At 41.9% G+C, this 1,153,433-nt stretch overlaps 3 protein-coding genes and 2 non-coding genes across 6 annotated transcripts; 3 read left to right on the top strand and 2 right to left on the bottom strand.

Annotated features, from left to right (window-relative positions):
- The first annotated feature begins 408,725 nt into the window (after positions 1–408,725).
- Positions 408,726–409,956, top strand: LOC124802958 (cytidine deaminase-like). Its single transcript, XM_047264050.1, has 2 exons — positions 408,726–408,962; positions 409,074–409,956. The coding sequence occupies exons 1-2, from the start codon at positions 408,920–408,922 to the stop codon at positions 409,475–409,477; spliced, it is 447 nt and encodes a 148-aa protein (XP_047120006.1). The 5' UTR covers positions 408,726–408,919; the 3' UTR covers positions 409,478–409,956.
- Positions 409,957–410,090: 134 nt separating this feature from the next.
- LOC124802957 (cytidine deaminase-like) lies at positions 410,091–411,316 on the top strand. Its single transcript, XM_047264049.1, has 2 exons — positions 410,091–410,553; positions 410,663–411,316. The coding sequence occupies exons 1-2, from the start codon at positions 410,511–410,513 to the stop codon at positions 411,064–411,066; spliced, it is 447 nt and encodes a 148-aa protein (XP_047120005.1). The 5' UTR covers positions 410,091–410,510; the 3' UTR covers positions 411,067–411,316.
- Positions 411,317–418,521: 7,205 nt separating this feature from the next.
- On the bottom strand, positions 418,522–904,671 carry LOC124802956 (ATP-binding cassette subfamily G member 4-like). Of its 2 annotated transcripts, XM_047264048.1 has the most exons (12): positions 904,295–904,671; positions 480,577–480,694; positions 462,291–462,480; positions 453,172–453,317; positions 448,247–448,370; positions 447,455–447,569; positions 444,917–445,042; positions 442,363–442,487; positions 438,172–438,340; positions 437,933–438,033; positions 419,734–419,889; positions 418,522–419,494 (listed from the first exon to the last, which is right to left on the bottom strand). In XM_047264048.1, exons 1-12 carry the CDS (start codon positions 904,593–904,595, stop codon positions 419,075–419,077), a joined length of 2,091 nt encoding a protein of 696 aa, XP_047120004.1. In that variant the 5' UTR covers positions 904,596–904,671; the 3' UTR covers positions 418,522–419,074. The 2 variants fall into 2 exon arrangements, with proteins under 2 accessions (XP_047120004.1, XP_047120003.1); XM_047264047.1 differs by lacking the exon at positions 447,455–447,569 and having other exon boundaries at positions 448,132–448,370.
- Trnas-uga lies at positions 792,647–792,721 on the bottom strand. The gene has a single exon. It is a non-coding gene; the product is annotated as a tRNA-Ser (tRNA).
- Positions 904,672–935,795: 31,124 nt separating the features above from the next.
- Trnas-cga lies at positions 935,796–935,870 on the top strand. The gene has a single exon. It is a non-coding gene; the product is annotated as a tRNA-Ser (tRNA).
- Positions 935,871–1,153,433: the final 217,563 nt, after the last annotated feature.

Below are 1,153,433 nucleotides of genomic sequence, written 5' to 3'. Positions count from 1 at the left end.
TGGAAGGGGGAAACCGGATGGCGCTATGGTTGGCCCGCTAGATGGCGCTGCCATAGGTCAAACGGATATCAAATGCGTTTTTTAAAAATAGGAACCCCCATTTTTATTACATATTCGTGTAGTACGTAAAGAAATATGAACGTTTTAGCTGGACCACTTTTTTCGCTTTGTGATTGACGGCGCTGTAACAGTCACAAACATATGGCTCACAATTTTAGACGAACAGTTGATAAGAGGTAGGTTTTTTAAATTAAAACACGGAACATAGGTACTTTTGAACATTTTATTTCGGTTGTTCCAGTGTGATACATGTACCTTTGTGAACTTATCATTTCTGAGCACGCATGCTGTTACAGCGTGATTACCTGTAAATACCGCATTAATGCAATAAATGCTCAAAATGATGTCCGTCAACCTCAATGCATTTGGAAATACGTGTAACGACATTCCTCTCAACAGCGAGTAGTTCGCCTTCCGTAATATTCGCACACGCATCGCCAATGCGCTGACGCATGTTGTCAGGCGTTGTCGGTGGATCACGATAGCAAATATCCTTCAACTTTCCTCACAGAAAGAAATCCGGGGACGTCAGATCCTGTGAACGTGCGGGCCATGGTATGGTGCTTCGACGACCAATCCACCTGTCATGAAATATGCTATTCATTACCGTTTCAACCGCACGCGAACTATGTGCCGGACATCCATTATGTTGGAAGTACATTGTCATTCTGTCATGCAGTGAAACATCTTGTAGTAACATCGGTAGAACATTATGTAGGAAATCAGCATACATTGCACCATTTAGATTGCCACCGATAAAATGGGGGCCAATTATCCTTCCTCTCATAATGCAGCACCATACATTAACCCGCCAAGGTCGCTGATGTTCCACTTGTCGCAGCCATCGTGGATTTTCCGTTGCCCAATAGTGCATATTATGCCGATTTACATTACCGCTGTTGGTGAATGACACTTCGTCGCTAAATAGAACGCGTGCAAGAAATCTGTCATCGTTCCGTAATTTCTCTTGTGCCCAGTGGCGAAACTGTACACGACGTTCAAAGTCGTCGCCATGTAATTTCTGGTGCATAGAAGTATGGTATGGGTGCAATCGATGTTGATGTAGCATTCTCAACACCGACATTTTTGAGATTCCCGATTCTGCTACTGATGACGGATTAGCCGCGACAGCAGTTAAAACACCTACTTGGGCATCATCATTTGTTGCAGGTGGTGGTTGGCGTTTCACATGTGGCGGAACACTTCCTGTTTCCTTAAATAACGTAACTATCCGGCGAAAGATCCGGACATTTGGATGATGTCGTCCAGGATACCGAGCAACATACATAGCACACGCCCGTTGGGCATTTTGATCACAATAGCCATACATCAACACGATATCGACCTTTTCCGCAATTGGTAAACGGTCCATTTTAACACGGGTAATTTATCACGAAGCAAATACCGCCCGCACTGGCGGAATGTTACGTGATACCACGTACTTATACGTTTGTGACTATTACAGCGCCATCTAGCACAAAGGGAAAAAAGTGGTCCAACTAAAACATTCATATTTCCTTACGTACTACACGAATATGTAATAAAAAATGGGGGTTCCTATTTAAAAGAAAAACGCAGTTGATATCCGTTTGACCTATGGCAGCGCCATCTAGCGGGCCAACCACAGCGCCATCTGGTTTCCCCCTTCAAGCTAGACGAGTTCCGATCTTTGTAGTTTTTTCGTTTGATGCTTATTTCGTGAGATATTTGGCCCGGTCACTATCAATGGACCACTCTGTATATACTGCCCAAAAGTTTCCGGAGACCTCTGCGTAATGCGGCGTTGGCCATCAGATGTCACGAAAGGTTGACCAGCCAGTGCCAGCATAAAATAAGAAGAATGGTCATTGGATGTCACGTGAGTAACAAATCTGTCAAGGGTAATTCAGACCTTGTAAAGCTAACCAACTCGACTGCTGGTGATGTGATTGTGGAGCAGAAATCAGAAGGAACAAATAGAGTTAGCGAAAAGCAGGTAGACTTCATGTGCTGACGGACAGAAACTGTCGATCATTGCAGAGGCTGTTTGTAAAAATTGCCTGAAATCAGTGGCAGGAATCACTCGTCAGCTCCAAAGTGGTACCTGTAGTCTAGCAGGCACAATGTTTGTGCGTAGAGAGTTAAAAATACTAGGGGCAATAGCCGAACAGCTCCACATAAGCCAAATACGTATATTTTTTAGTCAGCGCTATGAAACGCTTAAGGTGGCGCAAAGACTGAATCCACTGGACAGTGGATGACTCAGAATTACTGATTTGCAGTGGTGAATCGCGCTGTACCTTATGGCAATCCGATGTAAGGGTTTGGTTTTGCCAAACGCCTGGAGAATGTTAACTTACAACATGTATAGTGCCAACGGTGAAATACGGATTGAAACTATCTCTTTAATTATTTTTATTAAACACTTACCTACCGAATTTTCCCTGACAAAGACAACTCACACTTAACATATTCATTTATTACCCACAATATACAAGCCCAACGCAATTTGAATGCTGTACATTGACAACATGACTTCCAATAATCAACGCAAAAGAATGGTCCTGAATTGCAAGAAATCCTAACAATAGTACAAATTTGAAAAATATGAAATTAAAGAAATATGAAACTACCTCCAACTCTTGTTAATTGCCTAACTCATTTCAGTCACAAATCCCAACAGTGCAAAACCCATTCGTTTTTCATAAGTCACGTACCTCTCAGAAAATCTTCATAACACTAACTACAGCAATTACAGCAAGTAGCAACTACAGCCAGATAAATAAAAAGGTTTAACTACTATAGACTATGACTACTAGGAGGCATATGGTCAGCGAAAGAAAGATTTTGTTGAAGAGCAAACAATGTATTCTGAAAATTTTACCTTATTCATGTGACATCCAATTCCAAAATTCTGTATTTGTCAATAATTCCACTGCGCAAACATTATCAACCAAATATCCATCATCATACATTTTCTTGCGTAATTTCTTATAAACACATCATTTCATCTCACTTTACAATGCATGTCCTACCAAATCAGAGTCTCCACTAAGAATATCATATCCATACAATTCCCTATCCACCGCTAACTGCTAGTCCGTCCAACCACAGAATCTCTTTCTGAGGGCGCAGAGCGGTGTCCGCGATATTGACACAGTCTACAGCGCTGCCAACATACAAACAGGCTACTTACAAGATGATGAGGGCTTGTGGGGTGCTCAACTGCGCGGTCATCAGCGCCCGTACAAAGTCCCAGTTTTTACACAGTCTCATTTTTTACACAGTCCAATCTAGCCACTGTCACGAATGACGATGGTGATGGTGAAATGATGAGGACAACACACCCACCCAGTTCCCAGCCAGAGAATATCCCCAACCCGGCTGGGAATTAGACCTGGGACCCTATGATCCAGAGGCAGCAAGGCTAGTGAAATACAGAGGAGATGATATCACAATATTAGGGTTTTCTTGGGCTTTGGGATATGGCCTCTTATTACGCTTAAGAAATGATTGCTAAGTGCGAAAGTATATGAACATCTTTTATTGCGTTGTGTATTGCATAGAGTAGAACAGAAGCCGGTGACTATAAGTGTCAGAACAACAGTGCACCCTGTCGTAAGCAGCCATCTGTGAGACAATGGTTTGTGGACAGTAATATTCCTGAAACTCTCTGACCTACCCTGAGTCCCAACGTGAATCCAATGGAACACCTTTGGGATGAGTCAGAACATCGACCACACTCCAGATTCCAGAATTCGATATCACTGCCTTCTGTGATTTCGGTTCTTGATTGTGAATGGTTTGCCATTTCTCCTCAGACATTCAGATATCTCATCGAAAGTGTCCCCAGCACATCTGAAGCCATCATAGTGGCAAAGGAAGGCCACGCCCCATATTAAAGTGAATTACAGGTTTCCGCCTAATTTTGCTCTGATAGTGTCCACCTTAGAGATCTGAACAACATACTATGACTGTGTTGGCGAAGCCAAATTAATATTTTCATTTGCATAAAAGCACATTCTCATATCGGTTGGGTAAACGAGCTGATACCAATAACTTTTATTATCTAAAATGAAATTTTCATTCTGCAGTGGAGTGTGTGCTGATATGAAACTCCCTGGCAGAGTAAAACTGTGTGCAGGATAGAGAATCGAACTCAGGATCTTCGCCTTTCGCAGGCAAGTGCTCTACCGACTGAGCTACCGAAGCACAGTCCGGAGTTCGAGTCTCGATCTGGCACTCAGTTTTACTCTGCCAGGAACTTTGATATCAACGCACACTCCGCTGCAGACTGAAAATTTCATTCTGTTAACATCCCCCAGGCTGTGGCAAAGCCATGTCTCCCCAAGATCCTTTCTTCCAGGCGTGCTAGTTCTGTAAGTTTTGCAGGAGAGCTTCTGTGACGTTTGGATAGTAGAAGACGAGATACTGGCGGAATTAAAGCTGTAAGAACGGGTCGTCGGTCGTGCTTGGGTAGCTCAGTCGGCGGCAGTCTGCTTTCCGCAGTCGTGCGGCACAGGAGTCTGTTTATGTCCCTGCCGCGGTGCTTAATGCATACGCGGTTGTTTACTTTGTGTTATCCTTCGCTAGTGCTTTCGCTTCCAAACTAGAATGGCTCATTCGTACCGACAATCTATTATCAAGATCAGCTGTAATAATGAATTTGCACAGCCGAAGGCATGTGAAATATAACAATTTTTTACGTGAAGAAATTAAAAATGAAACCACAAGATATGATTGGCATCCATTTCTCTATCACAAGCAATGTGGTCTGCGTGAAACTGATAAATAACATGGTGTGTGATAAGATCGTACGCGAGCATAAAGATGGACTTAAAATTAAACATTCAGACGGCAATGTCGGAATGGTAGAAATTGATCATGCGTGACTTAGACTGAGAATTGTGAGAGTATTCCCGCTACCATTTGAGGTTCTGGCTGAGATCGTGGTTAACGAGCTACAGCCCTGCGGACAGGTACTTAGTCACGTTGCAGAAAAATGGAAGACCTTTACCACGTACCCAGTACTTAATGGAGTGTAACAAATACGGATCGAGCTGTCAAAACATGTGCCGTGTTATCTCACAACTGGAGAATGGAGTGTAACAAATACGGATCGAGCTGTCAAAACATGTGCCGTCTTATCTCACAACTGGAGGTTGCAGAGCAATAGTCATTTACGACGATCAGCCGAAAACTTGCTCAGGTTGTGGTCAGGAAGGCCATGTTCTCTCAGTGTGTCTCCAACGAAGAATCGCACAGATACCGACAGGCGAATCTGTAGCTACACCTGTGGCGACGTCTTTCCCTCTCACATATGCAAATGTGTTCTGGAAGGACTCCCCACCGAACAGTAACAGCGCCCAACAGCTGGACAGGCCAGTCGAAAAGCCGACTACGGCGGATTACGATCCGAGCATGGTGACGGCGGCGACGCCCCCCGCCGAGCAGCACCGACCGATACCATCGGTACAGAGATCGGATGAGCATATGGTCATCGACAGTGGAATTGTGCCAACGGTTGCCTTCGTATCCGGCTTCAGTGGTGACAGAGACACTCACCCACATTCAGATACAGAAACGCTCACTCGTAAGCAACGGATTCCGAAACGGCACAAGAAACGAGGTCTAACCCCGTCGGACGACTCCTTAATACGTATGCAGGACGACGATCAAGAAACGACCGTGGAAGACGGCCGCTTTACAGGGGGCCACGAGACTGCTCACCAAGAACACCATTGTCTTGACAGCAGCATACGTCAAGAGCGACCTGAAAAACTTGACAACGCACAGAACCTGCAGTCCACTGCCACTCCCAAGCATTATAAGAGGAGCCACAAAGAGACGGGGCTGGCGAGCCCCAGCCCACGGTAAACTTGTCCCAAGGAGACTGGGTTGATGATTGTGAAGAGGACCTACCGACAGTCGCAACTGGCGACACGGCGGGGGCTGCGCTCCTCTTACGTTCAGCTTATAACCAACGACGGCAGGCAGGACGGGGCCACGTGACGTGCCAGTACTATAGCAGGCGGCGTAAGCTCCCGTGGCCGATATACATGCAACGGAACGAAGAAAAGCACATCGGCTTGCCTCTATCAGTATCAATAAAATACGGTTGTAGATTGAGATGTCCTTACTGAAAGACATGCTCTAAGCAGCGGACATCGACATCGTCCTCCTACAGGAAGTATACGTCGATGAACTTCCTGTCATATACGGGTACGTATCCTACCTATCACACGCCTCAGAAACTGGCTGCGGCATAGTAATACTTGTTAAAGAAGGCATCACGGCAGAGGATGTGCTGTACATGCCGGCCTCACGGGGATTAGCAATGACAGTACTTTAGAGCGTTCTTCCAGACAAACTTGCCCCGCTCTTCAAACTTCGACACAGCCGATTAATCCTACGCGGCAATTTTAATTGTGTGCTTGCACTGAAAGAGACCAATTTCCTCTATATATCCTGTGCCCAGAATTACGAATGTTTGTGTAGAGTATCCATCTGGTTGACATCTGGGAGCATGTCCACGGCCTCCGTCCTGGATACACTCATACAAGAAGTCATTCCGCTAGTCGTCTCGATCGAATATATATCACACGCAATCTTAACTCTGACTTCCTGGAATCAAAGCTGTGGCCTACAGCGTATATCGATCATACAGCATAATACACTACTGGCCATTAAAATTGCTACACCAAGAAGAAATGCAGATGACAAACGGGTATTCATTGGACAAATATATTATACTAGAACTGACATGTGATTACATTTTCACGCAATTTCGGTGCATAGATCCTGAGAACTCAGTACCCAGAACAACCACCTCTGGCCGTAATAACGGCCTTGATGCGCCTGGGCATTGAGTGAAACAGAGCTTGGATGGCGTGTACAGGTACAGCTACCCTTGCAGCTTCCACACGATACCACAGTTCATCAAGAGTAGCGACTGGCGTATTGTGACGAGCCAGTTGCTCGGCCACCATCGACCAGAAGTTTCCAATTGGTGAGAGATCTGGAGAATGTGCTGGCCAGGGCAGCAGTCAAACATTTTCTGTATCCAGAAAGGCCCGTACAGGACCTGCAACATTCGGTCGTGCATTATCCTGCAGAAATGTAGGGTTTCGCAGGGATCGAATGAAGGGTAGAGACACGGATCGTAACACATCTGAAATGTAACGTCCGCTGTTGAAAGTGCCGTCAATGCGAACAAGAGGTGACCGAGACGTGTAACCAGTGGCACCCCCGTACCATCACGCTAGGTGATTACGCCAGTATGGCGATGACGAATACACGCTTCCAATGTGCGTTCACCGCGAAGTCGCCAAACACGGATACGACCATCATGATGCTGTAAACGGAACCTGGATTCATCCGAAAAAAATGACATTTTGCCATTCGTGCTCCCAGGTTCGTCATTGAGTACACTATCGCAGGCGCTCTTGTCTGTGATGCAGGCGTCAAGGGTAACCGGAGCCATGGTCTCAGAGTTGATAGTCCATGCTGCTGCAAACGTCGTCGAACTGTTCGTGCAGATGGTTGTTGTCTTGCAAACGTCCCCATCTGTTGACTCAGGGATCGAGATGTGGCTCCACGATCCGTTACAGCCATGCGGATAAGATGCCTGTCATCTCTACTGCTAGTGATACGAGGCCGTTGGGATCCAGCACGGCGTTCCGCATTATCCTCGTGAACCCACCGATTCCATATTCTGCTAAAAGTCATTGGATCTCGACCAACGCGAGCAACAATGTCGCGATCCGATAACCCGCAATCGCGATAGGCTACAATCCGACCTTTATCAAAGTCGGAAACGTGACGGTATGCATTTCTCCTCCTCACACGAGGCATCACTACAACGTTTCACCAGGCAACGCCGGTCAACTGCTGTTTGTGTGTGAGAAATCGGTTGGAAACTTTCCTCATGTCAGCACGTTGTAGATGTCGCCAGCGGCGCCAACCTTGTGTGAATGATGTGTAAAGCTAATCATATTGCATATCACAGCATCTTCTTCCTGTCGGTTAAATTTTGCGTCTGTAGCACGTGATCTTCGTGGTATAGCAGTTTTAATGGCCAGTAGTGTATGTACTGCCTCCCTCTGGCGACAGCAACTGTGCCGTAGCCGCGGTCCTTGGAAAATGAACGCCGCCCACCTGCGAGACCCAGCTTGTCGAGACGTCACTGAAGATGTTTGGAGATCTTGCGAACGACGCCTTCGGTCGTATCCCACACCCTAAGTTGGTGGGTGGGTTGCGCCACACCTGCACTGCGCCGTGCAATGATGACATATGGTCGTGAGAAGGTACTGTGGCGACGCCAGACGATGGACTTCTATTTCACGGTGCTACGGGAATGCGCCGAACAAATGCCTTCTCCGGAGCGGCAAAATGCGGTACACCTAGCAAACGTCAAAATTATATACATCGCGCGACGCCACCTCGAAGGTACGGTGGCCAGGGCGCGGACACTAGATTGTGTTGCAGGAGAACGCCCATCGATGTATCACATCTTTAACGAAAAGAAAAGGCGACGAAGAGCCCTAGTACATGCTCTAGACATGGGTGATCGCAGACACCTAACATCGCAACAAGAAATAGGCAATGTCTTTGCAGAACATTACACTCAACTTTACAGCGCAGTGAATACAGATATGGCGGCCATTAACTAAGTTACGCATATGATTTTCGGCACCATTGATCCAGAGGCGGAAGCAGAACTGAAGCAGGAGATTCCAGAGCAGAGAGAAGGAAGTGATGGGGGACATTGGTAGGGGAGCGGTGAACAAATCGCCGGGACCAGATGGCCTCCCTCTGGAATTTTACAGGACCTTTACCTATGTGCTCGCACCAAGATGGACTACTATCTGCCGCGAATTAATGTCTCCTGACGTGCCCTTACCACCGGCTTCTGTGGAGGGGCTGATTATCCCGATACACAAACCCTCGGGTGGTACAAGGGTACGGGACTACCTACCTCTGACGCTCCATAACTGAGACTTTAAAATATTCACCAGATTATTAGCAGCACGTGTTCGAAGAATATTGCGGCAAGTACTCTCACTAGATCAAACTTCGCTCGGCGGAGATAACAACATCCAGATCGCCCTAGCAAAGACGTACCGCCTCCGTGCAGCAGTAGCGTCAATGGACTATGACCAAGCCTTAATAGAGTTAGCCATAAATACCCTACTGGCCATTAAAATTGCTACACCACGAAGATCACGTGCTACAGACGCAAAATTTAACCGACAGGAAGAAGACGCTGTGATATGCAAATGATTAGCTTTTCGGAGCATTCACACAAAGTTGGCGCCGGTGGCGACACCTAAAACCTGCTGACATGTGGAACGTTTCCAACCGATTTCTTATACACAAACAGCAGTTGATAGACGTTGCCTGGTGAAACGTTGTTGTGATGCCTCGTGTGAGGAGGAGAAATGCGTACCATCACGTTCCCGAGTTTGATAAATGTCGGATTGTAGCCTATCGCGATTGCCGTTTATCGTAACGCAACATTGCTGCTCGCGTTGGTCGAGATCCAATGACTGTTAGTAGAATATGGAATCCGTGGGTTCAGGAGGGTAATACGGAACGCCGTGCTGGATCCCAACGGCCTCCTATCACTAGCAGTAGAGATGACAGGCATCTTATCCGCATGGCTGTAAAGGATCGTGCAGCCACGTCTCGATCCCTGAGTCAACAGATGGGGACGTTTGCAAGACAACAACCATCTGCACGAATAGTTCGACGACGTTTGCAGCAGCATGAACTATCAGCTTGGAGACCATGGCTGCGGTGACCCTTGACGCTGCATCACAGACAGGAGCGCCTGCGATGGTGTACTCAATGACGAACCTGGTTGCACGAATGGCAAAATGTCATTGTTTCGGATGAATCCAGGTTCTGTTTACAGCATCATGATGGTCACAGCCGTGTTTGGCGACTTCGCGGTGAACGCACATTGGAAGCGTGTATTCGTCATCGCCATACTGGCGTAATCACCTGGCGTGATGGTATGGGGGTGCCACTGGTTACACGTCTCGGTCACCTCTTGTTCGTATTGACGGCAGTTTCAACAGCGGACGTTACATTTCAGATGTGTTACGATCCGTGGCTCTACCCTTCATTCGATCCCTGCGAAACCCTACATTTCTGCAGGATAATGCACGACTGCATGTTGCAGGTCCTGTACGGGCCTTTCTGGATACAGAAAATGTTTGACTGCTGCCCTGGCCAGCACATTCTCCAGATCTCTCACCAATTGGAAACGTCTGGTCAATGGTGGCCGAGCAACTGGCTCGTCACAATACGCCAGTCGCTACTCTTGATGAACTGTGGTATCGTGTGGAAGCTGCATGGGTAGCTGTACCTGTACACGCCATCCAAGCTCTGTTTCACTCAATGCCCAGGCGTATCAAGGCCGTTATTACGGCCAGAGGTGGTTGTTCTGAGTATTCTCAAAATCTATGCACCGAAATTGCGTGAAAATGTAATCACATGTCAGTTCTAGTATAATATATTTGTCCAATGAATCTACATTTCTTCTTGGTGTAGCACTTTTAATGGCCTGTAGTGTATCTTGCATAAGTCCTGACACACATGCGATTTCCACGACCATTTATAGCAGTCGTGATGCGGCTACTCTGCAATGCTTCCTCCAAAGTGCTCCTCAATGGGCGTACGACAAAACCTCTAGTCGTGTCGTAGCGAGATCGGTCAGACAAGGATGTCCCTTATCAGCGATGTTATATGCACTGGCTCTCGATCCGTCACGTTGCGGCCCACGACACCGCTTGATAGGACTGACTTTGCAAGAATACACGTTTACGTGCAAGTCATATGCTGATGACCTGGTGCTGATAGTACGGACTGAAAATAATATGAGCGTGGCTTCAGATTGGATACGCGAATATGGAACAGCCACTGGCAGCCGTATAAATATGAACAACTCTGTAGCGATGAATATTAGTGTGGGACTAACGAAACAATCCTTATGACTCATTGATACCTTGAAATGCCTAGGTTTTGTTTTTACCAACGATATATGTCGCACAGCATCGAACAACTATAAGAGACTACTACAGTCAGTCTGGACAGGCGTTAGAGGGAACATCACACAGGCATTAGGGCATTAGACATGATCCAGCGATACGACGACCTTTCCCTCCCTCTTAGTAGGGGTGGACGTGGTCTTGCGCATGTTCGTGATCGAACGGTGGCACTGTACATCAGCACTATGTTAAAACTGTGGAGCCGACATCAGACTTGTCTGGCAGGGTTCTTATAATAGAAGAACTAGCACCTGTTTCTCGAATGGCGCCAGTAGCGGTCCAGCACAATTGCCAGTCACTCCAGCACTTTTTATTTTTATAGAGTACAGCTACGTTCAGACTGCTCTGTCGGAAATCAGACCTGCAACGGCGCCTGACATCTATCGGATACTAACGACCGGACGACACAGCAATACTATTGAGAGGAAGCATCCACATATCAATTGGCAAGTAGTATGGCGATCGATACACCACAGTTCTTTAGACACAGAGACACGTGCAACGAGGTACCTAACAGTTAATGTTAAAAATGTAACCCGATCTAGGCTCCATGCGATTCATACCACAGATTCACCATTCTGCCCTCAGTGCCTAACTCTGGACAACGATGAACGCCGCCTCGAATGCGGCCCCTCGGCAGAAGTGTGGCGTTTGGCGACACGAATGATCGCTTTCTTTCTCCGAATGGGACAAAACAACGTTGAACCAGGGATTATATTCTTCGCGTACGGGATTACCCACGCACCAAAGCGAACGCCATAACGTGGCTTCGGGGCCATACGGTGCTCTGTTTGTTCAGAGGTGGCCCAAAGCATGTAATGGACTTTCGGACCTTTTTACAGGGACGACATATAAAGATCGTGAACAATACGAAGTACCGACAGTATTTCTCTAACCTCCTATGGAGTGCGTTTCAAGAGCCACCGCATAGCTGGAACGTCCAGGGTAGAAAATGTTAAATTATCGATGTGAAGACAGCATGAACGGAAGATAAGAATCCGTGGAGAGTTTGTACTTACGAGAAGACATACCCGGAGGAGAGAACAGCGGGGGGGATTCGAAATAAGATTCTCCATTGTTGCGATATGTTTCGTTTTTGTTTTCCCTTCATGTAATGCGAGAATAATGTTCAGTTTACTAGCTTCAAGCAAAACAGAAATATTATTTGTGACATGACAAGGCAGTGGTTGTTACCGAAATTTAACTTCACTTAATCGTTATATGTGAACGTAGATTTGCTTTAATTTGTGAAAGATATTCATTGGAATTTGAAGCACAGCTAGAGAAGTATTTCTTTTTAACATAATTATATTGCGTTTTTTATTTCTGACGTATATTTATCTTCCAAAGCTTACTACTTATCACAATGTTAATTGTACGTCAGTCTGGTTTACCGTTATCTTTTCAGATTATATATGTATACAGGGTGTTACAACAAGGTACGGCCAAACTTTCAAGAAACATTCCTCACACACATATAAAAAAAAGATGTTATGTGGGCATGTGTCCGGAAACGCTTAATTTCCATGTTAGAGCTCATTTTAGTTTCGTCAGTATGTACTGTACTTCCTCGATTCACCGCCAGTTGGCCCGATTAAAGGAAGGTAATGTTGACTTCGGTGCTTGTGTTGACATGCGACTCATTGCTCTATAGTACTAGCATCAAGCACATCAGTACGTAGCATCATCAGGTTAGTGTTCATCACGAACGTGGTTTTGCAGTCAGTGCAATATTTACAAATGCGGAGTTGGCAGATGCCCATTTGATGTATGGATTAGCACGAGGCAATAGCCGTGGCGCGGTACGTTTGTATCGAGACAGATTTCCAGAACGAAGGTATCCCGACAGGAAGACGTTCGAAGCAACTGATCGGCGTCTTAGGGAGCACGGAACATTCCAGCCTATGACTCGCGACTGGGGAAGACCTAAAACGACGAGGACACCTGCAATGAACGAGGCAATTCTTCGTGCAGTTGACGATAACCCTAATGTCAGCGTCAGAGAAGTTGCTGCTGCACAAGGTAACGTTGACCACGTCAATGCATGGAGAGTGCTACGGGAGAACCAGTTGTTTCCGTGCCATGTACAGCGTTTGCAGGCACTAACAGCAGCTGATTGGCCTCCACGGGTACACTTCTGCGAATGGTTCATCCAACAATGTGTCAATCCTCATTTCAGTGCAGATGTTCTCTTTATGGATGAGGCTTCATTCCAACGTGATCAAATTGTAAATTTTCACAATCAACATGTGTGGACTGACGAGAATCCGCACGCAGTTGTGCAATCACGTCATCAACACAGATTTTCTGTGAACGTTTGGGCAGGTATTGTTGGCAATGTCTTGATTGGGCCCCATGTTCTTCCACCTACGCTCAATGGAGCACGTTATCATGATTTCATACGGGATACTCTACCTGTGCTGCTAGAACATGTGCCTTTACAAGTACGGCACAACATGTGGTTCATGCACGATGGAGCTCCTGCACATTTCAGTCCAAGTGTCCGTACGCTTCTCAACAACAGATTTGGTGACCGATGGATTGGTAGAGGCGGACCAATTCCATGGCCTCCACGCTCTCCTGACGTCAACCCTCTTGACTTTCATTTATGGGGGCATTTGAAAGCTCTTGTCTACGCAACCCCGGTACCAAATGTAGAGACTCTTTGTGCTCGTATTGTGGACGGCTGTGGTACAATACGCCATTCTCCAGGGCTGCATCAGTACTTCACGGATTCCATGCGACGGAGGGCGGATGCATGTATCCTCGCTAATGGAGGACATTTTGAACATTTCCTGTAACAAAGTGTTTGAAGTCAGGCTGGTACGTTCTGTTGCTGTGTGTTTCCATTCCATGATTAATGTGATTTGCAGAGACGTAATAAAATGAGCTCTAACATAGAAAGTAAGCATTTCCGGACACATGTCTACATAACATATTTTCTTTCTTTGTGTGTGAGTAATGTTTCCTGAAAGTTTGGCCATACCTTTTTGTAACACCCTGTATATATAAAGAAATTGCTAATTTCATTTGTACCAAAAAAAGTCGATGGAGCACTTGCCCACAGAAGACCAAGGTCCCGAGTTCGAGTCTAATTGTGACACACAGTTTTAATCTGCCAGGTAGTTTCATATCAGCTCACACTCCGCTGCAGAGTGAAAATTTCATTCTGGGAACATCCCCCAGGGTGTGCCAAGGTCTCCGCAATATCCTTTCTTCCAGGAGTGCTAGTTCCACAAGTTTGGCAGGAGAGCTTGTGAGGTAATGGGTGAGTCGTCGCGCCAAATATTCGAAGTTCTGAGAAAGCACTGGCCGCACGGGCCAGTCGGCAGACGCGGGCCGCTCGGCGCCGACCACGTGGTCCCGGACGTTAGCGTGATGCCTCACAATGGCCGGTCCAGCCGCGCGGCTGGAAATTCCTTGGTGACGCTGTGCGCTGAGAGCGCCAAAGATGGCGGACTTCGTGAAACCATAATGGCAGACACTTAGCAGTTCATAAAGAAATTAATAATAGCCAGAGGAATCATGATACTTCAAAAAGAAACATGTACATTACCGTTATCTGCACGACGATTCTGATGGCATAATCAGATTTTCAATATCTGTATTAGTTTAAAGTTTTGTATCTGACAGTAAATTAGACAAGTAACACCCAGCAACGAATTTCCAAAATGTAAACGCTTCATCCGATTTCGTCGACCGATGTGTCCTTTGAAAGCTATTAGTGTAAACCCAAATTGGTATGAATTACAGCCATGTAACTTAAATAGTACATGAGTTATTGGAGGTCAAAGTGGCCGATTAATATCGATAACGTCAGGCCATAAGTACTCCACAGTTACATGAAGAAACGGTAGCAGCATGCTTATAAATATACAGGGTGATTCAAAAAGAATACCACAACTTTAAAAATGTGTATTTAATGAAAGAAACATAATATAACCTTCTGTTATACATCATTACAAAGAGTATTTAAAAAGGTTTTTTTTCACTCAAAAACAAGTTCAGAGATGTTCAATATGGCCCCCTCCAGACACTCGAGCAATATCAACTCGATACTCCAACTCGTTCCACACTCTCTGTAGCATATCAGGCACAACAGTTCGGATAGCTGCTGTTATTTCTCGTTTCAAATCATCAATGGTGGCTGGGAGAGGTGGCCGATACACCATATCCTTAACATACCCCCATAAGAAAAAATCGCAGGGGGTAAGATCAGGGCTTCTTGGAGGCCAGTGATGAAGTGCTCTGTCACGGGCTGCCTGGCGGCCGATCCATCGCCTCGGGTAGTTGACGTTTCATAACGAACCTTTTTCGTAGGACTCTCCATACAGTTGATTGTCGAATTTGCAGCTCTCTGCTAGGGTCTGCGAGTCGATTTTCCTGGGCTGCGAACAAATGCTTGCTGGATGCGTGCTACATTTTCATCACTCGTTCTCGGCCGTCCAGAACTTTTCCCTTTGCACAAACACCCATTCTCTGTAAACTGTTTATACCAACGTTTAATACACCACCTATCAGGAGGTTTAACACCATACTTCGTTCGAAATGCACGCTGAACAACTGTCGTCGATTCACTTCTGCCGTACTCAATAACACAAAAAGCTTTCTGTTGAGCGGTCGCCATCTTAGCATCAACTGACGCTGACGCCTAGTCAACAGCGCGTAAAGCGAACAAATGTACAACTAAATGAAACTTTATAGCTCCCTTAATTCGCCGACAGATAGTGCTTAGCTCTGCCTTTTGTCGTTGCAGAGTTTTAAATTCCTAAAGTTGTGGTATTCTTTTTGAATCACCCTGTATTGTTTCATCCATGTCATTGTTAATATCCGATATATGCTATTCATGAAGAAACTGGTCAATTATTTACTGTGTTTTAGAAAGCGCAGAGACATTAGGCTCCTGGCTTACCTTTTGCTTACTTTCTTTTGATACATGTTTATTTAATTGTTTATGTATTTAATAATGTGTGTTAGAGCGTGTTTATGGTCCAGCCGTACGAATATTTATTTAATTTCAAGTTATTTAAATGTAACTCCAGTAATTCGTATGTGTTTAAATATGTGTGTGGGTGCGTTGGCTTGAAGACATAGCGCGAGCGCTCTAGCCAATCACAGCGCTCGTGAATGGGGAGACTGGACGGAAGCGAGTTCGGGAGAGAGGACACGAGACTGTGCTGGAGAGGACGGCACTGGACACGGGAAGTGTTGGACGCGACGGCGCGACGGACGCACAGTCTGTGGAAAGACTTGGACAGTGGAGCAGTTTGCGCGTGGTCGCGGCAGGTAGATACACTTCGGAGTGCAGACTTATGCTCTTGTGGGATTTCCGTGGCTTCTACAGCAAAGACGTGGTGTGCGTTTAGAAGTGAATATCTCGCGAGCTACGTTGTTGTTCATAACTAATTACGTGCAGTAGGAATCTATTGTTTCCCTGTTATTCAACTTTTATTTATTTGCTGGACCATCGACACCAATACGTGTTTTGCAGTAATATATCGCATTCTCAAAAGTACTTCTACTATCGTACTCATTGAAAGTCGTTAAGATAGTACTTGTAGATTTTATTTAATCATTCATTTAGAAAATTCGCAATTGCCGAGTGATAGAAACCTTGGACCATTCGATTCATGTGTGTATTCGTATCGTATACTGTAGACACAGCAGTATTTGGCCTCTAATGCGGCAACTACGTATCCCAGCCCTAGACAACGAAACCAGCCAAAACTTTTGATATTGCGATGCTGAATCTGAGGGTGCGTAGTTATTTCGGAAAGCCCGCAAGCTTCTGTGAAGTTTAGAAGGTAGAAGAAGAGATTCTGGCGGAATAAAAGCTGTGAGGACGGGTCGTCGGTCGTGCTTGGATAGCTCATTCGGTAGAGCACTTGCCTACAAAAGGCAAAGGTTCTGAGTTCGAGTCTCGTTCAACACACAGTTTTAATCTCTATCTGCCATGAAGTTTCAACTTTTATTATTATTGTAAACAACTAATACATTGTTTTAAGAAAGTTTTGCACTGTGGAATATTAATTCAAAATTTTTCACGAAATTAATTTTTATTGTAGTAAGCAACGAATGTGATATGAAATTGGCAAACAATAAACAATCAGCTGTTTCGCACTGAAATCATTGGGACATACAATTTTCAACCATCTGTTATTTCATACAATATACTTAAAAGTAATTCGTATTTTTCCTAGTCAAAATCCCACATCACGGAACTCCCACGAACTCATGACGCCTAAAACGAAGTATAGTCTCAAATAACAAGCAGAAATGGTACTAAAATTTAATAAATTTTGTATGACAACTACAGTATTGTCCCAGTTGTTACGTAACACTCATAAGAACAGGATTACAAACTTAAATTTACGTTACATTAACTTAGATATCCTTACTTTCACTGTCTATCATCTCCTTAATACGCCACCTTAAAAAAAATCACACGTCACAGTCTCATTACATAGCACAATCTCCGCTATAAGTGACTGCTACGATGGACTATATTCGTACAAGAACCTCAGTGTGCCACGAGAAGCCGCTGTCTTGCAATAGCGTCCTTGGTTTCATGCAGAAGTCACTGGTACTGCAAAAAAAAAAAAAAAAAAAAAAAAAAAAAAAAAAAAAAAAGAAAAAAGAGAGAGAGAATTATTAAAGTGTTTGTTTCACGCAGAAACCACTGGGACTCGAAGTGTTAACCTAAAGGAGGGAAGTTGTCTGTGAATCATGTAAGCTTCAGTCTGTGTATTCTGACATTTTAACTTTCTATATATCATAATTCATGAGGCAGAGATTGAAAACCAGCCCACTATTCGACTAAAAACCATATCAAGGCTGGAATCTGTACCAGGTCGATGGTCATGGTTTCTTCCTTTTTGTTTTCAGCGAAGTGTAAGGTTACTATGTATAATTCGATTTGTTTTATGTTTTGATTTATATTGTAGCACAAGTTGTCTTGAAAAGTTTAGTTCTGTTACGTCACTGCAACGGTTATAGCTTAACGGTTGATCTACCAAGACCAATCAGAAATAATAGGAGGCATGTTTGTGGTAATCTGCTTCGGTTATTAGCTGTTGCTGTGCTTCGTAATGAAAAGCTCCTTTGCGCTGAGTTTTGGGTTCCAGTTTGTCCAGTTGACTTCATCGCCTGATCTTTTGCCAATTTGGTGTCGTTCGCTTCATGAACTACAACAACGATGACCTGTAACGAAGATTAGCCTGGCGAACTGTAACTTTGTGGCTTATTAAGCGAGCGAGAAAATAAAGTGGAACACTCTTCCTGGGCGATGGACGCCTCCAGTCATAACCGTTACTGTTGTGAAAGTGGTTGTTACCATCTCATTAGCTCAGAAATTCAGTGAGAATCATTAAACTGTTTCAAAGCTTAGAGATTCAAATGGTACAGTCTCATTTATGTCGTGGAACATACCTCATGCTATTGTCTGTTAAGCCACTGGTCTCCTCCCGCTCATTATTGCCACTGACTGTATTTCCGATATAATTCCCTGTAGGTAACCCTATTTTCCCACAATTCGGCGACTGTGGATGGACACATTTTGATGTGCCGCTGTACAGCAACCAAAGAGTTAACGAGGCATGCTCAAAAAGAACTGTACTTTTGAAGCCGATCCAAACAAATCAGAAGTTGCGCGGTGTCTTACTAAGAAGGTTCACTGTCCTTTCCCAAGTTGCAGACTCTATAAGACTGTAACATAAAAGATATGAGGCCACCAACCGTTGCTAGCTGCTCAGCAGCGAGATCACCACTTCTATCAGTTTAATACCGGCGTCGTAGGTCGGCGCAGCTTGTTCCATGGAAGTCCACCTGGCGTTGTGGAGTCTGAAGATGATCCTTAAGGATTGAAACCGGTCACTCCAATTAAAAGAAATTTGCGATCAAGACTGTTTTTAATTATATATACAATCCTGGAAATTGAAATAAGAACACCGTGAATTCATTGTCCCAGGAAGGGGAAACTTTATTGACACATTCCTGGGGTCAGATACATCACATGATCACACTGACAGAACCACAGGCACATAGACACAGGCAACAGAGCATGTACAATGTCGGCACTAGTACAGTGTATATCCACCTTTCGCAGCAATGCAGGCTGCTATTCTCCCATGGAGACGATCGTAGAGATGCTGGATGTAGTCCTGTGGAACGGCTTGCCATGCCATTTCCACCTGGCGCCTCAGTTGGACCAGCGTTCGTGCTGGACGTGCAGACCGCGTGAGACGACGCTTCATCCAGTCCCAAACATGCTCAATGGGGGACAGATCCGGAGATCTTGCTGGCCAGGGTAGTTGACTTACACCTTCTAGAGCACGTTGGGTGGCACGGGATACATGCGGACGTGCATTGTCCTGTTGGAACAGCAAGTTCCCTTGCCGGCCTAGGAATGGTAGAACGATGAGTTCGATGACGGTTTGGATGTACCGTGCACTATTCAGTGTCCCCTCGACGATCACCAGTGGTGTACGGCCAGTGTAGGAGATCGCTCCCCACACCATGATGCCGGGTGTTGGCCCTGTGTGCCTCAGTCGTATGCAGTCCTGATTGTGGCGCTCACCTGCACGGCGCCAAACACGCATACGACCATCATTGGCACCAAGGCAGAAGCGACTCTTATCGCTGAAGACGACACGTCTCCATTCGTCCCTCCATTCACGCCTGTCGCTACACCACTGGAGGCGGGCTGCACGATGTTGGGGCGTCAGCGGAAGACGGCCTAACGGTGTGCGGGACCGTAGCCCAGCTTCATGGAGACGGTTGCGAATGGTCCTCGCCGATACCCCAGGAGCAACAGTGTCCCTAATTTGCTGGGAAGTGGCGGTGCGGTCCCCTACGGCACTGCGTAGGATCCTACGGTCTTGGAGTGCATCCGTGCGTCGCTGCGGTCCGGTCCCAGGTCGACGGGCACGTGCACCTTCCGCCGACCACTGGCGACAACATCGATGTACTGTGGAGACCTCACGCCCCACGTGTTGAGCAATTCGGCGGTACGTCCACCCGGCCTCCCGCATGCCCACTATACGCCCTCGCTCAAAGTCCGTCAACTGCACATACGGTTCACGTCCACGCTGTCGCGGCATGCTACCAGTGTTAAAGACTGCGATGGAGCTCCGTATGCCACGGCAAACTGGCTGACACTGACGGCGGCGGTGCACAAATGCTGCGCAGCTAGCGCCATTCGACGGCCAACACCGCGGTTCCTGGTGTGTCCGCTGTGCCGTGCGTGTGATCATTGCTTGTACAGCCCTCTCGCAGTGTCCGGAGCAAGTATGGTGGGTCTGACACACCGGTGTCAATGTGTTCTTTTTTCCATTTCCAGGAGTGTATTATGTAAGATCGCTGATAATGTTTTCTAGAATTTTATGGAGCAATGGATGAAAGTTATTTGTTCTGATAAATCTTGTTTCTCACTGTTTCTGACTTCATCTACATCTACATGATTACTCTGCAATTCATATTTAAGGGCTCGGCAGAGGGTTCATTGAACCACAATCATACTATCTCTCTAACATTCCACTCCCGAACAGCCCGCGGGAAAAACGAACACCTAAACCTTTCTGTTCGAGCTCTGATTTCTCTTATTTTATTTTGATGATCATTCCTACCTATGTAGGTTGGGCTCAACAAAATATTTTCTCATTTGGAAGAGAAAGTTGGTAACTGAAATTTCGTAAATAGATCTCGCCGCGAAGAAAAACGTCTTTGCTTTAATGACTTCCATCCCAATTCGCGTGTCATATCTGCCACACTCTCTCCCCTATTACGTGATAATACAAAACGAGCTGCCCTTTTTTGCACCCTTTCGCTGTCCTCCGTCAATCCCACCTGGTAAGGATCCCACACCTCGCAGCAATATTCTAACAGAGGACGGACGAGTGTAGTGTAAGCTGTCTCTTTAGTGGACTTGTTGCATATTCTAAGTGTCCTGCCAATGAAACGCAACCTTTGGCTCGTCTTCCCCACAATATTATCTATGTGGTCTTTCCAACTGAAGTTGTTCGTAATTTTAACACCCAGGTACTTAGTTGAATTGACAGCCTTGAGAATTGTACTATTTATCGAGTAATCGAATTCCAACGGATTTCTTTTGGAACTCATGTGGATTACCTCGCACTTTTCGTTATTTAGCGTCAACTGCCACCTGCCACACCATACAGCAATCTTTTCTAAATCTCTTTGCAACTGATACTGGTCTTCGGATGACCTTACTAGACGGTAAATTACAGCATCATCTGCGAACAACCTAAGAGAACTGCTCAGATTGTCACCCAGGTCATTTATATAGATCAGGAACAGCAGAGGTTCCTGGACGCTTCCCTGGGGAACACCTGATATCACCTCAGTTTTACTTGATGATTTGCTGTCTGTTACTACGAACTGCGACCTCCCTGACAGGGAATCACGAATCTGGTCGAGTTTACTGTCCAACATGTCGTGGAGTTGGGTGACAGTTTGCGCAGCCGCAGCCGCATCGTGGTATTCCAATGGACCCCTTGGCTATTCTGTAAGGTCGCATTATTGCCAAGGACTGTATGACCATTTTTGCTGATCATATCCATCCATCTCCAGTGGTGATGCTGTGTTCGAAGACGACAGGACCCTGTTCGCACAGTTCGTATCATTCAAGAGTGGTGTCGTGAACACCAGGATGAATTGTCGCGTCTCCCCTGAACACCACAGCCACCAGATCTTAGTATTATTGAGCGTTTGTGGTCTACTTTGGAGAGAAGGACGTATGATCGCTATCGACCTCTATCATCGTTAACTGAACTTGCCACAGTTTTGCAGGAAGAATAGTGTAATATTCTTTTCAAAACTAAGCAGGACCTGTATTTACCCATTCCGAGACGATTGGAAGCTGTTTTGAACGCCAGTACTTTTCCTACATCGTATTAGTTCTAGTAATATAGCCAAAGCCTTGCAGACAAACAAGAATTAAGAGAAGCGAAATGTAGTGTGAGGAGGGCTATGCGAGAGGCGTTCAATGAATTCGAAAGTAAAGTTCTATGTACTGACTTGGCAGAAAATCCTAAGAAATTTTGGTCTTATGTCAAAGCGGTGGGTGGATCAAAACAAAATGTCCAGACACTCTGTGACCAAAATGTTACTGAAACAGAGGATGACAGACTAAAGGCCGAAATACTAAATGTCTTTTTCCAAAGCTCTTTCAGAGAGGAAGGCTGCACTGTAGTTCCTTCTCTAGATTCTCGCACAGATGAGAAAATGGTAGATATCGAAATAGACGACAGAGGGATAGAGAAACAATTAAAATCGCTCAAAAGAGGAAAGGCCGCTGGACCTGATGGGATACCGGTTCGATTTTACACAAAGTACGCGAAGGAACTTGCCCCCCTTCTTGCAGCGGTGTACCGTAGGTCTCTAGAAGAGCGTAGCGTTCCGAAGGATTGGAAAAGGGCACAGGTCATCCCCATTTTCAAGAAGGGGCGTCGAACAGATGTGCAGAACTATAGACCTATATCTCTGACGTCGATCAGTTATAGAATTTTGGAACACGTATTATGTTCGAGTATAATGACTTTTCTGGAGACTAGAAATCTACTCTGTAGGAATCAGCATGGGTTTCGAAAAAGACGATCGTGTGAAACCTATTCGTCTACGAGACCCAGAGGGCCATAGACACGGGTTCCCAGGTAGATGCCGTGTTTCTTGGCTTCCGCAAGGCGTTCGATACAGTTCCCAACAGTAGTTTAATGAACAAAGTAAGAGCATATGGACTATCAGACCAATTGTGTGATTGGATTGAAGAGTTCCTAGATAACAGAACGCAGCATGTCATTCTCAATGGAGAGAAGTCTTCTGAAGTAAGAGTAATTTCAGGTGTGTCGCAGGGGAGTGTCGTAGGACGGTTGCTATTCACAATATACATAAATGACCTTGTGGATAGCATCGGAAGCTCACTGAGGCTTTTTGCGGATGATGGTGTGGTACATCGAGAGGTTGTAACAGTGGAAATTTGTACTGAAATGCAGGAGGATCTGCAGCGAATTGACACATGGTGCAGGGAATGGCAATTGAATCTCAATGTAGACAAGTGTAATGTGCTGCGAATACACAGAAAGAAAGATCCCTTATCATTTAGCTACAATATAGCAGGTCAGCAACTGGAAGCAGTTAATTCCATAAATTATCTGGCAGTAGGCATTAGGAGTGATTTAAAATTAAATGATCATATAAAGTTGATCGTCGGTAAAGCAGATGACAGACTGAGATTCATTGGAAGAATCCTAAGGAAATGCAATCCGAAAACAAAGGAAGTAGGATACAGTACACTTGTTCGCCCACTGCTTGAATACTGTTCACCAGTGAGGGATCCGTGCCAGATGGGGTTGATAGAAGAGATAGAGACGATCCAACGGAGAGCGGTGCGCTTCGTCACCGGATCATTTAGTAATCGTGAAGGCGTTACGGAGATGATAGATAAACTCCAGTGGAAGACTCTGCAGGACAGTCGCTCAGTAGCTCGGTACGGGCTTTTGTTGAAGTTTCGAGAACATACCTTCACCGAGGAATCAAGCAGTATATTGCTCCCTCCTACGTATATTTCGCGAAGAGACCATGAGGATAAAATCAGAGAGATTAGATCCCACACAGAGGCATACCGACAACCCTTCTGTCCATGAACAATACGAGACTGGAATAGAAAGGAGAACCGATAGAGGTACTCAGTGTACCCTCCGCCACACAACGTCAGGTGGCTTGCGGAGTATGGATGTAGATGTAGATGTGTTGTGATGTTTCCAAATTTTTGTCCAACCCCTGTACCGTATTTTTCGTTGATGATATTTTTGTCCACAATTGTATATTTTTTTGAGGCAAATTATAATCTGGCCGATGAAGTGGAGATTTTAATACTGGTTTGTTTGCTAACAGGTTGGTAACACAGCCGACCAGCCCAAAGGCTCCCAGAAAATTTATCTGCCTGAGTTGCCCACCACTAAGAGCTGCGGCGTCTGCGGTCGTCTCGCTATCGCAGCTGCGGCAGTTGACCAGGAGTCCACGTGTTCCACAGACTCGACGAGAGAGAGCATCAGAGCAGTTTGTGAGGGGAGCTCAGTGGATGCCAGCAGTTCCCAGCGTCTGGCGATTTGGCTTAATGACCCCAGCCTCCCCGGACGCCGGGACCGACTCGCTGTCGAAGCAGTCGGAAACTATTCTCTAAGGATCACTTTTAGTGGTGACCTTTGCTGTCTGTATATAACAGAAAATGTTTCAGCGTCGCAATGATACGATGATGGTCTGCAACAGCGATGAATCATTTTTACCATCTTTTTTTCTGACAAACAGCTGAAAAAGGATTTTGCGCAACTCTGATGACTTGCATAGTATTTATTTTGATGTTTGATGTGAATCCTCATTCTCAATGCTCTTGACCACAGTGGATGACAATGTACCTGTGTATTGGAAGAAAAGGCAAATTTTGAATTCTCAGAGCATTTCCATGCAGCGCTCTCTTTTCCATTGTGAAAGGTAAGATACATTATGCACACACTGTTCAGTCCGTCAACATGTCTCAAAGGGGCATTTCGGTCTTAGAAAATTTAACCACATTTGTGACACAGAAAGCAATGAACATCTCTATCGTTGTGGTCACCCGTAGTCAACAACATCAATTAATGACAGCCACTAAGGGTACACTGGGCCGAATCAGAACGTCTTTGTTCCTATTCTTTATTTGCCAAATTAGGGTATATGCAGGTAATTACAAACATATGTACCTTACACTATTTTTCCACGTAGTCTCACACTGGTTCAGACATCTGTCCCATTGCAATACCAAGTTTGTGATGGATATGAGCGTTTGGCGTCATTGGCCGGGAGGCCCCTTACGGGGCAGGTCCGGCCGCCTTGGTGCAGGTCTTATTACATTCAACGTCACGTTGGGCGACCTGCGCGCCGGATGGGGATGAAATGATGATGAAGAAAACACAACACAACACCCAGTCACTGAGCGGAGAAAATCCCCGACCCAGCCGGGAATCGAACCTGGGCCCCTTAGGACAGCAGTCCGTCACGCTGACAATTCAGCTATCGGGGCGGACAAGTTTGTGTTGCCCCTGTAGTAGAATTGTCTGGCTGACTGTGGACCCACCATCAGGCTGCTGCCTTGGCTTTTTTATTTTTTTTATTTTTATTTATTTATTGTTCTGTGGGACCAAATTAAGGAGAAGTCTCCATGGTCATGGAATGAGTCAATACATGAAATTATAACACGATAGTAGAAACAGATCAAATGAAATACAAGAAACGTATTCAGGCGACAATTCGTAAGTTTAAATAAAGAAAATCAACAATGTAACACTGGAATTTGCTTAATTTTTTAGCTCTTCCAGGAGCTCCTCGACAGAATAGAAGGAGTGAGCCATGAAGAAACTCTTCAGTTAAGACTTAAAAGCGTTTGGGCTACTGCTAAAATTTTGAGTTCTTGTGGTAGCTTATTGATAATGGATGCAGCAGAATACTGCACTCCTTTCTGCACAAGAGTCAAGGAAGTGCATTCCACATGCAGATTTGATTTCTGCCTAGTATTAACTGAGTGAAAGGTGCTAACACTTGGGAATAAGCTAATATTGCTAACAACAAATGACATTAAAGAAAATATATACTGTGAGGGCAATGTCAGAATTCCCAGACTATTGAATAGGGTTCGACAAGAGGTTCTCGAACTTACACCACATATAGCTCGAACAGCCCGTTTTTTAGCCAAAAATAACGTTTCTGAACCAGAAGAATTACCCCAAAAAATAACACCATATGACATAAGCGTATGAAAATATGCGAAGTAGGTTACTTTTCGTGTTGAACTGTCACTTATTTCAGATACTGTTCTAATGGTAAATAAAGCAGCATTTAGTTTCTGAACAAGATCCTGAACATGGGCTTTCCACAACAGCTTACTATCTATCCGAACGCCTAAGAACTTGAACTGTTCCATCTTGCTTATAATATGCCCATTCTGTCTGATCAAAATATCAGTTCTTGTTGAATTGTGAGTTAGAAACTGTAAAAACTGAGTCTTACTGTGATTTAGCATCAAATTATTTTCCACAAGCCATGAACTTATTTCATGAACTACATTATTTGATAATATTTCAATATTACACACAAGATCCTTCACTACCAAGCTGGTGTCATAAACAAACAGAAATATTTTTGAATCACCTGTAATACTAGAAGGCATATCATTTATATAAATAAGAAACAGCAGTGGCCCCAGCACCGACCCTTGAGGAACGCCCCACTTAACAGTGCACCATTGGGACTGAACATCACTACCAATCTCAATATTGCGGAGAATTACCTTCTGCTTTCTGTTCTTAAAGTAAGAGGCGAACCAATTGTAAGCTACTCCCCTTAATCCATAATGGTCCAACTTCTGCAGTAATATCTTGTGGTCAACACAACATCATTGCGCGTGAATCGCTGACCTGTCAGGAGCTTCTTTAGCGGACCGAAACCGTGGAAATCACTAGGGGCGAGGTAGGTTGGTGGTCCAGACTCTCCCAGAGAAATAAACGGAATGTGTCGGCGGTTCTGATTGTCTCTCACTGTCTCGGGATAACTCTTTGTCCCCCCTCGGCACTTGCTCCTGATGGCAGCCCGAAGACATAACAATGTGGAACAATAACTATCGGTATTGATAGTTACACCTAGCGGTATGAAATCCACAGCGATTCCAGGACACTGTTAACATCACTTTCCCAACAGACGACACTGAGCGGAATTTTTTTGCCACAGGATATTTAGACACCATATTCTGATGCTTCGATTCTGGCCTGTAATGCAATATTCACGTTTCATCGCCAGAAACAATGTAGTTCAGCAAACAGTTCAATGTAGTTCGGCATACCGTTGCAGATGATTCAGTAAAACAGTAATTCGCTTGCCTTACGACATGTCATCCAACTTCTTAGGCATTCGCTAAAATTAAGACTTCCGATACCCGAAGAACCTTTCAGTGATATCTTAAACACTCCAAAATGAAGTTCCAAGCTCCCAGGAAATGCCCTTGAGGTGCACATGCAGATTAGCTTTCGCCATTGCATCCACGTGGGAAGTGTTGTCACCATACAGCGACGAACGCGGCCTCTCCGAACGCTCATTGTCACACCTACCTACAGACAAGACTGGGGAGGTTCCAGAAATATCAACGGCTGACAATAGATACGTTGACTTCGCATTTACAGCCATAATTTGGATTAAAAATTAGGGGCAAACACTTCCTTCTTCGCTGCCATCAAAGATTAAAAAAATGGAAAACTGTAAGGGTAACCAATGAGACAGTAAATGAGCCCCAGTACCTCCTTTGTAAATAAAAAAATATAATGTATACTACAGAAAGTCATAGGCAACTTTGAAAACTGTTTTTCTAAACAAACAAACAAAAAATTAACTGGTGGCAGCAGATTAAATACACCTAAACCCTGGATTACTGATGTGATAACTGATGGATTACTGTTGGCATCAAGGGACACAGATGACATCAGGATTAATTCCATTACAACTATACTCTGAAATTCTAAGCAAAGTCTTAACAACGTCAAAATGTATGTACTTTCGAGAAAAAGTAAATTCCTCCATCAATAAGGAGAAAACTATTTGGAACATAGTAAAAACCAAAACAGGAAATAAAGAAATTTCTTTGAAGACATTAAATCACCTGCGCAAAGAGATCCAAAATTTCAGGAGCTTCTTCACAACTTTCTTTCTGATGTGATTCTTTTCTGTTAGTAGTAGATAATTTTGGTTGGATCACTTCCTTAGCAAGTGGCCTGCAGGTCCTAAGAAACAGTTTCCAGAGCAAGTGTGGAAAAGCTCAACTACATCTAGCATCTCCAAAATAAGTTTTCAACGTTATCAACTCTCTTAAAATAAATATTGAAGTCGTTGTAATGAAATTCGTAGTAAAATAATGAAATGATGTTCAGCTGAACTAAGTAATATATTGAGTTACTTGTGTAATGAATTTGTTTACAATGGCTTTTTCCCAGAGAGACTTAAACATGTTTTTACACAACAAAGAAGACACAATTTCAGTAAAGAATTAGTGACCCATCTCGTTACTGCCAGTATTTTCAAAACTTTTTCCAGATAGTATAGTACAATGGATATTATACGTACTTAGCTCAGGAAAATATACTCTGTATCAAACAATTTGAATTTGAAATAGACTGGCCAACAAAAGAGAATATTTTTTCTTTGACTGATGATATACTGTACTATAATCAATCAACCAGAAATTATTACCGTTCGGAATATTTTGTGACTTGACTAGCCATGATATTTTACTGAAAAGGTTACAATATTACGGAATAATAGGCACAGCAGATTCATGGTTTTTATCCTGTCCTAATGACAGAAATCGATAGGTATCAGCTCAACGTCAATCTCGTAATGATAGGCATCGGAAATCTGAAGCAATCAAACACGTTGTACCACAAGGTTAAGATTTAGGTCATCCGTTCTTCCACTTGGAGCTTCAGAAGATGCCAATTTTGTACTTTTTTCAGATGAAACATGTAAAGGGAATAAAAAGTACTAGCAGTGCCCTTACTGAAAAGACAACTAATAAAATATTAGAAATCATCAGAAGATGGTTGATAACAAATAGACCGTCATAGAATTTCGACAAGACTTAGTGCATACAATTGAGTACTTCTCACAGAAGTTCACAAGCTATAAAAATAAGTTTATTCAACAAACACAAGAAGTAGAAAGTGCTACGTTTTGGGCACTGCAGATACACCACAACCTCAATGGAAAACCCACAGCCTAGAATTAGTGAAACACCTTTCTTCATCTATGTTTGTGGTACTCATGGTTGCTACTATAGCAGACTTCAAATAAAGAAACTGCTTCATTTATTTATTTTCCGTATTTCCATTCGCCAATGAATTAGCAATAATTTTATGGGGACATTTAAGCTGTAGTGATAGTATTTTCTGAGTACGGAAGCGTGTTACAGGAACTACATCTATTGTTAATTAAAGAACATCTGGCACAGACATCTTAAAAAAATCTGAGTGTTTTCACAGCTACTTCACAATACATAATGTTCAATGTTATTTCTAGTATTCCTACTTTCATAAAAAAATATCGAAAAGCATGAAGACAAAACCTACACCGAATACAACTTCTACGAAGACCTCAAGGGGTTAACATTAGTATGCAGTTCATACTTAAATTCCTGGCAGAGGGTTTGTAAGTAGGCTGTTTAGGTTTTTATGTTGGCAACGCCACGTAGCGCTCTGTGTGAAAATCACTGATTATGTAAGTAAGCTGTTTAGGTTCTTATATTGGTAACGCCACGTAGCGCTATGTATGAAAATCACTGACTGTGCTGTGTGCAGTCTGTGGCTGGTTAGCGTTGTTGGAAAATATATATATATATATATATATATATATATATATATATATATATATATATATATATATATATCACTGACTGTGTTGTGTGCAGTCTGTGGCTGGTTGGCGTTGATGACTTTTGAACATTATTAAGGTAAATACAGTGTTTGTTCTCTTTCATTTGCTGACAATGCCTATCAGTAGTTAGTGCCTTCAGTAGTTAGAATCTTATATTTATCTGGCAGTATTGGCGCTCGCTGTATTGCAGTAGTTCGAGTAACGAAGTATTTTGTGAGGTAAGTTACTCAGGGCCATTCTTTTGTAGGGATTATTGAAAGTCAGATTATGTTGGGCTAAAAATATTGTGTGTCAATTTAGTGATGATCAGAATAAGTAAAGAGAAAACTGTTTGAGTAAATTGAGTTTTGCTCAGCTGTTTGAAAATCAAATAAAAAGAGTTTTTCCAGCACTGTCATTCACAATTTTTCAAAGGGGACTTTTGTGTGTCGACCCTTAGTCGAGGATACCTCACTGGAATCTTCTGATTTTTTCTTGTAGTTTGAGTAATTAGTGTAGTTATTGTTTATTGCTAGAGCGTAATTGTAGAAAGAATTTCCTTTGTAGTTGTAGTTTTTCATTCTTGTACTGTAAAACAGTTGTGACATGCATGTAGATTTGCACCAAGTATTTAGCAGACACGCTTCCAATTAATTGGATATTATTTTCAGTGCTATTTTAATGTGTTTTCTTATTTTGTTCTTCAAATTGTGCTTTTCTGTGTTGTGTGAAATAGTGTGACAGTTATGGCGTGTGCAAAACGTAATACTAGGCTCCAAAGTAAACTGAGAAATGACAGTGAAGACGAGAGTAGTGTGCTAGCACCACCGTGTAATGAATTAGCAGACATTTAAAGTAGTAACTTGGTAATTGTGCATAGGGAAATAGACCAGGCGGCAAATAATGGTTTAGACAGTGAAACAATTAGTGAAGAGGGAAGTATTGTCAATCGATCGGTTGGCAACAGCTCGCATCAAGAATCTGAAATAACAGCACAAAATTTTGCACATACTGTAGATTCAGGGCTTGCGTCATTACCCGTTTCTCAATCAAGTCAAGACACATTTTCAGCTTTTCAAATTGCGAATGTTTCCTGTTATGCACTGCCAATAAGCACAAAGGAACAAGTTCCAGACACTAATACATTGTTATTGCAATTCATGCAACGAATGGAACAAAAACAGGTACGGACATAGCAACAACTACAAAAGTTAGACGCAATGGAACAAAATCGGGAACGAACACAGCAACAGCTACAAAGGTTAGACACAATGAACAAAAACTTCGAAAGTTAAACACAATTGAGCAAACGCTAGAACAAGCGCGTGAAGATTTAACTAGAACAAGCACGTGAAGATTTAACTGCTGACTTACTTAAAATCGAATCGAAATGTCAAGAAGTCTGTAATGACGTAAAAACACCAAAATTTGAGCGTTTTCAACCTATTTTTTGGCGTCTTGAAAATGCATTACAGAATCACGAAGCAGCCATAAAAGAACTGCAAACTATTGTTCATGAAAATCACGACCCCTTGCAAGCTAAAATTGACTCAGTTCCATCTACCGATTCGGTTACGCAACATGCAAAAACTCAAGGAAACTTAAAGGACATAGTATTTACGCTTTCAACACAAATGGACACTGAAACTTGGTTCAGAAAAACACACTGAGGAAATCAGTTCATTTTCGGAGAAAGCATCCGAACTTTCGGATCAGTTCACTAACTTATCTACAAAGGTAAATGATGATATGAATGACACAAGACCAGTAACCTTTACTGACACAGAAGAGTATGAACAAATTAGAAAATTCAAACAAAATCAGAATCAAATTAATACGCAACACAAAAGGGAAATCCGGGAAGTACAAGATCAGTTGGCACAAGTAATACAAGAATTACATATTTCAGAGGACACTCACGCTCCAATACGGCAAGAGGGACTTAAAAATTCGGAAAAGTCACAAAATAATAACACAGGGAATTTCGGAAATTATGAAAGAAATTGGCAAGGAGCACCGAATTTTGAGATGGAATCGCAGACACGTAGTAATGACTGATATGTGACTCGCCGACATGATGATTTTGACTATAAGCTGTTTATTACTACACGTAAATTCAAAACATTTAAGAATTCTGGCAATGACATTCATCCACAAGCGTGGCTTCATCAATTCTCTCATTGTTTTCCTCCCAACTGGTCATTAGAGCACAGATTGGAATTTATGTGTGACCACTTGGAAAATGAACCTGCTGTAAGAATACGTTTGATCATTCGTGATTGTCACAATGAAGGAGAATTTTATCATGCTTTCCTCTCAGCATATTGGTCTCAAGCTATTCAAGATCGAGTAAAACATAGCATCATAATGATGAAACATTTTGACCAAACTGGATCTTCCAGTCCGGTAAAATATTTTGAAGACATGTTGCACAAAAATCAGTATTTGACAAATCCATACAGCCCCTCAGAACTCATCCACATTTGCTTAATCAAATTGCCTGAACATTTGAGACATATTATTTTGGCAGGACGTTGCAAAGACGACATCGAAGGTATTCAGGGACTTTTACAAGAATTAGAAACTGACACAGACAGTCACGGGATGCAAAAACAGGAAAACAATCATTACAGGTCTCTTCCGTCACAATTCCGTGACGACAGGAACAATAACTGGACACGACAAGGCTATTCTTACAACGCAAATTGTGACCAAAACAAACACCACTCGTATGAAAACCATTGGCAGAGTAGTAATAATAACAGGGAAAGGTCACCTCTCTGCGGTAATATGGCAGAGATGGTCATAGAAACAGACAATATGTGAACCAGAACTATTATTATCAAATTGTGACCAAAACAGACACCACTCGCATGCAACCATTGGCAGAGTAGTAATAATAACAGGGAAAGATCACCTCTCTGCGGTAATGACTATGACAGAGACAGTCATAGAAACAGACAACATGTGAACCAGAACTATTATTATCAAGGGAGACAGAAAAATTTCATACGCAACAGCCCACCGCACAGTTACGACTCAGGCAGAAATTCTTCACCATGTGACCGACAAGAAAGAAATTACAGAATCTACCGATATGATGACAGATGATATTGTGGCGGCAGCACCGTCCAACACACGAAGGGCTGAACTACGGCACTGCCGACACAAGTAGGGGCAGCTGTACCGTTACGCCGAATTTCAGCAACGGTGCATGGGACACTGGACCGCACGGGGATAAAAGCAGGTGGACAGTGCGAGCTAGTCGACGCGACGCGACACACGTCTCTCAGTTCTCCTGCCGTGGACCATGTGCGTTGAGTCAACGTGACTCCGCCGTAAATGCGTACGCGCGGTCGTAAACGCAGTCGCCGTTCCGCAGTGTGCACCAAACTGTTAAAGTGTCTTTCGCTCCTTCGCGGACGTTACGGCGCCTCCGGTCGCGCCAGGAGCAGAACATTCAGTGACACGGCCTTTTGTCTTGCTCGGTCCACGCGGTCGCACCACGGCTCATCACTGGAGTGTATAACCTCCGGGATCGGTGATCGAGCCGTGCCGCCAGTGCAACGCATCTGTATGGATGGACGTTAGCAACGAATGGTATTTGTCATTTATTGTAACGCTAGGAAGAATAAATGTGTCCTGTCCCGAAACTGCTTTAGTCGTTTTTTGTCACCAAGACTCTCCCTTGAGCATAGTGCATGGGCGCGGCGATGAAGCCAGTTCACTCTACGTGAGTGACTGTAAGCGGAGATACCACACGTTCCCGCTTCACTGGTGACCCTGACTGAGCTGAGGGTAAAAAAACACGTGGTGACAAACGTTTGTCAGTATGAGAGACGTGGAACCACGAGTAGGCTCGCGCGTATACACCCACACCGAACAATGCTCCGTAGTAAAAGTTTTTTTTTAACTAACTCTTTTTTTGTATAGTTTTTGTGCGCGTATGTTTTGATTGCGGACTGCTTAGTGTTATTCTTTTTTCGTGTGTTTCCCTTGTCGTGTTATTTTCACTGCGTACTTTCCTCTTGTATGAGGATTCGACTCTGAACTAAGATGGCGCGGCGATGAAGCCAGTTCACTCTACGTGAGTGACTGTAAGCGGAGATACCACACGTTCCCGCTTCACTGGTGACCCTGACTGAGCTGAGGGTAAAAAAACACGTGGTGACAAACGTTTGTCAGTATGAGAGACGTGGAACCACGAGTAGGCTCGCGCGTATACACCCACACCGAACAATGCTCCGTAGTAAAAGTTTTTTTTTAACTAACTCTTTTTTTGTATAGTTTTTGTGCGCGTATGTTTTGATTGCGGACTGCTTAGTGTTATTCTTTTTTCGTGTGTTTCCCTTGTCGTGTTATTTTCACTGCGTACTTTCCTCTTGTATGAGGATTCGACTCTGAACTAAGATGGCGACATTAGAGGAGTTGCAAAAGACCGTTGAAGAACTGCTCGCACGCAACACGAGGCTAGAGAGTGAGCTACAAGCACGGACTACATGCGCGGACGCCGCGCAGCCACAGACAGTTCAGGAGAATGTTGGTGCGCAAATCCCCGCCACACTGAAGCCTCCTACAACTGCCGGAACGCCGACAATCGCTGGACGGGCATTGATCAGGCTGCCTCCCTTTTGGCCGTGCGACCCTGTAATGTGGTTCAGCCAAGTTGAGGCGGTATTTATGAGCAACCATGTGACCTGCGACCTGGCGAAATTTGTGCACGTAGTGAGCCAGCTGGACCAGAACTATGCTGCCGAAGTGCGGGATATAATCACCACCCCGCCGACGCAGTCAAGCTACAAACGGCTCAAGGAAGAGCTGATCCGGCGGATTTTATCGTCCGAGGAACAACGAATGAACCAACTGCTGCGGCAAGAGGAATGCGGCGATTGGAGGCCCTCGCAGTTCCTGCGCCACTTGCAGAGCCTCGTGCAGTCTGATTTGCTGTTACGCACCATCTGGGTGCGCAGCCTCCCAGCTCCGGTGCAGGCAGTTATAGTCGCGCAGACGGAGATGCAGCTGGACGCCGTCGCTATCTTGGCCGACAGGGTGCACGACACGCTGACAATGGCGCCTAGCACCACGGCTACGGCAGCTTACGACTTCGTCCCCCCACCTCTGTGGCAGCACGCGCCTCCCACACCCACATCGGATGCTGACCTGCACCAGCTAGTGCAAAACTTGACCGCACAGGTGGCAGCTCTCTCCATGCAAGTCAACAGTTTGGTGCGCTCGCAGCAAGAGGGCAGCACGTGCTGCAGCGGCAGCAGACCGGGCAACAGGCGGCGTGGCTCACACAGCCAGCAACACAGCAACAGCCGTTCCAATGGTACCCCGCAGACATCAGAGCACGCACAAAGCGGCTACTGCTGGTACCATGCCCGCTTCGGCAATGAAGCAACCAGGTGCTGCGCTCCTTGCTCGCACCCAAATGGCAGCTGCAACCGTTCTATGTTACGAGACCACAGGCAGGCCGAGGCACTCTGCCTTACAGCGGCGAACAATTCCGCTATTAAAACTTACGGCACATGCAGCCATAAAATAGATCTAGGTGTACGTCGCACGTTCTCATGGACTTTTACTGTGGCCGACGTCAATGAGCCGATCCTGGACACAGACTTTCTCGGCCACTACGGGCTGTTAGCCGACATCGCAAACGGCCAGCTCATCGATGCGACAACGAATTTAAAGATAGCGGGACAGCACCGGAAGGCTGCATACTACAGTGTTAAACTCGTGAAGTCCCCAGACCGTACGCTGACATCCTTGAACAATTCCCTGACCTCACCCGCCCAGCCGGTGCACCAAGAGACATCAAACATTCGACGTTGCACCACATAACAACCACACCCGGACTCCCCACATCGTGTCGCCCACGTCGACTCACGCCTGACAGACTTGCAGCAGCAAAGGCAGGGTTTGAGGCCATGCCGTGGCAAGGCATCGTGCGACCATCAAGCAGCCCATGGTCATCGGCGTTGCATTTAGTGCCCAAAAAAGACAATTCGTGGCACCCTTAATTTGCGAATGGTGCCGGACCGATACCCAGTCCCACACCTTCAAGACTTCAGCTACGCCTTAGCTGGCTGTGCGGTGTTCAGCAAGATAGATTGCGCAAAGGCGTACACCCAAATTCCGGTGGCGCCCGAAGACATTGAAAAAACAGCCATCGTAACGCCCTTTGGGCTTTTCGAAAGCCTGTTTATGACTTTCGGTCTTCGGAATGCTGCCCAGACTTGGCAGCAGTTCCTGGACAGCGTCTTGCGAGGCTTGCCATTTTGTTTCGCGTACCTCGACGACATCCTGGTGTATTCCAAGTCACCCGAACTCCACCGCCGCCACTTAACGACCGTCTTTCAGCGCCTGAGTGAAGCCGACGTCGCTATTAACCCCACTAAATGCGAGTTCGGTGTGACGGAAATCGAGTCCTCGGCCATTTAATTACGCCCACCGGATTGACACTGCTACTGGAGAAAGTGAAAGCAATACTGAACATGCCGCGGCCGCAGACGCACAAAGAATTACGACGTTATCTCGGCATGTTGAACTTTTATCGTCGATACCTGCCCAACACCGCAGCCGTGCAAGAGCCACTGACTAAGACGTTACAAGGTCCTACCTCAAAAGGAAAGACCCTCGTGAATTGGACAGACGCAATGGAGCAGAGCTTCACCGACTCAAAAAGGAATCTCGTGAAAATGACGCTGCTCGTGCACCCGGTACATGACACGGACTTAGTTGTAGTCGTGGACGCCAGCCAGGCCGCCATCGGTGCGGCGTTACAACAGCGTGTCGGCGGGAGTTGACAGCCTCTCGGTTTTTTCTCTAAAAAGCTTTCCGGATCGCAATGTGCTTGGAGCGCTCATGACCGAGAGTTGCTTGCAGTGTACACGGCGGTGAAATACTTCCGACCGTCGATAGAAGCCCGACAATTCGTCATTTTCACCGACCACAAACCCATTACCCATGCGTTTGAGAACAACCACACTAAGTGTTCACTGTGCCAACTCCAGCAGTTAGAGTAGGTGTCGCAATTCACGACAGACATCCGACACATTTTGGGGATAGACAATATCGTCGCCGATTGTTTGTCCCGAGCGTGTGACGTTATTTCACCCCCTGTGAACTTTGAGGACGTGGCCCAAGTACAGGAGAGTGATGAAGAACTGCACCGCTTCTGTCACGACACTTCCAGCGGCCTGCAACTGGAGCTGGTACCTGTCCCTGACTCCACACGGAAGATTTGGTGTGACATCTCAACCGGTACGCACCGACCATTCCTCCCGGAGAAACTCCCTCGCAGTGCCTTCGACTGTGCCCATGGACTGTCACACTCCGGCACCAACACCACTGCGACACTCGTGGCTGCATGTTTCGTCTGGCCCGGGGTTCAGAAGGACTGTCGCGAATGGGCGCGCACTTGCACCGCATGTCATCGTGCCAAAGTTGGGAGGCACACCCACGCACCCGTGGACACCTTCCCGGACGCAACACGCCGATTTGCGCATGTTCACTTGGACCTCGTCAGCCCGCTTCCTCTCTCGCAAGGCAAGTGGTACCTCCTAACTATGGTTGATCGCTTCATTCGCTGGCCGGAAGCAACGCCCGTCGCAGACATCACAGCTGAGACCGCCGCCACCACATTCGTCGACACCTGGGTGGCACGCTTCGGATGTCCCAGTCACACGACAACTGACCGCAGCCGCCAGTTTGACTGCGCGTTGCTTACGCACGTCGCCAGACTGTGTGGCACTCGGTTACACAGGACGACCAGCTACCATCCGGCGTCGAATGTCATGGTCGAACGGTTCCACAGGACTCTGAAAGCCGCTCTAACCTGCCACAGCACCTCATGGCCAGAGGCGCTCCCACTGTTGCTGCTCGGCCTACGAGTAACGCCGAAGGAGGAGATCGGCGCGTCATCTGCCGACCTCGTTTACAGGCACTCTCTGACCATCCCGGGCGATTTTGTCGAAGAGGTAAGATTCCCACGCAGCGCTGTGGCACCCACCCTGGCAGAACGTCTGCGCACTCACATGGCCGGCCTCCGAGCGCATGCACCGACACGACACGGCACCGGGAAGATATTCGTCCATACCAACCTGCAGCGCTGCACGCACGTCATGTTGCATACCGACGCAGTACAGCCACCTCTCTGACCGCCCTACAGTGGACTGCACCGCGTGATCGCCCGAGGAGACAAAACGCTGGTCATCGAGTGCAACGGGAAGCCGTCGACAGTGCCAGTTGGCCGCGTCAAACCAGCCTACGTCTTGCCTGCTCCATCAGCCACCCATTTCTTTGACCCGGCAGAAGATCTGATCACGGACGACACTCCATCTGCCAGCGGTCAGACGGAACCCGCACCCGTAGCCGCTGGTGACGCAGAGCTGCAACCTGCTGTCATCGCACCACCACGTGCGCCTCCCACCACCACACCCAGACAGGTGGCACGGCCGCCTGGACCGCGCCCACCACAGGCGCACCGGTCGTCTCCACCGCAGCCGCCAGCGGACTACATCACGCACGGCGGCCGCCGCGTCCGATTCAAACAGCCGTGCTGCGTCGCCAGCGCGCCACGACACACAAACCAGCAATCACACGCCCGAGCCGCCGAACGCCGTCAGAATCCGGCGCCCACGAGCCGCTGTCCACTGTAGAGACCCGGCCTCTAGCTGCAAGTGCATTTGGCCGATAACTCCAGTCGAGCCCTGGACACCTTCTCCTGCGTTCGTCACAGCTCCTGGACCCGCGTTCGCGTCGCTTTGCCTCCGACGCGTCGGGTGTTGAGGCTGGATCTGCATCCGCGCCAGTTTACTGCACTCGCTTCGCTGCTGAGCTCCGGACATTGCGCTCCACACTGCCTGGCTTGTCCGTAGCAGCTCCCGGACCCGCGTTCGAGTTCTGACGGTACTGCACTCGCGCAAGTGCCTTCGAGACGTCAACCACCAACGACCAGCAATGCGCGCCTTCATGCACATTGCTACGGACAGTTGCAGCCAGTGCCTGCTGCCCCTGTCACTAACCGACGTCACGAGGACATGCCTGCTGCACGCTCGCCGGTCCGCCGCGCTGACGTCACGGGCCGCCGCCCTTCCAGCGCCAACCGACCCCCACCAACAATGCCGCACTGCCATCACACAGCGCGCAAACTTTAAACACACACGCGCCACCGAACGATCGCCACGTTTTCACAGCTACGGAGCTCCGCTCTCCAAGGGGGGATCTGTGTAGCGGCAGCACCGTCCAACGCACGAAGGGCTGAACTACGGCAGTGCCAACACAAGTAGAGGCAGCTGTACCGTTACACCGAATTTCGGCAACAGTGCATGGCACACCAGACTGCACGGGGACAAAAGCAGGCGGACAGTGCGAGCTAGTCGACGCAACGCGACACACGTCTCTCAGTTCTCCTGCCGCGGACCACGTGCGTCGAGTCAATGTGACTCCGCTGTAAATGCATACGTGCGGTCGTAAACGCAGTCGCCGTTCCGCAGTGTGCACCATACTGTTAAAGTGTCTTTCGCTCCTTCGCGGACGTTACGGCGCCTCCGGTCGCGCCAGGAGCAGAACATTCAGTGACGCGGCCTTTTGTCTTGCTCGGTCCATGCGGTCGCACCACGGCTCATCACTGGAGTGTATACCCTCCGGGATCGGTGATCAAGCCGTGCCGCCAGTGCAACGCACCTGTATGGACAGACATTAGCGACGAATGGTATTTGTCATTTAGTGTAACGCTAGGAAGAATAAATGTGTCCTGTCCCGAAGCTGCTTTAGTCGTTTTTTGTCACCAAGCCTCTCCCTTGAGCATAGTGCATGGGCGCGGCGATAAAGCCGGTTCACTGCACGTGAGTGACTGTAAACTGAGATACCACACGTTCCCACTTCAATATAATCTTAACAGCAGACCAGAATTTAATCAGAACTGGCGGGATTCAAACAGGGCAGGGTCCTCTCGACAAGTTGAAATTGTAGAGATTAGATCTCCAAATCCCAATAACGATGTGCAACAACAAAGAGACAATAGACAATGACTCACACCGGTGGCAGCCACAAAATGTACTTACGAAGTTGATGACGTAGCTGCCATATTTATCAATTACGTAAAAATGGAAGACATTAGGCACATCTTACTCCTGGAGTACGGCGTAAAACAAAACAATATTGCATATCATGTAATTCACATTACAGTAAATGACGTAAAATTTACGGCAGTACTTGACTCTGGCAGTCCCATTTCAGTAATGAGTGAAACAGCCTTTAGCAAATGCAACAAATCGAACAATTGCCGCACACTTCCGTTACCTAAGATTAAATTACAAGGTGCAATCTTTGGGACAAGTGTAGATGTGCACCAACAAACCAGCTTAGAATTCTTTTGTCGAAGCCACACTTTCTGTATGAACTTTCTTATCGTTCCATTATTGTCGACAGAAATTATATTGGGAGTAGACTTTCTGAATGAATACGAAGCAATCTTAAACTTTCATGGTGCTAAAATAAGTTTAGAGAAAGAAGGTAAGTCAATAGCTTTGAAATTTGAAGATTGGCTCTCAAACCATGACGAGGAAATTAATCGGATTTACCTCCTGTTAGACAACAGATTGGAATTTTCGATGGAACTTGACATTAACAATCACACTGCAGGTATTGTCAGGGATGATATCGATGGCGTATTTGATACTAATGACTTAATTCAGAATAAAATTCAAACAATTGAGAACTGTAATGACACTGATAGGCTGGACCTTTTTGATATTTTACAAGCACATTCCACAGTTTTTACGCGCAGAACAGGAACAATCAAGGGATTTAAATACCAATTTCGTGTTCTTCAGCATTCTAAATGTTGTGTTAGACAATATGCAATTCCGGCACATTTTAGGGACCGTGTTAGAACAGAAATACAATCTATGATCGACGAGGGCATTATTGAGCCTGCAGTAAGCTCAGACAACAATCCATTACATGTTGTTGAGAAGAAAAATGGAGCAATCAGGCTTGTCTTAGATTCGAGACAAATCAATACTATCATCATTCATTAAACAGACAGGCTGCAAACGTTGGAAGAACTTCTTCAAAATTTTAATGGTGTAAAAGTGTTGTCCTCTATTGATTTCAGATCCAGCTTTTATCAAATCGAACTTCATCCAGAACGTAGAAAATACATAGCTTTTCTTTGTTTCGGCGTTTATCAATTTCGGAAATTTCCTTTTGGTTTAAACATTTCTTTGGCAGCATTCACTCGTGGGCTAAATTCCATATTACCTGAGTTCTTAAAACGTCATGTCACCTTATATGTGGACGATATTCTAATAGCAGAAGCCTCATGGGAACAACACAATCGCACGCTCAACAGTGTGTTATGTATTTTTGCTGAATCTGGAGTTACAGTTAACTTGTGAAAGTCTGAATTCGGTAGGTCAAAGGTGAAGTTTTTGGGACACATTATTTCTTCTGTAGGCATTCAGCCAGATCCTGAAAAGTTAGAAGCAATCAGAGCCATTCCAGTTCCATCCACAAAAACGCAAGTCCACAGTTTTCTAGGTCTCGTAAATTTTTACCGTCGTTTTCTGAATATGCAAATTCTAGTTACACCAAAACTTTGTTCTTTCACTGGAAAAATTACTGTTCGGAACTGGGATGAAGAGGCACATTTGGAATTCAATTCTTTGAAACAAGCGCTACTCAATGCGCCCAAACTAGCTCATCCAGATCTGTCACGTGATTTCTGCCTTAGCATGGATTCTTCTAAAGTCAGTGTTGGTGCCCATTTATTTCAAGAAGCCATAGAAAATGACATTACTGTCCAGAAAACCATTGCTTTTGCTAGCCGCGTGCTAACAAAATCTGAAAAGAATTATTCCATCACAGAATTAGAAGCCTTAGCTATTGTTTGGGCATTTAACATATTCTGTTTCTTTCTTTCTGGTAAACACGTAAAAGTATACAGCTATCATCGTGCATTACAATTTCTTATGTCTTCAAAATTAAATCACGACAGGTTAAAACGCTGGGCATTGTTTCTGCAAGAATTCCGTTTCACAATAGCCTACATTCCTGGCAAGGAGAACATTGGATTAGATTAGATTAGCTTTCGTTCCATAGATCCGTGCTGAGGAGATCCTCGTAGATGTGGAACATGTCAACTTTTTTTTTTTAAGCTGAAATAACAATACTAATAGTATGGATATATATAATACATCATTTATTTCTATTAAGAAATTCGTCAATGGAGTAGAAGGAGTTGGCCACTAATAAGTCTTTCAGGCTCCTTTTAAACTGATCTTTATTTGTAACTAAATTTGTTATGTTTACTGGCGGACACACTGTCACGTGCACCGTCGAGAAATATTTCAGTATTCTTTACATTTAGAAAGTCGCCTTTGGTAACTTCATCACCACATCTTTAAAGGACATTGCCCATGAACAAGATAAAGATCAGATTTGGAAAGACATCAAAAGTAAATGGCATGAAAAGACGCACACACAGATTCGGCATTATTATCTGGTTAGAAACAGCATACTCTTCAAACGTTGCACTGCTGATGACAATCTATGGATACTTTGCATTCCTGACGATTTTGTTAATAAGCTCATCTCGTACATTCGTTTCAGCTACATTTTGGTCCACGAAAATGTTATCATATTTTTCGAATGACTTGTTATTTTAACAACTCGGAAAAAAGAATTTGGAGAGTCTTGTCTATTTGTAAACTTTGTCAAAAAGCTAAATCACCTACCATTTCACATCGTGCCCCGTTGTGCCCTATTATTCCTTCTAAATAAAAAGAATTTGCTGCTGTTGATCTCTTGGGACCCCTTGTCAGAACATCGAATGGATTTTCGTACGTTCTAGCAGCTATTGAACTTACTTCAAAATTTGTTTCTTTCACTCTGTTACGTAAAGCCACTGGACGGTCTGTATCCAACACTCCTGTTAAAAATGTCTTATGTGAAATCAGACACGTTACTAAAGTCATTTCAGATAACGGTGCGCAATTCAGATCTGCTGTTTGGTCACACATGCTTCGGAATCATAAAATCAAACCTGTTTTTATTTCATTGTACTCACCACATTGCAACCCGTCTGAACGGATTATGAAAGAAATCAATAAGCTTTGCAGTCTTTATTGTCACAGAAAGTATCACTTTTGGGACAGATATTTACACTTATTTCAAAACATGCTCAATGAAATGCCTCATGACTCCACTGCTTTACCACCTATTCTTGTACTGAAGAATGAAGAACCACCAAACAGAATCAGAGAGCTTGTACCTTTTCTGGATACACGTAAATTTCGACACAAAGACATAATTGATTTAGCTATTAAAAACGTAGATTCTGCTGCAGACAAAAGGATAAAACTACATGGTAAAGCAAATACAAAGGAACTATATATTGGTCAGAAAGTTCTCATTAAAGCTCATTCATTGTCACATAAGAAGATACACGTGAGGCACAAATTCTTTCTGATTTACAATGGACCTTACAGAATCCGACATATACCGTATGATAATTGAGTTGAAGTTGAAACTCTGCGTACTAGGAAGAGTAAAGGTTCACAGGACTTTTCACATTTAAAACCGTTTATTGAGAGATAATCTGCTTTTTAACTTAGTCTTTGCCATAAACATTTTCACTTCACGTTACTAGTATGCTTCGTCACACTTAGAAACTGTTAACATGCAACAATGTTTTCAAATCAACTATCCAGGCGAGAACCTAGGGAACTTATTCAGACAGTAATTTTGAATGCATTTTTATAGTGACCAGACGACATGGTGTTATTGTGTGCACATTCTGGCTTGTTAGTTGCACAATTACTTAATGACTGTAACGCTTACATATTTGGAACATATACTGCTAATGAGATTTTAATGCAACATTTTGGTTTACTTAAAATACATTCTGGATTTAAAGTACTTTCTGTGAGATTACAGATGACTTAGTATTTGGTTTGTTTGACAGCTACACGATTATATCACAACACTACTGATGAGTGACACAATTTACATTGTTACTGTTGCAATGTATCTGTTTTATATCTGCACAGTTTTCCTGTATCATTCTGGAAAGTAAAACATGTTTTAGTAGTAACTTTTGTGGTATATAGCTACAATGAGATAGGTAATTTTCGTTACACAACAATATGTTACAGTACGGTACTTTCTTGGACACAATAATGTATGTAATAACTATGATATCTATACGCATAGCATTTCACTTTTGTTTATGACGAGGTAAGTACATTGACTTTTGCAGAACTCTGCTTATGGAAGACGAAAATTACGACACTTGGCTCATTTTTATCGTTAAGTAATAACAGAAATTATCGTACAGCAAGACGCACAGTTTAGCGCTACAGGACACGCATTTGAGCGATTAATTTTTGTGCTTAAAACATTTTTTTGAAAGATTTTTGAATTACAAAGATACAAAGAAGGTTTTCGGTGATACATTTCATTCCATTGCTGTAATCTGTAGCACCTGAGGTTATAATTACAGTAATCCTCTGGGGGTAGACGTTTACTCTGTGTACTAAGCGTGTGGCAAGCGCTAGGAGTCCTAGCGAATATGGTATTTGCTTATACAACTTTACACATTGGTACCATATTTCTCTGACACAGAATTACACAGCTATCTGATTATTTAACAGAGAAACAAACTTTTTTTTTACTATGTCGGTGACACATGTTTACGCAATTACACAGTTGGATAACTTAACACTTACAAAATTGTATTTTGTCTGTACTTTGTGAACTGTTCATATTTTTTCGGAATCATTGTGAAACTATGAGAACTTTGAATGATGTATTTGGTATGGGATCATGATTTTAAGTACGTTTGAGGTAGATGACTTTATTGAAACGAGCAGAGAGCATTTTTTAAAGGTTTTGAGATTATTGAAGAAAGCTACGATGTTTTTGAGATATGACTGAGGTGTTATGATGTTATTATTACGACAACGATGTGCATTATGCTGTTGAGGTATGTTTATGATCAATAAGCTGATGCTATATGAGGAATGTGATTATGTGTTTATATGTATATGAATAATGAATAGAAGTTAGGGACTCTGGTTTGTGAAAAAGGATGTTGGAAACCAAGAATCGTACTTTAAGAGTTATGAAATGTGTGCACATGCGTGAATGTATCACAACACTTCTATTCATGAGATTTTGTTTCTACATCCTTTGTTGTATGATTATATGATAGTGGAACAAACACTGGTAGCATTTACTTCTGTAAAATATCTGGGAGTATGCATGCGGAACGATTTGAAGTGGAATGATCATATAAAATTAATTGTTGGTAAGGCGGGTACCAGGTTGAGATTCATTGGGAGAGTCCTTAGAAAATGTAGTCCATCAACAAAGGAGGTGGCTTACAAAACACTCGTTCGACCTGTACTTGAGTATTGCTCATCATTGTGGGATCCGTACCAGGTTGGGTTGACAGAGGAGATAGAGAAGATCCAAAGAAGAGCGGCGCGTTTCGTCACAGGGTTATTTGGTAAGCGTGATAGCGTTACGGAGATGTTTAGTAAACTCCAGTGGCAGACTCTGCAAGAGAGGTGCTCTGCATCACGGTGTAGCTTGTTGTCCAGGTTCGAGTGGGTGCGTTTCTGGACGAGGTATCGAATATATTGCTTCCCCCTACTTATACCTCCCGAGAAAATCACGAATGTAAAATTAGAGAGATTCGAGCGCGCATGGAAGCTTTCCGGCAGTCATTCTTCCCGTGAACCATACGCGACTGGAACTGGAAAGGGAGGTAATGACAGTGGCACGTAAAGTGCCCACTGCCACACACCGATGGTGGCTTGTGGAGTATAAATATAGAATTAGATGTACTGTAATTTTTCAACCTGAGAAATTTTTTTATTTTATATGAGACTGTCACTGTAGCGGAAACTGCTGTCGTAAATATTTCAGTATGGATGGTATGTGACCTTGATGTAATGTGCTGTGGGTGACCAGCTGCATGACCGTCGCCTGGAAATAAAGAAGCCATTAGTGTGGGCCTTTCAGGGGCACAGATGGAGAGAAAAAGACCATTAACCTCGCTATCGACATTTCTATGTAGAAAGCATCGCAAATACAACATGCTCATACTTGAAGACATATGATTACAGTTTAGAGCTCGTAATGCCTGATATTTACTGAAATGAGTAATGAAATGATGAGAAATACTTTACATCTTCACACCTAATTATTATGACTACTGTCTAGCTGAGAGATTTTTTTACTGCCTTATGAAATGCCATATGGCTAGTGAATGACGTTTCATGCCTTGCTTTATATATATATATATATATATATATATATATATATATATATATATATATATATATGCCTATTTTGTTAATATCTAGTTTCTAGCTGCATTGCAGCATTGGTTAAAATAAAGTTTAATAGATGTACTAATAGAAATGTTTTCTGCCTACAGATGCATTAAATAATAATTTTATGATCTACTTTCTAAAAAAAATAAAAGAGTAGCACAGGTAGACATTTCCCTTCCAGGAATTGCATACATAAATTTTTCAACAACTGGGTAATTTGTTTGGTAGAGTAAGTTATTGTGATGCATCACTCTGGTTCAAATGGTTCAAATGGCTCTGAGCACTATGGGACTCAACTGCTGAGGTCATTAGTCCCCTAGAACTTAGAATTAGTTAAACCTAACTAACCTAAGGACATCACAAACATCCATGCCCGAGGCAGGATTCGAACCTGCGACCGTAGCGGTCTTGCGGTTCCAGACTGCAGCGCCTTTAACCGCACGGCCACTTCGGCCGGCCATCACTCTGGTGTTAGGATGTGACATAGGTATTAAGGTGTAAATAGACATTTCCTATCTTTACTGTAATATTTTTTTCTGCTTGAGCTTTGTCATGTTTAGGTATAGTTTATTGCTTTTGCTGCTGCTGTTTTTCAGGCATTTCCTACTGAATTTTACATTGTGTTAAGCCAGTTTTACTACTGATTTATTTTTCTTGTTGCTGTAAATTTCCTTATATTAGTTGCAATGTTGCATTTGCTTTCCTAATTTAGATATACTGCTACTTGCTTTGCCAATTTGCATTTTTTTGTCATTGCTGTTTGTGTTAATTGTTTTGTACTGCTGCATTGCCTCATTCTCTAGTATATATATCTGAACTCAGTAGATTTACATTAGCTTAAGAGAGTGTAGGCTATATAAGAGAATGAAATGTGATGAATTGGAAGAAATGCATTGAGAAGCTATAAGAAAAAGGTTTGGCAAAAAGTAGTGTATAATGAAGAATAATTATTTTGAAAGAGGATATGAACAAAACAGTAGGGTTTAGGGACAACTGGTTTCGGTAGGATTTTCTTGGGAATAAATGTTGAGGTAAGATAATGGAAAATAAATAATGATGTAAGAAATATGTGAACATATAAATACCGAAAGCATGCTTGAATAGGCCTTTTTTTGTGGGAACAAATGTTGAAATAAGAGGAAAGATCTATGGAATGAAGTTTTGGATTGGACTGCAGTACCAATTGTTACATTGAAAACAAACCCTATCCTCTCTTTTTCTGTTATTCCGCTATATGTTTGTGTACCCTAGTTTATTTGTGTTCTTCCTGTGTTTGTGTGTTTACCTGATAAGAGTTATGTTGTGGAATTTTTCTAATACTAAGCTACATTCACTATGATGAGGAATACTGTTATCCTCAAATACTTTGGAAAAATGTTTTGATATTGTTTACTCTGTTATGTTTGCCTTTATTGATCATATGTCAAATTAATGTTTGAATATTCTCATTTATTTACTTATGTCATAATTCCTGTAACACTGTTGTATATACTTATTTCTGTTGTATATACTTACTTTTGTAAAGCCTATATTACTACAAAGTTATCTGTATTATTATGTTCTTTAATGATGTCTTCTGTACCTTTATAACTGTATTCTCATGTCATAAAATTGTATAGACACCAGTTCTTCGATTTAAGTTTCATTTCACTGCACACGTTTCTGTTGGTCATAGTGTATGCACAATATGTGAGAAGTTAAAAAAAAAGGGACTGTTAGTGCTCACACGTGTGTTGATAAATCAGCAAGAGACTGGTTAACAGCACTGCTGGTACTACGGATATTCCAAAAAGTTTGTGAGTGCACAAGTGGTGATTCATGGACTTGCTATTTTATTCGCAAGACTCTTTGATGGTGATTGTACACCCGCACTTTTGCAATGGATAGCTGCTGGACATCTCTATAAGGACTACAGTGGATCTGCACATTTGGTGTCCCACCAATACCATTATCTCTAGAAGGACTGAAGTGGGTATGCACCTTTGGTGGCCCACTAGTACCATTATCTCTACAAGAAATACAGTGGGTCTGCTCTGTGATGACCTACCTACCAATATTCTTCAAAACTGTGGCTGATTCTGGTGTGGAATTGCTCTGTTGTGGCCCCTTACCTCTCTGCATGTCAAGAGTCAGCACCGTCTTTCCAGTGAAAGGACAAACACTACTTCTTCAAGACTTCATGGAAATCCACTGCTTCTGTGTGCATTTTCTTTTACTGCTCAGACTTTGTACTACTGTGATGAATTTCTTCTTCCGTATCCGGATGCACCAATTATATCTTCCCTTCCCAGCACTTAGCAACGTAGTTTGCTTTGTCATTGACTTTCAAAATATCATCTTTAGTGCATGTTATAGACATATCTGGGCAAATCAATAGATGGTCCAAGTTCTGTATTGCTCCACATTCACACCTATCGCTATCACTGTAACACCATTTAAATAGGTTTGATTTGCACCCAGTTACTCCAGTGCGCAGCCGGTTTAATGACCTCCAAGTTGTAAAAGGTAGTTGAAATCCTGCAGATCCCTCCTCAAGTAGTTCCATTGTGGAGTGTGGCACCATTTCTTCCCAAAGAGATAGCCGCCTTGTGACGGGCTTGGTGGCAAGCTCTTCAGTAGTTTCAATGAAACTCCTGTGGGATTTCAGCCAAACATGTTGTTTTCGGTGCTTATGCATTAGGTGTCGAGGATCATTCTTTTGTTTTGATCTTTCGATCTCGGTGGCTACTTGTCTGCAGATAGTGGGTGGTGCTATGCCTATGATGGGATAAATGATGTCTGTGGGAGTTGGTTTGGGGCATTCTGTGGCAATACATACAGTTTCGTTTAGGGCGACGTCAACTTGCTTAGTGTGAGCAGAGTTCCTCCAAACTGGCGCCGCGTATTCCGCTGCTGAGATACTCAGCGCCAGACCCGTGGTGTGCAAAACATGTGGTTGAGCTCCCCACGATGAACCTGTTAGCTTCCGCAGTATGTTGTTCCTGGCACAGACCTTTTTTTTTTTTAGTGTTGTGACAGTGCTGCTTAAAAGTAAGTGCTCTGTCCAGTGTTACTCCCAGGTATTTTGGGTGTTTGTATGTTTCAGCTCTTCCCCTTGCCACATGACTCGGAGTTTCCATTTGGCTTGTTTGTTCCTAAGATGGAAGGCGGATACTTGAGATTTACTAGGGTTTGGTTTGAGATTATTGCCGTCGTAATAGGTAGCAAGTTCTGTTAAGGCTCCTGTGAGATTCTCCTCCACTTGTTCAAAGGTTTTATCCTGAGTGGCCACTGCTGCATCATCAGCATATACGAACATTCGTGTCTGGTGGCTGATGGGAAGATCATTGGTATAGATGTTAAATAATATTGGAGCCAAGACACTACCCTGTGCAGGTCCATTTTTCTGTGTCCTCCATCGGCTGTTTTGAGATTGTAAGGTTACATAGTAGCGTCTGTTCTGTAGCATGCATTGCACGAACATAGAAAGGGTGTAGTCCTTAGTGACATTATACACTTTCTGGGTAAGCAACTTATGGTTAACTGTGTCATATGCAGCACTGAGATACAGGAATGCGACCCCAGTTACTTCTCCTCTCTGATAGCCGTCTTCGATGTGCTGTGTGAGATTAAGGATTTGCCCACAGCATGATTTTCCTGGTCGAAATCCAGCTTGTTCGTTAATGAGGGCTTTGTCCACATAATCAGCTATGCGTTTGAGGATCATTCACTCCAGCACTTTAAATAAATGACAAAGCAGTGAGACAGACCAGAAATTTTTAGCTTCAGCTGGGTCTTTCCCTGGTTTTAATAACGCAATAACCCGACCTTTCCTCCAAAGTTTAGGAATTTGCATTGTTGTGATACAGTTATTCATTAGCTCTAGGATCCATGCTTGTACTCCCGGTCCAAAATGTTTAATTTGCTCAGATCTCAGATCGTCGAGGCCAGCGGCCTTATTGTTTTTCAAATCATTGATGGCATCTTGTAGCTCTTGAATGAAGAACGGGCGAGCTAGGAAGCTAATCTCCTCGTTCAATTTTCTTTTAATTTTGCCATTCCTGATCTTCCTTTTAGGTTTTCCGTTCATGAGTAGTTGGTGAGCTATCTGATCAGGTGTAACTTCACTGTAATTTGGTTGTGGTTCTGTTGGGTCGTTGTTGAGACTTTTTACTAGTTTCCATGCCTTCCTACTGCTGTGCTTCATGTCTGTCTCTTGTAGGAGGTTACACCACTTTTCCTTTCTCGCTTCGGAGATACCAGACATCAGTACCTCACCTGCCTGGATCGTTTCCTCTGAGAGGGGGTCCTTATTGTACAGTTCTTCATACTTTTTCAGAGCTTCCTTGCTGCTACCATTGAGTCCAGCGATATACTGGGTGTGGCACCCTCTAGGTATGCGCCGTCGAGAGATTTTTCTTGACGAGGTCTGTAAAAGTTTCATATGATTGTATCTCTGGTTTAATTTCCAAGATCTCCTTATCAAGGTCCTCTGTGAAAAGTTCCCAATTAGCTTTTTTGAAATTGAAGCGTCTCTTGAAGGGCATTACATCTGATTTGATTACTGCAGTAATGCAGCGAGTTATTGCTCTGTGTTGCGATCTTGGAATTGGGTCCTCGATTTGCTTTACAGTTTGCAGGGATACCTTTTCGGAGACAAAGATGTTATCTGGATTATATCCTCGTTTCCATCTTCCGCTGTTAAATGATGCAGGCAACTTTGGGTCATGTATCAATTTCAGTTTAGCCTGGTCTGCCCAGATCTCCAGCATTTCGCCATCGTCATTTGTCTCTTTATAACCCCATGCGAGACCGTGACAGTTAAAATCTCCTAGTACAACTTTAATGTTTTTTGAATGGAAATTTCCAGGCTCCGTAAATTTGAACCTCACACTGGGTGGTTTGTACACGGATGTTACAGTACATGAATGTAGCTCAATAGTTAAAATTTCTATATTTTCTTCGCAGGTCAGAGCACAGGAGCAAACGTCTAAGTTCGGTTTCACAAATATAGCACTTCCGTACCTTTCGTGTGGTCTATGGCTAGTTGGTGCTCTGTGTGTTTCTTGTAACACTAAAACATCACAGTTGTTTCGTTTGCATGTGTCAGATAATAAAATTTCTTTATTTACAGATAAGCCTTCAATATTGCAGGAAGTTGACACTAGTGATGGTCTTGATAAAGGCCTTTTTTGAGTCTCTTCAGAGAGTTTTTTTTGTCATCTTTGGTTTTGGTGCTCCGGTGTTTGCAGGATTGGCCGACTAGGTCGTTTCCAGGGGACGCCCGATTGCTTGTTGTTTGAGTGGTGAATGCAACCTTTGTGGAGGCTCCTGCAGTGTCCCCCACTGTGATGAATGATCAGGACTGTCTTTATGGACTGTGAGAACAATTTTAGCCTTTGACCAACAGTGTATCTATAAGTATCCCATTGATAAACTATGTCCTTCAGGTTGGAAAATGTTGAAACTGACCGTTTCGTTGAATTCCGTGCTATTCACATTTGATATGGCAATGATATACCAAGATATGTAAAGTGAATTAATTTGGTTTGCAAATAACATTTCCTTTATTTGATTAAAGATTACCCAACTATCCACTTTATTTAATTGTCTTACCAATACTGATTGTTAGTACATCAAGTATTTGTAGCAGTTCTAGTTTCTGAGAACTGTGTTTGGCTGGGCTGGCAATTTTGCACAAAGAAAGCAGAAGTTAGTGGACAGAAGGGGACCATTAACATAGATTATAATAAAGGTGACTTCAAGTAGGACAGCATTTGTCGAAGGCAATATGTGCTGTGAAGAGGCTAAGATGATGCCTTTGGAGAGCTGAGTCAATACATGAGAGGGGGTAACACATCTTTGCTGTGGTGGAGGACAGCCCTCTGCTTGCTCCAGTAGGAGATGGAGAAATTGTAGACAGCCCAACTGCCACTCTCAAGCCCAAAAGAAATGTTTCTAAGGAACAGTTACATGGCTTGGGTAGTGAGAAACACAAGACAGAGGAGGCACGGCACCCATCTGTCGGCAAGAATGCACTGCTGGGCAGCATGATCTCTGTGAAACCAACAGGGAGAAAAGGGAAGGTATTTATGACCACATGTAACTGGCAGAACATGTGTGAGAACTTCATAAACTATGAGATCGCAACTTTCTGTACCCAAAATACCTGCAACTGGGCCCTCCTGAAAAAAAGCAGATAGGAATCTTACAATACCAGAGAAGGAAAGTCGCTACTCACCATATAGCAGAGATGCTGAGTCGCGATAGGCACAACAAAAAGATTCACACAATTATAGCTATCGGCCATTAAGGCCTTTGTCAGCAGTAGACACACATAAAAACATGCACACACACACTCACATAAACGCAACTTGCACACACATCTGCAGTCTCAGAGAGCTGAAACCAGACTGTGAACAGCAGCACCAGTGCCTGATGGGAGTGGTGACTGGATGGGGGTAAGAACGAGGCTGGGGCGGGGAGGGGGAGGTATACTATGCTGGGAGTGGCGGACAGTGAAGGGGGGAGAGGGTAAGTAGCACAAAGGAGAGAAATAAAAAGTAATTAAAAGACTGGGTGTGGTGGTGAAATGACGGCTGTGTAGTGCTGGAATCAGAACAGGGAGGTGGTTGGATAGGTGAGGACAGTGACTAACAAAGGTTGAGGCCAAGAGGGTTATGGGAACATAAGATTTATTGCAGGGAAAGTTCCCACCTGCACAATTCAGAAAATCTGGTGTTGGTGGGAAGAATCCATATGGCACAGGCTGTGAAGCAGTCATTGAGACGAAGGATATCATGTTTGGCAGTGTGATCAGTAACAGGGTGGTTCACTTGTCATCTGGCCACAGTTTGTAGGTGGTCGTTCTTGTGGACAGACAGCTTGTTGGTTGTCATGCCTACATAGAATGCAGCACAGTGGTTGCAGCTTAGCTCGTAAATCACATGACTGGTTTCACAGGTAGCCCTGCCTTTGATGAGATAGGTGATGTTAGTGACCCTTGGTAGATGGTGGTAGGAGGATGTATGGGAACGGTCTTGCATCTATTTCTATTACAGAGCTATGAACCATGAGTTAAGGGATTGGGAGCAGGGGTTGTGTAAGAATGGACGAGTATATTGTGTAGGTTTGGTGAATGGCAGAATACCATGGTAGGAGGGGTGGAAAGGTTAGTGGGCAGGACATTTCTCATTTCAGGGCACGACCAGAGGTAATCAAAACCCTGGTGAAAAATGTAATTCAGTTGCTCCAGTCCCAGATGGTACTGAGTTATGAGGGGAATGCTCCTCTGTGGCTGAACTGTTGGACTTTGGGAAAGGTAAGACATGGGAGATTTGTTTTTGTACATGAATGGGAGGATAATTATGGTCAGTGAAGGCTTCAGTGAGACCCTTGGTATATTTTGAGAGGGACTGCTCATCACTGCAGATGTGATGACCACATGTGGTTAGGCTGTACAGAAGGGACTTCTTGGTATGAAATGGGTGGCAGCTGTCAAAGTGGAGGCATTGCTGGTGGTTAGTAGGTTTGATATGGACAGAGTTACTGATGTAGCCATCTCTGAGGTGGAGGTCAACATCTAGGATGGCGGCTTGTTGGGTTGAGTAGGACCAGGTGAAGCAAATGGGGGAGAAGTTTTTGAGGTTCTGGAGGAATGTGAATAAGATGTCCTCACCTTTAATTCAGATAGCAAAGATGTCATCAATGAATCTGAACTAGGTGAGGGGTTTAGGATTCTGGGTTTTTAGGAAGGATTCCTCTGGGTGGCCCATGAATAGGATAGCATAAGATGGTGCCATGCAGACGCCCATAGCCGTACCATGGATTTGCTTGTATATAATGCCTTCAAGGAGAAGTAATTTTGGGTGAGGATACGGTTGGTCATAGAGACTGGGAAGGAGGTTGTTGGTTTTGAATCCATAGGGCATCTGGAAAGGTAGTGTTTGATAGCAGTAAGGCCTTGGGTATTAGGAATGTTAATGTACAGGGCGGTGGCATCAATAGCGAAGAGCAGGGCACCATTTGGTAAAGGGACAGGAACTGTGGAGAGTTGTCGAGGAAATAGTTGGTATCTTTTATATAGGAAGGTAGGTTCCAGGTAATAGGGTGAAGATGTTGATGTATGAGAGCAGAGATTCTCTCAGTGGGGGCACAGTAACTGGCCACAATGGGGCTTCTTGGGTGGTTGGGTTTAGGGACTTTAGGAAGGATGTAGAAGGTGGGAGTGTGGGGAGTGGTAGGGGTAAGTAGTGAGATGGACTCTGGGGAGAGGTTCGGAGATGGGCCTAAGGATTTGAGTAGTGACTGGAGATCCTGCTGGATTACTGTAATGGGATCACTGTGGCATGGTTTGTAAGTGGAAGTACCTGACAGCTGACGGAGTCCTTTTGCCACATAAAACTTAGATGGTGGACTGTGGTTCTTTCTGGAGATGTAAGGTTAGTTTGCATGTTGAGGGGGAATGATGGTGAGACAAGGTCTGAGGTTAAGAAATTCTGGAAAGTTACCAGGGGGTGGTTTGGAGGCAGTGGGGATGGATAAAGGCTGGATGGAAAAGTGAACTGAGTTAGGCAAGGTTCAATATTGGTCTTTGTTTGAGTCTGATTGGTCGGGTTGGTGGCAAAAAAGTGTTTCCACTGTAGGGACCAGGAGAGGGAGAGAAGGTCTTTAGCTAGTCCTGCATGGTTGAATTTGGGAGTGGGGCAAAAGGTGAAGCCTATGGAAAGGACTGATAATTCAGTGGGACTAAGGCTTCTGGAGGAAAGGTTCATAACTGTGTTGCGGGTCTGTTTAGGTTCTGGGTTCTGTGTGGTGGTGGGAGGGAATTTTGTAGGGTGGGGTAAGTGTAGTGGGTCTGCGAGACAAGGTTTGTCAGCTATGAGGGGATGTGGGGGAGGTTTGGAGGTTGTTGTAGAGGTGGTGGACAGTGGTACTCCAAGGCAGGAGTAGGAAGTGATCAGGATGGAGAGCTTTTTGAGGTGTTGTTGTGCATGTTGCTCAAGTTCCTGCAGAGCAAGAGTTTCAGTGTGTGTTATGGGTTCCAAGAATTTGGGACTGCATAGCCAGGAGAATTTTGCGGATGGAGAGAAGGTACTGCAAGGAGGTTTGGGCTTGGTTGATAAGGTATTGTAGGACTATGTTGATGAGGGCTAAGAATTGGTGAAATCTGAACGGGTTGAAGTCATTGTGGAAGGAGGGGTGGCAACCAGAGATGGGTAATTTGATGGTAAGGCCATTAGGGAGGATTTCATGAGTCAAGCAACAATGCAGGAACAGTATGTGGGACTGGGATCTGGCTAGGGATAAGGAAACTTTTCTGTATTGACATAGATGGAAGGAGCAAGGGTCCATGGTGGTGCAAAAATGAGAAAAATTACGTAAGAAGGCAGAACTACGTCCGAAAAATTACGCATAAATACACCAAAATACGTGTGAAAAGTACGAAAAGACGAAATGGATGCACAAGGGGAAAAAACGAGATGAAATCTCAGAAGACGACGATAGTGGAAGGAGAAAACTCACTAAAATTGGCGAGAAGTTGCAAGGGTCAAAGTAGAGAATAACTAATCATTAAAAATATGTGTGTATTACTGTGGATAGCAGGTTTAAGGATGGATAAGCGTAAAGAAGGGGGACGGAAGATGTGACTGGATGAGGTGGATTTAGTGGGTGCAAACAAGGATAGAATGGAGAATGTTTGGAGGGTGGGGAGGGGTTCACAGTTAGAGATGTAACATCATGTGGTGCCAGAAAAGTGTGGGAGATAACACACAAAAATACGGGAACTGACAAAGGAAGCGTGATCAGTCTGAAGGTACAGGCTTCACTGTATCGGCGTGAGAAATGTGGGACATAAGATGCTGCACCAACAATCAGCATGGTCGTGAGACCATCTGTTGCACAAGGCCGAGACAGTTGATACAGTGTGGCTCATAAGTAGAGCATGCAGTGTGGTTCGTAAGGGAACAAGAAAAACACAGGAAAGAAAAGAAAGAGGGATGGACATTGAGTATATCGATGTAAAAGAAAGTAGTTACAAAGGAAAATAGCACAGGGTTAGGATTGAAGAAACGCTGTCAGGCAAAAATCAAACAATGGAAAATCCAGGAAGGAATGTAACAATGCCAAAGAAGGAAAGTTGCTACTCACCGTATAGCGGAGATGCTGAGTCGCGATAGGCACAACAAAAAGATTCACACAATTATAGCTTTCTGGCATTAAGGCCTTTGTCAGCAGTAGACACACATACAAACATGCACGCACACACTCACATAAACGCAACTTGCACACATGTCTGCAGAATCAGAGAGCTGAAACCACACTGCGAGCAGCAGCACCAGTGCATGATGGGAGTGGTGACTGGATGGGGTAAGGAGGACGCTGGGGTGGGGAGAGGGAGGGATACTATGGTGGGAGTGGCGGACAGTGAAGTTTTGCAGTTTAGATGGAAGGCAGGAGAGAAGGTGCAGAGGGGGTAAGTAGTGGAAAGGAGAGAAATAAAAAGAAATTAAAAGACTTGGTGTGGTGGTGAAATGTCAGCTGTGTAGTGCTGGAACAGGGAGGGGGTTCGATGGGTGAGGACAGGGACTAACAAAGGTTGAGGCCAGGAGGGTTATGGGAATGTAGGATGTATTGCAGGGAAAGTTCCCACCTGTGCAATTCAGAAAAGCTGGTGTTGGTGGGAAGGATTCATATGGCACAGACTGTGAAGCAGTCATTGAGATGAGGGATATCATGTTTGGCAGCGTGATCAGCAACAGGATGGCCCACTTGTTTTTTGGCCACAGTTTGTCCATGGCATTCATGCAGACAGACAGCTTGTTGGTTGTCATGCCTACATAGAATGCAGCACAGTGGTTGCAGCTTAGTTTGTTAATCAGATGACTGGTTTCACAGGTAGCCCTGACTTTGATGGGATAGGCGATGTTAGTGACCGGACTGGAGTAGGTGGTGGTAGGAGGATGTGTGGGACAGGTCTTGCATCTAGGCCTATTACAGGGTTATGAGCCATGAGGTAAGGGATTGGGAGCAGGGGTTGTGTAAGGATGGACAAGTATATTGTGTAGGTTCTGTGGACGGCGGAATACCATGGTATGCGGGTTGGGAAGGATAGTGTGTGGGACATTTCTCATTTCATTGAACAATGAGAGGTAATCAAAACCCTGGCGGAGAATGTAATTCAGTTGCTCCAGCCCCCGATGGTACTGAGTTACGAGGGGAATGTTCCTCTGTGGACAGACTGTGGGACTTTGGGAGGTGATGGGAGACTGGAAAGATAAAGCATGGGAGATCTGTTTTTGTACAAGGATGGGAGGATAATTACGGTCAGTGAAGGCTTCAATGAGACCCTCAGTATATTTTGAGAGGGACTGATCATCACTGCAGATGCAGAGGTTTGGAGAAACATGCTGTTATATTGAATAAAGGGCTCCCTTGAGTCAATGACTAGACAGATCCAAACCAATTTCCTTTCTTCAGCTGAATTCACATAGTCCTCCATGCCCCAAAATATGGGAATTTTGTTGGACAGACTGCTCTGATGCAATGCTTATTGGAAAATTATTGAGAAGCGTGGGATGCTCACCAGCTACAATCATGAACACTTTTCATTCTCATGGTGTGGAAGGACACTCCAGCAAAATTGGTCATTGGATAACTGCTTGTAAGGTTTTTTTGACCAGCTCACCAAGAAGTGCAAATAATATGAGGAAGGACAGGTGGTGCAGATGAGATATTTTGACCTCTATTTGGAGGAGAAACACTTCAGCTTCTGCTTGCAGGCTTTGGTGGGAATAGCAGTTACTCCATATTCAGCTCCAGCTGGGACAAGATGTAAAGTGTGCATTAATTAGCTTTTCGGATTTCACAGGCATCATATTTGACAGAGTCACAGCTTGGAGCTGACCACTGATGATGAAGTGACTTTGCTTGTACAAGCACACCTAATGAGTTAGCAGCAGCTCTGGTAACCAACACAACAACACACTTAAAAAAGCTAAGATCTGCAGTCAACTTCAATGGGTATAGGTCACAATATGCTCAGTGAATATTAGAATTTTCATGAGTAGGAAAATGCACTTTTGACAAGCATTACATCAGAAACTCAAATATTTGGCAATCACAGATTAGATCAGATGTGCTAGGAATGTAGTATCTTTACCTATGAGTTCCTTGACTTAAATCTGTGACAGACATGCTCGTTGCTCCTTGTAAGTTTTTCACACACATGTGAAAATCTTTGTCAATAATCAAACACATTTATATTCTTCTTCAGTGCAACTACAGCACATGTTTATGTCAGGTTTTGTAATAAACAGTAAAATTTATATAACTTTGAATTTCTTTACTTAGGTATATTATCTGGCCAGAAAATTAAATCATAGTGTCACTATTCCATCACCAATTTAAGATCTGTAAATCCATAATTTAGCATTAATTATATATCCTTGTGTAATGACTATAAACAACCATCTTCATTGGGTATCTACATATATGCACAGGTTATCTATATAAAAGTATAGCTGGTGGGGTAGTACAAGGTAACCTCACAGCCAGAAATCACACCAGTTGAAATCTGGTGCTCTCGGTTGTCATGCAGTTTGGAATGATTGGCCAATGATTTGGTTTTTCCAAATGTGCTATGGAGTAACTGAATGACCTCATGAGCAGTGTGAGACAGAGCTCCATTGTGCATAAAAACAGTTGAGTACAAGGCACCTATCTTCCACAGAGCAGAGACCACATGTTGGCCAAGCAGATCACAGTAATGTGCACTCTTCACACTTCATACCCTTTGTCCTTGGGATCTGACTTCTGACTACTGGCCCCAATGGCAAGTAGGGACATTAATCCTACTAACAATGCAAATCCTGCAGTGCACAGTCTGAGCATAATTTCTATAACCAGGCATCATTTACAATCAATTAAGTGCCCATTTGAGTAATATTATCTTTGCTGCCATCTCATTTACAGTTGTCTTAAAATAAATGAAAAATGCAGAGGCAGATGTAACCTGTCTTCTGGTAAAAGCTGAGCTGAGCATACATAATGAGAGGCACACTCAGACTTTGCAACAGATTTTTCCAGCAAACAGTGAACTTCAAAATACTTTAGTTTGGACTATCAATAATGTAGAAAAAGATAGATTTGCTACTTACTGTAATGAAAACATGTTAAGTTGCAGACAGACACAATTAAACAACACTTACACAAAGGTTTTTGTCACAGCCTTCATCAGCAAAAGAGAGACACACAAGAAAGCACAATTCTTGCACACTTGACCACTAACTCCGGCATCTCAGGCTGGAAAGCAATTGTCACATGGGATGCAAGAAGCAATCTGGAGGGGGTGGGGAAGCAGAAAGGATATTAGTGTATGGGTGGGGAGAGAGATGACATGAATGTTGTTTGGTGGAGTGTGCAGAGCTAAGTTTCCAACAGGCACAGCATCAGGAGGTTGTGGGGCAGGGAAGTTGGGAAAAAAGAAGTGAAGAAGGAGAGGAGCAGGGAAGGATGGGTGGATGCACTGCCAGAAGGCACCAGATAAACAGGGAGGGAGATGGGAATGGGGAGCAGATGATAGGGCAGAGGGGATACAAACTATAGGGTATAAGGCATGGATACTGTATGCTATCATAGGTTGAGACTGGTCTACTTTACTCTTGGCCCAGTTTAATGTGGCCATGCATCATGTTGGACAGCTGGTTGATAGTCATACCAATATAAAAAGCTGCCCAATGATTGCAGAAGACCTGGTACAAGACATAGCTGCTTTCACAGGTGGGCCAGACCCTGCTAGGTTGGATAACCCTGTGACAAGACTGAAACAGGAAGTGCGTGGTGGGTGTATTGGGGAGGTTTTGCACCTGGATCTTCCATGGGGATATAATCCTTGTGGCAAACATTTGGGATTTTGAGTGATGTAGGGATTGACTAAGATGATATGGAGGTTGGGTGGGCAATGGAACATGACTTTAGGGGGGGGGGGGGGGGGAGGGGAGTATCTCAGGTTGGATGTCCCTCATTTCAGCGCATGATGATAGATAATCAAAGCCCTGGTGAAGTATATGGTTCAGTTGATCCAGTCCAGGCTGGTACTCACAGTGATGAAAGGGGCACTCCTTTATCACTGGTTCTTGGAGGTGGTGTGAGGATTGGGTGTGTGAGAGGATATGGCATAGGAGATTTGTTTGTGGATGGTGTCTGTCTGTGAAGGCCTTTGTGAGGCCCTCAGCATGCAGAGCAAGGCAGTTTTGTCGCTGCAGATATGCTGTCCCTGAGCTTCCAGGCTGAATGGGAGGGATTTTTTCATGTGAAAGGGACAACAGCTGTCGAAATTCAGGTACTGTTGGTTATTTGTGGGTTTAATGTGGACAGAGATATGCATTGACTATCAGAGATGAGGAGGTCAACATCTAGGAAGTTAGCATACTGGGTTGAGGATGACCATGTGAAGCACATGGGAGAAAAGGTGTTGAGGTGTGAAGGAACAAAGATAGGGTGACTTGGCCCTGAGTCCGGATCATGAAGATGTCATCAATGAACCTGAACCAGACTAGGGGTTTGGTGTTTTGGGAAGCTAGGAAGGTCTCCTGTAGATGGCCCATTAAAAGGTTGGCATAAGAGGGTGCCTTGCGGATATCCATGGCTGTGCCGCAGATATATTTATACACCTTCCATTCAAAGTAATAGTAGTTCTAGGTTAGGGTAAAGTTAGTAAAGCATGTGAGGAATGAGGTAGTGGGTTTGGAATCTGAAGGACGTTGGGAAAGATAGTGTTGAGTAGTGGTGAGGTCATGGGCATGAGGAATGTTGGTGTAGACAGAAGAGACATCAGTAGTGACAAGTAGGGATCCTAGAAGCAAAGGGGTGGGGATGGTGGAAAGTTGATGAAGGATGTGGTTAGTGTCCTTGATGTTAGCCACTAGATTGTGGGCAATTGGTTGGAGGTGTTGGTCAACATGGGTGGAATGGATTCAGTAGGGGCATAATAACCAGCCACAATGGGGTGTGCAGGATTGTTCGGTTTTTGGATTTTGGGGAGCATGTAGAAGATGGGTGTACAGGGTGTGGTGTAGGGGAGGAGGAGATAGGAGTTGAATAGTGGTGCCCCAAGGCGGCAGTAGGCTGTCAGCAGTTTGGATAACGTGACATATGGAGTAGGGGTTGCAGAGTAGTGTATCTTGTGGAGGGAGCAGAGGTGGTTCAGGGATGCCTGTGCCATGGGAGATATGAGTGGTTTTTTTTTTTTTTTTTTTTTTTTGGCATTACCAAGTCTATGAGCCAGGGAGGGGCAGAATCAGAAAAGGTGTAGGTCATTGTGAGAGGAGGGGTTGGATCCAGAGAAAAGAATCTTTGTGGTTAGGCTGTTTGGTAGGATCCCATGATTTACACAGAATTTAAGAAACAAGGTGTGTGACTGAGTTTTAGCCAGGGAAAGGAATACTTTTCTGAACTGGTGCGGAAAGATGGAGCAAGGGCAAAATAGGTGTTGATGGTTGTGAGAGGAACTGGATAAGGGAAAAGACATGTAATATGCATAAAAAATACATAAAATCAAGCATAGATATACAAATATGTGTGAACCGCATGAAATGAAGTAACCTACACACAAATAAGTTAAAAACATACAGAAAATGTTGAAGAAAATGATGAATGATAAGATATCGGTGTGTGTGTGTGTGTGTGTGTGTGTGTGTGTGTGTGTGTGTGTGTTGCATTAAGTGAAGAGCAAGGGAGAGGGGATGATTTATGTTGAGGATCAAAACTTTTTGTGGGATGGGCAGGTGTGGAAAACAAAACACTAAAGTGTGTCAGGATAAGAGATAAAGTGGCATCAACAGGAGTAAATACAATTATAACTAATGGAAGAAAGAGTCTGGGGCATGAGATTCTGCATGAATGATCTGCATGGTCACAAAGTCTGTGTTGTGTGTGGATGATCATTTATTTATTTTTATTTATTTATTTAGCAGCTTATGATGTACATCTATGGAGCAAGTCCAAGTATACATTTGCTTTGTCAGTTTTCCAATAAAATACATCACTTTTACTGATTCTAAGTATTGTTTTGCTAAGATAATTAATAAGTTTTAGCCATAATATTTCTGGAAATTTAGATCCTAGTTAGAAAATTTTAGAGACTGTAAACTGAATGGCTCTTAAGAGGCATACATAATCTATGTACCTAAATTACAGAACATTTAATTGCAATAATTTTATACTATGGGTCCATCATTTTATATATATGGTATAATACAGTCATATAGCACATACATGTTATAGATCCCATTTTGTTTACATTAAAAAAAAAATTAACAGCAATAATATTGTAGAAAACTAAATATTTAGATAAAACTATGCTGTTAAGAAGTTAACACATTTTACTTTTTCTCTATACCTGTGTACATTTTGTTTAGTGTACTATGCCTGTTTCCTTCAGTTATTTTCATTTGAAAGAAATTCTCTAATTGAATATAAAGCGGTTTCTAATAGCAGTTATTTGATTGGCTGTTTCAACTTATTCTTTGATTTGGCATTAGTGATGTGTGGTGGTAAAGAGTTGTACATCTTTACTGCCATGTAACCACAGCTTCTCTCATATCGAGTTGTGTTATGCTGCAGAATTCTTAATTTCTTGGTGTTTTTGGTGTGGTGGAGTACATCTTATTTTTGTTGAATTTATCTTTATGATCCCAAGCAAGGAGCAGAATTTTATATATGTACAAGCTGTAGAAGGTTGGAATCTTATATTTTTTGAAAAGAGGCTTGCAACTGTCTCTTGTTCTTTTGTTTCCTATTATTATAATTGCTCTCTTTTGGAATTTGAATATTTTAATTGCCTCAGTCGAGTGGCACCAAATTTCTATACCATAGCTCATTACAGTATTGAAGTATGAAAAATACACCATACGCACATCATCTTCAGTTATTAGTGGCTTAATTTTTCTCAGAGCAAAAACAGCACTGCTAAATTTATTGCTTATATTGGAAATATGATCTTTCCATCCTAAACAACTGTCCACGGTGATCCCTAAAAATTTAGCACCTTCAAATACTCTTACATCTAGGTCTTGCAAAAGTTCACTTGTTTTTCTTTTGTTGTTCCTAAATAGGATTGCATTAGTTTTCTCATTATTGAGAATTAATCTACTCACTTCAAGCCAGTGGGTCATCATTTCAATTGATTGATTCCTTATGGCCTCCTGTAAGCTCAATCTCACAGTTATGCTTGTTGTGGCATCTGCGAAGAGTATCAATTCACTGTCTATGTTACAAGGTAAATCATTTACGTATATAAGGAAAAGGAGGGATCCTAGAATACTACACTGTGGCACCCCATGTTTTATATCTTGTAGTTCTGATAGCTGTTTCCCTTGATTGTGTGACACTTCCACTGCTTGTTTTCTGTTCTGCAGAAATGGCTTTATGATATCAAGAGCAGTTCCTCTAATTCCATAGTGGTGTAGCTTCATTATTAATATGTGGTGATTGACAAGATCAAAAGCTTTAGATAAATCACAAAAAGCACCAATCGGGAGTTGGCCTTGATCTAGGCTGCTGAGCTTATATTAATAAGTTCAGATGCAGCTGACACTGCAGATTTTTCCTTCTGGAACCCAAACTGTCTACACTTTATGGTACAGTTTTTATCAAAAAATGCCATTAACCTAACAAATATTATTCTTTCTAGGGTCTTTGACAAAATGGGAAGGAGTCTAACTGGTCTGTAATTATCTGGGCACATATGATCACCTTTTTTGAATAGTGGTAGTACTCTGGCAGTCTTCATTCTATCTGGGAAGATTCCTTTTTTGAGACATGAAGTTGACTAGGTGACAGAGTGGTTTAGCAATTTCCCTAGTAGTTAGCTTCAATATTTTATTTGACAGGCCATTTATGTCTGTGGATATTTTTTAGTTTCTGTATTATTTTTCTTATCTCTTGTTTAGTTGCTGGTACAGGTAACATGAGTTACTGGGTGACTTTTGTTTATTGTCAACTAGTTTTTGGGCTTGCAGAGAATCACTACCATTAACCTGTGTAAGTTGTTGGCAGATGCTGATAAAATATTGATTGAAAGTGTTGAAAATGATTATTGGATCTTCTGTTACAACATTATTGATTTTTAGGCTTAACCTCTTATTGTTATTTCCTGATGACTTTCCTGTTTCTCTGTTTATTATCTTCCAAGTGCTTCTGACTTTGTTGGGAGCTTGTGTAGTATCATTTCCATTATACAGTTTTTTTGCAGCTATTAATTTTTTATTGTAAATCTTTTTATAGGCTCTATAATATTCAACAAAATAAATAGGCCTATCTGGAGCTTTCCAAATTGCATGAAGTAGTTTCAACTTTTTACAGGATACTAATAGTTTGTTAGCCATGGCAGATTTCCTTGCTATTTCTTTATTGGTTTAGTTTTGGTTGGCTAACACTCTTCAATGATTTTTAAATAGATATCTAGGAAACTGTTATATTTATTGTTAACACTATTAGATAAGTACATTTCTGGCCCCTTTTTATTTTGTAGGTTTATCTTTAGGTCTGTTATGTTAGAACTTCTCATATCTCTGTAAGAGATGAAACTGAGTATATCTTTCATTTGTGGCGTAGATCGCCATAAATATCGATATTTGTTCTGTGCGTAAGTGTGCTATCTTTGAGGAGAGGGCTTTGGGCAGGATGTTGGACGCTAGTGGGAGTTAGCCTCCGGACTTGTATCTGTGTAGAAGCTAAGTGTGAATAAATCTGTATCTAAGAGAATTCTAGTTGTTTACCTACAACTATCCAATATTCCCTCACTGGTGACCCCGTTTTTTTGTGTAATACGCGTCCGAGTTACCGCCCGAAGGTTATTTACGCGCCTACCGCGTCGGGTTTCTCCGCGATCGTGAGGGCCTTTGTTCAGCTCCAGACAATGGCCTTTCAGCATTCACCACCGCCCAGATTCCAGCAACATCTCTCCAGCACTCCTGCCGTCATAGTGGACATGCCGCAAGAATCTTTGGAATCATTCAGCCAGAACATGCAGTGAAATTCAGCGAGTGCCATCAGTTTCTTCCAACCGCCAACGGTCGTGGACTCTGGCTTTGTTAGCCTAGACCTTCCCTCGTGTTCTCCACAGACTGTTGGTCAGAACATTCCTACTCCTGCATTGAACGCACAATTCAATACAGTTTGTGGCGTCGAGTGAGGTTTTGCTACTTTGGAAAATCCAGTAGTAAATTCAAACTCGAATCAGTTCCCGCCACGTGTGTATCCTTCCACGCCGGCTAGTCAACAGGTGTTCAATGCTCGCCAAACAGCAAATATCACACCGAGTGTGCATCCTAGTGGACGTGTGTGAGATCCTTGTGTTGCTTCTAATCAAGTCAACAATTCTGTGCTGGACAGTAATTACTCTGACATCCACAACCAGCCCCACCACTCACGGTCGAGTGAATCGTGTGTGAATAACGGACATTCACCGGCGTACTTAAGCACTTGTGGCTTCTCTCCGAGCTACCACGTCAATGAGAATGCACATTTTGACTACGATCCTCACACCGTTCGAGCGTTCGTCGCTTCTCAGCCGCCCCCCCGGCGTCAAGTGAATTTCGCGATCCCCGCATTACGGGACGCCAATAATTCGGACTCACTATCTTCTGCATGCTCTACTTCTGTCCGAAGTAATAGGCGCACCTCCGCAGTGACTGCAGCGCCGAATCTGCCGAAATTACCAGACTTCAAACCCGCTCACCCAGGGTTCTGGTTTAACCTGGTTGAGCAAACATTCAATGTCTGTGCTTTGGACGACGACGCACGCTTCGCCTGCCTCATGAACCATCTTCACGACCGCGTCAATTTAATTTACGATCTGGTCAAAGCAGCCCCTCCCCCCCCCAGCAGGTAAGTATGCTGTGGCGAAACAGATGATACTGGTGCGTGTCTCTAAAACCAGGAGAGAAAATGTGCGACAGCTCATCTACGAAGAGCGTCTCGGCGACAGGTCTCCGTCCCAGCTGTGGCAGTGCATCCGTCTTCTTGTCGATGAGCAAGTTATGCCTGATGACACGCTCGCAGAAATCTTGACTGAAAAGCTGCCTTTGCCTGTCCAGACTGCAATCTCTGTGTATGAAGATAGGCCAGTAAATGAACGTTTACACGCCGCCGACAGAGCATACTCCGCCAGGCAACGTGAGCTCCTTGCACTGCATTCTGGACGTGACCGCACTAAGACGCTTTCTGATGCCACGCCCTTGTCTGGTACTGCTAATAACAAGTTTGTTAAACTAGCCGCCCTGCCTGCACCTTCAACTCCCCGCAACAACAGTGCGTCGGCCTCTGTGGAAGACTCTGGAGCACATACTCCGTCACCTAGCAACTACCCACAGGAGCACAGGCCCTCCCAACCTTACTGTTTCTTCCATGCGAGATTTGGGGAGCAAGCTCACAAATGCCAGTCACCGTGTTCTTACCCAAATTCCATCCGCAGGTAGGCTACGGTGCCACCTCCTGCGATGTAAACAATGGGCACCATCCCACGTTGAACTCCATTTCGGACAATAACAGTAAGTGTGGTCGAGTCTATGTTTGCGATTTACAATCAGGTGTATGTTTTCTGGTAGACACTGGCGCAGACGTCTCTTTGCAGCTGGTTCACCTAGCAACCAATAAAGTGCAACCACACAAAACAGTACTTCGTACAGTGAACTTGTCTACCCTACAGTGTTCGGGTTCCACTTTATATACAGTGAAACTTTCGCCCGAGTGCAAGCTGGAGTGGACGTTTCTAGTGTCAACAATTGAAGAACCTATTCTCGGAGTTGATTTCCTCAAGCACTATCAGTTGTCACTAGATTTTGTGCAAAATACTGTGATTTACCCCCCCCTCCCCCCCACCCTTAACAAACATATTCCTTTAGCTTCGCCGAGTGACAGTTCGGCTAACAACAAACATGTGTGCTGTGCTAAGAAGTGTGTAAACCTATCCTTGGAGCTGCAATCTTGGACAAACAAGTGGCTAGTGGAGTGTGCCAAGTCTTCGAAGTTGCGGATGGAATGTACGGAAATGCTGCTGCATCTCCGTGACATACACCACGAGTTGGCCTCCACACAACAACACCTCGCGGAACTACAAGCAGACGACTCATCGGCTACAGACAAGGTCAGTCCATGCCAATCTGTTCCCGTGCCTGCGCACGTTAACGACAATGTTGTGTACTCTGTAAACTGTGTCAGCACCCCATTTTGTAATGATAGTGTATGCCCGAGTGCTCATGCTCCTTGCGTTCCGAATGGACAATTAACTTGCCAAGGTCGTGGCAATGAACTACGGCCATCTGCTGTTCGGCCACGCCCACTCGTGCCTACAGCCCTCGTAGCAGCATGGCCCGCTACCAAGAACCAGTGTACCAACCTCACCCATGTTAACACGTGTGCGGCCTTTACGCAGCCTACGAGGGGATGGCACACCTGTACTTCCATGCCCTCAGCGCCACAGCTTGGCCCGTCCACCACTGCCTGCTCCGCTTCACAGACATCTGACTGTCATGCTGCGCCACATATTGCGGTAGTCACTAATGGCACAGTTCATCAGTTACGTCTAACCGATGGGCTGCCCATATCGCAACGCCCACGCTGCCTCAAGCCGGAATTTATGAAAATTGCAAAAGAACAATTGGATGATCTGTTACAAAAGGGAATAATTGAACCTTGTTCCAGTTGCTGGGCTAGTCCTATCCTGTTTGACCAAAAGAAAGATGGTACTTGGCGTATGGTCGGAGACTATAGGCGTTTAAATGCCCGCACCTCATTGATAAATATCCGGTCCCACACATTGCAGACTTCAATCATGCACTCGCAGGTGCAAAGTACTTCTCTGTTTTGGACTGTAAGCACGCATTTCATCAGATTCCTATGGCTCCGGAGGATATTGAAAAGACTGCCATAACCACTCCCTTCGAGCTGTTCCAATACAAATGCCGTTTGGGTTGAAAAACGCCCCCCAAACGTGGCAGCGTTTCATCAGTCAAACTTTATCCCATCTAAACTTTTGTTTCGTATACATGGACAACATATTGGTTTTTGCTTCTACTTTGGAACAGAGTGAGGAGCGTGTTCAAGTCATGACAGATATTTTAGCAGCCGCTGGTATTGAACTGAACAATAAAAAGACTCAATTGCACCAGTCATCCGTCACATTCCTAAGTCATGTTGTGTCATCGGACGGTCTGACACCACCACAGGACAAGATCAAGCCTGTTCTCGAGATGCTACGCCCACAGACCTATAGGGAATTATGCAGGTTCATCAGAACAGTTAATTATTACCGGAAACATTGGCCAGCCACTTCTGCGGTGCAGGCTCCTCTCACAGATGCTCTCGCTGGCCCACAAACTTCTGGCACCCGCCAGGTACCATGGACACCAGACATGGACAAGGCATTTAACGAACTCAAACAGCTGTTGGCCTCCGCTGTCACTATTGCTCACCCATGTGTGGATGCCACAATGTTTATCACTAGTGACGCTAGTGACAATGCCATCAGCACAGTACTGAGTCAGACATACAACGATGTTACGACCCCCCTGCACTTTTTCTCAAAAAAGCTAAACAACGCGCAGAAGAAATACTCAGCATTTGACAGAGAATTACTTGCAGTTTACGAGGCCATAAGACACTTCAGAACTGATGTTGAGGGACGAGATTTCTATGTGCTCACTGATCACAAGCCGTTGGTTCCTGCCATAAAAAATCCTGCGGCTGATCCACCCACACGACACTTTCGTCACATTGATTACATCTTGCAATTTACAAATGACATTCGCTACATCCAAGGAGCGGACAATGTGGTCGCTGATTTTCTCTTGCGTGTTGGTGCTGTCACAACCTTAATTGACTTAACAGACCTACCTCGGTTGCAATCGGCAGACCCCGATACCATGCAGTTAATTTCAGACCACAGCTCCTCTGTCCAACTGGTACGCTCTACTTTCCCTGGCATATCTGACTTAGTGTGGTGTGATGAATCGACTGGTACATTGCGGCCATTCATTCATAAGCCCCTTCAACGCCAGGTCTTTGACAAACTACACACATTAGCACACCCCGGTGTCAAAGTTTCCACCCGTCTGGTAGCTGAACGGTTTGTCTGGAGAGACATGCGCCGTGACTGTCCGTCTTGGGCAAGGGCATGCATGGTGTGTCAACAGAACAAAGTTTCCAGGCACACTTCTCCACCCCTTGGCTGTTTTGCCCAACTGCCAGGCCAGTTTCACCATGTTCATGTCGACCTCATAGGCCCTTTGCCCCCCTCCGAGGGTTTCCGTTACTTGTTTACAGCTATTGACAGGATGACTCGGTGGGCTGAGGCTGTGCCTATTCCAAACATTACCTCTGAGACAGTAAGTCGAGCATTCTTAGATTCATGGATCTCTAGATTTGGCTCACCTGTTTACCTCACCACTGACCAGGGGCGACAATTCGAGTCTTCAGTTTTCTCTGACTTATGTAAAATGTGTGGTATTGTCAAAATTCATACTTCTGCATACCACCCCCAAAGCAATGGGCTTGTTGAGCAATGGCATCGCACCTTAAAGTCTGCCCTGCATTGCCATGACTCACTATGGATAGAGGCACTGCCCTTCGTGCTTCTTGGCCTTCGTGCGACTTTCAAGGAAGACCTCAAGGGTCCCGTAGCCGAGTTTGTGTATGGCCAACCTCTGGTTTTGCCTGGAGAAATAGTCACTCCGACCCCACTTCCACGGCCCTCTGAACTCCCTTCACTTCTCGAGCAGGTGCGCTTGCACTGCAGCAAAATTCAGCCGCCAACTCTGGCTGCTCATACACCTCCGCGCGTGTACGTACCGCGCACACTAGACTCTTGTGAGTACGTGTTTCTCAGAGACGACTCAGTCAAAGCCTCGCTTCAGTCCCCCTACACAGGTCCTTACAAGGTCATCAAACGCTCTGAGAATAACATGTATCTCCTCATAAAAGACTCTGTAACCATGGTCTCACTTAACCAAGTGAAACCAGCTTTCATTGAGCCTCAGGTGAACTTCCCCGATTCTGCCCCTATTTCTCCCACTCCTGCTTCGAGCGGCCATCCATGTCCCCACACCATGCATTCGGGTATTGATTCTCCACAGCGTGCTTCTCTGCCGAGCACTGCTCCTTCTCTGCGTTCATCTAATTCGAGTGGCCAATCTTTTTGGGGCTTCACTCCTCACAGCCCTCGCAGTCGAACTGCCAACCACTCGGATTCTACCATTGTGTTACCATCTTCGTGTGACAGCTCTTTGTCACGCCGTTCAATCCACGCTGGCTCCTCGTTGCCTTCGGTCACGCTCCCTTGTCTATCAGCTGATCGCCCGAGGTTGTCTCCTGCGCAGTCCAGTGCACCTGCCACCCCCCTCTTAGCAGATGCTTCCCCCTGCCATGGCTTTCCCACACCTCCCTGCCTCCCTACCATTGCTCGTACAGGTGCCATCCAAGAATTCACAACACATGTGCACCCTGATGAGATACATAAATTATCTGTTGTTGTAGATGGCGATACGGTGTGTGTGGTACTCGCATGTGACAATATTGAGGGAGGAAGTGCAGAATCTCGTGTGGTGTGCCGCTTTAAATTGAGCAGAAGTGCTGCGTGTGGCAATTTGCATGCCTTTGTCAGGCCTTCTGGCAAGGTGATTCTCCGCCTGCCGGCTGATGAAGTGCTACACCTCCACTCCAGGACGGGACGTCGTCTTCAGCCGCCGGCGTCGCTTGCTGACTTCACTGTCGACGTACTGGGTTTCACCCCCCGGTCTCCTACCAGTTGACCGCTTCTGCCTGACACAGAAGAACTGTACGTTACCTTCCTAACTTCTCACCCCCCCCCCCCCCCCCCATTCACAGGGACGTACTCCATAAGTGTGCTATCTTTTAGGAGAGGGCTTTGGGCAGGATGTTGGACGCTAACGGGAGTTAGCCTCCGGACTTGTATCTGTGTAGAAGCTAAGTGTGAATAAATTTGTATCTGAGAGAATTCTAGTTGTTTACCTACAACCATCCAATATTCTCTCGCATTATTACTGTCTGTGAGTTGTGGTCTGATAAATTCATGTCTTCTATGGAGCAATTATATCTGCCAGACTGAATATTTGTAATTATGTAATCAATGGCAGTTTGAGTGTTCATACCTATACACGTATAGTTTTTAATTGTGATATGTAAACCGAAGATTATAATTAAGCTCTCTAGTTCTGTTTTACATTTTGATTCAGATACGGAGCCAATATTCAAGTCTCTGCACTCAAAATGTTTTTCAGATGCATACCTTTCCAATGGAAGTTATTTCATTGTTTTTTTTAGCCAATGTCAGTTACACAGAGAAAAGTAGATCTTATAGCACTGCTTTCTACAGCTTCTTGTAAGTTTAAGAGTTTGTTTTTGATTGATTTAATGTTTTGATGTGTAATTATTAATGTATTGGCTGAGGTATTTACTCCTCCTGTACACAACTTTTTGTCCTTTTTCTGGCTCCCATCAGAAAAAAAATCACTTAAGTGAGCTGGGGTTACTACTTTCCCCTTCTGTAGATTAACCATTGTTGGCTCTTTTGATGCTGAGCACATCACTTCTGGTGAGGCTGTAATCTTCCCTCTCGGCACCGCAACTGTGGTCTTATTCCTCTTCTGTTGTTCATCACTAGATGGTGATTTTGCTGTCTTCCTTTTCTCCTGCAGAGCATTATTTGATGTTTTTGATATCAGATTCACTTCTTCAATGGCAATGGATTGGTTTATATTTTTTGTTTGTTTTCCACTTCTTTTGTTTCCTCCAATGAAGAATGACTTTGTAGTTTTGATTTAGAGTCCGTTGAATTTTTCTGTGTACTTGAATTGAGAGGGTAATGCCAACGAAGAATCAGCTTTTTATCACAGTTTTTTTTCTGCCTTTCTGACACAATATTGGCTATTTGTTTGGCTTTCACCTGTTTCCCCAAAATGTTAAGATGTCGGACATGCACAGTATGAAATATTTGACGAATATTACTAATCTCTATAGTCACCACATTTCTGAAATGCTTATATACTACTAACAGATGTTTATTTGTCTCTGCAATTTCTTTGTTCACACGGGACCATTTTGGTAAGTCAAATCTATGTGGAATATTGCATACTACCATGTTTGTGTGAGTAAAGTGGCTTAAGCATTTTTCAGACTACGTGTGGCCTCTTCAGTTTCATTTTTATATACACCATTTGAGCCTCCTAATAATACAACAAAATCATTTTGATCAAGACTGGTACAATCGGCAGATTGTACTAGCTTCCCTACTTCAGAAAATGGGGCATTTAGTTTAGTAATACCCCTTGATTTTAGTTGTATTGTCTGGTTGAAAATTTACACTTATTTATTTATTTTATTTATTTATTTATCTTACAGCTCGAAACATGTATTTAACATGCATGGGCAATGTTATAATAATTACATTCAGATTATTGATACACAATATAAATAGATTAGATGCTACTAAGTAAATATCATTTAAGTATATTTAATATAGCATTCCTGAGGTCAAATCATGTCAGCACCATACTGTATGGGCACTTCAATACAAGCCATTTTTTTAACTCGTTTTTAAAAATTCTACCAGAAAGCTGTTTCAGGTTGTTTGGCAGAGAATTATAAAATATTGCTCCCTTAATGAATGGGGTATTTGTTGTTAGATTCAATCGTCTGCTCACCATATGAAAGTCTGATTTTTGTCTTGTATTGTAATCATGGATTTCCATATTCCTGTTTGTCACTTTTTTGTCTTTTTTCACTAATAATATTGATTGAAACATATATACTGCATAGATAGTCATAATATCAAACTTAATAAACAGGTTTTTACATGAAGTTCTGGGTCTTACTTTTGTCATAGCTCTTATTACTCTTTTCTGCATTACAAATACCCTTTTTATATTGTATTGGCTACACCCACCCCACAATACAATTCCATAAGATAGATGGGGATACACCAACCCAAAATACGCTATTTTTATTGCTTCGATATCTAAATATTGAACTAATCTCCTCAGTAAATACAGACTAGATGTTATTTTACCACAGACATGATCTATTTGCTGATTCCATGAAAGTCTGTCATCTATATATATCCCCAGAAATTTACATTCTGAACAGGTATTTTCCTGAATGTCCTCATTTAGAACAGTATTTTTATTTGAACTACTTGTCTTAAAATAAATTAAATTAGTTTTGTTAATATTGACCCTCAGGTTTTCTTTTTCAAAATGTGTTTGGGCTTTTTCAACAAAATTCTGTACCACTGAATTTAGGTCATCATTACTACATGCCCAGCAAACCCCAGAGGTGTCATCAGCATACATAGTAATACGATGACTGGTGTCTAATACTTTTGGGAAATCATTCACGTAGCAAATAAACAAGAAGGGGCCCAAGATAGAGCCTTGTGGCACACCAAAATTTATGTTCCTTATCTTTGATCTTCTTTTTGCAATTACCTCTCCATTAATTCTGTGCATTGTTGTCTATCTTTAAGGTAAGATTCTATTAAAAGCAACAGTTTCCCACTGACACCATTATAAGCAAGTTTACTTAAAAGAGCACCATGATGGACTCTGTCAAACGCTTTGGAAAGATCTAAAAACACTCCTGCCGTTTCGTATCCCTCATTTATTTTCTCCATCAGACAGTGTACAAACTGTACTGCTGCAGATATGGTGCTCCGACCACTTCTAAGGCCGTGTTGGAAATCTCCTATTAAGTTATTCATATTATAGTGCTCAATTAGAATTTCTAGCATTATTTTTCCAATTAATTTACCAAACACTGACGTTAAGGCAACTGGTCTGTAGTTCTGTGGTTGTTTTCTTTCCCCTTTTTTATATAAAGGTTTAACTAAAGCAAGTTTCAGTTTCTTCGGAAACACACCTTCTTCAAGTACACAATTTATTAGATGGACTAACGGTCTGGCTAACTCACCCTTGCATTTTTTCAGTAGAAAAGGAGAGAATTCATCCCATCCAGCTGATCTTTTATTTTTTAGGTTGTCAATTAGCTCTGTTACGTCCTTGATGGTTTACTGTAGGTAGCATACAAGAGTCCCTTTCCTTTTCCTTATCATATTTAAACGGCCTCTCCTGTTTCATGCAAGTATCATTTTCAATAGCATCTATAAAGTAATCATTAAATATATTGCTAACTATATAAGGATCAGAAAAATTATCATTATGTATACTTAACTCTATATTATTAATTTTAGTTTTTGAATCAGTGTTCCTCATATCATTAACTACTGCCCAGCACGACTTTGAGACACAGTCAGAATTTCGGATCTGTTTACTAATATGTTCTACTTTCCTTCTCCTTACTTCCTTGCGATACTCATATTTGTATTTTTTATAATCCTCTTTATATGAATCACGACTGGTTTCTCTGTGTAGCTTATACATATACTCCATTCCTTCTTTGAGTCTTTTCGTTTTTTCATCAAGTTTTACACGTTTGACTACTGGAGGTTTATTTTTATTTACATTCATCTTCTTTACCGGGATAGTAATATCAATATGTCTAGTTAAAATTTTTACAAATACTTCCCATTTGCTGTCAACTCCCCTTTCTCCATAAACTGATTTCCAAGATTCTTGACCCAAAGTATTCTTTAGCAAGGTGATGTTGTATTCAGAAAATAATCTTCTATTCTCAAATTTTCTGTTTTGTTTAAGTTTATTAAGACAACCAATCACTAATAATTGTCCTAGATGATCAGATATGTGCCCGTTTACAGTCTGTGCCGAAACAACATTTTCATAATTGGTCATCACATGATCTATGGAACTGCTGCTTGACTCAGTTATTCTAGTGGGCACATGACCAAGTAGATCTTTAATATCATAGGATCTTATGCAGTCTTGTAAACCTTTGCATTCTTGGCTGTTGCTTAGTGTGTTTATATTAAAGTCTCCTAACATTACAATATTTACTGTATTGCCACCCTTGCTTAGCTTCCCCAATACACTATCCAGTGCTTCCAGGAAAACCTCAAGATTACCAGAAGGGGCTCGATATATACCTAGCACAATAAGTGGGACGGATACAATCATTAACTTAATTATCACTGCTTCAAAGTCTTTCTCGATACAATAATCCTTAACCCGTGATACTTTTTCTACAGAACTTATTAGGTTACATTTCCTAACACCCCCTCCTTTATGTTCTGTTCTACAAAAAACGATGTAAGATTATACTCCTGTAACTTATAATACTGAATATTATGGTTAGCTTTTTGATGCTCTGTAACCACGATTACATGTGGAGCTAGATCTGTAAATAAGGCCTCAAATACATCGATTTTGTTACCCAAGCCCTCAATATTATAATGTAAAAATGATACATTAGTACAATCATGAGAGGATATATTCTTCTCAAGGTTAACATTATCACACAAATTGATAGTTTCTAAATTGGGAACACTGAGGGACTTTTTTATCCTAAAAAATCAACAGTCTTGACACTGCAGTGAGGAATTATTTCGGTTTGCTTGCTCTGCAGGCATATATAATTATCACTTCCATCTTTCATGTGTATGACATCTGAGGTACAAGGTATCACATTTGAATTATCGCATTTTGTTTCCTCAGTAGTTCTGTTGATGTCAGTTGCTAGAGTATTCTTGCCCAGACGATTAAGATGTAGTCCATGTACAGAGAAGCTGCTTCTTTGATAACTGTTAAGGTCCAGCAGTCTCACATTTTTTAACTTGGAGCAGAAATGTTTTAATTTTTTATTTGTAGATCGGATTTCTCGGTTCACGCACGACCAGTCAGGCAGATCAAATCTCGCCGGAATATTTGACAAGATCACATTTGTATGGGACAACATCATTATATCTAAAAAGAAAGATGATGAAACTTACCAAACAAAAGCGCTGGCAGGTCGATAGACACACAAACAAACACAAACATACACACAAAATTCTAGCTTTCGCAACCAATGGTTGCCTCGTCAGGAAAGAGGGAAGGAGAAGGAAAGACAAAAGGATATGGGTTTTAAGGGAGAGGGTAAGGAGTCATTCCAATCCCGGGAGCGGAAAGACTTACCTTAGGGGGAAAAAAGGACAGGTATACACTCGCACACACACACATATCCATCCACACATACACAGACACAAGCAGACATTTGTAAAGGCAAAGAGTTTGGGCAGAGATGTCAGTCGGGGTGGATGTACAGAGGCATCATTAACATAACAATCAACTTTTTAATAAATGAACTGGCCTCGTTGCAATAAACGTCATTTGAACCTGCTATAATAACAACGACATCACTTTCTGTAAAATCAATGCAGTCGTTGTTTACAGAGCTTGTTACATCAACAAACTTCGCCCCAGGTTTAATAACGGATGAAATGCGCACGTTTTCTGTGGTCGAGTTAGACATACAATCTGAGATATTGCGTGCATGACTATCTCCGTAAATTTTAACATTCTTTTTACACTGAAATTGAGCTTGTTTAACCTTAGGACCACTTTTTGTAGTTTTGGTGACACTACTTGCATTTGCAGTTGCACTTTCACATGGTTTTCAATTCTTGTTGCTGTTTTGTTTTATGTATTTCACCCACATCGGACTGTTTTTCACGTATTAATCTAGAATTTTCTTCCTTTAAACATAGTATTTCAGTTTTTAATGCCTGAATGTCATTTTGAAGTAATTTTATAATTTCAGTTTTGGAGTCCACTATAGTTGCAAGATCGGCCGTTTCGTTACGTCCACGGAAAATCTTCACTGATGTATTTTAAGTTTATTTTCGCACACTAGTCCACGACCATGGCTGTAGGCCAACACTATTACTTTACTTATGTTATTTATGATTTTGTCTTTATCTGGAGTCATTGTTTTGATGTTTATTGTCCCACTGCTAGTATATACACATGAATTGTCACAATGTTGTTTCGTTTTTGTTTCACAGTTTTTGGATGCACTGATTTCTTTTTCTCATAATAAATGATCATTTCAATGCTTTGTAGTCAAGACGTCACTTTTCAACACCTCAATATCACCTTGTAATATCTTGATAATTTTGCTTTTTGTTTTCACTGCTTTTTCAAGTTTTGGTGTTTTGAAATGTAAACAGCTGAGACATGTCTGTAAATAATCATCACTAATGTATTTTAAGTTTACTTTGGCTCACCTTTCGTGTAACTAGTAATTTCACATAACACATAAGATTCCTTTCATCACCTTTTTATTACATTCTTTACACAACGAACTGTTCAACTTTTCTGTTTTTGACGAGAGCATCACAGTATCCTTTTTCATAAGCACCATCTTGTTTCACCCTTTGATACAATGTGGCTCAGAAGTAGATGTGGTTTGGAAAGCAGTGAATAAACACAGTAAAGAAGAAAAAGAATGGACACTGAGTAGAGCAATGCTACAGTGAAGAGTAACAAAGGGAAACATCAAAGGGTTGCAGGATGGAGGAAACCATTTGGCAAAATCAAAAAATGGAATCTCCAGGTAGGAATATCAACAGTGTAGAAAAAGACAGATTGCTATTTACCATGAAGATGGGGGATTAAGTTGTAGACAGGCACAAGTAAAAGACACCTACATAAAACTATCAGCCACAGCCTTCAACAGTAAAAGAGAGACACAGACCTTTCATACACACAAGACTGTCAGCTCCAGCATCTCCTGCTGGAATGCAGCTATTTTATGGGATGCAAGAAGCAATCAGGAGAGGGCAGGGAAGGGGAAGAGGTAGCAGTGCACCAACCTTTCAGTAGAAGAAAGAACAGCCATCCACAACCTCAAAACAAATCCCGACCTAATCATCCTACCTGCAGACAAAAGTCCCTCCACCATTCTTATGAACTGCAGTGACTACTTGACTGAAGGCCTCCACCAATTATCTGACTCCTCCACCTACAAACTCTGCCAGAGTGATCTTATCCCAGAAGTCCATTACTACATTGAATCCATGCTTAAAGCCTTAGGCCCTTCATAGAACATCTCCTCTGAATCCATTTCCCTCCTCACTCCTATGACATCCTGCACAACCACCTTCTACATACCCCAAAAATCCAAAAACCCAATAATCCTGGTTAGTCCATTGTGGCTGATTACTGTGCCCCTACTGAAAGAAATTTAGCGCTCATTGACCAACATCTTCAACTAACTTCCCATAGTCTAACCTCACATATAAAGGACACCAACCACCTCCTTCACTGAAACTACACCAACCCCACCCCTTCAGCTCCATGATCCCTACTTGTCACTGCTGACACCACCTCCCTATGCTCGAACATCCCACACACCCATGGTCTAAACAAAATAGAAAACAACTTTTCCCAAAGTCCTTCAGACTCCAAACCTACTACCTCATTCCTCACACACCTTACTAACTTTATCCCAAACCAGAACTACTGCTCCCTTGAAGGGAGGTATTTCCCCTCACACTCCCAATCCTCACACCACCCCCAAGAATCAGCCACAAATGAGTGTCCCCTTCATCACCCAGTGCCAACCCCAAACCATACAGGAATAACAGAACCACATTCTTCCCAAGGCTTTGATTGCCTATCATCATGCCCTGAAAGAGGAACTCCTACCTGAGATACTTCGTGCCCCTCCTAAAGTCATTTTCCACCAGCCACCCAACCTCCACAACATCCTGGTCCATCCATTGCCACTCCCAATCCCAACCCCTTGTCATACCCATCACATCCCTGTGGAAGACCCAGGCACAAAACCTGCCCAATCCACCCATCCAGCACTTCTTATTCCAGTCCTGTCACAGATTTATCCTACTCCATCAGGAGCCGGACTACCTGTGATAGCAGCCATGTCATTTACCAGCTTTGCTGCACTCGTTACACATCCTTTTATATTGATATGACTACCAATCAGCTGTCCACCAGTATAATAGCCACCACCAAACTGTGGCCAAGAGCAAAATAGACTGTTTGTGGCACAACATGTGGCCAGAATAACACACTTGATTTTAATAGCTGCTTCACTACCTGAACCATCTGGATTCTTCCTTTCGCCGCCAGTTTTTCTAAATTGCTCAGATGAGATTTATCCCTACAACACATTCTTTGCTCCCGTAATTATCCCGGCTTCAATCAAAGGTAACTTACTGTCCCCACACCATTTGCCCTACAGTTTTCACCGTCTCTGTCCTATCATGCCCCCCCCCCCCCCTCCCCCATTCTCATCTCTGACCCTGGTTATTTGATGCCCTCTGCCAATGCATCTGCCTGTCTTTCCCTGCTCATCTCCTTATTTGTTCCTTTCTTCCGCACCTCCCTGCCCCACAACCTCCTCACACTGCATGTGTTGGTATTCTAGTCCCTGCACACTCCACCAAGCAGTGTTCATCTCATCTCTCTCTCCATCTCGCCACCCATACACTACTATCCCTTCTGCTTCCCTGTCCCCTGCAGGTTGCTGCTTGCATCCCACATGACAGTTGCATTCTGGCCTGAGACACTGGAGTTAGCAGCCGTGTGTGCATGAAGGGCACTTTCTTGTGTGTATGAATAGTGTATGTGTGTGTCTGTTTTGCTGATGAAGGCTGTGTCCAAAAGTTTTATGTTAGTGTCTTTTAGTTGTGCCTGTCTACAACTTGAAGTGTCTTCATTTGCTACATTCTTGTTAGTTTGGACTATGTTAACTAATAATGTATTCAGTCATTTTATTTTTATGTTATTGCATGAAGGAGTTATTCTGAAATGGAAGATCATTGTATTAGAAGGATTAGCTCATTTTCTTGCCTCTTAGAGAGGCAACTGGAACACTTGCATCTGCACTTCATAATTTTGTGGGGCAATGATTGTTCCATAAATTTCTGGTGTCCAGCCGCATAAATTTCATTTCCTCTTCTGATATTTTTGCTGTATTTTTAGAGTAGCTGGGCGACTGACACTCCAGCACTTGCTCTGTACTTTTAAAACCACAGACTGTGTCCAACAGTGCAGCTCACAGTGATACACTGATATCACTATATGGACCAATCTTGTAGCCACAGACTTAATTTCATGCATATGTTCCACCTCTTTGCCACCAGTCAATGTCACAGGCACCTTGTGTATCTGTGGTTGCATGCACAGTGACGCGGGCCACAGGTTTAAAAGGAGGGTGCAAGTGCTGGAACATCAGTCACCTGGCTTGCTCTGAAGATGGTTGGCCAGTATACAGCCAAAATTTTAGAAGAAGAAGTGAAATTAATGTGGGTGCATACCAGAAATTTTATGGAACAAAATTTTAGGAGAAGAAGTGAAATTAATGTGGGTGCATACCAGAAATTTTATGGAACAATGTGCACTTGCACATAGTAAAACCTTCCTTGTGTATATTATAGGAGTTATTTATCTTTGATTTCCTTTTTTAAATTGTTATTCTCTTCAGTTCACTTCTGTAAGTGATATTTCTTGTTGTTCAATGCCATATTAATCTACATTCCAAAACAAGTACATTTCAAATTCTTATTAGTCATTCATAGTAACATTTATGTGACATAAAACAATCAAAAATAAATGTATGATGACAACAGATTTAATTAATGGATGGTAAAAATAAAGTATACACAGACATGACAGTGAAGCTTATCTGCATTACAAAGGCTTGTTTCTTTTCTTTATTAAGTTGTTCATGTATTGTTAAAACAATTATATACATAAAAGATGTACATGAATAAACATTTACTCCCATATCCCTAATTATTTATAGCAGCTTCTCTTTCTTAGTTTCTTCTTGATTTGATTCCACAGTATTGTTCAAATTCCTCAACATTTACAGAGTGTCTTGCTACATGTGGTAGGTAAACAAGAGCAGCTGTAAAGGTACAATAAACTGTAACTATACATTAAAAATAAAGACAAGTTCACAAGTGCAGGATATAGTGTACATGATTTTAGGACATCAAAGACAAAAGCAATACTGAAAATAACATTGATTAGGCAATGACTTCCAGGATGTTCAAAGAAAACATGAAAAGGTTTTCATAAAACTTCAGGGAACCACCTAGACATAATTCAGATATTAATGTTTATGAATCATTTATTCATCTTCAGTTAGTGATGTAACCTATCAGAAATCATGACAATGTAAGTGAGTGGCCAACGACTATCAATTTGTTTCATAAGAGAAATGTAGGTAACAACAAAAGAATTCTTTTGGTGGCCAAAGTTCAGCACAGTAATCAATTGGTACATGTTCCTAAAATTAATTATAAAGGTACTTTCCACAGTATTTAACTGTTCTACCTTCACATGACAACTTTTGAAGATGAGCAGCTTGATATACACTCCTGGAAATTGAAATAAGAACACCGTGAATTCATTGTCCCAGGAAGGGGAAACTTTATTGACACATTCCTGGGGTCAGATACATCACATGATCACACTGACAGAACCACAGGCACATAGACACAGGCAACAGAGCATGCACAATGTCGGCACTAGTACAGTGTATATCCACCTTTCGCAGCAATGCAGGCTGCTATTCTCCCATGGAGACGATCGTAGAGATGCTGGATGTAGTCCTGTGGAACGGCTTGCCATGCCATTTCCACCTGGCGCCTCAGTTGGACCAGCGTTCGTGCTGGACGTGCAGACCGCGTGAGACGACGCTTCATCCAGTGCCAAACATGCTCAATGGGGGACAGATCCGGAGATCTTGCTGGCCAGGGTAGTTGACTTACACCTTCTAGAGCACGTTGGGTGGCACGGGATACGTGCGGATGTGCATTGTCCTGTTGGAACAGCAAGTTCCCTTGCCGGTCTAGGAATGGTAGAACGATGGGTTCGATGACGGTTTGGATGTACCATGCACTATTCAGTGTCCCCTCGACGATCACCAGTGGTGTACGGCCAGTGTAGGAGATCGCTCCCCACACCATGATGCCGGGTGTTGGCCCTGTGTGCCTCGGCCGTATGCAGTCCTGATTGTGGCGCTCACCTGCACGGCGCCAAACACGCATACGGCCATCATTGGCACCAAGGCAGAAGCGACTCTCATCGCTGAAGACGACACGTCTCCATTCGTCCCTCCATTCACGCCTGTCGCGACACCACTGGAGGCGGGCTGCACGATGTTGGGGCGTGAGCGGAAGACGGCCTAACAGTGTGCGGGACCGTAGCCCAGCTTCATGGAGACGGTTGCGAATGGTCCTCGCCGATATCCCAGGAGCAACAGTGTCCCTAATTTGCTGGGAAGTGGCGGTGCGGTCCCCTACGGCACTGCGTAGGATCCTACGGTCTTGGCGTACATCCGTGCGTCGCTGCGGTCCGGTCCCAGGTCGACGGGCACGTGCACCTTCCGCCGACCACTGGCGACAACATCGATGTACTGTGGAGACCTCACGCCCCACGTGTTGAGCAATTCGGCGGTACGTCCACCCGGCCTCCCGCATGCCCACTATACGCCCTCGCTCAAAGTCCGTCAACTGCACATACGGTTCACGTCCACGCTGTCGCGGCATGCTACCAGTGTTAAAGACTGCGATGGAGCTCCGTATGCCACGGCAAACTGGCTGACACTGACGGCGGCGGTGCACAAATGCTGCGCAGCTAGCGCCATTCGACGGCCAACACCGCGGTTCTTGGTGTGTCCGCTGTGCCGTGTGTGTGATCATTGCTTGTACAGCCCTCTCGCAGTGTCCGGAGCAAGTATGGTGGGTCTGACACACCGGTGTCAATGTGTTCTTTTTTCCATTTCCAGGAGTGTAGAATGATATATTGCTAAAACAGTTAAAACTGTGTTTACTAGCCTCATGTAGCTGCACTGGTGTGTGTGTGTGTGTGTGTGTGTGTGTGTGTGTGTGTGTGTGTGTGTGTGTGTGTTTTAAAGATTTGTCAAGAATCTATGAAAGTTTCATTATTTTTCACGTGTGTGTCAACAACTTAATACATCTGCTATCCAGTGACTGGTCTCCTTTATTTCTGAATTATTTACATTCTACCAGAACTTCCTTTAACACATTCAAAACTCACCTTTTCATAGACACAAAAACTGCGCTAGCCACTTGGTAACCATCTTGACAAATACAGTAAGTCATGCTATATCACACTACAAATTATGACAGCCGCATCTGCAGTCAGTAAAGTGTCATTCACACAGCAAAAACATGAAAAACAAAAAATGTTAGAGCTGTTGCAATAAGATATAAATGGTGTCATTTAAGTAGTTTGTGGAGGTTTTATGTGGTTGTGAGCTATTATATAAATCTTAGATTGCTGTTGCAGAACTGTGTAGTTATCAACTCAAAATAGGTGTGACAAACAAACCAAGTAAAGATTCAAATGCGCTTAGAAAATACATCAAAAAGTTGGAGAATATAAACTGTTTTTGAAAACTGACAAAGCACTCATTTTACTGTATTGGCAAGTCATGAAGGAGGACTGATCAATATTGTGACAAAAATTCATGGGAGGTTATGAGTAATCAGAAATATGAAATTAGGAACTCTTACATGAAAAGTGATCAAGATTGAAAGCCTTCACTAAAGGTAGGAATAAATTCTATTTGCACAGCTAAAAGAAATTATGTTCACAAAATGGAAGTAGCCAAAGGATGTCAACAGAAACCCAACAGAAAATAACACAGGCAAACACACATGTCATTAGCGTTTCACACACTTGTGATTTAATGCAAAACTTCTATTTAAACAAAGAGTTGGGACAGACTAAAAATTCAGGTGCCACCAGTCATAAACAGAGTGTCAACCAAGTTGCTTGCTATTTTGATACAGATTGAACTAAAATGGAACAAAAATATTTAATACACTGCAATTAAGAACATTTTTGGTTATGCCTGGCAGGAAGTAAGGAAGATTAGAGTTTAACATCCTGCTGAGGAAATCATTAGAGGAAGAGCACAAACTCAGATTGTTCCAAAGATGAAGAAGATAATCAGCTGTGCTCTTTCAAAGGAACCATCGCAGTATTTTGGTGGACTCATTTAGAGAAATGAAGGCAAAACTAAATCAGGACAGTCAAATGCAGATTTCAGCCATTGTCCTTCAACATACTAGTCCAGAGTGCGCTGCACCACCTTGTTCAGTGGGCTTGACAGGTGCCACTTTGAATATCAACTGAATATACAAATTGTTGTAATCAGGCACATTTTCTGTATTAAATCCTCCGACGTGGGTTTTGGAGGATTATACCTCAGTCACAAGGGGAATTTATGTCTGTTAATAAACTATGCACATCATTTGCTACAACTGCATCATGGTCAATAATGCCTGTTTCAATGAGGGCATCAATGAAGAGAGGTATATTTAGTTTCCAGAGAAAGCATTTAATGAAAGATCTCCTTTACTCCTAAATTATTTTCATTCTGCCAGAACTTTCCTTATTTCTCTCTCTGTCTCTGTCTCTGTCTCTGTCTCTCTCTCTCTCTTTCTCTCTGGCACTGATGGACTGTATGATTAGTTCTGCTCTCAGTGCTATGTGATCTGTTTACTTCAATTTCTCAGAGATTGGAGTGTCTTTCGTGATGTGATGAATAGTATTTCATCTTGTTGGCCTACATAAAATGGTTTCTAGGATAACATTTTATCAACATATTTGTCCTAAGAAGTGGTGTTCCAAACCAGTTTGTAGTCAAGGGGAGGTTAGTGACATCATATTCTTTCGCACATTACAGTGTGTGAATGGAATTGGTCAATGACTCTGTTTCCACCATGAAATGAAATGTGTGATGTATACAATCAGATTATTCAACACACACAGATACTTGTAGTTCCTACAGTCAGACAAACGCATTACTTGGTACACAAAACTACTTCAGAAATGAGTTTCTGTTTTCTTCGTTATGGTTAAATATATTACAGAAAGTTATTTCATTTAGTTACAAATATACTAAAATGTATAATAAGAAAACATTTTGAAATGTGAAAAGTTGTGTTCACTTTAATTTTGAGAGAAACTTATGTATTGATTCAAATATACTATCATTACTATTTAAATAAATATTAAATTCTAACTTAAAGACCTTCTGCAATGTAAATGTCATCAAATATTACTGACATAAATATTGTATCTTTCAATGTAAAAAATCAACATGTAACTATCATTTTCAAGTTTTGATGCAGTACAAGCATCACTGGTCACTTTCAATATGATTTTTCTTTATTTTATTCATTTATTTATTTATTTTTGCCATGCATTAAAGTTGGTCAGTTATCTAGACTGTGTTTTGTTCTGTTGTGAGCAGTTGCATGTTCTGGTTTTACTTGTCAATTATGATTACCGCACGAAGTGACCGCATTGTTTCAGGTGCCATGTCACAGATTGTGCGGCCCCTGCTGCTGGAGGTTCATGTCCTCCCTCAGGTGTGGTGTTTGTGTTGTTCTTAGCATAAGTCAGTCTAAGTTAGTTTAAGTAGTGTGTCAGTCTAGAGACCAGTGCCATCAGCAGTTTGGTCCCTTAGGAATTCACAAGCATTTTATCAATTTTTTTTCATTGGAAATAAACATGTGTGAAATATGTGCAACTTTTAATTCAAATATTAATATGCAAGACAGTTAGGAAACATTTTATCCTACTGCAACCAACATAAAGAATCCCTTAGACCAGTGATCCTTCACGAAGAAGAAGAAACTACAATGAATTACAACAGAAAAGTAATTAAGATCTTAAACAGTTAATAGTTACCATTTCATTCAGACACTAAGATCCTTCTTATATGCTCCAGTTGTTTACAGTACAGCACTGAATAGTTGTGCAACAAACCAACTCATTGCTCAAACAAGTTTTCTGACTTCATTTTCATAAAGTAATTAACATTAACAGCAGTAAAGGTGGGAATAGTTAGAAGTGACAGGGCCAATATTTTTTTGCCTCACATCTATTTAATTACTACAGCTAAGTATAGGATCCACATATACGAAGATTGGCCAAACTGTAAAAGAAAAATTTGTAGGTAGTGGGGAGCAAGTGTGGTAATTATGATGTTAAATAATTACTTACACTCCCATCACTTACTACGAATACTTTTATTCTTGCAACATTCACACAATACCTGTAGCATAGATCACGTACTACTAAGAGAATTGATCTGGCAAAAATGCAGTTGTTCTTGCTGCGGTAGAGCAGCAGCAGCGATATTGATGGGGGAAGGGGGGGGATTGGAGCCAGTGGTTCTACGTCCCCACACAGCCCCCCCCCCCCCCCCCACAAGTGTTGAGCATAATGACTGGTGTATGTTGTGACATGTTGTCCAATTGGCAATGGCAAGGGCTGACATATCATATTCTGCCAGGTGCCTGGGTGGCCGACCCATGACATCAGCGGTGGTACCGATTGGGTGGTGGTAGTGTCTGTTTAGGTGGTGATGGTTGATGGTGTGTCGTCCGGAATTGATGAGGTTGTCAGTCCACCAGTGGTGGTGTCCAACATGCAGTCATCCTTATGAAGTGCTCCAGGGCCAACACGAGCTGGTAGCCATCTGAAAAAAGAGTGGATTTCAGATCTGCTGTGCCAGTCATAGGCAGAATGGGCATGGAGTGCTCCAATGACTTCAAGCTTCAGGGGCCTGGAGCTGGGGCCAGTGGAGTGTAAACACCGGGTGTGTCCGCTAAAGTCCACACTGGCTTTAGGTGATTCAGTGACACTGTTGCCATTTTTTCCAGCTTGCAAGATATTAAAAGTGTTTGGCCCTTGTTTCAACATCTTGTGCATGCCACTGTATGCAGGGTAGAGGGTGTGCTTGACAGCATCAGTCCTGAGCATGATGTGTGTACATGATTGGAGGTCCTTGTGCACAAAGATGATCAGTTTGGCATGGTGGGATAGCGGTGGGATGCAGACTTGGCAGATGAGGCCCCTGACAAATTTTACTAGGTCTGGCAGGTTGCATCCACAGGGTTTGTGGTTGGTGATATGAACTCTGCTGGGAGCATGAACAATTCCCCATAGAGCACCTCTCCCAGGGAGGCATCCAGATCTTCTTTGTAGGCAGATCGTATGCACAGCAGCACACAGGGTAGGGCCTCCATCCACTACTGGTCACGGCATATGAGCACTGTCTTGAGGGTGCTGACTATGGTAGGTAATCTTGTGAAACCAGTGATACCCACAGAGGTGGCAGAGCTTGGAGAACAGAGCTGACTTGAACTGCAAGCCCTGACAGTTGTCAGGCTCTCTGGGCAGCCAAATCATGCAATCCATAGTGTGATGAAAGCTCAGTCAATGGTGTCAGCTGAGATATCAGTCAGAGGTGTCGCCTCAAGTTGTCCTGTCTATGGCTGACAAGATGTACTTGTATCCACTTTAATCTGGGAGTGGCCCCACAAGGTCTATGTGGACATGCTGGAAAAGGCCTTTCAGGATGGGGAATTTGCCAAATGGTGGTTGGGTGTGACGTCCTGTTTTGGCCTGTGGACACTGGATGCAAGCTCTTGTCCATGCAGCATAGTCCCATTTAATGTTAGTCCAAATGAAATTTTCCAATATTAGTTTCAGTGTCAGACGCACTCTGGGGTGAGACAAGTTGTGGAGGAGGTTAAAAACTGTCTTCCTGAAGTTCTCTGGGATGACTTGTTGTTGCCTACCATGGGATACATCACATCAAACTAGTTTGGTTGTGCCTGCTATAGTGCACTGCTTGAGCTGGAGGCCCACTGTGTGTCCAGGTAGTAGGTTCTGGAGGTTAGACTGAGTTGCCTGTGCCTCCGTTACTAGTTGAAGTCAAGGTGTGCCAATGCGGCAGCGAGTCATGAGAGGTAGTCAGCCACCTAGTTTTCTGCTCCCTGTACATAGCGGACATCAATAATATATTGTGAAATCAAGTTCAGGTGGTGGAATCATCGAGGGGAGGTATTGGCTGGTGGGTTCTTAATACCATCAGCCAGAGGGTGGTGATCTGAGTAGTAAGAAGCTGGCCCTCAGTGTCATCTCAGAAGTACCAAACTACCTCGTATATTGTCAAAAGGTCATGGTCGAAGGTTGGCCACATTTTTTGGGAGTTGGTAAGTTTCAGTGACAAAAACTGAAGGAGTAGGGTTGCACCAGGGACTTCCTGCTGCAGCACTGCCCCAATCACCTGGTCACTGGTGTTGGCCATTATAACCATATGGGCATCCAGCAATGAGAGTGCCAGGGTGGTGGTCTGTGAGAGCTCAGTTTTATGATCTTGAAAGCTGCTTGAATATGAGGAGTCCAAGTGAGTTTACATTTGCCTAATGTGTTCTTGCTGCAGAGTGACTCTCTTAGCAGCAGAGGTGTTTCTGTGGCATGGGGGAGGTGTTTTAAGTAAAAATTAATAATCCCTAAAAAAGGCACAACTCTTGATAGTCCGTTAGGGGTGGTAAGTTATGGATTTGGTCTATCTTTACTGGAATGGAGCGGATGCCCAAAGTGTCGACGAGGCGGCCTATGAATATAAAACATTTTTGCTAGAGCTAGCATCTGTCCTCATTGACCACAACACCATGCTCTGGTAGTTTGTCTAATACTGCTTAGAGGTGTTTCACATGCTCTTGAGCTGTTTGTGAGAAGATAATTACATTGTCCAAGTAACAATAGTAAATGAGCATTGTAAAAAATCACGCCATCAATGAACTGTTGCCAAGTCTGGGCTACATTCTTCAGTCTGAAGGGCATGAAGAGGAATTCAGATAGGCAAAATGGTGTCATTATTGTTGTCTTTTGGATGTCCTCCATGGCCATTGGGATCTGAGAATAAGCTCTTTTGATCATGATAAAGATGGTTGCACCAGCTGGTTCCTGGAAGAAGTCCTGAATATTGGGCATGGGATAACTATCACTGATGATGCACATGTTCAAATGTTTATGGTCCCTCCACAGGTGCCATGTTTTATGTTATTTCATTCTCATAGCACTCGGTGAGGACCATGCACTGTCCAATGGCTTGATGGTGTCCTTGCGTAACAGTTCTTCAATCACATCGTTGACCACCTTTAGTTTGTGAGGGGCAAGACAGTGGGTTGGGCATCAGACCAGTGAACTAGGGGTAGTATTAATTCTGTGTACAGTACCTTCGAATAAGATGTAAATCTTTTTATGGGGCTGATGTGGAGCAGCACATGAGCACATGATCTTCTCATGGAGGCAATATCACTATTTACACTTGACCTGCTTGCAAGAGCAATATCACTGTTTTCACATGGCCCACTCATGGGCTCATCACCACCAGAATTAAGAGGCAATGGACTGACCTGTGGCTCTGAAGGACTGGCGGTGTCTTGGGTGGGCAGCTCTCGTTGTTGCTGGTGTGATGACAGCTGTTGCTGTGTGATGAGCAGTTGTACTGTGAGCTCAGAGCAGTTGTTGTGGAGGTGTTTGTTAGCTGCTCGTGAACTGGCGTTGGTGTGGTGGAGGTCAGTGCACACTGTAGTCATGATTTTAAGCTCCTCAAGCAATGCCTGGCACTTTAGCATGAGGTAAAGTACTGCTTCAGAGCTAGGAGAAGCAGGCGGCAGAGCCTCGTCCTTCAGTAGATGGTCACTTTTTACTCCACTGATCGGTGTACAGCTGTTGTGATGTAGTAGTAAGGCCCTACCCAGGTCCATCAGAAGATTATAATGCCTCAAAAAATCTGTGTCCAACACTGGCTCTACAGTGTCAGCCATGAAAAACATCCATGGGAGAGGGGTGTGGTAGTCCAGGTGAACTGTGATGGAGGCTGTGCCTATCACAAGAATCACTGAATTATTTACAGTGCGTAGTTGTATAGCAGATGGCATACATTTTCCAGGTGCCAGCTGAGCTGGCAGTGTGCTAACATTGGTACCCGTGTTGACTAGGTAGTACGTTCTAAGGTGGTTATCATAGATGAAGAGCTGCACGCCATTAGAATGTAGATGTGGCTTATGATGAGTGTTGTCATGTTTCATAACAAGGCAGCTTGAAGCAAGGGAGTAACCTGATGCACCTGAGTCAGGCCACTGTACTAGTTTGGGTAGCTGCAGTAGTGCACGTCAGCACCGAAATGTGCATGGAATCAACAGGGGTGGTGCAGCTGTGTAGGCACAGCATCCCAGCCAGGTGAGTTGTTGTGACAGTAAGGCAAGGGTCGACAGCCAGGCATGAATGTGGCAGGTGGTTGTTTACATTTCACTACAAACGTGGTGCCTGAGTCCATCATGGTATCTGATTGTTGATGCCTCGCTGCAGCAGATTCTTGCAGGGCTGCTGTGGGTGTGGTGTCGAAGGGCTTGGCTAAGGTCGGAGCAACTCGGCAACAGTCCGTTGGCCAGGCACTGGTCAGTAAGCATTGCATGGTCGTCTCTGTGGGTGTGGTCAGTGTGCCAGTTGGCCTGGGCTGGCTGTAGATGCAACTGGTGTTGACGTCAGTTCTGGAGCCAATGTGAGCGTTTATCAAAGCATGATGTTGTGTGATGGCAAGCATCCCATCGGCAAGACATAACAAAGTTTCTGGTGGTTTGTCCTCATACATTAGCATGGCTGTCTGTAGGCCTATGTTTACAGGCAGCTTGAGAAGCCATAGTGACCAGAGAGCATGATCTGGTAAGAGGTTTTTGTCGATTCTGAGGTGTAACCTGGACCAAGGCATCAACAGGGGATCATCGCCCAGCGATGTGTCAGCAATGTCTAGGTGGAGTTGTTCAGGTGAACATGACAGGCACTGTAGTATGAGCATCTTTGCTGTCTCGTATCTGTCAGTGGTTGGTGTGTGCAATTGGAGGTCACTGATAAGATTGGTGTAGGTGTGCAGGTGGTTCAAAAGCATCCAAAACTTGTCATGGTCATCTGTGATCCCAGCTGACTGCAACATGCACTCACAGAATCGAGCCATACTTGTAGAGAATCAACCTATACTTGTAGAGAACCAACCTGTAGTGGTGGCAGATGTAATTTGGTGTGTGTCCAGTGGTTGTAATTGTGTAAAGTACATGGTGAGGGTTGTGAAGAGCATCTGGTGATGCTAATAGAAGTGGCAGCTGGTGACGGTGTGCAGTAGTCACAGTAGGTGTGTCGGTAATGGGGGTGTCATGACCAATTATTGTGAAACTTGGCATGGGTGTCACAGCTGGTACATCAGTGTCATGGAGGATGGTGTCATAGTGGGGTACCAAGGAATGCAGCATGGTGAGTGAGTCCTGGTTGGTGGCAATCATGGTAAATGGTGCATTGAGGTAGGTGTTGTAGGTATTCCTTGTGTTCCCAAGGTGCATGGGTTGCAGTTGAGGTCAGGCTTGCCGTATTGATATGCTGTGGTCAGGAGGTGTGAAAACCCTTCATGGTTGCAGATAGACACAGTGTGCCTGCTTGTTGAGTGGTGTGACGTGGGCAGATAGCCCAGAGTGTGGCGCGGGAATTGTTGGTGTGACACCATCATGATGAGTGACATGGGTTGTGGCATGGCCGTAGCAAATGTGACATCACCCGCATGACATACGGTATAATGTGAAACGTAAAGTTCAGGTGTAAGCCATGGAAAAACATGGTCTGGCACAGGAAGGTAACTTGTAGGACATATTTGTCCACAATAACACTTAAATATTGGTTCTCTGCGGTGGAAAAGGGTCCTGTATGGTGGAGTTTGTCAAAAATTGTAGTAGTCTGGAGGGTGTCCATAATCTGGTACATTGCACACAGAATGTAAGTACACCCTGAGTAGAATGAAAATGAGTGCAGTGTAGTTCATTAACACTTCAACTGATCGGTATATTAATAATACTGTTAAGGTGGGAGATGAGGAAAGTGGTAGGAAGCCATTGTTCACCATGTATGGTCACTGTTGATGTAGCACAGTTACTTAAGGGAGTGGTAGGCTTCATCTCACCACCTTCACTGATGGCACCATTCTTGATTTGCGATTTAGTGTGTTCGTCCATTTGGAAAGAGGTAATAATCTACATCTACATCCACATTCCGCAAGCCACCTGTCGGTGTGTGGCGGTTCAGTCCTGGTTCAGCAGTTGTTGAAACAATGAGAACATTGTTGACCATTCAAGACCCACAGTTGCACTGGTTGTAGCATCTGGGAATCAGCAAGAACACCAAATAAATGCACAAATAAATCATATGTAGCGATGCCAGGTGATGAAGCATCAGAATGGGTTGTATTCTTTGCATAAAGTTTGTATCCCATAGTGATTGGCGGTGTGCCAGCGCAAGTATAGCTCTGTATTTCATGGCAGGGTTGAAAAGAAAATAGCAGCATCACCACTGTAGGTAGTGGGGAGCAGGCATCGTAATTACAATAATAAATGATCACTTGCACTCCTGTCACTTACTATGAATACATTTGTTCTCAGAGCATATACACAATGTGTGTAGTGTAAAGTGCGTACTACAAAGAACTGAGCTGGCAAAGATAGTTGTTCTTACTGCGGTAGGGCAGTGATATTCTTGGGGGGTAGAGTCAGTGGTTCTACGTTCCCCCAAATACCTTGCAAGATGGCCACCAAGGTATTTGTGCAAAAAATTACTGAGAATACTAAAAGTATACCTCACTAAACATATTTAAAAAATCATGCCTATAAAAATTAAGTGTGCTGATTTATTTCTTGGCTCATATAGATATAATACAAAATTTAAAAAATATATTGTCATATAAAATGAAAACAGCTTAATTTGATTGTCTAGATCCCTGCAAACTCTAGCTGCTTTTTAAACAAAAACACATAGAAAAAACTTCACTATTGAGAAATAAATTAGAATTTTATTGTGACCATACAGACTTAAAAATATCTTGAAACAATGCATTACAGCATCCAAAAGAAATAAAAATGTTAAATAGTCCATAATTCAGTTAATCATTGGTATTTTTATTTCTGTCTGAGAATATTTCTGCTGGTCTTTTTCACTTTTCCTATTAACTGTTTCTAGTGCCTTTGTAATCTGTAATCCTGTTTAGAAGATATGACAATAGGAACAATTGAGGCACAAACGATTTTATGAAGAGACGGTTATAGTTAAAGTTTAATTTTTGTCCATTGATAAATTTTACAATTACTTTATACATGTTATGCTGCAAATTTATATGAAAATAAACAAATTTCTTGGAAATTTGTAATTTGATACATGAAATATTTCTGTAGTAATGTTTTCTGATAATATTTTTACTCAGTGATATACGGAAGCCTGCATTGTTTTATGCAACAGTTTAGAACACATAAGGAAAATCTACAATGTAATTTTTTGTTGTATTGCTAGTAATAACAAATAATACATTTAGAAGAACTGAAGATGAACTTTTTTAGTTCACTCACTCCATAGACATTTATACATTATTACAACACTACAGCTTAGTCTGCATGTTTACTTCTGTATTTTTGGTATTACACTTTGTTTTCCTTTTCCTTCTTTCTGGAAAATTTGACATTCCAACTAATATTTGATCTATGGATTTTCCAACAAGTACTGTTTCATCTTATACCAGCATCCAGAGATGAGGTGTTGCTTGAGTTTTCTTTTGAAGGTGCTGAGTTCCTTTATATGCTTGATGCTATATGGTAGTCCGGTATAAAATAAGCTTTCTGGAATTCTAGGGTCCCTGTTCATTGAATATTGAGTATTCAATTAACTGTGGATGAAGCCCAACCAACAGGCATTACATGCTTTGATCAAAACTGAGAGTGCATTGAGAATGACTAGTTTCTAGCTGAAATCTAGATCTGCCAATAAAATTAAAAAATGATTAACTGATAGCTGAAGTCTATTATTTACAATTCAATATAACAGTCGCTTGGTGCAACAGCCTTCTGAGTGGAAGGTAACCTGAAGAACATCGTCTATTAATGTGCTATATGTTTCTGTATGTCTTGTTGGATTTGTTACATGAAACCAGAGACTGTATGTCCATATAATGTCTTGAAAACTTCTTGTGTAGCCACTGACTTTAAGCATATCTATATTTAAGTCACCACCTATTATTACATATGTGTAACGCTTAGTGTGTGTAGTAGCGCATCAATTTCCAGTAAAAATCTTTCAATACACGAGCTAGGTGATACAAGGCATTTTCCCCTCCATGAACTTTATTTGTACTGGTGCTGATTCAAAGCAAAATTCTGTATAGTTTGTGATCTTCTGTAGAATGCAATCCCCTGCTTTGCTGCCTTCATATATTGCTACTCCCCAACATATATGTACAGTTCTGCAGTAATATGCTACATTTTTATATCCCATTAGATTGAAGACCTTCAATTCATTCTCCTTTAAATCATACTCAGTACTATGAAAATGTTGGGCACTTCAGCTGCTAATAACACTTCTAAATCTTCTGATTTGGTGGATACATATTGAACATTTTGATGCAGTATTTTTAAATTGAATCTATTTTAATCTATTACTCTAGTTGCTATACTGATTTTTTCCCTACCTCTGGGTATCCAAAAGTTTGGTACTTTTTTTATGGGCTCCTGGTCACGGAGCTACTTCGTGTGGGTCCAGGTGCTGCTGCTGCTGTCAGATGATTTACTGTTGATGTATTCACTGCTTTTTCTGTTGATGTTGGACATACTACTTCCCTGAACACTAGTGTGGTGACCGTTTATTCTAAAAAAAATTCTTGCTTGTAATCTAGACCTCCATTCCTGAGCAGGGCTACTCAGGAGGACATTGTTATCAGGAGAAAGAAAACTGGCGTTCTACAGATCAGAGAGTGGAATGTCAGATCCCTTAATCGGGCAGGTAGGTTAGAAAATTTAAAAAGGGAAATGGATAGGTTAAAGCTAGATATGGTGGGAACTAGTGAAATTCAGTGGCAGGAGGAACAAGGCTTCTGGTCAGGTGAATACAAAATCAAATAGGGGTAATGTGGGAGTAGCTTTAATAATGAATAAAAAATAGGAGCATGGGTAAGCTACTACAAACAGTGTAGTGAACACATTATTGTAGCAAAGATAGACTCAAAGCCCACACCCACCACAGTAGTACAAGTTTATATGCCAACTATCTCTGCAGATGACAAAGAGATTGATGAAATGTGTGACGAGATAAAAGAAATTATTCAGATAGTGAAGGGAGACAAAAATTTAATAGTCATGGCTGGCTGGCATTCGACAGTAGGAAAAGGAAGAGAAGGAAAAGTAATAGGTGAATATGGAATGGGGGTAAGGAATTAAAGAGGAAACCATCTGGTAGAATTTTGCACGGAGCATAACTTAATTATATCTAACACTTGCTTCAAGAATCATGAAAGAAGGTTGTATACATGGAAGAGTCTTGGAGACACTGGAAGGTTTCAGACAGATTATATAGTGGAAAGACAGAGATTTAGGAACCAGGTTTTAAATTGTAAGACATTTCCAGGAACAGATGTGACGGCCTCTGACCACAATCTATTGGTTATGAACTGTAGATTAAAACTGAAGAAACTGCAAAAAGGTGGGAATTTGAGATGGGACCTGGATAAACTGAAAGAGCTAGAGGTTGTAGAGAGTTTCACAGAGAGCATTAGGGAATGACTGACAATAACAGGGGAAAGAAATACAGTAGAAGAAGAATGAGTAGCTTTGAGAGACAAAATAGTGAAAGCAGCAGAGGATCAAGTAGGTAAAAAGATGAGGGCTAGTAGGAATCCTTGGGTAACAGAAGAAATATTGAATTTAATTGATGAAAGGAGAAAATATAAAAGTGCAGTAAATGAAGCAGGCAGAAAGGAATACAAACATCTCAAAAACGAGATGGACAGGAAGTGCAAAATGGCTAAGCAGGGATGGCTAGAGGACAAATGTAAGGATGTAGAGGCATATATCACTAGGGGTAAGATAGATACTGCCTACAGGAAAATTGAAGAGACCTTTGGCGAAAAGAGAACCACTTGTATGAATATCAAGAGCTCAGATGGAAACAGAGTTCTAAGCAAAGAGGGGAAGGTAGACAGGTGGAAGGAGTATGCAGAGGGTCTATAGAAGGGTGATGTACTTGAGGACAATATTATGGAAATGGAAGAGAACGTAGATGAAGACAAAATGGGAGATATGATACTGTGTGAAGAGTTTGACAGAGCACTGAAGGACCTAGGTTGAGACAAGGCCCCGGGAGTAGACAACATTCCATTAGAACTACTGCTCACCCCGATAGCTGAATGGTCAGTGTGACAGACTGCCTTCCTAAAGGGCCCAGGTTTGATTCCTGGCTGGGTTGGGGATTTTCTCCACTCAGGGACTGGGTGTTGTGTTGTCTTCATCATCATTTCATCCCCATCCAGCACACAGGTCACCCAATGTGGTGTCAAATGTAATAACACCTGCACCAAGGTCGCTGAACCTGCCCCGTAAGTGGCCTCCCAGCCAATGACGCCAAATGCTCATTTCCGTTTCCATTAGAACTACTGATAGCCTTGGGAGAGCCAGCCCTGACAAAACTCTACCATATGGTAAGCAAGATGCATGAGACAGACAAAATACCCTCACACTTCAAGAAGAACATAATAATTCCAGTCCCAAAGAAAGTAGGTGTTGACAGATGTGAAAATGATGGAATTATCAGTTTAATAAGTCACGGCTGCGAAATACACTAATTGTTTACAGATGAATGGACAAACTGGTAGAAGCCAACCTCGGGGAAGATCAGTTTGGATTCCATAGAAATGTTGGAACACATGAGGCAATACTGACCCTATAACTTATCTTAGAAAATAGATTAAGGAAAGGCAAACCCACATTTCTAGCATTTGTAGACTTAGAGAAAGCTTTTGACAATATTGACTGGAATACTCTCTTTCAAATTCTGAAGGTGGCAGGGGTAAAATACAGGAAGCAAAAGGCTATTTACAATTTGTACAGAGACCAGAGTCAAGGGGTATGAAAGTGAAGCAGTGGTTGGGAAGGGAGTGAAACAGGGTTGTAGCCTATCCCCGATGTTATTCAATCTGTATATTGAGCGAGCAGTAAAGGAAACAAAAGAAAAATTCAGAGTAGGAATTAAAATCCATGGAGAAGAAATAAAAACTTTGAGATTTGCTGAGGACATTGTAATTCTGTTAGAGACAGCAAAGGACCCTGAAGAGCAGTTGAACAGAATGGACAGTGTCTTGAAAGGAGGATGTAAGATGAACATCAACAAAAGCAAAACGTGGATAATGGAATATAGTTGATTTAAATTGGGTGTTGCTGAGGAAATTAGATTAGGAAATGATACACTTAAAGTTGTAGATGAGTTTTGCTATTTGGGGAGCAAAATAACTGACGATAGTGAAGTAGAGAGGCTATAAAATGTAGACTGGTAATGGCAAGGAAAGTGTTTCTAAAGAAGAGAAATTTGGACCCAACTTCACAGCTTTACCTCCACCAGCATCTCTTTGCTACCTCCCAAACTTCATAGAAACTGTACTGCATATCTTACAGGACTAGCCTCCTGGAAGAAAGGATTATTGAGAAATGGCTTAGCCTCAGCCTAAGAGATTGTTTCCAGAATGAATCATTCACACTACAAAATAATGTACACTGTTTCAAAAATTTCTAGCGCACTAAAACTTTGTACCTGACCAGGACTCCAACTTTGAATCTTCTGAAACAGCACACACAGCTCTCCAGAGTGAAAGATTAACTTCCCTTGCTTGTGGTTTTGGCTAAGCCATTTCTCCACAGTATCCTTTCTTCCAGGGGTGACAGTCCTACAAAATATGCAGGATAGCCAGAAGTAAAACTGTGAATGTTAGTCATGGGCTGTGCCTGGATACCACAGTTGGTAAGAACGTTGCCCACAAAAGGCAAGGTTCCAAGTTCATATCTCCCTCCAGCACAGAGTTCTAATTGGTGAGGTATTTTCAAAACAGTGCAAGCTCCACTGCAGAGTGAAATAATCATTCTGAAAGAGATAGTTGTGCTTTTGGCACTATGTAATGGTGCATATCTATTTACGAAACAGGCCCTAGCCTTATACAAAATTTCCCTATAGTGTTTTTGCATTATTGTTTACAAAGAATGGTCAGACCTGGTGCTCACTGACTTCTACAAAATACAACATACTGATCAGGGTTCACTAAGGAATAACACCAGTGGAAGGCTTTAGGTGTCTACAACTCCATTTTCAAAGAAACTTGACTCTAAGATTAGATGACATGCTAATAAGAAAATTTTATCACCACACATGAGGCTTGCAATATTGTAGTTACTGAAAAACCAAAATATTAGTGATTGTGATCTTCTGTAGATATACATGTGGAGCAAAGCCTTTGCTAAACATGGCAATGGTGAAATGGTGAAAGGCCTGTATTCATATCACAGTTAACTTCCATTTGCAAACAGCTCAAATCACACTTACTGTACTATGTTTCACTCTTTAGGAAGAGAATGACTGCCTATTTAGGGCACTGATTTACATAAAATGAATTTTTTGTGACTAAAGGAAAAAACTGACCATCCATCCCTACCATCTATGATACTATGTGTTTGATCATTGGCACAGAAAAGGTTATTTCTCTTACAAAATATTGTTGCCTTTAGAAGTGCTGCAATGCAGTATTAAGTCAGTTGCTCACCACTGTTTTCAAAAGACACTGATCAGGACAGACTACATGGCTGGAAGGTTTCAACTGAGTCAACAAATATGACAGGTGGGATGATATGATACATTTGTACTTTTACTTCGTTGGGACAGCCCAGCAGTGGTTTGTGAATACGAATATGACAGAAGACAGCAAAATCTCACACTTAATGAAAAAATTCACAGAAGACATGTACCAAGCTCTTCTGTAAAAGGATGTCACAACCACAGAGGAATTCATCAAATAGTCCGAGTGCCTTGAGGAAGTGGAATAGGAAAGCATCAGACAAAAGAGATATGACTTGCTGCAGAAATGGAAGGCCATCATCATCGATCCTCACCCATCTCCCAGGTTGTAAGAGAAGATTTCATGGCAGACACAACTGTTGGACCAAGTGAGCAAGAGATAACAGCCATTAATGTTGACCCCATATGGCAGGCGATAATAGAGAATGCTGAAGAAGACGTATGCCAATATTTAGCACCAATCTCCACCACTATAAAAACACATAAGGAAGAATAGAGTCAGCCAACTGAGACTTATGTCTCAGCCATCAATCATCCCACAGAAGAACAGACATTTTAGGTTGGAGGACAACATGACAGTTGAACAAAAGACAATCTGGGAGGAAGTGGAGAAAATGGTGCAAGATGACATCATTGAATCTTCAGAGGGTTCTTGGTAATCTTCTGTGATTCTTGTAAGAAAGAAAGATGGCTCAAACCATATCTGTATTGACTACAAAAAAAGATGGAAATCCATTGGTGCCACTTAGACTGCTTAGACCAAAGTATTTTTCACCTATTTCCATTCAGACAGACACTGGCAACCTGAAATTGATAAAGATGACCAGAGAAAGACTGCTTTCATAACTCCTGATGGCCTCTATCAGCTCAAAGTTATCCTGTTTGGACTATATAACACTCCAGCCACCTTTGAGCATATGACAGACAATTTGCTTCAGCATAGTAAATGGACAATGTACCTTTGCTATCTGGATGACATTGTCATTTTTAAGACATCTGAAGAACATCTAAGCTGCCTGACAACTGTGCTGAAGTGTGTTCAGACTGCAGGCCACAACCTAAATCTGAAAAGGCATCTGCTCACCACCCAGTAAAAAAAATCGTGGGGCATCTAGTGAATAATTATGAAGTCCATTCCAATCCAGAGAAAATAAGAGAGTCACAGATGTTTTGACCCCTTGGTATATTTGTGAAGTGAGAAGTTTTCCCAGAATGTGGTCCTATTACCACTGATTTGTAAAGGACCGCTGCACCAAGGCAGGTTCCTTGAGTTGCTATCATCATCTTCAGTCCAAGCTCCATTTGACGAGAATGTCAAGACAACAAAACCAATTATGGAATACAGTCTGTTTTAATACAAATTCAGGAAAATGTTGTAAAGGTGGTAGCTTATGCTTCCACATCACTCTCCAAGTCTGTGGGGAACAACTCTAGAACTGAGAAAAAGGTGCCTTGCAGTTGTTTGGGCCATCAACAAGTTCTGTAAACATTTATTTTGCAAATCATACACCATTGTGGTTAACCACCATTATCTATTCTGGCTGACTAGCCAGAAGGATACATTGGCTCAACTGGCAAAATGTGTGCTGAGGCTTCAGGAGTACAATGTCACAGTAATATTCAGAAATGAGTGCAAACACAAGAATGCTGACTGCCTTTCAAGGAACCTTGTCATGAAACACAGCAAACAGATGCAATCTCAGTCATCACAGCATTAAATGGCACTGCTACTGAACGGAAGGAAGATCCAGTACTGCTGGAATGCTCTGAAGGCTTAAAAAATAAGGAACCAGCCGAAGAGCATTCCAGTTAATAGCCATAACACTGTATGGGAGGAACAATGATCCAATGGGGCAGAAATGGTTGTTTGTCACCCCAGCTCACAAACAGTCAGCTATCCTGAAGTTCTTCTGTGATGCTCTGACATCCAGTCTCCTTGTATTCATGAATCATCTAAACAGAATGAGAAGTAGGTATCACTGGCAAAGTCTCTGTTAGATACTATGTGAGCCACTATAAAGAATGCTTGTGACAGAGCCATGTGCTACAGTTACCTCTGGTACCAATTCCACCTGCACAGCACCATTCCACTGGACTGAAATTGGTCTCTTGGAATGGTTCCTGAAGTCAACCAATGAGAATCAACAGATAATAGTCTGCACTGGCCAGCCCATTCAATACATTGTCATGAAACCTGTGCTGACTGTTGAAGCTCCAGAATTTGAAAAGTTCCTTGGAAAAGACATCGTTTTGAGTCACAGGCCATTCCATATAATACTCTCTGACCATGAGAAAGCTTCCCAGTCAAGACTACTGCCAGAGATAGTTTTATGTTGCTCCATCACCCACAGAATGACAAGTGCCTACAACTCACAGACAAATGACTCCAAAGAACAGTTTAATGAGATGGAGCAGACATGCTCACACTTTACATTGATGCTGAACAAAGAGAATGCGATACAATACTGCCCATGGTGATATCTGCGTACAACACTACATGTTTCCCACCATTCTTTCTGCTCCATAGTTGCAAGGCCGAAACCATTCCTATGTCAACCACATGATACTCTGGATGACTATGTGATCACCATGACCAAAGAAGCAAGAAAATGACTTGCATATAGGCCAAGAACTCCATAGAGAAGGACCAGGAGTGCCATAATGTGAAGTACTGGCAAGTGAGATACAACTGAGGAGATCTGATATGGATTTTTATGCCTGTGTGAAAAGTGGGACTATTGGAAAAGTTACCAAGTGCTACTTTGTGCCATAACATGTCTTTCATCATTTGTAGGATATCATACATGAGGTTGGAAATATGACCCTTCATCAAGAAGACAAAAGCCTGGAGATGTGATCCATGTTCTCCATATGAAGTCCTACTACATTCTTGAGACCTAGATTGATGATGAGAGCTTTTTGTTTGAGGAAACTGGAGATCCGCTTGATGATGACAAAGATATGATGAGAGGGGCTATCTTCAGTGCTTGTAATAGTTAACAGGACATGACAACATGACGAAAATGTGAAGATCTGCCAATACTGTCATACAGAGGACCATTGACAAGATATAGATAGAGGATGCTGTAATCAGCACCAATGAGAACTTCTGAAACAGTGGTTGCTGTTTCTCCAGGAGTGAGAGCCATGTCAATAGCTCTGTTCATGCAGTGTAGCACAGCACTTAATGTTACTGGTTGTTGTAGTGCATATTGTTGTTTCAGACCTGCTCACGAGCAGTTGTTTTTTATTTTGTAGGTATCATTTCTGGAAGATTCTCAGCATTTCTTATGTTTGTAACATTTGTGTATTCTAGAATATTCAATGTTTGTATAAACAGCAGTACTCTGTATCCAGGAGTTCAATTCTGTTCTATTTTGATTGTATGCTGGTGTCTGTAATAAACATACTTTCAGTGGCAAGTATTGTACTTCACTGACAATCAAACTTTCAGATATGGTGTTGATTATGGTTACGTCTTGTCAGTCCAATGTAAAAATGAAAAAGCAAGCAACAATTGAAGATAGGTAAAGAGTTAACCCCCTCTATTCCTGTTTCAGGGAGACTTACTTACTTTCTCTGTGGCATTGTAAACCTTCATAATGCACTGGATAGTACTTATCGTAGTACCACCAAGCAGAGATGAAAGTGATTATTCTCCACATGCAAATTTCACTCCAAATATGAAATGGAAAGCAATACTGATTTGAATTGTAGAATGGTATTTATTAACCCAAAGCTCCATGGTGGTAACTGATAATGTAATGATAAATTTCTGTTAAAATTTTATGTAAATAGCATTTATTAATACAACAATGTAATTATAACTGAGTGCAAAATTTGAAAATAATAATAAAGGGATTAGATGTACTAGCTGTAGGAATTAAACTGCTTATATTGCAATAGTTTTACATGCATAAAATGTTATGTTCGGACCATGGCTCGTTATCATTTCCAAATAAGAAATACAAAATAATTAATATATTTCAGTCAGTTGGATTAAAACAAGAAAAGCCCATAATTTTAATGTAAAGATCTCTTGGTCACTTTACAGGAAAGGATGCTGTACCATGAAGGAATTATGTGATGTACATGTACAGACAAACAAATGATTGTAATTTTAGAAAAAATACATGATTTATTCAAGAGAGAAAGCTTCGCAAATTGAGAAAGTTAATAATCGGTTGGATCACCTCTGATCCTTATGCAAGCAGTTATTCGACTTGGTACTGATTGAGAGAGGTGTTGGATATCTTCTTGAGGAACATTATGACAAATTCTGTCCAATTGGCACATTAGATCATCTGAAGCCTGAGATTGTTCAATGGCCCTGACCATAATACTCCAAATGTTCTCAACTGGGGACAGATCTGGTGACCTTGCTGACCAAGGTAGAGTTTGGAAAGCATGAGTACAATTAGTTGAAACTCTCTCTGTGTGCAGGTGGACATTATCTTGCTGAAATGTAAGCCCAGTATGGCTTATCATGAAGGCCAACAAAATGGGGCATATGGTATTGCTGTGCTCTAAGGGTGCTGCAGATAGTAACCAAAGGGGTCCTGCTATGAAAAGAAATGGCAGTCCTGTCATCACTCTTGATTGTCGGGTCATATGGCAGATGACACTGAGATTGGCATTCCATTGGTGCCCATGGTGTATCCAGACATGAATGAAGTAGAATTGTCTTCAGTGATGAGTCATGCTTTGAAGTGAACCCCAGTGACCAATAAAGATGTGCATAGAGATGCCCCAGACAATGGTGAGATACCAACTTGACTGTTGCCAAGAGCCCAACAACCAGGAAAGGTGTTCCTGGGGTGCCACTTATTTTCAGAGCAGGACCCATTTGATTCTCATCCATGATACCCTTACAACACAGAGGGGTATGTCAACAATACTCTACACCATGTTCTGCTGCACTTCATGGCAAACCCCCATCCTGGGCTTACATTTCAGCCAGATAATCCCCACCTGCACACAGAGAGTTTCAACCACTTGTCTTCATGATTGCCAAATCCTAGTTTGGCCAGGAAGGTCAATGGATCTGTTCCCAATTGAGAACATTTGCAGCATTGTGGGCAGTGCCCACTCACTATCTCAGGATTTGTATGATATAATACACCAATTGTACAGAGTTTGGCACTATATCCCACAGGAGGACACACAATAACTCTGTCAATCAGTTCTAAGCCAAGTTAAGCAAATCAGTGATGGGTTGGTCCACCTCTGGTCCTGCAAGCAGTTGACAGATAACTGCTTGCAGGACCAGAGGTGGACCAACCCATCACTGATTTGCTTAACTTGTGAAATTCTTACTCTTGAATAAATCATCCAATTTTTCTGAAATTGTAATCATTTGTTTGTCTGTACTTGTACATCACATCCACCAATTTCTGTGTGTCTTTTTTTTAAATTTATTTATTGATATTCTGAGACAAAAACAACATTGACAGGTGGACTGTGATGAAAGTGCTTAATTCCATGTCTTTACCAGATGATGACATGTCAGTTGTTGGCACAGGCTATTTGTGCACTCTTAAGAACAATCTCAGTTGGTGGATCGTGATGTGTTGCTGAGCCAGGGACACCTGACCTCTGAGTTGGTAGCAGTGGGTGGTTGATCAACTGTCCCTTCTAGTCAGACAGTTGCACTTTGAGACCCCACTGTCATGGCTTTCATTGTCTGACACTACTCCAAACTCTAACTAGCTGCACCCTCCCCACCCCTCACCATCATCATAGTTTTGCTGGATATCCCATTGCCAGTACATTACATAGCTCTTTGACTTAAAATACTGTACATCTACAGATATACTTTGCTTTTGTGATAATCAATTCAAAATGTTTTGTTTGTATATTTATTCGATACTCATAAACAGTGTTTTACCTTCTCATTTGTATGAGGGTGTTCAATAAGTAATATAACAATTATTTTTCTTGGTCAAATTTAGCTGAAAAAAAATGCAGAATTTATTGAGGTAAACTGTGGAATATTCCTGCTTCAGCCTTCATAGTTTCATGAAGTTCCGATACGTGGTAGCACTATACGTAGCTTTCAAAATGACATCTTTAATGGAGGTGTGCCCAAACAGAAAGCTATCATAGCTATTATTGAGTTTCTTTTGGCAGAAGCCCAGAGCATTTCAGATATTCATTGACACTTGCAGAATGTCTATGGAGACCTGTCAAGGAATAAACCATTGGTGAGTCATTCAACAAGGCATCTATCATCATCGCAACAAGGTTGGATAAACCTGTCCGATCTCCTGTGTGCCAGTCAGCCGCATACAGCTGTGTTACCCTCAGGAAACTGAAGAACAACTTCAGTGTGTTCTTTGCCAAAAAATTGTGAATGAACTTCTCCTTTTCCATGATAACACAAGGACTTACACAAGACTGTTCACACATGTTTCTCCAAAATCAAGCACCCTAGATGTCATACCATTACCATAATGCACATCCACTGGGTCACAGCTGTTATCCTTCACGTCTTTACTGGATGAAAGTTCATCCCTAACCATACCGTGAAGACCACCCAACTGTAATTGCAGACCTCAACCGTGTGATGTTACGATTTTCAAACTACAACAGAGAATCCCACAAGTTTCTTAAGGCCTTGATCAGAGCAGGAATTCCTCAGCCTACATCTAAGACAGACCTCTTCTGACAGCTGACCACAATAAACTATATCAGTGTTGTGCACTTTTTGCAAGAAGCAGTTATCTAGTTATGTCAGACTCAAAGGTTCGAGCATAAGAAGTTGTGATATATGGACTGTGTTGAGTGTGTGAATGTACTACGAAGATTACTTGTAATTCATGTAATTTCTAATGTGTATGTTGTATATATGATATTATATACCAAAACTGTAGTTACCTACTTCTCTGGCTAAATGGTTCATGCCAAAGGCCAATAAATTGTATTAAAAAAAACATCTGTGCACCTGAGAGGAGCTCACAAAATTTCGTCAGACTGTTCTTCCTCATCCTCATCCACACTACAGCCCATGTCTTGCACCTTCTGACTTCCATATGTTTGGCCCAATGAAGGATACACTCTGTGGGGAGCAGTACATGGATGATGGGGAGATTATTGATGCAGCAAGACATTGGCTCTGCCATTGGCCAGTAGAATGATACCAAGCTGGCATACAGACCTTCTTAGTAAGGTGGTATAAGGCCATCACATTGAATGGTGATTATGCTGAAAACTAAGGTTTTGAACCAAAAAGAGTGGGGAATAATATGATGTACTGGAACTCTGAATAAAAGCAATCTGATTTCTGAAAAAAATGTCCTTGCATTACGGTTCTTATTGAATGTGCTTCAGATGTAGCACACTATTCAGCTACTTATTATGTATTGTGAACTGGGACTTGTACAATGAACTCTGTAGTACAAAGACAACTTTCTTCTTGTGGTGTATATCCATTATGTATCATGTGGATCCAGTCAATTAAGCAAAATAACATGAGATTAAAAGAAATAATTACCTCCTTTTATACAGGCTGTCAAACTGTCATCTAGTTGATCAAGAATTATGAACATCACAAGTGAACAAAACACTTTGGTCTAAAGTATAAGTAAGAATGGAAAATCCAGGAGGGAATGTAATAATATTATGAAAAGGATAGTTGTTTCTTACCACATAGTGGAGATACTGAGTTGCAGATATGCACAATGGAAAGACTGTCAGAAATGAGCTTCCGACCAACAAGACCTTCTTTGAAGATAAGGCCTTGTTGGTTGAAAGCTCACTTCTGACAATCTTTTTGTTGTGCCTATCTGTGACTCAGTATCTCCACTGCATGTTGAGTAGCAAGTACCCTTCATAATGTAGATGTAAAGTATCATTTTATATGAGACAAAGTCAGCTTGGGAATTTTCCATCAAGTCCTCTTAAAAAATGTCCTGCAGCCTGATGTCCAGAGCAACAGACATCTCACCATTTTAGCATCTTGTAATTGGCTTAACATCAACCAAATAAAGTAGTGGAAATTTTCCATTGAATTCCTATCCAAAAATTTGTCCAGTAAAATGCTAAAAAGTGCCATCTAAATTATCCAACAGAAGACACTGTAGGACAGGATTATGACACTTTTGCAATGTGTTTGGTGCATATGCTTGTTCAGAAACATCAGTATTTATCTGACTGCTCAAATCAAGTTACACTGGATAGGGTAGTGTATGAAGAAAATGACTTTATAGGTGATAATGTGATTAATGATGCTCAAGATTGTAGTGCTAGTGGTAGCAGTGGAAACTATACTTCTCAAAGAAGGGATAACAGTGCCCCTCAAGAGACCGAAGAACTATCCAAGCCATTTACATTGGCAGAACTGGAGAAGGCGATCAGTAAGTGCAAAATGCGGAGAGCAGCTGGCCTTGATGATATATGTGTTGAGCAAATAAAGCACTTTGAACCTGTAACACTGATACTTGTCCAATCAAAGGGATATGACTGTTATTCTAGACAGTGCCACCTGTAACAAGGAAATGGCTAGTCAATATGATGAACAACTGCATGACATCCTGCAAAATTCCAAAAATCTGGAGAAAATCGCAAGTCACTGCCATCCTAAAACCAGGCAAATAACGTGACAATCCCAAAAACTACAGGCCAATCTCTCTTCTATGCCATATGTGCAAGGTTTTGGAAAGGATGATACTCCACAGAATCACGGATGCCATCGAGCCCCCCCCTGATCCCACAACAAGCAGGCTTCAGACAGGGCAAATGCTGCACGTCACAGGTGCTAAAATTAATGCAACACATAGAGGATGGGTTCAAGAACAGGAAGATCACCAGGGCTGTCTTCCTAGACCTATCAGCAGCCTAGACACACTCAACCACCGACTGCTCCTGGGGAAAATATACGCAATGAGTAAGGACTACAGACTAACCTTACTGATCGGAAACCTACTCCAGAATCAAAGATTCTTTGTGGATTTTCAGGGACAGAGAAGCCAGTGGAGGATACGGAAAAATGGCCTCCCCCAAGGAAGCGTACTGGCCTCAACACTTTTTAATATATATACTAATGACCAGCCCTTGCCCCCAAGGCACTGAAAGCTTCATATATACAGGTGACTGTGCCATTACCGCTCAAGCAGACAGCTTTGAAACTGTTGAACAGAATCTTTCAGAAACCCTCGAACAGCTTGCCACCTACTATAAAGGGAACCATCTCAAACTCAACCCAGGGAAAACCCAAACCTGCGCCTTCCACCTAAAGAACAGACAATCTGCAAGAAGACTACAACTTAAGTGGGAAGGAGTGCCCCTGGAACATTGCAAAACATCAAAATACTTAGGGGTCACCTTGGATAGAGCACTCATCTATAAAAAGCACTGCATGAACACTAAATACAAAGCAGCCGTGAGAAACAACATTGTGCGCAAACTAACGGGCACTACATGGGGGTCACAGCCTTTAACAGTGAGAACCACAGCTCTTGCTTGTTCTATTCAACAGCGGAGTACACTTGCCCTGTTTGGTATGATTCTAGCCACGCCAAGCAAGTGGACATACCGCTTAATGAATCCTGCGGCATCATCACAGGCTGTCTGAGACCGACCCCGACTGATGAATTGTACTGCCTGGCAGGCGTGGCCCCACCAGATATTAAAAGGAAAGTAGGGGCCAGGAAGGAAAAGACAAAGGCGTTGAACTCATCTGCCCACCTGCTGTACAAACACCAGCCAGCCCGCTGTCAAGTAAAATCTAGAAAAAAGCTTCCTGCACACAGCAGAAAACATCATCGGGACACCACAGCAAGTGAGGCTGGCAATGTGGCGAGAAGAAAACGCGCACCTTGGGGAATGGTTAGTCCCAAACGAAGAACTCCCTCCCGGCCATATGGAAGGATGGAGGAGATGGAAATCTCTTAACAGGCTGCACCCTGGTGTCACACGATCCAAAGAGAATATGCGCAAATGGGGCCTCTCAAATGAACCGGCACTGTGTGACTGTGGACACACTCAAACCACCATCCACCTCACGTAGTGTGTGCTGTGCCCAAGCACTTGCACCATGAAGGATTTGATGAATGACACCCCAGAGGCACTGGACATGTCCAGGTTCTGGTCCAAGACTTCATAAAATAAAAAAAACCCTTGACCCTGCTTATATATCTGTATACTCTTATACTCCTTTTGTATTTGTTATATACTCGATATGTATGCGTTAATCATTCTTATTTTATGTACAATGCTTCTGCCACAATTAAATAAGTGAAATGAAAACTTACACCAATGTGAAAGCCTGAACTACAAAAGGAGTAGCAAGAATAATTTTAAAAAACATGAGGCTAACTTAGCGAGAGTACACCAATGCAGTAAGAAAAAGTATGACGACAATTGTCAGAGGAAGCACCCACCTTCAAATTTAGGTCCAATGACTGCTCAAGGATCTGTACTGAGTAACAATAGAACACAAAATGGTGATGTGATATCTCATTTTGATCACCAACCTGTAATTAGTAGTAATGAGGAAAACGTGGTTTGATCTGGATCCAGGGCAGGGACCTAGATCGTGGAGATACATTAGGAGGCCTTGTTCCATATGAGTATGTTAACTTTACCCACTAAGCAACACTTACTGCTATTGCCAGTAACTGGAGTTTACATAGTCAGAATAACAGGAACAAAAAGTAAAATTGTGAAATACGAAACCCAAGTGAACTGCAATATTGGAAACACGTTATTTCGTTAAATGCTGTTGGTAGTAGAAAATATTAATAGAGATGTATTGCTGGGTTTAGATTGGTTATTAGAGTTTAAAATTATCTTAAACTTTACAAAAATCTTCTTTGTTTTGGTAAAGGGGACAGTGCATGTTGAATATCATTTGTGACATTGGAAAACAAACAACTGAGTGTTAGTGTTTGTGATTAACCACTACAGCACCATTGTTGCCAAAGATCAATAATGTAGATCATGTATCACACCAAACTGACATACAAGACAAAGTTAACTAGTCCCTAATATTAAAGGATCAACAAAGACGAAATTTATAGAAAATTCTAATGGAGTGTGAAGTTGTATTTTTCAATCTTCCAGGTTTTTTCAGTGACTACATCTGCATATTTGAAATCAAAGATGACTCCCCATTCCTTTGCAAACCATATCCAATACCTGTAAGTTTGGCAGAAGCAGTTAGGGATGAAATTATAGAATGAAGTTCCAGCATAATGAATAATCCTCTGGTTGTGATAAAAAAAAGCTATGGTGGGGAGGGAAGGGGGTGCGGAGGTAGGGTGGTATGATTAGTGTTAAGACGCACGTACATTGAATAGTCATATAGAGAACAAGAGAGACTGACTGATTAATATTGACAAATCGTTATCCCAATTTGAAAAGGCAAGGTTCTTTAGCATGATGGATTTGACTGTGGGGTATTGGCAAGTAAAGTTATATCCCGAATCCTAAAAGTATACAGCATTTTTGTTTGGTGGTAAATCATATCATTTCAATGTATTGCCATTTGGACTTAATATCTCTGTGTCCATGTATTTAAATGTGCATTAGATGAGGCACTGGGAGAGAGTTATTAAAGGATTTGATAATATATGTAGACGATATCCTGATAATATCAGCTACTTGGGAAGAATATTGTTTAACTTTGTGCAAGCTGTAGAAAAAAATTTAAAGAGAAAGGTATTACAGTGAAACTGTCTAAATTGTACTAGGTATTACAGTGAAACTGTCTAAATTGTACTTTGTGCACCAAGAACTTAAGTTCTTAGGCCATATTGTAGGGGTAGAGGGAATTAGACTGGACCTGGAATGCGTAAAAGCTATCAAAGAATGTCCACACCCCAAAAACATAAGAAAATTAAATATGTTTATAACCTAAGTGTACAGTGACCAAAATGTAAATTAAGTAGCAAACATATGTACATATTCCAGGCCACTGATGATGCCTTGCAGAAAATAAAGGTGAAACGCCTATGGCACTAAAATTGTTTTATACAGTTTCTGTCAGATGGTCCATAAGTACAAATTATCAATATAACGTAATATTACACGCAACTGAGGAAGACAGGACTACAAAAGTTGAAGATGTCAATTAAAAGGATTTATAGGTAGGGCCAGATACTATAAATGGTACATATGAGGGCAAGAACTAAATGACATAAGAATTTTATGTTTTCTAAGAAAAGGAGTACCATGGATTTGGGATCAAGGTGCAAATGATGCATTTGAGAATGTTAAAAGAGTGCTTGTCGAATCACCAATATTACATCATCCTGTGATGGGTGAAACATTTAAAATTTTGACAGATGAATCTGATTATGGTATTGCTGGCAAAATTTTCCAAGGAGAGTGGGATCCAAATAATGTAAAACACAGAATCATAGCTCTTGCAAGTCATAGCCTAAATAGACATGAACTAAATCACACAGCTACCAAAAAAGAACTATTGGCAATTGAATGGAGTATTCAAAAATTTCAAACACTAGTTTGGGGATCAGAAAACCATGTTTATACAAATCATCAAGCTTTATCCTTTCTAATGAGTATTCAATTATTACACAGGAGGTTAATGCGTTGGATGGTTTTCCTACGGGATTATGATATTAGGATACAATATGTAAAAGATTCCAAAAATATAGTACCTGATGCTTTGTCTAGGCTACCTATAGGAATGGAAGAACTGAAATGTATGGAAGGACCCGGCATTATTTTTGCCATTAATTTTATGTCAGCAGAATATCCGAACATCAGAGTAAAGGAAATGGCTCAAAGAATAACAGAAAATATTCATCATGATCCCTATTTTACAGAAATATTCTCTATGTGTATTCAGAACTCATTACCTCCTAATGAAGTAGGAAAATGGAAAATTATAGCTCACAACTTGTTTTGGTGAGACAGTGTAACATCACAGCATTGGCGCTTGTGTATTCTGAAGGTAATGGAAGATGCACTTGTGTGGTATGTTCATACAGGATATGGACACTTCGGAATCAAAAAGTGTATAGCTCATATGAGTAAGTTTTATTATTTTAAGAAGCTAGGGCATAGAACACATTTTTGATAAGAACTTGTGAAATTTGCCAGAAAGTGAAAGAGCATAATACTCATGTGAAACACAAAATGTATTCTATTATTTTTGTGTCATTACATGATCTCACAGAGGCAGATTTTTTTGAACCAGTTCCAAAGGGAAAGGGAGGAGTATCATACATTTTGGTCATCATAGAATGCTGGTCAAAATATGTTAAAGTATATCCCATTGAAAAAACAAATACCCAAACAGTTGTACACTGTTTACACCAATACTTTCTGGAAGTAGGTAAACCAAAATGGTTGCTTACGGATAATGGCCAACAATTCGTGAGTAACAAATTTAAAGAATTCCTACTGTGGGAAGATATTTGTCAGGTGTTAATATCCAATTATAACCCATCATCAAACCCGTGTGAATGAGTAATGAAGGAAATTGGAAAATTATGCCGTACTTACTGTCATGAGAAACATATGCTGTAAGCAACAAAAATTAAGGACTTTGAACTCTTCCTTAATGAATTACTACACCTATCAACTGGGTTGATGCCTTTAGAAGTTATAGATAAACCATTTATAGGAGAACCTCTAATTAAATGTTTTAATTGGCCTGAACAACAGGGTATTGATTACGAAGTGAATCAGGAAATAGTTGCTAAGAACTTAGTTGAAAAAGCACAACAAAGAGTAAATAAGCCAAATGAAAAGGCTGTAAAACCTCAGTACAAAGTCAATGACATAGTTCTTATAAGACAACATCTTCAAGGCTCTGCTCTGAAAAAAGAGACCCGTAAGTTTTTTCAAAAATATGAAGGACCATATGGAGTACAAACAGTGATCCATCCTAAGACATTATTTTTAGTAGATCCTACAACTGAATCAGAAAAGGGGAAGTACAATGTAAAAGATGTGAAATTGTATGTCCCCCAGAGACACATTCTGAGTTAACGGGCGGAGTGACGACCGATGGATCACGAGCTGTTTTCGGTGTTTCTTCCAAAATAGTTTTCCTGCACTGAATTCCCTTAAAATCTTAAACTATTCTGTCATCTATTCCTAACATCTATTAATATCCTGTAATCTTATTACTTAGTAAACTGGATATGACAATAAAATATCACCAAAAAGAAATGATATCTAGACAATACAAAATTGAATAGATTATTATATTTATTGATAATATAATATGAGGTGACTAATGAAGCAACTGTGATACCAGAGTGTATAAATTTTCTATTTTGTATAGAGTATTTTATACCTTTTATGAGATGTGATGTAAATGGGAGGATTTGTATAGGTTTCGAAAGGAGTGGGTACTGTTGATAAAAGCATGGTTTACAAGAGCAAATAAACCATGGCTAACACAAAACACACATCACACCTTTCAGACAAACCTCGCAAACAAGTATGCCTGATTTTTCACCATTTGCTGTTACCATAGGGTTGCTAAGATTTCCTTCGGGGACCTCAAGGGTGAAGTTGAGAATGTCTGTTCTGTAGGAGACGATTTAACACCAAACCTCCTCCGCCATCTCACTCAAGTATCTGAAGTGTAGGGATCCTGGGGAAGGGGAGTGGGAAGGGTTTCCTGTCTTTGGGGCTATCTTCTTTCTCTTCTTTGATCTTAGCAACCATATCTATTTTTTTTTTCTTTCCTTTCTTACTTCTCATTTGAGGACCTATCTATTTTTTTTCCCTCTTTCCACAGCCACAAACGTATATCGCTGAAGTCCTTCCATGTTTCCATGGTTTATAATAACCTACATCTTATCTTAAGATAAGAAGGCCGAAGAATCAGACTACAAAACACACATCTGCATACACACAAAAATTCATTTAGACACAAACATTCAAATTAGAGACTAAAACGCCTGTCATAAAGTGAGAATTGCCAGGTATTGTAGGGGAAAAGATATGTGTACACAGGGAAATATGAAAACATATACAAACTACAACAGTTCCACATCACATATGTATATAAGAACTATGCCGATTCTACATCGAGTATACATAAGAAAGAGAATGTAAGCCAGAGTGGAATTAATTGGGATAGTCATTTAAGAAAAGTCAGAGCAATAAGTACTGTGATGAATTGATGAATTGATGAATTATAGAATAGTGGGACTTGAATAGTATATGTAGACATATTACCTACTGAGAGTATAGAAGTTGAGAAGTTGAGGAGGACTCTAGGGATTGAATGATGTATTAAAAAGTGAATATGAAATGTAAAATAGGTTTGTATCTTTACCAGAGAACACCTAATTATCCTATACATGGAAACATACTAGAGTACTGAACTGTGAGACCTACTCAGAAAGGATAAGAGGGACATATCCAGAATTTGCTAAGTATATAGGGCAGGAGTACCTACATGGAGATAGGACGACTTGTGGCTTACAAAATGGGGATGTTTTATTAGGGGCGTATCTAACAGAATGGATAGTGGAAGTGCTCTCATAAGATCAACCCACAAGCAAGGTATAGGTACTGATCCTAGGAGAAGGGGACAGTATCATGACAGAAGTCACACATTTTATAGGGGTTATTCTGGAAAGTTGGAATTCTACGAACAATGGCATTATTATGTTTCATGAAAGTTTGCAAGGGTCAAAAGAACACTGTCATTTTGCCCAGAGTTCCTCCAAACTACAAAAAATAAAGAATAGTACATACTAAGGAAAGGTAGTACAAAAGATGAACACATGGAATTTACGATTGGAAATAAAGAAGGAGTCCTCACAATTCCTAATTACTAGGAATTGTGAGGACTCCTTTATTTCCAATCATAAAGAGCTGACTAAAACCATGAGTGAATGCTCATGGCTTAATATTAAAGTAGGATGAGAGAGAATAGCGAAGTAGTAAGTGAAAGATTATTCATAGTTATTGAAAGAAAAGATATGTGTACTGTTAAAATATGAAATTGTTATTATGTGTGATACTGAGGGGAGGGATATGTCATGTTTTGAGAATTTCTTCATAAATTCTAGAAGCATTCAGCCTTCTACCATCTTGAACACACAATATTTTAGATATGAGTGTGAGAGAACGGAATCCTACCTACTGCACATCACATGTCTGTGTATGCAGGTTTAAATTCAGTCGCAGAAAGAATATGGATGCAGAGTCAGATGTTTATGTGAGATGGGAGAAGTTTGTTCTGTATGAAGTTTTAATATATCATTAGTTGATGAAAAGTAACCTTTGAGTATCTACTTATTTCACAAGTAGAGGGAGAATTTTAAATATTCCTGTACCTAAAATCACTCTTCAGAGAAGAAGTTTAAAGCCAGCGAAGAAGATCGGCTACAGACAACAAGTAAGTCATATCATAAAAGTAGTGGAAGTTACTATTCTACTTCTCACTTTAATCATTGTCAAAACCTTTAGAGTTTCCCCAACTGCCTAGTGAGCAAAATGCAGCTGACAGCACTGATTGCCTCCCTTTCCTTTCGTTTCTTCCCGTCTTCACCTTCAATTTACACATAACACAGTTTCAAGAACAATTTTTACGTGAGGAATGTGGGAATACACTATAGTCCCCTTTGAATTACTCCCCTGATGGCAATAAAATCAAGATCTGACTAACTACAGTGTAAGCAGTTATTCTTCTCTCAGACTCTATACACAAATTAAACAGGAAGAAAACCTAATACATAGCAAAATGTGAAGTACATTCTGCCTTGCACTTCATAGTGATTTGTAAAGTGTAGATGTAGGTATAGACTTGTGTCAATTAGGATTTCATTGTAAAATCAAACTTGAACTTACAACTGGCATCTTCAAATTTCATAAGAGCACACTTTTAATAGCAAGTTTACTAACTAAAAATACTTATGTACTTACTTTGCTGTGTAGGTACCAAAATCTAACAGAATTTATGTAAATTTTGTTCATTACCCCAAACTTTCTGTGGTATTTTTTATTCACGTTAGTCAAATTTGTACATAGATACTTTCTTAAATTAATGGGAATTATTGAGCAAGTGTATTTATTTTCACTGCAATGGTAATTGCATGTGTTTATAAATGAATTCTGTGCCTTGAGATTACACTTCTTTGCAGGAGCAATGTAATTATGAGACTTGGGCCAAAATGTTTTTGGTGTCACATAATTCCATGCAGCAAATAAAAGAATATCTTTAGATTAATACAATGTAAACAAAGGCAAATCTGTCTGAAGCAGAATGATTTTGTATGCAATTTTCATTGTACTTTACCTTCAAGTTGTACTGTGTTCTTGATAAGACCACGCCCAATGTAACGAGTAAGAAGTGCCAAATGATCCTGAAGTGCTATATGATATTTTGAAACCAGTGTTTGTAGAAGAAATATTTGTTTAGCTGACAATGGATATCTACCACAGTTCATAGCCTGCAAATAAAGTACGTAAGATTCAAAAACTGCTGCATATTATTATCTCCAATTCAACAGACTCATAATTTCATTGAAATTGTTTTCTGACACTGGCACACAAAAGGAAGTAAGGAACTGACAGATTCTCTCAATCTCACCATACTAAAGACTGAAACCTTTGTTTGCTGCAAACAAAAATGACATCAAAATGTTTTTCATCTCTTCCAATGTTACCACCATCAGTTGGCATCAAAGTTCACAACAGAGTATCTGCTGTCTTACTAAACATGTATAAATACCATGATTATAGAAATCCAGATTCACTTACTATGCAAACAACTTTTTTATCATAATAAATGGACCAGAATCCAAATAATTTAATCTGCAAATATGGCTGCTGTTAGAAAATCAAAACCAAATGATAATGAAACACCATATGTGAAATATTTATATGTAATATACAAAGATAGCATTATCAGTAATAACAGCATAAGTATAGTAGTCAGTTCACAAGAACTCATCAACCTGTATAGGATTCACTATGTCGCACACAAATCTTTACACTTTGTTTACTTCTATTTAGCTGTGCCAAATAAGCAGCGTATCATAGTACTTTCAAAAATGTTATATTTATATTCTTATACCTCATCACTGTCATGTTGAACAGTTTCCAGTGAGAAGCTTGGTCAGTTTGGAACATGAGCAGCCAACATCAGAAAATTAGAAGATGAAAACAGATTTAAAGTAGAATTTAAAGAATGTTTTTACTCAGTAAATGACCATTTATGCCAATAAATAATTCTGATAATGTTTATACTAAGCCAAAACTGCAAATGCTGTCTTTCATCCCCTAAAATTTCTGTTAATTTTGTATATCTGATGAACAGCTGTTGAGTGTGGTAAAATCTTTACTGAATTATTGTAGTGTACATAAGGGATACCTGTTTAGGGAAAACAAAAGCAAAGTCTTAGGGCAAACAGACTATGCAGTTACATTACTGTTAGTATATATGTATAAAAGGTTTTATTACTGTGGCTTGTATGACCAAGTATAATTCTTTGTACATTTTTTGTGCAATTTTGTAGGTATTATTCTTTGTACTACTTAATGTAAAATTCTGTATGTTTCTCTTCCATAAATTGTTTCTCATAAATGTACTTTTTGACAACATCCATACAATATTTATTGTCTATGGGTGATAAATAAATAATAAGTAAATAAGCTTTGCCATATAGTCCTGTTTTTTTCCCAACATTTTTTTTTGTGTGTTTACTCTGGTTTAGTCCACACCTCTTTTTTCAACATATTTGCCAATACCTTTCAGCCATCTGTCCATTGGTCTTTCTCTTGGTCATTTCCTTTGCATCTACATTTCATGTACCTTCTTGGGAATCCTCTTGTTTTCCATTCCCTTTTAAACGCCTATACCATCTTAGCCTTGATGTTACCATCCAGCTTTACAAGGATTCCTCTTTTACTATTTCCCTTACTCTTTCATTCATCATCGTATCTCTCCTCATCACTCCTATCATACTTTTCAGGAACTCCATTTCACACGCTTGTGATCTGTTTGCATCTCTTTTCTTCATTACCCATATCTAACTCATGCACAATGGCAGCAACAAATTCCGAATATCTGAATACTTTTTACAAAATAAATGAAGAAGCATGGAATAAACCATGTTCCTGTAACAAAACAACAAGAAAAGGTGTGAGTTGCAAAAACTGTTAGAGGAAATTCCATTACTCATGTGTAAATGCAACAAATACTGTGAAAAGCTGGAAATGTAATGATTGTTTTCATTCTGAATGTGACGATATGAACGAAATCAAAACAGGCCTGTTAAAAATGTGTGTGTGCAAAAAGTTAAGGAATGAAGTCACAATAGTAAGAAAGGAACTTAAGTATTTGAAAACAGTTATATGTGTACTAACAAATAAACTACAGAAGCGAGTCAGCCAAGAAAGAAATGTGTAAAAACTACAGATTTGAAGCATCCAGCATAAGACATGATTCACAACACAGTATGCATACAACAATGCAGAACACAGTTCAAAAAGGAAAGCAATCTAAGGGGGCAACAATTAAAATGCAAACCTTTGCTCCTGAGAGTGAGTCAGTGAGTAGGAGACCCAAAATATTCGTTGCCTCTGATAGTCATGGCAGAGACTGTGTAAGAAACATTTTAAACTTAGCTTTAAATAAATATGATGTTGAAGGGAAGGTGATACCAGGTGCCCCCTACTAGTATAATATTTAAAAAATGCAATGACCTGCATAAGCTGACAAATGAAGATTTTGCAGTTATTTGGGCAGGGGCTAATGACGTAGCAAAGAATGAAGCCAACTTGGCAATTCATTTACTACATAAAGCCTTGTCAGAATTACAAAATACAAATGTGATTGTAGTTGGTGTACCACACAGACATGTCCTGCCTGAACGGTCTTGTGTAAACCAAGAAATTAAATCTGCAAACAGAAAACAAAAAAAAAAAAAAAAAAAAAAAAAAATAGTGAAAGGAGTCCATAACACTTGTTTCGTTAATATTCCTAGTAAGAAGGAGCTATATACCACACATGGACAGCACCTAAATGCAACTGGTAAAGAACTAATCACCACAAGAATTTATGAATGAGTGGAAACAAACAGGCAAGTGTTCAAAACAGCAATAGAACATAAATGGAAGGATACTTTAGTCTCAGATAAAGAATAAGTGAGAATTGTTAGTGGCACAACTCCAGCACAAATAACAGCAGAATCCTTAAAAGTGAATTCTGTATGTGTGGAGAGAACAATTACTCAAGAAATAAATATACCCAAGAGATCAGTGTAAAGTTAAAAGAAGCAGCAAATGATGTGGCAGGAAAGAAGACACCATATAAGAAGAGAGAACTACTTGCAAAAAGAAGAGTAGCAACTCAATCTCAAGAAAATTGAATACCAACAGGTGGAATAGGAACTCAACTTGAAGAAAGAAACCACAACCAAGAGACCACGATTTTTGGTGGGATCAGCAGTGGTTTCACAGAAGAAAGCAGTTAACAAAGTGAGTCATCAGGTGGATGAACAGGTGTGTGACTATCATATGATCACAGTGCATCAAGATTAAAGACATTAACTGAACATACATCTTCACGTATAGAGTCAAATTGCTCTCAGAGGAATACAGACAGGGACAAGCTACTTACTTCTCCACAAATTAACATCTATAGTATTAGAAATAAAATATTAGAATTAGAACATTTATGTAACATTGAGCATGTAGATGTTATATGTGTATCTGAGCACTGGTTAACCCAAGAACACGTAAATATGTTTGTTCCCCAAGGGTATGTTGTGGAAGACATGATATGTAGAAAACAGAGAAGGAATGGTGGTGCTGGAATTTTTGTCAAAGAAGGAATAAAGTTTTCCAGAATTGATGTATCTATGTACTCCTCAGAACTAGATGGGGAGTTTAGTTGTGTAAAACTAATTAATGAAAATGTAGTGGTAGTTAGTATATATAGGTCGCCAGATGGTGATGTAAATTTGTTTATTGAAAAATGTGAATTAATAGTTAAAAAGATATTGAAGAGTAAAACACGAATTGCTATATATGGTGACTTCAATATAGAAATATTAAACACACAGAGGCCAGCTGCTAGGAAATTTTTGAATATGCTAAGATCATTAGACCTCTGTTGTATAAATAAATGTGCCATATGTAAGAATGCCTGCTTAGACAATATTGTTGTGAATTTCCATAGGGAAGATTTTACAGTCAGACTTGCAGGAAGTGGACTTGCAGGTGATGAGCCACTACTCCTTACACTCTGTAAAAGCAGTCATTTAAAATGGAAGAGCCTAAAGTAGTAATGGTACAAGGACAAAAGGAAGAATGCGTAAGTATGTTTGTTGATAGATTAGGAAGTGCAGATTGGGACTTTATTTATAATTGTCAATCTGGAAAAAGGGAAGCTGAAATTACATTTGATAACTTCTTTAAAAAGTACACAGATTTTTGGTATTCTTGTTCAACAGTAAAAAAAATTAGATATCCAAGTTAAATGAAAAAGAAAAGTCAGAACTGGTTTACAGAAGAGCTAGCAGAAATTAGAGGAAACCTGCATATGCTGTACCAGATGCATAAACAAGCCACTAACCAAGGAGCAGAGCAGAGTGTGAACATTCATAGGTCATATCTGAAATGCAAAAAATACTACAAAGCTAAACTTCTTCTGGAAAAAAAGCAAGCAGTGGAAAACTATATAGAAAGGGCTCCGAATAATTGCAAGGCAGCAAGGCAGATAACAGAACAAGAGAATACACCAAAATGTACAGAAACAGCTCTGCTTGAACCTGATGAATTAAATCAATATTTTTTAAACTCAGTTAAATAAATAAGTAACAGCATTAAAGCAACAAATTCATCTGCAATGGACCTTGTTGGCACACCACTGCCTGTTAACATGGTATTTCAATGGAGGGCTGTCACACTTGCTGATGTTATAAAAGCTGTATCCAAATTTTCAGATTCTAAAAGTATGGATTATTATTGGTTATCAAATAACATAATTAAAAAGACAATACACTCAATCAGCAAACCATTAGCTTTTATTTTTAATAAATGGGTAGAATTTGGAGTTCTTTCAGATGCACTTAAGGTATCAAAAGTGGTCCCAATTTTTAAAAAAGGGGACAAACATCTTCCCCAAAGCTACAGACCAGTCTCCATTGTTCCAATATTCTCAAAGATATTTGAGGCACTGATGCACACACAAATAAGCAGCTTCTTTGAAAAACACAGTACCCTATGTAGCAATCAGTTTGGTTTTTGCAAAGGGAAAAACACAACAGGGGCCATCTTGGAAATCATTGACCAAACCTTAACAGCTTTTGAAAACAGTAATGCGGTATCATTGGTATTATGTGACCTAAGCAAAGGTTTTGATCACATCCGTGTTGACGTATTACTGGGGAAACTAGAATTTTATGGGGTGAGAGGGAGCACTTTAGCTGTGATAAATTCTTATTTAAATAACAATTTGTTTCAGTCATAAATGTAAATTCTTGTGTAATGGAAATCAGCACAGGTGTACCACAAGGGTCTATCCTTGGAACCCTTCTTCTTCATTGTAGCTATTAATGATTTACCTAGAAACACAGCCCACGCTGTTGTTTGTCATGCTGACAATACAACACTACTTACCACACATTAGAACATTTGAGACCTGAATAAACTAACAAAAGAAACACTTAATAAGGCCCTCGACTGGTTTGCCGCCAATAAGCTCCTGTGCAATCCTGATAAAGCCCAACAACTTTTAATGAGAACATCAGTTGAAGTAGGCAATAAGTTGGTAAACCTCTTAGGTATTCACATTGGCTCTAAACTCTATTGGGAGAAATATGTCAATCAGGTATGTGAAAAAATATCTTGGGTGGTATACCTTATCTTGAAACTAAGGGAGGTAGTGAGCTTAGAGTACCTTAGGGTGACACACTTTGGGCTATTCCAGTCACATATTTCATATGGTATGATTATATTTGGCCACTACCCTCACATCAAGAACATCTAGAAATTACAAAAAAAAAGTCTTACACAATATATGTAAAAGAGGTCATAGGGAGCACTGTCGTCCTCTTTTTCCCAGATTCAGAATACTTACAATTATAAATTTATACATCTATGTGTTTGTACTCTAGATTAAAAATAATATTTCAGAATTTAATAATGGAAAATCTAGGAGGGAATGTAACAATACCAGAGAAGATAGGAAGGGTGGGAAGGATAGTGGGTAGGACATTTCTCATTTCAGGGCATGAAGAGAGATAATTGAAACCTTGGCGGAGAATGTAATTCAATTGCTCCAGTCCTGGATGGTACTGAGTTATGAGGGGAATGCTCCTCTGTGGCCAAACTGTGGGACTTTGGGAGATGGTATAAGACTGGAAAGATAAGGCACAGGATATTTGTTTTTGTACAAGGATGGGAGGATAATTACAGTTAGTGAAGGCTTCGGTGAGACCCTCAGTATATTTAGAGAGGGACTGCTCATCACTGAAGATGTGACAACAACGGGTGGCTAGGCTGTACAGAAGGGACTTCTTGGTATGGAATAGGTGGCAGCTGTCAAAGTGGAGGTATTGCTGGTGGTTAGTAGGTTTGATATGGATGGAGGTACTGATGAAGCCATCTCTGAGGTGGAGGTCAACATCTAGAAGGTGGCTTGTTGGGCTGAGTATGGCCAGGTGAAGCAAATGGGGGAGAAGTTGTTGAGGTTCTGGAGGAATGTGAATAAGGTGTCGTCACCTTCAATCCAGATAGCAAAGATGTCATCAATGAATCTGAACCAGGTGAGGGGTTTAGGATTCTGGGTTTTTAGGAAGGATTCCTCTGGGTGGCCCATGAATAGGTTAGCATAAGATGGTGCCATGCAGACGCCCATAGCCGTACCATGGATTTGTTTGTAGGTAATGCCTTCAAAGGAGAAGTAATTGTGGGTGATGATATAGTTGGTCACGGAGACTAGGAAGGAGGTTGTTGGTTTGGAATCCATAGGGCATTTGGAAAGGTAGTGTTCAATAGAATTAAGGCCATGGACATTAGGATTGTTAGTGTACAGGGAGGTGGCATCAGTAGTGATGACCAGGGCACCCTGTAGTAAAGGGAAAGGAACTGTGGAGAGTTGGTCGAGGAAATGGTTGGTGTCTTTTATGTAGGAGGATAGGTTCTGGGTAATAGGTTGAAGGAGTTGGTCTATGAGAGCAGAGATTCTCTCAGTGGGGGCACAGTAACCAGCCACAATTGGGCGTCCTGGGTGATTGGGTTTATGGACTTTAGGAAACATGTAGAAGGTGGGAGTGTGGGGAGTGATAGGGGTAAGTAGAGATATGGACTCTGGGGAGAGGTTCTGGGATGGGCCTAAAGATTTCAGTAGTGACTGGAGTTCCTGTTGGATTGCTGGAATGGGATCACTGTGGCATGTTTTGTAGGTTGAAGTATCTGACAGCTGATGGAGTCCTCCTGCCACGTAATCCTTGCAGTTCAAAACAACAGTGGTGGAGCCTTTGTCTACAGGTAGGATTATAAGATCGGGATCAGTTTTTAGATGGTGGTCTGTGGTTCTTTCTGCAGAGGTAAGGTTAGTATGCATGTTGAGGGATTTTGGGAATGATGATGAGGGAAGGTTTGAGGATAAGAAATTCTGGAAAGTTAACAGGGGGTGGTTTGGAGCCAGTGGGGGTGGATCACGGTTGGATGGAGGAGTGAACTGAGTTACGCAAGATTCAATATTGGTCTTTAGTTGAGTCTGATTGGTCGAGTTGGTGGTGAAAAAGTGTTTCCACTGTAGGGACCGTGAGAAGGGGAAAAGGTCTTTAACTAGTCCTGCACGGCTGAATTTGGGAGTGGGGCAAAAGGTGAGGCCTTTACAAATGACTTATATTTCTGTGGCCTCTGGAGGGAAAGTCCATGACTCTGTTTCAGGTCTGATTAGGTTTTGGGTTCTGTGTGGTGGTGGGAGGGAGTTTTGGAGGGTGGGGTAAGTGTAGTAGGTCTGCGAGACAGGGTTTGTCAGCTATGTGGGGGCGTGGGGGAGGTTTAGAGGTTGTTGTAGAGGTGGTGGACAGTGGTACTCCTAGACAGTAGTAGGAAGTGAGCGGGATGGAGAGCTTTTTGAGGTGGCGTTGTCCATGTTGCTCAAGTTCCTGCAGGGCAAGAGTTTCAGTGTGTGTTATGAGTTCCAGGAATTTCAGATTACACCGAAGAAGAATTTTGCGAATGGAGAGAAGGTACTGTGAGGAGGACTGGGCTTGGTGGATATGGTTTTACAGGACTACGTTGCTGAGGGCTAAGGATTGGCAAAATCTGATGCACACAGCCGAGTTGGTTGATACAGTGTGGCTCATAAGTAGAGCGTGCAGTGCGGTTCATAAGGCAACAAGAGAAACACAGGAAAAAAAAAGAAAGAAGGATGGACATTGAGTATAGCAATGCAAAAGAAAGTAGTTACAAAGGAAAACAGCCCAGGGTTAGGATTGAAGAAAAGCCATCAGGCAAAAATCAAACAATGGAAAATCCAGAATGGAATGTAGCAATACCAGAGAAGTAAAGTTGCTACTCACCATATAGTGGAGATGCTGAGTCGTGATAGGCCCAAGAAAAAGATTCACACACTCATAGCTTTCAGCCATTAAGGCCTTTGTCAGCAGTAGACACACATGCACACATGCACGCACACACACACTCACACAAACACAACTTGGACACACATCTGCAGTCTTAGAGAGCTGAACCTACACTGTGAGCAGCACTGCTGCATGATGGGAGTGGTGACTGGTTAGGGGCAAGGAAGAGGCTGGGGCAGGGAGGGGGAGGGATAGTATGGTTGGAGTGGTGGACAGTGAAGCGTTGCAGTTTAGATGGAGGGCAGGAGAGAAGGTGCAGAGGGAAGGGGGGGGGGGGGGGGGGGGGCAAGTAGCGGAAAGGAGAGAAATAAAAATAGATTAAAAGACTGGGTGTGTTGGTGAAATGATGGCTGTGTAGTGCTGGAATGGGAACAGGGAGGGGTCTGGATGGGTGAGGACAGTGACTAACAAAGGTTGAGGCCAGGAGGGTTACGGGAACGTAGGATGTATTGCAGGGAAAGTCCCCACCTGCGCAATTCAGAAAAGCTGGTGTTGGTGGGAAGGATCCATATGGGACAGGCTGTCAAGCAGTCATTGAGATGAGGGGTACCATGTTTTGCAGCGTGTTCAGCAACAGGATGGTCCACTTGTTTTTCGGCCACAGTTTGTCTGTGGCCGTTCATGCTGACAGACAGCTTGTTGTTTGTAATGCCTACATAGAACGCAGCACAGTGGTTGCAGCTTAGTTTGTAAATCACATGACCGGTTTCACAGGTAGCCCTGCCTTTGATGGGATAGGTGATGTCAGTGACCGGACTGGAGAAGGTGGTGGTAGGAGGATGTATGGGCAGATCTTGCATCTAGGTCTATTACAGGGGTATGAGCCATGAGGTAAGGGATTGGGAGCAGGGGTTGTGTAAGGATGGACGAGTATATTGTGTAGGTTCGGTGGACAGCAGAATACCACAGTAGGAGGGGTGGAAAGGATAGTGGGTAGCACGCATTATGGCTATGGGCACCCACATGGCACCATCCGATGCTAACCTATTCATGGGCATTGTCATATTTCAGAATTTATTTCCAGAGGAGAAATACGTGAACACAACAAGAGGGCTAAGGGTAATTTAGACATACCATGCCACAGATTAGCAAGAACAGGAAATTCCCACAAAGTTAACCCACTCAAAATGTTCAATAAACTGCCAATTCATGTTCAGTCTATGGATATAATTTTTTTTTAAATGAAGTGGTACTGCTGGCTTTCAGATCATCTATTGTATGACATTATAGAATTCTTTGACATGCCTGAGGAGGATATTAGACATCCATACAATATTTATTGTTCCACAGATGAATAAATAAAAATAAATAAACAAAAAAAAGTTGTCTGTTGTTAAACATATTATTGTGTGCTGTGGTTAATCATGTGTAATTACACAGTGTATACAATAAACAATACAATAATATATTATTTTAGATTATAGTATATCTTATTGCACTAACTTTTAGAAGCTATCCTGGAGTAATTTGGTACACTGCCATGCTTGAAATGTATTCTACAATGTACTGACAATTGTTTATTTTATTATTCTATATGTACTAGGACATCCTGTATGGAGAAGCCAATATCACTGTAGAATGATCTATGGTTAATAAAATTCTTGATTCTTGATTCAGATGCATATGTCAGTATTGGGGTATAGTAATTTCTGTATATTACTTCTTTGCTTTTTGTGGGATGTCTTTGTTCCAAAGCATGCTCATAACATTTTACAGAAATGCTTCTGCCTGTCTACCATGTTCTCTGAGCTTTTTATCATTCTCTTGACCATTTCTTTCATGTTTCTCTCTCACACTTCCCAAGTATTTGACACTTTCCATCTTCTTTAGTTATTTACCTTTTAAAGGTACACCACAGTCTAATATAACAGTCGCGACACTCACTGCTGTAAAAGTTGTTGCCGTTTGACAGGTGGAGCGACACTAGCGCTCCAAGCGGCAGGTAAGGTGAACGTCAGATGCGGCGTAAGCATAATGTTTGTTTGCATCCATTTCCTACGTTATTTCCGAATTATTCGAGTTAGTTTCTTGCCTCCAAGAGTTTGTGTAGTATCAGAAAGCATATATGTTTCTAAAAATGATTGTAAAATAAGCGCAAGTATGGACAAAAACCATGAATATAGTGGCAAGCTACAACACATTCGTGAAGAAACACTTGTGGCATTGGACAGAATTGCAGCTTACCACGTCGATATCAAAAGAATATAAACACACAGAATCACATGTAAGAAGCACAGACATGTACCTCTACATGCAAAAGCGATGGACAGCTCGTTTATCGATCTGCAGGCCTACTGTGTTTGTCATTGTCGCCTGTTGCCACAAGTACGACCTTCATCCTTATATTATTCTAAGTGGGACAAGCAACTAACAAATAGTGGGAGAAATATGCTGAAAACATTATAATGAGCTGATTATATTACATTTCACGCAAAACCAAATATTTGAATAATTTTCAAACAATCTGTCTGTAGGCACTTTCCTTGTCCCATAATAGTTTCGCTCGAAGTCTAGCGATCTGCACATTCTGACCCTACACACGCTTTTGTAAGACACGAACAGCTGCACTTAATCTAACCACTTCATCGTCAAAGCAGGTCTGTGTTGATGATTCTCACGAATCTGGCACTAATGGAGAGTTGAACCGTCTGCTTCTGTATCATAGGACTGTTTTAGAGCTTTAGATTGACTGTCGAACCTTTGTGGCAGTTTCCTCTTCATCGTCAGTTGAGGTGGCTTATTTGGAATGTCAAACAGTGTGAGTACTGCATTCTACACGAGTTTGTTATTGTCTGCGTTCATGAACTGGTTTTGTTCGAAATGTAGCGAACAAAACCTAATATTATTATACAGCGAAACCGGGTCTTTTTTCATAAGGTCTTCTCGTCTGCTATTAACTAGCCATTTTTTGCTCCTAAAACGAAACATTCACCATTTATACAGATACAGTTTGCAAGAGAATCCTGACGATACACTTTAGTAACATGATGGTATATACCTCTCAGGATCCTTAGGAAACCTGAAAAAGACAGCTGTGGTGTCTTCTTCCTATTGCTGCTGCAATTTATTGCGCTACAAACGCTGCCGATGGTAAAAACCATTGTGTAAATCAAAATAAACAGTCACTATTCGATTTCACGATCGCGCCGAACTCACAGTTCAACCTGCCGGCCGCTTGGGGCGCTGCTGGCGCTGAAAGCAACAAAATCTAGGCGAAGTGTCGCGACTGTTATGTTAGACTGTGGGTACACTCTCATCTAAAATTACCTTTATTCAACAGAAGTTATCAATATCAAAAATATTTTCTACCTGTTAAACAGGATAATATTATCTCAACTGTTCCTCTAAAAGAATTTTATATGATTTTGTACATGATGTGGTATATTTTAGGCTAAAATGTATAAAAAGAAATTAATTTATTTTTGTTGTTATATTTGATTTGTACTAGCTCTGTATGTACAGTTAAAATTCCTTTTCTTTGAGAAACATTTGAAAATTATGAAATATCTGGCATTCTTAAAATTCCTACTATTAATTGCACAAACAGATGCTAATTACTAAATTCATCTCTGGATTCATTTATAAAGTAATGATAGAACATGGTGAAGATTCTCCTTTTGTCAAGAAAGTTTCTAAACTCTTTGGAATGTCGTTAGTACCACAGAATGAAGTTAGTAGTGGGCATTCCTCTGATGTGGTTGGACATGTTTTTAATTTTGACGATAACAATATAATTTTTTATTTAAAAGTGGAGATTGTAAAGACAGTGTGATATAGAAAAATGTGATAGAATAAAAAAATTACAGAAACAGAAATTATGGAGCAGGCTTACTTCAGAATTGTCATGTCATTTGGAACCTGCAATGTCAAAAATTTCAGCCTCAAGATGCCATCCTTATATGTGGTGAAGTGGAGCCAGATATGAGAAAAGGAGATAAGAAAAATAGTTATTTGTGCATCTTACTCCTCTTGAAGCTTATTAAAAGAGTTAGTTATTTTGAAGAGTGAAAATCAAGAAATGATGTGAGGGAGGGTAAGATTACAATTGGTGTCTTCCGGGATCAAATGACTCCTAATGAAGTTTTGTCTATTGCAGAAGAAGGAACAATGATTTGTGTCATTTACAGTTTATACATAAATGGATTTTTGATCACGTAAAGAAAGAAGACCAAGGACTGTCTAACAAAGTTGTACAAACTACTGACAATGACGGACCAGATCAAATGAAACAGAACTTTACAACTACAATGAGGGACTTCAAAAAGGAAAGATAAGTATATACTATTTGTGAAATTAATTTGTTTCTGGACTTGTATGATTGTTAACAAAATTAATAGAGATGAGGGTAGTGGTGATGTAGAAGAGAATGCTGTAGGACCCATCCAGGATGTATTTGAACCAAGTGCATGCATAATCAGCAAAGAAACAGTAAACAATTATATTTTGTAGTTGATTTTGTCAAAACTAGAGGAAATGAAGAAAGATGATAACAGTACATTGGATAGGTTGCAAGATAAAATTGACCAACTTAGTAATCAGGTTTCAGAGCTAAAAATTGGATTGTCAGAGGGATTAAAAAGTGTGAACAAAAAAGCTGATGCCTTAGAAAATAAATTTCTTGTTTTGAAAAATGAGTTTATTCCCAAATCTGCCAGGCAGACAAAGAATGTTAATGATATCAGAGTTGAACAGAAGGCTGTAGCAGAAAAAATGGATCAAAATTTTAGTAGTTTAGATCCAAAAATTTTAAATATTGAAAACAATACGTAACTAATGTACCTGTTTTCAATCAAAAAATTTGAGCAGTTCTGGAAAACTGAATTCACAAAAATCTACATTAAAACAATGGTATAGCAAGGTCCAAGACTCCAATCAAAAGTTTTCCATCAGACAAGTTACATCCAGTGGATTTTCTGCACCATTGCAGAGACAGTTTTGTGTCAGACATGAGTGACAGTCAAAAACTTAAATTTGCTAAAAGATGTCTAGAAGGCAAAACTCTGTCTCTGGTAAATCTAAATTTAAATCAATGGGAAACATATCAAAGTTTTGAGCAGAGTTTTTTGAATAAATTTTGGTCAGAAGCTGAACAGAGGAGAATTAAAAATGAATTTTTGAAAGGTCCAAATTATAGGATTAGGGACAGTACTCTGAAAGAGTGTCACACGAATCAGCTCAAGAAATTAACACACCATGACAAACAATTTGATGAAATGACATTGATTGGTGCACATAAAAGGAGATTACCAGAAAGGTTGCAGTGGGATCTTGTACACGGATCTGACGATTGCCTTGAGCAGATTTTACAATACGTTGACAGGTAGAATTGGGCAGTAGAAAGAAATATGTACAATGATAATCAAAATGATAGATATCACAATGGTAATAACTACAGAAATAGAGATAATGGTAACTTCTGACACAGTGAAAATGGTAACAGAGAAAGAAATTTTGTACATCAGCATAATAGGAATAATGGGGTTAACCATGGGCAATTTAAAAGAAGAGACAACCATAGAGGTAACTTCTCAGGAAATGGCAGTCTGCCTCAGTGAAGGTCCACAGATTTGGGCCAAGGAAATGTAACAAGCACAGGACCCCTCAATTTCACAGTAATAACAGTGTCAATGATATGGCACAGGTATCTGAAGTTGAACAGGAGGAATATCAGATTTCTCATTTACGTTTTGAACAAAAGTTTTGGGATACTAAGCTTAATTATAGTGATGTAGGTGCTAATCACAAACTAGATTTCTTCTCTTGGTCATGAAGCAGTGTTATTGATGTATGTCAATCAGGTGATGACTGCAGTGGATCTGAATTAGGTGGTATTTTTGATGAAGATGTGAATGAGAGCAGTGAAATAACTGAGACTGATAAGTCTGAGACTGGTAGCTTGTTTCGAATGAATGTAGGTAAGGTAAGTGACTTTTATGGAAATGAGATTTGTGTTCTTAATGATGTTGCTGATGGAGTAATTTTGGAACAATATTGCAATGATGATAATGATGATGATAGGTATCACTTATTTGTGGAGTTAAAGTATAATGAAGTTTCAGAGTTATTTGTGAATGATGTTGACAACACTGATAGGGTAAGTGATGTATGTGATGTGAGTGATGGTGTAAGTGAGAGTTGTGGAATACCAGATCAGTCAAAACAGTTTTCTCATTAATGTCATGCAGAGTAATGATCCAAACAGTAAAGGTGGGTTATTTGTGAGCCTAGAGAATAAACGTGAAAACTTTTTGAAGTTTGTTTGGCACCAAATTGATGATAACATAGATAAATGTGCATTCTGGCATAAGTTAGCTGTGTTTAGTCAAAATTTGTATGGTATCCAAATTGGTGGAATGCAGTGAAAGAATATCTAAGTAAGAAGCATAATTTTGACAATAATATATTTTGTGTTCCTTCTGTAATAAGTGGTGTTAGTTTTGCTATGGAATCCATTCATTGTGTTCAATCTTTATCTGACAACATGAATAACCAAAGGAATTCTATGATATCAGCAAAGTTGATAAAACCGTATAAAGACGGTGTGGATGTAGCATTTGATGAAATTGAAAGTGATCTTTTACATGAATTGTCTATAACAGAGAAGGTGATTCAGATCTTGGGTGTTCTTAGATTAACATGGGAAGGGAACTGTTTCATTGATGCAGGTAGCTCAATTTGTGTTATATCTGAACACTTTAGAGAGAAGTGAAATTGCTCATTGTAGGCGTAAAGATAAGAGGAGCTTGTAGATTCAAGAAGATTCATGTAATGGGTCACCCTCCTCTAACATTACCTTTTTGTTATAGAAATAACCAATACCATGTACACTATTGATTCTTGTATAGGTGAACATTATATCAGTTGTCTAACTGAACGAGCTTCATATGATTTTGTATATGATGTATTCCTATTTCAGGCTAAAATGTATAAAAAGAAATTAATGTGGTACAACAACTAACAGTTAAAATAACTCTTCTTTTAAAAATGTTTGAAATTATGAATATTCTGGCCTACTTAAAATTCATATTATTAATTGCACAATCTAATGTGAATTATTTAATTTATTTCTGGATTAATTTATAAAATAATGATATATTTTAGCAATTATTCATCTTTTGTTTTGTAAACTCTTTTGCTTTGTAACCTCTTTGGAATATTGTGAATACCGCAGAATGTTGGTAGTAGTGGGCATGCCTCTGAGGGAAATGCATGTATTTTACTAATCTTGTCAACAACAATGTGAATTAGTGTTCTAAAATGGAGATTGTAAAGTCAGTGTGATTTATAAAAATGGGATGAAATAAAAAGATATTCATAGCAACAGGCAAATCTTCCATTAGTTATTTAGTTCAACAAGGACCCACAACATTAAATCAAAATTTCAGCCACAAGAATGTACCCCTAGACACAAGACTGGGAGCCAAAAACAACAACCACAAGGAGAGAAAATGGAGATAAGTAAAAAGTTCTTCTTTTGTATATCTTTTATCTCCTGAAGCTTTTGAAACTTTTATAGACAGAGGATTTTAACAGTGATGTGTGGGAGGAAAAGATTGGAAGTGACACCTAAGCAAAGCAAATTGATAAACTCTCAGGTACTTTTAACATTTAGTATAGAAGATAAGAACTTTGAACATGAATGCTTAGTGATCCCTAGTCTGGAAGAAAATACAATTCTTAGTATGGATTGGATATTGGAAGTTGAGGCTTGTTTTGGCTGGAATGCTAGAGAATTATTTATTTTGGAACCTAAAAGTAATACTTATGTGAAAGCTAACTTCTGTATTTTATATTGTGCAAAAAGTTGTAACTATTTGTAAAACATTCTGAACCAAAGTGAGTATCAGATATTTAATAATGGTATAGATTTTGATGAGACTGGGGATCAAGATTATGAAAGTGTAGTAGATTCTAAAGTAAGGGAAGTTATGACTCTTAATGACCTACAAAAGCAATAACTTAGGAATTTATTATTGGAGTTAATAAATGTGTTTAATAAAAAACTAGGGAATGTGAAAGGCTACCAGTGCTTGACTTGCCGTAGAATTGTTAGTTCCGCGGTTTGGTGAGATGGATGCAGTAGTTTTTTTCACTGGGGGGACTGCAGTGGCGTGGGTGTCGGGGAAGTGGATCAGGCTCATCAATGGTTATGTAGGATTTGCAGCAGAGATAGGAAGATAGTGGAACAGGAGGGGAAAATTGCTGCCCTTCAGGCTGAGCTAGATCAGGCTAGGGAAGATCTGGACAGGTTAAGAAGGGAGAAGGACAAAGAGAGGTGGGAAGTGGCAACAGGTAACAGAAGGAACAGGCCTAGAACTAAGTCTGACAGTTTTGTGGTGAATGTCAAAAATAAGTTTGACCTTTTGCTTCAGTTAGAAACTGATGAGCCTCAAGCAGAGGTAAGTGTAGACAGAACACAACAAACTTTCAATAGGAAATTGAAAAAGAATGTGGGAAAGTCATCGAAAAGGAAGAAAGTTTTGTTGTTAGGCAGTTCTCATGCCAGAGGTGTAGGCCAACTTCTGCAGGAGGAATTAGGACGAGAATTTACCAGGTCACAAATTTTTTCAAACCAAGTGCCAGTCTGGATCAGGTGACAGAGGATTTGGGTTCACTCTGTAAAGGATTTACCAGGGAAGACACCGTGGTTATTGTGGGAGGGCCAGGGAACAGCATCGACAGAGATCCTGGGTACAGTATAGAGTGTGACCTGGTAAAGATTGCGTCGGCATCGAGACATACCAATGTTGAATTTGTATCTGTCCTGAGACGCCATTACCGGCCTAATTTGAACTCTTCTGTTGGGAGAGTTAAATTGGAGTTGGAACGGCTGCTTGGGTCGGGTGCGGGGGCTCATATTGGTGTGGTTCCTGTTGATTCTCTCAGTAGGTGGGACTATACCAGGCACGGCCTACATCTCAACAGGAAAGGGAAGGGGAAACTGGCTGGGGTAATAGCAGGAAATTTAAGGGGGAGAGGCACTGCCATGAATGGTAAAATACCAGTGGTTACAGGTGTTGGAGCAGCACCTTTTTTAGGATAGGTAAGACAGAAAGATGTCAAGTTCTATGAGAGGTCAAGATTGAAACAAATATTCAGTTTAGGAAAGAAATTAAACAGCACAATTCTAGTCATTGGATCACCAATCACAGCTGTCAATTATAAATTTTCACCAATCACCAGAAATTTTATCTCCACCAAGTTGTGTCTCAGTCCTAAGTAATTGTATTGATGAATTAAAGTCACCTAACCCAGTTGACATAATCTGCCTCTCTGAACACCATGTGACCACTAGTATAGGAACTAGGCCTAAGCACAATGAGAAACTCAGACAGGAGAGTACTGCAAATGTTAGAATAAGGGAAGGTTCTCATAAAAGTATAATAAAAAATAATGTAAGTGTATTTCATCAAAATATCGGGAGTTTAAAGAATAAAATAGATGAGCTTCTGGTTTGTTTAGAAGATTTAGAAGCTGAGGATGAAATAGATATACTATGCCTGTCTGAGCATCACATTGTTACTGATATGGATAAGATATATGTAAGTGGATATAAGCTCTCTGCACATGTAATGAGAGAAAATATGGAGAGAGGAGGAGTTGCCATATATGTCAAAAGTTATCATTGTGCAAAAAGTATAGAAACAAAAAAGTTTTGTGTAGAGAAACATATAGAAGCATGTGCCTGTGAGCTTAAATTAAATAAAGTCACATTTATAATTGTAACTGTATATAGGTCACCATCAGGAAATTTTCATCTATTTCTGAAAAATTTGGACTCCTTGTTGTGCTATCTGTCAGACAGGGGAAAGCAAATTATTATTTGTGGGGACTTCAATGTAGATTCTCTGAAAGAGGGTAATAGGAAAAATGACCTTGAAGTATTACTCGGTTCTTTCAATTTGACACCCGTTATTGGTTTCCCTATTCGGGTGGTAAAGGATAGCAGCTCACTGATAGATAACTTCTTTATAGACCAAGATAAGTTTAACCAGATAAATGCTCAGCCTGTTGAGAACTGTCTTTCTGATCATGGTGCACAGCTAGTTACAATATATGACATAGCTCCATTCAGCAATACTAAACAGTCCTCCAAAGTAGTACGTTCATTCAACGATTTAACAATTGCAAATTCCAGGGAAAGCCTACAGCAGTTAGACTGGGATGACATGTACCATGAACCTGATGCCAATTTAAAATATAATTTATTTCATGACATTTTTGTAAATGCATTTGAAAACTGCTTCCCCAAGAAAATAGTTAAATATACTCGTAAGAAACCTTGTAACAAACCATGGCTTACTAAGTGTATAAAAATATCTTGTAACCAGAAAAGGGAAATGTATCTGACAGCAAGAAAGAGTAGTGACCCAGAAACTATCAAACATTATAAAAACTACTGTGTTATATTAAGAAAAGTTATTAAAAAATCCAGAAGTATGTGTATCATGTCTGAAATCAGCAACTCTGATAATAAAATTAAAACAATTTGGAATATTATTAAAAGAGAAACAGGTCAACCAAGAGTACAGGAAGGCAGTATTACCATCAAAACTTTACAAACAAAAAGTCAGAAGTTGAAAATATTTTTAATAATCGTTTTCTAAATGATGTGGATATAGTAGGATCCAGGTGTTCATTAGAAGATGCTAGGCTGTTAATGGAAGAGGCCATACCTATGCAATTTGATACAATTGAAATCTCATCCACTTCTCCCTCTGAAATTAGGAAAACAATAAACTTGCTTAAAAGCAAAAACTCACATGGAATTGATAGCATTTCCAGCAAAATACTAAAAGCTTGTTCTCAACAGATAAGTAAGATTCTCAGCCACCTGTGTAATAGCTCTCTGGAACAGGGCATTTTCCCTGATAGACTGAAATATGCTATTGTGATACCTTTGCATAAAAAGGGGGATAGATCTGATGTCAACTATTACCGTCCAATCTCCCTTCTAACAGCTTTATCCAAAATTTTTGAGAAAGTAATGTATTCAAGAGTAGCTTCACATATCTGTAAAAATGAAGTACTAACAAAATGTCAGTTTGGTTTCCAGAAAGGTTTTTCAACAGAAAATGCCATATATGCTTTCACCAATCAAATTTTGAATGATCTGAATAACCGAACACCACCCATTGGGATTTTTTGTGATCTCTCAAAGGCTTTTGATTGTGTAAATCATGAAATTCTGCTAGACAAGCTCAAATATTGTGGTATGAGTGGGATAGTGCACAAATGGTTCAATTTGTACCTAACTGAAATAAGCAGTTCTCATAATATGCAAAGATCAGCACATTCCTCAAACTGGGGAACTATCAAGAATGGGGTTCCACAAGGTTCAGTCTTGGGTCTTTTGTTGTTCTTGATATATATTAATGACTTGCCATTCTATAATCATGAAGAGGCAAAGTTAGTTCTCTTTGCTGATGATACAAGTATAATAATCACACCTGACAAACTAGAATTAACTGATGGAATTGTCAATAATGTCTTTCAGAAAATTACTAAGTGGTTCCTTGTAAACGGACTCTCACTGAATTTTGATAAGACACAGTACGTACAGTTCCATACAGTAAATAGTATGGCACCATTAATAAATATAGACCTTAATCAGAAGCATATAGCTAAGGTAGAATATTCCAAATTTTTAGGTGTGTCCATTTATGAGAGATTAAATTGGAAGAAACACATTGATGATCTGCTGAAACGTTTGAGTTCAGCTACTTATGCAATAAAGGTCATTGCAAATTTCGGTGATAAACATCTTAGTAAATTAGCTTACTACGCCTGATTTCACTCATTGCTTTCACATGGGATCATATTTTGGGGTAATTCATCACTGAGGAATAAAGTATTTATTGCACAAAAGCGTGTAATCAGAATAATAGTTGGAGTCCACCCAAGATCATCCTGCAGACATTTATTTAAGGATCTAGGGATATTCACAGTAGCTTCTCAGTATATATACTCTCTTATGAAATTTGTTATTAACAACCAAACCAAATTCAAAAGTAATAGCAGTGTGCATAACTACAATACTAGGAGAAAGGATGATCTTCACTATTCAAGATTAAATCTAACTTTGGCACAGAAAGGGGTGAATTATACTGCCACTTAAGTCTTTGGTCACTTACCAAATAGTATCAAAAGTCTGGCAGCTAACCAACAAGTATTTAAGAAGAAATTAAAAGAATTTCTGAATGACAACTCCTTCTATTCCATAGAGAAATTTTTAGATATAAATTAAAAAAATAAATAAATTTTAAAAAATAAAATAAAAAAACACAAAAAATAAAAAAGTTGTTATATTAACTTAAGTATGTTGTTAAATTAACTTGATTGTGTCATGTATTGGAAAATTTGACTCGTTCCACATCATTACGAAATATCATAGTATTAATCTAATCTAATCTAATCTTACTAATTTTCCTACTCCTTCCAATAAAAAACAGCTTAAATCATTTTATAAAAAAATTTGTAGCAGCCACGCTTGAATTTTCCATGTTTACGTGAACTTTTGAAAAAGAATACCATTTGGGATTGGTATCAGGAGTGTCATGATGCTTTCAATGAGATCAAAGGGCAGTTGTGTCAAAGTCAGATATTGTTCAGACCAGATTTGTCTCTTGTTTTTTGCATGACAGTAGTGACATTGGTTTGGGTGTTCATTTATTTCAGGAGGTTGAAGTTGATGGTGATCTTGAACATAGATCTCTTGCATTTGCTAGTAGAGTATTGCAGAAACATGAAAAGACACACATTGTATTTGAGAAAGAACTTTTGGCTGCACATTGGTGTTCAACAAATTTAAAAATTATCTGCTAGGTCACAAAGTCATCATCTATATTGATCACAAAGCATTTCATTATCTTCATGTGTGTAAGCTGTACCATAACAGAATTCCTCATTGAACCTTTTTTATTGAAGTTTACTTATGAAATCAGATACATTAAGGGCACAGACAATGTAGTTGCTGATGCTTTGTCTAGACCACCTTTAGGGACTGAAAGAGTTTAAAATTATGTACTTGAGAAGTGTGAAAGAGAAAAGCGAGATCTTGAAAATCTGTAAAGACATCTGCAGGTAGCAAACTCATGATCAGACTTGGAAATTCGTTAAGAACATGTTGGGTAAGAAAGGAGGGGGAAAGACAGAGAAACATTATAACATACACAAGGGTATTTTATTCAAGAGACATAAGACTGACTCAGAGGATTGGGAACTACGTTGGCCAGAAAAATGTATTGATACTTTAATTACTTATACATATGAGAGTTTTGGTCATTGTGGATCAACCATACACACACAAAAGATTCAAGAAAACATCTATTTTTATAACACAGGAAGGAGTGTCCAGAAAAAGATTGTCAGTTGTGACAGATGTCAAAGAGTGAAGGTAAGTAAACAAACAAGTAGAGGCCAAACGCAAAACATACTGCCTAATTGTAACCTAGATCTTGGGTCTGTGGATGTTTATGGACGTTTGCCTAAGTCTAGGAATGGATTTTGTTATGTTTTTGTGGTGGCTGATTCTCGAAGTTCATAAAACTGTTTCCTCTTAAGAAAGCTACCAGTAAGCAAACCATCTCTAAGTTCAAAACACATATTTTCATCATGTGGGTATTCCTAAAACAATTTTATCTGATAATGGTTCTCAGTTTACGTCACAAGCTCAGAAATATTTTGTTGATCGCACAAAAATAAGGCATATTCTAACCTCAGTGTACCATCCTTCGAGTAACCCTGCAGAAGGATATGTGAGAGAGATTGGGAGACTGTTTATAACATATTGTAGTAAGAATCATACAAGCTGGATATATTATGTCAGTGATTTTAAGGATATTATGAACTGCTTCAACAGGTTTTTCACCATTTGAAATCATGTTTAATCACAGACAGCTAACTTAATTTCTGAGGATGTTGAGTTTCCACCATTTAAAATTTTGCCATCCCAAGAGAGGGAAGAGTGTGTCAGGGAGGTGATAAAAATACTGGGGATAGGAGAAAGCAGAGACATGATGGTAAAGGCATATTTTCTAAGTTTGAGGTAGGAGGTCTTGTGTTGGTGAAAGCCAAAGAGAAATCTGAAGTCTTGACATCTGAGATAAAGAAGCTTTTCGATATTTATATTGGACAATTTGAAATGCTTGAAAATCCACATCGTAATGCATAAAGGCTTGTGTGTCCTAGATCTAAAAAGTTGTTTGGATTATGCAATATCACTCAACTGAAAGCATACAGACATGATCCATAATGGTACAATGTTCATAATTTGTACTGTAAAAATTAGGAATAATATCTTAGTGTATTTGTGTGTATCACCTTGTTAGTTCATTTTTTTTCATTGCATTTAACTCTGTTTATTAATGTTTCTTATGTGAGCACATTTTAATGTTATCTGATATAAATCCTACATAATTGCTTTTGGAATATAAGCAGGGAGAACTTATGTTGTGAGATGTGAAGATGGTATTGGGCTGCATACTTAGAGCACAAAACAGTGTTTCAGGACTGATTACGAAGGCTTTTCCAGCACAATAATTGATAATATTCTTCTTGGGTGTGCAGCTGGATCATAACGTCATCTTGACACAATATTCCATGGTCCAACTGGCCACCATCTACAGGTGGGAGTGCTGGTACACAATCTCACCAGAACTGACTTCTCAGGGCAAGCGGCGGCCCCTATATAGGCTGCAGAAGACCTACAATGAGAGCACGAGAAGCTGCCATAACTGCCCTTTAGCGCAAGTAAACATACCCTGCCGCCATTGCTGTTAGATGCATCCTTGGAATGCATGGATAGCTCTTCTTGGACACTATCAGATTGGATGCATAGGAGTGCCATCATGAAACAGTCATTGAAGTTTCAATGGCTTTGTTCTCAACCCATGATATCTGATGATGACGCCCGTTGAAGGACAGTGATTAACCTCACAAATAAAGAACTGGACGACGCCACACTGTCAGTGTTGGAGAAAGACCTGAATTTTCTACCTACACTGAGGAATGTGCCTATCACTGAATTCATCTGTGCAGTCAAACAAGCGGTGTCCAGCTTTTCTCAGGACCAAGCTGAAGAGATTAGACAAGAGGTCTCACACACATTGCGTCGGACGCCACCTCCACAGAGTAACATCTCTCTCGAAAGGGCAGCAGTCCGGTCCATTAGAGAAGACAAAGATCTGATAATTCTACCAGCAGACAAAGGCATCGCAATGGTTCTTCTGTCATGTGATGACTATCTGGGAAAGATGGATCACTTACTTGAGGACTCAGCATGCCAAAGATTGCAGGACAACCAAACTGAACAGATAAAACGGAAGACACTTTCACTGCTGAAGAAGAGTTCTTTACCTGACGGTGTTCTCAAAAAACTTCATTCTGGTGCTGCCATTCTGCAGAGATTATACAGTCTACCCAAGGTTCATAAGCAAGAGGTCCCGCATCGTTCGACCGTGAGTAATTTGGGTGCTCCTACCTACAATCTAGCCAAGTATTTAGCATTTGTTCTTGGCCCTCACATCGGTAAATGTGAACATCACGTTCTCAACTCTATGGTGTTTATTCAGAGATTGAAGTCCTTGTCTCTTACTCCCTGGGATTTGCTTGTGAGTTTTGATGTCGTGTCAGTTTTTACCCAGGTTCCTCTGGAAGAATCCTTGCAATTAATTGGTGAGAAACTGTATGAGGAAACAACCAAGCTTTGTCACCATGTGCTGATGCTGACTTACTTTTTATTCAATGACAAATATTTTGAACAGACTGACGGAGTGGCTATGGGGAGCCCACTGTCCCCAATAGTCACCAGTATTTTTATGGGGGATTTTGAGAACATGGCGCTGAAGTCGGCGTCTTTAAAACCAATCTGTTTCTGGAGGTACATCAATGATAGATTTATGGTTTGGCCTCATGGGAGAGAAGCTCTAGACTGCCTCCTAGATAATTTTAATTCGCTGCATCCTAGCATCAAGTTTACCATGGAGGTGGAAAGTGATGGAAAGCTTCCGCTTATGGATGTTCTGGTGTACAGAAAGAATGATGGGACACTGGGACACAGTATTTATGGAAAGCCTATGAGCACGGACCATTACCTGAATGTGTCTAGCTGTCATTCATCATTCCAGCATATGGGGGTCCTGCAAATGTTGGCGAGAAGAGCTTATGCCATTTCAGATGGAGAAAGCTTGACACAAGAATTGGACCATCTTTAGGCTGTGTTCAAGCAGAATGACTTGCAGATAAACAGATCCATTGTGTTTTCCAGTTTGGACCTTTGCCTGAACCACCAGAAGATACCTGCAAATCAGTGGCTTTTCTACCTTTTGCTCTGAGCATTTCCTCGAAGATAGGAAGAATTCTAAAAAGATATCATATCAAAAGTATTTTTCATCGGCCAGCCAAATTATAGTGCTTCTTGGCTCTGTTGAAGGATGACTTGGGTTTGAGAAAGCCCAGTGTGTACAAGATCCCTTGCCACTGTGGGAAGGCTTATATTGGTCAGACAATCCAGACCATTCAGGACCGATGTGTTGAGCACCAGTGGCACACACGGTTGCTTCAGCCTGAGAAATCAGCAGTGGTGGAACACTGTCTCACTGAGGGACTTAGAATGCTGTATGACGAGACACAAACGGTTACCCCTGCATCTTGCTATTGGGACTGTGTTTTAAAAGAATCCATAGAGATTCATTTGTCTGATAATCTTATTAACAGAGACAAGGGTTACCTTTTAAGTAAGACTTGGAACGTGGTGTTATCAGACATTAAAAAACAACAGTCTGTGTTTCAATCGTTGGAATAATTTTTAATTTTTGATAGTGATATCTTGATTTCACCTGGTTCCACCACTGGTGGCGCGGTATGTTTACTTGTGCTAGAGGGCAGTTACGGCACCTTCTCGCACACACATTGTGGGCCTTGTGCAGCCTTTATAGGGGCTGCTGCTTGTGCTGAGGAGTCAGTTCAGGCGAGATCATGTACCAGCACTCTCACCTGAAGATGGCGGCCAGTTGGACCACGGAAATATTGTGTCAAGATGACGTTATGATCGGGCTGCACACCCAAGAAGAATATTATCAGGATTTGATGTGAATGCTAGCCAGGAAGTTACCTATCAGTTGGAGCATGTGATGAGAACTCTAGGGAGGAAACTGAAAGACGTGGGCAGATTCACTCCCCACACTGCTGTATGGCTGTACCTTGCTGGGCCAACCAACTTACAAGAGATCACAGGTGCTGAGTAATGTACTCAAGCATCTGTCAACTTCATCAGTGTTGTGACTGACATTTGTAAATTATTAGCCAAAACTGCCAAAGACAGTGTTATTTCACATAAATATATGCTTTATCAAGTAGGGGGAATGACTTCCCAATATATTATGTAACTTTAAGTCAGTATGTACTTTTTTATCAGTAGCAAATGAATCTTCTAGGCTTTTATGTATGTAGATCAGTTTGTATGGACAAATAGCAAATACTGTGGAAGACATTTACTAATATAGACAAAATAACAATGAAAACAATCAATTATTAATAAAATTATTTCATTGGATAGACAAAAAATCTATTTACCAAGTGGCAGCAGAACACACGCATAAAAGACTGTTGTGATTGGAAAGCTTTTGGAGCCAGTGGCTCCTCCATCAGGCAGAAGGGTTTAAGGGGAAGGAAGAAGGGTGAAGGAAAAGGACTAGAGAGGTCTAGAAAGAGGTGTAGAGTTTGGGAAAGTCACCCAGAACTATGGGTTAAGGGAGACTTACCGTATGGGATGGAAAGGAGAGACGGATTGTTGGGGACTGCATCGGATGAGATATGAAAACCTGAGAGCTTAGAGGTGGAAGAAAGGGTAATTTGCAAGACAGAGATTGCTACTAAAGCTTCATACATGAGTTAATAAGATTGAGAAGCTAAGTATATTGTGCATAACAGAGGTGCATGAGAGCAGTGAAATATGGATGGGAAAGACAATGAAAGATGTAGAAAACTAAAAGAGGGTGAAGCAAAGAGTAGTCACAGTGAGGAAATGGTGAGACAGAAGAAATTAACATAAATTAAGGCAAGGTGGGTGGTGAGAACCAAGGACATGTTGTAGTGCTAGTTCCCACCTGCCGATTTCTGAGAAACTGGTGTCTGGGGAAAGAATCCAGATGTTGAGTGTGATGGAACAGGTGCCGAGGTGATGAATGTCATGTTGTAGAGCATGCTCTGCAAGAGGATGTTGTGAATTGCCAGTATAAACTCTCTGCCTATGTCCATTCATCCTAATTGATGATTTGGTGGTAGTCATGCTGATGTAGAAGGCTTAACAGTGTTTACTTAATAGCTAGTTATGACATGTGTCATTTTGCAAGTGGCTCTGCCTTTGGTAGTATATGTTTTGACAGTTACAAGGCTATTAAAGGTGGTGGTAGGAAGGTGCATAGGGCAAGTCTTGCAGCAGGGACAGTCATAGAGGTAGAAGCCATAGGGTAGGGAAATGGGTGCAAAAGGGGCATAGGGTCTGACAAGAATATTGTGGAGATTGGGAGGGCAACAGAAAGCTATTCTAGGTTAGTGGGCAAAATTTCAGACAGAATGGATTTCATTTCAGAACATGATTTTAGGAAGTCATGGCCCTGTCAAAGTAGCTGATTGACACATTCCAGACCAGGATAATACTGAGTCACCAATAGTGTGTTCCGAAGCTGTTTTGTGGGGGGATCCCCAGTACCAGGATTGGATGTGATGGCCTGGGAAGTCTGCTTTTTAACTAGGCTGGTGGGGTAATTATGTGCAGAGGATGGTGGTGTACTGCTGTAAAGAGTCTGCAGCTGAACAAATACATTTGCCTCATATGCCTAAGCTACCTGGGAGGGGACGTTTGACATGGAAAGGATGGCAACTGTCAAAATGTAAGTACTGTTGTTTGTTGGTAGGTATAATGTGGACAGAAGTGTATCGCTGGCCTTCAGTGAGGATGAGATCAACATCAAGGAAAGTGGCATGGGATTTGGAATAGGACCATGTCAAATTTAATTGGGAGAAGGAATTCACAGAGATTTCAGGAATTTTACAGGGTAGCACGTCAGCCTCACCTTGAGTCCATATGGTAAAGATGTCATCAATGTATCTAAACCAAACCAGGGGCTGAAGACTTATGGATCCCAGGAAAGCGCCTTCCAAGTGACCCATGAAAAGGTTGGCATAGGAAGGAGCCATCCTAGTTTCCATAGCTGTACCCCTGATTTGTTTGTATGTCTGACCCTCAAAGGTGAAGTAGTTGTTGGTAAGTGTAAAGTTGATTAAGGTGAGCAGGGAGGATTTCATAGCTTTGGAATCAGTTGGGAGCTGACTGAGGAAGTGCACAGCAGCAGACAGACTGTGTATGTAGGGGATGTTGGTATAGAGGGAGGTGGCATCAATGGTGACAAGTAAGGTGTGTGGTCGGAGTGGATAGGTATGGATTTCAGATGATCTTGGAAATGGTTGATATCTTTGATGTAGGAGGGGAGTTTTTGTACTATGGGTTGTATGTGTTGATCAACTAAGGCAGATGTACATTCAATGGGTGCTTTGAAGCCAGCAACTACAGGACAGTCAGGGTGATTGGTTTTGTGGATCTTAGGAAGAAGATAAAAAGTGGGGTGCATGGTTTGAGTAGGCTGAGAAGTTCTATGGATTGAGATGTTAATCCTTGTGAGAGGCCTGAGGTTTTAAAGAGGGACTGTAGGTCAGTTTGCCATGTTGTAGGGACCTGAGGAAGGGTTGTGAGGCTATGCTGGATGTGACGAATTCTTGGAAGGCATTTAAGGGATGATTTTGAGGTAGTGGTTGGGGATCAAGTTGGGATCATGGTCTGAACTGTTCAAGGTAGGGTCCAATGTCAGTTTTGCTGTTGGAAAGGTTTTGGTGTTGGGTTGCAAAGTGATATTTCCAATGGGTATTATGTGTGAAGGAAAGGAGGTCCTTCACCAAAGCAGCTTGATCACATGCAGGTCTAGGGTTGAACGTGAGGGCCTTAGACAGTACAGATAACTCAGGAGAGGAGAGCGCTTTAGATGAGAGGTTAAGGACACTGTACTGTTGTGATTGTTTCTTGGGATTATGGGTTATTCTTGGTCTGGGAGGCAGTGGTGAAGGCTGTGGGATGTTAACGAGGTTGGCCAAGCTCATTTTGTAGGAGAGGAGTGGTGGTTGATGGTGTGGCTGTTTAAGGAGCTGCAGAGGAATAGGAAAGGAAATACCACTGTTTTTGGTAATTTAGGAGAAGTTGGGATAGCTTTTTGAGGTGAAGTCTGGCATGTTGATGCAGTTTGAAGTTGGCTTGGCAGATGATACCATTCAAGGAATCATGAGGGGGAAGATAACTGCACGACTTCGTAGAAAGAGAGAAGCCTGGTAGAGTGGACGACTGCTGTATTTGAAAACATAAAAGATTCTTGTGTAGGGTAGGATTACACCCAGGAAAAGGGACTTTCAGTGTTAGGCCTTTTGGAGTAACTCCAAGGGAGAAGCAGGTTTCAAGAAACAGAATGTGAGATCCAGTGCTACACCAAGCGGCAGGTTAGTGAACTACCTTCATCTGGTTGCTGCACTGCCATTACAGTCTTGCCTTCAGTGAGTTTGCAAATGGTAAAACGTGATGTTGTGATCTAATTTGCAGTCCTCAGGATTTAAGACAGTGAGTCTCTATTTATTACATTGACTAAATTTACTTGTGATATAGTTAAAGCCTGTATGTTATGGGTATGTTTTGATGTGAGTCCTGTTTGGTTGTAATTAGTTTTAAGAAAATTGTGGCCCAAATTTATTTCCAAGACACTATGGGGTAAAGGTGAGCACCAATGCGCACGTTTCCCCCTCATTTAGTTAAATACCAGCAGGCCACCAACAGTTCTTTCTTTTTAGATACCTAGAAAGTACATCCGGAAAACAGAGCAGTACAGTTATACTGTAGACATGCTTAAACAAGCAATACATGCAGTAAGAACAGATGGGAGGAAAATCAGAGAAGTCGGTAGGAGCTTCAAAATATTAGAATCAAAAATACGAAAATATCTCATGAAGCCCATTAATGAGGTAACACAGACAACTTTGGGGCGTAAGTATATTATCCCAGAAAGTGTTGAGCAAGAAGTGGTTGATTTTATCGTCCTTCTTTGCAACTTGTTCTACGGCCTAACACCTAAAGGCTCGTGGAAATTGGCATATGACTAAGTTGAGAAGAATGGTATTAACCACAATTTCAACAAAGAGAGTGGCTTATCCGGCAAAGATTGGATGTACAGTTTGCTTAAGTGCCACCCGACCACCAGACTGCGGCAGCTGGGAAATACTAGTGTGAATAGAATCAATGTTTTCAGCAAGGAAGAAGTTACTTAATTTTTTTACAATCTGCTAACTTTAAAAGAAAAACTGAATATTGACCTCACAAGAATGTACAACCAAAATGAAACTGGCATAACCATTGTACAAAAAAAAGTGTTCTAAAGTGTTTGCTACCGAAGGTTCAAAGAGGGTAGGCACTACAACTTCTGCTGAGAGGGGCAGGGCCATCACTGGTGTGTTTTGTATGAGTGCTGAAGGTCATTTCATACCTCCTATGATGATTTATCTAAGAAAACGAATGAGTGCAAATATTCAGAAAAATGGACCAGATGGGGCCATTTACCGTTGTTCCAACAATGGGTGGACCAACACAGAACTATTCAATGAGGGGCTTCTTCATTTTAAAAAACATACTTGCCCAAAATCTGATGAACCAGTGCTCCTCATACTGGACAACCACAACAGCCACATTTCCATTGAGTCTTACAAGTTTTGTAAAGAAAACCACATCCACATAGTGTCTCTGCCACTGCAAATGACCCACCGCCTAAAACCCTTGGACCTAACCTTTTTTGGCCCTCTGAAGAATGCTCTTTCTAGAGACTATGACCTTTTCATGATATGAACTTGGCACCAGAGAATTACTGAGTACGAAGTTGCTGAACTTGGAGAGAATGCTTTTCTTAAAGTTGCTACATTGTCAAATGCCTTATCTGGCTTCCATGCAGCTGGTATTCACCCATACAACCCCGACAAGTTTTTGGAACTTGATTTTGCCCCAGCTCAAAAACTATATGTCAAAGAGTGGAAGCAGCCACAGATTGTGACAGTCCTTCAACATCCGCAGTACATAAGACCCCATCGACTGCTACAAGTCCGTCCATCTGTGGGGCTATTTGATGATCCTACTTCCTCTATATCCATGGGAGGTTTTACTGAAAGCCATACGAATTTTATGACTTATCTACCAGCTTTTGACCTAAAGAAGAAATCTGGTAGGCCTAAGCCTACCGAGGTTAAAACAAGAAAGCCCAGTTAAAAGCAGCACTCTGAAATACTAACTAGCACACCCATTAAAATAAAGCTTGAGTTGGATAAAGAAAAGAAAAAGGAAAAATAAGAGGTGAAACAGCAAAGAATTGCCAATAAAAACATAAAAGTTGCTAGAAAGCTTAATCTCGGCAATAGGCCTAAGCCTAATGCAAAAGAATGGATAAGAAGAGACTTCGAAACAAGAAAAAGTATAATCAGACTTTTGGCAAGGAAAACTTACAAAAGAAGGTAAAAAAAAAGAACATGATTGAAGAAGAATCATATGATTCAGATGTTGATGAAGTTCCACTGTGTAATGATGATGAGTCCGATGATAACGAGATGGAGCTGTTTGGCCCTGGTGCACTTCAAGGAGATGATGACAATATTTGCGGACTTTGTGGAGATTATGGTAAAGACAGGGAACTGTGGTACAGGTGTACTTTGTGCGGACGATGGTACCATGCAGCTTGTACCGCAAATGATTCTGTTAAAGATTTTATATGTGATATGTGCAGTGAAGGACTTATCTAACTTGTTAAATCTGTAGGCCCCTAAAGTCAAAGAAAACTCTGCATTTCATTTGAAAACCAATTCATTCATTCATTCATTCATTTATTGAGCATCCATTTTATCATATACAATGATATTGGAGAATAGTCCTGAATTATGTTAAATTATGTAAAATTTTTTTAAGACTTATGTTTAACGTAATATAATATGTGCCTTATCAATATAATCTTTGGGACAAACCTTGTATTGTTTTTTTTCCTGTTCAGGTATTACTGCATATCAATTCTTATACCATGTGCACAATTACCCCATCCGATGTGCACATTTCCCCAACGTTCGGGAAACCATGCGCTTAGGTAGTGTCTTGGTATTTTGTTTTTGGTGTGCTTATTTTTGAATATTTTGCGTTATCTTAATTTTTTATAGATACTAGAATAGTTGCTCTAACTTTTTATATAAAATAAACTTTATTTATCGAAGTCAAATTTATTTTAAAAAAAGTTCCACATAGGTACACACATTTCCCCTACTTTCCCCTAAGCAGAGCATAGAAAAGATAGAAAAACGGAAGAAAGGCAACAAAAAAAGTCAGAAAATTTAGAATAATTCGTACAGAAGTCGTTGATAGGAGGTAATGACTGCACGATCTATATTGATTCGAAAAATGATAAAAGGAAAAAAATCCATCAGGAAAGTCACAGAAACAGATAAAATTTTAGATATTAAGTAAAGAGAAAGAGAAGGTCATAGGAGAAAATGTAAACTACTTAGATTGGCAAATAAAGTGACGTAAGATATGGCAATAAAAGTCGATCAGAGCGACTTGCCGGAAAACAAACGCACAAAAACGTGAAAGAATTGCGTGTAAACAAGATAAGTGGATGGTGGAAAAGAAAATAGTTTTCAAATTTGCGAATAAATCTGTGAAAGGCGATCGGGAGAAGGCCAACCAGTGTAATGAACCATAAATTGCTGTATGCAAATTTGTAAATTACAATGGAATTGTTACATGCATATAAAAATGAAAATTCAAATGGACACGTCTATGAGCACAGAAAACTAGAAAGGATGTAGGGGCAAAGTGCCGATTAACCTCGGTGACACAAATAAATAAATGAATCGAATAGCACATTGTATAGAAAACAGACGACAGTTTGAACAAGACAGACGACAACAAAGACTGACAAGAAGGTTAAATAAGAAGGAATAATGGCCACATGTGCTTATATAACAACGAAAACAATCAATTATTGATAAAATTATTTTATGAGATAGATAAAAAATCTGATCACCAAGCGGCGGCAGAACACTCACAAGAGACTGCTGTGATTGGCAAACTTTTGGAGCCATCTGTATTCTTTCCCCAGACACCAGTTTGTCAGAACTCTGCAGGCGGGAACTGACACTACAACATGTCCTTGGTTCTCACCTTAATTTACATTAATTTCTTCTGCCTCACCTTTCTTTCACTGTATCTACTCTTTGCTTCACTCCGTTTTAGTTTTATACGTAGTTCATTGTCTTCCCCGTCTATTTTTCATGCCCCTCTCACACCTCTGTTACGTGCAATGCAGTTAGCTTCTCACTCTTATTAAATCCTGCATGAAGTTTCAGTAGTAATCTCTGTCTTGCATATTACCCTGTCTTCCACCTTTAAGTTCTCAGGGCAGTCCTTAACACTCAGTCTTTCCTTCTCATCCCGTATGGTAAATCTCCCCTGACCCATGGTTCTGGATGACTTTCCCAAAATCTACCCCTTTTCTTAGACCTCTGCAGTCTTTTTCCTTCACCCGTCTTCCTTCCCTTTCAACCCTTCTGCCTGAAGAAGGAGCTAATGCCTCAGCAGGCTTGCCAGTCACAACAGTCTTCTATGTGTGTGTTTTGCTGCCACTTGGTGATTATATTTTTTTTATTTTTTACTTATCCAATTAGACAATATAACAAGATGTCTACATGTCTGCTTTCACAGTTGATTTTTGTTCTCAAGCTACTGAATTATCTCATCATTGAAAGCTAATTATGAGTCAGTTTATCTGTATTTATCCTGTCTACTGCAATATTGTATCTGATTGGAACTTGAATTGTGGGCCGGCCTGTGTGGCCGAGCAGTTCTAGGTGCTTCAGTCTGCAACCGCGCGACCACTACGGTCGCAGGTTCGAATCCTGCCTCAGGCATGGATATGTGTGATGTCCTTAGGTTAGTTAGGTTTAAGTAGTTCTAAGTTCTAGGGGACTGATGACCTTAGATGTTAAGTCCCATTGTGCTCAGAGCAATTTGAATTTGAATTGTGGGCAAACTCATGCTCAACTCTGTTTTGAGTACCGCTGGTCATCACAACTGTGTGTGTGTGTGTGTGTGTGTGTGTGTGTGTGTGTGTGTGTGTGTGTGTGTGTGTGTGAGGTGGATGTCCACTCTATCCCTTGCAGTTGTGACATGACATACACTGATTAGACCATGAGGACTGCAGAGGACCAGCATATAGAGTGAAAGCCTCACACGTGCCAGCAACAGCTGAGTGAATTTGCTATTGCAGGTTGCCTTGGTACCAGTCATCCCATGGAATACCACACAGAAATTCTGGCAGTCATCCAATGATTGGGATATTGTTATTAAGGAAACAGTTGTCATTACATTACCAAGTGACAGTATAAACGGAAATGGTGGTTTTTGCTTAAATTCTGCTTGGAATCCTGCTCTCTCTCTCTCTGGTCAAAGAACAAAGTGATAAATTTAATGCTACTTGCTGAAACTGGTAAGTAATGTTCTCTGTGAATAATTTCTGTCATTGGTCATCTTTGATTGTGTGATGGCACTAGTTGTTTACAATGTGTGTGTGTGTGTGTGTGTGTGTGTGTGTGTGTGTGTGTGTGTGTGTGTGTGTGTGTGTGTGTGTGTTTTGCATTTTTGCATATGCCATATTATAGTCCTTGGTTTTGATAGGGTGTTCACCTGTCAAAATATCAGCAGTTGTCAAAGACATCACCTGACTGCTTTCCTTTTGTCAAAATATCAGCAGTTGTCAAAGATGTCACCTGACTGCTTTCCTGTAAGTTGTTTGAAAACTTATAAATAGTTTGTGCACCAGGACAATGTGGAAGAGAGAAAAAAGTATGAGTATTCAACAGAAGGTGAAGCATCAAAAGCTGCAGACTCAACTGCATTTAATTTATGTGTCTAATTGAAGATCAAGAGATTTATATTATTTGGCTGTTAGGGAAAGATTCCTTTTCTCTAAATTACTGTTTGCATGTGTTACTAAGCTGCATTTTGAATTAGTAAATGTATAACTTGATATCACAATTGAGGCATACATACTTCCTCCTCTGCCATATGATGAAAAACTGTGTACAAATCTTCAGTTTTCTTCTTTTCTTCTAGTGCTTCACTCTCTGCCATCTCATCAAACACATCTTTCAGAGCAATTTCACCATCTTCTAAGCATTCAAGGAAGTCAATCAATTCTAAAAAGAAACAGTTAATGTCACTCACGCTCTCTTGCAAAAACCATAAAAGCTCTTGGTCTATTTACTTATATTTGTACACATTTGAAATTACAGATACACAGGCTTGCACAGGAATCCCTTCTTGGTGAAAAAAGTTAATTTCAAAGAGTCCACTTTATTCTTTCTCTGCCTACCATGTATATATACATAACACTAGCTTCCACGAAAGAAAGCATTGAAGAGAAGAAAATGTCTTTGCGCATAACTATAATTTTACTGTTATCAAACTACATAGGATAATTTATATGTGCATACAGCTGAATGGAATGGACCATGTCTTGAAAGGAGGATATAAGATGAACGTCAACAAAAGCAAAACGAGAATAATGGAATGTAGTCAAATTAAATCGGGTGATGCTGCGGGAATTAGATTAGGAAATGAGACGCTTAAAGTAGTAAATGAGTTTTGCTATTTGGGGAGCAAAATAACTGATGATGGTCGAAGTAGAGAGGATATAAAATGTAGAATGGCAACAGCAAGGAAAGCATTTCTGAAGAAGAGAAATTTGTTAACATCGAGTATAGATTTAAGTATTTGTATGGAGTGTAGCCATGTATGGAAGTGAAACGTGGACAATAAATAGTTTAGACAAGAAGAGAATAGAAGCTTTCGAAATGTGGTGCTACAGAAGAATGCTGAAGATTAGATGGGTAGATCACACAACTAATGACGAGGTATTGAACAGAATTGGGGAGAAGAAGAGTTTGTGGCACAACTTGACTAGAAGAAGGAATCAGTTGGTAGGGCATATTCTGAGGCATCAAGGTATCCCCAATTTAGTATTGGAGGGCAGCATCGAGGGTAAAAATTGTAGAGGGACAACAAGAGAGGAATACACTAAACAGATTCAGAAGGATGTAGGTTGCAGTAGATACTGGGAGATGAAGAAGCTTGCACAGGATAGAGTAGCATGGAGAACTGCATCAAACCAGTCTCTGAACTGAAGACCACAACAACAACAACAAGTATATTTTTAGTTTATTTATTTACTAAATCAATTTCTCAGTAAGTGGTCAAAGAATTTTATATCTCACTCCCCCTTTGCCAAAAGAACAGATACCATCTTAGTATATAAATAGTTAAGGCTCACCAGCCATTTGATTATCTTCTTCTTCTTTGCGAATGCACAAACAGTGCCCGAACTCTTATGGGAATCGGTAATGCATCGCGAGTAATGAGTATAATGGGTGGGGGCACTACGAATATAGTGTGGGACAATACGTTGAGAATGTGGGTTTCGTGGGAGGTATGCCAGAGATAAATCCCTGCAGTCACGCTATCCTCTGTGTACTTGGTGGCTCAGATGGATAGAGTGTCTGCCATGTAAGCAGGAGATCCTGGGTTCGAGTCCCAGTCGGTGCACACATTTTCATCTGTCCCCGTTGACATATGTCAACGCCTGTAAGCAGCAAAGGCTGTTCATTTCATTGTACATTCTTTCTAACGAGCTGCATGGTCACCAATGGTATTTGTTCTTTTGAACATGTCCGAAAGAACAGATACCATCTTAGTATATTTATATAATTTTGGCATCATTATCAAAGGAAGTATTTCTGCAAATTGCATACATGATTTCAGAACAGTAATATACAACACCATTAGTGGAATTATGTTATAAAATCAAATGGCCTACAACATAACACCAAATAGTAGCTGGAAATGTCTTGGTTCTTTGTGAATTTAGGGCACTTGACTACAGGATTATTAGTAACCTGATAGAGGTGATGCATACAAAAAGTATTAGATGGGCACGATAAGAGACAGCTGAAGCCTTGCCAGAGATTATGGGGCATTTGCTGCAGTTTTTGATGAAACTGAGTGCCCTGTTCAACACTCAGTATCACCCAGGATTGGAGCAAATTATAACATTATAATAGGCTATCAGTTATGTATATGAAACTTAAAACTTATGATTCAGTGTTGCAGTTTTTTGTATAAAAATTTATGAATCATATAACACTTAAATTTAAAATAGTAGCAGAATAAGTTACAATGTTTAGCTGTATTATTTAACTTCCATCAGCTTATGTTGTTGAAGATGCGGATGGGTAATTAGTTGTTCCTGGATTTTGATATATGAGTTGATTTTGAGACAAAAGAATAAAAAGATACCACTGAAAATTAATTTTCACTTTCATTTTAATGAAACTTCAGCAGAACTGTTCAATACTACAAGCACAGATCTTCTCAAAGAAACATTCAAGTTAGCACTGAATTCATGGGCTCAGTGCTTTGCCATGCATATCGTTTAACAATTGTAGTTTTTTCACACTTACTACTGCATTCACAATATTTAATGAATCGCAGTTACAGACTTCTGTATCAGATAAGGTCCACCTCAATCTGGTGAACCAAAATAATCAGTATACATAAATTAATTACAAAGAATAAAAAAATCTGTGATGTTTACACCTGAGCTGAGAAATCAATATATACTAGTGTAAAAGATGGCATTGTGAATTACTTTTGAAACAAGAAATACTTGTCTGTTTTTATTACATTCAACATTGGTTTCCACAATTTTAAAGAAACATTGTATGTATTGTAGAGAAGTGTGATATTTTTGTAAGTAATTAACACAAGTAATTGGACAAAAACAAATACCGGTACCTTCATATTTGTGAACAAAACAAAACAATGATCATGTAATTTTATAGCTTTGGCATTGATCTCTTCAGTGTGGTGTGTCTTACTCTAGTACATTAGACATCCATTCCGGAATCATCTGCTTAAGAATTATACACAATATTCCTTCACAGGATGTACAGAGCAGCACAAGAAAATGTAAAAATGTCTTATGAACAGACAATTCTTTACAAAATTACAATTGAGTTATTTGTGTTGTTCTGTGCATTATACAAAACTGTAATTGTAAATAGCATTTCATTTACATTTACATTTATTTCCCTTTCATGAGTTTTGTGGTGTAATCAAATTGCTTCAAAAATCATGCTCATCTGGTTATTCTACTGTGATATAGTTTACACTCTTTCAATAATGCAAAGCTTTATGGTCTGAGTAGACAATAATTTTGTGACTCAGTAACTAATTTTCAAATTTACTGAATGCCCAATGAATAGCCAAAAGTTCATTTACTGTAAATATACATTTTTTTAGTTTATTTTATGTAAATATGTAGCCTTTTTCACTTCTTTACAAAATTCTGTTGGCAAAAGCTATATACTTATGTTATATTTTCCCATTGATGATCTTTTCCTGGAACAAATGTGCCCCCTTCCCTATGTCTACACCACATTTGCATTTATTTGCCCACTATGTTCAACTCAAATGAACTTTCATCATGTTGCACTGCCAACTGATGTGAATTTTGATCGGTTTAAACCCTTTGGCTAACAGATATCTAATGACACTCTACTGCTCCAGACTGGTGTGAACCTGCAGGGGTCCTGCCATCTTGTTTCACTGATTCCTGCCATCCTATTCATGAGGCAGGCATCCCAGCTGCACCTAATAATGCTTGTAGGACACCATGAAAAAGAAGTATAAACTCTGTTGAAGTTTTGTATTTTTATGCAGATGTTTGGTTATTTTTTGAATGTACCTTGTACATACAAACTCTGCAAAATCACAGTGAACTGCAAGGCAGAGGGCATTTAGCACTTTTCTCACATGACATACTGAAAGCTTTTGATCAAAGCAGTCAGGTGGATGTGGTATTTCTTGATTTCTGAAAAGCATTTTACTCAGTACCACACCTGTGTTTATTGAAAAAAGTACAATCATATTGGGTATCAAGAAAAATTTGTGACTGAATTAAGGATTTTTTGATAGGGAGGATTCAGCATGTTATCGTGGATGGAAACTCATCATCAGATGTAGAAGTAACTTCAGGTGTGCCACAGGGAAGCATGGGGATCTTTGCTGTTCATGTTGCATATTAATGACCTCATAGACAATGTTAATAGTGATGTCAGACATTACCCAATGATGCTGTTTTCTATAATGAAGTGCTATCTGAAAGTAGATGCATAAATATTCAGTCAGATATTGATAAGATTTCAGAGTGGTGCAGAGATTGGCAACTTGCTTTAAATGTTTAGAAATGTAAAGCTCTACACTTAACAAAATGAAAAAATATAGTATCATATGACTGTAATATCAGTGAGTCACAGTTTGATTCAGCCGACTCACACAAAAATCTGAGTGCAATTCTTTGTAGGGATATAAAATGGAATAATCATATAGGCTATGTCATGGGTAAAGCATTTGGTAGGCGTCAGCTTGTTGGTGGAATATGGAGAAATGCAATCAGTCAACAAAGGGGATTGCTTACAAATTGCTCACGCAACTCTTCTACAGCATTGCTCAAGTGTGTGGGACCCACACCAAAGAGGACTAAGTGGGAATAATGTATACAGAGAGGGGCAGCACAAATGCATTGTTTTAACCAGGAGATATATGCTGAAGAAACTGAGCTGGCAGACTCTTGAAGATAGACACAAACTATCCTGAGCAGGGCTACCAACAAAGTTTCACAAAATGACTATAAATGATGACTCTAGTAATATAATACAATGCCCTATATATCACTCACAAAGGGATCATGATGATAATATTAGAATAATTACAACTCACACAGAGGCTTTCAAACAATCATTCTTCCCATGCTTCATATGTGAATGGAAATGATAAGAAACCCTAATAACTTGTGCAATGGGAGATACCCTCAGCCATGCACTTCACAGTGGTTTACAGAGCATGAATGTGGGTGCAGATGTAGATGTAGGTTTCAACATTTCTTCCCATTCAAAATGTGTATGGAGTAAAGGAACAAAAACTGCTTAAATGTCTCTGTGCACACTCACTCAGTAATTAGTCTAATCTTGTCTTTACAGTCCATAGGGGAGTGACATATGGGGGTACGAAGAATATCTCTAAATTCTTCATTTAATACTGGTTCTTGAAATTTTGTAAGTAGGCTTATACAAAATAAATTATGTCTGTCTTGAAGCACCTGTCAGTTCAATAGTTTCAGCATCTCCATGATGCAGTCCATGGGTGAAACAAACCTGTGGCCTTTAATCCTGCCCTCCTTTGTTCATTTTCAGTATACCCTGTTCACCCTATTAGCTATGGGCCCCAAAACCTAGAGCAATATTTTAATATCAAGTGATCTGTAAGCAGTCGCTTTTGTGGACTGACCTCATTTTCCTAGTATCCTGACAATGAAGTGGAGGCTACCCCATACATCAACTGTGCAGACAGACATATCATTTACCAAATTCACTGCAGCTAATGCACAACATTTTACATTGGTATAATAATATCAGCTTTTCTGAACTTCAACTCATGCAACATATCCTTCATATCTACAGCTCCCATGATTTCTTTTACTGATGGCCTATATTCTCCACTTATCTCACATTTTCTCTGTTTGTTTTCTACTGCATCATAACTCATCTATATGTTCATTTCCATTACTTCATCCCAATACTTCATCTTCCATTTGTACTATTTTTCTCAGCTTTTCTTTAAGTGTTCCTGAAGGATAAATTTTCCCAGTAGCTTAGCAAGTTTTCACTCTTTTACATGGGTGTGAATCTATCTCGAAGTGCTATGGCTTTCACAGTATGTACTTGCTAAAGTTGTTTGTGACTGTTGACAGAACTTGTACAAACTTTCCTCTGAATTACTACTGCCATTGGTGTTTCAAATTTAATGGACTGGAATAAGTTTCAATTTTTAGGAATGCCTGCCTGCTTCTTAATGCTTCTTCTATTTAGTGAACAATGCTATGTCTTCATATTTACAGTTATATTCTATCTTCATTCTTTCTTCAAAGACCATTGCCCCCCCCTCACAATAGCTATGTGAGAGCAATGTGACATTCATTCATTGAACTTGCAGATAATCCTGTTTGATGCTTTATATGCATGAAAATGTATTTCAAAGGAACTGAATTTGAGCTAACACTGAATTTCACATCTTGAATCTTCATCACATTGTTTTGTAAAGAAAGGAGATCAGTCCAGCTTCTCCTTCACTATGATCTTGTGATTGGAATGTTAACGCTTTGTAAAGGAAGGGCATCAGTCTAGACTGAAGCCCTACTGTTGTGGATACCCATAGAGATGCTAAGTGTTTGTTATCAGCAGTGCACTACTGTCTTGCTTTCTGTGCACTGTTTTGAGGTGACTTGACTGTGTAACTGAATCACTATTGTATACTGAAATATTTTATTATTTTTCTTTATACAAAGTCTATAAACTTATATTTTTCATCATGCCTGACATTCACAATGTGACAGTAACAAATGACAGTTGTGTTGAACATGATGAATTAAAAGGAAGGTGAAAGTCTGATCCATCACTCTTGAAGTAGAATGTGAGAAAACACCATGAGACCAAAGGATTGGAGTACATCAATGCAAAAACTTTTGGACCTAACTGTAGGTAGACTATTAAACTATACTAAAACGTTTATTTACTCAATCTAGTATGCTGTATAGTTATCCAAACTTGATAGTAGGTTAAGGAACAACATTAATTTACCAGCTATATTTATGTATTTTGTTTTTGTTACATCCCAGGTTCAAGAAGAAATGTATGCAGAAACTGCATGCTGGTGAAATATTATCAATTTATCGGCATGTTTCTAGCATGGACAGCAAGGATCAACAAGACTTACTTATTTATTTTTATTTATTTGTTCATCCATAAACAAATTTCTTTGTATGGATGTCATCATTATACATACGAGGGAGACCCAAAAGAAACTGGATTGTTGTCATAAAAAATTTATTGTTGAACCTTTTTACAAAATTACTTCAGACACCTTCAAAATACTCTCCATTACATATGATGCACTTGTCAAGTCTCTTTTACCACTGTTGGAAGCATGTATGGAACTCTTCAAGTTTGATATTGTCCAGTTCCTTTTGCGAAGCTGTTTTTAGTGCCTCAACATCATCATAACGCTCCCCTTTTAGCAATTTTTTTCATTTGTGGAAATAGGAAAAAGTTGCATGGGGCTAGGTCCAGGAAATATGGAGCATGGGGAACGTCAGACCACTTCTGAGATGCCAAATAGTGGGTCACTTGTAAGGCCGTGTGTGCTGGAGCATTGTCGTGATGCAGAAACCAGTCACCTGATCGCCAAAGTTCCAGGTATTACCTCCTCGCATCCTCTCGCAGACACTTTAAAACATCCAAGTAAAAGTGCTGGTTAACAGTCTGGCCAGAAGGAATGAATTCCTGATGCACAATTCCACGAACATCAAAAAAGACAATGATCATAGTCTTCACATTTGACCTCCCTTGCCTTGCTTTTTTTGGTCTGGGAGAGTTGGGAGTCCTCCTCTGGCTTGACATTTGCTTGGTTTCTGGGTCATACCCATAACACCAACTCTCATGCCCTGTAATGACTTTGTTCAAGAAGTTTGGATCACATGCAATCTCTGTTTTCAAGGCCTGACACACATTCATGAGGATGGGTTTTTGCTCCTGTGTGAGAAGGCACAGAACAAATTTAGCAGCAACACGTCTCATGTGCAAATCCTCACTCAAAATCCTCTGGCACGAGCTCCAACTGATTCCTGTCTCTGCTGAAATTTGGTTGATCGTTTGACAACAATTCTCGTTGATCTTTTGGTGGAGCCTTTCAATGTTCTCCACATTTCGCAATGTTAGAGGGTGTCTAGAACAAGTTTGGTCTTCAACACACATCTCACCAAGTTTAAAGTACCCAAACCACTCAAAAACCTGTGGTGCGGCTCATAGCGTCCTCCTGGAAAGCTTCCTGAAGCATTTGGTGTGTCTCCATTGCAATTTTTTTTAAGCAGGAAACAAAATTTCGCACACACTCTTTGTTCTTTTAAAGTTGCCATAACGACTTCGCAGAGGTAACCTGCCAACAGTCAGACAAACACAATACCACACACACACACACACACACACACATATATATATATATATATATATATATGTGTGTCTGCTTGTGTCTGTATGTGTGGATGGATATGTGTGTGTGTGCGAGTGTATACCTGTCCTTTTTTCCCCCTAAGGTAAGTCTTTCCACTCCCGGGATTGGAATGACTCCTTACCCTCACCCTTAAAACCCACTTCCTTTCGTCTTTCCCTCTCCTTCCCTATTTCCTGATGAGGCAACAGTTTGTTGCGAAAGCTTGAATTTTGTGTGTATGTTTGTTTGTGTGTCTATCGACCTGCCAGCGCTTTCGTTCGGTAAGTCACCTCATCTTTGTTTTTATATATAATTTTTCCCACGTGGAATGTTTCCCTCTATTTTTTTATATATATATATATATATATATATATATATATATATATATATATATATATATATATATATATATATATATATATATATATATATAAACAAAAATGATGTGACTTACCATATGAAAGTGCTGGCAGGTCGATAGAAAAACAAACAAACACATACATACACACAAAATTCAAGCTTTCGCAACAAACTGTTGCCTCATCAGGAAAGAGGGAAGGAGAGGGAAAGACGAAAGGATGTGGGTTTTAAGGGAGAGGGTAAGGAGTCATTCCAATCCCGGGAGCGGAAAGACTTACCTTAGGGGGAAAAAAGGACGGGTATACACTCGCACACACACACACACACATATCAATCCCCACATACACAGACACAAGCAGACATTTGTAAAGGCAAAGAGTTTGGGCAGAGATGTCAGTCGAGGCAGAAGTAAAGAGGCAAAGATGTTGTTGAAACACAGGTGAGGTATGAGCAGCGGCAACTTGAAATTAGCGGAGGTTAAGGCCTGGCGGATAACGAGAAGAGAAGATATACTGAAGGGCAAGTTCCGATCTCCGGAGTGCTGACAGGTTGGTGTTAGTGGGAAGTATCCAGATAACCCGAACGGTGTAACACTGTGCCAAGATGTGCTGGCTGTGCACCAAGGCATGTTTAGCCACAGGGTGATCCTCATTACCAACAAACACTGTCTGCCTGTGTCCATTCATGCGAATGGACAGTTTATTGCTGGTCATTCCCACATAGAAAGCTTCACCGTGTAGGCAGGTCGGTTGGTAAATCACATGGGTGCTTTCACACGTGGCTCTGCCTTTGATCGTGTACACCTTCCGGGTTACAGGACTGGAGTAGGTGGTGGTGGGAGGGTGCATTGGACAGGTTTTACACCGGGGGCGGTTAAAAGGGTAGGAGCCAGAGGGTAAGGAAGGTGGTTTGGGGATTTCATAGGGATGAACTAAGAGGTTACGAAGGTTAGGTGGACAGCGGAAAGACACTCTTGGTGGAGTGGGATGGATTTCATGAAGGATGGATCTCATTTCAGGACAGGATTTGAGAAAGTCGTATCCCTGCTGGAGAGCCACATTCAGAGTCTGATCCAGTCCCAGAAAGTATCTTGTCACAAGTGGGGCACTTTTGTGGTTCTTCTGTGGGAGGTTCTGGGTTTGAGGGGATGAGGAAGTGGCTCTGGTTATTTGCTTCTGTACCAGGTCGGGAGGGTAGTTGCAGGATGTGAAAGCTGCTTTCAGGTTGTTGGTGTAATGGTTCAGGGATTCCAGACTGGAGCAGATTCATTTGCCATGAAGCCCTAGGCTGTAGGGAAGGGACCGTTTGATGTGGAATGGGTGGCAGCTGTCATAATGGAGGTACTGTTGCTTGTTGGTTGGTTTGATGTGGACGGACGTGTGAAGCTGGCCATTGGACAGATGGAGGTCAACGTCAAGGAAAGTGGCATGGGATTTGGAGTAGGACCAGGTGAATCTGATGGAACCAAAGGAGTTGAGGTTGGAGAGGAAATTCTGGAGTTCTTCTTCACTGTGAGTCCAGATCATGAAGATGTCATCAATAAATCTGTACCAAACTTTGGGTTGGCAGGCCTGGGTAACCAAGAAGGCTTCCTCTAAGCGACCCATGAATAGGTTGGCGTACGAGGGGGCCATCCTGGTACCCATGGCTGTTCCCTTTAATTGTTGGTATGTCTGGCCTTCAAAAGTGAAGGGTTACTTTGTTTTTATTTGACCAGCTGCGAACTGCCATAAGTGCCTTTTCAGCTTTTACATTTAATATTTCTGGTGTCCTGTCTGTAATTATTATATTGCTGTCATCAGCAAATAACACTGTTTCACCGTGCGTTACCCACTGTGGGAAGACATTAATATAAATAAGAAATAGTACTGGGCCTAACACACTCCCTTGTGGTACTCCAATGTTCAGATATTCTTCATCTGAAAGATGTTCCACTAAATAATTTGAGCTACTTGAAATTTGAGATATCTCCACCCACTGCACTCTGTCCGCAAGGTAAGATCTAAACCATTTACTTAAAACCCCCCTAATTCCTAGTGCTTCAAGTTTACCTAGTAGTATTTCATGGTCAACTGTATCAAATGCTTTACTGGGATCTAGGAAAATGCCTGTTACTTGTTCTCCTTTATCTAGGGCTTCTAGAACTACTCTTGTAAATTTTTCTATAGCTGCTTCTGTTCCCTTTCCAGTCCTGAAACCAAACTGTTCTATGCATAGGAGTTGGTATTTATTTAAGTAGTCCATAAGTCCCTGCTTTCGATAACAGTTTCCATTTTTTTTGAAAATGAAGACAGCAATGAAGCTGGTCTGTAACTCTATAATTTCTGTATCACCATTTTTGTGTATGGGAAGAATTTTTGCGTGCTTTAGATAATTAGGGAAGTAACCTGATGAGAACAACTCATTTATAATGTCTGCTAAGGGTTCATTTATACTGCTAATGCAGTCTTTTAGTATACACATTGGAACTTCATCTAAACCTGTGGATGATTTACTTTTGAATTTATGTGCAATGCTACTGATTTCATCTATATCTACAAGCCACCCAACAGTGTGTGGCGGAGGGCACTTTACGTGCCACTGTCATTACCTCCCTTTCCTGTTCCAGTCGCGTACGGTTCGCGGGAAGAACGACTATCTGACAGCCTCCGTGCGCGCTCTGATCTCTCTACTTTTGCATTTGTGATCTCCTTGGGAGCTATAAGTAGGGTCCTCTCCATTGGTGGGTAGCAGTAGCATTGTGTGATGAGATACATAGTTCTTTGCCATTGTGTGTTGTGTTTTAAGAATCTTTTCTTGCAGTTTTGTTGCTATATTACTAAAGTAGTTGTTTATAAAGTTTACCATGCCCTTAGGATTATCTATTAAACTACCTTTATTTCTAATTTTTATGTTCATCTTCTTTGATTTTGAGTTACCAGTTTATTGTTTTACTATATTCCAAATGTCTCTGCTTTTATTGTTTGAGTTCTGTATGGTCTTTTCATTTTGGATTCTCTTTGCTTCCTGCAACACTTTTCTGTATGTCCTCTTGTACCTGAGAAAAATCTGTAAGAAGGCTGGGTCACACTTATCATTTTTGATAGATCTCAGATATTTGAGTGTTTCAGAAGATTTTCTGATACCTTTTGTTACCCAAGTCTTCCTACTAGATCTCCCAACAGAAAGTACTACTTTAGGAAATGTTTCCTCAAATTTTAACTTGAATATATTCATGAATTTGTTGAATTTTTCATTTACATCTGTTTCTGAATGTGCTTCTGGCCATGTCTGGCCAGTCATCTGTGTTGCAAATTCATACCTTTTCGATTTAGAAAAAAACCCTTCTGTAGCTAAGCACTTTTGCTTGTAACTTTGTAAATATTTCAAGTTTTGCACTTTGACCAAAGTGGTCTGATGTCCTAAGGTTTTTAGCAGTTACTTCACAGCATTTATGGTTAATATCTGTTAGAATATGGTCAATTATTGAAGATGAGTGTTTGGTTACTCTTGTGGCATTTGTTACCCATTGTGAGATACCATAACTGTACAAGATATTCAAGAACCTGGTGCTGACATCACCCATTTTCAGCATTCTTACAAGGTCTCATTGTTAGTCATCCTATTGTCCAGTGTTGTAAACAAATGGAAAGTAGAACACAAGCAGCTACATCCACATTCAAATACCATGGAGTGGTGGGTGAAAAATGAATAGAGATATATTTGAAAGCATGCTGTCCATTGTATAGCGTAGGTTTGAAATGAGTGAGAAGATTTCAGAGACTTCTATTGCTTGGTTGGATTCCAAAGAACTTATGATCAAGGAACCCCAAACAGTTTGCTGTATCACCAGAAATATTAACGCTTGTTAATGAACACATTCAGAGTTTCCCAGTGTATGAAAGCCATTATTTTGGGTCCTTAATGAAATATTTTGATAAAGGCTTAACATTAGAGAATTATATAGTACATTTAAACTGAACCACTCAGATGTTAAAATAGGCTGCACGTGTAGTATCAGTACTTCAAAACACAATTCAACCTGAAATTTGGTTAGCCTTGAGTTGATTGCAGCAGTTCTTGTGAGGCTGTGAAAATCAAAATAAAATTCTTAGATTTGAGTGATTCAATGAAAAATAACTGCTCCTGGTGAGATGATAGTATGCCAGCAGAGAGCAAAGAAATCACATGACAGATAAAAGCAGGAAAATGAAAACAAGATTCATAACATTTGCCTAGATTATGTGCTTAATTTAAATGTACCAGTAATTCCCATTCGCAAAACATACTATTTACATCAAATTAATGTCAATGTTTTTGCCATTCATTACATCAAAGAGGATACTGCCAATTTGTTTTTACCACTCAACAGCTAAGATGACATAAAATATTTCGTTATTAAAGACAATTAGTTTCAATAGACTTTGTAGACTTTGCTGTCATCTTCAGGTATTAAAAATCTTTTTTGTTGTAAAACATATTCATTTTGTGCTGAACCTCATGCACAAGGTGTCAAGTGGTTAAAAATCAGCACATTATGAAAGGTTTGTCATGGCTAAAATATTTAAAAACACCCAGTACCTTTTTTTAAAAGGCCATGTCCATATGCATATTGCTCACAGATACTTATTACACATGGAACACAATAGCACATCTGTTTACACATGCTGGACATATTCTAAACAATGCATAGAATATGTCCACCATATCAAAACAGATGCGCTATTGTGTACTGTGTTTGTATGATATAACAAGCATCTGTGAGCTATATGTATATGGACATGGCCTTTTGAAAAGGGTAATGAATGTTATTGAATATTTTAGTGATAATAAACTGTGCTGATTTTTATCCACTTGACATTTTGTGCATAAGATTTAGCGTAAATTGAACATGTTTTATAACAAAAAGATTTTTAAGACCTGAAGATAACAGAAAAGTCTGTTGAAACCAGCTGTCTGAAATAAAGAAGTATTTTATGCAGTCTTGGCTACTGAATGGTTTTTTATATTTGAAACAACTCACCCTTCAGTACTCTTAAAATGGGAAAATTCAGTACTGCCAAAATATATCTGTATCATGAAGGGCATGCAAAAAAGTATCCTTATGAAGTATGTTCACTTCTCATGGATTGTGTGAATGATACAGTCCCTGCAACTGCTGAAGAATTGCATATTTATTCAGATAATTGTGGGGGGCAAAATATGTATCATTCCATCTCCCAATATCTTTGTGCATTGACAGATGCAGAAGGATTTTTAAAAAATGAAACACTTTTTCCCAATGAGAGTGTGCAGCTTAATGCCATCCATTCAAGATTTCTGTATCATTAATATGGAATTGAAAAGCATTGATTGTTTGTACACAATGAGAGATATAATTCAGAGAATTATTCATAACTCAAATAATTTCAGCATGTTAATTGTGAAGTGGGTAGCAGAAAAAAAGAGAAGTAAAAAGACCGTGGGTGCATTGGTGGAATAGATGGCTCTGTAAAGGACAATGGCTAATGAAGGCTTAGGCCAGGAAGGTTACGGGAACATAGGACATGACATAATGCAGGGAGACTTTCCAGATGTGCAATTCAGAAAAGCTGATGTTGGTGGTATGAATCCAGATGTCACAGACAGTGAAGCAGTGATTGAAAAGGGAACGATGAGTCGTGTGGTGTGGTCAGCAATGTGAGTGGTTAATTTGTTTCTTGGCCACAGTTTGTCAGTGGCCATTCATGTGGACAGACACCTTGTTGGTTGTAGAATGCAGCACAGTGGTCACAGCTTAGCTTATAGATCACATCACTGGTTTCACAGGTAGTTCTGACTTTGATGGAATAGGTGATCCTTGTGCCTGGACTGGAGTAGGTGTGGTGGGATGATCTATGGGATAGGTCTTGCATCTAGGTCTGTTACAGGGGTATGAGCCATGAGGCAAGGGGCTGGGAGGAGGGGTTGTGTAGGGATGGACAAGGATATTGTGTATATTTGGTGGGTGGTGGAATGGGTAGGAAGGGTAGTGGGTAGGACATGCTTCATTTCACAGCATGATGAGAGGTAATGTGATTCTGTTGCTCTGGTCTTGGGCGGTACTGAGTCACAAGGAGAATGCTCCTCTGTGGTGGACAGTAGGACTTTGGGAGGTGGTGGATGACTGGAGAGATAAGGCATGATAGATCTATATTTTCCAAGATTGAGAGGGTAATTGTGGTCTGTGAAGGCCTCCGTGAGACCACCAGAATTTTTTGAGAGGGACCACTCATCACTACAGATGTGATGACCATCAGTGGCTGGGCTGTATGAGAGGGACTTCTTGCTATGGAATGGGTGGCAGTTGTTGAAGTTGAGGTACAGCTGATGGTTGGTAGCTTTGATAGGGATGGAGGTACTTATGTAGCTATCTTTGAGGTGGAGGTCAACATTGAGAAAGATGGTTTGTTGGATGAGTAGGACCAGGTGAAGTAAATGGAGGAGAAGTTGTTGAGGTTCTGGTGGAATGTGGATAGGGTGTCTTCACCCTTGATTCAGATCACAAACATATTGTCAACAAACCTAAACCAGATGAGGGGTTTGGGATTCTGCATGTTTAGGAAAGATTCCTCTAAATGGCCCATGAATAGGTTGGAATAGAATAGTGCAATGCAGGTGCCCACAGCTGTACCCCAGATTTGTTTTTAGGTAATGCCTTCAAACGAGAAGTAATTACAGGTGAGGATATATTTGGTCATGGTGACGAGGAAGGAGGTTGTAGTTTTGGAAACTGTCTGATGTTGGGAAAAGTAGTCTACAACAGTGGTAAGGCCACAGGCATTAGGAGTGTTAGTGTAGAGATGAATAGGCACCAATAGTGACAAGCAGGGCACCATTTGGTAAAGGAATAGGAACTGTGGAGAGTTGGTGGAAGTAATGGTTGGAATCTAATATTTAGGAGGGTAGGTTTTTTGTAATAGGCTGAATACAATGATCTGTGATAGCAGAGATTCTCTCAGTGGGGGCACCATAACCAGCCACAATGGGGCATCCTAGGCGGTTGGGTTAATGGACTTCAGGCAGCATGTATAGGGTAGGAGTGCGGGGAGTAGTAGGATGAATGGGGAGATGGGCCATGGGGAGAGTTTCTGTGATGGGCCTAAGGATTTGATGACAGACTGGAGATCCTGCTATTTTTCTGGAATGGGATCACTGCAGTAGGATTTTTAGGTGGATGAATCTGGCAGCTGGCAAAGTCCTTCTGCCAGAAAATCCTTGTGGTTTAAAACAACATTAGTTGAGCCTTTTGTCAGTGGGTAATCTTATAGGGTCAAGATCAGTTTTTAGGTGGTGGATTGCAGTTGTTTCTGTGAATGTAAGGTTAGTTTGCATGTTGATGGATTTGGGGAATATTGGTGTGGCAAGGTTCGAGGTTAAGAAATTCTGGAAAGTTAACAGGGGGTGATTTTGGGGCAGTAGGGGGTGAATGATAGTTGCATGAAGGAGTGAACTGAGTCAGGCAGGGTTCAACTTTGGTCTTTGGTTAAGTCTGATTGATAGAGTTGATGGCAAAAAGGTGTTTCTGCTGTAAATACAAGGAGAAACAGAGAGAAGGTATTTAACAAGTTCTGCATGACTCAGTTTGAGAGCATGGCAAAAGATGAGGCTTTTGGAAGGTACTGATACTTCTGTGGGGCTAAGACTTTTGGAGGAAAGGTTAATGATTGTGTTTTGGGTCTGTTTAGATTATGGAAACTGTATGGTGGTAGGAGTCAGTTTTTGAGGTAGGGGCAAATGTAGTAGGTCTATGTGACTGGGTTTATCAACTATGGGGGGATTTTTGGGGGTGTTTGGAGGCTCTTGAATAGGTGGTGGATAGTGGTAACCAAAGGCAGGAGTAGAAGTAAACAGGGTGGCTCATTTGATGTGTAAGTGAATGGATGAATGAATAAATATTAAATCATGGTTTCCAGATATTATTATTTTGACAAAAAGACTCTGTAACTGTCTGGGAATTATCTCCTGGAAAGGTTTGAAAGTACCCATTGTTTAATATTGTAGTAACACAGGGGAAAGTCACATCTTTACTAAATCTTCCTTGTGTGAAAACTGTGAATTTGTGATACAGTTCAGTTTTGCCCTGCAGATAACTGAAATAGTAAACCGCATAAGGTCTCTAGTTCATTGCAGATCAACTTCTGCAGACAGTAATTTTTTTTAATACATTGCTTTTCCTTGCTACACATGCTACCTAAATTAGAATTTATTAAGGGGGGTTTGGGTTAAGTATGCCTGTTATTTTAAAATTACAGTTATGAGCATGCTGTGGTACATATATTCTCCACAGTATAATTAATGCTAATTTAGCCTTTGTGACAAAGCTGTTTTGTTCACATTGGCTTAGGATATATGCCATGAATCAATGGTATTAAATGCACATAAGGCAGAAATAATTACTCAGAGTGAGGTTTTTCCAGGCGTTGGAGCAAAATGGCTGAAACTTATCTCAGACTGGATAGTGTGTGAGACTAGTGCATCAGGCAGAGGCTCATTTACGTCAACTGACAAAATGAGTTTGCAGTATACTATCTGTAAATATTATATTTTCTTGTTGCTGCACTTTGATGTTTAATTTAATGTAAGAACAGAGAATGAGAAGTAATAAATTAAACACAGTGATAATATTCAGCATTAATGCACAATATTTCACAACATTTTATAAATAACATGCATAGTTCCTTGGTTACAGTTCCATACTTAAGTTTACCAGAAGCTTCAGCATCAGATTTTTGATCATCGCTTACCTTTTTCTAGCCACCAACAACACAGTTTCTCTTCTTCTGTGACCTACTCCTGCATGTTTCATTCATCACTCTCCCTTTCTACATTTCCATACCTTATACAAAAACCCCAACAATTACTTCATTCCTCTTTGCACACAATGCCTTCCTATTCACTTTCCTCAAACCAGCTTCTCATCCATGTTCAATTTTTGCATTTATTCTTTTCATTTAAAGCCTCCTCATTTCCCTTTTCTTTTTAAATCTTGCTGGTAAGCATCATACCCACAACTAAATATGTATGTCATTATTAAAAGCCAGTCCTCTCTAACTAAGCAGGAAAAATCTGTTTAAGAACATTACTAATTTCTTCCACTCAAAATGTGTCCCTATCATTGTAGTTTAGTCTCCCATTAATACCTTAAATATATTACTTGTCACCTCCTCATGCTATCTCATTTGATTTGCAGAGATAAGAATTCTTGTTTCTTCTCACAGTCTTGCACTCTTGCTGGTCCCCTTCATACTGTATTTAAAAGAGCTTTTAATAAATTAACTTCCAATTGGCTATTAAGAATAAACAAATACTTGTAGCTTCATAGCAATTGATTGGTTGGAAAAGGAAACCTCGAATCCTATGTTACTTCAGTCAGCTCTCTGCTGCATTCATCAGTGTGTAAGCACAAAGTGAGTGAAATGGATGGTGTTATTGTGTGTTTCTCCACTTGTGAGGTATGTTGTCTCATTTGCTTCCTGTGGGAATCAGGGCTCTCTAGATTCATCACTGATTGTGTCATGTGTATGCGGATGATATTAGTGAGTTATAGAATTGTTAGTGAATGGTGTAGAAAATTCAAAAGTGGTCACACAGATGTGTATGAAGAAAGTGCTTCTGGAAGATGTCCAAATGTGGCTGACAAACTTGTGCAATATGGTGATGAAACTGTGTGTGTGAGACATCCATTTACAATTTCTGAATTTTCAGAATATGTACCTCAGATTTCTGCCTTTTTAACACTGCCACAAAGAGATTAGATTACTGTAAGTTTCCTCCATAATGTCTAACTAGTGTTAACAAAACAAAGAATTCATGCAGCCTTGACATTCCTTCAGTATTAAAATGAAAGGGTGAGGAATTTCTGAACATATTCATGATGTGAGACAAGAATGAGTGCAGTGTGTGAACTCTGAAACTAAGGAAGAGTCCCAGCAAGCACAAAAATGATTAAAGCAGACACTTTCGAACCACAAAATGATGGTCACAGTTTCTTGGAATCACAAAGGAATTTTTCTGACAGATTTTATGCTGAAGCACCAAAGAAAATAATATAGGCATGGATATACAAATACAGAGATATGTAAACCTTCCTGGCAGATTAAAACTGTGTGCCAGACCGAGACTCAAACTCGGGACCTTTGCCTTCCACGGGCAAGTGCTCTACCAACTGAGCTACCCAAGCACAACTCACACCCCATCCTCACAGCTTTACTTCTGCCAGTATCTCGCCTCCTACCTTCCCGAGTCCGAGTCTCAGTCCGGCACACAGTTTTAATCTGCCAGGAAGTTTCATATCAGCGTACACTCCGGTGCACAGTGAAAATCTCATTACAGAGATACGTAAACAGGCAGAATATGGCACTGTGGTTGGCAACACCTATATGAGAAAACAAGTGCCTATCATAGTTTTTAGGTCTGTTATTGCTGTTACAATGGCAGGATATCAAGGTTTAAGTGAGTTTGAATGTGACGTTACAGTCAGTGCACAAGCGATGGGACCCAGCACCTCTGAGAGAGTGATGAAGTGGGGATTTTCTCAAATGACCATTTCATGAGTTTATGTGAATATCAGGAATCCTGTAAAATATTAAATCTCCAACATCACCGTGGCTGGAAAAAGATCCTGCAAGAACAGGACCAATGATGACTGAAGAGAATAGTTCAACATAACAGAAGTGCTACCCTTCCACAAATTGCTTCAGATTTCAATGCTGGGCCATCAGCAAGAGCCGGCATGCAAACCGTTCAACAAAACATCATTGATATGGTATTTTGGAGCTGAAGGTCCACTCATGTACCATTCATAACTGCATGACACAAAGCTTTACACCTTGCCTGGGCCCATCAACACTGACATTGGACTATTCATGATTTCAAAAATGTTGCCTGAACAGAGGAGTATCATTTAAAATTGTATCGAGCAGATGGACATGTACAGGTATGGAGACAAGCTCATGAATCCATGGGCCCCGCATGTCAGCAGGGGACTGTTCAAACTGGTGGAGGTTCTGTAATAGTGTGGGGGCATGTGCAGCTGGAGTGATGTGGGATGCTTGATATGTCTAGGGATGACTCTGACAGGTGGCACATACGTAAGCAACCTGTCTGATCACCTGCATCCATTCGTGTCCATTGTGCATTCCAATGGACTTGGGCAATTCCTGAAGGACAATGCAAGACACTACAAATCCATAATTGCTGCAGAGTGGCTCCAAGAATACTCTTATGAGTTTAAACACTTCTGCTGTCCACCAAATTCCCCAGACATGAACATTATTAAACTTCCTGCCAGATTAAAACTGTGTGCCTGACCGAGACTCGAACTTGGGACCTATGCCTATCACGGGCAACTTTATTGTGCATATCTGGGATGCCTTGCAACATGCTGTTCAGAAGAGATCTCAACCCCCCAGCCCCTCCCTATACTCTTATGAATTTACGGACAACTCTGCAGGATTCATGGTGATAATTCCCTTCAGCACTATTTCAGACATTAGTTGAGTCCATGACACATCATGTTGCGGCACTTCTGGGTGCTTGCAGTGGCTGTACATAATATTAAGCAGGTGTGCCAGTTTCTTTCACTTTTCAGTGTATGAAAGTACAGCGTGACAGGGCATGACACCAAAGGTTTATTGTGAGACTCTAACAGAACTCTGTATGTAAAGACAATACAATACAGCATGGGATGATTATTAAGGAATCAGTCTCCTTCACTACAGTGTGTGACCCTATACTGTAAATTGAAAAAAGGAAAAAATTGAGACTTTTTGGCTGGAAGGTTTTTTAGCATTGTCCCTATAGCCTGGACTTGGCACCAAACAACTTTCATCACTTCCAAGATGAAGGACCAGCTGACAATTCAGCATTTTATGACAGACAAAGAGTTCAAAGATGCTGTCACCACTGACTGAAGCTCAACACCATTTTTGATAAGGAAATACAGAAACTGGTATCAAAATATGATAACTGTTTCAATTTGGATGATAACTCTGTGGAGAAATAAATTCAACATATAACTACAGATTCAGTACAAAAAGATTTATTATTGTTTTTTTTTTCTTTTCTTTAATAGCAGCTAGGTGGTTAGTTTATGAAAAGCCCTTGTATTCCCCAGACACAGAAAGTAGCAATTATTATAGAAACAAATGATGTAAATACCAGACAATTGAGTATTGGTCTTAGATGTTAGGGTTATCACTGTTCTGTAACGAAGTCCTTTAGTGAGGTTATCAGTCCTGACCATCTTTACCATTCAGTTTCACAGCATTCAATATTCTTCTATTGATAATAGATTCCACCATGCTCAAATAATACCGCATAATTTTTGGTTTGGCTTTATGTGCCAATAGGTATAAGAGTGCTGCTTGAGGTTTTGTGATTGAATTGGCCCAGATCCTTGCCTGTAAAATAACAGCCACAGTATAAGTTTTGAACTGAACACTGTATGATATCAATATGGTTTATAGAATTATTGGAAGCAGTTTCTTTGATGAAAATGCCAGTACAGTTTTGAAAATTTCCTGGAATTTTATTACAGCTATTGAGTATACCAAAGACTACAAAATAAATCTAGAAAGAAAACAAATGACAGATGACATTGCTATCTGAGTGTGCTGTCGACAATAGTTGTCTTTGTTTACTCAAATGATATCAATGAATGTGTAGTCACTATTATAGCTTTCGGCCGTTAAGGCCTTTGTCAGCAATAGACACACATAAGCACACGCACACACACATTCACGCAAACACAACTTGCACACATGTCTGCAGTCTCAGATAACTGAAACCACACTGTGAGCAGCAGCACCAGTGCGTGATGGGAGTGGTGACTGGGTGGGGGTAAGGAGGAGGCTGGGTTGGAGAGGGGGAAGGATAGTGTGGTGAGGGTGGCAAACTGTGAAGCGCTGCAGTTTAGACGGAGAGCAGGAGAGAAGGGGCAGTGGAGGGTGGGGGGTGAAAGGGGGGGGGGGGAGGGAGTAAGTAGTGGAAAGGAGAGAAATAAAAAGAAAGTAAAAGACTGGGTGTGGTGGTGAAATGACAGTTGTGTAGAGCTGGAATGGGAACAGGGAGGGGGCTGGATGGTTGAGGACAGTGACTATCAAAGGTTGAGGACAGGAGGAATACGGGAGCGTAGGATGTACTGCACGGAAAGTTCCCTCCTGTGCAATTCAGAAAAACTGGTGTTGGTGGGAAGGATCCATATGGCACAGGCTCTGAAGCAGTCATTGAAATGAGGGATATCATGCTTGGCAATGTGTTCAACAACTGGTTGGTCCCTTTGTTTTCTGCCTACAGTTTGTCGGTGGTAGGTCACTAACATAAACTATCCCATCAAAGTCAGGGCTACCTGTGAAACCAGTCATGTGATTTACAAGCTAAGGTGCAACCACTGTGCTGCATTCTACATAGGCATGGCAACCTATAAGCTGTCTGTCTGCATATATGGCCACTGACAAACTGTGGCCAAAAATCAAGTGGACCACCCTGTTGCTGAACATGCTGCCAAACATGATATCCCTCATCTGACAAAGACCTTAATGGTGAAAAGCTGAAATTGTGTGAATCTTTTTGTTGTGTCTATTGCAACTCAGCATCTCCACTATATGGTCAGTAGCAACTTTCCTTCTCTAATATTCTTACATTCCATTCTGGTTTTTCCATTGTTTGATTGTAATAACTATTCAATAGGCAGATAAAATAGTTATGAATAATTATTTATTCATTCCATTTATTTTGTGTATGTTCCCATTGGACAAACATAAATATACAGATACACTAGGTAAACAAAAACAAGCAAAAAAATTAGACAGACAACATTTAAAACAAACAACAGAAAAAATTGCAGGTCAGTGTCTAGGCTTTAAAGGCAAGCAAGTGCTTTAGTGCATACAAGAATCAGTCCTTCCAGGAATCTGACTAAAGTATGTAATGGACAGTCCAGTATGATATTTGGTGGCATCTATGCCTGTATGATGCAGTCTCAAATTGGAGAGGCCTGTCATATCAATCTGTGGAGAGTAGTAGCATTTCTTCCTATCCCATATGTGATGGTGTTGGGTTTTTGCCTGCTTGAATGAAGATGGCTAAAACTTGAAGTCTGTAAGTCAAATTCTCAGCTCTTAAGAAGTTCTGCTCAGATGATAAAGATGTTGATCTCTCTGACTACCATGAAGCCACAGGACTGAAAGTTTTTGTTAACAGATTTGCAGTTGTTTCTGAGATTGGTTGACAAGACTTCAGTCAGACTATAGAACCTTACAGAACTCTATGCCCTATGCCCTATCTCCCTCTCTTTCTCTCTCTCTTCTCTCTCCCTCTCCCTCTCTCTCTCTGTCTCTCTCTCTCTCTCTCTCTCTCTCTCTCTCTCTCTCTCTCTCTCTCTCTCTCTCTCTCTCTCTCTCTCTCTCATACACACACACACACACACACACACACACACACACACACACACACACATATATATATATATATATATATATATATATATATATATATATATGCACACAGAGGGGTCCAGAAAACTGTATATACTCTTTGATACTTAATATCCTTGGAACAAAGTGGCGTATTGTTTCAATTTTGCATGGTAGTGTACTCCATTGTTTTCTCTACAGATCTTTGTGTATGTTTTCCAGTGGATGAGAGTGTAGCAATGAATGAAGTCAAATTGTCATTTGAGCAATGTGAGGCAATATTGAAGTAGCACTTGATGTACAAAACCATGATAGAAGTACAACAGCAAGCATGTAATGTGTACATAACTCAGCCACCTACATGTGCAACAATTTATTGTATTTTGGATATATTTGATGCCAATGGTACTGTTCAAGACGTGCATGAGGAAACATCTGTCTAATCAGAAACATCAAAAACTCCATCTTACAGCATTGGTCACCTCAAAAATCTGTGAAGCAGAGTGCAAGTGAAAGTGGGGTAAGCCAATCAAGTGTACTGCAAATTATGAAGGTTGCAAAGTGGAATATGTACTTCCCAAGATCACTGCACACTATGAATGAGGACAACCTGGATTGGGGTATTGCAAGTGATTTGAAGCCATGCTTCTCAAGGATGAATGGTTTGCAGAGATGATTATCTGGTCTGAGGAGGCAGAATTCAATTGGAAAGATAGAGTAAATTACTACAGGTGTGTACTGGGCTCCTGAAAATCATCACATTCATGTGGACAAACATGTTAATCTAATGGGTGTTAATGTGTGGTGTTGTCTGTCATTGCACAGTTTGATTGGCCCATTCTTCCTTGAAGGTACTGCAACTGGTGATGTGTATCTTCATATGCTGCTAACATTCATTTTTACCTGCCAGTTGAGAAGTGTTTAGAAATAAGAGGTTTTACCTTCAACAAGATGGCACTCTGCTTTGCTACCACAGAGATGTCAGAGTCTACTTGGGTGAAAATCACCCTGGATGATGGATAGCCAAAGAAGAGGTGTTGAGAACTCACCATGATCTCCAGACCTTACACCTCTTGACTTCTATCAATGGCGACCGCGAGAAATTAAATTTATCAACACAAGCCACCTATACTGAATGTGTTATGTGGGACTGTTGAGGCATCCTGTGCAGCTATTACACCAACAACACTGACAGCAATTGTTTGGTCAACTGTTCAGTGTCATCAATGTTGTTTGGCTGCTAATGGGGGTCACTTTAAACACATAAAATAACCTTCCCCCCCCAGGCAATAACTGTAATGGTAAGTCACTTTGCTCCATTAATATTGACTTTCAAATAGTGTCTACATTTTTATGAATCCCTCCATATACTTTTTTAAAACACATTTCCACTTTCTGACTGTTAATTGCTCATTTATTTCACATAATCATGATTTTGTCTATGTGGTCATTCTCAAGTGCATGTTGAACTGTCTGTGACATGTCATTATCAGATAAACATATTTATTGTCTTATAGACGTTTTTTGAATGACAACATGTCATTATCAGATAAACATATTTCTTGTCTTATAGACAGATATGCGCTCATACCCTGTAATACGACTACTGGTCTATAAGACCACAAATATGTTTTTCGAATGATGACATGTTACAGACAGTTCAAAATGCACTTGAGAATGGCTACAAAGCTGAAATCATGGTGGTGTGAAATAAATTAACAATTAACAGTCAAAGGTGTCAGAAAAGTCTTTCAGAAACTTCTATACAGCTGTGGTTGATTTTGGTGGATAATGATTGAATGACTGGACTGCATATTTCTGTCTCACGTATTTATCAAATAAATGGAATTTATTGGCAATATGAGGCTGTATACTTAAAAAAAAAAAAAAAAAAAAAATCTTAATGATTCATCCTGCTGCAACCTGGTAATTTGGCATGTGGTGCAATGGTATTATAAAATGCTCCAGCTTATTGAACGTATGTTACATTATTATTTTTGGATATATTAGACAAGAAAGGATTGTTAAGCATTTGAAAAAATTGCTGCATGTATCATTTACATTTTGACATCTAATTTCTGATTACAAATGTAGTAGGATTCCCAGATAAACAATTTCAATGTACAGTACCTGCTTCTGTCGATGACATATAAAATGTGATTTAATGCTGAGTGTCTATGTCCATCCACTGTTTTTTATTAAATGACTAACCTCTCAGTCAGCTGTGGTTGTGCTCTAGACAATGAGAGGGCATGCTCCAGTCACAAACTCTCAATTACTCACCTGCTTAATGCATCTGCTTATCAGCTATACTCCTGTCCTCTCCATTACTTCTGGCTAACCTCTAGTCTACTCATTATTTCCTAAAATAGTACCAGGTTTATCCAAGGGAGCTCATTAGCTGGTAACTCCAACTTACTCACAAGTTAGATTAATATGTTGCCCAATTACAGTCTGCAGCTTTGTGAAAAATCTGTGTTTTTCCACAGTATCAGCAATACAATAATTTTGCTGCTCTTGAGAAATGGTGATAGTCTACTTGAATCTAATATGCAGTTGAAAAACAAAGCAATCCAACATTTAGTGACAGTATTTCCACTTTAGAACTTATTTAAGAAAATGTGTGTGAATTCCTAAGGAGCCAAACCACTGAGGTCATCAGTCCCTAGACTCACACACTACTTGCACTAACTTATGCTAAGAATAACACACACACCCATGGCCAAGGGAGGTCTCAAACCTCTGGTGGGAGGGGCCGTGCAATCCATGACATGGTGCCTCAAATCGCATGGCCACTCTGCACGGTGTTTGCGACTTATTGCACTTTTGAAGCTGTAATGTTTGGAAATACGCAGAGATGAGCCAACCATTATGACTATTTCCCACTTTGAGACTGAATGCCACTTGGTGGCATTGTGGGCTTGTTGTCACAGAATGCCCTCCAAACAGCAATTTAAGACTAACATACACATATACAATATTGTCAGTTATTCGAATATTGCAATTTCATACTAATTACTGTGTGAATTACACAGCTGTTAATAAGGAAGTTCTGGTTAGAAGCCAAACAGAAAGCTCATGCCTACATTAGATTCAAGTATACTTAATGTCCAGATTCTGTAATGGGTAGGAATATCTTTTGTTAACACTGAGCCCACTAATTAACTAAATTATTTGATAGCTACCAATGTTCACTAGAATTTATATTTGCCTCATATTCTGTTTGCATTGTATGCATTATTTCATTGAAGTCTGCAATATGATAGACCAGCAATGTAAAATATTCACAACATCATGTGTAATTAAAGATAAACTATGCGTACCTTTATTAAAAATGTAAACTATACTGATTTTCAGCCCCAGTAATCATTTTGAACTATGTGTCTACTGTTAAATGAAAGCATACTTAATTTGTAATTCCAATTCATGCATGGAAAAACAATGCAACTTATATTTTGCTTATAAGTTGATAAAATGTAGGTCACATTGTTAGTTTGCATATACCGGGTGATCAAAAAGTCTGTATAAATTTGAAAACTGAATAAATCACGGAATAATGTAGGTAGAGAGGTGCAAATTGACATACATACTTGGAATGACATGGGATTTTATTAGAACCAAAAAATACAAATGTTCAAAAAATGTCCGACAGATGGCGCTTCATCTGATCAGAACAGCAATAATTAGCATAACAAAGTAAGACAAAGCAAAGATGATGTTCTTTACAGGAAATGCTCAATATGTCCACCATCATTCCTCAACAATAGCAGTAGTCCAGGAATCATGTCATGAACAGCACTATACATCATGTCCGGAGTATTTGTGAGGCGTTGGCGTTGGATGTTGTCTTTCAGCATCCCTAGATATGTTGGTCGATCACGATATGCTTGCAACTTCAGGTAACCCCAAAGCCAATAATTGCATGGACTGAGGTCTGGGGACCTGGGAGGCCCAGCATGACGAAAGTGGCAGCTGAACACCCAATCATCACCAAACGACGCGTGCAAGAGATCTTTCACGTGTCTAGCAATATGGGGTGTTTTTTTTTTTTTTTGTTTTTGTTCTAATAAAGCCCCATGTCATTCCAAGCATGTGTGTCAATTTTCACCTCTCTGCCATGGGAAGCAAGAGGAGTTTACTATGCTCTGGGTGCTTGTAATAATAATATGAGTTATATTTATTGTGCTTAGCAATAAATAGTGTGGAAATTGTATCTCTGTTATAGGTCACCATTATGCTACCGCACCTATGGAACCTCATTTCCCACAAATACAAAAAATTAATCTAGAGTGGCCTCCTGCTCTTGATATACTATGTGAGATTTTAAGCTGGTCATCATGTGGTAAATGTGTAATAATAAATATGAAAAGAAGACAAATTAACTAAATACTGTGTTGTATACGTTATTTAAAAACTCATCATAAAACCAGATTACAGCAACACCACAAGCATCTGACAACAAGCTACTGGCTGCAGCCAAGAAATCTCAGGTAAGATACATTCCATATGGAATCCTTAGTGAGAAGATGTGTTCCTGTTTTGGAACCATGAAAAGAACTAAAGGCCTCAAGAGTGTTTAAATGTAGCATAGTAGAGAACTATTTGTTGAGAGTAGCATCAAGGTTAATGAAGGCTTAAATCTTAATGAGCAAGCAAATGTTTAACGTTAAATCAAGTGGACACAGTTTTGATAGATCATCAATAGAAGACCCAGAGTTAATTAGAACACTATGCAGATAACACAGAAGGATATTGCAAGGATGGCATCAAATCTGAGAACAGCTAATCAAGCACTAGGAAGCTGCCACCATCTTTGCAGCATGTAGTGTAGCTATGTTGGTGCATGACAAACAGATCAGCAAACTGAAAGTGTGAATCGGAAGAGTTCATCCACACATGGAGCATATGCTCTTTCAGCTTTACAATGCCAAACTACACACACGAGTGCTGCAATGTCTGCAACAATCCATTGTCGTGGGTTCACTGACACTGATCATTCTCCATCAAGTCATAAGTTGGCTCCATCCAATAGAAATCTAGGAATACAGAACCTATATTGGGAAGACTCTTCAACCAATAAGGACATACTTGGAGTCCAGATGTCAACACTGCTTGTGGATGTTGCAATGTGCAATGTATATGAAAATTATTCATGGCTGCAGCAGTCAAGGTTTAAGAAATTTTATGATAAAAGAAGACATTTATTAGACATTGAAAAAATGGGTGACAAGAAAGTTCAGGATCATACTGTGAACAGGGAGAATGTGAATCACATTGGTGCAATCTACAAGAGCTCAGCTGATTTTCCCTCTTTGCTGATGCAAGGTGCAACCTCTGGCTCTAAACAGCTACAAATTGTAATGTGTAACATGGCAGTGTGTAATGTAGCTATGTTGACACTTGGGAAACAGCTCATCATATTGAAAGCATGAATATGAAGAGTTTTCCCACACATAGAGCATGTTTTCCTTCAGCATGATAATGTCACACCACACACAAGTGCTGTGATATCCACAACAATCCGATGCCTTGGGTTCACTATCATCAGTCATTCTTTATACAGTCTCAACTTAGCTCCATCCAATTTTCATCTGTTCCCAAAACTTAAAGAACATCTTGAAGGACTCCATTTTGATAGTGAAGTAGTGCAAGTAGTAGTTCCTGCATAGTGGTCTCTCATTGTGAGAAATGTGTTCATTGCCAGGCTGACTGTGTTGAGAAATAAATACAGAGACATGAAGAATAAAAATTTTGATGTTAATAAAGTTTTTTTTATATGCTTTAAGAGTTTACACATTAAAAATCCAGAGGTATCACTTTTTAGCAGGGCCTCAAATATGAACAATGATTAACTCCTGAGGGTAAAGGGAAGGGAATATGAAAATTAGCAGAGCAGATATCTAGTAGAATTATTTCATTTGGAAAAAGCGATATTAACAAGGTAAACAAAAAACTGTAAAAACATAATATAGACATCAAAAGCGACATTCAGGGTGTAAAACAAGATGTGAGCAACATTATTAAGAATATAAATAGTAACAAATTCAAAGGAAATTTGTGTAAAAAAGCAAAATTCAAAGTGTAAAAGAAAATTTAGACCAAAAATTAGATGCTTCTGATAAAGATATTGTATCCAAAGAAAATGAAATTGACACCAATAATAATCAGATGGAAGTTGTTTTTGTTGATGATTCTTGCTGTGCCAAATTATCAGAAATAGTGGAAACTTATACGGATAGCAATAATAACAAAATAATTTCCAATACAAGACAAATGAATAGTATACTGCTGACATTAAGAATGTGAGGGTAGTTCACAAAAATGTTATTGTAAATGTTGAGACTTTTGATTATTTTTATTTATTTATTTATTTTATTTTATTTATTTGTTTTCGAGTTCCGTGGATCCTTGACATGAATGTATTGCTAGGATGTAGAACGTGTCAGGTTATTACGGTAATGGCCACATGTAGATGATCATGAGGCAACCAATTTAACATATATAAGCAGATACATGAAAAAGGACATGCACATGTCAAATAATTACACACAAAAATTCAGATAACAACACAGATAATTGTACAGTAATGACATAGATTGCATAAATACTAGTGCAGTAATGACATAGCTGATTACATAAACAAATTTAAAGTAATTCATCTAAAAAAATTTCTGCCAACAAGTGATATGCTAATCTACATAATCAGTTCTATTAGAAATGCATGAAATTAAACACATATTCAAGAAGTATTACACATTATCAAAGAATTCCTGTAAAGAATAGAAAGAATTATCCAAAAGAAAGTTTTAGCTCTGTTCTGAATTTAGTAAGATCCCCAATGACTGATTTATATGGACAGGAAGTTTATTGAGCACTTTTATACGTGAATAATGAACCCCTTTCTGTACCATGCTGAGATTTTTTAACTCATTGTGAAGATCATGTTTTCTTTTTGTATTGTGATCATCGTACACACTATTCATTTTGTAAATTGCATAATTTTTGTTCATGAAGCACATTAGTGACAATATGTATTGACAAGGCATGGTGAGGATCCCCAGCTGTTTGAATAAATTTCTGCAAGAAGATCTAGGATGCACTCTACTCATAATTCTGATAACTCTCTTCTGTACGACAAAGACTTCATTTGCTTGTGGTTGATTTCCCCATAATATGATGCCATATGTCATAAGTGAATGGAAATAACCAACATATGCAGTTTTGATTGTTTCCATGTCACAAACAGATGCAATTGAGTGAATGGCAAATGCTGCTGAATTCAGTCTTATACATAGGTCAGTGATATGGAGAGACCAGTTTTGTTTGTTATCAATATGTAAACCCAGAAACTTGGAAGATACAACTTTCACTATTTCTTTGTCTCCACATTTTATTTCAACATTTTCCAATTTTTTGTTTACTGTTTGAAACTGAATGAAATGAGTCTTCTTAACATTGAGGGACATACCATTTTCAGTGAACCAATCTAGAACTTCTTGGAATATAGTGATCACAGTGTTCTCTAGACTGCAGTTGGGTACCTTGTCAATCATAATGGTTCTGTCATCTGCAAATAGGGTGTAGTGTGCTTCTTGGGTCACACACCATGGGAGGTCATTTACAAAAATTAAGAAAAGTAAGGAACCAAGCACCAAGCCCTGTGGCACTCCACATTTTAAGGTACCCCAATCAGAGCTGGCAGGCGCCTTTGCACAATTGTTTAGTAGTACCTTCTGATTTCTGTCATCTAGATACAACTCAAGCCACTTCCCTACTTTATATTTTAAGCCATAATGCTCAGCCTTTCTTAGTAGCATCTTTTGATCTACGCAGTCAAATTCTTTTGACAGATCACACAAGATTCCAAATGGTGACATTTCCTTGTGTATTGATTCAAGGAGTTGGTTGACAAATGAGAAAATGGTTTGTTCAGTTGAAACATCATTTTGGAATCCAAACTGATTTTTTTAAGGATGTTAAGTTTCTCAAGGATTTTTGAAAGACATGTTAACAATGAAATTGGGTGGTTGTTAGAAACCTCTGCTTTATCACCCTTTTTGAAGAGTGGTTTAACAACTGCAAATTTTAGTCTATTAGGGATAGTACCTTGATTTAGAGATTCATTAATATGTGACGCAGAACTTTAAGAATATATTTGTGGCAATGTTTCAGTACTTTGATAGATATATTGTCCACACCAATGGAATGTTTGTTTTTAAAAACAACAGAATGTGTGTAAGTATTAAATGAAATTGACAAAATTGATGATTTAGTGACAAGCTTTCAGGTTAAAGAAGAAGAATGCAAAGCTTATGTAATTAACAGTGAAGTTAATGCTAATGCCATTAGTAAATGCTAATGCAAGCAATGTTATGAATAAATGAGTGCATGTTGAAAAGATGAAGGTTGCTAAAGGAAATAAAACTGTCAGAAAATATGCAGTAGTAAACGTGTCCAAAATGAAGTGGACAATATAGGAATGAAGGCTTGGTGAATTTCAGTGGCAAAGTCTTTTCAGGTTGTCAGCCACCTCAAGACATTATTCTGAAGCAATGTTTCAACATGTTTCCTACTAATCATCTTCAGGTGGAGATGACTTTACCTGAAGATGACACGTAGGAAACTTGTTGGAATATTCTCATACAACGATGCCTTCACTTAGCTGATAACCTGTGAAGACATCATCATGAAGAATCCAGTATGTAGTGTTAATGTAAAGTTTGAGTGTGAGTATGATATTCAAAGGAATTATAGTTGTAAAAGATGCACTGTACAATGAAATGTATGTCTGCTTTGTTGAACTCATTTTATTTGAAGGAATATAATTAAAAATCATTATGCAGGTTTGAATTTAAAGAATTAAAGCTATTCTTTCATTGCATTTAAACTGTTTTTCCAAATATGTTCACATTTATTGCAATTCACTTTTTGTTGTAAAATTGATGTATTTATAGAAGTTTTTTCTCTCATAGCTTCTAGCATGAAAACATAACCTATACAAATATTCATCTTCATCTCCATCATGCCCCATAAGCTGATTAATGGTGTGTGGCTGATGATACTTTTGGTACCACCATCTGATCCTCCCCTTCCCTGTTCCACTCACAAATGGTGTGTGAGAAAAATGATTGTCAATAAGCCTATGTATTTGCTGTGATTTCTTTTATTTTCTCATGCTGGGCATTACACAAGATATATGTGGGAAGAAGTAATATGTTATCCAACCCTTTCTGGGCACTGCTCTGTCAAAACTTCATTATTAAACCTCTCCACTACACACAACTCTTCTCTTGTAATGCCTGCCTATGGAGTTTATTGCCCATCTTAGTAAAGCTCTCACATGGACTAAACAAACTCGTGATGAAATCTTTCCCAGCTTGTCTACCACTCCTATCTGGTAAGGATCCAATATTGATGAACAATGCTCAAGAAGCAGTCAAACAAGCACCTTATAAGCTACTTCCGTCACAGATGAGTTACATTTTCTTAAGTTTCTTCCTATGAGTCTCAATCTAGCATCTGCTTTTCATAATATATATTTTATGTGATCATCCCACTTAAGGCCACTCTGGACAGATACTCCTAGTTATTTTGCAGCAGACACTGTTTCCAACAGTTTCTCATAAACAGTCATACAGAAGTGGCTTTCCTTTCCTATGTCGGTACAGTATGTTGCATTTATTTCAGTGTCAACTGCCAGAGCCTGCATCATTCATCAGTCCCCTGCAGGTCATTCTGTAAATTCCTGCTATCTTCGTGCACTGCTATTTTGTTATAGACAATTGAATTACCTGTGAACAATGTAAAGTGCATTTGATGCTTTCTGCTAGATAGTTTACATAGACTGCACACAGTAACAGCATATCATAGACCCTTTGGGTACTGTGGAAATTACCTTTACATCTGTTGATTTTGTTCCATTAAGAGCAACATGTTGACTTCTATCGGCAAGAAAATCTTGAAACCAGTCACAAATCTGCTCAAATTTTCAGTAAACTTGTATTTTTTTCATCAAACAACAATGCATGACAGTATTAAACACATTCCTGAAATCAAGGAACATGGCATCAACCTGAGTGCCATTATCTACAGCACTATGGACTCATGGAGAACAGAGCTAACTGAGGTTTTCAAGATCTCTGTTTAAGGAATCCATTTTGATTTTTCAGTGGAGATTTTCATTCTCCAAAACAGACATAATTCTTGAGTATAAAACATTTTCCATAATTCCACAACAGACTGATTTCAACGATATAGGCCTACAATTGCGTGTATCTGTCTTACATCACTTCTTGAAATTGGGTATGATCTGCCATTTTTCCAGTCACTACATGCCCTTCATTGTTACAGTAACCTGTGATAAATTGCTGTTGGGGAGGTAGCAAGTTCTTTGATATAATCTTTGTAAAAACTTATAGGTATCTTATCTGGTCCCCATGCCTTTCCACTATGAAGAGATTGTAGATTAATTTCTATTCTGCAGTCAACTATCTCCAGATCTGCCATTTTGAGGTTCATATGATGACTGAAAGGATGACCATGGTAGGTCTTCTGTGCTAAAACAAATTCAGAAGACTGAATTCAGCATATATAAGTACATGCAAATACAAAGCATGCCAGCAGCTGTTCCTGTGAGTCCAGTTTAACTACTATAACTTCTCGTACACTCATGTAAATATTGTCATAGTTTGTAAACAGCATAGAAAGCTCAAAAGAGAACAGTGAGGCAATATAAATAAGAATGACTACAAAAACAGCATTTCAAACTTCTTTCACCATAACCTGCCTCTTCCAAGGGTGATGAAATTGTCGTCTACAGTTAACATGGAAAATTTAAGTAAGTGTATGCATGACTTCTAATAGTTCCTTCCAAAATTAAAACATACAGTGGAAAAATTGTATTATTATTATTATTATTATCAACATCATTATTACTAAAGGGCACTAAAATGATATGAGGCCAATGTGTTTTATGAAATGAATAGTGGTACATAGATGACTGAATTTTATGTTATTTACAAATGTGATGGATATCATAGTTGAAATACTTCATTAATAATCCCGAATTTGGATAAGAACTTTATAGTGTCCATCTTGAAGTATCTGCCATTTCAGGTTCTTGTGCATTTAGGTGGCACTTTACTGAGGATCAAACAATTATGTATTTCCTTCCTTTGTATATATTCAATATCCCCTTTTAGTCCAATATGGTATGGGTTTCACAAACTTGAGCAGTATTTTAAGACGGCCTGTCAGAGATTTTTGGGCAAATATTTTGTGGATTGTCTGCATTTTCCCCAGAATACTATGAACAAACTGAAGGTTTCTATCTGTTTTATCTATGACTGATCTAAATGATTAATGGAAAATCTCATATAAAGATGTGAAACAAATACTAACAAAGAGATAGAGGGGCTGGCCGGTACTTACCTCAGCTAAGTACAGCCGATAGATACACAAAAAACAGAACCGAACATTTACATTCCTAGCTTTCGGAACAAATGTGCCTTCATCAGGGTGGAGAGAGGGGAAAGAAAGGGAAGAAGGGAAAGTGGATTCAGCTTCATAACCTGGGTTGTGAGTAACTGAATCCACTTTCCCTTCTTCCCTTTCTTTCCCCTCTCTCCTCCCTGATGAAGGAACATTTGTTCCGAAAGCTAGGAACATAAATTTTCGGTTCTGTTTTTTGTGTATCTATCGGCTGTACTGAGCTGAGGTAAGTACTGTTATCTATGACTGAGACTATTACATTTCATATCTGCATTAAGCTCTTCTTTTCTAAAATAAAAAAAATAGAAAGAAAGAAAAAAAAGATGGAGTCCCTCGACGCCCACACCAGCATGATGCCCAACACAAAATATTTACAGCCTTCTCTGCATAACAGTTAGTGTTCACTAAGTGAGCTCTCTGACGATGTGGGTAATGCTATGTTTGCATACGTCTGGTTAAGGTTAACCATTAATATGTGCTCATCTGGAGATAGAGTGGGTAAAAAATTGTATGAAGGGTACCAGTTTGAAGGGCAGAGGAAAAAAGTGCCAAGGCAAGAGCGAAGAGAAAAAAACCTCTGCAATAGTGGAGTTGGGTCTTGAGAGCAGTAGCAGATTACTTGCTTCCTGTGACAGGTCTTGCAAGGGTAGGTTTTGTTAGTAGTGGGTATCATGCATTGATACCATGTCAGAGCCATAGATCATTATAGTGGAAAGCATCCTGTGTGGCAGTGCAGTGCGCTGCCTTAAGCTCTCTGCTGCACCATGTCATTAGTGACTTGGCATTGCATCATCAAGCTGATGGTGAATGGCAGTAGCTCACTGCTGGCTCAAATCTCTTGTTTACTGCATGGTGCAGTTTTGTTGCAGCTGCTACTTGAGCAGCTCTGCTTGCTCAGCATACTGCACTGTATGTTCCTTAGGGAGCTGCTGGCTGTTCTGTCATGCATGGGCAATGTATGCTGCCTGCTTGTCTTCTTCTTCCCTCACACTGGTCACCTCCATGGTTTTCGACATCACTGTCATTACTTTTAGGGAGACAGATGTGTTCTTGGCATTATTCTCCTGTGGCACTGCTGAAGGAGTTGCAGGTGCAGGCACCATAAAGCTCTTCTGCATGGGTTCAGGAGTGTTTGCCGACGTTTGCACCACTTCTGCTGATTGTAGTCCTTGGGCAAGGATTGCATGCAGTTGCCTCAAGCCATTATTTTTATCATAAGCCAGGGCAGCTGTGGAGGCAGCTCTCTGCTGCCATGATAGCTTTGAGGACGCTGTGGCTTCCTCTGTGGCGGTGTGGAAGTCGACACCACTGTTCTTCTCAGCGGCGTGAGCTACATCTCATCCATCATGGGTACAACATGGGTAGTCATCCCCACTGCTGGCAAGGAAGCTGCTTGTGCACTGTCTCTCAGCTGAGCCAGGCTGTTTTTTGCCCATCTTTGTCACCATCGTCATCTTTTGCACTACTTTTGTGCAGCTGCAGCCCCCCTACCACCTTCAGCATGGCTGTGGCTTGAAAAAGCAGAGCAGCCATGCCAGTTGGCTGTGTGTGGTCTGCCACATTGGGCACAGGTTGGCAGCACTTCTCTGGCACGGTTGCAGGCACAGCTGTCGTGCTTGCTGGAGCAGTCGATGCACCTTGCCACATTGCAACAATACTTAGCTACGGCCCTCACACTGCACATGAAGCAATCAGAGTGAGGGTCCGTGCCAGATGAGGGAGCTTCTACCATAACAGGGAAGCCCAGCAGCTTCCACAATGTGAAGATGTCTCTCAGCTGAGCCAGGCTGTTTTTTGCCCATCATTGTCACCATTGTCATCTTTTGCACTACTTTGGTGCATCTGCAGCCTCCCTACCACTTTCAGCATGGCTGTGGTTTGAAAAAGCTGTGCAGCCATGCCAGTTGGCTGTGTGTGGTCTGGCACATTGGGCACAAGTTGGCAGCACTTCTCTGGCATGGTTGCAGGTGCAGCTGTCGTGCTTGCTGGAGCAGTCGATGCACCTTGCCACATTGCAACAATACTTATCGACGGCCCTCACACTGCACATGAAGCAATCAGAGTGAGGGTCCGTGCCAGATGGGAGAGCTTCTACCATAACAGGGAAGCCCAGCAGCTTCCACAACGTGAAGATGTTGCCCCTGCCATTGGCTGTTTGCATGGTCATGGCACAGAGTGGAAGTCTCTTCTTGTTTGTCTGCTTGTGCAACATTGTGGCTGCTCTTACTGAAACCAGCTCGCTGCAGCCCTTCTTCAACTGCTGTCTTGCTGCAGCACCAAGGCAGCCCCCTTAAGAGTGCCTTGGTTGTCTTCATTCTTACAGGAGAAGGCATCTTCTCAGGTGCAGGAGGTGCATCGGTGAATGGGCGGTAACAATGCTCGTCATAGATCTGTGGTCAGCCACGTTTGCTGCCAAAACGCAGATCAGCGAGTCTGAATTGACAGACTTGTAGACCACTTCATTCTTCATGCAGCTCATCATTAAGTTGAATAGTGCTGTCCACCTGCCTGTGCATTTGTTGTACAAAGGGGGGGAGGGGGGGGGGGGGGACAGGCTTTGACTCATCTTCTCGATTTTTCTTTGGTTGGTCAGCAGACTCACTGAGTCACAAAACTAATGGCCCCCTCTTGGCAGCAGGTTTTTTTCTGTGCAGTCTTCTTTCCCATGCTATGGCACAGAGACCATGACAATCTGCTTGTGTTGTGAAAAAAACACAAGACAATTTGCTCCTCACCATGGTGACAGCACGGAACTCCTTCCCAAGCTCTCTTCGGTCAAGTAAGCATAGCACACAATGGCAGCAATGCACATGTCTCATTGGCTCAGGTTCCTCTCTCTCTCTCCCTCTCTCCCTCTCTCTGTCTCTCTCTCTCTCTCTCTCTCTCTCTCTCTCTCTCTCTCTCTCTCTCTCTGTCTCTCTGCATTAAGTGCTACACCAAGGTATTTATACTAATTGTGATTATTTGAGATGGTTGTCATAGGACATTTCATTAATGCACAATTTTACTTTTCTGGAAACATTCATGCATAGTTGTACTTTTCTAGACATATAGAGCAAGTTGCCAGTCTTTGCGCCTAACTTACGAGGTGTGGTCTCTCAGACTGCTCAAGAATTTTTGACCTCGCTCTCCAAGGTAAATCCTAGTAGAATGCATCTATACTCCCACTGCTCTCCTTAAATTGTCAACCCTATAATGTTTTACTGTCAGTAGCATTACCATCTTCTTTATTTTTTGCTGACGCATGTTGTTAAATTATGTTGGGGTTACCCTGACCATGCTTCATAAACTATGTACCTACACTGATCAACCAGAGTATTATGACCACCTATCTAATAGGCGGTACATCCACTTTTGGTGCAGATTACTGCTGTGATACATCATGGAGTGGAAGCAGTTAGGCTTTGGTGGGTTGCTGGTGAGAGTCAACACCATATCTGCACACACAAGTCACCTAATTCCCATAAATCATAGGGAGAGGGTGATGAACTCTAACATCCCAAATGTGTTCAATAGTGTTCATATCTGGTGAGTAGGGGAACCAGCACATCCATTGGAGCTCACTAGTGTGTTCTTTGAACAAATCCATTACACTCATGGCCTTGTGACATTGTGCATTATCTTGCTAGAAGATGCCACCGTCGTTGGGAAACGTGGTTGTCATGTAGGGGTGTATGTAGTCTGTAACCAGTTTACAATACTCCTTGCCCATCATGGTGCCTTGTGCAAGCTCAACTGGACGCATGCATACACATGTGAATGTGGGCATAATGGAGCTGCCACGAACTTGTCTCCATCCCACAGTACAGGTGTCAAAGAGATGTTCCCCTGGAAGACAACAAATTCACACATTCCCATCACCATGATGAAGAAGTTATCATGATTCCTCAGATCATAAAATGTCTTGTCACTGTGCCAGTGTCCAATGCCAATGGTTCTAATCTCACCCTTCCACACATCACCATTAAAGTTCTCATTCTTTGCAAGACTTCGAGAGGAGTAAGGTTACAAAAGAAGAACTTTTTCTTTACTTGTCTTGATTATCTCGTTGTTGTTGTTGCTGCTGGCTCAAAATCTTGTTGTGTCTAGGAGTACGTTCTTGCTGCTGAAAATTTTGATTTAATGTTGCGGGTTCTTGTTGCACTACATAACTGAAGAAGATTTATCTATTGCTATAAATATCTTTTTATTTTATCACATTCTTCCGAATCACACTAACTTTATAATTTCCACTTTCAAAAAACCAATAATTACATTGCTGTTGACAAGTTTAGCAAAAAATGTGCATTTCCATCAGAGGCATGCCTACCACTATCTACATTCTGTGTTTCTCACAATTTCCAAAGAGTTTACAAAGCAAAAGAGTTTACAAAGCGAAAGAGTTTACAAACTTTCTCGACAGGAGAAGACTCTTTACCAAATTATATCATTATTTCATAAACAAATCCAGAAACAAATTTAATAATTAGCATTTGATTGTGCAATTAATAATATGAAATTTAAGTATAACAGAAGTTTTGTAATTTCAATTATTCTTAAAAGAAGAGTAATTTTAACTGTTAGTACAAATTGATTGTAACACATTTATTTCTTTATTTATAGATTTTAATCTGAGATATAAGACATCATATACAAAATCATTTGAATTCTGTTAGTGAAAGAGCTGAGATGATTTTAACCTATGCAAGAATCGATAGTATACATGGAATCAGTTATTTCTATTAAAAAAAAGGTAATTTTAGAGGAGGGTGACTCATTATATGGTCATGTGTGGTCATGTGCCCATTTCAGTCATAGTTCCCAATGTTGTGGTGTTAACATTGACAAATGCTTGGGTCATTGTCTGTGAAAGCTCATTATTAGGGATTTTCGCTGCATTGAGTATTCTATCACACTTGTACTCTGCCTAGCATTAAAGTCTGATGTTGATTCCATCATAGTTTGCTACCTGTCTTGTTTTACCAGTATGCCCAGCCTACAATATCCAACATCTGTAATGAGGGGTGGCTGTCCAGCCACCCAACTTTGGAATGTGGTTTCACCTTAGTATTGCCATTTGTTGAAGGGATTCACCACAGCACTCCTTAAACACCTGACAAGTCACGAAATTTCCAAAATGCTCATGGTGAGCCACCAGCCCACCACAATCTGCCCTTGGTCAAACTCAAATAGATTGTTCACCTTCTCCATCCTACACACAGACAGAATGCTCACTGACATTACTTGCACCATGTATGTGTCTAACTAGGTCATTCCTTGCCAGGTGATGCTGCTATCAACTGTATGGGTTTATATTGATAGTAGGTCAGTGGTCATACTGTTATGGCTGATCAGTGTATTTCCTTCAGTATAGTACAAAATGTGTTCACAGGAAGTGTCAGTTTTAAGAATTCTAAGTTTGTCAAAGTTATTAGTTGGTGCACAGATGAAGATGTCCGTGGTATACACTATGTGATCAAAAGTCACAAAAGAGGCAAAAATTAAGGAAAATGACAAATATATTATGAAGCCATCCAATAAAACTAAGTCCACATGGAAAGCTGTGCAGGATCTTACGGGGAAGGAGACAACTCACAAAAATATTGTGATATCACATGATGAAATAATGTCACTGACCCTAGGGCAGTTGCAAACAGTTTCAATATAAAAAAGTTAATCATCATGGTATGGGTAACTATAGGCCTGTGTCTCTATTGTAAGGGTTTTCAAAAATTATTGAAAAAGTGTTCCTTTCAAAACGAATTACATTCTTTGACAAGAATAACATTATTTCTGGATGACAACATGGCTTCAGACCACAGAGATCAATTGAAACAGGCCACTTTCAATCTGATAAACCATATCTTAAATGCAGTGGACAACCTCAGAAATATCTCAGGTTTATTCTTGGACCTAACAAAACCTTTTGATGTGGTTGATCATTCTATACTCCTAAGAAAGCTTGAATGGTATGGTGTAAGAGGAGTGCCAAATCAGTGGATTAAATCATATTTGGAATATTGCTCTCAGGTAACTGAAATTAAGTACATGGAAGGAAATGAACTCCATGTACACATTTCAGAACCACATGGACTAAGTCATGGTGTTCCACAGGGCTCCATTCTAGGTCCCTTTCTTTTTTTGGTCTACATTAATGATTTCCCATCGCACGTAAGGGATTCTGAACCAGTACTGTTTAGAGATAACACCAGTCTATTGATTGAAGGGAATAAAGAAGAAAATCTTACTGCATCTGCAAAAGATATTACAAAAAGAGTGTCTGAATGGTTTACCAGAAACAGGCTAATAGTTAATCCCTAAAATACGGTACTCATGAATTTCCACACTGATCAAAATAAAAATCTGGCACAACCTGTAGTATGTATAGATAACCAAAACATTAGTGCTGTCAATGAAACTAAATCTCTTGGGATTCATATCCAGGAAAAACTTAAATGGAGCACTCATGTCACATCCCTAAATTCAAAACTAGCAAAAATGAGCTAAGTAGTAAGAATTCTCTGCAAAAGTACTAGTGCTGAAACTGTTAGGGCTGTATACTTTGCACATGTACATTCAATACTGAAGTACGGTATCATTTTCTGGGGAAATGTATGCCAGGCCATAACAGTTTTCAGGAAACAAAAGGCAATTATAAGAATAATGAAATGAGTGAGCATCAGAAAACTATGCAAACCTTTCTTTAAAGCTCTAAAGATTCTACGTCTTCCCTGTACTTATGTACTGGAAGAAGTCATGCATGTCAAAAAAAGCATACTGAGAAAAGAAAACCTTTTTCCTCAAAACAAAATTGTTCATGATTACAGTACCAGGTCAGACAGTGACATACATGTTAATCATTGTAACACCACATTATGCCAAAAAGGTGTATACCATCCAGGAACAAAACTTTACAACAGATTACCAAGACATATAAAATCTCTTCCTGAAATACAAAGCTTTAAAAAATCTGTGACAACCTACCTTCTGAAAAACTGCTACTATTCAATCTCACAGTATCTTACACAAGAAAAAATGTAAATTGTATCTTTAATTGTAGAAATAAGTTATAAATAAATAGTATTTCAAAAATTTGTAATTATTAACTGTATAGACCCAATTTTTCATAAAATTTTTAAATAATGTATGTTTGATGTTTGAAAAACCAATAGCTAAAAAGGTTTTCTGTCCAATATCCTGTGTACGATATATGTACTGAAAAAGAGATTTATATGGACAAATATATAAATAAAGTATCCAGACACCCACAAAAACATACATTTTTCATATAAGGTGCACTATCTGTTGATTGACAGAGACTGCTGACAGTTGAAGAGAGTCAATATATGTAATAGCCAGACATCTATCCAGGCCATCACACAGGAATTCCAAACTTCCTCAGGATCCACTGCAAGTACTATGACAGTTAGGCAGGAGGTGAGAAAACTTGGATTTCATGGTTGAGCGGCTGCTCTTAAGCCACACATCATGCCGGCAAATGCCAAATGAGGCCTTGCTTGATGTAAGGAGTGTAAACATTGGATGATTGAGCAGTGGAAAAATGTTGTGTGGAGAGACAAATCGTGGAGAGAGCTAGCACCCCTTGCTGTTTTGCATGACACTATCACAGCACAGGCCTACACTGATGTTTTAAGCACCTTCTTGCTTCTCACTGTTGAAGAGCAATTCAGGCATGATGATTGCATCTGTTCATAATACACAGCCTGTGGTGCCTGACAATAACATCCCTCTAATGGACTGGCCTTCACAGGGTCCTGACCTGAACCCTATAGAGCACCTTTATGCCAGGCTTCACCAACTGATATTGATACTTCCCTTCAGTGCAGCACTCCTTGAAGAATGGGCTGCCATTCCCCAAGAAACCTTCTAGCACCTGATTGAACATATGCCTACAAGCTGTCATCAAGGCTAAGGGTGGCCAACATCATATTTAATTCCAGCATTACCGATGGAGGGTGCCACAAACGTGTAAGTCATTTTCAGCCAGGTATCCAGATACTTTTGATCACATAGTGTAGATCAAGAAATAGACAGAAAAGATGGTGATTATGCAATAGCCAGTGGTCACAATTCTGCTGGTGAACAAGAGGATCATTCAGAGCAACTTCAGGACAATGGTGATGGGGACCTCCTGTTTCTCCAATAAAATACTTGAAAGTGTTAGTTAACATCAGATGTGTTATGAGTGGTGGTAAATGAAGATGTAGAGCCCAGCACTGAATGTAAGTCTTGCAGATCTTTTTTTCCTGTTGAGTGCAATTTTTATGTGCAAGTTTAAATGCCGGAATTCAGTTCTATGTGAAAATTTATGTCCTAAAGAGGTACTATAATTTTTCAGAATGCAAAATTAAATTCTCTGAGAGTTTTTTGTGTGTACTATTTAAAACACAAAATGTAAGTATATAATTTAGTGTGATAAAAAGAAAAACAAAGCAAGCTTTATTTAGTGAAATAAAATCAACAAGCAGTATTTAAAGAGCATTGAAATAATTGTGAAAATAAATGTTTTATAACTTACACAAAAATTTTTATACCCTGAATCACATTTTAAATATAGGGGTCTCAGAAACTACACCTTGTAATATAAAATGTAGAAAAGCCACCTTGTAAGTTAAGGGTTAAATTTTCATGCAACATCTTTCAGATAGTACTTTATTACAGATAACTGCATCCCCTGTAGAAAGTTGAGTTCACTTTTAACATCATCCTGTTGGTCATGAATTAACAACATAAACAGCAATGATTCCAACAAACTTCCCTGGGGTATGCTTGAAGTTATTTTCTACATCCATTGATGATTCTCCATCTCAAATACATGCTGGATCCTCCTTCCTCAATCCAATTTTATTTGATACTCCATATGATTGTGATTTGTTTTATAAACATTGATATGATACTGTAGCAAATCATACATGGAAACAGTCACTCTATTTGATATGCTTCATTACATTTGTGCTAACATTATGTTTTAAGATTCTACAGTAGACTGTTGTCTATGATACTGGACAGTAGGTTAATGGATCAATTCCACTAAATTATTTGTAAATGAGAGAGACATACTTTCTTTTAACTACTGAGTACAGTCTTTAGTTTGAGGAATTTACAGTGTACTATGGTTAAAACAGGGACTAAACCAAGCACAAATTCTGTAGAGAAACTAGCAGGGTTTCTATCAGGCTCCAGAGCATCATATAATTTTAGCAATTGCAGCTGTTTCTCAGTGCCGCTGACACAAATTATATCACTCATTTTTGCATTGGTGCAAGAATCATATCAAGGTAGTATTGTATTGTATTGTATGTTAACCGGGAGCCTAGAAACGACGGAGAGACTCCGTCCATGCTGCAGCCACAGTGGTCCACAACATCACGATGACTACTGCAGTCCACTTCACCCCTCTGAAGGCTCCCCACCCCCCCTCCCCCCTAGGGAACGTCTCACACCAGACAAGTGTAACCCCTATATTTGGGTGGCAGAATAATGTTGGTGTACGTGTACATGAAGAACTTGTTGGCGTAGCAATCACCAACATAGTGTAGTGTACTCCTGAATCCTCCTTTGTAAAGGAACATCTGGAAAATGGAGTCAGCTTGTACTTTGTTGACCTCAGTTTCAGTACCTTTAACACTCAAGTGTCTGCACGAATAAATTAGATGCCACTGAAAGCCATTAAATGTAACCAGAATATGTTTGGGTTTTATGATTGTCATTTTAATCAGATTCTACTATGATAGTCATTGAAGGCTTGATGTTGCACTCTTTTGCCAGACAAACACATTTACTTTAGCATCCATCCATCTACAGCCCTATGTCTCATATTACTCCTACTATGGGGCAGTTGTTGTTTCTTTACAGAGAATGTATACCACAGAGAATACTAATAATAATATGAAAAGAGGAGTTCATTCACCTTCCAAATTGCATAACAATGTGTGGCAGAATTTGACAAGATTGACACTTTCATTTCACTTTTACTTCATCTATGACTGCCAATGATGTCTTACTTACTTGCCATATTTTGTAGCTGAAATCTGTTGCACAGGAAATGTAATGCCTAAAACACTCCTGAATTCTGAGTTTCAGAGAGCTGTAAGTTTTGACATGCTTTGTGATTCATATCTATCAGGAATGCAACAGATATTTTTCATTATCTCAGCAGAAGGCACATTTAACTGTCTAATTCTGTATTATATATGAATGGAAATGGGAAGTTTGCATGAAGTACACAGCTATCACATGCTAGCAAATTGATACTCTGTATTTTGATGCCTATGGGACATGTCAAATAAAGTTTCAATTTTGTGTAAGCTTATTCTCAGTACAGAAAATGGCCATTCCTAGAGATGGAAAATGAGGTAAGTACATAATAGCTATTGGGTGTTGTAAAAAAGCAGGTGGATTCCATCTTCCAGCTACATTTTTCTTTCCCCAATATTATCTCTTTTGCAAACATCTTCAGCAGCATATAAAAACCTAAAATATTGATACAGGGTTTTTCAAACTTATCTTTAGTATTTATTACATTTCTTTGGCTGCCAGAAGTTAATGAGCCAATTAGTTTACCTGAATGCTGTGCTAATTACAAATACCAGTAGTACAAAACTTCATTATCATTGTTTACATGCAAACATATACCTACTTGTCAGCTTCCTGATAAAGTAAATGAAAAATCCATGTTAAGGACTGTAGCATTTATACAGCTAATGTTGAACATATGTTATCAACTTTTGCAATTCATTTAATTCTGGAGTAGAGTTTTAAACTAAAACATTATTACTGGAAATGAACGCCATGTTTTGGCAAGCTGGACAACACAATTCCACAGCAAATATTGGTGTATCTAAATGTTCACTTTCAGATGAATGTCCTATTACTCAGTTATTCAGGAATGTAAAACTTTAATTTTAATTTGCAAAAAGCCAGCAAACAACAATAGCTAACTTCAATCTTAATTATTGTAAACTTGCATCCTTCTGCTTAGCTGGGTGGTAGCATGCTTGCCTCCCATGCAAGAGGGCTTAGGTTCGATACCCAGCCGGGTTGGGGATTTTCTCTGCTTGTGGACTGGGTGTTGTGTAGTCCTCATTTCATTTCATTCTCATCTCTGGTGCACAAGTCACCCAATGTGGTATCAAGTGAAATACAACTTGCACTTGGCGGCCGAACTTCCCTGAAAGGGGCCTCCCAGCCAATGATGCCATACACTCATTTCCATTTTTGTAAACTTGTAAAAGAGAGAGCGCTGGAAGCCATTTAAATTAGTCTGTGATGCATTTGAAAGGAGCAACAGCTATGTCTGACAAAACAAGGGGATATACCACAGACAATTTAGCATAAACAACAAGCCATAAAATGTGTCAAGTTTCACCTAGAGTTCATGTTTGAGAGTCTATTAAGTGATATCAAACTTCCTATTTCAGCCCTGTTGCATGTATATCCTACACTATCAGAGGCTGGGCCACCTGTCACAACAGCCATAAGCCTGCTCTGCTACAATTATTGCATAGCTTTTTATATTAGTATGACTACAAACCAGCTGCCCACCTGGATGAATAGCCACTGTTGAACTTTGGCCAAGAGAGAAGTAGACCACCCTGTCACACAACATTCAGCTCAACATAACATGTTTGATTTCAATGGCTGCTTCACAATGCAGGTCATTTGGATCCTCCCCTTCATCACCAGTTTTTCTGAACAGTGCAGATGAGTGTTTTCCTTACAACATATTCTCTGCTTCCAAAATTATCCCAGCCTCAACCTGTGGTAACGTACTGTCCCAACACCCTCCATCCAACAGTTTCCACCTCTTGTCCCTATTCTCACCCCCTCACTCTCTTTGTGGGCTGCCCTTGGGCAACACTCCCACCCACCTTTGCCCTTCCCTGCTCCTTTCCTTCTTCACTCCTCATTTTTTCCCCACCCCATCACACCTACCTGCCTTGCAACATCTCATTGCAGTACCTGTTGCCAGTTTCGTCCCTGCATGCTCCACCAAACAGTGGTCTTCTCTTCCACTAAAGATACCTGGCTATGCCTTCCCCTTCCAGACTGCTGCTTCTGTTCTACATGTCAGTTTCATTCTGGTCTCATGTGCAGGAGACGGCATTCATCTGTGCCTGAGTTGTGCTTCCTAGCGTGAAAGATTGTGTGCGCTTTCCTTCTCTGAAGAAGGCTTTGGCTGAAAGCTAAATGTGTAAGAGTCTTTTAAATGTGCCTGTCTGCAATTCAGTGTGTCATCTTTACAATGAGTTACAACCTGACTGTTCTTAATGACTGATGATGAATTGGTAATTAATTTTGTGAACTGTGTTAATCTTCAATAATGTTCACTATCACAGTTGGATCAGAATATGAACAGTGATTCTTCCAATAGTTACTTGTGGTACATACTATTTTCGTACTGAGTTTACTGTTAGATTCCAAGAACAGTGATTTAAGAATGTAATTCCATGACTATGTTTTTTTTTTTTTTTTTTTTTTTTTTTTTTTGCCACATATGAACTTTTGTGCCGTTCAATGTCAGGTTACTGTACTTGAACAATCACATTATAGGATATCAAATGAGTGTAGTATGTGGCTTGCTGTTTATCTGTGCATAAATAATGATATATGAGACTCAATCTGCCCATAAACAGTAGTTCATTCAGCATTCAGAGTGCAAATAAAGTGTTTGAACTGTAAACATGGTATAGCGACATCATTGACAATAGTCTGTTTTTGGCAACTATGTTTTGCCAGATTTTACAGAGGTGCAACTACCAATGGCAGATAAGCACAGGTAAATATGATTACATTACAGTGTGTCTAACATTACTGGAATCTTTTAGGTGGAGATGGCAACACAGTTTGCCCAGAGAATGTGCATGTGCAGCTTATTGTCATTTTTCAGACTTGGAAGAAATGTCGAATCATTGACATGAATGAAATTGAAGTAATGTACTAATAGATCACACAGTCCATTTACTGTAGTAGAACAACTGTGGAACAAGTAATGACAAGGTGAAATCAAAAACTATCCCTAACAAATACAAATGATGCATATAACACATTTTCTTCCATTTTCATGGGATATTTTGAAATGTGATTTCCAAAAAAGCTGTCAAAAATCAGGTCACATGGCAATACAAAGCCAAGTTCTTGGATCACAGCTGGCATCAAAACTTCCTGTGGAACTCTAAAGAGACTAATTTCTAAAATAAAAACATCCACAGACCCACAATTCATAGAATATGTCAGGAATTACAAGAGGGTATATGGAAAAGTAATTGCTAAAGCAAAATTCATGAGTAATGATAGTTTTATAAGACAGTCTGAAAACAAATCAAAAGCCATATGGGGTATTGTGAAGACTGAAACAGGGAAGAGTTGTGAAAACCAGGACATTAGCCTCAAAAATTTTAAAAATGTCGATATTGATAAACAAGATATGCCAAATTATATTAACAATTATTTCATAAATGCAACAACTTCATTAAGCTTAAAATTTACAAACGAAGAAAAACCTGAATATCCAAAAACAGCTTGTAGGATGAGGGTAGAGCCAACAAATGAGGGTGAAGTGTTGAAAGTGATACAAAGCTTGAAACCCAAAATGTCAGCTGACATAGATGAGGTGCCTGTGTCAATTATAACAAGGAAAGCACCACAAATTGCAAAGCCCTTTGCACACATAGCCAATTTATCATTCAGTGAAGGAGCTTTTCCAGAAAGGCTGAAAATTTCAAAAGTGAAGCCATTATTTAAAAATGGTGACAAGTATAAGGTAGAAAACTATCGCCCAATATCTCTCCTCCCAGCATTTTCAAAAATATTAGAAAAACTGATGAAGCACTGAATCAACTCATATCTAAATGACCATAATTTACTTAACAGAAATCAGCATGGCTTCCAAACACGTAAAAATACCGAAACAGCAGTAATGTGCTACACTGAACAAATAATCAAAAATGTAGAAAAAGATTATAGTGTAGTAGGAGTAAATTTAGACCTCTCCAAAGCTTTTGACGCTGTGAACCAGGACATTCTCTTAGAAAAATTGGAATCGTTGGGTATACATGGGATAGGAAAAAAATGGTTTGAATCATACCTAAAAAACAGAACACAGGTTGTAGGACTGACATCAACTTGCTCCAACCACAAAATAAATTCAGTATCAGAGGCAAAAAATGTGGAAATAGGAGTACCACAAGGCAGCATCCTAGGGCCCATATTTTTTTCTTGTCTATATAAATGATTTTCACACCTCAGATGATGCAGCCAAAGCAATAATATTTGCAGATGATACTAGTGTGATAATAAGTGCACCAAAGAAATTGCTACCAACAACTGCTGATAAAGTACTAAATTACATCCACTCTTGGCTCAATACAAACAGGTTGACATTGAATGTAAATAAAACAAATTATATGCTGTTTGGGAAAAGATGTCAAAATGTAAATCTCGATCTGGTGTGGGGTGACAAAGCCTTAGACAGAGTGACATCCATAAAATTGCTGGGGATTCATATGGATGAAAACTTAAATTTTAATGACCACGTAATAAAACTTGCACAGAAACTTAATTCAGCCTGTTTTGCTCTCAGAATTATTGTAAATGTTTTTACCTCGGAGGGTGCCAGAATGGCATATTTCGGCTGTTTTCAATCTCTTGCCACATACGGAATAATATTTTGGGGTTCCACAACAGGGCACCTAAAACAAATTCTTTTGTTGCAGAAGAGGGCCATCTGAATAATAACACACATTCATCCACAGACACACTGCAAACCCATATTCAAAAAGCTTAGAATACTTACTATACCATCATTATGTTGTTATCATTATATTGTATGTCAGGATCCACATTGCAGATTTTCAGACAATTGCCAACTTTCATAACTACAATACCCATAATAGCGCAGCACTCCATACTCAGCGAACAAAAAGAGCGAATACACAAAGGCATGTGATCCATATCGGTGCAAAACTGTACAACACACTGCCAGTCAACATCAGGCAGTTAGAAGATAATAACAAATTTAAAACAGAATTTTAAAAAAAATTTTAGTAGAACAATGTTTTTATTGTGTAAATGACTATGTAGGTCAATAAATTTTTTCTGATGATATTTATAAAGGCAAAATGGAAAATACAATATGTACCTAATCATTCATTACATTTACATACTTAAAGGACAGCTGTTGTGTGGTGTAAATATATACTTAAGCAATGTTGTGTATATAAGGACTTGCCGTTTAGGGAGCATAAAACTAAACACAGACTATGCATTTTAATAACAAGCAAGGATGTATATAGGCTATATTACTTTCATTGTATTATTATTAACCTCATTGTATTATTTTGTTTTGTACTTTTTTACGTATATATTGTTTGTGTCCATTTCTTTGAAATGGCTTGACAACATCCATACAATATTTATTGTCAATGGATGGATAAATAAAATAAAATAATAAAATAAGCATCAGTATTGCATGAGCAGATGGCACAGGTTCTTTCAGGACTACATCGTGAGAATTTTGTAGGTTAGTAGTTAGTTAGGAGTCTGTAAAATAAACAGATGGGAACAGCAAAAGCCAAGCAAAAGTTACAGGTAGTGTGTCACCACAAACCACCAGCAATAGATTACTGGAAGCTGGGTTTCAATCTGAAGTTGCCATGCATCATTCTCCCCTGACACCACACCAAAGACAACAGAGATCTGCATGGTTTATAGCTAGAATCACCTGGGGTGCTGAAAGGATTCTGGTGATATTCAGTGATTTGTCTTAAGCAAGCACTAATTACAGGCAGAGTGTCACTAAAAACTGTCAGCAACACCTAAAAGCTGGAATGAAATCATAAGATTGCCATGCATTGTTTCCCCATGAAACCACATCAGAGACAACAGAGATCTGCATGGTTTATAGCCAGATTCATCTGGGACACTGAAAGGATTTCAGTGGTGTTCAGTGATAAGTCTTTCTTATATGGTGGTCAGACTGATGCCATTGTATCCATAGATAATCCAGTGAGAAAAGTCACAGGAAGAAGCTGTTCTTGAGACAATGTCTCTCCAAGGACAGTGTTGGAAACTATTGGATATAACAGCAGGACTGATTTGTTAGGAGGCTGATGTGGCAAGACTGGTAAACCCTGCTCATTTTCATATCTTTCATGACCATGATATAAAATGGCATACTCTTGCAAGATAATGCATGGCCTCACATTGCAGATCACTTCACACACACACCTTGAGAAACGTATTGGTCCTTGACTGGATTGTCCCCTCCCTTCATTTGTCACCCAACAGAGCATGTATAGGATGTGATGGAAAGATGTATACTTTCATGAACTAACACCGCCGTATGACATTTGGAGGCTGTTTACTTCAATGTTACATGAATATAAGATTCACATCTTATGCTGATGTTGATAATGGACATCAGGCTTTAATGTAATGAAAGTTTAAACCATTTGATGCCCATTATGTGATAATTATCTCAACAAGTCTGCTAAGAGTGAGACTGTTGTGTCAGACTATTGTTTTAAAGTGTAATACTTTTAATTTATGTCAGTGTGTATATAATTCTCAACTGATGGAAGTATTTTGTGTAGCTTTTAAAATGTGAATCAACTGGTAGCAAAGGGACATGAGTTCTACTGTATTTACTTATTTTTTACCTCTCGAATAGCTGCATAAAGTCTACATTTTATTTCTTCATCTTGAGATATCAGAGCTGCTTCTTCTGCACTGTAGCCAAGCTTTACTAAAAAATCCAAAGGATGAAATGTGATCAGTAAATCTATCATCTCCTCATTACCATCTTGACCTGATTTTATTAGATCCATTCTCTCAACAAAACACACCTGTGAGAATTAAAATATGTATTAAAGAGTAGAAAGTCCATGTTGGAATATCAAAAATTATGAAAAGGATCAATTGCTACTGAGTTAACAATGATGTGTTGAGCTGCATATAGGTGCAACACAAAGACTATTACATACAGAGCTTCCAGCTAAGCCTTTCTTCAGAAAAGAAAAAAAAAACACTTACACATTCACGTAAGCAGACACACCTCACACACACACATGACCACTATCTTCGGTAGTCATTTGTGTATGACGAGTGCCTGCTTGTGTTAATGTGTGTGTTTTCCCTTCTTTTCTGAAGAAGGCCTTGGCTCAAAGTTCAGTGTGTAACAGACTTTTCACTGTGCATTTCTGCAACTCAACATGTTATCTTTATGGTACCGTATTAGCAGTCTATCCTTTTCATAATTGTTAAAACATATTTTAAGTATTCATATATGTTATATACTTAGTAATAAACTTAATAATGTTATAAATTAATATCAGACTTTTTTGTGTTGTTCAGCGGCTTTAAGATAATAGTAACTCCTCTGAAAAATGTACCTCTTATCAGTTGAGCACAAAAAAGGACTCTCCATACAAGGCTGAAATGAGAGCAACTGTAGCTATAGTTCACATGAGCTCGCACAATTTTCACACTCCACTATACCTCTGTGTGTTAAGATGGATTTAAATCTCATTTATTTGAGAAATAATTTAAGACAAATGTGGTTAAAAAGTTTTAATACTTAACCCACAAGCCAGGAACCTGAGTACCCACTTACACAGTAGTTCATCCATGCATCACCAGAGCCAGTCTGACAAGTAAAACTGTATGCCTCTGCCATATGTTGATAATGGACAACACAACTTCATCATCTAAACAAAGCTTTCTTGTGGAAAGGAAAATGGTGCATGAAAATGTTTAGAATGCTAAAGACTGTTTCAATACAAAATGCATGTATTGTTTATCACATCCATGAGAGGACAGAGAAAGAGGCACATTTAAATATCAACATGCTTTTCATAACATAACTGATGAAACTCACAGGAAGAGGCCGTACTATAGACCTTTTCCAAAGATTGTCTCAAAGCACAGTGAAAGATCTTCTTTACATTTTCATGTCTGTTTTAAATGTAATAAATGTCTACTGTAAAGAATTCCTGAAAATTTCATTAACGTAGGACAAATGATTCTTAGGCTAATTTAAGAGAAAACCCCATTCTTTCACTATCTGACTGCATAAACTACTGTCAACAAGTTAGGTGTGACCAAAGAAAATACTGACATTAAGGACTAAAATGGGGCAAAACACAAATTCTCTTCAGGCCATTCTCATTACTCTCAATTTTTGTTCACATTCAATGAAGAGTCACTCAAATAGGAAATAATAATGTTTTCTAAAATAGTAAAAAAATGACTAAAGAAACAAAGAGAAGGCTAAATGACAACTCCAGAACATATGGCCTCCTCATTATGTACAAAATAAATTGTACTTCATTTATCATATCATCTGTTAAATAGGGAGCCACATTTCTTCCCAATGATACATGACTGTGTGTCTCAACAGTGGACCAATGGAATGTAACGAGATGGTACTAAATGAATAATAGGATTTTCAGAGATTTTTCTGCTAATTCTACTTCTTTGTTTCCCTACATTCCCATATGCTCTGGAACCCAACAGAAGGACATCTCCTTATTCATCTCTTGTAGTTAGAGATGAGTGTCCTGGATGTTCTGAACTACTTCTTCGTCTGTGTAGAAGCATTGTATAGGTCGAATGGTGCACAGGGAATTAGATCAGACAAGAAAATAAAAGACCAAATATACGTCACCTACACCAGTCACCCTGAGATTGCATGTAACTTTGCATTAATCACGGTAAATTCATTTGATAAATATATATTGTGAACACAATGCTGATGTCAGCACTGTAGTGATTACAGACAAAAATTCAACTCAGTTGTTATAACCAGGAATAACACAATAACCTCTTCAGTCTGGTTTATTAAATCACAAATCACTTTTTAACAATTAAGTTAGCCAAGCGTCTACCCAGGCTCACATTCAGAAGTAATGCATAATTGAAGTTTGGTTATACCAATGTCCAAATGTGCATGGTGCGATGCACATCCCATAATTATTCCCAAGTCCAGTGAAGTTCAGTCTCTCCAAGTGAAGTTGCAAGATATCCGCCGAGCAGCCAGGTAACCTTGAGTGGTGCGGCGAGTCATCCACAAGCAGCTGGGACACGGCATACTGCACTTCCCGATGAGAACTGTCTTTTGCGGCGATGGCCGTGTTTATATAAGGCTTGATAATTAATGGAACCATCGGCTGGGGTCGCTGTTTTCCAGGGAAAACCAATTGCAATGTTTCCTGGCGTAGCCAATTGCTGTGTGCTGACAAACGTGCACACGCGAAGGCGGCCAGCGATGGTAGCCACGAGCCGCCCGGAGAAGTGCGGCCAGCAATGTATTTCTTGGCCATGTAAGGGTGCGTGCGTGTGAAGATGGCCAGCGATGGAAGCAGCGGGCCGCCCAGAGAAGTGCGGCCAGCGATGTATTTGGCAGCCGTGTACTGGAGCACATTGTTCGGTGTTTGTTAGAAGTGCTGTATACCACACCCCTTCCCCCGTGGGGAAGCGTAGAAACATTGGCTGCGAATGAACACCACATCCATGGTGTCCTCCTCCTCTGAAACCTCGGCGTCGGCGGTGAGACTGGGCACAGGAGCGTACGGGTGAAAACGCCCCGGCCGGGGGCGAAGGTTATAGTGCACGGACCACGGCAGCAGAGGAGGCAGTGCAGGAGGAACCAGTGGCATGTCTTCATCGGCATCCAGAGTGATCTCGGGGTGGCAATCAGGGGAGACCTAGGAGTCCCCGGCTGGCTGTGGCTGGGTCTGGTCCACGTCCGAGGAAAGAAGCTCTGGCTGGGAGGCGACGTCCGTGAGCCGACCAGGGGCCAACTGCGAGGGCCACCCTGGCATGTCCTCCTCTGGTTGGCATGGGGAATCAGGGGAAGCAGGGGACGAGAGGAGAATATGCCGAGGGGGGGAGGAGAAAAACGATTGGGAAGGCAGGCGAGGGCGAAGCTGATTGGCATGTCGAAGAACCTCCCGGTTGGGAAGTTGAATCTGGAAGACTTTCCTGCCCCTGCCCTGGATGATGGTGGCCGAAAACCAGGCTGGTTATTGGCCGAATCCCTTCGCCCACACCAGCGTACCTGGGTGGAAACGAGAAGCAGACAGTGACAGAGCCAACCGAGGTGTCGGCAGAAGCAGATTCAACAGGGTCCGGGGCTGCCATCCGTGAAGAAGTTCCATCGGGCTTTTATCTCCGATGGGCGTGGACCTGTACCTGCTCAAGAAAAAAGTAAGAGATGCGTCAGGGGAGTGATCATGGAGGTATTTCTTCATCTGCATTTTGAAGGTGTGGACCATCCTCTCTGCCTCGCCATTAGATTGAGGATCGAAAGGGGGCGTCGGAATGTGGCGAATGCCATGCCGGGCACAGAAAACCCGAAAATCCTCACTGCAGAACTGTGGACTGCTATCCGAGACGAGAACCTCCGGCAGACCTTCAATGGCAAATATTTTTTCTAAGGCTGCAATAGTGGTGGAGGTGGAAATGGAGTTGCAGCGGACAATATATGGAAACCTGGAATATGCATCGACGAAAATGAAAAACATGGCATTAAACACCGGCCCAGCAAAATCAACATGCACCCATTCCCAAGGGTGAGCACATGGTGGCCAAGAGACAAAGGAATGTCGTGGAGCTGCCTGCTGGCGTTGGCAGGAGGGACACGTCTGCGTGAGGCATTCAATCTCCTGAGTCATAGCGGGCCAGTATGTGAACCGGCAAGCCAAAAGCTTCATCCGGGATATCCCCCAATGACCTTGGTGTAACAGGTGCAGAACGTGCTGACGTAAAGACTGCGGAATGACGACCTGTGGATGTCCATCGTCCGAAAGAAGTAGAAGGACCCCGTCAATGAACTGAAGCTGATGGCGGACAGTAAAGAACTGACGAAACGCCACAGAAGCTGTGAGAGGTGGTCGTTCGGGCCATCCATTATGCACGTGACGACAGACTTGTCGGAGCACCTCATTGTTACTGGTTGCGTCCGCTACCCGAGAGCTGGTAATGGGAAATGCCTCTACTGCGGCCTGTGCTTCTTTGTCTACATGAAAACACAGAATTTCCTCTTTGTCGAAATCCAAATCCGGTCCCCATGGAAGGCGGGAGAGGGCATCAGCGTTGGCATGCTCGGTTGTGTTGCGAAAGTGTATTTCATACTGGTATTGTGCCAAAAACAAAGCCCAGCACTGAAGACAGTGAGCAGTCTGGTCAGGGATCTTTGCTGCAGGATTGAATAATGATATGAGGGGTTTATGATCCATAATGAGGTGAAACTTTGTACCATACACAAAACATGGAACTTCTTTAAGGCAAAGATGATGGCCAGTGCCTCTTTTTCAATTTGGGAATACCGGTGTTGCGTATCAGTTAATGTTTTCGATGCATAGGCCACAGGGTGCTCCGACCCATCTGCCTCCCTGTGAGCCAGGACCACCCTGATGCCTGTATCCGAGGCATCCGTTGCAATGACTATTTGCTTAGTAGGGTCAAAACGTGCGAGGCACAGGGCCGGCAGTAATTGTGATTTTAACCTGTGGAAGGCGTGGTCGCATGCCGGCGTCCACTCGAAAGGAACCCCTTTTTTGCATAACTGAGACAAGGGGGCAGTTGCCGTCGCAGCCGTGGGTAAGTATTTTCGGTAATATGAAATCTTCCCCAGAAAGGAACGAACTTGTGTCAGCGTTGTAGGTCATGGCAGCGTGATGATGGCTTCTATATGTTTCTCTAATGGACGAACACACAAACAGGAAATGATGTGGCCCAGGTACTCAATTTCAGGTTGGAAAAAACAACATTTTTCTTTCCTACATTTTAGGCCAGCCTCCCGTAACACATGGAATAAAGATTGCAGGTTGTGAAGGTGTTCCTCCGTCATACGATCCGTCACCATGATGTCGTCCAAACAGTTAATGCATCCATCCACTTTAAGGACTAATTGTTCCAAAAACCGCTGGAAAATAGCAGGGGCACTGGCTATCCCAAACATGAGGCGTTTCAGACGATATAACCCGTGCGGTGGGTTGAGGGTCAGGAAGTGCTGAGATGCGGCATCAAGTGGGAGTTGTAGGTATGCTTCAGCGAGGTCTATCTTCGAGAAGAATTTTCCACCCTTCAATTTGGACAGCAACTCCTCCAGCTTTGGAATAGGATACGCCTCGATCTCTGATTGGGCATTAACTGTTACTTTAAAGTCGCCGCAGAGACGGAGCTGCCCTGATGGCTTCTGAAAAACGATGAGGGGAGTAGCCCACTGATTAGAAGGAATAGGCTCAAGAACGCCAATTGCTGTAAGGTGGTCCAACTCCTTCTTCACTTGATCTCTGAGAGCTAAAGGAACGGCACGGGCCCAAAAATACCGAGGTCACGCATTCCATTTCAGTGTGATGTGTGCCTCAAAATTCTTTGCAGAACCGAGGCCAGGGCTGAACAGGTCTGCATAATCCTGGCAAAGCCTGTCCAGATCCCAGTACGGAACCTCGTCCGACACCAAATTCACAGAATCGTCGATTGAAAAACCAAATTTCCGAAAGGCATCCAGCCCAAATAAATTCTCAGAGGAATCCCTGTTAATGTCTAAGAAGGTGACCTGGCAGGTGACATTACGGTATGTTGTCGGCAAGTCGACTTGACCGCGGACTGGAATGGAATGTTTACTGTACGCCATGAGGCGTCGCTGCGTGTCATGCAAGGGAGGAGCGCCAAGTACCAAATATGTGGCATAATTTAGAATGCTCACGGCTGCACCAGTGTCGACCTGTAATTGAATTGGTTTTTCCGCAATCAGGACTTCAATAAAAACCCTATTGGTGGTCTCCTGATGATCAATAGCGGCGGTCAGATTAACATCCATCGGAAGATCCGAAGGTTGCTGCGGCCGCCGGGACTTTCGACACACAGAATCTAAATGGCCCACAGAAGAACATTTGCAGCAAAAGGCCCATTGATCAGGACAGTCATCTTGTTGATGTTTTTTAAAACAATCAGGACACGATGGCAAACGTTTTGGCACCCACGACCGGTTTGAGCGGTTGGAGCGAGGTGGTGGACGGTTCTGCTGAGTGGACCGGTGGCCTGCTCGCACTATCGCTATTTCAGAATCATCACTCAGGTGGGCCTTAGCCACCAGCTCTGATGTGTTTACATTGACTGCTGCAATGTCGACCCATGATTCTAGTTTCTTGCCTGCTGCATGGGTCATCTCGAAGCTTTGTGCCAAGACCAAGACTTTATCCAATGAGGGGTCGATGAGCTGAAGGGCCTCCTGTTGGAACTCCCTGTCTGGCGTACCCCTGATTATCATGTCCTGGATCATTTCTTCAGTGTAGGAGTCCTTATTTGTAGAGCTAACAAAGTGACATCATCGCCCCAAGCCTTGCAATTCCGCTGCCCACTCTCGATGCGTCTGATTTGGCTGTTTCTTGCATTGGTAAAAGGCGACTTGAGATGAAATAACATGGGTATGGCGCTGGTAATATTTAGTGAGCAATGAGCAAATCTCGACAAAAGTCAGCTCCGAAGGTTTTGATATGGGGGCCAGTTTGCACAAGAGCTGATAAATCTCAGGTTTAGACCAAGACAAAAACAAAGATTTCATGAGGCCAACGTCAGTTACCTTGAAAGCAGGAAATGTTCCAGCAATCAGGATTCATAGGCTTCCCAGTCCTCTAACATTTCTTCAAAAGATGGAAACGGCGGTACTTGCTGCGCGGCCTGCGTCTGCATGAACCCTTGTATAAGTGGCTGGAGGGTGTTGAGTAACAGTCTGTGGTTCTCGTCCTGCTGCTGAAGAAGTTTCTTGAGGAGATCTTCCAATGTCTGCTGGTGCATGGTCGTTGCCATTTTATTGTGTTATAACCAGGAATAGCACAATAACCTCTTCAGTCTGGTTTATTAAATCACAAATCACTTTTTAAAAATTATGTGAGCCAAGCGTCTACCCAGGCTCACACTCAGAAGTAATGCATAATTAAAGTTTGGTTATACCAATGTCCAAATGTGCATGGTGGGGTGCATGTCCCATAATTATTCCCAAGTCCAGTGAAGTTCAGTCTCTCCAAGTGAAGTCGCAAGATTTCCGCCGAGCAGCCAGGTAACGTCGAGTGGTGCGGCGAGTCATCCATAAGCAGCTGGGACATGGCGTACTGCACTTCCAGATGAAAACTGTAGTTTGTGGCAGTGGCCGAGTTTATATAAGGCTTGCTAGTTAATGGAGCCGTCGGCTGGGGTCACTGTTTTCCAGGGAAAACCAATCGCAATGTTTCCTGGCATAGCCAATTGCTGTGTGCTGACAAACATGTACATGCGAAGGCGGCCATGGATGGTAGCCGTGAGCCACCCGGAAAAGTGCGGCCAGTGTTGTATTTCTCGGCCACGTAAGGGAGCGCGCGTGTGAAGACGGCCAGCGATGGAAGCAGCGGGCTGCCCAGAGAAGTGCGGCCAGCGATGTATTTGGCGGCCGCGTACTGGAGCGCGTTGTTCGGTGTTTGTTAGAAGTGGTGTATACCACGCAGTTAGCAGAAAAAGCCAATGAAGTTCTCAGAGATGTCAACAACTGGTCATTAAGAAATAGAGTAACTTTAAATGTGGAAAGGACAGACTGTATAAACTTCAGACTAAATAAAAAAAAACAATTATACTATATTAAAAGTAAATAATGATGTAGTGGATTGTGTAACTGATACCAGCTTCTTGGGGATAAATGTAGATCATCAGTTTAAATGGACAGAATATGTGAGATTTTTGGCAAAGAAGATATCATCAGCATGTTATGCCCTGTGAATATTTGCACATGTGTGCAGCATTTCATGCGTCAAAGTGGCCTACTTTGAATATATGCATTCAATCTTCAGTTATGGGACAATGTTTTGGGGAATTAGTGCTGAGAACATACAAACTATTTTCAAGATACAGAAAAGAACTGTATGAATAGTAACAAATAGCTGTAACAGGGCACACCGTAAAGATTTACTCAAAAACCTAGAAATTCTGACAGTTCCATGTGATTACAACTATCAAAACATCATGCATATAAGGAAAAAATCTTAATCTGTACATCACTAACAGCATAATACATTACCATGGAACCAAATCCAGACAGTGTTTACATCTAAACAAAAGAAACCATTCAAAAACTGAAAATAATTTATTATACTATGGAATAAAATTGTACAACAGACTGTCACAAGAAGTAACAGATGCCAATGATCCCCACACCTTTAGTCAAGGCCTCAAAAACGTTTACTAAATAATAGCCACTACGCTATAAATGAATATTTAAAATTTAATTATAGATTGTAGCTTAATGTTCATAAACATTGCATTATGTAACAATTTTTTGATATGATTAGAAAAGTAGAGTTAAGTAAAATATTGTAAGAGGAATGTTTATGTTAATAAGAAACATTGTACAAACATTTGACAATATCCATGCAATGTATATTGTTCTACAGATGAATAAATCAATCAATCAGTCAATCAAGGAAAATTATAGTGTAGGCAAGAGAGTTTTACTTTCCATTATAAAATCATCTTAGACACAAAAAAAAAAAAAAAACTAACTTAAAGAAATATCATATTGCAAGGATATCCAGGAAAAGCAGCCTCTCCTGTATCTCCACATACTGAAAATTATTCTAGACCTTTTCATTAAACAGGGAAGCAGTCACAGCCAAGCATGTTTTTCAACTCGTATTGGTCCTATACCAAGTACTACTTTGTTGAGCTTTGCAAAGAACCAAAATAGCATATCTTTGTGAAAATTCATTCCAGAACAGGAATAGCAATATTTTTCATGGTTTTCTCCACAGTTGCATTTGTTTTGGAAATAGATGTTCCACTGCTTTTTTTATTTATTTATATTTTGCTCTTTGCTACTAATTTCAGGGCTGCAGCAAACATCCCCACCATGAGCCAAGCCATCAGGCTGGATTCCTGCATTCCAGTCTAATGTACTGTCTGATTGCGTGAATGCTTCTCAAGAATGATGCTGTAATGGTTGGTTGGTTGGTTGGTTTGGGGAAGGAGACCAGACAGCATGGGCATCGGTCTCATCGGATTAGGGAAGGACGGGGAAGGAAGTCGGCTGTGCCCTTTCAGAGGAACCATCCCGGCATTTGCCTGGAGCGATTTAGGGATATCACGGAAAACCTAAATCAGGATGGCCGGATGCTGTAATCCAGAAACTAGTAGCATAGAGCAAAAGCTAAATATAGAAAACAAACATATTGCATAGCTGAAGCAAATCCATTTCTAACACAAAAGGGCAAGCAACTGTTTGGTATATCAGTGATTCTGAAACAGTAGGGAGTCATATCCATCATGTACCATGAAGGGCTACTAGCAGCTTCCAAGTAGCAATGCCCCAATCTCAGCACAGGGGCTTGCTGTGGGCTGCTCCTGTAGACACCTGGGATATGCCTGATCTTGTCACTGTTGGATAGGATAACTAATTTTCAAATAATGGAAAGTCCAGGTTGGAATATCGACAGTTATGGAAATGATAGATTCCTACTCACCATAAAGATGACATGTTGAGTTGCAGACAGGCACAACAAAAAGACTGTTACACTGGGAGGTCAGAGATAGTGGCCATGTTTGTGTGAAGTGTGTTTGCTTGTGTGAATGCATGTGTGTTTCTTTACTCTGGTGAATGTTTTGGCCGATAACTTAATGTAACAGTCTTTTCATGGCACCTATCTGCAAATCAGTGTGTCATCTTTATAATGAACAGCAATTTATTTTTTCCCTAACTGTCAACCTTCAAAAAGTAAGTCTTGTTGATCCATATATTGAGCAACCATAATCTAGCCATTGTTGCATAAAATTCTCATAAAACTGGAGCAGAAGGCAATATGGGCATGACCAGGTACAGTATCATGAGCCACAGTGTCTGCCAAATCGTTTGCACAAAGAGAAGTGGCAGTTAAAGGACTCAGAATTGTGGGGTCTGAAGTCTGTCACAATACAAGATATTGTTGCACAAGAACAGAAAAACTCTATATTCTGGCTTGCTAATTTCATCGTTGTCAGAAGTGCTCCATCATAGTCTGGGCAACATCTCCAGAGCAAGTGGAATGGTTGATTGATGTCCTTTACTTTGTTCTCTTTGACTGCTTTTGCGACTATTAACCAAAAGGCTGTGAGACTTTTTCCCATTGGTTGGCATTAAAACTGTCACAGGACTCCACATTTGACATGGATAATAGAGTTACACTTGTTGTTTCAACATGGGGTGGGTTTCCTTCTAAGGTGATTTGCAGACTATGGGATAAATAAATCACTGACTTGAGGGATCAAACTTGGAAAATTATCTGCTCAGTCCAGGACACTTCAAATACAGCCACAAGGCTGTATATCATGCATTTTGCTCTGACAACACACATTAACAACTTTGTTTCAGAAGCTCTGAATTGTTAGACGTATCCAGAGTAGTAAATGGTCAATGAAATGAAAGTAATAGCTCCTGATTAAACAGAATCTGTGGATGTTTAAGCCTAGCTTAGAAGAGTATGTTACATGTACTTAAGTCTCCTAGTAGGAGAAATGGCGAGGATTTGTATAATGGGGTATGGAAAGAAACAGGTACCACACTGTTATACTTTCTGGCACATCAGTTTCAAAAGCAGCTAATTAGAGTCCTTAACTAGGAGGATAGAGAAGGAGTAGACAATTTTAATCACAACCACAAACACGGTGCCTTTGGCTCTCTCCCAAACAAGATCATCCATAGAACGTTGGGTGTAACTCCTTAACTCTTTTAGTACCACTGGTTTCAGCCTGCAGCCACCATTTTATTAATTTTGTTTTGAACTTCTAGTGCCTTTAGCCTAAAACCATCAATGCTATTGCAAGACAGGTTGGTACATGATTGTAAGAGATTGTGATATATATACATATTTGTAGGAGATTGTGACATGTTTATAGGTTGTATTGAGAAGATCATTGACTGTGACATTAAGTATATCTAAGGTTATTGTAATGTAAATTTGGGTTTTTGTTACCGCTTTGATGGGTGGTTTTGAAATGAAACCACTGGGGCACAATATATTTCTGATACAAAATTTATTAAATTTTAGTCCCATTTTTGCTTGTCATTTATGAATATAATTCACTTCAGGTGTTAGCTCTTCTATTATGTAAGAATACAGTCCAGTTTTCATTAATGTGATCTCTCCTCATTAAAGCTACACGCTACTCCATGGGGATAACTAAACTTTTTGACTAATGGCTTCAAAGAAAACCAAGAACAGTTAATACATAATTGTAGCAAAAGCAAAAAGGAAGCATCTCTGCAGTGTCTTGGAGCTTGTCCTTTCAACATCTTTGGCCAGTGTGGCAGGCACAACAGCAGATAGTTTATGATATGCAGCAGACAAACTCTAGTCATCTATGGCACTTGTTCAGCTTACACAGAATAAAAGAAAACAACAACCAGAATCAAATTCTTTTGAAACAAAACTAAATGTACTAAATAACAAATGGCTCTGAGAACTATGGGACTTAACATCTATGGTCATGAGTCCCTGTACTAAATAACAGACCATCAAAAATTGCCAAAATTAGATGCTACCCATGACTGTGGCAAGAGTATGAATGCTAACATCAAAATTTTCTAATATCATATACAACATAAATATGAAATGAGAGGATTAAGGGAGTCTAGCAGGACAACTCGACAGCTCTGCTGGAAGTGTGTGAATGATCACAACGTTACCAAACATTGTCAGCAATATTATCAAGTCTCAACTGCACTAGCAACATGTAGAACTTTTTGGACAGCTCGCAATATTCTCAATACTATACACACCCTACTCCAGCCATCCATCAGTGCAGCTGCAAAACCAGATGCCAATTTAAGGGAAGCAGATTACACAACTGACAAATACAAATGAATCACACACTTATCTTGAGCATCTCGTAGCAAAATGTTATTTTAGCAAAATGAAATATGCATGTGAAATTATGGAATTAAAAACGTCAAGAAACAGTAAGATACTATACACTGATGACCTCAAACATACTGTATTTATGTCAGATTTTGTGTCATACACAACTATAATGTGCAGATATCATAGATAATAGACTAATACATTTATGCTGCAAAGTAATAAATGAATTGTGAACTCACAAAAAAATTGAATGTACAGCTCTTGAAGCAGAAACAGAAAAGGAAGAAGTAGGCAAATGTGCCTTTGTGCACTTTCATTACTTCTTCACCTCAATATCTACCATAGATAATGCAAACTAACAAGCTTCTTCACCGCTTCCTGTCTTATTTGATACTGAAATGATGAACAAAATACAAATCTCTGTTGCCAGCAGTAGCTTCAAATCATTTCAGATGACTATGACAACTTCTACAAGGCTGCCAGGAGACATTTGACGAGGAGGGTATCTTAAGATTCATCACAGAATTTTGTTGTGCCAGTTAACAGTTCAATTAAATAAGAAGTAAAATAAATTGATAAGATACAGCTTTTGCAACAAAATTGAAACTGATTTAATCCTCTAGTCATGGGATATGTGCACATGTGCAGGCAGCTTTTTTCATATGATACTGCAGGACACACTGGTCTCACATTGTATATAATTTCTGGGCTGTTTGTACATCAGAAGTTGCAATTTTACTGTCAAATATTTTTCTATTCCTTTGGAATACCAGAAGTCAGTATTTGCTCATCAAATTCTTTTCTGTTGCCCTGCAATATCCGGAATTGTGTTTTACACATCATTAATTCTCACTCATGCATTTACCTACTCATATCAGCAATTATTAATCATTTTCATGGCTTGTGTATGGAAGATTGTTTTAAATACACTACACTCAGAAAAATCATCAATTAGTTTCTCATGTGTTTATAAGATTGAATGCAGTTTTTATATTTCCCATCTTGTGTATGTTAAATGGCAAGTAAAAATCACTTCTGAATACAGTTTTTGGTTTTCTTGTTACATTTCTTTAATATAATTCTTATAAATTTTCCAGTTATTGAATGAAATTAGTCTGCAACTTTATATAAGAAAACCAGAATATCATCCTTGGTTGGAGAGTTAAAAGCAGCTACCATTTTAGAAAGTGACCACTTTACAAATATACAGACAAGGCATTACTGCTGCAAACACTCACCCATTGCCATAATCGTAGCTGAGGTAGATAGCTTTCAATGTGAAAGATGATATGTATAAAACAACCTCCTTAGACTTTTTTTTTGTTTTATTAACGCAGTGTGGTATCTTAAGAGGAAATTATTCTGAATACTTCATCAAGAGAAAAGTAATGTGAATTTATCAGGATAAATCAGACCCACACTCGCAAATCACTGTGTGACCTCAGAGTTGCCAAACAATACACACAACATTGTGAAGTCTTGACTACACTACTGGCAAAAAGAATGTATTGTTGTAGCTGGAATCCTGCATGATTTGATCTGTGTGTCAAATTTAGTGCAAGATACTCTGCTACTGAAATTTCAGACAAGTTATACGGCCAGGTAAAAATAGAGTAAAAAACTAAATGAATATCCATTGAGTGTTATTTCCATTCCTGTGACTTTCATTATGGGTTAGACGTGCTTGGGCGAAAGTTTATGTGTACTGCAACAACCTACAGCATTAAATAACGGCAGAAAGAGTGGCAAATACTTTCAGAAAATACTTTACAATACCCAAATTTATATTCACTGTTAACACATTGATTTTTTTCAGTAAAGCTATTCTTGCTTATGCTGGTCTATTTATTTATTTTTTATTTGTTTTTATTATATCCTCTCCATTTATGCCACCATCAACTATTTTGCTGCCCACAGTATTTCATTTCCTAATCTAATTCCATCACCACTATAGGACTCAATTCAACTATAGTTTATTATCCTTCTAGTTCTGTCTGTGCATCAAAAGAATGAAAAGTATCATCTACAGGTAACATTTACTGTGATGGCACTCAGTTTTCTTTGCCAGTAAAAGCAAACAACATGTCATGAACAAGCTTTTCAATTTGCAGTACACTTCAGATCCAAAGAAAATTATAATCTTGAGTAGGGCTTGACACAGTGCACTGAGGTTGACACAGTTTTCTTTGTATTTACTTCCTGATAATCCAAAGGGTACTGTTAGTACCAAAATATCAGCATACCCATATGGGAATTACTACTGAGTTGTAATTGTTAGAATACCTTGCTACATTAGGTAGTATTCCATTTCTATCTGATGCTAATTTTAACTCATTCTGTCTGTTGGTGATGCACTGAATAGATTTTGAACTTCTCTCAGTGCTGCCTGCCCCACTGACTTTGTAAAACGTTGCACCACCTGACAGTGAGAAATTAATCAGGCAAGCAGAAAGATTTTCATTGTTGTAGAGCAGCTGCAAATTACTCCACACACTGATTTGAAAATAAGTAATTTGACCTTAATTTACACCAAAAAAGACATTGGGTATATGCAATAGATAACTGATACATGAATAGCTCACCTAAGTCACCAAAAATTTTATTCGACTGAAAATGAAATAAACCATTCTGCAATTTTTCTCAGTTATGTTTGTGTCCCAAATTTTGCATTTTAAATTTTACAAGTATTGTCACAGCATTAAAAATTCACAATATCACATTTTCAGGACTATCTCATGGGGTTAGGAATCTGTATGGGGCTAGGAAAAAATATTTTCCACTTTCTAGTCCATTTTAAAAATGTATCATAATAAAAATATTTTTCGATTAAATAACTGAGGCGCTGAAACTATAAGGGCCTAAATAACAAGTCACTGAATTTGAGATTATAGCGTATATGCATGCCCTTGACATCTGTGGATCTTATGGTGAACCAGCTTTTCCTATACATCTGGCTGATATTGTAAATACAAATATTCACAGAAATCAGTCTCATCAATTTACTGATATTCATTTCCATAGGGGCCCAAAGCACAAAGCATAATATTGTTACTCTGCACCACTCAATTGTTATCTAGGGTTGTTACATAATTTAGTGTGTACAACATGTACATAACAGTAATACTCTATTTACCCATTTATGAGATGAGGTTTTTCACAAATTTGCCATTTGAAAAGTAGAGGCTCATCTTATACTCACAGAGTAAACTATTGCTGCTGAGGTCAATGTTTTTACAGTGTTGAATGGATTAATACAGGGCTCATTTTACATTGACAGAAAAAGCTCAGGCTGTTGCTGTTTTGTACAAATTAGTTTTGAACATTTCTGAAGGATAGGACTTGGGAAACAATACTTTCTGTTGCATAGATGTGAGATATTCTGATACACCAAAGTGCTTGATACAGTATCGACCTTGCTCAAAAATCAAGTGACATTTGACTTGTGGTGTTAGTGCAAGGCATATATGAGAAATTATGGACCATGGACTAACAATCTCATGCTCTACTTAAAATCTGACAATTTTGCAAAACACAAGAGGAAATAACATTAAATTCTTTCAACTGACAAACTTTTGCTGTATTTGAACAGGTTTGGAATAAAAATTCCCATACATGTATGGATACTATGTACACACATTAATGTTGCTTTTTAAGCAAAGATACATCTCCTCAGTTCTGTCCATAAATGTGGCTTCTGTCTCAATTTCTTCTCTGATGACCAACTCTCGTGCCTTACTCATCTCCTCTCCAACCAAATCAACAACCACAAATCTGCCAATTTTGTCTTCCTTGATCTCGTAAAAGCCTATGACTGTGTATGGCATTCTAGTCTCCTCTTTAAGCTCTAGACTTATGTATTTCCCATAAAATATGTTTGCTTCATCACAACCTTTCTCTCAAACTGCCCATCTCATGTCACTATCACCAATATCAACTCTAAAATCTTCCATCCCACTGCACGTGCGCCCCCAGGTTTTGTCCTCTCTCCTCTCCTACACGTCCTCTGCACTATCAGTATGCCAAAGCCTCCTCCTCCTGTTCTGATGACACATTCCTTTCCCTCTAATGTAACCTCCAGAAATCCCAATACTCCCTCCAGTTCCATCTCAATCAGTTCACCTCATAGTGCAACAAGCCACTCCCCAAAATCAGCCCTACTGAACCCAGGTAATAATTATATGCCAAACCACCCACAGCTTCCACCTCCATGACTTTTACTGTACATTTATGATTGTCCTATATACTTAAGTAACACATTAAAATACCTCAGAATAACACTTGATTGTAGACTAACATAGAAGCTCTATCTACTAACCATTCAACAGAAAGTCCACAACATACTAAAATTACTACATCTACTAAACAGCCAAATATGGGGATTGCACCCTTCCACAATAGTTCACACATATAAATCTCTGATCTGACCTTTTTCTGCTCTGCAAGTGTGACATAGGCATCTGCTCCTCCCTCCTTTTATCATGCCCCACAGATCATTGTGCACCATGCAGTCCACCTGGGCTCTTGGATCTGCTTACTCTCTCCCACCCACATCCTTACCAGCTTATAAAGTTCCCCACCCTAATCTTCCATTCCGATTGCCCCCAAATGTCCTACATTACCCATAAACTTGATGTGACCCAGCACTACACCTCCACACTCTCCACATATTCTCCCAACGAAACTTCAATCACCTTCTCTTACCTAATCATGAAATCCACTCTGATATACAACCTTCCTACCAGATCTAAGAGAACACACCCCAATTCACCTGGTCAGGGCTCCCTTCATCTCCACTCCTTTCAATCCACATCTTAAGGCTTGGTCCAGTACAGCATCCCTCTTCACTTTACCAAATTCCTCCTCCAAACACCTACCCACACAAACACCCTCTTAGATCCTACCTGAACTGCTGCATTCCCATGATAACCCCATCCCTGGCGTACTATGCCCACTCATCACTTCACTTATCTATGTCTCTATCAGTCAACACACTGGCTTTGCATCTTTTAACTTATCTTACCCTCCATTTATATTTAATATTTTGTGAAACATTCATTTACTATTTCATCTGTGTCAATATTTTAATTAATCAACAAATCAGCTTTTTATGTTTTAAATTATGCAACTGACAATCTGTTTTTTTTTTGTTTTTTTTTTTTTTTTTTTTTTTTTTTTGTGTGTGTCAAACATTCATTTTCCCTCCCATAGTGTCCAATTTTATAATATGTTTTAAAATTTTTACTCTCATTGGCTGAAGAGTAGTGATGTGTATCCACTGACAATTCACCACATGCCCATATGGAATGGGAAGAATGAAATGATAATATATAATAATAATAATATTATAAAATAAAATAATGTAATATAATAATCAAATAAAAAATTTAATAAAGAATAATAAAGGAAAAATGTAAAGGTAACAAAGGTGAAAATCTTGTCCTGAAAAAACCACTGATTTTGAACCTAGGTCAAGATTCTATTTGTGTATGACGAACTGTAATGATTTACCAAGTGGATTGCAGGTGACAAAGTTGGTTGCTGTTCATGAATTAATACTGGCAAAAATATAACGAGAAGGAAAGCTGCTACTCACCATATAGCAAAGATGCTGAGTCGCTGATAGACACAACAAAAAGACTCTCACAATTACAGCTTTCAGCCATTAAGGCCTTTGTCAACAATAAACAGACACACACACACACACACACACACACACACACACACACATGCAAATGCAACTCACACACATGACTGCAGTCTCAGGCTACTGAAGCAACACTGCCTGAGACTGCAGTAGTATGTGTGAGTTGCATTTGTGTGTGTTTGTTTGTTTGTTTGTGTGTGTGTGTGTGTGTGTGTGTGTGTGTGTGTGTGTGTGTGTGTGTGTGTGTGTCTATTGTTGACGAAGGCCTTCATAGCCAGAACTATACGTGTGAGAGTCTTTTTGTTATGCCTATCTGCGGCTCAGCATCTCCTCTATATGGCAAGTAGCAACTTTCCTTCTCATTATATTGCTGCATTCCATCCTGGATTTTCCATTGTTTAATATTGGGAAAAAATGTCTCCAGCTTTTAATGACCTTTGGAACAAGTTGGTGACATTAAGATGAAATGAGAAAGAGAATTAATCCAGAATTAAATGACTAACAAATGAAATATATCTCATTAAACTGGCTACAATTGTTGTAGCAAGAATAAATTACACTGTGGAGATACTACCAACAAATGTTGCTAGATCACAGACCAACTGAAAGTTTGAGAATTGGAAAGAATCGTGATTGTGATCTTTTATTTATGTATTAGTTGCTGTTGTTATGTATGATCAACTGTGGTTTCAGTTGCCTGAGACTTCAGATGTGTGTGCAAGATGTGTTTGCGTGAGTGTGTGCGTGCGTGTGTGTATGTGTGTCTATTTCTGACAAAGGCCTTAATGGCTGAAAGCTATAATTGTGTGAATCTTTCTGTTGTGCCTATCGTGACTTAGCATCTCTGCTGTATGGTGAGTACCAACTTTCCTTCTCTAATATTGTTACACTTCATCCTGGATTTTCCGTTGTTTAATTTTCACACGAAACAAAAATTTTTTTGTCAGTCTCAAAACTCTTGGAATTCTGGGGACTGGTTTCTTGCCAGTACCAATATTGATAACAGGCAAAAATTGTTGAGACTTGAGATTCTGGTTTCTGGGCATGCATGAAATATCTATGTACCACAGTATACATAATTAATAATTATACAGAACCAACTGATCAAGCACTAAATGCATTAAACACTAGGTTTGAACAATTTAGTAATTGTAATAACTATAGTCAGTTCTTATATGTGATTTAAATACCGTGTCAAAAGTAATGCTACTAAAACAGTCTAAGAATTTAGAATGTATTTTAACTGTTGGTGATTATGTTGACATAGATGGGGCAGAATTAGCATGAAGAGGCTATGCTTACAAATCACTTTTGTGTGGCAATAAACTTAATTTTTCTCATCAAATTTGAGGCCCAGGAACCCATAAAATTTTTTTAAATTTACAATTGCATCTCTCATTTTTTCTTCTGAAAGATTAAAAACGCTTCTGAACGATTGAAATGAAGACAGATACATTTTCAACAGAAAATGTAAAGCCTGTGTTGTCCACACATTTCTCCAGTCTCTTAACAGTTAGTTGCAACTATCTTGTCATTGCAGGGGCTGAAAGGACAGCAGCATATTGAAAATGTGTCCATTAATAAGGAGCATTGTATCAGCTCCTTGTCATGCATGTAACACAATTAAACAGCAGTTAAAAAGAGGGTTACACTTAAAACACTGCCTCGCAGGGTACAATTATCTCACAGAATTACCTGATAGGACATTACAGCCTCTATATGTACAATGACTTTGGTAGAGAAAGAACCATACCAAAACTGGAAAATATCCCTATGGATTCTCAAGGTTCAAAAAGATACCTATTATGTGAAAGCTACATGGACAGTCTATTTCATAGCTGCTTCCAGCACAATTAGGTTATCAGTGTAGAGTGATATCTCCAGAAACAGTACTAAAATTGATCAGGGAGATGTCTGAATTATAAGAACCAGACAAGGTGGCAGTTGAGCATGCACTCCTTGTCTTCCATGCACAGTTACTAAGAGCAACAGTGTGACGAATGCCCAGGGATATCTTTTTCACGCTTGAGGAGAGAGATTCAAAAGCATGTTGCCAGCAGTTAACGAATTATCATGTGTTAAAAATGAACTAAAATTTTTGAAGAGGACTCTTTTGGCACTTACACTGAGGGACGACGTTATGCTGTAGCAGATGTTGTCACAATTTGTTGATGTGTCGTTTGCCACAGACAACGCTGATTGCTGGTCCCACATGAAGAAAAGTGGTGAACTTCTGCTTTGATTGAACTGAAGTAAATCTCTCAATGTACCAAGAAAAATTAATCCTGTCTGTCAGTAGCAGTTATTTGAACAAAATATTTTGCCATAGTCTAGGCAACATCTCCTTTGTTGGTGCGGAGAATACATTTTTTATTACAGTGTTAACTGGGCACATTTCAGCTTTGCCTGAAATCCTCCTGATGGTCTCCCATATAATCAATGGCTGTGGGAAACAGTTTACGAATGTCTGGCATGATATTTTCTTTCTCTCTTTTATGATATGCCAGCCAAAAGGGCTTGAAGTTCTCAGCTGATAATCTGCAATTGAACTTATGCTCCTGTGTTCACTTCTGGAGTGACATTCTTCATTTCACTATGGGACCTGTTGTCTGCCCATTTGCCTTGAGGGCTTAGTAATGGGCCTGAAAGGACAGCAGCAAATTGAAAAATTGACCATTAATAAGGAGCATTGTATGCACTCCATACAGCGAAAAAAGTATCTAGGAGGGAGCTTGTAATCTTACTCTCCCACACATCACTATTAAAATTCTCTGTCTTTGTCAAATTTTGAAAGCTTCGAGAGGCTAAGACTTACAAAATAAAAACTTTTTATTTATCTTCATTATCTCATTGTTGTTGTTGGCTCAAAGTCTTGTTATGTCTAGGGGGTACATTCTTAAGGCTGTAATTATGATTTAATGGGTTCCTGAAGATGTAATAACTGATGAACATTGCCTGCTGCTATGAATATCTTTTTATTCTATCCAATGGTTCTATACCACACTGACTTCACACACTCCATTTTTACCACACCTCAAATTATGTTATTAGAGACACAATAAAAAACATGTCTGATTGCACTAGAGGCATGCCCACTGAAATATAATGCATCGTATACAAAACCATATGAAGTTCACTTAGTTAAACAGCACAGAATGTTCACCTATACAAGGATCAAGAGTATGAATGGTATCGCTTATTTCCAAATAAAATAAAATAAAATTATCTTCAAATGACAGAGAGGAAGAACACTGAATCACTATAAGGAAAATGTAAAGGATGCAGCATAGATATGGTAATAAGCATGGTAATAAGCACCCAACATTGCTGTGAGTTTGAACTTTTGTGGATCTTGATGCTGTCATCTGCTACATGTTTCAGTATGGGGATCAAAGAAAACGTGAAGACTGAACACTTCTAGATGTTGCAGCTTACATCATTACTGGAGTCATGGGGTCAATTTTATAGCTCGAGGACATATGGTTTTCATGGCGACATGTGGCATAGTGATGACATATTACATATCAGTTTCAATTTTCAAAGAACTGCAGAAGTTACTTAATTTGGTCCACTTAGCATTAGCAGATCTTCTGGATTCCAGAAACACTACACTAGTACCAAAGGCTGTAACCTGTGGTATCTATTTTGAAGTAGAATTCAGTTAAGAAAGAAGCACTATTTTAATTTGTAATTATCAATAAAATGCAAATAGTTACAAAATTAAATAACGGATTAAGAGTTATTACACACCATACAAGATTACAATTTGCTTTAGTTTCTAGATAGTAGACCTATATGTGTTAACCAGCTATAAATAGGTAAATAAAATTCCAGAATGGGAAAATCCAGGATGGAATAATGACAGCCTGAGACAGTGGTCTTGTGTGTATGACTTATGTTTGCATTAATGTGTGTTTGCACATTGCCTAATTTGGATGAAGGCCATTTTGGCCAAAAGCCTGTCTGTTTGACAATCTTGTTGTTGTTCCCATATGCTACTGAACATCTCCACTACATAAATTTCCCATAGTTGTGTATAATTTTACATTTCTCCTCTAGCCATTCCTGCTTTGGGATTGTGTACTACCCATCAATCTCATTTGTTTAGAATTGTACTCCTGTATATTTGTTTCATTTCCTGCTTTTTTGTAGTTTTCACTTTCCCCTTTTTTTCAATAGTACTTATTTTACATTAAATTACACTACATTAATGTTATTGAAAATGTATCGCATTTGTAATAACTGTTCTCATGTAATGTTTGTGTCAATACACAGTCTGCTATTGCAGAACTATTGAATTATAGATTGACAAGTTAGTGTAACTCATTACATATGACAATATTATGAAAAGGATAGACTGCTATTCACCATATAGGAGAAATGATGAGACACACACAGGCACAACAAAAAGACAACTAAACATGTAAGTGCTAGTGTGACTGTGTTTGTGTATGCTGTCTGTTTAGGAAGAAAGTCCTCTGGCCAAAAGCTTATGTGTTTAGTAGTCCTTTTATTGTGCCTGTCTGTGACTCATCATCTCTGCTATATGGTGAGTAGCAGGTTATCCTTTTCATAATATTGTCGTTACATGTGACTAAGACAGTATCTATAAATTTTTTAATTATGCACAGAGACCTCAAAGAACTGTTGTACTTTGTCTGTCACTACCAACTATCAAATTAATTTAAAATTTGAAATTCATGTAGGAAAATATCAAAAAGGAAGTGATGGGGTCAGTTCATGGAGTAACATAAACTGCTTGTCACTGTAAACATTATACCCTTGCAAGGTGAGACTATGGGATCACATTACCAGTTTTTAAATTATTGGGTAAATTATGCATGACCTCTTTATTATCTGTTAATAACAATATTATGTAGCTCTGAAGTTACCTTGTTGTTAAGTGTCATTTGATCATCACGGAAGCCGCGTCGAAAATATAACAAAAAATCAGCAGGTGTACATTCATTCCATGTTGATTGTCCAATTTTGACCTTCTGGGACCTGTCATCACCATCACTTCCATCTGAACCACCTGTCTCAGATGCAGAGCCACCTATTTCATGTGCTTCTTTTATTAAAGCATGGTGGGTCTTCAGAAGTTTTCTGCTTTGCGCAAGTCTCCATTTGTCATATTCAGCTCCACCTGACCTAGGTATTGTTGTCTCTGCTGTCTTTCCCTCATTTTTCAGATTTGGAAAATTTACTTGCTGAAATTCAGAGAATATATTAGGCAGTAGAACAAAAATTTAGATATTGCTAATAATTTGCTGGTGACTTTATATTCTGGTTTTTGTGTAAAATTTACTGAGAACATTAAAAAAATGTACAGTGTAATACAGTTTTCATTATCTAAGGATTTAAAGCCTGTAACAATGGATAATAGATACCAGTGTGAATAAACTGATACACGAAAATTTTTGTGCTGTGTGACATGCCCAATAAGATAAAAGCTGCATATATAAACAATACTGAACAATAAATTACGAATTTCGAGAACAAAATGTTCAATGCTAAGGAGAGGTAAAAGGCTTTGTAAGTGAGAAAGATGTCATTAAGAAGATGACAGCAATACTCCACATATGATGGAAAATGAAAAGTTTGCAATGAAACACTTTACCATGTCTGTACAGCTTGACCATGGCATATGTGCATACAGTACAGTAATGTAAATGGGAAGGATGGCCATTTATTACTGAGTGACCAGGAAACAAAGGAAGTATAGTCTACAAATTTTTTGGGACTGCATAGTAATCATGACTTGAGCTGGAAAGACCATGTCACATACATATCCAAAAGCTCTATACTACATGTTTTGCACCAATAATCATTTCTTAAGTTTGTAGTACAGAATATGCAAGATTAGCATAACTTTCGTATTTCCATTCTATGGTATCTTATAGAATAATGTTCTAGGCTGTAACAAAATCTTACTTGAGGGACATTTTTAAATTACAGAAAAGAGTCATCAGAATTGTAGTTTACATATAAATTCAGATTTATATAACTATAACACAGATATCAGTAACAATCTGCATTTAGAAAGAGCAAGAAAAACCAAAACTGAAAATGTGAACTATTATTGAATAAAGTTGTATAATTCACTGCCAATCTGCATCAAGAGAATTGAAGAGGGAGGAAAATTTAACACAAAAAATTACCTGTTAAATAATTGTTTTTATACCGTATTGGAATATTTTTAATCCCTAAATCACTAACAAACACTTGTATTTCCTTCATTGCCATTATACTCATGCTGTTCTCATTGTAAATTTTGTGTTTTGTTTGTATATTCATTTAACTGTAAGTGATGTTACAAATGTGTTTCTTGAAGTGTATTGCATGTGTTTCAAATCATTATTTACTTGTTCAGAGAGCGTGTATGAGACCAATGCATAGTTCATTGTTGTTTTTAATATATTGTGAATTGTTAATTTTATATTTATTATATTAATTTTGTGCTTATGGCATACTGCATTATGACAATTCCTATATCATGTAAGAGATTCCAAAGACACTAATAAACTAAACTAAACTAAAAGTACTTCTTGAATGTGATTTGCTCTGTGTGGTTAAGCATTGTCATGCAAGAACAAATTTTTTGAGCTCAGCTGTCCTCCACAATTGTTCTGAACAGCCATTCTTATGTTTTCTAAAGTTTGACAATCCCTCACAGAGCTTATTGCTGAGCCATACTGAAGAAAATCAATAAGAATCCATAATCTTTCTTGCAGAGCATGTTTGCATGCATTTTATTGGTTTTATGGGGAATTTGTGTGCCTCAGTTCCATAGACTGCAATTTGGTCTTGCAGTTCATAAGTCTGACCCCTGCCTCATCCCCAGTTATGATTCCAGCAAATAGTGGATCACAACTTTTTTTGTAAGAATCCAGAAATGTCAGTGATGCAGCCACAAACTGGTTCTTGTGGTTTTCTCTCAAGATTTTGGTACTCATCTTGCAAAAAATTTGTGACAGCCTAGCTTTCATGCAGTGATTTGACACAATAAATTTTGTGAAATTTGTGAATTAGTGATTTTCCTGAATCTTCCCACTGACATTTGTGACAAGTTCATCAGTCACAATGCTTGGTTGTCGACTTTGGTGATCATCATGAACCTTAGTTCAGCCACTTTTAAATCTAATGCACCATCAGCACACTCTCCTTCCAGAAATTACACTGTTCCATATTCTTCACACAGTTGATGATAAATTTCAATCAATTTATGGTTTTATTGCCAAGAAAAATCTTATGAGGGATGTTCAGAAACTATCAGATATTTATTTATAAAATCAATCTTTATTCAGATGCAATTTTTGACACTAGTCCCCTTCACCTTCTACATGCCTCTCTCAATGCTGCTTCCACTCCTGAAATCATCAGTGGAGAGTTTTTTTTATATGGTATGCATCTGTTTCATCAAATTCTGCATAATGTCTTCTCTGTCCTCAAATCTGGTTCCAATCAAAGCGTTTTTCAGTTTAGGGAAAAGGTAGAAGTCACTCAATGCCCCAAAATCTAGCCATTTGCTTCTAATTGCTTCATGAAGGCAATGCAGAACCTCTTATTAGTAGTCTTTATTGACATTAGTACCTTCTTGGGTATATTTGTGGTGGACCAAACCACTGGAGTTAAAAAAAGATGGTGAGCATGACTGGCACATTACTGCAGACCTGCCTTGTATTTTTGGGTGTCTGGGATGATGAAAGCTTCTGTTGATTGGAACTTTGATTCTGAGTCATACCCATAAACCCAGGGCTCATCACCAGTGAGAACTGTGCCAAAGAAAGTTGGGATTACTCTTCACAGTATCCAGCATGTCCTGTGCAACCTCCAAATGAAGTTCCATCTGTTCAGTTGTTAGCAACTTTGGCACAAATTTTGCTGAGATCCTCCTGATGTCCAAATGTTCCATTACAATGTAGTGAATTAAACCAATAATAATATTAACCTTATCTAAAAGTCCTTTGATTTTAATTTGTCTACCCTGCATCACCAAGGTCCCCATGTGATCAATAACAACCTCATTTTCAGATGTTGTAGGAATATTTGAACGTGCTTCACTTTTCACTGACGAGCAGCCATCTTTGAAGCTGTTGTACCTCTTCTTTATCTGTATGGTACCCATCTCTTCACCCCCAAATACTTGCCAAATCTTGCGGATTGTTTAAACTTGAGAATCAACATGCTTAAAACAAAATTTAGAGCAATAATGTTGTTCCACATTTTCTGTCATTTTGCCAACAATACAAAATCTGATGACTATCATTTACACATGTTCACTTGTCAATGACTAGCTGGTTGTTTCTGCAGTCATGAAAAAAATTGAGCATGTCCACTACATAGACCTACAAGCATAGAGCACACATGTGCCAATACCATTGTTGGTTTCAGCAACAAAAAATAAGGTCTAATACAGTTCGAACAGCCAACGTATTACTGACTGCATTTTACACCTCACAAGATTTTCAATTGCAGCACACATCCAAAGCTTTTATTGTGAAATAATAGGGAACAACACGATACTCACACTGGTATGGCTGGATGCTGAATAAAGGGAAAAATGTTCAGACAGCAATATGGCGACACTAGCCCTGACCATTGTTGCTGGAGGCAAAATTGTAATCTACTTCTGGAAAGCCCTCATAAATTATATCTTAAAAACCAAGTCCAGATGTAAACTGGTGTATGCTTTGTTCCTAGACTTTCAAAAAGTTTTCAATTCTGTAACACAATCTTCATGCATTGTGTCTGCTCAGTTGCTAGCAACTTTGATGAAATTTTGCTGAGATCCTCCTGAAGGCCAAATGTTCCATTAAAATGGGATGAATGGATCCAATACAAATTTTATCTGCTAGACCTCTGATTGTGATTAAACTATCCTGCCTCATCAGCTGATATGTGACTGATTTAAAAACTTCCTGATGGGCAAGATGCAGCATCTTCTCCATCTAAGATAAACTCCATAATTCAGAGCTACAACACTAGGAGCAAAAATAATTTCCATGTTGATTATGCATCCCTATCTACAGTTCAGAACAGAGTTTTATATTATAGTGCACAAGTCTATAACAGGTCACTAGCAGGAAATAAAAATTACCTTTTTTTTACATTTTTAGTGACATAAATTCTCTACAAAGCACTGTGAAATACATGGAAGAAGGTAATTTCTGTAATACTAGATTTCTTCCCATTCCTAATCATGTAGAGCATGGGAATAACAACTGCTAAATACCTCTGTGCAGGAAGTAATCTGTCTAATCAACCCTTTTTGCTCCCTACAGGAGCAACATTTAGGGGGCTGAACTATATTCCTAGAGTCTACATGTATTGTTGATTCTGAGTCTTTGTAGATAGATATTTGTGTGATAATGGGCATCTATTTTCACGATTCCGAAAAGTCAGCTTTTCCGGAATTTTCATGGCAATTTCTTCTTAGTCAAATTGATCAGCAAACATTTGTGTTACCCTACACTGAAAATCCCCACCCCGGTTGTTACATGCTTCATCTACGGTCCCTGCTGTCGAGACATCTTCACGGGTACCGGGAGCGGTTGGGCCACCCTCTCCCCAAGGGGAGTGGCGGGTTCAACAGTGTTCACGTCAGGTGGAGGGTCAATGTGGAGGCTGGCCATGTGGCATCGCCCTCTCTGCCTGTGAGTGGACATGTGGCCGCTCCTTCAGCAAGGTCCGAGCAGGCACACGGGGGCTACAACGTTAGGCAGGTGATGGAGCCCCTTAGGGAAACAGCGGAAAGGTTGGGGAAGAAGGCCAGTGATCACTCTGTTTGCTTGCTGGGGGGTCTCATCCGAGATGTAGAGGAGGCCCTGCCGGCGGCAATAGAGAGCATTGGGTGCAACCGACTGCAAATTGTTGCTCATGTCGGCACCAATGACTCCTGCCGTCTGGGTTCAGAGGTCATCCTCAGTTCATACAGGCGGTTAGCAGAGTTGGTGAAGGCAGAAAGCCTCACTTGTGGGGTGGAATCTGAGCTAACTATTTATAGTATCATTCCCAGAACCGACTGCGGTCCTCTGGTTTGGAGCCGAGTGGAAGGCTTAAACCAGAGGCTAAAATGATTCTGCGGGGATCTGGGGTGCAAATTTCTCGACCTCCGCTATCAGTTGGAGAAATGTAGGGTCCCCCTGAATAGGTCAGGCATGCACTACATGCAGGAAGTGGCTACAAGTGTAGCGGAGTACATGTGGAGTGCACATGTGGGTTTTTTAGGTTAGAGAATTCCCTCCCTAGGCCCAACAAGATGCCTCCTGAGACATGACAAGATAGTAGTAGGCAAAATGCAACAGGGAATAATGATATTAATATGGTAATAGTAAACTGCAGGAGTGTCAATAGAAAGGTCCCAGAACTGCTCTCATTAATAAACGGCCACAATGGCCACGTAGTACTAGGGACAGAAAGTTGGCTGAAACCAGATGTAAACAGTAATGAAATTCTAAACTCAGATTGGAATGTATACTGCAGAGACAGGCTGGACAGTGAAGGGGGAGGCGTGTTTATAGTGATAAAAAGTGCAATAGTATCGAAGGAAATTGACGGAGATCCGAAATGTGAAACAATTTGGGTGAAAGTCACAGTTAAAGCAGGCTCAAACATGGTAATTAGATGTCTCTATAGGCCCCCTGGCTCAGCAGCTGTTGTGGCAGAGCACCTGAAGGAAAATTTGGAAAATATTTTGAGTAGATTTCCCGACCATGTTATAGTTCTGGGTGGAGATTTTAATTGTAGACTGAGAGACTCAAACATTTATAATGGGTGGCAGGGACTAAGAATCCAGTGAAAATTTTTTAAGTGCATTATCTGAAAACTACCTTGAGCAGTTAAACAGAGAACTGACTCATGGCGATAACATATTAGACCTTCTGGTGACAAACAGACCCGAGCTATTTGAAACAGTTAACTCAGAACAGGGAATCAGCGATCATAAAGCGGTTCCTGTATTGATGATTTCAGCCATAAATAGAAATATTAAAAAAGGTAGGAAGTGACAAAAAGCAGATTTCAGAGTACTTGATGGGTCAACACAAAAGTTTTGTCTCAAGTACAGATAGTGTTGAGGATCAGTGGACAAAGTTCAAAACCATCGTACAATATGCATTAGATGAGTACGTGCCAAGCAAGATCATAAGAGATGGAAAAGAGCCACTGTGGTACAACAACCGAGTTAGAAAACTGCTGTGGAAGCAAAGGGAACTTCACATCAGACATAAACATAGCCAAAGCCTTGCAGACAAACAAAAATTACGTGAAGCAAAATGTAGTGTGAGGAGGGCTATGAGAGAGACATTCAATGAATTCGAAAGTAAAGTTCTGTGTCCTGACTTGGCAGAAAATCCTAAGAAATTTTGGTCTTATGTCAAAGCGGTAGGTGGATCAAAGCAAAATGTCCAGAAACCCTGTGACCAAAATGGTACTGAAACAGAGGATGACAGACTAAAGACTGAAATACTAAATGTCTTTTTCCAAAGCTGTTTCACAGAGGAAGACTGCATTGTAGTTCCTTCTCTAGATTGTCATACATATGACAAAATGGTTGATATCAAAATAGATGACATAGGGATAGAGAATCAATTAAAATCGCTCAAAAGAGGAAAGACCGCTGGAACTGATGGGATACCAGGTCGATTTTACACAGATTACGCGAAGGAACTTGCCACCCCCTCCTGCAGTGGTGTACCATAGGTCTCTAGAAGAGCGTAGTGTTCCAAAAGATTGGAAAAGGGCACAGGTCATACCCGTTTTCAAGAAGGGACGTCGATCAGATGTGCAGAACTTTAGACCTATATCTGTCATGTTGATCAGTTGTAGAATTTTGGAACACTTATTATGTTCAAGTATAATGACTTTTCTGGAAACTAGAAATCTACTTTGTGGGAATCAGCATAGGTTTCGAAAAAGATGATCGTGTGAAACCCAGCTCACGCTATTCGTCCACGAGACTCAGAGGTCCATAGACACAGGTTCTCAGGTAGATACTGTGTCTCTTGACTTCCACAAGGTATTCGATACAGTTCCCCACAGTTGTTCAAAGAACAAAGTAAGAGTATATGGACTATCAGAGCAATTGTGTGATTGGATTGAAGAGTTCCCAGATAACAAAACACAAAATGTCATTCTCAATGGAGAGAAGTCTTCTGAAGTAAGAGTGATTTCAGGTGTGCCGCAGGGTAGTGTCGTAGGACTGTTGCTGTTCACATTATACATAAATGATCTTGTGGGTAACATCGGAAGTTCACCAAGGCTTTTTGTGGATGATGCTGTGGTATATCGAGAGGTTGTAACAATGGAAAACTGTACTGAAATGCAGGAGGATCTGCAACGAATTGACGCATGGTGCTGGGAATGGCAATTGAGTCTCATTGTAGACAAGTACAATGTGCTGCGAATACATAGAAAGAAAGATCCTTTATCATTTAGCTACAATATAGCAGGTTAGCAACTGGAAACAGTTAATTCCATAAATTATCTGGGAGTAGGCATGAGGAATTATTGAAAATGGAATTATCATATAAAGTTGATCATCGGTAAAGCAGATGCCAGACTGAGATTCATTGGAAGAATCCTAAGGAAATGCAATCCGAAAACAAAGGAAGTAGGTTACAGTATACATGTTTGCCCACTGCTTGAATATTGCTCACCAGTGTGGGATCAGTATCAGATAGGGTTGACAGAAGAGATAGAGAAGAGCCAACAGAGAGCAGCGCGCTTCATTACAGGATCATTTAGTAATTGCGAAAGCATTACGGGGATGATAGATAAACTCCAGTGGAAGACTCTGCAGGAGAGACGCTCAGTACGGGCTTTTGTTGAAGTTTTGATAACATACCTTCACCAAGGAATCAAGCAGTGTATTGCTCCCTCCTACATATGAGGGCCATTCAGAAAGTAACCTCCGGCTGATTTAAAAAAATACACCAAGTTAATAAAAATATTTTAATATATACACCTTACAACTACATCTTTGCACTATTTTTCTACATAGTCTCCATAGCGATTGAGGCACTTATCGTATCTCTTCACAAGCTTTGAAATTCCTTCTGCATAAAAATCACCCGCTTGTGCCTGGAGCCAGCCTGTGACCGCATCTTTGAGCTCTTCGGCGTCATCAAACCGCTGTGACCCGAGCCATTTCTTCAAATGCATGAAGAGGTGATAATCACTTGGCGCCAGGTCTGGGCTGTAAGGTGGATGGTTGATAACGTCCCACTTGAAGGACTCAAGAAGGGCCGTTGTTCTGCGAGCAGAGTGAGGACGGGCGTTATCGTGCAAAAAAACGATACCAGAAGTCAGCATACCATGGCGTTTGTTCTGTATAGCCCGTCGTAACTTTTTTATTGTTTCACAGTACACGTCTTGATTAATGGTCATACCACGTTCCGTGAATTCAACCAACAGCACCCCTTTGGCATCCCAAAACACCGTTGCCATCAGTTTTCTGGCAGAAAAATCTTGCGAGGCTTTTCTTGGTTTGGTAGGCGAATTTGAATGTGCCCACATCTTTGATTGTTCTTTTGTCTCAGGGTTCACGTACTTGATCCAGGTTTCGTCACCGGTCACGATTCTGTTTAACAATGGTTCTCCTTCGTCCTCATAACGTGACAGAAAGTCTAATGCAGAGTTTTGTGGTGGTCGGTAAGAATTTTGGGCACCCATCATGCACAGAACTTACGGTAACCCAATCTTGCTGTCACTATCTCGTACAAGAGAGTCTTAGAAATCTGTGGAAAACCAGTAGACAACTCCGACATTGAGAAACGTCGATTTTCACGAACTTTTGCATCAACTGTCTGAACGAGTTCGTCAGTCACCAATGATGGTCTACCACTCCTCTCTTCATCATGAAGGTTTTCTCGTCCACTTTTAAATAAACATACCCATTCACGGACAACTCCTTCACTCATAACTCTTGGTCCGTACACGGCACAAAGCTCACGATGAATAGCTGCTGCAGAATATCCTTTGGCTGTAAAAACCTTATGACAGCACGCACTTCACATTTGGCGGGGTTTTCTATTGCAGCACACATTTCAAACTGCCACAAAAACTAAACTAGCGCAGGTACGACGTTCACTCTACCACGGCTTGATGCCGACTGACCTGTTGAGTGCGTGAACGCACAGATGGCATCGCTACTCCCCCCACAACCCGCACTGTGATCAATTGGAGGTTACTTTCTGAACTGCCCTCGTATATCTCAGGAAGAGACCATGATGATAAAATCAGAGAGATTAGAGTCTACACAGAGGCATGCCGACAATCTTTCTTTCCATGAACAATATGAGACTGGAATAGAAGGGAGAACCGATAGAGGTACTCAAAGTACCCTCCACCACACACTGCCAGCTGGCTTGTGGAGTATGGGTGTAGATGGATGTAGATGTAGATGTCCAGTTTACCCAAATATTTTTATCTGGTATGGCCTGCAAGCAGTTCTTTTTTAGATTGACTGAATTTTCAGTAAGCAAATGACCACCAGCTGCTTTGGCTATGACTGAGCCTTTGCGATAGATCCAGTTCTTATCCATATTTTAACATTTCTAGACCTTGCATCAGCTAATTCTATATTGAGTCAGGCCTTCCATTGGATAGTACAACACCTTTTGCTGTAGATCAGGTTCTTCTCTAAGGGTTTGCATGCTCAATTGCAATGCATGAAATGTACAAATTAACAATTATAGGAATGATAGTTTATTACTCACCATAAAGAAGACACATTGAGTTGCAGACAGGCATAATGAAAAGACTGTTCCATGTTATGCTTTTTTAGGCTAAAGCCTTCATCAGAAAAGAAAAACACACATGCCAGAGTTTGGCCTCAACAGCCAGAGATAATGGTCGTGTGTATGTGAGGTGTGCTTGTTTGTGTGAATGCACATGTGTTTGTAAAGACAGTCACACACAAAAGACTATCTTGAGGGACATTGTTCTCCCGCCCAAAGGGATCAGATGAGATGTCACCGACTCAGTATTGAAAATACTGTGTCAAGAGAAAGGACCGAATAAAAATGGGAAGACCCCCCACAAAAACCCCATTTATGAAGCTGCTCAAGGATAAGATGCCTCCAAGTAATATCATAGGCCTTCTCAGTTTCCAAAGACCAGGTTATCAAAGGTGGAGCAATACCTCCTGAATGCGCACTGAAAGTGACTAAGGAGTTGCCTGCATTCTAAGATCCAGACACAGTGTCAGTTGACTATCCACTCCAAGGTCTTTAACACACCCTTAGTGAAGCAACACTGCAGTAACTACTCAGGGACGTATGTTCTTTCCCAGGTTTTAAAAAAGGAGTGAATGCGCACTGAAAGTGACTAAGGAGTTGCCTGCATTCTAAGATCCAGACACAGTGTCAGTTGACTATCCACTCCAAGGTCTTTAACACACCCTTAGTGAAGCAACACTGCAGTAACTACTCAGGGACGTATGTTCTTTCCCAGGTTTTAAAAAAGGAATTAACATTTCCTCACGTCACAAGTTGGGAAAGTGACCTGACACCCAAATGGCATTAAAAAGTGTGATAAGCATATCTTTGTTTCATTTTGTGAGGTGCCTCAGCATACAGTAATGGATTCTGTCATGACCAGAGGATGTGTCACAAGCCACAGACAGTGCAGGATCCATTTCCCATGTGGAAAATAGGCAATTGTAATTTTCGTCAGTGATGGACCTAAGGTCCAAACTGTCCCTCTCAGCAACTGTTGGTGGCGAAGCAAGTTGGGATATTTTTACTTCCCCTCTTGTTTTGCCATCTGCCTTCTTCAAACTAATTTTTTCACTTTTAACTAATTACCATTAACATATATGAGCATAACCTGCATTTTCATAAAAGAGAAAGAGTGGCCCTCAGTTTTAAAGAGTATAACACCAAATCTAATTTTGTGCTTAGTTTTACGTATGTAATTGATTTTCTAATTTATTTGGAGTGTTCCTAGTTAGTATCTTTTGTTATAGGGTGAAATCAGTAATTGTTTCTCAACTCAAATTCTATTGTTGACTTATAATGAAATATAAATTCTGTACTAATTATAAACATCTGGAAGACGAAACAATAGCATTATTTCAGTATTTATTTGGCTCTATTCACCCCTTAATTAATTCCAAAGTAAGCAACTGTTTTGTCAAAAGTATTGTTTTTGTAACGATATTTGTTAATTTCCTTATTTCAACAAATAATTCGGCCTAACCCTTATTGTAGAAGAAACTGTTAAAAAGAACAAATTTTTTGATGTATTCAGTTGATTTAATGAGTTAAGTGTTAATTGTAATTCCTGTAAATTTAACTTCAAATAATGTGTAGTTTCATTACCTATTATCGTGAGGATTTATAAGGACCCGATTTTTGGTCCCAAGACAATCAGTCCACGGCCAAGTTTCAGATGAGAAACCTGTATTGGTTAGATCAACAACAATGCATCACCTTAAATTTGAAAACAATTGTATCACAATTAGGTCATGTGTTAAAACAATGACAGTGTCTGTTCCTTATGTACCGCAATATTCTGCAAGAAGTGTGAACAGTGGGTTAGGTTTTTATTGCTCATAGATGTTCAATAGTAAACTATTATATCAGTATGTGGAGGTTTGCCTGCAAACTATTAATGAGGCTTATGGAACATTAAAACAATAGTGTTTAAGAAGTGTTGCCATGGCCTCTTCTTGGTCTCACAAATAATCTGGTAACATTTTGCCCTCGCTACCCTAAAGACTGCTAAGAAGTGTTGCCATGGCCTCTTCTTGGTCTCACAAATAATCTGGTAACATTTTGCCCTCGCTACCCTAAAGACTGCAAGATTTTCTGCGGTTGGCTGACACTTGAACCAACGCAGAGCTGCATGCCTAGTTCTGATTGCGGAGTGGCATTTGTCACTCCACCAAGGGACAGGCTGCCTCTTCAGTTGTCCCATGGACTGTGGAATTGATGCTTTAGTGGAGGAGTGGATTCATTTTGGTAATATGACACATCCATACCTCAACAATGGCATGATGTTCAAACTGGGCCAGCTGGATATAAAGTGTCCAGCCTACTCTTCTGAGCACCCATCATAGCAATTTCCTTTCGTGTTACAATCCACCTGGCAGGTGAATCCAGACTGTGATCTGATCACTTCCATGGAAGTCATCGACCATTTTCCCATTGAGCAGTGTGAGCAGGAGAGTAAAGTGAGAGACTGAAGGCAGAGAACGACCCAGCCGCAGTGCAGAAGTTTGTGCTCTGTCCTGTATTTAGCAAATATGCATATGATGATATGAGAAGTCTCTCAACTGCTCTAACCATGGGGCAGGTAGTTGCATCACATTGTGTGCACAAACACCACAGGGGATGAAGGGTTGGGGGAGTTGTGTAAAAGGGTTGTTTAGAGTGTCTTCCTTGAGCACATCATGTGGAGACATACTGTCAATGGATGATGCGTATGCACTGATATTGGAACTGCTTCTAAATTCAATGTAAGGGAGAGAGGTACTGATGAAAATACCTACTACTCCTCAAGCTCTCTCTCCACTCGTGTCACCCTTTCTGTGGCATACTTAGCCTGACAGATCAGGGGAGTATGAGTGAGCGAAATTAGTCTCCTGGAGACATAGACACAGACACAGTGGTCTACCCTGAAACAGTAGACGTTCCTCGACATGCATCCTGAACCTCTGCAAGTTCCACTAAACTATGGGAGCCATCAATCATGGGGAAGCACCTTCCTCCTGTCTCTCCACTGGGGTGAGAAGACTGCAGTGAGTGGAGGTTTGGTTGTGAGGTGAGATGATTGCCTCGCACATACCTCATACTCCATCAGCTCCGAGGAAGAGTCAGGTGAAACATCAGGTAGAGGCACATCAACATGGTTTGAAGGTTTACTACTTGATTTTACCTGCTGTTGCTGCTTTACAATGGATTTTCTCTGTTTTGAGGGCTTTGCTGGAGCTGGAGTAGGTGTAGTAATGGCCAGGCTGGGCTTTTGAACAGCCTCAGCCATTGGAGGTGCCTGAAGCTCTCCCATGTTCTGTCTGACATTCTGGGGGTGGAGGTGGGGGGCTACAGGCTCTAAAATTCTTGCTGCCTTGCAAGTAGTGTGCTGACACATGCAGGTCTTAGTGCTGACACTCATCATCTTCATTTTTGTAGGGGCATCAGCTTTTGGAGTATGCTTCTAAAGCATTGATGCAAAAGATGTAGCAAATGTAGGAGGCTGCGTGGACTTGTATATCTGTTTGGTGTCATCATAGGGGGACACACTTTTTTATTATTTCCTGTACTTTGCATTCCTCTAGAAAGATTCTGCAGTCCCTACTCCAAACAGGTTGATTTCCAGGGCAGTTGAAACTCTTGGCAGGAGATGAGTAACCAACTCATTTGTGAGCAGCCTTACCACAGCATCTAACACTTTAGATGACCCAAAGTGATGTGAAGTTGGATTACAAAATTCACACCTCTCTCACATCAGTTGACTTACTTGATCTGCATAGCAGATCTCCTTCTATGAATTACTGGCTCTGTCGATCTCCAAAACCTTCTTCTACGAAGAATAATGCTGGTTACAGGAATCTGTAAGACGTTCTCTCTACTTTTGAAATAATATAGTACTCAAAGAATAATTTTAGTTCAGTCCTAGTATATTTCAACTTCCACCAATAACATATTCACCATTTCTCATGTTAATATTCTAATGTTTATAAGTCAATCAATTCATCTAGCACTAACTCGATAAAGTACATCTGCAGTAAAATTGGTTTAACAACCACATAATTTATGAACCCATCTTGCCTCTAGTGAGTCCAATATATGAAGTACTTAAAAGTCTAAATTCAATTGCTCATTTTTCTTTAAAAGTAATCACAGTCACTAAAACAGCAAAGAATACTACATAATTACTCCTTGTTCTTTCATCACGGCTTCTGTGGAGCTAACGGCAAACGCTTGTTGGAGTCATTCGACCACCATGCTTACAGTCTTCTCATAACAAACTTCCAACCTGCACACAGAAACAGGTGGTGCAGTAGATACATTTCCACTCTCCCACTTATATTTAAAATATCATGTGTTCAAGACAGTAGAAGGTCGAGTGGTTCTAGAATTTACGTGGAAATTCTCAAAGCACTACGTATTCCTCACCTCAGCTTGAACATGCGATATTTTATACACAATCATTATGTACATTAATATCCCACATAATACTAATTCACATTTTAACCAGCATACATCCTATTTCTTTTAACAATCAAGAACAGACTTTTATTTAATATTTAGCTCTTCTGTTTTCATTCTACTTTGATAATAACAACTTGAGCATTTCATCTAATGTTGGAGTCAGTTCTTTTATATCTAGGGATCATGCAGACAACATTTCTGATTTCCAATCACAAACTCCAGATGTCATAGACACTTTATTATTTCAGCCATTATTCTATGAGAGTAATCCCAAAAGTAAAGTCTCCTATTTTTTATAAGTACATAGGACTGTTTATTTCTGCAATGGTTTGCATCAGTTTACAGCTTGAACATTTAGCTATTGACATAATCACCATTTCTGTCGCTGCATTTTTGTAGATACTGTGGCAGTTTTTGTATGCCCAAGTCATACCAGCTTGCCACCATTTTGTTTAGAAAGTTATGAACTTCTTCTTTCATGGAAGTGACTCAGCTCCATTGATGAGGTGAAAGAAGAGGTTCATAACTTTCTGAACAGCATTGTGGTGAGCTGGTATCACATGGGCATACAAAAACTGCCACAGTGTCTACAGAAATGCATTGACAGAAATAGTGATTATGTCAAAAAATAGCTAAATGAGCTAAACGTTCAAGCTGTAAACTGATGTAAACCATTGTAGAAATAAACAGGTCTATGTACTTATAAAAAAATAGGCAACCTTACTTTTGGGATAACCTTCATAATTCTTTGTACTATTTTTTCTTTAGCACATACTAGTTTCATTATTCATTAATAGTCTGGAGGAGCTCTGGGCAAAGGAAAGTGTTCTTTCTGACACTCATAACACATAATAATACAAATGGTACATAGAATTCAAACTTACCAGAATAATTCCTATAAAATGTGTGACTTCTGTCATGATACTGTCCTATTCCCCTAGGATCAGTACCTACACTTTACATGTTGGTTGATCCTATGAGTGCACTTCCTCCTTCCATTCTGGTAGGTATGACCCTTCAAAAAACACCCCTATTCATCAGGCCACAGGCCATCCTATCTCTATGTAGGTACACCTGCCCTATATCCTTAGCAAATGCTGGGTATGCCCCACTAGTCTTTTGTGAGTAGGCCTTACGGTTCATTTCCCTAGTATACATCTTTATGTATACTATAATGAAATATTTCTAGTAAAAATAAAAATCTATTTTACACTTCACTTTCACTTCTAGATACTTCATTTAGTCCCTGGAGTCCTCCCCTACTTTTCAACTTATACTTACTTGGTATATACTATGTCTCTATACACTATTCTATATATAATATGTTTACTTAAGTTATAAGAGCCCCACTATCCTATGAATTGTCAGATTTATTTAATTGACATTCCTTAATAATTATCACAATCGATTCCTCTATTGCTTATGTTCTCTTTCCTTACTCCTGCCTCCTTCTTATACACTTGACGTCGAATCCTTCAGTTTTTTATATATATATATATATATATATATATATATATATATATATATATATATATATATAAAAACAAAGATGATGAGACTTACCAAACAAAAGCGCTGGCAGGTCGATAGACACACAAACTAACACAAACATACACACAAAATTCAAGCTTTCGCAACAAACAGTTGCTTCATCAGGAAAGAGGGAAGGAGAGGGAAAGACGAAAGCATGTGGGTTTTAAGGGAGAGGGTAAGGAGTCATTCCAATCCTGGGAGTGGAAAGGCTTACCTTAGGGGGAAAAAAGGACAGGTATACACTCGCACACACACACATATCCATCTGCGCATACACAGACACGGAAGTATGTTTTCTAACACAAACCTTGGTTTTTTTAAATGGAACCACGTTAGTTTTGTTAGCACATCTGAACATATAAACAAATACCTAATCAGTGCCATTTGTTGCATTGTAAAATGTTAATTACATCCGGAGATATTGTAACCTAAAGTTGACGCTTGAAACCTCCTACGTTCAGTTGCGTGTTGTATCAAACACAGGCCATGGTCAGTGAGCAGCATCTGCAGGGACATGTTTACGATGACGACCGTGTTTACGAGTGTGGCTTTAGTGCACTGTTGTGGTTTGGTCCAGCTATCGCATTGTCCGCATGTAGCGCTTGCTGCTATTGTTATTCTGCATTCGTCTCCACATGCAGACCAACTGTAGTACACCGTGTCACCAGACGTCTGTGATAGTGTAGTGTTGTAGGAACTGTGACCATGGTGTATTCGAACTCTAAAAAGGCGGAGATGATACTCATCTATGACGAGTGTCAACGAAATGCAGCTGAAGCCTGCAGGGTGTATGCAGAACGGTACCCGGACAGTGAGCATCCAACGTGCCGCACATTGCAAAACATCTACTGCCAACTGTATGCAACAGGTATGGTCATAGCACGCAAACGGGTCTGTAACAGGCCCATCACAGGAGAGGCGGGTGCAGTTGGTGTGTTAGCTGCTGTTGCCATGAACCCACACATGAGAACACGGGACATTGCGAGAGCCGGCGGACTGAGTCAAAGTAGTGTCATGAGCATACTGCATCATCACCGCTTTCACCAGTTTCATGTGTCGCTACATCAGCAATTAGATGGTGATGACTTTAATCATCGAGTGCAATTCTGTCAATGGGCATTAACAGAAAATGCGTTGCAGTTCTACCTGTTTACCGATGAAGCGGGTTTCACAAACCACGGGGCAGTGAGTCTACGGAACATGCGTTACTGGTCTGTGGACAATCCTCGCTGGCTCAGACAGGTAGAGCAACAGCGACCGTGGTCTGTAAATGTATGGTGCAGAATCATTTGCGACCACCTCATTGGTCCTCACTTCATTGCAGGGGCCCAAACAGCTGCAACATACATTGTGTTTCTACAGAATGATCTGCCAACTTTGCCCGAAAATGTCCCACTGGAAACGCGTCGACGTATGTGGTATCAGCATGATGGCGCACCTGCACATTCCGCAATTAACACTAGGCTGAAACCTCCTACGTTCAGTTGCGTGTTGTAACAAACACAGGCCATGGTCAGCAAGCAGCAGTGAGCAGGATGTTCAACGGGCGTTTCATAGGACGTGGAGGACGCATAAATTGGCCAGCCCATTTTCCTGATCTTACACCTCTGGATTTCTTTCTGTGGGGTACGTTAAAGGAGAATGTGTACCGTGATGTGCCTACAACCCCAGAGGATATGAAACAACGTATTGTGGCAGCCTGTGGCAACATTACACCAGATGTACTGCAGCGTGTATGACATTCATTACGCTAGAGATTGCAATTGTGTGCAGCAAATGATGGCCACCACATTGAACATCTACCATATTTACTAGAATCTAAGGCGCACTCGATTCTAAGCCGCACCTGAAAAATGAGACTCGAAATAAAGGGGAAAAAAAAAAATTCTGAATCTAAGCCGCACTTGAAATTTGAGACTCGAAATTCAAGGGGAGAAAAAAGTTTTAGGCCGCACCTCCAAATCGAAACAAAGTTGGTCCATTGTAATATGAGACACAAGTTAGTCAAATGAAAGATGATACAGCTACAGTAGTTTGGTTCGAGTCATAAGCTTAGCATTTAAGCTTTATCAGGTAGCCATTGCTATGCGTCAGATGCTCCGCCTGTATTTATATGGGTACCATTCCTTTTTCACGTGCTTCATCTGGTTTGAATCGATTGCTTATTTTGCTTTGATCTGATAAGTGTCGTTTTCTTTGTTATAGGTGTTTACATCACTCTAAGCTGAAAATGCATTACTGTACTGCGTCATGCATTGTTTGTCGCATTCTGATAGTGCATGTTTACGGCCTGTCGCCGCTCGCGGCATCTCGCGGCATCTCGTGGCATGGCTTCCTTTTGTGCGCGCTACCGCCGCTTACAATAATAAAAAAAATGAAAAACAACAAGGAGAGGAATCATCTCATTAGCGAAACAATGGCAAGAGACTGCTATTTGTTGTTACTTACACTGCTGCTTTCTTTGATAATGATCAACAAGAACCAAACAATAGACTGCGTATGACACAACATGTTCTGAACAAGAGTTAGGCGAAAATTTTTCTCTGTTTCAAAATCTTTGCAGCTGCTTCTTTAGTACATCAAATTCTGCACAGAAATTAGTCATCTTAGATTTAAAAATCTAGTCAGTTGCTGTGCTTCATTTCTGACTGTATCACTATTAGGCATAAGAATAATATGAATATAAACATGACACGATACGTATATCTTCCGCATTTGCTGTTGTCTCACTCTAGTTTCATAGTTTATTAGGCAGATAGGATTTAAATGAGATAGCAGCAAACATGAAAGAATACATGGCAAAATGTTTATGTTCATATTATTCTTATGGTGAAGAGAATACTGCATGTGATTCACATTTCATCAGGTTTCTATTGGCAACAGTCTTGCCAGTCGGATTTTCGTAGTACATTGAAATTCTGCTACATTCAAAGATGAACAATACGGAATTTGTATTTACTTCATTGGATAATGTATGAAAATGCAGTGGTCGAAACTTGGGGCGGAGAAAAAAAAGCTGGACTTCCGCCTTTTTTTTTTTTTAATTTATTTACTGACGCAGAGGTTTTGCCGCCAGTATTTATCTCTGTGCCTACAAAGCATGCCTGTGTAGCGCTACATATATTCGATGGCAGAAGTTAGTTGTGGCGGCACCTACCAACATTTTTCAGAACTTCCGCTTGCTTTGCACTCGATTCCAAGCCGCAGGCGGTTTTTTGGATTACAAAAACTGGAAAAAAAGTGCGGCTTAGATTTGAGTAAATACGGTATTGGCCTGGCATGTCGGGACACACTCTATTCCACTCTGTAATTGAAAACGGAAACCACGTGTGTACGTGTACCTCACCCCTCATGGTAATGTACATGTGTGTCAGTGAAAAAGACCAATAAAAAGGTGTTAGCAAGTGGACGTAATGTGCTGTTCCAGTCTCTTCTGTACCTAAGATCCATCACCGTTCCCTTTGGATCCCTACGTACTTCGGTGCTCTCCGATACACATGATCGAACAGCGGAGGAGTGATACTCAAGCGTCAACTTTAGGTTGCAATATCTCCATATGTAATTAACATTTTACAGTGCAACAAACGGCACTGATTACGTATTTGTTTGTATGTTCAGATGTGCTAACAAAACTAAAGGGGTTCCATTTAAAAAAACATAGGTTTATGTTAAAAAACATACTTCCGTGCATTTTTTTATGGTTTGTATTAACCAATTACACTAGCCCCTCTCCTCACGTTCGGTCTGTGGAATCGATTCGTCAGTATTTGATGTGGTTTACAAAATATATCCAGTGGTAATGTTAGGTGACTCACCCTCCTATCTATATATATATATATATATAAAAATAGAGGGAAACATTCCACATGGGAAAAATATATCTAAAAACAAAGATGATGTGACTTACCAAAAGAAAGCGCTGGCAGGTCGATAGACACACAAACAAACACAAACATACACATAAAATTCAAGCTTTCGCAACCAACGGTTGCTTCGTCAGGAAAGAGGGAAGGAGAGGGAAAGACGAAAGGACGTGGGTTTTAAGGGAGAGGGTAAGGATTCATTCCAATCCAGGGAGTGGAAGGACTCACCTTAGGGGGAAAAAGGATGGGTATACACTCACACACACACACACACACATATCCATCCACACATATACAGACACAAGCAGACATATTCAAAGGCCAATATGTCTGCTTGTGGCTGTATATGTGTGGATGGATATGTGTGTGTGTGCGAGTGTATACCCGTCCTTTTTTCCCCCTAAGGTGAGTCTTTCTGCTCCCGTGATTGGAATGACTCCTTCCTTTCATCTTTCCCTCTCCTTCCCTCTTTCCTGACAAAGCAACTGTTGGTTGCAAAAGCTTGAATTTTGTGTGTATGTTTGTGTGTCTATCAACCTGCCAGAGCTTTCTATATATTCTTCAGTCTTCTTATCTGAAGGTAAGTTGTAGGTTATTGGGAACCACAGAAACCAGGAAGGACTTCTGCGATAGAAGTAGATGTATATGGAAAGAGGGAGGAATAGATAGGTCCTCAAATGAGAAGTGAGAAAGGAAAAAAATAGATGTGGTTGCTAAGATTGAAGAAGAAAAAGAAGACAGCTCCAAAGATAGGAAACCCTTCCCACCCCCCTTCCCCAGGACCCCTACCTTGCCGGTACTTGAGTGAGAAGCCAGAGGAGGTACGGTGTTAGATCGTCTTCTACAGAGTGGACATTCCCTACTTCACCTTTGAGATCCCCGAAGAAAATCTCAGCAACCCCATGGAAATGGCAACTGGTGAAGAATCAGGCATATCTGTTTGCGAGGGTTGTTTGAAAGGTGTGATGTGTGTTTTGTGCCAGTCATGATTTATCTGTTAGTGTAAATCATGCTTTTACCTACAATATACACCCCCTTTCAAAACTGATACAAACCCTCCCCTCTATGTCACATCTCATAAAAAGTACAAAATATTCTGTACCAAGTATACAACTATATATTCCATTATCACAGTCATTTAACTAGTCAAACAATATTATGTCTTCCACAAATATAATATTTCATTCAGTTTACTAGGAAAATTATGCTTCAATGACTTTAACTTGATTATCTTACATTCAGTGTGAGAATGGTCTTCCCATGAATTCAGATATTATTTCAAAAGTTATGTGCCAGGTGTGGTTCTCCCTATTTACTTAGGACTAGGATTACTAGACAGCTTTCAAGAAAACCATTTTTTGGAATCATTGATATTAATAGATTTAATGACATTGTCATTACCCAGACTTCTGTCCACAGATTCTCCCAGAAACTGGTGAAGCGATTACTTACAAAGACTAATTCAGGCAAAAATAAAACCTAACTATACATGGAGAATAGGAGAGACTGGCTGGCTAGGCAGATTTAATCTATCTTATCTCAGGGGTAATGTGCACACCAATTCCCATCTTATGTTGCCACCTAGCAAGTCAGAATAAGTTGGGATAAGACGGGACGAGTCGTGAGGACAGGTAGGGGCAACCCTGGAATAAATGAGGATGGCGCAATCAAAATTCTTAACAGGCACAACTTGCAAGGATGACAGTCAAACTCCTAGTGGGCACAAATCTCTAACAACTGAGGATTACGCAGTCCAACTCCTAGTGGGCACAACTCTCTAACAACTGAGGATGATGGAGTCACCTACCAGGAGCAGTTTTGGGCAACATAATAACAATTCATCGCTGGTATGTTTCTCTAATAAACTTTAAGTGGGGATGATAGAATAGTGTAAGAAGTAGGGGGTAGTTTAAAAAGTTGGTGGAATTTAATGCAGGAAAATTTCATTACAGAAGAAACACCAAAAACAACTCGAGATCTGACAGTGGTCGCTCCGCCCGTTAACACCAAACATTAATGTCTCTGGGAGATATACAACTTTATGTCCTTTACATTGAATTTTCCCTTCTCTGATCCAGTTGTAGGATCTGCTAAGAATAAGGCTTTGGGATGTATTACTGTTTGTATTCAGTAAGGTCCTTCATATTTCTGAAAATACTTATGTGTCTATTTCTTCAGGGCAGAGCTCTGTAGATGTTGTTTTAACCAGAACTAGGTCTTTGACCATGTACTGAGGTTCAACCACATTCTCATTATGTTTACTCACTCTTTGTTGTGCCTTTTCAACTAAATTTCTGGAAACTATTCCCTGATTAAGATTGTCATCAACAGTAGGTTGTTTGGCCCAATTAAAACATCTAATCAGAGGTTCTCCTACAAAAGGTTTGCCAATTACCTCAAAGGTGTTAATCCAGTTGATAAATGTGGTAATTCATTTAAAATAAGCTCAAAGTCTTTAATTTTCATAGCCCATAAAGTATGCTTTTCATGGCAGTAGGTGCGGCATAATTTCCCAATTCCTTTCATAACTCTATCACACAGATTTGAGGATGGGTTATAGTTGGATATTAATACTTGATGAATATCTTCCCAAGCTAGAAAATCTTTAAATTTGTTACTGACAAATTGTGGTTCATAATTTGTGAGAAATTGTTCTGGTTTTCCTACCTGTAGAAAGTACTGTTGCAAACAGTATATAACCATCTGTTTATTTGCTCTTTTGATAGGATATAACTTAACATACTTTGACCAGCACTCTATGATTACCAAAATGTATGTTACTCCTCCATTTCCTTTAGGAATCAGTCCAAAAACATCTAATGCTGTAAGATCATGTAACGACATAGGAATAATTGGATACATTTTGTACCTAACATGAGTGTTACTCTCTTGCACATTCTGACAGATTTCACAGGTCCTAATTAAAGATGATACTTTATGTCCTAGCTTCTTAAAATAATAGAATTTATTCATATGAGCTATACACTTTTTCATCCTGAAGTGTCAATATCCTGTATGAAAATACCACGCAATTTTGTCTTCCATTAACTTTGGTATGCATATGCGCCAACATTGTGATGTCATACTGTCTCTCCAAAACAAATTATGCCCTATAACTTTCCACTTTCCCGCTTGATTCAGAGGTAAGGAATTCATGATCACATAGCAAACATATTGGTAAAATAGGGATCATGATGTATGTTCTCTGTTACTCTTTGTGCCATTCTTGTACCCTGGTGTATGGATACTTTCCTGTCAGAAAATTGCAAAAATAACGCTGGGTACTTCTGTCCATTTTAACTCTTCCACACCTATAAGCAACCTAGAAAAAGTGTCTGGTACAATATTCTCAGAACCTTTTAAATACTGTATCCTAATGTCATATTCCTGTAGGAACAGCATCCATTGAATTAATCTACCATGTATCAATTGACGACTCATTAGAAAAGATAAAACTTGATGATCTGTATAGATATGGATTTCTGACCCCCATTCTAGTGTTTGAAATTTCAGGATACTCCATACAATTGCTAACAATTCCTTTTCAGTAGCCGTGTAATTTAATTCATGTTTATTCAGACTATGGTTAGCAAAGGCTATGGTTCGATGTTCTCCATGATCTAGATCTCACTCTCCTTGGAAGAGTTCTGCAGTGATACCATAATCAGATGCATCAATTGAAATTTTCAAATGGCCTGTCCATAATCAGATGATGTAGTATGGGTGATTCTACTAGAGCTCTCTTGATATTTCCAAATGCATCATTTGCCTCTTGATCCCAAATCCATGGTATTCCCTTTCTTAACAAATGTAAAATTCTTGGTTCATTCAGTTCCTGACTTTATATATATCGTCTATAGTATCAGGCCATTCCTATAAATCCCTTCAATTGTCATATGTTTCTAGAGTGTGGACATTCTTTAATAGCTTTTATGTGTTCAGGATCTGGTCTAATACCCTGCACCCCTACAATATACCCCAAAAACTTAAACTCTTGATGTACAAAGTGTGATTTAGACAATTTCACTGTAATAACTTTTTCTTTAAATTACTCAAGGTTAGACAATGTTCTTGCCAGGTAGCTGAGATTATGAGGATATCATCTACATATATTATTAAATCCTTTAATAAATCTCTCCCTCTTGCCTCATCCAACACACATATAAATACTGATATTGGGATATTAAGTCCAAACAGTAACACACTGAAATTATACGACTTACCATCAAACAGAAATGCTGTATATTTCTTCAATTCAGGATGTAGCCTAATTTGCCAATATCCCACAGTCAGGTGCATTGTGCTAAAAACAAACCTGCTTTCTCGTATTTGGACAACAATTTATTGATGTTAATAGCTTGTCCTGTCTCCATATGCTTATTCAATGTACGTTTGTCTAGCACTAATCGCACACCTCCTGTAATCTTTTTTACCATTGCTAAAGGGTTATTCATGATGCTAGAACTATGTTCTATTATATTGTTGTCAATCATTTTGCCAGTTTCCTCCTTAACTGCTTCTTTCAAACTTACTGGTTTTGGATATGGCTTACAGAAAAATGGAGTGTCATCTTTGATTTTAAACTTACATATGTAATCACTGATATTATCTGGATGATCAGAAAATACTTCTTCATACCCCATTAGAATTCTATATAAATCTAGTTTTTGTTCATTGATTCATATTGGAGATTCATTTCCTTTGTTTTGCATGTCAGCTTGATGTGATATGTGATTTACATTATCAACCTCTGGTGACAATCATGCTGTAGCAGTTAATCGTCGACATTTACACAAAGTTGTTTGTTTATCAATGTAGCTGTCTGTCACAAATGGTACCCAATATGTACTGTCCCCTTTCCCAAAAAATAGAAGATTAAAATGACTTTAAATTCTAAAAGCCAATCTACCCAAATAATACATCTCTATTGATATTTTCTGCTATTAACAATGTCTGACAAAACAAATTATTTCCAATGTGGCAGTTTACCTGGGTTTCGTGTTTCACAACTTTGCTCTTCGTTCCTGTTGTACCAACTATGTAGACTCCCATTACTGGTAACAGAGGTAAGTGATGTCTAGTCTGTAATGTGCTAAAGCATGCGCTAAAAGCGAGTGACACCTCACTCCCTGAATCTATAAATATGTTAAAATTCAGTAGTCTCCACTGATCCTGCTATTATTGGTTGTAGATTATTGGTAGTCAAGCTTGGTTCTTCCAGTAACAACCATTGTTTTGTAGGTATTTTGTGTGTTAAATTGACATACTTATTATGAACCAGGCCTCCTAGTTTATCTCTACAATCTGGGCCCCGGCCCCGGATCCAGATCACACTACATTTTCCTCATTAGTAGTAATCTCTGCTTGGTTACCAGATCAGAATACTAAGTTACCACTTTGTGCTCTATTATTACTTGGCACAAAGTCCTGTGAAGTTACTGGAGCTAAATTTGAAGGTGGATGCTTCTTCTGATAATTATTGTTATCATTATTTCTATTGCACTGGTGTACTCTAGCTAAGTTCACCTCATGTTTTTTAAAATTATTATTACTATTCTTTTTGTAATTCTGATTTTCACTTTGGTGTACGTTCTCATTGTGGTCTTTATTTAAAGCATTCAGTGCATCCACAAAGGACAACAACTCTTCTACTGTTTTCCACCCACTACATAATATATCTTTCCTCGCATAAATGGGTAGTCATCTTATTAAAATTCAAACTAACCCCTCTTCCTCTATTGGCTTATCTAAATACTTCACATGTGTTAAATGCCAGTTGAAATACTTTCTCATTGTACCCCATGTATTATTGTAAAACTTTAGGTCCCGCAAGTCTGATATTAACTTTCCCTGGGCAATGCCTGACCAATACTTCTCTTTAAACTTCTTTTGAAAATCTCCCCAAGAGGAAAAGTCCTCAATGTTTACTGCACCCCACTCTCAGGCTTCCCCTAATAGATACCCCACAGCAAACTCAATCTTTCTGAATCCTCCCTGTTCTTGGGCAAGGCTTGGTTGAACCTTTTCAAAATATGGGTAGGATGTACTTCCCCATCTGGCTTAAACTTAGGGAATTGCCTGGATAATCCAGAACTGGCTCCCCATTTGTAAATCCGTCATTACCTCACTAGTCAATACCCCATTAGGAGGTCACCCTATTATCTATTTTGTACTGAATACGTTTGAATTCTGTCCATAGTTCATCAATATGTCTTTAGGTATTACTAAGCTCAGAAGACAAAACAGGAGATATGTACTCAAGAGATTACTCTTGCAGCAACTTTTTGGTCTATCATCACTTCTACCTGTTCCTCCAGACTGCTTATATTTATTATGTCTGAGGTTGCTAGTTTCTCTTTAAAGTTTCTTTCCATATTATCTACTCGAGTGTTAATGCCTGCAAATTGCAATTGGTCTATTGGTATTAACTAATCCTGCTTTTCAACATTTTCTCTCAAAGTATGCAATCTCTGCTTTACCGCATCAAATGTAACATTACATACATTTTGAAATGATCCTGATTTTTCACTCAGTTCAGTTTCTACACTATTACATTTATCATCAATACCAACTTCAAACTTTTTTCTTTTTCAATTCTGGAATTGATCATTCTACCTCTGTTTAAAGCCAGTGAACAATTGATTTATGAGATTGCTTAAATAACTAGTTAATTCACCTTTCAAATCTATTTTAAGATTTTCTACTTTAGTAGTTAAAGCATCAAATTCAGTCTTCAAATTTCCCATACCTTCACATAAATTACTAAAGTCTTTACTTTGTGAATCTATCTTAGCACTTAACAATCCTAAAGTTTTATTCTGAACATCCAATTTATTATTTAATTGAGTATTCACTGTATCTAATTCTCTACTTAAATTAACACTCTGTGCACTGAGTTTTTCACTTAAAGTTGCACTTATTTCATTTCTCAAACAAGCACTCTGGTCATCTATTTTATCATTCAATTGAGTATTTACTGAGTCTAATTTAAGACTTAGTTACTTTCTTAAAGAAGCATTTTGGGCATTTTTAAGCCTAATTCTTCACTTACTCCATTTTTTTAAAGAAGCATTTTGGGCATTCATTAAGCCTAATTCTTCACTTAGTTCCTTTTTTAAAGAAGCATTTTGGACATTCATTAATCCTAATTCTTTACTTTGTGCATCTAATGTAGAATTTAATTGTAAACTCTGACTTTGATGAGATTTGCTAACTCAGAACAATCAGGTGCTGCCTCTTCTAATTCTCATAGCCACTGCTGGTTCAGAAGTCTCTTAATCTGCCTGTACATTTTCCATGGTTTTACCAACGTTAGATCTAGTAATCATTTTAAAAAAACTGAACACAATAGCTACACTAATACGGTCGTGAACATTTTCTTTAACTTCATACTCGAACAATTCTTGTTTTTCGCTCACTCAGCGTAGAGTTTTAGGCTGCATCAATGAGCAGGTGTGGAATCAGCACTGGTGAACAGTAACTGGTACTGGTGGCATCAGTTGCTGGTTTACATGTCAGCATCGGTGAGCTGATGTAGAATCAGCACTGGTTAGCAGCAACTGGTGCCCGTGGTGTCGGATCTTGTCTCCATGTATGCATCCCTGCGATGCGTGTGAGAGCTGTACACTTCCCTCACCGAATCTTCTTAGTTGAATTATTCTCATCGTATCTCTTCTTAGTCTAATACATTGAGGTCTTCTTTCCAATCATTTATCGTCATTACTTTTGTACAACTTTCACTATGTTGCATTCACAATTTTTTTCATTTGAATTTTGGACTTAATCCAATTATGCAAAACAGTTCTCTTGTCTTGTTATACCTGGTTGCTATGGCAATACATCATATCTGCTGCTTTGATTTCCTCTCAAAATTCCCATTTATTCGAGTCCTTTTCACTGGTCACAGCAAAGGACTTGCAAGAGCAGTTGAATGGAATGGACAGTGTCTTGAAAGGAGGATATAAGATGAACATCAACAAAAAAAAAACAAGGATAATGGAATGTAGTCTAATTAAGTCGGGTGATGCTGAGGGAATTAGATCAGGAAATGAGGCACTTAAAGTAGTAAAGGAGTTTTGCTATTTGGGGAGCAAAATAACTGATGATGGTCGAAGTAGAGAGGATATAAAATGTAGGCTGGCAATTGCAAGGAAAGCCTTTCTGAAGAAGAGGAATTTGTTAACATCCAGTATTGATTTAAGTGTCAGGAAGTCATTTCTGAAAGTATTCGTATGGAGTGTAGCCATGTATGGAAGTGAAACATGGACGATAAATAGTTTGGACAAGAAGAGAATAGAAGCTTTCGAAATGTGGTGCTACAGAAGAATGCTGAAGATTAGATGGGTAGATCACATAACTAATGAGGAAGTATTGAATAGGATTGGGGAGAAGAGAAGTTTGTGGCACAACTTGACCAGAAGAAGGGATCGGTTGGTAGGACATGTTCTGAGGCATCAAGGGATCACCAATTTAGTATTGGAGGGCAGCGTGGAGGGTAAAAATCGTAGAGGGAGACCAAGAGATGAATACACTAAGCAGATTCAGAAGGATGTAGGTTGCAGTAGGTACTGGGAGATGAAAAAGCTTGCACAGGATAGAGTAGCATGGAGAGCTGCATCAAACCAGTCTCAGGACTGAAGACCACAACAACAACATTCACTGGTCACCACGTTCTAATGCTTTGACGAGCCGAAGTGATTTGAAGTTGGATTGCAAAATTCACACCTCTCTCACATCAGTTGACTTACTTGATCTGCACAGCTGATCTTCTTCTCTGGATTGCTAGCTCCGTCGATCTCCAAAACCTTCTTCTCTGAAGAATAATGCTGGTTACAGGAATCTGTAAGATGTTCTCTCTACTTTTGAAATAATATAGTACTCAAAGAATAATTTTAGTTCAGTCCTAGTATATTTCAACTTCCACCAATAACATATTCACCATTTCCCCTGTTAATATTCAAATGTTTATAAGTCAATCAATTCATCTAGCACTAACTCGATAAAATACATCTGCAGTAAAATTGGTTTAACAACCACATAATTTATGAAACCATCTTGCCTCTAGTGAGTCCAATACATGAAGTACTTTAAAGTCTATATTCAATTGTTCATTTTTCTTTAACAATAATCACAGTCACTAAAATAGCAATGAATACTACATACTTACTCCTTGTTCTTTCATAACAGCTTCTGTGGCACTAGTAGCAAATACTTGTCAGTGTCACTCGACCACCACACTTACAGTCTCTTCTCATAACAATCTTTCAACCTGCACACAGAAACAATTGGCGCAGTAGATACGTTTCCACTCTCCCACTTATATTTAAAATATTGTGTGTTTGAGATGGTAGGATGAGTGGTTCTAGAATTCATGCAGAAATTCTTGAAGCACTACAAGCAACCACACATCACTTCTCCCTTACACCAAAATGTATGTCCAAAATGCTGGCATTTACACTGAAGTGCCAAATAACACTGGTATAGGTAAGAGTATTCAAATATACAGATATGTAAACAGGCAGAATATATGGTGCTGCCTATATAAGGCAACAAGTGTTTGGTGCCATTGTTAGACCAGTTACTGCTGCTACAATGGCTGGTTATCAAGATGTAAGAGAGTTTGAACGTTGTGCTATAGTCAACACATGACACAGCATCACCAAGGTAGATGAAGTGGGGATTTTCCTGTGGGACCATTTCACAAGTCTACTGTGAATATCAGGAATCCATTAAAACATCAAACCTTTGTCACTGCTGCGGCCAGAAAATGATGCTGTAAGAATGGGACCAATGACGACTGAAGAGTATAGTTCAACATAACAGAAGTGCAACCCTTCTACCAATTGCTGCAGATTTCAATGCTGTGCCATCAACAAGTGTCAACGTGCAAACCATTCAACAAAACATCATTGATATGGGCTTTCGGAGCCGAAGGCCCACTTATGTACATCACTAAGCTTTATGCCTCACCTGGGCCTGTCAACATTGACATTGGACTGTTGATGACTGCAAACATATTACCTGATTAGATGAATCTAATTTTAAATTGAATCAAGAGGATGGTCATGTACGGGTACGGAGACAACCTCATGAATCCATGAACCCTAAGTGTAATCAGGACTGTTCAGGATGGTGGAGGCTCTGTCAGAGTGTGCGGTGTGTCCAGTTGGAGTGATATGGGACCTCTGTTACCTCTAGATATGACACCAACAGCTGACATATACATAAGCATCCTTTCTGATCACCTGCATCCATTCATAAGGATTGTGCATTCTGATGGACTTGCGCAATTCGAGCAGGACAATGCAACCCCCTACACATCCAGAGTTGCTACAGAGTGGCCCCAGGAACACTCTTCTGAGTTTAAACACTTTTGTTGGTCACATTCCCAAGACATGAACATTAATGAGCATATCTGGGATGCTCTGCAACATGCTCTTCAGAAGAGATCTTCACCCCCTCGTACTCATACGGATTTAAGGACAGCCCAGCAGGATTCATGGTATCAGTTCCCTCTAATACTACTTCAGACATTAGTTGAGTCCATGCTACATTGTGTTGTGGCACTTCTGTGTGTTTGTGGCGGCCTATACGATATTAGGCAGATTTACCAGGTTCTTTGGCTCTTCAGTGTAAAACAGTGCACTGGGTCTGGGACATACAGTTGTGTGTTTAGGTGAAAATAGCCTGCCTTTATGTGGCAGGAGTATTGAAGATAAGAATGAGGGAGTATTGAAGATAATTATGAAGGAGTCATATTCCACCAGGTCTCCATCCATCCTTTCCATAACGTTCTGAACATCCACAATTCCCTCCAGAGCCCACTCACTCTTCAGTTCTTCATAGGAATATCAACTATGTACCTACTAGATACAACACTTTTGTGAAAGTTCACGGTGCTGTGGAAAGCTGTGTCAGTAGCATATTCCCCAGGCACTCAGCATTCTGTAAGCTTGTTGGGAACTAGATCTTTCAACCAACAGTGTCCCATTTAGTGATTTTAGAGCCCCGAAAATTCCTTCTAAGTCTTTCTGGATGTAGAAAAGTGGCCTTCCCAAAACTTCATTTATCCTTTTTTATTACTAAAAACACTTTCTGATTAACAACCTGTGCTCTGTTACTCTTTACTGCTTTGGACTTACTGGCTACCCAAGACCTCTTATTAGGTTGGGTGTTAGTACCTTCCAGCAACCCACGCTTTCCACTGGGAGGAGGAAACGAAAATTTCAGAAAATCCATTTTGATCCCACGAGCAGCTAGGGAAAGAAGGGGTCACTCAGACAGAGCCCCATATGCATGAGTAAGCCTCATACAACTGAGGTGCAGCAGGTTGCCTGTTAATGGCTGTTACACCTCAACAGCCACACATCTCATCAGTATGCAGTACATCTTGAGATTGAGTGTTTTTATAGTGTTTTTACCATCCTTGCAATCCAGACAGTCAAGCCCAAATCCCCATTCCCTGTGGCACACAATGTTCCATCGCCACACTGCACAGCAGTCACTGAAGCATGCCCAGAGTTTATGGTGACAAGAGTACTGGCAGTGCTTACCAGTACCCTGGAACCTCACTGTCAGCAAACATCAAAAAGTATAAATATGTTGAAATAGGAGCATTTAGCAAATTATGATTGTTTCTAGCAATATTCTACACCCATACTGTTTTAATTACAGGTTTGCTTGTATATGGTTTGAGAGTTTCTTTTCTGTTTTCTAAGAACAAATTTTGTGGTATGTAATCTACATATCATTTTGAACATGCTATTACACTGCTGTTTGTCTTACACTTCAATGCATATAAAACCTTGATGATGATAAAAGTTCCTATCAAAAATGTTCTGAGAGGTGTTTTGGATTTTTTTTATTGTTTACCACCCTCAAATCTGAAGAGAGTGTTTCTGGCTTTGGTCCTGCATAGAATGACCTTGATGTGAATGACATGATATTGTGCATGGGCACATGGAAAAAGTTGGATTTCTTTGTGTCATGTCTGTGTTGCAATATGTTGAATATCAGGATCATATTTGAATTTTTTCCTCCATATGAATTCATATAGGTATATGCTTGTGAGAGTTAGTGCTTTAAATGCTGACCTACATGATTCACTCCATTTAAGGTCATCTAATATTATGATTTTTTATTACTCTGTTCTGCATTTTGAATGCTTTAGAGGATTAGTTTCGATTGTGCTACCCTCATCCCATCCCACCCACCCAATGTATTATGCCATAACTTAATGCAGGGTGAATTAGTGGCTAGCTTGTTACTTTCATAAGATTCATGTCTTTTATGTAGGTGAGTTTGTGTAGGATGTATAGGTTTGAGCTGAATTTTCTCTGCTGACATCATTCTCCAAAATTTTTGAGAAGGTGATGTATTCTAGAATAGTATCTCACCTTAACGAGAATAGTGTCCTTAACAAATTAAAGTTGTGGTTTCAGAACAGTTGCTCTATTGAGAATACCATTTACATGTTCACTCACCTGATTTTATAAGCATTAAATAATAAAACAGCGCCAGGTGGTATTTGCTGCAACCTGTCCAAGGCATTTGACTGTGTGAATCACAGTCTTTGCCTAGATAAACTCATGTTTTATTGGACTGCTGGTATAGTCAATCAATGGATAATGAGGTACTTAATCAAAAGAATGCAAAAAGTTGTACTTAGTCATTCAAGCAATATAGTGTAGGGACATAATTCCGACTGGGGAGAAATCACGTATAGGGTTCCCTGAGGTTCAATTTTAGATCCACTACTGTTCCTCATACATTAAACAATCTTCTGTCTAGTATGCAACAAGCAGAATTAGTTCTTTTTACAGATGACACTAGTATTGTAATCAATCCAAGTATACTTACAGAAACAGGAGAAATGGTAAACAAAGTTCTTAAAAGTATCATTGAATGGTTTTCTGCAAATACTCTTACCCTCAGTGTTAAAATGTTACAACATCTTCAGTTCTGCACACCTAGGGGCCCTACATTAATGATAAGTGTAACACATCGCGAATAAATAATAAACAAGGCGGAAAATTCAAAATTCTTAGCAGTCCGTATTAATGATACTTGGAAGAAACATATTTTGAAATCCTAAAACAACTTACTTCAGCTGCATTTGTACTTAGAATCAATGCTAGACTTGGGGAGAGACAAAAAAGTAAGCCAACATAATTTGAGTATTTTCATTCAGTAATGTCATACAGAATAATGTTATGGGGTGATTCATCTTTAAGTAAGAAAGACTTCATTAAACAAAAATGTGCTGTAAGTATGATATGAGGTGCTCACCCATGATCATCTTCTAGACATCTATTTAAGGAGTTGGGTTTTCTAACTAATACTTCATAGTATATTTATTCCTTCATGAAATTTGTTATGAATAATACACTAAAGCTCAATAGGAACAATGAGGTACATAACTATAATACAAGAACGACAAATGACATTAATTGCTCCACATTAAGGTTGTCTTTAGCACAAAAAGGGTTGCAAAAATTTCTAATCACTTACCCAAGTAAAATTTGAAAACAAAATGGGAAAAATTCTCCTTGACAGCTCCTTCTATTCCAAAGAAGAATTTCTATTACTGTGATGTCTAAAAAGTGGTGGGTAGGAACTACTAACTCACAACTAGATATCTTTCTTCCTTTTTGTAATATAAAATAAATAAGAAAATAAAAAAAGTTAGCAATTTTCGGAATGTAGCCATACATAGAAATTAATTTGTGTGTGATTGTAAAATGACTTGTTCTGCATCATTACGATCTATCACACAAAATGATCAGTGGGATATGTAACTAACTAACTAATTAACTGTCATATTATGTTCTTACCCCAATTTACATTTTCATTTATTATGATTATTCCAAGGACTTTTATACACTATTGGTCAGGCAGATGGGTGCAATATCATGAGTTATCTTTGGTTCTTGCTTTCATGTACAGAGAAAAGTGGACAAGCTGTGATAAATCTTGTACCATCTAATACATTTCAATGGAAAATTTTCTCTTCATTTCATGTTGTAATGCAGTATTGATAAGTTCAATCTATCATTTTTTTATGCAAAATTCAGGCAAATTATAGACATTATTTGTAGTAGGGATTGCATGAATGTGTGTGATTGTGTTGCTTCCAAGAAGATAGCTATTAGCAATTTTTTATTTTTCTTTTCTAGTTTAAAATAGAGAATTAAACTGTTAATGAATAATTATTTCATTTTACAAAATTAATTATCATAATTTCAAATTATTGTATCTGGTACACAAATGTAGAAAGCAAAAATTATTATTTTACTGTAATTCGAACAACCCTTTGTATTCTGTTTTCATTGTATGTAAAAACATGTCTTTGACTCTGTGTCAGGAGTTTGGTTGGGAAACATTCAGAAGTCAGTATGTACAGTCTGAAATGTGAATAAACACAAGAACTTTGGAAGCTGAATTTTACTACACAACACATGACATATTCAAAGTATTATAGCTCAGGACTTCATTGAAAATAATAGAGTAACTGTATTCAACAATCACTGATAGCACTGATGTATAACACTAAGTAGATCTACACTTCATGTTACATTTCCCGCTCCTGAAAATTTTTAAATATGTTTCAATAAATTGAATTTTTTGAGTAAACTGCAATTACAATTGAATTTGCACAAATTCAGTCTTCACAAACAATGAGAGGAGTGTTACAACAATAAGGAATATATGTATTGATATGTCAGTGAAGAAACTTTTGCAATTTGTCTGATTATAAATTTTACATAATATCTTTCTCCTCACTTCTGTTGAACAATAAATTAGTAACCTTGGCTGCATTGACCCAGAAAATTATGCCACAGGACAGTGTTGAGTGAAAGTATACAAAATATCCAGTGATACTATTTGTATCCTGACACTATCAGAGAGATTTCTAAGTGCAAAGAATGAGGAACTGAGGCCATTGGTTATTTTACTTAAGTGCTGGTGTCACCTCAGTGTATTATCTGTATGTATTCCTAGGAATTTCAAACCTTGAGCCTCATTCAGGGTGTGAATATTGATCTCTGATTCTGGTACCTTTAGGTCATTACATTCATTTGGAATTGCATACGTCTTTGTAAGACGAAGGATTGTAATAATATTGTGGAAAGGAAAGTTGCTACTCACCATATAGCAAAGATGCTGAGTCACAGATAGGCACAACGGAAGAACTGTCACAAATATAACTTTTGGCCAGTAAAGGCTTTGTCAGAATTAGACGACAAACACACACATGCACACTCATACACACTCACCAAATACCAAATGCAGCTCATACACACATGACTGTAGTCTCAGGCAACTGAGGCCACACTGTGAGCAGCAGCACCAGTGTTGACGGGAGTGGCAACTGGGTGGGGATAGGAAGGAGGCTGAGGAGAGGAGGGGAAGGGATAGTAGGGTAGGGGTGGAGGACAGTGATGTACTTTTGGGGAGCATGCAGGAACGAGGTGGGAAGGGGGTAGGGCAGCTATATGCAGTTGGGAGGTTAGATAGAGGGCAGCAGAGAGTTGGGGGGGGGGGGGGGGGATAGCAGAAAAGAAGACAAGTAAAAAAACTTGGTGCAATGGAGGAATGAGGGCTGTGTAGTGCTGGAATGGGAACAGAGGAGGGGCTCCATTAGTCATTGTCCTCGCCCATCCCACCTTCGTTAGTCACTGTCCTCTCCCATCCCACCTTCATTAGCCATTGTCCTCTTCCATCCAGCCCCTTCTCTGTTCCCATTCCACCTCTACACATCCCTCATTCCTCAACCACACCCAGTCTTTTTGCTTCTCTTCTTTTCCGCAATCCCCCACCCCAACTCTCCACTGCCCTCCACCTAACCTCCCAATTGCACATAGCTTCCCCATCCTCTTTCCACCTCATCCCTGGGCACCCCAACAGCACGTCACTGTCTGCCATTCCTACCCTACTATCCCTCCCCCTCCCTTCCCCAGCCTCATCCTTACCCCCACCCAGTTACCACTCCTATCATGGACTGATGCTGCTGCTCGCAGTGTGGCCTCAGTTGTCTGAGACTGCAATCATGTGTGTGTGAGTTGCGTTTAGTGAGCATGTATGTGTGTGTTTGTCATCTAATTTTGATGAAGGCCTTGCTGGTCAAAAGCTATATTTGTGACACGCTTATCTGTGTCTCAGGATCTCCATTATACGGTGAGTAACAACTTTCCTTTTCACAATATTTTTACATCCCATCCTGTATTTTCCATTGTAAGATTAAGGATGGAAGTGAAACATGGATGATAAATAGTTTGGACAAGAAGAGAATAGAAGCTTTTGAAATGTGGTGCTACAGAAGAATGCTGAAGATTAGATGGGTAGATCACATAACTAATGAGGAAGTATTGAATAGGATTGGGGAGAAGAGAAATTTGTGGCACAACTTGACTAGAAGAAGGGATCGGTTTGTAGGACATGTTCTGAGGCATCAGGGGATCACCAATTTAGTATTGGAGGGCAGCGTGGAGGGTAAAAATCATAGAGGGAGACCAAGAGATGAATACACTAAGCAGATTCAGAAGGATGTAGGTTGCGGTAGGTATTGGGAGATGAAGAAGCTTGCACGGAATAGAGTAGCATGGAGAGCTGCATCAAACCAGTCTCAGGACTGAAGACCACAACAACAACAACAACAACAACAAGATTAAGGATTAAACTATTTCCTGCAAACTAGTTGTAAGCCTTTTACACTATTCTCCTGTCTGTGCCAGATATTGTATTGAATTTTGTTGATACAAGTAATCATAATATTGTACAATTTGCATATATGATATTGGACAAGTCAGCATACATTTTTAAAAGTAATTTTTACAGTGTTAGTGTTACAAGTTTAATTGTTCCATGAAAGTTTTTTCAATAGCACAAGAAGGTAAAGCACATCACATTGTACTTTCATTTATTAGGAGGGTTGTAACTTCCTTTTACTACATGATGAAAGCAATGGAACAGGATGAGAGCAAAAAGGGAATAAATACAGATCAGTATAATACATAGTTGAAGGAAACATGTACTATAATCAGGCTTAAATGATAAATTATTAAGAAATTAGTTAACTTTTATTACCTTTTTTTAAAGAAAATCATATATCTTGTAAAAGTTTTGGTCCAAAAGAAATTTTTTGAATTTATATGTGATAACTGTTAAGTTAACATCCATATCCCAAACATGTAGGGCACTTATTTGGTAATAAGTTGTTCTGGACTGAATCATATGTAGGTGAGACTATTGTCTTGTTCGTTTAATATTAATGGGCTGACTTTGCTTAATAGGTAGATTTTAACAAATGATATAATACTATAAATGCAAACAGATGGTAGTTTTATAATTCCAAGTTTCTTGAAATGTTGCCTGTATGATTCATTATATCTCAGATGGCATATTATACATATTTCCTTTTTTCCATTTTGAAGATATCTCTGTTGTAGGGTGAGTTTTCCCAGATTATGATACCATACCATAGTATGGAGTAAAAGTTAGAATAATGTATTTGTGTGAGGACTAATTTGATGACTGATTTACTGAGTGTCCTTAGAATATAGCATACAGTTGACAGTCTATTTGAGATATAACTGACATAAGTGTTCCACTTAAGATTTTCTTCAGGCCATGTACCATCAAACTTAATGGAGCTTGCAACGGAGAGCTCTTGGTTGTTTAGAAGCAAGTCAGAGATTTCTTGTTTTTGAGATGAGGTACTAAAATTTATGTAGGTTGTTTTTTGTACATTTATGATGAGAATGTTCTCACTGAACTATTCACTCAGTGGTGACATAAGTGGTTTGTGCTCTTTATCTGTGTGCTAGTGTCTTCAGCAAAGATCACAGTTTCTCTCTCTCTCTCTCTCTCTCTCTCTCTCTCTCTCTCTCTCTCTCTCTGAGTGTGTGTGTGTGTGTGTGTGTGTGTGTGTGTGTGTGTGTGTGTGTGTGTGTGCACATGCTTGCGTGTGTGCATGTTTAGAATTTAAAAGAAACAAATGTGGGTAAAAGAATTAAAATTGTTGTCAGACTGTGAGGAGTAAACCTACATAATGACACTCACTCACTCACTTGCATTGACAGACACTCACTCTATCTCAGACATAATAAGACAATGGGGAAATCGTGAAATGTGCTAAACCTGAGATTAAAATATGAAGAAAATGACAGAAATGGTAAAATAACAGCACAGGAAAATGTGTCTGACTGACCACTTACAAAAAACAAGGGTGCGCCAGTCACCCCATTACTACATTAAGCACACCTCCCTAAAATTTAAGGAAACAAGTTGGAGATACCATGAAACCTTAAAATTCTAATCACATTCATTTGAATGTAACTTAAAATAGAGGGTAAGTGTGACTGAAAATCTGTCACTGCCCTCTGATCTGAAACTAAAAGACAGTCTAAGAAAATGTCATGCACAGTAATCTGTACACCACCAACATCACACATTGAAGGATGCTTTCAGCAGAGTGAGAAGTCATGCATCATAGGGCTGTGGCCCATGTGAAGACAAGTAAGGAGGACCACATCCTGCCTGCATCACTAGAGGGAAGTATGCCATGGCCACATTGTGGTCTTTACTAGCTGCTGCTTATTGACTGTCACTTCTAGTCACTTTTCTTCCCTTCAACACATGGCCTTGCACCTCAACAGCAAAGTGATAGCATGCAGGGGGAATGGCATACTGAATTAATTGAGGATCACAACATGCCTTCTTGGTTGCTACATCTGTCCTTTCTTTCCCCACAATACCCATGTGACCAGGCACCCAGCAGAAAATAACCTTCTTCCCCAACCTTTGTAAGTAGGTGAGGGCTATGTGGATACCCTAAACTCATTATCAGCTGGATACATGTGTTGCAAAGACTGAAGAGCACTCAGGGAGTTGGAACAGAGAAGGAATTTAGTAGGCATGGCATATCTCATCTCCTCCAGTGCCTTAAAGACTGCAGATAATTCAGCACAGAAGACACTAAAGTCTGGAGGCAACCAAATCTTGAGAACATGATCCAGGGAAACAACAGAGCAACCAATCCTGTTTAGACCCATCAATGAATATAGTAAATACAAAGGTGTGGTGCTCTTTTAAAATATCAGAAAATATTTTATTAAAATCATAAGCAGAAGTGTAATCTCTTGGGCACTGCACTACATCTAAATTTACTCTGGCCCTCTTCAGCAACCAGGGTGGCAGTCAGTTAAAACCCCAACCTTAAGCCCATACATGCTCCAAACCATGGGACTCCGAACAACTGGGTCAGAAGCATTTTATAGCTGGATGAGCAATGGTATGATATGCTGGGGAAATAAAGCAGGAAGGAACTTGCACACCTGGCACACCATGAGGAGTTGCTGCCAGATTATAAGTGGTGGTTCACCAGCCTCAGCCAGAGATTTTTTATGGAGCTGGCTGGTCTTGTAAACTCTGATGGCTAGCCTGATCCCCTCATGGTGTGTATCATCAATGATCTTCAGGTAAAAAGGCCTCACCAACCCATACACTGTGCACCCATAGTACTGCAGTGATCTGCTGCCCAGGGTCCATGGCTAACACACTTCAAGATGAACAGTCACACATTTCTCTAGAGAAAATGTAAAACTAGTCTTTGCAGCCCAATACTCTAACCTCCTCATTGTAAGTTGCAGCTGACAACTCACTGCTGTGGCACTGAAAGAAGAGCAGAGGACTGCAAAATCACCCACAAATGAGGGGCATGGGACAGGACTCTGCTCTGCATATTTTATCCTGTTACGGGCTATGACAAAGAGGGTGACACTTTAAACACCACCCTGGAGACACCATTCTCTTGCAAAAACTATTCAACAGCACATCAATGGCTCTGAATCTAAAAAGGTGCCTTGAGAGTAAGGACCAAATGGAGATGGGAGCGTGGCCACAAAGTCCCACTAGTGTAACTGACTGAGAAAATTGTGCTCTCAAGTACAGCCATACACTGTACTGATGTCAATAAACTCCCTAGGCAATGCTTTTTATGCAGAAAATCCTGCTGAATTTCTGCCTGTAGCAGGACCAGCTTGTCAACAGTTGACCAACAGCTCCTGAATTCACGCTGAGATTGATTAAGGAGCTGACTGGTCTCTAATATTCAGACCAGACCACAGTTGACCATGTGCTCTAGGGCCTTTCCTACAAAGCTCATTAAGACAACACTCAAATAACTGGGATTTATTTCATCCTTTCTTGGTTTGAGGAAAGGTATCAAAAGTGCCTCTCATCATGAGTGGGGAGACTGGCCTGTCAGCCATATCAAATTAAAACATTGCAAGAGGATTTCCTTTGACACCTTTTGCACATGCTGTAGCATGCTGTACTGAATTTGGTTATGACTGTGTACCACATTACTAGGGCAGACAGCACCAAATTCAGCTCCTACATGTAAAATGGGCAGCTGTTAAGACTCCGAGTTGGTGCATTGGAAGTCCAACTCAACCCTCTCCTTGATGGTACAGATGAAAAAAACACTGAATCCTGGTTGGCAGTGGCAGTAGTTGGTGCAAAATGCCCTGTCATTGTCTGCATGATGTCTCCAGATATTATTTGGAGACACCCGTATTTCAACAAAGCCAGGGTAACTGACTGCCTCTACGAGAAATCCTGCTAATAGGTTCCCATATAACTACCAGAATGAATGATAAGAGTCCAGAAATGCTTTCCATGAACTTTTCTTACTATCCTTGCTGATGTGGTCAGTCTCAGTCCTCGCCAATCTAAAGGCTGCAAGGTTTTTCCCCATGGGGTGGCACTTAAACTATCACAGACCTTTTCTTACTATCAATGATGTGTTGAACCTTAGTCCTTGCCAACCAAAAGGTTGCAAGGTTTTCCCACATTGGGTGGCACTTAAGCTCTCACAGAGAAACACATCTGACCCATATTACTGAATGGCACTCTTCAGTCTACCAAGGAACGAGTTGCCTCTGGTTGCAGCTGAAGGACTTTGGGATGGAGACATCAGTGGCATCATGGATTACTCGTGGTCCACCCACTCTTGGATGCTGACATGACGTTCAAACACATCCAGCTTGCTGAACAGTGTCCAGATGGCTTTGCTGATCATCCACCATGGCGGCATCCTTTCAGGGAGAGTTCCACCCAGTGATGATCCAGGGTTGTAAGCGGTGACTAAAATGAAGGTCATCAAAGACTTCCCAAAGAAAAGAGTCCACAAGAACTGGAGAGCAGAAAGAGATGATGGTTGAGGATGACCCAGTAGCAGCACAAAAATTTATGGGAGCACCCGTGTTGAGGAGGCACAGCTCATGAGAAGACATGAGGCTCTCCAAAATCCAACTTCGGGGGCAAGTAGAGGTGGAGTCTCAGAATATGTGATGGGCAATGAAGTTTCCCGGTAGGAGAAATGATCAGGGTAGTTGCTCTATAAGATCTGTGAGAGCCTCTGAATCTTTTGCAATTTGTGGAGGTAAATACACTTCATAAACAGAAATCCTCTGAGACACATGAATTTCAATTGCAACTGCTTGTAGGTTAGTAGAGCAAAGGAGTGGTGCATGTTATTGACAAACACATGAGCCATCCCTTGGCTCTGTCCTCAGTCAGATCATCCTTGCAGTGGACATAACAGCCCCATACTAAAGGTCATCAAACAGCTTAATATACATTTTCAGCAAACACAAGCACAGGGGGCATTCCTGTGATAAGGGTTTTAATTCCTCCACATGTGTCCTGAACCCATTTATGTTCCACTGTAGTATAGGAGCTATTTATCACTTTCACCCTCTTTCCACAAGGGAAGGGAGCCCACAATGGGTGGAGGCTCAGTCTTGTGGCAAAATGAGTGCCCCAGGCTGACATCAAGGTCCATTGGCTCTGAAGACGAATCAAGGGAAACATCAGAAAGAGTGAAATCAAAATTGTGAGACATTTTTTCTGTCTCCATCAACAGCTGATGCTTAGCCTTTGATTTTTTGACCTGGGAAGGCTTTGGAGCCACCACCATGGCAGTGATAATGGCAGCACTGAACAGTGGACCAGACAATCTTGCTGCATTGTCAGGAACCACTGCCTTTTCTGGTGCTCTGAGGGTTCATGTGGGCTTCAAAATAACTGCAGCAGCACAAGTGCATTGACAAACACAGGTAGTAGTACTGACACTAGCAACCTCATTTCGTGTAGTAGCATTGTATTTCTGAACAAAATTTTTATGTGTTGAGGCAAAAAATACACCTTTTTGTCCTCACCAAATGGAATGGGCTTCATAGCTATTCAAGACAGATGCTGAAGTCCCTACTTCAGATGTGGTGGTCCCCTGAGCAATTCACACAATTCAAAGGAGATGAACAAATAACTTCTTCATGGGTGGCCTCACCACATTTGCTACATGTGTTTTCTCCCTTACGTCCTAAGATGGTATGTCCAAAGAGCTGGCAATTAAAACAGCACATTAGATTTTGAACTTAGGGCCACACACTTAAATAAAGGAAACCTGCCTTGACATGCTTTGTGTGTTTGTGCTACTGAATGTAAAGATAAAGGAGTCAGGTTTTGCCAGATCCCTGTCCCACCTTTTCATGGTATTCTGTGCATCAACAACAACTTCTCTGGCCCAGTCCACTATTAGTTCTTCTTTGGGAATGTCCACCAGATCTCTGCAGATCACAACACCTTTGCTGTAGTTTATGGCGTTGTGTAGCTCAGTTTTGATTGAATATTTCCCAAAGCACTGAGCTTTATGGAGATTCTTTACTTGGAAACTAGAGGTTTCTACTAACAGCACCGAGCGAGGTGGCACAGTGGTTAGCACACTGGACTCACATTCGGGAGGACGATGGTTCAATCCCACGTTCGGCCATCCTGATTTAGGTTTTCCGTGATTTCCCTAAATCGATCCAGGTAAATGCCGGGATGGTTCCTCTGAAAGGGCACGGCCGACTTCCTTCCTTGTCCTTCCCTAATCCGATGAGACTGATGACCTAGATGTTTAGTCTCTTCCTCCAAAACACCCACCCACCCTACCAACAGCATCCCATTACACAATCACTTGACAGATTTTAAAGCGCCAGCAACGTCCTCTAAATCTTTTTTACATATTGAAAGGTAAAACACTCTCAAAGCTGCCTTCTTTCCTTTTAACTATTAAAGGTATATTATGAATAGCAGCACACTTTCTGTTACTTGAAACAAATATGTCTTAATTAATTACTGACTCAGGAGGACAGACTAAATGAGCCCTCTTGTTGGACTGGATGTTGGTACCAACCAGGGGCCCACCCATTCCACTGGAAGGTGGAAGAGAAAATTTTGATGGTTTCATCTCAGTCCAACAAGCAGATAGGGGAACTGAGAGTCTACCAAGACAAATCCACATGACAACTGGTGTGACAGTTTCCCCAGAGGTTGCCTGCTAATGATAATGGAAGTTCCATCACAATAGCAATGCAGCTCACTGGCTAAAAACACACCTTGAGACTGAATGTCTACTTACAGGTTTTTACCACACTCCTGATCTGAGCAGTCAAGCCAGGAGCCCCATACCCTGAAGCACACAATGTTCCACTACTTTGATGTACAGTGGTTGCCGAAGCATGCCCAGAGCTTAAGGTGACAGAGGACTGGAGGCACTTACCAGTCCCCAACTCAGGAAGTCCAGGGTTGCCAAGCCTGAGATTGATCAGAACTGAATTCATACAATTCAGATTTATAAGTAATCAACAAATAGTAGCAATATTATGAAAAAGAAAGTTGCTACTTGCCACATAGTGGAGATGCTGAGTCACATATAGGCACGACAAAAAGACAGTCACAAATAAAGCTTTCGGCCATTAAACTTTTTGTTGTACCTATCTGCATCTCAGCATCTCCACTATATGGTGAGTAGCAACTTTCCTTTTCATAATATTGTTATATTCCATCCTGGATTTTCCATTGTTCAACAAATAGCAGAAGCACTGAGTCATCAACAGGTATATAAAGAAGAATGAAAACATGTGGGTTTTGGAAAAATCATATGGAGATTGAAAATACACGTGCACACAGACAGACAGACAGACACACACACACACACACACACACACACACACACACACACACACACACACATGTGCAGCTACAGTGAGTTGCACAGAGGTGTCTCTAGCTGTTGAAGGATATTTCCAAAAGCTAACCAGTTTTCATTCTTTTTTGTGTGTGTTTTGGTGCCTCCATGCTTCTGCAATGTATATGGCAAGTGGTCACCTCTACTCCTAAATTTTTACATCCTACTAGAACTTTACTACCATATAGATAACATATACTACTTATATAGATAATATATAACTACCATATAGATAACATCCTCAATCCAGCATACCACCTTCCTAGATAATGATCTTCTCCTCTATGATGGCATCATCTGCACTTCTGTCCACATTAAATCCATCAATCACTAACAGTACCTGCATTTTGACAGCTATCATCCCTTTCACACCAAAAATCCCTCCCATATAGACTGGCTACTTGGGGATAGTGTATATCCAGTGACAAAAATTCCCTTTCTCAGTATGCTGAGGGTCTCACCTAGGCCTTCACAGACAGGCACTATCCCTCACATCTAGTCCACAAACAGATACCCCGTCCCATTTCCCAATCCTCCCACCACCCCCAATAACCAGCCACGAAGGAGTGTCCCCTTCATCACCCAGTACCACCTCACACTGGAACAACTAAAACGCATCCTTCACCAGGGCTTTGATTACCTATCACTATGCTCCGAAATGAGAGACACCCTGCCCAAGATACTTCCCACCCCTCCTAAAGTGGTTTCTGTCATGTCACCCACCCAACCTCCACAACACTCTAATCCATCCCTATGCCACTCCCAATCCCAACCCCTTGCCACAAGCATCATATCCCCACGGAAGACCCAGGTGCAATAATTGCCCAATCCATCCACCCAGCACTTCCTATTCCAGTCCTGTCACAGTTTTATCCTGACCCATCAGAAACTAGACCATCTGTGAAAGCAGCTATGTCACTTACAAGCTCTGCAGCAACCATTGCACAGGTTTTTATATTGGTATGACTACCGACCATCTGTAGCTAGGATGGATGGCCACCTCCAAACTGTGGCCAAAAGCAAACTAGACCACCCTGTGCCACAACATGGAGCTAAACATACTCCATTTGATTTCAATGGCTGCTTCACTACCTGAGCCATCTGGATCCTTCCCTCCATCACTGACTTTTCTGAACTGCACAGTTGGGAGATATCCTTACAACACATTCTCTGCTCTTGTAATTATCCCAGCCTCAGCCTACAGCAACATTCCATCCTCACACCCCTCAGAGTTTCCACCCCCTCCACCTTATCATCTCCACCCCATTCTCGTTTTCCATTCTATTTATTTGCAGCCCTCTGCAAGTGCGTTCTACCCTCTTTCCCCACTCCTTTTTTGGTCCTTTTTTTCCAACTTTCTGCCCCACACCCTCCTGACATTGTGCCTGTTGGCAGTCTAGTCCCTGCATGCTGCACCAGACAGCATTTGTCTCTCTCCCCACCCACTAGTGCCCTTCCCTTTCTCTGCCCCCCTCCAGATTGCTGTTTGCATCCCACATGATGTGGCGTTCCAGCCCGAGATGCTGGAGATGTCGTCATGTGTAAGTGAGGTGTGCCATACTGATGAAAGCTGTGACCCCAAGCTTTATTTGAGTCTCTTTTAATGGCAAAGTGAGAAACTGTTAACATTTTACTCACAGAGAGATGGCTAAGTAAGAAATATAGGTTATTTATCACATTTTGTGTGTGAGTGAGACTTATTGGATTCACAAAAGATGGTAATAACATTCATTACCTGTATAACTATGACTGTAGGAAAAAGGAGGCCTAAAAAAGGCAACTGGTGGTTAACCAATGTTTGCTATCTTCCCAAACAGTTATGAAATGCTGGAAGGAAGGATTTGGGTTTATTATTTGAGTTGAGTTGCCTCTTTTCATTTTGACAGATGTAGAAGTAGCATCAGGTATGCCCCAGGAAGTGTGATGAGACCCTTGTTGTCCAAGTTGTATATTACTGACCTTGCAAACAATATGGATAGTAACCTCAGACTTTCTGTAGGTGATGCAGTTATCTACACTATGGTACTGTTTGACAAATGCTGTACAAATATTCCCTCAGATAATGACATTATTTCAAATTGCTGCATGTTGGGTGCCCCCCCCCCCTTCCCAGGGAATGTCTCACACCAGACTAGTGTAACCCCTATGTTTGCATGTTAGAGTAATGGTTGCGTACGCGTACCTGGAGAACTTGTTTCCACAGCTATTGCCAACATAGTGTAGCTGAGGCAGAGTAAGGGAAACCAGCCTGCATTCACCGAGGCAGATTGGGAAACCGCCTAAAAACCATCCACAGGCTGGCTGGCACACCAGACCTCGACACAACTCTGCCCAGCGGATTTGTGCCGGGGACCAGGTACTCCTTCCCAATCTGGAAAGCCATGCGTTAGACCGCACGATTAACCGGGTGGGCTGATTTAAATTGGTTCAAGGCCTGGCACTTGAGTTAGATGTTCAGAAATGTAAAATAGTACATTTCACAAAGTGAAAAAAACATTGTCTCCTATGACTAAAACATCAATGAATCAATTGACACATACAAACACCTGAATGTAAAAATTGTTAGGTATGCGAAATAAAATCACCACATAGGTTCAGTCACAGGAAAATCAAGTTGCATACTTCAGTTCACTGTTAGAATACAAGAGAAATACAATCAGCTACAAGGGAGACTGCTTGCAAAAATACACTTCTGCAACGCATCATAGAATACTGCTCAAGTGTGTGACACCCATACCAAATATGACAAACAAGGGATATTAAGTACATACAAAGAAGGGATGTATAGAAGATCACAGATTTGTTTCATCCATGGAAGACCATCACACAGTTGCTGAAGAAACTGAACTAGCAGGCACAAAGATAGATAAACACAATCTGTTCTGTGACAAAATTTCAAGTCACAGCGTTCAGTGATGAGACTTGGAATACATTACAATCCCCTATGCATCATTCACATAGGAGTTTCAAAGACAAAGTCAGACAAGTTACAGCACATACAAAGGAGTCCAAGCAATCATTTCCCCTGCATTCCATAAGTGAATGGAACAGAAAGGAGCCCTAATAATTAGTAAAATGCAAAGTACTCTCTGCAGTACACTACACAGTGATTTGCACAGTATGTAACTAGATGTATATATAAATAGGTGTTACTACTGTGTACTCCTATCTTCCAGAATATACATCTTAACTCATTGTCTGGTTGCAAAAGTAACTCATTGGGGCATTACCAAGTCAGTTCAAGATATTAATAGTTTGAACATAGTACCATCATAATTAAAAGGGTTACTTCTTTTTAGTGAGGTAATGATACTTATAATCGAGCAGATGATTTGGTAATACTGAAGTCTAACAATGGAGTATGCAAAGTCCATCTAAATAAGTGTAATCAATCTGCTTTCAAGTGTCCTTTGTCCCCTTGTTTTCATTTATTGTTAGGAAGAACTCATTGAATGTAGTTGTGAATGATTTGAATTTAATAGCATCCAAAATTGTTACTGCATTCAGGGACCTGAAAAACATTTACATTACTAAGTTTATTCATTTCATGCCTGATAATGCTCCAAAATGCCTTACCTTTCCCTTAGAATTTTAAATTTTTGGTGTGTAGCACATGGTAATTTCTATTTGATGACATGGTAAAGAATTTCATACTATGCTTGTAGAGCCATTTCAATTCTTGATTAGAACTTTTCCTCTGCTTTAAACAAAGCTCTCTCTTACAATGTGTGGGAGGGTAAGATTACAACCTACAACAATTTCTAACATATTTATCACTTCCTAACTGCTGCAGAATATGTGAGCTGTAATGGCTCATTAAATAAGGCCATTAATTTACTACAATGATGTGACCACAAGATATAAGGCTCAATTTGTGTAGCTCCAGGTAGTACTACTGAAGTTAAAAATATAATCAAGACCTTAAAAAATGAAAATACCGTAAGAGTTAACAACATTTCATCCATAATTATAAATCACTGTAGCGGTTATATAGGCTGAGTCATAAAACATAACACACCTTGTATTTCATGAATCGTTACACATATTGGAACATGGTTTTTGGTAAATTTTAGATTGTCGATGAGCACATATTTTTTTGATTGGTTACTGTTTTTAGTGCTGGTATCAATGGATATATTGAAGCAAGTACATTTTTCTAAATGAAACAGTCTATTTTTTATAACTGCATTTGATACCTCTTGAGAAGACAGTATCCTGATATGGCTTTTGGTAATATTGACATTGAAACTTGTCAAAAAAGATTTAAGAAATGTCCTAGAATTTGAGAGCATGGTCACTGGAATTGGTATTAGTGATGCAAACATCACCAAGCACAGCTCTCATGCTACATTGTGCAGAATGTCAACACATTTGTCTGTTTACTTGTCTGCACTGCAGGCTGTAAAAACAGTTCAGCTGGGCTATCTATCCGAACTGCCAGTGTCTGATGTACCAGGCTACTGCATCAGTTATTAAGATGCCAGTGAAGACAGGCTGTCTGAACATCAAAAAGAGGACAAGAAAGAAGGCTGCAACTGACAGAGAACATGAAAAAGCTGTTCAGGCTGTCACACTAATGAATTTGCACAGTGGTATGAGAAATATTGCCAAGGAATGTGGAATCAGCCAGACAAGCGTCACTCACATTCTGCATCAATGGAATGTCCATCATTCTGCATCAAAGGAATGTCTGTCATTCTGCATCAACAGAATGTCCATCACTATCATCTGCCACTACATCAGGCACTCGATGACCATGATTTTGAACATCATAAAGGATTTAGCAAGTTTGTCCTTCAGCATTTTAGAGGTGACCCTGTGTGTTTGCAGTGTGCACTCTTTACAATGAAGCAATGTTTACTAGCCACACTAATGTAAATTTGCATAACATGTACTAGTCAGCAGCCAAAAATCTACATTGGCTTCACGAAGCGCAACATCAGTGGCCATTGAGAATAAACACATGGTGTGGCATCATAGTAAATTACATTGTGAGACCTTACTTCATCTCAGGTGTTATAAATGGGCATTCATAAACACACATTCTCTGATGAACATTCTGCTGGTTCTTCTAGAAGTGGTACCAGTGTATATTCAGAAGTGTACATGGGTGCAACATGATGGCTATCCAGCTTACTCAACCCATGATGCAACACAAATACTGATTGAGAACTTTCCTGGACGTTGGATAGAACAAAATTCTGTTGTCAAATGGCCTGCGAGCTCTCCTCTTAATTTTACTCCTTTTGATTTCTTTCTTTGTGGAGCATTCAAAGATGCAGTCTATGACAAAGCCCCAGCTATGCCAGATGATATGTGTCATCAAATCACCAGTGCGTGCATGCTCTACCACATCATTTGCTGTAATTACATCTGTTCATCATTCTTTTGAACGGCAATCACAAATGTGCCTTTCAGTCCATAATCAACAGTTTCAACATATGCTTAAACAAAAGAATAGTCAATTTTACGGAAGATGAAATTTATGTCATGTGATTTGGGTGGTTATCAAATCACTGTTAGTAAATTCTTTATTTCATTTATGTGTGTACAAAATTGCATTTCAATGTCAAATAAATCAACAGCACAAACTGTCCATAGCTGGTAACATTGTCATTATACATTTACATTCAGCATTAAAAAATGTTTCATTAAGAAGAATATTTATTTTGTGGTGTAAGGTGGTCACCAAAGTATTTTTAATAAAACATTTAGTTCTACGAATGTATCCCATTAGATATAATTTAGAGCAGTGTAGGTAGTGACAGTTCTCTGACAGCATGTATTTTATCTCTAAGACACACACAGCCACGTACAGGAAAAGATAGGTCGGATCTTCCTTCTAGCATTTAGATATTTTAATACAATAGTTACTTCTTGTGACATATAAGGGCTCTTCATTTTTGAAGAATGAACAGTTCATTTCTCCATTTCAGCTCACGTAAATCTGGGAGGATACTCATATGTGAAATAGTTTTCCTAAGCCCTTTGTCATAAGCTAGATTCTAGCCTATGTCATATTTCCACATACAACATTTTTAACTGAACCTGCATCTAGGTCATAAGTTGGTTCAGGGGGAAATAAAGCTTTATTATCATAGCACAGGCCTACCTCATGGTATTCAACTATGCAGCATAGTCCAAGACACCTGCTTGGCATTGTCTTCGGCACAAATGCCATTTCAACATCAGTATTAACAAATGCTGTATCAATGTAATTGCCTTCTCAAGAGCCATAGAATTCAATTATAAAAAGTATATGGTACCATTTAAGAAAACGTAATGCTTCAATAACTCCACTGATACCAGCACTAGAAACATTAATCAAACCAAAAAGTACATGCCCCTCAATGCTCTAACATCTGCTGAAAACTGCATTTCCATATGTGTAACCATTCACAAAATAAAAGGGGTTTTACATCTTATGTAATTCAGCCTGTATATGTCAGGTCCTGTGTCACATTTCCAATTAATCTTTGCAGCTAAGTGTTGCCCCAGAGAGATTAAAGTTTGCTATAGTAAAACCACTTTTTAAGAAGGGTGACAAAACTAATGTATCCAACTACCATCCAATGTCTCTGCTAAGCTGCTTCTCAAAAATATTAGAGAAATTTATATCTAAAAACAAAGATGATGTAACTTACCAAACGAAAGTGTTGGTATATTAACAGACACACAAACAAACACAAACACACACACAAAATTCAAGCTTTCACAACTCACGGTTGCTTCATCAGCTTGCGAAAGCTTGAATTTTGTGTGTGTGTGTTTGTGTTTGTTTGTGTGTCTATCAACATACCAATGCTTTCGTTTGGTAAGTTACATCATCTTTGTTTTTAGATATATTTTTCCCATGTGGAATGTTTCCCACTATTATATTCATATTAGAGAAATTGATGTATATAAGGACTGTGGACCAGAACACTCACCACATTCTTATTCAGATTATTTATTAATTATTCAACATTATTACATAAAGTAGACTTTATCAGTTCACTAAATGTATTAGTTTTATAATACATATTGTCACATATTTAAGTTGATATTGGGCATTCCTAAAAACTCTTCTGATGAATAGAATGGGTTAGTTAACAAGAAGCTGTGTATACTTTGATTGGCATGCTTGAGACATGTTTAAACAATTTGTTATATATTTTAATTGCCATGTCCTTATGATTGTTGTTAGTTTTTGCTAATCTATTTTGTGGCATGAGTAGAGAAGTACAGATTCTTATTTTGTAGTCATGCCTTTGATTTGTTACACCTAAATTTGGTAGTTCGGCAAGTATATAGTTAACACTATCAAGAATATACAGATTAATAACTGTTAATATTCTATATTTAATGAACAATGCTTTATGATGTATCCTATTATCTTTCTTTGCCTTTACTCTTATTGCTTTATTCTGGATCACTAGAAGTTTACTTATTTTTTTGCTATTTCTCCAGAGTATTAACCCATACCTTAAAATACAATGAAAAAAGGAAAGTAAACTGTCCTTACAGATTCAAATGTCACACAGCACATCAGTCTCTTTAGCAGGTACGTAACTTTTGACAGCCTAACCACTATGTGTTTAACATGAGAGTTCCATGTTAGTTTATTGTCAAGTATGATACTTAAAAATTTCAGATTTTGTTTATCTATTTTTACAGTCTTCAATAGAGTGAACCACATATTCTGGGTTTTTTCCTCATTTAATAGTAGACCATTTGCATTAAACCATGATACTGAATTTTCTTTTGCCAAATTCATACTGCTAATATAGTTATCAAATACATGGTTTACATACAGAAAAGTTGTATCAACTGCAACATCTACATCTTTACATCTATGTTTCCTGGTAAGTTATTCATGTGAACAAGGAACAGAAGCGGTCCTAATTTAGATCCCATGGCAGTTCATCCTGAACCTCAAGTGTGTTTGACAGATGACTTCCTGAACTCACCCCTTGCTACCTTTTATTAATGAATCATTTGATGAGTTTCAAGGTTTTGCCACATATTCCACAGCACACAAGCTTAGGGACCAAAACAGAGTTGTCTACACAGTCAAAGGCCTTGCTCAAATCACATAAGGTTACCTGTACATGAGTATTGTCCTCTAATGCTGTTAAAATGTCCCTCACTAAGAGTTCTATGGCATGTATGGTTGACTCTGCTTTCCTGTAACCAAATTGTGATGTACTTAACATATCATTTAGTTCTAGGTACTCACACATCTGCTGATACATTATGCTTTTAAGGACTTTAGCTAGTACTGGAATTAGTGAAATTAGCCTGTAGTTTGCTGGATCAGATTTGCTTCCCTTCTTAAAGACTGGAGTCACCTTGGATCATTTGAGAGGATCAGGAAAGACGCCTTCTATGAGACACAAGTTTATATAATATGTAAATGTGGCTGCAATGTAATGTATTACTCCTTTCACTAGATTGTTTTAGAAATTAAAATTATCTGAACTATATCAATTTTTCATTTCTTTGACAATTTCGAGAACTTCATTTTGGCATATCTCTTTGAAGCATTTCAATGAAGGTCTGGCCTCATAATGATTTAGGTTTGTGCTCTTCAGGTAATCTATGTATGTTAATTGGGTTTACTAATCAACTTTTTGATTTCATCAGCACAGCTTACAAAATATTTGTTGAACATATCTGCTGGTATTGGAGCTGTCTTATCAAATTTTCTGAATTCACCTTTAACAGTATTAATTACTAACCAGCCTGTTTTGAACTAGTTCTTACTATTTTTTATGAGATTAGCGTTTTATCTTTGTGCAGCCAATTGTAGCACTTTCTTAGGCAGTTTCTGAGTGATTATTTTGATGTCTTTAATTTCATTAGAATTATTCACTTTGTCAAGGCACTTTAACAGCAGTAGCTTATTTTTTAAATTCTCCAGCTATCTAGTGTACCACAATTTACCCTTTCTTGTTTCATGATATTTCTAGCTATTTAACATATGTATTAAGTAGCTGTGGTACGTTTCACAAACTGTTTGGGCATTGAAATCACATCCTTGAACTAATTTTTTCCAGTTAGTTGTGCTCAGCTGATGTGTTAATTTTCTGATTTTTTTCTGTTAGTATTAATGTATTAGAGTTTGATAACTTTTGTACAGCCTTACTGTTAACATTGAGTGGTCTGAGGAATCAAATTCCTTTATACTGGTGAAGTACATGTCTCAAGCACAGACAACAAAAGTATTATCTAAGCCCACTTTTAGTCTTGTCAGTTCTGAGTTTACGTGATGGAAGTTGTGCTGCCTTAACATAGTCAGTAACTTACTTACACTGGGTTCGTTAACAAAACTTGAATTAAAGTCTCCCCCAACTATAGTTACATATTATTTCCACTTTGTTATGTAGCAGAGTACACTGTCTAAACTATCTAAAAAACTTTTTTCTCTGAGTCAGGGAAGTGGTAAATATGTGCTAAGATGAGTTTCATTACATCACATATGATTCCAGTAGTTTCAAAGCGTTTCTCTACACATGCCCAATTAAGATCTAGTGTTCTAAACTCTTATGTCATTTGCAACATAGATAACAGTATCACAACTATGATAATGAGATCTGCAAAAACTGTTTCCACATTCATAATCTACTGGTACATAGTATTCTATTTGTCCTGGTTTAAGACAATGTTCAGATAAACATAGAAAAGAATACTTATTTTGTGACATCCTCAACAAAACCAAATTTGGACCAGGGTATTTTCCTGTAACATATGAAATTCTTGGGTCAATTAATAACAATATGTCACCTACTGGAATTTTCTGTGACTTGCAAAGAACTTTGATTGTGTAGATCACAACATGCTCTTAGGGTAGGCCGATTTTTGTGGCTTGAATGGTAGCACCAGGGGGTGGATTGAATCATATATACACAATTGAAAGCAGAAATTAATCCTTGATAGTACTGAAGGCTGTTCTGCTTCATCTGACTGTGGAACATAAAAATGTGGAATGCCATAAGGCTCCATTTTTGAACCTTTTCTGTTTCTTACCTTCATCAACAGTCTCCTACTTTGTACAAACATTGAAAGTAAATTTACTCTATTTCCTGATGACATTACTAATCTGCTTGAAAGCCAACCAGCTATTTAACTATAAAATAAATGTAATGTTGTACTTGTAAACATCTTACACTGGTTTAAGTCAAATAGATTAACTCTAAATATTGAAAAAACTCATTCTATGCAGTTTCACACATCTCAACAAGAAAATGAAGTAATCCACTTGAACTGTGATAACCAAAATATATTATTTTGTGAATCTGCAAAGTTTGTGCACATTCTAATTGATGGCAAATTAAATTGGTCCAGACATATTCTACACCTTTCAAAAGGACTCAGTGTGACAACATATGCTCTGCATCTCATTAACCCTGTTGATGATATGGATGCTATCAAAGCTGCATATTTTGGCTGTTTTCACTCTATCATGCCATATGGTATAAGTTTTTGGGGTAATCAGCTTTTAGCCAAAAAATCTTCATTGCACAAAAGAGAGCAGTTAGAATCATGATATTCTTGCAAAGGCCTGTTCCATAAGCTCCAAATATCAATGACGTAATAACCATTCTTTCTTTACATATAATTGTGCAGACCGTGACCACAATACAAGGTCAAAAAAATGATTCACATGGGGTTCTAAAACATCTAAGTCTTGCACAAAAAGGTGTTCAATATTCTGTCACAAAAGTTTTCAGTTCTCTTCTGCCAGATATTAAAGTCGACATTAATGACCCACCTGGATTTAAATCTAAATTAAGAAACTATCTTATGGATAAGTCATTTTTTTCTCTTGATGGGTATATGAAGATTAACCTGTGATTGTTCTTGTAAGCTAGTACTGCCATTTGTATTTATGTTTTGAGACTTTCAATTTCTAATACGCTAACCATTACTTGCATTCCTCATAAAAATATATTTTTCTTTTTGTACCTTAAGATGTTCTCAGTAGTGTACATTATTTTCTTCTACACTGTTAATTGTGTCTATATAATATGCACAAGTGACTCATTCCACATCCTTGTGATTCATCACAATATGGATCCACAGAAATTGAAATAAATAAATAAATAACTTTTACAAGGTTATTGGACATGTTTCCAGGGTTCTCGGGTGTCCAGCCCGATGCGATCGTTGAAGTCCCATGACATTTTGGCGAATAACCTTTCCACCATCATCAGGTGGTTCTGATGGAATGGTCTGTCTGCTCATTGTCAGTGTTATTTATGTCTGTCAGTCGGGCTTTGATTCCGTGTGTCGATGGTCCGATTGCGACCGCCGAACTTCTGGTTGCAGCAGCCAACATTCCGTTTGCGAGCGCTGAGACTTCAATTGCAGCTGCCAACAATCCGTCTGCAAGTGCTGACCCAGATCTGCGCCCACCCCGGTATTGTGCCAGGTGGTGGAAGATGCAGAATCCCTTGGAGTGTCCTCTGCAACTGTCGCAGAAGCGTCTTGTGTCCACTTGTGGCGTGACTCCTTGATGGAGTTAAGCAATGGTTGCCATGCCTTGCTTAGTTGAGAACCTGTGTCTCGGTTTATGAGATTGTCCATTACGCGAATTTCAATGGCCTCCTTGAAGATGCTGTCCCAATAGAAACTGGTAGGGACCAGAATCTTGGTCTCTTTGTATTTCACATTGTGTCCAGTTTCCAAGCAGTGTTCTGCCAGTGCTGATTTGGTGGTCTGGCCTAGGCGCATGTGGTGTTGGTGTTCTTTGCAGTGGTCGTCGACTGTTTGGATTGTTTGACCGATGTAGGATTTGCCGCAACCACATGGAATATTATATACACCCGCTTTCTTGAGGCCAAATCCATTTTTCACTGACCCCAGTAGGGCCCATATCTCGGATGGTGGTCTGAAGACTGTGTCAATTTTGTGTTGTTTTAGCAGTCACCCAATTTTTGATCTCACATTGCCTGCATATGGTAGAAAGGCAAGGCTTGTTTCCTCATCTTTAGACTGTTCTTCATCTGGGTTTCTGCAGTGTTTCAGTCATCTGAGGGCTGTCTGAATCTGTCTTTTGCTGTATCCATTCTTGTGAAACATATTTTCTAGGTGTTTGAGTTCTTTATGGAGACATTGTTTGTCCGATATCGAGTATGCCCTATGAACCAGTGTGTTGAGCATCCGTTGAGTTGTGCAGCATGGTGGCAACTCAAGGCATGTAGATATAGGTCCGTATGTGTAGGCTTGCGGTACACATTATGACCCAGTGTGCCATTTGATCTTCGCTCTATGAGTACATCAAGAAAGAGTAATTTCCCTTCCTTCTCGATCTCCATGGTGAACCGTATGTTGTCATGGATGGAATTTAGATGTTCTAAAAACGTCTGTAGATGATCAGGTTCGTAGGGCCAAATGACAAACGTGTCGTCCATGTATCGGTAAAAACACACAGGTTTCTGTTCGGCCACTTGAAGTGCCTCCTCTTCAAAACTCTCCATAAATAAGTTGGCTACCACTGGTGAGAGAGGGCTCCCCATAGCCACACCAGAATGTCAGCGACCGCAACTAGAAGTTCGGCAGCCGCAATCGGACCGTCAGCACAGGGAATCGAAGCTCGACTGACGGACATAAATAACACTGACAATGAGCAGACAGACCATTCCATCAGAACTACCTGATGATGGCAGGAAGGTTATTCACCGAAATATCATAGGACTTCAACAATCACATCTGGATTGACACCTGAGAGTGCTGGAAACAACACATACGCTGGGAAAGCCTCTGATCACAGATATTGGACATGTCTGTGATCACGATTTAAGAAGAATAAAACAACATAATCAATACCTTAGGTGAGTCATTAAAATGATGAGACTATTGCTGTAGAACATTTTATTTCAAAAACATACATATTTAGTTATTGTCACCCTCAATATGCCTCACTCCTCTATTACTACAATGTTCCATGCAACTTTTCCATTAATGGAAACAGTGTTGGAAGCCTCCCTCTATGAACTTCTTCATGATGAGAGCCACTTTTTCTTTCACTGCTTCAGTAGAGTGAAATCTTGCTCCTTTTAATGCAGATTTGGTGACTAGATAAAAGTCACATCATGCTAGGTCAGGTGAATAAGGTGGGTGGTATAACACTGGAATCATGTACCTTGTTAAAATTATCATAACAGACAATGCAGTATGAGCCAGTGCATTGTCTTGATGGAGGAGCCATAACATGTTCTTCCATGATAAAGGTCTTTTTTCTTATTTTCTCATGGAATTGAGCAATAACCTCAAGATAGTAATGATGATTAATAGTTTTGCCTTCAGGAACCCAGTGAAGATAACACAATCCTATTAATATAAAAAAAGAATCATCTCTTTGAATCTTAATTTACTAATCTGAGCTTTTTTTTTTTTTTCACTCTCAGTGAATTTTGGTCCTCCCAACACATTAATTGGTGCTTTGATTCTGGATCATAAGTAAAAAACCAAAGTTTGTCACATGTTATCACTATTTCCAAGAAATTGGGGTCATTTTCAGTGGTATTTAAAGTGTCAATATGAACATATTCACAAGCTTCTTTTTGTTCACCCACGAGAATTTTCAGCACCAGTATCAAACACACTTTTCTCATATTAAATTGGTTATGTAAAATTTGCCTTACACATTTTTTTTTAATTCCTATAATTTCAGCCCTCAATCAAATACTCAACCTGTAGTCAGACCAAATCAGATTACCTACTTATTTTATTTTCATCTGTTTTTGATGTTGAAGGGTGTCCTGGGTGTGAGTCATCTTCTTCAATGTCTTCTCAGCCATCTTTGAAATGCTTGAACCACTCAAAAAACCACCTATATTATTAACAGTCTTTGCCATACGCTTGTTTTGCTGAAAGATGGGTTTCAGTAGCAGTTTTTCCAAATTTCATGTGAAACTTTGTGCCAATTTGTTGCATTATTATTATACTTATAATTTTTTTCTGAAAAAACAAAGTAACAGCTCATACACAAATGAAGGCCACAGCCACAATGATTTGTTTTCAGACACCAGAGATGCCACATTTGACTGAGAGGGCTTCCTGCTTCATGTCCATTGTCTGTTCAAATCTGGTACATGCATATTTACTCTGTGACAATATCAGTTCCATTTTCTTACAGTCACACCTTGTATACTGGCATTTACATCCTTAGTGGTCTAGTCTGACAAGGATAGGATAGGTTGTCAGCCATCTGAATGAGGTAATTCAGGGAAATTAGGATGGCTAGATGAAGACTGGAGCCTCCAATATCCTCAATATAAAACCAGTCTCTTAAAGACAATGCTACCTCCTTTAGTTTATCCCTAATGTCTTATTAGTTTTACACAGTTATTAAATTATGTAAAAGGCTAGTGATACACTTTTCATTCATTTCTCACTCCCAATGACTGCACACACTATACATTTGGTTACATAATATAATGCTACACACACTATCAGCTGAAGCGCCAAAGAAACTGGTATAGGCATGCGTATTCAAATACAGAGATATGTGAACAGCGATGATGTGAGGATTTTCCCAATGACCATTTCATGAGTGTACTTTGAATATCAGGAATCTGGTTAACCATCAAATCTCTGACATCACTGTAACCAGCAAACAATCCTGCAAGAATGGGACAAATGATGAATGAAGAGAATCTTTATGTGTGACAGAAGTGCAACCCTTCTGCAAATTGCTACAGATTTCAATGCTGTGCTGTCAATAAGTCTCAGCATGTTGTAACATTCACCTGATTTATTTCCTCATTGATTGTCCTCGGTGTTGACATACTGTGATGCTATACTGGCTGAAAAATAGAGGGGTGGAAGTTTAACCCTGACTATGTAAATGATGTTCCCAACAGTTGCACAGATGCATTTCACAGTTCTTTACTTTCACCATTCACAATCCCCCAATAAGGCACAGTTACAGGGCCAGTTAACTATTGTTTAACTTTCAATAAGCCTAATTAATAGGTTGCAGACAAACATCCACATACTGCTACAATAGTTTACTGTTGAGCCTCTACAATCAGTAAAAGCCCAACCACGTAATTCACAGTCTTTCAAATAAATTGAACAGACACTCTCATTGCTTTAACGTACGGCCTATTGATGTAACTCTTATTTCATGGTTAAGTTGATGTATTGTTGTTGTTCTAACCAAGACAGGTTTCTTGTCTGAAACTTGGCTGTCAGGACCAAAAATTGAGCCATTATATATCATCACAATAATAGTCACTGAAACTACACATTGTTCGATGTTTAATTTGAGGAAATTACAATTAAAACCTAATTCATAAAAAAAATGAATACATCGAAAACTTGCTTCTATTTAACAGTTTCTTCTACTACAAGAGTTAAGAGAAATTATTTGTTTAAATCATGAAATTAATTAATATAGTTATGCAAACAATACTTTTGTCAAAACTGGTAATTACTTTAGAATTAATTAAGTGCTGACTTTGCTAACATGTTTTTGAATAGGGCTAGATAAATACTTAAAGAGCGCTATTAATAGTTTCTCAAAATGTTTATAATTAGCACAGAATTTATATTTGTTTATAAGCCAACAATTTAATTTAAGTTATGAAACAATTACTGATTTCACCCTATAACAAAAGATACTACCTAGTAATAGACAAAATAAATTAGAAAATCAATTACACAGATAATACTAAGTACAGATTTAGATCTGGTGCTATATTTTTGATAACTGAGGGCCAACCTTTCTCTTTTCTGAAAATACAGATTACTCTCGTGTATGTTAATGGTAATTAGTCAAAAATGAAAACTGAATTTTAGGGAGGCAGATGGCAAAACAAGAGGGGAAGTAAAAATATCACAGCTTGCTTCATCACATCACCCCCTCATTGTATTGAACAGATAGATATTGCAGGTAGCTAACTGGGCAATTCAGTGACTACAAGTGACCCCAGACAGTGGGTTAAAAATCTGCACACAAAAAAATATTGCATAAGAAATCTTATCAAAACTACACAGTACATATGTTTTTCAAATTTCTACTTATATGAACTGGCCATATGAAAATCACATATAAAATATTTACATACATGTATTGTACAATAGCACAAAATATCCATAAGTTATATGTTTTAATGGAAATAGGCCATCTTCATCATAAGTGATGTCCTTTTTACAAGTCCTGTATCCTCATGGGTTGCAAAAAGTTAAATTACACTGTGCATTGTAGTTCACTTTTTTAGACAGAAAATTTCACTTACTCAATGTTCAGTATTTTTCACAAGCACTTTCACACTTTTAATGAGCTTTAACACGTTTTCTCACCAAGTTGTCCATGTCTTCAACAGGCCCAAGTGGCAGTTAGTGAGGAAATGCACAGCTGTCAGTTCCCTTTGGAGGTGGTTCTCCTCCACCAAAGTACATGAAAAAATTAGACAAAATACCCTACCTTGGTACACTTACTTTTACTTCGAAATATAAGAAAAAAAATGTTTAACACTAATGGCAAATAATGGTCATTACTTCATAAATCAATACATTACATAGTCCTCAAAACTTCAAAATAATTAGCACTAAATTTGACTATAGTACAAAAGGTGTGGACTAGAAAAATTTTAAATCAAGTGCACATGACACTAAAAAACATTACTCTAGGTCATAAATGTCTGAAACTAGTTAATCTTGAAAGAACACCTCACTAGAATTATAAATGACACTTGTCTTGCTACTATCATTTACATTACTCTCACCTGTTATTACAGCACATTTATACACCCATGACTGTTCATCACTACCTCCTTTAGTGCAAACCAAAACTTGAGTGTTATCTGTTTAAATGCTTTGATCCACAGTTGAAATCATCTCTTCAATTTCTTTTACTTGAATTTCTCCTACCATTTCCATGCCAATTCTGGCTATCCTCCACCCGACCATTCCTTGAATTTCTACTATAATTAGTCCTGTTCATCCTATTTACCTGAAATTCTCTCCCTGATTGATTTTTTTCATCAAAATACCTCCTACAATCTTCCACTGAGGGCTTCACCCTCTCCAATTTATCAATAAAATTCAAGCAATCACTAATATTACCCCTAGGGACGGGTACAAGCAATTCTCTAACTTTCTGAGGCAACTTAGTTTTTAAACCCATAATTATTGATTCACTATCTAGCTCTTTGTCCAAATATTTCAGTTTGTTTATCTAAAGCTGACAGAAACCTTTCACAGTACCCTTCCCAGAGTCAAATCCCTCTCCTCCCCAAAATTCACTCAAAGTTCTCTGCTGCTTCTCTTTGGAACAATATTCATCTAAAAATGCTTTCTCATAGCTATGCCATGAAGTACAGCTACCTGAGCTTCCCATCCATAAGCATCCTCTTTCAAAAAGCCTCTCACTAATGAAATTTTCTCTTTATTATTCCATTTTTCAGGAAAATCATTAAATTTCCTGATGAATTCCAGTGGATGGTTCAGAATTATGAAATTTCTTACAAGTAACCGATGAAGGACTGTTTGGGAGACTACATACTCTATGCTTTAGATTTTGTACCTCTTCCATTTTTTTCTTTATTTCAGCCAATTTTGAACCTACACTTTTATTGACTTTTTCCAGTTTTTCTTCTACCACTACTGCACACTTGGTTTCTACCTCTATTTCTAAATCATTTTTAATCTGATTGATTTCATTCTCAAGTTTAACCCCATTTTCAGCACAAAATTTTCTGGCAGCTTTGCCTTCATCTTTACACTGTTTTTCAGAAGCCTCCTCCCTCCTACTATAGTCGTCATGAAGTTTCTTTCTCTCTTCTACACATTTACTACTCATTAATGTTAATTTCTAATAAGTTTTCTGGACTACTTTCTTTATTTTTTCATCTCAATCTTTCACTACTGCCTCAACCTTCTTATTTAATTCTGAAATACTAGAGCTAACTACCTTAATTTCCTTTTTAATTTCTTTCTTCAGTTCACCTTGTAAGCTAGTCATGTCAGTTTAAACTCTACTAATGTCTTCTTTCATACTCATATGACTCAAACAGCTCATAATTTGCCTTAACATCGCTTCCACTTTTCCATCTGCCATAAACTTTTGCACTTGCTGGCTTTCACTACTGGATTCCTCCTCCTTAATCTTAACGATCTCATCCACTTCAGTACTGTTTTTGTCCATTTTGCTCACATCACCATACAATGTATATGATTCTTTTATCATTCCATCTACAATAGGACTTTTGTCCCCATCACTCAAAGTGACATTCATGTCCGATTTATAGTCACTATCATTTACAGAACCAATCCCTATTAAGTCTTTCTATTCATTTAAAAACTTAACCTCCACAGCTTCGTTATCAATTTTCACATCACTTCCCTTAAAACAATACCTCCACTAACAGTTAATTAGTTCAAAAATTATCACGTCGTGCACTCAAAGTATGATCTTTTTGTTGCACAACTGAAAGGTCTTTAATGTGGCAGGTATTGCTACAGCAATTGATTATAGTCACTGAAGAAAGTTAACAACAATAGCACTTATCTTGTATTTGCAATCTAACAACGATCTCGCTCTGGCTTTGGCTTGTAATTAAAATTGTTGTCTTGGTAGCATGACTATCGCTGTTGGTGTGAAAGGCACTCAGATGCTAATTACACTGACTTGAAGAACTTACGAAGACAATCTTTCAGGATTAATTTGATGATTTACGTTTTTCATTGCTATGTGCTTCATACTTTTTTAAACAATGGTCACTTAAAAATAATACTTGACCCTCACTTTTCATAAAAATTCACATTTATTAAACTTTTTATACTTTCGCATGTTCAAAACATTACTTCACCATACAATTTTGCAGCTGTTACTGCTCTTAATAAAACTCACAACATTTTTCATTGTCGACAACTCAGACTCATCTTTCATTTCAAACACAAAGTCAAGACTGTTCATATTCACGCTTCGACACCAAAAGTCACACACCAGCATCAAAGATAACAATAAGTACAAAGATATTCACACTAGATATTATATCTATTTCAAAATCTCAAAATATCGATGTACATACATATAAAATTGAAACCAAATTTGAATAGAGTGAAAAATATGAGACATTACACAGAAAAATATTCATTAATCTACAGTATTGAATAATAGGGTTGGCGGGCGGTAATGGTTTCACAAATAAAGAACCATTACACCCCGTAGTCCATTCTCCTCCATCTCACTGTCATGTTCATTAAGGCCACTCATTAGGTATCACTTAATATAAAACAGCTTTTGCCATGAAATTACCTTATGTTTATTCACTCTTCTGCTGCTGCTGGGGTTTTCATCTTGATTCGTTGTCTGCATGACAGCTAAATGTAGTAATTTTCTCAGCGAGGCGTCTGGTTTATCCCAGTTGGCTGTGCTGATTGGCTGCTTCTGTACTCAATTGCTGCTTTCATAGAACCTGCTCCCTGACTGGCTGCTGTCCTACTGTGGCCATGAAACCCATGTGCTGAATGGCTGTTGTGTCTCCTTCTTTAAAACTGTACAGTAAACTGCTCTTGAATTCACCATTCAAAGTTCACGAGTCCTAGTTTCTTGTGCACAATTACAATAATACTCACCCACAAGGGCACCATATGTCATGTTTCCTCATTCATTGACCTCAGTGTCGATGTACTGCATTACTATACTGGCTGAAAAATAGGGTGATGGAAGTTCAACACTGACAATGTAAACGATGTAGCCACCTGTTGCACAGATGCGTTTCACTGTTCTTTACTTTCAGTGTTCACAACCTCTGAGTAATACACAGTTATATGGCCAGTTAACTATTGTTTAACTTTCGATAAGTCTCATTAATAGGTTGCAGGCAAACATCCACATACTGCTACAATAGTTTACTGTTGAACATCTACGAGCAGTAAAAGCCCAACCACACATTTCACAGTCTTTCCAATAGATTGAACAGACACTCTCATTGCTTTAACATACGGCCTATTGATGTAACACTAATTTCATGGTTAAGTTGATGCATTGTTGTTATTCTAATCAACAAAGGTTTCTTTTCTCAAACTCGGCCGTGGACTGAATGTCTCAGGACCAAAAATTGGGCCCTTGTATCATCACAATAATAGGCACTGAAACTACAAATTGTTCAATGTTAAATTTACAGAAATTACAATTAAAACATAACCTCATGAAATTAGCTGAATACATCAGAAACTTCCTTCTTTTTAACAGTTCCTTCTTCTACAAGAGTTAAGCCGAATTATTTGTTTGAATCATGAAATTAACCATTATAGTTACACAAACAATACTTTTGACATAACTGGTAATTACTTTAGGATTAATTAAGTGCTGACTTTGCTAACATGTTATTGAATAGAGCCAAATAAATACTTAAAGAGTGCTATTAATAGTTTCTCCAAATCTTTATAATTAGTACAGAATTTATATTTGTTTATAAGCCAACAACTGAATTTAAGTTACAAAACAATTACTGATTTCACCCTATAACAAAAGATACTAACTAGTAATAGTCAAAATAAATTAGAAAATCAATTAAATACACAAAATTAGATCTGATGCTATATTCTTTATAACTGAGGACTAACCTTCCTCTTTTACAAAAATGCAGATTATACTCACATATGTAATTAATCAAAAATGAAAATTGAATTTTTGGGAAGCAGATAGCAAAACAAGAGGGGAAGAAGAAATATCCCTGCTTGCTTCATCACAGTGTGAACCATTCAATGCAACATAATCGATATGGGCTTTCAGAGCTAAAGGCCCACATATGTACCCTTGATGACTTCAGGACACAAGGCTTTACATATCACCTGGGCCCATCAATACCGACATTGGATTGTTGATGACTGGAAACATGTTGCATGACTGGATGAGTCTTGTTTCAAATTGTATTGTGTGGATGGATGTGTGCAGGTGTGGAGACAGCCTCATGAATCCATGGACCCTGCATGTCAGCAGGGGACTGTTCAAGCTGGTGGAGGCTCTGTAATGCTATGGGGTATGTTCATTTGGAGTGATATGGAATCCCTAATATGTCTAGGTATGACTCTGGCATGTGACACATACTGAAGCACCCTGTCTGATCATCTGCATCCATTCTTGTCCAGCGTGCATTCCAACGGACTTGGGCAACTCCGGCAGGACAATGCAACACCCCACATGTCCAGAATATCTACAGAGTGGCTCTAGAAACACTCTTCTGAATTTAAACACTTTTGCTAGCCACCAGACTCCCCATACACGAGGATTATTGAGCATGTGTGGGATGCCTTGCAACGTATCTCCACCCCTTTGTACTCTTATGGATTTATGGACAACCCTGAAGGATTCATGGTGTCAATAATTCAAACTTTAGTTTAGTCCATGCCACATCGTGTTGCACCACTTCTGCATACTCGCTACTTTGGGTGGGCCCTATGTGATATTCCTTTGGCTCTTCAGTGTATTAATGTACCACAACCTCCTGTTTCCACCTGTATCAAGTGAAATGTCAAGCTCAGAAAGAAGGTAATTCGTCAGTATTATACAATTCATTGCTTTGGGGGTAAGTTTTTCTAGGGGGTGGGGGTGGGGGGGGGGGGGGGGGGAAACTTTGAAAGTCTTATGTAAAAAAAAAGTTTTATTATCACTATTATTGTTATCCCCCCCCCCCCCCCCCACATGAACCATGGACCTTGCCATTGGTGGGGAGGCTTGCGTGCCTCAGCGATACAGATGGCCGTACCGTAGGTACAACCACAATGGAGGGGTATCTGTTGAGAGGCCAGACAAACTTGTGGTTCCTGAAGAGGGGCAGCAGCCTTTTCAGTAGTTGCAGAGGCAACAGTCTGGATGATTGACTGATCTGGCCTTGTAACACTAACCAAAACGGCCCTGCTGTGCTGGTACTGCGAACGGCTGAAAGCAAGGGGAAACTACAGCCGTAATTTTTCCCGAGGGCATGCCGCTTTACTGTATGGTTAAATGATGATGGCATCCTCTTGGGTAAAATATTCTGGAGGTAAAATAGTCCCCCATTCGGATCTCTGGGTGGGGACTACTCAAGAGGACGTTGTTATCAGGAGAAAGAAAACTGGCATTCTACGGATCGGAGCGTGGAATGTCAGCTCCCTAAATTGGGTAGGCAGGTTAGAAAATTTAAAAAGGGAAATAGATAGGTTAAAGTTAGATATAGTGGGAATTAGTGAAGTTCAGTGGCACGAGGAACACGACTTTTGGTCAGGTGAATACAGGGTTGTAAATACAAAATCAAATAGGGGTAATGCAGGAGTAGGTTTAATAACGAATAAAAAAATAGGAGTGCGGGTAAGCTACTACAAACAGCATAGTGAATGCATTATTGTGGCCAAGATAGACACAAAGCCCACAATTACTACAGTAGTACAAGTTTATATGCCAACTAGCTCTGCAGATGATGAAGAAATTGATAAAATGTATGATGAGATAAAAGATAAAACTATTCAGCTAGTGAAGGGAAACGAAAATTTAATAGTCATGGGTGACTGGAATTCGAGAGTAGGAAAAGGGAGAGAAGGAACCATAGGGAAAAAGAAGAGAAGGAAACATTGTAGGTGAATATGGATTGGGGGAAAGAAATGAAAGAGGAAGCCGTCTGGTAGAATTTTGCACAGAGCATAACTTAATCATAGCTAACACTTGGTTCAAGAATCATAAAAGAAGGTTGTACACATGGAAGAATCCTGGAAATACTAGAAAGTATCAGATAGATTATATAATGGTAAGACAGTGATTTAGGAACCAGGTATTAAATTGTAAGACATTTCCAGGGGCAGATGTGGACTCTGACCACAATCTACTGGTTATGAACTGTAGATTAAAACTGAAGAAACTGCAGAAAGGTGGGAATTTAAGGAGATGGGACCTGGACAAACTGATTAAACCAGAGGTTGTACAGAGTTTCAGGGAGAGCATAAGGGAACAATTGTCACAAATGGGGGAAAGAAATACAGTAGAAGAAGAATGGGTAGCTCTGAGGGATGAAGTAGTGAAGGCAGCAGAGGATCAAGTAGGTAAAAAGACAAAGGCTAGTAGAAATCCTTGGATAACAGAAGAAATATTGAATTTAATTGATGAAAGGAGAAAATATAAAAATGCAGTAAATGAAGCAGGCAAAAAGGAATACAAACATCTCAAAAATGAGATCGACAGGAAGTGCAAAATGGCTAAGCAGGGATGGCTAGAGGACAAATGTAAGGATGTACAGGCTTACCTCACTAGGGATAAGATAGATACTGCCTACAGGAAAATTAAAGAGACCTTTGGAGAAAAGAGAACCACTTGTATGAATATCAAGAGCTCAGATGGAAACCCAGTTCTAAGCAAAGAAGGGAAAGCAGAAAGGTGGAAGGAGTATATAGAGGGTCTATACAAGGGCGACATACGTGAGGACAATATTCTGGAAATGGGAGAGAATGTAGATGGAGACAAAATGGGAGATACAATACTGCGTGAAGAGTTTGACAGAGCACTGAAAGACCTGAGTCGAAACAAGGCCCTGGGAGTAGACAACATTCAATTAGAACTACTGACGGCCTTTGGAGAGCCAATCCAGACAAAACTCTACCAGCTGGTGAGCAAGATGTATGAGACAGGCGAAATACCCTCAGACTTCAAGAAGAATATAATAATTCCAGTCCCAAAGAAAGCAGGTGTTGACAGATGTGAAAATTATCGAACTATCAGTTTAATAAGCCACAGCTGCAAAATACTAATGCGAATTCTTTACAGACGAATGGAAAAACTGGTAGACGCCAACCTTGGGGAAGATCAGTTTGGATTCCGTAGAAATTTTGGAACACGTGAGGCAATACTGACCTTACGACTTATCTTAGAAGAAAGAGTAAGGAAAGGCAAACCTACGTTTATAGCATTTGTAGACTTAGAGAAAGGTTTTGACTGGAATACTCTCTTTCAAATTCTACAGGTGGCAGGGGTAAAATACAGGGAGCGAAAGGCTATTTACAATTTGTACAGAAACCAGATGGCAGTTATAAGAGTCGAGGGACATGAACGGGAAGCAGTGGTTGGGAAGGGAGTGATGCAGGGTTGTAGCCTCTCCCCGATGTTATTCAATCTGTATATTGAACAAGCAGTAAAGGAAACAAAAGAAAAATTCAGAGTTGGTATTAAAATCCATGGAGAAGAAATAAAAACTTTGAGGTTCGCCGATGACTTTGTAATTCTGTCAGAGACAGCAAAGGACTTGGAAGAGCAGTTGAACGGAATGGACAGTGTCTTGAAAGGAGGATATAAGATGAACATCGACAAAAGCAAAACGAGGATAATGGAATGTAGTCGAATTAAGTTGGGTGATGCTGAGGGAATTAGATTAGGAAATGAGACACTTAAAGTAATAAAGGAGTTTTGCTATTTGGGGAGCAAAATAACTGATGATGGTTGAAGTAGAGAGGATATAAAATGTAGACTGGCAATGGCAAGGAAATCGTTTCTGAAAAGAGAAATTTGTTAACATCGAGTATAGATTTAAGTGTCAGGAAGTCGTTTCTGAAAGTATTTGTAGGGAGTGTAGCCTTGTATGGAAGTGAAACATGGACAATAAATAGTTTGGACAAGAAGAGAATAGAAGCTTTTGAAATGTGGTGCTACAGAAGAATACTGAAGATTAGATGGGTAGATCACATAACTAATGAGTAGGTATTGAATAGAATTGGGGAGAAGAGGAGTTTATGGCACAACTTGACAAGAACAAGGGATCAGTTGGTAGGACATGTTCTGAGGCATCAAGGGATCACAAATTTAGCATTGGAGGGCAGTGCGGAGGGTAAAAATTGTAGAGGGAGATCAAGAGATGAATACACTAAGCAGATTCAGAAGGATGTAGGTTGCAGTAAGTACTGGGAGATGAAGAAGCTTGCACAGGATAGAGTAGCATGGAGAGCTGCACCAAACCAGTCTCAGGACTGAAGACCACAACAACAACATTATTGTTGTTTAAATGTGTTACATTTTTTTTCTTATCTCCTCCTCTGGGTTATCTAAGTAATCCTTTGATGTACAGAATGGAACCAGTAATTATACTTCTGTAAAATTGTGTGTTTCTGTTCTCACTGTTGGTTAAACCTGATTGTTGCTTTACTGCTTTGATTCAACCATCATGGTCAGATAAATGATTTATTGTTGGCCTTACATCTATTTCATGTAAGACAGGGGTCAGATACAAACTATCAACTGTTGTACTATGTCCTATTCTTGCTGAGAATGTTATTGTGGGGATCAAACCAAAGCTGGACCCTTGATCAGATTATCTGAGATGAAATCTATGCTGATATCTCCCCATACAGTTACATGTCAGTTACTTCTATAAAGTCTGATTTGTATTCCCTCTAATACTTTGATGAAGTTTGCAACATTTTGCATTGAAGGCCTGTACACTGTTAGAGCTTTTATTTTGTATGTTTCCACGTCTATTGCAGAAGGGCAACACTGCACTGTTCAATGTAGAATCCTTATAGTACTCCTAGAGTAGTGGGATACTAAAATGTATCCATCTATGTGATTCTTCTTAATTTCTATGATTTCCATATGATGTTTTGTAGCATACAGCACATCTGCAGAAAAATTTTTACATTTTGCAATTTATTGTAATGATATAACAAGTTCATCTTTCTTATTTAGCAGCTGTCTTATGATAGAAAAGTTCAAATGTATTGTTACTGTTACTTTTTGTGCTGTCCAAGCTGCCACTTTTGTTTCTCCACTGGTTGTTTCAACTGTGTCTGTAGTTACTTGGTAGCTCTGTCTTTCAGTGAATTTATCATAAAAAAGGCCTAGGCCTAGAGAAAATATTGGAAATCACACGGATTGGACAGATAGTGCTCTAAACTGAATGCTTCTGTAAATTAGTTGTATAAGTAACCTCTTGCTGAAAACATTCAGATGTAGACCATCCATGCATGGTGCATGAGGCATCAACCACACCCACGTGTTATTGGCCTACTCTACTCCTGAACCATTCAACCTTGTTCGGGCACCCCAGTAATCACTATATGATCTTAGTCAATGTTTTTCCCGGGGAGCCTAAATCTCAGACAGTACTGATGAGTTACAATCATACCTGTTCCCTGGTATTCCCCAATCCAGGAGCTCTACACTAATGTACACATTCCCCTCCCAGAATTGCCCATAGCAGAAGGATCTTCTTGGTCTTCCTTTTAATCCTCTGACTGCTATTAACCTTAACTTGCACTTTTTTCCTGTCTTGTTAGTAGTGTTTGTGAACTTCTTCGCTTGCCTTTACACTTTTTCCATGGTCTGCACAGCAGTAAAGTTGTTGGTGAAAGCTAGGCCAAAACTAGCAGACCTGCAGCTTCTCTTAATTCTCTTGCTTGATTTCATGAGTTTGACCACAGTCGTCTGTCAACTGCACTTATTCTGCCTGTGCTGCTGACAAATCTGCTTTGAGTTTTACAATCACTGCTCCTGGCAAGTGCAGCTTCACAGTGAGAAAGGCTAGCCATGTATCTTTTCAAGTTGGTTGCTCCATAGCATCCAGCGTGAAAAAGGATGGGTAGTCTTCACACTGTGGCCACTGGTACATTACCTTTATATTTCTCTCCTGTTGTTCAGCATTCCCGAGTTGATGTGAAGATGAAAAGGACTGAGAATCTGCATTGGCTTCGAAAGGGCTCAAGATCTCTTTACATTCATCATTATTATTTTTTTGAGAAAATATTTTGTGAATTATTTTTGTAACTTTTCTTTGCTTTTTGGACTGCATGTTAGCTGAATCATCCTTACTTTTCAATATCAAAAGTGAATCTTTGGGTGCTATAGCTCCTGGCTGATTTTCATTCAGTACATGACTAGGAACATTGTTCATTTTAATAGCAGCTTGGTTTGCCATATCATCAGCATCAATTTGGCTGAGCATTTTAATTCGTTCTAAGCTTTTCATGACACTGTTATTGGATGGCTGTTCTTTAAAGTATCCATGCATCTGTGGTAGGACCAGCTTGTCATTCCCATTGCCATTTTTTACCTTTTCATCATATTGTTTATTTTCTAAACTGAAAATATTATGTTTTGTTTTACTTTTCTGTGCAGAAAAATACTCTGATTCTTGTTGTTTGACTGCTGCATGCTCCTCAGAAGATGAACTACTTTCTATAGGATAAATATGATCACGTTGATCATTCTTGAACTTTACAGATGGTGAAGTGGATCTTCTTGCTTCCTGTTTTGGAGGTGTTTGAGTTGTATGAAAATCATTGTGACTTAAACTTTCAACTCTATTTGCTTCTTTATGGTTAATATCTTGCATCTGATAACAATTCACTGATCCTGTATTTGATTTCTTGTCACCATTGTTAACAAGGCTTTCCACTGACTGCTGAATAGGTGTATTGGTAAATGATTCAATGAGAATCTTATGTTCACTAGGAACTTCTTGCAGATCCACAGAGGAAGACATTAGTTTCTTCTCATTTATCTCAAATGGCAAATGGGGTGACTTAAAGTGATTTTGATGTAAAATATTATTTTCCTCTGTGCATTTATCATCAGTATCAGACTTCTTGTCAGCACTAGATGGACTTTCATTCATATTTATGTCTTTGACCTCATCAAAACTTTTCATTTGGTGCTGTTTTGTTGTGTTAGAAATAGATTTTATAGGAATATCATTCACATGCCTGTCGTCTTTGGAAACCTTTGAGGAGTAAACTGGCTTTCTCCCTTCTCGTTTATATTGTGGATTAGATGTGTGGAAATCGTGGTGGTGTAATATCTTATTTCTTTTTGCTTTGATATTCTGAATATTATTTTTCTCATTAGTTTGGGGGCTTGTATCCACATTTATGTCATTGTCAACATCAGGACACTCCACTGCCAGCTGAGATGCTGGGTCATTAATACAGATTGTTGGTTCTAAGCAGATCGAAGGTCTCTGGTGATAGGAGGCATAATTATCTATTATCTGTGGTTCATTTGATCTAGATGGCTGAGAATCATAGGTGTTTCTGTTTCGTTTCTTTGTTTTTCTTGTAATATGGCTATGCATTTGTTCTTCACTCGTTTTTATCTCATGTGCACTAAAAACAAAATATGTAGGTAGTTGTTTTGTGATTGCTTTGCTTGTGTGTGGAGCTTTCTGGTCATGCTCTCTTGCTTGTCCAATTATTTTAATGTCAAATGTTTTTAAGTCATATGGTGCCACCAAATTTGTTTTAGAGAGATTTGGAATATGGTCACCAAGGCTGTCCACATCATCCTCCATACATATACTAGACTGCATAGGGAATTTGTTTTTAGTGTAAGCACCAAACATAAAGCTACCTACTTGCTCTTCCAATTTCCAAGGATTCTGTGGCTTATGCATGTAGTGAAAACTATAACAGTTATTAGCATGTGTTGTTTGTTCCCCAGCAGTAGACTCAATCAAAAATATGCTGCTGGCTTCATGTATTGGACCATCTGACTCTACTTTGTTACCTACACTTTTCTTGAGATCATCTGATCCACAAACAACCATTTGTTGTTCATTACTCTGTGAATGTTCCATCATGGCATTATGTAGCATTTCCTTTTGCATTGTAAAACTCTCATCAGAGGCCATAAGATATGGATCTGGAGCATATTTCCTCTCACTGACACATTCTTCTTTTATCAAATTTATTTCCTTTTCAGTATCATCAGTTACTGGTTTATCTTTTCCATTTTCAAATACATGCCCTGTCTCTTTATTTTCAAATTCCAATGGAATTAATTCCATATAGTTATTATTTTTTATTCTGAATGGAAGGTAAAATTTCAATGTTTTTCCTGGTTTCAAACTTTTGCTATAACATTCTGTTGTTTTTGGAAAAATAAATTCATTAGAAAGAGGTATATTAATTTCGACACCAACCCCATTTATTTTATTAAAAGGAACATTAGATGAATCATGTCGGGAAGTGGCATGCTCATATAGAGGGGAAGAGACACCAACTGTTTTATCAACATGAGTGCATACTCGTTTCTCAGAGTTTTTTATTTTTCTGTCTTTTCTTTGTAGACACACAGCTGATGTCAAGTTATTGTACAACTCATATGCTTCTGATAATCCAATTATAGTTACAAATTTGTTAATTTTATCTACATTTGCTGTAGTTTTATGATTGTATTCATAAGCATTCTCTCTTTGATATACTGGACATTTTATTTGGCCATCATTTCTTTGCCAGCTCACTACTGACGAGTTCAAATGATCATAGAAGTGATTTTCATCTGATGATCTCATCAGGCTTAAAACACTACTCATGGTTTTTTCTTCCTTAGGGGTTAAATTATGGTATTTGGGATCATACTGTCCTTGGTGTCTTCCTCTACAGTGTGAAAGTAGCTTTCCGCTACCTGATATATTTTGATTCTCACCCTCTGCCATTGTTTCTGTACTACAATTTTCACTCAACTGTGAACAGTCTTCAGCTGTTTGGAGATGTGTGCAACTGGACCACTTGTCAGACTTTGGCACTGTATCATTTTTGGGTTGAATGTTTGAGTGCGCTGCTCTGCTTTGATTTTTATTTTCCACAAACTCTGTGTGTTCGTCTTTCATTATTGATTTTTTTGTAGTTAGAATTTCACTGTTATCTGCTAGATTTGTTTGAATACATTTCTCATATTTTGTTGCACAATCTAAATTTCTTGTCTTTAAAAATGCCTTGCATTCCTTGTACTGTTCATCTTCTATGCTGGCATCAGGTATATTTTGTTTATCAGAAGATACTGTATGCAGATGTCTCACATTAGATTCTCTGGTACATTCTTTTATGTGTTGTTTAATGTTATAATAAGCAACCATCTCAGCACAATTTCCAGTTTGTTCACTGGGAGCAAGATTTTGATCCTGCAATTTCATTATAATATCCAATAAAGCTGAAAGGCGTTGCAAATCTTTCTTCTTAATTTTTGAACATAAAGTTTCAAGTAATTCAGACAACATTTTCTGAAAATCATCCTTCCTCCACTTCGCAGTTTTGTTGGATCTGGGTGGTTCAACTGGATATGGCACTTGACTTTTCTTCCTTGGTTTGGATATTCCATATTCAGTTGTAAGATTTTCAGATTTTTGCAAGGTTTTAATATGAGTAGGAGTTGCAGACTGCTTTGAAATCTTCTTCAGTTTTCCAGTAGATAAATGAGATCCTCTGTCAATTGAGCTTCGGTCATTCTTACTTTTAGCTCCTGTATGTGAATGTTCATTCCTTTGTTGGGTCTCTAAAAAAGGTGAACTTCCTTCCATCCTAACAGACTGATGTTCAGCTTTATTTTGTGGGGAGGATACAGACTTTTCAGTACAAATTTCAAATAATTTATTTTTGAGGAAAGCATTAAGTGTTTCTTTTAGAGTTGAGAAGATACTTTTCTTTCCACTGTCCATTTTAGTGGGTGGCACTGAACTATTAAGTCCATTGGAGTTAACATTTGTATCTTGTTTGTCAGAATCTGAAGTGTTAATTTTTCTGTTGTAATTTTCTGTATTATACCTGTTCTCATGATGTCTGTTGGGTTGCTTTAAATTCAAATGGTGTATTTTCTGTTCACATTTATTCAAAACAACACCTGAATGTCCTTTTCTGCTATTGTATTGTTCTCTAATGTTATTTTCTGGTTGTGTTGATATTTCTGTAAGGAAACAATCTTTTGGACACCATTTATTCATTGTGATCCTTTCTTGGGGATTACGTTGTAATTTTGAGGAATCTTCCTCTACTACTACAGAACTTTGTGTCTGAAGAGCATTGCAGATTTCATCAAAAATCTTTTTTATTCGGTCCATATCTAATGAAAATGTAGAATCCCACAGATTTCCTGAAGGTGAATTGTTATCACTATTCTGTTTACCATGTGAATAATCCATTGTTAGTTTCTGACCAATGACAGAACCAAGAAATTGCATTAATTTTTTTCCAGTTTCTTCAGTCATTACTGATTTATCCATTACATCATGTAACTTGTTTTTCACATCTGCCTCTTTTGTGTAGTGCATCTGACTCTGACTGTAAGAAACAGGATGCAAGTGATGCACTTTGTCATTAATGTCTGTTAGTTCTTTTTTCTTACATGACCTCATTGTTGACCTTATTGTTGCTTCCTTCACTTCCTGTGGCTGAGACGGTAACACAATTGAAGTATCTGTTTTGTGCTTGTAGAGCTTTTCATGAAGTGAATTATTCTCGTTATACCCTTGTAGAGAATTGCTGAAATCATTGTTTCCTTGTGCTTCCATATAGAAAGCTGCTTCTTGTGTTTGTTGTGCATATGATGTGTTAGAATTTGAAATCAAATATATTTCTTTGTAGTCTTCAGCATTCTGTGGAATTTCTGAATTTGCTCTTAAGTATTTTGATTTACTGTTTATGTCATTTGTATGCTTTTTGGGGGCTTCTTCAATTTTCGTGGAAGGTACTGATGCATTTCTAAGATCCTGTGCATTATGTATACTTCTATCTTCACAAACAGTTAAATACTCCTCTCTCCATTTGAGTCGTGATACTTCTTTCTCAAGAGTTAAACTTCTCTTCACAACACTTCGGAATCCTGTGGAACAAGAATTATTATTGATATGTCGGTAATGTGGCACGTTATTTCATTTTTGCTGTAATCATCTATCCGGCTGTGGACTATTTTTGATTTGTTGTTCCTTTGTTGTTCTGTGTATCTAATGTAATACTGATACGTGGATAGAAGTATTATGAATGATGTAATTGTTATTTATCCATGCCATCATAAACACCAGCAGTCTATAAAGTTATGCACACAGGACAGTAAATCTGTGCTGTGAACTACATATGTATGTCATGTTGGTAAGAATATAAATAACTGAAAAAGCATGTTACGTTATGTGATCACATTGTTTGTGATATTTGTTATGATTTGGTATTTTGTCAAACTCAATAGTTTTATTTTGACTGGGTGGTGGGGGAGGCAAGAAGAAATCAGTTATGTGATATAGTGTTCGTAAATTCAAATTTTTTATATATTTTCCACCGCCAAGGATCGTTGCTCCTTCCATTTGCATCATTACAGAAATGTTTACTTATCATTAGCTATAACCCAGTCCCACATACTGTTCCTGCATTGTTGCTTGGCTCATGGAATTCCCACAGATGTCCTTACCATCAAATTACCCATCTCCGGCTGCCACCTCTCCTTCCACAATGACCCCACATGTTCAGATTCCACCAAGCCTTACTCCTCACCAACATAGTCCTGCAGAACCATATTAACCTAGCCCTAACCTTCTTGCAGTACCCTCTCTCCATCCGCAAAATTCTCCTGCTATGCAACCCCAAATTCCTGGAACCCATAACACATACTGAAACTCTTGACCTCCAGGAACTAGAGCAACATACACAACACCAGATCAAAAAGCTCTCCACCCTGCTCACTTCCAACTCCCGCCTTGGAGTACCACTGTCCACCCCCTCTACAACAATCTCCAAAGTTCCTCAATGTCCCCTCACAGCTGAGAAACCCAGTCTCACAGACCTACTAGATTTACCCCACACTCCAAAACTCACTCCCACCACTACAAAGAATCCAGAACCTAAACAGAACTGAAACATAGTTGTGGACCTTTCCTCCAGAAGCCTTAGCCCCAAAAAAATTTCCATCCTTTTCAAAGGCCTCACTTTTTGCCTCATTCCCAAATTCAATCATGCAGGACTTGTTAAAGACCTTCTCTTCTTCTCCCATTCTCTACAGTGGAGACACATTTTTGCCACCAACCCTACCTATCACACTCAACCAAAGACCAGCTGAACCCTGTGTAGCTCAGTTCAGTTCTCCATCCAACTGTGATACATCCTCACTGAGCCCAAATCACCCCCTGTTAACTTTTCAGAATTTCTTAACCCCCAACCTTGCCTCACCATAATTCCCCAAATCACTCAACATGCAAACTAACCTTACAACTGCAATCCACCATCTAAAAACTGATCTGATCCTACAATTCTACCAGCAGGTAAAGGCTCCACCACTGTTGTTTTGAACTGCAGGGATTATCTGGCAGAAGGACTTTACTGGTTTTCAGATACATCCACCTACAAACCTTGCCACAGTGACCCCATTCCAGAAATCCAGCAGGATCCCCACTCACTCCACAAATCCTTAGGCCCTCCCCAGAACCTCTCCGGAGTCCATTTCTCTGTTCACCCCTACCACTCCCTGCACACCTACCTTCCACATGCTTCCTAAAATCCATAAACTCAACACCCAGGATGCCCCATTGTGGCAGGTTACTGTGCCCCCACTGAGAGAATATCTGCTCTCATAGACCAACAACTTCAACCTATTATCCGGAATCTGCCCTCCTATATAAAAGATACCAACCATTTCTTCTACCGACTCTCCACCATTCCTGATCCTTTACTCCACGGTGCCCTGCTCATCACTATTGATGCCACCTCCTTTTACACTAACGTTCCTAATGCCCATAGCCTTACCACTGTTGAACACTACTTTCCCAATGCCTGACAGATTCCAAACCAACAACCTTGTTTCTAGTCACCATCACCAACTATAGCCTCACCCACAATTACATCTATTATGAAGACATTACCTATAAACAAATCTGGGGTATGACTATGGACACCACATGGCACCATTATGTGCCATCCTATTCATTGACCATCTTGAGGAATCCTTCCTAAAAACCCAGAATCCTAAACCACTCACCTGGTTCAGATTCATTGATGACATCTTTGCAATTTGGATCAAGGGTAAGGACACCCTAACCACATGCCTCCAGAACCTTAACAAATTCTCCCCCATTTGCTTCACCTGGTCCTATTCAACCCAACAAGCCACCTTACTAGAAGTTTACCTCCATCTGAAAGATGGCAACATCAGTACTTCCATCCATATCAAATCTACTAACCACCAGCAATACCTCCACATTGACAGCTGCCATCCATTCCATACCAAGAAGTCCCTTCCACACAGCCTAACCACCCATTGTTGTCACATCTGCAGTGACGAGCAGTTCCTCTCGAAATATACCAAGGGTCTCACTGAAGCCTTCACAAACCGTAATTATCCTCCCAACTTTGTACAAAAACAAATTTCCTGTGCCTTATCTTTCCAGTCTCCCAGCACCTCACAAAGTCCCCCTATCCAGCACAGAGGAGTATTATCCTCATAACTCAGTACCTCCCAGGACTTGAGCCACTGAATAACATTTTCCACCAGGGTTTCGACTAACTCTCATCGTGCCCTGAAATGAAAAATGTCCTGCCCACTATCCTTCCCTGCACGAATGGCTGTCGACAAACTGTGGCCAAGAAACAACGCGACCACCCTGTCACTGAGCATGCCACCACACATTACATCCTTTATTTCAATGGCTGCTTTACAGCCTGTGCCATATGGATTCTTCCCACCAACATCATTCTGAATTGTGCAGGTGGGAACTTTTCCTGCAATATGTCCTATGTTCCCAAAACCCTCTTTGCCTCAATCTTTGACAGTCATTGTCCTCTCCTATCCAGCCCCTTCTCTGTTCCCATTCCAGCACTACACAGCCCTCATTCCTCCACTGCACCCACCTCGTTACTTCTCTCCTTTTCTGCAATCCTCCCCACCTCTTGTCTCCCTCCGTCTAATCTCCCGACTGCACATAGCTGCTTTATCCTCCCACCTCATCCCTGTGCGCTTCCCAACAGCATGTCACTGTCTACCACCCCTACCCACTATCCCTCCCCCTTCCCACCCCAGACTCCTCCTTACCCCCACCCAGTCACCATTCCCATCATGTACCAGTACTGCTGCTCGCGGTTTGGCTTCGGTTACCTAAGACTGCAGTCATGTGTGTGAATTGCATTTGAGTTGGTGTGTATTTGTGTGTTTGAAGTCTAATTCTTATTAAGGCCTTACTGGCAAAAAGTTATATTTGTGACAGTCTTTTTGTTGTGCCTATCTGCAACTCAGTATCTCCACTATATGGAGAGTAGCAATTTTCCTTTTCACAATATTGGTACAGTCTATTGTGGATTTTCCATTGTTTGATAAATTCCAATTATGGTTTCCAAATATGTCTTCAAATTCATGTTTGATGAAAGCAACTACCTCAGCAGTATACAGACTGAAGGGCATGTGTGATTATAGCATATCACACCTGGGGATGTAATTAATTCTTAACAAATGAAAAATTATAGGACTATGCTGTGAGCGCAAGTGCTGGTATGATTGCAGAGAAGGATATAGACATGTGGACATACTTATACTTTCACAAATGGATAATCTCCATAAAACATGACATAGGCAAAGAAAGTTTGAGATACTTTGGAAAACATGCTTGCTAGCAGGATTAAAACTAGATGGATAAATCTCTGGGATGCTCTTTTGGACACATCATTATCCAAATCTGAAGACAGTGTTCTGAATTGTGGAACTTCTTCAAGTAATCAGCAAACTGCAGAGCACAGGCATGCCAGTTGATGATGGACTGATTACACTCATTATGCTGAGAAGTTTACCCAAGTTTTGTGTGCCTTACTCTATGAGTATAGAGTCCATATGACTGATGACAATTTCACATCAAAAAACTTTAGTGGAAGTTGCTAAAAATAAGTATGGATGAATACCTCAAGTTGAATAAAGGTAGCAGGGATAGTTCTTTATTCACAAAGCATTATCAGAAGTAAGAGAAAGGTTTTTCTAAAGACAAACAAGAAAAGAACAGAAGAAAATGTTTCAACTGCTGGAAGTATGATCAAATCAAGTGTGACTTTCCCCCAGAGGCAATAAAGTAGGATTCCAAGAGAGCATATAAATAATTGTTTTGAGCACTTGGTATGTCGAATTCAGCTAGAATAAGTGAATCATTGATTCTGAAGCATCGTCACACATGATGTCGTGAAAGGGATGACTTCAAGAGTTTGTTTTACAAACAAAAAACTGGACTAATCATGTTGAATTAGGTCAAGTAAGTGAAGGGGAAGCAAGTGTTACTGTCAGTTCACCAGGTATATCTTCAATCAGAAATGTTAATCTAGTCCCTGGATTAGAAAGTAATGTGGTTAAGAAAGGCATAAATGTTGTTTTTGACATAGATGGACGTAAGATGTTCCAAAGGGGTAAGCCACTTCACTCTGAATCTGAGTGAAATGGCATTTATAAACTAAAAAATGTTATACCTGTGCCAGCTTAGCAGATTCTAGCTATTAGTAAAATTAGTAACATGGAAGACACATGGCATTATGTTAGAGTTAACACTGGACTTAAGTCACGTTTAAAAAGAGGAAGCCCAAGGTTGGAGTGTTGTAATTCTGAACTAGACAAGTGTAAATCACTTGTGCTTGATAAGATATCTAAATTTCTATTTCCTAACACTGGAAGACAATGAGTATCTGAGATGCATAGCTGGTACATATGAATTTATGTGGTACCATGGAGCAAATGTCACACAGTGTGGGTGATAATTCCAAAAGGACATTCCTTTAGTTTCTAAAGAGTAAAGATCAAACATTTGATTTTTCTGTGAGTTTAAAACTTGGACAGAAAATCAGATTGGTTCAGACTTCAAATCTATTAGATCAGGTATTGGCACAGAATTTCTTAACTTTAAGTCAATATTTTATGTTCTTAGAATGCTGAAAAATTCTTTTATCACTGATCCTATGTTACATCTCATTGCCAATGTAATCAACTAACTATTTTGAATTGTAAATTCCACAGTTTCTGATGACATTAACAATGTTATCAGCTGACTATTTTTAACTATAAATTCCATATTTTCTAACAACACTCTTGTTAAATTAAGTGAAACCAGTAAATAACAAATATTGATTGCAACTTGTGCCTGTCCTTCCAACTTAATATAGCATCATATTTTTGGCAACATTGTTTGTCTGAACACTCATTTATATTTTAAATGGGAGCAATAAGAATAATCAAATGGATGACACACAGAGAATTATGTAAGAATTTTCTGAAAGAACTAAATATCATGTATCTATATGAAATCATATGTTTTCTGGAAGCACACCAGGAACCACCAGTATTAAATTCATGCCCATAGCTATGGCTATGAAACAAGAAACAGAGACAGTTTTTGTGGAGAAATACACTAAAAGCCAAGTATCAAAGAAGTTCTTTTTATCAGCCAAAAATTCTGTTTAGTGAATTACCATAGAAAATAAAAAAAGTGTTAGAATGTCACATGTTAAAAAAACTAAAAAATAACAATTAGCAAGAGCATTATAGTGTCAAAGAATATGTAAATCATCAGCATTCATGTCAGAACAGCTTATTTCACTCAAGTGATCATTTGAAGAAATAAATTATATCAGCATGTGCTTTAATGTTGTACATATGGATATTTTATTAGCCAACACATAATTGTAAAACTTTTTCATGTTGGCCTATATTATCTATGTAATATCATCTATGACAAATCCTGTATCATTCCAAATGATGAGATCCAAGGTCACAATGAGATCAGTTTGTGAGATGGCATGATGTATTTATCTGATTCTGGTCTACCTAAGTAATATTTGGCAGAGACATGCAATATGGATTTTTACATAAAGAACTGTCTTCCTTGCAGAGTGCTTGATCATAAGACTACACAACAGTTATGTAATGTAAAGTACCTTCTCTGAAACATTTAAAAGTATTTGGTTGTTGAGCCCTTTTCCATACACCTGATTTTTTTGCCTGGGTGAAAGTGCCACCAACTGAGCTGTTGTTGCTGCTTGAATGATGACAGTTTACAAAGTATTAATTTGATGTACTAGAGTTTATACAAATGGTATTACATTTTTTGTGTTCCTTTAATTCCACCTTTAATGACATTCAGTGCTACTTTACAATTACTTTTGGATTTCAAATGCCTAAAATTTTAAAGGACTTCAGATTTAAAGCTAGTTTGCACAGTCTTGCCTTTTTTTCTCTTTGACATAATCAAGTCATACTGCCTTGCTAAGGTGAGCCATTGTCACCACACATGGCATGATAAGCTGGAATATTCCAAGAGGTAAGTGCAGTCAGCTAATTGGAATGGTTTTACCTATCTTCCGCTCATAATGACACCTTTCCTTTGCAAAGTGTTGGATTTTTTGTTAAGTGTATCTGATATGTTTAGATGACTATAATGAGTGTGTGTGTGTAGTGTGGTATCATGTTTGTGTTGTATGATGATGAGTGAAGAATGATTATCATCAACAGTGTCTTGTGCCTGTCCATGAAACACTACAGAAGTTTGGAATTTCAGCTAGGACAATAGTTCAACATCTGGTGATCAGGAACTTTATGCAACCACCCACTGTCCATTTCACTGGGAAAGCAAATGTAAAATTGCCAACAGCAAGTGACATACACAGGTCCTAGGATCAGCCAAGCCTGTCATTGCTTAACTTCGGTGACCAGCTGGGAACCTGTGTATTCAACAATGCAAGGCCATTGCATAGTACATGATGGTGAATTCATGGTATATGATAGGATACAGTATAAGATGCTGATATCACAGTGTATGGTGACATTGACTGGTCCCGGTAAGATTACGTAAGTTAACGTAACACATGGCTATAAAAATTTTTTTCATGTTTGCCTATTCTGTTGACAATAACAAGGTCTCCTTATCAAACACATAATTACTGAGTGCTGTAGAGGGCTGCCTAGAGGATCATTCCGTGTCAAATCAGCGGAGAGAATCACAATTTTCAACATGACCATTTCAGTTTTTTATCAAATTTGGTATAATCAGTGCACATGCTGAGAGACTGAAACATGCCAAATTTCAGAATTTTTGCACAAGCACAATTGTTGTTGGCAAACACTGCTGACAGGAGTGCTTATAACTTCTGTTCTAACAGGGATAGAACTGTCAACCAGGGCTAAGAACAGCTTTCAGATTATATTCAATGTGCCCATATTCATACACTTTACATAATTAAGATCAGTGATCTTGACCTTTAACCTTGAATATCTCAAAACAGTGCACCTTCAAAGTTCTGAATATATATATATATATATATATATATATATATATATATATATATATGTGTGTGTGTGTGTGTGTGTGTGTGTGTGTGTGTGTGTGCATGTGTGTGTGTGTGTGTGTGTTTCTTCATCTTACACTACACAACACACTAAAAAATTCAAGCTGAGATGGCACTTGGATTTGGCAATATAAATTGATATCTAAAGCTATGTGAATAGTGAATAGTATTTTATTCATCTCATAACATACAATTTTTAATCATATGATTAGTGTACAGAGACATGTCAAAAAATGGATAACACAACTGAGGCCTAATTGGTACAAAGAATTTTAACATTAATATAAACTTTTATTTTTCTTTCCTCCCTTTTGTGAAGGACAGCTACATTTACACACAAGAATATATGTAAATTTATCCTACTCAAATTTTCAGTTCATCCTTCATGAACTCCTCAACAGTGTAGTAGCAGCGTTTGACAAGTATATCATATAGCTTTGCTTTCATTGTCTCTAGGTTCATACTCAGAACATTCTTTCCTTTTAGCTTGTTATGAATTGCCATATACTGAGAAGACTGCGCATATAGGTTTAAGCGATGAGTGGGAAGCATAAAATTCTCTTTGTTTCTCGTGTTATATGCGTGATTGAAGCAGTTTTTCTCGAATAACTCTAAGTTGCTATGTAGAAAGATGATATCATATATGTATAAGGAGGGAACTGTTAATAACTGTTGTTTTTCAAATAGTGGGCGACATGATGTCCTTGGATGGGCAGTACACATGTTCCTTATTATTCTTTTCTGTAGCTTTAGTATGCGCAATATATATCTTGAATTTCCCCAAAAAATAATACCATACCTTACAACTGATTGAAAGTAGCTGTGGTATGCAATTTTCCTTGTATTCATGTCTGTTGCACCAGCTAATATTTGCATAGCAAATGCAAAGCTACATAATTTGTTTAACATGTAGTCAACATGTTTATTCCAATTTAAATTTTTGTCTAGGTTTAACCCTAAAAACTTTACAAAATCTACGTCTTCTATATCCTGATTTTTATGTGTTATTTTAATTTCTTGGGGCTTTGACTGTTTTGTTCTGAACTGGACCATGTGGGTTTTGGGGATGTTCAACCTTAGTCCATTCAGTTGGAACCATGTTTCTAGTTTGTTCATTGTGTTTATTATGTAGAGAGGGATGTTCTCGGGCTCCTGGTTTTCAATTAATACAGATGTGTCATCTGCAAATAAAATCGATGTAGCATTTATATTGTTCGGTAAATCATTAACATAGAACAAGAACAAAATAGGTCCTAGAATTGAGCCTTGAGGGACACCTTGGGCTACTGTTCTCCATTTTGAATAGTAATTTGCTGTAATTGATGAGACAATCACTCTTTGTTTCCTATTTGATAAGTATGAAGTAAGCCAATTTAGAACATTACCCTTGATCCCATACTTGTCAAGCTTATAGATAAGCAGTGCATGATTTACAGAGTCAAAGGCTTTTGTGAGATCACAAAAGATTCCTGCAACTTTATTATGGTTGTCTAATGATGTGCTGATCTTGTCAATAAACTTGTTAATTGCATCAGTAGTACTTTTGCCACGCTGGAAACCGAATTGGTTTTCCGTAATAACATCATATTTCTCGATAAAATTTCGAATCTGCATAGCAGCAGCATTTTCAAAGATTTTTGAAAGGACTGGAAGGAGGGAGATGGGATGATAATTACCCATATCCTCTCTTGACCCTTTTTTGAGCAATGGTTTTACTTCCGCATACTTCAGCACCTCTGGGAAGCTTCCTTGTTCAAAGGATTGTTTTATTATTTTAGATAGTGGGTATCCTATTATTTTACACACAAATTTAAGGACTTTTGCTGGTATTCCATCCCAACCTGAAGAATTTTTGTTTTTTAGTTTTAATATAATTTTTTCTACATTTATTGTTGAAACTGTTTTGAATTTTGTGAGGCATTCAGAATTATGATTTAGTCCAAAGGGATACACATTGTTCTCATAATATGCAACATTAACCTCTGGTTTAATGAAGAACTCATTGAAGCATTCTGAAATTTGAGCCGGATTTACAATGATCTCATCTTCAAGCTTAATTGTACTAATTCCATGTCTAGAGGCTTTGATACATAATTCTTGTTTTACAACTGACCACACTGCCTTTGATTTATTCTCATGTTTTAAGATTAATTTATTATTTGTCATTTGCTTTGCTGCTTTGACAACTTTCTTAAATGTACTTTTGTATCGTTTAACATATTCAATAAATTCATTTTTTTTATTATGTCTTAGTTTCTTATGTAGCTGCCTTTTCTTAGCACTGGAGATTTTTATACCTTTAGTGATCCATTTTAATTTTGTCATTTTATTAAAATAAGTTTTTTGTGGAAACATTTCATTGAAAACACTTAGAAAATCAATTAAAAATGCTTCAAAATTTGCTGTGCATGAAATATTTTTATCAAAGTGCCATTCTGTCTCCTTGAGCTTATCATGGAATAGAGTCAAAGTTTTTTGGTTGAAGATCCTTTTTACATAAGCTTTTTTACATGGGACTTCTCTGCCTGCTCTGGGTAGCTCAATGAATAATGCTGAATCATCAGAAATTCCTAGATCTACACAAAATTTATATCCATCTTCAAATACGTAATTTGTTAAAATGTTGTCAATGCATGTAGCTGACTGAGCATTTTCTCTTGTAGATTCAGAAAAATTTAATTTGAAGCCATATTTTTTTTATTAAGCCTGTAAATTTTGATACCTCACGTTTCATTCAACACGTTGATGTTGAAATCAGCAGCAAGCAAAATTTTTTCCTCTTTTCTTTACTGAGTTATTCTAACAAACTCTGAAATTTACATAGGAAATGCTCAGTTGTCATCTTCCCTGGGATTCTATAAATTGATATTATAACAACATTTAAGTCCTTGAACTCAACACAGCAACTTTCAAAAATACACTCTTCATTAAAACAATTGAAGTCACGTCTTACATGGTAATATATATCAGAATGAATGAGTATGCATGAACCTCCTCGTGACTTATTTATCCTACAAAAGCTGGTAGCTATCTTGAGGTTTTCAATTTTATTTAAGATTTTTATGGTATCACTACTAAGCCAGTGTTCATTTAAACAAATTACTTTAACACTTAGAAATTCAGATAAAAAAAGTTGTAGCTCTTCTAACTTAGAGCTTCTGTCACACGAGTATTCAGCACTTAAACCATTTATATTACAATGCATTATATAGTTACTACTAAGATCATCAATTTTATTTTTTAAAGGCCTAATATCTAATAATGAGCCATCCTCACAAAAGGGTAGGTCTGGATTCTTCTGTAGCAGCCCATCACCTTGCTCACTTGGCTTGTACATTTCTTTGTCACTTTGATATTGTGTACTCACATTCTTGATGGCACTGGATCTGGATGGTGATGAAATGATTTCTTTGGTTCCAGCCATAAAAAATCACTGTTCCTCTCTGGAGCTTTCCTTGTTCTGGAAGACACATGTACAGCAGCTTGTTTGTCTTCCAGTATTTTTGGAGCTTGCAAAATTTTTGCTTCATTTCTTTTTGGCTTGAACCATTTCGTAATTTGAGTTTGTTTCCCTGCTTGAATGTTACTTTCTGACCTATTGGTTTTAAATCATTTCGTGATTTGACACTGATTGATGGCTATATTGTTCGCTGCATGAAAAGAACGCTTTGTTACTTGGGATCGATTTCCACTTGTCCTGGGTACTTCATTGCACCGCGAAATACGAGTAAAAATTTTTCCGTAAGTACCTCCTTTCCTAATGCATTCAAATGGAGACCGTGAAATGTATGGAGCCTTCGCTCCAAACTGTTCATGTCAATAACGTCTGTATTTGCAAAGTGAGTACATATTTCACTGAAACTCTTGTTTGTGGCATGAATTTCACTGTTTACACACGACCACCTTGGTATATCGTGACGATGTGGGGTATTAACAACGAGTACATTCGTGTGAGATAAATTATCGAGGCATTTTCTCAATTGTCATCAGTCTCCTATTCACTCCCCAGGACAGAAGCAGTGTACTCAATTTGTCTGCATATAGAGCAAATTCTGTGTGCAAGCAGTAGATAAATGTTTGTGTAGTGTGTACCTGAGGTGCAAATTGAGAACCAGCTTGATATTCACCTAGTGAGATGTGGGAAACTCCTAAAACCCACATCCAAGCTGGCCATCACACTGACCTCTTGTCATTACTCTGCCGGGCTGATTCAATCCGGGACCAGCATACCTCCCCATTCCAGAAGCAGGCACGTTAACACATGAAGCTAGCTAGGCAGGTTTGCTTGGATGTGTTTTGAATTCTGATGAAAATATCAGTGGGGTTACAATTAACTTACTACATTCGGATAATCTTCACCTTCATTTAAATACCCCAAGAGACGTGACATCTTTACTGTGGACAAAAAAAGATATTCTTATAAACATTGATGTGAGAACAGCAACAGGCAAAACATATGTCCTGTCGCCATAAGATGTACAAATTGTATTATGTCTTGATACATTTGTCACTGTATTAATTTGTGTAAGTTTGAACCTATTTGCCATGCATTCCGTATGTTTCACACGGAAATTATATTGTGTTTTTCAATAAAGAAGGTAAGATATCATGGTCTGTTATACTTTGCATATTAGAAAAGCTTGCTATTGGCTTGCTCATATTGCTACCTTATTACGCATTGTTATCAAGAATCAAGAATCAAGAATTTTATTCACCGTAGATCATTTTACAATGATATTGGCTTCGTCATACAATATGTACTAGTACATACAGAATAATAGAATAAACTTCTGTCACACCATCTTTTTATTAGTTAACATGTTTTTTAGTAATTTATGTCAGTTCGTTGCAGTCTGCATTGCTTTATTGTAGCACATAGCAGCAGATATTAATTTATATCTCCTAATCCAGATGTTATCCCAACTTGATTTTTTACTCCGTTGTCTAGCGTAACATGAAAAATCAAATATATTTTTTACAGAAATTTTGAAGGTGAGATGTTTTGAGGTATTTGAGGTTAAAGGTCAAGGTCACTGACCTTAATTATGCACCATAAAATGAAGATACCTTGATCCTGGGTGGAGGGAGGGGTGTAATTTTAACTCTGAAACAATATTCACTCCTGTCTAGCACCTGTTCTAATGAAGATTTCAGAACTGTTTTGATTCTGTCCAACATTTGACAGCTTCTACTGGCTCATATGCTTGAGTTATTCTGCTACTCGCTGTCTTGGATATCTTTTGCTAACAAAATCAGCACTACTGTATTTTTGAGGTAATTTTTGTCAAGAGAAAGTGGTGTCTTGCTATCAAATGGCTCTGAGCACTATGGGACTTAACATCTGAGGTCATCAGTCCCCTAGAACTTAGAATTACTTAAACCTAACTAACCTAAGGACATCACACACATCCATGCCCGAGGCAGGATTCGAACCTGCGACCGTAGCAGTTGCGCAGTTCTGGACTGAAGTGCCTAAAACCTCTCGGCTACTATGGCCGGCTATCTTGCTATCAGAAGACTACTATAATATAAGGCAAGTGACATTCATTTATGTGCAGAAATTAGTTATTCTCTAAATTATAAACACAAAATCGTAATCAACACATCATTTCAAATTGTACAATTGAAAGCAGCTGTGAAGGCTGGTTTTTTCGGGTAAAATGCAGCAACTTTGCACCACTAACAAACTGGATCAACATAGCTCAGCAGTATTTTCATTACTTTGTTATAGTCTTGATTCAGCTCGAGAATAATCTTATTACGCTGACAATTGGTTCTGCTAAGAGATTAGAGTTGTTATGAAATGTTATATAGCCTGTCTCACAAATGGGAGCAAGGGCCTCGCCAATAAGCAGCTTACAGCACTGAAAATCTGTAAGAATGCCTGGAATCTATAAGAATGGAATGTTTACTGGAAATATCACAAAATTTGTCTGAACCAGTGCCAGGTATTAGTAAACAAATTAAGAAGAGAGAAATGCAGACAGTGTTTGATTATTCTAGTGATGAAGACCTTTTAGAAGTACAAATTCTTGTTGAAAATTAGGACAAAGATTGGGAATCGTACAGGAGAAATCAAGTGGAATTGCTAGTATAATGTACAGAAATGAAGGGCGACTATCAGAAAGCTAAAACCAACCAGCATGAAGATTGGTGCACTTATGGTAACACAGTATGAAAATAAACATTACCCTACTGTTCCTGACAGCTGTATCGAAGTTTGTGCAACTGTTAACACCATGCTACCACATCTTGATAACTGGAAATCATCTGTAAACAAACACCTACTATTTTGCAATTGGGATGAATACCATTTGTCCACGATAAATTGACGATTGGTGTGGTCGCTGACGGGAACAGCCGTTCACCCACATCATGGCTGGCGTGGGGTGACAAGCGGTGAGAGGAAGCAGTGCTTGCACCACTACCCGGGTTTTGAAATTAACACGAAATTGCAGGCGGGACTCGAGAAATTATTGCCCGCTTGACCCTTTCAGGGGCAAAATTTAAAAAAAGTTAATTTTTAATTTTTCCTTGTTTTTATTGTATTAATTTTCATACAGTGAGACAGAAAAATGTAAAAATTAAATGAAATATGCATAAACTGAACAGATACAGGGTGGTTTCAAATGGAGCCACTGCCCGCTAAATGTCATCACTTTTGGTGATACAGTAAAAAGCAATTCCTTTCTGCAGATAAGCGTAAGGCTACCTGGCAGTGACTACATGTCCATCTGCTTCTGTGGGGTTCTTTCTTTGTGCTGCAGTGCACTCAGCGCCTTGAGGTTCCATGTTTTGGCATATGTTTTGCTTCTGATATATTTTTCTCACGGGGAACAAGAGTTTTGAATTTTTTTGCAGATGGTTCTGATGGTGTACTGGGATGGCCAGGACTATCTTTGAAGACATTACTGCCTACGAGGCCTGTGGCAACACATCTTCGAAAATCCTTTAGCCCTTGCTTCACTGTTGGATTACATAATTGAAACAGAATAAATTCATTTCCAATAGAAATATCAACTATATACCAAAATAATCTTAGCCACCACCTTCATGATTTCCTGTCTATTGCATAAAAACTGTTCATCATATCTGCTTTATCAACACATCCCATATTTGCATCATATGATATCACAATTTTTGGGCAAGATACCTTTGTGATTTTTCCATCATTTTCTTTACAGCTGACTTCTTCAACACCTACAGGCGAATCAATTGTAGACAGCAACATGACTACACATTTGTCTTTCCAATTGATGCAGGCAGTGCCATCAGAACAAACTGACCAGTCAAACTCTCCTCTTTGCAACTCTTTGTCTGTTTTTAGCATAGGAAGTCCTTTTCTGTGTGATCTAATTGTTCCACAGGCAAAAAGTCCATCATCTTTTAGCTTCTGTAAAAGTGTGTGTGTGTGTGTGTGTGTGTGTGTGGTTTGAGGTTTTTGGGCGCTAAACAACGTGGTCATCAGCGCCCAAACGCATAGAAACAGGAACACATGCGGTGAAGGGATGAAGACGGGCAGCGAACACGGAGAACGGCTAAAAGACACAGACCTGACGCAGTTCCAAATCCTCACATACAGAGGCAAAACAAGAGAAAAAGAAACGCACTAAAAAGGAAAGGAAACACAAGGAAAAGAGAACAGAAATCGAAGGGAAACAAGTAGGTAATCGTGACTGGCGGACCTCTTACCTAAAGCATGGGTGAGCCAGTCACCCAACAGCACATTAAAATCCTCTCCCTAAAATCCGAGGCAACAAACTGGACAGGACACAAAACCGTAAGACCTTAACCACAGTCATTGCATCGTCCTGCAAAATAGAGGGCAAATCCGGTGGCAAGGAAACCACCGCCCTCTGGTCAGAGAATAAAGGACAGTCAAGTAAAATGTGGCGGACAGTAATCTGGACGCCACAAGCACTGCAGATTGGGGGGTCCTCCCGCCGGAGTAAAAAACCATGCGTTAAGGGACTGTGCCCGATGCGGAGGCGAGTGAGGAGAACCTCATCCCGCCTGCATGACTGGTAGGACGTACGCCATGGCCGCGTGGTGGCCTTGACCAGATGCAGCTTATTTTCACCGACTGCCAGACACTCCTCTTCCCATTGACACATAACACGAAAATGCAAAAGGGAGGTAACAGCATGGAGGGGGACGGCACATTCAACAACGTGAGGGAGGGAACATGCATCTTTGGCAGCCACATCCGCCAGTTCATTTCCCCTAATACCCACGTGCCCCGGCACCCAGCAGAAAGAAACCTCCTTCCCCTGCCGTTGCAGGTGGAGTAGGGCATCATGGATGTTCTGGATGACCGTATCCGCTGGGTACAAGTGTTGCATGGTCTGAAGGGCACTCAGGGAGTCAGAACAGATAAGAAACTTAAGACTGGGAACACATCTCATCTGCTCAAATGCCCACAAGATCGCAAACAATTTGGCATCAAAGATGGTAAACGTTGCAGGAAGCCGTAACTTGACGACTCGATCAGGGAAAACAACAGCACAACCAACAGAGTCCCCCTGTTTAGAGCCATCCGTAAATACTGGTACATGGTCGGCATGCTGGTTTAAAATATCGTAAAATAAGGAGGTAAAAACAAACGCAGGAGTGCAGCTCCTCCGGTACTCTGACAAGTCTAAAAGGACACTGGGCCTCTGGAGCAACCAGGGAGGCAGGCGGGTAAAATCCTGGAGTTGGGGTGCCACAAGCTCCACACCAAGGGACTCAAGCAAATGCTTGGCACAAATCCCAAATGGTCTCGTTGCCCTTGGACGACTGGAAAAGAGATGTTCCATAGGCGGTCGGGTAACAGTAGTGTATGCAGGGGAGGTAGGACAGGCAAGGAATTGACACACCCGTCGCACCATGAGGAGTTTCTGCTGGATGACGAGCGGCGGTTCCCCTGCCTCAGCACACAGGCTGGGGATGGGACTGGTACGGAAGGCACCAGTAGCCAGCCTGATACCCTCATGGTGTACTGCGTCAAGAGTCTTCAGAAATGAAGGCCTCGCTGACCCATACACAGTGCATCCATAGTCAAGACACGACCGGACGAAGGCCCTATAAAACTGCAGCAGACGCGCCCGATCTGCTCCCCAGGACCGATGGCTCAGACACCTCAAAATATTCAGTGCCTTCAGGGCCCGCACCTTGAGGTCTTTAAGGTGCGGCAACCACGACAACTTGGAATTAAAAGTGAGGCCCAGGAACCTCACAGTGTCTCTAAAAGGAAGAATGGTGTCCCTCAGACGCAATTCAGTGGAGGTAAAAGCATGTCGAGAACGATTAAAATGAACACACACACATTTGTCTGCAGAAAAGGTAAAACCTGTCTTTGCAGTCCATGCCTCTAATCGCTTTATCGTAAGCTGCAGCTGTCGACTAGCAGTGACAAGACTGGAGGAAGAACAGAAAACAGCAAAATCGTCCACAAACAAGGAGCACTGGGCAGGACTCTGGATAGTGGATGTGATACTGTTAATGGCGACGGCAAAGAGGGTGACACTTAAAACGCTACCCTGAGGAACACCATTCTCCTGCACATACAAATCAGATAGCACATTACCAACCCGATATCAAAAGAGGCGGCGGGAAAGAAAGGACCGAATGAAGATGGGGAGATGGCCACGAAAGCCCCACTGATGGAGTTGACTGAGAATAAGGCGGCGCCAAGTAGTGTCATACGCCTTATTAATGTCAAAGAATACACCTAGACAATGCTGGTTACGTAGGAAGGCCTGCTGGATGGCCGCCTCAAGCAGGGTCAAGTTGTCTATAGTTGAACGACATCTCCGAAAGCCACACTGGGAGTGGCTAAGGAGCTGCCTGGTCTCGAGCAGCCAAACCAGGCGACGGTTGACCATGCGTTCCAATGTCTTCCCGACACAGCTCATCAAAGCAATACTCCGATAACTACTGGGATGCATTCGGTCCTTTCCCGGTTTGAGGAGGGGAATCAATATCGCCTCCCTCCACGAGTCAGGGAACATGCCAGATGGCCATATCATATTAAAACAATTCAGGAGAACTTCCTTGGATGGCAGCAACAAGTGCTGCAGCATGCTGTACAGGATTTGATCATCACCTGGCGCAGTATCATGAGCCACAGACAGCGCCGAATCCAGTTCCCACATTGTGAAGGGACAGTTGTAGGGTTCAGAATTTGGAGACCGGAAGTCCAAGTGATCCCTCTCGATGGCAGTGTGGTAGCGGCAGAAATCTGGATCACAGTTAATAGTGGCAGTAGATTCGGCAAAATACATGGCCAGTGTCTGGGCAATGTCTCTCGGCGCCGTGAGTAGACAACCCTGATGCAGCAATGCCATGACAGGTAGTTGGCTGCGTTTCCCGGAAATCCTCCTGATGGCTTCCCATACTTTTGTAGAACTAGTGGAGCGTGAGATGGAGTTCAGGAACGATTGCCATAACCGTCATTTCCTCTCTTTAATCACTCGCCGCGCCTTGGCCCTTGCCACCCGAAAGGCCGCAAGATTGTCAGCTGAGGGACGGCACTTGAAGCGGCGCAGAGCTGCATGGTGGGCTCGGATGGCTGAGCGGCACTCAGTGGTCCACCAAGGGACAGGGCGCCTCTTGGGATTACTTGAGGACCGTGGGATCGACAATTCAGCAGCAGGGGAGATCACGGCTGTAACATGGTCGACCCATTCGTGGACGCTGGCACAGTGTTCCAAAACAGCTAAATCGCTGAAAAGTGTCCAGTCAGCTCTGCAGAGGTGCCACCTGGGCGGCACTGGTAATGCCACAGTCTCATATAGGAGGCGAATCCAAAGGGGGAAGTGGTCACTAGAATGGAGGTCAGCGGCAACCTCCCACAGAGCAGAATCCGCGAGTGCTGGAGAGCAAAAGGAAAGGTCAATAGCTAACGACGACCCAGAAGCAGTACAGAAATGAGTGGAAGCACCAGAGTTGAGGATGCACAGTTCTTCGGATGCCATGAGGCTTTCCAGAATGTGACCCCTGGGGCAAGTAGTCGTAGAGCCCCATAAGACATTATGAGCATTGAAGTCCCCCGGAAGGATAAATGGGCAGGGGAGTTGGCTAATAAGGTCTGTGAGAGCCTCAGAGTCTATTGCATCCTGAGGCGGTAAGTAAACGGAACAGATTGTGAGCCTCCGCCCCACAAGAAGGTCTACTGCAACTGCTTGCAAGTCCGTAACGAGAGGGAGCTCAGATGAGTGGTGCATGTCATGGACAAAAACCGCAACACCACCCTTTGCCCTTTCCCCCATCAGATCATCTTTTCGATACACGGTATAGCCCCGTAAAGAAGGAGCATCAGCGGCCCGGAAATGTGTCTCTTGGAGACATAAGCATAAGGGGCGGTCTCGTACAAGGAGTTGTAATTCGGCCACAAGCGTCCTGAACCCATTCAGGTTCCACTGTAATATGGGAGCCAGTGATCAGCGTGGCTGAATTTTCTCCCTGCCCCTGTGCTTTGGAGGAGAGCCCATACTGGCCGGAGATTTATTCCTGGGGTGAGAAGATCGCCCCCGGTCAACGTCAATGTCCATCAGCTCCGATGGCGACCCAAGGGAGATGTCAGATAGTACGATGGCATCATCATCGGACTGACCCTGACTAGTCTCCTCAGGTGGCAAAACCTTCACCTACGGCGTCTTTGTCTTGGGGGGCTTAGAATGCAGAACCTTGTCAACAGTTGGAGCTTTACTCGCCTGGGCAGAAGGTGCTATACGGGGAGGGGCAGGAAGTACCCCAACGTTAGCAACCACGGCCTTGTCCGACGTTGTGGGGAGAGCTGCAGGTTGCAAAACAACCGCAGCAGCACAAGTGCACTGGCAAATGCAGCTATTAGTGCTGACACTAGCAACCTCCATTTGTGTAGCAACAGTGGCCAACTGTACCGGTTTCTGCAGAGTGGAAGCGAACAATATTGTAAACACAGGAGGCTGCATGGCCTTAAAGAGCTTCTTGGCCTCACCATAGGGGATGCGCTTAGATGTTTTGATCTCCTGTATCTTCCGTTCCTCGAGATAGATGGGGCAGACCCGGCTCCAGACAGGGTGACTCCCAGAGCAATTCACGCACTTCACAGGCGATGAACAATCGGCTCCTTCATGGGCAGGCTGACCACATTTACCACAAGTGGCTATCCCATTGCACCCCAAAGTAGTATGCCCAAAGCGCTGACATTTAAAACAGCGCATTGGGTTGGGGAAATATGGCCATACTGGCAAACGTAAGAAACCCGCTTTAACATGCTCTGGGAGTCTCGGGCAATTGAACGTGAGAATAAACGAGTCGGATTTGACTGGGTCCCCATCGACTCGTTTCATAATATGCTGCACGTTGACAATACCTTCGTCAGCCCACTCAGATTTCAACTCGTCCTTGGGGATATCCACCAAGTCCCTACATGTCACAACACCCTTACTATAGTTCAAAGTGGAGTGGAGCTCGGTCTCAATAGCGTACTCTCCGAGACAGGTTGCTTTCCTAAGAGAAGTGACTTGACGGGAACTAGAAGTTTCAACTAACAGAGTCCCATTGCGCAGACGCTTCACGGATTTCAGTGTTCCTGCAATTCCCTCAAGACCCTTGTGGATGTAAAAGGGAGAAACTCTCTCAAAGCTACCTTCCTTCCATTTGACAATCAAAAACACATTCTGATTATTAGCATGTGCTCTGTTACGACAGTCTGATAAATCTCTAGTAACACCAGGCACTGGAAGACTCGCAGCACGAAGTCGCTTTTTCAATGGGGTGTGTTTTCCTACCAGTGGGCCACCCAATCCACTGGAAGGGGGGAAATGTAGAGGTCGAAGGGTCCATTGTGGTCCCACGAGCAGCTAGGCAACTAAAGGTCCGCTCAGACAGAGCCCCGCATGCCTGAGTAAGCCTTATACAACTGGGGTGCGGCAGGTGCCCCAGAGGTTGCCCGCTTGCGACTGTTCCACCCCAACAGCCATGCATCTTATAGGCGCGCAGCACACCGTAAGATTGAGGGGTTTTTATAGAGGTTTACCTTCCTCGCAATCCAGGCGGTCAAGCCAAGATTACCATTCCCCGCAGCACACAACATTCCACCGCTGCGCCATGCGGTGGTCGCTGAAGCATGTCCGGGGTTTACGGTGACAGGAGACTGGCGGCACTGACCAGTCCCCAGCTCAGGACCCCGGGGTCACCAAGCCCGTACTCAGCAAATGAATGCTGAGCCCCTGGGGGGTGTAAAAGTGAGACACTGGTAAAAAAATTATCAAAGTATATGTGGTATCTCTTTCCTTCCAAGCCTTTACACATATCTCTCACAATTCTCTCTCCTAAGGAGTTTTCCACTATGCCTTCAACTTTTCCAGATTTTGTATCCCCTCTTGATTGGCTTTTGGGGCATATATTGTTTGAATGTGATTCATCCTTTGAACTTCACCATGCATTCATCTATAGCTTGCTCCTTAGTAGGTGCATAGAATTCTTTGAAGTTTATCAGTATCTGATTGATTCGTGGACGGATTTTACATAATTTGTCATAATTCCTGCTCTCCCTTGAAGGCATAACAGCGTTGTCATTGATGTGAATATGTGTCAAAATCCAGCTGAACCTTTTTACCAACATTAGTGAGGAAATGTGCTCATCTCGAAGTTCCTTATGGGATGACCAGCAATCACGATAATAACAAAGTTTCTTGATTCCCATTAGAATGTTTATAGCCAAAAATACTTTTAGTTCTGCTTTAGAAAGAGGCCTGAAATTGCCAACTTTATGTGATGCATACAGATTAGACTGGAAAACTATGTGTTCTAACATGGTGTCACAAAACAGACACAAAAAAATCTACTGGTTGCATACCTTCACTTGTCATTTTTAAGTTTTCCTCGTGCACCAGCTTCCTCTGAAAAATTGGAAGCAAAGTTCATTGCACTGACGTCCTTCTCCATGAAAAATTCGCAATGGAAGACAGTGACCAATCATCATTAGTGCTGAAACTATCATCACTGTCATTGTCAAAATGGTCCTCACTCTCACTTTGCGAAATAATTTGAGATAAAACAGGTGTTTTCATTCGCAAAGCCAGATCACTATCTTCAGCTAGCACATCACTTTCACTGTCACTGCTAGTGTCAATCTGTGAGTCTGGATCTAAAGGAATATCTGCGAAAAGGCACTCCAGAATTTCCTCATTCCTTACTGTGTGAGAATATATCACGTGAAACTGGGGGAAAAAAAAAAATTCGTCACACCTACTAATGCTGCCGTTACAGGAGCAGTGGTTTCAAATGGAACCACCACAACATTCACGGAAATAAATTCATTATTTTGGTTATTATTGCAGTACATATAGTATTAATGTAAACAGAACAGTATTCTGCATTTAATACATGCATAAAAGTTACCTAATACAGAAGAATAGTCACAATATGAGAACAATGGCGGTCGCGCACAGCGTACAAAAATGGCCATCCAACTCGCCTCACTACTTGCTAATATTTACAGATTTTGAAGCGGTTCCAGTGACAGCCGCTAGAGGGCAGCACCAACTAGGCTGCTGAGTGGTGTCCCCAATTGTAGGAACTGCCCTTTTGCCACAAAATGAGAAAATTGTGGGTGGTTTCAAACGGAACCACTTCCCCTCAAAGGGTTAAGTGACACTTCCGTCGGATCGGAAATCATCTAATTTGTTGACATATTCATGCTAGACAGTTTTACCTGTAACCTATGTATTAGATATGTATCGAAAACAATGAAAAATGAATGTAGATGGGTGTACGGCTTACGACACAACAAATCGAAAGTAGTAGTAGTAGTAGTAGTAGTAGTAGTAGAGTATTCATCCAGAGACAATGTATATTCCATGTATATAAAATAAATTACACGCATAAGGATGTAGTACCCTACAAATACAAGGGTGCGCAGTACTCTGCACAATCTTACATTAATACACCACATACAACTTTGATTAATTGCATAAAGGATATTTTTCTTGGATTATTGTTAGATTTAGATAAAAAAAACACAAAATAGTAGTAACGCTTCTGTTCAAAATGTGAATTCTGTTCATAGCAAACATTTGATTGAAATACTGTTGACATTGACTATGGCTGTAGTATCAACATAGTACATGAATATAATTACTTGCTACTAGATTGTTGAAGGTACTCATTTACACTGCAGTAACACTTGGTCATTAAAAATTTGAATATTGCTTCCTTAAATGTAGACGATATTTTCATTTCTTTTATATTTGTTGGAAGTTTGTTATACAATTTTGTACCTTGAACGTTTGTTTGTTTCTGTGTAGTAGCCATATTTACTCTTTTTAAATGGATATCACTGCACATCCTTGTATTATGTATATGAATGCAGATCTGAGTTGGTTTTGGAATTTTGAATACACCTTTTTATGTTAATTACACTTTGGCCTGGTAAAGGTAGAATATTTAGCGTTGAAATAGCTGCTTGGAGGGTTTTGCCTTGAACTGTTCGTCATAGAAACATGATCTTTGGAATCTGTTTGCACATTGCATTTATTAAACGCAGACAGCAGTTATGTTTACAAAATATAATTAATTGTGCCTGAAATAACTGTCAAAATGATGTTCACTAAAGATCACTGTCATTTATGTTTGTTTCAATATCACCATCAGCATCATCGCTTGAGGGGATAGTATCGATGATAACTCCATCTTGTCTCCACATCTCTTACTCCAGTATTACCAACGACCATATCTGCAACCTGTCCCCTCCCCTTCCCCATGTACATCCACTAGTTTCGCCAAATTCAAGAAGTTCCAAAGTTAGTGGAAACAGTTTCTTGCATAGAACTTCCTGACAAACTAAAACCATGTCCCAGATCGGGTTCCCAGGTTCAAGTCTCGGCCCGGCACAAAGTCTTAATTTGTAATAAAATTTGAAACCAGAGCACACTCCCCTGTGGGGCGAAAATTCGTCGTAGTTTATTGCATCTTGTTACAAGTAATTGTCGAATTTGTCTTTTCGTGGAAGTTATTTTCAAACTTACAGTAGCTGTGTGTGTGTTCAGTACCGGTGCGAAAGGGCTGAAAAGAGGAAAGGCACAAAGACAGATGGGCCTAAACAAATGTACCACTGGAAGACGTAAACACACATAATTGGCACCATCAGTCAAGGAACTGCGATATGAGTTTATCAGCCAATTTGTTTCACCAGAAGGCAAAGTAGAACCGCAGAACAGACGTCTTTAAATTTAAGATGATTTTTTATTTGTTATCGTAAACATAAATGCATTACATTTGTGATAAAATTAGTAAATGCTGCTTGCAAAAATAGATGGTAGTTAAAAAGCAATCTCTTAGTGAGATACTGCATCCCATTTTTGTTACCGAATACTTGATTATACAACAGACAAGAGATGTTCGAAATTTGCATATGACATACACAAAGTTTTTAATCTAAGTTAAATCCTTCGATTTTAGTCAACTGAATAGTGTTTCTTGGTAAGATCAATATCTACTCCTCTCACATTTTTTATGTTTTTTTTGTGTTCATCACAATTTTTATTCATTAATAATAAAGCAACAACAGTGGCGACTGCTCTGCTTTTTAAGAATAACTGCTCTTCTGTAAAATGTACTTGCGGCGAGTTCCTGAAATAAACTTGCTCCAGTGACTTGAAGAAGTAAGCTTGAGTAAGTTCTTGTTCTAATGTAAACTTCTCAGCAAGTGTTTACAGAAGTTATTTGCTAGTGGACGCAAGCCTTTTGTAATGCTTCACATCTAGGGGCAGCTTGTCAATGGTAGTGGTCGGAGCCAAATGAATATCTTTCAAGTAATGCCGACTTTCTCCGGTTCTGGCAGCACTAGCGAAATCGTCAAGGTGTCGTGACCAAACAGTAGTTACAGGTACAAACCTCTCAAAACGGGTAAGCGAAATACGCGTTTTCTCAATCCCATTGTTGGATGTTGTTCATGAATTTGCGCAACGTATGTATTTACCCAGTTCAATCACTGACATTTGACACACCAACATACCTTCTGAAATACTGGCCTTTTCTTTGATAACAAAACAATACTAAATTTCGTCCACGTTCGTTATTTTTTTACGTGTTAAATAATAAATATGCATTACCATGAATTTTTATTGCTTTTGTCCCTTAAATACCAAACAGCACGTAAATGTTTGTTTACTATGATTTTGTAAGGTAACACAATAAATTCTAAAGATGGTAACATTGCCTCAAGCTATTATCCTGTCTGAAAACAATGTTTATATTAACTAGTATAAAGTAATCCACTCCAGCGGCTGCTTTGTTCTCATTTTTAAAACATGATAAAGTTTCGAAAATAAATCTTTGTTGTCTTTGTATGTTACTAAATGATTTTTACATTATTTTAGGGTAGATTAAACTCATTTTATAAAGTTTGGTATCCATTACATAATTTTGTTTCAAAAAATTGTCCAGAAGTGGAGCAAAGTACATTATGGTACATTGCTGAAATATGGCCCTGATGGATATCATTTGAAAGCTTGTTCTTAACACTTTCCAAAATTACCCATTTCTCAATTCTGTCTCTGTTAGAACAGACGTTGCAGTCGTTTCTGTCAGCAGTGTTTTTCGAGTTTTACGCACTTTTTTTAGAGCTTCGGGCGGCCATTCGTGTGTGTGCTACATTTTCGAACTTCGGTATTTTTAATTCTCTTGACATCTACAGTGAACCAAGGTCACCGCCCCCCCCCCCCCCTCCCTCTCCTCCAACTCTCGGCGAAAGGAAAAACAGAATATAGTGTAGTGAGGTGATTTCTTACAATAAAACAATTTAAAAGTCGCTATTACAAAGGTTTTTAACAGGGTCATATCTAGAATAGAATATTTTTGTGGCTATTTACAAGTCGCCATTCGTCTTCCAAACTATTAAAAATACCGCTACCACAAGCTGTCACATGGGGGCCATTGCAATGAACACGCCAACTTTGATGAAAATCGGAGACGGTCGGGTTGGCAAATTGGCCATGGAACGACTCTAGAATGTGATGTGCTCTCTGTGGCGGCAGACTGATTCACAGATTAGCATGAGGTGAGTATGGTCTACGTTTGGTTGGAAGGTGACAACTGGTTGTAAGTTGGCGAAGCCAACGAATGTGAATGCGAAATACAGACTGTGTTAACAGACTGATCTGTAGAATGGAATTGCCTGGTCTACATTTGCGACATATTTAACACATTTTCCTCATTTATAAAAACAAAGACTGTAAGGTAAATTCAGGAAACCTATATTACATAATAGCAAGGTAAATTCTGAAAACCTACACTAGATACTGGTAATAGATAAGTTTCTGACAAGAATTTTACTGTTACATTATGTACTGTAAAATATGCTAACATCGGCCACCTGGGGTAATTTCGGTCAGTAGGCAGTCAAATCTATTTTTTGGTGCTGTCTTGTGTTTAATTGATTGTTTAACCGTTTCGAAAGCTGTAATGGGAAATGGATGGAAGTCTCTGACATCCTTATTGTTTCACTTGACTGTGCACGAAAACTGCCATACATTGACTGTTGATTTCCAGTCAGTGCAGAATAATGCACAGCTGAAGTTTGAAAACAAACTTCTGCACAACTGAAACCTGATTTTGTAAACCATTATTTCTTTACTCGAACAGCTGTGTTTGTATCTTTATATACACACACAAAAAGTATACTTTTAGAAGAGATTCTGAAAGGGAAAATACCGATATGCCAGTCGACCGAAATACGAGGGTTATTCGGAAAGTAAGGAACGATGGGTCGCGAAATGGGAAATACAGTGAAACTCTGATGCTTTGCAGTGATGCGTTGGGCACTGTGTCTAGTACGGCCATCGATCGCATCATGTCGCTCTTTTCAGTTCTGAGCTCACAGTGAGAATGCAAAGGTGGCTAGAAATTAGCGTCTCCCGCCAAGTATGAGGGCCTGGCGAAAGATTTCGCCTGAAGCTGTGCAATCCACATAACATCACTGTCATGCAGTTAGTTCTACATGACATTTCTCGGCCGCACTCTGCAGGGGCAATGAAGGTGCTCCTGCAGCGTTTTCGATGGGAAGTGTTTGATCACCCACAATACAACCCGTAATTGGCTACCCCTGACGTTCATCTCTGCTCAAATGAACCGCTGGATATGAAGACAATATTTAGACACGACAACAAGCTGCAGTCCAGAGTAGAAAATTGTCGAAAAGCACTGGTGACTGTCTTCTGTAACAGGGAATTAAAAAGTAGGTACAATGCTACTATAGATGTCTGAGTGGCGACTGTGTAGAGAAGTAACTGAAGGTGCAGCTAACCGTTGCAAATAAAACAGTTTTGATTTTCACTGTGGTTTCCATTTCGCGATCTATAGTTCCTTACTTTCCGAATAGCCCTCGTAGCCTTCAATTGAAAGTACTGATGTTGAAACAAATTGAAACCTGGTTTCATATCAGCAGGAATCTGTCCACTGAACAGGGAGGTTGTATTGGGAAACTACCAGAATCACGGCAGAATCAGAGCCTTGAGAAATCTTAGAGTGAGTCAATCATGCAACTCCCAAGAGAGCACGCTTGGGCGAGAAGAAAAATATGACGTAATCAAAGAGAAAGTGAATCAACGTGAAGGCTGGAAAGAGGTCTGTGTTAATGACGCCATTCGAACTGAATTAGAGCACTAAGAAACTGCGTCTACCTATGATGAAATTGATAGCTCAACTGAAATTCAGGACACATTTAATGTCATTGGAACAGAGTGTGACAACTCTTCTGCCTGTCCAGAAAGACCAACGATTCTACGTGGCTGAGATTTTAGAGGTTGCTGACATCTGCGTCATTGAGTGTTGCGGAAAAAAATCGAGAAAAAATGTTTACTTTCCTGATGTCGGTGATATTTGTACAGCTACGAAAAAACACAGTATGATGGAAACCTAAATGAAGCTTCCTGTAAGGCGTGCAAGATATTTTTCAACAACGTAAAATACAATTTTGTCATATTTTGGAATGTCGTACTGAAATATAAATGCTTTCACATTCTTTTTTCGTAATTTTGGCAGTAAGTGAACAGGACGTCTTACGAAAAAAACAACTGGATTCAAGGTATAGGATAGGACGTTGTTCCGGCTTAATTTTCAATGTACTGAGAAATAAAATAATTTGTGCATTTAGTTTCTTAACCCTCCGTCGCTCGCGCGCATGACACTCGTCATCCACATGACTTTCCCGTTGAATTTTGTCTGACAGGGCAGTTTGCTCCAATCATTGCTGGCTTTCAATTATGAAAGATACATTGTTTATGAAGCATTATTATAGTCCGGAGGACACCTGTCATCCGCGCGAGCTCTGCTGCCACAATCTGAAACAAAGTAAGTCTGTATTACTTTTTTGCTTTCCTAGATTCAGTTGATCTTTCATGTGGGTAAATGTGGACTTATTGAAACTGACTGCAGCTACATTCCGTGTTACCTAGTATTCTCTTTATTTATGATTGTGGAAGAAATGTCAAAAGCAAACAAGCATCGGACAGAGTTTAGTAGAGATCCTAATGTATGGTTGGAATGGTTCAATGAGCTGAGTGATGAAAATGCTGACTCAGAGACTGAGGACTGTGTTCGTGAAAGCGGTCATGATTCAGGAACAGAACAAGAAGTGCCAGAGAATGATGAATATGAGGCACAGGAAGAAGTAACTCAAGGGGATGCATTTCTTTTATGGAAAGATGGAATAACTAAACGGAGGAAAAATTAATATCCTACCATTCTTGGAAGCACATCTTGTAATATTATTACGCATTTGCCTGGACCAAAAAATCAAGCTCATATAAAAAAGACAGAAATAGAAATTCTGAATTTGTTCTTGGATGAAAACATAATAAGCATTATCGCAACATGTGCTAATTTATCCACCAGTGAAGTTCATGGTAACTTCTCTAGGGAAAGGGATGTTAAAGAAACAGATGCGATAGAGATCAGAGCTTTCATTGGTGTGTTATATTTGTGTGGTGTTCTAGGAAGAGTATATCGAAATTGTGGGATAACTCAAAAGGAAACGGACTTGAATCACGTTATTTATGCATAAGTGAAAACTGATTCAGGTTTCTGTTGAGATAATATTCGTGATAGATGTGTTCTCAGAGAGACTGACAAGTTGGCACCTATCAGACAGATACTTGAACTATTCACTAACAATTGCCAAAAATATTTCACACCTAGTGAATATCTTACTGTCGACGAATAGCTTTTGGCATTTAGAAGAAACTGCCCATCCCATTCAGGCAATATATCCCTAGCAAATCAGCAAAGTATGGGTTAAAAGTGTTTGCTTTGGTTGATGTAAAAACAGCTTACACATTGAATTTGGAACCGTACGTCGGTAAGCAACCAGAGGGGCCATGTAATGCCAGTAATTCAGCTGAAGATATTGTTCTTCGAATGGTCGAACTGTTTCAAACGTTAGAATATATTATACTGTGTACAAATATTAAATTATTATATTTAGATTTAATAAAAGATCATAAAATCAGTCATAAAGACCGTTCAAAGTACCATACAAATAGACATCTTGCTTTGTGGATGACACCTGTCATCCGCGCGAGTTATCGCGAATTTTCGCGCGTGTAACGGAGGATTAATGTAACATTTAATCCAAGACAATTAAAGGAGGTTAGTGATCTTCTAGCGTTCGTTTTAAATGGCCGATGCTAATGAAGTCTGGTGTAACTTTTTGTTCCCGTATTATTTTGTTTCCTGAGAAACGTCGGCAACAGCTATAAATTTTATATTTATTTTACTTATTTATTTATTTATTTCATTAGTGTTCTGTAGACCCATTAGCGATAAATCGCTTGGACGTAGAACGTGTCATTTACATATATTTGAGACATTTGCTTATAATAATAGGTTGTACAATGAATAATATATTACACAGAAAAAAATGTTTACAAGAATCGTTTTTTGTAAAAGTTACTAATTACATTGAACAGACTTGCAATAGATCAAAATAAATTCACATATTCTCATACATTAATTTGTCGAGTGAGTAAATGGTTTTTCTTAGAAGATATTGTTTAAGTTGATCTTTAAAAGTAGGTGGATCAGTAACTGACATGTTTATTGCCTGAGGGAGAGCATTAAATATTATTATCCAAGAGTAGTGTACTCCTTTTTGCACCATACTTAGATTCTTTTGCTCAAGATGTAGATCATTTTTTTACCCTAGTGTCATAGTTATGATACATGCTGTTCATTTCAAAAAAGGATTGGTTTTTACATAAGAAACACATGGGAGAGAAAATGTACTGAGATACTATTGTGAGTATTCTCAGCTCTTGGAAAAGTTTCTTGCACGAATGTCTGTAATTAACACCACACAGAATCCTAGTGACTCTTTTCTGGGCTATGAGGATTTTGTTTGCCTTTGGTTGGTTTCCCAAATCCTCATAGCCAAGAAAAGAGTCATTAGAATTCTGTGTGGTGTCAATTACAGACATTCCTGCAGGAAACTCTTCCAAGAGCTGAGAATACTCACAACAGTATCTCAGTACATTTTCTCTCTCATGTGTTTCTTGTGTAAAAACCATTGCCTTTTTGAAATGAACAGCATGTATCATTATTATGACACTAGGCCAATAGCAAACAAAATGCATCCTGACAATTATCGTATGAAGTTGCGTAGTATCCCGAGGAGAATGGTCTCTAATTTAAAATTTAATTTTAATCTTCACATTAACATTCACCGAAAACTTAGGTGGACGAAGTAGCCCATTTTACGGTACATACTGAAAATATTATATCATCATAATCGGTGGAGGCACTGTTTATTCATACTGTATTTAGCAAGATCTAGAAGACCTTCTATCAGCAATCTCTCTCTAAAGTTTAGTAACTGAGGATCTTTCTTAGAAGTAATGTTGCAGTTCCGAGAACTGGCAAAAGTTATATGCACCTTTGAGAAAAAAGGTGCCTTTGTTTTGGCAGTATCTATTAATATGAGATCGCTGACGTAGCTGTTGCCTACACACCGTTAAGAGTGAACGACTGCAAAAATGGAACTTCGAGGTGTTTGAGTATGATAATGGTGTTGATGATGAAGTCCCATACTCCGAGGAGCGTAGGGGACGATGCGGGAGACCTGCACCGCCGACTAGGCGAGGTCGTAGCGGAGGTGGTTTGCCATGCCTTCCTCCGACCGTAATGGGGATGAATGATGATGAAGACGACACAACACCCAGTCACCTCGAGGCAGGGAAAATCCCTAACCCCGCCGGGAATCGAACCCGGGACCCCGTGCGCGGGAAGCAAGAATGCTACCGCAAGACCACGACCTACGGACGGTACGTCAATTAATTTGTTGTACGCAATATCACTACAACATTTTTGTAAACAATGTTCAGCCCAAAACACCTTTCATACTAGACTAAGTGTGCGTGGTTCAACATTTTTAGCTTTCTCTAGGATACTGTGCAGTTCCATAAGAAAAAATAAAATGTAGTTCTACCTGTATTATTTCCATTTATCGTGCAGCCATCATTGGATCCATTTCCAGACAAACCGCATCTGTCTGATGTAAGTGATTCATCGAAAACGCAAAGTCCACTCCTCTTGATATCAACGTCTATTTCATTGTAAGCATTAACGTCGATTTCTACCAACAGGTTAACATCTGTCTTTGTTTCTGACGTAGTTCGAATAAACGCCATTGCGATACGAATACAGATTCAGTATTTTTTATTTCCATGTTTGGTAATACGTCTCCCACTCAGCAATCGAAACCATTGTGTGGCGTGGTATGGCTGTGTTTATTCCTTGAACTGACTAATGGGAGCGCTTAGAAACAGTTGAAAAGGACGCAAAAAACACTTGAAGTATATAAAATATTTTTTAAATTTATTAACGGCTTTTGGGTATCACTAATTTGTTACGTTTACATGCGACACGTCTTCCGAAAAACGAAAACGAATTTCGGAAACCGTTTTTTATTGTCGTTTTTACAGATTAAAGGTCTGAAGCGAATTTGCTAGCCCAGTTAAATATGGCGTCTGGAAAACAGCTGTTGAGTTTCTCATTTAGTCAGCACAATTGCTATATATCTTCTCTTAAAAGTTAGAGGTAGCTTCATGCTCGGTCTAATGTTCCAGCTTCTCATTCACTGCACCATAAGTCTCTCTGCCCATATTGGTAGAATATTTTGAAAGAAAAATGTAATCTGACAGCTCAAACACGTTTCAAAAACGTTGTGCGTTTACATGGGCGCGATCATCGATTGTTGAAGTGGAAAACGGGCAGCTAGAAACGGATTTCCAGAATCAATTTTGGATTGTTTGCATAACCAGCCAGAAGCGGTACTAGTAAATCGGTTTTCGAGCGCACGTAAAGATAAGTCAGCATCAGACCATTAAAAACAACAATTATCTATGACATTCATTTAGACTGAACTTAACTAAATAATATAAGTAAATTAACATATTTAATATAACGTCAGAAAATTATTTCCGTCTGCATTCTTATTTGGCAATCTGTTATAAAATCATATTGGAGTTTACACACTTTTGTCATCGGTTGCTACAAGGATTTTAATGTCTGTAGGCAAGGCATTTCCAGAGGTCATCAGATGCTGTAATAGTTTTTGGTTCTTCTGTGGCAGCTAAGGAAAATGTGATTTACGTCTTCCTTACTGCCGCATTCACATGAAGATGTGACGATGTTGAGGCGATAGAGATGTTGCCGGGACCTCCCGTGACTGAAGCAAAGTCACGCCATTGTCACTATCAAGTTTCTGTTGTATCTGCAGTTTTGGTACAAAGGACTTGACGGGAGACTTGGGCACCCCTGCGGCGTAGTGCCTTCTTTTAATTTCGTAAGACTGTTGGAGATCTTCACTATCGGGCCTTTATTATAATCCTTACGTTGGGAAGAATGTTGTCGGATGCACTTTATCATATCCACAGAACCAGTGCACAAAGCTTGCTTGGCCAGAGTGTGGTGGCAGCTTCCACGAGACTGAATTTGCCACCTCGATTAGTCTTGGCATGTATAAATGCACTTTCTGCCCCATCTCTTTGTTAGATCCATTGTGTAGATCTGTCTTGACTGCCATGCTCCTAGGTTGTCAGCTAAATTTTCTCATTCAATGTACCTCCGCAGAATGGAAGGCGCATCTTATATTCAGCTTCACTAAGGCGTTAGCGTAGGGTGCGCTGAAGTAGCTTATAATTTGGGATGCCGCGGCGCATTCACGGGAAGTCGAAGCATCGAAGTAAAATTCTGCTAAGGATGGTACTTTCTCCTTAATCCAGTACCTCCGCGCCTAGCCTAGCACGTTGTAGTCAGATCTCTAATCCTTGCAAATAAATTGTCATTTTAGAAGCTAAATAATTTGACCGTGGTGTATTTCCTGGGTAGTTCTAATGGCATTTCATTTACTTCCACCAGCAAAGTGTTAGTTCGAATCGGTTTGCATGCTCCAGTTCTGATAGCTGCATACTCGTACTTATCGAGTTTCTCTAGTCTATTTTGCGTTGCTGAACCGTAGCAGATACATCCGTAATCCATATATTGTAGCGCTAGAGTTCATAGTGAACCTTAGCCTTTTCAACAGTTGTGTGCCAAGTTATCACGATTCATCCATCGAGTTTCCCATCGACTGCAACCCACTGTCTGCAAACCGATTACTCTCCTTCTCAGCCGACCCCAAGCTCTGTGACTCCCAGGATTTCTATCTGCTAAACACACCAGTTAAAGGAATAAATATTAACATACATATGCAACGCCTCGCCTTTATAGTTGCAGTAGTAATCACTTTCAGACAGTATAATTTTACATAAAACATCGAGGAGTGTCGCGGCCGAAAGTTTTATCGGTAGGCTTATTCAGACAGCGTCAAATATGAGATTCGACCGTCTCGTTGCCGATTTCCAGGATTTTTCACGCGAATTCAGCCCTCCAGCTGACGCACCTCACTTAACAGAATTAAGAGCACCAATCGACTTCATCCGACCAATACAAGCTTCTACGCCACTATATGCAGGCAGTCGCCTCCTGCAGACAAAAATCTCCTAACAAAAAACATGTTTATCTTCGTAAGCTCGAGTTTTAGCTTAGATCTGACACGGTCTGAGCACTATGAAAATTCTGTAAACTATATATACGGTAGTTTCATGAGACTTTTTTTATACTTGCCGAGGGCAGATTGTTTATTATTGCCAAATTCCCTTCCATTCGGACGGTACTAAACAACAGCTGGTTGAACTTCCAGTTAACCTCAATTTTCGGTGTAGCTTGAGAAACGCATTGTACCAGCGTGAAACCCATGCCGGTACATATTACAAAAATGTATGTATATTCCACATCTCCTCCTAAGGCCGGTATTTCACTATCATATTTCATTGACAAATAAATATGATCAAATATTCGTCAAATTTCTTCGACAAAGATCTTTGACGTGCCGCTGAAAAGGGGTATTACACTGTTGTCATATTTTTCGTCAAATTTCAAGAAGCCGGGACGACAACTTGTTACTATGTGCTGCAATTGCTAGTATCCCAATTGCACTGTGTGCGTATTTGGAAGAAAAGCGGCGGAAAAAAGGAAACATATTTGGATGAAGCCCTAGGTATTACGTCGAGAAAATAAAAGCACTCAGCAAAATTTATTACGAGAGCTGCAAGTCGAGGAAGTCGAGTCTTAAAATATACACATCAAAAAAAGTTTTGAATCACCTCGGTTCCGAGAGTTCCGGAACCTGTACATAAAATTGGAATAGAAATAAACATAAACATCGTTTCTGCGTTTTTTAATGCTCACGAAAATCACTGAATTCATTTTGTACCAACATATAGCCAGACCTTCAGAGGTGCTGGTACAGATTGCTATTCACACCGGTATCTCTGATACGCAGTAGCACTCCCTCTTGCATTGATGCATGCCTGTATTCGTGGTGGCATACTGTCCATAAGTTCATCAAGGCACTGTTGGGCCAGACTGTCCCTCTCCTCAACGGCGATTCGGCCTAGATCTCTCAGAGTGGCTGGTGGGTCACGTCGTCCAGAAACAGCCCTTTTCATTCTATCCTAGACATGTTCGATAGGGTTTATGTCTGGAGAACATGCTGGCCACTCTAGTCCAACGATGTCGTTATCCTGAAGGAAGTCATTCACAAGACGTGCACGGCGGGGGCGCGAATTGTCGTTCATGAAGACGAATGCCTCGCCAGTATGCTGCCTATATGGTTGCACAATCGGTCAGAGGATGGCATTCACGCATTGTACAGCCATTATGGCGTCTCCCATGACCACCAGCGGCGTACGTCGGCCCCACATAATGCCACCCCAATACATCACTCAGTAGACAGTGTGTCTAAGGCGCTCAGCCTGACTGGGTTGCCTCCAAACACGTCTCTGACGATTGTCTGGTTGAAGGCATATGCAGCACTCATCTGTGATGTCAGTCCTGGGCAGTCCATTCGGCATGTTGTTGGGCCCATCTGTACTGCACTGCATGGTCTCGTGGTTGCAAAGATGGGTCTTGCCATGGACGTCCGGAGTGAAGTTGCGCATCATGCAGCCTATTGCGCACAGTTTGAGTCGTAACATGACGTCCTCTGTCTGCACGAAAAGCATTATTCAACATGGTGGCGTTGCTGTCAGGATTCCTCCGAGCCATAATCCTTAGGTAGCGGTCATCCACTGCAGTAATAGCTCCTGGGCGGCCTGAGTGAGGCATGTCATCGACAGTTCCTGTCTCTCTGTATCTCCTCCATGTCCGTACAACATCGCTTTGGTTCACTCCGAGACGCCTGGACACTTCCCTTGCCTAGAGCCCTTCCTGGCACAAAGTAACAATTCGGACGCGAACAAACAGCGGTATTGACCGTCTAGGCATGGTTGAACTACAGACAACACTAGCCATGTACCTCCTTCCTGGTGAAATGACTGGAACTGATCGGCTGTCGGAACCCCTCCGTTTAATAGGCGCTGATCATGCATGGTTGTTTACATCTTTGGGCGGGTTTAGTGACATCTGTGATTAGTCAAAGGGACTGTGTCTCTGATACAATATCCACAGTCAACTTCTATCTTCATGAGTTCTGGGAACTGGGGTGATGTAAAACATTTTTTGACATGTGTATAAATTACTTACGAATGGATGAGAGTGTATTTCTGCATTTGTTCAGTAAAGTGGCTTCTCATATTAAAAAAGAGAATAGTCTTACTCTCTTGAGAAAAGCTATATGCGCAGAAGATAGGCAAACTGTGACACTGCGGTTTCTTAATACACGAGGGAGCTACTCTAGTTTACAACACAGCACTCGAATATCACATTGCCCATTAATCAAAATAATTCCAGGAACGTGTGAAGCGATTTATAAAGTACCGGTACTGAAGGGGGTATATGTGAAGGTAAACAAATGGTTAGTACAGTGTATGGGCAATAAGAACTATTTTTCATTTTGAATAATTTAATTAATGGAATTCGTGTTCCAAGGACTACAAAATTACTACAAAGTACGAAACACATGAAGCGCTTTTTAACTTGTGGCATTCAGAGTCCAAAAACAAAGTAGGATGGAAAGTTAGGAAAGAACTTTTTTATTTTACAGTGTGACCACATCCTCTATTTCGGCTTGCTGAAAAGCTGCCTGGTTGTTTCCAGACTTAGTGATGGTTGGCTGTAGCTGTGATTGTGGACATGAAATCGCCTGCAGCATATTCCAGCTGTCCGTCAACACACAATTAATAGCATGCACTGTAACCGCTGCTGATCCCCACCATAGTCGAAGCATGTTTATATAAAAAAAAAGCCGAATGAACAAATCAACTTTGAAGTCATGTTTACAGACCCACTACGTCGTCAAGTAGCTGTAGCGACTCCAGCGCTCGAAGCGGTTACATTTCATATTGCACTTAATAGAAAACGAACGAATTTTATGATCAAATCTACGGGAAGGGCCTACATTTGATGCATATTTATTTGACGACAGGCGAGATTTGACGAAGTTCCCTATTGTTGTTGTTGTTATTGTTGCTGTGGTCTCTAGTCCTGAGACTGGTTTGATGCAGCTCTCCATGCTACTCTATCCTGTGCAAGCTTCTTCATCCCCCAGTGCTTACTGCAACCTACATCCATCTGAATCTGCTTAGTGTATTCATCTCTTGGTCTCCCTCTACGATTTTTACCCTCCACGCTGCCCTCCAACGCTAAATTCGTGATTCCTTGATGCCTCAGAACATGTCCTACCAACCGGACCCTTCTTCTTGTCAAGTTGTGCCACAAACTCCTCTTCTCCCCAATTCTATTCAATATCTCCTCATTAGTTATGTGATCTACCCATTTTATCTTCAACATTCTTCTGTAGCATCACATTTCGAAAGCTTCTATTCTCTTCTTGTCCAAACTATTTATCGTCCATGTTTCACTTCCATACATGGCTACACTCCATACAAATACTTTCAGAAACGACTTCCTGACACTTAAATCTATACTCGATGTTAACAAATTTCTCTTCGTCAGAAATGCTTTCTTTGCCATTTCCAGTCTACATTTTATATCTTCTCTACTTCGACCATCATCAATTATTTTGCTCCCCACATAGCGAAACTCCTTTATTACTTTAAGTGTCTCATTTCCTAATCTAATTCCCTCAGCATCACCCGACTTAATTCGACCGCATTCCATTATCCTCGTTTTGCTTTTGTTGATTTTCGTCTTATATCCTCCTTTCAAGACACTGTCCATTCTGTTCAACTGCTCTTCCAAGTCCTTTGCTGTCGCTGACAAAATTACAATGTCATCGGCGAACCTCAAAGTTGTTATTTCTTCTCCATGGATTTTAATACTTACTCCGAATTTTTCTATTGTTTCCTTTACTGCTTGCTCAATATACAGATTGAATAACATCGGGGAGAGGCTACAACCCTGTCTCACTCCCTTCCCAAACACTGCTTCCCTTTCATGCCCCTCGACTCTTATAACTGCCATCTGGTTTCTGTACAAATTGTAAATACCCTTTCGCTCCCTGTATTTTACCCGTGCCACCTTTAGAATGTGAAAGAGAGTATTCCAGTCAACATTGTCAAAAGCTTTCTCTAAGTCTACAAATGCTATAAACGTAGGTTTGCCTTTCCTTACTCTTTCTTCTAAGATAAGTTGTAAGGCCAGTATTGCCTCACTTGTTCCAATATTTCTACGGAATCCAAACTGATCTTCCCCAAGGTCGGCTTCTACTAGTTTTGCCATTCGTCTGTAAATAATTCGCGTTAGTATTTTGCAGCTGTGGCTTATTAAACTGATAGTTCGGTAATTTTTACACCTGTCAACACCTGCTTTCTTTGGGATTGGAATTATTATATTCTTCTTGAAGTCTGAGGGTATTTCGCCTGTCTCATACATCATGCTCACCAGCTGGTAGAGTTTTGTCAGGACTGGCTCTCCCAAGGCCGTCAGTAGTTCTAATGGAATGTTGTCTACTCCCGGGGCCTTGTTTCGACTCAGGTCTTTCAGTGCTCTGTCAAACTCTTCACGCAGAATCGTATCTCCCATTTCATCTTCATCTACATCCTCTTCCATTTCCAGAATATTGTCCTCAAGTACATCGCCCTTGTATAGATCCTCTATATACTCCTTCCACCTTTCTGCTTTCCCTTCTTTGCTTAGAACTGGGTTTCCCTCTGAGCTCTTGATATTCATACAAGTGGTTCTCTTTTCTCCAAGGGTGTCTTTAATTTTCTTGTTGGCAGTATCTATCTTACCCCAAATGAGATAAGCCTCTACATCCTTACATTTGTCCTCTAGTCATCCCTGCTTAGCCATTTTGCACTTCCTGTCGATCTCATTTTTGAGACGTTTGTATTCCTTTTTGCCTGTTTCATTTACTGCATTTTTATATTTTCTCCTTTCGTCAATTAAATTCAATATTCTGTTACCCAAGAATTTCTACTAGCCCTTGCCTTTTTACCTACTTGATCCTCTGCTGTCTTCACTACTTCATCCCTCAGAGCTACCCATTCTTCTTCTACTGTATTTCTTTCCCCCATTCCTGTCAATTGTTCCCTTATGCTCTCCCTGAAACTCTGTACAACCTCTGGTTTAGTCAGCTTATCCAGGTCCCATCTCCTTAAATTCCCACCTTTTTGCAGTTTCTTCAGTTTTAATGTACAGCTCATAACCAATAGATTGTGGTCAGAATCCACATCTGCCCTTGGAAATGTCTTACAATTTAAAACCTGGTTCCTAAATCTCTGTCTTACCATTATATAATCTATTGATACCTTCTAGTATCTCCAGGATTCTTCCATGAATTACATCATCAAATTTCTTTGACATAAATATTTGACATATCAACTTTGGCAACGAATGTGGTAGTGTAATACCGGCCTAAACCAGTCGACCGATTTCGACTAAACTTGGTACACACATCACTTACAGCCTGGGAAAAATCGCTGTGTGTGTAAGAAGCACCTACCTACCAAAGGGCGGGGGTGAAGCGGGGTTGAAGGTGGGGATGGGTGAAAAAGCAGTGTAGCCCATGACACGTGGATACCCATACTTTAGTCATCCAGTATTTGAGAACGAGAGCGCTTAGAGGCTTGCAGAAAACATCACACATAATTTAAAACCGTTGCGGAACCTTTTCTCCCCAACGCCCCCCACCCCCCAAAAAAGTAATGAAAGGAAAAAAGTTTTATCGCTTACTACATTCTCGCTGTTCATGCAGTAAAAGTGCGACATGAAGCATGACGTTTTAACTTCGCCGGCCGCGGTGGTCTAGCGGTTCTGGCGCTGCAGTCCGGAACCGCGGGACTGCTGCGGTCGCAGGTTCGAATCCTGCCTCGGGCATGGGTGTGTGTGGTGTCCTTAGGTTAGTTAGGTTTAAGTAGTTCTAAGTTCTAGGGGACTTATGACCTAAGATGTTGAGTCCCATAGTGCTCAGAGCCATTTTTTTTTAACTTCTTACTTCTTTTTTTCTAACTGTATTCGCTACACATTTTGCAGAAGTATCCGTGTGGTGTCACCGCCAGACACCACACTTGCTAGGTGGTAGCCTTTAAATCGGCCGCGTTCCGTTAGTATACGTCGGACCCGCGTGTCGCCACTGTCAGTGATTGCAGACCGAGCGCCACCACACGGCAGGTCTAGAGAGACTTCCTAGCACTCTCCCCAGTTGTACAGCCGACGTTAATAGCAATGGTTCACTGACAAATACGCTCTCATTTGCCGAGACGATAGTTAGCATAGCCTTCAGCTACGTCATTTGCTACGACCTAGCAAGGCGCCATTACCAGTGTATATTGAAATGGAAATTATGTACAGTCAAGAGAGATGTACACCAATTGTGGATTAAAGTTAAGTATTCTACCAGTACCTCCTGTTTTGCTAGTCTTATTTCTCTGACCTGTTCCAGACCTCACGCCAATCTGCGTGAGCTTAACGCGTGCCTTTCGGCTACCTCCAAGTGGCTTGGCTGTCTTGCCACGCCACTACAATCCGCATGTATCACTGAACGTACCAAAAAAAATTAAATCTTTGTACGACTCATAGTTCAGGGGATATGACGTCAAATACTGAGACTCGTGAAAAACTGCCGCACTGTATATGGCTTTTTAATTTATTAATTCTTTACAACTACCTCTATTCGTATCACATTTCGCAGACAATATCCGCAAATATCGCTGAATTAACCTAGAAAAATATATCATTACATGACACATAGTTCAAGGGTTATGATGTCATAAATATTGAGTTGCGTGAAAATGAAATTACAGGGCAAAATTCAGTAGAAATTCAGGTGAAATATGTGTACAAATATGTGTGAAACGTGTTAAATTATGTGAAATATATCTACCATGTGCGATTGTGGGCAAAATCACGGGTAAAAATCTCATCCTAAACTGCGGACACCTGGCTGAAAATGACTTACAAGTTCGTGGAGCACCCCCCCCCCCCCCCCCCCCCCCCTCATCGGTAATGCTGGAATTCAGTATGATGTTGACCCACTCTCAGCGTTGATAACAGCTTCCACTCTCACAAGTATACGTTCAATCAGGTGGTGGAAGGTGTCTTGGGGAAACGCAGTCCATTCTTCACAGAGTGCTGCACTGAGGAGAGGTACTGATGTCGGCTGATGAGGCTGGCACGGAGTGTGCATTCCAAAACTTCCCAAAGGTGTTCTATAGGATTCAGGTCAGTACCCTGTGCAGGTCAGTCCATTACAGGAATGTTATTGTCGTATAACACTCCGCCACAGGCCGTGCATTACGAACAGGTGTTCGAACGTGTTGAAAGATGCAGTCGCCATCCCTGAATTCCTGTTAAACAGTGGGAAGCAAGAAGGTGCTTAAAACATCCATGTAGACCTGTGCAGTGATAGTGCCACGCATAAAAACAAGGGCTGCAAGCCCCTCCATGAAAAACACGATTACACCATAACACCACTGCCTCCGAATTTTACTGTTGGCACTACACACGCTGACAGATGACGTTCACAGGGCATTCCCCATACCCACACCTTGCTATTAGATCGCCACATTGTGTACTGCAATTCGCCACTCCATACAACGTTTTCCCACTGTTCAATCATCCAATGTTTACGCTCCTTACACCAAGCGAGGCGTCGTTTGACATTTACCAGTGTGATTTGTGGCTTATCAGCAGCCGCTAGACCATGAAATCCAAGTTTCCTCAAATCCCGCCTAAATGTCATAGCAGTGGATCTTGATGCAGTTTGGAATTCCTGTGTGATGGTCTGGATCGATGTCTGCCTATTACACATTAAGGTCCTATTCAACTGTTGGTGGTATCTGTCAGCCAACAGACAAGGTCAGCCTATACGCTTTTGTGCTGAATGTGTCCCTTCACGTTTCCACTTCGCTATCACGTCGAAACAGTGGACCTATGGATGTTTAGGAGTGTGGAAATCTCTCGTACAGATGTATGACACAAGTGACACCCAATCACCTCACCACATTCGAAGTCGTTGAGTTCTGCGGAGCGCTCCATTCTGCTCTCGCGCGATGTCTAATGACTACTGAGGTCGCTGATACGGAGTACCTGGCAGTAGATGGCAGCGCAATGCATCTAGTATGAAAAACGTATGTTTTTGGTAGTGTCGGGATACTTTTGATCACATAGTGTATTAGTTGCATTCTAGAAAGGATACCTTGGGTGTAAGACCCACCAGCCTTATATTGGGCTGTGCGTTATAATGTGGAGAACGAAGGAGGGAAGAGGAGTTGGACAGACAAGGAGGCGGAAGGAGGTGTTGGTCACAGACAGTGGCAAGGAAGAATAGATGGACATAGAGAGGGGGGAGTGGAAAACAGACAGAGAGCTGGCAGAGGAGGAAATGGACAGAGAGAGAGGGTGAGGAGAAGATAGAATTTAATGGGGCAGTAGCAGATGGACAGAGGTGGAGGACCAGATTGACGGGGCGAGGAGGAGATGGGTGGAGATAGGGCAGGAGGAGATGGACAAAGATGGAGGGAGGTGGAGGAAGTGGACAAAGAGAGGTGGTGGAGGAGACGGACGGAGATATGAAAACTGCATCCAGTGAAAATTGCTCTCAACCAAAAATCTGTGAAATTTTGCACCCAGTCCTCCTGGAAACTAACTGCTCACTACGTCGTGGTCTACTTGCACCCGCCCACATGCTCCCTTGGCCCCTAGTGGGGTGCTTCGCGGTGCTGTCTGATCCGCGTCGATGCCGTCACGCAAATGACCGACGTAAACAAGATGTCGTACCGCCAGAAGGAGAGCAAGATTGCCTCAGATTTTCTACATAACACTCTATGATATTGCCTCTTACAGACGCACACGGCAATGATTCTACTTGTTTTAATGTTTATGTCCTACTTTTCCTTCTTTTATGAAGCATTTCTACAGGATACTTCTCTTCAAATCACATTAATCATGGAATAGAAACACATAGCAACAAAACGTACCAGCGTGACTTCAAACACTTTGTTACAGGAAATGTTCAAAATGTCCTCCGTTAGCGAGGATACATGCATCCACCCTCCGTCGCATGGAATTCTTGATGCGCTGATGCAGCCCTGGAGAATGGCGTATTGTATCACAGCCGTCCACAATACGAGCACGAAGAGTCTCTACATTTGGTACTGGGGTTTGCGTAGACAAGAGCTTTCAAATGCCCCCATAAATGAAAGTCAAGAGGGTTGAGGTCAGCAGAGCGTGGAGGCCATGGAATTGGTCTGCCTCTACCAATCCATCGGTCACCGAATCTGTTGTTGAGAAGCGTATGAACACTTCGACTGAAATGTGCAGGAGCTCCATCGTGCATGAACCACATGTTGTGTCGTACTTGTAAAGGCACATGTTGTAGCAGCACAGGTAGAGTATCCCGTATGAAATCATGATAACGTGCTCCATTGAGCGTAGGTGGAAGAACATGGGGCCCAATCAAGACATGACCAACAATACCTGACCAAACGTTCACAGAAAATCTGTGTTGATGACGTGATTGCACAATTGCGTGCGGATTCTCGTCAGCCCACACATGTTGATTGTGAAAATTTACAATTTCATCACATTGGAATGAAGCCTCATCCGTAAAGAGAACATTTGCACTGAAATGAGGATTGACACATTGTTGGATGAACCATTCGCAGAAGTGTACCCGTGGAGGCCAATCAGCTGCTGATAGTGCCTGCACACGCTGTACATGATACGGAAACAACTGGTTCTCCCGTAGCACTCTCCATACAGTGACGTGGTCAACGTACCTTGTACAGCAGCAACTTCTCTGACGCTGACATTAGGGTTATCGTCAACTGCACGAAGAATTGCCTCGTCCATTGCAGGTGTCCTCGTCGTTCTAGGTCCTCCCCAGTCGCGAGTCATAGGCGGGAATGTTTCGTGCTCCCTAAGACGCCGATCAATTGCTTCGAACATCTTCCTGTAGGGACACCTTCGTTCTGGAAATCTGTCTCGATACAAACGTACTGCGCCACAGCTATTGCCCCGTGCTAATCCATTCATCAAATGGGCATCTGCCAACTCCGCATTTGCACTGACTGCAAAACAACGTTCGTGATGAACACTAACCTGTTGATGCTACGTACTGATGTGCTTGATGCTAGTACTGTAGAGCAATGAGTCGCATGTCAACACAAGCAGCGAAGTCAACATTACCTCCCTTCAATTGGGCCAACTGGCGGTGAATCGAGGAAGTACAGTACATACTGACGAAACTAAAATGAGATCTAACATGGAAATTAAGCGTTTCCGGACACATGTCCACATAACATCTTTTCTTTATTTGTGTGTGAGGAATGTTTCCTGAAAGTTTGGCCGTACCTTTTTGTAACACCCGGTGTATCTACATGACTATTCCGCAATTTACACTTAACTGTCTGGCAGAAGGTTCACCGAGCCATTTTTCTGCCGTTCCAGTCTCGAACAGAATGTGGGAAAGACAACACCTAAATCTTGCCGTACAAGCTCTGATTTCTCTTATTTTTTTTATTGTCCCTATTAGATGGGCTTGAACAAAAGATTTTCGCAATCGGAGGAGAAATTTGAAGACTGAAACTTCGTCACAAGTTCTCGTCGCAACGAAAAACGCCTTGTCTTAATGATTGCCGCCGAGTTCACTTATCACATCCGTGGCGCTCTCTCCTCTGTTTCACGATAATACAAAACGAGCTTCCTTGAACCTTTACGATGTCCTTCATCAATGGTAGCTGGTAAAGACTCCATACCTCACAGCAGCACTATAACAGAAAGCGTACAAGTGTAGCAAGTGTAGTGTAGGCAGTCTCTTTAGGGAATTTGTTGCATTCTCTTAGTGTTCTGGCAATCAAACACAGACTTTGATTTATTTTCCCCACAGTGTTACCTATGAAAAAATCCAAATTAAGTTACCCATAACTGTAATACATAAGTATTTAATTGAATTTTCAGCCTTTAGATTTGTGTGGTTTATCGTGTAACCGAAACTTAGTGGATTCCTTTTGAGTACTCAGGTGAATGACTTCACGCTTTTCATTATTTAAAGTTAGCTGTCACTTTTCACAAGACAACTACATCTTGCCTAAATCATTTTGTAATTGGCTTTGATCATATGATAACTTTACAAGACGGCAAATGACAGCATCATGTGCAAACAATTTAAGATGACTGCTTAGATTGCCTCCTAAATCATTAATATAGATTAGGAACAGCAAAGTGCCTATAATACTTTCTTGGGGAACGCAAGTCATAGCTTCTGTTTTACTTGATGACTATGACATTTCTGACAGGAAATCACAATCCAGTCGCACAACTGACTCAATGCTTCTTGGGCATGCAATTTGATTAGAAGCCGCTTGTGAGGAGTGGTTATGATGAGACTTCTGGAAATCTAGAAATATGAAGTGAATTTGAGATCTCCTGTTGATATCACTCATTACTTCATGAGAATAAAGCTTTAGTTGTATTGCACAAGAACGATTATACAGAATCCGTGCTTTTTTGGCGGTAGTTCACAATGGTCGAATAAGCTCTATGTTCTAGAATCCTACGGCAGATCGATGCTGGCTGTATAGGTCTGTAATTCAATGGATTACTCATATTTAATTCCTTGAGTTCTGGTGTGTCTTGCGCAGCTTTCCATCTTTAAGTACAGATCTTACATCAGGCGAGCAGTTGTATATGATTTGTTTCATAGGGAGTTGTTACATCGAGCATACTCTGAAAGATGCCTGATCGGTATACTGTAGTAGTGGAACAAAGCCACCACCAGCACGTTTTGTTAGTGCAGGTTGCCTACATCAGGGGATGATACGCACTCCGGAGCAAACCTATTGTTCTCCTTTGATTGACAAGCCATTAACCTAATGTTCTTCTTTGATTGACAGATCCTTAACCTATTGTTCTGCCACCCCACCCCCTCCCACTCCCCATCCCCCTCTGGAAACCTCCAATCCACCCTCTCCCCCTCACTGCTACAGGTACATTTTCAGTTCTCAGTTATTGGAATAACTCCCATCACTCTTATCAATTTGATTGAGTACTTAATTAAATTGATCAATTAATTAATCTCTCCCTCTCTGGTAACCCCCCACTCCCACACTCCCTCCCAGAAATTGATGGGTAAAAGACTCAGTTGATCAGTGATTTGTAGGGAATTCGATTGCAGTGAATAGAATATTGTTTAAACAGTTTAGGCAATGTATAGAATATCCTCCCTCCCCTTTCCCTCCCCTTCCACCTCTCCTTCGCAATCCTCTCCCTCAGAAAATGTCAGGAAGTTCAAATTCCAGCAGGACAATGCAACACACCTCAGCTACCTCCACAAACCTAAGAAAATGGAACGAGAAAAAGTCACCTGGGCCACCTTCACTAATGTAAGCCATCCGACTGCCACCTTTTCCTAGGAATTGGCGGGAATGGACTCAGCCTGTGTTGAATACAATAGACGTAAGACATTATTTTCAGTCTTTATTTAAACAATTTGAGGCAGTAGCTCCATCCAGTGTGTTCACCATGAGGTCCAGAGTCCAACTGACCTAGTACACAGTACTGCCAGCAGAGGGCACTGTCGTCCCTTCTGTGACGTAATCCAAGATCGTGGTCTGGGGGGAAAAATGGTGGGACAAGAACTCAGCCTGTGCTGGGCTACTGGAGAGAGGAAGGAGTGTATTTTATTTATTGTGGATCAGTTTTCTTAGGGGTGGACTTCAGGTACTTCATTTATTACACTGATACAAAACACTCGCCCTGACGTCCTTGTAGAAACACTACATAGCCTACAGACACGCAAACAACTCGTAAATTACCGAAATAATGCAGTACACTGATTTACAGACATGCAAACAACTCGTAAATTACTGAAATAGTGCATTGCACCGTCTACCGACATGAAAACAACTCGTAAATTGTCACAATAATGCATGTAAAACGCTCTGCAGACACACTTGCTAATTCCAAACTGTGGAAATAATGCAGTAAATAGCATACAGACCTGCTAACTACTCTTAAGTTACTGAAATAATGCATAGCACAGCCTACATACCTGCTCGCAAAATAATGTAACAGGCACACAACCCTTAAACAGCCGAAGATAATGCAGTGCACAAACACTGACTGCATGCGAAAAACGCTTTCGAACTATCGTCAACTACGACGTATCAGCGAACTGTTCCAACACACGCTTGCGCCGCCGCCGCAACGAGCCACCGCTGGATAGACAAATGCAGGGGCGCGATCTATTGCTCTCAGTCCACTACCACATACATCCAATAGGTGAAAGTTCCATATATTGTCAAGTATACAGTTAGAACTATTGGAGTGTTATACTGACTACACATGTCTTTGTAAATAAGAGTCAAGACACCCTCTGGACGCACACATGTTTACCATCGCTGGCACAATGCCTCTCTACCTATGGTCCAGCGAAGACCTAATTGATGAGTGACTCACCCTCACAGATGCAGCTAAAAGGCTCTCAATGCAATACTGACATCACAGGTCACACTATAAAAATCTGTTCCAATGCTTCCCAGAATAGCACATTGTGCATTGTTCATACCAATCCTAACGGGACATGCGAGACGCCTCTGGCCACGTACGTGTTTACTGTGACTGACCTCTACCTGCAAGTCCAGCATCAAGTGAGAGATGTCTGCATAGCAGTTTATCCACGTAGGTGCATCTAAAAGGTTCTCAGTGCTATACTGACATCACATGGTTATTTAGAAAAGAGTCAAGTCGGCTCTTGGAATTTGTAAAGTGTCGCAGATATAGTTAACGGTCTCTTTTGTACGAGCTTTTGTGATGTCTCAGCTTTTCCACATGGAAAACCTTGTCCTAACAGAACCTGTTTATGGAAATAACCCAGAATAACGCTGAATTCATTCCTCCTGATGCTCGTAACATGGCACCCTGTCCATCACGTGTTCCCCTTCCTGGAAATCGTTAAGTCCTGCTCTCAACAAACATCTCCAAAACGCAAACGTTCGCCCCGATATATAGAGGCTCCTATGCCCCGGCACAAAGGATATCTTGTGAATGAATGGAGCATTATGATCGGCTCTTAATGAATTTACCCGAAAAACTACTGTTGCTGCCAATGTGGAAGCACTATCCGCCTTTTTCTTTCTGCAGATGATACTTTCAGTGGCAAAACTATTTTGTACAGATCGCCAATTGCACTGACAGTTAAACCATGGAAAGTGTCCTACAGATCGTCAAATATGAAAAGACTCTTACTCAATTACACTGCTCTGCCACTGAGGGTGGAAGATTGAACATCAGAGCGTGAAACTGATCTCCAACCCGGCAATATATCACTACGTACTGTTTCGATATAGTAAATATAGAATTCGTGTCCTGGGCCATACAAAATCGTCCCTTGTGCATCATTCATATAGCTATCGACTGCGAAACACTTGCACATACACCGTGAAGACAGACAGCATAAGCTCATGCACCATAGGAATCAATTACACTGCTGTGCCACTGAGAATAGAAGATTGAATATTAGAGTGGGAAACCGATCTCCAACCTGGCAATATATCACTGTGTACCATGTCGATGTAGCAAATGTACAATCCGTATCCTGCGCCATACAAAATCGCCCGTTTTGCATCATTCATATAGCTATTGACCGCCAGACACTTGTACATATACTGCGAAGAAAGACAGCACCATATATATTCCTTGCAGCACTAGATATTTACCACGAGGTCGGGCGATCACAAGTCATCCACTCCCAATGTGTGACCAGAGAACCCTCAGTAGACCGAAGGCACTCTCTGAACCGTTGTGCAAAAACGAGCTCGTTTCCCCTTGGCACAAAGGCGTTACTGTTTCTGGCCCCGACCGGCTTGCTTGCTTGCTTTCTACACTATCTCCGGACTCTGGGATTACAAGAACATATGTAATTTCACATGGTTTACTGGAATATCATATCATTTACGCGATACTTCTCGATATCAAGCACACGCCAATACCGCTTGCATAGCAGTAGCATCCCTCACGTAGTATAATTCCAAGGATATAGACTGGAAAATATTTCTCTAGAAACCCGAAACTTTAGCGAGGTGTAGCGTGCTGTGAACCACTGAGTAACAAGAAACTTATACATTTCGCGAAGACCTTTACATGAGAACTCGAAAAAAAAAAAGTTAGAGGAACCTCATATTTCCACTCGCGAATACTGATGCTGGTGACATAACAGATTCCAAATAATTCTCATAGTTTACAAAGTCAGCTAAAGCATTTCTTATGTCTAGAGAACCACCTGTCTTTGACCTGCTAGATGTGCACACCACAATCGATGTTCTCTCAACTAAATAAAGACGCGAGATATGCACAAGCAATCAATCACACAATTTACATGAGAGAGAATAATTGTCCAGTGCAAACACAGGTCGATATTGAATCTTCTCAAATTTCCATGTGATCACGAAAGCTATCCAACACATACTAAATATTAATTCGCTATTCAGCCGCCTAGAGGACGACTTGGTTAATGCAGCTACATTCCTGCATCCCAACAGGCCTCTCCATTTGTACAGCTCCTACCATTAGCCGGAAACATGAATAATTGCCGTCACGGGTCACTGGCGCTGCACACCAAGCACACATAGACAGAATCATCTAGGAAACTAGCCACATATATATTTTATCACTGTACTTACAATTAAATATTACGATTGTGGTCTCAATTGGACGACACTCGACAATAAGCGAAGTATCGGAAATACACCCTGCTGGTGGCTGCGGCTCTGGAAATGGAAATATCTGTACTATTCTTATGACTTGACATACTCTTCGCTTTGCTGTCACAGTATTCCACCTCAAATCCATACCTTCCTTACGACTGGTAATAGTCATTTCCTTTGCACATGCCGAAACACCCACACACACAGTTTATAAGCCTGATGCTCGCGGCAAACCTATCACGCATCCCCTACTACTAAGTATAATACTTCTCCAATAACTGATTGCTAGCGATACGAAATAATACTGAGAGAAAATCAGGGATGGGTCGACATGTCTCATAAGTTTTTCTTGCGAGTGATAACACTGTGTTATGTGGACTGCTAAGGCAGCCAGTCCACAGTGATGGGTAGCCGAAAGAAAGGCACGCGTACACACACGCCGACTGGCGTGAAGTCTGGAACAGGCTAACTATTGAATGCTAATAAGAAAAGTATGCAGCTCCTCGAATACTTAACTTTATTCTTTGTTGGTTTACAACGTTCTTCTTGAGACATTTATACGATAACTATCAAACTATGTAAGGCTAATGGCGCCTTGCTAGGTCGTAGCTATGGACTTAGCTGAAGGCTATTCTAACTGTCTCTCGGCAAATGAGAGGAAGGCTTCGTCCGTATAGTCGCTAGCAATGTCGTCCGTACAAATGGGGCGAGTGCTCGTCCGTATCTCGAGACCTGGCTTGTGGTGGTGCTCGGTCTGCGATCACACAGTGGCGACACGCGGGTCCGACAGGTACTAAATGGACCGCGGCCGATTTAAGCTACCACCTAGCAAGTGTGGTGTCTGGCGGTGACACCACACTGTGTCTTAGAAAGAGGGGCGCAATCGTCTTACAAACCATCAGATGTTAAAAAACACACGATTGCAACGACCATATTACTATCACAATCGGTCTTGGTTCTACAGGTGTACTCAAGTATCCATGTTAAAAACTATAATGGCTTTATAAATCGAGGTATGGCATTACCTGTGAATGATATGGTTTTTCAAGACAAATACCACGACACTGAATATAGACGGTGATCGCCAGAGTGTATACTATCAGACCAACAGTGCAACCTCGTGATAAAATCAACGAATTTAGAAACTGATTCAGCTAAGGAACATGGTATGAAGCTGGTATTTGCAACTCCCTCACGCTGCCGCTAGATATTTCTCCAGTATTTGTAATGCATTCTGTCTTGATGCCACATCAGAGGTTCAGTGATATATCGACAGGGTTATAGTCGATGGTTGATTGAGAAGGATCAGAAACAGTAAGTGGTGGGCTGATTGAGGTCGTAAGAAATGTTCACTAGCTTTTCAGATCTCTAGTGCTACACTTTCAGGTAGAAATGATGTCTACGATTTGGAATCACGTCTTTCCATTCAACCACATACCTGCTTTGTATCCAATGGAGAAGTCCTTTAATGGTTATGGCCACTAGTGAATCATATTCCTGGCACTCTCATATCTTGAAACGAGTCACCTTTTTCGAACCTATCTGCTACAGCAAAATTTGAGATAGTCCCTGTGCCTCTTGCAACTGCTCCTGTTTCTGCAGATTTGCACATGTGATCATTCCAATAGAAGTTGGAACTGAGTAGAAGAGAGAGCTATGTCCACCACCTTCTGCAACCTGTGTAGAAACAGAGTGACCTGAGTTAGTATGACAGGACTGTTTTTTGACCATTCGGTGGAAATGGGAACAAATTGTCATAGCTCTGACAACAGTATATGACGTTCAAGGTCAGCGCCAAATCAAACCTGCTCCTGCAACACGAGATAGTATAAAAGACAGTACAGGAACTGGGAGAAGGACAAGGATTTTGCCACTGCATTATGGTGTGTCCCCAAACTACATACAGATACTGCAGTCCGAAGCAGATCCAAGTGCTTCAGGGCCCATTCACATCTATCACACCAACATGCTATCATCATTATTATGTACCATAACACAGATAAATTACGAACTAGAATAGCTCCACTAACGTCACCCGATAGAGAACTCCAAAAAATTTTTACTGCACCTCTCTCCTCCCATCGAAAACAAATACTGTCTGCATGCAGGCATCGAGCACATGTGATGACCCTATTAAATATACAGGTATTGATCCATTGCTCAGACCAGTGTAAAGTTGCATCGCCTGTACTGTAGGAGGATGACCGTATCAAACAGTCTATACTATTAGTCGCAAGAGACGCTCCCTGTGACCCTCGTCTCGTTGTTTGAAACAATGTTTTTTCTGCTGTAACACGTTTTGTATACTGCCATACATTTGTTTTTCCCCACCACGACTTCGAGGTCTGTGTCAGGTTCTAAACTGACATTAACATGTTCTGATCTATTGCTTCTCACAGAAAACTAGCCGTCACACAGTGTAAATCGTGTTGTTACTGCTGCTACCAAAACACACCACACACACTGGATAATTTTAAATAGAAGATAGTTACTCGAAGAGTTTGGCGGCATTGTGGAGGGTTTCCAAACTGCAGTCCAAAGGTGATTGACGACCTCTACATTTAAACTCATATGTCACAGTGAGGGAATAGCTGATGGCTCTGCATTCCATTTCGACCTATTCCTCATATTGCATTCATGTACGCGATCACTGTTTTGGTACTAGCCATCCCAGAAGGTGTTGCCTCTCCACCAAAACTCTTTGCCCATCTCAAACAAACGATGTCAGTCAATCATTATGTGCTAACCAACAGCGTACGAGTGGAAGTATGAGATGGAAAAGACACCATCAATGTACTGTAATAATTAGCATCACAGTTCCATGACATAGTCTGCGTTCTGCTGGTATACAACCACGTGTTCTGTATGTAATTTAGAGCACTGTATACTTGCGATTGTTCACAGCAAACCTCTCGGCCATCAGAGGGCTTCCACCTGATGTTTGATGAACGTGACCATCATGTTTCGATATATTCCTCTAAACGAATGAAGATTTATGTGATGTAATCCATCCCCCTGTCGCATGTGGGGTGTAAAACCGAGACTTCAGCCTAACTAAGGTGATTCTCTAGGTGTTTGTGAGACGCTTCAATCCCCATGTATACGTCTGCTTGACAGATGTGCTGTCTACAGAGCTAGTGGCGGCATGACTGGTAATTTCACATGTCGGACACTGCTGCTAAATGCATATCTGTTTCCTTGTAAGAGGTATTCTCTGATGCTAACGATCTTTTTATATAGGGCTGCTGTGGGTATAGTATGATTTCTGAACCATGATCGGATGTGAATAGTGGACGCTATACATCTCTGGAAAGCTATATTGTGCATGTATAAAACAGAGCCAATGTTTTAAGGAAGTAGTTTTTTGTTTTACAGTTTGTTACCATAGTTTATCGTAGAGAAACCTGCAAGAAGGATGTATGTCGTGTGCTGGAAATATGTTTCTTACATTGGAATATTAACAGCACTGCGTTCCACACGATTGATACGTTGAAAACTCAAGTGATCTAACATTATAGCCTGTTTTAAGTGCACAACCGTGCAGCCTTAGGAGTATGTGTTTTTATGTTCTCTCTTACCAGTATTATCCTGGTACTGATCCCAGACACTAGAACAATAGTTTAAAGTTGATAGTGTAGTTGATTTACATAAAATACTTTAAACTCCATCCATCTGGAGCTCCATCATGCATAAAAATCACCGGGTTCTTGTTCTTCTTAACTGCCTGCTATTACATCACAACACTTTCAGATCTGTTACTATACACTCGTAAGGAGTCCTAACGTCCTCGACATGCATGTATCTGGAAAAATCTTGTGCACTTGGATGGACGAGGACTCAGCAAGCTCCATTCATTCATGAGATGCAGAATGTAGCGGTCTACTTCTGGAGGGCTGCAAATTAAATCGGTAATGGTGCTATAGGGCAGGTTGGTCAAAAACAGTGTGAGGTGGTCTTTCAGTCTCTAATTTTATCCTAAAACTGCAAGCATGCTCCGTGGCTTCTATCTACATAGAGATGGATAGTAAATTAAGCACTATGCTCGAGGTGTTAGAAATACATAGAGCGCTGTCTGGTATACTTTGAAGATGTATATGTTCGAGAATAAACAATGAATGGATGTACTGCACAGTCATCTATCAGCTTTCACAATAATGCTCCCATCCGTCCACTGGTATGTTGTTGGTTACCACATAATGATTGACTGACATCGTTTGTTTGAGATGGGGAAGGAAGTTTGGTGGAGGGGCAACACCTTCTGGCGATGGCTAGCACTCAAACAGTGTTCACATACATGACTGCAATATGAGGAATCAGTCAAAATGGAACGCAGAGCCATTAGCTATTTCCTTACTATGATAGATGAGTTTAAATGTAGAGGTCATCAGTCACCTTAGGACTGAAGTTTGGAAAATCTCCTCAATATCGCCAAACTCTTTGGTTTCCTTATGTTGTAACTGACTTTTATTTAAAATCATCCAGTGTGTGTAGTGTGTTATGGTAGAAGCAGTAATAATACGATTTACACTGTGCGATGGCTAGTTTTCTACTTTAACAGAATGCAGGATGTCATTCTCAATGGAGAGAAGTGTTCCAAAGTAAGAGTGATTTCAGGTGTGCCGCAGGGGAGTGTTGTAGGACCGTTGCTATTCACGACATATATAAATGACCTTGTGGATAACATCAGGAGTTACTGAGGGTGTTTGCAGATGATGCTGTAGTATATCGAGGGGTAGTAAAATGGAAAATTGTACTGAAATGCAGGAGGATCTGCGACGAATTGACGCATGGTGTAGGGAATGGCAATTTATCTCAATGTAGACAAGTATAATGTGCTGCGAGTACATAGAAAGAAAGATCCTTTATCATTTAGTACAATACAGCACGTCAGCAACTGGAAGCAGGTAATTCCATGAATTATCTGGGAGTAGGCATTAGGAGTGATTTAAAATGGAATGACCATATAAAATTAATCGTCGGTCAAGGAGATGCCAGACTGAGATTCATTGGAAAAATCATAAGGAAATGCAGTCCGAAAACAAAGGAAGTAGGTTACAGTACACTTGTTCGCACACTGCTTGAATAGTGCTCACTGATGTGGGATCTGTACCAGATAGGGTTGATAGAAAAGATTGAGAAGATCCAACAGAGAGCAGCGCACTTCATTACAGGATCATTTAGTAATCGTGAAAGCATTACGGAATTGATAGATAAACTCCAGTGGAAGATTCTGCAACAGAGACGTTCATTAGCTCGGAATGGGTCTTTGTTGACGTTTTGATAACATACCTTCGCCGAGGAGTCAAGCAGTATATTTCTTTCTCCTATGTATATCTCGCGAAGAGACTATGAGGATTAAATCAGAGAGATTAGAGCCCACACAGAGGCATACCGACAATTTTTCTTCCCACGAACAATACGAGACTGGAATAGAAGGGAGAACCGATAGAGGTACTCAAGGTACCCTCCACCACACACCGTCAGGTGGCTTGCGGAGTATGGATATAGATGTAGATGTGTTAATGTCAGTTTAGTATATTACACAGACCTCGAACTCATGACTGGAAAAACCAAATGCATGGCAGTGTACAAGGCGTGTTACAGCAGAAAAAACAACGTTTCAAACAACGACACAGGGTCACAGGGAGCGTCTCTTGCTACTTATAGCATAGTCTGTTTGATACGGACATCATCCTACAGTACAGGCGATGCAACTTTACACTGGTCTGATCAATGGATCGATACCTGTACATTTAATAGGATCATCACATGAGCTCAATGTCTGCAAGCAGACAGTATTTGTTTTCGATGTATGGGAGAATAAAGATGCAGTAAAAATCTCTATCAGATGAAGTTAGTGGAGCTTTTATATTTCGTCTCTATCCTAATATGAAAAATTGTTATTCTTTGTCACCTTAATTTTTTTCTGTCGTTACATAAGTTATGATCTTAGGTAAGTTGTGATGAATACCATGTTCTTTTAAAGTGTACCTTACTTCACACACAATTTTATAATGCTCATGTACCTTCTATTTTGCAATGAGTTTGGTATCCCTGTCTGACAATTTTGGTAGCCCGCTAAGAGGCATGGATGTAGACCACAGCTGCTAGGAGGCGTCCCTATAATCTGCGAGAGCTGGTGTCGCCACCTCAGTGTTCTGCACTTGCCACACCCGCTGCACCAACCTACCGACAGTCACGGTAGTCCTATAAAGCCAGTAGCGTAGGGGCTCAAACCACAGTCGTGTCCCGACAGCATTAATGGTCGTTTATCTATTCATCCTTGCCCTGGGCGCTGATAATTGGTATGTCTTGGTATCCGATTCGTTTTTAGTATTTCGCTGTGTGGTCTGTGTTGTCAGTAATCCATGTTGTGTTTGTCTGTGTTGTACCGGCGATTCCCCATTTGATGGCAGCCGCCCGTCAGCAGGTGCGCTCCGATCTCCTTTGATTCTGGTTACTAGAACTGGCGATGACATAAAAGGTTAACAGTGCATTATGGATGCAAAACTTGTACAGCTCATGTAAAAGCAACAGCTACTCCTGCAGCACCAATGACAACAGCAATTCGACGAACAAACGGATCTTTTGCGTCAGGAAATTCAGCTTCTGTCAGAAAAATTACAGGTACAAGGTTCGCATCCTGTCCAGGCTGTGGTTACCTCATATACTGAGTCCAGCCTACCCACGTTTCCTCTGTTTAACGATTCCAAGGAGAATTGAGACATGCTTCTGCAGTGGCTGAAACAGCACTTCGCTGCTTTTCGTGTGCTGGCGTAAGCTGTCGCCAGTACACCAGTCGGCAAATAAGTTGCAAGACGATCGACAAGAGACACTAAATCAAGTGCACCTATCAGGAGAGAGGCCAAAGACAGACTCGCAAGCAACACGCCGCCAGTGCCCTCTCGTCTGCCAGTATTTAGATTGCCGCCACAGACTGGAGGGACCAGTCAGTCACAGACAGTAAGTCCACTTGCATTCAGAGAGTCAGAGTCTCAGTTACTAGCTCAGTTATTATTCTAGTTGGCATCAGTTAGTTCATGGCACCAGTCACAAGAGTGTAGTGTTTATAGCGGGACTTGTACTTCTCCAGCGGTGAGGCTAATGTGGACTATTATGGAAGAGCTTGTACCACAACAACTTGCTTAACGATACATAACTTCTTGTTCTTATGAACAAAGGACCATGTTAATACACGTGTGCAGTCTGTTGTAGAAAGAGGATAACAGCCACCAAACAACAACCTCTCCTTGCTTCTCATGGTGCAAGACTCCATTTCCTTTCTTGGGCTTCCCCAGAGACATTTTTCCAACTCCATCAGTTGGCTCCCCTCTCAAACCCGTTGTACGTTCGGAGAAATGTGTTCATTGGTGTTGAACTGTTAAATGCAGGCAGCAAATGAATGTCTTATGGCCCACCCCCAGGATGCAGCGGTCCTACCCCTGCCAGAGGGATGGAATTCTCGCAAGTCTTCTTCCCGACAACAGGGTTATGATTCATCACTTTCAGACATGTCAATGTCCTCTGAGCAAACAGTGCAGCCACATTGGCGCAAACAGTGGGTTCTGCCTTTTTGTCCTTACTGTTTTGTGATGCACCAACATGCAAACCGACCTGATCGCTGGGTGCACTGCCTCCATTGTGGAAAGGATGAATATTTCCAAACTTTCTGCAGTCAGGCCTCAAGTCAGTCAACTTACATCACGGAATGGAGCACGAACTTCTTCAGGACTTTCGTTTCCACGTCGACATTGGAGCGACAGTTTCCCTGGTCAGTCTCCTGATGTAAGCTCGTCTGGATTACCTGGCGTTGCCCCCGCCCTCTCGCAAGTTGGTTGCATATGGTGGCAGCCCTATTTCCCTCAGAGGTCAATTCACCATTATGGCGACATACAGCATGAGTAGGCGGCCACTTTTGCTGTATGTTGTCAACAGTTATTCAGCTGGCAATATTTTCGGCCTGGTTGCATTCTCGCTGTTTGGGTTCTCCATCAGGGACGACGTTCAGGTCATCTCAGACATAGTCCCCCTCCAGGAACTTGATGACCTTTCCGCCTCTTTCACGTCTCTGTTTGAGCCTGGCCTGAGAGGCACATATTTCATTATGACCAGATGCAATGCCCCACTTCTGTCGAGCATGTCTTCCAGTCTCCTTACAGACAGCCGTTAAACTCAAACTCGATTGTCTTCACGACGCTTGGCTCATAGAACTGATCAAATCTAGCGCTTGGACAACACTCCTTGTCATGGTCCAGAAGCAAAATGGCTCCCTCCATCTTTGTGGAGATTTTAAGACGGTATCAGTGTCCAAGCTCTGGTGGAAACCTACCCCATACCACGTCAAAAGGACCTCCTCTCTAAGTTTGCTGGAGGAGAATGTTTTTCGAAAGCAGACCTCGCTGACGCTTATTTACAGATTCCACTAGGTAAGGAATCTCAACGCATTGTTGTCACCAATATACCTTTTGGCTTATACAAATAAAAGCATTTGCCTTTTGGGATCTCTTCTGCTCCAACGATCTTTCAGAGATACCCAGGACAGTTAACCATGTCCTTGTTGATGACTTAATTGTTATGGGTACTATGCACCAAAACCATCTGCATAAGCTATGTACCAACTTTACTACATTGCGTGATGGAGGAATCAAGTGGTATCTGCACAAATGCCAGTTTTTTTCAGGAACAAGTAGATTACCTTGGCCAAAGTTCCTTCTGCAGTCACCATACATTATGTGTCCCCTCAATCAATTATGGAAGAAAGACAATCCTACTCAGTGGTTGGCGGCCTGTGAGCAGGCCTTCACACAGATGAAGATCATGTTACGTTATGCACCCTGCCTTACCCCCTTTCCCCTGTTATGCCCTCTTATATTGGCGTGGACGCTTCTCCCTATTGCACTGGTACGGTGCTGATAAACTGTAATGATGATGGTGGTATGGAGCAACTGATTGCCTATGCATATAAAAATGCTGCCCACCGCAATTACTCCCAGATCGAGAAAGAATTGTTGGTGATCATCTTTGCCATGAAGAAATTCCTTGTTTACCTATTTGGGACTCAGTTTACCGTCATTACAGACCTTAAACCATTAGTATCACCCTTTGGGCCACATTCTTGGCTTCCAGAACAGGCTTCCCGAAGGCTCCAGTTTTGGGCTCTGTTCCTTAGCTCCTACAATTACACATCAAGTACAAGCCGACTGCAAAAGATGCAAATGTGGATGCCCTCTTGTGGTGATAGTTTATTGTTTGGTTTTAATAATGTTTCTCCTTGCCAAATGGTGCCTAACATCATTACTGTTTCCGCCTGCGCAAGCGATGGGAATGTGACGGCGGTCCCAGGTACTACTGGCGCTTTATGAAATTTATGATTAATGTGCTCTTTTAATTATGTTTTAGATTGTGGTCTGGCCAGATCTATTACTATACCGTGTGCACTGTAGGAGAGCTGTAAAATTTTGTGTTGGCATCCCTGGGTGTTGTAAGGCATCACTTATCTAACTCTTGGAGCCTGATTCGGTATGCAGGCCGTCCTTTATGGGTATCTAACCTTATTTTCTTAACACAACCAGCATTTACCCCGGAAGGGAAGTTCAAATGGTTGTTTAAAATATAGTTAAACTATATTTCTAGTTTGGTTATGTTAATATGCTTATTCTTTACTCTTGTCAGTGTTTAAATCGTACTATTTTAGAAATTCTTAGTTTAATATGTTAATCGGCGTTTGCCGGAGTTGTTGTGACTTATTCTGGATTGCTTGTTTAGCCAGCTATTTGTTAAAGGGTGTGTTAACTTACTAATTGAGCTGTTGGTATTTCTGGGCATGTTCTTGTCTCATGACGCTTATTTTACGAACACCCTACTGCTGCTTGATGGGTCAACAACTGTTTCTGTTGTCCACGCGTGCAATTGGCCTGACCAGACGAGGGCAACATGATATTAGACAGCATTTGGGATTCGCCGCTGCCATTATCCTGTGTGAAGCAGCTCTATGACATTCTGACTGCCGTTTATGTTTTTGCTTCTCTGGTTGGCGTGGGTCTATTTACAGAGCTCGCGTATTTTTGTCTTTTGGCTTGGATGCCTTTTGTGTCGTGCCATTCCTGTATAAAGTTTTCTGTAGTCAGCGGGGGCACTTGCTGGCCCTTGGTTAAATTAGTCAGCGCTCTCAAAAGGGCGTGTCAAATTTTACCTATTATTAAAATTGTGCTAGTCGTTGTTACATTTTACCTTCAGAAATTTTGCTTTAAATTTGTCAGGACCACTTTAAATCTGGGGTTTATAATTTAAAACCACTTTGTTAGTGTGGTATCATTTTGCTGTTTCTAAAAGATTATTTCATTGAGTCTTACTAATGTTGCCTTTTTTAAAAAATAATGAAAGCTGTCTTAACCTCGGCCCTAGCCCTTCTATGCCGCTTGCCGGAGCACAAATGGTAACCCAGGGCATGGTTATTTCCTAGTGGTTGGATGGGGGCGCAGTGATAAGTTGTTTACACTTCTCTACATCATTCATTGTTCGAGATTTGAATTGTTTTAACCATTATTTTCTTGTTTCTATATTTTAACACATTTGTTACGGGTAAACGCAGGGGGACGGGGCATACAGAGGTCGTCTTGGCCTGACCAATTTAAAACAGGAGTAGCTTCAGTATAAGCTCAAGTTATGGCAACAGCTGAGTATGGGCATCAAGCTATGCACATCGTTCGGCAGTCCTGTTATTTCCCTTGACATCATTGGCAAAGTAGGTGCTGGTATTTTTACTTGCTCATTCGCTTTGAGCAAATTGCATCATAATATTCAGGTTATCTAGAGCACTCAATCTACCTGTAATCAGATATGTAGGGTTCAGGCCCAACTCTTTCATTCGGACAAACCTCTCGCCGATCTAAAGCATCTTCAGTTTAGTAGGGAACAAGAAGATGCAGTTAACAAATTGCTCATTCAGGTGAAGGAGTTAAAAGTTAGTGAAAGCACTTTGGGATTAGATGAGGAGGCGAGCAGTACAGAGGATGACAGTTTCACTGCAAGTCATTTCGATCAGGGTATCGAGGACATAAATGCTCAAGTTCTGAATATTTCAGTCATATTTGTTTGCCAAGTCACTAAATGCGATTACACATTTGCTTCAGGGTATTTCGGAACTATCCACCGATCAGTTGGCCCAGGTTGAGATGATGATGATGGGTCTGATTGTTCATTTTAAACTCCATACTGACGCTATAAAATTTCTCATTGTTGTACTTCATTTGTTGTTTACTTTGACTCGATGGTTATTGAGCGGCGTGTTCTCCGATATATTTCAGGCTTGAGGGATTCTATAATACAACTGAAGTTATTGCTCCGCATTCAGAATGAACTGGAGAGTGAACATTATTGGCGGGTACAAACACCTACCGAGATCTTGGTCGAGTGTATTGGGCACATCTGCACAGCTGACGCCGCTTTGCATATAGGATTAACGGAACATGATAGTATTTTAAGCGTTCTGCGGAGAATGAGGCCAGAAGATCGTTTGCGGTTTACCGTCTTTAGTAGTTATAATCAGAGTAATAGTTAATAACGATGATGTTGTGTCCAACATTGTACACCTACACTTATGCTTTACTAAATATGATCTGAAGAAGGTTGTTAATCAACCAAATCAGTAATCAACAAACTGTAACCAAATCAGTAATCAACAAACCGTGATTATATACTTTTTACTGCTATCGAGACTTAAAAATTTTTAACAGTTTATGGGAATAGTTTCAAACTGCTTTTGACAATCACAATTTTTTTTTTCGATTTCTTCGCTCAAACACATATGTGCGATCGTCAGTAGTTTCTTCCTGTCATTAAATATGAGAATTATTTTTAACTGCTTAGTCACTGTGTTGACAGAAGATTTAGCTAAAACATTTTTGCTGTTATTATATCACGCTTTTTTTTACGTTAATTGGTAGTTTATATGGTTTGTAGCACGTTAGTTCCAGTAACAACACTATTGTTTAGGAAGTTGGGCGACAAATTTATTAAAATCATTTAAACTGTATACATTACGAAAATCTTTTAATTTTCAAAATTCTCCAGGCAATGGTCAATGGGTTTTCACGGGAAACGCAACGTTTCAATATCTTCTGAGGACATCTTCAGAACGGGTCGTGAGCCGTATGTACAAAAAAATGGTTCAAATGGCTCTGAGCACTGTGGGACTCAACATCAGTCCCCTAGAACTTAGAACTACTTAAACCTAACTAACCTAAGGCCATCACACACATCCATGCCCGAGGCAGGATTCGAACCTGCGACCGTAGCAGTCACGTGGTTCCGGACTGAAGTGCCTAGAACCGCACGGCCACCACGTATGTACATCCAATTCTCTTAGTAGCTCGCTATTGACAAGTTAATATCTGCCGCCGCAGACTTTACTTGTTTTGCTATTTCGAGTGCTATTTGACCATTTCATTAATCCATATCGTTCACCATTGGAAGAATGGTCGTTGATGCACCTCATCTATTGTCGACAATCAGCTGTCACTAAAGTGTCAGATATTTCTCTTTCCAATTAAAACTATTGGTGAGTATAGTAAATAGGCCCTCTTTAAAAACCACTGTAGTATCAGACTGTGGCAGCCAGAACCTGGATCTTAACATGCGAGACTGTGGTTTTCGTTTTCAACTATTCTCTTCACAGCAGAGCATAGCTATTGACCTCCAACTAACTATGGGCGTTAGTGATCGAATATCAATCCATGTCGTATTTTCTGTTTTCCCACCTTTCGTATTCATTTTAATTTCTCATTCTTTTACTTCTTTCTTTCGAACATCATGGGGTCCCTTGCCATTGGTGACTCCGGGGCTTTGCCCTAGTTGTCCCACTTAGCTGCGCTCCTGACCCTGTTCCTATGCAAGATGTTCCCCATCCAACCCACTATCAGTATCTGATCCTCTTTTGTGAAGTCATTACACAAAGGCCCTAAGTCCTGGTTCACCTGATTCTGCCCACCACTCGGGCTAAAGATTCTAATGATCTGACACTCTTACCCTAACTTGTTCTGTAATTGAGGGCCTACACCTCAAACGCAGCTACTACTTTGCAGCAGTATTCTCTTTTACCTAAACTTAGTGGTGTTCCTTGTCTTCTTGCTCACTGGTAACGCCTGCTTCACATTTCGTGCTTTTTACATCATAATGAGGCTCCTGTCCCCTCACCTCTGGCAGCTAGATATAACAAAATTTCCAGACCGCGTCTTCGTCATCCCAGTATTCTTACCAACTCCCTTCTCCCAAGCACCCCTCGCCACTACCTTCCCACATTCTCACTAGTTGTTTCCTAACTTCTTCCAGCTTTAGCTGAAGGTCAAAGACCTTCTGTCCTTGCTCCCCTATGGACCTGTTCCTGTTGCATATTTTGCAGTTCTAAGAGCAAGCGTCAGTCACTACGTTTACATGCGACACATCTTCCGAAAGACGAAAAGAGAATTTCGAAAACCGTTCTTCTCTGTCGTTACATGTTAAGATCTGAAGCGGATTGCTAACCCTGTTAAATATGGTGCCTGCAAAACAGCTGATCGAGTTTCTGATCCAGTCAACAGAATCGTTATTTCTCTTGACTTAATTATTACAGATACACAGCTTCACACACAGTCTAATATTTCTGTTTCTCCTTCACTGCACAAGAAGTCCACATTAATGAAACATTCTGAAAACGAGACATAACTTGACAACCTAAGCACGTTTCGAAACCGGTTGCATTTACATGGGAACAAAAATAGATTGCGGAACTGGAAAACCGGCAAATAGAAGGGGCTTTCCAAAATCGATTTTGAGGTGTTTACATGACCTCCCAGATCTGGGAAATCGGTTTACGTTATCCGATTTTGGGAGCCCCATGCAAACGGGCAGCAGCTAGGTTCTATCTACTACATGGGCACCGATACAGTGGTTAGCTCCTGTGCTCGTGCATCACCACGAATTTTTTTGTGGTGCTCAGCAATATAGGGAAGGAAAATAGAATGAAGAAAAAAATCGGGACAAATTCAAATCTGTCAATTACGCCAATTTTGACGTCGTTCTCTCGCGTTGGCTCACATAAGCACGGCCTACCGCTTCTCATGTCAATCCTCGAGAAACAATTGACAGGTCAGCGCTACTCTTTCGCGAAAACGCAACGAAAGTTTTTGAATGTTCCGACCAGCGTGCAACGGCTGGTATGGATTTAAGTCACCTCCTTTGCACGCTTTGTGGAGCAGTAAGTTTTAATTTGCATTTTTTGTGAAATACAGTATCTTTTATAATTACTTTATTTCTTTGCTGTCGGTGGTTTTTGTAATGGGTAAAATCATTGTTCGCTGGCCAATGAAGAAAAGTGATTGGGCTGCGACATACGCAAATATAGCTTCAGGTGCGCCCGATTCAACTGATGTATCGAATGAAACAAAGAAGACTGGTAATGCTGGTGGTGACCCTTTTTTTCCGAAAATAGTGGAAAGACAAATATCAGAGATGTTATGAGACGAGATGTGTTATTTTGTTCTGCATGTAAGAAAATGAGTTCTTCTAAAGAGCCTTTAGCGAAGTAAACTAAGCAAGATGAAGATGTGATAAAAGCATTCGTTGAAGTCAGATTTTCATTTGGAACAAAGCGTTAGAAAAGTTTGCTTGACATGAAAAGTCAAATTATCATATGTTTTGCTGTAGCAGAAAAAGTGCAGCTGATAAAGGTGTGAACGTGTAGTATGGAGGAGTACCTTTGTTTGCAGGAGTATCTCTGTTGAGAATGTTATCTTCACTGCGTTATCTCGTGCGGGGGTTAGCAACCCGTGATCACACAGGTGGAAATTCTTGTTATAATGGACTGTCAGAGATGGTTGATGAAGATAACGCCAATTTGTCCTCTTGGATTCGGCGTACAAAGTACACATGGCTTTCGCACGCTAGAACGAATGTCGTAGGTTACAAACTTTGATAAAGTTTATAAAATAATCTCAGTGCTATTCGATACAGAAGATGAAACTAGCGACAGTGTCAACACGAGTGACTTTAGATTTGCTTTCGATTTTTCAGTGGTGTTAATTTTCAAATTAATGATTTTGTGGGGTTTCTATTACACTGTATCTACTAAAGCTGAACTATTCCTCAAAATTTTAATAAATTTCTGTAAATATTTTACACGACAGTCCTGTTTCGGCTTATTGTCATTATCAAGTAACGCCTAGCTGGAAGCGACTACCATATTGCATCTACAGTAAATTTTTTCTGCCATGTCTCGGTAAAAATCATACTTTTTGTAGTTGCAAAACGCAAAATTACGTAAAATAAGTATACTTTGTAAACATATAGCATCGTGGTATAAGTGAACAGTCAAAATATCTGACGAAACGTATTTTTACGTTTTTAAAATGGTTCAAATGGCTCTGAGCCCTATGCGACTTAACTTCTGAGGTCATCAGTCGCCTAGAACTTAGAACTAATTAAACCTAACTAACCTAAGGACATCACACACATCCATGCCAGAGGCAGGATTCGAACTTGCTTGGTTCCAGACTGTAGCACCTAGAACCGCAGGGCCACTCCGGCCGGCTTACGTTTTTAACTACGAAAGCAATATTCTTATCAAGAAATGACAGAAAAAATTTGCTATATATACAATATGGTCGTCGTTTCCAGCGAAACGTCATTTGATAATGCCAATATGCCGAAACAGGTCTGTTGGAGAGCATTCATTTTCATTATGTCTCATACTGACGAATGCTATGCTGCTAGCCCAACGGAACGAAAAATATTTTGATGAATGTTCTCACTCATATCTCTCTAGACTTCGAGTCCTGCAGAGGAACTGATACAGACGGAGGGGCAAAAATGATCGACGCTTTTTCTGGGTTGAAAGGTAAAAATCAGAAACTGAGTCGCGAGTTGTGCATGTTCACTGTTTGGCCCATTCTTTGAACCGTGTGACCCAAGAGGCAATGCAAAGAGAGACGATGGCGAGAGCCCATCTTTGAAATGTGAAAGAAATGACAGTCTGTACGCGGGTTCCCCAAGCGACTAGCAATATTCGATACGATATTGCAGTGCCTTGTTATTCCGAATTACGATACGCTGTTCCGTCGGACATGCATGCATGAATGTTCGAAGGAACCGTGCATCATAATTCGGAATAACACTGCCACTGCAATATCGTATTTATCCGCCGACACTGGGCAAGCAATTTTCAAGTAAAATGTCTCCCCTGTACGGGAATACACGTAATGGATGTACGAGTGTAGGTTGTAGAGCATGGTTGACGACATGTGGAATTCCGCGTCTGACCATGTGTCATGTTCGGATAGGGTAATGTAAGGCGACCGTTCGCGATAAGGGGGAAATTCGGAATCGAGTTCCGGTCCGACCTAAATGTTCATTGTCATCATTCCATTATACAGCTAATGGTTGTCCACATTCGCATTTGCAAATGCATTTCATATGTAGCAATATTAGTGTCTGCGAGCTGCCGAAGGTACTAGCTGTATTCATCCTGTAGCTTTTCGGCTTTCTTGCATTGTCAAGTGGTGTTGTACGGTAAATTCGTTAAAAACTATTTTCCAGAATTACAAGCAGTTAATTTTGTTCTTTGAGGAACTCGAATTCGAAAAATCTGATGCAGATGATAAAGCTAAAGCTTTCTTAAATTTTCTGTGTTATTTTGAATTTGTCACTACCTTTTGATTAAAATTTTAGACCTATCTGAAATTTTTAATGCTTTTCTGCAAAATTCCTCCCTACAGCACCAAAAGGCCATGAACCGTAATGTCATAGAAGTTTTAAAGTAATCTCGAACTGATGAAAGTTTCGATAAAGTATGGAGTTCTTCCTTGTAACTGACCAAAAAATTTGATGTTGACCATCCAAAACTTCAAAGCTCGAAAGATTTCTCGAAAACTACATGAAGGCGCCCTACCATGGTCATTTGCCAGCCACCGTGATTATTGACGAAGAATTTATTTTGAAATTGTAGATATTGTGATTCAGTGTTTCGAGTATCGATTTTCTAAAGCTGCTATGATTCACTTCAAAGAAATGGAAACATTTCTTCTTTCCAAATTTAAAGATTGCAGTTGTGTAAAGAAATATGTTGTGTGTGTGCGTGCGTGTGTGGTGTGCGTGTGTGTGTGTGTGTGTGTGTGTGTGTGTGTGTGCGTTTGTGTGTGTGTGTGCGTGAAGCAAAAAATTATTTCGTTGGAAGTACCGAAGACCTTGGTGCCCCGCTTGTCCTCAAATATGCACGTCGATGAATCGATTCCAGTTTCTACATGTACAGCAGAACGTTCTTTCTCCGCCCTTAGATTAAGATTAAAAAAAAAACCTTAACTCTGCAACACCTTGACGCAAGAGAAATTGAATGACATCAACATCATGCATGACCATAAACAAGAAGAGCAAAAAACTTGAATCTTGACGCTGTGGCTGATATTTGTTTCAAACGATCTACTGTTTGTAGGAACTCATTCTTTATGAGTGAGGCTTAGAAATTACGCAGATATTTGAAAAAATAGTTCTCACTTGATCGATCAAAGAAAAAATGTTCCGGGAAATACAGGAATACGGAAATAAAAGTCACAGGAATGAAATAAATAGGAAGTACAGGGATGCTAAGACGAAATGGCTGCATGAAAAATGTGAAGAAATCGAAAAGAAATTATTGTCGGAAACACTGACTCAGCATACAGGAAAGTCAAAACACTCTTCGGAGACATTAAAAGCAGGGGTAGTTACATTAAGAGTACAACGGAAATTCCACTGTTAAATGCAGAGGAGAGAGCGGATAGGTGGACAGAATACACTGAAGGCCTCTGTGAGGGGGAAGATTTATCTGATGTGATAAAAGAAACAGGAGTCGACTTAGAACAGACAGGAGATCCAGTATTAGACTCAGACTTTAAAAGAGCTTCGGAGGACTTAAAATCAAATAAGGCAGAAGGAACACTCCATCTGAATTTCAAAAATCATTTGGGAAAGCGGCAACAAAACGACTGTTCACGTTTGCGTGTAGAATGAGTCTGGCGACATACCATCTGACTTCATCATTCACACAATTCCGAAGACTGTAAGAGCTGACAAGTGCGACAATTATCGCATAGTCTGCTTAACACCTCATGCATCCAAGTTGCTGATAAGAATAATATACAGAGGGATGGAAAAGGAAATTAAGGTTGTGTTAGATGACGGTCAGTTTGGCTTTAGGAAAGGTAAAGGCACCAGAGAGGCAAATCTGACGTTGTTGATAATGGAAACAAAAGAAAAATCAAGGCAGGTCCGTAGGATTTGTCGACCAGGAAAAAGCGTTCGACAGCGTAAAACTGTGCAAGATGATGGCAATCCTGAGGAAAATAGGAGTAGGCGGTAAGGAGAGACGGGTAGTATACAATATGTACAAGAACAAAGGGGAATTATAAGAGTGGACAGTCAAGAAAGAAGTGCTCGGATTAAAAAGGGTGTGAGATAGGAATGTAATCTTTCACCCCTGCTGTTCAGTCTGTACATCGAAAACGCAATTACGGAAATAGAAAAAAGGGTTCAGGAGCGGGATTAAAATTCATGGTGAAAGGATATCAGTAAAACGATTTGAGGATGATATTGCTATCCTGAGTGAAAGTGAAGAAGAATTACACAATCTTCTGAATGGAATGAACAGTCTATTGAGTACAGAATATGGACTGCGAATAAATCTGTTGTGTCCTGCCTACTCGTCGAATATGGGGTGCCTAGGAAACCTGTTTTCGCATATCGCTAGACAACAATTCACGCAAATCGTGTTAATGATTTTTTATTGCAGCAGGATAAATGACAATACTTAACCTTGGAAATTTACAATGGTGTGTCGCAAGCAATTGGCGACGGTCAAATAAGAAGTCTCTTCAGTGTATACAACTCCTAATAAAAGTGAAACAATGCAGTTCATAAGTCGCTGATGGGTCGCGGCCAGGTGGCGCGGCATTTACGTCGTCTCGTGTAGATGCCGCTGCTGTCTCGTCGTCCAGCGTGCTATTGGCTAACGTTGTCTCACAGCCCTCTCTTCTCTAATGGTCTTTACTTTAAAGACGAATGTAATGAGAAGTGGCAGAAATGAGAGCACTGGGGTCACGATGTAGACGAAATTAATGAATTGTGCTACCTAGGCAGCAAAATAATCCATGACAGATGGAGCAAGGACATAAAAATCAGAATAGCATGGGCAGAAATGGCATTCCTGGCAATGAGGAGTCTACTAGTATTAAGCATAGGCCTTAATTTGAGGAAGAAATTTCTGAGACTGTAAGTTTGGTTGGTTGGTTCAAATGGCTCTGAGCACTATGGGACTTAACTGCTCAGGTCATCAGTCCCGTAGAACTTAGAACTACTTAAACCTAACTAACCTAAGGACATCACAACACCCATGCCCGAGGCAGGATTCGAACCTGCGACCGTAGCGGTCGCGCGGTTGCAGACTGTAGCGCCTAGAACCGCTCGGCCACACCGGCCGGCGACTGTAAGTTTGGAGCATAGCATTGTACGGTAGTGGAACGTGGCCTGTGGGAAAACCGGAACAGCGGAAAATGGAGGCATTTGAAATGTGGTGGTACAGACGAATGTTGAAAATAAGGTGAACTCATAAGGTAAGGAATGAGGTTCTGCACAGAATCGGCGAGGAAAGGAATACGTGGAAGACGCTGACAAGGAGAAGAGACGGGATTATAGGACATATGTTAAGACATCAGGGAATGACTTCCGTGATACTATAGGGAGCTGCAGAGGGCAAAAACTGTAGAGCCAGATTGATTTTACAAAGACGGTGCCCTGGTCTACTACACTTCGGCCAGAAAAACCATTTGCTGCAATGCCACTGGCCGGCCGAAGTGGCCGTGCGGCTAAAGGCGCTGCAGGCTGGAACCGCAAGACCGCTACGGTCGCAGGTTCGAATCCTGCCTCGGGCATGGATGTTTGTGATGTCCTTGGGTTAGTTAGGTTTAAGTAGTTCTAAGTTCTAGGGGACTAATGACCTCAGCAGTTGAGTCCCATAGTGCTCAGAGCCATTTGAACCATTTTGCAATGCCACTACTCACTTCCCGGAGGCCTGGCGAGACAACGCCGCCTGGCAGCGTGACTCATGCCAATGATAGTGGCCGTGGACAAGAACGACGAGGGACGCTACACGGGAAGTGGTTCCCACAAAGCGGCTGATAGCAGTACATAGCAAGGTGAGTTTCCCGATTTTCTTACTGTAAAGCATACTGTATGTAAATGAAGCAAAGCTACATTAAATCCTGGAGTTAGTTTTTCAGTACGAATTTACCTTTTCCTTTGAAACATTAAAAATGACATCTTTCCGATTTGTGCGTTTTCTTCAATTTATATATATATATATATATATATATATATATATATATATATATATATATATATATATTCCCATTCGATTCTGAGGAAACTAAGTGGCACACAAAATTGTTTTTTTTCATGTCACAGATTATTCATGTGTTTATTTTTTCGATATTGGTCATAGCTTTTGTGATACATAATTTCCAAGTACTCACATCATAAAATTTGAAGGTTTTGCCGAAAAATTTACTCGCTGACTACGTTACATTTAGTTCATTTTATGTGATATGTTACTGTGTACTAAATATACCTAACATTATTTCGAAATTTTTTTTTAAGTTTGAATGAAAGCCGTATCTCACTACAATATAAAGGGAATAGAAGTTAAAATATTGGCTGAGTGAGCCATGAGCAAGTACACTGCAGCTCAGTCGTGAGCAGTTGTGGGAAGTAGATGCACGTTTTTCACATTAGTGATTGCGCTTTATTGTTGTACTTACAGCTGGAAGAAAATTATGAAGAAGACATTCTACTCCAATAGTTACATAATGAAAAAGCTGAAACATAACCCCTCTTTAGGACAAAGCATGGCAAAAGTTTGTTTACGACACTCACCAGTCATCATTTGTTAAACAAAGACAAAGTTGTGTGAGTTCTTTAGGTTTCCCAATTTAACTGTGTCCTAGATCCAATCGAAGAAGATTTTGGGAAAGAGCCAGCAAATACATATTTGTATCCATTAAAACCTAATATAAAATTAACCATAACATTAAAGCAAGCCTACAGTTACGCATTTAAATTTTTGTTGTGAATGTCATTTTACCACGTAATTGGGAACAACAAACAAAGCCAGAGCAGTTGCATTTCCACTTCAAGCAGAACGATCTATGGTTTTCTAGATAGTGGAGCAAGTGTTTACTAAAACTGAAAATGTTTACAGAACTATGTAAGAAATTGGCTGATCTGTGTCAACACATGCCACGCATGCCATAGCTACAGAAACATACACTCTAGGGGAGGCGCCCATGCCTGGGGGCAAGGGAGGGGCTGCCCCTTTCCTCCCCCCCCCCCCCCCCCGCCAGATCTCTGCAGGGAAAGGAAAAAAAATATAGTATACTCATATACTCAGTTTTTCTTTCAATAAAATGATTTAAAAGTTGGTGTTATGCACGATTTTAACAGGGTCGGAACTGGAACTTTTTTGTAGCTACTTTTAAGTCACCATTTATTCTCAAAGACATTAAAAATACTCTATACCTCCAAGTCTACCCCTCCCCCCTACAGATTATCGCATGGCACCCTTGCACTCTAGTATCTCATAATCTAATTAACTGCAGAGCCAGCTATACCACATTTTCAGTAAGAGGCAGTACTGTTGACTACTGCAATATCACATTTGAATAACTGAATACGTTAAGAGGAAAGAAAACGAGGAAACACATCTATAAAACTATATTCAAGATCTGATTTGTGTTATCCACACTGGCAGGCGTTCAGAAATATGGAAACATCGGGAACACAACACATTAACATGCCTAATAAGTGCAGGAAAGGCATTCAAAACAACTTCCACAGTTATAATGGATACATACAGGTTCTGTAAGGTATTCAAGGGAATCCTTTACTATTCTTCCTACAGAATAGTGGTAAGTTCAGGTGATGGTGATGAACGTGAATAGTGATCACGCACCGTTCTCTCAAAAGCAGACCACAAAGACTCAATAATACTATGATCTGGTGACTGGTGGCCAGGGAAGTTGTGTCAGTTTATCGTGGTCACAAAACTACTCTTGGATTATGCGAGTTTTGTGAGCATGTGATCTGTCGTCTTGGAACGCAGCATCACCAGTGGTGAAGAATTATTGTACTGTAGGATGGGTCTGATCACTAAAACGGTCACATAAACCGTGTCAGTAATGCAAACCTTGGAGAATAACCATGTCTCTCATTGAATAACTTGATATGGCAGCCCAAATCATCACCAAACCCCCACCATATTTCACTCTTGGGACATTAGCTCGGCCAGAAGTTGGACAGAGTGTAAAAAATACTCATCTGACCAAATGGTTTTCTTCCATTGCCCCACAGTCCAGGTTTTAGAGCTTGGGCATCACGTTTTCCTGTTATGGGCATCTGCATTACTGATGAGTAGTTATGGAATTCCATCTCACCTTACAGTTACCTGCCCCTGGACTGACACTTGCAACGTCCTGATAATATTGCACATGTGTCATTCATGGTCAAATAAGACAGCACAACCTGCAGGCTTGACTAGCATCTGCATTTGTAAGGTGGCAGAATAAATGAAGGTCAGATTTGCACCTTACATGAGAGCTTTATACATCGCAACAGGAAGCTGAATATGACACCTAATTTGGCAGTAATGAGCAAATTTGCCTATCAGTATGTAATGCAAAAAGGGATGACACTTAGTCAACAACAATTAACACACCATTCCTATAATGCATGTTTGAGCGGAAGGTGAAACAAGCAGCAAGAGGCGTTTTCGTCTGGAATTCAGAGGGACGACGGCAGAGGCAAGGCCGCGCTAGAGGGGGTACCATGGAAACCACTTAAAGGAGTGTCCTAGGTGGAAAGTCAACGACTGACCAGGTGACTCAGATGGGGAGAGCGAGTATAACGGCCTATCTGAGGGAGGACAGGAAAGAAAAATCTTTTAGAAAACTGCATTTCGGAATTCCAAATGGATACAAAACAAGACCAGTGACACATTTTCGATCATGTTTCCAGCGAGTGGTACACATGTGAGAGAGACAGTGTGCGCATTTAGGTGTGTGAAAGGGTACAAAATGTCCGATTGGCGGAAAAGCGTTAGGAAGGAGAAAAGAGCCAAAGTTTCAACACAATTTAATGGTAGGGACCTTGCGATTGGTAGAGAGAGTTTCCACAAAATAAGAGGAACGCTCCTTTTGATCGAAAAAGCAGTGGCGTGAAAAATGAGAGAACCCAGATGGGGAGACAGTTCGGCTATGAGAAAGACAAGACGCAAATTTTCGGGAATTCTTCTCTGAATTGGCGTCAAGTGCAGAACGGAGAGCATAACGCGCAATTCGACGCAGAGGAGTAATTTGTGTGAACACTGCGTTCACAGCGGCTGATATCCAGCTAGAAATTAGCTGTAGCATCATTTGGCTCCAACTGTGGAGAAACGAACCAGCCAATTAGTTATTTGTTCTTGTGAGAACTGAGAGGGCATTATCATATGCACACTGCTCTAACCATGCGCGTGTATATCTCCACATTCTAAGAGTAGGGATGACTACATGTTCTCTCGCATAACGAGAAACATAAGAAAAGTTTCTGCTGGAAAATTCAGCAAAGGTGTAATTAGTTTTATAGGAATTTCAGCGGAAGAGAGCGGCCTAGCAGACGACAGCACAGTTTAAGGTAAATATCGCGTGCAGAAGTGTAAACTTGTTGGTTCACCAGCTTGCGTCCAGTGTAAACTCGAGCGACCTTGGCTAATCTTTTGCTCAATTTGTCACATAACTAACCATCCACCGTAGACTTGATTGTCGTCCTAAAAATAGTACCGAACTTTGAACCGGAATCGGACGATTTTCGTAGTACTGACCAACATAATAAAGTAAGCGTAGGAGCAATTTTGTAAAGAAACTTCTAATTAAACTTTAATATTGCCGTGTTTAGGATAATTTAACTTTATGAGAGTTAATATTTAATATTGTTGTGTTTAGGATTATTTCACTTTTTGATGTTGACGAGATCCATTATCCTGTTTCTTGTTGTCACATTGAAAACTGTGTAAAAGCGTGTATTTTTGTGATAATATGGCGACATTAAACATGTCATTTCAACTTACACAGTTGTCTTCAATCCTAGAATAAGGAAACCATAAATATTGCAACTTACATACTTACATTCAACCATGTCTTTCTCGTAGTGTTTCCATATTTCTTTTCCATTCCTTGAAATTCAGTAGGTAAAGTGTTTACTGACTGCAAATGTTCAGCAAATAACAATTTTTTGGAGCATTATCAAAATTATGCCAAAGATATTTCTGATAATATCGGAGGTATTGCTTTAAATTGTATTGTAAAACTAACTAGCGACATAGCCCGTGAGTGACGTTAACAATCTATGGCCAGACGATTTGTATGGCATAGCGAATTGGGTTTGCGGCCACTGCGTGGAGCTATGAATAAATTCCAGAGCACGATGTTAAGTAACTGAATATCGTCACTTTTATGTAAGCAACACACGACAGCAACGTTGTGTGGAGGCATGAATTTTATGTGTTCCATATTAATTGGTGCTTGGAGTGGCACATCATGGCAATGAGAGGAGCACATCGTGATGTAAGTAGTATGTTCACAACCAGTGTAAATATTGTATGAGAATCATAGGCGTACGTGCATGTGAGTGACTCAATACGGCTGGGCTGGCACAAATAAAAGAAAAAAATAAGGAAAAACATGCATGATGTACATTTTTAGCTAGTGGTGTTGCGTTTCTCTTGTAAAGCTTAATACGCACAGATGCGTTGTTGAGATTCATTGCTGCAATTCTTTGTCTTGGACTCTTCATGGCACACTTCTTTGTCGTACCACACAAAAAATCATGTTCACATCTAGGTTTTATTCAAGAAAGGCAGAAAACTAAAAGTTGATTCATGTGTTGCGCTGTATGTAAACGAAGCAAAAATGCTGAAGTAGTTTCTCAAATGGTGCAAATGGCTCTGAGCACTATGGGACTTAACTGCTGTGGTCATCAGTCCCATAGAACTTAGAACTACTTAAACCTAACTAACCTAATGACATCACACACATCCATTCCCGAGGCAGGATTCGAACCTGCGACCGTAGCGGTCGCGCGGTTCCGGACTGTAGCGCCTAGAACCGCTCGGCCCCTCCGGCCGGCAGTACTTTCTTGAAAACGGTTTTGCTTGTAGCATAAAAAGTAAAACGCCAAGTATTTTGGAACGCATACTTCACTATGCAGTTGTCCTGAAATGACTACAGGAAAAAATATTGTTTAAAAAGATTTGTTTATTCATATTCTAAGCTCCACAGCGCAGCCTGATAATAAGAAGGTTATCTTTTCGTTATTGGTCATATTTATTGCGATACTTCAAAATTGAGTAACTGACAGTCCATTGTTCAAAGAATTTGCTGTGAATTAATAGTGCAAACTGCGACTGCTAGATATAGGGAAGCAGAAATTGGCAGTCTGAAACGTCGCCCACATATTCTACCACTAGACCACCACAGCAGATATGAAGCAGATCCCACTGGCTGCGTTTTTTAGGCACTGACTTATGGCGGCTGTTCGCAAGGTGGTAATGACATCGTTTTCACAACTTAACTTTAATTCACCATATTTCAGACAAGTTGTACAAAATATCTGTAAACCACATAAAAAAATCTTCCTCGTGAGGCAGCGTATCTATTAGCCAAAACTGGATTAAAATCCCTACAGCAGATCTTCAGATTAGCCAACATATGCAGATGAACACAAGCAAGCTACTTCAATTTATACAGGGTGTCCCATTTTAATCTGTACAGGCCGATACGTCTGGAGCGACACAATTCTGCAAAAAAAGTCTCTAGTAAAAGTTGTGAGGTTTGAAGGGGGTCATGGAGTGATTATTTCGAAATTTCCTGAACCCTGTTTTCAAGGTAAAACCAAGAACAAGTTCATTTTGCAAATGGTAACCCCTGTTTTTTATTCCATATTCATGTTAAACGTGAAAAAATACGCATCAGGGGGCACTTCATTGTAACTTTCCCAGGTTACTAGTATCTCGAGAATGAAGCGAGATCGGGAAAAACTTTCAATGAAAATCTTGTATGGTTTCACAACTCTGTCCACCAGTGAAATTTTCGTGAACTTGAAATGGCCTTGAAATTCTTTAGTTGGGATTAACCTGAAAGCAGATACTGTCGGCATTAGCGGAACCCAAGTGCACCAGATGGAGGTTGTCCAGCGGACTTCGCACATCGTTAGCCCTGAAAAGGGCTGATTAACATGGTTCTCAGTGGATTTAGGATCACAGATGCTCGATCAACTGCCCATTTTGCACTCTGTCTCGGAAACTGGTCTCAAAAATCATTCAATGTGTGATGGGTGATTGCCTGGAAAGCCGCCACAGTCCTCTCTTTCATATCTTCTGGCGTTGTCGGGGGCTTGGAGAACACTTTCTACTTCACAGCTTCCCATAAGAAGAAGTCCAAAGGTGTTAAGTATGGCGATCTTGGCGGGACTTCATGAATTGCACTACCGATACCAATCCATCGATTCGGGTAAGCTGCATTAATGTACCTTCTGACAGGCAATGTCTGATGTCCAGAGGCGCCGTCATGTTGAAATCACATACGTGCTCGTATGTGAGACAAGGTGACTCAGATAAATTTTTCTCTTATGGGCTCCAAACATTCGTGTTGAGAATAATTTCGCTTGCACGGATTTGGAAAAATTTCACTTCGCAGGAACTCATTAGAGTCTCGCGAGACGAGATTGTTCTGAGTTACACGAGGCGAAATTCATCAGAGTTCGACGAGGCAGAATTTTGCTAAATCCCTTAACACACATTTTTTTAAGTCCATAAAATTTTTTTATGAGAATCACGCCAGTGAAGAATCATTCTAAGTGAGCACAGCCGAGAAATTTTCAGTTTCCAAAGGTAAAATTTCTCTGAACCTCCAGTCATGATTTCAGATTCCCCGACAATGACACTTATTAGTTAGCCTCAAAGCTCCATCCTTCTCTTCTCTGATTGTGCCAGCACAAGAACAGTGCTGATGTCTGATGCGGCACCTTCCAAGTAGCGCACATTGGGTTCCACCAATGCTGACGGTGTTTGCTTTCAGGATAATCCGCACTGAAGAATATCAAGGCGATTTCAAGTGCACGATAATTTCACCAGTGTACAGAGTTCAGAAACCACACAAGATTTTCATTGAAAATTTTTCGCGATTTCGCTTCGTTCTCGAGATCTGGCAACCTGGGAAAGTTACAAAGAAGTGCCCCCTGGCGACAAACCATTGGTTTTTCGGAAAAAATGTTCCCTAGACGCAGTGCGTTCTTTTTCACGTAGAATACGAATATGGAATAAAAAATAGGGATTACCATTTGCAACAATGAACTTGACCATGTTTTGACCTAGAAAACAGGTTGGGTTGGGTTGTTTGGGGGAAGAGACCAAACAGCGAGGTCATCGGTCTCATCGGATTAGGGAAGGACGGGGAAGGAAGTCGGCCGTGCCCTTTCAAAGGAACCATCCCGGCATTTGCCTGGAGAGATTTAGGGAAATCGCGGAAAACCTAAATCAGGACGGCCGGACGCGGGATTGAACCGTCGTCCTCCCGAATGCGGGTCCAGTGTGCTAGCCACTGCGCCACGTCGCTCGGTTAGAAAACAGGGTTCAAGGTCATTTCGAGGTAAGCATTCCATGACCCCCTTCGAACCTTACAACTTTTACTAGACACTTTTTTGCAGAATTGTGTCGTTCCAGAGATATCGGCCGGTAGAGATTAAAATGGGACCCCCTGTATACAGAGAGAGAGGTGTCGAATGCAGGCTTCGGTTGTTAGTGTTGGAATCAAGCATCAGAAGGACCACGTGGGGCATGTAAATGAGACACATAATTGGCTTACATGAAGTCTGATTTCAACAAAGATAGCCGCTCTTCCGCTTTTGTACGTGTACGTGTACTGATCACATTGTTGCTGAAGTGGTTGCAGTATAACTTTCAGATGCTTTAAGTTGTAATATGCACCAACTGATTTCCAGTACTTAATACTGTACTGTATTTCACAAAGTTTTACGTAACACACATTGCATGTGTGAAAATTAACGTTTTTTTTAATATTTACCATTTTGAATCAGTTTAGCAGCTATATCCTTCCATGCTTCGGACTGCTTCAAAATATTATTATAACCACATCGCATGTATCGTACAAGAAGCTGTGCTTCCTCACCCCTTCTACAAGTTTTTCCGTTTCCTCATTTCCACTGTGTGCAGTACGCGGTCACCGATAAGACAGATCTGCGTTTCGCCGTTGTCAGAGCGAGAACATTGCAAAGAAAATGTGCCTAAAGGCGTACACAGCCGCCGGCCGCAGCGGCGAGTCTGTGTTTTGAAGGCAGTGTGACGCTGGCTGAGGCGGCATCCCGGTGTCCGTCGCCTTGAGCCCGCTGTTTGATAAGATGCAATCCGATAACCAAGGACGCAGCTGGCCGACGCGGCGCAAGGTCTCAGCCGCGTTCTGCCTGGCGAGGCCATTATAAGCTGTGTTCGCAGTGGCATCAACGCCGTCGCCAAAGGCCAGCCCCGGATCTGCGATATTTCCAAACTGGACCAAAAACTTGATAACCCCCCCCCCCCCCCCCCCCACTCCGAACCCCCACCACCCCTCGAGGGTTTGATATAGGACGCAAAAAAATTTAAAAATGTCGATTTTTCAAATAATGTTGATTTCGTTGCCCACATTTTTCTGAAGAGATTGCTATATAAAACATGTACACTGCTGGCCATTAAAATTGCTACACCGAGAAGAGATGCAGATGATAAAAGGGTATTCATTGGACAAATATATTATACTAGAACTGACATGTGATTACATTTTCACGCAATTTGGGTGCATAGATCCTGAGAAATCAGTACCCAGAACAACCACCTCTGGTCGTAATAACGGCCTTCATACGCCTGGGCATTGAGTCAAACAGAGCTTGGATGGCGTGTACAGGTACAGCTGCCCATACAGCTTCAACACGATGCCACAGTTCATCAAGATTAGTTGTAAGTAGGCTGTTTATGTTTTCTTATTGGCAACGTTACGTAGCGCTCTGTGCTGTGTGCAGTCTGTGGCCAGTTTGCATTGTTGTCTGCCATTGTAGTGTTGGGCAGCTGGATGTTAACAGCGCGTAGCGCTGTGCAGTTGGGAGGTGAGCCGCCAGCAGTGGTGGATGTGGGGAGAGAGATGGCGGAGTTTTGAAATTTGTAAGACTGGATGTCATGAACTGCTATATATATTATGACTATTAAGGTAAATACATCATTTGTTCTCTATCAAAATCTTTCCTTTGCTAACTACGCCTATCAGTAGTTAGTGCCTTCCGTAGTTTGAATCTTTTATTTAGCTGGCAGTAGTGACGCTAGCTGTATTGCAGTAGTTCGAGTAACCAAGATTTTTGTGAGGTAAGCGATTTGTGTAACGCATAGGTTAATGTTAGTCAGGGCCATTTTTTTGTAGGGATTTTTGAAAGTCAGATTGCGTTGCGCTAAAAATATTGTGTGTCAGTTTAAGCACAGTCATGTATAATTGTTCTAAGGGGACGTTTCATATGGCGACCCTTAGCCGAGGATACCTCACTGGAATCTTCTGATTTTTTCTTGTAGTTTGTGTAATTAGTGTAGATTTTGTTTATTGCTAGCGCGTAATTGTAGAGAGAATCTCCTTTGTAGTTGCAGTCTTTCATTGTTGTACAGTAAAACAGGTGTGGCACGCATGTAAATTTGCACCAAGTATTTCGCAGCTTGCAATTAACTAGATATTATTTTCAGCGCTATGTTAATGTGTACTCTTATTTTCTGTGTTATCGTGTGAAATATTGTGACAATAATGGCGTGTGAAAAACGTAACACTAGGCTCCAAAGTAAACAGAGAAATAATAGTGACGACGAGCGTAGCTTATCAGCACCGCTGTGTAATGAATTAACAGACATTCAAAGTAGTAATTTGGTAACTGTGCATAGGGAAATGGAGCGGGCGTCAAATAATGGTGTAGACAGTGAAACAGGTAGTGAACAGGGAAGCATTATCGATCGATCGGTCGGCAACAGCTCGCCTCAGGAATCGGGAATGACAGAACACAGTATTGCAAATACTGTAGACTCAGGTTTTGGGTTCTCACCGTTTTCTCAAATAAGTCAAAATGTGAATGTTGCCGGTGCAAATTCACTGCCGAAAAGCAGTGAGGAACATGTTTCAGACACCAGTGCATTGTTATTACAATTAATGCAACAAATGGGACAAAAGCTTCAAAAGTTAGACACAATGGAACAAAATCAGGGACAAACACAGCAAAAGCTTCAAAAGTTAGACACAATGGAACTAAATCTTCAAAAGTTAGACACAATGGAACAACACCAGAGACAAACACAGCAACAGTTAGACGCAATGGAACAAAATCTTCACACCACGCTTGAACAAACACGTGAAGATTTAACTACTGAGTTACATAAAATCGAATCGAAATGTCAAAAAGTCTGTAACGACGTAAAAACACAAATTTGTGAGCATTTTCAATATATTTTTTCGCGGCATGAAAATGCATTACAGAATCACGAAGCAGCCATAAAAGAACTGCAAATTATTGTTCATGAAAATCATGAGACCTTGCAAGCTAAAATTGACTCAATCTACCGATTCGGTTACGCAACTTGCAAAAACTCAGGAAAACTTAAAGGACACAGTAGAAAGACAAATGGAGGAAATTAATTCATTATCAGAGAAAGTAGTTGAACTTTCGGATCAGCTAAATAATTTATCTACGAAGGTAGATGATAATCTGAATGACACAATACCGGTAGTCTTTAATGACACAGAAGAGTGCAAACAAATTAGGAAATTCAAACAAAATCAGAATCAAATTAATACGCAACACCAAAGAGAAATCCGGGAAGTACAAGATCAGCTGACACAAGTAATACAAAAATTACATATTTCAGAGGACACTCGCGCTCCAACACGGGAAGAGGGACTTAGAAATACGGAACAACCACAAAATAATAACACAGGACACTTCGGAAATTATGAAAGAAATTGGCAAGGCACCCCGAATTTTGAGATGGAACCGCCGAAACGACGTAACAATGACCGACATGTGACTCGCCGACATGATGATTTTGACTATAAGCTGTTCATTACTACACGTAAATTCCAAACATTTCAGAATTCTGGCAACGACATTCATCCACAAGCATGGCTCCATCAATTCTCTCATTGTTTTCCTCCCAACTGGTCATTAGAGCACAGATTAGAATTTATGTGTGGCTACATAGAGAATGAACCAGCTGTAAGAAAGCGATCGGTCATTCACGATTGTCACAGTGAAGGAGAATTTTACCATGCCTTCCTCTCAGCATATTGGTCTCAAGCTACACAAGACCGAGTAAAACATAGCATCATAATGATGAAACATTTCGAACAATCTGAATTTTCCAGTCTTGTGAAATATTTTGAAGACATGTTACACAAGAATCAGTACCTGTCAAACCCATACAGCCCCTCAGAACTCCTCCACATTTGCTTAATCAAATTACCTGAACATTTACGACATATTATTTTGGCAGGACGTTGCAAAGACGACATTGAAGCTTTTCAGGGACTCTTACAAGAATTAGAAATTGACACTGATAATCGCGGGACGCGAAAACAGGAGCACAACAATTACAGGTCACATCCGTCACAATTCCGCGATGAAAGAAATAATAACTGGACACGACAAGGCTATTCTCACAACACAAATCGTGACCAAAACAGACACCACCCGTATGACAACCGTTGGCAGAGTAATAATAATTACAAGGAAATATCACCTCTCTGCGGTAATGACTATGACAGAGACAATCATAGAAACAGACAATATGGCAACCAGAACTATTATTATCACGGTAGACAGAATAACTTCAGAAGCAACGGTCCAGCGCGCAGTTACGATTCAGAGAGAATTTCTCCACCACATGACTGACAAGAAAGAAATTATGGAATCTACCGACATGACGATAGACGATATAATCATAACGACAGACCTGAACTGCATCAGAACTGGCGGGATTCAGACAGGGCAGGGCCCTCTTGACAAGGTGAATTTGTAGAAGCTAGGTCTACTAATCCCAATAACGACGCGCACCAACAAAGAGACAGACATTGACTCGCACCGCAGGTAGCCACGTGCGCCGGCTGGCTCAGAGAAAAATAACATAGAGGCTAACCTTGAGAAAAATTTTAGCATTCCTTACCTACGCATACAACATGATAATTGCGTTGAAGTTGAAACTCTGCGTACTAGGAAGAGTAAAGGATTGCACCACATTTCACATGTAAAACCGTTTATTGAGAGATAATCTGCTTTTTAACTTAGTCTTTGCTATAAAATTTTTCACTTCACGTTACTAATATGTTTTGTCAGACTTATAAACTGTTAACATGTAGCAATGTTTGAAGTTAAATATCCAGTCTAGAACCTAGGGAACATATTTAGACAGTAATTACGAATGCATTGTTATAGTGCACAAACGACACAGTGTTATTGTGTGTGTACATTCTTGCTTGTTAGTTGTACGATTATGTAACGACTATAAGGCTTACATACTTAGAACATATACCAGTACTGCTAATGAGATTTTACTGCAACATTTTGAGTTACTTGAAAATACATTCTGGATTTAAAGTGCTTTCTGAGAGATACCAGATGACACAGTGGTTAGCTTATTTGACAGCTACACGACTATATCACAACGCCACTAATGTGTGGCACAATTTACATGGTTGCTTTTGCGGTGTATCTGTTTTATATCTGCACAGTTTTTCTGAATTCTTCTAGAAAGGAAAACATGTTTTAGTAGTAACTTTTGTTGTATAGGTACAATGAGACAGCGTTTTTTATAGCACAACAATACGTTACAGTGTAGTGCTTTCTTGATCACGGAATTGTACGTAATAACTACGATATCTATATGCATAGCATTTCGCTTTTGTTTATTACGAGGTAAGTACATTGACTTCTACAGAACTTTGCTTACGGACGACGATAATTACGACACTTGGCACATTTTTTACCCTTAAGTAATGACAGAGATTATGTTACAACAAGACACACAATTTAGTGCTACAGGACACGCATTTGTGTGATTAATTTTGTACTTAAAACATTTATTTTTAAAGTTTTTTGAATTACAATGATACAAAGGTTTTCCATGATACATTTCATTCCATTGCTGTAATCTGTAACACCTGAGGTTATATTTACATTAATCCTCAGGGGGGTACACGCCTACTTTGTGTACCATGTGTTTGGCAAGCACAAGGAGCCCTAGATAATATGGTATTTGCTCATACAACTTTACACATCAGTACCATATTTCTCTAACACACAATTACACAGCTATCTGATCATTTAAATGAGAGAGACAAACTTATTTACTACGGCAGTGACAGATGTTTACGTAATTACACCGTTGGATAACTTCACACTTACAAAATTGTATTTTGTCTGTACTTTGTGAACTGTTCATACTTTTTCGGAACCATTGTGATACTACGAGAGCTTTGAATGATGTATTTGGTAAGGGAGCATGATTTTAAAGTACGTTTGAGGTAGATGACACTATTGAAATGAGCAGAGAATTTTTTTTGGTTTTGAAATTATTGCAGAAAGCTACGACGTTTTCGAAATTTGACTGAGGTGTTATGATGTTATTATTACGATAACGATGTGTATTATGCTGTTGAGGTATGTTTATGATCAATAATCTGATGCTATATGAGGAATTTGATTATGCTACGTATTTATTATGATGAAATATTGAAGAAGTGTTGATGAATATGTATATGTGTAATAAGGTAAGGAATAATGTGTAGTGTTTAGGGACTCTGATTTGTGGAAAAGGATGTTGGAAACCAAGAATCGTACTTTAAGAGTTATGAAATGTGTGTAAATGCGTGAATGTATCACAATGCCGATGAAAACTTTTTGAACACTGTTATATTCATAGGATTTTGTTTCTACACATTTGCAACCCAAATTCTCGACCTGTGAAATATTTTTATATGACACTGTCACTGTAGCGGAAACTGGTGTCGTAAATATTTCGGTAGGAAAGTTAAGTGACCACCTTCACGTAATGCATCGTGGGCACCCAGCTGTGCGACAGACGCCTGGAAAAAAGCCATTAGTGTGTGCCTTTCAGAGGCACAGGTGGAGAAAAAAAAGAGGCCATTATCCTCGCTATTGACATTTCTTTGTAAAAAGCATCGCAAATACGACACGCCCAAACTTGAAAACATATGATTACACTGTGGAGCTCTTAATTTATGATATTTACTAAAATGCCTAATGAAACGATGAGAAACATTTCACGGCTATTGTCTTGCTAGTTGAGAGAAATGCCATATGGCTTGCTTTATGTATTTATTTACTCATTTTTGTTTAATATCTAGTTTCTAGCTGCACTGCAGCATTGGTTAAAATAAAATTTAATAGATGTACTAATATAATTATTTTATGCTTACATATCCAGTCAATTATAAATTTATGATCTACTTCCAAGAAAACGAGGGCACATAAATACACATTTCCCTTCACAGGAATTGCATAAATAATTTTTTTACGTTTTGGTAACTTATCTGCTAGCGTAAGTTTTTGTGATGCATCACTCTAGTATTAAGATGTGACATAGGTATTAGACATGACCATCTTTAGTGTAATATTTTTTCTGATTGAGCTTTGTCATGTTTAGATATAAGTTATTGCATTTGCTGCTGCTGTTTGCCAGGCATAGTGCTATTAAATTTCACTTTGTATTACTCTGTTAAGCCAGTTTTACAACTGATTTATTTTTCTTGTTGCTGCACATTGGCTCATATTAGTTGTAATTTTGCATTTTATCTGTTAATTTAGATTTACTGCTGCTTGCTTTGCACTCTGCATTTTTTTGTCCTTGCTGTTTGTGTTAATTTGTTATGTGCTGCTGCATTGCCTCGTCCCTTGGTATATATATCTGAGCTCAATAGATTTAAGTTAGCTTAAGAGGGGGTAGACTATATAAGAAACTAAATATGATGAATTGGAAGAAATGCATTGAGAAGCTATAAGATAATGGTTTGGCGAAAAAAGTAGTGCACAATGGAGAAAAACTATTTTTGAAAGGGGATGTGAACAGAATACAGAAAGCATGCTTGGATAGGACTTTTTTTTTTTTTTTTTTTTTTTTGGGCTGGAGCAAATGTTGAAATAAGAGGGACGATATATGGAATGAAGTTTTTGGTTGGACTGCAGTACCAAATGTTACACTGATAACGAACCCTGTCCTTTCCATTGTGTTATCCCCCTATGTGTTTGTGTACTCTTGTATATTTGTGTTTTTCCTGTCTTTATGTGTTTAGCTAATAAGATTTATGTTGCAGAATTTTTCTAATACTATGTTATTTACTTTGTAAAGATGTTTAGACATTATTTATCTGTTCTGTTTTGTTGCTCATATGTGAAGTTGATGTTTCAAAAGTTATTCTGGTCTTTATGTATGTACTTATGTCATAATTCTTGTAACACTGATGTGCATGTTTATTTCTATTCTTTTGTAAAGCCTGTTTTACTACAAATGTTATCTGTACTATTATGTTCTTTAATGATGTATTTTGTACCTTGTTATTCTATTCTTATGCTATAAAATTGTAATTGACACCAGTTCATCAAAATGAGTAACTTGTAAGTTACATTACACTGCACACGTTTCTGTTGGTCATAGTATGTGGACAATATGTGAGAAGTAGGGACTGTTAGTGTTTGCTCGTATGTTAATAATTCAGCAAGGGACTGGATAACAGCATTGCTGGTTCTGAGGAAAATTCCAAAAACTTTGTGAGTGGACAAGTGGTGGTTGATGGACTTGCTATACTCTCCACAAGACTCTTCGATGGTGATTGTGCACCTGCACAGTCGCAACAGATGGCTGCTGGCCGTCTCTACAAGGACTACAGTGGGTCTGCACCTTTGATGACCTACAAGTACCATTATTTCTACAAGGACTGCAGTGGGTCTGCACCTTTCATGACCCACCAATACCATTATTTCTACAAGGACTGAAGTGGGTCTGCACCTCTGGTGGCCCACCAATACCGTAATCTCTACCAGGACTACAGTGGGTCTACTCTGTGATGACCTACCTACCAATATTCTTCAAAACGTCGAATGACTCTGCTGTGGGTTTCCTCTGTTGTGGCCCATTACCTGTCTGCTTGTCAAGAGTCAGCACTGTCTTTTCGTTGGAAGGAAAACACTACTTCTTCAAGACTGCATGGAAATCCACTACTTCCATGTGCATTTTCTTCTACTGCTCAGACTTTGAGAAAAACACTGCTATTTTACTGTGATGAACAATCAGGACTGTCTTTATAGACTGTGAGAAAATTTTAGCTTTTGACCAACATTGTATCAATACGTGTGTGCCTTTGATTTCTTTGTTAGTGTAATTATGAAAAATTTTATCAAATCATTATTGGCCACTGCCCAAAACAATTTGTAAAATTTTTTGTGGGGAGCATGGGGGCTATGTAAGTAGGCTGTTTATGTTTTCTTATTGGCAACGTTACGTAGCGCTCTGTATGAAAATCACTGGCTGTGCTGTGTGCAGTCTGTGGCCAATTTGCATTGTTGTCTGCCATTGTAGTGTTGGGCAGCTGGATGTTAACAGCGCGTAGCGCTGTGCAGTTGGGAGGTGAGCCGCCAGCAGTGGTGGATGTGGGGAGAGAGATGGCGGAGTTTTGAAATTTGTAAGACTGGATGTCATGTACTGCTATATATATTATGACTATTAAGGTAAATACATCATTTGTTCTCTATCAAAATCTTTCATTTGCTAATTATGCCTATCAGTAGTTAGTGCCTTCCGTAGTTTGAATCTTTTATTTAGCTGGCAGTAGTGACGCTAACTGTATTGCAGTAGTTCGAGTAACCAAGATATTTGTGAGGTAAGCGATTTGTGAAACCCACAGGTTAATGTTAGTCAGGGCCATTTTTTTGTAGGGATTTTTGAAAGTCAGATTGCGTTGCGCTAAAAATATTGTGTGTCAGTTTAAGCACAGTCATGTATAATTGTTCTAAGGGGACGTTTCATAGTGAGTGGCGTATTGTGACGAGACAGTTGCTCGGCCACCATTGACCAGACGTTTTCAATTGGTGAGAGATCTGGAGAATATGCTGGCCAGGGTAGCAGTCGAATATTTTCTGTATCCAGAAAGGCTCGTACAAGACCTGCAACATGCGGTCGTGCATTATCCTGCTGAAATCTTGGGTTTTGCAGGGATCGAATGAAGGGTAGAGCCACGGGTCGAAACACATCTGAAATGTAACGTCCACTGTTCAAAGTGCCGTCAATGCGAACAAGAGGTGACCGAGACGTGTAACCAATGGCACCCCATACCATCACGCCGGGTAATACGCCAGTATGGCGATGACAAATACACGCTTCCAACGTCCATTCACGGCGATGTCCCCAAACACGGATGCGACCATCATGATGCTGCAAACAGAACCTGTATTCATCCGAAAAAATGACGTTTTGCCATTCGTGCACCCAGGTTCGTCGTTGAGTATACCATTGCAGGCGCTCCTATCTGTGATGCAGTGTCAAGGGTAACCGCAGCCATGGTCTCCGAGCTGATAGTCCACGCTGCTGCAAACGTCGTCGAACTGTTCGTGCAAATGGTTGATGTCTTGCAAACGTCCCCATCTGTTGACTCAGGGATCGAGACGTGGCTGCACGATCCGTTACAGCCATGCGGATAAGATGCCTGTCATCTCGACTGCTAGTTTTACGAGGCCATATGGGTCCAGAACGGCGTTCCGAATTACCCTCCCGAACCCACCGATTCCATATTCTGCTAACAGTCATTGCATCTCGACCAACGTGAGCAGCAATGTCGCGATACGATAAACCACAATCGCGATAGGCTACAATCCGACCTTTATCAAAGTCGGAAACGTGATGGTACGCATTTCTCCTCCTTGCACGAGGCATCACAACAACGTTTAGCCAGGCAACGCCGGTCAACTGCTGTTTGTGTATGAGAAATCGGTTGGAAACTTTCCTCATGTCAGCATGTAGTAGGTGTCGCCACCGGCGGCAACCTTGTGTGAATACTCTGAAAAGCTAATCATTTGCATATCACAGCATCTTCTTCCTGTCTGTTAAATTTCGCGTCTTTAGGACGTCATCTTCGTGGTGTAGCAATTTTAGTGGCCAGTAGTGTATATAAAACATGTATGTTCGAGGAAATATAAGATATGATATTTGGTATTAAGTGTGCTAAAGTGCAGCGCCACGCCTCTTCACACAATATTCTTCAATCAAAAGTCACTGTACTTCGCTCTGTGAAATTCAAATGTGTGTATTTGGTAATGGAAGCCATGAACCCTATATTCTGGACAGTGGACATGAAAATGTCCTGTTGTGCCTCTCCTGCTCCCAGTCGGCCGGTTTGACATCCCACTCCCCATAAAAAAAAGTCACAGTTAATACTAGGTGGGCTTATTTGTGACCGGGAGAATAAGAATTTATCAGAAAATGTGCACTCTTTATTGCCTATTAGCTGATAACTTTCTCTTTTCTGTGATATAAATATAGGAAACATTAAACAAGTGAAGACAAGAGACAAGCAAAACAGCACACATTTCTTCAATCCCTAGAACCCAGCATTTTGTTATCTCTTACTCTTGCTATCGCTTTATACGGCAAGCTTTCCTTTCTGCAAAAGAAGCACTCATCAAAGTTCGTCTTATAGGCAATTTTATTTTCAATGGCTAGGATCGCAAGGGCAGACAGACGTTCCTCACTCCTTGTTGAACACAGAAAGCTTTTAACTATTTTCAGTTTGCTGTAGCTTCGCTCACAGCTTACAGAAGCCGTCGGTAGTTTGCAGTATATCCTTAAGGCTATACTAATATTAGGAAAAGCTTCTTGTAAGTCATGCTTGCACAGATGTTGTAACACTTGATTTTTCATTTTAAAAAATCGGTTACTAACTTTTTGAATACAGCGAGTTCCAGGAAAAAATCAACTGTATTCAAGTCTTTCGAATATTTTCGTGCTAGATCGGCTTCATTTTTCTGCAGATCCTCTGTAGACATACGAGGGTTGGAACTTAAATAGTGGCAACTATTTATTCACAACCGGTACAAAAGAGTTACATGTTTGCACCTGTTTCTGTCCTTCAAAGTAGTCCACAGCGTTGTGTAGAAGCCGTTGCCAGCGATGCGGAAGGCGTAGTATACCGTTAGCAGCCTGTTCTATTCATGGTGCGAATGGAGCGGTCTGCTGCCTGTCGAATCTCTGGAACAGTTCTGAAACGAATGCCACTAAGTGGTTCCTTCATCTTCGGAGTCAAATCAAAGTCACAAGGACTTAAGTCCTTGGTGTATGGTGGATGGTACAGTACTTCCCAGTCCCATCGACCGAACAGAGCAGCCACAGCTTGCGCTGTATACGCCCGCTCATTGTCGTGCAAAATGATGCACGTTGCGCAGAAGGTGTCTCCGCTTCTTTCGCATAGCTGGTCGCAGGTGATGCTCCAAAAACGAACAGTAATACTGTGCATTGACGGTCTGCCTTGGAGGAACGTAATGCGTTAGGATAATACCATCAAAGTCGTACACGAGAATCACCATAACTTTAGACCGCTCCATTCGCACCATCAACAGAACAGGCTCTGCTACCAGTATACTACGCCTTCCACGTCGCCGGCAACGTGTTCTACGCAACGCTGGTGACTACTTTGAAGGACAGTAACAGGTGCAAACAGGTAACTCTTTTGTATCGGTTGTGAATAAATAGTTGCCACTATTTAAGTTCCAGCCCTCGTATTTAAAAATGAGTGGCCACTGAGTAAGGCGAAATTTTCATGCAGACTATTTGCGCTCGCTACCCTTGTTTCAATCAGTATTAAAATTTTGTCAAATACTGTTCTTATATCTTTGGGAAACAGCTTAGTCGGTTCTTGGGTTCTTGATTCGTCCTCGCCTTCACTTTCTGGAAGTTCGTTCGCTTTTGAGGACAGGCTCTGTTTCCAACTTTTTTGAAGTAGGTATAGCTTCTTCGATCCACTGTTCAAGTGATTTCTCTATGATTTCTTGCAAGACCTTAACAAGGCCTTGCATTAGCACCACAGAGCGCGAAGTAATAACGTCCTCTTTCTGTATTTCGAAGTTCACTCTTTTAACTTCTCGCATAATACCAGCCCAGTTGTTGAGGAAAAATTTGAAATCCATCACCGTGTGTAGATTAGATTAGATTTACTTTCATTCCAATTGATCCGTAGTAAATTACTAGCTTCATACATAGATTCTACGGCAAGGGAGGAATCTTCAGTTTCTTCCAGAGCTTTGACAACTTCCCATAAATTATTTAATAGAGCTGTAACCGCTAGGTGTTTAGCCAACCATCTTGTTTCACTACTTCCTTTTGAGTTAGTTATTGAACCCGTTTGCATTATTTTCCACCGCGTGGCGATCCAACAAAAAGCAATACAGTTTATCTACAACCCCATATACGATAACTGCTTCTGAACATGATGACGCAGAATGCATGCTCACAAGATTTAAAGAGTGTGTTAGACATAGTACAAACTCTGCTAGCTCTTTCATTTCCGATGTGGCCGAGCGGTTCTAGGCGCTTCAGTCTGCAACCGCGCGACCGCTACGGTCGCAGGTTCGATTCCTGCTTCGGGCATGGTTGTGTGTGATGTCTTTAGGCTAGTTAGGTTTACGTAGTTCCAAGTTCTAGGGGACTGATGACCTCAGATGTTAAGTCCCATAGTCCTCAGAGCCATTTGAACCATTTTTTTTCTTTCATTTCCATAATTCTGGATCGAACTCCTTGATATATGCCAGCCATATTACATCCGTTATATTAAGAGTGTCCACGACTTTTTTGCACATCCAGTGCGTCACCTAGTTTTTCTAGTATTCGTTGTGTGATGTATTCTTCAGTCTTTCCGTCAACTTTTATACAATCAATAGAACTTTCCTTTATTTCACATTCAGTTTCTGTTATTTTTATACGACGAATCACGTGACTCATTTGTTCTGTGTGAGATACATCTAGAGAGCAGTCAAACATGAGGATGAAATACTTATTTCCTTGATTTCACCGATAATGGTATTTAGAACTTAGTTTGCCATTATATTGACGATTTTTACTTTGTATTGTCTTCGACAAATGGGGTACCTGTCCCTTTTTTACGTAATCTAACTGGTACTTGAGAGTAGGATCGTACTTGTCGAGCATAATTATCAAATTAAGAAAATTTCCTTGACTAGATTGAGGAAAATTTTCAGTGAAAATGTTCAAATGTGTGTGAATTCCTAAGGGACCAAACTGCTGAGGTCATCGGTCCCTAGGCTTACACACTACTTAAAGTAACTTATGCTAAGAACAACACACACATCCATCCCCGAGGAAGGACTCGAACCTCCGGCGGGATGGGCCGCGCAATCCATGACATGACGCCTTAAACCGCGCGGCCACTTAGCGTGGCAAAATTTTCAGTGAGATCACTCGGTGTTTCTTTATAATCTCTGAAAGCAAGACAATTTGTGGCATGATACATGACAGTGTCTATTACTTCATGCAGAATATGTCGCCATTTTTCTTTCTCAGAGTGAATTAATCTCTCGGTCTTGAGAACGATTCACTGACACGATTTCATTTGCTGCAGGCTAGTTTTCCATTTTATAAAACATTCCTTATGTGTTTTTTCCAATTAATGAGCTCCTCCCAACACAAAGCTGACGTAGAAGAGCTATCGCGTATCTTGCATGCAGTACAGTAAATGGTATTTTTGCTTTCGAATAAACAAGCCAGGATTTTCCAGTAGTTTTCTGATTTGCCATTGTTCTGAACCATATGTGATATGTCAAATGCCTACCATTGCGTTCAGTGCACCTAAACTCTATGTTATATGGTTGTTTACCGTTTAGTAATACAGCTTGTTTGCTGCAGAATGACCTTTGTTGATCTGTAATCTTTCGTAATCCGTTCATGTACCTGGGTCCATTAGATCTATAATTTTGTCTTTGCTAGCCATCTGAGATAAGTTAGCAGACGCTGGCTTAATGTAATCTTCTTGCTGAATAATACCGATGATGAAGGCTGTTTACCATCGTCTGAGACTTGAACCTTCGACTGTTCGGTCGAATTATCTTGAATGTCCAGGAGCGAATTTTATTATATTATCTGTGTGCTTTAATAGTTTAGTTTCTTGAGTTTCCGCGTGTAAATTTAAAATCTAATAGCCACATTTCTCACGTTTTCGTTTGTGTCAGAAAGTAATCCGATTCTGTGATATATTACAAGTTCCTTATCAGGAGCAAATTATTTAGTTTCACCTGAGTGCTTCGGTAGTTAGGTTCTTGAATATCTGCGTATTACTAGACACAGTGTGGTGTCACCGCCAGACACCACACTTGCTAGGTGGTAGCTTTAAATCGGCCGCGGTCCGGTAGTATACGTCGGACCCGCGTGTCGCCACTGTCAGTGATCGCAGACCGAGCGCCACCACACGGCAGGTCTAGAGAGACTTACTAGCACTCGCCCAGTTGTACAGCCGACGTTCATAGCTACAGTTCACTGACAACTACGCTCTCATTTGCCGAGACGATAGTTAGCATAGCCTTCAGCTACAATTGCTACGCCCGCATCTCGTGGTCGTGCGGTAGCGTTCTCGCTTCCCACGCCCGGGTTCCCGGGTTCGATTCCCGGCGGGATCAGGGGTTTTCTTTGCCTCGTGATGGCTGGGTGTTGTGTGCTGTCCTTAGGCTAGTTAGGTTTAAGTAGTTCTAAGTTCTAGGGGACTTATGACCACAGCAGTTGAGTCCCATAGTGCTCAGAGCCATTTGAACCATTTTTTACAATTGCTACGACCTAGCAAGGCGCCATAATCCTTTGCTATATATATTGTGGTTATAACATGTATCAAGAGCGATGTTCTACAAATGTGGATTAAAGTTAAGTATTCCAGAAGCTACGTACTTTTCTTTATAGCATTCATTACGTACCCTGTTTCAGACCTCACGCCAGCCTGCGTGATTTTAAGCGCGTGTCTTTCGGCTACTTCCGAGTGGCGTGGCTGTCTTGCTACGCCACTACAGTTGGCGACGAGGCTCAAAAGAGTCTAAAAAAGGGTCGTCTTCTCTTTATCCTTGCTTAATTTACTTGTGTCATGGCTTCGCCACAATCTCCAGATGTACTGTCCGAATTTTACCGCTTGCAGAATCAGCAGACGCAGGCCTTATTGGATGCCCTTGGACAGCTCGTCCAGGGTCAACGTGCGATGCAAAACGATGCGGCAGCCGCCGCTCCACCGCTCCCACAGCCACAACATGCTGTTGTACCACCTTTTCGGCAATTCGATGCGGCGATGGAAAGCTGGACGGAGTGGTCACGCCAATTTGGATTCCATCTCGCCGCCTACAGAATTCAAGGTAATGAGCGGCAGCCTCACTTATTAGCGTGTGTTGGGGTGCAGACGTACCGTGTGATAGTGAAATTATTTCCCCGCCGCGACGTAGCAACTCTGTCCTACGAAGAAATTTTGTCTGCATTAGATGCATATTTCAAGGAATCAGTCAATGTAGTTGCAAAAAGGTATACGTTCTTTCGTACAAAACGAACGGCCGGTCAAACTAATCGGGAGTGGGTTGCAACTTTGCAAGGCCTTACTAGGGATTGTGCTTTTGAGTGTGAATGTGGACTACCTTATTCAGATACTATGGTGCATGATGCAATTGCACAGAACGTTTCTGATGTTCGTATACGGGAGCAAATTTTGAAACTAGTCAATCCCTCCCTTCAACAAGTGATAGACATATTGGATAGGCAAGAGACACTTGACTTTGCTCAGGAATCATTTGAAACTTCGCCACCCGTGTGTCACATTAACCGGCCCGCCGGGCGAGCTGCACGGAACTGTAAACAGCCCTCGCGCCCGTCCGCGCAGCAGCCGCCACGATATCCACCACCACGTGTCCCGCGTAAGCAAGCAAATGCAGTGAAATCATGCCCGCGGTGTGCTACTAGACATTCGCGTGAGAATTTCCCGTCACGCCAAGCTATTTGCTTTTCCTGTAATAGAAAAGGACATGTTCAGAGTGTTTGCCAGAAAAAGCTCAGATCGGACACTCACAACGATTCTAGGCCCTTTGCTTCGCGCCGGAATCGAACCAAGAATGCTCAGGCTCGTGAACCTTCGCCCATGGAAATTCATGTAGTTAATTCCACTCCGCCCAGTGACACTCTCTCTAAAAGTGACTGTGTGCGTCCCACAAAAAGTGTGCGTCGACGTCGCCGGAAATCACGTCAATTAGCAAGTGATTCTGTACCAGTGTCTGTTCAAATTGCACGAGACAGTCGCTCTTGTCGTCAGCAGGACAATAAACTTTTTGTAGACTTGGACATTCATGGCAACGTGATCCCATTCCAGCTCGATACCGGAGCTGCAGTTTCATTGATCAATAAAGACACGTACAAACAACTGGGCACACCTCCCTTGCGTGCCGCAAATGTTAAGCTAACTAGTTATTCAGGACAGCATATCCCAGTGTTAGGACAGTGCAGCCTTCTTGCAACATACAAGGGACAAACAAAACTTGTGTCTTTTTACGTCCTTCGTTCTTTTTCTGCTGTGAACTTGTTTGGTTTAGATTTATTTCAGTTGTTTTACTTGTCCATAGTCAATCAGGTCCTATCAGTGAACCAGACTGTGCCTTCAGCCAGTGTTTCTAGTCTATGTGAAGAATTTGCAGACTTTTTGCACCGGGCCTTGGTTGTGCTAAGAACTATAAAGCCCATTTGGAACTGAAAGCAAACGCGCAACCAAAATTTTTCAGAGCGCGCAATGTTCCCCACGCATTGCGTGATGAGGTAGCAAGAACATTACACGATTTGGAATCACAAGGTGTGATAGAACGTGTGCAGGCTTCTCTTTGGGCCTCACCCTTAGTAATTTTGCCAAACCCTTCCGGAAAATTGAGACTTTGTGTGGACTTCAAAGCTACAGCGAATCCACAACTAGTGATTGCAACTTATCCTTTACACCGCCTGGAAGATCTTTTTGACAAACTGTGCCCAGGTAAATATTTTTCGAAGTTGGACCTAGCAGATGGGTACTTGCAAATACCAGTGGACGAAGAATCCCAGCGCGTCTTAGTGGTTCACACACATCTTTAATTATTATAAAAAATTTGTGCTGCGCGCTTCTTCCATTTCAGCTCCACTTCATCGCTTACGCCGTAAAGGCGTTCCGTTCGTCTGGACGACGGAATGCGAACGCGCCTTTCGCCAGTTGAAGTCGGCGTTGCTTTCAAATACTTGCCTTACGCCATTCGATCCCCAGAAACCCCTTTTGTTGATGGTGGATGCATCGGATTTCGGGATCGGTGCTGTGCTTGCGCACAAAGATGGATCGCATGATCGCCCTATTGCCTTTGCGTCCAAATTGCTCTCGTCTGCGTAAAGAAATTATTCACAGATAGAGAAAGAAGCTTTGGCTCTCGTATTTGGTGTTACTAAGTTTCACGATTCCTTGTATGGTCGTCACTTTACCATCATCACAGACCACAAACCCTTGACATCGCTTTTTCATCCGAACAAGCCTGTACCTCCACGTACAGCGCAGAAATTCATTCGCTGGTCTATTTTCCTCTCGCAGTACCGCTACGATATCTTGTATCGGTCCACTGCTAAGCACGGAAACGCTGATCCGTTGTCCCGTTTTCCTGTTGCTGAGGATAGAGTTTTCGATTCTTCCGAACTTGCTTGCATGTTCATTGATACGGAAACTGATGACGTAGTCGAATCGTTTCCGATTGATTTTCGTCGTGTAGCTACAGCCACAGCTGCTGACCCTGTCCTTGCTACCGTTTTTCGTTTTGTTGCTACGCAATGGCCCTTGTCGAAATCACGGATCGAGGATCCGTTGGTTCGCCGATTTTTTGCTCACAAGGAGAGACTTTTTGTACAACGTGGTGTTTTGCTGTTGCGTTCTGATAATGATCAGTCCCGGGTCGTGGTCCCACGTTCGTTACAGTCCTCTGTCTTACGGCTTCTCCACCAAGGACATTGGGGTATAGTGCGAACGAAACAACTTGCTCGTCAGCACTGTACTTGGTTCGGAATCGATGCTGCAATTACGAAAATGTGCTCTTCTTGCATGGCGTGTGCCGAACAACAATCCGCACCACCACGGAAATTCTTCCCATGGCAGAAAGCCACTTCCCCTTGGCAACGCTTGCACATAGAGTTTGCTGGTCCATTCTGGAATGCTCGATGGTTGGTTGTTGTCGATTCATTCAGTAATTTTCCTTTTGTTGTCCGGATGTCTTCCACGACGTCATCTGCCACCATCCAAGCGTTATCCGCTATCTTTTGCATTGAAGGTCTTCCACAGACTATTGTTTCCGACAATGGCCCACAATTCATGTCCGCAGAATTTCAGTCATTCTGCAAGGCCAATGGTATTCAACATCTGACATCCGCGCCGTTTTCGCCTCAGTCAAACGGTGCCGCTGAACGATTGGTCCGGACTTTCAAGTCGCAGATGTTGAAGTTGAAAGAGTCGCATTCTCGGGAGGACGCGTTATTGCTCGTCTTGTCCTCGTATCGCTCTCAGCCCCGAGATGGTCGCTCGCCGGCTGAGTTGCTCCACGGTCATCCTCATCGAACCTTGATGTCTTTGCTGCATCCGCCGCATCAGGTTCCTGTGCAGCGGCAGCCACCTGCTTTTCCTCCAGGCGACGTTGTATACTATCGCAACTATCGCGGTTCACGGCGTTGGCTCGCAGGGCACATTCTTCGCTGCCTCGGCCGCGCTATGTATTTGGTTTTGGGGGCCACTGGTGAGGTGCGTCGGCATCTCAATCAGCTGCGCCTCTGTCGTCGCACGGGTTCTGCCGCTCCCCGTCTGCTTTCAGCGACGGTGCCGTCCGGTCAGCGCCCTGGGGACCCATCTACTGGCTCGCCTCATCCCCAGGTGTTACCGACGCTGCCTTCCATTTTGCCTTCCATTCTCCCGCCGGCGACGCCCGCAGTGGACGCTTCGCTGCAACCGCCAGGCGCCTCCCTGGGTCACGCGCCGCCGATCGCTTCCCGTGACCAGCTGTCCTCCGACATGGAACTCTTGCCCGCTCCGGACCACATGGCGTCTTCACCCGTCGGGTACCCCGATGCAATGGAGGTCGACCCTTCGGCCCCTCCTGTCTCTCTCCGGGCGCATACACCACATGTTGACGTGCACCCTGGACTAGGTTTTCAGGCGTTTCCTAGCTCCCCTCGGACCGAATGGCCGGGTGCGGGTGGCACAGCCTCGCCTGTTGTTAGGCTCCCCACCTCGTCGCATACGTCAACATGGGGTCCTCCCCACGGCGGACGGAAGCCTTATAACACAACCGTACGCCGATTTGTGGGGGAGGAATGTGGTGTCACCGCCAGACACCACACTTGCTAGGTGGTAGCTTTAAATCGGCCACGGTCCGGTAGTATACGTCGGACCCGCGTGTCGCCACTGTCAGTGATCGCAGACCGAGCGCCACCACACGGCAGGTCTAGAGAGACTTACTAGCACTCGCCCAGTTGTACAGCCGACGTTCATAGCTACAGTTCACTGACAACTACGCTCTCATTTGCCGAGGCGATAGTTAGCATAGCCTTCAGCTACAATTGCTACAACCTAGCAAGGCGCCATAACCCTTTGCTATATATATTGTGGTTATAACATGTATCATCAGAGCGATGTTATACAAATGTGGATTAAAGTTAAGTATTCCAGAAGCTACGTACTTTTCTTTATAGCATTCATTACGTATCCTGTTTCAGACCTTACGCCAGCCTGCGTGAGTTTAAGCGCGTGCCTTTCGGCTACTTCCGAGTGGCGTGGCTGTCTTGCTACGCCACTACACACAGTTCGTGCATTTTCGTCAGGGTCTACGTTAGAGTGGCGCAGCACCCGCCGATAGTCCGTTTATCTGCATAGTTCAGTTGTCCACGGACTTTGGTATGGATAGGGACTGCGATTGTTGTGTGGGGATGCGAGCCGAGTTGGTGACACTTCGCTCTCAGCTTCAGGCTTGATGGCTTCAGTTACACAGCTTGAGGCTGCAATGGATGGGCACCACTGTTGTGGGCCGGCCGTGGTGACCCAACGGACGTCCAGCGCGTCAGAGTCCTCCGATCGGTCCTCACCGGTGGCCAACCCAGTTACTGCTCGCACTGAGGCTGACCCCTTAACTGTGGTCGAGTGGGAGGTCGCCCCAGGGCGAAGCAGGCGGCGAAAGACTTCCCAGGCGGCCGCACTTAAGGCCTCCCCAGTTTGACAAACAGGTACTAGGTGCTGTCTGTGGCTGACACTGCCGCTGAGCCGGATACTGTTGCCTGTCCTGTTTCAGAGGAAACCACTCAGCCTGCAAGATCTGGGCAATTGCAGAGGGTGGGACTATTGGTAGTTGGGAGCTCCAACGTTAGGCGCGTTATGGGGCCCCTTAGGGACTTGGCTGACAAGGAGGGTACGAAAACCAATGTGCACTCTGCGTGCATACCTGGTGGATTCATTCCAGATGTGGAAAGGGACCTCCCAGATGCCATGAAGAGCACAGGGTGCAGCCAACTGCAGGTGGTTGCTCACGCCAGTACCAATGATGTGTGACGCTTTGGATCAGAAGAGATTCTCTCTGGTTTCGAGCAGCTAACAGAAGTGGTAAATGCTGCCGGTCTTGCTTGCAAGATGAAAGCAGAGCTGACCATTTGCAGCATAGTCGACAGGACCGATTGCGGACCTCTGGTACAAAGCCGAGTGGAGGGTCTGAATCAGAGGCTCAGACGGTTCTACGACCGTCTAGGCTGCAGATTCCTCGACTTGCGCCAAAGGGTGGTTGGGTTTCGGGTTCCACTGAATAGGTCAGGTGCCCACTATACGCAGGAGGCGGCTACACGTGTAGCAGGGACTGTGTGGCGTGGACTGGGCGGTTTTTTAGGTTAGAGGGTCTCGGGAAAACACAAGATGGCCTTCAGTCACAAAGGGGGCAGGCTGGACACAGGAAGAACATAGATACAGGAACCATTGGTATAACAGTTGTAAATTGTCGTAGCTGTGTTGGGAAAGTACCAGACCTCCAAGCGCTAATAGAAAGCATTGATTCTCAAATCGTTATAGGCACTGAAAGCTGGCTAAAGCCGGATATAGTATCAGCCGAAATTTTTGCGAAGAACCTAACGGTGTTCCGAAAAGATAGGCTAAACACGGTTGGCGGTGGCGTGTTTGTTGCTGTCAGAAATAGTTTAACTTGTCGCGAAATTAAAGTAGATAGCCTACTTCCTGTGAGTTAGTATGGGCAGAGGTCATTGTTGGCAACCGGAATAAAATAATAATAATTGGATCCTTTTTACCGACCTCCCAGTTCAGATGATAAAGTTGCTGAAAGGTTCAAAGAAAACTTGAGTTTGATTTCAAACACGTACCCGACTCATACGATAATAGTTGGTGGTGACTTTAATTTACCGTCGATATGTTGGCGAAAATACATGTTTAATTCCGGAGGTACGCATAAAATATCATCCGAAATTGTGCTAAACGCATTCTCTGAAAATTATTTCCAGCAGTTAGTTCATGAGCCTATGCGTATAGTAAACGGCTGTGAAAACACCCTTGACCTCTTAGCAACAAATAATCCTGAGTTAATAACAAGCGTCAAAACCGATATAGGGGATTACTGAACACAGGGTTGTCGTAGCGCGATTGAAATTGTAATCCCCAAATCCTCGAAAAATAAGCGAAAAATATACCTATTCAAAAAAGCAGATAGAAATTCACTTGGCACCTTCCTGAGACACAACCTCCACTCATTCCAAATTAATAATATAAGTGTAGACCAGATGTGGCTTAAATTCAAAGAAATAGTATCGGCAGCAATTGAGAGGTTTATATCAAATAAACTACCAAACGACGGAGCTGATCCTCCTTGGTACACAAAACGGGTTGCAGAAACAATGAAACAAACATGCCAAATTTAAACAAACACAAAATCCCCAAGATTGGCTCTAAACTTAGCGCGGAGTTCAATGCGAGACGCCTATAACAGTTTCCACAACGAAACTTTGTCTCGAAACCTGGCAGGAAATCCAAAGAGATTCTGGTCGTATGTGAAGTATGTTAGCGGCAAGAAATAATCAATGTCTTCTCTGCGCGATAACAATGGAGATACTATTGAAAACAGTGCTGCCAAAGCAGATTTACTACACACAGCCTTCCGAAATGCCTCCACAAAAGAAGACGAAGTAAATATTCCAGAATTCGAATCGAGAACAGCTGCCAACATGAGTAACGTAGAAGTAAATATCCTCGGAGTAGTGAAGCAACTCAAATCACTTAATGAAAGCAAGTCTTCTGGTCCAGACTGTATACCAATTAGGTTCCTTTCGGAGTATGCTGATGCATTAGCTGCATACTTAACAATCATACACAACTGTTCGCTCTATGAAAGATCCGTACCCAAAGACTGGAAAATTGCACAGGTCACACCAATATTGAAGAAAGGTAGTAGGAGTAATCCACTAAATTACAGGCCCATATTGTTAACGCCGATATGCAGCAGGATTTTAGAACATATTTGTGTTCGAACATTATGAATTACCTCAAAGGAAACGGTCTATTGACACACAGTCAACATGGGTTTAGAAAACATCGTTCCTGTGAAACACAACTAGCTCTTTATTCACATGAAGTGCTGAGTGCTATTGACAAGGGATTTCAGATCGATTCCGTATTCCTGGATTTCCGGAAGGCTTTTGACACTGTACCACACAAGCGGCTCGTAGTAAAATTGCGTGCTTATGGAATATCGTCTCAGTTATGACTGGATTTGCGATTTCCTGTCAGAGAGGCCACAGTTCGTAGTAATTGACGGAAAGTCATCGAGTAAAACAGAAGTGATTTCAGGCGTTGCCCAAGGTAGTGTTATAGGCCCTTTGCTGTTCCTTATCTATATAAACGATTTGGGAGACAACCTGAGCAGCCGTCTTCGGTTGTTTGCAGATGACGCTGTCGTGTATCGACTAATAAAGTCATCAGAAGACCAAAACAAACTGCAAAACGATTTAGAAAAAATATCTGAATGGTGCGAAAAGTGGCAGTTGAACCTAAACAACGAAAAGTGGGAGGTCATCCTCATGAGTACTAAAAGGAACTCGTTAAACTTCAGTTACACGATAAATCAGTCTAATCTTAAAACTGTAAATTCAGCTAAATACCTCGGTATTACAATTACGAACAACTTAAATTGGAAAGAACACATAGAAAATGTTGTGGGGAAGGCTAACCAAAGGCTGCGTTTTATTGGCAGGACACTTAGAAAATGTAACAGACCTACTAAGGAGACTGCCTACATTACGCTTGTCTGTCCTCTTTTAGAATACTGCTGCGCTGTGTGGGATCCTTACTAGGTAGGACTGACGGAGTACATCAAAAAAGTTCAAAGAAAGACAACACGTTTTGTATTATCGGGAAATATTGGAGAGTGTCACAGAAATGATACAGGATTTGGGCTGGAAATCATTAAAAGAAAGGCGTTTTTCGTTGCGACGGAATCTTCTCACGAAATTCCAATCAGCAACTTTTTCCTCCGAATGCGAAAATATTTTGTTGACACCGACCTACATAGGGTGGAGCGATCACCACGATAAAATAAGGAAAATCAGAGTTCGTACGGAAATAGGTTTTCATTCTATCCGCGCGCTCCACTAGATTGGAAAAATAGAGAAATGTGAAGGTGGTTCGATAAACCCTCTGCCAGGCACTTAAATGTAATTTGCAGAGTATCCATGTAGATGTAGATGTAGATTACAAGAACTGTTCGAAATACCTGAAATCATAGTATCAGAAGCATCAGTTGAGCTTAATGATGCGCCTGCTTCTAGAAAGCCATCTTCTCATCTTGTTTATTTATTTTTTTCAATTTTATCCTTAATTCTTTTCCTGTTTTGAGTCCCAGAAAGCTTCTTTCTTGGTGAGCTCACCATTTGCTCTTTACTGCCTGAAAATATAAATAAATGTGTTTTAACACTGACGTATCGTTCTTAAATACAAAATGATGATCATGTTTGTGAGTTTGACGTACAATATGCACGCATTCAAAAATCAACTTGTGATTCGTTCAGAATTCAACCTACAATCTGTTCAAAAATGTTAAAAAACCAATTGAGATGCGTTTCAAAATATGTGATTAATCGGTAGACCAACGTGCGCTGGGTGCTAGGCGCTTTGTGAAACAAGGTTTTTTTCTTCAAGAATATGAATTTGGCGCCCACTGAAATTGCTGCCCGGAGGATGCACCGTTTCGTCCCCCCCCCCCCCCCCCCCCCCCCCTCCGCCACTTGGATTCGGGCCTGCCAAAGGTTGTCCGGTAACATGGGCCAACAGCTTGGTCACTGTGCGGCCGATGTCATTCGTCAGTTTTTGATGGGATCGAGGTGGCTAGGTTAAGTTACAATCAACTTTTTGTATGAAATAGGTATATTTTTACCTCCAAGGACGGAATGGATACCATGGTGCCTCTGTGCTTGGAGACGAGTGCTGCAGTGCGGCTTTTGCTATTAAAATGTGCATGTAAATGAGCTAAATCTGTCTCGAAAAGAAGTGGCGAGTACTGTACATTCTGTCCACAGTTACTGAAATTACCAGACAAGCTTTACAAATATGCGAGATGAAGGGAAAAACACCATACCACAAATGTTAAAAACGCTTTAGCTTCGTGACGCCACTTTCCTTGTCTCACCAGCGATTACCGTTAGAAGGAACCACCGCCTCTGAAACGAACAGGCCGTAATTGATGTTTTTCATATTTATACCTGTGTATTACGAAAGTATGTAGTTTCAGTGATACTCTGCACTAATTATCCCTCCAAAACACGTTGGTCTGAGCTTGGTTTACTATGCTACAGTGGCAGGATGTGCGACTTCGGTGTGTAATGTTTTTGCCTATGAGGTTATGTGCATATAATAGTTAATTTACGTGGTGAAAGTACGTATTTTTATTACATGATGCATGGATAAAATATGTGTGTAAGTAAGCAAATATTATCTAGTTAATGAAAGGTGGATTTGTGGCTTCACAATAGCTCACTTTATTCTAAAAGTGGCGAAAATTAATGCAGTACTAGCAGGATGGTTACACAATCAGGTTCTAGTGCACTTCACTGCTCTTCAAATACTTGTCCAGTGGATTTGAACAAGGAAGTAACAATATTCCTTGTGGAAGTATTATTTCAGACTGAGTGTTGCTTTTAATCAAGAAAGTCAACGACATTATACAGTGTCTTTTAGTGCACTTGTACAGCTCCAAAATTCGGTATAGAATAAATCATAAATTTCATGGTATAGGTATTTGAGGTCCAAGAGTGAAAATATTAGATTTTAAATTAGTATTTAGAGCATCGTAAATAACATATAACATATCACACAAAAACTTTGAAACTGTAATTTTCAGGACGTGGTATAGATCTAATTATTAGAAAGATGTAATTGACATAAGTCAAATATCAAAGTGTCACCTCTAGTTTTACATTAACCAGAACCGCATGTGAGAATCGGATTTTTAGTAGATCTCGACTCACACCTCTACAAGTAGGGGCCTACTCGGAATCTGTTTTGCTGAATTTATTTAACATTGTGCAGGCATACGTCAATTAACCTTCACTGACTGTCGTTCAGTATACATGTGAAAGACAAACACAGAGGTAAGGTGCTCTGAACGCCTAAAGCACTGAAAAGCCGAAACACGTACGTACACCACATCTGCAAACCACTTCATGTAACATAATCACCACCCTACTGTCATAAAAACAACGCCAGTAAGCAGTAATAATAATTTGTAGACAGCTGATGTCCACCTACCACAACCCAAAAAGATCCACTACAGTACCTTTAAGCAAAAGATAAGCCATCCGTGTCACTTGAACAAATTATTTTTCCAGCTTATAATCCACACACAAAATTTCTGGTAAAAATTTTGCCCACTTCTGGTTTCCAATGACCTGCGATTTCAGTCCAAAGATTCCGAACTGTATGCCAGTTATGATGTTTTTCATGCTCAGGATGCCACAAACTCCGTCTTTGACAAAACTTATTAGTTCCACGCAGTTCTACTAAGTCCCCTCTAAAACCTCCAGCAGTGTGTAACATGACTTATGAAACACCCTGTATAGAGCACCTCTGCAAGAACAATGACACAACTCAAAAACGCAATACGTGAGAGAACTCAACTTGTAGCTTTCTCATTGCTTTTGACTTTGACAGCACGGTACTCGGGCAAGCTATTTATGGTTACTGGTGGTTTGAGAAAATTACTTTTAATGCACAATTAAGCGAATTACAGTCATCGTCTCTTTAACAAATTGGTGTGCAGCCCCGTACCTGCTACCATTAAACTCGTAATTATATAAGCAACCCGCCTCTGTGAGTTGAACAGCAATTTTAATTTTATTTAACCTCCCTCTCTTTGTTTAGGGACTGTGCTGGACCGCTATAGGGACTTCGATACGTGCTTTAAACGCCTCTGGGAAGTTCCTCTGTTATGAACTTCAAGAATTCTATAATATGTGTATTGAAATAGTATCACTTTCCTTTAAATGTGAAGTGAATGTCGTTGGCAATAAATTACATCATAATTTTTGTGCATGGTAGGGAGCTTCACGCTTATTTTTCACTGACATAAACTAAGAATTGCTGTTTTTTGAGTTGTGTCACTATTATTGCCGGGGTGCGATATGTAAAATAGCGCGGATGTACACAGTTCGTTGCGAGTGCGAGCTCAACATGTAAACTAGTCAGACCTATATACAAGGTGTACAACTTCGCTTCCACCGTTTTTTCCCCAACATTTGAGTCTTTAATGAAACAAATTGGTTACACATGTATCATTCAAAGTGTTTTCCATCGCTGGCCACTGATTTCTCCCATATTTCGGGCAGTGTACGAATCACGCGTCGAAAAAATTGTTCATCTTTTGAAGAGACCCACGAATCGATCCAATTTCTGACTTCTTCATGAGATCGGAAGTGTTGGTCAGCCAGGCCGTGCGCCATTGATCTAAACAGGTGATAGAGGGAGCAATGTCTGGAGAATACAGCGTGTGGGGTAGGACTTCCCGTTTTAACGTTTCCAAGTACGTTTTGACTTCTTTTACAACGTGGGGTCGAGCGTTGTCGTGCTGCAAAAATAACTTTATCGTGTCTCTCGCTGTATTGCGGCCGTTTGTCTTTTAATGCTCTGCTCAGACGCATTAATTGCGCTCGATAATGAGCACCTGTGATTGTTTCACGTGGTTTTAGCATCTCATAGTGCACGACATCGAGCTGGTCGCACGAAATGTAGAGCATGATCTTGGAGCCGTGAATATTCGGTTTGGCCGTCGACGTGGAAGCATGGCCGGGATATCCCCATGATTTTTTGCGTTTAGGGTTATCGTAATGAACCCATTTTTCGTCCCCGGTCACAATGCGATGCAGAAATCCATTCCGTTTTTGCCTCTGAAGCAACTGTTCACAAACACACAAACGCCGTTCAACTTCTCTTGCTTTCAGCTCACACGGGACCCAAGTTCCTTCTTTCTGAATCATGTCCATAGACTTGAGACGTTTTGAAATGGCTTGCCACTAATCGTGCCAATTCTTCTTGAGTTTGAAGCGAGTCTTCACTCAGCAATGTGTCCAGTTCTGCATCTTCGAAAACATTCTCTCTTCCACCACTATGCCGGTCTACAATATTAAAATCATCGTACTTGAAGCGTTGAAACCACTGGCGACACGTTCTTTCACTAATAGCGTCCTTACCATACGTACTTGAGAGCATTCGCTGAGACTCAGCCGCTGTTTTCTTCATATTGAAACAGAACAGTAACACTTCCCACAAATGACGAGAATTAGGCTAGTAAACTGACAATTTCAATCAAGGACAACTTTATGATGCAGACACAAATCGACTAATGTTTGAATGAGGTTATATTGACCAGGGTCCAAGCTAACCGCCTGACGTCTGCGATCTGTTTCTTTCGACCGCTGCTTACCGTTGTCGCCACCTTTCGGCAAACGGTGGAAGCAAAGTTGTACACCTTTTAAGACGAGCTGCCGAATGCGTTGTCTTACTACAGTATAATTTAGTAGATTAGGGGTGACAGTTACAGTGATCTTAGCGCGACTGCTATTCGCGTCTACTTCAAGTAATCATGTAGCACTATTTAGTATATGTCTCTATTGCAATGTCTCTGTGTGCTCAGCTATAAATTAATACTGTTTTCCCCCGCAGCGGATAGTGCTACGCAGCTTCCGGGCCATCTACGAGGGATTTTCTTTCGCCGTCTCGACTATAAATTGTGCCTTTCGGAAATTCCCCACAGTCGTTTAATGAACGAAGTAAGAGCATTTGGACTAACAGACCAATTGTGTGATTGGATTGAAGAGTTCCTAGATAACAGAACGCAGCATGTCATTCTCAATGGAGAGAAGTCTTCCGAAGTAAGAGTGATTTCAGGTGTGCCGCAGGGGAGTGTCGTAGGACCGTTGCTGTTCACAATATACATAAATGACCTTGTGGATAACATACGTTCACTGGGGCTTTTTGCGGATGATGCTGTAGTTTATCGAGAGGTTGTAACAATGGAAAATTGTACTTAAATGCAGGAAGATCTGCAACGAATTGGCGCATGGTGCAGGGAATGGCAATTGAATCTCAATGTAGACAAGTGTAATGTGCTGCGAATACACAGAAAGAAAGATCCCTTATCATTTAGCTACAATATAGCAGGTCAGCAACTGGAAGCAGTTAATTCCATACATTATCTGGGAGTAGGCATTAGGAGTGATTTAAAACTGAATGATCATAAAAGTTGATCGTCGGTAAAGGAGATGCCAGACAGAGATTCATTGGAAGAATCCTAAGGAAATGCAATCCGGAAACAAAGGAAGTAGGTTACAGTGCACGTGTTCGCCCACTGCTTGAATATTGCTCGCTAGTGTGGGATCCGTACCAGATAGGGTTGATAGAAGATATAGAGAAGATCCAACGGAGAGCAGCGCGCTTCGTTATGGGATCATTTAGTATTCGCGAAAGCGTTACGGAGATGATAGATAAACCCCAGTGGAAGACTCTGCAGGAGAGACGCTCAGTAGTTCGGTACGGGCTTTTGTTGAAGTTTCGAGAACATACCTCCACCGAGTGGTCAAGCAGTATATCGCTCCCTCCTATGTATATCTCGCGAAGAGACCATGAGGATAAAATCAGAGAGATTAGAGCCCACACAGAGGCATACCGACAATATTTCTTTCCACGAACAATACGAGACTGGAATAGAATGGAGAACCGATAGAGGTACTCAAAGTACCCTCCGCCACACCGTCAGGTGGCTTGCGGAGTATGGATGTAGATGTAGATTTCATTGTGCAGTGCACGTGAGGAGACTAGGAATACAAAAAAAAAAAAAATGATTGAAATGGCTCGGAGCACTATGGGACTTAACATCTGAGGTCATTAGTCCCCTAGAACTTAGAACTACTTAAACCTAACTATTCTAAGGACATCACACACATCCATGCCCGAGGCAGGATTCGAACCTGCGACCGTAGCAGTCGCGCGGTTCCGGACTGAGCGCCTAGAACCGCACGGCCACCGCGGCCGGCACTAGGAATACAGAATGATTAAAAAAAGAACAATTTCAATTGCTTATTACAGACTATGAAGGACATAAACAAAATGCATGTGTCACTCGACAGAGGAAGGTTAAAAGTTTTATGCTCACAGAAATGGAAATGTGCGTTTGACGTCACTGGGCGGGAGGCCCCTTGCGGGGCAGGTCCGTCCGCTTTGGTGCAGATCTTATTACATTCAACGTCACATTGGGCGACCTGCGCGCCGGATGAGGATGAAATGATGATGAAGGCAACACAACACCCAGTCCCTGAGCGGAGAAAATCTCCGACCCAGCAGGGAATCGAACCCGAGCCCATAGGACGGCAATCCGTCACGCTGACCACTCTTTTTTTCTTATCTCATTTTGTTCGATATTGGTCGTTGTACTTGTTCCTGGCGGACGTCCCATGACGCTTGTTCATCACAGATCCATTGACTCAGTTTTTTTAATTACAGAGGGCAGCTAACCCTCTGACCGAACACGCTGAGCTACCGTGCCGGCAGCTATCGGGGCGGACTTTGCTCACACAGACGCTATACCGTACTCTCATCGTGAGCACCATGCGTTGCTCGAGAAACATCGAAACGATAGTCCATTACATTCCACATACGAATCAACAGGACCCTGGTTATTGAATCGACAGCTTCAATCATTTCATTTCTCAGCTCTTGAAGAGAAGCTCCACAGGTGGGACCAAGATTCTGTCTTTTATGTACCCTCACAGGAAAAAAATTGCGAGGTGTGAGGACTGGTGACTTCGGAGCCCAAAAACAAATAACAAGATCTTGTCCTCTTTCAATACACCGTTGAGGGATGGTGTTGTTAAGGTAACGCCGCATCTCCAGGTGAAATTGAGGTGGGGCATCGTCATGCATAAAAATATAATCCCTGAAATCTTCGTTAAGTTAAGAAAACAACCCATTTTGCAGCATGTCCAGCTACGACATTCCTGTCACAATTTCCTCCACGAAAAAGAGAAGTCCATAAACTTTAAGCAGAAGCGGTACAGAACATATTCTTATTTGGTGAGTCTCTTGCATGTTCGGCGACTACACCAGGATTATGTGGCCCCAAAATTATTACATTACGGTGATTTACTTTAGCAGACAGATGAAACTTCGATTCATCCGAAAAGACGACTCGATCGGGAAAAAAGTGCCCTCTGCCATATCCGTACCTTCTGTTATGGTCGCCGGGACGCAATTGTTGCATTAAATGCAACTTACAAAGCTGTCTGTATATGAAGGCGTCGTCTCGGAACACGCCACCCTATTGTTAATGAAAGTTCTTGGGCTGCCTGTCTTGTGAACTTCCCAGGGCTCCGTGTGAACGTCATCACGGATGCGCTCGACATTTTCGTCAGACGTGCGGGACCGACAGTGCAGATGAAAATGCAACCAACTTCCAAGAATTTCGTGTCCCAGTGATAAATCTGCATGTACAGAGGCGACTTCTTATTGAATCGACGGCGGAATGCACGTTGCACTTGAACGATGGACTGATTTCACGCAAATTCCAACACGCGAAATGATTCCTCTTGTGAAACGCCCTGGCAGATTAAAACTGTGTGCGGGGACTCGAACTCGGGACCGTTGCCTTTCACGGGCAAGTACCCTATCTTCTGAGCTACCCAAGCACGACTGACGCCCCCGCTCACAGTTTTACTTCTGCCAGTACCTCGTCTCCTACCTTCCAAACTTCACAGAAGCTCTCCTGCGAACCTAGCGGAACTAGCACTCCTGGAGGAAGGATATTGCGGAGACATGGCTTAGCCACGCCTGGGGAAGTTCGTGTCTCGGTCCGGCACACAGTTTTAACCATCCAGGAAGTTTCACATCAGCGCACATTCCGCTACAGAGTAAAAATATAATTCTGGATTTCTCTTATGTTGTAATCACCATGTTGCTACAAACAGACAACAGCGCAGCTGTGTCGAAACTTTGAACAAGCGTACGTATTCCAGTCTTTCATAGGTTGTTTATAATAAGCATTTGAAATATGTTTGAATCGCCCGGTATACCTCAATCATGTATTTACTTCTGTCTACGCTACATTAAGGCAACATTAGGCTAACTACAGTGCGCGCGGAGGCATTTAAGCTATCATTCTACATAATCTCCAAACGACCATGGAACGGGAAGAAACTTTAATAGGTGGCACAAGGAGCCCTCCAACATACACTTCACAGTGGTTTAAGAAGTATAACTCTATAGTGCGCTAACGGCTGAAATTTGTTTTTGTTGCTTATGTAAGACATCGAGCGTCGTAATCACAGCCGTTTAAGTTTTCATACGCCACAATGCAGCGTATATGGATCCATTTTTGAGTCATTCGTGTGCACGGCCTACCCTTTTACTACACTCACTACACCGTAGGCCTATGCGTTTTATATCAGTAGAACATTCGTGTCTTACGGAGTCGTTTAGCGTGGGGCCTGTGTTCAATCTTGTTCTATTGCTATAAAAAAAAGAAAATTCACTTCGGGTTTGTGGGTAAAATGTTCCGTCGTAGTGCGAAATCCATAGTGCAGTAGAAAAAAGTACTTTGTATGACACTACGTTCTTACAACAATCATTTCTGCAGTCCGGTGAACAAGTATCGTATTTGAAAAAGGCTACGACCTTAAGGAGCTTGACGTTATTGTTCTATTGTGGGTTGATGTTTATCTCGGTTTAGTGGGTGTGAGATGATAGCGCGTTGTACAAAAAAATTGTTCTCTAGACTGGATTCGTTAGCAGATAGTGTATCAGCGGCGGTCGTTGGCTGTAAAGAGTCGTAGCGTACAAGGGACCAGTGACGTCAGTAACTCGACGAATACAACTCCGTTATGTTGATTGCCTCACAAAGCAGCAGTTAAATAGTCTACGGAGGGGGAACGTAAACCAGTGCATGTGAACAGCTCCAGTGTAACCGTTGGACTAGTTGATGAACCTTAAGCATGTCTACCAGAAACCAGGAAATAGTAAAATTTTCTGACCTTGGTAAGTGGGGCCTGACGCCCCAACATTTTCTTATAGCCAACACGTATAACCTTTACTTCATTTTAATATCGTTAATAATTATTACCTATTATTAAACACTTTTTATTGCAGACTCAGATATTCAAGAGCTCATCAGAACAGCTGTTGCTTATCGGCAGAAAGCGCACTGCCCATACAGTAATTTCCAAGTAGGAGCAGCGTTGAAGTGCGATGACGACTCTGTGTTCGGTGGTTGTAACGTTGAAAACGTTGCTTATGGGTGCACGATATGTGCTGAACGCACTGCAATTGTGAAAGCCGTAAGTGAAGGCAAAAAGGTGTTCAAGCATTTTGCAATAACAGGAGACGTAACCGATGGATTTATATCACCTTGTGGCTCATGTCGTCAAGTGATTGTTGAATTTGGAACAGATGTGAAGGTCTATCTGGCAAAGCCCGATTTTTCAGATGTTCTAGTGACGGACATGGACACTATATTGCCTCTACCGTTCGTTCCAACGTCAATTCCCGAGTGACGTACAGCCACGTAAATCACAGGAAAGAAAACTGCAAGCCTTCGTGAACAAATAATTGTTATCTTTGCTCTCAAACTGTAATACAAAATTTCTGTAAAATTGTTTGTGGGTTTGGGTATTTAAAAATATAGAATTTTATGAACTGTGACAATGTTCCTTCGTAGCATGTCGTCTGTCCGCTGCTTTCATATTGGCTGCGTAGTGCTTATAGACACAGCAATTGACCAGTGCCACCTAGGCATATAACTGAGTTAACACATCGTCTTTCCTTTCCCATGTATATAACGGCGAGAGCTGACAACATTGCGGCACGAAAAACGTAAGTACGCCAATCGCAGCGATCTATACCTTTAACCACATTTTATATGAGAAGAAAACTTCGTCTTTTTACGGAATAGTTTAGCATTACCTCTATACAAACGATAACCTTTTCTTTTACTATAAAAAAGAGCTTTCATGGCAGAAAATCATTGAATCCGTCGATTTTTTGGCGTAAAAGATTCACTTTATGGGCAAAAACCATTTTGTTGTAGAAAAACAAAAAACTACTTCATCTGCATTCTGTGTTCTTGAACGTATCATATCTATGCTCTGGTGAACAAGTATCGTATCTGAATCAGGTGACGAACTTTGGAGGTGAATGTTTCTCTTTTGTTGTGATTGTGTTTATCTTGGCTTAGCGGAACTTTGGAGGTGAATGTTACTGTTTTGTTGTGTTTGTGTTTATTTTGGCTTAGCGTACGCGAAAAGACAGCGCGGTGCACGAGGAAACTGTTTTCTGCTGTGAATTCATTTGCGGATGAAGCATCTGCGTCTATGATTCTGTGTAGCCCGTTTAGTAACCTTGGTATGTAGAGAGTCGTGGCAACATGTACAAGGAACCAGTCTCGCCAGTGCGTCACCGTACTTTGCTACGATGTGCTGATTGCCTCACAAAGCAGCAGTTAAAGAGTCTATCCAGGGAGAATGTAAAAAACTGCTGTATGTCAACAGCTCCAGGGTGACAGCTGAAGTAGTTGCATTAACTTTAAGCATGTTTCCAAGAAACCACAAAATAGTGAAGTTCTCTGACCTTGGTAAGTAAGGCGTGGTGTCCCAACCATTTTTCTGGTCACAGTTGCAATCACTTGTTTCTTTTTAATTTCCGTGACAATTATTACTGTAATAATTTTTTTAAAATTACAGACTCAGATGTTCAGGAGCTCATCAGAACAGCTGTTTCTTATAGGCAGAAAGCTCACTGCCCATACAGTAAATTTCCAGTAGGAGCAGCGTTGAAGTGTGATGACGACTCTGTGTTCGGTGGTTGTAATGTTGAAAACGCCGCATATGGTTCCAGTATATGTGCTGAACGCACTGCAATTGTGAAAGCCGTAAGTGAAGGCAAAAAGCTGTTCAAGCATTTTGCGATAACGGGAGATGTAACTCAGGGATTTATATCGCCCTGTGGCTCATGTCGTCAAGTGATGGTTGAATTTGGAACAGACATGAAAGTCTATTTGGCAAAGCCAGATTTTTCAGATGTTCTAGTGACAGATATGGACGCTATATTGCCTCTAGCGTTCATTCCACTGTCAATGCCTAAGTGAAGTACAGTGTACAAGGCTATGTTAATCACAGACACTGAAAGAAAGGAAAGAACCGTATAATCTTTCATCAACAAGTAATTGTCATCTTTTCTCTCAGATTGATGATAATTGTTTATTGCAATAATATCTGCATAATTTTGTTTTGACAGTGTACTATTTAAAAGAGCATGATCTGTTATAATAATGCAGTATCTCTGTAAAATAATTTTTTGTGATGGTTTTGGCATATATAATACAGAATTTTATGAATTGTGTCTTAGTTATTTTCGTACCTAGATATCACTCATAATACATGGAATGCTTGTTTTAATTTGGCATGTAAGGTGGCCACTGTGATGTGGCATGTAATATGTTCAGGGAGTTTCTACAATAGAATAATGATGTGACAAACTGTTGCATTTGCCTTACAGATGTAGATTTCTGTTCTTCTACTATCTCACAATTGTGAAGAGCAAAGACTGTATTTTGCATACTATTCTTGACTCCCTTTTGTACTGTTTCTGCTCGGTATGACTGTGTATCTGAATTCACTTACACGTGGTATATGACATCCAAGAGCGTTTGTTGTTACTTCCCCTTCCTCTTTCTTTGTGATACTATACTTTGCGTCACAGGTTGCCTCTGGATGTGGAATTAAGTTGGTGACACGGTGATAATGTTGTAAAATGGAATAAAATTATGCAGCATACATACTATAAACTACATTCCATTAACAATAGTCATGCTATTGCCATTATCTCATGTGTTAAGTGTAACTAAACTGATGTTCCAATCACTGTTTTGCTGCCTCTAACAGTTGAACAAATGCCATTATAATTTTGCAATAAGTAGTAAATGGCACAGAAGGTGAAATAGGCTGAAAAATGTTTTTCAGTGCACTTCGGAAGTGGAACAGGTTATCATGTTGATACGTACTGCTGCAAGATTAAAGGAATCATAGCACTGTAAGTAGTTTGATGCATATTAAACAGGTGTGGATTCTTGGTGCCTTGATTGTGTTGGTTTCAGCCAAATTATTTATCTCCATTTTTGTCTCCTGCCCAGTGTGAAAGTCTTCCACAGTTTTTACTGTGTTTTGACTTTGGTGTCAATACAGTGTTGGCTGGAGGCACCATCTGCTACCAATAGCACCTTGTCAGCTTCAGACGCTGCAATTCATGTACCGTTTTCGACATACAGTGTTGGTGGTAAATTTCTCTTGCTCATGAAACTGTAAAAATAAATAGTGATGCTACCACTCCAGTGCTTCATATGGAACTAAGTAGTAGAGAACATTTTGAAAACTATTATGCATAAAGAAGGTGGCATTACTATTTATTCATCACATACTATGGTATCGGGAAATTGGTGTAATTATGTTACTTGGTAATAATCAGGCAGCCAACAGATGGTCTGTTGGTACTATCAGTAAGTAGTACATATCATTTCCCCCATTAGTAGTCTTGCTGTTGATGTTGGTGAATGTTTTAATTGGTCGTATAAACAAAAAATTGGTTTGGTTAAGAGTTGTGGGAGAGCTTGTGGATTTCCTTATTCTAGTGACGAATGGTACATTTCATCTACAGACTTGGCTGGCCATATACATCATCTTAACAATGGTTTAGCTGTTGGGACTAGCAGATTTAAAGTCTCTTCATATTGACATAGCTTTGGTTTTTATTGTGACCAGTACATTGAAAAGGCCTTTGTTATAGTTAAATTGAGCAACATCAAGCTCTTCAGATTTCTTCTTTTATTGCTGGTATTTATTCAGTACCAAATAATGTTCCTAGTGATAATTATTATGATTGTTCAGTTAATTGAATTGCTGTTGGTACTAATTATGAAACACATAGTGGTCAAAAACAAACTTTGTCTCTTGAGTAACAGTGATATTACCTATTTGACAGATACTGTAATACATTTTATTCAAATGCTGGTTTTAGTACTGCTGCACCAGCTAATAATACGGAAACACAAATATGTCCGCACTTTGAGTTATTGTGGAAGAGACTGTAAGTAATAATTTGAGAAAAGTAGTTGTTGATCAGCTTGAAAAACGAAAAGTAAGAAACAATAGCTTTATATGGTACATCATCCGTGTCAAAAAGATGTGGAAATTATTGAAGAAGTGAAGTAAAATAATGTACCCATTGTGTTAAATAAAGTTGCATTCTTGAAACAAAGCATACAGTGTCATTACAGTCAGTTATTTTTGTGTTCTCTTATTTCATTTTTTCTACCTGCACCTAACCATACTTTCATCCCCTACTTCTTGTTTGCAATATTCTGTATGCTATAAATTAGTACTGAAGTTTTATGTAAAATACTATCTTATTTGAACCTAACAGCAATAGTAATTGGTTCTCCACTGAATATAATTTTCAAAATTTCAAAAGGTCCAGGATCATCTATCATGATCAGTCATATATTTGCACATTCTCTTAATCTGTAAATTGATGGTTTTGTTACACAAACTGGTATTTTCCATGTCGGAGACTATCGTTCTAGTAGATGTAGGTTAATATGAAGTTAGATTCTTTGTGATAATTAATTTTGTATCTGCTCATCCAATCACTCCATAATTTGCTTGTTTCTCATTATTATTACACTCCATGTGCTGTGTTAGCACAGTTGAATGTTATGGGTGTGAGGGGGGGGGGGGGGACTGTTGATGTAACAAGCTTTCAGTCAGGGGTTATTTGAACGGTTAGAGATAAGAAGAAGAGAATTATATATATAATCTTCCAGTTTTCAGTATAGCGATCAGTTCCTTGGTGTACTTCCAGAAGTAACTTCGTGTGCATGCTTATGGAACATATGTGTCTACATACTTTCATGTACTAAAACATGTTCGTTACCTTTTTTAAGATAGGGTGTGTTGGTTAATAGATGGCGGTGGTGGTGAACAAAGAGTGCTTCCTTTGATCGAGAACACCATTGCATTCACAACCAATACAAAGAGAAAAAGCTGTGCAAAACAAAACTATTCGTGTTAATGGATACATCCAGATATCATCCCACTTTGGTTCAGTTTCATACACAGAAAAATGTCATTTACTTTCAGAAGTATTTGAAGAAATAATTGATTGCCTGAAAGAACCCATTCAGTTTGAAACTAGCAGATGATGGGATACAAACTATTATTGCAGGAACCTTTAATATATCATAGATGCAATACAAATTAAGTCAAAGACTTATTGAGCTACCTACTAATATACTCTCTCCTCCTAATGATGATTTAATTAGTGTCATCCTGAATGGCATCATTGTAATCATTTCCTGAATTTTGATGACAGTGAAATATCTTGGCCATATTACATGGAAAATGACAGAAATATCAAGTGGAAATTTACAGTTATTACTAGAGAATTCACAAATGTGAGACTTTGAACTATTACATACACTAGGTGACAGCAACTAAAAATATATCTGTGATCAACCAGTACATCTTCATTACAAATAAACTCGAAAAGAAAAAGACTGTGTTGATGTTATTAATTACTTTAAAACTATTATTAACGTGAGCCAAGACTGTTCAGTAGAATATGTTGAAAAGTTTGTTTTGGAGTCTGAATTACTAGACCTCATACTACTAGATTTCTTAGAAACTTCAGTGAAGTCCGTATACAAACTATATAAATACTGATTCTTTCAGAATTATAACAGGTGTAGACATAAACATTCAGTCCTTTAAACCCTCATAAAAAGATATTGCTGTATTTTTGTTCGTTTATTTACTTTTTTTCAAAATCACCAATTAAAGAGGAAACTGTGCCTGTATATTCTTCTCTGAGTGATTGCTCAGATACAGAAGATGCACCAGAATGACCTCCTAAAACTGTGGAAAATATGGAAGAGGAACAAAAAATTTTGTGTGCATCAAAAGAAGAATAAAAACAACTGGCACAACTAAAGCAAGACAGCGTTTTCATCAGAACCACTGCCAGCAGTACAAGTAAATCTTCAGACTGATGAATGTGATGGCACTATTATTGGTAACATACATGATATTGTAAATATTTTTTGTAAAATTTGCTCTCTTTCTGATGACCACAAGCAATGTATAAGAATCTTAAGTTGTGTAGTGTCTTGCTTAAAAAGAAATGTCAGATATCCAACAATGAAAATCTTCTACTTGATACTGGATGTAGCACCGAATTACTGTACCTGGTCAGAAATTTATGGAGAAATCCAGCACAAGAATTTCATTTTTATATAAATTTGAACAACCACACCAATCACATGAGTTGAGCACTTGTTTTTCAACATTAGTCTTACCTGGATAACTACAGGACCAAAGGAATTTGTTTAGACAGAAGATACAGCTTGTGAGGGTTAGCTATTTTTGTACAAGATCATGTTACAATACCAATAAACAAAGTCTATCATGTGTGTGTTTGGTGTCAATGTAAGAAACTGTGTACTTGCAGTTACACAATTTGGGAAAACTTAATAACTCAAGTTAACATTGTCCTCCCTCTCTCTCTCTCTCTCTCTCTCTCTGTCTCTGTCACCTGTGGCTTTCTTGGGCAACAGATGTTCATCCTGCAGTACAATTGTCTGCGGCCTCTGATTCATTAATTAACATTAACATAAAATGTTCATTATATTGTCTGCATGAGCCAGTTGTGAAATGCGAACTCGTAGGTCCACATTTTTCAATAGTCACGGCTCTGATTTTCATCCATTATCTTCTTAAGTTTTCTTTTGTTAAAGCTTTGACAATCTAAGAAGACTGAATGACAACAATGTGTTGTCCACTTGGCTCCCTACTGCTGAATCAACCTAAACAGGACCACCTCAGTTTAGCAGTGTTCTTGGTCATTTGTTGTCTGGCTTGAAAACCAACATTTCTCTGGAGCGATAAGTACTTAAGTCCTGCTGTTAAAGGAGTTGTTTTGTTTATTGTGTCTCATTTCAAGTGTTCTGAGCAAATGTGTTTATGGCAGAATTTGTCTCCTGCAGAAATGTTTTGAGTATTTCTCAATTTGTAAAGCCAATTTAATTCTGTCTACAGTTGGATTCATGCAAACTGCAGTTTAAGTGTCGTAGATGGTAATAAAAGAACAAGGTGCTTGGGGTTCATTCCCATGATTGACAGCAGTAATGCATCCCCAATGCATAGTGGGGCAGCTATGAGCCACAATGGTATTAGCAGTTGGTGGAGGAGAGGACGCTCCAGAGAAAGACAGCTGCAAATGTAATAAGTTCTTTATTGACATATCTGTGCTACCTGATACACTGTGTCGTAACTGACTGACCACTGAATTCTGCTGGGCTGGCTGCCTGTACACCCCGCAATATTGAGGTTGATACTCTACAGTGTGTCAGTGCCCTCGTTATATCAGCCAACCATGCAGCCCTGCATTAGTGTCATGTACTCGATGATGACGTATCTGCTGTGGCACTGGATGATGCCAATCTGCATCGAAGTGGTGATGCCCCCCATGTTGAGACGCCCATCTGGTGATGGTGAGTGATGGCTAGTGTGCATGAAGTGTGACAGGCTATTTTCCAGGGAACAGTTTGCCATGCCACTGAAGATGACCTGTGAGGGCCAGCTGCATCTTGGCACTAAGGCTAGGTGGGGATTAAGTGCATAGAGCTGTTACCCTGCTGTGACCTAGAACCGGTGACTTCTACTGTCAGATCTGTTACTGCACAGACCATCATTGTGGTAGGGCTGTGACACTAATAAGAATTACATTACAAAAATGTCCAATACTTTTAGTAATCAGAAGTGTGCTTGTTGTGCATATGTGCCACTACCAGTTACTTATCCTAAAACACCACTGCCTCCATCAGGGTGGAAATTTGCCTTGGCTCTTGCTTCACTAGTCTGCAGTACCACGAGTTTGCTGTTTCAGCAAGCCTACCTGCCTCGCAACATTGCATTGGCCTTATTCTTCCACTATTACGATGACAACATCCCGCACTCGCCTACTATCAATGTTGCTGCAGTACACTGCTCAGGCTCACACTAATATGTCCATACATGGTCAGTATTCTACAGTACAACAAAATTAACTACCCACTCATCATTCACCTCCCCACCTTTGCCTACTGCTTGGCCAAGCTGGTAACACTGTTCCCCCTCTGGCCCTTCCAAAAACATAAAATTAAATCTGTGTCTAACACCAGTTACCAAAGTTTCATCTGCACATGAAATGGGCACCTACATACATACATACATACATTTTCATACAATGTAAAAATATTGACTTAAGCAACAATAACTTCACCTGTAAATGTAAGATGACCCAGTATTTTTCAAATGATAAATTTGAGGGAAAACTTTGTCTTATAGTAGTGTTACATGGTACTTAACAAACTGGAGAGAAAGAACAGTTTGACCACTGATTCATTGAGTCACTTACGTATTCCTTGCAATGGAATGAAATACTGTTCACACTTTATTTTTTGGGACAAAGCTTCAGAAGGGCCAAGGGGCTGGAATACACATCAGAGTACTTGAGACATTTTCAATATTGTGACCTTTATCCAAATTAATTAAGAAGCGAGCAAGTGTATAGATGAGCGAATTATCCCATCTTCCAGAATTCAGACATATGAAGCAATGAAAATGTGTAGATACCCTACTATTCAACGGTACTTCACACTTGCATAACTGACATTAATATTGTATTTAAAAAGAGTATTGTGTAGTTTTAGTTGACAGCCAGTAAGCCACTAAACAGTAAAGCTAAGCAATGTACTTTATCACATCAGTGTCATTCTAAATTACATTTCTTGCTGTGGCATATGTCTATCCAGATAAGTGAGCAATAACTGTGGACAGTGAAATTGTGGTTGTGACTTTAATAAATATTCTGCACAACTGTTAGGTTGAACACTGAAGTTCCAGAATTGCCGGTACCTAGCTCATTAGCCATTAAAATATGTGCTAGTTTTTTTGCAGTTTTTTTTTTAAATAAGTGATTTTAATATAGCATAATGTAGCTTTCCTTGTAGCTGCATGGGCTGCTTCGCATGAGAAAACAGTGGTAGTGATAACATTTCACTGGGAGCAGCACCAAGCAATAACGATAGTGCTGGACGTATTTGCCCATTACGACATTGATTTGATAATGCTACACAGTTTCTGATGACTTCCAATGATGTGCTGTCCATGCAACTGCTGTGCTTTAAGATTGCAGTGCCATTCCATTTGGAGGTGACATAGCAATAACAACATTTAAAATGCATCCAATGGAACTGCCCTTACCTAATATACAAGACAAGAACACATCTTCTGTGGGTAACAGGTAAGCCTCTTTATACTACACAAGCAAGAGGGTTTCCAGCAGGCTTAAGACAACAGAGGCCGCCTCGACCCCCCCTTTCCCAAACTAACACGCTGTGAACATATTATGACCCTTTGAAATCTCCATTTCATTCATCCTGTGGCTGTAAGATAATTTGATAATTTTGTAAGATAATTGGGAAGCATTTAAAATGATTTAAAAATATAAATGATGTACATACTGAATGTATTTCCTTTTTTCACAAGTGTAAATTATATACATTAGAGGAAGAACAACAAACCATTTTATCTTTGGTGAAATAACAAGAGTCTTGAGAGCAATGTATTTATAACTATTATTGTTCAAGATGCATTGTGTAAATGCATCCATACCACACTTTTAGTTCATTGTCTCATCAGCTATCCGTCCCTGCAGAAATAATTTGAAACTTTATTTGTGATATGCTAAACATGAAATGTAAGGATACATTTACATACCTCAAAGAGATTACTTTCATCTGCTCAATATTCTATTCCTTTTTCTTTCTTTAACAAAAGATTTCAAAGATGTAAAAGAAGTCGTAATTGATTTAACTGATCTGTGTTCATTATTAAATTAATGATTTTTTAATATATATGACTTCTGCATATTCTTTAAAATACAGTTCAAATCTCATCTCTTCCCTATTGTGAGTGCCAGAATAGTGTGCCATTAAAAATGGACCTCTTTCTGTTTCACTAACAAAGAGTGCCATAGTTATCACAATATTCTCAATAAAAAGTTCACCTGTATTGGAAATTAATGTGTGTTTTCACAAATCGTTTCACTAGTCTGAGTGCAGCAAATGATTTGTAGGAAGAAAGCCTCCACCGCAACAGAAAATAGCATGCAGTCCTGAAGATGATGATAAATGCAACCAGACCAGCAATATCAACCCAGATATTTGCGTTCTCCATTCCAGTTTGACGTAGTAGTTCCCTTGGGTCACTTAGTTCACAATATGTTTTATGATCTGGACAGTGCAGTCTTTTCCGTCCAAAGCCGTAGATTGCCAGTGTCAATCCCTCCAAACCATACCTCAGGTAACTAAAGTACATTGCAATCTTCATGAAGAATGGTACGTGTGCATTAGGTGTTCCAAGACCATGGACTGCTAACAGCATGAAAGGAACTGACATTGAAGGGGCAACAAACATGCCATTCTGTGAAAAAAAAGGTAATCTTAAATTAATTTCCAGGGGTTATATAATAACTGTGCTGTTATTGTTAATCTGAAAATTAAAGTAATTTAATCTGCATTGAGCTAACATATTAAAATAAAAAAAAGAGAGGATCACTGAGAAATAATTTATAAGAAGTGACAAAATGTATTTTTGTTGTAATAAATGAAAATTTGTGAAGTGATAGACATTAACATTAGAATATAATGTATGATACCAACCACTATGCTAAGAGTTGAGGAAACAAGAAGACCAAAGCTCTCTGATACAAATCCAATCAGAAGACAAATGATGATGAATATTGCACACCGGTGAACTTCCAGTGGCTGGTCAGTCAGTACATATACCAGCCATACATATGTTAGTCCGAGGGCCACCTGAAAACAGTTTTTTGTCAATTTAGTTTTATTTATTTTAGTAAAAATCACTTCACTATAACTTTCATTTGGCTTGAGAATGGAATACACTTTGTATGGTGCACTTAAGTAATGTGTTATGCATGACTTATTTTCGTTTGGAAATTGCACTTAACAATATGTTTTGCTACTGTGATATAAAACCAACATTCAGATATTGACTACCAGTCTTTTGTTTATGACATATACTGAACATTTCTGAAAAACAGTTGTGCATTCAGAGGCAAAATACACTCCTGGAAATTGAAATAAGAACACCGTGAATTCATTGTCCCAGGAAGGGGAAACTTTATTGACACATTCCTGGGGTCAGATACATCACATGATCACACTGACAGAACCACAGGCACATAGACACAGGCAACAGAGCATGCACAATGTCGGCACTAGTACAGTGTATATCCACCTTTCGCAGCAATGCAGGCTGCTATTCTCCCATGGAGACGATCGTAGAGATGCTGGATGTAGTCCTGTGGAATGGCTTGCCATGCCATTTCCACCTGGCGCCTCAGTTGGACCAGCGTTCGTGCTGGACGTGCAGACCGCGTGAGACGACGCTTCATCCAGTCCCAAACATGCTCAATGGGGGACAGATCCGGAGATCTTGCTGGCCAGGGTAGTTGACTTACACCTTCTAGAGCACGTTGGGTGGCACGGGATACATGCGGACGTACATTGTCCTGTTGGAACAGCAAATTCCCTTGCTGGTCTAGGAATGGTAGAACGATGGGTTCGATGACGGTTTGGATGTACCGTGCACTATTCAGTGTCCCCTCGACGATCACCAGTGGTGTACGGCCAGTGTAGGAGATCGCTCCCCACACCATGATGCCGGGTGTTGGCCCTGTGTGCCTCGGTCGTATGCAGTCCTGATTGTGGCGCTCACCTGCACGGCGCCAAACATGCATAAGACCATCATTGGCACCAAGGCAGAAGCGACTCTCATCGCTGAAGACGACACGTCTCCATTCGTCCCTCCATTCACGCCTGTCGCGACACCACTGGAGGCGGGCTGCTTGATGTTGGGGCATGAGCGGAAGACGGCCTAACGGTGTGCGGGACCGTAGCCCAGCTTCATGGAGACGGTTGCGAATGGTCCTCGCTGATACCCCAGGAGCAACAGTGTCCCTAATTTGCTGGGAAGTGGCGGTGCGGTCCCCTACGGCACTGCGTAGGATCCTACGGTCTTGGCGTGCATCTGTGCGTCGCTGCGGTCCGGTCCCAGGTCGACGGGCACGTGCACCTTCCGCCGACCACTGGCGACAACATCGATGTACTGTGGAGACCTCACGCCCCACGTGTTGAGCAATTCGGCGGTACGTCCACCTGGCCTCCCGCATGCCCACTATACGCCCTCGCTCAAAGTCCGTCAACTGCACATACGGTTCACGTCCATGCTGTCGCGGCATGCTACCAGTGTTAAAGACTGCGATGGAGCTCCGTCTGCCACGGCAAACTGGCTGACACTGACGGCGGCGGTGCACAAATGCTGCGCAGCTAGCGCCATTCGACGGCCAACACCGCGGTTCCTGGTGTGTCCGCTGTGCCGTGCGTGTGATCATTGCTTGTACAGCCCTCTCGCAGTGTCCGGAGCAAGTATGGTGGGTCTCACACACCGGTGTCAATGTGTTCTTTTTTCCATTTCCAGGAGTGTATATGCTTCATTTAACATATTCTTCAGCATTCCACAAATGACTCACATCTTTTAATTGAAATGATATGCTATTGTAAGTATTGAAATAAATGGATTTGATCAAAACACTGTGCAACTAAAGTGAAATAGTCTGAATAGAGATTTATAGTCAAATGTGAATGTTACACAAATATATTTCTTCTCTTTAGGAAACAGGGTACTGAAATTCTGTGAGGTTATGCTGTTAACTACACTTAACAGAAGGTGTTTTCTGTTGTGGCCCATGATTTTTGCTGTATTTAGAGGGACAGACTGATGTTGTAACATCATCTGTGGCATGGTAGTGTAAAAGGTGTCACAAAACCAGCTAAGTGAAAAAAAATGCACTTTTCACATTTAGTTACACATATTTGCTGACTTCCAGTGATCACATGCACCAGATAAATATGCTTCAATAATCTAGATCTTATCATTTTGTGGACAACTTAAATATGCCATTCATGTCATTTCTCCCCAGTTTTTCATTGACTGTATCAACACTCACACCTGTGTCATGATATATTGTGAATTCTTGAATTGCGAGTGCTGCAAGAAACATAATTCATACTGTATCATCAGATATAAACTACATTTGTACTTTCTACAAATTTTGTTGATCAAATTCTCAACAGAACAATCACTCCTCCTAATCTTGCTGTATACCTACATGAATCAGGTGTATGTTTCAGAATTTTTGAACCTTTACAAATGTTGTGCATAACATATGTCTGTAATAAATTTATGGATGTGAGTTACAAATGACATTCTACTAATTTTGAGAACCATATCTTGTTGGGAGATTGCTTTCTGTTAATTCTGGTGTAAGTACTTATGTAATTAATGTAATACTTCTACCTCTTTCCATTCATTGAATAATTTGTTCTTAGAAAGTACTTGAAAATTTTCATACAGCATATGAAGTTGACTGCAGTGGTGAATAATATATTATCTGTCTATTGTAACTGTCATATAGTATTCCATTTAGTTTCCCCTTCCAACAGTAGTGTATGCCGTCACCATAAATTGCCACAATTTTCAAGTTTGTTGCTAAGCATATGAAAACAAGAGTTGCAATTAGCTTCAGGGAAGCAGTAAATTTTATCCCAGGTTTCTCTCTCATCATAACAGAAAACTACTTTCTTGATTGTTAATTGCATGACAAAAGGAAAATGTAACCTTTGTAATACAACAGATTGAGACATTAAAAGGGAATCAGTAACCTTACTTCTAATTGTTTGCTTATTGTTTATAGTGATGAGGGAACAGTGAAACAGTCCCAATGAAACCCCACTGTTAACTTTGTTCTCAAACATGAGATGAGTTAATTGTTGCTCATAAGCAGCAGGACATTGCTCTGACTTCTCTCAAGAGAAGCTGTTGTGATTAGGTATTGATGGGGTAACAGAGATACATGTTCCAGAGATACCAAAGGTACATCAAATACTATCTCCATCTGCATCTGCATGATTACACTGCAATACACAATTAAGTGCCAGGCAGAGGGTTCATTGAACCATCTTCAAGCTGTTTTTAACCATTCCACTCTCAAACACGGTGCAGGAAAAATGAACACACAAATCTTTCATTACGAGCTCTGATTTCTCTTATTTTATTATGGTGATCATTTCTCTCTAAGCAGATAAGTGCCAACAAAGTACAAGAGACATTCAATAAGTAATTCAACACATTTTTTTCGCAGCCAGTTTTGGTTGAAAAATGCAAAATTTGTCATGGGACATTGTGGAATATTCCTGCTTCACGCTCTATAGTTCCAGTAGCTGGCAGTGCTGTACATAACTTTTGAAACGGCATCCGTAATGGAAGTGCATTCCAAGCAGAGAGTTGTCACTGAGTTTTTTTCTGGCAAAAAACCAGAGCACCACAGATATTCATAGGTACTTCCAGAATATCTACAGGGACCAGGCAGTGAACAACAGCATGATGAGTCATTGGGGGAGATGTGTGTCATCATTGCAACAAGGTTGTGCAAACCTGTCCAGTCTCCCTTGTGTCAGGTGGCTGCACACAGCTGTGACTCCTGAAATGTTGGAACACACTCATTCGAGGTGATCAATGGATCATAATCAAACACCCTGCTGCACAACTGGACATCTCTGTTGGTAATGCTGACACTTGTCCACCATGGGGTACACAAAGGTGTGTGCCTCCTGGGTTCCTCGCTGCCCAGCAGAACGCTGTAAAGGGCAACAAAGGACCAACTGTGTGGAATTGCTTGTGCATTATGAGGCTGGTTGTGACAGTTTTTTTGTCAAACGCCATCACAGGCAATGAAATATTGGTTCATCACTTTGAACCGGAAACAAAACAGCAATCCACCTCTCCTCCAAAGCTAAAGTTCAAAACTGCAACCTCAGCCAGTGAAGTCATCGTGACAGTCTCCTGGGAGTCTGGAGGAATTATTCTGTATGTCGTCGTCCTTCATGGTGCACTGATCAACTCTGAAGTTCACTGTGCTACCCTCAGGAAACTGAAGAAATGACTTCAGCATGTTTGTCACCACAAAAATGCAGATGACACAAGGCATCACAAATCTGCACACATGAGAGAAGATCACAAAATTTCACTGGATTTTTCTTCAGCATCCACTCTACAGCCTGGACCTCTCATCATCTGACTTTCACCTGTTTGTCCCGATGAAGGGTGCACTCAATGAGAAGTAGTCCATGGATGGTGGGGAGGTTATTGATGCAGCAAGACTTTGGTTCTGACGTTGACCAGTAGAACGGTACCATACAGACAGACATGCCCTCCCAGTAACGTGGCATAACGCCACCACAGTGAATGGAGATTATATTAAAAAAAATAGCATTTTGTAGACAGAAGAGTGGGGAATAATATGGTGTATTGTAATCCTGAATAAACCAACCTGCTTTCAGAAAAAAAAGTGTTGCATTACTTATTGAATGCCCCTCATATTTTCACACTCTGAAGAGAAAGTTGGTGGTTGAAATTTCATGAGAAGATCCTCCTGTAACAAAAAAACCTCCTTCATTTTAATGATAGTATCTTGTCCATAGCACCATCTCCCCCGCTTTGCGATAATACGAAATGAGCTGCCCTTCTTTGAATTTTTTCGTTGTCCTTCATCAATCCCATGTGATGTGGCTTCCATACCATGCAGCAATACTCCAGAAGATGGTGGGCAAGTGTAATGCAAGCAATCTCATTAGTAGACCTGTTGCATTTTCTAAGTGTCCTGCCAATAAATCTCAGTCCCTTTTTTTTCTTTACCAAAGTGACTGATCCAGTTTAAGTTACTCGTATAGGTAATCCCTAAGTGTTTAGTTGAATTTACAGTCTTTAGATTTGTGTAAGTTATTGTGTAACTGAAATTTAGCAATTTCTATTTAGTACTCATGTGAATGATTTCACACTTTTCATTATTTAGTGCCAACTGATACTTTTTGCACCATACAAATATCTGGTCTAGATCATTTTGCAATTTGTTTTGATCATCTGATGACCTTAAAAGACAGTAAATGATAGCATCCTCTGCAAACAATCTAAGAGGGCTGCTCGAATTGTCTCCTAAATTGTTTATGTGGATCAGGAACAGAAGAGGGCTTATAACACTTCCTTCAGGAATATCAGATATTACTTCTGTTTTATTCAATGACTTTCTGTCAATTATTTTGAAGTGTGACCTTACTGACAGGAAATCATGAATCCAGTTGCAAACTGAGATGACACTGCATAGGCATGCAATTCAATTAGAAGTCGCTTGTGAGGAATGATGTCAAAAGCCTTCTGGAAGCCTAAAAATATGGACTCCATTTGACATACCCTGTCGATAGCACTCATTATTTTGTGAGACTAAAGAGCTAGTTGTGTTTCACAAGAATGATATTTTCTGAATGTGTTGGCTATTTGTCAATAAGTCATTTTCTTCAATATAATTCATAATGTTCAAACGCAGTACATCTTCCAAAATCCTGATGCAAATAGATGCTACTGATACAGGTCTGTAATTTAGCAGGTTACTCCTATTTTCTTTCTTGGGTATTGGTGTGACTTGTACAACTTCCCAGTCTTTGGGTACAGATCTTTCTTCAAGCAAGCAGTTGTTTATGACTGATAAGTATGGAGGTACTATATCAGCATATTCTGAAAGGAACCTGACTACCTAGTAAGCAGTCTGGACCGAGGCCTCTCTTTATTAAGTAACTGAATTGTTTCACTTCACCAAGGATATCTGCTTGTAAGTTACTCATGTTGGCAGTTGTTGTTGATTCGGCTTCTGGAATATTTACTTCATCTTCATCATGAAGGAATTTTGGAAAACCTTGTTTAGTGACTGCTTTAGAGGTGTTGTCATGAATAACATCACCATGGTAATCATGCAGTGAAGGTACTGATTGTGTCTTGCTGCTTGTGTATGTTATGTATGACCAGAATGTCTCTGGGTTTTCTACCAGATTCTGAGACAGAATTTCATTGTCAAAACTATTAGAAGCTTCTCACATTGAGGTTCATGTTAAATTTCGAGCTTCTGCAAAATTTCACTAATCTTGGATTGATACTGCCTCCTCTTCAGGAAATTCAGTATCTACCACCACTCATCCACATCATGGTCAGTGGTGTGCCATTAATAGATCTAGCAGCATGCCTGAACAGGGAAGGCAGGGCCAGGGAGAACCCATCCTCCAACCAGCAAGTTTAAGGTACTGTCTTCCACTGAAATTGAGCCACTGTGACGCACTTTACCTGGTGGGAAGCCGGCTGTGTCCTTTATCAGTGCAAGTGGAGAAGGGCAGGATCTGTTAATCTTAAGCAGTTTGAACATGCAGTGAATAATGGTACTCTTTAGTGATAGGTAAGAACACCTTGTGTAGTGAGTGCCTCATTCAACATGTTGAAGTGGCAGTCATTGATGAAACAGGATACAGCCAGCTGTAGATTTTGGGGCTCACTGAAATGAATGACAACTATTGCCTGGACTCCAATGCCATATTTGTACTGTTCCAGTATCTCACAGAGATAATTAAGAAGAACAGCCTTGCAAATCCACCTAAATGGAAACTGAAGACACATGCAAGATTGCTTGGGCAAGGAACAGTGATGTAAGCTTGTAATTAGGTCTCTCGGTTGAGTGCCAGACTGACCCCAAGATATAACCTAAAATTTTAGTGAAATGCCAACAACCAAGTGGGATTGCTATGGTTTTTAAGTAGTGGGAATGACAGGACATTCTGAAAAAATAATAAATATTTTCTTCTAAACTTGCCAAGAATAGGTAGATCATAAGCCCACTCATTTCAAAATCAGATATAATGACAACAAATTGGCCTCACCTTTTTCAGGATACCCATCTTGAAAATGGTATTAGTGACCCTAGGCAGTTGTAGCAACATTGATTATGAAGCACAAAGAACAACTTAAACAAGGAGGGAAATTTATAATATTCAGTAAACCAGAGAAAGAGGTATTAATGTCATATTGGAAGGAAACCTTAAAACATTTAGCTCTGGGCAGAAGTTTCGTAGAGGTGCTGTGGCTGAAGCGAAGTTGACCAGGTGCTGGATAGACATGTAGTTAGTAGTGCATTTCATAATGATGAAGTATATTTCATGATGGAATCTTCTAAGTACACAGTAACTGCTACACAACAGGTATGTAAGATTATAGCACAATAGATAGAGAGATCTAAATGAAATGTGTTCAGCTGTCAAAAGAAAAATGCATGAAGCCTTGAATTACTAATATAGAAGATTCTTATCTAAAAATCTCTCACAGAATCGAAAGAAATTCTGGGCACATGTTATGTCTGTCTGTAAATGGCCCAAAGTTCAATCACTGGCTCCCATAAGTGACACAGGAACTGGAACTGAGAGTATCAAACCAAAAGTAAAAATTCTGAATTGACGTTTCACCTGTTCCTTTACAAAGGAGGATTGAGGTGTTCATCTCCAGCTCAATTCTCACACCACTGCAAATATGACTAATGTAGATCTGAGTGTCAGCAGCATTGAGAAACAGCAGAAATTGCTAAAACTGAAAAAGGTACCATCATGTAATAGTATCCTTATCAGATTATTTTCAGAATTTGTCCAGGTGTTAGGTCCATTAATTAATTAATTCATTAACACATCAAGTTCTGTCATGAAGGAGAGCCTTCAGGGATGCTAAATGAGTCAAGCTGTACATCAGTAGGCAGAAGCAACCACCACTGGAAGCTTCTGTGAAGCGTACCAACAACAAATTATGGCTGGTGCTTGTATACTCAAGTTGCTAATTGTGGTATTTACTTCTAGATTATTTTATATATGTATGTCAGGAGAAGAAAAGCTGCTTTTAAAAAAAGGCACACTCTTTCTTCTGCACTACTCAGTTGCCATTATTATCTAATACTTAAAACGTAGCATTTAAACTTTACACAGCTGTTTTGGCAAAATAATGATCTTACACAAATATTACACTTCGGCAGTATTTGCATTCCTTAGTTCAGTCTTTTTGTCGGTCAAGAAGCAGTGATAGTAGAAGATATCAGTCAGTATAATTCAGTGACTTTCAATTTAGACTAGTTATTAGATGCCATTTGAGTAACAAATCCGTCAGTGACAATTTCAACCCTTCCAAAACTGTTGAGGTTGACTGTTGCTGATGTGATTGTGAAGTGGAAAGAAAGGAACATGAACAACTAAACTATGACCTGTCAGACCTCATGTACTTATGGACAGGGAACCTCAAGCATTGCAGAGGGATGCTTAAAAAAAAAAAAGTGCATGAAATCAGCATAAGGAATCACTCATGAGTTCAAAAGTGCTACCAGCAGTCCAACTAGCATGGTGTCTAGTGAGTTGAAGCAATGGGGTACAGTGGTCAGGCAACTTCTCATAATGCTTGAAGTGGTGTGAAGAGTGATGCAACTGGATATTGGGTGGCTGGAAATGAGTGATTTAGTATGACTCATCATGCTAAAGATTGCGGCAGACTGTACTGTAGAGGGACAGTTTGGATATAACCGCTGTTTGTATCACCATGACAATGGATCCTTTATAACGCAGCATCTGTGGGGCAATGGTTTGAGGACAGTAATGTTCCTGTAAAGGACTGGCCTGTCCAGAGATCTGATCAGATTCCAGTGAAATTCCTTTGGGATGAGTGAGAATGTTACCTTTGCTCCAGATTCCACATCCAGCATCACTACCTTGTCTGATTTTTGGCTGTTGAGGAAGAATGGGTTGCCATTCTTCCACAGACATTCAGACACCTTACTGAAAGTGTGCCAAGCAGAGTTCAAGTCATAATATGGGAGATGGATTCACATACTGCATATTTATATTCACCAATAGGTCCAGATACTTTGGATCAGATAGTGTACTTGGTATTTTCAATTTCCTGTGTGATGTCCACTGTCAACCTGTTATAGTCTTTTTTAGCAGAATGTAAAACACTGTTTACATCCTGGGATGTGATCCATAGCATGTATGGAAATTATTTCTAATTGTAGTATTGTGGTTGTGAATTGCAAAATTCATCCTAAATTGTCTCTTGTTATGAGCCAATAATACCATTAGGGAATACCAGTATTGGCGTGTAAGTGTAGGAATCCCTAGGTCCCTGGAGAGGCTTCTACAACATGTTCAGGTATTAACTTCACACAATGTTCTTATTGCATGCTTCTGTAGAACAAATGCTTTTTCACCTTAGCTGCAATGTCCCAGAAGATTGTGCCATGGGCCAGAACTGAGTGAAACTGTGCTAGCAATCTTGTCTGTAGGTCAACACATAGCGAGAGATTTCAGAGAGCAAAGCAGGCAGAACTGTTAATTAAAACTACAGTATTATTTGTAATGGTGTTGACATTGCAGTGAGTAAAAGCCTTTATTTTCAGTGACTAGTTTCGGACATGACGTCTATTATCAGACCGTCAAAACCATCATAAGTATTGACATGTAATACAACCAATACATTTGCATAAGACACAACTGGCAATCATGAGTAACATGTGCAGACTCATCTACAGTGTATTATCAATGCTTCTTTCCAAACAGTGCCAGAACAAATTTTTGTACATGTTACTCGTGATTTCCAATTGTGGCTATTTGCAAATGCTCTGGTTGTCTTATGTGTTAATACTCCTGATGAAGGTGATGGTTTGATAATGGACGTCATATCCAAAACTAGTCACTACAAATAAAGGATTTTTTCTTACCACATCTTCAACAGAATTACAAACAGTAGTTTTAATAAAAGTAAGTTGCTGACCCATTTTTCATGCATCATGGGGGAGGTTCATAAAGAACTATTAATGACACCTCAGTATATTATCCAGTGGATGCCCATTGATCTGTATTTCTGGTACTTGCAAGTCATTTTTATTTGTCTGAAATTGCATCATATGAGTTTTGGCAAGACTGAGTGTTAAGATGATATCTGTGAACCAGTGAGCCTGTTCTGTTATTCTTCTGGCTGTGTCTGGTATGGGCATGTTTTTATCAATATACTTTTGTCATCCAGCACACAATAAAGTCTTGGAAGACTCCTCCTAAGTCCCTGGTAAACCATTTATCTAGACCAAGAACAGGATTGGCCAAACACTGAACCTTGCAGCACACTACATTTAAAGTTTCCACACCCTGAATTTAATCTTATTCCTGTTGTATCATTGGCTGATGAGGCCATTTGTTTTCTGCTGTTAAAATGATTCCAACCATGCAAGGAGAAGACATTTAATGCCATACTATTTTAGTTTCCATAGCAGAATTTTTTGATCTACACAGTCAAAGTCCTTGGCAAGACAACAAAAGATGCCATCAAGGTAATTTTTGGCTCTTACAAAAGCCAAACTGAGCTTTCATTAAAATGTTATTCTCAGGAAGATGGTTCATCATTGTGTTTTGAGCCACATTCTCATAATTGTGTAGGGAAATGAGAAGTAAGAACTGTCTATAATTAGTCAGTTGCTTATCTGCATTTTGTATGCTGATATTACTACTGCATACTTCAGTCCTCCAGGCAGCAGTTCTTCATTCATCAATTGATTACAATGGTAACTGTAAGATATCACTACCAAGTATGCACAAGATTTTAGTACTGTGGCTCAGATTTAGTCAAAGCCAGAACAGCGCTACTTTTCAGTGGCCTAACACTTTTTCTCGTGTGTCTGGCAGATGAGTCAGCTATACTTATGGTGGAGTATGCATTAACGGTATAAGTAAATTTACTGGATCTGCTTTTGATGGATAGTTCTTTATCTCTATGTTTTTAACTACTGTTAAGAAGAATTCATTGACTTTAGTAGCCAATAATTTAATTTCATATAATCTGTCTCACTACTACTGCTATCTGAAAGTTCGTTACCATTTACCTTGTCAAGTTTATTTGCACTATGCATAATAATTAAGGATCTGAAAAATATAGATGCTAATTCTGTGTCATCATGAAAAATTACCTAATGATGCTGTTTTATGAAGAGTCATATCCAGCTAAACTATTTTATCAGAGACAATTTGAACTAGGTTTATTTTCTGCAAATAAATATAGAAAATGTAACCAATTTCCAGTTACTGGTATTGCACATCATCTGGTAAAGTTCAATCTGGAAAAATAATTTGTGTAAGAACATGTTTTCAAAATAAAAAGTACATGAACACAGTGATGTAGCAGTGTGCTTGATTCTCTGGCGCCATGCCAAGTTGTGAGCAACAGAATGAGCGTATAAGATAAACACCACACAATGCAACTTAGCACTCAGCTGTGGACCCTAGCAGCTTAGAACAGAAAAACACAGGTCTGCCAACTACAGTTCAAAAGTTCATGTAATGTGGAAACTTTTAATGTGGCAGTTTAAGGTGGCAGGAGATGTGAAATCTGATTGCATCAAATACTGCTACAGATCAGGCCTGAACTATTTGGTTTACAAAATGCATCAACCTCAGCAAGCAATTGCGCAGTAGCCTTCCCTTGCTCACTGTTTTTGAAATGAGTGAAAAAACTAATTTAGTCCATAATGGATTTTGATTGCAACACCAGAAGGAATCCACAAACCCTGTGGCAATGTGTCAGTTCTGTTTTCACAGAACATGAGTGCAGGCTGCCGATCTGCATAAGGGAGGTGGGGCTCATTTCTCTGCACCATTGGTTTCCCTTCTGGTGGTCAAAAAACTATGCCCACAGTCATCTGCAAATTTACGGTGTCTGCACTCTGCACTATAACTACTGAAAAATAGAACCTGTCAACATATTTCAATGGCAACAAAGTTATTCCCCTAATGTGTGAATAGAGTTATTTTTGGTTCTACTTCTACATTAATTGCCTTCTCAGTTGTCTCTAGCATCATCTAGTATGGGTAGTTGAGCTATAAATGCTTGGGAAAGGTCAAAATTAATATTCTATATGTTTTGTAACTATCAAATTGTGCTGGAGAGAAAAATAGTGTCAAGAAACACCCCAAATTTGAGGTGCATTAGCCGTGCAGAGTGGCTGCATGATTACAGGTGCCATGTCATGATTTGCATGGCCCTCCCACAGGAGGTTTAAGTCCTCCCTCGGGCATGGGTGTGTGTGTTGTCCTTTGTTAAAGTTAGTTTAAGTAGTGTGTAAGTTTAGGGACCAATGACCTCAGCAGTTTGGTCCCTTATGAATTCACACACATTTGAACAGTTTGAGATGCATTCTGTTTGTTGGTGGGAAAATCCTGCTGCTTCTCAACAGAACAATCGTTTGTTGAAAACTTTAAGGCCAAAAGAAGAAAACAAAGAACATTTTGGGGAAAAAACTGTTGAAGTCTTTGCAATGACTACTATTTTTTAATAGTCAGTTTCAAAGCATTAGGGTTTTATCTTCATGCACATAGCGTGGCAAATGTTTAAATTTGTGCATCTAATCATTTGCAAAAAAAGTAAATTGCACCAAAAATACATGCAAATTTTGCCAGAAATACATGCTACATTTTTTGGTCCCTATTAATGGGGTATTTTGTACATATTTACCTCCTCCACACCAGTTATCATGGATTCCAAAACTATTGGTAATTTGAAACCCAACTCTCACTTTCCTTGAATGACACCCTGAAAGGTATAGATCCTGACAATGGGCTGATGCAGTATTTCTTGACTTTAAAAAAGCATTTGACTCTATACCAGACCAATGCTTGTTTGTGGAAGAATGATTGTATAGAAAATGAAATGAAATGTTTGACCTGTCCAAGGATTTTCTGGTAGGGATGATGCAGCATGTTATCTACTCTGGAGAGTAATCGACAGATGTAAAAATAACTTCAGGTGTGACCAAGGGAAGTGTTTCAGGACCATTGGTGGTCTTGTTGCATATTAATGACTTAGTAGACAATATTAACAGTGGCCTCAGACTTTTTACAGATGATGCAGTTACCTATAATTAAGTACCATCATGAAAAATATGCACAAACATTGTCAGGTTTTGATAATATTTCAGTATGGTGTAGGTATTGGCAACTTGTTTCCAAATTTTCAAAAATGTTAAAATGTGATCTTCACAAAGCACAAAAGAATACATTATGACTATAATATGAGTAAGTCTCAGTTAGAATCACTCAACTCATACAAATACCAATGTGTGACAATTTGTGGGGATATGGCATTGAATGACCACTTAAGCTTAATTGTAGGCAAAGCGGATGGCAGAATTCAGTTCATTGCTAGGATACTGGAAAATAAAATCCTTCTGCTAAGACAACTGCTTACGAAACATCCATGTGACCCATTCTAGAATATTGCTCAAATCTGTGGGATATGTACGAGACAGGACCAACTGGTAACAGGTTTGTTTGAATCATGGAAAAATGTTATGGATATATTGAAGAACATAAACTGATAAGTTCTTGATGGTAGACATCAACTATCTTATGGAATACTACTTACAGGGTTTCAGAATTAAGTGAGGATTCTGTCCATATACTAAACCTTGTTTGTATCACTACTTTAGGGAATGTAAAGGCAACATTAGACTAATTACAAATGTACAGAGACATTTAAGCTGTCCTCCTTCCTGCACTCCATCTTCAAATGTAATGAAGGGAAACAGTTGTGGTGCAATGTGAAGTACCCTTTCACGCACTTCATAGTGATGTGCAGAGTATGGGTGCAGATGATGTTTCCCATCTGAAGGAAATGTTTGTGTTTGATTGACTCACAATTTCATATAACACATTCCTTAGCCATGGCAGGTATCAAATTTTATAAGCAGCATCTTTTTCAACATATTTCAACAGCTGCACATTTCAGATGTATTATAATATGACTTATTCAGTTTTAAGCTTCATTTTCACATTACCAGAAAGCAATATGTCCTCAGAAATTTCTTGAGATCATTTGGTTTTGGGCCAGGTATCTTATATTGAAAAACTCCATCTATGCAAAAGCTTTCAGTTGAATTTACTTTTGTGTTACTGATACCATAAATTTATTCATATGAAATGGCATCCCACATAACTATATGTGACAGAGAACCCTCAATAAGACAGCACAAGTTAAGATATATATAATTAGTGAGAGGAACAGCAGCTTGGAGCCAATAACTGCTGTCATAACATTGAAATACATGAACTGTGTTCTGTGTATCCTCTGGAAAGAGGTCTCTGGGATATGGAAAGAAATGAAGAAACTACAGTAACTTATGTGCAATAAAGTGAAAAAGAAACTGTTTATTTAGTTATTTTTCAGCAAGCTGGAATCTCAACTAGCTAATGATGTCTAGTTTTTGTGTAATCCGCCTTACTCCACCCCATAGGCCACAGAGGACCCAACAGTACTGACTGACCACCATGTCGTCCTCTGCCAGTGGCATCATCAGATGTGGTATGGAGGGGTGTGGGTCAGCTTTTGTGACCTGGATCAGGTACTACTCAGTCTTGTAGCTTCTCAGTTGGCCTCACAAGAAGGAGTGCACCCTGTACCAGTCCCTCCGCCAAGTAAAAATCCCTGGCAGTACTGGAATTGAACCCAGGTCCTCCACATGGCACTCGTCTGTGCTGTCCACCCAGTGATGAAGGTGAACTGTAATCCTCCTTAATGTACGCAAATTTATGTGTATTGGTTAAAACCAAAATTCACTTAAACTGAATATTTTCCAAGTTAAGCTTGATAGTTCTCTTTTCCTTCTTTCCCAAACTCAATGATGCTAGATGTCTAGCTGAAACTGATTCTTAAGAAGATGATGGAACTTCCTAAATTTTAAAATATGAGAGAACAGACATAAATATGGAATGGGCACATGAAAATGCCTTTAAAGGAAGTAATGCATCTTAGTTTCATAACAGAAAATAGCGTATATTTTCTAGAATGTAATTTTCACTCTACAGTGGAGTGTGCGCTGATATGAAACTTCCTGGCAGATTAAAACTGTGTGTTGGACCGAGACTCAAACTCGGGACCTTTGCCTTTCGCGGGCAAGTGCTCTACCAACTGAGCTACCCAAGCACGACTCACGCCTCGTCTTCACAGCTTTAATTCCGCCAGTACATCGTCTCCAACCTTCCAAACTTCACAGAAGCTCTCCTGCAAAACTTGCAGAACTAGCACTCCTGGAAGAAAGGATATTGCGGAGACATGGCTTAGCCACAGCTGGGGGATGTTTCTAGAATGAAATTTTCACTCTACAGCGGAGTGTGTGCTGATATGAAACTTCCTGGCAGATTAAAACTGTGTGCTGGACCGAGACTCGAACTCGGGACCTTTGCCTTTCGCGGGCAAGTGCTCTACTGACGGAGCTACCCAAGCATGACTCACGCCCCGTCTTCACAGCTTTAATTCTGCCAGTACCTCGGTAGAGCACTTGCCTGCGGAAGGCAAAGGTCCCGAGTTCGAGTCTCGATCCGGCACACAGTTTTAATCTGCCAGGAAGTTTCAGCGTATATTTTATTTACTAATTTCTTAAAATATCTTTAGCAAGTATATGAAAATCATACTGTCAACCTGTAATTGATAGTTTTATTCAGTACTTAAAATGTTTAAAATTCATATGCATACAACATGATCTCATAATGTTTTAGAGATTAGTTAATTTAAGAAGTAAACATAACCATTCACCAAATAGTTGAGATGCTGAGTTGTTGGCACATAAACAAGAGAGGGAATTTTGCTTGCTCATTTGCCTGTTGATGACTTGGTGCCTTAGTTGTTCATGATATCACTATGTTTACTCCTTAAATTATTTATGTCCACCAAGGACTTTCCATTAACATGTTGTGGAAAATATTACTGCATATGACCCCAGATGTTAGCACAAAATGAGAAGGTGGAGGAGTCTATACTGACATTATTAGCATCAAGAACTATGTAAAGATGAAATTGAAAATTCCTAAGTATAGTTGATGGTCTCTTCAAAATTCACAAAACATTATAAGACACGAGGTTAATACATGTACTTAAGATACCGAATTGACTTGACATGCAACACAGTGACCAGAAGGTATACTGAAGAACTTGAAAATGCTCATGGGTGGCACTCAATTTGTGTGCTGGTACTCTAATGATGGCATATAGAATGTCAGTACAGGGTGTGGTACCCAGGCAATACAAGATTCATATCTATTCACCATACTGAGGATCAAACCATCCTGTTTGTTTTTTAGTAATGGCTCCCATTGTTGGACAAGTGCCTCCTGAAGGTGAGAGCAATAGTTGTAAAGTCTAGAGCACATTCAGTTGAATTTAAGCAATATGAGTGAGCTGGCACATTATAGATGTGAAATGTCCATGTATTGGAGGTACTCATCCAACAAACCACAATTTTTATCCATTAGATTGATTACCAGTCCACATGCTAAAAAATAAGGGTGTACAAGCCACTTCCAGATGTTATCCCTGGAGACGACAACCATTGCAGCAACTCAAAAAATGCACACAATGGCATACATGTTCTTAACATCACAAGAGTACTGCCACTGCTAAATTGCTTACTTTCTACAATATTGGCAGCGTTGTATGATTCTCCACAGTTGGGCAACATAAAGAGATGGTTCGAAGTGTTCTTCAGGCTCACCCTTGAAGAGGATTCTACTCTGCTGCAGGGTCTGCTCGATGTGGGTAAGGTACCATGTTTACATAGATATGCAGTGTTTTTGTGTGAGGGGAACACATCTTGTATGTTTCTAAGAACTCACAGTAACCTCCTGAAGGGAATGGCAGAGTTAGAAGAATGGTGTGTGACGCAGAAACTGCTGTGAGGTCTCTAACCAGGGCAGCTGCTGGTTGAATGCCTTTGGACACTTAAGGGTAGATAACAATCCTAGAAGTTTGTTACATCAGGGAAACTTTGCCTGAAAGTCAGTTAATGTTTACTTCCTCCTGCATTATTCTCAGAACCATGAAACGGCCCTATGGGCAACATTGTAGTGTGTTCAAAGCCCCCACTAAGAACCTGTGTCCATGTGCAGTGTCACCAGTGTTACTGCTGGGAGTTTTTGTGGCAGAAGCAAACCAAAATTGTAGATATGTCTTTTGTCAAATGCACTATGATTGGGCTTGCCAGTCAAAATTCCTTTTTTCCCCACTGCACTCTAATGACACCAAGTGCATGTTTCCAGGATGTACTTTGAATTCTGAGTCCCTATTGATAATTTTATCTGCTGGACATGGGGTAAAAGTGACCAAATTAAGAAAGAACATGACAACTCCTGGTAGATTAAAACTTTATTCTTGACCAGAACTGGAACATAGGTCCTTGACTTTTATGGGAATAGCTATTACTAACTGAGCTATCAATGCACAATTCTGTTCCAGAGTGAAAGATTCATTCTGGATGACATTCCTAGACTATGCTTAAACTATTTATTTGTGATACCATTCTTTGAGGAGTTCTAGTCCCATAACTTATGCAGGGAAGCTTCTGCAAAGTTTGAAAATAGAAGATGTGTAGTGACAGAATTGAAGGTATGGGGTGGGTCATGAAAGTCATTTCTGGATAGCTTCACCAGCCAGTCACACAGTATTAATCACAAGTAAATTTCAAAACATTACTCCTTATTAAAGAGTAAAAGATTCAGTCTGTCTGTTAAAATTAGCGGGAAAATGGGAATGAGAAGTCTTTGGTAGAATACAAGCAGGAAAGTAGCTACAAAAATTATCTGCTGGTTACGTGATATTACTTGTTATTACTTACATAACAGTGCTGATAATACCCTATGTAAGAATGGTTATTTGGTCATAAAGAGTACACTGCAAATGATATTTGTTATTTTAAATAATCATCTAACTTCTTCATTTAAACTGTGTTTAAGAATAGTTTTTATGTTAGTGTACATGTAAACTTTTGATCAAGAAGTGTATAAATGAGGGAAATACTGGATTAGTCCTTTACTGTACAGTTAACAATATATCATGTCTTACCTGAAGTGGTATTTTTGAAACAGTTAATGCAAAGAAGTATGCATTAAGCCCATACCAACGATTGAAGTATTCACGTTTCAACAACTGAACTTCCCCTGGAACTGGATATATATGTAATTTTAGCACACGCTGTATTTTTTTTTATTAATTTAGTGTTGCAAATAAAAAAGAATTACTTTTGCCATTAAATTTCAAACATGATATGAAAAATATTAAAGAAACACAATGTTTCTACTTACAGTCTAGTAGTACAGGCATCATTGGTATGTACAGAAAAACAATAATGCATGTGTAGCAAAATCCAAAGTTGAATATCGTCTTAGAACCATCTTTACCAAAATTGTAAAAGAGCCCACTAATTATTGCAGCAACAAACAGGTACATCACAATCTTTATTTTCAGGTAAGTCTGAAATCAAAATAACAAAACATATCATGAATGCTATATTATGATTGTCTGGCAAAAGAACAACATAAATAAATAAAATGGTCAGATGCTGCAAACCATCAGAAAATGAAAACAGTTTAGGGTGATCAACCAACTTTAAAGGAGATGATTTTTAGGAAACTGGAGCATGAATGAGGGGTAAGGAGAGCATGGAATGGTTGTAAAGTTGACCAGGGAAAGTCTTAAGTTGACAAATGATAAAATGACACCACACTGCATAAAAGGAAAGGCATCAGAAAAACATAAATGGCAGGATTTAAAGAACAATAGATGGGACTTCATGAACTAGCAACTAGTTATTGTGAGTGCTTCATAGATGATGGTGCTATTAACCTTTACATATGGTATAAAATGAATATGAGTAGATAGGGAAATATGTCATAGCTTGTGGCAGAATCCCTTTTGGTATGGTTTGATCTTTTAGATCTTAAACCAGTGGAAGCAGTGAGTTTGACAAGTCACACTATTTTTGTGACATTTAAATTGTTCTCACTGATCATTAGGCCAGGAAGTCTCACATTCAGTTTCAAATATCCCTTTGCTTCTCCCATATATACTGACAAAGTTCTTACTGGCAGTTATGTACACTGTCCCACTTATTACTATGTTATTCACATTATTATGAATCTCTCTCATCTCCAGCTCTGCTTGATTTGTTCCATACTGTTTCCTACACAAAAAAAGAGGTGAAGGATGATGAGAACAAAATGCTTGAAGTAAAAAGACACAATGGGAGTAGAAAAATGAGGTTTCAGAGAAAGCAAATGCTGAAGTAGTGGGGAAAGTGCCTAGTAATGGGATTGTGTTACATAAATTAATACTTGTTCCACAAATCATGATTACGACATTTAGTAGTGATGTGGAATGTGTCAGTTTAACGTAAGTTTTCATTATACAATATAATAATTTTTTGTTTTGAGTTACTACTTCATATCCATCTATTGAATAGGAGGAGTTATCATTCAGAAATTCTTTTAATCTGTATTTAAATGTTGGTTGGCTATCTGTCAGACTTTTAATGTTGTTTGGAAAATGACCAAAGACTTTTATGGCAGCATAAATCACCCCTTTCTGTACCAAGGCTCTCCTGAGGCTATTGGTAGTTCTAATGGAATCCTTTTACTGTAGAGAATTGTATGTACTGTGTTTCCTTAAGTTTAGTGAGAGTCTGTTTGCAGAGAACCACTTAATAATTTTCTGAAAGACATTATTTACAATTTCCTCAGCTGTTTCTTGTTTGCTGTGTGTGATTACTATACTTGTATCATCAGCAAACAAAATTAGCTTTGCATCTTCATGAATACAGAGTGGCAAGTCATTAATATATATTAAGAACGTTAAGGGACCCAAGACAACCCTGTGGCACATCGTTCTTGATACATCCCCAGTTAGAGGACTATACTGACTTTTGCAGACTATCTGTACTGTTAATTTAAACCTTCTGCATTCTTCCAGTTATATATGAATTAAACCATTTGTGCACTGTCCCACCCATACCACAATACTTAAGTTTATCTAGAATAATTTCATGATCCACACAGTAAAAGCATTTGAGAGATCACAAAATATTCAAATGAGTGATGTTCAGTTATTCAGAGCATTTAATACTTGATCAGTGAAAGCATATATAGCATTTTCTGTTGAAAAGTCTTTCTGAAAACCAAATGGACATTAGGACTTCATTTTTACAAATACAAATTTGTGATTCTACTCTTGAATACATTACATCTGGAAATAGTGAGGAAGGCTGCTAAAAGATGGTACAAAAGCAATAGTCAGGAAACAACAATAAGTAACTAAGTACAAAAGTCAAGTATATAGTGTCACCAAATACCCCTCAGTTAAACCTACATGCCTGATGTTAACTAATTATTAGGCTGAAGATGATTCTAGCCAAAAATGTCAGATTATATTCTACTGATGGAATGTGTCTTTCCCTAAATAATGGATCAAGCCACATTCATGTTATTCCTAAGCAAAAAAGTCCACAGCCACCGCAAATTGTCTGAATAATAATATTTTACCACACTGGGTGCCACTGGATGGGTAAAAATATACCTTCATTTTGTTTTCATTGCCACAGCTTTAGCTATGAAGCCCCTTTTTGAATGTTTGCATGGAACAGACCATCAAAAAGGACATACTGTGGCCAAAGTCCTAATATTCAAGAGTGGTGAAAACACACATGTTTAACTAGACTTAACAATTATAGACACGATGCCAAGTCTATTGAGAACAGCAGTGGTATAACATACTACTTAGGGGTGTAAAAAACATACTGGCTTTATAGAGTGACATTTTATAGTCCAGTTTATTTATACCCTACATGCTGAGAACAGTAACAGCAAAGATCTGAAATTGTTTTGTTGGGAACAATCCTCCTAAAAGTTTTGTTACTGTAGAAATTGGCATATTTCATCTGACCATTTCCATGAATTGTTTTTACAGTGCGGAATCAGCAAGACATTGTTTCAAGGTAAGTTATTGCTCATGGTGTCAAGCAGTGGCAATAATTGACACAGTATTGGACTGGATGTGACTTGGTGATTTTCATGTATTAGTGGTTGAATTACTTTGTACCTGACAACCTGATATGAGCATTTTGCCTTCATGGCAATTCAATTATCTGTTTTCTTAACTGGCACTTTTCTTGCAATGTTATCTTTGAATACATCTTGTCATTCATCACGTTCTTTTGATTTTTTATGTCTGTCATCCATCTTCTGTTTTTGTTTCTAATGCTATGACCTTTTTTGCATTGTTAAATTCAGACTGAATGTGCTGAGCAGGACAAAAGTTTTATTATTCCCAACCTCCTAATTTGTATTGATCACTCGTATAACTTGTTGTTATTATTATTATTATTATTATTTTATAATTATTATTAAAGAAGTTGCTTTACTGGTCTAGTGGTTAGTATTGCTTTTAACTAAGGTGAAGATGTCAAATTATTTCCATTGAAATATTTTTGCAGTGAACAGTGTTTATTCAGCCTCATGAGACTAACTGAGGAGCTGCTAATGCAGTGTCTGGTTGAAAGATTTGGAATAGATTGTAAAGCACTAGCTGGAACTGAGACAAAATTGAAGAATGCCTAAATTAATGCTATATTTAATATTGTGCCATTAATCTTGTTATCTGCAAAAGCACATACTTTCTAACAATTGTATCTGGACATTACTTGCAAATGAAGTTTCAGAAACCAAAACTGTATAGGCCTACCCAAGTTCTGTAGGTTTATTACATGATACACAAAATGTTATTAAAAAATTGTTGTTCTACAACTCTTTCAGTGCTGTATATTTAAAAATGAACTGTGCATATGGGAGTTATCCTTACAACACATTCTCCGCTTCCATAATTATCGTGGCCTCAATCTATGGTAACATTCTGTCCTCACACCCTCCACCCAACAGTTTCCATAGCCTCTGTCCTATCATCTCCTCCCCATTCTTGTCTCCCAGTATCTTTGTTTGGCCCCTCTGCCAGCACACCTGCCAATCTTTTCCCAGTCCTCTCCTTTTCTCTCCCTTTTTCCCCCCCCAAGTCCCTGCCCCACAACCTCCTGATTCTGGATGTGTTGGCTTTCAAATACCTGCGTACTGCACCAGACAGCGTTCCTCTGTTGTCCTACTCCCCCTTCCCCATCCCCTCCAGATTGCTGTTGTCATTGTACATGATAGCTGCATTTGGGCCTGAGGTGTAGGAGCTGGCAGTCACATGTGCGTGAGGTGTGCTTGCTTATATGTATGAATAATGTGTGTCTCTCTGTTTCTCTTCTGCTGATGAAGGCAGTGGCCAAAAGCTTTGTGTAAGTGTATTATAATCATGCCTGTCTGCAACTTGCATCTTCTTTATGGTAAGTAGCAGTCTATATCTTCTTACATTGTTAAAAATGAGATAACATTTCATTTTAAATTATTGATATTTTGTAGAGCAGTGCAAACTGCAAAAACCAAAAACAGTCCAAGTGATTTACTTACAGAATTTCTCCATGTCTGCAGCAACATCCTGTATGTTAAGATGCGAAACTGTGCCCAACCGGAACTTGCAAAACTGTACTGATTCTTTGAAGTTTGCAGAGGTGTTGTAGATGAATGTTCTGTATCTGCAAAATAAGTTGTATTGTTGACATTTTCACAATATCCCAGTCATCTTCATTTCTGAGCAATAGCTTGTAAAGAATGAGACTGATTTTCACTTCATTCCTTCCAGATCACGAACAGGATGAAACCCATGTGAGAGCATTGAATTCTATGATGTAGGTGATCCAGAAATTGAAATTTCTATATGAATGTGCCTGATTACAACAAAAGAATGGAAGTTTAAGTTTAAACAGTTGTCTGAATGAATTGTGATTAATGCAAAATGAGTGGTACGAAGTATCAAAATTTTACTTTGCCTTGAAGAAATTTAGCTCTACAATCTAAATGAATTAACGCAAATTGTTTCAAGAATGTATATTATTATTTATTTACTGGTCATTTCATGGATGAAGCTTCAGAATAATCCTTTTTTGCATGCTGTTATTAGTCTGATGCTACATGGTTTCTTTGGTTTTTGGAATTTTCAAAATAAATTTTCATTATATATTTGGCAGCCTTCTTCCACTCTGTGCCAATTAAATTGCTAATCAGTTTCTCACCTGTAAAGTGGTTTATTGTGTGACAAATTTTGAATAAAAATTGTGTAAAACAATGAAATACGATGAAATACTTCTTTCCCATAATACAATCCATCCAAGGAGATTTATTATTTTGTGTTAATGTTTATCTGCCCTCTTGTTAAATATTAAAAACTGAAGTACTTGATTCTCAATAGCACATATTATGGTCAAAGATAAGGAGTAATGCTGAATGACTTAACAGATTGAAGAGTAATACATTTTTTAAAGCCACGGTCGGTATTATGGTTATATTATTAACACACTCTGCCAATGGAAAATCCAGGATGTAAAAATGACAATATTATAAAAAGGATGGATTACCATTCACTATACAGCAGAGAAACTGTGTAAAAGAAGTAAGCTTTCAGCCACAAAGGCCTTCATCGGAATTAGACAAAAAAAAAAAAAAAAAAAAAACACACACACACACACACACACACACACACACACACACACACACACACACACAGAGAGAGAGAGAGAGAGAGAGAGAGAGAGAGAGAGAGAGAGAGAGAGATATGATCAGTCTCTGGCTGCCAATACCAGACTGCAAGCAGCAGTGCCTGATGGGAGAAGCAATCTATTATTTGGTGGGGGTAAGGAGAACGCTGGGGTGGGGAGGGAAATGGATAGCAGGGTAGGGGTGGCGGATGGTAAAGTGCTGCTTGTGCGAACATACAAGGACAAGGTGGAGAGAGGGTAGGGCACCTAGGTGTAATTGGCTGGTTACTCAGAGGGGAAGTGGGAGGGGGGGGAGGGGAGGGCAATAGAAAAGGTGAGAAGTAAAAATACTGTTGGTGCATTGGTCGAAAAGAGGGCTGTGTAGTGCAAGAGTGGAAACAGGAAAAGGGATAGGTGTGTGTAGGACAATAACAAAGGATGAGGACAGGAGGAGGGCTATGGGAACCTAGGTTATACTGCTGGGAGAGTTACTACTTGCACAATTGAGAAATGCTGGTGTTTGTAGGAAGGATCCAGTAACACAGGCTCTGAAGCAGCCATTAAAATGAAGAACATTGTGATTGGCAGCATCCTTATTTCTTGACCACAGTTTGTCAGTGGCCATTCATGTCAACAGACAGCTTGTTGGCCGTCATGGCCACATAGAATGCAGTACAACAGATGCAGCTTAGCATGTAGATCACATCACTGGTTTCACAGGTAGCCCTGCCTCTGATGGAGTGATGCTTGTGACTGGACTGGAGTACATTGTGGTGGGAGGATGCATGATACAGGTCTTGAATCTAGATCTATTACAAAGATACAAGCCATGAGACGAGGGATTGGAAGCAGAGATTGTGTAGGGATGGATGAGGATATTGTGTAGGGTTGGTGGGTGATGGAACACCACTGTGGGAAGGGCAGGGAGAATAGTGGGTAGGACATTCCTCATTTCATGGCATGATGAGAGGTAGTCAAATCCCTGGTGGAGAGTGTGATTCAGTTGCTCTGGTCCCAGGTGATACTGAGTCGTGATGGGAATGTTCCTCAGTTGCCAGATGATGGGACTGTGGGAGCTGAGGGGGATGATTGGAAAGATAAGGCATGGGAGATCTGTTTCTGTACGAGATAGGGAGGGTAATTATTGTGTGGAGGTCTCAGTGAGACCTGTGATATATTTTCAGTGGGAATGCTCATCACTACAGATGCAATGGTCTTGTGTGGCTAGGCTGTATGTAAGAGTATGGAATTGGTGGCTGCAGTCAAAGTGTGCTAATTTATAACTAAATGGAATGCCAGATTAGGGCAATAACTGGATTTACGAGGGGAAAAAACTTGCTTTATTACTAACAGTCACAAATTTTTCAGCATAATATACTCATGCATTATGCAATGTCACAATGGGACACTGTAGCGAAGTATTTCCTTACCATTGTTGTTTACAGTCTGGGTCCCATTTTCTAATTTTTTCCATTTATAACAACGGCCATTGTCAATAGCAGCTACCATTTTATCAATATGTTGTTCTCCATATTCTCCACTTGATACCTCAATAACTGGAAAGAAAAGTGATTCAATGCTTGTTAATTTTTTTTACAACACAGGTAACTTGTTAATCTTATAGAAAATGGAGCTGCTTAAAAATAAATTATGACAGAACAATGATTATTGAATAAAGTAGGATTTAATACAAATCAATAATTGTAGTAGCATCATTATTATATTTAAAATGTTGTTGCATTGAAAAGCAGTATTTCTCATAAAAAAAGTATCTTAACTGTTTAGAAAGCCATACTCTTTTATGCAGGCAAGTTGTTCACATAATGTGAAAAATAATATTTGGAAATTACATCTAGTTACATAGATAGCTTACAGTATATGGAGACAAGGAACTTATTTAAATGATTTGTTCTTACGAACATCATGTTCTGTAGAGCCCACCATGAAGAGAAGAACCTTCAGGGATGCAACCTGAGATAAGGCACAGCTTGTCAAGAAAAACAGCTGACAGAAATGTGTTGTCAATTAGCTATTATAAATATAAGGGGCGATCAAAAATTTTCCATGTAAGGCCATTGCTGCAGCATATATGCAAAGGAGAATGACTCCAGTGTGGATATATAAGAAACAACATATAGGCAAGGGATTAGTGTGGCTTTCATGCCTTTCCAACGTGTGTGTACGATAAATGCAGAAATGTGAACTATGATGGTGTTATGCCAAATGCGGGACCAACTTCTTTTTAGTACAGAAGTATGAATACCAGTAGACATCCATTGGAAAATGATGCTGTGTAATGCTGGAGAAATTACAGTGTGTAATTATGTCAAAGTGTTTAGGAAAACTACAACAAGGGGTGCTGGTACTTCGTGATAACACATGTCCTCATATTGTAAATATCATAATACACAAGTTATGCCAATTCAAATGGGGACATCAGCAGCTACCCTATAGTCTTCATCTCTCCCCATGGAATTATTATGCCTTCAGTCCCTTAAAAAAGGGTCTTGAAGGATCAACAATTCCTGTCAGACAAGAATCTGCAGCAGGCTTTTACAGACTGCTTCGTGCAGTAAGACATACTGTTTTATCAATCATTTATCTTCAACCTGTTGCATCAGTGGTATTATTACCTCAATGATCACAGTGATTTTGCCTGACTGGTATACCAATTTTGGATTGTACAGACTTCAAATGGAAACTTTTTGATCACTCCTTATAAATATCATGTGGTTCATTGGTGAAAGGTTTCTCCTTAGAATTTTTTTCTCTTATCACTTTTTTATCTCATGCAATGATTTGTATATGTGGGAAATGCTAAGTCACACAATAATTTTGAATCCAATTTAAACAGTAGATATAACTGACTGGCTGGATAAGCCAGTTAAAAAATCAAAGGAAGGCAAGGCCTATTAAAACACTGCATTGTTCAAACCAACCTTTGGGTTGATGACAGTTTTACTTAATTAATAAATATCTTTTGACTCTACTTTAGCAGCACGAGTGCTGTAGAACCATTTACAGAACATTATACCCACAGAGGAACCTGAAGTCATCACTAAGAATTCAGTCCAGAGCCTCTGCGACAGTAGCCAGTGATGCAGAAATCTACTTCACAAGATCAGTCTATAACTGTAATTAATTTCCAATATTCTGTTGTTCTTGCTATGTTATAAACGAAGACAATTACATTTGCAGGAAAATTTATATTACGAAAAAAGTCCAAGGATGTAACTGTTACTCACAGAACTCCATGTTTGATTTGAGCACTTTACAAAATTGTCCCAAGAGCTCCTAAGGTGTAAATGGGCAGCAGCAGCAACAGAAGCAGTAGCAACAGCAGCAGCAGGAACAATAAACTCAAATGAAATTGAAGCTCATGTCTGGCAGTAAACTGTTGTTCCACAATTTTTGGAACATTGGTCCACATGGTGATTTAGGACTTCACCAATAGACTTCAAAAGATTATAGGTTACAAATGGATGAGACAAGGGGCAATGGAGGAGATGGTTGTTACTTCTATAAACACTGGTTTCTGAACAGTTGACTTTGAGACCATACTGCCCCATTTCAATGGATCAATGAGAACGACAACAGTTACACTAAAATACATACTGGGTGCACGCCATCAGTAGATTCCCAAATCTGAATTGTAATGCGAAGAAGTGACCAATCAAGAATGGAGGAAGCTATGTCACCCCAACTACCCAAGACCTTCCAATTCATACGGTCCAGACCACTTGATATCATAGACTCCTGTATGTCACAATGGAAGAAACAGCAAGAAGTCTGACATTAATGAAGAGAATGAGATTTTCACTCTCTTTGCCTTTCGCGGGAAAGTGCTCTACCATCTGAGCTACCGAAGCACGACTCACGCCCGGTACTCACAGCTTTACTTCTGCCAGTATCTCGTCTCCTACCTTCCAAACTTTACAGAAGCTCTCGCAGGAGCAGGAGCAGCTTACCAAAATCTGATGGATTATAATGTATCGGGCAGTTAAGTCCAACTGATGCCATAAATGGAACAATGTCAAATCCAGCTCCCTGGTAAACACACTGGCCTTGTGCTACTACATACACATGATCAAAAAGTTCAAAAAGACGTGCACTTGGTGTGTGCACTGAGCAGGAGAGCTTCTGTAAAGTTTGGAAGGTAGGAGATGAGATACTGGCAGAAGTAAAGCTGTGAGTACCGGGTGTGAGTCGTGCTTCGGTAGCTCAGATGGTAGAGCACTTGCCCGCGAAAGGCATAGGTCCCGAGTTCGAGTCTCGGTCGGGCACACAGTTTTAATCTGCCAGGAAGTTTCATTAATGAAGAGTGGTGCAAGAGATGGAATGCTGCAAAAATAAAACGCCAAGGTGTTCCATCAGCCCACCTATCAGGATTTGACCTGAAGAAAAGTGAGTGGAACAGAATAACTGGTCACACGAGGTGAAATGCAGTCATGTAAAAGTGGGGTCTCAGGAGCTCTCCAGCCTGTGATTGTAGGGCCCAAGAACAAACCATTCAACACATTTTTAGAGACTTTCAGATTATGTATTAGGCTTTGAACTTTGACTGTCTTGCCATTACACTACTAAAGAGATTTTGTGTGAAATAATAATTTGATTTCATCACAAGGTTTTGCCAAATAATACTTACCAAAATCTGATGGATTATAATGTATCGGGCAGTTAAGTCCAACTGATGCCATAAATGGAACAATGTCAAATCCAGCTCCCTGGTAAACACACTGGCCTTGTGCCACTACATACACATGATCAAAAAGTTCAAAAAGACGTGCACTTGGTGTGTGCACTGAGCAGATCACAGTACGTCCTCCCTGGGCAAGCATCTTTAGAAGAAGAATGCACTGAGAGCTGGACAAGTCATCAAGTCCTCTGAAACATCCAGAAGAAAACATTTCAGTAACAGAAATTCTAAGGTGGAAATAATTAAAGAAAGAGAAAAGCAACCATTCATCTTGAGATGTGGCAGTGATTTGCTACCTCACTGATCACACTCATCCACTACTTAAGTTACAGAATAAAGTCATTAGATTAAGAGAAGGAACAATAATGAAAATTATCTTTAATGTGTTCTTTCTTAAATTTGAGAATGATTGGTCCAAAACACTTTGTAATTTGATCTTTGGATTGGCAGATATTTAAATATTAATTGAGCATTAGCATAAGAATTCACTGGTGAGCACGGAGACTGAGCCCAACCATTGTTGTGGGATGGGCTACTGAGGACCTGGTAAAATGTAAGGCACCTGTCAAGCATCTAGAACGGATTGTCAGAAGGTTTCTGGAGTCTTGGTGTGAAGATACAAAGGGAAAAAACTAAAACTAATGAGCAGTTTGTGGAGACAGACATCCCTTAGCAACAAGAGTGTGGTGTCATCTCAAGCACTGAAACCAGGGAAAAGAAATGTAGTCCATCCAGGAAATTACATTTTTAATGAGTTAGTGTTGTTGTCAAATTATTTCAAGCAGTGCTATCAAAGATTTGCCACTGGAGAAACCAGCATAGATGTAATAACATGAAAAGTTTAAATGTTAGAAGAAGTGATGTGTCTGACATCACAATTGGCAGAAAAGCTGTAAATTGGAGTCACAGACAATTATTTGAGGCAGAAGGTGTCAATTCTTGGCTGAGTCTGCTCCAATTATGCAATAAGCTTTGTAACTGTTCATTTTATGTGAACAAAGTTAGAATATGAACAATCACATACACATTGACTTTACTTGGTGTAGCGAAGTTACAGTTTTGATGGTGACAATACATACAGACTTAGACATTGGTAGCAGAAATGAACAAAGCATGTGCCATGTCTTTATGTCATCTATCAACTTTCTGTTGGTGAAGTCAAATGGCGCTTATCATCTTGTTGTGAACTTTTCCATTTTGTATTAAATCATTGCTGATGAGCTTCTGGTTGCAGCTATGTAGGTCAGCAATTTTATTATCTTGTAGAATATCATGTATCTTGTAGACAAGTATGTTCAGAACTGTCTTCGTGTTTTGTTTTTCCAGGTGCTGTATGGCAGAAGCATTTCTGAGTTGCTAGTAAGTTAAATTTAACAGTTTTATGATCAGTAAGAATAAGTGTCTACTGTAGAGACTCCACGAATTCTGGTGTGGAAATTGTATCTCAGCATTTTTCTTGTTACTAATGTACATCAAACTATTGGGTGATGTAGAGCCTCAATGGTAGTGTTTTTTACCAGAGCAGCGTGTTATTTATTTATGGTGTATGAACATCTTCCTTAGTTGTGTTCTGATATTGAAAACACTAATCACACCACACCAGACAGAGCACTACATAAGAAGCAACCCAGGCTGGTAAGCTTTAACAGGTCAAGTACATATAGATGGACTGCGAGTACCCAGAACCAAAAAGTTAGGTCTCTATCCACACCCCTGGTATTCCTCCACTTACAGTTTCAGGCAGTTTGTTCTGATGTACATGATGCATATTCATCCTATTCAATTAAACTGCTGTAGTAATTATGAATGGCTAGATAGTGTGAGAGGTTTCTGATCAGTGTAATTCTTGCTGTATGCACTAAGAATTTCCTAATAATTAGTGAGAAGTACATTCCTAATAATTTGTGAGAAGTACAGAATAACATCACAAATTGACACATCATGACACATCATGTTGCTATGTAATCAATGAGGGTAATTAGTCCATAGAGAATTCTACAAGCAGAAGGGTTTTAAAAGCAACCCTGAGATGGAATAGTTAGATTTTTGGCTCATCCTTTTTAAAGTCAGAAAGAGAGAGCTCTGGCAGACTGTTCACAACTCTGGTTGATGGCAGATAAGATTCCCATTTGGTAAACTTGTGGAGGAGACATCCAGCTGAAGCCAAGGGCCTGCTAGAGACATGCTGGATGCAGCGAGTTGCAGTTCTGGGAACACGCAGTGGTATGACAACCCACCCTAGAAGTGAAGACTGACTCTGCTTCTGCAAGCTTTGAAGTGAAGAAGGAATCACAAGGTAAGTGCTCAAATACTTTTCCAACTGCTGGACACACTTCACAGAACACAACAGAACAGAATGGATGATAGTAATAGGGACCCAATAGACCCTACATAGAAGGTATCACTGATATTGATAGAATTACAAGCAAAATTAGCACTACTGAAGATTTGAATCCTGATATATACTCTGCTTGTGTACAATATGGAAATGAAACTGTCACAGAATCTCCAAGTCTTTTTTTCAGTAGCTCAAGTTAAAATGGAACAAATTGTGCCTGAGCTTAACAATTCTGTACCTAGTTGTACTGATGACACTCACGTAATGACAGAATCAGTGGAGGAATTGGTATTCCCAGATGTCAGACCTGATGAACAAAAATGTTTTAATGTTGTCATTAACTGAGATATTAAGTAATCTAAAAACTGAACTGCAAAAGGATAATGTCAAGATAAATGCCAATATTGCTAAGGTAAATTCCAGTATAAAAACTGAGATTTATATGACAAATTGCAGTGTGAAAACAGAGATTAAAAATGAAAAGATTGATAACGTGCAAACCTATGTGCAAATGAAAATTTCAGAGTTGAAATCATAAGTAAAACAAGCCATTGAAACCTACTTTGTCCAGTTAAGTGTACAGTAGCAAGCCATTGTTTCAAAGCTAGATTCAGAAGTTGGTAGTGATCACAAAAGCTGTGAAACATGCACAAAAGAGTCAGCTACAAATTGCAAAAAGGTTGGAACCCAATGAAAATATCTGTTGCAATTTCATTGAGCAATTAGAGCTAATGCAAGCAGTACATGGACAGACTGTGTAAGAGGAGGAGGAGGAAATTAGTGTTTAACGTCCCGTCGACAACGAGGTCATTAGAGACGGAGCACAAGCTCGGATTAGGGAAGGATGGGGAAGGAAATAGGCCATGCCCTTTCAAAGGAACCATCCTGGCATTTGCATGAAGTGATGTAGGGAAATCACGGAAAACCTAAATCACGATGGCCGGATGTGGGATTGAACCGTCGTCGTCCCGAATGCGAGCCCAGTGTGCTAACCACTGCGCCACCTCGCTCAGTGGACTGTGTAAGAAACTGACTAGTATAAGTGATACTATCATGTGAGATCAGTGTACAAATTTTAGTAATGATGTAGCAGATACAAATTGTATGCTGACTGCTGAGTAAAAACTGTCTGATTTATTTCAGCAGGAGCGGATGGCACATAATAATTTCGGTGATGGGACATTGCTTGATATTTACAAGAAGTTTTAAAGTTGCCTCAGAGTGTAGCAGAACACTTCTCTGTTAGCTCAGTGGCTTCATTAGATGTCACAAGTTTAATTATTTCTATCTGCCAACTAATGTGGACAGAAGTTGTTCATACAGGAATTTATGGGCATGTTCCTGGTCTCTTGGTTGGCATAGGAACACTTTTTTTTTGTGAGACATTTAGAAGGGGCTGTAGTTTGCAGGCTGAATGGCATTTGAAATTCTGGTGTAAATTTGAAAGAGTTTCATGATGAATTCCCGAAGAAATGGTGATGTTCAGAAATTCAAAGGGAGTCTTCGGTAAATTCTCGAATGGAAATAGATACCAGTCAGATAGCAGGACAATGAAATGTTATTGTGAGTACTGTTGGAAGCACATGAAGTATTGACAAGGGAGTGGCTCAGAATCGCTTGCCACTGGTACTGTGTGGATATTGCCATTCCCTATGGTGTAGGTAGTTGATTGCAATGGTGTGAGACCCTGGTAAGGTCATAATGACTTGCTTCCTTCTTCAACTGGAGAGGCTGATGGGCTCTCTCCTCCTCAAGTTCCTTAAGTGTGGAACCACAATCAGTATACTATTCTATGAAGACACTTTGCAGAAACTGCGACACACCATAAAGTCAAAATGTCCAGTAAGGCTGCCAGGTGGAATTGTTGTGTTGCATGATAATGCTCACACCCCACACCACCAATCAGATGAAGGCTACACTTCAGTGATTTGGTTGGAAAACACTGCAACATCCTCTATACAGCCTGTGTCTTTCACTGTGTGAGTTTCACATCTTTGGTGACCCAAAGAAAGACGTTCGTGGGTGTCAGATGAGGAACTGCAAGAGTGGAGCTGGTTATAGATCTGGCAGCGGCTGACCATGTTTTATGGAACAGGAGCTGATTGCCTCATCTCCCAGTGGGATAAATACCTTAACATGTGTGGTGATTACCTTTGAATGGAATCATTCCATGGTCCCATTGTGGTGAGCATTCAGTTTTCATTTGCTTGACCCTTTGTAAGAAAGTATTAGAAACTTGATTCAAGTCCAGTGAATTATATTCAATTGAAGGAATCTTAGAAATAAGTAATTTTAAAATATATTTTACACAAGAAAAAGATTATTCTTTCTTTGTTTGTACATGTAGTTACTAAATAAAAGTATGTGAATATTGAACAAAATTTATGTTTGGATTTCAGGAAGAAATGCACTATTTTCTCTGCAATCATTTTCCATTATTATTTTTTGTCACATGCTCTGTTTTTAGTTCTCCTTATTACACGCCAAAGTGCTGAAAATTAGTATCCAACTGTAATGAGAATCATCAAGTACGACTGGAACCTCAACATAAAATAATGTTTTGTTGCTGCACTTGAATACACAATGTTGCAAATCGAATCAATAATGTACTACATAGAGGTTTCAAACACATTTAAATCAACAGTACATACGTTGTAGGTTCATCCAGGAATATAACTGGTGGGTTGTTAATGAGTTCCAGTGCTATTGACAGTCTCTTCCTCTCCCCACCAGACAGTCGTAGTGTCCGTGTAGCCTTTGCCCCACTGAGACGAAGCATATCAAGGATCTCCTCAACCTAATTAAATGAAGAGAAGAACTTGTTTAGTTGTTGGTAAGCATCAGGAAACTCACCCATTTAATGTGATAAAATTAAATTAAGTTAATGACAAACAAAATTAGTTTATTGTAAGCATATATGATTAACAGCTGTATGTGTTGTTACTGACTTAGCTGCAGGATCTACAAGAAACACTGTCTTGCTTGTTATAAAATTTTAGTAGTAACAGTAGCAGTAATACTACGACTACTAGTAGTAGTAATTGTTATTATTAGAGTTAGTATTATTATTAGTGTTAGTATTATTATTACTGTTACTGTTATTATTATTATTATCATCATTAAAAAGAAGACAAAGATGATGGCCACGTGGGGTAGTCGCGAGGTCTGAGGTGCCTCGTCATGGCCCACGCGGCTTCCCGTGTCAGATGTTTGAGTCCTCCCTCGGGCATGGGTGTGTGTGTGTGTATTGTCCTTAGCGTAAGTTAGTTTAAGTTAGATTAAGTAGTGCGTAAGCTTAGGGACCGATGACCTCAGCAGTTTGGTCACATAAGACCTTACCACAAATTTCCAAACTTTTACATAGATGATGAAACAAAGAAGCTAAATACTGTACACTTACATGAAACATTACATTTCAGTGATAAACATGGAAGAATGAAGCACCATAGAAACAGGCAACTATACTTGGGAATTAATATATTTTCTTTCATCTTTACAGGTACACTGTTTGACATAAATCCCGGCTACTGGCTGGCCACTTCGAGGACTAACTCCGAGTCATTCATCACATACTCTTCACCGATGAATGTCGCATATGCCTTCAACAATCGTCGGAGACTTGTTTGGAGGCAACCCGTTCAGGCTGAACGCCTTAGACACACTGTCCAGCGAGTGCAGCAAGGTGGGGGTTCCCTGCATTTTTGGGGTAGCATTATGTGGGGCCGGCATACGCCGTTGGTGGTCATGGAAGGCCCCGTAACGGCTGTACAATACGTGAATACCATTACCTGGCCGATAGTGCAGCATTGTGTCTAGGTATTCGTCTTCATGGACGAAAATTCGCGCCCCCATCGTGCACATATTGTGAATGACTTCTTTCAGGATAACGACATCGCTTGACTAGAGTGGCCAGCATGTTGTCCAGGCATGAACCCTTTCGAACATGCCTGGGATAGATTGAAAAGGGCTGTTTATGGAATACGTGACCCACCAACCACTCTGAGTGATCTACACCGAATCGCCGTTGAGGAAAGGGACAATCTGGACCAACAGTGTCTTGATGAACTCGTGGATAGTATGCCACAGCGAATACAGGCATGCATCAATGCAAGAGGACGTGCTACTGGGTATTAGAGATACCGGTGTTTACAGCAATCTGGTCCACCACCTCTGAAGGTCTCGCTGTATCGTGGTACAACATGCAATGTGTGGTTTTCATGAGCAATAAAAAGGGCCGAAATGATGTTTATGTTGATTTCTATCGCAATTTTCTGTACAGGTTCCGGAACTGTCGGAACCGAGGTGATGCAAAACCTTTTTTGATGTTTGTATTATATATGTGAATCTGAGTGCAGGGCCTATTACTTCAAATAAACAATGGTCACCATATATCAGAACAGTGAGCTGATTGCTTAACTAAATGTAACATATACAGGGTGTTAAAAATAAGTGACGAATACTTTAAGACACATTCCTCATTGAAACGAGAAAGGACGCATCTCGTGGTCGTGCGGTAGCGTTCTCGCTTCCCACGCCCGGGTTCCCGGGTTCGATTCCCGGCGGGGTCAGGGATTTTCTCTGCCTCGTGATGGCTGGGTGTTGTGTGATGTCCTTAGGTTAGTTAGGTTTAAGTAGTTCTAAGTTCTAGGGGACTGATGACCATAGATGTTAAGTCCCATAGTGCTCAGAGCCATTTTTTTGAAACGAGAAAAATACGTCCAATAAACATGGGTTCGGAATTGCATACTTTCTGCGATAAAAATGTTTTTACAGGTGTTCAACGTGGCGTCCATTCATGACAACACACCCCTCTGCCCTCCTGCGTGAGGAATAATGCACTCTTTGAATAATATCCGGTAGCTGTTGTACCTGGCGGCACACATTGAAGATTCAATTCTGTAGTGTTCGCACATCGTTGATTGACGTGGCGTAGACCAATTCCTTCAACTGTTCCCATAACCAAAAGTCTAGGGTATTGAGGTCTTGGGAACAAACAGGCCAATGTATGCCCCTCCCCCTCCCCTCCCTTCACCACCTGAACAATCCAGCGGACCTGAAATGTCTGCTTTAGATGTTTGCGCACATTGTGACGAGAGTGTGTTGGTGCGCCATCATGCATGAACCAAATTTGTATTCGTTTTTGCAGTGGCACAGCCACTAGCAAGGTAGGCAATACATTAATGAGAAAGTCCAGATAATGCGCCACAGTTATCCTTTGTGGTAGCACGTACGGCCCCATTAACCTATCGCCAAGTACGCCTGCCATACGTTATTTGAGAATTGTTGTTGATGCCCTCTCTTCTGAATTACTTGAGGATTTTTGTCTGTCCGTACATGCTTGTTATGGAAATTAACAACACCATCTCTTGTGAATCTTGCCTCATCGGTAAATCAAAACTTGGGTGTGAACAGTGGATCTGCAGCGCAATTTTGTAATAGCCATTGACAGAACCGCCGTCTGCCACGATGGCCTTAGGGGCTGAATGAGCTGTAGATGTATGGGTACAGCAATTGTTCATGAAGTACACCCTAGGTAAGAGAGTGAGAGACGCCTTCTGCTGCTGCTGCTAATCGTCGCACACTGGTCCCGGAGTTTCTTCCACTGAACGTAGCACATGCTCCTCCATGTAAGGCGTGCGGAATGTGCAGGGCCTTCCACTGTCTGGCTTCCGATGTGCAAGGGTACCTGTGACCCTCAGACTCTAGAAATGAGGGCACTCTGTGGATATTTTTCGGCGTAAAGGGCTCGGGCTCGCAGGCTACGTCCATCTGCTAAACTATAGCAGAATATCATATCCACCATTTCACTTGTAGAGCAGCAGGCATCCAATGCTAGTGAGTGGTGGAAGAGAGAAAATGTAAATGTAGTACACCATTTGTACATACAAAATGCGCAGTAACAGTAAACACTTAATTGAATCCGCCTTTGGAAGAAGGTAAGACATCATGACACATACCCAACGTACACAGTAAGTACATATAAGGCACAGAAACACGACGAAAACTAACGTAGCCCACAATGCAACTCAAACCACACAACCGACTGTATACCACCTAGTGGTAGGTAATGCCCTGCCGACACACGTGACGGAGCGCCAGTGTAACGACTGAGCTACACTACTGGCCATTAAAACAGCTACACCACGAAGTTGACGTACTACAGACGCGAAATTTAACTGACTGGAAGAAGATGCTGTGAGATGCAAATTATTAACTTTTCAGAGCACTCACACAAGGTTGGCGCCGGTGGCGACACCTACAACGTGCTGACATGAGGAACGTTTCCAACCGATTTCTCATACACAAACAGCAGTTGACCGGCGTTGCCTGGTGAAACGTAGTTGTGATACCTCGTGTAAAGAGGAGAAATGCGTACTATCACGTTTCCCACTTTGATAAAGGTCGGATTGTAGCCTATTGCGATTGCGGTTTATCGTATCGCGACATTGCTGCTCGCGTCGGTCGAGATCCAATTACTGTTAGCAGAATATGGAATCGGTGGGTTCAGGAGGGTAATACGGAACGCCGTGCTGGATCCTAACACTCTCCTTCACTAGCAGTCGAGATGACAGGTATCTTATCCGCATGGCTGTAACGGATCGTGCAGCCACGTCTCGATCCCTGAGTCAATAGATTGGGGACGTTTGCCACATAACAACCATCTGCACGAACGGTTCGACGACGTTTGCAGCAGCATGGACTATCAGCTCGGAGACCATGGCTGCGGTTACCCTTGACGCTGCATCACAGACAGGAGCGCCTGCGGTAGTGTACTCAACGACGAACCTGGGTGCACGATTGGCAAAACGTCAGTTTTTTCGGATGAATCCAGGTTCTGTTTACAGCATCGTGATGGTCGCATCCGTGTTTGGCGACATCGCGGTGAACGCACATTGGAAGCATGTATTCGTCATCGCCATACTGGCGTATCACTCGGCGTGATGGTATGGGGTGCCATCGGTTACACGCCTCGGTCACCTCTTGTTCGCATTGACGGCACTTTGAACAGTGGACGTTACATTTCAGATGTGTTTCGACCCGTGGCTCTACCCTTCATTCGATCCCTGCGAAACCCTACATTTCAGCAGGATAATGGACGAGCGCATGTTGCAGGTCCTGTACGGGCCTTTCTGGATACGGAAAATGTTCGGCTGCTGCCCTGGCCAGCACATTCTCCGGATCTCTCACCAATTGAAAACGTCTGGTCAATGGTGGCCGAGCAACTGGCTCGTCACAATACGCCGGTCACTACTCTTGATGAACTGTGGTCTCGTGTTGCAGCTGCATGGGAAGCTGTACCCGAACAGGCCATCCAAGCTCCGTTTGACTCAATTCCGAGGCGTATCAAGGCCGTTATTACGGTCAGTGGTTGTTCTTCGTACTGATTTCTCAGGATCTATGCACCCAAATTGCGTGAAAATGTAATCACATGTCAGTTCTAGTATAATATATTTGTCCAAAGAATACCCGTTTATCATCTGCATTTCTTCTTGGTGTAGCAATTTTAATGGCCAGTAGTGTAATACCCGTAACCAAGCGTCGCGCAGCCCTTCCTATAAACACGTGTTTATATCCGAGAGCATGCTGTTTCGGACTCATGTTTATTGGACTTATTTTTCTTGTTTCGATGAGTACTACCTCCTGTCAAAGTATTCGACACATTTTTTTTGAACACCCTGTACAACCAATGTCTCTTTAGATGCATAGAAGATGGTAATATTTGTTATGCGGTTATCCGCAATTAATGTACTCGCAATCATCACAATGATGAATCCATAGTCATTTTTGTATCATTAAAAGCTCATGAATTATGGACTACATTATTCAAATCAGATTATCAAATTGGTGCCAAATACAAGCGACTTTGGTTCTAAATTGATTTTGGGATGTATCTGGCAAACAGTGGTGCGTGATTTAACTGCAGTGTGAGCAATGTTTAACTTACACTGAGCTTCGCGTAGTAGGTTGAACAGATTGACAGGTGTTTCCTTTTAAGGTTAGGAGTTTTGGTTCCACTCTCTGCTTGCTCTTGAGGGGAATGTGCGGCGGTGTATTCAAAAATCTGTGCGTAGTGGGTTCTAGCTTGCAGAACTGGATGAAATAGGTAGAGCGTAATCAGCGTTGTTGCCGATAAGAAGAACAATGGTTTATGTCGTCAGCACAAGATTTAGTGCGCCACCGCTACCACCGTTCAAAGCAGCCAGACAACGTGACAGCATTTACTCACTGAGCACCCATACCATTCTGATCGTATAGTTGTTTGAATCATCTACTCACAATGAGTACAATACAGGGCTATTACAAATGATTGAAGCGATTTCATACATTCACTGTAGCTCCATTCATTGACATATGGTCACGATACACTACAGATACGTAGAAAAACTCATAAAGTTTTGTTCGGCTGAAGCCGCACTTCAGGTTTCTGCCGCCAGAGACAAAATGGCGACAGGAGCCGAGAAAGCGTATGTCGTGCCTGAAATGCACTCACATCAGTCAGTCATAACAGTGCAACGACACTTCAGGACGAAGTTCAACAAAGATCCACCAACTGCTAACTCCATTCGGCGATGGTATGCACAGTTTAAAGCTTTTGGATGCTTCTGTAAGGGGAAGTCAACGGGTCGGCCTGCAGTGAGCGAAGAAACGGTTGAACGCGTGCGGGCAAGTTTCACGCGTAGCCCGCGGAAGTCGACAAATAAAGCAAGCAGGGAGCTAAACGTACCACAGCCGACGGTTTGGAAAATCTTACGGAAAAGGCTAAAGCACAAGCCTTACCGTTTACAATTGCTACAAGCCCTGACACCCGATGACAAAGTCAAACGCTTTGAATTTTCGGCGCGGTTGCAACAGCTCATGGAAGAGAATGCGTTCAGTGCGAAACTTGTTTTCAGTGATGAAGCAACATTTTTTCTTAATGGTGAAGTGAACAGACACAATGTGCGAATCTGGGCGGTAGAGAATCCTCACACATTCGTGCAGCAAATTCACAATTCACCAAAAGTTAACGTGTTTTGTGCAATCTCACGGTTTAAAGTTTACGGCCCCTTTTTCCTCTGCGAAAAAAAACGTTAGGGCATATATCGAACATTTGTGAATGCCTAAAAAACTTTGAGTTTTTGTATGTGTGTGCAAAGCATTGTGAAAATATCTCAAATAATAAAGTTATTGTAGAGCTGTGAAATCGCTTCAATCATTTGTAATAACCCTGTATTACTGTTGCTGATGCTTTGCCAAAAAAAAAAGGAAATTTTCTATTTGCAGTACGTCCAGGACAGACAAAATCCAAAATAAGGCAGAATTTCACACGTTTCCTCGAGTTCTTAATTTAATTCCTGATTGTCATACTAACGGCTTTTTTAGGTTACCAGAATATTCGTGTAGGAATTAACAAAGTGTAATTACTAGCAAGAAATGGTTCTAATGGCTCTAAGCACTATGAGTCTTAACAAGCGAGGTCATCAATCCCCTACACTTAGAACTACTTAGATCTAACTAACCTAAGGACATCACACACATCCATGCCCGAGGCAGGATTCGAACCTGCAACCGCAGCAGCAGCGCGGTTCCTGACTGAAGCACCTAGAACCGCTCGGTCACAACGGCCGGCAATTGCTAGCACTCTACCACATTAAGCAGTACTCTATTTTTCGTTATATATGAGTCGGAGAGCAACACTAATTTGGTTTCCAATCCATCTCCTGACGACTTAATGATTTCTGAACTGCTCTGACTGTTGCATAGCCTGTCACGAGAGTCTGTAAAGTGTTGTGGCAGCTGGCAGTTAGTCCGAATGCAGACGTGCGCAGAGATCGTCACTACTTTGCTGCATGTTTCCTACACCGCAGTTAGTAAAAAGACCTAGGACTTACGCTGCTGAAAACCTCAATAACAGCAAGTTCTTAAATAAGATTCTGTGAGTGGTGAATGGTAAAATTGTTGGATGGAAGCAAGGAGAGCCCCCTGCTTTTTAAAACGTTTCCGCTAGGAAAATTTAATGACGTCACCTACTGTGTGTTACTTTGCGATGGATTTCTGATATAAAAACAGTTATATAAAATACAGTTAAACTTGTCCTGTGTAGTTGCAATACGTATTTACAATAGTTCAGTTAGGTTCACATTTATAGATTGATGCTTACATATTTTTCATAAAATAAACAATTAGTGCAAATAATACTACTGAATACAGCTTGCTTCACATTTTTATTAGTTGCTAATGATTTGAATTTATCGTTGTGGTAATAACATTCATTCTACAGATAACTGCATAACAGATATTATCATCCGTTATGCAACTGAAGTGACATTCATTACACAGGTTCTATATTTACATTTAACCACAGAATCGCCACTTGTACTACATCTTTCTGTTAGGACACTGATCGATTCAGTTAACATTTTAGATGCACCTTGTACTTTAGGACGAGGGCTAAGAACCTCCTGTGTTCTCGAAACTGTCATAATTCTTTTTATATTTTTAGTGGAGCACACAGGAATACACCAGGATCTTTAAAATTGTGGTTATTATACTGGTACTAACCTAAATAAGATTTCAAAATGTATACATTTGCTGAAATTTCGGAATTGCTTTACCATTTCATTTTCATGATAAATGCGAAAGAAAATTTTTAAAAAAAGGTAGAACTGACAAAGTAAGATATTATTTGATCAGAGAAAATGGTTCAAATGGCTTTGAGCACTATGGGACTTAACTGCTGTGGTCATCAGTCCCCTAGAACTTAGAACTACTAAAACCTAAATAACGTAAGGACATCACACACATCCATGCCCGAGTCAGGATTCGAACCTGCGACCGTAGCGGTCGCGCGGTTCCACACTGAAGCGCCTAGAACCGCTCGGCCACACCGACCGGCTTTGATCAGAGACTAGTATGTCTAATTTGACGTTAGAAAATTTGACAACACAATCGAGAGGTGCATAAGGATATTGGAAAGATATATAAAACACATACTAAATTTATTACAGAAGGAAAGTGTAAATTCGTCACGTAATTCTTTAAAGGCAATAGATAATAATAGGAAGGTGGTGTTTGTGTTCATAGCATCTTTCTAGAAAGATCAACGGGACGTGAGAAGAGTTGTAGGGAGATTCCTCACGGAATTGAGCATCACAGCTTCAGGTCAACATATAAGACTTTTTTAATCGAACAACATGTTCAAGAATTTAATTTAAATTTTGCTCTGGAGTCTGTGCCATAATGGAACTTCATGAAAGCTCAAAAGTATATGTCACAAGGATATAAACTTGAGTCCCTGCATTTAGTAAGAAATGCCGTTACCATCATTGTTTTGTTTGTGTGACACCATCTGAGCAGGGAAAAATGTGATCAAAGTGAAAATGTGACCGAAGCGAAAAATGTGACCAAAGCGAAAAATGGAAAAATACAACAGCGCATGAGAAGGTAAAGTGCGTGGTTATTGGTCGCGTCGAAGAAGAAAAAGAACAAAAAAGAAAGTGACATTTAGAAACATAATGTATCATAAAAGCAACAACTTGAAATGCTAACAACTCACACTATTTTGTGCGAACAAAGGAAGCAACACATGAAAACAACTCGCTACTGATGAGAGTGCCTACCTGCGAATGACGATGGTCCAGGGCTGCTTTCAGCTCAGCATACATTTTAATCTGCTAAGAAATTTCGTGCACAAGAATACTTACCAATACAGACTGCCACAATCTGAATCTGTGGCAACACGTTTTTTTTTTTTAAAAAAAATCGAGTAGTGCGGAAAACAAAGACTCACGGCTGTGCGCTTCTGGCTCCTGGTGAGATGGTTGCCCAGCTTCAGGTCAGCAGCGATGAGCATGGCCTCCAATACAGTGAGGTGAGGCTGCACTAGGTCCTCCTGCATGATGTAGCGCGACATCTTGCGGAACTGGCGCAGGTTGCGTGGTGACCCATTCGTCAGGATGGATCCCGTCACCTCAGAACACCTGTCGGCAGGTGAAGGCAGCTACTCACTCACGGCTGTCATGGCAATGCATGCACATATACACCAGCAACAAAAACATTTCTCACCATCCTATTCGACCAGTGCTCTCCTAGCTTACTTGATTATTATCTTTTCTTTCTCCTTTACAATGGTGGTTACTGAAATTTTGCCGATGTGCTACTGTATTAAAAAAAAAGACTATTTTATTCTATCATTGTGATAGGTGCGACTTAATGTTTTTGCGATATTAGCTTTACCTAATGCACTAACATCAAGTATGTTGTTTGTATGTTTATGATTACAGCTATGTTTTTTTATCAGTGCATTAATATCTTTCACTCCCCTGTACCCTGCGCATCACCATTCCCGAACAGCAAACACTGAAAGCAAAGAGGTGCATTATTAACATCAAATCTGTGGATCTAATTCTTTTCATATACTTTCACACTAAATTTCCTTGTATATTCTCTTTTCTTATCACCATCTTAGAGAAAGCTTTTGACAATATTGATTGGAATACTATCTTTCAAATTCTGAAGGTGGCAGTGGTAAAATACAGGAAGCGAAATACCATTTACAATTTGTACAGAAACCAGATGGCAGTTATAAGAGTCGAGAGGCATGAAAGGGAAGCAGTGGTTGGGAAGGGAGTGAGGCAGGGTTGTAGCCTCTCCCCGATGTTATTCAATCTGTATATTGAGCAAGCAGTAAAGAAAACAAAAGAAAAATTCGGAGTAGGAATTAAAATCTATGGAGAAGAAATTAAAACTTTGAGGTTCGCCGATGACATTGTAATTCTGTCAGAGACAGCAAAGGACATGGAAGAGCAGATGAACGGAATGGACAGTGTCTTGAAAGGAGGATATAAGATGAACATCAACAAAAGCAAAACGAGGATGATGGAATGTAGTCGAAATAAGTCGGGTGATGCTGAGGAAATTAGATTAGGAAATGAGACACTTAAAGTAGTAAAGGAGTTTTGCTATTTGGGGAGCAAAATAACTGATGATGGACGAAGTAGGGAGGATATAATATGGAGACTGGCGATGGCAAGGAAAGCGTTTCTGAAGAAGAGAAATTTGTTAACATCGAGTATAGATTTAAGTGTCAGGAAGTCGTTTCTGAATGTATTTGTATGCAGTGTAGCCATGTATGGAAGTGAAACATGGACGATAAATAGTTTAGACAAGAAGAGAATAGAAGCTTTCGAAATGTAGTGCTACAGAAGAATGCTGAAGATTAGATGGGTAGATCACATAACTAATGAGGAGGTATTGAATAGAACTGGAGAGAAAAGAAATTTGTGGCACAACTTGACTAGAAGAAGGGATCGGTTGGTGGGGCATATTCTGAGGTATCAAGGGATCACCAATTTAGTATTAGAGGGCAGCGTGGAGGGTAAAAATCGTAGAGGGAGACCAAGAGATGAAAACACTAAACAGATTCAGAAGGATGTAGGTTGCAGTAGGTACTGGGAGATGAACCTTGCACAGGATAGAGTAGCATGGAGAGCTGCATCAAACCAGTCTCTGGACTGAAAACCGCAACAACAACAACATCACCATCTATAGCCTTTTGATTTATAAAGGTGGTAATCGTAGCTAAATTGAATATATTAATTTTACATAAATGAAGTGAGCTGTTTAAATATATTCGTATATTATAAATAATAGTTAAACGTTGCGAGAAATAAATTTAAATGAAAGAAAAAAATGGTAGCAGCAAGATTCAGTTATGACCAGACATATTACCATTCTGTGCACTTGACGTCTGCACCGTGGCACAGGTTCATGTAGCACTGTTAAAAAGTCCTTCATACCTTACTTATAAATCTTCAGAGAGCATTTTACCTTTTTACGTGTTCCTTCGACCTACACATGCAAAATAGTCTACTATCTCGCTTCTACTCACATAATTCGAGCCAAATCGATGAGTCTCATCCCACATCCTCCCCTTATTAGATTTAAATTTGGAGTAGGTCTAATAACTCTTTAACTTATACTTGCTCTTCCAAAGATCTACTGGGAAAGGACCTCTTTAGCAGATCATCTACAGAATTAGAGGTGGCAAAGAATAACTTAACTGATAGAGAAACAGCAATTACTGTAATAATAGCTCACCTGTTAGTAGCAGTTAATTTAATAACTGCCAACAGTGCGTGCCCCCATCTTTTGCTACCTCTTCCTCTCATTCCTTCCACTTTTCCCTCTATAATTCTTTGTTCCAGAAAATTCCTACGCAGTATATGGCCCAGCCAAGAATTTTTCCTCTTTCTGATCACTTCCAATAATCTTCTTTCTTCCCCTATTTTCTTCATTACTTCTTCACTCTGTTCATAAATGGTTCAAATGGCTCTGAGCACTATGGGACTTAACATCTATGGTCATCATTCCCCTAGAACTTAGAACTACTTAAACCTAAGGACATCACACAACACCCAGTCATCACGAGGCAGAGAAAACCCCTGACCCCGCCGGGAATCGAACCCGAGAACCCGGGCGTGGGAAGCGTGGGAAGCTGCGGACTCTGAAGTTTGTCACTCCACTTCATCTTAAGCATTCTTCTTCACAGCCCAATTTCAGAACTTTCTGAATAGCTTTCTTCTTTCTTTTTAACTACACATAATTCACCGCTGTGTACCACTACATTCCAACATAACATTTAGCAAATCCCTTACTCAGCAGTTGGAATTCTTGTGGACGTTAGAAACTGCTTCACCTTTTCAAGTGCTCTCTCTCCCACAGATATTCTCCTCCTTACTTTTTCTGTACAACTTCCGTTCTGTGTCATTAAACCTTCCAGGTAAAGAAATGATTTTACTTGTTCTGTCTTTTTTCTTTTTTCCTTCTTGCGTATTCTCATCACTTTTGTCTTTCCTATATTTATCTTCATTCCATCCTCCTCGCCCCTTCTTGTAATACTCTTCAATACCTTCTGCAGCTTTTTTTCCGATTCCGCTAGCACTGCTTGATCATCGGCAAGTTTTACTGTCTTGATCCTTTTTTCTCGAATTACAACGCTTCTTGATTTCTCCATTGCATTACCAATCAATTCTCCATGTTTGTTGAACAGATTTGGCGTCATTGAGCATCCTTGCCTTGCATCCCTTCCAATGCTCATCTCTTCTAACTCCTCATCCGCCTAATGTATCATTTTCCGCTTTAGCGGATCTCCTTTATTAACCTTCTGTCTTTTCAGTGTGCCCAACAACCGTATACTATAGTGTAGATAACCCCACATGGTGCAGAGGGCTACCAAAAGATTTTGAAATTCTTGTACTCATTTCCCATTATGTTTTCCCCTTAACGCTGTTTGTTAATAATTAAAAACTTCATTTCGAGCTGAACTGCGAATTACACGAACACAGTACATGAATCAAAAATAATTTTCATGTGGACTTCGCATTCTTGTCTGCGTCTGTGATTGGCGTTCAGTATTCTGGCGCAATGGTTCTGCAGCTATCTGTCTCAAGATATAAAGCAAGAAATTGGTAATCTAGTAATCTAAATGAAAATTAGAAACATTTCTTATTAGAAACTACTTTACAAACTAAGAACGAAGACTTCCGTTAACTGTGTGATAAGTGGTAATGTGCATCGTAAACAGGCGTTTGTTATCAATGCAAACAACTGTTGTACTATGCTCTTCACGGGTATACTGCCGGATATGATCGTCTTCACTCCACGACATTTCAGCGATCCATCTGGCCATCATATTCAGGTGCCGGAACTGAAGATGGCGGCCAGATGGATCGCCGAAATATCGTATAGTGAAGAGGATCACATCCGGCAGCATACCCGTGAAAAGCATAAACATATAAGACGCCGGGGAAATCTACGGAATCACAACTGTTGTGCTACATTAAAATACAAAGTGATCATGTAGATATTAAGCCTTTACAGCAGGTATTTAATACAACAGAAGAAACAGCAGCTTTACAAAGTAAAGGTATTACTTCTATCTTGACGTGTTACATGTAGCCTGAGTGAAGCCAAATAATTTGTAGAAGTTCAATGATAGTTAATTAGTAACACAGATTCAGACAAATGCTCCTTTTTGTTTATGTACAACTTGACTCCTTTCACATTTCTAAAGGTCCTCGTGCAAGATGAGATGTACGAACATAGTGAATGGGTATCTGGTATCATACGTTCTTAGGTGGAAGCAGTTTGAATCTTATAGCTAGCATACCTCGAGACCCTAGAACATCAACGGTTGCATAAGACGCAGGCGTTCCTCCACTGCCTCAAGCTGTAGATGTCCAGCGAACGGAGAAACGGGACAAATATGCCGCGAAAACCCTATTCATCAGAGTGTGAAGAACTGCAATGTAATGATCATTTTTTTTTTGAGTGACATGCTGTTGAAGTTCACTGTTATCACTAATATTTACTATCAAAAACAGTCTTGATCACAAATTATTTATTACGGTGACCGGTTTCGACCACAACTATGGTCATCTTCAGACCAATGAGCAAGAACCTCCTTCTCGTGGTAAATCACTACTAGTAGTGACAATGAGCAAGATCCTCCTTCTTGTGGTTAATCACTACTAGTAGTGACTTACCACCAGAAGGAGGTTCATGCTCAGTGGTCTGAAGATGACTACAGTTGTGGTCGAAACCGGTCACCATAATAAATAATTTGTGATAAAGACTGTTTTTGATAGTAAATATTAGTTACAACACTGATCACTGGTTGCTACACAATGTATTCAAAAGTAATTTACTGTTGTCAGCTTAACAGATCTGGATTGACTTCTTTTTGCTGACTGTTCATAATTTATCTCGTTTGATGTCGGATACAGATTCACCAAGGCTGACCTTTCAGTACGAAATCTCGGACGGTTCTGGAACTCACGTACTGGCAAAGTGTAGATAAAAGTTTGTCAGTTCTTTGTTGTGGTCGGCTTTGAAATGCGTACTTAGATAGACTCTATGTACCGATGGCCAGAGGGCGCCTCAGGTGTCTTCCTTCGGACTCATATCAAGAAAAATTGGTGACCAAAACATCAACGTGAGTAGCCTGTCATGCTTCCCAAACGTCTGTAGCACAATTATGGCCCAGTGACACGGACCGTTATTCTGCTCGAAGGTTCCATTCGTTACTGAAGGCATCAAGCACTATGGGATACAGGTGGTCTGCCATAATTTTCATTTATAAATTTAGACAACATTATCTGCAGAGCGCAGCGATCTGGCGCTACACTTTGATCAACACAACAGTCGAAATCGCAATACCATTTGCTTATTACGACCGGTTTCGGCTTATTTGGGCCCCGTATGGCTGGTGTTGTACAGTGTACGATCGTGGTATCACATGAAAAACCGAGAAGCCGCCAGCACCAGCCACAGGGGACCCAAAAAATCTGAGGATGGCAATGTTAAAGCCATCCTCAGATTTTTTGGGTCCCCTGTGGCTGGTGCTGGCGGCTTCTCGGTCATAACAAACAAATGTTATTGGGATCTTGACTGTTGTGTTAACCGAACAATGTTCATATAGCCCACAGCTGTTATGGTGCCTACGATTACTACCATAGATCCCATGAAGCCTAGCGGAGTGTCCCCAATAGCGTGTTACTGACCTCACTGTCGTGTATTGCTGAATACCACAGGAATATTTCGAATAGGGAGTGAATTGTCGGTTTTGATATAACCGATTTAGTAAGTCTGAAATATTGACATGTCCCAAAAACTAAGTTTGACAAGAAATTTACAAAACTTATTGTATCTCAAAAGATCGATAGATACCTACTTAGTACACTACCGTTTGTAAAAAGTGAAGCACACGTCTACATCTACATGGTTACTCTGCAATTCACACTCAAGTGCCTGGCAGAGGGTTCATCGAAACATTTGCATACTACTACTCTACCATTCCACTCCCGGACGGCGCATGGGAAAAAGGAACACCTAAATCTTTCCGTTCGAACTCTGATTTCTCTTATTTTATTATGATGATCATTTTTCCCTACGTAGGTTGGCTGTCAACAAAATATTTTCGCATTCGGAAGAGAAAGTTACCGATTGAAATTTCGTAAATAGATCTCGCCGCAAAGAAACCCGCCTTTGTTTCAGTGACTGCCACCCCAACTCGCGTATCATATCAGTGACACTCTCACCCCTATTGCGCGATAACACGAAACGAGCGTCCCTTCTTTGCACTTTTTCGATGTCCTCCGACAATCCTACCTGGTAAGGATCCCATACCGCGCAGCAACATTCCAGCAGAGGACAAGTGTAATGTAGGCTGTCTCTTTAGTGGGTTTGTCGCATCTTCTAAGTGTTCTGCCAACAAAGCACAGTCTTTGATTCGCCTTCCCCACAATATTATCTATGTGGTATGTGGTCTTTCCAATTTAAGTTGCTCGTAATTGTGATTCCTAAGTATTTAGTCGAATTGACAGCCCTTAGATTTGTGCGATTTATCGTATACCCAAAATTTATCGGATTTCTTTTAGTATCTGTGTGGATGACCTCGCACTTTTCTTTGTTTAGTGCCAATTGCCACTTTTCGCACTATACAGAAATTCTCTGTAGAACATTTTGTAATTGGAATTGATCGTCTGATGATTTTACTAGACGGTAAATTACAGCGTCATCTGCAAACAATCTGAGGGGGCTGCTCAGATTATCACCTAGATGATTTATGTAAATCAGGAACAGCAGAGGACCTATTACACTACCTTACGGAACGCCAGATATCACTTGTGTTCTACTCGATGATTTACCGTCTGTCACTACCAACTGTGATCTCTCTGATAGAAACTAACGAATCCAGTCACACAACTGAGACGACAGTCCATATGCAGGCAATTTGATCAATAGTCGCTTGTGAGAAACGGTATCAAAAGCCTTCTTGAAATATAGGAATATGGAATCGGAGATCCCTTGTCGACAGCACTCATTACTCCATGGGAATAAAGAGCTAGTTGTGTTGCACAAGAACTATATTTTCTGAATCCGTGTTGGTTATGTAGCAATAAGTCATTTTCTTCAAGATGATTCATAATGTTCGAGTACAGTATATGCTCCAAATTCCTACTGCAAATTGAGGTCAGTGATATGGGTCTGTAATTCAATGGGTTACTCCTATTTTCTTTCTTGTATATTGGTGTGACTTGTGCTACTTTCTTTCTTTCTTGTATATTGGTGTGACCTGTGCTACTTTCCACTCTTTAGGAACAGACCTTTCGTCAAGTGAGCGGTTGCATATGACTGATAAGGAAGGTGCTATTTAGTCTGCATACTCTGAAAGGAACCTGACTGGTATATCATCTGGACCGGAAGACTTGCCTTTCTTAATTGATTTGAGTTATTTCGCAACACCTAAGATATCTATTTTTATGTCACTCGTGCTAACAGCTGTTCTGGTTTAGAATTCTGGAATATTTACTTCGTCTTCTTTCGTGAAGGAATTACGGAAAACTGTATTTAGTAACTTCGCTTTAGTGACACCGTCATCGGTAACATTTCCATCGCTGTCGCGCAGTGACGGTATTGACTGTTATTTGCCACTGGTGTACTTTACATACGACAAGAATCTCTTTGGGTTTCCTGTTATATTTTGAGACATGGTTTAAAAGCATCTCGCATTGACGTCCGCACTAAATTTCGAGCTTTCGTGAAACTTAGCCAGTCTTGGGGATTTTGCGTTCTTCGGAATTTGGCATGCTTTTTTCGTTGCTTCTGCAACAGTGTTCTGACGTGTTTTGTCTACCATTGTAGATCAGCCCCGTCTCTTATTAATTATGCGGTGTTTTGAATCTATCTATTGCTGTCGATACTGTATCTTTGAATTTGAGCCATAATTGGTCTACACTTACATAATTAGCTTGCAAGGAATGGAGACTCTCTCTTAGGAAGGCATCAATCGAATTTTTATCTGCTGTTTTAAATAGATAAATTTTGCGTTTATTTTTAGTGGTTTTGGTTGATACTGTTTTAAGCCTTGCTACAATGACCTTGTGTTCACTAATCCCTATATCCGTCATGAAGCTCTCTATTAGAGAGAAGCAATGGTCTACAACACGCCAAGATAAGAGACGTGTACAACAGCAGAGCCATAGTAAATAACTTAAATGGCAGGGAAGTGGCGTACACATAGGTCTAACAGCGCCCATTTTTATGTGACCATACAGGTCAGTGTTACCCAACGTTCAGTCAGTGCGGAGCTATCATACTAAGTGGTTTCTTGTAACCGGGTGCCACAATGCCTCGCCGACATCACAGGGTGGAATATCAGCTTGTGAGTGCGTTCGAATGCGGTAGAATGATTGGTCTCCGGGAGGCAGATCCGTCGTTCCGTGACACTGCAGCTGGTACAGGGCACACTGTTTCAACAGTGAGATGTATGTGGAACCAGCAGAGAGAAGAAGACTGCACCCAGCGCCGACGGGGTACTGGATGACACAATGTGACTACAACAAGAGATGACTACCTCCTTGTCAATTTGGCCGCAACGGACAGAACAGCTTCGTCCTAAATGTCGCGATGTTGAAGCGCTGCAACGGGTGTGGACAGATCTGCATCGACGGTTTGACGCCGCCTTCCGTGGGCTGGACTGCTGGTACGTGTGCCATTGACTCGGCTTCCACTGACCAGAACATGCCAATGCTGCAGACTGTACTGCGCACGTGAACGTCGACACTGGCATGCTGAGTGACGAAATATAATATTTTCGGACGAGTCCCACTTCAGTTAGCCCGAAAGTGACGGCCGCGTACTCGTTAGACGCACTCGGACAGACTATTGTTGGGCGGCATAGCGGACAGACGCCAAGTGTTCAAAATGGTTCAAATGGCTCTGAGCACTATGGGACTTAACTTCTGAGGTCATCAGTCCCCTAGAACTTAGAACTACTTAAACCTAACTAACCTCACCATCTGGTGAGCAAGATGTATGAAACAGGCGAAATACCCTCAGACTTCAAGAAGAATATAATAATTCCAATCCCAAAGAAAGCAGGTGTTGACAGATGTGAAAATTACCGAATTATCAGTTTAATAAGTCACAGCTGCAAAATACTAACACGAATTCTTTACAGACGAATGTAAAAACTAGTAGAAGCCAATCTCGGGGAAGATCAGTTTGGATTCCGTAGAAACACTGAAACACGTGAGGCAATACTGACCTTACGACTTATCTTAGAAGCTAGATTAAGGAAAGGCAAACCTACGTTTCTAGCATTCGTAGACTTAGAGAAAGCTTTTGACAATGTTGACTGGAATACTCTCTTTCAAATTCTAAAGGTGGCAGGGGTAAAATACAGGGAGCGAAAGGCTATTTACAATTTGTACAGAAACCAGATGGCAGTTATAAGAGTCGAGGGACATGAAAGGGAAGCAGTGGTTGGGAAGGGAGTAAGACAGGGTTGTAGCCTCTCCCCGATGTTGTTCAATCTGTATATTGAGCAAGCAGTAAAGGAAACAAAAGAAAAATTCGGAGTAGGTATTAAAATTCACGGAGAAGAAATAAAAACTTTGAGGTTCGCCGATGACATTGTAATTCTGTCAGAGACAGCAAAGGACTTGGAAGAGCAGTTGAATGGAATGGACAGTGTCTTGAAAGGAGGATATAAGATGAACATCAACAAAAGCAAAACGAGGATAATGGAATGTAGCCGAATTAAGTCGGGTGATGCTGAGGGAATTAGATTAGGAAATGAGACACTTAAAGTAGTAAAGGAGTTTTGCTATTTGGGTAGCAAAATAACTGATGATGGTCGAAGTAGAGAGGATATAAAATGTAGACTGGCAATGGCAAGGAAAGCGTTTCTGAAGAAGAGAAATTTGTTAACATCGAATATAGATTTAAGTGTCAGGAAGCCATTTTTGAAAGTATTTGTATGAAGTGTAGCCATGTATGGAAGTGAAACATGGACGATAAATAGTTTGGACAAGAAGAGAATAGAAGCTTTCGAAATGTGGTGCTACAGAAGAATGCTGAAGATTAGATGGGTAGATCACATAACTAATGAGGAGGTATTGAATAGGATTGGGGAGAAGAGAAGTTTGTGGCACAACTTGACCAGAAGAAGGGATCGGTTGGTAGGACATGTTCTGAGGCATCAAGGGATCACCAATTTACTATTGGAGGGCAGCGTGGAGGGTAAAAATCGTAGAGGGAGACCAAGAGATGAATACACTAAGCAGATTCAGAAGGATGTAGGTTGCAGTAGGTACTGGGAGATGAAAAAGCTTGCACAGGATAGAGTAGCATGGAGAGCTGCATCAAACCAGTCTCAGGACTGAGGACCACAACAACAACAACAACAACCTAAGGACATCACACACATCCATGCCCGAGGCAGGATTCGAACCTGCGACCGTAGCGGTCGCGCGGTTCGTGACTGTAGTGCCTAGAACCGCTCTGCCACCCCGGCTGGCAAACGCCAAGTGTGATCGTTGGGAGTTTCACTGCCTATAAACACGATCTCGCCTTCTTCTTTTTGAGGGTAATCTGAACAGCTAACGATGCGTCCGGGAGGTTTTACAGACCGAAGCACTGCCCCTCCTCCAGGCTATTCCACATGCCATATTTCAGTAAGACAATGCCCGGCTGAATGTAGCAAGGAATGTGCAAGCCTTCTCCGACGAACGACGGACACCACTGCTTCCGTGGTGTGCACGTTCGTCTTATATCTCGCCCATCGAATATGCCTGGGAAGGAAGTAAGGCCAGTATTACACTATCAAATTTCTTTGTCAAAGATTTGATCAAAGATGTGATCAAATATTCTGTCAAATATATTTGACAAAGATCTTTGATGTAGCGCTAGAAGGGGTATTACACTGTCATGATATTTGACGTCAAAGTTCAAGATGGCTGACAACAACAACTTGTTATTAACTGCAGAAGTTGCATGTACCACAATTGCACTGTGTGCACATGCAGAAGAGAAGCGGGGGGAAAAAAAGGAAACATACCTGGGTGAAGCCGTGGGTTTTACGACGACGCGATAAAAGCATTCAACAAAACTTCTTACGTGAGCTTAAAGTGGAGGACGTCAAGTCGTACATCAATTACTTAAGAATGGATGAGCATACATTTCTGTATGTGCTCAGTGAAGTATAGCCTCATATCACAAGCACAATATTCACTTAAGAACTGCTACATCTGCAGAAGACAGGCTCACTGTAACATTCCGACTCCTTGCTACAGGAGAGTGTTAGGTTAGGTTAGGTTAGGTTAGGTTAGGTTAGGTCAGGTCTTCAATCTTCTTAATCTATTTTTGTATTCAGGGTGCTTCGCGTTGTAAAGCGCTTCATCAGCTTTATACATCTCTATTAATTTTGTAGTTGTCGGCACACACCAACTCTATTTACTGGCAATGTTTGTAAAAACACTACAGACGACAGAACAGTGGAGCAATGCTAGCGCTCCATGTGGTAACATGTCACATTGCAGTGAACAGAAGGCAAGCGACTTCTTTGATCAAATCTACGGCGAGGCCCTAGATTTGATCAAATATTGGACGACATTTGACAAAGTTCCTTATTACACCATCAAATATCTTTGACCAAGATTTTTGACAAAGATATTTGACAAAGAAATTTGACAGTGTAATACCGGCCTAAGGAAGGAAGGGAGACTGGGTTTAACATCGCATCGACATCGAGGTCATTACAGATGGAGCACAAACTCGGATTGTGTCAAGGATGGGGAAGGAAATCGACTGTGCTCTTTCAAAGGAGTCATCCTGGCATCTGCCTGGGGCGATTTTAGGAAGTCACGGAAAACCTAAATCTGGATGGCTGGACGCAGGTTTGAACCGTCGTCCTCCCGAATGCGAGTGCAGTGTGCTAACCACTCAGCTGTCTCGCTCGGTAATACGAGTATGTCTTGGATACCGTCGCTGGGTAACTTATTCGTTCAGGTCCTTCTGAAACCAAAGTTGATGCTTTGTGGAGGCGCCTACAAACCGTGTGGAAGAGAGTGTTCCACAGCGGCATATTCAGGTGCTCTTTGATCCCATTCCACAACGTCTAGCGGCTATGATTGCAGCACTCCATACCGAATTTCTACAGAGTGCATGTACAGGTCTGTAACGCTAATCACGTGTGTGGTGTCATATCCATAATCGGCGGAATAAATTCCATTGTGATCACATCTCTCGGTCTAGGCGCTTAACTTTTCCAAACAGTAGCGTAGTTTTAAGGTAGGTACTTTGGTATCTAAACAGTAAGTATATTTCAATATTATATGCAAAACACAACTTTTATTGTATTGCTATGAACATGAATGCCACATTTTTGATTCAACAATCTGAAATTACGTTCGTATATAATTTAAACCAGGTAATCCACCGAGTTATGGAATAAAGCTAAAACATATTCACAAAAAAATGATTTTCGTTCCTATAATGTTAGGCTGAAACGGGAAATTAAAAATTGTAAATAGAAAAAACGTCAGAAAAACTGTGAAAATGCCATAACAATTCCTCTAGATGTGGAGGAACAGGGAAAACAGAGAATAAACTTGCAAAATAGGCTTATTGAATTTTGATGCCATCTACACTACACTGTTCGCTTATAAAACTCCACATCTGATGAAGTTAATGTGTTTATGGCATTACTTTCATGCTTCATAATTTTTACTGCAAATGTCATGGGACGCCCCTGTGAGAATTGGCGAGAAATGACTGGCACATATGCTGGTGCCATGTTTATGATGAGTTGGCAATTGGCGACAGAATCAGTGCGCCGTTATGAAAGACCGGTCCCTCTCTGCATCTCGTTGAGGGCTGGACGACGAAGCTACAGAAAAAGATTGAAGACATTGTTTCGGCACTCTTTTTGTAGAGGCTCATATCCAGCTTAACTGCAGAACAACGACGAGGCAGCAGCCCCACACAAGGAATCGGAACAGTTTCCCGTGGACAGACTGACAACTAAGAAACGCCAATATATGTACTGTAGTGATTGCTAAAGTTGCAGTACTTGTTGCTGCCGCTGACAATTTTAAATCTGCAGTTTAGCGGAGTCGCAGACAATGTTTGCTAAAAATTCGAGAAAATTCAATGAATTAGAACCTGTACCCTGACACCAGGAGGGGCAAGTGAAAGATTAAACAAAGGTGTTCAGCACTGAGATTATTACGTAGGACTGGGAAAAAACGAGTATTCACAGCACTTGACTTAATTCCATTAACTACGCTGATAACCACTTGCAGTATAGTGTTCAGTTTCCTAGGTAAAATTTAAGAGGCTAGGGCTTGTCTGTGGATCACACAACTAGAGCCGAGACGGCGAGTAGAAAGGCGAGGGTGGAGTGCGTGCTGGGTGTTTCTACATGAACAATAATTGCAGCTGACAAAATTTATTCACAACATATTAATCGAAACCTACACTCCACTCTACTGAACATTTGAAAATCCTTAAAATACACACCTGATAATGCCAAACAATCTTAACGCTTTCAACAACTGTAGACATTGTCAAAAATAGGTCAACTATTACAATAATAAATTAATCTCTCTCAACTGAGCTATTAACCAGTTCAACTAATAACAGGTAACTGTAACAAACAGTGAATTATGATTCGCTCCTACTGAGCTCTTCAATTAACAATCGTACATTAATCCGGGCATACATTTAACCTTGCTCACAACAGAACTTAAGTTCAGTTAATCAGATATGTATCTCTTAATCTACCTTCAGAGCACGTAAGAGAAATCGTTAGAAAAGTACATCAATAACTTGAATCAACAGCAGCAAAATGCTTTCCTTAATGACGTGAGCCACAGTTGCGGTTTGTTCTGACATTCTTTTAATCCACTGTAACAGCCACGAGAGGTAATATTAATATACAATGTTATCAACATTCACTCAGTTACTATATATGGTTACTTCTGTTCAACTATTATTTATCCGACAGCCATCATAATTGCCGCCCGAAGTGGCCGTGCGGTTAAAGGCGCTGCAGCCTGGAACCGCAAGACCGCTACAGTCGCAGGTTCGAATCCTGCCTCGGGCATGGATGTTTGTGATGTCCTTAGGTTAGTTAGGTTTAACTAGTTCTAAGTTCTAGGGGACTAATGACCTCAGCAGTTGAGTCCCATAGTGCTCAGAGCCATTTGAGCCATTTGAACCATCATAATTCAGAAATAACTAAAATCTCTTGGTGCAAGGCTTCGATCTAAATGTGCTACTCAACATTGTGACAATAAATTACTAGTACCATAAGACAGAACCGGTTACGCGTGGCGGCAAGAAATACATTAAAATCTCTTAATGTTAATGTGCCACAGAAAAGTTAAACAATAATTTATTTCGCCCATCAGGGTAGAACCTGCTACACACGACAACCACAAATACGTAAAACTCCAGTAATCTTAATGTGCCACAGGATAGGTTCACAATAATGTACTACATCCAACAGGGCAGAATCTATTACGCATGACAACCAGCCACGATCAAATTAAACTAGAGCGAAGCAGTTCGGCCTGGTGACCTTTAAGAAACAAATTATTTGCACGCCGCGCGGGATTAGCCGATTTCTCGCCTATTCTAACTACTACTAATCTTTGCAATCTGACAGTAAATCTCTTACATTGGTCTTAATTTACTTTCTTATTCAGTACTACAAATGGGCACCAGATCTGAACATGAATCTATCAGTACTGCATTTTCATGGAAGCTTGTTACTTCCGTGTGTCATTTCTGCCATTGCAAATGATAGGTACAAGGTTCAAAATTCACGATTTGGTGACAGCACTGTATCAGCATGGTGGAAATTATTACTCCCTGCCCCGAACTGCGAGGCAGAATGAGTGCTTATCTTACCGCTTGGTTGCCTGGGTCAACAAAAGGTAGAAGCACTAGAAAAATAACGTACCCTTGGCACAAAAATCACACACATTACTGCACTGGTATTTAGCCTAATGGAAAATGGTCTCTGTTGCGGAAATGTTTCGTCATCATTTCACACCCGTTTTGTTCGAACTTGCTCAGGAATACTTAATATGCCAAGCCTCGTTTGTTTCTTCCAAAAGAGTGGCTAGCTTGGTAAACTTGGTTGTACCAGATAACAGAAGCAGGGTGACAGGGGAATGTATTGAACGAAGACTTCGCTTAGCGTCTGTCGGTAATGATTATTGGTTTCATTATCCGCCCCCGGTAGCTGAGTGGTTTCCAGAAGAAACGTATTTTCCGCGTCATAAGACGAACGCAGTGGTGTGGATCACAGGTACGACGGTCCATTACATCTATAGAGGCACACGTCTGAACATACTGAACGTACTGGATTACTGGCAATACTTGCAAGATGGACACACAAAACTGTTACGGCTGCAAAAGTACAACGATTTGTATGCCAATTTCATAGTAACGGTTTTTGCGGACCCGCCATATACTTGGGGTGCGCCGGGCGCGCAAAGATGAGCGGCGGTGATGTCGTAAAACCGACCAAGTAAAGTGATCAGCTAAGGACAACTATGCGAGTATGCAACCTAGGTAAAACTAACACTTGCACAGTTAGCAATGGGATGTACTTCAAACTTTGTTTACATATCTGTAAATACTTTTCTTCAGGGTGATGGAGGTGGCCCCACTTCGACTTTGTTGTTATTTCATGCTGCATGGTAGGACGGCAGCGAGGTTCGTTCCAGGACAGTTATAATGTGTAAGGACTACTATGATTATTTTGTGAATAGTAAAGGTAGGTTTCTGTTTCTCCTACTTTCCTTAAAAAAAGCCTCACTCTTGACCTTTTTTTTTTTTTTTTTTTTTTGGACAGCGAAAAAAATGTGGTCAGCGCGACAGAATGTCAATCCTAAGGACCCGGGCTCGATTCCTGACTGGGTCGTAGATTTTCTCCGCTCAGTGACTGCGTGTTGTGTTGTCCTAATCATCATCATTTCATCCCCATCGACGCGCAAGTCGCCGAAGTGGCGTCAAATCGAAAGACTTGCACCCGGCAAACGGTCTCCCCGATGGGAGGCCCTAGCCACACGACGATTGGTTTCATTAATTACTTTTTTTGTAAATTGGTGTTTTAATAGTACATTGTGTGTCTTGTATTGTCAGTTTTTAAATGTTTGTTAATCATTTCTGTGACTCTGAACAGTTTTTTAAAAAAAATCCTATAGATCTTGGAAATGTCGAGAGATAGGTAAAAATATCGATACTTTTGTCTCAGTAATACCGATAGCTTTCAAAACTATCGATACAATATATAAATCGATATTTTTAAAAATATGCCCACCCCTAATAAAGAGTGCCGGGTTCTGGCGTCATAGCGTGGAAAATGCACATTGGGGAGTCTTTTCGAACGTGCAGAGCAATACCTAGCATGCCTTATGTTCTGAATGTTCGTTTGAACGTAGACCGTGAGATGCAAGAACTCCATCTACGTCAGATGACGCCATCTCTCATCAGTACAGAGACGCTAGACGCAATATTGGCTTTCATTTGGAGGCTATACGTATATATGCCGTTTCTAAGCATCAGCAGATTGAGAATCTCTCGAAAGTCCTCCGTTAATTGTAAGATTTGTTGTAAAAAAGTGGCGGGAAATGTCAAATTGGCGGGTAAATAACTCTAGTAACTTCCTTATTATGCAAGTATGCCGTTTCAAAAGAATAGTCCTTTGAGAATCCATCAAAAACGCATTGTTCTTGGTGCAGTTTGTTATAATTAAAAGTCATTTAATAACATATCTACGACTGAAGCTTTTAGGAGATGGTGAGATGCAAAGTATGGTCGTATATCATTCATGGTCGCTCATCAGAAATGATTAGAGACGTAGAATTGGAGGTAAGAGGTGGTGCGTTGTTAGCTTGCATCTCACTGGATCCAAATATTTTTTCACTAGCCTCCTCGTTTTATAATAGATTCTGATACTTTCTTATAAGTTTGAAAGAAGTATGTTCTATAATATTCGATGTTAAGTAAATATAAGTGCAGCCCGCCCGGTTAGCCGAGTGGTCTAACGCATGGCTTTCCCTAGTGGGAAGGAGCGGCTGGTCCCGGCGGACTTGTGTCGAGGTCCGGCGAGCCGACCAGTCTGTGGATGGTTTTTAGGCGGTTTTCCATCTGCCTCGGCGAATGCGAGCTGGTTTCCCTTTTTCCGCCTCAGCTACACTATGTCGGCGATTGCTGCTGAAGCAAGTTCTCTACGTACGCGTACACCACCATTACTGTACCACGCAAACATTGGGGTTACATTCGTCTGGTGCGAAACGTTCCCTGCGGGGGGTTCCAATACATACAATACAAGACAAGTGTGCTCTTTTTGAGGAGTTAATTTGTTCGATTGACTTAAACTACAACACAGCTTGCACTACTCGCAGTTAGATATTTTACTCTTTCTGTTATCAGGTTTTGTATTTCACATATTGTAAAGATACTGCTACTGAATAGGAACAGTGATTACGTAAGAATGACGTTAGGGTGTTATTAGAAAGTGAGAATGTTGAAACAAGTTTTATCTTATGTGGAGAACTATCGATGTCCTTACTGACTAGCAATGGTATCTTCCTTTTTGGCTTATAACATGTTCAAGGATATTGAAGTTTTTATTTATGTATACTACACATGGAACAGCATGACTAGCATATGACACGGGAGGAATGAGCGTTTTAATAGGGCTAACGCATGAATTTTACGCCTGTTCATTTCGTAAACAGTGTGAATTGCGAGCCAGATATAGGCGCTGGAGTGCACTGCGATTCCTTATAACACGTTGAGGCACACGTAGCGTATGCACAAGTCGCATCGTTCCGCGCATTCAAGCAGCACGTTGAGCTCGGCACGCTCAACGTTGACGTCGAAATCACGGCCCGTATGCCGTCGGCGTTAGGGCTAACGATATTATTGCGAGACGAATACATGAAAGCAGGGCCACGGCGCGGCGGATATTATAGTACTAGGGCGAGAACTAGTTTGGTCAGCGAGAGAGGTGAGGTACAGACCAGCGCTACGGCACAGTAATACGTAGGGTCATGGACATAGCCGCTCTGCCTAGAGGCCGTGGTAGGTATCCATGCTTTCTGGTGAGCTTCCATAGTAGTCTTAGAGCCGGGATACGAGAGTTAAATGTTAGCCTCCCCACAGCGCTGACTGTATGAGCGGCACCTTGCAACGGCTTGCATCCCTACCTGTAACCCGCCAGGATGTTGAGCAGGGTGCTCTTGCCGGCACCCGACGGCCCCAAGATGCCAGTCAGCTGCCCAGATCGGAACAGGCCGCTTACCGAGCGCAAGATCTTCTTGTTCCCTGCAACACACACGACAGTCAGTATGCAGTAGCCTCAACGGAACGGATATTGTCTTGGAAAGAAGTGATAAGGTGAACGCCAACAAAAGAAACAAGGGTAAAGGATTGTAGTCGAATGAAATTGGTTGACAATACAGGAACTACATTAACAAATGAGACACGAAAAGTTGCGGACGAGTTTTGCTCTTAGGTCAGGAAATAACTAATGATCGTGGAAGTAAAGTGAAATTAAGAGAAAATTGTTAACGTCTAAAAAAAATTTAAGTACAGGCCGTGTGCTTTACCGACTCCCGTCCTATCACACAACGCTCATTCCCAACAACACATGTACAACACTACATTGTGGAAGCATTAGCCACAGGCATCCACTTGTCGCTGGTGCTTGGCACACTTCTTTGAGTGCCACATCCTGACCTCCTAGTCTTTCAGTCTTAAACGAACACTCGTGATAACGGGTCTCGACGTTCGCATTCTACGGGCATGACTTGGCAGGAAGGCAAGGTTTCGTTCTTATGTGCTGTGCTGGTTGCGTTCCCATTAGCCTTCAGGGAGCCGTTTTAGATGTGGTTGCCAGCTGAATGAGCAAATTTTAAGATTTATTGTAACAAAATGTAAATCCTGTCTCTTTCTACATACACAACTGGATGTCTGCTGAAATGTCCTTTTGCGTACATACTGTCGTTAATATCGTGGTCTTAATGACTGCTAACTGCCATAACATTAAACTTCAGTTTTGAAATAATAAGCTCGCAAAGAACAAACAACAGATCGCTGTACGTGCAATAAACTGATGACGACTATTAGAAACGACACACTAACAACGAGGCTTCAAACTAATAATTGTTCAGTCGAAGTCGCGTGCTTATGTCGTTAAACTGTCTTGTCTGATGGTGATAAGATTACCATTTTCAAGGAGTATACACACGCTCCTTGTTCTCGATGATCTTAGAGAATAAGGAGGCTGCACATGTAACAGGTATGGTGATTTCTAACGCCTGTATCCGTTACTGAATATTAATTTTTTTTCTTCAAGTCATTCCTTTCGTCCGTTTTCTGTGAACTTCTTTCCCTGCTGCTGGTAAGTGGTACCTGTTCGATCGGAGAAAAAATTTATTACAAATCTCTATACTTGGATATACTGTATCTACAAAGTGCGAAAGGCTTATCAGCGAAAAATGAAATTATTAACGTAGCTGTAGTCATTCACCAAACTGCGTCTTCGTTTACGTCGGAAGACATATCATTTGATAACAGGAGGGTATTGGAGATTAGTGGAAAATTATTGACTTCAGTAATGCAATAGTACTGAAGGATGATCTTTTGGAAATTTTGCATAATGATTCCTATAATTTGGGAAACAACAATCTTCTCTCCCTCTCTCATATATATATATATATATATATATATATATATATGTGTGTGTGTGTGTGTGTGTGTGTGTGTGTGTGTGTGTGTGTGAGAGAGAGAGAGAGAGAGAGAGAGAGAGAGAGAGAGAGAGAGAGAGAGAGAGTGTATTTGCACTTAGGCTCAGAACAGGATTACTCAGAAAGGTAGCAAGTTTTCTTTGTTTTTGTGTGTGCCTCTCGACGACTCAACGCCTCTTTTTTGCGGTGAGTGGTCACCGTTACTCCTGAAGTATTTCTGTTTCTGGGTTTTACTATATACACGTGTGAGACCTGTGCTCAAAAGCCTATGGGCCTAATTTGGTTGACGGAAGTGCTACACCTCCTCATCCTTACACACACACACACACACACACACACACACACACACAGATCCTCGTGAAGCCATGTACAGATTTAGATAAAATGAATACAGTTGCCGTCGATTCAAGATATGATCATCCGTTTGGTAATAGGTAAGCAAATGCAGAGTATCTAGGTACTGACATTTTAACCAAGCAGATTTTACGATGATGTATAACCGTTTATATTCAAGTAAGAATAACACTGACTGTTCGTACAGATTTTATCGATATCTGTGGTAACAATCTTCGCTATACAATGCATTGAATCGACGTATGCTGGCGCATTGAAGATTATCTTCATTACTATTACAGCTTCCATTATACTTCATCAGGACAGTGCTATACGCAAGTCGCCGAAGTGGCGTCCAATTGAAAGACTTTCACCGGGCCATTTAGCCATACTTAACTGTTATTATCGTCAGGACAGTGACAAATTCAGAACTGAAAGCGGAATCAGGAAAGAAGAATCCGTATCATCAAAACTGATGGCAGCAGTTTTAGACGATGTTTTCATATCATTAGACTGAGAAGAAGACGAAGGAATACCTATTGACGGGAACACCTAAACCATCTTCGTTTTGCCATGACATCACATTGACTCTAGGGCAGACAAAATAAGCAGCGAATGGTAGAACTTAATAGAATACATGTGAATGTAGGCCTGAAAATCAGTTATAATTAGACTAAAATTACGTGTTTACAAGACATAGAAAAAAAACTGACAATCAGAGCTTTGGACGTGTTGATAACATTTTGCATTTATGGTGGCTAAAGACAACCAATGGACGATCGAGGTATAAATAAACAATAGTAATCACGCCCTGGAGTGTTTGTGGTGAACTAAATTCTTTGAGTTTTCTGGCTTGATGTGGCCCGCTGCGAATTCCTCTCTCGTGGCAATCTCTTCATTTCAGAGTAGCACTTGCAGTCTCCGTTCTCAGTTATTGGTTCGTTGCAGTCCAATCTCTGCCTTGCGCTACAGTTTTTATCCTCTGCAGCACCCTTCTAGCACCATGGAAGTTATTCCCTGTGCTTCGATGTACAAATTGAACAGTACAAGCGAAAGACTACATTCCTATCTTATAGCCTTTCTAATACGAGCACGTCATTCTTGGTCTTTCATTCTTATTTTTCTCTCTTGGCTCTTGTAAATAGTGTAGATTAGTCGTCTTTCACTGTAGCTTCTACCTATTTCCCTGTGAATTTCGAACATCTTACATTTTACATTGTCGAACGCTTTTTATAAGTCAGCACATTCTATGAATATGTCTTGGTTTTTCTGAAGCCTAGCTTTCAGTATCAAGCGCAACGCCTGGACTGCCTCCTCTGGTGATTTAACCTTTTCTAAAATCAGAGGAAGTCCTATAACGTATCCACAATTTTCTTTTTCGTTCCTGTGTATATTATCCTCGTCAGAAACTTTGATGCATGAACTGTTAAGCCGATTGTGCTATAGATTTGACTTGTACTTCCTCTTCCTGACTTCGGGATGATGTTTTACCGAAAGTCAGATGGTATGTCTCCAATCATAGATTCTATACATAAACTTGAATCGCAGTTTGGTTGCCACTTTTATAAATTTCAGAAGTATGTTACTTAAGCCCTCCGCCAGCAACTACAAGTTGCATTTATTTAGGCACAGACAAGTTTTTATAGGAAAACAACTCTGCGTTCAGAAATATGAAATTAAATATGGCGAGCGTAGAGCCTGTGGTCCATAAGCCAATCATAGCACAACGGTAACGCTGTGTTTGTGCTCAGGTGCGATTAGCAACGAAAGTAGCGAGTAAGGTATGCTTAGTAGTGGTACATGACTCGATAGTATCGAATACGTACGATTTAAATTTTAGTAGCGATTTTTAATGGCCTAAGTAAAAGGCTATACTTGAAAATCGAACAGAGGAGTCATAGTCAGTCGCGTTTGGTACCCTTGCTGTCTAAGACATTGTAGGTGGACTTACTTAGAATGCAGCCCATACATAGTAACACGAATCTGCACGCCATTCGGTACCTCCCAGATGACGTCGATGAAAATTCTATCACAGGCGTTTGAAAAGACTGCCACTGGTTTGAAGCGACAGTAAATCTCAGCGGTCTAGCGAATGTCACGGTGGCGTTCGACCAGCGATCACGTAAAAGCAGGGCACTAAATCACAGCAAAACGACTTTGTACGTATTTCGTAACCGCGGTAGAAAAAGGATACGAGACTGCGTTCAAGGTGGTTCTACTGTTTTGTAGATTGCGCTTGTTGTGTATAAGCTATCTTGAAGCATATGTGATTGCACAAGGATAACTGGTCCAGTGTCGACACTGAGCAAATGCGAGAATATTGCATGTTCTGTTGTACGCTGCTGAAAACATTTAACCTAGTAGTGGTGGACTGTTTGTTGTATTTACAGCCAGATTTATTTTCAGACAGATATATTTAGCTCATGCTTGCGAAACTGAATAAGATGTAGGTACCGTGACGCATTATTGGTGTTGCTGTCGCCTTACAAGAGGAATACAGGAGGTGGACAAAAACACCAGAAACACAGCACATTACCATACCTAATACGGTGTAGGAAATCCGTTGGCATTCAGAACAGCTTCCACTCGTCTCGGAATGAATAAATACGGATCCCGTAAGGTTTTCAAGGGCATCTTCCACCATTAAGCCTGTGAAATAGGGGCAAGTTCAGGTAACGACGACGGAGATTATAGCGATCACACGCCCTTCTCTCCGAAACACACCACAGAGGCCGAATGATATTGAGATCACGTGAGTAGCCAGGGGCGATGCGAGAATTCATCCTCGTGATCACAAAACCAGTCCTGAACTATGCGACGTGTATGAACAGGGGTTGTGTCTTGGAACACAGCATCACCATTGGGGAACAAACATTGTATCATGGGATGGACGTGATCGGTCAAAATGGTCACATAATCCTTTGCATTAATGTGTCCTTCAAGGTTACCCTTGGGGCCCATGGCATACCACGACATAGATGCCCAAATCATCATCGAAAGCTCTTCATGTTCCACCCTTGGGACGTAAACTCGCCCAGAAGGTGGGAACAGATTGAAATGGGATCCGTACGTCCAAATGGATTTCTTCCATCGTTCCATAATCCAGGTTTTATGGCTTTGGCACAAAGTTTTCTTGTTAAGGAGATTTGAATCATTGATGCCAGCTCGGCCTGCAATTCTCTACTTCTATTGCTCGCTTCGTGTTGTTTTGATGCTGACTGGGTTCACGAGTACGACATTCAGTTCTGCAGCGACTTTTGCAGGTTTTGCCCTCATATTTTTCGTCACAGTCCTCTTAAATGACCGTCTGCCACGATCTTGCAACACACATTTTCGTCTGCATTGCGACTTTGCAGATGATGTTTTTCCCGATTTCCCTGTAGGCGGTATAAATATTTGATACGGTCCCTCTTGAAACACGAAGCACTTCGGCTATCTTGGTTACGGAAGCGAGCACCAACAAATTGCCCACGCTCGAACTCACTTAACTCCGACAAATGCACTCACAACTACACGAACACTGTTATGACACTTGCAACGCATTTGTGGTGAAATACAATAGCGCAAACTGCAGGCTTGGCTCTCATTTGCATTTATGTTCAAGCATACATTTCTTGCTGTGTTTTCATATTTTTGTCCACCCCCCGTACATCGGCATTGCGCAAAAGGCTTTCTGTCCTGTGAGAGGAAGGGCAAGACAGCAGCGTAGAGCAGTGTTCATGTTTTTGTGAAATAAAGTGGAATGGGATAAACTGGGTGTCGATACGCAACCCACTTTTCTCGAAACATACCAAGACCCCACCAATTTGTCTTCGTTATACAAAGGTGTGTCACCAAAAACAAGAATAAACCACTGTTGTGACATATTATCAACCATATTTTTGGACTGAAGTCAACAGCTCGTAAAGTATGATGTAAATTATACGATCTACGCTAGCAGAGTAGATATAAACTGCCAAAAGAAGTTTTTTCCACCACTTGCGTAATTTGAAAGAGAGCGAGCTTAGACTTAAATGGCACAGAGATTGAAACAACATGCTTTAAAAAAATAAAAAAGTAACTTTTTTACGAAATAAAAACAAAACAATGCCTAAATGAGAAACAGTCTGTTGGGCAGTACACTTTTTTTGCGCATATGCGAAACAAGAATATGCTGCTGGGTAGTATTCAGTGCCATGTTAACCCACTTCGTACGTTGTAACACGCTTATACTTTTCTTACCAAATTTTCAACAACGTTGTCGAGACGTTTTCGCCCGTTCTTGGATGGTGGCACTCCTAGGATAATTCAGCGTGTGTGGAAGGTATCTAAGAGGACGGACTGCAAAGTTACGCTGGCTGGGGTGGCCGAGCGGTTCTAGGCGCTACAGTTTGGAACCGCGCGACCGCTACGGTCACAGGTTCGAATCCTGCCAGAGACATGGATGTGTGTGATGTCCTTAGGTTAGTTAGGTTTAAGTAGTTCTAAGTTCTAGGGGACTGATGGCCTCAGAAATTAAATCCCATAGTGCTCAGAGCCATTTGAACCATTTTGCAAAGTTACAATGTTACCCTAGCCCTAAGCGTGCTCAGTCGGGTTCACGCCAGCGGATACCGCGGACCATTCCATTAGGTTGACTCCTGTCTCTTGAAGGAAGGGTTCAAAACGTGCGTGCAGTGAGCTCGTGCATTACTGGTTTGAAAGACGAACCTACCACCGAAGTGTTGGCGTTGGCTGGACAATATTTTGGAGGGGCCTGACTCGACACCGTACAGCCTTCAAATTACCCTCTGCTTCAATGGGAGGCATCGGATATTGGCCCAGAACTTGACGTAAGCACTTCCATGCTGAACTCATGGGACTTCGTACCTGAGACGCGAATTGGCAGATGATCACCCACTTTTCTTCGACGATCATTAGGAGTCAGACGGAGGCTGTCCAGTAATCATCCTTCCCTCTAACCATTCGCGACTGGATTAGGAAAAGGGGAATGTGACTGTGGTGCACAGTGTACACTTCGCCACACACAGTAAGGTGCCTTCCAGACGTACGAGTTATTGGACAAATATGTGGAAACAACGAGGGAAATGCATGCTTGAACATAAATGCTAGCCGAGCGTGCAGATTGTACTGTTGTATTCGACCACTAACGCACCTGTGTAATGTCCTCTATACGTTATGTCAATCATGATCAGAGCAGTGTTGTGCGTAGTTATGAGTACATCATGTCGGAGTTAAAGAGAATTCGAACGTGGGCAACTGGTGCCCTTGTGGTAGGTACTCCCGTAACCAAGGTAGCCGAAGTTTCAAAACGCACCGTATCGAAGAAATATAAGGCATACAGGCAAAGCGGAGAAACGTTGTTTGCTAAGTCACAATGCGGACGAAAAATGTGTTTTGTGTGATCGAGACGGACGGCCTTTGAAGAGGATTCTGACGACAAATAAGAGAATAACAGCTGCAAAAGTCACTGTAGAACTGAGTGGCGCACTCGCGAACCCTGTCAGCACCAAAACAACACGAAAGGAACTCGAGAAGAAGGGAAATGCGGGGCGAGCACTCTTCAGTGTTGCAAATGCATGTACAGGAAAATGTTGTGCCGAAAACATAACACCTGGACTATCGAACAATGGAAGAGAGTTATTTGTTAGGACGAGTCTTTTAGCATACTGTTTCCAACTTCTGCCCGCGTTCGCGTCGTGAGAGCGAAATGTGACGGGGGTTCGGTCATGATCTGGGCATCCATATCTGGTATTCCATGAGCCCCATGGTTACTCTCCAAGGTCGCATTACAGCCAATGATTATGCGTCCGCTGCGGCTGATGAGGTCCATCCCATGGAACATTCTTCCCACGTGGTGATAGTGTGTTCTAAGACGATAGGGCCACTGTTCACACAACTCACATCTTACACTATTGGTTTTGTTATCACGAGGATGAGTTGCCGCATCTCTGTGGCCAACACAGTCACCTGATTTCAATGTTTTTGAGCGTATATGGCCTACCTTGGAGAGAAGGATCGACCTCCATCATCGTTACCTGAACTTGCCTCTATTTTGCAGGTAGCATCATACTCTAACGAAAACCACACAGGACCTGTATTTATTCATTCCCAGACAAATGGAAGCTGTTTTGAGAGCCAACTGGTTTCCTACGTCGTATTGAGTTTTTGGTATTTCCGTGTGTTTTTTCACCCCCTGTAAATGTAGATGTAGAGAAATCCTGCACTTACCCCACACCATTGGTCGGGGTTCTATTGCAGCCGCCGCCCGGGGTAGTCGCGCGGTCTAGGGCGTCTTGCCACCGTTCACACGGCTACCCCCGTCGGAGGTTCGAGTCCTCCCTCGGGCATGGGTGTGTGTGTTGTCCTTAGTGTAAGTTAGGTTAAGTTAGATTAAGTAGTGTGTAAGCCTAGGGACCGATGACCTCAGGAGTTTGGTCCCACAGGAACTTACCACAGCCGGCCGGAGTGGCCGAGCGGTTCTAGGCGCTACAGTGTGAAACCGCGCGACCGCTACGGTCGCAGGTTCGAATCCTGCCTCGGGCATGGATGTCTGTGATGTCCTTAGGTTAGTTAGGTTGAAGTAGTTCTAAGTTCTAGGGGACTGATGACCTCAGCAGTTAAGTCCCATAGTGCTCAGAGCCATTTGAACTTACCACAAAATTCCAATTTTCTATTCTAGCTGTTTTCTTGCCAATATTCCTAGCGACCCATGGTGCTGTGGGCTTTGTCCGTTGTTCGCAATGACGATCTAGAGTCCAAGTTAATCATCTGGAGACAGGTACGTACTTACTTGACTGTTACATCCCATCCAGTGGCCTCTAAAACGGCAGCGCTGTATTCTGCTGCAGTCAAATGTTCAAATGTATGTGAAATCATATGCGACTTAACTGCTAAGGTCACCAGTCCCTAAGCGTACACACTACTTAACCTAAATTATCCTAAGGACAAACACACACACATCCATGCTCGAGGGAGGACTCGAACCTCCGCCGGGACCAGCCGCACTGTCCATGACTGCAGCGCCCCAGACCGCTCGGCTAACCCCTCGCGGCTCTGCTGCAGTCTTTTAGGGGTTTAGTCTCTCCTTAACTTCTACTCCAAACACCCTATAACCCTATGCAATCTGTTTTGTGTATTCTACTCTCTGTCTGCTCTCACTACTTCTCCATTCTACCGCTGCTTTCAGCGTCACGTTAGTTATTTCTGGAAGCAGTACGAGATATTCCTTCTTTTGCTGACGGTGCTCTATTGACTTCTTTCCCCACCTATGCTTTCCAGTACTTCCTCATAAGCCCGGTTGTTTTTTAACACTCTTCGATAACACCCCAAATGCTTCCACTTTCTTCTCCGCATTTCTGAACGTCCGCATTTCTCTTCCATATAATGCTGTGCTCCAGACGTACAATTTCAGGCTCTTCCTAAGTTCCGGTCTAAGGCGCTGCAGTCATGGACAGTGCGGCTGGTTCCGGCGGAGGTTCGAGTCCTCCTTCGGGCATGGGTGTGTGTGTGTTTGTCCTTAGGATAATTTAGGTTAAATAGTGTGTAAGCTTAGGGACTGATGACCTTAGCAGTTAAGTCTCATAAGATTTCACACACATTTTTTTCTTTCTAGGTTCCAATCAGTATCTGACACCAGTAGACTTATTTTGTGGAAGAAAGTTCTCTTCGTCTATGCCATTTACTTCTGGCATTACCTTGTTTCAGCCATCGTGTGAGACCTTGCTTCCTAACTAGGAGAATTATTTCACTTCTTACCCTACTGTGTGATTTCCATTTCTTATTCCTAACATATCTCTAATCTCGTTGCTGCTGCCGTACACTACCATCTGTGATTTGTTTATCCTTAAGTTGTATACCGTATTAAGTATGTTCCTCATTCCTTTCAGCAGATCCGGTAAGTCTTATATTCACCCTGAGGCGCTATCTCGTCAATGAAAGTTGGTATTCGTATCTGTTTCCATTGATTTTGTCTTCACCTTCAGAAAATTTCTCTCACTTCGTTCATTGTTTCATCGACATGCAAACTGAATACAAGAGGTCATGAACTTCAGCCTTACTTAACACGAATTCAGCATCTTCGAATAGACCAAAGGTCGCCGACTGTAACATTCCTATCCAACAGGTGAATCACCGTAAAAAGGGTCACGTGCTGTATGCAGAGATCTATAATTGAATCCAGAACACTGGCCTACAGTTTGTTAATCAGGAACTGAACGCGACAGACTCTTCTCGCGTTGCCAGACATACTATACAGGCGACAAAAAAAGTTTTATGGTCTGGAGGGGGAGACAGTTAAGAGAGGGGGAGGAGGAGGTATAGAGGAAGGAGAAGATAGCAGGGAAGGGGAGAAGGAGGAGGTGGGAGAAAGAGGAGATGGACAGAGAGGGAGGGGGAGGAGATGGGCAGACACAGGGGGAATGAGAAAATGGACTAGCAGAAGACTGCAATAAATACGAACACGAGCAATGACGGGTGCTCAGTTGCTTTAATTATAATGTCATGTTATTAACTTCTGTCAATTCTATAGCAGGAGAAATCAATTCGCGAACTCTGTCAACAGATGTTTGCTATTGCCATTTGTCAGTTTTCAAAAGCAGTTTAGTTTCTAGGAAATATAAATTACACATATGCAAATTATTAATTGTGCTAGTATTAAGCTGCGGATCTGAATCCTGGACTTGCACACAAAAACAAGGAAGGAGCTTTAAGACGTTTGAACGCAAGATTTTAAAGAAAATATTTACATATGGGACAACTAAGAGATAGTAACGATAACTATTCGAGAATAACTCGTAATGATGGAGTTTACCACTTATGCACATAACAATATATAATAACAAAAATTAAAGGCAAAAGATTGCAGTGGATATGGCACGTTAGTAGAGCCCCACAAAACAGGACAATAAAGACAGTGAAAGAAGAGTTTCCCACTCGACGACGAGCTCTTGAATGCTTACATAAAAATAGCTTGACGGTGTTCGAAGTGACTAGGAACAATTATGATGGAGTGGGTCCTCGAAGAATCTGCGAGAGGGCAAAGGTGGCTCAGTGTCGTTCATTCTTCAGCGAAAAGCTTTCATGCCTTTATAACAATAATAATAATAATAATGAAATCAAATATTTGTACTTAATGGTTAGCGACCTCGACTATACGAATGATGCAGGAAACGATCATAGAGGGAATAAAGAAATAATAGGTCACACGGATATATGCCCAAAAATGCGTTCCAAAGGAAGTACACCCACTTGAAGGTGGAGAAAAACATCTATGACAGTGATCACGCTATCAACACTAGGCAGGTAGCCAGTCGCCAGCATTTGGTAACCCAGACGACCATGCCGAACATTTCACACGTAACTGCCACAATCCGGACCACTTACATCGACTGCATGCCTTATTACCTACGGATTTGCGTTCGTAGCAACGGGTTTGTCGCTTGGTCGTCGCACAGGCCACCACAGTGCTGTGATTTGTTCATCTATCCTGTCCACAGACGAGGCTAGCTTTACGAGGAGTAGTATTGTCAATCTGCACAACAGCCACCTGTAGGCTGCCTCAATGTTTGGATGGAATTATTGGCTGCCGTCTTGTCGGACCAGTTATGCTAGCATAAACTGCGCTTCCAGCAGGAAACCCTGCCTCGACTCCTGGAAGATATGCCTTTGGTAAGAGTAATGCTGGTGCTCCAGTTCAGTGCCCCCATTCCAGCAGGAAACTCTGCCTCCACTGCTGGAAGATATGCCTGTGGTAAGAGTAACGCTGGTGCTTCAGCTCAGTGCCCCCTTCTTGAGTGTGGAGCTAAAACACGAATACAGACCGAACGTTCCGGCTCGTGTGCTTTCATTTACTGAAACGTGCACTATCAAAGATTTTTTTTATCCCCAATTTTCAAGTGGGCGTACCTACCTTGGAATGCCTTTCCGGAGACCACCTCCGTAGCTGAATGGTTAGAAAAACACGGTTGGCCTCGCTGTCTACTGTGCGAAAGAACCTCGGCGGTCCCGGTACCTACCTGGAATTTTTCTGATGAAGGGAGGTATGGAACTCGGTTCACTGAGCCTCGTGAGGTCAAAAGAGGAGCTGCTTGAATGAAGAAGCCGCAGCACCATCTAGTGGCAATATCGGGTGGTGGAAGGACTGGCGATATTCTGATCAAATATTCCCACGACCGTAGATCGCTCCTTGTACTGCCTTGCTGGCAGCAGTTGGCCAGTCGTAACAGGCTTAAAGCATAACCCATGAATGGTGTTCTTTTAATTTCTATATTCTTAATCTTTATATTATACATATGCAACCCATCACCTTACATGATTAGTGGGTCTAGGATGTTACAATGTCATTATTGTTAGCAGCTAACTACAGTTATTATAAGAGAGCTACAGTACAGTTTACAACGGGCAGTTTCTATTCTATTAGTACCCTACTTAGCTCTAATGGCTACTTATGACTAAAACCCCTTACTGCCTGCAGCGTCACATGTGTGTCAGTGATTGTATAAACCTACTGTGTAGCCTTGCTCACCGAGCTAACCCCAATGAGCGTGACCCTGAAACTAGGCAGGCCCAGGATAACTTGAATCGCTGCAGGTCCCTATTTGCATTTCCTCTTTCTAAGTCCTACTAACTAAGATCCTATCCTACGTCAAATCCGGTGCATGTCTCAATTCGGTTTGTTGTATCCTATCCTCCTAGTCCTGCACGTGGTGGATTCCAACTGTATTGCGAGTCGACCTATCCACGCACAGGCGGTACTCGATCAGGGTACTGGGACACATTTAGTTATTTACTGCTATTTCCGATTTTCCCTCAGATATTCTGTTAAACCTTTCCGCGATACCTCGTTGGCTAGGTTATTCTGAGTTCGAAATGTCTCCTCACGTCTTAGTAGGGAGTATGTGTCATTGTCGGGTAGTTGAAGTCGTAATGCGGCAGCTACGTCATTGAAAAGGGGGCACTCGTAAACAACACGGTCGGGAGTACCCTTCGGTGCGCCACAGTCACACGCAGGCGCAGCCCTCCTCACAAACCGACATAGATATGTCGGATAGGGTCTATGACCAGTCACCGAGTTGGCTCAAAATACTTAATTCTCAGCCTTTCTTTCACATCCGTCAGAAGTTGAAATATTCTACGACCAGTACCATCAGCCTCCCACGATTCGTGCCACAGTTCCTCACATCTTCTCCTAATCACACCCTTGTTCCCAGTCCGAACACCCAATATGTCTTCTTCTTCTTCTTCTACTTCTTTATCGACGCCTTGCCCACGTCACATAGGGTCGGCGTTGCTCTTCTGGATCCTTCTCCTCCATAGTACTCTATTCATTGCCTCTTCCTTCTTCCATCCTTTCTCCCTTAGGTCCCCGGATATCTTATCCTTCCACCTCATCTTCGGTCTTCCTCTCCTTCTCGCTCCTTCAATCTTTATATTTTCAACTCTGTTTCCGATATACTCTTCCCCTCTTCTCTGTAAGTGTCCATACCACCTTAGTCTGGTCTCTTGTATCTTTTTCCCCATGGGTCCCACTTTCACAGCTCCTCTAAAAAATTCATTTCTAATCCTGTCCTTCCTTGTTATCCCACACATCCACCTCAGCATCTTCATTTCCGCCACTTCCATCTTCCTCTCCTGGGCTACTGTGATGGGCCATGTCTCTGCCCCGTATATCATAGCATGCCTTACCACCGACTTGTACACTTTTCCTTTCAACCCAGTGCTCACCTTCTTGTCACACACCACTCCACTCATTTTCCTCCAGTTGTTCTAATCGCAATTTATTCGGTGTTGTTTCTCGCTTTCCAGTCCTCCGTCCCTCTATATTTACGACCCCAGGTACTTAAATTTGCAGACCGATTTCAGCTCACCATCCTGGATCTTGCAAGACCTCATCTGCACATCCTTCAGTGCTAAATATTCTGACTTGGTCCCGCTAATTTTCAGCCCTCTTTCTTCTAGTGCCTTCCTCCAATCCTCCAGCTTTTCCTCAAGTCTGTCGATGCTCTGCTCACAAAGAACCACATCATCCGCAAACATCATATTCCACGGCGCTTCCTTCCTCACATCTTTCACCAGCACATCCACAATCAGGACAAAGAGGTAGGGACTAGGGGCAGACCCTTGATGTAACCCTACTTTTACTGGGAACTCCTTTGTCATGCTCACACTACTTCTCACCTGTGTCACTGCTCCTCTGTACATTTCCTTCACTACTCAGAATGTCCTCTGTTCCCTCAATAATCCCTTTCTTGCTGTCTGCTCTCTAATCTTGATCTCCAGAGGACAGAGCCTCATTATCACTAGCAGGGCCCTACCTGGAGATGTCCTATAGGCCCCCCACTGACCTTAAAATCGTATTCCTCTGCACTCTTCTCACTGACACGGAGGGCACCACCCTCGTGAGCCTGTGCGCCCAGACTCCCGAGCCGTAATCCACTATTGACGATAATATGCTGTTGTGATACAGTTTTATCAAATGAGGGGGAAGATGAAATCTTTTGTGACCAATGGAGATGAGGTTAGTAAGTACTTGTCTTTGGGTTACAGTTTCAATGTGCTTTCCAAAGTTCCACCTTTCATCAATGATGATTCCCAAGTAGGGTGCCTCGCGTCGCGGAGAACTGGTAAGCCCTCAATTCTTACTGTGGGGTTCCTTATAAGTTGTCCTTTTAACAGAAGATATGTGGACTTATTCGGTGAGATTGTCATTTTTGTGTTTCTGCACCAAAGTTGTAATTTTTCCATTGCCCTTTCTATTTTTGGTTCTATATCTTCGCGGCTACGTTTACGTTTCTCCTCTCAGGGATCATTTTCTGCAAAGTCATCCTGTAAAAGGCAGCTATGAGGAGAGAGTAGAAGCTGCGGCCTTGACAACTGGGCGGCGGCAGCGGAAGGTGTGGACACTGGTGTGTCGTGCACTGACCTCTCCTCTGCTGTAGGCTGGCCACACGTGACTGGCAGGCCAGCGCTGGTCACGCGACCAGAATTGCAATGCTCAGAGGAGAGCGGCGTGGTGCAGGAACCAGTTGCCGGCCACGTAACACCACGCAAGGACACGGCGTGGCCTCGCCAAACAAAACAATTCGCTCCAGCCGTTAGCCCGAGCATCTCGTAGTAAACCAGTTGGCGCTTCGGTGGTTACGCCCACTGTCTGTAGACCAAGTCATCATTAGAGGATGTAATAGTGGAAAGTTACGTGCCGTTTAATTTGAATCAACAGCATTTGTAACGGTCTCTTGGGGTTCTCTGTTTCTTCCTAAGTTCTGCTGGTAAATACCTCAGTACACTTTGCTGCACACAACGCTCCCAACCTTACTACAACCTCTAATATTTTCCTTCGACTACAGTTTTTCACGTTATTATTTCCTTCTCTCCCAGTTGAGATACTGAAGTTCTCCACTAACCCTTCGCCTGTTGTTCTTCAAAAGCACCTGTCCTTCAATACTTTTTGTAACGGGCTTTCATTGTGTAGATTATCATGTCACTTAATATCTAGTGTCAGATAAAACCTTCCCCAGCTTAACTTGTTATAACATGTTCACGTTGCATTTCCCATGTTTAAACTGAGGTAACAAAAGACATGGGACAACGATATGCCCACAGTCAGACGGCGATAGTATCCATACAGACAGTATAAAAGGGCACTGCACTGGTGGAATTGTCATTTCTACTCAGGTGATGCACGTAAAAAGCTTGCCGGCGTGATTATGACCGCACGACTGGAGTTACAAGACTTTGAACGCGAAATGGTAGTTGCAGCTAGGTGCATGGGACATTCTCTTTTGGAAATCGTTAGGGAATTCAATGTTCCGAGAGCCACAGTGTCAACAGTTTACCGAGAATACCAAATTTCAGACATTACCTCTCACGACGGACAACGCAGTGGACGACGGCCTTCACTTGACGACCGATAGCAGCAGCGTCTGCGTAGAGTTATCAGTGCTAACAGACGAGAAACACTACCTGAAATAACTGCAGAAATCAATTCGAAGGTACAGTGAACGTTTCCGTCAGGACAATACGAAGAAATCTGTTGTTAATAGACAGTGGTAGCAGAGGACCGACGCAAGTTTCTTCGCCTGTTGCGCGACTCCTGAGTTCGTGAGTTCTAAACGCTTCAGTCCGGAACCGTGCGACTGCTACGGTCGCAGGTTCGAATCCTGCCTCGGGCATGGATGTGTGTGATGTCCTTAGGTTAGTTATGTTTAAGTAGTTCTAAGTTCTAGGGGACTGATGACCTCAGATGTTAAGTCTCATAGTGCTCAGAGCCATTTGTACCATTTGAGTTCGTGAACATATCAGTTGGGCCCTAGACGACTGGAAAACCGTGCCCTGGTCAGATGAGTCTCGATTTCAGTTGGTAAGAGCTGATGTTATGGTTCGAGTCGGGCGCTGACCCCACGAAGCCATGGACCCTGGTTGCCAACATGGCACTGTGCAAGATGGTGGTGGCTCCTTAACAGCGTGGGCTGTCCAGAAGTTTGGAAGGTAGGAGGCGAGGTACTGGCAGAACAGATGCTGTGAGGATGGGTCGTGAGCCGTGCTTGGGTAGCTCAGATGGTAGAGCGCTTGCCCGCGAAAGGAAAAGGTCCCGATTTCGAGTCTCGGTCCGGCACACAGTTTTAATCTGCCACCGGCCGGCGTGGCCGAGCGGTTCTAGGCACTACAGTCTGGAACCGCGCTACCGCTACGGTCGCAGGTTCGAATCCTGCCTAGGGCATGGATGTGTGAGATGTCCTTATGTTAGTTAGGTTTAAGTAGTTCTAAGGGACTGATGACCTTAGAAGTTAAGTCCCATAGTGCTCAGAGCCATTTGAACCATTTTTTAATCTGCCAGGAAGTTTTAGCGTGGGCTTTGTTTACATGGAATGGACTTTGTCCTCTTAGCTAACTGATCCGATCAGTGACTGGAAATGATGATGTTCGGCTACTTGGAAAACATGTGCAGCCATTCATAAGCTTCATGTACCCAAACAACGATGGAATTTTTATGGACAACGGTGCGCCATGTGAAAACGGTCTGGACAATTCGAGCTAATGATTTGGCCAGCCAGATCGCCCAGCATGAATCCCATCGAACATTTATGGACATAATCGATAGATCAGTTCGTGCACAAAATCCTGCACTGGCAACACTTCCGTATTAATGGAAGGCTTTAGAGGCAGTATGGCTCAAATTTTTTGCAGGACACTTCCATTGATTTATTGCGTCCTTCCCACGTAAAACTGCTGCATTACGCCGGCCAAAAGGAGGTCCGACACGGTAATAGGAGGTATCCCGTGAGTTTTGTCATCTCTGTATATAGTACGTTTTTATCAAGCATGTCGGCACAGTTGTTGGAAGAGTTCATTTTAGTGCCACCAAGATCCGAACTTATGATGAGGATTTGTCACAGATGAATATCTGTTAAAATAAGAGAAGCAACACATAATCCTTCCGTAGTCAAGATGGTGAAAAAAAAATTAAAAACATTCGTAACTAGATTCGGCTAAAAAAGTTAGCCGTCTTCGGATCAAATACGATAAACGAATATAATGGGCTATAGATTGCATCTCAGGCAGGTATTGTGGAAAAGGATTCAATCATTGGGATTATGAAACGATTTTAAATCAAAGGAATCTGAAATCGGAAGACTTCTGAAAACTTTCTTTGTACTGCCTCGCCCGCCCTCTGACCAAATTGAAAACTGCTTCGTCGAAGACCTGATGTGTCGCAAAGCAAAGAATGAACCTCCGGATAACTTTTTGATTATTTACTTCATACCTATACTCTTGAAGACGACTTTCCGTTCGTTATGTGGGCCGACTTCAGTAGCAATTCTGGGCGAAATACTACTGCTGCGAGGCATTCCTCTCTAACCTGACTGATCAATTTTACTCTTCCCATCCCAACATTTTGCATCTGTTAGAGACATTAAAGGGTGTTCAAATTGAAACTTACTTTAAAATGAGGAGCGAGAAGGAAACTAATGCCAAAAGATGCGGGACAAACAAAATTATGTAAAAGAACAAATGGAAAAGCTGTCTAATTCAACCGTTACCCGGTATGAGTATTTCAAAACATTTGCTACAAGTTTCTCCAACCTATATAATTTTAGTACTTATGGTTGACAATTGCAACTTTGCTTGTACTGCACTTATATTATGAAATATCAAAAATACCAAACATTTTAACCACAATATTTTAAAAACGTCTGCTACAAGTTTCTCAAATCTACATAATTTCATTACTTATGCTTGACAATTGCATCTTTACTTGTACTGTACCTATATTAAGAAATATAAAAAATACCAAACATTTTAACCATTCCTAAGAATGCAAAGAGTCCTACATCTGTGTAAAACGGGACTGTTGATAGTTTAACTGAATCAACACATACGCTATGGAAAATGAAGATGGTCATCAATGGGAATCAATACTTCCGCGGTAGGGTGAATACGGTGGCAGCTAAAGGGAATCGAGATGTATGTTTCGAAATCAAATCAGGGTCAGCCAGTGCTGGAAGCAGGGAAGCAGGTCAAGTCAGATGGCTGATCAAAGGTACACCAGAGGCTGCATGCCGATGCAGCAAGAACTGCTGCCCGAGGGTCGAGGTGGTTAGCTCATGTTGTCGCCAAGCGGAGGGGCCAGAAGCGTACATAACGTCGACACAGCAGAAAGGCATAGACATCGCGGTCTGGATGGCCCGATTACTTCACGTCCGAGCAGCAATTCTGTTGTGACTTACGTGATGTAAATCGGTGCTTTAGCAGAACATGAACGGGTCCGGCCCTTATAAATATTCCTCATTTCCTGCCAGAGGTACTATGGTCGGCCGGCGACCAGCTCCGAGAAGGGCTCTATATCGGACCACAGTCTGCGGCACTGCTATTCGTGCCAGGTGCATTGCTACCTGAAGCCTTACCCCAGCTGCTGCCAGACTCCTCTCTGGAGGTGTTGGGTTGTTTGGGGAAGGAGACCAGACAGCGAGGTCATCGGTCTCATCGGATTAGGTAAGGATGGGGAAGGAAGTCGGCCGTGCCCTTTGAAAGGAACCATCCCGGCATTTGCCTGGGGCGATTTAGGGAAATCACGGAAAACCTAAATCAGGGTGGCCGGACGCGGGACTGAACTGTCGCCCTCCCGAATGCGAGTCCAGTGTGCTAACCACTGCGCCACCTCGCTCGGTCCCTCTCTGGAGATCTAGAGCTGGTGCACGGGGTTGTCCAGCTGTTCTGTTGCCACCGCCTGTGCAAGCAAATTCATTGCTACCTGCTCTGTTCATGTGGGCAGACTGTGCTCTTGTCAGCGGCCCCTTCTACATCGCGTGGCCACTGTGTGCCTCTGTGCGCCACGGCGCGCTGTCCACAACGCCTTTCTCGCCCGCCGTGTATTGCTTACGTCTTGCAGGCGCTGATTTCCCAGGGCAACGACACGTCCACTGTCATACTGAGTAAAAAACGAATGGTTTTACAACGCTGTTTCTATGACGACTCGTTGGACATCTGCCGTGCACTCTCACTGCTCTACTATATCCTGCCCTGGGTGGTGGATTTTAGGCATACTGACTGATATGTCAGCGTAAGCAGAAGAAACTAACGATCAAAATCCGAAAACAATTTATTGGACGGTTCAATTTACCAAAATAAATTCCCCAAGTATAACATCAACACAAAACAGTGATCCGTCTTCGAATCACAACTACATACAAGAATAAGATAGAAAACAACTGAAATAATATCCCACTAGTCTCCGCCAGAGACTTCTCCGATATACCAAGCCTAACCCAGAGATCAGCGAGAAGATCCAAGCTGGGCTGCCAGGGCTGCAGCTATCCAAGTCTGCTGGCGGTCGATGAACTGCCGATGTGCGGTTTTTTTTTTACTTTATTGTTATTTTAAAACCTGTACAACAGGCAGGCTGTCAGCAGCACACTACGCTGCTCTTCAGCCATAGAAGACACAAGCAGCAAAAACAGTGAGTAGACACATAAGTCACAGAGCGGTGGGCAATAAAACAGGAGACACATAGAGACAATCACGGAGCCGTTCACACTCGTCGATAATCCACACTGCTAGCTGATGAGACGACGCACAACCACTGAAGATGATGATGGCACTGGTGAACGATGGAGGGGACGGTGAACACTAAACACTAAACACTAAACACGCAAAACACTGATGGCGGCGACCTCCGGCGCGCGAATGTCCACGTAACGTGTGCGAGTCCGGGGACCTGCCAAGAGGGGTAGAAGGGGGAGGTGGGGGAGAGGGGAGAAAAAGGATGCCAATGGCTGAGGAGTCGGGGGCAGGAGGAGAGGAACAGGGGAGGGACCCCGATGTGCGGCCGAGCGCCGGCCTTTATAGCACTTCGGCGGATGAGTACCTCGGAACTATTTTCCATCACGTGGTTAGACATGTGAAAACAGTTCCGGGATCTGCAGCGACCTCTTCCTTATGTTTATGTGGGCCGGTAGTGGCCCCTGGTGGCCGCTGGTGTCTTTGCTGTGGTGTTGTTGTTGTGGTTGTTGCTGTGGCCGTTCATCATTATTGCCTGTCGGTTGTGTAGTGCTTCGGTGTGCCTGCTACGCGGGCAACCCGCGGCTGCAGGCTGTCAGTTTGGTTGCTGATACTGTAGGCGCCGTGATGTCTGGTGGAGAAGGCCACAGCACTGACCACGATCTACCCAGTCTCACCACACACCATAGCGGCGGCTACGCCGGTCACTGTAGGGCGTCGTTCAGCTACCCCTACCGATGTCGTTTTACGCAGTCCGCAATGATGTTATATCTGGTCTTCATAAAACGACGCGCGTGATTTTCATATTCTCTCCCTAGCTACGGGCAAATTGCTAATCCTACATAAAAAATAAACAGTGCCTTTTGTAGGAAATTTAATGTAGTTAAATTCCGTATGGGGTACCTTCTCGCTGGAGACCACGGCTCTCATGCTATTCAGAAAGTGACCTTCAAACGCACTTCCACCCTCACATTCGTCCCTCACCAGTCAGGATTTCTAGTATGTTGTTCGTGGCACTCCTTCCTACCACTAAACAAAAACTTCCGACTACACGAACTGTTCCCGATATTTGACCATTTTGGTCTCTGTTGATTGGGTTATTACGCCATCAGCATAGTCGGTTATTTCGTTAACATTATTAATTTTAATGTGCCCTTGTGGGTAATAAACAAAAACTATTTTTGTAAACGTCACGCTAAAAATAATTACGTTGACAATCCAATGCAAACTTAACCCTTACAAACACAGTAGTTCCGCAGTATAATATAACAATGTAATTGTTTATTTTGTGCTGCTAAAATTCACAAAACGTTAAGAAAAAAATTACACAAAAATCAGTTTTACAATTTGTGGATGCTCGACTAAGCCGGTGACGTAATAGGGTCAGTCAATGAAGACACAAAAAAGATCGAATGTGGGAAATAATTTGTCCAGTTGCAAATTTTTGTACAGTGCTGGGAGGGAATGCCACGAGCAACGTATTAGAAATCCTGACTGGTGGGGGCGGAGTGTGGGAGTGGGGATGCGTTTGAAGATCACTTTTGTACATTGCTTTAGTAAATCGAAAACTACGGTCTTTAGCGAAACTGTATCCCAACGCAAAATTTAACCACGTTAAATTTTCTACAAAAATGTCCTGTTCTTTTTTCTGTAAGACTATTAGTTTGCACGTAGTGAGCGAGAGGATGTGGAAACTTCGCATGTGGTATACGGATGACAGATATAACATTGCGGGTTGCATTAAATGACACCGGTAGGGGCAGCTAACTCACTCTGTATATCGAAGAGACATACTAGAAATGAAAAAAACCCATCGAATGAATTTTTGCATTTGGGAGAGTTGAAGTTACTCGACACACAGCAGAAGAAATAGACAAAAAAGTGGAAACAGCAATGAGCTGTTTTCGTAAACAGGGTTTTCAAAACAACGTTTCCGATATGTCTGAAAAGGAATTACTAGTATTGACTAATGGCAGTGCGATACTAATTTATCATGAGAAAATCATTCAATAACTGACAGTTGCCCAGCGAACAGTACAGAGATATACGTTGGAAGTTACTAGAAGAGGAAGGTTAGGGGCAAATTGGAGATGGAAGGCGTAATTATGACCGCAATGAAAATGAAATAGAGATGGGACAAAAATGTAACCAGGTGAATGGGCGGCAGTCGGACCAAAGAGGTTCTCAGCTGGTTTTCAAAAGATAAGAAAAGATGCAGTCGGTGACCTAATGGAAGGTGCTAGAAAACATTAGAAGATATGCAGGGGCCATAAGGGTAATTGCAAGTGAAGACTGTAAAGCATAAAAAACTTGGTGGTGACCTTTACCAAGCCGTGGATCTCAAATAATAAACGACTTAAGTCATGTGGTTATGAGACTGGCTTTGAAGGACAATAGTCGGATTTTGTTGTAGTAGCTCTGCAATTAATGTGGTTGATTGTATCTCTGGTGGCTTACCCTCAGTTAGTATGGTGTCACACGTAGGAGAGGCAAGGCCACAAGCGTGACACGTGCATTTTCTTCTTCCTTTTTCAGCACCGCCTGCAATCAGACCGAGGCCAGAGAGAGAACACGTGAAAACATGACGTAAGTTTTCTAGCATCACGGCGCATCGTAAATCGTGCAGCTTCTTGTGCGGATAATCAAAGACTGATGAAACAAAGGAAGAAATAAGAGAAGACTACCTCTCGCAAACATCTGCCGAGATGCGAGATTATGCGAAGGCAGACCTCACTGATATTATCACTGCAGAAATTGAGCCTGTGTGATATGACGTCACAGTCTCTAGCTATCTGCTAGTGATGAGACAATCGACTGATTTTAATAATAGATTGCCAGTCGATTGTTTTTTCGTTTAGTTGGTTTTTGTAGTCGAGAGAAACTAGTCTCTAAGGCCATATGAGCTATATGAATGTTTTAACTCACTCTCTGGTTTTAAGTGGTTTCATTTGCTATGAGACAACCGATTGCCACAAGTCTCTGAGGTTCATGGCAGTTAAGTGGGTGTCTTCCTTCAGTGTCTGGGGTTATTTGATTTTATTTTCATACTTTTTTATCCTTTTCGATTATACGCGTTCCATGATGAGGTTTATAACATTTTTCAGAGATAAATGACAATCTTATTTCAAGGAGAGGCGAATAAAAAGTATATTTTAAAAATAGAGTATTTTCAGTATTTATGTACTTATTCATTTTTCGTACTTTTGGGATTAATGTGGATTTTTGGATGATTTCAAAAGCTTAATAAGTGGTGCCACATTATACACTTGTCTTTAAATAAATGAACAATAACTTTTTTATTTCAAATTATTGAAGCTTTGCCTGTCTCCTCCTGCTAATTTACACCCATCACCGACAGCTCTACTCAGGTATAATGCCCATGTCATGTCGATCCAAAACGTAGGAGACAAAATTTTAAAAAAATTGTTTGATGACGTAATCACACTTTTTAAACATGTGCCCTCACGTGTCGAAAGTATTCTCTCATGAGAAATATTTGTTGCCTCTTAATTTCTTTAATTAATATGCTTTCATACTACGAATCATCCTTGAAGGTACTGCATACCTCAATGAATTTTTTCCTGAGCGTCGCTTTCCATCCAGGCATAGGATTTCTTCTATTCCCGTGCAACTGAACTTTTCGGAATTCCGATCCAGGAATGAAGTTTATTAATAAGAAAACGCCTGTCCACAGAAATGGACAAAAAATTGAACCAAAAGCTACTCATTGACACTCAATAACAAGCCAATATCACAACAGGAATGACAGTGAAGACAGGTGACACCAGAGTGCGGACAACAAAAATGCTTTAAAAATGTCAAATGAATCGCACGTTTCCGCTCAGTACTGAATGCGCCAGACTGCGCTGACTGATTCCACTCAAAATAACGAATGAATGAGTGAATAAATCTACCGATATGTAAAACTACAACGGAGTGAGTCGATTGTTTTTGAGCAACCGGCTGAATCGGTTGTTTTCATTCGGTTGTTTCCATCTTTACTATCAGCCCACTGTCGAAAAAAAAAGACTGCTATACAAGAGGAGATCATAAAGTTTTAATTATAAGCTCGAGAAAAAAAGGAGCGCCCATAAACTTAGTGATGATGTCAGATTTCCTTACTTATTTTTACCAGCGACGTATGACTAGGCGGATGGATACCTTAGCTGTATCATTTGCATATTGGCAGTTCAGAAAAAGTTTCACAACAGCTTCTTCAGCAGCTGAAAGGGGAAGAAGTCACTGGATGCTATGTCACTAGAATACGGGCTTAGGGGGTGGGTGACGAAAAATTTGAGAGCCGAAAGAAGTATCATGCGAGGCCGTGTCCTGACCAGTCAGCCCAGGCATTTTTGTAAAGCAGAAACATCCCCGTGGAGGGTGGGATGTTCCACTGGGTCTTTGCCATGATATCGGGAGGAGAAGTCTGATCAGGAGCTAAGACCTCCTATTAGTTGTTATTCTTGGTTGATCACGTTAGTATTGGGTTGGTGCATAAGTTCGTAGCGTTTTTCCATAAGTTTAATAAACAGAAAAGATACGCATAACGGAGATTTTAGTTATCAATAATATTGCCGCAGAAGAAGCTGAGCAACACAGTCACCGTGGTGTAGTGGTTATGATAATAGACTGTTACATGGAGGGTCGTGAATTCAAAACGCACCTGAACTGTGAAATTTTAATTTCTATATGCGGTTGGAGTACGTTCGAGAAGTATCCGCAAATGTCAATAATCATTGTACTGGAATGTTCTGTAACTGTATATATACCGTATGTGTTCTGGCCGGAGGCAGTTCCCTCTGCGCTCTTGTATATGCAAGTGCTGAATAAACCTTCGTTAAGTGAAGTTAGAGTTCGTCGTTCATCTAATTACTCCTTCTTCTACGTGACAATATATTGTCTTCCATTATTTACAAGTCTGCCAGTGCTGGAGATACGCAGAACGGAGATTTTAGTTATCAATAACACATTGTCCTCCATTATTTATAACGGTCTGCCAGTGCTGGGGTAACTTTTCGATTCTGCGACCGTAGAAATCACTCGGCTTTGAGAATTTGTCGGTCTATGTTCAGAGAGCCTTTTCATCTGGAAAGGAAGCCTCTTGAAAGTTCGATAGCGGAAAAGGCAGAAATCTGAGGTCGCTAGATCAGTTGAATAAGGTGAGTGGGGAATGACTTTCAAACCTAACTCCTATGTAGTGTTTTTTGTCAGTCTAGCAGAATGCGGGCGGGTGTTGTCGTGGAATAGCATCACTTCACACGGTCTTCTTGATCATTGTTCTTAGATTGCGTCTACAAGATATCTCGGATGTTGACAATAAATATCAGCAGTGCTGGTTACACCTCGGGGAAGCAATTCGTAGTACACCACACCGTCACTGTAGCAGCAGAAGCATAATATGAGCGTTTGTGGATGCGCGCAGGTATGGGAAGTTGCTGCTTTGTTTGGCTCACCATTTCGTTACATTATTTTAAAGACAGCATTTCTCGTCACCAGTAACGATACTGGATAGGAATGATCTGTGTTGTTCACAAGCAAATTGATGATGATGCACATATTCCCACCCGCTAATTTTGTGATTTTGGGCAGGCCACTGCTTCAGTCCGGAACCGCGCTGCTGCTACGGTCGCAGGTTCGAATCCTGCCTCAGGCATGGATGTGTGTGGTGTCCTTAGGTTGGTTAGGTTTAAGCAGTTCTAAGTCCAGGGGACTGATGACCTCCGATTTTAAGTCCCATAGTGCTCAGAGCCATTTGAACCATTTTGTGATTTTGGATTGGAGCAGGGCCGGCCGTGGCGTGCCAGACTCCATTCGTACAGGGAGTGCATGCAGTGTACAGCCCAAGGCATAGCCTGTCCCAGATTTACCCGGTCCTTCCCTGGAGTACCTGGAAGAATGCGACTTCATTGCGGTGTGGCATTTTTCGGTCGGCACAGCTCTCTTCATTTCGGCAGAATGGTGGTGTCAGCGCTGTTTACCTTCGCTATTCGTTCATCGTATGAAAGACGTTTATAGGTCCAGTGGTTGTTTGCACAGAAAGGGGCAGTCTAGAGATCCGTCGTCGCAATCCTTTAAGAATGAATGTGGAAGACAGAAGAGAGAGATGAGAATTCTCAATATATATTACGCACTCACTTAAGCGATGGGTACTGCAGATTTGCTACGAGACAACATTTCAATATCGGCTTTGCGCTGTAGAGACTGCTATATATCCTTTACACTGCTGACATGTCCTAGCTTCCACCTCTTGTATATCTGCTCCAGTGCGCCGATGACATAGTCTTCCTAACCATCTTTTCTACTCGCCAGAAATCCCAACTGACCCCTCAGTTACATTTCAAACTTTCTACCTCCTGGTGCTATCCGTGGCTCCTCGAAATACACCGGACGAAACTCTGGCAATAATTATAGGAATAATTCATTACTTTTTCCTAAGCATTTATGAGTGTTCTATCTAATTAACTTGGGCTGTGCTGCGAAGTAGATAACTCGCGCCCGGCGATTTGAACACATTCCTTGCCTGTTCGAGGGTCTTTGGCCTCTTTCGGTGGTAGAAAGGAAAGAGGTGATCGGAGTGGATGGTTAAGAGTTGTGTCCGACGGAGCATACCTGCCTCTTGTGGAAGAAATCGGCCAGGATTGTTGTTGCGAGCGTCGTGAGCTGGCGTTTACCGCATAGCACGGTGCGGCTGTTGATGTCTTGAGTATGGCGAGGCTGCCCCTGTCCCGTCTGTGCTTGTTTCGAGGTTCCTGCTGGAGAAGTCAACGCGATTCGGCGAGGCCTGCGGATCGTGCTTCGGGCTGCTCTAGTCACTCGCAACGTCTTGAATCAAAACCTTTTTGGTTTTCCGGACGAGGACAGAGCCACGTCCTTCCTCTGTTTATGGGTGAGCGTCATTTGTAATGTGCGCCGGAAACGTGTCCCTGTTGTCTGTAGTTTGTGGCATACGCTCAAGTCCCTCCCGTATCGAAATTGACCTATCTCTTTAGAGAACTTCTTTATTTTTATTTTTTTTTAAATTTTGGGTGCCCAATTGTAAGTAAAAGTTCAAACTGTTGTTTTCTTGTGATTTTGATTTTAAAGCCTCGTGCCCTGTGGTCAAATTTAAGTTTAGATTTCATCTCGCCACTCTTTTGAACTTAAAAATGAGGATACGCTTTAATCAGTGGCAGTGACTTCATTCTTGCAGTCAGTAGTATATATCCCTCCTTACTCTTTAGCGGGACAAGTGGAATGTCTTATATGATACTCAAATTCTTGATTCAAAGTATAAGTAACCTTTGACTTCGGGTACTCCCGTACTTATATCTGCTCTAAATATATCTTTCAGGGCTGAGCCAAAAGCTTTAGTTTTATTTCAGTCTTTCATTGTTTAAGACAATGTTTGCTGTATATGTTGTAGCGGTCAATTTGTTGTCACTCGCCTTATTGTCGCCTGGGGCCTGTTGTGCCCTCAGCGGGCTTGTGCTTCGATCTAACTCCGAGCTCGTCAGTTGTAATTCATTAACATTTACTTTGTTTGATCTTTTGTAATCCTTTTTAAATTGTGATGCATGTCTAAACTGTTTAACGTCTGGTATTTGCAGTAAAACAATTTTTGTTAAAGCTGATCATGAATATTTTTCTTTCTTTTTATATAGAAAAGAATAATGTTCTCTGAAGGTAATGATGATTTTTCAGGTTGAAAGCACATATATTAATTAATTTCTTGCAGGTTAGTAAAATTATGGAGGAGCTGCTTAATAACAAGTGATGTTCAATAGTTCTGCCGAACTAATCCTCTAGGACCTGACTGTTTGTGTCCTCTAACTAGGTACACTCCTTTGATTGCTGTTTCATAACTCACTAAAACACCTCCGACTAACCCTCAGCTGCAAGATAACATGGAAACCCTATCTACTAAGAATCCAGTAGAAAGCCCGTAATAGACGTAAACTACTAAACCTACTAAATGGCGGAGCATGGATATCGCATCCCTCACCATCCTTCACTCCAGTAAAGCGTTATTCCGTCCCTTCCTCATACTATTACAATGTAGCCTGGATACCCGTTACCCCCAAAGTTCTATCACCGTCTCCATATCCTTGAGAGCCACCCACTCTGCCTTGTTTTCTGCATCAGTTTTCTCTTACACCTAAACCTCCAGATTTGTTTCAGATCGGTACCGAACGTTGCATATCTACAGAGTATCAACCAAAACACGGATATAGTTTGTGCCCTGCGGTGTCGCCCAAGAGAACGTTCGTAAACAGTAAGTAATAAGTATCATATGACACTTGGAGCACAGGACACGCAGAACTGTGAGCGTCTGAAACTTCCTGGCAGATTAAAACTGTGTCCAGAACCGAGACTCGAACTACAGACCTTTGCCTTTCGCGGGGAAGTGCTCTACCATCTGAGCTACCCAAGCAAGACTCACGCCCCGTCCTCACAGCTTTACTTCTGTCAGCACCTCGTCTCCTACCTTCCGAAGTTTACAGAAGCTCTCCTGCGAACCTTGCAGAACTAACACTCCTGAAAGAAAGGATATTGCGGAGACATGGCTTAGCCACAGCCTGGGGGATGTTTCCAGAATGAGAATTTCATTCTGCAGCGCTGTGTGCGCTGATATGAAACTTCCTGGCAGATTAAAACTGCTTGCTGGACCGAGACTCGAACTCGGGACCTTTACCTTTTGCGGGGAAGTGCTCTACCATCTGAGCTACCCAAGCACGACTCACGCCCCTGAGTTCCAGAGCACATTTTTAAAGTCACTGAATAAATACAAACAATCGAAATAGATGAATAAAGAAGCAATTTATCACCTGTGCGGACGTTTCAATAGTAATAAGAAGAAAAAGAACAAGAATTGACTGCTAGAAGGCAGTACCGCCGTCAGTCTATAAACTCCGAAATTTTAAATGTCAGGAGCATCCTGACCCACATAACGTTTCATATGTTCTATAGTGAAAAATTGGCATGACCGGAGCTCGCATCAGGAACTGCTGGTAGGATGAACTGACACTCTACCGACTTCCCTATTGAAACTCCGTACGACAGACGCTCACAGAATGAGATTTTCGTCAACAGCGGACTGTGCGCTGATATGAAACTTCCTGGCAGATTAAAACTGTGCGCGCCGGGCGAAGTGGCTGTGCGGTTAAAGGCGCTGCAGTCTGGAACCGCAAGACCGTTACGCTCGCAGGTTCGAATCCTGCCTCGGGCATGGATGTTTTTGATGTCCTTAGGTTAGTTAGGTTTAACTAGTTCTAAGTTCTAGGGGACTAATGACCTCAGCAGTTGAGTCCCATAGTGCTCAGAGCCATTTGAACCATTTGAAAACTGTGTGCCAGAACGAGTCTCGAACTCGAGACCTTTGCTTTCGCGGGCAAGTGCTCTATCATTTTTTTTTTCTTCCCATTTTGTTCCTTGTTGATCGTTGTGTTTAGTCGTTGCGGACGTCACATGACATCCGTTAAAGTCCGTTTGTTGATCGTTCCAATCAGTTTTTTTTAAATTTATTTATTTTTTTTATTACTGAGGCCAACCAGCTCTCTGACCGAACACGCTGAGCTACCGTGTGGGATGTATAGTCTATAAATCTCGCAAACTCTAACAACGAAAGCGAAAGCGGAATCCCAATAGAAACTGTTTAAACTCTGAACAGTTCGTTTACATGTCAGAAACATGTTGCCCCATATCACAGTTTCACCTGTTGTACAATAAATAAACTGGCTAAAGCAGGGCTCTAACCCGAGACCGCTGGTACAACAAACTAACGCTGTACCAACTTCCCCACGAGAACTCTACACGACGAACGCTCCCATGTATGCTTCCCTTGTGCTCCGTACGTCACGTGTTACCTATTATTTACCGGTTTACACAAGTACTACTGGACGATAGCACGTAGTAGAAACTAAATCGGTGTTTTGGTTGATACTCTGTCGATATACAACGTTTGGTACCGATCTGATTGTCTGGCAGCTGGAGGTTCGGGTGTTAGCAACTCCTCACTTTCCATTGCCTCCTCAAACAGGCTGAACACCTCGGTATAATCTATACATCTCGCAAACTCTAACAACTTGTTTCCCTTCTAATATTCAATCATGGTATGTTTTCGTTCCTGCACCAACATATCCGATGAACCATACTCCTACGTACTCCTCATACCCTCTTCATACGCCTTTATAACAGTATCCGTCTCCCACACAATGAAATTGCGGTATCGAAGCTGTCCTTACCGACCGCACAGGACGCCCCGCGCGCTGCACACATCTCCGTGGAAGACAATATTTTTACAGAATGAGATTTTCACTCTGCAGCGGAGTGTGCGCTGACATGAATCTTCCTGGCACATTAAAACTATGTGCCGCACCGAGACTCGAACTCGGGACCTTTGCCTTTCGCGGGCAAGTGCTCTACCATCTGAGCTACCCAAACACGACTCACGCCCCGTCATCACAGCTTTACTTCTGCCAGTACCTCGTCTCCTGCCTTCCAAACTTTACAGAAGCTCTCCTGCGAACCTTGCAGAACTAACACTCCTGAAAGAAAGGATATTGCGGAGACATGGCTTAGCCACAGCCTGGGGGATGTTTCCAGGATGAGATGATTCCCGAGTTCGAGTCTCTGTGCGGCACATAATTTCAATCTTCCAGGAAGCTTCAATACTTTAACACTTCACCAGGGGGCCACGATCGGTCTAGCGCTCGCTGTCTTCGTATGGGTGACGCCACGGACGCCGCCAGAGGGATGCTGTCTTCGCTTCGCCTCTCCCCGCTGCATGCAATGTATCCGTCCGTACGTGTTTCTTTTTAAGACGCCGCACATCGAGCTCTGCAGTCTACAGGCTTTGATGAGTGACTTTGCGAGTACCACAATATGTGACATAAACGGCCGTATCTTTTGATTGCATTGACTTAGAAGCTCAAATTTTGTACTCCGCTAAGTTACCGTAGACCTTAGTATTTGATATAAATTTCAACTTGATACCTTTGTCCATTCCTGCCAAAAAAGGGTCTTAAGACAGGTGGACAGACGGATAAAAGTGTTTTTATTAGGATTCCGTACTCCAGTTCCTAAAAACTGAACCCTGACCGGAACGGAAAAAAGGCGGGACTCATTGCAATGTACCATATGAAACTATTCGTATTGTACAGTTTGATCATTTATTTATTGATACTTCTGTTCTATTGTCTACGTTGGTTATGCAGTTTGGTTTCCTGTTTTCTGTTATACGAGGACTTTGGCTGAACCCACAATATTTGATGTGACTCCCTTGTCATGGTATGAATTCATTCGATAGCCGCTTGTGTCAGAACATGGCTAAGAAAGTAACTTATTTCTCTCTTGCTAGATGGTAAAGATGCAATTTCTTCTCGAAGTTTAAATCAGTGAAGAAACTCGCCGGGTGGCTTCGGTAGGTAGATGTCGATACTGAACTTAGTCATTTCTTAATACACTTAACGTTAGAAATTTAAACAAGACACGACTGGACATCTGGATGTTTCACGATGATTCCCCCTAACAAAAGCGAGGAGAGCAAGGGCTTGTCGATAAATGAATCGTGTGCATTCTCTTGGCTGCACGTCGGCATATCGATACAATTATACTTGAAGGATGTTAGTCAGTTAGCGGCGAATGCATAATTGAAGGATATTGCTGTAATAGCGCAGACTGTTCCACTGAAGGAAATCTAAGATGTTAGACAGAACCCAGGAAAAATGCTGCTCCAGCTTACAGGACACGGACAGTTCCGAATCCAGACGCTTCTGCGAACGGTGTACGACCCAGACATGTTTCTGTGTTATTTATATCTCTTCCAGAAAGGGGAAGGAGCCATATTGAACATGGTTTTGAGTCTAAGAGAGCGGTTGTGATTGCCTTAAAAATGTTATTCACCGAGATTTCCACGAAAATCTTCAAGATGTGGTTCAAATGGCTCTGAGCACTATGGGACTCAACTGCTGAGGTCATTAGTCCTCTATAACTTAGAACTAGTTAAACCTAACTAACCTAAGGACAACACAAACATCCATGTCCGAGGCAGGAGTCGAACCTGCGACCGTAGCGGTCTTGCGGTTCCAGACTGCAGCGCCTTTAACCGCACGGCCACTTCGGCCGGCTTCAAGACGTGGTTTGATACGATACATAACGTCGTCACCCCGGAAGAGAATATTTGGATAACATGTCTTGCGTAGTTTTCGAAAAAGGATTACTTTATCAAAGTTTTAGAGTGGTCTTCGGAGATTTTTTTCGTCCGAATGAACATACATTTTTTTAAAAATCTTCTTGTGACTGTTTAGTTATCTATCGAATCAGTTATTCCTGAGTTATCTGAAGAAAAACTGAAAGGGCAGTTTTGACATCGTTATTTATTGGGAATGCTCTCTGTATTGATCAGCAACTTCCTACTACTTTTCTGACCTGTGAAACAGATTTTATTCCCTTGACAGTTTTGATTAATCTTATAACTTTCTTATGTTCTCTGTGTTATCGCCACACTACTGCACCTGCGCAGACGTTTTTGTATGCCTATAGGATTCGCGAAAATAGGCGAGTTTCCACCAATATCCTTGTTTCCTTATCAAAGTCTTCAGCCATGTGTGTGTGTGTGTGTGTGTGTGTATGTGTGTGTGTGTGTATGTGTGTGTGTGTGTGTGTGTGTGTGTGTTCGCCAGTGCGAGTGTGTACTTTTCTTCGGGGCCCAGAAAGTAAGAACGGGAGAACACGTTGCTTAGAGACAACTATTTTTTGTTGTCCTGAATGGCGTGCTCCCCACATGAAATACATAGCTGGAGTTTTTCTGTGCGCTTACTAGAGGCAGACTAGGAATACTCAATGAGGGTGCAATAAATCACATGCAAACGATTTCTCTGTGTAAATGTTTCTGACACGTGTGTATTTAATCCCACCAGTTCAACTTAGTGAGGGGCAATTAAATGTATGCAAACGATTTCTCTAAGTGAATGCTTCTTGCACGTGTATATTTAATGCTACAGCTTCAGACTGACTGTGACCTAAGGTATGTACTATCACCGTAAATCGCTGAGGTAATCGAGGCTAACATGGTCAGCTGTATACACAATACACGTAAGAGTCGTTACGTTGCAGCTCGTCTTCTAACCGACAGGTACTTGAAATGCAGCCAGGAAAATACCGCTGGTCGTAAGCGCAAAAACTGCAACTGGCGGGAGGGAACGGAGTTTTTTCTCGCTCTACAGGCCACGTCAGGTAGTAGGAATTCTTAGCGAGCACGCTTGCGTACTCAGTGCCTTTGAAAATGCGATGATGAGACGGATAATTTGTGGGAAACCGCGTCTTTCCACTTTGATGGACAAGTACCTAAATTTAATTTTCAGCTGTCGTTTGCTAACTGGAAATGGCTTCGGTAAGCTGGTTCTCAGCCCAGCATGGATAGCCATAATCTTAAGTCACCGCTGGTGCTGTGGTAAGAGCTGGTCGACAGATGGAACGGTTTCCTGTTGTACCTCCTCAGATAGTTGGTCTCTTCGGATAAAGTTGTGCTATAGACCTTCATGCCATTTTAAAAACTGTTCAAGATATCGAAACAATATCTAAAAAAATTTTTCGGCCACTAATAAGAACGTAAGTGGTCGTAGACTGTAGTTACAATATTCTTGATACGCGGCGGCGTTGGCGCCAGTCGCTTCTCTGTATTCATGTAACATCTCTGCGATCGACTCTATATCGCGTGGCCGAAGTTTTCCTCTTTGGTCGCTTTTCGGCTATTTAAGCGCACTACGCTGTTGCAATCTGGTCGTCGGCGGTTGCTCTTTGCGCATCCTCTGCCTCTTTCTGTCACGTGGGCAGTGGGGCTGGGGACGGAGACGTGCGTTGCGGTCGGCGAGTGTGTACTGCGCCTAGTGAGAGGGCCATGGTCTCCTCTGTGCTGCTAGACGATGTGAACAGGTGAAAGTGGCCTTGGAATGTATCAGCCTGCAACCGGATACGCTATAGAATCAAACTGGCAATTATTCATGTTGTTAAACTCCTGCTGTATATACGCTACTGGCCATTAAAATTGCTACACCACGAAGATGACGTGCTACAGACGCAAAATTTAACCGACAGGAAGAAGATACTGTGATATGCAGTGATCAGCTTTTCAGAGCATTCACACAAGGTTGGCGCCGGTGGCGACACCTACAACGTGCTGACATGAGGAACGTTTCCAACCGATTTCTCATACACAAACAGCAGTTGACCGGCGTTGCCTGGTGAAACGTTGTTGTGATGCCTCATGTAAGGAGGAAAAATGCGTACCATCACGTTTCCGACTTAGATAAAGGTCGGATTGTAGCCTATCGCTATTGCGGTTTATCGTATCGCGACATTGCTGGTCGCGTTGGTCGAGATCCAATGACTGTTAGCAGAATATGGTATCGGTTGGTAAAGGAGGGTAATACGGAACGCCGTGCTGGATCCCAACGGCCTCGTATCATTACCAGTCGAGATGACAGGCATTTTATCTGCACGGCTGTAACGGATCGTGCAGCCACGTCTCGATCCCTGAGTCAGAAGACGGACGTTTGCAACACAACAACACAACAACCATCTGCACGAACAGTTCGACGACGTTTGCAGCAGCATGGACTATCAGCTCGGAGACCATGGCTGCGGTTACCCTTGACGCTGCATCACAGACAGGAGCGCCTGCGATGGTGTACTCAACGACGAACCTGGGTGCACGAATGGCAAAACGTCATTTTTTCGGATGAATCCAGGTTCTGTTTACAGCATCATGATGGTCGTATCCGTGTTTGGCGACATCGCGGTGAACGCACGTTGGAAGCGTGTATTCGTCACCGCCATACTGGCATATCACCCGGCGTGATGGTATGGGGTGCTATCGGTTACACGTCTCGGTCACCTCTTGTTCGCACTGACGGCACTTTGAACAGTGAACGTTACATTTCAGATGTGTTACGACCCGTGGCTCTACCCTACATTGGATCCCTGCGAAACTCAAAATTTCAGCAGGATAATGCACGACCGCATGTTGCAGGTCCTGTACGGACCTTTCTGGATACCGAAATTGTTCGACTGCTGCACTGGCCAGCACATTCTCCAGATCTCTCACCAACTGAAAACGTCTAGTCAATGGTGTCCGAACAACTGGCTCGTCACAATGCGCCAGTCACTACTCTTGCTGAAGTGTGGTATCGTGTTGAAGCTGCATGGGAAGCTGTACCTGTACACGCCATCCAATCTCTGTTTGACTCAGTGCCCAGGCGTATCAAAGCCGTTATTACGGCCAGAGGTGGTTGTTCTGGGTACTGTTTTCTCAGGATCTATGCACCCAAATTGCATGAAAATGTAATCACATGTCAGTTCTGGTATAATATGTTTGTCCAATGAATACTCGTTTATCATCTGCATTTCTTCTTGGTGTAGCAATTTGAATGGCCAGTAGTGTAGAAATATTCGAACTCACTCCCACACAGCACTCGGAACCTAAACAGGAGACCCAGGAAGTGACACGTCACAGGAAGCATCCTGTCCAAGATAATGTAATACGTAGATGTAGATTTAGAAGGAGGTGAGGTAGGGGTTGAAGTATCAGCTCTTTTTGTATTTGCTTTGCGTCGACATCACAAAGCAGTTTCTATTCAGCTAGAGAGCGATCTACAGATTAAAGTGTGTTTCGAATAAAGGCACATTTCCATATTGATAAAATATTGACAGGTGTGAAAGAAGCTTTAAGCGTCAAAAAATAATTCAGGATAGACACAACTTAAAGTATCGTTACTATCACCGACAAATGAAGTCTCTACATGCTCCACTAACCTGGAGGAAATGAGAATTTTGAGCGTAGATATGGGGTTAATGAAAATGATTTGTGGTCCATTGTGATGCCAGGACACACCTTAGTACAGCTGAGTGTGATGAACTGGGGAAAGGCAACACATCCGTAACTGACTTTACTTCATAGTATGAAGGCTTTCACGACCGGATGACATATCTTCTGGTAAACCTTGCGGGATGTAAGGTCGTGGTCCATGAAACTCTTCAGCTCCTAACGTTTCGTCCAGTGCTTCGCTGGACATCTTCAGAGGGGTGTTTCTCCTCCGGTGAGTCTTGCCGGAGGAGAAACACCCCTCTGAAGATGTCCAGCGAAGCACTGGACGAAACGTTAGGAGCTGAAGAGTTTCATGGACCACGACCTTACATCCCGCAAGGTTTACCAGAAGATATGACTTTACTTCCTCGGAAATTTTAATTAGAAATGAACTCCTACAGCGTATGTATTTTTTTTATAGTAATAGTAGGAGGGATGATTTAGAAAAATAACAGAACATTGAGATTTGCAGATACACTCCTGGAAATTGAAATAAGAACACCGTGAATTCATTGTCCCAGGAAGGGGAAACTTTATTGACACATTCCTGGGGTCAGATACATCACATAATCACACTGACAGAACCACAGGCACATAGACACAGGCAACAGAGCATGCACAATGTCGGCACTAGTGCAGTGTATATCCACCTTTCGCAGCAATGCAGGCTGCTATTCTCCCATGGAGACGATCGTAGAGATGCTGGATGTAGTCCTGTGGAGCGGCTTGCTATGCCATTTCCACCTGGCGCCTCAGTTGGACCAGCGTTCGTGCTGGACGTGCAGACCGCGTAAGACGACGCTTCATCCAGTCCCAAACATGCTCAATGGGGGACAGATCCGGAGATCTTGCTGGCCAGGGTAGTTGACTTACACCTTCTAGAGCACGTTGGGTGGCACGGGATACATGCGGACGTGCATTGTCCTGTTGGAACAGCAAGTTCCCTTGCCGGTCTAGGAATGGTAGAACGATGGGTTCGATGACGGTTTGGATGTACCGTGCACTATTCAGTGTCCCCTCGACGATCACCAGTGGTGTACGGCCAGTGTAGGAGATCGCTCCCCACACCATGATGCCGGGTGTTGGCCCTGTGTGCCTCGGTCGTATGCAGTCCTGAGTGTGGCGCTCACCTGCACGGCGCCAAACACGCATACGACCATCATTGGCACCAAGGCAGAAGCGACTCTCATCGCTGAAGACGACACGTCTCCATTCGTCCCTCCATTCACGCCTGTCGCGACACCACTGGAGGCGGGCTGCACGATGTTGGGGCGTGAGCGGAAGACGGCCTAACGGTGTGCGGGACCGTAGCCCAGCTTCATGGAGACGGTTGCGAATGGTCCTCGCCGATACCCCAGGAGCAACAGTGTCCCTAATTTGCTGGGAAGTGGCGGTGCGGTCCCCTACGGCACTGCGTAGGATCCTACGGTCTTGGCGTGCATCCGTGCGTCGCTGCGGTCCCGTCCCAGGTCGACGGGCACGTGCACCTTCCGCCGACCACTGGCGACAACATCGATGTACTGTGGAGACCTCACGCCCCACGTGTTGAGCAATTCGGCGGTACGTCCACCCGGCCTCCCGCATGCCCACTACACGCCCTCGCTCAAAGTCCGTCAACTGCACATACGGTTCACGTCCACGCTGTCGCGGCATGCTACCAGTGTTAAAGACTGCGATGGAGCTCCGTATGCCACGGCAAACTGGCTGACACTGACGGCGGCGGTGCACAAATGCTGCGCAGCTAGCGCCATTCGACGGCCAACACCGCGGTTCCTGGTGTGTCCACTGTGCCGTGCGTGTGATCATTGCTTGTACAGCCCTCTCGCAGTGTCCGGAGCAAGTATGGTGGGTCTGACACACCGGTGTCAATGTGTTCTTTTTTCCATTTCCAGGAGTGTATGAAAAGTAATGCTCAGGAACATTTTATCCGAAAAATCTCGAAGTTTTTTTAAATAAAACAGACTTTGATAACTTTGTGCATCTTTGTTCTTCGTGTCTACATATTTATTTCTCTATATACTCAACCTGGTGACTAACTCATTTCTCCCAACGAGAGACCAGGTTGTTGATATTGTCACGGAGGAATGGTTGACATCCTTGGTGGAGCCACAACCCTCACCCCTGGCTGCACGGCTTCATCACTATCAAAGTGAAATTCTCGAAGGTGTTCGTCAAGTTTTGGATGGAAAGAGCCAAGTGGGGACATATGGAGGATGATCGATGGCAGTAGACCTAAGGAGTGCGATTATTGCCGATGTCACTGCGCTCGTATGTGGTCTGGCGTTATCGTGCTGAAGGAGAGGGTACTCCATGTGCGGACGAACTCTTGGAATTCGTGAAACTCAATTAAACTATGCTGTTTCTCACGCATCTTGCACTCGCTATGTTACAAGCTACAGTTATGATCCCTCTAGCGGCAGAAGGTTGCAACTTGTGTCAGCGACGCGGGGGAAGTCGACCGAGTAATATGCATACCATATTGAGAACAGAATATAAAATTCGGAGACCTTACTTTTCAGAACGCCCTCGTAAATATATAGGGTGTAAATTTTAAGTTGACAAACCAGAATAACTAGAAAAATAAGCTTCAAACGAAAAAAATGTGTAGAATCCAAAGTTGATTTTATTTTCGAGGGGGACATCTGCTTGTACTAAAATTAGCCCGCCACCCCAGTTCCCTGGGGGTGAGGCTGGAGGCAACTTTAAAACTTCAAATGGGAACCCCCTTTTTTTTATTGCAGAATCAGATTCTACGTAAAAACTACGTACATTTTGTCTTAAACATTTTTGTTTCTTGGTAGTTGACGCTGTAATTCAAGAAAATCAATGTTTTCATTTTTGCGTCGAAAGTGAATAAATAAAAAATACTTATTTACTTCGTAAATTTTGATTCGCTAAAACTAAAACTCTCCCTCTCTCCCCATAGGGTGGGGTTTGAGAGACAGGAATTAGAGTTTAACAAATGTTGACCAAAAACTGAGAGAGAGGGATTAGAGTTTTACACATGTTGACCCAAAATTCCTCTCTCTCACACCCCACCCTGTGGGGAGAGAGGGAGAGTTTTAGTTTTAGCGAATCAAAATTTGCAAAGTAAATAAGTACTTTTTATTTATCCGTAACCATTTTCCACGCAAAAATAAGAACATGAATTTTCTTGAATTACAGCGCCAGCTACCAAGAATCAAAACAAACGTTTAAGACAAAATGTAAGTAGTTTTTTTATGTAGAATCTGATTCTGCAATGAAAAATCGGAGTTCCCATTTGAAATTTTAAAGTTGCCTCCCGCCCCACCCCCAGGGGACTGGGGTGGCGGGCTAATTTTAGCACCAGCAGATGTCCCCCTCGAAAATAATCTACTTTGGATTCCACACATTTTTTCGTGTGAAGCTTACTTTTCGAGTTATTCTGGTTTTACACCCTGTATGTAAAATTTATGGTCTTCTTCTAACTAGCAACTACTGATGACGACTTCAAACCCATAATAGTAGTGGTAGATCAAACAAAGTATCACCAAATGACTGTTAAAAATCGAAATATTTTTAAGTATAGACACTCATGGAAATACAGTAACAGAAACGTACGTATGTATTATTCTTCTTTATTGGATCACTTCACAAAATATACAGAGCATGCATAACCGAGCTATTCTAAACGTAGCAATGACGACGTTAGTAGTAGCTGTTACAGCTTTCTTTTCGGAGTATAATTGCTCTGAAAAGAACTTCGATAGATAACGTGTGATTGTTGTCATATGTATCCAGATGTCTACCTAGGTGTTAGAGAAACAGTGTGTGTGTGTGTGTGTGTGTGTGTGTGTGTGTGTGTGTGTGTGTGTTTGGAGCTTACGGGCGCACAAACGGCGAGGTTATCAGAGCTCTTACAAATAGTAAAAGAAACGAATGTGGATAAAATGTCTAAAATTGTTGTCACACAGTGAGGAGTAAACCTATAAAATGACATTCACTCATTCAAACATCACTGACTCACACAATCACTTTACCTCATAATGGAGAAAGTGTGAAAGGTGCTGTACCTGGGATTAAAACAGAAGTAAAACGATAAGGAAGTTAAAAGGAAGGCACTGGGAAATATGGCTGGATAAACACTTAGAAAAGACATGGTTGAGCCGCTCAACCTGCCAACACATTAAGAATATCTCCCTAAAACATAAAAAAAATAATTTGGTAAGTAACAAAACCTTAAAACTCACCACATTCGTTTTTCGCGGTGATATTCAATTGCCTCTTCTGAGAAAATGCTTTATTTACGGTGATAAACTAAGTACCTCAACTTATGCAAAGCGGTTACGTCCTGCAGTTACCGAGTTTCAATTTGCGGCAGACGTCCGTGAAACCACTACAATTATCCTGCCGTAAGGCGTTCACCTGCCGGTACCGTGACGATCATTGCCTCAACGGAATGGCAGTAGGCGTTGAGAATTACTGCAGTACCTGCCGAGCCAGCCATTGATCTAATTTTCTACAACTTACACGAGCAAATACACCTACTCAGACTACCCCTACTCAGACTACCTGTTGTTTTTTATGGAGACAATATTGTTCTTGCAATAAAGTAAAACCAACCTCTTTCCCACTTTTGACTAAGATATACGGAAAGTTATCTAAGTTGTACGGCAAATCCTTTCAAACAGCGCCGAAGCTATTGAATTTCGCATGCCTACCCTTCGGACTCTTCGCCTGTCAGCAGTACTCCATGTCATCAGCTATGAAGTACTACGAAGAATATTTCGGCCAGTCTGAGGTTCAAGATCTGAATACCACGAGTTCTCCTCCAGACCAAGATCTGATGAAGAAAATCTTATACATCACAATGCATCGAACCGATTACTTCCTTCTCGGCTGCTACTGCACTACCTCGTTGATAGTGATTTCGGCTACATTGTCCGCTTCTGAGAGAATGAAATTCAGCAAAGATGTTCTGACTGAGCTGATATGGAATCTTCTTTCAGCATTAAAAATGATGGAGTAACACCTTAGCATTCTGCAAAAGAAATGATGTTCGCCTTTGACTGTAAGAATGTTTATGAGGACAACCCAATGTTGCAGTTTCGTCCGCAGGGCCGTTATCTTGTGGAAATAATTGTGCTTTAGTGGATGTCAAAAATCTAAAAATCATCTTACTTACATGCGGAAACAACCAAGATTTCATAATTAGTATTTATTGACAACTGTCGAGACCGGTTCATCTACATCTACATCTACATTTATACTCCGCAAGCCACCCAACGGTGTGTGGCGGAGGGCACTTTACGTGCCACTGTCATTACCTCCCTTTTCTGTTCCAGTCGCGTATGGTTCGCGGGAAGAACGACTGTCTGAAAGCCTCCGTGCGCGCTCGAATCTCTCTAATTTTACATTCGTGATCTCCTCGGGAGGTATAAGTAGGGGGAAGCAATATATTCGATACCTCATCCAGAAACGCACCCTCTCGAAACCTGGCGAGCAAGCTACACCGCGATGCAGAGCGCCTCTCTTGCAGAGTCTGCCACTTGAGTTTGCTAAACATCTCCGTAACGCTATCGCGGTTACCAAATAACCCTGTGACGAAACGCGCCGCTCTTCTTTGTATCTTCTCTATGTCCTCCGTCAACCCGATCTGGTACGGATCCCACACTGAAGAGCAATACTCAAGTATAGGTCGAACGAGTGTTTTGTAAGCCACCTCCTTTGTTGATGGACTACATTTTCTAAGGACTCTCCCAATGAATCTCAACCTGGTACCCGCCTTACAAACAATTAATTTTATATGATCATTCCACTTCAAATCGTTCCGCACGCATACTCCCAGATATTTTACAGAAGTAACTGCTACCAGTGTTTGTTCCACTATCATATAATCATACAATAAAGGATCCTTCTTTCTATGTATTCGCAATACATTACATTTGTCTATGTTAAGGGTCAGTTGCCACTCCCTGCACCAAGTGCCTATCCGCTGCAGATCTTCCTGCATTTCGCTACAATTTTCTAATGCTGCAACTTCTCTGTATACTACAGCATCATGCGCGAAATGCCGCATGGAACTTCCGACACTATCTACTAGGTCATTTATATATATTGTGAAAAGCAATGGTCCCATAACACTCCCCTGTGGCACGCCAGAGGTTACTTTAACGTCTGTAGACGTCTCTCCATTGATAACAACATGCTGTGTTCTGTTTGCTAAAAACTCTTCAATCCAGCCACACAGCTGGTCTGATATTCCGTAGGCTCTTACTTTGTTTATCAGGTGACAGTGCGGAACTGTATCGAACGCCTTCCGGAAGTCAAGGAAAATAGCATCTACCTGGGAGCCTGTATCTAATATCTTCTGAGTCTCATGAACAAATAAAGCGAGTTGGGTCTCACACGATCGCTTTATTTGTTCATGAGACCCAGAAAATATTAGATACAGGCTCCCAGGTAGATGCTATTTTCCTTGACTTCCGGAAGGCGTTCGATACAGTTCCGCACTGTCGCCTGATAAACAAAGTAAGAGCCAACAATAAAGATGAATTTATGTGATTTTGGTTATCAAAAGCTTTTTTTCCAAGTGAAACGTAGTTCGCTCCTTATAAGTTCGCAATATGAGAAAATTCATTCAAATGACATATAAGTAAGTCGTCGTCACAATCGTGCACTACGTATTTAACTTCCAAACTACGACTACTGTTTGGACACAAGAAGTTGGCCTTTCGCACGGTGGCTTTCGGGCGCATGTCTTGCCTCCGTTTGAGGACTGCCGAATGGAGAACAGGGATGAACGAAAGATAGCGCCTAATTTCTTCCGCTGTATTGGCAGAATTACCAATGTTTCGTACTATTACGAAAGGTGCTAGATGACACATGTGAATATACTGGTACTGCATGGAGACAAATGAATATCTTCGAATGTGACGGCCGACAGCATTGTCAGAAAGTGATAATTTCAAATGTTATTAAAGTAGTAGTAGTATGGTATTCTGCCTTACGGAAGGTCTTGTCCTGGGTTAAGCCTCTTTCACTTTTGTCTGTCCATAGCCAGGCTTTTCATTTCTGAATATTTGCCTCCTTTGATATTGTCCAGCATCTGATATCTTCTTTTTCCTCTTCCCCTTTTTCCCTCCACCATTCCTTCTATTCCTTCCTTCAATAAACAGTCCCTCCACAAGCAATGTCCAATCCAGTTCTGTTTTATCTTTCTGGTGACTTTCAGCATGTTTCTTTCTTCTCCAACTCTTCTTAATACTTCTTCATTCCTTACTCAGTCTTTCCATTTCACTTTTTCCATTCTTCTCCATATCCACATCTCCAGTGCCTCCAATCTTCATTCATCTTCCTTCCTAAATGTCCAGGTCTCCGCACCATATAGTGCAACGCTCCAGGTATAACATTTGACAAATATTTTCCTAAGATCTATGTTTAGTGGTCCACAAAGTAATTTCTGTTTCCTCTTGAATCCTTCTTTTGCCATTTCAATTATTTTCCTAATTTCTGTTGAGCAATACATACAATCCATTATTACACTTCCCAAGTAACTGAAGTTATTGACTTGCTCTCTTTCCTCTCCTCCTATTTTCATACGGCATTTTCTCCCGTTTCCTCCAATTACCATGCTTTTCGTTTTCTTCTTGTTAACCTTCATTCCATATTCTTCTAATTTTGTGTTTAGATCATCTAACATTTGTTCCATCTCTCTTGCATTCTCTGCCATCACAACCACGTCGTCTGCAAATCTTATACACTCCACTCTCCGACCCCCTATACAAACTCCTCTCTTTCCATCAAAACTTTCAGTAATAATTTCCTCCAGATATATATTGAACAGTGTTGGTGATAAACAACAACCTTGTCTTACACCTCTTCCCAGTTCAATTTCTTCAGTCATCACACCTTCTATTCTTACTCTTTCTCTCTGGTTCAAAAATAAATTTCTAATCAGCCGTCTATCCCTCCAGTCAACTCCACGTTTCCTTAGGATTTCCATCAGTTTGTCCCATCTGACACAGTCAAAAGCCTTCTCAAGATCAATGAACACAGCATACATCTTCCTTTTCTTCTCCATGGACTTCTCTCCTATCACTCTCAGTAGCCCAATGACATCTCTAATTCCCACTCCTCACCTGAAACGAAATTGTTCATCTCCTATTACGCAATTCAGTTTTCCATATAGCCCTTTGTTGAGCGTCCTCAACAAGACTTTGGCTGCATGCGATATCAGGCTCACTGTTCTATGTTTCTCATACTTTTTGCTGTTCTTTTTCTTTTCTATAGGTATTAAGATACTTTCTGTAAAGTCCTTTGGCCATTTTTCTGTCATGTATATTTGATTGTTAGTAGAAATATCGAAAAAATATTAGAGGTCTCTGTTTGCAGTCTAGAATATGATGGAGTATTACCCAAAAGAAAAATTTTGCTAGCTGCTACTTTACCAGCAATCGACTCTCCAGTGGCGTCACCCTTTATAACACATAAAACATCGCTTAGTACCAGGTCCGGTTAACCTATGCGGATGCCCGGCATTAGAAAAAAAAAGTGTGACATCTGCTTACTTCATGTAGACCTAACACATTTATGTGAAAGTACAATAGGAAAGGTATGAGAACACACGTACTTTTAGGAGAGCAATTATCCCATGCATTAGATTATATTTGTAGGACAAGTCACAGATTGGAATATATCCAACAAATGAGGCTGTTGTGTGCAAGTGATTCTTTGAAATGACGAGGTTGGAACAGCAGAAGAAGACGTGACGAATCGCATGAAACCAACGAAAACACTGATTATGCCCCCCACCCTCACCTCCTTCTCACTCTCCCACCCCCAAAATAATAATCCTTAAAAGATAAATGGGGAGGAGACTTTTAAAATGCCAGCTGCATGTACTGCACAGCGTAAGTACATGAGATGTGTGATGCACGTCGGTCCCAAAACACTTCATTTAACGAACAGACAGGTAGCAGTGACGTTAATCGCAACATCTCTGATCAGTAGCAACGAAAGTACACAGCACACTCTGAACAAGTCATCTCCTTTATACACATCAATGAATAAGCGCGCAGCCGGCCGGAGTGGCCATGCGGTTCTAGGCGCTACAGTCTGGAACCGAGCGACCGCTACGGTCGCAGGTTCGAATCCTGCATCAGGCATGGATGTGTGTGATGTCCTTAGGTTAGGTTTAAGTAGTTCTAAGTTCTAGGCGACTGATGCCCTCAGAAGTTAAGTCGCATGGTGCTCAGAGCCATTTGAACCATTTTTGAATAAGCGCGCAAGCCGCCGCCCCCCCCCCCCCCACCCCTTTTCCTTACACACACACACACACACACACACACACACACACACACAAGGCTTTCATATTCTTTTCTTGTACATAATGTCCCCAGAAGTAATTAAAAATAACTTCACACATCCCCCCTCCCCCCCCCCCCCCCACCACCACCGCGACGACACGGTTCTAAGTTTTTCAGAGGATTTCCCTTCGTTGTAAGGCAAATTCCGGACTGGCTATCCCTTTCCGGACATTCCCAACCAATAGTGGCTCCCTCTGCACCATTATCAGATGTCCTCTTTATTTTACTGAAAAGATCTTGTGGCTATAAAAGATAAGACGACAACAGCCCTCAATAACTTTAGGGTAGAGAATGAACAGTATTAATAAAAAAACTATTTCCATATTGGAACTCATATTGTACAACTCTTCACAGTGTAGTAATCCAGCGAGACATTGATCCTCTAAGTGACGTGCCTTTGTCAGTTCCACGAAACGTGTATTTCACGCTAGATGGAGCTTCTCCTCAATTCATTGTTAATGGACGCCAGCTTTTAAACAACAGCTGCCTGCCCCTGTCCCGGCCTTTACATTCTCCGGACTTAAGGCTCTAGTGTACAGAGCACCGGTATACGATGCAGAGCATCTTGGTGCCTGTATTGCGGAAGACTCTCGGACCAAATGGAGTACTCTACGGGCACAACAGCACATCCCAGATTGTATGCAAACACGGGTTAATATACGTGTCAGCAACATTAAGGAATGGCATGTTGAACATTCCTTCTAAGAATGAGTTTCATGTGATTATCAGATAAGTTCTATTCCTGTGTGATTCTTACGATTAATGCGATGCGTAAAGTTGAAGAAAATGGGTTCTAACATGTAAGAAAAGTTTCGGAAGTATCCTGGGAGTTCGGCCTTATCTCTTGGTTGGACTCTTTAAAGAGTGCTTCTTTCGAAGTTCATTCTACGGGATAAACTACACTCATGCTCATAAATTAAGGATAATTGCAGAATGTGGTGCCATACAACATGGCACTACACAAAACTGGCGCTAATAGCATAGGCACATAGGGAACACACACGACACAGATCTGTAAGTCCACGGTATCGGTGATAAGTTGAGAAAAAGGTCCCGAAACACATGTGCTACAAAACGCCACTCTTTCCTGCGCACGTACTCCCACATCAATATGGGATATGATCACCATGCATACGTACACAGGCCGCACAGCGGGTTGGCATACTCTGGATCAGGTGGTCGAGCAGCTGCTTGGGTATAGCCTCCAATTTTTGCAACAGTGCCTGTCGGAGCTCCTGAAATGTCATAGGGTTTGAAGACGTGCAGCGATACGTCGACCGAGAGCGTCCCAGACGTGCTCGATAGGGTTTAGGTCTGGAGAACAGTCAGGCCACTCCATTCGCCTGACATCTTCTGTTTCAAGGTACTCCTCCACGATGGCAGCTCGTGGGGCCGTGCGTTATCATCCATCAGGAGGAATGTGGGACCCACTGTACCCCTGAAAAGGCAGAAACACTGGTGCAAAATGACGTCCCCATACACCTGACCTGTTACAGTTCCTCTGTCAAAGAAATGCAGGGGCGTACGTGCACCAATCATAACCCACTCCACACCATCAAACCACGACCTCCATACAGGTCCCTTTCAAAGACGTTAAGGGGTTGGTATCTGGTTCCTGGTTCACGCCAGATGGAAATCCGGCGAGAATCGCTGTTCAGACTATACCTGGTCTCGTCTGAATAGTACCTGGGACCACTGTTCAAATGACCATGTACTGTGTTCTTGACACCAGGCTTTACGGGCTCTCCTGTGACCAGGGGTCTCCGGGCGAATAAACCGTGTCTGTTCAGTCGTCTGTAGACTGTGTGTCTGCAGACAACTGTTCCAGTGGCAGCGGTAAGGTCCCGAGCAAGGCTACCTGCAGTACTCCGTGGCCGTCTGCGGGCACTGATGGTGAGATTTCGGTCTTCTTGTGGTGTTGTACACTGTGGACATCCCTTACTGTAGCGCCTGGATCGTTTCCTGTCTGCTGGAATCGTTGCCATAATCTTGAGATCACACTTTGTGGCACACGAAGGGCCCGTGCTACGCCCTCCTGTGTTTGACCAGCTTCCAGTCACCCTAGTATTCTACCCCTCATACTGTCATCAATATGTGTTCTTTGAGCCATTTTCAACACCAGCACCATTAGCACGTCTGCAAACGTCTGTACACTTACTCGCTGCACCGTACTCTGACATGCACCAACACATCTCTGCGTTATGTGGACTGCTGCCAGCGCCACCGTGCAACGACCGCAGGTCAAATGCACCGCATGGGCATACCCCGAGGTGATTTAAACCCGCAAACCGGCCACCAGAGCGTTGTTTCATCATGTATCAGCATTATCCTTAATTTATGAGCCTGAGTGTAGAATAGAAAGGGAATAGTGTGGTAACTAAAGGATTAACGGTGTCTTTGGCGAAATCCGAATTTACAGTTCTCTCCTATTACATCCAAGTGCAATGTGAATACTGCACACGCTAGACGCTGGATAGTATATCGATCAACAATGTATGAACTGGACTCTGGATTTCTCGAGAAGACACGTACAGTAGCTGAATGTCAGAAGGTTGAAAGTCATTAGAGCATACAGACGATGACGCTAATGACGAAAGGACGTTAGAGGAATCCACGCGAGATGCATACCGCACTCCGTTCTCCGATGTGTTACATAATCTGAAAAATACGACGCAGAACACCACTCAATACTGGAACACTCTTCATTTGTCTGGAATAACGTCAGACAACAAGTCTGAACTCTGGCTGTCATAATACACTTAATCATAGAACGTGGATCACATTCCCTTTTCCTATAGTTGAGATATCTGTTTAACATATTCCCGTTTTCAATAGGCGTGGTACGCTAAAGGTCGTAGTTCGACGGAAAGATGCGGACTTGGTGAAAGCCGGTACACGCTCGCTGTGCCGAGTGTCTGCGAGCAACACCGGTCCTCTCCATAAAAGAAATCTTTGCGCAAAAAGCAAGTCTGCCGTTAACTGGAATTCTTGTGCACGTCAGATGCCGCTCCAAACGGGCAACAATGTTCTAGCCGCGCCATCTGAGAGATAAGTTACACTTCCAACTTAACCAGCACAGAAACCGAATACGGTGTAATTGTAGCATTCTCCATCTACACTAAACAATTGTGCTTCTTCACATGCACGCCTCCAGTTTTATCGTTCAAGGTGGAAAATATTACATGTAGCCCACCAGGAACAGCAACAGACTCACGTAGGTTCGTATTATGTTTTAATGTCTAGACGGGTGGTCTTAGTTGCAGTCTCTGACTTCTCGCAGATATTGTGTATATATACAAAGATAAAAGTGGAATTTTCTGGGCCTGGTGATGAGAGACCTTGAAATTAGGTTTAAATACCTTTATTTGCCCAAGTATGCTCATTTTAGTCATGAATTACAATATGTTTACAGTCTAGTAGACTTTATTTCTGAAGACGTAACCTCGAATATCAAATTCGGAGAGGCGCGCATTCAGGAGGACTACGGTTCAAATCCGTCACCGGCCATCCTGATTTGGGCTTTCCGTGATTTCCCTAAATTGTTTCAGGCAAATATCGGGATAGTTCCTTTGAAAGGGCACGGCCGATTTCCTTCCCAATCCTTCCCTAACCAGAGCTTGTGCTCCGTCTTTAATGACCTCTTTGTCGACGGGACGTTAAACACTAATCTCCTCCTCCTCGTAGAGGTGGGAATAATTGTAAACTGCAAGGTGCAACATGATGGATGTTCCAACAACCCGTAGCTCTCGCGTTGCTATAGAAGTTTCCTTGGTAGCTGCCAAGCTGCCTTGACCTTGTTAAGGACTATTTCTTTGCGCTTGCAATCCACCCCTCTTCTCACCGTTTCTTGTGGAGTGCGGAGTCAGTATGCTGACTGGTTTGATGCGGTCCGACTTAACTTCCTCTTCCATGCCAATGCCTTTATCTCAAAGTAACACTTGAACCTAAAGTCATCAGATATTTGTTGATTTATTCTAATCTCTATCGTCTCCTACAGTGTTAGCCCTTTATGGTTCCCTGTAGAATCATGAAAGCTATTTGCTGTTGTCTTAACACATGTGCTATCTTGTCGTCTCTTTTGCTAATCGGTGCTTTCCACACAATCCTTTCTTCGGCTATTCTCCAGAGGACTGATTTCTTGTTTTATCCATTACTTAGCCTTCTGTAACAGGAAATGAAGAGCACACTTCGTATAAGCCGAAATCGCATTGTAGATACTTTTGTTCTTCCAAGATGACCGGTTTTAACAGTTATGCTCCCATCATCTGATCTTATGGAACTTGTTATAAAATGGTCAAAGTCCGATCGCGGTGTACAAAGTGTGTACTTAGTCATACAGATCGCCCTACGACACAACATGTATACCTTACCTTCTGTAACATTTAATTTGATATGTTTCACGTCACTTCTTCCCTGGTTTACCCTCAGTCCACAATTAGTCGCATGTACTACAGCCTTATCTCGTCGATGTTGTACGTGACAGGCAATAAGCCGATGCTGGGCTAGTAAAGACAACTACTCGCCCCTGGTGTACCTCCTCAAGACATTCAAGGGGGGATGAGACCTTTGTCACTCGTATCCATACACGTCCTGCGAGCTGACATCCCAAAGATGTTCGGGCTCACATGCGGTTCCTCTTCGTACATATCTTCAGATACTGCTTCCTATAGCACTAGGAGTATATTTTAATGTGTTACCAGGCAGGTAGCCTGGTTTTTTGTCATTGATGAGACTTGCTACATTTTCTGAGTTTTAATTTTAGAATTTGTGGTGTTACTCGTTCCATATTTTAGCAAAATGACCCTGTGTATAGATTTTTTTGTAGTCTGAGTAGTCTGGAAGTATTTTTGTAATGGCACTATAAAGTTGCTTTTCAGCACTCTAAATCCCAAAACAAACACAAAGATGCGGGGGAGGCGGAAAGAAACGGATCTAAAGGAGGGCAGTGCGAATAATTCAGAACTGTTTGGCCAACGGAAGAGTCTAACAAAAGAACTCAAAATCCCAACTAGTGTGCACTAGGAGAAATATGGCTATTGTCTAGCGAAAACGTACTGCGAACATTCCAATAACCACTGCACTGGGTGGCAGCTACAAATCTCCTTACATAACGCTCCTGTAAAGAGTGTGAAGATAAGATCAGAAAAAGAACAGCTGACAAAGAAACAACTTCTGTCCAACTTCATAACATGTACTATCTTCCCACGACAATTCGGCCTGTGAGCCCTGCCTCGAAGCCACTAAAGCAGGTTATCTACACCAACTATCTCCGTAGCCTCAATCGGTTTTGTTATACCTGAATATGATGGAAACAAATTGCAGTACTGATGATTTCTGAGCAGTATTTTGTCACGGCAATACTATGTTAACAGCTTATCGAACATTAGTGCCAAATGCTTCTTGTTTTTTCTAGTTATCTCGGTTTTAATTTTTTTTTACTGGTCGCATGTTTTTTTTTCCTCTGCCATGGCTCTTACCTAAAAAAGTGGAAAATAGCACTGGGAATTGCTGTGACTCTGGTATTAAAGACCCATGGAGCTCATAAGGGCCGTTTAAGATGATTTAATATTACACCCATTTAGATATTAAGTAGAACATCTAAAAGCAGTAATAAGCATTAGACAGGTATTCATATCAGACTTCACCACGGGTCGTTAGTGTGACTGCTACGAATAACACACGTCGTCACCAAAAGTTATGGCTGTATTACGGAACGATCACAGAACGATAATTTTAATTTAAAAGTAGGAAAACGTTGTCTGAGAATGCGACTGTTAAAAAGTAAAAACAAGGTAGGTTGTGTTGTAGTGCATTTAAGAACGATTACATGCACTTATCGTTAATGGCCAAGATCCACAGTCTTAAATGATGAGACAGTAAGCGTCATTAAGGAAGTAAACCAGTTTATCCAGGCTGACTAAAAAACAATAATTACTCTAAGAAGCAAACTAGAGACAGTAGCACAGTGAGAAAACGGCTGCCTCAGAAACAAGTACATAATATTAAGCACGTCTGTGACAACTGGTAAGAGTTTCAGGCAGATGCACTTACACATGTATTTACCAACTGCGATGAAATATCTTTCATATAAAGGAAAGAATCGTACAGCATTGTTGATTGGGAGACCATATGGGTTTTCCAGCTGCCTAATTGGAAGGATGTCTACCCCAGCACACTATGCCCCTTTTGCAACGTATCTGTTGACCATAGGTGACTTCATTTGGTATGTACATATGCTGCCATGTGTGTTTTATGATGATGAGAGACGGGTGGGGCGAAACTATTGCCGCCTCATAGCACTAATGGGACTCTCAGGATTTTCCACCCCATCCGACTAGCCAGTGTCAGATGCCCTCACTTCAGTGCGAGGCTGTTTAGAATTCAATCCTGGGCACTGGTGATCAGGAACCATCACTCACCCCTTACCGGCCAATAACAGCGGCGAAGATTTCTTCGACCACAAAGATTCGAACTGATTACCCCAGAGTCGAGAGCTACTGCGGAGGCATGCATTAACAACCTTGAGTATGGAGATGGGTATTTCTGCGTATGTTCTCAGTAGTTATTTGAAGTTCACTGTTCTGCATACGACTTAAAGTAAAAGCAAACAATATGTGCGACGGGCGAATTTATATAGCAGTCAACGAAATAAAGTGTTTCAAACAAGATCTGCGGGAAAATGTCTCTTTTCAATGAATACCAAAATTAGATTTTGTGCCCCGCTGTAGTTGAAAAGAAAGAATAGAAAGTTACTTTAAAACCACATTGGCACAGAGATTATTATAGACCACTTACTCAGCTGTACGAGGATAAGAAACAAGGGGCCTTTTTCAAATATTCTACCTATGTTGTCCTCAAGGATTTATTTTTTATTTTATTTATTTATTTACTTAGCCTCATCTGATTAGGGTCATCAGACGCTCTGTTACATCGAACCAGTACATTTTTCTTAAGAAATAGCAATATTAATACGGCAAATAGTGTTAAAATGTTTTAATTGTCTGAAGTGGCAGTGCGAGTAAATAATACTGAGTATGAGCTAATATAGTTAACACTGGCAGTATTTGTGCTACTGCAGCTGCTACCACTAATATTGGTGGCAATAATAATAATAGTAGTGGCAGATACAGAAATAATTTAAAACGTACGAGGTAGATGTTCTCTGTTATAGCAAGTTCTGGGGAAAGGAAATTTAAGGAGACTACACCAGCTAAGAACACTGGAAAATGAGGAAGATATGGTTAGGGAAACCTAAAGCAGAATAGCTGGAGAGAGTTTAAACCCCATTCCCTTACATACGTGAGATACCCACTGCGCACCTCGCTCAGTAATGTGTTCGGACTACAGCTGGGGCGGTCTGCCGGATATTTCACGTGAATCGAAATATGTGGTCTGTTAAAATATTGTCATCTGATTGTGTGTATGGGAATAATTCTTCTTTCAAATCTTTTGACAAGCGTGACGTTAGTGTAGCATGGATTTCATATAGGAGTATGCGATGCACACTTTTTAGTGTATTACTCGATACACTCTATCGAGAATTACGGTGTCAGATGACTACATTTATGTTTATCCCTTCCATATTTCTTACTCATTATTCAGTATTATTCGGAATGACTGAAAGTTGTCTGAGTAGCGATGCTAAACATACCAACTCATTAACAAAATTATAAATCTGAATAAGCTGAGGCGGCCGCGGTGGCCACGCGGTTCTAGGCGCTTCAGTCCGGAACCACGGGGCTGCTACGGTCGCAGCTTCGAATCCTGCCTCGGGCATGGATGTGTGTGATGTCCTTAGGTTAGTTAGGTTTAAGTAGTTCTAAGTATAGGGGACTGATGACCTCAGCTGTTAAGTCCCATAGTGCTTAGAGCCAATTGAACCATTTTTTTTTTGAAGAAGCTGAAGCAACATATTTACATATTTCACTTCGGTTAAAACAAAACTGTCAAATTAAAAAGAATAGTAATTTACAAACTTAACGTAATTTTTTGCATGAATTCTTGTTTAGAAAGTTGTAGAAAGAAGGTAAGGAAAAAATCAAGACTGGCTGGTAATGTATGACTTAATGTCCAAAATACATTGTATAACAATGTAACTTCAGAGTTGAAACCTGCGTAAATGTTAATAATCAAAATAGTTAAATAATGTAGTGGAGATTTGCATATATTATAAATAATTGTTTAAAGTTTATATTTTACGAAATTTTGTATCAAAAAAGAATATACACTGAGGGAAAATAAATCACAACGCTAAGAAGGAATTGTGCGACATAAACGGAAGTTGGTAGGCGTGTTCCTACATCCGAAAATAATGTCTATTCTAGTTTCACGCCAGTCACATAAGAGTGGCGCCAGTAGTGCCACTATGAGGATGAAAATCGGGATTGCTCTAAATGCACGCTGTAACGATCGTGAGCGTTAGTTACCTTTGAGATTAGTCGTGGTGAGTTGATGTTACTGAAGAATGTGTTTAGGGCGACAAAGACGCCGTTATTAACATCTCATTGAGTTTGAACGTGGTCGTGTAATAGGGCTATGGAAAACTAGATGTTCCTCTGCCATATAACTGCAAGATGTCGCAGGAATGTAGCCACTGTACATGATTGCTGACAGCGGTGGTCACGTGGTTGTACAGTCGCATGAAGACCGGGCTTCGGACGGTCAGTTGGCATTACCGAGTGGGAAGGCCATTATGTTTGGCATGTGGCTCTGACGAACAATACTGCATCCGCAGCAGCAATTTGAGCAGCAGTTGCCAAAATGGCTCTGAGCACTATGGGACTTAACTTCTGAGGCATCAGTCCCCAAGAACTTAGAACTGCTTAAACCTAACTAACCTAAGGACATCACATACACCCATGCCCGGGGCAGGATTCGAACCTGCGACCGGAGCGGTCGCGCGGTTCCAAACTGTAGCGCCTAGAACCGCTCCGTCACACCGGCCGGCTAGCAGTTGCCACCTCAGTGACATTACAACTGTTAAGAATCGGTTACTTCAAGACAGCTCCGAGCCAGCAGCCCTTCAGCGTGCCTTCGACTGACTCCAATCTATCGCCATTTGCAAGTTCAGTGGCGTCAAGCGAGGGCAGGTACAGGTCTGTTGTGTTTTCTGATGCAACTCGGTTCTGGCTCGGTGCCAGTGATGGCCGTGTGTTGGTTAGAGTGAGGCCAGTTGAACGCCTGCAACCAACCTGTCTGCGTGCTAGACGCACAGGACCAACTCCTGGAGTGATGGTCTGGGGCGCGGTTTCGTATGGCAGCAGGAACTCTCTCGTGGCTATCCCACGCACCCTGACCGCAGACCAGCACCTCGGTCTGCCTGTTGCACTGTCATTCGTGAACAGCATTTCACTAAGTGTTTCCAACAGGATAACGCTCGCCCACATGCCGCTATCGTAACCCAACATGCTCTACAGCGGGTCGATGTGTTTCTTTGGCCTGCTCGGCCACCAGATCTGTCTGCAATCGAGCACGTATGGGACATCATCGCATGACAACTCCAGCGTCATCCACAAACAGTGTCAACCGTCCCTGTGTTGGCCGACTAAGTGCAACGTGCATGGAACTGCACCCCACAAACTGACACCCCGCACCAGTACAACACAATGCATGCACGGGTGTATACTAGCATTCAACATGCTAGCGCTTACACCGGTTATTAATGTACCAGCTTTTTGCATTTGCAATGGCTTATCTCGCACTTACATTAACCTGTGATTATGCAATGTGATCACTTAAATATGTTACCTAGACAAATGTATTCCCGAAATTTCATTACGCTACATTAATTATTTTTTGGTACTGCGATTTTTTCCGTCCACCTACAGAAAAAAAGTCAAATGTTCATTGTAAAACTTACCAACATCGTCAAGTTTTTGTGGAAAAACAGTTTCTAATTACAGCTTTGTAAAAGTATTAATTCTAATAAAGCAAAGCAGTTAATACTGCATAATTATTCCACTTATATATAAGTGCCGAATTGTTGCGGTTTTTGGCTAGTTGTTGCCACGTCAGAGTTGGCCACCTGAGGCAATTGAGCAAATATCCAGATAATTACTGAGGTGAAAAATAGTATCAATACATGTGAACATCACTATGAAATTACGGAAAATACAAGACAACTAGAGATGAAAGTCAGAGATTCGTTTCGAAAATACGACCCTGGACCTCTCGGAAAGATTCTAGACGACGATTAGGTTTCATCAGATACGTAAAGTTTTTTAATGATAAGTGTTGTAACATTAAGTGCTGAATGTGTGTACTTTAGTTAAGGCTCTGCACTGTTGCTGTAATAAGGTTTTATATCAGAAGCTGACGTATGAGCTAGTTCATCTCTTTTACAGTGCAGTTGAGGAGTATGATTATTGTCTTAATATATTTGTCTCGGTTTAACATCCCATTGCCGATGAGACGATTATAGATCACACGGCTACTGGTAACGAGTTGGTGAAATGGGGAAACGACCAGGACGACACGTGCTTTAAGTTATAATTTCAGTGCCCATCTGGGACAGCGACAAAACGTGGAAAACAGTGGACTGTCATTTAAATAGAGACAACGTGTTACTGATATATACGACAATCTCACTAGAGATCATCAAATCGTGTTCATTGAGTGATGACAATTGAAAATGTTTAACTTGTATCTCTTATTTCATGGAAATTACTGTAATATTATCCAAGAAAGCAATGATTAGGAATGAATTTTTATTGGCTGGAGTCATTTTACTCTAGACAAGGGCAACTTTCTATCAAGACAGAGATAAATCTGTAAAGGTTTAACTAAAGAACACCTATTCGTAGTCTTAGGTGGATTGATTATATATTTGCTAAATTAGTTATACATGTGTTTGCTGTTTGCGTTCGGCCTTAAACTCATCATTTCGGCAATGGCAGTTTTAAGTATGTCAGTGATGCATGAATGACCACTACTACGATTAGTCAATGGACGGAAGTGAGACGATGAAATTCTGTAGCTGAATTACTTACTTTCTTCTCAGCAGGCCGCAGACGTGCCACGAAAACTGACCTTTGCGTTCCTTGACTCACCTGTGAAAACAAAAACAATATTTATTGTTTCATTTTGTACAATTACACACAGAAGGATGCATTAACACTATGCAATGAATGTCTCAGAAAAAATTAAACTACTTTTAGAGCTTAATCATTTTAATGATGCTTTACGGCAGTGTATATACGCCATTTACGGCAGTGTATATACGCCCGTGTGCTACATAGTGCACTCTACATGTATCTCAAGAGAAGAGCTGGTTTGGCGCTTGCGAAAAATGAGTCTACTCTTATCACGACTGGTAAAGGAAAAGTGCTAAGAATTTTTACATCACACAAGGGAAGACCGTCAATTGTTAATCACGGATTTGGACGAAGTTTCATTCAGATCTTCGTCATTGAAAAACTAAAACCTACATTTATTTCGGCTTTGAATTTAATAATATGTAGCTTTTAAGACCGCCGATGTACAGATTTCTTGTGCCACTTCAGCCGCTTACAATCATTTTGCACCGTGAACCAGTGGTAAATTTGAGGAACCCTTTTTTATAATAAATGAACATTTCAAGCGATTTTTAAAGAGTACTGACGTTGGAAAATCGTTTCAACATTATTCACAACCAATACAGCGACAAATAAAAGCACACCGTGGAATTTTGCATTGTTTGTTTACAAGGCTACCAAATCATATGCTCACCCAAGGACACAATGCATTATTCAAATAAGCAAAATTTATCTTATCGTCCTCTTTCATGGATCTTTCTCCTCGCTGTGGTCATACGAGTACAATGTATTCTCGCGATCTTCGACTCTTTCGTTTATCTAACACTTCTCCCAACAAGCGCTACGAGGCTTCATCTTGCACACAGCTTTCTTGCGAGTCAAGCAGTACGTCTCTTGCCAACTTCAGCTACACGCAAAGTATTGCTGACCCATGTGTCGACTGCCTATTGCTTTACACTCGGTCAGCAGCGCCCAAGAATTTGCTGCCATGTGTTCCCCTTGTACGTGTAACCATTACTCTGATTTCGGCCATCTACAGTGTTTTTATTTCGGCTTTGAGTTCAATAATGTGTAGCTTTGGCAGCCGATGTACAGATTTCTTGTGTCACTTCACTCGCTTACAATCATTCTGCTCCGTTCTTCTGACAAGAATAAGGATGAGAAACATACATAAAGTAATTTGAGCTTTCAGTTATTGGAGTGAGTTAGGTTCGTTTCTTGCGGACGCCGAGACAATTTAAAGAAAGCTTCCCTTGGGCAGTGACGTTAGCATGTGATTTGTCCTAAAAGTGACAATGCGTTTCATATAGGCCAGGGATTAACTCTTTAAACTAGACCTTGCTTTCCCTTAGCTTTAATTTACCAGCAACGTGTCCACTTTTCTTTGAGTAAAACGTGATCCGACTCGACAAAAGCGACCCAAAATCTCAAAAAGTGTGCATTTTCTCTACTCCGGAGCTCAAGACGAACGCATGTGAAATGGGATATTGTAAAACGCTATGATCTTTGTCACAGAGCCAATCTCTCAGACAGTGATTATCATTTGTTATCTTCCCATGAATGGGGCTATTCATCGGCAACGATTCACGGGAAGTGATTACATGAATGCGAAGTCGCGGTGAGATTCGAGAAGGAAGCTTCCGACTTTGGTGACTCTCAAGCAGAAAAGCAATAATAAAGAGCAGGGTGAAAATTCTACACCTACACCTAGACTCCGCAACAGTAAAACGGTTCAAATGGCTCTTAGCTCTATGGGACTTAACTTCTGAGGTCATCAGTCCCCTAGAAATTAGAACTACTTAAACCGAACTAACCTAAGGACATCACACACATCCATGCCCGAGGCGGGATTCGAACCTGCGACCGTAGCGGTCGCGCGGTTCCAGACTGTAGCGTCTAGAACCGCTCGGCCACACCGGCCGGCCCGCAACAGTCGTTGTATGCGTATTACCTACGGTCTGTGTCATGACTGGGTGGTGGTGGTGGTGGTTAGTGTTTAACGTCCCGTCGAAAACGAGGTCATTAGAGACGGAGCGCAAGCTCGGGTTAGGGAAGGATTGGGAAGGAAATCGACCGTGCCCTTTCAAAGGAACCATCCCCGCATTTGCCTGATATGATTTAGGGAAATCACGGAAAACATACATCAGGATGGCTGGAGACGGGATTGAACCGTCGTCCTCCCGAATGCGAGTCCAGTGTGCATGACTGGGTGGCGCATGCGTTACGCTGATGCGACCAATTCTAGAGTTTTGTTCACGAAGTGATTATCAAGTAGGCTTGACGACAGACATCGAACGAAATCAGAGAAGCGCTGCTACGATTGCAGCAGTTCGATATAGTATGTATGGAAGCGTAACAAAATTGCTCGGGGAACGTAAATGAGAATTCTTGGAAGAAAGATGTTGTAGTTCTTGCGAAAGTCAAGTTATAGAGCACGTTTTCGAAGAGAGCTGTGCAACGATTATGCTGCCGCCATCGTATATGGAACATGATAATGAGGAAAGCGAGGTTAGGCCACGTACAGGGTCATACCCACAGTCACTTTTCCCTTTCCCTCACTGAATACGTCAATGTAATGCGGAAAAAAATCAGTATTACAGATACGATGCACTGTACTGTGATAGCAAGAAAATGGTTCAAATGGCTCTGAGCAGTATGGTACTTAACATCTGAGGTCATCAGTCTCCTAGAACTACTTAGATCTAACCAACCTAAGGACATCACACACATCCATGCCAGAGGCACGATTCGAACCTGCGACCGTAGCGGTCGTGCTATTCCAGACTGAAGCGCTTAGAACCGCTCAGCCACAACGGCCGGCTAGGTGGCTTGCAGAGTGTAGTATATTTTCAAGTACTGAGTCTTTCTACCCACGTTATTGGTATCATCACAACGCACAAGATGCGAGTTGGAATGTGGATTATGGCTGAATATTTACTGGCATGATGGGGATGACATGACAATAAAACCGCGGCGCGGAAGGCATTAGGATACCACCACGTTATTTCCTAAGTGCAGCAACTATGGTAATTACAGGAAATTAGAAAAGTATATTGGAAGCAATGCCGACGACCTTGTCGCAGTGGTACACGGGTTCCCGTCAGATCATCGAAGTTGAGCGCTGTCGGGCTGGGCTAGCACTTGGATGGGTGACCATCCGTCCTGCCGAGCGCTGTTGGCAAGTGGGGTGCACTCAGCCCTTGTGAGGCAAACTGAGATGTTACTTGATTGAGAAGTAGCGGCTCCGGTCTCGGAAACTGACATACGACCGTGAGAGCGGTGTGCTGACCACACGCCCCTCCATATCCGCATCCAGTGACATCTATGGGCTGAGGATGACACGGCTGTCGGTCAGTACCGTTGGGCCTTCATGGCCTGTTCGGGAGGAGTTAAGTTTAGTTTGTATTGGAAGCAAACATTTTGGGAAAGAAAGGTCACGAAACAAATAGTTGATCTTCTGCAGATAACAAATTGTCAAATTTATCAACAAGACAACACAAAATCGGTGGTTAATGATGATGACATCATTTTTACAATAATTATTCTGTGCAATCACATTTTTTGAGTCAGTTTTCTGGTACTGCTCCAACCTCGGAAATTTATGCTATGCAAAAAAAACCACGAACAACTTCAGTTCTTAAGGAGACCCTTGCATGTGCCAGCTACTTAGAGAATTAAAAATAAAAGACCAAGTTTCCCGTGCTGTATCCGACGCAGCACTCAATTTCAACGGCGTGCACACACTTTATTCAACGTCACTACAGATATTCGGATTTAGATTATGACATGTTCGATATGCCTGCCACCATTGGAGATGATGTAGCGCAGATGAATAGCGAAATTGTGCATGACCACCTGAATGGCTCGTTTAAACTCAGCAATGGTTTTGGGGTTATTGCTGTACATCTCGTCTTTAATATAGCCCCACAAAAAGAAGTGGCATGTGTTGAGATCCGGAGAATATGGCGGCCAGAGTGCGGTCCCCAAAGTGCTCTTCCAGGACATCAAACACTCTCCTGCTTTGGTGGGATCGCTCTGCGTCTTGCATGAACCACATCTTGTGGAGATCACGGTCACTTTGGATAATGGGGAAGAAATCAACTTCCAAAACCTTCGCGTACCGTTCATTAGTCACGGTGCCATCAAGGAATATCACACTGATTATTCCGTGACTGTACATTGCACACCACACAGTCACCCGTTGAGGGTGAAGAGACTTCTCGATCGCGAAATGTGGATTCTGAGTCACCCAAATGCGCAAATTTTGCTGTTTGACAAACCCATCCAAATGAAAGTGGACTTCGTTGCTAAACCAAACAAATCAAGTCCCAACATGTCCCGCGGCCAACCGTGCGGTTTGAACGTCCTAATGCAAACCGTTCAGAAGTTATGACGATTTTATGTTATATGATTCAATAATTGTCACCCTGTAGATACTCTATAATAAAGACGAATGCTGTAGTGTGAAGCTGTGTGAAATCTGACGACACCGGTTATGAATAAATAAAGCACTGCCCCATTTAATATTATTAATAATAATGACAGCTGGCAGATACTACTATAATCTGTTTAATAGAAAAATCAGCATTGTTGTATGTTTTTAATTTGTGCGAACATTTGTTCGAAAAATATTCAGTGTATCAGACTCCCTCTTATCGACAAGGAGTTTTATTTGGTGTGCGGCATGGATCAGGGTCCATTTAGGCTCGTGGCAGGAGATGAGGAGTGACATAGAACAGTAGTTAAAAAGTTCGGTTTCGACCGCCGGCATTAAATGTCGTCAAAATACTGTACTGTATATGTGTCCCTCCAGAGCTACTAGAGGGAAATTAATACGCAGAGGCCTGAACCAATGGCGGTCGACGGAAAAATAAAATGTAGGATGACAGTGTCACAAAGTTTAGATCAGCGCGACATATTCAAAATACCATAAAAAGGTAGTACACTTCAAGAAACGAAAATTTGCACAAACAACGCAGCTGTACCCATTTCCGTGCTCAAAAGTGACAGAAATTCACACGACAGATTTGCGTACCTTATGGAAGGTTTTCATCATCAGCCACTTGACATTCATGTGGTCAATATGAGCAGCTGCAATATCCTGCAAATTACATCGCCGAGGATTATTTCCTTGTAAAACTTCGACGAAAATGTGAGGTGCAAAACCTTCATTATAGAGGAGTGGGACTCACTGTTAATTTATCGAGCCGGATTGGGTAATCGTCATTGTCGTGCGCAGTGGGTTGAGCCACGTTTCGATAACATCTGCAGTTGTGTAGCGTGGGTTGATTCCGAAAGATGACTTCGTAGGAAGTTTCCAACATTTTTTCCCCCGTTCACGTTTTCTAGTATTAGGTTTCTCTTATACTAGTAACATCTTTATACTAACTACGTCAGTGGTTCCCAACCAGACCATTACCCCTGAATGCAATCAGGCAGTAGTTAGTCCCCCCCCCCCCCACTTTTTATCACAAACTTTAGCGCCTAACTAAACTGCAGGTAGAAAGACTTTTGTTGGAACACTTTTATTTTCAAAATCATGAAAGATGTGAAACATGAATGATGTACATGTGCGTGTGCGTTCGTGTGTGTGTGTGTGTGTGTGTGTGTGTGTTTGTGTGTGTGTGTGTGTGTGTGTGTGTCAGAATGAGCACCCATAACTATCCGCAGAGAGCGGAGACACGTATTACAAAACACAGTTCCCCTGTATTGCATTACTCCTCTCCGTTGCGGCATTTTTTTGACCCGCACACTACAACCACACTTAAAATCAAACAAATTCAGATGTACGCACAATACTTACTGTTCGAGAATCACTTGATTGCTGGACCACTTACTTCCGAACTGGCACAAATTGGATGACTTCCGGCTGTTAATGCTTTGTGTCTAACAAGTCTAAGAACAAATATATTGCGTACAGCGTTATTTAGTTACTTCTGTGCTGTGCTGTCAATTAATTCATTGTATCAAAGCGATGAATGAAGCAACTTCTGGACGACTGCAGGTAATATCTACAAATTGGAGAAGACATTTTCTTGAGATTTTAGCATTTGTTACGTATATGTCTCACTTTTATCATCAGCAGTGTATGGGACAAAGCACAACATATGTGTGTATTGGGTGGACTATGTGACGAACCTGTAGCCTCCACTGGATTATGCTACTAACTCAGAAAAAGTAATTATTGATAACTTATATAATCAAGTATTTGGTTTCGTGACTGAAACAGAATCAAGTCGTCGAGTTTTTATCGCCTCAGAAAATTTCATTTTACCCCTCGGGCGGTACTACCCCTAGGTTGGGAACCACTGATCTACGTCAGAGGAAAATAAATGTATAGAAAATCTAATGTTTTTTAAGGCTTATTTTCTTTATTATACGTAAGAACTCATTTATCACGGCTAAAGGGCACTGCATTTCCAGCAAATCGGCATAATACTGCTCCCACCACCTGTCCTGTGTCAGGATGTATGTTTCAAGCATCCATTCGTCTGGACGATGGTGTATCTGGGACGACCACCTTTCTGGTGTAACAAGAAATGCGATTCATGCGATCAGGAGCCACGTTGCCGTCTCTATGATAGCACGCCTGTTGCAGCTGACGATGGTGTTGGGTCAATATGGGTATCATAGCGTTCGTCTGCTACGGAGTCCCATGTTGAACAATGTACGCTGAATGATCTGCTCAGGAACACCTTTCTTTGCCTGCAAAAGCACTGTACTCTGCCGTCGGATCTGCCACAAATCGCCGCCTATCCAACTTCACAGAGCGACAAGCGTCCGACCTCCACGTTCTGTTACGATGCGTGGACTTCCAGCACCTTATCGACTACTGCGAAATTAGAATTGTATTAACACCTTCAGCTGCTAACGCGCGTTGACATATGTCAACGGGGACAGGTGAAAATGTGTGCCCCGACCGGGACTCGAACCCGGGATCTCCTGCTTACATGGCAGACGCTAAATCCATCTGAGCCACCGAGGGTACAGAGGATAGTGCGACTGCAGCGACTATCTCGCGCACGCCTGCCGCGAGACCCAAATTCTCACCTTGTATGTCCACACACTACATTCGTAGTGTCCCACCCCAACACACTCATTACTCGTGGAAGACATTCTTACCAAGTCCCGTAAGAGTTCGGGGAATATGTGTGCATCCGCACAGAAGAAGAAGGTCATGGCTAGTATTGCCAAAACTATGTACTTATATGGATATGGTGTCTGTTCTTTCGGACATGTCCAAGTTATCGACTACTCGTGGTTATGTCACCGTTCAAGCACTTTCCATAGATGCTCACGACAGTAGGAAGGGAAAAGCCCACCAGCTGAGCCGTTTTCGAGATGCTCGTTCCGAGGCACGGAACCATAACATCTGCTCTTTCTCGTAGTTGCTTATACCCGTGTATTTTCCTATTTGTCGCTAGCATGGTCGCTAGAATCTTTCTCCATTCGTCGTGGTCTGGCTTATATACGTCGCTACGGATACCTACGATGTTACGCTACGTACTCCCAAAATCGCATCCCTCAAAAGACAGAGTAAATACACATTTTTCTTGCAAGTGATGTTCCGTAGGGTTATTCTTACAAATTACATTTCTATAATATAAAGTACACCAACGAAAAGACAAAATCAATTCCCCATTGCCCGATAACAATGATTATGTCACTGATGACGGCGCCACTAAAGCAGAGATAATAAACAGTTTTGCGATATTCTAATGAAGACGAAGCAAGTATTCCAGAACTACAATCAAGAACAATTGCCAACATGAGTAACTTAGAAGCAGGTATCGTCAGTGTAGCGAAACAGCTTTAATCACTTAATAAAGGCAAGGCATCCGGTTCAGATTACATACCTGACAGGTTCCTTCCACAGTATGCTGATACAATAGCTCCATACTTAACATTCATATACAACCGCTCGCTCGTCGAAAAATGCAAAGCTGCACAGGTCACACCAACACCGAAGAAAGCAAACAGGAGTAATCCGCTGCATTACAGCCTCACATAACTAACGTCGATTTTCAATGGGATTTTGGAACACATACTGTGTTCTTATGGAACACAACTAGCTCTTTGTTCACACGAAGTGATGAATGCTATCGACAGGGGATGTCAAACTGACTCCATATTTTTAGATTTCCAGAAGGCTTTTGACACCGTTTCTCGGAAGTGACTTCTAATCAAATTTTATGGCTACGTAGTATCACCTCAATTGTGCGACTGGATTCGCGATTTTTTATCAGGAAGGTCACTGTTTGTAGTAACTGAAGGAAAGTCATTAACACACAAGTAATATCTGCATTCACCAAGGAAGTCTTACAGACTCACTGCTGTTACTAATCTACGTAAACGATTTAGAAGACAATATGAAAAGCCCTGTTGGATTGTTTGAGAGTGATGTTCTCATTTACCATCTTATAAAGTCATCACAAGATCAAAACAAATTGCAAAGCGATTTACATAAGATATCCGTATGGTGCTAAAAGTGAAAATGACTCTAAATAACGGAAAGTTGGAAGTCATCCACATGGGTAATAAAAGGAATCCACTAAATGTAGGTTTCAGGATGAAACACAAAAATCTAAAGGCTGTAAATTGAAGTAAATACTTAGGGATTCCAATTACAAATAGCTTAAATTAGAAAAAGCACTAGAGAATGTTGTGGGGAAGGTGAACAAAAGACTGCGAGTTTTAATGGCATAACTCTTAGAAAATGTTATAGGTCTATTAAAGAGACTGTGTACTCCACGCTTTTGTCCACTCTCATTTGGAGTATCTCTGTGCGGTGTGGGATCTCTACCAGGTAAAATTGAAGGAGGTCATCGAAAAAGTTCAAAGAACACGAATTGGAGTGGCAGTTATTAAACCAAAGGCATTTTTCGTTGCTGAAGGTACTTCTCATGAAATTTCAATCACCAACTTCCTACTCAGAGTGTGAAAATATTTTGTTGGCGCCCAACTGCGTAGGGAGAAATTATCATCGTCATAAAAATAAGGGAAATTAGCTCTCGTACGAAAAAAAAAAAAGGTTCAAATGGCTCTGAGCACTATGGGACTCAACTTCTCAGGTCATTAGTCCCCTAGAACTTAGAACTAGTTAAACCTAACTAGCCTAACGACATCACACACATCCATGCCCGAGGCAGGATTCGAACCTGCGACCGTAGCGGTCTCGCGGTTCCAGACTGCAGCGCCTAGAACCGCACGGCCACTTCGGCCGGTTCGTACGGAAAGATTTAAGTGTTAGTTTTTCCCGCGTGCTATTCGAGAGTGGAACGATAGAGAAATAGCTTGAAGGTGGCTCGATAAACCCTCGGACAGGCACTTAATTGTGAAGTGCAGATAATGAGCCTACCGCACCACACAATAACGCATTAGGTTACAATGTACAAATGAAAAAGGAATCAGTGTAGCTACTATAATATTAACATTACTTTTAGAGTAATGTACATACATGATGGCTGCAAGATACGATAACAGGCCCGAATAAACTTTCAGGAAATGTTCTTTTAAGGGCTGCCCTTCCTTCTTATGGAAGATGTTTAGTTATTACGTCATGAGGGAAAGGCTGTTCTCTGCGATTGGCCGTTTTCATCAGATGTGCGTCGGGTAGTAGGCTGCATTGTCGGCTCTGTGCGGAAGAAATGGTTTGAGCCAGCGTTGACGGAGCGCCGATAACTGGCTCGGCACGAACGAATGTTAACGGTCTAGTATGAGTACGGCGCCACGCCCGTGTGGTTCTCTTGTCTTTATCGAGGATCTGACTGGCCCACATCGCATGCGAGTGTCAGAGGGATTTCTCCTGCAACTCTGCTCCTTTCTCCCGTTGTGGTGTTATACTAAAACAAGTGGTTGGTATGTGCATGTACCGCCCTTATCCCCGTGCAGTGACGCTCTGGTAGTACTCCTGTATTCGCAAAATGTAGTGATTCTATTAATATAATAGCAAACTATGCGAGCACATGCCAGATAGCTTTCAGTATGGCATCGAGGGACAGTGTTTTATAGACAAAAAATTTACTTGCACTGGCGGTTAAACGAAAGTCCATTACCAAGAAGACGTAGAGTTAGAGCTAGGGCTGTTGATAAAATATCGATACATCGACATACCAATACTTCTCCCCAAAAATATCAATATATACACTCATGCTCATGAATTAAGGATAAATGCAGAATGTGGTGCCACACAACGTGGCATTATACAAAACTGGCGCTGATATCATAGACACATTGGGAACACAAACGACACAGATCTGTAAGTCCACCTTATTGGTGATAAGTTGAGGAAACCGTCCCGAAACGCATGTGCTACAAAACGCCACGGTTTCCTGCGCATGTACCCCGACATCAATATGGGATATGATCACCATGCATACGTACACAGGCCGCACAGCGGGTTGGCATACTCTGGATCAGGTGTTCGAGCAGCTGCTGGGGTATAGCCTCCCATTCTTGCTGAACCAGTGCCTGTCGGAGCTCCTGAAGAGTCGCAGGGGTTTGAAGACGTGCAGCGATACGTCGACCGAGAGCATCCTAGACGTGCTCGATGGAGTTTAGGTCTGGAGAACAGTCAGGCCACTCCATTCTCCTGATATCTTCTGTTTCAAAGTACTCCACGATGGCAGCTCTGTGGGGCCGTGCGTTATCATCCATCAGGTGGAAGGTGGGACCCACTGCACCCCTGAAACGGCGGACATACTGGTGCAAAATGACGTCCCGATACACCTGACCTGTTACAGTTCCAGACATGCCGGGGTGTAATCCCACCCGACACCATCAAACCACAACCTCCATACAGGTCCCTTTCAAGGACAATAACGGGTTGGTATCTTGTTTCTGGTTCACGCCAGACGTAAACCCGGCGAGAATCACTGTTCACACTATACCTGGACTCGTCCATGAACATAGCCTGAGACCACTGTTCCAATGGCCATGTACTATATTTGACACCAGGCTTTACGGGCTCTCCTGTAACCACGGATCAGTGGAATGCACCTTGCCGGTCTCCAGGCAAATGAACCATGTCTGTTTAGTCGTCTGTAGACTGTGTGTCTGGAGACAACTGTTCCAGTGGCTGCGGTAATGTCCCGAGCAAGGCTACCGCCCGTACTCCGTAGCCGTCTGCGGGCACTGATGGTGAAATATCCGTCTTCTTGTGTGGTTGTACACTGTGATCTTCCCGTACTGTAGCGTCTGGACACGTTTCCTTTCTGCTGGAATCGTTGCCATAATCTTGAATCACACTTTGTGGCATACGGAGGGCCCGTGATACGACCTTCTGTGTTTGATCAGCCTCCAGTCGCCCTGGTATTCTACCCCTCATAACGTCATCAATATGTGTTCTTTGAGCCATTTTCAACCCACAGCCAGCCGACAGCTGTGGCCGAGCGGTTCTAGGCGCTTCAGTCTGGAACCGCAAGACCGCTACGGTCGCAGGTTTGAATCCTGCCTTGGGCATGGACGTGTGTGATGTCCTTAGGTTAGTTAAGTTTAAGTAGTTATAAGTTCTAGGAGACTGATGACCTCAGATGTTAAGTCCCAAAGTGGTCAGAGCCATTTGAACCATCAACACAAAGTCACCATTAGCACGTCTGAAAACGTCTGCACACTTAGTCGCTACACCGTACTCTCACATACACCAACACAACTCTGCGTATGTGGACTGCTGCCAGCGCCACCGTGCGGCGACCGCAGATCAAATGCACTGCATGGTCATACCCGAGGTGATTAAAACCCGCAAACCGCCCACCAGAGCGTTGTTTGACCTTGTACCAGCATTATCCTTAATTTATGAGCATGAGTGTACATATGGGCTGTATTTTGTTTTCCGATATATCGAGATATCGATCAGGGAACGGCAATATCGAGTGCTGATACTTTTATTTCATATTATATTGTTTGGCAATTTCCGATAAATATTTGAAGTTATTCTTTTGAAATTGTAGCACAACATAATATTACTTTCACTGTGTGAAGGAGTCTTACTATCTTTTGAGCTTTCATTACATCCGGTCCTTTTCTTTGGCTGTGTCAAGCAGATGTAGAGGGCACCAAAGAAGTAGTCCGATTGCACTGAGGGTGGTGGTGTGTGTGTGTGGGGGGGGGGGGGGCAGTATGAAAGGAATAACAGGATATCCGATGTGAAGAAATAGCACACCATCTGCGTTAACTAATGTGCTATTTCTTAACATCGGCATTCTAAAAAAACAGCTGCTGAAACTGACGAACAAAAATCTAAATGACAATATCGGTCTTTGCGATGGGCGCAGACGTGTGAGCGGAAATGCTGACGTAATCAGCGCACGGCGCTACCAACGGAAGCTTAGTCTTATAATTGCATACTTTACGGGAAATATGGTTAATCAGAATTTAAAATGCCACACATATTGTCATCCGCTTCCAAACTCAGTTGAATAACAATAATTATTGACCTCACACCAAGGAACTGGCTTTCCGCCGTGGATGTCATTTAAAATTCCGATGTATTTGTTCACGCCTGAATTTCGTCTTTAGCCAACAATGACGTTAGAATAGCTCAAAAATGGTTCAAATGGCTCTGAGCACTATGGGACTCAACTGCTGAGGTCATTAGTCCCCTAGAACTTAGAACTAGTTAAACCTAACTAACCTAAGGACATCACAAACATCCATGCCCGAGGCAGGATTCGAACCTGCGACCGCAGCGGTCTCGCGGTTCCAGACTGCAGCGCCTTTAACCGCACGGCCACTTCGGCCGGCTTAGAATAGCTTTTGATTCATAAACGATGGCGTAGATAGCACTGTTATTAACGAGTACCGCTTCAGAGAGAAATTGAAGTTCCTGCTAATTTCTCTTACGAAATAGAAGTTCGTACGCCGTCGCCGTCAGATCGATGAATTGGCAAAATGCCATCCGTTCCGGTTAGTTTATTTCCTAATTAAACATGTAATACGTTGACACTGTTTCTATAAACTAATATGCTGATCTGCACTAACAAAGTAATTTAAAACATGGGTCATGAGGACTTTTGATCCTAGAGTATGCAATTAAGCATAAGATAGTCAAGATGGCACCTGAGGCGTTTACCAGATAATATATCTAAATGCGTCGGAAAACCTGTTGTAGCCGGTCAAGAATGTCCCAATCTGCATTTCAACTGGTTCCAGCATTTGGTGGTCTGGATTTCATATTCGAATGAGATCGAGCACTTATGTGCCTGCTTAGTGAGAGGGGACAGGTTTCGCAGAGCCTAACAGGAAAAGTGGATCTTGGTCGGGAACTGCCGACGTCCGTATGCAGTAGATCAGGGCCGTCACGGTGCAGTTCAACAGAGCGTACTGCCTTTGGTGTGACGTTAACATGATGCAGCCGTCACAAACCTGTACTGCAGATATTCAAGCAGCTCAGCGGAGCTGTAAGAAGCATGTTAGTGAGTATCTGTTCGCTTCTAACAATAGCCAGCAATACTGGTATTAGTAGACTGTACGAACAGTCGGCGGGTGATGTTTGAAGTGGTCACTGTGGCAAGTAGATATCTACTAATACCACTACTGCTGGCGCCTGCTTCGATCACAAGTGAGGTAGATTATTGCTACACGTCGGTCAGGGGCCTGAAGATGGCGTAATAAAGCGCCGAAACTGGTTACCTAATAAAATAAGGTTGAAAATTGACGGCTAAAAGGTGTTGTATTTGACATCCTCAATCGAACAGCCGAAACCCGCAACCATCGCTAAAACTATGGACATACAGGCACATTGTTTAGACGTCAGGGAATAACTTCCATGGTACTAGAGAGAGCCGTAGAGGGTAAAAACTGTAGTGGAAGGCAAAGATTGTAATACATCCAGCAAATAATTGAGGACTTTGGGCGTAATAGTTATTCTGAGACGAAGATGTTGGCACAGGAGAGGAATTCGTGGCGGGCCGCATGAAACCAGTCAGAAGACAGATGGCTCAAAACGATTCTTTTTTCATATTTTTGGGCCACAGTTATGCAATAATGTTTGAATGATATTCCGCTACTTGACTGCACAAACTCCTTTATATTACTATCGTGATTTCGGCTTTGAACCATTATAAAGTACAACAAATTTGGTCTAATTGTACCCAACATAGTTTTATTTTACGATGTCTTAAGGCTGAAATCATTATAGTAACATAAAGAAAATTGTGCAGTCAAATGTCGGAAATATCATTCAAATAAAAAATAATTGTTCAGTCCGTTGTTGTGCACATTGGAGCGTTTCACGTAGGAAGAGCTTTCACTAGAGTAAGGTATAACATGGTCGGTATGCGTTACAGGACGACAAAAAGATCTACACTCGGAGCAGTATTGCGCCACGACAAGAATTATCATTGTCCATCCCAAGCCAGCAAATGACTAAGCTTTACGTCCACCGCAGTATAGCGATACATGAAAATCATTTGTTATGGTCGTTTTTGTTATGCAGAGACATTAAGAACTAAGTTGGCAGATAAAGCAGTGCACTGAGAGGTAGCTGAAATAGTAGGTAGCGAGCGAACAATATAAAGAGCCATATCAGTAGGAAAAGGAGGTTAGGAGGACATCTACTGAGGAATCGAGGAATTATTTGTTGGTAATGGTATAAGGGAGAAATTGTTGAAAAAGACGAAGATTAGATGGTTCTAATGGCTCTGAGCACTATGGGACTCAACATCTTAGGTCATAAGTCCACTAGAACTTAGAACTACTTAAACCTAACTAACCTAAGGACATCACACACACCCATGCCCGAGGCAGGATTCGAACCTGCGACCGTAGCAGTCCCGCGGATCCGGACTGCAGCGCCAGAACCGCTAGACCACCGCGGCCGCCGAAGATTAGATCATATAGAGGAACGTATCGCGTATTGTCTCGGAATATTCGATTGACGCTTGCTTAACGACTTTTCTGACGTTCCGCCAGCCACTCGTAGTGCCAAATGACATAAAAATTGTCACACAGACTTATGCCGAAGATTCTGAGACGAAAGACAACAGACAGTAGGTCAACAATTGGCCACGAAAGCCTCAGTAGTGTTGTATTTGAAAGGATTCTCGGTGTTGTTGGTAAGTGCAAGTATAAAGATTAGCACGAGATAGGCAACGAAGGAGAGAACTATCATATCAGTCCCAAGCATAATTACGTTTCCTGGCAGGTTGAAGTCGTGCCATACCGGACTTGGAACTCGTAACCTTGTAGGAGAGAGGTACTGGCGGGTCGTGAGTGGTGCCTGGATAGCATTGCCTGAGAAAGGAACGGTTCCAGGTTCGAATCCCTGTCTGTCACATTGTTTTACTCAGCTTTTTCCATACAACGCACGCTCCGTTGCAGAGTGCGAGATTCGTTCTGACGTTCTTTTTTACTGAAAAAATAATTGTCAATGACATCTATAAAAATTTTAATCATTTAAACGTCATTCGGTGAAGAAGGGTGATACAGAAGTGAGTTATGATGACCATCTGCGAGATGTTAACAAGATCAGGCAGGAAAGTATCTGACGGCATTTTGCATTGTTGAAGCTCTCGGTTATTATATTGAACGGTGTAGCTCATACATCCGCGATAATTCCACAGAGCTCCAGCTTGTCTTCTTCAGGCGATGGTGTCTGTTGCTGGAAGATTCCAACAGGGTGTAGAGAAACTTTCGATTTGCATTACTACATCGGGAAATTTTACCGACACCAACGGAAGTTATCGCGATATGTTCCACATCGGGAGAGGTTAATACACTTATCAACTACTTTTTTATTATAGATGTTCTACGCATGTGGTGACACTTCCAGTACTACGACGAGTTAGCTGCTGCCACAAAACCTTCTCCTGTGTTAATGGTAGCTACGGTTTACTTGTCGTCGTGACTGGCATTTGTTTCTGCGGTTGCGTGTAGTGGAGTGGACGCAATGACAAGGTGTCGTAGCGACAGCTCGCTTAATGCACATCGTCGCTGCATACAATGGCGCTCAGTACAATACGGGTCCCTGGGGTTATCTGGTCGCGCCTGTCACAAGTTGCCGTAACGGGCCGTTCAAAGAACCTGCGGCCGCCTTGCCTGTGTTGACAGTATCTTTATCCATATCATCACGGCAGCCGCGTAGCACGAAGCTGTCTTGTGGAGCCACAGCGCTCCAGATGTCTGTCGGCATTACGTCACGCGGACTACCTAGCAGTTGCCCAGTTTGGTCACAGCCGCCGTAAGTCACATCTTTGAGGGGAAAATCGCCTACGACCTTGATCCACTATTCCCAACTCTGCATGCAGAAAAGGTGAACGAAAGGTTCAGAACTGCACGGCCCAGTCATGTCGTTAGAGCCTCCACTCTGATAACAGCAGTAACCTCCCTTCTGAACGCAAAAAGCAGCGAGACGTTGTAGCACTCTAGAAATGCAGTTGAACTAGTGAGTTGGAAAATGAATCACGATCTAGAAAGTAAATTTTCCAGGAGACGCAAAATCTGTTTTTCTAAAAAAACAGGTTTAAGCATGATGTCATGGAATCGCTGTGTAGCAACTGGTCCCATGGTGAAACAATTTGCACCATTACAACATACTTTAGCCATCAAGTCTTTCAGTAAACCAGTTTGAATGTATTGGAGATGACCCTTTTTCAAACCTGACGATTTTGATGAAGCAACTAGCGTTCTGTTTGCAGCGGAAAGATTGTGTCATGCAAGTTTACATTATTCGTATGCATTACAGTAATACAAGAGTGCGTTATGAGCATGCAGGTTTATTCATAATGTACGCAAATATAATCCCAATCAAAATACAGCAAAGCCGGCCGCGGTGGTCTCGTGGTTCTAGGCGCGCAGTCCGGAACCGCGCGACTGCTACGGTCGCAGGTTCGAATCCTGCCTTGGGCATGGATGTATGTGATGTCCTTAGGTTAGTTAGGTTTAAGTAGTTCTAAGTTCTAGGGGACTGATGACCACAGTTGTTAAGTCCCATAGTGCTCAGAGCCATTTGAACCAAAATACAGCAAAGCAGTGGTTGGTGCGCTTCAATTCTACCTTGTGCATACTTCACTGGCCACTGACAGATACTGTAACAAAATTGTTTCTGCTCGTCAGCTGTGCATCGTAGTTTCTTTATATCACCTACTTTATTTATTTATTTATTTATTACCTGTGGATTACGCGCTTGCTTATTTTGACACTATACCTTCTCTAACTCAATACCCAACTAACCAACACTTCTGTTGACGGGATATGAACCCTTGTTACACCAAATGACGGGCAAAAGTATTAAGATAAGTTATTTCCGGTAAACGTAATTTGGAAATAAAAGTGCACATGACCCCTTTTCCAACTCACTGATTCAATACTTTCAGACATTTGAAGCTGTAAAGAGTATTGAAAGGCTGATGTGCACTAATATCTAAAAGTGCGATATAATCTGCGGGGCCAGCCGGGGTGGCCGAGCGGTTCTAGGCGCTACAGTCTGAAACCGCGCGACCGCTAGGTCGCAGGTTCGAATCCTGCCTCGGGCATGGATGTGTGTGATGTCCTTAGGTTAGTTAGGTTTAAGTAGTTGTAAGTTCTAGGGGACTGATGACCTCAGCAGTTAAGTCACATAGTGCTCAGAGCTATTTGAACCATAGCGGTCACACGGTTCCAGACTGCAGCTCCTAGAACCGCTTGGCCGCTCCGGCCGGCTCCAAATTAGTTCATTTGGACAATCATAAACAATGTTCAGTCTGGAATGCACGCTAATGAAGTGGCTTATATGATTATGGTGCTTCGGTTAAAACTGTCATCATAATCTGTGATAACTAAAGGTAAATTACAAGGGGCTATCATTAGTTTCTTTGCAGTTACTCAAACTCTTATTGAATATAAAACCATGAGAATATAATGTATAAAAACAAAACCAAGAATTACATTTCCTAATCCAGATTTTATGTGTAATAGTTTTCCATCTAATTTTTACTTTTCTTTTCAAAGAAGTGTTTCTCTATACTTTTATGTTGCGTTTAGCGAAATGTGACCGGGAAACTATTTGCCTCAGTAGCCGAGGTGGCTAATGTATCCCTGTACGGTGACTCTCAGTGGTGGGTCGGTCCGAATCGTGGTGGTCGATGAAATGTTCACTGCCAGTATTTGGCTGACTAGAGGATGCGAACTGGTGGCGTAAAGCTCCTGATCACCACTCTTTGCGCCTGAGTCCATCATTAAATTCGAAACCTCTCCGCAGTATCTCACGAAGCGAAGGAATGTGACACTGTTGATGGTGAACAGTCTGTCGGATGGGGACATAAAGCTCGGCGACCTCCTTGGTGCTATTCGAGAAGAGTAGGCTACCTATGTTCTAGCATCGGGTTTCATCCTCTCCCTTCTCTCATCATCATCATCATCATCATCATCATCATTATCATAAAACACAAACGTAACACTACAACACGCACGCATCCATTACACTCACCCACATTCTACAGACACAAATCCAATACAGCTCTCACATATTCGCAAGGAAAGGGGTCAGTGCGCATGGACAAACACCCTTTCCTACAGGCGGCTGCACTAACCCCGTGGTATCCCACTTTACACACAAGCCTCCGACCTCCTTGTTTCCAGCCAACACTGATATATGAAATTTAATCTTTTTATTTTTGATTTTTTCCCGTTACGTTAGCGTCATATACGACCACCAGCTCCAGCTTTTTATGGTGGTGGTGAGATATTTTACCTATTACTAGCTGACAAACCCTGCATTGCCCAGGATTCATTTTGTCAATTTCCTTTTAGAGATGAAAACAGAAAATGAAGTGTGCGTGTAGAGTAACGTCAAAAAATTTCGTTTCCATGTATTCGTTGAAGCACCTCAAATTATGAAACAGTCGTACAAAGAAATATGTATAATGTCCAAATCTATAAGAACAGTAGACAAATTAAGAATCGTAGAATCCAGAATATAAATTCTCTGTAATGTTTAACTCAGAACTTGATTATAAACAATATTTGTACTTACATGTCCAGGCAGCTGGTCGCAGCTGCTTCACTTAACTACAACGCGATTTTGTAAACGTGTTATGGCAACGCCTCTTCATAGCTCTTTAGACGGCTATTGTTTGTGACTGCGGCAGTTCCCTGTTCTCGGGCATGGATGTGTGTGTTGTCCTTAGGTTAGTTAGGTTTAAGGAGTTCTAAGTTCTAGGGGACTGATGACCTCAGATGTTAAGTCCCATAATGCTTAGAGTCATATGAACCATTTGAAGATCCCGTCGCTGTCAGGGAGGACATCGAGCATGAAGGGATGCGGGTGGTCCTCCGTAATGTTCACGTAGTCCACAGTTCATGGCTTCTTCAGTTACTACCACATGTCCCATGAAAACCCATGTTAGTGTTCCCATTACGTAATACAGTACCCATTGGCCTGAGTGCGTGGCGCGGTGCGTGTTTGGAGGAGCCGTTCACATGGATGACGGTGTATCCGCACACGAACATCGAACTGGTGTAACGAGAAACGCGATTCACCCGACTAGGCGACACACTTACGTTGATCCACGGTCCAATCCCGACAATACGTCTGCAATCTGACGATGACACTCGCGCCTGCACCCTATGGTCACGTCTGCCACTTATCTTCTCTATCCTGCTTTATAGAGCTGGACGATCTCCGACCTACACGATATGTGTTGAGGCGTGAACCTCCAACAGCTTGTCGCCCATCGTGGTTTCAGCATCCTCGAACCCCTTCCTGTAGACGTTCACGATAGTGGGGCGCAAACACCAGACCAGCTGCACCGAGATGCTCCTTCGCAGGCGCCAGGCCGTATCAATCTGGCCTTTGTCAAAGTCGCTTATGTCAGTGGATTCCCCTAACTGCGACTCGCATCGTCTCTAGAATGATTCCTCGTTCGTCTCTGCTCCCCTCATACAGGGTGTCCCAGAAATATTGCGACAAAGCTCGAGGGGATGTAAAGGGTGTCTTGAGGAAGTAATTGAAGATAGGAACCCGTATCCGGAAAGGTCGAGCATCGATGCTACGCCGGCCGGAGTGGCCGAGTGGTTAAAGGCGCTACAGTCTGGAACCGCACGACCGCTACGGTCGCAGGTTCGAATCCTGCCTCGGGCATGGATGTGTGTGATGTCCTTAGGTTAGTTAGGTTTAAGTAGTTCTGACCACAGAAGTTGAGTCCCATAGTGCTCAGAGCCATTTTTGAACCATCGATGCTACAGAGCGTTGAAGTCGTAGGCTCCGACGCCTGCTGCTAGCCCAGACCTTCAGCAGCAAACGTGACTTTATACGTTGACGGACAGCCTAGCAATGTAAGTATCCAGTGATCGTGACTGATCACTACGATCGCCAGTTAGCTGCTGCGTAGACAGGCCTGTGTTCTATGAATGCGATGCTCCGTTTCCTTGGTGGACCGAGCGAGATGGCGCAGTGGTTAGCACGATGGACTCGCATTCGGGAGGACGACGGTTCAGTTCCGCGTCCGGCCTTCATGATTTAGGTTTTCAGTGATTTCCCTAAATCGCCCCAGGCAAATGCCGGGATGGTTCCTTTGAAAGAGCACTACCGACTTCCTTCCCCATCCTTCCCTAATCCGATGAGACCGCTGACCTCGCTGTCTGGTCTCCTCCCCCAAACAACCCCAACCCAACTCTTGGTGGACGACGGTTTCGGGCAGGGGTTTTCATCTACAGTTAGTTTTTCTCCTGGGCCCCCTCTAAAATCACCAATGTTTTTCGATACACATCAGAAAAAGAAACTGCAGATAGGAACTCGTGACCGAAACCGCCACCCACCAAGTTAACAGAGCACTGCATTCACAGGAGAAAGGACCTGTTTTCGCAGCAGCTGGCTCCATCTTTTTCACTGGCGATCGTGGCAATCAGTTGCGATCATTGAATAACAAACGACATTGCGAGACGGTCCGTCAACATACAAAGTTACGTTTGCTGCCGAAGGAGAGGCCTAGTGGCTCTTTAACTTCGACACTCTGTAACGTCTTTGTATGACGTTTCCGAACACGGCTTCGTATCTACATCTACGTCTACATGGGTACTCTGCAAATCACATTTAAGTGCCTGGCAGAGGGTTCATCGAACCACCTTCACAATTCTCTATTATCCCAATCTCCAATAGCGTTCGGAAAGAATGAACACTTATATCTCTCCGAAAGAGCTCTGATTTCTCTTATTTTATCGTAGTGATCGTTCCTCCCTATGTAGGTCAGTGTCAATAAAATATTTTCGCATTCGGAGGAGAAAGTTGGTTATTGTAATTTCGTGAGAAGATTCCGTCGGAACGAAAAACGCCTTTCTTTTAATGATGTCCAGCCCAAATCCTGTATCATTTCTGTGACACACTCTCCCATATTTCGCGATAATACAAAATGTGTTGCCTTTCTTTGAACTTTTTCGATGCACTCCGTCAGTCCTATCTGGTAAGGATCCCACACCGCGCAGCAGTTTTCTGAAAGAGGACGGACAAGCGCAGTGTAGGCAGTCTCCTTAGCAGGTCTGTTACATTTCCTAAGTGTCCTGCCAATAAAACGCAGTCTTTGGTTAGCCTTCCCCACGACATTTTCTATGTGTTCCTTCCAATTTAAGTTGTTCGTAATTGTAATTCCTAGGTATTTCGTTGAATTTATGGCTTTTAGATTAGACTGATTTATCGTACGACCGAAGTTTGAGTTCCTTTTAGCACTCATGTGGATGACCTCACACTTTCCGTCATTTAGGGTCAACTGCAATTTTTCGCACCATTCATATATCTTTTCTAAATCGTTTTGTAGTTTGTTTTGGTTTTCTGATGACTTTATTAGCCGATAACGACAGCGTCATCTGCAAACAACCGAAGACGGCTGCTCAGATTGTCTCCAAAATCGTTAATATAGATAAGGAACAGCAAAGGGCCTATAACACTACCTTGTCCCTCAAGACACCCTCTACATCCCCTCGAAGTTTGTGGCAACATTTCTGGGAAACCCTGTATACCATTCTTCCCGCGTCAGGTGTCTGTGACGCCACGAGGTGACGCCCAATCTCGCGGTAGGCGGTGACCATAATGTTTTGCGTCATCAGCGTAAATTACAATGTTTTAATTGATTGCTGATGAGACAGTGGTTTTTTCGGAACCAAAATGAAACGTTCCAGTTGCCAATTATCTTGAAATTTTATTCACAAAACCGGTTTCGACTCAATTAGACTCACTCTCAAAGTGCAGGTCGGCTTGTGTATTGACGCAATACGGGCAGGTGTTCTAAGAGCCTCGACATTTGAGAATGAGTCATAATTGATTCTAAACCCGCTGCTTGTATAAAATTGCAACATAATTGACAACTGGAGCGTTTGAATTCAATAAAAATGTTCCACTATAGAGATAAAAGCGGCCCTACTATTAAGTAATATTAAAAAAAAATTACAAGCCTTCAGGAGAACTACGTGACAGTCCAATCTGTTTCTAACTTTATGCAAATTCTACAAGACCCCAAGGTTCTACAATAAAAGTATTTTTGAAGTTGTTTGTAAAACATTTGTCAAGTAATCAAACCCACGCCAGGATACTAACGAAGGTTTTGTAAAGTCTGTAAAGTTTACAACACAGTTAAACTCGAACAAGGAAATCGTTCAAACTCATGACGACCCGATGCTAGAATGTGAAATTTTCTCCTTGCCTGAGTGTTTATTACGTTTAAGTATGTGGCTGGACGCGTAAGTGGTTAAATGTTAGACTAAAAATCCATCAGTATGGAGTTCAATCATAAGGCGATCCTATGATATTTTCTGCCTGTTATAGTTTTTTCTAGTTCTGGTAATGATTTGTACATATGGAAAAAATGGCAAGTTCCACCGTCGTTCTTAGTCTACATTAAACTGTAGGTTCCCGTAGAAGCTGACAAATTTAGCTCAAAGGTGGGAGGAAAACAGGTGGTATTAAAATCAACATTCTAGTTGGTGACAATTTTACTTCTATGTTAAGTGCAAAACAAATTTACTTGTGTTCTAATACATTATAAACCAGACCAAAGAAAAACCATGACGATGTACAATGAAACAAAACTGTGATGCCTTTGAAGACAATGACGCCTGTTGAACGCTTTGTAGCGAAAGGCTCGTAATATTACTTGGCCTACATGAAAACACTGAAGCACTACGCATTATGCTTAACGGTGCTGATGAAATCATCTCCGCCACAAACTTTAGAAATGTGTGCGATCGAAGAGTTCGGGAAATGATAGCGGAAAAAACTCCTAGAAACGGAGGAATGTCCTGTTAATGTGAAAATATTTAATTTTATGCTTAAATCGATTATTCGTTTTTGGGAGCCACATGATAAGCATTCTCCTGCGTTTAGACAGTCACATTTCTATGTCCTTAAGCGCTTAGACACAATAGCTAATGATTGCATATGGCGTCAACGACGCCAAGATATGTTATTTTACCTACCATTCTGGCTAAAAATCCTAAGAGAGTCTGGTCTTACGTAATGTCAGTAATCACATGAAAATCATTTTCCAAGCGATCACTGACTATAACGGCATCGAAACAGAGGGTGACAGAGAGAAGATCGAAATTTTGTGTTCAGTATTCCGACACTGTTTTATCCTCCCTGAATCATCGCATGTATGCCGAATTGGCAGAATCAAGATAAGTGACCGCGGAATAGAAAATCAACTAAAATTGCTCAATAGTGGAAAGGCATCTGGACCGGAGGAGGTATCCGTGACATTCTTCAGAGATTATGTGAAAGAACTTTCTCCCCTTCTGGCAGTAGTTTATTGTACTCGCTGAAGCAGCGAAGGATATCAAGCAATTGGAAGGAACTACAGCGCATTTCTGTTTTCAAGAAGAGTCGTCGAACTGATACACCTAAGTGTAAGCCTGTATCGCTGACGTCAGTCTGTTGCAGAACTATGGAACGTGTTGTATGCTCAAGTATTATGGCTATTCCGGAGAACGAAAATCTCCTCAATAAAAACCCACATGGATTCCGTAAACAGAGATCTAGCGAAACACATCTTGCTCTCTTCCTCCATGAAATCCAGAGCGCCGTATTGGCTCTGAGCACTATGTGACTTAACATCTGAGGTCATCAGTCCCCTAGAACTTAGAACTACTTAAACCTAACTAACCTAAGGACATCACACACATCCACGCCCGAGGCAGGATTCGAACCTACGACCGTAGCGATCGCGCGGTTCCAGACTGTAGCGCCTAGAACCGCTCGGCCACACCGGCCGGCAGCGCCGTATTCAAAGGGGCTCAGTTGGTTCTAATAACCGCTTCAGCTGTATTTTGGTCCTTTATTTTGTACCACTACCGGTTTCGCGGCATTGAAGCCATGTCTTCAGGTGTCATACGATAAAAACATTAGTGCGAAAAAGTTCGAAATCTTTTTTCCCAACATTCTTTGTCCGTCAAAACAAGACACCGCTAGAAGACGGTATGTCGTGAGTTAAAAACTGCCAAATTCCAATATAGTGGAGAGCGCGCGGCTGCGTGCCCTGTACGGGGTTCCATATAGATCGGAGAAGTGATCACTATGGTACGATTTGTCTTGGTCTCATCCACACAGTCAAAGAGTAAGACGGGACGTGATGAAAGCTCAGATTCATACAATGAAAGCAAAGTTATGTTCTACTACAATTTCAAAAGAACAATTTGAAATATTTAACGAAAATTGCGATAAAAACATAATATAAAACAAAAATATCAGCTCTCATTTGCCGTATCGATATATCTGTGAGGAAACGTCAACGATATATATCGTTAGTTTCGGGAAACATATCGAAATATCAATATATCGGTATTTTATCAACAGCCCTAGCTTGAAACGTGGACTTTCCTCCAAATCCCAGCGTTTATCACCGCTATGTTCTGTAGTTTCGGCTCTTGAGTAAGAATGTACTGCTATTCCTCTACAAAAATTCACACTGGAACTGTCCCCAGCAGAGTTCAAAAAAGGCGCACTGTGGGCAAGCCGTATATTAATGTCCATTAATATGCGTTTGGATACTACTGATCAGATACTGAGTGTACGGAGGATAGTTTTAAGCAATAGACATTACTCTAGTACATTCAGAATCACGATCAATTCTGTAAATCAAAACGGGAGCTTTTAAATTAGAGAAATTTGCTAGGTGTGGAAGAATCAACATTTGTGCCGAGATTGGCAATTACCGGCGGCGGCTAAGGAGGCTATTAATTCAGATATCCTTTACTCCCATTGGTCCTATATTTTATTCTAAAAGGACAATTGGCAAGCTTCTTATTTTCATTTTATATAATAGTTTTGCTCTTAAATACCCTTCGACTGTCTCGTATATTTAATTAGTAGCTATGACGTAAGTCAATTAATGATTACAACTCACCAGGTACTGAGGTTAATGTTATTAAATGAATAAAAAGTTGAAAGGAAATGTCAGAGGAAGATGTGTTGTTTAGTGGCTCATTGTGCCGACACTAGTTTTTTTATTTACATCCTGCAAGTTGAATCCCACTCTGCAAGCAAGTTCCAGAGGTAATGGGTTGGCGACCTTACCATGCCAAATCCGTTCATAGCTTTGCCAATCCTGCGCCGATGTATCACAAAAGAACAAGAAAAAGGAAGAGATGTTCCCTGCTGTAAAAAAACAATTTCTACGCATTATAATCTTAAACGATATGGATCTATGTTACTCCGACACATTTTAAGAGGTATTCTACACATCTTCCATTAGCTTGTCGTCTCGTTTTAATTTTTTTACCTTGGAATCCAGCGACGAACTTCCTCGGCCTACGTGTCTTTTGTTTTGCTGTCCATCCAGTGTAAAAATTCATGAACTGGCTCTGTAATTTCATTGTTAGTGCGTACAACCTTATTTCAGATGTAGTCCTTTTCATTATTTTAGTTGTGCATGTAAATATCACAATAGTGTAGTGAAACGAAAGCTTTAGCGTACATGAAACGAAAGTTTCAAGATGAATAAGTGACAAGAATCCTCCGTGAAAACATTTGGTTTCAATTTCTGTAAGTCCCGTAAAAATTGTGTAAGAAACATTAGGAATATAAAAAATTACGCTGACAGCTGTTATATTTTATTGTCTTTCTTAATTCATAACAGAGTACAAAGAATTAAATGTGTACCGCTCAAAACACTTGGTGGACGAGGAAGCTGCGATCGACGGTTAGTGAGTCTGGTGGAACTTTCTATGAATAACTTCAAGGTCTTTGTAAGGCTTCCTTTCTCCTACTGGTGTACAGGCGGCAGTAGTAGGATTTTACTTGCGCAGGGGGAGCACCAGACGTACACTCTTAAATGAGGAAGGTGATTTTGTAGTTTGAAAATCTGGTAGATTCTGATTCTATCACAATTGGGGAATGGTGTAGTGACGAGCAATTTGGATGCTACAGATATTATCAATGACCTGAATTAATAAATGCTGATAGAACTGTTGGTTTCAGATCCATGGTAACAGCAGTTCCTGATTTACTCTGCACAGGAAACAAAGGAACCAGGAAGAATGATCAGCGCTTAACGTACAGTCGATGTGAAGGTTGTTAGAGGTGCGCTAGAGTAGTTGTAGCAAGCTGGAGAAACTAACAACAGTAGCTTTAAAAAGAAAGAACCATCCCAGAGTTCACCTGGATTAAGTTACGGAAATCAGAAAAAAATTAATATTCTTGTGCAACGGCTTGAATGCCACTGAATTTACTTATAAACATACAAGGTGATCACAGGGAATTGAATGCGTAAACTTCCACGTAATTAGCCAGCAAATCTAACAAACAGACCGAGGATTCCACTCGTAAGAGACGATGCAACAAAGACGTATCGTACCTTTCCGCCTCCTCACGAGATCTTGTGAGGAATCAGCAAGATATGGAGGCAGATAGTGGCTACTGTGCCATGCGAGACGCTCTAGAAAGTGTCAGCTGTAAGGTACCAGTGACTACAGACCACATCCATTTGGAATAATGCACAAAGCCTCGATCGTGTTCTTTTAAAATACGGTTGACAGTAGTTTATGATACGAGTTGGTAATTAAACTTATTATTTAGCACTAGCTTTAGATAAAACTCGGCTATTATTAAGGAAGGCATGAATTTAAATTAATACAATCCAGTTAAAATGCCGTTATTTCCGTCAATGCCTTTATGGGTAACGAGTCCAGGAACGCATTGTTCGTGAGCAATGTCGGCTTCGCGGCCTCCAGCTCAGAGAGGTAGTCGCTCCCACACGATAGCCTTTGAAAGAAATACCGCTGTCGAGCTGTCTACAGACTGATAAAGCGCAGTTGCTCTTGTTCAGCTGGAACTAAATCAACTGCTAAAGAGGTTACAACCAAGTAACTGCGTACAGATATGCGTCTGTAGTGTTCCTCAGGATGTAAGGAACGTAGTGTTGCTTTCCTGTCTATGCTAGATGACAGAGCTGAGTTGATATTTCTCCGTTCTTTGTCACAATTTTTTTTCCTCCTTCGGCGTCACATTGACTTCAGTAATATTTTTTCTGACACCAAAGTACTTCTACGAATGTTGCAGTCCTGCTGTGTGTTAAAACCTCTTCGATTGCACTCTTGGCTACCTAAAACAAAGTGGTCATCTTTCCTACATCCAAATTCAGCGCTTTTTACAACATGGAACCAACTTTAAACTGCTATACCATTCGCGTGCTTCGCAGAACCCTGTTTAAGCAGCACTTCTTTTCTGGGCATGCATCCTACAAAATATTCAGACTATATCTTTTATCTAAACTCGAATCCATTGGATACCGGCGGTGTACGGCGACCATTGAATACCGAAATGTAAAGGACAGCAATCAATCGTACAGTCCACAAACCATTGCAGACCAAGATTTCAACAATAACATAGTCATCATCGGTGCATTATCAGAAGTCATATAGGCATAATAATGTTAGAGCATAAACATGTGGCAATTGAGGCTAGGATTTACATGGCAGAAACAAAACTGTTTTCTTTCTGCGATGTAAATCCTAGCCTCAGTTGCCACATGCTTATGCTCTTACATGGATGAGCCTGTATAACTCTTCTGGTAATACACCGATGATAACTATGTTACAGTTGCAACTTAGATCTGCAAGAAATTAAATCTGCGACAGACTGCTGTCTTCTTCTTTGAATATAAATTCTGATGTTAGCAGTGTTATTCTACTCAGTTGTACGTGCAGTGCTGTCAAATCAGGGGCAGTTGATATAAACCAAAATATTTGTCATACATCTTTGCCTCATTCGGAATAAAATCGTCTGCCACATCTACTCGGAAAGCAATGAATCTGCTTTCGTTACCTAATTCACTCACGGGAACGAATGTTACTATCGAAACCTCCATTTCTTCCTGCACAGGATCTGCGAACAGAATGACAAGAAAAAGGGAGGAGGAAAACATACAAGGAAATCTCCGCCGCATATTACGTTGCATCTTTTGAATTATCAACGTAAAATCTAGATTATTGTGTTTACTGGTGCTCCTCGTAGGACGTAACGTTTTATTAATTCTTTACTCCCTTTGCTTATTAATTTTCTAATCAGTATTCCGTAAACTGTGTACTGACTCATTGCATGAGCAAGTAGCCTTGGCTCGCATTGCCCCGTGGAAACTGATAAATAAAGGAAAACAAAATAAAAAATGAGCCTCAGCCGACTTTAAAAAGAGTAATAGAGGAAACACAAACTCTTGTACAACCTATGCCCTGAACCGACGACCGTTGCATAACCTATGGCCTGCGGTGTTCTTTGTATATAAATGCGTTTATAACGATGAGTATAGTTGTCTAATCGATAAATATCTAAAACTGCAATGCACATGACAGTCACTTGTAAACAGAACCTGGATTCATCAGAAAAATGACGTTTTGCCACTCGTGCACCCAGGCTCGTCGTTGAGTACACCATCGCAGGCGCCCCTGTCTGTGACGCAGCGTCAAAGGTAACCGCAGCCATTGTCTCCGAGCTGATAGTCCATGCTGCTGCAAACGTCGTCGAACTGTTCGTGCAGATGGTTGTTGTCTTGCAAACGTCCCCATCTGTTGACTCAGGGATCGAGACGTGGCTGCACGATCCGTTACAGCCATGCGGATAAGATGCCTGTCATCTCGACTGCTAGTGATACGAGGCCGTTGGGATCCAGCACGGCGTTCCGTATTACCCTCCTAAACCTACCGATTCCATATTCTGCTATCAGTAACTGGATATCGACCAACGCGAGCAGCAATGTCGCGATACGATAAACCGCAATCGCGATAGGCTAAATCCGACCTTTATCAAAGTCGGAAACGTGATGGTACGCATTTCTCCTCCTTACACGAGGCATCACAACGTTTCACCAGGCGACGCCGGTCAACTGCTGTTTGTGTATGAGAAATCGGTTGGAAACTTTCCTCATGTCAGCACGTTGTAGGTGTCGCCACCGGCGCCAACCTTGTGTGAATGCTCTGAAAAGCTAATCATTTGCATATCAGAGCATCTTCTTCCTGTCGGTAAATTTCGCGTCTATAGCACATCATCTTCGTGCTGTAGCAATTTTAATGGCCAGTAGTGTAAAATGCAGTTGTTACAGTGTACTTACACTGATGGTTCAAAATGGCTCTGAGCACTACGGGACTTAACATCTCAGGTCATCAGTCCCATAGAACTTAGAACTACTTGAATCTAACTAACCTAAGGATTTATGATCTCATATTATCGAGAAATATTACAGTACAGAACCGCCGTACTAGTTAACGACTGAGACACTGTTCAGATTTCTATGATTAACATGCAATCCATCAAAAAATTGTGACATTGATAGTGAACCAGAAATCCGCCGACGAACTTTCATATCTGGCAGTACGGACCAAAGCAAGAAAGAAATGTCTAGTAAACATGAGCTCTAAAATGCATACCTTAAGACCTAAGAGCATTCGTTCGGTAGAAGTGATTTGTCTCACAATAGCGAAGATGAACAAGTGATCATAGCTCTGGAGGCATCCTTTTAGAGCCCATGATTACTAAACGTTCTTCTCATGTTTTGATCAATACCACCAGTTCTAAGTTTGTCGGTTCAGTTCTGGTTCGCGCTTTATATGTTACGGGGATTGTATGTTGCGGCCAGAAGAGATTGAGAACAGATTATTTGTTCACTGATTTTTTAAAGATTCTGAAAGGAAGCACTCTTCACTGAATTGTTGAACACTTTTGAACCATTGGTCAACTATAGTACCGAACCTCGAGTTGAAACCGAATTTAAGACGCGATCCAATCCGTTCAACTGCTCTTCCAAATCCTTTGCCACTTCTAGCAGAATGACAATGTCATCGGCAATCCTGATAGTTTCAGTTTACTCTCCCTGAAATTTAATTCCCTGCCTTCACATCGCCCTAGTTTCTCATAGCTTGCTCAGTATCCCTTCGGGGATAGGCTACAACCCTCTCTCACTCCCTTCACAACTACTTCTTCCCTTTCAGGATCTTCACCTGTTGTACGCTACCTGACAAAGAAACGTCCAGAAGGGGAAGAGGCAACGAAACGCTGCGATTTGAGAGGATATGTGATGTTATTTTAGTGATTACGGTATCGAGTCAAATTTACAAAGAGCTTGGCAGTATGAGCCCGCTTGTCAATAAGACTTTTTGCCTCATAGGGCCTGGATGCAGGAACTGACTTGGTTGGGAGAGGTGTCATGAAACCGTTGTACCTTCTCTTGAGGCAAGATGATCCACAACTGTCGTACTTGGTCTTGGTATCCCAGATAGTAGCGCTGTGACCGAGTTGAGTGCCGGGTTGGCTCACAGATGTGCTAACGGGGACAGATCTGGGGACCTTGTTGGCCACAGGAGTACCTCAACATAACGCACCACGTGTGGACGAGCATTATCCTGCTGAAATAATGGCACTACGATACTGTCGCGTGAGAGGGTGCAAATAAGGACACAGGATGTCCGAGACATAATGTAGTGCCGTCAGAGTTTCCTCAAACACTATCAGCTGCGACCTACAGTCATATCCGATGGCTACCTGTACCGTTACGCTAGGACTAACACCGTTGGACCACTCTCGAAAAATGGTTTCCACAGGTCGCTGCCATAGTTGCCGACGATAGTCATCTGGGTTTGTGCAGAACCGCGATGTATTTGTCAAAGCATTGCGACACAATTTATGGGCAGTTCATTCCTCCAATCGCAGCTGCTAGTGTTGAAATGTTGACGGCAGCCTACACTTAGAATGCTAATTCCCTAATTAGGCTGCTGCTACTCATAGACCCATGGTGCGGGATGACAGAGAGTTGCAGGGAGTCGATTACGTGTTCTCGGGTGTTAGACACTCATGTGAAGGGTGCACAACACGGCGATCATCCCTTGTGATGGTCGACTGGAACCTTGATGACGAATATGCCTACCCTGGCGTACCCCTGCAGTCCAACATCAGGCCACTGCCACAGATCTGTATACCGCACGATTCGACCAGCTGGCCAAATAGAGACCCACGATCCGGACCCTGCTGCTGCTAGCGCTGCCTCATATGAGTATGCAGCATCTCCGTATCAGTCAACATCTGACGCTATTCACGCCCCATATACGCTGAAGAGCCAAAGAAACTGGTACATCAGCCTAATATCGTATAGGGCCCCTGCGAGCATGCAGAAGTGCCGCAACATGACGTGGTATGGACTCGACTAATGTCTGAAGTAGTGCTGGAGGGGACTGACACCATGAATGCTGCTAGGCTGTCCATTAATCCGTAATAGTACGAGGGGATGGAGATCTTTTCTGAACAGCACGTTTCAAGGCGTCCCAGATATGCTCAATAATGTTCATGTCTGGGGAGTTTGGTGGCCAGCGGGAATGTTTAAACTCAGAAGAGTGTTCCAGGAGCCACTCTGTAGCAAATCTGGACGTGTGGGGTGTCGCATTGTCCTGCTGGAATTGAGCATGTCCGTCGGTGAACAGTCCCCTGCTGACATGCAGGTTACATGGATTCATGAAGTTGTTTCCATACTCATACACATCCATCCGCTCGACACAATTTGAAACGATACTCGTCCGACCAGGCAAATGTTTCCAGTCACCAACAGTCCAATGTCGATGTTGACGCGTCCAGGCGAGGCGTAAAGCTTTTTGTCATGCAGCCGTCAAGGATACTCGGGTGGGCCTTCGGCTCCGAAAGCCCATATGGATGATGATTCGTTGAAAGGTTCGCATTCGCATGCTGACACTTGTTGATGGCCCAACATTGAAACTTGCAGCAATTTGTGGAAAGGTTGCACTTCTATCATGTTGAACGTTTCTCTTCAGTCTTGCAGGATCTTTTTCCGGTTTCAGCGATGTCGGGGATTTGCTGTTTTACCGGATTCCTGACATTCACGACACACTAGTGAGATGGTCGTATGAGAAACTCTCCACACCATCGCTACGACGGAGATGCTGTGTCCCATCTCTCGTGCCCCGACTATAAAACCACGTTCAAACTCAATTAAATCTTGATAACCTGCGGTTGTAACAGCAGTATCTCTCCAGGCATTTGTTGTCTTATATAGGCGTTGCCGACCGCAGCGCCTTATTCTGGCTGTTTACATATCTCTGTATGCCTATACCAATTTCTTTGACGCTACAGTGTATATTCTGGAGAGAGAGAGAGAGAGAGAGAGAGAGAGAAAGAGAGGGAGAGAGAGAGAGAGAGAGAGAGAGAGAGAGAACGCTGTTGTCGATGACGCGAATGGACTAGTTGACTGTGTCATATGCTGGGATGCCTTCGGACCTTGTCTTGTACTAGCTGTCGGAGAGACAGTCGATCACAGGATGAACATATCCGATATCACCGCAACTGATCTCGGCTAGATGGCGCGCGACCGATGCTGGGGAAACTTCGCTTTCGGAATGGCGCAGGAACAGAGCTTTTCACTTGCCGCAGTGTTAATGATGTACTTGGGCAACTCGACTTCGGTGAAGCCTCCTCCCGCCAACGGCATATGCCGCTAATGACATCATACCGATGACTGTTTCCGTCGTTATCGACTTATAAAAGCAAAGCCGGCCAAACCATCAAGTCAGTCCTAAAAAACCAGAGCCAGTTAGCAGCCATACCGTCTATAACCGCCTCCCCACTATGGGTTGCTGAGGCGTTTGCTTTGAAGCGTAGATATATATAGAATGCTAAACAGCGTCATCCAATATAACAATATCTTTCACATGGATGAAGACAGAAACTTACGGTAAACTTTAACTCAGGTGTAAGTCTATAAAGTTCCTACCAGGTGGTTATAATGAAACTGCAGCTACTCACAGAAGGGCAGAGTGGACTATAATTTGTGTATGGCAGAGAAACTTGATAGATATTATAATGTGTCAATGTGGAACCGACCTACACTGGAAAAAATTCATTCCGATTTTGGCCACCGGGTGCAAATCTGGCACTGTACAAAATCTCGGCGGCGTCCCCGGTGCTCTTATTGAACAAATTGTGCAAATGGCGGTTAATAATATCAACATTATGCCTTTCTCACTTGTTTGACCTTTTCTGCCAAGTCTCATTCCTAATTCGTTACATATGGAAACATTTTTATACGTATTTCTTGTTTTGACAGCGCTACATTAGCACTTTGTACCCAACATTGGAACTCACTTTTTCCGGCGTAAATCGGTTCCGCATTAACGCTTTACATTATCTACCAAGTTTCGCTGCTATACGATACTTACAGCCCACACTAGACCTTTATGACTAGCTGCACATTAATTATAAGCACCTGGTACTTTTAAAATAAGCATACGATTTTATAAGGGCATTTTTTTTTATATTCGTGCACATACAAAATTGGGGTGGTTCTTACAATTACTTTTACGACGAAACTTTCACATCGATCAATGTGCTCTTCACCAGAAGCACGACAGTCAGCCCCACTATGGTGAAACTCGTTCCATACCTCAGCGAGCATGTTTGGGGTTGTTGCTTTTACTGCTGTAGCTGTGCGGCGTCGCAGTTCGCTTAGAGTTATTCGATAGGGAGAGACATAGACAGTCTTTCCCAAACCACCCTGGCAGCCAAGGCTACAATACTAGATCACTGCATCATTATAGCTCATGAAGCCGTATTGTGATCTGCACCTGTTGAAATGAAGGACGCAAGTCGCCTTTTTTTTGCTGTGTTATTGTCATGTCGACTGGACACACAATGGGTACAGAAGGAATGAGTGAGTCATCCACCTAGCTGCGCCAGGGATATTGTACCGACAGCTTAAAACTAGCGCCCACGTAAACTTTTAATTTCAGCGAGTCATTTGAAATCGACCGCAAGTTTCTGTCTTATTTCATGTAGAAAATATAGTCTTATGAAGTAGGATGAATCTTATTGAAACACCCTACATGATTTACAACAAACTTTTTAAGGACTAAAGATAGTGAGTAGCCTTTTTTTGTTTTTATGCCACTAATGTCTGAAAACATTCGCAAATAACGCGTTTCAGATGTATTGTTGTTTACACGTTCAACATAATTTATTGTAACTAAATTGTGATCCGAAATTTTAACATTACCACTCATGTCTGATTCATGTAGGCTCTACAAAGCAAGTGCAAAAGACTGGATGCACTGAAGACGGTCACTACTGGAACAAAACCTTTTTTCTGTGTAAAACAGTGCGACATTACGCATCACCGATAGACACTCAATAACGCACGCAATGAATGGTGAGAGCCGTGCGATGTAAATTTGCGAGATGTCACGTGAAACTAGCTTCCAGTCAGTTGAAGGCTGATGGCTTAGTACATTATCCTTCTCCTAAGGGGGAACGTATCGATCGGATGAGATGCTGAATAGATGGATTCCAACTTTCGAGATTTGCTAAAGGTGTCCAGCACTGCACCACAGTGTTGCTTAATCAGCAGTCCACATGTATAGAGTGTTCCAGTAGGAATGGTGACTTAAGAGCAGTGAGTGCTTCTTCGTCTTTGATACTGTGATACAAATCTCTTCTACTGCAAACTTTCTGCTTTCCAGATTTTGAGGAGTGGAAGAATGGACGAAAACAAGAATAAAATGTTCAGTAAACATGGGATCTAAAGTGTATTTTAAGAGCTATGAGAACTTGTTCGTTACCGTGAACCATGTCTCATCTAGTGAACAAGTGCTCATGGCTCTTAAAGTATGCATTTTAGAGACTATGTTTACTAGGCTTCTTGCATCGAAAGATCGTTCCTGTCATATCCCTGAATATTGATAATTTCTCCGAAGACACACTGTGTATTCACACTGTAGTCTATTGTGAAATGAGTTTCTTCCCATTCCATTCATATATGGAGCGTAAGAATTCTACTAAAATGCTCTGTACGTGCCGTAATTAACCTAATTTTGCCTTCACGGTCATTTATACTATTTTAGGGTGTATCCTGACAAACGTTTGACTTGCTCGAAGAATATTTCTGTGAGAGAAACCAGCATTCCAAACTGAATCGCGAATGTTCATCAGAAATGGAAAAAAAAAACAGAAGTGCGCTGAAGGAAGCGTAATAGAACACCTAGTTAACGACTTATCACACGGGGATGGTGAATTTCTGGGCATTTTCGCAACTGGGAAGTATCGCTGCTGGGTCATTGAAAGGAAATACAGATTTCCCCTCGGTGTAGGGGTAGCTATGTTGAAATACGGATGAATGCAAGATTACGTATACAAACAGTAGAATAAACTCTGTGGTGTCCGATTACAAGCCGAATGGGAGATTTGTGCAACACGTGACATTGTTAAAACAGCTGGTGCAGTAGTAAGTGTTTACCGGAAACAAGATGGCTCAAATGGCTCTGAGCACTATGCGACTTAACTCCTGAGGTCATCAGTCACCAAGAACTTAGAACTAATTAAACCTAACTAACCTAAGGACATCACACACAACCATGCCCGAGGCAGGATTTGAACCTGCGACCGTAGCGGTCGCGAGGCTCCAGACTGTAGCGCCTAGAACCGCACGACCACTCCGGCCGGCGGAAACAAGATGGACAGTTGAAATTAGTTTTGCGAAAAATGAGAGGAAGACTTTTAGATTCCGTACGATAATTCTGCAAAAGTGTGCTACACTTATAGAAGACCGTAGTCCTGCTCAGTCTAGACTAAAACTCCACTGTTTAGAGGTCTTGTCAAATAAACCTGTTTGCGAAAATGAATGGCATTCAGGTAATCGCTACTATGATCGTCTCAATTTGGTATATTTTGTAAGCAGCCTTTTTATGTGTCTGTATGTCGGCAGCGCTATGTAGCGCCTTGTATTAATAACTCTGACAGCGCTGTGCACACTCTCTAATAGACTCTGTGGCTGGTCGGTCTAGCAGTCAGGAGTTAACAGTCAGCGGTGATGCAAGTTGAACAGCCAGCAGTGATGGAGGTTAGAGGTTAATTATTAGCAGTGTTGAAGGTTTGCAGTATTAGCGCGAGCGGACGATCTGGAAGTGCCCGATTTGGAGATTGAATGTTATTCATGATTATATAATTTTTGGAACTGGATGTCACGGACGATTATATATTTGTTTTGAGTTGGATATCATATTATTAAGGGAAAACTACATTGTTTACTTTGCAACAAAATCTTTCCTTTGATAACCACATGGCTATCAGTAGTTAGAGCCTTCAGTAGTAAGAATCCTTTATTTATCTGGCTGTAGTGGTGCTTGCGGCATTGCTGTAGTTTGGGTAATGAAGATTTTTGTGAGGTAAGTGACTTCTGAAATGTATAGGTTATTGCCAGGATTTCTTCTTATTCAGGGCCATTCTTTTGAGTTAATTTGAAAGCAATCAGATCGTGATGAATATTGTGAGTAATTAATGAATAGGAAAAGTTTGAGTTCTGCTTGTCAGGGCAAATTCCGTAGGTCAGTGTTGAAATGATAAAGACAAGCGAAAAGTGCTTTGCATTAATAACTCTGTTCATGATCGCTGATTCAGTTTTACTCAGCAGTTCCAGAATCAAATAATGTAGAAGTTTCACCGTCTCAGTTATTTCAGTCCAAGTAAGCAAAAAAAAAAAAAAAAAAAAAAAAAAAAAAAGAGTTATTTAAGAAGTTTCAATTTCATTCGATAGCGTTAAAGAGATGTTCAGGGAACTTAAACGATAATCTCCGGAAGAAAAAGAGCGAAACCTGTAGCATACATTTAGAGAGAAAATTGCAACGTTTCCTCACAAGACTGGAGACTGGGTCAGAGAAATAAGGGCCGATTAGGTCTTGTACTGAGGCACACAATCACTTTTCCGTCACTTCATTCGTGAATGCAATAGGATAGGGAGTGAATATTGGAATGAAGTACCCTCCACTATAAACTGTACAAAGAGTTGCACGAGATACTCGTAGATGTTGTGATATCGTAACGTCTCTAAATTTCAGTGTCATATGAATCTTCTGGTCGAAATTGCCTGCGAATTTTCCACGCAGCACTGTTATAACATAGAATCCTCGAGTGTGTTTTTAACTGCTAAGTTTGTCGCAGCAGGTAGGGATATGCTCTAGATTTCTGTAAGTGCTGGCATCTAATGTCATATAATACTCTCCAACGGTTGAGAATGAGTGTTTTTATGCTTTACAACATTACTGTCAGCACTGTTGTTCATGATCGCTGATTCTGTTGCAGCAAAAATGAAACATGTTTGCCGGCCGAAGTGGCCGTGCGGTTAAAGGCGCTGCAGTCTGGAACCGCAAGACCGCTACGGTCGCAGGTTCGAATCCTGCCTCGGGCATGGATGTTTGTGATGTCCTTAGGTTAGTTAGGTTTAACTAGTTCTAAGTTCTAGGGGCTAATGACCTCAGCAGTTGAGTCCCATAGTGCTCAGAGCCATTTGAACCATTTTTGAAACATGTTTCCAATTACGAACTTAGGTACAATTGTGGCTTGTGTCAGCTTGTATTTCGATTGCATCAACATACATATCGTAGTTAGACACTGAAGTTCATGGTCGGGCACACATCATCTAATGGACAGTGAAAGCCGACTTGCAGCTGAGTATATCTTTCTCTGTCTCAATGTCAAGGACTACAGGTTATCGTCTAGACTCAATGGGCAGTAAAAAACACACTCTACATCATTCAAAAAAACAGTGCTAAACTTGTTAATCTGGGTCCTTGGAACTGTCTTTCAGTTGCCTACTATAAAATAAGTTTTGACGGAAATGTCTTGCCCTTGGATTAGCAGACATTCTCACCATAAGTGAACGTTCATCTTCTTTAAAGTACTTAAATATGCACTCTGTTCTCAAGTGTTTCCGAAATATAGCTTCTTGACGTGTCAGGAATGGAAAGGTGTGGCTGACAGAAAATTCACGATTGTTTACTTGTGTTCAAAAATACCACTACGAACTTCAATCGATTTACGGCTTGTGGAGACAGGTTATGTTATTAATCGTATTTCTTCTCAGAAATGTAGTGCACCTTTCTAAATAAAAGGAGTGAATTGCCACAGTTTTTGAGACATTGAGTCCGTTTTGGCTGGAACAAGTCTCAAATTCCGTATGACTAACATTATTTAAGTTTGTTTGTAAGGGTTGGAAGACTACAGTGCCGTCTCAGACGCACCTAAAATTTTCCGCTCAGCAGCTCCTGCACCCAACTGCGACGACACTCGCCCTATGTGATGTTACTTGCTTACGCTGAATCACAGTCACGTTACATTAAGGAGTCACTGCATTGATTGGGCTGTACGAGCTGTGTGAATGACGCTTGTGAACTTGATAACTTTTACCACTACAGTGATTTCATTTTTAAGATGATATTCGAGTTTTCGAACTTTGTTAGCCGCCCGCGGTGGTCTAGCGGTTCTAGGCGCTCAATCCGGAACCGCGTGACTGCTACGGTCGCAGTTTCGAATCCTGCCTCGGGCATGGATGTGTATGTTGTCCTTAGGTTAGTTAGGTTTAAGTAGTTCTAAGTTCTAGGGGAGTGATGACCACAGATGTTAAGTCCCATAGTGCTCAGAGCCATTTGAACCATTTTGAACTTCGTTAATTTATTAAAGACTGACTACACACCGTCATCCGACTGTTCTATGTGTTCTGTGCCCAAACAAAATTTCGTATCAATTAAAATTAGTGATTTAAAACCCACCATCGGCATAAAAAATACAGAAATGGCTTAGCAACAAGGTAGGGCACAGTTTCCAGAATTAATCTGCCAACGAATGGCAAGCTTCCAAGTCCAGGTCCAACATACAACTTTAATCTGCCAAAAAGTTTCAGCACAGCGCACATTTCGCTGCAAAGATCTATTGTGCAAACAATCCCTTAGCCTGTGGATAATCAATACGCCCGCAAGATCTTTTTTTTCTCCAAGAGCAATACCCCGCTAAGTACGGAAGACAAGTCCTGTGATGTAAGGCGCAATGACCTGATGTAAACTTTTCAATATGACGCCACTTCGATTTTGGGTGTCCCTGAGCCTACTGCATATGATTCTGTCAGGGACTGTAAAGGACTATGATAGTATCTTGAAAAGAGGTTGTAAAAAGAACAGCAACAAGGGGAAAACAAGGTTTATGGAGTGTAGTTGAATTAATGCCTCACTTCATTTAATTCATTGACGTCCCATAAGTTTTTTTTTTTTTTACTTTGTTGGTGTTCTTCTTACAACCTCTTTTGAAGAGATTAACTAAGTATTTTACAGTCCCTGACAGAATTACATTGTCGCCGACAAATATTGAAGTTTTACTTGGCGTCCCTGTCCGAGTGGAGAGGAAATCGGTAGATGCAATATGCACATCTACAGACAAATAAATGATTTCAATTTCAGAAAAAGTTGATGATTTATTCAACAGACAGAGCTTCATAAATTACTGAGCAAGGCAATAGCGCGACGGTCCACCTCTGGTCTTTATGCAAGCAGTCATTGGGCTTGACATTGATTCAAAGAGTTGTCGGTTGACCTACTGAGGGATATCGTGCCAAATGAAGTTTTACTTGGCGTCCCTGTCCGAGTGGAGAGGAAATCGGTAGATGCAATATGCACATCTACAGACAAATAAATGATTTCAATTTCAGAAAAAGTTGATGATTTATTCAACAGACAGAGCTTCATAAATTACTGAGCAAGGCAATAGCGCGTCGGTCCACCTCTGGTCTTTATGCAAGCAGTCATTGGGCTTGACATTGATTCAAAGAGTTGTCGGTTGACCTACTGAGGGATATCGTGCCAAATGCTGTCCAACTGGCGTTTTAGATCGTCAGAATCACGAGATGATTAGAGATCCCTGCCCACAATGCCCCAAACAGTCTCAGCTGGGAGAGATCCGTCGACTTAGCCGCGAAGGTAGAGTTTGGCAAGCGCGAAGACAAACAGAATAAACTCCTGTCTTGTCCGGGCGGGTATTATCTTGCTGAAATTTAAGCCCAGGATGGCTTGCCATGAAGGGCAACAAAACGGGGTGTAGAATATCGTCGACTAACCGTTGTGTTGTTTGGGTGCCGCTGATGAGAAACAAAGTGGACTTGCTATGAAAAAAAAATGGCACCCCAGAACTAGTTGTCGTGCCGAATGGCGGATGACAGGTTGGCATCTCCAGATACGTCCTCGGCCTGGAACCTCACTGACTGGAGTAGAATTGTCTTCAGTGATGAGTCTCCGTGACCATTCAGATCAAAATACACTACTGGTCACTAAAATTCCTACACCAAGAAGAAATGCAGATGATAAACGGGTATTCATTGGACAAATATATTATACTAGAACTGACATGTGATTACATTTTCACGCAATTTGGGTGTATAGATCCTGAGAAATCAGTGCCCAGAACAACCACCTCTGGCCGTAATAACGGCCTTGATAAACCTGGGCATTGAGTCCAAAAGAGCTTGGATGGCGTGTAGAGGTACAGCTGCCCATGCAGCTTCAACACGATACCACAGTTCATCAAGAGTAGTGACTGGCGTATTGTGACGAGCCAGTTGCTCGGCCACCATTGACCAGACGTTTTCAATTGGTGAGAGATCTGGAGAATGTGCTAGCCAGGGCAACAGTCGAACATTTTCCGTATCCAGAAAGGCCGTACAGGACCTGCCACATGCGGTCGTGCATTATCCTGCTGAAATGTAGGGTTTCGCAGGGATCGAATGAAGGGTAGAGCCACGGGTCGTAACACATCTGAAATGCAACGTCAACTGTTCAAAGTGCCGTCAATGCGAACAAGAGGTGACTGAGACGTGTAACCAATGGCACCACATACCATCACCCCGGGTGATACGCCAGTATGGCGATGACGAATACACGCTCCCAATGTGCATTCACCGCGATGTCGCAAAACACGAATGCGACCATCAGGATGCTGTAAACACAACTTGGATTCATCCGAAAAAATGACGTTTTGCCATTCGTGCACCCAGGTTTGTCGTTGAGTACACCATCGCAGGCGCTCCTGTCTGTGATGCAGCGTCAAGGGTAACCGCAGCCACGGTCTCCGAACTGACAGTCCATGCTGCTGCAAACGTCGTCGAACTGTTCGTGCAGATGGTAGTTGTCTTGCAAACGTCCCCATCTGTTGACTCAGGGATCGAGACGTGGTTGCATGATCCGTTGCAGCCATGCGGATAAGATGCCTGTCATCTCGACTGCTAGTGATACGAGGCCGTCGGGATCCAGCACGGCGTTCTGTATTACTCTCCTGGACCCACCGATTCCATATTCTGCTAACAGTCATTGGATCTAGACCAACGCGAGCAGCAGTGTCGCGGTACGATAAACCGCAATAGCCATAGGCTACAATCCGACCTTTATCAAAGTCGGAAATGTGATGGTACGCATTTCTCCTCCTTACACGAGGCATCACAACAACGTTTCACCAGGCAACGCCGGTCAACTGCTGTTTGTGTATGAGAAATCGGTTGGAAACTTTCCTCATGTCAGCACGTTGTAGGTGTCGCCACCGGCGCCAACCTTGTGTGAATGCTCTGAAAAGCTAATCATTTGCATACCACAGCATCTTCTTCCTGTCGGTTAAATTTCGCGTCTGTAGCACGTCATCTTCGTGTTGTAGCAATTTTAATGGTCAGTAGTGTATTTTACATCGTACTTACGGATTCATAATTGTCTCACTGCACGATGTTTGTAGCGAGTTCTGGAGAAATCTCAAGCGAAAAGACAACGCATACCTGTTTTCGTAGATTCCCTTCACGTTCTACGCTCCACCGTTCTGGTCTCAGAAGTAACAATCGGAACAGACTGACCGCCGTATCATCTTCAGGCGGTGGCGTCATTTGAATGCGGTTTTTAGGGGGTGTGGGTTTATCAGACGGCTCTCGCAGCCGTTGTCGGCTTGCGGACCTTGGAGCCGTCACCTCTCGCTTTGAAGTAGCTGCGCAATTGGCAATGCGAGGCTCAGTGCGTTCCGTTCCAGTTGACCCACCAAGGGTACTGCGGTACCAGTTACTGAACCCGGGTCCTCCACGTGGCTCTGTGCCACGCTGACCACTCAACTATGGTGGCGGACGGTGCGCTAAGAAGCGGAACTGAATTCCTTCCGCATGCTGTTGAACTAAAATCGCGCTGCATATTATAATTACCCTTGAGCACACCTATGACCTTCCTTCCTTATTTATCAAAAGCGGCACAGGTGCGCACATACAAGAACATTTGTCACTGCTGGGACAAGTATCTGGATGGTCCATGAACTGCGTGGTGTCCCTGGCCTCAGCGGCCGTGCCTGGAAGGATCGCAACGCAACCGCAGCGGGTGTCAGCTGTCGTGTTAAAGCTGCGCTCGATGTCCCTCGCTGTTCGCTTCGATTTATTTGTTTCGCCTTGGTTCCTTCGGCCACACAGTCGTCAATCATTACAAACTTTCGCCACTAGGAAGGAATCGAAATTAAAAATTAACAATCCAAGATACTGCATGTATCGTAATTAATGCCGAAACAGGTACAGTTGAAAGTGTACGGCAATAGGAGACATCTACATCTGCATCTACATCTACGCTCCGCAAGCCACCCTACAGTATGTGGCCGATGGTTATTTGGGCACCGCTGTCACGTCCTCCTTTTCCTGTTGCATTCGCGTATAGTTCCCGGTAAGCACGATTGCTGGTAAGCATCGGCATAGGCTCGCATCGCCGTAATTTCATCTTCATTGTCTTCTCATCAGATATGCGAAGGAGGAGGCAATATATTGGTTGACTCCTCTGGGAATGTACACACTCTGAATTTTAATAGCAGACCACACCGTGATGCAGAACGCCTATCTCGCATCCGTCTGCCACTCGAGTTGACTGCTCGTCTCCGTGCTTACTAAGTGAAGCTGCAACGAAACGTGCCGCTCTTCCTTTGATCCCTATATCCTTTTGTTGGTGGACTACGTTTCTGGGAAATCTTCACTTGAATTTCAGTCCCACATCTGCCTTACCTGCAGTTTATTTTATGTGGTAGTTTCACTTCAAATCTCTCCGTACTGCCAGATATTTTATACCAGTGTAATTATACAATAAAGTGTCTTTTGCATAAGTATTCGCAATACGTTACAGTTGTTTGTGTCGATGGTCAACTGACGCTCCCTGCACAAAGCGTCGATCCTGTGCAGGTCTTCCCGCATTTCGTTGCAATTTTCCAGCGTTGCGACTTCTCTGTATGCAACAGCATCATCCGTGAAAAGCCTCAAGGAACTTCCTACATTATCTACTGCTTCGTTTATATATACTGTGAAAAGTAGTGGCCCTATAATACTCACCTGGGACACGCTCGAAGTAGCTCTAGCGTGCGAAGATTTGTCTCCATTCGGAATGATATGCTGCATACTGCACCCTAGAAACTTTTCTAGCCAATCACACAGTCGCCCTGATATTCAGTACGGACGTATTTTGTTCATCAAGCCGCAGTGCGGAACTGTATAGAACGTCTTCTGGAAGTCAAGGAGCACGATATCTACCCGGACGGCCAAATAAACTGCGTTCTGGGTCTCGTGGACGATTAGAGCAAGCTGGGTTTCACAAGATCATTGTTTCCGGAACCCATGTTGACAGCATAGAGTTTGGTCCCCGGAAATGAGCGTAAAACATGTTCCAAAATTATACAACATTCCACCGTGGGATATATAGCCCTATGGTTCTGTGCGTCCGTGCGACGCCTCTGCTGCTAGAAGACGGTTAGTTTATTTCGCACACTCCGTACAGTGTCTAACTGGTATTCCGTCAGGTCAGTGGCTTTTCCTCTGTTGAGCGATTTCAATTGCATTTCCATCCCTCAGTCACTTATTTTGATATCTGGCATTTTGTCGTTCGTGTGAGGATTTAAAGGAGGAACCACAGAGTGAGCTTCCTCTGTGAAGTATTTTTGAAGTAAGTCGTTTAGTATTTCGACCTTTTCTGTCTCATTCTCTGTTGCAATGCGGTTTTCATCACAGAGTTTCTAGATACATGGTTTCGATCCATATAGCGATGTACTATGTAACCAAAACTTCTTAAGATTTTCCGTCAAGGCGGTAGATAGAATTTTACTTTGGAATTCGTAGAACGCTGCATTCATGACTCCCCTTACGCCAATTTTGGCTTCGTTTAGTTTTTGGGTCCACAAACGAGACGTGTGCGAGATAATTGCGACTGTGTGGTTACGAGAGTCAATATGGAGAAGAAATGTATTTGATTTGTAAACTTTTCAGATCACTCCCTACTTAAATGGTTTCAAATTTCATGCACTTCCCACGGTTGGGGACTCTACTAGATACATGATGGGGCACCGGCACATATTGCTGCTGATGTATTATTTTACTATCTTAGCGACCGCAGCTTCGTTAGCGTAGACTGTATGGCCTGTAGGGATCTTTTGTTTTTTGTTTTTATATAATCGAATTTTTATGTTGTTCACAAATTGCAACATCTTTTAGGCTTTCCGCGCTAATTAAGGCCATACAAGAATGATGTTTCCCGAACGAACTTCCGACCAAAAAGCGATTCTGCTAGTTGGTGTCAAAAGGTTTTGTTAATCATGCCTTTTGCATTCTTGTAGTGATATTTCCATAGCAACTTTCATTCCCAGACAAATAATTCTTTATGTATCTAGCCGAGAAGTGAAATACCAATTTTCATGAATTTACCTTTAAAATTTCTTAATGTAACTAAATATTTTCTTAAAAATGTTCATCCCCTATTGCGTTTCCTTAGGGATTGAATTTCAGAAACACCGAGACATTTATTTTTTTATTTCTAACCGAGAAGTCAAATACCAATTCTCATTGATGTAGGGCCTACTTCTTCATAAATAATTTATTTTCAAAAACAATTTCACCCACCATTTTACTCCCTTAGTGGTTGACTTTCCAAAAATACTGAAACATGTATTATTTATTTTCTGACTGAGAAAACAGAAAAGCCAATTACAAATTTTCATGGACCTAGCTTCAAAAATGCATGCACAGTGAAATATTTCCATAAAAACTTTCATCCCCCGTGTCACTCTGTTAGGGGTTTAATTTCCTAACAGAGTGAAATACTTTTTTTTCATTTCTAACTGAGAAGCCAGATTCAAAATTTCAGATATAGCTTTAAAAATGCTTGCAGAATAAAATATTCTCGTAAAAAATCTCATCCAATTCTTCATCCCAGTAGTGGCTGAATTTCCAAAAAACACTGAAACACATGTTTTTTTTTAATTTATAACAGAGAAGTCAAATACAAATGTTGATAAATGTAGCTTTAAAAATACTTTAAGAGTACTTACATAATGAAATTTTTCCAAAACTATTGAAAGACCCATTTTTTTATTTCTGACCGAGAAACCAAATACCACTTTTGCAAGTCTAGCTTCGAAGTTGGCTTAATAGCGACATTTAAAAAAAAATCCTTCATTCCCTATTTCATCCCCTTTCGGTTTGGAATTTCGAAAAAGCTCCCTTCTTAATAGACGCCTAAAGTATAAGATCCACACCTTCTCCCCCTTTCAAGTTTCTGTCCTTAGCGGTTTAGGCTGGGCGGCGATGAATCAGTTAGACAGTCATTCCGGACTTTGCCTTTTGTATACAGAGATTTTAGATGATTTATTTATTTATTGACATAACCTGGTCGGATTAGGCCATCAAGCCTGTCTTGTATCGTGCCAGCTTTTTTTCATACATACCATACCTTCCTTTACATCGTAGTTACCTAAGTAATAACAATTTTAATCTGAGAAATAGCATTTAAATTATTTGAGTGTCTATTCTGACAATGTGAGTTAATGATATTGACCATGAACTAATAAAGCCAGTACTGGTACTACTGCTACTACTACTGCTGATGCTACCACTAATAATAATAATAATAATAATAATAATAATAATAATGGCAGTAATAACAATAATGGTATTGGGATATTTAAGAAGAATTTATGTGTGTACAAAATGAAGTTTTATGATCTAGTGAATTCTTGGAAAAGGAAGTTTAAAGAGACTGCACCAGCGAAGCATACTGAGAAGTGAGGAAGATCTGGCTGAACAGAAGGATATACAGGCGTAACGAATGCGTACAGGGACAATCATAGTAATTGTTGTTGCCTTAATTTATATGTCATCTGAAACCGGGTATGTTATTCAGTTCTCTAATACAATGCAGGAGGTTATTCCAGAGTCGGGTTTCCGCTTCTGAGGACTTCGAGAAAGTGTGTGAATGATGGAGTGGGACAGAAAGGATTCTGTTCTGAAGGGAACGGTGGTTTCTGCCATGAGCGTTACGGTCGAGGAGAGATATGAGATACAGCGTACGAAGATAAGACAGTAGAGAAGAGAAGACAAAGCTTATGAAAATCTCTGCCCTTCTCTGCACGCAGCCAGGGTGACTGAGGATACGATAGTGAAACACGATCAAAAAGTCAAATATCACAGATAGTACGAGCACAGCCACTTATAACCAGTTCCAGGCGCCCTGAGCTTTCCTGAGAAATATCTTTCAGGATAACATTGCTGTAAAAAGACAACGTTAAACAGGGACGTTCTTGTTTAGGCTTTACCTTGACTTGTTCCGAAATAGTGCTTTTGTTTTGTTACATGTACTTTGTAGTTATTAGTTTCTAGCCGCCCTCTTTGTTTCCTCAATTTTTACGAAGTGTAACGGTATATGTGACGTATCACTTCAGGTAAGGGAGCCTGCGGCTACTGGAGACTTCTTTTTGTTTTATTTATTTTACTTTCAGATTTATAGTTCTGTTCAACATTTAGTTAAACACCTCCACAAGAACATGCTAAACGTTCTGAAATAGTGAACTGTTTTTTTCCACCAGACAGTACAATGGGATGAACATAACACTTAAAAGTGTTCAGAAAACCTCAATCGCGGACACTTTAACAACATACAAAACTGTGGTGAATTATCATTCTGTAGCTTAACTTGCAAAACTGTTTATTACTTGTCTTTGTGTCTTATTTGTAGTTTTGTCAATGTTTATTTATTGGCACAATGTATATAGAAGTATGTTTCCTGTTGGGAGAGACCTAGGATCGTTAATTTGGTTTTGCACAATGTTAAAAATGATTTGTAGCGAAGCTTTTTCTCTTGATTATTTCCATAATTTAATACTTTCTGTTGAGGAAAACGCCGTGACACACAGAATCATGAGTTACAATTGTTTTTCTATAAAAATGTCTGGCTTAACACGACATTTGCAATTAACAACACAACCTCCTCAACAAGAACTAGTTAAAACGCACCAGAAGCACAAAGATCAACGAAATATTTAGCTATACAAAGATACTGTTTAGACTCGATCCATACTGGCAACGACAGTTTTATGTGTAGTTAATAATTTGGATAATGGTCACAGAAAACTGTAGGAATAGTAGACCTAATTATGAACGTTTTTCAAAATTATATACTATGTTTCGTATACAAATTATACCTCACCATGTGTTTGAAAATAAATGAAAACCAAAATGTAATGCTGTGTGAAAATGTTATTGGATTGGGCGGTGACCTTATTGAAACACTGAAGTTGTAAACTAAAAATAAAAGCGTGTCACTGAACTGTCATTTTCACAGGATACATCAAAATCGTAACACAACACATAGATGCCATATTAATCGACATAAATCCACCTCATGATGGAGGTTTGAATCTTTGAAACGCGTTGTGGAATAAATGAACGGTGATCAGTAACAGTGAATTTCTTAATTGATGCGATACCTAACGGAGCATTATGATTCAAATTGGACACTTCGAGCAGAACCTGTACCTTTCCTTTCACAGTCCCCTATCGCTGTCGTCTGGAGTTTCATGTCTGCGGTCATCTCGGAAGTGAAGTACCTGCACTTCTGTTCAGACAGTTGACGAACAGGAGGAGCGAATTTTACGGATATTCCGGGGTGTTTGAAAGAATCCATAACTCATTGTAGGCACGAGTTTAGCACTGCATCCCAACGCGGGGACTACACAAGGAATACCTCCGTTAACAGGTACGAGGTATTCTACGTGTTACCTGTTGAAGAATTATTGTATTTACTTTTAAAATTTGCCACGGGTGAAATTAGATGATGACTTGATTGAAAAGTTCACTTTTTTTTTTTATTTAGTTTCAGGCAGAGCCCATTTCACCCGATACAATTATTGCATATAATGATGCAAACAGTACATTCGTCTGATTTCATTACAAAATATAAAACATAGTTATACTAGTTAAGCAATCAACAGACTACATTAGTCTGACTACACACCACTGCAGTAAAAGTCACGAAGTTCTAACAAGTCTACATTTCAAATACATTTGTGCTAACGAGGACAATATTTCATAATAAATCATTGGTGACACGTAACAACACATTCGCAATTATCTCACAGAGTGCTTATTTGTATAGAACTGTTTATTTTGCCGCTTTCCTCGAATGTCCTGTCAGAATGAGCAACACACTGTGGAATTCGTAATTGCCGGCCGGGGTGGCCGAGCGGTTCTAGGCGCTACAGTGTGGAACCACGCGACCGTAATTCGTAATTGTATATTTTCACCTGTGTCAGATTTCGTTATTAATTAAGATACGCCCCTTATATAAAATGTTGTTGTACATCCTTTCCCTCCCTGTAGTTTATTCCTACAAACCTACCAATTTAAAAGAGTATGTTTCACCCAACAATGTTTCCGAATCGACAAATGCTACAAATGCATGTCAGTATTTCTGCAATCGCTCTTCTGAGATAAGTAGTGGTGTCAGTACTACCTCACGTACAGGGAGTGGACAACAGTATGGAAACATCGCGAGATATTTATGCTTTAAAATAAATGGAGATGGTGGTCAAGCCTGCAGTTTGCACTGTTATATTTGACCACGAATGTCACATGTGCAGTGTTCTCAGCATGTTGCAAGCGTCAGTCGCGGTCAGAAAAGCGTTCTGTGTAGTTGAGTGCGCTACGTTGGAACTAAGTAAATTCGAAGAGGCACCGTATTAAAGATTTAACCGCGCACGGGGAAGGCAGAAAAACATCAGCCGCTAAGGCACGAAGTGGACAAAGTTGTGTGTTGAGAGATCATGGCAGATGACGATTGAAGAGGATTGTGACGAAAAACAGGACGACGACAACTGCAAACGTCACTGCAGGACTGAATATCGCACTCGTGAATCCTATCGCCGCCAAAACAACACGATGGGAGCTCTCTTGGTTGGGATTCTCAGGGCGTGGTGGAATTCCAAAATCAATCATCAGTGACGTAAGTGACAATAACAGGAAAACGTGGTGCCGAAGCCATGACACCTGAAATATGGAGCAATGGAAGAATTTCATTTGGTCGGATGAGTCTTGTTTCACACTGTTTACAACTTCTGGCCGAGTTTATAGTCCAAGAGTGAAAGACGGCGGGAGCTGGGTGATGAATTGGGCAGCCATATTGCGGTATTCTGCGAGCCCCATGGTTACTCGCATTACAGCCAAGTATTATCGCACTATAGCGAAGAATTATGCGGCCATTTTGGCTGATCAGGTCCATCACATGGTACAGTGTTTGTGGCCCAATGATGACACCGCATTCCAAGACGACAGGACCCTCCTTTTCCCACAGCTCACATCATCCAGGACTGGTTTTGTAGGTACGAGGATGAACTGTCGAATCTCTCCTGTCTGCTACAGTCGCCATATCTCAATATTGTTGGGTCTTTGTGGTCTGCTTATTGTTACCTCAAGTTGTCATTGTTAAGCAGAGTGTGTATTGAGTGTTCATGATAGACGACCATTCAAGAGGATTGCGATGAAAAACAAGAGGACGACGACTGCAAACATCACTGCAGAACTGAATGCCGCACGCGCGAATACTACCAGCGCAAAAGCGACGAGAAGGGAGCTCCCTAAGTTTCCTTGAAACCGTAGACGACCTTTACTTACCCATTCCGAAAGGATCCGAATCTATTTTGAACGCCTACGGTTTTCCTACACCGTATTAAGCATGGTAATGTATACACAGGGGCTTCCCACTCAAAACTCCCTGATGTCAAGGACCAGGAGAGAAGAACCAGAGTAGATACGAAAATGAAAATTGCGCTACATTGTAGAACATCTCAAAGAATTTGCATTCCCGCGTCAGACGTGCCAAGTATCGTCGCCAGAGTGCAGCATGGTCCAATGAAGTGAGAATGGCGACCCCACAGCAGCGCGCGCAAGCAGTAGTGTGGTTTGCAGAAACAAAATCGCCGATTACTGTGCGAAGAAATTATCGTCGTGTATATGAATGTGATCCACCTGATGTGAAAACAATTAAGGAATGACATAGGAAGTTTCTAGCAATAGGAAGCGTTCTGAAACATCCAGGCAGTGCACGTTACGGAGTTTCAGAAGAGACAGTGGAGGACATCGACAAACGTTTCTTAGACTTAGTATGTGAGCTTAAAAAGTGCAAATTCTGTAACATCTGACGCCGAACGATAACCCACACCAACAACAATTTGCTGCGGATATTAATATGGATGCCAGCTTCCTAGATAAATGTTTATTCTCAGATGAGGCAACTCCTTTCATCTATCAGGAATGGTTAATAGGCATAATGTTCGGATTTGGGCTTCGCAAAATCCGCACGTTGTCATTGAACATGTTCCTGATAGCCCTAAACTAAACATCTGGTGCAGGCTAATGCACGACAAGATTGTTGGACCGATCTTCTTAGCGGAACAAACAGTGAATGGAACAGTGTATCTCGACATGTTAGAGCAGTTTGTGTACCCTCAGATACAGGCTTTAATCCAATATAACTTTTCAACAAGATGGAGCTCCGCCGCATTGGTCAACGGCTGTTTGCAAGTTGGATCGGACACGGTGGACCCATTGCCTGGCTACCACGTTCACCCGACATTACGCCGCTTAATTTCTTCATGTGGGGATTTGTGACCGCGTGTATGCGACCAAAGTGGACGATATTCCTACGTTGCGACATTGTATCACTAATGCGATTGCAACACTAACAGAGGAAATGTTACAAAGCACTTGGCAAGAAATTGAATATAGACTCGGTATTCTATGGTTCACATGTAGAGGTGTACTGATGATAAATAAATAAATTCTTTGAGATGCTCTACAATTTGGTGCATTTTTCGCTGTCGTATCTACTATGGTTTTTTTTTCCTGGGCCTTTGAGATCAGAGAGGTTTGAGTGGGACCCCCTGTACTTTCGGTGTTTTCATATTCTTGTCCACTGCCTTTATTTGCACTTTTCTACGGAACAGAAACTGATTTTTTCCCACATCTGCATCTAGTAATCCAGTGCTCGATACACTCTTCTGTAGATAGTTCGTGTCAGTATTTTGCAACCTTGACTTTATCTCATAGATGATTCGCTAATGCTCACACCCCCCGCCAGGATCTCCCTTTCTCATAGTCTGAAGGTATTTCGCCAGATTCGTATTTCCCGTGGCTGTTAAAAGGAGCGTGTTTAATCATTACCTGAAGACTGTAGGACCTCCCTGTATCAAACTGTTAGTTTCGTCATGGTTCATTCACCCAAGCATCTTGATAGTCCTGAGGTAATTTCGTCTACCCTAGGTGCCAAATTTCGACTAGTCCCTTTCGGTGATTTGCCAAATTCTTCCCGCCGTATGGCATCCCCCTATTGTTCCTGCTTTATGTTAATTACCTGACTGAGCTTATAATGTATTCATATTCGTCTACTACGCATTCAAATGCTCGGTTACGCCTCTCTATACATCATACTGCAAATAAAAGCGATCTCTCTATTAGCATATTTGCATGGGCACGTCGGTGTTGAACTCATTTTCCGGAGGATTCAAGTCAGCATTCCCACACAATCATTACGAGCGAGGATTTCCGTAGTTTCACCAACTGATTTCAGGCACCAGTCGGAAAATTTCATTCAGTAGAGTTTTTGTTTTTACTATCTTTTTTTTACTGGCATTAGCACTTCCCAATGATTTAACGCGCTCAATCACAAATTCCTCTCCTGCGCCAACGTCTTCATTCCAAAGCAGCTCTTACACCCAACGTCAATTATTTATTAAAATCACTCCACTCCATAACTACCGCAGTGGCACTGGTACAGCAACCATAAAAGATCTTTAGATGCAAGAAAAACTGTCTTGCTTGCACAGATAGGTTTATATCATCTTCACATGTGACGCGTTTTGCCTGTACTAGGCATCCTCAGACAATCGATAAAAACTCTTGATAATAGTGACGAGGCGTCGAACGTAATTAAAGGCCTCAAAGACCTGGGAGGTAACAGACAGATAGCCACAGTCAACGCTTCATTGACAGTAAAATTCTTTCTATTCGTAACCGAAGCGTCAAACGTAATTAAGAGTCTCAAAAACTGAGAGGAAACAGCCATATAGCCACTGTCAATACTCCTTTGCGTCTCCCATGATGAAAGCGCCCCATGAACACAAGTATGGACTATGAACAACACTTTGAGCATGCGCTGTCATGTGGGCTTCTAGACTCTAGTCTAGTTGCCGGCATCACAGGGCGTGCCCAAAGGAAGAGTTCTTATCGATTGTCTGATGATGCCTAGAACAGGTGAAACACGTCACATGTGAAGATTAAGTAAACCTATCTTGTGCAACCAAGACTGTTTCTCCTTTATCTAAATATTATTTATTGGATATTTTCCAATGTTTGTCTTGCCCTACAGTTTTGACATCCTACAGCTTCCTCTTTTTCCATGTACCGGGTGATATAAATTTGAAAACTGAATAAATCACGGAATAATGTAGATAGAGAGGTACAAATTGACACACATGCTTGGAATCACATGGGGTTTTATTAGAACCAAAAAAATCCAAAAGTTAAAAAAATGTCCGACAGATGGCGCTTCATCTGATCAGAATAGCAATAATTAGCATAACAAAGTAAGATAAAGCAAAGATGATGTTCTTTACAGGAAATGCTCAATATGCCCACCATCATTCCTCAACAATAGCTGTAGTCGAAGTATTATGTTGTTAACAGCACTGTAAAGCATGTCCGGAGTTATGGTGAGGCATTGGCGTCGGATGTTGTCTTTCAGCATCCCTAGAGATTCGGTCGATCACGATACACTTGCGACTTCAGGTAACCCCAAAGCCAATAATCGCATGGACTGAGGTCTGGGGACCTGGCAGGGCAAGCATGACGAAAGTGGCGGTTGAGCACACGATCATCATCAAACGACGCGCGCAAGAGATTTTTCACGCGTCTAACAAAACACCATGTCATTCCAAGCATGTGTGTCAATTTTTACCTCTCTGTCTACATTATTCAGTGGTTTGTTAAGTTTTCAAATTTATACTGACTTTTTGATCATCCGGCATATTACCTCCTGCTGTCGTAACATAAGTCTTATCACCCTGCCCCTTATTATGGTGAATGATTTCCACATATTCTTTTCTTACCTTGTCAGTGCACTTAATTTTCATTAGTTTTCTATAGCACCGCATCTCAAACGCTTAAATCGTGTTCTTTTCCGGTTTTCCCACAACCAGTGGTGCACTTCCATACAGTGCTATCCCCCAGACGTACTTGCTCCTCCATAATATTTAACCTGATCACGGACTACTTAATTTGTCAGCAAGGCTATAGTGGCGAGATTTTGTGATAGGTTAAATCTGTGAACTTGACGTCTGTTGGCTTCTTACGTTACGACTGAGATATCCACGCACGACTCACTAGTCGGCATGAAACCTTCAGTCCTATCAGTACCTCTCATAACTTGCCTACCTTCCAAATACGCATTGCCTGCGACAAGCAGGAGACTGGCTTCGCGTCTTGATTCGGCAGACAGTTTCACAATGACTCTGTTGAGTCAGAGACTAGTCCTTAAGACTACGTTCGTCATCTTCCCCTCTCTTGACCATGCCAAATACTGCTCAAAGACCAACGACGTCGGCAAGTCGTTAGGTTGTCTGCTTCTTCCATCAAAGAGTTCCATTGTGCTGCCGGCTCAAAGCTCGATGTGATGACACATAACTTTTAGAAAGTGGCTGATAAACCCAGCTCACGCGGAAGGTCTTATCAAGGTCAGCCCGAGAAAGGCAACGCACCACCCATTATCGTGTCCCAGTTACAGCAACGATAAGCGGCTTTCTAAACATGTTTACCGTATCCGAGAAGTGGTATTAAAGGTTCGGCTACTAGTACAGCAAGCCAACGAGAAATAAGACTCAGCTGTTTCATGAAATACTACTTGAGCTAATTTGTCTCGAGTCTATTTTGCCAAATGTAGGTGCCAAGATGCTCGTGGGTGCTGAATTAACCCGGAGCAAATAACATCGCTGATTAGGTTCCGCACTATGAGATTAGCTTTAAGAAATTTCAACAGCCGATTAATTTTCAGTTCACTTGTCACTTGTGTGACCAACTTGTAATGCATGTGTAAACACCTGCTTACTTAGTTTTCAGCAAATGAAAACAGCAGCCTTAATGTCACTCAAGTAGCGTAAGAGCTTATCGTGGAATTTCCTGATATTTCACGCAAGCCTCTTGGCTGTCGTTAAAACGTACACTAGCCACATTCTTGAAGAACAACAAAAACGCTTTTGTTATGGCACAGTTAACGAGTGTCAAAGGGTTCTTCCATGGTTTCTTGCCAGAACAGTTTCATATTTAAGGGAGTAAAAAACGAACTACCATTTATTCTGATAATATTTCTAACAAACAATAAATTAACAAGTAAATACAGTTAATAAATTATATTAGTTTATTTTGGGTGGAATATTTAATTTTACGCAATTCCTCTATTGGAAGTAAATGTAACTAACCTATCCCCTAAAATTTTATAAATAAAATATATAACAATCAGTATCTATTATTATACCTATCACTAATCCGGTTACATATTGGTAAAATAATGAAAGTCCTCTATTTATTTAAGTCCAGTATTTATTTATCAGTTTAATTAATAAGTTCTAGTAGAAAAAACGCAATTAAATAGTTCAAAGTCTACCTTTTCGTAGAGGAAGTTGGTTCCTTGTGAAATATTACATAAAATTAAAAAACAGAGGAGAGATCTAAAAGTGATACGTCAAGAGAGCCAATAGCTGGCTTCTTATAAAAAGACGTAAGTTTTCTTAAGACAGTCATATCTCCAAGACCAGTTCAGTCCCTTTTTATTATTTTTGTTCACTCTTTATGTGCTGCATTCAGTTTACGGCAATATAGCAGTCGACACATAATATCACTGAAACCTTCACTTTCACAACAAATATAGTTCAGAAATTTTGAATATGATGGCATCATATCCAAAATCTTTTCCGCATTCAAGACTCGCATCTGTGAATGTAACAAGTTACAGAATCATCACGGACTTTTTAAGAGTTGTAACAGTGCACTCTGAGTGCTATTCTCACAGTAATAGAACTGTGCATTGTTTCAGCATTATTTAAGCAGTAAAACTTCAGATAATGGTAAATTAGTGATATTTAATACAAATTTATCATTCCCGTCGAAGTAGATTGTCTGAAATCTCTATGTGTTGTGATACTCTATATTTTTGTTTCCCATTTTGTCACTTTCATTTAGGTAGACCCGGATTATTCATGTAACATCAATTTAACCCTTTTCTTTGAACATTAAAATAATAATTATTCCGTATACAATGATTCCGGATAGTTACTGAAAGGTTAGTACAGTATATACAGGGAGATGAAAATCTTATAATCGTAGGGGACTGGAAGGCAGTTATAGGAGAAGGAGTGGAAGAAAAGGTTACAGGACACCATGGGCTTGGGAGAAGGAATGAGAGAGGAGACAGACTAATTGAGTTCGGTAATAAATTTCAGCTAATAATAGAGAATACCCTTTTCCCGAAACACAAGAGGTGGAGCTATACTTGGAAAGAAATGGGTGGTACTGGAAGATTTCAGTTAGATTCCATCATGCTCAGGCAGAGATTCTGGTATCAGATACTGTATTGTAAGGTGTATCCAGGAGGCTATATAGACTCAGATCACAATGTTGTAGTGATGAAGAGTAGGCTGAAGTTTGAGAGCTTAGTCAAGACGAATCAGTAGGCAAAGAAGTGGGATATAGAACTAAGGGATGATGGGACGCGTTTGAAGTTCTCTAAGGCTGTAGATACAGCAATAAGGAATAGCTCAATAGGCAGTACAGTTGAATGGACATCTCTAAAAAGAGCAATTACAGAAGTTGGAAAGAAAAACATAGGTCAAAGAATAACTGCGAAAAAGGCATGGGTGACAAAAGAAATACTTCAGTTGATCGATGAAAGAAGAAAGTACAAGAAAGTTCAGGGGAAATTGAAGAATAATGAAATACAAGTTGCTGAGGAATGAAATAAAGGAAGTGTAGGGAAGCTGAGAAAAATAGCTGCAGGAAAAATGTGAAGAAATCGAAAAAGAAACGATTTTCGGGAGGACTCATTCAGCGTACAGAAAGTGAAAACAAGGTTTTGCGGCATTAAAAGCAAGGATAGTAACATTAGGAATGCGACGGGAATTCCACTGTTAAATGCAGAAGGGAGAGCAGATAGATGGAAAGAATACATTGAAGACCCCTATGAGGGGTAAGATTTTTCTGATGTGATACAAGAAGAAACAGGAGTCGATTTAGAAGAGATAGGGGATCCAGTATTAGAATAAGAATTTCAGAGAGCCTTGTAAGACATAATAACAAATAAAGCAGAAGGCATAAATAAGATTCCATCAGAATTTCTAAAATCATTGGGGGGTGTAGCAACAAAACGACTTTTCACGTTGGTGTGTAGAATGTATGAGTCTGGCGACATACCATCCGACTTTCGGGAAAATATTATCCGCACACGATCAGCTTAACAGCTCTTGCATCCAAGTTGCTGACAAGAATAATATACAGAAGAATGGAAAAGAAAATTGAGGATGTGTTGGATGATGATAATTTTGGCCTCAGGGAAGGCGAAAGCACCAGATAGGCGACTGTGACGTTACAGTTGATAATGGAAGCAAGACTAAAGAAAAATCAGGTCACGTTCATAGGATCTATCGACTGGAAAAAACGTTCGACAATGTAAAATGGTGCAAGATGTTCGAAATTCTGAGAAAAATAGCGGTAAGCTATAAGGACAGTGGGGTAATATACAATATGTACAAGAGTCAGGAGGGAATAATAAGAGTGGACGACCAAAAACGAAGAGCTCGGATTAAAAAGGTGTAAGACAGGGATTTAGTCTTTCGCCCCTGCTGTTCAATCTGTACATCGAAGAAGCAATGATGGAAATAAAAGAAATATTCACGAGTGGAAATAAAATTCAAGATGAAAGGGTATCAGTGATAAGTTTCGTTGATGACATTACTATCCTGAGTGAAAGTGAAGAAGAGTTACATGATATGCTGATTGGAATGAACAATCTAATGAATGCAGAATATGGACTGAGAATAAATCGAAGAAAGGCGAAAGTAATGAGAAGTAGCAGGGAATGATGGTCACGAAGTAGATGAAGTTAACGAATTCTGCTACCTGGGAAGCAAAACAACCAATGACGGAAGGAGATGGAGTGAACAAGAACTGGCAAAGAGGGCATACCTGGCCAAGAGAATTCTACTAGTATCAAACAAAGGCTTTAATATGAGGAAGAAATTTCTGAGAATGTGCGCCTGGAGCATCGAATAGTAGTCAAACATGGACTGTGGGAAAACGGGAACAGAAGAGAATCGAAGCATTTGAGATGTGGTGCTACAGGCGAATATTGATCATTAGGTGGTCTGATAGGGTAAGGAATGAGGAGTTTCTGCTCAGAATCGGAGAGGAAAGGAATATGTGTAAAACACTGACAAGGAGAGGGGATAGGTTACAGGACGTCTTTCAAGAGCTCAGCGAATGACTTCCTTTCTCTTTCTACTAGAGGGAGCTGTAGAGAGCAAAAACTGTAGCAGAGGAAGACAGAAATTGGAATACATCCAGCTGATAATTGGGGACGTAGGTTGCAAATGGTACTCTGAGATGAAGATGTTGGTACAGGAGAGGAATTCGTGAATTCGTAGCGGGCCGCATCAAACCAGTCAAAAGCCTGATGAAAAAAATAAAAAAATAAAAAAATGGGGGGTCGAGCGACATGACGAACAGTGTCGTGCATAATGGGCATCCTTGTTTTTCTGAGCACTTGATCGGAAATGTATGCGCTGCTTCTCCGTAGACGATCACTCAAAATTTTGAATTTGTCAATAGATTAAATGCTATAATTCTAAATATATTTCAGATCCAAGAGATTTCGTAACTATCTTGAAGTACTGATTCCTATATTTCTCGAATGCATTTTTCCAGTCTTTTGAAATTTTTGTTTAGAGTGTGGATGACCGTTGCGTATCCGTACATACTTCATAACTGCGTCGAATATTGATCTGTACGGTACGGCGCACGTTTAGCTTGTACTATTAATTTTGTTCATGACTAAGTTTGGATGACAGATGTGGGTACGCCGTCTCATGCTGCTTCAGCTGTACGCCAGAGGTCATTAATCATAATGGCTCGCAAGTGGTGACATACCAGTCTCTCGGCAAACCATGACCAGGTTCGCAGTGCATGAGAGATCTGGAGAAAGTTCCGGCTGGAGCAACAGTCTAACACCTCCTCTATCCAGGAATATAAGGACAACGAGGGCAAAATGCGGTCCTGCAAAACTTGTTGAATGATAACGTGACAGAGACCTAGAAGATAGAGCTCAGTTAATGGGTAACAGCTGCTGTCCAAATTACCGTCTATGCTAACCGATATGGTCGTACTTCTTACTACTACGCCCGGTGATGGAACCGTACGACGATCCGATTGTGCTGGTAATGTTCGTTCTCCTCGGATTCTCCCTACATCGCGATGCTGTACGCGGAACTGAGCCTCGCCTGAAAGGACGACGTGCTGCCATTCAAGTGCTGCCGTTGGGCGTGTTACTACCGGCTCAACCTCTCAAGGGTAGCAGCTACAGTCAAGACGCTAAAAGTTCTTGATATTCCAGAAGTTATATCACTTTTTGTACGGTTACTTGCTGTAAACAGGCCCACGTACGTTTACGAGAAATGAGTGTATGATCCTGTACAGTCGAGCGAAAAATGTGTCTGTCGGGCACTAGTCAAGTGGGGTCGATGGGATTCTACATGGCACTGATACACACTTCTGGGACGGTTACCAAAGTGAGCGGAACGATAAACCGCACTCTCAACAGGCGACGATCCTCTTGCTGTCGGATTCCGACATATGCTGGTACGAGTAGATGTATCTCTGCTGTGAAATCATCACGGGTTATCAGCCGAGTGGCGTCGTCTTCTAGTCGCAAAGTTTCAATGGACTGCATATCCATCATCTTCAGGCGAAGACTTCGCCTGAAGATAATGGATACGCAATCAATTGAAACGTTGCGACTAGAAGATTCAGTGGATTGCATATCCATCATCTTCAGGTGAAGACTTCGCCTGAAGATGATGGATACGCAATCAATTGAAACGTTGCGGCTAGAACACGACGCCACTCGGCTGATAACTCGTGAAGATTTCATAGCTGTAATACCCCGAGAAAGGCTGCAATCGCAGATGTATCTCTTTTTCACACGTGGTACAACGCGATCTTCTCATAAACAAACAACATTCAAATGCGATATGTTAATGAGAAACCCGCCTTGTAGATACACCAATGTAGAAGGTGTTAGTCCTACTATTTTAATGACCAGCTGCGAACGAGGGGCATTCAGTGAGTAACGCAACACTCTTTTTCTGAGAGTAGGTTGGTTTTTATCCCCGTTCTTTTAGCTCAGAAATCCTATTTTTCAACATAATCTCCGTTCATTGCGAGGACATTAAGCCATACCGCTTGGAGCGCCTGTATGTCCGCATGGTACCAATCGACCGGTCGACGTCGGAGCCAACGTCTTGCGACATCACTAACCTCCTTATCATCCATGTACTGCTTCCCTCGGGATGCATCCTTCGTTGGGCCAAGGATGTCGAAGTTGGAAGCTCCGGGATCCTGCGTGTAATGCAGCGGGGAACCCAGCGGGTACACACCTTCGAAGACCCTAATTGGTGGACGAGTGTGTCAGCACTACCAACAGACACGTCCAGTTGTGCAGCGAGGTGTTTTATTGTGATTCGTCGAGCACCTCGAATGAGGGAGTTTTCACGTTCCAACACTGCAGGAGTCGCAGCTGTGTGCGGCCGGCCGGCAAGCCGGAGATCGGACAGGCTTGCGCCACCTTGTTGCGATGATGACAGACTCCTCGCCCACCGACTCACCGTGCTTTAGTTGACTGCCAGGTCTTCGTAGACATTCTGCAAGCGCCAATGAATATATGCGATACTCTGATTTCCACTAAAACAAATTCTCTGCTTGGAACGCATCTTTGTTACAGACGCCATTTCGAAGGCTACATATAGCGCCACCACCTGTCGGAACTTCATGAAACTATAGGGGCTGAAGCGGGAATATTCTACGATGTCCCACAACCAATCTCACCCTTTTTCAACCGAAACTGGACTAGAAAAAAATAGTGTGTTGCATTTCTTATTGAACGTCCCTCCGTTGTCTAGTGCATTAACCAACACTTCACCTCGCTCGGTGGCTGCACTGGAAAGTTGATGGACGTTAGAATTTAATGGTGAAGGTTTTTTCATGCCGAATATAATGGGCAGCGATAGCTGTGCCGGACATTCTCCAAAAGTAGCCGCATGTAATCGGGGGGCGGAACGAATGCGGAAGGCAAAGGCAAAAGGCACGAGAGTGAAAGCCGTGTCCTGGGAGCCACACAAAGAGCAGACAGCGCCGACGGCTGCGTCACACACTGCACTGGCTTCTGCTGTCTCATCCAGCGCCCATTATGTCGCTAACCACCGCTCTGCACTAGAAAGTGCAGCGTTGGCGATATGCATGCTGCAGAAGCTTGCGTGACACACGCAGCATCATGGGATGTCCATTAACGTGAATGTACTACACTCTTTCACATCCGTTCCTACTCTCGGAAAATGCATAGAGTCCCTCTGTCTCTTGTAGGGCGCATGAAAGAGAGATTTGACTTACTGTTGGGGTAGACTTCCGTCCCGCAAGCTGCGACATGGTCGCGAATACAGACAGTGATCCAGGTACTGTCAATAATATTTTTTATTTCAGTCTTCCCCAGAAGTTTTTAAATAGCGTTTACACCGTCTGTCCACAAAGTTTCGACAATGAACTTACTCTACTGGCCATTAAAATTGCTACACCACGAAGATGACGTGCTACAGACGCGAGAAATTCACACAAGGTTGGCGCTGGAGGCGACACCTACAACGTGCTGACATGAGGAAAGTTTCCAATCGATTTCTCATACATCAACAGCAGTTCACCGGCGGTGCCTGGTGAAACGTTGTTGTGATGCCTCGTGTAAGGAGGAGAACTGCGTACCATCACGTTTCTGACTTTGATAAAGGTCGGATTGTAGCCTATCGCGATTGCGGTTTATCGTATCGCGACATTGCTGCTCGCGTTGGTCTAGATCCAATGACTGTTACCAGAATATGGAATCGGTGGGTTCAGGAGGGTAATACGGAACGCCGTGCTGGATCCCAATGGCTTCGTATCGCTAGCAGTCGAGATGACAGACATCTTATCCGCATGGCTGTAAGGGATCGTGCAACCACGTCTCGATCCCTGAGTCAACAGATGGGGGCGTTTGCATGACAACAACCATCTGCGCGGACAGTTCGACGACGTTTGCAGCAGTATGGACTATCAGCTCAGAGACCGTGGCTGCGGTTACCCTTCACACTGCATCACAGACAGGAGCGCATGCGATGGTGTACTCAACGAGGAACCTGGATGCACGAATGGCAAAACGCCATTTCTTCGGATGAATCCACTTTCTGTTTACAGCATCATGATGGACGCATCCGTGTTTGGCGACATCGCGGTGAACGCACATTGGAAGCGTGTATCCGTCGTCGCCATACTGGGGTATCACCCTGCGTGATGGTATGGGGTGCCATTGGTTACACGTCTCGGTCACCTCTTGTTCGCATTGGCGGCACTTTGAACAGTGGACGTTACATTTGAGATGTGTTACGACCCGTGGCTCTACCTTTCATTCGATCCCTGCGAAACCCTAAATTTCAGCAGGATGATGCACGACCGCATGTTGCAGGTCCTGTACGGGCCTTTCTGGATACAGAAAATGTTCGACTGCTGCCCTGACCAGCACATTCTCCAGATCTCTCCCCAACTGGAAACATTTGGTCAATGGTGGCCGAGCAACTGGCTCGTCACAATACGCCAGTCACTACTCTTGATGAACTGTGGTATCGTGTTGAAGCTGCATGGGCAGCTGTACCTGTACATGCCATCAAAGCTCTGTTTGACTCAACCCCCGGGGCGTATCAAGGCCGTTATTACGGGCGGAGGTGGTTGTTCTGGATACTGATTTCTCAGGATCTATGCACCCAAACTGCGTGAAAATGTAATCACATGTCAGTTCTGGCATGTAAGTGACGTTAGCACAGTGACTATGGTGGTGGCTTGCAGTAACAACTGTACACACAGATATACATTTCATCAGGCAGCTGTGAGCAGGCAGTTTTAAGCAGTGGACGTGGGGCCGTAATGTGTCAACGTTGCTATGTCACATATACCAATGGAATAACATCTCTAAATCAAGTGTTCAGTACAGTCTCCAGAAGGTTCTGAGGAAGAGTGGGTGCAAAGTTTGTCCCACACTCTTTGACTCCCGAACAAAACCAACGACGCGTGGACGCCTGCCGCGACTAGACTGAAACGCAAAACGAGGACAACTCTTTTGTGGAAAAAAACCGTTACCGGTGACGAGACTTGGTGTAATCAATATGAAACTGCCACAGATCGACACCGCGTAAATTCACATGAACGGTAAACGCTCTGACGACGTAACCGACATTGCAGCCAGTTTGACGCGATAGTTCATTAACATTCAAAGGACTTTTCTGGCAATTTTACATGTTTGTATGAACATTCTGTACGTTGTACGCATGTGGCGGGAGATACACGAAGCATTAACACTACCGTCTTACCTTCTCTGTATTTTTTTTAAAAAACTAGTCTGGAAAATTTATAGACTGACTGGGTACGTGCGTAGAGGCTGTGAGGTGAAAATAATGATGCAGTGGATGGTTAATTCCAGGATGAAGAGTGCCGGCAAATGAAGAGGCATTTAGACAAGGTACATGTAAAAAGCGAGAAAAGTAGAGTTATTTTCCAAGAGCAAGCATGTTCAACGTATTTCCTTAGACAAAATTAGGCTTTTTTCTTGCCTTGCGAAGTTCTCCTGATGCAGTCGAGTTTATTAACGGAACATACTGAAAGTGGCACAATGACGGAAACATTCGGTTGTGTGATCAACGTAGCGTTTGTTGACTAAGAGCAGTACATGGTTAAACATATAGATTAAAATCCACAATAAGCCCACATTTTATTTAGAAATCGTTTTAGGCAGTTCAGACAAATGTACAGGGAGGGTTGCTCTTACAATGGGGTTTCTCGCCATTATGTGTTTACTGCGAAACAAGTGATTTTACGTTTTGTTTTCGTCTAATAGCCCACGGGTAGCTAAGGTATTGAAAATATGATTACATCTGTGTTTTGAGAATTTCCTGTGATGCAGTCGTATTCTTCAGAATATTTTGCGATTCAAATCACTGCGCGAATGTGTAATTAATCGATTACACTTAGTCATGAATAAATATGACGGTCGGAGTAAACGTAATTACGTGTTGTGACAGATAGTGCTTAGTCCGACTTGGAGTGCTCCATACTTGAAGGTAAATCCTCCGAACTGAAGAGAAAATCTCGACCAGTTTTGATTAAAATTCAAACAGTAAATTAGGTTCAGAAGCACAGTGTTATCTGTATATGTCTTCTCCAAAATTCTGATCCATTTACTGTTTGAATTTTTATCAAAATTAGTAGAGATTTTTCCTTCTGTTCGGATATATATATATATATATATATATATATATATATATATATATATATATATATATATATTCTCCTGTCATGTGTATGCAACCCTTCATTGTACTGTTTTACAATTCAGTAACTATTTTTAATTCCAGTTTTGTATATTCCGTATTGCCAATTCTCATTTGAAACCATCCAGTGAAGGAAATGTATCTAAATTTATGTCTATGGTCATAAACTTTTTGTTAACAGATTACCGGTTTCGGTCTTTAATGACCATCATCAGATCTGTTTCACAAAAACAAAGTCCTAATGTACTGCAGCCATAGTGGCATTAGGACTTTGTCTTTATGAAACAGATCTGATGATGGTCATAAAAGACCGAATATATATATGCAGCGCGTGCCAGGAATGCAGACTGTCACCATCAAAGGCGGCAGTGAAGTCAGCGGCGGGTTTACAAGTGGTGGACGTCATATATGTATTAATGACTACAGAAACTAGGGGTATATCTTAAATCAAGCGTTGGACTATAAAGTTTCTCAATACAACCGTTAGATTTTACAAAGGTTACATCTATTATGCATGCGCATACTATGGTAGGGTTCTTCTTAGAATTAGGTTTAGGATCAAAATTAAGATCAAAGTTTGGATTTGTATTCCTATAATGTTCATTGTGAGCTCCATCAGATGCACGACGAACAAGCTGACGATAGTCAAATTACTGCGTGGCGACAGTAAAAGCATCTGGCAACCCCATTCCATTAACAATGCTAAATCCAGATTTAGCAAACCGATCCAGAGACAAAAAGGTATAAGGATAAAGCAAAAGGAAAGGAAGAAGAAGAGAAAATATATTTATTAGAGACGATTGCAGTTTATACGTCTTTTATTTTATTTTCATGAGTACATGTAAGCCTGAAGAACAAAGAAAAACATCGTAGTTGCTATCGCAGCTAGCCGGCCGAAGTGGCCGTGCGGTTAAAGGCGCTGCAGTCTGGAACCGCAAGACCGCTAGGGTCGCAGGTTCGAATCCTGCCTCGGGCATGGATGTTTGTGATGTCCTCAGGTTAGTTAGGTTTAACTAGTTCTAAGTTCTAGGGGACTAATGACCTCAGCAGTTGAGTCCCATAGTGCTCAGAGCCATTTGAACCATTTGCTATCGCAGCTAGTGAGTATACTGACGGACATAAGCCATATAATGTTAAAAAAATCTTTAGATACATTCACAAGCTGCGATATCGTCGCGAAAAAACAGTGACCCGTGTATGTAATAAGTTTCCTTTAATTTACGTCTATGGTCACAAACTTTTTGTTAACAGATTACCGGTTTCGGTCTTTTATGACCATCATCAGATCTGTTTCATAAAAACAAAGTCCTAATGCCACTATGGCTGCAGTACATTATGACTTTGTTTTTGTGAAACAGATCTGATGATGGTCATTAAAGACCGAAACCGGTAATCTGTTAACAAAAAGTTTATGACCATAGACATAAATTTAGATACATTTCCTTCACTGGATGGTTTCAAATGAGAATTGGCAATACGGAATATACAAAACTGGAATTAAAAATAGTTACTGAATTGTAAAAAAGTACAATGAAGGGTCGCATACACATGACAGGAGAAAAGCCCTCCCAGCCTTGCTTATGTTTTCACAGTAGTACCTCAAACGCAATTTCTGGCGACTATGGAAGAAGATTAGATATCGAAGTATTGTGTCGAAAAGTACCCGCTGCCGGATGTCCTACTTTCAATCTTATTGTTTTGCTTCGGTTTCTATAATTCATTACGAAATCCTGTGTTTCCATAATCCCTTTCCCCTACGGTTCTGCGCTGTACGTTTCTCCGTGGATGTGTTAAGAGGTTACAGGATTCCGTCTGAACTTTCTACCCAACATCGCTAGCTTCTGCGGCTTTAGTAGCTTTCCTCCAGAAGGAACATCGATAGAAGGGACGGAAAGACCGCGGCATAGATCACAGGAACTTTTGGCTCTTCTTTACTCTCGTTGGAGCAACTGGAGTTTATGTATATCTGAATAATCACTAAGTGACCCAGATGTTATCGTTCGAAATGCTCCCATGTTTCCCGCGCTGCCATAACAGTGAAGGCTTTCCGTTACGGAAATGTCCAGCGCGTGCCAGGAATGCAGACTGTCACCATCAAAGGCGGAAGTGAAGTCAGCGGCGGGTTTACGAGTGGTGGACGTTATCGCAAGAATAAAAGGGAAGAGAATGATTTAATGAAGGTTAGTGCCTATCGGCCAGCGACCTCTAAATTCTCAGAGCTGAATCACCATTTTAGCTTGACGAGGGAGGAGGGGAACATTTCTAAGGAAATGTTTTAGTTTACAACCCGTAAGACCACCGTCTCTGGTTCTTTAAAGAATCGAACTGCCATATACAAAACACCTTCAGACATCTAATTACTTTACAAATGAGTTAATATATTAAATATTCAACATTAAGCATGTAAGCCATAAAAAGATTGAAATTTACTTTGAAGATTTGATGTAGGCATAAAGCTTGTTGCATGTCGCTAAGCGCTCCCATCATCAGACACTTGATGACTGTAGTCTGGGTAATTTGCGCTCCGTTTTAAGCAGGAGCTTGTTTCTCATGTATCTCAATGTTGATGACATCATACCCCCAGAAATAAATGTCGTACAATAACATAATTCTGCTGGTGTATATGGATACTGTTTGCGAAATGTATAGAAAACTGAGTTAGTAATATAGAAGTAAAAGTTCTTAAGTGCTCTCATTCTTAAGTACTGGATGCATATAGTGAAGGTTAAATTTTCTGCGTCGCGTCATATTTCCGCAATACAGACGTCGTTTCCACCCCTCTGCTGAGATCTCTCTTCAGGATCTTGCGATGTGCAAGGGTGACTGAACGCTGTCCAAGACCAGTGTTCTCTTATAAAGGGGGAGATTTCCCACGCTTGTGCTGGAGAAGTGGAATTATTGTCTAAAATTCCTGTGGCTACCAGTAAATCTTTTGGGTTTTGAAAGTCTTTGGGGTTTGCTTCTGGATCCTAAAATCAACTCGATTCAATATTTCAACTCTCCAACTGTTCGTCATCTTCAGGAGAACGCTGCTTATGCTGATGAGTCCTGCTGAGAACTAACGTGAGGCTTTTTTTTTTTTTTTGCTTTATTGTAATTTCCATTCCCCACCAGGGGCGGGCTGCTCTTCAGCCAAGACACATAAATAGACAGGGAGACATTTAAAACAATATAAAGAAGAAAATATGGCGGAATATAGAAACAAAAAAGGCGGAACAGAAGAAAAGAAAGCATACAAAGCGATGACTGTAAATCAGAGATAAAAATCTAAAAAAGTATGTTACACAAAAAACACATACTAGATTAAAAGGCACCAGGCAAAGTACGGCTGGAGCATAACAGTCGTAGAAATGATGAAAACAGCCACGTGATGGATGGCATAGCACGGAACAGGCATGGACGATAAACAGGTCGCACACACAATTACAACCACATCACTAGAGGACACTGTAAATGGCACTGTAACACAACACTAACGCAGCACACTGATAATGTATCAAAACCTGGGAGGATCCGCCAGGGAGGGGGACAAGGAAAAAGGGAAAATGATGGGTAGGAGGAGGGGAAAGAAAGGGGGAGGAGGTGTGGGGTACCCCAAAGGAGGCTGGGGAGGAAAGGGACAGGAGAGGAAAACAGCTGAGGAAAGGGTGCAGGGACTCAGGGAGGGGAGGAGGAAAATCCGCTCTGGGAGAAGGAGGGGAGAGGAAAAAGGGGGCCCTGGGGAGGGGGGGAACAAGGCCCAGTTACAGTTGGTAGGAAGGGTATATGTCACGACGAAGTTCATCTGGGAGGGGAAGGTGCTGGAAATTGCCCTGATAAAGGAGATGGAGGGTGTCAAGGTGGAGAGAGTGAGGGATACAGCGATAGAGGTGTGGCGATGGGCAGGAGGTGGATAGGAATGAGGAAACAAGGGGATGGGAGGGATCAAGCCTGCAGGCAGTGATAAGGATGAGGAGATGTTGGAGGAAAAGGAGGAGGTGGGGAAGCGGATGAGGTCATACAGGAGTTGTATGGGGGAAGGAAGGCAGATATGGAAGGCAAGGTGGAGCGCACGGCGTTCGAGGATTTGGAGGGCCTTGTAAAAGTGGGGATGGGGGGCAGGGGGGGGGGGCCGAAATCCAGGCAATGCTGGCATAACGGAGGATAGGACAGATGGATTTGTAGGTGTGGAGGATGGTGGAAGGATGCAATCCCCATGTCTGACCAGACAGGAGTTTCAGGAGGTGGAGGTGGGAACGGGCTTTCTGCTGGATTGTCAAGAGGTGAGGTGATGGTCGAGGGTGAGGCCAAGGTATCTCAGGGTGAGGATGAGCTGCATAGGACGACCATAAATGGTGAGGTAGAAATAGTGGAGATGGAAGAAGTGGGTGATTGCTTGTGTTTTGGAGGGGCTGAGACAATGGAACCACTGGTTACACCAAGTAGTGAACTGGTCAAGGTGGGTCACGAGAGTGCATTGAGATCATTGAAGTATAGGACAGAGAGCTAGGAAGGCGGTGTCATCAGCATATTGGAGAAAATGGACAGGTTGGGGTGGCTTGGGCATGTCAGTGGTGTACAAGAGATAGAGGAGAGGACAGAGCCCTGGGGGACACCAGCAGTGGGATAAAAGATACAGGAGTTGGTGCTGTGAAGGGTGACATAGGAAGGACGGCATGAGAGGAAGGAAGTGACCAGACAGACAAAATTTATAGGCAGGTAGTAGGTTTGGAGTTTAAAGAGGACACCGGAATTCCATACATGGTCATGGGCATTTTGGAGGTTGAGGGAAACAAAAATGGTGGACAACGGAAGCTGGAGGAAGAGAAGGTGGATAAGGTTAAGAAGTTGGTCATCGTCGGCAGAGAAGGAGGGTTGGAAGCCACACTGGGTAAGGGGGAGGAGGTGGTGTTGATTAAGGTGCTGATGGATACAACAGAAGAGGATGGATTCGAAGACCTTACTGAAGATGGAGGAGAGGCAGATGGGATGACAGGAAGAGGTGATGGAAGGGGTTTTTTTGGGTTTGAGGAATAAAAGTTCGCAGGAAGTCTTCCATAGGTCGGGGTAGAAGCCGGTATAGAGGATGACGTTATATAGATTGGCAGGGGCAGTCAGGAAGGAGAAGTGGCTTTCTCTAAGGTGGCGGTAGATGACACAGTTGTAACCAGGGGCCATGTTGCATTTGGACTGGAGGATAAGTTTAATGTCTTGTGCTGTGATTGGAGTGTTGATGTAAGAGGGGGGCAACTGCCATAAGTATTGGTGACTATGAGCAAGTGGAGCGACCGAGGTATCGGCGCATTCCATGATGGTGGGGAAAAGAGAATAATCAAAGTGGGGATCATTAGGGATGGGGAAGATCTTGGAAAGGTGTGAAGTGAAGTGGTTGGCCTTACTGATGTTGTTGGGAAGGGAGTGGTCATTATGGAGAAGGGGGTAATGGGGTGCGGACTGGGAACAGTAAGGTGATGGAAGGTGGACCAGTACATAGAGGACTTGATAAGAAGGGTGGCGTTGAGTCACGTGCACATATGGCACTAGTCCCAGCATTTCTTTGCTGTAATATGGTTCCGTTTGTGTTGCTGCATTTGCTGGTGGCGTTGGAGTGCATCCCTGTCACGAGTGCACAGGAAGGAGTGACAGAGGCTTCAGGATTCATGGAGGACGACAGCCCGTGGAAGAAGAATGAGATGGTGGGGGTGGTTGGTTTTAGTAGGAACGTGGGCCTCCATGGCGTCAGTAATTGCCTTCTGAATGAAGGACGAGGTGTGGATGATGTCGTCAGGCTGGTGATAGGTAAGAGGGTGGCTTTCGACCTGGGTGGCGATGGATTCCCGGTAGGCATCGCAGTTGTCACAATGGTAGTCATGGACGACCTTGGGAGGGGGTGCATGGCGGAGAGCCGGAGGGGGATGGTGAACAGACGTCATGGTGAGAAGGGTGGGGAGGTGGTCGCTACCTGTGGGGTCAAGGATGTCGACGGCGATAACGCCAGGCTCCAAATCGACGCCCTATCGAGGACTCCCTAACGTTCATGGCGCCTGCGCCTCCCATCACAAATACTGCCCTCCAGGACTGAGTAGGTGGCGCCACCCTTAATAGAACAACGGCGACAACGATATATCGCACTCGGAAACGGTTTTCTAACACTCGGATTGGCTGCACCGAAGAACATTCTGTTTTGATGCGGGATGTTAGGGGATTCCAGGTCCTGCTAAGAGGAAACCCTTTGTCTCTCTTAACTAACCTAATTTCAGTTGCCTTTTATAGACACTGTTCCAAAATCCGCAAGTGTTGGCAACTATCATAGTCTCGTCAAATTTCATACCGTTTTCCTTATTTAAGCAGTGTTCTGCTACAGCCGATATTTCCGGCTGTTGTAACTTCTCATGACGGCGATGTTCCACGTATCTTTCGTGAACTGTGCGAATCGAACGGCCGATGTAAGCCTTCCCACATTGACACGGAATTTTGTATACACCGGCTAAGCCCCAAATCATCTTTCAGAGAACCGAGTAGTGCCATAATCTTGGAAGGTGGACGAAACACACTCTTAACGTTAAAATTCCTTAAAATTCTTTCAATCTTAAACGATATGCCTCCAGCATACGGAATGAAGGCCACCGATCTATGTTCCTCTTCATGTACCTACAATGATGGTCCAAGCTCCATAGCCCGACAAATCTGCTTCTCAGAGTACCAGTTTTCCTTGAAAACAGTCATCAAATGCGCAAGTTCTTAGGTTACGGTGACTGCTTCGGATATGGCATACACTCTGCTTACCATAAGTCCTAAGGACGCCACTGCGTTGGTGTGGTGTATGACAACTCTTAGAATGCAGATACCGATCTGTGTGCGTCGGCTTTCGGTGAACACTATGTCCCAAAGTCTCATCCGGTTTTTTGTAAACCATAACGTCCAAAAATTGAAGCATCCCTTCGCTTTCAACCTTCATGGTAAATTTAATGCTGGGATGAAGACAGCTGAAGTGGTCCAAAAATCTACTAAGAGCGTCATGTCCTTGAGGCCAGATGAAGAAGGGTATCATCCACATATCTCCAGAAGCACGTCGGTTGCAAAGCCAAAGTCCTCAGTGCCATATCCTCGAAGTCCTCCAGAAATAAATTGGAGCCTATGGGTGATAAAGCACTACCCACAGCCACACCGTCATTCTGTTCAAAAATGTTCCCGTCAAACAAAAAATACGTGGATATCGGCACATGACGACAAAGGTTCACCAACTCTTCATCCAGTTTTTCACTAATCAAACTAAGAGACTCTTCCAGAGAGACTCGTGTAAACAGAGATACCACATCAAAACTCACTAATAAATCTGAAGGACACAGCCTCAAAAATTTCAAACATCGAATAAAATCCATCGAATTGGAGGTATGGTGTTCACATTTGCCAACATATGGACTGAGAACAGATCATAAGTACACTACAGGCTATTAATATTGCTACACCACGAAGATGACGTGCTACAGATGCGAAATTTAACCAAAAGAAAGAAGATGCTGTGATATGCAAATGATTAGCTTTTCAGAGCATTCACACAAGGTTGGCGCCAGTGGCGACACCTACAACGTGCTGACATGAGCAAAGCTTCCAACCGATTACTCATACACAAACAGCAGTTGACCGGCGTTGCCTGGTGAAATGTTGATGTAATGCCTCGTGTAAGGAGGAGAACTGCGTACCATCACGTTTCCGACTTTGATAAAGGTCGGATTGTAGCCTATCGCGATTGCGGTTTATCGTATCGCGACATTGCTGCTCGCGTTGGTCGAGATAAAATGACTGTCAGCAGAATGTGGAATCGGTGGGTTCAGGAGGGTAATAGGGAACGCCGTGCTGAATCCCAACGGCCTCGTATCACTAGCAGTCGAGAGGACAGGCATCTTATCCACATGGCTGTAACGGATCGTGCAGCAAAGTCTTGATCCCTGAGTCAACAGATGGGGACGTTTGCAAGACAATAACCATCTGCACGAACAGTTCGACGTCGTTTGCAGCAGCATGGACAATCAGCTCGGAGACCATGGCTGCGGTTACGCCGCATCACAGACAGGAGCGCCTGCGATGGTGTACTCAACGACGAACCTGGGTACACGAATGGCAAAACATCATTTTTCCGGATGAATCCAGGTTCTGTTTACAGCATCATGATGGACGCATCTGTGTTTGGCGACATCGTGGTGAACACACATTGGAACCGTGTATTCGTCATCGCCATACCGGCGTATCATCCGGCGTGATGGTATGGGGTGTCATAGGTTACGCGTCTCGGTCACGTCTTGTTCTCATTGACTGCACTTTGAACAGTGGACGTTACATTGCAGATGTGTTACAAATGTGGCTCTGCACTTCATTCGCTCCCTGTGAAAACCTACATTTCAGCAGGATAATGCACGACCGCATGTTGCGGTCCTGCACGGGCCTTTATGGATACAGAAAATGTTCGACTGCTGCCCTGGTCAGCACATTCTCCAGATCTCTCACCAACTGAAAACGTCTGGTCAATGGTGGCCGAGCAACTGGCTTGTCACAATAAGCCAGTCACTACTCTTGATGAACTGTGGTATCGTGTTGAATGTGTATGTGAAATCTTATGGGACTTAACTGCGAAGGTCATCAGTCGCCAAGCTTACACACTACTTAACCTAAATTTTCCTAAGGACAAACACACACACCCATGCCCGAGGGAGGACTCGAACCTCCGCCGGAACCAGCCGCACAGTCCATGACTGCAGCGCCTCAGACCGCTAGGGTAATCCCTCGCGGCATTGTGTTGAAGCTACATGGGCAGCTGTACCTGTACACGCTATCCAAGCTCTGTTTGACTCAATGCCCAGGCGTATCAAGGCCGTACTGGGTACTGATTTGAAATTGCGTGAAAATGTAATCACATGTCAGCTCTAGTTTGATATATTTGACCAATGAATACCCGTTTATCATTTGCATTTCTTATTGGTGTAGCAATTTTAATGGCCAGTAGTGTTCTTCGCCAGGTTATAAGTGGGTGCACCCAATTTACTAACAATAGGGCGTAGAGGAACCCCTTCCTTATGCAACTTAGGCAGACCATGCAACCTACGAGGAACGGCAGCACCAGAATGAAGTTTCTTACGTAAATCTTCAGGCAACGAGCTCTTTTCCAAAGTGAAAGTGTCTTGCGCTTAATCCTTTCCGTGGGGTCACTAGATAGTGTTTACAGTGTGAGCTCATTTAGTTCCTGAATATTGATCAGTTAAAATATTTTTACTATAGGACACCATGCCACAGATCATCTTATTAACAGTTCTCCCTGTGATGCAGCAAACTGATGATGAAGGAAAGCTGGTAATAGCAAGAAACAATAAAATATGGTAAACAACAATGTATTTAAATTACTGGTTATTTGTTGATTTTATAACATGTCATAAAACAAACGACGCTTGCTCGTGACACTTACTGCCGTTAACGGACTGTACATACGTAACGGTTTATGACTTAGTATGCAGCCAGCCGGCTAGAGGCTGCAGGATAGAGAATGGTGACTCGCAGCAGGCAGTGTCACTTTGCGCCCATAGGGCCCGCTAGCGTCGACGTAACGGCCCGCCTGCATGTGGGTCATCGCGCTGCGTCTACCTTGCCGCGCCGCCTGACCTGTTTGTTTACTGCAGGAGCGGAGAAAGGCGGTGCCGTCTCACTGCAGCCAGGGATTATGGCGCGACAGGCATGCCGACGCGCCTGCCACGGCCGCCCTACAGTAAAAAATGTAAACAGTTCCCAGCCTTCGAGATACTTCACAAGACCAGACCTGGATGAGTTCGTAGAAACTGCTGCTTTATGCAAGGTCTCTCAGGAGGAATGATCAATATTCAGGAATACGAGGGGAACAGTCATTCGATGCAAAAATGTCGTATAAACATGGGCTCTAAAATGCGTGGGCTAAGACCTATGAACACTTCGTCATACCGAGCGGGGTAGGACAGTGATTACAACACTGGATTCGCGTACGGGAGGAAGACGATTCAAACCTGCGACCAGCCTTCCTGACTTAGGTTCCCCATGATTTCCACAGAATCGCTTAAGGCAAATGCCGGGATGGTTACTTCGAAAGGGCACAGCGGCTTTCCTTCTCCACCCTTCCCTAATCCGGGTTTGTGCTCCAATGATCTCTTTATCGCCCGGACGTTAAACACTAATATTCTTCGAGAGGAATTCCGTCTTATGCAAGACATCACGGTAGTTTGGTTTTCAAAAATGGTTCAAATGGCTCTAAACACTATGAGACTCAACATCTGTGGTCATCAGTCCCCTACACTTAGAACTACTTAATCCTAACTAACCTAAGGACATCACACACAGCCGGCCGCTGTGCCTGAGCGGTTCTAGGGGCTTAAGTCTGGAACCGCGCAACCGCTACGGTCGCAGGTTCGAATCCTGCCTCGGGCAGGTTTAAGTAGTTCTAAGTTCTAGGGGACTGATGACCTTAGATGTTAAGTCCCATAGTGCTCAGAGCCATTTGAACCATTTGAACATCACACACATCCATACCCGAGGCAGGATTCGAACCTGCGACCGTAGCAGCAGCGCAGTTCCGGACTGAAGCGCCTAGAACCGCTAGGCCACAACGGTCGGCAGTTTGGTTTTCACCCAGACATGTTTCAGCACTGGTTTTTTTTCCTATCTTCAGTGGGCTTGTTTATTTTCCTTCTCAAAAAATGGCTCTGAGCACTATGGGACTTAACTTCTGAGGTCATCAGTCCTCTAGACTTAGAACTACTTAAATCTAACTAACCTAAGGACATCACACACATCCATGCCCGAGGCAGGATTCGAACCTGCGACCTTAGCGGTCGCGCGGTTCCAGACTGAAGCGTTTCCTTCTCACATGGAGCTATTTGATATTTATGCTAGTAGCTTTAGGTCTACTACACAGTTACTGCTTGTCATAGTTTTTCTGCTGTGTTTTTACTTTTTCTTGTTACTTTCGTTTATGTCGTTACACATGAATTGGGGCTTAATTATTTATCGAATGCAAATACTTGTAATTTTTGTAGCTGACTGTCCGGTTACGCAGCCTCGTAACCGGTTGGCCCTGACTAGTATTACTCCGCAATCTGACTGCGTAGAATAACAACAAAGAATGAAAGAAAATTTCCGTTAACACAATTAATTATTTAAGTCCCCAGCAACTATAAAACCTAGGAAACAACAAAACACAAGTGTAGCTGTTCTGTGTGTGGAAGTGTGATTGAACGTACACATCTGGCACGGTTCTTCCTCAATACTACAAGATGCTTTAAAGCACCATTTACACTGAAGTAATTAAAAAAACCAGAAATACTATAATTGCACATAGAAACCAGAAATACAGTCTATTACAAGAACACGAGCCAGATGCTTTGTTGACTGAACCTGTGACCAAGAGGCATTATTGTTTAAGACATTGAAATAATACAAAAAAAGGAATTTTTTTACCTTCATATATATTGACGAAAAGCACACTCTGATCATTACAGCACCCCCAATCCAACAATATCTGGTGTCTAGCCCATCAAAACAATTCTACAAGTTCTGAACAAGCACTCTCCATGGGAACTTCTCAACAACGACTCACCACTGCTACATCTCAATAAGCACTGCCTACTGCTACTTCTCAATAAGCACTCTCCACCACGACTTCTCGACAAGAACTGCCAGTGGAGGCGGCTGAATAATACTCTTTGGCGCAATCTCTGGCGCTGTGGCTCAGTGTAGCCACCTTTCATATGCCCCTCCTCCACGGGCTAGAATTTGATGGTATTTTTGCCAGCATTGGTGATGCAAATACCACCAAATTCGTCCAAAAAATACAGACAAAAATAAAAGATAATATTAATAAGTAAATATCACATAACTAGATAAAATTTTGGCTTTGCACTGACCGTTCCATAACATAATATATAAAATACAGTAAGGAATACAAATGCTTTCATACATATGATTTTACATAATAGTTTACATAAGTATTATTCAATCAATGGCACCCAGAAATGTTGAGCAGGTGCAGACACCAACAAGCGACACTATTTCAGTAGAAGCAATCCATCAGTGGCACCCAGCAACGTTGAGCAGGTGCAGACACCAACAAGTGACATCATTTCAGTAGAAACAGTTCCATCAGTGGCACCCAGCAATGTTGAACAAGGTGCAAGCACGAACAACAGTTTGAATGCACACACAATTGCTTTTACAAAATTATTATCATTGCTCTTGCACTAAACATACAAATAATAATAAACACACAAATGATATCAGATAATTGTCATTTTAAATATTACAAACACACAAATATCAGTAAACCTATAATATTTATGGGTGTCAGTGCAGGCCACAACAAACAAGTAAAATAATATTTAGGAGTTAGGTCGGTACCAATTATTTGGGATTAGGAAGGGGAAACACACAAAACACACTCACTCATCTTTCATCCACATTAAGTACTATTGTGTAATTGAATAGTGTTAACTGTGTAAATGCAATTCTGTCCAAAATTTGATGATCGACATGTGTATCAAGTAGTAGTGGCAGCAATGTATAACAGTCAATAATAGTTAGTCAACGTCACAGTCATCATGTCAGACCAATGTTTGCCAGGCCAAATCAAATGTACGGTTGCTGAACAACTGTCAGTGTGCCAAGATATGCAAATACTTCCTCTCTCCAAAAAAAAGTATATACTGCTTAGTGATTTAACAAAGTGTGTGTGTAGACAATCTTCTTTCCACTTGAGTGTTCTAGTCTGCTATCTTCATCCTCCTTGTTCCATATAGACCAACAAACAAAAAAAAAAAAAAAAAAAAAAAACAAACAAAAAAATGCGCCTCACTTACTTCACCTCTAATCCACCAAAACGCCAATAATCATTATCATCACATAATGTTAATACTTCAATAATACCTCTTACGTCGATACATATAAACCTTATCATCAATATCATTTACCTTACCTCTTGTCCACCAAAACTCCAATAATCATCAGCATCACATAATCTCAATTCTTCAATAACACCTCTTACGTCGATACATATAAACCTTATCACCAATATCATTTCACTTCCATAAGAACTCTTTCCTCTAGTCAGTCTCCTCGAACAAATACAGATAAAATCCTAGTGCAAACTTCATCATCCCATACAATCCGAAGACACACACAACCTCTGTGTAATCCATCTGACCCAAATCTTCTACTCATTATGAATTATAAAATACATTTTGGTTACCTTGTCCATCATTAAATAAAAGAAATGCCTACATGACCTCTAACAGCCTTCAGTTTGAATAACTTTCAGTAAGTATGTGCGAGTACGTAGTATGAAAGATCACATAGGACTTTGAATGAATAAATCGTAATACTTCACAGTGTGCACACCACTTCAAGAATCATGGCAAAACAGAAGCAAACATATGGAATATTTCTTGTGTCAAGTGTCACTTACTAATTCAATTGCTCACGAAGAATGCAGTGTAATAACTGTCAATGATCTAAACCTAGTGTTGGTATGTCATGTCGTTAGCTTCCTTCCTATTAGCATAAATTTATACAGCTTCCATAAAACCTCCAGCTCATGTGACTTCAATGAAGTTTCTTGTACCAATGTCGTTCGTAGCATTGTAGTAGTTCATTCAATTGCTCACGAAAAATGCAGTGTAATGACTGTCAATGGTCTAAACCTAGTGTTGGTATGTCATGTCGTTAGCTTCCTTCCTATTAGCATAAATTTATACAGCTTCCATAAAACCTCCAGCTCATGTGACTTCAATGGAGTTTCACGTACTAATGTCGTTCGTCGAATTATAGCAGTTCATTTTCTTATCTTAAAAATATGAGGCACTGAGCGTAAGCAAAACATGCAATAGCGAGTAAATATACCAGTGGAGGACAGAATGTCAACGAGTGGATGCAGCACAATCCCTACAGCGAGGCTCTGCCAAGCGAACAATCTATAATTAATACCATAGTGTGACCTAAGCTCCATGTTTGTACACCGTATATCAGCATTTCTATATACCAAATTAAAGAGTAGCTATGACAACAAACAGAAATGTATAAATATGCAATCCATACGCAAAGCAGCAGATATGTATCTTACATAATAAACAGGTCATTAGCATCATGTCAGCATAAGCAAATAAATGTTCATATGTAATCTTAATAAGTAAACATGAAGGTGCAAGCAGATAAATCACAAGTGTAACCTACATACATAACCATATCAGCACAACTAATCAGGTGTCAATTATAATTTAAATAAATAAGCACAGCAGGCCCATAATAGAAAAAATGTGACATCAGTGAAAAAGCAGTGCAGCCTAGCGTTGCATAATATACACAAGTAACAACCCTGTTCACTAATCAATCGTTGTCAAAATCAGTTAACACAAAGTATAAATCACGTAATCGCGAGCAGCAAATTACGTCTAAAATACGTACCAAGTGGAAATATGTTACCTGAAAAATAAACTCAATTAATAGTTACCCTTTTAGTTTATTACTTTCTTCTTCGAAATTACATTCTTCCTGAAAATTTCTCGATAGCAAGTCCTCTTAACGTCGGACACACACAGAATTTACCTGAAGTTCTTAAATATTTTATACAACCGTATCCTGAAAAATACTGAACGTTAATAACATAATTTATCAAGTTACTATAGCTTTATACTGAATTCAATCGGAGAAATTAGACTGTGTATTTGTTTACGGCTGTCAGTGCATTCGCACTGAGCGCTCGATCAGCTGTAGGTACGCGTGAAGTAGGAAGTAATTGTTTGCGGTCAACGACTGCCTTGTGCGGCGCGCAGACTTGTGTGCGCCGCGCAGACTTGACTGTTGCTTTGAGTATGTGCCGCCGCCGTAACATGGCGCGGTATCCTTGTATTCTCTGCATGTTTACGTATAACTGTTGGTTTCTCGAAAGAATGTCATTCCACAAAAATTTTAACGTTCGATATATGATGTATTCCCTTAGAGCGTCGAGATTTAAGAGTTTCTACTTCAACAGTGTTATCATGAATAATTTTGCGAACTCTATATGGACAGATATAAAGCAGAAAAAATTTGCGACAAGCCTTTTCCTTTGTGAGACAAACGATGAGACTTAATTAACACCTTTTGACCAACTGACAAGATTTTTAAACGACCAGGACGTTTAGCTGATTTCTCTCTTCTAGCAGCCGCAGAGGCAATATTTTGCAGGTTCACAACTTCAGAATGCCGCAGTATCCGTGTAGGCGGAAAAGGAACGATTTCAGAAATGCGATTTGTCGGTGCTTTATTTTTTAATATCAATATAGGCGGTAAAGAAGTTGAATCATTAGGGAGTTCATTCAGAATGTTTTGAAAAATATGAAGGTACTGATCCCATGTTCTGTGATTCTGATGACAATAAAGTCGACACAATTTATTGATTTCCTTCATCCATCTCTCTGAAGCGTTAGATTGAGGGTGAAAAAGTGAAATGAAAATTGATTTAATCTTACGACGCCGTTTAGTACGAAGCCAAATTTTAGAACGAAACTGTGATCCATTATCTAATATAACCTTATCAACATGACCCACTGCTTTAAGAAAATGTTTGATGAAAGCATTAGATACTGAACGAGCTGTTGCTTTGCGTAAAGGTGTAAAACACACATATTTTGATGTCAATTCCACTGCTACTAAAATGTACGCAAAACCATTAGTAGAACGAACCACTGGACCGAACAAATCGACTGCAGCCATCTCCTTTAATTTCGCTGGCATGATAGGAAACAACGGTGCTCTGTGAGAAATAGTTGGCGGCTTAGTCTTTTGACATAATTTGCATTTGGCAAGAACAGATCGAATACGTTTTTCCATACCGGTATCACTGAAGTAGCAATTTTCTCGTAATTTATGAAAGCATTTTCTGGGACCAAAGTGTGGATAACTGAAATGTGTATACCAAATCAATTTATTAACCCACTCATCAGGAATGCAAAGTAACCAAAAAGAGTTGTCAACCGATTTTCGTTTAAAAAGAACTTTCCAGATAGATCGCAAAAACGAGGTGTGGCCAAATCGTCCAATCTAACGAAGCGTCTAAGAAAATTACAGACACCAAGGAAACTACGAACATCACGTTTTGTAGTAGGGACAGCATAATTACGAATAGCGTCTAGTTTCTCTGGATCAGGAAGAATACCTTCTGTAGAAATAATATGACCAAGAAATTTCACCTGAGAACGACCAAATTCAGATTTTTCCAAGTTCACTGTAATGCCAACTCTTGCAAAAATACGTAATAATGAATCCAAAATTTTGTTGTGCTCACTCCAAGAACGTTTAGCAATAAGAATATCGTCAACATATGAAGTAATATTGTCACGAAGATAAACAGGTAAAATTTCGTTTAAACTACGAATGAATGCTGCTGAAGATACAGTAAGTCCAAATGGTGGTTTCCGAAATCACTTTTGGGTAAAATAGTCATATCCGGTTATTCTTCACCGACTCTCTAGATAGATTGATAGTTGAAGAATTGTTTTGATGGATGCAAAGAATAGTAAAAGAGTAGGCAGCAGTGCAGAAAACAAAAAGGGAAATAGCACCACTACAGCTCGGGGCCCTGTGCACGCTACGGCAGATATTCACTTAGTGTAGTGAATCCCCTGAGGACTCTAATAGCCACACATAAATTCCAGTTTGTGACTTATTGGCCAATTTGGTGGAAGTGCGTACATAAATTGATCTAACCATGAACATGGATGTATGTCATTCTTAGAATTGCGAAAGATCTTAAATTTCCGAACAGTTAAGAAGTGTTTATAGTCAATGTTTTGGCCTCGTGGCGACAAAGACCTAACGCGTCTGTCCCAGTCCGAATGTCGATTATTGTCAAGTTCGCGCGCCTGGCGCTCTCTTGTTGCATCTCGTAAATGAAATAAATTATTTTCTTCAAAGCCCTCTGCTATCTGTGATTCTAAATTTCTTCTGCTGTCTTTTCCTACGATTTCGCCTTCAATTTGTTTGACTTGCTTTCGTAATGCCTCAAATTCCCTTTTAACGCGTTCATTAAATTTTCCCTGATTTTCAACATGTTTATTTATGTTCTGGTACTCTTCGGTTTCTGAAAATGGCAATGGAGCTGTATCATCTGAATCTCTGTCCCCATGTAAACTAAGATTTGCAATTTATCTGAAATCTCCTCAACTCTTTCCGATAAGTCACCTATTTTTTCTTTCTGTTTATTTACGTCTTCCGTAAGTGTTGCGACTCGGGTTTCAGTATTGACACAGTTAGTAGTTAACTGTTCATATTGTTGTGTTAGGTTATTTATTCTGTCATTTGGTACGGATTCCTCGATTCTCTCAAATACTTCTTCCTTATCGTGTGCACGTTGTAAATTTAACTCTGCAAATTTTTGCACCATCACGTGATCTCTTTCTTCCTGTTCTCTATCCTGTTCCTTTTGTCTAATTTCTATTGAAATTAATCTGTTATTGTGAGCATACAAAATCGGTTGTACTTCTTCTCTAATTTCTTTCTTTAATTCATCTTTCATATCTTTGAAACATGTCCCTATTCGTGAGTCTAACCGTGTTTCCATTGTTCCCATATCAGTTTCTAACCGTGTTGCCAAGGTTCCCATCTCTGTTTTTAATTCAGATCCTAACTGCGATCCCAGTGAGTCTAACCGTGTTTCCATTGTTCCCATATCTGTTTTTAATTCAGATCGTAGCTGTGATCCCACTGTTTTTAATTCAGATCTTAACTGTGTTTCCATTGTTCCCATATCAGTTTTAATTGTTCCTATTTGTGAGTCTAACCGAGATCCCAAATTTAATATTGCACTCATCAACTGCTCCATGTTAACTTGTTCGAAATTCTTTTCACTCCTAACATTTCCCGTAAAACTAACTTCCTTCGACATAGCCGTAAAGCTATCAGTGTTCGATACTATTCCAGAATCTTCTGTCATTAATCTCGTATTCTGAAAATTCTTTAACTGTGAAAAGTTTTGAACTGGTTCTGGACTATTTTCCCTGCTTATTAAATTGTTTACCACTTCATTATTCACCATCCTGTTCTCCTGTGTTGGCGAGTTCGCCATTTCAACAATTTCGTTATTCTGACTATCCATCATTTTTGCCTTTTTCATCAATCGCGTAATCATTTACAAAACATACAAAACTCGTCACTATACGAAAATTACACACAATGACACTTTATCACCAACAATACCATTCACACGAAATGCTTCCCTCAAACACGATTAACGAACAATTGAAATCTTCATAATTGCACAAAATTGTCAAACCCGTATACAAGACAACACAAATTAAATTCTGCAAAAAATACCATTAGATGAATGACAATTACCAAATCCACACATGCAATATAGACTACAATTACTAAACTCCAAATTACTACAATAATACTACTGTCTGCTATTTTTACGATCAGAAGAATTCCAAGGGACGATCCCGGCAGGGTCGCCACGTGCATGGGGGCTTAATTATTTATGGAATGCAAATACTTGTAATTTTTGTAGCTGACTGTCTGGTTACGCAGCCTCGTAACCGGTTGGCCCTGACTAGTATTACTCCGCAATCTGACTGCGTAGAATAACAACAAAGAATGAAAGAAAATTTCCGTTAACACAATTAATTAATTAAGTTCCCAGCAACTATAAAACCTAGGAAACAACAAAACAAAAGTGTAGCTGTTCTGTGTGTGGAAGTGTGATTGAACGTACACATCTGGCACGGTTCTTCCTCAATACGACAAGATGCTTTAAAGCACCATTTACACTGAAGTAATTAAAAAAAACAGAAATACTATAATTGCACATAGAAACCAGAAATACAGTCTATTACAAGAACACAAGCCAGATGCTTTGTTGACTGAACCTGTGACCAAGAGGCATTATTGTTTAAGACATTGAAATAATACAAAAAAAAGGAATTTTTTTACCTTCATATATATTGACGAAAACCACGCTCTGATCATTACAGCATCCCCAATCCAACAATATCTGGTGTCTAGCCCATCAAAATAATTCTACAAGTTCTGAACAAGCACTCTCCATGGGAACTTCTCAACAACGACTCACCACTGCTACATCTCAATAAGCACTGCCTACTGCTACTTCTCAATAAGCACTCTCCACCACGACTTCTCGACAAGAACTGCCAGTGGAGGCGGCTGAATAATACTCTTTGGCGCAATCTCTGGCGCTGTGGCTCAGTGTAGCCACCTTTCACACATTCATTTTATACGATTTCTTGCTAAGCACAGAGTTTCCGCCGCCAGAAACAAGCTTGTTATCTGGACAGGAGAAAGTAAAAGCACCGCGGCAAGTAGTATGGTCCGAAACAGGAAAAAATTGTCTGGTAAACGCGGGGCAGCGAAGATGAACAAATACTAATAGCTCTTACGGTGACTGATGACCACAGCAGTTGAGTCCCATAGTGCTCAGAGAGCTCTTACGGTATGCAGTTTAGAGCCCATGTTGACTGGACATTTTTTTCTTGTTTTGCGCCGCACTACCATCTCTCAAAATATGGAAAGCACGGAAGAGCTTTGGTTCACAGTATCGAAAATGAACGAATACTCACAGCTCTTAAGGTATGCTTTTTAGGCCCCTTTTTTACTAGAAGTATTGTTTCCTGTCATATCTCTGAATACTGACCATCCCTTCTGCGACACCCTGTATATGGTGGAGGGGATATCTTACCAACATGATCGATTCTTTTTTCCTGTTTCGCTCGCATTTTGACAGAGAGAAAAATGACTCTCTACGTGCCTCTGAACAAACGCTGATCTCTCCTATTGTCATAATCCCTTGCGATACATACAGTTGTGTCACCATAATGGTCGCCCAGTTTTCTTCGACTACAAGTTTTCTAAATTCGCCGGGCAGGGTTTTACGTGGTATGTCGCCTTCCTCCCAAGGATTCCCATTTAAGTCCCCTAACATTTCTGTATCACTTCCGTATAGAGAAAGACGACCTGTTGCAATCCGAGCAACGTGTTTCTGAATTCGTTCGATTTCAATTGCCATGCCAGCTTCACTAGAACAACAAACGCTGGAACAATAGAATCGGCGCCACTAGTGTCTTGTGTGTGATTTTCTTTACAGGTTTACTGCCTTTTCCCAGAACTCTTTCAGCATATCTACGTCTCCCAATCGCCTTACCTGCTAATACCGATTTTTCGCTAGTATTGCCCCTAAACAATTATACCATTTGATGTGCTCAAGATCATAGTCACATCTTTTATAATTGGGAACTATCGGCTTCTGTCTCTGTGTTACACGCATTGAATTACATTTCTTTAAACAGAGATGACATTCATTACATCAAAAGTAAATTTTGTCGAAGTCTTGTAGTAATCTCTTACAATATTCCAACTAGGTACTGTGCTGTACAGAACAGTCAGCGAGCAGTATTACAGTGTTGCTGAGCCTATCTGATAAATTGTTTATGCAAAATGAGAACGTTATTTGTTCAATTACACTTCCCTGGGGCACACTAGACGTTACTTTCGTCTCTGCGTGGAACATTTGTCGTACATTATTAGCATATCAGTAACAATAATAATAATGTCGTGTGACGAGGGCCTCCCGTCGGATAGACCGCTCCCCTGGTGCAAGTCTTTCGATTTGACGCCACTTCGGCAACTTGCGCGTCGATGAGGATGACATGATGATGATTAGGACAACACAACACCCAGTCCCTGGGCGGAAAAATTTCCCCGACCCAGCCGGGAATCAAACCCGGGCCCAGATGATTGGCAATCCGTCACGCTGACCATTCAGCTACCGGAGACGCACAATAGTCTAATGTGTGCAGAATATGAATTGACAACAAATCCAAGAAAGACGAAAATAAAGAGAAGTAGCAGCAATGAGAACGGCGAGAAATTTAAGATCAGAATTGGGGATCACGAAGCAGACGAAGTTAAGGAATTCTGATACCTAGGCAGAAAAATAACCCTTGATGGATGGACAAAGGAGGACATAAAAACAGACTAACAGTGACAAAAAGGGCAATCCTGGCCAAGAGAAGTATGACAGTATCGAACATAGGCCTTAATTTGAGAAACAAATTTCTGAGAATGTACATTTGGAGCACAGCATTGTATGGCAGTGAAACACGGACAGTGGAAAAACTGGAACAGAAGAAAATCGAAGCATTTGAGATGTGGTACTACAGGCGAATATTGAAAATAAGATGGACTGATAAGGTAAGGAATGAGGAGGCGCTGCGCAGAATCGGTGGAAAAAGTGATATATGGAAAACACTGACAAGAAGGAGGGACAGGATGGAAGGACAACTGTTAAAACATCACGGAATAGCGTCCGTGGTTCTAGAGAAAGCTGTAAAAATTGTAGAGAAAGACTGCAATACATTCAGGAAATAATTGAGGACATAGGTTGCAAGTGCTACTTTGATTAGGAGGAGGAGAAAAGTGTTTAACGTCCCGTCGACAGCGAGGTCACTAGAGGCGTAGCCCAAGCTCTGGTTAGAGAAGGGTGGGGAAGGAAATCGGCCTTGCGCTTTTAAGGGAACCATCCCGGCATTTGCTTGAAGCGATTTAGGGAGATCACGGAAAATCATAATCAGGATAGCCGCACGCGGGTTTGAGGCGTCGTCCTCGCGAATGCGAGGCAAGTATGCTAATCACTGCTCCACCTCGCTTGGGTGCTGCTCTGAGATGAAGTGGTTGGCACAGGAGAGGAATTCGTGGCGGGCCAAATCAAACCAGTGAGAAGATACATTACAGAAAAGAAAATAAAAAGCGCACTTGGTTCTACTAGCCAAATATTCTTCTAGCCAATAACATTTTCGCGAAGAAACTCTGTATGATGGTATCTTGTTCAATACCTGAAGATGTGAAAAGTATCGAACGCCTTTCGGAAATATAGGAAGACGGAATCTACCTTTCAGCGTGAATTCGTCACTACGGAAAAGTATCTGAAATACTACAGTAACGATAATAATTTCTAATAGGTATTGTACATTCTTGAGACGTATATTGCTGTTGTCTTATACTCAGGGTGTCAAGATTTTCTCCGTGAGAAACAAAGCACGAAAAAAAACCTCGTTATCCACATCGTGTGGTTCAAATGGCTCTGAGCACTATAGGACTCAACTTCTGAGGTCATCAGTCCCCTAGAACTTAGAACTACTTAAACCTAACTAACCTAAGGACATCACACACATCCATGCCCGAGGCAGGATTCGAACCTGCGACCGTAGCGGTCGCGCGGTTCCAAATTGTAGCGCCTAGAACCGCTCGGCCACTACGCCCGGTGATATCCATGTGCTTTGGTGTTTAATTAATAATAATTTCCAAGACGTGTTGTATAATGTGGTGTCAGGCACTTTTGCAGCTTCTTCGAAGTACAGGATAGCAAGGTTTTCTATGGTGGAAGAAATTAAAAGTTCCACCTTTTTGCCGTTTATAGTTTGTGGAGAAATAAAGGTTTCTACATTGTTTTGGGGAATACCGTTACGTCTCCTGTAGAGTACCGCAGTTTTCCAAATGAACATATGAGCAGACCGCACTACCTTTTAGTTACTTTTCCTGGGGAATTGGGAAACGTAGTCAAAAAAAAAAAAAAAAAAAAAAAATGTGACAATCAAACTATGTCAGTGCTCTCCAGAACGCCGTAAAATATACACAGATTCGTAAAAACTTTGGTGTTCATATGAAAGGTAACGAAATGAAGCGCTGCCTGATAAGCTTTACGAGAAAACATCTGCATTCCCAGTGTGACCTGGTCACCTATGACAGCAAATCACGGAGCCATTTGAACAGTTAATGTGGGCCCAACATCTCTCCTGAAAATTTAAACTCTTACATGGATGACACATAATTTAGAAGCTACAGAGTCTTGTTATTCAATTTAGTAGCCGTGGTGCAGAGATGTCAGAGTCCACGGCTTCACGCTTTTTCCGCGCAGTTGCCGAAAACCTGGTAATGAGTTTGCCTTGGTCTCCTCCAGCAATCTACATGTTAACAAGAATTCGGAACCACCAGACATTTTCATTTAAGTCTCCCAAATGATTTAGCTCTGGGCCCTATTATTCTACGTGAGAAAGCAGAAAATTTTTTGAGAAGGGAGACTGTCGTCAGCTTTATAACAGCGTTACATTGCGTTTGCTTCTTTTTTCCTTAATTTTAAATGATATATCGATAGAGAAGCCATTATAAACTATGAGTTGGTTCTTTCCTGAGGAATACACGGCAAATATGTTTCCTGCGTGTTAAGCACCCTAACGAGTCACCTCTTTTCGATTACAGGGACTTCCTTGCAACTGCAAGCATGTAAACTGGCTGTTAAGCTTATCTGCAGCTTCCCGCCGATATTTATTAACGGAAATTTAGTGGCGATAACTGGCCAAAAGTTAGAGTTGTGCTATTAGAAGATGCGCCTCCAATGTTGTGGATAGATGCGGCGTACAGCGCGGGTGTAGACGCGATAGCTGACAAGTTTGTCACACGTGTGTGGTGAAAGTGGGAGCACATTGAAGGTTAAACGACTTTTTTTAATTTATTGGCGTTCTGGACGTGCTCATTCAGCTATCCCAATAGTGGAAGGCAGCTACAACACTGTGGTTCAACAGTTCAGAATATTCATTTGGACCAAGCCGTACACCAGTATGAAGCTGCATAGGCGTAGACATGACATGTGACACCATGCAGGCAATTTTCGTGTCAGTTACGACGATAAAGACAATACAACACTCACGAGCGGAGAAAGTCTCAGGCTCGGCCGGGAATTGAACCCGTGGCCCTTCGGTTAGCAATCTGTCGCGTTGACCCCGCAGCTACCGACGCGAACGTTAACCGACTTTGAACGTGGGATGTGAATCGTTGGAAGTGAATCGGACATAGCACATCAGATGTCGCATAAGAATTTGGGTTTCCGAGCTCAGTAGTGTCTAGGGTGGACCTTCAGTACCACAGAAATGGTTCAAATGGCTCTGAGCACTATGGCACTCAACTTCTGAGGTCATCAGTCCCCTAGAACTTAGAACTAGTTAAACCTAACTAACCTAGGGACATCGCACACATCCATGCCCGAGGCAGGATTCGAAACTACGACCGTAGCGGTCACGCGGTTACAGACTGAAGTGCCTAGAACCGCACGGCCACACCGGCCGGCTTCAAGGTGCACTGCAGGATAAGGAAGTCCTGTAGTCTAGATTGTTCCATGCATTACAGTTTTCAGCTATACCATTAATGTTGCACTTGTATTTCTTCTGCCATCCACCCAAATTCTTTGAGGTGGTCGTCTGGCTTTCCTTACCTCTCTATCAATTAATAAGAGAACTTCTTTGTACCATTTAGCCCTCAATCGCCTAGGTACATGCTCTGTCTTCTCCATTTCATTGTCATTACGGCCTTAACTCTCTTCAGCTCCAGTTTGTTTTCAGCCCCCCTTTTATCTGTTTTCCTGCCTGTCCCAGTAAGTCCCGATATGCATCTCTTCACTAAACGCCGAGAAAAGCCTTGGATTCTGAATGGTTATCGCCTTGCATCTACATCTACATTCCGCAAGTCACCTTGCAGTGCGTGGCGTGTACTCTGTGTACCAATGTGATGTCCCCCTTTTCTTGTACCAGTCGCGTGTGGTTCGGGGGAAGAACGAACGCTAGTAAACATCGTTGTGGATTCGAATCTCTATAAATTTTTCTTCCCTGTCTTTTCACGATCTACAGGGTGTTACAAAAAGGTACGGCCAAACTTTTGGGAAACATTCCTCACACACAAAGAAAGAAAATATGTTATGTGGACATGTGTCCGGAAACGCTTACTTTCCATGTTAGAGCTCATTTTATTACTTCCCTTCAAATCACGTTAATCATGGAATGGAAACAAACAGCAACAGAACGTACCAGCGTGACTTTAAACACTTTGTTACAGGAAATGTTCAAAATGTCCTCCGTTAGCGAGGATACATGCATCCACCCACCGTCGCATGGAATCGCTGATGCGCTGATGCAGCCCTGGAGAATGGCGTATTGTATCACAGCCGTCCACAATACGAGCACGAACAGTCTCTACATTTGGTACCGGGGTTGCGTAGACAAGAGCTTTCAAACGCCCCCATAAATGAAAGTCAAGAGGGTTGAGGTCAGGAGAGCGTGGAGGCCATGGAATTAGTCCGCCTCTACCAATCCATCGGTCACCGAATCTGTTGTTGAGAAGCGTACGAATACTTCGACTGAAATGTGCAGGAGCTCCATCGTGCATGAACCACATGTTGTGTCGCACTTGTAAAGGCACTTGTATTAGCAACACAGGAAGAGTATCCCGTATGAAATCATGATAACGTGCTCCATTGAGCGTAGGTGGAAGAACATACTGACGAAACTAAAATGAGCTCTAACATGGAAATTAAGCGTTTCCGGACACATGTCCACATAACATCTTTTCTTTATTTGTGTGTGAGGAATGTTTCCTGAAAGTTTGGCCGTACCTTTTTGTAACACCCTGTATACATAGGAGGAAGCAATATATTGGTTGACTCTTCCAGGAATGTACTAGACCATAACGTGATGCAGAACGACTCTCTCGCACAGGCTGCTGCTAGAGTTGGCTGAGCATATCCGAGACGCTTTCGCGCTCGCTAAATGAACCTGTAACGTAGAACGCTGCATTTCTGTCGATCTTCTCTATTCCATGTATTTGACCTATCGGGTACGGATCCCATACCGACCAGCAATAAATGTGTGTGTGAATTCCTAAGGGACCAAACTGCTGAGGTCGTCAGTCCCTAGACTTACACACTACTTAAACTAACTTATGTTAAGAGCAACACACACACCCATGCCCGAGGGAGGACTAGAATCTCTGGCGGGAGGGCGGCGCAGTCCATGACATGGCGCCTCTAACCGCGCGGCCACTCCGCGCGTCGACCAGCAATATTCAGGAGTTGCTGGAACGAGTCTTTTGTAAGCTACTTCCTTTGCTGATGCACTACATGTCTTGATGATTCTTCCAGTGAATCTCAGTGTGGCATCTGTCTTAGTTGCAGTTAATTTTATGTGGACGTTCTACCTCCAATCCAAATCACTCCGTATGAAAGCTCCGAGATATTTTATGGAAGTAACTGCTTCCCGTGACTGTTCTGGAATTTCGTAATCGTACAATAAACGGTCTTTCTGTCTATGTGCATTACATTTGTTTATGTTGAGGCTCAATTGCCAATTCCCACATCAAGCGTCGATTCTCTGCAGGTCTTTTTGAAAAAAAAAAAAAAAAAAAAAAAAAAGAATTTGCTTCAAATGGCTCTGAGCGCTATGAGACTTAACTTCTGAGGTCATCAGTCCCCCAGAACGTAGAACTACTTAAACCTAACTAACCTAAGGACATCACACACATCCATGCCCGAGGTAGGATTCGAACCTGCGACCGTAGTGGTCGCGCGGTTCCAGACTGTAGCGCCTAGAACTGCTCGGCCACTCCGGCCTGCGGTCTCTTTGCATTTCGCTAAAATCTTCTAACGTCGTGACTTCTCTGAAGACAACAGCATCATCCGCGAAAAGCCTTATTGAACTTCCGATGTTATATACTGAAAAGTTGGGGTTGGGTTGTTTGGAGAAGGAGACCAGACAGCGAAGTCATCGGTCTCATCGGATTAGGGAAGGATGGTGAAGGAAATCGGCTGTGCCCTTTCAAAGGAACCATCCCAGCATTTGCTTGGAGCGATTTAGGGAAATCACGGAAAACCTAAATCAGGATGGCCGAACGCGGGATTGAACCGTCGTCCTACCGAATGCGAGTCCAGTGTCTAACCACTGCGCCACCTCGCTCGGTATACTGAAAAGTAACGCTCCTATTAGACTCCCGAGTGGCACTCCCGAAGTTACTCTCTCCGTTCAGAATGACATTGTGTGTTTTGTTTGCTAGGAACTCTTCAATTCAGTCACACCGTTGGCCTATTCCACACAGAATATTTAAAAGCGCATGCCCCTCTCTCATAAATCAAAACTAGTAATGTAGATAGGTTGTAAACTTTATTTTACAGACAAATCTAAAGCTCAATTTTGGAAACTCTGTTTTACACACAAAACAATAAAAGTCCATAAAAACTATTCTTTCTTTTGTCAGATAAGTATTGCATTTATTATTATTACTATTATTATTATTATTACTGTTACTGTTGTTGTTGTTATTATTGGCAGTGGCTGTAGTTGTATAAACTTGTTGATAAGCGTTATATAGCAGATGCTATTAATTTCACACTTTCAGATTTTTTTTTCTGAATCTAAAAATTTGTGAACACACGGAATGTACACTCGAGAGCCGCCAGTGCTGTTACGTTAATGTTGAGGTATACGCGCTAGAGAGGTGGCTGCAGCGTTAACTTCATGGACAAAGGGTGTCAGGGACGATAGAGTACAAATGATGTCAGCATATTTCCGTGGCACGCAACTCTGCTCCATGATAAATGGCCTGAAGGCACAGACAGGTTCGGCGAATTCAGCGACATGTACGGGTACGACACGCGTTAAGCAATTCATCCTTGAAAGTCGGAGATTGGCGGGCGGAGTATTGTGGCCAAGGTGCCGGCGTTGTTGAGACGGGCATTCGCGGGCTCGTGTGTTCTGCACGCGTTCATGCGAAGTGGGACTCCGACCGTTGATTTTTGTGTAGGATTAGACAAGCGTGAAGACATACAACTTGCTACAAACCAATTCAGGGGCAACTGACATCAACCGCTCTAAATCAGTTTGGAGCAAATTGTACTTGTATCTCGCAGACAATTTATAACTACGACTAATCTTAAATCCACCATTCGTACACAGCGCTGCATCCCACCCCTGCGCTGGCGTATGGGACTACAAGTCCCACCGCCACACCTTCACCTGCCCATGTTAGGCAAAATTTTTCTGCCTGACTCATGTAGTACTATCACCGTCAGAGGGTGGTACGGGACTACAAGTCCCACCGCCACACCTCCAAAGCGAAGCAGTTAGACCGCAATAGACCGGTGACGCTGTATTGTAACATATCACCCCGGACTACAAGTCCATTAAAAAAAAAAAAAAAACACAGCGCTGCGTTTATAATCAAAGTGATATTACAATGAGTATGATTTCGGACGATACTTTTATTTACCGGCACATTTTGCTCCCGTAAATGATGTGGAGCTGAAACAGATCATACACGAACCCCATACGTACAGTTACCTTTCATGCAATGCTGTTGATTGCCATTCAGTTTGACTCAGATATACGGTGTAGAAAACGATTTACTAATACCGTGGAGCTGGAATGTAACATATCTGAGTTCCATATATACAACGGAAGCCAGAAAATATAGAGACATAAGTGTCACAAGTCTAATTAACAGGTTGCATGGGAGGATTTTAAATCAAGAATGGAGGAGATTATAACTAGGGGAAAAACTGAGTGGCTTTCGAAGAGGCAGATCGTATGTAGATGACATTGTTACCGTAAGAGAGATCATGGCGAAGAGATTGGAAAGGACTCTTAAGCAGTCACTTGTTACTCACAGCTTCTGAAAAAGCGTATGGCACATTGCCACTAAGGGTATTGTTCGAGGTTGTATAGCCAGGGAAATTGCCAAAAATTTATAGAAGAAGTATCATAAACCTCTACAAGTCGGCAGAATGCGTCATTAAAGCGGGGAAAGAAATTTTTGGAGAGCCTTCCAGAATAAAGAACTGAAGCAAGAATGCTGTCTGTCTCCAACACTTTAGATTTATGTGCAGAAGATACTGGATCCCTAGAAGTGCATGGGCATGGGGACTGAAGTAGGGAACCAGTGTATGCACACACTTTTTTATGCTGATGAAACTATGAAAACGACATTATCTCACATACTTTGTAAATTCTCGGGAGAATATAAAAAGTGGGGTTTGAAAATTAATTCTGAGAAATGGAATATCTGTGTTGCGGAGAGGAGGGAAGTAAATTGGACATTGAGTAGGATCCTACCACATGATGGAAGATCACCGAGATACTCAGTAACGTGTAAGTCAGGGAAGGGCGGTTATCCAAAAATTAAATCCTGTTTGAAGGTTAAAATGCGTCCGTACAAGTCGATCGTGGAACCAATATCAAATTGTGGTAGTGAGTGTTGGGAACTCACAGAAAGAAATAAAAAGAGACTAAGTACTTTAATTGACTCCTTGAGAAGAGCATGCAGGATTTCCCTACTTGACCACGTAAGAAATGAGGAAATATGAGAAAGAACGCAGACTCATTGTAGGATCAAGGATAGAATAGAAGAAAGATAGCCAGGATGATAAGAGCATGTTATAAGAATGGAAGAAGACAAAAGGCCAAAGAGAGCGTTTACTTGGCAACCTCTTGGAAGGAAAAGATAGGGAAGACCACGACAAGGATGGCTAAGGGGTGTCCAACGGATAATGGATCGAAGAGGAGACAGAGGAATGGCAAGATCGAGTAGTTTGGCGACTGAGATGCGGGATGCGCCGACAGCTGTTGGACGTCCGTGACAAGAAGAAGAAATATTACTGCAAAATACATGAAACTGCTGAATGTGAACTATCTCCCAATGTGTTACAAATGAAAGTCATCACGCGGTTTCCATGTTCAAAGAATTGCTTAATAACCGTCGTCACTGTTCAATATTGTACTGTAAGCATTGGTCCTACCACACGCAGTACGCAAATGTATGACTAGTTCGTATACTTTCTGAGTAATAAAATCCAGTTCGTTCTCCTGCACGGAAAATGTGAGAGTCAAAAGCAGTGTCTAGAGTATTCCAGGGAAGTGTGATTGGACGGCTCCAGCTCTCCATAAATATCAGACACTTTTCGATCGAATATAGTGGGGTGCAATCTGTAGGGAGATTCTGGATGCCTTGGATAGAATTCATTTTTGGTGCGACGAACTACAGAGTATCATAGCTGTGGATGTGAATGCAGACGGGCGTGAAAGACATTCCTGTGACAATCAAATACATTATTTTGGTATGCTACTTTACTCAGTCACATCTATTAGATATATAGACGTAACATGGTAAAACGACGTGAAATTGAACGAAGACATAACATTATTTTTAGGAAAGGGGAATGGACGACTTGAAACGTCCCCTTAGAAAAACTTTGAATGACTGTGCTGGTAAACCTCTTACGTTATTTGAAATTCAAACGGCTGAGCAAAACTGAACGTAATCGGCATTTCTCTCATTACTTATTCTGGTCATCACTAATCTGACACACAATATTTTCAGCGCAACGCAATCTGACTTTCAATAATCCCCACAAAAGAATGGCCCTGACTGACAATAACCTATACCTTTCATGAATCACTTACCTCACAAAAATCTTCGTTACTCGAACTACTGCAATACAGCGAGCGCAAATACTGCCAGCTAAATAAGAGATTCTAACTACTGAAAGCACTAACTACTGATACGCATAGTTAGCAAATGAAAGATTTTGATGGAGAACAAACAATGTATTTACCTTAATAGTGTTCAAAAGCCATCATATATATATATATATCTATCAATTCATGACCTCCATCTTTACAAATTTCCTTTTTCTGGCGGACACACGTCCAGATCGTCCGCTCATAGCAACCTCTCAAAACTCGCATCTCTCTCTCCACATCGACCACTGCTGGCGGCTCACCTCTAACTGCACAAAGCTACGCGCTGTTCACATCCAACTGCCCAACACTACACAATCTAATATTTCAACAATGAGTCCAACCAGCCACAGACTGCACACAGCACAGTCAGTGATTTTCATACACAGCGCTACGTGGCGTTACCAACATAAAAACCTAAACAGCCTACTTACAGACTACGGCTTAATAGGAGATTTGTGGGAAATGTATTGCACCTTAATCGCGTACTAACTCTTGTGCGATCTTTTCTTAAGTAATGCTCGAGGGTTTGAGAGCCCCACCAGGTCGAATAAAAGAGAGCCATCGAAGCAACTCATAGGAGTGCTTCCACATTATCACCGCTCTGTCAGACCAGTGCGAGAATGTTACGGAAATGCTTCGTGACTTTAGATAGGAATCCTTGTAGGAAAGAAGATATTTCGCGGAATGCAGTTGAAGGTGTTTAGAGAAGCAACATTTGAGTCAGAATGCGGAATGTTCCTACTGCTTTCAATCTCGCATAAGGACAACATAACGAACCAAACTTTCTCAATTGGGGAGTGATTCTGCGACCTATCTGACCATGGTGAGGTTTGGCAAGCATGAAGATAAGCAACAGAAACTCTAGCAGTGTGCAGGTGGCCATTATTTTGCTGAAGTGTAAGCCCAGGATGGCTTGCCATGAAGGGCAACAAAAAGAGGCGTAGAATATCGTCGACGTTCAGCTGTGCTGTAAGCGTGCCGCGGATAATAACCAAAGGTGTTCTAAAATGAAACGTCATCTCACACCATCAGTCCTGATAGTCGGGCGTTGGCGGGCGACAGTCAGGCTTGTAACACCGCTCTCTAGGGCGTCTCCAGACACTCCTTTGTTGGTCATTGGGGCTCACTGAAGACAATTCTACTCCAGTCAATGAGATCCCAGGCTGCAGTCTGGAGACTCCCTGGACAGTGGTGGGATAGCCAACCTGACTGTTGGAGGTCCTGTAGTCCCCTTTCATTATCATTTTAATTGCTTTCCAGTGATACAGAACTCTCTGGCATGAGTGAGTGAATGGATGTGGGTGTATTTCATTTTGTTATACCATGGTTTAGTCTGCTGCAGAGAATCAGTGATAGTCGTACAGAATGGCCAACCCTTGTAGTTTTCAGGTAGGCAAAGGAGTTTACTCCCCTTCTGTGAAAGTTACCAGTATTAGGTTGGTAGCGTAAGCCTCATCTCTGGGTTTTCCTGGCCACGGGGTCTCGTGGGAGAGGTTGGAGTGTGTGAGACAGTCAGTCTGCTTCCGCCTCGCCGAGGGTCTGCAGCCGAAGTCTCTTCTAAGAAGAGTGATTTATCCGCGTGGCACGTTGTCTCATAGTGAGAGGGGAGCTGTTAGTTTTGGCCTCGCGTTTCAACTTTTAAAGATTGTTTTGCTGGATCGCAGTTAAGGTATGTAATGCTTTTGCTGACTTTCAGTTTGAGCATACTTGACTTTGATCCGTAAGAAGAACGTAGCACAAAGATGTTGAATATGTTGAAGCACCCTCGGCTCAGTGTGAATCTTTGTGTGCCTGCAACTGCGTATGTATACATTCTGATCTTTTCCGACTCTTGGTCATTTTTACCCATTTGTGAATTTTCTTTGTCTCACTACTCTCTGTCCGTTGGAAACCATCCACGTGGGTTAGTATTAGAGTTCGTTGGCCCTCTGCCATTATCCTTTGTCTATTCAAATGTGTCCTCTGTAAAATGTTAATTGTTCGCGACTGCGTGGTTTGATGTTACTAAAATTTGTCTCCGTGAACCACGTGGGCACACGAGTCTGTTGTGAAACGTATAGCGTATCGCAAGCAATTGTACTTAGTTACCAGACAACAGCAGTTGTATAGATGTATTTCATCAATGTCTTAAGGAATAAATAATTTTACCTCCAATCTTATCCAGTGTACCGATGTTGCGTCTCTATTACCTACGTCATTTACCTTGTAGTTTCCCTGTTAGCCCATCCATAGCGTTTCCATGAGCACAGGTCCAATAAGTGGTATTCCTTTTTTTTATATAAAACAAATACTTTAGAATAGATCTTGTTTTCAGGGACGTTGCTGCAAGCTGCTCTTATGCACAGTGTTCACGCACTCTTTACTTTATTTTAATATTTGATTCACGTGAACAGTGCCTGGATCATATTAATAATTAAATACCATTCTTAATGGATGAATTTATAATGAGTGTTCTTTTATGAGTTTTTCTTATGAATAAATTAAGTAATTTTCCGACTCAGCTCTACCTCTTATTTGTCGTGTGGCTAGAGTTGGTGGCGACCCAATCTTTTACGTTGATTTCAATGTCAGATAGCATTTTCTTATTCAAAGTGCGCTTCACGCACCTTATACATAGCTTACATTTGATCACGCTACTTACACTGTCGCCCGCCATATGGCCCGGTAACCAGAAGCGATAGCCTGAAGTACCATTTCTTTTCACAGCATGGTCCCTTTGGTTGTCACCCATGGCACCCTTAAAGGACAATGGTACGTATGCGATATTGTTCGCCCGATTTTGTTGTTCTTCATGGCAAGCCATCCTGGGCTTACGCTTCAGTAAGATAACTCCCTCTCACACACGGCGAGCGTTTCTACTGCTTATCTTCATTCCTGCAAAACCCTACCCTGGCCAGCAAAACCGCCGGATCTCTCCACAATTGAGACCGTTTGGAGCGTTATGGGCCAGGCCCTCCAACCATCTCGATATTTTGATGATCTAATGTGCCAATTGGACACAATTTGGCACGATATAACCCACGAGGTCATCCAACAATTCTATCAACCCCAAGTTGAATAACTGTTTGCATAATGGACAGAGGTGGACCATTACGCTACTGACTTGCTCAATTGGTGAAATTCTTTCTCTTGAGTGAATCATACAGTTTTTCTGAAATTGTAATAAATTGTTTGTCTGTACATTTACATTAATCCAATTATAAGATTATTGATTTTCACGTGGTTCAAACAGTAGTTTAAGAACCGTAGTACTTCTTATTGTAGCAATTAATTAACCCAGCACCTTATTAATAAAACATACCTCTACTTCCCTCTAAAACTAGCTACATGTTACACTCGTTACTAAATACATCGCCACATTACGACAAAAATTACCCACGAGAAAGTGCCCTCAATATCTACGTCGACCTAATTCACCACTAACACTGGACTCAAATTAAGGAGTATGTCTGTTCAGATCAACTGTCTACCATTAATATTTAAGTTTTTCGTGATTTCCCTAAATAGCTTGTGCCAAATGCCAGAATGACTCCCTTGAGAAGGATTCGGCCGATTTCCTTCCAATCCAAGCTTTAGCTTCGTATGTAATGACCTCTTGGTCGACGGGACCTTATTCCCAATCAACCTTCCTTTTCCATCGCAGCACAGACACGTGTGGAAGACGCCCAGTGCAAAAGCTGGAGAGCAACACTACGTTGAACAGTGTTATCGTTACAGATTCAGCAGTAAATTCCATATCAAATGGTTCAAATGGCTCTGAGCACTATGGGACTCAACTGCTGTGGTCATAAGTCCCCTAGAACTTAGAACTACTTAAACCTAACTAACCTAAGGACATCACACACATCCATGCCCGAGGCAGGATTCGAACCTGCGACCGTAGCCGTCGTGCGGTTCCAGACTGTAGCGCCTTTAACCGCTCGGCCACTCCGGGCGGCTAAATTCCATATCCTTTCCGGTTCTCCCACCCACAATCAGTAGCCTACATTAGATGGGATCTGTAATTTTCCCCCTCCTTATTTACCAAGGCTGTATGCAATATGCAGCTGTATGCAATATGCATGTTAACCAAGTGAAAACTATGGTATTGGTGTGCGCAGTAGGCGGACACGATAGGTGGTGAAATGTCAAACAAGAGACACTTAAAGGGGTGGGTGAATCTCGGAAGAAAGATGCAAAAATAACCTAAAAGCAAATATTGGACGTGGCAAAAAGGTTTTCTATAAACAGGGTTTAATCCTCTCCAGCACAGCTACGTGCTGGTACGAATGGTGAACATTAATGAACTTAGAAATAAAATGATTAGGAGCCTTTGAAATGTGATGTCGCAGAAGACTGTTGAAGATCATGTGCAATTTCAAGTAAGAAAAGTAGACAATCTGAAACGATTCAACGACAAAATAGTATAACATATTGCAAAACTAAATGATATAGAACGGTGGGCACGTTTTACGACTTGAGTCGTCGCTGAAAACTGTACTTAGGTTGGTGGAAACCTGCCCGGTTAGCCGTGCCGTCTAAAGGAGTGCTTCCCGAGCGGGAAGGTGGGCCGGTCACCCGTGCGAATTCGCCCGGCAGATTAGTGTCGAGGTCCGGTGTGCCGGCCAGCCTGTGGATGGCTTTTAAGGCGGTTTTCCATCTGACTCACCGAATGCGGCCTGGTTCCCCTTACCCCGTCTCAGTTACATTCTATCGGCGACTGCAGCGCAAACACTGTCTCCACGTACCTGTACACCATAATTACTCTACCACGCAAACATTGGTGTTACACTCGTCTGGAATGGGACGTTCCCGCACAATAACCCTGGGTTCGGTGTGGGGCGGCGTTGGGGTGAGTGGACTGCTGTAGCCTGTTGCGGGGTTGCGTACCACTGAGGGCTACGGTGCGACGAAGCCTCTCCGTCGTTTCTAGGTCCCCGGTTCAATACATACATACATACGTAGGTAGATGGAAGATGGTAGAGGGGGCAGAATCTTAGGGAAAATACCAAGCATGTGTGTATAAGTCGTTGATAATATACGAACACTTACGCCGAAATAAGAGCATTATCTGGCGACCAACACAGTAACTTTACAGGTATTCTGATCCGTGTACAATGCAAACAAGTATTTTTTGTAACGTGGAAACATGTTTCAGATCATTTGAGCCATCATCAGTGGGTACTTTTATTCACGTATTATTTTCTAGAATGTTAAGTTCTGTAGGATCTTCTTTGTATTATTATATAGCTTTCCATAGTTAGTTTCGTGGTACTTCCGTATTTGCATGCTCTTCTGTTGTAGAAATACACATCGTAACACAGTACATGTGTTTAATGACCACACTCGCAAGCTACAAATTCTAACTTCATAAAATGCAATTTTGATGTTGCTGCTGAACGCTTGGTCACTGCACTAAATGTAATAGTTGCTTGCGTAGAAGGCGGATCTGAACTCTCATCGATTGGTCTAAAAACACGGTTGCTGTTAGAGCTTAAAAACCAGACAATGATGGCAACAATAAGCCCTTCAAAATGCGTGCTGGGATATGTCCGCTGACATAGACCGTAGATGGTAGAGGTGAGAATATGGTTACCTCCGAGTTTATTTACTTTTTTCCTAGGTCTGTATTCTTTGTTATATGTTATCGATTGCAGGGTCGTATGAAGCTATCGAACTTGATAGAAGTATATGAAGAGAACAATAAAGAATAGAGCCGCAGGTAAATGGTTTGGAAAGCGTAATACTCAGCTAAAGACAACCTCTTACGGCGTACTCCGTCCTTAAAGGTGAAGGTTGTTATTGTTGTTTTGTGTTGTCGTCTTCAGTTCAAGGATTAGATTGATGCTACTCACACAGCGCTAATCTATCCTGTGTAAGTATCTTTATCTTTGGATAACTACTGCAACCACTTTTCTGCCGTTCTGTACCATAGGCAAAAGAAAAGAGACTGCTGCTGGAAGTCTTTATGAATCTCATGACACTCACTTAACAGATGCTGGCAATCGCCTTCAAAAATATTGAGCGTTGTTGAAAGGTTGTGTAACCTGACCCCCCGCCCACTCCCTCCAAGTCAACCTGTGCAGGGGAAAGGTAGCTAGTATGAACCAATTAACCAAAAATCGAAATAAAACTTTTGTTGTTGTTTTTAAAAGAAGGTATAATTGCACAAATCTCTCGAAGATGCGTCTTGGTGTAAACCTCGAAAAAAGATTTCTAACCAAAACGTCACGCAACAAGATAAATATTTCCTGAGACTTACAGTTAGAGGGGGTAAGAAAAGCAACAGGTAGTATTGGACGTATAACAAAATGTAGGCTTTTTCTAAATAAAAAGGTGTTTTTGTGGTTCACAAACAAATTAATCTGTTTATTTAACAAAAGTAAAAGATAATAGAAAAAGTGGTTAAAAACCCTTCAACTTGTGGTCGATTGAACCTGATACTACGCATTGAACTTGTGAACTGAGGTTTCTTTTCTAAATGTGGCGTCTGTATGCTTCTTCATAAAGTTTTAATAGGAATTTTTAGCTCCCAGTTTCTTTTCTCTGTTAAATCCGTGAGGCAGTTTTATATTTTCTGCCAAGTAGTAAGCCAATTTTTGAAACTCAATCTCAACCAGAGGCATTAACTTGGAATCTAAATATCTTATGTGTGCTACAAGCGTTTCTTCGTAATGTTGTTCAAACGTTTTTTGAAAACCCCGTCTGCGATGTCACAGATATCTGCTGATTTTTTACAATGATTTTAACCTCTTTTGCAGTGCAGTTCTAGCAACACTAAAACAATCGGTCATCTCAGCTTCCGAAACAGTTGAAACCCCTTGCTTCTTTGCAGTCTCGGACCACTCTCCTCGACCTTCACCGGCACGCTCCTTTTACGTCACCCCCCCTCCCCGAAAAAAAATTGACGATGGTATTTTTCATTGCATCTGACTGTCGCTCCACGATAAAAGTTGGCAGAAACAGAAATTGCATGCATTGAGAGGAATTTCATTAATACGAAAGAATCTTCATTAGACTACTTAAATTATTCCGTTCACCAGCTTTGATGCTCAAATGAAATATAATTTACATATGATACAAACTCAACAGCTGCATCACTCGAGTCCTAATCTATGGCGGAGTGATGTCTGCTCTTTATTCCAAGCACTGTATGCATCCGCTATTCTGTGGTAAACCAAAGAAATGCCAAGTGGCCCATAATACTCTCCAGCCCATAGTAACCTCCGAGAAGTACCAATGACCAACAGACACCATACTATACGTCCCGCTTCCCGTATACCAACGATGTGGACATCACAGCTCAAGGACAGAGTTCTGAACAGATAGAACAAATCCTTAAATATGCTCCAAGCACCAAGTCAGAACACTACCAGCAAATTTACTGTAACCGAATCCCTCAAAAACACAAGGCAGCGCCTTCCATCTTCGCCCGAACAAGCAAATCGAAAGCTGAATGTAACATGAAGTGGTATCATCCTGGATTACAAAGATAAAGCGAAGTTCTTGGCCGGTCATTAAATATAAGCCACACAAAGCAGCCCGATTTATGAACCCCAATTACTGAAGGGCGGATCACGGACACCCTGAGAAGGTTAAGCATACGTTCTGTGAACACCATTCCTTATTTGGAGCTTCCTATGGACCTGGAAGACTTAAATCCCCAACAGATTCCTGTACAAAGAATGCACCGAGCCCCCAGACCACTACGCTCATCTAGAGAAGATTTCCAGCGGCGAGATCTGGATGAGCCTGAACCGCATGAGAACGGTCGTAGCACGAGTAAAATACTCCAGTGGCGCTATATAGATGAATAAAAGGACATACATGATTGTGACGAATATCACGATACAGAACATATCTTGACCTGTGCCGAGTGTCCTAGTAAATGTACCATCGATGAACTATCGCAGGGAAGCAAGAAAGCATTGGATGTAACCCAATTTTTGGCTGAAAAACCCCTGGACTGCTTCAGAATATTTCAGTGGGTCATTTTTCGTGAGGCTGCAGGCGAGCGCCGATGTTGTTACCTTCAGATGGAGCACAGGACCACGTACTGGGTGACAGTTACTGATCAATACGAGAAAAAGACGTAAATCAGTTACAAACCATGGCGTGCACACACTTTATTCAATTTGTAAACATCACTACAGTCCTTCGGATTTAGGTTATGACATGTTCGAGACGCCTGCCATCATTGGCGAAGGTATGGCGTAGACGAATAGCGAAATTCTGCATGATCCGCTGAAGTGTGGGAACATCGATGATGTCGATGACCTCCTGAATGGCTTTTTTCAGCTTAGCAGTGGCTTTGGGGTTATTGCTGTAGTCCTACAAAAAGGAGTCGCATGTGTTCAGAGCCGGAGAATATGGCGGCCAATCGAGGCCGATGCCAGTGGCCTCTGGGTACCGCAGAGCCAGAACGCGGTCCCCAAAGTGCTCCTCCAGGACATCAGACACTCTCCTGATTGGAAGAGGTCGAGCTCCGTCTTGTACGAACGACATTTTGTCGAAATCAGGGTCACTCTGGATAATGGGGATGAACATATCTTCCAAAACCTTCACGTACCGTTGGGTAGTCACCGTGCCATCAAGAAATATCGCACCGATTATTCCGTGAGAAGACATTGCACACCACACCGTCACCCGTTGAGGGTGAAGAGACTTCTCGATCGCGAGATCCGGATTCTCAGTCCTCCAAAAGCACCAATTTTGCTTATTGACGAACCCAGCCAAATGAAAGTTGGCTTCATCGCCAAACCAAACCATACAGCGCATACTAATCCTCATCTTGCCCCGTGGCCAACCGTGCAGTTTGAACGTCCCAACGCAAACCTTTAGAAGTTATGACGATGTTATTTCGTGTAGTTCAATAACTGTCATCCTGTATGTTACAAACCACTCGTCTGCCGCCACTGTTCAGGGTCCAAAAACGGCCGTGCACTAATACGCCACTATAAATAGTTCCTTTGTAATGTAAGCAGAGGTTTTTCTTTGTCTGCCAGAACGAAGGAGGAGCGATGGAGAAGTAACACTTCTTTGGGGAACCTTGGTCCGGCTGGCCCGGCTAGTAGTACCATGTAGGGATCATTTCCAGAGTTACAGTGAACACTGCGGCAGTATACGAGTCGATGTGAAACCAGGCGCACATCATTGCGGCTTACAGCGTGAAAGCAGCAACCCTCTTTGTCGAGGGTGGTACGCAGAGAAGCTGCTGTGCTCGTAACGTGACCAGAGGACATTATACTTTCTGAATCCCTGCAGAAAAGCTCGTGCAGGACTGATTGCTTGAAAATTGCTGAAGTGGAACAGGCCAATAGGTCTCTTCCACGATGATGATGTCAGTCAGTGTTGCCAGATGTAATTCACATATGATCGGGGCTTAGGGACTGGTGGTTTGAAAAATCATCAAGGATATAAATGTCGGAGCAAAAAAAGCTATAAATTATCGATCTTTCCTAAGTATTTCATTAAAATATATTATACACACTGGCACAACAGGAGCTAAACCTGTCATTCTGTCCAGCAGAAATACCAACTTTAGCCTGTTAATACTAAATCTAGGCACTTTTCAGCATAACTCAACAAAGTATTGAAACACTGATAATCATCTTTTGAGATGCATAGTAATCAACAGTTGATGTATGCGCGCCCGCTCAAGTTTCTCTCGCCAGCCGGTTTGCGGTCACTTTGACTGAACACGTGTACAACAACAACAACAACAAAAAAAGGGCTATCGCCAAGAAATAGCTATTCGTGCACGAGGGGCAAGAAAACCGGTCTTGCCGGCCGAAGTGGCCGCGCGGTTCTGGCGCTGCAGTCTGGAACCGCGAGACCACTACGGTCGCAGGTTCGAATCCTGCCTCGGGCATGGATGTGTGTGTTGTCCTTAGGTTAGTTAGGTTTAACTAGTTCTAAGTTCTAGGGGACTAATGACCTCAGCAGTTGAGTCCCATAGTGCTCAGAGCCATTTGAACCATTTGAAAACCGGTCTTTGGCTGACTATAGCCACGAGGTCGGACATGTATTCTTACGCTGTTATAATCAGAATGGATCAGGAAATGATAGAATTGTCGGTCTCCAGCGGGCTAATGTATAATAAATTGGAGGAGCGATAAGAGTTACCTACGATGTTTATCGTGCCGATTTGTAACAGAGCAAGTACACCGTTATGGGCATCGTTGACCACGTGCAAGATAAGCGAATGTTACAGTATTTGAAAAACGATAAAATTTGATTTTTCAGTGGCCTTCCTTTCTTCAATGACTCTTAAAATCACCTACAAAAATTCCTTAACACACGGCGGCGAAGAGAGATGGGAAAACTGAAATATTTAGCAGAAACGAAGGATACATACAAAACTTTATCTGATGTTGAAATGTGTGTTCTAGAAGAGTGGAAATTTCATTAGGCATCAATTTTTAAAAACTATATTTAAGTTTCGTCCATTCCACTGAACAGATTCAGTAAGTCGATACTGAAGATTTTGCACAATGTGTGTTCCTGGATGTTGGCGATGTTTTCTTCAGTCTGAGTCTTGAGCTGGGTAAGGTTAGTTGGTCTAATCTGGTACTGGCTGATGATTAGGCCCGTTAGCGCAATTACGTAATACACCCAACAAGCATGTAGCTGTAATCGAATTGTTTGTATTTACTGGTTTTCGAAAAGGATACATCTATACTGCTAAACGGCTAAAATAGTCATCTGGTGCCAGTTCTAAGTTGTCCATCTAACAGCATCCAGGGGCAACAAAAATCTAAAATTCAGTAGTCTATGTTAATTGACTGAATTTAAACATGTAAAATGTTGGCACGATGCACTCACTAAGAGGTATGATCTTACGTTAAAGGATTAACACACTCAGTCAAGTATTATACGTAGTTAGAAACTGACTACGTATCTCGAATTTTTCATTATACTAAGGGTGAATAGATCGAAACTAATAATAACTTAATTAGGTTTTTGCCCACAAAGATTTTACAGGCTTAACCTCAAATATTTACCACATTAACTCGTTCGTGAAGCAATCAGACGTCTGGAGGTGTTGTATACACGGGGGCTTGATTGTTTAAAGCATCGGGGGTAGGTGGGGCGATTACTGGTATTGCAGAATTACTTCTGAGTCGTATTTGCACTGATTAAATGAAGTGAGAAGGTCGAAGCACGTCGAACACCTAAGTCACGTACCTCCTGCGGCTTTTTCTCTCACTAAAAAACAAAGCACGATACGAACAAGTTGGCGACCATGAGGGCACGGTCAGTGCCACAGAATGGTAGAACTAATTGGCGCACCAAGAGAAATCGCAACATTCAGTGAGCGGGGAGGAGGGGGCACGGGAGGTCAAACGAAGAACCTCCAAAAGTCGCGTCTAGGTGATAATAATACAATAATGGAAGCATTATTATTATTATTATTATGCAATTGTTGAAAAACTAAACTTGAATAGCCTATAGGACTATAAAATATGAGGTAATCGTTAGAAACCAGCGCAGATATAATTTAGCATAATGACTGAAACGCTACAAGGTTCGCCCAAGGACGAACTCGTGCCCAGTCTGAGTCGACCAAAGTTACGTAGCGATCAGGAAGGCGGCTACTTGATGTGGTCAGGTGGGTTGCAAACTCTACAGCCAGCCCTTCTTGCGTAAGAGTGCTGGCGACAGGCTGGCGTATATTTCACTTACGAGGCTCGCGGGGCACTTTCACCTGATACAGGTGATCGCGTTATTAGAACGTAGACTCTTCTGCGCCGGACCATACGTTGGGACTCGTTGGGCGAAGAAATGCTTCCGTGCAGTCCGTCTACATTTTCTGCCTGCTCGGAGTGGCGGTTTAGCCGATAATTATTTTCCGCCTTTCGCTCTACTCGCCGGTCTCCTATTAGTGTTCCCACTAGCGCACGTGACTTCTGTGGGGAGCCGCAGGCTTCTGTTCAACAGTTAACAGCGGGGACATAGTTCCACAGGCACGAATTAACCCGTATTTAGCTCTTCTCCATAAGTGGGATTCTTCTGTCAATAGTGTTATCATCTAAACTACGTAATGCAGCAACAAAGCTATAGTAGAGAATGCTGCAAAGTCGGGGGCCGCTTCGCGACACATTGTCGTTGACGCGAGCAGTGTGATTTTTGGGTAGCTGCTGAGGCACTACCTGTGTACGTAAGCCGAAGAGAGAGGTTGGGGCGGCCGCGAGACATGCCGGTTGTGAGCCTACGAACAAGAAGGACCTGAGGTGATAGTTAATTGAATGTGGCAGTTGGCTGTGTCGATCCGGAGTGTCACTGCACTGTGTATTAAGTGGAGGGGTGCAGTGACATGGATGTTTACGATGGTGCTCGCAGCAGACGGTTGGTTTTCATCTGTACTGTAATTCGGATTAGTGTCCAGCACAGTGGATGTTCGCAAACAAGACTCTCAGCGATGCAGTCCCCGCAGAATACCGTCGCCGGTAGATGGACGGACGGAAGGGCACGCGACGGGAGAGCGGTATTGGTGGGGGCTGTGGGCAGGTGCTGTAGGGGAAATTGCGAGCGCTGGAGGGGAAGTGCCATTCTAAACTGAAGCCTACACTCACATTTTTGTAAATATCAGGCCCAGGATGGGGGGGGGGGGGGCGGGGAGGCGGTAACAACACACCTAGCATCCAGTGCACATTGGTCTAGCGATTATTCATATGGTTTTAAAAAGCATTGCAGTTTGTTTGTGATATTTGTACACATTCTAAGTTGATTTCTGAGCGAACTATAAGCTGATTTTTGGATGTGTCCATAAATTATGTGATGTCTCTGCCAGGGGAATCCCCATCTCATAAAGAAATAAAAAACTTCCCACAGACAAAAGGAGACAGGGCTATACAAGCTGAGATGCATAAACCCGAACAGATGAATGCCAATCACTGTTTGTTTATGTGGTTGATTGGGTGTGCAAATGATCAACTTTGTTATAATTATTTGTGAAATCCACAGATTCAGGCAACCAGAGTGGAAATAAATGGGTAATAGGCATAACAGGTGAGATAGATTACATATTATCTTCTCAGTGTATCCAAGAAAATGAAATTTTAAAAGAAAATTTTTGCCAGAACACTACACTACTAAGTATCAGTTAGCAGTCACTTAAGTTATTTTCTCGGAATACCGCAGAAAACGTGTTGTACGAACATATAAAATGCTTAACTGGAGAATAAATGCGGGATAACTGAACCGGTGATTCTGGCAGAGTTAGTGCGGAAAGCGTCTTGTATGACCACATAAAAGCGCCTAACTGGAGAACAAACACAGAATTACTGAACTGGTGATTCTGGCAAAGTTAGTGAAGGTAGCTGGAGAATAAGTTTTGACAATGGCAGCAACTGTTACAGAATTAGTGATGATAAAGTTTTTTGTTAGAATGAGGAAGGAGAAAAAAATGGGGACATCACACAAATTATGTGGAAAAATATGACTTTTCCTAATTTATATAAAAATTACATGTTTCTACTTTTTGATCTCATGTTTGAGAAACTGTATTCTATGAATGAAATGTGAAACTATTTCGTAACATAAAACTTTTTGCTTCTAGTAGGCCTAGTAGGCATCTGATATTGCTACTTTGTTAATTATATTCTGTCGTGTTATTCATGTAAATGAGGTGCATAAAAACGACCATTTTTACTGACACCTTCTCGCTTATTTCGCATCTGATACAACTGCTGTAATATTAGCATGATCTATTTCGTTTTATCTAGCAGACAGTGACAAAATAGACGTAATGAAATCGACAGACCGCACCTTTCTCAGTATTAGCCAACGAGATTTTGATTTTTCATGTTGCAACACGTTTCACGAACTTTACTGGTTGTATGATTCCTATATTTAATTTTATGAAACGCAAAAGAGAAAGTTATTAGCTAATAGGCAATAAAGAGTGCAAATTTTCAAACAATCCCACCCAGTATTAATTGCGTGTTTTTTAAGGGAGGGTAGGATGTCAAACAGGCTGACCGGGAGCAGGAGAGGCACCACAAGACGTTTTAATTTCCACTGTCCTGAATATATGTTTGTTGGCATCCATTACAAAATATGCATATTTGAATTCCACAGAGTGAAGTACAGTGACGTGCGATAAAAGGCTGCTGTGTGAAGAGGTGTGGCACTGCACTTTGGTACACTTAAGACCAAATAACGTGTCTTATGTTTCCTTGAACATATATGTTTTATATATCCAGCTCTTCAGAAGTATGTGGGCTACAATATGAACATATTTTTGAAAAATCGATTTTGCTTTAAATTTTTGACGTCCTGTCTCAAACACTCGAGGACGGATGGGATGTGAGGAGGGAGTCATTATCAAGTTTTAGACTTGGTTCTGAAATATTGTAGATCCAGGGCTGGTAAATATTAACCAGGACCCCTCTACGCCCACACTTGCTTGGTCACAGTAGTCAGTACTGATGGAGTTCGTTGCTGTTGTGGGTGTGTTGCGAAAATGGGACGTGATCATTAGTAAGAAGTGGTCTACTGGCCGAACATTTAAGGTGTTGTTTCCAGTATTAAACTTACCTAATATTCTGAACCACAAGTGTGGCCAAAAAGTGTTGTAGTCGTCTTTAATTTAAACATGTACTTGTTGATGCCATTAATTGTATATGACACGTTATAAGATATTGTCTTGGGGATCTGAAAGCTAAGTGCAGCTTCACATGCTGGTTATTTCATGTAGAGTTATTTTGATTTCCTTCTCTAAGCCAGTGGAACTTTGAGGTAGGAGGGCACTGATGAAAGCCATGTTCACCTGCATGTGCTAATTACTTTATGAAGTATCATCTGGTTGTTAACTAACGTGCTGTCTTTCTTGAAAACACCGTTCCGGAGTATGTTATTGTGGTATGAACTATTTCAATTATTTGGGCAGAAGGTATTTTATCAGACATATCAAGGCTTAGTGAATCTACGAATAACAGCATTTTGTCCTGGCCAAACCCTAATGTGATTCACTGTGTAGATCATCGTAGTATCCGCTGTACATAACATTTTGTGAGTGGTTGCGAACGACCCTAAGAACTGGATGACTGTAACCGTTGAAGGAACGTGTTTTAAAAGGAGCGAAACAAGCCATTCATTGTAAACCGTCTAATGTTAATTTTTGTTATAGATAATTGTTTGAATTTTGGTTTTTTTGTCATTGGAATATTTTACAGCAGCCTTCTGCACTTTATTAAACCAGTTCTTCCTCCCACTAACAACCTGTGGTACAGAAGGCCTACACAATACTTGCGAGACTCGCAAGCTTAAGATAGGTCCTCTTCAGCACACTTGCACATATTGCAGAAATTCTCCGCGTAATATGAGCCATGTAACAGGGACTGAAGTATTATTGTGGATTTTTTAAATAAGTCTCGCATCTCATAAAGTCGCAGCAGTTTTAGAAGGAATTTAGAAACTGGACGGTTTATTACTGACATTGCCTATGATGTATTATCATTCAACTGTAGTTTGGCTAGCAATGTATTTCATAGCAGCGTTATCAGCAATTGGCTTCTCTCGACCGTAATTCTCACCCTGATAACTGCTCTCAACGTGTTTCAGTTGTGCAGAGGCAAATTTATAACTGTACAGCAAGTTTTGTTTTTATTTATTAAACGTTGATATTTTCCATTTTAAATTCATCATAGCACGTGCCTCTAGGTGCCAGCAAATTAAAATTTTCTGAACAATAAATCAACCGCTGTCGTTTATGATTCATGTAAAAGACTTGCTTTTCATTGCAGGTAATTTAAAATAAAGTACGTAACTACCTTGAGTCTAAATGTCCAAGGCAATGGCATGCTCAAACATATGTCTCGTAAGACTTATTCGCTTGTCCCAGGTACAATACTTTTGCCTTATATCTGCCTCTGCCGCAGAGCAATTTAATGATATTCTTGCGTTGATTAGGAGACCTTTTGAAATCATGGACGGAAGGAAGATTCGTGTTTAATGATCTCTTAGTCCGAAAAACCATAGTATCCCATCAACGATGTCATTAGAGATAGTGCTCAGGCTCCAGTTGGAGAAGGAACCATCCTTACCTTAATCAAAAAGTATCCGTTCGAAGGCCGTACACTCCGGAATGGGTACACCTATCACGCAAAATCGCCATGAGCATTGAGGCAATCATCCCACCAATGCACCAAGCTGAAGAAACCCATTTAGTAAAACACCTAGTCCTTGTCCGTGAAAAATCCCTAACTGCCTGCTGCACGTGCTCGTCCGACAGGAATCATAGACCCTCCAAGGCCCTTATTAAGGGACCGAAACCGTAATAATCGCATGGGGCGAGATCGGGACTGTAGGCCGGTGATCGGGTGTCTATTACTTGACTTTGCCTCTCCCCGTATTCGCCTGTGACTTTCGGTGGATGAAGAATTTCGAGAAATACGACGAGGTGATCTTCGAGGTCGTAGGTTTCCTTCTTCCTCTTCTTCTTCTTTTCTGCTGTCTGGGGTTTCCTCTGTTTGTTAGCCTCATTTCGTGGATGTACTCGACCAACTGTTGCCCCTTCTCTTGGCTGGTCTTCCTGCCAGTCGTTTCTTTTACATAATTTAACTATTTTACAATATTTTTGGGGTCCATCCTTCGCACATGATCCTTCCAACTTACTTTTCTTATATTCATGCATTTATTTATGCCTTATATGTCATACAGCATAACGTGTAACATTTGCCACTTTATTTCCCATTTCATATCCTGGATTCTTTTAACGGCACCATTGATACGGTCTGTTAAGTTGAGCAGGAACGGGCTTAATGAATCTCCTAGTCAAATGTCTATACCTTTCATAATTTCATCTGTCAATCCTTTGTGTGTTTTAATCTTAGTTTATTTGCTCTATAAATATCTTCTATGATTTTTACACTACCTATTGGCACTCTCAAGTCGAATAATATTAGAACTGATCTCTTTTCCAGTCCTATCAAAGGCTTTTAACAAGTCCATAAAAAGGTAAGCTGGGTTATTAAACTCCATGGTGTTCTTCATACTATGTCTTAGAGCGATAACAGTATATAATGTGCTCCTGTTTTCCCTGAGTCCTTGCTGTTCTTCTGCTACTTCTATACCATTCTGCATACTATATTCACTAATGTTAAGTTTTAGGGTGATGTCAAGCAGGATACATTTCCTGGACGGCCAAAATGCGGATTCTACAATCAATATGTCCGCTATGTTAACGATCGTTGAGAAAAATTCGTTATATTGAAGTGTGATTGGAGACCCAAATATTAGAAACTATGATATTTTCCACCTAGACTTTCTAAAATATTATAAGTCTGGGAACCGAGCAAACATAAAGTAATGCAGGAGTAACACCGTCACCCAGTTTCACAACTGCAGCTTGATTGTTTTCAAGTCAATAAATGAAAGTATTTGAGTACACCTCGTATAACCGGCCTACATGTCTTCCAATACGTACTGCGCCAGAGATATTGTTACAGTACGGTATCCGTACCACCGCTTAGAGTTGACACTGGTCCCCCTAATGTGAGTCCAGTACCTTATCAACAGTGTTGTCCAGCTCATGCGATGATGAATGAAATGAATCGTGCGGAATTCCTTGTAAGCAGGCCGACATTGTGTGTTACGCAGTCAAATGGTTCAAATGGCTCTGAGCACTATGGGACTTAACATCTTAGGTCATCAGTCCCCTAGAACTTAGAACTACTTAAACCTAACTAACCTAAGGACATCACACAACACCCAACCATCACGAGGCAGAGAAAATCACTGACCCCGCCGGGAATCGAAACCGGGAACCCGGGCGTGGGAAGCGAGAACGCTACCGCACGACCACGAGATGCGGGCGTGTTACGCAGTCGCAAAGTAGTTGTGAAGGAAGTGTGGGCTATCAAGGTGTGGGGCACTTCAGAGTTATGTCCCATTAGCACTTCGCACAGTTCCATTGTGCCAGCTGCACACCTTTGACAACTCCAGGATGTATAAGCACCGCTTTTCCTTTAGTGGCAGCAGGTTTCAGCTGTGAGATTGCGCTCTTCGTCATTACCATGGCGCTCCGAATAGCGGTGACATTTGTATCTGTTCCAAGCCTCCCACTGATCGTAGTTGCTAAGATGACTTAGTGCTACTGATGCTTCCGTACCTAATTCGATACAATATTTGGTTCCGATAGCAAATAGAGTAATTGCATCGATATCTCGATAATGTCGACAGCAAAATCGCATTTCGATCATCGTTTCTCTAGATATTTTTAAGATTTTGTGACGCGCTGCCCAAAAATACTGCTCTTCGTGTCTGGTGGTATGCTGTTCCCCTGTCAATGAGTATGGCGCTAGGAAACTAGTTTTTTTTTCAGTTATTAGTCGTCTGACTGGTTTGATGTGACCCGCTACGAATTCCTCTCAGTCCACCTAATTTTGAACATTCTTCTATAGGACCGCATCTCAAATGCTTCTCTTCTGTTCCGGTTTTCCCACAGTCCATGTCTCACTGCCATATAATACTGTGCTCCAAACATAAGTTCTCAGAAATTTCTTTTTCAATAAAGGCCTATGTTTGATAGTAGTAGACTTCTATTGGCCAGGAATGCCCTTCTTGTCAGTTATAGATTGCTTTTGATGCCCTTCTTACTCCGTCTATCTAGGGTTATTTTAATGCCTAGGTAGCAGAATTCCTTTGCTTCATCTACTTCATGATCCCCAATATTAAGTTTCTAGATGTTCTCATTTCTATTACTTTTAATTATTTTCGTCTTTCTTCGATTTACTCTCAATCCATATTCTGCATTCATTGGGCTCAATTCCACTCAACACATCCTTTAATTCTTCTTCAATTTCATTGAGGATAGCAGTGTCATCGGCGAATCTTATCACTGATATTTGACCTTGAGATATATTCCACTCTTTATTTCTGTGACTGCTTCTTCGACGTTGTTCCCTCTTGGTTCTTGTACATTCTGTATATTACCTGTCTTTCGTTATAGCTTACCCTTCTTTTTTTGCAGGATTTAGAACATTTTACACCATTTTACATTGTCAAACGCTTTTCCCAGGTCGATCAATCCCATGAATGTGTCTTGAATTTTCTTCAGTGTTGCTACTAGTGTCAACCCCAACGTCAGAATAGCCTCTATGGCGTCTTTACCTTTCCTAGAGCTATACTGATCATCATCTAATAGATCCTCGATTTTCTTTTCCATTCTTCTGTATACTGTTGTTGTCAGCAACTTTGATGCATGAGCTGTTAAGCTGACTGTCCGGCAGTTCCCACCCTTCTCGGCTCTTGCAATCCTGGGAATTGTGTGGGTGATAGTTTTCGAAAATCTGATGGCATATATCACACGTTCAACACACCAGCATGAATAATCGTTTTGTTGCCCCCCACCCCCCGCTCCGATGGTTCCTTATCTACCCGTTCTGCCTTATTTGATTTTAAGTCTTCCAAAGCTCTTCTAAATTCTGATTCTAATACTGGATTCCCTATTTCTTCCCTGTTGACTCCTATTTCTTCTTCTATCACGTCATCAGACAAGACCCGCTCAGAGAGGCCCTCAGTGTACTCTTTACCCCTATCTGCTCTCTCCTCTGCATTTAACATTGGAATTCCCATTGCACTCTTAAAGTTATTACCTTGGGAACCCAGTAATAAAAGGTTATTGTTTCCCAACATAGCATTCGATATTTCCGATACTCTGATATTTCTTATAATGGTATGAAATTATCGAAAACTCGATATCGATAGCGAACCCGTTAGTATCTAAATCAAAGTAAACAAAACTGTCAATGCACTCATGAATACTACAGTAAGATTGATTCCTTCCACCTATGTTCTCAGCCTACAGGCTCTTGTAACATGTATTTCCTAACATGTAATCTACAACGACGCTGTCTTCTATACGGTTACTTGGGACCGCTCATTAGCACCCTTACCAGTAAAGCTTTAAACGTAGCTGCGTGGTCAGCGACCGTTTACAAAGTAAAATTAAAGCAATGACAGCCCTCGGTCGCAAAAATTAAGTATTTTGACCTGGTTTCGGCACTACTATGAGTGTCTTTATCATAAGTAAAACATTTAAACTGGCATGTCATGTATAAACTAAATATCAAGCGATAAAGATTTAGTCACAAAATTGCTACTGAGGCTTGACATGTGTGAGCAACCTATAGTGGCTTGCCTTCCATGTATTCTATTTTAAAACTTTGTGACTAAAGCTTTATCGCTTGATATTTATTTTATACGTGACATGCCAGCTTAAATGTTTTACTTCTGTTGAAGGCACTCATAGTAATGCCGAAACCAAGTCAAAGACAATTTTTGCGACCGAGGGCTGTTATTGCTTTAATTGTACCTTACCAGTAACTTAACGCAGAAATATGCCAATACAAGAGATGAACGTAACAATCGTACCGTCCCCTTGTAAAGAAATATGTGTCTAACACTATACCTGTCCGGTGTGTAAACGTAAACTCAGCCCACAGCCTCTGGCGAGCCAACGGTGAAGGTGTTTTCCGTTACCACAAACCCAGACAGCGTGCACATGCAAAAAATTGTAACAGTAGAAAAGGTATCCGTCTGCAGGTGTTAAAAATCAAGAGTAGCCGGAAATTGCGCAATACATGTTTCGTAAAACAATCACTAGAGCAATATTTTAAGATATTTTATTAGTATTACATTTCTTAGTTACGTCGACAATGGCACCTTAGTACACTGCACCCTTCTTATGTTCTGTGCTATGTGGTTATTATCTGTGTTGTACTCTTTGTCTATGTGTGCAAGTGGGTAGACAGCGAAAGATAGTGCGTGGGTTCTATATCCGTATGCTGCAGAGAAATCCTGTACAAAACTCAACAGTTAAGGTCAGAGATCCGGACACACGTTCATAAGAAATGAAGAAATGCGCTTACACGTCAACTGGAGATATCTGGCAGCGCAGACAGTAGCTCGCTCCTTCCGAAAACAATTCCACAGGTTTTACTAATTCACTATCTCACTAGTCTAATAATAATAATAATTCAGTCGGAGATGGGTTTACCAGCAAAAGCAGCAACGCCTTAAGTAGTGCATTGACCGGGTCTGAGCCGCCGCCGGTAGTGTGTATAAACCTTATACAGCAGTTTAGAATGATCATAGCTTTGTGGTTGTCTCCTGTATGAATGTGGGAACTGTTATGGTTTATTTCCATTCACATTGGATTTTCCTTTGCTTGCATGGACTTGCTTTGCTTCTTTGAACATGCATCAAAAAAGCTTCATACTGGTTCCTAGAGCTTTTCTACTGTGGTTTTCCTGTAGTGCTGCTTGCACTCCACCTTAGTATTATCGGTCGTCAGTAAAAATAAAAATATGCCTAAGAGAGATTAACCTACGCCACGGGAACTTATTTCTAGGAAGCCAAGTAACCAGCCGGTGCGTGGTGTCGTAGCGGTTGACCTGGAGAGGTACCGCTTCTTCTGCCTGCGTTTGCCGCGGTACCTGGTAATCCATCAGGTTGAAGACGTCAGCGAGGTAGACTGCTGCGTCAGACACGCTGACGCACGTGCCCGCAGCACACGTGCGGCAGCGGGTACTGGGTAGAGGTCTGCGACCCCTGAGAACTGCCGCCGCACCGGGACGCATCCAAACGACTGATTGTCCTCTGACCTCCCGCCTGGACGACAGCGAAACGCCATATAGAACTGTTCAGCCTTGTTCCGCACAGTTCACGATAATCACAGTCTCGCACAGCCATTACCTTTACTAAGCCCAACTGTTACATCACGCTGCAAGGGTCTTACCTCTTACGATAAATATATTGACCCTCCAGAGATTGAACATACACTGTAATATGGAAAATAGCTACGTAATAATTTTTCTTGTAAGACGATTGTGACATGACATGAGGTCTGGAGCTTCTGCGGGATAGTATGGATATGGTTTTGTTGTGGCTCAAATGGTTCAAATGGCTCTGAGCACTATTGGACTCAACTGCTGTGGTCATCAGTCCCCTAGAACTTAGAACTACTTAAACCTAACTAACCTAAGGACAGCACACACATCCATGCCCGAGGCAGGATTCGAACCTGCCACCATAGCAGTCGCAAGGTTCCGGACTGCGCGCCTAGAACCGCGAGACCACCGCGGCCGGCAGTTTTTGTTGTATAATTATTTATTTTTACATTGTAAGTTTTTCCTAGCTTCTTCAGTAACAGCAGGGATGGACTGCCGTGTGCAGAGTATTTCCACCTTGTTTGCAAGCAGCGCCACTGCTCAACGCGGAAGCCGACACACGTTTATAGTTCCAAGAGCGCTATACGCTATTGACTGCTGTCCTGTAGCACAGAAATTTTACATTAATACTAAGAACCCAGTTTCTCCTAACTATTAGTGTAGCCCATCCCTACTGCCAGTCGCTTTTACTCAGGACTTAGGACGAGGAGCAGAGTAGGTGAGAAGCAAGTCTCTTTTTCTTCTTGTGTCTATAAAAGTGCCACTGCCAACAAATAGCACCTCATTATTACCGTTGTTAACATACTTACTTGTTTTCTCTTTTCTTTAAGCAGTCAGGAAAAGCAGAGGTGAAACTGTACCTAGAAACGAAAGAAAAGACAGTTGTTAGTGCAGAATACAAAAGGGGTCGTTAGATTATACAACAAATTTTGTAGTTAATAAATATAGCACAATGCGAAGTTAAATAAACAATAACTTCAAATATACAGGGTGGTACAAAAAGGCACGGCCAAACTTTCAGGAAACATTCCTCACACACAAAGAAAGAAAATATGTTATGTGGACATGTGTCCGGAAACGCTTACTTTCCATGTTAGAGCTCATTTTATTACTTCTCTTCAAATCACATTAATCATGGAATGGAAACACAAAGCAACAGAACGTATCAGCGTGACTTCAAACACTTTGTTACAGGAAATGTCCAAAATGTTCAAAATGCCCACACCGGCCGGCTTCAACGTGCACTGCAGGATAAGGAAGTCCTGTAGTCTAGATTGTTCCATGCATTACAGTTTTCAGCTATACACATTAATGTTGCACTTGTATTTCTTCTGCCATCCACCCAAATTCTTTGAGGTGGTCGTCTGTCTTTCCTTACCTCTCTATCAATTAATAAGAGAACTTCTTTGTACCATTTAGCCCTCACTCGCCTAGGTACATGCTCTGTCTTCTCCATTTCATTGTCATTACGGCCTTAACTCTCTTCAGCTCCAGTTTGTTTTCAGCCCCTCCCCCCCCCCCCCCCTTTATCTGTTTTCCTGCCTGTCCCAGTAAGTCCCGATATGCATCTCTTCACTAAACGCCGAGAAAAGCCTTGGATTCTGAATGGTTATCGCCTTACATCTACATCTACATCTACATTCCGCAAGTCACCTTACAGTGCGTGGCGTGTACTCTGTGTACCAATGTGATGTCCCCCTTTTCTTGTACCAGTCGCGTGTGGTTCGGGGGAAGAACGAACGCTAATAAACATCGTTGTGGATTCGAATCTCTCTAAATTTTTCTTCCCTGTCTTTTCACGATCTACAGGGTGTTACAAAAAGGTACGGCCAAACTTTTAGGAAACATTCCTCACACACAAAGAAAGAAAATATGTTATGTGGACATGTGTCCGGAAACGCTTACTTTCCATGTTAGAGCTCATTTTATTACTTCCCTTCAAATGACATTAATCATGGAATGGAAACAAATAGCAACAGAACGTACCAGCGTGACTTCAAACACTTTGTTACAGGAAATGTTCAAAATGTCCTCCGTTAGCGAGGATACATGCATCCACCCACCGTCGCATGGAATCGCTGATGCGCTGATGCAGCCCTGGAGAATGGCGTATTGTATCACAGTCGTCCACAATACGAGCACGAACAGTCTCTACATTTGGTACCGGGGTTGCGTAGACAAGAGCTTTCAAATGCCCCCATAAATGAAAGTCAAGAGGGTTGAGGTCAGGAGAGCGTGGAGGCCATGGAATTGGTCCGCCTCTACCAATCCATCGGTCACCGAATCTGTTGTTGAGAAGCGTACGAACACTTCGACTGAAATGTGCAGGAGCTCCATCGTGCATGAACCACATGTTGTGTCGTACTTGTAAAGGCACATGTTCTAGCAGCACATGTAGAGTATCCCGTATGAAATCATGATAACGTGCTCCATTGAGCGTAGTTGGAAGAACATGGGGCCCAATCAAGACATCACCAACAATGCCTGCCCAAACGTTCACAGAAAATCTGTGTTGATGACGTGATTGCACAATTGCGTGCGGATTCTCGTCAGCTCACGCATGTTGATTGTGAAAATTTACAATTTGATCACGTTGGAATGAAGCCTCATCCGTAAAGAGAACATTTGCACTGAAATGAGAATTGACACATTGTTGGATGAACCATTCGCAGAAGTGTACCCGTGGAGGCCAATCAGCTGCTGATAGTGCCTGCACACGCTGTACATGGTACGGAAACAACTGGTTCTCCCGTAGCACTCTCCATACAGTGACGTGGTCAACGTTACCTTGTACAGCAGCAACTTTTCTGACTCTGACATTACAGTTATCGTCAACTGCACGAAGAATTGCCTCGTCCATTGCAGGTGTCCTCGTCGTTCTAGGTCTTCCCCAGTCGCGAGTCATAGGCTGGAATGTTCCGTGCTCCCTAAGTCGCCGATCAATTGCTTCGAACGTCTTTCTGTTGGGACACCTTCGGTCTGGAAATCTGTCTCGATACAAACGTACCGCGCCACGGCTATTGCCCCGTGCTAATCCATACATCAAATGGGCTTCTGCCAACTCCGCATTTGTAAACATTGCACTGACTGCAAAACCACGTTCGTGATGAACACTAACCTGTTGATGCTACGTACTGATGTGCTTGATGCTAGTAGTGTAGAGCAATGAGTCGCATGTCAACACAAGCACCGAAGTCAACATTACCTTCCTTCAATTGGGCCAACTGGCGGTGAATCGAGGAAGTACAGTACATACTTACGAAACTAAAATGAGCTCTAACATGGAAATTAAGCGTTTCCGGACACATGTCCACATAACTTCTTTTCTTTATTTGTGTGTGAGGAATGTTTCCTGAAAGTTTGGCCGTACCTTTTTGTAACACCCTGTATAAACTTACTACCTGCGTTGTGTTTGTGTACAATCGAAATCACTTCTTGCTCAACTTTAACTTTAGGGAAAAAATTTTGGAGCTAAGGTGGCGTAAACTGAGTGCTTCCAGACGAGAAACTAGTGGTATAAATGAATATTAAGTTATTTATTGGCGCATAAATTAGACCTTATAGCAATGATATAAGCTCATTACAGCTGTTCAAGATGAGGAATGACTAGCAGTACAAAAAAGAAAAGACACAGTACTTACAAGTCACGTATAAAATAAATATCAAGCGATAAAACTTTACTCACGAAATTTTAAAATAGAAAACATAGAAGGCAAGCCACTATGGGTTGCTCACACATGTCGAGCTGCCGTAGCATCAGACTGAGGTGCCCGCGTTAGGAATTGTGGGCAGGTGAGCATTACACCAAAGTGCCATCTGGTAGCCGCAAATACAAGCAGGCTGCTTAACATTCAAAACATAGACAGACGAATATTATAATGAGCATTATTTAATACATGAAGTAAAAGGCAATATTTTATCTGACAGCAGCAAACATGGTAATAATTTGTCTACATAAGAGATTAGAAGTACAGTTTAAAGGCCGGAAACACCATTACAGATTTACAAAGGGAGCCGAATAACTTAATGGTTTAATTTTAGCAAAGAAGTTTCTCAAATTGTACTTCTGAAGTACTGAAATTGGGGTGAACGGAAACGCGGACCACGGAAAAACTGAATGTTGAGTAATAGCAACGTAAAAAAGCTATACTGTATTTTCAGAAGGTGGTGCACTACAGCTCGCAAACATTTGAAGAACGTTATGATTTAATACCAAGGGCAGATGATAAAATTTCTTTATTTAAGCAGTTTTGGTCCACAGAGCATCATCAGGTTCATAAAAGAGTTTACAACATCATACTAGGCGATAAAAAATCAATGACGTCAGTTACCTAAACCCATGATTCGCCACTGTTGTCACACAGTAATGTAAATTACATCGTCAGTCATAAAATGTGTCAAACAGTGTATTAGCTATATCAACAGTCGAACTGAGGCCCTGAGGTATAGATACTTACCCTTGAATCCCTGAGAGAGAGAGAGAGAGAGAGAGAGAGAGAGAGAGAGAGAGAGAGAGGAGAGAGTGAGTCTATTTTCAGCAGTTTTAAACAGATAATGCAAGTGCTAAACACTGTTATTATTTTCATTAGAGATAACAGTTTTCAAATATTTGGAACCTGAAATGTCAAATTTCAGAACGCATATAAAATAAATCTTACTTAAACTTCCCATTCTTCTTCCTTACAGTCATTTAAAAACAGTATTTTATTCAGTCGTTTCGTTGATAATCTGTTACGTGAGTTTGTCATCGTGCTACTCGGCTTTGAAAATAAACGCTAGGATGGCGCTGGTGTCGGAGTTTTCAGTTACTCGTTAGCTGTATTATGCAACTGGAGGAATAAAAGAGCTGTGTCATCCCATTGCTCCCACAGTGATGAGACAGTTGTTACCAAATAAAAGCTCATTCCATCTTTTTGATGGGTACAGAAAACAAGCGAGGGCTCCATCGTTTTTGCTTCTGTTTGCACCGGGCGCCAATGTCATCAGCAAGATTAGTTGCCGATAAACGCGTTGTTGTAGATATTGCATTAGTGCAGTCTCCAGGATATTGAAAATGGGATAAATGATTACTAGGTTCATTCGATACGATACCTGTTATAAAGCACTCATATGGCTAAACGTATCTAACAAAAAAGAATCGCCATCGAGGTGAAAGTATTCTGTATCAAGAAGTATACTACACTACTGGCCATTAAAACTGCTACACCAAGAAGAACTGCAGATGATAAACGGGTATTAATTGGACGAATATACTAGAACTGACGTGTGATTACATTTACACGCAATTTGGGTGCATAGATCCTGAGAAATCAGTATCCAGAACAACCACCTCTGGCCGTAATAACGGCCTTGATACTCCTGGGCATTGAGTCAAACAGAGCTTGGATGGCGTGTACTGGTACAGCTGCCAATGCAGCTTCAACACGATACCACAGTTCATCAAGTGTAGTGACCGGCGTATTGTGACGAGCCAGTTGCTCGGCCACCATTGACCAGACGTTTTCAATTGGTGAGAGATCTGGAGAATGTGCTAGCCAGGGCAGCAGTCGAACATTTTCTGTATCCAAAAAGACCCGTACAAGAACTGTAACATGCGGTCGTGCATTATCCTGCTGAAATGTAGGGTTTCGCAGAGATCGAATGAAGGGTAGAGCCACGGGTAGTAACACGTCTGAAACGTAACGTCCACTGTTCAAAGCGCCGTCAATGCGAACAAGAGGTGACCGAGACGTGTAACCAATGGCACCCCATACCATCACGACGGGTGATACGCCAGTATGGCGATGACAAATACACGCTTCCAATGTGCGTTCACCGCGACGTCGCCAAATACGGATGCGACCATCATGAGGCTGTAAACAGAATCTGGATTCATCCGAAAAAATGACGTCTTGCCATTCGTGCATCCAGGTTCGTCGTCGAGTGCGCCATCGCAGGCGCTCCTGTCTGTGATGCAGCATCAAGGTTAACCGCAGCCATGGTCTCCGAACTGATAGTCCATGCTGCGGCGTCGAACTGTTCGTGCAGATGGTTGTTGTGTTTCAAACGTCCCCATCTGTTGACTCAGGGATCGAGACGTGGCTGCACGATCCGTTACAGCCATGCGGATAAGATGCCTGTCATCTCGACTGGTAGAGATACGAGGCCATTGGGATCCAGAACGGCGTTCCGTATTACCCTCCTGAACCCACCGATTCCATATTCTGTCAACAGTCATTGGATCGCGACCAACGCGAGCAGCAATGTCGCGATACGAAAAACCGCAATCGCGATAGGCTACAATCCGACCTTTATCAAAGTCGGAAACGTGATGGTACGCATTTCTCCTCCTTACACGAGGCATCACAACAACGTTTCACCAGGCAACGCCGGTCAACTGCTGTTTGTGTATGAGAAATCGGTTGGAAACTTTGCTCATGTCAGCACGTTGTAGGTGTCGCCACCGGTGCCAACCTTGTGTGAATGCTCTGAAAATATTATCATTTGCATATCACAGCATCCTTCTTCCAGTTGGTTAAATTTCACGTCTGTAGCACGTCATCTTCGTGGTGTATCAATTTTAATGGCCAGTAGTGTATTACGATGCCAAGGAGTACCTATATACTTCTTCCATGTCACTGTTCTCGCCACTGAGCAACCTTCAGACCACAAGCCGCTTCTATCCGCGTCACCTCAGCCGCAGACCAGCAGTTCTGTTGTGTCTGCACGCATGCTATTCGCAACACTCAGCTTGGGGCCTCGATCTTGGACAACATAATACCCTGCCTACCGATCTCTGAAATGGACTTATACTCTATCTTTGCCAGTCACTGAAGACTTGTATGTTCCAGTACGTTCGAAAGATAGCAGTGTAACGTCACCTCCTCTAGTGGAACTTCCCACGTAGTTTATTGCTGCGTGTTTACTGAGTTCAATAAATTCGGCCTGCGCCAATATAACAGCTACCACAATCTCTTTGTTGATATGGCAAGTCTTCGATAAGATTATTTTTGGAGCAGATGCTATTAGCAGACCAGCCATATCCCTAACAGTACTCCAGATAACCGTAAGTGTTTCTCCTCCTCTCCCAGTACCTCCCCTTCCTGCCCACTCAGGTACAGCATACGGAAAGTACACATGCTGTTCGGCGGTTGTGTACTGCCTTATTTATGTACTGCAGTCACGCTAACAGTTGTCCACCGTCCCGACTTCATAGAGTCATTTTTACTTTGCGCAAATAGAAAACCTGCTTGTAAACTCTTCAGTGAAGGAATCGGTGTGGGCTAAAGATGCGTAGTTGCGGACACGTGTCTAGAAGCAGAACGTTGCGTCGGTGAGAATGACGTGAAGTAATTAGTGTGATACGGAACAATGAATTTAAAGAGCCTTGTCATATTATAATGGTGTATGATTAAACATCAAATTCTGTTTCCGATTGCAGAAAACGGAATCGGAGGCGAACGCTGTATTGGTTCGAGTGTGCGAAACAACAGCCGTCAGAATAAAATGATTTTATTACAGATGGAACACTATAGAGAGACACAGTCTTTAAAACAAGTGTGATGTAAGACAACACTGTCTAGATGCGTCAAATACTGGCATCGAAGCAGCGTCTATCTGCTTCGTTGGTGATCGATGAAAAATGATGGTTACTAGGGGCTATGTTTACATCATTATACCAAGAGATATGAGTAACTGGACGATCTGTTTTATATGTGTCAACAAAACCACTGAAAACTAAATGGAAAGTAATTCATATCTGTTCGAGATCCACCTCTATTCCAGTTCGACCCGCAGCAGGGCAGGAGGAATGACTGAGGAAGAATATTTGTAAACAGCATTTGGAAAAGTAGCAGCATAATCACAAGAACCGCTGTCGTCGACATGCCACTTACGCATGAAACGTGGGTCTACTGTTACCCCATAGCCTCAAAAGTAGAGTCAAAAGATGGGATGCTGAAAGTTTAAGTACAGCAGAAAGAGCGATGACAAATATTTTAGAGGCTTAATGGTACGATCACGATCGACTATTTAGAAAGGGTAATAAACGGAATGGTATTCGGTATGAAACAGTGTAGAACATTACCATTGTGATATGAAGCAGAAGCGACTGAGACTGACATGCAACAAAATGTGCTTTTTTATTTATTTGATTTCGGTGATGTCCACCGTTTCATTTTCTACACATCTACGTACGAAACATGGTACACAATATACATACATGTACACAAATCGGAATACATGTAAAATAATTTATGTCTAAATACATACACTGTATTAACACCCAGTGCTCTCGTATCATGATACCTGAGTCTTTTATTTAGCATGTAATAGACCGTTATAACGTATGTGCTTAAGAAGCCCATAATGAACACAGGATCAATTTCGGTATAATTTTGTTTGCTGTCTTCGGATATTAGATCATGCTAGTATGAAATGGTCTAACTCAGCTTCTGCTTCTTCATTGTCACGACAGCACATGTAACTAGCTGAAATATTAATTTTCTGGAGATGTCCCGACCTCGTTCGTACTAAGCAACTCTGGTGCCGTTTACCACGCTCCCCTCGGCTATTTCTGCGGTTTATAGACATAAGCTCCCCTTTCGCTCTCTAGGATATGGTTCATTCTCTTTGGAAGTTGCGTGAAGCATTATTCCAGTACATGACTGATAGTTTTGTAGAGGTCTTTGATTAACAATGAACGACAAAATAAATGTAGAAGAAAAAAGCCTCCGGTGGTCACAGGCTTTTTTTTTCTGCTCATGTTACGAGACATACGCCGTTGCACTGTAGCGTAGCTTCTGGGCGCAGTGGTTTCGGGCTGGGGGCTCTGTAGGCGTGCGGTAAATTTAGCAGTTAGTGTAAAATTGTTCTTCATAACAGACCAATAATACGATAACAGTGAAACAGAACTTAATCTGCAACCCCCTTGCAGATTTTGAACGCAGAGTTCAAACGAGAGGATACAGATAAAATGACATCAGTACAATAAACAGAATTCAAATCACGCCTTTGCTGCAGCTCAGGGAATTGGGAAACAACAACAAGAGCTACAATAATGACCCTCGGCCAGGGACAGACAATATAATATACGTAACTTCTCCAATTAACGGTGAGATACTAAAACGATTTCCAGTCTTATTGAAATCATCTACATAGCACGCAACTGGTCTACTTCTGCTGCCATCACCAACTGGCTACAACAACAAGGTACCACCAAATCCCTATAAAACTACCTGCGCATCGATTCCTGTACAGTGAAACATACAAACTGGTCACCTGCAATTGTGCCATGTGATACGTTGGTCAGACCATCAGAACTGCGTAGGACCGGTGTATAGAGCAGTGGTCGTCAAACTGAGGTCCGCGGGCTGCATGCGGCCCGAATGAAATGTTCGTTGGTTGGTTGATCTGGGGGAGGGGACCAAACAGCGAGGTCATCAGTCCCATCGGATTAGGGAAGGATGAGGAAGGAAGTACACAAGCGGCAAGACGCAGTCAATACCTTCGCTGCGCAGTGCCGATGGTACTGTTACCGACGACTGTGCCGCTAAAGCGGAGTTATTGAACGCAGTTTTCCGAAATTCTTTCACCAGGGAAGACGAATGGAATATTCCAGAATTTGAAACACGAACAGCTGCTAGCATGAGTTTCTTAGAAGTAGATACCTTAGGGGTTGCGAAGCAACTCAAATCGCTTGATACGGGAAGTCTTCAGGTCCAGATTGTATACCGATTAGGTTCCTTTCAGATTACGCTGATACAATAGCTCCCTACTTAGCAATCATATACAACCGCTCGCTCACCGACAGATCTGTACCAACAGACTGGAAAATTGCGCAGGTCGCACCAGTGTTTAAGAAGGGTAGTAGGAGTAATCCATCGAACTACAGACCTACATCATTGACGTCGGTTTGCAGTAGGGTTTTGGAGCATATACTGTATTCAAAAATTATGAATCACCTCGAAGGGAACGATCTATTGATACGTAATCACCATGGTTTCAGAAAACATCGTTCTTGTGCAACGCAGCTAGCTCTTTATTCGCTCGAAGTAATGGCCGCTATCGACAGGGGATCTCAAGTTGATTCCGTATTTCTAGATTTCCGGAAAGCTTTTGACACCGTTCCTCACAAGCGACTTCTAATCAAGCTGCAGGCCTATCGGGTATCGTCTCAGTTGTGCGACTGGATTCGTGATTTCCTGTCAGGAAGGTCGCAGTTCGTAGTAATAGACGGCAAATCATCGAGTAAAACTGAAGTGATATCAGGTGTTCCCCAGGGAAGCGTCCTGGGACCTCTGCTGTTCCTGTTCTATATAAATGACCTGGGTGACAATCTGAGCAGTTCTCTTGGGTTGTTCGCAGGTGATGCTGTAATTTACCGTCTAGTAAGGTCATCCGAAGACCAGTATCAGTTGCAAAGCAATTTAGAAAAGATTGCTGTATGGTGTGGCAGGTGGCAGTTGATGCTAAATAACGAAAAGTGTGTGGTGAGTTCCAAAAGACATCCGTTGAAATTCGATTACTCGATAAATAGTACAATTCTCAAGGCTTTCAATTCAACTAAGTACCTAGGTGTTAAAATTACGAACAACTTCAGTTGGGAAGACCACACAGATAATATTGTGGGGAAGGCGAGCCAAAGGTTGCGTTTCATTGGCAGGACACTTAAAAGATACAACAAGTCCACTAAAGAGACAGCTTACACTACACTCGTTCGTCCTCTGTTAGAATATTGCTGCGCGGTATGGGATCCTTACCAGGTGGGATTGACGGAGGACATCGAAAGAGTGCAAAAAAGGGCAGCTCGTTTTGTATTATCACGTAATAGAGGAGAGAGTGTGGCAGATATGATACGCGAGTTGTGATGGAAGTCATTAAAGCAAAGACGTTTTTCGTCGCTGCGCGATCTATTTACGAAATTTCAGTCACCAACTTTCTCTTCCGAATGGGAAAATATTTTGTTGAGCCCAACCTACATAGGTAGGAATGATCATCAAAATAAAATAAGAGAAATCGGAGCTCGAACAGATAGGTTTAGGTGTTCGTTTTTCCCGCGCGCTGTTCGGGAGTGGAATGGTAGGGAGATAGTATGATTGTGGCTCGATGAACCCTCTGCCAAGCACTTGAATGTGAATTGCAGAGTAATCATGTTGATTTAGATGTAGATGTGAAGTCGGCCGTGCCCTTTCCAAGGAACCATTCCGGCATTTGCCTGAGGCGATTTTGGGAAATCACGGTAAACCCAAATCAAGATGGTCGGAAGTGGGTTTGAACCATCCTTCTGCTGAACGCGAGTCCAGTGTGCTAACCGCTGCGGCAACTCGCTCGGTCAAGCGTTCGTGCGACCCCTGGTTCTCAGCAGTATTTTACAATAATATGTATCTAGCAACTAAAAGTCGAATACAAAAACGTCGGATAACGCTAGCAGCTTCTTAAGAGCTTATTTTTCTTGTTCGATAACAAACAAACGTACTTACAGAGGTATAATTACAGAGAAAGTAATGTTTTAAGATTTACTTAACTTTAATTCGACCATGACTCAAGTAAAGTTTGCCACTGGCATCAGGGGCAGAATGGTAAGTAGCGTGCCCAACGCAGGGTTAATAGAAGTAAGAGGGGAAATATTTTATTGTTTGTCCTCCATCTCTGACAACTCGCGAGCAAGCGCAACTCGCACCGATTAGCTGCTGTGGTATAAATGGAAAACGGAAGTAACATGGATTTGTGAATGAGCGTTATAGAGACGATCATCTTCAAATGTGCTCCATCAGTATATGTTTGTAGCAAATAATATGAAATCAAATTAAGGCTGCCGTGGCTCTGAGCACTGCGGGACTTAAATTTCTGAGGCCATCAGTTCCTAGAACTTAGAACTACTTAAACCTAACTAACCTAATGACATCACACACATTCATGCCCGAGGCAGGATTCGAACCTGTGACCGTAGCAGTCGCGCGGTTCCAGACTGTAGCGCCTAGAAACACTCAGCCATCCCGGCCGGCAGAAGAAAAATGACTTCAGAATGTTTATCTGTGATCGTGTCTCATATTACAATTACTGTTATTAATTAATATAACATAATAATTTATGCATGGTACCAACTAGCGGTAAGAGCCGGCCGGGGTGGCCAAGCGGTTCTAGGCGCTACAGTCTGGAACCGCGCGACCGCTGCGGTCGCAGCTTCGAATCCTGCCTCGGCCATGTGTATGTGTGATATCCTTAGGTTAGTTAGGTTTAAGTAGTTCTAGGTTCTAGGGGACTGATGACCTCAGATGTTAAGTCCCATAGTGCTCAGAGCCATTTGAACCATTTTGAGCGGTAAGATCCGTAGGGGGAAGTGTGGCAAAGGGCCCTGAACAGCACAGCCGCATGCTGAGAAATAGAATAGATCTAATATACACCACCTCTGTTTTCAGAGATTGAAAGAGGAAGAAGCTTGTCCTGCTATTTTTAGTAGAAACATTTTTGAATTTGAGTAGTCAGATGCAAGGTAAGTCATTCATTGTATATTATTCTTGTTGCCTTACTTACGTGTGTTTTACCTGTATATTGATGTTTAAAAAATATCTTTTGGCCTTCAAATGTGGCTGTTTGTTATTTCATTCAGTTTGATATTATCTTCTGTAGAGTGGCGACATGGCATCGGAAAGAGTAGTTACACTACACGTCGGGAAAAGTGGCCAAGTTGGTGTTTGCCCAAATGAGTGTTAGTTACGTCCGAAAACACACACGCAATACGAGGGTCGTTTGAAAAGTCTTTGCAAAGTCCGAGAGATGGCACCACCGGCGCGTATCGAGGTCATGTTTAGTTAGTAGCATCTTTGGAAAGAACGCACACCAAGTTTCAGCCATATTGGTCTATTTCTTTGTGTTTGGCATTCGTGTGAACAAGGAAGTAGATTGATTGTCAAAAAATGGACGAAAAAGAATTTCGTGTGGTGATTAAACATTACTTTATGAAAGACAAAACGCCTCAGGAGACTAAAGAGAAGCTTGATAAACATTACATTGACTCTGCACTTTCGATTAGAACAGTTTATAAGTGGTTTCAAAATTTTCGGAGTGGCAATATGGGCACAAGTGACGCTCAATGTTCTGGACGCCTTGTGGAGGTTACGACTCCAGAAATCATTGATAAAATCCATGATAGGGTGATGGATGACGGAAGAGTTAAGGTCAGAGAGATTGCTAGTGCTGTGGGCATCTCGAAAGAACGAGTACATAATATTTTGCATAAACATTTGAACATGAGAAGGCTATCCGCAAAATGGGTTCCACGATTGCTCACTCTTGAGCAAAAACGGAATCGTGTGAAGTGTTTGCAAGGATGGTTTGCAGCTGTTCAGGAAGAATCCGCAGGACTTTAGGCATCATTTCGTCACTGTGGATGAAACGTGGATACATTACTACACTCCTGGAAATTGAAATAAGAACACCGTGAATTCATTGTCCCAGGAAGGGGAAACTTTATTGACACATTCCTGGGGTCAGATACATCACATGATCACACTGACAGAACCACAGGCACATAGACACAGGCAACAGAGCATGCACAATGTCGGCACTAGTACAGTGTATATCCACCTTACGCAGCAATGCAGGCTGCTATTCTCCCATGAAGACGATCGTGGAGATGCTGGATGTAGTCCTGTGGAACGGCTTGCCATGCCATTTCCACCTGGCACCTCAGTTGGACCAGCGTTCGTGCTGGACGTGCAGACCGCGTGAGACGACGATTCATCCAGTCCCAAACATGCTCAATGGGGGACAGATCCGGAGATCTTGCTGGCCAGGGTTGTTGACTTACACCTTCTAGAGCACGTTGGGTGGCACGGGATACATGCGGACGTGCATTGTCCTGTTGGAACAGCAAGTTCCCTTGCCGGTCTAGGAATGGTAGAACGATGGGTTCGATGACGGTTTGGATGTACCGTGCACTATTCAGTGTCCCCTCGACGATCACCAGTGGTGTACGGCCAGTGTAGGAGATCGCTCCCCACACCATGATGCCGGGTGTTGGCCCTGTGTGCCTCGGTCGTATGCAGTCCTGATTGTGGCGCTCACCTGCACGGCGCCAAACACGCATACGACCATCATTGGCACCAAGGCAGAAGCGACTGTCATCGCTGAAGACGACACGTCTCCATTCGTCCCTCCATTCACGCCTGTCGCGACACCACTGGAGGCGGGCTGCACGATGTTGGGGCGTGAGCGGAAGACGGCCTAACGGTGTGCGGGACCGTAGCCCAGCTTCATGGAGACGGTTGCGAATGGTCCTCGCCGATACCCCAGGAGCAACAGTGTCCCTAATTTGCTGGGAAGTGGCGGTGCGGTCCCCTACGGCACTGCGTAGGATCCTACGGTCTTGGCGTGCATCCGTGCGTCGCTGCGGTCCGGTCCCAGGTCGACGGGCACGTGCACCTTCCGCCGACCACTGGCGACAACATCGATGTACTGTGGAGACCTCACGCCCCACGTGTTGAGCAATTCGGCGGTACGTCCACCCGGCCTCCCGCATGCCCACTATACGCCCTCGCTCAAAGTCCGTCAACTGCACATACGGTTCACGTCCACGCTGTCGCGGCATGCTACCAGTGTTAAAGACTGCGATGGAGCTCCGTATGCCACGGCAAACTGGCTGACACTGACGGCGGCGGTGCACAAATGCTGCGCAGCTAGCGCCATTCGACGGCCAACACCGCGGTTCCTGGTGTGTCCGCTGTGCCGTGCGTGTGATCATTGCTTGTACAGCCCTCTCGCAGTGTCCGGAGCAAGTATGGTGGGTTTGACACACCGGTGTCAATGTGTTCTTTTTTCCATTTCCTGGAGTGTATATATATATATATATATATATATATATATATATAAACTATTAATGAATTGCTTATGCATGCTGGTGAAGGCGGATCGCTCTCCAATTGTACCGCCTCCTTTTTTCCGTTTTTTTAACAGGGTGTACCAAAGCTCTCCCGTGCCCACTGATTTTCGACGATGTTATAAGTTGCGCTAGGGACCACATCTACCTTCTTTCGAAGTTAGCAGGGAACTGCGCTGTTATGCGGCGGCTCGTTTCGGCCCATTCAACATCTGTCCTTCAAGTGTAACGAGCGAGTAACGGAGTTTATATTTCATACCTGTCACAGCGAATTTGTATTCGTTGGGTCTCTATTCTAATTCGAACGTTTGACTTACGCTATACGTATTCGTTTCGGAATATCGTTTCTACGTCTTCCGTTAACTATACGTGGTTAACATTATGAAGACAATTAATAACATTTGTGAAATACAACTTTGTTTGCGGAAAAAATAATGATGTTCGAAGTCGCCAGTTTTTCCACGACAAACGACTTTCAACAACTTATTATATGCATAATTATTGCAACTGATTGCCGGGAATTATATATATATATATATATATATATATATATATATATATATACATTTGAATTACAAAAAACAAATACTAAAAAAAAAATTGTATGCTGCGAGATTCGATCCGGCGACCTTCGGATTACCGCTGCGCCACGACGTTGTGGAAAATTATTAATCGTAGAAAGTATTTCACGGCAACGGTTTCTTTTAACTGTCGATTTTCTCGACAAAGGCTGAGAAGTGCATCTTGATGCTTTGCCACATTACACCTCTGGCCATGAGCTTTTATTATGCGCAGTATGGATCCAATCTGAATTTCACAATTGGCGGCCTCCCCTTGTTAGTGTGCTTTTCTTGGCGTTCTATTGTGCCGTTGCAGGACTTTGTTTAACCTTTTTCCTTCCTTTCTCTTCTGCAGAGTGCCTTTGGATCCTGTAGCCTGTAATTTCACTTGTGCCAAGTTCCGGGGTTTTGAGGGATAATTGATTAAATTATGTTTTGGAATTTATGGGATTCTGTGTGTTTGCCTGGGGTTTTTCTGGCATGTGCCCGTACGATTTCCCGTTTCCTCGCCCGGGCGTCGTACGTAAAGTTTAAGGTGAGTGAATTTTGGTAGTTCTCGTTCAGTTGTTCGGTGGGCCCGGTGACGAATTTTTTTTCCCCTGCCTGTCCTATCTCCCTGGCTTAAGGTTGGCTCCTCTGTGCCCATGCGCGAGGGTGTATGTGGGCGACGGTAATCGTTTCCTGACTTGTTTACCGTTCCTTGCCGATTCTTTGCATAGACTGCAGAATCTGTAATTTGGTCTATGCCATGTTATAGTTGCTTCAAGTTGGTTCGCACACTCCCCTTGGTAATGATATCTGCGTACCTATGAGATTGAATAATGTTTTGAACTATTGTAAGCTGGCGGTTGTCGCCGTGTGTGTAAAATTATAACTTGTAATTGAGTTTTGGTGTAATTGTATTTTGTTAATTGAGCTAATTTTATCTTGCCTACTGCTGCGATGTCAGAAATCTTAAAATCAAGCCTTGGGCTCCTTGTGAATTTTTATGTTGATAACTGATGCAGCATTTTCATGTCATGATTTATCTTTTACGTTTTGGGGAAATTTTATCTTGGCAAATCCTTGGGGTTAAATTGTGCAACTTGTGTCTATGATCTATGGAAATGTTGGGGTGGATTGCACCTTCTTGTTAGGCCTATCACTTATTGTTTTACTAAAGGCACTAAGGGATATTTGTTGAAAGATTTTTAAAAAAAAGGAATTTTAACAATCATAAATTTAATCTTATTGGTGAAGCCATATTTGTTGAGAGTTGTTATTTAAATTTCATTGTCTTCCCAGCTTGCCCTTTGCTACTGCATTAAAAGTGTTTGTTGTTTTGATTAGTGGCAGCTGCTTGCCTTAAAGAACTAAAGCTGATTTGGAAGATTGAGAATTAGTGTAACTGTTCACTCCAATAAAGCCACCCTGTTAAAAGAAAAATTTTGGTGCTACCATTTGTTTCTGCTTGTTCCCCTTCCACGGCTCAAATAAGACAGTGACCTTAAAATTGGAGACGGAGGTTTTCGCTGAAATTCTGCTTGGAATTATGCTCTCTCCCTGTTCAAACAACAGAGGGACATAGTTAATGGTACCTTCTCACCCGCTGGTAATTAATACTTACTGTCGATAATTTGTTTGCTTATGTGCTTCAGGAAGTCTTTTCTGAAAGTATTTGTATGGAGTGTAGCCATGTATGGAAGTGAAACGTGGACGATAAAGTTTGGACAACAAGAGAATAGAAGCTTTCGAAATATGGTGCTACAGAAGGATGCTGAAGATTAGATGGGTAGATCACATAACTAATGAGGAGGTACTGAATAGAATTGGAGAGAAGAGAAATTTGTGGCGCATCTTGACTAGAAGAAGGGATCGATTGGTAGGACATGTTCTGAGGCATCAAGGGATCACCAATTTAGTATTGGAGGGCAGCGCGGAGGGTAAAAATCGTAGAGGGAGACCAAGAGATAAATACACTAAACAGATTCAGAAGGATGTAGGTTGCAGTAGGTACTGGGAGATGAAGAAGCTTGCACAGGATAGAGTAGCATGGAGAACTGCATCAAACCAGTCTCAGGACTGAAGACAACAACAACAACAACAACAACGCCAGATTTGCGTAGGAGGAAATACTGTCCTCTCAGAATCATTTGCGAATTGAAAAAATTCAATGAACCAGCGAATTGTCTGCGAGAAGGAAGGAAGATAAGGCTCCAGTGGAGACAGAGAACAAGTCCGGATTGGTCAAAAATGGAGAAGTAAACATCCAATTTCTTTTTCAAAGGAGCTCCTCCGTTGTTAGCCTTGCAGAATTCAGAAAAACCGCGGGAAATGTGAATCTGGAGGGTCGAACAGTTTGTACCCTGCTGCAGTGTAGAAGGGCCTGCGAAGTTACATAACAGAGCGGTCACGAGTGCCGCTACCGTTGATGCAGCGATCGTTGCGTGGGCCACGTGCAGGTTATGCACATGTAATCACAGGTAATCGCGGCTCTTTTGTTATTTCATTTTCCCTGGAACAGATCCCGGACGGCCTCGCTGGAGGCTCCGTCCCTTCGACCTCTGCTGACGGCGACTGCTGGCCCGCGGCCGGCGCATGCAGACTCTCGCGGCGTGCAGCAACTGCGGTAACCCTCGAGGGTGATGGGATCTTGCGGGGCTTTCCCGGGGTATTCGACTACACATTAGGGACAGCGTGGTCGGTCTGGAACAAAACGTACGGCGTAGGCGCATTGCTCAATCTAATGTGACAAGATCACTAATGTTGAGAGACAAGATATACACTAATCTTCTGTACCATAAGGATCACTAACCGAACCAAAACCAAAAGCACTAATAAAGTAAAATTATTCATAAAACTTATTCCATTCCATCTCGGCATGGTGGTGCAGCAACCTTCTATTCTACCATTTAAAAAACAGTCGAAGGTTCCACAACGTGCTTTATTAGCTCAAGAGTGACGCGTTTCGCCCGGATAGGGCATCATCAGTTTATATTTACAAAATCAGAAATTTTGTTCCAAAAAGTATACGTCGAAGAAGGTTTGAGACCGAATAAAACGTACTAAAAGGCAGCCTTATGGAGGCTTCGACAGCCATAGCAGTGCAGAACAGGACCTTATACTTGAGAGAACAAAGAACAGTGTGCAACTGACGAATGTTTTTTAAATAGTAAAAGTAGTCATAGTAGGTGGTGTGGTATTAGTAGCGTAAGTATACTACTGGCCATTAAAATTGCTACGCCACGAAGATGACGTGCGTCAGACGTGAAATTTAACGGACAGGAAGAAGATGCTGTGATATGGAAATGATTACCTTTTCAGAGCATTCACACAAGGTCGGCGCCGGTGGCGACACATACAATGTGCTGACATGAGGAAAGTTTCCAACAGATTTCTCATGCACAAACAGCAATTGACCGGCGTTGCCTGGTAAAATGTTGTTGTGATGCCTCGTGTAAGGAGGAGAAATGCGTACCATCACGTTTCCGACATTGATAAAGGTGGGATTGTAGCCTATCGCGATTGCGGTTTTTCGTATCGCGACATTGCTGCTCGCGTTGGTCGAGATCCAATGACTGTTGGCAGAATATGGAATCGGTGGGTTCAGGAGGGTAATACGGAACGCCGTGCTGGATCCCAACGGCCTCGTATCTCTACCAGTCGGGATGACAGGCATGTTATCCGCATGGCTGTAACGGATCGTGAGGCCACATCTCGATCCCTGAGTCAACAGATGGGGACGTTTGAAACACAACAACCATCTGCACGAACAGTTCGACGACGCAGCATGGACTATCAGTTCGGAGACCATGGCTGCGGTTAACCTTGATGCTGCATCACAGACAGGAGCGCCTGCGATGGTGTACTCGACGACGAACCTGGATGCACGAATGGCAAGACGTCATTTTTTCGGATGAATCCAGATTCTGTTTACAGCCTCATGATGGTCGCATCCGTATTTGGCGACATCGCGGTGAACGCACATTGGAAGCGTGTATTTGGCATCGCCATACTGGCGTATCACCCGTCGTGATCGTATGGGGTGCCATTGGTTACACGTCTCGGTCACCTCTTGTTCGCGTTGACGGCGCTTTGAACAGTGGACGTTACGTTTCAGACGTGTTACTACCCGTTGCTCTACCCTTCATTCGATCTCTGCGAAACCCTACATTTCAGCAGGATAATGCACGACCGCATGTTGCAGGTCCTGTAAGGGCCTTTCTGGATACGGAAAATGTTCGACTGTTGCCCTGGCTAGCACATTCTCCAGATCTCTCAGCAACTGAAAAGTCTGGTCAATGCTGGCCGAGCAACTGGCTCCTCACAATACGCCAGTCACTACTCTTGATGAACTGTGATATCGTGTTAAAGTTGCATGGGCAGCTGTACCTGTACACGCCATCCAAGCTCTGTTTGACTAAACGCCCAGGCGTATCAAAGCCGTTATTACGGCCAGAGGTGGCTGTTCTGGGTACTGATTTCTCAGGATCTATGCACCCAAAATGCATGAAAATGTAATCACATGTCAGTTCTAGTATAATACATTTGTCCAATGAATACCCGTTTATCATCTGAGTTTCTTCTTGGTGTAGCAATTTTAATGGCCAGTGGTTTATTATTGAAAATTCTTCGTGTACTAAAATCGTAACGATGATAGTAGTAGTAGTAGTAGTAGTAGTAGTTACATAGATCGCGTGCAGTGTCACATTAATCCTCTTCTTCTATTCCTTCTCTGTTTTTCCTCTCCTAAACAGCGGGTCATATCCTCTGTTTTGCTGAGCATGATTATATCAATTTGAAAAATACTGTGGAAAGAGCAGTTAGCTTCGGGCGATGATCCGGAGACCGAATGTTGTAACTTGGAATGACGACACCAATAATGAAAAATACGTGTTTGAAAACTTCCTGCATGCCACGATTTTCCAGAAATTCTTTCATACTGAAACTCAGAAAAAAATGCTGACACTACTAATTATTCACATCGCGAACATCCTGACTGAAACAATAATTAACATGATAATATGTCGGCTTGTCGACACGTGTATCATGACATCTTATGATCCCACCGAGCAACTGAAACTACTTACACCTTACGCACAGCGCGAATAAAAACGGTAAGTCACGAAACATTGTCGGCAGACAATTTTACCACGTGGCACAGCTTCACTATCTGTTGCTCCTTGACTACGATGTACATAACAATACGTGCATCTATAGTAAAAATAAACTTACAAAAACTGCCAAAAATTGTAAATACAGTGCTATAGCCTCCCGATGTTGGTACTGTTTATTGCCAGATAAGAGTCCATTCCCCCCACAAAATTTTCTATTTGCAGAGTCATCTCCGCATATGAGGAGTCAAAATTAAGAAAGGGTTTATAAAAGTAATTAAACAAACTAATAAATAGTAGTACACACTGACAACATTCAAGTTGCTGTATACAGCTCATTAATATGTGGTATCATGGATATACATACTAAAGGGATCACTGTAAAACCGTTCGTTCCAGAGCTTACGTATAAATTCTGAAGCTAGACAGGTGAGATAAACAACAAACTGGTTACGTGATTTAACATGTGATAGAACATCGGAGTTTAACGTCATAATAATGTATGATATACCAAACTGCATCTAGTGTATGTAAAAAAGGATATTGAGATCTATGAAAATACTGTCTATTATGAAACTGTTAATGCTTTTATGTAAGCTTCATTGTATATAATTTACTTATTGTTCTGAAGTAATAGCGTGGCATTAAGCGGTGAGATTCTGACCCATGTTAAATCACATGTGCAACTTGTTTGTTACTCCACTTGTCTAACTACAAGATATGCTTCAGTATATGTGCGTGCGTCATACGGTACTAATCCCTAGATATGGATTTTTCTGTATTCTATTTCGTATGGATAGTTATGAGCTGTATAGAGCGACTTGAATGTTTTCATTACGCAACTGGTTGGCTGAAAACTGGACATACAGAAAATTTTCACCATGTATTCTTTATATGCATTTTTTAAAGCTTTTCGTAAATACTGAGTACTTTCTTCATTTTTGGCTCCAGATACCTGTGGATGAATCGGTTAGTCGAAACCAGTAGCCATTTAAAAAATGCTCTTTGGTCAAGACAGTCTATTACTCGGTAGTAAATTCTTGTGGGATCAGAGTATCGGTATCCCTGTGGAATAACGTCGTACATACAACTTAGTACTGTTTGTTGGTGTGGTCGTAACAGAAGAATCTGTAGTTAATTATTCAATAGTACTACGAAGAGGTGAGGGAACTAAATGTAAATCAAGTATGAAGAGAGAGAGAGAGAGAGAGAGAGAGAGAGAGAGAGAGAGAGAGAGAGCGAGAGAGAGACTGACGGTAGTCTGTTTTTTAGCTGAGGACACCTGATCTAAAATGGAAAGTAACAGCTTAGTATAACAGTATATACGGTTGTATGTGGGAATTAATCAAAATGTTATTGGCAGCTCCAAAGAAAAGAACTATACCATATTTGATACACAAAATCTCGCTAATTTGGATTTGGATCTGAAAGCAGGAAAGAGAAATTTTTTGCGAGGCCTGGAACGTATATCTGAAACACAGGATAGACGCCATAGGAGGGGGAGAGTTTATTGCAGTCGACAAAAATATTGTTCTACAGAGGTTCAAATTGAGCCTGACTGCGATGTTAACCCGACGTGAAACCGGCCTAGGTGAACCAAAGTTAATTACCGAGTGTTTTTACCGGCCAACAGATTCCGCCGTAGCAGTTGTGGAACCACTCAAGAAAAGTCTACGCTCAGTAGAGCGGAAAAACCCCGATCGTGCAGTATTAGTTGGAAGCGACTTCAAACCCACCGAGTGTAGACTGAGACGTCTATCGATTTATTGCAGATGTTATGGACAGTCAGTCTTGGGAAGTTGAATCGTTTCTCCGAAAACTGTCCAGCGCAACTAGTGCGACAACCAACAGGCAATGGAAATGTTTTCAACCCGTAGCTAAAGACAGACCAGTGTCACTTTAGAGGCAAGGATCAATAATCTTGATGCTATCATAACCACAATGTTTACTGAAGTTAATAAATAAATATCTATAAATATAGGAGAGTTTGGTGTTGGGAAGAGAGAGATAAGCAGTTGTTAGTATCCAGCTTGTACAGTGAATGGAATTCATTTAGTTCCAGTGTGACAGACGTAGAGGAATTATGTGAAAAGTTTAAACTGATTCTAAATATCGCTCTGGAGAAGTATGTGTCTAGTAAGTGGATTACGGACGGAAAAGCCCCTCCGTGGTTTAATAACAAAATTCGAGAAATATCGAGGGAGCAGAGATTATTACACTGATGGCTCAAAACAGAACGCTGATATGTCAGCAGGAGAAACTTAACAGAAATTCGTGCGTCTCTAAAAACATTGGTGGGCGAAGCATTCAACTATTTCCACCGTCGTATCCTAGCACAAGATGTTACAGAGAAGCCGATAAAATAATTCGGGGTCGAAAGATTGAATCCATTCACTAGTCGATCGGTCTGGTCTGACAAAAGAAGAAAGGAACTGGAAACCTGAAGTTCTAAATTTTGCGTTTAAAAAATCATTCATGCAGGACGATCATTACAGACTTCCATCTCCAGAACGACGCACAGACTCTCGCATGGAGGAAACATAGGCATCTCTGGTGCTGAGAAGCAACTGAAAGGGTTCGAAACAGATAAGTCGCTAGTTTCGGATGGAATCCCAATTCGATTTTACAGAGAGTGCTCTTCGGCATTGGCCCCTTACTATGTTTGGCTTTTATCGCAAATCTCTCGCCCAGCGCAAAGGAACAAGCGACTGGGAAAAAGCGCTGAAGACGTCTGTATGTAAGAAGAATAAACGAACAAACCCGAAAAATTACAAATCAATATCCTTATCATTACTTTGCTGCATAATTATTGAGCATAATCTAACTTCGAATATAATACAGTTCCTTGGGCCAGGAAAGCTTATTTTCGCGAAACTGTGCGGTTTTAGAAAGCATCGCTCGCGCGAAACTCAGCTTGCTCTTTTTCCACATTATATCCTGCGAACCATGGATGAAGGACAACAGGCAGATTTCACGTTCGTTGACTTTCGGAAAGCATTTCAAACAGTACCCCATTCCAGATTGTTAACGAATGTCTGAGTATACGGAATAGATTACCAGAGATCTGAGTGGCTCTAAAACTTTTTAAGTGATCGAACCCTTTACCTTGTCCTCTATGGCGAGTGTTGACCAAAGAAAAGTATATCACGACGAGTGGCGCAGGCAAGTGTGATAGGACCACTCCTATTCTCTGTGTACATAAATGATCTGAAGGACAGGCTGAACAGTAATCTGCGACTGCTTGCCGATGATGTCGTGGCGTACGGGATGGCGTTGTCGTTGAGCGACTGTAGGAGGATACAAGATGACTGACAAAATTTCCGGTACATGTAGAAAATAGTGAGTTAATGCAGATGTAAAGGGAAAACAGTTCCTTAATTTTCGATTGCAGTTTTAGCAGTGAGATGCTTGACACAGTCACATCGATTAAATAACTACGCATAACGTTACAAAGCGATATACAATGGAACGAGCATGAAAGGACGGTAGCAAGGAAGGCGAATGGTCGACTTCGGTTTATTCGGAGGATTCTAGGAAACTGTAGCTCATTTATAAAGTTCAAATGGTTCAAATTTCTCTGAGCACTATGGGACTTAACACCTGAGGTCATCAGTCCCCTAGACTTAGAACTAGTTAAACCTAACTAACCTAAGGACATCACTCACATCGATGCCCGAGGCATGATTTGATCCTGCGACCGTAGCAGCAGTGCGGTTCCGGACTGAAGCGCCTAGAACCGCTCGGCCACAGCGGCCGGCTCATTTATAAACGATACGGCGTATAGAATACTAGTACGACCCAGTCCTATCTACCGCTCGAGTGTCCTGGGATCCCCGCCAGGTCGGATTAAAGCAAGAGATCGAAGCAATTCAAAGGCATGCCGCTAGATTCGTTATCGGTAGATTCGGTCAACTATTACGGAGACGTTTTGTGAACTCAAACGGAAATCCCTGGACTGAAGACGACGTTCGTTCCACATAACTCTACTGATAAAATGTGGAGAACAGGCATTTGCGGCTGACTACAGTACGATTCATTGCCGCCAACGTATATTTCGCATAAGGATCAAGAAGGCTAAATATGAGAAATTAGGGCTCTTAGGGAGGCGTGTAGACAGTCGTTTTCCCTTATCTCCATTTGCAGGTGGAACAGGGAAAAGGGTATGATGAGTAGTCTACATCTACATCCATAATCCGCAAGCCACCTGACGGTGTGTGGCGGAGGGTACCTTGATTACCTCTATCGGTTCTCCCTTCTATTCCAGTCTCGTATTGTTCGTGGAAAGAAGGATTGTCGGTATGCCTCTGTGTGGGCTCTAATCTCTCTGATTTTATCCTCATGGTCTCTTCGCGAGATATACGTAGGAGGGAGCAATATACTGCTTGACTCCTCGGTGAAGGTATGTTCTCGAAACTTTAACAAAAGCCCGTACCGAGCTACTGAGCGTCTCCCCTGCAGAGTCTTCCACTGGAGTTTATCTATCATCTCCGTAACGCTTTCGCGATTACTAAATGATCCTGTAACGAAGCGCGCTGCTCTCCGTTGGATCTTCTCTATCTCTTCTATCAACCCTAGCTGGTACGGATCCCACACTGCTAAGCAGTATTCAAGCAGTGGGCGAACAAGCGTACTGTAACCTACTTCCTTTGTTTTCGGATTGCATTTCCTTAGGATTCTTCCAATGAATCTCAATCTGACATCTGCTTTACTGACGATCAACTTTATATGATCATTCCATTTTAAATCACTGCCAATGCGTACTCCCAGATAATTTATGGAATTAACTGTTTCCAGTTGCTGACCTGCTATATTGTAGCTAAATGATAAGGGATCTTTCTTTCTATGTATTCGCAGCACATTACACTTGTCTACATTGAGATTCAATTGCCATTCCCTGCACCATGCGTCAATTCGCTGCAGATCCTCCTGCATTTCAGCACAATTTTCCATTGTTATAACCTCTCGATATACCACAGCATCATCCGCAAAAAGCCTCAGTGTACTTCCGATGTCATCCACAAGGTCATTTATGCCTATTGTGAATAGCAACGGTCCTACGACACTCCCGTGCGGCACACCTGAAATCACTCTTACTTTGGAAGACTTCTCTCCATTGAGAATGACATGCTGCGTTCTGTTATCTAGGAACTCTTCAATTCAATCACACAATTGGTCTGATAGTCCATATGCTCTTACTTTGTTCATTAAACGATTGTGGGGAACTGTATCGAACGCCTTGCGGAAGTCAAGAAACACGGCATCTACCTGGGAACCTGCGTCTATGGCCCTCTGAGTCTCGTGAACGAATAGCGCGAGCTGGGTTTCACACGATCGTCTTTTTAGTGGTACATAGCACCCTCAGTAATGCTCCATATGGTGGCTTGGGGATTTTCTATGTAGATGTAGACGTAGATGATGTGACGCAGAAAGAAAAGCATAGCAACCGAAGAATGATCATGGTATTAGATTACTGAATAACTATAACGTTTCTCAAGAAACTGAACTTCTTTCGGATCATCCGTCTTCTGACTGGTGTGATTCGGTCCGCTACCATTTCCTATCCTGTGTCAACCTCCTTGTCTCATACGAGCACTAACACGAAACGTCCTCAATTACTTTTGTATATTGCAATTTCCCTCTACAACTTTTACCGTGTACGTCTTGCTCCACCGGCCGGAGTGGCCGAGCGGTTCTAGGCGCTTCAGTCTGGAACTGCGCGACCGCTACGGTCGCAGGTTCGAATCCTGCCTCGGGCATGGATGTGTGTGTCTTTCTTAGGTTAGTTAGGTTTAAGTAGTTCTAAGTACTAGGGGACCGATGACCTCAGATGTTAAGTCCCATAGTGCTCAGAGCGATTTAGAGCCATGTCTTACTCTGGTGCCATGGAAGGTATTTCCCGATGCCTTAAATATGTATTATCGTCCTATCCTTTTCTCCACTGGGGGCCGAACCGCACAATAACCTTGGGTTCGGTGTGGGGCGGCGGTGGGGTGAGTGGACTGCTGTAGCCTGTTGTAGGGCTGTGAACCACTGAGGGCTACGGCGGGGACGAAGCCTCTCCGACGTTTCTACGTTCCCAGTTCAGTACAATACAAGCAAATGATACCTAGCCTTGGTTTCAGCACCTTCTCTCTCTCTCTCTCTCTTTTCCCCCACCACAGTTGCACAAGCGTATCACAGACTGTCTCGTGGGACGAAAGCGGATGTCAATAGGGACGAAAGCGGATGTCACCTTTATGCAACGAACCTAGTGAAGCTCGAGAAGAAGATTGCGTGAAGTCCTGCTGTTATCCAACCTCTGTTATGCAATGTTTGTTCCTTGCAGATATTACAGAGGAAGTCGGTGAACCCTAGCGTTAAATGAGGCGTTTATCTGTTTCCCATCAAACTCAGGAAAAGATACCTGTCTTCCAGGTTTGCACAATAAATCGTGGAGTATTCTCAGAACGCAGTACTGTCATCATGAATATGCAAATTTTATTTACCGATTTTACGAGAAACGTAAACTCAATACAACCATTAACAGCTTTTCTTTTTTACACTAACTTGAGTTTTACGCTCGGATGAAGTCTCCTCGTTTCTTTTTCCCTGGATTAACAGAGCGTATTTGTAGGTGTGGTCGCTTCAGTTTTGCTTACCAATATTCTGAGAGACGCATTGTTTTGAAAAAGTAATACGTTCAATTTGCAAAACCCTAATTTAATTGCAATCTAGATTCAAAATTAATTACGTAACGGGTAACAACACACGAGATTTTGAAGTTGGTTTCCCTCGTGGTTTGTTTTCAGTCTAATGACTTCGAAGAAGCAGAAAATTTAAGTTACGAAGATGGTGCTCGGCCAGAAGAAAGGCCGGCCGGAGTGGCCCTGCGGTTCTGGGCGCTACAGTCTGGAGCCGCGTGACCGCTACGGTTGCAGGTTCGAATCCTGCTTCGGGCATGGATGTGTGTGATGTCCTTAGGTTAGTTAGGTTTAAATAATTCTAAGTTCTAGGGGACTTATGACCTCAGCAGTTGAGTCCCATAGTGCTCAGAGCCATTTGAACCATTTTTGAAGCAGAAGAAAGCACAAACGGTATGTGGCACATCGGGTTTTCATCCATGGCTAGGATACAGCAGAAGTCTTGTAGTGAGGGTTACAAAATAGTAACAGTTTAAGGATAAAAGCGTGATATATTGTCGTGTAGACGATTTCTTGGCAATTGAATATGCCTTTTACGCAAGATAAATATCGGGGAAAACAGTATATTAGTTGAGTCTTCTAGGAACTTATGTTCTCGGAATTTAAACAATAAACAAAACCATGATGCACATGGCCTCTCTCGCATCGTCTGGCACTGGAGTTGGATAAGCACATGCGTGACATTTTCTCACGTACTGAAGTGGTTGAGCATTCCTTCCGAACTAATAACGGTAGGCAGCCCGCTCGATTGGCCGTGCGGTCTAACGCACGGCTTTCTGGGCGGGAAGGAGCGGCAGGTCCCCGGCACGAATCCGCCCGGCGGACTTGTGTCGAGCTCCGGTGAACCGGCCAGTCTGTGGATGGTTTTTAGGCGGTTTTCCATCTACCTCGGCGAATGTGGGCTGGTTCCCCTTATTCCGCCTCAGTTACACTATGACGGCGATTGCTGCACAAATAAGTTCTCCACGTACGCGTACACCACCATTACTATACCACGCAAACATAGCGGTTACACTCGTCTGGTGTGAGACGTTCCCTGGGGCGTCCACCGGGGGCCTAACCGCATAATAACCCTGGGTTCGGTGTGGGACGGCGGAGGGGTGAAGTGGACTGCGGTAGTCGTTGTGGGGTTGTGGACCACTGCGGCAGCGGCGGGGACGGAGCCTCTCCGTCGTTTCTAGGTCCCCGGTTAACATACAATACAATACAATAACGGTAGGTAAAAAAATGTCAGCTATAATATAAGCTGATAGTTCTTGAGTTATCTCCTGTGGGAAAGCTAATGGGAAAATCAAACATACCTTTTTTTCGAATAATTATGCCGTGGGAAAAATTGGGAAATATAAATACGAACGCCTCGACTGAAATTTGGAACCGTTTCTTCAAAAATGAGCCAATGCGCTGAGGAACCTCTGCCACGCGCGATGAGTGTAGCAGGCAGAACAGGAACGTGGCTGAAGGATTACCGATAACTGACCGAAGACGCAAGAAGCTATTTCGTAGAATGGATGGACGTCAGTTCAGATGTAGGATTACCAGTAATACACTCCCGTATTCGATACGTTCCTTGCGATGGACTCGGACAGAGTTTAAAAATGTGTCTTGTGAGTTGTGACTACGTCGCCGGGAAATTGAATGACTGAGGCATCTCTGCTGTAACAATGCTTCCAGGTCAGCAAGCGCCTCACGGACTGGAAAACTGAGCTGGACAATTCGTGGCCGCGGGTTTACCAGCGTATTCCAGGAAAGCTCCTTACCACTGTCTTTATGTGTTTGAACTTCAGCCAAGTACGAACCGTACGTGACTATCACAGCATCGCAGGTGACGTGACAGGAGCAGCAAGTAGAAATGTTCACCTAATGGCACGTCCAAGCAGTACTTTTGGAGCTTGGTTTTATGTCAACTTTTTTGTGGTGCTTTCTGCAGCACGCCTAGTCGTACCGATGTCTGTCTCCACGCAATGAACCACCATCATTCATCATAGAGATTTTTCGTTCTTACGCAATGCTGTACTGCGACAAATTACTTTGTGATGCTTACAGAACTGAAGATGGTAGTGTAGAACGAAACTGGTTATCTTGTAACTGACTTGCAACCGTAACACAAACAAACTGTTCTTACCGAGCGTGCTCTGCGACACGAGTTAACAGCGCCTGCCGAGGAAGCTCACATTAAGGAAGATAAAAAATCTCGGTCGCTTCTTACACAACATGATCTGGCGCAGTTCCAGGGAAAACTGGAAGAATACACGGAAAATTTAGTGTAAATCGATCTCTCCAACAAACTATGAGATGTGGTAAGCTCTTTTAGATGATCTTGGCCTCTGAATGGTGAATCATATCATATGCTAAGACATGGCATGCCGCACGTTGGAGAAGTATTTTAAAGACTGTACAACAAAGTTGTAAGGAACACCTTACTTAAGCATCCAACTGAACCAACAATCTCCAACAGTGAGTCATCAATGAGCGTGAAATGACATACGAAGATACCAGCAGAATGCTTAGAGACCGCACTTTTGGGACAGTGCCGTAAAGGAGGCTATCGAAGTTGGAGTATCGAATAATTAAATCAACAGAAGCAGGGAGAGGGAGGGTACGTCTTAGAATTCGGAGCTCAGTTTGTCTAGGTCTTAAAGGAAATCATATCTATGTGACATCGACAACGCCTCGAGACCTGACTTGCAGCAGTAACACCGCTGCAGGGGGCGGAAAAACAATTGGTGTTACTAAAATGGTAGCGTGTAGCTCAATCTGTGGACAGTCGATATACGCACTCGTCAGTCCTCACTTTCTAGCGATATCTAAAAGGCTGAAAAAATCAAAATGTGAAGATTATGACTTCTAATCGGATGTTTGTTACAATTACATTTTCATAGTGAGCCCTAGATTTGTAGCTGTATACCCTATGCCAGTTATGCCAGTTTTGAATCCCGTGTTGCCACTATTGTCAAGATCGTTAATGTTAGTTCCATACAGCAAAAAAAAGTGTTTTGTTGTGCTTTCAGTAGTTTTTTTTTTCTTCCCATCTCTTGACTCGCAGAGCTTCACTTTCGCACAAAGTGACTCTACATAGTTTTGAATACAGGTTGATACTTAAATGACATTGCGTCTTAGGAAGGCGCCTTGGTACAAGTGTTGGAAAAATTCGTCGAACGAGGATTCTGTGAGCTCTCTCTTTCATGGGTAAATTTCTTTTCTCAGGACTCTTTCAATGAATCTCAATATAGTATCTGCTTTCCTTAAAACTAGTTTTACGTTTTCGTTTCACTCTGAGACTGACGAAGACGTCGAATTTAAACGATAAAAGTTTGCAGACTTCCGTCTGATCTGGCAGACCTTGAAGACAGACGCCAAATACGTAAAAGACTACTTAAAAACGCCTAAGAAATGCTTTTAAGAGGAGAATCTGCGGATATTCTTTATCCCGTCATATATCTGTTGTTGTGCCCGAGAATGATTTTCCGGGAGAATATGAATGGAAGTCAAGGCGGATCGGAATGACAACTAAGGAGGACAGTCGATATTGCAGGCAGCTTAAGCATACCACCGAGCTCAATTGCCACACACAACTGCAGCTGGAGGACCGAGGTGTAGAAGTATTCAAGTGACCTCATGGAGAAGGGAGCATAACGTGATTCTGCTTATCACGCACAGAGAAGCAACAACGGCACAACGCATAATTAGTATGCAAGAATGGCTTTCAGCACTGAGACACTGCAGAAATAATTGAACTTGAAGCCTGAAAGGCAGAGTTTGGCACAGTGGCGCTGTTTTGAGTGCTGAAGGTTCAGAAAACTAGGGTAAATTTGGTCATTCTTGCCAAATGATAACGTCATCGGTGTAGACTGACTGGTACATATATCCTGACTTCCTCAGCTTAGTTCTCAGTTTGTAGCTAACGGGTCCGAAGGTGGGACCTGTGAAGATCCATCTACAGCTCACATAGATGACTACTATATGCATGCAACAACCAGTTTGACTTGAAGGATTTAGCCTTCCTAGGCCGTTGCCACCTCACTTCCACCTACCTTGTGGAGAAGTGGGAGCCTTCTGCCATCGATCTCCTGGAGGTCTATGTGAAGATACTTCATGATTTTCTGAACTACCATCAATATGGCAGCTCAGTAGCTGCCGACATGCATCTACGAACCGACATGAGCGTCACTGACCGTTCTCTCGTTGACGGGCTGTGATGTAACTCTTGACGACTATGGGCACCTCGTGTAGAGCTGTTGGCTGCCTTTCCGCAGCACAGTCTATGACGTCATTGAGAACGTCCTGGTAACCTGCTGGCCGTCAGAGGTAGCTTGGCTAAAAGGGAGGCAACTGCTGATAGCTGACACGTTGCAGAGCATTGAGTACACGTGTCCCCTGCCACAGCAGTTGAGACTGCAAGATGCGCTGGCGTCAACGCATACCAGGATGGCCATGAAGGAAAACTGTGTATCCATGAATAATAAATGTGTGTTCTGAAAATAATGTCTCGTTAGCGCCTTCGAGTGTTCGAACAATCCTCACCTGGCACTTTCTCAACGCCATCTGGGCAATGTAGAGGTTACATCTCCAGCCACCTATACTTTGTTTATGAAAAAGGAAACTCCACAATCAGGCACTGAAGACCACGTTATAATCGACTGATCATGTCATCCTCAGCATTCAGCATCGGATGCGGTGTGGAGGGGCATGGGGTCGGCACACAACACTCCTGGTTGTTGTCGACGTTTCGAGGTGACAGCCGCTATCTCTCATTCAGGTAGTTCATCAGTTGGCATCGTGAGACCGAGTGCACCACGGCTCAGGCCCAGGGCCTCGGAGCTCGCCACTCTTTGGCGGGTTCGTGCTTGGCTACCAAGGGGCACCAGCCTTTGCACCATCCTTTCCTTTCCATGCTGCATGTTTATCCTCTTGCTGATCTTTATCCTCTCCCTTGGGGAACATGTCTGGGGTGTTATTGGAATGTTCTGCATTGTTTGTCGCTGACGTAAGAACAGTCTCACCACTGTCTTTCGTTCCCTTTTTCTTTCTTAGCTTCCCTTCTCCTCTCATTACTCCGCTTTGGCGTTTGAGGTTCCTCTTTTTATTCTTCCTCCCTGAAGGCTGGCCAACGTGTCTGACGCGTGATAGGTGGCTGATTAACAAGTAATTCCCAGCTCCAAGTCGACAGGTAGAATTGGCATGTACCACCTGGTAGAGACGGCCCAGGGAGGGGTGATTGCCTGAGCTGCTACCTTCCCAAATTGCCGATTGGTCCCTCTGTCAGAAATGCGTGAACTGAGGTGTGAACAGTCACCTAAGGTGGCTGCACCCCCTTGTGAAGGGGGCCCCCAGTTTGAAGGAGCGCGCCGTTGGAGACACTAGCTATCATGGGGAATTTTCTCGCGATGAGCCATTCATCTTCACAATCGACACCTGCGAAACATAAACGGAATGAGTCTAACGATTCAAAGACCCTTCCAGCTGCACCAGGGTTCCTCATGGTTTTATGTACTGAAGATGGCCATTCGTTCACAACGATAAATCCCTTTATTATTCAGAAAGGTGTTGATGCCATTGCCAGCCCTGTGAAATCCTGCTCTCATTTACGTAATGGCACTTTGCTTTTGGATAATTCTGATTCTCAAGCACAACAACTGCTTGCCGCCTCGCTTCTCCACAGCTATCCTGTTCGTGTCAGGGCCTGTAGAACTCTGAATTCTTCCAGTGGTGTTATTTATTCTAGGCTGCTCGACGGTCTGACCGAGGCTGAAATTAAATCTTACCTCTCTGATCAGGATGTCATTGCCGTCCATCAGGTGATGAAAAAGGTAGATTCCTCCTTAGTGCCCACCTGAACTCTTTTCCTCACCTTTGAATGAGTGGTGCTTCCATTCAAGATCAAAGCAGGCTATCAAATTATCACAGTCCAACCGTACATCCCAAACTCGATGCGCTGCTACCAGTGTCACCGTTTCAATCATACTAGAACGTCTTGTTGACACCCAGCCAAATGTATCACCTGTGGTAGGGATGCGCATGAGGTCGATTGTCCACCTCCTTCTCCCCGCTCTATCAACTGCAATGGCGGCCATGCCGCCTCCTCTCGGGATTGTACTGTGTACCTTGACTAGCGAGCTGTCCAGAAGATACGGATAAAGGAAAAAATGCCTTACCCAGTCGCCCGCAGGTTATTGGCTAGTCGCAAAACATGCATTCTCCCGTTAGTTCTGTTCTCGCTACCTCTCGCTCCATGAAAGACATGACCACACAGACATGCCACCTCACATTCAGCTCTGAGGTTGTGAAATCGCCCATGTCAAGGTAGCGTCGCCATCCCCCCGTCCAACTTTGCAACAAGGAATCAAACACTCGCCTCAAAGGGTGAAGCCATCAACTACACCTTTGTGCCATTCATATCCCTCCATAAGTCGATGTCACCAGGGTAGACTTCCTTCAGCTTATTGGTCAGCTAACTCCCCCATTTCCGCTACTCATTGACTTTAATGCGCATCATCACCTTTGGTGTTCTCCTAGAATCTGTCAGAGAGGTGCCCCCTGGCTGTCCTTAATCAACTCAACCTCTTCTGCCTTAATACTGGAGCACCCACATTCCTTTCCGACTCCTCGCACACCTATTCACATTTGGACCTGTCCTTCTGCACTGCCCAGCTTGCCCATTGTCTTGAGTGGTCCGTTCTATCTGACACCTACTCGAGCGATCATTTCCCAAGTGCTAACCGTTTGCTGACCCCTACCCCAGCAGTGTGCACACCCAAATGGCAGCTTAGTAAGGCTGACTGGCGGCTCTATTCCCCCCTGGCGACCTTCGAGATTTCCCCAGCTGTGATGACTGGGTGAAATATCTCACAGACGTTATCCTTACTGCTGCAGAACGGTCCATTGCTCGCACTTACTCTTTTCCACGTCGTGTTCCAGTCCCTTGTAGGACTGAGGCATATCGCGACGCAATTCACGGGCAGAGACATGCTCTTCGCGTTTTTGACTACCATCCTACGATGGCAAACTGCATTCATTATGCGTTTTTCGGCATAACAAAAAGCTAATTTTAACTATTATTATGAAATTATGTGGGATGTCTGTCATTCACATAGAAAAAAATAAAGACTGGGTAAAGGAAAAGAAAATAAATAAATAAAATCCGCACATTTACGGCGCGCTCTCCCATCCATGGAGGTCGGAAGTAGAATCGATCATAGGCGGTTTAAACTCAGACACAGCCCGTAAAGAGGTAGATGCCCTTAGCTCCAGGCTAAGGTAGGAGACGAGGTACTGGCAGAAGTAAAGCTGTGAGGACGGGGCGTGAGTCGTGCTTGGGTAGCTCATTTTTGGTAGAGCACTTGCCCGCGAAAGACAAAGGTCCGGAGTTCGAGTCTCGGTCCGGCACACAGTTTTAATCTGCCATGAAGTTTCATATCAGCGCACACTCTGCTGTAGAGTGAAAATTTCATTCTAGAAACATCCCCCAGGCTGTGGCTAAGCCATGTCTCCGCAATATCCTTTCTTTCAGGAGTGCTAGTTCTGCAAGGTTCGCAGGAGAGCTTCTGTAAAATTTGGAAGGTAGGAGACGAGGTACTGGCAGAAGTAAAGCTGTGAGGACGGGGCGTGAGTCGTGCTTGTGTAGCTCAGTTGGAAGAGCACTTGCCCACGAAAGGCAAAGTTCCCGAGTTCGAGTCTCGGTCCGGCCCACAGTTTTAATCTGCCACGAAGTTTCATATCAGCGCACACTCCGCTGTAGAGTGAAAATTTCATTCTAGAAACATCCCCCAGGCTGTGGCTAAGCCATGTCTCCGCAATATCCTTTCTTTCAGGAGTGCTAGTTCTGCAAGGTTCGCAGGAGAGCTTCTGTAAAATTTGGAAGGTAGGAGACGAGGTACTGGCAGAAGTAAAGCTGTGAGGACGGGGCGTGAGTCGTGCTTGGGTAGCTCATTTTTGGTTGAGCACTTGCCCGCGAAAGACCAAGGTCCGGAGTTCGAGTCTCGGTCCGGCACACAGTTTTAATCTGCCATGAAGTTTCATATCAGCGCACACTCTGCTGTAGAGTGAAACTTTCATTCTAGAAACATCCCCCAGGCTGTGGCTAAGCCATGTCTCCGCAATATCCCTTCTTTCAGGAGTGCTAGTTCTGCAAGGTTCGCAGGAGAGCTTCTGTAAAATTTGGAAGGTAGGAGACAAGGTACTGGCAGAAGTAAAGCTGTGAGGACGGGGCGTGAGTAGTGCTTGTGTAGCTCAGTTGGAAGAGCACTTGCCCGCGAAAGGCAAAGGTCACGAGTTCGAGCCTCGGTCCGGCACACAGTTTTAATCTGCCACGAAGTTTCATATCAGCGCACACTCCGCTGTAGAGTGAAAATTTCATTCTAGAAACATCCCCCAGGCTGTGGCTAAGCCACGTCTCCGCAATATCCTTTCTTTCAGGAGTGCTAGTTCTGCAAGGTTCGCAGGAGAGCTTCTGTAAAATTTGGAAGGTAGGAGACGAGGTACTGGCAGAAGTAAAGCTGTGAGGACGGGGCGTGAGTCGTGCTTGGGTAGCTCATTTTTGGTAGAGCACTTGCCCGCGAAAGACAAAGGTCCGGAGTTCGAGTCTCGGTCCGGCACACAGCTTTAATCTGCCACGAAGTTTCATATCAGCGCACACTCCGCTGTAGAGTGAAAATTTCATTCTAGAAACATCCCCCAGGCTGTGGCTAAGCCATGTCTCCGCAATATCCTTTCTTTCAGGAGTGCTAGTTCTGCAAGGTTCGCAGGAGAGCTTCTGTAAAATTTGGAAGGTAGGAGACGAGGTACTGGCAGAAGTAAAGCTGTGAGGACGGGGCGTGAGTCGTGCTTGGGTAGCTCATTTTTGGTAGAGCACTTGCCCGCGAAAGACAAAGGTCCGGAGTTCGAGTCTCGGTCCGGCACACAGTTTTAATCTGCCATGAAGTTTCATATCAGCGCACACTCTGCTGTAGAGTGAAACTTTCATTCTAGAAACATCCCCCAGGCTGTGGCTAAGCCATGTCTCCGCAATATCCTTTCTTTCAGGAGTGCTAGTTCTGCAAGGTTCGCAGGAGAGCTTCTGTAAAATTTGGAAGGTAGGAGACGAGGTACTGGCAGAAGTAAAGCTGTGAGGACGGGCCGTGAGTCGTGCTTGTGTAGCTCAGTTGGAAGAGCACTTGCCCGCGAAAGGCAAAGGTCCCGAGTTCGAGTCTCGGTCCGGCACACAGTTTTAATCTGCCACGAAGTTTCATATCAGCGCACACTCCGCTGTAGAGTGAAAATTTCATTCTAGAAACATCCCCCAGGCTGTGGCTAAGCCATGTCTCCGCAATATCCTTTCTTTCAGGAGTGCTAGTTCTGCAAGGTTCGCAGGAGAGCTTCTGTAAAATTTGGAAGGTAGGAGACGAGGTACTGGCAGAAGTAAAGCTGTGAGGACGGGGCGTGAGTCGTGCTTGGGTAGCTCATTTTTGGTAGAGCACTTGCCCACGAAAGACAAAGGTCCGGAGTTCGAGTCTCGGTCCGGCACACAGTTTTAATCTGCCATGAAGTTTCATATCAGCGCACACTCTGCTGTAGAGTGAAACTTTCATTCTAGAAACATCCCCCAGGCTGTGGCTAAGCCATATCTCCGCAATATCCTTTCTTTCAGGAGTGCTAGTTCTGCAAGGTTCGCAGGAGAGCTTCTGTAAAATTTGGAAGGTAGGAGACGAGGTACTGGCAGAAGTAAAGCTGTGAGGACGGGGCGTGAGTCGTGCTTGTGTAGCGCAGTTGGAAGAGCACTTGCCCGCGAAAGGCAAAGGTCCCGAGTTCGAGTCTCGGTCCGGCACACAGTTTTAATCTGCCACGAAGTTTCATATCAGCGCACACTCCGCTGTAGAGTGAAAATTTCATTCTAGAAACATCCCCCAGGCTGTGGCTAAGCCATGTCTCCGCAATATCCTTTCTTTCAGGAGTGCTAGTTCTGCAAGGTTCGCAGGAGAGCTTCTGTAAAATTTGGAAGGTAGGAGACGAGGTACTGGCAGAAGTAAAGCTGTGAGGACGGGGCGTGAGTCGTGCTTGGGTAGCTCATTTTTGGTAGAGCACTTGCCCGCGAAAGACAAAGGTCCGGAGTTCGAGTCTCGGTCCGGCACACAGTTTTAATCTGCCATGAAGTTTCATATCAGCGCACACTCTGCTGTAGAGTGAAAATTTCATTCTAGAAACATCCCCCAGGCTGTGGCTAAGCCATGTCTGCGCAATATCCTTTCTTTCAGGAGTGCTAGTTCTGCAAGGTTCGCAGGAGAGCTTCTGTAAAATTTGGAAGGTAGGAGACGAGGTACTGGCAGAAGTAAAGCTGTGAGGATGGGGCGTGAGTCGTGCTTGGGTAGCTCATTTTTGGTAGAGCACTTGCCCGCGAAAGACAAAGGTCCGGAGTTCGAGTCTCGGTCCGGCACACAGTTTTAATCTGCCATGAAGTTTCATATCAGCGCACACTCTGCTGTAGAGTGAAACTTTCATTCTAGAAACATCCCCCAGGCTGTGGCTAAGCCATGTCTCCGCAATATCCTTTCTTTCAGGAGTGCTAGTTCTGCAAGGTTCGCAGGAGAGCTTCTGTAAAATTTGGAAGGTAGGAGACGAGGTACTGGCAGAAGTAAAGCTGTGAGGACGGGGCGTGAGTCGTGCTTGTGTAGCTCAGTTGGAAGAGCACTTGCCCACGAAAGGCAAAGTTCCCGAGTTCGAGTCTCGGTCCGGCCCACAGTTTTAATCTGCCACGAAGTTTCATATCAGCGCACACTCCGCTGTAGAGTGAAAATTTCATTCTAGAAACATCCCCCAGGCTGTGGCTAAGCCATGTCTCCGCAATATCCTTTCTTTCAGGAGTGCTAGTTCTGCAAGGTTCGCAGGAGAGCTTCTGTAAAATTTGGAAGGTAGGAGACGAGGTACTGGCAGAAGTAAAGCTGTGAGGACGGGGCGTGAGTCGTGCTTGGGTAGCTCATTTTTGGTTGAGCACTTGCCCGCGAAAGACCAAGGTCCGGAGTTCGAGTCTCGGTCCGGCACACAGTTTTAATCTGCCATGAAGTTTCATATCAGCGCACACTCTGCTGTAGAGTGAAACTTTCATTCTAGAAACATCCCCCAGGCTGTGGCTAAGCCATGTCTCCGCAATATCCTTTCTTTCAGGAGTGCTAGTTCTGCAAGGTTCGCAGGAGAGCTTCTGTAAAATTTGGAAGGTAGGAGACGAGGTACTGGCAGAAGTAAAGCTGTGAGGACGGGGCGTGAGTCGTGCTTGGGTAGCTCATTTTTGGTAGAGCACTTGCCCGAGAAAGACAAAGGTCCGGAGTTCGAGTCTCGGTCCGGCACACAGCTTTAATCTGCCACGAAGTTTCATATCAGCGCACACTCCGCTGTAGAGTGAAAATTTCATTCTAGAAACATCCCCCAGGCTGTGGCTAAGCCATGTCTCCGCAATATCCTTTCTTTCAGGAGTGCTAGTTCTGCAAGGTTCGCAGGAGAGCTTCTGTAAAATTTGGAAGGTAGGAGACGAGGTACTGGCAGAAGTAAAGCTGTGAGGACGGGGCGTGAGTCGTGCTTGGGTAGCTCATTTTTGGTAGAGCACTTGCCCGCGAAAGACAAAGGTCCGGAGTTCGAGTCTCGGTCCGGCACACAGTTTTAATCTGCCATGAAGTTTCATATCAGCGCACACTCTGCTGTAGAGTGAAACTTTCATTCTAGAAACATCCCCCAGGCTGTGGCTAAGCCATGTCTCCGCAATATCCTTTCTTTCAGGAGTGCTAGTTCTGCAAGGTTCGCAGGAGAGCTTCTGTAAAATTTGGAAGGTAGGAGACGAGGTACTGGCAGAAGTAAAGCTGTGAGGACGGGGCGTGAGTCGTGCTTGGGTAGCTCATTTTTGGTAGAGCACTTGCCCGCGAAAGACAAAGGTCCGGAGTTCGAGTCTCGGTCCGGCACACAGCTTTAATCTGCCACGAAGTTTCATATCAGCGCACACTCCGCTGTAGAGTGAAAATTTCATTCTAGAAACATCCCCCAGGCTGTGGCTAAGCCATGTCTCCGCAATATCCTTTCTTTCAGGAGTGCTAGTTCTGCAAGGTTCGCAGGAGAGCTTCTGTAAAATTTGGAAGGTAGGAGACGAGGTACTGGCAGAAGTAAAGCTGTGAGGACGGGGCGTGAGTCGTGCTTGGGTAGCTCATTTTTGGTAGAGCACTTGCCCGCGAAAGACAAAGGTCCGGAGTTCGAGTCTCGGGCCGGCACACAGCTTTAATCTGCCACGAAGTTTCATATCAGCGCACACTCCGCTGTAGAGTGAAAATTTCATTCTAGAAACATCCCCCAGGCTGTGGCTAAGCCATGTCTCCGCAATATCCTTTCTTTCAGGAGTGCTAGTTCTGCAAGGTTCGCAGGAGAGCTTCTGTAAAATTTGGAAGGTAGGAGACGAGGTACTGGCAGAAGTAAAGCTGTGAGGACGGGGCGTGAGTCGTGCTTGGGTAGCTCATTTTTGGTAGAGCACTTGCCCGCGAAAGACAAAGGTCCGGAGTTCGAGTCTCGGTCCGGCACACAGCTTTAATCTGCCACGAAGTTTCATATCAGCGCACACTCCGCTGTAGAGTGAAAATTTCATTCTAGAAACATCCCCCAGGCTGTGGCTAAGCCATGTCTCCGCAATATCCTTTCTTTCAGGAGTGCTAGTTCTGCAAGGTTCGCAGGAGAGCTTCTGTAAAATTTGGAAGGTAGGAGACGAGGTACTGGCAGAAGTAAAGCTGTGAGGACGGGGCGTGAGTCGTGCTTGGGTAGCTCATTTTTGGTAGAGCACTTGCCCGCGAAAGACAAAGGTCCGGAGTTCGAGTCTCGGTCCGGCACACAGTTTTAATCTGCCATGAAGTTTCATATCAGCGCACACTCTGCTGTAGAGTGAAACTTTCATTCTAGAAACATCCCCCAGGCTGTGGCTAAGCCATGTCTCCGCAATATCCTTTCTTTCAGGAGTGCTAGTTCTGCAAGGTTCGCAGGAGAGCTTCTGTAAAATTTGGAAGGTAGGAGACGAGGTACTGGCAGAAGTAAAGCTGTGAGGACGGGGCGTGAGTCGTGCTTGGGTAGCTCATTTTTGGTAGAGCACTTGCCCGCGAAAGACAAAGGTCCGGAGTTCGAGTCTCGGTCCGGCACACAGCTTTAATCTGCCACGAAGTTTCATATCAGCGCACACTCCGCTGTAGAGTGAAAATTTCATTCTAGAAACATCCCCCAGGCTGTGGCTAAGCCATGTCTCCGCAATATCCTTTCTTTCAGGAGTGCTAGTTCTGCAAGGTTCGCAGGAGAGCTTCTGTAAAATTTGGAAGGTAGGAGACGAGGTACTGGCAGAAGTAAAGCTGTGAGGACGGGGCGTGAGTCGTGCTTGGGTAGCTCATTTTTGGTAGAGCACTTGCCCGCGAAAGACAAAGGTCCGGAGTTCGAGTCTCGGTCCGGCACACAGCTTTAATCTGCCACGAAGTTTCATATCAGCGCACACTCCGCTGTAGAGTGAAAATTTCATTCTAGAAACATCCCCCAGGCTGTGGCTAAGCCATGTCTCCGCAATATCCTTTCTTTCAGGAGTGCTAGTTCTGCAAGGTTCGCAGGAGAGCTTCTGTAAAATTTGGAAGGTAGGAGACGAGGTACTGGCAGAAGTAAAGCTGTGAGGACGGGGCGTGAGTCGTGCTTGGGTAGCTCATTTTTGGTAGAGCACTTGCCTGCGAAAGACAAAGGTCCGGAGTTCGAGTCTCGGTCCGGCACACAGTTTTAATCTGCCATGAAGTTTCATATCAGCGCACACTCTGCTGTAGAGTGAAACTTTCATTCTAGAAACATCCCCCAGGCTGTGGCTAAGCCATGTCTCCGCAATATCCTTTCTTTCAGGAGTGCTAGTTCTGCAAGGTTCGCAGGAGAGCTTCTGTAAAATTTGGAAGGTAGGAGACGAGGTACTGGCAGAAGTAAAGCTGTGAGGACGGGGCGTGAGTCGTGCTTGGGTAGCTCATTTTTGGTAGAGCACTTGCCCGCGAAAGACAAAGGTCCGGAGTTCGAGTCTCGGTCCGGCACACAGTTTTAATCTGCCATGAAGTTTCATATCAGCGCACACTCCGCTGTAGAGTGAAACTTTCATTCTAGAAACATCCCCCAGGCTGTGGCTAAGCCATGTCTCCGCAATATCCTTTCTTTCAGGAGTGCTAGTTCTGCAAGGTTCGCAGGAGAGCTTCTGTAAAATTTGGAAGGTAGGAGACGAGGTACTGGCAGAAGTAAAGCTGTGAGGACGGGGCGTGAGTCGTGCTTGGGTAGCTCATTTTTGGTAGAGCACTTGCCCGCGAAAGACAAAGGTCCCGAGTTCGAGTCTTGGTCCGGCACACAGTTTTAATCTGCCACGAAGTTTCATATCAGCGCACACTCCGCTGTAGAGTGAAAATTTCATTCTAGAAACATCCCCCAGGCTGTGGCTAAGCCATGTCTCCGCAATATCCTTTCTTTCAGGAGTGCTAGTTCTGCAAGGTTCGCAGGAGAGCTTCTGTAAAATTTGGAAGGTAGGAGACGAGGTACTGGCAGAAGTAAAGCTGTGAGGACGGGGCGTGAGTCGTGCTTGGGTAGCTCATTTTAAGTAGAGCACTTGCCCGCGAAAGACAAAGGTCCGGAGTTCGAGTCTCGGTCCGGCACACAGCTTTAATCTGCCACGAAGTTTCATATCAGCGCACACTCCGCTGTAGAGTGAAAATTTCATTCTAGAAACATCCCCCAGGCTGTGGCTAAGCCATGTCTCCGCAATATCCTTTCTTTCAGGAGTGCTAGTTCTGCAAGGTTCGCAGGAGAGCTTCTGTAAAATTTGGAAGGTAGGAGACGAGGTACTGGCAGAAGTAAAGCTGTGAGGACGGGGCGTGAGTCGTGCTTGGGTAGCTCATTTTTGGTAGAGCACTTGCCCGCGAAAGACAAAGGTCCGGAGTTCGAGTCTCGGTCCGGCACACAGTTTTAATCTGCCATGAAGTTTCATATCAGCGCACACTCTGCCGTAGAGTGAAACTTTCATTCTAGAAACATCCCCCAGGCTGTGGCTAAGCCATGTCTCCGCAATATCCTTTCTTTCAGGAGTGCTAGTTCTGCAAGGTTCGCAGGAGAGCTTCTGTAAAATTTGGAAGGTAGGAGACGAGGTACTGGCAGAAGTAAAGCTGTGAGGACGGGGCGTGAGTCGTGCTTGTGTAGCTCAGTTGGAAGAGCACTTGCCCGCGAAAGGCAAAGGTCCCGAGTTCGAGTCTCGGTCCGGCACACAGTTTTAATCTGCCACGAAGTTTCATATCAGCGCACACTCCGCTGTAGAGTGAAAATTTCATTCTAGAAACATCCCCCAGGCTGTGGCTAAGCCATGTCTCCGCAATATCCTTTCTTTCAGGAGTGCTAGTTCTGCAAGGTTCGCAGGAGAGCTTCTGTAAAATTTGGAAGGTAGGAGACGAGGTACTGGCAGAAGTAAAGCTGTGAGGACGGGGCGTGAGTCGTGCTTGTGTAGCTCAGTTGGAAGAGCACTTGCCCGCGAAAGGCAAAGGTCCCGAGTTCGAGTCTTGGTCCGGCACACAGTTTTAATCTGCCACGAAGTTTCATATCAGCGCACACTCCGCTGTAGAGTGAAAATTTCATTCTAGAAACATCCCCCAGGCTGTGGCTAAGCCATGTCTCCGCAATATCCTTTCTTTCAGGAGTGCTAGTTCTGCAAGGTTCGCAGGAGAGCTTCTGTAAAATTTGGAAGGTAGGAGACGAGGTACTGGCAGAAGTAAAGCGTGAGGACGGGGCGTGAGTCGTGCTTGGGTAGCTCATTTTTGGTAGAGCACTTGCCCGCGAAAGACAAAGGTCCGGAGTTCGAGTCTCGGTCCGGCACACAGCTTTAATCTGCCACGAAGTTTCATATCAGCGCACACTCCGCTGTAGAGTGAAAATTTCATTCTAGAAACATCCCCCAGGCTGTGGCTAAGCCATGTCTCCGCAATATCCTTTCTTTCAGGAGTGCTAGTTCTGCAAGGTTCGCAGGAGAGCTTCTGTAAAATTTGGAAGGTAGGAGACGAGGTACTGGCAGAAGTAAAGCTGTGAGGACGGGGCGTGAGTCGTGCTTGGGTAGCTCATTTTTGGTAGAGCACTTGCCCGCGAAAGACAAAGGTCCGGAGTTCGAGTCTCGGTCCGGCACACAGTTTTAATCTGCCATGAAGTTTCATATCAGCGCACACTCTGCTGTAGAGTGAAACTTTCATTCTAGAAACATCCCCCAGGCTGTGGCTAAGCCATGTCTCCGCAATATCCTTTCTTTCAGGAGTGCTAGTTCTGCAAGGTTCGCAGGAGAGCTTCTGTAAAATTTGGAAGGTAGGAGACGAGGTACTGGCAGAAGTAAAGCTGTGAGGACGGGGCGTGAGTCGTGCTTGGGTAGCTCATTTTTGGTAGAGCACTTGCCCGCGAAAGACAAAGGTCCGGAGTTCGAGTCTCGGTCCGGCACACAGCTTTAATCTGCCACGAAGTTTCATATCAGCGCACACTCCGCTGTAGAGTGAAAATTTCATTCTAGAAACATCCCCCAGGCTGTGGCTAAGCCATGTCTCCGCAATATCCTTTCTTTCAGGAGTGCTAGTTCTGCAAGGTTCGCAGGAGAGCTTCTGTAAAATTTGGAAGGTAGGAGACGAGGTACTGGCAGAAGTAAAGCTGTGAGGACGGGGCGTGAGTCGTGCTTGGGTAGCTCATTTTTGGTAGAGCACTTGCCCGCGAAAGACAAAGGTCCGGAGTTCGAGTCTCGGTCCGGCACACAGCTTTAATCTGCCACGAAGTTTCATATCAGCGCACACTCCGCTGTAGAGTGAAAATTTCATTCTAGAAACATCCCCCAGGCTGTGGCTAAGCCATGTCTCCGCAATATCCTTTCTTTCAGGAGTGCTAGTTCTGCAAGGTTCGCAGGAGAGCTTCTGTAAAATTTGGAAGGTAGGAGACGAGGTACTGGCAGAAGTAAAGCTGTGAGGACGGGGCGTGAGTCGTGCTTGGGTAGCTCATTTTTGGTAGAGCACTTGCCTGCGAAAGACAAAGGTCCGGAGTTCGAGTCTCGGTCTGGCACACAGTTTTAATCTGCCATGAAGTTTCATATCAGCGCACACTCTGCTGTAGAGTGAAACTTTCATTCTAGAAACATCCCCCAGGCTGTGGCTAAGCCATGTCTCCGCAATATCCTTTCTTTCAGGAGTGCTAGTTCTGCAAGGTTCGCAGGAGAGCTTCTGTAAAATTTGGAAGGTAGGAGACGAGGTACTGGCAGAAGTAAAGCTGTGAGGACGGGGCGTGAGTCGTGCTTGGGTAGCTCATTTTTGGTAGAGCACTTGCCCGCGAAAGACAAAGGTCCGGAGTTCGAGTCTCGGTCCGGCACACAGTTTTAATCTGCCATGAAGTTTCATATCAGCGCACACTCTGCTGTAGAGTGAAACTTTCATTCTAGAAACATCCCCCAGGCTGTGGCTAAGCCATGTCTCCGCAATATCCTTTCTTTCAGGAGTGCTAGTTCTGCAAGGTTCGCAGGAGAGCTTCTGTAAAATTTGGAAGGTAGGAGACGAGGTACTGGCAGAAGTAAAGCTGTGAGGACGGGGCGTGAGTCGTGCTTGGGTAGCTCATTTTTGGTAGAGCACTTGCCCGCGAAAGACAAAGGTCCCGAGTTCGAGTCTTGGTCCGGCACACAGTTTTAATCTGCCACGAAGTTTCATATCAGCGCACACTCCGCTGTAGAGTGAAAATTTCATTCTAGAAACATCCCCCAGGCTGTGGCTAAGCCATGTCTCCGCAATATCCTTTCTTTCAGGAGTGCTAGTTCTGCAAGGTTCGCAGGAGAGCTTCTGTAAAATTTGGAAGGTAGGAGACGAGGTACTGGCAGAAGTAAAGCTGTGAGGACGGGGCGTGAGTCGTGCTTGGGTAGCTCATTTTTGGTAGAGCACTTGCCCGCGAAAGACAAAGGTCCGGAGTTCGAGTCTCGGTCCGGCACACAGCTTTAATCTGCCACGAAGTTTCATATCAGCGCACACTCCGCTGTAGAGTGAAAATTTCATTCTAGAAACATCCCCCAGGCTGTGGCTAAGCCATGTCTCCGCAGTATCCTTTCTTTCAGGAGTGCTAGTTCTGCAAGGTTCGCAGGAGAGCTTCTGTAAAATTTGGAAGGTAGGAGACGAGGTACTGGCAGAAGTAAAGCTGTGAGGACGGGGCGTGAGTCGTGCTTGGGTAGCTCATTTTTGGTAGAGCACTTGCCCGCGAAAGACAAAGGTCCGGAGTTCGAGTCTCGGTCCGGCACACAGTTTTAATCTGCCATGAAGTTTCATATCAGCGCACACTCTGCCGTAGAGTGAAACTTTCATTCTAGAAACATCCCCCAGGCTGTGGCTAAGCCATGTCTCCGCAATATCCTTTCTTTCAGGAGTGCTAGTTCTGCAAGGTTCGCAGGAGAGCTTCTGTAAAATTTGGAAGGTAGGAGACGAGGTACTGGCAGAAGTAAAGCTGTGAGGACGGGCCGTGAGTCGTGCTTGTGTAGCTCAGTTGGAAGAGCACTTGCCCGCGAAAGGCAAAGGTCCCGAGTTCGAGTCTCGGTCCGGCACACAGTTTTAATCTGCCACGAAGTTTCATATCAGCGCACACTCCGCTGTAGAGTGAAAATTTCATTCTAGAAACATCCCCCAGGCTGTGGCTAAGCCATGTCTCCGCAATATCCTTTCTTTCAGGAGTGCTAGTTCTGCAAGGTTTGCAGGAGAGCTTCTGTAAAATTTGGAAGGTAGGAGACGAGGTACTGGCAGAAGTAAAGCTGTGAGGACGGGGCGTGAGTCGTGCTTGGGTAGCTCATTTTTGGTAGAGCACTTGCCCGCGAAAGACAAAGGTCCGGAGTTCGAGTCTCGGTCCGGCACACAGTTTTAATCTGCCATGAAGTTTCATATCAGCGCACACTCTGCTGTAGAGTGAAACTTTCATTCTAGAAACATCCCCCAGGCTGTGGCTAAGCCATGTCTCCGCAATATCCTTTCTTTCAGGAGTGCTAGTTCTGCAAGGTTCGCAGGAGAGCTTCTGTAAAATTTGGAAGGTAGGAGACGAGGTACTGGCAGAAGTAAAGCTGTGAGGACGGGGCGTGAGTCGTGCTTGTGTAGCTCATTTTTGGTAGAGCACTTGCCCGCGAAAGACAAAGGTCCCGAGTTCGAGTCTCGGTCCGGCACACAGTTTTAATCTGCCACGAAGTTTCATATCAGCGCACACTCCGCTGTAGAGTGAAAATTTCATTCTAGAAACATCCCCCAGGCTGTGGCTAAGCCATGTCTCCGCAATATCCTTTCTTTCAGGAGTGCTAGTTCTGCAAGGTTCGCAGGAGAGCTTCTGTAAAATTTGGAAGGTAGGAGACGAGGTACTGGCAGAAGTAAAGCTGTGAGGACGGGGCGTGAGTCGTGCTTGTGTAGCTCAGTTGGAAGAGCACTTGCCCGCGAAAGGCAAAGGTCCCGAGTTCGAGTCTCGGTCCGGCACACAGTTTTAATCTGCCACGAAGTTTCATATCAGCGCACACTCCGCTGTAGAGTGAAAATTTCATTCTAGAAACATCCCCCAGGCTGTGGCTAAGCCATGTCTCCGCAATATCCTTTCTTTCAGGAGTGCTAGTTCTGCAAGGTTCGCAGGAGAGCTTCTGTAAAATTTGGAAGGTAGGAGACGAGGTACTGGCAGAAGTAAGGCTGTGAGGACGGGGCGTGAGTCGTGCTTGTGTAGCTCAGTTGGAAGAGCACTTGCCCGCGAAAGGCAAAGGTCCCGAGTTCGAGTCTCGGTCCGGCACACAGTTTTAATCTGCCACGAAGTTTCATATCAGCGCACACTCCGCTGTAGAGTGAAAATTTCATTCTAGAAACATCCCCCAGGCTGTGGCTAAGCCATGTCTCCGCAATATCCTTTCTTTCAGGAGTGCTAGTTCTGCAAGGTTTGCAGGAGAGCTTCTGTAAAATTTGGAAGGTAGGAGACGAGGTACTGGCAGAAGTAAAGCTGTGAGGACGGGGCGTGAGTCGTGCTTGGGTAGCTCATTTTTGGTAGAGCACTTGCCCGCGAAAGACAAAGGTCCGGAGTTCGAGTCTCGGTCCGGCACACAGTTTTAATCTGCCATGAAGTTTCATATCAGCGCACACTCTGCTGTAGAGTGAAACTTTCATTCTAGAAACATCCCCCAGGCTGTGGCTAAGCCATGTCTCCGCAATATCCTTTCTTTCAGGAGTGCTAGTTCTGCAAGGTTCGCAGGAGAGCTTCTGTAAAATTTGGAAGGTAGGAGACGAGGTACTGGCAGAAGTAAAGCTGTGAGGACGGGGCGTGAGTCGTGCTTGGGTAGCTCATTTTTGGTAGAGCACTTGCCCGCGAAAGACAAAGGTCCGGAGTTCGAGTCTCGGTCCGGCACACAGTTTTAATCTGCCATGAAGTTTCATATCAGCGCACACTCTGCTGTAGAGTGAAAATTTCATTCTAGAAACATCCCCCAGGCTGTGGCTAAGCCATGTCTCCGCAATATCCTTTCTTTCAGGAGTGCTAGTTCTGCAAGGTTCGCAGGAGACGCAGTACTGGCAGAAGTAAATCTGTGAGGACGGGGCATGAGTCGTGCTTGGGTAGCTCAGTTGGTAGAGCACTTGCCCGCGAAAGGCAAAGGTCCCGAGTTCGAGTCTCGGTCCGGCACACAGTTTTAATCTGCCAGGAAGTTTCACTTTGTTCTTGATCTCTCATTCTTATTGATTCTTCTTGATTCTTGTTTATTTTGAATACTATCCGTCTTTTCCTGTGGCTTAAACTTATTTTTGTGAGAATTCTGACTATCTGAAATCTTAAATACACACGGCTGACAATAACTGCTTTGCGTTTCTTCCTGTTGCTATCCATCGGTACTGGCGGCAGCGATAGGCATCTGTAGATACAAATATCGTAAATTTGTCCATATGTCGTTGATATTTTGTCATTTGTATGTGGGAGTATGTAATATATTCTTTGACTTTCTCTGAAACGTGCGCTCTCGAAGTTTTGGCAGTAAACATTACGGGCAACAATCTTTCACCATCTTCCATGGATGCTGTATCGCGATCTCTATGATACGGTCGCGGTGGCTAACGGAATCCATCAAGAAGCACTCGTATTTAAACCTTCTCTATCACCTGCTTAATCCTATCTGACGTTTGGGCCTTGGTTTTCAGCTGACTCAGTTCATTTCTATAATGTTTGAGATTCAACTGATTATGGCTGCTGTGCTGAAATTTCTTCAACTGCTTTGATTTTAAATGCTACAGGTAATGTTACATGAATTTTACTATCCGGAGTAAAAAAATGTGCTATTTTTGAAGGCAGTACACAGTAAAATATTTAAATTTATTGAATTGTAGTTATTATAAGGTCCTCATTATTTTATCTTTGAAAAGTGCTAAAAGTTTTCGTCACACAAAATCCGGTATTTTAGTATGAAACAGAAGAAAATGGTAACCATGGGAGGGTTCGGTCACTACTGCCCTAGTTCTCCTTTTAAGATTATATTCCTTTACAGTTTATTTTGGGCGCTTACAATCAATATGACGCTTGTCTACAACAAAAGAGCAGTCGGATAACCATCATTTAAGGCAGCAATACAACATGATATAAAAGAACTGAAAAATGGTGGATGGTTGCGAGAGACAGCGAAAACGTATGACATGCCTAAATCTACTTTATCAAGGTATGCGGTAGACCACGCTAGTAAATTCAATCGTGTTGGGAAATTCACTATTCTGTAAATCATTTACAAGACTTCACGGATAAAGAGAAGTGTATGGGGTAGCTTAGTATCTAATCACAACAACCAAATTAAAGTATGGATAAACTATGATTGGGGTTAGGAAGCTTGCATATGAGTTTGCTGCTGTCTATGGAAAACTATATTCAGTACTGAAAGGTTTACAGCTAATAAAACAGCAGGAGAAGATGGGATGAAAAGTTTTATAAAACGAAACAAAAGACTGCAACTGCGGAAACCAGAAGCTTCTAGTCTTTCTCGTGGGACAAGTTTCAATAAAAAGAATGTTGGAGAATTTTTTGATAACTTGAGATCTGCTTTAAAATATACAATTTTGAGTCCAACTTCAAACGTAATTGTGATGAAACAGCGTTAACTAATGTGCAAACATCATGAAATGTATTCACTGAAAGAGGAGGCAAGCAAGTGAACGTCGCAACATCAGAAGAAAGAGGTATGTTGGTAACTCTGTGTGTGCAGCCAATGAAACGTTGATTGCGCCATATTACATTTTTTCTAGAGTCCGCTTCAAAGATCATATGCTCAATGGTACTTTACCCGGATCTTGGAGTTCTGCAAGTCCTTCACGGTGGATTAATGCCAATTTTTTCGTATATTATTTGCATCATTGCAAGAAATTTGCTTATCCAATACCAGAAAAATCAACATTATTTTATTTGACAACTATAATAGCCACAATTCAACTGAATCTTAAATGTTTTCAAAGATAAACATATTATTCTTCTCACTTGGTCTCCTCTCAGCAATCATAACTGCAGCTTTTGATGTATCTGTGTTTGGTCCTCCGAAGAGATATTATAACGCTGTCTGTGAATCCTGGATGTTATTCAACCTAGGAAAAATCTTTCTTATACATGACATAGCTGCATTATCAACCAGTACATTCAGTGAGGCATTTTCAACATGAAAGAGATTACCAGGTTTTAAGAAGAGTGGCATTACTTCTTTTGACATCGTGATATTTTCTGTGGCAGTCTTCCTTGGTTCAAGTGTACCATCGCCGTCCACTTAATAAAGAACTTAGTATCACAGCCACATCGGAAACTGCTGTGAATTCTCTAACTCCCAGATCAAGTCCGAGCGACCAGCAAGCAAAATCAAGAGACACTGAGACTCCAGACTGCATTCAAATTGTATCACGTAAGCTGATACGACCATTTCCAGAGGGCGCAATGAGAAAAAAAATTGTGAGAAGAGGTCGGAAAGGAGTCAAAAGTAGCATACTGGTAGACGCTCCAGAAAAAAAAAATCATCATATAGGAAGAGCTTTTGAAGAGGAAAACAAACAACTGTACAAAGAAAAATCTAGAAGATGAAAATTGACTTATTCAAGTAGCAGTGAATCTCCGGAAAAATATCCTCAGATTCAGAACTAGAAGAAAAAATATCCAGGGGAATGAATTTGATTGTTAGATTTGACACAAAATTAAATCACATTCATTATGTCGGACGCGTAATAAACTTTCTCGGTGATGACTGTGAAGTTGAATTTTTGAGAAGAAAACGTACTAATTATGATTTTGTATATCCTTGCCTTTCGCGGGCAAGTGCTCTACCATCTGAGCTACCGAAGCACGACTCACGCCCGCTCCTCACAGCTTTACTTCTGCCAGTATCCCGTCTCCTACCTTCCAAACTTTACAGAAGCTCTCCTGCGAACCTTGCAGAACTAGCACTCCCGAGTTCCAGTCTCGCTCGGGCACACAGTTTTAATATGCCAGGAAGTTTCAAGGTTGATATTGATGATGTATTTCTAAACCCATTGAAACAAGGAAGACCTGAAAGAAGAGAACTGAGACTGGATTTTTTTTTTTTTTTTTCGAAAACAGGTTGAATACGTTTCAGATTGTACGATAACAGTCACTGTAGTTTATATGAATGCAGTTCGTTTTATAACTTTATACGTGATTACTGAGTATTTTCAAATTTGAAATATGTACATGGCCCAACCCCCCCATCCCACTGTCCGGAATCTCCCTCTGTAGAGAAGAGTTGCGACAGAATGGAGGATATTACACATTTGTTTGTACTTGGTACAAATCTATTGTTTTGTAAAAAGTGAAATAACTAAGAAACAATCTTTGGAATAAAACGACTGGAAAACAGCTTAAAGGCTTGCCTAAAACTAGTTAAAAGAAAGTGTCTCACCCTGACCTCCCTTTAACTCTGACATTGATTCCTTTCAACATCAGTAGGACGACAAGAATATTTAATTGTACTGCTCAAATGCGCGACTGGGAATCTAGCGTTAATTTGTTTATGGTGGACAGACATACAGTTGTTTCAGATCGTTCGCTAACGATTCCGTTATGTATAAGAGGCTAACGGCCCCAAGTAATTGTAGGCTCTCTGTTATTATCTGGAACAGACTTACATTTGGTTTTGTTAACAGTAGCTCAGCCACAAAAAAAGAAAAAAAACGAGATAATTAACAAGAGGAACAATACGACAGCCGTCGTTTAGAGCATTAGTGATACACAACGCACAGCAATAAGCATCCTCAATACACTGTGGGGATAGCGGATGACTCACGCTGGAATCTGGAAAAATTCAGCTTTCATATCCATCGAATGAACTGATGTAAGCTCATTTGTATTCTTCAGATTGCCCAATGTCTCACTAAGGACAGAAACTCTCGTAGCTTACGATAGCAGCATACAGTTTAGTAAAGGAAAACTTATAATGGATGTTTTTATCATTGCTGTCCAGTGAAATATCAGACGATCTAAATCATAAGCAGTCAGCCTAACAATATCAAACCGCTATCTTGAAGATAACAGATCAATGTTGGAAACAATAGGTGTGCCTGCGAAAGAGACCCCCTTAGAAACTCTAGTGCCATATCTTTTGTGCTTTCTTAGACTGTATGAGTTATCTTTCAAGTAATACTAAACGAGAAGAAACACGGTGCCTCCTTAAGGACCGCATTGTTCCAGTTAGGTATGTCAATCGGTAGACAACTGACCCTTGTGGGACCACTTTGTTGTTCGCCTGTCTCTATCTATTCGACTGTTAAAAACCCTTTTTTCTCAGGAACAGGTAGAGTTATCGAGCTCAGATGTATGTCTCACGAACTAAGGTCTATTGTCCCGCGACGGAGTAATAAATGTAAGCTTCTAGCTCAACGCAGTCAAAAGATATGGCCATTTATGTCACATATTTTGATACACACACTTAACAAAATCTACAGTGTACGTCCCTTTGACCTAGAATCATGAAATTAGGCGATAAGCAAGGTTTATCGGTACAGGTAACGGAAAAATCCGAGAAGTGTTAATTTGTAATTATTATCCGCAATTTATTATTATTATTTTCGATTATTCCCAATTAAGAGAGCGTTTGAACTTGAATTCCTTTATGATGATTGTTTGTGTTTTTTTCTGAGCCCAAATTTTCTTCATGTGTTCACTGTGTTGTTTCTTTCGCTCCGCTGTCCATTTGCATCCTGGTCTCTTCTGTGTTGTGGTGTCAAATTTATGTTTTTTGATGATGTTCCTGAATTCAGTTCTATTTTCTGCATCGTTTACTGTTATGTGTGCTTGTCTGAGGTCCTCTTCAACTTCTTTTATCCATTTTGTTTTTCCCCTGCCTGAGTTGATGACTTTAAGAATTCGCTTTGAAATTCTGTTTTCATTCATCCTGTGGATATGTCCGTAGAACTGCATTCTTCTTTTCCTTATTGTATCTGTAATCTTGTCTGTGTATTTATATAATTCTGATGTTGGTCTCTTCTTCCAGATTCCTTGCTCTTGTATCAGGCCAAAAATTTTCCTGAGAATTTTCCTTTCTTGTTTCTCTATTTCTTTGATTTTAGTTTGCCCACCTATTTGTGTTGTTTCAGATGCATACAGTGCCTCCGGAAGTACGACAGTGTTGTAGTGCCTCAATTTTGCGTTAATGGATATGGACTTTTTGTTATAATAGTTCCATGTGAGTGTATATGCTTTCTGTAGTTTTTTTATTCTTTCCTCATTGGCCTTTAGGTTGATCCCTTATGGCTGGATGATTTCTCCCAGGTACTTAAAATGTGGTACTTGTACGATTTTCCCATGGGTTGTCACAATAGGCAATTTGTCTTGTGGCACTCTTTCTATGTACTGGGTTTTCTCATATGAGATTTGCAGGCCAGTTCTTTGTGCAATTTCGTGCAACTTCTCTATGGTGTTAGTGGCTTCTTTCCTATTATTTGTGAGGATTGAAGGGTCATCCGCAAAAGCTTAACACTTCACATTGAATCTATTATCTTTTCTAATGCCAATTTGGATTCCTTTGACTTCTTTTTCCCATGTCCTGATAATTTTTTCAATAATGATATTAAAGAGTAATGGTGAAAGTCCGTCACCATGTCGCACTCCAGTTTGGATTTCAAATGGTTCCGAGATATCCCCCATAAATTTAACCTTGGAGACTGTGTCAGTTAATGTTTCCCAAATGATTGCTCTTGTATTTCTGTCAATGCTGCATTCTTCCAGTGTCTTGCAGAGCGCTACTCTGTCTATTGAATCGTAGGCCTTTTTAAAATCTACAAAAGTAACCACTGTGTTTCGGGTGTTTCTCATCTGGAGAATCATTTTCAGATTCCAGATCTGCTCTATGCATGATCGTCCCTTGCGAAAACCAGCCTGGTATTCTCCTATTTGTGGGTCAGCTTGTTCTTATAATCTATTCATGAGAACTTTTGATAGGATTTTATATGTGACCGGTACAAGTGAGATACCCCTGTAATTATTTGGTTCAGTTTTGTCCCCTTTTTTGTGGAGTGGATGGATGAGTGCGCATTTCCATTCAGAAGGGATCTGTTCTGTTTCCCAAATGTTTAATATGATTTTGTGAATTTTTCCTGTTAATCTTTCATCATTTAGTTTCCATAGTTCTGCAATAATCCCATCTTCTCCTGGGGCTCTATTGTTTTTCAGTGTCTTGATAATTTCTACTATTTCGTTGATGGTTGGCGGTTTAGCGTCAGGATTTGGTGTAGACGTCTCGTAGTGAATATCCTCTGTAGGTCTTTCGCAGTTGAGAAGTTTGTTGAAATAGTCTGCGAGGATTTGGCAGTTATTCTTCGTGTTAGGTTTTAGTGAACCATCCGGTTTCTTGAAACAAAGATTGGGTGGCTGGTATCCTGCAATATGTTCTTTAAACGTCTTATAAAAATTCCTGGTGTTGTTCTTCTTAAAATCTTGTTCTATCTCATCTAGTCGCCGTTTGTCATAATTTCTTTTTTCCCCCCGAATAGTTTTCGATGTTTGTTTTCGGATTACTAGAAATTGTTGCCATTTTTCTGATGTTTTGTGATTATTGAAGTTTTTCCAGGCATTGGTCCTTTCTTCTATTGCTTGGTCACATATTATATTCCGCCACCTGTGTTTTCTCCTTCTCGGGGGTTGACCCAATTTCATCGTGGATTTGAGGACGTCCACAAGTTCTGTCCAGTTTGTGGTGTATGTCTGACTAATTTCCTGTAAGATGTTTTCCTTGTTGAGTTTTATGTATTCGGGGTCTGGTCTCAGCACTTTGTTTAGTTTTGGCTTTTTTCTATTGGGTTGTAATCTGGTCTTTATCTGTAGAAGATGGTGGTCTGAGTCAAAAAATCCTCTTCTCGTTTTCACATTCCGAATTTCTGCTGTGTTACTCTTGGAGATGGCCACGTGGTCTATCTGGAATTCACCCAACATTGTGTTGGGCGACTTCCATGTATACAGTTTCTTGTTGGGTTTTTTGAATTGTGTTGACATAATTACGAGGCCGAAATTTTCGCAAAAGCTTATCAATCTTTCCCCATTCTTGTTAGTTCTCTTGTGAGCTGTATGGATTCCAGTGATTTTCCTGTATTTTTTCTCTATACCTAATTGTGCGTTAAAGTCGCCTAACAAGATTATTACATGGTGTTTGGCAATTTTGTTTGTCGTCTCGTCAAGGTCATTCCAGAAGTCATCCACTTTATGGCAGTTCTTCTTGTTATAAGTATTTGAGGGTGCGTGTGCGTTGATCAAGGTATATGCTTTGTTGGCTGATCTGACGGAGAGCGTTGATATACGTTCTGAGGCAGACTGGAAGTCAATGACAGAGTCGCTGATAGATTTGTGGACTGCAAATGCTGTGCCAAACAGTTTGAGTCCTTTCTCATTAGCTTTAACTGCTGGTTTCCCTTTGTAGATCCTGTAGTTATATTAGTTATATTCTTGTTTTATATTCTTGTTTATTTTGGTAGTACTGTCGTTTTACGTTGATAACGCATGCTTTGTTTATTTGTTGCTATGTCTTTGCTATTTTCAAGCTGCCAGGTTAGTCTCGTTATCGCTGCCGTGCTGTTAATCAGGGCTGCTGCGCTGTCTATTTGCACCAAAGAAGAGCAACGTTCATAGATCCGTTTTTTGTGGTCGGAAGGCGTATCAGGAGCTGAAATTCATCGAAGACTTGCTGTACGGTACGGGAACAGTGTTTTACCACAACAGAGTGTCTACGAATGGATTGAAAAATTCCGAAATGGTCCCACGATGAAGGAGCCGGACGACCGTTTACCGTCACAAATGAAGAAACGACTGAGCGTTCACGTGAAATGATTCTCTTAGATAGACGATTAACTATTGATGAAGTGGTACATCGTCTGCAAATTAGTCACGGTTCTGCCTACGAAATCATCCAAACAGAAGTGGGTTTCATGAAGTTTGTGCGAGATGGGTCCCAAAACAACTCACACAGTTGCATAAAAAACGCTCTTGGATATCTGTAGAAAACATTTGGATCGCTGTGGTAACCAAGGGGAGAACCACTTAGGTGGGATCATTACTGGTGACGAAACATGGCTCCATCATTACGAACCGGAGAGTAAACGTCTGATATGGAATGGAAACATCCAAGTTCTTCGTGATAGAAAAAGTTCAAGACCCAACCGTCCGCAGGGAAACGGATGCTTATGGTTTTTTGGGGCGCACAAGGTCCAGTACAGGAACATTATGGAGAAACGGCACAACAATAAACAGTGTACGTTACAGTGAGGTGCTTACTGCCAAGCTAAAGCCTGCAATTCGGAGTAAACGCCGAGGAATGCTGTCAAAAGATGTTGTGTTGTTGCACGACAGTGTCCGTCCGCGTACTGCTGCCCACACTGCTGAAACGCTCCAGAAGGTCAAATTTGAAGTACTGGATAATCCTCCATATAGTCCCGATCTTGCCCCTTCTAACTATCACGTCGATCTACCTCGGACGAAGCAGTGAAAGAAGCGGTGCATTCCTGGCTCGCAGCTCAACCGAGAACCTTCTTTTATGGGGGGGATCAGGAAATTTGTACAACGATGGACCAAGAGCGTTGAAACGCAAGGAGACTATGTGGAAAAATGATGTTCTTATAAGTTTGCTATTTGATTACAATTAAATTTTATAACTACTTTGCGGATAATAACGGACTTACCCTCGTATATGACAAGAACAAAATATTTTTCGGTCATTTGTTGTCCGTCCCTTTTCCTCAGGAACGTGGAGGCATATCAAGATGAAATGTATGTCACATACTGAATGAAGTCTATGGCCCCTTGGCGGTGTAAAAAACTTAAGCTTCTAATTCAATGCAATCAAAAGATAAGGCAATTTATGTCACTTATTTTGATATTCCAAAACTCTCTCATCAAAACCCGTTAACCTAGAATCATGAAATTTGGCAACAAGCAAGGGTTCATGCTAAAAGTAAAGAGAAAAATCAGAAAGTCGTTAATTTGTAATTATATCACACAAAAAATATTTTTTGTCATCGTATCTGATTTCAGACTTAAAATTAAAACAGTCTCGAGAGTCCTGGAAATCCCGGGACCGATATCTTCCCGGTATCAGTGTCGAAAACAGGCAAAACCCGCCGATGTCCTCGATTTTCGGCGTGGATGAACTGTCAATATGGATAACTCAGTTTGTACGGAAGTCTGAGCGCGATCCTACTCGCATATCGTTATTTTTTTAAATGTAGCCTCTACAGTTCTACTCTCACAACCTTTTTCATTTGGCTTTTGAAATTTAGCAAATGTTAGTGAGAACTATTTTCACCGTGTTCGCAAAATGTTACTATATGGTACGTGCGAAAGTTTGTCGATGCAGTTAGGGAAAAAGAGGAAATAACCCTAGAATTTTAGCTGCCGAAGGCCAGAGAGAGCTAGGAAACCGCGGGCTACCGTTGCGTGGCCAGTGCAGCAGGCGCAACTGCAGCTGCTGCGGTCTGCCGGACCGTCTCCGTGGCTCATGTTTTGTGGACTATGGGCACTTTCCCAGCTCGCAGAGTGCAACGTGAGCGGTTTTCTGATGGCTGCCCGCAAGTGGCAAGGTTTTTATTTACTGCGAAATCACGAATACCACAAATCATTCTGACACAGCAACTAAGGTGTCAGTCCTTTTACACAATCCCACGTTTGGAAATGTCGACATACGTGGAATTAAAACCACCAACATTCAAAACGTTGGCGTCCAAGACCTTCCTAGCAACAGTATGGTGGATCAATGGGTATTGGTGGAATACTTTTTTAAATGTTTTTTAATGTTCCGCTCTACGTCTGTATTCATGAAAACAGGTATTCGTGCGTGACAAATGTTTACTTTTTCCACCGAGCTGCAATTGTTCAATTAAAAAGATCTCGAATTATCTGTGACTCTCAGAGAAAAGGCGTAACCTGTGGGGAAAGAAAGATGGCTAATATACAAACACTGTCCGAACAGGCCATGAATGCCCAACAGTACCGGCCTGCCGCCGTGTCAACCTCAGCCCTTAGGCGTTACCGGATGCGGATATGAGGGGGATGTGGTCAGCACTTCGTTCTTCCGGCCGTTGCCAGTTGTCGTGACCAGTATCTCTACTTCTCAGTCAAGTAGCTCCTCAGTTGGCCTCACAAGGGCCGAGTGCGCCCAACACCGACTCAAAGGAAGGCCACGGCACTTGTTGGTGACGTCACGTCAGCTAGGCACGGCGAACGCCAGGTCTGTTGCAGGCAGGAACGCCTGGGCGTGCTTATCACTATAAATCTCTTATTTCTGGACAGAATGTTTGGTATTGTTTTGGAGTCTGCAGTTTTATTTACATGAAACATTTTCTTACTGTCGTAAAGCTACAAATCAAGATCATAGTTCTGTGTTACTGAATCCTGTCGAAACAAACGTAGATGAATATGAGAAGATGCTTTGCCCCATTGCAAGCTTCGGAAATTTTACATTCAAGTAACTATATTTACTTGATCCATTTTGTTATCTAAACTTACCCCAACCCCCTTACAATTAACTCGTTTCTTTTATTTATTTTTTTATTTTCGTTTGAGATCGTCACTGGAAATGTCAACTAATTTACATGTGTAAATGTTCAACTGTTGCCACTCATTGGATTACAGTCGTTTTCAACGAAAGGAATTCTAAACCTGAAGCAAAATAGCTTCATACATCCAAAATACTGCTGAGCTTAAACTTTTTTAAACATGCACATTAGAAAAGATAAATATTCCCCTCTTGCAACTGAAAGGAGAAATTTTATAAGATAAAAAAAAATTTATTTGATAAAACAAGTATCTCTCTTTTGCATCTTCTTCTGTCCACTATCCCCTCCCCCAACGTGTAGAATCGCAAGATATTTCATTAACATTCAGTGTTCCTCACCCCACAGTCAACCGAGATACCCAAAGAAGAGCACCAATATGTGCACAGTTTCTTGTAAAAGTAACCCAATACAAACGTAACTTCCTCAGATTTACAAATAAGGTAAAGAAGCACGAATTCTGTTGCTGCTGGACCGTGAAGTTGTTTTTGTATGTCAGTGCTTAAAACAGGTGGAAATTTAAGTTCAGGAGTACACTATTTGTTAAGAAGTGTAATGAATTGCACAATTAATTGATTGCAGATATCTCTCAGAACAATGTGTGTTGGTCAAATACCGCCAATAGTTTCACATTTTCCTGTGTCAGGGAGGGAGACACCACCATTACGTTCCTGCCTTCAACAGACCTGGCGTTCGCCGTGCCTAGCTGACGTGACGTCACGAACAAGCGCCGAGGCCTTCCTCTTGAGTCGGTGTTGGTGCACCCCACTTGCCAACAGCGTTCTGCAGACCCGAACGCTGACCCTCCAAGTGCTAGCCAAGCCTCGAGAGCGCGTAACTACGGTGATCTGATGGGAACCGATGTTACCGCAGCGACAAGCCTGTTGACTATGTCTAATATAAGGTATCTACAAATAACTAGGTGGATCAATAAGAACGAAGTACCACGAACGATCTGCTACAATTAAAAAGGGCGTAAGACATGGATGCTGTCTCTCGTCACTACTGTTCAAGCTTTACACTGAAAACTCAATAACGGAAACAAAAGTGAAAAAAATAAGAAAGTATGTTAAAATCTATAGCTTACCCCTTGAAGTCGGCAGTAAAGTTTGCTTTGTGTAGAGAACGGTAAATTTGGTTGCAGAGTGATGTAATTATTTGTATGAGTGAAAACGCTGCGTCTGTTTGATGAGAAGTTTAATTACAGCGGTAAATGTTTCATGCATATTCAGAGCTCTACATTTTCGAAAATGTTACATGTACAAATGTGATTTATGTATGAATGAAGTCGTAAACATACCAAGTTTACAAGATTGCATTTTACACTGTACAAATATTCTGTTTAAATCTACATCTACATGAGTACTCTGCAGTTCCCACTTTAAGTGTTTAGTAGAGGGTTCGAACCAGTTTCACATTATTTCCCTACCGTTCCAATCTCGAACAGCGAGCGGGAAAAACGAAAGCTAAAACATCTCCGTGAAACGTCTTATTTTATTATGATGAGCATTTCTCCCTATGTAGGTGGATGTCAACAAAATTTTTTCGCATATGGGGGTGAAAATTGGAGATCGAAATTTCGTTAAAATATCTCACCACAACATTAATGCTGACAACCGAGTAGCCAAATGCGCATTTTTTGTTTACAGTAATAATGTAAGTGGGCTGTTTAGGTTTTTATGTTGGTAACGTCACGTAGCGCTCTGTATGAAAATCACTGACTGCTGTGTGCAGTATGTGGCTGGTTTGCATTGTTGGAAATTCCGATTGTAGTGTTGGGCAGTTGGCTCTTAACAGCGCGTAGCGTTGCGTAGTTGGAAGTGAGCCGCCAGCAGTGGTGGATGTAGGGAGACAGATGGCAGAATTTTGAGAGCGGAAGATCTGGACGTGTGTCCATCAGAAAGAGTAAATTTGTAATACTGGATGTCATGAACTGATATATATATATATATATATATTATGACTTTTGAACACTATTAAGGTAAATACATTGTTTGTTCTCTATCAAAATCTTTCATTTGCTAACTACGCCTATCAGTATTTAGTGCCATCAGTAGTTAGAATCTTTTATTTAGCTGGCAGTATTGGCGCTCACTGTATTGCAGTAGTTCGACTAACGAAGATTTTTGTGAGGTAAGAAATCATGAAAGGTGTTGTGGCGTAACAAGACAGCTACGCCACACTGAAGTAGCCGAAAGGCACGCGTAATCTCTCTTAGGCTAGAGAGAGGTCTGAAACAGGATACGTAATAAATGGTAACAAGAAAAGTACGTAGCTGCTTTTATACTTAACTTTTAATCCTTGTTGTATACATCGTTCTTGATGAGACATTTCATACGATAACTATCAAACTGTGTAAGGCTAATGGCGGCTTGCTAGGTCGTAGCCATGGACTTAGTTGAAGGCTATTCAAACTATCTGCTCGGCTAATGAGCGATGCTTCGTCAGTGTAGTCGCTAGCAATGTCGTCCGTACAACTGGGGCGAGTGCTATTCCGTATCTCGAGACCTGCCTTGTGGTGGCGCTCGGTCTGCGATCACACAGTGGCGACACGCGGGTCCGACATGTACTAAATGGACCGCGGCCGATTTAAGCTACCACCTAGCAAGTGTGGTGTCTGGCGGTGACACCACAAAAGGTATAGCTTATTGTTAGTCAGAGCCATTCTTTTGTAGGGATTATTGAAAGTCATTGTGGCATACAAAAGTGACGTATATTAGGCTGTGAAGTGGCCGAATAAATACACTCCTTTCTTGCTGCCATAGCACGCTACACAGGCGGAAAATGTATTTATTGTTACGTAGAAAATACAGTTTCTACAAATATATAAAGCACTTTTCATACTGTAATTAACGCTGATGTCATCACTAGTGGAAGACGAAACATAAACTTCTTCTCAAATCGCTGTCTGCCAAACAGATGGTATACGTATATGCCCAAGATATATGTGTGTGCTGAAAGTAGATTCCAGTAATATAACAGAACGAAATCCACCAGATGATAGTAACAATGATGATGGCATTAATTCTGAGATGCAGAGTGGAATTTTAAAACAAAAAGTCACTGAAACAACTAGATGTTGTGTATAATTTAGTCATACCTCAGGGAAATTGGGATGAACGTGTCAGTAAACTCAGAGACTGATCACTCAGGTCTGGTCAAAATAAGCATATGCTCCGTCTCTAATGACCTTCAAGTCGACATCGCGTTTCGGACAATCATTTCTTCCTGTAGTGCTGTTACGTTTTGCCAAAGGGGGAACTATATGTTTCATTACGTCCCTGGAGAATTAGTGTATTTCTACTTCCATTTCTGGTTTCACTGCACATTCATTATGGAAGTGGAAATTCAGCAACATGCTTACAGTTGGATAACTATTCTACGTCGTGCAATGCATCAGTAATAGAATTAATACTTCAAGGAAAACATTACCGATGCCATTAAATGGACTTCGACAGACGTCTTGCTGTTAGAGACGTAAAAAAAATCATCACTTAGTAACAGGGAATAAAAACAATAAAAAACAAAAATTGCTATGGACAGGGTGCCCGAAAATGCCCGTTAAAAACTTCTATGACTTGAGGAAAGTGAGTACATAATATTTTGATTAGGAATCCATCTCCAGAAACGTACTGCCGCGCGGGATTAGCCGAGCTGTCTGGGGCGCTGCAGTCATGGACTGTGCGGCTGGTCCCGGCGGAGGTTCGAGTCTTCCCTCGGGCATGGGTGTGTGTGTTTGTCCTTAGTATAATTTAGATTAAGTAGTGTGTAAGCTTAGGGACTGATGACCTTAGCAGTTAAGTCCCATAAGATTTCACACACACAGAAACGTACTGTTCCCGTGCCATAGCCGTTTGAAAACATGTCTGGTAGGTACATATGCAACAGGGTAGTCATAGTGATGGCGGGGGGGGGGGGGGGTGGTTACATCTGATCGACTGATGTTGACACGTCTGTCCTACCTCTCTGACCTGGATCGAGCCTTCCTCACCTGTCTGTAAGTGATAGAGCAACATGGTTGAGTACACGTTTGCAGACTACACCGACATGATTCTTCTGAATGGCAAAGCTCACAGTAATGGAAGAGTTGCTCGTCGCCTTTATCAGGATCATCCTCCACAATGTCCGACTCCACCGCATACTCTTTTCGCCACGATTACCAACGGCTTCGAGAAGTGGTACCTTCACCATCAGCAGGTGTGACTCTGGTGCTCAAGGAGACGAAGCACAGCTACATTGGAAGAGGCTGTACTACAAGACATTGAGGAAAACCTGTCAACAAATACACGAGCAATTTCTTTGGCTATTAACAATTGGAACTATGAAACAAATGATGTACTGCCTCACACCTAATCAATTACTTCTAAAAGTGGTCACATTACCAATATGTTTTCAAATGGTTGTAGCGTGGAAATGGTACATTTACGGACATGGGTCCCTATTCAATATATTATCTACTGACTCCTCTCTAAAAGTGCTAGAGGTTTGTAATGAGAATTTCCGATCGCCCTGTACTTTGTGTCAACTGAATGCTGAGGGCTGGATGGGTAGACAGAGTAACTTATGGGAAGAAACTGAATGTAATTGATGAGAAAAGAAATTTATGGCCCAAATTGACTAAAACGAGGAATCTGTTGATAGAATACATTCTGAGACATGGAGGAATGTTGACTTGGGTAATGGAGGGAAGCGTAAGAGTTAAGAATTGTAGACGGGGGTCTAGGCATGAATGCAGTAAGAAGGTTAAAGCGGGTGTGGGTTGCAACGGTGTTCAGGGTTAGAGAGGCTTGTACTGGACAGAGTTGCGTGGGGAGTTGCTTGAAACCAGTTTTCTGCCTCAAGACCACAACAACGCACATCAAAGAACAGGTTTTTACTGTCTCACGAGGCAAGTCTCCTCTTGCGCCAGCTACAAATACTTAGATATCGCAATAAACCGACAGCAAATTTATTTTCTATATAAGCTAGCTATGTTCAAACCTTCTGTAAAGAAATGCAGAACGAAGGCGTATATCCTGCACAAGTTGTGTAACATTGAAAGTAATAATTACGGGAATCAAAATTCTGCAACCAGCAGAAGCAGAGGTATTGCTATCTGTCCTTACAATAGCGACTGTCAAGCAGCCATTACCAGTATTAAAAGTATTATCATTAGTAGTACTAAAATTAAATACACATCCAACAAAAACTGAGGGACCACCAAGGACAGAGATAGTGAAAGAGTACAGTACCGCCCGACATTGAAAATAGGTACAACATACTTCATTATTCTTGTCAGAACAACATATTTTTCTAATAATAACTCAATTTCAATTAATACAGCGAAGCCGGATACCAGTGTGGGAAAGAATGACAATTTATTTATTTAATTGATCACATGTGCACTCCCACAAAATAAATCCCTACATCCAGTTTGGTGAGATCAATGAATGAATGTATGGTCGTCTGCTAACCGCAGGTAGTGAATGTGAATATATAATCATCTTTGAGACGATCCTTTGGCCACCTTTGGTGGAACCAAAGAGATGAAACTTACCGGAGCTTTGAGCGCCTGAAATGTGGCTGACCATACGGTAGCATGGTCTTCCCCCACCTCGGCAGAGGTGCGAGAGGACATGAAGAACGGCCATGTTTCAGCACTCTGCCGCTGGATCTTGTGCTGTTAAGACCTGTCTTAGGTGAGCTCCCTAAAGATAAAAGTGTGGAGACATGGTATGCATGTGGAATATTTAAGAGTAGTTTCAAATAATAATTTCTCTATTTCAGGAACTTTTGTGGGGAGAATTAAATGTCAGGCAGGTAATATTAATGGGATCGTAGCAATCTTCGGAAGTGACCAACGGTCACAATGAAACCAAGTGTAGCAATAAGTTGAAATACTTCCGTGTGCTTAAGTTAAGCTGAATTACTAGCGTGTGTATTATAAGTTGAAATATTTAAGGAATGGCGTGTGCAGGACTTGAAATTAGAGACGAGTACTTCCACGTGGTGAGTACTGTGTGAGTCTCAATCTGTGTATGAGACAAAGGATAAAGAGAAGTACTCGTCCATGGTATCAGTTGAGGACTCGCGTGTGTGATGAATATGCACTTAATATTACTTTGCATGTTATGTTTCCGTGTGACGCTTGATTCAAACTATAATACTCTGAGAGAGAAACAAGGTGAGTCAGCCATCTATCCAGCAACGCCACTTGGCTTGCATTGCACAGGAAGACGTGCATATATCTCCAGAATTCATAGTAGGAAAGAAGAATTACGAAGTGGGGCAGTATCGTGTGAAACTGGGATAAATACTAATTGAAGTGGGAAAGCTGAAAGTGATAGTGTTGTGACTATTTATTGTGTTGTATTCCATGTTGTAGTGTGGTGTATGTCATGTAATTTGGGTATGTGTGGTTTGCATGGGAGAGTAGCTAGGTAGTTGCAGAGGTAGTGGGTTATGCGTGTTCCTTTTGTACCGCTCGGTCTGGAGGAAAGTTTCGTGATGATGGTTGTGAGAGTCGAAGTGTGAGATATAGCAAAAAGGTCCACCATCCTATCCAGAAAGTGCACTGTAGCATTAAATAATTACGAGACCATTAGATAGAGAATCACCAATGTAAAGCCATGCCCACTGGGCGGAATTTCTCATGTGTTATTGTTGTAGGTTATAGAATTTGTGTGTTTAGGTTATAGAATTTATCGGAATAAATAAGATAGTGAAAAGAAAAAGATTGGTGGCCTTTTCCTTCGAATTGTATGTTGTCATGATATCCAGAATTTATAATGTGTGCGCCATTCATATTCAGTGCGATGGCCACGTGTTGATAAAAGCCGTTAAATAGAGAAAGAAAATGTGGTATTGCCAGTGCGTAGTGAACAGTCAGAGTTCTGTAAATTACTGATAGTCAGATGAGCGTTTCCGTTGCGCGTTATTCATACAGGAGGATAATTTGTAACTTTATTGTGAGTACTGGAGTTCATGTTACTCGACAGATAAGAATGAATCCACTCGCTTGGCAGACCACTCATCTTGCAGGCCTGTCTGCTTGATGCCACAGTATGAGCAAGGCATGTGGGTGCCTCTCAATAGAGGCAACTCCTTTCAGTTTATTTTTAGCGACACCGACTTCAGTGCCACTCTTCACTTTTATGTTCTCAATGAAACCAGCAATGTCCCTCGGTATTTGTTAACACTTCGAGGACTGAGCGCGAGTGTGGACGCTCAACCGGCTGGTACTGAGCGATTTCACGTTTTTTCTGAATTTTCTACAGCAGATTCAATACCACAGAAAATAGATTGCTCTTTTGCATTTAAAAACTACGTCCATTCCCTTCAGAGTTCAAATGGTTCAAATGGCTCTGAGCACTATGGGACTTAACAGCTATGGTCATCAGTCCCCTAGAACTTAGAACTACTTAAACCTAACTAACCGAAGGACAGCACACAACACCCAGCCATCACGAGGCAGAGAAAATCCCTGACCCCGCCGGAACCCTTCAGGGTACTGCAAAGAAATAAACATTTACGTTAGTGACAAGGGTTGTATATTAATTTGAAAGTATGCTGTTTTCAGAGTGAAAAAAAAAAATTTTAGGTTTTAGGACTTCTAAGAGACATCGGATTGAAGTTGATAGTTTTCAATGAATAACTGTTGAAATATGAACTTTTATTTTATTAATAATCACGCAGTTACATTCGCTTTTATATGAAATATTTCGAAACATTTTGGAAAATAAAGCCCCTGTCCCAGGTTTCACAATAATATCGCATGTCTTTCCTTGAAACTTTACCATATCTGGCCTTGCTTGTTTCTGTGCATACTTTGCACCTTCTCTGAGGCCACTTAGACAATTTTTTGGATGGAATTAATTTTGGAAAATGTCTTCCGCTTAGTCTGTTGATGGGTGAACTATCCTGAGAAGTGCATGAGTCTGAGGCCACCTTTGTGAACAAAGTTCTCTGTTAACTCTGTATTGTATTCAACCAGATGTTTGCTTGTATTTCGCGACGTTTTGTACAAAATGTATGAATTTACAGTCATGAGGATGAAAATGTGAAAGAAAACTTTTTTCCACCACTTTATTTGTTTTCGTTCAAAAGAATATGGCAAATTGCAATGACCAATTGTGTTTGTTGTGACAACGATGTCAACAGCCTCATCTTCAGGTCTTCCTGACGGTTCACCGTCCGAGGGATCGTTTTCATCTATAAGAAAATTCGTAAAAATTATCTTTTTTCTGACCAGGAATCAAACCACAGAATTACGGAAAATTCGGACAAAAAATAGCTTACCATCACTAATGTCAAAATCTGCAATTTCTTCATCTAATTCTGAATCACTACTGTTCAATAAAAACTCTATTTCATCATCTCGCAAGGCCATGACGAAAATAAAGCGCTAAGCTATCAGCCGACAACAATCTTAAGTTTCGAACTGCCGCGCGCCTGTTGTTAAGTCGAGCGTGAGCGCGGCAAAGCAAATGACTCAAAATATACTCCTGTACCACCTCCAACAGTGACATATGCTGCCATCTACACTCCTGGAAATGGAAAAAAGAACACATTGACACCGGTGTGTCAGACCCACCATACTTGCTCCGGACACTGCGAGAGGGCTGTACAAGCAATGATCACAAGCACGGCACAGCGGACACACCAGGAACCGCGGTGTTGGCCGTCGAATGGCGCTAGCTGCGCAGCATTTGTGCACCGCCGCCGTCAGTGTCAGCCAGTTTGCCGTGGCATACGGAGCTCCATCGCAGTCTTTAACACTGGTAGCATGCCGCGACAGCGTGGACGTGAACCGTATGTGCAGTTGACGGACTTTGAGCGAGGGCGTATAGTGGGCATGCGGGAGGCCGGGTGGACGTACCGCCGAATTGCTCAACACGTGGGGCGTGACGTCTCCACAGTACATCGATGTTGTCGCCAGTGGTCGGCGGAAGGTGCACGTGCCCGTCGACCTGGGACCGGACCGCAGCGACGCACGGATGCACGCCAAGACCGTAGGATCCTACGCAGTGCCGTAGGGGACCGCACCGCCACTTCCCAGCAAATTAGGGACACTGTTGCTCCTGGGGTATCGGCGAGGACCATTCGCAACCGTCTCCATGAAGCTGGGCTACGGTCCCGCACACCGTTAGGCCGTCTTCCGCTCACGCCCCAACATCGTGCAGCCCGCCTCCAGTGGTGTCGCGACAGGCGTGAATGGAGGGACGAATGGAGACGTGTCGTCTTCAGCGATGACAGACGCTTCTGCCTTGGTGCCAATGATGGTCGTATGCGTGTTTGGCGCCGTGCAGGTGAGCGCCACAATCAGGACTGCATACGACCGAGGCACACAGGGCCAACACCCGGCATCATGGTGTGGGGAGCGATCTCCTACACTGGCCGTACACCACTGGTGATCGTCGAGGGGACACTGAATAGTGCACGGTACATCCAAACCGTCATCGAACCCATCGTTCTACCATTCCTAGACCGGCAAGGGAACTTGCTGTTCCAACAGGACAATGCACGTCCGCATGTATCCCGTGCCACCCAACGTGCTCTAGAAGGTGTAAGTCAACTACCCTGGCCAGCAAGATTTCCGGATCTGTCCCCCATTGGGCATGTTTGGGACTGGATGAAGCGTCGTCTCACGCGGTCTGCACGTCCAGCACGAACGCTGGTCCAACTGGGGCGCCAGGTGGAAATGGCATGGCAAGCCGTTCCACAGGACTACATCCAGCATCTCTACGATCGTCTCCATGGGAGAATAGCAGCCTGCATTGCTGCGAAAGGTGGATATACACTGTACTAGTGCCGACATTGTGCATGCTCTGTTGCCTGTGTCTATGTGCCTGTGGTTCTGTCAGTGTGATCATGTGATGTATCTGACCCCAGGAATGTGTCAATAAAGTTTTCGCTTCCTGGGACAATGAATTCACGGTGTTCTTATTTCAATTTCCAGGAGTGTATAATTTTTGCTTGGTACTAGGATAACCAGAGAGTACTTTTAAACCTACAGAATATGAAAGTCATGCGCTAGTAGTCGTTAACATCGCTGATAGTTGGCCGACGTAGGAGCTACGTCGATCGCCTTTTTGGAGTACTGTCGGACCGACGTAGGGACCGAGCGAGGTGGCGCAGTGGTTAGCACACTGGACTCGCATTCGGGAGGACGACGGTTCAATCCCGTCTCCAACCATCCTGATTTAGGTTTTCTGTGATTTCCCTAAATAGTTTCAGGCAAATGCTGGGATGGTTCCTTTGAAAGGGCACGGCCGATTTCCTTCCCAATCCTTCCCTAACCCGAGCTTGCGCTCCGTCTCTAATGACCTCGTTGTCGACGGGACGTTAAACACTAACTACCAACCTACCTACCGACGTAGGAGCTACGTCGCTCGTCGCTCGTCTCACCGTAGCGCGGTGATTTCCTGTCGCACTGCCAGTCTGGCTCGGCCTGCTGCACAAGCAACTGCATTGAACGAAAGAGTGTGGGGTTCTACGGAGTCAAGCAAGCCGAAATCCATACCGACGACCTAAAGAACGTCATCGACACTGCGGTAACAGCTTCAGTTCTCCTGAAAGTGAAACCAGCGCTTACACTTCATTTCTTGATTCGGTACACAGCCCTTCCATTTTGATACCGACCTACAGTTGGGTAAGTTCTAATTTTTGGATAGATGCCTGAAATCAGTAAATATTAACTGTCGAAGTTGTATGGTAGTTTAGCATCCGTTAACTGCCGTTGCTATAGGAGTTACCTTTCCACAAAGTTCATTGCTGACAGAGGATTGTTGCAATTTGCACTGAAAATTCACATTACGTAATGCAGCAAGGTGTGTTACATAATGCAGGTGCGTTACGTGGAACAAATGCACCAGTAAGAATAGAGTCCGACCGGCCCGCTGGCGAGGCCTGGAACGGACATGTTCCCAGCGGACACGTAACGTGAAACTCTTCGGCTGCTCTCGGATAAGGAGATGCCTGTGTCTTCTCTTCTTTCGCCCTCAGGAGAAACTTGCCGGACAAGCTGTGCTGCTAAGGATCTTACTAAGCATTACTTCACTACAGGCTACGACTAACCTCATCATGCACTCTGATCTGTTCACGTGCCACGTAATCGGGCAGCTTTACCTATTGTTGCGTATAAACTCTCTGTCTTTTATTAGACCAAAGTTTAATAAACAAATGAGCTTTTTTTTAAAGCATTCCTGTAAGGAAATATAATTATGTACGAGTAGCTCTCCGAGTCCGCGGTCGCTCGTGTAATGACACTTGACTCGAAGGTACCAGGTTCGAATCTGGTAATAAGAAGCATTTACATCGCCAATACTTGCCCGGAAAGAGATGGTGGCGTAACGTTTATGATCAGCAGACTTTGCGCTGCATTGTTGTTGTTGTTGTGGTCTTCAGTCCTGAGACTGGTTTGATGCAGCTCTCCATGCTACTCTATCCTGTGCAACCTTCTTCATCTCCCAGTACCTACTGCAACCTACATCCTTCTGAATCTGCTTAGTGTATTGATCTCTTGGTCTCCCTCTACGATTTTTACCCTCCACGCTGCCCTCCAATGCTAAATTTGTGATCCCTTGATGCCTCAAAACATGTCCTACCAACCGATCCCTTCTTCTAGTCATGCGCTGCATGATGGGATTAAATTACAAACCTATTCAGAAAAAGGTTCAAATGGCTCTCAGCACTATGGGACTTAACATCTGTGGTCATCAGTCCCCTAGAACTTAGAACTACTTAAACCTAACTAACCTAAGGACATCACACACATCCATGCCCGAGGCAGAATTCGAACCTGCGACCGTAGCGGTCACACGGTTCCAGACTGAAGCGCCTAGAACCGCACGGCCACACCGGCCGGCATAAACCTTTTCGATGCGTCTCATGGAGTGAGAGAGCACGTGAGTTTGTTGACGGTGATTCATCCGTCGGATTGATACAGTAAGCTCGGCAGCATGTTGGCGCTATGCAGGAGGAATGGGAAACAAGAATACAGTGCTAAAATTTCACATACTCATCACAGTCACCTACACTCATCAGATACACTCAACGCTAGCAATCAGCGAAGGGCACGTGCGGTTTTGCGTTAAGAGAGAATCTCTTACTAATTAGGTTGCTAAATCTATCCGAAGGGGCCTCCCAGCGAACTTCGTCCTGAGGCTCGTTCTCTTAGTAAGTACTATTGTACTTTTTTCTTAGCATGGGCACCCTGTCCCGATGTCCAATTGGACACGTTGCAGGCGGTATTTCAGGCATCAGTTCAGCGTCATTGCCTGTGTATGAATGTTGAAGGCGTCCATTTCGGATACCTACACTGACTTTAATAACTTGAACTTTAAGCTACACTTTCTTAGAAAATTAGTCAGTTCATTTCGAAATTATGTGCAATTTCATGTATACACTATGTGATAGAAAGTATCCGGACACCTGACTGAAAATGACTTACAAGTTCGTGGCGCCCTCCATAGGTAATGGTGGAATTCAGTATGGTGTTGGCCCACCCTTAACCTTGATGACAGCTTCCACTCTCACATGCATACGTTCAATCAGGTGCTGGAAGGTTTCTTGGGTAATGGCAGCCCATTCTTCATTCTTCACGGGGTGCTCCACTGAGGAGAGATATCGAAGTCGGTCGGTGAGGCTTGGCACGAAGTATGCGTTCCAAAACATCCCAATTGTGTTCTATAGAATACAGGTCTGGACTCTGTGCAGGCCAGTACCCGTCAGGGTAGGCGAGAGCGCTAATGCGCTGTTTCCTGGGCTCGGGTAGGTGTGCTGGCCCCTGATCGAATCCGCACAGCGGATCAACGATGAGGGCCGATGTGCCAGCCAGCCTGGATGTGATTTTTAGGCGGTTTTCCACATCCCACTAGGTGAATGCTGGGCTGGTCCCCATGTTCCGCCTCATTTACATGGCTTGCAGACATTTGAACACTTTCACACTATTCCATGGATTACACTCGACGCAGACTGTTGGGGTACACTAATTCCATCCCAGGGGGTTCGGGGTGGCGGCAGGAAGGGCATCTGGCCACCCCTTAAACGTTATCATGCCAAATCCGATTAACAAAGGCTGACCCTGCGTAACTGAGGCACAAGGCTCAAGCGATAGAAAAACTCTGTGCAGGCCAGTCTATTACAGAGATGTTATTGTCATGCAACCACTCCACCACAGGCCGTGCATTGTGAACAATTGCTCGATTGTGTTGAAAGGTGAAATAGCCATCCCCGAATTGCTCTTCAACAATGTGAATCAAGAAGGTGGTTAAAACATCAATGTTTGCCTGTGATCTGATAGTGCCACGCAAAGCAACAAGGAGTGCAAGCCCCCTCGTTGAGAAACATGACCACACCATAACACAACCGCCTCTGAATTTTACTGTTGGCACTACACCCGCTGGCAGATGACGTTCACCGGGCATTCGCCACACCCACACTCTGCCATCGAATCGCGACATTGTGTACCGTGATTCGTCACGCCACACAACGTTTTTCCACTGTTCAATCGTCCAATGTTTACGCTCCTTACACCAAGCGAAGCGTAGTTTGGCATTTACCGGCGTGATCTGTGGCTTATCAGCAGCTGCTCGACCATGAAATCCAAGTTTTCTCACGTCCCGTCTAACTGTAGTAGTAGTTGCAGTGGACCGTGATGCAGTTTGGAACTCCTGTGTGATGGTCTGGATGGATGTCTGCCTATTACACATTACGACCCTCTTCAACTGTCGGCAGTCTCTGTCACTCAACAGACGTCGGCCTGTACGCTTTTGTACTGTGAGTGTCCCTTCACGTTTCCACTTCACTATCACATCGGAAAAAGCGGTCCTACGGATGTTTAAGAGTGTGGAAATATCACGTACAGATGTATTAAACAAGTGACACCCAATCAGTTGACCACTATCGAAGCCCGTGAGTTCCGCGGAGCGCCCCATTCTACTCTCTAACGATGTCTAATGATTACTGAGGTCGCTGATATGGAGTACTGGCAGCAGGTGGCAGCGCAATGCACCTAATAAGAGAAACGTATGTTTTAGGAGGTGTCCGGACTGTTTGATGCAGCTCTCCATGCTACTCTATCCTGTGCAAGCTCCTTCATCTCATAGTACTTACTGCAACCTACATCCTTGTGAATCTGCTTAGTGTATTCATTTCTTGGTCTCCCTCTACGATTTTTACCCTCCACGATGCCCTCCAATGCTAAATTTGTGATCCCTTGATGCCTCAGAACATGTCCTACCAACCGGTCCCTTCTTCCAGTCAAGTTGTGCCACAAGCTCCTTTTCTCCCCAATTCTATTCAATACCTCCTCATTAGTTACGTGATCTACCCATCTAATCTTCAGCATTCTTCTGTAGCACCACATTTCGGAAGCTTCTATTCTCTTCTTGTCCAAACTATTTATCGTCCATGTTTCACTTCCATGCATGGCTACACTCCATACAAATACTTTCAGAAACGACTTCCTGACACTTACATCTATACTCGATGTTAACAAATTTCTCTTCTTCAGAAACGCTTTCCTCGCCATTGCCAGTCTACATTTTATATCCTCTCTACTTCGACCATCATCAGTTATTTTGCTCCCCAAATAGCAAAACTCCTTTACTACTTTTAGTGTCTCATTTCCTAATCTAATCCCCTCAGAATCACTCGACTTAATTCGACTACATTCCATTATCCTCGTTTTGCTTTTGTTGATGTTCATCTTAAATCCTCCTTTCAAGACACTGTCCATTCCATTCAACTGCTCTTCCAAGTCCTTTGCTGTCTCTGACAGAATTACAATGTTTTTATTTCTTCTCCATGGATTTTAATACCTACTCCGAATTTTTCTTTCGTTTCCTTTACTGCTTGCTCAATATACAGATTGAATAACATCGGGGATAGGCTACAACCCTGTCTCACTCCCTTCCCAACCACTGCTTCCTTTTCGTGTCCCTCGACTCTTATAACTGCAATTTGGTTTCTGTACAAATTGTAAATAGCCGTTCGCTCCCTGTATTTTACCCTTGCCACCTTTAGTATTTGAAAGAGAGTATTCCAGTCAACATTGTCAAAAGCTTTCTCTAAGTCTACAAATGCTAGAAACTTAGGTTTGCCTTTCCTTAGTCTTTCTTCTAAGATAAGACGTAAGGTCAGTATTGCCTCACGTGTTCCAGCATTTCTACGGAATCCAAACTGATCTCTCCCGAGGTCGGCTTCTACTAGTTTTTCCATTCGTCTGTAAAGAATTCGCGTTAGTATTTTGCAGCTGTGACTTATTAAACTGATAGTTCGGTAATTTTCACATCTGTCAACACCTGCTTTCTTTGGGATTGGAATTATTATAATCTTCTTGAAGTCTGTGGGTATTTCGCCTGTCTCATACATCTTGCTCACCAGATGGTAGAGTTTTGTCAGGACTGGCTCTCCCAAGGCCGTCAGTAGTTCCAATGGAATGTTGTCTACTCCGGGGGCCTTGTTTCAACTCAGGTCTTTCAGTGCAACGTCAAACTCTTCACGCAGTATCGTATCTCCCATTTCATCTTCATCTACATCCTCTTCCATTTCCATAATATTGTCCTCAAGTACATCGCTCTTGTATAGACCCTCTATATACTCCTTCCACCTTTCTGCTTTCCCTTCTTTGCTTAGAACTGGTTTTCCATCTGGGCTCTTGATATTCATACAAGTGGCTCTCTTTTCTCCAAAGGTCTCTTTAATATTCCTGTAGGCAGTATCTATCTTACCCCTAGTGAGATAAGCCTCTACATCCTTACATTTGTCCTCTAGCCATGCCTGCTTAGCCATTTTGCAGTTCCTGTCAATCTCATTTTTGAGACGTTTGTATTGCTTTTTGTCTGCTTCATTTACTGCATTTGTATATTTTCTCACATCATATATATATATATATATATATATATATATATATATATATATATATATATATATTGGGGGGGGGGCGCAATGGAGCGAGATAAACTTGAGTGCAAAACTTAAGGATGGAAGTAACTTACACATGTTGCGACATTGCCAAGTAACATAGCTCAATGAAAGTAGAAAGATACAGAAGGCAACTGAAAGAAATACTCAATGATACGAACAGAAATGACACTTTTATTCAAATCACATAATTACACTGAAGACACCGCTGTTCGCGATGATTCCTGAACATTACAAACGTAGCGACGTGGTTCTTTAAAGGGTGTGCGATCGACACGGACGGCAATGCAAGTTCTGTAGTGTGGCTTCATGCTGGTCACATGATTAGTAAAGAGTTTTTGTGGCAGGGCGTTCCATTATTCCGTCAGCACGGTTGACAGTTACTGGATGGTCACTGTGCTAAGTGGTCGTGCAGCAATACGTCTCGCCAAAGCATCCCACATGTGCTCAGTTGTTTTTTAGTCAGTGGAACGGACAGGCCAGTCCATTCGGCAAGCATCCTGTCATTCCATGAGCTTCTGCATCTGAGCTGTTCGATGCGGTCGGATCGCACATTTTCAGCCGTAAAAATGGAGTCAAAGTCGAATGCACCACTGAAGAGTCACGCACGGGGAAGAAGTACAGTTTTACAATAACGTTGACCGTGTTCAAAGGTTTGGAGGTCAGTACGCCCATGTAACATTATGGGTCCCAACACCCTAACAGGTCCATGCCCTAAACAACCGTGTTTTACAATGCTGGAAGTACTATTATAAGACGATAGATGGGAATGCGTAATGCCCCCAGGAACATAGTGGAACATGTTCGTTATGATGGTCGAGGCGTTACTGTGTGAGGAGGCATAATGTAGCATGCACGTACTGACCTCCAAATCATTGAACACGGTACACTCACCGATTAATGATGTTGTGACACTGTACTCCTTGCCTATTTGCGCCTTTTTAGGGCTGCATTTTACATCTACATCTACATGATTACTCATCTATTCATAATAAAGTGCCTGGCAGTGAACCACATTCAAGCTGTCTCTCTACCGTTCCACTCTCGAACGGCACGCGGGGAAAACGAGCACTTAAATTTTTCTGTGCGAGCCTTGATTTCTCTTATTTTATCGTGATGATCACTTCTCCCTATGTAGGTGGGTGCCAACAAATTTGCTTTCGCAATCGGAGGAGAAAACTGGTGATTGAAATTTTATGAGAAGATCCCGTCGCAACGAAAAACGCCTTTGTTTTAATGATTGCCACTACAATTGATATATCATGTCTGTGGCACTATCTCCTCTACTTCACGATAATACAAAACGATCTGCTCGTCTGTGTACTTTTTCGATGTCATCCGTCAGTCCCATCTGATGCGGATCCCATACCGCACAGCAATACTCCAGAATAGAGCGGACAAGAGTGGAGTAAGCAGCCTCTTTAGTAGAGCTGTTGCACCTTCTAAGTGTTCTGCCAGTGAATCGCAATCTTTGGTTGTCTCTACCCACAACATTATCTATGTGATCGTTCCAAATTCAAATGGCTCTAAGCACTATGGGACTTAACATCTGAGGTTATCAGTCCCCTGGACTTAGAACTACTTAAACCTAACTAATCTCAGGTCATCACACACATCCATGCCCGAGGCAGGATTCGAACCTGCGACCGTAGCAGCAGCGCGGTTCCGGACTGAAGGGCGTAGAACCGATCGGCCACAGCGGCCGGCTGTGATCGTTCCAGTTTAGGGTATTTGTAATTGTAACCTCTAAGTATTTAATTGAATTTACAGCCTTCAGATTTGTGTGACTTATCCGTAATCGAAATTTAGCGGATTTCTTTTAGTAGTCATGTTAATAACTTCACACTTTTCTTTATTCAGGGTCAATTCCCATTTGTCGCACCATACAGATATCTTATCTAAATCATTTTGCAATTCGTTTTGGTCATCTGATGACTTTACAAGACGGTAAATGGAAGCATGATCTGCAAACAATCTAAGACAGCTACTGAGATTGTCTCCTATGTCGTTAATATAGATTAGGAACAATGGAAGGCTTTTAACTCTTTCTTGGGGAACGCCGGATATTATTTCTGTTTTACTCGATGACTTTCCGTCTATTACTACGAACTGTGACTTTTCTGACAGGAAATCACGAATCCAGTCGCACAACTGAGGCGATATTCCATACCCACGCAGTTTTGTTAGAAGACGCTTGTGAGGAACGGTGTCAAAAGCCTTCTGGAAATCTAAGAATATGGAATCAATTTGACATCCCCTGTCGATAGCGCTCATTACTTCATGAGTATAAAGAGCTAGTTGTGTTTCGCAAGAACGATATTTTCTGAATCCGTGCTGACTACATGTCAATAAATCGCTTTCTTCGAGGTACTCCATAATGTTCGCATACAGTGTATGTTCCAAAACCCTACTGCAAATCGACGTTAGTGATATGGGCCTGTAATTCAACGGATTACTCCTACTTCCCTTTTTAAGTATTGGTGTGACTTGAGCAATTTTCCAGTCTTTAGGTACGGATCTTTCTGTGAGCGAGCGGTTGTACATAACTGCTAAATATGGAGCTATTGTATCAGCATACTGAGAGGAACCTGACTGGTATACAATCTAGACCGGGAGCATTGCTTTTATTAAGTGATTTAAGCTGCTTTGCGACACCGAGGATATCTATTTCTATGTTTCTCATCTTGGCAGTTATTCTTGATTGGAAGTCAGGAATATTTGCTTCGTCTTCTTTGGTGAAGGAGTTTCGGAAAATCGCGTTTAATTGTGCTCTGATTTCACGTTTGTGGACGACAACGCGCGACCGCTTCGAACAGCCCAGTTGGAGGAGCTCTTGGAACGAGACAGAGTATTCGGAGTATGGACTGGCCTGCTTTTTCCTCTACATTAATCCTATCGAACACGTGTGGGATGCTTTGGAGAGATGGACAGTAGGACGTCCATTTGCACCAACTGCCATCCGGCAGTTATGAAGCGCGCTGTGTGGAGGAATGGTGCTCGCTACCACAAGAACTCCGTACCAGTCTTGTGCCCATCGCGGATGCACGTTGCCGTGGGTGCACTGCTGTCTGTGCTAATCACACGCCCTTAAGAACCACGTCCCACCGTTTGTAATGTCCAGGAACCATAATGAATCGCTGTGACTTCATAGTAATTATTGTCTTTCAACAAAAATGTCGTTTCTGTTTGTCTCATTGCTTGTCTCTTTCAGTTACCTTCTGTACCATACTGTAGCAATTTCCTCTGTGGATATCCAAGTTTCATCGCGCTACGTTACTTGGCAGTGACATATCATGCGAAAGTTACTTTCATCCTTAAGTTTTACGCACCAGCATATATATAATTATCCAACCAGTAATATAATAGTTATACACTCCTGGAAATGGAAAAAAGAACACATTGACACCGGTGTGTCAGACCCACCATACTTGCTCCGGACACTGCGAGAGGGCTGTACAAGCAATGATCACACGCACGGCACAGCGGACACACCAGGAACCGCGGTGTTGGCCGTCGAATGGCGCTAGCTGCGCAGCATTTGTGCACCGCCGCCGTCAGTGTCAGCCAGTTTGCCGTGGCATACGGAGCTCCATCGCAGCCTTTAACACTGGTAGCATGCCGCGACAGCGTGGACGTGAACCGTATGTGCAGTTGACGGACTTTGAGCGAGGGCGTATAGTGGGCATGCGGGAGGCCGGGTGGACGTACCGCCGAATTGCTCAACACGTGGGGCGTGAGGTCTCCACAGTACATCGATGTTGTCGCCAGTGGTCGGCGGAAGGTGCACGTGCCCGTCGACCTGGGACCGGACCGCAGCGACGCACGGATGCACGCCAAGACCGTAGGATCCTACGCAGTGCCGTAGGGGACCGCACCGCCACTTCTCAGCAAATTTGGGACACTGTTGCTCCTGGGGTATCGGCGAGGACCATTCGCAACCGTCTCCATGAAGCTGGGCTACGGTCCCGCACACCGTTAGGCCGTCTTCCGCTCACGCCCCAACATCGTGCAGCCCGCCTCCAGTGGTGTCGCGACAGGCGTGAATGGAGGGACGAATGGAGACGTGTCGTCTTCAGCGATGACAGTCGCTTCTGCCTTGGTGCCAATGATGGTCGTATGCGTGTTTGGCGCCGTGCAGGTGAGCGCCACAATCAGGACTGCATACGACCGAGGCACACAGGGCCAACACCCGGCATCATGGTGTGGGGAGCGATCTCCTACACTGGCCGTACACCACTGGTGATCGTCGAGGGGACACTGAATAGTGCACGGTACATCCAAACCGTCATCGAACCCATCGTTCTACCATTCCTAGACCGGCAAGGGAACTTGCTGTTCCAACAGGACAATGCACGTCCGCATGTATCCCGTGCCACCCAACGTGCTCTAGAAGGTGTAAGTCAACTACCCTGGCCAGCAAGATCTCCGGATCTGTCCCCCATTGAGCATGTTTGGGACTGGATGAAGCGTCGTCTCAAGCGGTCTGCACGTCCAGCACGAACGCTGGTCCAACTGAGGCGCCAGGTGGAAATAGCATGGCAAGCCGTTCCACAGGACTACATCCAGCATCTCTACGATCGTCTCCATGGGAGAATAGCAGTCTGCATTGCTGCGAAAGGTGGATATACACTGTACTAGTGCCGACATTGTGCATGCTCTGTTGCCTGTGTCTATGTGCCTGTGGTTCTGTCAGTGTGATCATGTGATGTATCTGACCCCAGGAATGTGTCAATAAAGTTTCCCCTTCCTGGGACAATGAATTCACGGTGTTCTTATTTCAATTTCCAGGAGTGTATATACATACATATTGGCTGGTCAAAACAGGGAACGGTATTATGTCGAAAAAATAAAAAATCTCATATAGTGACATCTTTCAGTACGTACAAAAAGAAATACAATTAATGTTAAGCATAAACACTACGACAAAATTAATTACAGATATGACTGACTGTTGTGAGTTAGCTGCCTGAAGCTGTGGCGGCTGATCTTAGCTGTAGGAAAATATTAGGGCCATTCGTTTTACTGTGTGATCGCTCCATGCCTGCTGCACCAGTAGCCCGTAATCTGTTATGTCGTAAGGATCGTGTCTGTGTACGAGGTCTGTTCAAAAAATTCAGCAACTTTGTCCACAAAATGTTTTTTCACTTGGCTTTTGCTTATTGTGAATGGTCGCCTTCGAAATACTCTCCTTCGCTCTCAACATCGTTTCCACGCCTAGAAGCAGTCTTGGTACGCCTCTTGCTAGATCGGGCGGAGCGCCGTCTGCTAATTTTCTTTTGTCTCATATATAGCTGCAAGTCTTCGTCCTTTCAACGGGGTTTTCAACTCTGGAAATAAAAAAAAGTTCCGCACGAGCCGGGTCTGGAGAGTACGAAGGACGAGTCAGCACAGTGATCTTGTTTTTTGTGCAATAGTCACGCACCAACGAGGTTGAATGTGCGGGTGCGTTAACGTGATGCAAGAGCAATGAATTGTCTCGCCATATTTCAGGCCGTTTCCTTCTCACGTTTGCTCGCATGTGTCGCAACACGTCTCTACAGTACAATCGATTAACAGTTTGTCCCTGTGGCACGAATTCGTGGTGAACTAATACTTGAAAGCCAAAGAAAATGTCGGCATGGCTTTGGCATTTGACATGACGAGCTTCTTTGCTCTTGGTCCCAACCCATTTTGAAGACTCACCCTTCGTCTCAACGTCATAACTGTAAACCCACGTCTCATCAATAGTTACGATTCTCTTAAAGAACATCTCGTTCTCATTTGCATGATCCAAAAGCTCTTCACAGTTTGCGAGGCGAAGGTCTTGTCTCATGAGCCGTGGGACGAACTTCGCGGCAACATGATGCATTCGAAGATGCTGTGACAGGATTGCATGACATGAACTAACTGAAACGTTACACTCTTCTGCAATCTCTCGGACAGTTAGTCATCGATTGGCACGCACAGTTTCGTTGACTTTCCTGATGAAGCGTCGTCGGTAGACGTCGAAGGGCGCCCTGAACGAGGATCATCTTTAACTTACGTCCGGCCATTTTTAAAACGTGTGAACCATTCGTCACGCCAAGTACGGCTTAAGCACTCATCACCGTAGGTTTCCTGCATCATTTGGTGTGTCTCTGTAAAGGTTTTCTTGGGTTCCACGCAAAATTTAATGCAGACGCGTTGCTCCTCTAACTCTGCCATCTCCAAATTCGCAAACCGTGTGACGCAACGTTCTGCTCAATAAAGCATAACTAACAGATATACAACAATGAAACTTCCGGCAGTTACACATTAAGCACAGGCGTGTGCAGGAATGCCAGTCGCATTGCGCTCCAGTACACCATTGGCGCGAAATTACGAATGTACCGCAATTTTTTGAACAGACTTCGTACGTCCGTCTTTGCACGAAGGAGTATAAACTGCACATCCTACCTAATTGCAAGGAGACTTGCTAACCCCATTGTCTTATTACAGAAGACTATTTATAAACATCTCCGGTCTCAAAATGATTAGAATTCCAGGATACGTACCTGACGAAACATTGCTACTGATTAGACAGAGAACTACGACGCGACTGCAGTGTGGCTGCAAGGCACCACGTAGATACGTGGAAACTTTACAGTTCCATCTGAATGAGAAAAATACGTAAATCACCTGCCGTTACTGTGCCAGTGAAAACTCCATTCTCATCTCTCGTCTCTGCTGTAGCAATTACATGAAGGTGATTTCCGCAGGCGTATTCACTTTTCTAGATTTTATTCTGAAGTCCTTGCATAACTTCACGAAGCAATTGTTACTGGGCGGCGGAGAATCGGCGTTCGGTACAGGACAGTGTGTCACGAAACTGAGCCATGGAATCTTTGGAGAGTTTGTCACAGGACCACGCTTTTGCGATCCCTACGTCAGCTCCCTTGCAGATAGATATCTTACCAGCACATTTCGAAGAAATGGCACCCTGCGTTTTTTGCTTTGTTGCTGACACGTGATCTACAGCACATGAAATCTTGTCACACCGTTAGAAAGATCGTGTTGGTATTGTAAGATGGACAGCTCATTCCCCGGTCTCCTATGTCTAGGTCTCTTTTTCATAGAGGACACAAATCTGAGGTATAACGTGTTTCTAATACTAGGCGCCATGATCGTGAACGATGGTGGGTCATCAAGTGAACGTACTGAATGAGGACTCTGATTAAGATGTTTGAGAATATCAGCAATAAGAAACAGTCTGTTTTTTCATATACCGCCTAGCCCGAATACACATCAGTTCGTCGATCCAACAATGTGGCAGTTAAAAATATCTGACTGGTTCGATTTCTTGGTGCTCACAGGTATTAGGAACAGTTGCTGTGGTATTCGCCCTCCTTACAAAATATCATTTAACAAAAGCTGCATTTCATTATGCTTAACCACTGCAGAAATTTCAAGGTCTTAATGTGAGATGCACTTCGCTTCTAAATGTACTTCTTTCTAACAAATGAGACTCTATGACGTTCAGCGCTTTTAAGTGTATACTGTCCATCATCAACGTTGTTATTTTTATTATTCTTTCTTTTTCTTCAGGAAATGTGCTATATTGCTATCAAAAAGTTTTAGATTTATTATGACGTGTACTAAGAACTTGTGCCGTTGACACGAAGGTCAAATCGAACGGCCGCGCGGTCTGAGGGGCCTTGTCACAGTTCGCGCGGTTCCTCACGTTAGAGATTCGAGTCCTCCCTCGGGCATGGGTGTGTGTTTTGTCCTTAGCGTAAGTTAGTTTAAGTTGAAGTAATGTGGAAGCCTAGGGACCGATGACCTCAGCAGTTTGGTCCCATAGTACCTTACCACAAAATTAAAAAAAATACCAATCGAATGTACATTAAATAAATAAAAACTAAAGAACATATTAATAAAAGAAATGCAAAGTACTCTACAGAGGGATATTTGAAGTGCAGAGGAAGTTCAGTTCAAAGATTCCACAGTTAACAACATTTCGAATGTACAACTGACAAGAAAGCCATTACTTTGTCACAAAGTTCCATTGTTTTAGAGAGAGTTGCTATCGGCGAATTGTTACAATGTTAAAGCTGATTTACAGCAACCAAAAAATACTGAAACCATCACACCGAATACTGTTTTTTCTTCACTACATCGATATCAAAACAGAGGCAGTGAAAAGAATGGGACGCTAGGGGAAGTTAAAAAAATTAATACAAGGTGTACAACTTTGGTTCCGCCGTTTTTTCCCAAGCACTTGACGCTTTAATTAAACAAACACATATATCATTTAAAGTATGGCCGCTACTTTGTTCCCTCTTTCGGACAGTGTACGAATCCCGCGTCGAAAAAATTGTTCATATTTTGAAGCGATCCAAGAATCAATCCAATTTGCCACTTCTTCATGAGATCGTAAGTGTTGGTCAGCCAGGACATGCGCCATTAATCTAAACAGGTGACAGTCAGAGGGACCAATGTCTGGCGAATACGGCGGGTGAGGTAGGACTTACCATTTTAACGTTTCCGAGTACGTTTTGACCTCTTTTGCAACGTGGAGTTGACTGTTCTCATGATGCAAAATCACTTTATCGGTGGCTCTAGCTGTATTGCGGCCATTTGTCTTTTAATGCTCTGCTCAGCCGCATTAATTGCGTTCGGTAACGAGCATCTGTGATTGTTTGACTTGGTTTTAACACCTCATAGTACACGACGCAGAGCTGGTCCCACCAAATACACAGCATGATCTTGGAGCCGTGAATATTCGGTTTGGTCGTCGACGTGGATGCATGGCCGGGATACCCCCATGATTGTTTGCGTTTGGGGTTATCGTAATGAACCCATTTCTCGTCCCCGGTCACAATGCGGTGCAGAAATCCCTTCCGTTTTTGCCTCTGAAGCAACTGTTCACAAACACACAAACATCGTTCAACGTCTCCTGGTTTCAGCTCACACAGGACCCAAGTTCCTTCTTTCTGAATCATGCCCATAGCCTTGAAACGTTTTGAAATGGCTTGCTGTGTCACTCCCACTAATGGCGCCAATTCTTCTTGAGTCTGACACGAGTCTTCACTCAGCAACGTCTCTAATTCTGCATCTTCGAAAACATTCTCTCTTCCACCACTACACCGGTCTACGACGTTAAAATCACCGTTCTTGAAGCATTGGAACCACTCACGACACGTTCTTTCACTAATAGCGTTCTTAGTATACGTACTTGAGAGCATGCGACGAGACTCAGCCGCTGTTTTCTTCATATTGAAACAAAACAGTAACACCTCCCGCAAGTGAGAATTAGGCTCGTAAACTGACATTTTCAATCAAGAACAACTTTATGATGCAGACACAAATCGACTAATGTTTGAATGAGGTTATGTTGACCGAGGTACAAGTGAACTGCCTGACGTCTGGGATCTGTTTCTTTCGACCGCTACTTACCGTTGTCGCCACCTATCGGCAAACGGTGGAAGCAAAGTTGCACACCTTGTATATATCAAACTGGTAATTCCTATCCTCTTAAGAGGCAACATATTAATCTGAAAACAACTAAATATCTTCGTATTTTTTCGCGGGGTAGTTATAAGAGAACTACTCTATACTTTCAACATGCGGTCATTTACTAAATTACGATATATTCTTTCGTATCGTATGCTTTGTCATAATAAACAGATCTAACGTATAGTGATGATTACGCTGAGTCCTTGTACTCACGTCAAGGCCATCCGATAAAGAAGAGGTACAAATGCTAAGTCGTTTATATCTTACGATTCAATGAATCCGTGGGACTGATAGCACAGTAACTTCGCAATGGAGTAGCCTTTGACCTCACAGTCAAGAGCGTCTAAAGAACAACAAACGCATTCTGAGAAAGATGCCATATACGAGGTGATCGGAAAGTTATCAGGCGGTGTTGGTTGTGGAAAGGCAACAGCCCCGGATATTCCTGAACCGGGGCAAGAACGTGATAGTGGCTCCCCCTCCCCCCCTCTCCCTAATCCACTCAAGCGTAAAAAATTTAAAAAAATTTAAAGCAAAGTCGATTTTTCAAAAATATGTTCATTTTGGCTTATCTCGCTCTTACATTAACCTCCGATCTTGGAATGTTAGTCAATTACGCAGCTGATGGTTGTCCATATTCGCATATGCGAATGCATTTCATGTTAATCACTTAAATATGTTACCTAGACAAATGTACCCTCGTAATTTCATTACTTTACGTTGATTATTTTTTGGTGTTGCGATTTCTTTTTCTTTTTTGTCAGTGTATGATTGTTAAGTAGGAATGTAAATTACGTGTCTCGGTGGAACGGTCGGTCGTTGTGGTCGAGCGCTTCTACGCGCTTCAGTCTGGAACCACGCGACCGCTACGGTCGCAGGTTGAGAATCCTGCCTCGGGCATGGATGTGTGTGATCTCTTTAGGTTGGTTAGGTTTAAGTAGTTCTAAGTTCTAGGGGACTGATGGCCTCAGATGTTAAGTCCCGTAGTGCTCAGAGCCATTTGAACCAGTTTTGAACGGTGGAACGGGGCAATGGATTAGCATCACTTCTTTCGTATGTTAGATAGTATGCAGTGGTTTTACAGGTGGCTACGGGCTTCATAACATATCCTCGAGTACTTGGCTGAAACGTGGACGTTACAGCCGGTTGGATGTCAATAAGTGGGTTCTACCCTTTGGGATACGAATGGATATTTAAAGAAATCGAGTAGAGAATTCAATTTTTCTGCCATTGAGTTGTGCTGAAGGTCTGTTAGTAGACAACCAGATGATGTTCTTAGGACGTGAAAGACTATGAGCAGCTCGTGGTCGCAGCATGCTCAGACATCGCTGCAGATGCGCTGCAGCTAACTGTCTAATGACCGCCTGCCACCGGGAAAGTTGACGCCGCGCTGTTAAAGGCTCAGTTAGCTGCGTAAGCATTGCACAGCAACTTTACAGAGCCGAGCAAAAACTCCGGCCAGCAACGTCATTGTCCACTACCATGCCACAATGTTTTGCATTCTTAATGCACGATGGAGCTGGTGGTGTATTGATATAAAAAAGTGGGAAGAAAAGCAAGGAAATAAAGTTATCTGCAAACACGGTGTTTTTGGAAAGTTTCCTTTACCTGCATTGTTTTACCATTCTTTCAACATCACTAGATCTACAAAAAATCGTTCATCGTGCTCATCGGCTCCCGATTCCGCACTGTGGACGTTTCGGGCAGACAAACCGCCTTTTGCATATGATGTTCTTCGTCTTCTTGCCACCATCGTTACCGTTGTGTGCACACAACTCAATTACTAGTTGCGAAGAAGATGGTGAACGACGATGAAAGCTCGAATCGCTACCAGATGTCTGACACATCAAGAATATCGTACACTGAACTAACAGAAGTCAAGGGATAGCGATATGCACATATACAAACGGTGGTAGTATCGCGTACACAACGTTTAAAAGACCAGCTCATTGGCGCAGTTGTCATTTGTACTCTGGTGATTCATGTGAAAAGATTTACGACGTGATTATGACCGCGCAATGGGAATTAAGAGACATTGAGCGCGGAATGGAAGTGGAGCTATCCCGCATGTGACATATTTTGGAAATCGTTAGGGAATTCAGTATTCCGAGATTCACAATGTCAACAGTGTGACGATAATACCAAATTTCAGGAGTTACCTCTCGCCACGGACAGTGCAGTAGCTGGCGGTCTTCACTTAACGAGCGAAAGCAGCAGTCATTACGTAGAGTTGTCAGTGTTAACATATAAGAAACACTGCGTGAAATAATGGCAGAAATCAATGTCGGACGTACGTCGAACGTATCCGTTAGGACAGTGCGGCGAAAGTTGGTGTTAGTGGGCTATGGCAACAGAGAGAGTCTTTATTGAATGGGCCAAAGAAGAAATAGGAAAAAGCCCTTAAAAATATTCGCAGCGGAAATTATAAGATCGATGGCAAGGGGAGGAAATCAGGAAACATACGTCATCACAACTGTAAGACTAAGTTACGCAAGGAAATAATTTTCGCAGCAAGAGAATTATGTTTTATAATTTGTAGCCTACCTTTTACTTGTCTCAAAAGCATGAATACATGTCCCTGGAATTGTAGTGTTCCATAGGAAACAGGGGATCGTTTCTTTGTGTACCCTCTGCCACGCTCTCTTTCGGCCATTATTTCTCTCTCCCTTCTTCCTTCTTCTTCCCTCTTTCTCTATTTCGTAATTTTTTCTCGAAACATCTGCAAAAATATATCGAAAATTGGAGTCTGTATCAAAGACACGCAACATATCTGTAGTATGTTTTTCATATGTGTCTGTTAAACCGCTTAGAAGCTTTCTGCAGTGCAGCTGTATCAGCGTAACTGAAATCTTTGCCTGCAGCGTCACGTGGAGCTGCCTGATCGTTATTTAAGCCGGGCGAAAGTCCGTCCAAATAGTATCCGACGTAGTGTGAAATGATCAAACATCGCAAACGCAACGCTTTCTATTCGATGTGCTATCACGGAGATGAGGCTTTTTTACGGTGAAATTTTGCTGAAATTGCAGGCGCAGTTTTCTGAAATAGGTACATTCATCAGATTTTAGACGTGTCCATGTTATGTAGGACTTCCGTCGCCGGTCACAGGATTGCCACATCTGGTAAGCGTTTATTCCCATCGTTGTGTTGTATGTGCAATAGAAGGTATACTTTTGGTCCTTTGAGTATATGTGAAACATCAAGGACTGGGAAGAGAACTACGCGAGATTTTCAAAGTTGCGTTCCTGATGAAATGCCTAGTGATGTAAAGCATACGTGCGTGGGTGGTTTCAACAGTGTGGCAGATGATGTTAACTGGAAATATTGGTGGATGACGATGATGATGATGGATTTAGGTTCCCTGGTTCGAACGATGCCTGTTCCCAGAAACAAAATTGCCGTTACGATTCCCCCAGTAACACACATTACCAGATCTTTTTCCAAATTTCTCGTTGTGTTGACACAAATGTGTGGTTCGTCACCAATGAAATCAGTTTATTACTTACCTTGTAATGTGTTGAAATTCACCAGTCGATTGGAGAAATGTCCTTATGACACACTCTGTGCACTATTTCCACAGTGGATGATTAAAATGCTACAATTGTAGTATATAATAGCTAAATTCCTATTTATACTTTCTTTACTGACTTAAGATGCTGCTTAATGGAATGAGAAAGGAAACCGAAAGAAATTGCTAAAGCTGCCTCTTACACGTGACTATATAGTAAAAATCAGGGGCAGAGCAATGCATTCTGAGTTCAATTACATTTTCTCCTCAACACTTCAGATAGGATGCGTGTTACAGTGTTGCCGTTGTCGGCTAAGACAGTGGACAGGACTCTAGCCAACTTGAGGGTTTCACTTGTGTCAACGTATTAAACAATTAGTTAAAATATGTTTAACGCAAGTTTTACATATTGATGGATCGTCCCAGACGAGGAGGGAACAGTGTTCCAAATGGCACTATCCTATTCCCAGCCTGGTGAGAATCACTTTCTTCCACTGGTTCTACTAGCGTGAGGTTCGACACGCCTAGGTGGTCGATTTCACTATTTCTTACCACAGTCAATCACTGTGTTCCCACTAATATCCATCTCTTCTACAAACAAGAATTAGGTGAAGAAATTGCAAATAATGTCTTTCAGAAAATTATTGAATTTTCTCTCTTTAAATTTTAATAGAACAGAGTATATACGGTCCTATAGAGTAAATGGTATAAAACCATTAATAAATGTAAAGATTGATCAGAAGTCTGTAGCTAAGACAGTATATTCCAAATTTTTGGGCGTGTGTGAGTGCATTGATGAGAGACTGAACTGGAAGAAACACAGTGATGATCCGAAGAAACGATTGAGTTCAGCTGCTTATGCTATTAGGGTTATTGCAAATTTTTCAGAAAAAGTTATCAGGAAATTAGCTTAATTTGCCAATTTTCTTAAATTTATTCGTGTTACATGGATGTCATTTACGGGCTGTGACTGTACTGAAAGATTTTGTAATAAATAATATATACTGCAACCGTCACGTGTTACTAATATTTGCAGTATATTTTAACTCATCTGTTATTAACTTTTGCAGTATATATTATTTCTTAAAAAACTTACAATACAGTCGCAGCCCTCAAATAACATCCATATAACAAGACTAAATTTAACACACCTAGCGAGCCGAAGAGATTAATGTACAGTGTAACTGGGGCTTCTAAAACTGTAGTGGCTGACCCTTCAGTTCAGTGTACCTGTTACTGTGCTCTATGTCTCAAACTATGAAATTACTAATATGAATGTAAGTGAATACATTAACAAAAACATCTAATCGTGCTTATCAGAATTTACGAACTATAACATAGTATCTTCCTGAACAGGCGTCTTTTTTTCGACACATAACCTCACTGGCACACACAGCAAAGGAAATTAACATCACTTCACATTAATTACAATTTAAAAGTAACTATAAATGCAGCTGATGATAGCAGCATGCTGTCGAAACGCGACGTGCTAATTAAATGTTAGTAACAAGTGGCTATTGCAACATATATTATTTCTAAACAAAATGCCTATTTTCGATCATCACTTTCGTATCGCATCATACTTTCGGGTAATTCATCATTAAGGAAAAAGTATTCATTGTACAAAAGCGTGTAATCAGAATAATAGGTTGAGCCCACCCATCTTCACCTTACAGACTTTTGTTTAAGGCTCTCTCTGGCTCTGAGCACTATGGGACTTAACTGCTGAGTTCATCAGTCTCCTAGAACTTAGAACTACTTAAACCTAGCTAACCTAAGGACATCACACACATCCATGCCCGAGGCAGGATTCGGACCTGCAACCATAGCAGCAGCGCGGTTCCGGACTGAAGCGCCTAGAACCGCTCGGTCACAGCGGCCGACTACATCGCAGCGTACACTCCGATACCGAGTGACAGATTGATTCCATTGATACATGGTGTGGACAAAAATATGGAAACACCATGCATCATATATTGTACAAAAACCGTTGACATTCAGAATAGCTGCCACTCGTCTCGAAATGGATAAATACAGGTCCAGTAAGGTTTTGGCAATATTGTACCATTCTTTCTGTAAAGCAGTGGAAAGCTGACTTAACTATAGTGGAGATCACACACCCATCTCTCCAAATTCGACCATAAAGACTCAATAATATTGATATCTGCTGACTATGGTGACCTCGGAGATGCGGCAGTTCACACTCCTGCTCACAGAACCATCCCTGGCGATGCGAGCTGTGTGAACACTCACCACCATTGTACCGTGGGATGAATCTGATCAGCCAAAATGGGTACTTGGCAGTAATGTGACCTTAAAGAGTAACGATGAGGCCCATGGAACAGCGCTATATGGCTGCCTAAATCATCGTCGAACCCCCGCCATGTTTCATTCTTGCGATGTTAACTCAGCTAGAAGTCATTGCTCCAGACGATGTTCTATTGCTTCGGCACCACGTTTTCCTGTTAAATCCACTTGCCTCACTAATCAGTAGTTTCGGAATTCCAGTTCGCCCTGCAAATTGCTACTAATGAAGCTTGTTTCGATGCTGACAGGATTGGCGACTGCGATATTCAGTTCTGCAGGGACTTTTGCAGCTGTTGTCCTCTTATTTTTCGTCACAATTCTCCTCACAGACCGTCTATCACGATCACACAACACAAACGTTCGTCGGCGCTTTGTGACTTAGCGGAATATGTTCTTCCGCCTCTCTTGTATGCGGTTAAATGTTCGATACGGCGCGTCTTGACACACCTCTCACTTCGACTACGTTTGTTACGGAAGCACCCACAGTAGGAGCACCGACAACTGGTCCACGTTTGAAGAATCAGCTTCAGTTGCGCAAATTTTCTGGTCTTTACCAGGTTTCGGCTAAATTAATCTAACCTTCTTCAGAAGCATAAAATTACTATAACATGCCATAGTAAGTCACAGTCAACATTAAAATTAAAACCTATAATACCGTGGTACCATATCGAATTAAAACTACTTAACATGGTACCACGGTACTATAGGTTTTAATTTTAATCTTGAATGTGCCTTACTCTGGCATGTTATAGTAATTTTATGCTTCTGAAGAAGGCTAGATTGATTTAGCCGAAACCTGGTAAAGACCAGAAAATTTGCGCAACTGAGGCTGATTCTTCAAAACGTTAGTCTATCACAGTTGGTGACGGGGCTGCAATATGCTAAAAATTCTTAGGTCTACGTTCGAATTCGACATAGTGCACCCATAACTACATTGAACACTGTTATCATCACGACTGACACCTGCAACGTACAGAGGATACTGCATAGGTGCCTTTTATGGTCAAATACAACAGCGCCACATGCGGGCTTGGTTACCAAAAGGTTCAAATGGCTCTTATCACTAGGGGACTTAACATCTGAGGTCGTCAGTTCCCTAGACTTTTTACTTTTACTTTACTTTACATGTGGCAAGGGCCTTATCGACCATACGCCTGCTCTATGAGGCTCTTCCACTTCTGCCTGCCCAATGCGCTGTTTGTCCAGTTGCTGTTGCTGTTCATTCTAATTGTGTCCTCCCGAATGTTATCCCGCCATCTGATTCTGGGTCTCCCTGTTCTTCTCGTTCCATCTGTTGTTCTGCTGAATGCCATTCTAGATAGTCTATTCTCTGTCATTCTTGCTATATGGCCTGCCCAATTCAACCTTCTCCTCTTGAGCGCTTCGCTGATGTTACGGTGTTTGTACAGCCCTCTTAATTCATCATTTCTTCTTATTCTCCATTCCATGTTATTTTCGTCGTATACAGCACCAAAAATTTTCCTTAGTACTTTTCTTTCGAAAATTAACAGTTTTTCTTCATCTTTCTTTCTAAATATTAATGTTTCACATCCATATAACATCACAGGTATAATGGTCGATTGATATGAGCGGATTTTGAAGTTACTGCTAAGTGATCTTTTTCTTAGAATTTTGATGAAACTAAAAAGTGTCCTGTTTGCTTTTGATAAACGGCCATCTATTTGTATATCTGTTCTGTTGTTATTACTAAAAAGACTTCCTAGGTACTTGAAGTGGTCAACAGTCTTGAAATTGAATCCATCTACAGTCAAAGGTGCATCTTTTCTGGTTTTCTTACTTATGGGCAGGTGTTCTGTCTTTTCTTCATTAACATGTAATCCTGTTTTCTCAGCATTTTTGTAGTAATTTTGCATCATTCTGATTAATTCTCTTTTGGAACTACTTATTAGTGCTACATCATCTGCATAGGTAAGTCCTGTAATGTTCACATCCTGCAGCTGGATCCCTTGTGGACTGGTTTTAGAAAATTCTCTATCAATCTTCTCTAGGACAAGACTTGGAACTACTTAAACCTATCTAACCTAAGGACATCACACACATCCACACCCGAGGCAGGATTCGAACCTGCGACCTTAGCAGCAGCGCGGTTCCAGACTGAAGCGCCTAGAACCGCTCGGCCACAGCGGCCGGCTGCTTGGTTAGCATCTGCATTTATGTTCAAGTATGCATTCATCGCGGTGTTTCGATGTGTTTGATCAACACTTGTAACTCGTATGGTGTGAATAATCCGTTCTCTGCCATATCCTTGATCCTACACTTGTTAGTCCAGTAAGGCATATAGTAGATATATTCACCATTAATAGCGTCCACGTACAGGTGTATTAAATTTTATTTTCCAATAAAAGGGAGCACAGTTAGGTTTCAGGACAGCAATCCCATCCTCAGGTACATTGAATGGGCCGGAGTGGCCGTGCGGTTCTAGGCGCTACAGTCTGGAACCGCGTGACCGCTACGGTCGCAGGTTCGAATCCTGCCTCGGGCATGGATGTGTGTGATGTTCTTAAGTTAGTTAGGTTTAAGTAGTTCTAAGTTCTAGGGGACTGATGACCACAGCAGTTAAGTCCCATAGTGCTCAGAGCCATTTGAACCATTTTTTTACGTTGAATATGTTATCAATTATGAGTAATATATGAGATGAATTTGCTGCTTACATTTCATGTTTTGGAGAATCATTACGTTACCTCATTTTTGTTGGCCAGTATGCAGCCGACGATGGGACTGTTGTCCTGAAAACTCGTTGTTCTTTCTTTGTACTGGAAAATAAAATTTAGAACAACAGCATGTCAAGAGAAACGTATAGCAAAGGGCCACTGTGGTGTTTGGATAGGAGATACGTCAGAATCAAATTCGTGAGGTGTGAACGAATAACTTAGCTGGTAAAACTATTACTCGCAAAAGGAAAGGATCTGTGTTTGATGCATGATTCGAATACAGTCTTGAACTGCCAGGAAATTTAGTTACAGCTTACGCTACTCTACGGAGTGTTAGATGCATCGTGGACACCCCTGAGCTGTTACGGCCACTCTCTATTAAGACTACAGGAGCAATTCAACCGTCAGCCTGCCGGTCTTTTTGTGTCCTTCGGAGCAGGAGGTTGTTAGAGACGCTATTTACAGCTCATGCCCTAAGGAACTGTCTCATTACTAATTAAGACAACAATGATAATCAGTATAACATCCTCCACTGCCAGTTCTCAAAGCAATTTTTGTAGAGCTCTGGTTATCGTTACTTCGCATTATTGTTGTGATGTGGTTTACGCCAAGATAGGCTACTTTGCGATTGTTCTTTTGACTTTCGGCGATCAGCTATGTAACACACTATCGAACTGGTGCCAAGGCGTTTGACACGAAAAATTCATTTGACAATCCGTGTTTACCACTATCAAGTACGGTTGAGCAACCAGGTTTGGCCGAGCGGTTCTAGGCGCTACAGGTTCGAATCCTGCCTCGGGCATGGATGTATGTGTTGTTCTTAGGTTAGTTGGGTTTATGTAGTTCTAAGTTCTAGGGGACTGATGACCTCAGAACCAACCAGGTTTAAAAGGCATATGTACCGATTGTATGTATATCATTTGGCACTGAAAGCTGCCTACTTCCTCTCAAGTGCGATGTTATCTCGGCCGGAACTACCAAATTCAATCTGCCTACCCTCTCTTTGTCTCAACGCAAAATTATGCTACGTATTGCCTAAGTGTGAATTATAGGCTATTCCTGTCTGTTTGCATGAATGAACTTGGTGGTCCGTAAATGAATTCTGTGTCGAGTAGGCAATCAAGCTGCCATATATATTGGACTTACAGCATTTCTTCTGATTCAACAAGTAGCTACATAAATTACATATTACTTACGTCTACTGTGTGTGCTGTGCCGGTAGATCTATTAATCACAAACTCTGAAATTAAATGACGCAACAGAAACGCTCCCACCGATACAGTCTGACTATACGTAGACGTGGCGTGCGTGCATCATATAAAAACAAATTCCCCAAACTGTCATACTGAATTTAATAAACTTCATCCACATTCAACAAGCGAAAAAAATGTGAAATAAGGTGGATTATCCGTAAAACAGTTCTCACTGATAATGGCAATTTATTAAGGTGGTTAAAATCCCTCATTAAATTCGTGAGCTAACATTGAAACTAAAATGAAACAGTAGTCCCTTACTTTTATTATGATCATGTTTGAAGAACTAATTATAAGGAACATCCAGCATCATAATCTTAAGGACTGAGAGAAGAGAAATAGGGAAGTATGTAAAAGGAGGATAATTCTGCATTAATTTTTAACAAGCCTCACAATTAACTCAGCAACAGAAATATACGGCTCATCGCGGTAGCACTGAAACTACGCAGGTGAACCAGGGGGATATCTCGGTCAGAGCCCTTGCACATAAAGTTATAAATGACATAATCGCCAAACCAGTCGAGAACTATTGTTTGAACTGATGTGCTTAATGCATAGACAGTAGGTTAGCCTGGCCTTCAACATCATTATTCCGTCTATATGAGGCAGGTAGGCCTAACAGAAAGTCCTGTCTCAAAACTGGAAAATAAGTTCTGGTATTCTGCGATCTGAATACGTGATTACACTGTATGAATATAAGCGATTGCCGAGGGCAGTAACTCGAAAGACCAGGTACAAACCACTTGTGTTTCTAGACGTGGTTTGTCATTCGAAAAAACAGTCTGGATAAAAGAGAGGAAATTGTCTGGATCAAATTGAAACTTTTATGATTTTGATGATACACTATTCTCGTCTAAAACACCATAGGTAATTAGCGAAAGAGACCCTTCTGGTCACAGCACAACGTCGCCCTCGGCACGAACAAAGCAAAAGAACCAGTTTGAGCATTAATCATGAAATTAACGGAGAAGTTCCATAAAACGAAACGGAAAAGCAGTCCCGAATATTCTGCGAAGTAAATGAAAGCATTTCCTCATAATCAACAAGAAGCAATCCGCACTACTTGGGAAAATATCGTACCGAGATATGTTTCAAAGAACGTTAGGTGTTCTCAAGAGAGCGACCGCGTCTCAAGTCCCACTTCCAACAAGTCAGTACTGTCAATTGACTCTGGAGGTAGCTGACAGTTGTCTCCTAATGCTCGGTGGGGAAAAGCGGGAAGCGCACTGATTCGCAAGGAAACAGCTTTGCTGGACCTCTTTGGGAAAACCTGTCGATATAGCCACAACACAGCTCAGAACACACGAGAGGGTCTGTGCTTCCCCGATAGGATTATCTGGGAAAACTGAGAGGATATGGGGAGGTTGCTGGTAGACGCACGAAATAATTATGCTCTCTTCGCAAGGTGGCAGACATCGAAATAGCCACCTGAACAACTTATGCAGGATCATTACGCAGTATCACACCGTTAGAAATGAAATCTAGCTTATCAGCCATAGTTCGTATCACTCACAATCTTACTGTACAAGAAAAAGAACATTTACACAGATTATTCCACACTTATCGGAAAGAGATAGCATTCCTCCGTTACATCTGTAGAGATGATTTTCTCTGTCCGTGCACCACTTTCAACTTCTGTTCATCTGATTAGATCACTTATAACATTATTTTTTACTGTAACGCACGTCCATGCCAAGGGGGAGTAACGAGCCATAAATGAATGTAAACATCAACAAATGTGTATCTAGACGTGAACAGGCGTCTGAAGATGAACTTTCCGGTTCGAAATCGGTACCTGTGCAATTTGTATAAATGAAATACGATGATCCATAGTGGTTGGTTGCTAGTTGCTTCTTTGCAATAATCAACTTGTCTTCTGTACATGGCCACTGTCTCAAAATGAAGGTTCCCGACAAAATAGTAAAATAACTGATGATGAAAGTAGAGCGGTTATAACAACAAATGAACTGCCCCACTCTACTTTCCTTGACTACAACTTATCTCCGGTACATTCGTACAAATACCTCGTTTGCATAAGTGGGGATTAAAAGAGAAAAAAAATTTTCTAACCAGCACGTAACGTAAGCACTGCAACGTTTCAAGGAGTAAGGAACGAAGAAGAAGTTGGTAATCCAGACGGCGTCTGAACTGGCGACTGGGGCAGGATTGTCATATGTATAGTGCGGAGCCTCTCGTTGGTTGGGTTGTGGGACCAGACTACAAAGGCCCTCGGTCCCGTGGAGCCTCTCCCGGCCTTTTTAGTGTACTGTTTGTAACACAGTGGCCTGCTTCGCTCGCACGGAGCGCTTTTTATGCGCACAGCGACCCGTCTATCTGGAAAAGAAACCTCCGCTCAGCTGCGGTGCTGCATGCACGCCACAGTCGGCTAGCAGAGCGCATCGCGCGGTGAGGACCCCCTTCCCACCCTCCCCGCCTCTGGCTGCAGGCTACGACTATCTCCATCAAGAGCCGCTCCTACACTGGAGGAGTGCCGCACGAGAAGCTACGACACTGTACGTCAACTTATCACTGCAACTCGTTATCCTGAGCAGGAATGTGATTTCACATTCGAGATAACAGAGACGACGATATACCGGGTGATAAAAATGCCAGTATAAATTTGAAAACTGAATAAATAACAGAATAATGTAGATAGAGAGGTACAAATTGACACACATGCTTGGAATGGCATGGGATTTTATTAGAACCAAAAGTTCAAAAAATGTCCGAGAGATGGCGCTTCATCTGAGCAGAATATCAATAATTAGCATAACAAAGTAAGACAAAGCAAAGATGATGTTCTTTACAGGAAATGCTCAATATGTCCACCATCATTCCTCAACAATAGTTGTAGTCGAGGATTAATGTTGTGAACAGCACTGTAAAGCATGCCCGGAGTTATGGTGAGGCATTGGTGTCGGATGTTGTCTTTCAGTATCCCTAGAGATGTCGGTCGATCACGATACACTTGCGACTTCAGGTAACCCCAAAGCCAATAATCGCACGGACTGAGGTCTGCGGACTTTGGAGGCCAAGCATGACGAAGTGGCGACTGAGCACACGATCATCACCAAATGACGCGCGCAAGAGATCTTTCCCGCGTCTAGCAATATGGGGTGGAGCGCCATCCTGCAAAAAAATCGTACGTTCCAGCAGGTGTTTATGAGCCAGGCTGGGGATGATGCGATTCTGTAAAATATCGGCGTACCTCTCACCCGTCACAGTAGCAGTTACAAAACCAGAATCACACATTTCCTGGAAGAAAAAAGGCCCGATAACGGTAGATGTGGTAAATCCAACCCATACCGTGACTTTCTCGTCGTGCAATGGAGTTTCCACGACAGTTCTAGGATTTTCGGTAGCCAAAATTCTGCAGTTGTGGGCGTTGACAGACTCTAGGAGCGTGAAATGAGCTTCGTCGGTCCACAACACGTAACTCAACCAATCGTCATCTTCCGCCACCCTTTTGTTGGAACGCCCACACCGCAAATGCCCTCCGCTTCACTAATCGCCAGGTAACAGTTCATGATGCCAATGGATTTTGTACGGATAGCATCGGAGGGTACGCCTAAGTGTCAACCAAACAGTAGTGTATGGAATGCCGGTGCGACGTGCGACTGCAAGAGCGCTGACTTCCCCGTGCATAGGTGAACCCGCTACAGTCTCCATTTCTTCCTGAACTGTCTCAGCAGCATTACGCCTTATGCTCGGTCGGCCACTATGGGGTCTATCGACTAAACAACCCGTGGCTTCGAAATCATTCTCGCCACAGCTGCATTTGTCAATGGACCTTTACCCGTTCGAATCCCCTTCCTATGGCGATAGGATCGTAACGCTGAACTAGCACATTCCCCATTCTGATAATACAACTTCACTAAAAAGCCCCTTTTCAGGTAACGTCAACATGCTGCGACTGCTGGCGCATCTGATTCTCTCTCTCATTACAGCTCCTTCTATACACGATTGTCATGCGTAGTCACGTTTTGCTGTCAAGCGCCATCTGTCGGACATTTTGTGAACTTTTTTTTTTGTTCTAATAAAACCCCATGTCATTCCAAGCATGTGTTTAAATTTTTACCTCTCTATCTACATTATTCCGTGGTTTCTTACGTTTTCAAAATTATATTGACTTTTTGATCACCCGGTAGATCGACCATTCTGTCTATAGCTAACTACGGTTTGCATTGGGATACGCGTTGATCGATACCGTGTAGTTGACCTGGGAGGTGAGTAAATGCATTGACAATGTTGGTGTTTGTCTATCGGATACGGCTACGCACGTGAGTCTGTCTCTGTTGATTACTTCGTTATGTGCTTAGGTGCAGCCGTCAGCCTCATTGCTACAGAGAGGACGCGGCAATCAGGTGCCCGCAGCACACTCTCACTACCAATCACCTTCTCAAATTAACCCGGAGAGACTAATAAGATTCGCTTATCACAACTATCTGAATTTCAGTTGAATATGTATTCAGTACCAACAGATAAATTGGCACAGTAGTATAATAGCAATAACACGATGTCAGTAAGAATGGTCTTAAACGAGACGGTCTTCCTACAGTCCTGTGCGACGGATGCTGTGCTGGTAGATGCGGCTTTGATTATTAACACGAGGGTTGGAACTTTAATAGTGGCAACTATTTGTTTACAGCTCGTACAAAATAGGTACGTGTTTCAAAGTTTTACTGACCTTCAAAGTACTCAGCAGCATTGTGTATAACCCGTTGCCAGCGAAGTGGAAGTCGTAGGATACCCTTAGCAATACCAGTTGTGTTGACAGTTCGAGCGGCGCGGTCTGTTACCCGACGAATTTGTAGCAGTTCTGAAGCGAATGCAGTGAAATGTTTTCTTCAGTTTAGATACCGAGTTGAACTTATTATGCTGTTCATTTTTGGAACACAACCTACGACCAGCTTAGAGACAGAAGTGATGACACTTTCTGCAGGACCTGACCATCATTTTGCAGGAAATGCTCAAGCACGTACAGTGCAAGCTGTTACTGGTTTGTTTGACTGATGGGACTGCCAAGTGCTATACCACCTAATGCACTCTCGTAAGTTCAACTCGATTTATAAACTGAAGGAAACACTTCACGGCATTCGCTTCAGAACTGCTACAAATTCGTCGCGCCGCTCGTACTGTCAATACAACTGGCACTGCTAAGAGTACCCTACGACTTCCACATTGCTAGCAACGGGTTATACACAATGCTGGTGTCTACTTTGAAGGTCAGTAAAACTTTGAAAGACGTATCTTTTTTGTACGAGCTGTAAATAAATAGCTACCAGTATTAAATTTCCAATCCTCGTAGTTTGTTACGTGTTAGAGTGTAGTGTGAGTTTCGTTCAGCTTCGAGATTGACGCAAACCAAAGATGGAAACAACAATTAAGCTTAGGTGAAGAATATTTCCATTAAACCATTTTCAAAGGAACAAAATCCTATTAATACAAAGTACCATGGCGAAATAATTAAACGACGCGTAAGTGTAAGTGGAGTTTGAGTTTGCACTTATGCTTCGTATCAATATTTCGACGCGATATTTTGTGTCAATAGGATTTCATTCCTTCGAAAATGAATAATAGTAAAGCTGAAAAGCGTAAGGGTTAAATATAATAAGGAATTGTGGTCAACACGGAAGTCTTATAAGTTATCGGTTATAGCTGCCGGATTATTACGTAATTTTTTTAATGGAACTATAAAACTTTTCGGTGGCACTGGAAACAACCATTCGAAGAGGACTTCAGTTACATAATACACGTGAAACACAACTAGCTCTTTATTCAGATGAAGTGCTGAGTGCTGTTGACAAGAGGTTTCAGATCGATTCCGTATTTCTGGATTTCCGGAAGGCTTTTGACACGGTACCACACAGGCGGCTCGTAGTGAAATTGCGTGCTTATGAAATATCGTCTCAGTTATGTGACTGGATTTGTGATTTCCTGCCAGAGAGGTCACAGTTCGTAGTAGTTGACGGAAAGTCATCGAGTAAATCAGAAGTGATTTCTGGCGTTCCCGAAGGTAGTGTTATAGGCCCTTTGCTGTTCCTTATCTATATAAACGATTTGGGAGACAATCTAAGCAGCCGTCTTCGGTTGTTTGCAGATGACGCTGTCGTTTATCGACTAATAAAGTAATCAGAAGATCAAAACAAACTGCAAAACGATTTAGAAAAGATATCTGAATGGTGCGAAAAGTGGCAGTGACGTGACTATATAGTAAAAATCAGGGGCAGAGCAATGCATTCTGAGTTCAATTACATTTTCTCCTCAACACTTCAGATAGGATGCGTGTTACAGTGTTGCCGTTGTCGGCTAAGACAGTGGACAGGACTCTAGCCAACTTGAGGGTTTCACTTGTGTCAACGTATTAAACAATTAGTTAAAATATGTTTAACGCAAGTTTTACATATTGATGGATCGTCCCAGACGAGGAGGGAACAGTGTTCCAAATGGCACTATCCTATTCCCAGCCTGGTGAGAATCACTTTCTTCCACTGGTTCTACTAGCGTGAGGTTCGACACGCCTAGGTGGTCGATTTCACTATTTCTTACCACAGTCAATCACTGTGTTCCCACTAATATCCATCTCTTCTACAAACAAGAATTAGGTGAAGAAATTGCAAATAATGTCTTTCAGAAAATTATTGAATTTTCTCTCTTTAAATTTTAATAGAACAGAGTATATACGGTCCTATAGAGTAAATGGTATAAAACCATTAATAAATGTAAAGATTGATCAGAAGTCTGTAGCTAAGACAGTATATTCCAAATTTTTGGGCGTGTGTGAGTGCATTGATGAGAGACTGAACTGGAAGAAACACAGTGATGATCCGAAGAAACGATTGAGTTCAGCTGCTTATGCTGTTAGGGTTATTGCAAATTTTTCAGAAAAAGTTATCAGGAAATTAGCTTAATTTGCCAATTTTCTTAAATTTATTCGTGTTACATGGATGTCATTTACGGGCTGTGACTGTACTGAAAGATTTTGTAATAAATAATATATACTGCAACCGTCACGTGTTACTAATATTTGCAGTATATTTTAACTCATCTGTTATTAACTTTTGCAGTATATATTATTTCTTAAAAAACTTACAATACAGTCGCAGCCCTCAAATAACATCCATATAACAAGACTAAATTTAACACACCTAGCGAGCCGAAGAGATTAATGTACAGTGTAACTGGGGCTTCTAAAACTGTAGTGGCTGACCCTTCAGTTCAGTGTACCTGTTACTGTGCTCTATGTCTCAAACTATGAAATTACTAATATGAATGTAAGTGAATACATTAACAAAAACATCTAATCGTGCTTATCAGAATTTACGAACTATAACATAGTATCTTCCTGAACAGGCGTCTTTTTTTCGACACATAACCTCACTGGCACACACAGCAAAGGAAATTAACATCACTTCACATTAATTACAATTTAAAAGTAACTATAAATGCAGCTGATGATAGCAGCATGCTGTCGAAACGCGACGTGCTAATTAAATGTTAGTAACAAGTGGCTATTGCAACATATATTATTTCTAAACAAAATGCCTATTTTCGATCATCACTTTCGTATCGCATCATACTTTCGGGTAATTCATCATTAAGGAAAAAGTATTCATTGTACAAAAGCGTGTAATCAGAATAATAGGTTGAGCCCACCCATCTTCACCTTACAGACTTTTGTTTAAGGCTCTCTCTGGCTCTGAGCACTATGGGACTTAACTGCTGAGTTCATCAGTCTCCTAGAACTTAGAACTACTTAAACCTAGCTAACCTAAGGACATCACACACATCCATGCCCGAGGCAGGATTCGGACCTGCAACCATAGCAGCAGCGCGGTTCCGGACTGAAGCGCCTAGAACCGCTCGGTCACAGCGGCCGACTACATCGCAGCGTACACTCCGATACCGAGTGACAGATTGATTCCATTGATACATGGTGTGGACAAAAATATGGAAACACCATGCATCATATATTGTACAAAAACCGTTGACATTCAGAATAGCTGCCACTCGTCTCGAAATGGATAAATACAGGTCCAGTAAGGTTTTGGCAATATTGTACCATTCTTTCTGTAAAGCAGTGGAAAGCTGACTTAACTATAGTGGAGATCACACACCCATCTCTCCAAATTCGACCATAAAGACTCAATAATATTGATATCTGCTGACTATGGTGACCTCGGAGATGCGGCAGTTCACACTCCTGCTCACAGAACCATCCCTGGCGATGCGAGCTGTGTGAACACTCACCACCATTGTACCGTGGGATGAATCTGATCAGCCAAAATGGGTACTTGGCAGTAATGTGACCTTAAAGAGTAACGATGAGGCCCATGGAACAGCGCTATATGGCTGCCTAAATCATCGTCGAACCCCCGCCATGTTTCATTCTTGCGATGTTAACTCAGCTAGAAGTCATTGCTCCAGACGATGTTCTATTGCTTCGGCACCACGTTTTCCTGTTAAATCCACTTGCCTCACTAATCAGTAGTTTCGGAATTCCAGTTCGCCCTGCAAATTGCTACTAATGAAGCTTGTTTCGATGCTGACAGGATTGGCGACTGCGATATTCAGTTCTGCAGGGACTTTTGCAGCTGTTGTCCTCTTATTTTTCGTCACAATTCTCCTCACAGACCGTCTATCACGATCACACAACACAAACGTTCGTCGGCGCTTTGTGACTTAGCGGAATATGTTCTTCCGCCTCTCTTGTATGCGGTTAAATGTTCGATACGGCGCGTCTTGACACACCTCTCACTTCGACTACGTTTGTTACGGAAGCACCCACAGTAGGAGCACCGACAACTGGTCCACGTTTGAAGAATCAGCTTCAGTTGCGCAAATTTTCTGGTCTTTACCAGGTTTCGGCTAAATTAATCTAACCTTCTTCAGAAGCATAAAATTACTATAACATGCCATAGTAAGTCACAGTCAACATTAAAATTAAAACCTATAATACCGTGGTACCATATCGAATTAAAACTACTTAACATGGTACCACGGTACTATAGGTTTTAATTTTAATCTTGAATGTGCCTTACTCTGGCATGTTATAGTAATTTTATGCTTCTGAAGAAGGCTAGATTGATTTAGCCGAAACCTGGTAAAGACCAGAAAATTTGCGCAACTGAGGCTGATTCTTCAAAACGTTAGTCTATCACAGTTGGTGACGGGGCTGCAATATGCTAAAAATTCTTAGGTCTACGTTCGAATTCGACATAGTGCACCCATAACTACATTGAACACTGTTATCATCACGACTGACACCTGCAACGTACAGAGGATACTGCATAGGTGCCTTTTATGGTCAAATACAACAGCGCCACATGCGGGCTTGGTTACCAAAAGGTTCAAATGGCTCTTATCACTAGGGGACTTAACATCTGAGGTCGTCAGTTCCCTAGACTTTTTACTTTTACTTTACTTTACATGTGGCAAGGGCCTTATCGACCATACGCCTGCTCTATGAGGCTCTTCCACTTCTGCCTGCCCAATGCGCTGTTTGTCCAGTTGCTGTTGCTGTTCATTCTAATTGTGTCCTCCCGAATGTTATCCCGCCATCTGATTCTGGGTCTCCCTGTTCTTCTCGTTCCATCTGTTGTTCTGCTGAATGCCATTCTAGATAGTCTATTCTCTGTCATTCTTGCTATATGGCCTGCCCAATTCAACCTTCTCCTCTTGAGCGCTTCGCTGATGTTACGGTGTTTGTACAGCCCTCTTAATTCATCATTTCTTCTTATTCTCCATTCCATGTTATTTTCGTCGTATACAGCACCAAAAATTTTCCTTAGTACTTTTCTTTCGAAAATTAACAGTTTTTCTTCATCTTTCTTTCTAAATATTAATGTTTCACATCCATATAACATCACAGGTATAATGGTCGATTGATATGAGCGGATTTTGAAGTTACTGCTAAGTGATCTTTTTCTTAGAATTTTGATGAAACTAAAAAGTGTCCTGTTTGCTTTTGATAAACGGCCATCTATTTGTATATCTGTTCTGTTGTTATTACTAAAAAGACTTCCTAGGTACTTGAAGTGGTCAACAGTCTTGAAATTGAATCCATCTACAGTCAAAGGTGCATCTTTTCTGGTTTTCTTACTTATGGGCAGGTGTTCTGTCTTTTCTTCATTAACATGTAATCCTGTTTTCTCAGCATTTTTGTAGTAATTTTGCATCATTCTGATTAATTCTCTTTTGGAACTACTTATTAGTGCTACATCATCTGCATAGGTAAGTCCTGTAATGTTCACATCCTGCAGCTGGATCCCTTGTGGACTGGTTTTAGAAAATTCTCTATCAATCTTCTCTAGGACAAGACTTGGAACTACTTAAACCTATCTAACCTAAGGACATCACACACATCCACACCCGAGGCAGGATTCGAACCTGCGACCTTAGCAGCAGCGCGGTTCCAGACTGAAGCGCCTAGAACCGCTCGGCCACAGCGGCCGGCTGCTTGGTTAGCATCTGCATTTATGTTCAAGTATGCATTCATCGCGGTGTTTCGATGTGTTTGATCAACACTTGTAACTCGTATGGTGTGAATAATCCGTTCTCTGCCATATCCTTGATCCTACACTTGTTAGTCCAGTAAGGCATATAGTAGATATATTCACCATTAATAGCGTCCACGTACAGGTGTATTAAATTTTATTTTCCAATAAAAGGGAGCACAGTTAGGTTTCAGGACAGCAATCCCATCCTCAGGTACATTGAATGGGCCGGAGTGGCCGTGCGGTTCTAGGCGCTACAGTCTGGAACCGCGTGACCGCTACGGTCGCAGGTTCGAATCCTGCCTCGGGCATGGATGTGTGTGATGTTCTTAAGTTAGTTAGGTTTAAGTAGTTCTAAGTTCTAGGGGACTGATGACCACAGCAGTTAAGTCCCATAGTGCTCAGAGCCATTTGAACCATTTTTTTACGTTGAATATGTTATCAATTATGAGTAATATATGAAATGAATTTGCTGCTTACATTTCATGTTTTGGAGAATCATTACGTTACCTCATTTTTGTTGGCCAGTATGCAGCCGACGATGGGACTGTTGTCCTGAAAACTCGTTGTTCTTTCTTTGTACTGGAAAATAAAATTTAGAACAACAGCATGCTGATGTTTACAACTAGGAATAACGTATACAACATTTGTGGACATCCTGTCAAGAGAAACGTATAGCAAAGGGCCACTGTGGTGTTTGGATAGGAGATACGTCAGAATCAAATTCGTGAGGTGTGAACGAATAACTTAGCTGGTAAAACTATTACTCGCAAAAGGAAAGGATCTGTGTTTGATGCATGATTCGAATACAGTCTTGAACTGCCAGGAAATTTAGTTACAGCTTACGCTACTCTACGGAGTGTTAGATGCATCGTGGACACCCCTGAGCTGTTACGGCCACTCTCTATTAAGACTACAGGAGCAATTCAACCGTCAGCCTGCCGGTCTTTTTGTGTCCTTCGGAGCAGGAGGTTGTTAGAGACGCTATTTACAGCTCATGCCCTAAGGAACTGTCTCATTACTAATTAAGACAACAATGATAATCAGTATAACATCCTCCACTGCCAGTTCTCAAAGCAATTTTTGTAGAGCTCTGGTTATCGTTACTTCGCATTATTGTTGTGATGTGGTTTACGCCAAGATAGGCTACTTTGCGATTGTTCTTTTGACTTTCGGCGATCAGCTATGTAACACACTATCGAACTGGTGCCAAGGCGTTTGACACGAAAAATTCATTTGACAATCCGTGTTTACCACTATCAAGTACGGTTGAGCAACCAGGTTTGGCCGAGCGGTTCTAGGCGCTACAGGTTCGAATCCTGCCTCGGGCATGGATGTATGTGTTGTTCTTAGGTTAGTTGGGTTTATGTAGTTCTAAGTTCTAGGGGACTGATGACCTCAGAACCAACCAGGTTTAAAAGGCATATGTACCGATTGTATGTATATCATTTGGCACTGAAAGCTGCCTACTTCCTCTCAAGTGCGATGTTATCTCGGCCGGAACTACCAAATTCAATCTGCCTACCCTCTCTTTGTCTCAACGCAAAATTATGCTACGTATTGCCTAAGTGTGAATTATAGGCTATTCCTGTCTGTTTGCATGAATGAACTTGGTGGTCCGTAAATGAATTCTGTGTCGAGTAGGCAATCAAGCTGCCATATATATTGGACTTACAGCATTTCTTCTGATTCAACAAGTAGCTACATAAATTACATATTACTTACGTCTACTGTGTGTGCTGTGCCGGTAGATCTATTAATCACAAACTCTGAAATTAAATGACGCAACAGAAACGCTCCCACCGATACAGTCTGACTATACGTAGACGTGGCGTGCGTGCATCATATAAAAACAAATTCCCCAAACTGTCATACTGAATTTAATAAACTTCATCCACATTCAACAAGCGAAAAAAATGTGAAATAAGGTGGATTATCCGTAAAACAGTTCTCACTGATAATGGCAATTTATTAAGGTGGTTAAAATCCCTCATTAAATTCGTGAGCTAACATTGAAACTAAAATGAAACAGTAGTCCCTTACTTTTATTATGATCATGTTTGAAGAACTAATTATAAGGAACATCCAGCATCATAATCTTAAGGACTGAGAGAAGAGAAATAGGGAAGTATGTAAAAGGAGGATAATTCTGCATTAATTTTTAACAAGCCTCACAATTAACTCAGCAACAGAAATATACGGCTCATCGCGGTAGCACTGAAACTACGCAGGTGAACCAGGGGGATATCTCGGTCAGAGCCCTTGCACATAAAGTTATAAATGACATAATCGCCAAACCAGTCGAGAACTATTGTTTGAACTGATGTGCTTAATGCATAGACAGTAGGTTAGCCTGGCCTTCAACATCATTATTCCGTCTATATGAGGCAGGTAGGCCTAACAGAAAGTCCTGTCTCAAAACTGGAAAATAAGTTCTGGTATTCTGCGATCTGAATACGTGATTACACTGTATGAATATAAGCGATTGCCGAGGGCAGTAACTCGAAAGACCAGGTACAAACCACTTGTGTTTCTAGACGTGGTTTGTCATTCGAAAAAACAGTCTGGATAAAAGAGAGGAAATTGTCTGGATCAAATTGAAACTTTTATGATTTTGATGATACACTATTCTCGTCTAAAACACCATAGGTAATTAGCGAAAGAGACCCTTCTGGTCACAGCACAACGTCGCCCTCGGCACGAACAAAGCAAAAGAACCAGTTTGAGCATTAATCATGAAATTAACGGAGAAGTTCCATAAAACGAAACGGAAAAGCAGTCCCGAATATTCTGCGAAGTAAATGAAAGCATTTCCTCATAATCAACAAGAAGCAATCCGCACTACTTGGGAAAATATCGTACCGAGATATGTTTCAAAGAACGTTAGGTGTTCTCAAGAGAGCGACCGCGTCTCAAGTCCCACTTCCAACAAGTCAGTACTGTCAATTGACTCTGGAGGTAGCTGACAGTTGTCTCCTAATGCTCGGTGGGGAAAAGCGGGAAGCGCACTGATTCGCAAGGAAACAGCTTTGCTGGACCTCTTTGGGAAAACCTGTCGATATAGCCACAACACAGCTCAGAACACACGAGAGGGTCTGTGCTTCCCCGATAGGATTATCTGGGAAAACTGAGAGGATATGGGGAGGTTGCTGGTAGACGCACGAAATAATTATGCTCTCTTCGCAAGGTGGCAGACATCGAAATAGCCACCTGAACAACTTATGCAGGATCATTACGCAGTATCACACCGTTAGAAATGAAATCTAGCTTATCAGCCATAGTTCGTATCACTCACAATCTTACTGTACAAGAAAAAGAACATTTACACAGATTATTCCACACTTATCGGAAAGAGATAGCATTCCTCCGTTACATCTGTAGAGATGATTTTCTCTGTCCGTGCACCACTTTCAACTTCTGTTCATCTGATTAGATCACTTATAACATTATTTTTTACTGTAACGCACGTCCATGCCAAGGGGGAGTAACGAGCCATAAATGAATGTAAACATCAACAAATGTGTATCTAGACGTGAACAGGCGTCTGAAGATGAACTTTCCGGTTCGAAATCGGTACCTGTGCAATTTGTATAAATGAAATACGATGATCCATAGTGGTTGGTTGCTAGTTGCTTCTTTGCAATAATCAACTTGTCTTCTGTACATGGCCACTGTCTCAAAATGAAGGTTCCCGACAAAATAGTAAAATAACTGATGATGAAAGTAGAGCGGTTATAACAACAAATGAACTGCCCCACTCTACTTTCCTTGACTACAACTTATCTCCGGTACATTCGTACAAATACCTCGTTTGCATAAGTGGGGATTAAAAGAGAAAAAAAATTTTCTAACCAGCACGTAACGTAAGCACTGCAACGTTTCAAGGAGTAAGGAACGAAGAAGAAGTTGGTAATCCAGACGGCGTCTGAACTGGCGACTGGGGCAGGATTGTCATATGTATAGTGCGGAGCCTCTCGTTGGTTGGGTTGTGGGACCAGACTACAAAGGCCCTCGGTCCCGTGGAGCCTCTCCCGGCCTTTTTAGTGTACTGTTTGTAACACAGTGGCCTGCTTCGCTCGCACGGAGCGCTTTTTATGCGCACAGCGACCCGTCTATCTGGAAAAGAAACCTCCGCTCGGCTGCGGTGCTGCATGCACGCCACAGTCGGCTAGCAGAGCGCATCGCGCGGTGAGGACCCCCTTCCCACCCTCCCCGCCTCTGGCTGCAGGCTACGACTATCTCCATCAAGAGCCGCTCCTACACTGGACGAGTGCCGCACGAGAAGCTACGACACTGTACGTCAACTTATCACTGCAACTCGTTATCCTGAGCAGGAATGTGATTTCACATTCGAGATAACAGAGACGACGATATACCGGGTGATAAAAATGCCAGTATAAATTTGAAAACTGAATAAATAACAGAATAATGTAGATAGAGAGGTACAAATTGACACACATGCTTGGAATGGCATGGGATTTTATTAGAACCAAAAGTTCAAAAAATGTCCGAGAGATGGCGCTTCATCTGAGCAGAATATCAATAATTAGCATAACAAAGTAAGACAAAGCAAAGATGATGTTCTTTACAGGAAATGCTCAATATGTCCACCATCATTCCTCAACAATAGTTGTAGTCGAGGATTAATGTTGTGAACAGCACTGTAAAGCATGCCCGGAGTTATGGTGAGGCATTGGTGTCGGATGTTGTCTTTCAGTATCCCTAGAGATGTCGGTCGATCACGATACACTTGCGACTTCAGGTAACCCCAAAGCCAATAATCGCACGGACTGAGGTCTGCGGACTTTGGAGGCCAAGCATGACGAAGTGGCGACTGAGCACACGATCATCACCAAATGACGCGCGCAAGAGATCTTTCCCGCGTCTAGCAATATGGGGTGGAGCGCCATCCTGCAAAAAAATCGTACGTTCCAGCAGGTGTTTATCAGCCAGGCTGGGGATGATGCGATTCTGTAAAATATCGGCGTACCTCTCACCCGTCACAGTAGCAGTTACAAAACCAGAATCACACATTTCCTGGAAGAAAAAAGGCCCGATAACGGTAGATGTGGTAAATCGAACCCATACCGTGACTTTCTCGTCGTGCAATGGAGTTTCCACGACAGTTCTAGGATTTTCGGTAGCCAAAATTCTGCAGTTGTGGGCGTTGACAGACTCTAGGAGCGTGAAATGAGCTTCGTCGGTCCACAACACGTAACTCAACCAATCGTCATCTTCCGCCACCCTTTTGTTGGAACGCCCACACCGCAAATGCCCTCCGCTTCACTAATCGCCAGGTAACAGTTCATGATGCCAATGGATTTTGTACGGATAGCATCGGAGGGTACGCCTAAGTGTCAACCAAACAGTAGTGTATGGAATGCCGGTGCGACGTGCGACTGCAAGAGCGCTGACTTCCCCGTGCATAGGTGAACCCGCTACAGTCTCCATTTCTTCCTGAACTGTCTCAGCAGCATTACGCCTTATGCTCGGTCGGCCACTATGGGGTCTATCGACTAAACAACCCGTGGCTTCGAAATCATTCTCGCCACAGCTGCATTTGTCAATGGACCTTTACCCGTTCGAATCCCCTTCCTATGGCGATAGGATCGTAACGCTGAACTAGCACATTCCCCATTCTGATAATACAACTTCACTAAAAAGCCCCTTTTCAGGTAACGTCAACATGCTGCGACTGCTGGCGCATCTGATTCTCTCTCTCATTACAGCTCCTTCTATACACGATTGTCATGCGTAGTCACGTTTTGCTGTCAAGCGCCATCTGTCGGACATTTTGTGAACTTTTTTTTTTGTTCTAATAAAACCCCATGTCATTCCAAGCATGTGTTTAAATTTTTACCTCTCTATCTACATTATTCCGTGGTTTCTTACGTTTTCAAAATTATATTGACTTTTTGATCACCCGGTAGATCGACCATTCTGTCTATAGCTAACTACGGTTTGCATTGGGATACGCGTTGATCGATACCGTGTAGTTGACCTGGGAGGTGAGTAAATGCATTGACAATGTTGGTGTTTGTCTATCGGATACGGCTACGCACGTGAGTCTGTCTCTGTTGATTACTTCGTTATGTGCTTAGGTGCAGCCGTCAGCCTCATTGCTACAGAGAGGACGCGGCAATCAGGTGCCCGCAGCACACTCTCACTACCAATCACCTTCTCAAATTAACCCGGAGAGACTAATAAGATTCGCTTATCACAACTATCTGAATTTCAGTTGAATATGTATTCAGTACCAACAGATAAATTGGCACAGTAGTATAATAGCAATAACACGATGTCAGTAAGAATGGTCTTAAACGAGACGGTCTTCCTACAGTCCTGTGCGACGGATGCTGTGCTGGTAGATGCGGCTTTGATTATTAACACGAGGGTTGGAACTTTAATAGTGGCAACTATTTGTTTACAGCTCGTACAAAATAGGTACGTGTTTCAAAGTTTTACTGACCTTCAAAGTACTCAGCAGCATTGTGTATAACCCGTTGCCAGCGAAGTGGAAGTCGTAGGATACCCTTAGCAATACCAGTTGTGTTGACAGTTCGAGCGGCGCGGTCTGTTACCCGACGAATTTGTAGCAGTTCTGAAGCGAATGCAGTGAAATGTTTTCTTCAGTTTAGATACCGAGTTGAACTTATTATGCTGTTCATTTTTGGAACACAACCTACGACCAGCTTAGAGACAGAAGTGATGACACTTTCTGCAGGACCTGACCATCATTTTGCAGGAAATGCTCAAGCACGTACAGTGCAAGCTGTTACTGGTTTGTTTGACTGATGGGACTGCCAAGTGCTATACCACCTAATGCACTCTCGTAAGTTCAACTCGATTTATAAACTGAAGGAAACACTTCACGGCATTCGCTTCAGAACTGCTACAAATTCGTCGCGCCGCTCGTACTGTCAATACAACTGGCACTGCTAAGAGTACCCTACGACTTCCACATTGCTAGCAACGGGTTATACACAATGCTGGTGTCTACTTTGAAGGTCAGTAAAACTTTGAAAGACGTATCTTTTTTGTACGAGCTGTAAATAAATAGCTACCAGTATTAAATTTCCAATCCTCGTAGTTTGTTACGTGTTAGAGTGTAGTGTGAGTTTCGTTCAGCTTCGAGATTGACGCAAACCAAAGATGGAAACAACAATTAAGCTTAGGTGAAGAATATTTCCATTAAACCATTTTCAAAGGAACAAAATCCTATTAATACAAAGTACCATGGCGAAATAATTAAACGACGCGTAAGTGTAAGTGGAGTTTGAGTTTGCACTTATGCTTCGTATCAATATTTCGACGCGATATTTTGTGTCAATAGGATTTCATTCCTTCGAAAATGAATAATAGTAAAGCTGAAAAGCGTAAGGGTTAAATATAATAAGGAATTGTGGTCAACACGGAAGTCTTATAAGTTATCGGTTATAGCTGCCGGATTATTACGTAATTTTTTTAATGGAACTATAAAACTTTTCGGTGGCACTGGAAACAACCATTCGAAGAGGACTTCAGTTACATAATACACGTGAAACACAACTAGCTCTTTATTCAGATGAAGTGCTGAGTGCTGTTGACAAGAGGTTTCAGATCGATTCCGTATTTCTGGATTTCCGGAAGGCTTTTGACACGGTACCACACAGGCGGCTCGTAGTGAAATTGCGTGCTTATGAAATATCGTCTCAGTTATGTGACTGGATTTGTGATTTCCTGCCAGAGAGGTCACAGTTCGTAGTAGTTGACGGAAAGTCATCGAGTAAATCAGAAGTGATTTCTGGCGTTCCCGAAGGTAGTGTTATAGGCCCTTTGCTGTTCCTTATCTATATAAACGATTTGGGAGACAATCTAAGCAGCCGTCTTCGGTTGTTTGCAGATGACGCTGTCGTTTATCGACTAATAAAGTAATCAGAAGATCAAAACAAACTGCAAAACGATTTAGAAAAGATATCTGAATGGTGCGAAAAGTGGCAGTTGACCACAAATAACGAAAAGTGTGAGGTCATCCACATGAGTGCTAAAAGGAACTCGTTAAACTTCGGTTACACGATAAACCAGTCTAATCTAAAAGCCGTAAATTCAGCTAAATACCTAAGTATTATAATTACGAACAACTTAAATTGGAAGGAACACAGAAAATGTTGTGGGGAAGGGTAACCAAAGACTGCGTTTTATTGGTGGGACACTTAGAAAAAGTAACAGACCTACTAAGGAGACAGCCTACACTACGCTTGTCCGTCCTCTTTTAGAATACTGCTGCTACGCGATGTGGGATCCTTACCAGATAGGACTGATGGAGTACATCGAAAAAGTTCAAAGAAAGGCAGCACATTTTGTATTATCGTGAAATATGGGAGAGAGTGTCACAGAAATGATACAGGATTTGGGCTAGACATCATTAAAAAGAGGCGTTTTCGTTGCGACGCAATCTGCTCCCGAAATTCCATTCACCAACTTTCTCCTCCGAATGCGAAAATATGTTGTTGACACCGACCTACATAGGTAGGAACGATCACCACGATAAAATAAGGGAAATCAGGGCTCGTACTGAAAGATATAAGTGTACATTCTTTCTGCGCGCTATACGAGATTGGAATAATAGAGAATTGTGAAAGTGGTTCAATGAACCCTCTACCAGGTACTTAAATGTGATTTGCAGAGTATCCATGTAGATGTAGATGTAGAAATAATAACAAGGTAACACAACTGTACACTGCTGCCCCACCCAGGAGAGGTTGTCTCGCTTACGTCTGCGCTTCTGTGCCAAACGACTCGTCTCCATAGCTAAACGGTTAGAGCGGCTACCTGCAGTGCAGAGGAATCGGGTTCGATTTCCAGTACTGCCAGGGATTTTTTCTTCATACGACTGCAACAGTGCTGACTCCATGCTTGTCCATGGCGCACCTAATGACGGAGGTAGCATAGGAAGACATGACGGTCGGTCGGTAACTATGGGCATGCAAGGACCATTGAACTGAGATTTTGTAAGCAAACACACGATGTGCGGTTGAAGTCCATTAGTCCGTGTTTTTCTGCTATAGCGATAAGACACCTCGTGAAGCTGTCCATACTTTCAAAGACAGTCCAAAGAGTGAATACGGTTTTCGTTTATGGTGAAAATAACCAAACTGTCGGGGCGAAGGCACAGCTGTATGCTCAACGGTATGTTCAAAATTACTTGCGTTTGTCAGAAAATGCTGCACATTTGCCGACATATCGTATCCAAAGCCGCATATCGATACATTCACACGTTATCGATATATTGGGATGACTTAGCCTCTACAGGGAGCATTTTGGAAGAAGCTTGATATAAAAGGATATCTGCAAGATCAGAACAAGCACTCAGTAGAAAAGTAACTATAAATCCGCAGATCGGTGTGGTTGGGCTCGCTATCCACTTCTAGCGGATGGACAGATGTGCATAAAGACGGGTCCAACATAGAGCGTGAGCTGCCGCTGCCTTGTAGGGAGTCACGGCTGTGTTGCGGCACCGGGTTACGCCGCTGGGACGACTTTCCAGCTCGGCGGTCCAGAACTGTGCCAAACCAGCAGCTGTGCTAGCCGGACAGGCAGGACACGTCTGGCGGCGGGTCAACGTCTACTCCGCAAATTCCAGCCTAGCACCAAGTTGCGGACGTAGTCAGCTGACGGTCCCCGTGACCGCTCCGGTCTCTCCCATACGGCTGAAGTCGTCCATGGAAACTTTTTTATGGCAGCTTTTTGTTGCCGGGTTACTGAGACGCTACTTGCCGAGATGCAAGAGTTACGTCAGACATTCCATTCAGTCAGTGTAATACACAGTGCTCCGGGGCACTGTGATCTATATAAAAGGTTCATTTTATTAAAACACTAATTTAGAACTCTTCCTGGTTTTATTTGCACCAGAGATTATACGAGTGGCTAAAAAAGTAATGGCTCCACTGCCATAAAAAGTTAATAATTAACATATAACAGCGGGATTAGTGCATTTCGCATCCTGAACTGTTTTCTACAACACTGTCGTTCAATATAGTCACCATGCATTCGTACATATTTGCGCCATAGTTGAACCCAGGCATCTATAATAATTTGGAAAAAATTCTGTGTTTAGCTTTTTGACCTATGATTTTTGTTTTAATCTCATCCACCACGAAAGTGTATAGGGACGCTGTAACGGACATCGGCCATGAGCGGCGTTGTGTGGAGCCGTTTGGTAACGGAGGAATGAACAATGCACATAAACACCGCAGAAACCTGTCAACAACATCTGTCACAGATAACAATCGAGGGCATGCTGATAAGGCGATCAAAGAAGACAGACACGTTAGAATTCACTGTCAACAGCGAAACACGTTTCTTGAAATCATGGGTGAAGAAGGAAAACGGCGATATTTTTTATATTTTTGTCAAATGGCTCTGAGGACTATGGGACTTAACATCTGTGGTCATCAGTCCCCTAGAACTTAGAACTACTTAAACCTAACTAACCTAAGGACATCACACACATCCATGCCCGAGGCAGGATTCGAACCTGCGACCGTAGCAGTCCCGCGGTTCCGGACTGAGCGCCTAGAACCGCTAGACCACCGCGGCCGGCTATATTTTTTTTGTGTATATGTTCAACGAAGGCGTAAATGCTTACAAATATATGATGACTCTGTTGAACGGTAGTTTTGTCTAGAGGTCAGTTCAGGCTATCATCCATACTAATTCCTCTGTTATAGGTTCTTATAAATGTTTTGATGACACAGGAGGCATTACTTTTTGATCCACCCTCGCAACCTCATCCACACCAAATGATCTCGATCGGTGTTGCGGGTGCTCTGCTTTGTAGCCAAATAGATGCAGAATGGCTAAAATGATGAAGCCATATCCGTAAGAATACCAGTCAGCCCTAAATCATTTGAGGCGAATATCGGCATATGCATGTACAGGGTGTCCAATTTATCTTGACCACCATAAATAACTGTTTGTCCAGATGCAAATTACAAAATGTTTCAAGCAAATGTTCCTTAGCCGTCAGGGGCACATCGATCAGCATGATTACCTTCGTTGTAGCTTTGTTTTTTACAAATATATGAACAGTGGTATGACTTTTTCTAGTTGGCACCCTGTATTTTTTATTCGGTAATTCATTTCCTCTCTTACAGACCTATTCAAAACGGTATCACAGTGTACCATTCACTGAAACACATAACACAACATTGACTTTGACGCTCCCAGCACTTAGTGCAGACACTCGGGGTAATGGAACACATCCACAGCCGGCCGCATTGGTCGAGCGGTTCTAGGCGCTTCAGTCCGGAACAGCGCTGCTGCTACGGTCGCAGCTTCGAATCCTGCCTCGGGAATGGATGTGTGTGATGTCCTTGGGTTATTTTGGTTTAAGTAGTTCTAAGTTCTAGGGTATTGCTGACCTCAGATGTTAAGTCCCGTTGTGGAGCCATTTGAACACATCCATGTGCTGACGTTGACAGAGGACAGATGTGAATATAAGTAGAATGCACACCCGTCATTCCGTCAACCATCGTCAGTTGAAGAGTTGTGTGAGTAGAATGTACACCAATGAAGAGAAGGTAGAAATGCTACTCATCTATGGGGAATGTAAGTTAGCAGAACAGTAATTGCAATACTGTTTTCTTATGCATGGGTACATTTAGTACAGTAGTTTAGTCCTTTCAAATACTGTTGTGTAGAGTAGGCATACAGTAATGGCTGTCCTTCCTACAAACTGCATCGACATAATGTTTTTTTTTATTGTTGTTGTTGTTGAAGGTAAGCGAAATGCTACGCAGGCAGCGGAGCTGAACAGAGAGATATCCTGACAAGAACCCACCTTCCCGACGGTTGTTTTCTCGTCTTGTTGCGACGCTTTAGGAAACGGGAAGTTTCAACCTACGACAACACAATCGTCGTAGCACTCGCACAGACGAAGCTGGCGAAGTTACTGTTCTCGCTTCCGTTGCTATGAATCCACATTGAGCACACGACAGCTTGAGCACGAGATTGGCATTCCTAAAACCAGCGTACATCGTATTCTTACACGTCACCGGTTCCATCCTTACCATGTACACCTACATCAAGAATTGCATGGGAATGATTTCCAGAATCGTGTACAGTTCTGTCAGTGGGCACAGCAGCAAATCCTCACCAACCCGAACTTCTTCTCCAATGTTCTATTTACCGATGAATGTTTATCAAAAAAGGACAGGTAAATACAAGGTACATGCATTATTGTTCCAGCAACAACTCAAAATGGCTTAGGCAGGTTGAACATCAGCGTCAGTGGAGAGTTAACGTCTGGTGTGGGATGATTGGTACTACAATTATTGGGCCTTATTTCTTCAATGGTAGTCTAAACGGCACTGCGTATGCCAACTTCCTCAGACGAATTCTTCCTCCTCTTCTGGGTGAAGTGCCGCTAAGAACTAGAATGCTTTTGTGGTATCAACACGATGGATGTCCAGCACATAATACCTTGCGTGCACGTTGTGTTCTGAACCGAAGGTATCCTGCCAGATGGATTGGTCGAAGAGGAACAGCTACTTGGCCTCCTAGGTCTCCTGATTTAAATCCTCTGGACTTTTTTCTTTGGGGATGCACTAAAGACGTTGTCTATCGCGATATTCCAACGACTCCAGAGGACATGCAGGAACGTATCGTGCTTGCTTGTAATTCTCTTCAGCAGGCAACACTGGAATCTGTAAATAATTTTTTCATTCAACGAGTGCACCAGTGTATCGGTGTCCAGGGTCAACACTTGAGCACCTTGAATGTTCTACTCCTGGACAATCGCACAGGAGAGTTAATGTCAATTTTGTGTTATGTTTTTACTTGGTTTTCATTTGTTTTCTGACAACTCCAGCGAGCGGACGAGTTTGTAATCCCAGGTTCAAAGTCAATATTGTGCTATGTAATGACGTTGTGTTTCAGTGAATGGTACACTGTGATATATTTTTGAATAGGTCTTTAGGAGAGGAAATGAATTACCAAATAAAAAATACAGGGTGCCATTTTAAAAAGTCTTACCACTGTTCACATCTTTGTAAAAAACAAAGCTACAACGAAGGCAATCATGCTGATTGATGTCCCCCTGACGGCTAAAGAACATTTACTTGAAAGATTTTGTAATTTTCATCTAGACAAACAGTTATTTAGGGTGGTCGAGATAAATGGGACATCCTGTATACGTGCAAGAATGCCTACTACAGGAAATGAAGATGAAGATGAGGAAGATGATGACTGTTGATGTGCCGGCATTCACAATAGTTCCGTAACAAATGCCTCCTTAGACATAGAAAAATATGTGGTGTATTTCTTGACAAAAGACATGCTGTCTTACGAAAGTGTTCTTGATGGTTCTATGTTGGTGACTTGCTCCATGTACGTCCACCGACAAGGAATCTAACGGCCTTGATCATCCTACGATAAACAAATAAGCATGCAAATAATAATTACTAATCGTAGTTACCATACCTTTTCGACATTTGTTCTACATCTATTAGTTTTGTTAGGATAATTGTTGACAGTCCATACCTGTAAATGATAAGAAACAACAATTTTTAGTTTACTTCGGCAAAGAAATATTGATAGATCGGGCAGTACACTGTTTTACTAAGAAGTACAGGGTGAGTCAGAAAGGACTTTGTAACTTTTGAATCATAGAGAAATGTACTAAGGTAACTTATACAGAATAATTTTGTAGCAAATAACCTCAAGTTTCACATTAAAGTGCCAATTGTCATTCTGGTTTGATGTAACTATAATTTGTGATGTGACCAACATCCCACTGGTAATGTATTTCTTCCCACAGTCATTGCAGCAAATCGGGCGTAAATAGTGCAGTAGCAGCGTAGATTCGATTTTTCAGGTCGGCTGAACTGTTTTCAGGGGAGGAACATACACACGGTCTCTAATGAAACCCTAGAGAGTGAGGTGGCCATGGTATTGGCCCGTCACTGCCAGTCCGCCGACCTGGGAATCGATTTCCGAGGAAACTCTGAACTTCCGTGAGGAAATGAGGTGTTGCACCGTCTCGCTAGTAGTAAACGCCGAACAGTTGCAGAGTTCGTTTCATGTAACCTAAACACACAGCGAAAACACTCCGCACCAGTGAAAGTAGACATTTTAACTGTGCACTACAATGGCACTCCTAGTGGCGGCATGGAGTACTGATGCACTACTTGAATTATACTTGAGGCTCTTTGCTACAAAATGACAGATCTACCAATTCTGTAATTTTTCTCAATAAATTTCTGTATCATTCCGAAGTTGTAAAGTCCCTTTTGACTAACCCTGAATAGTACGCAACTGCAAGAAACGTAAGATTAGCTTTATGATAAGTTTAAAATAGGATATGTGAACTTGTTTTCATTTTTTAAAATTTTTAAGGCGTGTAATTTCATCTGTAAAAAATCAGTACGAATTCACGAAAAACCATTCGGTGAAACACAGCTTGCTATATTCACCGAAGATATCTTGCACACAGTAGACGCGAGGCAACTGGTAGATTATGTCTCATCAGTATTTCCGATGTTTCGATGAATATTTCACTAACAGAAACAAGTACATTGTACTGGACGACGAATGTTCCACAACAACGAAACTCGCATTGGGTGTGCCCCAATGAAGCGTAATAAGACGTTTTAACGTTTTTAGCGCACATAAATGATAGGATCGGCTGCGCTATAAGATCGCTCGCAGGAAACAAAAATGTCACAGGGAGTGGCATAAATGGCGTCAGTGAAACCAACCCCTTCCGAGTCGTTCATTTCCACACATTTCGCTGTCGAAAACGACAGTTTGCAGTGCGATGACCGACAGAAAGACGTTCCTGACAGTATTTGATACTGCTGAAATTTCCCTGAAGCGTCAATCCTTAATCATTCTGTAAGGACATCGTGAGCTAGTAACCTCAAGGAACATGCTCGAACCCCTTTGGAGTGTAGCGCAAGAGCAATTTTTGCTTTGGTGTTCAGATTGGAACTACTATTGACCGTTCAAAACCATTCGACGAAGTTTAAACGTGATCGAAGCAGCAAAGAGTACTTATCTTCTATACTTCTCCTGTTTCTCGTCCTCCTCTGAAGTGGTCAGGGAGGTGTGCGATATTGACACACGCGTGAATAAAATGGCAAAGGGTCCCTCTACGACCATCCACCTCGACAAGCACCTCGGTGGTACCCACACACATTTACTGAGAATTTTAAAACGTATCCTTATAGAGAAAACTTGCAAAGAAGTACGAGTCGCCTACAGGAATCCAACCACTTGATACCCCTCTGCAAAACAAGAGGCGTCAAAATAGGAGGTGAAATGTGGGTAAGAAGGGCCGTGACCACCTACCCATTGTGTGACACGGCAACAGTGCCGTTGGGCAGAATGCGGAAAGATTTGGAGCCAATGTGACATCATTGACCGACTTCATACGTCACATGAACTTCTGGGCTCTAGCCTTTTTTTCGCATGTGTCGTTAACTTGCTGTCTGAAGTCTCGTTGCGTCCGAAAGCGATGTCTCAGAGCGCCGCACTTTTGCGTGATTACAGAGGAAGTTTGTAGGCATCTTTGACCCACATTTCAAACTTATGCGTCTGAATGAGAGTTTAGAAAAAATGATCGTCTAATTCTGTTGCGCAGTTTGACAGTCATGACAGCAGACGTCGAACGAATTCACAGAAGGGCAGCCAGGACCGTAGCAGGTCCGTAGAGCGCACACGAGAACAGAACTCAACAGCTCGGATAACTTGGAACGACGACGACGCAGTTCTCACGAATCACAGTTGGGTAAATTTAGAGGAACTTTATTCAGAGAAGACTGTGCGACTATTGTACAGCCACCATCGTACAGGGCTACTATAAATGATTAGTATTCAAAGTTCTATATTTTTAAAGAATTAAGTGCACTAATATGACTGATGCATGAGTAGACCCATAAACTTCCCATGTTTAACTTGTGCCCATCAGTTTGCGTTACGGCTGCGGTGCCTTGATAAAATGGTGACAATGCAAGAACACAGTTTTTGTGTGTTAGAATATACATGTTTATCTGTTGCAAGAGAGCAGAGTGCATTAAGGAGGAACTATATATATGAAAAAGGCCATGTAATCAATTGTAGGTTGACATCGACAATTTAGGGACAATTATTGTCTCTAAACAGAAAAGCGCCGGTCGACCAGACGAAACGGTGGCTAGGGTGACAGAAGTTTCGTATACACTCATTCCGTTTTCAGGCCACGAGTGGTCTACCGGAACCATCCGATCGCCGTGTCATCCTCAGAGGAGGATGCGGATAGAAGGGGCGTGGGGCCAGCACACAGCTCTTCCGGTCGTTATGATGGTATTCTTGACCGAAGCCGCTACTATTCGGTCGAGTAGCTCCTCAATTGGCATCACGAGACTAAATGCAACCTGAAAAATGGCAGCAGCGCTTGGCGGCCTGGATGGTCACCCATCCAAGTGCCGACCACGCCCGACAGCGCGTAACTTGGGTGATCTCACGGGAACCGGTCTATCCACTGCGGCAAAGCCGTTGCCCGAAAGTTTCGTATACAGTCCAAAGAAATCAGTGCTCAGTGGATGCGACGAATACTACATCACATTACGTGCGAGATTTTGCGGCGGTGGTTGCATTTCAGACCGTACCGTTTGCAGCTCGTGCATCAACTGAAACCGGAAGATAACGGCCGTCGCCTTCAATTTTGCGTCACAATGCAGGATCCCCTAAAAGTGGGGAAGAGCATTCCGCCTCCAAGCTGCTATTCACCAACGAAGCAACCTTCCACTTATATGTATAGCTAATGGCCACAATGTGAGTGTGGGGCACTGGAAATCCTCACGAAATTGTCGTGCACGAACGAGATTCGCCGAAGCTTAATGTTATCCGTTCTTCGTCTGTGAGAAGACTGTGCGAAGTAGCGCTTGTCTTGCTATGCTCCAGTTGTGGTTGTTGTCACAACTGACTGCTAATTCTGGGAATTTCGTCCTCCAACAAGATCTAAACGACGAACCTGCACTTCGCTGGAATGGTCTTATTGATGAGGATGATGTGGCTCTTTTCCCTTGACCCCTAGGTGGCCTGACCTAACACCTTGTCGTTTTCTCCATTGGGGGTAAAGACCGTATTTACATTTCTCCACTGCCAAGAGCACTGGAACAGCTCAGAGGACGCATCGGTGCTGCTGTGACGACCTTTGACAGGATATCGCTACATAACGTATGGAGCGATCTTGTCTACCTCTTGGACATGTCTCGCGTGACTGAGGGGAACACATAGAAGTTTTGTAGAATTTAAAACGCAGACTTGGTGAGTTTACCGTTCTGTTCATGCGTCAGTCATATTTGTATATACACACACCAAAAAAAAGTTCTGCATCACCCCAGTTCTGAGAGTTCCGGAACCTATACAGAAAATTGGAATAGAGATCAACATAAACATCTCTTCCACCATTTTTATTGCTCATGAAAACCACACATTGCATATTGTACCACCATACAGCGAGACCTTCAGAGGTGGTGGTCCACATTGTTGTACACACCGGTACCTCTAATACCAGTAGCACGTTCTCTTGTATTGATGCATGCCTGTATTCGTCGTGGCATACTATCCACAAGTTCATCAAGGCACTGTTGGTCCAGAGTGTCCCACTCCTCAACGGCAATTCGGTGTAGATCCCTCAGAGTAGTTGGTGGGTAAGGTCGTCCATAAACAGCCCATTTCACTCTATCTCAGGCATGTCCGATAGGGTTCATGTCTGGAGAACATGCTGGCCACTGTAATCGAGCGATATCGTTATCCTGAAGGAAGTCATTCACAAGATGTGCACGATCAGGGCTCGAATTGTCGTCCATGAAGTCGAATGCCTCGCCAACACGCTGCAGATATGCTTGCACTGTCGGTCGGAGGATGACATTCATGTGTCGTACAGCCGTTACGGCGCCTTCCGTGACCAGCATCTGCGTACGTCGGCCCATCATAATTCCACCCCATAACATCAGGGATCCTCCACCTTGCTGCACTCGCTGGAGAGTCTGTCTAAGGCGTTCAGCCTGACCGTTTCCAACGATTGTGAGGTTGAAGGCATATGGGACACTCATCGGTGAAGAGAACGTGATGCCAATCCTGAGCGGTCCATTCGGCGTGTTATCGGGCCCATCTGTACCGCGCTGCATTGTGTCGTGATTGCAAAGATGGACCTCGCCATCGACGTCGGGAGTGAAGTTGCGCATCATGAAGCCTATTGCGCACAGTTTGAGGTGTAACACTACGTCCTGTGGCTGCACAAAAAGTATTATTCAACTTGGTGGCGTTGCTTTCAGGGTTCCTCCGACCCATACTCCGTAAGTAGCGGTCATCCACTGCAGTAGTAGCCCTTCGGTTGCCTGAGCGAGGTATGTCATCGACAATCCTTGTCTCTCTGTATCTCCTCCATGTCCGAACAAATCGCTTTGGTTTACTTCGAGATCACAAAGTCACAATGCGGTACTGACCGTCTAGGCATGGTTGAACTACAGTCAACACGAGCAGTGTACCTCCTACCTGGTGAAATGACTGGAACTGATCGGCTGTCGGACCCCCTTCGGCTGATAGGCGCTGCTCACGCATGGTTGCCGGCCGGAGTGGCCGAGCGGTTCTAGGCGCTATAGTCTGGAACCGCGAGACCGCTACGGTCGCAGGTTCGAATCCTGCTTCGGGCATGGATGTTTGTGATGTCCTTAGGTTAGTTATGTTTCAGTAGTTCTAAATTCTAGGGGACTGATGACCGCAGAAGTTAAGTCCAATAGTGCTCAGAGTCATTTGAGCCATGCAAGGTTGGCCATGCGGGTTTAGCCGAGCGGTCTAAGGCGCTGCCGTCATGGACTGTGCGGCTGGTCCCGGCGGGGATCGAGTCCCCCGTCGGGCATGGGTGTGTGTGTGTTTGTCCTTATGATAATTTAGGTTAAGTAGTGTGTAAGCTTAGGGACTGATGACGTTAGCAGTTAAGTCCCATAAGATTTCACACACATTTTTTCATGCATGATTGTTGACATCTTTGGGCGGGTTTAGTGACATCTCTGAACAGTCAAAGGGACTGTGTCTGTGATACAATATCCACAGTGAACGTCCATCTCCAGGAGTTCTGGGAACCGGGATGATGCAAAACTTTTTTTTGGTTTGTGTATAATACTATGGAAAACATGTAGCTCTGAAAACTAATGAATCACTTATAGTAGTCCTGTAAATCTCACACAGGTATCATGAGAAAATGGTACGAGAGATCAGGGCACTTATCTAAGCAGTCCTCGATCAATATGCCAATGTAACAGAACAGAAAATCGATAATGTTACTACGAAGCATCCGCCCCATTGTACTGTGCAATAGTTTAAGGAGTACATATGTAGACATATATGTGGAATGTCTCGTATTATGTCTGAAAGTCTTGCCCATGATTTTTCCCATCCTACGCAGGAAGCGATACAAACAAGTGTCGCAGGGCGCCGATGAAGCTGTTGTCTCGGCAGTAGGAACAGCACTCTCAGCAGGTCTCAGACCATACCGTACTGCTATGAATCAGGAAGGACAAATCTGCGATGCATTATGCATGGGACCGCGTCTTTGCTCATCGTCCTCGTTACACGTACGCGTCGGTGGCAGTAGGCTACGTGGAATCTGCAGACGGCGAAACGAAGGCCGCTGCGCTCCACAGGGCTCTCTGTCAGGTTAGTTATTCACTCTTACAGTTACAGAATGCTTTGTCACAGAAAATTATGTCAACATGCCGACACAGACATTGTTTCTTAAGCTATGTTTTTTTTTTTTCAGACATGCCTGCTGTAATTTAATAGTAATTTTCTTCAGTTTCTCTTTCCCTCTCTTAAACACACACACACACACACACACACACACACACACACACACACGCCGAGGTATGTTCAGTCTTTGCAACTAAATGAAAGGCACTTTCTTTTTTGCCGTACTCGTCTCGCTTCTTTTATTTATGAAGCATCTTCAGTGGACTGTAACATGTTTGTATATATATATATATATATATATATATATATATATATATATATATATATAATAAATAAATTATGTAGTTGTTAGAATTATGTTACTATGTTACGTTTTCAGGGGTTATTCTCTTGTTTTTCAATGTTGTTAGTCCATTTGTATCATCATGGAGACGTGTTTACTTGGTCGCCTTACTCCAGATGGCAGAGTTTCGGCTTTTTATTGTCCACATTTATTACTTATTTCTGTGTGTACAACGCATGTGTATGTTTACATCTAAAACCCATAACTTTACTGGTTGTTCTTTCTAGGTTCGTGAGTCCGAAATACCGGGAATCCCTACAATCTTTAGTACGATAGATGGAACAAATATTAACCTCACTCCTTCAGCAAAGAGTGTAGGAGTAAATCGATGAAAATCTAAACCGGACTGAGCAAGTAGCTGCAATGTGCAAGAAGGCGTCAGCCTCTCTTCATGCCCTGTAAGAATATAAAAAGCTCTTCCCTCTTGACCTGAAAAGGAACTTGTACGAACGCTTATATTTCCGCTTACTGATTACAGCGATATTATCCTGCAAGGCCTTTCTCAGGTAATCACGGTGCCTCGAAATGGTGATGAATGCCTGTGTTCGTTATATTTGTGATACTCGACTCGTTGATCATATTTCACCATCATATACACAGCTATCCTGGCAGACAAATGCAGAGATTTTATTCAATACCCTCTGTCTCCTCAACTCTCTTAATGACGATTCCTATCCTTCATAGCTCTCCTTGATCTTAACGCTCTTGTCTGAACGCGATGGCAAAAAAGTGGTTCAAATGGCTCTGAGCACTATGGGACTCAACTGCTGTGGTCATCAGTCCCCTAGAACTTACAGCTACTTAAACCTAACTAACCTAAGGACATCACATACACCCATGCCCGAGGCAGGATTCGAACCTGCGACCGTAGCAACAGCGCGGCTCCGGACTGGAGCGCCTAGAACCGCACGGCCACCGCGGGCGGCAAACGCGATGGCAGAAACACCTGTTCCCATAAGAGCAAAATCCTTTCTGTCGCACTCCATCGCTCAGCCACTTTCTCGTAGTCGGTCTCAGCAACAGGAACCCGACTCCTGAATAACATCCCGCGTTATATCAGAGAGCTGAACAGCATCTCCAGCGTCAGAAGATAGGTAATGGCATATTTGCTAATGTAACACTAAGGATTACATTTTTTCGTTGAAAGAAATTTCCACCATTTGAGTGTTAATTGTTCATTTATTGCACACAATCACGATTTCGGCTTTATAGCCATTCTCAACTGCATCTTGAAATGTTAAAATATGTCTGACCGTCTGTGACATGTCATCATGGAAAATACATATTTCTGATTTTATAGAGGAGAGGGGGACATGAACCTAATCAGACGAGGTTAAATAAATAAATCGTTCCATCTGAGCCCCCCCCCCCCCTCCCTTGATACACATAGTTTTTCCCGAACCGTTAACTCAGACTAAAACATTTATTTGGCAATTCGATTATCAGGCGTGTGGACTGCATGTCCCGACCATCGTAACTGGCCGCAAAACCACCGCTTCTATACCTTCTGCATATGACGCTGCGAGGAGCCTGACATTCGTGTATCGGTGTTGCCATGTTATAAGCAGAAAGCTCCTCTTGTATTGCTGGACGCACTGTTCCAACCTTTTAAAATGCCGCGGTACTGAGAATCTCACGTCCCCAATTGTCAAATGGGTGATATTTTTAGCTTGTTCTTGTTGTGGTCTTCAGTCCTGAGACTGGTTTGATGCAGCTCTCCAAGCTACTCTATCCTGTGCAAGCTTCTTCATCTCCCAGTACCTACCGCAACCTACATCCTTCTGAATCTGCTTAGTGTATTCATCTCTTGGTCTCCCTCTACGATTTTTACCCTCCACGCTGCTCTCCAATACTAAATTGGTGATCCCTTGATGCCTCAGAACATGTCCTACCAACCGATCCCTTCTTCTAGTCAACTTGTGCCACAAACGTCTCTTCTCCCCAGTCCTATTCAATACTTCCTCATTAGTTATGTGATCTACCCATCTAATCTTCAGCATTCTCCTGTAGCACCACATTTCGGAAGCTTCTATTCTCTTCTTGTCCAAACTATTTGTCGTCCATGTTTCACTTCCATACATGGCTACACTCCATACAAATCCTTTCAAAAATGACTTCCTGACACTTAAATCTATACTCGATGTTAACAAATTTCTCTTCTTCAGAAACGCTTTCCTCGCCATTGCCAGTCTACATTTTATATCCTCTCTACTTCGACCGTCATCAGTTATTTTGCTCCCCAAATAGCAAAACTCCTTTACTACTTTGAGTGTCTCATTTCCTAATCTAATTCCCTCAGCATCACCCGACTTAATTCGACTACATTCCATTATCCTCGTTTTGCTTTTGTTGATGTTCATCTTGTATCCTCCTTTCAAGACACTATCCATTCCGTTCAACTGCTCTTCCAAGTCCTTTGCTGTCTCTGACAGAATTACAATGTCATCGGCGAACCTCAAAGTTTTTATTTCTTCTCCATGGGTTTTAATACCTACTCCGAATTTTTCTTTTGTTTCCTTCACTGCTTGCTCAGTATACAGATTGAATAACATCGGGGAGAGACTACAACCGTGTCTCACTCCCTTCCCAACCACTGCTTCCCTCGATTCTTATAACTGCCTTCTGGTTTCTGTACAAATTGTAAATAGCCTTTCGCTCCCTGTATTTTACCCCCGGCCACCTTCCGAATTTGAAATAGATTACTCCAGTCAACATTGTCAAAAGCTTTCTCTAAGTCTACAAATGCTAGAAACGTAGGTTTGCCCTTCGTTAATCTAGCTTCTAAGATAAGTCGTAGGGTCAGTATTGCCTCACGTGTTCCAACACTTCTACGGAATCCAAACTGATCTTCCCCGAGGTCGGCTTCTACTAGTTTTTCCATTCGTCTGTAAAGAATTCGCGTTAGTATTTTGCAGCTGTGACTTATTAAACTGATGGTTCGGTAATTTTCACATCTGTCACCACCTGCTTTCTTTGGGATTGGAATTATTATATTCTTCTTGAAGTCTGAGGGTATTTCGCCTGTTTCATACATCTTGCTCCCCAGATGGTAGAGTTTTGTCAGGACTGGCTCTCCCAAGGCTATCAGTAGTTCTAATGGAATGTTGTCTACTCCCGGCGCCTTGTTTCGACTCAGATCTTTCAGTGCTCTGTCAAACTCATCACGCAGTATCGTATCTCCAATTTCATCTTCATCTACATCCTCTTCCATTTCCATAATATTGTCCTCAAGTACATCGCCCTTGTATAGACACTCTATATACTCCTTCCACCTTTCTGCTTTCCCTTCTTTGCTTATAACTGGGTTCCCATCTGAGCTCTTGATATTCATACAAGTGGTTTTCTTTTCTCCAAAGGTCTCTTTAATTTTCCTGTAGGCAGTACCTATCTTACCCCTAGTGAGATAAGCCTCTACATCCTTATATTTGTCCTCTAGCCATGCCTGCTTAGCCATTTTGCAGTTCCTGTCAATCTCATTTTTGAGACGTTTGTATTCCTTTTTGCCTGCTTCATTTACTGCATTTTTATATTTTCTCCTTTCATCAATTAAATTCAATATATCTTCTGTTACCCAAGGATTTCTACTAGCCCTCGTCTTTTTACCTACTTGATCCTCTGCTGCCTTCACTACTTCATCCCTCAGAGCTACCCATTCTTCTTCTACTGTATTTCTTTCCCCTTTTCCTGTCAATTGTTCCCTTATGCTCTCCCTGAAACTCTGTACAACCTCTGGTTTAGTTAGTTTATCCAGGTCCCATCTCCTTAAATTCCCACCTTTTTGCAGTTTAGCTTATGTTTTGGGAATTTGTTAGCTCATTATCAAATGCTATAATACAAGGAAACAATCCAAAAAAATCGCAATACTTCACGTACCGACAACCATATAAAAGTATTTACATCGTCTTGTCCTATAACGTACCTTAAAGCTTCTATGACATTAGGCATAGTCAAAAGTATATACACAGCAGCAAATATGCATAGTCAAACATGAAACTCTTCTTAGAACATCTCATAGTGGCTTGTTATACCCTCAAGACACATTCGTGAACTAAAGGCAATAGCTTTCACCTACCCAAGATAGTACTTTGTTGCAACGCGTATGTCACAGCCCCAAACGATGCTAATATCACAAAATCTATGAACATTATATGTCAAGTTCTAGTAAATTCTAAAAGCCAATACTTAACCTACGTTGCAATCTGTGCATCCATATAAAATGGCCAACAGAAAATATGAAAGCTAACGCCGCTAATTCTGATTAGTTGGCTGCTACTTCCCAATGAGGACATCGTTGAAATGGGCGAAGTGGGTTCAGTAATGCCCCTTGGACGCTGACGCATTCTCTTCTTAAATACCAAAAAATTTTCATTTCTTCTAAATTTGACAAAAACCACTTCTATGTTTTTCTCGAGGTGCTGATTGGCGAAAAGTTGTCGTTATTGACAACAAACTTCACCTTCTTCTTCATCAACAATCTTTAGGTTCATTAACAGCTCCCCAGTTTCAGAAGCTAATTTCTAATCTACATCCATACTCTGCAAACCACACGGGAAGAATGAAAGTTAAAAGGCCTCTATGCGCTCTGTAATTAATGGAATCTTGTCCTCACAATCCCGACGACAGTGATACATAGTAGGTTGTAGTATGTTCATAAAGTTCTTAAAACTTTGTAAATAGGCTTTCTCGGGATAGTTTGCGTCAGTTTCTTCAGAGAGGTACTGAAGAAACAGACGCTAGAGGACAGAGGTATATAGTCCCGAGAAAGTCTAGATACAACATACGGCTTTAAATGATTATTCTAGGAATACGTATCTTCATTTCCGGATGATTAGAGACTTCTACATTACTTACAGCTTATTTTAAAAATACCAGTCGCGGTCCTCCAAGGACTGTCTTCCCTTACGAAGCTCCTTCTAGGACATTTACAAGAAAGTAGGTGTGCTGCATACAACGTCTAACAATAAAGTTCGGTGAATGATGTCAGAACTGTAGATCAGACAACACTGGCGACTCACGACACTGCACCTGCGGTGTGGCCGTTTTTGACAAACCTGTTCCCAAAAAAATAAAAATTAAAAAAATGGCTCGGAGCGCTATAGGACTTAACATCTGAGGTCATCAGTCCTCTAGAACTTAGGACTACTTAAACCTTAACTAACCTAAGGACATCACACACATCCATGCCCGAGGCAGGATTCGAACCTGCGACCGTAGCGGTCACGCGGTTCCAGACTGAAGTGCCTAGAACCGCTCGTCCACTGCGGCCGGCTACCTATCCCCACCGTGGTGCAGTTGAGCATCGTGTTAGACCTGTTGGAGCATCGTGTTAGACCTATTGGACGAAGTACTTGTTTAGTACGTTGGTTCTGAACTGAGAACAGGACAATGAATGAGCAAAGGACCAATTTAAAGTTTTGTTTAATCTTGGCAAGACGCCGAAAGAAACGCGTGCAATACTGGTACATGTTTATGGGGATCAAGCACTGTCCATGAAGTGTGTGTACGAGTGGTTTGCCCGTTTTCGAGGAGACCAGAAAATTGTCTCTGACAATCCCTGTAGCGGACGACCGGCGACCGCCGTCAGTGACGAAAACATTTACGAAGTGAGGACATTAATCACGAACGACCATCGATTAACTGTGCGCATGATAGCGGATGAACTGCAGATGAACCGTGAATCCGTGCAACGAATCCTTACCCTGGAGTTAGGGAAGAGGAAAACTTGTTGTCGTCTTGTGCCACATCACATGACCGACGATCAGAAGCAGGCACGTTTAGAGGCTTGAAACAGTGGATGTGACACCCAATTTCTTGAACCGTATTGTCACTGAGAATGGAACCTGGTGTCTCCGGTATGACCCTGAAACGAAACAGCAAAGCAAGAAGTGGCGTTCTCCGACTTCACTTAGTCGGAAAAGGTCAGAGCCGAAAATTATTCATCAGAGCGATGCTCATCAACTTTTTCGATAGTCAAGACATTATCCACAAGGACTTTCTACCGGAGGAAACGATTTTGAACACTGCAACGTCCACGCAGGGTACGACCCCAGTACGCACAACAAGGTTCCTGGTTTCTTGTTCACGACAACGCTCATCCACACACAGCCAATATCATCAAACAGTTCCTGGCAAAAAATGGGTGGTGCAACTTGAACATCCACATTACATCGCAATCTTCCAGACTTCTTCCTATTCCCTCGACTGAAACTCGCTTTGAAGGGAGAGAGATTTGACGATATTCCTGACATCCAACGAAATGTGACGCAGCTTTTGAACACCATCCCAAAGGAAGACTTCCTGCAAAGATTCCAGGACATGTATTGAAGAGCTCAGCGGTTCGTAGTTATGGGAGGTGACTATTTCGAAGGACAGTAAGGTAACTGTAGATGATAGTTCTTCTACGTTAATGGTTGGTTGGTTGGTTTGGGGAATGAGACCAGACAGCGTGGTCATCGGTCTCATCGGATTAGGGAAGGATGGGGAAGGAAGTCGGCCGTGCCGTTTCAGAGGAACCATCCCGGCATTTGCCTGGAGTGATTTAGGGAAATCACGGAAAACCTAAATCCGGATGGACGGACGCGGGATTAAACCGTCGTCCTTCCGAATGCGAGTCCAGTGTCTAACCACTGCGCCACCTCGCTCGGTTCTACGTTAATGTTACAGGACTTTCACTGAACTTTATTGTCAGAGGTTGTATGTGACAAATCCACTCATGTCTTCGTTGCTCTATTGCTTCACTAAATAATCTTTCTTCGTCAAGTCTTTGCAGGGATTCCTGGTTGGTGGTTTTATCTGTCCGCTTTATCTAAAACAGGTATTAGCACTACACCTCAAACACCTCAAGAGATTTCGTTTGATTTCTGCCTGTTACCTATGTTTCTCAGGGATACTGCGCTACGCTCCAAATGCTCCTAAGTATATTTTTTCCTCACTTCAGTATTCGTATTGTTTGAACAAAGCATTTTTCTCTTATTCGTTAACAGTTATTTGATTTCGCTTCTCTGATTCCTTGTTTTATTTCTTTACTTTTTTAATCTACGGCTATCTTCACAGACTTCATAAGGGACTAAATGTATTGCGTTACCAGTATGTCCGTTGAAAGAGCTATGTACGAGAAGTTGTATAGTGGACACCGCTTGTGTGCAACAAACACTTTTTCCGCTCAATGGCGAGTTACCGTAGATTATTATTCCAAGTAAGCGAATGAAAATAGGAAAAATAAGTCAACATTTTGTCATTTTCATCTCCAGTGTCTGGTATGTGTAACGGTGGAGTTGCTGAGCGTACTCGTTTAAGACCTATAACTGTGACTTCCAATTCAGATTCTTCATAAATACGTGATAGTGCGTATCGTGGTTCATTGAAACAAATCGTAGGGAGGGAAGGAGAACTTATGTTTTGTCCTTTACTGCGATTGAACCTCCCTCTCAGTACGCCTTGAACGCAGGCAAGTGGAGTCGTGTTCAGTTTGCATCTTGATGGCGCGATGTATAGGAGCTACCGCCCTTGTGGTCTATGTAGCAGCAAAAAACGGCGCCCACAACAGGTTTCCCGCCTTGTCTGGCCTCACTCGCGGTCTCGACCCTCTCAGCGGTGTGGGTAATACGCGTCGCTTGTGAGCGAGCTATTAGCTGTCCTTGCACCAGACCTCACGTGATGCAGTCATCACGAGACGCGATCAGCAGTTTCACACACCTAGCTGGGAAACTTGCCGTGACAAAAGGGCAGCCGCTTTCTTTCGTACATGTGAGTTCCAACGAAGTAGTGCAGCGGTAAAACAAGTCACTCGTAGACCTATTCCATCTACGTAATTTTTTGCACTGTCATTTTCAGCAGTTTTTGCTCGTTATGTTATTATGTTGGTTGGAGAAAGCTTTGATTTAACTACATGTAATACTGATTTTTACATCAGTCATGTTTCGAACCTCTCTGTCACATGTATCATCAGGTGTACGAAATAGCCTGAATTTTCCCTTCCTGTGTGCCCATGAGTTATGGAGGTAAACTAGTAAGTTAGTAAGCAAAGACACTGGAAACTCGTTTCTTGTAAGTAATAAAACATTCGGCTATATGTATAGGGATTTTTTTGAAAAGAATCCCCTACAGCAGGGGCAGTCAAACTTTTTTACCTTCCGCCAACTTATGTGTCTTTTTTAGCAGTAAAATTTTCTAACTGCCCACTGGCTCCACAGTAATGGTGATTTACAAAGTAGGAAAGTAACTTTATAAAATTCAGAAAGCAGAGATATAGTTACCAAATATGTTATGTCAAAATTTTATGAAAACCTAGTGAAACTGTGTTTGAAACCCGTACCGCGTATCGTCCACCATGGAAACTCCAAGGCGCGCTAATGGATGACTACCACTGCCCATTTGTTACGGGAGGTAGTACGGGTTAAAACTAGAAAAATCCCGTAATGTTTCCCCTCTTAAAATGAGAAGTAGTTCCTGCCATGACTAATTACTACATCGGACACACTAACTGTGCAAGTTGTAATTTGCGGCTTTGCGGAAGGTTGTGTCTGGAGGGCTATATGAATGAGCCGCAAAGGCAAATTCTAGCAAACTGCGCTTGATTCTTCCTTAGATAACCAAGTAGACGCTTTCTTACATCTCTACTAAATGTGTCTCGATGTCCCATTGAACTTCTTCCCCGAAGGCCCTGGATCCTGATATGCGATTCAGACAGTGAATTTTGGCTGTCGAGGATACTACTATAAAGCCACAATAAAGTCTCTATACATGTGAGGCCATCTCATTTATTAATTGAAACGAAAGTGGGGAGAATGTGTTTTCACCATCGACCCTAAATGAGAGCCAATCTAGACTCATCTCAGTAACGATCGCAATATGCGACTACCTCTTCTAACACCATAATATTCATAAAACAATGCCCATATTTGTTTTATTGTTTCTTCAATTCAAATCGTCGCACTATTTAGAACAAAACTTCAGGTTCTCTCCTAAAGTGAAATGTAGCACTCGTGATCTATATGTGCTGGCAATCTGGATTGCAGTACTAGACTGATTACAAACGCTTTCTGACCGCGAAGTTTAACTAACTTATAATTAAACGAAATAAGTAATTCGTAATTCAGATATGATGTCTGTATGACTAGTCTTAGACTCTCTTAGACAGTATCATAATACAGGTATTTCCCACCTGCTCACGAAGACAGCAGTTTCGTGATAGGTCTATCATGTCTGCCAGTCATTCGTAACATTAAATTAATTCTTTCGTTAATCTTTGCAGGTCGATTTTTTAATAAACGAAATTTTAGGTATACAGAATGGTCAGAAACAATCTGAAGTGTTTGTAAGGATGTTGCAGGGTAGAGTGTACTGAGCAACAATTGTTAAGAAAAAAATTAGATACGTTGCGCCGTTTCGAAGTTAATTAACATTGAAGTTAGCCAATCAGGACGTTGCGCAAACAAATTCTAGGGTCAGCCATAGACGGTGTCGCCAAACGTGTTCTTCGATTGATTTCCTAAAACCGAACAAGAGAGCGATACAAAAATCTGACACAGGACGGTAATGAGGGTCGAATCCGAGCCAAACGCTGAGCAGTCTCCTGCGTTATCACATACGCTACGAGAACAACTGACATTAATGGTATTTGGCGGGTCGCTTGAATATGCGCGCATAACTTTAATGCTAAATAACTTGGAAACGGCGCAGGACATTTGAATTTTTTTCGTAACAATTATTTATCATCACAATCTACCATGCAACAGTCTTACAAGCTTTCAGACTGTTTCTGAGCAACCTGTGCAGACATCAGCATTTTAAGATTGTTTTTTAATCATTTAAACATTACATATCAATACTAGAAGTTATGCCCTCAAATCTAATATGGTGTTCCCTACTACCTATCGTCGCTCAAGGATAACTCAGCCTATTCTCATCGTTTTACCACATTCCTAGCCAGTATGGCATGATGGTCTGTCTCTTGTGAAGTGAGAGATCTATCTTTCCTACTGCCTCGCATAGCTACAATGGCGTATGCAGTTCGGTACGATGTAATAAATCATGGTCTGCAATGTAACATAAACGCCACAATGTCCAAACAAATACTTTTTGAGCTGTGGGCCATTCTGTCCTACGATATCCATCTACCTGTTGTCACTACAGGAAGTGCTCAGTAGGGTTATGACTCATTCTTACACACCCTTCAGCGCTCAACCACAAACAGTCACAATACGTGCGAACATACCTGGCTGTCCTCGGATCTGCTCACACGCTCCTGTAAAGTGTACATGTTGACGTTAGCTGTGGAAAGTACCAATGCTTTGAATGTCCCGATAGGCAGAAATCTATAATGTAGGTCAGGTGAGCTTGGAGGACACGTTGCTAGGTCTCCTCGACCCTCCCATCTCTCAATAGTGTTGTACTGTTGTACAAACCATATCCGTAGTGCAGGAAATGTATTCACAGTTGCGAATATGAACAACCTTCGATTACGTTAGAAAGACGACAGTGAAAATGTGTGCCAGACAGGGGCTCGAACCTGGATTTCCTGCTCTACGTGAGCGACCGCCGTAACCGTTTCGGCTATCTGTGCACGAATCACGCCAAGGCCCAAACTTCGATATGGCGTCGTTCTTGTGTCACAATCTGCGCTCGTACATTACGTATACTCTTGATCAGGAAGGTCATATTTATTGAGAGTCGAGGGCCTGGTTTTTGCGAATAAATCCGAAATAGCGATGCCTGTGCTATTAAGAATTACGAGGCAATGTTCCTTCGGACATGCATGCGGGACAAGCATAATTGGGAGAAGAAAAATCGTGGAGAACTGACTCAGCCACAAACTAGAGGGATTGTTTCCAGAAAGAATTTTCACTCTGCAGCAGAGTGTAGGCCGGATTTGAAACTTTCTAGCAGACTAAACTACATGTCGGACCGGGACTCGAACCTGGGATGTAAGCAGGGAAGACAGCAGAGAAGGTAGTAATGGAAATGAAGCTCTGAGGGTGGGTCGTGGGTCGTACTTGGATAGTTCAGTCGGTGACCCGGTTCGGCTCGTAGTTTCACTGGCTCGATAGCTCAGTGTGTTCCGTCAGGGGACTGGTCACCTACTGTAACGAAAAGCGGAGTGAAGAAGCAGGTATTTGACAGATGTCATGTGACGCCATAAAGAACTGCAGAAGAAAAAATACGACGAAACAGCTGAAAGAAAAAGTAAGAGAGGGTCAGTACAGCAGATGGCTGCGAAAGATAAATGTCACAGCTTCGAGACCCTGTCCAGCAAAAACTTTTAATGTGCCAATAAGTTTCTAATTAGCGCACACTCCGCTGCAGAGTGAAAAATTCATTCTGGAGCACCTATAGACTTTCCCGATAAAGCGTACGGCCATGTGGGTTTACCACTTACAATTCCTGTCCACATACACTGCAGCCAACCTGATCCCTTGCTTTTACGATCGCCCGAGGATTTGCTTCTGCCGACACGTGTTTATTAAGGTAACTTATTATCCCACACTGTGTAAATCCCAGCTCCTCCGTAATTACAACCCAGGCAGTGAACGATGGATCTACATCGTTGCGTCTTAGAATTTATTGATAGAACTACAAGTTTAAATAGCGGTGACACGTAATCTAATCATCTCAAATAGCAATGAGGAAAATCGTCGCTTATTATGACAGACGGTTACCATCAAGAATGTCACGCTCTGACTGCATGGCACAAAACGTAGAGGTGTGGTATTTCAACCCAGGAACTGAAACACACGCTAACAGTAAGGAGACGCCACTTAAATTTTGCTTAAACAAGTATTGATAATGAATATTTCCTCCCGCTCCATGATTTGAACCAGTCGTGCGCAGGCCGACCGCCCCAGCAGCATCAGCATCATGGATTCTACCATCTACATCCACACCACACTCCGCAAGCAACTGAATGGTGTGTGGTGGAGGGTACTTCTGGTGCCACCGCCTGACCCCATCTACCTTGTTCTAGTCGCAATGGCGCTTAGGAATAATGGTTGTCGGTAAGACTGCATTGGCTCTTCTTTTTCGAATTTTCTCGTCGTGGTCATTACTCGACATGTATGTAGGAGGAAGTATTATGTTGAGGGGCTCTTCCCGGAAAGCGCTGTCTTGAAATTTCGGTAGTAAACCTCTCCGTGATGCACAACGTCTGCCAATGGAGTTTGTTGAGCATGTTGGTAACGCTCTCGCGCCTGCTAAATGATCCCTTGACGAAACTTCCCGCTCTTCGGTGTATCTTCTCCATCTCTTCCATTAATGCCGTCTGATAAGGATCCCATATTGATGAATAATACTCAAGAATCGGTCGAACAAGCGCCTTGTAAGTCACTTCGTTCTTAGATGACTTACCTCCCTTAAGACTCTTCCGGTGAATCTCAGTCTGCGATCTGCTTTTCCTATTATTTGCTTTACGTGGTCATTCCACTTAATGTCGATCTGGATAGTTACTCCCAGATATCTTACAGTAGAAGCTATTTCCAGTTTGGTTGTACACTAGTGACTTTGTTTTCCTATGAATGTTACGTATATTTACGTTCAGGGTCAACTGGTAGAGCCTGCACTATTCAGCAATCCTCTGCAGGTCATTCTGCAAATGGATACTCTCTCCTGGCGCTGCCACTTTGTTGCAGGCAATCACATCATCTGCGAATAGTCTTAAAGAACATACAACGCTTTCTAGTATGTCGTAGACTGTAACGGTGCTATCACATTTCCGTGCGGTACTCCAAAAATTATTTTACGTCCTCGATTTTGTGCCATTAAGAGCGACGTGTTGAGTTCTGTCTGCAAGGAAGTCTTGAATCTAATCGCAAATCTGATCCGATACTCGATAAGTTCGTATTTTTTCAGTAAACGGCAGTGCGGAACTATGTCAAATGCCTTCATGAAGTGAAGGAACACGAATCAACCTGAGTGTCGTTCTTTACGCTGTTATGTATCTCATGGAGGAACAAAGCAGGATTTTTGTTTGCGGAATCCATGTTGATTTTTATAGAAGAGATTTTCGTTCTTAAAAAATCTTGTCAACTCTTGAGAATAAACTATGTTGCATAACTCTATAACAGACTGATGTCAGCGATATAGGTCATTAATTTTATGCGTCTGTCCGGCGGCTCTTTGAAAACGGGTATGGCCAGCATTTTTGTACAGGCGCTAGGTACCCTTCGTTGCTACAATGATGTACGATAAACTGCTGCTAGAACTGTTGCTTTGAAGAACTCTCGGGTGCACGGAGGAAAGAAGTTATATAAATTGCTTAAAAATTTTATTTCATTTCCAGTACTTGCGCATTTGTGTTTTTCTGATTAGATATCTTTTTCTCAAAACTCTTGTGAATACTGCACACCCCCATTTGTCAGTGCAGTTCAGCAGAGCAGGCAGCCCAGAATGGGGCAATGTGGCTTGTTTACGCTGTTCAGCCTTTCCACCTAAGTGGAAGGTGAAGGTAAAGTCTGTGACTGAAGCCCGTAACCGTAGCGTTAGCCTGTTTGCAGATAGAGAGCAGCCTTTGTATTCGCCGCGGCTCTGGCCACCTTTCACCGTCGGCGAAGACCGCCGGTACTCGTTTTCACGGCAGGGTGAGATGAACTGCGGTTGTCCTGAAGAGAATGGAACGAGGGGCAACCCAAACACATTCTCAGATATGCTAGCGGAGGGCGAAGTGCTGGGCGGGTGGAAATGCAGATATCGTGCCAAATTTTTTTTCCTTTATTGTTATTTCAGTACCTTTCACAAAAGGTGGGCCGGCAGCGGCAATATTACGCCGCTCTTCGGCGACAGATAGAACAAATAGACACAAGGAAGACACAGAAAAACAGAAAAACAAAACACAATGGTGGACATAAAACAGTAGACACTTGAGTAAAAAAACATGTAGCCGTTCACAGGTGGAGCATAATAAAAAATAACGTTCAGCACTTGTATACGGACACTGATGACTGAAACAACACACGTGAACGATGGAGCGTGGGCGGTGAAAACACTAAAGCACTAACACGACGGCACACACAGAGAACCAATGGCAATGATCTCCGGCGCGCGAATGTTCACTTGACGTGTGCGAGTACGGGGACCTGCCAAAAGGGGAAAAGGTGGGGGAGGAGGGAGAGGGGAGGGTGTAGATGCCAGTAGCAGAGGAGATGGGAGGGGAAGGAAAGAAGGTATGGGGGTAGGGGAAGCCCGAGGGGAAGAGGGAGGGAGGAAGGGAGGAGAGAGAGAAGTGAGAGAGGGTGCCCTAAGGAAACACAGGGTGTGGAAGGGGAGGATCAAAGTTGATAGGAGGGGTAGATGGAGGGGATGAGGACATCATCAGGGACGAGGAGTTGGTGGAAGCCACCTTGGGCGAGGGTATGGAGGGTGGAGAGGTGGAGAGGAGAGCAGGTGGGACGTGGGAATACAGGCGTGGCAGAGGATGGGGGTGGGTGAGGATGGGAGAGACAAGTGGGTGAGGGGGATCAAGTTTACGGGCGGTGTAGAGGATCCGTATCCATTCAAGGAAAAGGAGAAGGTGCGGAAACGGAATAAGGTCATATAGGATCGGCGTGGGGGAGGGGAGATGGATGTGATAGGCGAGGTGGAGCGCATGGCGTTCTAGGATTTGAAAGGATTTGTAAAAGGTAGGAGGGGCAGAGATCCATGCAGGGTGGGCATAGCAGAGGATAGGGTGGATGAGGGATTTATAGGTGTAGAGATGGTGGAGGGGTCCAGACCCCCTGTACAGCCAGAAAGGAGCTTGAGGAGGCGGAGGCAGGAGCGTGCCTTGGCTTGGATTGTCCAGAGATGGGGGGTACAGGAGAGACGACGGTCATGGGTGACGCCAAGGTACTTGAGGGTTGGGGTGAGGGGGATAGGACGGCCAAAAATGGTGATATAGAAGTCGAGGAGACGGGAGGAAGGGGACGGACGGAACCTTGGGGCACACCGGTGGAGGGGTAGAAGGTGTAGGAATCCGTGTTATGGATGGTGACATAGGAAGGTCGTTGGGAAAGGCCAAATTTTAATTTCACGGCTTATTTAATAAGGCGAAATCTTTTACTCCCTTATACCTCGAATATAAACCCAAACACATTCCCAGATATGCTAGCGGTGTACATTTTTTTAACAGCTGTTTGTAAGGCACTTACTCTTTCTGGAGTTATGCGAGAAGCGTTCAGTAACCATTGCAAAACTTTTTTTTCAGCCAATTCGGCTTGAAAAAATGCGGAATTGTTGTGAGACTTCGTGGAATATTCTCGCACCAGCCCCTATAGTTTCATGCAGTTCCGATAGGTGGTGGCGCTATATGACTTTAAAATGGTGTCTGTAGTGGAGGTTCGTTCCATGGAAATAGCTGTCAATGTCTACGGAGACAAGTCAGTGAACTATTCCAAAGTGAGTCGCTGGGCTAGACGTTGTATTCGTATCAAGGTCGCGAAAACCTGTCCGATCTCCCGCGTGCCGGCCGGCAGCACACAGCTGTGATTCGTGCGATGTTGGACCGTGCGAACACTCTCATTCGAGGTGGTCGACGGATCACAACCAACCACTTCGCTGCTCAACTGGACGTCACGTCTCTAGAATGAGATATTCACTCTGCAGTGGAGTGTGCGCTGATATGAAACTTCCTGGCAGATTAAAACTGTGTGCTGGACCGAGACTCGTACTCGGGACCTTTGCCTTTCGCGGGCAAGTGCTCTACCAACTGAGCTACCCAGGCACGACTCACGCCCCGTCCTCACAGCCTTACTTCTGCCAGTACTCGTCTCCTACCTTCCAAACTTTACAGAAGCTCTCCAGCGAACCTTGCAGAACTAGCACTCGTGAAAGAAAGGATATTGCGGAGACATCGCTTAGCCACAGCCTGGGGGATGTTTCCAAAATGAGATTTTCACTCTGCAGTGGAGTGTGCGCTGATATGAAACTTCCTGGCAGATTAAACTGTGTGCCGGACCGAGACTCGAACTCGGGACCTTTGCCTTTCACGGGCAAGTGCTCTACCAACTGAGCTACCCAAGCACGACTCACGCCCCGTCCTCACAGCCTTACTTCTGCCAGTACTCGTCTCCTACCTTCCAAACTTTACAGAAGCTCTCCAGCGAACCTTGCAGAACTAGTACTCCTGAAAGAAAGGATGTTGCGGAGACATGGCTTAGGCACAGCCTGGGGGATGTTTCCAGAATGAGATTTTCACTCCGCAGCGGAGTGTGCGCTGATATGAAACTTTCTGACAGATTAAAACTCTATGATGGTAGTGCTGATATACTTGTGCACCAGTTAGGGTGCCCAAAGCTGTGTGCCCGCGTTTCGTCGCCGCCTAACGGAAGGCCATAAAGAGTAATGAAGGACCAGCTGTGCGGAATTACTTGCGCGTTACGAGCCTGATCGTGACAATTTTTTGTCGAACATCGTCATAGGCTAAGAAACATGGTTTCGTCAGTTCGAACCGGAAACAAAATGGCAATCTATGGAATGGCGCCACACCACCTGTTCTAGGGAAAGATAGTTCAAAAACGCACCATCAGCCGGTAAGGGAATGGCGACGGTGTTCTGAGACTCTGAAGGAGTTATTCTCTTTGATGTCGTCCCTCATGGCCCAACGATCAACTCGCAAGTTTACTGTGTTACCCTCAGGAAAATGAAGAAACGACCTCGACTTGCTGGCCGTTGTGGCCGTGCGGTTCTAGGCGCTTCCGTCCGCAACCGCGCTGCTGCTACGGTCGCAGGTTCGAATCCTTCCTCCGGCATGGATGTGTGTGATGTCCGTAGGTTAATTAGCTTTAAGTAGTTCTAAGTCTAGGGGACTGATGATCTCAGATGTTAAATCCCATAGTGCTTAGCGCCATTTGAACCATTTCTTTCTTTACCTCGGCTTGTTCGTCACCACAAAAATGCAAACGAAGTTCTCTTTCACCAAGGCAACGCAAAGCCTCACACAAGTCTGCGCACCCGAGAGGTGCTCACAAAAATTCATTGAACTCTTCTTCCTTATCCACCCTACATCTCGGATCTCGCACCTTTCGACTTCCAACTGTTTGCCCCAATGAAGGAAGCAATGCAAGGATGTAGGGAGATTATTGATGCTGCAAGACGTTGGCCCCGATGACGGCCAGTAGGTTGGTTCTATAAGGGCACACAGGCCCTCTCAATAAGGTGGCATAAGATCGTCTCATGGCCAACGGAGATTGCGTTGCAGATAAGGGTTTTGTACCCAGAAGAGTAGGGAATAATATACTGTATTGAAATCCTGAACAAAACTGACCTGCTTTCAGAAAAAAAAAATGTTGCATTAGTTACTGAACGTCCCTTGCACTCAGAGATTTTATTTTGTCCGCAGCTCGTGGTCGTGCGGTAGCCTTCTCGCTTCCCGCGCCCGGGTTCCCGGGTTCGATTCCCGGCGGGATCAGAGATTTCCTCTGCCTCGTGATGACTGGGTGTTGTGTGATGTCCTTAGGTTACTTAGGTTTAAGTAGTTCTAAGTTTTAGGAGACTGATGACCATAGCTGTTAAGTCCCATAGTGCTCAGAGCCATTTGAACCATTTTGATTCCATTTTGAATTGTAGAAGGGTCATCAGGACAGGCACAGAAATGTGAACAAGTTGCTGAATGTGTCCCAAATATTAAGGTAGGACCCCTTCGCCGTTAGGCAAACGCCAGGAACATACAACCAAATTTACATAAACAAAAAATTTTAGTTTGCAGTTTAGTCAGACCTGCACGTTCCAAACACCGTTTCAACATTTGCACTAGCCATTACGATGAGATTCCTTTGGCTGCCCGGCAGAGACTTCTGGCTAGTGTTTTTTCGAGAAGTGATGATCTTACTGCGTAGAAAGCTGCTTGCCTGTCATTGGTGCACTGGTCTGTCCGTAGGTTGTGGAAGTACAGTGGCCCTTTGTTTGCAGAAATAAGACCAATAGCGGCTGCGCCGGAAAACCTCCACTCCCATGTCGCCGCACTAACCAGTGAGGCAAACATTTGCAGGCAAGGGAACGTAGCAAATGAACCTTGTGAATGACAAGCTTGTTGTCAAAGAAAACATAACAGGTGGTAATGTACTTCAGAACTACCTTCCGCACAAATCGGAGGCGCTTTCCAAGTAGCAAATGTGTATTTCTTTCTAAAGAGAATCAACCTGTATTGAATGACACCTCTTGTTAACTAGAAAAGTATTACTATTTCTTGGATTATTTTGTCGGGGCACGTTGTCACTTGATATGATAATATAAAACGTCACGATGAATCAATGTTTTAGTCAAAGGTTCAGCTTGGAAACTCGTTATTTGCGACTCGAAATAGGCCCTTGTGGATATTGTTTCGCACTTTATGGCTCGGTAGGTCAGTTAAATTGATGTTGCCATGAATTACTACTCCGATGTGTTGCATTTAATACTTGGACTCTGCTGCAAACGTATGCGAGACATGAGCATTCAATACTTAAATAAATTAGAGGGTAATGCGTTGCTAGCGCTTTAAAACTTAGGACAACTCAGGCACTCGAAGGGGAAACTTCTCATTTTAATAGTACGGCTCTATAGAAGGAAGGAAACAAGTAAGACATTACAAACAGAATTGAAGTTGAATAACATAGGGACGCGGCCACAAATCTGCTCGTTACCAACACAAAGAGATATAGCGTATGCGGTATGCTGGCCATGAAACACGTATATGCATTGCCCCCATGTAATTTCATAACCGTCTAAAGTGTGAGATGAAAATATATACCAACTGAAACATGTTAATACTGTGATTCGCAACACCGAGTATGGCTTAAGCACTCACAACCGTAGGCTTCCTGCAACATTTGGTGTGCCTCTGTAAAAATTTTCTTGAGTTTCACGCAAAGTTTAATGCAGACACGTTGCTCCTCTAACTCTGCAATATAGAAATTCGTAAATTGTGCGACACGCCTTTCTTTTCGATACAGCACTGAACAATAACTAACAGACATACAACGATGAAAAGCCCGGCAGTTACTCAGTAAACACAGGTGTGCGCAGGAATGCCAACTGCAATTCGATCCAGCACACCATTGGCGCGAAATTACAAATGTTCCGGAATTTTTTGAACAGACCTCGTATGTGGTGAATTTCTGTTTTTTTCGGGTAAAATAAGTTTTGTAACTAAAATTGTAATAAAAACAGGTGGTCAGGGACTTTTGCTAAAGAGGCCAAATGGAAACGTACTCTGTATACCTTTGGCTGTAAAACAACGTGCTATTCGAGAGTGGAACGGTCGAGAAATAGTCCGAGAATGGTTCTGTGAACCCCTGCCAGAAACTTTTGTGTAAATTCCAGAGTAGTCATGTAGATGTACCCTCGGAGTACAGGTTACGAAATCATGCTGCGCCATAAAGAGCTCGTTTGTTTTCGTACCATCATAACGGACTGTAAATTGGAAATTCTTGTTTTCGTATCCTCGTAACGGCATGTGAATTTGAAATTGCTTGTTTTCGTATCATCGTAAAGGACTGTGAATTTGAAACAAACGTGCGGTTTATCACGCAGTATGATTTCAAAACCTGTACTATGGAAGTACGTCAGAGAGAACTACATGAAATGAAACTGTACTTCAATTATTCTCGCCATTCTGTGGCGCCTTTCTGGTCTGGCTGTTGCAGAGTAAGCACAATTGTTTCTGAGTACCGTAACGGTAAATAAATATACGATTTATTTTAAATGTGTAAAAATGGTTCAAATGGCTCTGAGCACTATGGGACTTAACTTCTGAGGTCATCAGTCCCCTAGAACTTAGAACTGCTTAAACCTAACTAACCTAAGGATATCACACACATCCATGCCCGAGGCAGGATTCGAACCTGCGACCGTAGCGGTCGCGCGGTTTAAATGTGTAAGTGGAGTTTAGTTGCGTACTAGGCCTGATCATGTCCCGCGATAACAACCGTAACTTCGTATATTTGTATATTTCTTTGCAGAGCCCGCGAAGAAAGGATTGGTGACGAATGGTTCGAGGATAGAACGACTGGACACGTTATGTATTCTCTCCCTGCCTATTCAGTATCTCTAAGCAGAAACAGTCTGAGATCGAATTGCCGATCATTTCTTTTCATGGCTTATGTATACTTCTTACGTAGGCATAATGTTGAGCTGATAGGTCCATTACCTTCGAACAATGACGTCGGGAGTCGGTTCAATGGCCATATATTGTGACTCACGATATTCATAGGTAGTAACATGATAATAACGCGAATACGTAACTTATATCATTTAACAGTAATCACTAATTTGATTTATCAATATTTTTTGCTCAAGTTTGTCGTCTTTGGACGTTTCTCTCGCCTGTCACGAAATTGCATAATAATCAGTGCTTTTATTTCCAGTGATGTGCTAGGAAAAGTTCTCATGATAATAATATCCCAGGCGTTTTCCTTGAACTATAAATTCTAGAGGAAACGTTGCAGCGGCGTCAGAGACCGTGTGAAATCTAATTTTGCATAGCCGGGCCGGGATCTGAACTCTGTTCTCGCCGATGCGAATCCAGTGTCTTAACAACTATGCGTTGCTCTTGTCGTTCTGTGGCTTTAACCACTCTGTTGCACCAGCCAGTCAACGCCTATATCGCATGTCTTTTTATTTCATGATAAAATAGATTTATTGAGATAACAGACTCACACACACACACACACACACACACACACAAAGCGCGCGACCGCGTACACGCACTGAAAACTTTCAGAAATATGTTGAGAATTGTTTACGACTTTGGATAAGGTAATAAGATGAATGCGGTCGTCTAAAAAAGAAAAAAAATCAACTCTTCTACTTCTGGACCTGTCTCATTACGTAAAAACTGGTCTCTCCGCCAATACTACGTCTTGTTGTGACGGTAATTAATAACGCTTTCTGAGAAATTTAAATAACATTTTTCCCCTACTGCAAGCGAATCAACTCACCCGCCCACTTTTCTTCGAATACTTCAGGTACTGCGAATCCTGCTGCAGCCATTATTATTCACACGAAGTAATGAGTGCTGTCGACAGGGTATCTCAAGTTGATTTCATATTTATAGATTTCCAAAAGGCTTTTGACACCATTCCTCACAAGCTTCTAATCAATATGGGTAATTATGGAGTATAGTCTCTGTCGTGCGACTGGATTCGTGATACCCTGTAAAAAAGTCGCAGTTCGGAGTAATTGACTGGAAGTCGTCTAGTAAGACAGAACTAACATCTGGGGTTCCTCAAGGAAGCGTTACTCGCCTTCTGCTGTTCTTAATCTACAGTGTATAAACAATTTAGGAGACAATCTGTGCAGCTCTCAATCTGCGGATGATACTTTCGTTTATCGTGTAGTAAAGTTATCAGAAGAGGAAACAAAGTTGCGAAAGCATTTAGCCAATACTTACACATGGTGCGAAAAATGGTAATTGACCATAAACAATAAAAAAAAATTGAAGTCCTCTACATGAGTACCAAAAGGACTCCGTTAAATTTTAATTCATGATAAATCACAAAAATTTAAAAGTTGTAGATTCAACTAAATGCCTACTGGATAACAATTAAAAACAACAGAAATTGGAACCATCACACGGAAAATGTTGTGGTCCGTCCTCTTGTGGAGTATCGCTGCGTGTTTGAGATCCTTAGAAGATAGGATTGAAGAACGACACTGAGAAAGTTTAAGAAAGGGCAGCTATTTTTGTATTTTCAACAATTAGGGGACAGAGAGTCACGGATTGATAAGTAAGTTGAGAGCGAAATGATTTAAGCAAAGGCTTATTTTGGTGTTGCGAGATCTTTTCACTAAATTTCAGTTATGAAATTTCTGCTCCGAATGCGAAAATATTCTGACTCCCTCCTACTGTAGGGAGGAACGATCATCATAATAAAATAAGAGAAATCAGAGCCGATTTTTCAACGTGCTATTGGAGAGTGGAACGGTTGAGAAATAGTCCGAAAATAGTTCTATGGACCCCCTTCCAGGAACTTTCGTATGAATTACAGAGTAATCATGTAGATATACCCACAGTGTACAGGTTACGAAATCATGCTGTGCGATAAACCGCACGTTTGTTTTCGTACCATCGTAACAGACTGTGAATTTCAAACAAACTTTCGTACCATCGTAATGGACTGTGAATTTCAGACAAACTTGCGGTTTATCGCACAGCATGATTTTATATTTTATAACCTGCACTCTGTGAGATATGTAAAAAAAAAAGTATGTAAAATCGTTATTTTACGATTACAGCTTCGACAGTGTAAATATTTTTGTAATGTTGCAGACCGGTAAATGTCAGCTTAGCCGTGTCGAAACTATTAATCCAGTGTACATACACGAAATGAAGACAATAAAAATATATCAGAAGCTATTTTTACCTGTTAAATGTAAATCTTTTAACGCTCTTATTTCTGGAATAATCTTCACGTGCCCCACGTTTAATAGTATTTTAATAAATATTACCTATATTCTTTTTCCATAAATTTCAATTTACATAACTGAACGCTCGAAGTTACACGTAAAGATACCCATTTTTGCAACATTATTTTTATAACCAGTAAATTTTTTCCTTATCACATCGAATTTGGATTAACTTATTTTTGATATGGATAAACAATCTCACATTTGTTATAATACTCCAGGCTGTTGTGCTATGGTCGATTGAATTTCTAAGAAAACCCCAACACTGCGTCGTCATCTGATGCGGAAGTGTTCGGGGAGTTTTTAAATGCTCTGAAGGTCCGGTTCAAACCCTGGCTGAGATACAACGTCATGTCCGTATGCTCCTTCACAGAAGCCTGACGCCATATGTTTTCAAAACTGTGTTGGGTTTAGCGGTTGCCTGTTTCTGTCGTCCGATTTTGCTATCTCTCCACGGTGGAAAACCTCACAAATCTTTTTCTTCGCTGAAATCCAGACACCGTTCAGTTTCTAGAACTCCACTTTCCGATTAAAATTTTAGTCTTGTTAATCTTCTCTGTCGCCTCCAAGTATAGACTATCTTAGTATCTTTATCTAGCAGAGATTACATCTTCAGCTGTATCTATAGGTTTTGTTTTATATGCAATCGATTTCGGTGTTACTTTACACCATTTAGATTGTAAAGAAATCAAATCTACAGGTATAGATAAAGATATAGATAAACAAAGAGATGTACAAAGATACAGATAGATAAAGCTACAGCTTGATAATGATATAGTGTAACAACTGTCGTTCCATGACCAGTCGCAAGATGTACAGGGTGTCCCAAAATAATGTATACACTCTTTGAAACAGAATATCTCTTTAATTAAAGCAGACAGAAATACAATTTTTAGGGTAATAATTTAGAAGGCGGTGAAAAACCTAACAATGTTTTCTTTTGTTTCAGGATTGTCAGCAAACATGGCATTATCGTTTGAACAATGAAAATGGCTGCTAAAGTGTTACTGGAAAACTGAGAATGTGAGTGCGGTACGCCGACGTTGGAGAGTTGAATTTGGAACCCCACCACCGACAAGAGTAGCAATTACAAGAATCAGATATAAGTTTGAAGTCGAAGGAACGGTGCACGATATGAAGAAGGGACATAACGGACGAAAGAGAAGTTCAACAGACAATGAGAGTGTTGATGCAGTAATCCAGGCATACACACGATCCCCGAAGAAATTTGTGAGGCAATTCTCTCGTGAGACTGGGATCTGCAGAAGCAGTGTTCACAGAGTTTTGCGGTCTCAGAACTTTAAGCCTTACATTCCAAGACTTCTCCATGCTCTTAACGAGGATGATCCTGATAGGTGAAGCCAATTTTTTGAGTGGTTCATTAACAGATGTGAAGAAGAGCAACGTTTCCAATATAGAATTCTTTGGTCAGATGAAGCGACGTTTAAACTTGATGGAACAATTAAACGCCATAATTGCGTGTACTGGGACAGAGAGAATCCATGCGTAATCGAGTAAAGTCATGTTAATCTACCAGGAGTAACAGTCTGGCGTGGTCTGTCTTCTAGAGGGTTAATCGGGCCGTACTTCTTTGACAACACTGTCACGGGCGACTCGTATTTGGAAACGATAACTCCTAGTCTTAGCGTTGTGTTTGGAAATGAAGATTATTATTTTCAACAGAATGGGGCGCCACCTTACACTCACCTGAATATGAGGGTATTTCTCAATCGTACATCCCCTGCCAGATGGATAGAACGAAGAGGAAGTGTGGAGTATCCCGCTCGATCTCCAAATTTAACTCCTCTAGACTTCTTTCTGTGGGGTACTCTCACGAACACAGTTTACGCTGCGAGACCACACACACTGCATGATCTTAGAGGGCAAATTGAGCAAGCCCGTGATGCTATTCCGTTGGAAACAATAAAATTGGCATGTCGCTCAGTCTTAAGTCGTTGTCGCGGTTTATTGCGATGGACGGACATCAGTTTGAACATTTACCATCTTAAGTCGGACCATGAGGCACCTGATACAATAATATTGTATTTCTGATCCCTTTCATTAAAGCAATGTTCAATTTCAAAGAGTGTATACATTATTTTGGGACATCCTGTATATACGGAAATTATCGTAGTCCGCTCGTGGCATCCAGAACTTAGTCTTAGCAAATCTGTGGCGGAGTGGTTCTAGGTTCTTCAGTGAGGAACCACGCTGTTGCTACGGTAGCAGTTTCGAATCCTGCCTCGGGCATGGGTGTGTGTGATGTCCTTAGGCTAGTTAGGTTTAAGCAGTTCTAAGTCTAGGGGACTGATGACCTCAGATGTTAAGTCCCATAATGCTTAGAGCCATTTGATCTTAGCAAATCGAATAAGACAGTCCTCTGACTGCAAAGCGTGTTCGGCGGCAACTGATCTGTTTCTCTCTTTCTCTAGTTGCCCTTAAGTTCTTATGGTCGTTTATTTCATTGTTCTTTTGTAGTAGAATATGTCAACACTACTTGCTGTTGCTGCATCTCCTACTTGCATACATACTCCGCATCATACGGTGCATGGTAGAGCGTACCTTTTACCATTACCAGCCGTTACCTTTCCTGTTCCACTCACATATCGAACGAGGGAAAAACGACGGTCTGTATGCCTCCGTACGATCCTTCATTTCTCTTATTTTCGTGGTCTTGACGCAAAATGTCCTTTGACGGCAGTAGAGTCTTTTTGCCGTTAGCCACAAATGCTTGTCTCGTTTAAAAATTTAGCTTTCATTTTACTGTCTTCTATTGCCACAACAGACCGGTCGATGAGTGACTAAATAAAAGCTTTCGATCTGCTTACCGATTTTACATGCGACCAGAATTTTCTCATATTCTTGGCAAGATCATTTCGCTAAGAAATGACGATGGCAGTTGCTGTAGGCTTCGAACATCGATATTTTTACAGCCGCACGAAATTCTAATAAATTTTATCTGTCGACATTTCCGGGTTCTTTTTTTGAAGCGAGAACAACACTCTCTGCCTCTTCAATATTTTTCGAATTTTGTTACTAAACCACGGTGGGTCTTTTCTGTCCTTAATCAATTTTTCGGGACATGTTTACAATCAGTTTAAACTTTGCCCACAATTTCTCCACGTCCATCATAACAGAACTAAATGATGTTCATTTATTACGCAAGCGGGATGATAACAACTGCTTATCTGCTCTTCCCAGCACAGGTACCCCCCTAGCCTCCTTGATGGGTTTGTTAACATTAGTAGCCTCGCGCTACGACGACATTATGATCACTAATCCCTGTCTCTGTACTGACACCATCGATAAGGTCAGGACTGTTTGTAGCTACAAGGTCAAAAATATTTCCATTGCGTGTACGTTGTCTAACTAGCTGTTCAAAACAGTCTTCGAAAAACTTGTTCAAATACACTTCACAAAACTGTCCGTCCATACCACCCGCAATGAATCCATAGTACTCCTAGTCTACACTCCATAGATTAAAGCCGCCTCCAGCTATAATTATGTGATTTGGGTATTTCCGTGGTGTTGAGCGTAGACTTTCATTGACTGATCCTACAACTGTTGAGGCGGAATCGGATCGCCGGGAAAAAATATCCAACAGTTAATTTTAGTTCAACTACTCCTGCTACTTGCGTCCAGACTCAATTTCAACCTCGACAGACACAAAATATTTGCGACAGCAATGAAGACTCCCCCAACTATGGCGTCCTGTCTCTCCTTTCGATAAATGTCCCATGCATCACTAAATATTTTGGAGACATCTACTTAGGATTTCAACAAGCTCTCGGTTCTAAGATTAATATGGACACGACTACTTTCCTGATAGCAGTAAAGAGTTTGGTAATGTTTGCTAAGTTCCAATGCGATCAAACTGCTGAGGTCATCAGTCCCTAAACTTACGCACTACTTAATCTAACTTAAACCAGCTTAAGCTAAGGACAACAAACACACTCTTGCCGGAGGGAGGACTCGAACCTCCGACGGGAGGAGTCGCAATGGCAGTAAATTCAGGACCTTTGTTACAATACTTCGACAATATACCACAAAATGTTGACAGTACAAGTGTCTTTGCTCTAAAACGGAATCTGATTTTGATCTCTGTGTATCGAGGATCTCAGACTACTGCGTAGCCTAAAAAGAAACCGTGTCCACTCGTGGAGCTACCCGAGTAGCTGCTTCACCCCTCATCTATCAAGGGGAGTTCTACAGCTCTTCACCCCATATCGCAGGTCCAGAAATCTGCAGCCAAGATCGTCGCAGAATCGACGTAGCCTTTGGTTGAGACCCTCCACTCAGCTCCAAACCAAAGGCCCTGACCAGTTCTAGGAATGGTGCTGCAAATTGCGAGGTCTGACCGTACTAGCAGAGGACTGCCACAGGGCCCAAGCGACAGACGTCATTGGTGCCGACGAGAACGGCAGCTTGCAGACGAGTGCACATGTACGCTCGATAGGCGCAGGCAGGGCCTGCTCCACATCTCCGGCAGACGTACCGTGGACATAAGACTACCGCTCATCATCATCAAGAATACAGCTCATTTTAAACAGTCACAAACAAAGAATTTCACAAGAAGACGTGTTTTTTAAATGAAATTGTTCTCTAAAGACAATCGAAATTTAATCGTCTAGAAAGTGCTCATCTTGCGCCCTTTATTTTGTCCTAATCGTGTTTTAAGCCTTCTCCGACCGCATCTTTGAAACGAAATAGGGAACTAGCCACCGATCTCTCAATATGAGTGAGAAAAATCCTCACAAAACAGCAGAGCGTCGATCCATCAGCATACGATGTCTATTCGTGGCTAATTCGTAGCAGCGTTACAGTAGCCAAGCAAATGTTCCATACTTTTTCGTTATCGGAAAAAATAGTGAGTAAATTGATCTCGTTATTACTCGTCAAGAACCTCAACTATTGTTATGTGAAATAATTTTATTTGTTTTCTGCATTGTGCTGCCACAGATGTTAATATTTTAAGGTATATGGAAAACAATACCTCAGCTGCAGGTGAGAAATGCTTTAGTTTCCGCTACAGTTTCCGTTCTTTGAACATCCTCAAGTGCTTTGATATGCACTCGTAGCAGTGTTACAGTAGCTACGCAAATATGTCACTTATTTGTCTTACCGAAATATGCACTCGGCAATGTACTATACACATGTCACCTAACGTTTCTCCGGTTGTGGACATGAAGACTTTTCTTAACCTTAACTGAAGTGGTATTTTGCGTATGCCTAGGTAACCGACAGCGCTATGCGCTTTCTTGCAGTCGGATGCAGGCTCTAACAATTGCGGCAAACAGTTGGCGGCCCCACTTTCTCGGACCTTCGCACGTCCGACCTCTTTTTCCCGGCCACCGACACCGCGTTCCGCTTACCGTGTTTTTATCCTCTCGCTGTACTCACTCTTTCCTTTCATTGCTAAACGAAGTCTAAAGCCACTATCTGACAAGCACAAAGCCGAGTAAAAATGTCACGGTTCATGACAGCGTCACCTAGGATTCTATGACTGCACTTTTCTTCACACAACCATTCAAAAAAATAGTTCAAATGGCTCTGAGCATTATGGGACTTAACATATGAGGTCATCAGTCTCCTAGGACTTAGAACTACTTAAACATAACTAACCGAAGGACATCACACACATCCATGCCCGAGGCAGGATTCGAACCTGCGACCGTAGCGGTCGCGCGGTTCCGACTGAAGCGTCTAGAACCGCTCGGCCACGCCGGTCGGCACAGAACCATTGACCAACACAAATTATTAATATAAATTTTGCAAATGTAAACGAGATTTTAAAAGCATTCGTTTTTTTGTGTCATAATCATCGAGAGTCCTCTTTGTTCCTCTGATTCTACATCTAAACCTGTATACATACTCCACAACTACTGTACGCTGCGTGACATATTCCACCAATATTACGATGGCCTGCTGAAAAGTAATGCCTCTAAATTTTTAATGTGGAAACGCCTAAACCTTTTTAAATAAAGGCGTTTTATTTACATTCTTTATTCTTCATGTCCACATGTTTATTTCTCAGCATTCTCACCCTGGCGAGGAACACATTTCTCCATACGAAAGACCAGTTTGTTCATACCGTCACTGCAAATGTTCGACTTTGTTGACACCTCACCTCTGCCTGCACCACTTCATCATGATGAAAGTGAAGTCTTCCCAGGTTTTCTTTAAGATCTGGAAACAGGTAATCGGATGGGATCATGATGAGGATGATCGATGACAGGGAACCGGAGGCATCGGATTGCTGTAGATGTCGCAATTCTCTTGTGTAGTCTGGCATTGTCACGCTGATTGAGAGGGGCTCCATCTGTGGATGAACTCTTCGAATTTATAATTTCAGTTTTCTGAGGGTATTAAAGTACCTCGCGAAGTGTGTGGTGGTGCCATATGCCAAATCCACCACACCTTCAACAGAACAGTGGGACACGATTCTGCCTGCTGATGGGATGATTTGTAACTCTTTGGCGTCGGCGTCCCTTTGTGGCGGAACGCCGTTGATTCTCTATTGGTTTGCGGATTAACCCAGCAGGAAGGCATACACCGTAAAATAAGCTACACGAAAAATTAAACATACTTCAGTAGTTTATCTCGTACATTCACCATCCTTCACATACACCTCGCTATTCGAGATGGCTAACACGCTTCAGTTGCACTCGATTCGGAGGAAACTGTTTCGAATACTGTCGGGGGAATAAATATCCACTGCCAGCGTAAGACCGGCAAGGCGAGGAGACGTGTTCTTAATCGCTAGACTTTGTGACAATGTCCCAGATTAAACACCAAACCACTCTGCAGTACGTCGTGGCGGGAGGAGATATGATACCTGTAATAGTGAGTCGTCTAGTTAAAACGGACATTAACCGTGCCAGCACTTCCTGGTGCTATTAGAGGAGACTAAGCTGTGTGCAGTATCTGGTTTTTACTTCTCTTGTCTTTCTCATAGTTAGCCACAATATTATAACTCTGCAGGGATTCCTCACATTCACCTGCTCTCAAAATGTACACTTAGACACTTTCCACGCACAACTTGCCCTTTTCTCGCACTATATTCTGCAACTCGTGGATGAAGGGAACGTTGATAACCATATTCCTAGATTTCTGAAAAGCGTTTGGCACAGGGTCCCATTGCAGACTTGAAAAAAGGCTCTAAGATATGTGAGTGGCTCGAAGATATCTGAAGTAACAGAACCCAGTACGTTGTCTTGGATGGCGAGTGTTCCTCTGATACAAGGGCATTTTTACAATACCCTAGGGACGTATGACAGGACCGGTCTTATTCTGTCTATAAACAAACGGTCTGACGGACAGTTTGAGGAGCAACCCACGATTGTTTGCTGAGGATGCAGTGGAGTAGGGGAAAGTGGTTTTGTTGAGTGATTGTAGGAACGTACAACATCTATTTGACGTGATGGACGGAGCTACGTATAAATTTAGAAAAAATTAAGTTAACGAGGAGTAGGAAAAACAATCCTATGGTGTTCGAGTACAGTATTAATGATACGCTGCTTGACACAGCCACGTCGGTTAAATGTCAAGGGTAACATTGCAGAGCTGTACGAGACAGAAAGAGCACTTAAGGTCGACAGTAGGAAAGGTGAATCATCGAATTCGTTTTATTGGGAGAATTCTAGGAAAATGTAGCTCATATATAAAGAAACGTGTATAGAACAATGGTACAACTAATTGTCGAGTACTGGTAGAGTGTTTGGGATCCCCGCCATGTCGGATTCTCTTTTCACAAAATGCTTTTGAGAAAATGTAGAGAAACGGAGTTTGTAGCTGTCCCCACCATGTCGGATTCTCTTTTCACAAAATGCTTTTGAGAAAATTTAGAGAAACGGAATTTGTGGCTGACTGCAGAACGATTCTACTGCCGCGTACGTCGTTTCGCACAATGACCTCGAAGACAACATGCGGGAAATTACGGCTCGTAAGGAGGGGTATAGACAATCATTTTGCTCTCTCTCCTTTTGCGTGTGGAATAGGAAAGACAATGACTAGTAGCTGTACGAAAGTACCCTTTAACATTCACAGTATGGTGGATTGCGGGGTGTGTATCGCTCACATTTCGCAAAGGCAACGTATCAACGTGCGCGAAAAACGAGAAGTTTACACCTTGTGATCTTGGAGCCAGCTACAGCACCTAATTTTAAGTTTTACTTCCTTGACCACTTTAAAAAGAAATTCTTTGACGCGTTAGACGTCAAATAGCTCTGAAAATAAAACAGTCCCCAATAGATGACCTTGAGCTAATTCTGACGGAGCACGTAAAGTAATTAAGCTTTATCTCTTGTTGTAAACCTCTAGTACGATCCATGTGGGTAGATCTACACCTACACTACGCTACCTCGCTAAGATGAGTGGCGGAGGGTACTTTGTGCATCATTTTTTTTACTTTCCAGTTCTAGTCGCGAATGGTACAGAGAAAGAATGATTGTTTATAAACGTCCGTGTGCACTCAAACCTCTGAATTTACTTTCATGGTCTCTTCGCAAGATACGCATAACAGGAAGCAGACTATATATTGGTTGACTCTTCTATGACTGTATGCTCCCGAAGTTTTTACAGTAATTCACTACGTGGAGGTTAGTGCCTTTCTTGTAGGTCCTCTGCTGGGTCTGGCTATCTCCGTAATGCCTCCGCGCTTGCTAGACGAACCGGTGACGAAACGTGCTGCTGTGTAAGGATCGCGCCCCGTGTTTCGCCGGCGCCTCTGGAGACGGCTGAGCGGCTGGTCGGCGCCGCCTAGAGACAGGCTGGGAAGCGTGCCGCGGCTGGTTAGTGTGGCGACCCAGATGAGGCGGACGCTGGGCGCTGGACGCTGGATGCAGGGAAAGTTGCCCCGGGACGCGGAACGTGCCCGCGAGCTGCCAGTCAGTGGCACAGCACAGCGCAGCGCAGCAAAGCCGCCAGACCAGCTGCAGTCTGCAGTCCTCAACCGGCTCCACTGCTGAGACGGACAAACTTCGCCACGTGGCTGAACGAACCAGCAGGGTCGAGTGATTATTATATCTGTACGATCATTGGCTGGTCGCATATTACCTTTGGGATTCTTCATGGAGCTGAGTGTGGCCTTTCCGAACTCATCAATTCCATATATTCATGACTGTCACATTACTTGTTGTTATAAAATTAAAGGTGTTCATACCAACAAAATTAGGTAGTACTTATTTATTCGAGTTAGAAACAATTACCCTTAAAACAAATGAAAAAAATGATTATCTACACTACTGTTGACCAAAATCTTGCAACGTCAGTTGCACCCGGAGTCGCGACTAGATCTTCCGTACACGATGCAGGACACAGTTGACAATCCAGTGGGGTTCCATAATATGTGCTTCTCGGTAGCCAAAAGTATCCACAGGACAGTACTATTACTGGAGATTACTCCTAGATCTTGCAACACTGAAGCACTCTTGCGAAAACTTATTCTGGACCTTAACATTAGCTGCTGGAACGTGAACAAGTAATGGATTTTTTTTTTCATGGGCCTGAACATCTGCACTCCTGAAGCAACTCAAAACAAAATACGAATTCATTATCCACCACAAGCCTCTTATCTCAAAGCACTCAGCTTCGAGATGCTGCATCATCTGTAGAGCTTTTACTCTAATGAATTGGGACATCTTGTGCAAGGTAATCCACCCGTTCTATGCCACATATATGAAGACTACGATTAATAAGCGGCCAGCCGCAATGGTGTAACCTTTCACCGCATTCAAGTGGATCAATCTTTTGACCAAGTGCTCTCCAGTCTTGCCAGTTATCATGATGTACTCTGGAGGGGGGGGGGGGGGGGGAGGGGGGAAGACCGAGGAAGTTGGTAACGCAAACACAATATTCTGATATGGTGGATTATTGAAACTGCATTCCTTGATGGTTCAGTCGCCTCAGACGATTTCCTGTAACAGTCTTCCACCGATGAAACAGGCGTCCATTTCTGTGACGTCACAAAAGGAAAATTACATCCGCGTCGAAAGATAGTTACCACCAAATAAGAAATCAAATCTCGAATAACACTTTAAGCGTCACAAGACGTGGTTCTTACGAAGTTCTTACGTAACAATAGGCAGATTTAAAGAGCCGTTTAGATGAATGTTAGGCTGATTGTTCTATTGTCAGGTTAATTATGTTCTGCAAAAAAAGTATGAAACATAAAACATCCACCCACACACACACACACACACACACACACACACACACACACACACACATACAACAAGCTTCTGACTGCAGAAAGAGTGTCATGGTAGACTGGCGTCAAAGACGAAACTGGAGGCTGGGCTGCCGAAACGTGTCAGAGCGTGAAAGCGGGCTTTATAGGACACATGACAGGAATTACGGAAAGCTGGAGCCCTTGGTCTTGACTATGGAGCAGGTAAAAGGCTCTCAATGTGTTACATTAAATGTATTCGCAATTGTGAATATGGACAATTGTCAACTGTACAATGGAAAGACGATAGTGAAAATGTGTGCGGGACCGGGTCTTGATTGCTGATTTCCCGCTTATCGCGAGCTGTAACCATATTTTTTTTTTTTTTTTTTTTGTGGTCTCATTTTGTTCCTTATTGTTCGTTGAATTTGTTCGGGGCAGACATCTGATGACACCCTTTCCAGGTTGTTCGTTGATCCGTTCACTGAGTTTTTTATTACATACCATTTGGCTATCCGTGCACGACTCACGGCCAGGCCCAAACTTTCGTATGTCGTCAACCATGCGTCTACAGCCTGTACTCATACATCCGCTATCGTATTTATCCAGTATCGTATTTATCCGCCGCCCCCGGGCAAGAGACTTTCAAGTAACATGTCTCTCTTGTCGTGGAATATACACAGTGGACGAACGTCTACTGGTTGTAGACACATGGTTGACGAAATATGGAAGCTTGGAGGTGGTCGTGAGTCGTACACGAATAGCCAAATGATAAGGCATCCGCCCGCGATAACTGGGAAATCTAGTTCGAGTACCCGTTCGGCACAAATTTTCACTGACGTCATTCCATTCTACAGCTGATAGTTGTCCATGTTCACAACTGCTACATCTACATCTACATGGATACTCTGCAAATCACATTTAAGTGCCTGGCAGAGGGTTCATCGAACGACCTTCACAATTCTCTATTATTCCAATCTCGTATAGCGCGGAAGGAATGGACACCTATATCTTTCCGTACGTGCTCCGATTTCCCTTATTTTATCTTAGTGATCGTTCCTCCCTTTGTAAGTCGGTGTCAACAAAATATTTTCGCATTCGGAGGAGAAAGTTGGTGATTGGAATTTCGTGTGAAGATTCTGTCACAAAGAAAAACGCCTTTCTTTTAATGATGTCCATCCCAAATCCTGTACATTCAATGTATTTCATAACGGCTTTAGTCACCGCAGTGCCTGTACCTTTGGACGAGCAAACTTGTCCAAAGGAACTTTTCATCGTAATTCGGAATAACACAGACACTGCAATATCGCATATCTGAACAACAAGCAGTTACAGTTAAGAGAATATAGTTATAACAAAGTAGTTATAGCGTTTAATTGTGGTCTTATTAAACAAAAACTCTTGAAATTACGATAAATTATCGGATTGCCTGCAAATGACAGTACAATAAAAATACGCCCAATCAAAATTAAAATAGCGTTAGTTTAGGTTAAGACTTTCGGGACCGTGATCGAACCACCAAGTGAAATTGTAAAGCTACGCAAGAATGCAAGAACACATCGAGCAATGTCCAAGATTCTAAACAGCGTTTAAAATACACTCCTGGAAATTGAAATAAGAACACCGTGAATTCATTGTCCCAGGAAGAGGAAACTTTATTGACACATTCCTGGGGTCAGATACATCACATGATCACACTGACAGAACCACAGGCACATAGACACAGGCAACAGAGCATGCACAATGTCGGCACTAGTACAGTGTATATCCACCTTTCGCAGCAATGCAGGCTGCTATTCTCCCATGGAGACGATCGTAGAGATGCTGGATGTAGTCCTGTGGAACGGCTTGCCATGCCATTTCCACCTGGCGCCTCAGTTGGACCAGCGTTCGTGCTGGACGTGCAGACCGCGTGAGACGACGCTTCATCCAGTCACAAACATGCTCAATGGGGGACAGATCCGGAGATCTTGCTGGCCAGGGTAGTTGACTTACACCTTCTAGAGCACGTTGGGTGGCACGGGATACATGCGGACGTGCATTGTCCTGTTGGAACAGCAAGTTCCCTTGCCGGTCTAGGAATGGTAGAACGATGGGTTCGATGACGGTTTGGATGTACCGTGCACTATTCAGTGTCCCCTCGACGATCACCAGTGGTGTACGGCCAGTGTAGGAGATCGCTCCCCACACCATGATGCCGGGTGTTGGCCCTGTGTGCCTCGGTCGTATGCAGTCCTGATTGTGGCTCTCACCTGCACGGCGCCAAACACGCATACGACCATCATTGGCACCAAGGCAGAAGCGACTCTCATCGCTGAAGACGACACGTCTCCATTCGTCCCTCCATTCACGCCTGTCGCGACACCACTGGAGGCGGGCTGCACGATGTTGGGGCGTGAGCGGAAGACGGTCTAACGGTGTGCGGGACCGTAGCCCAGCTTCATGGAGACGGTTGCGAATGGTCCTCGCCGATACCCCAGGAGCAACAGTGTCCCTAATTTGCTGGGAAGTGGCGGTGCGGTCCCCTACGGCACTGCGTAGGTTCCTACGGTCTTGGCGTGCATCCGTGCGTCGCTGCGGTCCGGTCCCAGGTCGACGGGCACGTGCACCTTCCGCCGACCACTGGCGACAACATCGATGTACTGTGGAGACCTCACGCCCCACGTGTTGAGCAATTCGGCGGTACGTCCACCCGGCCTCCCGCATGCCCACTATACGCCCTCGCTCAAAGTCCGTCAACTGCACATACGGTTCACGTCCACGCTGTCGCGGCATGCTACCAGTGTTAAAGACTGCGATGGAGCTCCGTATGCCACGGCAAACTGGCTGACACTGACGGCGGCGGTGCACAAATGCTGCGCAGCTAGCGCCATTCGACGGCCAACACCGCGGTTCCTGGTGTGTCCGCTGTGCCGTGCGTGTGATCATTGCTTGTACAGCCCTCTCGCAGTGTCCGGAGCAAGTATGGTGGGTCTGACACACCGGTGTCAATGTGTTCTTTTTTCCATTTCCAGGAGTGTATAAAAACAAAACGAAGCGTAGAATATCGCCGACGTACCGCTGTGCTGTGAGGGTGCCGAGGATGACAACCAAAGAGGTCCTCCTGTGAAAAGAAATGGCATCCCAGACCATCACTCCTGGATGTCTGGCCGTACGGCGGCCGACAGTCGGATCGATATCTCACCGCTGCCCAGGTCGTCGCCAGACACCTCTTCGGCCTGAAATCTCATTGACTGGAGGAGGGTTGTCTTCAGTGATGAGTCCAGCTTTGAAATGAGCCTCAACAACCAGCTAACACTTGTCTGGAGATGCCCCAGACAGCAGTGCGATACACACCTGATTGACGCCCGCGATACGGCCCGACAACCAGCAGCGATTGGCTGGGGTGCCATTTCTTTTCATAAGAGGCCGCCCTTTGGTTGTCACCCACGACCCCATACAGCACAGAGGTACGTCGACGATATTCTTCGTTCCGTTTCGTTGTTCTTCATGGCATGAAGAAAGTGCCCACCTGCAAACGGTGGTGCATTATAGGCATGGTCGTCCAACCAGCTCGGTATTTCGAGGGCCTAGCGTGCCAACAGGACAGAACGTGGCGCGGTATTCCCCAGGATGACATCCAACTACTCTCTCTGTACCAAGCTGAATAAATGCTTGCACAAGTGCCAGAGGTGAACTAACGCCTTACTGGCTTGATCAATTTGTGAAGCTCTTTCTCTTCTCTAAATTATACTCTCTTTCTGAAATAGTAATCATTTGTTGGGATTGGGTTGGGTTGTTTTGCGGGAGGAGACCAGACAGCGAGGTCATCGGTCTCATCGGATTAGGAAAGGACGGGGAAGGAAGTCCGCCGTGATCTTTCAGAGGAACCATCCCGGCATTTGCCTGGAGCGATTTAGGGAAATCACGGAAAACCTAAACCAGGATGGCCGAACGCGGGATTGAACCGTCGTCCTCCCGAATGCGAGTCCAGTGTGCTAGCCACTGCGCCATCCCACTCGGTAAATCATTAGTCTGTATGTACATGTACATCACATCTATCGATTTCCGTCATGTTTGGATAATTCCTTCATGGTGCACCTTTTTTTGTTTCTTTTTCCTGTTTTTTAGAGTGTAAATTACTTAACAGGAGCTAACAAATTTATAAATTAGATTTATTAAACTGGAAGAGTATGTTGAGAAGTTATGCCGAGCCTTTAATCGTGTATTAATGGCGACTCACAATCCCATTTTTTTTCCTTTATTGAGACTCGATTCCCCCCAAAGGGGACGGGCTGGCAGCTGCTTAGTACGCTGCTCTTCAGCCTACAGAATTTTTTTTTAAAATGAAGATAATAAATAATGAAAGCAGGCGATAAAATCGGAGACTTAAATGGTAACATGGCGAAAAAATCGTGGAACTTAAAACATAGAACAAAGGGATGATGATGCTAATAAAACACATATGAAGCAGACAGGTAAAATAATAGGCAATTAAAAAAACACGGCGACAGTCTGGTTTCTGTTCGCAAAAGACATAACATTCACACCCAGCGACAGCATGGTTTCTGTTCGCAACATTTTGGAAAGACGAACAACACTGCACATTCACTTGAACACTGCACTAAAATAGTTGGCAAATATGACATACCACAGCCGAGAGAAGGTGGTGCGAAACTGGACAGATCATGGGAAAATAGCAGGGGGAAAGGAGCCAATGGAGGATGAGGACCCATAAGAGAGGTGGGGGGTGCTGGGCAGACGTGACAGGGAGTGGGGAAGGCAGAGGAGGGGAATGACTCAAGGGGAGGGGGGAGAAGGGAGGTAGGGAGAGGGTAGGTGGTGAGAAAACAGGATGGAAGGGGGGGGAGAGGGAGCCCAGGGAAAGGACGGAGGGTGAGGTTTAAAAATGGTTCAAATGGCTCTGAGCACTATGGGACTCAACTGCTGAGGTCATTAGTCCCCTAGAACTTAGAACTAGTTAAACCTAACTAACCTAAGGACATCACACACACCCATGCCCGAGGCAGGATTCGAACATGTGACCGTAGTGGTCTCGCGGTTCCAGACTGCAGCGCCAGAACAGCGCGGCCACTTCGACCGGCTACGGAGGGTGAGGATTAGAGTTGATAGGAGGGATAAATGGAGGGAGAGATGGCATCAACCAGGAGGGGAAGTTGATGGAAGCCACCTTGGGAAATGAGAGGGTAGGGGGTACACAACAATGAAGGCATGGCAGGGGGCAGGGACGGGAGAGGAGAGGAGCAACCAGGGGGTGAAGGGGATGAAGGCAGCGTGAGGTGTAGAGTATGTGGAGATGTTCGCAGAATAGGAATGAGGTCATAGAGGATCCGTGTGAGGAACAGGAAGCATATATGGAAGGCGAGGCGGAGTGCATGACACTCAAGGATCTGGAGGGACTTACAGAATTTTGGAGGGGGGGGGGGCGATATCCAGGTGGGACTGGCATTAAAGAGGATGGGACGGATTAAGGATTTGTAGGTGTGGAGGATGGTAGAGGGGTGCAACCCCCATGTCCAGTCAGACAGGAGTCGGAGGTGGTTGTGGGCTTTGGATTGGATGGAGCAGAGATGAGGGATCCAGGTGAGGTGGCGGTCAATGGTGAGGCCAAGGTAGGTGTGGGTGGGGGAGATGCAGACAGGACGGGCGCATACGGTAAGGGAGAAATCCAGGAGCTGGAAGGAGCGAGTGATACGACCTACGATGATTGCCTGGATCTTGGAAAGACTGATTTTCAGGAGCCACTGGCTACAACATGCAGCAAAAAGGTCAAGGTGATTCTGGAGAAGACGTTGGGACCGAGCGAGGGTGAGGAATGCGGTGTCATCGGCATACTGCAAGAGGTGTACTGGACCGGGGGGGGGGGGGGGTTGGGGCACATCTGCTGTGTACAGGAGGTAGAGTAGAGGGGAGAGGACAGAGCCCTGGGGCACACCTGCAGAGGGGTAGAAGGTGTTGGAATTGGCATTATGGATGGTAACATAGGAGGGGAGGAAGGAGGCCATTAGACAGATGTAGCTGACAGGAATGGCGTAGGTTTGGAGTTTAAACAGGAGACCGGGATGCCAGACACGGTCCTAGGCCTTTTCGAGGTCGAGGGAGACAAAAATGGCAGAGCGACGGGAGTTAAGCTGGAGGGAGAGGAGATGAGTGAGGCATAGGAGTTGGTCATCGGCAGAGAAGGAAGGTCGAAAGAAACATTGGGTGTCGGGGAGGAGGTGGTTTTGGTGGAGGTGGTGATGGATGCGCCGGGTAACGATGGATTCCAAGAGCTTGCTGAACACCCATGTGAGACATATAGGACGATAGGAAGAGGCATCAGACAGAGCTTGTTGGGTTTGGAGAACAGCAGGATGCGGGAGGTTTTCCACAGATCGGGGTAGAAGCCGGTGGCGAGGATGACGTTGTAGAGGGTGACAAGGACTGAAAGGAATGAGGGAGGGCAGTGTTTGAGGTGGCGGTAGGTAACGCGGTCGTGGCCGGGAGCAGTGTTGCATTTAGTGCGGAGCGTGAGGCTGATGTCCTGTGTAGTCATGGGAGTGTTAAGTTCAGATGGTGGTGTGTGGCCCAAGTACTGGAAGCTAGGAGCAAGAGGAGAAAACGAGGTATTCGTACGGTCGATGACGTCAGGGAAGAGGCAATAATCAAATTGGGGATCATCTGGTACACCATCCCATTTTCCTGGATGGTTTTTAACCTTCAGTTATTGCAACACAATGTCCAGCCTTGACTTGCGAATGATGGCGATTCTGCTTGGCACGGTGTCAGGTATAAGTTTCAAGTGCCTGACCTTATTCTTTAATAACACTTTTTTATCAGAATCTGAGACGAATGAAAAGCTATTACGTTTCTAATTGACACATATGCATCTGCAGCTGCTACTGAGTGCAACAGTTAGTAATTTGGATTTGCGCTGTGAATTCAGATTTCGATGTTGCTGCTCACGTCCGCGAGAGGATACTAGGCGATACGTTAAAGATGTACAGCCCATCATGACTCAACGAATACGTCGGCTTTCACGGCGGCCGAGAAGTGTAGGGTGGAGACGACTGTTACCAGGTGGTAAGTGACACGCTGCAACTAAATACTTTCTCGGGTACTTTGTCCGCTTTCACGTCCGACGGTGCTCAGCTGCGTTTAAATGCACTTCCTCGACATAATATACTGGAGGCCCGACAGGCTATGGGTGTTATGCTCACTACTGTCGTGGGTAAAGATTGTAGCTTAGGTCGCCATGTGCTTTTCGAACCGAAGAAATGTGTCACACATTTCTGCAGGAGGTGGTACTGGCCTAAACTATAATAAAATTTTGATGTGAATCTTCAGGTTTTGGTGGCGAACAGACTATTCAATTAAGTTTCGGGTGTGCAGTGGCAAGAAATCTCCTTCTTCTTCCAATATTTCGGCTGTATAACGTTCAGCCATCTTCAGAGTGAGCCGTCAGACTGCCGCTCCAGTGCTCGCTTCCTCCCTTTATACAGCTGTACCGCGCGACTGCGTGGTACAACACCGTGGTACAACAACCGAGTTAGAAAACTGCTGCGGAAGCAAAGAGAACTTCACAGCAAACATAAACATAGCCAAATCCTTGCAGACAAACAAAAATTACGCGAAGCGAAGTGTAGTGTGAGGTGGGCTATGCGAGAGAACTTCAATCAATTCGAAAGTAAAGTTCTATGTACTGACTTGGCAGAAAATCCTAAGAAATTTTGGTCTTACGTCAAAGCGGTAGGTGGAGCAAAACAAAATGTCCAGACACTCTGTGACCAAAATGGTACTGAAACAGAGGATGACACACTAAAGGCCGAAATACTAAATGTCTTTTTCCAAAGTTGTTTCACAGAGGAAGACTGCACTGTAGTTCCTTCTCTAGATTGTCGCACAGTTGACAAAATGGTAGATATCGAAATAGACGACAGAGGGATAGAGAAACAATTAAAATCGCTCAAAAGAAGAAAGGCCTCTGGAACTGATGGGCTACCAGTTCGATTTTACACAGAGTACGCGAAGGAACTTGCCCCCCTTCTTGCAGCGGTGTACCGTAGGTCTCTAGAAGAGCGTAGCGTTCCAAAGAATTGGAAAAGGGCACAGGTCATCCCCGCTTTCAAGAAGGGACGTCGAACAGATGTGCGGAACTATAGACCTATATCTCTAACGTCGATCAGTTGTAGAATTTTGGAACACATATTATGTTCGAGTATAATGACTTTTCTGGAGACTAGAAATCTACTCTGTAGGAATCAGCATGGGTTTCGAAAAAGACGGTCATGTGAAACCCAGATCGCGCTATTCGTCCACGAGACTCAGAGGGCCATAGACACGGGTTCACAGGTAGATGCCGTGTTTCTTGACTTCCGCAAGGCGTTCGATACAGTTCCCCACAGTCGTTTAATGAACAAAGTAAGAGCATATGGACTATCAGACCAATTGTGTGATTGGATTGAGGAGTTCCTAGATAACAGAACGCAGCATGTCATTCTCAATGGAGAGAAGTCTTCCAAAGTAAGAGTGATTTCAGGTGTGCCGCAGGGGAGTGTCATAGGACCGTTGCTATTCACAATATACATAAACGACCTGGTGGATGACATCGGAAGTTCACTGAGGCTTTTTGCAGATGATGCTGTGGTGTATCGAGAGGTTGTAACAATGGAAAATTGTACTAAAATGCAGGAGGATCTGCAGCGAATTGACGTATGGTGCAGGGAATGGCAATTGAATCTCAATGTAGACAAGTGTAATGTGCTGCGAATACATAGAAATATAGATCCCTTATCATTTAGCTACAAAATAGCAGGTCAGCAACTGGAAGCAGTTAATTCCATAAATTATCTGAGAGTACGCAATAGGAGTGATTTAAAATGGCATGATCATATAAAGTTGATCGTCGGTAAAGCAGATGTCAGACTGAGATTCATTGGAAGAATCCTAAGGAAATGCAATCCGAAAACAGAGGAAGTAGGTTACAGTACGCTTGTTCGACCACTGACTGAATACTGCTCAGCAGTGTGGGATCCGTACCAGATAGGGTTGATAGAAGAGATAGAGAAGATCCAACGGAGAGCAGCGCGCTTCGTTACAGGATCATTTAGTAATCGCGAAAGCGTTACGGAGATGATACATAAACTCCAGTGGAAGACTCTGCAGGAGAGACGCTCAGTAGCTCGGTACGGGCTTTTGTTAAAGTTTCGAGAACATACCTTCACCGAAGAGTCAAGCAGTATATTGCTCCCTCCTACGTATATCTCGCGAAGAGACCATGAAGATAAAATCAGAGAGATTAGAGCCCACACAGAGGCATACCGACAATCCTTCTTTCCACGAACAATACGAGACTGGAATAGAAAGGAGAACCGATAGAGGTACTCAAGGTACCCTCCGCCACACACCGTCAGGTGGCTTGCGGAGTATGGATGTAGATGTAGATGTAGATGCGCATGCGGCCACAGATGCAAATGCGCCAGAGACGTTGGTCGGCGGCAGAGACGTGCATAATGCGCAAGTTGTATCTATGACTCCGCAGTTGATCTGTGTTGGCATATCGATATATCATTGTGAGCTGCACTGTGACGACGTCTTTGCGAGTTTATTACAGAAAGTGCCGGATTCCAAGATTTATCAAGATTGAAACCACTATCTCTATTCATTAAATTCGTCGTCAAGCGAATTTTAATTGCCTCCTTTACTACCGAGTCCCAAAAGGATGATGTAGTTGCCAAAATTTCGACGTTGTCATACAACATACTGTGACCATTATCAATACAGTGCTCTGCCACTGCCGACTTGTTAGGTTGTAAAAGTCGTGTGTACCTCCGGTGTTCTCTACATCTTTCTTGGACAGTACGAGTTGTTTGTCCGATGTAAGAAAGGCCACATTCACATGGAATTTTGTAAACTCCAGATTTTCGGAGCAGCAAATCATCTTTGACGGAGCCCACGAGTGCAGCTGTCTTGGGTGGACGACGAAAAATCACTTTTACTTTGTGTCCTGAAGCCAGTACCCTTTAGGTATGGGCCACTTTACGTCACGTAACCAGTGATATTTAGTTTTCGCTGGTAGAGGCAGGTTTTAGAAGAGGTGGCATAGTGTACTATCACAATACTCAGCTATGGGCAGATGCAGATCCTCGAACAATCACGGAAGTGAGGAATCAGGATCGCTTCATTATGGGAAGCATTTCTCTGTTCCAAACAGATTAACAGGTGCTGTCTATCACCGATCTCGGCATAATTAATTACTTCACTTTTCGAGTGTAACATTTACTTTGCCTATTTGCATTCATGTGCATATTTCTTTCTCATTTTAAGCCATTCCTGGACCACCGTCTTGTTTTCTTCTTCGTCTTCTTTTTCTTCTTCTTTTTCTTTAAACACAGAAATATTTTGTCTGCATTTGTGCCATTCCTACTATTGACAAAATGAGGCTTACACGAACAGCGTTTGCTTCAAAAGTAAGCTGAAAGGCGTAAAAATGGATTAATAAATGAAGGAATACTGGTTTCTAGTTTTGTCTACATTACAGTTACTTCATCTGCGACAAATTCAGCAAATTGCAGACCATATGAATCATTTCGTTCAGAACAGGACATATCATGCTTGTAACTAGCGCCCTTTTCCCTCTCTGCTAATGGCACAGATATGTTTTTTTATATAAATAATCAGCCATAGTCAATAATGAAAGGAGGGAAATCTTGTAAGTTTAAAATACCATAAACGCACAGGAGGAAAGACCTTTCAATAAGCACTAATAATACTAATTTGACGCGTACACAGAAGAGGTGAAAGAAAACTATTTCGATTTAAGAATTTTTATCTACTTTCCTAATTCTCAAGACTTTTAATGCAAACGAATATCTATACCGCAACTGCGATTGCACTCGAAGATCTTAGATTCATTTCCGCACTGTAGCTTAGTGAGTAAAACAAGAGCTCACGAAATATCAGACGAAATTAGTAGCTCAATTCAGAGCTTCCTAAACAGCTAAAAATCATCACGTTGCTCTAACCGAGATAAAACTCTCTGAAACAAAACTACCTTCGAAAATACCACAATGTAGAGTTACACCGATGAAATGATTATATATATATATATATATATATATATATATATATATATATATATATATATATAATGAAATGGTCTAGTTGAAAACATGGGAAACTCCTTAAGGATGTTCACGGATGGTATTGTTTATATGAAGGTTGTTTCGCCAGAAAACTTTGGCAACGTGCAGGAAGACTTAGAGAGGATTGACGTTTGATGCAGTGACTATCAGTTGACTTTTAAAGTAAATGAATGTATTATGCTGAAATATGAGGAAGAACCATTACTTTCCGATTATACTATTGGCCATAAAGCACAAGATAGCATAACAACTATAAAATATCTAGGTGTATGCGTTCGAAGATACCTGTAATGGAACGATCACATAAACTAGTAGTCAGAGAAGGGGTGGTAAACTAAGACACACCGGAGGAATCCTAATTCATCCACGAAAAAAGTGCCCTCCAGATTATTAGTTCTTCCGATGCTGATCTGTTGCTCATCAGTTTGCGGCCGTTACCACTTAAGATTAATAAAGAATAAAGATAAGATCTTTAAAATGAGTGGTGCGCTTCGTCACGAAGTCGTTTAGTTAAATACGAGAAAGTTATGGAGATGCTTATCCCACTCCAGTGGTAGACGGAAAAGGTGACGCGTTGTGCATCATGTTTTTAGATGAGAGATGTTTACTGTAAAATTCCAAGAGTTCTCATACTGCAACACTGACTCGCATTTTTCTTGTTTTCATTCCACAAACGCTATAAAGCTGTAAACAAGACACACATAGAGTTCATCCCGACCTTACACTTTGATAAAAGAAATTCCGTCTGCTGAGTGTCTGATGATAAAACGCAGACACAAGCAAAAGCCATATCGCCAGGAATACTTTACAGGAAACTGCTTTTTGGCCAACTAACAGAGAAGTGTGCCAAGGGCAATCGAATATTTTGGAACTATTTTCACCACAGTCGTTTCACTGCGTTATACCTTGATTGAGTCCGAGGTATATTGTTGCGTTTATACATGGTGTAGAAGCTTTTATTTGCTCAGAACGCAGCCTCTATGGCATACTGATGTACTCATCTGCAAGTAAACGATTCGACTGATGAGAATTGACATCCCACAGCTCTGTAAAATATTCAGCAATCAAGTTGGTAAGCCCTAATAATGAAATCGTACAGGAGGAAGTACACGACGATTTTTTTGCTACAAATGATAAATCGTGTCTGTTAATCGTGTGAACGAGGGTTGACTGAAAAGTAATGCCTCCACCTTCGTAACTCTTCAACAGTTGGCAGCATTGCTATGAAGCAGGTATTGGCTTGTTCCGTAGCCTCTTCTCTATAGCTCCAGTAGGCAGGAAGCCCTATCATTGAACGGTTGTGTTGTTACAGAGTAAAAAGTATGGAACCCTGCGCAGACGGTCGGTCAATACGATTTAAGCAACGCGCAGTCATTGAATTCTTGACAGCAGAAGGTGTCACCCCAAAGGAGATTCATCAGAGAATGAAAGCAGTTTATGGTGATTGTGTTGGTTTGAGTACTGTGCGTCGTTGGGCGAGTAAGTTTAAGGAGGTTGAGGTGGGAACATCTACCTTCGTGACAAACAAAGAGTAGGACATCCTGTGACAGCAACCACCGAGTTTCACAAGCAAGATGTTCACAGGCTGATTCAAGACGGTCCTCATATCACTCAGAGAGAAATTGCAAGCATAATCGACATTTCACAGGAACGTGTGGGTCACATTATTGCTTTGCTTGGCTATCGGAAGATCTGTGCACGATGGGTACCCCTGATGCTGACTCCTGAAATGAAACCGCAAAGACTTGAAATTTGCCAGGAACTCCTCTCGCGTTACGAGAATGAAGGTGACGCCTTTCCCCATTCAATTGTGACGGGAGACGAAACGTGGGTACACCAATACGATCCGGAGACGAAACGTCAGTCTACGGAATATCGACACAAAGACTCGCCCCAGAAAAAGACATTCAAGACGCAGTCCTCAGATAGAAAAATCATGGCTACAGTGTTCTGGGACGCATGGTGTTATCCATGTTGATTTCCTTGATCGTGGAACAACAATAAATTCAGAGCGTTACATCACAACGCCGCGAACTCTGAAACGACGGCTAACAAGGGTCCGAAAGGAAAAGAGAAATGTTTTCCTGCAGCATGGCAATGCCAAATCACACACTTCACGTGCCACCACAGCAGAACTTCAGAGGCTGAATCTTACCACCGCACGGCATCCTCCATACAGTCCACATTTAGCACCGTCCGACTTCCATCTGTTCCCGATAATGAAAGACAGTTTGCGGGGACATGATTACGCTTGTGATGAAGACGTTTAGAGAACTGTGAGACTGTGATTGGGGAAACAGAGTGTCGACTTCTTCCGTGACGGCTTCAGAAAACTTGTTCATCGAGGGCGGAAATGTATCCAACTGGCTGGTGATTATGTGGAAAAATGAATGTTGGTAATTAAAGATCACATTCTAGGGATTATTTCTGCGTTTGATTTACTAAAATATTCCCATCCAAACCCAATTAACGAAGGTGGAGGCATTACTTTTCATTCAGCCCTCGTAATTGAGATAAGTACATGAAGACTGACATAAAAATTTATGATTTCCTTGCTTTACCGCACCTTCCAGGAGAAAGCCACGACAATCGTTCTTGACATTTAATTTCCACATTCCTTAACAAATACATTTAATTTCTAGTTAACTTGTCGGTCAGTCGCATTATTACTAGTATTATCACGTTTTTCAAGATAATTTCACATACACTTACGGGGAAAAAATCGCAATGCCAAGAAGGAACTGTGCGACATAAACCGAAATTGGTAGGCGAGTTTCTGCTTCTGAAAGATGATGTCTGTTCAAATTTCACGTTACTCGCATAAGAGTGGCTTCAGTAGCGCCACTATGAGAATGCTTTAAATACATTCAGTAACGGTAGTGAGCGCTAGTTACCTTTGAGACTGGACATTGTCAGTAGATGTTAATCAAGAATGGCTTTAGGGTGACAAAGAAGCCACTATCAACACGTCCCTGAGTTTGAACGATGTCGTGTAATAGGGCTACCAGAAGCTGGATGTGCCTTCTACGATACTGCACAAAGACTTGTCAGCCACTGTACGTGATTGCTGGCAGGGGTGGTCACGAGAATGTAGGTTCGCAAGAAGACCGGGCTCTGAACGGCCACGTGGCGCTGTAGAGGGAAGACCATCGTTTTCGGTGTGTGGCTCTGGCGCATCGTACTACATCTCCAGTAGCAATATGAGCAGCAGTTGGCACCACAGTGACACAACGAACTGTGACGGATCGGTTACTTTCAGGACAGCTTCGAGTTAGACGACTGTAGCGTGCTTTCCACTGACCACTGACTCCAAACTACCGCCATTTGGGACTTCGGTGGTGCCAAGCGAGAGCTCACTGGAGAGCAGCGTGGAGGTCTGTTGTGTTTTCTAATGAAAGCCAGTTCTGCCTTGGTGCCAGTGATGGTTCAAATAGTTCAAATGGCTCTAACAAGGGAACCTCCCCATCGCACCCCCTCAAATTTAGTTATAAGTTGGCACAGGGATCGGCCTTGAAAAACTGAACACAGATCAATCGAGAAAACAGGAAGAAGTTGTGTGGAGCTATGAAAAAAATAAGCAAAATATACAAACTGAGTAGTCCATGTGCAAGGTAGACAACACCAAGGAGAGTGTCAGCGTAAGAGCGCCGTGGTCCCGTGGTTAGCGTGAGCAGCTGCGGAACGAGAGGTCCTTGGTTCAAATCTTCTCTCGAGTGAAAAGTTTAAATTTTTATTTTCAGGTAATTATCAAAGTTCAGGCACTCACACATAATCAACTTCGCTCTCCAAAATCCCAGGACATGTTCAGATTTGCTTATACATATGCAGGATTTGACGGTCTACGCACGGAAACATTTGAAAACGTAAAAAACATATGTTTTGACAGAGCACAGGGAAAACTGTGCGACTGTGAAGCTGTTGCAATCATTTGTTGCAGTTTATGTGACAAACTCTTATGTTTTCATCACTTTTTTGGGAGTGATTATCACATCCTCAAGAAAACCTAAATCGGGCAAGGTAGAAGAATCTTTTTATCGATTCGCCAAGTGTGCAAGTTAGGTGGGTCGACAACATATTCCTGTCATGTGACGCACATGCCGTCACCAGTGTCGTAAATAATATATCAGACGTGTTTTCCTGTGGAGGAATCGGTTGACCTATGACCTTGCGATCAAATGTTTTCGGTTGCTATTGGAGAGGCGCGTCCCTTCGTCTACTAATCGCACGGTTTTGCGGTGCGGTCGCAAAACACAGACACTAAACTTATTACAGTGAACAGAGACGTCAATGAATGAACGGACAGATCGTAACTTTGCGAAAATAAAGAAAGTAAAATTTTCGCTCGAGGGAGGACTCGAACCAAGGACCTCTCGTTCCGCAGTTTCTCACTCTAACCACGGGACCACGGCGCTCCTCAGCACAAGTTGTCCTGCACATGGACTACTCAGTTTGTATATTTTGCTTATTTTTTCATAGTTCCACACCACTTCCTGTTTTCTCGATTGATCTGTGTTTGGTTTTTCAAGGCTTATCCACTGTGTCAATTTATAACTAAATCTGACGGGGGTGCGATGGGGAGGTTCCCTTGTAAGCACTATTGGACTTAACATCTGAGGTCATCGGTCCCCTATACTTAAAACTACTTAAACCTAACCAACCTAAGGACATCACACACATCCATGCCCGAGGCAGGATTCGAACCTGCGACCGTAGCAGCAGCGCGGTTCCGGACTGAAACGCTTAGAACAGTTCGGCCACAGCGGTCGGCGCCAGTGGTGGCAGCGTGTTGGTTAGGAGGAGGCCAGTTGAGGGCTGTGACCAAACTGTCAGCGTGCTAGACACACTGCAGCTAAGCCTGGAGTTATGGTCTGGGGAGCGGTTTCGTACAACAGCACTCTCGTGGTCATCCGGTGCACACTGACTGCAAATCTGTACTTCAGTTTGGTGATTCGAGTTGCCATTCATGAATAGCACTTCAGGCGGCGTTTTCCAATAGGATAAAGCTGTTGTAACTCAACATGCTCTGCAGAGTGTCGACACGTTGCCTTGGCCTGCTCGATCACCAGAACTGTCTCCAGCCGAGCACACATGGGACATCATCGGACAACAATTCTAGCGTCATCCACAAACAGAATTTTCCGCCCCTGTATTGACCGACCAAGTCGCCAGGCACGGAACTCCAATACACAAAGTGACATCCTGCATCTGTAAAACACAAAGCAAACACGTTTGTATACTTGGCTTCAACATTCTGGCGGGTGCACCTGTTATTAATGCACCAGCATGTCACATTTGCTTACTTTTACCTGTAATATTACAAGGTTAATCACTTAAATATGTTATCTAGGCAAATGTATTCCCGAAATTTCACTACTGTAATTACGTTTTGGTGTTGCGATTTTTTTCCGTCATGAATGTCTGATAATCGAAAATAATATACAAGGTTTTGAAAGTTAGGGATACGACAGTTTATTCCACTTTTACTCTGCGCTTCCCATGAACTTCCTGGCCGTCTTTATCTTCAAGTATCGCAGGCTTCTGCGTTAACTTCCAGAACTCTGTTGGCATTCCCAGTTCGCTAAGCACTCACATGTCGGGTGAGGTACTGGAAAGTAATTGTTCTACTTTCTTCATTTTCTATTTAATCGTATGGCTAGGGCTCCCTGTTGGGCAGACCACTCGCCGGGTTCCAGTCTTTCAATTTGACGCTACTTCGGCGACCTGCAGACGATGAGGATGATAGGATGATGATGAGGACAGCACAGCACCCTGGGCGGAGAAAATTACCCGACCCAGCCGGGAATCGAGCCCGGGCCCAGAGGATTGACAATCCGTCAAGCTGGCCATTCAGCTACCGGGGGCGGACAGTTGTTCTACGTAGGATGCAGAAAGAATATTGTGGAAAGCCGAGAATGAACATTTTCTTGAAGCATATTAAGGAACCATGTGGTTCTTTTACTTCCATGACAAGGTATGTACTCTACAATTTGTGTTCAATAATAACAGTGAATTCAGGATGAACTACGAAACTCACGACCACAGTTCTGTAAGTAAAAATAATTTCCATAGTCTGCGTCCCTATCTAGGTTCGGAAAGAATTTTATTTTCTGATGCAAAAGTCTTCAGTAAGTTGCCCGCAAATATCACGTAGTAAACAGGAAATCTAGTCATGAAAAGAATCCTTCATTAACCAGTCCTGCTATGATTTTACAGTTGTTTGTACTCTGGGATGTCAATTACAGTTCACTAACATTCACATCAAACAGTTTTCAACATTTCCAATACACAGATATCTGCTAGATTTCTCTGAAATCAGTCAAGTTATATAAATGCTTTTTATGCAGAAGTACTTAAAACTGCAGCCGCGTTACATAAGCGTAGTGAGCTTTTCCTAAATAGCTGCTTTCCTACTTACACTAAAAAAAGTAAAGAAGTAATTTACTTGGTTAACTCTATTAGCAGTCAGCAGCAGCTGCAGTCGGTTGTTAGTATACTTCGCAGAGCTAACCTGCAGTTTCTGCTTCTGGCTGTCGTCTATCAACTTGACTCTTTCAATATCGCTGAAGCCTTTCCTTCGTGATGGTGATTACAGGTGTACAGAAATAGTGCGACTGTGTCGTATTATCCTGGTCGACATCTGTCGGATGCATGTAAGTGTTATGCCATATACGAACTCATTTTTATTGCTGTCTTTGCCGCGCGGGATTAGCCGAGCGGTCTTTGGCACTGCAGTCATGGACTGTGCGGCTGGTCCCGGCGGAGGTTCGAGTCCTCCCTCGGACATGAGTGTGTGTGTTTGTTCTTAGGATAATTTAGGTTAAGTAGTGTGTAAGCTTAGGGACTGATGACCTTAGCAGTTAAGTCCCATAAGATTTCACACATTTGAACATTGCTATCTTTCTGAGATGCAGTGATCTGAGGCACTACGTGAAACAATAGTGACGAAATTGTGTTATTATTATTATCATCATCATTACTCTTGTTCGGTGCATTTAATTAACATTCCTTGAATTTAATGTCGTGTTACATGTTCCTATGACAGTAATATAGCGAGATTATGTAACAAACAACCAAATATATTCGTAACTTGAGGGGTTTGACAAAACAGCACGAACAACGTAGCATAAATTAGTCACTCGCATTATCTTTGACGCACTGATACTGCATTTTATTTTCCCCCATCACCTTAATAACTCTACTAATGTTCTCCGCTGCAACAACCGTAGAGAAGAAATATGTATTTAGTATACATCAGATGCGCAGAACAGGAGTTCCGTCGCCAACATAATATTGCCTGACATGTCACGTAAGTTTGTGATACTTAACTATGAATTATCTGTTCGTCAAGTAACCTCCTTCGATTTGCAGACGTACTGTCAACAATTTTGAACCGTTATTGTTACTAACAAATAAATGTAAAATAGGGCTTATACGTATAATACGAGGGCTATCCACAAAGTACATTACGTTTTGGAATTAAAAATAAATAAAGTATTGGAAATTTTTTTAATTATATGCAGATGAAAGCCACACTTAAATACTACTTTTCTACATAGTTGCCATTTAAATTAAGGCACTTATCGTAGCGATGGACGAGCTTGGAAATTCCTTCGTCGTAAAATTCGGCCGCCTGCGCCTTCAACCACGTGGGTTACCTCTTCTTGAAGCTGTGCGTCGTCATCAAAACGCTGCATAGCCAACCACTTCTTCATTGCTGGGAATAAGTGGAAGTCGCTCAGTGCCAGGTCGGGACTGTACGGCGGATGAGGAAACAACTCCCACTTAAAAGATTCGAGAACCTCACGATGGCATTTGCCGTGTGAGTCCGGGCGTTGTCGTGAATCAGCAAGATCTTTGAGCCCAACTTTCCCCTGCGCTTGTTTTGTATTGCTCTTCTGAGGTTGTGCAGAGTTTGGCAATACCTTTGAGAGTTTATTGTAGTGCCTCTTTCCAGGAAATCCACAAAAATCACACCTTTTCTGTCCCAAAAGACAGTCGCCATCACCTTCCTTGCCGACATTGTCTGCATGCATTTCTTGGGTTTTTGGGGGGAGTTTGTGTGACCCCACTGCATTGACTGCAATTTTGCCTCGCAGTTCACATGCTAAACCCATGTTTCGTCACCAGTAACGATGCGATCGAGTAATGAGTCGCCACCTTTCTCGTAAGCGTCCAAAAACGTTAACGCTGCAGCCATTCGCTGATTTTTGTGAATCTCTGTCAAGATTTTTGGTATCCATCTTGCACAAAACTTGTGGTAACCAAGCTTTTCGGTAATGATTTCGTGCAACAAACTTCGTGAAATTTGTGGAAAACTCATAGAGAGTTCCGTTATTGTGAAATTACGGTTTTCACGGACCGCGGCATCGACTTTTTCGACAAGTTCGGCAGTCACTATGCTGGGTCTTCCACTTCCCTCTTCGTCGTGAACGTTAGTTCGGCCATTTTTAAATTTTATGACCCATTGACGCACTCCACCTTCAGTGATTATGTTGTCCACATACACTTCACAAAGCTGCCGATAGATTTCTATCGGTGTACAGTTTTTTGCAGTCAGAAACCTTATTACAGCACGCACTTCACACTTCGCGGCATTTTCAATTAACGCTGACATTTCAAACTGTCACAGTAACTCAACGGAGTACAGCACGAACCTCTCACTAGCACGGCAGGATGCCGACTGAGCGGCGGAATGCCATGACACCAAGATGGCCGCGCTAGCCCCGCCCCTAACGGACACAAACGAAAACGTAATGTACTTTGTGGATAGCCCTCGTATTAAAGTTTCGCCTTATACACAAAAAGGAAACAACACCGCCACTTAACAATCTTAGTTTGTTGTTGGGAACATGTCCAGAACGCTATACCTATTCCTTAGATATTCCTGTATTCTTGCTCCATGCTTATAATCTCTGAGATTGTTATGGTGCTGTTTCACAGAAACGTTTCGGACTTCAAATGTTACGTTTAGAGGCTATACAATTCCCGAATGAAGCAGGATTTCTTGAACTTTTCTTCTCGTCGCTTCTACCAGTGGATTCTGGGAATCAGTTTTTGTAGTTTTCGATTTAATCAGTACCATGGCGGCTTAGTTTCAGCTAAATATAGGTGTTAGCTTCTTCCCCAGTAATATTTCTCCTCTCCTTGACCATCTACATTGAAGTGAAAAACCAATTGTAGAAGAAGAAATCCGACAACACGAAAGGCGTCCTTAAAATCAATGTTAGAGCTTTTACATGACCAGCCAGAAGCGGTAATAGGAGATAGTTTTACGAAAAGGGTTTGTGGGTGCCGACTGTAATTGTACTAATATACCACAACAAGAACAAATTTTCAGCGTTTTCCTAAATACAACAGTGGAATAAAAACAAATCAGCTATGGAGACAACAAGGAGTTAGAACGGGGTTTTCAGCTCCAGTAAGGATATTGGTGCCAGAAGAGCATTCACTGAATATAATGTGTGTAATGAAGCGTATGGCATAGAAATAAGGAAGGAGTTGGGTAAGCAAAGCATTAATGATACAGCTACTGATGGAAAAGTCCTTAAACAAGATGAATGTAACGATGAGCCCTCAATATGGAAATGCCGTGTGGCTGGGGCCTCCCTCGTGTAGACCGTCCGCCTGGTACAAGTCTTTCGAGTTGACGCAACTTCGGCGACTTGCGTGTCGATGGGGATGAAATGACGATGATAAGGACAACACAACACCCAGTCCCTGAGCGGAGAAAATCTCCGATCCAGCCGGGAATCAAATCCGAGCCGTTAGGTATGACATTTCGTCGCTGACCACTCAGCTACGAGGGTCGGACAGCCATCAATGGTGCAAAGGGTACAAAACTTGGGGCACCTACCGATACAAGCATGTAGTGTGATCCGACGCTCTTTTTCACCTGAGGACCTGTTTATGTTCAAAGAACGCTGTGGAAGAAGTACGGTCCAGGTTCTCTTCCTGTCGTGAGACACAATGAACGTTCTGTAGTGTTTGTTGTGGTCACGTTCAAAGGAATGATATCTGTGAAGGGCGTTAAAAGAACAAAATAATAGCTGGGACATAATAATACGCTATCCAGCTACATCAGAAACCTGAATAACCAGCTTTTGCAGCGTGGGACGCTACGGGACGTGCAGGAAGTGTGTCAGTGTGGTTCTGGAAGACACCGACGGGGATCTGGAGCCACGCCCACAATATTGCCGTGGCCAGCTGCGCTAGGTTTCTCGGATGAGGATCCATGGTGCTATCAGTTCGATCGAGGTGGTCTCACAGATTCTCACAGATTTAATTCCGGGGAGTTTGCGGCCAGTGCAGTACGGTAAACTCATCCTGGTGCCCTTTGCACCACATACGTAAGCTGCGCGCTATGTGACGCGTTGCATTGTCTGGGTGGTAGTCGCCATCGTACCGAGAAAAACAAACTGCGTGCAGCTGTGCACATAGTCTCCAAGGGATGGATGCATACTTGTGTTTATCTATTGTGCGTTCCCGAACGATCACCCAGGGAATACTACGAAAGCATTTCCCAGACCATAACTGTTGCAGGATGCTTCCTTTCAAACGTCCCACGCCATACGCACCAACGGCCATCTATCCGATGGAGCATAGAACATGATACACCTGAAAGGGCCACACTTCGCCTCTCAGTGGAAGTACTGTATTAGTTTTCAAATTCCGGCCTTAGTCGCCAGTGAATAGCAGTCAGTATGGGGAGCAGGCAGCTGCTGCGGAAGCCCATACTCAGCAACGTTCACTTAACGGTCACTGCCGAGACACTGCTGGTAACCTCTTGGTTCATCTGGGCGGTCACTTGCTCAGCCGCTGCATGTCTATTCGCCCGTGCACATTTCCGCACCACAGACGCCTCGGCACCGGATTTGGATAGCGCCATTCTGCCACGCACGGTACACGTTAACCACGACGGCGCGCCAACAGTTTACAATCTTAGCCGTTTCGGAAATGCTACGGACCTTGGCCGGAAGCCAATGTTCATGCCGTATGGACGTCAGATAAATCGCTTCGTTTCTCCATTCCTGAGTGCTTTATAGACGCTCAGTTGCTAATGCTCCTACCTGCCGTGATTATTGCACGTCGACGTTGAACACAGGCGGTGGTCATTTTAACGTGGCTGGATCGTTTAATTACAATTAATTACGCAAATAGGTCAAGCTTTTGTTTAGTTTACTCTTCGAATATTTTCTTGAGTTGTAGACGTTCCATGTTGAACAGAAAAATACCGGTGCCATTTCAGTAGGTAAGTACGATCTTGTAATACACGTGTATGAACAACGGGAGGAGGCAGGCTTAGAATTTAACTTCCCATCGATAAAGATACTGATGAAAAAGGAAATGAAATGTCGTGTGACTAGGGTCTTCCGTCAGGGAGACCGTTCGCCGGGTGCAAGTCTTTCGATTTTACGCCATTTCGGTGACTTGCCCGTCGATGGGGGTGAAATGATGATGATTAGGACAACACAACACGCAATTCCTGAGCAGAGAAAAGTCTCTGAACCAGCCGGGAATCGATCTCGGGCCCTTAGGATTGACATTCTGTCACGCTGACCGCCTTTTTTTTTTTAATCTCATTTTGTTCGTTTTCGTTCGCGTTGCAACAGCTCGTGGTGCACGTCGCAAGACACCCGTTTCACTTCGTCGTTGATCCATTCACTCAGTTGCACCACTCAGCTACTGATGTTTATATTGGTTCTGGTTGCTCTACAATGCAGTTATTACCACCCGTTGTTAAATCAGTTTGGGATGAATGAGTGTAGAATATCTAAAACACATGTCTCTTTTCGCAGTTACCTAATTTGGAAAGAGTATACATAATCAATGCAACAACTCGATATTTCTGTACACTTTGAAGCCGTTATCGTTGATCAATTATTCAAAATGACAGTCACAATCGCATTATTTATTTTGCCGCTAACCGGTTTCAACCCGCGATGGGGTCATCTTCAGGGCAATTTATACCATTTGCTCGCTTGCTGGAGTCGTCACGCTGCCTGTGCACGGTTGATAACTATGGTAACTATGATAAGTTACCAACCGTGCACAGGCAGGATTGGATTGAGTTGTTTGGGGGAGGAGACCAGACAGCGAGGTCAGCGGTCTCATCCGATTGGGGAAGGACGGGGAAGGAAGTCGGCCGTGCCCTTTCAAAGGAACCATCCCGGAATTTGCCTGGAGCGATTTAGGGAAATCACGGAAAACCTAAATCAGGATGGCCGGACGCGGGATTGAACCGTCGTCCTCCCGAATGCGAGTCCAGTGTGCTAACCACTGCGCCACTCACTCGGTGCACAGGCTAGGTGACGACTCCAGCGAGCGACCAAATGGTGTAAATTGCCCTGAAGATGACCCCATCGCGGGTTGAAACCGGTTGGCGGCAAAACAAATAATGCGACTGTGACTATCATTTTGAATAATTGATTATAAGTAAATTAATCGCTGTTTATCTCCGTATAATTATGTTATCTTAAAATAAAAGTGTCGTTGACTCTACAAGTAATTAAACTTTTCTGGAAAGCAACCGTGTGCGGGTGTGCAAATGAAAATCTTCTACGGTAGCTAAATAACATAACTGTCTATGCGAAACAGTTTGAAGGATTCAGCGAGAGAATAATTTTTGCTGACATATGATTATTCTGACCTTCCTCACCGAATTCCTTATACATCCGTCTTACGACCATAGTTATCGCCGAGAAGGACATCCACGTCATCAAAATATCATGCAACAAGACCCTGAACAACTCAAAAATTCTTGTTTACTAGCGATCTTTCCAGTGGTCGGCTTGTCAGTTTCCGTCACCATGTTTCAACTCGACGAGAACAAATGAGATAAATAAGTGTTCGCTTTCGTGATATCGCTCAAAACTTTCCGATGTAGAGCTCACTCCGAAGAAATAAGTTTTCCTTAGCGAGATATCGCTTAAAACTTTCCAGGATAAATCTCTCTCAAAATATTTATTTTTATCAACGTGTTCGTCATTTTAATCGAACTTCAGTTTCATCAAACTGTCCCTTGACGAGACTCTTCAGCAAATGTTATTCTCAGAATGAGATTTTCACTCTGCAGGGGAGTGTGCGCTGATATGACACTTACTGGCAGATTAAAACTGTGTGTCGAACCGAGACTCGAACTCGGGACTTTGCCTGTCGCGGGCAAGTGCTCTGCCATCTCGGTTCGCCACACAGTTTTCATCTGCCAGTAAGTTTCATATCAGCGCACACTCCACTGCAGAGTGAAAATCTCATTCTGGAAACATCCCCCAGGCTGTGGCTAAGCCATGTCTCCGCAAGATTCAAATGGTTCAAATGGCTCTGAGCACTATGGGACTTAACATCTGAGGTCATCAGTCCCCTAGAACTTAGAACTACTTAAACCTAGCTAACCTAAGGACATCACACACATCCATGCCCCAGGCAGGATTCGAACCTGCGACCTAGCGGTCGCGCTGTTCGAGACTGCAGCGCCTAGAACCGCATGGTCACAGTGGCCGGCTGTCTCCGCAAGATCCTTTCTTTTAGGAGTGCTAGTTATGCAGGTTCGCAGGAGAGCTTCTGTAAAGTTTGGAAGGTAGGAGACGAGGTACTGGCAGAAGTGAAGCTGTGAGGAGGGGGTATGAGTCGTGCTCGGGTAGCTGAGCTGGTAGAGTACTTGCCCGCGAAAGGCAAAGTCCCGAGTTCGAGTCTCGGTTCGGCACACAGTTTTAATCTGCCAGTAAGTTTCATATGCTGTTCTGTCAGCCAACTTGGAAAAGAGATGGAAGGGTACAGTTAAGTAATTTTTCGATACAGTGGCCATTAGAGGCGGAGAACAATACTGTTGAGCCTTTTGCAACTTTGGATACAAGGGTGCATTATCGCTATCCAACTCCATCATCGTTGACTGAACTTGTCACTATTTTGCAGGGAGGATGGCATAAGATTCTCTTGAAAACTCTACAGGACTTCCATTCCATGACATCTGGAAACTGTTTTGATTGCCTACGTGTTTCCTAGATCGTATTAAGCATGGTAATGTATGGCGAAAGGGCGCCGAGGTCAACACAGCAGTTACAGTATCAGTACCCAAACTTCAGCCATTACATTTTTGGTGATCTTAACACGGTTTTGAGTGGCAGTAGTTGTACAGTAGTCCCTTGACAGTGCAACAGCGAACCGTAGCTGTTGTTACGGTTCCTAGAGATGCTACGCCATGTTACGATGATAGTGAAATTTTGTTGAGTGCTTACTGGTTGGCAGGATGTCAAATATTCGTGAGGCGGACTTCACAAATCTCGTGCACCAGTTTTTGTGTTTCGTTAACTGCACATCAGAGTAAATTAGTGACAAACAACAACATTTTATTATAAGTTCTGTTTTGTTGTAACTGTTCTTGCTTCAGGGGCGAATTATCTTTCCGCTGCAGAAGGTTACTAGATCCCGTCTCCAGGCATGGGTCGTAGCTTGTTGTTATAGCTTAGTAGATGGTCGTACGTGCTGCCCTGATGCGTTGCATGGCTTTTGTTCCCCGTTGACCGAGTCCGCAGTGAGTTTAACGTTACGTAACGCAGCTGACCTGCGACTAGATAACCAGCGCCGGCGAGTTGTGTCCACCACATAGTGGTTTGTTATATCATCTCGTCCTACCGGTCGTGCAGACGAGCAGGTCTGGCTTCCTGGCAAGGAAAGGCAGGAGAAATACCGACATGTGCTTCACATCTCAGTAGGCGAACTAAAACTGATGAAATTGTACTGTGACTTTCACACCTTAGAACGAATATTGCCCAACATGTTTTATTGGATTGTAAGTTGTCCACATCATATTTGAAAATAACTTTTGATGTTCACAGAGGAGGTGTGGCAGCAGCTCTGCAGCTGTTGTTCATATTATGTAGTAATTAATTATCAGATCACGTCAATTACAGTCCCAATAGTTTACCAGCTTGCAGTTATCTACATAGAAAAATTAATCTTCTTCTTCACGTCTTGCATCAGGTATTCGTACCCTTTCCGGCTTCTCAGTTGTCTCCGCTAATAAAAATTGTAGTAATATTCAGATTAAATATCAGTGTGGTAAAAAAATCTGGCAGTTAACCCCCGATGCCAAAAATCGTAAAGCTGTAACTTTACGAAACGAAGAAATCTTGGAATTTTTTTCAATTCCGGGATTCAACCAGATTCATTAGCAAATGCGCGAAGAGCAAGGTTTTTCTGTGTATTATCAATCTTCTGACTGGTTCCATGGGGCACGCAACGACTTCACCTATCCGTCACCCGCTCCGGCTTGGGTTCCACTTGCACCCAACGTCTTCAGTAATTTGTTGGATGTATTCCAATCTCTGTCTTCCTCTACAGTTTTCCCCTTTTACCGTATTTCCTGACGCTTCAGTGCATGTCCTGTCATCCTGTCCCTCCTTTTGTCGGTGTTTTCCATACATTTCTTTCCTCGCCGATCCCACGGAGAACGTTCTCATTCCTCACCTCATCAGTGCACCTAATTTTCAACGTTCTTCTATAGTACAACATCTGAAAACCTTCGATTCTCTTATATTCCGGTTCTCTTACAGTCCGTGTTTCACTGCCATAGGATGCTGTGCTCCAAACGTACATTCTCAGAAATTTCTTCCTCACATTAAGGCCTATATTTGATACGAGTAGACCTCTCTTGGCCAGGAATGTCGTTTATGGCAGTGCTAGCCTGCTTTTTATGTCCTCCTTGTTCCGTCCATCATGGGATATTTTGCTGCCTAGGTAGCAGAATTCTTTGACTTCATCGCTATCACCATTTTGATGTCAAGTTTCTCGTTGTTCTCATTTTTCTACTTCTCATCATTTTCGTATTTCTTCGTGATATTCTCAATCCATATTCAGCATTCATTAGACAATTTTTTTTATCCTCTACATCTACCTCAAGCACCACGGAATTTACTCCTTGATGTCTTAACACATACCATATAATCTTGTCCCTTCTTCTTGTCAGTGTTTTCCACATGGGTCTTTCCCGGTGGATTTTGCACAGACTCTCCTACTTTTTTACCAGTCAATTTAATTATCTATCTCACTGTACAGTGAGTTTCCACAACTGCGGAAACTGCGATCAAGGGAAAACAAAATAGTTCTGGCAATTACCAAAATGGTAGAAGTGTCATATCTACCCGAGTCATATATTACGCTGGAACAGGTTAAGAAGAAAATCAACATTCTACGCACATCATAGAAGTGGTAGTGCAAAAAAATTAAAAGAAAAAATTCTCTGGTTCTTCCACGGATGATGTAGGCTATATGTTCCCACGCTGTGTTATTTTAGTGAACTGTCATGAGAGAACCAAACAGAAGAGAATAAATTTTCGCTTTCTTGTGTCTTCTTGTTCAGTGCGAGGGTGAAGTCACTACAAGGAAGTCATTAAAAGTATCACTATCAATTCGCAGAAAGTTGATGTAATCATCACTTTCCGAGTGTAACATTTAATTTGCATATTTGCATTCATGTGCATATTTCTTTCTCATTTTAAACCATTCCTGGACCACCGTCTTGTTTTCTTCTTCGTCTTCTTTTTCTTCTTCTTTTTCTTTAAACACAGAAATATTTTGTCTGTGTTTGTGCCATTCCTACTACTGACAAAATGAGTCGTACACGAACAGCGTTTGCTTCAAAAGTGAGGTTAAACTGACAAAACGTGCTGGTAGGTGTGGGGCTCGTTCGACAAATCCGTCGCTAGACAAGAGCGAACTGACAAACTTACGAGGGCCTTAGTATATCTCGCACGTATCGGATAGTGTGTCGTTGAACAGTAGATATGAAAACACTGTGAGGCTACACGCATGCAGGCAAGCGATTGGGCCGCCTGGAAGTGGTACGAGGGGAGGGTAAATTGCAGCACGGCGTAACGCTAATGGGCCCAGGGCTCAGGGCACGCCGGAGTGGGTGAGTCCAGGTACAGAGACAACCAACGCCGCTGGAAATGCGTAAATCCCAAATATGGGAATGTGGACGGCTGATGCTAACAGGGCCTTTGTGCAGGAGATGCACCAAAAATAGCGGAGTGTTAGACAACCCGAAAGACGGCTTCCTACAGCTCTTTGAGAATCGATAATATTTTACGCTCAAGTGTTAAAGTGAATCTGAATATGTTTTCAGTCTCAGAAAAATAAGGCGCATCCAATGACACAACAATTATTTTCAATATCTTTGAAACTACAGAAGTTAATATTTCACAGCGACGAAATCATTTTTACAATGAACTTCTGAATTAACTCGTATTTTGTGTATTTTGATTACGAAATTGGTTTAGTTTTAGCATAACTTTGATTAAAATTTAGTTTGGGGATTTTTCTACGATTCTCGTAACACTCTCCCCATTACTGCATTTGATAAAAGTATTTTCTGCCTGTATTTTAATTGACTGTCGTTGGACCGCTTCCCGTTCACTTCAGATGTCCTCTCTTGAATAAACAATATTCAACATAATTCTCTGTCGTCTACATCGATTACAGATATTAGAATAGAACCCTTGTTATTAAATTATCCATTTATCTTTTATTTTGTATTTCTATGTATATTATTAATTCGCAATTCTAGCCGATGTATAGACTATTTGACTGTGAGAGCACAACTACAGGTTCCAGCCGATGAATAGACTATTTGCCTGTGGGAGGACAGCTGCAGCTTATTATTTGCAGCGAATTAGCTGCAGGACATGAAAGCAAGCTTGCGCGGCTCGACCTTCGAAGACATCGAGCTATTTCTTTTAAACAGAGCCGTGCATAGCCCCGATACGTAAAGTACGATTAACCATAGGTAAAGACAGAGGTGGTTTGCTCGTATGGGATGCTGTTTAGAAGAGCAACTCAGCGGCAGAAACCGTTGGGGACCTTCGCAGTATGCACGGCAAGGCGTCACATTATTGTTGCAGGATTGTGTGGTGCTAGGGACAATGTCACAGGAACGCTGCACCAACATGAACTGCGTGACTTAAAACACGTTTTACTTTGGAAATATCCTCTCATAACACTTCGTGGACACATGATGAAGCTGGGAACATTCTACGACCCATCTTGTGGGAAATAACGAAGTATGATTTACAGTTCGTCATATAGTCTTCAAGAACTGTTGCTGAGAGAAAAAAATAAAAATTAATAATACAATAAAGTACTGTAAAAAGACGTCTTGAGCCATATTTTGAGTCAACTAGGAAACAATAACGAAGGTTTTTATAAAACTAGAAAAAGTGGCAATAAATAAGTGTTGGCGAAAGTTAATGAGGGTCTAGGAAACGTAGAGGAACAAATGAAGCTGCTATGTTGCAAAGTTATGGGATAGTGAAGACAAGAGACTGTGTCAGAGATCGAAACGAAGCTGGAATAACAAATGGGTAATACGTGTCCACTCCACTGTTTTTTATTTTCCTCGAATGTGGGACATACGTTTTACAGCACGCAAAACAGCTGGAAGATGTGTTTCCGTGCCAAGGTCTGAATGTCAGCGAAGCATAGCGCCAGCGGGCAACGCCACTTGGCAAGGGAGTTCCCTGTACATGTTTCTCCCTCTACTCGCTGAGTAGTGGCGGATCTGATATCGTTTCCTTGTTTTCTCGCTACTTGCAGAGCTTGGTTACTGTTGCGTCTTTCAGTTAAATCAAAAAACTTTTACTATCACAGTCGGATGAAACTGATGCAGAATGCAGGTTTTGTTTCACGCAGTCAATATTCAGGAACAGAAAATGTATGCTCGCACCGAGTTGCCAATAGCTACATACCGACAAGCCCACTCGACACACTCAATGTGGCGTCATGCAAAAAGACTGAGAGTCTTTAAGCGCACGAAAAATACATCCGTTAACATCAGGCGTGTGTTTGGGTCATATATCCGAGGTTCACTGTTCGTGATGTTATTGTCAAGGAAAAATTCCTTTCCACGAACGGAGATAGGATCCGGGAAAACTGTGAGAGACGCCACTCTATTAAGCGTGGAATCCCAATGTTTTCGTAACGCTTATTAGCATGTTCCTGCAGGCAGCGCTCTTGTTTTATTGGCGTTTAAAATCTTTTGTAAGGTATTTTCAAAGGGCTGTTTTTCAGTTCTTGATGTTCCACATTACTATTCGAAGTCTTTTATGCGTTTCAAGGTGACATAGTATTTGAAAACACTCTTCTTCACCCCCCACCCCTCCCCAAACGATACTCTTCAAGTAATTTTTGTTTCAATGTCCGACGGTGAGTTCGTTAAACGCTTGTGCTGAATAGGTATGTTCAGGAGACACAGCAAAGTCATAAAGGTCGGAAATCGTACGATACTTTTCTGAGTCTCTGCAATTACTTGTACTGTAAAACAGTAGTTCTTGCAAAATTTCATGATTCTAGGTTTACAGAAGGTACACTCCTGGAAATTGAAATAAGAACACCGTGAATTCATTGCCCCAGGAAGGGGAAACTTTATTGACACATTCCTGGGGTCAGATACATCACATGATCATACTGACAGAACCACAGGCACATAGACACAGGCAACAGAGCATGCACAATGTCGGCACTAGTACAGTGTATATCCACTTTTCGCAGCAATGCAGGCTGCTATTCTCCCATGGAGACGATCGTAGAGATGCTGGATGTAGTCCTGTGGAACGGCTTGCCATGCCATTTCCACCTGGCGCCTCAGTTGGACCAGCGTTCGTGCTGGACGTGCAGACCGCGTGAGACGACGCTTCATCCAGTCCCAAACATGCTCAATGGGGGACAGATCCGGAGATCTTGCTGGCCAGGGTAGTTGACTTACACCTTCTAGAGCACGTTGGGTGGCACGGGATACATGCGGACGTGCATTGTCCTGTTGGAACAGCAAGTTCCCTTGCCGGTCTAGGAATGGTAGAACGATGGGTTCGATGACGGTTTGGATGTACCGTGCACTATTCAGTGTCCCCTCGACGATCACCAGTGGTGTACGGCCAGTGTAGGAGATCGCTCCCCACACCATGATGCCAGGTGTTGGCCCTGTGTGCCTCGGTCGTATGCAGTCCTGATTGTGGCGCTCACCTGCACGGCGCCAAACACGCATACGATCATCATTGGCACCAAGGCAGAAGCGACTCTCATCGCTGAAGACGACACGTCTCCATTCGTCCCTCCATTCACGCCTGTCGCGACACCACTGGAGGCGGGCTGCACGATGTTGGGGCGTGAGCGGAAGACGGCCTAACGGTGTGCGGGACCGTAGCCCAGCTTCATGGAGACGGTTGCGAATGGTCCTCGCCGATACCCCAGGAGCAACAGTGTCCCTAATTTGCTGGGAAGTGGCGGTGCGGTCCCCTACGGCACTGCGTAGGATCCTACGGTCTTGGCGTGCATCCGTGCGTCGCTGCGGTCCGGTCCCAGGTCGACGGGCACGTGCACCTTCCGCCGACCACTGGCGACAACATCGATGTACTGTGGAGGCCTCACGCCCCACGTGTTGAGCAATTCGGCGGTACGTCCACCCGGCCTCCCGCATGCCCACTATACGCCCTCGCTTAAAGTCCGTCAACTGCACATACGGTTCACGTCCACGCTGTCGCGGCATGCTACCAGTGTTAAAGACTGCGATGGAGCTCCGTATGCCACGGCAAACTGGCTGACACTGACGGCGGCGGTGCACAAATGCTGCGCAGCTAGCGCCATTCGACGACCAACACCGCGGTTCCTGGTGTGTCCGCTGTGCCGTGCGTGTGATCATTGCTTGTACAGCCCTCTCGCAGTGTCCGGAGCAAGTATGGTGGGTCTGACACACCGGTGTCAATGTGTTCTTTTTTCCATTTCCAGGAGTGTACTACTTCGACACTAATGAGTGAGTTTGCGAGTGTCAAAATATGTGATATAAATGGCCGTTTGTTTTGAGTGCAGTGGCTTAGGAGTTTAACTTGTTTACGTCACCAATGGACCATAGAGCTTAGTACATGACATAAATCTCAACTTGATACGTCGATCTGTTCCTGAGGAAAAAGGCTGTACAGCAGACAGTCGGATAACAAATGACAATTTTTTTTTAGTGTGCGATGTTTACAAATTAGCAATTTCCGAATTCTTTTCCTTTACTGGTACTGTGAAACCTTGCGAAGTTTCATTATTCTAGGGCAATAAGATGTATCCTAAAGGTTTTGATGAGAGAGAGTTTTGTACAGGTTTTGTACAGTCAAACTATCTACACCTGCATCTACAGTTACATGGATGCTCTGCAAATCACACATAAGTGCCTGGCACAAGGTTCGTCGAACCAAATTCATGATATTTCTCTATTAATAATTCTCTATTTATTTCGCTCGCGGAAAAAACGAACACCTATATCTGCTCGTGCTAGCTCTGATTTCCCTTATTTCATTGTGGTGATCGTTTCCCCCTATGTAGGTCGGCGTCAACAAATTATTTTCCCATTCGGAGGAGACAGTTGTTGAGCCCGCATCTCGTGGTCGTGCGGTAGCGTTCTCGCTTCCCATTCCCGGTTTCCCGGGTTCGATTCCCGGCGGGGTCAGGGATTTTTCTCTGCCTCGTGATGGCTGGGTGTTGTGTGCTGTCCTTAGGTTAGGTAGGTTTAAGTAGTTCTAGGGGACTGATGACCATAGATGTTAAGTCCCATAGTGCTCAGAGCCATTTGAACCATTTTGAGAAAGTTGTTGATTGAAATTTCGTGAGAAGATCCCTCCACTACGAGAAACGTCTTTGTTTTAATGATGTTGTTTTAATGATTTCCACCCAAAACCCTGTATCATTATTCGGTAGCACAAAACGCGCTGCCCTTCTCCGAACCTTCTCGATGTACTCCGTTAACCCTATCGCGTAAGGATCCCACACTGCGCAGCACTGCTCCAGAAGGGGACGAACAAATATAGTGTAGGCAGTTAGCGTAGGCAGTCGCTTTTGTACATCTGTGGCATCTTCTAAGTATTCTACCAATGAAACTCAGTCTTTGGTTCGCCTTCCTCATAACATTTTTTATGTATTCTTTCCAATTTAAGTTGTTCGTAACTGTAATTACCAGGTATTTAGTTGAATTTACGGCGTTACGGCCTTCAGTTTTGAGTGATTTATAGTGTAATCAGATTTTAACGGATGCCTTTTAGGACTCTTGTAGATGCACCCACACTTTTCATTATTTAGGGTCCACTACCAATTTCCGCACCATACAGATATTTAAATCGTTTCGCAAATTTTTTATCTTCTGATGACTTTACTTGCCGGTAAACCACAGCATCATCCACAAACAACCTATGGCTGCTGTTCAGATTGTCTCCTACATCGTATGCATTAATAAGATGACATACATGGCCGTATCTTTTGATTACATTGGTTTAGAAGATTAAATTTACTACATCACCAAGGGACCATGGACTTAATATGTGACATAAATTTCAGCCTGATACATCTATTCGTTCGTTAGAAAAAGGGGTCTTAACATGCGGACACACAGACAGTCGGATAACAAATGACAAAAAGAGTCATGGGACACAATTTCAAACGAACTATTTTATGACTTTTTCCCTTAGTTCTTCTGTGGAGGCTAGCTTACTGCCAAAAGTACCTTACAGATTTTGATGAGTGAGTTCGCGAACATCAAAATATGCAACATAAATGGCCGTACCATTTGACTACTGTGACTTAGAAGCTTCGGTTTTGTACACATCTAACGGAGCGTAGGCCTTAGTATGTGACAATTTTCAACCTGATACTCTACACGTTCCTGAGAAAAGGGATAAATTAACCATGTGATGGAGCAGCAGCAGCAAGCTGTAACTATATACGAAGGAAGACGTATTTCCGGTTTACTATGTGTTCTGTACTGCTACTATGAATTACTGACAGGAGACGCTCAGAGCACTCCGATTATTTCACAACTTCGAGAATGGGAAAGACACACTATAAAACCTGCGCAGACCTACTTTTCGCAACAATATCCTCAGTAAAAATTGCACCGGACATGGGAGCGTTGTAAAGGATAACGATCTACTTGCTATGAAGAATGACACTTCCTGTTACATCACGCTCCTAAGAGATGTTTTGCTACAGGAAACACTCATTTTTGGTTGCTACAAAACGTACCATAAAACAGTGGAGTACATCACTATTTGCATCAATGCTGACCTCCTCCATCCAGATCTGGCAGTTGCCGTGCTCATCGTTCACATTTTCCGTCAAAAAGTAGAGCATTCCCCGAAAAAAACATTACTGGAAATGCATTGTGATTAATGAGAATTCTGGTCTGTGGGTCGGATCTGGAAGTTCATGGGGCGCCTCCACAGAATCCAGAAACTAGCTTTCGTAACACATAACGAAGTGTGCGAGAGAATAGGAGTACTTCCCGGAAGAGACGGATGACCTCCTCATGAACTCCGATATGTCACAGCGCACATCTGCTCCCACACTTCCCACGGACGTCATCCGGTGGAGACAATTGTTTCGTAACAAACATACGAACAACGCGCTTCCTGATAGACTCAGTAGCTCCGAAGACTCCAGAGTGAAGGGCCTGATGCTGTCTTCTTGTTTTCGGTATGGGGATCTTCTCGCGATGAACAAATATAAATACTCGTACTATTCTAAAACATGAAAAACAAGCAGGAAGGAAATAGCTTATTTTTTTTATATTTCATAAATTAGCCTTTCAATAGGCCGTTTTCCTCTCCAATAACTTCTAACATTTCTATTTTCTGTGTCATATGTCTCCACTTTTCATCCGTGGAAAAAGGCAAAGGAAAGTGAGGATATGCCGTCTGCGCATACACTTAACACGTATTTACACTTGGGAATGCTTTTTAGTTGTTGCATTACTCATTTTCCTCTTGCATTAAGATTTACAGTCTGTGTGACGTTTTATATGTATTTTTAGCTTGTAAACGCTATTTGCTAGTTGCATTATCAGCAGAATTCTTAAAACTTTTGTCGGCCATTACGAAAAATATGGCGGCAGGAATGAAGAATCTAATCTTTCTTGTTACACAATTAATAAATTCGCCAGAATTTTTGAGATAGTCTCGACGCAGAACATGCAATTGGTGAGAAATAAATAGAAAGTGTATTTCTGTACTTAACCTGCAGTGGCTGTTCCAAAACTCTGAAGACATTTGATTATTCCTGCGCTTTGCACATACAAATGGTGCTCTTTATCTTTCAACTTCGGCGATATACGTACCTGTCTAATATAAAGTATACAGAAAATGTTAGCGCTGTAAATTTCGTTAAAATTTCAACCTATACCTTCCTTACTTTATGTTTTGCCATAATAAGAGTACCTAATGACCTCTGCAGAGGTTATCCACGCAGAAATGAAGTGAACGATGGTTAAGTATATCGACAGTTGAGCCTTTTGTCTGTAAATTAGGTTCACATCCGGCAGCTCGCCAATGCGTAAACAAGATATGGCGCTGCTAAAATCGCAACCATGATCTCTGTCCTGAGCAACACACTAAAAGGAATACTATGCAAGGCGACTACTTTGAGCTGCCTAGAAAAAAATGGACTTTAGCAGTCGGTGACGATTGTGAAGGTTCAAATTTTTTCTGTATCTTGTAACTAATCAATTTCAAATGAATACTAGGCAGACAATCAGTATTGTTTAATCCTCCTGGATCCAAACAGACCGGAGCTTTTCGAGAGCCATGAGGGCTACTTTGACAACCATGATGCATCTACAATAACGATTGTCAACATGGGCTGAAGCTCGTAAAAAGAGCTAGGTGAGTATTCACGGTTAATACAAGTGATCCTACTTAAGTGGATAATTGAGAGAACTTAGTTAAAATCCGACAACGTAGAAGAACTGCGGCTGGAGCTCACACATACATCATAAATCGCGCACTACATGAATACGCTCGTATAAAGTAAAGTAATGTAAGAGAACAAGTACCCACTTTGGCTTAATTGTTGCACTCGAAGAAAGTTGAGGAAACAGAAATTGTTATAATTTTGCTACAACTGTGATTTGAAAGAGACCGACAGAGAAACCTTAACGGCAACTTCTACGTATATAACAGGAACTATATACGAAATCTGTTGATTGTCCACTATCAAACAGTGAGGAAAGACCTAGAAAATCATGTGGAGTACTTGTGTATATCAAGCTGACGAACATATCCAAGCCTTTCATGCAGCCATTCGTTGATCAACTTGATGCTAAAACAACAGACAGGAAATGGAAATGTTAATCCCCACATTCTTGAAATGCTGTCACACGACGGTTGTCTCACAATATTAGCAGACCACATAAACTAATAAATGAGAGATACTGAAATAAGCTGTCCGGGCATTTGAAGAACTGTTAAGACCACGCAAAGAGAACGAAGTATGAGGCCCGACGAAATTCCTACCATAGTTTTCACTGAATACGCTGCAGAGTTATGCTCTTTCCTTAAGTCAGGGTTATCCAATATCTCTCGGACAGTAAACAGTCCTGCTTGCTTGTAAAAGAGCGCAGGCCACCCGTCTGTGCAGAAAGAGTGAGAGAATGTACACGTAGATGCACTGACAAATATCCTTTCATCCCGATTGTTGCAAGATGTTAGAGCTTATTATAAAATAGAACAAAATGATATCCCTGGAGTAAAAGAAGCTTGTCTTAGAGAAGCAATAACAAGTTCGGGAAAAGCCATTTGTACATAAAAGAGTTTCATTCATAGAATAGGTGAATAGCTAGATCTTTGCTAACCCATATTTTCGAAAGACGATCGGCATTGTACCACAGCGTACACTGACAATCAAGTTACGACCATAAAGAGTAACCTCACATGATTCGCTTGAAGACAGCTTCATAGAACCCAGCACATTATATTAAATGATAACGTACGGATGTATACGTATAGATGTAATACCCAAATCAAGTTCTCATATACCGTCCCATGTTATGTCTACATAGTAATTATAGAGCTCCACAAATATTCAGTTCTCTATCTGCAGCTTTTGGAACAGTTCTTACGGGACATTCAAAAGAACAATTTATAGTCATTAATACGGACTGAATTGGGAATATCCCAAATCCATATCAACGGCGACTTATCATTTGTCATTGTGTTGCCAATAGGATTTTAATAGCATACCACCCTTGTGTATCCTGCGCATCTTTGTCTTGTTACTCGTTTCTGTATAGGCCCTACTGTTGACGAAAAATTTGTTTTCTGTCGCAATCTGTCCTTTGTTAATCCTGTGTAGCTTCGTACCAGAGAATGACTTAAATCAGTGTATAGACTGAATTGTCAAAACAAAGTGCAGTATAACTTGAGATGGCTGCATGGGAACGTTACGAAAGCTAATAATTTTAAAATGGATTGGTCAGTTTACTTGCAATTCCTTGGCGGCTTTCGTTCCTGCTGTGTGATCCCGAGTCATGGGCCTGCCTCTTTTATTTTGCATTTCATCAGTCATGACAACCAGACCAAAAACAACACACTCACAATGATGGTAAAGAAATACACACGATCGTACACAGCACTAGCCAAACATTACTGGATCTTTCCGCACAAGACGCGATTCAGCTCCACGTATACATTTATTATTATTTTGATTATTATTAGTATTACAAATTCAAATGGCTCTGAGCACTATGGGACTCAACTGCTGAGGTCATAAGTCACCTAGAACTTAGAACTACTTAAACCTAACTAACCTAAGGACAACACACACAGCCATGCTCGAGGCAGGATTTGAACCTGCGACCGTAGCGGTCGCGCGGTTTCAGACTGTAGCGCCAGAACCGCTCGGCCACCAGCGGCCGGCTATTAGTATTACAGAACTCGGCTTACATTGGGTAAGCTTCACACGACGTTGCACGATATCCAAGTTTTTGCAGGCAGCAAATCATGTTTGCGACTGGTTCTGCAAAGTCGCAAGACGTAACACCCCTTTTATTTCGTGAACGGTTAAACATATCGAAACACTATTTTTCAGAAATATTAGAACTTCGAGGGGCACTTATTCTTGGTTTGGTAAATATTTTTAGCACTGGCGTCAACGGAGATATTGAAGCAAGTACGTCTGTTTTAAATGGAACGGTATACTTTTCATAAATGCATTCGATAGCGCTTGAGAAGACAATTAAAGTGATATAACCTTTGTTAATATTCACATTGAAACCTGTCGTAAAAAGTTCGAGAACTGTCCTAAAATTTGAGAGCACTGTGGCCGGAATCGTTATTAGCGGTATAAACACTAAGCAGAGCTCACGTGCTACGCTGTGTCAGAATGTCAAAACATTTGCCTGTTTACTTGTCTGCACTGCAGGCCGCTCACTTCTGCTTCAACATTTTTTGCGTGCACACCTGTATAACAATGAGAAGTAGGACGTACTACTTTTGTATGGTGAACGCAAAAGAAATTCCCTAAAAACAGTACAGCGGTATAGGGCTATCTCATCTATCCGCATCGCCAATGTCCGAGGCGCCAGGAAATTGCAAGAATTATTAAGACGCTAGTGCGGACAGGCGGTTTGAACTTCAAAAGAGGACAAGAAAAAAGACTGCAACTGACAGAGAACACGAAGAAGCTGGTCCGGCTACGACGCTAATGAATCAGCACATTGGTACGAGACATATTGCCAAGGAAAGTGGAATCATCCGGACGAGTGTCATTCGGATCCTGCATCAACAGAATTTCCGTCACTGTCATCTGTCTGTCACTACATCAGGCACTCGACGACCGTGATTTTGAATATTGTACAGAATTTTATAGGTTTGCCCTTCAGTAACTGAGAGACTACCTTACGTTTTTCCGACGTGAGCTCTGTACCGATGAAGCGACGCTAGTAACCACGCTAATGTAAATTTGCATAACATGCACTACTGGGCAGCCGATAATCCTCACTAGCTTCGTAAGGTGTAATATCAATGGCCGTCGAACGTAAACGTATGGTATGGCACGATAGGAAATTACATTGTGAGACATTACTTCATCTCAGGAGTTCTAAATTGACATTTTCTGATGAACACTCTGCCGAATTTTCTGGAAGAGGTACCACTGGATATTCGACATTGTATGTGGCTGCAAGACGACGGTTGTACAGCTCACTCGTCCTGTATTGAAACGCAAATACTGAATGAAAACTTTCCTGGATGTTGGACAGGACGAAATTCTGTTGACAAATGACTTGCGAGGTCCTCAGATTCGACTTCTCTTGATATCCTTCTTTGGAGTCCACTCAAAGATGTAGTCTATGACGAAGCCTCAACTACGCCAGACGATATGTGTCGTCGTATCACCAGTTCATGCTCTATCGTATCATCCACGTAATTACATTTGTTGTTTCGAACGGCAATTGCAGATGTACCTTTCAGACCTTGGTCGACAGTTTGAACACCTGCTTAAATAGAGGATAAAGTCATTTTTTGGCAAGGCAAAAATTATGATATGTGCTTTGGATGGTTAACAAATCATTGTTGGTGAACTATATATCATTTGCGTGTATACGAAATTGCATTGCAATATAAAATAAGTTGACAGCGCGTATTGCACGTTGTAAGGTGTCAGGCAAATCCAACACCTTCCATGAAAACCCTGACATGATAAGCAAATCCAGAAGTATGTCACATAGCTCCGAATAAATCGTGACATTAAATTAACCAAAGTAATACGAGTAACGAGTGAGCAAATGGAATACCACAGACTAACACAAGAATGCCTAAATGCATGTATACCTTCCCACCGTGAGACAGACGCAGTTCCGAGGGGAGAAACGAGAACGGAAGCCGAGAGCAGAACCGTGTTAAGCGAGAAGGCCCTACGATAAGGGACGGACGGACACCCACGTCACCAGCTAACTGCTAGGACCACACCACCCGCAAGTTTTTTAGCGTGAGACTTTTTCGCGTCTCTGTTACGTCAAGACTACCCCCCAGCCCATGTTAAAAGATAGAGCCCTCCAGAAGAACGGTATAGATCTTACGATAACGCTAAAAGGACCACACCAGCTGCAAGTTTTAGCGTGAGACTTTTTCGCTTCTCTGTTACGTTGCAAACTTTAAAAACATTGCCCCACCACGAAAAGTATAACGTTTCTCATTGGATAGACAGAATTTTTGTAGGCAGAGCCTAAGTTTAACATTGAGACCCTGATTGGTCAGATGAAAACACAGCCAGATAGTTTTTTTAACCAACTTCGGTAAATTGTAGTAAGGAGAAGTTAGGAGAGAGTTGCTTCCGAGACGGCGAGGTGAGCGGAGCTGTGCTGTCTGCCGCCTCCTGACGAACACCGACAAGGTAATGGACGCAAGCGATGCTGCATAACAGCGCATAAAGCTTCTCTCAGAACTGCAGAAGTCTCGTCTGTTACATCCCCTTTTTGAGTATTACAAGTGTCGATCGTCAATTAAAGCTCATGGTGTTCACATTTGCCACTTGAAGTAAAAATCTGAAACGCGATGATTTTTCTGTTATATAGTTATTGAGAAGCCACATCAGCCACTGTAATTTACGACAAGTTAGATAAGTAATTAAAGATAATTGAGGGTCACTGTAGACCATTTTGATAGTTTTCTCTCTTGTGAAACTTAATTTAAACCTAGATTATAGATGTGATATGGCATAGGTCATCCTTCGATCCATTGTAGAACTTGGAAACCCATTCAGGGAATATTCGCTCACATTTTTTTTGGATGCAGTTGGTTTTTACCATCCTGTATTAAAACATTTCCTCTTATCAATAGTGCAATTTATAAACGATGTTTTGTGAGTAGAATAAAATTTCCAATGGTAAACTTAACTGCTTTTTCGACGTTATTTTATCAGCTAACTAAAAATTGGAAAGCCTTGAACCCCTTCCACTAAATTTAGTTAGTATTAAGATTCCTTTACAGGGAGTGCAGTGGAGCTGACGCTGAAATCATTAAGTATTTGTTTATATCATCGCTAGTCTCACTGAATTCTTCTGAATTCTACATGTCATGTGTGGTCTGACGTCTCCTTACCAGCAACAGGTCCCAGGTTCAAACTAGACAATTCCCTAAAACACACGCTCAGAGCGTCGTTGCGCGAAAGTGGTAGGGAGACACGATATAGAACAAACAGACACCATGTAGAATGTTTTGAACGTAGCTGGTAACACTTGTCATTACGCGCTTACGTTCAGCTTGAAACGACGTTTCATTAAGAAGAATATTTATTTTGCGGTGTACACGTGTCACCAAAATATTTTTAATAACATGTTTAGTTCAACGAATGTACCCCATATGATATAATTTAGAGCAGCGTAGATAGAGACATCTGTCCGACAGTTTGTATATTACTTGTAAGAAGCCCACAGCCAAGTACATGAGAAGATAGGTCAAATCCTCCCTTTAACATTTAGATATTTAATACAGAAGTTGCTTTTTGCAGCTTGTAAGATATTTTTATTTTTGAAGAATTAACAGTTGATGTCTCTGTTTTAACTCACTTAAATGGCTCTGAGCACTATGGGACTTAACTTCTGAGGTCATCCGTCTCCTAGAACTTAGAACTACTTAAACCTAACTAACCTAAGGACATCACACATATCCATGCCCGAGGCAGGATTCGAACCTGCAACCGTAGCGGTCGCGCGGTTCTAGACTGTAGCGCCTAGAACCGCTCGGCCACCCTGGCCGGCGTAGCTCACTTAAAGTTGGGAGGATACACAAATGTGAAATAGTTTTCCTAAGTCCTTTGTGATATGCTAGATTCTTTCCTATGTCTTATTTCCATATACAACATTTGTAGATGAACCTGCATATAGGTCGTATTATGATTCAAGGGGAAATAAAGCTTTATCCTCGTAGCACAGGCCTACCTTACGGTATACAATTACGCAGCCTCGTCCGAGATGCCTGTTTGGCAGTGTTTGCACCGCAAATGCCGTATCCGGCCACCGTGCTCTCACATTCTTGGATAATAATGTGGTTTTGATACATTGCTGATGCCAGAAAGGTTGCGGATTCAAATCTCGTCAGACGCCTAGAAATTATGTGTACAACGTTATCAGAATGACTTTGTCATTTTTATTCATTTAACTGGTTTAAATGTAATTTTTTATTTCTAATCCTTTGTCACATAATTTTTACCATCGTATTGCTTTTTTATTTTCTTTCATTGTTTCTACCTATCGTTTTTTGTTTGGAATCTGCCTGTGTCGCCTATAGCCTTTGTAACTGAATGCCAACTAGAACTGCCCATCGGTTGGTAACAAGCCAGCTCGTGTAACTAGTGGGGGGATCTGACAAACGGCAGATTACTATCACGCAAAGCCTGTGGAAGGACGGTGAAGCTACCAATAAGCGCTAAATGGTTGGACGTCCACAACTTTTCACAGACCGTGGGGTTTGGAGGGTTGTCTGCTCTGTAAAGTAGGATAGATGGTGATCTGTGGCATCTCTGGCGAAAGAGCGCAATGTTGGTGCAGTCACAAGTGTTTCGGAGCACACCGCTCATCGTAAATTGTTGAATATGGAGCTTCGTATCAGAACATCCCTACGTGTCGCATGTTGACCTAACGACGTCGTCACTTACGATTTCAATGGGCCCATCGGCGTGAATTACATTTTTGCTACGCCTGGTCGATGGTCGTCTCCACAAACGCCGTCATCGAGTGTACGGCGGCTCGAAACGTGCAACGCGCCACGGACGCAGGCTGGTGGAAGCAGTATTATACTATCAGAGACATTCCCCTGCGCTTGCATGGGATCTATGTTAGCAAGCGAAGACAGGATGACAGTTGCGAACCACTTGCATCCCTTCATGCTTGATGTCTTCCCGATGGCAATGTCATCTTTCAGCAGTATAACTGCCCGTGTCTCGCGGCATTACAGCGAAATCACGTTGATGTCTTGGCGACGAAATTCGCTTAATCTAAGTTGTTGTTGGTTGTTTTGGGGAAGGAGACCAGACAGCGTGGTCATCGGTCTCATCGGATTAGGGAAGGATGGGGAGGGAAGTCGGCCGTGCCCTTTCAGGGGAACCATCCCGGCATTTGCCTGGAGTGAGCCTAATCTAAATCCTATGGAACCCGTCTAAGTCGCTATTGAGTGCCATCAACGCGTACGCAAATCAGCGACCCGTTATTTACACGAATTACATGACCCGTGCGAAGACATCTACTCTCATATACTTCTGTAAGGAGATTAGTGTTTAATGTCCCCCGTCGACAACAGGGACACTAGAGACGGAGCACAAGCTCGAATTAGGTAAGGATGGGGTAAGAAGTCGGCCGTTCCCTTTCAAAGGAACCATCCCGGCATTTGCCTGAAGCAATATAGGGAAATCACGGAAAACCTAAATCACGATTGGGTTTGAACCGTCGTCTTCCCGAATGTGAGTCCAGTGTGCTAACAACTGCGCCACCTCGCTCTGTTACTACTTCGGAATTATATCAAGCCGGCCGCAGTGGCCGAGCGGTTCTAGGCGCTACAGTCTGGAACCGCGCGACCGCTACGGTCGCAGGCTCGAATCCTGCCTCGGGCATGGATGTGTGCGATGTCCTTAGGTTAGTTAGGTTTAAGTAGTTCTAAGTTCTAGGGGACTGATGACCTCAGAAGTTAAGTCCCATAGTGCTCAGAGCCTTTAAACCTTTAATTATATCAAGTTTGGCACGCAACCCACTGGTTCGTGACGCTTACGATATTAAGCTTACAATGGACTCACAGATCTTGTACTGCCTTGTCTTTCTTGATGGATCAATCTCTAAGTAATTTATATAGTGCTACACAATTGTACTTACATCTAATGTTAGTGAATGTACTAATAATGTATTCTGATATCTAGGTTCCAAACTAAGGTCTCCAGAGTTAGTACTTTCTTATGTACTCTTCCAATATGCTAAGATTTCCCTTCTCTTTCTCTCTCTCTCTCTCTCTCTCTCGTGTGTGTGTGTGTGTGTGTGTGTGTGTGTGTGTGTGTGTGTGTGTGTATGCGTGCGTGTGTGTTTCTTTCCCTTACTCATTCACTCTGGAACGCCATCGTATTTTCACGAAAACAGGGCACTGCGTATCAATTTGTGATCCCAAAGGGACTGCATCCGCCATGTATGCTATAGTTTTTCACATGAGCAGGGCAAAAGAAACAACGGAGTGCGATGTATGATTTTCTCCAAACAACATCAGTTGCTTGCAGAACAGTAATTTCCTCACCGTTAGAAGCAAACAGACTTGACCTCTATCGGCCAGTGTGGCAGGAAGCCTTATTCCGAAACGAAACTGATCTCTCCTTCCAGTCATGGACATGATATATCTCTGCAGTACTGCAATGACTAATCGGAAAAAACTTCTTCCAGCCCTTTCCCAGCAGTTGGCGCCATTTCCGAAAACAACAGTGCCTTTGAATATCATTTGTTACTATTACTGTTCAGCTGACTTGTTGGTGGTACACTATTTGTTCAAAAGTATACGGACACGTGGCTGAAAATGACTTACAAGTTCGTGGCGCCCTCCATCGCTAATGCTGGAATTCAATATGGTGTTGGCCCACCCTTAGCTTTGATAACAGCTTCCACTCTCGCAGGCATACGTTCCTTCAGGTGCTGGAAGGTTTCTTGTGGAATGATAGCCCATTCTTCATGGAGTGCTGCACTGACGAGAGCTATCGATGTCGGTCGGTGAGGCCTGGCACGAAGTCAGCGTTCCACAACATCCCAAATGTGTTCTATAGGATCCAGGTCAGGACTCTGTGCGGGCCAGTCCATTACAGGTACGTTACTGTCGTGAAACCACTCCGCTACAGGCCGTGCATTATGAACAGGTGCTCGATCGTGTTGAAAGATGCAATCGCCAACCCCGAATTGCTCTTCAATAGTGGGAAGCAAGAAGGTGCTTAAAATATCAATGTATGCCTCTGCTATGTTAGTGACACACAAAACAACAAGGGGTGCAAGCCCTCTCCATGAAAAACACGACCACACCATAACACCACCGCCTCCGAATTTTACTGTTGGCACTACACACTCTGGCAGATGACGTTCACCAGGCATTCACCATACCCACACCCTGCCATCGGATCGCCAGATTGTGTACCGTGATTCGTCATTCCACACAACGTTTTCCCACTGATCAGTCGTCAATGTTTACACTCCTTACATCAAGCGAGGCATCGTTTCATATTTAACGGCGTGATGTGTGGCTTATGAGCAGCCGCTCGACCATGGAATACAAGTTTTCTCACTTCCTGTTTAACTGTCATAGTACTTGCGGTGGACCATGACGCAGTTTGGAGTTCCTGTGTGATGATGGTATGGATAGATGTTTGCCTATTACATATTACGACCCTCTTCATCTGTCTGCGGTCTCTGTCAGTAAAAAGACGAGGTCGGCCAGTACGCTTTTGTGCTATACCTATCGTTTTACCTTTCCACTTCACTATCACATCGGATACGGCAGACATAACGGATGTTTAGGAGTGTGAAAATCTCGCGTACAGACGTATTAAACAAGTGACACCCAATCACCTGACCGTGTTCGAAGTCCGTGAGTTCCGCGATGCGCCACATTCTGCTCTCTCACGATGTCTAATGACTACTGAGGTCGCTGATATGGAGTACCTGGCAGTAGGTGGCACCACAATACACCTAATATGAAAAACGTATGTTTCTGGGGGTGTCCGGATACTTTTGATCACATAGTGTATTTAATTCACATGATCTGTTCCCATATGATAGAATTCCATATTCAGAATTTCAATTTAACTCTCGGCGGGTAAAACTGTATAATTTCGAAATCTATACCCGAATTAAATACCAATAAAACATATGAAAGGATTATGGAATAGTTTATTAACGTAATAAGCCGCACGTCCTTAGGGTACCATTCATGAAGATTAACCAGACCAAAATATGAGTGTCTAAATAGAAACATAGCCTCAAGAAATGGAGGAAGATTACGGTTTAACCTTGTAACTTTTTTAGCGTAATTTTGTGTTTCATTTCGTGAACTGAAACTGTAGAAAACTGAACTGCTGTTCCTTGTAGCTCGTGCATCTGTGTTGTAATGCTGAACAATACAAGTAGTGTAGTTACGGAAACTCTGTCTGGTAAAATCACTCACCAAAACTGAAATTGTATAAATGTATTTTACTTAACACTGCCAGAGTAATTATAAAACGAAAACAGTACACTACATAATCTGTCCTGTGGACCTGTATTGTGCGATACAGTGAGCATTACTACAATGCGCGACGTCAAAATAAGTGATTTGCAGTTTCTAACACACAAAGTTAAAAGAAATAAAATGCTACATAAAATTGCTGAATGCATTTTGAAAGGATGAATCACCAAAATGTTTCTACAAAAATGCCCTGTGAATTTTCGTACTCAGTCTGCCCCATAAGATTATGGAGTCTGAATAATACACAGCCGAATATCATACTGCACTGTGAGAATAAAACTCTCGCTGTATCCTGACTGCAATATAACTGTCGCTAACAAATTTTTCTTGGCTTACCCGAGGCAACTGAACTCGGTAATGTGCGAAGTGATAAACATAAAATACACAGCGCAGAGCAAGAAAGCTACACAGGAAAGAAAAAGCCTTGCGGAGCGCAATGAAAGGACGTGTAAATATTATAAACAGATCATGCTTCACTTTTTAAGAAACTGTTTTCTGTTCAGTGCAATGCACCAAATCACGTAATCAGAAAATGTGAAAATTCTTTCGTGAGGAGACGGTGGTGGAACTTGAATTTGCTAAATGACTGAAAGTAATTTATCCTTTGAAAAACTGTATTGCGACAACTGATACTCATTACTCAATAATCACAATGATCTTTAAAAAAATTATTCTTTAACTATAACAAATGTTACTGTGTCATGAATACAATTATTAAATTTTTAAAGGAGCGATAGAACTATAACTTTTGAGTGCAAGGAATGTAAACCGATAGCTTCACCACGCCTGAACAATTAATCTAACTAACCACCGTGCCGGCCGAAGTGGCCGTGCGGTTAAAGGCGCTGCAGTCTGGAACCGCAAGACCGCTACGGTCGCAGGTTCGAATCCTGCCTCGGGCATGGATGTTTGTGATGTCCTTAGGTTAGTTAGGTTTAACTAGTTCTAAGTTCTAGGGGACTAATGACCTCAGCAGTTGAGTCCCATAGTGCTCAGAGCCATCAACTAACCACCGTTATTCAGACACGTCATAACTAGATGCAAACCAGCAGACCAGTAAAAACTTTACCTGCATGTCTGCACTTGTTAAATTGCTCTTCACCAAATCATATTTGACAGGTCATCATCCTCTGTCATTTTCTTTCTGTACTCTGTAAGCTATTTCAGGACGTCTCAGTAGCGTAGCCAACACCTGACGCTCTGTCTAGCTTAGGCTAGAATGCTTACTGCAACGGCAATACTGCTTGCAACAAAAGATCACACTGTTTGTACTCAGACCCTCTTGGCGTAATAAATCGACTATTGAAAAACTGTGTTTGAGAAACTTCTTGTATACACGTGTATGCACATCGAATGAAAACAGAACTTACATCCCTTTCCTTGAGTACGAAAAATAAACTAGAAACTTTACAACCTCCCGTCAACAGTGAAGTTACTAGAGACGGGGCCCAAGCTCGGCCTGAGGAAGAATGGAGAAGGAAACCAGTCTCATCCTTTTGTAAGGAAGGCATTTGCGTCAGGCGAATTAGATAAGCTACGGAAATGCCAAATGTGGATGACTGGAGGGGGACTTCAACTTCTCCTCCCGAATGTGAATCCCTTTTCTTAACCACAACAACGAATCGTTCGGTGACACACCATTTCTGTTGACGTGTACGGCCTCTCCGCGGAGGTTTCAGTGACTCATCCGCTGCATTGCAGACAATGGCAGCGTACTCGTCTGCTTGGCAGGCTCCTCACAGAGTAGACGCGCCAGATAGCGACTGAGCGCTGCCGGTTTCCCCGTCCTTTCTTAGATCACGCGCGTCTGTGACCTCTAACTTGCCAACGCCACGTGCTGTTTCAAGCAGCGCAGAAGCACTGCACCTCCGCCGGTTCTTTTGTTGACAGCTGTAAAATCTCTGCCACAGAAAATGAGTATTCATGAACGAAAACGACAAACGCTTATCCGACAGCACATGTGCCGTTTTGTGCTCCCGTACTCTTATGCGGAATAACATGGTAAATACAGCCAATATGCTAGTATGTATGTGAGCTCCTCCAATCTTCGTTTAATGTACTCAAGTGGGCAGCCAATGGCCAGGTCCGCCATCAGAAAACGTGTTTCATTATCGGTGCTAACAATACCGCAAGTATTGTGCTACCTTAGAGCTCAATGTGCTTCAGTTTTCTTTTTGTTTCCTGTAATCGATGTGACGTCATAACCTTTAGGAACATCTTAGTGAGACACGGTCTGATAGAAAATAGAGACTGATTTGAGCTCATGAGTTCAGTGACAGTTGCGATAATGCAGTGTATCTTACACTGCTTTCAAAGCAAATAGATCCGCGTTATGGCCAACCGGAACCGACCAACCGCCGTGTCATCCTCTGCAAATGGCGTCACATGAATGCTGTATGGGGGACAATAACAATGAAACAGTAAAATCTTCGTGTTCGACGCTCTGTCTGTCTGAACACACTAGTCTCCAAAACTACTATAGTTGGAGTCACGAACTGTGGCAGTCGAATTTAGGCTTGTTCTGCGCACCTACGTCACGTATTCTGCGATGGCCAATGAGCGTTCAGTACCGTTCTGAGCGCTCTACTGTGAAGACTGTAGCTAATGCGAGCAACAAACACGTGATCGTAGCGAGTGAATTTCGATTCCTTATGTTTCGAGTTGTCATTGCTGATTGCGGCGCTAAGTGATAGATTCTTAATAAGCAAGCGAGAGACATAATTTGCAGGATATACGCTTTCTTGAATCGGGAAGCAAACGCATGCGTGTACCGCAACTGTCGCTTGGAATCGTCGACAATGCAATCCCCTTCTGTCGCGTGAGATGGGCGAACCGCCATCGTTCGTGGATCGGACTATAGATGAATCTTCATGGCGTTTTCACAGTTAACTTGAGCGTAGGTTGGGGCAACGTAAAGGCTTTACGTCATCAATATTGGATCACGAACAAAATAACAGCGTGATTTAAAATTTTATCTAAAACCGACGTGTCCGCCCGTTTGAATGTGCTAATCTTCAAAACTACGAGATGAATTTCACTGAGATTCCACACAGGTAACGTGAGCGTAGCTTGGAACAACATGAAGGCTTTATTTCCTCAAAATCAAATGACCGAAAAAAATTTTGTAATTTAAAGGTTTCGTGTGGTTCTAGGCGCTACAGTCTGGAACCGCGTGACCGGTACGGTCGCAGGTTCGAATCCTGCCTCGGACATGGATGTATGTGATGTCCTTAGGTTAGTTAGGTTTAAGTAGTTCTAAGTTCTAGGGGACTGATGACCACAGCAGTTAAGTCCCATAGTGCTCAGAGCCATTTGAGCCATTTTTTTAAGGTTTTTGTGTTTAACTGTTACCTTCTCAGGACTAAACCGCTGAACTGATTTTGGTGAAATTTGGTACGGAGGTAGCTTGAACGCTGAGAAAAAACATACGGTAGGCTACTTTAGAAAGTATCTAGTATAAGATATTTATAGATTTGAAGACAATTGCGTGAATTAAGGAAAAACATTTACTCTTTGAAAAAGATACTTTTTCTTTGACTTTTGAACTTTATCATATTTGTGAAGATGCCTTTATCTATTGATCTACATAATACGATTTAACGTAGAGAATACAACGCTTGCACAATCCTCAACGTGTTTGATCTATAATTTCACACTATAATATGTGCGAAAGCAGCTTTGTTACGTTTTCATGAGTAAACCGCTGAATCAATATCAGTAAGGAATTTCGTAGGGAGGGTTTGAAACCTGATGAAGAACATAGGCATCTTTAGAAAAAGAAGAGCAGACACTTAAAGAGTGTGAAGTAGCGAATGGGACACTTTTTTACGTCAGTGAACGTAAGCCATGTTAAATTATTAAATTTGTCCCATAGTGTATACGCTGTATAATATGTAGCTACTTAAATAGCACGATACATAGACAATCGCAGCTCCCATGTCCGTCCGCATGCACCGGTCCGTTCATTGTACATACTACAGATTATTTGCTTACCATCACTAATCATAACAAAACTTCTGACATGTGAACACAGCCGCAGTCAACAGATAGTGTAAAACAGAGAACATGCGTAACGTGGAAATTGCTAGTTCCCTGGCATCCTGTACAGAAATATTACCTAAGAGTGGTATGGCGTTCTGCTTCTCCCATGTCACTGAAGCCTTGTGATGTACTTATAGCTACATTTTACCCCTCTTTCTTTATTCAGAGACTTCAATAGCTAGCTGATTCTATAACCTTCCAAGCACAGTTTTTAATGAGATTTTTGTTTCTCTGCTTGCCTCCTGAAACAAAATGTTAATATGGGAGTGCGTATAAACACACGTGTTCGACTATAAAGAAATTTCCCTGCAACTCTGGTGGGCAAAGAATAGTCTATTACCACGTCGTGAAGGAACAGTGACGAGACATTAATCTTTCTTCTGGAGTACTGCTGAAATTTTATCTTCTGTAGAAAAGATTTATTTAGGATTTTTTGACTAGAAGTGTGACAGAAGTTGGCTGTTGCTATAGTTTCCGGCTCTACATCAACTTTGTTTTAGTTTTGTTTAAATTTGACCAGGCGACACGTGCAAAACTTCTGCACTTCTATAGTTTTAAAAATAATGACATTATTTGGAACAAGTGTGGTCATTGGGGTAAGGGTGTTTGTGGGAATGAAGGGAAGACATGTTTAAAAATGAACCGAACAGCGTGAAATAATAACCATCTATTTATGGTACATCTTTGTGTATACATTTCCATGTGTTTTGCTTTTGGAATGTTTGTCCTGGCTTTTACTATGGGCAGACATCAGGGACTGTCTGTAGGACCACTTTATCTGTAACTTTAACTCGATAATATTTTCCGTCACTGTAGGAACGTTACGCCGTAGAAGCAACAGGTAAATCACAATTGAGGGCGACAATGACAAATATGCTTGTCGTTTCGGAAAGTGTATTCGTTTAGAAAAGTCAGCTTGTACGGGGAGCTGAGATAATGGACGACAGCAGTGGTCACGGTTATTACCTACGATAATGCTGTATACAAATTATCTAGTTAATAAGTACTTCAAAACAAGTAAAGCTTTATTTGTTATGGAAATGGAAATGCCGAATGGCTAGGGCCTCCGGACGGGCAGACCGGTCGCCTGGTGCAAGTCTTTCGAGTTGACGCCACTTCGGCGTGTCGATGGGGATGAAATGCCGTCCGGGATGGCGCTGCAGTCAGGAACAGCGCGACCGCTACGGTCGCAGGTTCGAATCCTGCCTCGGGAATGGGTGTGTGTGATGTCCTTAGGTTAGTTAGGTTTAATTAGTTCTATAAAGTTCTAGGGGACTGATGACCTGAGAAGTTAAGTCCCATAGTGCTCAGAGCCATTTGAATCCATTTTTTGGGGTGAAATGATGATTATAAGGACAACACAACACACAGTCCCTGAGCGGAGACAATCTCCGACCTAGCCGGTAATCGAACCCGGGCCGTTAGGTATGAAATTCCATCGCGCTGACCACTCAGCTGCCAGGGGCGGACTTGTATTTGTTATAAGATAATATGAAAAGGGAGTCTCTTATTCCCATTTATAGCTTCGTAAAAAACAGGTTTGAGGCCGGGCATCCATGAGGATACTTGACAAATAATGTGTAATGATTGCAGAAGACCCAGAAATTATATTCCAAACCACTATGAAAATACTACTAATCCACTAAAAAACTAATAAACGACATACAGGGTGTCCGAAAAGTCTTTCCCTGATTACATAAATTGATAACTCATGCTAGAAGTAAGATACAAATATGAAACTGGTGTCTAATCGTTTACAAACTATCAAAGTTTTTTTCACACATCAGTAAACTTCCACTTCCATTGTTTCCCAATGACAGTACACGTCGATATGACTTTGCGGTCGAAATGCTATCACGTATTGAGGACGATGATGGTTATCTCAGACGAATTGCCTGTTCCGACGAAGCGACCTTTTTTGTCAGTGGAGTAGTGAATCGACATAATGTGCGCATTTGAGGTTCACAAACCCCTGGCGAGGTCATGGAGTGCACCAGAGGCAGTCCAAAGGTGAATGTTTGGTGCGCGCTATTGCACGATCGAATTATCTGGCCATTCTTCTTCGCTGAGGCTGCATTTCATCTGCAGTGTATCTGGACACGTTGCAACTGTATGCTGTTCCTCAGCTGCTTCAGTATCACCCCGATGTCTTGTTTCAGCAAGACGGTGCACCGCCTCATTGGGGTTTGGACGTCCGTGCCTATCTCGATATGACGTTTCCTGGGCGATGGACTGGTCGTGATGGGACAACGGTTTGGCCTCCATGCTCTCCTGACATAACCCCATTAGAATTCTTTTTATGGGGTTATGTCAAGGAAGAGGTCTACCGAACACGTGTACCAGATCTTGAAACCCTGCGGCAACGGATAACCACAGTCGTTGAATCGATCCTTCCAGTGATGTTGGCTAATGTGTGGACGGAAATTGAATGTCGCCTAGATGTGCTACGTGCTAACAAGGATACTCATGTGGAAGTTTACTGATGTGTGAAAAAAACTTTGATAGTTTGTAAACAATTAGACACCAGTTTCATATTTGTATCTTACTTCTAGCCTGAGTTATCAATTTATGTAATCAGGGAAAGACTTTTCGGACACCCTGTGTTACAGTAACTTGATTCCCACTTGCGATTTATCTGTTTAAAACGAAATTAAGAACTGACACTGAAAAACATTGAAAATCTAAATTAGTGTATTGCTTTTAGTCGTAGGCGGGTAGGTGTAGAATATATTTGATTTGTAAAGATAGCAAATAATAAGCACTCGCTTAACGAAACAGACGTAATCGTCGAAGGTGTCGCCTCCAAACAAGGGAAAGGAAATGAATATTGCTGGTACGTGCCGCCCAGGGCTCTGCGATATCCGCCGTCGACCGCTCGGCGCACGTATTGCAAGTTATCCTTCAGTTGCGCCGCGCTGCTGCCGGAGATGCGTGCAGCGGAAGGCACGCAGCCGGCAGGAAGCGGCAGTCCCGATATCTGTTCAGTTCCTTACGCCACGCCGTATTTCTGTCTCTCACTCGCTCTGTCCCACATTTACTCCGTCCTATCGACGAATTCCCACGCTAACGGTGCCTCGCTGCTGAACATGTCAAGCAACGGTAGCAGCTCTGAGCACAGAAATATCTACAGTTTAGTAGGCTGCCGGACGCCGCTCGGTCTGTTGTGGCTGGTGCTGCGGTCTGCCAAAACTATGGTTCGATAGTTTTGGTACAACACGTAGTAAACGATAGCAATACTGGTAGTACTGGTAGCAATGACAGAGAAAGAAACATACAGTAAATGAATGCTAGAGAGAGAAACAGGGAGCCGACGATTTCCCTGTTTTTGTTTGTTTGTTTGTTTTCTCATGTTTAGAACTGCAGATCTTGCAGTGTTATCTAAGTGTGCATTCTATATCACCTGTTATTACTGACAAGTGCGAAAGTTGTTTATGAAGAACACAAACATGTTTCATACAAGCTCGACGAAGTATTCAAGAGATGTCTGATATATTTTTGTCTCGTGGTTTTTTTATAGTATCTGTTCCTTAGGAAACTGCATTTCCCATTTCTATTTGATATATCTGTCTTCTTTTTTTCATTTACACTACATCATCCCTCTGTTACACGTCACAAATTAACGATTATCGAATAAAATCTGAATTAAATACTAACAAATTTAATTTTATTAGGAATACTGTTCACTTTTAGGTAACTGACAAGAATAAAAATTTTCCGTAGTTTATGCAGCCCCTTATACACCGAAGCGCCAAAGAAACTGGTATAGGCATGTGTGTTCAAACACAGAGATATGTAAACAGGCTGAATACGGCGCAGCGGTCGGCAACGCCTATATAAGACGACAAGTGTCTGGCGTAGTTGTTAGATCGGTCACTGCTGGTACAATGGCAGGTTATCAAGATTTAAGTGGGTTTGAACGTGATGTTATAGGCGGCGCACGAGCGAGGAGGCACAGCACCTCCGAGGTAGCGATGAAGTGGTGATTTTCCCGTACTACCATTTCACGAGTGTACCGTGAGTATCAGGCATCCAGTAAAACATCAAATCTCCGACATCGCTGAGGCCGAGAAAAGATCCTGCAAGAACGGGACCAACGACGACTGAAGAGAATCGTTCAACATTAAGTGCAACCTTTCCGCAAATTGCTGCGGATTTCAATGCTGTGCTGTGTCACCGTGCGAACCATTCAACGAAACATCACCGAGGGCTTTCGGAGCCGAAGGCCTACTCGTGTATCCTTGATGACTGCACGACAAAAAACTTTACGCCTCGCCTGGGCCCGTCAACACTGACATTGGACTGTTGATGACTGGAAACATCTTGCTTGGTTGGACGAGTCTCATCTCAAATTGTATCGAGTGGATGGGTATGTACTGGTAAGGAGACAACCTCATTAATGCATGGACCCTGCATGTCAGCAAGGCACTTCTGTAGCATTACATTTCGAAAGATTGCATTCCCTTCTTGTATGAAGTGCTTATCGCCTACGTTCCATTTTAATGTAAAAGGCTACACCTAAATCTGCTAAGAAATGATTTCCTAGCACTTAAATTTACTTTTGATGTCAAAAAGTCTCTCTTTCACAGAAACGATTTTCTTGCTCTTGCCAATCAACATTTTACATTTTTATTACCTCGACCATCGTCAGTTGAGTTATTGCCTAAATAGCAAAGTTCATTAACTGCTTTTGGTTTCTTTTATTCTTAATATAATCCCTCATCAATGCCTGATTAAATTCTGCTACATCCCATTAGTTCTATATTTTTACTTTTGTTCGTTTTATAACCTCTTTTCAGTACACTATCTATTTTATCTATTCCATTCGAATGATCACCTTATGCCATCTATGACAAAATGAAATATTAATTAGAGGACATGGATCACACTACAGAAATGCACGTAAATATTTTTGGTTCTTGTGTTTGTCGCCTAAAATGCTCGCTAGAAATTCATTCTGACCTCAAAAGACTGAATTTAAATTACAAGAAATCTAGCGCCAAGAGAGATGTTTATTCTCTTTCTGCCATAATTGTAGTAACTAAAGTAAGCACGATAATGTTGATGGCACTCTAAACTGTGACAGAACAGCGACGTGAACGAATAATTACGGTAACGCCCCAGGCTACGTCCAGACTGACCACTACAGTCACTTGACAACTAGCGAAACATCACCTGACTGTCGGCGTAAACACCAAAATGTTCTCGCCGAGTGTACTGCGTGTGCTTGGTCGTGACGTCATTGTTTCGAGTGTGAATCTACCTTAACACTTAAACACTTACTGAAAAATAATTCTAAAGAAGATAGGCCGCGCGTGGTAGCCGCGTGGTCTGAGGCGTCTTGCCACGGTCCGCGCTCCGCGCGGCTCCCCCCCCCCCCCCCCCCTCTTCGGAGGTCCGAGTCCTCCTTAGTATAAGTTTAAGTTAGATTAAATAGTACGCACGCTAAGGAGGGACCGATGACCTCAGCAGTTTGGTCCCATAAGACCTTATCACAAATTTCCATATTTCCAAAGAAGATATTTATGTCCATTGGTTGATAGTTCATTTTCTGCGTGAAACGTACTGACGCGGAAGTACTCTCTAAGAGAAAAAAGAAGACGCACCACGAAGGAAGCATCCGAATGGAACGTAAATGGGTAGACGCGATGCGAATGTACAGACAAAGAAATGATTACAATTTTTGAAAAGAGAAGGACCTTTACAAATTGAACAAGTCAATACCGTGTTGGTCCACCACTGGCCCTTACGCAAGCAGTTATTCCTCTTGGCACTGATTGATAGACTTGTTGGATGTCTTCCTGAGGGATATCGTGCCAAATTCTGTCAAATTGGCGCTCCAGATTCTCGAAATCCTGATATGGTAAGAGGGCCCAGCGCATAAAGCTCCAAATGTTTTCAGTTGGGGAGATATACGGCGACTTTGCTTAGCAAGCACGAAGACAAGCAGTAGAAACTCTCACCGTGTGCAGGCAGGCATTATCTTGCTGAAATGTAAGCCCAAGATGACTTGCCATGAATGGCAACAAAACGGAACGTGTAATATCGTCGACGTACTGCTGTGGTGCGAGGGCGCCGCGTATGACGACCAAAGGGGTCCTGCCATGAAGAGATGTGGCACCCCAGACCATCACACGTGATTGTCGGGCCGTATGTCGGGTGACAGTGAGGTCGGGGTCCCACCGCTCTCTCCACCTGTGTTGTTATTGGACATCTCAGACATCTCAGCTCCTTTCTTCCACATTCATCAATTCTGCCTCGAACTAAGTTACATCGGCACTGCATTATGGCCCACACGCTTGACATCGGCGAGGGCGGCATACTCCAGCCTGCAAGTAAATAGGGCACCGAACGTGATTTAAAGGAAATACCCAATATAGAGTGGCGTGCAACTCTTGATACGGACTTTCGGTCCGCTTGGCGCATAACGGTTAACGGGAAGCAGGTGTGCCAGTTTCGTCTACATGACATTCACCTCGAGGACTCGCCACTGTGTGTCACCTGCAGAGTGGTGGATATGGATGACCATCACCTTGCCTGCGGATCGGCGAAGGATGTTTGGCATTTGGTGCGCCAGATGCTGGCTTTCCTCACACGCGTGACTTACAACCCGTCTACGTCTACGTCTACATGATTACTCTGTTATTCACAATAAAGTGCATGGCAGAGGGTTCAATGAACCACCTTCAAGCTGTAGCTCTACCGTTCCACTCTCGAACGGCACACGGGAAAAACGAGCACTTAAATTTTTCTGTGCGAGCCTAGATTTCTCTTATTTTATCGTGACGATCATTTCTCCCTATGTAGGTGGGTACCAACAGAATGTTTTCGCAATCGGTGGAGAAAACTGGAGCTTGAAATTAGATGAGAAGATCCCGTCGCAACGAAAAACGCCTTTGTTTTAATGATTGCCACTCCAATTCACGTATCATGTCTGTGACACTATCTCCCCTATTTCGCGATAATACAAAACGAGCTTCCCTTCTTTGTACTTTTTCGATGTCATCCGTCAGTTCCCCCTGATGAGGATCCCACACCGCAGAGCAGTACTCCAGATTAAGGCAGGCAAGCATGATGTAAGCAGTCTCTATAATAGACCTGTTGCACCTTCTAAGTGTTCTGCCAATGAATCGCCGTCTTTGTTTTGCTCTACCCACAATATTATCTATGTGATCGTTCCAATTTAGGTTATCTGTAATTGTAATCCCTAAGTATTTAGCTGAATTTACAGCCTTCAGATTTGTGTGACTTAGTCGCCTATCGAAATTTAGCGGATTTCTCTTTGTACTCATGTGAATAACTTTACACTTTTCCTTATTCAGGGTCAATTGCCATTTTTCGCACCATACAGATGTCTTATCTAAATCATTTTGCAAGTCGTTTTGATCATCTGATGACTTTACAAGACGGTAAATGCCAGCATCATCTCCAATCAATCTCAGACGGCTACTCAGATTGTCTCCTATGTCGTTAATATAGATCAGGAACAATAGAGGGCCTATAACACTTCCTTGGGGAACGCTGGATAGTACTTCTGTTTTACTCGATGACTTTCCGTCTATTACTACGAAATGTGACCTTTCTGACAGGATATCACGAATCCAGTCGCACAACTGAGGCGATACTCCGTAGGCACGCAATTCGGTTATAAGAAGCTTGTGAGGAACGGTGTCGAACAATTCGGTTAGAAGAAGCTTGTGAGGAACGGTGTCGAAAGCCTTCTGGAAATCTAAAAATATGGAAGCAATTTGACATCCCCTGTCGATAGCACTTATTACTTCATGAGTATGAAGAGCTAGTTGTGTTTCATAAGAACTATATTTTCTGAAACTGTGCTATGTGTCTATAAATCGTTTTCTTCGAGGTACTTCATAACGTTCGAATACAGTACCGATGTCCGCACAATCGCTACAAGTATGAGGTTCTTTTCCGAAAACGAAAACCAATTCTGTGACATGGATAAGCGGCCATGCTGTCCATTACTTGTTCGGTAACGGTGGGACTACAGTTCTCGATTGTGGCACTACATAAACGAACGACACTGTGCTATCGTACGGAACCACAAGTACTTGCAATAGTTCTCAAATTTGCGTTCTATAATCCTCCTCGCAGCCGGATAATTTATGACAGGAGAAGCTGAATCACGAACCCTTTTTTGTTAGGACCGAACTACTAATGGCGACCACATTGCTACTAGAAGACATGCATAGATAATTCCACAACGAGTAGCACTATAGAGCGTCCTCAGGTAATAACAATACGACCTCTTTTGCTTTTCTTTCTGTTTGGTAGCCAACACGGTTCAAAATGGTTCAAATGGCTCTAAGCACTATTGAACTTTAACATCGGAAGTCATCTGTCCCCTAGACTTAGAATGACTTAAACCTAACTAACCTAAGGACATCACACACATTCATGCCCGAGGCAGGATTCGAACCTGCGACCGTAACAGCAGCGCGGTTCCGAACTGAAGCGCCTAGAAGTGCTCGATCACAGCGGCAGGCAGCCAACAAGGACTGGCTTTAATTTGCCTTCCACTCAGTATTATGAACATGCCATAGCACGAGCCTTTGCAATACACTGGTAAAAAAAATCTTTTTTTCCTTTTCCTTGCTGTATTTTAGCCCTTTGGATCGTATGTTTTCCACCCTTCTTAGTGCTGAGCGGGAGAACGGGCCTCGGGTTGCAATCCCTGCCATTTTGCCTCCTACCCCCTCCCCCCTCCCACTTTTCGGTAAAAAAAAGAAGTGGTTATCGTCATTGCCTCCAGATTGCGGGGTACTGTGGTCGATTTCGGTCAGGTCCGACATTTTCTTCGTCACAAAGATGTGCAAGTCGCCGAAGTGTCGTCAGATAGGAAGACTTGCACCACGTGGTCGAACAACCAAGTAGAAGTTAATCAACCACAGATGGACTCTCCCACCCAATAGTGCCATACGACCATTTAATTTCATCCATTTATCTGCTGCGAGCTGTTCTGTCTCCGCATTTTAAAATAAGTTTTATCCGGTTTTAGACATTCGAAGAGGATACTTCGCTCGTAAATGCCTTTCAGGGTATCCCTGGTATCTATCCAGCAGACAAACAATCCTAGGCTTTCCAGGGCACCTCCAGCTGCAGAGGCAGAAGAAATTGATGTCATTCTGCTGGGTACCAGAGCAAGTGGGAAAATGGGAAATGAGGCTACAGGCGAAGCAGCCAAGGATGCCCATGCTGATGACACAGTGACACTATGTGGCATTCTCCTACATGCTAGAGCCTCACTGCTGGAGTGTAGGATAATGTATCAATCGGATGAAAAGTTGCTGGGTTTGAGAAGCAAAAGGTTGCGACGGCAAAGCTAAGAAATGTAAATGACTGGGCCGTGGTGATCGTCGTACGGTTCCTGAAGCAAGACGAAATGGAGCGCAGCCTGTAACGTTTGCAGCAAAGAGGCCCGGGGTGAGTCGTAATGCAGTGTCACAAGCCCTACTGTTGTGAAGCGTATAGTGCCGTTATTGCATTGGTCGCGAGTTAAGGACGAGAATTCAGTTGGAGACAGCATCTCCAGTCTTCATTGGCTGAGCGTAGTGTGTCCTAATGCGGTAGCGCCGCTTTTCTTGGATGCTGACTGATCGAAACAGTTGAGAGGGTAACTCCAGTGCAGCTTATGATGGAGCTCGGTGGCAGCTGCAGCCGAGAGCAGTCGAGTGTGCAAGGTTGCAGTTAGCAATAATTGGTTCAAAAATGGTTCAAATGGTTCTGAGCACTATGGGACTTAACATCTGAAGCCATCAGTCCCTTAGAACTTAGAACTACTTAAACCTAACTAACCTAAGGACATCACACACATCCATGCCTGAGGCAGGATTCGAACCTGCGACCGTACTGGTCACGCGGTTCCAGACTGAAGCGCCTAGAACCGCTCGGCCACAACGGCCGGCCCAATAATTGGTAGCCTAAGCTGTAGTGAATGGTTGTGTCTTCACCGATGACAGCCGGCCGTTGTGGCCGAGGGGTTGTAGGTACTTCAGTCTGGAACCGCGCTGCTGTTACGGTCGCAGTTTCGAATCCTGCTTCGGGTATGGATATGTGTGCTGTCCTTAGGTTAGTTAGGTTTAAGTATTTCTAAGCCTAGGGGACTGATGACCTCAGATGTTAAGTCCCAGAGTGCTTCGAGCCATTTCACCGCTGACAAGGCGCTAAAGTGTTGTTGAGAAGTAATTGTATTACAAGCGTGGGGTGGTGGCGTCTGATGAGATCGATCACATTTGTCCCAATTATTATTAATTGGAGTAGAAGTGTGCTAACTACCAATGATGCCCACACTGATGACACCTTCATGATTGTATTTTGAACAATGTTGGGAGAAGAATTGCAGCGCTGATTAAATTAATGGCATTGTTTAAAACGAATTTACGTGCCCCTTACTGGAAAATAGTCCAGCATCTTCCCAGATCAGTTTCAGCAAGCATTTCATAAAAGGAACCATGACAGTGCTTGATGTACTGAGAGAAGGGCATCAACTTGAGAAGGCACAAGGTGATCAAACAGAATCTTTCGATGTTTGCCTGGCGCTATACACTTCGACGCATGCCTAAGGTGCACGGCTGGGCTGTTACCATCAGCCACCGAAGCACGGCATTTAGTGCGCAGGTATCACAAGCCCTCTAGTGAGAGGCCTCAAAAATGAGTAGTGCTTATGATTTACGCACACATACGTGCCATATCTTACTAGAATGTCTGAGTTTCGCCGCTCAGCTACGGTGTCTCTGACATTTCACGAGGCGGCGTCTTGGCAGCGCCACGAGCGGTATTCAAGCGAGCGCGCATCTCACCCTGAGGTCTGTCTGTTGGGGGGATTGAGCAGCTTGGAAGGAACCTTGCTGGAGTGCGACCTGGGCTCGCTAGCCGTGGACTACGCCGCGCCGAATTTCCTTGGGACCTGTTTACTTTGGGTAGCGTGCCTACGTGTACCGGAGAATCGGCGTTTCCCCCAGTCTGTGCGGCGCTGAACCACGCTCTGGAGTTCCACTAGCCCTCTTTCCCGTTGACTTGGATGGCGGACGCGGCCACAGACACCGTCCTTTATTCTACAGGGCCCGACGCAAGGACAGTGATGAGTACCATACAGTTAAATGCCGCGATTCGAAAAGACCCCCGTGCTTTGCTATTGAGTTTATTTTGATTCGGTCTGCACTGCTAGTTCTTATTTGGCCGAAGCCCTTATCGTGGATCATCATCCCGGTAGTAAGGACATGCCCGAGTTAGGCATTTACTCGAGGGACAGAGAGCTTACATTTTATCGTGTTCTGCTTGCAAAATCTTTGATGTTTACCTGCACTACGTGTGCGTGTGTTTTCCATTGCCTGTTAACCTTGATCTTTACATGCGCTACTGGTGCGTGCACTTTCCAGGTTTCGGTTTTTCTTAATATTTTTCATTGCCAGTTGAGATTACAAATGCCCATGTCTGTGTTGTAATTTATGTCGTTATGTAAATCCTCCCTTTTTAACCCCAAGTAATTGTGGGTGAAACGAACTCAGTTGTCTGCCGCCATTTCCTCTGTCATGTTTGAGGCCCGTCTTATTTGCCCATTTATGTAATATAAATTTAATGTAGTTTTCCATGTGTATGTTTTAGACTCTGTATTGAGTCGATCAACTGTCTGGGGCGTCTATCGTATCTAACCGGTTGTCGTTTCTTGCCTAATTCATATTACGCTTCACCCAGTTTACTTGTCTTGAATTTTGTTGTTCCTATAAGTAATCGTAAGTCACATATTCTTTCATCTTGAGCCTTTTAACTCTTTATTCATATTTCAAAAGTGTTGCTTAATTATATTAAGTGCCTCTGGGGCGATTTTCTGATTTTATTAAGATTAAAGACTTTGGGTTTTGATTTTAAAGAAGGTAATTCTGTTGTATTACAGATTATTTTTTAAATGTTGCTAAATTAGTTGGGACATTCTCATGTAACTGTTTATGTTAAACGTGGCCTCTGTTGTTCACAAGTATTGCTTCTCTTTGTAATTTAAAGTTGAGCCCTGTGGTACATAAATAAATATTACCACTCCCAGATCATAGGTCCGTACCATTTCAACTAGTTTACCAGCGGATCTGTCATCTGATGACATCAGCTGATCTACCACACTCTATTTTAAGTGACGATCACGTAAACGTGCCACGTATTTTAGCATTTTACGCTAGGTCTCGATTTTCTGTCTAAGTAGCGAAATGGAAGGTAAACGAAAATTATAGAAGTAATCATACGGCATGACTGGCTCGAAGTCCCTCAAGAAGGATGTTCTCTCGCGTGGTGCAAGTCTTTCAATTCCACGCCACTTTGGTATAATCCTACCGGGAAAGGGGACCAACACTTCAACCTAGAATCCGAATCTCTTGTCGTTCCTGGCAGATCTACAGATCGCTGCAGGTGAAGGCTGCGCTGGAGGCAGAGAAATTTCACAATGTTACCGAGTTCGATCCTGTGATTCGCGGTTTCCAAGCATGCACTTTTCTGCTAGTCCACCAAACCCAGCTGTAGAGGATTATAACTTGTTTACTTTTCATGAACCATTCAGGCACAGTGCCAGTGAATTTCAAGTTTTGTGTTATTACTTATTTTGACAGTAAACTTCTTCCCAAATGTTGTGACTCTGTCTAACTTAGCGGCTGCTGAACGTGCACCTGTAATCCTCTTCATCTCTATGAATGGTCAAATACTAGACTGATAACCTTTTGTTCAGATGCTCGTCAGCTTTCCACTCGTAAAAACCGCTGTGATCGTCATTCGGCCTCGGCATACTCATACTTCTCCGTATCTGTTGCGTCAGTGTGAGCCATTATAGTCTGATGTTCTCGTCGTGAACAGACGTGACCCGGTAGGGTAATGATGCTTCATTCAGGACACGCACACACACACACACACACACACACACACACACACTAGCGTGCGCGCAGCTGCAGCTGCAGAAGGTATGGCGGGACACGGAATGGAGAGAACGATTGAAGTAGAGAGAAAGTAAGCCACGGTAATTGTTCTGTCGCCGAGCAGGTTAAATGATGAGTCACTTCTTATTCAATAACTTTGCCTTTGAGGATACCTTTACGCTACTGGTTAGGGCTTCACTGGCTCTCGCTTCGTACACTGAAGAGCCTAATATCATTAAGGCCTCCCGTGAGCACGGAGAAATGCCACAACGCAACGCGGCATGGACTCGACTAACGTCTTAAGTACTGCTGGAGAGAACTGACACCACGAATCCTGCAGGGTTGTCCATAAATCCATATGTGTTCGAGGGGGTGAAGATCTTTCCTGAACAGCAGGTTGTAAGACATCCATGTTCATGTCTGGAGAGTTTGATGGCAGCGGAAGTGTTTAAACCCAGAAGAGTGTTCCTGGAGCCACTCAGTAGCAATTCTGGATGTGTAGGGTGTTGCGTTGTCCTGCTGGAACTGCCCAAGTCCGTCGAAATGCACAATGGACATGAATGGATGCAAATGATCAGACAGTGATGCTTACGTACGCGTCAAAGTAGTATCCAGACGTATCAGGGGTCCCATATTGCACACGCCTCACACAATTACAGAGCCTCCACCAGCTTGAACAATCCCCTGCTGACGTGCAGGTTCCATGGATTCATGAGGTTGTCTCCATACCTGTACACTTTCGTCTGCTCGATACAATTTGAAACGAAACCCGTTCGACCACGTAACATGTTTCCAGTATCAACAGCCCAATGTTGGTGTTGACGGGCCCAGGCGAGGCGTGAGGGTTTGTATCGTGCAGTCATCAAGGGTACATGAGTGGGCTTTCAGCTCCGAAAGCCCATATCGATGATGTTTAGTTGAATGGTTCGCACGCTGACACTTTTTGATGGCCCAGCATTGAAAATCACTCCGTCTTCAGGCCACAAGTGGCCCATCGGGACCATCCGACCGCCGTGTCATTCTCAGTTGAGGATGCGGATAGGAGGGGCATGGAGTCAGCACACCGCTCTCCCGGTCTTGATGATGGTTTTCTTGACCGGAGCCGCTGCGATTCGGTCGAGTAGCTCCTCAATTGGCATCACGAGGCTGAGTGCACCTCGAAAAATGGCAACAACGCATGGCGGCCTGGATGGTCACCCATCCAAGTGCCGGCCACGCCCGACAGCGCTTAACTTCGGTTATCTCACGGGAACCGGTGTATCCACTGCGGCCAGGCCGTTGCCGCAGCATTGAAATCTGCAGCAATTTGCGGAAGGGTTGTACTTCTGTGGAGTTGAACAATTCCCTTCATTCGTCGTTGATCCCGTTCTTGCAGATCTTTTTCCGGCGGCAGCTACGTTGGAGATTTGATGTTTTAACGAATTGCTGATATTCACGATAAACTCGTGACAAGGTCGTACGAGAAAATCCCCACTTCATCGCTACCTCGGAGATGCTGTATCCCATCGCTCATGCAGGACTATAACACCACGTTCAAACTCACTTAAATCTTGATAACCCGTGACTGTAGCAGCAATAACCGACCTAACAACTGCGACAGACACTTGTGTCTCACATAGACGTTGCCGAACGCAGTGCAGTTTTCTGCCTGTTTACATATCTCTGTAGTTCAATACGCATTTCTTTGGCGCTTCAATGTGTAACATCTAGTTCGCACATGTCTCTGTAGTTCAATACGCATTTCCTTGGCGCTTCAATGTGTAACATCTAGTTCACCGATTTTTTTGTGTTCTGTCACTCATTTTCCGCACAGCTCTTTCTCGATTTGCACGCGTGAAGAGCCTAATCTGTGCTGGTCTTGTTGCTTAAGCACTGCAGATCCATGATGACCTTGGCTGCTCGATTACAGCCACAGTCGGTCCATATGACACGTAATTATGGTTGACGTCGTATAATTCCCTACCTTACGTAGAGTAATTGCCATAATTACTGATCACCTTCTCCATTCCGAGGCACGATACTGTCCTTGCAAACACTGCTTATTGGCACGTATTCATTTTGTTTATCTTGTAGAGCCTCCAATATACGTTAATGTTCAAATTAACTATATACTTTTCGATGTACCCGTCTTGTTGACTCAATGACATGCATTTATTTCATACAACGTTGAAATGTCATTTCTTGATTTCGATGAAACAAACATTTCTCAACGGATTTCGTACCATGGTGTATTTCCTGATCCTGATTTACAGTCTAAGATTACACAATAAAAAGAAATAAAGCTCATAATTACATAGTTCATTTCTTCAATCTCACAATGTACTTTTCAGACGTAATTACCTGGACCAGTTGTATAGTGCGTCCTATTATGCGCTAGTTTACTTACGGCTGCAGGGAATTTAGTGACAGATGGTAAACCAGTTGTGCATGTTTGGTTGAAATTTAACAACACTCGCATGGTGGCGTAATAATGTATAAAATTGTACACGTTTTCTACGACGGTAGCAAGGAAAATGTGTACAGTTAACCGGTATCGACCACCGTTGACCATCACGAGAACGACTGAATGTAGCACTAGATGGTCACCAAGCAATGCTTCGTCAAACTGAATAAAACGCACGTTGCGAGTGTTTGAGTGTTGCCCCACGCCTCAGCGCGCATGCACGCGACATTTAGACGCGGAGCTGGCGAAGTGCCAATAGTGGCTTAGTGATGAATTCCCTTTCATTAAATTTCAATTTGTAAGAAACGATGTCTTTAGAAAAAAGCTTTTACTTGAAGCTTATTTGAACAATGAACTTTATTCCCAAGGTACAATGTCAAGTTTTGGGACACACTTTACACTTACTGTACGTTGTCAGACACTCCAATTTAGCCTCTACTGAGTTGCACCAGCAGCCCGCTTCATCACTACGAATGGACAAATATGTAACTGGTAACGTTCTGTGCAAATGCTCGTAAGATTCGCAAAGACCGCCATGACTCTTGTTCCGTCATTCAAGTTTATCCTACTTTTGCATACCTATGATACAAACTTTAACAGAACTTCAAAAAACGGGGATCGTATTCGGAAACTTTAACAAATGCAAGTATTCGACAGAAACATGGTGCCTGCTGTGAGATCTGAAAAGTGTAAAACGTGTTCCTAACGTAATAGTAGCACGGAATGACGGCCAAAAAGCGACTATAGATGACCTTTTCCAAATAGTTTCCAGTAATTCCAGAAATACAGTGATGCTGTACGCGAGTGTGCATTGCCGTGTCTAAAATTAATAAGGAACGAAACACAGAACGTTAGTAATGCGACAGCCTAGCGCCAATTATACCACACTTAATAAACCTCGGAAAGGCTCAGAAGAATAAGACGGAAGAAGTTTGGTGCAGATTTTTTTCCTGTGTTTCATCAAGAATAGGGAGAACGTGTGCTCTACACTAACTTCTGGAGCAGTCGCCAACTCAACATGTGTAGCTCTAAATGGGACGGGATTTAACGAAGTCTCAAAATCTTCTGTTCCGTGAACACTAAATGAATTTCGCAACTAGACGCGAATTACTGAGCGCTGATTTCCCACTTCTGTTTACCTTCTGTGTTGTTTTGCTGCCAGATAAGGCGACGTTACGTAAACTCTTAAGTGACCCTCTGAGTCACTAACGTCGAGTGCTTCGTTATGTGGGTGGTTGCGGTCTGGTTTCGCAGTGCGACGCCGCCACTTACGTCTGCATTATGAAGCAAAACCACAGTAGTGAATTTACTTATGACGGCCGGTTAACTGCGTTCCCGCAGTAAAGGCTTATTATTTCTGTGTAGTTTCCAATGCCCGTTAATGTAATTACGTTTGACGGATGATTATCCCACTACGATCCGGAAACGGGCAACGTACAGGTTAGCCTAAGTTTAAAGCAAACTAGATGGACAAATTTTTACTGATTGTTAGGACACGTTGGGCGAGCATGCTAGTGGAATTAACCCTCGGTATCCTTATTGCTAATCTATCCGACACCGATTTATCAGCCGTCTCCCTTCGACCGATATTCGTTGGTTCTGACATGTAGTAAATACATCTTACAGAGCCTTTTACCGCCGTATGTCATACTTGTTTTAACACTGTAAATTAACATATATGTACCAAATGTAACAGCAATAAAGTAGTATTATGTTGTTTCATATATAATGATCTGGTGGCTAAGTGTCAGAATACAAATCCGAAGTTATGGGTTTCAACCACCAGTCGGTACTAAATATTTTTTCTGTTATTTCATCAGCAGCACGTGAAAAAATGTACGTAATATCGTGGTTAGAAGCTCATGTTAAACTCTAGATCCCACTGGGACTGAGGACAGGTTTGCCTCTTAACATCGTCTAGTCTATACTAAAAAGAAATCACAGGTTAACGTAAGGGCGATATAAGCCATTGGAAATGTGAAATGCTGGTACATTAGTAACTGGTGTAACCGCCAGATTTTGAATGCAAGCATACAAACGTGCACGAATTGTATTATACAATTGCCAGATGACAGTCTGTATGATGGACTACGATGCCTGTTGTGCTTGATCGGTCGGTACAGGGAAGGTAAATGGTGGTTGTGAATGTGGGTGTCGTCCGATGTACCATATGTGTTCCATTGGAGACAGATCTGGTGATCTACCATGCCAGGTTACCATCTCGACACTCTTTAGAGCATGTTGGGTTACAACATTCACTGGAATACTGTTCATGAATGATAGCACAACCAATCGAATCACCAAACTGACGTACAATTTACAGCCAGGGTGCAAGGGATAACCACGAGAGAGTTACTACTGTCAAACCAAATCACATCCCAGACCATAACCTAGCTGTAGGTCCAATGTGTCCAGCTCGCGGGCATGATGGTTGCAGGCCCTCAATTGACCTCCTTCAACCAACACACGGCCATCATTGCCACCGAGGCAGAACCAGCTTTCATCAGAAATCACAAGAGACCTCCGTCCTGCCCCTCTAGTGACCTGTCATATGACACCAGTGAAGTTGCAAGTGGTAGTAGTTTGCGGTCAGTGGGTTAGTGGAATGCACGCTGCAGGGTGTGTGGCGCATAGCTTTTCTTGAAGTAACCGATTCGTTATAGTTCATTGTGTCACAGTGGTGCTAACTGCTGCTCAGACGGCTGCTGCAGATACAGTGGGATGTCACAGAGCCATACGCCGAACACGACGGTCTTCCTCTCGTAGCGCCACGCGGCTGTCCGGAGCCCAGTCTGAATATACAACCGCTCGCTCGACGAAAGATCCGTACCCAAAGACTGGAAAGTTGAACAGGTCACACCAATATTCAAGAAGGGTAGTTGGAGTAGTTCACTAAATTACAGGCCCATATCGTTAACGTCGATGTGCAGCAGGCGTTTGGAACATATACTGTGTTCGAACATTATGAATTACCTCGAAGGAAACGGTCTGTTGACACACAATCAACTTGGGTTTAGAAAACATCGTTCCTGTGAAACACAACTAACTCTGTATTCATATGAAGTGTTGAGCGCTATTGACAAGGGATTTCAGATTGATTTCGTATTTCTGGATTTCCGGAAGGCTTTTGACACTGTACCACACAAGCGGCTCGTAGTGAAATTGCTTGCTTATGGAATATCGTCTCCGTTATGTGACTGGATTTGTCATTTCCTGTCACAGTTCGTAGTAACTGACGGAAAGTCATCCAGTAAAACAGAAGTGATTTCTGCCGTTCCCCAAGGTAGTGTTATAGGCCCTTTGCTGTTCCTTATCTATGTAAACGATTTGAGAGACAATCTGAGGAGCCGTCTTCGATTGTTTGTGGATGACGTTGTCGTTTATCGACTAATAAAGTCATCAGAAGATCAAAACATACTGCAAAACTATTTAGAAAAGATATCTGAATGGTGCGAAAAGTGGCAGTTGATCCTAAATAACGAAAAGTGTGAGGTCATCTACATGAGTGCTAAAAGGAACTCGTTAAACTTCGGTTACACGATACATCAGTCTAATCTAAACGCCGTAAATTCAACTAAATACCTAGGTATTACAATTACGAACAACTTAAATTGGAAGGAACACAGCGAAAGTGTTGTGGGGAAGGCTAACCAAAGGCTGCGTTTTATTGTCAGGACACTTAGAATATGTAACAGACCTACTAATGAGAATGTCTACACTACGCTTGTCCGTATTCTTTTAGAATATTGCTGTGCGGTGCGTGATGCTTACCAAATAGGACTCACGGAGTACATCGAAAAAGTTCAAAGAAAGGCAGCACGTTTTGTATTATCGCGAAATGTGGGAGAGAGTGTCACAGAAATGATACAGAATTTGGGCTGGACATCATTAAAAGAAAGGCGTTTTTCGTTGCGACGGAATCCTCTCACGAAATTGCAATCACCAACTTTATCCTCCGAATGCGGAAATATTTTGTTGACACCGACGTAGATAGGGAGGAGCGATCACCACGATAAAATAAGGGAAGTCAGAGCTCTTACGGAAAGATATAGGTGTTCATTCTTTCCGCGCACTATACCAGACTGGAATAATAGAGAATTGTGAAGGTGGTTCGATGAACCCTCTTCCAGGCACTTAAATATGATTTGCAGAGTATCCATGTAGATGTAGATGTTCTTGCCACCAGACATTCCGGTTATCATCGCTGCCAGCAATGATGTACAGTGGTTACATTCCAGCCAAGTCTTTCTGCATCATCTCAGAAGGGACATCCAGCTTCTTGTAACCGTATTACACGGCCTCGTCGAAACTGGGTGAGACGTTCATAATGACGCCTTTGTCACCTGAAAGGCGTTCTTGACTAACATCAACTCACCACGCCTAACTTCAATGGTAACTAAAACGCTGACGACCGTTATAGCGCGTATTTAAAACAAACCTAATTTGCAGCTCACAGTGGCGCCACTCTTATGAGACTAGCCAGAAATTTTAAGAGACATCATCTTTCAGATGTAGAAACAGCGTACCGGCTTTAGTTTATATTGCACAATTCCTTCTTGGTGTTGTGACTCTTTATCAGTCAGTGTAGATAAAAGTGCGGCACCGACCCCCTATCATTCAGTTCATCAGGGTGCCTGATGATGACAACGTGGTCGTTGTACACTGATATCCAGCACTTCAGCCGTGAGTCATTTTGAAACAACCATGATGACATACAGGCCTTTGTGTACGTGTATGTGTGTGTGTGTGATAGAGAGACAGGGAGAGAGAGAAACTATGTTTTTTTATACGACGTTGTAATATAGAAAGTAATGAACTAAGAAACGTTCATCAGCGTTACATCTCTAGACTGTCTTGACCGCAGGTGAGGAGCGTTATGGTCGTTGCACATCTACGTGCCGAGGTATTACTTAATATCGGCGTAGAAATACGCAAGTAGTCAGCACAATGTGGCCACGTGCTGTTTAGGGGTGACGCCAAACTTCTCCCATACGTGGGACTTGTTCTGGCAAAACTCGGCCATGTTCTAGGGAACTACTCATAAAAATGTGATGTACAGTAGATTCCTTTAATCAGAACAATCCCCATTATCCTTGAAGAAACTTAGAAACTGCCACCTCATATATGAGTTTGACTCCGTATAAATCTTACTATCGCTGACAAGCTCACTGATTAATTGCAAGAATAAAAAAGATAAAAATAATTTTATTGCTGTGGAAAGCTTTTTCTTAAGAAGTGACTCTTTAATGCGACATTCTCAGTATCATTGGCCTCGGAAAAAAGTTACACGAGGTAAGCTATGTGGTTAAAACTTAATAAAAATTAAATAACTTATCGACGTCTTGGCTGTCGTATATGTATTATAATGAAAGAAAGGTCCCTGTTACTGTTACTATCCGGTAGAAACAATTGTTAAACTATTACACATTATACTTTATGGTACCTGACATTATTAGAAACACATCTACACTTGTACTCTATTATTGTATTGTTGCTAAAATTGTAAACAGCGACTGACTGTTAGGTGCTTACTGCATCACTGTTTCTACATCGCTGTCCACCTGTCGATAGTAGGGAGAATCGGAGATACGGGCCAGCTATTCAACTTTTCGAAACTTACTACGCAGGAAATACACATCCGTCGGACTCGGTCACGCAACAGCCCTTTGTTTCCGGGTAATGGGAAAAAACGGCGCGCGGAGTAACAAGCGATCATAGTTTTCCGCACGTCGTTAATGATTCGGACAGAAAGTGAGGCCATCTCGCATTTACTTGCAAAGAAGTTACCGCACTTGGTAACGTTGGAAAATCGCATGCTTTTTTCCTTTTTTTTAAATTACGCATCAACTGCATGATCAACATCCCTTCCTTGTTGTACGTTATTTCAAACTCTACTCAAACTCTCCATGTTTTTAATATCAGCATAAAGTCTTTCTCTTCCTGATACGTCATGTACCATAAATACACTCCTTGAAATTGAAATAAGAACACCGTGAATTCATTGTCCCAGGAAGGGGAAACTTTATTGACACATTCCTGGGGTCAGATACATCACATGATCACACTGACAGAACCACAGGCACATAGACACAGGCAACAGAGCATGCACAATGTCGGCACTAGTACAGTGTATATCCACCTTTCGCAGCAATGCAGGCTGCTATTCTCCCATGGAGACGATCGTAGAGATGCTGGATGTAGTCCCGTGGAACGGCTTGCCATGCCATTTCCACCTGGCGCCTCAGTTGGACCAGCGTTCGTGCTGGACGTGCAGACCGCGTGAGACGACGCTTCATCCAGTCCCAAACATGCTCAATGGGGGACAGATCCGGAGATCTTGCTGGCCAGGGTAGTTGACTTACACCTTCTAGAGCACGATGGGTGGCACGGGATACATGCGGACGTGCGTTGTCCTGTTGGAACAGCAAGTTCCCTTTCCGGTCCAGGAATGGTAGAACGATGGGTTCGATGACGGTTTGGATGTACCGTGCACTATTCAGCGTCCCCTCGACGATCACCAGTGGTATACGGCCAGTGTAGGAGATCGCTCCCCACACCATGATGCCGGGTGTTGGCCCTGTGTGCCTCGGTCGTATGCAGTCCTGATTGTGGCGCTCACCTGCACGGCGCCAAACACGCATACGACCATCATTGGCACCAAGGCAGAAGCGACTCTCATCGCTGAAGACGACACGTCTCCATTCGTCCCTCCATTCACGCCTGTCGCGACACCACTGGAGGCGGGCTGCACGATGTTGGGGCGTGAGGGGAAGACGGCCTAACGGTGTGCGGGACCGTAGCCCAGCTTCATGGAGACGGTTGCGAATGGTCCTCGCCGATACCCCAGGAGCAACAGTGTCCCTAATTTGCTGGGAAGTGGCGGTGCGGTCCCCTACGGCACTGCGTAGGATCCTACGGTCTTGGCGTGCATCCGTGCGTCGCTGCGGTCCGGTCCCAGGTCGACGGGCACGTGCACCTTCCGCCGACCACTGGCGACAACATCGATGTACTGTGGAGACCTCACGCCCCACGTGTTGAGCAATTCGGCGGTACGTCCACCCGGCCTCCCGCATGCCCACTATACGCCCTCGCTCAAAGTCCGTCAACTGCACATACGGTTCACGTCCACGCTGTCGCGGCATGCTACCAGTGTTAAAGACTGCGATGGAGCTCCGTATGCCACGGCAAACTGGCTGACACTGACGGCGGCGGTGCACAAATGCTGCGCAGCTAGCGCCATTCGACGGCCAACACCGCGGTTCCTGGTGTGTCCGCTGTGCCGTGCGTGTGATCATTGCTTGTACAGCCCTCTCGCAGTGTCCGGAGCAAGTATGGTGGGTCCGACACACCGGTGTCAATGTGTTCTTTTTTCCATTTCCAGGAGTGTATATACATGAACAATAGTGCAGTAGTGTCCTGTCTTATCCTATCCCTCCAATAACCAGCGAGTGCACACACACACACACACACACACACACACACACACACACACACACACACAAACACACACACACGAAGTTCGAACTGTTTTATATTGAGGGTCATCATATGTACTAACGTCCTACCAGTATAATGACTTCATAATCCTACGAGAAGTATTTCCTGTGTGTGGTATGAGGCGCATATATGCCAATAAGGAACGCATTTTATATTTTGACGAGAGGACATAAACAAAGATAACTGATGACCTGCTCTCTACCTTTAGCAGGACATTTTAGAATGTGGCACGCGGTTTAACATTTTATGTAATGCTGGGATTGGAGGGTAAACGTTTAGACTGGACATTCCAGCATTTTTCAGAGCAGTTGGCTCAAGCGTTTTCATCCTAGTGATTAGCCAGCAACATGTATTTTATTTGCTGCAGTATTTAGTCACTTTCCTATCGACTTCCACACTTTAGTTCAGGGCCTTAAGACTCAGACGTTGAGAGCTCAGAAAAGATGGTTCAAATGACTCTGAGCACTATGGGACTTAACTTCTAAGCTCATCAGTCCCCTAGAACTTAGGACTAATTAAACCTAACTAACCTAAGGACATCACACACATCCATGCCCGAGGCAGGATCTCGGTCGCGCGGTTCCAGAGTGTAGCGCCTAGAACCACTCGGCCACCTCGGCCGACTGAGAGCTCAGAAAGCCGTTTATCATTATTTCACGGTAGCATTACCATAATTCCCACTTAAAGATCAAATTTAATGGACTGCTTGCCAGTCTTTGGAACACTATCAATGGAGTGAAGAGATGACGTCAAGGTAAGAATGTAGTTAAAGGCTTTGCCTGTAGTACGGTTAACGTGTTATTTGTTGGAGGTACCGAAAGCTACAGTGCACACTTACTTAAAAGAGTGGCAGTTTACAAATAAACTGCGAACGATGCAAATAAGGGAGAAGCATCACCTAATTTTTATGATAGTGAGGGTTCTGTTCAAACTTAGAAAGAAATGATTCAATATCCGTCCGTGTTCGTCGGAAGAAAGTTGGTGACCAGCAGTAAACGAGCAGCAAAATGAAGTTTCGTGACTGTTTACATTTCAAAAGAAAAGGAAGGACGATAGCGATCTAGCGTCTCGTCTTCGATAAGATCATTACAGCCGAATGAGGAAGGAAATTTAGCAGTGTCCTTTTGCAAAGGAATCATCTCGGCATTTGCCATAAGCGACTTATGGATTGCTTGGAAAACTTGAATAAGGATCGCAGAGGGGCACGCAGTTTAGAGTCGCCTGTGGACATTAGTGGCATTATACCTGTGTGTGTGTGTGTGTGTGTGTGTGTGTGTGTGGGTGTGTGTGTGCCAACATTATGTAGAGAAAATTTACGTAAGAAATATATCTTCAAAATATCAAGCATTCATAATTTATATATAAAAAAATACTAACAGTTCTCTTAGGTTGTTCGCAGATGATGCTGTAATTTACCGTCTAGTAAGGTCATCCGAAGACCAGTATCAGTTTCAAAGCGATTTAGAAAAGATTGCTGTATGGTGTGGCAGGTGGCAGTTGACGCTAAATAACGAAAAGTGTGAGGTGATCCACATGAGTTCCAAAAGAAATCCGCTGGAATTCAATAACTCGATAAATAGTACAATTATCAAGGCTACCAATTCAACTAAGTACCTGGGTGTAAAAATTACGAACAGCTTCAATTGGAAAGACCACGTTTCATTGGCAGGACACTTAGAAGATGCAACAAGTCCACTAAAGAGACAGCTTTCACTACACTCGTTCGTCCTCTGTTAGAATACTGTTGCGCGGTGTGGGATCCTTACTAGGTGGGATTGACGGAGGACATCGAAAGGGTGCAAAAAAGGGTAGCTCGTTTTGTATTATCACGTAATAGGGGAGAGAGTGTGGCAGATATGATACGCGAGTTGGGATGGAAGTCATTAAAGCAAAGACGTTTTTCGTCGCGGCGAGATCTATTTACGAAATTTCAGTCACCAACTTTCTCTTCCGAATGCGAAAATATTTTGTTGACCCCAACCTACATAGGTAGGAATGATCATCAAAATAAACTAAGAGAAATCAGAGCTCGAACAGAAAGGTTTAGGTGTTCGTTTTTCCCAATCAGTTGCTCAATGGAAGGGTTATTAAAAATCCTTTACCATGGGTTTAACGTTCATAAAAACATCTTCTTCAGAAGGAAATACAGACAACAGGGTTATGTGTTGTGGCAGAGGTACGTTCAAATCGAACCAAAAGGCGTTAGTTCAATATAAAATTTCACGTCCATAATAATTAAAACCTGCACAACACAGATGTTGTCATCTGGTATTTCTTCACCAATGTACAGCTAGTGCACTAGCCATAATATGTAATCCAATTGTTACTATTTCCTTCTGAAGAAGACGTTTATATAAACGTTGAAAACATGATAAGTTGGTTTTAATAAACCTTCCATTTTGCAATTGACTGGCTGTCCACTATTTCTATAAGAAGAGTGTAATAATGATAGCTGTGCGCCGGCTGAAGTGGCCGAGCGGTTCTAGGCGCTTCAGTCTGGAACCACGCGACCGCTACGATCGCAGGTTCGAATCCTACCTCGGCATGGATGTGTGTGACATCCTTAGGTTAATTAGGTTTAAGTAGTTCTAAGTTCTAGGGGACTGATGACCTCAAATGGTAAGTCCCATAGTTTTCAGAGCCATTTGAACCATTTGATAGCTGTGCTAGAGACTTGTGCTTAAGTGCAAGTTACGTGAAATGTCTGCCCGGAACATTTTCTTGCAGTTTTTCTTCATTAATTTCGTGACGTAGATACCGAGTCCAAGATCGGTTAATTTTGAAGAACAGAGATTTCAGAAAAATATTTTTTTTAAGCACTGCCATGGGTTGAGAATATCTAATGGTTCAAATGGCTCTGAGCTATGGGACTTAACTTCTTTGGTCATCAGTCCCCTAGAACTTAGAACTACTTAAACCTAACTAACCTATGACATCACACACATCCATGCCCGAGGCAGGATTCGAACCTGCGACCGTAGCGGTCGCGCGGTTCCAGACTGTAGCGCCTAGAACCGCTCGACCACATCGGCCGGCTGAGAATATCTATATTTACAAAGAATTTTGCAGTTGCAGCAGCTGTTAGTTTAAGATAGATTTTTTTACTTTTAATGTAGAATTAGCGCAAGAAAATACAAAGATTTTCGAGAGATTTTGGTTATAATTTATCAAGAGGACTTCTGATTTCCACTGCGTTTCGAAGCAGTAATCCATCAGCGTGAGTGCAGTGTGGGACTATAGGGGGGGAGAGGGGGGGGGGGGAGAGCAAGGAGACCCTAAGGAAAAAGGAGGTGGTAGAGTGGGAAGAGTGGACTCGGATTCGTGGAGGAGGCGATTCACATCCCCATACGGCGATAAAGACTTGTTTCTCGTGATTTTCCTAAATCGCTTAGGCGAAATGCTGGGATGATTCCTTTGAAATGGACACAACGGATTTCCTTCCTTCCCTAATCTTTCCTTTGTTACTTCTAACTTTGGAGGTCTCGGTTAAAAGCATCACATAACGTGAACCTTGCATCACGTGCACAGGAAGTGAAGGTCTGCTGGTGAAGATGCTCTTCTCGCGGATATTTCAAGGAATTTAATTCCTCGGGTGCAAAAGCTACTCATCTGTAGGCTGTATGCTCCTTTACGGCTATAATTTGTAATTTAACACAGATAAGCTTTGCATCTGATTTTCCACAGTGTACTCTTCCGAGGCTATGCAGCGCATTGGAATACAAGGACCTTGAAGAGTTAAGAAACCAGCCTAGAAACATCCTTCTATCAGCCTACTGCCACAGTGGCTTGTTTCGAATAGTACGGCCGTAAGGCGCGAAGGTGCGCGGTCAAAAGTCTACAAAAATTTCGGTAATGTCACTGATTCGATATATATCAGGTTCGTTCATGAATGGTTGAATTAAAATGGTGGATCTGATAACCAAAAACAGAATATCTGATCACACTGTAATTTGCGGACGACCGAGTAATATTTACTTATGACGTCCTTGAATACCACATAGTATATAGGCACCATCAAATATTATTTGAAAATTTCTTCACCCAAAATCAAAACAATATCATGCTAATAGAAGGATCCTAATACCAGAGGAATATGCATTGACAGAAGTGGAAAAAAGACGTATCGCACGTCATCTGTATTGGGAATGCCACAAATATCATCAACAACCGAAATGTAAACTCACCAGCTATATCGGAATATTCGATACAGTTTGTTGACTGACACAATTTTTCCAATTGAAGTTTGAATAAGGATTATCGCACTGCACGAACAACACATACTTATGTGTCATAATCAAGCAGAAGTAAATTTCTCAGAACTTGAAACTGGGTATTGATTAAAATGGACATAATTAGACAAATGCTTTTCCAGGATCAGATTTTCAACAACTTCGTTCGTGCTAGATGGATTTAGTTTTAAATTTTGCCTATTTCAAGTTTGGTGATGACGTCTAAGTTCAGAAACATGGAGTTGCAATGGGTTCCCTTTTGTCATTTTGTCTGGCAAACATTTTTACGACTAATTTAGAATATCGGATTTACATTGAGGTACCTATGTAACGATGTAAAGTACTGCTATTGTCACCCTAGGTCGATGACATCTCTCTTTTATACAACTGTTGCGCCCTGGAGTGTGATGATTTCCTGTATAGCTTTTAATGGTTTCAATGAGCATGTACAATTCACAATCGAACGTAGTGCAAATGGGATTTTGCCATTTCTGGACGTGCCGGTCACTGCCACGGAATTATTTTGAATGAAATTTATAGGAAACCAGCAACCACGGATTTTGGTTCTTCACAGCCCTTCCTCCCACCCTCTACAGTGTAAGAAAGCAGTTTTCCGGCTGATGATTTACAGATTACGTAACACCAGTATGAACTCGAATATAGGGTCGCCCAGTTCATAATACTTGCTAACGGGTACCACACTGATGTCCCAAGTATTAACAAGAGAATTTAAAAAAAGTGAAAGGAAAAGAGTCGTAGGACCGCTCCGGCCCAGGGTCAACGGGATATTTCATCCACATTGCTCCCCGCGCAGGAGAATGGCCTTTGGATCGTTTCTTATCATAGGATTCCGAACTATGGAATTGTTTCAAATAGAGTGGATGCACAGATGGCTACAAAAGACATTGTCCTAGCATATGTCATTCCGAGGAATAAGGACCTGTGGTTTAAACATAGGGAGAGGACGAAACGGGAGCCCCATTAGTCGTCACGCGTTTACATAATCATCTGCGATTGCCAGTCTAAGCACATAGGCCAAACTGGAAGGTCCTTTGAAGTTAGATTTAAGGAACATATTTCTGGTTCGGATTCCAATTCTGTCTTATGTTCATATTTATCCGAAATGGGTCACTCAGTTTCTAGTATTACATCTGGTCTTACAATTTTGTGTACGGAACGCAGGTTAACGTTCTTAATATCTTGGAAGAGCTGGAGATATTTCGTGCATTAACAAAATCTTCAAACCAAATAATTAATCCTCAAATTGAATTAAGGCATAAAGTCATTTAAGCTAACTCCGATTACTTAAATGAATAGCCTGGTTCATTCGCACTCTCCGCCTTACCTCCCCTTCTTTGGTGCCTTTAATAGGGCCATTCTCCTCTTTGAAAAGTTCTTAAAAACTATTTTAGTTTAAATTTTTAAATTTTAAGAATTTTAAAGATAACTTTATTCTAAATGTTATGTTTATAAATGGCTCACGACAGGTTCTATGTTTTCATCTCTCTGTGTAGGAGTAATTCAATTAACATTTCTATCTTTATTATTATGTTTCTTTTTGGCGCCTTGTCCCATGCGTTCCTCTAAAGTTTATCGGATGTTATTTACACTCCTGCTCATGTGTCCCTTTCCCCGGGCCTGTGTTTTGATATCCCGTCAGTTCGTGTATGGCAGTCGCAGCGTTCCGTGCTGCAACGGCTTCAGATGAGGCACTGTTTACTGTACACTTCGTCTTCTTTCCCATCTCCTACCTCTTCTTTCCAGCGCTTTTTATAACCTTTTCTCTCGTCTCGTTTGTTGACAGGTTCCAGTTTAATCGAAGACTATAGGTTTCTGTGAAATTTCACAAATGTCAAAGAAAGGGTTGGGATTGGACTGAAAAAGTGGCTTGACCACTATATCGTAAGAATTCGGTCTTGTGTTCACTTTTTATCACTGTGAAATGGTCTTTGCGTAATATTGTTTTCGAACTATTCGTTCTTTTTATTCAGATTTGTAGCTGATGATGAAATTTAAATTACGAAACGGTTCGTGCCTTTAATAAGAGATTTTAAACAGCTACAGTTGTTTTCATTCAACATGTACAAGTTTGACTGTGGATAACCGTCCAATAAACTGTTATGTAAAGATGAAATTACTTTTACATTACCTGGTAAGGCTATAAGTAGGATGTCGCTGTCACCCCGTTAGCCTCTCGTAATCTCTACCTGATGTGGAATTGTAAAACGACAGAGATTATGTTATGAGCGAACGTGAAAGTATTATTCATCTGAGCGAAATTACGAACGAAATACTTGGACAGAATGCGTTGTTGGGAAGCTGCGCAGAGGCTGCACTTCTGGAGACGACTGTGGCCGACAGTTTCAAGCAGTGAACTGTCTTGGGTCATCAGAGACATCCGGAGGATCTCGTGAACTTCACAAACTCTCCGTCGTTGCATCATTCTGCGGTACCGAAGATGACTCACTGAGCTAGAAACTTCCATCTTATTTGGCCGAAGGAGTCGCGAGAGAAAACTCTGGAATAAGTAGTTCGATGGGTGAGATTAAGACACAAAGTCACGCGTAACACACAAGACATTCATGAGGTATGCTGTGCTGTGGTGCGATCGGTGCACTTTTATTGCTCCAAGATGACCGATTTCATCTTACGCTGTCACCATCTGATTTTCTGGAACTTGCTATAAAATTTCCACGTTACATTTTGCTTTGACTTCATGTAATGTAACATGGCAATTTTATGGCAAATTCCAGAAGATCAGATGATGGCAGCATAAGACTGTTGAAACAGTCATCTTGGAGCAATAAAAGTGTCTACAGTGCGATCTCAACGTATGAAGTGCGTACATTTTCACCCATGAAATAATCCAGTTCTGCGGCAACGAGGTGTCATTCTGCTAGGTTCCGGGGAACGTGAGAATCTTGTGAAATATGTATGCTGGCACCGCAGCTAGGGATGCTCGCGCAGTAAATATAAACATCTTCAGTCTTCTTGGATGCTGTTTTCTCGTTGTTGAGGAGAAAAGCTCTGTGAAGTAAGGGGCCTTTGTATCGTCCTTGCTCCTAATTTCGTCCCCCTGCGAATTATAGTTTCCCACAGCTCGTAATAAATGTTTAGCTGCGTGTTCATGCGTGACCTCAGTCCATTGTTTTGTTGTGTGCGGCACATGTAGCTTCCGTGTACGAAGGAATTAAATTTTTTATGCTGAGGTGAGAGAGTGTAGCTGTCAGATTAACAGCTTGAAATTCCTAGTGTGAGCCCTGATCTGTGTTCAAATATTGGGCTGTATTTCAAGCGTGTGTTGCTTCTCGCGTGTAATCGCTATAGTAAATGGTTTAATCTACGTTGCTGTAGCGTCCATTATAATAAATCTGGGTATGTTCGTTATTTCGTCCCTCGTGTAGTTTCTATTTGGAGCTGTTACCAAAAACTAATTTTATATCTTATTTGTAAAGATTACTTTTTTGATACGGGGAAACAAATTCGGAGAGATGGATTCCTTGTACGAAATCCTCGGTTTGTTACCACGAAACATGCTCTTCATCTAAACAGACATGCAAATTAACTTGAAAAATTGTTCATTTATGATATTTCAAGTGATGTACAATAGTGAAAGTATCTGGCAATGAAACAATTGAAAAATATATTTCAGTTAGTTGTTCTTCCGATAATTTTTATGGGAAACTGAATTATAAACACTTTCTTTGTATTCCTGTATTTGGAGTGTTAATGTTTATGTCAAATATTGGCTTTAGTATGTTATAACAGTTTAATTGTCACTTGCCTACGAGTGGCGGATAAATTCAGGAATATATACAACAATTTGTAGCCTGTTCCATAACTTACTTCGTACTAAAGTGACAAAATTTGGCCTCCTACCTTAGCACTGGAACAATGAACAGCCAGAGTTATAAAATAAGGTACCACGGCGGGTTCTGCTGCTGTGGAATTCCTATTAGATTATATGTAGAATTTGAAGCTAAACACACTGTCAGCACGGATTCAGAAAATGTCGTTCTTGTGAAACACAACTAGCAGTTTATTCGCACTAAGTAATGAGTGCTATCGATCGGAGATCGCAAATTGATTCCACGTTTATAGATTTCCAGAAGGCTTTTGACACCGTTCCTCGCAAGATACTTCTAATCAGACTCCTTGCCCATGAAATACCGCTTCAGTTGTGCGACTGGATTCATGATTTTCTGTCAGAAAGATCACAATACGAACTAATCGACGGAAAATCATTGAGGAAAACGGAAGTGATATCTGGCGTTCTCACAGGAAGTGTTATGGGCACTCTCGTGTTCCTAACCTACACACACCATTCAGGAGACAGTCTGAGCAGCCATCTTAGACTGTTTGCGTATGATGCTGTCATTTGCCGTCACGTAAAGTCATGAGAAAATCAAAGCCAACTGTAAAATGTCTTAGACACGATATTTGTATGCTCTGTAAAGTGGCAAATGTCTCTCAGTAAGGAAACGTGTAAGGTTATCGACATGAGCACAAAAAGAAATTCGTTAAATTTCGGGTACATAATAAATCAGACGAATTTAAAAGCTGTCAATAGGACTAAATACATAGGAATTACAATTACGAACAACTTAAATTGGGAAGATCACATAGGTAATATTATGGGGAAGGCAAACCAGGACTACGTTTTATTGGCAGAACACATAGAAGAGACGACAGTCTACTAAAGAGATTGCCTACGCTTCGCTTGTTCGTCGTTTGTTGGAGTATTACTGTGCTGGAGATATCCTTACCAGATAGGATTGACGGAAGAGATCGAAAAAGTTAAACGGAGGTCAGTTCGTTTTGTATTATCGCGAAATAAGAGAGAGAGTTTCAAGGATATGATAAGCGAATTGGTATGGCAATCACTGAAGCAAAGGCGTTCTTCGTTGTGGCGAGATCTTTTCACGAAATTTCATTCTTCAACTTTCTGCTCTGAACGTGAAAATATTTTAGTGCCGCCAACCTACACAGTGAGAAATAGTGATCATAATAAGATAAGAGAAATCAGAGCTTATACAGGAAGATTTAAGTGTTTATTTTTCTCACGTAGTGTTATAGAGTGGAACGGTAGAGAAATAGTGTGATCGTAGCTCTAACAACGCTCTGCCAGGCACTTAAGTATGGATTGCAGAATAGTCATGTAGATGTAGCTGTAGATCAGCTTCTCTTTTATCCATAACATGAGGTAGATCCATTGAACAATAAACTGTGCCCAGCAGATGGATGAAATTACAGGTCACACTAGCCAACAAGAAGGTTAACATGAGTAATCAACAAAACTACGGTTGAGTGTCTTTGGCATGCATTTGTCGTAGAGTATTAACATACCCTGAGTTGAAACGCAATGAAGTGTCTCGAAGAGACCAACATGTATTCCAGAAACAGGTCGAGCGTAACTTGCGATTTTCTTAAACGACACTGTGAAAGCTGTGCAGCAGGGCAGTCGGAAAGATCTAGTATTTCTTGACTTCCCAAAACATTTGACTCAGTTCCACACAAATGATTATTAACGGAACGCTGCATCTATCTGGAACCGAGTGAAATTTTTTACTGGACTGAGGATCTTTTGGTGTAGCGAACGCAGCCCCTTATATTAGATGGATAGTCGTCAACAGTGTGGAAGTAATTTCAGACATGCCTCAGGGAAATGTTTTGGGACCCTCTGAATACGTGTTGCATATTAACACGCTGACTGCCGTACGCAAAGTGAAGAATGTTTCACCGCCAGGCCAGGCCACGGGGTGAGGTGAAAGGGTCTGATGTGGCCAGCGGCGGCAATCAGTGTAAATGATCTAGCAGACTGTATTAATAGTAACCCTGTACGAGCAATGTGCCTTTAAGACTTGCGCTCATTGACGCAGCGTGGGCTTTCCGATGAACCATTTCTTCAGGTTTTCGTTATTGTTACACCTCTTTCCTTGCGGCTGGGACACTGGCGTGTCACGTCGGTAGTGCTAGCAGTATAGAGCACACGAAGGCAGCAGTGGTGTAAAGGTAGAGTTAGAAGCTGAGATCGACTGTATAAACATCTGTTCATAGATTCATGGGATATGGACACTTGAAGGTTAAGGTGGGAAATGTTTAAGCAGTTATAGCAAGCTGTATATTATTTGATATATAAATATTAATTATAAGACTGGATAATCTTCCACGTAGAGCAGTAATAGTTTCACGGAACCATAGTCAACGGACAGCGCCTTTTATTGCACAGAATCCTTGTCTTCACTGGTGATTAATTTTTTATGGCAATTCATTAGAGGTAGCCACACGGTTTCAACGTTTTTCCGGGCGTGATCTGTTTGTAAGTTGTCTCCCTTCGAAAGATCCGACTGTCTTCAAATTAAATGTATTGCAGTGGTGCGAGAAAAGTGGAGGGTGTAATGGTACTTGAATTACGTAACCATTACGGCACCTCACCTGAACCTCTCGATATCAGTAATATTCTACTGTGTTTCTGTAGAAGTAGTTAACATATTTCTGAGACAACATTCAGATTTGATTTCAATAATGTAGAGGTACTTTGATACATCGATATGTTTATGTTGCATTGATATTATTCTTATGTGTATTCTTTCTTTTGTCACTATGATCTTTGACATACTTGTAACTCTGATTTTTGGGCGCGTAAGCGATTATGAGTTAGTTGTTAGAGAGTCGGACGTTGAAAAAGTCAAGTCTTGGACGTCATGTTGGAAAGACGCATAACGTAGTCAGCTTATAAAATGTGAACTTTAACAGTGAGGAAGATGTTTTCAAGTATGTTTTGTATTGTGAAGTGATGTTTTGTGTGTTACGTGATATTGCAATAAAAGCAATTAAAAGAAAGTGTAACTTAAATTCCGAGTGCTGATTATTTTTTTTACATCACTATTGTGCTAACTTTGAAAGGTTTAATCTTCAAGAATGGTTTGTGAAGCGCATCTAAAAAACTTTTTAATATAGCAGAATGAAACCTAGGCCTTTTTTGCATCCGAGCTTGGAATCATCACTACCTAGATTTTCGTCGATTGAGCCATGATTTTACAACGAGACCAGCGTGGGAAACACGAAAACATGAGTGCCTAGTTTATTCATTATTACATGAAATGACTTTATTAACTGTGCTCTAATGACACCTGCCACATAATAACTTTGTTGTTGCCCGAAAATGCAGTATTTAGCAGCGTGAGCAACACCACAATCATTAAATTTTGACCTTTGTTGTGGTAGGGTTGTTGGAAGGGGGAGCTTAAAACCTCTGACTTTTCCCAGATGATGCAGCTATCTGTAATGAAGTATTATCTGAAAAAAAGCTGCCCTGTATTGAGGCCTGTATTGATACGTTTCAAAGTGGTGCAAAGATCAGCAACTTGCTTTAGTTGTTCAGAAACGCAACCTGTGCAATTTACAAAACGAAAAAAAAAAATAGTATCCTATGCCTCTACTATCAACAACCACAACTGAAATCAGACAACTCACACAACTACAGTGTTGTAACGAATTGCAGGAATAAGAAACGGAATGATCACATAGCTTCAGTTGCAGTATACTCTGGTTCAGTTGTGGCATACTGGGAAAATGCAATCAGGCTACAAAGGAAGCTTGTTACAAAACCCCGGGGGACCCGTCCTACAATATTCTCAACTGTTAGGGACCTATAATAGCAAATGAGCCTAACTGGAGATGTGGAGCGTATACAAAGAAGGGCAGCGCGAATGGTCACAGGTTTGTTTGACCAATGGGAGATCCTGAAAGAACAAACTGGCTAGCGCTTGAAGACAGACACAAACAGCCGCGTGAAAGTCTACTTAGGTAGTTTCAAGAACCAGCTTCCAGTGAGGAATCTAGGAATATTCTACAACCACCCACTGTCGCTCCTACAGAGAGCGCGAAGAAGAAATAAGACTGATTACCATCGCTTACAGAGGCGTTTATACTAGCATTCTTCCCACATACCATACGACATTGGAACGGGAAGAACCTCTTTCAAATGGTACAATCGGAACTACTCTCAGGCTTACACTTCACAGTAGTTTGCATAGATGTGAGTTTAGACAGATCTCTCGAGTCACAGTGGAAAAAAGTGCCTTAACATGACGACGAATATATCATTGCTCAATCACACAAGACTGTCCTCGAAGGAATAATCTTATCAGTTTGTGGTGACTGCGCCGTGGCAGTGGCCTTTTGAATCGGCGATGACGGTGTTTGGCTAAAGTTGACTCGTCGCCTGTTTCAGAGACGGGCATGGTAAATGTTTGTGTGCCGCCTGGCCTTTGACCAAATTTGATCGGAAAGGTATTTTAACGTGTGCTCAAAGCTACTAGAAATGTGCAGTTCACCGTTGGCCTAAAGTCTATATATTTTCTTCCCCTCTGACGATTATTATACGTTCTGATTCTTATGCTTCCCTTACGGTAGATTTTTCTATTTGTTAAATAAAATACTGATCTGATTTATCGCCTCTTATCTACCCATCAAGCTAATTTCATCATCTCTAATTTGATACGTAGAGGGAGCTTCTCTTCGACAATGATCAGGTCGCTCTAGTTAAAGATAACGATGGTGCAAGTTACAGGTTACGAAAGCTGACCGAACTGGCCCAAACGGGGACTTACAAGTAATACAAAGAGCGTGACAAGACAAAGTCTGGAATATATTATATTTCACGGAGAAAATTCAAATACCTTAGAGTACCACTATCATCAAATATCAAAAGTACAGCCTTATTCTTAAGTACCACTGGGTTTCAGAAAATGACAGCATGAGAAGAGCAAGACATACAGAAAAATGATACACGTCATTGTCTAGGGTATCTCTCCAAGTTTCAATTCATAAAAAGCGCAGGGCATAGTTGAACTAGCAGGCAGGATTGTAGAAACGTGTACAGAAATCATCTGCTCCATACAGTCGTACGTAATTAATTCGCGCCTGCACGCAGGATATCCAATGAACATATTTCCAAAGCGCGCTGCTGTCCTATCTTCCCGAACAATGCGTGTCAGTACGTATTAATGTTTCCCGCACAGCAAAGACTGTCCGTATTGAGCACCTGTAATGTGAGTGAAAAACTTGAAGAAATTGTCTAGCCAGTGACGTGAGTCTGTTTCCTGTATGACTTGCAGTTTTCATGCAGCTGTCTTCTCGAACCCCAGAGGTCATTATGAATAACCCATATAGTTTATGTAAGCAAAAGGGATTGAAGGCAGGAACACATCGGGTCTTCTATATGGCGGCATGTCAAAAAGGACGGAATATGTAGTGAATGTGGATTTTTGAACGTACTAATATGATTGGGACTGAGATCCAGAAACTAAAAATGTAGCAGAGAAAAAGTTTTCTGGCCATGAAATAAGCTTTCTGGAGAAAAGGTTATAACGTTTCTAGGTACTATGAATGGTACAGAAATACATTTGGGAGTCAGAAAGATTATCGTTGTGATAAACAAATCAAAACAGCATTTGTCACTTGGCCAGTTCGAGAAGAAGGATGGCGGCACATGGCAGCAGCAAATGTGAGAGTAGAACCCCAGTGACAAACAAAAGTGAACACCTCCCTACAGTGTGGAAATAAGTTGTCCTAGAGGTCCTCCGAGATGTCTCTGTAGTGGTTAAGACGAGTCTATGTACTTATGGGCGGGGATGATATTAAAACAAATGAGTCTTTTAGGTGAACTGAAATTGTGTATCCGGGTGGATGAATTATGTGTCAGATACACGATAAGGGAGGCTGGCCCTCATGTGATATTTCCGAACAACTCTGAAATTGATTACAACTTTTACACTTCCGAAGAGCTTTTTATCTATAGATTTTGTCTTCTTGCTCTGTCAGTCCTTACTCTCACCAACAACCCCGCCTGACACTGGGTCGCGAAATGTGTACCTGTTTCTGTCAGGAGTAGTTTGGACTATAACATATCCTCAGTTTTATGTAAGCTACAAGTAAGTTGTCAAAGATGACAGTATTTCACAATAAGTTAAGCAGCTCATACTGTCAGCCATAAGTCTATGCCTAGATATGTACCCACAAATGGTTTACCATCTCCTTATGATTCGTGGCATATTACTCATATTTTGACTGTATTCTCTCTTACTGTTATCCTCATGAACCTTAACTAAATGTTCTATGAAGCCGACCCACCCGTGCGCAGTCTTTCTGAAATACTTAGTCTTTAAATTTACCAAATAGCGCTTCACGAGAAGGACGTTGTTTGTCCTGCAACGATTCGTTAAGCATATTTCCGATGCTATGATCTGGACTAAAATAATCGTTTAAAGGTCTGCATCGCGTCAAGAAATTCCTCCGTTTTTCATCTTCACACCGACGTAATGTATCTACTAAACACAGGCTCATCACTTGGTGAGGATACTAAAATCTCGATCAGTAATCAGGAATACATCGCACTAAAGTTTCGCGCTAGGCGTCCTTCGCAGATGTGCAGCATTTCTAATAATCCTGTCAAAAAACCGAAGTTTTCATGAGAACTCACCTTTTACAAACTGACCTTACTTGCCACTGCTCTGTAAGCTTGTAATCTTTGCAGCCAAGGTGATCAGCGTTGTAGTGTTTTCTTTGCCAGAAAGCACTTTTCCGACTACTGGGAAATGCACAGTATTCAGCAAGGTCATATCAACGTCCTGCATTTTAAATGACTCTAGTTGTTAACTGCAGACTCGAAGTTACACATACTCAAAGGGGCGTCCCCACTGTAGGCAGCTCAGACTGTCACACATAACACGGACAACGCTTCAAGACGTTTAAAGGAAATTTTACCCTAGTGATAGTGTTAAATGTTTTAATTACGTTGAATGCGACATGTGAGTGTTAATACCGATGCAGAGATGAAATTCACAAGTACGCATCGAATAATAAGTGCAGTACGTATCGTGAAACGAAAGAGACGCAGCTGAAATGTCATGAGACAATTGATGTTACTACATTATTGTATGAAAGTGAGACATTGTGTACATACGAGTATAAACAACAGAGGAGTGGAACGATGGCAGTTCAGTAAGCAGTCAAAGACTGTCTCTTGGGGAAAGGATATAAACCCGAAGGGTGAAAAGTAAAGAAGGGCATGAAACAGTACCACGACGTGGCTGAAAGCAGGACAAGGAAAACAGTAGCTATTCGCTATAGTAACAATAATAATAGGAATAATAATAATAATTTCATGTGCCGCAGTAGGCTGGTACAGGTGTTTCAATTGGACGCCACTTCGGCGACTTGCGTGTCCCTAACCCATTCATTCCAGCGGTATTTGTACATACGAGGGCTGTTCAAAAATTAAGGTGACATTTCAATTCGATTATCGTTTTCTTGTTATGTTGGTACGCATATCCCGAACATTTGTTCACAGTTTCAAGTGTACAGGATACTTCGTTTGTTTTAGTTAGATAGAAAGGTTAGAGGTGTTGTAGTGTGCTCGGCGATTTTCGATTATTATAAAAAATGGCGCAAAGAATTTGCATCAAATTTTGTGTGAAAAATTGAATCAAGTGCTCTAAAACACTTGAAATGTTGACAGTGGCATACAGTGAGTCTGCTCTAAGTAAAAAAATGTTTACAAGTGATACAAGCTCTTCCAAGATGGCCGAGAAGATGCTAATGCTCTGGACGCCGCGGCACAACAGCAAATGAAAACGTCGATGCTGTGAAGAAAATTGTTTTGGAAAATCGTCGAATTACCGTAAGAACAGATGGTGACGATGTTGGCATATCGGTTGGCTCGTGTCATGCAATTTTTTTGGTTGTTTTGGGCAAGAGACGTGAGTCAGCTAAGTTTGTTCTAGAACTTCTCAGTTTTGATCAAATGGTTCAAATGGCTCTAAGCGCTATGGGAGGTCATCAGTCCCCTAGACTTAGAACTACTTAAACCTAACTAAACTAAGGACATCACACATCCATGCCCGAGGCAGGATTCAAAGCTGCGACCATAGCAGCAGTGCGGTTCCGGACTGAAGCGCCTAGAACCACTCGGCCACAGCGGCCGGCAGTTTTGATCAGAAGAATCGTCACATGAGCATCGCTCAGGAGTTGTGACGATACTGATTCACTCAAAAGGTTCATAACTGGTGACGAAACATTGGTTTACGGCTATGACGTCGAAACCAAAGCCCAGTTGATCCAGTGGAAGCATCCCGGAGAACCAAGACCGAAAAAGCAGGCAAAGTTCGATCAAATGTCAAAGTTTTGCTCACTGGTTTTTTCAGTTACTGTGGAGTTGTGAATATGAATTTTTACAAGGTCGTACGGTCAGTAAGGAGTATTAACTTGACGTTATGCGCCGTTTGCTAGAACCAATACCCAAAAAACGTGTGAATTGTGGAAAAGCAATTCATGGATTTTGCAATACGACACTGCACCTGCTCATTCATCATTGCTTGTGAGAGATTTTTTGGCCAAAAACAATGCGACAGTCATGCCTCAGCCACCATATTCACCGGATTTGGCCCCCTGCGGGGATTTTCCTGTTCCCAAAACTGAAGAAACCTATGAAAGGACGAAGATTTTCAGTGATTGAGGAACAAAACCAGCATCGCTGGAAGAACTCCAGGTTGTACCAAAATGTGCTTATGGAAAGTGTTTCGAGAATTGAAAGAAGCGTTGGAACAAGTTTATTTGAAGGGGACAACATAAATATTGGCGAATAAATAAATATTTTTTTCATAAAAATATAAAGTCACCTTACTTTTTGAACAAACCTCGTGTATTTAAATGCACTATTGAATATAGGACACCTTCACGAAAGTTCGATACATGATCTGAATGCCCGTTTCCTTCTATCCACTGCGCTTTATTGCAACAACCTTAAGTAATTTAACGTTCCTTGCTAAAAATAAGGACTGCATTTCCAGACGACAAACTCCATTCACAAATACAAGTAACTTACGTTTCAAAGTTTGTACCGTAGTGGCTGAATGGTATGAATCGCGCACACTCGTGTGTTCTCAGCACTGGAAGACAAACACTAAGACACTCGTCCTCTCACACTTCCTAAGCCCGCAGTGATCGCGCTACGTAGCTCCTCTGCTTGTGAGGTAAGTGGTTAACTTGATAGCTGACGGCCGAATTCACCAACGACAATTAAAATTATTCGACTGCCCCTGTAGGTATTATTGTTTGTCACTGAACGAGAGAACGACACTTCTCAGAAGCTCTTAACCTTAGTTGGCGTTTCTGGATTCGGTTGTTGATCGCCGGCCGAAGTGGCCGTGCGGTTCTAGGCGCTGCAGTCTGGAACCGCGAGACCGCTACGGTCGCAGGTTCGAATCCTGCCTCGGGCATGGATGTGTGTGATGTCCTTAGGTGAGTTAGGTTTAAGTAGTTCTAAGTTCTAGGGGACTGATGACCTTAGAAGTTGAGTCCCATAGTGCTCAGAGCCATTTGAACCATTTTTTTCGGATGTTGATCGCTAGACGTATATTATTATGAAATACGGCTGAGAGCCGTGGGCCGCACGAATACTTGACTAGGGCCGCGTGCAGTTCGCGGGCCACAGTTTGACGACCACTGGCCTACTATATTTATACTGGAACGCGAGCCAAAAGCGTAATTGCTACGCTGCTGTCGCCGCAGCAAATGGTTTCGTTCAGCACGATAGGTGACGCCACGTGCCTTCTGCTTGTCGGTTGACAGTCGCAATGGACCAGTAAATATTACTGCAGGAGCCCTTATAGTACATCTGTAGCGCGCGGTGAGACTAAACAACAGTCAGTCGTCATCTTACTAACGGCTGGATTTCATTGGAAGTGTTTCATCGAAACTACAGAAAGACCAAACCAGGATGTTGGGACGAGTATTTGAGTTCTGCTGTGTCTAAGCCGTTGTGCCACTCTGCCTACAGGCTGAGTATACAGGGTGCACCAAAACACAACCGACAACCTTTCAGAGGTTGTTCAGGAATACCTTCTCAGTATTTTGGTAACAGGGACCCACGGTCTTTGGCGGTTTGCTACAGAGCAACAATATAATTTTCATTTATTCGATTTGCTACCGAAATCACCCTTGGTTTCGTGAAAATATCGTCATAAGAGAGAATACTTTCGCAACAGTGAAGATGAATGTACTATTCAATAAGCAAACGTACAACGCGCAGGACAGAGTAATGCAAGAACCATCAGACTCAAAAGTACTGTGACACGATTATCATCGGTGCGGGAACAGATCAGCATAGCGTCACTGTACCGATCTACTGTTGCATTCAATGAACCCCGTACCCGAGGTGCAGATCGGCCAGCTCTTTCATCAGTAACCCTATCAGTGGTAATGGTATGTATCGCTACACAACTAATATTGCCGGACAACAGAACCTATCAGTAACGAATGCAGGCATGAGGGGAACGAGGTAAAAAGCATTTCTTTCTTCAGCGACAAATACCGAGAGTGTATGGAAACAAGATACATAACCCATAATGTCGACATCTGCACTATTGTGCACCATAGAGATACAAAAGTAATTGGGACAAGAAACCGAAGGAAATGCAGTAAGTGTCACAGGGGACAGCGGGTCATTTATACCAAGGCAATCCTGAACAACTCCTGAAACTCTGTCCATGGAGCTCTGGTTCACCCTGTATAGTATCGTCTGAGCCAGCCACGCCAACTTAGATGGTCTCGGGGTATTGTTGCTGCTCCCTGAAGCAGATATCCAAGGTCCGAGTCGTACCTAAACGCTAACGTAGATTTACCTGTGAAGACAATGTGTATGTCCTATATGGACGAATAGATCAAATGCTATAAATATGAACAAATTTGTATTGATGAAGAATATGTGCTCGAAAAGTTGGAATCTAGATTGAAAATGGATTGGATCTAAACTACGTCCTATTCCGAAACGTCTCTGAATGGATAATGCACAAAGATAGAAAAATGACATCGGTTGTCACCAGCTAGCTTAGTTGAAGAGACGAACAGACAGTTCACAACAGAGTATACCCTAGAGCGGTGGATTCCGGCCCACGTCAGACGGTTATCTTCGAACACATTTAGACGTTAGCCAGTACTCTCAAAAATGTGTAGCACATAACCGAAGGTAGCACTGAAATAAAAGATAATGCTACTATTTATGCAATGATAAAAATAAAAAAATGTTTAGTGAACAAAAGACATATACTGAAGCTGTTTTATTAAAACAAAAATAGTCAGTGAAATGGTCTGCAGTTCTTATTTTTGATACCCTTTCCTCATATTCTATTAACCCTCGGTCAGAGAACCGCATTTTATAATCGATCATCACTTTCATAAGATCTGACAAGTGGAATCAGTATTCTTACGGATTTTTGAGATAATAATGGATTCACGTCGCCAATCTTTGGCCAAAACGTTGTCGTGCGGTTTCATCAAAATCTGCATTCATTGGGTTATCTTCACAGAGATAAATAAATTGCACTTTGATTAGGATTTTACTGTCGTAATATACATTGATGAGACAAAACTTTTTGACCACTTGCTTAGCATCGTGTTGACCCACCTTAGGAACGCAATACGATAAAGATTTTTGTCAGATGAATTTGATGGGAACTTATTGTTAGTGTGTTTCCGAAAGTAAGTGGCACGAGATGTCTAGATCACGCAATTCCCGTAAAAAGCGGTCAGGTTGTATGGGGAGTTGAAGCTGGTGCCCCTTAACGTGACAAATGTGTTCCATGGGGTTCAGATCGGGCAGATCTGGGGGCCAAGACCTCAGCAACAGTTCATTGTCTTCAAACCAGTGTAACACGATTCTGGCATTGTGACATGGATTGTTATCCTCTTGGAAGATTCCATCTCTGTCTGGGTAGGTGTCAAACATGAAATGCAGTTGATGGGCAATAATGTTCACGTAGTCCACAGCAGTCATGGTGCATTCCATTACTACCACAGTTCCCATGGGAAACCAGGTGAATAGCATAATACTGTCCCCACAAGCTTGCGTCCGTAGTGCGGTGCATGCTTTGAGGAGCCGTTTGCCTGGATGACAGTGTACCCGGGACAAGATATTTTAGTATCATACGTTAAGTTTCCAAACCGAAGTTTACTAGCGTATAATGTAAGTTTCAGAGTTCCATAAACTAAAAATGAACAATGAAAATGTTTGTTCTCAGACGAAGTTAGTCAGCATTTGTTATCAGTTCTAAATTCTACAAGCAATTATCGTCCTGATTTGGTAAATATCGATGAACTACCTCCAAAATTTTGATGGTGGAGTTCGGGTTCTTCCTATACATGTAGAAGAAGACATTTTTTTACATTTAAATTTTACAGTAATGGTCTCTTTTATAGTGTATACGAATAGACCAGCTACTGCTAGAAATAGCTACACAATTTACATTTACAAACGGATGCAGCGATACAGCTTACGCCAGTATTTATATAGTATGCTCGGTTTGATTTATAGTTCTCACCACTTAGCAAGCCCTAAGAGTGGCAGTATCGGTTCCAGACACCCATGCAGGGGGGCGTGCAGGGTTTACCAGTCGAGCGAGACCAGTGACGTTTTTACAATTTTATTAGCTCTACAACTTTGCTTTCACCGTTTTACAATTGATAGCAGTAGAGGCAAGTTGTGGTGTAGGTGGTAGATCGTAAAAGTCGTAGTAAGCTTAGGCATTTGTAAACAGAACGCTATAAAATATCAGTCGGTTTCTAATTGCATCATAAAACTATTCTTGATTGAATATGTCGACTTACGATCCTAGTTCTCGTCATTTGGAGGAAGTTTTAATTTTTTGCTTTAACACGAAGTAATCTGCGGCTGAGACTCACAAAATGGTCGGTGAGACCTATGCTGGGGCACCTACTGGTGAAAGAACGTACAGGCAGTAATTGCAGCACTTCAAGAGCGGTGATTTTGACGTGGAAGACCGGCGTGGTGATGGAGCAGAGAAGGCCCTTGAAGTTACTGAAACCGAGGGAAACAATCACAGAAGATCGTTATCGAAAGAAGTTGGTGCATTTGAGCCGAGCACTGAATGGCAAATGATCACAACACAGTAATGGACACGAAAAGGTTCATCAAGTCCACACCTTTCTAGCTACCTTCTGTTACTATCACATGTCTCATGGAAGCTCAGGTGAACGTCTGCATTAGCATAATACTGCCCCCACCAGCTTCCGTCCGTGGTGCGGTGCATGTTTCGAGGAGCTGTTCGCCTGGGTGACAGACTACGCGGAGAAATAAATAACTATGCTAAACTTCAGCTTCAGCATGACAATGCTCGAACGCATGTCGCAAAACCCTCCAAAATATACGTGTAAACGTGGAAATGGGGAGTTCTAAGCCACCCGCCGTATTCTCCAGACATTGCTCCACCTGGCGAAGGCCGGCCAGCCGGAATGGCCGAGCGGTTCTAGGCGCTTCAGCCTGGAACCGCGCTACCGCCTCGGGCATGGATGTATGTGATGTCCTTAAGTTAGTTAGGTTTAAGTAGTTCTAAGTTCTAGGGGACTGATGACCTCAGAACTTAAGTCCCATAGTGCTCAGAGCCATTTGAACCATTTGACTAAGGCCTTTTGAGATCAGTTTCATACAGCCTGGCTAATCAGCACTTCCGATTATACGAACAAGTTCAAAATTGGATAGATTCATGGATCTCCTGAAAAGGCGACCAGTTTTTCAACTGTGGGCTTCGTATGTTCCCCTAAAGATGGGAGAAAGTGGTGGCCAGCGACTGCCAATACTTTGAATCGTAAATTTTTTGTAAGTTTTTCACAATAAAGCCTCGAACTTCGAGAAAAAAAACGACAGATCAGAGTCGTAGACCTAATATAATAGGTACTGTAACAGACTATGCTACTGACCTTTTCTGCTGGTGGGAACGGAGTAGGAGAGGTCCTGGAATTCGATGTCCACCGGCGGTCGCTCGGGCAGATACGACAGCGTGCGAGTCGTGGACAGTGGTAGCAGCATCCCTGTGCTAGGGTCCGTAATGACAGCTCCATCTATCACTCTCGCGGTAGAGTCCGGTGGGATGGCTGTCCCAGCCACTGTACACTGAGATACGTCCATTGCGACGGCTGTCCTCTCGTCCAGCGCGCACTGTGCTTCGGTGCTGGCAGCTCCGGCTTCCACCGTGCACTCGAGTCCCGCCCTGACGTCCATGCTGAGAGCTGAGTACCGCAGGCGGGCGCTTTGAGCACTGTGCAGTGTTACCGTGAGCCGGCGCGGCGCCGCGTCTACTGGCGGGGACAGCACGCCGGCCACCGCCGCTATCGGCCCCTCCCCCCTCCCCCTCCCTCGCACTCTCTATGGCTTCCGCTACTCTCTCTCTCTCCCTCTCTCTCGCCGTCCGTCGCCTGCCCAGGGCTGCGTGCCTCTCCACCCGCGTGGGCAGCGACACGTGACGGGCAGCTACCGTCACGGTCGCCCTGGCGACGTCATGTGATAGCAAAATCAGAGCGTGCGATGCGCGTGTGTTCTTGTTAGCTGCTTGGAATCGTGCTACCTGCCGGCTTCCTGTACATGTACATTTACATACCCCGGAGTCTCTGTACATTGTGTCGTGGAGACTGCTCCGCACCTATGCTAGTCATCCCTTACTTGCTCCACTCGCAGAGAGAGTGAGGGTACAAAGACGAGTGAACCGAACCTACCGATACCGGACGTCGGCTTTGAGCCGTGACGAAATGGCCTTGTGGCTTGTGGACAAACGGAAAAGGAACAAAACTCCAACAATATATGTTTTTCGTATATTATTTCCTTGGAATGTATTAGATTGGCGCGTAAATTCGTAGCGTCTTTATTTGCATGTTGGTATTGCAGTTGCTACGGGTTTATTTATGGATTGCCATTTTTTATTTGTAGTTCCCCATGAACCATGGATCTTGCCGTTAGTGAGGTGGCGCAGTGGTTAGCACACTGGACTCGCATTCGGGAGGACGACGGTTCAATCCCGCGTCCGGCCATCCTGATTTAGATTTTCCGTGATTTCCCTAAATCGCTCCAGGCAAATGCCGGGATGGTTCCTTTGAAAGGTCACCGCCGACTTTCTTCCCCGTCCTTCCCTAATCCGATGAGACCGATGACCTCGCTGTCTGGTCTCCTCCCCCAGAACAGCCCAACCTTGCCGTTGGTGGGCAGGTTAGCTTACCTCATCGATAAGGATAGCCGTACCGTTGGTGCAATCACAACGAAGAGGTATCTGTTGAGAGGCCAGAAAAGCGTGTGATTCCTGAAGAGAGGCAGCAGCCTTTTCAGTAGTGCAGGGGCAACAGTCTGGATGATTGAACCGGCCATGTAACATCAACCAAAACAGCATTTCTGTGCTATTGCTGCGAACGGTTGAGTGCAGGGTGAAGCTACAGCTGTAATTTTTCCCGAGGGCATGCAGCTTTACTGTATAGCTAAATGATGATGGCATCCTCTTGGGTAAAATATTCCGGAGTTACCCATTCGGATCTCCGGGTGGGGACTACTCAGGAGGACGACGTTATCAGGAGAAAGGAAACTGGCGTTCTAGGGATCTAAACGTGGAATGTGAGACCCCTTAAACGTGCAGGTAAGTTAGAAAACCTAAAAAGGGAAATGGATGTGTTAAAGCTAGATTAGTGACGTTTGGTGAGAGGAGAACTAAGACTTCTGGTCAGATGAATGTAGGATTATAAATACAAAATCAAATAGCAGTAATGCAGAAGTAGGTTTACTAATGATTAAAAATGAAAGCAACACGGATAGGCTACTACGAAGAGCACAATGAACGCATTATTCTAACCAAGATCGACACGAAGCACACGCCTACCACAGTAGTACAATTTTATATGCCAACTAGCTCCGCAGATGATGAAGAGATTGAATACATCAATGATGAGATAAAGTAAATTATTCAGGTAGTTAAGTGAGACGAATATCTAATGGTAATGGGGTACTGGAATTCGATAGCAAGAAAAGGAAGAGAAGAAAAAGGAATAGGTGAATATGGACTGGGGATAAGGAATGAAACAGGAAGTCGCATGGTAGGATTTTTCACAGAGCATAACTTAATCATAGCTAACACTTGGGTTAACAATCATGAAAGAAGGTTGCACTTGTGTAAGAGACCTGGAGACACCAGAAGATTTCAGACTGATTATATAATGGTAAGGCAGATATTTAGGAACCAGGTTTTAAAATGTAAGACATTTCCATGGGAAGATGTAGACCCTGACCACAATTTATTCGTTATGAACTGTAGATTAAAACTGAAGAAACTGCAAAAAGGTAGGAATTTAAGGAGACGGGACCTGGATAAACTGAGAGAACCAAAGGTTGTAGGTAGCAGAGGATCAAATAAGTAAAAAGACGAGGGCTGGTACAAATCCCTGAGTAACACAAGAGATACAGAAATTAATTCATAAAAGGAAGAAATATAAAAATGCAATAAATGAAGCAGGCAAAAAGGAATACAAACGTCTCAAAAATGAGATCGACAGGAAGCGCAAAATGGATAAGCAGGAATACCTAGAGGACAAATGTAGGGATGTAGATGCGTAATGTAACTAGGGGTAAGATAGACGCCACCTATAGGAAAATTAGGGAGACCTTTGGAGAAAACAGAATCACCTGTATCAATATCAAGAGCTCAGAGGGAAAACCAGTCCCCAGCAAAGAAAGGAAAGCAGGAAGTTGGAAGGAGTATATAGATGGTCTACACAAGGCCGATGTACATGAGGGCAATGTTACGACAATGGAAGAGGACAGATGAAGATGAGGTGGGAGATGTGATACTGCGAGAAGAATTTGACAGAGCACTGAAAGACTAAGTCGAAACAAGGCCCCGGGAGTAGACAACATTCCATTAGAATTACTAATAGCCTTGGGAGAGCCAGCCATGACAAAACTCTTTCATCTTGTGAGCAAGATGTATGAGACAGTCGAAATACGCTCAGACTTAAAAATAATACACGTATAATACTATGATTTCAAAGAAACCAGGCGCTGACGTGTGTGAGAATTACCTATCAGTGTAGTAAGTCACGGTTTCAAAATACCAACACGAATTCTATCAGACGAATGGAAAAACTGGTAGAAGCCGACCTCGAGGAACGTCATTTTGGATTCTGTAGAAATGTAGGAGCATTCAAGGCAGTGCTGACCCTACGACTTATCTTAGAAGAAAGGTTAATGAAAGACAAACCTACATTTATAGCATTTGTAGACTTAGAGAAAGAGATTCACAATCTTGACTGGAATACTCTTTCAAATTCTGAAGGTGGCAGGGGTAAAATACAGGGAGCGAAACGCTATTTATAATTTGTATTGAAACCAGATGGCAGTTATAAGAGTCGAAGGGAACGAGAGGGAAGCAGTGGTTGGGAAGGGAGTGAGACAGGGTTGTAGCCTATCCGTAATGTTATTTAGTCTGCATATTGAGCAAACAGTAAAGCAAAGAAAAGAAAAGTTTGGAGTAGGAGTTAAAATCCAATGAGAAGAAATAAAAACCTTGAGTTCTGCCGACGACCTTGTAATTCTGACAGAGACAGCAAAGTACTTGGAAGAGCAGTTGAACGGAATGGACAGTGTCTTGAATGGAGGATATAAGATGAACATCAACAAAAGCAAAACTAGGATATCGGAATCTAGTCAAATTGAATCAGGTGATGCTGAGGGACTTAGATTAGGAAATGAGACACTTAAAGTAGTAGATGAATTTTTTTATTTGGGCAGCAAAATAACTGATGATGGTCGAATTAGAAATTATATAAAATGTAGACTGGCCATGACAACGAAAGCATTTCTGAAGAAGAGAAACTTGTTAACATCGAGTATAGATTTAAGTGTCAGTAAGTCTTTTGTGAAAGTATTTGTATGGAGTGTGGCCATTTATGAAAGTGAAACATCGTCGATAAATAGTTTAGACAAAAGAGAATAGAAGCTGTTGAACTGTTGTGCCACAGAAGAATGCTGATGATTAGATGGATACATCAAGTAACTAATGAGGAGGTACTGAATAGAACTGTAGAGAAGAGGAATTTGTGGCACAACTCGACTAGAAAGAGAGATCGGTTGATAGGACTCGTTCTGAGGCATCAAGGGATCACCAGTATAATACTGGAGGGAAACGTGGAGGGTAAAAATTGTAGAGGGAGACCAAAAGATGAATACACTAAGCAGATTCAGATGGATGTAGGTTGCAGTATTTACTCGGAGATGAAGAGGCTTGTACTGAATAGAGTTGCATGGACAGCTGCATCAAACCAGTTGGACTTAACACAACAACAACAAGAAGTTTACTGTTGCTGTTTGAGTTTACATATTTTGATTTTGTGGACGTTAGCAAATGGAATGCCAAGTTGGGAAATGGGAACTTATCCGACGTATTCTTCCGTTTGAGTTCAGTAGAGGGGTGACAGCAGCGGAGGCAGCCGTCTATGAGGATAACATCATTAGACAGAACACGGCAAGAAAATGGTTTTCCCCTTTTAAGGAGGAATGTTTTGACATTAGTAACTCTCCACATTCAGGAAGACTGTCGGGGTCTGATAAAGGTCGTTTAAACGCGTTAATCCACAATGACCAGTGTACTCGAGAACTGGCAGATGTGATGAATTGTGATCATTCCATCATCGTGGGACACTTGCATGCAATGGGGAAGGTTAAAAATCGGATGCATAGGTACCCCATGCTCTAAGCCAAAATCACAAAAATCAGCAAGTGGCCATATGCTTGCTCGTCATCAATAGGTCATCAATTAGTTCGTGAACAACACCGACCATTCCTACCACGTATGGCTACTGGTGACAAGATATGGTGTCTTTAACCATCCATAAGGTAAAAAAGGGGTGGTTTAGCCCAAACGAAGCAGAAACTCCCCATACAAAGACCTGCGCGTATCCAGAAAAGATAATGTTATGCGTGTCGTGTAACAATGAGACTGTGGTGTACTGGGAATGGCTTGTCCGAGGTGTGAGAATCACTGCTGACGTTTATTGTCTTGTAGACGCAATCCAAGGACAACGACAGGGAAGACTACGAGAAGTGATGCTGCTCCACGGGAACTCCCGCCTGCGTTCTGGAAGACTGACTAAAACTCCAACAGGATATGGGTTGAGAAGTGATTCCATGCCCACCTTATTCATCTGATCTTGCGCCTACGATTTTCACCTTTCCCGCTCTATATCGAACAAGCTCCAAGGAATTTCTTTTATGGATGAAAATGTTCTCCGAACACCGCTTGACAAGTTTGGCTCGACGAATTCTCCGCCTCAAGAACCACTTGATTTCTACAGTCGTGGAATCAAGAAGTTACTTCCGCGTTGGCAGGCTGTTGTAAATATTGAAGAAGAAGAATTGTCAACAGCGCTAGAAAAACCCACATTCTCAAAAAAAAAAAAAAAAAAAAAAAAAAAAAAAATTAAACATCACATTAATATTTCGTTGCACTTATTTAAAACATGTCTCTGTTATTCTTAAACAACTTCCGCAGTTATCAATAATAACAGGCAACTCTTGCCATTGATCGTGATGAAGAACGTTCTATTGAGTGCAAAATAACACCAAGGATTATATAGATGTTTTTTATGTTTTTGCATGTAAACTGTACTAGCATCGAAAGTAACTGCTTTGGTTGAACAAAAGCACAGAAGTTACGCGATCATCTGATTTTTATGAAATGCAAAATGCAGTGGATTAACACTGAATGAGGTGCAGCTCTAATTATTTGCAAAAAAAAATAAAAGAAAACAAAGAAATAGAGGGAGGTCGTCGGCTCCCACTTTCTCTACTTTCTCTCTCACAAAATGATTCACGTTTATTTCCCTACCAATGTTACCAATACTAACGGCAATGCCTCCCGTCGGGTAGACCGTTCGCCTGGTGCAAGTCTTTAGAGTTGACGCCACTTCGGCAACTTGCGTGTCGATGGGGATGAAATGATCTTCGTAAGGACAATATAACACCCACTACCTAAGCGGAGAAAATCTCCGACCCAGCCGGGAATCGAACCCGGGCCTCTAGATATGACATTCCGTCGCGCTGACAACTTTTTTTATCTCATTTTGTTCTGTATTGTTTGTTGAATTTGTTCGAGGCGGACGTCCGATGACACCCGTTCAGGTTCTTCGTTGATCCGTTCACTCAGTTTTTTTTTTTTTTTTTTTTTAATACAGAGGGTAGCTAACCCTTTGACCGAACACGCTGAGCTATCGTGCCTGCAGCACTCAGCTACCAGGGGCGGACAATACTACCGGTAACGCTTGTAGCATTACCAGTCACTACGTCGTTAATGTACTGTACCAAAACCATTGAATCGTTGTTTTGGTAGAGCGCAACCCTATTCGAGGCACATTATCTGCGTCTGTCTTTAATTTATTTTCGTATGACATTTTTATCTACCTTCCTTTTCGTAATTTTAACGTAATTTTCCTTCGCGTAGTTTGGGCCTGAATAGCTGTAATCTCCAATACATCTTAAACTACCCATTTCACTTTCACATTTGTTTATAACAATGGGGATATAGAGTCATTATGAATGTTATTTGCATCTTTTAAGTCATTGTGTATGCAATGACAACGAAGATATTTGACGCCACTTACTAAATGCAAACACAGCGTTGCCCTGCAAATGGATGCTTCAGTAAGAGAAGGCTACACTAGCGGCAGTGAGCCGTCCAGATATTTTTCGTTAAGTCTCTGGAGTCCATACGCAACGTTGCCCATGTCCGTCAAGTGAAGGTGGGCCATTTCTTTTACTCTTCTCTGTTTTGCTGAGGCAACATTCTTCTTTTTTAAAAAATAACAGTTACTGAAACAGAAATGTCAATAAATTGTTTGGTAATTTAGAAGGAAATAAAAACAGAAGATAGGAGTATCATGAGAACAGATAAAATTATTTACATAGCGCGGATGTTGCCTATATTCGATTTCGATGAGCCGTTCGTGGTCGTCATTTTGATGTTGTTATAGGTCAAAGGCAACCGGTGGTGTAGAAGGCTAGAGTCAACCTGTAACGACTGCTGTGAACGTCTGTATGTAGTGGCGTAACTGTGCTATGGCAACCGACGCAAGCTCCATTTCCGTAGGAGGCCTACTTTTATGACGGGCGAGATTTGAAGGGAAGAAGAAAAAGGGGAGAGTGAGGACGAAGTAGGAGAGTGAAGGATGACAAGTAGTAACAGTAGTAGTGTGGGGGACAAGAAAACAAAAAAGAAGAAGAAGAAGAAGAGCTCTGAAATGAGAATGAGGACGAGGTGTGTGAAAGGGAATGGTGAAGGAGCTGGGACTGGACTTCGTTAGGCAACAATTTTATAGCACCAACTTGTCCCTCTTTCAGATAAACTTGTTTTTCTTGTTTTCGGTTGCTGTTCTAGTTGTGCTGAGCCACGCAACGGAAGTGTAGAAGGCATATTTTCCATTTGTTGTTTTGTTTTTGCAACTTTGCATTGAGCGGCAATAAAACAATGAAAACTGAATCGTGATGTTGGTGCAACCAGTGTGACGTCGGACTGTGTGTTGTTCCGTGTTTGTATTGAAATATACAGAAGAAACGAAGATTAGAGTTTAACGTCCCGTCGACAGCACACTCACAAGAGACTGAGCACAGGTTCGGATTACGGAGGGATAGAGGAGTAAATAGGGAGTGCCCTTCTTAAAGACACCATCTCGGCATTTACCTGGAGCGATTTAGGGGAATCACCACGAAAAGCCTGTATGTGGATGGCCGGAGGAGGGTTCTGAACTGTCTTCTTCAAGAATCGGTATTCAGTCTCCTAACCACTGAGCCAGCTTGGTCAGTATGTAGCATACAAAATAGGATTATTGAAATGTGTACTTTTTCCTTCTTTTTTATGTCTGGATATATCAATAAAGGAATAAATGTCCTAAGTTGCGTTGAGAATAATTGATGAAAAAATGGGGCGATAACGGCGGGGGAGAAGTGGTAACAAAAAAATGGGGCGACAACGGGGGCGAAGCGGGGTGGGAAAGGGGGGGGGGGGGGTGGAGAGTGGAAAGTAAAGTCAATTCCTATCCTAAGCGACAGTTCCCTTACTTATGCCATTGTCTGTACCAGCCTTAACCTTTTTTATCTTGTACCTGCAGTCCTCACGTGGGACGAACGCTAGAGGCAATAAACTCTCTCTGTAGTCTGCCACAAATGCTGACTCTCTTACCTTCATCAGAAGCGTTTGATAGCCATTCTCTCTCGAAGAATTCGCATCTAATCTCAGGGAGCATTTACGTAATACTCTTCTACTAATCAAACGGACTGGTGAGAAATTTGTCAATACGACTCTCAACTGCTTCGATGTCTTCCTCTAATGCCATCTGGTGGAGACCCCAGACGCTCGAGAAGTACTCAAGAATGGGTCGCACAAGCATTCTGTACGTCGTCTTCTTTACATGTGCACTTTGGTTTCCAAGAACTCGCATTATACACTGTGGTCGGCATGTATACTTCTGTAAACCTGTCCTCGTTCTATTTCAAGCCGTTTTGCAGCGTTACTCCTAGATATTTAATCTTCGTGACCGAGTCAAACAGCATACCATCAACACTCATTAAAATATTGCAGGAATGTTCTTCCTACCAATCCTATTAATATTCTGTCCAGATTGAAAGTAAGCTGCTCATAACTGTACAGACTGAAATAATGTAAGTTTCATCCTGAACGCCCTTAGAGTGAATGAATGACGTTTACCCGAATACAACAGTTTTCTATGAAATAGGTTTCTGCCCACTCTATTCGACAGATGATTTATGTGAGTGTTACTCACGTTTCCATGGAGCGTTGCTAATGTTGCCTGAGTGTTTGATAGAGTAAGTTCTGTGACTTATAAAGTCTTTGCATCGTTAACACATCTCAGAACCTATATAACAAGCTCGGGAAAGAAACAGACTATGGAGGTATATCCTTAACGCACGAACATGGGATGGTTCCAGTAACATTCTGAAATGTTTCAGTCTGCATTACATCTGTCTTACGACAGGTTTCAGCTGGAGGCTCTCCATCGTTTCCTATTCTGAGCATACTCCTTCATCTGTTTGTATGTTCGTACTCTTCTAACATCGCCCGTAATTCCAATTTTCTTATCCCCCTTTACCCCTCTCTCTCTTTCTGTGATTCCTTCCACTTTTCCCTCAATAATTCATTGTTGCAGGCAATTCCTACTCAGTATATATCCCAGCCAAGATTTATTCCTCTTTCTGATCGCATCCAATAACCTTCTTTCTTCCTTGTTTTCTTCAGTGCTTCTTCATTCTTATACTCTGTCAGTCCACTTCACCTTACGGATTATTTTTCAAAACTGCATTTCAAAACTTTCTAAATGTCGTTCTTCTTTCTTTTTAAATATCCATCATTCACTCCTGTATCACACAACACTTCCGATATACCGTTTAGGAAATCTGTTCCTCAGCTTCATTGGAATTCTTGTAGATGTCAGCAAGATCTTTTCAAACGCTCTCTTTCCCTTAGATACTCCCCACCTCATAAAACGTCCCAACTACAGAAATAATTTTGCTTGTTCTTTCTTTTTTTCTGTCTAAGGTTATGTTAATTTGAGCTTCCTCGTTGCTTAATCTCGTTACTTTTGTTTTTAAAATATTTATCTTCATTCCATACTGCCCTTCTCGCAATATTCTTCAACATCTTCCGCAGTTCCTCTTCTGATTCCGACAGCACTGCTTGATGACAGGCGCATTTTGTAGTCTTTATCCGTCCTCCTCCAATTAGAATGCCTCTCACGTCCTCTGTGGCCTTACCTGCTGGTTTTTCTCCATATATCTCGGACAGTTTCAGTGACGGCATCTTTGCCTTGCATCCTTCCCCAACGCTCATCTCTTCTGTCCCATCAGTGCCTGCTTCCCTACTAGAAGGTGTTAAGTAGACCTCGAGGCCACATTCCTGTGCGACAAATTCTGTTTTTTCCCTCAGTTAAGTTATTGAATTTGGACCTAAGACTTCAGTGCCCAAAGCTTGCTTTTCCTGGAGCTCCTGAATCGCTTTTTCCAACTCCCATTTCAGTACTTTAAGACCTCGGTCCTTTTCACTCTGTTGCCCTTCGTCTTCCAAAACTAGTCTGGTGTTATCCACCTGTGAACTGTATATTTTTATCACATAATCCATCCAAACTTTCTTCTGCACTTCAACACATACTGTGTTCTTCCCCTGTTTATTTAACACCACCTTAGCGCCCCCTGCTTCGCTCTCGTAGACTGTACAGTCCGCGCAGGTCTCTCTCTCCCTTTTTATTTTTAATTGAATATTTATGATGTTCACAAATTGCAATACCAAAACTTTTCCGAATGTACTTCTGGTCAAATCCGATTATGGTAGCTGGAGCCCAAGATTTTTTAAAAATCATACCTTTTGCGTTCTTGTGGTAATATTTCCATAAAAACTTTCATCCCATAACACATATTTCTTTATATCTAACCGCTAAATGAAATACCAGTTTTCATAGATTTAGCGTGAATAATTTTTTAATATAGGGAAACAGTCTTAAATACTCATCCTCTATTTCATCCCCTTAGGAGTTGAATTTCCAAAAACAGTGAAACACGTATTTTTTTTTTTTTTCTAACATAGAAGCCAAGTACAAATTATCATAGATTTAGCTTGAAAACTCTTATGTAATGAAATACTTGCATAAAACATTTCACCCCCTATCTCCAAAAACAGTGAAATGCGATTTTTTTTATTTCTAACAAAGAAGCCAAATACAAATTTTCATAGCTTTAGCTCCAAAACTGCTTGCATAATGAAATATTTCCGTAAAAAATCTCACCCCCTATTTCACCCCCATAGGGGTTAGACTTTCATAAATGCTGAAACCTGTATTTCTTTATTTCTGACCGTGTAATCAATTTTCGTAGGTCTAGCATCACCATTGCCTTAATAGCGACATATTTTCGAGAAAAACCTTTCATCCCCTATTTTGTCCCGTTAGGGATGGACTGTCGAAAATTCTCATCTTAGACGACGACTACAGCATAAGATCAAAAACTTCTGCAAATTTCTTGTTTCTATCGTTTGGGCTAGGCGACGATGAGACAGTGAGTCAGTGAGTCACTCAGTTGAGACATTGCCTTTTATATACGGAGGTTGCTTGTCTGCTTATTTTCTTTACTTTCTTCTTGTTGAGGATTTCACTTTTCTGTACAGTTTCTTGAATTGTCCTTTTTCTTCCAAGTCTTCTATTCCCTCACATTCTTTCCTCCTAGCCTTGTCAGTTAACTTACTTAGTTCATTGTTTACTTTTCTGTGCTGTCTTCTGAATTATTTCTTTATTTCCTGCCTTCATCCACGTTATCCAACGTACTTCCTGCTATTAACACTTTCTTATTTCTTGTTATTTTCTCTTGTCCAATTTTTGTCTTTAATCCTTCCAACATTGTATTTCAAATAGCATTCCACGCTTCAGCAACTTCTGTATTTCTCCTTATATGTTCCAACTCATTTTCGACATAGTGACAGTGCACTTTTTAAAGTTCTCATTCTTCAACTTCCCAAAATACCATTTCTTTATCTGTTGTCGTCTCTTAATATACTTTAATCTTGTCCCAATAGCTGCAACGAGTAAATTATGATTTGTGTCGATGTCTGCACCTGGGAAGATTTTTGCTATCTTACTGCTATTTAACCTCTAGTTGTTTATCACCAAGTCTATTTGATAACTGGCAATATCACCTGGAGCTTTCCACGTATGAATTACGATAAATCAAATCATTATTTGTCATCCGTAAAAGGCTTTTAAGATCAGTCCCAATCAAAAAAGGACTATGAGCTAATGTTGCTTTTAACCGATTAAAGTACGGTTGACAGACCTGCCTGCTTTTCCGTTTCTAGTAAACAACCAGTAGTAGGAGAATGGTTTACACAAGCGTTCTGTACAGGACAATCTCCTTTGTAGGTGCACTTCGCTTTCCGAGAACTCTCTCAATAAATCGAAGTCGGCCATTTGCCTTCCCTAAAACCGCCCGTTTGTGCTCGCTCCGTTAATACTGTTTTTGAACTTTTACCTAACAGCATTAACACCCTTCTTATTGTTGTTCATTCCCTATCTGAGTATATCTGAGTAACAGTCCTCTAATGTTTGGAACAGTGTAGCAGCATCGCGACACACATACACATCCACCTCCTTAGCTTAGCGGCGTGCACGTTTCATAGCGAAGGACGCAGTCCCCGTAAATATCGGCATAACTGAAAAAGTTCCTTACTCAGAATTTCATAACCATACGTTGAGTAAGGCGACAGAGAGTTGGAAGTATGACCGCAAGTGGCCGGCCTGAGTGCCCGAGCGGTTCTAGGCGCTACAGTCTGGAACCGCACGACCGCTACGGTCGCAGGTTCGAATCCTGCCTCGGGCATGGATGTGTGTGACGTCCTTAGGTTAGTTAGGTTTAAGTAGTTCTAAGTTTTAGGGGACTTATGACCTCAGAAGTTAAGTCCCATGGTGCTCAGAGCCATATGACCGCAAGTCTTCGAAGAAGTAGGTAGCTCGCCCTCTGCCAACCAGGCAGCCTTTGTAAGTGTATTGTCATATCGCTGGTTTAGTTGTGGAGTATCTTTGCGGCCAGCCGCGTCTAGAGTCGAGCGCGGGACACGGGACTGTTATGTTGTGTAGTGTGCAGCTCTGCATGAGAGGCATTGTTAGCATGGAAGTTGAAGTGTTGCTACAAGTGTTAGTACAGTAAAGTGATAAATAAGTAAATGATTCAGAGGAAAGTGCGCCAAGAAGTAATTTAAAAAGGTGCAGTGCTGCTGATAACGTATTTGTGTATCCTCTTGTTGCGTGTCGTGCCGTACTGTATCAATCATCCGCGCCGTGTTCGGTCTCCCAGAATGAACTAATGTGACTCAGTAACACTATTTTTTTTTTTTTTACAAAAGAGAGCATTTAAGTGCCAGTGTCTTGTAGCGAGCGTGAAAACGTGCGTTCGATCATCCCGTTCCGCATCATCAACAATCAGCCGCGCCGGGACGGCTACGTGCACGCTCGTACAACTGAAGAACTATGAACTATAAATTTAACCTTACGAACAGTGCCATATCATTACTAGTCTCAAGGAGGACTGGTACCAAATATCTGTGTATGCGTAAGAACTTTCGTGCGACCATTCGACTTCCGCATCATCAACAATCATCCGCGCCGTGTTCGGTACGCGTACGCTCGTCCATGTGGACAGATAATCATCAAGACTGTCAGTTGGGATAAACATTTACGACTTATAGTGTAAACAGTGCAACCTGTGATTTTCCTTTAATCGTCTCAGAATATAGTTGTTCATACCAGACGTAGAACAGTGTTGTGTTTTGACGTTGAGTGGCTCCCCTAACTCGCTTGCATATTTCGATAGATAATTCCAGGCAAGCCAGCAGCAGTGTGGAGCAGAACACTACGACCGCCGCGGGATTATCAGGTACGTGGTGTGGACAGGGCGGTCAAGCAACAATCCGAAACGAAAAACAGTTTAAAGGTACCACCCCACCCAACTGTCCTCCCGGGCGTGTTACACCTTGGCTGCACAAAGTCAGTGGGAGCCAAAGTTCAAAGTTCCATCACGTGGATCACCCGTCTGAGACTGTGAGAGTCGCTAGAATCTGCATCTGCTCATGAACTTGAAAAAAAAAAAAAACAATGGAACCCGCCTTATGATGCATGGCGGGGGCTACTTCATGTACACTCTGGTGGAGAAGGCGAAGGGGGACGGTTGTATTCTAGCCTCCCGTGCGAATCTGTCGTCCACAGTTATCTGTTGTGACATCACTAAGGGGCCTCGGTGGCAACCCGACCACTGTCGTTGCCTACGTTCTTTTAAGTAGTAATGATTTCATGTGCAGACACAGCTGTAATTTGTGTTGTGATTGCTACCTTTCCACTCGATCTTGAATTGCCGGTGAAATGAACAAAACAAGAGCACACGTAACTGTAATTTGCGCATTGCTACAAGATTGTCTATAAAACTGGGTATATTATGTATAGCCGTTTCCCGGAAGACGTCACTGTCTAGCGCACGTGGCTATTTCGGCCCAAAAAAATGGATAAATTAAATAGTTTCAATGCAAGGATATTTCTTCCCTGATAATTATACGTGGATTTGGAAAAATATTGTTGATTCTGCTTCTATGCAAGACACGTAAACTGATCATATCCTTTTGCAGAAAATACATGTTTGGGAGATAACAATTAGAATACCGTAAGGGATTGCAGCAGAGCAGGAAAAAAGGGAAGGAATTTATTTCTTGTTTACATAAAACTGACATTTAACAGTTTCCTAAATTAGAAAAAAAATAGCTCTAAGCACTATGGGACTTAACATCTGAGGTCATCAGTCCCCTAGAACTTAGAACTACTTAAACCTAACTAACATAAGGATATCACACAGATCCATGCCCGAGGCAGAATTCGAACCTGCGACCGTAGCAGTCGCGCGGTTCCGGACTGAGCGCCTAGTACCGCTAGACCACCACGGCCGGCCTTAAATTAGATCTCTCGTTTTTATCCTTTCGTGTGTTTGCTCCATGATCAATAAATACGTCGTTTTTGCACATGTTATTGACAATATATTATGAGAGTTCGTAACTACGTCCTTAAGTTTTTTTTTTCTTTATTGTATTTCAATTCCCCATCGGGGCGGGCTGGCAGCAGCATATGCGCTGCTCTTCAACCGAAAGACATAGAACAAACAATAGAAGGCATTTAAAAATAACAAAGGAGAGAATATGGTGAACATAGATAAAAAAAGGGGGAACATCATGGAAGGCAATAGACAAAAGAAATGGGGTGACCATAAAATGGAGATAAAAAACTGTGAAAACTTTAAAAGTAGCACACACAAAAAGCCACACATTGCGACAATTAAAAGAACACAAGGCACAGTATGACTGGAGCATAAAAGGTATCGACAGATGGCGTAACACATAACAAACACTGACGTCGAACCTCAAGGCAGTACAGGGTCATTCCATGTCAAGTCACCCAGGCCTTGACACCAACCATGTCAGATTTTGATGAAACTTGGTACAATTACTTCTTTTATCATCCTGAAAGCACTTGTAAAATTTTTTTGCTCTATCTCTTATAGTTTTTTTTTATAAATTTTTAAAGTTTTTAGATTTGGCTTTGTTTCAGCAGTCGGAAATTGTAACTTAAACGTGTCCTCACAACTAAAAAAATTTGTATATTAAAGAATACTCAAGATATCAGTATGAAATTTTGGAATAAGTTTGTGTATTATATCTAAATGTTAAAAAAAATTACCATAAAGATATATTAAATTCTTCCAAATGAAAAAAAAATTATAAGTTTTTTATTTTTTTTAGCTAACGGATGTTTAGTTTTACAAAAACTGCTATATCTAGAGTCTCAGACCTGATAGAAAGCTCAAATTTGTTTTAAAATACTCTTAATTGTATAGGCTATTAGATAAAAGAAAAATTATGTTGGCTTTTTAACCTGCTTAATAGTTATCTAATTTTTAAAATAATATTAATTATATTTTAAAAATAAAAAATGCCAAGTGACTTAGACACCGAAAATAAGTTTTTGTCTTCTTGGAGTAACAATGTACACTTGGACTTTGTATTGTTACTCCTGTGTTTTGAAGTAAAAAATTATTACAGTGTTAAATAGTGCTTGGATAGTATTTTATTAAGTTTTTTCGAAGTCTCAGTAAGTACTGTTGCTTAGTTTACAGAGATTCTTTTCCAATATCCTATAAAAGTAACCAGAACAGTAATCAGACCAAAAGTGAAATCAGTACGTCAGATATTCAAACCTGTAGTGTAGGGTTATTTAAAAAATCTGACTGTTTCCAAACAACCTACACACCTTCAAAAAAGTTACAACCGGTATCAGAATTGAGTGAGGAAGAAAAAGATTTGATCCACTTACGATCTGGAATTAATCTGTGCGAATTTAAGAATATATGTTCACACCACAGCTACTACTTTTTAAATGTTTTTGAAAAGTATCAAACAACGTGTGTAGACCCACTAAAAAAACACAAAAAGCCCATCAAAAAATCGTTGAGAAGTGTAGGCTTGGATCTTTCTAAACAATTACTGACAAAAAATATTAGCATAAAACCTGGACAAAAGCTTTGCTCAACATGCCGTAACTTTTGTGAGGAAAAATTAAGAGTTGAAGTCAATGAAAGTGAAACAGATGATGAAGTCATGGTTGAATTAGAATCATTGGAATCCAGAAATGAATCCCTCGTACAAAGAAACATTGCTCTTGATTATTTAGCTTTAGCACCGATAAAGCTTCATGGCTTGTCAGAACAAAGTAAAGGGTCTTATTTTAAAAGGAAGGTTAGCAGTATTGAAAAGACTGCAAAAAAGGCGGTTTCAAAAGCATTAAAATATGATGCACCAAATTCTGATGATGACGAAGAAGATAAAAGTGTGGTTGAGAAAGCAAAGGATTTTGATGTAATGATTTCTCTTATGAAAGAGAAGATTTCATCTGCTGGGAGGTCTAGAAAAATCCAGATTCTGACCTTGGCTCCAGATTCTTGGAGTCTAAATAAAGTGATGAAAGAATTTAATGTAAGTGAGTACATGGTGCGACAAGCTAGAAAGCTAAAATCTGAAAAGGGTATTTTGGAAACTCCTGGTCCAAAAAAAGGTAAAACTCTTTCTGAAAATACAGTAAGACTTGTAACAGATTTTTATGAAAAGGATGAAAGTTCCAGAGTGCTACCTGGAACAAAAGACAAAGTAAGTGTTCAAAAAAATGTGTACATGCAAAAAAGACTCATTTTGTGTAACTTGAGAGAATTCTATTATTCTTTCAAATGGGAGAATCCCGAGGTAGAAGTAGGATTTTCAAAATTTTGTTTCTTGAGACCTAAATGGTGTATCCTTGCTGGTGCTGCAGGCACACACACTGTATGTGTATGCAGTATCCACCATAATGTTAAACTATTACTGGATGCTGTGAAAATTGAAGAATCTTATAAAGACCTAATTAAGATGCTTGTGTGCAACACAGAAAACCAAAACTACATGCTACATCATTGCAACAGCTGTCCTGCAAATACTGCACTAACAGAGTGCTTAACTGAAAAACTAAGTGAAGATTATGATTTAGAAGAAGAAATTGTAATCAGTCAGTGGGTTAACACAGACAGGGCAGAAATGATCAAACAGTCTATCAGTGTTGAAGACTACATTTCTTTATTGGTTAGGTCATTGGAAAAGCTCACCCCACACTCGTTTATAGCAAAATCCCAATCAGCGGCCTTTAAAAGATTGAAAGAAGACCCACCACCCAAAACAGCAATTATTGTGATGGATTTCAGTGAAAATTATTCCTTTGTTATACAAAATGAGATCCAAAGTTACCACAGGAATAGAGGTGGTTGTACTCTACACCCAGTTGGAGTTTTTCTAAGAAATGAGGAAAACAATGTTTTTGTTTCCAACCACTGGTTTTGTTAACTTTGTACAAAAAGAAATTACAACGTGGCTGTCATTACATCATACTGACATTGACTCAGTTCACTAGTTTACAGATGGTTGTGCTGGGCAGTACAAAAATAGAAACAGTTTTAAAAATTTGACTGAACACTTGAGAGACTTTAATTTGTAGGCCCAACACTCTTTTTTTGCAACAAGTCATGGGAAGTCAATTTGTGATGGCCTAGGAGGAACTATTAAAAGAATTTTAAGGAAAGCCAGTCTACAGCTTTCAGACAAAGAACAAATAATGACAGCAATCGATGTGTATAAGTTTTGTGAAAAAAATATTGAAAACATTCATTTTCACTTTATTGACAAAAAAGAAGCTGATTTGCTACGGTTAAAACTAGAAAAACGTTTTTCAGCAACCCGAACCATTCCTGGAACTAGAAGTTTTCATAACTTCAAACCACTTCCAACAAACAACCTTGAAATTAGAAGGACTACAGATAGTGTAAAACCCTCCTTAGTCTTTTCTTTCCATTCTTCTTCTGATTGGATTCGTGTTGAACCATCCATAAATCGCTATGTGGCTGCAAATTATGATGGTAACTGGTACTTTGGACTGGTAAAAACAATATTCAGTGATGAAGAAGATGCAGAAATTCTATTTCTACATCCTTCAGGACCCGGTGCATCATTTTATTGGCCTGAAAGAGAAGATTCCTGCATAGTGTCTTTGGAGCACATAGTCTGTGTAGTAGACGCACCTCAATCAAGCGGCACTGGGAGAATGTATTACTTCAAAAAAGACTGTATCAAAAGAACTGAAAGCTCTTGGATGAAGTGGAAAAACAGTTTGAATCAGCATTAATGTTTGTTAAAAAGACAAAATTACTCAAAAAATTCAATGTTTCAAGCAATCAGTTGGGTTATACATAAGTGTCGTAAGTAAACTATCTTTGTACATGATTGTAATCTACTGTAATTAATAAACATGTTAAAAAGCCATCATTATTTTTGTTTTATCAAGTAGCCTATATGTTTAAGAGAAAATTAAAACAAATTTGAGCATTCTATCAGGTCTGAGACTCGAGGTATTGCAGTTCTTATAAAACAAAACATCCGTTAAAAAAAAGAAAAAAAACATATATATTTTTTTCATAGAAAATATTAATATATTTTAATAGCATCATTTTTATCTTCAAATATGTATAATAAATAAACTTGCTGCAAAAATTCATGATGTTATCTAAAAGAGTTTTTAAGATAAGCAAATTTATAGTTTTGAATACAAATTAAACTGACCATTTCCGAAGGTTCAGAAAACGCAAAACATAAAAACTTTAAAAATTTATAAAAAAACTGTAAGAGATGCAGCAAAAAAATTGCAGGTGTTGTCAGGATGGTATTAGAACCATTTGAGCCAAATTTCATGAAAAACTAAGGAGGTGGGTGTAAAATTTATTTTTTATTGGGTGATTTGATATGGAATGACCCTACACCATTAAAATCACACCTCTTGATGCACAGGAGAAACAGCACTAAACACAACACTGATGTGGCACACTGACGATGATCAAAACAGAGGATCTGCCAGGCGCAAGGAGATGAGGGAGACCGGAAGAAGGGAGGGAGGGGAAGAGATGGGGGAGATGAGTGGGGGACGCGCTGAAGAGTGCCAGGTAGGGAGGGATGTGGGAAGGAAAGAGGCAAGAATGGGGTGCAGGGTCTCAGGGGAGGGGGGAAGGAAGAAAATCCGCTCTGGGAGAAGGAGGGAAGAGGAAAAAAAGGGGGTCCTGGGGAGGGGGGGGAACAAGGTCAGGTTATAGTTGGAGGGAAGGGTAGATGTCACGGCGAAGTTCGCCTCCCGGAAGGGGAGGTGTTGGAAATTGCCCTGATGAAGGAGATGGAAGGTGTGGAGGTGGAGAGAGGGAGGTATACAGCGATAGAGGCGCGGCAATGGGTGGGGGGTGGAGAGGAAGGAGGAAACCAGAGGGTGGGGGGGATCAAGCCTGCGGACAATGTAAAGGATGCGGAGATGTTGGAGGAACAGGATGAGGTGGGGACGTCCTTAAGATTGTAGTCGTCAAAAAAAAAAAAGAGAGTAGCACTTGGGTATAAGATCGGTACCAAAGAAATACCTTAAATGGTAATTATCGCTTCTGTTTACCTATTATTTTTATTTACGGCTACTGCAGTTTTTAGCTTTCCTCATTTTCGAGCATTAAACTTTCAAAACGCTGTAGCAATAACACCACTGGTCAGAATGACGTCAAATTGCAACAGAATATTATCAGAGAAGGGGGTAACCGTATGGGGGAAGAAAAAAATAGTGTGGAAATTGATCCGTAGATGGCGCTGTATGTGTCAGAATACGTAAATGAAAACATCTGCCATGCGCACGACCCACTGAAGTTGGTATAACCACGCCGGTTGCATGGTTTTTCCTGCTTTTGCGTCTGCGACGTTCGCCATGACTGTCTCAATGCAGGATCGCGCTCTGCTTGTAAAGCTGTATTACAAGAATGATGACTGTGCACACGTCGCTCTGCAGAATTTCAGGACACTGAAGGGTTTGAAAAAAGGCGTGGTCCGAAGACTGCCGTGGGTCTGGCGAAAATGATTCGGAAATTCGAAAAGACGTGTTCTTTTGGTGTGCAATGTGGTAGAGGGAGGAAACGAATTCATTCCACGTCAGTGGAAGCAGCGGCCACAGCAATGCACGAGGAGACGAGTGGTGGAGTGCAAATGTGTAGCGCACGGAGATTTACCAGAATATTGGACATACTCGTGAGCACGGTGCGCAAAATCCTACGAAACATCCTTCTTTGCTATCCATTCAACATTACCCATGTGCTTCCTGTTACCCTGCCAGCAAGAGAGACCTTTGCTTTAGAATTTCTTGCTCGCATGGAAGTGGACAATGATTGGCCGTGGAAGATTTTGTGGACAGATGAAGACCACTTCCATCTGACAGTATATGTCAATACACAGAATTGTCGACAATCCACACGCAAATCAACCTGTACCACTTCATCCTGGAAAGGCCACTGAGTGGTGCGGGTTTACAGCTTCATTTATCATAGGGCCATATTTTTGTTGAAGAGACAGGTGCTTCAGGTCTTGTTACCTGTACCGTCACTGGTAAGCGCTATGAGCATCTTTTGCCCAACCACGTCATTCCAGCTCTCCAACAGCGTGAATGTGTTCATGGGATCATTTTTATGCAAGATGGCGTACCTCTGCACATTGCAGCTCCAGTTAAGCAGCTGCTGAAGCGCCATTTCGGAAATGATAGAATAATCAGCGTCATTTTCCGACAGCCTGGCCATCCATATCACCTGATCTTAATCCGTGTGACTTCTGGCTGTGGGACTATCTGAAAGATGTTGTGTTCAGTGTTCCGATTGCAAACTTAGCTACACTGGAGGCACACATTCTGAACGCGACCCCGTAAACACTTCGATCAGCTGTGGAACATGCTGTTTCTCCATTTCAACTTGTTGCATAGAATGGTGGACAGCATATTGAACATGTTTTGCGCCAGTCACACGGAAATTAATAATCCATTTTGATTTTGCTTTTAATGCGGTTTTTGGCCTCAGAACAATTAAAAACCGATTTTTCCCTTCAGATGTGGTAGGACCCTGCCGTAGTGGATGGGCTTACGTAACTAACAGTATCACACCTGTACACCCATGCACAGTGAGTAGTACAGTTTGTTTAACTTCAAACATACACCTTAGGCATTGTTGTACGATTCATTTGTCATTTGTAGTCGACCTCTATTAAGTTATGATGCTTACAGCGCCATCTGTTGCTACATTTTGTAACTATTTATTTTCTTCTGCCATACGTTTTCCCCCATCTCTGATAGTATTCCATTGCAGTTTGACCTCGTTCTGACCAGTGGTGTTATTTCTACAGGGATTTGAAAGTTAAAGTTTAATTATACTCACCCTGTATATTCAAAATTATTCTCCCATCAAATTATCTTTCGAAAATTGTCTCTGTTTTTAACTGAGGCGTATATACGGGGCTATTACAAATGATTGAAGCGATTACATAAATTCACTGTAGCTCCATTCATTGACATATGGTCACAACACACTACAGATACGTGGAAAAACTCATAAAGTTTTGTTCGGCTGAAGCCGCACTTCACGTTTCTGCCGCCAGAGCGCTCGAGAGCGCAGTGAGACAAAATGGCGACAGGATCCGAGAAGGCGTTTGTTGTGCTTGAAATGCACTCACATCAGTCAGTCATAACAGTGCAACGACACTTCAGGACGAAGCTCAACAAAGATCCACCAACTGCCAACTCCATTCGGCGATGGTATGTGCAGCTTAAAGCTTCTGGATGCCTCTGTAAGGGGAAATCAACGGGTCAGCCTGCAGTGAGCGAAGAAACGGTTGAACGTGTGCGGGCAAGTTTCACGTGTAGCCCGCGGAAGTCGACGAATAAAGCAAGCAGGGAGCTAAACGTACCTCAGCCGACGGTTTGGAAAATCTTACGGAAAAGGCTAAAGCAGAAGCCTTACCGTTTACAATTACTACAAGCCCTGACACCCAATGACAAAGTCAAACGTTTTGAATTTTCGGCGCGGTTGCAGCAGCTCATGGAAGAGGATGCGTTCAGTGTGAAACTTGTTTTCAGTGATGAAGCAACATTTTTTCTTAATGGTGAAGTGAACAGACACAATGTGCGAATCTGGGTGGTAGAGAATCCTCATGCATTCGTGCAGCAAATTCGCAATTCACCAAAAGTTAACGTGTTTTGTGCAATCTCACGGTTTAAAGATTACGGCCCCTTTTTCTTCTGCGAAAGAAACGTTACAGGACACGTGTATCTGGACGTGCTGGAAAATTGGCTCATGCCACAACTGGAGACCGACAGCGCCGACTTCATCTTTCAACAGGATGGTGCTCCACCGCACTTCCATCATGATGTTCGGCATTTCTTAAACAGGAGATTGGAAAACCGATGGATCGGTCGTGGTGGAGATCATGATCAGCAATTCATGTCATGGCCTCCACGTTCTCCCGACTTAACACCATGCGATTTCCATGTGAAAGATTCAGTGTTTAAACCTCCTCTACCAAGAAAGGTGCCAGAACTGCGAGCTCGCATCAACGATGCTTTCGAACTCATTGATGGGGACATGCTGCGCCGAGTGTGGGAGGAACTTGATTATCTGCTTGATGTCTGCCAAATCACTAAAGGGGCACATATCGAACATTTGTGAATGCCTAAAAAAACTTTTTGAGTTTTTGTATGTGTGTGCAAAGCATTGTGAAAATATCTCAAATAATAAAGCTATTGTAGAGCAGTGAAATCGCTTCAATCATTTGTAATAACCCTGTACTTCTCAGGGGTGTCTTCTCGTATTACGAACATCTTCAGCTTAACGCTTGTCGTTTAGTACTTCATTAAAAATAACTTCGTTTTCGACAGCAGATTTTTAACAGCTTGTGCAGTGCAACTATTCTCACAATTTGTCGTACACTTCCAGTAATATTCACGTTTTGCTCTTGAACACAATTGAAATATTTATTTATGTGCTAATTAATAGTTTTTTGTGTTTAACTAGGCAGCTAACATGTGCTTCTTTGGAATAGGGCTTTCATGGTTAGGATTCGTTTGTGTTAGAGTGCACGTCACGTATCTTGGGTTGCCAGCAGTTAGTAGTGGTGGGGAAGCCATCTGTTGCAGTACAGCCAGACTGTGCTTTAGCTGCGCTCCATTCGGCGGTGGACCAACTGTCGGTCCATTGAGACTACAGACTGTCGTCCAGTGAAATTACCTGCGCATACAAGAAAGGTGACCCCTTTGTGAAGAAGGCCACGTCATCAAATTATAGGCCTTTAAAATACGAGGCTGTGTAAAATGTGTAACGTACAAAAATAACAACGCATGGTAATAGGATGAACAATGACAATAATAATAGACAGACCTTTATCGTTTGACGCTTCCGTCGATCAGTGCAAGAAAATACCGTGATGAGTAACTGGGAAAAGCGCGGCGCATTAACTTATCTTTCCCGTTCGAACTCGGAAAACACGTTCATCTTGTGATGTCCTGAAAAAATAAAATTTTAAAAGGTCACAAAAAGAAACGTAGCGAAAAATACATATTTACTGACACGTCGTGGACCAGCTGTGACTTTTGACCATCCTCAAACAATTTTTATAATACTCATGAAGTGTTTTGCAGTACATTTCATTGTTGGGGAAAATAATGACGAATTTGCGAGTATTTATCTCTCTCTTTCTGATCCGAAGATTACGTTCAGCTTGTGATAGTTTGCTACCTGTAGTGACGATTATTTATTTGGAGCGGCAGAGGAAATACAGGGTAAGGCAAATAAAAGTGGCCCGGAGAACAGAGTTCCATGCTACAAAGAAACACAGCAGTAATGGAAATACAGTACTAACATGACTACAGCAGATGTTGAGAGTGGCCACCATCCATCTCTTGGCACTTTTGGGTCATAGTCAGCAAGTTGCTGAAGGCGGAGCGAAACTGGACTGCTAGAATTGCTGTAGTCGCATCCGAAATAATCTGCTGCATTTCCCGAAGGCAAGGAGGGTTGTTGCGATGCACCTTAGACTTGAGGGCTTACCACATAAAGTAATCACACGCTTACAAATCATGTGTCCTGGGTGGCCAGCTAGGCGCACAACCAGACTGACCTCTGCTGACGACCCTGTCAGGCGTGAAGATTGTGTAAATTTGCTCACAGGTTCGGCGGGCTGTACGAGCAGTTTCTCCATAATGTTTAAAGTAACTGTAGGTTTTTTTCTCCTCGTAGGTCTTTTTCTCCTCCGTTAATGGTGCCACAAATGTTACGCGCCAATGTCAGCGTCTGATGAAAGAAGATAGGACTAACATCGCGCGTGAAAACACTGCACACCAAACCCCAACCTTCTGATCACGCACTGATGTTTTGTGGAAGTTACGCGTATTCTCCTGTGCCCAGAACCTGTGATTATGTGGGCTGACGTAACCACTCAGTGTAGCCAGGTATCCTCAGACATAAAGAACAGATCCATGTCCAAGTCATTCATTGTTACCTCAGTGAATAGCCACTCACAGAACTGGAGGCACTGAGGAAGATTTTGTGGTTTTAATGCATGAGTAACAGCCACTTGATAGGGATGCATGTACAGATCCAGGTGGAATACTTGTGCGCATTATCGACGTGATACGCCGGTCTCTTGCAACAAGCGTCGGGTTGATTTTGTAGGACTCCGAAGCATTCTCTGGTGAACTGCAGCCACATTTTCTGATGTGTGGACACGTTTCGGTGTGTTTTTTGACTTGTTCAAAACAGATTCTATCTGATGCCATTTTCGGACTAATCTTTGCATGGACTCTTCGTTGGCACTTTGACACGATTAAACTTCCCAGTAAACAACTGACGACAGCGTTTCCGCGGCTTTGTTGTCACATTACTTTCCACAATGAACTGCCGCTGTTCCACTGTGATTACCATCGTCCCCTTTGCATTGCTCCACTCACACTGACAAAGTCCGCACTACGCTCTGAACCGGTGTGGATCGCATGTCGGACAAACACGTGGTGCGCGGTCACGGGGTGTGGTTGTATCCATACATTCACGTCCAGTCGAATCCACCCGTCCGAGCCACTTTTATTTGCTCCACCCTATACTTGCACATATGAAATTTATACCGGCCATTTTCTTAAGTGACTTAAGCAAACGTCTTTTCGGCACACAGCTGAAAGAATCTTACTTCATAAAAAATGACAAAGGCCTGTTATACATCAGAAGTATCATTAAAAAGATAGACAGCTCACTCATAACAATTCATTTATAATTGTTGCCTCTATATTGTTTCTTTTGTACATAGTTACCATATATTATCACAGATAATATGAAAACATGTTTCCACACACTGTTTGTTGAGGCTATCTCGAGGAAAGCAGGGACAGATTTCAATAATCTTTCTAACAGAAATTTTCCAACGAGATATTAGAACATTTATTCACCGACATTACTGACATATCATGTGGAAAGAATGAATAACTGCCTTTCAAACGTGAGGACAGCAGTCTGACTAGCAAAAATACAAAAGAAATTTCACATGTTTTTACTGCTAGGAGTCAAACAACAAATAAGTCACAACAAAATCGACGAGTGTTGCTGTTGAAGCAGACAAATTTAAACAAAGCCCATAACTAAACTGCGAAAGGAATTAAAATCTTTTTACAATTTCGTCACCAGCACAGCAAACCCTTTAGTCGTACGATGTATTTTTAGATGTGGTTATAAGCAGTACTGACGCAGTCAGCGCAAAACATCGTCTTCACCATCGCTGTCTGACTCAGACGAATCAGAACCGTGAAGATTAATTACGAAAGGCGCCATCACCGGGTCTCTGTCGCTCTCCTTTTTAAAATCTTTTTCCTGTAGCGTTTCTGAATATCTGACGTAGTTTTCCCATGCTGGGACGGTTACGTTGTTCACTGTTTCATGTGTGAGTCTTTCGAGGTCAGCAATCCGGAGGGTACTATTTGCTTCCGCGGTATGAGCTTTAACTTGTGCCAACACCAGCTCACTAGGATAGTAGAGGCACTGATATTGTCATAACCTGCCTACTCGGTAGTCATGCTATCTTGCAAGTTTATCTATCTGGTAATGCGGTATTTATGCATTTACGAGACGTGTGACTGCTCTGATTTGTGACGCAGTGTGAGGAATTCCATTAGATGACAACCATGAAATAATTTCATCTTTTCTAATATTTGAAGTAGGAGCCTTAATTCTTTCACAGAGTGCACGCTTGCATTACCCATAACAATAACAAAATTTTCCGCCAGGCACGGAGTAGCTGTTGTAGAAACCACCGCCTGAGGACGACGTAAGTCATTTCAGAATGGTAGCAATCTGAATGCTTTGACTTCGATGTTTTAAATATTATCTTACTTTCTGGTATAAAGTCTGTCTCTCGCAGAACCAGCGTGAAGAACAATTGGGTGTCACCCTTTACTCACAGGAACCTTCACACCCCCAACATCGTCAGTTGCCTTCCAGCATCGCGACCATGAATTGAGCTGGTTCATGTACGTTTCATCTAATTAATAAATACGCGCTTTTCCGGCTTGTTTTATCTCTTGCATTGTTCCCAAGAACACAGTTCTTCGTGCTACAATGTCACGTCTCTCCAAGAGTAGTTTTCTCTCGTCATAGATTTTTCTGTGTTTCCTTAATATTCGGAGCATGGTCGATTTGTTGCCGTTGAAACTGTCGGCTTCTTTCATATATGAATATAATTTATCAGCCGTAGGATATTCACCTTCACTATACATGTCAAATATTTTGCACCGTAATACAATTCTTGCTGAATTTGTCGAGCTCACTAACGAATTTCTTTCGATTTCCTCACTTACCTGGCGACTTAAAAATAGGCGATGCGTTCTCTTCAGCAGATGTGTTGGCTTCACTCGTGAACCCTTGACTAGTTCTCAACTCGATCTCGCATGCCTCAGCTGTTCGTTCTTGGCACTTGGCATCACTGGGAGACGCTTTGTGATCAGATGTGGATGGCGCTTCCACCACCCGTTTAAAGAACTGATACATGCGAAACACTATTCGTCTCGCCTGGTTGTGTAACACTGTATGAGATTTGCTTTTGCCACTCGTACTGATCGGATTGCCTCGAAATAACTTTTGAAAGGACACTATGCAGAACGGTAAAACCACTCATAAACTTGACCCCCACAGTACGAAATGAACTCGGGCGCTTGCTACGCCTGACTGGCTGCTGTTGGGTCTGCAGCTCAAGTGAAGTATCTGTGCTTCTTGGCATCTAGACATCACCCACCAAGCTACGTGGCGTGCGCTCTAATATTCATGTCAGGCAGTTTCTTCTGTGTGGGCGGCAATATGTGATTAGGGAGTATGTAGGCATTTTCCACAGTGATGAAAAATGATAATTAGGCTTTATGTATGGTAGTTGTTGTATATTCCTCCTACATTTGTTTTATTCAAGTGATGAGTAAGTTCTTTATTTGCTGCAAATAATTTGTTTCTTGCACAAGTAGTTTGAATAAAAACGATTTCAGTCGCAATTTTTTTCGTGTTTTATTAAATTACACAATGCATTTCGGACACTGTGGATCCATCTTCAGAAGCAAATCGTCTTAATACATATTCTAAATTTATTCTTGAATGTGGTGAAATGCATTTTCCTGTTATGAGATACTTAGGTGATAGGAAACCTAAAACGTACGAAACCTAAAACATAGGACAACTAATACTTAACTTCCTCATTACAGGAAAGGTGTTGAGTTTGTGGAGGAATGAGGATAAGATGCCCTGACCTTGTGTTCAGATTATAAAAATGTCGTCAGTCAACCTGAACAAGACCAGAGGTTTGGGGTTCTGGAAATCTAGGAATGTTTCCTGACTAGATCATCCTCCCAGCAGACAAAGGTTCCACCACTGTTGTGATGAACTGGAGTGAGAGCGTCTGCCAGTTGTCCAAGACCTCCATTTCAAGCTCTGTCAAAGTGACTGCATCCCAGAAGTGCACCACAACCTCCAATCCCTGCTGAAATCCGTAGGCCTTTCCCAGAACCACTCCCCTGCATCAATCTCCCTACTCACCCCAACAACAACCTGCACATCCATCTTCTACCTGTTCTCCAAAATCCACAAACCTAACAATCCTGGGCGCCCCATTGTGACTTGTTACAGTGTCCCCACATAAAGAATCTTGACCTTTGTTGATCAACATCTGCAAATAGTTCTTCAAAACCTAGCCTCCCACATTAAAGACATCAATCGCCTCCCACACTGGCTCACTACCATCCCCACACCCTTATCTCTTAGATCCCTACTTCTCACTGCTGATGCAGCCTCCTTGTACACCAACATCCCTCATGCCTATGGCACTACATTTCCCAGCGCCCTGCAGATTGCAGACCAACCACTTCATTCCTCATACACCTAACATCCTAACTCATAGCTACTTCACCTTTGAAGTAGAGGTATACAAATAAATTCGTGGCACAGCCATGACACCTGCATGGCAACCTCCTATGGCAACCTCTTGATGGCCCACCTATATGAAACATTCCTAGCTTCCCAAAACCCCAAACCCCTGGTCAAGTTTAGATTTATTGATGTCATCTTTATGACCAGGGCCCAAGACCAGGACCCCTTATCCTCATTTCTCCATAACCTCAACACCTTCTCTCCCATCAACTTCACATGGTCCTCCTTCACCCATCATGTCATCTTCTTTGATGTAGATCTCCTTCTCTCAAATGGCTGCATCCACACTTCAGCCTACATCAAGCCAACAGTATCTGCACTTTGACAGATGCTACCCCTTGCACACCAATAAATTCCTCCCATACAACCTGATCACCCATGGTAGATGTACCTGCAGTGATGAGAACCCTCGCCCAGTATGCTGAAGGCCTCTCAAAGGCAATAACCTCCAGATCTAATTCACAAACAGATATCCCATGCCACATCCTCATACATACCTGATCCTCACATCCATCCCAAGAATCAACCACAAAGAAGCACCCCTCTTCTCACCACCCAGTACTGGAATGACTGAACCACATCCTTCATCAGGGCTTTGATTATTTACTGTCATGCCCTGAAGTGAGGGACATCCTACCCCAGGCGCTTCCAACTCCTATCAAAGTGGTGTTCAGCTGCCCACCCAAACTCCACAACATCCAAGTCCATCCCTATGCCTCTCCCATAACTAATCCCCTGCGACTAGGATCATACCCCTGTCGAAGACCCAGATGCAAGACCTGCCAAATCCACCCATCCAGCACCATCCACTCTGCTCCTGTCACAGGCTTCTCCTACCTGATCACAGACTGGGCCACCTGTGAAAGCAGCCATGTTGTATATCAGCTCTGCTGCAACCACTGCACAGGGTTTTTCATTGGTTAGACAACCAGCCAGCTGTCAGTTAGAATGACTGGCCCAAAAACAAGGTGGACCACCCACTGGCACAAGATGACACAGAGCAACAAAATGCGAGATTTCAATGGCTACTTCACAACCCATGCCATCTGAAACCTCCCCACCACCGCCACCTTTTCTGAGCTGCACAGATGGGAACTGTCTCTACAGGACATCCTTCACTCCCATAAACTCTCTGGCCTAAACCTAAGGAATCTCACTGTGCACCCACCACACATCCAATAGTGTGTGTGTGTGTGTGTGTGTGTGTGTGTGTGTGTGTGTGTGTGTGTGTGTATACATACGATCCCCTGCTCCAGTACCCATTCCGTTTTTTATTATTTGATGGACTTCACGTCTTCCTGGATTAGGTCGATCGAATGTAGTACTGACAGGAAATGTTCCATGTCATTTTCGGGGACGTGTATCAGCTTTTCCTTAATGTGGGTAGGTACATGAGATTTAAGTAGCCTAATAATGTCTCTCGACGATATAGGCTCGTCCCGATAGCGCGTCTTGTTGATGTATTTTTCAAAATGTCTTCTTAGGTTTCCAAGACGAGCTGAATAAGGTTCAGGATTGTACACCTCTTTCCTAAGCCTCTCTTGGATGCAAGGCGACCAATATTTTGCTAAAAATGTCTTTTCAAATCGCGCATATGTCAGGCAGCTTTCCGCTTACTTCAGTAGCCCATAATGCTGCGTCACCCGGAATATAGAATATGAAATACTGTATTTTCTGCGCTTCATTCCATGCGCTTGGCAATATGTTTCTGAAACTTTTGATAAATACTGCCGTATGTACGGACTTTCGTTCTGTAGTGAAAGTCTGGCATTGTCTATTTTTAATTAAACTTTCCTCGACTAATATTTCTGAGTTGTACTCATTTGCGCCTGGTGCATAGGCTGCCTGCCCTGACCTGGAGCTGCAGCTTTTCGCATTATCGCACGAAGATTCCTCATTATTATGTTGCGCATATGTCTGTGCGTTACCAAAAACATTGGTTACTGGCGACACACTTTCATTTTCTACACATCTGCTGCTACCAGCTAAACCTTTTTCCAAGTCTGATATCTGCCAATGCGGAATATCATCACTTAGTATTTGTTTGATAGCCTGAACATCACTCTGTACCTGGCTGTTTATTACAGCACTAAAAGATTCAGAGTCCTTATCGTCAAAAGCTGCTTTCACCTTTGATTCAATCTTTTTCTCAATTTCACTGTCTTTCGATTCTAACCAAGAATTGAACTCAGCCTCGATTTCAGTCGCTTGTTCGTTTAGTTTGTGTTCTACAAGCTGTGTAGGATCTTGTTCTAATTTTTCGATTCGGTTAGCTAAAATACCCATTTCATCTACAAAGGTAGTGTTCGCTACCTGCAGATTATTTACTTGCGCAGTCAACTCCTGTACACCCTTAGGTAGTGACTCAATCGTTTGTTTCATGTTTGCTATCTCCTTTTTGCACGGATTCTAAGGATTGTGCTACTTGTTGGTCACGCTCAGCTTGCTGGCGTTCCCGCTCAACTTGTGGCGTTCCCGCTCAGCTTGCTGTGCGAGAAAACTTTCGATTTTTTCGTCCTTTTCCGCTTGTTGTTGCCCTAAATTAGCCTGATAATTCAAAATTCGCTCTAACATGGCCTGAGTCGAATGTCCACCAGGCGGATTACCAATGAAACTTCCTGGCAGATTAAAACTGTGTGCCCGACAGAGACTCGAACTCGGGACCTTTGCCTTTCGCGGGCAAGTGCTCTACCAACTGAGCTACCGAAGCACGACTCACGCCCGGTACTCACAGCTTTACTTTTGCCAGTACCTCGTCTCCTACCTTCCAAACTTTACAGAAGCTCTACTGCGAGTAGAGCTTACGCCCGGTACTCACAGCTTTACTTTTGCCAGTACCTCGTCTCCTACCTCCCAAACTTTACAGAAGCTCTACTGCGAGTAGAGCTTCTGTAAAGTTTGGAAGGTAGGAGACGAGATACTGGCAAAAGTAAAGCTGTGAGTACCGGGCGTGAGTCGTGCTTCGGTAGCTCAGTTGGTAGAGCACTTGCCCCCGAAAGGCAAAGGTCCCGAGTTCGAGTCTCGGTCGGGCACACAGTTTTAATCTGCCAGGAAGTTTCATATCAGCGCACACTCCACTGCAGAGTGAAAATCTCATTCTTGCAGATTACCAATATATGGTTCCTGCTCTGTTGGTGGTTGTACTACTTCTTTTCCTACGTCTGCTTGGGCACTGGTGGACGGTGTCACCACTTCCTGTGCCCCCGCCCCCACAGTTTCACAGCTTATTTCCTCAAACAGATTGCTTGTCGCGTCTGCAGCACTCGCTTCTACGTTTACTGCACTGGTAGGTTACTGTTCCTCAGTATCCATGTTGCCTGTGCGTTGCCTATGCAGTTTCACCATATTTATGGTTTACAAACGTGGATACAGTATCTATCAACATACTCGTTGCACACAAAATATATGAACTTGTACATAATACACCACACAATGAAAAATTCTACCTACACTCAAACTCTGCCCTGTCACAAACAAATATCCTTAAACAACACACACACCACTAGTGATATGACTTCACTGAAATTCATACGCTACTGACAGGACAACTATACTGTAGTCTTACCTTTAATTTGTATGGTTCTGAGTTCGGCTGCACCAGGATTAAGTTGTTACAATTTCTCTGTAGAATCGGGTTCTACTAGTTCGGATTCCTCGCAGTGGTGTAGTTTTCATGAAAGAATTTTTCATGCAATAATACATGGCATTTTTACAAAATACATCTGTACACATATCAGTAAACATACATACACTACCTATTCTGAAAGAAAAAAAAACACAAAATTGATGGGACATTTTCGTAGCCACTGCTCATGCAGGCCCCACGCTTCTGGCCACCAAGTTGTTGCGTATCCCCGTGCTCTTAGATTTTATACGCAGTTTATGTTGCATATCACTTTAAGTAAACTGTGTGTTGATTATTGTTGCGAACACAAAAGATAAAATGCGGTTCTCGCTACTGGTTTCTGTAGTTGAAAGTCTTAACTTTGTGCCCTCTGATCTATTATGTGGGGATACGCACAACACTAAAAGATTTCCCGCTCTGAATGTATGATCTTTAATTTGCAAGACTATGTTTTCGTAATTCTGATCTGACTTGATAGAAATGGAACGCTGTATCATTACTGTAACTGATTACGAAATTAAACATGTCTTTCTCTATTTTCGTCTCTGAAATGCACTGAAAACTACTCTTATTATACGCACAGACGTTACAGTATGCAGTGTTTGCCAAACATAAAAGCTGCAGTGGATTTTTAAATACTTGAACACTATTGATTGCCACGGCTAGCACGAGAGCATGAAACTAAAAATGAAAATTGATTTTAATATGATTAGTCAGACCAGATTTCAACACTCTGATTTACATAAATTATTTACGTCACTGATAATATTGTGCTAGCAGTTTCCCATGTCCATCTGAAAACAACATAATAAAATCTACAATTCTCTTCTGGGGTCTCCGGGAAACTGAAAGAAATAATTTTAATGTACCATTACCTGCGCGCCTAGTTGCGGGAAAAATGTTTTCATTCAATTATAGTTTGAATTTGCCGCGGCAGCGGCTCCGGATATCGTGTCGCAGCACTGCGTCACGGAAAATTCTAAATTCACTTATAACGGCTAAAAATGTGGAATGAAATACTGGGAAAGCTAGCTACAAATTATTACAAGCATTTTTAACAATTTCTATATTCAAAATCATCATAAAATTCAAAGTACACCATTTTTATTCATCAGTATCCAATGGCGTCTTTCTCGATAAAAGAACAAAAGAAAGCTAACTAAGCGTTCCACAGAGCGTCACAGGCTCTACAACATTCACGGCTACAAGAAGACAGAGAGAGTAATGTCTAAACCTCCACTGTTTACAAGCAATTTAATATACTAATCTATATCTTTGTTATATTTTTAGTTATCATTGTCTGCTTCGGTTTCCACACTCGACGACCACAGACGTTGTTTGCAAAATGGTCATACATAATATTAATATAATATAACGGAAGTACAAGGCACATGTTACGATAAGTACGAGGGGTGTCCGTAAAATAAGGTTCCTAATTTTTTTTCACAGTGTAAAACTTGTTTATTTCATGAATGCGTACATTTTTTGAAAGTTCAGACTTCAACCTATTTTTCTACATAGTCACCACTGAGGTCAATACATTTTTGCAGGCGGTGTACGAGCTTTTCAATGCCCGAGTCAAAAAGATCTGCCACCAAGCCGCGCAGATACCTGAGAACCGCTTCTTCCAGCTCTTCTCTGTCGCCGAAATACGTTCCACCCAGGTGTTTTTTCATGTCAGGGAAGAGATGGTAGTCACTTGGGGCTAAGTGTGGGCTGTAGGGTGGGTGTATGACAATACCCCGTCCAAACTTTGCGATGAGCCCGTTGGTGGCTTTAGCGGTGTGCGGTCGAGCGTTATCCTGATGAAAACGCACCCCCTTGGACAGCGGTATGCTGTTGTTTTTAATTGAATTGTTTTGAATTGCACGGCGAAATTTTTGCAGTGTCTCGCAGTACCCGGCAGCGTTGATTGTTGTACCGGTGGGCAAGAACTGGCACAACAGACTACCCTTCCTCTCCCAAAATACTGTTGCCTTCACTTTGCTGACATTTTGCGTTTGTTTGAATTTTCGCGATCTCGGCGACTCTGGGTGCTTCCATTGTTTGGACTGTTCTTTGGTTTCGTCTCCAGTGGCGATGGAATCGAGGTATTCCTCTCCGTGAGTTCCGTGATTTTGAAGTTCTTGAGCCGCTTCAACGCGTTGACGTTTGTCGTCTTCGGTCAACATTCTTAGCACCCACCTCGCGCAAACCTTAGCATACCTTAGATTCTCCGTCAAAATTTCGTCAATAGAGGTTTTGCTGACATCATTTCGGAGAGCTCACGAGCCGTCACTCTTCGATCTGAGAGCTCCGCTGCCTCCACTTTTGCGATTGTTTCGTCAGAAACAGATGGTCGTCCGGAACGCTCCTCATGATAGACGTCAGTACGCCCGTCCTTGAACTCTCTGCACCATCTGCGCACGTCTTGTGCGCTCACACAGTTGTCTCCATTGATTTCGCATAGCTGGGAATGGATTTCTTCTGAATGTGTTTTGCAGGCAGGAAACGGATCTCCGAGCGCAGCTCACACCTGGCGGGCGAAGCGAGGGAGAGATCCATCACGTACGGCTGTCAAGCCAAGACTGAGCTCCGCAGGCAGCTCGCTGGGGAGGGGATTTGGAGTGGGAGAACCAAGGTACACTACAGAATCGCGGAATCCACCGTAACAGCGCTTTTCAGGACTGTAGCGCCATGGTAACCTTATTTTACGGACAACCATCAGAAACGGAGATCGACATTAGCGCTCCGAGTGGCCTGGCAGTGAACCCAGGTCGTACTACCAGCAGTCCCCATATGAATTTGACCTCCATGCTGACTAGCTTGATGCGCAACAGAAGTCTTGAGTACACCTCGTGCAACTTAGGAAATATTCGTATGTTACCGGTAGACTAATTATCTTCAGTTGTTTCCTGATATAAACAGTTTACTGCAAATCAACAAGATAACAGCAAAGCTTTCATGAATCTTAAGCTCTCCCCATCACCTAACGTGCGCAAGGTGGCTTTTAATAATTAATATTTGATAATGAAAACTCTTAGGTTTGCGTCTAAATGTTGGAGGGCCTCCGACATTCAGAATCATCGAGTAGGACTCACTCTCCCGGCTTATTGATCGTGCCATACCACAGCCGCATTTCGGTGCCATATCGTGCGTCCATTATAGCTGTCTGTGTTCCGATTGTGGGAACCGCTCCTTACTCTGTATGTCCATCTCTCCAGAGATAGTTGCGAGACTAGGCTGTTCGGACAGAATGTCAAATCAAACATTTTTCAGCCGTTTAATTTCCAAACTTATTTTACTGGGCTACCAGTTTCGACGATTTACTACGCCATCTTCAGACCCCCTGCCCGACGTTTAGTCGCTATAGGATCCTACACTGTTGCTTAAGGACGCGAGCTATGTTGTTAACTCCCATCATGCTGTTAATTCTCACTATGATACTATAATTAGCAAATAAAACGTGGTCCAAATAAGAACGCATTGGCACAGATATTTTACCGACTCCTCTGTTCGAAGTTACAAAATCTATGACTCCATTTGCTCCAATAATTCCTCATTGAGAGATTTAATCGGTAATGAAATTAAGTAATACGGCATTTATAAGAAAATCTCAGAGAAAACTTACAACTTCTTTTCTTTTGAACTTGTCACCTGCACTTAGCTGTTTAACTATTTTAACACCCTTCGGTCTCTCTTTTCCATACTGGAGACATAAACGAATCGTATTTTTTTGTGGTTGGCATCTTCGTAATTGGCGGGCCTCGGGTGCTTCACAGCTGTGTGGTGCTCAGGCGGTTCGACCACCGCGCTCTCGGAGGTACACGAAGGAAACATCTGGCGGGCCTAATGCTCCTGGTCTGTCGAAATTGTTAATCTTCCCCGCATCGCGTCAATTTTATTAAACAAGGCGCTGAAGCGAATACAACGAATGGGCTGTGTGAGAACACCTGCATATCTGACTCAAACTTTGTCACTTTTCCCTTGTACCAATCACCAACAGCCAGCAATGACTGATATCACGTCATGGAAACTTCCCAAGACAGATCGCTCCTCTGCCGTTCCCCTCATCGGTAAGGGGATATCACTATCTCATATCAATGTGTGTGTGTGCGTGTGTGTGTGTAAAATTACACTAAAGACCCAAAGAGACTGGTACACCTGTCTAATATCGTGTAAGGCCCCCATGAGCAGGCAGAAGTACCGTAACACGACCTGGCATGGATTCTACTAATGTCTCAGGTAGTGCTGGAGGGATCTGACACTATGAATCCTGCAGCGCTGCCATAATTCCGTAAGTTTACGAGCGGGTGGGGACCTCTTCTGAACAGCACCTTGCAAGGCTTGCTAGATATGCTCAATAACGTTCATGTCTGGGGAGTTTGGTGGCCAGCGGAAGTGTTTAAACTCAGAATTGTGTTCCTGCAACCACCCTGTAGCAATTCTGGACGTGTCGGATGTCGCATTGTGCTGCTCGAATTGCCCAAGTCTGTCGGAATGCGAAGTGGACATCAATTGATGTAGGTGATCACACAAGATGCTTATGTGCGTGTCACCTGTCAGAGTCGTATCTAGAAGTATCGGGGGTCTCATATCACTCCAACTGCACACCACTCCATTCTGTTACAGACCCTCCACCAGCTTGAACAGCCCCCTGCCGACATTCAGGGTTCATGGATTCATGAGGTTGTCTCCAGACCCATACATGTCCATCCGCACGATACAAGCGTAGGCAAATTGCTGCTTCTTGTATGGTGGGTGTAAGACGTGTACATTGCCGGCGATGGGCGAGGCATGACAGAATCTCTGATCAGAGAGTAGTTTATCGTTAGTTGTTGCTTGTGGCTAGTCTGCGCTTGTCTGCGCGAGTCGACAGTAGTCGTCAGTCCGTGCTAGTCCGTGCTAGTAAGCTGCAGTCGACGGGAGTCGGCATGCGTCGGCTGTGTGCTCTGCTCGCGACTCTGGTCAGGACTCTGGAGGATGAGTATTGTTGTAGAAGGTAAAGAAGCAGCCTTGCGCATATTAAATAATGTATGTTAATTGTAATTTAATTTGTTCCAAAAAAAATTTCCCAATAATAATTTTTATAATATAAAGCAACTCTTTTAAAGAAAAGCATTCATTTCAATTTAAAGAATATTTCAAATGCATGATCATTCCTTCCAATAATAAAAAAAATATATATATACGCCAGCATTGCACGAAGCTGTGTGAAAAAATTCCAACTTAAGAGCAGATATAATTGCAGTTTTTATTGAGGTAAGAATTTTTGCTTTTTTTTTTATTCAGAATACAGGGCCGAAGGGCAGTGCTGCTGTCCTCATAAAATTCATCAGGTTACAAAACTTTTTTATTATTTAGGTGTTTAGGAATTGGACGACGCGGCACGTTCTGTTACAATGAACGCTGCCCAGCTTGACACACCCGGTTTGCAAAATCTGCGTAATGAACAGATAAATTTTTCTAATGAAAATGAACAGTGTACTCAAAATACGGCAGATTTATTAGATTCTGATTTAGTGACTAACAGTGCACATTCTGTTAGCAAACATTTTCAAGAATCACAGCATAACCAAATGGTTACACAAAGCGTGACACATGCAGATACACCATCACACAGCACAGAGGATACAGTAGCTAATTTTGACATGGTTCGAGTTATAGCATTAATGCTATAACTTAATGAAAAACAAAACGAGAATCTCAAACAACAATTTAGTGAAAATTTCAGACAACTTAGTGAACAGAACAAACAACAACTTAATGAAAATAATGAAAATCTCAAACAACAACTTAATGAAATTAATGAAAAATTAGACAACAATTCCAAACAGTTCAATGAAAAATTAGACAACAATTCCAGACAGCTTAGTGAACAGATTACAGCCGTTGCCGCGCAATGTCATGATACTAAAGAACAATTACGTGAGGAAATTGAGGCTTGTGCTAGGAAAAGTAGTGAAGAAATTAGATCTGTTGCTCAAGAATTAAATACAGCCACAACAGAATCACTTGTAGATGAAATTAATGCAGTCACTGAACAATGTTCAGAAAACACAATACAGATACGCGACGAGTTTAATTTAAAGTCACCAGAACTTTCACGCACTCTGGATACGGAAGTCGATAAGAAATTTGAACAACAGAATAGCCAAATTGACGAATGTTTTAAAGTGACAGAAATGAAAATTGTTTCACTCACTAACACGTCACAGGATACGGCACGTTGCGAACATTTGTCACACTCACACAGCCAGTGTAACTTAAGTAATTTACAGTCACCACGCGACGCAGAATCTGAAGTGAAACAGACAAACAGATTCTTATGCAATCCTGAACCTGTCCACATATTCAGAGACGACAACGTTGATTATAAGCAATTTTTATCCGTGGAAAAATCTGAGGTACTTAATAATGACGGAACACAGATTCACGCTTTGGACAGAATACGACAATTTGCTTTTGTATTTTTATCAGCTTGGGCTGTAACGCAGAAACTAGCTTTGGACCTGATACAACAACTTGTTTTTGAATTTTTACCGGCATTGCCTGTAACGCAAAAGCTAAAATTTATTTGTAACGCGTAATGACCTCAGGGGATTCATTACGCTTCGATGAATATGTGCCGTAGCGTGCACAGGGCCCCGAGCCGTAGTAGTGCTGTTTCATCTTTAGTTTTCTGCACTGCTGCCTTCTCTTCTACTATCCTTTATATCTATTAAAACAGCTCTTCAACTATCGCTCTATCTAGTATTAAGAATGACTAAAGAAAACCCGATATGACAAGTTGTACCGAAAGTGATAATTTTATCATTATACGTTCCTGAAATGACAAGAACTACCAGCGTAAATTTAATATCAGAGAAAAATTTTAATCATCAATATGTGTAAAATTATTAGCAACAGCGAACACATTTTGGCAACAATAGAGGTTTTTCCCAACGTCAACATCAAAACCAGCCGGTTAGCATACCTAACCAACAATGTAATGTACAAGGTCAACCAAGCTTTAATGTTTCGCCGCCTGCACGTATAGCATCAGCTTCAACAAATAGTAACGCACAGCAACAAGGAAATTAGTACGTACAGAAAACACACTATTTCAATTCTTATCGCAATGCACCGTATAGAAATGACTATTATGACAGACGTAAAAATAATGAGCACAATTTTCAGCGTACATTTATTAACAGTCGGTCTTATGAGCAGCAAGTCATCAGCAGCAACATATTATCATGAATGAACCAGACAGTAGGTATCATCCAGAGCATAATGCGTGAGGAAGAAAAATGGTTCAAATAGCTCTGAGCAATATGGGACTCAACTGCTGAGGTCATTAGTCCCCTAGAACTTAGAACTAGTTAAACCTAACTAACCTAAGGACATCACAAACATCCATGCCCGAGGCAGGATTCGAACCTGCCACCGTAGCGGTCTTGCGGTTCCAGACTGCAGCGCCTTTAACCGCACGGCCACTTCGGCCGGCGTGAGGAAGAAATAACAGAACGGTACAAATAGTGGAAATGCCACAGCATCCTCCTGAAAATAATAACACGTCAGATAGAATTTGACTAGATACAGTACAGGTTGCATATTCCAGTAACGCAAGCAATACTTTTGTCACGCAGAATCTTGTTCACGAAAATGTTATTTGAAACATGCCTTGTTGAATGCTCCACTTTTACACATCCAGATCTTACTAGAAATTTTTCCATTGCCACCGACAGTTCTAACACCGCTTTAGGCGTACACATTTTTCAGGAAATTGAAGAAGATGGTTCTACAGTAATTAAAAACATCGCCTTTGCGAGTCGCATTCTGTCACCTGCTGAACGAAATTATTCTGTTACAGAACTTGAAACATTATGTGTTGTATGGGCTTTTACCAGATTTAGGCATTTTCTTTATGGAAGACATACTACCGTTTACACAGATCACAGAGCGATACAATTTTTACTTTCGGCTAAATTTACTCACGACAGATTAAGCAGATGGAAACTTTATTTGCAGGAATTTAATTTTACAATTGTTCACATTCCCGGTACACAAAATATTGTAGCAGACGCACTATCGCGTTCTCTCAGCAACAATCAGCAAGACATCGCAACCAACTTCTGCAAAGCAAATTTCAGCGTCATGTACATTGAACAAGTTGCATTTGAAAATTTCATTTCGTCGTCATTACAAGACATAGCACAAGAGCAGAGTAAAGATAACGTATGGAAAGAGATTAAACACCTTTGGCAAGATAATAATAATGTTACCATTAGAAACCATTACACTGTACGCAATAATATTCTGTTTCGCCACTCTCACCCTGACAGCAACAAGTGGTTATTATGCATTCCTGACGAACTTGTTAACAAATTAATTTGGTATGCTCATTTAAGTTACGCACATTACGGAGCCAGAAAATGTTTTCTTATACTGAGACAGAACTGTTATTTTACCAACATGTAAAAACGTATACGACGAGTTTTAGCGTCATGTGAAATCTGCCAGAAAGCTAAATCAAACACGACTTCACATGTTCCTCCATTACATCCCATTGTACCTGTTAAATTGAGACATATGGCCGCCGTAGACATTTTTGTTCCGATTCCCAGAACTAATAGAGGTTTTTGCTACATCTCTGTCGCTGTTGAACTCACTTCAAAATTTGTTACCTTCACTCCGTTACGCAAAGCTACTGCTAAAACTGTTTCGAAAGCATTTGTAAAACTTTTCTATTTCAAGTAGGGCATGTGTTGAAAGTAATTTCCGACAACGGACTACAGTTTCGATCTGCTATATGGACACGTATGTTACGAGCTAGAAACATTTCTCCGATCTATATATCCAAGTACCATGCTTCTTCGAACCCTTGTGAACGATTAATGAAGGAAATTGGTAAACTGTGTAGAATATACTGCCATAAAAGACGTATTGATTGGGACACATACATACTCTCATTCCAGGATGTAATTAATTCCATGCCAAATGAATCTACTATGCTATCTCCGTCTGTTATACTTAAAAATGTTGAACCACCTAACAAAATTAAAGAATTACTAACCTTTCCTACATCGCGTCGACTACGACACCAAGAAATAATTGACATTGCGCTGAACAACATCAAACGTGCCGCTGAGCGCCGGAGAAGACAGCAGAAAAAGGTTTGTACACGCCGTGACTTTCACATTGGACAGAAGATATTAGTACGTACACACTATTTATCCAACAGAGGAAAGAGTAGATGCAGTAAATTTGAGCTTCTACACGCAGGTCCATATCGAATTCGCAGCATTCTTCACCCCAATGTAGTACACGTCAAAACTTTGAGAACCAGAAAAAGCAAGGGCAATCACCACGTCTCCAATATTAAACCCTTTATTGAATGAACATACTTTATGATTTATCACACTGTAATGCCATTTCCTAATTTTTTTTATGACCACTTATGCAATTATATTCACATGAACACTTACTGATGATTATCGTATTTTTTCTTGGCAAGTGCCCGGCAAGGTAAGGTTAGCAGGTCGCTTTTCTTGTCGTTACACATCAGACTGTGCACATTTTCCATTTTTCATGTATGTATGATTGTTTTCCTGTTTTGTTTGTATGCACTATGAAATATTCAAGATATAACAAGCACCAGTTGACTTTAACATTTTGCCTTATGATATGTCAACATCGTGACTTTTTTTTTTTTTTTTTTTTTTTTTTGCTGCTACATTGTGATACTCTGTGTACATTTTTGCACCTGCACACTGTCTGTGTTTTTGACATATTACGTTTTCCGTCATGATGTTGGTGTATGCTCAATTATATCACTAGAAACCAGTTTCTATTTAATAGATATATGATTTAAATGCAAGACATTAACCTTTGTTCATCATTTTCAGAAAGAAATAACGTGTAAAAGAAATAAATTAAACAGAAATGGAATTTCACCTTCGGAATGAACGAAAAAGATGCAATACCTCATCACGAAGAGTAAATGGATCAGAATTAACAAGCACTAACGAGAATATACTATACACATCGTATGATAGCAGTCTTAACTAATTTTTTCTTTCAGAATACGAGGCGATTGATGCAGGCTGTCAGACAGAACTACACATCTTAGTTTTAGTGATGATATATGCTAGAAATAAGGAAAAGTTGTATAATGAATAATGAAGTGACTTTTTTGCAGATGATAATGAATGGTGATGAATAATGATGAAGAATATGCTACTATGGATAATGAAGTTTTTCTTTACAGGTGATGATAATAATGGGGTTATGATGATATGGATAATGAAGTTTTTCTTTGCAGATGAGGATAATGTTGAAGTTTATGTATTTATGCTATGTTGTTATTTAAGTATTTGTTGCAGTTCGTTTTGACAGTATGTCTTATGTCGCATGGTATGATGACTGAAAGTTTTGGAAAGGACAGCTAGAGAACATATATATTTTATACACATTTCACTACCTGTTAATTTAAAGTTCACTACTTTTCAGCATAATATGCGTTTCTTCTTTCAGCTTAATAATCCATTTTGTATTTTTCTAGGAGAAGCTATTCTCGAAATTAATACGCTATAAGCAATTAATCATTAAACGTGTGTCATTCATGAATATGATCACATGTAATCTATTTGTTTCATAACCTTGCTACAACTGACTCATGACGAATGACGTTACACATCTTCATTTGCAGCAGTAACTCAAAAGCAAATATTGTTATGCCCCTCCCTGTTATTAATTATCGATCCAAACGCAATGCATTGCTAGCACAAAAAAAGTATTACCTGTCCAAAATAATGCTACCAGTTTAAGAGAATTCTGAGTAATACTGAATAATGTTTTCTAGTAACAGACCTTGAATAATAGTTACAGTATGTTTCATTTTCACTATGCCCTATGTCACTTGAATGATGAGTTCTGCGTAATGTTTTCTAACCACAGACCTTGAGTAATAGTTACAGTATGTTACATTTTCACTATGTCATATGTCACTTGAATGATGAGGTTTGCGTAATGTTTTCTAACCACAGACCTTGAGTAATAGTTACAGTATGTTACATTTTCACTATGTCATATGTCACTTGAATGATGAAAAATGTTTTGTACTATTCAATACTTGCTATATATTTTGTAACTGACCAATGAGTGCCAATAATTATTTTTAAATTTGTTGTATGTCACTTGAATGATGAAAAATTTTTTGTACTATTCAATACTTGCTATATGTTTTGTAACTGACCAATGAGTGCCAATGATTACTATAAGTGAATTATGCCATTCATTAGCTCCAGTTCTGATGGTTTGTAACTGGCCAATGAGTGCCAATGTTCACTGTAATCAGATGATTTATGAACATTATTCTATAATACTTCATACATGGTACAGAAATGTTCAGTAACTGGGCGATTAGTGCCACCAATTACTCAAATCAGTTGTTAGACTTGTGTAATTCTCAATGAGGACTGGTATGTGACTTAATGTCCTTCACCTTCTGACCTAATTACCAGAAATTACTGCAATATCCGTTTGTCCTGTGTATCCTCATGATCATGGAGCACTATATTTGGTTTTTGCACTAATTCTACGTTGGTGTTCCTTACAAGAACGTGGTGTTGACACGACATGCTGTCCACCACCTTGAGCGATGGAGATGTTATTATGGTCCCATTGTTTGGTGTACCTAATGTACTACCAAAATGATAACATGGAATATTACTACGACATTTCAGTGTCTTGGCTACACTGATTAATACTTCAGGGAAAAGAACTTCAGACTGTCTCACTTGGTGTTGTGCTTCTGTAGAAAGATATGGACTTTTAGTGCAGCTGCGTGCAACCTGAAGTGCTACAACCATGATGCAATCCTTCCCTTTCCTATCCTAGTTCTTGTAACATAGTAAAAAAAACAGATATATACAGTGCGTGTGCACTTTTGTCATTTTGTTAACATGATTTGTATTCATTGCATATACATTTTGTGATTTGGTGATATGTTGTGAACTACAATGCGTGTGCACTTTTTGTCATTTGTTAATATGATTTGTACTCATTGCCTATACATTTTGTGGTTTCCTGATATGTTCTGTACTACAGTGCGTGTGCACTTTTGTCATTTGTTAATATGATTTGTACTCATTGCATATACATTTTTGTGATTTGCTGATATGTTCTGAACTACAGTGCGTGTGCACTTTATGTCATTTTGTTAATATGATTTGTACTCATTGTGTATACATTTTGTCTTTGCCTGATATGTTCTGTACTCAGTGGATGTGCACTATATTTTATTTCATGTTCTGCACCTATTCTGTGATTGAAAAGTTAGTTAATTAAGAAAAATTTGTTGCTCATGGCAAGTCCAATTGACTCACCATCGCTGCCAAATTTTTGCCCCCCCCCCCCCTCCCCCAGTGGAGGGTTATGTAAGACGTGTACATTGCCGGCGATAGGCGAGGCATGACAGAATCTCTGACCAGAGAGTAGTTTATCGTTAGTTGTTGCTTGTGGCTAGTCTGCGCTTGTCTGCGCGAGTCGACAGTAGTCGTCAGTCCGTGCTAGTCCGTGCTAGTAAGCTGCAGTCGACGGGAGTCGGCATGCGTCGGCTGTGTACTCTGCTCGCGACTCTGGTCAGGACTCTGGAGGATGAGTATTGTTGTAGAAGGTAAAGAATCAGCCTTGCGCATATTAAATAATGTATGTTAATTGTAATTTAATTTGCTCCAAACAAATTTCCCAATAATAATTTTTATAATATAAAGCAACTCTTTTAAAGAAAAGCATTCATTTCAATTTAAAGAATATTTCAAATGCATGATCATTCCTTCCAATAATAAAAAAAAATATACGCCAGCATTGCACGAAGCTGTGTGAAAAAATTCCAACTTAAGAGCAGATATAATTGCAGTTTTTATTGAGGTAAGAATTTTTGCTTTTTTTTATTCAGAATACAGGGCCGAAGGGCAGTGCTGCTGTCCTCATAAAATTCATCAGGTTACAAAACTTTTTTATTATTTAGGTGTTTAGGAATTGAATTTTGTGGTTACATTAAATGTGAATGCATTTCAGCATAGAGATTATAAATGGGAGCCAATTTTGTTCAGAGATTACAATATTTAAAATTCATTTAATTATTATTCTTTGGGGAGGTTACACTTGGCTCATTTACATTTTCATTGTAATTTTTTTTTGTGGGGAGGTTACATGGGTTCTTCCGTAACCAAGGTAGCGGTAGTGTTTGCTGGTTCAGGAGGTACCGTATCGAAGATTTATACCGCATCCGTTAAGTCACAGCATGAAAGAAAGTGTGTGCTGAGAGATCGTGACGGACAGCCATTGAAGAGGATTGTGAAGAAAACGAGACGACAGACGAATGTCGCACCCGCGAATCCTGTCAGCACCACAACAACATGAAAGGAGTTGTAGAAGCAGGGATTACAAGGCGAACTGAAACTCCAGATGCTCGTAACAGGAAAACAAGGCGCCGGAGCCGTAAAACGTGCGCTATGGAGCTGTGGACAGGCTCAGGATTCCACTGCCAACTGCCAATCACTGAATTCGAATGTGGGTTCTCTTTGCTGGACATGAGGAAGAGGATGTGTGTGTGTTTGTGTGTGTGTGTGTGTGGGAGGGGGGGGTAGTATGGCTCCTGATGACAGAATAACAACATTTATTTATCAACTGCAATACATTGGTTGTTGGCCCTCTAGGCGAGGTTTGCTTCCGATAGTAACATTCTCGGCGGCAACGAAGGTGGCTGGAGGGGTGTCGTGGGGTTTCCTACCGTGGGCTGGTTCAAATGGCTCTGAGCACTATGGGACTTAACTACTGTGGTTATCAGTCCCCTAGAACTTAGAACTACTTAAACCTAACCAACCTAAGGACATCACACACATCCATGCCCGAGGCAGGATTCGAACCTGCGACCGTAGCAGTCGCGCGGTTCCGGACTGCGCGCCTAGAACCGCTAAACCATACCGTGGGCTTTCCTACGAGCAGTGGCGCACTAAACCTATCAGGGGCCCGGATCGGCAAAACAAATTGAGGCTCCCTTTGCTTCCCCCTCCCACCCTCCTCGCCACACAGGAGTTCTCCGAGAGTTTCAAACGCAAACGGAAGGAAGCCCCACATTGCTTATCATCTTCATTTTGTGTCGTGATAATTTACAAGGTATAACGTTATTTTACGTAACACTGAAAGTGACTGCTCCCGTAATCTCTTTGCTATTATTTAATAGCTATGTTGCCCCTTATACGACAGAAATAATTACAGGATTTCTGTTGTTCGAATCTATTATTTACGTTGCGAAACTAAGTCGGTATAGAGCGAGAGGGGTGTATAAGTGAATCCCTATTTCCCAAACCAAGAGGGAGGTCACTGTCTACATAAAACTTCGTTCAGTGCATGGTAGAGGGTAGTTTACTTACGGATTTCAACAAAAACCACAGTGTTGCTCCGATCTTGATGAAATTTTGTACATTTGATCTTCAAAACAAGGGGAACATCACCGTCTACGTGAAATTTCATACGCTGTAAGGTGAAGGGTACCTTACAACAGAATTACACACCGTTTGACTGATCAGCTTGGGAGTTGGCTCATGTATGTATGTTTTCATGGTGAGGGCATTTATACAAGCCAACGTGTGCTGGATGGCGGAGGGTTGGCCTACTTTCAAATAAATTCAACATCGTTTCGTCAATCAACATGACAGTTGGCAGATATACGTATTTTTTCAAAGACGGGGAAAGAGGAGATGGCATGACGGAGGCGGAGGAGGAGATATACGGAGAGAGGAGAACGTGATGGTGGCGGGGAGGGGGTGCATCCAGAGAAGTGAGAGAAGCAGATTAAAAGAGAGATGGGGCAGCAGGTAAACAGAGAAAGGGGGAAGGTGGTGAATGACTAATGGAACACTGTAATAAATACATAAATTAATGGTGTTATTGAGAATTTGATGTACTATTAGAAAAACGCAGGAGGAGGTGGACAGAGACGGGAAGATGGATGGAAAGGGAGAGAAGGATGGAGAGGAGGAGGAAGTGTTGTGAGAGAGGGGGGCAGATGGAGGAGATGGAAAGAGAGACGGATGGGCGGAAGGAGGAGGTGGATAGAGTGGCGAGATAGGACTAAATGGACAAGAGAGATGAGGGAGGAGGGGATGAACTGACATAAAACTGGGATGAATAAATATCCGGGCAACGCCGGATTTACTGTTAATAATTAGATAAAGATTTACGCGACAATGGGCGTGTTCATCTGAAAGAAATAACAGAATATTTTCCTATGGTTAGATGCGGCGTATAAACTCTCGATAATTAGAGTGTTGTTCTTGACGTCTATAGATGATAAAATTCGTTGCTTAATATAGATGACTCCACCAAAGTTCATCTAGTTGGAATTTCATCTTTATAAAATGAACTACATAATAATCAGCTGAAAAATGCTCCTGTTGGAGCACAATAAAGGCAAATATGATCGTGTTTAAAAGACCCTGACAGAAAAGTGGCCAACCAGCTGTCTGAGTCCTCATTCCGCCTTCCTCACATAAATTCTGGAAGCTTCACAGGACGAGTGACTGTGTTATGTAAGATATTTATTAAGTAAAATTTCAGTTTTGTTGAGTTAAAAATTCGATAAATAGCAGATTTTATATTAGAAATACCGTTAAAAGCGTACTTTTGTGAATGAGAGCCGCCAAATACAAATAATTAGTTTCGAAAGACACATAAGACGAAACTCCAGAATCGGCAAGTTAACTTTGCGAAATTATTGATGCTGGTAAAATGTCTGCTGTATGTACACATACCGTTTTGAAACAACAACATTTTAAGGCCCACAGCAAATCCCAGAATTTTTCACACAGAACATCACGGTAAATTTTTTATCTTCCAACTTTTCGAATCTCTAGACGCCCTCCGTGGTGACGCTCGTGTTTCCGACTACGAATAAATATCTTAATCGTGAACTTTCCGACGGACATGAAAATTACAACATCCCTTCACATTTTATCCAGGCCTGGGAATGGCTATGCACGTACTACATAGGCACGTTTAAATGTTTTTTAAATTTTATTTATTTTTTGTTGTTTTTGTTGTTGTTCAACATTACAGTAGCAAATTGATAATCTTTTTTTCTTATCAACCGTAATTTCTTCTTCAATTTTTTGTAAAATGCCTAGAGATTTTAAACACCTTTTTAAATCTCCAGAGTCCTAATATGTTTTCATAATGTCTTTTAATCTTTTGTCAAGATCTATGTACCTTTTCCTTCTTTTTTGAAAGGGTAGGCCAATGAAATCTTTTTTAATTTAAAAAATAGCATTCACTGCCTCCTACTTCAGCTTTTGAATCAGAAAGTACACATCTGGATGTTTCTGATTTATTGAGGAGTTCAGTTTTTTATGCCAACCTTCGACAGCATTCGTCGTTCTGTGTCGTTGGTTAAAAGCATTCTACATTTCAATAGATATATTAGGGTTTTCCACCCACTGATCAACCATAAAGTCTGCAAATGCTGTGATCTTCTCTCCACTGGGAATTTGTTCCATTATTAAAATCTACGCTTCATCGACAGTGTTAAGTGGAAGATTTGCCACTGCAGCACACATGCGACAAAACAATCGGACTTTCTCCGTACCCCTGTAGTCTTCCGTTAATCCCAGTTCCTGTATCTTCTTCCACAGACACTGGTTAAAGTGAAAATTACAAACGGAAAGTTGTGTTTCAGGGAACACTGAATTCATTGCTTTAATTGTAGCCATTTCAAAATCCCGCACTGCAGTTTTTGGTGGCCACCCAGGCATCTTAGATTTCAATCTTTCATATGAATTTTGACTTTTGTCTGACTGCAAAGCAAATAAAACAGGAAATATCTTAGTTGCCTCTTCTGTACTTCCGACGTCGACATAGATTGTGTACAATTGTTTGAACTGTTTCGAACAGCTGTCAAATGTCCTATCCATAACCACAGTTCCATTGTCACAAAAGGATTTTCTCTGCTTGGAAGTTAACTTGGAAGTTAACCTCCTCCCACTTGGAATTTCAACACTCCAACACGGAATGAGTTTACACGCTATACGGTACTTAACGTTCAATGTGGCACACTTAACTTATTTGTCCCAATACTCACTTACGTGCAACGGACACTTAAGATCCGGTAATCATCAACATTTTACGTAATCTATTCCCCACATAGCTCGTGAGAAAAAAGTCTGCCACTTCTTCCCTACATGCACTAACCCTTACTGAGAGTCTGCCTGCTTAGCTAAGTGGTTACGTGCTTGCGTGCCATGCAGCGGGCCCAGGTTCGATTTCCTGCCGGGTTGGAGATTTTCTCCGCTCATGGACTGGGTGTTGCGTTGTCCTCATCATCATTTCATCCTCATCACAGGCAGGCGAGTCGCTCGATGTGGCGACGGCTGCAGTAAGACTTCCCCGGATGGGGCCTCCCGGCCAGCAATGCCACAGGATAATTTCATTTTATTTCTTACTGGCCGTTTAACTTCTGTCCACAAGAACTACCCTGTGACTGGAACTTTTGTAATGGTAAATATCCGATGGATGAAATTTTTTACAATACCTGCAATCTCTTTGTAAATGGGCCTTTCGTCCACACTGAAAACAATTTATGTCTCTATTAAACACAGTCCGACGTTCACGTGACCTAGTCAGTGACATAATTTCCTCTAATAATAATGCAGTATCCATTGCGTCACTCAAATACTTAGGAAATTTTAAGCGAACCCTCAATAAAGCGTCAGGAGACTTCTTCTTTGCTTTCCCCAAAATTATCGAGTTAACCCTATCATCACCCCAAAGCTCACATGTATCTACACTGGTTTTTACATATACGGTCGGCGAAGCTTCCTGTCGATTCATTCTGATTAAGAAGAACTCTAGTAAGTTGTTCCCCACAATATCTTGCCGTGTTCTTCTTCCTAAATCTCTCTATTATCCCTATCTGAAAGCCCTCAAATGTTTTTAGCCTCCCTCAGTTTCTCATTGCACATAACATGTGCTCTAGTATCTGCCGTTAACTTCAGTCTAGCAACATGTAATAAATTCTCCTTATTCCATGCCCCCCTCCCCCCTCAGTTTATTGGAAGCAGCCAAATTGTCAAAAAATATAGAAAGATCTTCCCCTGTTCCCCTCAAAACGGGTAACCGATCCCGCACCAGTGCCATCCAGGAGGGGGGAGGATTTGGGGGGGGAGGGGTAGGATTGGAATGACTGTTCCCTCTCCGCCGCTCTGAACACTGTCTCTAAATTCTATCCATGTTTACATCTGAAGACTAAAACGAGGCAGGGATTCCGTGATGATTCTGGCACCCATGTCATGGTATTCCATGAGACTCATGAAAGGTCACATTACGGCCGAGGATTATGCTGCCATTCTGTCTGATCAGATCCATCCCATGTTACAAAATTTATTCCACAATGGTGGTGCTGTGTTCCAAGAAGACAGGGCAATTCTTCACACAGCTCTATCTCTATCTGTAATTTACCTGTCTGATCCCTAAGTTGCTCAGTAACTTCAGCTGCTGAAAGTTCCTTCGCCGTGACTGTAATTTAATGAAGACGAAAATGTACCCAAAAAATACAGAAATGATCCAGGCAAAAGACAGGAAAAGGGACAACTCAACAGGCTCAAAACCAAAATAACTGAAATCAGTACTTATTTCCTTTGGTGCATGGCACACCGTCGCTGTAGGTGCTCCATACTGCTGACTCCTAACTCTATGACGTCCGACCTCCATGATGCCTCACTGGTCTTCCTGACACCAGAGTAAAAAGCGTGGGACTCCACTGCCCGTCGCCTGATTCGAACGTGGGTTTTCTGCTGGGTGTGAGGAAGAGGTGGTGGGGGTGTGTACACAGATGGCTCTTTATGATAGAAACAGCAACATTTATTGATCAGCTGCAATACACTGGTTGTTGGCCCTCTGGGTGAGGTTTGCTTCCGCTCGGCGGCGACAAACCTCGGCCGGCGGACGGTCACACGTGCGCCAGCTGCTGCGACCGTAGCTGCGCTGGTGTAACTGGAATCCGCTGCCTCCGAAGTGGCTCTACGACCTTGCTGGGTTGTACAGCGGTGGCTGGAACCACGTGCCTCTGTTGTGATCGCTACTGGGGGGGGGGGGGGGGGGGGGGGCTCGTGGCGGCGGCGGCGTCAGTGTTACAAATCAGTGCACTGTCACAGCGACCATCCTTTGAGGCGGCTTATAAATATAAATGGTCTTTTTCGTATCTGAACTTAACACACACAGAAGAGAGATAACAGTACGCAATATTAATTATGTTTGATATTTTACAAACTTTGCTTTTTTATGTGCTTGGACAAGACATCTTTGTCCGTTATGTTAATTATGACCGTGCTCTTGCAGATTCACCTTTTATATATATCGAACTTCGTATTTGAGATCAGCACCAGATAGTTTGTGCTGGACGACTATCTTTTCAATTTACGGATCCTTTCTTTGCCAAGCCAAGACACTCAACAATCTTACAAATAACTAGTGACACAAAATAAAACAAACATGGATTAGTAATAATTATATTCTGAGATAGAAACATAGTTTAAAAACACACTTACATCATGCGATTACGAGTGCCGGTGATTGCAACTCGTGAATAAAATATTGAAATAATACAATGTTAATGGCGGTGTGCCACACACGTCCGATCTCTACAGGACCTATCAAACAAAAAGTAACCTAGAGGTAGGGATGTAAATATGGAAGCGTGTGGGTAATGTGGAAACGTCTAGTATCTGGCCTGCAGAGTGCTGCACTGTAGTGGGGCAGCCAGAGATTGTTGCAATAGTTCCTATTTGTCACGGTCGAGGGTTAGAAGTCAGTTGAGCAACAGACGCCATGACAGTGATGCAAATTACATTCGCGCATTTTTCGAAACCTTTTTCGAGGTAAGTTGTGCTATTATGTATATCTACTTTGTAGTTATATTTCTTTACGTCTGATAGCTTATAAAGGGAGGTGCATAGAAGGTTTTAGCAGTCCTTTGCCAACCTTAAATGGATAGTTGCTTAATGTAATCTACCGAAATTTAAAATGGCCATTGTGTAGGTAATGTGGAAGCATACATACGACGGCACTGTGGAAACGTTTCCACAATACCGACATCAAATACATTACTCCTAATATGTTTTGCGTCTGTTTCTAGATGCCACGAAAGCTAACTGATCGGAAACCAAGAACTATTGCGAAGAAGTGGGATGCTGAAAACATGATTAAGTCTATAATAGCCTCAAGGGAAAGCGGATGAGGTTAAGAAGAGCAGTAAAAGCTTTCAGTGTACCTCAGACGACACTTCAAAGGTTTGTGCATAGTGATATGTCACCTGAAGAATGTGTTTCTTTGAGACTTGGTCGTAAGCTTGTACTACCTGATGCTATTGAGAAACAGTTGGTACAGTATCTCATTGAAATGGATAAAACAGAAGGTCGACATCGTTGTCAAATACCTCATCAAATGCGTGTGTGTCTCCACAAGATATCATGCCAGTCCCTCCTCTAAGGTCCGCAGCTCGTGGTCGTGCGGTAGCGTTCTCGCTTCCCACGCCCGGGTTCCCGGGTTCGATTCCCGGCGGGGTCAGGGATTTTCTCTGCCTCGTGATGACTGGGTGTTGTGTGCTGTTCTTAGGTTAGTTAGGTTTAAGTAGTTCTAAGTTCTAGGGGACTGATGACCACAGAAGTTAAGTCCCATAGTGCTCAGAGCCATTTGAACCATTTGAACCTCCTCTAAAGAGGACGGTTTCCAACAGAGGTCGTAAGCCAGGTTCATCAGCTGGCCGGTTGGAGTGGCCGAGCGGTTCTAACTGCTACAGTCTAGAACCGCGTGACAGCTACGGTCGCAGGTTCGAATCCTGCCTCGGACATGGATGTGTGTGATGTCCTTAGGTTAGTTAGGTTTAAGTAGATCTAAGTTCTAGGGGACTAATGACCTCAGAAGTTAAGTCACATAGTGTTCAGAGCCATTTGAACCAATTTCATCAGCTGTTTTGACATCTTCGCCTTACAAAACACGCCTTGAAGACTCCTTACTGAAGGGTAAACAGAAGCTTCTTAAGGCACCTGCCAAAAGCAAGAAAAAACGTGAACCTCCTTCTAGAAAACCGTGTAAAGAACGGCTTAAGTTATCTGAGGATTCAGATGAAGAGCCCAATGCACCAACTGTCTCTTCAGGCGAGTAACATTTGGATCTCGCATTTGGGGAAGGAGAACCTACTGAAGAAGATGCAATTTGTATTTTTTGTGGAGGCGCATTTTCCAGACATTCGGGGAGGATTGTGGATTAAGTGTGTAGTGCATGAGGAGTGGAGTCACTCTTCGTGTGCCGGAAATGAAGGAGATATTTACATATGCGATTTTTGCAAGTGAACTTCGCTTATGAAGCATTGTTCTAATACAGTTGTGTTTAAAAATATTTTTGCATAATTTAAATTTAATATAAAATAAAATGGTTTCTAACATTTTCAGTAGTTTCCGTTTGAAGTAGTTAGTTTCCCACAATTTTAAGGCGTTTCCACATTACCCGCACATCTTGAAAAATTAGTGAGTTGTTGTGCAAACAGAAAATGTTTTATTAATTTTAAACATATTTAGTTTTTGTGTTTCATAATATTACATTCATTGCTAAAACGTTATGAATTACCTTTGGCTAATTTTTTAAGCTGAAAGAGAAGTAAACATTTCTTTTATACAGCAAAAACAAACTGGGTTTTCTACATTCACACCCCTACCTCTATCCTTTCGTCATCTGCCGATCGTAATTCTTCCTCTGTTTTCCAGCGGCTGCAGGCAATGCTTGCGTAGCCGTGGATTTCATGTATGGTTTTTTAATGTATCTTTATTTTTCAACTTATAACTACGACTTTTTCCTAATCAACCGCTCAGCGTGCAAATGTGCCTTTAAACTGCTCCCTGAGTTGCGAGGCGAAAGGTCACACCTGCAGGCGAGCAATTCACTCTAAAGCACATTTCATTAATACATTTGCAAATACAGATACATAACATATACAATACACATAATATTTACATGAATGTGTCTTTGAATGTGGCGGGTGCGCCTTTAACAGTCTTACCGGTATGTTGGTATCGCGCTTGTATCAGTTCTATGTCGGCACTGCAGTTGTCGGTCATGGGCAGTCGCGTGTATTTCAGCAGTTGCGCGGCGGTTGCTTAGCGAAGTTCGTCACACGTCATATTGTTTATTATTATTTCGTGCGTTCGTGTGCGCTAGTGGTCGTTACGACAACATTTACCATCAATAATATGGTAATGTGGATTTACATTTGAAACAGGTATAGAAACCTATAGTTACAACATGTGCTAACATTAAATTACAAGTTCGTTGTCTCTTTCACACAGTGTTGTGCTTGTAATGTCTTTTTGTTTCAGATATCATGTTTTTTGCACTAGGTTGTACGTAATCTGATAGAAGACTGGAAAATTACCATTTTAGAGCATGAGTTCGTGAAGGCATGGAAGCAGGACCTCGGACGGCACAGTGCTGGCGTCGTTCCTCGTTCAACCAGGTAAGAGTGTCCGTCTTTTCCGAGAACGTATTGCTTCCTCCCTGAGGACCGGTCCAAAATTCCTCCACCCGTAGAGTGGTCTTCTTCGCGTTGGAAAAAAGTGACCATAGGTACAGTAGGGAACTAGTTCTTGCTATTCAGGTTTGCGGAGATGCAACGCAGTAAATGTCAATTTGCGATGCACTCAAAAGTGTCGGAGCACTTCACTATCACAGTTTTTTACGGGCTTTGCTTGTTAAGCTATACATAAATGTTCGTACACACGTAGACGTGGCGTAGTACCAATGTCCACTGACATGTCTTTATACACAATTCATAATACGATTTTTGCATTTACAGATTGTAAACAAATTCTCAAGCACAAATAGTTCATCGTGTCTCTATACATTACATTATATGTTGAATAGTCTCCTTTTCTGTGTGTTGAATGGCACACCAGTTTCTCATGATTACAAGTTTAGTGATGCGCAGAGAACGTCCACAAATAGTTTCTGGTTATACAGATCACATAACTTTCTCATATGTTCACATTTTACAGGTACAGGTATTGTACACAAGTGAGCATACATTGTTTCAGTTTAACATAAATACAGATAAATGCGTGGAAATGTGTTACAGATATGTTCCTTTACATAGGTACAAATACGTACAAAGATATTACATTTTGGCTTTTACACAAATATCGCAACATATTTCTCGTGTTTTACAAGCACGATTGGTTAAATAAAAACATTTTCCAATAGATTTACATGAATTTTACAATCACGACAGGTTTAAATTTTGTGTTTTGCGCTGTGCAAATGATGTTACCTGAAATAAAACATGGTTAGACACGACATCTTACACCAGCATTAAGACCAAGCACATATCTATTAATAGGCAAAAGCATGAGCTAACATAAGTCTAAAAAAAATACTCGCGACACGAGTAGAAGTGTGCACCGTAAGCATGGCCTTAACTGCTTGTAAGTATGCATGTTCAGTGGTGAGATGCGTATCTACTCGGTTTCTGGATGAAAATGTCAGCTGTAAAATAATTAAGTCTTTTACGTCAATCAGTCGTTAATAGTTGAATATTGACGGTGCAGAGAGTCAATCTCGTAGGCTGAAAATATGTCTTCTTCAGATCTGTTTTAAAATTAATATATAATTTACTTTAAAGTTTTATGTGGCTGCTGTAAGTATTCGGCGAAGACGAATCTCTTCTTTCCCCTTCTGCTGCTAACACAAACAGCTGCAATAAAATTCTTATACTACGTAGTTTCTCTGTGGAAGTACTGTGAGGTACGTGTATTTGATACTTGGGTATAACTTAAGCATGATGTATAGGTGTGTCTATCGTTGAACATAGCATACTTTTAGATCACGGTGAGCATATAGTCCAATAGTTTTGTTTGTCTTAGGATGCTGCAGCAGATGTGCATTGGGATGTGAAATGCTGATAATGATATAAGGACCGTCGTACAACAGACGCCACTTCGCGTTGCGCCGCTGAGGAGCTGATGATTTATGGTGAGTACGCACAAGTACCTTCATACCTATTCTGTACTGTTGCTTCCTTTTGACAGTGCGCGCATAAGATTTGTTTCTTCTATCGGCTTCCGCAGTCAGCGTCGCGTAAACTTCTCTTACCTTTTCTTCGTGGGTTTCATGCTGAAAATAAAATTTAGGTAGTGGTGTTGTCCAATCGTTCTCTTCCTTACGATCGAACATGAGTTCACTTGGAGTATAGGGAGTTTCATAGATGTTGAGGTTATTGTGTACCTCCTCGAATAACGACAAATACGCTGCCCAAACGGTATGCTTATTAGAAATGTAAGTCCTCATGAATCGGTTAACCTCGCGGAACAAGCGTTCAGTGGGATTACATTGTGGACTGAACCTGGAAAGTAATATATTTTTAATGCTATTGTCTTTTAGAAATTTTCGCCACCTGTATCCAGTATAGTATGCGGCATTGTCGGTTAGAATGGCTTTTGTTTTACCAGCGTGAGGGATGTAGTCACATGAGAAACGTCTGATGATGGTTGTAGCAGTAGCTGATTTTATGGCATACAGTTTAACGTGTTTGGCGAATAAATCATAAAATGCGAGGATGTATTTTACAACTCCACTGCTTGTGGGATGTGGACCACTTATGTCAGTACTTACTGTTCCTAAAGGTTCGCTGGGAAAAATGGAATGTAGATCAGTTTTTGTGGATAAGTTCAACGGTTTAGATTTATGACATCACACACCTCTTTAGTACACTGTGGATCTTGCGTCTCATATTACTAATATAACAATAGGTAATGAGTTTTGCTAAGCACTTCTTGGTACCATAATGACCCCAAACAAAAAGGGTGTGGCAAATTAGGTTTCGTTCAGAATCTTTGGGAATGCAGACATACCAAGTAGTGGATTCAGGATGTCGGCGATAAAATAACACATCATTATGTATTAATATCAGTTTGATAGAGGATGGCCAGGTTGACTCGTGAGTAAAATTCTTACCTTGTTCCAGTGCGGATCGGATTTTTGCATCATCATCATCATCATCATCATCATCATCATCATTTAAGACTGATTATGCCTTTCAGCGTTCAGTCTGGAGCATAGCCCCCCTTATACAGTTCCTCCATGATCCCCTATTCAGTGCTAACATTGGTGCCTCTTCTGATGTTAAACCTATTACTTCAAAATCATTCTTAACCGAATCCAGGTACCTTCTCCTCGGTCTGCCCCGACGCCTCCTACCCTCTACTGCTGAATCCATGAGTCTCTTGGGTAACCTTGCTTCTCCCATGCGTGTAACATGACCCCACCATCTAAGCCTGTTCGCCCTGACTGCTACATCTATAGAGTTCATTCCCAGTTTTTCTTTGATTTCCTCATTGTGGACACCCTTCTGCCATTGTTCCCATCTACTAGTACCTACAATCATCCTAGCTACTTTCATATCCGTAACCTCAACCTTGTTGATAAGGTAACCTGAATGCACCCAGCTTTCGCTCCCATACAACAAAGTTGGTCGAAAGATTGAACGGTGCACAGATAACTTAGTCTTGGTACTCCTTCTTGCAGAAGAGAGTAGTTCGTAGCTGAGCGCTCACTGCATTAGCTTTGCTACACCTCGCTTCCAGTTCTTTCGCTATGTTGCCATCCTGTGAGAATATGCATCCTAAGTACTTGAAACCGTCCACCTGTTCTAACTTTGTTCCTCCTATTTGGCACTCAATCCGTTTATATTTTTTTCCCACCGACATTACTTTCGTTTTGGAGATGCTAATCTTCATACCATAGTCATTACATTTCTGATCTAGCTCTGAAATATTACTTTGCAAACTTTCAAACGAATCTGCCATCACAACTAAGTCATCCGCATATGAAAGAATGCTTATTGTGTGTTCACATATCTTAATCTCACCCAGCCAGTCTATTGTTTTCAACATATGATCCGTAAATAATATGATCAACAGTGGAGACAGGTTGCAGCCTTGTCTTACCCCTGAAACTACTCTGAACCATGAACTCAAAGTAGTTTCAGGGGTAAGATTTTTGCAATGTTGACATATTTCTGCGTAAGTCAGTGTAGTATTGGTGATATTGTTTATACTGCATATTAAGTATTCTGTAGTCATTTACATTCTTAAGGTCGGAATTAGTCTGATTCAAATCTTGTGGTAGGCGAGACAAAGCGTCGGCTATGACGTTGTCTTCACCCTTAATGTGTACAATTTCAAAAGAATAATTCTGCAGTGATAGAGCCCAACGTGATAATCTGGGATGTACCAGCTTACAGGTTAAGAAAAACGAGAGAGCTTGGTGGTCAGTATAAATCTTTGTGTGTTTACCATGGAAGTAATAATTAAATTTCCTGAACCCCCACACTATAGAGAGTGTTTCAAGTTCTGTGGTAGAGTACGTTCACATTCACTAAGTATGCGGCTCGCAAAACTAATAATTTTCACCCGTTCATGCTCTCCATTCTTTACAACTTGGAACAAACAACAGCCTAATTCATATGATGAGGCATCACAAGACATACAAAAATCTAAATTAAAGTCAGGGTGTTCCAAAATGTTTGCATTGACTAATGCATGCTTAATACTATCTAAATCTTTCTGACACTGGTCAGACCATATCCATATCTGGTTCTTTTTTAGAAGGTTGCATAGATGTTTGCTGTTTAAAAGTGGGTGTGGTACAAATCGTCGGAATAAAGAATAGAGTCCAAAAAAAGATTTCTATTGTTTTCTAGTCCGTGGACTAGGAAAATTCCTGATTGCATCTAATTTGCTTGGATCAGGTCGCATACCTTGAGCATTAATAATGTGTCCACGATACTTGATTTCTCTGCAAGCAAATTTCGACTTTTTGAGATTAGCTGTCACTCCAGCTTGTGCAAAATTGTGCAGAATCCTTTGTAAGGTGTCTATATGTTCGGACCATGTTTTGCTGACTATGAGCAAGTCATCTACGTAGTGAGTGAGTGACTGACTCAACTAATTGATCACCAAGTACTGTCTAAAGCGGTGATAAACATTCCTGAACTGACGTTCAGACCGAAGGGAAGAACACAAAATTGATAAGTTCGCCCTCCAAGATTTCTACAATCTGGGGTGAGCGTGACTTGCCAGAATGAATTTGTCAAGTCTACGCTAGAAAAATACCTAGAATCTAAAAATTTTTGGAGTTGCTCTTATAAATTTTCTGGTTTCGTGCGAACTGGTAAAATAATTTCATTAATTGCACGAGGGTCCAGAACAACTCTGATACTTCCATTGGGTTTCTTTACGACAAGTAAAGGACTGCAATAAGATGACGTGGAAGGTGCAATAGCCCGCCGAAGTGGCCGAGCGGTTCTAGACGCTGCAGTGTGGAACCGCGCGACAGCTACGGTCGCAGGTTCGAATCCTGCCTCGGGCATGGATCTGTGTGATGTTCTTAGGCTAGTTAGGTTTAAGTAGTTCTAAGTTCTATGGGACTGATGACCTCAGAAGTTAAGTCCCATAGTGCTCAGAGCCATTTGAATCTTTTTTTTTTGTAGTTTCAATAATTTTCCACTCTAGCGTTTGCTTCAACTCGTGCCATACTGCGGGTCGTTGTGATAGTGGCACATTATATGTTTTGTGGAAGAAAATCTGTTGAGGCTTAACTTCTATCTTATAAATGTATGTGTTGATCACACCTGGTCGTTTGCTGAAAACCTGTATATATTTAGACAAAACATCAAAAGAGTTCATTGCGTTCATCTTGTGTGACAGATGTGGTTTGTGCCAACTTGTCACTGATTAAAACTTTAAGATCCTCGATCTCGGCTTCAGGTGCGTGCGTCTGTGGATCAACTTCATCAGTGTCGTGTATTAATTGAATCTTGTGCCCAGTACAACATTTTTCATGTTTTAGAGTCCTGGTATCCAGATCAATTGAAATTTCACTGCCATTATCTCTAAGAATACATTTAGGTTTGGAGAAGCCAATTGTGCTGTCCTCACATAAAATATCTAGACCTAATATTCAATATGTAACCAGGTTTTGGACGACTAGGAATGGCCATTGTACCGTTCCATTACCTACCTTTACAGTCACAAATACCTGCTTCTTAACTCTAAAAGACTTACTACCTACGGCAGTTAAAATTTTGCAATTCTGGACAGGATACTCTGGCACACGTACAAATTCACAAATTCTTTTATAGAAATCATATGATAACACTAATAGCCGCTCCTGTGTCAAGAATAATTGTAGTAGGAATACCACCTACAACACCAGTGGTTGAGGCTAAAACAATTTGTCTAGTTGATGAACGACATTGCGTGTTCTCTTGCAGGAGTTCATCTGATAAATTCTCATCGTGATTGTATCTTACAAGTAATAGTGGCTGCTGTACACAACTGTTTGGTACATGTTCGTATGTTTGAAAAGTAGGTGTCTCAAATAGATAATTTAAATTGAAGTGCCCCCACCCCCATTTCTTCCACAGTCACGACGTGGGTCACAGTTGTGACTGTTCTTAGTTTGACGTCACATTTGTAGTGGGTGTAGACACTGTTGGAGTGGCAATATCATTAGCTACTTCAATTACGTTTACGTTCGGGTACTGTCTGTTCCAGTCACCAAACTGTTGTGTTCGTTTCACTTTTGTGTTTGGACTCACCTGCGGGTTCGTAGGTGCGTTCCTGTTTTGTGTTTGTATTTGCGGCGGCAAATGCCATTGGCCTGTGTTGTTGTTTTGCTGCGGTAGTGTCGGAACATTTTGACATTGAGCAGCGTAGTTGTTGTTGTTGTTATTGGTTCAAATGGCTCTGAGCACTATGAGTCTTAACATCTGAGGTCATCAGTCCCCTAGAACTTAAAACTACTTACACCTAAGGACATCAGCCACATCCATGCCCGAGGCAGGATTCGAACCTGCAACCGTAGCGATCGCGTGGTTACAGACTGAAGCGCCTAGAACCGCTCGGCCACACCGGCCGGCTATTGTTATTATAACTCCAGGTCTGTTGCTGGTTCGGTGAGGAATAAAAGCTGTTTCTGCTTCGTTTGTAATTTTTTCCACCGTTTTGATAGTGGTTATTACTGTTATTGTATGATCTCTTGTGCGGATTACCGCTAGAAAGATAGGAATCATTGTTTGTGTTCTGTGTAGCATGTTGGTTTTGCTGCGTGTATGTAGGTGCTACGTTAACCCGTTGATTGTTTTGGCTTGCGTATCCGACAGCAGCCGGCACGTCTGAACTTAATTGTCTACTGTGTGTACCTTACATGGCTGTGTAAACATTGTAGCAACTGTTTTGCCGTGCGGAACACTAGTCCTGATACAGCATGTCAATAGAGTCAAGCACAGTAAGAAAATATTCTGCGTCATTATCGGGAATATGCAGAAGTTTTTCTTTTATATTGAATGGCCATCTCGCCTTCAATGCGCGGAGGATATCACGCGTTGCAACTGGCTCGTCAGCGAAATGTCCCATGTTAAGATACTTTTCAAAATATCTGCGCAAATTGCCATGTTTTGGATTAAATGGTCCTGGATCTACAATTTGTCTACGGAGTCTTTCTTGTACTCAGTGTGACCAGAATTTTGATAAAAATGCACGCTCAAACTGCTCGTACGTGACGCATATGTCGGCCTCATTGTACGGCCATACAGCTGCGTCGCCTTGGATGTAACCGACTACATAGGATATTTTCTTGCGGTCACTCCACGTGCGAGGGAATACATTACTGAATGCTTTTAGAAAAATGACTGAATGTACAGTTTTCTTCTCTGGGATGAATGGCTGAAATTGTCTGTGTTTGAGACTTTCTTCCTCTTTCGCATTGTAATAATGGCTACTTTCACAGTGGTTATTGTGCGGATTAAATGTTGCATTATATGGAAAACGTTGCTAACAACTGTCTAGACTGCAATGTAGTGTGTCATGTTGCGGTGCGGACTGGTGTTGCGTGTATGTATTGTGCGGTGTGTACGTGTCATAAATATATTTGTACTCGTTTCCAAACTGAATGTTTTGATCGCTACGATCTTCATTATACACTGGTCGTGCATGATTGTCATACTGTTTGTGTAGCGGTGCGGCAGATTGCGCTTTTTCATTTATCTGATGTTTGTTTTTATTTAGGAATTCCGCGACAGTGTCGTGAACAACAGTAGGTAATTTTTCCTACACGCACTGATCAATATACTTGTCTTTTTCATCGATCCAGCTGTGAAATTCTTTGGTAATGTGTGAAAATTGTCGGTCAGTTTGTAATTGTATTTTGTCAGAGAGCTGCGTTTCTATAATGTCCACCTTGCTCTCGACTTCGGCAATACGCATTTTTATGTTGTCGTGCACTGCCGGATATGACTTGATTTGAGATACAACAGAGTCACATGTTTTACTAAGGTTGTGCTACATCTTTACTAGAGGTTTGTTGCTGTATTGCAAATTCTGAAAATTTTGTGCTGAGATCTGACACTTGTGTAGTCAGTCGGTCATTTATTTCTTCAACTCGCCTACACAAAGCATCATTTGTTGTATTTAGTGTATTTAAGTCTGTTTTTATTTCATCATGAGTCGTTTTCATTTGGTTCATGATTGCTTGAAACATTGCAAAAATACTGTTAGTTTGCGTTTGTTCCGCCCCCGTCACGTAGCTTGACACGACGTCAGACATTAAAATCGGTTCGGAATTGGCTTTTGGTATGTTACTGGTAGACGGTCTGTTACCCAAATTCGCATCACCAGATTCGTCAAAGAAATGTCTTTTGTCAACATTTATGTCAACTGTAACATCATTTTGAGCATTTGTTAATATGTCCGAGTCGAATTGTGTCACCGTTTGTCGTTTCTGGCTTTCCATCCTGGTTACTACCATGTCACACGCAAAATCGCTTGCACACGTATGTGTGCTGTAATGAATGTAAATATTAATTTCGCAGTACGACAATGCTTGAGCAAAATATTTTGATTATCAAGCGTATTGATTAAATTTTTACAGCTAATGGCTGTTTGCCATCTTAAATCGCACAGAACTGAAGTCGGCCATTTTGGTTCCGATAAATTCCTATTGTTGTACAACATGCCTGATAGAAAATAATTTTGTGACCGGAATTTAACTTGAAATTTACACTTTCGTAAATGGGAAATTTTGATCGAGTGAGTAAGCAAGCAACCATTACGCAAAGCACTTGGTCAAATTGCTGATGTGCGGAAGCGGTTTCCTACCTTGAATCCGCGATTCCAGCATAATTACAGTTTCCAATTATTGGTATCAGTTGAATGGTCAACAATGGCGTCTCGAATCCAAGTTGTTGTTTCCGATGAAACATGTAACAAAGGAAAACAATGTAGTATATACGATAATGCGTCCTGTCACGGTCGCCAATATAAATATAAATGGTCTTTTTCGAATCTGAACTTAACACACATGGAGGAGAGATAACAGTATGCAATATTAATTATGTTTGATATTTTACAAACTTTGCTTTATTCATGTGCTTGGGCAAGGTGTCTTTGTCCGTTATGTTAATTATGACCGCGTTCTTGCAGATTCACCTTTTATGTGTATCGGATTTCGTATTTGAGATCAGCACCCGAAGACGTCGATGGTTCGTGCTGGAAGACTATTTTTTCAATTTACGTATCCTTTCTTTGCCAAGCCAAGACACTCAACAATCTTAAAAATAACTAGTGACACAAAATAAAACATTCATGGATTAGTAATAATTATATTCTGAGATAGAAACATAGTTTAAAAACACACTTACATCATGTGATTACGAGTGCCGGTGATTGCATCTCGTGAATAAAATATTGAAATAATATAATGTTAATGGCGGTGTGCCCCACACGCCCGATCTGTACAGGACCTATCAAACAAAAAGTAACCTATACTTTCGTCATCTGATGATCGTAATTCTTCCCCTGTTTTCCAGCGGCTGCAGGCAATGTTTGCATAGCCGTGGATTTCATCTACGGTTTTTTAATGTGTCTTTATTTTTCAACTTATAACTACGACTTTTTCCTAAATAACCGCTCAGCGTGCAATTGTGCCTTTAAAGGCTACCTGGCTTTGGTGGGCCAGGATTACTGGCTCCGGTGCTGGTCATGGTGTTTGTAGAGGCAGTCTCAGAACGGTGGAGAACATGCTTAAGCCACAATACATTCCAGGCAATAACTCCCATTACAGGTGGCTGCCTCCTGCGGTGTTCGACTATAGTGACGGTGATGACTACAACGGCGGCACCACTCCTGCGCCTCCTAGATGGAGACCTGCACGATGACTGTGACTATTACGATGACTGCAATGACAGTGACAGCTCTTAACTGGTGGCGGCGTTGAGTGATACAGGCCCTGCGTCACTCCAACGCTTCACAGTGAAAATCGGCGACGAGCTTGCTGCCGCTCCTTAAATGTGTCTTTCTGTCGCTGAAGTTTGCGGTTCTTCCTCTTCATTACTGAAAAAATCCTACCTTTAACTAACTTAATAGTTCTAATCATTCGACCCTCTACAGAGCAATGGAAGAAAGTCATTTGGTCAGATTAGTCTATGTACACACTGTCTAGAAATTCTATCCAAGTTTACATCTGAAGACTAAAACATGGCAGGGATTCGCTGATGATTTTGGCATCCATGTCATGGTATTCCATGAGAGTCATGAAAGATCACATTACTGCCGAGGATTATGCTGCCATTTTGTCTGATCAGATCCATCCCATGGTACAAAATTTATTCCACAATGGTCGTGCAGCGTTTCAAGACGACAGGGTAATTCTTCACACAGCTCGCATCGTCCTCAACTGGTTTTGTGAGCACGAGGATGAATTAGCGCATCTCCCATGGCCACCACCATCACCAGATTTCAATATTATTGAGCCTTTGTGGTCTACTTTCCACAGAAGGACGCATTATTGCTATCCACCTTCTTCATCTATACTTTAAGTTGCCACTATTTTTCAGGAATAATGCTGAAAGATTCCCTTACAAAACCGTACATAACCTGAATTTGCCCATTCTGAGATGACTGTAAGCTGATGCCAACTGTTTTCCTACATAGCATTGGGCATGGTATAATATATTGTGTTTTTGGTATTCTATTTGTGTCCAGCCCATTTGCGTGCGATGATTTATTTTCACAAGACATACGGTATACACAGTTTTTTACTTTAACACTTGAGTGACAGTGTTAAACGTTTAACGTAAAGTAATGCCTCTTAATGAATAGATTTAATTTTTAAATATAGTCAATAATTACATGAAATATTGAAAATCGGTCTTTATTGCCCCTGGAAACAACTTGATAGGCAACCTTCATCTGCAACGTGGTCACCGTTGCAGCCGTTTAATGATGGAGATATCGTACACACGTCTTGTTTCACCAGCGACCCACGGATATTTGTCCCTTGCACACGTGAAAACTATCATAGTTCATTAAGGAATGAAAGCCCAGTGGATAGTACACAGCTTACTCAATAATAATCACAGTTTTCCTGCAGTTCACATTGATATGGTCTAAAAATTAATTTTAATGTTTTATCCATGATGTCATCCACGAAAGCCAGCCAACCATTCATATCGTCACGTCGTCATCATCTCCTCCATACCCAACCATACTCATCGATTGTTCAGTTACCACAGTCGAAACAGCAGAGCCTCATAAAGATACAATTAATCGTTTATGTGGAGACAGATATATTTGTAATTCGTGAATGTATTGACAATTATTACTGAATACAAATAAAGCAAAATAATAAGAGGAAAGAAATATCTATACAGGTGGTCAGAAATAGTGTGAAAACTTGAGAGGGTGTTGCAGGGTTGGTTGTGTTAGAAACAATTGTTAAGAAACCGTTCGATATGTCGCGCCGTTTCCGAGTCAATTAGCTGTGAAGTTGCCAATGAGTTCGTTGCGCACGTAAGTTTAAGCGGCTAGCCAGATACAGTTAGTGGCAGTTGTCCTCATAGCGTAAATGACAGCGAATGAGACTGCTCAGTCTTTGGCTTGGGTTCGATCCTTACTACCATCTCATGTCCAATTTCTTTATCGCTCTCTTGTGCGGTTTTAGGAAACCAAATGAGGACACGTATGACGACACCATCTCTGGCAGGCAGCTTGAATTTGATTGCACTCCCGGCTGTTTGGTTAACTTCAATGCTAAATTACTCGGAAACGACGCAACTTACCGATGTTTTTCTTAACAATTAATTATCAGCAGAACGTATCTCGCATCACCCTTACAAGTTTTTTAGATTGTTTCTGACCACCAGTAGGCTCCCTAGAACTTTATTAGAAGATAGTGGATAATATCATGCACCTCGTTTGAAAGAAAGCTCATCTCTGTTAAACCATGCAGAAACTATGAGAACAAGACGCTCAGAAGGCTTCGACGCATGTCTCGTATTGGTGGTTCGACATAAGACACGTCGGACTCTTCAGAAGAGGTGGGAAATAAAGCGAGAATGATGAGGCCCGCGCCAAGATAAATAGCTTCTGCAACTGGCGGGAGGTGATAAATGACCTCGCACACCATGGAGGCAGTTATTGGCTGCGTGGCTATTGTCTGCCATTTTTAGTGCCTTATCGTGGTGACAGTCTCATGGCCTATTGGTCGCTAGTTTACTGATTCACTCTGTATAAGTTCTAAGACTGATGTCTTACGATCCATCCGTCAGTTCGTTAGTCTCTGAGCTGCCATATATCGTGGGGTCCCGCCCTGTGCAGCTTGGTTCATTATCAGCAGCTTCATCCATGTCCATCAGTGCCACAAGTTGCTCCATCCGCTCTGCAGAGGCGCTCTGGACGTTCCTGCCAAAATACAGCTTTTGTGCGTACCGGGATAAGAGGATGATGTCTTTGTTCACGCGCCGAAAATATCATCCTCCACCAACTAATGATCCAACTATCAGTATGTTTTTCGCAGTACAAATGTTGCAAATTATGCCGTTTAGATGGTATACAGTAAGGCAGAACAGGCAATGATATTATTTGTTCCATCACTCTGAACCGTGTTGTTCACCCCCTCGGCTAATTGTGTTACACCTAGGTACACTAATTTAACTTATTAACATTGCCTTGCTTACACTTTACGTTAAAGAATGTAGTCTTCAATTACAGTTACCTTTTTGCAAGCTTCCGTATTTCCTAATCGTTGGAGTATAAGATCCTCTTGTTTAACATTGTTATTATCGTCATTATTATTATTATTACTATTCTTCACTGACTAGTATTAATGTCATGTTCGCTTTCATTTGAGGAAGAATAAGTGTCTGAAGGAACAAGCATACATAAGCAATTTCAAGTTCACGTAAACTGTTATCACAATTTATGCTCGTTAGTAAGAACCAAAGATAATATTTCCAATCTATTTAGGATGCGGAGGTCTTTGAGGTAAAAGAAGAAGGGAGGTGGCACTATAGACTATATACCGTATATAACATAGACCGCCATGTCTGATCTATGCTACAAACTTACGCTGTACGTTGTTTTGAAGCCAGAGTGGGCGGGGCTTGCCGGCATTTTAGGTCGCCCAAAACATTAGTACACTGCTGTTTACGACTGCTTCTTGTTCATTATTTCTGTCGTGTGCACGCAAAAACTGTTTTACATACTGAAAAATATAGAGCTTACATGAATAACACAGTGTCGGGAAGGCAATTTCGGACGTTTTTCTGTTCTTGAATGCGTATTTGTTCTAGTAAAACGACACAGAGTGAAGTCACAGGGGAGAGTTCGCGCAGTGCACTATGGAGATATGAATGCGACGATCCTAAAGGCCCCCATAAACAACCAAACATTTTGTCAAACCTAATTATGCTCGTCAAATGTTTGATCGTATACGGTGCAGTTTGACGTGTTTGTCAAGCACAGATCGTGTCTGACGTGTTTGAGAGAAATTTTGATTTGCCAGAAAATTTAACAAGATGGCGGACGTTGTCTGTGCTGTCGTTTCGCCGCATTTGTTTAGCGAAAAATTGTTTTATTACGATTTATGTCACTGTATCGTTAGTGTTCACTATGATGATCAAGAACAACTATAAAAACTAAGTAGCGCTGACAATTACCAAAATGGCAGAGGTACCACATCTTTCCTAGGCATATATTACGTGTGAAGAGGTTATGAGCAAAATCAGTATTTTAGACATACAGTGACATACAAGCGGAGTGGAATGAGGTAAAAGAAATCTAACTTCTCCGGTGCTTCCACCGACGATGTGAGCAATGTGTTTCCATGTTGTGGTATTTTAATGACCTGTCATTAGAGGACCAAGTAGAAGAGAATCAAGTTTCGCATACGTGTGTCCTGTTTTTCAAAGTTATTAAACGTTTCACTGACCATCTGCAGAAAGCTGATGTAATTATCAGATTCTGAGACAGACATTTCCAGTAACAGGTTTCTAGTTGCATACTTCTCATTTTAAACCATTCCCTGGCCCACCACCTTGTTTTGTTCTTCTTTAAACACAATGCCAAACAAAGTCCATGCTGCTCTGTCTGCATTTGTGGCCGTACTCTCTACGCTCAAAATATACATGAACTCGGTCTGCTTCAAAGTGAGGTAAAGCAGAAAAACATTGTTTGAATGTGTACGGACTCGCTTGGCAAATCCGCGGCTAGATAAGAGCGATTTTGTCAAACACGTTTGATCGTTTGCGGGGGCCTTAATGTTTTGGACTAGTTAAGATAGCGGACATCGGCTTCCAGTTTGTGACGTAATGCCACCTCCCTTCCTTTTTGCCTGCACGATGTAGGTTAAAAAAGAAGGGAGGTGGCACTACAGACTTAACGATGTACGTTGTTTTGAAGCCAGAGTGTGCGGGACGTGCCGCCATTTTAAGAAGCCCAAATCATTATTTCTTTCGTGCCCGCGCACTAGCTGTTTTAGAAACTAAAAATTATAGAACTTACATAGAGTCAGGAAGGTAATTTCGAACGATTGTCTGTTCTTGAAGGCGTATTTGCTGTAGCAATACGACAAACTTGGTCTCGTTAACATAACTTGTTTTTTGCTGCTGTATTTCGGATAACCAGAAACAGAAGGAAATTATATGAAAAGCATGCTGTCGTAACCCATTTAATTCCACTTTTACTGTATTTATATCGATAGAAAATAAAACTGGAACTCCGAAATAAACGCTTGTTTGCTTACTGGTATGGTTTGCTTACTGGTATGCTTCTTGTTCATTAGATTTTCAGCTTTCAACTCATATGCACAATATTTTTTATTGTATCGTTTGCGAAAAACTTACCTACTTGCTCTTTGCTAGCCCATAAACGTGTGAAATGAGGAAAGAAGTAAGGGTTGGTCTCGTATCTTGTACATGTCAACAAAGTGAATGATTATTGAAATGTCAAAGAAACAGAAATGCATAGAGGCATACCTCCATACAGAATAGAGTTCTTGTTTTAATAGACTGTCACTGCATTAGTTTCACTGTAGTTTACACATCTTCTCACGTTGAAATCTTACCTATGATGTGTCACTTAGAGTGTGGCCAGAAAAGCAATTTACAGGGTAAAAAAAGATAATTTTTTTTTTTAAATCTTCCAGCATTGTGGAATGCTGTAAATGTGATTAAGGGAATGGTCTCAAACTCTTAAGACACCATAAAATGGATATTTTGCTTTAACGTGTACGTGATAAACTTTTTAGTATTGATAGCATAACCTGTGTAAGATTAGGTCTTCCATTCCAACAGTAGCCCGTTTCTTTCTTTTCCTGGAGTATTTCTCGCCGCCCCTAACTCTGTCAGTTTTTTTAGGAATAACCAAACACACCACAATTGGAATGTACGCCTACTTTGATCAGCTGCTTGATTTTACTGTTGAATTTAGTTTTGAGGTTTTCGAAGTATACAAGTCTATACCACGCTTCGTGATACACAAATAGTCAGTTACTTATTTTTATGTTCCACGTATCGTTTGCACAACAAATCGTAATGATATGGAACAAGTTATTATACATTGACATATTTTTTTGTTGTAAATATGCCTCCATGCCATCAGTTCTTTCGTTTTTTAATTAAAGACAGGCAGTTGTTAGTAACTACTACACATCAGCATTTACACATTACAGTAACAGATAATCTTCCGCGGAAAAGGAGGACTTATCAAAGACAAACGTTTTCAGTGTAGTTTCAAATTTTACTTTGCTGTGTGTCAGGCATTTTATATCAATGGTTAAGTGACCAAAACTTTTTGTTGCAGCACTGTGAACCCATTTTTGTGCCACAGACAATCTTCATGTGGCGTGATGAACGTAATTTTTTTCCTTCTGGTACTGTAATTATGTACATCATTGTTCCTGTTGAACTGCAGTGGATTATTTACAACAAACTTCATGAGGGAATAACTATACAGTGGAACGAATAGGTTGATACACGCCGAGCACAAGGCAGGCAAGACGAAAAGTGTTTTTCAGCCAAAGCCTTCTTCGGAAAGGAACCACAGCACACATATACATTCATAGTTCATACACACGAATGCTAACTCCGGCTGTTCTGGCCAGTATCTTTCTTAAAGGGATAAGAAATGTGCACTACTACGTTGTCTTCAGTCCAGCGAATGGTTTGACGCAACTTTCCATTAATAATTAATTATAAGGGAAAGGAATTTAGGGCATCAGATGCTTCCCCCAACAATCGGCGCGGTTACGTAGCCCTGTGTTTAGGGAGGGGAGGTGGGGGGCAAGATTGTTGATACAGTGTGACTCTAATGTCGGAGCGTTTTTGATTTGGAAGGCAATGAAAAACTCACAATAGAAGAGAGAGAACGGATACTGCATAAAGTAAGGCATTTCTAAAGTCATATGACAGAAATAAAACAACTACAATATAAGTAAACAATGTAGCCATAATTCATGTATACAAAAGAAAATATTGCTTGAATTGCTTCACTTACGAATGAAATGTGATTCCTTTAAACTTTAGATTATCCTCCGATCGATTAGTACACCGGAACGTAAGATAGCATTTTTGATGAAACAACTTCGTCTCCACACAATCGAAGCATCCAACACGGTCGACATTGGGCACGGGCACGATAGAGTGACGTCACAAGAAAGTGTTACCGCGGTGAAGTATGGAGTTATGAATGTGGTGAACGTACTGTTTTGGGGTAGTTAATATAGCGGACATCCGCTTCAAGTTTGTGACGGAACGACACCTCCCTTCCTAGCAGCTACGCGTTTATCATCTGTTCAAGCAGTTAAACTTATAGATTGATATTTCTCACTATTAAATTCTGCTGAATATTTCCTGAATACGGAATATTATGTCTTAAATAAGAAACATATATTATTCACTGTCACTTATTTTCACTAAAACACAAATATTTCTTCTCGCATACATGTCAAGTGGCTGTAAGTTGATATAACCAAGAGAATATTTAATTTTCTCTCCACAAACTTCATATGAAAATAAGGAACAGGATTTATCTTTATAAATAAGAATACTCACACTGTTTCATATTTTCTTCAAACTCTGTTTACTTGCTTCTCATTGAACAAAACATTCACAAGTTATGCTGTCACCTGCTCGAAACTAATTGAATTAGCAGGCCGAAGAGGCCGAGCGGCTATAGGAGCTACAGTTTGGAACCGCGTGACCGCTATGGTCGCAGGTTCGAATCCTGCGTCGGGCATGGATGTGTGTGATGTCCCTAGGTTAGTTAGGTTTAAGTAGTTCTAAGTCTCATATACGAACGCTATTTAGGATGTCTCTAGACTTCATCAACATCTGTTCTGAGCAAGCCAGTTGTGTTGAGCGGTGGGGGATACTTCTAATAGGGAAGGGGAGAGAGGTGTAAAGCGGCCACTCTGAGGGGAGTTGAATTTTCACCAAACCATTATTACTGATAGAGGCTACTACGTACACATTTCCGACCTACGTATTGTAAGGTGTCACATTGAATGTTTTTAAGTCAAAAAGAATTTAATAGCCACTTTCCCTTGCCTAGTACGGGGTGGGGAGGGGGCGGTGGTGGGGGGCGGGGGGGGAGCGGGGGGGGGGGGGGGCGGTAATGCGACCAGTGCCGTCGCAATGGCATCTAGCGTTTGTCATTCTGATTTTCAGACATATTTTCTAGGCACCTTGTCCTAGGTTCTGAAACAATACCAAGCCACTGGAGCAAATTGTTTTCAATTGGATTTTTGTATTACGCTGAATATAACAGAACAGAAACAGTTTTAAGTAATATAAGTTTATTAAATAATAACCGTCACAGAGAGACAGATTGAGAGCTTAGAAATCAATTTGATCTGTAGCATTATGCGTGGTATAGGAAGTAACTAACTCTTATTGAAATAAACACGTTAGCCACTTTTCCCGATGAGTTGTATGGCCACTTTTCCCAGTTGGACACCATGTCGGCGTTGGTAGCTCACAGAGGAAACTATCACACTGAAAGATACCAGATGTATAACTGATGTAATAAGGGTAATGTAACTGACTTACATCAGACAACTGAAAATCAGAAATGTTACTAAAAACAGCGGAACAAGCTTCCTCTGTCAAAATGAGTGGCAACAGTGATGGTTTACGTTAAAACTAGTTTGACCACTGCTCGGTAGGCAGCAGGACTATTCACGGGAAAAATACGCAATGGACACTTTTCCCGACGTGGTCACTTTACCCCACCTTCCCCTACCACTAGTCTCCCCCTCTACCCTTTCTTTCTTCCATTCATGAGTGATGATATGAAGAAAGACAGTCGGTAAGTCTACGTATGTACCCTGGTTTTCGTATAGCTGTCATTTCACAAGAAGTATAGTCGAAGGACCAATATGTTTCCTGGTTCTTTTTAGGCACTAGAAATTTCATTGGTACCTTATTCGTAATGCACAGTGTGTCTATTTCACAGTCTGCCAATGGACTTTGTTGAGCACATCCGTAATTGTCTCGCAGTTTCCAAACGCGTAGTTCTCCGTTGAATCTTCTTTAACTCTACTATTAATCCAGAGTAGCAATGGTCCTACAGTGTGAAGAATGGGTCGAACGAGTGTTACTACGTCGCTTAACTGGGGAGTTGACTACGAAAAAATTTAATGAAGACTTTTTTCCGTCATCATGACGTAAAATACAGTCCAGCTATTTTTGCTGGTGTATATTTCTCCATTGATAATACATTTTGCTCAGGAGAGCAAAACTAAGTACTTGTGAGGTAATCAGTCAATCCCTAAAAACCAGTTAACGTGGCTTTGTAGAGGTAGTTCTCTTCGGGCTGTGTGGCAGGCGCGACCGTGACCTCTCTACGCAGAGGACGAACCACAGCCGGTCGTGGCACCTGCCCGTCTCACGCGAAAAAAAAGAAGAAAATAATACCGAGAACCCAACCCTCATGAAAGAAAACATTAGACTTACTATGTAGCAGTCCATTAAACGAAACATAACAAGTTAGACATTTCCTGCGACTTCGCCCGCGACAATAGTACGAACACTATTGCCAACAATTTAGCGACATTACGTTTTCTAAGCCACTTCTTTCGTGGAAGAGTATATTTGGATACCAATAAATGGCGGCGAGTGAGTGACGTGCGTTAGTTTGGCTCGCAAGTTTACGTGAAATCTGGAGGTGTTTTAAGCAGTTAGGCTAGTCCACATATACTAAAGCCGTATATCTACTGCCAAGTGTCGTATTTTACATCACATACTGTGCACCAATTACACGGAATCGCACTTAAAATGGAAAATCGCCGAACAACGCGCAGTGCAGCCAACTGCCAGGCCGGAGACAGCGCAGGCGTGGAGTCTACACCGGGAGCTGCGGCCGCTTCGCCCGGCATCGCCGACATCGCCGCACTCGTGAAGGCTGAGGTGAGTGCCGCGCTGCAGGCTAAGGAGACGCTCGGGCTCGTTGTTCAAACCATCACTGATGCTGTCACTGCAGCAGTGACGGACAAAATACAGAAAACTCTGGAGGCGAATGCGAGCGAGATCCGTGCACTGGACGCATCGTTAAAAGCAAGTGAGGAGAAAGCACGACTGCTCGAACAGAATTTGATTGAGAAGACGGACGAGCTCGAACAATATCAGAGACGCAATAATCTCAGACTGTTCGGCATTCCAGAGAGCAGCAGAGAGAACACAGACGAACAAGTGATAAACCTTGTCCAAGAAAAGCTAGGCGTGCAGGTGACTCTGAGTGACATTGACAGAAGTCATAGAGTGGGTCGTAGGTCGCCAGGTTCTACAAAACCAAGACCTATAATAGTGAAATTTGTGTCCTATAGGAAGAGATCTGAAATCTTCAGAGCAAAGAAGAATCTCGCCAAGTCGGGTCTGACAGTACGCGAGGATCTGACCTCTGAAAGACTGAACATTTTGAAGAGCGCGATTTCGAAATTTGGGCCAGATAACGTATGGACAAATGACGGCAGGATAATGGTTAAGACCGAAAACGGAAAGAGAACAATTTGCAGTGTTAATGAACTCGAAAGCCTGCGCTCTAGAAGCTAAATCAGTCTAATCTTGCTGCCACTAACCTGTATGTTTATATTGTTTACACTGTCAACCATAACTTAACTAATGTATTATCAAATTTTTCGTTTCTCCACATAACTATTTTTTTTATCTCTAATTGTTTTCTAATGTAATTTTGTTAGTATTTGTATTATCAACTTTTCGTTTCTCCACATAACTATTTTAATCTATAATTGTTTTCTCATGTAATTTTGTTAATTATTACATAAGGTAGTCTCACTTCCATCTTTAATTAGCAACCCACCATCATACTTTGGTTGTTATCCTCATAAGTGCAATTAATATCACACTCTACCGTTTCGTGCAGATTACTCCCGTTGTGTTTAGCGAAATTCCTTCCCCTGCCGGCCCACGGCTACTTCCAGAACCGTTGCAGACCTCGCTGACCTTGGCCGCAGTTCAAGTTGCCTCCCCGGGGACCCACCCCCTCCCCCTTCGGCCGCTCTCCTTGCTCAGAACTGGGAGGACACTCCTTCACCCCCTCTCTCTTTCACACGCCTTCCGCATTCCTCATGCCAGACCCTCTTGTCACCGCTAACCACGACCCGCAAACATCTGTCGGCAGTCTCCTCGGGAAATCAACACCCGAACGCACCAAGCTGCATATTGCACATGCAAATGTCCAATCTCTGCCAGCTCACTTCGACGAGTTCAAATATATATTTCAGACTACTGATATACACGTAATACTTTTGTCAGAGACTTGGCTGAAACCAAGTATTCCTACAAATTCCGTAAACCTAGATGGCTATATCTTCCTCAGGCACGACAGATGCAACAGACGAGGGGGCGGAGTAGGGGCGTACATACGCTCTGATTTGTCACCTACTGTACTACACACATCCGACAACAATGTAGATAAACAAGAGGAATATATCTGATTTGATCCATTATAAATGGTTTTTGAAAGCCTGCGACTGTAGATACAATAGGTTTGTTTATAAATAAATAAATCTTCTGCTACCAGTCACGATTTTCTTTATTTTACTATTTGCACGACGCGTTTCGAGAAATAATTCCCATTTTCAAGTGCGTTTTTATGATGTGTGTTAAGCCATTTCTTTTGATGTTGTCAGTGTGTGTGAGTCTGCTTCGTTTTGTTGACTTTTACTGTAATACATAAGAAACGCGATTTTTAGTTGGGTATCAATATTTTCTGTGAGGTTAGTGGCTAAGGTTTGAGAACAATTTGTACTTACAATTTTCTAATGGTCCATTTGTGTAGAGAGTCACACACACTTAACATCACGCACAACTTGTACATTTTACACATCGAAAATATCTTATATAAACAAAACAGTTACAAAGATCTTCTTATAGGTAGTTCACAGAGATAACATTATAGGTCTTCCACAGATTATGATATGCTTTTGTACAGAGGTTAATTTATCTTTACAATTTGGTTCATGAATTACTTATACTGATTTTACAATTGTGCTTATTTCTATGTTTTACTATTTTTATTTAAGTATATTATCAAAACATCTGAAGAAATTCACTGATTCACTTTCAAGTTTTTCATTTAATATTTTATCTTCATATTTTCTGTAATGTGAATATATCTCCAGTTCTTCAAGCAAATCCATTTTATGTCCTTTATCTAGTCGGTGGAGTACTTTGACATTTTGCTCTATTTTTCCAAATGGGTGTCCTGTATTATGTATGTGTGTTGCTATTGCTGATGTAGCGTGTTTGTTGTGGGTGTATGCTCTAATGTGCTCTGTGTACCTGGTGTTGATATTTCGGTCTGTTTGTCCTATGTAGAACTTGGAGCATTCCTGGCATGTTACCATGTATATTCCAGAGTCTGAATATGGATCATGATTACACTTTATATTATGTATTAGTTTTTGGTGTAGTTTATTGGATGTAGAAAACCCAATTTTTACTCTGTGATTTTTGAAAATATTTGCAATCTTCTGTGATACATTGCCTATGTATGGAATGCTAGATATATATTTGTTTTTCTCTTTTTCTTCTGTGGTGCAGTTTGTACCTGGGTTTCTCTTCATTTTGTCTAAGATTGTGTCAACCATGGAAGCATTGTAACCATTGGCAACTGCAATCTTCTTCACTGTGTTTATTTCTTGTTGTATATTTTCTTGGTTCAATGGTATTTTTGTTGCCCTATGCAGCATTGACCTGTAAGCTGCCTGTTTATGAATATTTGGGTGACATGAGGTTGCAGGGATTGTGGTGTCAGTCATTGTGTTTTTCCTATAAATTTTGAATGTGTGTGTGTTGTTGTGTCTTGTAATATTTAGGTCCAGAAAGTTGATACTTTTATTTTGCTCATGTTCCACTGTAAATTTTATTTTCTCATTTAGATTATTGAAATGATTAAGAATGTCTGTGATGTCGTTGGTATCTCCTTTCACTAACAGTAGTGTGTCATCTACATATCTCCTATAAAATTCTATTTTCCTTAGGCAGGGTTCCTGCCTGTCAAATAATTTTTGTTCTAAGTGATTTATGTATATGTCAGCTATGGTACCGGATATGCACGATCCCATTGCTAGGCCATCTGGTTGCTTATAAATGTTGTCATTAAAGGTGAAGTAGTTGTAGCTTAGGGTTAGCTGAAGGAGTTCCATAAATTCGACAATCTCTGTGTATGAAAGTTTCTTGTGTTGCATAAGGTTCTTTTGTATTACTGTTAGAGCTTCTTGTATGGGTATGTTTGAATAAAGGTTGGTGATGTCAAGTGATATAAACTGTGCATCTTGGGGGAGCTTTCTGGTTCTTAGTTCTTTGGCTAGAATCATGCTGTTTTTTATGGCATATGTTGTTTCATGTGTATAATTTTTCACCAGTATGTTATTCAGTTTAAACAGCCCAGCATACAAACTGTCTCAAAAACTGAATAACATACTGGTGAAAAATTATACATATGAAACAACATATGCCATAAAAAACAGCATGATTCTAGCCAAAGAACTAAGAACCAGAAAGCTCCCCCAAGATGCACAGTTTATATCACTTGAAATCACCAACCTTTATTCAAACATACCCATACAAGAAGCTCTAACAGTAATACAAAAGAACCTTATGCAACACAAGAAACTTTCATACACAGAGATTGTCGAATTTATGGAACTCCTTCAGCTAACCCTAAGTTACAACTACTTCACCTTTAATGACAACATTTATAAGCAACCAGATGGCCTAGCAATGGGATCGTGCATATCCGGTACCATAGCTGACATATACATAAATCACTTAGAACAAAAATTATTTGACAGGCAGGAACCCTGCCTAAGGAAAATAGAATTTTATAGGAGATATGTAGATGACACACTACTGTTAGTGAAAGGAGATACCAACGACATCACAGACATTCTTAATCATTTCAATAATCTAAATGAGAAAATCAAATTTACAGTGGAACATGAGCAAAATAAAAGTATCAACTTTCTGGACCTAAATATTACAAGACACAACAACACACGCACATTCAAAATTTATAGGAAAAACACAATGACTGACACCACAATCCCTGCAACCTCATGTCACCCAAATATTCATAAACAGGCAGCTTACAGGTCAATGCTGCATAGGGCAACAAAAATACCATTGAACCAAGAAAATATACAACAAGAAATAAACACAGTGAAGAAGATTGCAGTTGCCAATGGTTACAATGCTTCCATGGTTGACACAATCTTAGACAAAATGAAGAGAAACCCAGGTACAAACTGCACCACAGAAGAAAAAGAGAAAAACAAATATATATCTAGCATTCCATACATAGGCAATGTATCACAGAAGATTGCAAATATTTTCAAAAATCACAGAGTAAAAATTAGGTTTTCTACATCCAATAAACTACACCAAAAACTAATACATAATATAAAGTGTAATCATGATCCATATTCAGACTCTGGAATATACAAGGTAACATGCCAGGAATACTCCAAGTTCTACATAGGACAAACAGGCCGAAATATCAACACCAGGTACACAGAGCACATTAGAGCATACACCCACAACAAACACGCTACATCAGCAATAGCAACACACATACATAATACAGGACACCCATTTGGAAAAATAGAGCAAAATGTCAAAGTACTCCACCGACTAGATAAAGGACATAAAATGGATTTGCTTGAAGAACTGGAGATATATTCACATTACAGAAAATATGAAGATAAAATATTAAATGAAAAACTTGAAAGTGAATCAGTGAATTTCTTCAGATGTTTTGATAATATACTTAAATAAAAATAGTAAAACATAGAAATAAGCACAATTGTAAAATTAGTATAAGTAATTCATGAGCCAAATTGTAAAGATAAATTAACCTCTGTACAAAAGCATATCATAATCTGTGGAAGACCTATAATGTTATCTCTGTGAACTACCTATAAGAAGATCTTTGTAACTGTTTTGTTTATATAAGATATTTTCGATGTGTAAAATGTACAAGTTGTGTGTGATGTTAAGTGTGTGTGACTCTCTACACAAATGGACCATTAGAAAATTGTGAGTACAAATTGTTCTCAAACCTTAGCCACTAACCTCACAGAAAATATTGATACCCAACTAAAAATCGCGTTTCTTATGTATTACAGTAAAAGTCAACAAAACGAAGCAGACTCACACACACTGACAACATCAAAAGAAATGGCTTAACACACATCATAAAAACGCACTTGAAAATGGGAATTATTTCTCGAAACGCGTCGTGCAAATAGTAAAATAAAGAAAATCGTGACTGGTAGCAGAAGATTTATTTATTTATAAACAAACCTAAGAGGAATATATGTTCATAGAGATCAAATCCCTTAACAGAAAATGCTTAATAAGTGTCCTTTACAAACCTCCAAAAGTAGGCGGGTTCGCCTCCTTCGAAACTGCCCTCTCTAGTCTCGAATCGTCATATGAACATGTAATTATAGCAGGTGACACTAACATTAATTTTCTGTGCAATAGTCCTTCCACTGGGAAATTTAAGAGGATGCTTTCTTCCTCAAATATGACGCTACTTCAGTTGGCACCTACTCATCACACGACTACCAGTCACACTTTCATAGATATATTCGCAACGAAATCTCCAAACAGAATAATCCGCACCTCTCAAATATCTGCACCTGGCATGTCGGCCCATGACATCATTTTCATGACGTATTCACTAGAATGTCCTAGAAAAAAACAAAAATTGTCTACATACCGAGACTTCAAACGCATAAATTTGCCTGAACTCGAAACTGAGGCGAAAGAAATAGTTTGGAGGATGACCTCTACTCCCCTCATGGACATAAACGACAAACTCCAAGATTTCACTACCAAAATTACTAAAATATATGACAAATATGCTCCAATAAAGACCAGAAAAGTAAAAAGGAAACCTGCACCTTGGCTGACTGATGAACTAAAACAGCTCATGAATCTCAGAGACGCTGCTCATCGAGCATACAAGATACACCCTACACTTGAAAATCACATTGTATACAAGCAGAAGCGAAACAAAGTCAGTCAAGCGGTGAGAAACGCTAAGCTCAGGCATGCCCGTACATTAGCTGACAACAGATGTAGACCAGCTATCCTGTGGAAAAATCTCCGTAGTCTCGGTTTAGGCAAAATAAAAGTTGCAGAAAATCCCATGGTCCCAGCTGAAGAACTAAACCGATTCTTCACATTACCTGCAACCACAATTGAACCGCAAAAAAAACAGAGAATCATTGATTACTTCATGGGGATGAACGACTGTAGCAAAGAAAAATTCTATCTACGGCACGTCACTTGCAATACTGTCAAGAAAGCAATAATGCGGATTAGATCAGCATCTACTGGACATGATGGCATCACTATCCAGATGGTAAAACTTATTATTGATCAACTACTGCCCTCTATAACAGACATTTTCAACGACTCATTAATCACAAGTGTTTTCCCTGAGGCCTGGAAACTGGGACAAATTAAGCCACTGCCTAAAAAGGACATCGCCACAGCACCCTCTGACTACCGCCCCATCTGCCTTCTTCCTGCACTATCAAAGGCCTTAGGATATATAGTCCATGACCAGCTCACCAACTACCTAACTACTAACAACCTACTAGACGAATACCAATCAGGTTTCCGTAAACATCGAAGCACAACATCCGCACTGATAAAGGTGACAGATGACCTGAAACTTGCCATGGACAGACAAGAAGCGACTATCATTTGCTTCTTAGATTTCAGCAAAGCATTTGATACTGTCGACTTCGACATCTTACTAGCCAAACTTAGCGGTCTAAATTTCTCACCAAGTGCAGTGCAATGGTTTCGCTCATACATGACGTCTCGTCAGCAACGCGTCCTGTCCGGGAATATAAAATCACAATGGCGGCAGGTAGTGTCAGGCGTTCCCCAAGGCTCAGTACTAGGTCCCATACTCTTCTCTCTGTATGTCAATGATGTGTCATCGGTTCTGACTTATTGCAAATATCATATGTATGCTGATGACCTTCAGTTGTATCTAAGTGCGGAACCAAACAATCTGAAGAAAGCTATTGAAAACTTCAATACTGATCTCGATGCACTATCAAAATGGGCACAGGACATAGGACTAAAACTAAACCCATCTAAAACCCAAGCGGTACTTGTTGGTCACTCTAAGCTCATTAGCCCAAAACATCGGGAATCCGTACCATCTCTTATCCTAAATGGAACAAATATTAACTTCTCTCCCTCAGCAAAGAGTTTGGGAGTAATAATAGATGAAAATCTAAATTGGACAGAGCACGTAACTGCAGTGTGCAAAAAAGCATCAGCATCCCTTCATGTCCTACAAAAATATAAAAAACTCTTCCCTTTCGATCTGAAAAAGAAATTAGTACAAACGCTTATATTCTCAATCATTGATTACAGCGATATTCTCCTACAAGGCCTCTCTCAGGAAAACTCGCGACGTCTGGAACTGGTCATGAACGCCTGTGTCCGATATATCTGTGACATTCGACTTTTTGATCACATTTCACCAGCATATGCAAAATTGTCCTGGCTGCGTGCAGACAAACGCAGAGACTTCCATACACTCTGTCTCATCTACTGCCTTATAAATGTACACTGTCCCTCATATCTCTCCTCGTCCTTAACGCTTATGTCTGAACAACATGGCAGAAACACACGTTCCCATCATAATAAAATCCTCTCTGTTCCACTGCATCGCTCAGTCGCCTTCTCCAAGTCCTTTACAGTAGCGGGAACCCGACTCTGGAATAACCTCCCTCGGTATGTTAGAGAACTTAAAAACATGTCTAGCTTCAAAAAACAGTTAATGACGTATCTACTTAAGCAACAGTAATGCTTTCCTTTGTACACAAATGCACTTCACCTCATTACTTCCCTCTTTCCCCCTCCTTAAGTCTCCCTCCCCCAAAACTCGCTATACTAGTAAACATCTACCTTACACACCAAGATATTAATGTACATCTGCACAAATCTTCATTACTATTGCCAATTTTTCTCATGTTTATCATTATTATTTAATTTTTTTTACTGTTACTATTATTACTTTTATCATAATTTGTATGTATAGCACCTGTCGTAAAAATACTGCCAGTACTTACTTTATTAGGTCTTAGTCATTATTCTTTATTCATATTGTGACTAGAGTAATCTAATTTTCTTATTTAAAGTATTGTCATGATGTAACTCTGATGTGTGAAATGCTGCATGTGTGAAACACTGGTCCGATGTAAGAGAGGGCCTGATGGCCCTAATCTGATCAGGTTAAATAAATAAATAAATAAATATATTTTTTCCGTGAATCTCAGGCTCTCATTTGATTTTCATTCGACAACTTTTGTGCTGTCATGTCACTTCAGATCGCCCAGGAAAAATTTCACATAGGCATTTAACGTTTTCTGTTGTGTCCTGTGATTTATCGCCAAGAGCGTAATCGAGCAGTAACGGATTTCTTTCTCTGTTTATGCGCAACAAATTGCATTTTTTTCACCTTCTGGATTGCCTCGTTACAGTCATCCCGTCACAAATTTCCTATGAGCTACAGAATGAGCAGAGGAAACCCTCGCGGAGCATCCCATGTTACCTACTAGTTTATGTACATGTACTGTAAACAGTAACGACACTGTGCTTCTCTCTTGAGGTAGTCCCAAAATTACATTCACATCTATAGAATTTTTCCGTTAAGACCTGCGTGCCGGGTTTTGTTTACAAGGAAGTCTGGAATACAGTCTCGAATCTTTTCCGACACTCGATAAATTAGTATTTTTTTACACTAAACGATATTGCAAAATTGTATCGAATGCCTTTCACATGTCAACGAACATGAAATCAGTCTGGTGGTTGATGTCTACGGTGTTCTGCATCTTAGCGAGCGTAGTTTCATAAGATCTTTGTTTCCGAATACAAGTTAATTTTTCTTAGAGAAGATTTCGTTACATAAAAAGTTCATAATGTGTTCCATAATGCTGCAACATTTGTTGCTCCACTGACCTGCAATAACCCTCTGCTGGAATGGAAACAAATCCTCTCGCGAAGTCAGTGTAGAAAATAGCACGTACATCATCCAATCCAAATGTCTTTCCATAGTTGATCAGTTTTACTTGCTTCTCTTATTCCGCGGTGATTTATCTTAATATCTGGAATTTCGGCGTTCGAGAGTTAAGTGAGTCGTGGAATTACATTAAGAGCTTCCGCGGTGAAAAAAATTTTGTGAGACCAATTTCGGTATTTCTGCCTTTTCTGTGACATCTTCTATTTTCATGCTAGTATGGTCACTGGTCGGCTGGATAATTTTGGTACGCTAATTGACTTTTCGTAGAACTAAAAATTCTTAGGATTGTTTGTCAGACTCGATGGAAAAATTTTATTTTCAAATTTACTGAACGCTTCTTGCATTGCTCGCTTTACGATCCACCTCTTCGTCCCCAGAGCTGAATATTTGATGATGAATCCTCAGGTAATCGGCAATTGATTTCCTGTCTCTCTTTCATACGAATAATACTTTCGTATCTTCCATAATGAACTGATAAACTGCTCATCAGCGTACCTGATGATGTCAGCGTAATGGCGTGCCGAAACGTTGTGCTCGTTGGACACTGACGTCCGGCTGTCCACACGTGGGCTACAGCATTTCTTTGGGGAAAATGAGTAATAAATGTAATGCAAATGAATATCCAACTTTGCACAAAAAATGGGTTAATCATAACGAGACTAAGACAATAACGAAGATGAGAAGTAATGAGTGGAACAAAACTACGCTTATTTATAAAATTGCGCATGACACAGTCGTAGACGAAGTCAAAAATAGCCCTTCTTACAAAAAAAATTTAATTACATTAGATGGTAATAACAAAGATGTTAAAGCAGATTACGATAGTTGAAGAAAGCTGCTGGTCTCGATCTTAAGATGATCATATATACTTAAAATTAGGTTACATTAATTCATCGCTAATAACTTTGCAGGTGGTGCCATTTTAATGTCGTCTATACTCAGACCTTGAGCATTCAAACGAGCAGTTGAAAGGGAAAAGTGAGCAAAACGTAAAAATAGCTAAATGAAAAAACTGAGATTACAGAATTCAGAAGAAAGTAGAGAAGCATTTCTGTTGCACAGCTTACCCATACGAGTCGAACTTTTGAAACTGGTGACGACTCCATTGTACAGGGAGCACGAAAATACGTTAGACGACATGAAGTGTATGCAAGAGCAGGTCTTACGCTTCTGAAGCACGACATTCAGGTTAGCGCCACTGTCCTGGAGTCAATCTCTACCCTTTGCCGTAGACCATTCAACGGTACTGCCCCTGCATCGGAATGTGGTGTAATGCAACTCAAGTGAAGACTGTAGCCGTACTGCGGAGACTTCCTGCTCAAATTACCGCCGCAAAAAGAGGTCACAGGCGGACACGTCCAGTCAGCGTGAAGGTCAAATATTTTTTTTTCGTTGTGAGACATGAGCCTCACTGCAAAGTCGCTGTAGAAGCCCGAGAGACAGTCGCGCTAGGGCACCTTCCTGTTGGGAACGTAATTGTCGCCAGTGAAGAAATCGTTTACGTTATTTGCAGACCACAGCTACGTCGACTATAGTCACATACTGGAAACACTTCGTAGCTACGCCATATTATGCAATATTTTGATAACAATACGAACCCAGTCACCGAGCGAGGTGGCGCAGTGGTTAGCACACTGGACTCGCATTCGGGAGGACGACGGTTCAATCCCGTCTCCGGCCATCCTGATTTAGGTTTTCCGTGATTTCCCTAAATCGCTTCAGGCAAATGCCGGGATGGTTCCTTTGAAAGGGCACGGCCGATTTCCTTCCCCATCCTTCGCTCACCCGAGCTTGAGCTCCGTCTCTAATGACCTCGTTGTCGACGGGACGTTAAACACTAATCTCCTCCTCCTCCGAACCCAGTCGGCCGGTCCGAAGAATCTTATACCGCTCTCAACAGTAAATTTGCCTTCACATATCTACTGGTTTGCAGTTGCCCCGCTGATAGTGATGAACTTATTATTATAATCATTAACTCCTTATCAAGTCATTTCTAAACACTTTCCGCTGTTCCCATTAAACTTTAGCTGATGTGATAGGTGCACACAGGCCATTGATTAATTTATAGGTCCAAACGTGAATATGTGAATATGCTGAATAGCGGAATGTAGTGAATATAGAGTTAGCTACAATCTCTTCATACTATGAGCAATTCATAAGCTTCGGAAACGGCCTAGGATTTCTGGTTTGAGGCTGATACTGTCGCTCCAAATTCATTCACTCTGTGCAAAATTATTTTACTTGTAATAACCATCCAGTTAGTTAATATGCAGCAACGGCATCACAAAAATATTATATCTACATAATGGAGCCAACTTTCTTTAAGACAAATATCACACAAAACCCGTTCCAGCATCGCCGTAAGGCCACTGAAGGCCGTGTTACAAACCAGATGCAACAACGCCCGTTGCTGCTCTGTCTATTAGGAATTGTTTCCGTGCACATTAATAATTGTTTAACAGCTTCTCCTTTAGTAATCCATTTTACTTGCACAGATACGAATTTTGTTGAAGAGTCTGTATCATTCAGTTATTAACCACAATGTCGTAACTTGCCACATCCTCACAGTCTAGCGCCATCCCACAAACGAAGAAAGAATTCCATAGTGTAGATGGCCCGTTACCTCCAACGTCTTGAAGTCTTTCCTCTGAAATTAACGCATTTGTTTTCCCCCACACTGATCCAGAATTCCTCAACCACAAATCCGTTACACATGAAAGCTTATAAATACTATATGTAAAGAATAAATAAAAAATAAAAATAAAGAATAAATAAAAACGAAAACCCACTGATGATGGCACAGTGGTGCCGAAACATGCTTGGGTACTGAGAAAAACAGTGTTTTACGTAACTGGAGGACCTCAAATCCCAAAAATTTTAACTGCAAACACGGCTGTTACAAGGGGCTGCAAATCAAAAGATGGATACTTATAAATACTTCTCGTCTCTTGCTATAAATAAATGATACTCATCGAAGTATCAGTTCCAATAAAAATTCCAAACACTAATCTTCAAGGGCCATTGCATCGTTGTTCTTAACACAGGCACTGCAACATCGTATACAGGGTGGTCCATTGATCGTGACCAGGCCAAATATCTCACTAAATAAGCGTCAAACGAAAAAACTACAAAGAACGAAACTTGTCTAGCTTGAAAGGGGAAACTAGATGGCGCTGTGGTTGGCCCGCTAGATGGCGCTGCCATAGGTCAAACGGATACCAACTGCATTTTTTAAAATAGGAACTCCCATTATTTATTTCATTTCCGTGTAGTACGTAAATAAATATGAATGTTTTAGTTGGACCACTTTTTTCACTTTGTGATAAATGGCGCTGTAATAGTACCAAACGTATGGCTCACAATTTTAAACGAACAGTTGGTAGCAAGTAGGTTTTTTAAATTAAAATACAGAACGTAGGTACGTTTGAAAATTTTATTTCGGTTGTTCCAATGTGATACATATACCTTTGTGAACTTATCATTTCTGAGACTGCATGCTGTTACAGCGTGATGACCTGTAAATACCACATTAATGTAATAAATGCTCAAAATGATGTCCGTCAACCTCAATGCATTTGGCAATACGTGTAATGACATTCCTCTCAATAGCGAGTAGTTTGCCTTCCGTAATGTTCGCACATGCATTGACAATGCGCTGACGCATGTTGTCAGGCGTTGTCGGTGGATCACGATAGCAAATATCCTTCAACTTTCCCCACAGAAAGAAATCCGGGGACGTCAGATCCGATGAACGTGTGGGCCACGGTATGGTGCTTAGACGACCAATCCACCTGTCATAAAATATGCTGTGATTCTTGAGTTTCTCCCGGCGTATTTGATAATCAAAATATCCACGGGTATGCTGCCGGTCTATAGTGGACACTATAGACCGGCAGCGTACCCGTGGATATTTTGATTATGAAATATGCTATTCAATACCGCTTCAACCGCACGCGAGCTATGTGCTGGACATCCATTATGTTGGAAGTACATCGCCATTCTGTCATGCAGTGAAACATCTTGTAGTAACATTGATAGAACATTACGTAGGAAATCAGCATACATTGCACCATTTAGACTGCCATCGATAAAATGGAGGCCAATTATCCTTCCTCCAGTAATGCCGCACCATACATTAACCCGCCAAGGTCGCTGATGTTCCGCTTATCGCAGCCATCGTGGGTTTTCCGTTGCCCAATAGTGCATATTATGCCGGTTTACGCTACCGCTGTTGGATAATGACGCTTCGTCGCTAAACAGAACGCGTGCAAAAAATCTGTCATCGTCCCGTAATTTCTCTTGTGCCCAGTGGCAGAAATGTACACGACGTTCAAAGTCGTCGCCATGCAATTCCTGGTGCATAGAAATATGAAACGGGTGGAATCGATGTTGTGGCATTCTCAACACCGACGTTTTTGAGATTCCCGATTCTCGCGCCATTTGTCTGCTACTGATGTGCGGATTAGCCGCGACAGCAGCTAAAATACCTTCTTGGGCATTATCATTTGTTGCAGGTCGTGGTTGACGTTTCACATGTAGCTGAACACTTCCTGTTTCCTTAAATAACGTTACTATCGGTCGAACGGTCCGGACACTTGGATGATGTCGTCCAGGATACATAGCACACATCGCACACGCCTGTTGGGCATTTTGATAACAATAGCCATACATCAACACGATAGCGACCTTTTCCGCAATTGGTAAACGTACCATTTTAACACCGGTAATGTATCACGAAGCAAATACCGTACGCACTCGCGGAATGTTACGTGATACCACTGAAACGTCCCTTACAAAAATTTATGAATGACTGCTGATAAACCTCTTACGTTATTTGATTTTCAAACAGCTGAGCAGAACAGAACGTACTCAGACATTTCTCTCTTTACTTATTCTGATCAACACTAAACTGACGCACAATATTTTTAGCGCAACGCAATCTGATTTTCAATATTCTCTACAGAAGAATGGCCCTGACTAACAATAACCTATACCTTTCATGAATCACTTACCTCACAAAAATCTTCGTTACTCGAACTACTGCAATACAGCGAACACCATTACTGCAAGCTAAATAAAGATTCTAACTACTGAAGGCACTAACTACTGATAGGCATAGTTAGAAAATGAAAGATTTTGGTAGAGAACAAACAATGTATTTACCTTAATAGTGTTCAAAAGTCACACGTCCAGATCATCCGCTCTCAAAACTCCGCCATCTCACTCCACTCCCCACATCCACCACTGCTGGCGGCTCACCTCCAACTGCGCAACGCTATGCGCTGTTCACATCCAGCTGCCCAACACTACAATAGCGAATATTACAACAATGCCAACCAGCCGCAGACTGCACACAGCACAGCCAGTGATTTTCATACAGAGCGGTACGTGGCGTTACCAATATAAAAACCTAAACAGCCTACTTACACCACGTACTTATAAGTTTGTGACTACTACAGCGCCATTTATCGCAAAGTGAAAAACGTGATCCAACTGAAACATTCATATTTCCTTACATACTATACGAATATGTAATGAAAATGGGGGTTCCTCTTTTAAAAAAAACGCAGTTGATATCCGTTTGACCTATGGCAGCGCCATCTAGCAGGCCAACAATAGCTCTCTGGTTTCCCCTTCAACCTAGACGAGTTTCGTTCTGTGCAGTTTTATCGTTTGATGCTTATTTCGTGAGATATTTTGCCTGGTCATTATCAATGGACCACCCTGTATATCTGCCAACATCAGGCAGCGCCTTCCATTTAAAATGTCCTCCCCTGTGTGGGAGTTACATTGTGTGTGTGTAAGAGTACAGCTTATGAGGTGGGAACGATGACGTTTCGAAGTTTGGATGATGCCGTGAGTCGTGCATGGATAGTGAAAGCGGTTATTGCAACTGATAGCGTCAAGAGGGAAATCGGAGTTCACGTACTATTCTGACAAGAATTATCATTGTCACCAATGGTTGTCCATATTAGAAAATGCAAATACGTTTAGTATATAAATTAAGCTACTGAAATAGATTTAAATTTTATACTCAACTTCATTTCGAGGGAAAGATACATGAAAAGAAAAAGTTCCTACAACCAGCAAGGATCAAATCCAGGACTACTAAGCCACTGTGCCACTACAAAAACAGTTCCTAAACAATACGCTTTACGCAGTTTCAAAGGAAAATATTGACCTGGTGCTACAAGTAACATTGCATAGTATTGCAAGGGATAAATTCATATCAAATCACGTGCAGTTGAAAACAGAGAGCTGTGTTCTTACTCTGAGTTTATCATAGTGCGGTTGACTATCATTTCAGCACTCGACACTGGTTTCTAGTTATTGTGGAGAGATTGCTACAAAACATGTTTTTGTCAGTTTTATTTGGATACTGCAACACATTTGAAGAGAAATGACATACATTTAGTGCAATTTATTGATCGCATTCAAAGCGAAATTACATAATTATAGTGCTTTTTCTGGCTATAATTTGAAGCAAAATGCGACAATTTTAACAGTGTGATGCTATTAGCACATGAGAACCAGTCAGCAGTGGGGTAATTGTAGTAGGGTAATGGTGGTTCTAGCACAGTTTGTTTGTGCAGGTTGCATACATTCAGGGGCAAACCTATAGTTATGGTAAATGATTTATGGCCATCTGGCAGTTGATTTGTGATACATTGGGGAGAATCACTCCTTCTGAGAAACCCATCACCCCTCCCCCTCCTACTCCCTATCCCTCTAGGATATTCTCATCACTCCGCTCTCACCTATACAAGAACACTTTTGATATGAAATTAATAGACTAATTAATTAAATTGATCAATTAATGACCTCGCCCCCCTCCTGAGAAATACCCCAGCTCTACCCTCCACTACTTCACACCCTCCCCACCCAGAAAAGATCTAGTGACAAAAAGGCTCAGTCTGTGGAGAGCTATGGAAGGTGCATGTATCACTGTGCTCAGCAACTATATGTACCAATTATGCAATTGCACTGCTGTAGATTGGAGGTGTTGTCTTGGGCCTCCTCTCTCTGCATCTCTCCCAGAAAAAACTGGTGGACTGGAAGGATCTTTCAGCAAGAAATTCAACTACATTGCAGAGGGTATCATAATATATAGTTTATTTATGTAATTCATTTTATTGGGGTTAAATCACTCTTTTTATTTGGTGGGAAAATCTCATCGTACTGAACTGTTTGGGAAGAAGCAGGTCTTGTAAAATATATTGAAAAGAAGAGATTAAATTGGGAAACACCCAATCTGTGGTGAGCTGTTGGTCTGGAAGGTGGAAGTATTATCTTATCCAGCAACTACATGTAGTAATTGCGTAATTACACCGTTGCAGATTGGAAGTGTTGTCTTGTTGAAAATTGTTGTGTGTGCACTCACCTTGAACTGCATGTTTCAACTGAGCTAGTGCACAATTCACCACCAGAGGATGTCCGACCACCTCAACCCTCATCCCCTCCTTCCCCACACCTCCCAGAAAATACTAGCAGGAAAAAGCCTCAGTCTGTGCTGAAGAGGAAGTACTTTTTTTTTGGTCATCAGTCTACTGACTGGTTTGATGTGGCCCGCCACAAATTCCTTTCCTGTGCTAACTTCTTCATCTCAGAGTAGCACTTGCAACCTACGTCCTCAATTATTTGCTTGACGTATTCCAATCTCTGTCTTCCTCTACAGTTTTTGCCCTCTACAGCTCCCTCTAGTACCATGGAAGTCATTCCCTCATGTCTCAGCAGATGTCCTATCATCCTGTCCCTTCTCCTTATCAGTGTTTTCCACATATTCCTTTCCTCTCTGATTCTGCGTAGAACCTCCTCATTCCTTACCTTATCAGTCCACCTAATTTTCAACATTCGTCTATAGCACCACATCTCAAATGCTTCAATTCTCTTCTGTTCCGGTTTTCCCACAGTCCATGTTTCACTACCATACAATGCTGTACTCCAGACATTACCTCAGAAATTTCTTCCTCAAATTAAGGCCGGTATTTGATATTAGTAGACTTCTCTTCGCCAGAAATGCCTTTTTTGCCATAGCGAGTCTGCTTTTGATGTCCTCCTTGCTCTATCCGTCATTGGTTATTTTACTGCCTAGGTAGCAGAATTCCTTAACTTCATTGACTTCGTGACCATCAATCCTGATGTTAAGTTTCTCGCTGTTCTCATTTCTACTACTTCTCATTACCTTCGTCTTTCTCCAATTTACTCTCAAACCATACTGTGTACTCATTAGACTGTTCACTCCGTTCAGCAGGTCATTTAATTCTTCTTCACTTTCACTCAGGATAGCAATGTCATCAGCGAATCGTATCATTGATATTCTTTCACCTTGTATTTTAATTCCACTCCTGAACCTTTCTTTTATTTCCATCATTGCTTCCTCGATGTACAGATTGAAGAGTAGGGGCGAAAGGCTACAGCCTTTTCTTACACCCTTCTTAATACGAGCACTTCGTTCTTGATCGTCCTCTTATTATTCCCTCTTGGTTGTTGTACATATTGTATATGACCAGTCTCTCCCTATAGCTTACCCCTACTTTTTTCAGAATCTCAAACAGCTTGCACCATTTTATATTGTCGAACGCTTTTTCCAGGTCGACAAATCCTATGAAAGGGTCTTGATTTTTCTTTACTAACGACATGAAATTCAAATTAATGTGAATAATATATTGTTCATATTCATTATTTAATCAGTTTGCAGGAAATAGGGGTCCCCCACTTGGGTAGAGCTCACATATTTGGGGACTTGTATCCAGCAACATGTCACATCTGCACTGCTCACCCCCTATTTCCCATGACACAACAACTGTCAGCACCAAGGAACCGAATGAAGTGCAGTGTAGTAGCCAATGTTTGTGTTCTCCTGCATGTGTGTCTGTCATATGGGCGCCACCATGGGCAAAAAATGCCCAGTATCCTAATTACAGATTTTGATACTAAATACTGCTAACCGTTGACTGAATGTTGGCCTCCTTTGTTCTTGCAGCCCCAAAGCATCAAGCAGCAGTATTCTGCTAATGGGAAATTCCAGACTCTTCCTGTCTCTGTTTCTCTCAAGTGGCTACTTCCTGTTTGTGTGTGAGAATCATTGTCTCCAAATGAAGGGCCGACGCAATTTCGGTAACAGAAACAGAGGAAAAACAGTCCATTTGCATACCCTATCAAATTAATTGCTTAATAATTTTCAGCAGTCCAACAGATCACTTAAAACACTTACCACCACCAGCTAACAATGATACTTATACATAATAAAAGCATATTTTCAATGATTGAGAATGACACAAACATTCTGCAAAAATCAAGTAAATAAATTTCCGCCACAACTAGACCATAGTGCTAAAAATATTTGGAGACTTGTATCCAGCAACGTGTTACAACACAAGCACTGTCCTCCACCACAACTTTTCCACTATACATATCTGTTGAAAAGATTCGACACACCACATACAATTACGATTAGGAAGAGTACACCATCCACCGACAGCTGAGAGCCATGGCCAAGCCACTGGCCAGTACTTTGCATCATCATGCAGGCACCAACACACGCGCGCGCACACACGCGCGCGCGCGCACACACACACACGCTGGCTAGGTGTCTCGATTCTCCTCAATTCGAGGAAGTTATTTAACATTTAGGTCTTCCAGACATTCGAGAATGGACTGCAAGTATTTTCACTCTGTATTTCCACGAGGTGCTGCATATCACCAAGGCTCCCTCAAAGAAGTGCTCAAACCATAGTCATCTGGCACTATGTGATAACCAACACAGCTTCCACAGATGAAAGGGTTGGAAAGACATCACCAAAAGAGGTTAGTGTGCTGTAATGACCATCGCAGTCCATTGTGCGACGAAGAACATCTGAGGATATGCTTAGGGAAGCTGATGAGAGGATGTTCTGTGTATCCATTTGTTTCAGCCATATTGCCTGCTCCGTTTGTACATTATAGCAGATCTAGTTGAAGCCTTGCATTGGCGTATTGTGCAGATGTTTACAAAATGAATCTATCATCCCTTGCGGTCGGATATACTTGTCAAAACGTAGAAATCACAATTCCTAACTTAAAAACTATTCTCGTCTTACGGCTAGACATATGTAATTTGTTACAGAAATAGTATCTGACCACTTCCCACGCGCATCTGCTGATATGTCGGAATACTAACCACAGGAACGTTACTTTCCAACAGCATAACAAGCCCTATAAGTAACGTGATTATCATTTGTAGGTGTATTATGTCAGAAACATTATGGGCTGTATAAACTCACACTTGGATGACGTTTTGCAAGGCCTGCCAAGCTTCCCATTAACAAAACCTCTCCTGCCACATTCTCGTTATATAGATTGAGGAACAAAGGGCTAATTGCAATTAAAAAGTCGGCACGTCTTTTATGTAGCTTACATGCAAACTCTCACGAAAGTCAGCGTTTTCCAGAGCAAGAAGAACTGATAGCTCCAGCAAATCACAGACTCTTGCTGCTTCTCTTGAAATCCCATTATGTTCTGACAGCACTGTTCCATAAGCTGTCTATTCCTCCACATGTCACTGATTAGGTAGAGAGCTATCACACCAAGGAAAGCAGCACTCTAACGCACAGGAGGAATTTCAGTACCATGGATAGTATATGTGGACTGCAGAAATAAGTTCAGAAACATAACAGTTAAAATTCATCGATATTGAATGACAGTCTATAAATATCCCATTGTACATGTCCTAATTTCCTTTACCATGTTACTATGATTACCACATGAGAAAGCTTTGTTGACAGCATCGTCTCTCTCTCTCTCTCTCTCTCTCTCTCTCTCTCTCTCTCTCTCTCTCTCTCTCTCTCTCTTCTCTCTTCTCTCTCCCCTTGGTATTTTTTTAACAGCCAGTGGAGTAAAACTATGAACTATAAATACTTCACTTATGTCAGCCAGTAGAGAACTCAATAAGATTTTACTGTGTCTCTCTTCCGATATATCGGAAACAAATACTGTCTGCATTTTAGCAGTTTAGCAGTAATGAAGAATAGGCTGGAGTTTAAGAGAGTAATCAGGAAGAGTCAATGCGCACAGAAGTGGGATACGGAAGTACTAAGCTTGAAGTTCTCTAAGGCTATAGATACTGCAATAAGGAATAGCTCAGTAGGTAGTGCAGCTGAAGAGGAATGGACATCTCTAAAAAAGGCAATCATAGAAAAACGTAAGTACAAAGAAGGTAACTGCAATGAAATCATGGCTAACAGAACGGGTACTTCACTTGATCGACGGAGGGAGGAAATACAAAAATGTTAGTGAAATTCAGGAATACAGAAATAAGAGTCGCTGAGAAATAAAATAAATAGGAAATGCATGGAAACTAAGACGAAATGGCTGCATGAAAAATGTGAACAAAATGAAGAAGAAATGATCGTCGGCAGGACTGACTCAGTATAGATAAAGGTCAAAACAAGCTTCGTTGAAATTAAAAGCAGGGGTGGTAACATTTATAGTACACTCGGAACTACACTGTTAAATGCAGAGGAGAGAGTAGGTAGGTGGAAAGAGAACATTGAAGGCTTCTATGAGGGGAAGATTTCTTTGATGTATAGAAGAAACGGGAGTTGGTTTAGAAGACATGGGGGATCTAGTATTAGAATCAGAATTTAAAAGAGCTATGGAAGATTTAAGGTGAAATAACACAGGAGGGACAGATAACGATCCATCAGAGTTTCTCAAATCAGTGGGTGAAGAGACAACAAAACGACTGCTAATGTTGGTGTTTAGAATGTACGATTCTCGCGATATAGGCCTACCATCTGGCTTTCGTAAAAATGTCATCCGCACAATTCCGAAGATTTCAAGAGCTGACAGTTTCGAGAATTATAGCGCAATCGGCTTAACAGCTCACGCATCCAAGTTGCTGACAAGAATAATATACAGGAGAATTGTAAAGAAAACTGAGGATGACGACCACTTTGGCTTTAGGACAGGTAAAAGCACCAGAGAAGCAGTTATGACGTCGTTGTTGTTAATGGAAGCAAGACTAAAGAAAAATCAAGACACATTCATAGGATCTGACGACCTGGAAAACGCGTTCGACACTGTCAAATGTTGCAAGACGTTTCAAATTCTGAGGAAATAGGGGTAAGCTATAGGAAGGGACAAGTAGTTATAGCATGTTCAAGACACAAGAAGGAATAATAAGAGTGTAAGATCAAGAACGAAGAGCTTGGATTAAAAGTGGTGTAAGACGAGAATATAATCTTTCGCCCCAACTGTTCTGTCTATATATCGAAGAAGCAATTATGGAAATAATAGAATGGTTTAAGAGAGGAAGTAAAGTTCAAGGTGAAAGGATATCAATAAGTAATTAACCAAACGAACACTGTTTCCTACCTTGTTTCACAAATTTTATTATGGTTACTGCACAATCTAAATTCGGGTTATAAGCTCATTTGTAAGTACTTTACTGATTCCAAAGATGATAAAGCAAAGTCAAACGCGATGAAAAATGCAAAGATAAACTTCTCACTGGTAGAACTCTGTAAATAATAAACAATTGTGAACACTGAAATGTGACGTACAAGATCTGATATCACAAAGCTATGTAATTTATGTAACTTATGCACAACTTGTGAGCATTTATTCCAAAATTAATGCATCGATCCATGGCTTAATGTGTTGATCCTTGGCGTAATATAAAATTACTTCAATGACCATTGTTTTAACAAATTACTTATGGAATTACACAATTCAGTGAAGACATCAATAAGGTTCACTGATAACATTGCTATCCTAAGTGAAAGTAGGAAGAAGATTCAGAGGACCTACTGAATGGAATGAACAGTCTAATGAGTATAAAACCTAGATTGAAAGTAAATCGAAAAAGATGGAAGTAATGAGAAGTGTAAGAAATAAGAACAGCGAGAAACTTAACATCAGGATTGGTGGTCCTGAATAGATGAAGTTAAGGAACGTTGCTACCTAGGCAGTAAAATCACCAATAACAGAAAGAGCAAGGTGGATATCAAAAGCTCACTAGCACTGACGAAAAGGGCATTTGCGGCCTAGAGAAATCTACTAGTATCAAACATACGCCTTAATTTGAGGAAGAAGTTTCTGAGAACGTATGTTTGGAGCACAGCATCGTATGGTAGTAAGATGGACTATTGGAAAACCAGAACAGAAGAAAATAGAAGCATTTGGGATGTAATCCTCAGAGTTGGAGGTTAGATAGAATGATAAGGTAAGGATTGAGGAGGTTGCGTGCAGAATAGGCGAGGAAATGAATATATGGCAAACACTAACAAGAAGAAGAGACAGGATTATAGTACATCTTTTGAGACATAAGAAAGTAACTTCCATGATACTAGAGGGAGCTGTAAAGGGTAAAAACTATGGAGGAAGACAGAGACAGGAATAAATCCAGTAAATAACTGAGGCTGTAGGCTGGAAGAGTGAAGCGGTTGACAAAGGAGAGGAATTAGAGATGGGCACACATCAAACCATTTAGGAGACTGATGACTCAAAAAAAAAAAAGCGAAATTTCAAAAACCAGTTGTTCACCATTGCTTTTGCTACTGTCATTGTTTGCTGATTTGTAACAGCAGTCATCATGTTGCGACAAAAGAAAAGTCTATGGTAGTCAAAATATAGCGGTTTCCCACTTTTGTTTGGCAAAATGGACACATTATATCCATCTCAAGTATTTCAAATTATGTGGATGCCTCCAGTAATCTTTGAAGTAATTGTTCCTGCTGACTTAAGTTTGCACAGTGCTAGTATGACAAACATTTCGTCACAACACTGATCGACATCCTGTCTCTGTGTTGTCCACCGCAATCATTCGGCTACCTACGATTTTTTTTCTATGTCCTCCATCTCCTAATAACTTGTGGATATGAGCTTCTTTTAACTATTTAAAATGAAGGCACCGCAATGAGTGGCCCAGGCTTCATTGTTGTATATAGCATTCCATTGTCAACAATGAACTGTGACTGTTTTGAATATTTTGAAGTCCGCATCATCAGTTTGCACCATTTGCTCAAGGTTACAGCCAAGCACTCGTATGATACCAATCTTTCTGCTTAGTCTATGTGTATTTTGGTACTTGCTGTCCGGTTTGTGAATCACCTCAAATTCGAATTCGCTTAATTTCAGTTCCTACTGAATCATTGTGCTTGACATGTGTTTTAACCATAATATCCCGTTTAACACTGTGTGATCAGTTACTATTGTGAACTTCCTGCCATACATATGACAGATGAGGTACAAAACACTATATATCAAAACACATCATTTCCTCTTCCACAGTCGAGAAATTCTTTTCAGCGTTAATTACCTTGATGCATATACCACAGGGTGCTCTTTCCCGTTCACTTCCTGGCTTAGAACACACCCCATTAACCTCCAGTTTCTCAAATGTGGCTTGACATTCAGCCATTTACTGGAATTTTACATCCTTGTTCAACAACTGTGTGAATGGTCTGGCCATATCCACAAAACTTATCACAAATTTCCTACAATAATCTTGTAATCCCAAAAACACTGTAGTGCCTTAGCTGTCTGTGGAAACTCACGCACTTCACGTATGAACATCAAGTTGGCAGATTAAATTTCGTAGGTATTATGCAGAACAGTAATTCTTGATACTCAATGTTAATCACACTGAATGCAACATTTTAAAAACTTCTTCCAGCAGCTATGTCTGTTCCTTCACTTCCTCAGAAAAATACGTAATGATGTCCAAATAAACCAGACATGGCTTCAACCCTCTTACCATTCCATCCAGTGATTGCAGAAACGTAACTGGTATGTTCTTTAAACCAAAATCCTTTAGCAGTGTAGCTAATGCCCTCACAGGATCATAGTTTTCAGTCCTCCAGCACTACTTGCTACTGATGGTAACCACTCTTTGTGTCTACTGTGGAAAAGTATTTGCATTGATCAAAGTTGTCTAGCGTCTCCTAATGTCTGGTATGATACGTACATTAGTAACTGTTGTAGAGTTTAGATAACGACAATCAAAGCAAAATTTGTACTTTTCCAAACTATCGACAATTTTTTTGGGACAATAATGATTGGTCTTCCCAGGGACTATTATTCTCTTCTTCGATGCCATCATTCAGTTGATGATTAATAACCACTCCATTACTGGCTGTAAATGGTGAGGTATCAGTAGAGTTTCTCACATAAAGAAAATCTGTTCCCAGTTGTGATCCTGTCCAAATAATGCAGCTGTATTGATGGTTTGGTAATGTCGGAGGCCCACACTTGACCCATCTAAATTATTCTCATGCAGAATGTCCACGTTGGCAACTAACAATTCTTTTGCCAAAATCACTTCATCTTCCACTCTGATAAGAATTACGAGGGCGGTTCAGAAAGTAACCTCCGATTGGTCACAGTGCGGGTTGTGGGGGGAGTAGCGACGCCATCTGTGCGTTCACGTACTCAACAGGTCAGTCGGCATCAAGCTGTGGTCGAGTGAACGTCGTACCTGCGCTAGTTTAGTTTTTGTGGCAGTTTGAAATGTGTGCTGCAATAGAAAACCCCGCCAAATGTGAAGTGCGTGCTGTCATAAGGTTTTTTACAGCCAAAGGATATTCTGCAGCAGCTATTTATCGTGAGCTTTGTGCCGTGTACGGACCAAGAGTTATGAGTGATGGAGTTGTCCGTGAATGGGTACGTTTATTTAAAAGTGGACGAGAAAACGTTCATGATGAAGAGAGGAGTGGTAGACCATCATTGGTGACTGACGAACTCGTTCAGACAGTTGATGCAAAAGTTCGTGAAAATCGACGTTTCTCAATGTCGGAGTTGTCTACTGGTTTTCCACAGATTTCTAAGACTCTCTTGTACGAGATAGTGACAGCAAGATTGGGTTACCGTAAGTTCTGTGCACGATGGGTGCCCAAAATTCTTACCGACCACCACAAAACTCAAAGAATGGCCTCTGCATTAGACTTTCTGTCACGTTATGAGGATGAAGGAGAACCATTGTTAAACAGAATCGTGACCGGTGACGAAACCTGGATTAAGTACGTGAACCCTGAGACAAAAGAACAATCAAAGATGTGGGCACATTCAATTTCGCCTACCAAACCAAGAAAGAAAGCCTCGCAAGATTTTTCTGCCAGAAAACTGATGGCAACGGTGTTTTGGGATGCCAAAGGGGTGTTGTTGGTTGAATTCATGGAACGTGGTACGACCATTAATCAAGACGTGCACTGTGAAACAATAAAAAAGTTACGACGGGCTATACAGAACAAACGCCGTGGTATGCTGACTTCCGGTATCGTTTTTTTGCACGATAACGCCCGTCCTCACTCTGCTCGCAGAACAACGGCCCTTCTTGAGTCCTTCAAGTGGGACGTTATCAACCATCCACCTTACAGCCCAGACCTGGCGCCAAGTGATTATCACCTCTTCATGCATTTGAAGAAATGGCTCGGGTCACAGCGGTTTGATGACGACGAAGAGCTCAAAGATGCGGTCACAGGCTGGCTCCAGGCACAAGCGGGTGATTTTTATGCAGAAGGAATTTCAAAGCTTGTGAAGAGATACGATAAGTGCCTCAATCGCTATGGAGACTATGTAGAAAAATAGTGCAAAGATGTAGTTGTAAGATGTATATATTAAAATATTTTTATTTAACTTGGTGTATTTTTTTAAATCAACCGGAGGTTACTTTCTGAACGGCCCTCGTATATACACTCCTGGAAATGGAAAAAAGAACACATTGACACCGGTGTGTCAGACCCACCATACTTGCTCCGGACACTGCGAGAGGGCTGTACAAGCAATGATCACACGCACGGCACAGCGGACACACCAGGAACCGCGGTGTTGGCCGTCGAATGGCGCTAGCTGCGCAGCATTTGTGCACCGCCGCCGTCAGTGTCAGCCAGTTTGCCGTGGCATGCGGAGCTCCATCGCAGTCTTTAACACTGGTAGCATGCCGCGACAGCGTGGACGTGAACCGTATGTGCAGTTGACGGACTTTGAGCGAGGGCGTATAGTGGGCATGCGGGAGGCCGGGTGGACGTACCGCCGAATTGCTCAACACGTGGGACGTGAGGTCTCCACAGTACATCGATGTTGTCGCCAGTGGACGGCGGAAGGTGCACGTGCCCGTCGACCTGGGACCGGACCGCAGCGACGCACGGATGCACGCCAAGACCATAGGATCCTACGCAGTGCCATAGGGGACCGCACCGCCACTTCCCAGCAAATAAGGGACACTGTTGCTCCTGGGGTATCGGCGAGGACCATTCGCAACCGTCTCCATGAAGCTGGGCTACGGTCCCGCACACCGTTAGGCCGTCTTCCGCTCACGCCCCAACATCGTGCAGCCCGCCTCCAGTGGTGTCGCGACAGGCGTGAATGGAGGGACGAATGGAGACGTGTCGTCTTCAGCGATGAGAGTCGCTTCTGCCTTGGTGCCAATGATGGTCGTATGCGTGTTTGGGCCGTGCAGGTGAGCGCCACAATCAGGACTGCATACGACCGAGGCACACAGGGCCAACACCCGGCATCATGGTGTGGGGAGCGATCTCCTACACTGGCCGTACACCACTGGTGATCGTCGAGGGGACACTGAATAGTGCACGGTACATCCAAACCGTCATCGAACCCATCGTTCTACCATTCCAAGACCGGCAAGGGAACTTGCTGTTCCAACACGACAATGCACGTCCGCATGTATCCCGTGCCACCCAAAGTGCTCTAGAAGGTGTAAGTCAACTACCCTGACCAGCAAGATCTCCGGATCTGTCACCCATTGAGCATGTTTGGGACTGGATGAAGCGTCGTCTCACGCGGTCTGCACGTCCACCACGAACGCTGGTCCAACTGAGGCGCCAGGTGGAAATGGCATGGCAAGCCGTTCCACAGGACTACATCCAGCATCTCTACGATCGTCTCCATGGGAGAATAGCAGCCTGCATTGCTGCGAAAGGTGGATATACACTGTACTAGTGCCGACATTGTGCATGCTCTGTTGCCTGTGTCTATGTGCCTGTGGTTCTGTCAGTGTGATCATGTGATGTATCTGATCCCAGGAATGTGTCAATAAAGTTTCCCCTTCCTGGGACAATGAATTCACGGTGTTCTTATTTCAATTTCCAGGAGTGTATTACCCATCCACTTCCTGCAGACATACAATGCTCCTACATAAAAAACAATGTAATTTATCAAATTCGACACTATCTGTAATTGGCCCCATTACGCACATTAGTTAGTAAACCTATATCTATGCTCACCCATAGCAACGTAGCTGTGCCCTGCGACATTTTGTCACGCAGATCGAGTCACACAGTTTAATTTATTCTACCTCCATGATAGGAAACCGTTGTGAGAGTGTGTTTCTGGCAGTAGCCTTCCCGTCTGAATAATGTTTCTCTGAGTTTAGCAGTGCAGTGTGAAGGATCAATTTTTGCATAATGTCTGTTTAAGAAATCCAACTCCAATATTGTGCATTAATCCACATCAGTGTGATGCAAAACTTCCATAACCTCTCGGAAATGTTCTGCTCCGATGCAGAAAACTGAGCCTAGCCAAACCTAGTAAAGCCACATCATTATTTCCTACACAACATAACCTATCATGTGGAGAATTCAGTCTCTTACATAACCTATAATGAGGAGAAATTAGTCTCCTCCGACCCAAGAGATCCAGACTCGCCACAAGCACATGAGCCCATACACCTCAAAATGAATTATATTCTTTACCATTTATCACACCAATGAAGCAGCTCTTCACCTCTGCATACATCTTTGTAGCATCGAAATAGGAAACACTCTGTATAGCTGATTGTAACATTGTAAAACATTTAACAACTAAAAAACATCAAAAATTGAAACAAAAATACACAATATGAGAAAACACAGACGATAATACTACAGGCACCCAAAAACAGTAACACACTGCTCCTAATCTTTGCGTGGAATAATCAGTCCTCCTCCTCTCAGAACATTGCTTGGCATAATGACCATAGTGTTAGCACATACTACACGTAACAGGCGCTTACTGTGCACACTGTGAACTGTGGCCAGCGGATTGTACTGCATGCTTCTCACTAGCTACATTCCAGCATAAACTTCCCTAGTACTCCGTCTAATTTAAAAGATATCAGCAGGTTCGTCAGCTTTCACGGACTCCACGCTTAAATTTCTGTGGCAGGTCACTTTCCCCACCAAGTCTATAAGTATGTGCAGAAGAGAGAGAGTGAGCGACAAGACAGTAACTCGTCTTGCACCATTGTGTTAGTGGAGCTGCAAATTTGAATTGATGACGGCGCCCATGATCCAGCCATTGGTAGCGCTCAGGAACGTCTGACACCAAAGTGTAGGGGTCAGGTAAATGACCCCTGTGGTGGTTAGCTAGTTAGTTATGTGTCACAGATCATTTGAACGATTCTTTTATCAAAAGGATGTAGAACAAGTCAGGATATGTGTACATGATTAGTGTTAACATTAATGAACAAACTATCGTTTTATTGATACTTATGCAACTGCACTTAAAAACTAGTTGTTTTTTTTTTTTTTTTTTTTTTTTTTTTTTTTTTTTTTTTTTTTTTTTTTTTACAGCCAACCAGTTTTTAAGTAGAGGGAATAGAAGGAATTGCGCAGAAGAAATGATTTTAAATTAGATTTAAAACCTGTTTTGCTACCAATCAGACATTTTATGTTATTGTGCAAATAATCAAAATAGTTTTTGCTGCATATTGAACTTCTCTCTGAGCCAATGGGTAATAAAGCTCATAATTCCCTCTAGTGTTGTAGGTATGTACATAGCTGTTCTTCTCAAATTGTGATGGATGGTTTAAGACGAATTTCATTAACGAAAACATGTATTGTAATGGTGCAGCTAAAATACCTAGCTGCTTGCTTGATATGTGTGGGTGAACACTACGTACTGTTCTTATTGTTCGCTTTTGTGCAATTAACACATTCTTTCTAAGTGATGCATTACCCCAGAATTGTCACGAAATGCTAGGAATGATTGTCTGCGAAGAGTGGGGGAAAGTACCAAATTCAAGGTGGCGAAAACATATTCTTCTCAGGAATTGGGGCGTTCTGGACTCAGTAAGGTATAACAGGGCGCCGTATACTGAGGGCTACAAATTCTTCAGTGCCGCTGACACGACTGCACAATAATGTGACAACTTGGAAAAAGAAGAGGTCTGCCTTTCTTCAATCGTATGATATTAAAAGTAGAATCTACCAGCCACTTCGAAGGTGATTTTGAGAGTTTTCCCACGATCATTTTGTTCTATAGCGGCCCTGGGCTTCGGTTTACTTAACCACCACCAAAAATGTACGTTTAAAATCATATCTTATTCAGCCTTAGCTATCGCAGTCAACACTAAAAAACACAAAGCATAAAAGTAATGTAATAAATCCATTAAGTCTTGACGTAGTCAGTCAGTTTTAGTTGGAATTAGGATTGGATAAGCCTTCTTTTAATATTTATTCCTTGTTTTGCCTCTTCAGAGAGCATTAATGTAGCATTATTTGTTCGTCATTTTTGTTGGCGCGCAACAGTATTTTGTCAGTTGCTCTTTTTTTCAGTTTCAAATTAAAATTATCGGAATATGAACAATTTTTTGTAAAGATTTTGAATATTTATATTTCATAATTTGCTGGATATCGTCGATTTAAACATATGAGAACGTCATTTTAGATTTCTGAATAACAATGTGGTCTCCACATTCATATTTAAGATGTACTTTGCATAAACCACTTGTGGCGAAATAAATAAAAAAACATTTTATATTTTAAATTCCACGTCATTGTTGATTTAATCAGAGTTCTCACCTTAGACGTAGAATTAGTCCTTCTGCCAAAATATTAATTCATTAGTCGCCATCGATGTTCTTCTCTTTGTTGACCGTGTGTACCATCATGAGTCGGCATCGGTTCACTTCACGAAGACGGTGGAAACCAAGGAATACTATGCTACGTCGCTATAAATAATTTTCGTAACACTTCGATACTTTTCACTATTTTTATTCACAACACAATAAGACTTGCTGTGCTCATCGCACAAACCATAATTACCAACCACATGGCTGCCTTTCCGCACAGTCCAAAATCACGTCCATCCTCCACAAGGCAACAATCGAAAGTGTCCCTTAGCTCCTTGGAGTATCAAACAAAAGAGAATCCAATGTGAACTTTACAAAGATTACAATATACATGCCTCTCAATTTATCTTTGGCGCAGCTTTTAAGATATCGTATGTCTCTGCATAGGAATGTGTCATTACAACTGCCCCCCTACTGTATACTGTCACTAGAAAATTTTATTTGATTGACAGGATACAGTAGTCGACCTTGCAATTGATAGGTTTGGGGGTCTTTTATTTACAAACTTCATTTTTATTGTCTCATTTTCATGGCACTGTGAATTCTTTGGTATTTCTGAGTGTGTGTCAGTTTTTTGGTATACTTATGCTAATATTTACAAACCTTAATCCTAATATACAAAGTTCTGGTTAATACTGAGAAAATGACATCATGTAGTAAAGTTTGTACAATAAAATATACACTGAATACAACGTTACATACAAATGTTTCCTTCCTCATCAGAGGTGAAAATTAAGTCCTTGTATTGCTTTCTGTATTTATTCTGGGGCGACGAGCTTTGTTCGCTAGCCCGTGTTGAATATGGGCGTGTGATACGCGCGCCTGATTGTTTGGTCGTCCGTTAGCGGGCGACGTTGGTTGAATGCGCGCGACAGTGCACTGAATATACACCGACGTGCGGGTACCGTCGAGACTTCCGAACCTCAGTATGCGTGTGCTTTTTGTAGTTCCTTCCAGTACTTAGACTGGATACAACGAGGTACATTGGAATATGTGCCCCGAAGAACACACCACACTATGTGCGAGGCGGAGGACGATCCCGTCGATTCAGCTCCTGGTAAGAAGCGTACCATGTCAAACTTGTTTGGCATTGTCCTTTCCTACTGTGACGCCATGGGTCGTTTGACGATACAAGCTTCAATTTTCGCTGTCACTTGTTTAGGGTCGCTGACATTTGCAACGTAGCACTACTTTGCACAATTTTAATTTCTACACACACACCACTTTAACCGCGAGTATTGCGATCGAAACTTCCTTTTCACTACACTTTTTTTTCTTCGCATTAACCCCTTTTACCTATTGTACTGAGATTCATTCCCCTCAATACTTCTGGTCAATGCACATAATTTGTAAGTCACGGGACTTGGCATGAAATACAAAATACATCACATACAATGGAATAACATATAATACATACAATACATTGTTTACATTAACTACAGGAAAAAACTATCGACTAAAATTGAAAAAATTTTTGACCACTCATAGTGGCTTCTTCGTCTTGGATTTTACTGACACACACGCTCGCCTTTTTCCATTAATCTGTTAGAAGGAACAAGTCCTTTGTTTTCCTTCTTGAACTCGAGTATAAGTTAAGGTTTACCTCCGTTACGTATTCTTCATACGTAACGACATGCATCAGCATGCTGAGAATACACCTGTAGCCGCTCCACTGAAGCTTGGGAAGGGAATTTTCTACCTTCTACTTAGGGTAGTGGCAACGACTACGTGTATGCTACGGTTTTTCGCGTATAAAATCTGAAAATGCACGAAATAATCATTTATATGCAGCATAACCCTAATATGTACAGTGTTTTGGGCGTAAGCACATTCTGGTGTGCTTGTAAATCATTAACCCTAATAAAACTTCCTACCTTAACATGGACATATGAACATAAAATTTTGAAGTTTAGGGTGTAACTACTATTACTATGTACAGAGTTTCATAATAGCGGCACGCCCTTGTTTGCGTGTATCATCTTCAATTAAAGTGCGCTTATAGGCGTCTTGTGTTATCATGGGAGAAAAAATACAGACATTTTAATGCATCGGTTGTCATGAAAATCTATGTACACGAACAATCAGACTTTCATAGCTTCAGTGCAGCATGAAATTCTTTACGACGCTTTTGTTCATAATTCATTTTATAGACGATTCCTTTGCTTACAGGTCGTCGATCACACTACTTACCTGTTTCTCGTATAGCGGCGAGATCATTTTCATTCTTTGTGACTGTAAATTGTAATATGTGTGAAACATATAATTTTGACATGATTTTTTCCTTTCATGTTTGAAGTGGGTAAAGTAATTCATACCTTCCTTTTGCATACATGAGTGAAGCATCGCTAATATTGCACTTTGTGTCAGGTTTTTCACCTTTTCTCGTACACTCGTAGAGTCTTACAGTTTTAATTAAGTTGTTTCCTGACGTTAGGTATACCTGTTTATACGAGGTTGTCTTACAGTTTAATTTTCATTATACACTTCTACGTTGTTTAAGTTCCGTACATGTACAGGGCTTCTTTCGCCTTTCACACATTCATACATACGTTTATACACAAAAAAATGTCTACCACTATAATATACACTTTGCTGGTGGGGCCCTTTTTCGGTACCCTGCACCATTCCTTCAATATTCCAAAATAATTCAGGGTGTGCTGAGCATCGTCCCTTATACTAATAATACTTACAACTAAATATTTCTTCTTACATACATAACTGCCTTACAGTCCATTAATGCGCAACATTCCCTATTTTCCTCCTTTACACTTTAGCTTTCGTACATGTACCCTCGTGTATAGCTTATATATTCTACAAAGTTGTTTGCTGAGTGCTTCAGGTGTTTCCTAACGTTAATGTGTGTCTCTCTCTCTATAAACTCTAGGTATTTGTTTTGAGAGCGATTCAGTTCATTACTCACGCTGCATAGATCTGTTTATTATTTTCCTATTTTAAAGCTTGTGTCACTCTTTTCCTTAGTCACAAAAATTCCCGCGTTTACCTTGTTGTTCATTCTGAAAATCGCTATCTACTGTGTAATGTAAATGTATGCGTTATCTCTTTGATTTCCTCTTTGCTGCTTTTTCCCTATATGTAATTGTGTGCTGTTCTCGTGTACATAGCCTTTCTTCCGGTTATATATCTGCATTATTTATTTATTTTTCTATTTTCTTTCTCCTTCCATACAAGCTAAGATTTTACTCAGTATAATATAATATTACAATACCGTCCATGACCAGTATGTACTTGCATGTTCACTTTTATTACGTAATACCAGCTTATAATTAAATTTTCTAAGTTACTATTTACAAGACTTGTGTACCCTTTCCTTTCTTGTTTTTGAATGACTTTCGTCTCTGTGTCTCATAGTAAGAGTGGTCTCAAAACTTTTAAACTTTCCGCGCATGCGCGCTTACGCACCACGACTGGACTGTAGGTGCGGGGAAAACTCTGCATTGTTGGTGAACATTATTCGTGATAGCCACCATCGTGTAATAGTCACGTGACACCTGGACTCGACCGCGCATGCGCCTTTGCGCTTTGTATACGCTCAGCTGATCGGACATGGAAGGGGGGAAGATTTCTCCCCGGCTCGCTGCCTACAGCGCGGCCAATGACCTCGTCTTGACATGCAGCTATCGCGTGCTCATGAGCTGAGCGTTGGATTGCAACTTCGACGCGTGGTTTCTTGCTCGTCTCAAGCGAACAAACTCTGACCGTCGCGCTAATTTGTCTTTGTTCCCCTTTCTTAAATAACTGAGTTAGACTACAAAAGTACCGTATGGTTTATTTTATAGTGTTAAGACTCACAGTAACACATGTTTCATTAGGTTTGGTTAAATATGCGCTTTTAAGCTGGCATATGCCCCCAGTTGTTCGCAAGTTTCTTAGGTTAATGACAGCAATTTTACTATGTGATCCAAGGTTGTACAATTTCAATTTTACTAAAATAACATATAACCTTTAATGAAAAAATTCCTTGATTTCCTTGTGAGGGTATAACCCTTTCACCTTGCTCGTTCGTGTGTTACCTAACAGATAACATCCTGGGTGAGGTTTGTCTATTATAATGAAAGGGCCATCATACAACAACTGCCACTTTTTGTTTAATGCCTTAATTTTAGAGGATTTTGGGTGGGTACATAATAGTACTTCCTGTCCAATGTTAAATTCTGTAACCTTTCTTATCTTTTTGTTGTTATTACAGCCTGCACCAGGTCACTTACCTTGTCCGGTGCTTTCATCTCTTCTTCACATAGATCATCTTCTACGGTCGCATCCTGATCATATCTTAAAAATAATTGTCTAAGATGTAATGTGTGCTTGTTTGTGCCCCCTGTTGTCAAATCGGTCGGCCGGTGGGGGCTCATTACGACCGATTGTTGTTTACCGGGGGAGACAAAGGCGTTGCTTCAGTACTGTCCGTTACCTCTACAAAGTGTACTGAGTGGTTATTCTGTCGCCAATTAGTTTCCGGACCGCTGCGTGCAACATTTTCTTGCGACCGGCCGTCGCTATTCCTCCTTGGTCTATCATTCCTATTACTGTAACTATTGTAATTTTCATTTGTGTGCCGCCTTTCATCACGCGGGCCTGACCAATCATTCACGTGATTTCTATCATTTCCATACCGGCGTGGACCGTAATCTGTACTATACCTTCGGTCTTCACGTCTCTGTGGCGCCGAATTCCTCCGATTTCCGTAATTCCAGGTTCCATTATTTGGCCTTGTCGCATACGGATGCCAACTGTGTGGGTTTTGTCCACTGCCATTAAAATGATATCCGTTACCGTTGTTTTGATTGGTTCCGGAATATTCATTCCGATTACCTGTGCTCGGCTCTTCTTCGTATATTAGATCAATTGAGTCAAGCACGGAAAGAAAGTATTCAAGGTCGTTCTCCGGTATGGTTACCAATTTTTCGCGTAAGTTCGCGGGTAGTTTGTTTTTCAGAATTTTGAGAACATCTACGTGCGGTATTGGATTGTTCCAATAGCGCGTCTTATTCAAGTACTTTTCGAAATACTTTCTCAACCCGCCGTTTTTGAGGTTGAACGGTTGTGGGTTGAATACTTCACGGCGCAGTCTTTCTTGGACCCCAGCAGACCAATATTTCTCCAAGAAAGCCCGTTCAAATTGTTCGTAGGTGACGCACTGTTCAGCCATGTCTGTGGCCCACAAAAGTGCGTCGCCTTGTGTGAAGCCTACTACATATCTAATCTTCTGTGCCTCAGTCCAGTTTCTTGGTAAGACATTTTTAAATGCTCTTACAAATACGACTGGATGAGTTTCTCTGGATTCTGTGGAGAAAACTGGAAACTGTCTATGTTTCAACAGGCTCTCATCGACTAGAATCGTCGAGATGCAAGGCGACACGCCTACTGCCTGTTGCAGCACCGCGTTTGGCGAATAGCCATTGTTTGCCTGTGCCGGTGCGTGCACATACGCCGGACAGGGCGCGTGATGTTCTGCGTTATTGACATCGTAATCTGGCACGGGCGAATAAGTGTCGCACTGCCTGTTGCTTGACGTAGGCAAGTCATTTGAAACATTCAGTCTACCAGCAATTTCCTTGCGTTTTCTGTCCTCGGCTACTTTGATTTCATTACCTAATTTTTCAAAAAGTTTTGTTTCCCGGTCAGTTATTGATTCATTTACGCTACCGTTTTCTAAAGTTTCATTTATTTTGATAATGTCCGCGTTGATACGTCGAGTCTCCTGTTTCAGAAAACCGACTTCTTCGTTAACTTTATTAACTTGGTCAGGTATTTCTTCACATGCGGACTGTACTCTTGTTAAATTTAATTGAATAGCCTGTACGTTTTCATGTATTTCTTTTTGTACGGTTTGTGTTTGATTGTGTGTTTCTACTATTTCTGACAGTTCCTGTTCCTGTTTGTTTGTAAGATCTGACAATTTCTTTTCTAAATCATTTGCCAATGCATTGTATACACTATTGACGGTTTTGATGACTTTGTCTTCGATCTTTTGATCGATTTCATTGGTGAGTTTATTTAAGCGTTGATCGAAATGTCTGTGTATGTTTTCAAATTGCGTGTTTACACTTGAAAACTGCTGTTGGAACCCAATTTCCATGTTTGACAATTTTGTGTTTGTCATTATTTCTAGATTCGCCAGTTTCTCGCTCACATTTGACATCAGACTATATAATGCCTCAAGCGTAACTGACGAAGCTTGTGTGTTTGTATTTATGCCATTATTTGTTGCCATTGTTTCTCTGCCACGGTCTGATTGAATCGAAACCGGGCTAGGTTCACTGACTTCACGCGAAATATTTTCATCTGATCTGGTAATCGATGCTTCATCGACTGTGCACAAGGTTTCATTTGCAAGTGGTTCGTTATTGTCAATCCCTGTGGAGTGCAATTGAATTGTATTTACTTCTACATTATGTTGTGCTGAAAAACTAATTGCGTCATCATTTACGTCACTATTGTCAGAATCGGTGACGTGTCCATGAACATTTGTCAAATTAAAGTTCTTCGATTCCATTGTGAAGATATTATTTTTATCTGTACTTTACTGTTAATCTAAATCTTTAAATTCTCTCGCAGTTGAATTAATAAAAATATCTCGCGATTGTTATTTGTTGCGCGTCGGAAATTTACAAGATGGCGCACTACGTCTTCTAATTCTGCGATTGTTGGACATAAAAAGTAATTATCAACGTGTAATTGTGTGTTGCCACATACACTACCAGGATTTTAATATGGACAGGAAAAGGTTCTGCTTTAAGTGGAGCTAAGCCAAGGTGCAGCCACTGCATGCGTTTGCGCTTTCCTACCTTAATTGCGACTGAACTGCGTCACTCACGATTACGTTAGTTTTGTAAATCCTTGTCCTTGTTCCTTCTGGTTATTGTGCCATCCGTTTATACAGTTAATATTGTTTCACTTTATTCGTCATTTTCCATGTGCGTCATGTAACAGAGAAACAGTAATTAGTTCAAGTACATTTGTAGCACAACAATGAAGTACTTACTCTTTGTTCCACCAGCACTGTCCCTGTCAGCGGTCGCCAGTGTGGCGATATAAATAAAAAACATTTTATATTTTAAATTCCACGTCATTGTTGATTTAATCAGAGTTCTCACCTTAGACGTAGAATTAGTCCTTCTGCCACAATATTAATTCATTAGTCGCCATCGATGTTCTTCTCTTTGTTGACCGTGTGTACCATCATGAGTCGGCATCGGTTCACTTCACGAAGACGGTGGAAACCAAGGAATACTATGCTACGTCGCTATAAATAATTTTCGTAACACTTCGATACTTTTCACTATTTTTATTCACAACACAATAAGACTTGCTGTGCTCATCGCACAAACCATAATTACCAACCACATGGCTGCCTTTCCGCACAGTCCAAAATCACGTCCATCCTCCACAAGGCAACAATCGAAAGTGTCCCTTAGCTCCTTGGAGTATCAAACAAAAGAGAATCCAATGTGAACTTTACAAAGATTATAATATACATGCCTCTCAATTTATCTTTGGCGCAGCTTTTAAGATATCGTATGTCTCTGCATAGGAATGTGTCATTACACACTGAAATTTGCTTACCCAGTGGGTATCAATCTAACTTAAAAATAGGAAGTGGTTAATAATCAATTTTTGAGATAATATACATTTTGTGCACTTCTTGGCAAATTTAGTTCTTGGGGTATGATTCATTTATAAATTCACTGAACCAGTTAGGCGTAAATAAAAAATTAAAATTTTAGAATCTTGCTCTTTCCTGCAAAAATTTATGGTTGGTGGAGCACTTGCCCGCGAAAGGTAAAGGTCCCGAGTTCGAATCTCGGTCCGGCACACAGTTTTAATCTGCCAGGAAGTTTCATATCAGCGCACACTCCGCTGTAGCGTGAAAATTTCATTCTAGACTCACATTATACATTACCTGAAAATACTGATAAATCTAGAGTTATTTAAAACAGAGCTGCTGCATATGTTTACCGTGTTGCCTTCACGAATTCTGTTGTTATGAATCATTTTCCTGGAGGTACACCGTAAAAGGAATCCAGAATATGCGTGTAGTAAAGGTAATGTAAATAAAAGGACTGGCACAGGAAAGGAATTCGATGCGGGCTACCCCAAACCAGCCAGAAGACTGATGACTCAAAGAGAAGGAAAAGTAATGTTGGGCAATGTGTCTCTCCATGTTCCAAGTTGTATCGTATTGTACTCTACATTGCACGCTATATTTTACTTTGAACTTGTGACTTGTGCATTGTTTATGATGTACATCGACAGTAAAACATTTCTGCAGAAAGAGCACGTTTTTGCTTATGTATTTCAATACTTGAATAACATTTCTATCTTGTCTCTGGAATAAAACTACTAAACTGAAATTTCAAAGATGTTTCACCACAGCTTCACTCAGTACGGCACAGCTCCTGCGTCGACTCAGCACAGTTTCATCATAAGGAGTGAAGCACAAGTTAGCTCGATAACTAAGTGCCATGGCATAATGGCGCCATTAAGTGTGAAGGAACACATACTCAGTACACTGACGATATAGAAGACGCCAGGCCGCGTCTCTGAAAGTCGGAACTGTGAGACATTTCAGCACCAACAGGGCTTCTGGAGGAGGTAACAAGACATGAAAGCCGGGGCAAATAATGCCATGATTTGCCAATGATTTACGCCAACAGTTTCAACCTGGTATCTAATGTACATTTACGTATACAGGGAACTGCACGAGCCACCATATGGAGTATGGCAGAGGGTATCTTGTACCAATACCAGACATTTCCTTTTTTCCACGCGCAAAGAGAGTGACTCTGCATGAGCTCTAACTTAATTTTACGTTCGTGGTCCTTCAGTCGAAATGTATGTTGGCGGCAGTAGAAACATTATGTAACTGCTTCAAATACTGTTACTCCAATTTTTTTAATAGTGTTTCATGATATGAATGTCGTCTTCACTCCAGGATAGCCATTTAAGTTGATGAAGCATCTCCGTGACACTCGCATGTTGACCGAACCTACTGGTAACAAATCTATCTGTACATCTCTGAACTGCTTCGATGTCTCCCTTTAATGTGACTTGGTGGGGCTCCAAAACAGTCAAGTATTACTCGAGAAGGTTCTGCCCAAATGCTCTACACGCATTCTCCTTTATAGCTGAGCTATACTTTCCTAAAATTCCCTCAATAAAGTATAGTCGGCCATTCACCTTCCTTACAGCTGACCTTACACGCTCATTCTGTTTCGTAGCACTTTTCGATGTTATTCCTAGATATTAATTGAAGTGACTATGCCATGCAGCACACTACTAATGATTTATTTGAACATTACATTGTTTTTCCTACTCAGCTACGTTGACTGACCTAGGGGCCGTGAGTGCTGTCATTTGTGAAACACTAGCCAGCCAGACAGATATAAATACCACCTAAACTGGACTCTCAGTCACATTTGTGTTAAGCTACGCACTGCTAGCTACTAGTCGAGGAGATATCCAGTTGCAGTCTCAGATGAAACAGCTAGCCCTCACTTTGCTGCCAACAGCTGCGGCCTGAATTGAGTCTGAGTACTGTCAATATGGAGCCTTCCAATCACAAGTTGCCTGCTGGGTGACTAACTTCTGCTGACAGCCATCTTTCTGGAAGGCTGTGGGTTTAACTCTGGGCCATCCAGCTACCCAATCACCACTGCCAGAGTAGGCACACTGTAGCTGTGTGGGAAAACATTGTTGCTGTTCATCACCCAGAGCATACACACGCCGTCAACTTGTCATTCTGTGGGCCGCGGTTTGACCTCACCTGCCTCGGTGTGCTTTCCAGAGGTGCACAGAAGCAGGGCAGAAGACAAGTCCGTGCTCTGTTCTCCGTGGAGAGTAGCCGTCGCTGCATTGTGTCAGTTCTCTGTGCTTTTGCTGTTCGCAGCACACTGTCAACAGTCGCCATAGTGTCACACATCATCCCCCATTTTGGCGACTGCTGATGCCAGCGGACTTCAGTAACCTTGACTGCCTATGTCAAGGCGATCATCAACTGCCTCTCCAGCTTCACCTCCACCACCGCATTTTCTATGGAATAAATGACTTTCAAAAATGAAATGGCTCTGAGCACTATGGGACTTAACTTCTGAGGTCATCAATCCCCTAGAACTTAGAACTACTTAAACCTAACTAACCTAAGGACATCACATACATCCGTGCCCGAGGCAGGATTCGAACCTGCGACCGTAGCGGTCGCGCAGTTCCAGACTGTAGCGCCTAGAACCGCTCGGCCACTCAGAGTGGCTAAATGACTTTCTAACTGGAATGTTTACCCGATGGGCTACCGACTGACACTTGCCACCGCCGCCACTAAAGCCATCCCGGTGAGAGAAAAGCACTGCATCCTTACATACCAGCAGCCGAATTCATCCATGAATGACCTTCCACTTAAGGACATAGCGTACTTATAAATGGTGGAAAAATCGAAATTTTTATGACTGTTAAATTCTATAGTCTTTCCTGATTACATTGATACATACATTACAGGGTTTCCAATGAGAAATGACCTATATATACCAAATTTTAAAGTCACGGTCATGTATGCTACCACGCTCCCTATCTTTCTGTTACAGAAACCAGTATTATTTCGAAAAGAACTGTATAATTTCTCTTTCCAGCGATTATACGTATGATACCTTGTATATGTTGGTAACAGTGCAGGTTTCTAGTGTGTCAATGATTATCTTTGCTAGTATTGACTTTTGTTTGCTGAGGCAGTTTGTTAACGTGTTACTGAACGTTTGTTGCCCAGGTGCAAAATATATTTGTGGAAATACATATCCTTTAGTGTGCAATAAATACGAACTATTTCTCGTATCAAGAAATTCAATAAAAGGAAATTCCGCGGTAACCAGTTCACAGACAAAGCAAGCCACACTGTTGAAAGTAACCTAAGTATCAGTTCTTCAGGGAAGAAACGCCGACATGGCACGCCTCCTGGTGATTCAAATTTTCGTGTTGACAATGACGCTGTTTGTAGTGGATTTGTTGTTGTTGATGTGGGCATCTTATCTTCTTTGATAGACGAAGTGGCGAAATGTAAACAATGTGATGGTGAAGGTTGTCTGAAAATAACTGAACAACAAAGTAGCAGAAAGGGTTTAGCGTCAAAATTAGTTGTTTTGTATAGATATTGCAATAAATGTACCTCGAAAATGACTTCGAACATTGTGCATAATTAATATGATGTGAATTTGAAGTTAATGTATGCAATGTGTGCAATAGGAAAAGGAAAAAAGGATGCTCAAACGTTTTGTGATTTGATAGACCTTGCTCCTCTTCCCAGTAGGTTCAGCAAGTACATAAAAATACTTTTAGATCCACTAACGATTGTGTCTAAAGCATTTATGAAACGTGCAATAGAAGAAACTGTAAATATTAGTGGAATCAGGGACACTGCTGTTGAACTTGATGGGACATGGCAACGTCGGGGACATCGTTCCCTGAATGGTGTAAGTGCTACTTCTCTGGAGAATGGAAAATTTGTTGATGTTGAGTGCTTATCTGAGTACTGCCACACCTGCCATGGTAACACTGAAGGACATATTGAACATCAGTGTTCTAAGGATTATGATGGTTACAGTGGAGGTATGGAGTGTGATGGAGCTCTACAAATATTTCAGAGGTCGGTGCCCGTTTATAACGTTAGCTATAAGTACCACCTTGGTGATGGGAACTCTAAAGCTTTCAATAAAATTAATGCGTTCAATGTTTATGTTGATACCTTGGTAACAAAAGCTGGAGTGTTGTGGACATGTGCAAAAGAGGATGGGTGCTAGATTGAGGAAGAAACGAAGAGAAATGAAAGGAAAGTTACTATCTGATGGAAAATCTCTGTCTGGCCGAGGCAGATTGACAGAAACCTTCTTCAGATTTATTATGGACTGGCCATTAGACGAACTGCACCACTGAATGATTTTACACCAATGAGAAAAGCTATATGGGGACCTAATTTCATAAGTTGTCCACAGATGACCACCCTGTTCATGGACTTCGCCCTAAAGGAGCAGGTTCTTGGTGTGGTTACCAAAAAGGAAAAGAAAGTGGTCAAATATACCAACATAAACATTCTCTTCCTGAGCCTGTTATGAACGAAATAAAACCAATTTTTAGAGACCTGAGCGAACCTGTTTTGCTTAGTAAATGTCTTCATGGGGGTACTCAGAATACAAATGCAAGTTTTAGCCATTGCAAATGGGAAAGATTATACAAGAATGGTTTTGTTGGACTAAATGCATTAAAAGTTGGTTTACTAGATGCAGTGATATGTTCCAACGGTGAAGTGATAAGAAGGTTGAAAGTCTTGAGAAATTTAGGCATAAAATGTGGCTCTATAACGGAAGAACAATTGCTTGTATGTGACAGACAATGGGTGCATGAAGCTCTTCAAGTTACCAAAGAAGCAAGAAGTGCTAAAAGGAATGCCAAGAGGAAGCTTGAAGATGAAGAAATGCTGCAGGATGAAGACTATGTTTCAGGAATGTTCTGAGGCACAGTTTAATTGGGCTCATATCTTAATTCACAATTCCCTGCAAGTTGTATCTTTCAGAATTCAGATAGAAATATTTCCTACAGTTTATAAAGCACTGCTGTATTTTTTTCTGTAACCTGCAATAGTCCATACTTATGCAATAGACCTATGTTTTATTGCAGAATCAACTAAATTATTTAAAAGAAAATCATTAGGAAAAAATTATAAAAATTAAAATGTAAGATGTGATTTTTTTATTCTTGTAATATACATAACAGTTGGAATTAAATAGGTCTAGTACCTCAGCCATCATGTCACGCATATTTGGTAAAAATTTGGTCTCCTTCAAATGTATAACATTGGATTAAATGGTACCTCAATTTGAGGAAGCATTTTGGAAAAGAATTGCATCAATTTTTTGTAATTTTTAATAACCCTAAGAAGGTTCAAAAATATTCAGAATACTTCTAATTTGTTTAGAAAGTGTGCTGCATTACCTGATATCAGCAAAAAAATCTGTAAAACATATACATTATAAACAGTGCCTGAAAGAAATATGTGTTGATTTGTAAATAATCTTGAGCCAGAAAAGTACCCTGTATCCTTAACATTCAACAAGCAAAATTGGGCATTTTGCGGACGATACTAGTGTTATAATAAATTCCCTTAGCAAGAACTCAACAGAAGAGTTAATAAATGATATTTTCCAAGAATTATTAAATGGTTCTCTGAAAAATGGACTACCCCTAAATTATTGAAATAAAAAGCACACTACATCTTGTTTTGTACAACAAACAGAATCATACAAATAGTTGATGCAGCACGTGGGTAGGAGTCAGTAAGTAGGGTAGAATGCTCAAACTTTTAGGGTGTAGATGGTGATGAAAACTTGAAACAAAGGAAGCGTATTACTGAGCTTCTCAAACAACTAAATTCATCTACATATGCTCTTCGTATAACTGGAAACAAATGTATCAACCTCTCGACATGTTTTGCGTATTTCCACTCAATAATGTGGTACAAAACCTGCCTGGGGCTGTGGCTAAGCCATGTCTCCGCAATATCCTTTCTTTCGGGAGTGCTAGTTCTGCAAGGTTCGCAGGAGAGCTTCTGTAAAGTTTGGAAGGTAGGAGACGAGGTACTGGCAGAAGTAAAGCTGTGAGTACCGGGCGTGAGTCGTGCTTCGGTAGCTCAGATGGTAGAGCACTTGCCCGCGAAAGGCAAAGGTCCCGAGTTCGAGTCTCGGTCGGGCACACAGTTTTAATCTGCCAGGAAGTTTCATATCAGCGCACACTCCGCTGCAGAGTGAAAATCTCATTCTGGAAACATCCCCCAGGCTGTGGCTAAGCCATGTCTCCGCAATATCCTTTCTTTCGGGAGTGCTAGTTCTGCAAGGTTCGCAGGAGAGCTTCTGTAAAGTTTGGAAGGTAGGAGACGAGGTACTGGCAGAAGTAAAGCTGTGAGTACCGGGCGTGAGTCGTGCTTCGGTAGCTCAGATGGTAGAGCACTTGTCCGCGAAAGGCAAAGGTCCCGAGTTCGAGTCTCGGTCGGGCACACAGTTTTAATCTGCCAGGAAGTTTCATATCAGCGCACACTCCGCTGCAGAGTGAAAATCTCATTCTGGAAACATCCCCCAGGCTGTGGCTAAGCCATGTCTCCGCAATATCCTTTCTTTCGGGGGTGCTAGTCCTGCAAGGTTCGCAGGAGAGCTTCTGTAAAGTTTGGAAGGTAGGAGACGAGGTACTGGCAGAAGTAAAGCTGTGAGTACCGGGCGTGAGTCGTGCTTCGGTAGCTCAGATGGTAGAGCACTTGCCCGCGAAAGGCAAAGGTCCCGAGTTCGAGTCTCGGTCGGGCACACAGTTTTAATCTGCCAGGAAGATTCAAACGAACACCTTTTTCTTGCCGTGCGAGCTCTGTTTCCGCTTATTTTACTCTGACGATCGTTCCTCCCTATGTAGGTCGGTGTCAGCAAAATATTTTCCCATTCGGAGGAGAAAGTTGGTGATTGAAATTTCGTCAGAAGATCCCGCCGTTACGAAAAACGCTTTTGTTTTAATGATGTTCACCTTGTACCATGTCCATGACACTGTCTCCCCTAATTTCCAGTAATTCAAAAAGTGCTGCTCTTCTCTGAACTTTCTCGATGTACTCCGTTAATCATACCTGGCAAGGATCCCACACTGCGCAGCAGTATTTCAAGAGTGCGAACTAGCAGTCTCTTTAGTAGATACATTATATTTTCTAAGTGTTCTGCCAATAAAATGTAATCTTTGGTTTGCCTTCCCCACAACGTTTTCTGTGTGTTCCTTCCAATTTAATTTATTCGTAATCGTAATTCTTCGATATTTAGTTGAATTTATGGTCTTTAGATCTGACTGATTTATCGTGTAACGGATTCCTTATAGTTCTCATCTGGCTAACCTCTCACTTTTCATTATTTAGGGTCAATTGCCAATTTTTAAACCATACAGATTTCTTTTCTAAATCGTTTTGCAATTTTTGATGTTCTGATGACTTCACTGGACGATTAAAGACAGCATCATTTGCAAACAACCTCAGACGGCTGCTCAGATTGTGTCGTAAATCGTTTATATAGATAAGGAACAACAGACGGCCTGTAACACTACCTTGGGGGACGACAGAAATCACATCTGTTTTACTCCATGTCTTTCCGTTAGTTACTACGATCTGTGACCCCTCTGCCAGGAAATCACGAATCCAGTCACATAAATGAGACGATATTCCATAAGCACGCAATTTCACTACAAGCTGCTTGAGTGGTACAGTGTCTTTTGGCCTTTTGGAAACCTAGAAATAAGGAGTCAATTTCAAATCTCTTGTGATTTGTGCGTGAACAAAGAGCTAGCTGTGTTTCACAAGTACGATGTTTTCTAAATCCGTTTTGACTATGTGTCAATAGATCGTTTTCTTCGAGGTAATTCATAACATTCGAAGACAATATATGTTCCAAAATCCCGTTGCATATCGACGTCAATGATATGGGCCTGTAATTTAGTGGATTACTCCTATTGCCTTTCTTGAATATTGGTGTGACCTGTGCAACTTCTCAGTCTTTGGGTACGGATCTTTCGTCTAGCAAAGGGTTGTATATGATTGTTAAGTACGGAGCTGTTGTATCAGCATATTCTGAAAGGAACTTAACGTCCCTAATAAAGGCTGTAGTGCCTAGAGACTGCTACGATTTCTCATAGCCCAGGAATAATACATAAACTCGAGCTAGCACTGCGGCAGCTCTATGTCAATCACAAGGGGAAGAAAAGGTTCACCGCCACTGCTAAGCACGTGAGAACACGGCACGCTTACGACACCGTAGCAGTTCCCAACGTTCCACGCTCAGTTTCACGTAACTTCAGCCGTCATCCTCCTCCACGTAAACAGTCCATCGTCCATTCATCTTTGTAGCGCATCTGCTCGGCGGAGATATCTGAGGACAGGCGCGCACAAAAGCCGGACGTCAGCAGTGTTGACAGGGGGCCCTGATCTCTGCTGATCCTGCGCAGCCCCTCTCACACCAGTCGCGCCGTAGTTGCAAACGACTATAATCATCATATATTATCGTGGCACATTCCCGTGTTTGTCAGCATCTGCAGAGATGTTATTTAGATGTTAACTAGCGTCGAGGTTACGTCAGAACAAAGATGTAACAACAGTAGATGCCACAGAAAATAACTATCTGTCTAGGCCAGTGGTTCCCAAGCTTTCTTAGACCATCACCGCTGTGTGCAATGATACATTAGCTAGTAGCCCAGCCCTATCTCACCCTGCTGTCTGTTGCCCCCCCCCCCTTCCTCCCTCACTTATCACCAACTTCAGCATCTAACTAAACTGTAGAACGAACGACTTTCCTTGGAACACTTCTGTTTATAAAATGATGAAAGATAAATGATATTTAGTGTGTGTGTGTGTGTGTGTGTGTGTGTGTGTGTGAGTGTGTGTGTGCGCGTGTGCGTGTGTTAGAATGAATGACGAAGGAATTGGTGGTGCATAACACACTTCCCCTGCAGTACTCCTCTCCACTACTTGACCTGCACACTGCAACCTCATTTAAAATCGATCAAGTTAAAATGTGTGCACTATATTTACCGTTCGTAAAACACTTCACTGCTGCACTCCGTACTTCTGAACTGGCAGAAATTGGAATACTTGAGGCTGTTAATGCATTGTGTCTGACCACATCCAGGAAATAATAATAATAATAATAATAGTGTGTACACCACTATGTTAGCCCTTATGTGGTTACTGCTATGTCGTGCAGTCAATTAATTCGTTTATCTGTTTCGAAGTGAGTAATAAGCAATTTCTTGACTCCTGCAGATACTATCTACAACTTGGAGGAGACATTTTCTTGGCGTATTTAGCATTTCTCACGTATATGTCTCACTTTTATAATCATCAGTGTACGGGGCTAACCACAACATATATGTGTAGTGGATGGACAATGTGAGGAACCTGTAACCTTCACCGGAGTAATGCTACTAACTGAGAAAAAGTGATTATTGATCATTTATATAATCAATATGAGTCTTACAATACTGTGACGGGTAATGATCTTTTGAAAATAATTTAGTTTTTTGACTCAAACAGAATCGAATCATCTAGTTTTTACCCCGCAGAAAATTTCATTTTACCTCTCAGGGAAAATCACCCCAGGTTGAGAACCAGTGGTCTAGACGGACATGCATTTCTGAGATACCAAAGCTACAAATTTTCAAAATACAGGGGGAAGCAAATAAAAGTGGCGTGGGTGAATGGTTACGTTAGGACGTGAATGTAGTTTTTAATTAACGGAGGTGTAAAAGACCTACGGTAACTTCCAACAGGATGGAGCAACTGACCATATGGCCGACAAAACCTTGAAACATATTTACTCAATCTTCGCGCGTAACACAGTTGTTAGCAGAGGACAGTCTGTTCGCCGCCCTAGCTGGCCGTCCAGGTCATCTTATCTGTCAGCGAGCGACTATTTTGGTGCGGAGCCCTTAAGTCTAAGGAGTATCGCGACAACCTTGTATCGCAACAACCTTCGTAGTCGTCAAGAACTGCAGCAGAACTTCTCGGATGAGACTGTAGCAGTTCCAGCAATGCAGCTTCGATCCGCCTTCAAAGTGCGAAGAGATGAATGCTGGTCACTTTCAACATCTGTTATAGTCTGGTCAGTACTATATTTGCTTTTCTCTGCTGTGTTTCTTTGTACCCTGCAACTCTGTTCTCCGGGACACTTTTATTTGTCTCACCCTATATAAACGTACTGTAGCAACTTAAGTTTACTGTTCTTCCATATGCGTTTCGGAAAATTTTAGCCTTATCATCAGGCGGATTTATTACAAATAAAAAGGCATAGACCCTTTGTATGTTCGACTTGTGAGAGCAACCTGTGATACTGTCTGGCGGAAGAAAACAAATAAACGTACAAATATACTAAAGTCACGCATACAATATCTTCAGGCTTTATTATTTCACGTAACCCATCTAATGAAGGATGTATAAACCTCGGAAACGTGTAGTGGGAAGAACAATAAAGTTGGCCCTTTACAATAACGTTCATTTTCAAATTGATATTCATAACAGTCATACTCAAGTAAAAGCTAAATGTTCATATTTAAAATATTGAAGTATAAATAACGTGATGACGGACATTTTAGCAAAGCTGTTACAGTAATTGCAATTTTTAAAAGGACTGTCAGTTATTTCACCACTTACCAGGACCACTTGTAACTGCGTAAAATTCCTTCAACTGTAAACGCTTATTTCTACAGTCTGCTCGATACCTTAACGAACAATCTGAGTGCACAACAGCAAGTTCGTCTGCGCATCGGCACACAAACATTATTCTTAATTATGAAATAAGCAGCTTCTTTGCCACAGTAATTTCCAACGTTCAATAGCAGTGTTCCAAAACCACAGTAGATATAAGTTTTGTTCAGGAGTAATTCATGTGAATTCCGCCAGCCTGTAGCTCATTACGGATATCTAAATCAATCATCTGCAACATTAAATCACTTTCAGCAACAGAACATTAAAGTGTATAAGCTCCTACACGGCTTTTTAACAGTGTCAAATAAGAATATATGAAAAGAGTTTCTTTTTACTTATAATACAGTAAAAACTGCTTAGATCATTGACTTACATTCAGTTTAAATGGATGTAACAGATCATTCCTTTTATGATTCTGAGGCTGGATGTATGGGTTGTGCCAAAAAGCCATTAATAAGTTAAAAAGAATACCATCCCCAAAACATAAATCACTAGATCTACATCTGCGCACCCTACGGTGTATGGCGGAGGGTATTTTCTGTACCACTGGCCCTTCCCTTCCTTTTCTGTTCCAGTCACGAATGATTTGCGGGAAAAACGATCGTTGGTAAGTCGCTGTGTGTTCTCAAGTATCTCAGATTTTACCTTCGTGGTCTTTTCTTGAGATACGCGTAGAAGCAATCAATATATAGGTAGACGCATCCGTATACGAATGCTTTCGGAATTTTAACAGTAAGCCACGGCGTGATGCAAAACGCTTCTCTTGCAACATCTCCCACTGGACTTGGCTGAGCATCTCCGTGACTTCTTCGTGTTCACTGAATACCTGTAACGAAACGTGCTGCTGTTCCGTGGATCTTTCCTAGTCCTCTATCAATCCTATCTGCGTTAAATCCCAGACTGAAGAGCAATACTCAAGTACCGATCGAAGTAGCTTTCGTGATACGCCTCCTTTTATTGTTGGCCTACATTTCCTGAGGATTCTTCCATTAAATCTCAGTCTGGCATCTGCCCTACCTGTCGTTAATTTTATATGGTCGTTTCACCTTAAATCTATCCGCACACATACTTCTACATATTTTATGCAGTTATTTATGCTTGCAGTTATTGTTCTGCAGTCATGTAATCATACATAAAAGGGTTTCCGTACCACATCTTACGGTTAACGTTTTCACAATACCTGTGCTTTTTTTTAATATATAAATTTCGTGCTGTTTACGCCCAACAAGCGAGGACTTAAAAGCGCAAACGGAGCGCGTGTTGGCAATATTGCGAGAAAGCCATTTTCTTGTTACTCAGCGGCCTTTTTTTCTCGTATCCCCATCAGTTCAGGGAACAATAAAAACTTTACAACGCGTATTTGTTAAGTTTACGTGTGTAACATATCTTGAAGTTGAACATGTGTGCATTTTGATTGTTTCAGCCTGCGTCATATTCGCTTGTTGTCAACAGCAATGGCAAAAAAGAAACAATATTTAAAGAACTGTGAGCATGTTCCTTTTAGAATTTTTAAAAAAACAAATCTCGAAAAGTAAACTGTTTAACCTTTACCAGAAAAAAATACATATCAGTATTCATACCGTTCCGAATTTTAACATGGCTGACGCTAGTTCCACTTGCAGGATAAGTTAGATTATGCAAGTATTTTGGGTGACTTTTTTTTTAAATTTTCAATGAAACTAATCTCAAAGACTCGGCCTGAAACCTACCAGAAAGTATACCGATCAGTATTCTAAATGCTACCACTTTTCGCACGACCAGCGCTCATTGTTTGCAATCGACATTCGCAGGTCATCGAGATATATCGCACGCAGACGCAAGAACTCTACAGTTACTCATTTTTATTTATACCTCCTTATTTAGTTGTCTTTCAATTTAAGATCAAAGATTGCTGTTGGCCCTCACACTAAAGAAATAAACATTTGCACCGCATTTTGGTTACCATTATTTTAGATTTATTGCGAAGTATTTTCAGTACTGGTTTGGAACCGTCAGCAGGCATTATATTCTATTTAATTTCTCAAAATAAATGCATCTTTGTGTACGGGCTGCTCGAAACGTTCTTCTTGTGTCCCATTATTTTTATGTACGGTATTGGAACGTTAGAATGTTACGTCATCGTTCTCTTTAGGAATGAAGAGTTTTAATTCCTAATATGACCGATCATCTTCAAACTAAATAAATAATTGTTAATTTTAAACAACGGGCAGTCCGGAAAAGAAGTAATAATAAAAATTGATATTATTAATAACAATAAATTAATTTTTCAAATCTTCAAGAAATTTGTAATTTCGGAGCAGCTGAAACAGCGCACAAGATTGTCTGCTTTTTGATCTAGTAAGAATAATTTCACCGTTGCAAATTTCCTTGCCTTTATTCATCGCTATTTTAGAGTAAAACTTGCTAAAAAAAGTTGTATGCTCATTTCGTAAACCACATTCACTGATGCGAAGTGAGCATACGGAACTCCTGTAATCGACCAATACGGCAGGAAGCACGGTGACAACCCAGTCGGCCCACTATATCGGTCGACGTATGTCGAAAATAATGTGACGACCGATGTCGGTTGCACTGTGACCGTATCCTTATACGTGCATGGATTATTTTTTATTTAATCAGAAGTTCATATTCGCGGCCTCTCTGGTCTAATGGTTCGAGGCCTGAACTACTAAGATGAGGGTTTGCGGGTTCGAATTCTGTGAGTAAATATGGGAGTGATGAGCACGAGCAATATGCCAATAGCATGGATTTTTCTACGTATTTAAGTATGTTTACTAGTCGCCATAGTACAAGATTCGGCTTAGTTTGGGCCTAGAGAAGGTTGGTGAGATTGTTGCAAGATTTATTTGTTTATTATCTTTTCTTTCAGGTACATAATGGCTTCTGTGAGACTAAATCCCATCTGGGAATATTTTTGGAAAAACAATGATAAAGCAACTTGTAAAGTATGTAGTAAATCACTGCCTCTTGGTAGTACCTTACCAAAAACACAAACCATTACAAATACTAAAAATTATTTGTCAAAGCTTCGTAAAAGTGAATGGGCAATTTATTGTAAGACAAATGAAAAACACCAGACTTCGATCAAAAAAGAACCAGATATTTAACTCTTCGCAAAACAGATAGTCAAACAATATATATTTCCCGATAAAACTGATGAAAACGTAGCTCTGCTGTGACCCCCTAGTCATTTGATATCGTTGCGAATCGATAAAAGTGTTATGGATCTCATTATTGTCGACACGCTGCCATCCAGCGTTGATGGAGATGCATTTCGTAGCCTTAGTTCGACTGATCCAGACACTCCGTCCAGTTACAGGAAAGAGTCTGAGAAATACTTTACATCGACTTTATTGCCTGTGACGTACGAAAAAGTGAAAGTAAAAGTCGTACTTCTTTTAGAATAGGCCTAGTGGATCAGCTTTCACTGATATATGGAGTAATCCAGCATAGACGTGCTCATTGCTGAATTGCACAGCCCACTCTGTTAAAGGCCCCAGAAGGGTAAAAGTTATACTGGCAGCGAGTGTCTTGCAACAAGATCACACAGGGCAGGATATTTCAGAGAAACTTAACCAAATTATTGCCGAATTTAATTTAACAAATAAAATCCACATGCTTAGTGGAAACTTCGTTTATTGGATGCATAGTTCATACGCTGCAGCTAGTTATTCATGATGTTATCTTCACAGATGCTGCTGTTATGGATGTAATAAAAAAATGTCGCAAAATTATAGGACGTTTTAAAAGAAGTGAACAAACTTCCACATATTTCAAGAAGCATGCGCCTTACCCAAACAATTTTTGATTCTTGATGTCGAAACCCTCAGTAACAGCACATAATTAATGTTGAAAAGACTCGCTGAAAAAAAACTGCTATCAGTTTATACATGACAGGACCTAATTAATGTTGAAAAGACTCGTTGAACAAAAAACTGCTAACAGTTTATACATGACAGAACGCGGTGGGATAACCGTCCCTACTGCAGAAGAATGGGTACAAATTAGTTACTGTACAACAGTATCTTTCATCAAGCATCACTTGATATTTCAAGCGACTCTTCATCATTGTCTTTATTAATACTATTGATCGTCATGCCAAATTCAAAACTGGCCATAAAAGATCCTGAAAATGTCCAACTGTGTTAACGGGATTTTCTTACGCAACACATTCTGCGCGTTTATTGATTGCAATTGTAATAACCCCCCTTTTAAAACGAAGTATTTGGCTAGCAGTTATACGGAAAACACGAACACTGAAATTTTATCATTTCTGTGACAGAATGAGTCTCCGTCGAGTCAAATAGCTCGTATGGACGTAAATTTTGATCAGCCGAAACCTACCAGTTAAAAGTGAGAAGCAGATAACGAAAATGCGTCCTCAAAAAATAATGATGATTTATAGATTTCACTTGATAAACTTGCATTGCCTGTCACAAATGGCAACAAGCTAGATTTGGATCATCATTATGCTCCTTTCGAAAAACATCTAACATGTTTATGAAAATTAGGCGTCTAGTCCACATACTTATCTACGCGCAATCGCACTTAAATATTAATCTTCTCCTCCTACTAGTGGTCTTAGTGAACTATTATTCACTGCAGAGGGACAGATAAATGCGGACAGGCGATGTAACTTGATTGGTGAAAATGTTGACAAATTATTATTTTTAGCTTACAACATCTGACACGTTTCACTTTATTAATTCTTTTTCATTGTTTGATATCAAAACCCTAATGGAAATTTAAGATTCATTTAGCTATTATTATGTGTTTTTTCCAGTTGTAATTGTTCAAGTACTTTTTTAATTAAATAAATAATTGACTTTACTTCAAATTGTTGTTTCTGACAGGTTGCAAGATAGTTTTAATCATCCCGTTAAACTGTTTATATCATACTTAAAAAATCATTATTTCATTCACAATCTGGCAATCTTGAACAGAATTTCTTGGAGTTTAAGCCTTCGGATTCGACTTCGGCCAAAGAATAGAGTGATAGCCGATCAACCAGCTTCGGCTTCGGATTTAGCAGAAATCGACCTTCGATCGATCACTAGTCCCATCATAGTCGATCATGTCACTCGCACCTAGCCATCTTTGCGGAAATATCCAAGCATTCCAGCAATCCAGCATCTCATGAACATTGACGGTTATTGTTAGAAAAAAAGAAAGAAACTGTATCCATTTCTACTGCTGTTACCATCTACAGTACCATACTACAGTGACACTATATTATTTATAGAAGCGAATGAACACTCACCTTGATTGGAAGTATATAGAGCAGTTATCGTAAACAACAAATTATTCGCAATAACATAAACTTTAAAAGTATGAACTGTTAAACGATTCAGTAAATCCAGATTGCGACACATCATTATTCGAAGAACTGTACTTACAATCTTTATATCTGTAAAACAAAGTCTAACATGTTTTTTCATCGGATTTTTCTCATCTGTCCTGTCGACAATACCCAAATGGTGGGGAGGGTGAAAGGGGCGGGGGTGGCAGGGGGCTCAAATATTTATCTGAATTATCCTGAGCTCAGTTAAAATTTTAGACGTTAACGCTAAGTTATAAAGGCGTTAAATGGCCTCTTGTGATCTATGGCTTTGCTAAAATTTCATGATAAAAAGCGGCACTTTTGTTAAAGATGTGTCAAAAACAACTTTTTCAGAAACCATAACTAGCTGACACAACGTTTATGTTGCATTTTATACTAAATCCATATATCAATGCTCTGCCGAATTTTGTTCTAGAATTCGTGCAAATATTCATCTCCTATCTGAATTAAGTTGAAAACTTAATTATTGTAGACGTCGTCTTTGCCTTTCAACGGAACGTTACAGTGAATCACTATGTTCCTAGCGTCAGGGATCGGATCATTTTGAATTCATAGCCGAATTATATCTTAGAAACTAAACAATCTATGTCCGATTTTCGTCCTTTCATGTTTTGAAAAAAAAAAAAAAGTAATAAGTTGAGTCTTCTTCTTGCTACTCTTTCATCTCCAGAGCACCCTCCTGAAAGGCACTGTGGATTTTATTATCCTTAATTTATTAATAAGCATGAATAATACTAACCATGTTTTCATTTATTGAGAAAGTTGGCAGTTTCTTCTACTAACGTTATTTGAAGTTTGAGTTTATACTTTTACAGCTAGTTAAGCCACCGCGAGCGGATGGTTTGCCGACGTTATTATCACACACCATCAGCGCAGTGTCGACTGTACATATACATCTTTCGCAAGTCGAATCTGCTGTTTACTTATCTTTCTACGAAGCACGATTTTCATTGCTATTCTCATCCAAATAATTCCTTGCATTGCAATTTAACATTTTGACAATCTGCGACACCAAGCCTCTCCACTCTCCTGCGACGACTTCTTTGCGTGACTTTCGCCAGAATATGAAATTTCAGATAATAGTTTTCATTTCACACAACAGGAAGTTCATTGTAATTACTCTAAAATGTCTACAGCCCCTCATTATTCTTGTCATACTCCTGCTGTCGTCAATGTGATTTGTCCCACGTCTCGAACAATTAACATTCATAAATTTCACTTCCTTCATTTTATTTTCTTTGGGGGATACAATAAATTGCTCCTCATATTTCTTTTTGTTTATTTCATGTCTGGCTATATTCCTCTGCTGCCATCTTGTTTTTCGGCTTGGCGCAGCGTTTGAGTATGACAGATGTCAGCTGGGTTGTGGACTGTAATAAATGTGTGTGTGTGTGTGTGTGTGTGTGTGTGTGTGTGTGTGTGGTGTTTTGCTTCTTATCATTCACAACCTTGTTGACATATGTCATACGTAGGCGATCGTCAAAATGGCATAAAAAGAAGATAGTGACGAAAGAACATTAGTAGTACTTGTTTTGTAGATAAAACCGCGTTTTCCTGTTTTTGGTAGCTTTCTTTGGTGAGTGGCACCGTGCTGAGTCTATGGAGCATGTGTCAAAGTGCTGCTTGCTTTTGTGAGTGCGCATGGTTAGAGGATTGGGGAATGATAATGTCCGTTGCTGTGGGTTTACGGTAAATTTCAAAACATATGCTTTTTTTGTTGTTGTTATATCCAGAAAGTTAATTTGGTTGTTCTGTTTCAATTGTGAACATAAGCAGTGTTTCAAGGAATAAACAGTACACTTTTCGTAACTAATACTTCCATACTTCGAAATATCTACATATACAAAACGTTTACATCAAACGATTACCAATTTGGAGAACGAAAAATGGCGTGTACAGTAATAAATATGGATTTTGGAAACATCGTTCTGCTAAAAGTCTGCTCGCTCTGCTCATCCATGAGATTCAAAAGACTGAGATTCAAAAGATTGTGCGTAATGGCTCCCAGGTTGATCATGATTTGCGTAACATTCAGAATACATACGCTACAGTTTCGCAAATGAAGAAAATAAAGGCGTATGGAATATCGAGCACTTCGTTGATAACGCAATGAAATCGTCAAATGCAAAAAACTTTGGCGTTATCCCAAGGGATATGTGATTTACTTTATGTGTCTGAAAAAGTCTTATTTGGACCAGAAGCATTTTGCTTTATTTAAAGTGTCTTCAGAGGTCAATGTAAGAAGTATAATTTTGCTCAAAATTGGTTTAACGAAATCATGAGCATTTCCCATGTTTAAAGTTACTTTTTTATCACTTTTTTTTTGCTTCTTCCACGGGGTTTCCATGCATCCTTCTATACAAGGCATTCGATTTCTAGCAAAATGCGCTGCACTGACAACATTTTCTCGTTTTCATCTTTTTATGATTCCATATTCTCCTCGTGTACTTTGTTTTGAAGGGGTGGAATGCGACTGTCTTTTATTTTTGTGTTTGCATTCAGTAAATTTCGGTTCTGTCTATTTTTTTGTTTTCTGGCAGTGTTGGTTGCAGTCTGGAAAAGGTACTGTGCAACTTGCAAATATCAAAACACTTAAATCTGAAATAAAGACACCGAATGCAGTAATTGACTTTAGCCAGAAAGGTTCAATAGGTAGGCTACTGGGTTTCACAAAAGCACAGGTTTTGAAGTAGGACCCTAATAAATTTTACAGATCCGACCAGTCAGTGGATATATTTCCTGCTGTCAACATAACCCACGTCGAGTGTAACATTACAACAAACTCTTGTCTCAACGGTAGTCTGATTCACACAATTTACGGATTCTTCCCATGAACTGGAACAGGGTATAAGATCGCTGAGACACTTACCAACTCTAAATAGCTTCCAGTCACAGTTCAGACAATGGATTACCTGGAGCTGCGTATTGTAGACCAGGTAACCAACTCATTGACTTTCGTGGCGAGGAAATTATTATACTACTACATCTAAAGTGGAACCAGCAACGACTTCGAACATGTAGAGACCTAGAAGCCGTGGCCTAAAATGGATACACCCCAATCCCTGAACGAGGCCAAGAACCTGCTTTGCTGAGGGACCAGAAGCGGCGGCACCGACCTTAAACCAACCGGAACTCGCAGCAGCTTCCCAGACTCCTTGAATTGTCAACAAAGATAGGATGAGCGTAACGTATAAAACCTATGTGCTCAACGCACAGTGTGGCACTTCACAAGAGAACAGCAAGGTGATAATACGTGCACACTATGAGTTTCTTAAATCAGTAGGTCCGAAACTTGCAATTCCGTAGTTCAGTATAACAAGCCCAGTGGAATATGATGAGTGTAGGAATACTTCCCACTTAAACATTATACATCTACCACATTTAACAAGAACGCTGAAATTAGGATTTTCATGCAGCATCTAGATGCTTTAACTCTACATTGCAGGAGTTTCATATATCCTGATTGATAATTTATGAAAATGGATGGTACTACTACAGTGGCATCGAACTTTGTACGTAATTCCTTAGTGTTCCTGTTTCATGAGATATGACATGAACTTAACTGTACACACAATGTAGAATTAGCATCAACTCTTAAAACATATGTTTATGCTTCTGCCTTGGATTTGAACGGCTTAGAAAATATTCGATATACAAGACATAAATGACAGTTTTAAACACGACTGCTATTTAGGAGGTGAAGTTTAAGATGGAAAATGACAAAATATATGTAGCTGTTGCATGGGATTATCCCTATAGCGCAGCACATGTTTCATTATGAGAACAGGAAGCATATGTAAGCGTACATCTTTGATTTGTTATTTACAGGAAACATATAATTGGCATGTCTATGCGCACGTAGGCAAACTAGCCCACGGATCCTTCGCTCAGAGAAAAGAAGCATGTCAGTATTTGATAGTTTTCTGTAAATAACAACAACAAAGACATGGTAACGAATTTTTCGTTTATTCAGTTCCCTCAAACACAGTTTGATTCTTCAGATATAATTTGCTTCTTGAGGTGCAATTTAGTTCCTGATGTACAGTTTGGTTCTAATATTTCAGTGCAGTGATACTACCAACTATGACTCAATACAGTTTGGTTCTAATAATTTCAATTCAGTGATACAATAAACTTACACACTAGAACTAATACTAGTAACTATAACTAGGAAAAAAAACCTTCAGTCATCGAACAGTAGCACCTCTGGTTGAGAATATTTACAACTTTCAGCAGGACTGGTTGAGAACATTTTTTTACTATTTTCCAAGACAGAGTAGCCCTCGTTGAACGTATTTACAATTGTTTCTCAACAGACACAGTAGCACTGGATGAGAATATTTATAAATTTAGAGGGAGTGGAAACTATCTACCTTAAAAAATAATCTGACTGGACAATTGGCAACAGAAGAAATTTGAACACTAGATTATCGAACACGGTTTCTAAGCTATTTACAGTGCACACATGATGTGCATATGCCAGGTGGTTATAATTAAACTTTACCTATTTAACATGTTATAACACAGAAACTAATGACTATACAAGTACCGAACTTCGTAGCATTAATTTCAAGGATATGGGGAACAGAAATAAAGCAGAATAAATTCAATTAAACAGTTTTAATGTGCTGCTACGGTATATCATACAATTACATATCGGTACCATTACTGCTACAAAAGGAGCTCAGTATGGTTCCCATCAGTGCCCAAAAGAGTCTGAAAGTGTAGGATTTCATTCTGCACAGCAGAACGAAGCGTGTCCATAGGTATGCTGGCTAACCTCTCTTGGTATGCTGCGCTTCAGATTAGCAAAACTCCACAACCAGAAATCACAGAGAGTGAGACCAGGTGATCGTGCCAGCAAAGCATTTGGAAACGATCGGCTGATAATTCGATCGTTTCCAAATATACCCCGGAGAAGCAGGTGAACTTCATGAGCGATGTGCGGTGGGGTCCCGCCTTGCATGAAAACTGTCAAGTTCAATGCATCTGTCTTCTGTAGGGCAGGTGCAACATGCTGGCGAAGCATATCGGAGTAACGCTGCCCAGTCACACTTAACGTCTTTGGTCCTTGAACGCTAACCTGTCCAAAAAGGAATGGGCCAATGATAAATGTAGCCGTGAAGCCACACCATACTGTGACATATTCAGCACACAGAGGAACTTCATGCACAGTGACTGGCGGTGAAGATCCCCACACTCGGAAATTGTGTGTGCTTACCTCGCGTGTCAGACTAAAATGAGCGTCTATCCATAGGATGATCCAGGGCCAGCCCTTGTCAACTTCAGTCCTTGCAGGAAAATGGAGAGGGAAGTCAAAACGCCGTTCAGCGTCCTTTGGTGCAAGCTGCTGTACAATATGGTTCTTGTAAGGATACCATTTGAGAATGGTTCGAAGCACCTTTCGTAGAATGGTTCATGGGATGTTCAACTGTCATGAGATAGCACGTGCAGTGCCTGACGATCGGGAATTGCACGCAGCGTTGTCCGCCATAGCAACAGCGATTTCATCAACCACCTATGGTGCAACCGGCCGCCGGCCTCTTCCTGGAGCGACGCCCAGTTCTCCAGTTGATTCGGACTCCATCAAGCTTCCAACAACATGTGGAGAAAGAGGACCCATCCATAATTCTTTCAGCTGGCGGTGTTCTCGAATTGCAGCTGCAGCATTACTTGTTGATTTGACAATAGAGCTTCACCAATAATGCCCTGCTCCTTTTGTCCAAGCTCATGTTGACTCATCAACAAGTGCATTGCGACTGGTCAGGTGCGTGAGACTACGAATCACGATGATTGATCATGGCACCTGGTGGACATAGTTGGAACGGAAAATTGTGCTCCCCATACTCTGGACATTAACACTATCAAGTCTGGTACTCGTATGGTAATTAGTTTCCTTTTATAATGTGTTGAATAGGGAAAATTTAATTATAACCACCCAGTACATAAAAACACATGTGCAACAAACCACACATGGTGTGCAAATATATTTACATGAGCACATGGCACACAAAAAACCATAGATAGTGAGGTTTACTCTGTGATAAAATATCCATATTATTCCACATACATACACACAAGCTCTCTCTCTCTCTCTCTCTCTTTCACACACTGCTGTCATCAAGTGAATAGTGTGAGTAAGAGCGAGTTTCAATGCTGTCATCACAAATGACTCATTTATCGGAGCACCACCAATACTTCTGTACAGATACTGCAGATAGTCTTCAATATCGCGAGCCCTTGATTCTGCACGACTCACACCCTTCGCCCACCTCTGGATGGCACTTTCCAATGTGCGATATGCATACATCCTGGATCTTAGACCCACAAGCTCCACACTTGGTGACCCATTTTCCTCGTCTTACATTACAATGATAACCTGCTTGTTCTGTGGAACAATACCATAAGGATTATCGGCTGTGTATGAAGGAGTGTCGAATTCTTCACTGTAGCACCTAATTACTTCATATGGATCACAGTTCTTCACCCAATGGATGAAGCTACCATATAACGTAACTTAGGATCAGCGAAATGAGGTATCACAAACTCATAATGGAATCGATACATGTGGAATTTGCACAGATATTGTATGGACACCCCACATAGACAGGTTTCATGAAATCTATTGCAGTGTTCGATATCTCCACAGCAACTAAGTTCTTGTCGAAGGTAGTGAGCTGTTAAAAATTTGGTCTGGCAGTACAGTTCTTTACGCCATAACACCCATCCCAACATGACCTAATAAGAATTTCATGTTTTCTAAGATTTCCCATTGTCTTGCCGAAATTGCAATATTCATCAACGGATAAAAGTCCTTTTTGAAATCACTTTTCGGGGAGTGGTGGTGGTGGTTAGTGTTTAACGTCCCGTCGACAACGAGGTCATTAGAGACGGAGCGCAAGCTCGGGTTAGGGAAGGATTGGGAAGGAAATCGGCCGTGCCCTTTCAAAGGAACCATCCCGGCATTTGCCTGAAACGATTTAGGGAAATCACGGAAAACCTAAATCAGGATGGCTGGAGACGAGATTGAACCGTCGTCCTCCCGAATGCGAGTCCAGTGTACTAACCACTGCGCCACCTCGCTCGGTATCACTTTTCGGAGATGCTCTTTTTTCCATATCAGTACACTCCTCCAAGCAGGCTGACTGCTTGAAGGAGGTAGCCCCCCTTATTGCAATTAGCTCCATCCCTAAATTGAGACGTTGCTGGATGGTTCTGTAATACATGCTTGTACCCTAGCGTTCTCATCAAATTGGGGATGTTTCCATCCCACGTATCTAGTTGCTCTGGACATAACGGAAAATCGCTTTGGACGCCATGCAAACTGTTAAGGTAGGTGATGTCTACCTCGACAACATACCCTACACCAGAATCAGCAGCCATACTAGGGATAATTTCACCTAACCCCTGCATTCTGTTCAGACAGCCATTGAAACTCGCCAGTCAACAGGCATGCATGGCATGCAGTACAAGTTATTCTCATCTAGAGGCGTGATGTAGCTTGAATCAAGGGATGCATTGAACCTATCTCATATACACGGGTTATTCGCCTTGGTATGTGTAGGCACACATTGATAGAGTCCCCCATATATCCCTCAGTCAAAGAAAAGAAGCAGGTCAGCATTAGAGAAAAGCTCGTTGATTTTCGTTTTCTTGAGCATGGCGTCTTAAGACAACCAAGCGCTTTGTAATGAAAGGCAGGGTCCAGAGACTATGTGGTCATGCATGCATTCCGGAATTTCTCGATAACATCCGCTGCCAAATGCACATCTGTGTCCATATAACATCGTGCATACTCTCCCAGCTTTGGGATGTTATTCTCCTGTGAAACATTCACAGCATGCTCATACTCTGCATCCGATATAGGATCACCTGTACGATTTCTGGAGAATTCAGCTATGCTAGGTAGTTTAGTTTCATTGAATTTCTCCATTAAATCCAAATACTCATATGCGAATACCCCCTTTCTTGTAACAAGCTGTAACTTTGCGTGGTAGGGATATGCTCCTTGGGTGACATGCATATTCTCCTGAGATAGAGGTTCAAATGGCTCCGAGCACTATGGGACTTAACATCTGAGGTCATCAGTTTCCTAGACTTGTTGTTGTGGTCTTCAGTCCTGAGACTGGTTTGATGCAGCTCTCCATGCTACTCTATCCTGTGCAAGCTTCTTCATCTCCCAGTACCTACTGCAACCTACATCCTTCTGAATCTGCTTAGTGTATTCATCTCTTGGTCTCCCCCTATGATTTTTACCCTCCACGCTGCCCTCCAATACTAAATTGGTGATCCCTTGATGCCTCAGAACATGTCCTACCAACCGATCCCTTCTTCTGGTCAAGTTGTGCCACAAACTTCTCTTCTCCCCAATCCTATTCAATACTTCCTCATTAGTTATGTGATCTACCCATATAATCTTCAGCATTCTTCTGTAGCACCACATTTCAAAAGCTTCTATTCTCTTCTTGTCCAAACTATTTACCGTCCATGTTTCACTTCCATACATGGCTACACTCCATACAAATACTTTCAGAAATAACTTCCTGACACTTAAATCTATACTCGATGTTAACAAATTTCTCTTCTTCAGAAACGCTTTCCTTGCCATTGCCAGTCTACATTTTATATCCTCTCTACTTCGTCCATCATCAGTTATTTTGCTCCCCAAATAGCAAAACTCCTTTACTACTTTAAGTGTCTCATTTCCTAATCTAATACCCTCAGCATCACCCGACTTAACTCGACTACATTCCATTATCCTCGTTTTGTTTTTGTTGATGTTCATCTTATATCCTCCATTCAAGACACCATCCATTCCGTTCAACTGCTCTTCCAAGTCCTTTGCTGTCTCTGACAGAATTACAATGTCATCGGCGAACCTCAAAGTTTTTATTTCTTCTCCATGGATTTTAATACCTACTCCAAATTTTTCTTTTGTTTCCTTTACTGCTTGCTCAATATAGAGATTGAATAACATCGGGGAGAGGCTACAACCCTGTCTTACTCCCTTCCCAACCACTGCTTCCTTTTCATGTCCCTCAACTCTTATAACTGCCGTCTGGTTTCTGTACAAGTTGTAAATAGCCTTTCGCTCCCTGTATTTTACCCCTGCCATCTTTAGAATTTGAAAGAGAGTATTCCATTCAACATTGTCAAAAGCTTTCTCTAAGTCTACAAATGCTAGAAACGTAGGTTTGCCTTTCCTTAATCTTTCTTTTAAGATAAGTCGTAAGGTCAGTATTGCCTCACGTGTTCCTAGACTTAGAACTACTTAAACCTAACCAACCTAAGGACATCACACACATCCATGCCCGAGGCAGGATTTTAACCTACGACCGTAGCGGTCGCGCGGTTCCAGATTGAAGTGCCTAGAACCGCTTGGCCACTTCGGTCGGTTGAGGTAGAGGTCGAGGAAGTTTCTGGAGTGGTGCCTGCATAAAGCGAAGCGAGTCCAGCAACTGCAGCATAATTCCTGGCGTCATTCGCTTGACGAATGAGATATGTTCTCGACATCCTCAGGCAGGACACTAAGACCTGACCTTTCCCATATGGAAATTAGTCAAATGCTCAGTGATGAAGTGACCATATCATCATATCCGCTTATGTTGTGGAAAATGAGAGATATGTGTTGTAGTAGTTGACACTTCAAGTCGGACTTATTGTGATCTGCACAATGGAACTTCCCCATTAGATAACAATGGTCCCTGTGAAAAGTTCCAGTGTTCTACCTAACGACAATCCACAAACATGGCGGTCAACAGCCTTTATTTACAAGTCATTATCCTCCTTTAGGGTGCTGTGAGGCTTATCAACATCCCATAAAAGTTTCTCGAGCTCATTGAGCAGTCAATTCGAGGATTATTCTCGATGTGACTTGTGATGGCTAAGACCTGAATAATAGAACGATATAACTTGGTATGCTACCGCATATGGTTGGTGCTTTTCTGTGCAGGTAGTATGTGAGTCTGTAGGAGGTCATCTTCACAGCTGGTCAAACGAGCGAGAAGGCATTCGAAATCAACATAAATTACGAAGGGGCTCCTGGTGGTGGGAATTCTTAAACTTCAAGAATTTGTTCTCCTCGATAGGCATTATAACACATACAACTTTTCTGGTAGAAGAAACAACTTGATGCTTTGCTAAAAAGTCCCTTGTGGAAAAGGTATTCAGGCACCTAAGCAAAAATGCTTTACATGATACCTGCAAATTCAGAGAAAAGGGCAGATCTGACGACTCTATTCGATAGTTTACTATTATCGGACTTGTACTTATCAAGGGTATGAACATGAACCGATACATCGGTATTCTGCACTTCAAATCTTGGTACGTCCTGGGGTTTAGTGGGGAACTCAATACGTCAAAGTTATAAAACCCATGAATTTCAACGTACATCTGCTGTATCGAAATGTACGCTGCGAATCTTTCTTGTAATTTCTTTCGCAAGTCAGAATTGACCAGGCAAAACAATTGCTGTCTGTCACTTTGGACACCAATGTGTGCCTGCTTGGCTGCTATGTCATCTGGAGGGTTGATATAGCTGGACCCTCCATTGACTGTATCATTTCCATGAGTATGGATGTCGAGGTGTTTTACTAAGTAGCATGTTTTACCTGAGCCTCTAAGTTTCATCTCAGAAATCTTACCTCATGCTGCACTCAAGGTGAAATCTTCAAACCATATAGCTATTGAGGCGCTCCGTGATACCACTCCATTTCTACCCCAAATGTAGTAGACGATGCTGGTCTCCTATGCAGCACCATCTTGTTTGGGGGGATGTGTGAGCACAACACAAGACTGCACTGCGCTAAATGGAAGGGTACGGTGGATGATCAATAAAGCGAATGAGCCCTCTGTCCAGCAGAGGGAGGCATGCTCCTAGAAAACCTACAGAGTCATTGGACCCGCCACCACCTGCCAGGGTCTCAATTCATGATAATGAGATTTGCTCATCAAAAGCATCCTCAATCACCACATAGTTTAGCATGACGTTCTAACCTGGTACTGATCACTAGTAGGATGGGAGAGAATAATGCTGCCAACCACAGAAACACTATTACTAGATGTTGGCTGCTGCTGGCCTTCATTGCACCAATATGAGCATCTGTGCTGCTTCAGCAGTTGGGGGCGCGTTGTTGCTTCAACAGAAGCAGCTCAGCTGGGGGGTTGCAGACCAGTGAGATGTACCAGTAGCGGCTACCCCTGCTCCAGATGGTTTCTGCAGTGGTGGCAATGAACTCCTTGGAAGCCACAGCGGAGCGGCAATGGGGGCACCAGCAGCAGGGTCAGCAGAGCAGCGAGGTCTATTCAGGAAGCGGAGATTGGAAGGGTGGGGGGTGGAGGGCAGTGGAAGCGGTTTGCCATGCGGCTGTAAGCTTCATCCGGCAGGGCGACACATGCTGGACCAGTCTGCAATGCGACCGTGTTCTGCCTGTCTTTGCACCAGTGCTGCACAATACTGTAATGGTGTATCTGTGGGGAGAGAGAGAGAGAATAAGTCTACTCACTTGCTGCTACTAGTACTATGCTGACGATACTGCAAAGAAAGAAAGAAAAAACACCGATTATATGCAATAATGATTTCCTAATTCTCATTCTTCCCAAAATGGTATTCCATCCCAGATGTCTGCGTCATCTGGGACATTCACAGCCCACTCAGGTATTCAAGGGAACTTGGGCTCTTAATACGGTACTCACTGCAACTTCATGCACCCTGTCCGGCAAGGGAGACTGGAGTTCAGAGAGCAGATGCTCCTCTTGTAACGTCCTGCTATGTTCCTGTTGATCTCCAGATGCTGTAACATGAGCAATGAAAAAAATAAGAACTGGAAACTGTTTTTCCAAAGATGCTATGAAATTGGATTTTTCATGTACTTGCCTTTAACCCACACTGACACAGATTTCGATTCATTTATTTTACAATGATTTCTGGTCCTGAGAACGAAAGGCATGGTCGACAGGTAATATGATTTACCCATCTCTATTGCAGACCTCTGCGACGTGAAATGTCCGGTATGCGATGACGTCACCGCTGTTAAAACTTTCCAGTCCTGGAACTTGATCGACTTGAGGTCCACGATACTATAGGAGGAGAAGGCGTACCCGCCTTATGGTTTATAAAGCAATAGACAATATTGCTATTAATACTGAGAACTATGTAGGCTCTGAGCACTATGGGACTTAACAGCTGTGGTCATCAGTCCCCCAGAACTCAGAACTACTTAAACCTAACTAACCTAAGGACATCACACACATCCATGCCCGAGGCAGGATTCGAACCTGCGACCGTAGCAGTCGCGCGGTTCCGGACTGCGCGCCTAGAACCGCGAGACCACCGCGGCCGGCTGAGAACTACGTAGGTGCACAAGTCGTCCTGTATGGTCCATCAGTGTTTTGTGGTGGAGTTCTGAACTTTACATTTAGCAACAGTGATACTTTGCAGGAGGCTGTGAAGGAGGCTGTTCATTGTGGTACCTGTCAACTAGCCTGTCAGTCTCATCAAAATCGTATACTGTAACAACAACAAAAAATTCTTCTGCTGACTTAAATATGTAGTACGAAATTTAAACACTACGATATACACTTACATGGGTGGTCTGCTGGCGAGATAAGAGCTGGGGGTTGTTTCACAATCTAAGGGTGCCGCACACACCCATGAACCAACCATCTTTGAGCCTCCAGCTACCAACTTGCCTCATCTTCTGTTTTGTGCATGTATGCTATAGCTAAAAAGAAAAAAGAATTTGAAAAACACAGAACTACTAACAACACTTACAATGCGTAGAGTAACCTGATCCTAATTCCCAAAACACACCTGACATGAAACCCTTTTCAACAATAAAGAACATGTAGCGGTCGTCGATACACAGTAATCGTTTTAACGAAAATACATGGAGCTACCTGAACCCAATGCCCGACATACACCTGGTATGAAACACGTTTTAACGAAAAATATGCAAAGAGCTACGAAATAACAGCTTTTGTGACGAGAGTTATGAATTAATGAACACTGAATAAAAAACACAGACAGATACTGAACTCGCACTCAAATTACTAAAATCCATGGAGCTACATGGTTCTCACAGATGCTATGAAACAAAATAACACAGCACTGATTTGTTGAAGGCGAAAACATATAATTAAAGGGCAGTTCTTCTTCGTCGATGCATATGCGTTTGCTACTGACACTGTCAGTCCAAAGGATTGCATCATGCTGATGGTCTTAGAAAGCTAAACAATCATGACAACGACAATTGTACATAGTTAAAGACTAGAGCAGAATGATGGTGTCTGTGGTGGAGGTAGGGCTTACATTGACCCAAGCTCCACTCCCTATTTCAGTGGTAGCAGCAGGAAACAGGAACAGGGACCAACAAGTTGGGACAAGTCAGCAGATCAATGCTGGACCACACACATTTTAAGTCTTTTTCCTACTGGCAGAAACCTGCCGACGTGCAGGCGTTACCGTCATAGGACAGTTTCGACCACCCTCTGGTGGCGGTATTGTGGACTAGAACAGTCGATCTTCAAACTTCAAGCTGAACATACAATGATGAACCAAAACATTATGATCACCTTCTCAATAGCTTGTTAGTCCGGCATTCGAACGAAATACAATATTGATTCTTCGTGTCAGGGACACAAGTTTGTGGAGTTATGTGGCATTAGATATCTACGTGCACGTCATATAATTCACATAAATAATAGGCCACTGATTTGTGTATGCTGTGATGGCGCTCGATAGAGACCCAGATGGGTTCCATAGGATTTACATCAGGCATATTTGGTAGCCGAGACATCAACGTGAATTCACTACAATGTTCCTCAAACTACTGTAGCACTGTTCTGGCTCCGAGACATGGACACTGAAATGCTGAAATACGACATCGCCGTCGGGGAAAATTTCAAGCACGAAGGGATGCAGATGGTTCACAACTGTCAGCAGGTCCCATGTAAGCGCAGGAGAACACCTCCCATAGCGTAATACTTCTCTTACCAGCGTGCTTCGTTGGCGCGCTGCACGTTTCGAGCCGCTGTTTTCCTCGATGACGGCATTTGTGGACCTTACCATCGACCTAGTGTAGAAAAAAGTGATTCACCTAAAGAGCCGACATGTTTCCTTTGATTGACGGTTGAAACTCGATGGTCTCGTGTTGACTGCAATCGTAATTGACGATGTTGTGTCAATGTGTGAACATACAGGGGTGGTCTGCTGCAGAGCTCCATGTTCAACAATGATGAATGGTATACTTCATAACACTTGTGGGTTTACCAGAATTGTCCTCTTTCGGCAGAGATGCCACAGATCACCATCTGTTCTACTTGACAGAGAAGACAAGCCTGCCACGTTCTGTGAAGAGTCGTGGATATCCACATATTTAGAACCTAGTGGTAGTTTCACTGTCCTTCTACATCTTTCCATAGACATTCACGATACTAGCATGTGAACATTCGACCAGCTTCGCCGTTTTTAGAGATGCTCATTCACAGGCTCTGCAGAAGAATTATCTGTACTTTAAATTGGAAATTTGTGGTAAGTTCTATGGGACCAAACTGCTGAGGTCATTGGTCCCTAGGCTTAAACACTGCTTAAACTAATTTATGCTGAGGACAGCACAAACACCCATGCCCAAGGGAGGACTCGAACATCCGATGCGGGCAGCCGCACGAACCGTGGCAAGGCGCCCCAGACCGCACGGCGCCCAACGCGGCTATCTGCACTTTATCAAAGTCCCTTACATCAATGGATTTTCCCATTTGCAGCCCATATAGTTGCTAGGATGATCCCCCATCCATGTCTGCTCCAATTAATACCTTTGTTACTATGTCACGTGCCCAGAGCGCTACCAGGCAGCATCCAATTTCGCCTGAGCCACTGCTCTTAATGCTTTGACTGACCACTGTATAAACACATAATCAGAATAAGTAGGGACGAGGGATGGTGGAAAGTGAGGAGGGGTGGTGGTGTTGGAGTGTGAAGGCAGCTGCAGGACAGTCCAACACCCTCAAAAATAAATGAAGTAAATAAATAAAGACACTACCTTACATCATTCCTCTCCAGCCACTCATCACAGACTGAGTCCTTTTCACACCAATTTCCAAGAGGGGGAGGCGAGACGATGTAGGAGAGGGCGACTACCCCCAAGGGGTAGTAGCCATCTAGAATAAATTTGGCAAAAACGTAGACTGCGCTGGACAAACATTGTACCTCTACTGACGTTAACTGGTGAACTATATGGTGGTGTTTCCACACTCCCTTTGTTTTATCGAATATGTCTGCAATCTGGTATGTCGTTGTCAACGGTAAATTTTCTCCCAATAGACGATTACATCATATAGGACTGGCTAATTCGTCAGTTTTTTCTGACTGCCACCTCGACGACACCAACGAGCATCATCTTACGTGCCCCCTCATCCAACGCATTGTAGACTTATTTTCGCGCCCCGCCAACGACAGTTATCTCGGAGTTCCTGCTATTCCCCATCCCTTACACTGTCTTCTTGCAACATACCGCGCACTCATCTGGTTTTGAGGACAGGCATCAGACTACCTCTTGTCCACATACAGTCCTCGACTTCTGAATCAGCTTGTGATCGCGCCCACTACGCTCCCCAGGTCGCGCCATTACCGACGAACCTTCGCAGGATATCTTCACAGCATTTTTCTCCACCCCTTACCTCCCTCCACACAGTTGGTATGTGCCCGTCTCTTAGTTTAGTTTCCTTAGGTTGGGGGGGGGGGGGGGTTATGTGTAATTAGGATGGCAACACCTGAAGAGGGATCAGTTTATTTTTGTTTGTTAGGGTCACAAGTGTTGGTGCCCCTTAGAGTCAGTAATGCTGTTTTTGTTTTCTTTTGATCGATACCTTTAATGCCCCAATTAAAAAAAATAGTAAGTTGGCTGTTCGCTATAAGCGAGAACTCCGGGTTCAAGTCCAGGTCCGGCACAAATGTTCACTGTTGTCATTCCACTATACAGCTGATGGTTCTCGGTATTCGCAACTGCGAATACATTTAATACATCCCATAATTATTCTTCACCTCCACTGAGGATAGGAATGTCACCAACAAATCTTATCATTGATATCCTTTCACACTGAATTTTAATCCCAATCTTCAACGTTTCTTCTACTTCTGGCATTACTTCTTCAATGTATAATAGATTGTACAGTGGGGCTGAAAGATTATATTCCTCTCTTACAACATTTTTAATCGAAGCACTTCGTTCTTGGTCTTACATTCATGTTATTCCCTCTTGGTTCTTTTACACATTATCTATCACTAGAACTTACCCCTATTTTTCTCAGAATTTCGAACATCTATCACCATTTTTTTGTCGAATGCGTTTTCCAGATTGACAAATCCTATGAAAGTAACTTGATTTTTCTTCACTCTTGCTTCCATTATCAAGCGCAAAGTCCGAACTGCCTTTATTTTTCCTAAAGGTAAAATGATCGTCATCTAACATCTACCCCATTTTCTTTTCCATTCTTCTGTATATTATTCTTGTCGGCAACTTGGATGCATGATCTTTTAAGGTGATTGTACTGTAAATCTCGGACTTGTCGACTCTCTGAAGTCGTCGGAACTGTGTGGATGATGTTTTTCCGACAGTCTGATGGTACATCGCCAGTGTCACAGGTTTTACTCACTAACATGAATAGTTGTTTTAATGCCACTTTCCCCAATGACTTGAGACACTCCGGTGGAATGTTTTCTAACCCTCGCGCCTTATTTGAACTTAAGTCTACCAAAACTCTTTTACATTCTGATTCTAATAATGGATCCCATATCTCTACCCTATCGACTCCTGTTTCTTCCTCTAACACGCCATCAGAAAAGTACTCCGCGTCAAAGAGGCCTTGAGTGTACTCCTTCCACCCATTCGCTCTTCCTTCTGAATTTAACAGCCTTCGCTTTTAATTTCACCGCCGGCTGCTGTTGCCGAGCGGTTCTAGGCGCTTCAGTCCTGAACCGCGCTGCTGCTGCAGTCGCAGTTTCGAATCCTCCCTCGGGCATGGATGTGTGTGATGTCCTTAGGTCAGTTAGGTTTAAGTAGTTCTAAGTCTAGGGGACTGATGACCTCAGATGTTAAGTCCCATAGTGCTTAGAGCCATTTAATTTCACCAGAGGTTGTTTTCACTCCATCAATTACATTATAGCTGGTTTACAACATAAATGAAAGTGCCTTTCTTTGATTCAGTGAGAAATACTTTTTTTTATAACTTGTTTATCGAGTTACAGATGAAGCCCAAAAATGCAAGAGATTCGTTGTATAATTTCTACGTGAATTTTGTTATGAATATATCATGAATGATGAGATATCCTCAGTAGCTATCGAAACAATGAAGGCTGCATAGAATAATGAATGGTTTAAGTAACGTTTATATTCTTGTTGATAGTACTGAGATTTCCCTTAGTTTGGAGTTTCAAACCCTAGTGAATCAAGAACGATGTTAATGAAACAATCATAATTTAAGCTACAGATTGGCATGTTCTTATCTCAGTGGCGACCTTATAATCTATTGTAGCGTTTCACTTCTGGCGACAGTAGCAGACCTATTGAACCCTGTAACAAGCGTATCTTTAGTAACCTGTACAGAACGAATGGCAATAGATTAACCAGTCCTGAGGAGAAGAAGGCCACTACTGCATGCACTGAGAAATTTAGGACTGACCTAGAAAAGTTTTAAGAGTCCCAACTGCTTGAAAGAAGTACATTTAAGGACGGAGTACCAAATATGAAATGGTTTGGATCTAAAAGAAGAACTAAAAGAAATGAAAAAGATCGTATAGAAGAACAAAGAAAACAGTTCGACGGAAACAGAATCATAGAGAGAAATGGTGCTGTACTCTGATTCCAAGCGGTGAAATAAATATATAAGTTGTAATAAATCTTCAACAGCTTCATTTGTATCTGTTACCGCTTAACTACAACTACTTAGAAAAAGTGAGCTGCTAAAGACATCAGTGCTGTGTCCAGTCGCTAAGTGCACCTTCTGTTAGCCCCAGGATACTTACACGGAGACCGCAGAGTCCGTGACCACACAATTGCAGAGTCTATCGATCTTTTTTTCTGTAATTTTTTAACGAACGTCATTCTACAGTCGTGGCCCTTCGGCGAGGCAGTGAAGACTAATGACGCGCCTGTTCTTCGAATCCTTCTCTTTTTGCAGACGACTTGCGTTCTCTTTCGCTGCGTCATCGCTTCTGCGCAGACACCCGCCTAGCGGCTGGTCATTGACTTCTTGCGGGACCACCTTCGGCAGTCACATATGCGTCTCTCTTTTCTACAGCTGCATCTCAACTCTGTAAATAAACTGCTACCATACAAGGACAGAGCGGAGAAAGAAAGATTGCAGTTCTTATTAGACAGTTTTTTTTCTATCGCTAGTGAAGCTTTAAGAAGTAGGTGGCTGAATAGTAATCGGAAATTTCACCTTAAACGTCTTTCGTGACATTTCATAGTCTTTCTCGGGGCAGTAAACAATGAGTGGAAGAGTGCTGCTCATTTTCCTGTGTGATAATTACGTTTTGTATCCCCCCGGCGTCACTCCGGCGTCCATATTAAATGAGATGAAAAATTTAATATGCAGTTTTGACTGACGCTGGCGGGATAAAAGGATATCACTTTATTTACATTTCATAAAAAGTACGGTTTTCCTTTCTCTAAAGGTAGGAGTCGCCTCCATACCACATCGATATTTTGTCGAGATCTAACTTGATTTTACTCCAATTCTTATCGGATAAAACTTGCTCATAGATATTAACGGCAGAATATGCGAAATATCTGGTACTGAACCCAATGCTACGTGATTAATGTATTACTATAATACGATCACTGATGACTGTACTACAATTCTCTGGGCGCTCACCACATATAAACCTGAGACTTTTCCTCGATGTTTCCCACACATTTGGAAAGGTCCAATGTCAGTGTCGTGGAGCCTTTACAAAGAAAGAGTACCAAAGAGTCCAGAGACCGCAATCACATGTTAACTGCGCCCATATTAAATGAGATGAAAAATTTAATATGCAGTTTTCCCCCGCAAAATCATTTTAACTTAGTATTCTTGACCAAAGATGTGTTGTTGAAGTATTGGACCATCAGATGATAAGATGAGAGTAATTTTGATATCCCCCAAGCATATTGTTAAAAAGATTCCAAGATAGTGCGGACAGCTAAAGGAAAAGAGCCAATTGGCTCAAATTAGCTTCGTGCCCGGACTGATGCGGCGGAGGACATTTTCTCTCTATGTAGTTGAATGGCTCCATTTTAGAACAGCTAACGTAAAAGCCAGGAAGTCAACCCCGCCCTGTCAGAAAGAGCAGCACGAGAGATCAGCGCAGCCTCCCCTGTGAGTTGGGAGCGTTGACTATGACTTACTGGCGGCACACCATCTCTTCAATGAAATTAGTGGAGTCCCGCTCTCCAACCACTCTTACACAGTCTCTCGTTTTGGATAGTTCGTGGAGACTGACAACGAAGCCTTCCACCATCTTAGCTAGCAGCCGTTCTAATCTCCATCACCTAGAAGTCAATGTACATGCGTGATCATGGTAGGAATCTAGCCGCGTCGCAAGAGGATGCACACGGCTACCGCGACCAGCGAAATCACGCGTGCATATATTCTACATTGCAAGCCGATTGCACACAACTCGCTGATGCTACAAGAGCTATATTTTTTTCAAGGTCCGGTTGGTCATGAAATTAAAACCACAATGAAACTCCAATGTCCATAGATTGCGAAATGTAGAACTTTTAAGTTTTGAGCGCACAATGAGCACACAAAGATGCCTAGAGGAAGCATGAAATGAGTGCTGCTATCCGATTTATTCACGCTGATGGTGTTCTCCTGATTTCATGCAACCCTCATAACGTTACTGTCATTCGTGAAAGCACAGTGCGGCAATGGTCAGAAAACAGGACGTACAGACGTTCATGACCTACAGGGTAGGCAGATGAGTGGATCAGGCGATTCGAGAAAATCGTCTACGAAGGACAATTCAGAACAAGCGAGCAACAATGTGTTCATCAGACGTTTTCCTTCTTCGCGACAGAGGTCGGCCGTACGCTACTGCTGCAAGAAAGATGCTCCTGCAGCTTCTTCGATGGAACGTGTTTAGCACCCACCATACACCCCTGACTTGGTTCCCTCTGGTTTTCATTTGTTTACTCGCATAAACCGCTGGCTGTGAGGGCGGCATTTTGGCACAGACAAGAAGCTGCGGACCAGCGTATAGAATTGGCGGGAAACACAAGCAGCTGCCTTGTATGACGACGGTATTGGAAAGTTCATACAACGCCGCGACAAATGTCTAAGTCGGAGTGCCGACTATGTAGAGAAGCAGTCGGAATATGTAAATAAATGTTGCAACTAATACATTTCTGATTTTCACTGTGGTTCGTATTTGACCACCGATCGGACGTTAAAAAAAAAAAAAAATAACCCTCGCACTTCGTTAAGCGTTGCCACATATGCTACCCTTTGCATTCGAATTCATTCTTTCTCGTGGTAAACAGTTTCTTGTGCTTTTTACCAATTAGAGCTACCAAGTGCCTGGACGAATATTTTATTCTCCTTTCGTATTCTACTTTTATATATTCATAATCCTGTGGAGGACTGGCGATTACTACCGACGATCAGGCATTGCAGGTTAGTATCTTACCACTCTCAGAAAGTTTCCCCGCATTTATTTTGTGGTTAACATTCCACGTACTTAGAACTCACTGCCTTTCGGCCTCTCTGTTACTTATTTGTGGTCTTTCTCTTGGACCTAATACTCCTAATACTCCACTTTCCAGCTGAAACACCTGCTGCAGATTCCATTCTCCGATGCTGACACGGTCAGGGAGACAGGAAGATTTTTCAGGTAAGCTATTATTTATCTGGAGATAACGGGAGGAAATTACAGTTTGCGCAGCAGTTTCCAGTAATCATCTTCAGTCGTATGCCACCATTTCACTTTGCTATCTCTTTAAAGTGATTCTACTGAGACGAACGTACGGAAGCTGCCCTTCATTTAATACTCGCCTCATGAGTTGCTGAATCTGGTGAACCCCTTCTAAATCACTCAGTATTTTATAAAGCAGCCATCACGTGTGTATAATAGGTTCTTCTAGTTTACAACATAGAATATCATTAAAACTATAACTATTTAGAACAATTAATCGAGTGGCAACAGAGACTTGTTTAAACTTCATTAGAAAAGAAGTGTGGTAGGAGGTTTATAGAGCTGATAACATAGACGATAAATACAGTATAATGCTTTCCTCAAGACATTTCCCATACTCTTGCTAAGTTATCTTTTAATAGAACGTTTGAAAATGGCTCAAATGGCTCTGAGCACTATGGGACTTAACTTCTCAGGTCATCAGTTCCCTAGAACTTAGAACTACTTAAACCTAACTAACGTAAGGACATCACACACATCCATGCCCGAGGCAGGATTCGAACCTGCGACCGTAGCGGTCGCGCGGTTCCAGACTGTAGCGCCTAGAACCGCTCGGCCACCCCGGCCGGCAGAACGTTTGAGACAGGATATTATTACTAATAGGTAATCTGTGACTAATGGGATAGGGGTTTCACGTAAAACAAAATGGCAATTGTATCAAAATTTCGGAGCCGCAGTAGCCCTTACGTGAAATACTGTAAGATGCATCAAAATGTCAGTTTTGTGTCCTGTCTACTCGTCTAATACAGTGTGTCTAGGAATATGTTTTCTCGGATCGCTAGACAACAATTCGAGCAAATCGTATTAATGGAGTTTATTGCAGTAAGTTAAATCGACAATACTTAACTTTGCGTATTCACAAAGGTGTGTCGCAAGTAAATGGCGACATGCAAATAATCAGTGTCCTTCGGTACATACAACTTCAATGCAAGCAAAACAATAAAGTTCATAAGTCACTGCTGTAGCGTTTGTGTGACGGCTCGTCCTTCCACTCCGCCCGCGGCTAGGCGGCTTGGTGCTTATATTCTTTTCGTATAGAGGCCACTCCGGCCTTTGTGTCGCTCTGGTCAGCGTGCTACTGGCTGCGTCGTCTCACAGCCCTCTCTGCTCTTCCGTTCTTCACCGTCGTGCCGGCGCTTGTCGTTACGCCGGAACAATTAGGAAGGCAAAAAGCGAGTGGTGTGCAGTCTTACAATAAAAATAAACCATATGGTCAACCATGATGGAAGGGTCTGTCCAACAGACGAGACAGGGGATATAGTCAATACATAGAAAAAATGTTTTTGTTACTGGTATGTAAATTATTTAACAATCAGTTTATGAATATTATAGCATGTGAATTAAGTAGAACCATAGTTTCTACATGGAATCGTACAACAGTCTTAGAAAATGGCTTTGCAGACCGCTTTCTGAAATATGCCTCGGTGATACTGACAAGGGGAAGATTGAACCGATAATTATAATGCTAACGCTGAAAACTAAGGACTTTCATGGATATGCTGGGGTATCGAGCAGAATACTAAAGCACTGTGCTGTTGTTAGCCCAGTATTCAGCCACATCTGAAATTTTGCCTCTAGGAATGGTCACTTTCTCAACAGTTAAAGAACTCAATAGAGAAACCGCTCTATAAAAAGAAGAAAGGGATGGAGTACACAATGTCTATACTATCGGTATTCACAAAAGTTATTATGAAGCCTGTATATATAAAGGTAATTGATGGTTTGGTAGTGAAGGATTAGTGCGCAACATAGTCAACGTACCAAAAAGTGCGGTGCAACATACAGGTTCTCGACTTTTAGGATACGAAATGATGCTAAACCACACTATGACTCAGTTTTCACAGTTTCTAACAAACAGTTCAACTAAAACTGACATTTTTGATTACACAGACTGGTGAGCCTGAACAGTCAGATTTCTAAGTGTTAGATAGGTGGTGAGCTTCGCCGAAAGCCCATATTCAGGATCTTTTTCAAAAACTGAACGCTGCTATATTTACCATCAGAACAGTATCTACTTTGTAATGTTACTTAAAATCCGTCTTGATTGCAAATTTTTTATTCATATGACCGGTTTCGGTTCATTCAGAACTATCTTCAGACCTGATATTTCAGTTACAAGAATAAACCGTCCAAATCCAGCAACTTTCACATGCTGCATGTGAAAGTTGCTGGATTTGGACGGGTTATTCTTGTAACTGAAATATCAGGTCTGAAGATAGTTCTGAATGAACCGAAACCGGTCATATGAATAAAAAATTTGCAATCAAGACGGATTTTAAGTAACATTATAAAATCACTGATTGCTGTTATCCCATAAGACATTATGTCTGTTTTGCATAATCTACTTTGCTTGTTTGCATTCGCTTATGGCAGGCTCGTCCAAACTGTGCCCCTGGGGCGCTAGCGCCCACGATCGCCCGCGTCCAGCGCCCCGGGCGAATTCGTGTGTTGTCGCAGTGGCCGAGCCGTGTCGCTTAGCTGGCCGTGCGGTCCGCCCGCCGCGCCTCGCAATGCCGCTGTACGCGCGCTTCGTACGGACGATAGACCGCCGCGCCAGCAGCCGTCAAAAACGAAACTAAGCCATTAGTCAACAGACGTAAGGCTACAGTGGATTGAGATGGATGGTGAACAGCAGATTTTTGGAGATAAGTGAGCTTCAACCGGCCCTAGATATATTTGTTCGCCCGTTGTCCCTTCAGGCAGAGGACGTCTCACAAGTCCTTCAACTAGAGCTGATTGACCTGCAATGCGATATCCGCCTGAAAGACCGCTTTTTTACGTGTAAGACTTTGGATGAGTTTTACAGCTGTCTTCCACGAGAGAAATATCCTCTTTTGCACAAGCACGCAGCCAAAGTTCTCTCAATGTTTGGTTCCACGTATATTTGTGAGCGCTTTTTCTCTCTTTTAAAGCTTGCTAAAACTAAGAACCGTTCATTACCTGGTGATAAAAATGTTACTAATTCTTTGTGGTTAGCAGTCTCACGCAATATTGTACCAAACCTAGACAAAATCGTTTCCTCGAAAAAGAAAAGCATGTAAACTGTTAATTGTCTTCTTTAACAATGTTGTCTGTAAGAATTGAAGGGCTTTATAACCTTAATTCTATTTTTAATAAGTTTTCAAACTGGTCAGTTAAAATTATTACGTACAAAACAGCAAACTAAGGATCCGATTTCTAAACTCAGAAAAGGGATACAGACAGCTGTAGCACGAAGTATAACAAAAATTATTTACTTGTAACTACTAACAGTAAGGATGAGACTCTATATCCCTTACATAAAATTATTTCTAAAATAGAATATTTATGACTCTAGTTCATTTAAGAAACTGATATAATTGTCAGAAGACGCCTATTGTACATGTGACTAGTGTGCATGTGCAGTACTAATAGAATCAATCTGTGGGTCAGAAAACTACTAAGTTGTTCTTCGATCCTTGTTTTGGATATTGTTTTCTAAAGCTTTGCGTAACAACACTAGTTGTTACCTAAACGGTAAATGGTTTGCTTGTTTCACCGCTCATCGGCCTCTTTTACAGAACTGCGCTTCCTCTGTTATTTTGTTTACTTGCAAGGGAACATCACCATCGCACCCCCCCTCAGATTTAGTTATAAGTTGGCACAGTGGATAGGCCTTGAAAAACTGAACACAGATCAAGTGAGAAAACAGGAAGAAGTTGTGTGGAACTACGAAAAAAATAAGCAAAATATACAAACTGAGTAGTCCATGTACAAGATAGGTAATATTAAGAACAGGGTGAGGTTAGGAGCGCCGTGGTCCCGTGGTTAGCGTGAGCAGTTGCGTAACGAGAGGTCTTTGGTTCAAATCTTCCCTCGACTGAAAATTTTACTTTCTTTATTTTCGCGAAGTTATGATCTGTCCGTTCGTTCATTGACGTCTCTGTTCACTGTGTTTTGCGACCGCACCGCAAAACCGTGCGATTAGTTGACGAAAGGACGTGCCTCTCCAATGGGAACCGAAAACATTTGATCGCAAGGTCATAGGTCAACCGATTCCTCCACAGGAAAACACGTCTGATATATTCTATACGACACTGATGACACCATGTGCGTCACATGATACGAATATGTTGTCGACCTACCTAACTTGTACACTTGGCGAATGGGTAAAAAGATTCTTCTACCTTGCCCTATTTAGGTTTTCTTGTGGATGTGATAATCACTCCCAAAAAAGTGATTAAAACATAAGAGTTTGTCACATAAACTGAAACAAAAAGTTAAACTTTTCACTCGAAGGAAGAATTGAACCAAGGACTTCTCATTCCTCAGCTGGTCACGCTAACCACGCGACCACGGCGCTCCTGAGCTCACACTGTCCTTGATAATGCTTATCTTGCGCATGGACTACCCAGTTTGTATATTTTGCTTATTTTTTCATAGTTCCACACAACTTCTTCGTGTTTTCTCGATCGATCTGTGTACAGTTTTTGAAGGCCTATCCACTGTGCCAACTTATAACTAAATCTGAGGGAGGTGCGATGGGGAGGTTCCCTTGTTAAGATCTGACCGCGGGAGAGCCCAGCACAGACCAGTGCTGTGCCGCCTCACTCCCTCCGCAGCTCTCTCTCGCTCCTATGCCGACACTGGCGACACACGGTCGCGGACGGGGCGCTGAACTACACTGCCTGGCGCCTGCGGGGCGCGGGCGCGCCCGCCGGGCGCAATTCTTGAATGAGCCTCGCTTATGGCATACGGCATTATATTCTGGAGTAATGTACCCATTCAAAACGGGTATTTTAGGCTCAGGAATGGGCACTTCTACAGTCTGTGGTGTATGTTTGCGAACCTCTTGCCGATTCCTGTTCACGAATCTGGGAATTCTCATATCCGCCTCTCAATATGTATACAGGGTTATTACATAATGATTGAGGCGATTTCACAGCTCTACAATAACTTTATTATTTGAGATATTTTCAAAATGCTTTGCACACACATACAAAAACTCAAAGTTTTTTTAGGCATTCACAAATGTTCGATAAGTGCCCCCTTTAGTGATTCGGCAGACATCAAGCCGATAATCAAGTTCCTCCCACACTCGGCGCAGCATGTCCCCATCAATGAGTTCGAAAGCAAGGTTGATGCGAGCTCGCAGTTCTGGCGCAGTTTCTTTCACATAACCCCACAGAAAGAAATCGCATGGGGTTAAGTCGGGAGAGCGTGGAGGCCATGACATGAATTGCTGATCATGATCTCCACCACGACCGATCCATCGGTTTTCCTATCTCCTGTTTAAAAAATGCCGAACATCATGATGGGAGTGCGGTGGAGCACCATCCTGTTGAAAGATGAAGTCGGCGCTGTCGGTCTCCAGTTGTGGCATGAGCCAATTATCCGCGGGCTACGCATGAAACTTGCCCGCACGCGTTCAACCGTTTCTCCGCTCACTGCAGGCCGACCCGTTGATTTCCCCTTACAGAGGCATCCAGAAGCTTTAAACTGCGCATACCATCGCCGAATGGAGTTAGCAGTTGGTGGATCTTTGTTGAACTTCGTCCTGAAGTGTCGTTGCACTGTTATGACTGACTGATGTGAGTGCATTTCAAGCACGACATACGCTTTCTCGGCTCCTGTCGCCATTTTGTCTCACTGCGCTCTCGAGCGCTCTGACGGCAGAAACCTGAAGTGCGGCTTCAGCCGAACAAAAAAAACTTTATGAGTTTTTCTTCGTATCTGTAGTGTGTCGTGACCATATGTCAATGAATGGACCTACAGCGAATTTATGAAACCGCTTCAATCATTTGTAATAGCCCTGTATTTTATTGAATGTCGTTTGTTGTTAGAAGTTTGAGCTTATTTACAAGAACTAGCAGTTTTCACTCAGTTAATACTAGGCAGAAAGCCAGTCTGCATTTGCATCGCATCTCCTTGACTGTTGTGCAGATATGCGTGCAATATTTTGCTGCATAGATATTCAATAAGTTATTACAAGAACTGAAAAATCTTAGTACAAATCCTCGCACGATTTCAAGTTTAAACTGAAGTATTACCTCATGGATTCCTCCTTCTGTTCTGTCGGGTATGTCATGGAATAAATTAAGCCAATTCCTGTGTTAAGATGTTGACTACACTGGTATGTCCTCAGCAGCTTGTCATCTGCATAAGATTCGTGTAAATTTTAATTAACCTATTATTAACTTTTCTGGTGTTAATTTCATGTGTGATTCGTGCTATGATAACGGAAATTTCCTTCTCAGTTTGGTCCTACCGAACTATATGTGCAAAATAAATTTAAAAAGAATTGAAAGTAGCGTGTGAGCTCTTTTGTATCCCATCTGTATAACACATTGAAACGTCCCCTTAGAAAAATTTATGAATTACTGTCCTGATAAACCTCTTACATTGTTTGCTTTTCAAACAGCTGAGCAAAACTGAACGTACTCAAACATTCACCGAAGTGACACACAATACTTTTAGCGCAACGCAATCTGACTTTCAATAATCCCTACAAAAGAATGGCCCTGACTAACATTAACCTATACCTTTCACAAATCACTTACCTCACAAAGATCTTCGTTACTCAAGCTACTGCAATACAGCGAGCGCCACTACTGCCAGCTAAATAAAAGATTCAAACTACTGAAGGCACTAACTACTAATAGGCATAGTTAGCAAATGAAAGATTTTGATAGAGAACAAACAATGTATTTACCTTAATAGTGTTGAAAAGTCATAATACAGGGTGATTCAAAAAGAATACCACAACTTTAAAAATGTGTATTTAATGAAAGAAACATAATATAACCTTCTATTATACATCATTACAAAGAGTATTTAAAAAGGTTTTTTTTCACTCAAAAACAAGTTCAGAGATGTTCAATATGGCCCCCTCCAGACACTCGAGCAATATCAACCCGATACTCCAACTCGTTCCACACTCTCTGTAGCATATCAGGCGTAACAGTTTGGGTAGCTGCTGTTATTTCTCGTTTCAAATCATCAATGGTGGCTGGGAGAGGTGGCCGAAACACCATATCCTTAACATACCCCCATAAGAAAAAATCGGAGGGGGTAAGATCAGGGCTTCTTGGAGGCCAGTGATGAAGTGCTCTGTCACGGGCTGCCTGGCGGCCGATCCATCGCCTCGGGTAGTTGACGTTCAGGTAGTTACAGACAGATAAGTGCCAATGTGGTGGCGCTCCATCCTGCTGAAATATGAATTGTTGTGCTTCTTGTTCGAGCTGAGGGAACAGCCAATTCCTGGGCTGCGAACAAATGCTTGCTGGATGCGTGCTACATTTTCATCACTCGTTCTCGGCCGTCCAGAACTTTTCCCTTTGCACAAACACCCATTCTCTGTAAATTGTTTATACCAACGTTTAATGCACCACCTATCAGGAGGTTTAACACCATACTTCGTTCGAAATGCACGCTGAACAACTGTCGTCGATTCACTTCTGCCGTACTCAATAACACAAAAAGCTTTCTGTTGAGCGGTCGCCATCTTAGCATCAACTGACGCTGACGCCTAGTCAACAGCGCCTCAAGCGAACAAATGTACAACTAAATGAAACTTTATAGCTCCCTTAATTCGCCGACAGATAGTGCTTAGCTCTGCCTTTTGTCGTTGCAGAGTTTTAAATTCCTAAAGTTGTGGTATTCTTTTTGACTCACCCTGTATACATAGCAGTTCATGACATCCAGTCTTACAAATTTCAAAACTCCGCCATTTCTCTCCCCACATCCACCACTGCTGGCGGCTCACCTCCAACTGCGCAACGCTATGCGCTGTTCACATCCAGCTGCCCAACACTACAATGGCCAACAACAATGCAAACCAGCCACAGACTGCACGCAGCACAGCCAGTGATTTTCATACAGAGCGCTACGTGGCGTTACCAATATAAAAACCTAAACAGACTACTTACAACATTAATATCGGGCCTCAAACGATAATGGTAATTATTCAGTTACTCTTTGCAGGTCTCCTTTGATCTTTGATACTCTGTGTCTCTGTAGACTGATTATTTCCCTTTTAGAAAGATGTCCTTGCGTTTGTACAGCTACACGGATTTATACAACCAACGCTGTACTAAACCTACATCTGGCGCTACTCGTACGCAGCTTCCATACATGAAACCTATATAGTCGGCACAAATTACTTACGAGCGCATTTAAAACACTGGATACAATTAACCACAATAAAAGAAAAATACTCGCGACAGGAGAGAGGCTGTAAAGTGAAACGAAATGCTACATTCTAAAATTGGACGCTACTATGTTGGGCAAGAAACGCTCATTTATCAACACATTTTATATTTTCCGAGGCCACAGGGATTCAGACGTTACGTGTACATGTTCAATGCTTTTGTGCAGCGAATGTATGTAACAGCAGGCGCGACTAGAGTGGAGTACACACTCTAAGACCAAAAAACGACGCACTTCGAAGGAATTATCCGAATGGGACGGAAATCTGAAGATCACGTACATGTACATACAAACAAATGATTACAAGTTCAATAAATTTCGATGATTTATTCAAGAGAAAGGCAACGGCCTTGCCGCAGTGGATACACCGGTTGCCGTCAGATCACCGAAATTAAACAATGTCGGGCGTAGCTGGCACTTGTATGGGTGACCATCCGGCTGGCCATGCGCTGTTGCCATTTTTCTGGGTGCACTCAGCCTCGTGATGCAAATTGAGGAGCTACTCGACCGAATAGTAGCGGCTCCAGTCAAAGAAAACCATCGTAACGACCGGGAGAGCGGTGTGCTGACCCCACGCCCCTCCTATCCGCAGCTGAGGATGACACGGCGGACGTATGGTCCCGATGGGTCACTTGTGGCCTGCTGGCGGAGTGTTATTCAAGAGAAAGAGCTTCAGAAATTGAGCAAGTCAATAACGCGTTGGTCCATCTCTGACCCTTAAGCCAGCAGTTATTCCGCTTGGCATGGATTGAAAAAGTTGCTAGCTGTCATCATCAGGGACGTCGTTTCAAAGTCTGTGCAATTCGAGCGTTAAATCGTCAAATTCGCTAGTTGGTTGGAGGGCCCATAATTCTCCAGGCCTTCTTACTTGAGGAGAGATCCAGCTGGCAAGCACGAAGACAAGTAGTAAACTCTCGTCGTGTGCGGCGGGCTTAGCTTCCTGTAGTTCGAACCAGGATACCTGCCACGAAGGGTCACAAAATGAGGCGTAGAATATCGTCACATACTACTGTCCTATAAGGTGCCACGGATGACAACCAACCGGGTCTTGTATGAAGTAAAATGGCACACCTCGTGGTTTCCGCGCCGTATAGCTGGATACAGTCAGGTTGGTATCCCAACCCTGTCCAGGGCGTCTCCAGAAACTTCTTCGGCCTGGAATCTAATTGACTGGAGTAGAACTGTGTCCACTGATGAGTCCTGCTTCGAACTGAGCCCGGTGACCAGCGAAGACACGCCTGGAGACACACTGGAGAACGGTGGGATACCATCCTAACAGTCGCCCATCATAAGGCCTGAAAACCATGAGTGATGTTTTTGGATGTCATTGCGTTTCATAGTAGGACTCTTTGGTTGGTATCCGCAGAGTCCTTACAGCACGGCGATACGTCGACGATGTTTTACGCCCCTTCTGTTGTCCTTCATGCAAGCTACCCTGGCTTTCGATCAGCAAGATAATGCCTGCCCGCACACGGAGTTTCTACTGCTTGTCTTCGTTCTTGCCAAATCCTTACTTGGCCAACAAGTACACCGGATCTCTCCCCAATTGAGAACGTTTTGAGCATTATCGGTAGGACTCTCCAAGTACCTCATGATTTTGACAATCTAGGGCGCCAATTCGACAGAATTTGTCACGATATCCATCAGGAGGACATACAACAATTTTGTCAATCAGTGCCAAGCAGAATACTTGTTTGCATAAGGGCCAGGGGTGGACCAACACGTTATTTACCCGCTAAATTTATGAAGCTCTTTCTCCTGAATGAAGCATCCATTTTCTCTGATATTGTGGGTCTAGGCAGGTACATTAAATTTATCGATTTCCGCCCCATTCGGACAATTCCTTCGTGATGCGTCGCTTTTTTGCCGTAGCGTGTAATATTAGACATTGTCTTTATAGTTTCCACTACACATCCTCAAAGCGTATAATACGATTTTGCAATTCCCTGTAGATGACTGCTCGAGATCGGGTTCTTTTGTGCAACGTAGTTTTCTTTATGGTACAGGAAAAAAATGTTAGCTGACTGTTTCCTAACTACTTTGCTAAGAAGGGCACTAATGGGGTGACGATGAGAATATAAAGCCTCTCTCACTAAAACATCAAACTCACCTGCCCGTGGTACCCTGCCAAGCTAACGACGCTCTGGCGACTGATTATCAGTGGTATATCTATAAGACTGAGTGTAGAGGAAATAAATGTAGAGGAAATACTGCAACAACACTGATTTAATGAAAGATGGAGCTTTGACTGGTAAGCACGAACATGGTACTCCCATTACCAGTCTGACCTGATCTGAATGACAACCCTGTCAGCGAAATTTCAAAATACTTCCAGCTCCCAAATTTGCTTCGGAAAATAGGATGGATTTCCTACGACGATTTCAGCTGGAGAAAAGAACATGAGGAAACGGATATCTGGAAAAGTAAGATTAGCTACACGAAATGCAGGACGAATTGCTCTCAAAGAAGAAGAAATAGAAACCTATTCTCATGACAACACATTTTGCAGCTATCTGAGAAACTAAGAAGAAGGTGGAAGGTAGAAAATATATTGGAAGGTATATAATGTTACATAGTGGAGTATAACAGAAAGAAAAAGTGAAGGGTATAAATATACACTAAAAAGAATTATGAATAAGTGAACGATAGAACTACAATGCCAGTAATCAAACCAGAAAGAGAAAACCTAACTCTGATAAAAGATTATGCACCAGAAGAAGGTAAGACTGAGGAATCAGCTACCTTTTATGACATCCATCAAAAAATGAACCAGGGGACTATTGGATGACCTAAACGCACAGGTAGGAAACAGTTCAGTACCTAATATTGTTTGAAAGTACAGAGAAACTACTTGTAATCAGAACTGGCAATTAGACACTTTTGCACTTCAATGATTTAAAAATAACTAAAACTTTCCTTAGGGGAAAAGATATTAACAATTTCAGTTGGACTGGAAGAAGTTACAGGTCAGGTGTTTATTATGAAATAACGAACAGAAGAACACAGAGTTAAGTTAAAGATATACTATGCGACCAAAAGTATCCGGACCCCCCCAAAAATATACGTTCTTAATATTGGATGTATTGTGCTGCCACCTACTGCCAGGTACTCCTTAGCAGAGTCTTCAGTAGTCATTAGACATCGTGAGAGCAGAATGGGGCGCTTCGCGGAATTCACGGACTTCGAAAGTGGTCAGCTGAGTGGGTGTCACTTATGTCATGCGTCTGTACGCGAGATTTCCACACTCCTAAACATCCCTAGGTCCACTGTTTCCTATGTGATAGTCAAGTGGAAACGTGAAGGGACACATACAGCACCAAAGCGTACAGGTCGACCTCGTCTGTTGACTGACAGAGACCGCCGACAGTTGAAGAGGATCGTAATGTGTAATAGGCAGATATCTATCCAGACCATCACAAAGGAATTCCAAACTGCATCAGGGTCCACTGCAACTACTATGACAGGCGGGAGGTGGGAAAACTTGGATTTCATGGTAGAGCGATGCTCATAAGCCACACGTCACGCCGGTAAATGCCAAACGACGCCTCGCTTGGTGTAAGGAGCGTAAACATTGGACGATGGAACAGGGGAAAAACGTTGTGTGGAGTGACGAATCACAGTACACAATGTGGCGATCCGATGCCAGGGTGTGGGTATGGCGTATGACCGGTGAACGTCATCTGGTAGCGTGTATAGTGCCCACAGTAAAATTCAGAGGCGGTGGTGTCATGGCGTGGTCGTGTTTTTCATGAAGGGGGCTTGCACTCCTTGTTGTTTAGCGTGGCACTGTTACAGCACAGGTCTACATTGATGTTTTAAGCACCTTCTTGGTTCCCACTGTTGAAGAGCATGTAGGGGATGGCGATTGCATCTTTCAACATGATCGAGCACCTGTTCATAATGCACGACCTGTGGCGGAGTGATTACACGACAATAACATCCCTGTAATGGACTGGCCTGCACGACCTGAATCCTACAGAACACCTTTTGGATGACTTCCTGCCAGTCCTCACCGACCGACATCGATACCTCTCCTCAGAGCCATTCCCCAAGAAACCTTCAGCACCTGACTGAACGTATTCTTGCGAGAATGGAAGATGTCATTAAGGCTTAGGGTGGGCCAACACTTTCGAGCACATAGTGTACAAGAGCATACAGAAGTTTTGATATGGAGCTGATCACTATCTTGTAATACGTCTATTTAGCAGTTTTGATAAACTGAAGCAGAAGACACCTTTTACTACCCAGAAGCAAAAAGAGATCTATAAAATATGACGGCATTAAGGGCCTATATCACAATACATTTAAAGAAAAAATGAGAACAATTAGCTACTAGGGACATCATTGAATAAGTATGAACAAATATTGAAAAAGCAATCAAGAAACTCTGTCTGAGGCTTTAGGGAAGGGAAAGAAATATCGCCGAAGGCCTGGATTAAAAATTTGGTCAACATAAATTGTCGAAGTAATGCAAGAAACACAAACAGCATATAAAAAACATCTTTCAAAGTCTACTATGGAAAATAAACAAATTCATAAACAGGGACGGTATTACACAAAAGGAGTAGTGAAAGAGCCCGTCAGAAAGCCTAGGAAAATACATTATTAATACGGAAAGTGGTATTCATCAGCAGACATATAAAGCTTAGAAAGCATAAAATCAAACAAGACAAAATTAGTCTGAATATTATTACGAAAGAAGATTGTTTTAAATACTGTCAAGACTAAGGAAAAGGAATATCCAGGAACAGTAAAAGTCTTAGATGACATAAAAATTAAATTAGCGTCAGTTTTCCGGTTTCCGCCGTTCCTTGGTTGCTTCAAAATTCATGGAGCAGTGTTCCATCTCGCAACTAAATGAAAAGCAGTTGTTTTGTGCCATAGACGTGTCACTTCTTTTATTTATGAAGCATCGTCAGTGTCCTGCAATTCATGTTTGATTTTGTATATGCAGGTTGCTTTTTTCCACCTTGTACAAACTCTAGGGATTGATCGATGTAAGGATATGGAAGGAGAAAGGTGTAATGAACTGATGTCCGGAAATGCGTAGTTTCCATGCTAGAGATCATTTATTTCAATCATACTTCGTTACGAGACTGCGGTCTGATACGCGCAGTACCATGCAGCCATAGTTACAGTACCCATAGTTTCCTCCAAGAGAGTGGTACTCTTCCTCTTACGTCATGTCCTAGCGCCCTCTCGTCCCATAGTAATTGGTAATGTTGTGGCCGATTCACTTCTCTTCCTGACTCACCTTGTAGAGATTCAAATGGCTCTAAGCACAATGGGACTTAATATGTGAGGTCATCAGTCCCCTAAACTTAGTACTACTTAAACCTGACTAACCTAAGGACATCACACACATCCATGCCAAAGGCAGGATTCGAGCCTGCGACCGTAGCTGCAGCGCGATTCAGAACTGAAGCACCTAGAACCACTCGGCCACAGCGGCTGGCCCTTTTAGTGGATGTGATGCATTGTTGTATACAATAGCTCCGTATTGGAATCGAGAGCTTGCCGCCATAGTGTTTACTTTCGGAAAGGCAAATGGCTACAGGCGGTGGGCAGCGAGATTTTATCAGGAGACCTATCCTCGCCGACAACAACCACAGCATTCAATGTTTGCAACAGTGTTTCGCCGTTTGTCTGAGACAAAGTCGTTTCAGAAAGCAGGAAATCATGAAGGACGTACCAGAAGTGTTCGGACACCAGACTTGGAGAAAAATGTGATTAACATGTGGAAGGTGACCGCCGTGTCTGTACCAGGCAATTGGCCTGCCAGTACAGAGTAAGCCAGAAGACCGTGTGGAACATTCTCCATGACAGTTGTTACTATCCTTATCACTTACAAGGTATACAGGGCTTACTAGCGACAGTTTTTCCACATCGGTATCAGTTTTGTAACTGGTTTGTTTACCAGGCAACCACGATTCTGGGATTTATGTCATCCATCCTATTCACAGATGAGGCCACGTTTACTCGGAATGTTATCTTCAGATTTCATAACACTCATCTGTGCGATAGTATGCAGAACCCCTATGGTATGGTGACAACGAATCATCGGCATCGGTGCAGCCGGAATGTGTCTGCCGGGATAATTGGCGACTGCATTTTGGAACCAGTCTTCTTTCCACGCCTAACAGGCCGGAACTGTCTGCGTTTCTTGCGGCTGACTTTGCTTCCCCTCCTCGAAGAAGTGCCATCGATGATTCGAAGGGTTATGTGGCTGCTACATGATGCTGCTTCAGCACACTTCGCCGTTAACGTCCGGAAGTATCTCAGTCATGTCTTCCCTGGTCGATGGATCGGACGAGGGGGTCCAGTTGCACGGTCTGCTCGTTCACCGGCTCTCAACCTCTGAGGTTTCTGGTTCTGGGGCCACCTCAAAACTATCGTGTATGCAGAGCCCATTCCAGACGTGGAAACACTGGAGCAGCGTATCCATGCTGCCTTTGACACTATTTCGGATGCAGCCCGGCCTATGTGAACATGCTACAGCTCGTACAGACACCCGTTGAGGCACATGGAAACCATTTTCAGCACACACTGTAAACGTGCCTGCATTGTGCAATGCGTATTAGATAGCAGTCTCACTAACAATGTACGACTGAAAAAATCACTCTGTATAGTAAATGCACTATGTAATACCTGCAAGTATGTTACATTTTCTTGTTTTTACGTCAGAAACATCTTTTGTAGCACAACTTTCGTGAGGTTAAGTATTCGTTTAGTGTTACGTACAATTTACAGTGTTACTAGTCAATGTGTTTGATTCTGTAGATGCGTTTACTTAGTCCCCATACTCCAGATGGCCGACTTCTGACGTTTCTTCACCCGCATTTATCACAACACATCGTTTGCACTTCTCATTGTGTGTTGAACATCTGAGTATTTATAGCGTATTAAGTTACCGAATGTCGCTGTACGGTTATATTTCATCTTTCGTTTATGTTGTGCGTGTGTGGTTCGATGTGAATCCATTTGATTTTTGTGTGTCTGCATTATGTGTCAGTGTGTGTTTTGTTACGCGTGAATGTGTCGTTCTTTGTGAGAGATGATTCTTTTTTTGCGATTCTTTATGTGGATGGATATTGTACATGTTACCTGTGTGTGTGTGTGTGTGTGTGTGTGTGTGTTTGCGAAAGAGAGAGAGAATGGGGTGTTTTCATTCCTTATTCAGGTTATGTGACACTTTCCTGTTTGTTATAACTTCAGAGCACAACATGCGATTGCTTAGATTGATTTCCTCATTAACTTCTCTTTTTGATTGCAATGGCTCTTTGTGTATGAAAGTTTTGCAGTATTGGCAGGAGTTTTTTTGTTATAATTTTTCACTCTAATAATTTTCAAATCTGTTCCATGTTGGATGGGTCATGTGCGTATTCAGCAAAGGTGGAATGGCTATTATAATTCTTCCAGCTTCTTACACGTTCTTTATACCTAGTTTTGAAATTCCTGCATGTCATCCGCAAATATACTAATTCATTTTCTTGGCGTTTTAACTGGTATGTACTACTCCTTGATATTTGTCTGGTTTTCAGCTGTTGTTTGTAAATGTGACTGGAGTAAATTTCTTGTTTTATAATCAAGGAGTAACCCTTGCTTCTTTAGGGTATTTGCTATTCCGTGTATTCAGTCGTGTTTGTGTGTTACGGTGTACCGTTTCGTTCTGTTAGTCATGTCATACGTGTTACTGATCTGTGTTTCTGTGTGTGACGTAGCGTCAGTATTGTTTTTGGGGTTCTGTGGCTCTGCTTGTTTTCATTTTTCTATATTTCTGTTTTGATTTTGTGCAAAAGCTTTTCTAATCTATTAGTAATATAAGCATTGTTTGTTTATATGAGTTGTATTGTTTGTAATTCTTTTTCATAGTGGCTGATTGAGATCTTATTTAGCCAGTGTAACAAGCCGCCAACTTTTGATTTTGTTTGCGGTTGGATGTAGCATGTATCATTTTGTCTGTGGCTGTTGGCTTTCTGAAGATGTAAAGTGTGTGCTTACTGTGTTTCTCTTTTATTATTATATTCAAGATATGTGTTTGCTTTTGTGTTTCTTTGTCCATAGTGAACTAAATATTTTATTTACACTGTCTATATTTGTATCAAGTTCATCTATTTTCTCTGTTGGCTCATCTACCATACAGATTATATCATCCCAGTATGTGTGCAGGTAAATATTTTCGTATCCTTTTTTGTGATGATTGTATCAAAGATTATATTTTCCACGTGGTCGATGAATATGTTTGGAAATGTTCCTGATATTGCAAACATATTCATCAGTCTCTCCTCCCCCGAACCAAAGACCTCAGCGATACAGATAGCTGTACTGTAGGTGCAACCTCAACAGAAAGGTACCCTTTGAGGGGCCAGCCAAACCTGTGGTTCCTGAAGAAGGGCAGCAGCCTTTTCAGTCGTTGCAGGGGCAACAGCTGGATGATTGACTGATCTCGCCTTATAACATCAACCAAAATGGCATTACTGTGCTGGTACCGCGAACGACGGAAAGCAAGTGGAAACTACAGCTGTAATTCCTTCTAAGGGCAGCTTACTCTACTGAATGTTTAAATGATATGGCGTCCTCTTTGGTAAAATATTCCAGAGGTAAAATGGGCGGGGACTACATCATCAGGAGAAACAAAACTGGCATTCTAGGGATCAGATGATGGAATGCTAATTGGGGACGTAGTTTAGAAAATTTAAAAAGAGAAGTGTAGGTTGAAGTTAGATATGGTGGTAATTAATGAAGTTTGGTGGCAGGAGGGAGAGGACTTCTGGCCAGGTAAATATGGAGCTATAAATACATAGTCAAATAGAAGTAAGCGGGAGTGGGTTTAATAATAAATAAGAAAATAGGAATGCGGGTAAGCTACTATGAAAAGCATAGTGAACACATTATCGTAGCTAAGATGGACACAAAGCGCAAGGCTGTCACAGTAGTGCAAGTTTTATATGCCACCTGGCTCCGCAGATGGGATAAAAGAAGTTATTCAGGTGGTTAAAAGAGACGAAAATTTAATTATGATGGGGAACCAAAGTTTGGTAGCAGGAAAAAGAAGAGATGGAAAAATAGTAGGTCAATTTGGACTAGGGGAAAGGAATGAAAGAGGAAGCCGTCTGGTAGAATTCTGCACAGAGCATAATTTAATCATCGCCTCCACTTGGTTTAAGAATCATAAAAGAAGACTGTGTACGTGAAAGAGACCTAGAGACAATGGAAAGTTACACATTGACTGTATAATGGTTAGGCAGGGATTTAGGAACCAGATTTTTAAATTGTATGACATTTCCAGGGTCAGATGTGGAATCTGGTCGCAATTTATTGGTTATGAACTGTGGATCAAAACTGAACAAATTGCAAAAAGGTAGGAAACGAAGGAGATGGGACCTGGATAACCTGAAAGAACGAGAATTTGTTTAGTTTCAGAGAGAGCATTAGGCAACAGATGACTAGAAAAGGGGAAAGGAATACAGTAGAAGAAGAATGGGTAGCTTTAAGAGATGAAAGAGTGAAGGCAGCAGAGGATCAAATAGGTAAAACGACAGGGTCTAGTAGAAATCATTGGATAACACAAAAAATATTGAATTTAAATGAGAGGAGAAAATTTAAAAATGGCTCAAGTGAAGCAGGCGAAAGGGAATACAAACGTTTAAAAAATGAGATTGACACGAAGTGTAAAATGGGTAAGCAGGAATGGCTAGTGGACAAATGTAAATACACTCCTGGAAATTGAAATAAGAACACCGTGAATTCATTGTCCCAGGAAGGGGAAACTTTATTGACACATTCCTGGGGTCAGATACATCACATGATCACACTGACAGAACCACAGGCACATAGACACAGGCAACAGAGCATCCACAATGTCGGCACTAGTACAGTGTATATCCACCTTTCGCAGCAATGCAGGCTGCTATTCTCCCATGGAGACGATCGTAGAGATGCTGGATGTAGTCCTGTGGAACGGCTTGCCATGCCATTTCCACCTGGCGCCTCAGCTGGACCAGCGTTCGTGCTGGACGTGCAGACCGCGTGAGACGACGCTTCATCCAGTCCCAAACATGCTCAATGGGGGACAGATCCGAAGATCTTGCTGGCCAGGGTAGTTGACTTACACCTTCTAGAGCACGTTGGGTGGCGCGGGATACATGCGGACGTGCATTGTCCCGTTGGAACAGCAAGTTCCCTTGCCGGTCTAGGAATGGTAGAACGATGGGTTCGATGACGGTTTGGATGTACTGTGTACTATTCAGTGTCCCCTCGGCGATCACCAGTGGTGTACGGCCAGTGTAGGAGATAGCTCCCCACACCATGATGCCGGGTGTTGGACCTGTGTGCCTCGGTCGTATGCAGTCCTGATTGTGGCGCTCACCTGCACGGCGCCAAACACACATACGACCATCATTGGCACCAAGGCAGAAGAGACTCTCATCGCTGAAGACGACACGTCTCCATTCGTCCCTCCATTCACGCCTGTCGCGACACCACTGGAGGCGGGCTGCACGATGTTGGGGCGTGAGCGGAAGACGGCCTAACGGTGTGCGGGACCGTAGCCCAGCTTCATGGAGACGGTTGCGAATGGTCCTCGCCGATACCCCAGGAGCAACAGTGTCCCTAATTTGCTGGGAAGTGGCGGTGCGGTCCCCTACGGCACTGCGTAGGATCCTACGGTCTTGGCGTGCATCCGTGCGTCGCTGCGGTCCGGTCCCAGGTCGACGGGCACGTGCACCTTCCGCCGACCACTGGCGACAACATCGATGTACTGCGGAGACCTCACGCCCCACGTGTTGAGCAATTCGGCGGTACGTCCACCCGGCCTCCCGCATGCCCACTATACGCCCTCGCTCAAAGTCTGTCAACTGCACATACGGTTCACGTCCACGCTGTCGCGGCATGCTACCAGTGTTAAAGACTGCGATGGAGCTCCGTATGCCACGGCAAACTGGCTGACACTGACGGCGGCGGTGCACAAATGCTGCGCAGCTAGCGCCATTCGACGGGCAACACCGCGGTTCCTGGTGTGTCCGCTGTGCCGTGCGTGTGATCATTGCTTGTACAACCCTCTTGCAGTGTCCGGAGCAAGTATGGTGGGTCTGACACACCGGTGTCAATGTGTTCTTTTTTCCATTTCCAGGAGTGTATTTAGAAGCATATTTGACTAGGGAAAGAAAGATATCGCTTATATGAAAATTAAAGGGAAAAGAGAAGCAGCTGTATGAATAACAGGAGCTCAGATGCAAAACCAGTCTTAAGCAAAAAAAGGTGGAAGGAGTATGCAAATGGAAGGTGGAAGGAGTATGCAAACGGTCTACACAAGGGAGATGAACTTGAAGACAATACTATAGCAAGGTAAATGGCCGTAACTGAAGATGGCATGGAAGATATGATACTGCTACGAGAATTTGACAGGCTCTTGGAGTAGATGATATTCCGACAGAATTACTGATAACCCTGGGAGAGCCAGCCATGACAAAACTCTTCCATATTTTGTGCAAGATGTGTAAGACAGATGAAATATCCACAGACTTCAAGAAGAATATAGTAATACAAATTCCAAAGAAATTAGTTGCTGACAGGTGTGAAAATTATCTAATTATCACTTTAATAAGCTATAACTGCAAAATACTAATACGAATTCATTACGGAAGAATAGAAAAACTGGTGGAAGCTGACATTCTGGAGAAATGTAGGAACATATAAGGCAATACTGACCCTGAGATTTATCTAAGAAGATAGGTTAAAGCAAGACAAATCTACATTTATAGCAATTGCAGACTTGGAGAAAGCTTTTGACAAGATTGACAGCAATACTCTCTTTGAAATTCTGAAGGTAGCAGGAGTAAAATTTAGGAAGCGAAGGGCAATTTACAGCTTGAACAGAAACCAGACGGCAGTTGTAATAGTCGAGGGGCATGAAAGGAAATCAGTGGTTGAGAAGGGAGTGAGACAGAGTTACATCCACTCTCCAAGTCCAGAATGTTATTCAGTCTCTACACTGAAAAAGCAGAAGAGGAAACAAAAGAAAACTTGAAGTAGGAATTGAAGTTCAGGAGAAGAAATAAAAACGTTGAGGTTTGCCTATGTCAGAGACAGCAAAGGACTTGGAAGAGCAGTTGAACGGAATGGACAGCGTCTTGAAAGGAGGATATAAGATGAACATGAACAAAAGCAAAACAAGGCTAACCGAAATAGTGGAACTATATCAGGTGATCCTGAGGGAATTAGATTAGGGAACGAGACACTTAAAGTAGTAGATGAGTTTTGCTATTTGGACAGCAAAATAACTGATGTTGGCCGAAGTAGAGAGGATATAAAATGTAGAGTGACAATGGCAAGAAAAGCATTTCTGAAGAAGAGACATTTGTTAACATCGCATATAGACTTAAGTGTTAAGGAGGAATTTTCTGAAGACAACTATCTAGAATGTACCCATGTACGGTAGTGAAACATGGACGATAAATAGTTTATACAAGAAGAAAACAGAAGCTTTCAAAATGTGAGGCTACAGAATAATGTTGAAGATTAACTGGGACGATCACATAACTAACGAGAGTGTGCGGAATAGAATTAGAGAGATAGGAAATTTGTCACACAATTTGACCAAAGGATGGACCGTTGATAATATATTCTGAGACACCAAGAGATCACCAATTTAATATTGGAGGGAAGTAAAAATCATAGAGGGAAACCAAGAGATGAAGACAGTAAGCAGACTGATAAGGATGTAGACTGCCTTCGTTATTCAGAGATTAACAGGCTCGCACAGGATAGAGTAGCATAGAGAGCTGCATCAAACAGTCTTCGGACTGAAGGTCACAACAAAAAAATCTTCATCAACCACATGTAAAATACTATCTTTGATACAATCATCACAAAAGGAGGACACAAAATTGTTTACTGGCTCGGATATATGGATGATATAATCTATAGGGCACATGAACCAACAGAGAAAAGAGATAAACTTGACACAGACATAAACAGTACACATAAAAATATTCACAAAAGCAAATACATTTCTTGAATGTAATAATAAAAGAGAAACATAACAAGCACACATTTTACATCTTCAGAAAGCCCACAGCCACAGACACAAATAAGCATGCTACATCCTACCACACACAAAACCAGAAGTTGGCGGCCCTACAATACATGTTACACAGACTAAATAATATCCCACTCAGCAAAGAAAACTATGAAAAAGAATTACAAAGAATACAACTCATAGCCACAAACATCTTTGTACCCTCCATATAGTACAAAAAATAGCCATTCTACCTTTGCTGCACACCTTATAAAATACGGACATTAACCAACCAACATGGAAGACTACATGAAAATTATTAGAGTGAAAAATTGAAACAAAAATCTCCTGCCATTACAGGAAAGCTTTCATATACAAAGAGCCATTGCAACGAAAATGAAAGTAATCACTGATCAAATCAATGTAAGCAATATCTAACTAATCATGTTATGCTCTAAAACTATAGCAAACATAAATATGTTACATAACCCGAATAAATAAGGAAAACACCCCCCCCTCTCCTCTCTCTCTCTCTCTCTCTCTCTCTCTCTCTCTCTCTCTCTCTCTCTTTCGCAAACGCGCGCACACACACACACACACACACACACACACACACACACACACACACAAACTCACAGATAATATCCACAAGATCCATTCACATAAAGAATTCACGACAAAAATCCTTATTCTTGATGAATGACACATTCACACATAACAAAACACACATGCAGGCACATACATACGCACACACCCACGATCCAAATGAATAAATATCAAATCACACATACAAAACAAAGAAAAGACGAAAGATACGCACACACCCACATTTTGTAACACTACACACTGTAAATACACAGACACGTTCAACACACATAAACACATCTCCAAGACCAAACCACATAGACCAGCAGCATCAGAAATTGTAAGAAGCACCAATCGATAATTCACCCTCATAAAACTTGTGCTGCGAAAGTTGTTTCTGACTTAAAATACAAGGGAGAAAACGTGAAAACGTAACATACTAACAAATATGTAGTTGCTACATAATGCATTTATTGTATGTAATAAACATGTACTGCAGGCTACTGAAGATGCTTCATAAATAAAAGAAGTATAATGTCTATAACAAAAAAATCTCCCTTTCATTTAGTTGCAAAGACGAAACAACTATGTACTATGAATGAAATCAGCTTTGAAAACAATAACAAAGAAATCGAATACCACAGTTTTAGATGGCATTAATCCAGAGTTAGTTAAATATGATGGATTATCACTAATCCTTATACTGTTACATTTGTTTAACATGCAGTGCAAGCAAAGAGACGTACCATGAAGTTGGAAGAAAACAAAGTAATACTGATATACAGAGTGTTTCTGTAGGAATGGTCAGTATTCAGGGATATGACAAGAACGATCATCTGAAGCAAAAGAAAAAAACATGGGCTCTAACATGCATTTCTTAACAGCTATTCCGATACTGTGAAACAAATCTCTTCCATCGTGCCGGCCAGGGTGGCATAGCGGTTCTAGGCGCTACAGTCTGGAACCGCGCGACCGCTACAGTCGCAGGTTCGTATCTTGCCTCGGGCATGGATGTGTGTGATGTCCTTAGGTTAGTTAGGTTTAAGTAGTTCTAAGTTCTAGGGGGCTTATGACCACAGCAGTTGAGTCCCATAGTGCTCAGAGCCATTTTTTTTTAAGTTCTAGGGGGCCGATGACCTTAGAAGTTAAGTCTCATAGTGCTCAGAGCCATTTTTTTCTTCCGCCGTAAGCTATTTGCTTTCCAAACTTTGAGAGGTAGTAGTATAGACCAAAACAAGAAAAATGTCCAGTAAACATGTACTTGCCTTAAGAGATATTGACACTCTTTCATCTTTACTACTGTCAAAAACATCTCTTCTGCTGGAGAAGTGCTCATAAGTCTTCCGGACTTTTGTGCTTAGAATGATCGCTCCGTCGTATCCCTGAATATTTACCATTCCTCTTGGGATACCCTGCATAAGAAGAGAGAAAAAAAACTCGGAAACTACAGATGAGTATATTTTCTTGATACAGTATAGAAACTTTAAGTTAGAAGTTGAAATAAAAGATTGAAAACAATAGCAGAATGTTTACTAGTGGAAAAAAGGTCGGGTTTAGAGAGGGGCACCAGTGGCCGCTGCAGTTTCTATTTTACTACCGCTTATTGAAAAACGAAGAAAATTCAACAAAGAAACACATATTTTTATAAATCTCGAGGAAGTTATTGACGTCGTGGTTAGAGAATGTGCGACACAGAGGTTACCGTTTACAGCTATCAAAAGGCTGTATAAAGGAACATCAGTAATCGTAGATATAGGGGCCATATATACAGAACCGAAACAAATAAATGAAGTGGTGAGACAAGTCTGCGCTCTACGCCCTGCGCTGCTCAATATTTCCATTTACGACGCAGTTCGAAAATAGTATTCTAGGATGGACACTACAGTGAAACTAAACAATTGGGTAAATCTAAATTCATTTCTGTTTACTGGAATCATCGACCCTTCAAGGACTTTCTAAGTGACCGAAAGTGTGATATTGGATATGAGGAGAAATCAGGACTGTATGTGGATACTCGAGTGTCTCCCACTTCCCAGTTGAGACTGTCCTCCCAGGTCTACCTTATCTTGTGTCGAATCCAGACCAGCACAGAACTTGTTGCACCATGCCACAGAGGTGGTTTTCGACGGACATACTACGCCATACACATTGTTTATTCTCCGATGGATGTCTATGGGTGTTTCTACTTCTGCAGCCAAGGAAATTTTAACAGTATGTTGGTACTATTTGGAAGCATTTGGCAATAACGTCGCCACAGTTCACATTTCCACATTTACTGCACAAACGTCAGAAGGACATGAATGCCACACTAATTCCTTGTCTACGTATCAGTGCATATACACTTGCACCGGAGACAGTAGTTAATGAAAAAGACAAATGAACAGTTAAAATATTTTATGTTGGATCTAAAACATGCAGATTGCATCGAACAGATTTGAAAGTTGATGGAGTTGAGACAGCAACCAACCACAAATTTATTTTCAGTTCCTTTATTCAAGAGGTACCGTTCACGGTTTCGAATCATTACGATACATCTTAAGACGGTTTTCATGCTTTCATTACATGTGGTGCGTTTTTTTTACAGATTAATTGTCCTAAATTATAAATAATACATAATTATAAGATCGCCACACAGATGGTTGCGTTACTGAATTGCATTGGATGTGACTTACGTGAAATGTCGGTTTGTAGTGTTTGTTTTCATAGTCGAAGTGATGTGAATACATTCCCACTGCATTCTTATCGTTGCACACGTAAATTTTTCTCACTGAACACTTTAGATTTGTCACAGAATAGGTTTCTAACACACGCCACATGTTTTGATACATACAAGGTGCTTACAAACATATGAGTGTCAAAGATGCTATGATATATCGTACCGTTACGATGTATTATTTATATTTTAGGACAATTAATCTGTAAAACACCGCACCACATGTAATGAAAGCATGAAACCCGTCTGAAGATGAATCTTTATTATTCGAAACCGGTAACGGTACCTTTTGAATAAAGTAACTGAAAATAGATTTGTGGCTGGTTGCTGTCTCAACACCATCAACATTTGTCTTCAAATGACAGACACGGTCTCCAACCATGTCATCACAGACAAAATTGCATTAAGATTTGAAAGAATCTGTGGAAAAATTAATAGAACTTTAAAGAATATAACTCGAAAAGAAACACGACGATTGAAATTTTGTAAAACATTCGCGTTGTCAGACCTATTAGATGAAAGTGGCTCATATGTATTGAATAAAAGATACGAAAAACAAATACAAGGAACAGAAATATGATTTCTTAGAGCGGGGAAAAGGTTGAAAATGTGTAATGTGGAAGAAAAACCGAATTAAATGGAAAAGAAATGTGATTAACATCTACGAAGAACGGAGCCAGAGAGAGACTATCACATCAGATAAGAACATTAAACTAAAAGGGAAAAAAGATCCTTGCATCCCGTGAAAAAGTGGAAATCGTAATGGGACACAATCGGCTTAGTACGGAAAGTACAGAAGAAGAAAAAGAAGAAGAAGAATGCGATGATTGTTTTGAGTGCCATACAGATACAAGAAGATGTTGACCTAGTACGAGCGTCACGTGCATCAACTTTGTCATGTTCAAGAACGTGAACAAACTTCTTTTAAACTTTCTAATGTAGACAGACCCTTCTATGGAGTGTCAAGCACTTGAAATGAAACAAAGAACACGTAGAACTCACAATCGGTGTCAAGAAGCCTCCTTAAGGAGAAAGCGCCCTGAACACGGCAATGTGTGGCCCAGCGTTTACCGAATGTGTTGCGTAACACTGAGTTCAGGGCCACAATGGCGCTACACCAGACCAACTGTTCCAGAAGTGATGTAAAACAATTATAAGGTATTCATAATGCGTTACTGCGCTATAGATACTCTTACAAATGTAATTAGTACTGACAGAATGTACAAACAATCAGTACACAAGTCAACATAAAAGTTTTCTGGGTATGGTACCGCGTCATAATATATAAAACTACTGCTCCTGGAGAAAAACCAACGTTTCGGCCACGGTTGCTGCAGTTTTTCTGCAGCAGCAGAAGTTTTATACATTATGACGTTGTATCGTAGCCAGAAAACTTTTATGTTAACTGACTCTGGCCGCGGAAGCCTACGCAATTAAACGGATACACAAGTTTCTACCCGCCCTTTTTGCATGAACAAAATCACAATGACCCTGTACGCTAACCCTGACCGAGTAAAGTTTCACACTGGAAAACCACTGAGAAAAAGTTCTTGAAATATAAGAATTAAAACAGTGGAATAATTCATGAACAATGCAAATAATAAAATTTTAAAAATAAACTGTGAATTAATTTGTAAAATAAATTGTAATATGACAAAGAATATTTTACTGGAAAAGATAAATGTACCCTTAATGCAATTAATAAGACTAATTCTTCTGATACAATAGCCCGAATTGTGACTTAAGACGCGTCACTACTGGTCTCATGACACTCTCGATGTTCTGAAGCCTCAACAATAGTACGAAATAATAGTCCTATTGTAGAATGTAATGAGTCATGGAAATAACTGGTAGCAAATGAAAGAATAACTGTCATTTCTAAATCCGGCAGTATCAGAAATTCTCCATTAACACCTAGGCAAAAACAAAGTTCTTCCTTGAAAATTCTAGCTTGTGTTTTCAGTTACAGGACAGTTCCGAAGTTCTTCCTAAGATTATTATATAGCAGCAGGTGTTCCAGATGTTCCATTGTTGAATACAGTCAAACTGACTATTGTTTAGTTCTGCTAGAAAATACATCTGATAACTGTTTTTCGAATGCACCTTCTAACCAATTACGAGCCCTATCATCAAAGTCGTCTGTACATGAAAACATTTTAAACGAAGTATTTCCCACTACATGTTTCCAGATACTTAATTTACTACTAAAAGCCTGAATTTTAAGTCTAAAAATATTCAAATTCTGCCGGCCGGCGTGGCCTCGCGCTTCTAGGCGCTACAGTCCGGAACCGCGCAACCGCTACGGTCGCAGGATCGAATCCTGCCTCGGGCATGGATGTGTATGATGTCCTTAGGTTAGTTAGGTTCAAGTATCCTAAGTTCTAGGGGACTGATGACAGAAGTTAAGTCCTATAGTGCTCATAACCATTTATTCAAATTATCTCACAAAAAAGGAGAAAAAATGTAGCTCTAGCACAATTTGAACAGCCAGTTAGCACTGTAGAAGAAATGGAGATATGCACAATTATTTTCAAATAAAAATACATTACTGGCCATTAAAATTGCTACACCACGAAGATGACGTGCTACAGACGCGAAATTTAACCGACAGGAAGAAGATGTTGTGATATACAAATGATCAGCTTTTCAGAGCATTCACACAAGATTGGCGCCGGTGTTGACACCTACAACGTGCTGACATGAGGAAAGTTTCCAACCGATTTCTCATATACAAACAGCAGTTGACCGGCGTTGCCTGGTGAAACGTTGTTGTGATGGCTCATGTAAGGAGGAGAAATGCGTACGTTTCCGACTTTGATAAAGGTCGGATTGTAGTCTATCGCGATTGTGGTTCATCGTATCACGACATTGCTGCTCGCGTTGGTCGAGATCCAATGACTGTTAGCAGATTATGGAATCAGTGGGTTCAGGAGGATAATACGGAACGCCGTAATACGGAACTCTACGACGAACCTGGGTGCACGAATGGCAAAACGTCATTTTTTTTTCGGATGAATCCAGGTTCTGTTTACAGCATCATGATGGTCGCACCCGTGTTTGGCGACATCGCGGTGAACGCACATTGGAAGCGTGTATTCGTCATCGCCATACTGGCGTATCACCCGTCGTGATGGGGTGCCATTGGTTACACATCTCTGTCACCTCTTGTTCGCATTGACGGCACTTTGAACAGTGGACGTTACATTTCAGATGTGTTACGACCCGTGGCTCTACCCTTCATTCGATCCCTACATTTCAGCAGGATAATGCACGACCGCATGTTGCAGGTGCTGTACGGGCCTTTCTGGATACAGAAAATGTTCGACTGCTGCCCTGGCCAGCACATTCTCCAGATCTCTCACCAATTGAAAGCGTCTGGTCAATGGTGGCCGAGCAACTGGCTCGTCACAATACGCCAGTCACTACTCTTGATGAACTGTGGTATCGTGTTGAAGCTGCATGGGCAGCTGTACCTGTACACGCCATCCAAGCTCTGTTTGACTCAATGCCCAGGCGTATCAAGGCCGTTATTACGGCCAGAGGTGGTTGTTTGGGTATTGATTTCTGAGGATCTATGCACCCAAATTGCGTGAAAATGGAATCACATGTCAGTTCCAGTATAATATATTTGTCCAAAGAATACCCGTTTATAATCTGCATTTCTTCTTCGTGTAGCAATTTTAATGGCCAGTAGTGTAGTTCCTTCGCTTCTTAAATCTAAGAGAGGTGTCATAGTTCGTCTCTCTGAGAATCATCACATATTTACGCGTTTCTTTTTTTTCTGAAAATTAACTTCATTTAATTGGAATATTTTTCGAAGATAAGGCCGTTCAGTACACCAGTTTTAATCGTATATGCTTCAACTGCATATTGTAATTCAAGCTTCAGAACTGCAGAAATTTTCTTATTCACTAAAGCTTCTCGATGTATCATGCAACAAGTAAAAGTGGTCATAAACTTATTTGCATATTTAACTTGGACGGGAAATCCACCTATTCCTCCTGTCGTTACTATTGCATAGTCAACACATCTATCCATTCCAAGCTCATTTCACATTCATGTTTGAAACACTCTACTCCCGTAGCATCTTCTGCTAACGATCCACAATATTTAAATGTTTGTGCTTTCTCTCACCATAACAATACCTGACCTATGCCAACAGGTACGCTAAGTTTGAAGGACCAGTCGATTCACCAAGCTGAATTGCAAATTTCGAATTTCTTTTAATTCTCTCTCACACTGGTCATTGTTAGTTTCCTAATTACGTCTGCCTATTGCATCGCTGTATAGTTGGCAGTAGGTCCAAGATAATTTCATTCATTCTTATTGCCTACTTTCGCCTGATGTATGTGGTTGCTTAGCGTTAACGATTAAGGAAGAGGCTTCTTAAGAGCTTTTGTCCACGGGATTAGATATCTCTATTTTTATTTCACATGATTCCAAAAGCCTTTCATAAATATTTGTAAGTGTGTTGGAATAGGAAGAGTGTTTGCTGCATAGATGTCTTCGTAATTTTGTACATTTCGAGCTTTGACACTATAAGTGTTCATTAGAAATCAAGCAGACAGGACTTTCACCAGTATATGCGGCATTAAATGTAAATCCATTTTGACGACACGTTTAATTATATTTTTTGCCTTTTGCATGCAAAACCACAATGTCTGCCGTTTTGCCTATCTTCGCAAGCAAGCATTTTATAATAGCTGAATGGTCCCCGTGCAAGTGTGATCGATAGCTTCAGTCTTATTTGTTGTCTTGATCTTTGACTGATTTAACCACTTATCCATTCCTAAGAATATTTTTGATTATTTTTGGCTCTGAAAAATCGCCAGATCGTATCTCGACAACACTCAGTCAATCATTTCTAAGTTTGTATGCCGAAGCATGATAGAAACAGATGACTATGTTACACAGAATTCTATAATTATATGAAGCACTAAAACTGTTAATAGGTAAATTGAAAAAATCGAGAAACTTGTTAGAACAAATAACACAACATGTCACAAACTATTACCAACCGTACGCATACAGCAGCTGTAAAATTAAACGCACCTAGCGCCTGATTGTTGGAACCTATATACACACGCTCAGACACACACACACACACACACACACACACACACACACACACACACACACACACACACACGAGCAGTTAAATGCTCGCCAAAGAAAAGGCAACACGGTGACCAGACGCCACAATAAACGAAGCAGTATTTTTCTAGGTCATTACCCGACCTCTGACCGGCGAATGCCAGTGGTGCGATTAGGGTAGCCAACTATTTTTCTGCAATTAAAGTATATTGGTTGTTAAAAGAAGGAAAAAAGCACATTGTATGAAAATAAAGTACTTTAAGAAAATGATACGCTGGAAAATTGGACTATTTATTCAAGAGAAAGCGGTTCACAGATTGAGCGAGTCATTTCCTCGTTGTCTACCTCTAGGCCTGACGCAAGCCGACATTTGGATTTGCATTAATTGATAGAGCAGTCTGGTGTCCTCCTCTGGTATATCGTGCCAAATTGTAATTAGCGCGTTAAATCGTCAACACCCCGATCTGGTTGTAGGGCTTCGCCCACAATACAATAAACGTTCTAAATTGGGGAGAGATCTGGCAACCTTTCTGACCAAGGTAGTGTTTGGCGAGCACGAAAACAAGCACTAGAAACTCCCGCCGTGTGCGGGTGGGTATTATCTTTCGGAAACGTAAGTTCAGAGTGGCTTGCCCTTAAGGGCAACTAAACGGAGCGTAGAATATCGTCGACGTACTGCTTTGCTGTAAGGGTGCCGGAGATGACAACCAAAGCGTCATGCTATGAAAAGAAATATCACCCAGACTATATCAGCCCTTCTTGTCGGGCCAGATGACAGACAGGTTGGTATTCCACCTCTGTCCGGGGCGTCTCCACATACGTCTTTGCTAGGCATCGGGTCTCGAAGTAGGACTCATCACTGAAGACAATTCTACTTCAGTCGATGAGATTCCAGATTGAATGTGTCCAACACTTCGTGACGAAGTGTTCGACCAGGGTACATCTATTCCTGCCAACTGAGTCGAACTGTGGAATCGCAGCTATTCAAAAGTCGAACGATTCGCCGATTACTCCAACCAGCTTCTTTGAGCCAAACTACACGTCCTCTCTCAAGTGCTGACATCTGCTTATATTGTTTCACACGCCTGTATGAAAGACATAGTGCACAGTTAATGTCCACTTGAGTACACGGAATGAAATTCGCTGTCGTATCGACATCTCCACTGTTTACTATCCTTGTCACCTACGCGGTGTAACAGCGCTGCAGCATCACACATTCATCCATCGGCCGCCAAGGCTTACAATTTTGCATTTTCCCTAGAAGCCTGTATGAATGTCAGTTTGCCACCAATTAGCATAGGTCTTTCATGATGCGTCGTTTTTTGTCTTAGAGTGTATTATTCATTTTGCTTCATTATTTTGCTTAAAATTTGTTTTTATTGATTTTAGGCATATTTAACGAATAATTGTCACCGCTAAACAGTTTTACAGCATCTTTTAGGTCCATATTTAAGATAAATAAAATATTAATCTTTTATCAAATTCAATGATTCTTTGTTTCTTTCGTCCCGCCGCTTAATATTCATCACAGAAACCGCTTAATATTCATCACAGAAAAAATTTTCTCTATGAGTGCTGAAGAGGTGGAAATCGACAATAAAAACGAGATTATATGAACAAATTTGTAAAACCACTATGTTTTATTTAACATTTCTTGTCAGTTTTGTACAGTTAATAATTCTGCAAAACCTTCATAAGTGCACATTAGTTTAATAACGCAGTCTCTCCACATTTAAATTGAGATTTACAGCTTCAGATTTTCAGTTATGAGAACAAAATGTTCAAATACAGCATTGCTTTTTAAATTTGTATTGCTTAGTGTAAATAACCAAACCATTTATTTAGGTACTCTAAAGCTAGCTTTGTCAGGAAATAATTTAAAAAATATCTGTAAATTTAACTAGTCAATTCAGATTAAGACAACAGTTTAATTGTTTTGGCTATTTCGTACCTCAAGAAGAGACCTTGTTTTCTCTTTGTTAGTTCATTTTTCAGATTGTCTATGATATTAAACACATGAAAAATTGTGATGTAGTTGCCTTCGAGCAATTTTTATATTTTTATTAAACAAATGTGTAACATAGCTGCGAAAATACAAGTCAGTTTCACTCAAGTCATTATCAGTGCAAAGCATCAAAAGTTTTGTAAAATCATTGGAAGTTTTCACTTGAGCTTACACAGTAACTACAGAACGAAGTTGCGCGGCGGTCAGCACACTGGACTCGCATTCAGGAGGACGGCGGTTCACATCGGCGTCCGGCCATCCAGGTGTAGGTTTTTTGCGATTTCCCTAAATTGCTCCAGGTGAATGTTGGACTGCTACTTTGAAAAGGAACGGCCGATTAATAATAGTAATAGTAATAATAGTGTAAAAGAGTGCCATATTGTTCTCAAATGGAGCTTCACTTCATGAAAGTCTCCATCCACTCATTCTATAATTTTTTCAATTCTCTTCACAACAGCGTGGGAAAAATGATAATACGTTGTTTTCAAAATTATAGTTTCTGTATCATATCTGGCAACAAATCTGCTATATTTGTAATTAAAGAATGGTTGTCAGCTCTTAGCGCAGACACTTTATAAGTTAATTTGTAATTTTATATTGACTTTTTCATTGCTTGAAACATGCCATCAAGAGACTGTTCACTATTTTCATAAAAATCTGTTAGCTTGCTTTGAATGCTTTTTTGCTGTGAAATAGTATACTATTAATGGAAACTGTTTTATGTTTTCTTGTTAGAAGCATCAGCTGGTAAACATTAAAATAAATTGTCTGTACTTAGATTATGTATCGCATTTTGAACAGTTTATGGCCCTAACACCCTTGTAACTAGTTTCGATTTTGATTCTACCAACACCGTTACTTGAAGCTGCATTTGAAATAACGTGAATAATTTTATTTCGTTTTACAGTACGGTGTATTGTGCTAAGGCTAGTTCGACTGCAGCAACATTTCCTTGATCACTGAAAGATGAACTTTTAGCTATGGAAGCAGAAGCAAAGTGCAAAAATTTCTCAGACACTCAACATGTTTTCTTTTTTTGTTTTTCATTTTCTGTTTTTGATTCATGACTTTTGTTTTTGATTCATGACTTTTGTTTCTAGGTTTTGCTTAAGCTGAAAATAAGAATAAACGTTCATTTCACCCATCACCAACCTTCGGTCCAGTCAACCATCACAACCATAACGAAACATACACAGACCTACACACAATACATCTTGTACTAAAGATTTTCCCAATCACTTGTCCAATTCCAGGCGAAGTAATTGTAAGTGTAACTCCACGTAATCTGCATTTTCCATTATACTCGTTTTGTTGGGGAACTAGTTAACTTAGCAACATTTGCTTTCCCTTTTCGGTGTAATATACTCACTATCTGTTTCATACATTTCATGCTTAAGATTACATTTTGTAGGTGTACTAGGAGTACTGAGTTTACTGAAGCTGCATTTATCTATGACTCACTATTACATCACGCAATAACACCGAATAATGGAATTTTATTGTATTCAGTCCGTCTTACACAAAACAAATCGAAACACGCAAGTCTTTGCCACGTTACAACAGTGCCACAACCGTTAGATCGTAGAGGATGCCAACAGTTGTCTCATAAGGACACGAAATGTTGCGACTGTTGCGCGTAAATAACGAGCAGTGCTTTGGAGGCTGTAGGTTAACTTTTCGTGAAATAAATAATCAACAGAGAGAAGGTTACTTACTTTGGCCAGTCTCGCAGACACGTAGGTGGTATTTGCTAGCTGCATTAACAGGTTTTCACTCTCTGAATTGCGTCTTTGACAAGACACTTTGGCAAGAAACTTTGATATTAACATCTGAAGGTAGACTGCGTTCAAAAACGAGTGCTCACAACATGGTTAATTTACTCAGGCGATTCATTGTACGCAGAACTACGAACGTCTTTTGTGGTGGTGTAATGATCTACGCAAAATTAACCCTAGTAAAAAAAAAAAAAAAACGTGAAATACAATATTTTCAGGTACTTTATTGTCCTCGTAAGTACAGAGAACAGTTGCCCGAAACAACGTGCAATACTTTATTGGAAAGTACGAGTGGTAACCTAGTCTGCCTTTCAGTTTGAGGAGCTCTAGTCTTCTAAGATTAAGGCCACAACTAGTGATAAGCGCTTCGCGCATACTGAACATATTCACCTTGCAGATCTAGGAACGGAGACTGGACGAAATCGTGAAGTAACTACGATCAAGCCCGTTTTAAGGTCGCGCGAGTCTTGTCGCACTGATGTAGTGCGGAACCCTATTCAACGGTACATACTCTTCTTTTTTTAAATATATTATTAGACTTCTATTTAACATCTCGATGTAACATATAATAAAATTTTACTTCACGAAGTTGACCAGTAACAAATCCAATGTATTTAGATGTTTGACACATTACCAGACGAACATAATACTCATTATTCATATCAAAACTCCCCGTCCTAATTGTTTTTATTGACACCTTACCCGCAGCAAGAAAGAAAAGTCGAGTAAGAAGTTAAAAGTCAACAAGTATTTTTCATGTCTCTCTCCACTCTTCCACCCCTCGGGTCGTTACGAGTCAGCCTCAATGTGGTTTACCGATATGCTTCAAGGTATTGGTTGGTTAGACTAAAGATGAAACATTCTGTACTGATGGCGGTAGTCAGGAGTCTCAATGCCACCACCACTAAGTGCAGCGTCGGGAAACGTCTGGAGCTAAAAATCAATCCATGACCGCAAAATAAGTGGTTAACCTTCTGGAAGTACAGAGTCGGTCTGTTTCCAGCAGTGATCAGGGAATATAAAATGAGGGGAAAAGTGAGGGCATTCTTCATCAATTTTATCATTTTTAGGAATTTCCACAACGATGCAGCAATATTGTCTTCACCCAAATGAATAGTACAAAGTATTTATGCGGCGGCCCTTGGCATATGTCCAAAGTCACTTTGAAGCATTTCCACGTACCTTTTGGAATGATGGGAAGAGCGTTTTCAAAAGGTGACGTATATGAGGTACGCTGCATAGCAATAGTCCTTTGGCTAAAGCACAAAATTCTCGCTGTCCTTTGTCATGCAGCCGCTATTCCTCATGATGCAGCGACGTAATATGTTAATATATCACAAAAATTACTCGGATTTCACAGTGGCATACACAGTACACACAACGGAGCTTTACCGACAGTCCCATAGGATGTTACAGGATAATTGGTATGCTTCTACACTGAAGCGCCAAACAAAATTGCTATAGGCGTGCGTATTAAAATACAGAGATATATACACAGGCCAAACACGGTCCTGCAGTCGGCAACACCTATATACATCTACATCTACATCTACATCTATACTCCGCGAGCCACCTTACGGTGTGTGGCGGAGGGTACTTATTGTACCACTATCTGATCCCCCCTTCCCTGTTCCATTCACGAATTGTGCGTGGGAAGAACGACTGCTTGTAAGTCTCCGTATTTGCTCTAATTTCTCGGATCTTTTCGTTGTGATCATTACGCGAGATATATGTGGGCGGTAGTAATATGTTGCCCATCTCTTTCCGGAATGTGCTCTCTCGTAATTTCGATAATAAACCTCTCCGTATTGCGTAACGCCTTTCTTGAAGTGTCCGCCACTGGAGCTTGTTCAGCATCTCCGTAACGCTCTCGCGCTGACTAAATGTCCCCATGACGAATCGCGCTGCTTTTCGCTGGATCATGTCTATCTCTTCTATTAATCCAACCTGAAACAATTATCTTCTATTAATCCAACCTGAAACAATTATCTGGAGCACTTGTTAAATCGGTTACTGCTGCAACAATGGCAGGTTATCAAGATTTAAGTAAGTTTGAACGTGGCGTTATAGTCGGCGCACGAGCGATGGGACAAAGCATCTCCAAGGTAGCGATGAAGTGAGGATTTTCCCGTACGGCCATTTCACGAGTGCACCGTGAATATCAGGAAATAGGTAAAACATCAAATCTCCGATATGGCAGGAAAAGATCCTGCAAGAACGAGACCAACGACAACTGAAGAGAATCGTTCAAAGTGCCAGAAGTGCAAACCTTCCGCAAATTGCTGCAGATGTAAATGCTGGGCCCTCAACAAGTGTCAGCGTGCGAACCATTCAACGATACGTCATCGATATGGGCTTTCGGGGCCGAATGCCTACTCGTGTACCCTTCATGACTGCACGACAGAAAGTTTTAAGCGTCGCCTGGGCCTGTCAACAGAGTCATTGGACTGTTGATGACTGGAAACATGGTGCCTGGTCGGACGAGTCTCCTTTCAAATTGTGTCGAGTGGATGGACGTATACGGGTATGGAGACAACCTCAGGAATCCATGGACCCTGCATGTCAGCAAGGGACTGTTCAGGCTGGTGGAGGCTCTGTAGGCCATTAATTATCAACTCTGCAGATGGCCCTGTATGGTAATCGCGTGATATTTGCGCCGGTGAATAGTTTTTTATTCGATGTACTTTTATTTATTATTTACTCTAATTGGTACACCCTGCGCTGTTAATATGCATACAGATTTGATACATTCATTAGCACATGACGCAGGGTATTAGACTTTAAGTATAATAAAGTGGATTGAAGTTAAGTAATGTGTAAGCTTAGGGACTGATGACCTTAGCAGTTAAGTCCCACAAGAATTCACACACATTTGAACATTTGTTCAGGGTGCTCACTAGAAACATTTTTAATGAGTTGAGTATTGGCTTATCGCAGGTTAATGTCAGTCACAGAGCTCGCATCTTGCTCTTGCTTCAATTTACTAGCTCATTTTAGCAGATCTCGCAATAAACCGTTTTCAGCGCAGTACATAAAGTTTTCTTCAAGTACTCTTCGTAGACAGAGATTCTGAGGCATTGCGCTCATTCGTTGCGATATTAAGGGAGAGCACTTGACTACTTTGAGCGTTAGATGGCTAGCTGTTAGTAAAAAGTGGACTTAAGTGGTGGTTGAAACGCGAGAAAAGAGGTAGCTTCTGATAAGTGTCAAACCACAATACACTGTTAATTATATTGTCTTAATTTTCTATTTTTTACATCAGAAGCAGAAGAGCACTAGGCAACGTCATAACCATTTTCGGCAAATTAGTGGTCATTTTCAGGCTAAAAGTACATGTTGCAAGTAGGTGCTTGTGATGAGAAAAAGAACATAATCGACCAGTCAGGAGAACGTAATCAATCGTTACCTCACTGCTTGTAGCGTGTGTCTGAAAATGACCACTGACTGCTCGATACTTGTTAGGATATGCTGAAATACTCATGTGATTACGTCGTAAAAAATAAAAAGTAACAGAACAACATAATCGATGAATCACTTCATTTACATGGACAATGCTATCTGATCAAAAGTCTCTGAACAATCCAGCATTACATAGAGGTGTCAGTAAAAAGCAGCAATTGCAGACTGCGTCGGTCGGGATATCTCAGTGACCTCGAATATGGACTACTCAGTGGATGTCCCCGTAGTAACAAATACATCAGTGAAATTTCAGCCCTTTTAAAACTGCCTAAATAAACTGTTCGTAACGTGAAGGAACAACCACCACAGCTAAACCAGGTCCACGCATATCTCGTATACCGACAGACAGTGGCGATCGACAGTTTCAGAGGGTGGTTGTAAAAATAACGCATCAAATGAGCGGAAGGAATCACTTGTGAGTTGCTGAGGCCTGCCAGTTGTGCAGACAGCATAAGTACTGAGCATAGGGAGTTAAGAAGAATGAGGTACAGTGGTCGAGCAGCATGACGATGCGACTTGTCGTAAAGCAGCATCTGCAGGCTGTGGTTTGTGAGCAATAAAGTTCCTGAAATGGACTCGCCTGGCCAGGATCCCGACTTAAACCCTACGGAAAACCTCTGGGGAGAGTTAGAACGTCGACTTCGTCCCAGAACCCACCATCAAACAGCGCTATCTTTTATGATCTCGGCTCTTGAGGAAGAGTGGGCTGTCGTTCCTCCACAGACTTACTGCAACCTCACTGAAAGTGTCCCCAGCAGAGTTCAGACCTTCACAAAAGCGAAGTGTGGATTCGCGCAATACTGATGTCAACTAATAGGTGACCCACCAGTAAGTGCAGACTACGGTAGCTTTTCTATTATCTTTGGTCAATTAAGGTCGTGCCTGCGTTACCTGTACATTAGGTGTGTTGCAAAACTATCGGGCGTTATCTCACAACGATCACTTTCTTTATGTGTGCGATTGGTGTCTTACTAGATTCCCCTAAAACTCAGGAACGGTAAGCTATCGAGAAACAGACTGAGAATATATAAAGCGCTGCGTAACATATCGGACATTTTTGTTCTACATAGTTATCCTCGTATCTGTTACGTATAAATAGTTATTATAGAAAAATTGAACCTGAATTGTAGAAAAAAATAAAGAAAGCAATGCAGATTCATCATATAGCGCTAGAAAACACAATTACCTCAGCAAAAAGATAAAATAAAAAGCAACCACAAAACAAAAATACGTGAAACATCGCTTCAGTACTTCATCTAACGTATATAAAACATGTTTCTGTTACTCTTAAACAACTTTCGGTTTCATCAATAATAAGAGGAACAACGTTCTACTTAGTACCCAATAACAATAATAATTATAAATATTTTATGTCTGTGGATATAACTTTTACTTCGATAGAAAGTAATTGCTTTGGTTACTTAAGAATGCAGAAGTTATGTGATCAATTAATTTTTATTACTTGTAAAACGGAATTCATATTCTATAAAGATATACAATGTACAACGGCCTAACACTGAATGATGTGTGGTTCTAAGTACGTACAAAACAAACAAAAAAAAAAAAACAAAGTGAAGTCAACGTCTCCCAGTTTCTGTCTCATTTATGTTTCTTTCTCAACCGATGCTACCAATACTGTGGGGAATCCTACCAGTTACTACGTCATTTATATGGTGCTCCAAAACTACTGAACCGTATTTTTGGTAGAGTACAACTGTAGCCGTATAAGGTAGAGATCTCAGTGAGCCTATTTGTTTATTAACTGTTCCACAGTCAGGAAGTACTCGTCGGGTTAAACTATGTATGACAGCAATGCGTAAGGGAACGAGCAATTTTAAGTTAATAAACACGACTGGGCCACCGCTCTGATGAACCTGTGGAATTGGAAGTCTAAGAGTTGTATCACACACTGTTCTTCCACTATAATCAGGCCTCAGGAGGAATCCTACACGTTTCTGTGAAGAAAACTCGCTACCATTACTCCAGTGGTGCGCCATGTCCACTGCAGTGTACAGCTGTTAATGGTCACCTCTTCGGCGTTTTTAATCAATCCTGAGGCTGCAAATGGACGCAGTCGATTGCAAGGGGCACTCGGCGCTGGTGCTGTGCCCTGCATGCGTTTGCAGCCCCATGATTGATTGAACACACCAAAGAAGCGGCCATTAAAACCTGTCGACTACAGTGAAATGGTGCACCAGAAGGTTAATCCAGTGTCTATTCCAGGCGGTATCTTGGCCACACTCAGCAAGCATCTCGGTCCTGTGTTCGTAATGAACGCGTTGGCACCAACTGACTGTGCGGAAACTATACCGTACTGTCTGGGTCGACACAGGACTCTCAGCTGCCTCCAAGAAGGCATCGCTCAGTCCCGTCCCATTCTCGTACGGAGCATAATTCGTCAGCTGTTGTTGTTGACCACAGGCGACAACTACCAGACAGATCTTCACTGTTTTCACTTTCACGATAGTAGGTGAATGTTCGAATTACGCCACTGCGGTGTATGCCTTTTGGCCTTCAGTTACCGTGCGGGCGCGGTTAAAACTTGGCATGTAGATAGGCATAAAAGGTCAAGCAAGCGGCGTTGTCCCATTCACGATAGGAGATACAACGCGCTCTACTGGACTGCACTGAGGTTTGCTTTTACTTCTGCTACACAATCTACTCAACACAGAAATTCCCCGTGGTCATAATAAGAGCTGCGAGGAAAAGTTTTACTATTACAACACCAACGCCTACGTCTACATCTTTGTACCTACTCTGCAATTTACACGTATGTTCTTGGCAGAGGTTTCATCAAACTACTTTCTGCCTATTCCTCTACCATTGAACTCTCGAATAGCACGGGGGGAAATTTGAGAAATTAGAGCTAACGCGGAGGTTTACAGACAATTATTCCTCCCACGCGCCACTCGCGAGTGAAACAGTGAAAGGGGGTTCAGTTAGAAGTATTACAAGTATCCTGCGTCAGACAACGTTAGGTGACTTGCGGATTTTAATGTAGATGTAGATGCACACCTAAATCTTTCTGCGTGAACTCTGATTCCTCTTCTTTCACTAAGATGATTATTTTTCTATATTTACAGGAGTCAACAAAATATTTTCGCTTTCGGAAGAGAAAGTCTGGAATTTCGTAAAAAGATCTGCCCTTAACGGAAAATACCTTTGTTTTAATGAGTGCCACCCGAACTCACATATCATAATCATCCGGGACACTTTCCTCCCTATTTAGCGATAATTGAATTCTAGCTACCCTTGTTTAAACTTTTTCTGTATCCTCCGTCAGTTCTATCTGGTAGGGATCCCCGTACCGTGTAGTAAAACTCTAGCAAAGAATAGAGAAGCGAATTGTATGTAGTCTCAGTAGATTTGTTGCATATTTTAATTCATCTACCAATAAAATGCAGTCTTTGCCTCGCTTTCCCACATAATTTTTTGTGTGATCGTTCCAATTTAAGTAGTTCGTAATTCTAAATCGTAGGTATTTAGTTGAATCGACTGCCTTTAAATTTCTGTCATTTATCGTGTAACCGAAATTTTACGGATTCTTTTTAGTACTCATCTGAGGACCACATACTTTTTATTGTTTAGAGTCAACTGCCACTTTTCCGCTCCATAGCGATATGTTATCTAAATCATTTTAGCAATGGTTTTGATCTCCTGATGACTTCACTAGACGGCACTAAAGGTATTTTTATAATGTTCGAATACAGTATACGAGTATGTTGCAAAATCCTACTACAGATTGGTACCGATGATATGGGCCTGTAATTTAGAGGATTACATTTTTTCCCGTGTGTATTGGTGTGACTTTTGCAAGTATCCAGTCTTAAGTTCGTCGAGCGAATGGTTGTATACGATTCCTAATATCGAGCAACTATATCTTCATACTCCGAAGGGAACCTAACCGGTAACCTATCCTGACCAGAAGATTTGCCTTTATGATGTGGCGTAAGTTGCCACCAAGGGGAGCTGCTTCTTAGTTACTCATGTTGTCAGCCGTTCTTCATTAAAAATCTGGTATATTTACTCCACCTTCTTTGGTGAAGGATTGTCAGAAAACCATGTTTAGTAATTACCCTTTAGTTGCATTGCCATTGTCAAAATTGCCAATCCTATCGCGCAGTGCAGGCATTGATTGTCTTTCCGCTAGTGTACTGTACATACGACCAGATCTTCTTCGTATTTTCTGCCAGATTTCGAGACAGAGTTTCATTGTGGAACATCTCGTATTCAATTTCTTCGAATTTAAGCAACATCTGTTCTACACTTACATACGTAGTATGGAAGAAATGGAGACTATCTTTCAGGAAGCAGTAGAGCAAATTTATGTCAGCTTCTTTAAATGTATTTATTTAACATTTATTTTTTTGTGGGTTTGGGTGTTACGATACTCAGTCTTGCACAACGGCCTTGTGGTCTCTAACCCCTGCATCCGTCATGGAGCTCTCTACTTTCTTTGTATTATTTGTGCCTAATCACAGTCGTTTACATCTCGAGTGGACTCCGGGAATAATTGCTCAAAATAAGAATGCAAATAATGAGGGGGGTACAAACTGTTTTTGAAGAGTAGCTTGCTTGCTGGTCGTGATTCATCAAACACTGTGGGTAAGGACAGTCAGAGAGTAACTCATCACCTTCGAGGCTGTCTTCTATCTTAGTGCGTAGTTCTATTGTCCGTTTATAAGAACAACTGTCGCCTTACAGTATGATACCAGTAAACTTCCACAAGGACTGCAATACGGATGTCCTTTTGCTGGTGTCAAGCATTTCAATTGTCATGCTGTGACGTTAGTAGTCACTGCGCCTGGGTAGATTCCTGCGTCCTGACGTCAACGCTGTGAGATCGTTAAGTTCGTGTTTTGCTGGTTCTCTAGCGTGCGTCTCGGCTTTGTCTCTCGCAGGGATGTCAATGACTTGCACCTCGCAGAGCAAAAACATGCGGAAGCGGTACAGGAGCTATGAGTAGCAGCGTCTTCAGCGTTCACAAATTTGTCCTATTCTCACGTCACTGTCTAGACGAACGACGGATCTCTTGATCTTAAGCTGGAAGATTTGTTTCTTTCACTTTATTAACAAAATAGAAGCAGATCAAGTCATAGTGGATAATGTGTTGTAATCTTACATGTGGCGCAGTATACCGTGTGGCTTGCGCTGTCGTTTATTCATGTAACTATCGACACTCTAATTTTTACTACTTCTCGCACATCAGAACGGCTGCTGTGTACGTGCCGTCGAGCAATAAAACACTTGCCTGGAGGAATTGTGTGCTGTACATTGCTTGATGCTGTGAATTTTACAACCTCGCTTTACACCACGACCCCTCGTAACAAAGAACAGCAACAGCAACAACAAAAATAACTCGATGCTTGTCCCACTTGCATACTGCAAGGTGCTTTGACAGTGGTGGATCCTACGAGTCTGGAACACAGCCTAATGTACTTGCTAACTGATTTAATATAGATCCAAAGAAGTCTACTGTTGCAAAGCTTGTGAGCGGCTAATTAACAATTACATTTGGAATTTCTGCTTTCATGTCGACGGGTAATTGAAAAGACCATTTTAAAATCCAGAAAATATGTTGACTTTGTTTGCGTCATAGGCCAGCAATTTTGTAACAAGTGTGAACACAAGACAAGACGGAAACGGAAACTGTAGTCGAAGAAGTGTCGTCCCGTAATAAGAATTATCACTGCTCCAAACACACTGAAATATAAATACAGTGTACCGTCACCGCTGACGAACGTATCATCTGCATCTTATAAGCAAGCTCACTGCTTGATTCTTGTGAAGTACAATGTCTCGAGCTATTTCATCCATCAATCAGTTTAATTTTCAGAAATATGCCTATTTTCTCACCTGTCTTACCTTGGAACATTTTTGAGATTTTCTCTTCCAGCCACCGCTGTAATTTAACATAGTGTCTTTTCCATTTTTTAATGATAACATTCATTTATTGTGTGTTGCAGTCTTTGACTGAAATTACAATAATTATTCTGACAAAGTAAACAACAAAAATGTTCCTAGCTCATGTACCTAGGAACAGATGATCTGTTGAGATTTAAAAATATTGCAATCGACAATATCTTGACAGAACGGTGTGTGTTACATATTTACTCCACAGCACAACAGTAATCAGTAAGGGAAGACAAACGAGGCAGAACTACTATCAGAAATCAGTTACAAGAAAAATAAGTTTTCAAATAGAAGTTGGAACTAACACTAATTTCCAGTTTTAAGATAGGTAAAATTTTTAAAACGTTAAATAAACTCAATTCATTTGCAAATACCACGTGTCCGTATAGAAGACCTTTGTCCATTTCATGGTTCTGTACAGGATAATGAACGACCGACGGAATACGGCTTAACTGTCACCACGTTATGTGATTAGTTTTAAAAATATATAACGTGGCGACAGTTTACTCACTATAAAATTCTATAACTGAGGAATTAACAATGCCTTCCAAATCGCTCTAATACTACACAGAGCACTTACTGTGTAGGAGTAAAAAATTCACGAATGATGCACAAAACATCACTGATTCACAACAACGAAAACAGCTGATAATGCGGGAAACCACTTATGGCCAGCCACAGTGTGCAGTCCTTCATAAGATTCTAAAATCGGTCACTGGGTTAAAACACCGACCAGGAAACATCATGTTTCCCAGGTACAATTTAGTTATAATATTCACCTGGAAGAGCAGTTGAACGGAATGGACACTATCTTGAAAGGAGGATATAAGATGTACATCAACAAAAGCAAAACGACGATAATAGAATGTAGTCGAATTAAGTCGGGTGATGCTGAGGGAATTAGATTACGAAATGAGACAGTTAAAGTAGTAGATGAGTTTTGCTGTTTGGGGAGCAAAGTAACTGATGATGGTCGAAGAAGAGAGGATGTAAAATGTAGACTGGCAATGGCAAGGACAGCGTTTCTGAAGAAGAGAAATTTGTTAACATCGAGTATAGATATAAGTGTCAGGAAGTCGTTTCTGAAAGTATTTGTATGGAGTGAAGCCATGTACGGAAGTGAAACATGGACGATAAATAGTTTGTACAAGAAGAGAATAGAAGCTTTCGAAATGTGGTGCTACAGAACAATGCTGAAGATTAGATGGGTAGATCACATAACCAATGAGGAGGTATTGAACAGAATTGGGGAGAAGAGAAATTTGTGGCACAACTTGACTGGAGGAAGAGATAGGTTGGTAGGACATGTTCTGAGGCATCAAGGGATCACCAATTTAGTATTGGAGGGCAGCGTGGAGGGTCAAAATCTCAGAGGGAGATCAAGTGAAGAATACACTGAGCAGATCTAGAAGGATGTATGTTGCAGTAGGTACTGGGATATGAAGAAGCTTGCACAGGATAGAGTTGCATGGAGAGCTGTATCAAACCAGTCTCTGGACTGCAGACCACAGCAACAACAACCGAATATTCACTTCTATCCCCCATTGTTTCGGAAGCCAGTGGAAGAAAAAAAAAGTCAGAAGCTAGAGCGTGTCTCCAAGTCTTTAGTTCACATTAATATGATCATCGTCCGTGACACGGCTAACGTAATTACGGCCAGAGTGCCACGTGAGTGTAATTCAGTGATGTCAAGGTAGGCGCAACATTAGCAGCCAGCTTCAGAAATCTTTTTATTGGATTGCCTATATGCTGGCGCGCACAAGTATGATTCATCTACATGTGCCTAGTGATGCCCCTTATGACAGATTACACTATCCACTCACACCAATGTGAGCACCTGCCAAAAAATTGAATAACCAACTTTTGCAGCACACAACGCTGCGAGACATGCAGGGAGAGAGTCAATGCGTTTCTAGAAGAACCAACAGGGATGTGGGGCCTTGCTAACTCCAGTAACTTGCTCAGCTGCTCTAGGTTTCTCGGTTGAGGATCCATGGCGCGAATAGCATGATAGAGGGGCCCTCAGAGATTCTCTATTAAGTTTAATGACAGGGCGTTTGTTGACCGGGGGAGTACGGTAAACTCATACTGGTGTTCTCAGAATCATCCACGTGCACTTAGAGCTGTATGACACTTCGCATTGTCCCGCTGGTAGGTGCCTTCGTGCCGAGGAATAAAAAACTCCAGCTACGGGTGGTCATGGACCACAAGCATATACACTACTGGCCATTAAAATTGCTACACCACGAAGATGACGTGCTACAGACGCGAAATTTGACCGATAGGATGAAGATGCTGTGATATGCAAATGATTAGCTTTTCATAGCATTCGCACAAGGTTCGCCGGTGGCGAGAACTACAACGTGCTGACATGAGGAAAATTTCCAACCAATTTCTCGTACACAAACAGCAGTTGACCGGCGTTGCCTGGTGAAATGTTGTTGTGATGACTCGTGTAAGGAGGAGAAATGCGTACCATCACGTTTCCGACTTTGATAGAGGTCGGATTGTAGCCTATCGCGAATGCGGTTTACCGTATCGCGACATTGCTCCTCGCGTTGGTCGAGATCCAATGACTGTTAGCAGAATATGGAATCAGTGGGTTCAGGAGGGTAATACGAAACGCCGTGCTGGATCCCAACGGCCTCGTATCACTAGCAGTCGAGATGATAGGCCTCTTATCCGCATGTCTGTAACAGATCGTGCAGCCACGTCTCGATCTCTGAGTCAACAGGAGGGGACGTTTGCAAGACAAGAACCATCTGCACGAACAGTTCGACGACGTTTGCAGCAGCATGGAATATCAACTGGGAGACCGTGCCTGCGGTTACCCTTGACGCTGCATCACAGACAGGAGCGCCTGCGATGGTGTACTCAACGACGAACCTGTGGGCACGAATGACAAAACGTCATTTTTTGGATGAAGCCAGGTTCTGTTTACGGCATCATGATGGTCGCATCCGTGTTTGGCGACATCGCGGTGAACGCCATTGGAAGCGTGAATTCGTCATCGCCATACTGGCGTCTCACCCTGCTTGATGGTAAGGGTGCCATTGGTTACACGTCTCGGTCACCTCTTGTTCGCATTGACGGCACTTTGAACAGTGGACGTTACATTTCAGATGTGTTACGACCCGTGGCTCTACCCTTCATTCGATCTCTGCGAAACGCTACATTTCAGCAGGGTAATGCACGACCGCATGTTGCAGGTCTTGTACGGGCCTTTCTGGATACAGAAAATGTTCGATTGCTGCCCTGGCCAGCACGTTCTCCAGATCTTTCACCAACTGAAAATGTCTGGTCAATGGTGGCCGAGCAACTGGCTCGTCACAATACGCCAGTCCCTACTCTTGATGAACTGTGGTATCGCGTTGAAGCTGCATGGGCAGCTGTAGCTGTACAAGACATCCAAGCTCTGTTTGACTCAATGCCCAGGAGTATCAAGGCCGTTATTACGGCCAAAGGTGGTTGTTCTGGGTACTGATTTCTCAGGATCTATGGACCCAAATTGTGTGAAAATGTAAATACATGTCAGTTCTAGTATAATATATGTGTCCAATGAATACCTGTTTATCATCTGCACTTGTTTTTGGTGCAGAAATTTTAATGGCCAGCAGTGTATGTAGACTTTTGCTGATGTACTGCACCTTCCGGAAAGACGAGGTCACCTAGGGGATATCACGAAAACATTGCTCAGACAACAACCATCCTCCGGCCTGAACCTCCGCGACGATTCCTGCAGGGCCTTATGTGCCAACGGCTATCTGTCCGATGCAGCGTAAAACGCGATATATCTGAAAAAGCCATCAGTTGTAGTACAGATGTGCAAATTCCAGCCTTTGTCGGCGATGAACACCAGTCAACGTGGATGCATGAACAAGACCCCTCCTGTAGAGCCCCATACGCTGCAGCGTTCGCTGAATGGTCGTCGAACACACACTGTTTCTAGCCCCTTGGCTCATCTGGGCTGTCAGTTGCTCAACTGTTGTGCATCTATTCGTCCGTACATATCACCGCAGGCGTCGTTCACACCTGTCTACTATGGCCAGTACTGCTCCACAATTGCCTCGGTGCCGGTTTTGGGCCGCACGGGGTAGCCGTGCGGTTTAGGGCGCCTTGCCACGGTACGCACGGCTCCCCCCGTCGGAAATTGGAGTTCTTCCCCGGGCACGGGTGTGTGTGTTGTCCTTAGCGTAAGTTAGTTTAAGTTAGATTAAGTAGTGTGTAAGCCTAGGGACCGATGACCTCAGCAGTTTGATCCCATAGGAACTGACCCCAAATTTCCAAAATTTGCCGGTTTTGGGTAGTGCGACCTCGGCAGCAAGCGTCCCGCTTACAAACTTAGTCGCTTCAGAAAGACTTCTGCTTGATCATGTCGATAAATCGCTTCATTTCCGCATTACGATAACGACTACACTAATATCCCGACACGCTGTAGATACTCTCCATTGCTAGTTCTCCCACCTACAGTCTGTGAGTGGTTATTGCACGTTATCGTCATACGTAGGCGGTGATCGCATTAATGTCACTGTACCGTGTGTTTGGACTGATAAGGTAAGGAATGAGGAGATTCTACGCAGAATCGGAGAGGAAAGGAATATGTGGAAAACACTGATAAGGAGAAGGGACAGGATGATAGGACATCTGCTGAGACATGAGGGAATGAGTTCCATGGTACTAGAGGGAGCTGTAGAGGGCAAAAACTGTAGAGGAAGACAGAGATTGGAATACGTCAAGCAAATAATTGAGGACGTAGGTTGCAAGTGCTACTCTGAGATGAAGAGGTCAGCACAGGAAAGGAATTCGTGTCGGGCCGCCTCAAACCAGTCAGTAGACTGATGACCAAAAAAAAAACCGTGTGTTACATATCGAAACTTGGAGAGATACACTATCCACTGTAATTTTTCTACATGTCTTAGAGTTTCCATGCAGTCGTCTTTTGAAACCACGGATGTACCTATGAATAACTCTGTATTTTCTTTGTCCAGTTACCCTTCTATAGTAAATACAGTAACACAAATTTTGAAAATTTAGCCCGAGTCAGCATGCTTGTGTGGAACATCACCTTAACTATTAATTTGTTTCCTCATAAGCCTTCCGCAGACAATATCGTGACACAAAAATATAGTAAATGCAAATCCTATTCCAGTAAATATTGTGGAACGTTCTGGCGGATTATACCAGTGAGCCGTCCCTTTTACCTGGAACGTTCACAAAAGCGGAGGTTCCGTTTCCATGTCTTGGTCCAGCATACAAATTTGCCAGGAAGTTTAAAAACAGCGCACACGTCCCTGCAGAGTGAATGGCCCAGCTGAAGTAGCAGGAGAATGTAATAAAAATGTCATTCCACAAAACTTGAAGCAGCTACAAGTAGCACCAAACTCCCCCAATGAAATTAACAGAATTATAAAAAAAAGGTTCATGTGGTGCTGATGTAAACTTAAACAGAATTCTGAAAAGTTTTTCAACTTAATAAGAAATGTGCTTAGTAACATAATTACGTAATGAAGAACTGGCACAGGGAATTTTTCCAGTCAGATTAAAATGTGCAGTTGTTATCATCCATTTTCCCTAATGACATCTTTTTCCAAAACATTCGCAAAGCTAATGGACTAAAGAGTAGTAGAAACAATGTACTTAGCGAATAACAGTTTGGATTCCAGAAGGGTTACTCACTGATAATGCTTTTTACACATTCATCCGCCAAGTATTACAAGTATTAAAGAATAAAATATCGTCAGCTGGTATTTTTGTAGTATTTCCAAAGTACTGGATTGACCAGATCTTGTCACACTATTAGAAAAACTTAACTTTTATAGAATTGATCGCTTTAGGCACAAATGGTTCAATCAAGCACAAGAAACAGAATTCAAGAGGTGTTCTAAATAGTTCAGACAATGTTGTAAAGGTAGAAAATTTTAGCGACAGGGGAGAAATCACCGAGTCACTCAGAGTTCAATTGTGGGTCCACTCCTATTCCGTATACACAATGTCTCTCTCCTAAGAACCGTCGGGCCCACTTTCTCTGGTGTGTCAGCAGATATCTGCATTTTCGTGTTTGCATTGTGTAGCCGAAGTAAACCCAAACAAATACTGCTCTTCACGTCTTTCGTGTATTTCCCAGTGTCGACGGAAAGCGTTGGTTTGTTTCCCATTACAAACAAAATTATTTTTAAAGCGAGATCTTACGTATCCATTTGTTAGAGCTGCTCCAGATTAATCTAGTACTATATTTGTCTTGTCCATATGTAATAACTGGCACAGTAAAATTCGAAGAGTAACCAGTACTCCAGCACTGACCTGGCTGGTGCTTATTGCTGCCGCCAAACGCATAGTGTGATCCCTCAGGACTGACTAGCTCGACTGCCACACATTTATGTTTCTGTAATTATTTGGTGGCCCCCGAAGATGACGCTTTAGGCTTAGAAACCGGTCGCGCAATAAATAAGAAATTATTGTCAATTCAAGTGGATTACATTCTATGATATTAAGCAGCTAATGGACTTCAGATTCTCTACCCAGTGGGATGTACGTCACTTTCCGTGCGCATGCATTACAGACTTGCGAAAGAGAGGTGAAAAAATTACCCAGATGGGAACAAATTAATTACATTTGACAGAAAAGTCTATATTAAAGCTCCGCTACAGGTGCAGAATTCAAGGAAGACGTACCTTCACTGCCCGTCCCCCTCAGTCTGCTCTTATATGATTTGTTTCTTGGCGTAATGCTGCTGAGAATTACTGCACCAACTACACCAAAATAAAGTCAATTTTTTATGAGCTTGATAGCGATGAAAGAAGTGCTATCAAAACTGTGAAAGTGGTCGTTACTGATACTTCGTTTGGAAATTCTGCATACATCAAAGCCAACTTCAAGCTGTGTAGCGTTCTGGATATTCTGGAACGTACGCAGGATGAGTTGCCTCGAGCTCTTGGGGTCAAATAGCTGTAAAACTGAACTACAAATTGCAAGGTATTATTCAACTGAGTAAGGTATATTCAAGGTTATTTAAAAGGGAGGTTTGGTCGGAAGCTAAATCGGCTGTGATTGGCTGGCGCAGTGACGTCACTGTAGGAGCAAAGAGAGGCAACGGCTAGAGCAGCAAGCGACTCTCAGACAAGCAACTGCACTACTGGCCATCACAATTGCTACACCACGAAGATGACGCGTAACAGACGCGAAATTTAACCGATAGGAAGAATATGCTGTGATATGCAAATGATTAGCTTTTCAGAGCATTCACACAAGGTTGGCGCCGGTGGCGACACCTACAACGTGCTGACGTGAGGAACGTTTCTAACCGATTTCTCATACACAAACAGCAGTTGACCGGCGTTGCCTGGTGAAACGTTGTTGTGATGCATCGTGTAAGGAGGAGAAATGCGTACCATCACGTTTCCGACTTTGATAAAGGTCGGATGGTAGCCTATCGCGATTACGGTTTATCGTATCGCGACAGTGCTGGATCCCAACGGCCTCGTATCACTAGCAGTCGAGATGACAGGCATCTTATCCGCATGTCTGCAACGGATCGTGAAGCCACGTCTCGATCCCTGAGTCAAGACAACAATCATCTGCTCGAATAGTTCGACGTCGTTTGCAGCAGCATGGACTATCAGCTCGGAGACCATGGGTGCGGTTACCCTTGACGTTGCATCACAGACAGAAGCGCCTGCGATGGTGTACTCAACGACGAACCTGGGTGCACGAGTGGCAAAACGTAATTTTTTCGGATGAATACAAGTTCTGTTTACAGCATCATGATGGTCGCATCCGTGTTTGGCGACATCGCAGTGAACGCACATTGGGAGCGTGTATTCGTCATCGCCATACTGGCGTATCACCCGGCGTGATGGTATGGGGTGCCATTGGTTACAAGTCTCGGTCATCCTTTTGTTCGCATTGACGGCACTTTGAACAGTGAACGTTACATTTCAGATGTGTTACGACCCGTGGCTATACCCTTCATTCGATCCCTGCGAAACCCTACATTTCAGCAGGATAATGCACGACCGCATGTTGCAGATCCTATACGGGCCTTTCTGGATACAGAAAATGTTCGACTGCTGCCCTGGCCAGCACATTCTCCAGATCTCTCACCAGTTGTAAACGTCTGGTCAATGGTGGCCGAGCAACTGGCTCGTCACAATACGCCAGTCACTACTCTTGATGAACTGTGGTATCGTGTTGAAGCTGCATGGGCAGCTGTACCTGTGCACCTTATCCAAGCTCTGTTTGATTCAATGCCCAGGAGTATGAAGGCCGTTATTACGGCCAGAGGTGGTTGTTCCGGGTATTGATTTATCAGGATCTATGCATCCAAATTGCGTGATAATGTAATCACACGTTAGTTCTAGTATAATTTATTTGTCCAATGAATACCCGTTTATCATCTGCATTTCTTCTTGGTATAGCAATTTTAATGGCCAGTAGTGTACTTATAACAGCAATAAGTTATCAGGAAATTATTTAAAACAGTTGATTTACCTGTTTAGATGTTTGCAGTGGAAGAAGAGTGCCACTGTCTTGATTTCCGCTTCTATGCTGCTGCTGCTTTCTGCATTTTATGCTTCATATTGAGGAACCGCATACGAATGAAAAGTCGTGTTCTGACATACAGTTTTATAACCTGTGAAGAAAACTTCGGATATTTAGTTTGGACGGCAATGCATATTGTTTTCACTGTATTTCTTTCCTTGGAAATTCTATCCAATGCAATTAATTGATTAAAAATTAGTTCAAACTGAGACACCTTATGTAGCCACTCATCTGCTGGTACTGTAAGCCCACCTTGAGATAGGGCTTCAATCCAATCATAATTTTCATTTGTCGGAGGACATAAAATATCACCAGACGGCGTTCCCAGTGTGTTGTCACAGTTCTTTGCACGATATGCAATGTAGCCAGCTAGGTAACGGAATTCTTCTGCAGAGCAGTCACATCCCTCTTTGACTGCAGATTCTTCTGCTGTAGGTTGAAGAGGAAAGTTAATATCTTGTAGCTCCTTTCCACCATCTATCATTTGCAGTGCTTTGCTCATGTAGGGCAAAATTCCTGTGAACAGATGTGACGTCAAAAATCCGTCACACTCATCTGCCTCTACTTATGTGTCACTTGACAGAGGAATACCATGAGCATTGTGTCCCAGCAGTAACAGCCGTAATCGATGTTTCCCTTCTGTTGAAGAAGAGTTCTAATGGAAATGACAAATTCTTCTGATGTGTGAGAAAAAATTTTCCAGTGCATTCTGGTTCAATTTTGCAGGTAAAATACATGTCATTTGTAGTGGCTGAAGGTCTGAAAACAGTCCAAATAATGACCGAACAGTTGTCATTATGCCATTCTGGAATGGGAGCAAGTGATTTGTATTGCCTACGCGCATTTTTTCGGCACACTTACACAGTTCTCTTAATATTCTTTCTTTAACATCCTTATGCATCCCATAAACATATGATAACGCATCCTTGTTGTACCTCCGAGGATTCAGAACGTCAAATGCGTCGCTTTCCAACTGAAAAAAAAATTGCTGCTTCCTCTTCTTCAGGCATTAGGTAGCTGTGGTATTCGCATTGCCAAATAAACCCTTTGACGCTCTCTCCCATTAACACTGAGGTGAAGTTGTGACAGTTTAGGACACAACTTCATTTCACTCCCATCTAATGCGAGCAGTCTTTCTACGAGGTGCATTCAAATTCTGGAAAGAGATAGAAACATGCGCATTGTTTTAAAATGAGGCCCCGTTCATTGTCAATACGTCACAGAGATGGCAGCACCGTACGGCAGATGGAATTTTACCGCCAGCGGCGAGAATGAGAACTGTTTTAAATACTTAAAATGGCGACGTTTTCCTTACTTGAACAGCGTGCAATCATTCGTTTTCTGAATTTGCGTGGTGTGAAACCAATTGAAATTCATCGACAGTTGAAGGAGACATGTGGTGATGGAGTTATGGATGTGTCGAAAGTGCGTTCGTGGGTGCGACAGTTTAATGAAGGCAGAACATCGTGTAACAACAAACCGAAACGACATGATCGAGAAAGTGGAGAGAATTGTTTTGGGGGATCGCCGAATGACTGTTGAACAGATCGCCTCCAGAGTTGGCATTTCTGTTGGTTCTGTGCACACAATCCTGCATGACGACCTGAAAATGCGAAAAGTGTCATCCAGGTGGGTACCACGAATGCTGACGGACGACCACATGGCTGCCCATGTGGCATGTTGCCAAGCAATGTTGACGCGCAACGACAACATGAATGGGACTTTCTTTTCGTCGGTTGTGACAATGGATGAGACGTGGATGCCATTTTTCAATCCAGAAACAAAGCGCCAGTCAGCTCAATGGAAGCACACAGATTCACCGCGACCAAAAAAATTTCGGGTAACCGCCAGTGCTGAAAAAATGATGGTGTCCATGTTCTGGGACAGCGAGGGCGTAATCCTTACCCATTGCGTTCCAAAGGGCACTTCGGTAACAGGTGCATCCTACGAAAATGTTTTGAAGAACAAATTCCTTCCTGCACTGCAACAAAAACGTCCGGGAAGGGCTGCGCGTGTGCTGTTTCACCAAGACAACGCACCCGCACATCGAGCTAACGTTACGCAACAGTTTCTTCGTGATAACAACTTTGAAGTGATTCCTCATGCTCCCTACTCAACTGACCTGGCTCCTAGTGACTTTTGGCTTTTTCCAACAATGAAAGACACTCTCCGTGGCCGCACTTTCACCAGCCGTGCTGCTATTGCCTCAGCGATTTTCCAGTGGTCAAAACAGACTCCTAAAGAAGCCTTCGCCGCTGTCATGGAATCATGGCGTCATCGTTGTGAAAAATGTGTACGTCTGCAGGGCGATTACGTCGAGAAGTAACGCCAGTTTCATCGATTTCGGGTGAGTAGTTAATTAGAAAAAAAATCGGAGGCCTAAGAACTTGAATGCACCTCGTATGATAGATTTATTAACAATTTTCCCACTTGGAAGCTTTAGTCTGTCATACAGAAAGTGGTTCCTCATTAATTTAAACAAATGTGGAACATCTGAAAACACCCAGGTTCGTTTCTTTTCATACTACTGATTGGAAAAGCAGGAATATGTTTCTGTCACATTAAAATCTTTCCACACAGTTCGATTTCTTGTTCCAATGTCGCACACTACCGCAACAATATCGTGACCAACATATTGTACTGAGCAGAAGATACTGTTTAACCGATCGGCTGTTATTTGTGTGTCAAAATCACAGTAAATGGGTTGCTTCCTTCCACAAAACAAACCACGTACCGTAACAAATAGCACGTATAGTGTGTGGCCCTGCAACACGATCTTCAACAGGATCATAAGTAACATTGCTGTCTACATTCATTTCGTCGAATGATAGCACACACACACGTTCGGTTTTTGTCAGTACAGGTGAGTGGCCGGCCGGTGTGGCCGAGCGGTTCTAGGCGCTACAGTCTGGAACCGTGCCACCGCTACGGTCGCAGGTTCGAATCCTGCCTCGGACTTGGATGTGTGTGATGTCCTTAGGTTTAAGTAGTTCTGAGTTCTAGGGGACTGATGACCTCAGACGTTATGTCCCATAGTGCTCCGAGCCATTTGAACCACAGATGGGTGGGCTTTCATTAGTTGCAAAACATCTGTCAGCACACCAGGAAAGCACCTGAAAGAGCGTGACGTCCATCTCTTAAGTGTTGACAGTTCTGGAAGTGGGAAACCGACCTGATTCCTTAAAAACAAATAACAGTTCCTAGACACTGCACGAAGTGTAACCGCTTTACAAATATCTTCCCTTTGCCACTTCGCTCGTTTCTTTCCACTCAACAAGCCGTTTATTTCTGTTTTTGAAAACAATTTGCCTAATATTTGAGTCACTTTCTCCTACACTTGCTTCTTTTGTTGATATTTTATTTTCTCACCACAGGCTTTCATTTTCAGTTTCTAGCACTTCTCTCTATATCTGAGGTTTGCACACAAAGCTGTCAGTCTGCGTTTCCTGTGTTCTAATTCTTCTATACGCTTACAGAGTTCGCTAATCCGTTTAGTATCAGTGTCACAGTCATCTGTCATTGATCTATTTTTCTTTTTTACGGAGGCACACTAGCCAAGTTCTCCATTGCATTTTACTTTGTCTTTGTCGCCTGCAACCTGTCTGCCCTATTCGGAGAAATCTACTTCACTGCAACTCTAGTTACCATTTTCGTCGAAGTGTCACATGAACGTACATAATGTAATATGATTTTAATATTACGGCTGCGAGTAGCGGCGATGAGGCGCTACCGCAATAGAGACGGCAACGCTCTTTGTTGTAAAAAAAGCATCTATGTTTTTCTTGAATTTGTTGGAGATAAGAAATGCAGATTGGACATTGTGCTTTTTTCAAGTCAGATAATTTGCATATAGAAGTAATTTGAAGTGCAGAGGTCAACTTGTAATCGCAATTATCAGAAACAAAAAATTTAATTTGAAAAAAAGTTTTATTCGCTCTTGGATCCCCAGACCTTTCTGAAACCATTTATGTGTTTAGCAATACAGTGCATAGTGATTTCTTCCCAAATTAACAATACTGGGTGAATCTGCTACTATCACGGTCCAAACGACGTGCAATACTTCACTGACAGCTTGTGTGTTAAAGACGTTCCCTTAGCGACCAGTTTGTTAGTCAGAAGATATCATACTACCACTGTTGTTCAACCTTCTCGTTCTGAAAGTGTTTCCAGAAAATCTTATGGCGACTGTGAGTATTTTTGTGGCCAGAGGGAAGGAGTCAAAATGGCTTGGTTCAAATGGCTTGGTTCAAATGGCTTGGTTCAAATGGCTCTGAGCACTATGCGACTTAACTTCTGAGGTCATCAGTCACCTAGAACTTAGAACTGATTAAACCTAACTAACCTAAGGACATCACACACATCCATGCCTGAGGCAGGATTCGGACCTGCGACCGTAGCGGTCGCTTGGTTCCAGACTGTAGCCACTCCGGCCGGCGGGACGGAGTCATCATCACGAGTTATAGCAATTTTCTCTGACTTTGCGTGGCGTTCTCTGAGAACCGCAGAAACGGAAACCTCCGACGTCAGCTCGTCATGTACCTAGCCCGTTCTCTCCTTACAGCAGCCACAAATAAAACATATTCATCTATAGTCAAATTTTTTGACAGATTTTTTTGTATTAGACAGGGACTTAACACGTGAGGTCATCAGTCCCCTAGAACTTAGAACTACTTAAAACTAACTATCCCAAGTGTAGTAACCACAACCAACAGCGGGAACGCCTTGGCCTGCGGATCGGAACCGCCAGGCAGGGAAGCCGCCGGCGGTGGAGCACACACCACCAGGTAAACACAGGACGAGTCGGACGACAGACCAATGACAACTGACAACAACCGACCACGACCGACTATGAGTGACGCAACGAGGAAGAGATAAACAATGGAGGCTTGTGGAAACCACAACACCAAACGTAAATCCACTCGGAGCCAGAGCCAGGCAAATGTCAACAATGAGCAACGACCAGAACGCAGTACTGCCGAGATAGAAACGAAATCCAGAGCGAGTACCAGACTGGCTGGACTAGGTTTTTTTTCTTTCTTTATTGTGATTTCATTCCCCTGCCCCATATGGGCAGGGTAGGGCTGTCAGCGGCACAATCCGCCGCTCTTCAGCCGAGTGACATGACAACTAAAACAAGAATAAAATGATACATACATAAGGAGATAAAAAAGGGAACATAAAACAGAGCAAGGGGAGAAAATGGAGGTAAAAATACATGGACATGGAGACGTTCATGGGGGACAGTTACAAAAGTCACCAGAAAGTTAAAAAACACAGTTGGCGATTCTTAAAACACAGAGAAGACACTGAATGCGCATGCACAGGTTAAAGATCGGCCACAGTATTAAAAACACTTCGGAACAACACACTTAAAACCCACTTGGAGCACACACGACGAAGAATAAAACTGCCAGGTGGGACCTGCCGAGGGAAAGGTCAGAGAGGATGGAAAAGGAGGGGAGAGCATAGAGCAGCTGGGGAAGCGGCGGGATGAAGAGAGGAAGGGCATCAGTGGGTTCACGAAGAGGCAGGAGACACATGGGATGGGAGAGGAAGAGGGAAGACAGGGCAGGAGGGAGTGCAGAGACACTGAAAGGAGGCACAAGAGATGGAGGGGGAGTAGGAGGGAGGAGCCGCTCAGGAGGAGGGAGGGGGAGGAGAGGGAGCCCTGAGGAGAAGGCAGGAATTTGGGGTTAGAGTTGGTAGGAAGGGTAGATGTCAGGGCGAAGCTCATAATCTGGGAGGGGTAGACGGTGGAAGTTGTGTTGGGAAAGGAGATGGAGGGTGTGGAGATGGAGAGAGGGTGGGGGACAACGGTAAAGGCGCGGCAACTGGTTAGGGGTGGAGAGGAAGGGAGACACCAGGTCGTGAGGGGGATCAAGGCGGCGGACAATATATAGTGTGCGGATGTGTTAAAGGAAAAGGAGAAGGTGGGGGAAGGGGATGAGGTCGTAGAGGATGCGCGTGGGGGATGGAAGGTGGATGGGGAAGGCGAGGCGGAGCGCATGGCGTTCGAGGATTTGGAGGGCTTTATAGAACTGGAGAGGGGCAGAAATCCAAACGATGCTGGCATAACAAAGGATGGGGCTGATCAATGATTTGTAGGTGTGAAGGATGGTGGAAGGATGCAGATCCCACGTCCGGCCGGACAGGAGTTTCAGGAGGCGGAGGCGGTTGTGAGCTTTGTTTTGGATGGTAAGGAGATGGGGAGTCCAGGTGAGGTGGCGGTCGAGTGTGCAGCCAAGGTATTTGAGGGTAGGAGTGAGGTGGATAGGACAGCCATAAATGGTGAGGTAGAAATCATGGAGGCTGAACTGGACTAGGGCAGAACGGGTCCCTATATACGAAACTGGAGGGAGCGGCTATTGGCCGCTGTCTGCACGTGGCTTAGCGGTGGCGCCCTCGCTCCGTGAGAGCCGCTGCGCGGAATAGCCGCCGCGGAGGCGGAGTCCTCTATGGGCTGACGACGTCCATTTGTTCTGCCACGTGTTCGACTTCCGCGGCGGAAGGTACTAGACTAGGGACATCACACACATCCATGCCAGAGGCAGGATTCGAACCTGCGACCTTAGCGGTCGCGCGGTTCCAGACTGAAAAAAAATTTAAATGTATGCATCTAGGAAAAAGAATCAAAAGAGACTTCAAATCCAGTACCTGTCTTATATGTGTCAAAGTAAAAGAGAAAGTTAATCAATTAATAATTTTTTTCCTTTATGAGTAGAAGTTCACATTTCACACAACATCTGAAGACAAGGAGCTAAAGCTGCGCTACAGCGACGTCGCTACATTCAAATAAGCTCCTGTGACGCCTGTGATATGGAGAGGAGCTTTTCTATGTACAAAACTATCCTCAGCGAGAACCGTACGTTTTCGAAAATGCAGTTGGTGATCCAGGGCAACTCCAAGAAAATAATATGTAAATGTCGTGTGACTAGGGCCTCCCGTCGGGTAGACCGTTCGCTGGGTGCAAGTCTTTCGATCTGACGCCACTCTGGCGACTTGCGTGTCCATGGGGATGAAATGATGATAATTAGGACAACACCCAGTGGCTGAGCGGAGAAAATCGAATCCGGGCCCTTAGGAGTGGCAATCTGTCGCGCTGACCACTCAGCTACCGGCGGCGGACACTCCAAGAAAATGAAGATTGGCATGACCTGTTACATGACAAGTTCAGTAATTTGGAATACTCCAAACAAGTGGTGTACTGACGTAAAACCAAGGTTTTATTATTTCGAGCCGTTTCATTGTCTTCACTGTACTTTTCAGACGCAAGCAAATATTTAAAAGTAAGTGCTAGTTACGAGGTAGCCAGTTTCGGTTGAAAAAATGCAGAATTTGTTGAGAGACATCTTGGAAAATTCCGGCTTCAGCCCCAATGGTTTTATGAAGTTCCGATAGGTGTCAGCGCTGTACGTCGCCTTTATAATGGCGTCTGTAACGGAAGTGCGTTCCAAGCAGAGATCCGTCATTGAGTTCCTTTTGGCGGAAAACCATATCATCGCAGATGTTCGTAGGCACCTGCAGAATGTCTACGGAGACGATGTAGTGAACAAAAGCACGGTGAGTCGTTGTGCGAGATATCTGTCATCATCGCAACAAGTTCGTGCACATCTGTCCGATCTCTCGCTTGCCGGCCGACGGCACACAACTGCGACTCCTGAAATGTTGGAACGTGTGGACACTCTCAATCGAGATGATTGACGGATCACAGACACTTTGCTGCTCAACTAGACGTCTGTGTTGGAAGTGCTTAGAAAACTTCATTGGATTCTACTCCCTCATCCATCCTACTTCCCAGATCCCGCACCGTCCATCTTCTTGGCCCACTGACGGATGCACTCTGCGATAAGCAGTACTTGGATGACAGGGAGGTTATTGATACAGTAAGACGTTGACTCCGACGTCGATCAGTAGAGTGGTACCATGTGGGCATACAGGCCCTCGCTGAAAGGTGGTGTAAGGCCGATGCATTGAAAGGAGATTATGTTGAAAAATAGGGTTTTACGACCAGAAGAGTGGGGAATAATATGATGTATTGGAATCAAGGATAAAACCAACTTGCTTTCAAAAAACAAAAAAAAGAAGGTTGCATTGCTTACTGTACGTCCCTCGTAGTTTGCGAGACACTGCAAAAAGTAAGTACCGCAATCACATTTAGTTTAGAAGTGAATTTTGTATTACATTGCATTTAAAAAATCAGTAAGAACGTTTTTAAATAAGGTTATGTAAAGTCATATTTTCTTTTTAAGGATTATTTATATTACTTTTAGGACATAAATGTTTGCATATTTCGTTGTTTTGAGACCATTAAAATCCGGGCCCTACTCATCACTTAGAAAGAACGAATTGATTGCACAAAAGCGAGCAGTAATAACAATATGTGGTATTCACCGTAGTCGGCATCTAGGTACCTCTACAAATAGTTAGACATTTTAAGTGCACCATCACAATACGTACATTCGCTAATGAAATTCCTCGTAAATAATCATCACAATTTGAAAAGAATAGTAATATCCATAGCAACAACTCCTTCATTACCATTATTAAAGCTGTCAGTGGCTCAGAAAGGAGTTCAAATGGTTCAAATGGCTCTGAGCACTATGGGACTTAACATCTGAGGTCATCAGTCCCCTAGAACTTAGAACTACTTAAACCTAACTAACCTAAGAACATCACACACATCCATTCCCGAGGCAGGATTCGAACCTGCGACCGTAGCGGTCGCGCGGTTCCAGACTGAAGCGCCTAGAACCGCTCGGCCACAGCGGCCGGCGTTACAGTCATCTTTCATCGTTTTGAAGTAACGAGAGTGTAACCCGTCATCTTCCCTAAAATGGTGTGTTACTCCTCAGCACTAATCATGTATCTCGTGTTCCCGTTAACTGACTTCACATAGCTTCGAGAACAGAGTCGTTCAAACGGTCAATGGAAGACGTAACTGACCAACTAACTCATTCATTCTGGAAATGATTTCAGGTTAAGATTGAGGTAATTCACCGCCGTATCCTTTCTTCCATGAGAATGGACTGGAATCAATAGATTTGAGATGTGCTCTAACAGGAGAAGCTGAGAATATGCAAAAGAAGCGACGAGGAAAGGAATACGTGGTAAATACGGCCTAGACGGGACGGGGTGCAGATATCAATGAATAACTTCCGTGGTAATTGAGGGTGCCGTAGAGGGTATAAGCTGCAGTGTAAGACAGAGATAGGAATATATCCAACAAATGATTGAAGATGTTTGTCTTAAGTGCTCCACTGAGATAAAAAGATTGGCACAGTATCACAGGAGATGAATTCATGCTGAACCGGACCATACAAGGAAGGAGATTGATAAGAAAAAGAAAAAAGAAGAAAGGAATTACGTCTTTACCCACAGTCGCTTCCCTGTCCCGTTTGTTTGTCTTCGTGCCTCTCCCAGTAAATCCCAACATGCACCTCTTCCCCATTGCTACTTAGCGAGGTGGAGCAGTGATTAGCTCACTGAAATTCAGGAGGACGACGCGACGGTTCAAATCAACTTCTGGCGATCCAGATTAATGTTTTCCGTGACTTTCTTAAAATCACTCCAGACAAATTCCGAGATGGTTCCTTTGAAAAAGCACAGGCCAATTCCTTCCTCGTTTCTCCATAATCTGAGCTTGTTCTCCGTCTCTAATACCCTCAGCGACAGGGCTTTCATCACTGACTGCTCAATAACTTTAATTTTTCAAAATTTTTAGCATCTAAAGTCAATGTTTCATTAATTTCAGTCAAATCAGCGCACACACACACACACACACACACACACACACACACACACGTTCTCACATACTACAAAATTTCCTTTCTGCTGCTATTCTTCTCCCAGATTCACGGCCTCACGGGACCGAGCGGCCCTCGCAACCGCCCCCTTCTGCCAGCAGGGCACCCCAGGAGGAGCGGATGGACGATGCGCTGTCGTCCCTGTCGACACCACTCGCCGACCCAATGGACATGGCCTTCATCGCCGTCGCCATCATCGCCCCAGGAGACGCCCTCAGTCCTGGACGTGTGCCTTGACAGCAGTTTCCCGCATGATGTTCCTATTGCCTTGCAAGCCAGATGGAGGGGCACGGTCGGGAGTATGCTGTCTTCTACAGTCATGGCTCCTGGCTCATCTCAACGTCCAGCGTCCTGCCTCCATCCACGTTGACGTTCGCTTCCTCTCTACACGACAACTGAGCGGCATTTGGGGGCAGGGGAGGGGGGAGGGAGGAATGTGCTGGCGTAAGCTGTTCCCAGCACACTTGTCACCAAAGATGTAAAAGAAAGATCGATAGAAGGCGCTGGATTAAGCACGCCTGTAAGAAAAGAGACCAAATGTAGACTCGCAAGGAACACGCTACCAACGCTCTCTCGCCTGCAAGTATTTACACTCATGCTCATAAATAAAGGATAATTGCAGAATGTGGTGCCACACAACGTGACACTACACAAAACTGGCGCTAATAGCACAGGCACATAGGGAACACACACGACACAGATATGTTCGTCCACAGTATTGGTGATAAGTTGAGGAAACCGTCCCGAAACACATGTGCTACAAAACGCCACTGTTTCCTGCGCATGTACCCCTACATCAATATGGGATATGATCACCATGCACACGTACACAGGCCACACAACGGGTTGGCGTACTCTGGATCAGGTGGTGGAGCAGCTGCTGGGGTGTAGCCTGCCATCCATGCACCAGTTCCTGTCGGAGCTCCTGAAGTGTGTAGGGGTTTGAAGACGTGCAGCGATGCCTCGACCGAGAGCATTCCAGACGTGCTCGATGCGCTTTAGGTCTGGAGAACTGGCAGGCCACTCAATTCCCCTGATATCTTCTGTTTCAAGGTATTCCTCCATGATCGCAGCTCGGTGGGACCATGCGTTATCTTCCATCAGGGGGAAGGTGGGACCTACTGCACCACTGAAAAGGCGGACATACTGGTGCAAAATGACGTCCCGATACACCTGACCTATTGCAGTTCCTCTGTCAAAGACATGCAGGGGTGTATGTACACCAATCATAATCCCACCCCTCACCATCGAACCACAGCCTCCATACAGGTCCCTTTCAAGGACATTAAGAGGTTGGTATCTGGTTCCTGGTTCACGCCAGATGAAAACCCGGCGAGAATCACTGTTCAGACTATACCTGGACTCGTCCGTGAACATAACCTGGGACCACTGTTCCAATGACCATGTAATGTGTTCTTGACACCAGGGTTTAGGGGCTCTCATGTGACCAGGGGTCAGTGGAATGTACCTTCCAGGTCTCCAGGCGAATAAACCATGTCTGTTCAGTCGTCTGTAGACTGTGTGTCTGGAGACAACTATTCCAGTGGCTGCGATAAGTTCCTGACCAAGGCTACCTGCAGTACTCTGTGGCCGTCTGCGGGCACTAATGGTGAGATATCGGTCTTCTTGTGGTGTTGTACACTGTGGACGTCCAGTACTGTAGCGCCTGGACACGTTTCCTGTCTGCTGGAATCGTTGTCATAATCTTGAGATCACAGTTTATGGCACACGGCCTGTGCTACGACCTGCTGTGTTGCCCAGCCTCCAGTCGCCCTAGTATTCTATCCCTCATAACGTCATCAATTTTGTTCTTTGAGTCATTTTCAACACACAGTCACCATTAGCTCGTCTGAAAATGTCTGCACACTTATTCGCTGCACCATACTCTGACATGCACCATGTGTATGTGGACTGCTGCCAGCGCCACCGTCAACGACTGCAGGTCAAATGAACCGCATGGTCATACCCCGAGGTGATTCAAACCCGCAAACCGCTCACCAGATCATTGTTTCACCATGTATCATCATTATCCTTAATTTATGAGCATGAGTGTAGATAACCGCCGGCGTCACTAGCTCAACTGCTCGGTCACTTGAGCACTAACGCGCACTCGAGGTTCGCACCTGTCAGTACATTGCGACCAGATTGGTGTACATAGCGGGACTTGTACTTCACCAGCAGTGAGGCTAACATGGACTAATATTGAAGAGATTGTACCACAACGCCTGGACGCTGTTAAAGTTAAGTAGCAGCTATCTGTTTAAGTAAATAAAGAACTCTTTCGATACATGTGTGCAGTTGTAAAAAAGTGATACCGGCCACCAAACAACTTCCTTTCCCATGTTTTCCATGGTACAAGACTACATTTGCATCTCTGAATATCAACAGAACGGTAGGAAAGAATACGTCTTCACCTGTGTCATGCCCGTAAATGATGGTGGCCTCTACACTGAACAGCCAAAGAAACTGGTATATGCATGCATATTCAAATACATAGATATGTAAACAGGCAGAATACTGCTCTGTGGTCGGCATCACCTATAGAAGACAAGTGTCTGACGCAGTGTTAGATCGGTCACTGTTGCTACAATGGAGAGTATCGAGATTTAATTGAGTTTGGATGTGGTGTTATATTCGGCGTACGAGCGACGGGACACAGCATCTCCAATGTAGTGATGAAGTGGAGATTTTCCTGTACGACCATTTCACGAGCATATCGTGAACGGCAGGAATTCGGTAAAACATCAAACCTCCGACATCGCTGCGGCCGGAAAAACATCCTGCAAGTACGGGACCAACGACGACTGAAGATAATCGTTTAAAGTGACAGAAGTGCAACACTTCCGCAATTTGTGCAGACTTCAATGCTGGGCCATCAACAAGAGTCAGCGTGCGATCCATTCAATGAAAGATCATCAGTACGGGCTTTTGGAGCCGAACCCCACTTGTGCACCCTTGATGACTGCACGACACAAAACCTTACGCCTCGCCTGGGCCCGTCAGCACCGCCATCCCACAGCACATGAAACATGTTGCCTTGTCGGACAAGCTACGCTTCAAATTGTATTGAGCAGATGGACGTATACGTGCATAGAGACAATCTCATGAACCCACGAACCCTGCACGTCAACAAGGGACTGTTCAAGCTGGTGGAGGCTCTTCAATGGTGTGGGGAGTGCGCATTTGGAGTAGTATGTGACCCCTGATACATCTAGATACGTACGTAACCATCCTGTCTGATCACTTGCATCCATTCATGTCCATTGTGCATACCGACGGGCTTGGGCAATTTCAGCAGGACAATGCGACACCCCACACGTCCAGAATTGCTACAGAATGGCTCCAGGAGCACTCTTCTGAGTTTAAACACTTCCGCTGGCCAACAGACTCCCCAGACATGAATATTATTGAGCATATCTGGGATACCTCGCAAAGTTCTATTCAGTAGGGCCCCCTGAAGGATTCATGGTGTTATTTCCCTCCAGCACTACTTCAGACATTAGTCGAGTCCATGCCACGTCGTGATACGTCACTTCTGCGTGCTCACGGGGGCCCTACACGATATTAGGCAGATGTACCAGTTTCTTTGGCTCTTCGGTGTATTACGATCGGCAATAGGTTCTTCACAGCCAACCTTGTTCCGTTGCATATACGACAACGATAACTATTCACCAAATAAGAGTTCTCAGCCATGTTTCTCTCAACTTCTCGAGCTTTCGCTCGTCGTACGATCTAGTGACGTCTATCACCAAGATAGGTATTGTAGCTGTAACTTGTTCTCTAGATAAGAATTTCGATCATTTTACCATGATATATTTCGTTTGGCAGGTATTTAATTTTTCATGTTTTTTTCGTTTTTCATCTGAATTTAGAACTCTGAAGTAAATCGGCTACGAACTTATAGAAATTTTTGGTAGCGACCTGTCCCATTTATACAGGGTGACCGTTTGTAAAAGCGACAAACTGCAGGGACGGATTCATGACTGGAAACGGAGGAAGCTAGATCCTATGAACATGTGTCTACAAATGGACAGTGAGCCTGCAGCGACATAAAATCGTCCCGGAACACAGTACAGAGCTGCACCGCATTCGCGTCACAACAGATGTTCAAAGTGTGGGATTGCAGGCGTTAGGTCACATAGAGATAGAAGCACATACATACGCAATGTGATCAAAAGTATCCGGACACCTGGCTGAAAATGACTCACAAGTTCGTGGTGTTGGCACACCCTTAGCCTTGATGACAGCTTCCACTCTCGCAGGCATACGTTCAATCAGGAGCTAGAAGGTTTTTTGGGGAACAGTAGCCCATTTTTCACGGAGTGCTGCACTGTGGAGAGGTATCGATGTCGGTGGGTGAGGCCTTGCACGAAGTCGGCGTTCCAAAACATCCCAAAGGTGTTCTATAGGATTTAGGTCAGGACTCAGTGCAGGCCAGTCCATTACAGGGCTGTTATTGTCGTGTAAGCACTCCCCCACCGGCCTTGCATTATGAACAGGTGCTCGATCGTGATGAAAGATGCAATGGCCATCCCCGAATTGCTCTTCAATAATGGAAAGAAAGGAGGTGCCTAAAACATCAATGTAGGCCTCCGCTGTAATAGTGCCATATGAAAAAACAACACGACCACACCATACCACCACCGCCTCCGAATTTTACTGTTGACACTACACACGCTGGCAGATGACGTTCACCGGGCGTTCGCCATACACAAACCCAACCATCGGATCGCCACATTGTGTACGGTGATTCGTCACTCCACACAACGATTTTCCACTGTTCAATCGTCCAACGTTTAGGCTCCTTACACCAAGCGAGGCGTCGTTTGGCATTTACCGGCGTGATGTGTGGCTTATGAGCAGCATCTCCACCATGAAATCGAAGTTTCTCATCTATCGCCTGACTGTCATAGTATTTGCAGTGGATCCTGATGCAGTTTGGAATTCCTGTGTGATGGTTTGGATAGATGTCTGCCTATTACACATTACGACCCTCTTCAACTGTTGGGGGTCTCTGTCAGTTAACAGACGAGGTCGGCCTGTACGCTTTTGTGCTGTACGTGACCCTTTAGGTTTCCACTTCAATATCACATCGGAAACAGTGGAGCTAAGGATGTTTAGGAATGTGGAAACCTCGCGTACAGATGTATGACACAAGTGACACCCAATCACGTGACCACTTTCGAAATCCGTGAGTTCTGCGGAACGCCCCATTCTGCTCTCTCACGATGTCTAATGACTACTGAGGTCGCTGATATGGAGTACCTGGCCGTAAGTGTCAATGTTTTTGGGGGTGCTCGATACTTTTGATCACATAGTGTGTATATGTATATATTGTTGAAATCATGCCTTGTTATCACAACAGCGTCTTTATTGCGTCAGCAAAAAATAGTTATTTAAGTACTGTCTAAGATTTAATTAAGTCAAAGATTTTCCTACACGTGAGAAAAATGTTACTTTTGATTAGAATCGCTGGTAGTATCTGAACACTTAGATCGTTTTGCTAACGTATGACTCTTAACGAAGTAGACTACTTGACACCATTGGTTGGTTGGTTGATTTGGGGGGAGGGGATGGAACAGCGATGTCATCGGACCCATCGGATTAGGGAAGCGTAGGTCGAGAAGTTGGCCGTGCCCTTTCAAAGGAAACATTCCGGCATCAGCCTGAAGCGATTTAGGGAAATTGTGGGAACCCTTAATCATGATGGCAGGAAGCGGATTTGAACTGTTGTCCTCCCGAATGCGGCTTCAGTGTGCTAACAACTGCGTCACCTCGCTCGATGTTCGACACTATCGTACCACGTCCAGTGTGCAGGAAATGTCCAAGTGACATATATAGATTATTTGAGAGGAACATGCGTAAAACTTCGTACGCGTACACACTGCTCGAGTACGTAAATGATAATAGTTAAAATTATCTGTGATACACAGAACGACCACCAGTGTGCATATTATCGGCAGCCTAAGAGTGGGATGATGATACCCTAGTGCAGATGCTGCTGGACTCCTGACAACGGCACAGGATTACACAAAATGTTCCTTTATATTGAATATACTTTCAACATTTTTTTTAGTTTAAATAGTGTGATATCTAGAGTGAAGAAGTGGACTACCTCTTTATTTCATTCAATTCATAATTACATAAATGCACTTCCTTTCCCTAATCCGCGTTGTCTTGATTAAGTTTGGGATTTGTATTAAGAGTTCGTCTGCTGGTAGTGCCAAGGCAGAGATGTGGTCACCCTGTAGGTTGGTTAGTGCCAACCTAAGCCTGGAGTAAAGACAGAGATGATGCACCTGTTTGCCAGGGGGTAGTCCGGGGTTGGTAACAGGTCCCCCTCCCCTCCATGTAAGGGAACGGCCTTTGAGGGCCGCCATGATAGTCACTCTTGGTTCAAATGGCTCTGAGCACTATGGGACTCAACTGCTGTGGTTATCAGTCCCCTAGAACTTAGAACTACTTAAACCTAACTAACCTAAGGACATCACACACATCCATGCCCGAGGCAGGATTCGAACCTGCGACCGTAGCAGTCCCACGGTTCCGGACTGCGCGCCTAGAACCGCGAGACCACCGCGGCCGGCAGTCACTCTTGGGGTGGCGGCTGAACTGAGGGGACGGAATCGAGGGCAATCTCCGTCTTTGCCGCCAATTTCACTGTGGGATGAGGTATTATGTTTTACACTGTTACTAATCCGCTTTTTTTCACGATTGAAATAGTTAGCGTGTCGTTACGGCCATTCATTCATTTTTTCAGAAATTTTGCCTTTACAATTAAAGTTTTCAGTTAGGGTTTCTTTTTCAGAGGCGAGCATGGGGGCTCGCGTTATCCATTTATAGTGTTACAATCACTTGGTGACTTCAGCACACGAGACCAGCAATAGCTCTAAAAAACTCGTATAATTTCACTTTTAGAAGCAGCGTTTTTTGCAATGTTAAAGTAACCTGGGGTCTCACCCCGCCTAGTTAACACGTGGTGGTAACGGCTGATGACTAATTTGGATGACGATTCCGTGTGAAACCTGGTAGGAGATGCGGGTGTGACATACTTAAGGTTCTAAGCGTGTGATGTAAAATTTTTCTAGGCCATCTCATAAATTTTGTTCACGGTTCCTTTTTAAACTCCATTTGCAAGCAGCTCGTCCTAACTACTTTGATAAAGAATAGGTTGAGCGTGTGAATGATTGTATAGTATGGAAAGCAAGAACGAACAGAGGGGAGTGTACAAAGAAATTAGCTGTTGGTATCGGTCACCCACGTGGTGCCGAATTGCACTACCAGCGAGCTACCAGTTCGTTCTTGGAAATTAGTTAAGGTGAGGATGCTTACGTGTACTCTTAATTGTTTATTTGCGTATGCCATATTTCACAGGATGTTTTATTTTTCAAGAATTTGCTTTCTTTTGTGAATATGGGAGATGTTTGTGTCTGCTTTGTTCCCCTGTTTTTCCTCCAAAGAGAATTTTTGTTATTCGGTCCTAGTGGTAATCATGGGTGCGAATTTCGATCACTGTCCCAGCAGACGGACCACAAGGGCAGAACGTAGTCCTATCCTCTTTCCCAGTGCTTAAGTAGAAACGAGATGCCTGTTAGTTTAAGCACCTTCAGTGCGAGACAAAACTAGAAGTTATTTGACTTGACTTTGTTTGCTGCAATTATTAAAGTTGTAACGTTTTGGGGAACATAGATAATAAATGTCATATTAAGTTTGTAAACTTTCTGTTAATCTAGACAATAATGTCCTATAAACTTGGTGTCATGGATTTATTGGTCATTACAAACCCTAGTCCTGTGTCGAGAGAAATGTCATGAATTTAATGATTACAAACCCCAGTCCTGTCTAGAGAGCAATGTTACCAACAAAGTGGTGTCCTTATAGACCACGATAGAGCGTTGCCTTTACTGACTTGCCCACTTGGTTGTTTGAGCTCTACCCTGCGTTATCCGTTGCGCAATATCAACAAAATAATCATCAGGTCATTTAACTAAACGTCGGGCCGGCCCCTTAAATTCAATCCTTCCGACCAATGTATCAAGCGGGCAAGCACGTGTAAATGAGGTGACTTGGCCACACCCACATCCGGCACGCTCTAGCATAGATAGAAGGAAACAGAGGAAGTGAGATACAAAAAGGTAACGATGCATAACTAAACAAAAGGAACCTTTCAACATGAAAAATGTTGCAATGCACTTGGTGCACAGTATAGTGGTCCTCCCACGCGTTGGTCAGACATGGTGGAACTGAACCATGACAACAAGTGTGCTAACCCGAAGTTCTCACGCACTCCAACATCGGGCCCCTGCCACTAGGAAACGTTGTATAGCAGGCGCCGAGCTAGGCGCACCTACTACAAGAGAAGACCAAGACACGCCCCTAGGCTACGCGCCGATAACGTCTCCTGGGCAGCGCTCAGTATGTCGCATCGGGGCTGCGTTTGCATTGCAGCTCTATGCGTCGTACTGTGCTCTAGTTTTCCACAATCAGAGTCGTCGCCTCGCATCTTAGCTACCTGTGTGGGAACGTCAGTCATTGTATATACACTACTGGCCATTAAAATGGCTACACCGCGAAGATGACGTACTACAGACGCGAAATTTAATTGACAGGATGCTGTGATATGCAAATGATTAGCTTTTCAGACCATTCGCACAAGGTTGGCGCCGGTGGCGACACCTACAACGTGCTGATACGAGGAAAGTTTCCAAGGATTTCTTATACACAAACAGCAGTTGACCGGCGTTGCCTGGTGAAACGTTGTTGTGATGCCTATTGTAAGGAGGAGAAATACGTACCATCACGTTTCCGACTTTGATAAAGGTTGGATTGTAGCTTATCGCGATTACGGTTTATCGTATCGCGACATTGCTGCTCGCGTTGGTCGAGATCCAATGACTGTTAGCAGAATATGAAATCGGTGGGTTCAATAAGGTAATACGGAACGCCGTGCTGGATCCCAACGGCCTCGCATCACTAGCAGTCGAGATGACAGGCATCTCATCCGCATTGCTGTAACGAATCGTGCAGCCACGTCTAGATCCTCTCGATCCCTGAGTCAACAGACCGGGACGTTTGCAAGACAACGATCATATGCGCGAACAGTTCGACGACGTTTGCAGCAGCATGGGCTATCAGCTCGGAGACCATGGCTGCGGGTACCCTTGACGCTGCATCACAGACAGGAGCGCCTGCGATGGTGTGTAGTGTCGGTAGCTGGACCGACACCGTGGAGTTGATTGCTGAAAAAGAAAGCTAGACTAACGCTGTGGCCGATAGTGCACGCACGGCATAAAGCAGCCGGGCGTGAAGTCTGGAACATGAGAACTTATAAATGAATAAGAAGAAAAGTATGTAGATGCTTTTTACTTATCTTTTCTTTATTCCTTGGAATACATCTCTCTTGAATACTCGTAAGCTATAGGCACTGATACAAATGGCGCCTTGCTAGTTCGTTGCCATTAACTTAGCTGATGGCTATTCTGTCTCTCGGCTAATGAGAGAGAAAGGCTTCGTACAACTGGGCGATAGCTAGGTTCGCGTACAACTGGGCGGTAGCTTGGTTCTCGTACAACTGGGGGCCGAGTCCTCTCTCGTATCACGAGACCTGCCTTGGTGGTGGCGCTAGGTCTGCGATCACAGTGGCGACACGCGGGTCCGACATGTACTACATGGACCGCGGCCGATTTAAGCTACCACCTAGCAAGTGTGGTGTCTGGCGGTGACACCACATTCCTCCCCCGCAAATCGGCGAACGGTCGTGAGATAAGGCTTCCGCCCGCCGTGGGGAGGACCACATGTTGACGTATGCGATGAGGTGGGGAGCCTAACAACAGGCGAGGCTGTGCCACCCGCACCCGGCCATCCGGTCCGAGGGGAGCTAGGAAACGCCTGCAAAACTAGTCCAGGGTGCACGTCAACATGCGGTGTATGCGCCCGTAATAAGACAGGAGGGACCGAAGGGTCGATTTCCATGGCGTCGGGGTAGCCGACGCGCGATGACGTCATGTGGTCCGGAGCGGGCGGGAGTTCCATGGCGGAGGACATCTGGTCACGGGAAGCGATCGGCGGCGCGTGACCCTGGGAGGCGCTTGGCGGCTGCAACGAAGCGTCGAACGCGGGCGGCGCCGGCGGGAGAACAAGCGGCGGCGGCGGCGGCTGCTGCGGCTGCGGCGGCGGCGGCGCGTCGCCATCGGGCAAAATGGAAGGCATCGTCGGTAACACCTGGGGATGAGGCGAGCCAGTAGATGGGTCCCCAGGGCGCTGACCGGACGGCACCGTCGCTGAAAGCAGACGGGGAGCGGCAGAACCCGAGCGACGACAGAGGCGCAGCTGATTGAGATGCCGACGCCTCTCACCAGAGGCCCCCAAAACCAAATACATCGCGCGGCCGAGGCAGCGAAGAATGCGCCCTGCGAGCCAACGCCGTGAACCTCGATAGTTGCGATAAAAGACAACGTCGCCTGGAGCAAAAGCAGGAGTCTGCCGCTGCACAGGAATCTGATGCGGCGGATGCAGCAAAGACATCAAGGTGCGATGAGGACGACCGTGGAGCAACTCAGCCGGCGAGCGACCCTCTCGGGGCTGAGAGCGATACGAAGACAAAAAGAGCAACAATGCGTCCTCCCGAGAATGCGACTCTTTCAATTTCAACATCTGTGACTTGAAAGTCCGGACCAAACGTTCAGCGGCACCGTTGGACTGAGGCGAAAACGGCGCGGATGTCAGATGTTGAATACCATTGGCCTGGCAGAATGACTGAAATTCTGCGGACATGAATTGTGGGCCATTGTCGGAAACAATAGTCTGCGGAAGACCTTCAATGCAAAAGATAGCAGACAACGCTTGGATGGTGGCGGAGGACGTCGTGGAAGACATCCGGACAACAAAAGGAAAATTACTGAAGGCGTCGACCAGAACCAACCATCGAGCATTCCAGAATGGACCAGCAAAATCCATGTGCAAGCGTTGCCAAGGGGAAGTGGCTTTCGGCCATGCAAAGACTTTCCGCGGCGGTGCGGATTGTTGTTCGGCACACGCCGGGCACGAAGAACACATATTCGTAATCGCAGCATCGATTCCGAACCAAGTACAGTGCTGACGAGCAAGTTGTTTCGTTCGCACTATACCCCAATGTCCTTGGTGAAGAAGCCGTAAAACAGAGGACTGTAACGAACGTGGGACCACGACTCTGGACTGATCATTATCAGAACGCAACAACAAAACACCACGTCGAACAAAAAGTCTCTCCTTGTGAGCAAAAAATCGGCGAACCAACGGATCCTCGATCCGAGACTTTGACAAAGGCCATTGCGTAGCAACAAAACGTAAAACAGTAGCAAGGACAGGGTCAGCAGCTGTGGCTGTAGCGACACGACGAAAATCAATCGGAAACGATTCGACCACTTCATCGGTTTCCGAATCAATGAACATGCAAGCAAGTTCGGAAGAATCGAATGCTTTATCCTCAGCAACAGGCAAACGGGACAACGCATCGGCGTTTCCGTGCTTAGCAGTGGACCGATACAAGATATCGTAGCGGTACTGCGAGAGGAAAATAGACCAGCGAATGAATTTCTGCGCTGTACGTGGAGGTACAGGCTTGGTCGGATGAAAAAGCGATGTCAAAGGTTTGTGGTCTGTGATGATGGTAAAGTGACGACCATACAAGAAATCATGGAACTTAGTAACACCAAACACGAGAGCCAAAGCTTCTTTCTCTATCTGTGAATAATTTCTTTGCGCAGACGAGAGCAATTTGGACGCAAAGGCAATAGGGCGATCATGGGAGCCAACTTTGTGCGCAAGTACAGCACCGATCCCGAAATCCGATGCATCTACCATCAACAAAAGGGGTTTCTGGGGATCGAATGGCGTAAGGCAAGTATTAGAAAGCAACGCCGATTTCAACTGGCGAAAGGCGCGTTCGCATTCCGTCGTCCAGACGAACGGAACACCTTTACGGCGTAAGCGATGAAGCGGAGCTGAAATGGAAGAGGCATTGCGCACAAATTTATTGTAATAATTAATTTTACCCAACACACTCTGTAGCTGTTTCAGATTTTGAGGGGACGGCAAGTCGTGTATGGCACGGAGGTGCTCTGGACTTGGATGTATGCCTTGGGCATTAATGACATGTCCCAGGTATGGTAAGTCACGAGCAAAAAACACACATTTGTCCTTCCTCAAGCGAAGACCATTTTGCCGCAAGACCTGAAATAAAGTTCGTAAATTCGCAAGATGATCTTCTTCTGTCTGTCCGGAGATCACTATATCGTCCAGATAGTTTGCTGCAGTAGGGACCGACGCACAAATAGTTTGTAAATATTGCTGAAACAAGGCAGGGGCGGATGCACACCCGAATGGCAGTCTTTTGAAGCGGTACAATCCAAGATGCGTGTTAACCACCAATACGCGCTGGGATTCGTCGTCCACCGGTATTTGCAAGTACGCATCGGCTAGGTCCAACTTTGAAAAATATTTTCCCGGGCACAGTTTAGCAAAAAGATCTTCCGGGCGGGGCAAAGGAAAAGTAGCAGTCACTAGCTGTGGATTCACTGTGGCCTTGAAGTCCACGCAAAGTCTCAATTGTCCGGAAGGTTTTGGCAAAATTACTAAGGGTGAGGCCCAGAGAGAAGCTTGCACACGTTCAATTACACCCTGTGATTCGAGATCGTGTAACGTTCTTGCGACTTCATCACGCAATGCGTGGGGAACATTGCGCGCCCTGAAAAATTTCGGTTGCGCGTTTACCTTCAGTTCTAAATGTGCTTCATAGTTTTTAGCGCAACCTAAGCCCGGTGCAAAAATATCTGCAAATTCGTCACACAGCCGAGAAACACTGTCTGTAGGCACAGTCTGATTCACTGATAGGACCTGATTTACAATAGACATGTTAAACAACTGAAATAAATCGAGACCAAACAAGTTCACTGCAGAAGAAGAACGAAGAACGTAAAATGACACAAGTTTTGTTTGTCCCTTGTATGTTGCAAGAAGGCTGCACTGTCCTAACACAGGAATTTTCTGTCCGGAATATGTAGTTAGCTTAACATTTGCGGAACGCAACGGAGGTTTGCCCAGTTGTTTGTAGGTGTCGTGATTGAGCAATGAAACTGCAGCTCCGGTATCGAGCTGGAATGGTATCACTTTGCCTTCAAAGTCTAAGTCCACAAAAAGTTTATTGTCCTGCTGACGACAAGAGCGACTGTTGTGTGCAATTGGAACAGACACTGGTACAGAATCACTTGCTAATTGACGTGATTTCCGGCGACGTCGACGCACAGTTTTTGTGGGACGAACACAGGTACTGTTAGAGAAAGTGTCACTGGACGAAGTGGAATTAACGACATGAATGTCCATAGGCGAAGGTCCACGAGCCTGAGTGTCCTTGGTTCGATTCCGGCGCGAAGCAAAGGGCCTGGAATGATTGTGATTGTCTGATCTGAGCTTTTTCTGGCAAACACTTTGAACATGTCCTTTCTTATTGCAGAAAAAGCAAATAGCTTGGCGTGACGGGCAATGTTCACGCGAATGTCTAGTAGCACACCGCGGGCATGAGTTCACTACATTTGTGGGCTGGCGCGGCACACCTGGCTTAGCACGCGGCGGTCGCTGTGCGTCCGTGCGCGAGGCCCGGTTACCGGGCCGCGCAGCGCGTCCAGCGGGCCGGTTAATGTAACACACGGCTGGCGAAGTTGCAAAAGATTCCTGAGCACAGTCAAGTGTGTCCTGTCTATCCAATATGTCTAGCACTTGTTGAAGGGAGGGATTAACTAGTTTCAAAATTTGCTCCCGTATGCGAACATCAGAAACGTTCTGTGCAATTGCATCACGCACCATTGTATCTGAATAAGAAAGACCACAGTCACATTCAAAGGCACAGTCCCTAGTAAGTCCTTGCAATGTTGCGACCCACTCCCTATTAGTTTGACCGGCCGTACGTTTTGTACGAAAGAACGTATACCGTTTTGCAACCACATTAACTGTTTCTTTGAAATAGGCATCTAATGCAGACAAAATTTCCTCGTAGGACAAAGTTGCTACGTCGCGTCGGGGAAACAATTTCACTATCACACGGTATGTGGACACACCGACACAAGAAAGCAAAAACGGCTGCCGCTCATTACCTTGAATTCTGTAGGCAGCGAGGTGGAAGGCAAACTGGCGGGACCACTCTTGCCACGTCTCATCGGCTGCCACGTATGGTCGAAAGGGAGGTGCAACAGCGTGTAGTGGCAGCGGTAGCGAAGAAGCGGCGGCGGCCGCATCGGTTTGAATGGTACGTTGACCCTGGACGAGCTGTCCAAGGGCATCCAGTAACGCCTGCGTCTGCTGAGTCTGCAAGCGATAAAATTCGGACAGTACATCTGGAGAATGTGGCGAAGCCATGACACAATTAAATGTAAGCAATCAGAAAAAGTTCACTTTTCCCTCGACGCCAATAATTGTAGTGTCGGTAGCTGGACCGACACCGTGATGTGGAGTTGATTGCTGAAAAAGAAAGCTAGACTAACGCTGTGGCCGATAGTGCACGCACGGCATAAAGCAGCCGGGCGTGAAGTCTGGAACATGAGAACTTATAAATGAATAAGAAGAAAAGTATGTAGATGCTTTTTACTTATCTTTTCTTTATTCCTTGGAATACATCTCTCTTGAATACTCGTAAGCTATAGGCACTGATACAAATGGCGCCTTGCTAGTTCGTTGCCATTAACTTAGCTGATGGCTATTCTGTCTCTCGGCTAATGAGAGAGAAAGGCTTCGTACAACTGGGCGATAGCTAGGTTCGCGTACAACTGGGCGGTAGCTTGGTTCTCGTACAACTGGGGGCCGAGTCCTCTCTCGTATCACGAGACCTGCCTTGGTGGTGGCGCTAGGTCTGCGATCACAGTGGCGACACGCGGGTCCGACATGTACTACATGGACCGCGGCCGATTTAAGCTACCACCTAGCAAGTGTGGTGTCTGGCGGTGACACCCCATGGTGTACTCAACGACGAACCTGGGTGCACGAATAACAAAACGTCATTTTTTCGGATTAATCCAGGTTCTGTTTACAGCATCATGATGGTCGCATCCGTGTTTGGTGACATCGCGGTGAACACACATTGGAAACGTGTACTCGTCATCGCCATACTGGCGTATCATCCGGCGTGATGGTATGGGGTGCCATTGGTTACACGTCTCGGTCTCCTCTTGTTCGCATTGACGGCACTTTGAACAGTGGACGTTACATTTCAGATGTGTTACGACCCGTCGCTCTACCCTTCATTCGATCCCTGCAAAACCGTACATTTCAGCAGAATTATGCACGACCGCATGTTGCAGGTCCTATATGGACCTTTCTGGATACAGAAAAAGGTTCGACTGCTGCTCTGGCCAGCACATTCTCCAGATCTCTCACCAATTTAAAACGTCTGGTCAATGGTGGCCGAGCAACTGGCTCGTCACTACTCTTGACGAACTGTGGTATCGTGTTGAAGCTGCATGGGCAGCTGTACCTGTACACGCCATCCAAGCTCTGCTTGACTCAATGCCCAGGCGTATCAAGGCCGTTATTACAGCCAGAGTGGTTGTTCTGGGTACTGATTTCTCGGGACCTATGCACCCAAATTGCGGGAAAATGTAATCACACGTCAGTTTTAGTATAATATATTAGTCCAATGAATACCCGTTTATCATCTGTATTTCTTCTTGGTGTAGCAATTTTAATGGCCAGTAGTGTAGTTGTTATATGGGCACGGACAAAATTCAGGAATTAGCACATGTTATTTGATTGCTGCTAACCACAAAACTTCAGACTGGACACCACTGAACTGAAGAAACCAATTGGTTCTTGTAATAAGGTACATCTTAACCACGTGTGCATTTTGTGTTGTGATGAGAGAAAACCAGCCCCCCACCTATCATACAATCATACTATCATCTCACCCAGAAAGGAACGACAAAACATAACAAGAGGCCACAGACACAACACATCTAAACGCCCGAAAATTCTAGATATTGCTCGATTCGGCCAGCTGGCTAAACAGAGACCCTTCCCAAACTCCGTCAGGCTACCGTAACACTGCCTCACACGTGTATGCGGCATCCTTGTGTCTACTACAGTAATCATTGAACATCTGATGCTATTTATGATCTTTACCTTTCGAGGCCTGGTAACAAAACTAAACAACGCTACACAAACGGTTGTATTCGCAGTGGTTCCGTATTCCTTAGTAGGGCTGTCGACAAAATATCGATATGACTACATTTTCTTTAAAATTATCGATATACACGCCGGCCGCGGTAGCCGTGCGGTTCTAGGCGCTGCAGTCCGGAACCGCGGGACTGCTACGGTCGCAGGTTCGAATCCTGCCTCGGGCATGGATGTGTGTGATGTCCTTAGGTTAGTTAGGTTTAAGTAGTTCTAAGTTCTAGGGGACTGATGACCACAGATGTTAAGTCCCATAGTGCTCAGAGCCATTTGAACCATTTTTATCGATATACACAGAAGAGACAACGAAACTGGTATATCTGCCTAATATCATGTAGGGCCCCAGAGAGCACGCAGAAGTGCCATAACACGACGTGGCATGAACTATTGTCTGAAGTAGTACTGGAGGGAACTGACACCAAGATATTTAGAAGCACGACGGGGTGGAGACCCGTTCTGAACAGCACGTTGCAAGGCACCCCAGATATACTCAATAATGTTCATGTCTGGGGAGTTTGGTTTCCTGTGGAAGTGTTTAAACTTACAAGTGTGTTCGTGGAGCCACAGTATAGCAATTCTGGATGTGTAGGATTTCGAATTTCCTTCTGGGATTGCCCAAGTCCGTAGGAATGCACAATGGACGTGAATGGATGCAGGTGATCAGACAGGATGCTTACGTGCGTGTCACCTGTCAGAGTCGTATCTAGACGTATCAGGAATCCCGTATCACTCCAACTGCACCCGCCCCACACCATTACAATGCCTCTACTAGCTTGAACAGCCCTATGCTGACGTTCAGGGACCATGGATTCATTAGGTTGTCTCAATATCAGTACACGTTCATCCGCCCGATACAGTATTTGAAACGACACTCGTCCTACCAGGCAACATGTTTCCAGTCATCAACAGTCCTACGTCGGCATTGACGGGCCCAGGCTAGCGGGAAAGCTTTGTGCAGTACAGTAATCAAGGGTACACGAATGGGCATTCGGCTCCGAAAACCCATATCGATTATGTTTCGTTGAAAGGTTCGCACGCTAACACTTGTTGATGACCCAGCATTGAAATTTGCAGCACTTGCGGAAGGGTTGCACTTCTGTCACGCTGAACGATCCTCTTCAGTCGTCGTTGGTTCCGTTCTTGCAGGCTTTTTTTCCACTCGCAGCGATGTCGGAGATTTGATGTTTTACCGGATTCCTGGTATTCACGGAACACTCGTGAAGTGGTCGCATGGAAAAATACCGACTTCATCGCTACCTCGGAGATTCTGTGTCCCAACGCTCGTGCGTGGACTATAACACCTCGTTCAGATTCACTTAAATCTTGATAACCTACTATTGTAGCAGTAGTAAACTATCTAACAACTGCGCCAGACACTTGTCTTAGTAGGCATTGCCTACCACTGTTGCCTCCATGTTCTGATTGATAACACATCTCTGTATTTGAATACGCATGCCTATATCACTTTCTTTGCCGCATCACTGTATACAGGCAACATTTCTGCACCCGATATGTCGATATCAAAGTGGCGACGTCGAGCTTTGATATTTTTATTTTATACCACATTTTTTGAAAATTTTCGGTAAATAATTGAAGTTGTATTTTTGTAATTGTAGCAGAACACAATTTTACGTTTCTTACTACTTTTTCCTGCTTAAATCACTTCTGATCCTTCTGTTTCACTGTGTAAAACAAGTACATGTGGCACAAAAGAAGAAGTCGGATTGAACTGGGTGGTGGCGATGTGAATGGAATAACAAGATTTCCGATGTGAAGAAATAGCAACCAGTTGCGTTAAAAAACAATTTTTATCGCAAATGACGAGACTGGCCTTTACGGTGGGTGGAGCCGAGTGAGAGGACATGCTGGCGTAATCGGCGCTCGACGCTACCACCAGAATGTGCAATGTTTACCTTTACTACGCAATTTTGACACTACAACTGCTATATCGCTGGCGCTGGCAGAAATAAAAAAACAGGGAAGTCGACATTAAGTGTTTCGGACAATCCAATAGGTGACCAAACCGAACAACGGACGTATCAGACACGTTTTACGGTGCCACTTACATGCAGTTGCCATTCTTAGCAAAGTGGGTATCGCCAAGCGTGGACATGCTTCGTTTTTCTTTCAATTCTTGATCTAAGGGGGAGAGGCAGGCTGCCAGGTTATTGATGTACAGAATATCTAATTATAAATAAATAGATATACAGCTCTAAAACCAGCAGTATACACACAATGTGCAGCCGATATTTTCACAGGTAGGTATGCCGATATCTTTTTCTGTCGATATACCGACACTGTTTTTGATATATTTAGAGCAGATAATAATTTTTTTTTAATATCGATATATCGGATTCCCGATATTCTTTTTAAATATCAACAGTCGTACCGCGTAGCGTGGGCTGCAGATGAATAGCGCCCTATGACTAGCGATGAAAAGCGGTTCTGCAGTAGCCCGTGTGACCAGCGTCGCTCAATATGACGGTGACCTGGGAAGTGACCCAGTCTTCCAATGCTTAGGAGGGGCACAGCGGCTTTACTCCTCGTGTTATGGTGTGGGAAGCCATTGGGTAAGACTTCCAGTCACGGCTGGTAGCGACTGAGGGAATTTGAGTGGTACAGCGGTACGTCACCGACATCGTATGTGCTCATGTGTTACCTCTTACGCGACAGTAATGTTGCGCAATTTTTCAACTGGATAACGCTCGTCGACGTAAGGTTCAAATGGCTCTGAGCACTATGGGACTTAACTTCTGAGGTCATCAGTCCCCTAGAACTTAGAACTACTTAAACCTAACTAACCTAAAGACATCACACACATCCATGCCCGAGGCAGAATTCGAACCTGCGACCGTAGCGGTCGTGCGGTTCCAGACTGTAAGGCCTAGAACCGCTCGGCCACTCCGGCCGGCCGTCGACGTAAGGCACGAGTCTTTATGGCCTACCTGCGTAATGTTGATGTACTCCCTTGCCCAGCAAGATCCCCATATCTGTCTGCGATAGAACATGAATGGGATCCATCTTGGTCGTCAACTACGTCCAAGTGTCAGTGTCCAGGATATCAACGACCAGTTACCACAGCAGTGGGCCAACTTGCGTCAAGATAGGGTGCAACGGCTTTGTGACACCCTTCCCAACCGAATCAGTGGAAACATCCAGGCTGAGGGGGCGTGATGTCCTACTCATTAGTTGGCTCATACTGCCAAATTCTATGTAAATTTGATCAGATTTACTAATCAGGAAAAATATCACATATCCCCTCAACGCCTGAAGTTTCACTTCGTTTCTCAAATGGCTCTGAGCACTATGGGACTTAACATCTGAGATCATCAGTACCCTAGAACTTAGAACTACGTAAATCTAACTAACCTAAGGACATCACACACATCCATGCCCGAGGCAGGATTCGAACCTGCGACCGTAGCGGTTCCGCAGTTCCACACTGAAGCGCCTAGAACCGCTTGACCACGCAGGCCAGCCCATTTCATTTCTCCCTCACGTTCTAGGTGCTTCACTTTTTTAGCGGGCAGCGTATACTGGGCAATGCAGCTTACGCTTGGATTATAGCTCAAGGTTTTTCAGCGCGAAGAAATGAGATTACTGTCATTATGTTTGCAGTTTCAATATCAAAGGATGACAGGCAATGCGGAGATGATGGCACCTATAAACTTGTATAAGAAGTGAACCGCTTCAGTTGCCAGACTGGCTGGTATAATCACATATCACTGACTCCTAACTTTCCAGATTGCTGCACAAAATAACCCTCTTAATGTTACCTCACTTAGTAATAGTCTTAAGTGCAAAAGTGTGTACTGATTTTATACCTTAAAATTGTCGATTAGCTCATGTCAAACAATGGCCGGAGTACCTGTTTCTTTCTTTCGCCTAAGACATTAAAGAAGATCGTAGTTACTTTCAATTACAGAAATTGCTACTCCAGGATGATAGATAGAGTTGCAAAAGAATCTTGTCTCCTGCGTAGGAGTCTGAGACGCCACGTGTAGATCCAGACTCCGGTCTGACAGCACACAGGCTGCATTTGGCTACTATCCAGCAGCTGTTTGAGTTTGAATGCGGTACACACAATCATTTACTTGAATCGTCTATGAAGTTGTTGCTTCCAACAACATGTAGAATGACTTTAGATTCCCTATCACCCTGGCAGCCCTCTTCCGGCGTAGAATTATTTGTCCTTCTGTAACCTCCCCCCTCACTTATCGACCTTAATGACAGTGAGAAATTAAACCGCGTGTACCTAATGGAAATTTGGGAAAAGCAATCGTCACCGAAGTTAATCTATCGGTAAAGAGGGAGGAAAGGGTTACATCTAATTGAAAGAAAAAATGCAAATGAAACTGGTGGAAATTAATTTTGAAAAGGGGTAAAGTTAATAAAGAAAGTAAATGTGCGGCCGTTACGTTAACAATTAACTAGCGGTAATTAGATATTTGAGATTTGGGGGAAATCACGGTCGCCAGTCCTAAGGACAATTACTATAGTAACTGAAAAAGAAAGGTTATTACACATATAATTAACACTAGAAGCGTGGCAACTGAAGGTTGACACGTGTAGTGTGAAAACTGAAAGTTTGTCAGAAGTAATAAATTTCGCTACTCTCTGATTTAATTTAGCAAAATAATTAATAAAACCGGAAAATCGAAAGTGAATTTAGTGACTGAAGTTAATAGTGAGCTTTCTTTCTGAAGCACATCGAAATCCAGTAAAATACGGTTAGTCTCGGACTACCTCAACAATCATTTCAAAAGCAACTTGACTCTGCGCAATTTAGAAACAAGAGATTTTACTTTGAACTTGAATTAAATAATTCTGAACTATTAACAATAGAAAAATTTAGTACGTACCAAGCTGAGCTGCAGTCACAGGTAAGCTAAAATATGCTAACAAAACTCGCACTCTTAATTTGTGCTTGTGCAATCTAAATATTGTAGCCAGCTGAACTTTGAAATTAAAGCAGTGAAATGGAATTATGCTGGCGTTTGAATTTCAACGACACTCGGGTTCATTTCGGAAAAGGAAGGGACCCTGCTTGGCAATGCAATTGGGACAATGAGCAACAAAGGTTCATGCTAAGTTGCTGTAATTTTGCGAGGCAAATGGAACAATTTGAAAAGCTGAGGTCTGCCATACAGTTCTGAAACTTTACGTGCTTTTAGTCTTCCTTGTTGGTTGATTGAAGGTTTGAAGCCGTCGATCGAGGAGGTGGCGACAGTCACTCATTGTCGGCCGTCGCTGTTGCAGAAGCTGGATGTTGGCGCGCCTTCTTCTCGACACGGTCACCAGGCGAAACGGGCTCTTGATGTGCGCCAGCTAATGCTTCCCGTCCGCGACACCATGTCAGAAACTATCATCGCGAGTCGAGCGCAATTACATGCTGCCAAACCCCGAAAGCGCGGCAACTCGCGGGAGCGTCACACAACACCTGCTCCACTCGCTACTCCAGCCGGACTCCTCTGCCCGCGCTCCACGCGGCAGAGTTAACCCTACCAAAGATCCTACACACTTTGATTCTTCACACGACCCATCGATGTAATCGTTCGATAGCAGTTTTCGCTAGGCAAGACCCAGCGTAAAAATACAAATAATATTTACGAAACAAACCAATTATACATCGACCTAAGTGCATAAATATATATATACAAACAGTAAAACAATTACAATATATAAAGAGACAGAAATATCACATATTGAGGTAACAAAACAAGGAAAAAAATAATAGTACAATAGATGGAAATAGGAGGATATGCATTTCCGGCGTTACACTTCTAGTAACTTAAAAAAAATCGCTGTAGCACATAATCCGTGTTACATTGAGAAGATTCGAAATGTTAGCTCCCTACTTGCGGCAGCTATGACAGGATACTCCTAATATTATCCATCCGCAATGAGTCAATATCCCGAGGAATGGTTTCGCTACTCTAAAGAGGACTATATGCGGAATTCTTTGACGTACACAAGCAGTTTTCAACTTTCAGAGCTGGCTAATTATGACTTCGACTGTGACTTTTAAATAGAGCTGTGTAGCTTCTTCTGTGGCAATGGAAAGAGCCTATGAGGAGGGTTTCAAGGAAATAAAATGTTTGGGAGCTGGTTAAATAGTAGCAAGATAACAGGCCTGTAAGCCGCTGTCTCGCCGTTAGCAGAAAAAATCCCATAAATATCTGGACTACTCTACCAAACGTAAGGAAAGGCGTCCACTTACTATTATGAATGTCCTATCAAGTGCTCACAGTGTCGACCTGCACTTGTATACACCGCTCTTAAGCCAACTCTACATACCGTAATCGAATGCAGTAAGGTCTTGGGTGACGTCGGTGGCCAAGAAACGACTCCATGGCAACAGATCCAACTCCCATCTACATTTCAGTGAGACTGTGTCACCAGCCGTATGGAATGTGCAGGAGCCTCGCCATGCTGAAAGTACGTACGACTTCGTGTCACCAAAGCGATATCCTCCAAATACTGTGGTAACACATTTCAAAGGAAATCGAAACACCGTACTCCATTAAGACGGTTATAAAAACAACTGTACTGAGGAATGGTCGTCAACCAAACCGCACTGATGGTCAGTAAAGACAACTCTATGTATCCTAATGTCGCTTTGGCTGTATTTGAATGTGAACTGGTGAAGAAGGAGATGTGACTGACGCCCGTGATTTTCAACAAAAACTGTTTGTAGGATACGATTATAAAAATGGCATATGTTTGAAGTTTTTTGTTCAGAATCACAAAAATACTACCTGTTGTTCTGGAAATACACTTATCAGTACAATGATGGGTTCTTTGGTTTCCCTGTTCCGTGCTGGTCGGGTGGAGCGGAAGTTATCTTGTCAGTGGGTCCGTACCGCTGTACGTCCGAGGATGTCTCCCGCAGTCGGAGACGAAACGTCAGTGGAGAGTTTTATACTTCGACCACGGCCTATCAGCCCGGAAGTTTTAAGTGAAGGTTCTTTGAATGCCTGTCAGTTGAGTTGTCGGATCGAGAATGGTTGGGCTGACTGCCTGTCTCACCTAAGTGAGCGTTAGTGTATGAATTGCAGGCCGACCCTCGGAAACTTCTGAGCGCCGTTGGGTGTACTGCCTTTTCTTATTTGTTCTTGTTGTTTGTATTTGTATGGCTTCTAGCCGATTTTTAAATTAAGGTTTTGCCATTAAGGCGTAAGACTGTTTGGGCCTTCAGCCTAGAACTATTTTAAGTAAGGCCCTTGGCCTTTTTAAAATTTTGATTTTGTTGACTCTTACGTGATGGGCTTTCAGCCGATTTTTAATCAAAGTAGTTTTGCTCTTAAGGTGTCAGACTGTTTGGGCCTTCAGACTAATTAAAGATCTTGTTTAAGGTAAGGCCTTTGGCCTTTTAAAATTTTATTTTGGTTTGAGTCTTAAGTGATTGGCCTTCAGCCGAATTTTAAATAAAAGTTTTTGCTCTTGACCTTCAGCCTAATTAAAAAAACTATTTTAAGATATGGCCTTTGCCTTTTAAAAATATAATTTTGGTTTGAGTTTTAAGAGATAAGCCTTCACCCGATTTTTTAAAATTAAAATTGTTTTGCTCTTAAAGTATAAGATTTTTTGGGCCTTCAGTCTAAGTGAAAGAAATGATTGAAGGCTTCCTGCCTTTTAAATTTCCGGTTTTGCTTTGAGTGTTTAGTTATTGGATTTTAAATTAAAGTGGTCTTGCCCTTAAGGCATGAGATTTGATGGCGTATTCAGCCGGTTATTAAGTTCCAAAAATTAATGCTGTGTTTTTTTAAATATTCTTGGCTCTTGTAATATTTGGTCCCAAAAATAAAGTTGTATGTTCGAGTGCAACTGACAGCCGCTTATTTTGGGCCCCTTTCCACAATTTTAGCTATCTGTCCTGTCCTGCGGGTTTAGCAGGGCATCTCAGAGTGGATACTCGGCGTTCATTTTATTACGACATAGATAAGAATTGACTTTTACAGCTCATTCCGATAGGAATGTCACGAGTATTTACAACTGCGTCTGAACGTTAACTTATCATTCGATACAGACGAATTACAAGTCTATTTACTTAGAGTAACTTTAACATCACTTATAGTTGTACCTAATACATTGATTACACAGCTGTCCTACTAGAAGACGTTGCTGCCGTCTTATTCGATAATCGCGGACTGGGCAGGGCGGTTCTGTGCTCGGACGTTAGGTAGACGAGCGGTTGCGGCAGCGTAGCGAAATGTTTGTGGGGGTGGCTAGGTCAGTGTTCCTCATTCGTTGATGCGGCTTACAGTGACTGTTGTTTCTTGTGGTTCCTTTAGGAAGTACCAACATCGTTTTGGCACCTCGTTCTTTGGACGATACCATACTATCGGCTCTCAAAACATGTGCCTTCCCTCCCAACTCATGCTGTATACAGATGTCTGTGTCATTAGTTAGTACCCTCATGGAATCGTCCAAGATTCACAGTTCTGCAGTTTTTATGTTGACAACGTCTCCATGTTTTACAGTTTTACATGCAGAGAACATACTTTGCACTATTATGAAACATTAGCTCTTTTGAGAGTTCTTCTTGTGTAAATCTGCGCTTCTGTCAGAAACAGTATGAAACAAATATAATTTGAGTACTTTGTCATAACCGTAAAACTTGGGTCGAGCCAAAGCTCGAACAGAGACGCCTTCTTTTCTCAGGTGATGCACTCCCATTCAGCCACCTGGCTGCATCTTACAGATAAGCTCCAAGTCTCAACTTTATGATGACGATTTTCGTTAGGCTAACTTTTGGAAGATGAATTGTTATGATGGATCTGTTTGTACCCAGATTTACAAGATGTTACTGTTGTGATCTTCACTCGACAGATTTGTTTGATGCAGCATCTCACATTAGTTCACCCTGTGCGAACCTTGTCATCCCTCGATAACTACTGACGCCTACTTGCATCTGAACGTTCTTGCTGTATTCACGGTTAGAATTTGTAAGCTCCTCCCTCCCCAACGATTCCCCCCCCCCTCCCCCCCCCCCCCCCCGCACGCGCGCGTACACACGCACGCACACACGCACGCACTTCCCCATCGGTTACCAAACGTACTAGTTCTTGATGCCTCTGCACGTGTCCCATCAACCGAGTCCATCTTTTAGTCAGGTTGTGTCGTCAATTTCCTTTGTGCTCATTTCGATTCAGTACCTCCTCGTTTGATATACTGTCTACGATCTAATTTCCGTCGTTCTTACGTAGCACGAGATTTCAAAAGTTTCTATTCTCTTCTTGTCTGAACTGCTTACTGTCTGAGATTCACTTTCATAAAAGGCTAGACTCCAGATAAATACCTTCGGAAAATACTTCCCAACACTTAAATTATTGTCGGATGTTCATAAATTTCTCTTTTTTACAAATGTTTTTGTTGCTATTGTGTATTTTGCATCCTCTCTACTTTGGCCATCAGCAGTTAGTTTGCTGCCCAAATACAAAGCTAATCTTCTACTATTGGTGCCTCATTTCCTAATAGAATTTCCTCAGCATCGCCTAATTTCATTCGATTACATTGTATTAGCCTTGTTTTCCTTTTGTTGGCATTTTTCTTACAACCAAGACATCCATACCGTTAAACTGGTCTTCCATGTCTTTTGCCGTCTCTGAGAACTAGTGTCATCGGCAAACAAAGAAGCTTTCATTTTTTTCTCTCTAAAATTTAATTCCCTTTTCTAATTTCTCCTTGGTTTCCGTTATTGCTTGTTCAATGGACAGAATAGAATAACTTTGGGTATAGACTTCAAACCTGTAACCTCTCATTTACTGCTTCCCTTTCACGTCCTTCGGTTCCAATAACTGTAATCTGGTTTCTATACAAGCTATAAATGACCTGTCCCTCTCTTCCTTTTACCCCTGCTACCTTCAGAATTCCAAAGAGTGTATTCCAGTCAACAATGTCAAAAACTTCCTCTAATTCTACAAATGCTATAAGCGTATGTTCGCCTTTCTTCAATCTCTCTTCTAAGGTAAGTCGTGATGTCCGTATTGCATCGCGCGTTCCCTACAGTTCCCCAGAAACCGAAGCGATCTTTCCCGAAATAGGCTTCTACCAGCTTTTTTGATCTGCTGTAAATGATTCGTGTCAATATCTCGCACCCACACTTATTGAAATGATGGTTTGCTAGTATTCACACGTGTCAGCACCTGGTGTGCAAAATATATTAGGCAGACGAAATACCCTGAGATTTCAAAAACTATAAGAATTCCAACTGAGAAAAAGGCAGATGCTGCCGTTCAACTTCTCTTCCAAATCCTTTACTTTCTCTGACAGAATTACAATATGGCCAAACCTCAAATCCTTTATTCCTTCTCCATGAACTTTAATTCCTACTCCAAATTTTTCTTTTGTTTCCTTTACTACTTCCTCTATGTATGTATTGAATAACATCTGGGACAGTCTACAGCCCCATCTCATTCCCTTCTCAATCACTGCTTCCCTTTCATGCCCCCTCGACCCTTGTAACTGCCGTCTGATTTCTGTACAATTTGCAAATAGCCTTTCGCTCTCAGTATTTTATCCCTGATAGCTTCAGTTTTCATCCTGAAATACTTTAGCTGCACTCACTATTCTGTGTTTAAAATGCCAAAGTACGAATCCAAACGTTTGGGATTCAATGGTCGATTAGTCTTGATCTTATTCCATAATTTATCACTTTTTTCTGTCTCTGGGAATGATCTTTGTATGTGAAAAATTCCAAGTTGCAACATGGTTCTCAAGCCGCGTTGAACAATACAATGTTGAAACCAACCATCAATTTCGGGACAGCTTTAGTAAAAGTCATCAGAGATCAGTGGTATTGCTAGCTTACAAATAGCCTCTTACTGTTGAGTAACTTTCACGTCTGCGCTTTCTGCATGTGTCTGCATTACAGAGGTTAACACGAAAATCCACATCCACGTGCCCTGCGTTCGATTCCCGGTACTGCCAATGATTTTTTTTCTTGGTGGAAGAGCTGGCCCAAGCACTCATCCTGTGATGCCAATTCAGGAACTACCTGCTTGAGTGGTAGTGGATTCAATATGATGGTTGGTTGTAAAATGGCGCCATGGTCAAAATTTGCAGAACCGTCCCATCCCCAATTCTTGGTGGAAGAGCTGGCCCAAGCACTCATCCTGTGATGCCAATTCAGGAACTACCTGCTTGAGTGGTAGTGGATTCAATATGATGGTTGGTTGTAAAATGGCGCCACGGTCAAAATTTGCAGAACCGTCCCATCCCCAATTGTGCAGTAAATAACATTTGATTTGTTCAAAAAATGGTTCAAATGGCTCTGAGCACTATGGGACTTAACATCTGAGGTCATCAGTCCCCTAGACTTAGAACTGCGTAAACCTAACTAACCTAAGGACATCACACACATCCATGCCCGAGGCAGGATTCGAACCTGTGACCGTGACAGCAGTGCGGTTCTGGACTGAAGCGCCTAGAACCGTTCGGTCACAACGGCCGGCTTTGATTTGTTCGGTACGACTCCTGTTTATGATAATCGACCTACATCTATCAAGATCGAATCGTTTTGTCCGCGTGGAATGTTCTCAACTATTTTGTTCATTGCTGATGACTGATTCCACTAGATTTTTCATGAGTGGCTAACGATGTCAGAGGACGCAACAAGGTTGTTTGCTGTTAGGCTGTAATTATTGTTTGTTTTATTTCGGCCATTATGCCATTTTGACGCTTTAGTTGACGCCCGTGAACACAAACGACTTACCTCTTCAGTCACGAGCATATGATCGGTGAATGTAAAAGTTACGAATACTCATGTGTACAATTGGTACAAATACTTGTCGAAAGTTTTATGTTAACCCACCATTTGATGGTGGCTGCAGAGCTTGGTGGTTTGTGCTCATGAACGTAAACTACCGTTGAAAATGGCGTAATAACTCAAATTGACTAAAAGGGAAAATAATTACAACAGGGGGGAGAGAATAACATTTCAGCAATTTTGTATGGCTGTGGTAAGCACGAGTAGCAAAACGTTCGAAGTAATAGCAATCATAATGTACTTTAATGTATTGCACTCCAGTTGCTGGTGCACCGAAGCATTTATTTGTTATGGAATGCAAACACTCCAGCCAAATGTAGTTGTATGGTTAAGGAAGGTTGGTTTCAACATTGTAGTGTTCAACGGGACTTCAGAACCATGTTGCAACTTGGCATTTTTCACATTCAAAGATCATTCGCAGAATGCACAGTGTCTTGGAAGGATGATGTAAGATAAACATCGACTAAAGCAAAACAAGGATAACGGAATGTAGATGAATTAAATCAAGCGATACTAAAGAAATTAGATTAGGAAATGAGGCACTTAAAGTAGAGTATGGGAAAAAATAACGGATGATGGTCGAAGTAGAGAGGACATAAAATGTAGACCTGCAATGGCGAGCAAAGCTTTTCTGTGGAAGATAAATTTCTTAGCATCTAATATAGACTTCAGTGTTATGAAGTCTTTTCTGAAGGTATTTATCTGCAGTGTAGCCTTGTATGGAAGTGAAACATGGAGCGTAAACAGTTTAGACATGGAGAGAAATGTGGCACTACAAAAAATGCTGAAGATTAGGTGGGTAGATCACATAAAATGTGAGCAGGTACTTGATAGAGTTGGGGAGACAAGAAATTTGTGCTACAACTTGGCTAGAAGACATCGGTTAATAGAACACATTCTGGCACATCATTGGATCAGCAATTTAGCATTGGGTGGAAGTGTGTGCGGTAAAAATCATAGAGGGAGACCAAGAGAAGAATACGGCAAGCAGATTCAGATCGGTGTAGGATGCAGTAGTTATTCGGAGACGAAGAGGCTCGCACAGGATAGAATAGCATGGAAAGCTGCAACAAACCAGTCTTCGGACTGAAGACCACAACAAAATCATCAAATTGCAAGGTTTCTATCTGGAAAGAAGGACGGTAAATAAATACTAAGAAACTGTAATTTGTGGTAAAACAGTATAGCTCGTTTCTTTGAATTACTTAATAAGCAAGTAACGATAATATGTCGACAATCACCAAAAGTGTACGATGTAGGTAACTGGCAGCGACAAGTACGTCTTTGTAGAACTTTTCTCCATCAACACCATTATTTGGCAAGGTAATTTAGTATATGAGGATTAAAAGTAACCGTTCGTCTATACTTCATTTAAACGTGACCAGTTACGTTGATCCACTGCACCGTCATCAGACTCCTCTATTGTAATGGATGACGGTGAAGTGGATCACCGAAACTGGTAACATTTGGATGAAGAGGTTTGGATAGAGGGCTCAAGGTATTTCCATTAATTCCCAGCACTGAACAGCCGCAATCCCACTTTCCACCTGTAATTGAAGACGGGTGTACGAAAGCGAAGGTAATTTAGTTGTCATTTTTCAGTTGTCTACCGGTTGTAATTATTCATTATTTTTGTGTTTCGTTCTTGTTCGCACGTGCAGATTCTTCTATTAATTCTTATACAGACAAAACTCTCTGCATCCACACTCCATAATATTTTGTAACCTCCGCCACTCGCCTCTTCGCCCCACTAGTATTGTTTTCCTGAACTGTTCTTGAATAATGATTCCAGTAAGTCTACATATCGGACGTTATTTTCTATTTTAAGGTACACATTTATCTGTTTACACATGACAGACGCATTATCTCTTCTATCAATTGCATATTCTTCGACTAAAGCCAAATTGAAAATTATAAACTCAAATAATTACAAAATAATATGTATATTAAATATGCCAATTTCATCGAAAATTTTAGCATACCGTAAGAAATTTTACTTTTAGTCCTACGCCAGAAAGTTACATACGTTAACTGATTATTTGTTAGGTCCATTTTGAAATTCATTTTTAAATTGTGATGGATTTGTAATTTTTTTTGCTTTAAAAGCTAAATTTGGTTAATTGTATTTCTTAACAATAAAATTGAATTTGACAGCAGTGTTTGCATTCAGTTGCAAATAAAAATTGTGTGCTATCTGCAGTAATGTTATTAAAGTGCATTGCAATTGCTTTTATTTCCACAAAATGTTCGTAGATAGATTCAACGTAGTTATCCCTCTAAACATATATTCCAAAACATCTTTCCAGCAGACACTAAGATTAAAAAGAAAACAGTTATGGCCACTATGTTAATCACCTCAGGTCACTTTCCTCGGTATTATTTATTACTTTGAGGCAAACAGAACATTGCTAGGGAGAGTTTCATTTGGATACACCAATGCATTGTGCTGTGTACCAGTGTGTGACGCCGAGTGATTTGTGAAACAGCATCTCTGGAGCAGCGACAGTAGAGACGACGCCGTTATGTGTGTTTGGCTATTCCCTATGGAGGACCAGACATCAGGTGTTAGTATCAAAGACTCCCACAGACAGTTCTCACTTCTGCCTGTCGCCAAAGTTATGAGCAAACTGTCAGTGGACATTGCAGTGCATCAAATAAAGCCTCACTGCGAAGTGAAGCTAGCAGATTAATTTCGCCAATCAACCTGTTGGTATCATTTGATGTTATTTAATAGTGTCATATTTTCCAGCGCTAAAAGAAACACAAATTCGCCAGAAACTTTCTTTTTAAAAGCAGTCAATCCATGAGTAATGTTTAGTTTAGCGATATCTATAAAAGTTTAAGACCTGTTTTAACTCTATATTTTGACAGATCCCTTCTCCAATGTATTGTTATCAACGATGTACAGGGGAGTCAGAGGCCTTGGGTTAGATCCGTCACACCTGCAGGTGCAATGGATTTCTGGAAGTGGCAACAGAATCATTGGATGGTGGACTGCATCTATTAGAACCATATAATAAGCGGTAGAGGAAACAGGACTCTTAAATAAGATCTGGCATAGCGCAAGTGTGCAACTCAGTTGTACTGCCATTTGTTAATTAAGTTATCACTTTTATATCGAGTTACTGTTACAGTTTGGTGGAGATGCTACAAGAAATCCAACATCCATTAAAACACAATTTAATATTCGAAAAGTCGAAGTTCTTAATTACTTGATTAGCGTTTAAATGTAATTAGTTCTTCGTTTAATGTGAGTTTATTTTACCTGTATTATCGGGAAAGTTCACAGAGCATGCTTTAACTGATTTTTCTCGTCTACCTTAGCTCTGCGACACGCATTTATGATTCTGGTTTAAACTTTCCTTCCTTCTTTACTTCTACTTAACTGAGGGATAGTTTAATCAACTTCTGACAACTGCAACTACAGACAATCAAAAACTTGTTAAATATGCGGAAAAGCTTTAGTTCAAATGTACAACTGGAATATTTTTCAAATCTTCTAATGCTGGTGATACAACTTTCGAAATGATTCAGACGAAGGACCTATGAGCACAGCTGAGTTAGACGCATCACGTGGCTTGGGGTCGCCGTGACCACGTCGCCTTAGATATGGATAGCGCAGCTGAACTCCTTTGGGTAGTGTCTGGCAAATAGTGATCTCACTGCTGCGCGTGCTAACGATGCTCGCACTGTTTATTGTGCAGCCAGCTATCAGCGATTCTCGACATCCTTGGAACTGTTTGTCGCAGTTCCATTTACTACTTGCTCTACCATCTGAATGTCTCATTGCGGCTCACTGCAGCACTAGTCACCAGTGAAGCTTGCATATGCACTCAGAACATTCAGTTTTCTTTCATTTTGTATTTCTCCAATAAATGTTTGTTTTTTGAGTCATAAGACTTGCGGCGAAGTCTCGTGTACTCTGAACTCCCAGTATGAAGAAATGGTTGCAGCTTTGCAAAAAATCCTTGAACGAAAGCACCAGCTGTTGGATACGCAACTACAAAGACAACGTGTACGTGTACGTGTCGTGAAGGATAAATCCTACGGCGAACGATCATATTGTACTCAACAACTGTGACCTGATAGAGGGGACATACAGCAGCAGTCTTACACCGCCAACGTCCCCTTCCCACGCAGACCACCCAACCCCGTCCCTACTACATTCACAGGTGCTAGGTGGGCAGAAATAAAGTTGATCTTTGTAGACATTTAATTTTAGAGACGTGGTCATTACACGACATGTATGTTGAAGAAAATGGAATATTAGCTGACTCATTTTGGACGCCAGCTCTCGTAATCCATATGCATTAAAAATGAACATATATCTTTCCAAACCACTGGAACAATTTCAATCATACTTGGTACACATAAACATTGCTGTCGGTCAACAACCACTTTGGGGGTACAAACACCCTATCTATGAAAGGGGAGGGTTGAAAAAGCCCACGATAGATGAATTCCCCAGTAATGAGAGCACTTAGCGACTTGCAACAAATTTTACACATCATATCTTAAAGAAATCTTTTAATCGCTACAACCCGTAGAAAATGATGAAGAGAATAAACTTCATTGCTCGCTACTTTTCCGATGTTCATGCAGTAAAAGTACCATATGAGGGATGGCGATATAATTTATAACTTCTTTACTAATAACTATCTTCTCGACACATTTTTCACTGGATATGACTGCAAAATTATTTCGTTGTGCGACACTTAGTTCAGGAGATATGACGTCATAAACAATGAGATGCGTGAAAAACTGCCGTATCGCACATTATGTTTAACTTATTACATCTTTGTTACTAACTCTATTGGAAATAAATTTCTCAGACAGTATCCACATGTGTCGCCGGACGTACCTACACTGTTAAAACACTGTACCACACGCAGCTCAGGAGATACGACGGCACAAACATAAGGCGTAAGACCAGATGCAGTGTGGTACAGATGTGTACGGATAGCTATAAGTAAATACTTGTGCGACGTCGGGTTTCTCTGCTAGTTTTATGAATAAATCTGTCCTTGATGCACAACATCTCCCTTGTAAAGCCTCCCACGGTACTTTGTCGTGTAGTTCCGTGGCTGTGCCATGCTGACTTCTGATGAATCGTGCACCGCTTACTTTAGTCTTTTCTACCTCTTCCGTTAGTAAAACTTGATAAATATTCCAGACTGACGAACAATACTCAAGAATTAATCGAAGGGGGTCCTCTAAACGACGTTCTGGGTTTATACTTCCTGAGGCTTGATACAAATTACTGAGTAGAGCACCTGCCATCTTCTCAGTTATATTTATGTGCTTGGTGAGTTTTAAAACGCTCTGAACGGAAAATCCTATACAGGGTGGTCGGAAATCCCGTTACAAACTTCTAGGACATGTAGAGGGTAGTGAGTACAGAACATTTTGAATAGGAATCCATGTCCAGAATGGTATCGTTTCCGTTCTACGACAGTTTCATTTCAGATGTGTACCTCGTCAACGTCTGGTTAGGGCAGGGCCGGCCAGAAATACTGCACGCATGCAGTGCCCCTGCACATGTGCAACTTCCGGGTCACAGCGTGCATGCCGCAGCCGTCAGCGTTCATGTAGTGCATGTTCTACACACAGATGTCGCTTTATCCACCTGCTGGGATACTCTGTACCGGCGCATTCTAGTGCTCTTTTCCACAGCTTGCAAGCCAACCATGGGAAGGTATTTCGCGTATTAAGCATTTAAAATACTGTCACAGTCTACTCAATGAGACAGTTTAACCCAGTAAGACAAGTAATACTGTTAACAACCGTGGGTTTTATTAAGGCAGGTTGACTGACGACACGTAAATACGCGTAGTGTTTTTGATCTAGTATTTAAAGAGAGCACTTAGTGACTTCCAACGAACCTTATTCATGATTTCAAATAATATTAAACTAATGCAAGGTTTCCTATAAGTAATTCTCAGTGCCGTCAGTTACACCCACATAATTTCTGTCTCACTGACCTCTGAACAGAATGATAACCGCAGACCTCTCGATGATCACCTGTTATTTCAATACCATTATTGCTATATCTTTCATCAGTTCCGCCTGAAATGTGCATAATAACCGACAATTAGATGAATGTTATGTTTTATCGACTTCAGCTGAGCGTAGCCCTTCACACATTAAAAAACCCTAAATGTAAGTATACATTGGAGCAATCGGTTTAATGACCAATTTTCCTGATAATAATGTAACGTGGAGCAGGATGAGGCAATAATGCACAGTTAGTAAATAATAATTTTTCATTATGAAAAAAATAAATCCAAACATGTTTATCACTGGTCATGAGAAATGACATAGTTAATATCGGGCACAAAAGCACGGCTCATTGACAAACGCAAGCAGTTGCGAAGATTTTCATCACTTATGCTTGATCGAAACCTTGATTTATTCATTTTCATCACCGAGAAAAATCTTTCACGAACATATGTCGACCCGAACATGAACATAACTCTCGCGGCTTCTCGGTGCAGGCGTGGAAATTCTTGTTGTGAAAAATTTTCGTAGAATTCTTTTGTAATCCGCACTGCAAAGGAATTGTCCTTGAGTCTTGTATTGCACTGCAGGTCGATCTGTAGATCATTCGGAGCATCTTCAACTGACGAAGAGAACGATCGAGCAAAGAGGCGAATGACAGGAGACAAACTCGTAACATCTGTAAATCGTGCTCGAAATTGTTCCTTAATTTTTACAATTATTGACACGTATTCTTGAAATCTAGCACTTTCATGGACCAGTCCAAGAGTCAGGAAATGTGCAGCGTCTTCTGTCAATAGCTAGCTCTCCCAAAGCGCAAGTTTCCTCTCAAAGGCATTTACTTTTCCAGCATGTCAAAAATTAAATTTTCACCTTACAAACTGACGTTCAGGCTGTTCATGTGTGACGTAATGTTCACGAGAAATGCAAGTTCTGATATCCAGCAAGGGTCTTACAACATAGGTTCACATTTTCTCTTCTCATGTAAGAATGTTACAATGACCAAACGTAAATCAAAAAAATATTTTCAGCATTTTACCTCGACTGAGCCAGCGTACTTCGGTATAGTAAGGTATGTCGCCGTACTCCGCTCCTAATTCCTCCAAGAACCGCCGAAACTGGCGATGCGTAAGCCCATGTGTCTTCAGATAGTTTACAGTACGCACAACAATTTGCATGACGTTTGCTAACATTATACTGATTTTGCACAAAGCGCCTCTCGATGCAGAATGCAGTGCATTCCATACAACGTCTCGTCTGTGCGCCCTAGCTTTTGGCGCATCCGTGCTATGAGTCCTCTCTGATGGCCTTGCTTTGATGGTGCCCGATCTGTGGTCACTGAGACTAACCGATTCGAGTCCATACCGACACCATCAATCGCTTGCTCGACAGCTTAGAGTAAGTCTGCACTTCTAGTAGTCCCTTTCAAAGGTACTAAGTCCAAAACGTCCTCTGTTACACAAAGTGCGTTATCGACACCTCGTACGTGTATCACAGCCTGGGCTGTATCTGTAAGATCTGTTGCTTCATTGAGAGCAACAGAGAAAGCAAAGTATTTAGCCTTATTTATTAGCTGCCTGTGCACATCGCCGGCCATAACACTGATACGTCTTGTCACTGTTTGTTTGGATAGACTGGTTTCTTCAAACGTGCTAATGTTCGTGGGACACACAAGTTCAGCATCAATCAGACACCCTTTCACAAACTCCCCTTCAGAAAAGGGTTTCCAAGATTGTGCAATTCTTAAAGCGATTTTAAAAATTGCTCGCAGTAAAGATTTAGTGTGGTCATTCTGGAAAATTGAAAACAGTACATTGTACAGCGTACAGTAAAATAGACATAAATGTAACACAAGAAACAGAGTGTTCAAGAAGTATCAGTTACTTTGACGTACAGTAAAATCGAGTTGATGTCTCATCCACTTTCTTAAGGACATTTAATTTTGCTTGCCGTTCTTCACTGTTGAGTACACTGCACTCGTCTTTGTGATATGTATTGTAGTGTCTTTCAATTGAAAACTTACACTGGCTACCTATTATTGGGCGGCACAGCAAACACTGAGTTTTCACCAACGGATACAAAAAAGAATGGCAGTTCCCAGTCCTTTTTAAACGACTGAGAACATAGATCTCCCGTCCTTTGCTTTTTCACAGTACCTGCCATTTCTCAGTACTTCTCTGTTGAGGTTACGGTCACCAGGAGAAAACGAGACTGGGTATGTTGCGCTCTTGCTTGTACCACATAAACAGGGAAGTGGAGCCGCCACCGTTCATTTAGGACAAATGTATAACAACAGATGTGCAGCACTTCCGCACGTCTGCACACTGTGCAGCGTTTGGCCGGCCCTGGCTTAGGGCAAGAGAAACGTCTGAGTTCCCTGTCCTGGTATGCAACGGGGTAGACAGGATGACGTGTACTACGTCTAACGATCCCCACATGTCACTTATTGTCCGCTTTGCTGTGAGACCGAATTAATACCTGTGCATCACCGATAGAGGAAACATGGTGCAGTACACGTTTGCGAAATACACAGACATGCTCCTTGTGTATGGCGAAGCTGGAGGTAACGGAAGAGCTGCTGGTCGGCTGTATCACGAACTTTTTCCACACCGTCACACTCCATCGCACAAACTGTTTGTCCATGTTGCACAACGGCTACGAGAAACGGGAACCTTCACCGTGAGGAGGCACGACTGTGGTGCTCCACGGCGACGCCGCACTCCCGTATTTGATGGTGTACTGCGTCGCATTGAAAATAGCCCGTCAACGAGTTCGCGAACAACTGCGCATGCGATAGCTGTTCGTCACAGTACCGTCTTGGACGTCCATCATGAGCAACAATTACATCCGTACAACTTACAAAGGGTACGCGCTATGGGTCCAGCAGACTTTCCACAACACGTCGCCTTCTACATATGGTTCCTGCACCGTTGATCGACGCGCCCCTGTTTTCACGTAGCGTTCTCTTCACAGATGAAGCTAGGTTCACAAGGGATTGTGTTCAGAATGCTCGAAATAGCCATGTCTGGGCGGACGAAAACCCTCATGCCACGCATGTTCAGTGATTTCAAGACAGGTTTGGAATTAACGTGTGGGCAGCTATTCTGGACGGTCATGTGATTGGACCATACTTCCTTCCATCCATGCTCAAGAGTCCCGCATACTTTGTCTTCCTATGACACGTACTGGACCCGTTCTTGGAAGCTGTGCCATTGAATGTCTGTCAGGAAATGCGGTTTCAACATGATGGAGCACCACCTCACTTTTCACTGGCTGTCCTGAGACATCTCAACAGACGGTATGGTGAAAGATGGATAGGCTTTGGTGGTCCACCACGATCGCCGGATTTAACCCCTATAGACTACCTCTTGTGGGGTCGTATGAAGAGCCTAATTTATGAGACACCTGTAGAGACAGAGGAAATCTGCTGGCAGGAGTTCTGGCCGCTGCACAAGACATTGAAGAGACACCAGGTGGGATGGAGAGAGTGTACCAGAACATGCTTCGGAGTTACAACGCGTGTAACAACGTTGGTGGTCGCCACATCGAGCCGCTGTTGCAATGCATCGGTATGTTTCGGCTGGTGCCGTAGATGCTGGATTCTTGTTGTTGTCGATTAATGTAAACCATAAGGCGTAAGTTGTAACGCAAATGCGTAAGTAATAACGGAACGAGTGAGTATTCTTTTCAAATGGATTGCAACAATTGTACTGGGTCACGCCTAAGAACGTTCCTCGCGTGGGTGTGGATGAGATAATCATCTCCATTGAAACTGTCGTAGAACGGAAACCATACGTTTCTGGACATGGGTTCCTATTCAAAACGTTATGTACTCACTACCCTCTACATGTCCGCCGGCCGGAGTGGCCGAGCGGTTCTAGGCGCTTCAGTCTGGAACCGCGCGACCGCTACGGTCGCAGGTTCGAATCCTGCCTCGGGCATGGATGTGTGTGATGTCCTTAGTTAGTTAGGTTTAAGGAGTTCTAAGTTCTAGGGGTCTGATGACCTTAGCTGTTAAGTCCCATACTGCTCAGTGAATTTGAACCATCTACTTGTCCTAGAAGTCTGTAACGGGAATTTCCGACCACCCTGTATAACTGAAAGTTGTTACTGACTGCAGTAAATTGCCCTTTTATTTACCCACTGTGGGCGTAGGTAAGGGGGTTCAATAACATAGAAAGCAGCACGGTCACTACCAGCAATGTGCTGGCACAGCACTGAGCCAAGGCACCTGCTGGGCACCGTTGTTCACCAGCCACTCAGTGCCTGGCTAGTCACCGAACCCAAGAGCACTTTGGCACATTGCGACTTTGCAGCAGCAGCATCACAATGTGACAATCCGGCCAGGCAGGTCATCAAATTGATGGGCTATCAAGTCGACGTCCATCACAATGCCGTCTCCCACCATGAAGCCACTTTGCTCCACCATCATTTTGACAGGACTGCCTGCTAGTTGGGCCAGGCGTTGCCTAATTGTCCAAAGGTCGCACTTAGGTCCGTCTAGGCACTAAGATACTGCAGCTGAGCTCTTGCGAGCTCTTGCTAGCGCTTGCTAGCTCTTACTAGCTCCTGTTAGTGCCTGCTAGCGTCAGCTAGCTGCTGCCAGCACCTGCTAACTTTTGCTATCTCCTGCTAGGGCCTGCTAGCTCCTGCAAGCTTCTGCTGGCTCCTGTTGCTGCAAGCTGGTCATCTCTAATGTTAGCGTTAAATATCAGGCAAGACGTAGCTCGGGTGGATTAACACCGGCAAAGAGGTCATCCTGACCAAGAGAAGTCTACTAGTATCAAATGTAGGTTTTAATTTGAGGAAGAAATTTCTAAGAATGTACATTTTGAGCACAGCACAGCATTGTATCGTAGTGGGACATGGCTGTTAGGAAAACTGTAACAGAAAGAATCGAAGCCTTTGAGATATGGCGCTACAGAAGAAGGTTGAAGATTACGTGGATTGATAAGGTAAGGAATGAGGAAGTTCTCCAAAGAATAGGCGAGGAAGAGAACGTATGGAAAACAGTACAGAGGACAAGGGGCCGGGTGATGTGACAGTTGTTAAGACATCAAGGAATAACTTTCATGATGCTAGAGGATCTGCAGACAGTAAAAACTGCAGAGGAAGGCAGTGACTGGAATACATCCAGCATATAATTGAGGACGTACGCTGCAACTGATATTCTGATATGAAAAGATTGGCACAGACAGGAATTCGTGATAGGCTGCATCAAACTAGTCAGAAGACTGAAGACTCAAAAAAGAAAGCTCGACTGCTGGGCTATTGGCCTGTGGGTGAAGGCCCACCTTCCGGCGCCATCAGATGTCGCCTTTCCATATGAACTACTGGATTCATAAAGAGTTTGTACTGTCTTTGAACGGCTTCTGACTCACCCCATCCCACAATCCTCCACTAGATACTGCCGACACCCTCTCCAATTCGTTCGTGAGGTCCAGATATCAATAGACAGCACATAAAAAGTTGACACAGTGTTTCCTGACTTCCATAAGGTCATGGATAGAATTTTGCAATGTTACTTCTCAAAGAGAAACACATTTTCGAAATATGTGAATAAATATACAA

The sequence above is a fragment of the Schistocerca piceifrons genome, chromosome 6 (genome assembly GCF_021461385.2).
Source record: "Schistocerca piceifrons isolate TAMUIC-IGC-003096 chromosome 6, iqSchPice1.1, whole genome shotgun sequence".
NCBI lineage: Eukaryota > Metazoa > Arthropoda > Insecta > Orthoptera > Acrididae > Schistocerca > Schistocerca piceifrons.
This window is presented reverse-complemented; position numbering and strand designations above follow the sequence as displayed.

Bases quoted from the DNA above. Each gene is read 5' to 3' on its own strand.
- LOC124802958 (XM_047264050.1), top strand. From the start codon at position 408,920: ATGTCTACCAGAAACCAGGAAATAGTAAAATTTTCTGACCTTG. The intron at 408,963-409,073 runs GTAAGTGGGGCC...TTTTTATTGCAG, and splicing joins AGTAAAATTTTCTGACCTTG to ACTCAGATATTCAAGAGCTC.
- LOC124802956 (XM_047264047.1), bottom strand. From the start codon at position 904,595: ATGGACGTCAGGGCGGGACTCGAGTGCACGGTGGAAGCCGGAGCTGCC. The intron at 480,695-904,294 runs GTCAGTAGCATA...TGTGTGTTGCAG, and splicing joins CGTTCCCACCAGCAGAAAAG to GGAACAAGAAGATCTTGCGC. The intron at 445,043-448,131 runs GTAAGTATTATT...TTTTCTTTCCAG, and splicing joins TTATAATCCATCAGATTTTG to TTATTGAGGTATCAAGTGGA.
- LOC124802957 (XM_047264049.1), top strand. From the start codon at position 410,511: ATGTTTCCAAGAAACCACAAAATAGTGAAGTTCTCTGACCTTG. The intron at 410,554-410,662 runs GTAAGTAAGGCG...TTAAAATTACAG, and splicing joins AGTGAAGTTCTCTGACCTTG to ACTCAGATGTTCAGGAGCTC.